This window comes from Gorilla gorilla, chromosome 6 (genome assembly GCF_029281585.2).
Source record: "Gorilla gorilla gorilla isolate KB3781 chromosome 6, NHGRI_mGorGor1-v2.1_pri, whole genome shotgun sequence".
NCBI lineage: Eukaryota > Metazoa > Chordata > Mammalia > Primates > Hominidae > Gorilla > Gorilla gorilla.
Genome location: NC_073230.2, coordinates 97,559,238 through 98,712,670, shown reverse-complemented (window position 1 = coordinate 98,712,670; position 1,153,433 = coordinate 97,559,238). Strand labels below are relative to the sequence as shown.

General features: G+C 38.1%; 9 protein-coding genes, 3 long non-coding RNA genes and 1 pseudogene across 35 annotated transcripts in view; 10 read left to right on the top strand and 3 right to left on the bottom strand.

Annotated features, from left to right (window-relative positions):
• The window catches only part of LOC129523611 (uncharacterized), a 424,834-nt gene extending 387,140 nt beyond the window's left edge, over positions 1-37,694 (bottom strand). The window contains exons 1-3 of the long non-coding RNA XR_008667142.2: positions 37,634-37,694; positions 27,533-27,590; positions 3,909-4,061 (exon numbers count right to left, since the gene is read on the bottom strand). This is a non-coding gene — a long non-coding RNA (uncharacterized lncRNA). The remainder of the gene's footprint in view (positions 1-3,908; positions 4,062-27,532; positions 27,591-37,633) is intronic.
• LOC115935244 (putative C-mannosyltransferase DPY19L2P1) lies at positions 37,141-43,901 on the top strand. 2 transcript variants are annotated; one of them, XM_055346656.2, is made up of 4 exons: positions 37,141-37,539; positions 37,761-38,223; positions 40,422-40,446; positions 42,424-43,901. In XM_055346656.2, exons 2-4 carry the CDS (start codon positions 37,896-37,898, stop codon positions 42,536-42,538), a joined length of 468 nt encoding a protein of 155 aa, XP_055202631.1. In that variant the 5' UTR covers positions 37,141-37,539; positions 37,761-37,895; the 3' UTR covers positions 42,539-43,901. The 2 variants fall into 2 exon arrangements, with proteins under 2 accessions (XP_055202631.1, XP_055202630.1); XM_055346655.2 differs by having other exon boundaries at positions 37,141-38,223.
• A 28,349-nt stretch (positions 43,902-72,250) lies between these two features.
• On the top strand, positions 72,251-82,841 carry STEAP1 (STEAP family member 1). 2 transcript variants are annotated; one of them, XM_031012640.3, is made up of 5 exons: positions 72,251-72,570; positions 77,789-77,903; positions 78,838-79,350; positions 79,951-80,115; positions 82,491-82,841. In XM_031012640.3, the coding sequence occupies exons 2-5, from the start codon at positions 77,820-77,822 to the stop codon at positions 82,746-82,748; spliced, it is 1,020 nt and encodes a 339-aa protein (XP_030868500.2). In that variant the 5' UTR covers positions 72,251-72,570; positions 77,789-77,819; the 3' UTR covers positions 82,749-82,841. The 2 variants fall into 2 exon arrangements, with proteins under 2 accessions (XP_030868500.2, XP_063564348.1); XM_063708278.1 differs by having other exon boundaries at positions 72,434-72,570; positions 79,951-82,841.
• A 47,025-nt stretch (positions 82,842-129,866) lies between these two features.
• STEAP2 (STEAP2 metalloreductase) lies at positions 129,867-155,764 on the top strand. 8 transcript variants are annotated; one of them, XM_063708277.1, is made up of 7 exons: positions 129,886-130,192; positions 134,646-134,754; positions 143,195-143,719; positions 145,110-145,637; positions 148,021-148,185; positions 150,480-150,627; positions 152,859-155,764. In XM_063708277.1, the coding sequence occupies exons 3-7, from the start codon at positions 143,228-143,230 to the stop codon at positions 152,912-152,914; spliced, it is 1,389 nt and encodes a 462-aa protein (XP_063564347.1). In that variant the 5' UTR covers positions 129,886-130,192; positions 134,646-134,754; positions 143,195-143,227; the 3' UTR covers positions 152,915-155,764. The 8 variants fall into 8 exon arrangements, with proteins under 8 accessions (XP_063564346.1, XP_063564347.1, XP_063564344.1 ...); XM_063708274.1 differs by having other exon boundaries at positions 134,642-134,754; XM_063708275.1 differs by having other exon boundaries at positions 134,583-134,754.
• Positions 155,765-163,130: 7,366 nt separating this feature from the next.
• On the top strand, positions 163,131-244,384 carry CFAP69 (cilia and flagella associated protein 69). Of its 6 annotated transcripts, none has more exons than XM_019031830.4 (23): positions 163,131-163,699; positions 173,536-173,595; positions 176,208-176,273; positions 180,058-180,167; positions 183,405-183,481; positions 186,391-186,489; positions 189,635-189,784; positions 189,890-190,067; positions 192,098-192,221; positions 195,175-195,223; positions 195,315-195,436; positions 197,734-197,950; positions 200,952-201,116; positions 204,325-204,443; positions 206,279-206,397; positions 215,764-215,845; positions 217,914-218,106; positions 222,019-222,156; positions 222,806-222,882; positions 224,980-225,177; positions 225,847-225,933; positions 227,342-227,446; positions 228,147-229,142. In XM_019031830.4, exons 1-23 carry the CDS (start codon positions 163,580-163,582, stop codon positions 228,315-228,317), a joined length of 2,826 nt encoding a protein of 941 aa, XP_018887375.3. In that variant the 5' UTR covers positions 163,131-163,579; the 3' UTR covers positions 228,318-229,142. The 6 variants fall into 6 exon arrangements, 5 of the variants coding, with proteins under 5 accessions (XP_018887375.3, XP_055202624.1, XP_030869339.2 ...); XM_055346649.2 differs by lacking the exon at positions 228,147-229,142 and adding an exon at positions 243,981-244,384 and having other exon boundaries at positions 163,305-163,699; XM_031013479.3 differs by having other exon boundaries at positions 163,305-163,699; positions 186,391-186,435.
• FAM237B (family with sequence similarity 237 member B) lies at positions 242,955-243,374 on the bottom strand. Its single transcript, XM_055346657.2, has one exon. The coding sequence runs from the start codon at positions 243,372-243,374 to the stop codon at positions 242,955-242,957; it is 420 nt and encodes a 139-aa protein (XP_055202632.2).
• Positions 244,385-253,848: 9,464 nt separating the features above from the next.
• LOC129523612 (uncharacterized) lies at positions 253,849-286,760 on the bottom strand. Its single transcript, XR_008667143.2, has 5 exons — positions 286,696-286,760; positions 277,187-277,358; positions 263,363-263,419; positions 262,501-262,579; positions 253,849-254,787 (listed from the first exon to the last, which is right to left on the bottom strand). It is a non-coding gene; the product is annotated as an uncharacterized lncRNA (long non-coding RNA).
• GTPBP10 (GTP binding protein 10) lies at positions 268,124-303,209 on the top strand. Of its 2 annotated transcripts, none has more exons than XM_019031757.4 (10): positions 268,124-268,283; positions 274,296-274,489; positions 275,938-276,029; positions 276,564-276,708; positions 289,012-289,085; positions 291,164-291,216; positions 294,369-294,476; positions 294,991-295,068; positions 299,816-299,939; positions 301,753-303,209. In XM_019031757.4, the coding sequence occupies exons 1-10, from the start codon at positions 268,251-268,253 to the stop codon at positions 302,013-302,015; spliced, it is 1,164 nt and encodes a 387-aa protein (XP_018887302.3). In that variant the 5' UTR covers positions 268,124-268,250; the 3' UTR covers positions 302,016-303,209. The 2 variants fall into 2 exon arrangements, with proteins under 2 accessions (XP_018887302.3, XP_055202629.1); XM_055346654.2 differs by lacking the exon at positions 268,124-268,283 and adding an exon at positions 272,578-272,599.
• A 16,650-nt stretch (positions 303,210-319,859) lies between these two features.
• On the top strand, positions 319,860-379,786 carry CLDN12 (claudin 12). 3 transcript variants are annotated; one of them, XM_004045714.5, is made up of 4 exons: positions 319,891-320,046; positions 321,973-322,062; positions 328,460-328,502; positions 329,097-332,407. In XM_004045714.5, exon 4 carries the CDS (start codon positions 329,130-329,132, stop codon positions 329,862-329,864), a length of 735 nt encoding a protein of 244 aa, XP_004045762.1. In that variant the 5' UTR covers positions 319,891-320,046; positions 321,973-322,062; positions 328,460-328,502; positions 329,097-329,129; the 3' UTR covers positions 329,865-332,407. The 3 variants fall into 3 exon arrangements, 2 of the variants coding, with proteins under 2 accessions (XP_004045761.1, XP_004045762.1); XM_004045713.5 differs by lacking the exon at positions 328,460-328,502 and having other exon boundaries at positions 319,860-320,046; XR_010134503.1 differs by lacking the exons at positions 328,460-328,502; positions 329,097-332,407 and adding an exon at positions 379,729-379,786.
• Positions 379,787-386,071: 6,285 nt separating this feature from the next.
• On the top strand, positions 386,072-409,352 carry PTTG1IP2 (PTTG1IP family member 2). The gene is made up of 5 exons (XM_055346648.2): positions 386,072-386,338; positions 395,612-395,658; positions 403,660-403,753; positions 405,211-405,304; positions 408,585-409,352. The coding sequence occupies exons 1-5, from the start codon at positions 386,194-386,196 to the stop codon at positions 408,742-408,744; spliced, it is 540 nt and encodes a 179-aa protein (XP_055202623.1). The 5' UTR covers positions 386,072-386,193; the 3' UTR covers positions 408,745-409,352.
• A 1,355-nt stretch (positions 409,353-410,707) lies between these two features.
• LOC134758848 (uncharacterized) lies at positions 410,708-429,370 on the top strand. The gene is made up of 2 exons (XR_010134504.1): positions 410,708-410,772; positions 429,265-429,370. It is a non-coding gene; the product is annotated as an uncharacterized lncRNA (long non-coding RNA).
• Positions 429,371-478,343: 48,973 nt separating this feature from the next.
• CDK14 (cyclin dependent kinase 14) lies at positions 478,344-1,113,830 on the top strand. Of its 7 annotated transcripts, none has more exons than XM_063708268.1 (15): positions 478,344-478,396; positions 518,413-518,444; positions 634,296-634,541; positions 654,514-654,608; positions 697,374-697,453; positions 770,941-771,035; positions 806,479-806,541; positions 824,798-824,921; positions 862,936-863,056; positions 891,521-891,614; positions 952,808-952,871; positions 986,302-986,350; positions 1,019,217-1,019,356; positions 1,024,747-1,024,890; positions 1,110,399-1,113,830. In XM_063708268.1, exons 3-14 carry the CDS (start codon positions 634,311-634,313, stop codon positions 1,024,860-1,024,862), a joined length of 1,272 nt encoding a protein of 423 aa, XP_063564338.1. In that variant the 5' UTR covers positions 478,344-478,396; positions 518,413-518,444; positions 634,296-634,310; the 3' UTR covers positions 1,024,863-1,024,890; positions 1,110,399-1,113,830. The 7 variants fall into 7 exon arrangements, with proteins under 7 accessions (XP_063564338.1, XP_018886882.3, XP_063564336.1 ...); XM_019031337.4 differs by lacking the exon at positions 478,344-478,396 and adding an exon at positions 510,870-511,268; XM_063708266.1 differs by lacking the exons at positions 478,344-478,396; positions 1,110,399-1,113,830 and adding exons at positions 510,890-511,268; positions 1,068,957-1,069,360.
• LOC129523609 (Golgi apparatus membrane protein TVP23 homolog B-like) lies at positions 534,187-540,798 on the top strand (annotated as a pseudogene).
• Positions 1,113,831-1,153,433: the final 39,603 nt, after the last annotated feature.

Here is a 1,153,433-nt window from a genome sequence, read left to right as displayed (position 1 = left end):
GGGAAGGCCACCTCAATCCTTATCATTGCTTACAGACAGCAGTAAAGCACAAAAACACTGCTGAGTAATAGCTGGTGACCTCATCACTCTTTCCTACAGAATGTTGTCCTTTATCAGTGTCAGTCTCAAATCAATCGATTACAATACAGCGCTGGTTATAAAACCCCACTTGCCTTCTGCTTCAATGTAATACAACCATTCTGTTTGTTTGCTCCTCAACCTCAATTTGCAGGAAAGGAATTGCAAAGATCAATTGGAAACCTCAACTTATGCACAACTACTTGGAAATCATTTTTTTATATTGATGTAGTGTCAATGAAAATGAAAGTGAAAAATACTACTCACTTGAGGGAAAAAAAAGAAATACTCTCAAGAGCTATGTTCAAGTACAATACAAAGGTTGAGTGATTAGAATTATTCTGTGGGTAACCTGAGTGATAGTGGAAGAATACTAATATGTTGGGCCTCGGGGAAGTGTTAGCCTAATAATCTCTGCCTTCTCTTACAGTGCATGAGTGCAAGACTCTTATTCTGAAAAAGAAAAATAAAGTACTGAGAGATGTTTAATGCCAGTAAGAGACAATAATGGTACTTAGAAATTTAACAAGCCAAAGACAAATCCAGCACTTAAAATTTATCCCAAGCAATAACTATAAATTAGTTAAAAAGATACCACCAAAGTTCTAGATCCATGTCAGAGGAGTACAAAAGAAAGAATATCTCAGTACCTAATTGCCACTAGATCTCTAATTGCCTCTAAACCTCTTCCTTAACTCTTACTGCAGTCTATACCACAGCTTTAGGGTCCTGTTGGGTAGTATCAGCATTATCTTCCTAGGACTGATTCTGAAACAGCTACATTTTATATAGGAGCCCCCTATATATGGATATCACTAAAGAACACCACACCTCTCTGGTTAAATTTGAAAGGATCCCTTTATTCATTTTGTATGTTATCAAACAAATAGAAGAACATTCATTCCGGGACACTGTAGCCAGCATGGGAAAACACCGCAATTGAGCAGTATACCATGGCAGACAAATTTTTGAAATCTGAATTTTTGTTTCTTCCTATCTTTTTCCTTTTCCCTTCCCCGACCGAAAAGAAAGTGGACCCTGTGCTTCTTTGCTTCAGGGAAAGGTATGGGATGTGGATTCCTTGAAGAAAGTAGGACCCCATGGAACCAAAAAGAAACCTGAAGAAAAAGACAGAACTTTCTCTGAATTAACAAAAAAAAAAAAAAAGGCTCTACAAACTGAGAAAGACAAAGTCTGTGGATGTCTTCAGTGATGGGGACTTGTTTCCCGCTCACTAAAAATGTGGCAGGACCTCAGAAGAAACAGCAGTAGAGAAGCAGTAGAGAAGCAGTAGAGAGCAGTAGAGAAGCAGTAGAGAAGTGGCTACAAGGGCAGGAAGGAGGACTAGGCAGATGGGACTAACAGGTCCTCCATCAGCACTCATGTGAAAAGCTAACATAATCACAATTATCCTCATAACACCTTTAAATGCTCATTAAGTACAACCTACAAACATATAATCTCTCAGGAAATTCAAGTCAGCCAGCTTTCCTCCAACACTGGAACAGATCATATTTCTTCCACTGAACCCCAGATCAAGTACCTGGATTATGGTAAAGGGTGATGTGCAAAAAAACACCCATCAGAAGTGCACTCAGTTTAGCTAGATGCTTACTGAAAATGAATGATGGAGCAGATACAAAGCTTCCACTTCAGGTTCACTCCTGACTGTTACCTTCTTGAATACCCTACAAATAGAAAGAATTCCCTGATTGATTTTTCTCACTTTTTTTTTTAACAGAGTTGAATTTCACTGGATTGCATGAAAGAATTCAACTAGATTAAAAGATAAATACATTAAGCAGGAACTTCCATGAGGAGAGTTTCCTGAATAACCTGTTATTACGTGGTTATCATGTGATGTGCAAAATCATTGGTCATGTTTCTGTTCTGAAAGTAGAATGGAGAGTTGAGAATTTGGAAATGCTTACTTCTCAAAGACACAGTGTGTTTTGTTCAAAAGGGAATTAGCTTTAGTGCTAACTCGACTTAGGGTGAAGTGAAAGACTTCAGTTTGCCTGTGTGCTATGTGTACTGATCTCAGGCAAGTTACTGAATCTCTTTATTCCTCAATTACTTCATCTATGACAATGTAATAAGTTGGGGAGTGGGGGAATAAATAATAAATTTGAAAATACAAACAAACTATATGCCATAGCCTAGTCGCTGGAATGCAGCTATTGTTGGTTTGTTTCTCCATGTTACTCTCCTCTCAAACCTTATTTCTTATTCTACCATTGCCATTCTTCTTTTATTGAAATTCAGAGAATGTCATTTTAATTTTCTAATGTTTGCTATAATGCTTGCAATGGCTTAGGCTTCATGTAAAATTTACAAAATCTTGTTATATTTTCGCATCTTCTTACAGCTAAAATTTTAATTCATTTTCTTCAAAAACTTCAATACTTCTTAGCTGTTAGCTATAAAGCAAATAAAAGACGGACAGAATAAAGCAATTTAATAAAAATTGGATTTGCCTTTTTAAAAGAAAGGTTTTAATCTTCCTAAATTGGCCCTTTGATGTAGATAATTTTCAAAAGTGGGACAACTTAATAGATTAAAAGTTCATGTTAAAGTCTTTCCTCGGAGTAATCAAGATTCGGTAACCCTTTAGAACTAGAATCATTAAAAACAGCAAAGAGGAGTTATTAGATGTGAAAGATCAAGATTTTCAATAAGCATGGTAGACCTGCAAATTTTAGCAAGCTGAAGATAACATTTTCACTGCACATTTCTTTAAAAGAAGATAAAGAGCATTGAATCAATATATCAGTGAAGAGATTATTATTTTGTACAAGCTGAAGGTTGCTACAGGTCATTCCCAGTAAAGCAAACAGAATTTGTTAATTTAATCCAACAGACTTGGCAGTGAGACCAAACAGGAATTTAATCAGCAAGAGAAGGTGGTAAGCATCTCTAAAAATTGAGTGATCGCTGTGCAAACAGTAAATATCATTATGGAAGGGTGAGGAAATAAAAAGAGTGTTCCTTTCATGATTTTCATCAAGCTCATCAAATATAATAAATGTTTCCAAATAAACCATTTCTAGGACTGCAACAGTGACTTAATGTTACTTGTGCTAGAAAATTAAAAATTATAGTTTTCCAGTCCCTCACCTTTCCTAAATAGTTTTCTTAAAAACTGCAAGGTTATAAAATGAACAATTAAGTGTCTTATATGCTAAGTAAAAACAGTAAATGACATTTTAGACTTTCTCCTCTCAACAAAATGTGCCAGTTCTCTGATGCCAACTTGAAGGCCTTTGGTACAAAGACTAACACAGAGACAAGGCTAAGATGTATAAGGTTAACATTAGCTATTTAGTTCTATAGTAATTGCTCTAACCATCAAAATTAAGAGTATTTTTATTTTTATTTTTTTGAGACAGAGTCTCATTCTGTCACCCAGGCTGGGGTGCAGTGGGGAAATCTAGGCTCACTGCAACCTCCATCTCCCGGGTTCAAGCAATTCTCCTGCCTTAGCCTCCCAAGTAGCCAGGATTACAGGCCCCCACCACCATACTTGGCTAATTTTTGTATTTTTAGTAGAGATGGGGTTTCACCATGTTCACCAGGCTTGTTTCAAACTCCTGACTTCAAGTGATCCATCCGCCATGGCTTCCCAAAGTGCTGGGATTACAGGCGTGAGCCACTGCACCTGGCCACTAAGCGTAGTTTTAAAGCATGTATATCATTATAAAAGGATAAGTGAAAAGTGTTTATCATTTATCCTCCTAACCCCCACCGCCACCATTTCCATGAAGTAATCATGAAGGCATATTCAGAATCTTCTCACTTCCTGTTACCACAGAGTTTCCAGCTTCACCTACCTTTCTTTCTTTCCTTCTCATTTCAACCTTTTGTAAAACTCTCCTTTAATTGCAGGCTCTCCTTATCTCAATCCAGTCTCCTTGAGGCCCCTTCTTTAAAAACATGCCTTTGGAATTCTCTTGCTGAACGGGTTGTGTAGGTGTATATTATATCTAAAACAAAAAGACTTTTTCAATGGTGTTTTGTTGTCTTCTCTCTAGCTACGAACACACAATGTTATCATTAAACCAATTAATTCATTATCCTATGAAACCTCAATAAACAAAATTTAATTAGCGTTTCCCATGAGTGACAAACAAAAGCAAATTGTGTAATAAATGGCAAAGGTCCACATCTTTATTTAAAATTCTCATGGAAGTCACTTTTAAGTGGACCAAAGTAAATGGTCAACTTACCTTGAAACCCTAGAAGAAGGTTGTCTGGCTTCATGCAAAACTAGACCAAGATATGAAGAGAAAATTAAGAACTATATTAAGTTAAGCTACTGAGAAGAAAGAAAATCAAGGGGAAAATCAAGGGATGCTATTTTAAAGGTCCAACTCAGAAAATAGATTGAAAATCTTAGCTTTAGGGGAAAGGAGAGATGCTTTTTCATAAATATTCTGTGTCTAAAATTGGGCCGTAAAATACATGCTCATTTATTTCTAACCTAGCTTTTACACTGTCTTGAAACATTTATCTCCACATTTCATCTCCTAGAGGAAGAGAAATTTCTTTCTTACGATTATACTGTTAAATTGTCTTCTCTTTAGAATTATCAAAAAGGATGGAACATTCTGCAGAATTTCAGTTAGTATAAGTGTCTAAATATCCATTTAAAAGTTTATGATACCTTTCAAAAAGGGCCACAAAATCTTCTCCCATCCATATATGCACATCATCCCCACACAATGTGCTTTTGCAGCTTATTCCATCAAGTGGTAGATTTTTGAAGAGAAAAACACTGAGAGTCGACAGAGAGGCAATGCAAACACAGAGGCTGAAGAGAGAGGCAGCCGGGAACCTTGCATGTGGTTGTAGAGCACCAGGACTAGTTCTCATCCCTGAATATGTCCTAAGGAAAGGATGTGTGAAGTGATGGTACAGAAGCCTACTTTCACCATGAACCTCTGAGATCTTAGCTACAAGATCCCATGACCCCCATAGACATTTTAATTGGCAAGGGGATCTGCCCAGACAGTAGGCAGAGACAGAATTCCAGCCTGTACAGAGCCCAAGTGGATTTGCAAGTGGGGCAGCTGCAGCAAAATATGACCATAGGTTACCAAACCCCTAGGCTCCCCAACTTCCTCCAAATAGTTCTAACCCCAGCTGACCACAAGGCCAGGAGAGAGCAGGGCCATCTTTCCCATGTGACTGGGGCACTTCTCTTCTGCATGCCTCTCTGCCCACCAGCCACTTGAAAGGCCCCTGGCTGGCTGTTCCCACAAGAGCATGTATACGGCACAGCCTCCACTGCCCAGTCTGAGTGCCTTGCCAGTGGCCCCACCTCAGTGTTTTCCTGGTGGCCTGGGAGCACTAAATCTCCCCTAGCATAGACAATGCCCAACCCCAAGGGGCCAGAGGACAAAGCTGTGGGCCTGGTTCCAAAGCGCCAGGGTAATAGCATACAGCTAAGGTGTGTCAATATGAGATCCGTGGCCAGCGCTTGAGCAAGGGAAGAGTCCCCACTCTCAAAACATTGAGAAGAGTTAGACATGGGTTCATGAACTGACACAGGAACACGGTATACTTTCTTCCACAGGACTGGTCCATGAAGGATGTGGCCTGTCTGCCAGCCACAGCCTTTGCCTGAGAAATCTCTGTGGCCCAAAACACCTAATAAAAGAAACACAAGCATGAGGTCAGTGATTGGACAGGGGTCCCCCCCCAAGACCTGGTGAGGGGGTCATCTCTGCTCCCACACTGCACAGAGCACTGCTGTGAACATACTGAAATAAAAAAGAGCTGCATGGCTGGGTAAGAACCAATCAGCCAGCCATTACTCTTAAGTACCATCTACTGGATCGCAGCTTCTTCTTCCAGTATATATTCTCTGTGAAACCCAGGGCAAGAATGTAGTCACTAATAAAGATCCTGTACAGAGGCTTGGCCCTCTGAAAGTAATCCAGAAACAAAGTGAACTCAACTATACTCAACTTACACCAAAGTTAATTCCTCAAGGAAAATAAAGAATAGAAAAACAAAAAGCTCCATCCAAACGACAGCAAATCCGAAAACACAAAAGAACACAAGCTTTCTCGGATGAGAAAGAATCAGTTAAGAACTCTGGCAATTTAAAAAGTCAGAATATCCCTTTATATCCAAATGTTATTAGCTCCCCAGCAATGGTTCTTAACCAGATTGAAATGACTGAAATGACAGACATAGTTCAGAATCTGGATGGTAAGGAAACTCACTGAGATTCAGGAGAAGGTTGAAACCCATTCCAAGAAACCCGGTAAAACATTCCAAGAGTTTAAAGACAAAACAGCCATTTGAAGTAAAAACCAAACAAATCTTCTGTAATTAAAGATTGCACTGCAAGAATTTTATAATATAGTCGGAAGCATTAACAACAGAATAGACCAAACTGTGGAAAGAATCTCAGAGGTCAAAGACCAGTTCTTTGAATCAACTCAGACAAATACTTAAAAAAATTCAGAAATGAACAAAACCTCTGAGAATATGGGATTATGTAAAGGGACCAAACTACAACTCATCTGCATTTCTAAGGGAGGAGACATAGTAAGCAACTTGAAAAATATATTTGGGGATATAGTCCATGAAAATTTCCCTAATCCCATTACAGAGGTTGACATATAAATTCAAGAAAATACAAAGAACCCCTGTGAGATACTATACAAAATGACCATTCCCAAGACATATACTCATTAGATTCACCAAGTCAATGCAAAAGAAAAATTGTAAAGGCAGCTAGAGGGAAGGGTCAGATCACTTACAAAGGGAATTCCATCAGGCTAGCAGTGGACCTCTCAGCAGAAACCTTACAAGCCAGAAGAGACTGGTGCCTATTGTCAGCATCCTTAAAGAAATTTCAACCAAGAATTTCATATCCCACCAAACTTCACATAAGTGAAGAAGAAATAAAGTCCTTTTCAGACACACAAGCACTGAGGGAATTCATTACCACTAGACCAGTCTTACAGGAGGTCCTTAAGGGAATACTAAATATGGAAACAAAAGAACGATACCTGCTACTACTAAAACACACTTAGACACATAGCCCACAGACACCATAAAGCAATTACAAAATCAAGTCTGCAAAATTACCAGCTAACAAAATGATGATGGGATCAAAATCTCACATGTCAATATTAACCTTAAATGTAAGTAGTCTAAACACCCCACTTAAAAGTCATAGAGTGGCAAGTTGGATAAAAAGGCAAGCCTCCAACTGTCTGCTCTCTTCAAGAGACCTTTCTCACATGTAACACCACCCATGGGCTCAAAGTAAAGGGATAAAGATCTATTATGCAAATGCAAAACAAAAATAGACTATCAACAACAGCAATCTAGGAGGATATTACATAATGATAAAGAGTTCAATTGAACAAGAAGACTTAACTATCCTAAAAATATATGTACCCAATATTGAAGCACCCACATTCATAAAACAAGTTCTTTTTGACCTATGAAAAGGCTTAGACATCCACAAATAATAGTAGGAGTCTTCAACACCCCACTGACATAATTAGACAGATCATTGATACAGAAAACTAACAAAGATATTCAGGCCTTAAACTTGACACTGGACCAAGATTATCTACACGATACTTCACCCAATAACCACAGAATATACTTTCTTCTCATCTGCACACAAAACATTCTAAGATCAACCAGATGCTCAGCCATAAAGCAAGTCTCAATACATTGAAAAAAATCAAAATAATATCAAGCAAACTCTCGGGCCACAATGCAAAACAGAAGTAAATATTCAAAAGATCTCTCAAAACTACACAATCACATGGAAATTAAACAACTTGCTCCTGAATGACTTTTGGGTGAACAATGAAGTTAAGGCAGAAGTCAAAAAATTATTTGCAATTAATGAAAATACAGACACAACATACCAAATCCTTGGGATGCAGCTAAAATCAGTATTAAGAGAAAAGTTTATAGTGCCAAATGCCTACATCAAGAAGTTAGAAAGATCTCAAATTAACAATCTAACATTGTACCTAGAGGAATTAGAAAAACAAAACAAGCCAATCCAAAAGCTAACAGAAAAAATGAAATCACTAAAATCAGAGCAGAACTGAATGAAATCAAGATACTATATTGTGTAGTGGCCAAGTTTGGATTTTTAATGTACCCATTACCCATTACCCAAATAATGTATACTGCACCCATTATGTAATTTCTCATTGTCCACCTCCCTCCTACTCCAAAACCCTTCCACATCTCCAATGTCCATTATTCCACTGTATTTGTGGAATACTCTCTCCTATTTGTTGCGTTTGCCCTTTTTTCTGTTGATAAATAAATAAAATGTTTTATATTTAAAAAGATACAAAAATCAATATGAAAGATCAATGAAACCAAAAGGTGATTATTTGAAAAAATAAACAAGAGTGATAGACCGCTAACTAGATTAACAAAGGAAAAAAAGAGAAAATCCAAATAAGCGCAATCAGAAGTGACAAAGATGACATTACAACTGATCCCACAGAAATACAGAAGATCCTCAGAAACAATTATGAGAACATCTACGCACACAAATTAAAAAAACTTGAGAGGAAATGGATAAATTCCTAGAAACATAACCTTCCAAGATTGAAATAGGAAGAAAATAAAAACCTAGACAGACCAATAACAAATTCTGAAATTGAATCAGTAATAATAAAAAACCTACCAACCAAAAAACAAAGGTCAGGATCAGATACATTTACAGCTGAATTCTACCAGACATACAAAAAACTGCTATCAATTCTACTAAAACTGTTCCCAAAAATTGAGGGAGAGGGATTCCTCCTCAACTTATTCTATGAAGCCAGTAACACCCTGATACAAAAATCTGGTAAACACAACAAAAAAATAAAATATCAGATCAATAATCCCTGATAAACATGGATGGAAAAATCCTCAACAGAATACTAGCAAACGGAACCCAGCAGCACATACAAAAGTTAATTCATCATGATCAAGTAGGCTTTATTTTTAAGATGCAAAGTTGATTCCACATATGCAAATCAATAAACATGATACACCACATAAACAGAATTAAAAACAAAAACCATATGATCATCTCTATATGCAAAAAAGCTTTAAATCCAACATCCCTTCAGGAGAGAAACCCTCAACAAATTACGCATCAAAGGAGGATACCTCAAACTAATAAGACCTATCTATGACAAACCCACAGCCAACATCATACTGAAGAGGTAAAAGCTGGAACCATTCCCTTTGAGAACTGGAATGAGACAAGGATGCCCACTCTTACCACTCCTATTCAGCATAGTACTGGAAGTCCTAGCCAGAGCAATCAGGCAAGAAAAATAAATAAAAGTCACCAAAACAGGAAAAGAAGTTGTCAAACTATCTCTCTTTGCTGACCATATGATTATATATCTAAAAACCATAAACACTCCACCAAAGTCTCTTAGAACTGATACGACTTCAGTAAGTTTCAGGATACAAAACCAACACACAAAAATCAGTAACATTTCTATATACCAATAATGTTCAAGCTGAGAGCCAAATCAAGAATGCAATCCCAGTTACAATAGCCACAAAAACAATAAAATACCTAGAAATACAGCTTACCAGGGAGGTGAAAGATTTCTGCAAAAAGAACTACAAAATATTGCACAAAGAAATCAGAGACAAAACAAATAAATGAAAAAACACTCCACTTTCATGGGTTGGAAGAATCCATATTATCAAAATGGCCATACTGCCCAGAGCAGTTCACAGATTCAACACTACTCCTAGCAAACTACCAACACCATTCTTCTCAGGATTAGAAAAAAAAATTCTAAAATTCATATGGAACCAAAAAAGTGCCCAAATAGCCAAAGCCATCATAAGCAAAAAGAACAAAATCAGAGGCATCACATTACCCAAATTCAAACTATATTATAAGTCTACAGTAACCAAAACAGTATGGTACTGGTACAAAAATAAACACATAGACCACAGGGACAGAATAGAGAACCTAGAAATAAAGCCACACACCTAAAATCATCTGATCTTTGACAAACTTGACAAAAATAAGTAATGTGGAAAAGACTCCCTAGTCAATAGATGGTCTTGGCGTAACTGGCTAGCCATATGCAGAAGAATGAAACTGGACCCCTAGCTATAACCACATGTAAAAATTAACTCAAAATAGGTTAAACACTTAAATGAATGTCTCCATTTATAAAATCCTAGAAGAAGACCGAGCACATTGGCTCATACCTGTAATCCCAGCACTTTGGGAAGCTGAGGCAGGTGGATTACTTGAGACCAGGTGATCCAGACCAGCCTGGCCAACACGGCAAAACTCCATCTCTACTAAAAATACAAAAATTAGCCAGGTGTGGTGGTGCATGCCAGTAATTCCAGCTCCTGGGGAGGCTGAGGCACCAGAATCGCTTGAACCTGGGAGGTGGAGCTTGCAGTGAGCCGAGATAACGCCACTGCACTCCAGCCTGGGTGACAGAGAAACACTCTGTCTACAACAAAAAAATGCTAAAAGAAAACCTAGGAAATACCCTTCTCAGTATCAGGCTTGGTGAAGAATTTATGGCTAAGCCCTCAAAATAATTACTACCAAAATAAAAATTGGTAAGTGGGATCTAAATTAAACTAATGAGCTTCTGTACAGCAAGAGAAACTAGCAAGCGAGTAAGCAGAAATCCTACAGAATGGGAGAAAATATTCACAAACTATGCATTTGAGAAAGGTCTAATATTAAGAATCTATACAAAACTTAAATGAACAAGCAAAAAAGAAATAATCCTATTAAAAAGTGGGCAAAGGACATGAAGTGTCTACTTCTTAAAAGACATACAAGTGGGCAACAAACATAAAAGAAATGCTCATCATCACTAATTGTCAGAGAAATGCAAATCAAAACCACAATGAGATACCATTTCATACCACTCAGAATAGTCTTTGTTAAAAATTCAAAAAATAACAGATGCTGGTGAGGCTGCAGAGAATGGGAAGCACCTGCACACTGTTGGTGGGAATGTAAATTAGTCCAGCCACTGTGGAGAGCAGCTTGAATATTTCTCAAAGAACTAAGGGTAGAACTACCATTTGACCCAGCAATTCCATTACTGGGTATATATCCAAAAGAAGATAAATCATTCTACCAAATGGACATACACACCCTTAAGTTCAACACTTAAGTTCAACAGCACTATTCACGGTAGCAAAACATAGAATCAAGCCACGTGCCCCACCATGGTGGACTGGATAAAGAAAATGTTTATATATGTATATACAATAGAATACCATGGAGCCACAAAAAAGAATGAAATCGTGTCCTTTGCAGCAATGTGGATGCAGCTGGAGGTCATTATCCCAAGCAAAGTAACACAGAAACAGAAAACCAAATGTCACGTGTTTTCACTGATATGTGGGAGTTAAACATTGGGTACACATGGATATACAGATGGGTACAATAGACACTGGGGACTACTAGAACAGGGAGAGAGGGAGGATGGAAAGGGGCTGAAAAACTACCTATTGGGTATGATGCTCACGACTTGAATGACAGTTCAGTCATATCCCAAACCTCAGCATCATGCAATATACCTTTGTCACAAACCTGCACATTTACCCCCAAATCTAAAATAAAAGCTAAAATGAAAAAGGAGATTTTTCAGCTTATTTGCCCTCTTGGAATGCTGTTCTGAGACTGCCATGAAGAAGCCCAATATAATCAATTAAAGAATAATAGGCCACATGGAGCAGAGATGTGTCATTCCAACTTAGGCCCCCTAGTTAAGCAGCCAATAGCCAATATCAACTGCTAGACATGTCAGTACTGCCATCTTACACCATCTAGCCCCTTTAGAGCTACAGAAGTTAGCCACATGAGTGAACCCAAGGGAGAGCAACTGCAGAAGCACCCAGCTGAGTCGAGACCAAATTATTTACCCACGGAGGAAAAAAAAGTTTCGAGTGGGTTCTTATGCAGCAATAGATAACTGATGAAGTACCATATTTCCTAATTTTCCAACGCAATTTAGATTTTCAATATTCTGTCCTATCATATGATGTGCCAAATGGATACTATTTTTTACATTGGAAATATGGTCTTACAAGATAGTAAGTACTAAAATGTGTTCCATAATGATGGTTGACCTAAATGGACACTTCTTACCTTCTAGAAGGTGAATTGTTATTATTATCTAGTATTAAAATAAAGTCATTTTAACCCTGAACACAGCTAGCTTTTCTTTCACTCATGCAAACTAAAAGTGGGGGCAGATAATCAAATTTAACTGCCTATGTATCCATAGAAGTATTACAGCTATTACTCATGACATCTAAGTCCAGTAAATTCCTTGTACATTCTTCTCCAGGTGTCACTGCCTCATGGCCACTCTTTCTGCCACATGCATCCATAGAAAAGCACAAACACATAAGAGATAAAATGAGGAGTGAGAAAACTGTAGATTAAGGGGCAAAGATGAATAACTGTTATAATGACACACTGAACAATCACATTTCTATAATACATTTTTGTTCGAATTGCCTCCCAGCTAGACCTCTCCTTGGGGAGATGCTGTGTAATTTCTCTGGTTATGTGATAGAACCAAGATGAAAGATAACTCACAAGCTCCTGCGGCTTAAAATATAATGGTTGAAAATTGGCAGGTTATTTTTAAAGGATTTTTGTCAAGGAAAGAGAGAACTATGCTCTTCCACCCCCAGCCACTGTCCTTCCACAAAATAAAAGTCAAATTGTTTCTTCTGTTTTTAAAGACGTTGCTAAAAACTTATAATGCAAATGTTTAATGAGTATTAATATACTACCCTAAATAACATCTCTCTTTTTCCTTACAATAAAAACCAAAAGATCTAAAATTTCTTCAAAAAGCAGTATAGTCAGATTCTGGGGAAAGAAATCAATTTTATAAATCATCTATAATTGAATATCTGTAATTGCAAAAGCTGTCACTGTACAACCATATACCTCATGGAACAGTCAGTTGGATTATATGATTACTTATTTTAACTCCCACTATTCTTGGAAGATATAAAAAGCAAGAATTCATATATCCAGAACCTTGTCTCTAAGGATAGCTGACTACTTCCACCAAAGTTAGAATTTATTTAAATACTGATTATAAATTAAGGTCAAATCATTTTAAATCTTCTAGACAATTCTAGTGCTGGTAGCACTTCTGTTCAAATATGCTGAATCATCTGAGGTTTTTTTTTTTTCAGTATATACTCTACAAATGGGAAAACTTTTCAATGAAAAGCTAAAATTGTAGAATCTTAGCTCTAAAAGGGACCACAAACTTTTTAAGGTTATATATAAGGAAACTAAAGATCAGAGAGTTGAAATAATATACCTGGAGTAGCAGGGTTTGTTAGTGGTGATGCTAGTTTGAGAACCAGGTTTCCTGGACCCTCTGACCAGCACTCTCTCCTCCATACTGTGTGGACTCACCCTGGAAATTGTGTTCTCTGTGGATGGGAAGCCCCGGTATAACCCACTCCTGAATCCAGGAGCGGCCACACCTGAGAATGGAACTTCTATACTCCTTCAGACACAGCCCTATCCCCAGCTTATTAATTCAGATTCTCTACAGGAAAGCAAAGTGTTAGCAATATCTAAATGATCCCCAGGAGATTCTGGTATGCGCCTAGGGTGGAGAACACCTGTAATAGTTTCTCATCCTCACCCCCTTAATTGACTCAGGCTTAACAGGTTAGGAGTCACAGTCTTTGACTTCCTAGAATTTCTGGCTCTCTTTGGCCCCTTGATACTCTAGATATCAAGAACCTAATTCTGAGAGTTCAGACTTTTGGAGAACAGAAAACAAAAAGGGGATGGTAGAGAATAATTAAAGTACATGGGTCTTAGTGACAGGCATCATCAGTGACACTTCCTACAGACACATGAGATATTACAAGAGAAAACTATCAAGAAAAAACTTGATTTGGCTATATAAAAATGGTTTTACTTATAGGCATTTGTCTCAACTGCTAACCAAGTTTGCAATAACATATATCAGATTGCTTATGGGTTCATTTCATTATATAAGTAGACCACTCATATAAAGTCATAGTTACCTCCTCACAAGTTCATGAAATTGTAGGCAATATGTCTTAGATGCATGCTTAGAAATTAAGACATTGGAGATAAACAGGCAGAATATTTCATGTTTAAAAAAAAAAAGGTCTAAATCAGTCAGAATCCATGTTAGCTATATCACGAGAAAAATTATTAGCAATTCAAAGAGCCTAAAATGTATCAACTGATCCTCAATCCCAACCCACTTCTCAAGAAGTAAAGCTAAATCTGGGTTATTTTGAACCTCAGAAATGAGAAAGATAATATTTACTTGCTGGAATAAGATTACAAGTAAAGTTGGTCCCTCACCCCTTGAAAGTCTTGCTCAATTCTTGCAGTTGTGTTGAAAAATATTATTTTTTGAAAGTCTGCAGGCCATTTAAGTTTCCAGGTAAAGCATAAACATAGCCTGGTCAGCAGTGGGGTCACATGTCTCAGCCTGCCTCCTTACACAGGCAGAATTTTCATTGGTTAAATACTAATTTTGATCATATTTAATACCAACTATTAACTATTAGCCTTAAATACCGGAATCTGAACTACCTACTCAAGAAAAAGCATGTCTCTGAAGCTGCTTGGCTCAATTCCATGTGAACAGTCCAATATTTCAGAAACAACTGTGTCCCTTAAGCCTTCAACAGAACTAGAAGGGGAAAAGTTAGTTTGCCCAGTTTTTCTTCATGTTCCAGCTTGAGGTATATTTTATAGAACTGATTGTCTTTTTCCTGCCTCTGTCACCAAATCTTCCCCACGCCAACAAATCTCACATACGGAAAACATAAGTTAATTAAGCATTGTATTACAGAGTATTAATAGAAATGTTTCAGATGCTTTTCCTTAAATCCCTATGACACAATTACTATTGCCCTGAAGGAGAAATTAATTTTTATTGTAAACAGAAATACTTAAAAACATAGTTAAATGTTTAAACATCAGTTTAAAGAACAGATTAAAGGAAGTGATAGTTAAACCAAAACATTATATAATCCAGCAAAGTAATGTGAAAAGAGAAAATATCCTCTCACCATTCTAAGCACATTAAGAGTTTTTCAAAGAATTTCACTCACTTGCATTTCAAGAACCAAATATGAATGTTGCCAATATCTCACTTCACTTCCTTGCAGTCTAACCACGGATAGCATCAAGAAAGCATTGCTTCCAGCTCATCATTCTCCCTCCCTTAGATACATTAAGACAATTTTGATACATCAACAACCAGAGACAATGTAAAATAATGTCAGAGTTAAAAATCACAAGGCTTTGGGAGGCCAAGGCGGGCGGATCACAAGGTCAGGAGATCGAGACCATCCTGGCTAACACGGTGAAACCCCGTCTCTACTAAAAAATATATACAAAAAATTAGCCGGGCGTAGTGGCAGGTGCTTGTAGTCCCAGCTACTGGGGAGGCTGAGGCAGAAGAATGGCGTGAACCCAGGAGACAGAGCTTGCAGTGAGCCGAGATGGTGCCACTGCACTCCAGCCTAGGCGACAGAAACTCTGTCTCAAAAAAAGAAAAAAAAAAACACAAGGCTACAGGTAACTTTCAGCATTTATGTGGTACATCCTCCGCCTCCAATATAATCATTTACACCAGTGGTTCTCAACCTTGACTCCACACTGAAATCACCTGAAAAGCTTTAAAAATTCTGGTGCCCAGCTCTAAACCTCAGAAATTCTAATTCAATTGGTCTGAGGAGCAGCCTAAGCATCAAGATTTTTAAAACCTCTCTAGATGTATTAGTTCATTCTCACAAAGAAGCTTCTTTCTAATAAGTTAATATTATATTTAAAAATCCTAAAAAAAAAAAAGAACTCCCCAAGAGGGTAATTTATAAAGAAAAGAGGTTTAATTGACTCACTGTTCTGCATGGCTGGGGAGGCCTCAGGAAACTTGCAGTCATGATGGACAGCAAAAGAGAAGCAAGTACCTGCTTCACAAAGTAGCAGGAGAGAGGGCCCGAAGGTGGAAGTGCCACACTTTAAACCATCAGATCTCGTGATAATTCACTCCCTATCAAGAGAACAGCATGGGTAAAACCACCCCCATGATTCAATCACCTCCCACCAGTTTCCTCCCCTGACAGTTAGAGATTATGGAGATTACAATTGGAGATGAGAGTTGGGTGGGGACACAGCCAAACCTTATCACCAGATGATTTTAATATGCAGCCAAGTATCAAAGCCCATCAAATAAAAACCACCAAGAAAACACCTGTAGTTAAGCAACGAGGCCTGCTTACCTTGCTGAAACTCCAGGAAAACATTGAGGGCTTCTCAGTAAGAGTCAGAGGGTTGTGGGTGGGGGGATTTTAGTAGATTATTTTTAGGAGTGATTAGGGAAGCAGGGAAAGTTTCTGGATTGAATAACATCAAGAAATTGGGGAAATTCTGTGATTGGGTTCCTCAATCGTCTTCATCCAAGAGCAGTGCTATCATTGATAAATAAGCAGAGATCATCAAAGAGGCAAAGTTGCTGGCAATGAGGGGTGTTAGTCATTTTTGTGGTTAAGATGTAACCTAACCATTGTCCTATTCTAAATATGGTGTATTTACATTCTTTGGTGAAGATTTTGGTCTGGTTTTCGGCAAGGCCAATTTTTTCTCAGTCCAATTGGGCCAATTTTTATGCTATCAGAAGGTTGAGAACCACTGATTTAAACAAACTACCTAGCTGAATATGAATGCTGCCTGATTGTGACATCTGTCATTCTTTAGATTCCAGAGTTAAAGTTAGCAAATCTGGCTTATTAAACATGTTTTTTTTTATTTCTCCCCAATTTATCCAAGTGAAACTTTCCCAAAGCTGAATCTTCCCAGAGAAAATTCTGTTCCCTTCCCTTGATACAATACATAGTTACGCCCACAAGTTTAATTTGCAAGAGAATACATGCTACATTCTAAAGAAAAATCTAATTTAAAATTGCCCCTTTTGGTAAATCATCTTTAAAACACTAGTTATGCAGTATTTAAAACTCATTTTCTACTTATTCTGTTCTTGATGGAAGCTATTGTTAATTTTTCACAAGTATTGGCTCAGGGCTTTCTTGATACGGTACTACCCGTGAAAGATGGGGCTCCTTACAGAAATGTTTTTGACAATGTTTTGATGATTCACCTAATGTTCTGCTCTATAACAAATCAGAAGGTTGCAATCATTTATGTTTTACGCCAAGAATCACTGTGTATATTTAATAGAAATTGGGATATTTAACTATTCTTTGGCGATCTGAAATATCTGTTTACTGTCTTAGGAAGCCTGCATAATAGTAGGTCATGTCTGCCTGAAAATAAGATACTTTCAGTGTTTTACATGTGTCAATACAGGGTATCATTTTTATTTCTTTATCAGAGATAGACAATACAGTACCTTCTGATGGTATAGCCAGACTACCTGGTATTCACTGAGAACCCTACTCAGGGCTGCCTATTCTTATTTTTACTACCTACGCCTCGATGGGATACAAGTTTCTCTCACCTAGGCAGAGTTATATCCACTGCTGAGATTTAAAGGAGTCTGGAAATGGCACTATTATTTCTCTACTTGATTTCTGAACCAGTTAAGAAAACCAAATATTAACATTAGCAAAAAAGATATTTAAAGCCCTAAACCAAAAGAGGCCATATCACAGGTTGACTCCTCCAGGTGCACATACTGAGAGAGAGTTGGTGTTCAAGACATATTTAAAGAATCAAAGGAAGGGGAGGAAGCAGGATGGAGCAGAGAAAAAAGTCAAACTGTGATGCAGACCCAAAACAGCCTTGGCCAACCTGGCAGGAGCTCTAGAGCAAGACTGCCCATTAGAGTCATCTCACAGTTGGTTGAAATGGCTGGGCCTTTTAATCTTGTCCTAGTTCAGTCACAAGATGTGGGATGCTCTGAAAAGGGCATATCCTTGAGCAAAGACATCCATCACTTTGCAGCTGAGGCTGACCCTAAGAAAGCAGGCAGCCGGAAACATTCTGCTGACCACCCTCTCCTCAGCTGGTCAGTGAGTTCTTTCTTGGAGGGGCTCTGGGTAACACATGTTCATGTCTACCACAGACCATGATGGGGAACACAGCTAAGGAGTTCAGCAACAAGAGGTTTCCCAATATGATATCCAGCACTAGATTTCCATCTAGACACAGGCAGCACTGAGCAATCACAGACCATCTGCTGAGATGGGCAACGGGAAATGAGCAGAGATGCAGGCCTAGAAAATGCAGGTCTCGGGCCGGGCACGGTGGGTCATGCCTGTAATCCCAGCACTTTGGGAGGCCGAGGCAGGTGGATCACCTGAGGTCAGGAGTACAAGAGCAGCCTGGCCAACATGGTCTCTACTAAAAATACAAAAAATTAGCTGGGCATGGTGGCAGGCACCTATAATCCCAGCTACTCGGGAGACTGAGGCAGGAGAATCGCTTGAATCTGGGAGGCAGAGGTCGCAGTAAGCTGAGATCCCACCATTGCACTCCAGCCTGGGCAACAAGAGCGAAACTCCATCTCGAAAGAAAAGAAAAAGGAAAAGAAAGAGAAAAAGAAAAAAAGAAAAGAGGGGAGGGGGAAGGAAGGAAGGAAGGGAGGAAGGAAGGAAGGAAGGGAAGGAGGGAAGGAGGGAGGGAGGGAGGCAGGGAGGGAGGGAGGGAAGGGAAAGAAAGAAAAGAAAAGAGAAAGAAAATGCAGTTCTCACAGGCAAGCTGACTCCTGAAGAAGAGAAACGCAAAGAGCCTGAGATATGTGTATGCCAAATTTTTGCTCCCACATTTCATTAAACAGATTTTGCTCCATGAGAGGGAGTTTGAGAACAGGATACAGAGACAGGCCAGGAGCAATATGCTAATGGTGACCCTCACCTGAAAGGAAACACCATGAGAGAAAGGTAAGTGGTCTCCTCTGTCCACCTGAGTCACAGATGGTCAGTTAAAGGCAGGGCAGTGAGGCTTATTCTCATTTCCAGATGTCCAGATTATCACAGTAATTCCTTTTCTACATACTTATAAATATTATTCCATTTGAAAATTTAGTTACTCGGGAGTTGGTTTGGTTGGTTGGGGACTTGGAAGCTGAATTTTATTCTTGTTGTAGTTGCATACAAAATAATAGATTTATTTTCCAAGTTCTACATAACATTATTTTTTTTTTTTTTTTGAGACGGAGTCTCACTCTGTCGCCCAGGCTGGAGTGCAGTGGCGCGATCTGGGATCACTGCAACCCCCGCCTCCCGGGTTCAAGCGATTCTCCTGCCTCAGCCTCCCAAGTAGCTGGGACTACAAGGCGCCTGCCACCAGGCCCAGCTAATTTTTGTAATTTCAGTAGAGACGGGGTTTCACCATGTTGGTCAGGCTGCTCTTGAACTCCTCACCTCAGGTGATCCACCCTCCTCGGCCTCCCAAAGTGCTGGGATTACAGATGTGAGCCACCGTGCCCGGCCAACATTAATTAATATTTTTTAGATGCTCTGTACTCTTTTGTGTCTTAATGCAAAAATCACAATGGTTATTTTAAGAAGTCTGTGGCAAAGTGATGTTGTATATACTGCAAGTGGCAATTCAGCAGTCAGATTTTTTATCCTCATTCCCCTTTCAGCTACGCAGGAAAGGGAATGCTTTGGAACTCAGATCAGGGAATCACAGTAACACTCAGAGCGCAGGAATCAAGTGCAGCCATGGAGACACCCACTTCCTCAGTGAGGTGTTGAAGGTGGCTCTAAGAGCAACCACAGGTGCAAATCAGCTTTTAAAGAAGGAGCATGAGATAGGTCAAGGGCATGTCAGTCTTTCTCAGCCAGCCAAAGGCACTTTAAGTAATAGGCTAGTCCTTCCTCTATAAAAGCATGATAACGAGATGTTAAGAAATTTTATTTTTAAAATATTGGCCAACTGTTTAAGTAAAATTCCATGTCATGGAGATTTGCTAACAAGATAATATATGACAAGGTGTTAATTTCCGTATGTGCAGTTAAGACAAGTCAGTCGTTCGAAATCTATTTCAGACTGATGGTCTAAAGACTGCCATACGACCATTTCCTAAAACCACCTCCAGCTCTTTAGAATATCTGCCTGAAATAGTTGAAACACAGCCAAATTAGAGAAAACACAAATCTATATTGGATCTGCCTGAACCCACACCTTTAACAATATTTAACAAAGTGTGGTCCTATGAGCACCTTACACAAATACTTCAAGCACTTACTAAAAACCCAGATGGCTGGACCTTATCTACTGAATGAGAATATCTAGGAAGTATGGCCCAGGAAGGAGTCTGCATGGTCCGCTAGTTCCCCCAGGTGATTCTAATACACACTCTAATTTGAGGAAACCTGTTAGAAATTCAGGCTGCAAAAGGTCAGACATGAAGTCCAGAATTCGGGCTCAATGAAAAAACTCTACAGAATTCATTTGACATTTATTTGGGAACAGTATTTTTCACAAGAGAAAACTAAAACTCTTACTTATTCATTCAATAAATATTTTATTGTGTTCCTGCCTCATCCAGACCCTGTGCTAAATGCAGTAGATTCAAAAATGAAATGCATAGATTGTAAGAATGGTCTAGAATCATCACACATTATGACTCCTTTCATACTGAATTCAGACCTCGGGGTATGTATATTACTAGCATTTAAAATGAGAATTCTGGGGAGAAAATTAAACTTATGCTCAAGTAGAACTATCCTAAGGAAAGAAAAACATTAAAAAGTTTACAGAGAATACAATTAAATGTATCCATTCATCTGTGGAAAAAAATGGGGTGTGGAGGGATGACCAGACATGCATGTCACTATTTTTAAATAAAAAGTTATCTTGAAATGAGATCAGAGCTTAGAGGATGATTCCTACCCCAACCTGAATCACTTCTTTATAGTAGAATCAGAGAGTTGGTGAACTTTTGATCTGTCCTTTCTTTCTCTGGAAACATACATAGATCTAAAACCTGGTTATCAAAAAAGGTCATGAAGAGAGGATAAAAGGATAATATATAAAGCATTGTTGATTTTCCATAAAGTATCCATGAAACCTGCAGAAAGAATCTCCAAACACTAAACCCACTTCACACACACTACCACAATTCACTAGAATATTCCTCCTTGCTTGCTAGAATAAGCTAAGCTTGCTCAAGATTGAACACCTGAAATGGTTTCTACAAAGTGTACACAAATATGGTTATGGTATGAGAAGCACATACACGTAACTCCATTTGACCCTCATAGCTTTTGTTTATAAAAAGATTTCACCAAATATTTGTTTATAATTTTGTCCTATGATCAAACAAAACCTCATCTGATGGTTTTGTCCACATCTTATCAAAATCAAAACAAAGAAAAGCATGCATTGAAAAAAACTGGAAAACATTTTAATATTAAAATTAAATAGAACTATGGTTTATTTTTCTACATTTCCTAAATATTTAATAGTGAGAATGTATTACTTTATAATAAAAAGCATTTTAAATTAATTTCTTGATAGGGAGTTTTATTTTATGACAAAATATAATTTTTAAAGTAAAAATAAATTTCAAAGTAATAGTCTTCAATGGTCATTGTTTCTTTTCATCTTATTTCCTCTCCTCTTTAATATGTTTTACCCTTCAGGACAGATCATCTCTATGTTCTTTCAAACATATGTAAGTTTCAACATTTTGTTATAACAAGAAGTTCTGGCTTTTCTTTTTCTCTTCTCTTTTGTTGCAACCTCATAAATTCTAACCACAGCTGTCCACTCTACCTCCCATTATTCTCAATAGTCTTGACTAACTGACTTTGAAAGCATATTGCTTCAGCACATTAACTTTTGCTGGGCACCTTTTTTCCACACCTGACTCTCCTACCCTGCAATTTTATATCTACTCTAATAGTTTTCTAGGTAATAAATTATACATGACATCTGTCTTGTCCTAGTTTTTTAAATCCCTGTAGCCTCTTAGAAGTCTTTTTAATGTCCTTATTGTCAAGTCCAAACCAACTCTGATATTTCCTTCATGTAATACTCTTCTACTTATCTTTTTTCTATCTTTGCCCTTACACTTTTTACTCCACCATCTTTCTCAGCATTTTCTTCAGTAGTTTTTTTTTCTCCCTCTAATGCTATCCATAGCTTATGCTTCTTGCTTTCTTCTTTTTCTACCTCTTGGTCTGCCTCTTTCATTTGCTGTAAATTTGGTGTAAAATCGCCCAACCCATGGTAGATCCCTTTCTCCTTCTTCAAGTCCAGATACCATGTGTTCTTTAATCTGACATAAACTAGCCACAGGCAAGGCTCATTTGATTCTTACCATTGAGCCTTAAAATTAGCTAGTGTGGTGAATAAGACATTTATAATAACCCTTGGCTCATAAATGAGAAAAGAGGGAGAAAGGTTAAGTGATCTTTCCATAGACATTGAATAATATAGTGATTGAGTGGTGAACAAAGGTTAACTACATGATTTTGTTTTCCTTTGTTTTCACATAGATTTATATTCTGACAAGAGCAGACAGATGTGTCCAGCCAAGGGAAGGCCAACTAGTATAGTACTATTGCTCTAATGTCTAACATTTTAATAGATTAGCTAAGCTAAAATGGCGTATGTGAATGAAAATATAAGTTGCTTGCAGAGAGAGTTCAGGAATTCTCCTTTAGAGAATGTATCACTTTGAAAACACAAGGCACTCCAGAAATGCATGATAAATAAAAGAATTTTTAAAAATGGTTAATCAGTCTAAATGGTATTTTTACAGTCTATAAGAATTTTAAATTTTTCTGCTAGAATAAAACCACCTAAAGATTTCAATCTTATAGACACTTAGAAATCCCCTGGATCATAGGAAATAGTTTTAACGATAGTGTAAAGTTTAAAATGCACACACACACACACACATATTCTCAGCAAACAAATAACATGACAGGTAGTTTGATCACATTTCACAGAATAAAAGTATAAACATACTAAGTAAATTCCACGCTAAATCTCCATCACCACATGTGCATACATTATAAGTAAATATATCAAGGAATCTGAACGCTTGAGAAATGCCATATGTAAAAATTATCTGACACTGGCTTTTTAAATTCTTCGGCAAATTTTGAGTATGCACTTGACACCAGAATATGTAAGCAAACAATGTAAGCATGTATGCACCCAAATTAGAAGCATAAATAGTCATCTAGGCAGTAGATGAAAATGTCATTCCCTAGGATGAGTACAGTTTCATGGGTAATTGATAATATATGCCAACTCTGGGAATGTATTCCCAGACAGTGACTTGAAAGACCTTGAAACTATAAAGGCAAGGAACATAATATTGCTAGAACCAGAGTGATCATTCTGACTTGAAATGGCTTGAATGTGATATTACACACCAAACATGTAAAAAAAATTTCAGTACTATAGAAGTTAAAAAGTTGTGAGGAAAACAAAAGGTGGTAGGATTCTTCAGAATTACAGCAAACCATCCATACCTGTGCTGTCCAATACCATAGTCACCAGCCACACATAGGTATTGAAATATGGTTAGTCCAATTGAAAAACTGAATGTTTAATCTTAATTGTAATTATATTTAAATTACATTTCATTAAATTAATTTTAATTAATTTAATTTTAATTTTAAAACCAATCCTCAATACCATTATTAGAAAATGTTTAAAAATATTTGGAGCTGGGCACAGTAGTCCATGCCTGTAGTCTCAGCTACGCAGGAGTCAGGTGGGGGGCTAACTTGAGCCCAGGAGTTTAAGACCAACCTGAGCAACATAGCAAGACTCCATTTTAAATAAATTATTTAAATTAAAATATATATATATTTGGACAACTTAAGTATGTTAATCTACTTTTTCAACTGTAAGTTTTAGGAAATCTAAATGCATACTAAGTCTTTCCAGTAAAAATTTAGTGTCCAAATTAAGATATGCTTATCCACTCAGTTGTTAGCTACTTGCAAAAAGTCAAAGACAAATAAGTAAATAATGATTTTCTCAAGCGCGGCACATCCTGCTAAGTACTTACTAAAGATTCAGAAATAATTAAAGCCATGACAATTAAATATAAAACTACATAAAATTTCCCCCTAAAAAATAACAAAATGGCACAAATCAACAAGAAAATGTCCTGAAAGAAACTAGCTATCAATTTTTTGGTCTTGAACTCAATATCAGAATGAATATCAAGAGATCATGGAATCATCAGGGGTTTTTACTATTCTTAACATTGAGTCCCATAACTATACTGTACATGAGTTCAAAATGCAGCAAGCCAAGTCATAATTAGATAGCAGCCAACCTCGTGATTACTCATAATCTTAAAACACATTACCAGGACTCAAGAAGAGGATGTTGGATTGGAATAGATGAAAAACTACCCACTTGGTGTTATAGATCAAAGGGAATGTATTCAGGCTAAAACAAAACCAAACCAAAGGTAGAAAAACTGATTAAATTTTTGTCTTGGTTTTTAAATAAGAAAAATTTTAGAAAGATTCACTTCCATTTCTAAGTTTCCTGCTACTTCCACCATATCTGCAGTGACTTTCTCCACTAAAGAACTGAATCTTCCAAGTCATCCATGAGGGTTGGAGTCAAGTACTTCCCAACTCCTGTTAATGTAGTATATTTTGACCTCTTCCCACAAATCACAAATATTCTTAATGGTGTCTAGAAAGGTGAATTCTTTCCAGAAGGTCTTCAATTTCCTTTACCCAAGATTCATCAGAGAAATCACTATCTATGTCACCTGTAACCTTAATAAATGTATTTCTTAAATAATAAGACTTGAAAGTTGAAATGGCTCTTTGACTCATGGGTTGCAGAATGTATGTTGTGTTCACAGGCATAAAAACATTAACATCCTTGTACCAGTCTGTCTGAGTTCTTAGGTGACAAGGTACATTGTCAATGAGCAGTAATATCTTTAAAGGAATCTCTTTTTTTAATTTTCTGAACAGTAGGTCTCAACAGTGAGCTTAAAATATTCAGCAAACCATGCTGTTAACAAATGTTCTGTCATGTGGGCTTTGTTGTTCAATTTATAAAGCACAGAGAGAATAGATTTAGTATAATTGTTAAGGGTCCTAAGATTTTTCAGAATGGCAAATTGACATTGGCTTCAAATTAAAGTCACCAGCTGCACTGGCCCCCAAAAAAAGGGTCAGCCTGTCCTTTAAAGCTTTAAAGCCAGGCATTGACTTCTTCTTTCTAGTTATGAAAGCCCTAGATGGCATCTTCTTTCTATATAAGGCTGCTTTGTCTATATTGAAAATCTGTTGTTTAGTGTAGCCACCTTCATTGATGATTGTAGCTATATCTTCTGGATAACTTGCTGTATCTTCTACACGAGCATTTGCTGCTTCACCTTACATTTTTATGTTATGGATATGGCTTCTTGTCTTAAACCTTATGAACTAACCACTGCTAACTTCCAACTTTTCTTCTGCAGCTTCCTCACCTCTCTCAGCCTTCATAGAATTAAAGAGAGTTAGAGCTTTGCTCTGGGTTAGGCTTTGGCTTAAGGGAAGGTTGTGGCTGGTTTGGCCTTCTATCCAGACCATTAAAACTTTCTTCATATCAGCAATAAGACTACTTCACTTTCTTACCATTACTGTGTTTGCTGGAATACCGCATTTAATTTCCTTCAATAACTTTTTCTTTGCATTCACAATGTGGCTACCTGTTCAGTGCAAGAGGCCTAGATTTTGGCCTATCTTAGCTTTCAACATGCCTTCTTCACTAAGCTTAATGGTTTCTAGCTTTTGGTTGAAAGTGAGAGATACGCAACTCCTCCTTTCCCTTGAATATTTAGAGGGCATTGTAGGGTTATTAATTGGCCTAATTCAATACTGTTGTGTCTCAGGGAATAGGATGGCCCAAAGAGAGGGAGAGAGATGGGGGAACAGCCAGTCAGTGGAGCAGTCAGAACACACACATTTATGGATTAAGTTCACCATCTGATATGGGCATAGCTCATGGTGCCCCAAAACAACTATAATAGCAATATCAAAGATAACTGATCACAGATCACCCTAACAGATATACTAATAATGAAAAAGTTTGAAATATTGTGAGAATTACCAAAATGTGAAACAGACATGAAGTGAGCACATGCTGTTGGAAAAATGGCATCAATAGACTTGCTTAATGCAGTTCTTTTTAAGTGCAATATATTTATTTCTGCTAGAAATATATTATCAACCTTATGTAATATTTGAAGCATTACATATTATTTGTAAACAGCTTAAAATTATATATTACCCCAATTGTATATAAGTACAAATGTGTGGATATTAGTTTCTTTCATTAAAAATGGTGTTTTTTAAAAAATACATATGCACCCATTTACACCTTTCATTCACTTACACTGTTTTATGATGTTTGGTACCTGTTTCCTCACCTGAAAAAAAGGATTAGATAAGATTGTGGGTCCCAGCTGGCCACTCACAGGCTGGACACAGCCCGGGATTACTGCACAGTATTTTGGGTTTGTCTTTAGTTGCATTTGAAATCCTTTGGAAAAGACATTGCTCTCAAGTTCCCACTATTTTCCATTTTCTGCACCCAGTCCCCTTCATTCGTGTATGCTACCCAATGAACCCTCAGAATCACATGATTTTGCACCTCTCTGTACTGAATTATACTGAAGACTCCATAAAACTTAAAAACTCCTGTATCTCATTTCAGCCATGAGTACTTGGATATGCTGTAATGATATTACACAAAGCAGAATGACACCAAATAAGATTAGCCAAATTGTAAGTCTTAATCCTCCTTCCGCATGACAGTCCTTTAAAATATTTGATGTTATCATTACCCCCTGCTTTCAAAAGTCTACTCTATTACCCTTAATTTTTTTGTGCATGCCTAACACCAACCTTTTAGAAATCTTTTATTTGGAAGGATTTCATGCTTAAGGAAGAGTTGCAAGAAGACCATAAAGAAACTCTGTACACCCTTTATGCAGATTCACAATTGTTAACCTTTTGCCCTATTTACTTTATCATGTGCATTTACAGTGAGTAGTGTGTGCATAAACACACATGCACATGCATAGATATGTAATATATACAAATTATTTTTCTGAACCCCTTGAGAGTAAGTAGCATGTCATGCCCCATTATCTCTAAATAATTGAAAGTATATTTCCTAAAAACAAGATTCCACTAAATAATCACAGTAGGGTTAGCAACTTCAGGAGATTTAACAATGATGCAGTACTTTGACGTATCATCTGTATTCCAGATTTGTCAAATTACCCAGTAATGTCATTTGTAGCATATCTTTTCTTCAGTACAGATCCACTTCAAGATCACATATTGCATTTAGTCATCATGCTACTTTAGTCTCCTTAAATGTAGTATAGCTCTTCAGCCTGTCTTTGTCTTTCATGGCAAAAGGATTCCTACTGTATTAGAAATCATGAATTCATACTGATACCTCCAATTCCAATGCACTCCCACAGAGTCCTCTTTTCTTGCTTTGCCCCATTTGATATCTGTATGGAATACAGTGGAAGAAGACTCAACAATTACCTCAACGTATTTATTTACTCAACTCTACCATACACTTAAAACTAATTTCAGATTGCTTCACCTGTACAACTACAATACACAAACCTTCTAAAAAGAGGTCAGGGTTTGTTTGCATTGTTTCTGTGCTACTCAACTAACAGTATATAGCCAGATGATATGTTCAGCAGTTACTTTGATTAATTCCTTTTTTGTCCTCCTGGATAGTTATGTTACTCATGCGCAATACAAGTGGGTTTATTTGTTCGGTTTGTTTGGAGTTTTAATGGATCTTTTCCTTCCTATTTTTATTGATATTTTTAAAAAATAGAAAATAATGTGCTTTCAACAAACTCATAGATCTAATAAGTGATTATGGCAAGGTTGAATTATAGCAAGGTTAGAGGATACAAGATTAATACTTTAAAAGACCGTTGCTTTCCTATATACCAGAAATGAACAATTGGAATTTGAAATAAACAGTTATATCATCACTAAAAAAAGAAAAAAGAACAAATAGGTTTAAACAAAATATTCACAAAAGCTATATAAGGTAAACTACAAAACTTTGATGAAATAAATCAAAGAAGATCTAAATAAATGGAGAGACAGTCCATGTTCATGGATAGGTAGACTCAATATTGTGAGGATGTCTGTTCTTCCCAACTTGATCTATATATTCAATGCAAACACAACCAAAATTCCAGCCAGTTACTTGTGGCTAAGAACAAACTGATTCTAAGGTTTATTTAAAGGCAGAAGACCCAAAATAGCCAACGCAGTATTAAAGAAGAAAAACAGTCAGAGGGCTTACACTACCCAACTTCAAAACTTACTACAGAACTATAGTAATAAAGACAGTGTACTATTGGCAAGAGAATAGACAATTAGATAAATGGAACAGAGAGCCCAGAACTAGGCCCACACAAATATAGTTAAATGACCTTTGACAATGGAACAAAGGCAATTCAGTGGAGAAATAATAATCTTTTCAACAAATGGTACTAGAACAACTGAATATCCACATGCAAAATAATAAGTCTAAACACAGACCTTAAATCTTTTGCAAAAATTAACTTAAATGGATCATCGACTTAAATACAAAATGCAAAACTATAAAACTTCTAGAAAGTAACAGGAGAAAATCTAGGTAGTTTTGGTTTTTTAGGTACAACACCAAAAGTACAATCCATTAACAAAAAAATTAACATGATGGACTGCATGAAAATTAAAAACTTCTGTGAAAAACATTGTTAAGAGAATAAAATGACTAGCCACACTCTGGGAGTAAATATTTGCAAATACACGTATCTGATAAAGGATTCGTATTTCAAATATACAAAGAGCTCTTAAAACTCAACAGTAAGGAAAAGACGAATTATGGGCAAAGGATCTCTCTGAACAGATACTTAAAGATATACAGATGGCAAATAAGCATATGAAAAGATGCTCGACATCACATGTGATTAGGGAGTTGCAAAACATGAGCTACAACTACATACCTATTAGAAGAACTAAAATTCAAAACACTAGCAATGCTAATGCTGGTGAGGATGTGGAGCAATAGGAACTCTCATTCATTGCTGGTGGAATGCAAAGTGGTACAGCCATTTAAAAAGATAGCTTGTCAATTCCTTTCAAAACTAACATAGTCTTATCATATGATCTAGCAAGTATGTTCCCGGGTATGTACCCAAGTGAGTTAAAATTTTATGTCCACTTAAAAATCTGCACATGACTGTTGACAGCAGCTTTATTCATAATTGCCAAAACTTAGAACTAAGATGTCCTTCAATAGGTAATGGATGAACAGTCTGTGGTACATCCATTATCCATACAATGGAATATTTTTCAGCAATAAAAAGAAATGCACTATCAAGCTGTGAAAAGACTTGGAGGAATCTCAAATACATATTGCTAGTGAAAAATGAGCTATACACTGGGTGGTTCTAATTATATGACATTCTGGAAAAGGCAAAATTACAGAGATGGTAAAAAGATTGGTGGTTTCCACGGTTTGGGGGGAAAGAGGGAGAAATGAAGGGATGGCGCACAGGTGATACTTAGGCCAGTGAAATAACTCTGTGATGCTACTGTAGTAGTAGATACATGAAATCATGCATTTGTCAAAACTCATACTACTGTGCAACTCAGAATAAGCTATAATGTAAACTATGGACTTTTTGGTCAATAATGCACCAATATTGGTTCATCAATTGTAACTAATGCACTACAATAATGCAATAGTTTAATAATAGGGGAGACTGCCAGTGTGGGGGAGAGGGGATATACGGGACTTCTACATTTTCTACTCGATTGTTCTGTAAACCTAAAACTGCTCTAAAAATAGCCTCTTAGTAAAACAACAACAACAATAGATACCGCTTAACAACCACTGCGATGGCTATAATTATAATTACAATAACAAGTTGGCAAGGATGTGGAGAAATTGGAACTCTTATATATTGTCGGTAAGAATATAAAATGGTGTAGTCTGGCCATTCGTGAAAAGGATAAAAAAAGGTTACTTACTATATGACCCAGCAATTCCATTCTTAGATGTACACCCAGGAAAAATTAAGAGATATGTCCACACAAAAACCCGTACACGAATGTTCATAGCAGCATCATTCATGATAGGCAAAAAGTGGAGACAACCCGAATGCCCATCAACTGACAAATGGATAAATAAAATGTGGCATATCCATACAATGGAATATTATTCAGCTATAAAAAATGAAGTACGATAAATGTTACAGCATGGATGAACCTTGAAAACAGGATGCTAAGAGAAAGAAGCTGGTCAAAAAGGATTACATGTTATATGATCCCATGCATGTGAAATGTCCAGCATAGAAATATCCACAGAGATGGAAAATAGATTAGTGCATGCCAGAGGCTGGAAGGAGGGAGGAATGCAAATGACTGCAATTAGGTATGGGGTTTCTTTTAGGAATAGTGAAGATTTAAATTCTGTTAACACTTATAACTAAGACACTGCACTGGCTCTTTAAATATTTCCAAATTTTAATTTTTTTTAAAAAGTCTGCCTTGCTTTTTTTGAACCCAGGTATACAGCCTTAATTAAGAAATACGAAAGCTGCAAAACTCGATGGTTTTTCTACTAATGGATTATAAATTGTCACTAATAAGTATCTCAAAAAGGGTTTCAATGGATGGTACCAAAGATGAGAGCATTTTAAAGTTTCATATTTATCTTTAGGGGATGGGTCCATACCTATGCGAAAGCAGAGCTCTGCTGCCCCCAACAAGTCTGGTGGTCTTGATATAAACACTTATTATTTATTTAGGGCTGTCTCACTCTCCTCCTTATTCTCTAGTTGCCATTTAGGCTACTAGTAGATAGAAGTAATTAGAAAATAGGAACAAGGAGGCCCACCCTACTTAGAGACTGGGCAGTGCAGGTGAGAAGGAATCAGAGGAATAAAGTTCAGGGATAAGGGGGAGGCCAGGTTGAGGCTGGGCCGAAGAGATGAGAGAGAGATGAGCTCAGCCCTCTGGGTGGGCAATGACAAGCGTAGGTACTAGAGGACAAACTGTGGGATAGATTGCAGAGTAAGACCCTCAGGGTGGAGTCTGAACACATAGCTGGAAGCAGAGGAGGAGGGAAGGAAAAAAGTGGTAAAAAGAGATCTTAGTACAGGCCACTGTATGACTTAGCAGGTGCATCTACCTAAATATTTGTACAAATACCAACTAGAATCAAATAAGTTTAAAAGACCTTATCTAGGCCATGTCATCCAAAGTATTTTATAGTTGAGGAAATCAGAACTAGAGAAACAAAGTAAATTGGCCAAAGCATACTGGGCCTAGTCTAGTGATATATCTTCAACTCTATATTATAATCAAAGTTCAATCTTAAATCAACCTAAAATATTATATTATGTAAAATACAGCACACAGATTCATTATGTATCATTGGCACTTTTACTATGTTTTGCATTTAATCTGCCCATAAATATTCTGAAACTCATTCTTTAAATCATTTCCTGTTTGCCCCAAAAATACTCATCTCTAATCCTACTGTAACATCGTCATCTACATTTCTGTTACATTAGGATTAGAGACAAATTCTGTTTATAAATAACTCAAGAACAGTTTTTATATTTTATTTTCATGTTGAAAATCAGTCAGATTTGCTTCAGCCTCAGATAAAGTGTTTATGTAAAATGAAATGAGCACTGGCAGCAAGCTGCACTTTTTTTTTTTTACTAAATGGGGAAAATGGACTAATATAGTAGAGGCTTTTGCTTATTAATATTGAATGTAGTAATTCTTATATTAGCTACTTTGGTGGTAAAGAAAAATAATCTCAATATGATGGAGTTTTACATGGTATATTACCATCAAATCCAGGGAAAAATGGATTTTGTAGATTTGGGGATGTGGTACAAGTATATAAGTTTAGTTGTGTATATGTTGGTTAAGTCATTTAACAGTGATAACTGAGTACCAATCTGGTTCAAATGAATGTGCATATACTATGCAGTTGTGCAGTCTCTCTACTTGGAGCTGAAAGAATCTCCCAATTAATTTATGGATCACCTCCCTCCCTTTGAATAAGACACGCCTTTATAAGGCATGTCTTATCTGATAAAGGTCTGGAGTTGTTTATAAGGTATGTCATATCTGACATAGGCCTGGAGCACTACACGACCAGGGCATGGGTGGCTTACAGAGCTCTAGTTTTTTGGTTTTGGGGTTTTTTTGGGGGGTTAGGAGTGGGGAGTGGATAGCTCCCTCATGGACACAGAAAATAGATTGGAACTCTTGGAAATTCCAACTTGTTATTACAGATGCCGTTCTTCCATAGTCCAAAAGACAGCATTATGCAAAGTATCACTTACAGATGCATTTACATCTAAACTTGCTGTATGCTTCACGGCAAGTTGGTGTCTTTCCACTTTCTCCTTGATGAAGACCTGCATCCAATATGAATTTAAAGAGGCTCTGTAAAGTAATTCGACAGTAGCAAATATGCTATTTAAAAATGAGTCAATCCAAGATATGTAAATCCAAGAAAGGTTTTAGACTGAAGCAGTTGTTTTATAAAATACACATGTCCAAAGACACTTTTTTAGTGGAGGCAACTTGCTGAAGAAGAATTTGAAAGGATCTTTTAACATTTATAAGCAGACCAATTTGAAATTACCTAGAAAATAAGTAAGCTCCAAGAACAACATACCTATGGCTATCCTATTTTTCGAAGGCAAAACTGGAGCTACAAAATTAAACAAAGGATGTATTTCATGTTTGAATTTGTAGAAAAAGTCTTAGAAAGATATAATGAAAATAAATAAAATTACTAAATAAAATAACTATGAGATCCTAAGAATTTTGCCACCATCTTTGGGAATAACTAATGCTGATAAAGTAGAGACTAATACTTTGGTGCCAATTCCAACTCCTTGCACTGTACAAAGGGGGAAAAGTATCTTAATGCATAAGAAATTATGAGGCAGCACAAATAAAAACCAATCTTTTATGCAGAAAGTTTCAATTAAAGTGAAATTCATATTTTAAATTACCAAATTATAACCGGAAAAGTTTGTAATGTTTTCAAAACGGTCTTCGCCAAACTACCTCTATCTAGCCTGGAGGCTAGAGATGGAACTTAACTAGCCACTTAAATTATATCTATGTATTTGTGCAAAGTTAAAACTTTAAATCTAATAAATTATTCGAATCAATTAAAACAAAGTCATTATTATTTGGAAAACTAAATCTTGGCCAGGATGAATATCTTAATTATTTTGACATATGAAATATGCAATGTAATTTTTATGTGGGGTTACATTTGGAATTTTCCTACATTTCATATTTAGTAAATGGATTTATTATAAGAACAGTGATTTTTTTAAAGAATGAATTTAATAAGTAACTGTTTTGAAATTTTGATTTACAGATCATTATTGCCATCTGCTGGTTACATAGTTTAATAGCATTTTTTAAAATTCCCAATTGTTATACTAAAAGACAAAGGAAAAACTGAGGCAAGTTTTAGATATCCATAACCGGATTAGAGATCTCTATGTAAAATAGATAATTTGCAGCCAGGTGCAGTGGCTCGTACCTGTAATCCCAATACTTTGGGAGGCAGAGGCGGCAAGAATGCTTGAGGCTAGGAGTTTTAGACCAGCCTGGGCAACATAGTGATACCCCATCTCTACAAAAATAAACAAATTAGCTGTGTGTGGTGGCCTGCACCTGTAGTCCTTGCTACTCAGGAGGCTGAGGCAGGAGGATCCCTTGAGCCCAGGAGTTCAAGGTTTCAGTGAGCAACATCACACTTTAGCCTGTGTGACAGTGAGACCCTATCTTGAGAAAAAAAAAAAAAAGCTAAATCATATGCAGCCAACAGACACATGAAAAAATGCCCATCATCCCTGGCCATCAGAGAAATGCAAATCAAAACCACAATGAGATACCATCTCACACCAGTTAGAATGGCAATCATTAAAAAGTCAGGCAACAACAGGTGCTGGAGAGGATGTGGAGAAATAGGAACACTTTTACACTGTTGATGGGACTGTAAACTAGTTCAACCATTGTGGAAGACAGTGTGGCGATTCCTCAGGGATCTAGAAGTAGAAATACCATTTGACCCAGCCATCCCATTACTGGGTATATACCTAAAGGATTATAAATCATGCTTCTATAAAGACACATGCACACGTATGTTTATTGCGGCACTATTCACAATAGCAAAGACTTGGAACCAACCCAAATGTCCAACAATGACAGACTGGATTAAGAAAATGTGGCACATATACACTGTGGAACACTCTGCAGCCATAAAAAATGATGAGTTCATGTCCTTTGTAGGGACATGGATGAAGCTGGAAACCAGCATTCTCAGCAAACTATCACAAGGACAAAAAATCAAACACCGCATGTTCTCACTCACAGGTGGGAATTGAACAATGAGAACACTTGGACACAGGAAGGGGAACATCACACACCAGGGCCTGTCATGGGGTGGGGGGAGGGGGAGGGATAGCATTAGGAGATATACCTAATGTAAACGATGAGTTAATGGGTGCAGCACACCAACATGGCACATGTATACATATGTAACAAACCTGCACGTTGTGCACATGTACCCTAGAACTTAAAGTATAATAAAAACATATATATAAAAAAGCTAAATCATGAGGCATCTGTTTCAAAGATGGTAAGATAATGTAAGAATATATTGCATCTTATCTAATTATAATGTGCTATTTTAATTGTCAATTAATCATAGATTAAATTATCAACCTAACTGCTTTAAGTTATTGTCATTAGTTAGTATACAGCTAAAATGTGACTCAAATAACCATTCAAAATAATGAGGTCAAAATAAGTGACCGCTGTTACAGAAGCTGTAAAAACATGAAAACATCCATGATTCTATTCAACTGCACATAAAACTAAGTGTCATGATTTCCCTCTTATACACAAATCTACTCCTCTCCTTAGTAGGAGTAGATACATACTGATTTAGGCAACTATCTCTCAGTTAACTAATGAATCTAAAACATGTATTACTGTTTAATAATTACTAACATATCACTTGATGACAAAAAAACCAAGTGAGCAAAATATTAATTGGAAGTATTGGCAAAAATAGCAATTACTTTTGCACCAACCTAAAAATACTCACGAGTGCACTATAGGATGGCCGGTCTAGAACATAATAAAGGAACATTTGTTTAAGCATGTGCTGTGTTTTTGATGCTTTACAAGCATTAATTCATTCAATCATACCATCAGTAAGACAAATATAACTGTCTTCATTTTTCAGATGAGGAAATTAATCCTAGAGTGGCTAAATTACTAGCTCAAGGTCATACATTGGTAATCTTCCTATATGAGTCCCCTGTGTAAAAGATTTAAAGCAGCACATGGCACACAGTTAATTTTATGTGTTTACTAAACATATGAATCATAAAATATATCCTGCTTCTTTTTTCCTTTAACATTATATCATGACTATTTTCCTATATCATTAAATATCCATGCAAAATGACTTTAGTGGCTGTAATGCTTCACTATATGAATGTTTCATAACTTAGTGTTTGATGCTGAGGCCACTTCTATTTTTTAAAGATATAAATAATAGCACAATGAACATTCTTATAAAAAGATTATTTTTTTAAATGATAAAAATGACCAGATTTGTACTTTCAAGGGCTAGACCATGGGTAAGAGCATTTTGTATCCCACCAGGACACCAAGTGATGCAAAAGGCAATTGGAAACTCCAGAAAAAACAAACTGACCAAAAAGAAAAACAATCGCTCCACTTCACTTATTGTTCCAAAAAACATTAAAACAGTCATATTTTAAAATAAGGTGCTGTATTTTGAGTTTGCCTAGCCATTCAAGAATATATTCTTATCAACCACCGTAAATACTTTGTATTTTAAATGCAGTATTGGACAGATAGAATTTATTAGCTGTTAAAACTTGGGCAAATAACTACATCCTGATGCTTGATTTTAAAATTTGCATACAGTTATTGCATGAATTAAGTGAGAAAACATTTTGAGTACCAAACACAATGCCAGGAATGTAGAAATGCTCCTTGAAAAAAATCTCCCAAAACAAAAAATGAGCAGTAGTAGCACTTACTGAATTTAACTGAGTGACAAGATAAATAGTACTGTCAGTTAAGTGCTTTAGACCTTCAGAAAAAGCATAATTAATACGGGCTGGAGAAATGGGCTGGGGCTTGGAAGGTGACAGCATTCAGATGGGCAGGGAGAAAAGAATGTAAAAGTCAAGGGATGGCTTTTCCACATGAATAAAGGAATTCAGCGGTTATGATGTCTCAGGCTGTGGACTTCACCTGAAATGACTGAGATGGAAGATTTTGTGCCCGAGGAAGTGGGAAATTAAAGTTGAAAAGGTATATTGGGCAAATATTGAAGGCATTGGTGAGCAAGCCTAGGACTTGATTTGTGGGCCACGAACATTTTTGTGCTGTGTTGCATCAGGAAAAATTAACCTGGCCACAATGAGCCATGCTTTAGACTGGTCAGTTAGGATATGGGAGTTCAATTTGATCCATCATCAAACAGATGGGAAGTGAAGCGGTGTGGGTCCAGCATGTGGCCCGTGACAGAGGACATGGAAAATGTCAGTGGCCCCAATGCATCTGTGCCAGCCGCTTTGGCCTCTTGTAGGGCTGCGCGGTGACTGGGAGCTAAGCGCTCCCCTCTTAGTTGGTCCTGGCTGGTGCTGAAAGCGCTTGAGCACACCGCTCCTAGGGCTGATGACTTCTGAGGAACCTTATTGGAAAAGCATTTTGCTCTAAGATTCAGTAAACGCTGTCCCGTGCCAAAGAAGTGGCGTCAACCTGAGGCTCTGGGATCAGACCCACCGGACTCACGCGGGCTCTGCCACGTGTTGCCCGCAGTCTCGGCCCGTTCCCTCCGCTTTGGCAACGGGCACTGACTGTCCGATACCTCAGCGATCGTAGGAGAGCAGAGACGTTCCTAATGCCGGGCGCACCACCGGCGGGCCGGTGGTTCCGTTGGCTTCCCTGACACACTTCCTACAGTCATTTCTTTCAGCTGAGATCTTCCCCTTTAATACCTCGTTAATTAACGTGTAATCTTTTGGTTAAAATGTCAAAGCTAAGACTAAACCCGAAGAAAAGAATGAAACCACGGGAAGTTCTTCAGACTTAGTCGTCAGCAAGGTTATGGCCCGAAGCCGTGCAGGGGCGGCGCGCGGGGAAGCTACTGGCAGAGCTGTGCGCACTGGGGGTGCTGCAGGCGCTGGGGAGAGTGTGGAGAGGCTGCGTGGAGCTGCGCGCTCGGGGTGGGGGCTGCACTCCCAATGAAGCGCGTGAAGGGCAAGCGGTGATGGGTTCTGCGCCAGTGGGGCTGGGAGCGTGTCGGGGGCTGTACGTGGAGCTGCGCGCAAGGTGAGAACTGCGCATCTAGGCTTGGGGACTTTGCGCACCGCAGGCTGCAGGCGCTGGGGAGGGTGGAGGGGGCTGTGCGTGGGGCTGCTCTCACCGGGAGCTGCACGCTCGGGGAAGCGCGGAGGCGGGGGTGCTGCGCGGTTGGGAGCCCGTGGGGGAACACGCAGGGACTGCCGGCGAGAATGGCTTCGAACGCATGCGCCCCACCCGACATTTCACAGTCGCCATGACGACCGGGAGGTCCGCAACGGCTGCGGGGACAAGACCGTTGAGGCTGCCAGGCGAGTCAGGCCTTTCTGGACCTCGCCTGACTCGGCTGGGCTGTGCCTGAAATTGACCCAGCTCTATCAGGGATTATGAAAAAACAAGGAGTAAGCCCGAAGCCGCTGCAATCTTCCCGCCCCAGCCAGTCTAAGCGGCGGTGCGGGCCTCCCCCCTCCCCACCTCCCGCCCCGGAGCGGGAGGTAGAGGAGGAGGTGGAAAAGTCGGCCCTAGGCGGCGGGAGGTCCTTCCGGCGGAGGATCCAAAATGTGGAAAATCGAAAAGGCTTGGAGCTAAAGGTGGTGGCCAAGACCCTTCTTCTCGGCCCCTTCCTGTTGGTCCGTAATTCCCTGGCGCAGCTCCGGGAAGAGGTGCACGAACTGCAGGCGTGGTGGTTCCCCAGCAGAACCACTTTGGACATCGGTAAGGAGAGGGCAGGAGAGCTCTAGGAGGGAGCCGCATAGCGCTTTTCTTGAGTCTTGAAGGAGATCAGTTTAACAAGCAAGGGTTTGTGGGTGCCTAGTAGGAAATAATAGCAAGGTCCGAATAGAAAGAAGTTGGCCAAAAATCTTGTCATTGAACCAGGGGAGAGAGAGAGATAGGGAGTATATTGGTTTGAAGGGCTGTCAGATCGCAGAGAGTGTTTTAAGGTCTAGGAGTTTTAAAGGCTGAGGGGAAGGATCAAGGGAAGAGGATGAGATTAAGATTCCAAGAGAGGAAATAATTAGTGGAGCAAGTCTTGGAATATTTGGAGGGGTAGAATTAAAGGCACAAATTTGAAAAGCTAACTGTGGAAAAGAGGAGAGAGAATTCCTTTTCTGAGATAGCAGGGAGTAGAAAAGCGAGGATTACTATATGGAGAAATGTTAAAGTGGAGATAAAAGAAGTTGGGAGTGCTGGCGTCTAATGGTCTTTGTTTCAGTGAAGTATGAGGCTGGGTCACCTTCAGAGGTGAGATTGATAGGATGCCGGGGTCCAGGGGACATGCTTCTGTCACAGCTTGGAAAGGGCATGTGATAAGCCCTTCAAGCATTTAGAATACTGGCATCGTTGCACCATATCATTTTTTTCAGATGTGGTATGTGGGTTAAGGGAGGGAGTGAGAGACACAGAAAGATTTTGAGCATCTTTGGAAAGCTGGATGAATTTGGTAGTATATTTGACCTTTTCCTTATATATCATCTGAAGAGTTTTTGCCAGTGTATATAATTGTTAGGAGAATTAGAAATAGGATACAAATATAGTTGAACAGGATAGTCTCTGTATATTTTAAAATTAATGAAGCCTAATAAACAGTTAATGAGCATCTTTACAACCATTTAAAGTTTTCAACCTTTTAAAAATTATAGCAACCGTGCTTGCAGACAGTCCAAAAATACACCATGGGCCATACTTTGCCTATCCTGGTATAAAACAAGTAAATCTTCCGAGAAGTATTTAAGATAAGCCCAGGACAGTTAGTAATATAGGAAAAGATCTGGGTAAGCATGGTTGAGAATTTCAACATTGCAATTTTTTAATTTTTAAAAATTTAATTTCTTCAATAATTATTGAATTAATTTGCATTTATTTTGTTAGCCAAGTGAAGTAATTTTTGAACTTTTAAGAGGCTATTATTGGTGGTTTGTAAGATGACTTGCCAAGTATATTTGGGATAACCATAAGAAATACCATTATAAAATCTCAGAAGGGAGGTAGGACTTCTGGAATAGCCAAGGAAATGCACTCCTCCATGACGACAATGAAAATACTTGGAAAATTATCAAAATCATTTTCTTCAAAACTTTGGAAATTAACCAAAGGTTTACAACAATCTAAAGGGCATAAATTCGAGAAAAGCTGCTGAACCTCTATAAGAATAGCAAAGTTTGTGGTGTTTTAACTTGTTCTATTCCCCACTCTTCTCTCTCCAGGGGAATTGAAAACAAGCAATTCCCCAACCAAACAGGGGCACAGGCTGCGTTTGCAGCTCCTGTAAAAGCTCCATACCCAGAGCAGTGTCTCCCAGCTCCCAGGTGAAGTCTTATGTATACATGGGGCGTTGGCACAGGTGACTCCAGACTAGTCTCCTAGGCCATCTAGTAGCTTCTAGGTCTGGGCTCTTGCAAAGAGCTTGCAATTCATCAAGGGTTGAGCTGCACATTGGGGCTTTTAGATGTGCTGCTGAGGAAGTGATTTCCTGCATTTAATCATCTTCTGATGAACGCTAGAGAAACTGATCTAGAGTGGCTCCTCTTGGTTACAACTAGCTGAAGCATACTGTATATACTTACTTCTTTTAAAAATTTCATATAAAGGAATAGAAAATAATACTGAAAAAAAAACAAAAAAGGTGACAATCTTCCATAATTCCATCACTCTTACCAATTACCTGAAGTAAAAAAACCCTCTCAAGTTTCTCCCTTTGCTTGTCAAGCCCTGCTGCAGAGAGGTAAGCTCTGTTCAGAATTTGCTTTGTGTCCTGGATTTTTTCCTATGCTCATAGAGACAGGATTAGCTGGCCATCTTGCTTTGTGTGCTATCTTTCTAGACATGTAAAATAATACATTTGAAATACTTGTTTTAATGGTATTTTATAATAAAGCAGCTATTAATAACTTTCCTTTTTTTCTTTATTCCAGCCGTCCTTGTGGCATATCTACATTGGTAAGATTTAGTTTCAGTTTGAAATATTTAAAAACATTTGAATTAAAAATTGCCATCTCTCTTTGCATACAGTAAAACAATAACTTCTGGCTATATTTGTAGAACATCTTTATGTGCACCAATTTATACATGTATTTTGCTTTTTTACAAACCTCATATGTGAAACAGCATTTACAAAATAGATGCATTAGGGGAACAGTAACTTACGAATTAAAATATTTTTGCTTTACTAAATAATTCACCACACGTTTCTTTAAATATCTAGCTTTTCTAGTGTATTTTGCATGTGTAGTTCATTTAAAACCTTCCTTTATTTTATGGTAATTATATGTTGCTAGTGAAATAACTTTTTTTTTTTTTTTTTGAGACAGAGTCTTGCTCTGTCTCCCAAGCTGGAGTGTAGTGGCGTGATCTTGACTCACTGCAACCTCTGCCTCCCAGGCACAAGTGATCCTCGCGCCTCAGCCTTCCAAGTAGCTAGGATTACAGGTGTGCACCACCACACCCAGCCAATTTGTTGTATTTTTGGTGGAGACAAGGTTTCACCATGTTGGCCAGGCTGGTGTCAAACTCCTGGCCTCAAATGATCCACCTGCCTCGGCCTCCCAAAGTGTTGGGATTACAGGCATGAGCGACCACATTCAGCCAGTGAAATAACTTTGGTGATAAAGTTTTAGCAACACCTGCCAATTGGAAATCAGGTAAAAAAGAAGATAAAGATTCTGCAGTGGTTATATGGTTAAATGGCTCTGAGTCTTTCAGTGTGCAAGCCTGTGTACATTATTTTACAAAAGTGTTTATAAAAATTTGTAAAATAATATTTCCTTCTGGAATATTTTATTTTTACCTGTGCTCAGTGATTTCTACCCTTGGGAGGTATGAGATCTCCCCCTATGTTCTATTGACACAGTGCTGCTCTAGACATTTAGTCTGCAGGGAGATTTTGATGTTAGAACTGAGGCTGCAATGGTAGGGAATATTCCTGCAGTATTTGGTACCCTGGCATATGGCCTACATGTAAAGAAGGGTTAGTGGAAAACAGGGTTAATATATGGAACTTTGCTTTATTTTCAACTTCACTGGAAAGTACTGACTACATAAGTTAGCTATAGCATAATTGTTGGCCATAGCTAATTTTGTTTATCACATATGCTCTTCACTGCCTATAGCCGTTGAATTTCACTACTAAAAGGTCTTCAAGTACACACCTGTATTCTTTGGCACTTGAAAGTTGATCCTTTATGTGACATTATACTTTTTGTAAGTCTGCTTTGATCTAAAGTAATTTTATTTAAAATTATATTCTGAACCCTTTTCAACAGTTATGGAGGTATTTCCCAAGGCTGGTACATTAGGATCACTTGAAACTTAAAAAACAAACACTAACCTGCCTCTGTTCTGATTTAGAGGCCTGGGATGGAAGGAAGGGTGAAAAAAGCCACAAGAATTTTAGATATACAATTAAGGTTTTTGTTTTGTTTTGTTTTGTTTTGTTTTGTTTTGTTTTGTTTTGTTTTGTTTGAGACATGATCTCTGCTCACTGCAACCTCCACCTCCTGGGTTCAAGAAATTCTCCTGCCTCAGCCTCCCTAGCAGCCAGGATTACAGACATGCACTACCATGGCTGGCTAACTTTTGTGTTTTTAGTAGAGACGGGGTTTCACCATGTTGGCAAGGCTGGTCTCGAACTCCTCACCTCAAGTGATCTGTCCGCCTCGGGCTCCCAAAGTGCTGGGATTACAGGCATGAGCCAACGTACCTGGCCACAATTAAGCTTAAAAACCACTGAGTTAAGGAATTTCAGGTGTGTGCCATACTGGATTATAAATGCCAAAAAACATACAAGTTAGTAAGCAAATTATAAAATTAATATTATAACAATTTATTGTTTTCTTTTTTATGGCTTTCTTATTGTTTATTTTACTGTTAGTTTTGAAACTTGTTCTTATTGTAATATGATTCTTCATTTTTTTCTAGGTTACATTTAGTAAAACTTTGTGAAAATTATCGTTATTTCTCTCACCTCTCATCTTTGGAACGGGAGATGACTTTTTGCACCAAAATGATTAGGTTTCTTCTTCTAACAAATTAATTTGTGGTTTAAGAATAGCGAGACTATGAGGTAGAGATGTATTAGGAATTGAAATGAACTTTTGGTGAACTGCACTGTTTCATAAGCTATAACCCAGGTTTATTATTTAAATAGTAAAGTGTTTGAGATTATTTTTCTGTTACTTCATTATCTCTCACCCTTTCCTAATGCAGACTTCTTTTTAAGATAATAAAGATGAATTATAATAGCTGAGGAAGGAGAAGAATGCAAGCTCTGAAATGACATCCTTAAATGCTGATACTGGTTACAACCTCTTTACCTCTCTGAGGAAATTGTAACAGTGTGTCTTTTAAGGTGTTTTTATTTTACCAGCCCTTAAGAAAGATCTCTAATACCTTTTAATACTTTTTTTTATAATTTCAAGTTGAAGTGTTTTTAAAAACACCTTGTTTTGTAATGTTTTGAATTTCTTGAAATGTATTTACCCCACTAGATACATATTTGCCACTGGTTAGTTCTCCATCTAAGCTCAAGAGGTTATTCATCTCTCTTTAGATTCCAGTGGTTTTTCTTTTAACATCCAGGTAAAATAGAAACTGCTATGGTATACAACCAAATTTTGGGGTTAAACATAATCAGAAAAGAAAATCCAGTTAAATTTATGAAGTGAGATTTTCAGATCCTAGATCTTGAATATAGCAAAGGTCTTTTCATCTTGATGGCCCCAAAGCTTGTTGGTCATAGTCTTTATTTCTGGCCACTATCTTCTTAAATAATATATTTTTAAGCCCTCATTTATTTTTGGTTTTGGATGAGGAAAGTCATGTTTTCTAAGTCCTCTCCCCTAATAAAACCTACCCAACAATAGTGCTTTGAAAAGTGGTAGTTATCTTGAAGATACTCTTGCCAAATGCAAAGATAAACATTCTTTTTGTCTGCTTTATAAATATGAAATATGCCAGATCTATAGTATTTTAATGTGCGTCTACTTTAAATGAGTCATCTTGGGGTTTTTATAATTCCCTTATATTCTTGCCCCTCTACACTTGAAATAACAAAATGCCTTAATTTTATAGATTAGTTCTCTTATAGTAGACAGGCAGCTATATGCAGCAAAACCAATAAAGTTATTTTTCAACTTTCATAGTTGTAAAATATTTTATAGCAATACGAAACAGCTAAGAAAACATGCCACATTTTATTTTAGCATTTTCAAATAATTTGTTTTTGGTGTAAGCACAGGATAAAAAAGGAGGGCATCAAAGAAAAGAGACATAATGCCTAACATTCATAAAAATTAACAAAGTATATTTTGGATGATATTTTTACAGGAAATATTTTAAATAAGTTGGTAGAATTTTTAAAATGGTACTGTATTAGCTAATAAAATATTCAGTACAAATATATGTTTGGATTTATGCATTAAAAAACTAATAAAATTATTTCCAACTTTTGTATTTGTAAATTATTTTGGTACAGGAGACAAAGCATCTAAGAAAGCATGCTGCACATTTTACTTATTTTAGCATTGTCATATAATCTGTTTCAGTGATGTGTGGGGCAAAAAAGGAAAAGAGACATAACACCTAACATTCATAAAATTAAAGTAACACATTTCAGATGATGTTACAGTAGCAAAGACTTGTAACTAACCCAAATACCCATCAATGATAGACTGGATAAAGAAAATGTGTCACATACACACCATGGAATACTATGCAGCCATAAAAAAGGATGAGTTCATGACCTTTGCAGGGACGCGGGTGAAGCTGGAAGCCATCGTTCTCAGCAAACTAACACAAGGACAGAAAACCAAACACCATATGTTCTCACTCATAAGTGGGAGTTGAACAATGAGAACACATGGACACAGAGAGGGGAACATCACACACCAGGGCCTATTGGTGGGGGGTGGGGGTGGGGGGCAAGGGGAGGGAGAGCATTAGGACAAATACCTAATGCATGCAGGACTTAAACCTTAAATGACAGGTCGATAGATGCAGCAAACCACCATGGCACATGTATACCTATGTAACAAACCTGCATGTTCTGCACATGTATCCCAGAACTTAAAGTAAAATAAATTTTAAAAAGTCAGTAGAACTCAACAAAAAATGGATGAGCTGTACTAATAAAATGTTCCATACACATACGATGTTTTCATATATATTTATGTTATTTTCATGTACTATCTGTGTTAAGTAACTGTAAAGCCCTTGAAGATCCTGTTTTCTGTCTTTTCTCATCCTTCACAATGCATACATTTTGAAATTGAAATTGTTCTCATATAAAGGGAGAAATCATAGGTTGCTGGGTTTACTAGCCATGTTTACACTGACAGTGCTATTTCTTAGCCATTTGAAAATGATTCTGTATAGTCTTACACAGAAGGCAACATACTATGATGGAAATAGTGTGAGCTGTGTAATGAGATGTATCTAAGTTTGAATACTGCTTCTTCCATTAGTTAGGTACCTACCATGTATTCAAAAGATATTCATTAAACACGTACTGTATGTCAGGCACCATGCTATGGTTGGTCATGTTACTTAACTCCATGAGCTTTCTTCACCTGTAAAGCAGAACTCACAATACCTACTTGGCAGGGTCATTATGAGGATTAGTGAAACAAAGTTTTGAAGTACCTGGCACATAAAGGCACTCAACAAACACTAGTTTCTTCTGCACTACCCCCTACAGCTCACTAATAACCATTTCAGTAATATCAAGTTACAGAGTGAGGTTAGCTCCTTTCAGAATTCCAAATAGTCTCACCTTTATTTGATGTCAACAAATAGGAGTACTGGGCTGCAGCTTGTTCTTATGCAAATTGTTCTACTGAATTCTTGCCTGTGTAAATTTTATTTTTTATTCTTTTGAAACATGAGATTTTCACTTAATTCAATGAAGCTTTTTCCATAGTTTCTAGGATCCTATGTTTGCACACTAATCTGAAACTATGGCTAGAAGTGAGGTGCACACAAGCTGCAACAATTCCTTCATCTGCTTCATCCAGTTGTCAGAAGCAAATGCACAGCTTCAACAGTATCTGTGTTGCTTTGCTGCTGATAGACACCAAAAATCTGAGTACTTTAATAATAAAATTATGTTTATATTTTTATACATTACATGTTCCTATTATACATGAAGGACAAACTCATAGAAAAATTAGTTTTGAAAAAAACAGGACATTTTAAAGAAGGGGACAATTATATATATACATACACATAGCAGCAAAAATGGCAATAGCTCAAAAGTGGTTAAGATATACATACAGACACTGCAATGAACATCTTAGTGCATACTTTATGATTTTAAAAGTTATTTCCACAGGATAGATTTCATAAAGTTAAATTTCCTTAAATAAATTGTGGACACCCTTAAAGCCTTCAATGCAGTTAGCCTGAAATTACCTTTGCAAAGGTATGTGTGCACCTTTTGGATTGTATACACCACCAAAAGTTAGTGTGTATAACAATGCTCATTTTACAACACTCTCATCGGGATTAATTAGCCTTATTAAGAATATATTTTGCTAATTTGTGAGGCCCAAAATAGTATTTGTTATTATTTTCATTTGTATTTGTTCTATGTCCAGAAAAACTCACCATATTCTTTAGAAAGTGTATGTCTCTGAAGCTCTGTATGGGTTCATATTCTTTAATTCATTGAGTCTCTTCATAAAGGATGGGGATTGAGATAAGGGGAAAGAAAAATCTTTGAAAATTCTTAATAAGAGAAATATAAGGACATTTTCAAGAGGACAGGTATATATATAACTTCATGCACAAAAGTCAAATTTAAATGGGTCAAGGACTTAAATGAAAGTAAAATATTTAAAGTATTAGAAGAAAATAGAGAAATACAGATTAAAACCACATGGTAACATTTACATGTCAGATAAGAATTGGTGAGAACAGGGTGCCACAAGAACTCTCATGAAATTATAGTAGGAGTGTAAATTGGTACAGCCACCTTAGAAAATAAGTTGTTAATTCCTAATAAGTTTTAAAGTATGTAGTCTCTGCAATTTATAGTTTCACCCTAAAGAAATGTTGTTACAAATATACCAAGGAAACCAATTACAAGAATCTTCATGGAAGCATTATTTGTACCTGAGGAAAAAAAAGCTGAAAACAACTCAAAGGCCCATCAACAGAATGGATAAAATGAATATTTCCATACAACGTAATATTGTAAAGGAATGAATGTGATCTACAGTCACAAGCATCAGTGGGAACCAATGTCAAATAGACTGTTAAAGATAAAAAACTAAGTCATCAAAGGGGATGTGTGTGCATGTCAATATATATGCCATTTACAGAGGGCCTTAAAGCAAACAAGACAATATTATAGAAGATATAGTGTGGCAAAACAGCGAAAGCGTAGGCATAATTAATTCAAAACATAGGCTGGTGATCACTTCTAGGAAAGAATGCAATACAGGAGAAGGCCTGGGTGCTTCAATGTTAATATTCAATTTCTTGGTGTTAAGTATACAAGTGTTCATTTTATAATTCTTTAAAATGTGTGTTTATATATGTATATAATGCTTATATATTTATACTCTTCAAAGTAGGGCTTTGATTCCTCATCAGTGGTTCTTAAACCTCATGTTCTCTTTAGGTAACTCTGGGAGCTTAAATAAGCATCAAGAGTTGTTCTGATGACACGTCCAGCTATTCAAATAAATGTTCAAATTGTAGATTTTATTGTTTCCATTTGTGCAATGTATTTTTTTCCTTCCAACTTCTATTTTAGGTGCAGGAGTACATTTGCAGGTTTGTTATATAGGTAAATTGCATGTCATGGGGTTTGGTGTACAGATTATTTTGTCACCCAGGTAATAAGCATAGTACCTGATAGGTATTTTCTCAGTCCTCGCTCTCCTCCCACCCTCCACCCTCAAATAGGCCCTGGTGCCTATTATTCCCTTCTTTTTGTCCATGTGTGCTCAGTGTTTAGCTCCTACTTATATAGAGCACATACAGTATTTGGTTTTCTGTTCTGTGTTAGTTCACTTAGGATATTGGCCTCCAGCTCCATCCATGTTGCTGCAGAGGACGTGATCTCATTTTTTTATATGGCTGTATAGTATTCCATGGTATATATGTACCACATTTTCTTTATCCATTCCACCATTGGTGGGCATTTAGGTTGATTCCATGTCTTTGCTATTGTGAATAATGCTGCAATGAACATACGTGTATATGTGTTTTTACGGTAGAACAATTTATATTCCTTTGGGTATATATCCAGTAATGGGATTGCTGGGTTGAATGATAGCTCTGTTTTAAATTCTTTGAAAAATCTCCAAACTGCTTTCCACAGTGGCCAAACTGGTTTACATTTCCACCAGCAGTGTATAAGTATTCTCTTTTCTCCACAACTTCACCAGCATCTTTTTTTTTTTTTATTTTACTCTTTCATCATAGCTATTCTGACTAGTGTGAGATGGTATCTTACTGTGGTCTTGATTTGCATTTCTCTAATGATTAGTGATGGTGAACATTTTTTCATATGCTTGTTGCCTACATGCACGTCTTCTTTTGAGAAGTGTCTGTTCACACTTTTTGCCCATTTTTAATGAGGTTGTTTGTTTTTGATTGTTGATTTAAGTTCCTTATAGGTGCTGGATATTAGGCCTTTGTCAGATGCATAGCTTGCAGGTGTTTTCCCCCATTCTGTAGGTTGTGTGTTTACTCTGTTGATAGTTTCTTTTACTGTGCAGAAGCTCTTTAGTTTTATTAGATCCCATTTGTCAATTTTTGTTTTTGCTGCAATTGCTCTTGGCATCTTCATCATGAAGTCTTTGCCAAGGCATATGTCCATGGCCTTTCTTGTTTTCTTCTAGGGTTTTGATAGTTTTAAGTTTTACATTCAAATCTTTCATCCATCTTGAGTTGATTTTTGTATATGGTGTAAGGAAACAGTGGTACAGTGTCTTAAAAATTACAGATTGTGTTTCATAGGATTTTGAAAAAAAGATGTCATTCATAGTAATTGCATTAAAATTCACATCTCTCAGGATGTGTTTCTTCATCTGTACATAGGTGATAATACCTACCTCATAGAATTATGAGGATCAAGCCAAGTGTTCCATGTCAATGTGCATTATTAAGGACTACACATGTGATCCATTTTAATACCACCAGACAATAGGCCAACTTTGAATTGGATGTTAATAAAAAAGCTATGATGTATTCATAATCCAAAAGAGCAAATAAGATTATTTATATTTGACTTAGAATAATTTTTTGAGGAGCTTTTGCAGCTACTGACTTCTTTAGTATGCTTGCCTGAGATTAAAATAGATATTGACTTACTTATTGTGCTTTTCTGAGATTAAAATTCTTTCATATCCTTTGAGCACATATAGATAATGGCTTTTACTTTTAAAATTTTCTTCCAAGAGGTACATATAACTCATATGTAAATATTGAGATTATTCAGATGAAGCTGCAAAGCCAGTTCACAGAATATACTGGATTGAATCATATCCAAGAACCTATGAATTTTATTTAAAAAGCACCTCAGCTATGGAAAAGAGCAAGACTGTTTACACAGCTTCATACAGACCTAAGAAATACAATGGAGATCATACACGAGAGTTATTTCTTTAACAAGGATGGTGTGGCAGCCACAAAATACACCACCTTTAGGGTATTCCTCTGAGAACCTGCTGTCCAGCTGCAGGGAGCACAGGTAACTGACAGCCTTCAACTGTAGCACCATCAGCATCTGCATGGCATTCACTCTGGGTCACATTCTTCCTGGGTAACCCCCAGCCAATGACCGAGCAAGGAAGATATACTAGTCTGTTCTCACATTGCTATAAGGAAATTCCCAAGACTGGGTAATTTATAAAGGTAAGAGGTTTAATAGACTCACAGTTCAGCATGGCTGGGGAGGCCTGAGGAAACTTACAATCATGGCAGAAGGTGAAGGGGAAGCAAGCCACCTTTTTCCCAAGGTGGCAGGAAGGAGAAATGAACACAGGAGAAACTACCAAACACTTACAAAATCATCAGCTCTCACGAGAACTCACTACCGCGAGAACAGCATGGGAGAAAACACCCCCCATGATTCAATTACATCCACCTGGTCTCTCCCTTGACATGTGGGGATTATGGGGATTACAATTCAAGATGAGATTTTGGGTGGGGACAGAGCCAAACCAGATGAGAAGGGTACTGTAGGGCCTGGCTGTTTTGGCCCAATGCTGAACTGCTTCATCAGGCAATCTTTGCTCTGAAGCTGCTCACTGAGCAAGCCAAGCCCTGGTCAGCCGTCCTTTGCAACTGAAGGCTCTCCTGCTTTCTTCCTCTTTCATAGATGTCAACGGGCCTCACAGTTGAAGGCTTTACCCACCCAATCCTGCTCCCCGCCCCCCCAACAGCTATGACACCTTCCTAGTTTCACCCCTTCACCCATTCCAGTTTTACATAAGTTTTCCTCACCACACAGAGATGGTGCCACCAAGACCTTATTCATTTTACAACCTTACTGGGATCCCCTAATGAAATCCCTCTGAGACTATAGCACAGTAGACCCTGGCAGAAGACAGGACCCTGTACCTATAAGATGCCTTTCCTATCTCACGGATCCAGACCATTGTCAGATTTTAGAGTTCCTAGTATGGAGAAAAGTCCCTTGGGAACAGTAGAGCCTGGACTGAACTCTTTTAAAATAAGTAGGAGGTAGGCGCCTGTGGTCCCAGCTACTCGGGAAGCTGAGGCAGGAGGACCGCTGGAGCCCAGGATGCAGAGAGACACGATTGCGCCACTGCACTGCAGCGTGGGCAACAGAGTAAGACTGTCTCAAGAGAAAAAAAAAAAAAGTGACAGTGTGCAAAATGCTCATTTTATGTATACTTAGTGCCATCTGCTGGCTATGAAATATGATAGCATTTGTCATGAAATTACAAAAAGCGTTAAGGTACTAGTTTGCACATTTTCATGGAAAATGGGAGAAAGCAAGAGAACTCAAGGACATGCACTACATTTGTTTTAGTTTTGTTTGAGTTGTGATGATCTCAGTGACTCTTCTCTCCCTCACCCACCCACCTCTCCTATTTGTTCAATCTCTCTCCCTCGTCTGGTGCCTTAAAAGGGTCTCCATGCTTTGCATCCCTCCTCCACTCCACGATCAGGGACCCGCCCGGCATCACACGTTCTGCTTCAGCAACAATGAACTGCTGGAAATTTCCAGCAACTCTTTTTCCTGCCAGTGCTCACACTGTACCCTTGCCTGTTAAGGTCTTACCTGTCTTCCTCCCACACCCCTGCCTCTCTCCTGCTCAGATGTCCCCTCCTGCCAGCAGCCAGTCCTGACCATCCCCTCTGTGATCTGCTAATGCCACTCCACCTGTCACATAGTTCGATCATTTAAAAATGATCTGTTTTCCTTTGAAGTCTTTCATTGAACTCTGAATTACTTAATAAAAGGGTTTGTATATTATTTATTCCTGTTTTCCACCCGACACAGTACCTGGAACATAGTGGATGCTCAGCAAACATTGCACAAAAGAATAATGTGGAAAATAAATGGTTAAAACATAAAAAAATTTTAAAGATAGGGTATTTGGGTCACTTTTACTGTTTTCTGTCCCTATAATATGGCTGAATCATCCCCCATATGGCTCAACATTTTCTTAATTCTTTTAAAAGTACCCAACACTATATTGAGTGCTCTGGGGATCAAAATAATAGTATATATATTAAGGCTGGGTTTGAATCTCTGCTCTACCATTTACTAGCTGGGCAATTTATATAACATTTTAAAATTTCATCATCTGTAAAGTGGAAATATTAAAGGTATCTTCTTCAAAAGTGACATTTCAAAATAAAAAAATAAAGTAATACATATAAAGCATATGAGATTCAGTAAGCACTCGGTTAGTGGTGAGTTGTTTTTGTTGCTATTGCTAAGACCCAGGAACCCATTGTTTGAAGATCAGCATAGAGCACTAACTGGTTGGGTGGGATTTCTGTTCTCTACTCAATGATTTGTTTATTCTTTAGAGACTGTCTGTCCCCTCTAGAGTCTATTATTAATATTTTCTTATGCCAATTTATGGGAGTTTTACTATTGTGCTGTTTCTCTAATAATAGCTAATTTATATTTTTAATTTTTAAAAGCCATTATGCTGGAAACAGAACATTCATACAAACAATACATGAATGAATGTAGGTTATACTGCAAAATAGCTGGTTACTATAATGTAGTTGTATTCCATGGCTTTAAGTTTAAAAATAACTTCGCATTTACTAGAGTGGACTTACCCTCCAGGCATAAAATTTTAAAACCCAACAACTCCAGGCATCCAGAGTCTTTCCTTCCCACTAACTTCTCACCAGTGAAGGCGAAGCTAATGAAAAAGGATAGATGACTGCTTCTCAATTGGAAATGGATCCAAATACCATCAAGGGAATTGGTGTTGGGTATATAGATTTTACCTACTGTCACAGCCTGGTTGGGTGGAGGATGGGGAAGGTGGTGGTATCGGTCTACTTTTAGAGTTTTAAATGTTTCTCTGAATTCCTGTGGCAGACAATTTTGAGAAAATTTTGCCTAGAGAAAGAGTCTGAAACCAAAAAGCTAATTAGAGGCAAAGGTTTGCAGCTTGGATCTTTAACATTAATAAGTCTATTGCTTTTTCCTACCTCCCACTCCTGCTACCTGAAGAAGGTGAGTAGGAGGGGAGGGATGGTGAAAGAGGAGGGATGTGGAGGGAAAAGGACATAAGTGGTGGTTGGGTAGATGACAGACAGTGGTTGTCTGCCTGCCGCCCATCTAGGTATGCCTCCATGTGTGGACTCTGCTTTTGCCCACAGGGGACTCATTCACGCACAAAGGAAGATGACAGACAATTGGCCAGAACATAGAGCACTGAAATAAAACATAAAGGCCACTCTTGGGCCTCTGTGTTTCATCACAATTATATTAGTTTGCTAGGGCGCCATCACCAAGTACCACAGACAGGTGTCGGAGATCAAGGTATCTATCAGCAGGGTTAGTTTCTTCTGGGATCTTTCCTCTTGATTTGCAGATAAGCGTTTTCTCCCTGTGTCTTCACATGATCTTTCCTCTATGCCTGTTGTATCCTAATCTCCTTTTCATATAAATTCACAATTGAGCACATAACTCCTATTTAATACCATATGTTGGAATAAAAAGCCTTATAGCAATGCATAGGATAGAAATTCTTTTCTTTAAAACTTAGTTTGAGTATTTTGCAGTAATGAAAAATGGTCCTGACATACAGAATGCCATCTAGCTTACACCTGCATGGGGCATGCACGGCATGAGGCATGCAGAAGAAAGAGATGAGCAATCCTTACCTGAAAAGAGACCACCCTCTCCTTTAATGGGAGGAGAAATTAAAGAATAATTTAATGGGAGGGGAAATTGAAGAATAATGCCCATAGTTTGCTGCAAACACTATTGCTCAATTTAATACTGTAATGGAATCTACAATGTGTGTACAATCATTGTTAACTATACCTTTATTATCTTTATAATGTTGAGGTAAAGAGCTTTCTGCTATTATGCATTAATAACTCCATCCCTAATGCCATCATGGTTCTAGTATCCAGGGAAGGAGTCTGTATTAGTCTGTTTTCACACTGATATAAAGAATACCACCAGAGACTGGGTAATTTATAAAGAAAGGAGGTTTAATTGACTCACAGTTCTGCATGGCTCGGGGGGCCTCATGAAATTCACAATCATGGTGGAAGACAAGGCACATCTTACCTAGCAGCAGGTGAGACAGAGCGACAGAATGAACCAGGAAGTGCCACACTTTAAAACCATCAGCTCTCATGAGAACTCACTCACTATCATGAGAACAGCATGGGGGAAACCACCTCCATGATCCAATCACTTCCCACCAGGTTCCTCCCTTGACACCTGAGGATTACAATTTGAAATGAGATTTTGGTGGGGACACAGAGACAAACCATATTATTTCACCCCTGGCCCCTGCAAAATTTCATGTCCCTTTCAAGTTTCAAAACCAACCATTCCTTCCCAACAGTCTTAAAGTCTTAACTCATTCCAGTATTAACCTGAAAGTCCAAGTCCAGAGTCTCATCTAAGACAAGGCAAGTTCCTTCTATCTATGAGTCTGTAAAATAAAAAGCAAGTTAGTTACTTCCAAGATACAATAGGGGGCCAGGTGCAGTGGCTCACACCTGTAATCCCAGCACTTTGGGAGGCTGAGGCAGGTGGATCACCTGAGGTCAGGAGTTCAAGACTAGCCTACCCAACATGGTGAAACCCCATCTCTACTAAAGATACAAAAATTAGCTGGGTGTGGTGGCCGGCGCTTATAGTTCCAGCTACTTAGGAGGCTGAGGCAGGAGAACTGCTTGAATGTGGGAGTTAGAGGTTGCAGTGAACCAAGATCGCACCAGTGCACTCCAGCCTGGGTGACAGAGGGAGACTCCATCTCAAAAAGAAAAAAAAAGATACAGTAGCAGTACAGGCATTGGGTAAGTATTCCCATCCAAATAGGAGAAATTGGCCAAAACAAAGGGCCCACAGGCCACGTGAAAACCCAGCCGGGCAGTCATTAAATCTTAAAGCTCCCAAATGATCTCCTTTGACTCCATGTCTCACACCCAGGGCATGCTCATGCAAGGCGTGGGTTCCCATGGCCTTGGGCAGCTCCACCCCTGTGGCTTAGCAGGGTACAGCCCCTCCAGCTGCTTTCATGGGATGACATTGAATGCCTGTGGCTTTTTCAGGTGCAAGGTGCAAGCTGTTGGTGGATCTACCTTTCTGGGGTCTGGAGGATGGTAGCCCTTTTCTCACAGCTCCACAGGGCAGTACCTCAGTGGAGACTCTGTATGGGCGCTCCAACCCCACATTTCCCTTCTGCACTGCCTAACAGAGGTTCTCTATAAGGGCTCCACCCCTCTTGCAGACTTCTGCCTGGACATCCAGGCTTTTCCACACATCCTCTGAAATCCAGATGGAGGTTCTGAAAGCTCAACTCTTGTCTTCTGAATACTCACAGGGCCAACATCATGTGGAAGCTGCCAAGGTTTTGGGGCTTGCATTCTCTGAAGCAATGGCCTGAGCTGTACCTTGGCCCCTCTTAACCACAGCTGGAGCTGGAGTGGCTGGGATGCAGGACACCATGTCCCAAGGCTGCACAGAGCAGCAGGGCCCAGGGCCCTGAGGACATTTTCCCTCTTAGGCCTTTGGGCCTGTGATGGGAGGGGCTACTTTGAAGATCTCTGAAATGCCCTGGAGACATTTCCCCCATTGTCTTGGTGATTAACATTTGGCTCCTTGTTACTTACGCAAATTTCTGCAGCTGGCTTGAATTTCTTCCCAGAAAAATTTCTACCACATAGTCAGGCTGTACATTTTCCAAATCTTTATGCTCTGCTTCCCTTTTAAATATAAGTTCCAATTTCAAACCATCTCTTTGTGAGCGCATGTAACTGAACACTTTCAGAATCAACCAGATTACCTCTTGAATGCTTTGCTTCTTAGAAATTTCTTCCGTCAGATACCCTAAATCATCTCTCTTAAGTTCAAAGTTCCACAGATCTCCGGAGCAGGTGAAAAATGCTGCCAGTCTCTTTGCTAAAGCATAGTAAGAGTGACCTTTACTCCAGCTCCCAATAGGTTCCTCATTTCCATCTGAGACCATCTCAGCCTGAACTTCATTGATTATATCACTATTAGCATTTTGGTCAAAACAGTTCAACAAGTCTCTAGGAAGTTCCAAACTTTCATTCATCCTCTTGTCTTCATCTGAGCCTTCCAAACTGTTCCAACCTCTGCCTGTTATCCAGTTCCAAAGTTGCTTCCACATTCTCAAGTTATCTTTATAGCAGTACCACACTACCGTGGTACCAATTCTCTGTATTAGTCCCTTTTCACACTGCTATGAAGAATACCACCAGAGACTGAGTATTTATAAAGAAAGGAGGTTTAATTGACTCATAGTTCTGCGTGGCTGGGGAGGCCTCAGGAAACTTACAATCATGGTAGAAGGTGAAGGGGAAGCAAGGCACATCTTACACGTGGCAGGCAACAGAGAGAGAGAGAGAGACTGCAAGAGAGAGAGAGAGAGAGAGACAGAAAGCGAGAAAGCGAGAGCAAGCATCAGGAAGTACCACACTTTAAAACCATTAGCTCTTGTGACAACTATCATGAGAATAGCATGGGGGAAACCACCCCCAAGAACCAATCACCTCCCACCAGGTTCTTCCCTTGGCACCTGAGGATTACAATTCAAGATGAGATTTCAGTGGGGACACAAAGTCAAACCATATCAGAGTCTTCCTCTTAAAATTCATGGAAAGGTCATATCTATCTAATCTCTCTCTGATGCTTCTTTTGGCAGTATCACTAAAGACATTTCCATCCCAGAGAGTAGATGTGGAGGATGTCAGAATCAGAGAGAAAAAATTATTTGTCATTGGTTACAACCACAAAACCATTTACTATAGTTTTAATATTGTGAATATCTGTTCTGTTCCCAAGAGATCATCAGTCAAGTAGAGAAAAATAGAACAAACTATTTCTAGAGTGTCTAAAGCATTCATTCTATCATTTTAGTAGATGATATACATGACCATCAACATTCAGTCATTTCATGAATAAGACAAGACATTATAATTTACCTTAGAGTGAAGCTGTTCTCATAGAATTTACATTGTGCAATTTTGCTTTTTCACAGGAATAAATTAGGGGCTCAGGAAGTAGAAGGACAAATAAGGCAGAGAATAAGCAGGAAAAATAATTGAGGTAGGACCAGTAATCCATGGAGGATCCCCAAGTTCAGGTGAAAGCATAGAATATATCTGAATGTGAGAGTTGAGCCAAAGATAGACTCATTTATCCATGGACTAATGGATAGTCAAATACTAGTAAAAATAATAATAATAGCCATCATTTACAGGCTTACTCTTTGCTAGACTCTTTATATATTATATAATTTAATCTTTAGGACATCTTAGTAAAACTGTTCTGCAGATGAGAAAATTTGGTCTCAGAGATGTCAAGTGCCTTTCTTAAGGCCCTCCAACTAGACAGGGGCAAAGCTTGCAATTAGATTTGGGCCTGTCTAATCCATTGATACAATCAAACAAAACCACTGTGCCCAGGATGGAAGTCATTAATTTAAGGGGAAGTAGAACTGGACACCTACAAACTAAGAGATCCAGGAGTTCTCATTGTATATTTGGGACTAGGTGGTAGAGGACATGAAGAACAAGGAATAGCTGGCTGGGAATGAAAGCACTGATCCTCCTGCAAGAGAAAAGTAAGACAGAAACTGTGTAGTTGAAGAACCCAGATTCCAAAGGTTATCTCAAGCATTGTTTCAAAAATTGTTGACCAAGCAAATTACTCAGCTCTTCTCATCCAAAACCTTCTCGGGCTTGGCGTAGACCTGGAATCCAGGGCAGGACTGAACCTCAGGGATGGGGACCAGTGTCCACCAGTGCACACAGTGGAGAGGGGAAGGGAAGAAAGCCAAAAGGCCATTAATTAAACCCAGGGACTCCTGGCTCCCAGCAGGATCCTATTCTTTCTCTTCCCACAGTAAGAAGCTAGTGGGGAGATACAGACGCCAGGTGAATCCCTCAGCTGACTAGTCAGCTGTAGGATAACTGGGAAAGTGAGAGGATCCTGCGTCCCCTTGAGGAAGTGCAGCTTTCTGCTGTCCAGGCTCTGGAGTCCCTGCTAGATTTGCTCACACACAGGACTTGCACTGGGCAGAAGTCTGTGGCACATGCCTTCAAAGCATTCCATTAGCTGAAATTTAAAATTCTCTGACGGAAATCAGAATCCTGTCTGAAGGCAATTTTGCAACAGTGTGAGATGTGCATGAGGCTCCTGAGGGCCATGGAGCTGTTCCAGGCAATTCGATGAATGGAGCGTTCAGCCGGACAGGGCAGGCACTCAATTTAAAACATGCAGGTGAATGACTGATGGGACCTCTTGCTCAAACATCTCGAATGCATTTTGCCAGGCTCTCCAAGTGTGTAAAAGTCTTGGAAAATAACATGAAATTGCCTTGACTGCACTCTTAAAATGGCTGGATGTAAATGCCCTTTAAAAATAAAAAAAAAATCTAAAGAGCATTTTTAAGGCTTTTGCTTCACAATAGGATGAAAATGATTTGAGGTGGGAGCACAATGATGTCAGTGAAGTGTGGCTCAGCCACTCTTTTGGTAGTCAATGCAGTCAGAGACACAGAGGAAGTCAGAAAACCTATTCTAAAATGATGTCTTAATGCAAAAAGAAAAAGCAGTGATGTGTAAATAGATACTGAGTTGTGTATTCTATTATGCAGTTGAAGGAAATTGAGATCAGAACTGCCATTCTAAGAAAGAGATGACACAGATTCTCCATTTCAGTTTCTTTGAGGTGCTTAATAATCTGAGGTTGAATACAAAGACACCTGACTTTCCCGTGCCTTGATTTACCTATCTCTGAAGCAGAGAGGACACAGTGTGGCCACTCCATGACACTCTTGTGTGTAGTGTTTACCTTTCTCAGGCATGAGAAGGCTGCAATTACAAGATGGTTTTCAGAGATGTGTGGGCTATTTTTATCATACTTGTTTAAGACAAGAAAAATGTTATCCCTCATTCCAAGAATATGAAATTCAATTTTAAAGCAAGGTCACAAATTTAAAAAAAATTATTATGTTCCTTCTATGTGCCAGAATTTGTGCTAGGAACTCAGAAGGCAGAGAACATTCTCTGTCCTTAAGGAACCTCAAGGAGGAGACAGACATATAAACCAGCAATTACACTAAGTATTATAGATATAGGTGGCAGTAGTAGTACATGTTTCCAGAGTGTGAACACAAAAATGGGATACCGGATCAATATGATTTGTGTGAGGTTGAAGCTACCAATATGAAAATGAGTCCCAAATAGATGCCAGAAAATGCTTACCTAACAAAGCTGTTCCCACCTCTCCCAGTGAAAACAGAAGTCAGCCCACAATGTCTCTAAAATTCCCACTATCCAGCATTCTTAAAAGCCCTCCTAAAGAGGTTAGGATAGGAGATGCGAGTTGTACATGGAATTCAATAATTATTAGATGTTAAATATTACTGAGACTGCCATTGCTGGCCAAGATAAAGTCAGCCCTCTATAGTCTGTCTCTCTCACAGATTACAGCTAAAAATGAATACAGAAAGCAACTATTTAAGGACTCTGAAAAGTCAACACCAGAAGATAGTTTGAAAGTCAAAATTTGAAGAAAAACCAGTATTAGGATGAGAATCCTGAGTTATTTTTGCTTTTGTATCTCACTGCTTTGAAATGAAAATGGCCCTAATTATGGAACTGAGCAGTAGGAGCAGACATCAAAACTCAGAGAAATCTCCTTTGTTGAACCAAACAGATACAGAGACCTCTGTAAGCTGAAAAGTGTAGAATATATTCCAAGGCTTTTTTTTTTCTGTTTTTCCCCTCTTTTTTCCTCCTATCTCTAAGCGAGGAGTGGCCACAGTCTAGAGCTTCTCTGCAGCAGTTGTGGCATGTGCACCTAAAACACTGAGAAAGCAAACAAACAAACCACTGTCTCTCTGGTCAGAGGATCTTCAAAAGAGTTTCCTATCATCCCAAGTGGATGGGGGAAAATTTTTGTTTTCGTTCTCTTTGTCTCTCCAGTTGTGTGGAACTGCATAACAGGGTGGTCATTATGGAAAATCAATATTCTCTAGAGGATTTTAACAGGACTCAGAGTCTCACAACATAATATCAGATTGTCTAAAATACAATCTGAAACTACTTAACATACAAAGAACCAGGAAAATGTGACCAGTAGTCAAGGGAAAAACCACTAACAGGTGCCAACCCACTTCAAAACAGCAAAGCACATTCTTTTCAAGTACCTATAGAGGACATATTCTGAACCATTAAATAAACCTTAACAATTTTAAAATAATTGAAATCATACCAAATATGTTGACAATAATATGTATGACCATACATGGTTAAAGAAAAAAATAAAAAATCAAGGATATCTAGAAAATACCTAAACATTTGGAAGTTAAACAACACAATGTAACTGTGTTAAACAGCACAGTTCTAAATAACCCATTGGTCAAGTAAGTTTCAAGGGAGATAATAAAATATTTTAAAATAATTAATAATAAAAATACAATTTATAAAAAATTGTGGAAGTGCTTAGCAAGAAGAAAATTATAGCACTAAATGCTCATATTAGAAAAGAAAGTCTCAAATCAATAACTTAAGCTTCCACAGTGAGACATTAGAAAAAAAGAACAAACAGCTGAGCGTGGTGGTTCACCCCTGTAATCCCAGAACTTTGGGAGTCCGAGGCGGGTGGATCACCTGAGGTCAGGAGTTTGAGACCAGCCAGGCCAACATGGTGAAACCCCTTCTCTACTAAAAATACAAAAAATTAGCTGGGTGTGATGGCAGGCGCCTGTAATCCCATCTACTCGGGAGGCTGAGGCAGAAGAATCTATTGAACCCGGGAGGCAGAGATTGCAGTGAGCCAAGATTGTGCTATTGCACTCCAGCTTAGACGCTAAGAATGAAACTCCATAAAACAAACAAACAACAACAAAAAAAAACAAAGAAAAAAAGAACAAACTAAACCCAAAGCAAGCAGAGAAAATGAATTAACAAAAATAAAAACAAAAGTCAATGAAAATGAAAGCAGAAAAACAGTAGACAAAGCCAATGAAATATCAATAAAATGCATAAATCTCTAGCTATACTAAGCAAGAAGCAGAGAGAGAGAGAGAGAAGACAAAAGCTATCAGTATCAGGAATGGAAGAGTGGATATCACTACAGAAAAACAAATGACTGTATTACCACAAATTTGTGTTTAAATCAGGGTTAAATCAGGAATTAAATGGACTAATTCCTTGAAACATACAAACTACCAAAGCTTGGTGAAGAAATTAGATAACTTGATTTGTCTCATATCTATTAGAGAAATTGAATTTGTAGTTAAAATACTTCAAAAAAGAAAACTCCACGTCCAGATGGTTTTACTGAGTAATTCTCCCAAACATTTAAGGAAGAAGTAACAAATCTATATAATCTTTTCTCAAAAATAGAAAAGAAGGAAATACTTCACAACCCATTTTATTAGGCTAGAATTAGACCAGCATTAAAACCAGACCAATATCCCTTATGAACACAGGTGAAATAATTCTGAACAAAATTTTAGTGCATCTATTCCAGCAATATTTACAAAGGATAATGTACCATGACTAAGCAGGATTTGTCTTGGGAATGTAAGGCTGGTTCAACATTTGAAAGTCAATCAATATAATTAACTATATTAATAGGTTAAGAAGGAAAACCATGATTGCTTCAATAGATACAGAAAACGCATTTGAAATTTTCAATATCTATTCATGATACAAATTCTCAGCAAACTAATAATGGAAGGAAATTTTTTTTAAACTGATAAAGCACATGTAGAAAAAACTGTATAGTTGATTTCACACTTAATGGAAAAAGACTGCATTCCCCTAAAATAGGAAACAAGAGAAAGACCTTTGCTCTTACCACTTTTTTACAACATTGTTCTGGAAGGCCTAGCCAGTGCAATAAGGCCAGAAAAAGAAATAAAAGGCATTATGTAGAAAATTCCAAGGAATCTCTAAGAAAGCTCTAGAGCTCATAATCATAATTGACTAAAAAGATCAATATATAAAAATTAATTTTGGCCAGGCATGGTGGTTCACACCTATAATCCCATCACTTTGAGAGGCTGAGGCAGGCAGATCACTTGAGGTCAGGAGTTCGAGACCAGTCAGGCTAACATTGTGAAACCCCATCTCTACTAAAAATAGAAAAACTTAGCCAGGCGTGCTGGCACACACCTGTAATCCCAGATACTCGGGAGGCTGAGGCACGAGAATCACTTGAACCCAGGAGGCAGGGGTTGCAGTGAGCCAAGATCATGCCACTGCACTCCAGCCTGGGCAACAGAGCAAGACTCCATCTCAAAAAAAAAAAATCCAAATGTATTTCTATATACTACTAATAAATAATTTATATTGAAATTTTACATTATGCCATTTATAATAGTGCCATAAAATAAAATATTAAGAGTAAATGTAATATCAGCAGGATCTATATGTTATAAACCCTGATTTTTAAAAAAAATCCCAAAGAAAGGCCAAATAAATGGGAAGATATACTGTGTTTATGGGATATTCATAAGATGTCAATTCTCCCCAAATTTATCTATAGGTTCAATGCAATTATAATCAAAATCTCCACAAGATTATTTATATATATTGGCAAGCTGATTCTAAAGTATATAGGGTAAAGCAAAAGAACGAGAATAGCAAAAGAAATTTGAAAAAGAGCAAAGTTGGAAAACTCATACCACTTTATTTCAAGTTAGTGTAATCAAGCGTGATATTGGCAAAAGGTTGAACACCTAAGTCAATCAAATAAAATAAAGCCCAGAAATAGACCTACATAAATATGGTCAACTGAATTTCTAAAAACATACAAAAGGTAATTCAGTGGAGAAAGGATAGTCTTTTTAACAAAATTAACTCAAAATGAATCATAGAGCTAAGTATAAAATGTAAAACTGTAAACTTTTAAAGGAAAATATAGGAGAAAATTATTACATCCCTAAATTAGGCAAAAATTCTCATATTAATAACACCAAAACAATACTTTCAAGGAAAAAAATTGGTAAATTAGAATTCATTAAAAATTAAGAATTTGCTTTGCAAATGACATTGTCAAAATAATGCAAAGAAAAGCCACAGACTAGGAAAAAACCATCTGTGAATTACATATATGACAAAAGACTTGTATCCAGAATATAAAAAGATCTCAAAAATGCAACAATAAAAACACGAGGAAATTTTTAAAAGAATCAAAATTTTGAACAGACACTTCAACTAAAATACATATGTATGGCAAGTAAGCACATGAAAAGACAGTCAACATCAATAGACATCAGGGAAATACAGACTGAAACCACTACCTGCCAATTAGGAAGGCTAAAGTTTAAACACAATATGACAGTACAATGTATTAGTGAGGATTCAGGCCACTGGAACATTTGAACAACAGTTTGGTAATTTCTTATAAGAAACTTAAATACACACTTACGATCTGATCCAGCAATCTCATTTTAAGGTACTTATCCAAAAAAATGAAAACTTATGTACATATAAAACCATTATGCAAATGTAATATAGCAGCTTTATCCATAATCACCCAAAGCTGGAAACAACTTAAATGTCCTTTAGTGAATGGATACACAAAGAATAAGCAAATTCAGCCATAAAAAGGAACAAACTATTGATACATGCAACATGGAAGATTCTCAAATTCATTACGCTAAATTTAAGAAGCTAGGCTCAAAAAGCTACATATGGTAATCCATTTACACGCTACCCTGGAAAAGGCAAAACTACAGGAAAGAAGAACAAATCAGTTGTTGCCAAGAGTTTGGAGTGAGAGAAGTTGCCCCAAATGGGGGGCAGTTAGAAGGAACACTTTGGGTCATAAAACTTGATTGGGGGCCAGGCGTGGTGGCTCACGCCTGTAATTCCAGCACTTCGGGAGGCTGAGGCAGGCAGATCACGAGGTCAGGAGATCGAGACCATCCTGGCTAACACGGTGAAACCCCGTCTCTACTAAAAATACAAAAAATTAGCCGGGCGTGGTGTCAGGCACTTGTAGTCCCAGCTACTCGGGAGGCTGAGGCAGGAGAATGGCGTGAACCCAGGAGGCGGAGCTTGCAGTGAGCCGAGATTGTGCCACTGCACTACACCCTGGGCGACAAATCGAGACTCCGTCTCCAAAAAAAAAAAAAACAAAACTTGATTGGGATCCAAAATCATACAACTATACACTAAAATCAGTGAATATTACCTTATGTAAATTAAAAATTAGGAAATCAAAAGAAAAGCATACATATAAAAAATAGTTTTTTCTAAGCATTTCTCATTTGTAAGGTGTTTTAATTATGTTGTATGTTGTCTCATTTCACCCCCATAACAAATCTATGAAAGAGGTACTTTTATCCCCATGTTAACGTGAATAAACCCAGGTTTGGAAAAGTCGAGAAACATACTTACTGTCATATAGTTAACAAGTGACCGAGCAGGGATGTGAAGCCAGATTCCTCTGACTCCAAGGTCTGAGTTCTTCCTCCTGCACAGTGGTCAATTGGCTAGATCCACATAAACAGCATGCACAAACTCACCACTCACACATACATACCCACAGACACACACCACACAGATGGGATACATCTCACAATCACATATATGAAATGAGTGATATGCAAATATAAAATTGCATTATTTTTATATTATTCTCATTTTATATAAATCCTACCACGAGGCATAGTCTGTCTCATTCATTCATTCATTTATCCATCCCTTCATTTATTCCCTCATTTCCTCAGGAAATAGCTTCCTTTGTGGCAGGTGCTATTCCAGACTCTGGAGATACTACAGTAAACCAAACAGAATAAACTCAAAAACTCTAAAATGCAACAATAAAAAACAAGGAAATTTCAAAAAGGATCAAAGTTTTGAACAGACCTTTCAACTGAAATATATATGTAGTTAATACACACAAAAAAACAAGTAAATAACAAGTGGGATATTTGGTAGTGACAAGCGCTATGAAGAAACACTAAAGCAAAGTAAGAAGAGTGAGTAAGAGGAGGAACTGTTTTAGAGACAGTGACTGGAGAGGCCTCTCTGCAAAGGGGAATTGAAGCAGCGAATGGATGGAAGAGAGGCAGGGAGTATTGGGAAGGTCTGAGAGAAGGTTTTTCCAGGACACAGGAATAACCAGGAGAAGCCCCTGAGGTAGGAGTCGCTCGGCACGTTTGAGGTACAGCCAGTGGGCTGCTCGGCTTGGGTGAGCTTGCAGGGCTGAGAGTGGGAGGAAGCTAGGGAAGCTGTAGAAATTTCCTACTTATGGTGTGTACTTGTAGCTGTTCTTCAATTCTCCAGTATAAGTGTATCTCCCTGGTTAATTGCAAATTATTTACAGGACCATGCTTTCTATTTTTTAAATGAATCTCAGTCTGTACCCGGCACTACACTGGGCATGGAGCTAATGCCAAATAAAAACGTGATGGTTTATGAGTGCTGTTCATACACATTTCCCAGTGGTTCTACCCCCGGAAGGCAGCTATGTGATCAATAAATAGGAGGCTAGGAGAGTGGGAATTTCCAGCAGTGCTTCATACTGTCACCTTTGAGACCTATAGAGAGTTCTGCTGAGGGCAAGGTTTTGTGGTATAGGAGGTCATCCTGATGAAGGTTTTTTTTTTTTTTAATGGTGGCTTTTAGCATAAATGGGCAGGGATTGATCAGGTGTTTCCTCTAGGCTAATGCTCCTTGGGGATCATGGGATGTGGTCTGCACACTCATCTGAGAAGGTCCAGTAATGGCAAGGCAGTCACCAGGGGACCCATGTCCTCAGAGGACCTGGCTCCTCAGAGAAACTGCAGGTTCACTGGGGGAGATTATCAGGACTTTAGACCTCAGGATGAAGAGACACACTCCAGGAGGAGCTGTGGATAGTTACTATGGTGCCCCAGAAAGGTGTCAGGGTAGTGCATGGGGAAAGCCCCCCAGGGTCCTGGCCAGCTTAGAGGCAATGGGGAGGAGCATGCTGGGCAGACTGTGCGGGATCCAGTCATGATCAGCCTAGCTCCTGAGGGGCTTTGCGTGGCACAGGTGTGAGGATAAGAGCAAAGATTCCAGTAAGGAACAAAGAGACAGTGAGTCTCTAGGAAGCCTGGACTTTTGATTTAGCCAGACTTGGGTTTGCAGCCTGGCTCCTGCCCAGGGTAGAGTAAGCTCCTGTCACCACCACCGCCATTATAGGGGAATCCTAGCAAATCTATGAGAGCCAGAAGCTAGACACAATGCCTGGTGCTTAGTGCTCACCATATACTTGTCCTTGGATAGCCAATATCAAGTTAAATTTGCCAGAATTGTCACTCTGGGCCAGAAAGAGCTGTGTCCTGGCAATGGTGGCAGGGAGTCACCAGCAGGATCGGGTAGGACCCATGGTCACCACAGTGGCTAGTGCTGTGAGGAGGATGGAGATGCGGGAGAGTTTGCTCCCATAGGCAAGCACCATGGTGGGGCCGCTGAGACTGAGACCAGCGCACTGAGGGCTGGGCCTGGCAGTGGCCCCTTTGCACAGGCAGAAGAGCTTCCTGGAAGAGGACTCAGTCTGGGCCCACTATGGGGGCTGACTGCTTGTAAGGAACAGAATAGACCACCAGGGGAGAACACCTCCCACATGAGGTAGTGCCAGAGCAAGACGCTGGACCAGACAACAAAGCCTTCAGTGGTGAAGACAGCAGAGACTCCAAGCTCCCTGTGAAGGAAGTGACTCATCCCATCCCTAGCCCAGCTCCTTTCCTAAGGAGGAAAAAGGTGAGAATTCCAAAAAGAAAAACTCTGTCAGTAAATTCTAACATGCGAGGTCTCAAGGAGCCCTACTCGGCCCCCGTCCAACAGCCAGTAACACAAAAAGCTGGCTGCTCAGAGACCACAGCACAGTCTGTTCTTAGGACAGAAGAGCAGATGGGTGGCACACAGGCCATAACCACCAACATGGAGTTGCTGTGCCAGGTGGAGCCAGGGCCTCACTCCTGCACCCCGTGGAGCTGTGACAGCTGGTGGCGGGCATTCTGTTGACAAGTGAGCCATGAGCAGGCTTGCGTGGCACAGAGAGCGGGCTCGTTCTTACATACCCATGAGACACCCTCTGGAGAGTCCCAGCAATACTGGCCTGGAGCTTACAGGTGGAGGAGGTGTGAAGGTCTGCAGGTGCAAATGAGGCCAAGCAGTCAGTGAGATTTAAATTGGTCCTGTTAACCTGACCTCATTTGTATCCTCAGTATGGAGGTGCTTTGGGAAGATAAGGCAAGAATAGTGATGATCAGTAATAGCATCTACTTGTTGAGCACCTATTGCAGGCAGGCACTAGGCTTAATACTCTAAACATATTTTTTTTACTCTTTATCCCAACCCTGAAATAAGGACATTTGAGACAGGAGGAAACTGAGGCTGAGCATTCATGTAAAAGTTGCGGCAGCATCTGGGAGAGGTGTGGGAAAGCACAGGAACAGGACCCAAATGTTCACAGCAGAAGCAGTCCCTAGCAGGGGCCCTTCTCTGGCATGCTCGCTGCTCCCTCTGGACTCAGCAGGAGTCTCCAGGCTCCAGGAAGGACATGGGGCAAAGCTCTGCTTTTTGACCCGGGCATCTCCTTTTGAGGGAGTGGTGAGTTAGCCAAATGGGGCATGGAAATGACTGTGAAAATGGAATGGCAGCTGAAAGAAGGTCATGATCCAGGAAAGGGCATGAGGAGGGCAAACTGCAAAAGCCTGAGGCACTGCAGGGATGGGAATGTTGAATGGTATAACAGCACATCAGGGTTTCCATGACTTTGATGCAAGGGGAAAGCAATTTTCACCTCAGACTCAAACTGGAAGTTTTTCTCCCTACCAAAAGGCAGGATGCCAGAGAAACAGACCTTTTCCCTCCTGGGTAAGAGTTTGGTGTTTCTCCAGTGCTCCACTCCGACCTAGCAGGGAGCTAGCAGAGACCATCCCACAGTCACCTCATCCAGCAGAGGATTTTCCACATGTGCCATGGGCTCTGTTCCTCAGCGACTTCAATAACAGAGGTTCAGCATTTGGGGGGTGCCAGGCTAAAGGAAGTCAATCAAGCCTCTTGTTTTGTGTTTCATTTTGCTTTTACCCTAGCATTTTCCAGAGCCTTTAACATGCTAAAACAAATTGTCACTCACCAGGAGTGGAGATGAAGCCGGTCCTGAATTTATCTGAAAAATGAAAATCTTTATTTGGAAAATGCTTATTAACATCTTAGCGAATTGGTGTTCTGGGGAAGATGATTTAGGAAAATCTGCTCTATGCATGTCACTGCCTTCTTCATGATTGCTTACTGCTTAATTTGATGCAACTTTTTTTTTAACCAAAAGTCAAATAATAACCCAGGTTTACCATTTGCAAAGCTTCTCCCTACTCCCAACACGCACACCTTCCTCCTTCTTCCTCTTCTCCCTTTCCCTCTCCCTCTCCTTTTCCTGCCCTTTACTGTACAAGAATGCCTTGAATAAAGAAAACCTACAAAACAGAAATATAAATTTGGAAGTGATTATTTAATTGGCCTTTGATTTCATGACAGGCAAAAATAAGTTGGCCCTCATATTTTTTTTTTGCAAAAAATGATACTTTAAATACTAAAGGATTTAAAGGATACTTGGTAAATATTTGTTGGTTTAATTCATGAAACATGTGGATGTTATGTGAAAATACATTATCTGTATCCCAGAAATAAAAAAATATATCCTTTTTCTGGCCTAGAGCATAATACTTCAGCCCTGGGGACCCCACTCACCTGGTATTCTATGTATATGGTGCCCCCTGCAGCAGCCCTGGGCTCATTACAAGTAACACTGATTCTTAAGTGTTTTATGCCTTTTTACCAATCTCTTTAGAGGAAGCAGATGAACATTTAGAATTTTAACAGGGAATGTTTACCTGAGGACAGAAGCTAGATGAAAAGATCAGCTGGCACCCAGAACACATATTTTTCCTGACAATCCAGCCAAATGTGAATCCAGGGACTCGGTGTAATCCATCAGAACAAAGCAACACTGCAGGCAGGTTGTGTGGTACCCACTTGCCTTTGTAATACCGCCATGCTCCATTCCAAACACAGTCTGTCAACTCATCAGAGCCCCACTGGTGAGAAAGCCAAGGCTGGCAGCAGGTTTGGTGCCACCTCTTGGTGCCAGAGCCACCTGCACACAGCATGGAGCAAGGGAATAGCCAGGGTTCCCTGGAGCCAGTTCCTTCCAGAAGCCAGCAGCCCTAGGGCTCCTCTATCCCACTCCCAGCAAGAAGAAGCTGCCATGAATATGAAGGTGGGAAGAGGAAGCTCAGACCAGGGGAAGGCTTGGGCTGTGTGTTAATTCTTCTCTGGTCCCCAGGACCCAACACAGTTGTCTGGTTAATACTGCATTAAATGCAGTTCATTGATTCTAGCCCCAGTTCCACTAAGAAATTCCTGAGTGCTCTCAGAAAGTTACTTCTCTTGGAGCCTGCAGCACAACAAACCACTCAGAACTTGGTGCTATAAAACAACAGCAAGCATTTGTCATTACTATCTTTCACTTTTTTAGGGGTCGATGGGGCTCAGCTAGGTAGTTTTTGGTCCTCATGCAGTGACAATCAGACAATGGCTGGGGCTAGAGTTCTCTTGAAGGCCTTTCCATTCATACTCTCTGGTACCTGACTTGGGAAGACCTAAATAGCTGGCGGCTGGAACAGTCGGGGCTCCTCAGGCACCTCTGTCTATTACAGTGTGCTCCCTCCATGTGGACTCTCTGTCAGGGTAGCTGGACTTCTTACATGAAGTCACCTGTACCCGGAGACAGGCTGGTAGAAGTCAATAACCCATTGTGATCCAGCTTCACAAGTCAAGCAGTGTCACTTCCACCATATTATATGCACGGAGACAGTCAAAAGTGCTGCCCATGTTCCAGGGCAGGAAATAGGTCTCTCTTCTTGATGGGAAGAATGTTAAAGAATTTACAGACTTGTTTTGAAACAGAGCCTTAATTTCTCCATATCTTCTAAATGAGGATAATAATACCTTCTTTTTTCCCTAAGGTATAACCCCTTCATAACCTTCTATTATAAGTGTTTGATATCCTGATATTTCTTTCTCCATGCCAGAACGTACTTTCAGAAAAAGCTGAAATATTCTTTATAGTAGGATGTAAATAACTGATAAGGCTTAATATGGTACCATTGCCAGGAACTTTAGTCTTTTCATAGATCGCAACATATTTAAAGCCAATGGAATATATCACGGCATTTTGAACATCACTGAACAGTACTCAGGCAGAGATCTGTGAGCTTGGAAATGAAGCACCTACTCTTACAACCTACCTGAAAAGATGTTTACTGTTGCCTGTCTTGGTGAAAGAGCAATAAGGGACTTTGAGTTTGGGAGAAAGAATTCAGAAGAATAGTTAAAACCTCCAGTCCCCAGAACAGACCTCCTCTCTACCCCCAACCACTTTTAAACGCAGACACTAGGGACAAACTGACCACATACTTTGAAGATTACAGTAGATCTTGAACTAGTAAAGAGAATGTATCATATGAGGTTAACAGAATCAGAAATTTTGGCCAGTGAAGCCTTATCATGTCTGTCTTAAAACAATCATTTTGACAAAATATTTCTTCTTGAACTTAGGTAATTTTTGCAGTCGTTTAAAATAAGTCTGACCATTCTTCTTTCGAAAGAGGCAGACTTGGAAATAGTGTTGATCATTACTTAAATTGCTGTCCCTTCAGGAGTTAGATTTCCAAAGGAAAAAACTTAATATAATTCTTGTCATTCACTTAAAATTTACTATTTCTCATTGTGATTATCTTTAATAGTATGATATTTTTTATTTTATCTCTCACACCATAGTATTTCATTTACTTTTAAAATGGTCGTCTCATCAGGTTCTAAGATCAGGTTGCTTATTTGACAGGCAAAAATACTCGTGGATTCTAAAGTATATTTTCTCCACAGCATGTTATTATGAAGTCACCAGTTTAGTATTTGACCTCAAATAACACTGAGGTCCATTATGTTAATATGCACTCTCACTATAGTTTAACTTTATTACAGAATATTCTGAAAGATCCAAATTTATTTGTAACTCATGGGCGAACTCCCATTTTAAATCCTCTAGTTGTTTACAGTCACAGCAAAACTAGCAACTTGCCTTTCAACATTTGCAATAGCATAATGTGGCTTTCCACAAGCCACACTTGTTTTTAAAAGTATGTGCTAAAGAGGCTGATTCAGCATTCTGAGATGCTCTGTCATTGTATTACCCGCCCCCGCCCCTACAAAAATTTTTTTTCTTTATCTCACACCTCAAATTACAGGTTATTTGTATGCAAAAATTGCAGATAGTTCATCTATGATACTAACTCCTGGCAACTCAATAAAAGCTTTTTAGTAACATGTTTTTCTTAATCGAATATTGTGTTGCTTTTATAATATCTACAATCTAATTGATAAATAATCTCACACTTTTAATCATTTTACTTTGGAACATACTCTATTTATTCTCCACACTAAAATATTGGGCAAAAAAAACCTTTTATAAGAAGTGCAGAAATAAAATTGCTAAAGTCTAATTATAAAACAAAAATATTTGGGGTTTGATTTTAAATGTTTTAATTAGAAAAGGAAAAGCAGTTTTAAGTGCAGCTTGCTATATAGCCTCATTCATATCAATATATATTATTATGTTAACACAATAATAACTCTTTGCCCTTTTCATATGGGAAATAGATTGTGAAAAAGAGAATGACCTTTGTTCTACCAAATGTTAAACAATAAAAGCATATCGTTTTGTCTGACCATTTAAGACCCATGATCACTTTTAAAACTCAACAATGCTTAGTTAAAAAGTCTTAATTCTTTGTAGTCTGTGCTACACATACAAAGATTACACAGATTTCTTTTCTAAAACTTTTAAATTATTTTCTAGTTTCACTAGAAACAACAGGTGTAAGATTCTATTTCCACCACAAGGTGTCAGTCCACGGTAATTTAATCTTCAAAGGGCTTTAAACTAATCCAAGGAAAGTCAGTGACTACAGAAAATACTTATATTAAAACATGAACAGTCCTCGGTGCCCTAGCAGTGAATAAAAAACAATCATGGAAAATGTGGTTGCGCGTTTATTTTCCTTTGTGTTTTCTACTCAGCTTAGTCCTGAGAATGTTGTATACCAAATCCCCAGAATTTTGCAATTCATGTCTCAGACCCTATCTTGAGGCTGGTTCCAACGGAGAGAAGTAAATCCCCTGCTCAAGTTGTCTTTTTCTAAAACCTTGGAATATTAACAGTTAACTTTACTTTAGGTTTGGAATACTTCATTGAGCCAGGATATGGGAAGCTGCACTTAAAAGCTAAGGCAAGGAAGGGAGGGACGGAGTAAACATGGGGTTTAAGGGTTTTTTTTTTTCGGCTGGGGAGCAGGGTTTGTGCGATTAAAGGTACACAATTTGAACAATTCAGGGAGCAAGTCACTCTCAGAAATTCAGCTTCGGATTCCTCAAACTGTCAATCACAGCCACTTCAGGACCGGCTGTTAGGTTTTAAATAAGGTGGCTGGGCGCGGTGGCTCACGCCTGTAATCTCAGCACTTTGGGAGGCCGAGGCGGGTAGATCACGAGGTCAGGAGTTCAGGACCAGCCTGGCCAAGATGGTGAAACCCCCGTCTCTGCTAAAAATACAAAAATTAGCCGGGCACAGTGGCAGACGCCTGTAATCCCAGCTACTCGGGAGGCTGAGGCAGGAGAATCGCTTGAACCCGGGGCTGGAGGTTGCAGTGAGCCAAGATCGCGCCACCGCACTCCAGCCTGGGCAACAGACTGAGACTCCGTCTCAAAAAAAATAAAAATAAAATAAAAATAAATAAGCTATCGTGTGGGAGGGTTTGTAAGCTCTAAACGGTCTATCTCAAAGTGTGATCTGGGAATGCTTCCATATCTCATGGGAACTTGTTACAAATGAGAATCTCAGACCCCATCCCAGACATACTGAACCAGAAACTGTGGGTGGACAGCCCAACAATCGGTGTTTTAATAAGCCCCCGGGTAATCTTACACACGCTAAAGTCTGAGAACCACTGCTCTAGAGAAATGCACAAACGTTCCTTAGTGGAGATTAAACAAAAGGCGAGGGGTTGGAGGGCGCGAAACGGACCTCAAGGGCAGGGCAGACGGCATTTGAGAGGAAACTGGAAGAGGCCGGAGTGCGACTTGGGGAGTCTTAGCCTCCAAGGACGTTCCCGAACCCTGCGGACGCGGGGCGCCAGCAGGTGGCGCTGGACGCGCAACTGACAAGGAGGCGGGGCCTGCAGCAGACTTGGAGGCTCCGCGCTCTGGAGGCTCAGGCGCCGCGTGGGGCCGGCACCTCTGGGCAGCAGCGGCAGCCGAGACTCACGGTCAAGCTACGGCGAGGAGTGGGTGAGTCCCTTGAATCGTTCTCACTGGCCGTTTGCTCCTCGAGTCCGCCCGCGTGTCCCTGCAAGGCTGGGCGCCCGCTCCCAGTCTTGGGAGGGGTGTAGCGGGTCGCAAGCCTTCTCGTGACCTGGACGGCGGCCCTCCTGGGCGAGCGCTGCTCAATTCTCCGCTTATGCGCGGCTCTGGGGAGCGCTGCCTTCCAGCCTAGCTGGGTTGTGGCCGGGCCGGGGGTTGGGGGGAGCCAGGGACTCACAGGAAGCCTTTTCGCTAGGGGCTTAAGGTTGTGGTAGATTATTAAGTTTGTGCTCAGGTTGGATTTTGATGGCAAGTTTTTTAACGTGGCAAAGTTGCCAGAGTCTGCTGTGCATTGACGAATGACTGGTGCACAGTACTTAAAATCGTGCTACTTCTCGTCCTCGGGTTTCCTGGTAACAGAGGTTTTCATTTTTAGTCCTTAGAACACTGGCCCTACTCTTTCAGGATCTGGGTGGGGTTCAGGTTCCCTCCAAAATAGTCAATCAAGGCTTTAAATATGTAATTCTGGTCAAATCCACTGGAAGGTGTTTGTAGACATAAATTTGTTGTACACTTCCAAATTTCTTACTTTGTTGCTTTTGTAAAATACATTTCCCTCCACATCCTGACGTGTAATAAAAGGTTATTCATTTAACATGAATGTTAAGCACAGAGGGAAAGCAATGCTTAAAAACAGCACAGTGAAAAAAAAACAAAAAACTCGACTTCACTTAGTTAAATGTAAAACAAGTGTGCACTTGAAAGTATAAAAGGTTGGAAATGCAATGCAACCCACAGTGTATTCCAGGCATTGGGTTTCTTCATATTCTCAACTGCGGGACATAAACATGAGTAAGTTGGGCTGTGCCAACATTTAGGAACACCAGGGCAGCCATCCTGGTACAGCAAAACAGCAGTCGCATTAGAAATATGCTTCACTTTTTTAAAAGGGGGTGAAAGAGAACTTTGGGTCGAATTCTGGAGTTCCTAACATTTTAACACCAGGTTGTTTTCTGTTATTTTTCTTTTTATGAAAAGATTTTACTGTAGAACTTAAATTACATTTTGGTTAATGTCTGATGGAAACCAACAAATTTATTTGACTCATAGTTTATTTTCCTGGCTTATGGGCATAGCGTTGACTGTGGGTCACACAGTCAACAAGCTTCCTCACTGTCATGGGCTTTTCCTTGGCTTTGCTTTTGAGTGTGGTCTCCTTACCATGCAGACAAATGGCTGGGTAACTCTCCAGTGCCACTCTGGTTTTCCACCCAGACTCCGTTTGTAGTGGCCATCAGTCAGCAAACACTGCCAACCTGCTAGCTACCCCAGGACTGGGTCTAGAAGACAGCGCTGAGCCTTTTCCTCTACTTCCCTTCCCATGCCACCATCTGCCTATAAAACTTTATCTTCCTCTAGGATACATCGCTCTACCATGCAGTTGAAATGCCTGCCTTCTCTCCTAGACCTCAAGGTTTTTCAGAGCAGAGGCTTTATCTCATTTAACTTTGCATTCCTCCTGCCTTACATTGTTGTTCACAATATAGTTAATGAATTCATATTGAATAACTGTAGGTGGATTTGTTAGCATCCTTACCATACTGCAACCCTCAAAGTTAAAAGATCTTCTAAACATAGTGAATTATTTCTTACATTTGATTATAGTAGGTGACACTTCCATTCCTAACACCTCCCTCCCCCACCCCACAAACTATTATGTTGGTGATATGGTTTGGAGCTGTGTCTCTCCCTCAGATCTCATGTTGAAATGTAACCCCCAGTGCGGGAGCTGGGGTCTGGTGGGAGGTGATTGAACCATGGGAGCAGTTTCTCATGGTTTAACACCATCCCCCCTTGGTGCTGTTGTCACGTTAGTGCAGGGGTACCCAACCCCCTGGCCGCAGACTGGTATCAGTCAGTGTCCTTTTAGGAACTGGGCTGCACAGCAGGAGGGGAGTGGCAGGCCAGCGAGCATTACTGCCTGAGCTCCACCTCCTGTCAGATGAACAGTGGCATTAGATTCTCCTAAGTGCATGAACCCTATTGCAAACTGCACATGCAAGGGATCTAAGTTGTGTGCTCCTTATGAGAATCTAACTATTGCCTAATGATCTGAGGTGGAACAGTTTCACCTCAAAACCCTATCCCCCTTCCCCTACTTGGAAAAATTGTCTTCCACGAAACCAGTCCCTGGTGCCAAAAAGGTTGGGGACCACTGCGATAATGTAAGACACCTGCTCCCACTTCACCTTCCGCCATGACTATAAGCCCTCTGAGGCCTCCCCAGAAGCAGATGTTGCCATGTTTCCTTTACAGCCTATGGAACCATGAGCCAATTAAATCTCCTTTCTTTATAATAATTACCCAGTCTCAGGTATGTCTTTATAGCAGTGCGAGAACAGCGTAATACAGTTGGTTAAGTCACCAAATGACTTGGAATAATGCTTCTTAAGGAGATAGAGTGTCATTTCCTCCAGAGCAGGCATGAGTGTCGTTTCTATTTTTCCTCTTTAATGTTGGTCACAGAGTTGGGTTCATAAATACTTGATGATTGGCATATGCTTTACTCAGAATTCTTTTACATGCCAGTGGTGAACACCCAAATCACACTAACTTAAACCAAAAAAAAAGGGAATGTGTTGACTGTCTAACTGAATAATTCAGGATCTAGTCTCAGGGACTCTAAATACTGAAATATGCCACCAGGACTCTTCTGTGTCTTTCTCTGCTTCTTGTTCTGCTTCCGTGTTGGCTTTCTTCTTTTCTAATGAAAACATGTTCCTTCTTAGAGCATGGAGAAAAAAGCATGGCAGGCTTATACTGTGCTATCTTAACAAAATGTTAAAGACATCTCATCTCTCTCTTCCACTTCCATATATAAATATCAGAGAATGACCATGGTTTAAGTAGGGTTCTGTGCCATCGCTAAGCCAGTCAATGGGAGAACAGGAAACTGATTGCCCAGGCCTGAATCATATACCCACTTCTGTGACCAGGGAATGAGCGTTACTATTTTACACAATCTCCCAAAATCCCATTGGAGGGAGGAAGGGCATTTCTCCAAATGGAGGAAATGTTTTAAATCAGAAAAGAATGTGGGCAAACTAAAACAACAGATATCTTCATCACGAATGTTCTGTAATTTTGAAATAGATAATATCTGGAAAATATTCCAAGAGTACCTCAACAAAGTAAATGTTGGCATATGTAAAAGCAACTCATTATTCTTTGTTATGGTTAAACCTTTAAAACTTGGAGAATGTTTTAAGAACAGTCATGTCTCTTCATGACAGGATACATTCTGAGAAATTCATTGTAAGGCGGGATTTCATTGTTGAGGAAACATCATAGAGTGTACTTACATAAACTTAGATGGTACAGCCTCCTACATACTTAGGCTAGATGGTATAGTCTATTGCTCCTAGGCTACTAATCTGTATAGCATGTTACTGTGCTGAATACTGTGGGCAGTTGAAACACAATAGTAAGTATTTGTGTATTTGAACATAGAAAAGGTATAGTAAACATACATATATCGTATAAAACATAAAAAATTGTATATTTGTACAGGACGCTTACTATGAATAGAACTTGCAGAACTGGAAGTTGCTCTGGGTGAGTCAGTGAGTGAGTAGTGAGTGAATGTAAAGGCCTGGGACATTACTGTACACTACTATAGACTTTATAAACGCTGTACACTAAGGCTACCCTACATTTATTGAAAAATTCTTTTCTTTAATAATAAATTAACTTTAGCTTACTGTAACTTTTTTACTTTATTAACTTATTGTTTTTACTCTTTTGTAATAACACTTAGCTTAAAACATAGTCACATCGTACAGCCATACAAAATATTTTGTTTATATACTTACTCCTTAAGCTTTTTTTCTATTTCTAATTTTTTTTTCTTTTTAGACTTTTTTGTTGAAACTAAGACACAAACACACACATTAGCCTAGGCCTACCCAGGGTCAGGATCATCAGTATCACTGTCTTCCACCTCTATATCTTGTCCCACTGGAAGGTCTTCAAGGGCAGTAACAGGCATGGAGCTGCCATCTTCTATGATAACAATGCCTTCTTCTGGAAGACCTCCTGAAGGACCTGCCTAGGGCTGTTTACAGTTAGCTCTTTTTTTGTAAGTAGAAGGAGTACACTTCACAATAATAATAGAAAGTATAGTATTGTAAATACTAGGCAATAGGATTTTTTTTGCTCCATTGTACTCTTATGGGACCACTGTTACATATGCAGTCAGTTGTTGACCAAAGTGTTATGTGACACATCACTGTATTTTAAACTATTCCTGGAAACAGCTTTCCACCTAAAAAAGTACTACACGTGGTCTAAAATTCAGAAACGCTTGGGATATTTTCTGTCAATCAAATTGTTGTATATCTAATCTGTTTTTCTCATTGAATTTCATAAAGTGTAAATTGAAGATGTGTTCCTCTGGAAATAAATTCAGAACTAATAAAAACAATGAATAGTACTGTGACATATGTTTTCTTTCCCTAAAAAATGTTACACCAATCCTGGATGAGGATCTGTGAGTTTGCTAAGGAAAAGATTCTTTTATCAAGTGAGAAATTTGAAAAGTTGTTTTCCACAGGGTTGACCAGAAGACTGGGCACATCATTAATTCGGCACAACTCACCATTCCCACTGGAAACATATTAGCAATTCACATCTTCCAAACAAGGACCAACCTCTTACTCCAAAAGAAAAATGGTACTCTGAAAATACTGTTTCAGACTCCAGTGTCAACCCCAAAATTCTGTTAAACATAAATCTTATATCAGCTACCTCCAGCCTCCATTGATGACATTATTACTCTCAATATAATACATTCCTAATTATATTTCCCATTGAAAGGAGTTGGCTTTCCTCCAGATGGAAACCTGAAATTAAATCTTCCTAAAGTAAAAGGCAACATCTGACCCTTTGTAATCCATACAGGCACCTGGGTTATTCATTGAACAAATAAGTAGATAAAGAAGAGCAGTTACTGTTGATAAGAGGGCATTGGTTTGAAACTTACAGATTATAATATGAAGTTAAATGTATAAATCAGTCACTATTTCCATTTTTATTGTATTTTATCTGCCATTCTAGTCTTTAAGTAAGTAAATTTTTTATATTGTTACATCAAACATTCACATCATAAGTAGAATAGACATGAAAGTAATTATTTTTATTTTTACAGGTGGCTGAAGCCATACTATTTTATAGAATTAATGGAAAGCAGAAAAGACATCACAAACCAAGAAGAACTTTGGAGAATGAAGCCTAGGAGAAATTTAGAAGAAGACGATTATTTGGTAAAATATTAATAATAACAATAATAAATAATAATTTACATCTTTAAACATAATTCAGATGCCATTCTGTATCTCCTAGTGTTATGAAAGTGATTTTTCACCCTAGTCTGCTGATATCTGGACTTGGATTACCGTCACTGATACTGTGAAGGACAGAGTAGCATACGTGAGAGAAATAGTACCTTCACTGATTGTCAGGGACTTAGCTGAATAACCTTGAAAAAGTTACTGAAAATCTGGGGTCTTAGTTTGTTTATACCATGATAGCCTTGGACCAGATCATCCCCAAGGCCCTTCCAATTCTTTCTAACAGTCTATAGTTCTAAGTTTAAAAAAAAAAAGTCATCAATGCCCATATAACAGTAATTTTGTAAGCAAGCATTTTTGTCATAGACACAGTGGCAGCTTACCAAGAGATCATCTAGTAAATTGACGATTCACTGTATAACCAAATAAATCTACTTTTGGATAAGAATCACTTGTTCCACTTTTGGTCAAACACAGGATTAAGTGTTTCTTACTACATTTTTTGACTGAAAAAGTGGCAGAAATTTTGGTTCCAAACTTCCAAATTATCTCAATGGAAGTTTTAGCAGAAATTATTTATTTAATCTTAATAATTGTAATAGGGAAAAGTAATTAATAAATTACAAGCATATACTTTATAAGAGTAACAATGTGCATAAAATGAAATAATTTCATTTTTCAAGTTAACTGTCTTACCTGTCTGAAGCATGTATTTCTTTTGTCCTAAAGACAAAAGTCTTTCAGTGCCACATAGACTATGCTATCTTCAACTAACCAGTATTCAAAAGCAAGATTCTGAATGCCCTTATTCAATGAGAAGCACAATGATTGAGCAATAAGTAATTAGTTCAAGAGATATCCCATTGTTTTGTTCAATTTTAAGATGTTAATTTTCTTTCCTTTGTAGCATAAGGACACGGGAGAGACCAGCATGCTAAAAAGACCTGTGCTTTTGCATTTGCACCAAACAGCCCATGCTGATGAATTTGACTGCCCTTCAGAACTTCAGCACACACAGGAACTCTTTCCACAGTGGCACTTGCCAATTAAAATAGCTGCTATTATAGCATCTCTGACTTTTCTTTACACTCTTCTGAGGGAAGTAATTCACCCTTTAGCAACTTCCCATCAACAATATTTTTATAAAATTCCAATCCTGGTCATCAACAAAGTCTTGCCAATGGTTTCCATCACTCTCTTGGCATTGGTTTACCTGCCAGGTGTGATAGCAGCAATTGTCCAACTTCATAATGGAACCAAGTATAAGAAGTTTCCACATTGGTTGGATAAGTGGATGTTAACAAGAAAGCAGTTTGGGCTTCTCAGTTTCTTTTTTGCTGTACTGCATGCAATTTATAGTCTGTCTTACCCAATGAGGCGATCCTACAGATACAAGTTGCTAAACTGGGCATATCAACAGGTAAGATGACAATGTTGACACTGTTACTAGTAAAAAGTCTAAGTCACCTAACAAATTAATCATTTCTCATTGTAATATCAATACCCCAACCCTGTTGAAACTCTGTGTTGAAAAAGTCATCTATTTTAAAATTTTTATTATAATTACACTAGGGCTTGGTTGTCAGTCGGTTTTATATTGAGAAATGTTTTTTAAGCTGAAAATAAGGTACAACTTTAGCAACATAAGAAACATTTTGTTCATGGACGAGGCCATATTTCAAACTTCTACCACCCTCACAAGATTACTTTTTAATAATGTTGTTCTTCTCCTTGTTTACCACATATGCATGCACATTACAGTTCTATCCAAGTAAACCATCAAATAATTATTAGAAAATTAATAGATTATGGAAATGTTGCATTCAAGAAAAAAGTGATAGGTCCTATGTCATTTGTCTTAGAGGAATGCAAAAAAAGAAAAAAAAAGAAAAAGTCATAAATTTATGGAGACCTGTTATCAGGGCTTCATAGTAGGCACAGGGAAGAGTGTAGAAGGAGATTCACATTCAGGAAATAACTGTTGTTTGCATTTCTTCTTTCTTTATTTACCTTCTGGTAGGTCCAACAAAATAAAGAAGATGCCTGGATTGAGCATGATGTTTGGAGAATGGAGATTTATGTGTCTCTGGGAATTGTGGGATTGGCAATACTGGCTCTGTTGGCTGTGACATCTATTCCATCTGTGAGTGACTCTTTGACATGGAGAGAATTTCACTATATTCAGGTAAATAATATATAAAATAACCCTAAGAGGTAAATCTTCTTTTTGTGTTTATGATATAGAATATGTTGACTTTACCCCATAAAAAATAACAAATGTTTTTCAACAGCAAAGATCTTGTACTTGTTCCAATTAATAATGTGCTCTCCTGTTGTTTTCCCTATTGCTTCTAATTAGGACAAGTGTTTCCTAGACAGAAATAAAAGGCATTAAAATATTCTTTGTTTTTTTTTTTTTGTTTTTTTTTTTGAGATGAAGTCTCGCTCTGTTGCCCATGCTGGTGTACAGTGGCACAATCTCGGCTCACTGCAACCTGCACCTCCTGGGTTCAGGCGATTCTCCTGCCTCAGCCTCCTGAGTAGCTAGGATTACAGGCACCCATCACCATGTCCAGCTAATTTTTGTATTTTTAGTAGAGACAGGGTTTTCCCATGTTGGCCAGGCTGGTCTCGATCTCCTGACCTCAAATGATCCGCCCACCTCAGCCTCCCAAAGTGCTGGGATGACAGTTGTGAGCCACCACACTCAGCCTGCTCTTTCTAATATTTGAAACTTGTTAGACAATTTGCTACCCATCTAATGTGATATTTTAGGAATCCAATATGCATGGTTTATTATTTCTTAAAAAAAAATATTCTTTTACCTGTCACCTGAATTTAGTAATGCCTTTTATGTTACACAACTTAGCACTTTCCAGAAACAAAAACTCTCTCCTTGAAATAATAGAGTTTTTATCTACCAAAGATATTCTAGTGTCTCATTTCAAAGGCTGCTTTTTCCAGCTTACATTTTATATACTTACTCACTTGAAGTTTCTAAATATTCTTGTAATTTTAAAACTATCTCAGATTTACTGAGGTTTATCTTCTGGTGGTAGATTATCCATAAGAAGAGTGATGTGCCAGAATCACTCTGGGGTCCTTGTCTGACAAGATTCAAAGGACTAAATTTAATTCAGTCATAAACACTGCCAATTACCGTTTATGGGTAGACATCTTTGGAAATTTCCACAAGGTCAGACATTCACAACTATCCCTTCTACATGTCCACACGTATACTCCAACACTTTATTAGGCATCTGATTAGTTTGGAAAGTATGCCTCCATCTGAATTAGTCCAGTGTGGCTTAGAGTTGGTACAACATTCTCACAGAATTTCCTAATTTTGTAGGTTCAGCCTGATAGCCATTGGAGTTCTCTGGTCCTCATTAAATAGCTTTCTTCACGCATTGCTCTGCCTGTTACACATATGATGAACACTGCTTTTTAGACTTCATTAGGAATTTAGGACTGCATCTTGACAACTGAGCCTATTCTACTATATGTACAATACCTAGCCCATAATAGGTATACAGTACACATTTGGTAAAACTAATTTTCAACCAATGACATGTATTTTTCAACTAGTAACCTAGAAATGTTTCACTTAAAATCTGAGAACTGGTTACACTACAAGTTACCTTGGAGATTCATATCTGAAAACGCAAACTTAACTATTTGATTGTATTCACTGGGACTTAAGAATGCGCCTGAATAATTGTGAGTTAGATTTGTTCTGGCAGGCTAATGACCATTTCCAGTAAAGTGAATAGAGGTCAGAAGTCGTATAAAAGAGGTGTTGTCAGAACACTGTTGAGATTACATAGGTGAACAACTATTTTTAAGCAACTTTATTTGTGTAGTGACAAAGCATCCCAATGCAGGCTGAAATGTTTCATCACGTCTCTGGATCTCTCTATTTTGTGCAGACATTGAAAAAATTGTTCATATTATTTCCATGTTATCAGAATATTTGGTTTTTTAAAAACATAGGCCAAGTTCATTCACTTCATTATTCATTTATCAAAATCAGAGTGAATCACATTAGTCGCCTTCACAATTGATAAAGATCACTGAAGTCGAATTGATTTTTGCTATAATCTTCAATCTACCTATATTTAATTGAGCATCTAAAATGTACAAATCATTGTGTTGATTCTGCAGGGATCCTATTATAAGTAAGACTCAGTCCCTGATTTTAGGTATCCTGTGATAAGCAGAATTAAGACAAATACACGAGACAAAGCACAAAAAATAAATATCATAAGGGGATGAACAAAATTGTGGAGAAAGAGTAGACAAAGTTTTTGATCACCTGCCTTCAAAGAAAGGCTGTGAATTTTGTTCACTTAGACAGCTTGGAGACAAGAAATTACCCAAAAGTAAGGTGAGGAGGACAGGCAAAAAGAGTAGAAAGATGTGAATGGACATTGTTGAGAAATGTGATAGGAAAACAATCATAGATAAAGGATTTCCAAGCAACAGAGCATATCCAGATGAGGTAGGATGGGATAAACTCTTATTGAACCAATCTTCACCGATTTTGTTTTTCTTTTGCAGAGCAAGCTAGGAATTGTTTCCCTTCTACTGGGCACAATACACGCATTGATTTTTGCCTGGAATAAGTGGATAGATATAAAACAATTTGTATGGTATACACCTCCAACTTTTATGATAGCTGTTTTCCTTCCAATTGTTGTCCTGATATTTAAAAGCATACTATTCCTGCCATGCTTGAGGAAGAAGATACTGAAGATTAGACATGGTTGGGAAGACGTCACCAAAATTAACAAAACTGAGATATCTTCCCAGTTGTAGAATTACTGTTTACACACATTTTTGTTCAATATTGATATATTTTATCACCAACATTTCAAGTTTGTATTTGTTAATAAAATGATTATTCAAGGATCTTGATATTTCTCTTTGTATATGTGTGATGAGTTTGAAATATTTGTATTTCCTTGCAGATTTTATTCAAAGCAAAAAAGCTTTTTATTACGAATCTCTAGCACTTTCTTTATAATAAAAGTAAGGATTACCAAAAAATCACATCTGATTTGTCAGATTATGTAGCATTATAAATAATCAAGGGCTTTGAAATACCAGTTGTTGCTACCCATTATACAGGTATCATTAGCTATGAAAAGATAATTTTATCTGAATCGACAACAAAAGGGTAATAAGCATTTACTTACGATTGTTAAAGAACTTTCACTTGTCTGTATCCAGGTTTTACTCATGGAACACCTATCTCCAAAAACACTCAGACTGTCTATACAAGTAAAGCAGCACAGTAATATCAGATACACAGCCAGGCAAAATGAAACTCAGGCTATCCAGGAGAAAAAAGTAAATTCAATAATTTCCATCTGAGTCATGTACAATTCAGTTTAACTTACTTTAATGCATTGGTAAAAGTATAACATAAAACATTTCCTGAAAGAACAAATTATACATTAGCTGTCAGGATTGCTAACTCAACTGTTTGCTTCATAAGTTTTTCATAATTAGCAAAAGTAATCACAAACTTTATCTTTCATAGTGGTGAGCCATTTGTTATTAAAGACAATAGAGCTAATGGTGCAAATTAGGAAAATCAATTAGGCTATTCAGTAAGTGGAGTCCAGTTTTTCTATTTTTTGTTCCATTGCAAAGGATGATTATTCATTATTACATGGGGGATAAGGAACCTCCTTGGGCACAAATTTGAACTCTGCATTACTGGAGTTCAGACATACAGAGATATATTCACAGGCAGTGAAGAAAGGAGTTGAGAGCAGCAATTCTGAACTGGAGCCAGGGAAGACAAGAGTGCCCTTGAGAAAAAACTCAGCATAAAAGAAAAAGAAATCTAGGACTCTAGAATTGCAAACCAGATTCATCAAGGGAACAACATACTATGGGACCACTTAACTAATGACACATGTCATTCTGTAATCAACCAGCTCTGAGATGCAGCAGTCAAGTACCATAGTCTCACCTGCATGGCAAAGTGCCAGCTCCTCCAGTACTGAGAAGGAGAAATCAAGTTTCAACCTTCCTAGTACCAAGACATTATAGAGGCTGCAGCTTGGAACTGTTTGCAGGTGAAGTGGCACCTCAGTGAAACTTTCACGGACAATAGCCGAGTTCTGGCTTGATTATGGGAGCCCTGTCTTGTTAGCCATGGTAACAAGCAACAATAGGCCTATTCTGAAACACAGAATAAACCTTTTTGAGGATTCCTAGTCATAAGAGAAAGGGAATCAACAAGGGCCTTAAAAGCAAGGCACAAAACATCTAGATTCCATTTTTACTCATAGATTGGTAAAAACTAAACCATTCACACTTTGTAGCTTTTCTGAAGTTTTTACAATGGTTGGGTAATATTGTTATGAGCCAAATAAAACAATAAAAGATGTCTTTAAAAGAACAATTATAATGTTCTGGTATAAGTTTGAATTTTACTCACTTTGCCAACATCTATAGAGCATATTCCATATGCCAGGTCAGTGCTAAACAGAGGATATATCAAGATAGAAATGATCTAGTCTCTACTTGCAGTCATGGGGAAGACGAATTTTAGTACACCAATGGATTCTAAATGTACTGGTATCACTTAGGAAGAAATGACCGGTTCCATTTACAAGAGCAAAGTCAGGAAAGTATAAGGTTGAGCCAGAAAAAAATAAACTGTTTGAGCTGGGTATTGTGTATGTAAAAGTTCCTCAGAATGGGAGGGCAGGGTGTAATGTGATGTGTTGGAAGACCTAGCTTAGAGTGGCTGCAACAGAATATGTGAAAGAAATACCAGATTACATATAGACAAAGGATAGATAGGTCAAGGTCATTGTATGACATGAAACTAAGTTTGGGTTTTGCCCTTTAGGGAGTAGGGAAGCCATTAACAACTTTAAATAGGAGCTAAACATTATTCGGGAGCTCCTAAACATTATTATTTTAGGCGCTAAACATGATCAGATTTGCATTCTAGAAAGATCTATCTGTAGACTATCCAGGAGATTAATTTGATGGTGAGGGGCAAAGGGTGAAGACAAGTTAGAAAACAACAAAAATATTTAAGGAGACAACTGCAATATCCCAGGGCAGAGACAATAAATTCCCAAATGAAGGTCATTACAGAGAAGAAGATAAGAGAGCTAATGAAATATGATAGGAAGATAGAAGTTCTCGTCATTCATGAACAATAGAAGATGAGGAACAAGGGGGAGGAAGGCATTTAGGGTAGAGCTTCTAGGATTCTTTTAGCTTGAATAACTTAAGAATGATACCATTAAACAGGATAGAAAAATTCCACAGAAGGAGCAGATATTTTAACCAAAACAAAAACAGAGTGTGTGCTCTGTACATTGTATTGCTGTTTACAATCATCTCAGTTGTTAAGGAATGCAGTGTGTTTTTTTAGTTTCAGGGTACACAAATATAATTATGAAAGACATATGGTTTGGGAAGCGGAAAGGAAAAGGTATTTTTCCTGCTCCTTTGAAAGGGTAATTTTTAAATAAAACTTTTGATATGGTCAACACACTTATATCCGGATAATTATAGATATGAACATAGATATGAGGGTCACTGTGCTATAACACGCACAGGGTCCTCCTGGAGTAGAAGGAACAGCGCCTAGAAAACAGCTGGCTGTGAGCCCAGTGCCTTCCTTCTCCAAGCAGAGCTCTCCTTCCTGAACAAAATGAGTCCACCTGGGGTTTATTTTCTTTAAAGGTTTGCTCAATAGAGATTTTATTATCTTTGGTTTAAAATAAAAGTTAAAATGATATATTTACTATTTTAATGAGTTACATTTAATGTTTTATGGCAACAAAAAAGAAATATCTGATTCTGATGTGATTTGTCAGGTCATAGACTGCATGTCTAAAGAAGCCTATAAGAAATTATGGCCTATTAAGTGTGGAATCTGAGACTGCTGGCAAGATGTCCGACTAGGAACAGCTCTGGTGCGCAGCTCCCAGCAAGATCCACGCAGGAAGTAGGTGATTTCCGCATTTCCAACTGAGGTACCCGGTTCATCCCATTGGGACTGGTTAGACAGTGGGTGAAGCCCAAGGAGGGCGAGCCAAAGCAGGGTGGGGCATCACCTCACCAGGGAAGCACTAAGGTCAGGGAACTCCGTCTCCTAGCCAAGGGAAGCCATTAGGGATTGTACTGTGCACACCAGCCCAGACACTACGCTTTTCCCACGTTCTTCACAACCCGCAGACCAGGAGATTCCCTCCGGTGCCTATGCCACCAGGGCCCTGGGTTTCCAGCACAAAACTGGGCGGCCGTTTGGGCAGACACCAAGCTAGCCACAGGAGATTTGTTTCATACCCCAGTGGCACCTGGAACACCCATGACACAGAACCGTTCACTCCTGTGGAAAGGAGGCTGAAGCCAGGGAGCCCAAGTGGTCTGGCTTGGTGGGTCCCACCCCCACAGATCCCAGCAAGCTAAGATCCACTGGCTTGAAATTCTCGCTGCCAGCAGAGCAGTCCGAACTCGAGGGAGGCTCAAGCTTGGTGGGGGGAGTACTTTCAGTACTGGCTTATCTTCATGTACTTCTATAAGAACTCTGTTTTCTGTCCTATTAAAACTGCTATTACACATCTTCCTTCCACTAAAATAAACAATAGTGTCTCCACTTATACCCAATTGGTAGATTTTCCTTAGGAAATAGATGCAATTGGAAGAGAATGAGTTCATCTTCTCACCAACAAAATCTCTTGATCCATGTACATGCGTCTGGTACCCATATCTTCTGCATATTACAACAGAAAAATTATCCCTCTCCCAGTCTATGTCCAACTCAAAGAGTTTTGGTCTTAAATTGCAATCATTTCTCTTGTGTCATCAATTTACCCCTTTCTGCTGGATTATTCCCATTAATACTCAAGCATTAGATTAAATAAATAAATAAATAAAAATTTGGACCAACGTCCCCCTGTAGTTTCTACCCATTTCTCTGCTAACCTTTAAAACAAAATTACTATAGATACTTGCCACTTTGATATTAATTTACCTATTCAGCTTTCTTTTGGTTAGTATTTGCATGACATATGTTTTCCCATCCTATTATTTACAACCTTTCTATTTTCCTATGTTTTTAGATGTCTTTTGAGAACCGTATATAGTTTAGTTTTTTAAAAAAACATTCAGTCAGGCAATCTTTGCTTTTAATTGCAACCTATAGGCCTACATATTTAATGTCATAATTGATATATTTGGACTTCATTATACCACCTTACTATTTGCTTCCCATTTCCTCATTAGTTCTATGTTTTTTTCTTTCTCTCTTATATGACCTCATTTCAGATTGATTGAGATTATTTATTATTTCAGTTTTCCCTTCTCAAGCAAGCATACTTCATCTTACTATTTTTAGAAGTTACTCTAGAGATTATAATATCATCATTGACATAGCAGTCTAATATTAATTGGCACTTTTACCTCTTCTTGTTCAATGTCAGGAACTTCTACCCTTTAACTTCAGTTAACCCCCTTTTGACATACATGCTATTGTTGTCATGTGTTTTAATTCTATATATATTTAAACTCAATAGAAATTATAATTATGGTTTTATATTTATTGAGATTTATACACAGTTACCCTTTCGGTTAAAAAAAATCTTTAGTGTTCCTTTTAGTGTGTAATGCATGCCTGCTGGAAAAAAAATTTTTTTTCACAAGTTTTTGTTCTTAAAATATCTTTATTTTATCTTCATTATTAAAGAATACATTTTAGATGCTTAGAAATCTAGGAGGGCAGTTATTTTCTTTCGGAACTTTGTAGAAAGTTTCATTGTTTCTGATGAAAGACAAAAAATCTCATTCTAACCGTTGCTTCAAGAGATCCCTATGGCTACTTTATAATTTTTTTTTTTTTTGCATTAGTTTTCAGTACTTTTGCTATAGTGAGGTTAACTTTGGTTTTCCTATTAGTTATCTTAGTTAGGGCTTGTAGGCATTCTTGAACCTGGAGTTTAATACGATTATCAGATTTGGAAAATTCTCAGCCATTATCTTTTCAAATATTGCTGATGTCCCATTTTTCTCTCTCCTTTTTCAGGATTTCAATTACCCATGCTAGATGTTCTCACTATATCTCCTATTTTATAACTCTGTCTTTTTATTTTCTTTTTTTTCTATACTTCCTCCTGGGTAATCCTACCTATTTCTTAATTCTCTCTTCAATTGTGTCTAATTGGTTATTAAATCTATCCACTGAATTTTTAGTTTTAGTTCTGAGGTAAACTCAGTTTTAGAATTTTAATTTGTTTTCATAGCTTCCAATTTTCTGTCAAATTTCCTACTCTTGTCCTTAATCTCCTTCAGCAGAATAAGAATCTTAAAGGTAAATCTATTATCATCTGAAGTTCATATGAGTCTGTTTCTATCGTCAGGTTTTTTTCTCCTTATTTTTCATTAATTCATTTTATGTCCTAACATGAACTGGTTATTTTTACTGAGTGCTGGACCTTATAGTTTTTTAAAATCATACAAATAATTTGAAGCTATGATGACATTATGTTACTCCAGAGAGAATTTGTGTTTTCTTCAGACAGCCAGTTAGGGGCTCTAACAATGTGGGAGTCTCTTAATCCAATTTTAAGAATTGAGTTTACTTAAAATTGGGTTTAAGCCCCTGCCAAACTTGAACTACTTCTGGTTCACATTTATTCCTAAGAGTAAGTTCCCTGAGATTCCGACCCAGAGCTTGATGGAGAGTGGCTCCAAGGGCTCTCCTCCTTGGCATACTCTGGATTACAGATTTTGTTCCATTAGTCTCTTGAGGCTACTAAAAGTACTGTTCAAGTCTTTTAACCTCTCTGTTACCTCTTCCAGAATCCCCTAATGGAAAAGTAAACCTCAGTGCTGGGTTTACCTCTCTTGGGTTCTTTCTTCCTCCAAGACTTATTACCCATCACCATTTTGTTAGCTACTCAACACCTTCAGGCACAGAGTTTTTATAATTGGTCTTGCTTTTCTAGTTGATCCCAGGGTTGGTACATATAACCCAGGAATGACCAGCAGCAGAAATCACTAGAGAGAGTTGATTACATTTGTTATCTCTATGTCCCCCTCTTCCATTTTCTCTCTTCTATTCTGTACAATTTTATCCCTCACTGTTGCACTACACCTCTCTTGTCAAGATGACCAAGTGATAAAATCTCAGTCCCCATTTTACTTGCTCACCCAGTAACATTTGACAAGTTTATTCCTCTCTTTCTTGAAACATTTTATTTTCATGGCTTCTCGGAAAACCTACTCCCTGAGTGACTTTTCTGTGTCATTTGCTGGCTCCTCTTCCCTTTCCTATCATCTCAATGTTAGCAAGATTGACTCTTTGATGTCCTTTTCTTCTCTTTTTATAACCACAATAGAAGTAATCATCTCCTTTAATCTCATGGCCTTAAATATTAGGTTGGTGTAAAAGTAATTGCTTTTTTCCCCATTACTTTCAATGGCAAAAATCTCAATTACTTTTGCACCAACCTAACAAAAAACATCAAAAGTATGTTGATGAGTCCCAAATTTATATCCCTAGGCTTTCACCTGAGCTGCAGCCTATTACATCTGCCTTTTTGACAACTTCTCTTGAATATCTAAGAAGCATCTCAAACATAAGATTCTGAAGGTAAAATCTTAATTTCTTTCCCATTCTTGCCCAGTTGCTCAAGACAGACACTCAGGAGTTATCTTTGGTACTTCCTTTTACTTCATACCCATATCCAATTTACCAGCAAATTCTACGGGCTTGACCACCAAAATATGTTTTGCATCCAACTGCAACCTCACTAAACTCATCAAGGTCCAAGTCACAGCAATCTCTCTCCTAGGATTCTTGCAACAAACTTCCAAAATGGTCTTCCTTTTCCCACTCTTGCCCTCATCCCCTGCTACCACTAGCAGAATATTTTCCACCCAGCAACCAGTGTAATTCTTCAAAAATGTAAATGCTATCCGGTCACTCCTATGCACAAAACTCTCCAATGTTTTCACATAAATTTTAAAATAAAACCCAGGCTCTTTACCATGGTCTACAAATCCCCAAAACATCTGGACCCTGCTCGCTTTCTGAACTCATCTCCTGCCACTCTTTACCTCACTCAAGCCACTCACATTCCACTGGTATTCTTGCATGTCTTCAAAAATAAGCTCATTCCTACCTTAGGCCCTTCGTATTCTCTATATCCTCTGTCTAGAATGTTCTACCTATGCCTCAGTTTTTACATGATTAGTTTTTTTTCATCATTCACATCTATGTTGAGATGTCACCTCTTCAGAGTGCCTTTTTCTGACTACTCTACGTAAAATAGCTCCTTTCCTGTATCCTTTTCCTGGGCTTTATAGTTTTCATTACTCTGCATATTATGTCTTTTATAGGTGTACTTGTGTTTCCTGGTTGTCTGGTTCTCCTACTCAAAAGAACAGAGATTTTATCTTATTTGTGACAGTATTCTCATGACTTAGAGCCTGGCACATCGTAGAAGCTCAATAAATAATTGTTAGATGAATGAATGAATGAGGAACATGGTTGTGTTATCAATAAATGGTTGAGATAGTGGTATTTAGAAAACAAAAATGACTTAGATAAGTGATTCTCAAAGTACGCTCCACAGACAAGGAGTACCACCATCATCTAGGAGCTTACTAGAAATGCAAATCCTGGGACCCCCCAGCCCAGACCTACTAAGTTAGAAACTGGAGATAAGCAGAGTGATCTATTTTTTACCAAGACCTTCCAAAGATTCTGGATGCATGGTAAGTTTGAGAACCACTGGTTTCAGGGATAGGCCAAACCTAGCCTACTACCTATTTTATAATAAAATTTTATTGGAACACAGCCACTTGCATTCATTTACGTGTTATCTATGGCTGCTTTTGCACTACAACAGCAGTACTGAGTACTTGCAACACAGACATTATAGCCCACAAAGCCTATAATATTTACTATCCAGCCCATTATAAAACAAGTTTGATTACCTCGAGTTTAGATCAACGCCTTATGCTATGTAATTATGGCAAAGTAAACACATACGATTTATCTTCTTTTTCACCGAAATCCCACTGAAATTAAAGAAAAGCTATGGCTAAAGAAGGCACCATAGCATACTGAAAAACAGAAAAGGGTAGCATCAGTGGACCAGATTATTTGAGGAATTTCCAGGACATAAAAAACATCTCGGGGAGAGGAGACAACAGTGAGATCAGATTAAAAGAAACAAGTATAGAGACTGCACCACAAGATTCAAATAGAGGCTATTGCAAAAAGCAGCAATAGTTTCTAAGAAAACCACAGATGAGTATTATTTTCCAAGTAAGCAAGCTAAATCAACCCCGGAGAAAACATTGGGTGAATCATTAAAGGACTACCATCAGAAGATCTGGCCAGTGACCCTTCTACCCAAAGACTTGCACAGCTGGCTACAGATCTCATTTATAAACAAAGCTAAAAGGCTTTGGGAAAGGCTTGTGGCTTCAGTATTGGAGTCTGAGAAGCAGAGTCCAGCAAGACTTCCACAGTGACAGCAGAGGCACAGAAAGAAAAGGGAAGTCTGACTAGAGCATTTGCCACCAAGATAAAGTGTCATGTACAGGTCTCTAAAGTAAGAGTTCTGAAATAGGAGACTCCCAGAATAGCTTCAGGAAAAAGTACAAGGTAAGGACAGGAAGCCCATGTTTACCCAGTAAACAAACTACTTCCCCATAGTTATGGATTAAATTATGCCCCCCCCAAAAAGATATGTTAAAGTCCTAATCCCTGGTACCTCAGAACGTGACCTTATTTGGAAATAGGTTATTGCAGACGTAATTAGTCAAAATGAGGTTACAATGGAGTATGGTGGTCTCTCAATCCAATATGACTTGTGCCCTTGTAAGAAGAGAGAGATGGCTGGGCACAGTGGCTCACGCCTGTAATCCCAGCACTTTGGGATTCCGAGGCGGGCAGATCACTTGAGGTCAGGAGTTTGGGACCAGCCTGACCAATATGGTGAAAGCCCGTCCCTACTAAAAACACAAAAATTAGCTAGGTGTGGTGGCAGGCACCTATAGTCCCAGCTACTCAGGAGGCTGAGACAGGAGAATTGCTTGAACCCGGGAGGTGGAGGTTGCAGTGAGCCGAGATCGTGCCACTGCACTCCATCCTGGGTGACAGAGCAAGACTCCATCTCAAAAAAAAAAAGAAGAAGAAGAAGAGAGAGACACAGAGAGGAGAATGCCATATGAAGACATGAAGACACACAGACACAGAGAGAAGACAATCATGTGAAAGGAGAGACAGAGGGCCAGGCATGATGGCTCACATCAGTAATCTCAACAATTTGGGAGTCCTAGGTAAGAGAATTGCTTGAGGCCAGGAGCTCAAGACCAGACTGAGCAACATAGCAAATCCCTGTCTCTAAAAAAAAAAATAAAAAATTAGCCAGGCATAATGGCATGTACTTGTAGTCCTAGTTACTTGGGAAGCTGAGGCAGGAGGATCACTTGAGCCCAGGAGTTTGAGGCTGCAGTGAGCTATAGTGCATTGCAGCCTGGGTGACAGAGCAAGACCCTGTCTCTTAATAATAATAATAAAAAGACAGAGGCAGAGAAGCTCGAAGAAGAAAATAATCTCCTAGAGGCTTTGGAGGTTGCATGGCCTGACAGTACTTAGATTTTGGACTTTTAGCCTCCAGTACTGTGAAGAAATAAATTTCTATTAAGCCACTTAGTTTGTGGTTCGTTAGGGCAACCCTAGGAAACTAATACAGTAGACCTCTGGGCCACACATTCTACTGCTCCCTCTTTATCACCAAAAGTGGAACCCGAATTAACAGACAATCAAATTATCACCAAATACTTGGGGAAAATTAACATCATTAGAAAGGATCATCTGATTCAAATAACAGAATAACTAAAACTTGAAGAAAATTAATGGCAGCAACAGAATAAGACTTTTTAAGTATAATTTATTTGGAGGTATTCGAGAATATATTACTTTAATTAGCAAAAATATGACAGCTATGAAAAAAACAGAAACAATTGGGATTCTTGGGAATTAAGACTATTATTACTATTTTTTTTTTCTTAGGGACGAGATCTCACTATGTTGCTCAGGCTAGACTCTAACTCCTGGGCTCTAGTGATCCTGCCTCTGGCTCCCAAGCAGCTGGGACTACAGACCAGCACCACCACACCCAGTTTAGTTACCAAATATTTTTTAAACTATAAAAAACTATCCTGCATAGTAAAACACTGTTTATTGAGTTAAGAAAAGAAAAACACTCATGGAAAACAACAAAATACCTTTTGGCATACAAAAAGACATGCATATTTAAGAACATATATGAAATATCTTAAATAGAAACAATAGTGGGGAGAATGGGAACACACATCAAGGATGAAAGTTTTAAAAATAAACAAATAAGCTGGGCATGGTGGCTCACACCTGGAGTCCCAGCACTTTGAGAGGCCAAGGCAGGCAGATCACCCAAGGTAGGAAGTTCGAGACCAGCCTGACCAACATGGAGAAACCCCATCTCTACTAAAAATACAAAATTAGCTGGGCATGGTGGTGCATGCCTGTAATCCCAGCTACTCAGGAGGCTGAGGCAGGAGAATCGCTTGAACTCGGGAGGCAGAGGCTGCGGTGAGCCGAGATCGCGCCATTGCACTCCAGCCTGGGCAAAAAGAGTGAAACTCCATCTCAAAAATAAATAAATAAGTAAAATAAACAAATGAGCAATCCTAAGCCAAAAGAACAAAGCTAGAGGCATCATATTGTCACGAGATCCTTGGGGTGTTGCTTTGCCAGCTGGAAAACCTCTGTGGCTGGTGGCGCATTTCCCCAGGTTTTTACTCAGGCCTGCTGGGCTCATTCCACCCACCTGGCCTGGCAGGCTGTGCTTGGCTCACACCACTGGCCCAAATCTCATGCCTACCAAGGACGAGCCAGGCACAGAGTAGCAAGGGGTATGTGAGTGAGAGTGGGGTTCAGCCACTGGGCACAGCCAGGCACACCGGCTGTGGTAAGGTTGGCAGCTCCAGGTGCCAGCATGGGTGCCAACTCCCTATGAGGCTGCATCTGGACCAGGCATACCTGAAGCAGCTTCCACAGCTGGCACCAGGGAATGTGGTAGCACCTAGAAGCTTGGAGATGCCAGGAATCTGCAGAGCCTCAGAGAGGGTGGCACAGCCCTGGTTTGGGGAGCTCCTAGGTCTGGAATCCCCAAAGGGCCACAGCTGTCTCTCCTTCTCTCTTCTTTCTTTCTTCTTGCCTGCAACATGGTGAGCAAGGGGCATATTTCATCCCTGTTTTTGTTACAGCTCTTTTAGCCCTCCCATTTGGCAAGTCCTGAGTTCTGTCTTGCATCCAGGAAGAATGATGTATGCAAACAAGTGGAGGTGAGCAAGGTGAAGAGGAGCTTTATTGAGTGACAGAGGAGACCCTGGAGTGGGTAGCTCTTCTCCACAGGCAGTCATCTGATCATCATCTTGATCTGGCTGAGCCCAGGGGTTTTATGGGCTTCAGAGGGGAGGAAGAGGTGGTGGTTGGTTCATGGGTGGCCATGGGGAGCCCAGAGAAAGCACCATAAGTTCCCATCCTGGCTCTTCAGCCAGGCCTCTGGATTCAGGCCATCCCTGGCTCAAAGGTGGGGCTTCACTAGGGACTTGCCTCTTTCTGCCCAAGAGCCTGCCTGCCTCCTGCTGTCATCCATAGCACTCAGGCTGTTTGTGCCAAGAGGCAACTGCAGGCCAGTGCCGAGCTGCCTTCAGCAACCCCCCTCACCCTCTCCCATGCTTGTTGATACCCAAAGTCTGAAGGGCGCCAAGGCAGCAGGGGTCTGGTGTGTCAGCACTGCTCCAAGCATGTGCACCCACCCAGATTGCAACAGCACCCGGGCTCAGCCTCAATTTTGCTTCAAGATCAGAGCAGGCACCAGGAGTGGGGAGAAGCCAGGCCGTGGGAGCAGACACCTCCAAGCCTGAGGGGGCAGAGGGGCTTCCTGGGCCCCCAAGAACACAGGTATGCCCAGGTCGACAGCTGTGGCTTGGGTGGCTGCAGCTGTACCTGGGAAGCTTGAGGCTTCTGCACTGCCAATTCGGAAGGGCATGAGGCTTCTGCCTGTTCCCAGCTCCCACCGGCTCCATGGAGCTCAAAGCCAAGGCAGCGCCTCCCCACCTGCAGCTGGTGTCTTCACAGCCACCACTTCAGGTGGGCGGCTGCTGCCATCAACATTACCTGACTTAAAATTATATTACAAGGCTTTCTATCAGGGTAAACTGTCAGTCAAAAAAAGAACAAAAAAGAAATAGAAAAAAATTATGCTACAAAAATATAGTAATCAAAATATGATGGTACTGGCATAAAAATGGACACATAGATAAACAGAACAAAATAGAGAACTCAGAAGTAAAGCGATGTACCTCCAGCCAACTCATCTTTAACCAAGCTGACAAATGTAGAAGAATGAAACTGGACCCCTATCTCTCGCCATATACAAAAATTAACCCAAGATAGATTAAAGACTTAAATTTAAGACCCAAAACTACAAAAATCCTAGAAGAACACCTAGGAAAAACTCTTCTGGACATTGGCCTAGACAAAGAATTCATGACTAAGGCCTCAAAAGATTCAGAGGGGTAGGAGGGGAGTAAAGGATGAGAAATTACTCAATAGGTACAATGTACATTATTTGGGTGGTGGTTACACTAAAAGCCCAAACTTTACCTTTATGTAATATAACCATTTAAGAAAACTAACTTGTATTCCCTAAATTTATACAAATTAAAAATGAATGAATGAATGAATGAAACAAGACACATGGGCAAATTATAAAACTGTGCTATGAATTAAGATGGTGTGATTAACTATTTACACCCAGGATCCAAAAAGGAAAAAACTTTACATATTAATAGGGAAACTAATTTCCAAAATAGATATAGCTGAAGATTAATTTACAGAACTAAACGTCTAAACTGAGGGATTCTCCCAGAACACAATTCAAAAGAAAAAATTCATAAAATGGAAAACTTTAAAGAAGAGTTAAGGGGCATGAAAAGAGACCCAAATGATCTCAAATACCCATTGTGTAAGTTTCAGAAGGATGCAATAGAAGCAATAAAATAAGAAAACAAATAAATAATGGAGGGAAATTTCTTGGAGCTAGAGAAAGACACTAGACTTCAGAGCAAAACCTCTGTAAGATGAAGGGGCTGAGGAGGGAGGGAAGGAATGCACGCCTTTGCAAGCTTGATGGAACTTCAGGCCACCAAGGATAAAGAGAAAAATCCCAAAAACTTCCATAAGGAAGAAACAGACTTTTTTCTCTGGAAAGAAGAATCTGATTCCAAATAATTGAGGAGACAAAGTAGGTGACTATGCACATTGCTAAGATTTGGCTCTAGAAAAAGCTGGGCAGTAGATGGTATTGCTAGAAGGGATGTCATCAATAGTGAGCTAAGTGTACTAAAATTATCATTTTTCTCACAAAGCTTCATGTTCTGAAGGGAAAGAGGCAATTATAATTCTGGTCCCAGCTATAAATGGGCTGGTGCCAATGTATCATCACCCAACTGCTTCTCTAAAATCCAGCTAGCATCCGTCTCTCATAAGAAGCAGCATTTATACGAAGACATTCTAATGTCTACACATCTATAATCCAATATCTGTAATATAATCTATAATCTAACATCTGTAATCCAATATAATATCTATAAATGCTAACTAGCATCATTTCAAATTATAAATCCCTATGAAGTCTCCTTGATAACTGACAATGAAGCCAGCATACGGAGATTTTTCCAGAGTCATGAGCTTGTGGGTGGCAGAACAAGGGCTGGGAGGCAGGCCTCCTGACTTTGTAGCCAGTACTGGTGCCACCATGTCATGCTGACAGCTCAGCACCAATCCTTCTATACTCTTGTGTTTTCTCCTGTTTGTGATAAAGTATGTACATCTGTGTCATTGGAAGGCTTGGAGAAGAGTCCAAAGGTGCAAAACAAAGCAAATCTCCCCACCCCTGGCAGAATCTTCAGTCCTGGCCTAATGAGCTCACCAGCTCAGTAAGTTCTGCGACTGCTTCAGGTTACCAAAAGAATAGAGTATGTAACAGTGCTAGGAAAAGAGACACTTAGAAACCCACATCCAGGCATTGTTCAATGACTGCTCATAAATACTTTATGGCAAAATTCTTTCTGGTGGCACAGAAGGCCATGAAAAATCTGACACCTCCATTAGTCACCTCTGTTAGTCACCACTACGACTTCCTGACCCATCTCTGGGTTTCACTTCAGTTTTTAGATCCCCAGCCCTAACATTTAAGCAAAACTTCATCGATAGTTCCCTTCAAAAGTATTTCCAGAATAACTATTAAAATCCCATGGACTAGTCAAGATAATGAGATATGCTTTTGAGTGAACAGCCGCCATTTCTTCCTTTTAGAGATTTATTTTTTAACTTAACAAAAAGCAAATCTAATGTGAAACTTAATGAAAATTGTTTCAAAAACTTGAAATGCAACTACAAAATAGCCCATTATTGCCTAAGCTTTCTATACTTAACTAGTTTTCTAAATCTATATTACATAGGCTAGAGAATTAACATATTGTTTTTATATGTACAATCCAAATCTAGTCTCTCTGAATTTTCTTTAAGGCCAACTATTTTAATATAGGCCAGTATTTTACTCTATTATTCAATCGCAAACCATGTTTCTTTCCTCACAGTAGTGCATTTTGACAAAATCAATCTTTTCATTCTTTTCAGCAAATAATACAAAAATTGGGATTCATTCATGAGAAGTCAGTGAAAATAAAAATGATTTCAGATTTTCTTTACATTTGTATAATATCATTAGTAGAGGAGGAATGGCTTTCCAGACAACTTGTTAGGAAAAAAATATGAGTGGGAAATTACACTAAGCCTATATAAACAATTCCAAAATAGAATTCCCTTTTCTCCTTGGTAAATAAATGCTTGATTTTCATAATTCAACATATAATTTTAAACTAGGGCTACCAAACTTGTGACATGAAAAGAGGAATTTTATTGTTAAGTTACACTGTTATACTGCAAAGTCATACCAAAAAAAAGGAGCAAAATATATTTTTTAATAATCTTACACAAGAATGCTCAGGAATCTTCTACATGAGGTAACTACAGAAAAAAAGAACACTAGGTCAGCTGAAGGCTGAACTAAATTTGTTCCATAAAAGTTGGTGAGTTTCATTTTTCCCTTCTAAGGGGATAAAGGAAAAAGAATGTGCATTGTGTTTAAGAAAACCCAGAATACTGCCAAAAGTTTGCCACCCACTTTGGCATTCTGCCTTTATCCTGAAAGATAATTTCTTCTCCATTATAAACAGCCTATGTGAGATGAACTGTCAACAAGAGGGAAACTAGAGTGAGAAACAGAGAAAAAGAACAGCATCATGCAAGGAAAGTTATGAAACAAATTGACTCATTATTCTCTCTTGGCTTGCCTTTCTTTATGCAAATAGAATTAAAAAGTCAAATAGCCCTAATGTTAGCCAGGTGAAGTGTGGTTAGAAATGGTTGACTGGAAATTCCCTTGCTTTCGTCAAACAATTGTTATGTGAATATTGCATCAGCTTGGTCCTTTTGATGTTCCTACATGACTTAAGAAAACTTTGTGTTTCCAATAGTGTATTTCCAATGACAAAAACTCTGCTGTGTGATTTTAGAAAATCACTAAAAGTACCAGTGCTTTTGCTAGATCTTTCACAGTTGCAAAAACAAATGTTTTTGAACAAGGCTCTATTTTTCATGAAAATATTCAACTGAATGCAGGGAAAGTAAATGCAAAATATCTAGGGAAGGCACCAATCAAATCATGCAAGAAGAGATTTTTCTAGACTTCAAAGAAAAAGTATTCAGTGACTCCAAGGTGTGGTGCAAGGGAGGCAGGGGAATGATGAATTTGTTTTCTTTGCATTGTTCCACTTCCTTGTTTGCTGTGTTGCACAAACTCTATTGAATATCAAGATTTGGCCTCTTATGAATAAGATACTTAATAGAGAAGAATGTCAGTTTTTTCAAGCCCATAAATACCTTTTAAATGTTCTTAGAATTTTACAATTGGATGAAAAAGCATCAAAAAACATAGTTTGTATAATTTTATCATTAAAAATATTTTCCATTATTATTCAAGGAGTTCATTGATGCTGAATACAAAATGCCTAAGATTTATTATTTAAGTTTATGAGCTAAAGGAAATCTTAGTGTTTATCTAGCCTAACTTCCTTGTTCTACATTTCTGTTTTGTTTTTTCAAATAATGTATCTTTTTTGCTTCACGATTATGTTAAAGAAAAAGTTTTTTTTCAGAAATAAGAAATAGATTATAAATTTTTAAAAAGGAAAGAAAATTGAGGAAAAAGGGAATTAAAGGATATTGGATAATATAGAGAAAGATATTTACAGGGCATAAAATCATTTCTAGTGGAAGGAGGACACATGGGTTTGTCATTGCCAGAGCACCTTTTGTTTTTCTGAGCATTTTGTGAGATGGCCAATTTTACCCAGCATAGAATCGAGTAAGAATGAAACTGAAATAATTTACAAAGTTGAAAGTTGAGTGTGACCATAAGCCTCCAATCCTAGTTCCAGCCTGCCCACCATGCTGGGAATATAGTTTGGATATTTGTCCCTGCCCAAATCTCATGCTGAAATATAATCTCCAATGTTGGAAGTAGGACCTTGTGGGAGGTGTTTGGAACATGGGAGCAGATCTCTAGAAGCTGAGCAAATGCCAGCACCATGCTTCCTGTAAAACATGAAGAACCATGAGCCACTTAATCCTCTTTTTTTATAAATGATTCAGTCTCATGTGTTACTTTACAGCAAGGCAAAAATGGCTTAATACCTTGGGCATGCTCCAGTAGAGATTAGAATTCACATGAAACAACAAGTGAGAAACAGGGAGAAAACTATTAAGAGATCTATGGTAGGGAAGATTGTGGCTATTGTCTCCATTTACTTTTAGAATTTCTTCGTGTGTGTGTGTGTGTGTGAGAGAGAGAGAGAGACAACTAGTAGAAACAGAGAAACCAAATCTCTTAACTGGAAATGATTTTATATGTTGTATTACTAAAAGACGTCCAATTTCCAACATCCTGAATATATACAGTGACAGAGGACAGATAACTCACTATTTTATGGGGTAGTTTATTCATTTTTGTAAATACCAGCCATTGTTCTTAATATTGTTATCAAGGGTCTCAACCCGAAAATAAATTCATCTCCCCTACCCATCTTTCACAACAACAAAGCAAAAAATTCCCCTTCCAGACTTTGTCACATCTGTTAATGACATAGCCATTTTATCGAACTCAAAAACTTTGTGTTCCCTTGCATTTAAAAATCAGTTATCAAGTGTTGCTAATTCCAATTTGGACTCCGTAGCATCCATTCCTACCCAGTTTCGTTTACAGCATACCATCACTTCTGCTGTACATTTATTCATCACACAGACAAACTCTGATATAATATGGAGGAAGATTATGCAAGGGCATGAATACTAGGAGGAACCATTGAGGAATATCATGGAGGCTGGCCACCACACAAGGTAACAGAATAGATGACCACTGATAAGATCACTGGGAAGAGGACATCTTTCTCCATAGGTCTAGAAGGAAAAGTTCTAGAGATAACTCTGTCTTAGTTTAGATCATGTGCCCATCTCTGAATCAATAATTATGACCAGAGAAATTGACTCCCTTAGTTAACCAGACTTGGGTCATGTGCTCTACCTATGGCTTTTTTTTTTTTTTTTGAGATGGAGTCTCGCTCTGTCCCCCAGTCTTGAGTGCAGTGGCATGGTCTCGGCTCACTGCAAGCTCTGCCTCCATGTTAATGCCATTCTCCTGCCTCAGCCTCCCAAGTAACTGGGACTACTGGTGCCTGCCACCACACCGGCTAATTTTTTTGTATTTTTAGTAGAGACAGCGTTTCACCATGTTAGCCAGGATGGTCTCAATCTCCTGACTTGTGATCTGCCCGCCTTGGCCTCCCAAAGTGCTGGGATTACAGACGTGAGCCGCCACACCCGGCCTACCTATGGCTTTTGAGGGCAAATGGTGTCATCTCCACCTGAATCACTGAATCAGAAAAGAGGGGATGCTGAACGGAAATACTACATATACCCTCTATTCTACCTCATACTTCAACTGCTTTCTTGGTCTTCTAAACATCCTCGTATTACTGTCTCTATCTTCCTTTTCAAACAGTACATAGCTGACAAATTAACTTCAGTAAAACTCAACTTGGATCATATGTTTTCTTTTCTCAAAATCTTCCCTAAATGGGTCCTCACACTTAAAAGGTAAGTCCTTAGTGCTTACCTAGCATTCACACTTTTCTATAATCTCAACCCAGATTCTTCTGGTCTAATCTACAATTTTATACCGCCCCAAAAAAGTCAATTTACTCACTTTCTTCCTAAAATGACTTTGACTCCATGGCCTTGTTCACATTGTTCACATTCTTCATTCACCAAGAATACTTTTCTGTCTTCTTTCCTGTTCAAAGTCTACCCATTCTTCAAGTGCAAGTCAGAGTTTACTTCCATATAGATTTCTATAGTCATCCCAGCTGAAGGAACTCCTTTCTCTCCCTTTCGCTCTCATGGTATTTTTGTTGTATCATTCTTAAATAATGATAAATGCTTTATTCTATTATGAATTCATATTTCAATAAGTAACACATATTATCTAGCTATCCATATTGCAAACTTCTTAAAGGCGAGGACAATGGCTTATATTTCTTTTCATCCTGTGAGAGACGTAGCTTGCATTTAATAAACATTTATTATATATCTGGATAATTATAAATATGAATATAGATATTAATGTCACTATACTATGGCACTCAGTTTTAAAAAGAAACCTTCAACACACTAGCTTCAACCAAAGTCCACACCAGACAAGAGCTGTTCAGTAATTAGAAAGATACTACAATTCTAAAACCATGTGCACTTACTACTACATATCTGCAGAAAATGAGTTGCTACTTTTCAAAATGAACGGGATTGCTGAAGCAATAATCTAGATTATTTTAGCCAACAGTTATATATATATATATATATATATATATATATATATATATATATATATATACTCCTACTTCAAGCTAGCTATCTACAATGGTTAGATATATCACGTACTGCTATTTTGCTCTTAAAGGAGTTTGTTTGAACTGAAGCATAGTCAGCACAAATTACTTCTAGGAAACCATTTCTGAGAGAATTTGGCTCTTTACATCTTTGGCCAGAATTCCTTGAGTTTTGGCTTCCAGTCTGTATTTTGCTTTCCTGGTAGAAATGTGTACTCCTAGTATCTTGCTGGCAAGGATGCCTCTGCCAAAAGGAAATACACACTACTTTCTTCATGAAAGGACGGGAACACTCTCAGGTAGACTATTGGCATGTAGTCTAAGTGAAATGAGCCCACCCATCATTACAACCTTACCAAATATGTAAGACACTTCCAAGTATTGTGGATAAACACTCCTAGGTGTTGTGCATACACAAAATCATCCAGAAGTTACCCTAGAAAGGATGGCAATACAAAGTAGTATGCATGTTCCAAGAGAATAATAATAAGTGTCATAAATAATTACAGAAGGTAGAGTTTTTTTGAGTTTGGAAAGCTCAGGAAAGGTTTCAAAAGGAAACGGATCTAACCAACGGATCATTTAGTAAAGATGGACCATTTTGTAGAGTCCCACAAGAGACAGGACTAAAAATGACATATTCTAGGCCAATAGGATAGAAAAAGAGGGCTAACATAGAGGTATAATAAGTAAAATAAGGTAGGCAATTTGGAAATACACTAGAGAAAAGCTTTAAGATTCTGTATTTTATACTATAGACAATGGAGATTTTTGAGTTTTCAAGCACCAGCAAAATAGTGTTTTAATACCAAATTGAGATATAATTGTCAGTTTTTTAAAAAAAAGTTTTCTAAAAATAAAATCACTAAAATAATTTTGAAGAAAAAGATAAATCAAAAAAGATCTTTTGGATTGTTTTCAAAAAGATAGAAAACATGCTTTTGGAATAGAAATTACGCATAGCTTGGAATGGAATTAATGAAGCTCAAAGTCAGATCATGAGTAGGAAGTATAGAATTCAAGCACTTTAGAGGCTGGACCATGAAAGGTAACATTATAACTAAAATAATTCGGCACTTTTATTCACATTTAGCGCTTTTTTCCTGATTATAAAATAACCCAGATATACGGATAGGAAGAATCAATATCATGAAAATGGCCATACTGCCCAAGGTAATTTATAGATTCCATGCCATCCGCATCAAGCTACCAATGACTTTCTTCACAGAATTGGAAAAAACTACTTTAAACTTCATATGGAACCAAAAAAGAGCCCTCATTGCCAAGACAATCCTAAGCCAAAAGAACAAAGCTGGAGGCATCACGCTACCTGACTTCAAGCTATACTACAAAGCTACAGTAACCAAAACAGCATGGTACTGTACCAAAACAGAGATATAGACCAAAGGAACAGAACAGAGCCCTCAGAAATAATACCACACATCTACAACCATCTGATCTTTGACAAACCTGACAAAAACAAGAAATGGGGAAAGGATTCCCTATTTAATAAATGGTGCTAGGGAAACTGGCTAGCCATATGTAGAAAGCTGAAACTGGATCCCTTCCTTAAACCTTGTACAAAAATTAATTCAAGATGTATTAAAGACTTAAATGTTAATCCTAAAACCATAAAAACCCTAGAAGAAAACCTAGGCATTACCATTCAGGACATAGGCATGGGCAAGGACTTCATGTCTAAAACACCAAAAGCAATGGCAACAAAAGCCAAAATTGACAAATGGGATCTAATTAAACTAAAGAGCTTCTGCACAGCAAAAGAAACTACAATCAGAGTGAACAGGCAACCTACAGAATGGGAGAAAATTTTTGCCATCTACTCATTTGACAAAGGGCTGATATCCAGAATCTACAAAGAACTCAAACAAATTTACAAGAAAAAAACAACCCCATCAAAAAGTGGTCAAAGGATATCAACAGACACTTCTCAAAAAAAGACATTTATGCAGCCAACAGACACATGAAAAAATGCTCATCATCACTGGCCATCAGAGAAATGCAAATCAAAACCACAATGAGATACCATCTCACACCAGTTAGAATGTGGATCACTAAAAAGTCAGGAAACAACAAGTGCTGGAGATGATGTGGAGAAATAGGAACACTTTTACACTGTTGGTGGGACTGTAAACTAGTTCAACCATTGTGGAAGACAGCGTGGCAATTCCTCAAGGATCTAGAACTAGAAATACCATTTGACCCAGCTATCCCATTACTGGGTATATACCCAAAGGATTATAAATCATGCTGCTATAAAGACACATGCACATGTATGTTCATTGTGACACTATTCACAATAGCAAAGACTTGGAACCAACCCAAATATCCATCGATGATAGACTGGATTAAGAAAATGTGGCATATATACACCATGGAATACTATGCAGCCATAAAAAAGGATGAGTTCATGTCCTTTGTAGGGACATGGATGCTTCATCCTACTCTTCACCAGTTAGAGTAGTTCCCTTAAGTACATAAGCAAACAGCTACTTGCATCACAAATTATTGTAATTATAACAAAGTAATCTACATTCCTAATGATGCTGCATCATGAAGAAAACATAAAATTAAATAGCACTTAATCTATTTAAGAGACCTTAAAGAAATAATTATCATGAATAATTTTTAAAAACTATTGGACAATTATCTAAATACTTCCATAATTATTCTGAATAAATGATAAGCTGTGATCATCCTAATTAGCTTGGGAAAGGTTTTATATTAGAATAACATTCAAAAGCTGGAAAAATATGAAAAATTAAGGTAATAATAAAGTAACATAAAATAAATTAAAAGTTGCAATTACATTAAAAATCACTGTGGCCATAATTATGATCTGTAGACACATCTGGAATACAAGAACACAGGCACAGAAGTCACTTAACAAATTTTTCTTTTTATGAGTGATCAGCAATGAGTATTTTAACAGGTTTTAACACTACATTCAAACATCATCACACTTAAAAAGAGGGCTTATTATTGTATCAAAATATCTTTTTGGCAAAAAGTTAAAGCATAAGTTGAAATGTGATGAGTACAAGATGATTAGGGGGTATAATAAAATCATTATTCATCTTAATGCTTCATTCCAGCTAGCAATCCAAGTTAGCAAAAGTCACAGGAAAAACAAGGATTTTAAAAGTTGAGTATAAGATGAGAAATACTAACAACTATTTTTGGCACCTGTTTAATGCTTTGTGGTTCTATACATTTCTTAACTTTTCCTGCTTAGACTCTCTCTTTCAGTGAGTCTTTATTCTAGTATTCTTCCTTTCCCAATCCAGTCTATGTGCTCTGAAGGAAAATTACCTCTTCCCTAGCCATAGGGGTGGACTCTGGATCAAACCATATCTGAAGCTTCCTTATCACTGGATCTTTCAATTATGAAACTAATACACTTCTTTTACTGGTCAAGTCATTTGGAATTAAATTTTATTTCATTAGAAAATTAAATTATATCATATGTAATGTGTATGAAATATGTATACACAATTAAAATAATAATAATAAAATGAACACTCATGTACCAGACACCCAGCTTAAGAAATAAAACAGTGTTCAGAGCTCCCCTAAGTGCCCTGCCTTATTATAACTGGCTTCCCATCCCAACCCTGAGAGGTACACACCATCCTGAACTTTTGGTTTATGATATATAACAAATATCTTTTCACAATGTGACTAACCTTTTTCAGTTCCTCTATGGTTTCCATTCATTATAGAGAGTTTTTAATTTTAATGTCAAATGGATACATTTTTTCCTCTGCTAGTTCATATTACTATATGTGTCTTATTTAATAGACCTATCCTGGCTAGGTACAGTGGCTCATGCCTGTAATCCCAGCACTATGAGAGGCCCAAGTGAGAGGATCACTTGAGCCCAGGAGTTCCAGGCTGCAGGAAGCCATGATTGTGCCATTTGAAAATATTATAGATAGATAGATAGATAGATAGAGAGATAGATAGATAGATAGATAGATAGATAGATAGATAGATAGAGATATAGATAGATAAATAGATATTTTTCTATGTTTTTAAATTTTCCTTTTCATAATAAGTATTTTATGTTATTAGAATTGATTTTTGTGGGGCAAAGTACAATTTCACATTTTTCATAAAATTATTTTTCATAAAGTAACATAATGTAACCAAACTCAGGTTTGGCTGGTAGCTGCCTGAAAAGCCAAGTGCACAAGAGGCAAGGTGTGGTGGAAGGAAAGCAGCTTTATTCAAATGCCAGCAGTTGCAGAAATGGCTGGGCTCAAGCTGCAAAGAAACCATCTCAAATTTTTAAGCTAAGTGAAGGAGTTTACGAGGGGAAACACATGGGAGTGGGAGTAGTGCAGGGTGCAGGCCTGCATGTGTTGTTCCCATGGTTATCTTGAGCTATTGCCCATCTGGGTGTGGCTGGCCCCATCTAGGTTACCAGATGAGTTGTAAATTAACCACCTAAAGAGGGAGAAGTCTGCAGCTAGGTCTCCATATCTGGTTTGTTTTCAGATTAGCTGGTGGAATTTCTAAGGAAGCCTATAGTCAGATAAGCATGGAAGGTGCAAGAAAGTTTCTACTGGGAAAGAGGGAGAAGCAAAGAGTTCCAAAGTACATTTCAAAGCTATATTCTGAGATTGGAGAAATAAAGTCTAAAATGCTTTTAAAACCTAAGATACTCAGTTACAAAAAACAATAGTTCTTCCTTCCTGCTGACATACAAGGCCTGCTCTGTCATAAATCAAGTTTTTTTCCTCTATGCCTGCACCAGTTTTTTTTTAATTGAGGAAAAATATATATATATAATTCACCATATTTACCATTTTAAAGCTTGCAGTTCAGTGGTAATAAATACATTCATATTTGTTATTTTCCCTCTTCATCCCCTACACCCTCTTCTTAACCTCTGGTAACCCACAGTCTACTGTCTATCTTCATGAAATTCACATTTTTAGTGCCCACATATGAGTGAGAATGTGAGATATTTGTATTTTACTTAATGTAATGGCCTCTAGTTCTATCCATGTTGATGCAAATAACAGGAGTTCATTCCTTTTTATGGCTGAATAATATTCCATAGTGTATATATAACACATTTCTTTATCCATTTATACATTAATGGACATTTAGGCTGATTCCATATTTTGGCTATTGTAAATGGGGCAGCAAAAAAACAGGGAGGTGTAGCTATCTCTTTTATACATTGATGTCCTTTCTTTTGGATATATACCCAGTAGTGGGATTGCTGGATCATATGGTAAGTCTATTTTTAGTTTTCTGAGGAACCTCCACGCTGTTCTCCATAGCGGCTATACTAATTTGCATCCCCACCAAGAGTGTATGAGGGTTCCCCTTTCCCCACATTCTTGCCAGCATGTTATTGTGCCTGGGTCAATTTTAATGCTACTTATTCTGTTCCCTTAGTCTGTCTAACCCTATAATATAGAATTTTGTAGCTATATAATTATCCTCGGTATCTAGGAGGACGAATCATACTATATTGCTCTTCTTCTCTGGGAATTTTGTGACTATTCTTACCTCTTGCTCATCCATATTGATTTTTGAATTAATGCATCTAGTGCCATAAAAAATCTTAATGGGATTTTGACAGAAACTGAATTGTTAGATATATTTGGAAAGAGCAGCATTTTCACAATACTGAGTCTTTGTACCCAAGATTATGAACGATCTTTGGATATTCTTTAATGTCTTTTTCCATACGGTTTATACTTTTCTCCATGAAGTGCTTACATATCTTTTGTTAGATCTATTAATGGATACTTGGTATTTTCAATTGCCATAATAAATGGTATCTTTCTTAATTGCATTATTAAACTGCTCATAGCTGATGTATTGACATGCAATAATTTATTTATGTTAATGTTTTAAATTGAGCAATCTTGTTAAACTCTCTTATTAAATCTCATAATTTTTCTGTGGACCCTTGGGTTTTCTATGTAAGGTCATTTCATTTATGAATGACAATTTCTCCCCTTCCTTTTCAATCATTATACTTCATTTCTTTTTCTTTCCTCACTGCAGAAGCCAGGACTACAAGTACAATGTTGAACAGTGAGGTGATAGAGAGCGTCCTTGCCCTGTTTCTTATTTAAGAACATGCATTCAACATTACCTCAGGGAGTGTCATAAATCCTTACGGGGTGCTGAAGGGGGATGGTCTTTCTTCTGTACCATCTTCCTGCTGGCTTTCAGTGGTGACCCTGCCTAACAGGGGACCTCATATGGGCAAGATGATTGGTGGTAGCCAATTTTAAAAGAAGACAACAAGCTTTTGAGCCAGGTTGTCCGGCTCCAGCTTATTCCCTTAGCCTGTCAATGCAGTTAGAACCAGAGGAACAAAGTTACAGGAGCTGACCAAAAACCTGAAGGAAAGAGTTATTTCTTGGTCCTTCTCAAGGGGAGGAAAAAAAATACTGAAAGCAGTGACACACAGCAAAAGTTTAATTTTTGAGATATGATTCTGAGAAATTTTTTTAAAAGAAACAGGTCATAAAATTAAAAGTAAAATATTTTGCAATTTTAGTGAGAGAAAAACAATACTTTAAGAACACTGTATTTTAATATAGGGGACCAATCTTAGAAGATTATTATAAATAATCTCTTTTTAATAATAACCAACTTAATCACCTACAAAATTCCTTTTATAAAGTCCACTTCATGAACTTTATGATGACTTGCACAGACCATCTATGATATGCTTGGAGTTTCTGACTTGTCCTAAACTTTTCTCTTTCTTAAATAATCAGTCATTTTACTTTAGGACAAAAGTTTACCACACAAGATGCTTTTTTATATAAAATTATTCTCTTTTTTAATCTTCCTTACCAAAAAATACATCTTCATATCTATATCTTTCTTCAGGTCTCTCTTTTTCCTACTTACTGATTCCTTTCTAGCTTACTTCATACTTAACATTTTTAGTCCATAGTTTGAGTTGACCTTTAGATAACCTCTGAATTACATAAAATTATTCTTTTCTTTTTTAATAAGACTAGAAACTAGGAGACATCTGGCCTCCAATGCTTCCCAGAGTGATGCAGAATTAAACAACCCAAAGAACAAAACTCATTAAGAGAAGAAAGAAAAGTATAAGTGTAAAGTTCAGGGCATGCAAGCATAGGGCAATGTGCATCAGAAGCTGCTGCCACAATAGCACACAGGACTCTCTATTTTACTGGCATGTTGCAAATAGGCCTAGTTTCCACACAGGAAAGAGTGTGCTGTTCCCACCAGGGATATCCCTGTGGTAGGTCCTTGTAGAACTACATGAGGTTTATTGGTGTTTATCCCAGATTTATTAGCTGGTATGCTTGGATCCCACTCTCCCCAAGGGTCAAAGTTCTTAGGCCTCATAGCTGAATAACAGTCATCAGCACAAAAAGGGTTACAGTCTTCATCAGCACTGTAATGGGAGTGATTAGATTGACATAACATATTTTGGAATATTAAAGTAATAATATTCCGTTTTATCAAGAATTCCAGTTTTGGCCCCTAGACCCCATGCTTCCTTTCCTCTTCTGAAACTGTTAACTGGGTCTTGAATTGTAGCTGCACCCCTATTTTGACCATAATACCATTCCTAGCAGGGAAACTGGGCAACTTGGCACTACCAGAAATTCTTGTTGAAATATTTGGGTTCTTTGTTTTAAATTGACAAGTCAGAGAAGGAGTAAAAAATCTAGTTTGTGGCTTTTCTTCCATTCTGATAACACTTATAGACCGAGAGGAAACTTTTCCTGCATAAGCAGTAAGGACATAGTAGTTGCCCCTGTATGGAAAAGAAACTGAATTTGGGTGCCCATGCTGTCCAGAGTTACCTGGGGTTCCTCAATGGTAATTATGATATTCCTGGACCAAGGGTGGTGAGGGAGACCCTGGGCCCCTTCAGTCTTCATCCAGTTCCTCCCTTTGCATTGCAAGAGTTTTGACTGGCCAAGCCCCTAGATGGGAGTAGGGCAGTCAATCCTCTAGTGCCAGAGATCATGACTGGTATCTTTGCACTGATAGCAGGGGACTGGTGGGAGTCTGGTACAATCCTTCAGCCAGTGTCCATTCTTTTTGCACTTGAAGCAAGGATTACTACATTTGGGCCCTCACAGGTTTCCCTTTGACATCTTTTGGGCCTTTAGGGCATTGCCAGTGACAGCAGCCATAATTTTAGCTTGTCATTTATTTTCCCTCCCTTTCTCTAGGTCACGATTGTTGTATACCATAAAAGCAGTATCCAGAAGCTGTGTCTGAGGTGTCTGAGGACCTATTTCCAACTTTAGAAACTTGCATCTAATATTAAGGGCAGACTGGCTTATGAAGTGCTGAGCTATAAGCGCTTTCCCTTGTTAAGAGGCTGGGTCTAGGTTAGTGTACAGTTAGTTTAACCAGCTGTAAAACATAGCCGGGATTTTTCTCCTTTTCCTGGGTGACTTCCCTCAGTTATTCCTTTTCTCATTCTTCCATGAAAGGTCAAAACCCAAAGACAAGGTTTGGAAACCATTTGCAAACTTCCTAGGATTTTCAGAGTAACTCTCTAGTTTTTCTTTACATTGCTGTGTATCTGTTACCAAAAAAGGGGCTTGGACTAGCATTGGGCACACTGGCCCTGCCACCTCTCTGAGAGGAAATAGGCTTGGGGGGTGGTGTATGGGGTACCTTTTCTATTGTGCAGAGGACTCAGCAGGATTTCTGTTGACTCTTGTGGTTTTTTTCCAGTGTGCTAGGTGAAGAGTTACATGGAGGCAGCTGTGGTTCCCTCTGAGAGACTGGTGACCCCTGTAGCAGAGAATTATTTATGATGTCTACACCTGTCTTGGAACTCTCCTTTTGAGTACCTTTTCTTGAAACTTTGCATATAGATGGGTTCTACTAGGGGAGGCATTTTATCTCCTGGGTTGTTAAATGCACACAGTGAACAGGTTTGACAAACTTGCTTAGCCACTGAAGCCAGATTAGATCTGATGAAGAGTTTGTTTACCGTGGCTAGTATGGCATCCCTCCCCTTGTGGAAGGAGTCATGCAAGGTTTTTATAGCTTTCCACTGGGCTGCTTGAGGGAGATATAATTTTGGCCACATATGTCACCAGAGTCTTTGTTTTTGACCCCCTTGCTCTTTTTATTAGTTGTTTTTCTTGTACTGTGTAGTTAGGTTTTACAGGGGAATTAGCATAAGGAAACAAAGCTAAAACTGGTTAGTATTGTATTCTGAGGGTTGCCACTTTGGCTTTCTTATCAGCCTTCCTGTTTTCCAGCACTATGGGCTAAGTGTTTCTCATGCCCCCTACAATAAATTATAGCTATAGCCTTTGGTAGATATATGCTTCTAATAATTGAAGAATTTCAGCCCCATGTTTTATGGGGGAATGCCTGCTGGTTAGTAATTCTTTTTCTTTCCAGACTGTGGCATGAACATGAACCACAAGGAATGTATATTTGGAAACTGAAAAAATGTTGAGCTTTTTCTCTTTTTATAATATTAGAGTCCAAGTAAGAGCAATGGTCTCAGCTTTTTATGCTGATGTGCCTGGAGGCAGCAGCTGGGCCTCAATGTGGTGTTGTCATCTACTATTGCATACCCAGCCTAGCATTCTCCATTTGACACAAAATTACTGCCGTCTGTGAACCAGCCATCTTCAGGATCTGGGAGAGGCTGATCTTTTAGATCAGGCCAGCTCATATATGTGTGTACAAATATCTGCTTGCAGGAATGATCACTGGGCCTGTGGGCAGTAGTGGAGCTGGATTCAGGGTGTTACAAGTTTTAAGGATAACTTCTGGATTATTTTAAAAACATAGCCTGATATTTGGTTAACTTTTCTCCTGTCATCCAAATGTGTTCTTTTGCCTCCAAGATTGATTTAAGCTGGCATGGGGTTAGTACTTCCAGTGGTTGACCCAGAGTAATCATAGTGGCTTCCTCTACTAAAATAGCAGTGACTGCTATTGCCCACAAGGAGCTTGGACATCCCAAGGACACCCTGTCCAATTTATACCTTTCCTTTTTTTTTTTTTTTTTTTGAGACAGAGTCTCGCTCTGTTACCCAGGCTGGAGTGCAGTGGCACCATCTTAGCTCACTGCAAGCTCTGCCTCCTGGGTTCACACCATTCTCCTGCCTCAGCCTCTCCAGTAGCTGGGACTACAGGCACCCACCACCTTGCCCAGCTAATTTTTTGTATTTTTAGTAGAGACAGGGTTTCACCATGTTAGCCAGGATGGTCTCGATCTCCTGACCTTGTGATCCACCTGCCTTGGCCTCCCAAAGCATACTTTTCCTTTTAGCTACATGTAAAGAAAAAGGCTTAGTGAGGTCTGGGGTGCCTAGTGCAGGAGCCTTACTGACAGCTTGTTTTAACTTAGTGAAGGCCTCCCTTATTTTTGGTGTGCATTCAATTGGCTCATTCTCTGGCCCCCACACGACTTCATAAAGGAGCTTTTCTATAAATCCAAAATTGGGAATTCATATTCTGCAAAATCCAAACATCCCCAGAAAAGAACAAATTTGTTTGGTGGGGGTGGGTCTAATCTACATATGGCTTGCACACGCTCTGGGGATATCTGTTGGGATTGAATCGTCCCCCAGTGATTGAGGATGCAGCCAAGGGGGAAGTCGGGTGAGATTGAAACTGAGTTTCTTGTCTTCTGTCTGTAGAAAACAAGGAAAACTTGAAATTTAGAGCATTCTGGCCTAGGGCCACACACTGGGGCGTCCCCCATTGAAGGGCCTATGCTGGGGTTGAGGGCCAAGAGGGCATCCCCTGCTTGGGCCTCTTCATGACATACCACATGTCTCTGGCCTTAGATGGGCATCTAAGAAGGATTCCGCCATATTTGGTGACCTATGATTAAGTTTCCCTTTAGTCCCCAGGTGCTGCCCTCAGCTTTTGGCATCTCTGTAGCTGGCCAAAATAGTTTTTTTCCCCAAATGGTTTCCTTAACTATTGTGGTAACTGTAGTTTGAAGGGCAAGGAATTGCAGACTCCCTAGCTTGAATTTGTTAAAGATTGGCCTCTCGATAAGGGAAGAGAATGCCCTCTGACCAGATAAACTACATGCAGTGATTTCCCCACGGATCCGCTGCACAATTTATGCAATGATCCGAGAGTCTCCACCAGGATGGATCCGCTGCACAACTTAGGCAATGATCCAAGAGTCTCCACCAAGATTTTTCTCTTAGCACCAGGTCTGCTAAACTAAAACGATCCAGATCTGGTCCCTCACAAAAGAAGCAGGGTTTTTTTCCTTATTTAGCTATTGCCTTGGTCCTTTGGGTCGGGGTACAGTAATTTCTTGTTTCAGCATTACGAAAACAAAAATCAAAATGTTATGTCTTGCCACACACACAAATACCTCACAGGCACAGGGATTTGTCTTGTGCCTGGTGAAGCCTAATTGCTCCGTTCCCCACCAGCTTATCCTGTCCCGAGTCTTCTAGCAGGGGGGCACCCTAGTGGCTCTTAACTGCCCATCTTGTGCCCCCGAAGAGTGCCATCAGAGGAAAGAATCAGACAGCAAAACCAAAAATAAAAATCCCAAATTGGCGCTTACCTCCTGGCTGGCTTACCAAAAATACTACGTTACCAGCTGATGTTGCGAAGTCCCAGGTTCTTCACTGAGCAAAGAACTGGACATGACACACAAATAGCAAAGCAGCAAAAGATTTATTAAGCACAGTACAGTTTGCAATGGACTGGGCTGACCCACAAGTGGTATCAGCCCCGATTTGTAACATTTCATGGCCTTTTATTATGTTTTTTTACTCTAACTTACTCAACTTTATTTTTTTGTGACCAATTGCTCATCCTTGCCTTTCCCTTATTGCACCTTAGCCTTACTTTATCTCTTGTAGGCTAATTGCTCATTCTTGCCTTTCCCTTATTGTGCCAACTTACTGTTTACTTCTTTTTATCTAGTATGCTCTGCTTTTGTTTTTGTTTTGCTTTTGTTTTTGTTTTGAGATGGAGTCTCACTCTTCGCCCAGGCTGGAGTGCAATGGTGCAATCTCAGCTCACTGCAACCTCCGCCTCCAAGGTTCAAGCGATTCTCCTAACTCAGCCTCTGGAGTAGCTGGGACTATAGGCATGCGCCACCATGCCCAGCTAATTTTTGTATTTTTAGTAGAGACTCGGTTTCACCATGTTGGCCAGGCTCGTCTTGAACTCTTGACCTCAAGTGATCCACCCACCTCTGCCTCCCAAAATGCTGGGCTTACAGGTGTGAGCCACCACACAGCCCTCTGCTTTTGTTATCTTGCATGTTCTCCTTAAGCTAGCCTATATCCAACAGTTCCCCTTAGCCCCCAGCTTCCTCTGCTATTCACCTACCTCAACAGTGATATACTTACACCGTATTTCTTTTCATTGATACTGGCCTGGTATCTCTTTTGAATCTGTAATTTTTAGTTGTTCTGTGCTCTTGAGCTTTATGCTTACCTTTTATAAATAGCATATATATGTATTTGTTTTAACCTAGTCTGAAAATTCTCTCTTTTAACTGAATAGCTTATTCCATTCATATTTCTGGTGATTACTGATACATTTGGATTATTGCCACCTTCTTTTTCTTTTTTTAGAGAGATAGGGTCTCTTCTGCCACCCCGCCTGGAGTGCAGTGGCACCATCATAGCTCACTGTAACCTTGAACTCCTAGGCTCAAGCAATCCTCCTGCTTCAGCCTCCTGAGCAGCTAGGACTACAGTTGTGTGCCACCATACCCAGCTAATTTTTTATTTTTTGTAGAGACGAGGGGGCCTTGCTATGTTGCCCAGGCTGGTCTCAAACTCCTGGCTTCAAATAATCCCCCATCTTGGCTACCCAAAGCACTGGGTTTACAAACATGAGCTACCGTGCCCAGCCTATTTCCACCTTCTTACTAACTGATTTTTATTCGCTTCATTTTTTATGCTTTTTCTTCTTTCCCTAAATTTCCCTTCTTCTTCCTCACTCCCAGCAGACAACTTTGCATCTTATTTCACAGAGATAAAAGAAGCAATTAGAAGATAACTTCCACATGCCCCCCACAACATCTAGCCACTTCACTGCATGAGGGACCCATCTATAAACCTTTCTTCTATTGAGGATAAACTGCTCATTCTCCTAGCCAAGGCCAGCTTCACCACTTATCCACTAAATACCATCTCTTCTTGCCTACCCAATGACCTTGCTCAAACAGTTCTCTACTCTTTTAAATCATCAATCTTTCAATCTCTGCTGGATCATTCCCATAACCATACATACATAGGATTGTTTTTCCATTTTAAAATATCTTTTTTTCTGGACTCTATCTTCTCCTTCAGCTACCACACCATTTCTCTTCTTCAGCTTACAAGAAAACTCTTAAGAAGAGTTGCCTATACTTGCTGTCTCCAGTTTCTGTTTTCCCATTCTCTGAACCAATTCCTATCAGGTAAGTTACCAATAATCTTCCTTTTTTTTTTTTTTTTTTTTTCCTGAGATGGGGCCAAAGTGCAGTGCTGTAATCATAGCTCACTGCAGCCTCAAACTCTTGGACTCAGGTGATCCTCCCGCCTCAGCCACCCAAAGTGCTGGGATTACAGGTATGAGCTACTGGGCCCCCTGGCCTGCATATTTTAAATCTTGTTCTCATTTCTCATTCTACTTGATCACTCAAAGTCCAAGCTACTCAGGAGGCTGAGGTGGGAGGTTCACTTGAGGCCAGCATTTCAAGTCTAGCCTGGGCAACATAGCAAGAACTTGTCTCTAAAAAAAGGAAAAAATAAAAAGTATTTGACACAGCTGATTATTCCCCTTTCTTTGAAATATTTTTTTCACTTGGCTTATAGGACACTCAATTGTCCTGCTTTTTCTCTTACCTCATTAGTGGCATCTTTTTAGTTTCCTTTATCTTTACTCCTTCTCTCTCTCACTACCAAACACTGGAATACTCCAAAACTCAATCCTTGGGGTTCTCCTCTTTTCTAACTACTCTTACACCAATGGTGATTTCATGGTTTGTGTATCTCATATGCCAATAACTCCAATTAATATCTCTAGACCAGACTTCTCCTCTGAACCCCAGACTCAAATATCCAACTCCTCACTTATCATCTCTAACATAACATTCCCCGAACTGAATTCCTGATCTATTTCCCATCCTAATTTTGTTTGACACAATCTCTACCTTCTCAGTGAATGGCAACTCCAAGTCCTCCTGTTGATCAGCCCTAAAATCTTGCCATTATCTTTGACTCTTCTTTTCTCAGACCCCACAGTCAATCTACCATCAAGTTCTGTTGGTTTTACTTTTAGAATACATTTGAGAATCCTACATTTCCCCTAACTCCACTCCTACCACCTTCATCTATTCCACTATCACCTTTCACGTGTATTATTACAACAGCCCCCTAACTAGTTTCCCTGCTTCCATCCTTGTCTCCCTTCAATCTATTTACTACACTGTAGCCAGAGTTAGTCTGTTAAAATATAAATCAAATCCTATCACATCTGCTTAAAATCCTCCAAGGCTTCACATCTCATTCTGTTAAATTCCTTACTTAGCCTGCAACGCCCTAAACAATCTCAGCCCAACTGCTTCCCCACATCCTACCTTCTGTCCAAGCTCCCTGACCTCATCTCCCACTAGCTTGTCTCATTCAGTCCTTTCTAGACAAGCTGGCTGTTCTGTGGACACAGCTCCTGTCTGGCCTCAGGGTCTTTCCACTTGATTTCACCCTTACTAGGACATTTCCCCCTAGCTGTCTACATGGCTCACCTACTTATCTCTCACTTCCCACTAAAATGTCACCTTGAAGGCCATTCCTGTCCATATTCCCTTTCTTAATTTTTCCTGTAGCATTTATCATCATCAAACATGCTTATATTTTTATTTATATAACTTATGTATTGTCTGTCTTTCTTCAATAGAATTGATGCCTCATCTTTGGCATCTTGGTACAAATTAGAAAATGATTCAGGCATGTGCATGTTTGCTCATACACACACACACACACATACACACACACACATACATGTTCATCCCACCCCATGCACAGGATTTGGTTAGCAGCCACATTTGTGTAAAGAAAAAGGCATGGGTGGGAGCAGAGTAAAAGATGAATTTTATCCACCTCCAGTGTCCCCCTCCCCATTCAACTCCTCAGCCAGGTGCCTTTGGGCAGAACATTATGCACATGATTGACAGCTCTAAGTAGAATGTAAGCTTCATGAAGACAGGGATATTTTTTGTCTTATTGCTTCTTGTGTCCCCAGTACCTTAGAAAGTGGCACACAAACACTCAATAAATATTTGAAACATAAATTAATAGTTTGAAAAAAAACAAAGGGTAAAAGTTATTAGTTGTTATTTTAAAATAAAAAACTAAATGACATAATCCTGGAAAAGAGGGCCTCAGAACATTGATGATATTCATAAAATGGGTAAAGTGACTGCTGTAAAATAACCCAGAAATTAAGATAATAAGGCCTAGCATACATACCAAATATTGGAAAGTATGGGAATTATTTTATTATGTAATTGTATAATAAAAATAAGAACAGGAGAATGTTGTTCGTGGCACTTTTAAGTCAATGACCTACCTTTTACTTCTTGCCTTGACTAAGATGCACTACAAATTTTAAAGTCCTTTGAATGGTACATTCTTTGGTGATTTACTTTTAGAGGGAAATAGTTGATTGTTCAAAATCAATAAACAGGAAAACATAAAAAGACTATGGAAAGTCTGTACACAGTAGCTGTCCCAGTGTCTCTTTTATTAAAGTTTTATTTCCTCTGTATTAAAATGTTTGCCCAATTCTCTTGCCCATTTATGGCAAGCATAAACTGTTGCTTCTCATCTGAATTTGTGTGAGCTATTTTGAAATATTTAAGACATTAATCTTTCATTCAGTTTAGAGTAAGTATTTTCACTCAGTTTATGTTTTGGAAAAAATATATAGAACTTTAAATTTTATTTAGTCAAATTTGTAAATCTTTATCTTTGAGATTGCTGTCATCTATTCAAGCTTAAGTAGTCTACCAGCAATATGACAAACATTCATTTCTGCTTTTTCTGATTTTCTTTTCCATGTGACTTTGAAATTTTAAAACCTACATACCTAATAGAAATTAGTTTGGTGTATTGTATGAAACTGGTACTATCAAGCATTTTGTTACTTAAAAACACTGTGATCAATTCTGGTAACATTTGTTTAGAAATAAACTGCAATCTCTTTTCAGAGATAGTTGGATTTAGAATCATAAAATTCCAACATTTCAAAGGACATTTCCGTTTTACTTAAATTTGCTTTACAAATAAGTTGACTATGTTAAATGTATTTTAAAAGATAATAAAACAGAGATTAAACTCAGCTCCTGCTTTAATATCTCCTCCATTACTAATCCTCTGATCTCTCTACAGTCATGAAGGTCAAACATTTATGTTTATAGAAACAAAAGTCCTACTTGTTTCTTAAAGCTGGTTTATTTTATCAGGTATTAACAATGGGCATCAAAAAGGTGATGAAACAGTATGAAACCATGAAATAATATCTTTGTGATTTTTTTTAAAGAATAAAGCAGTGCTTCTGTCTGGGGACTTGGGAGGCTGATGAGGGAGGATTGCTTAAGCTTGAGAGTTTGAAGCTGCAGCGAGGTGTGATCACACCACTGCACTCCAACCTGGGTGACAGAGTGAGATCCTGTCTCTAATATATATATATATATATATATATATATGTGTGTGTATATATATATATGTGTGTGTATATATATATGTGTATATATATATACACACACACACATACACACACTATATATATACACACTAAGTATACTAATACATTTATACTATATATAGTATATATACTGTATATAGTATATATAATATATAGTGTATATATTTTATATAAACTATATATAGTATATATATACAGTATATATACTATAGTATAGTACATTATATATAGTATATATATTATAGTATACTAGATATACTATACATAGTATTCTGTATATATACTATATATAGAATACTGTATATATTCTATATATATACTCTATATACTATATATTCTATACATATACTCTATATAGTATACTATATATACATATATTATATATAAAGAGTATATATATAGAACTTTGATCACAGAATTGATCACAGTGTTAAGTAACTATATATTTATACATTTATATTTATACTATATATTTATACATTTATATATACTATATATGGTATAAATATATTTATACTATATGTACATTTATATTTATACCATATATAGTATAGTATTTATATTTATACTATATAGTATACTATATATAGTATACTACATATTTATACATTTATATAGTATACTATATATAGTATAAAAAATAGCATAAATATAGTATATATAGTATAGTATACTATAGTATAAATATAAATATAAATGTATAAATATACATGTATAAATATAGTATAAATATGAATGTATAAATACATAGTATAAATATAATGTATAAATATAAATGTATACATGTATACTATAAATAGAAATGTATAAATATATGGTATAATATATATATAATATTATATACATATATGTATATAATAATATAATATAAATATATGTATATAATAATAAAGCAAAGAAGAAAATGGTGTGCTAAAAAAGTGTTTAAAACTGTACCTTAAGTTTTTGAGCAGTTTGTATAAGAGATACAGAATACATATTATTGATCAAACAAGGAAAATGAACATTTTTGGGTTCTTGTTTTGGTTATCTATCATTGCACAATAAATTGCCCCCAAATTGACAGCTTAAAATAATAACTTATTATTTTCACACTTCATTTTAAAGACAATTATATTTCACAACTTTCATTTTAAAGACAATATAAATAAGGCTCAAAATGGTTAAGCAAATTGCTAAAGGTTCAAATAAGTCATTGAAGACATTCTAACTCCTGATCCACATTAATTTGCATGGCAACATACTGTCTTTTTCATTTATTAAGTATTATTCCAACTATAACTAAATTATACTAGCAATTCAACTGAAAGTGGGTATGACTGATCCTTATTAATTTTTAGGACTTAAATGTGACAGTTGTGAGGTAATGGAGAGTATAGAGCAGAGTATGGAATAAAAAAAAAGCCCAAGTTAGTTCTAGACTAGTGTTTCCCAACTTTGAATAAAATATGACTCATTTTAAAGAAAGAAGAAGGGAAAAAAACCCATGACTACACTGTTGACTTAAAACTTTTAAATTAATAAAAAATGATAAAGGGGATATCACCACCGATCCCACACAAATACAAACTACCATCAGAGAATACTACAAACACCTCTACACAAATAAACTAGAAGGTCTAGAAGAAATGGATACATTCTTCGACACATACACTCTCCCAAGACTAAACCAGGAAGAAGTTGAATCTCTGAATAGACCAATAACAGGCTCTGAAATTATGGCAATAATCAATAGCTTACCAACCAAAAAGAGTCCAGGACCAGATGGATTCACAGCCGAATTCTACCAGAGGTAGAAGGAGGAACTGGTACCATTCCTTCTGAAACTATTCCAATCAATAGAAAAAGAGGGAATCCTCCCTAACTCATTTTATGAGGCCAGCATCATCCTGATACCAAAGCCGGGCAGAGACACAACCAAAAAAGAGAATTTTAGACCAATATCTTTGATGAACATTGATGCAAAAATCCTCAATAAAATACTGGCAAACCAAATCCAGCAGCACATCAAAAAGCTTATCCACCATAATCAAGTGGGCTTCATCCCTGGGATGCAAGGCTGATTCAATATATGCAAATCAATAAATGTAATCCAGCATATAAACAGAACCAAAGACAAAAACCTCATGATTATCTCAATAGATGCAGAAAAGGCCTTTGACAAAATTCAACAACACTTCATGCTAAAAACTCTCAATAAATTAGGTATTGATGGGACGTATCTCAAAATAATAAAAGCTATCTATGACAAACCCACAGCCAATATCATACTGAATGGGCAAAAACTGGAAGCATTCCCTTTGAAAACTGGCACAAGACAGGGATGCCCTCTCTCACCACTCCTATTCAACACAGTGTTGGAAGTTCTGGCCAGGGCAATTAGGCAGGAGAAGGAAATAAAGGGTATTCAATTAGGAAAAGAGGAAGTCAAATTGTCTCTGTTTGCAGATGACATGATTGTATATCTAGAAAACCCCATTGTCTCAGCCCAAAATCTCCTTAAGCTGATAAGCAACTCCAGCAAAGTCTCAGGATACAAAATCAATCTACAAAAATCACAAAAATCTTATACACCAATAACAGACAAACAGAGAGCCAAATCATGAGTGAACTCTCATTCACTTTTGCTTCAAAGAGAATAAAATACCTAGGAATCCACCTTACAAGGGACGTGAAGGACCTCTTCAAGGAGAACTACAAACCACTGCTCAATGAAATTAAAGAGGATACAAACAAATGGAAGAACATTCCATGCTCATGGATAGGAAGAATCAATATCATGAAAATGGCCATACTGCCCAAGGTAATTTATAGATTCAATGCCATCCACATCAAGCTACCAATGAGTTTCTTCACAAAACTGGAAAAAACTACTTTAAAGTTCATATGGAACCAAAAAAGAGCCCGCATCGCCAAGTCAATCCTAAGCCAACTACTAAGCCAGGAGGCATCACGCTACCTGACTTCAAACTATACTACAAGGCTACAGTAACCAAAACAGCATGGTACTGGTACCAAAACAGAGATATAGACCAAAGGAACAGAACAGAGCCCTCAGAAATAACGCCGCATATCTACAACTATCTGATCTTTGACAAACCTGACAAAAACAAGCAATGGGGAAAGGATTCCCTATTTAATAAATGGTGCTGGGAAAACTGGCTAGCCATATGTAGAAAGCTGAAACTGGATCCCTTCCTTACACCTTATACAAAAATCAATTCAAGATGAATTAAAGACTTAAATGTTAGACCTAAAACCATAAAAACCCTAGAAGAAAACCTAGGCATTACCATTCAGGACATAGGCACGGGCAAGGACTTCATGTCTAAAACACCAAAAGCAATGGCAACAAAAGCCAAAATTGACAAATGAGATCCAATTAAACTAAAGAGCTTCTGCACAGCAAAAGAAACTACCATCAGAGTGAACAGGCAACCCACAAAATGGGAGAAAATTTTTGCAACCTACTCATCTGACAAAGGGCTAATATCCAGAATCTACAATGAACTCAAACAGATTTACAAGAAAAAAACAAACAACCCCATCAAAAAGTGGGTGAAGGACATGAACAGACACTTCTCAAAAGAAGACATTTATGCAGCCAAAAAACATATGAAAAAATGCTCACCATCACTGGCCATCAGAGAAATGCAAATCAAAACCACAATGAGATACCATCTCACACCAGTTAAAATGGCAATCATTAAAAAGTTAGGCAACAACAGGTGCTGGAGAGGATGTGGAGAAATAGGAACACTTTTACACTGTTGGTGGGACTGTAAACTAGTTCAACCATTGTGGAAGTCAGTGTGGCGATTCCTCAGGGATCTAGAACTAGAAATACCATTTGACCCAGCCATCCCATTACTGGGTATATACCCAAAGGATTATAAATCATGCTGCTATAAAGACACATGCACACGTATGTTTATTGCAGCACTATTCCCAATAGCAAAGACTTGGAACCAACCCAAATGTCCAATAATGATAGACTGGATTAAGAAAACGTAGCACATATACACCATGGAATACTATGCAGCCATAAAAAATGATGAGTTCATGTCCTTTGCAGGGACATGGATGAAATTGGAAATCATCATTCTCAGTAAACTATCGCAAGAACAAAAAACCAAACACCGCATATTCTCACTCATATGTGGGAATTGAACAATGGGAACACATGGACACAGGAGGGGGAACATCACACTCTGGGGACTGTTGTGGGGTGGGGGGAGGGGGCAGGGATAGCACTGGGAGATATACCTAATGCTAGATGATGAGTTAGTGGGTGCAGCGCACCAGCATGTCACATGTATACATAGGTAACTAACCTGCACATTGTGCACATGTACCCTAAAACTTAAAAGTATAATAATAAAAAAAACTTTTAAATTAAAACTTGCATACATATGTTCAAATATAAAATGAATTATAAATTTCTTATGATTAGAGTTTACACACAACTATAAAACCAAAACAAATTGCAAAATTATTAAACTATAATATCTAACATGTATAGTACATAATAAGTACTAGGCACTTTACATCTATCAACTTATTTAATATTCACAACCCAATGAGTTGGACGTGATTATTATCGCCATTTAATAGATGAGGAAACCAAGACTGGAAGAAGTTAAACAACTTGTCCAATGTCCCAAAACTGATAAATGGCAGAGCTGGATTTCACAGAAAAGTTAACAGACAAGCGAATGTGAAGAATGACACCGTTTTACAGAAGTTAAATTGTTCCTTGTAATGTGAATATGGTATGGACTTTAACTGTAGATCTTCTGGCTTTAATATACATAAATTAAAATGAGCTGGATAGTGACTAATTTCTCCCACCACTTGTTTTTCTCTTCTGTCAACTGCTAAATATATATTGGCACAGCACAAATTAATGTCATTTGGTCTTCATTTTAAGGGAAAGGCTTGTTACAAATTAAGTCTACATCTGTTCTCTCAAGTTCTTTCTTAAGACAATTCCTGATTACTATTTTTCTTTATTATTGGGATTTAATTCACATACTATACAATTTGTCCCTTTGAAGAGTACAGTTCAGTGGCTTTTAGCATATTCACAAACTTGTGCAGCCATCATCACTAATTCCAGAATATTTTCATCATACCAAAAAGAAATCCCACACTCACTAAGCAGTTAATATAGTTTAGATATTCGTGCCTTCAAAATCTCATGTTAAAATTTGATCCCCAGTGTTGGAGGTGAGGCCTAGTAGGAAGTGTTTTAGTCATGGAGGGGCGGACCCCTCATGAATGGCTTGGTGCCATTCTTACTGGAGTAATCCCATGAGAACTGGTTGTTAAAAAGAGCCTGGCACCTCCCTCCTCTCTTTCCTTTTCTTGCCATGGGAAACCTGCTCCCCTTCGTCTTCTGCCATGAATGGAAGCTTCCTGAAGCCCTCACCAGAAGCAAATGCTGGTGCCATGGCCATGCTTCTTGTATAGCCTGTAGAACTGAGTCAAAAACTCTTTTCTTCATAAATTACCCAGCCTAGGCATTCCTTTATAGCAATGCCCCACACTCTTCCCCACCAGCCAGTAGGTTGGCAATTATTAAATTATTTTCTGTAATGATTTTCCTATTCTGAATATTTAATATAAACGGAATTATAAAATATGTGGGTCTTTGGGTCTGGCACCTTTCACTTAGCATAATTTTTCAAGGTTTATGTTGTAATCCATGCCAGTATTGAATCCCTTTTTATACCTGAATAATGTTTCATTTTGTGGATGGGATCATATACATTTCATTTATATTTTAATCAATTAATGGACATTTGAGTTGTTTCTACCTTTGGGCTATTATAATAATGCTGTGATAATATTTGAGTGCAAGTTTTTGTGTAAAAATGTTTTCAGTTCTCTTGGGTATGTAACTAGGAGTGAAATTGCCCAACTGTTTTCCAAAATAGTTGCACATTTCACTTTCCCACCAGCAATGTATGAGGATGCCAATTTCTCTACTTTCTCACCAAGACTTGATATTGTGATACTGACTTTCTGATTATAGCCATCTCAGTAGGTGTGAGTGGTATCTCAGGTGGTTTTGATTTGCATTTATCTAAGGATTAAGGATGTTGAGCAGTTTTTTGTTTGCTTATTAGCCATGCATATCTTCTTTGAAGAAATGTGTATTCAAATTCTTTGGCCATTTTGTAATTGGGTTATTTCTCTTTTTATTCAGCTGCAAGAGTTCTCTCATTAAGATCTGACAGGTTAATACAACACCAATGCAATGATAAATGCAAAAACAGGGACTCTGAAATTGCGTGGTTGTACTCAGTTATAAGGTGGTCATCCATGAGATCCAGAATCAAATTTGATGAAATGGTTAAGATTATAATGTTTTATAATTTGTTTATTTGAAAATATACATTTTAAATGTTTGCTAGAGAGCTCTAATATCCTCAAGAATACCTACAATGTAAACACTGTTCTATGCATAGACTAAATCCTTAGCAACAGACAGAAGGAACTGAGTGCTCTTTGAGTGAGGGAATGGGCTTGACCAGTGTTTGAAGATTTAAAAATGAATATGAAGACATGTTGTGACACTAGGGTATGATTATATTTTTATATTTAAGGAGAATCTGATTATCATCAGAAAAACTCTGTAATTTTAAAATCTATAGCTGGCAATATCCATGAATTCAGCCCAGGTCATCAAATGCTGGAACCACATGGGTCAGATTGACTGTCTCCATTTTTTCTTGCTTACTTCAAAGCTATGAAGAAATCCAAAGCCCTTGCTGATACTCTTCCATGATATATTCCTTTTAAATGCTTGAAAAGTTTTCCCTTCCTACAGGAATCCCCCAAACACAGCTATCCTTACACTGAGCCCCTATTCAAATTTTGGTTCCTCTTTCTAACATTGGTCGTCAGTCAATTTTGCTGGTCTATACCAACTGCAGATCTAGAGCCAATGCTTATAGCTGAACTTTTCTGAGAATTCTTTTAATTTCAGATAATTTTTTAAAATTACCACAAAATTAGTTTAGAAGAATTCGCAGAGAGGTACATTGGGAGGGAAATAGCTTTGAGGCCCTTTATGGATTTATGACCAAAGCTATCCAGTCAAATTCCTCCAGGTATTTTTGCTATTTCCTATGGGTATACCGAAATTACACACATTTTAAAGCTTCCTTAATCAACTTAAACAAATACAAATAATAAAATTCAGTGTCAATGAGATACTGAATCTAAAAGATAAAAGTACATCCATATTTTTATAATGATTTTTCAATTGTTATGGAAAGAAATATGAGACTATGTAAACAGAAAAAATAAAATTTATTTTAATTAAAAAACCCACATTAAAAAATATATCCCAAGAAAATATTCCCATCACTTATTACTCCAAAGAGTAATTTGTTCAAGGAGGTTAAAGCAGTGTTACTTATAATAGTTAAAGAATCAGAAAATGTACTTTCCTAAAATTTAGGGTTAAGAAAACTATTCTAGGCCAAACACAGTGGCTCACACATGTAATCCCAGCACACTGTGAGAGGGATGGGTGATGTGGGAAGATCACTTGAGCCTAGGCATTTAAGACCAGCCTGGGCAACCTAGGGAGATCCCCTCTCTACAAGTAATAAATAATTAGCTGGGTGTGGTGGTGTGTGCCTGTAGTCCAGCTTCTGGGAGGCTGAGGCAGGAGACTCACTTGAGCTCAGGAGGTTGAGGCTGCAGTGAGCCTTGACCATGCCACTGCACTCTAGCCTGGATTACAGATTCAGACCCTGAAAAAAAAGAGAAAGGAAGGAAGGAAGGAAGGAAGGAAGGAAGGAAGGAAGGAAGGAAGGAAGGAAGGAAGGAAGGAAGGAAGGAAGGAAGGAAGGAAGGAAAAACTAGTCTATACCAATATGTGAACTATATAGCCATTAAGAATTATAAGACTTTAGAACATGTTGATCTCTGGAAATATGTTTATGAAATAATGTTAATTATAAATATGTGTTTTGTACAGATGTACATTCAAGCATTTTAATAGATTTATAAATCCTTGTGTATCATTTTGTGTTCAAACACAGTGTATTTCTTTTTTTAATCATACTTAATTTATTTTTTATTTCAATAGTTTCTGAGGAACAGGTGGCTTTTTGTGACATGAACAAATTCTTTTGCAGTAATTTCTGAGATTTTGGTGTACCATCAGCAGAGCAGTGTACACTGTACTCAATACGTAGTATTTTACCCCTCACCCCACTTCCCCCTGGAGCCCCCAGACTCCACTATATCATTCTGATGCCTTTGTGTCCTCATAGCTTAGCACCAGCTTATGAATGAGAACATATGATGTTTGGTTTTCCACTCTGAGTTATTTCACTTAGAATAATCATCTCTAATTCCATCCAGGTTGCTGAGAATGCCATTATTTTGTTCCTTTTTATGGCTGAGTAGTATTCTGTGGTGTATATATACTATATTTTCTTTATTCACTCATTGGTTGATGGACATTTAGGCTGGTTCCATATTTTTTGCAATTGTGAATTGTGCTGGTATAAACATGTGCAAACACAGTCTACTTCAAACAGATTATATTTATATGTATAAATCTATTGATGTATATTAATGTATATTGACAAATAAATGTAAGGTGATGTTAACAGAATTTCACGTTTATTGAATTCTTTGGTTTTAAAACAAAGCAGCATTTCACAAAAATTATTCTATTTTATTATAAGCACTGCTTACAAACAAATTTGTTCAAAACAAATTTGGGGGTTTGGGGAATAGGTTAGGTAAAATGTTTTTACCATAGGAATTTTCAGAGCCTTTAATTTATTAACATACATTGTGGATCTCTAAAATGAAGAGATTTCTCTTATTGTTTATCTCAAAATCTACTATTTACATCACGACTTACATTTATTTTATTTGTGTAAATAAATCTGCATAAATCTTATTTGCACTTGTTACTAATTTATCATTTTCACCAAACTGTAACTTCTATCAGGACAGGTAAATGTATCTGTCTTCTTCACCACTGTTCCTAGAGTGCCAGCCAGGGCATATAGAGGTGGCTCAATATTTTTGAAGTGAATGACTTGCTAGAGCAGCATTTAGGCAAACTAGTGCCTAAAGTCACACATTTTGGGAACTACCACTCTAAAGTTATTTAATTGTATAATAACTTCAAAGGAAAAAAATGTGTTAATGCCCCTAGGCCACTAGAGATCCATTTAATAATTATTGCTTCGCTTCAGTTGAGTCACTTACTACTTTAGGGAACAGAAGAGATTTCTCAGAGAGCACCTCATGACCTGGAAAAGTCTTGCAAAATCATTTTCATACTCTGCATCTCCAGCTGAAAAACAATGATAAAATTAGTTACCATGGAAGTTAAAGGAATCACGCTTTGCATTAACACCAACAGTCTTCTGGAACACATTTGTTAACATTAGATTTTCCATCAAAGGTATTTGTTTATTTTAATAGTTCAAGCATGAAAAAGAGATATCCCTTTTGGAAACTGCAAATTGTTGACTCACTGATTCTCATTTAGGAAAAGGGATTTCACATTACTTTATCTATTTTCTCAATAGTCAAAGCCCATGTTAAGAGAGCTTTTAAACATATTTAAAATATATGGCTTACCTACATGTTTTACATGATAATTTATGGTTGTAGAAGTTAGAAAGTGCAATTTCTTTTAATATCCCCGTGGGGAAGTTATATAATTCTATGGTTTTTTAAAATATATGGAAAAGCAATATACTTTCCGTTAACTGCTAAGATTCATGAATTTTCTCCACAAGTTCTCCAGAGGAACTACTAGAAAAAACTCCACGAATCTCATTATTTGACAGTTTTGTTGAAGTGAAATTATTAAAATTGATATTAGATTTAATGACTTGTTTCTAGTAACCAAAATGGAAAGTATTCTACCAGCTGTCGATGGTTCCACACCCTGACACATCGTTCAAACCTTAGCTTCTGCCTAAACTTTAAACCTTAATAATATTTGGCGGTAGGGGAGGGGTTACATTTCAAGTCAAACAAAGGATGTATTTCCAAAGCAGCATTTGCAAAGGTTAATCTGTGTATGGACTACAAAGGGGAAAGTGCAGTGCCCCAGTGATCGATCTAAGACCCCCCCTCCTTGTTGTTGTTGTTGGTTTTTTGGGGTCTGGTTAATAAACCACCTAGAGGGATAATTTTTAAACTTAATTTGTTGAAATGGTACTTTACTAATGTATGAAAAAAATTTCCCCAAATTTGAGAATTTTTGGTAAGTTGATTTTATATTTGGGAATAAAGATCTCTTGCTTCTTCTACTGACACTTTCTACACAAAAGATAAAAGGTACTTTTACTTGGTAATCCGCAGGGAGAAAATTTACAGAAACCCAGAGCCAAAGGTGCTCTCAGGGGATCCCCTGAAACATTCAAAGCCATTGCGGCCCCAGAAGGTAAATGGCTTTCGCAGGAACACAGGTCTCCTGACTCACGGCCTAACCTTCCTTTCCCCCACACCAAAGCTCGCGCGGCACCAGCTAGAGTGAAGGTCAAAGTCAACAGAATAATCTCTGCAGTCCAGGGTCTGTGAGGGTCCTCCTATCCGAGGGAGTTTTCATGAAAGGGCATTTCCGAACATTTTATTCCAAGGACACAGTCTAGTCAAAAGACGTTTGGGATGGGGTAAACATGAGGCAAAAGAACACTTACAAAAGAAAAAAGCGCAGTTGCTTGGAGGCTTGTCAGAAGCTAAGACTGGGGAGGTGAGAACCAGGGCCCTTGGCGAGAGTTGGGGTGGGAATCGCGTAAGAAAAGCAATTTCTAGAGCGGAAAGGTGACCCCACATTACAAAAAGAAATGGAGTAGAAAAATAGGCTTGACTATTCTAAAGCTGCTTCAGAAAGAATCTCCGGAAGACCACGGAGGAACCCCGCAGGGGAGCCAGGCGGATACTCAGCCGCTCGCGGTAGAGGGGCGCGCAAAGCTGCGGAGCCGCGTGTGTGGAGCTCCCCAGTGCACTCACTGCTGGCTCCCCCTCGGTGCTCTGGGCCCTTCCCAGCTCCCTCCACACACCCCGGCTCCTTCCACACACCCCCGCCCCCTCCGAGCTCCCCGACTCCTCCCCCGCGCTCCACGGCTCTTCCCGACTCCAGTCAGCGTTCCTCCGGCCCTCGGCGCCACGAGCTGTCCGGGCACGCAGCCCCTAGCGGCGCGTCGCTGCCAAGCCGGCCTCCGCGCGCCTCCCTCCTTCCTTCTCCCCTGGCTGTACGCGATCCAGCTTGGGTAGGCGGGGAAGCAGCTGGAGTGCGACCGCCGCGGCAGCCACCCTGCAACCGCCAGTCGGAGGTGCAGTCCGTAGGCCCTGGCCCCCGGGTGGGCCCTTGGGGAGTCGGCGCCGCTCCCGGGGAGCTGCAAGGCTCGCCCCTGCCCGGCGTGGAGGGCGCGGGGGGCGCGGAGGTGAGCGGGTCGGGGAGGAGCGCGAAAGAAGATAGCGGCGGCGGAGTTGAGGGTCAAGATGCAGTCGGCGCCACGCGCTGCATCCATCCTCCCCGATTCTGCGCCCTCTCCGGGCGTCCGCCCTGAGCTGCGGGGTCCCTCATCTCCTGGCACCTTGAGGTGGAAAGTGAGAAGGGTGGAGAAGGGTGTCTGTTCCACTGATTCCCCCTCCTCCTCCTCTTGGTTCCTAGAGCTAAGGGCAAGTCCTGAGGTTGGGCCCAGGAGAAAGAAGGCAAGGAGACATTGTCCCAGGTAGGATGTGTCCCAGCAGGAAAGGACAGGCAGGTTACTTTCGCCCCCTTGATAGTCTCCCTGCTACTTTGGGTTGATGCAGGGCATTTCATGGAAGATCATGCAGTGCTGCTTTGCGAACAGGTATTTCTAGCAGTCATTTGGTTTATTTCCCAGTAATGTAATCGTGGTGTTTAGGCCATTTCTGTTCGAAAGTAATTGGCCTCTTCTTTGACTGTCCTAAATTATCTTTGAACCCTGTGTTCAGCCTCAGCCAAAACTTGTTGAAAATTATGCCCTAAAAATCTTGCTCTTAAAATAGAGCAGAGAGATAAAGAGCATTTTTGTTGGAAGATTTCCATTTATTATCTCTCCCACCCCGTGGAGAAGGATTGGTGTCAGTTTTTACTCCTCGGGCAGTTAGTTTTTTAGATGGAAAGACAGTCCAGGCCATAGTTAATTATCGCTCATCAGTATAGGAGAAAAAGAATTCAGACTTCTGCCCCACCCCCACCCCCAACCTCCTGACTTAGATTCTGGTCCTTTTAACAGCCCCGCTGCTTGGAACCCTTTTTGTTTTCTAAACCACCTCCCCATCCTTCCTTTTCTCCACTTTATTATTTCTTCATTTTATTGATCTGTTTATTTTTTCTTTCTTTAACCCTATAATTTTTTTACTCCGATTCTCTCTCGGTTGCTTCAAAGCTTAGAGGCTATTTAATGGAAAAGCAAAACAAAACAAAACAAAACAAATCACCCGTCCTAAATAATTTGCAGGATGTTTAGAAACATAAAGAGTAACTATATGTGCTGCCATTGGGATGGCTGCACTCTCTGCCTCTTAGCTAGTCACTCTGTCAGGGTATGGGGAAATGAGACAATATTGAGAATGATAACTTGAGCAAATTGTGCAGTTAGGAAATGAAAAGCTTTATCCAAGTCACTTTTTATTGTACTGGTGCTATGGAAAATGTGGTGAATGAGCATAGTTGTATTTTAATACTGAAAAAACAGGACAGGTGAAGACAAATTTTTAAAGAAAGGATTGTAAATGAGTTAGAAAAGTGAGAAAGAAGATACACCAAAAATGTGAAAGAGTAAGACTGCAGGCGTGATAAAGGACATAGGACATCAGGAGATGTATTTATCCCTGCTGGGCCAGAAACCAGGACACTGAGGTAACTGAGACATTAACATAATAATAACATTGATAAATCACCTACCCCTTAAGGGCCCACATGTGTTTTCAGCAAAAAGAGAAATCTGATCTAGAGAATTATTACATGTCTTTTTGTCCTGAATTTTTTTGATGTATTCCATAACAAAGAATTTTTATTGCATCCTTAGTTACACTGCCAGCCAATGTGGAGGCAGTGATCACGGACAAGACAAACATGGTTCTTCCCTCATGCAGTTTATTGTCCAATGGGGGAAATAGTAAACAGTAAAGAAACAATTATATGAAATACTACAAAATAAATTTAACAAGGGCTGAGTGAATTATTCTGCTATAGAGATGGAACAGTATATGGAAAGCTCCCAAGGTACATAAAGTGGTTGTTGTTTTCTCTTTCTAGAAGAGAATGCTGTGGGTGGACAATATACAGATAAGGTCAGAGAGGGGAAGCGGGGACTAACTCATTCAGGACCTTTTATGTGATAGTCAGGAAGGTGGCTGTAGTTCTAAGTACAAGGAGCACTGATTTTAAGGAGAGACATTTTATGACAATTTACATTTTAAGATGATTTTAGCTGCTGTGGAGACGGTTTGGAAAGGGTCAAAAGAGAAAGTAGGCTGACCCATTAGGAAATGTTTGCAGAGTTCAGGTAAGATGATAGACACCTGGACTAGCCTGGTATTGGTGGAGAGGGATTTATGAAATATGTTGGAGAACAGGAATTGGTGCAGGATTTTATGTCAAAAGTGAGGGTCAGCAAGGACTTAAGAATGACTCCCAATTTTCTGATTGGAGCAACTGGTGGATAATGGTGGCATTTACACATTTCCAGGCGAATGGGACCAGCTCTGGGTGGAAAAAGTTCAGGTTTGAACCTGTGAAGTTTGAGATGTCACAGAAAGAGGTCATAACCATATCCCCTTGGGAAGCAAAAAGGGAGGCTCTCCAGGACATAAGTGGATAGACTGGTCTTTGATAGGTAAAATTGGTGATTGTTAATTTAAGGTGAAACTAATGAGCTCAGTTTTCTGGTTTTTCTCCAGCAACCTTCACCAACGTGGATACAGATAAAGAGAAAATGGATAGCTGGGTCCAGGACTAGAGTTTTGCCAAGCAGATATGATGGAGAGTAAGAGAGTTGAGGATCTTTTTAAGGGAGTGACTACAAATCTAGCCTCGGTTTAAAGAAAAACCAGAGCAGGCTGAAGGAGAGTGCAGGATATTAAGCAATTAGAGAGGTAGAGGTCAACGGATCAGATTTCTTTTGCTGTTTAGAATTATCAGTGTGAATATTTAAACTAAGATTATTGGAAGTCCTGGAGACAGTGCTTGGAGATTTCAGGCAGTGAGTGACTGAGGTGGGGTAAAGGCAAAAATTCATTGCCTCCAATGAATAAGTCAAGGAAATAAGAGCCCCTGAAGTTGAATGGTTCATCCACTTGAATGATAAAGTCCAGGAAAAACATGATAGCTATTAGGGTAGAGAGGATGACCGTGTGTATACTGGGAGCCAGAGTCTGCAGTCATAAGGAATAAACTAGAAGTCAGTAGAGGACAGCAGTAAGGACAGGGAGAGGGTATGGTGAAGTACCATGAGCTTCAAAGGAGCTGGGTGTTTGCAGGAGAGACGATGAAGAAGAGATGTTCAGATGTGGGCTTACAAAGTAAAGATTACACCACCCCACCTCATGGCCCTGGAGAATTATGTTTTCTTGATAGCCTCTCCAAATCTGCAGGTTGTGAAATGTCATCAAAACCTCTGTGGACAGCCCTTTCAGAGTTGCTGTCATCCAATAATAAATGCCCTATTTATGTGTGAAACAAATTAGGTTCTATTTTTCAAAAGTAACATAGCACAACAGGTGCCATTCAGCTTCAGGAATGTTCAGGAAATCCTTCTAAACTGAAAACCTTAAGAGGCTGTCCAGCTGAGTGTAACTGAATTCCCTATCATAATAATACATTCTCAAGTATTAAATGTGTACAGCAAGTCAAATGCCCATTCAAGAAAACGATGTCATTGACACACACTTTTAGATTGAGCTCCCGAAGTTGAAGTGTTAAATATAGGGTGGTGATATTACCATTATTACACAGCTTCAAGACTTATTTAGTGTTGGAAACTACCACCAGAGTCAAGTATAACCTATTTGTTTGCTGTTTAACAAAGGAAATTGAGACTCAGAGAATCAAAGTGATTGCAGAAGCTTAGGCCTGCTCTTTCACCCCTACACTATGAAGACAAAACTTTCTATAAATGACATAGTTGTTTTTTGTTTTTGTTTGTTTTTGTTTTTGTTTTGAGGCTGAGTCTCACTCTGTTGCCCAGGCTGGAGTCCAGTGGCGCGATCTTGGCTCACTGCAACCTCTGCCTCCCTGGTTCAAGCGATTCTCCTTCCTCAGCCTCCCAAGTAGCTGGGATTACAGGCACCTGCCACCACCCCTGGCTAATTTTTGTGCCTTTTTAGTAAAGACGGGGTTTAATCATGTTGGCCAGTCTGATCTTGAACTCCTGACCTCAAGTGATCCACCTGCTTCGGCCTCCCAAAGTGCTGGGATTACAGACGTGAGCCACCACGCCCAGCCTATAAATGACATACTTTTATCAGTTATTTAATTTGGATTCCTTATGAATAACTTCAAAAGAAAAGGTATAGACACTGTGGACATCACCTGGGAGCTTGTGAAAAATGCAGAATGTCTAACCTCCCTCTAGACCTAAAGAATCTGAGTGTGCATTTTAAACAGGTCCCCAGGTGATCATATTTGCATTAAAGTTTGACAAGTGCCTTTCTAGTGAGTCATTCCCTTGGAAACAGTGGTCTGCTCAGGTCAGCAGGATCATGATGCCTGGAGAACTGGGGAGGGGATCCCCTTGTAGAACAGAAAGAAGAGATACAGTCATGGAAATATTCCAAATTTTGAATATTATGAAACAACAGGAACAAAATATGTTGTGCAAGGAGTGACGCATTTTAAGGAATGGCATTGCCTTTCCCAGAAAGTGAAGACAGGAAATTGGAAAATTGTGAGTGGACCTTCTGATACTGCTCCTCCTTGCGTGGAAAAGGGGAAAGAACTGCATGCATATTATTCAGCGTCCTATATTCAAAGGTAACTACTACTCTTTCGCAAGTGTAATTTTTCATTACTACAAACAACAATGTAAAAATTAACATAAGTGAGGGTCAGAAAGCCACATCTACTGTCGCCAAATGATGAAAGTATTAGATTGAATTCTGAATCTTTTACTAGAGTGATTTTCAATCTTGGTTGCATAATAAAACATCTGCTAATCTTTTTTAAAAAATGCTGTTGCTCAGGATGAACCCCAGAACAATTAAGTGAAAACTGGGTGGTGGGGGGTGACCCGTCATCACTGTGTTTTAAAACTTGCCAGGTCATTGGAGAATGCACCTAGGGTTGAGAAACACTGCTTTAGTAGCTCATTCAGAAGCAGCTCTGAGATTGCAGTTCTGCTACTCCATGTGCCAAAACAGTGGGACTTTCCCTCACTACCAGAAGCGTAGTGCCAAGCCGGGTCAGCAATATTCAGGTCACCCTCACTGGCCAGTTTTCAGAACATTGAGGGAAGTAGGATTTATTTCTTGAAGAAGCCTGCTTAGACTAACTTTTAAAACAAATTGATACATGTTACATATCTATGGGGTACACATGAGTATTTGTTATATCCATAGAATGTGTAATGATCTGGTTGGAGTTTTTTGGGAATCCATCACCTTGAGTATTTATCATATCTATGTGTTAAGAACATTTCAAGTCATCTCTTCTAGCTACTTTGAAATACACAGTACATTGTTACTGACTATAGGCAACCTACTTTGCTATTGAACATTAGAACTTACTTCTTCTAACTTCATTTGTATCCATGAACCAACATCTCTTCCTCCCCTCCTCCCATCAACACATCCTTCCAGCCTCTGATATCTCTCATGCTATTCTCTACCTCCATGGGATCCACTTTTTTAGCTCCCACACATGAGTAAAAACATGCGATATTTGCCTTTCTGTGCCTGGGTAATTTCACTTAACATAATGGCCTCCACTCCTATCCATGTTGCTGCAAATGACACGATTTCATTTTTTAAGGCTGAATAATATTTCATTGTGTATACATACCACATTTTCTTTATCCATTTGTTGATGGACATGTAGATTGATTCCATATCCTTGCTAGTGTGAATAGTGTGCAAAGAAAAAAAAAACACGTGAGGACAGGTATCTCTTTGATATACTAATTTCTTTTCCTGTAGGTAATACCCTGTAGTGAGATTACTGGATTGTATGGTAGTTCCATTTTTAGTCTTTTGAGAAACAACCCCCATACTGTTGTCCACAGTGGCTGTACTAATTTACATTTCCACCAATAACATATAAGGATTCCCTTTTCTCTGAATCGTTGTCAGCATCTGTCATTTTTCTCTTTTAATAATAGCAGTTCTAATTGGGATAAGTTGAAATCTCATTGTGGTTTTGATATGCATTTCTCTGGTGATTAGTAATGCTTAGCATTTTTTCATGTACCTATTAACCATTTGTTTGTCTTCTTTGGAAAAATGTCTATTCATGACCTTTACCCATTTTTATGGGATTATGTGTTTTTTATTGTGAGTTGTTTGAGTTCCTTGTATATTCTGAATATTAGTCCCTTATCAGATTAATAGTTTGCAAATATTTTCTTCTATTCAATAGGTAGTCTCTTCATTCTGTTGATTGTTTCCTTTGCTGCACGGAAGTCTTTTAGTTTAATATAGTCCCATTTGTCTATTTTTTTGTTGTTGTTACTGTGCTTTTGAGGTCCTAGCCATAAAATCTTTGCCTAGACCAATGTCTTCAAATATTTCCCCAATGTTTTCTTCTTGAAATGAGGGGTTTTGGGTCTTATGTTTAAGTCTTTAGTTGACCTTGCGTTGATTTTTGCATATGGTGAGGGACAGGGGTCCAGTTTTATTCTTCTGCGTACAGATATCCAATTGTCTAAGTACCATATATTTGAAGAGGATATCCTTTCCTCAGTGTATGTTCTTGGTGCCTTTGTTGACAATCAGTTGGCTGTAAATGTGTGGATTTTTTTTGTGGATTATCTAATCTGTTGCATTCATTGATCTGTGCATTTGTTTTTATACCGGTACCATGTTTTTTCGGTTACTATTGCCTTGTAATACATTTTGAAGTCAGGTAGTGTGATGCCTTCAGCTTTGTTCTTTTTGCTTAGGATTGCTGTAGCTATTCAGGATATTTTTTGGTTCTATATGAATTTTAGGATTGTCTTTTCTAATTCTATGAAAAATCACATTGGTATTTTGATAGGGATTGCATTGAATCTGTATATTGCTTTGGGCAGTATGGTCATTTTAATATTAATTCTTCCAATCCATAAGCTTGAAATGTTTTTCCATTCGTTTATGTCATCTTTAATTTCTTTCTACAGTGCTTTGTAGTTTTCCTTGTAGCAAACTTTCACCTCCTTGGTTAAATATATTCCTAGTTGTTTTTTGTTTGTTTGTTTGTTTTTGTTTTTTTATAGCTATTGTAAATGGGATTGCCTTCTTGGTGTCTTTTTCAGCAAGTTCATTGTTGGTGTATAGAAATGGTACTGATTTTTGTATGTCGATTTTGTATCCTGCAACTTTATTGAATTTATTTATCAGATCTAAGAGTTTTTGTGTAAAATCTTTAGGTTTATCTAGATCTAAGATCATATCATCAGCAAAGAGGGATAATTTGACCTTCCTCTTTTCCAGTTTGGGTACCTTTTATTCTTTCTCTTTCCTGGTTGCTCTGGCTAGGACTTCCAATATGATGCTGAATAGAAGTGGTGAAAGTGGCATCCTTGTCTTGTTTCTGTTCATAGAGGAAAGGCTTTGAGCTTTTCCCCATTTCAAAATAATGATAGCTATATTATTATTATATAGATCATATAAGCCCTTATTATGTTGAAGCATATTTTTTCTATCCCTAGTTTGTTGCGAGTTTTATCATGAGGGGATGCTAAATTTTCTCAAATGTTTTTTCTGCATCTATTGAGATGATCATATGGTTATTGTCCTTCATTCTCTTCAGGTGATGTATCACAGCTGTTGATTTGCATATGTTGAACCATCCTTGTATACCTGGGATGCATTCCTGGAATAAATCCCCTTTGATCATGATGTGTGTGTGTGTTTTTTATGAGTTGTTAGATTTGGTTTGCTTCTACAGACACACACACATGCACGCACACACACACTTTTTAGGAGACAGGGTCTTGCTCTGTTGCCCAGGAGGGAGTGCGGTTATGCAATCATAAATCACTGCAGCCTTCAACTTCTGGGCTCAGGTGATTCTTCTGCCTCAGCTCCTGAGTAGCTAGGACTTCAGGTGTGTACCACCACACCTAGCTATTGTTTAAATTTTTTGTAGAGATGAGGGTCTCATTATGTTGCCCAGGCTGGGCTTAAACTCCTGGCTTCAATCCATCCTCCTGCATTGGCCTCCCAAAGTGCTGGGATTACAGGCATAAGCCATCATGTCTGGCCCTTGGTTTGCTAGTATTTTGTTGAGAATTTTTCTATCTGTGCTCATCAGGAATATTAGTATGTAGTTTTCTTTTTTGTTGAGGCTTGTTTGCTTTTGGTATGAAGATAATGCTGACCTCATAGAATGAGTTAGGCAGAATTCCCTCCTGTTTAATGTTTTGGAAGAGTTTGAAGAGAATTGGTGTTAGGTCTGTTTTGAAAGTTTGGTAGAATTTGGCAGTGAAGCCATCTGGCCCTGGACTTTTCTTTATTGGGAGTTTTTTAATTACTGCCTCAACTTTTTTTGTTACTGGTCTGTCCAGGTTTTCCGTTTCTTCCCATTTCAATCTTGGTAGCTTGTATATGTGTAGCAGTTTATCCATTTCCTCTAGGTTTTCCAGTTTGTTGGTGTATAGTTGTTCATAATAGCTTCTCATGATCTTGTGTATTTCTGTGGTATCAACTGTAATGTTTCCTTTTCCATTTCTGATTTTTTATTGGAGTATTTCCTCTTTTTTCTTGGTTAGTCTAGCAAGTGCTTTATCAATTTTATCTTTTCAAAAAACAAAACTTTTTGTTTCATCCATCCTTTGTATTGTTTTTTAAGTCCCAATTTGTCTAGTTCTGCTCTGATCTTTATTATTACTTTCCTTTTACCAATTTGGGGTTTGGCTTGTTTTTGCTTTTCTAGTTCCTTGAGGTACATCATTAAGTTGTTTATTTGAAATCGTAATGATTTTTTGGTGTAGGTGCTTGTTGATATAAGCTTCCATCTTAGCACTGCTTTTGCTGTATCTTATGGGTTTCAGTGTGTTGTGTTTTTATTTTTATTTGTTGAGGGAAATTTTTTGATTTCTTCCTTAATTTATTCTTTGCCACCGTAGTCATTTAGGAGCATGTTGTTTAATCATTTATTTTTACAGTTTCAAAAGTTCCTCATGTTGTTGACTTCTAGTTTTATTCCATTGTGGTCTGAGGAAATACTTGATATGACTTCGATTTTTAAAAAATTTGTTGAATCTTATTTTGTATTCTAACACGGTCATTCCTAGAGAATGTCTGTGCTGATGAGAATTTGTATTCTGTAACTGTTGTATAAAATGTTCTGTGAATGTTTGTTAGGTCCATTTGGTCTAACGTATAGTTTAAATCCAATGTTTCTTTGTTAATTTTCTGTCTAGATTATCTGTCAGATGCTGGCAGGCGGTGTTGAAGTCCCAAAATGTTGTTGTATTGGCGTCTGTTTCTCCTTTTAGATCTGATAACACTTTATTTATATTAATATATCTGAGTGGTCTGTTGTTGGATGTATATATGTTTAGAATTGTTATATCCTCTTGCTAGAATTTATCTATTATCATTATATAATGACCATTGTCTCTTTATACTGTTTTTGACTCAAACTCTGTTTTATTTGATATAAGTATAGTGACTTTTGGTTTCCATTTGCATGGAATATCTTTCTCCATCCCTTTGCTTTCAGTCTTATATGTGTTTTTATATGTTAGATGGGTTTCTTGTACCCAGCATATACTTGGGTCATGATTTTTTTATCTATTACTAGTCTATATCTTTTAAGTGGAAAGTTTAATCCATTTGCATTCAAAGTTATTCAACAATGAAAACTTCCCAAGTCTAGTGAGAGATGTAGACACCCAGATACAGGTAACTTAGAGATCTCCAAACAGATACAATACAAGAAGGTCTTCCCCACAGCACATTATAGTCATATTGTCAAAAGTAAAAGACAAAGAGTGAATTCTAAAAACAGCAAGAGAAGAATGACTAGTCACCTATAAAGGAACTCCCAGCAAAATAAAATTTTTACCTGTTCACATTCTGATTTACAGAAGGGATTTGAACTTGCTTTGTAAAATAAGCAGATAATTAATGTTGTTTTGTTTTTGTTTCTGTTTGAAAAGTCTTGATCATCATGAGTGTTAGATTTAAAGATTTTGCAATTCTTATATTTTGGGAGATGCTACAGTATATACTCAGAAGAACTCCAGGCTGGGATATAGGAAACTTGGATTCCCCTGTGTGAATCTAGCAACCTTTTCCACCCTTAGATAATGCACATGATTACCATTAACTTTCGAATGAAGTGAGCATGGATTTCATTACTTCCGGTTTCTTTAACCACTCCTGATTCCCAGCATAGCTAGTGACATCTCCAAATGGGTATTGACAGGTTTTTTTCCTACCCTGGTACCTCTGACTCCTGCCTGCCTTTCTGGGTGCATGGACCACACCAAGGGAGTGGTCTATCTTGAAAGGTGTGAAATGAAACATGTAATTGATTTAAAAATAGTAAATGTTCTTCTTTCCCAGGATCGGTTGTTCCTAGGTAACTCTGAGGAGCAATGAAATGACCAAAGAAAAAGGAATAATACACTACTTTGAGTACAACTGTAATTGTTACACCTTGATATTTATAACCCCCAAAAAACACCCTTTCCTAAACTCCTTACATGCACCTAAATAACACATGTCTTAGCTGGACAACTACCTGGCTTCCCTATTTTCTGTCTTTATGTCCTTGGATAAATTAATTATCTTCTGCAGGTCTCAGTTTCCTCATCTGCAAAGTGGGTATGACAGTATTAGCACCTGTCTCTTAGGGTGGTTGTGGGGATTCAATCAGTTAATACATAAAAACCACAAGAGAGCTGAAATACATTATGTCCTATATAAGCATTAAGTAATATTACTATAATTATTGTCTTTCTAAAGTTTAACATACTGATGTATTTGGAGTTACTGGATGTGACTCATTTCTAGGGTAAAAAGTTGAATTTTCCTGGCTGTAGTCATTTCAAATTTCATTTAGTAAAAACCCTAACTTTTTTTGAAACATTCCACCTGTGCCTGTAAAGTCCATTAAATCCTCTGAAATGGTCCACATCTGCTATGAGCATAAAAGAAATTGTGCAATGAGGGTAGAATGGAAGAGTATTTTTCTTTCAGACCCAATTTCGACACTAATTCATGGCAACCTGATTTGTATTCTTGAGCAAATTATTCCAAATATGAACATTTCAGATGCTAGTCTCTCAACTAAAAGATAATTTGAGAGATTTTTCCAGGAAGAATAACTGCATCATAGTTTATGCAGCCAACAAATGAAAGGGTGTCATGTTGCGGTCCAAAGGGCGTGGGTGGATGAGCAGAAAAATACTCGAAGGGCTGTAGGCAGGTGAAAGATGATTTTATTCAACAGCAGCTCTGATCAACAACTTTCTCACACTGTCCATCCTGTCTCAGCTGCTTAGTCTGGTGGCTCCCACACACACAGCTCCCTTGCCTTCAGGGTCAGCAGCTTAACTATTTCTCTCTCTGGGCATGGGCAAGCCAAGCTGGGTCCTGGCTCCCCCATCTGTCTGCAAAGACAGACAGCTCTGACTCTCTGTCTCTGAGCACAAGAGTGCCTCTACAGTGTCAGCAGGGCAATTATACCTTTTACAGACAATAGTGGCTTAGAGCCAAGTGATGAGTTTTCCCTATGTTATAGCGATGGTGGTGAGCTTCTGTTATGTCTACATGGCTATGATAACAAGTAACAAGTGAAGTTATATGCTTGCGCTCTGAACTCACTCACTCTGGATGTTTACCTCTGCCTGTCCTTGACCAAAGCACAGCCATGTTCTTTACAAAGGGGAAGAAAAAGATTTCGTACATATTATATAATTTAAGATCATAAACATGTTACTAATCCTTTTTCCATAGGTAAGCTATCTTTCTCAGTGATACATTGTAAGATCTAGGGTGAATGATAGAAGTCCATGGTATTTACTCTTTTGTTATATTTTGATGCCTATTTTTCTTAAGATATTATTTAAGTGCCAGGATTCATTGTTAGCTAATTTGTCTAGCTCTCATTTAATGATAAAGTCACTAGCTACTGAAGTATATAGGGAACTTTATAACCTCTACCCCAAATGACTTTAGACAGTTTTGGTTTAAATGGCTTTTTAAAAAATGGTTTTTCTTTCTTCTCTTGTCTTGTGAGCCATCACTTAGTATCACAGTCCTCTCTGCCTCCAGCAGCATTTGTGATTTGCTGCCTCTGATCTGCTCAAAAGCTGGGTAATCATACTTGTGTGTTTTCCAAAAAAGTTCTGAGTGAAAACCGCAGTCCCTTTTTTCATGTGCTCTAGTGAGGTAGGAGGCAGAACTTGAATCCAGAGGCAAGGTTCAGACACTGGACCAAACTGAGGTCAGGGCAGAAGCACCTCCCCATAAGACATGCCCATCAGTGTGCCATGTCAGTTCACTATTGCCATGGCAACACCTAGAAGTTACCACCCCTTTCCATGGCAACAGCCCAACAACCCAGAAATTACCACCCTCATCCTAGAAATTTCTGCATAAATCACCCCTTAATTTGCATATAAATCAAGTAGGTTTAAATATGACTGCAGAGCTGCCACTGAGCTGCTACTCTAGGCACACTGCCTACGGGGTAGGCCTGCTCTGCAAGGAGCAGTACCTCTGCTGTTGCTGTAAACTGTTGCTTCAATAAACGTTGCTGTTTAACACCACCAGCTCGCCCTTGAATTCTTTCCCATGCAAAGTCAAGTAGTCTCCTGGGCTAAGCCCCCATTTGGGGGCTTTCCTGTCCTGCATCACTAGTGCCTTGCTGCTCAAAGAGGGGTCCTCAGACCAGCATTGGTATTGCTTTCATTAGAAATGCAGAATGTTGAGCCTCCCTCCAGAATTACTCAATCAGAATCTACATTTTAACGAGATTCCGAAGTGATCTGTGTACACATTAAAATTTGAGAAGCCCCACTTTAGCACCTCACCTTTGTGACAGTTAATTTTCCTATTGAGATGCTTTTTTAAAAGCCAAAAGATTTATGAAGAGAAACCAGAATAGTGGTCCTTTTTTAGCTTACAAATTGTGTCTTACTGTGCTGTATGTTAAAGTGTGGTGAAATATTTTACCTCTAGAAAGACAGGACATTACAATGTCTAGAAGTGTTTTAATGTTCAGTAATAGGTAACTGATGACCATTTTATTTTCTCTCCCCTAGGATATTCTTGGTGATCTTGGAAGTGTCCGTATCATGGAATCAATCTCTATGATGGGAAGCCCTAAGAGCCTTAGTGAAACTTTTTTACCTAACGGCATAAATGGTATCAAAGATGCAAGGAAGGTCACTGTAGGTGTGATTGGAAGTGGAGATTTTGCCAAATCCTTGACCATTCGACTTATTAGATGTGGCTATCATGTGGTCATAGGAAGTAGAAATCCTAAGTTTGCTTCTGAATTTTTTCCTCATGTGGTAGATGTCACTCATCATGAAGATGCTCTCACAAAAACAAATATAATATTTGTTGCTATACACAGAGAACATTATACCTCCCTGTGGGACCTGAGACATCTGCTTGTGGGTAAAATCCTGATTGATGTGAGCAATAACATGAGGATAAACCAGTACCCAGAATCCAATGCTGAATATTTGGCTTCATTATTCCCAGATTCTTTGATTGTCAAAGGATTTAATGTTGTCTCAGCTTGGGCACTTCAGTTAGGACCTAAGGATGCCAGCCGGCAGGTATGTATTTTACATTTTTATTCTTATGTATCTGGTATTTTGTAGTTAAACAACTAAGCAAATATCAAACATTTTAATACCAAACTCTGACACTTTCCAATTATTATCATTTGAAAATTAATTATGAGCACCTGAAGATTAATGTCCTGACCTTGTAAGGGCACATTCCCATTCCCAAAATGATGCGGAAAACTGGGAAAATAACGTGAACGTCATCCAGTTCAACTTGAGAATAAAGCAGATGGGGCACTCTATCAACACCATTGTGGAACGAGCTTTTATAAGTAAACACATAAAATATGTTTTAAAAATCTTTTAAATGTGCTTATGCATTACAATTAAGCATGATTATAAAACACTTTTATTGTTTTTGTCCATAAAGACAGTTGATTAGATTCCTTAGAAAATAAGTTTCAGTATTATATCATTGTATGCTGTATATCAGAGTCATGATAACCATTTACTTTCCAGTCTTTATTTTAATGACTGGTAAAAGAACATATGCTCTTCTACAGGCTATTTCTGAATCCTTTTTTCTCTTTTGCATATCCACCAAAGTTTAGCAGTGGATATAGAATAAGCAAATTAGAACCAGGACCTGTGAGACAAACCTGAATTTAATAATATGCCCATATTTATACCAATTTTAAATTTTTAACAGAAAAAAATGTGGAACAGTGATTAAATTCAAAATGAGCTACAGAAATAGTCTAAATTTGTATTATGTAGCGTTTGTGCCTTTGAGTGTTTGGTTTATTTTTAGACTTATTATACTGTATTATAATTTATACAAAATTTTTTCCAAATGAGTTTTTAAAAAAGTTTATTCCACCATTGTCACAACTGTAATAAATTAATTTAGATTTTTTTTTCTTATTTGTGTTATAAAAGGACCTCTATTTTAAAAGTTCATAAATGATTATATAATATTCATTCAAATAGGGTTTGTCATTCATCTGGCTAATGTTATCCATGATAATAATCCAAAGAGTGTTATATTGTCAGCATTATGTAAATAGAAACATGCAAATATTTCTATGTGGTCTATTTTAGAGTCCTTATACAAACATCTTCAGGGATATATTTAGGAATTTGTTTTCCCCAAACATTACTTGGAGACTCTATAGCAATATTTTTCTAGCCCTGAATGAGGTGGCCTACCCATTAGTAATAGTAGCTCACTCCAGTAATGAACTTGGTGCTCAATAAATACTTGTTGTTGTAGGCTTTCAAACTATTGAAATCTGTTAGATACTATAATATAGCTGAAAATTCAACGAGTATTTATTCCTCAAGGTCATCACAGGTGATGCTCCGTAAGTGGAGCATGCGATTGCTACCATTTTATAAACAACAATGGTAATGCTGAGTCTTTTTGTTTTTTCCACAGGTTTATATATGCAGCAACAATATTCAAGCCCGACAACAGGTTATTGAACTTGCCCGCCAGTTGAATTTCATTCCCATTGACTTGGGATCCTTATCATCAGCCAGAGAGATTGAAAATTTACCCCTACGACTCTTTACTCTCTGGAGAGGGCCAGTGGTGGTAGCTATAAGCTTGGCCACATTTTTTTTCCTTTATTCCTTTGTCAGAGATGTGATTCATCCATATGCTAGAAACCAACAGAGTGACTTTTACAAAATTCCTATAGAGATTGTGAATAAAACCTTACCTATAGTTGCCATTACTTTGCTCTCCCTAGTATACCTCGCAGGTCTTCTGGCAGCTGCTTATCAACTTTATTATGGCACCAAGTATAGGAGATTTCCACCTTGGTTGGAAACCTGGTTACAGTGTAGAAAACAGCTTGGATTACTAAGTTTTTTCTTCGCTGTGGTCCATGTTGCCTACAGCCTCTGCTTACCGATGAGAAGGTCAGAGAGATATTTGTTTCTCAACATGGCTTATCAGCAGGTACTGAATGTGCTTGTTATTTATCTGATGCTAGTAAAATACTTTTTATTAGTATAAATTGTAAAACATAAAATTTTACATGCCCTGTAATGGAAATTTGATTTTGGTATACTGCGGGAGGGGAAAGAATTGTTCTTTAAACAACGTTTTTGCAAAATAATTATGTGGCTAATTCAAAATTATTTAAGTAAAGGCTGCTACCATCCTTTTCCATACAGAATAAAAGCAGAAAAATAGAGGGTTGGGTTCTCCCCCTTTTTCAATGTTATAATTGCAATGAGTGCTTTCAGTATTCAACAATTCATTATTTTAATGTTTTATAATTGGCTGTGCTCCACAAAATGATGAGGCAACTCTCAGTAAATATATACAATAAAATTAGAACCAGTAAAAATACAAAACAGAACAGGAAGACAAGATCAGGAGAAAAAAGTTGAATACACCTCTGCTAAGAGTGTCTACACAGCTTCTCTTTTGGCTTTGAGATTTTCAATACAATGAGAAGGGAGACCCTATTATTTACAAAGCTCTTGTTATCAAAAACCAGAAAAGATAATAGTTCCACGGGTGAAGCTTTTCTAGCACTTAGCTCTAAAAAAAAAAAATCTCAGGGAGCACTTCATGGAAGGGGCTTGATTATGAGGTAGACTATGGTTTTCCTCCATAATTCCCAATCCACAAATGTAATTTAAGGGGTTTCCCTGAAGCTGTTTGGTGTAGCATTTCTCAATGAAAGCCAAGAACATTGCACGAAAACAAATGTGTAAAAGCATCTGCATTTTGTAAGGATCGAAGGCATCATAGTCCAAGTATGTGGCATCTTGTACTTAAGCTTGTTTCAACAATAAAACCTAAAATAATATTTTTCTAATTAGTAGATTGATAACCTTTAAACCATTCACTCTCTGAAAAAAAACAACTTCTCTTAATGGGATACTAAGGCTTTTATTGTTGCTCAGTCGGCTCCCTTACCTCCTTCCAGTCATTTGCCTAGATCTCACCTTCTCAGCGAGTCCTATGCTGGATACCATCTTAAATGCCGCTGCCTCTGCCCCAACCAGTATTCCCAATCCTTCTGACTTACCCTGCTCTACCTTTCTTTTTTTAATAACACTTACCATCTTCTAACACACTTGATTTCCATGTTAAAAATACATTTACCAGTGTCTGCCTTCCCCCAGCAGAATGTAAGTTCATGAGAAGAGGGATCTTTGTCTATCTTTTTCACTGATACATACCCAGTGCCTAGATCTGAGCCTAGACATTGTGGACACTCAAACAGCCCATTTGTGGATGAATGAATGAACTGGGAGAGCAGGTAGATCCAGGTTGCAGTCTCCAAGTACACTGGGTAGTGCTGTTTTTCTGTATTGTATAGATATCAAATAAGAAGATGGTAAGAACTCTGTGGCCTCTTTCAAGATGATGGTATGATTGCCTTAGGGAACTAATAGCTAAGAAGCAGCTTTTCATTGTTGTTAAATTTCAAGTATGTTTTGTTAACTGGAATTGGACAAAGTTAAACTGTTGTTAAGTTAGAATCTGTTTTCCATTAATAGATACTTATTTAAATCAAAAATTTCAGCTGAAGGAGTCCAATACTTGATTTATACTCTAATTATATTCTGAATGTAAATAGAACTTCTAAAGGTAGTCCCTACACAAAATACCACAAATTCAGAGTTAACTGTCTGACTTGATTATATACACATTATCAATGTAAGGAAAAGACATTTGGAAAAAATACTGCATATAAATGACACAATTGGATAGTTGGGGATCATATTAAATGAGGCAGTTCAAGTGGATAAATATTTGAGCTCCATTGGCCTTTATAGCTAGGGAAATCACAGCTTTCTAGGAAGAGAAGATGAGAAGAAAGATAAAACAGAGATATATTATTCATGTGATGGAAGAAGATACTGACATAGTTTAGAAATTCCCTGACTGGATCCAAGTTGAACTAAGGCCAGACTATATCCCAGATATTCAACCAAGTTTAAACTAGCTTGTAATAGTACTTCAAAACTAAGTTTAACTGTCAGTAACTTCTTTTGTGTCACCCTAGAACCAACTACTAGGTATTTTATGGTGTTGGACTCCAGAGTCCCTGTAATGACGATGGCAAAGCTTTGCCCCTCTATTCTAGCACGTATACAAGGAAAGAGAAAGTTTTGTCCTCCTTTTGTTAATTCTCTTTTCCATTACACCTGGAGCAGTATCATCCAGTAACAGGTTCTCTGTAATGGTTTGTTAGACTGAATTAGTACAACTTAAATATGTCCATATATGACCAGGTTCTTCTTATGCCAAGAGTGAACTCTGTGCTGAATCAGTTAATGTTCTACTAAATAAAGGAAATTCACATTTGCTTTCTTGTTAGGTTCATGCAAATATTGAAAACTCTTGGAATGAGGAAGAAGTTTGGAGAATTGAAATGTATATCTCCTTTGGCATAATGAGCCTTGGCTTACTTTCCCTCCTGGCAGTCACTTCTATCCCTTCAGTGAGCAATGCTTTAAACTGGAGAGAATTCAGTTTTATTCAGGTATGTGGGGTTTTGTTTGGTGAAGGATTGTGCAGGATAGGATTTCCTTGTTAAGAACAACTGCATTTTAAATATGTTCCTTATTAAAAGGGTGCCTTTGAGGCTGTATTTATGCATCTAGATACATTATGCTGGAAGCCAGCTTAGGATTGCTCTGGTTAAATAAGTGAAAGACCAGTCAGTATATGATTGTACTGGAAGACTTTGACAGCACTGCCTTCCAGTATACTATGTTAAGAATGAAAAAGTTATCTTAAAAGAGAAAAAAAAATGAAAGTTGGGAAGGATGAGCTTAGATCAAATTTAATGTTGAAAGTCAATTTATTATTAGCCAAGTGAATGAAAAATTATTTTATGTTTTGAGTCATCTTGATTTGTCCAGAAAAATCTTATTAATTTGAACTCAAGTGGGGATGTCAATCTGAATATTTTAAAGAAATGTGTGTATATATACACACACATACAAACACAAGCAGTGGCAAACTAGGTAACTAGAGTAATGGATTATAACATGCAACCAGCCTTAAGAATTTTGTTAGTATATCAGTAGTATACTAATATGTATGGATGTCTGTAAAGGGATTTCAAACCACCATTGTATTCTTTAATAAGTTAAACATTCACCCTCTCCAATAATATCTAAATAATAAGGTTGCATATTTTAAAAATAGATAACTGAAACATAGACCCTTCCTATATTTTCACAAAATCTGTACTGGTTGTATCCAAATGGTTTACAGCATAGTAGACAGATTCATGTCCTTAGGTGGTACACTTAAGTTTTGTTTCATTTCATTGCTTATTTGCTTGTTTTTTTTTTTAAGGTCCTGTAAAAATCTCATTCAAAGCACGGCCAAAATGCTTATCTGAATTTATTTTTCCTTTCTGAAGAAAAGGGAGAGTACTTTCCCAACAGCTAGTTTAATCATACCCGAAAAGAAATAGAAGGTTCTAGACAGATGCAAATTATCATTATAAATTTAGATGAGTAATTGCAAATATTTTGCCCGCTGGAGGGTTGATATTTTCCAGTAAAGTTAGACATTACATCACTATACTGATGTAATATTACTTTTATATAACAGACTATTCTTCAAAGTAAGCAGTCTTAAACATAATAATTTAGTGAACTAAAGAATGATGAGCTTTTAGAATTTAAACTGTAAAGTGCCTAACTGAAGTATTCTTAATAAACTCTATATTTTAATTGTTGTTTATATTAATACTGCAGGATTTTTCATATTTGCCTGTTAACCAGTGTGTATATATGTGTGTGTGCCCATGAGGATGCTCATTTAATTTTAATTTAATTTAATTAATTTTAATAATTTTAAATTAGTTTATTTAATTGTATCATATGTCTGTTTGTGTATTAACAGTGATGTGTCACCTAACAATAGGGAACGTTCTGAGCAATGAGCTGTTAGGCAGTTTTATCATGTGACCATCATAGAGCATATTTATACAAACCATGACCTATTGCTCCCAGGCTACAAACCTGTACAGCATGTTACTGTACTGAATACTACAGGCACTTGTAACACAATGGTAAATATTTGTGTATCTAAACGTATCTAAACATAGAAAAGGTACAGTAAAAATAAGGCATATAATCTTATGGGACCACCGTTGTATATGCAGTCCATAGTTGACCAAAATGCCCTTATATGGCACATAACTATATTTATGTGTATGTGTATACACACACACATACATACACATTTCTTTAATACACAACTGGTGGGAATGTGAATAATTTTTATAAAGAAGAGTTTAGCAGTATGTATCAGTACCCTTAAGGAAAAGCTAGATGTTTTGACCAATAATCCTACTATTAGAAACCAGTCCTAAGAAAATAAATCAAAATATGGAAAATGGCCTAACATGACATTTATAGTTGAGGAAAGTTGGAAACAGTAAATTATCAACAAAAAGGAATGGTTTAATAAATTATGCACATCCATTCAATAGAATATTATACAGTATTAATGTCATTTTCATATTTAATGACATGAGGAAAATGTTCTTGATAAAATAAATGAAGTAGTAAGAATATTAAACTGTATGCAGTAGGGCCTTATTTGTGTAACATAAGGTGTGCATATAAATAATACATATATGCATATATAAAAATATTAATATTTAATTCAGTAGAGGACAAAGGTTAACTTGATAATTTAAGACAAAATAGTTTTATCAAAATATAAACATGGTATATCTTGATAGTTTAATTTATGAGTTTCAGTCATTTGTTTCTTATTCTTTGTTTCTTTTCCTTCCTCTCCTGGCCCAAGTCTACACTTGGATATGTCGCTCTGCTCATAAGTACTTTCCATGTTTTAATTTATGGATGGAAACGAGCTTTTGAAGAAGAGTACTACAGATTTTATACACCACCAAACTTTGTTCTTGCTCTTGTTTTGCCCTCAATTGTAATTCTGGGTAAGATTATTTTATTCCTTCCATGTATAAGCCGAAAGCTAAAACGAATTAAAAAAGGCTGGGAAAAGAGCCAATTTCTGGAAGAAGGTATTGGAGGAACAATTCCTCATGTCTCCCCGGAGAGGGTCACAGTAATGTGATGATAAATGGTGTTCACAGCTGCCATATAAAGTTCTACTCATGCCATTATTTTTATGACTTCTACGTTCAGTTACAAGTATGCTGTCAAATTATCGTGGGTTGAAACTTGTTAAATGAGATTTCAGCTGACTTAGTGATAGAGTTTTCTTCAAGTTAATTTTCACAAATGTCATGTTTGCCAATATGAATTTTTCTAGTCAACATATTATTGTAATTTAGGTACGTTTTGTTTTGTTTTGCACAACTGTAACCCTGTTGTTACTTTATATTTCATAATCAGGCAAAAATACTTACAGTTAATAATATAGATATAATGTTAAAAACAATTTGCAAACCAGCAGAATTTTAAGCTTTTAAAATAATTCAATGGATATACATTTTTTTCTGAAGATTAAGATTTTAATTATTCAACTTAAAAAGTAGAAATGCATTATTATACATTTTTTTAAGAAAGGACACATTATGTTAGCATATAGGTAAGGCTGCATGATAGCATTCCTATATTTCTCTCATAAAATAGGATTTGAAGGATGAAATTAATTGTATGAAGCAATGTGATTATATGAAGAGACACAAATTAAAAAGACAAATTAAACCTGAAATTATATTTAAAATATATTCGAGACATGAAATACATACTGATAATACATACCTCATGAAAGATTTTATTCTTTATTGTGTTACAGAGCAGTTTCATTTCATATTAATATACTGATCAGAAAGAGGATTCAGTAACATGTGGCCTCCAAAACTGCTATCTCTAATACGGTACCAATCCTAGGAACTTTATAATAGTTCCTACTTAGAACAAAAGTATCAAGTTTGCACACAAGTAATCTGTCAGCTGACCTTTGTCGCACCTTAACCAGTCACCACTTGCTATGGTATAGGATTATACTGATGTTCTTTGAGGGATTCTGATGTGCTAGGCATGGTTCTAAGTACTTTACTTGTATTATCCCATTTAATACTTAGAACAACCCCGTGAGATAAGTAGTTATTATCCTCATTTTACACATGAGGGACCTAAGGATAGAAAAGTTCTTTTTCAAAGGTCATGCAGTTAATAAATGGCAGAGTGAGCATTCAAGTCCAGGTAGTCATATTCCAGAGGCCACGGTTTTAACCACTAGGCTCTAGAGCTCCTGCCGCGCCCCTATGCATTATGTTCACAATGCCAATCTAGATGCTTCCTCTTTTGTATAAAGTCACTGACATTCTTTAGAGTGGGTTGGGTGCATCCAAAAATGTATAAAAATATTATTATAATAAACTTATTACTGCTTGTAGGGTAATTCACAGTTACTTACCCTATTCTTGCTTGGAACATGAGCCTGGAGACCCATGGCAGTCCATATGCCTCCCTATGCAGTGAAGGGCCCTAGCAGTGTTAACAAATTGCTGAGATCCCACGGAGTCTTTCAAAAATCTCTGTAGAGTTGGTCTTCTCCTTTTCTCTTCCTGAGAAGTTCTCCTGCCTGCATAACCATTCATCAGGGAGCACTTTACAAGCATGAAGGATATTAGGCTAATTATAAATCTACTCTAGAGACATATAATCATACAGATTATTCATAAAATTTTTCAGTGCTGTCCTTCCACATTTAATTGCATTTTGCTCAAACTGTAGGATGCCCTACATTCCCCCCACCCCAATTTGCTATTTCCTTATTAAAATAGAAAATTATAGGCAAGATACAATTATATGCGTTCCTCTTCCTGAAATTATAACATTTCTAAACTTACCCACATAGGTACTACTGAATCCAACTGCCAACAATAAAAAGACTTTTATTTAGTAGAGGCTACCTTTCCCACCAGTGACTCTTTTTCTACAACTGCCTTGTCAGTTTGGTAATTCACTTATGATTTTCTAATGTTCTCTTGGTGAATTTTATTATCTTGTACCCTCTTTTTTTTTTAAGACAGAGTCTTGCTCTGTCACCCAGGCTGGAGTGCAGTGGCACGATCTTGGCTCACTGCAAGCTCTGCCTCCCGGGTTCACGCCATTCTCCTGCCTCAGCCTCCTGAGTAGCTGGGACTACAGGTGCCCGCCACCATGCCCGGCTGATTTCTTTTTGTATTTTTAGTAGAGACGGAGTTTCACCGTGTTAGCCAGGATGGTCTCGATCTCCTGACCTCGTGATCCACCCACCTTGGCCTCCCAAAGTGCTGGGATTACAGGTGTGAGCTACCGCGCCCGGCCTATTATCTTGTACTTTCTAACTGAGCCCTCTATTTTCTTTATTTTAATAATATTTCTCCCCACTTGAGAATCACTTGTTAGTTCTTGGTAGGAATTCAGTTGGGCAATGATAACTTTTATGGGCAAAAACATTCTATTATAGTGAACTAATGAAAATAACAGCGTATTTTCAATATTTTCTTATTCCTTAAATTCCACTCTTTTAACACTATGCTTAACCACTTAATGTGAAAATGAAATGAAATATTCCTAAAAGTTAAATGACTATTAAAGCATATATTGTTGCATGTATATATTAAGTAGCCAATACTCTAAATAAAAATACCACTGTTACAGATAAATGGGGCCTTTAAAAATATGAAAAACAAACTTGTGAAAATGTATAAAAGATGCATCTGTTGTTTCAAATGGCACTATCTTCTTTTCAGTACTACAAAAACAGAATAATTTTGAAGTTTTAGAATAAATGTAATATATTTACTATAATTCTAAATGTTTAAATGCTTTTCTAAAAATGCAAAACTATGATGTTTAGTTGCTTTATTTTACTTCTATGTGATTATTTTTCTTAATTGTTATTTTTTATAATCATTATTTTTCTGAACCATTCTTCTGGCCTCAGAAGTAGGACTGAATTCTACTATTGCTAGGTGTGAGAAAGTGGTGGTGAGAACTTTAGAGCAGTGGAGATTTGCTACCTGGTCTGTGTTTTGAGAAGTGCCCCTTAGAAAATTAAAAGAATGTAGAAAAGATACTCAGTCTTAATCCTATGCAAAAAAAAAATCAAGTAATTGTTTTCCTATGAGGAAAATAACCATGAGCTGTATCATGCTACTTAGCTTTTATGTAAATATTTCTTATGTCTCCTCTATTAAGAATATTTAAAATCATATTTAAATATGAATCTATTCATGCTAACATTATTTTTCAAAACATACATGGAAATTTAGCCCAGATTGTCTACATATAAGGTTTTTATTTGAATTATAAAATATTTAAAAGTATGAATAAAATATATTTATAGGTATTTATCAAAGATGATTATTTTGTGCTACATACAGGTTGGCTAATGAGCTCTAGTATTAAACTACCTGATTAATTTCTTATAAAGCAGCATAACCTTGGCTTGATTAAGGAATTCTACTTTCAAAAATTAATCTGATAATAGTAACAAGGTATATTATACTTTCATTACAATCAAATTATAGAAATTACTTGTGTAAAAGGGCTTCAAGAATATATCCAATTTTTAAATATTTTAATATATCTCCTATCTGATAACTTAATTCTTCTAAATTACCACTTGCCATTAAGCTATTTCATAATAAATTCTGTACAGAGTTTCCCCCCAAAAAAGAGATTTATTTATGAAATATTTAAAGTTTCTAATGTGGTATTTTAAATAAAGTATCATAAATGTAATAAGTAAATATTTATTTAGGAATACTGTGAACACTGAACTAATTATTCCTGTGTCAGTCTATGAAATCCCTGTTTTGAAATAAGTAAACAGCCTAAAATGTGTTGAAATTATTTTGTAAATCCACGACTTAAAGCAAGATACATACATAGTATAACACACCTCACAGTGTTAAGATTTATATTGTGAAATGAGACGCCCTACCTTCAATTGTTCATCAGTCGGTAAAACAAATTCTGATGTACATTCGGGACAAATGATTAGTCCTAAATGAAACTGTAATAATTTCAGTGGAAACTCAATCTGTTTTTACCTTTAAACAGTGAATTTTACATGAATGAATGGGTTCTTCACTTTTTTTTTAGTATGAGAAAATTATACAGTGCTTAATTTTCAGAGATTCTTTCCATATGATACTAAAAAATGTTTTGTTCAGCCTAACATACTGAGTTTTTTTTTAACTTTCTAAATTATTGAATTTCCATCGTGCACTCATCCAAAATTAAGGCAGACTGTTTGGATTCTTCCAGTGGCCAGATGAGCTAAATTAAATCACAAAAGCAGATGCTTTTGTATGATCTCCAAATTGCCAACTTTAAGGAAATATTCTCTTGAAACTGTCTTTAAAGATCTTTTGCAGCTTTGCAGATACCCAGACTGAGCTGGAACTGGAATTTGTCTTCCTATTGACTCTACTTCTTTAAAAGCTGCTGCCCATTACATTCCTCAGCTGTCCTTGCAGTTAGGTGTACATGTGACTGAGTGTTGGCCAGTGAGATGAAGTCTCCTCAAAGGAAGGCAGCATGTGTCCTTTTTCATCCCTTCATCTTGCTGCTGGGATTGTGGATATAACAGGAGCCCTGGCAGCTGTCTCCAGAGGATCAAAGCCACACCCGAAGAGTAAGGCAGATTAGAGACCAGAAAGACCTTGACTACTTCCCTACTTCCACTGCTTTTTCCTGCGTTTAAGCCATTGTAAATCTGGGTGTGTTACATGAAGTGAAAATTAATTCTTTCTGCCCTTCAGTTCTTTATCCTGATACCGTTTAACACTGTCTGAATTAACTAGACTGCAATAATTCTTTCTTTTGAAAGCTTTTAAAGGATAATGTGCAATTCACATTAAAATTGATTTTCCATTGTCAATTAGTTATACTCATTTTCCTGCCTTGATCTTTCATTAGATATTTTGTATCTGCTTGGAATATATTATCTTCTTTTTAACTGTGTAATTGGTAATTACTAAAACTCTGTAATCTCCAAAATATTGCTATCAAATTACACACCATGTTTTCTATCATTCTCATGTATCTGCCTTATAAACATTTAAATAAAAAGTACTATTTAATGCTTTAACTTCTGTTTTGAAATGTTGTATACACGTGGATTTTTTTCTCACTGAATAATAATTCTAGTATTTGATGGAGGCCTTCTAATACTTTTCTGAGTTATTTCTTTTCAGAAGCATCCAGAAAGCAATACCTGTGATAGTTTTGGAGGGGTTTTGTTTGTTTTTACTAAAATAGTCATTTAGAAAAACCTCCATTTACATTTATTTTATTACATTATTTCATTTTACTAGCATTCATTAAGCATCTTTAAATCAGAACACACACAATATTCAAGCTATTCTGTAAACTCCCCGTAGCAGAAATTTTGTCTTATTTACTACTAAATCCCCAGTATCTAGTATAATGTGGTCTATGATGGATACTAAAGAGATATTATAATAAATAATTACTCATTTTTACAGAAAATTATGTTTTTTATCATCCCTCATCCATGCAGCCATGCCTACATCCTCTTGCCTCTTCCTCATGCCCCTCCCATCACTGCTTCCACCTCATGCCTTGCCTCCTGGCCAGTGGCCTAGCGCTACCCTGTTGTCTTAAATAGTTTCTGCTGCTGCTGCCACTACCACCACCACCACACTGTTATATGTCGAGGAGTCCTGTACACTGTGCCACTGACAAGGAGTAACTGACCTTTGTGCCTGTGCACCAAATCTGTCTGTGGAGGTTCTGGCTTCCCCAGCTGCTGCCTGGAAATGCTTAGATGCTAATATCCTGAAAGGAGGATTGTCAGGTAAAATACAGGACTCTCAGTTAAATTTGAATTGCAGACAAACAATAAATTACTTTTTATTATAAGCATGGGCTTTTTAAAATTTTTCTAAATCTGGCAACCCTACTTAAGGAGTGAACTTTGATCAAGGAGGTACAGCACAAAATGAAGCTAGTAGATAAATTCTCTCTTCCTTTCCACCAGATAGGCTGTTCTAAAGTGCAATAATTCATAAGACCTTCATGAAAATATCCTCAAAGACCGAGCAATTAACTGCACTTGTTGCAAAGCTATGACAAGCTCACTAACACCTGCGTTTGTGTTCCCTTCTCCTACTGCCTCACTTCCATGTTTTTCCTCACTTCTGTTTCTCAGAGATAGTACTCCCCATAGAGTGGCAGCAGGTGAGTGTTGGTGTTGTTTGTTTATGGCAGGCTTGGGGAACCTAGACTAGTACAGTACTTTTGGTAGTGGATTCTTCTAATGGGAAGTGAAACAAGAGACAAATGATGACTTTGAGAAAGTCAGGCACAGGACCCTGCAGACTCAAAATCCAGATTTGTTGAGACCCCTGAGAGTAGAAAAACCCCTCAGGGGCAGATTCACATTGATCAAATGTACAGTCATACACTGTTAAATCAAAATAGTAACTCAGCACTACTGTGTGAAATATCAGTGTCCTGTAGGCGAGAATACCATTTGTGCCTTGATTAAACATACTTTATTCTTGAATCTGCTGTTTATAAGAATTGAAGTTATAATTCAAAAGATACTGGGATCTGTTATGGGCTGAACTGTGTTTCCTCAAAATTGATACATTGAAATCCTAACCCCCACACTACCTCAGAATGTATTTGGAGATAGGATCTTTAAAGAGGTAAAGTGAGGTCATACAGTTGGGCCCTAATCCAGTATGACTGGTGTCCTCATAAGAAGAGGAGATTAGGAATCAGGCATGCACAGAGGGAAGACCACGTGAAGTAAAAGGGGGAAGATGGCATGCCAAGGAGAGATGCCTCAAGATGAAACCAATCCTGCCAACACCTTAGTCTTCAACTTCTAGCCTCCAGAACTGTAACAAAATAAATTTCTGTTGTTAAAGCCACCCAGTCTGTGGTATTTGTTATAGCAGTCTTCAAAAACTAATACAAGGTTCATAGAATCAAAACAAGTCAATTTAGATATAGAACTCAAATAATGTCATTGGAACAAACTTGTCTGATTAATCTTGCTCCACAACAAAGACAGTTCCATCCTGGGGTTATTGCACTATAACTACCCACCATTTAAACACAATAAATAGTTGTTCTAAAATCTCGGGAACATTTTTTTTCATATAATTATTCCCATGTCATGGAACTGAAGCTTTGGGTAAAAGTAGCGCTTTATAAATTCTTCTTTTTAATTTTTTTTACTTTCAGTTTGTTTACTTTTCCACTAAACACGAGTAGTTCCTGCAGCTTCCTACTTAAAAATCACTTGCAGTTTGGGTTATTGTTAGTATACTTTTCATTAGAATGGTTGACTTCAGGGGTGACTATTCTTTTACTTTCGTTTTCTGTTCCACGTGCTTATTCTTCCCAAATGTACATTAATGATTCTGTTGGAAAGAGGTAATTACTTTTGTTTTGTTTTTAGGCTTTGTTTCTGTGCTGTCAACCTGAAAAAGTTTTTTAAAACAGTGAAGTATAGGCTGGGAGCGGTGGCTCACGCCTGTGATCCTAGCACTTTGGGAGGCCAAAGTGGGCAGATCGTTTGAACCGAGGAATTCAAGACCAACCTGGGCAATATGGTGAAACCCCAACTCTACAAAAAATAACAAAAATTAGCCAGACACGGTGGCACGCACTTGTAGTTCCAGCTGCTCGCGAGGCTAAGGTGGGAGGTGGGAGGTGGGAGGTGGGAGGTGGAAGGATCACCTGAGCCCAGAGAGGTCAGGGCTGCAGTGAGCAGAGATCATGCCACTGCACCCCAGCCTGGGTGACAGAGTGAGACCCTGTCTCAAAAAAAAAAAATTAAGTATAATAAATTCTGGTTTTGTATGCATTTCTTCTCTTACAGAATTTCCCTAAAGCTGACCTACTAAAAACTATGACTAGATTTCATATGTGCTATAAACATTCTTTATTTAAAATAAATTACTCTAATTCAGAAAGGAATAACATTTGCTTGCACATTTAGAACATCTGGCATTAGAGACTATAAAATTCATATATAGTCTCAAATACTTATTAGACATATTCTTAATTCAAGAATATATAATTATTCATATGATTAGAAATAATTATAATTTTACTAAACATTGCTAATTAGGCAGAGTACAAACAAGAAAAAGAAGGAAAATAGAACCACAATTTGTAATATATTTATTTTAAAACATTTTTAGCTTTCTTTGTTACTTTTAAAAGTAAAACGTGTAAGTCAATATATTATTAAAACTACTAGTTAATCTTTAAGTCTACAGGTGCTACTGAGAAATTGCAATTTGTAACTTAACAGAGATATTAAATTCTGCAGAATTGTTACCACATTCAAGCATTTCTATTCTGTAGGTATAAGTCATTTCTCGTGTTTCTCTGCTATTTATCTTTTTGCTGAAATAATTTACTCCTTCAGTAGTCATTTCACCCTTTCACCCTTCTGTGTTTTTGTGTCATAACAGAAGAATCACTAAATAATGATTAAAATTAAGTCAACATACCAAATATAAAGTTAAAGCTTTTATGAAGCTTAATCTTTGTGCACTTACCAAGAAGAAAAGTAAACCCACTATTATTTGGGAACAAAGGACTTGGAAAATCCATGAATGGAATAATTAGTGAAAACCAGTTTTATGGATGCTGTTAAAACTACTCCAAAGCAATAATAATGACAACACACATAAACATACACACACACACACACACACACACACACGAGCAGTGCTTCTCAAATTTTGATGTGAGGCTGAGGATCTTGTTAAAATGGAGATTCTGAGTCAGTAGGTCCACCAGGCGGCAAGAGAGTCTCCATTCCTAACAGAGTCCCTAGTAATGCCAGTGCAAGTAGCCCAAGGACCCCATTTTGAGTAGCAAGGACCTGGAGTATTTACCTTACTTTGGATAACTTACAAAATGCTTTAATTTGGCTTCAAATCAAAATAAAAAGTAATTTATAATCCTTGAAATCTTTTAATGAACATTTTTTGAGTAACTAGTATGATATGGACCAGGAAGTCCCAAAGTATGTTCTCCAGACCAATAGCATCAACATTGTTTGGGAACTGGTTAAAAGCACATATCCTTGGGCCTCACCCAGACTTACTGAAGCAGAGACTCTGCAGTTAGGGCTTGAGATTCTGTTTTAACTATTTCTCCAGATGATTCTGATACACATTAGGTTTTGAAAACTGCTCTAGACAGTATGCTGAGGGTCTGGGGTGCATATCAAAGTGACTCTCAAGAATCTCAGTACAGTAGGAAGGGGTCCAATTGCTGAACCAGTTGATACCATTAAGTATGTGATGAGTACAAAAACAGAATGACAGACAAGGTTGCACCCAACACAGCAAAGGATGTAAAGGTTTCCTAGAAAATGTCATGTGAACTGAATTTCATAGGGATTAGCCATCTGAAGACGGTGGCATGTACAACATAATGCAAATGTTATGCGGGAGGAAACCTGCTGGCACCTTTCGAAAACTGCAGTAATTCACCCAAGATGGCTGGCTGTGGGGTGTTTGAAGACTCTTCTACCCTTGTCCTTCTCACCTGTCCATGAGTAAAACAAATACCGTTAGCGCTAGAAAAAAAAATTACAAAGCTGAGTCTATTAACTTGCCAAGCAAGAGAACTTACTCTATGAAGAATTTCACTGAGGAGGGAAAGTCAGGGGTTTTTAAATGTTAGAAGTGGGGAGCTCATGGGGCTTATGCTAATTAAGCATTGGAAACTGGCACTCTGGATATAGGGCGGAATGAATAAATAGGTCTCTACACCGTTGGTTAAATAAAATAAATATCCCATTGTTCACTAGTCAGGAAAGTCTCTTCAGTTAGGTCCAGTGAGGAAGGTGCCTGTCTAAGGTCACTGAGGCTTAAAGACACTTATCAGCTTCAGCCTGTGGTGTTAAAATACAAGAGTCAAGTTGATGTCTCCTAGGCAAGCTCTACTTTAAGTGGAAATTTTTCCTTTCCCCTCCCTCCTCTTCATCTTTCCTGATCCTGAGATGCTAGGATGACCACACAAAGGATACGCAAATAATCCAATTGTCAGCTCTCTGCCACCATCTTGGTTTGGGGTGCCATTCCACAGGATTCCATTGTATTCATCCAAGTAGTTTCAGTCTCCTTTTGATGTGGTTTACTTGGACTGTGTGACAGCAATTAAGGTCATATGAATAAAACACTTAACATGCTTTGCACTTTGCCTAGGTGGAAGCAACCTTAAACCTACTAAACTGCCCTCTAGATGTAATAAGGCCTAAGAGTGGTTCTAAAGATATCTATCAGTAGCTAGGCAGCAGAGTGGTGCAGCAGAAGCACGCTGGGCCCATAAAGATACCAATGAGTAGCTGTAGAGATGAAAGAAAAACAAAAAGAATGTGGAAACCTAGGCAAGGGGGTTGTAAAAAGAGGAGAGGGGTCAACAGTGTAAAATACTACAGACTAGTACAACAGGACGAGAACTGAAAAGTGTTAATAGACTTTGACCCCAAGTGTTGGTGATCTCACAGTTTCAGAGCACTGAGGATGAGAAAAGCGGAAGAATGACTAGAAGTGTGGAAACAGGTGCTAGAAGTGCTCACTACTCTCAGCAAAACTTGGTCTCTTCGGCTAGGATTTACAATCAAGTGCTGCCAGTCCTAATCTAGTGTTCCCATTTTTCTTTTAGGGCCAGAAATATTCAACGTCTGAGGTAGAAGGAACCTTCAATATCACTTATCAACCTCATTCTAGAAATGAGGAGAGAAGCTCTGAGAAGTGAAGTAATATTTATTTTCATTGAATTTATATGTAATTTTAAATTCATAAATTCTATGGAAGATACAAAAATGCACGTTTAAATCTTGAATAATTTTTGAAAGTTTAAAAAACAGATTAAAAGAGTTAGAGTTTTTTTAATTTTCAGTTATGGTGTTTGAGTTATTAAATTATACTGATGATCATCATGAGAAGCTTTCCATTATAGTCTTGACCCTTCTTGTATTATTATTCAGTCTACAATGGATAGGCAACAACATGTCAACTGAAAAATCATAAGATCTATAAATTTAGAAAGGAGACTTTATTTCTTATAATGAGTTACAACCTGCAGGCTGGCCATTCTGCAGGCTGGGAAGCCCAGGCTCCCACAGAGACAGTCAACAGGCACTTTGAAGGAGGTGGGGTTGGAGCAGAAGCTTTATGCTGAATGAGTTGGCTAAACAGACATATTCAACAGATTGTAAGAGGAGCTGTGAATCTTCACTAAGAGGGGTGCTGAATAAACATGCATGTGACATGCATCCCATGCTCACTGTGGAGTGGAAACTCAACATTTAAATGCATTACAGTCCCTATACATCAAAAGGAGAAGCAGAGACATGAATGTACTAGTGCTCAGTCTCTGTAAACCTGCCAGAACCAGTCCGTAGTGGGTGGTCTTTTATCAGGGGAAAGTTACTGAATCAGTCCCTTGTCCAATCAAACCTGCAGTTATGACTTGTGGAACAGGAGGGTCTTGTTAGTCAACATCTGGCCATGGATAAGCTGCAATTATTTCAATATTGCTTATGTCGAGGGCAGTTCTTATTTAACAGCTAGAGAAAAATAAAAACATTGCAGCAGTTAAAACAAAGGTTATTCTTTAAGTGTAGGTGTGAGTGACTTAACTCTTGCCTGGCATGGCCTTAGGTCTTGCTTATAATTTGTTATTGCCACAGAGTCCATTCTGTTAGCCTTCTGATCTCTATTTTAACATTAATGCTCGTCAGTTGTTGAGTCTAAGCCCTCAAAGGGAGGGGGAGCCGAGCTTGGTGGCATGTGCACCTGTACTCCCAGCTATTCCCGAGGCTGAAGCGGGAGGATCGTTTGAGCCAGAGGTTGGAGGTTGCAGAGCTACGATCCTTCCACTGCACTCCAGCCTGGGGGACACAGTGAGACCCTGTCTCAAAAAACCAGGGTGAGGGGGACGTGAAAAGGGAGGAGGTAGGGGGGTATAGGGAGGCGTGTCCGTCCTTCCGTCCCGTCAGGGCGAGGAATTCAGCTTTTAAGGTTTATCGGGGGTCCCCTTGGCCAAAAAGGGGTCCGTTCAGTCGGTTGTGGGGCTTAGGATTTAATTTTTAGTTCTCTAACAGTAATAAAGATAATGATAATCTTGACCATACGGGATGCTGTGCCAAGCACCACTTAACAAACACTGTCATCTCATTCAATCCTCACAACAGTCCTATTTTACAGATGAGAAAAGTGAGACTTCAAGGGATAAGTCGCTCTAGATTCAATAAACTGACTCAAAAGCCTTTTAACATTCTGTACAATACCTTTTATGTTTGTTTATTTAACTGTCCAGTTGGGCCACTAAAGTACAGATAAAAACTGGGGAATGTAAGCGAGACTAGTCACTTCCCTGGGGTGAGAGAAACGCTTTCAACACTATTCGTCCATCGTATCACGCCTAAGGTATCCCATAGACATCCCTCACCCCTCCACCCACTCATGCCTGTTTGAAGCAAGACTATGAAGACCGAAACACACCGGGCGCCTAAGGCACCACTCCCCGCTACCTACCGAGGTGCCTCCTGCAGGCTCCTTACCGCAAGCCTGCAAACTCGCCCTGCCGGGCGCGGAGTGCAATTAGGCTTTGGGGTGGTTTGGCTCTCCGGCTTTCCGTAGCCTCTGGCCCCGCCCCCTAGCAACGCGCTGGCTTGTGTTAACAACCGGCCCGGGATCAGAGGCCTGGCAACGGGGGGGGCGGCAGCGGCGCTAAGCGGACTGTATGGCGGTGGCCTAGGCCCCTGGCGGAATTTTGGGACCTTTCGCGACTCTAGCGACTCTCAGGCTGCCTTCCCTTCTCGGTGGCGGGGCCTCTTTGGGCCCAGCGGCTGCGGGCGCACTGTAGGACAGGAAGATCCCCCCACTCTCCACCCCGCCGCCACCGGCCATGTGGACAGAGGAAGCCGGGGCGACCGCCGAGGCCCAGGAATCCGGCATCAGGAGCAAGTCTAGCAGTTCCAGTCAAATCCCGGTGGTTGGGGTGGTGACGGAGGACGACGAGGCGCAGGTATGAGCAGGTGTCTGTGCTTTCAGAGGTGGAGGGGGTGGGAGTGAGGTCTCCAGACGGGGTCCAGACCTGGGGGTGACAAGGGTGGAACTGGGGACAGGAGTGAAGATGGGGGAAGCCGCGGGTTGGAGATTCCAAGCGCAGAGCTAATCCTGATCCCCCACCCCCTGCGAACTGCACCGGTTGCGAGGGGCTGGCTGTTGCCAACCATCCTGTCTGGGGACCAGCGCTGTGTGGTCCTCCTGGAGGGTCCTAGCAAACTGAGTAGGCGGGGTTTTGCCGCGCTTCTTCGAAAAGTGGTCATAGAGCTACTGGGAGGAAAGGAATCATTCTTAGCAAAATCTTGATTTGATGACCTGATCAGTTTGCACTGAACTTTTTAATACGTAGATCCCTGTTACCGAGTGCTGTTCTTGATATAGATGTAAATTTTCCCATGCTTAAATTTGCTGCGACTAAAGCCTGCACCCAGAGGGGAGGAAAACGCTGTTAAAATTAGAAATTAAGCATTTTTAAAATATGAAATTGGAAGCTGGTTGTTACACGTTGGGTCGGAGAGAACCGGGAGAGAATAGAGTTGATTTGTTTTATTATGCTTGTACTGTATTTGGTTTTGGGTTTGCTTTTGTTATGAATACAAAATTCACTCTTGCAAGTTGATCTGTTGAGAAATTCCACTTGAGGCCCTTGGATCTCTATTCGAGGCGGAGGTGTTTAGAAACCCCAAGTTGTTTGTTTCCTACTAGGATTCCACTGATCCCCCAGAGAGCCTTGATCGTGCCTTAAAAGCCGCGAATTCCTGGAGGAACCCTGTCCTACCTCACACTAATAATGGTGTGGGGCCACTGTGGGAATTCCTGTTGAGGCTTCTCAAATCTCAGGCTGCGTCAGGAACCCTGTCTCTTGCGTTCACATACTGGAGCCTTGGAGAGTTCCTTGGGAGTGGTCAGTTGACTGGGGAATAGAGTTGAACTCTCTGAGGTCTGACATTTACGCAGTAACCTGCAGAGCAACAGCACTTTGCATGAGGAGAAATAGGTGTTAGGGGAATTTGCCTAATCGATTTTGTGGACCTATTCCCCTCTGGGCGGGGAGAATTTTGAGGAACAATAGCTCTCCACTCCCTGGGCTGCAAGAAAGATCAACAGTACAGCCATACTCCCAGGCAAGGGGCAAAACTGAAAAGTATGTGAATTTGATAACTGATGGCTCTCAGTCTTCCTTTACTTGCTCCAAGAAAAATTGGGCAACGTTATACAAGGCAAGCAAGGCTGGCTTTTTTTTTTTTTTTTTTTTTAGGGAAAAATACTTTTTAAAAGCCATTGCCAAAATAGTCCAAAACATACCAAATAAAACAAGTATACCTGTGTATATGTGTGTGCATTTTCTCCCCATTTTAATTTTCTTTCTTTTCTTTCATTACTACTGCTCTTTCCAGGGCCTAGGATTCTCTTCCAAGAAGAAAGAAATCAATTTGCATTAATTCATGTTTCTGACTTGTTAATAACTAATTCTAGGAGTAGTAACATTTTCGAAGTACTGAGGAAAAAGGTAGTTTCTCCCCGAAGAAATAGAATAGGAACTTTTTATAGCTGGGAGAAATCTTAGTGAACCTCAGCCTTCTTGTTTTTTGCCTGTGGTTGTTTTTACAAATGAGAACCCTAAGTTCATGAGAAGTTAACTGAGTTACTCAGTTTCTTTACTCATAGAATGGGGGTCTAGAGACCCTGGAACGAAAAAATGATAACCTTTTAGGCCTCTGCCTTAGGCCAGTTTAGGAAAGATCCTGGGAACTGTTTCCAGTTCTTTCAAACCACTGCACATTTGCAAACTTCTCTTCTGCCTGTGTGTGCTTCTGAGACAGTATATCGTAGTGGCTAAAGGTGAGAGTATCACAACTACTTCAGTTCATTGTCAGCTTCATCACTTACCAGCTATGTGACCAAAGACAAGTATCTTAACCTTTCTATCAAATGGAGATAATGACAGTACTCATGTCCATTGTAAAGATTAAATGAAATAATATATATAGGCCGGGTGTGGTGGTTCACGCCTGTAATCCCAGCACTTTGAGAGGCTGGGGAGGGCGGATCACGAGTTCAGGAGATCAAGACCATCCTGGCCAACATGGTGAAACCCCGTCTCTACTAAAAATACAAAAATTAGGTGGGCATGGTGACGCACGCCTGTAGTCCAGCTACTCGGGAGGCTGAGGCAGGAGAATCACTTGAACATGGGAGGCAGAGGTTGAAGTGAGCCAAGATTGTGCCACTGCACTCCAGCCTGGCAACAGAGTGAGCCTCCGTCTCAATAAAACAAAACAAAACAAAAAGAAATAATATATAAGCAAACTTATACAATAATATAGAGAACTTATAGAGAGACCTATATATATCATTGAGAACAAGCAGTTATCAACATCATCATTGTCATTGTCATCATCCTTTATCCAGGGAACTAGAGCTCATAAAGTTATTTGGGCCTTAAAGCTAAGGGATTCTCTAGAATTCTGATTGTTCCCACTGGCTTCCAGGATGTGAGAGTGAGACTGGATGCCCCTGAAATCTTACTTGCTTTAATGCAGATTTCGGTCTGCTCACTTTATCCCTTCAGAGATGTTTCTAAGTTGCAGCTGGATTTCCTAATATAGAAATGCTACTTTGGCTACCTGGGCTTTTGATAGCTGTTTTATATCATTTTCTTTATTATAGACCTAAATTGAACCTTTCAGTTACCCTAACCTTAGTTTTTAGTAATTAAAGAAATAGGCTTGAATATTGCTGCCTAAGGCAGCAGGTAAAATGTACGGGTTATTTTGCTGATTTTTCTGTGTGTATGCTTTACTTCTGCATTAAGTGGTATTTTTTTCCTGCATCTTTCACAAAAATAACTTTGTAAAAGGCAATAGTGCCTATAAATTCTATCTAAGCTACTACAAATGATATTCACAGAGTATTAGATTTTTCTAACTTTAATAACTTTGAAATGTTCTCTGATAGAATTATGGAAAATGTAAATATAGATTATGAGTAAAGTTATTAGTAAATAGGGGAAACAATAGTTTAGGAATCTGGGATTTTGAATTGTTATTTTCATTCCATGTTGTGAACTTCTCATAGACATATTCTATGTAAACATTATATCTTCAAATTTTCTCTCTATAAAAATTTTGATAATCCCTACTGTAGTAATTCCAGCGTCTTCTTTTTTAAAGTGATTATCATACTTTTCCAGTTTTGAAACAATAAAATAGTACCAGAATTTTGGTGGCCATTTTCTAATTGTGAGGAACTTAGGACACGTTGCTTGCCCTTTCTGTGTCTGTTTCCTCATCTGTAAAAGATATTTTTAGAAATGCCTACCTCATCGAATTATTGTGAGAATTAAAGTATTTGTAAGGCATTTAGCACAGTGCCCAGCACATACATTCCAAGTGCCCCATAAATGGTAACTTTCTGCTATTATTAATGACTCTAGTCATAACAGCTTTATTAAATTATTAAATAAATTCAGATGATATTTACAGGGTTATATGGTTTGGCTTTGTGTCCCCACCCAAATCTCATCTCGAATTGTAATCCCCAGGTGTTGAGGGAGGGACCTGGTGGGAGGTGATTGGATCATGGGGCTGATTTCCCCCATGCTGTTCTCATGATAGTGAGTTCTCACGAGATCTGATGGTTTTATAAGAGGCTCTTCCTCTTTGCTCTCTCTCTCTCTGTCTTTCCTGCCACCTGTAAAGAAGGTCTTTTCTTCCTCTTTGCCTTCTGCCGTGACTGTTTTTCTTGAGGCCTCTCTAGCCAGGTGGAACTGTGAGTCAATTAAACCTCTTTCCTTTATAAATTACCCAGTCTTGGGTGTGTCTTCATAGCAGTGTGAAAACAGACTAATACACTGGGTATCAAAACCTACCAAATAGGAAGATAGTTCTCAGATTGTTTTTCTAGTATTAATCCCAGTGTTTATGTGGCTCTGGCTTCCTACAGGAAGGTAGAGGTAATGTAGTTTAAAGGGTGCTTTATCCCCTGGAGAGTGATGGGATTGGCAGTGAAATTCACCTTAATCATATGTTGAAATCACAAGATATCTAATTGGTTACCCTTTATCTATTTTCTATTTAGTGTTGTTCCCCTCATTCTAAAGAATCCCAACCCCCTTTAGAGCAGTGCTTCTCAAATTTTAATGTGCATATGGAGCACATGGGGATCTTATTAAAATGTGGATTCTGATTCTGTAGGTCTTAGATGAACCCCAGTACTCCGCTTTTCTAACAGGTTTCCAGGTGATGCTTGTGCTGCTAGTTGGAGGACCTCATTTCCCACTTTGAATAACAATTAATATAATGATTAGTTGACTGGCATAGTTATCATGCCTGAACTTCCTTGCTCAAATTTGCTCTCCCTCTGAGAACCCATGAGAACTTCCACAATCTTTTAGTTGATGTCATATCCTGTCACTGTCAGTAATACTTCCATGAACTGTGTGCTTAAAATTGTCTAGCCTTGTTTATAGGGTTTTTGCAAGAAATAACCTCTGTAGTTGGCTGCATGTGTCTATAGTGCCAGCTACTTGAGAGGCTGAAGCAGGAGGATCGCTTGAGCCTAGGAATTCAAAGCTAGCCTGGGCAACATAGGGAGACCCCCACCCTTTAAAGAGAGGAGAGAGAGAGAGAGAGACTCCTTGGTTGTCCATTGAGGAGTCAGGCAGAGAACTAAGGAACAAAGAACCAGAGTTTCTACATTAGACAGACCTGCTGGCCCATTTATTATTAATAGCTACATGGCTTTAACAAGTTAGGTCCCAGGGCCTCAGTTTCATTAAGAGGGATAATAGTGCTACCTTTACTTGGTAGATTTGAAGACTAATTGAGATCAAAAATGCCAGACACATGAAAGGACCACTATAAGTGTTAGTCTCTTTCCCTGTAACTGAGTATCAAATGAGCAGGTTTCTCCCCTCTGAAATGTCCCTGGGTAAAGTGGGAAATAAGTTCATCCTATAATTTGAATGAAGTAAGTCTGATTTTCTTCAAAGCAATTTATTAAACTTTTGATCTTAAAAGGTTTTGTGAATGCTTTTACAATTTCTCCATAAACATCTTAAGATGATAGTATTTTGGTATTTACATATGTATGTTCTGTTTTGTTTCTACTCTCTGCTTGTGTGATCTCATTTACCCAAAATCTTCAATTGTCACGTTAAGCCTATGATTCAGAAACCTCTGCCCCAAATTTTTCTCATCTCCAACCCCCAACACAAACCTCTTCCTCCAGCATTCCCTGTCTCAGGAAATGGTGAAGTCATTTATGTAATTCCTCAAGCCAGGGAATTGTCTTCAGCTTTTTCCTTCTTTCTCCCACTGCGTCCAGTAACTCATTAGGTCTTGATGAATCTACCTCTTGATGTTTTTAATTCCATTTGCTGTTGTCTATACCAGTTGCTGCTACCTATTCAAGGCCCAAAGTTACAATCTACCTCCAACCCAGTCTTCTCCAGTTCAGTCTCACACAGCATACAAGATGATCTTTTCATAATTAAATTATTCTGGTTAAATCTTGTGGAAATAAATGAAGGCTACTACAATAAACAGAGACTGTTTATTCAGCGGTTGCTATAGGGAGGGATTCAGCCACTATCTCTTTTTGGCAGAGACTCCAATGCAGCCTGGGAAGCTTTATAGTGGTAAAAAGAAAGGTGTGGGGGAGGCTTCAGGTCTACTCTAATTGTAGGTTGCTGACATGGGAAAGCTGGAGGTGGGCTAGCTAGAAGTAGGGTATCCTCTGTGATTCACTTGGAAAGCATATTTGGCTTTCTCTGGTTGGTCTTAAGTTGGAAGCAGAGGGACAAAAACCGGGAAAGCTGGCAGTCATTGGCCAAATCCTAACTTTTCTGAGCCAATTGCTGCAGAGGTTGTTGGCCAGAGTTATTTTGTCACATATAGTCTGACCAGTTTTGTTTATATGTTCAGTCTCAAACCATTCAATGGCTTTTTAAGATCCTTGTGTTACATACAAAGCCTTCTATAAAATCCCATGCCAGACCAATAGCTGCATGAGGCGAGGACATTGTTATTCCCCACACCTAGCACAATTCCTGAAACAAAAAAAACCTACTAATAAATAGTTATAGAAGGAGGAAAAGTCTAGGGAAGGTAGAGGGAGAGAGAGAAATCTTTAAAAATCTGCCAAGCAGGTAAAACTAGAGTAACATGAAATGGATAACGCAAGATAAATCTAAGAGGAATCTATGCTTTAATCTTTACTACTCTCTGTTCTTTTAAAAATTATACCTGCTCATTTGGAGAAAAAATCTGAAAATACACACAAATATTAGAAAGCAAATCCTGCATTTGGGCTGGCCCAAGTGCAGTGCTGTTTACAGCTAATTGATTACAGCTAGTTACGGATTTCTTCCTTTTCCATTCCCACTGCTTCCCTTGATTAGCCTTAAAAAAAAAAAAAAAAAAATCCTGCATTGACATTTCATTCCAGTATCCTTGTCTAACCTTCTAAACAAATATTTCAGAAAACCAGAAAAGAAAAACCCACTGTGTGTGTGTGTGTGTGTGTGTGTGTGCGTATAAAATCTGAGAATGTAGGAGGAAAAGAGAAAAGACAGCTGAGGTAGTGGTGGATATCACTGCCAAATCCCCAAATCTTAAAAGGCAGAAGTCTATTTACCAGAATTTTTTGTAACAGTAAATTTAACTATTTAACAGTAATATTTAACAATTTTTAATGGTAACATAAGACCAGGTATAGATTAGTATTTAGTAAATCCTTTTTAAAATTATTTTTAAAAGTAAAAATGGCTGGACATGTTGGCTCATGCCTGTAATTTCAAAACTTTGGGAGGCTGAGACTGGCAGATTGCTTGAGCCCAGGCATTCCAGAACAGCCTGGGCAACATGGCGACACTCTATCTCTACAAAAACTACAAAAATTAGCGAAGTGTGGGGTGGTGTGCCTCTGTAGTCCCAGCTGCTCAGGAGGCTGAGGTGGAAAGATTACCTGAGCCTAGGGAGGTTGAGGTAAGCAGTGAGCCATGATTGCACCACTGCACTCCAGCCTGAGCGACAGAGTAAGACTCTATGTCAAAAATAAATAAAAATAAATATAATTTTGAGTAAATGATCTCATTCAGATACTTACTCCACAGACTTAAAGTTAGCATGTTTCATTACAAATTGTTTTTGATGCCATGACATCTCAGTTAGGATTAATTTTTAAAAATTGTTTTTGAAAGAAATTTCTTGAGATCAGAATATATGAATTTGTAATTTTTAAAGGCAAGGAAATACTAAAACTAAGACAATGTAATAATGATTATGTAGAAGTATGGAAAAGTATGTATTGCAGATTTAAAACTCAGAAGCTGCCGTGGTATTAACTAAGTGAAATTATGTAAAATACTTATGCATGTAAGGAAAAACAAAATATATAAAAATAAAAATAGATGCATTTACTACATGATAGGAATAAGTAGGATTTTTTCGCTTTTGTTTATATCGTCATTACATCACCTTTTCAAACATTTATTTTAAAGTAGAAGTAAGCGTGAAAGCAAGAAAGAGGATACAAAGGAAACTGGGAGAACTTAACTCCTGTAATGGGGGTAAGCACTGTGACATAACACTGAATTAAGATAAAATGTGAGGTAGCAAGGCATTAACCCCCAAGATAAATATAGTCAAAACCGCACTTAGAATTTGTAGATCTCTGTATCATCATAAATACTTTACCTCTGATCGGATTATTTCATTTTTGTTGTTGTTGGGGTTGTTTGTTTTGTTTTGTTTTGCTATTTGTACTTGTTTGTTTGTTTTTTGAGACGGCGTCTCACTCTGTCACCCAGGTTGGAGTGCAGTGGCGTGATCTCGAATCACTGCAACCTCCACCTCCCGGGTTCAAGCAATTCTTCTGCCTCAGCCTCCCGAGTAGCTGGGATTACAGGTGCCCGCCATCACACCTGGCTAATTTTTTGTATTTTTAGTAAAGACAGGGTTTCATCATGTTCGCTAGGCTGGTCTCGAACTCCTAACCTCAGATGATCCACCCGCCTCCACCTCCCAAGCGCTGGGATTACAGGCGTGAGCCACCACGGCCAGCCTTGTTTTGCTATTGAGTTGTGTTCCTTGTATATTCTTGTTATTAATCCCTTGTCAGATGGATAGGTTGCAAATATTTTCTCCCATTTTTTGGGTTGTCTCTTCACTCTGTTAATTGTTTTCTTTCCTGTGGGTACGCTTTTTAGCTTGGTGTAATCCCGTTTGTCTATTTTTGCTTTTGTGGCCTGCGCTTTTGAGGTCCTACCCAAAAAAACCTGTGCCCAGACCAGTGTCCTAAAGTGTTTCCCCAATGTTTTATTCCAGTGACTTCTTAGTTTGGGGTCTTATATTTAAGTCTTTAATCCATTTTGATTTGATTTTTTTATTTGGTGAGACATAGGAGTCTAGTTTCATTCTTCTGCCTATGTCTGTCCAGTTTCCTGACACCATTTATTGAAGAGACTGTTCTTCCCCCACTGTATGTTCTTGGTACCTTTGTCGAAAATGATTTGGCTGTGAATGCAGGGACTTATTTCTGGGTTCTCTGTTCTGTTTCATTAGCCTATGTGTGTGTTTTTATGCCAGTACCATGCTGTGTTGGTTACTATAGTTTTGCAGTATATTTTGAAGTCGGGTAGTGTGGTGCCTCCAGCTCTTTTCTTTTTGCTCAGGATTGCTTTGGATGCTCGCGGTCTACTACTTAAACTTTGGATGATAGTACCCATTTCCTTCCCCGTTTACCTATGAATAACTTTATTATAATATAGCCTCTTCTTGGTTGCATTTTCCAAGTATTTATTAAGCAACTAACAATATTATATGTCAGGCCCAGTGTTGGATGCCAGGAGTGCCTGAAAGCAAAAAATTTTTGCTCTTTAGAGAACTTTGGGGCAGGGAGTGGTGGGTAGCGAACATGTAGACCCTTTCAGAACAATGTGATGGGAATTTTAATGGATATAAACTTAGGGTGCCATGAGAGCACGGCATTTTTCTAGCCTTTTTCATCCTTTGGGAAGGTAACACCTGAGCTTCGTCTTGAAGGACCTGTGGGAATTAACCAAGGAGAGGAATAGGAATGTAACAACATGAGTGACAACAGAGGAGATGTGAGAGGCATTAATGGGGAATCATTGAATAGTTTAGACGGGTCATGTTCAGATTTGAGTTTTATTGTTCTGATGGTAGAATAGAGGATGGTGTTGAAGGGTGCAAGAGTGGAGTCGATGAGAACAGCAGGAACCCTGTGAAATTAAGTAAGAGCTAAAAACTGAATAAATCAGTAAGATGGAATGGACTCAAGAAATATTTAAGATGTAAAATCTGTAGAACTTGGAGGTTCCTGTTTTTTTAATGTGGATGACTGGAAGAATACTGGTACTAACTGAGATAAGGGGATACCTAGTTGAGAAAAGCAATCTCCTACCTATAGTTTAGAAGCTACTCTTACCATGTATCTGCATAGGCAAACTTAGTGTAATGTGTATACAAGATAATTTTATTTCTCAACTTATGGAAGTACTATTATTCTAAATATTTTCTTGGGCCCTTCAGGGCTGATGAAATTTTAAAACATTAAGATTATACAAAATACTAGAATTCAGGAGGGGTTTTTTACTCCAAAATCTATTTATTCCTGTGAGTTTTCATCTACTTTTCATTCTCCCCTTACTATCGTAGTGTCATAAAACATTTTTTAAGTTACCAAGGGAAAGTATATAAATTAGTGTGTTAGATATGACTTATTGATATAGAAGATGATATAGAATAGTAAGAGTTGTATGTTTTTTAGGGTGTTTTCAAGCCTATGGACCTTAATCGTGTCATCAAACTCCTCGAAGAGACTGATAAAGTGAGTAAGCTTTGAGAGAAAATTACTCCGCTTCATTACTTACAAACTGTTTCCCTGAAAGGTAACATATATTCCTTCAAATGTAAGTCTCATTTATCCCCTTTTGTTGAAAACATTTTAAATAGTACATATCTTATATTCAAGGACTGTTTAAATTTAGTATGAATATATTTAATGAAGTGGGGAGACTGGAGGAAGAGAATAGATTTGCTTTTATGAGATGGACAAACCCATGGTGGCTGTAACAGAAGGAATCCTAAGAGTACAGAAAGGATCATCTAGCCTCTGTTAAGTGCTTGTTGCCTAGTAGGATTGGAGGATGGAAATGGTAGAAAACAGGGTACCGTGGTGTACTAATTATGAAATCAGGATAGATACAAACATGTACACATAGATAATTTATTTTGAGAACAATCATATATAAGATGTAATGGAAATTAAGTTATTTTAGACACAAGACTCAAAATTGGGAAAGTAGGCATTGAGAGAAAAGACAACAAATGTATATGCACACATGCTCATATACCACCTGATGTTATCAAGAATCGACTGAATGCCTAAAAGCCAGCACACGCTAGGAACTTATGTGGTGATTTCCAAAAAGGAATACATATTGTTAGTAAGTAGAAAATGAGTTGATCCCAAATGCCCATCAATGATAGACTGGATAAAGAAAATGTGGCACATATACACCATGGAATACTATGCAGCCATAAAAAAGGATGAGTTCCTGTCCTTTCCAGGGACATGGATGAAGCTGGAAACCATAATTCTCAGCAAACTAACACAGGAACAGAAATCCAAACACCGCATGTTCTCACTCATAAGTGGGAGGTGAACAATGAGAATACATGGACACAGGGAGGGGAACGTCACATACCAGGGCCTGTCAGGGGATGGGGGACTATGGGAAGGATAGCATTAGGAGAAATACCTAATGTAGATGACGGGTTGATGGGTGCAGCAAACCACATGGCACATGTATACCTATGTAACAAACCTTCACATTCTGCATGTGTATCCCAGAACTTAAAGTATAATAAAAAAAAAAAAATTTTAAAGTAAGTGGGTTGACCATAGTATAGCCTATCAAAAGAAAACAATGTCCTATGAATAGGAGGCACAAAAATTTGGTCACTGTTTTAATATTTTTTATTCTCTGCTTTTTTACATATAAAGGAGAAAAAATGACTATTGGAATAATTTATCTTTTTCTGGCTATCATTGTTGTGAAAAGTTATTTTTTATTGTGACTATATCTACATTTCCTTAAAAAACCACAACTACATAGAGCGCCTATTAGCTGTTTAATAAGGCTACAGAGAAAAAGTACAGACAATATCACAGCTTTTCAGGAACATTTAAGATTAAAAGGACAGACAGAATTCAGTCATGGAAACACATCACTGTGTAGAAGTTTTACTTGCTTATTTTCATTTTTAATTGACTTAAGATGTTTGGCTTGCACAGAACACTGAGCATATTTTAGAGGTTAAAAATACAATCTCTACAGTCAGCTTTCCAAATTTGTCTTCTAACACCACCACTTTTTAGCTGTGTATTTTGGACACGTTACTTTAAAATGTTTCAGCTTGTGTTTCCTATTCTGGAAAACAGAGATCATAGTAGTATCTTCCTAATAGGGTCGTTTTGGAAATTAATGAAGTGATATGTATATATGGTACCCATGTGGTACATGACATAGAAAAAATATTCAAAGTACTTTAGCTGTTGTTAATATTATTTCTGGAAACAATTACTGCTTTTATATTAACCTGGTTTTGATTCCCAATTTCCTAATCAAATTTAAATAATAGTTTATTTTTGATACATAACATCTGTAAATGTTTATGGGGTACTTGTGATATTTTGTTACATGCATAAAATGTGTAATGATCAAGTCAGAGTATTTAGGCTATCTACCACCTCTAGCATTTATCATTTCTATGTGTTGGGAGCATTACAAATCCCCTCTTCTAGCTAGTTTGAAATATACAATACATTGTTGTTGACTTTAGTCACCCTACTTTGCTAACAAATATTCACTAACACAGTCTTCCTACCTTTTGTAATTATCATTCTAGTCTATATCTCCATGAGAACAACTTTTTTAGCTTCCACACATGAGTGAAAATGTGTGATATTTGTCTTTCTAAACATGGCTTATTTCACTTAATATCTTCTAGTTCCATCCATGCTGCTACAAATGACAGAATTTCATTCTTTTTTATGGCTTAATAGTATTCCATTGTATATATAGACCATATTTTCTTTATCCATTCATCCAGTGATGGACACTTAAGTTGATTCTGTATCTTTGCTATTGTGAGTAGTGCTGCAATAAACATGGAACTGTAGGTATCTCATTGATACACTGATTTCCTTTCCTTTGGATAAATGCCCAGTAGTGAGATTGCTAGATCATACAGTCATTCTGATAGTTTATTTTTACCTTCACTGTTTCAGAAAACATTTTATAACGTTTACATTATAATATAGTAATTTAAGAATTACTTGATAATTTTAAAGTGTCTACTTTTATGTTGAAGAATTTTTTAAAATCTCAACAGATTTAATAGCACAAAAGAACTAAAATAGGTTATTTGTTTTAGGATGGCTTGGAAGAAAAACAACTTAAATTTGTCAAGAAACTGGTACAGTGTTATCAGAATGGACTTGTATCCTTTACATATATATGTATGTTCATTTCATTTATTCTGAAACGAGAATTTCTTTTAGAAAATATGTTAGTTTTCCATTGCTGTTGTAACAAATTACCATAAATTTGATGGCTTAAAACAACATAAAGTTATTATCATACAGTTTTGGAGGTTAGAAGTCCAAAATCAGCCTCAATGGACTAAAGTCAAGATGTTGGCAGGGCTGGTTTCTCCTGAAGACTAGAAAGGAATCATTTCCTTGCCTTCCCCAGTTTCTGGAGGCTTCCTACATTCCTTGCCTCATGCCCTCTTCCCCCCACTGGCATCACTCTCACCTCTGCTCCTGTCATCACATCATCTTCTCTGTCTGACCCTCCCTTCCTCCCTCTTTCCTTTATAAGGATCCCTGTGATTACGGTGGGCCCACCTGGATAATCTAGTATAATTTTCTCATCTCAAAATTCTTAATCGTATGTGAAAAGTCCCTTTGCTATGTAACATAGTTACAGGTTCCAGGAATTAGGACATAGATATCTTGGGGAAGGCCATTAATCTGCCTACCACAGAAATACTGGAGAGGCCATTATTCTACCACAGAAAATATCTAACATTTTATGTTCTTTATAAGACTGTATTTTCTATCAGATAATGTAAATAGAATTGAAGAAACAATATAACACAAGTAACTGTGGATAATGTCAGTTTTTGTAGATTCAGAAAGACAATGGATGTAGTTAGAGGGCCAAGTCAGTCATTATTTCTATTAATTTACATGGGCAGTTGTACCTTTGATAAGCTCTCCACCCTTGTAAAGTAATAGAAGCTCATGAGGTTGTTAGCAAGATTAGATGAGATCATGTACATCCAAGTGCTTGATAATCTGCAAAATATTATATAAATATATTATCCCTACTAAATATACCACCCTGACCAGAATACATGAAAACCAGTGTGTCTTAAAACTATCTGTACATAAAAGCCAGGTGTGATGGCATACACCTATAATCCCAGCACTTTGGGAGGCCAAGACAGGAGGATTGCTTGAGGCTAGGAGTTCAAGACCAGACTGGTCAACATACCAAGACCCTGCCTCTACAAAAAAACAAATAGCCAGGTGTGGTGGTGTGTGCCCATATTCCTAGCTACTGGGAACGCTAAGGCAGGAGGATTGCTGAAACCCAGGAATTCAAGGTTACAGTGATCAAAGATTGTGACACTATACTCCAGTGTGAACAACTGAGTGAGACCCTGTCTCAAAAACAAACAAACGAACACTACCTTTGGATAAGAACCAGTTTGTTTTGTTTTGTTTTGGGGTTTTTGTTTGTTTGTTTGTTTGTTTGTTTGTTTGTTTGTTTTTGACACAGAGTCTCCATCCAGCCTTAGTTGCCCAGACTGGAGTATAGCGGGGCAGTCATAGCTCACTGCAACTTCAAACTCCTGGGCTTAAGCGATCCTCTCACCTCAGCCTCCCAAGTAGCTGGGACTACAGGAATGCACCCAGCACACCCAGTTAATTCTTTATTTTTTTGTGGAGTCTCATTATGTTGTCCAGGTTGGTCTCGAATTACTCAGCTGAAACAATCCTCTCGCCTCGGCCTCCCAAAGTGCTGGGATTACAGGTGTGAGCCATCGCAGCTGGCCATTTTTTTTTAACATTTGCATATATATGCTATTGTAAAATACGATAAAAGTATCCCACAAATATTAGATTGTTATAAAAGTTTTTATATGTCCACTCTCACTTTCTGTATTCATTTTGTCACAGACTGGTAAATACACTTCCAGAACTGACAGTGGTCCATAGACCACACTTTGAATAGTATTCATCTAAATCAAGCTTGTCCAACCCTCAACCTGTGGGCTGCATGCTGCCCAGGATGGCTTTGAATGCAGCCCAACACAAATTTGTAAACTCCTTAAAACGTTATGATTTTTTTGATAATTTTTTTAGTTCATCAGCTATCATTAGTGTTTGAGTATTTTATGTGTGACCCAAGACAATTCTTCTTCTTCCAGTGTGGGCCAGGGAATCCAAAAGACTGGACACCCTGAAAATGATCTTGAACAGTTGTCTGACTTGGTCTAAAGAAGTTATCAAGCCCATGCATTGTGGCTCATGCTTGTAATCTCAGCACCCTAGGAGTCTGAGGCAGGAGGATCATTTGAGGCCAGGAGTTTGAAACCAGCCTGGGCAACATAGCAAGACCCCATCTCTAAAAAAAAAATTAGCCATGTATGGCGATGCACACCTGTAGTTTTATCTTCTCCAGAGGCTGAGGCTGAGGTGGAAGGGTCGTTTGAGCCCAGAAATTCGAGGCTGCAGTGAGCTATGTTTGTGCCACTGTACTCCAACCTGGGTATGGGTGACTGAGTGAGATCCTGTCTCTAAAAAAAAGAAAAAAAGAAAAGTTATCAAGCTCTAATATTAGCTCATTCCAGTTCAAAACCTCTTAAGACTTCCATTCAGGAAAATGTTTCTTATAATTTTATCTAAATCTTTTATTATGTTTTAGCCTTGGTTTTATTTGGACCTGTTCAATCTTAGGGCTTGTGTATATCAAGCCCTATTTACTGGTAGCTGAAAATGTCTACTAGCAGGGATTTCTTTTCCTATTTTAACCTGACACCTCAACACCTCCATTTTTTTTTCTTCATGTTAAACTGTTGGTGGCAATTGGCTCTATTTCTGAATCCCTTTCGTAGGCTGGCTATAGAAGTTGTAAAATTTAGCAAAGTTAGAGAAGTATCTTGGTCACTTCTCTAGGAAGTTAACAGAGCTTTCTATTTCCAGTGTACCCTGCTCTCCCATCTTTTCCTAAAAGGTCCTAGAAAAAGGCTAGGAGTAATAAGATTCAACCAAGAAGTGTAAGTCACATCTACCATAATTTCTTAGCTGTAAAACAAAATCAATGAAATGTGTTTATGTGCCAATAGGATTTTTTTTTTTTTTGAGACAGAATCTCACTGTGTCACTCAGGCTGCAGTGCAATGGCATGATCTCAGCTCACTGCAATCTCCGCCTCCCGGGTTCAAGCGATTCTCCTGCCTCAGCCTCCTGAATAGCTGGGATTGCAGGCACCACCATGCCCAGCGAATTTTGTATTTTTAGTAGAGACGGGGTTTTACCATGTTGGTCAGGCTGGTCTCGAACTCCTGACCTCGTGATCCACCTGCCTCGGACTCCCAAAGTGCTGGGATTACAGGCGTGAGCCAGCAGGATTTTTAAATAGATAAAATAAAAGATGCTTTTATCTGAATATCTAGAAAGGCCATATTTTGCTTTCATATTAGTTTCAGATAAAATCCTAACCAATTTAAGCCTTAAACACAGGAAAATGCATCTCAGTTTAATATTAATAAAATAGTGGAGTAAAGTAATGTTTAGGTTGCTTATTCTGAGACAGCATATGTTTGCGTGGGCAGGGGTAGGGGGTGAAGATGAAGGGCATAATTGAGCCTAATCAGTAAGTTAATGTTTTCAATGTGCTATTACTCATTGCCAGTGGGAAGTTATTGATCAACTGAATCTGTGTTGTAGCAGTTGGTAATCCAATTCTAAAGTTGTGAGAGGAAAAAAATTTTGAGTAGGCATTTACTGAGGCAAAAATGAAATGGTTTTTTTAAAAATATGGTTCTAAATTTCCTTTTTTAGACTTCAAAATAAGAATAATTAAAACAGTATCTACCACATTTGGCAAAATAGTTGGAATTCTATAGACTTTCTTCACAGAAATACTATAAAGAATATGTTAATAAAGATATTAATCTGAATTTTATTTCTTAACTAAAAATATTAAAGCCATTAAGGGATTTAGCACAGATATTTAAAATTCTGAATCTGTGTTCAGGAAAAATAAAAAACCAGCCTCGTTTTATAGAATCTGCATATGATATCATAAAACTGTGTGGGTAAGTTATCTTTCTTTAACTTTATTTTGTAGTAACATGGAGTATTTTATTATGTTTCTTATATCACAAACATACTATGCATTGTAGTGTAGCAGATTGCTACAGAACTCAGAAAACTTCAGTTCATCACTTGATTCCAGCAGTTGGTATTTCAGGTAATCAGTTTGCTGTGGTCTGAGATTGCTAGCCACAAGAGATTAAATTCTAAGTATATTGAAATGCTTTCTTGTAATTAGTTACTCTGAAGTAAATGCTAAATATTAGATGTAACCAAGGAATTATAGTATTTTCAGAAAATCTTTGAGTGAACTTATGGATATGCTTATAATTTCAGTCTAGTTTTTTTCTCTGTCTTTAGAAAATTTGAGTCTCAAAGATAGGTTATATATGTCATGTTTTATTTGATTTTTGAAATTTGAGTGAAGAATAAAAATCACCAATTACATTTGATATATATTTTAAAAATATAAGTTAGAGGTAAGAATTGTAAAATTAACATGTCTTATTCTTTCTACTGTTGGTTCTCTAACAAGTTCTGGGAACTGAGTATATGGTGCTTCCTTGGTGCCACGTAGTGGCTAATCTAGGTATATATTAAAATATCCATTTTTAGTTGCTAAATGTAATGTAGTAGGGAGGAATAAACCTTTTGGACAATTTTACCTTCTGAACCTTTCTACCAATTTAACTTTTTAGATAGCAATTATTTATTTTAATATACAAATAATATATAAATAATAGAAAGGTTTAGTAGAATTATGCATACATGATAGGTTCTAACTCTCACTTTTAGATTTACCAGCAATATTTAATATGTAACCACTTAAATTTGTATTTTCTGATATCTGAATAAAATAACCAAAATAATATATTGAATGCCTATACCATGCCTTGCTTTTTAATAGACAGGGACAATGGAAAATAAATGGTTGCTCTGGTGTTTTCAAGGAACAAATTGGAGATTATTATTATATTGACATACGATTATATAATGTAAAACTTTTAAATCTCAAGGCTTTGCAAATCCTAGAATGCCAAGTTTATAAGAATTGCTTTCAACATCTATGCTCCTACAGAGCTCTGCACAAAGTTCATTGTCTATGAAAACTTGTGACTGAATGTTTAATTGTATAATATGATAAATCCTTTTTAGCTGCAGTCTTCATTTTCCCTCATATTTCATAATTATTCACATTGTTAATTTTTTCTACTTTTCTAATTTCAGCTTATGTCTAGATAACTTCTCTATGCCTCACCCTCACTTGTTTCTCTTTTCAAGACATTTTTGGAAGATAAAAACAATAAAAATAGAATAATAATGTCAAGCCTTTCCGTTTTGGCCTCCAAGTAGTATGGTTTTCTCACGGCATTAGAAGTATAATGCTAATTTTTTCATAAACTTTTTGGTTGAAAACTCTTCTGATGCTTTATCTTATAGATTGTCTCCTTTGCTAGAAAAGGAAACAGTTTGGGAACAAAAAGTACTAGTTTTAGAGTCCTTCACTTTAGAGATCCAAAAAGCAGCTGGATAACAAATATAATACATTTTTTGTTTCAAATGACAAATTCTGACAAACACTAGAAATGAACTTCTGTGGCATTCATAAAATTGTCCTTTTTGTAGCTTGCTCTTCAGATATCTTTAAATTCAAATTGGCCTGTATATTGCTATTGATACATCCTCATGTGATAGTTCTCAATACCATTTTCAACTACTTCTTTAATTTTTCTTGAAAAATATGCATTGGCCAAGCGCGGTGGCTCATACCTGTAATCCCAGCACTTTGGGAGGCCGAGGCAGACAGATCACGAGGTCAGGAGATGGAGACCATCCTGGATAACACGGTGAAACCCCGTCTCTACTAAAAATGCAAAAAAATAGCTGGGCGTGGTGGCAGGCACCTGTAGTCCCAGCTACTCGGGAGGCTGAGGCAGGAGAATGGCGTGAACCCGGAAGGCAGAGTTTGCAGTGAGCTGAGATCGTGCCACTGCACTCCAGCCTGGGCGACAGAGCAAGACTCCGTCTCGAAAAAAAAAAAAAAAAAAAAAAAAAAAAAAATATATATATATATATATATATATATATGAATTAAAAGTCCTGTCTCTATAGGATATATTGTACTTTAAATAGTACAGGAGGTTCAAATTTTGAACTCATGAAATGTCAAGATAGTTTATATATTTAAAAAATAACTTTTATATTTTCTTTGAAATTTAGACCGACCCAGGTTTATGTGCTGGATCTTTTATGATTTATAAATAAGTTACTTTAAAATAACTTTGGTTATAGTAGTTGTGAAATACGATTCTTAATATAATTAATATTTGTTAACTTGAATGCCTTAATGTCTGCAAAACCATTCTGTTATTTTGTGGATAGTTACTAATCCAGCTAATAAGCAAAAATGCACTGATCTCTAAGAATGAATAAACTATCGATTTTGCCTAGAGCTTTGAAAATTTCAGGAAAAGCTCTTAACCAGTTTTTAAGTTACTGGTGAGCTTAGATCTATGGTTTGTTCCAGATTATCCAATGTCATACTAACTTTGATATAATTATAGCTATAGTTTATTACTATTTTGACCTCTAAGAGAAAGAGGGTTCCTAAGTTTTTTTATTCATGAAGCGATGCAAAATGGCTTTCTTAACCTATGCCTTTTACATCCATTTCTTAATTCTTATAATTAATATAATATTTTCTTTTTGGTCAGTTCATTAGAAACATTTTTTTTCTTTTTTTCTTTTTGATGGAGGCTTGCTCACTCTGTCGCCAGGCTGGAGTGCAGTGGCGCAATCTCAGCTCACTGCAACCTCCGCCTCCAGGATTCTAGCGATTCTCCTGCCTCAGCCTCCCGAGTAGCTGGGACTACAGGTGCACGCCACCACGCCCAGTGAATTTTTGTATTTTTAGAAGAGACGGAATTTCACCATGTTGGCCAGGATGATCTCAACCTCTTGACCTCGTGATCCACCCACCTCGGCCTCCCAAGGTGCTGGGATTACAGGTGTGAGCCACCGCACCCGGCCCCAGAAACATTTTTAATAGTTACAGTACTATTAAACTGTAATACTGTGTATTACAACTGGTAGTTAGTAGTTGTCAATCCCCAGGGCTAAAGAATAGAATATTATTATTAATTTATTCTTTAGAAATGAACTCTCCCCCACTTACAAATGATGCTTCAATTAAAGACTTTATTAAAAATTACTGTTACAATTCTTCATTCTTATTGAAGCTTGCCATTTTTGAAAAAGAAAGTGTCGGATGAAATAACTTATGCTGAAGATACTGCTAATTCAGTTGCACTTCTGGGTAAGTTAAGATTTCCTTAAGGTATAGGGATGTAACATATGACAGGTCCTACTGACAAGGGAATATCTATTTTCCCCAAGTTTCACTAAGAGGACTCCTTCTCCATGTCTAGGATCTTCTCTTGTTAGTGAATTAATCACAGTGTGCTTGGTGATAATTCTGGTATTGTATTCTGTTCAGGCTGTTTCATGATACCAATAAAAGTCCATCTTCTAAGTACAAGGACAAGCTGATAATGTAGTCTGATGAATTATTATTTAGTTTAATGAAGTGTTTGTTAACTATTTTTGTAAATCAGAAAGTGTACATACCCTTTTTAAGTAATCACAAAAACATTTCAACTTTGAACTCTAATATTGAATTGCTACAATCATAGAATTATTCATTAAATGATCTAAAATTTTAAATCAAATCACAAAATAGCATATTAAGAACTTCAGCATAATGCACATAAAGATGCAGATGCCTATATTTTGTACACAAAAATATGAAAAATATCATAAAAGGGTAGGCACTTATGTATGGGTTATCACTTGATTTTCTAGAGAAAGAAAACAATTTCCTAGGAAATTAGATCAGGGAAACACTGGCTCTTTGAGTCAGCTCCTGGGACATGACGGCATGTTCCCAAAACAAATCCTACATTAAATCTATACTTACTAGTTTAGGTCTTTATTTGTACAGGAGGAATAAAAGATACACAATTGATCCAATGCATTTTTAAAAATATTTGCTGAATAATGATGTTCCCAGCATTATACTCCATATAGAAAGATGTTAGAGATTCAACTGGAATGAAGAAAAAAAGGATTTTTATTTTTAACATAGACACTAACCCTTTTATATCTCAGTAGGTTTTATAGTTTTTAGTTGCTTTGGGAAAACTACCTAGGGTTCACCTACTCTATATCCTAGAGTAGGTGAAGGTGTTGTTGAGATTAGGTTAAACATGAGGGGGGCAATTTAAAGAAAAACACCTTAGGAAACAGGCAGGTTCAGAAATATGGGAATTTTTAATTATGTGAATCTCTATCATCAGTGGAAATTTACAATGAGAAGCCAACCCAAAAGAGGACATGGTAGTATTAACAGATAAAAAGTGTAGTTTTTGTTGGTAACATTATTTTTTAAAATACCCCTGTTGCCATTATTTTTAAATATTGCTTCCAAGAGTGTTGACAGCCACTTGTATTATAAATACATGGCCCACTTTTTACTGAGTGTCAACTTGTTCTTTGCTTAATGACTGGTACCCTGCCTGCAGAACATGTTACTATCTCATATGACAACAGTATGAACTCTTAACTTTAAATGAGCTTCCTTCACTGATTACTGACTGCAAGTACTGCTCTTCTGTTTCTTGGTTTTTTTTAATGGCTGGAAACATTAATTTAAACTAAAATAATTGTATGTAAGATGAAATGTTGAACAAAAACTCTTCATGATTTTAGTTAGAACTTCCAGTTTCTACTACATACTAATAAGTTATATTACATTTTCTTCCAAATGATACATAGATATTTCTGACTCAGAGGCAAGATTCTGGAAATGGATGGGGGAAGAAGTTGGTACTCTGCCCTGGGATTATGAAACAGGAAGCTATGATAAATTATCTAAATTTACAGGAACTAAAACAGTGGAAAAGCAGACGAAAGACCCTAGAATTTCCCATAAGCCTGCATATTTGGATAGTCTTGTTGGAAAAGCTTAGTTGTTCCTGTTGCCTAATATGTTTTAAAACCTAAGTAGTGATTTTGCAACTCCAAAAGAACAGTCCAAAAAATAAATAAAATTTAGAGTTAGAATAATCTTAAAACTGTCTTTTAAGTGATATCTTTTGCAGAGATTCTCCTGAAGCTAGGGTCAGGCTTTCCTTTGTGCTTCCTCCTTCTTTCCACTTGCCACCCCACTTGCTGACCACCTCCAGAGATGAGCATCTTGCAAGGGCTAATGCAAAAGAGGAATTCCTAATTATTCTTTTACCCTCAGAGAGTCCAACCAGTTCTAGTTTAGTTCTAAGGTCGATATTACTGACTACCGCAGTCCTTGGGCATTCAGAGAACCTGGATCATTTCCAGAGTCCCACAGATCATTTTCAGATACCCCTGGGGATCATGTTTATAGGACTTCAACAGAGTAGATGCAATCCAGTTTGAAATACAGGCTGAAGCCAATTTAATTGTAGTTTAGATATGACTGAAAACGAACCTTCCTATTCGCCAACCCCACGCAGACAGCTTGAACATAAAACTATTACCCTTGCATGTGGGGCAGCTGCTTAAAAACTCACTGTCTTCCAGTCTGCCAACAAATTGAAGAGCAAAGTTCACCTGGAACTTGTCTAAGCAAAGAATGCATTAGTAAAGGCAAAAAATTACTGACCCTCTGGTTAGGGAGAAAAATGCTAACCCATATCTTGTCAAAATAATAATAGTATCTAACACATGTAGAACTTACAACATGCTAGATGCTTTTCTGAGCCCTTTTCTCATATTAGCTAATTTAATCCTCACAACAATCTTAAATGTGGTAACTATTGTTACACCTGCTTAATAGATGAGAAAAGTAAGACACAAGTTTACATGGGTAGTAAATGGCATAGGCAGGATTTAACCTTAGACAGTCTGGTTCTAGCATTTGTATTAATAATCATCGTTCTTTTTTCCCTAGAAAGGAGAGGCTGAATTGATTGAGGGGCCAAATGTATAAGGATGGATTCAGGGTACTGTTTATATGTATGTACGGGTGTGAGCATATGTATAAAAATATGCATATAAATTGAACATGATCCAGTTTGAATCTCTGAGAATATTTTTAATAATCATCATATTATTAACATTTTATGCCTAAATTCTACAAATAAGCTTATGACAGTGTTGTTAAATAGCACCTGTTTATCTTTCCGGCAGGTGACTTAATGAAAATACCAAGTTCTGAATTGAGGATACAAATTTGTAAGTGTATTGTTGATTTTTATCATGCAGAACCACCAAAGAAGCATATTCCAGGTGAAGTATACAATGGTCTTTCAGTGATAACTTGTGTATGTAGAAAACAGAACATTCTCATATCTCTTTGAATTTGACAGACACAGTGGGCTCATAAATGTAACACATTAAAAAGAAAACTTTTTTGTAGTCTTGAGCTCTTTGGTCATCTTTTAAAAGTTATATATGTATTTTTCAGTTTTTGATTTGCATATTTTTATTCTGATGCTAAATATGAACAAATTTGTAAAGTGATGCCCAATTTAGTTTATTAATAATTATAAATGTTACTATTATGTTATTTAATACCATTGATAAAATTATTTTTTAAACACTTTATAATTATTTATAATATCTGCCCCCACTCAGTTAAATGTTAAGCTACCAATGCCAGGGCCATTCTCCATCCTGTTTGGGAAAATAGTTCTATGTGTTATAGCTAAGGGACCTTAATATATAGTGGTAAATGAGCCACACTGAATTGGCTGGGACCAAGACAGTGGCACGTGCACTGTGAGGATATAATGTTAAGATGTACTTCTTACCTTCATAGTTTCTGTAATTTCTAATCAATCTAGGAAGGGAGAGAAGATATAAACAATAATTTCTTAAGTTATATGATTCTTAATATAGGTGGAAATAAGAGTCTGTGGTAGTTCAAAAGAAAGATTATTTAAGACTAAGGAAAAATGGGAACCAGAAGTCAGTTAAAAAAAGACAATTTAAAAAAAAGAAAAAAGAAATTCAGGGAAAACAGAAGGAAGTCAAAAAGTAAAACAAAAAAATGGAACAGCACCTAAACTAGAGAAATGAATAAGGAGATTATTAAATGTCCAGTTTGAACTGTTGATGAGATAGATGGGGGAGGAGTGTCTTGGTAGATAAAAGATATTGGATACTAAAAGCAACAGGGACCAGAAATACAGGTTTGGAATCCACCCAAATAGAGTTGAAAATTGAAGCCACCAGAATGGTTGAGTTTGCCAAGAGATAAAACATATAAGCAGTAAGGCATCAAGAATGACATGGAGAGTGTCCATATTGAGGTTTGGAAAAAATGATTCAAAGAAATTGGCAGTGAAGGGAGGCTCAAAGAGGAGGAAGAAAACCTAAAGACTGCCATGTCTTGTGTGCCAGTGAATCAAATATTTGACAAAGGAGGAGAAAGTTATCTCAGTGTCAAATGCTGCAGTTTTCTGTAATGGAAGAGTTAAAAGGCCAAGTTAATGTGACACTTGAAAAGTTGTAGTTAAATCTTTGACAGATCTATTGATATAAAGTGGTCAGGGCAGATGCAGGATTAAAGAATCAGAGGATTTTGAGAGTAGAGGCACTGGATTTGAGAGTGAGAGAGTAGTGGCAGTTCATGAATGCAGACATATCTTAAGATCAGATGGTGAAGAAAAAGAAAGAAGATGGAGAACAGCTCAGCTAGTGCAAAGTCAGAGAAAGGTTATTTGGGTTTTGTTGTTTTTAGGATAGGAAGAAATCACATTTGTAGGCAGAGGAGCTAGAAGCTGGTAAGAAAGAAATGGGAAGGTGAAATTCTCAAAGAAAGCACAAGAGGATGGAATTAAGAGCACAAGCTTAGAGTTAACCTTGGCAAAATACAGACGCCCTTCAAAGAAAGGCAGACCAGTGGTGTAGGACTTAAGAAAAAGGAGTATTATGGGGCAAAGACGTGAGGTTGATTTGGTCAGTCTCTGAAAATTAGGAGTCAGTGCTCTCACTATCACACAGTTGGTTTCAAGTGATGGGTATGGCCAGACATCCGGGACCATGGCTGAAAAGTCCTCAGTATAGCAGTTGAAAGAGACATAGCCCTGGAGACAGGAATTAAGTCCATGAGCTTTAATGGTGTTATATCCCTCTATTAGAATGTACCTGCAATAGAAAAAGATACAGTAAGTATAAAGTACATTTTGGCCCATCCATATGATAGACTATTATGCACATAAAAATCATGATTTTAGAAAACACTTTATAGGATGGGGAAAAGCTTACAATAAAAGTTTTAGTGAGTACAGTAGAATATAAAATTCCGTATACTAGTATGTTGTTAAAATTGTATGCATACATTAAAAATATCACAAGAAATATATGAAAATGTTAATGTTATCTCTAGATGATGAAAATATAGGCAATTTTTACCTTCCTCGTCTTACTTTTTAAATGCTTTTTATAATTCATGAGGTGAGTAGCTAGAGCATATCATAGAAAGCTCGTCACAGCATTGGACAGGGCCTTGTCCACAGCCAGAGATCATATTTACAAAGATAAGACAAACTGACAGGTACCCCAGAACTAGGGCAAAGTTAAGGAATCTAGTTGGACTCAAAAATCGAAAAGTCAGGGTGTTAGATAAATTAGATCACTAAGAAAAAATAAAGCCTCATCTCAGTAAATGAGGACCCTTTGGTGTTTATTTAATCCCTCTAGTTGAATGTACTTAGGTATACCTGCATCAAAAGGAGAGTTAGTATTTCTCTCAGGTGCTAAGACAGAAGGAATTTTTATAAGACATTTCACCAAGAATCAAACTTCCCTAAAATACCATTAAATTCATTCACAATTATCAGAGTAGCATTACATTTTTCACCTCTTATTTTATTGCTGACACTACGTAATTGTTGTCCCTTGAAAGTACTGAAGTAATGCATTGAACCTGAACAGTGAAACTGACTAGTGAAAACATTCAGTATTTGTCATCAAATCATTTTCCGTTATTGAAAGTCATATCTACTGACAAGAAATATTGTTCTTTTTTAGAATTTAGGATGTTTCCAAAATTCATCGTCCTATTTTAAATACTACACCAGGGATCAGCAAACTCTGGGTCCCAGGTCAAACTAGGCCTACTGAAAAGAAAATTGTGTTAGAACACAGCCATGTCCACTTGTATTTGTACTGTTTATTACTGCTTTCTTGCAACAATGTGCTATAGAGTTGAGTAGTTGGCAAGAAACCTTATAACCTGCAAAGCTTAAAATACTATCTGGCCCTTTACAGAAAAAATGTGGCCCATCCCTATGCTGCACAATTTTTAAATTCCATATACTTTTAAAAAGTTTTTCTTGCTGTTGCTTAATAATAAATTACTCATTCTTTTGTCTTAATGATCATTCTGTGAGATAACTGTATGTATTTATTAACGAATTGTTGTTAGGTTACCAGCAAGCGAGTTCATCATACAAGATTCAAATGGCTGAAGTTGGAGGATTAGCAAAAACAATGGTCCAGTCAATGACCTTGCTCGAAAATCAACTTGTTGAGAAAATTTGGGTACTTAAAGTTCTGCAGCATCTCTCAACTTCTGGTTTGTAGATTATTAAGTTTAAACACTTCATTGTCAACTACTTTTGTTTCTGTCTAAAAATGTCAATATTGTAAAGCACAAATAATTTTTAAAATTTATTTTCAGAAGTTAATTGTACCATAATGATGAAAGCACAAGCAGCCAGTGGAATCTGTACTCACCTCAATGACCCAGATCCCTCTGGACAGCTTTTATTTCGTTCATCAGAAATACTTTGGAACTTGCTGGAAAAATCTTCAAAACAAGAAGTCATACAACAGCTTAGTAACTTGGAATGTTTGCTGTAAGCGTATGTGGTTAGATAGGAATGTTCTTTTAATCTTAAAATGAAAGCCAGTGACATAACTAACATCTTTGTTTGAATCTGTGTTCAATTATGTTTTAGATTCATGTAATGGCTATGTTTCAGGACATCTTTTTTGTTCTATGGTATAAATGAATCTGCACAATAACAAGCCACACTTTTCTATGTGGAAGGCTCTTGAAGTAGCTTCTTAACACTAAAATATAACTTGGAATATAGATAAAGTAAAATTAGACTTTAGAAGAACTATTTCATTTATTTATCCAGTGAATCTATTATTGAGTGCTTACTATCTCCCAGATATTGCAGTAAGCATTAGCAACAAAATGTGCGTAAGCCTTCAAGTTGCTTCTTCACTTATTCAACAAATAATTGTCTGCTCTATGCCAGCTTCAGTATTAAGCCATAGAAATACCACTGAAAACAATATAGATATTGTCTCTGCTTTCGTGGAATTTACATTGTGCTAGGAGGGATGGACAAGTAAATAGACAACTAAAAGAGAACATACTAAATGTTATGAAACAGATTATTGTAAGATGCTACATGTTCTTCAGAGGAAGATCAGTCAGCACATTTTTGTTTGCAAGTGACTAAAAACCCAAATGACCAAAGCAATATAGAAAATTTATGGCTTATTTAACTACAAAGTCAAGGATAAAACTGGTTTCATGTGCAGCTTTATTCAGGGATCAGCAGATATTAGGACTTCGTCCCTCCTCTCTCTACATTGTCTTCCATGGTGCTGGCTTCACACCCAAGCCTATGTAGTAAGACCTAAGAAGTCTACGATCACATCATTTCAACCTCAAATCAAGCAGAAGAGAAACCTTGCTATCCTGAAGGCTCAGAGAAAAGTCTTTGAATTGAGTCCAATTTGGCCCTGAATGGTCTAATATTGGTCAAATGCCTGTTCCACAGTGATTTATTAGTGCCAAAAGAAAAAATGCTCTGACTGGCGAAAAGGCAGCTGAAGGCAGCCTCACAGGAGCAAAAGTCAGGAAGGAGTAAATGCCTAAATAAAAATAAGAATGCTGTTCTTATAAAAAGGGCAAGTAGGTCCCAGGAGACAAAACAACAAATATCTACTATTAATACAAGGGAACCTAACTCAGAGTTGGAGAATTAATAACTGCTTCCTAATGAACTCAAGTCTAGGAACTGAATGACAGACAGGACTTGGTAACAGAAAAGTTTTGCATGCGGAGAGCATCCTAGACAGGGAAAACAAGTGAAAGTATAATTAGCAAAATCAGAAAACTAAAATTCAGTATGATGAGAGCAGAAGGAACAGGCTACAGTGGTGAGAGATGAGGCTAACAATGTTATCAGGGACCATAACATGAAAGGTCTAATAAGCCTTGTTAAGGAGGTAGGACTTAATCCTAAGAACAAAGAATAGTCTTTAAATGGTTTTACAAAGGAAAATGACATGATTGAATGTGTTATAGAGCTGTCACTTTGACCACCATGTGTAATAGACTGGTTTAGTGGATTCTTATCTGGTATATAGAGGATTAGAGGCAGATTTGGAAGTGTAAAAAATATTAGAAATATGTTCAAATGAATAGTATAATATAAAAAGGGAGATTTTGTTGATAGACATTCAGGAAGTATTTTCATAAAAGTGTGTGTTTTAGTTTGAGCTGCTATAATAAAGTACCATAAACTGGGTGGTTTATAAACAACAGAAAGTTATTTTTCACAGTTTGGGAGGCTAGAATTCTGAGATCAGGGTGCCAGTGTGGTTGGGTTCTGATGAGGGTGCTCTTCTGGATTGCATACTGCTGATCTCTTGTATTCTTACATGGAGGAAAGAGAGCAAGACAGCTCTCTGGAGTCCCTTTTATAAGGGCACTAATTCCATTCATGAGGGCTCATTACCTCCCTAAGGCCTCACTCCTAAAACCATCACATTGGGGGTTAGGATTTAAATATATGAATTTTGGAGGGATGCAAACATTTAGTGCATAACAATATAGTTTTTAAAATATGATTTTACTTTCTAGGGCTTTGAAGGAAGTATTTAAAAATCTGTTTATGAGAGGTTTCAGTCATTATGACCGTCAGCTTAGAAATGACATATTAGTGATCACTACAATTATAGCTCAAAATCCTGAAGCACCAATGATTGTAAGTATGAATCAAATTGCATTAATTTTAATTGTGGAAGTGGTGGGCTTGGGTGAAAGAAGTCCTATATTATGTTGGAATATTTGTGTATTTTCTTGTAATGCTAAGTTATGCTGTAATATCTTGATGGTCACCAGTGTGCTTATCACTCTGCCAATTCTTCTTTGCAATCCTTTGGAAATTTGGAATCTTCCTCATATTGTGTGATTTATACACGTATTTACCACTTATGATGCTTTTCTTTCCTTCCTGATGATTTGAGTTTCCATCTGGCATCATTTCTCTTTCACTGGAAGAACTTTGTTTACAATTTCTTGTGGTGCAAATCTACTGGCTGCTGGCAACAAATTATCTTAGTTTTCTTTTATCTGAAAATATATTTAATTCATCTTAATTCTTAAAGTCTATGCTCATTGAATATAGAACTCAAGGCTGAAAAATGTTTTTGTTTAGCATTTCAAAGATAAAGTTCTGCTGTCTTATGGAGTCTGTTGTTTCTGATGAGAAATATTCATTGTGAGGTTCCATGGTGTAATGGTGAGCACCCTGGACTCTGATGAGAAGTATCCATTATGTCAAATCGTTATTCCCCTATGTATAATATATCATCCTTTTCTCTCACTGTTTTCAAGATTTTCACTCTATCTTTGGTTCCTAGCAGTTTCGAAATGATGTGCTAAGGTGAGATCTCCTTTGTATTTGTTCTGCTTAGGTTTCATAGAGCTTCTTGGATATATAAATTTAAGTCTTTGAGAAGATTTGGAGAACTCTTGGCCATTATTTCTTCAAATATTTTTTCAGCCCCATTCTCTCTCCCCGCTTCTTCAGAGGCTCTGATTACTTTTATGTTTGACTTTTTGATATTGTCCCACAGGTTTGTGAGGCTCTGCTCACTTTTTTCAATCATTTTTCTCTCTATTCTTCAGGTTGGATAATTTGTATTAGTCTATATATTTAAATTCACTGACTTTTTTATTTCTGTCATCTCCATTCTGCTGTTAATCTCATCCAGTGCATTTTTATTTCAGATATATTTTTCAGTTTTAGAATTTATTTTTATTCCTTTTTATAGTGTCTCTCCTGAGAGTTCTTATCTTTCTATTCATTATGAGCATCTTTACTGTAGATTCTGGTATACTCCTCTGAAGAATTTTTAATAACTACATATTTAACTTATCTGTACTCATCCCTTTTTGAGGTATGGCAGCCCAAATCTTAATTCAGTTCTTGCCTGGGATGCTTGAGTATTCTCTGCACTTGTGTGGTTCAGCTATCAGCCAGATATTTGGGAAGAGTTTGTACACAGAATTTAGCATTCTCTCTCTCTGGCTCTCTCCTTTATGGGATTTCTCCCTTCACTTTCCAATGGCTGTGGTTGCCTCTGCCCTCTGGTTCTTCAGGCCACTAAGACCACAGGGTTACTCTGAGTTTTAGCATTTCCACGAGGTGTAGAATACGGCCTGCTCTCAGGCCAAAAGCCTTTTTTTTTTTTTTTTTTGAGACGGAATCTTGCTGTGTCGCCCAGGCCGGAGTGCAGTGGCGCGATGTCAGCTCACTGCAAGCTCCGCCTCCCGGGTTTGCGCCATTCTCCTGCCTCAGTCTCCCGAGTAGCTGGGACTACAGGCACCCGCCACCACACCCGGCTAATTTTTTCGTATTTTTAGTAGAGACAGGGTTTCACTGTGTTAGCCAGGATGGTCTCGATCTCCTGACCTCAGGATCTGCCCGCCTTGGCCTCCAAAGTGCTGGGATTACAGGCGTGAGCCACCGCGCCCGGCCCCAAAAACCTTTTTTAAAATGGGAAACTCGTGTAGTGCCATTCCCTTCTACAAAATTCTGACACCCTTCCAGTGTCTGCTTACTCTTGGTCACAAGATAGTTTTATTTGTCACCAGCAGGAGAATTTCTCTCGGAGCTACTACTCATCTGTACCAGAAGCTGAGCCTTCACATATTTTATAATTAAAAATCATTGAATGATTGAAATTATTTAATAGAGATCCTTGGCAACAATATTCACAAGTCAGGCACGTAAGTTCTAGTTGTGCTACAAAGAACTGGCTGTGAAGACCTCAGCCCACTAACAGTGGACGTCAAGTAGTCCCAAGAGTCATGGAATTCATGCTGTGCAAATAGGGAAACAGTGCTACATAGTATCCTAGTTAAAGCTGCAACTTATAGGTAGACCTTTGTTTCTCTAGAAGCCCTTGGTCAGGTAGTAATTTCTCATTAGTGCCCTTGCAAACATTCAGATGAATTTCACGAATGTGAGTCAAAGGAAATAATATCTTCAGCATCTAAAGAAACCATATAGATCCTAAAGTAATGGGGCTATAAAACTACAAGCTCATAAGCCCAGGGTTTGCCCCTGTAAACTCTCCCTAATGTGCAAAGTCCAACTAGGATATCTCTGTCAGGAATGCTGATATGCTAAAATGTTTGCAACTCTGGTGATTCTTCAGGGCTTTTCATGCTAAGTAGGAACTACTTTATTATCTCTTGACCAAACATTTGACATAACAAGAATGGTTGGGGTAGAAGTGGAAGTGTTTAAGAAGAAAAGCTGTTGAGAATAACTGGATTTTCCTCCCTTACTGTGTCATTTGAAGTATAGGTAACGAATTATAGGAGTAACTATAAAGACCTAATATACTTTGGATCCTTAACAATTTTAAACAGACTATTCATAGAATAATATAAAATATTTCTTAGAACCTACAGAAGTAAGTTTAAAATTAAATAAATCTGGCTTATTTAATTTTAAATAAGCTTATCTGGCTATATGTTTTTTATTTTTTTTGCCTCACTCTTTATTACTATTCATGCTTTATGAATTCAAATGAATGACAGTAGGAGAATTTGATAAATGTACTTAAGTAGTAAATATGAGCATCTGCATCATAACTTTCATCTTATTCATTCATCTTTCTGCTTATTTTATGTATTTATATTAGGAATGTGGCTTTACCAAGGATTTGATACTGTTTGCCACCTTTAATGAAGGTAAAAAGCATAAAACTTTAAACTTCTTATAATTATCTTGATAAGTCTTGTACAACATTTAAGCTTTCATTTTACTTTTTTTCCCTCACAGTTAAAAGTCAAAATCTTTTGGTAAAAGGACTTAAGCTTTCTAATTCCTATGAAGATTTTGAGTTGAAGAAATTACTGTTCAATGTAATTGTGATCTTATGTAAAGATTTACCTACTGTACAGGTAAAGAGTAATCAAGGCAGGAAAATCAATAAAAATTGTCTTACTTTGTAGTATAACTATTTTAAAGTCTTGACTGTAAATATTTTATCGGTTCATACATTTACCACAGAAAGTAGTAAAAGCTTACTGGCCTGAATTTTAGCTTTTAAATTTTTTCTTTGCTTATCTGTTAGTAAACAGTGAAGTACTTAAATTTAAACCACATAAACCAGAGAAAAATAGTAGAACCTAAGAGATTTAATAATACAGTTAGATCTCTTGAATTAGACAGCATAAAATGAAAGAAGCTTCACATAGGCCCATTCCAGCCTAATAATCTGTCTCTGACCATGGTAACAAGGACTGATTTAATGCTGGAGAAAATTATTAACCTCTGTGATGCCAATCTCAAACTCTTATGAACCTGCTTTTTCATCACACAAACCTAATGTCTTTAATCACTTTTGCTCTCTATGAATTTATCTTAATACTTTGTTTCCTGCATAACAGCGTGATGTAATTTGAAGAATATTGGAACTGAATTTCACTTCTGGCTTATCACCTACTAGCTATGTGGCCTTAGAAAAATTACCTCGTCTATCTGTGGTTCATTTCCTCCTCCTGTAAAGGAAAGATTATAACGCTTCAGCTCTGCTCACAGGTCTATCGTGAAGTTGCGATGAAGGCTTTTTAAACTATAAAGTGACAGTAAATGTATTATTAACAATTCTGTTTAGTTAATTACTGCATTAAGTGAATTTCCATTTAATCTAAAACTCTACCGAGCTCCAAGGATTACTATGAAAAAGAAGTAGGAATTCAGTCTATCAACTTCACTACCAGTAATAGAAAGATGGGGTAGTCTAGCAGTAAAGGCTTTAGTCAGACAGAATCTCAGTGCTACCGCTTTCTAGTTATGTGGCATTGAATGGGTTGTTTGATTTCTCTAAATCCCAGGTAGCTCAACTTCAACATGGGGATAACACCTACCTCGAGATTATTATAAGGATTTAACTGAGCTGAACATTTTCTTAGTAATGCAACTTTAAGGAATATATATATTTTCAAATGCTCAGGAAAAGAAAAATTGTCTTTATAATTATAACTTTATTATTTGTGACAAAAAAATACATACTGTGTAGAACCTAAATGTATTTTCCAAAATGCAAATGGAAAATCATTTGGAAAATTATTCCATAAAGTATGGTTTATTATTCCAATACAGTATTATATAAATATTAAAATTAGACCTATAAAGATAATAAAATTTACACTACAGTTTATAAGTCAATTCTAATTGATTGAACAACAGTTTATAGGCAACAGAGCCAAGTAGCACAGATTATGGTGAGGAGCTTCTTAAAACACTTTGTGAGTGGTGAAATCAACAATTTTTATGTGTCACATAATTTGTGGTCCAGTAATATTACTAGTAATGATAATGAATATGTACACTAGCATTTGCAATACACAGGGGTGTTTTTTGAAACATTATATACTTAATTCTAGCAAGAATGTTAGAACCAGTAGCTATTCCTGTTTTCTCAACTCTAAATCTTGCATTCTTTTCACATGGACTAGTAAGGAATTAGAAAAATTAATTGTTTTTGTTAAAATCTTTATAGAATAATGCCAAATTAAAAGAAAATTAAATATAGCATATGGTGTTTTATTCTCTTGTGAATCATAAATATGCATCCATCAGAATCAGCTGTATTAATTCTGTTGTCATAATAGCTATGCATTTTAATCTCATTTTTATTAAAATGATGGGTTCAATAAAATTTTAAAATACTAGGCATGTAATGAAACGGCTTGTGACCTAACTGACATTTATTTGGTAGAATGTTTATGTAAGTACTGTTGCATGTGGTTAAATATTCACTGTAGTCATTACCTCAGACAAAATTCTTTTTTATGGTACACAACTGAGTCTGTGAGATATTTCCTTTTAAAAAAAGAGTGAGGAAAGAGATGTCAACACTTGCCCCAAAATATTCTACGTTTTATTATACGTTAAAATATCCTATGGTTTTATTATAAGCAGGAACTACATTACATATATGAGCAGCAAAAACAAAAAATTAATACATATTTTATATTATTGTCAGAGAGTACATACCTCAGAGAAGAGGATTATAACTTCTTTAATTTTTGGTGGTTTTTTTTTTGGTACCTATCATAGATTGGGGTTATTTTATAAAGGAATTATTTTGAAATAATCCTCAATAAAACATCAAAATGTAAATTTTTATTTAATTGCCTTAAAGTATTTTTAGCTATGTTGCTAACAAAGTATCCTTTGTTCTTTCTCACAGCTATTAATTGATGGCAAAGTTATTTTGGCTTTGTTTACCTATGTTAAGAAGCCTGAGAAGCAAAAAATAATTGACTGGTCTGCAGCACAGCATGAAGAATTACAACTGCATGCAATTGCCACTTTGTCATCAGTGGCTCCTTTATTAATAGAAGAATACATGTCATGCCAGGGAAATGCTCGAGTCCTTGCATTTCTAGAATGGTGTGAGAGTGAAGGTGAGTGGCCCTTCAAGATTCTTGTCAAAATTCTAATCTTCATATTTCAACTGAATGCTCAGTATATGCATAGAAATAACAATGAAGTTAATTAAAGCAATGAGAAGTAAAAACACATAGACCTATCTTCTTAATGTATTTATATGTTGTTTTAAGAAAAACACAGATTTTAAAGTCAGACATTAGTAAATGTCATAGTTGATGCACACCCAAAAGAAATCATACATGTAATTTAAATTTTTGTATTATTAGACCTATCTAAAAATTATATTTGGGAAGAAAATAAATGCTGGCAATATTTTATTTGCTTTGTTTGTTTGTTGAGACAGGGTCTCACCCTGTCACCCAGGCTACAGTGCAATGGCATGCTCATGGCTCACTGCAGCCTCAACCTCCTGGGCTCTAGCGATCCTCCCACCCCAGCCTTCCCAGTAGCTGGGACTACAAGTGCATGCCACCACACGAAGCTAATTTTTGTATTTTATATAGACAGGGTTTTGCCATGTTGCCCAGGCTGGTCTCAAACTCCTGGGCTCAAGCCATCTGCCTACTTCGGCCTCTCAGTGTTGCGATTACAGGCGTGAGCCTGAAATGAATTACAATATTGCCCAGTCTGGCAGTATTATAATGCATTCATTCAACAAATATTTATGACTGCCTACTGAGTACTAGATACTGTCTTAACTACTGAAAATACAGTTAGGCTTAAAATAAATATCCTTTTCTCTATGGAGCTTAAAATCTAGATCTCTAGCCAGAAGTAATGACTCCAGTGTGGTCTACCAAATTAGTAGAGCCCCAATTTGTTTGTATTTTGTTTTAGTTCTTAGAAAGGAAATAAGAAATACATTCCTTTTTAAAAAAGTTTTATAAGGAAGATATTGCTTCTTTTCTGGTAGAAATTTTGCTCTGGCAATAATTTTGTATGATGCATTTTCATTAGATCAAGAATATCACCCATTTATGCATGAAGGAGGAAAAAATGATAGGCTTTTTATTCTCTAGTTTCTAATATGCTGAGCTACTAAATTTAGTCTTGTAAAATTATTTTCCACTGAATAAAGCAGTTCTTCAGTCTATCCTTTATATCATTTATGTTTGTAGAAGACTTTAAGGCAAAAGGGGAAACGCTGGCTAATAAGAGAAAGACTGATAGCTAATAGTTATTCAGAACCTACTATCTAGTGAGCTTTAAAAACCTTCCAAGTATTAAGTCATTTAGTCCTCTCAACAAACCTAGGAGGTATAGGTACTCTTATTATCCCTGTGTATCAGATGGGTAGAACTCAGTCTAAGAAGCTAAATAATTATTCCTGGCCACAAGTGGCAGAGCAAAAATTTAACCCAGGTTCTATAATAGAACCCACAATTTTAACCAACATGCAATACTCAGAACAGTATTGTCAACTTTTTTTTTTTTAGCTAGAAACATAAAGCTACTTCTAAAAGCAGCTTTTAAAGAAAGCATAGCATAAAGAAGGGAGGATTTGCCTTGCTATTTATCAAGACCTATGATAAAGCTATAGTAATTAAAATCATGTGGTACTGGGTCATGGAGAGACCAATGGCATGGAATATATGAAAGGTTGGCTTTATGAGAGATGGTACTGCCAATCAGTGAGGGAAGGGTGGTGTTAGGGCAGTTGGTCCTCCATGTGAAAAAATAAAAATTAGACCTCTTCACTTTGTTTTTTCTAAAAATCAGTTGCAAAAGTAATAAATTAAAGATGTAAATATGAAAAGTCATACAGTGAAACTCTTAGAAGAAAACATGGGAAAATATCTTTTTGCTAGATATCCGGGTAGGAAAGGTTTCTTTAAAAAGACTCATGAGTTAAAGGTATAAGAAAAGATCGATGCATTTAACTACTGTAAAACGTACAAATGTCTATTTGACAAAATCTAAGTGAAATACTAATTTACAAAGTAAGAGATGACATTTATTACCCCTGTGACTGATAATAGATTAGAATCCAGGTTCATAAAGAACTCCTATATATCAATAAGAAAACAACTCAGTAGAGAAGTATACAAGGACTAGGGACTGCCATGTCACAGAGAAAACCCCAAATTTTCAAAAAACATTTAAAAACTCTAAATCCCATTGGCAATCAGATAAATGCAAATTAACAGCAATAAACTACCATTTCACATTTAACAGATTTCGTGGGGGAAAATCAAGTCCAGGTGCAGTAGCTCACACCTGTAATCCCAACACTTTCAAGGCAGGAGGATCACTTGAGGCCAGAAGTTCAAGACCAGCCTGGGCAACATGGTGAGACCCCATCTCTTAAAAAAAAAAAAAGCAGCTGGTCATAGTGGCACACACCTGTAGTCCTAGCTTCTTGGGAGGCTGAGATGGGAGTATCGCTTGAGCCCAGGAGATTGAGGCTTCAATGAGCCGTGATCATATCACTGCACTCTAGCCTGGGCAACAGAGCAAGATCCTGTCTCTTAAAAAAGAAAAATTAACTCATCTTATACATTGTATCTGTATAAACACCTTGGAAAACAATTTAGCACCTTTAGTAGAATTCAATGTGGATGTATCCTATGTTATTCTGGTCACATGGAAAAACTCTTCTCAATGGATATAAGAGGACATGAACCAGAATGTTTATTGTAACAGTTTATACTAGTGAATGGATAAACTATAATTTATTTATAAAAATGAATGCTGAAACAAATTAAAATTAATAATCTAGATCTACTTGTGACAATGTGAATAATTTTTAAAATAAACATGTTGAATAACAGAAGCAAATTGCAAAAGATACATATAATATGATACATTTGAGTAAAATTCCAAAACACATACTTCTATTCTGAGAACAGTAAGAGGGAAAAGGGATAATATTTTATTTCTCTAAAAAAAAACTAAGGCAAATATGACAAAATTTTAACATTTGTTTAAACTTTTGATAGATGTATAAGATATCTGATATATTTGCTTTGTTTATTTGAAATGTTTTTGTTTTAAATTATCACTTTTTCTCCACAGATCCGTTTTTCACTCATGGTAACAGTTTTCATGGTACAGGTGGCCGAGGCAACAAGTTTGCCCAGATGCGTTACAGTTTAAGACTCCTGAGAGCCATGGTCTACCTTGAAGACGAGACTGTAAACAAAGATCTTTGTGAAAAGGGAACAATTCAGCAAATGATAGGTAAAATATAACATGGTGGTTTACTGATGAAAGAGGAATATTTTTAATAGTAGTAGTTTTGTTTGAAATGTTTTTCCAAAATTTATTTTGTCTTTATGACTGAGAAATTCCTGAATATTTTCTTGATTTTTGTTTCATATTGTTGCTATAAATTAGTGTGTCTTATTGAAATATCATACTTACTAACCCTTTAAGCATTTATTTCTTCAACTCAGATATCATTTCATTTAGGATTATCTTTATCTTTTTTTAAAATGGTCTATTGTTAGTGTTTTATTCTTTTAGTAATAAAGGTCACCACTTTTGACCAAGGCTTTTGGAGCTATTTTAAAACAGGATAACATGGCATATTCCAATGCATGTGTCATAACAGAACACTGGTACATTGGTATTTACAGAAATGTACAGAGGAGTTTCTTTTCTGATATGAAATATCAGAATATCCTTGACTTTTAGCTTACACTTGACTATGCTAGAAAAGAAAATGGAAATTATGTGTATCATAGAAATACAGCATGTGTTACCCTATACGTCATCAATTAGACACTTAATGAGTACCTCCTAAAATAAGTACACATAAACTCAGTGTAAAATTCAGAACCCCTAAACAAAAGCTGCTTTGCCTTTTGTTATTTAAAAAATAAATAGTTCTCTAGATCCTTGACTTTGAAAAGAGCTATTTCAGTCGTTCGTATTCAGTGATTGCTTCACTAGTCAATTATATAATCTGCTAGATGTCAATTAATTATAAATGCCTACTCAAAAAATCTTCTACTTGTTAAATTAAGGTGGTTACTCTTCCATCATTAGTGGAGTGGAGTGGTGCTCTCCAATAATAATAATAATATAGGAAATAGCAGGAAATCAAAGTATATTGAAAAGGAGCTAGGTGAAAACATTTACCTTTTTGCCCAGTTTGTTTGGGATGAACAAACCTGAAAGTACAGTTTATCATTCCTGTGCACATTCTGTTGCACAAAACTCAGTCTAACTAGAGGAAATCCAGGAAATGTAATCTTTCATATGTCTAGGAAGAATTCTTAATCCTGCCTGCACTAGGGAATAGGGTAGGGAAAAGGGAAAACAAATAGCAATGGTTTTTTTCTTCTTAGAACCTTTTCCCTTTAACTGGAAAGAAGCTGATCTTTATGTTAAGTTCTTGGAGGCAGGGACCTTGTCTTATTGAGTCTAACATGGCTGTGTAGTAGTAACGTGCTCATAAGTAGTAACTAGATTTTAAACGTAAATGTTTATACACTTCCTGGGTACAGTGTACACTGCTTGGTGACAGGTGCACCAAAATCTCAGAAACCACCAATAAAGAACTTATCCATGTAACCAAAAACCACCTATTCCCCAAAAACTATTGAAATAAAATATAAATGTTTATATACTTCCTGTGTAGACACTGGGGTTACAAACATGTATAGAGCAGGACACTGAGGACCTTTTCCTTAATGAGAAAATAGAAACTACATGTATCATAGAAAGATAGCATGTGTTAGCCTACACGTCATCAGTTAGACAATGAGTAGTACAGAGTAAATGTTACAGAAACTAAGAGGCTTGGATAGTTTTCAAGGCTAGGAAGTCTTAGGATTCTGTGAGCTAAAGGTAGTTTAGAGGTGGAAAAGAAGAGAAGGCCTTCAAGCAAGGAAATACCATGAACAGAGAGACATGGTCCTGAAATATGCATGGTGATGTGTTCAGAACTAGTTTAAGAGGAGCCAAAGTTTTATGAAGATAAATAACACAAGATAGGTTAATTGTATAGTCAGAGGCCAAGATGGAATGAGTTTTGAGTGATTGACAGTAGTTCGAACTTCATCCTCTTAAGGCATGGAGAGCCTCAAAGGGTTTTGATTAGTGAGGTTATATGTACAATGTTATGTTTTAGGAAGAAGAAACTGGGAGAAATAGAATGATCTATAACAAGGAGAGAATAAAGGCAAGAGTTGAAGGGTACATAAATATGAGCATTATACTATGTGTTACAGGCAGCAGGGAAAGTGCCTGCACCCAGGTAGGAAGAAGAATGATATGATCTAGAAAGAAGAAGCAGACCTATGGCCAGTCAAACTGGCTTCCCAGAAGATGTTCCTGATAAAGCGATATAGGCCCCTCTATCCATGGCATACCCCAGCACTGGGCCTCCAGCAGGCTCAACTAGCCTCTCTTAGGGTCTGATCCCCCACCTGTAATTCATCCTAATGGGACCTAGAATAGTCGCTCAGGGCCAGTTATGGAGATAGGCTATGATTTCCGTGGCCCTTCTACTTTGGAACATAGCTCCATACTTTCCCACTAATGCCAGTTACCCCTTTAACCGAGAAAAAGTGACGTTTTTTCTTTATTTAAAGCTTTAAAAAATCCTTTTTGAGGCAAAAGTGTATCATGAATATCATTTCATCAGTGTTAGTAGCCATCTTCAGTCCTTTTCAATTTCAACTGGAAGCAAAAGAGGGATTTTAAAGGACATGGAATACTGTTACCTAAAATTGTTTAAAACACCTTCAGTTAGACATCAAGGAAAGATGCAGAAAGCAATAACAGGAATAGAAAGCACACCTAAAGAGATCTGCCACCTTTGCTTAGAATTGACCCTGTTAACCATGAGGAGAGGAAGAGATTAGGCAAACCACAGTCAGGAAATTTGGTCATATATTTGCAAAGGCACTCATTTCCTACGTCATGAAACTCTGCATATTTTTAAACCCAGTTTGCTGAGCAAAGTATCAGGTTATTGGGGCATCCTTTAATGACATACTATTAATTCTGAACTAGAATTTCTATACATGTGAGGCTATGGATTACATTGAGAAATTCTATATATGTAGGTAGGGCTACTGATTGTATTGAAAGCTCCAGGAATTCATTTATCATCTTCTTTTCACAGCCTCTAGGTTACTATGCAATGAAAATATCCTCTTCTAAAATAGTTTTTCTAGGCTGGGCATGGTGGTGCACGCCTGTAATCCCAACACTTTGCAAGGCCGAGACAGGAGGATTACTTGAGCCGAGGAATTCAAGATTAGCCTAGGCAACATAATGAGACCCTGTCTCTTTATAACAAATAAAAATAAATAAGTAAATAAAATAAAAGTTTCTCTAGCCAAATAAACTTTTTAGAAGAGATTTCCAAACAGTAATTGATTAAAATAAAAGTAGTGTCCAATAACTATACATTCTTTAAACGTTTTCATACCAGGAATCTTTAAAAATATAATAAGCAAGCCTAATGAAAAGGAAGAAGCCATTGTTTTGGAAATCCAGTCTGATATATTACTTATCCTATCTGGTCTTTGTGAGAATCACATTCAAAGGAAGGTATGTATGCCTGTGAAAGTTTTGTTCAGGTCTCCCAGTCACCTAACACTATAAACTATTTTTGGAAGTCTCTATAATTGTATTTAATTTTGTGAAAATTTAATATTTTTGTTAATAATTAGAGCATAATTATATAAAGTAAAAGGTACAGAATATACAACAGTATACACCCATTTAACTAATACCCCCAATTAAAACAGAGACTATTTCTATCTCTATAAAATTTCCTCATCCCATTAGAAGCCATGCACCCACTCACTTCCAGACAAACTGCTGTTCTGTTTTCTATTCCTATAGGTTGGTTTTCCCTATTCTTTAGTTTATATCAATGGAATCACACAATATTTACTCTTTTATGTCTGGATTCTGTCACCCAGCATCATATTTTAGAAATATATCCATGTTGGCCGGGCATGGTGGCTCAGACCTGTAATCTCAGCACTTTGGGAGGCTGAGGCAGGTGGATTGCCTGATGTCAGGAGTTTGAGACCAGCCTGGCCAATATGGTGAAACCTCATATCTACTAAAAATACAAAAATTAGCCAGGCGTTGTGGTGTGCGCCTGTAGTCTCAGTTACTCGGGAGGCTGAGGCACAAGAATTGCTTGAACCTAGGAGGTAGGTTACAGTGAGCCCAGATCTCACCACTGCACTCCAGCCTAGGTGACACAGCGAGACTCCATCTGAAAAAAAAAAGAAAAAGAAAGAAAGAAATATATCCATGTCATTTCATGTATCAATAATTCATTTCTTTTTATTGCTAAATAGTATTCCATTGTGTGACTATACCAAAATGTGTTTATCTCTTCCCCTATTGATAGATAGGCACTTGCGTTGTTTTTATTTACAGCTATAATGAATAAAGCTTCAGTGAATATTCTTGTACTAGTCTTGTACTAGTGTGTATAATGCTTTCATTTCTCTTGGGTAAGTATCTACAATTGGAATTGATGTATCATAAAGTAGGTGTATCTTTATAAGAAACTGCCAAACAGTTTTCCAGAGTGGGCTGTACCATTTTAAATGTTGTTTGGGGTTTGAATTGGGTTCAAACCCAAAGCCAAAAGTTAGAACGAGATCTTAATCCCCTTTTATCTTTTTTAGCTCCATAGTGAACTCTGAGTTTCAGAGATTGATAATTTAAATGTTAAATAGCAAGGGATGGAATTGGAAAGATAAAAACAAAAAAATGATGGTTTCAATAGATAGATTTTAAGTGAACGCCTGTTTAGCTCCAAGCTTTGATGCAATTTCTCATCGTATTCTACCACCCTGTGCCTGGGCTCCTCTGGAAAAATAATCATAATCTTGCTTACTGGGAACCAGAACTGAACAGCAAGGCAATGAGAAAGGTAATTAGTAAGAGAAAAATATTAAGTGGTTAAAACTTCACATAAATTATTAAATGTTTTAACTACATTTATATCTTATTTCTCTCGGGGTCATTAGAAAATCTTGCATGATAGTTCTTACTATCTAAGAATTGATCTGACATAATGCTAGACTGCATTGATTATAATATTGAAGAAAATCAAGGTGCAAATTTTATGACTTCTTTTAGGAGAAAGGGAATAAAACAAAAAATATCAAGGGATATTATTAAGCTGGCATGTTGATTGATGCCCCCTCTTAAAATGATTAATTTTATGATAATTTGTTTTAAATTCCTGAGAACAAGTAAGTACAGTTTTTTAAATTGCAGTAAAAATAGTATTTTTCTAACAATGTTGCTGTATTTCTCTGGTAAAAAAGCAATATTAGGGGACCGATAAAGTAGGAAAGGGAGGAATTATTTATTTATTTCAAGAAATAATTTAAAACAAATATCTTAAACAGGAAATTTTCGGAACTGAAGGAGTAGATATAGTTCTTCATGTGATGAAAACAGACCCCAGGAAGTTACAGAGTGGCTTAGGCTATAATGTACTTCTTTTTAGTACATTGGACAGCATTTGGTGAGTATTGCTATAATCAAATTAGGTAGACTCACAGCAGTCATGCATCACTTTACAACAGTGAGGATACTTTCTGAGAAATGTTTCCTTAGGCAATTTCATCTTATGCAAACATTATAGGATGTAGTTACACAAACATAGATGGTATAGCCTACTACACACTTAGGCTAGATAGTATAGCCTAAAGGCTACAAACTGTATGTCATGTTACTGTACTGAAGATTGTAGGCAATTGTAACACAATAGTAAGTATTGTGTATCTAAACACACCTAAACATTAAAAAAGGTACAGTAAGACTACAGAATAAAAGATAAAAAAAATTCGTAACGCTTGTATAGGGCACTTATAAATGGAGCTTGCAGTACCAGTTGCTGTGAGTGAGTCAGTGAGTGAATGGGGAATGAATGTGAAGGCCAGGACCTTATTATACATTACTGTAGACTTTATCAACACTCTACATTTAGATTACACTAAACTTACTTTTAAAATATTTTTCTTTTCTCAATAAATTAACCTTAGATTACTGTAATTTTTTTTTTAACTTTATAAATGTTTTCATTTTCTTTATGTTTTTGGCTCTTTTGTAATAACATTTAGCTTAAAATACAAACACATTGTATAGCCATACAAAAATATTTTCTTTCTTTATATTTTTATTCTATAAGTTTCTTCTGTTTTTAAAAAAATTACATTGTTTTTACTTGTTAAACATTTTGTTAAAAACTGATTCAAACACAAATTAGCCTGGGCTTATGAAAAAATATTTGTGTGCATATATTTTATTAAACATCATAGATATTTCTGTCCAGTATACACCTAGATGTGAAAATGCCCAGATCTGGGCATTTTTATGTCTGTTCAGCTTTAGGAGATAATACTAAAAAATTTTCCAAAGTACTTACATCAATTACACCTTTCCCAGTAGTGTGGAGGTTTCTCCTTTTTCCACACCCTTACCAACACACTGCATTGTATCTTTCATTGCAGCCATCCTTATGGACTTGTGCCAGTGTCTCTTTGTAGTTTTAATTTTCATATTCCTGATTGCTAGTGAGTTCATTTGCCATTTAAATAGCCTTTTTTGTGTGTGAAATCCCTACTCAAGTCTCTTGCTCACTTTTCTACTGAATTACCTATTGTTTTTTAGAGTTCTTTATATGTCCTGGATATGAGCCTTTTTCTGTTATATGTTTGTCAAATATATTCTGCCAATCTGAGGCTTACATTTTCACTGTCTTCACTCTCTTTTTGTTGAACCGATAGTCTTAATTTCAGTGTGGTCCAATTTACCAGTCTTTTTTTATGGTCAGTACTTTTAGTGCCCTGTTTAAACAGTCTTTCCTTACCCCATAGTCATGAAGATCACTGCCTATGTTTCTTCTAGAAGCTTTATTGTTTTGCCCTTTACATTTAGACCTACAATCTACCTGGAATTGATTTGTATGTATGGTGTAAGGTGAGGTACAAGTTTTACTTTTTTTGTATGGACATAATTCAATGCTGTTTTTGGATAAACCATCCTTTACCCACTGCTTTGCAGTACCTTCTTTGTACAAATCAAATGTCCATATATATTTGGATCTATTTCTAGGCTTTCTGTGCTGTTCTACTGGTCTTTTGTCTATCCTTCTGTAATGTGCTATTTTAATAATTAGGTCTTTTTAATAAGTCTAGACATCTGGTAGAGTAAGTCTACGTTTTCCTTCCCCATTAAGATTGTCTTAGCTTTTGCTGACCCCTTGCATTTGGATATTATATTAATCAAGATTCCCTAGAGAGACAGAACCAGTAGGAAAAAAACATAGAGAAAGAGAGATTGAGATTTATCATAAGGAATTGGCTCACACAATTATAAAGGCTGAAAAGTCCCAAGAACTATCATCAGCAAGTGGAATACCCAGGAGTACCGATGGTGTAGTTCCAGTCTGAGACTGAAGGCCTAAGGACCAGAAAACCCAGTGTTCTGAGTGCCAATCTGAAAGCTGGATGCTTGAAGCCCAAGAAGAGCAAATATTTCCATTTGAGTCTGAAAACCTGAGTCCCAGCTCAGCAGTCAGGCAGAGGAGTTCCCTCTTACTCAGCCTTTGCATTCTGTTTAGATCTTCAGTTGCTTGCATAAGGCCCACCCACATTAGTAAGGGCAGGCTACTTTATTCAGTTTACTGATTAAAATGTTAATTACATCCAGAAACACCTTCACAGACACACCCAGAATAATGTTTGCCCAAATCTCTGGCCACCCCAGGGGTAAAACCTGGGACCACCTCAATGGGAGGAGCAAAGCTGATGGCATTTCATATACCAGCCTCTACCCTACTCCTACTTTCTAGGCACTACGATGAAACAGGCAGTAGAAACAATGTCTTTTGAAACAGGCAGTAGAAACAATGTCTTGTCTTGTCTTGTCTTGTCTTTTCTTTTCTTTTTTAAGGGGGAGCTATGTTTAGAAGTGGGGCACAGGAAAGTGACCACAGCAGGCTTGCAATTTCTGGGAGGAACTGAGAATAGTATCTGTTGCTACCACCAGTGATAGCTTGTTCAGTCCACATTCCCTATCAGGAAGAAGAGTGCAAGTAGCCCCGGCAGCAGCTTTAAACCTTGATTCCATGTGAGCTGCACAAACCAAAGTAGGCACTTTAGCAAATTGTTATAGGAAAGGGTTCCTGATCCAGACCGAAAGAGAGGGTTCTTGGATCACACACAGGAAAGAATTCAGGATGAGTCCAAAGGATAAAGTGAAAGCAAGTTAATTAGGAAAGTAAAGGAATAAAAGAATGGCTACTCCATAATCAGAGCAGCCCTGAGGGCTGCTGGTTTCCCATTTGTATGGTTATTTCTTGATGATATGCCAAACAAGGAGTGGATTATTTATGCCTCCCCTTTATAGAACATATAAGGTAACTTCCTGATGTTGCCATGGCATTTGTAAACTGTCGTTGCACTGGTGGGAGTGTAGCAGTGAGGACAAGCAGAGGTTATTTGTGTCAGCATGTTGGTTTTGATGAGTTTTACCTGGCTTATTCACTGCAACCTGTTTTATCCCCAAGGTCTTCATGACCTGTATCTTTTGCGACCTCCTATCTCATCCTGTGACTTAGAATGCCGTAACCATCTGGGAATGCAGCACAGTAGGTCTCAGCTTCATTTTACCCAGGCCCTATTCAAGATGGAGTTGCTCTGGTTCAAATGCATCTGACATTTTCCCTATCCCTTTTATAAGAGAAGCCTTAATCCTTAGGGTTGCAAAGGGATGAAGATCCATCTTCTGTAACATCTTCAGGCTGAAGAGGGGTGATGATATTCCTGCCTATCTGTTAGGGTCTCTTGTGTTCAGGGTACAGGGGAGCTCAGTCAGAAAGCCGTGGTATGTCAAGGGTCATTCATAACTCTTGAGTTCTGACAGAAGGTGATATCTGAAAGAGTAACAATTGAAAATTAATTATTGATTAATATTGATAAAATTGAATAGAATATCAATTCTGGTTTTCACATTACCTAGCCCTCTTGTTTCTTCTGAGCAGCAGTCAGAGATCACTGGTTGGTTCCCAGGAATGAGCAGCGTTAGCCTAAATTGCAGAAACAAACTTGAAAACAGCTGATGAGACTAGAATCTAACAACACGTGTACCATAGTTCTTGAAACATATTTCTCTCTCCAGTTTCCCATTTATCCTAAAGACAAATTATAATAAGACCAATTTGCTTTATTATACTTGGCCTGATTATTTGTATAAGGTGCAGCAAGAATAATTATTTGCCATATGGGCTATTTGAATTGGCTTTGATGGAACTCTGTTCCATAAGGAATCTCAGATAAGACTTTTTTAAAGCCAAGCCCAGCCATGGGTTTGTACCCTCACATACCTAAGAGTTTGGTAAATTTCTCTTCTCTTGAGGTCCCAAGATAACTTGGGGCTCCTGGGCCTGTCAGAAAGTGACATTCTTTACTTACCACAGGCCAGGAACCCTATACAGAGACTGTGTAGACAATGTATCAAGTTTTCCCAAAGGACTTTTATTGGCTTTACACATCAAGTCTGATTCCTCAAAGCACACCATTCCAGTCAAAGCCTTAGTAAATAATCAGTTTCTCCAATTGTGTCCTGTTGCAAAAGAAAACAGATTCTTATTATATTTCTTGTTGCAAATACCTATATTGCCATAAATTAAGAATACTCACGAATAGTTGTCAAATTCTGGAGAAATTGGGTAGAAAAAACAAATATGCTCCAAATTTTGTTCACACAAGCATACTTTACCCAATTGTTAAAAGCTGTAAATAGCTCCAAAGATGAGTTGTCTTGACTCTGGGGGGGAAAAAAGGATCAGCAACATTTTAAGCAACAAGTTAAAAAAGATGATTTTAGACTTCTATTAGTTTAGTCCACAAAATTAATTTCTGTTTGATATTCATGAACATTTCAGCTCTCTATGAGAGTTCTGAAAGGTTTTTTTCCTCTATTCAGAGATCACAATCTCCAAAGTTATCAGAAACCTGCATTTAAGAATACCTGTTAGAGTTCTATAGCTGACTATAAACGACCTTTTGAAGAGGATCAAAACAAAACAATTGTTTGTGGATGACAAAACATCACACAGTCAAAAACATGATTGACAAAGCAATTTAGTTATCTCAGTGGCATACAACAATTTTATGTAGCAATTATAACTATTAGTGACCTATACTAAGTCATATGAAAATTGTAGGCGTTTCCCATCATTTTGGAACACATACCAATAACACATTTATGCAAATATAGCCCAAAGAAAGCTAAATACTGTTTCACATTTGACAATGCTTCCTGTATGATGTTTATACCAAATAAGCCAAATTTTACCTTTACATTAGTGTACTATTAATTTTAAACTCAATTCTTAATAAAACCTTATAGACATATCTACCCAATTTTAATGTTTGACCATAAGGTAAGATTCTCATAAACCTTTTATAACCCTTTACAATTTCTGTTAAAGAGCAGATCATAAACAGGATTGTGCTCCAAGAAAAACCTGTTGTCATTTATGCCAATGTTCAGTTTACAGAAAAACTGAATAATACCCCTTTAATTTTAGCCAATGGCCACACACAGAATTTCTTTTACAATTTTTTCACAAACCTGCCCCAACTTGCTTAAACCTTCAGCTTTATCTTATCTAATTGTAAAATACCCTTTAATGTAGGAAAAAAAAATCCACATTCCCATGACTTCTTATAATCTTTTGCCAAAAACACATTTCACTTTCTTTATACACCTTACATATAAAACTGTTTCTTTAGTAGTCTCAAATACTTGTTACGCTGTTAACTCTTGGCAACTTTTGCTTTTGGCAAAAAGCTTGGTAAGTTCAGCATTCTAATTATGTACTAGGCATGGAGCCTAGGACCCAGACAGAAGTACAGATAAGGTCTGACTCTTTCCAGCATCTTATTCCATGTGTCCCAGGCCTTACCTAGCCATAAAGCAGGCAAGTTACAGTAAGAGTCATAGTGGCATTTTATGAAGCATTAAGGGGGCCTAACGACCTTCAAATTGTACAACATTTCTTGCACAAACTCCCTTTCACTAATCCTTTCACGACTTACATAGACTATGACATGCTTAGACTTTCTGACTTTTCCTAAACATCCCTCTTTTTAAACAACCGGTTGTTTTACTTTAGGACAAGAATCTACCATACAAGATTGTTTTTTATATAACATCTGTTTTCTTTACAACCTTCTTTGCATAGCTAGGGGGCATGGCTAATTTCACATGTCCACAGCCCTATCTACAATCTAATGCTCCTAAATAAATTGAACAATTTTCAAAAGTCAAAGAAGCCATTTATGACCGTAAAGTATTTGGAAAACCTGATACCTGATCTGCATAATTTACACCAAATGTTACATTTTTGAAGAATTTTTGTTTTACCAATAATCTTGATTAAGACTGTCTTGATTTCCCAAAGATTACTAAAGTCACATGAACTGAACACCATTCTACTTTTTACTTTTCTGAAAAAATATTTGATTTAAGTTCTTATTATTAATAAGCTAATTAGAGCTCTTTCATATATAAACATCACACACATAATACATTTAAATATGGAGACACGCAGAAGATGAAGGACTCCTTCCCTAAGCCAGGAATTGAACCCTGGACCGGGGCCGCCATTGTGAAAAGAGAAAGCATGGCCACAAGGTTACAAGGTCAAGCTCCCAAGAACATACGAGGGAAACCTCATCCAGTTTTAGTTTTTTGGGGGACTTGCAGCAAAGTTTGTAACTGACCAGTTTGCTGGGCCATCTTGAAAGCAGGCTTACAGGTGTCCTAACCCTATGTTCTCTCCTAAGGTACCCCTCTTTATGACAGAACAATACAGAAAGACAAAGTACACCAGATTGGCTACAGGTTAAGATTAGGCTTTCAAATCATTTCTCCCATTAATCAAAACTTTACAGAGGAGACAGTGATTTTTACCGTTCATTCAACTGGTTTGCACAGAGGGGAAGGGAAGGGAAAAAGGGAAGGGAGCATTGCTTGTGGCAGTGTGGGGAAGGTGAGGTGCTCAGGGAGGCCAGAGAAAGACCTGCCCATTGGTGCCAACACTGAATCAAAAGTTCAGCCAGTTGCTTTTCAGTCGAGATGGGATCTTTTCCAGCATTCCCATTTGCTCTCAAGTTTCCCCTTTTAGGGAGGAAAAAGCTTCCTCAGTCCCACAGTCCTATATGTGCCTAATCCTCTCACCCATAACCATAAGCAAAAAGTGCAAGGCAGATTATTCCAAAGAGAATAGCAATTAACATCCCATAGTGCCAAACCCATTCTTAGCCAAAAGGGACTTTACTGAGAGGGGCCTCTAACTCCCTAAATCTTAGAAGGGATTCTAACCCTCCTAAATTTGCCTTCAAATCCAGGGTCGGTCAAGGTTTCCTTGCTTTTTAATAAGAGGGGCTTTTAACCCACTTTGACTTAAGGAGAGACCCTAACTCCCCTAAGATGACCTCTAATCCAATGCCATCCTTCAGCCAAGTACCCAACCACTCACCCAAGGTCGGCGAACCAGTGCTGTCGTCTCTTTCCTTTGGTTTGGGGCTGAGGGCTTTCTTCAGTATTGTCCCTTCGGGGCTTGCCAGAAAGATGTTACCAGACCCCAACACTTACCCAATATTAGCCTTTGAGTCGGGGGTTTTCTCACTATCGTCCCTTCCATGGTTGCCAGAAGGATGTTACAGGAAAGGGGTCCCGATCCAGACCCCAAGGGAAGGTTCTTGGATCAGGTGCAGAAAATAATTCAGGGTGAGTCCGCAGAGTAAAGTGAAAGCAATTTATTAGGAAAGTAAAAGAATAAAAGAATGGCTACTCCATAATCAGAGCAGCCCTAAGGACTGTTGGTTGCCCGTTTGTATGGTTATTTCTTGATGATATGCCAAACATGGAGTGGATTATTTATGCCTCCCCTTTATAGGCCATATAGGGTAACGTCCTCATGTTGCCATGGCATTTGTAAACTGTCATTGTGCTGGTGGGAGTGTAGCAGTGAGGATGACTGGAGGTCACTTTTGTCAGCATCTTGGTTTTGGTGGGTTTTAGCCGGCTTCTTTACTGCAACCTGTTTTATCCGCAAAGCCTTAATAACCTGTATCTGTGCTGACTTCCTGTCTCATCCGTTGACTTAGAGCTCCTTAACCTTCTGGAAATGCAGCCCAGTAGGTCTCAGCCTTATTTCACCCAGCCCCTATTCAAGATGGAGTTGCTCTCATTCAAACACCTCTGACAAAATAATCTCAACTGCAAAGATGAGATATAATCAATAATTATCCAATGTTTGAAGTGCGCCAACATCTTGAAACAGCAATGTCGACAAGGCCTGTAAATATTTTACAGAGTTTCATTCTGAGCCCAATATAATTGACCAAGGCCTGAGGCACAGTTTTTTGTTGTTGTTGTTGTTGTTGTTGTTGTTGTTGTTGTTGTTGTTTAGACAGGGTCTCATTCTGTCACCCAGCCTGGGGTGCAGTGGCGTGATCTCAGCTCACTGCAACCTCCTCCTCCTGGGTTCAAGCTATTCTCCTGCCTCAGGCTCCTGAATAACTGGGATTACAGGCGCCCACCACCATGCCCGGCTGATTCTTGTATTTTTAGTAGAGACCTCGTTTTGCCATGTTGACCAGGCTGGTCTCGAACTCCTGACCTCAGGTGATCCACCCCCCTCAGCCTCCCAAAATGCTGGTATTACAGGCGTGACCACCACACCCAGCCTGAGGCACAGTTTTAAGAGGTCCTGAGAAAATGTGCCTGAGGTGGTTGGGCTACAGCTTGGTTTTATACGTTTCGTGGAGATATAAGACATCAGTCAGTACACATAAGGTGTGCATTGGTTTGATTCGGAAAGGAAAGGCAACTCAAAGCAGGAGTTTACAGGTCAGAGGAGGATTCAGAAATTTCCTGATTGCTATCTGTCAAAATGGGTAAGTTATTATCTAAAAACTGGGGATCAATAGAAAGGAGTATCTGGGTTAAAATAAGGGATTGTTGAGACCAAGTTTCTTATTATGTGGAATAGTTGGTAAATGTCTCTTATCAGACCTTAAAAGGTGCCGGACTTAGTTAAATCTCTCCCGGATCTGGAAAATACTCGGACAGGGGAGGGGATTCGCTACAGAATGTAGGTTTTCCCTAGAAGAGACAGCTTTGCAGGACCATTTAAAAATATGTCAAAGGAATATATTTTGGGGTAAAATATTTTGATTTCTTTCAGAGCCTACTGTCATCTGATGCTATACCAGAGTCAAGTTGGAATTTGGTATCTCATTGCTGTGAAGAGTCTGTTTTTTCATTCTTAAGATCTCTGTTTTAGCGTTAATACTCACTGGTCTGTTGTGCCTAAATTCCAAAGGGAGGAAGGTATAATGAGGCATGTCCAACCCCTCCTTCCCATCATGGCCTGAACTAGTTTTTCAAGTTTACTTTGGAATGCCTTGGCTGAGAGAAGGGTTCTTTCAGTTGGTTGGGGGGCTTAGAATTTTATTTTCGGTTTACAGCAACAATAAATGGATATATCTTGCACAAAAAGTTATGAGACCAGCCAGAGATGATCACTAAGAATAATTAATATCGTGAAAGCAAAGGAGAATGTTTTATTTGTAGGAAAGAAATAGGCAGTTATGGAAAAGAATGGATATTGGTTTTTAAAAACGTTCAAACTAAACAACGCTGGTAAAGTTTCTTCAAAGTTCTATTTTTTTAGGTGAAAACATTAGCCACTTGATTTACGAAAATGAAGAAAACATATTCTTTGAATATGCTTTGATAAAAATAAAGCTGTACAAATTCAGTTTAACAATAAATGTTTGTCAAATGAATAACTTTCTTTTAATTTAAGGTGCTGTATTTTGGGATGTTATCCCTCAGAGGATTATTTTCTTGAAAAGGAAGGCATTTTTCTCCTTTTGGATTTGTTAGCAGTAAGTATGGCTATAACAATCATAAGACAAAAGACAAATATGTCTAATAAAGACCGTTTCCAAACTGAATGCCACAGAGCACAAGTCTATGAATAAATGTGCCCCAGATCATGTTCAAAGGTACGGTCTTAAACAAAATTGCTCCTAGAAATTCATAATACACAGTGTTTTAAAGGCTCTGAAAATTCCTCTGGTTGGAAAGTCATTTTACCAGTGTTTTTTCAATGTTTTCAAATACACAGGAACAAAGAATTTGTTTTTCTTTGTACTCCATCAACCTGTTAAGAAACAGTTTGTGAAGAGCTTGACCATATGAAAACCCATAGTCATTTATTAATAACTTCTAGTTTCTTCCCCTGATATTAAAAGATAAGGGCCACGTTAGACAAGGAGCAAAGATAAGCATTTTTAAAGAACTATGTATTATTTGGAGGTAACGTGAAGAAGTCTAGTGACTCATGGACCATTGTTTTGCAGAATGAGCAGATGTGAGCAAGCTAGGCCTTCCAATAGAGACAGTGCCATCTAGCAGCTGTGAAGAATATAGCCCCTTACTAGCCTCAATTCTAACGGAATCCATAGTCAGGATGTTATGGGAGGAAATGTACAATTTTGTTTCAATAAAATTTTGAGAGAGATTCTCACACAGAGTTCTAGCCCGCTCCCTGTCCCGTGATTCTATGATTGCCACCATTCTTGATTTTATTAACAGAATAACAAACCTACTTTGATTTAGCAAAAGTGCTAAAATTATTTGTGCCCCTTAACCTCCCTGAAAGTAGTTCATTTCTCTCTTTTCGATTTCTTTACCCGTAAAACAGAGATAACAACATTATATATCTTATTGTATTGTTGGAAGGATTAAATGAGTGATTGTATGTCTGTGTGTGCATCTAAGTGTGCATGCATACATATATATTATAGATTAAATATAGTGCCTAACATGATTCCTGTATTTACTGTTATTATGAATATTATTGCTAGAATATATTTAATGCTGATTCAACCAAATTAATTGCAAATTACAAATATTATTTAGTGAAGATTTTATATCAATTTCAATCTTTCACATTTGCCTGTCTCCTGAAGTAGAGAAATAAAAAAACTCATTTCCTTGAGTGTTTTGCTTAATACAACTCTGCTGAAATATAAAGTATGTAATGATAACTGCTAATAATGGTTAAATGTTAATGAGAGCTTACTATGTACCAGGGAGTCTCATATAACTCATAATAACCCTTTGCAGGTAATATTATTATCCTTTCATTTTATAAAAGGAAACTGATGATGTTTGCAATTGAAACAAAAGCTTACATATTTCATTTGCTATATTCAAATAACAGTATACTGTAAAAGTTAATCAACAAAAAGTATTTCACATAGAAGAATTAGATTATGGAGGCCATTGCTCTGGATGGAATTTTCTATACCTAAATTTTGGTGTACTGAAAACTACTTGTAGCAAAATAAAGGAAATATGCTTTATAATAGGAGAATTTTTTTGAATCCTTAAATACTCTTTTATGGATGATGATTGCCACAAAACCAAATTACATCTTGTTTTATTTTCATATGTGATTGTCATTTGCAGTTACCATCAGTTACTCTCTTAATAACAAAGAGATTACAGTTAGTATGAATCTTTACAAGCCTTAATAAAGCATATAAATTGGAAAGATCCTGTAATTACAGTGAACTCTGTATAACACTATCAAGCTTCGCCACTTAAAATGAACATCTTTACTTATTTGTGCAAATCTTTTTCCAACTCAGCCACATCAGTCACATTTTGGTCATGATATATGTTTATAATGACTTCAGAATTATATTAAATCTTTTACTTTTTATCGTTTTAAATTTCTAATGTTTGAAAATATAGTCATTTTATATGTCCATTTTAACAGGACATTAAAATGTCCATTATATGTCCATTTTAACAGGAGATTTTCCTGACTCTGAGTTTAGAAGAAACTTAATGATAATACAAGTGTTTCTCTCTTTTTTTTTTGAAGACAATAATTCTTAATATTTATTGCAACTTTTTTCCTTTTCTGTTTCCTTGCTAAAGTTGAACCAAAAAAAATTCTGTAATCTAATACTTGGAATAATGGTTGAATTTTGTGATAATCCCAAAACTGCAGCTCATGTCAATGCTTGGCAAGGGAAGAAGGATCAGACAGCTGCTAGTCTTTTAATTAAATTGTGGAGAAAGGAGGAAAAAGAACTAGGAGTAAAACGTGATAAAAATGGGAAGATCATTGGTGAGTATATTTATAATTGTTAGTAGAAGCAATTAATGTATATATTTTAAAAGATCTTTAAATGGTATTAGGAAAGCATCAGGCCTTTCACCCCCTTGTCTAAAGTTGTTTTTTTTTTTTTAACAAGAGTTTGAAAAATTTGCTATCCTAAGTGACTGGAAGAAAACTAAGTAAATTAGTAGTAGGTTCATATTTTTAGAGAATATTTTTAAGGAATGGTATTTAATTACATTCTTTTAACTAAAAAACAATTAAAGTAGTTCCTAAAGATGCTTCTTTGGGTTTTCTGCTTTTATAGATAGATTCAATAATATTTCATTGAGATGTAAATAGATTGCTTCAAAATACTATTTTGGTATTTTATACATTTCTGTTCATTTTTCCTTTTTCTAAATCCATTAGGCAACATGATCTGATTAATGTTTATAGAGTTTACTTTTTATATGAAAGAAGATATTGTTTCCTAAATAAAAATAGTCCAGATGTTCAAAAATTTTAATTACTAGATTCTAAATTAATGAGACTTACAGTATCATAATTTTTAGTTCATTTACATATTCCATACTGCTACATTACATTTTTTTCTTTTTTTTTGTGAGACAGGGTTTTACTCAGGTCACCCAGACTGGAGTGTGATGGTGCAATCTTGGCTCACTGAAACCTCTGCCTCCCAGGCTCAAGCGATTTTCCTGCCTTAGCCTCCCAAGTAGCTGGGACTACAGGCATGCGCTACCACACCCAGCTAATTTTTGTATTTTTTGTAGAGACGAGGTTTCACCATGTTGCCCAGGCTGGTCTCAAGCTCCTGGGCTCAAGCGATCCACTCACCTCAGCCTCTGCCAAGTGTTGGGATTATAGGCATGAGCCACCACACCTGGCCAATATATTACATTTTCTTTTTTTCTTTTTTCTTTTTTTTTTTTTTTTGGAGACAGAGTCTCACTCTTTCGCCCAGGCTGGAGTGCAGTGGCACGAACTCGGCTCACTGCAACCTCCGCCTCCCGGGTTCAAATGATTCTTCTGCCTCAGCCTCCTAAGTAGCTGGGTCTACAGCCACGTGCCACCATACCCAGCTAATTTTTGTATTTTTTTTATTAGAGACAGGGTTTCACCATGTTGGCTAGGCTGGTCTTGAACTCCTGACCTCAGAGGATCTGCCCACCTCCACTTGCCAAAGTGCTGGGATTACAGACGTGAGCCACTGCACCCCGCCTACATATTCTAAGCCTTTTAAGATTCTTATGGTTTCATGTAAACGGTTCACTTTTTTTTTTTTTTATTTTATTTTAGGTTCAGGGGTACACATGCAGGTTTGTTATATGGGTAAACTCATGTCACACGGGTTTGTTGTACAGATTATTTTGTCACCCAGGTACTAAGCCTAGTACCCAATAGTTATTTTGTCTGACCCTCTCCCTCCTCCTACCCTCTACCCTCTAATAGGCCTCAGTGTGTGTTGTTCTCCTCCATGTGTCCATGAATTCTCATCATTTAGATCCCACTTATAAGTGAAGACATGCGGTGTTTGGTTTTCTGTTCCTGTGTTAGTTTGCTAAGGATAATGGCCTCCACCTCCATCCATGTTCCTTCAAAATACATGATCTCACTATTTTTATGGCTGCATAGTATTCCATGGTGTATATGGACCACATTTTCTTTATCCAGTCTGTCATGATGGGCATTTAGGTTGATTCCATGTCTTTGCTATTGTGAATAGTGCTGCAGTGAACATTCATGTGTGTGTGTCTTTATGATAGAATGGTTTATATTCCTCTGAGCATATACTCAGTCATGGGATTGCTGGGTCGAATAGTAGTTCTGTTTTTAGCTCTTTGAGGAATTGCCACACTGCTTTCCACAATGGTTGAACTAATTTACACTCCCAGCAACAGTGTATAAGCATCCCCTTTTCTCCACAACCTTGCCGGTATGTTATTTTTTGACTTTTTAATAACAGCCACTCTGACTGATGTGAGATACTATTTCATTGTGATTTGAATTTGAATTTTTCTAATAATCAGTGATATTGAGCTTTTTTCATATGCTTGTTGGCTGCATGTATGACTTCTTTTGAAAAGTGTCTGTTCATGTCCTTTGCCCACTTTTGAATGGGGTTGTGTTTTTTCTTATAAATTTGTTTAAGTTCCTTATAGATGCTGGATATTAGACCTCTGTCAGATGCATAGTTTGCAAAAATTTTCTCCCATTCTGTTGGTTGGCTTTTCATCCTGTTGATAGTTTCTTTTACTGTGCAGAAGTTCTTAAGTTTAATTAGATCCCATTTGTCAATTTTTGCTTGTATTGTAATTCCTTTTGGCATCTTTGTCCTGAAATCTTTGCCCATTCCTAAATCCAGATTGCTACTGCCTAGGTTGTCTTCCAGGGTTCTTATAGTGTTGGGTTTTACATTTAAGTCTTTAATCCAACTTGAGTTGATTTTTGTATATGGTATAAGGAAGAGGTCCAGTTTCAATTTTCTGCATATGGCTGGCTAGTTATCCCAGCACCATTTATTAAATAGGGAGTTATTTCCCCATTGCTTGTTTCTGTCAGCTTTGTTGAAGATCAAGTAGTTGTAGGTGTGTAGCCTTATTTCTGGGCTCTCTATTCTGTTATATTGAACTGTGTCTGTTTTTGTACCAGTACTATGCTGTTTTGGTTACTGTGGTCTTGTAGTTTAGTTTGAACTTAGGTAACGTGATGCCTCTAGTGTTGCTCTTTGTTTAGGATTTCCTTGGCTATTGGGACTCTTTCTGATTCCATATGATTTTTTGAATAGTTTTCTCTAGTTATGTGAAGATTGTTCTTGATAGCTTTATAGAAATACTATTGAATCTGTAAATTGCTTTGGGCAGTATAACCATTTTAATGATATTGATTCTTCCTATCCTTGAGCATGGGATGTTTTTCAATTTGTTTGTGTCATCTCTGATTTCTTTAAGCAGTATTTTGTAATTCTCATCATAGAGGTCTTTTGGCTCCCTGGTTAGCTGTATTCCTAGGTATTTTATTCTTTTTATGGCAATTGTGAATGGGATTGTGTTTCTGACTTGGCTGTTGGCTTGGCTGTTGTTGGTGTGTAGGAATGCTAGTCACTTTTGTACATTGATTTCGTGTCCTGCAACTTTGCTAAAGTTGTTTATCAGCTAAAGGAGCTTTTGGGCCGAGATATGGAGTTTTCTAGATACAGACTCATGTCATCTGCAAACAGGGATAGTTTGACTTCATCTCTTGCTGTTTGGATGCTTTTTTTTTTCTTTCTCTTGCTTGATTGCTCTGGCCAAGATTTCCAATACTATGTGGTGAAAGAGCGCATGCCTGTCTTGTGCCAGTTTACAAAGGGAATGCTTCCAGCTTTTCTCCATTCCATATAATGCTGGCTGTGGGTTTGTCATAGATGGCTCTTATTATTTTTAGATATGTTTCCTTAAGTATTGTTTATTTTTAAATGTAAATACTTCCCCTTCTGATGACTTGTATCTTCAATCCATTTTTATTGTTTCTGAGTTTTGACCTATAGCATCATAAAATAGTTTTTATATTTATAGCATAATATATAGAAACCAAAAGTAAACAAGGTTACATCACTGTTAAACTGACATTACTCAAGTTCTGGATTTCAAAATTTTTAAAATTATTTACATAGAAGTTTTACTTTTAAAAAGTAATTTTGTGAAATTTTAATATTTTACATAAACAATAAAAATGAAGGCTCTAAGTTTTGCCACAGAGTGGGGAAGAAATAGCTGCTTAATTATTATTTCAAAAGTGTAACCATGTAATAGGCACTATTTTTTTGCTACAATATTTTTCTATATTTTATGTTATCTTGACTAAAATCTCAAAATTAAGTATTTGTTTACTATGGTTTTTATCTGTCCCTTTTCTATTTTCATGCTATCCAATGATTAGATACAAAAAAACCTCTATTTACTAGCTTTCAAGAAGAGCAAAAAATCATCCCACTGCCTGCTAACTGCCCATCTATTGCGATTATGGATGTTTCTGAGAATATTAGAGCAAAAATTTATGCTATATTGGGCAAACTAGGTAAGAAGTTCTCTTCAAATTTGCAAGAGTCTGTTTTGCTAAGTATACACACTGATTTTACTTTGGAGTCAGTTTTTCAAATATAATGAGCAAAAATCTCTTTATATAGAGAAATTCATTTTCCATTGTTATCCCAATTCCCAAACTGCACCCCTCACCAATTAAATCAGAATCTCTGTGTGTGGGATCCAGGCAATAGTATTTTCTAAAGCTCCCCAGGCAATTCCAATGTGCAGATAGGATTAAGGACAGTTAGTTTAGATGATTAAGCTTAAAATACTGACATTCTGAGTCACTTGAGTTTTTTTTTTTTAAGTCTTTGCTGTCTATTAAGGAAAAAGTTTATCAAACACTCTTCAGCTTCTGAAGTAAGATATTATTGTCTGACTACAACACAGAAAGAAATGATTCCTATATATTGGATGACCTGGCAGAAATGTGTTATAGAAAGAAGCCTACTCACAAGCTTCTCACAGAATTAACTTTTTCATAAATCAAAATGAAATCAAAAGTAACTTTGCATTTGTTTTTAGATAGGTAGATAGACAGATAGATAGATAGATAGATAGATAGATAGATAGATAGATAGATGTTTCTTAGAATCACTTGCTCTGCTAAAGTAATTCTGTCTTTATAAACTTTATTTTAGATTTTGAAAATTTACCTGGCCTATCTGCTGAAGATTTTGTCACCCTTTGTATCATACATAGATATCTTGATTTTAAAGTAAGTATCTTTTTAATAACCTGATTATTAAAATCTAGATAGCAAAAAATTAACTGGAAAATAAAATATCTATTCATGGTTGTGAGCAATCACCTACATACTGTATAGTTTTTATTTTTCATTTTGCATCTGATGCTGTTGAAGAAATACACCATACACCCATCCCATGATTGGGTGTTTTTCATGGGATAAGATTTCATCCAACTTAGTTTATGAAAGAAGATGTACAAAACTGATATAAGCCGGGCACGGTGGCTCACGCCTGTAATCCCAGCACTTTGGGAGGCCAAGGCAGGTGGATAGTGAGGTCAGGAGATCAAGACCATCCTGGCTAACATGGTGAAACCCTGTCTCTACTAAAAGTACAAAAATTAGCTGGATGTGGTGGCGGGCGCCTGTAGTCCCAGCTACTCGGGAGGCTGAGGCAGGAGAATGATGTGAACCTGGAAGGTGGAGCTTGCAGTGAGCCAAGATTGCGCCACTGCACTCCAGCCCGGGCGACAGAGCAAGACTCCGTCTCAAAAAAAAAAAAAAAAAAAAACTGATATAAAACTGTTCAAAAGCCTAGCAAAAAAAAAAAAAAATTATTTTTTTGAGATGGAGATTTTGCTCTTGTCACCCAGGCTGGAGTACAATGGCATGATCTTGGCTCAATGCAACCTCTGCCTCCCAGGTTCAAGTGATTCTCCTGCCTCAGCCTCCCAAGTAGCTGGGATGACAGGCACCCACCACCACGCCCAGCTAATGTTTGTATTTTTTAATTTTTGTATTCTCATGCCTGCAATCCCAGCACCTTGGGAGGCCAAGGTGGGTGGATCACCCAAGGTCAGGGGTTCGAGACCAGCCTGGCCATACAGTTTCTTCTCTTTGGAGTTGAAATTAAATAAGTTTTTATTTATTAAAATAAATTATTAATACTTATTAAAGTATTATTTTATCATTACTTTATATTATGATCCAATCTTGATTAAAAGATAGGTTACTTACCTTGCTAGTTATATTTGTCAGTAAATACTTTTGAAGTCTCAAGAAAGTCTTTTTAAGTTAACATTGTCCTTCTACTAATATTAGTACTGTATATTTGGATGTTATAAATGAGTAAACCTCTATTTTCTTTCTTTCCTTTTTTTTTTTTTTGGTTTTTTTTTTTTTTTTTTTTGAGGCAGTCTCATCCTGTCACCTAGCCTAAAGTGCAGTTGCATGATCACAACTCACTGCAGCCTCAACCTCCCAGGCTCATTTGATCCTCCAGCCTCATCTTCCCAAGTAGCTGGGACTACAAGTGTGTACCCCCATACCCAGCTTTTTATTGCGGGGGGTGGGGCGGGGTAGAGACAAGGTCTCACTGTGTTGCTGAGGCTGCCCTCAAACTCCTAGGCTCAAGTGATCCACCCACTCCATTCAGCCCAAAGATGAATTTTTTCCTTATCATAGATATATAATTTTTTTCTTTAATTTTATGGGTCCCGTGCACTTCTGCTGCACAACTCTGCTCTTTTTTCTCTAATTCTAAATACACTCAAGAACGTTAACTTCTAGACAGCCTAGAATATGAGGATGGAGCCACTGACATGATGGAACCATGGAGTTAAAAGCTTGAGATTCCATTATAATTTGCCTTAGCTAGAAGGTGAGGGGCAGGGCCCCTTTCTCAGGGTGGCTGGGTTCTAGGGTCCTAGTAATCCCCATGTTCATTCTCCTAAAAGTTCATCTTGACCTAGCCTTCAATATAGGGCTTTAGGGAGGAAAGTAACGATAGTTCAAAAAGATAAGAATAAATCAGCAGTTTCTGCAGCTGTGAAATCAAGGTAACTATAAACTAGAGGGCAGTGATGATGGTGATGATGGCAGTGAACTAGGCATAGGAGAGCCTTATCCATGAATAACATACCATTGAAAAACATTTGATAAATTCCTACTGAGTACTCAAACGTAGCTGGTACCCTCAATCATTCCCAATGCACTTATTCCCAGGAAGTAATTCAGGAAAAGTTTAAGTGTTAACAGGAGTGACTAACCATATAAAAAATTGTATAATTGTACAATTGCATGATTTATTTTTGGTTAATTTAACTTTGTTAAACTTTGTTGTAACAGATTGGAGAAATATGGAATGAAATATATGAAGAAATAAAATTAGAAAAATTAAGACCAGTCACTACAGATAAAAAAGCTTTGGAAGCTATTACAACAGCATCAGAAAATATTGGAAAGATGGTTGCTTCTCTGCAAAGTGATATAATTGAAAGCCAAGCATGCCAAGACGTGCAAAATGAACAAAAAGTATATGCAAAAGTAAGCTACATAGGTAGTGAGGAGGGAGAACGAAGATAGGTTGGTTAATGGGCACAAAAATACAGTTAGATAGAATAAGTTCTGTTGTTCAATAGCACAGTAGGGCAACTATAGTAACAATAATTTATTGTACATTTCAAAATACCCAGAAGACTTGGAATGCTCCTAATACAAAGAAATGATAAGTGTTTAAGGGGATGGATATCCCAATTACCCTGATCATTACACATTGTGTGCACATATCAAAATATCACATGTATGCCATAAATATGTACAACTATTATATATCAATAAGAAAGTAAGCCACAGATACCATTAAGGCACAAGATAATAATTGCAATGTATAAACCCAGATGAAGTTATCCATAAGATATATTTTTCTTACTTGTGGGTGTTTCAGCCTTGAGTTATTTTGTGGTTTTCTCTTAGAGTTATTTTCAGTGTCTCTGTGCAGTTTTAAAAGAAACTATGGAGTTTGAGATTGAGTTACTATATTCAATGCTGTTTTTTTGCATTATAATTTTATTTCTACAGTCTTAAATTTTTAAAAGGCAGAGAGATACTTGAGACATGCCACTGGACTCCAGCCTGGGTGACAGAGTGAGATTCTGTCTCAAAAATAAAAAAGAAAAAAAAGAAACTGAAACTTAATTATCTTTCTCATTTCAGATACAGGCCACGCACAAGCAAAGAGAGCTGGCTAATAAATCATGGGAAGATTTCTTGGCTAGAACATCAAACGCTAAAACGTTAAAGGTAGGATTTTTAATGTATTATAGTATCCACAACAAATAGCCAACTCTTACAGACAGACTTTTTCAGGAACAAATATTCATTCATTTTTTCCTAGTGACCTTTCCATACAATACCAACACTATTAGATGCTCATATGCAATTTAGAGTGATAAGTGAAACTGCATTTCACAGTTACAGAAGATGCTGCTTTGAGTTTCATTTGGTTTATCAGGGAGAAACAAGGCTGATGTTCTTGACCTACATAAAGAAGAAGATGATAGCCAGGAATGAGCAGGAAAATGTGTTCTGCTTTCCATTCTGAACCTGCTTATTCATTGATTTCTTTTCTGTGAGAGGCAAAGTAAAGGACACAAAGAGCAACTGTGTTGTGTTACTCTGTCCCCCAAGAGCTTTCCCTTCTGTGATCACCAAAAGAAGCATTATGTTAAACTTAAATGTGAATTGGGGATAAATATCCCTTTGTAGAAAAATGTGGTAAGCTACTTCAGCTGTAAGCTAGAAACTAATCTAAAAAATGTATAGTGCTAATGGTTCACTTGAAATATGTGAGAAACACCATGGATTTCCAGAATGTCATTACTTTTCCCCACCCTTTTCCATTAACATCTTGGATACACTTTTTAAAAAATCTCTCCTTCATTTCTGATGCTTTGGATACACTTTACCTAATGTTCCAATACTTCCTGTAGATATAAAATTGCTAAATGTTAAGTTAGTCCACAAGACGGTGGAACCATATTAAGATAGCAAAACCAAAGTTAAGAACAAGCTCACTCAAGGTACCAAGTTATCTCCCTGTTCACTGAAAGTTCTTCCCAATTCTACTTATAAAATGTCTTCCTAACTACCTGTATTTTTAGCACTAGTTAATGAAAATCAGCTCCTTTCCTGCAGGTCGTTTATTACTTCACATTTCACTTGTTTAGTGTAGCAAATACCTTGAAAATAACTTCAAATAGCTTAAATATAACTGCGATGAATTACATAATTTTTATTATTCTGAATGCTTAAAACATTTAAGTGTACTTAATCAGTTGGTAATTTATGCAATGTATTTTGCAATATGCATCACCTGATATAAATTTAATAGCTTATTAAATTATGTGCTAAAAATTGAACCTGATTTCTTCAGGATCTGCTTGACTCCTTGGTCATATATGGATTTCTTGGACTACTTCCAGAAATCTCTGGAAGACTTTTAGGTGACTGGAGTCTTCTTCAATGTGCAAAGTATCTAACTTACTAATAACTGTCTTTTTAGTCTAAATGAGTAAATGCAGATTTCAGCGCTATCTAATAAACAACCAAAGCATAAGCCAGACACAATTAAATATGTTTTTCATTGTAAGTACCATCATTACTGATTTAATAGCAATTAATATTTTCTTTCTAATTTAAAAATCCTCAGAAAGCAAAAAGTCTTCAAGAAAAAGCTATAGAAGCCTCCAGATACCATAAACGACCACAAAATGCAATATTTCACCAAACAGATATCAAAGGCCTTAACACAACGGTAAGATTCTTTCTCCATAACATTTTCTTAATAGACATTAAATTTAGAGTGTTTGAACAACTGTGCAAATATACTGAAAACCATTGAATTTTACCCATTAAATGGATGGATTATGTGGTGTTGAATTATATCTCAATAAAACTATTCAAAAAAAATTTTTAATTTAAAAATTAGAAGTTAAAAAAATTAATAAAAAAAAAACTTAGGCCCCCAAAATATTATGTCTATGGGATTTTCATCTCACATTTTTTCTTTTTGCTGTTCAAATTTCACATCATTAAGGCATATTTATCTCCAATGTATATCCACTTTTGCCCGGTTCTGGTTTAGAGTAGGCCCAGCCCTCCAGGATTTCTAAGAAACTGCTATAAACACTAGTCAGCTTATAATTGTCCTTATATCTCTTTAACAGAAAAGACGCAGTGCTTCCCCTTTTCCTGGCAAGTAGATCCCAAGTGTTCCTGTTATCCTCTGCTAGACTTAATTTGCCCCCAGTTACAAAGCTGATAAGCAATAGAAATAGAATTCAAACCTACTTTTCCTGGCTCCGATGCCCTTATCTTTCTATTATACCATAACTGCCTCCTAGTTATTCATTACATTTGTGTCTTTTCAAAAGTAAGCTGAAGGATGAATGAGTTTTTCTCTTGTTGAAAATTGTGTAAATGGACTTTTAGATATTTACCTTTTGCCTTTTTAGGTGCCCTCTGGTGGGGTAGTAACAGTGGAAAGCACTCCTGCCCGATTAGTAGGAGGACCTCTGGTTGATACGGATATTGCTCTTAAAAAACTGCCCATTCGAGGAGGAGCCTTGCAGAGGGTGAAAGCAGTTAAAATTGTGGATGCACCAAAAAAGAGTATTCCTACGTAATATACTATAGAGGCTTTTTGAAATAAAGTCAGCTTGTAATTTTTTAGCTGAATATATCTTTATACATATGTAAAGCCAATATTTTAGAATAAGTATTTTAGTATAAATATTTTAGTAAAATACTATAAAAATAAAAGGACATATAATTTATTTTTATGGAAAACATCAACATGTAATATCAGAAGAGTTGTCATCAGTTTCTTTGGAAAGGCTACCAATTTTACTAAGTGAAATTGTAAAACATAGTACATCAGTTAGGACTCTGTTGGTTGCATGTGAACTATTCTAACTAGTTTAAGTCAGAAAAAAAATTTCTTACAGGCTCTCTACCTATCAAATCTAGGAGGAATTTAGACTACAGGCATTGCTGAATCTAAGGACTAAAACTATATGAGTAGGATCTTCTCCTTCCCTAGCAGCTCCTGGCTTACATTCTCTTAGGTTCATGCCTGTGTCTCTGTGGTTTCTGCAGCTGCCTATGCATCTCAGGACCCCTGATTGCCCACATGCCTACAGTAGTCCTGAGCCATTCACCATGACTTTGGCCATGGCTGAGTAATGCCTCTTCCTGGAGCCAGAAGCAGGGCAACTCCATCCAAAATATACGGATAGAGTGGGGAATCAGGGTACTATTATCAGAAGCAAGTGTATATGAATATTGGGCAGCAAGATAAACAATAACTCTGCGACAAGTATGTTCGTCAAAATAAAATTATGTTTTCTCTGCTATAAAAGCAAATGTTAGTCATGAGCCAAATGGTAAAAAAGAAAAAAAATACAGCTGGTTTTACTCTTAATATATAAATATACAAAGCAAACTCTAAAGCTACTTCTCTTCTTTTTTTTTTCTTGAGCAAATTTTTTTTACTTTTTTATTATTATTTATTTTTATTTATTTATTTATTTATTTTTATACTTTAAGTTTTAGGGTACATGTGCACATTGTGCGGGTTAGTTACATATGTATACATGTGCCATGCTGGTGTGTTGCACCCACTAACTCGTCATCTAGCATTAGGTATATCTCCCAATGCTATCCCTCCCCCCTCCCCCCACCCCACCACAGTCCCCAGAGTGTGATATTCCCCTTCCTGTGTCCATGTGATCTCATTGTTCAATTCCCACCTATGAGTGAGAATATGCGGTGTTTGGTTTTTTGTTCTTGCGATAGTTTACTGAGAATGATGATTTCCAATTTCATCCATGTCCCTACAAAGGACATGAACTCATCATTTTTTATGGCTGCATAGTATTCCATGGTGTATATGTGCCACATTTTCTTAATCCAGTCTATCATTGGTGGACATTTGGGTTGGTTCCAAGTCTTTGCTATTGTGAATAATGCCGCAATAAACATACGTGTGCATGTGTCTTTATAGCAGCATGATTTATAGTCCTTTGGGTATATGCCCAGTAATGGGATGGCTGGGTCAAATGGTATTTCTAGTTCTAGATCCCTGAGGAATCTCCACATTGACTTCCACAATGGTTGAACTAGTTTACAGTCCCACCAACAGTGTAAAAGTGTTCCTATTTCTCCACATCCTCTCCAGCACCTGTTGTTTCCTGACTTTTTAATGATTGCCATTCTAACTGGTGTGAGATGGTATCTCATTGTGGTTTTGATTTGCATTTCTCTGATAGCCAGTGATGATGAGCATTTTTTCATGTGTTTTTTGGCTGCATAAATATCTTCTTTTGAGAATTGTCTGTTCATGTCCTTCGCCCACTTTTTGATGGGGTTATTTGTTTTTTTCTTGTAAATTTGTTTGAGTTCATTGTAGATTCTGGATATTAGCCCTTTGTCAGATGAGTAGGTTGCGAAAATTTTCTCCCATTTTGTAGGTTGCCTGTTCACTCTGATGGTAGTTTCTTTTGCTGTGCAGAAGCTCTTTAGTTTAATTAGATCCCATTTGTCAATTTTGTCTTTTGTTGCCATTGCTTTTGGTGTTTTGGACATGAAGTCCTTGCCCATGCCTATGTCCTGAATGGTAATGCCTAGGTTTTCTTCTAGGGTGTTTATGATTTTAGGTCGAATGTTTAAGTCTTTAATCCATCTTGAATTGATTTTTGTATAAGGTGTAAGGAAGGGATCCAGTTTCAGCTTTCTACATATGGCTAGCCAGTTTTCCCAGCACCATTTATTAAATAGGGAATCCTTTCCCCATTGCTTGTTTTTCTCAGGTTTGTCAAAGATCAGATAGTTGTAGATATGCGGCATTATTTCTGAGGGCTCTGTTCTGTTCCATTGATCTATATCTCTGTTTTGGTACCAGTACCATGCTGTTTTGGTTACTGTAGCCTTGTAGTATAGTTTGAAGTCAGGTAGTGTGATGCCTCCAGCTTTGTTCTTTTGGCTTAGGATTGCCTTGGTGATGCGGGCTCTTTTTTGGTTTCATATGAACTTTAAAGTAGTTTTTTCCAATTCTGTGAAGAAAGTCATTGGTAGCTTGATGGGGATGGCATTGAATCTGTAAATTACCTTGGGCAGTATGGCCATTTTCACGATATTGATTCCTCCTACCCATGAGCATGGAATGTTCTTCCATTTGTTTGTATCCTCTTTTATTTCCTTGAGCAGTGGTTTATAGTTCTCCTTGAGGTCCTTCACATCCCTTGTAAGTTGGATTCCTAGGTATTTTATTCTCTTTGAAGCAATTGTGAATGGGAGTTCACTCATGATTTGGATCTCTGTTTGTCTGTTGTTGGTGTATAAGAATGCTTGTGATTTTTGTACATTGATTTTGTATCCTGAGACTTTGCTGAAGTTGCTTATCAGCTTAAGGAGATTTTGGGCTGAGACAATGGGGTTTTCTAGATATACAATCATGTCGTCTGCAAACAGGGACAATTTGACTTCCTCTTTTCCTAATTGAATACCCTTTATTTCCTTCTCCTGCCTAATTGCCCTGGCCAGAACTTCCAACACTATGTTGAATAGGAGTGGTGAGAGAGGGCATCCCTGTCTTGTGCCAGTTTTCAAAGGGAATGCTTCCAGTTTTTGCCCATTCAGTATGATATTGGCTGTGGGTTTGTCATAGATAGCTCTTATTATTTTGAAATACGTCCCATCAATACCTAATTTATTGAGAGTTTTTAGCATGAAGGGTTGTTGAATTTTGTCAAAGGCTTTTTCTGCATCTATTGAGATAATCATGTGGTTTTTGTCTTTGGTTCTGTTTATATGCTGGATTACATTTATTGATTTGCGTATATTGAACCAGCCTTGCATCCCAGGGATGAAGCCCACTTGATCATGGTGGATAAGCTTTTTGATGTGCTGCTGGATTCGTTTTGCCAGTATTTTATTGAGGATTTTTGCATCAATGTTCATCAAGGATATTGGTCTAAAATTCTCTTTTTTGGTTGTGTCTCTGCCCGGCTTTGGTATCAGAATGATGCTGGCCTCATAAAATGAGTTAGGGAGGATTCCCTCTTTTTCTATTGATTGTAATAGTTTCAGAAGGAATGGTACCAGTTCCTCCTTCTACCTCTGGTAGAATTCGGCTGTGAATCCATCTGGTCCTGGACTCTTTTTGGTTGGTAAGCTATTGATTATTGCCACAATTTCAGCTCCTGTTATTGGTCTATTCAGAGATTCAACTTCTTCCTGGTTTAGTCTTGGGAGAGTGTATGTGTCAAGGAATTTATCCATTTCTTCTAGATTTTCTAGTTTATTTGCGTAGAGGTGTTTGTAGTATTTTCTGATGGTAGTTTGTATTTCTGTGGGATCAGTGGTGATATCCCCTTTATCATTTTTTATTGTGTCTATTTGATTCTTCTCTCTTTTTTTCTTTATTAGTCTTGCTAGCAGTCTATCAATTTTGTTGATCCTTTCAAAAAACCAGCTCCTGGATTCATTAATTTTTTTGAAGGGTTTTTTGTGTCTCTATTTCCTTCAGTTCTGCTCTGATTTTAGTTATTTCTTGCCTTCTGCTAGCTTTTGAATGTGTTTGCTCTTGCTTTTCTAGTTCTTTTAATTGTGATGTTAGGGTGTCAATTTTGGATCTTTCCTGCTTTCTCTTGTGGGCATTTAGTGCTATAAATTTCCCTCTACACACTGCTTTGAATGTGTCCCAGAGATTCTGGTATGTTGTGTCTTTGTTCTGGTTGGTTTCAAAGAACATCTTTATTTCTGCCTTCATTTCGTTATGTATCCAGTAGTCATTCAGGAGCAGGTTGTTCAGTTTCCATGTAGTTGAGTGGTTTTGAGTGAGATTCTTAATCCTGAGTTCTAGTTTGATTGCACTGTGGTCTGAGAGATAGTTTGTTATAATCTCTGTTCTTTTATATTTGCTGAGGAGAGCTTTACTTCCAAGTACGTGGTCAATTTTGGAATAGGTGTGATGTGGTGCTGAAAAAAATGTATATTCTGTTGATTTGGGATGGAGAGTTTTGTAGATGTCTATTAGGTCTGCTTGGTGCAGAGCTGAGTTCAATTCCTGGGTATCCTTGTTGACTTTCTGTCTCGTTGATCTGTCTAATGTTGACAGTGGGGTGTTAAAGTCTCCCATTATTAATGTGTGGGAGTCTAAGTCTCTTTATAGGTCACTCAGGACTTGCTTTACGAATCTGGGTGCTCCTGTATTGGGTGCATACATATTTAGGATAGTTAGCTCTTCTTGTTGAATTGATCCCTTTACCATTATGTAATGGCCTTCTTTGTCTCTTTTGATCTTTGTTGGTTTAAAGTCTGTTTTATCAGAGACTAGGATTGCAACCCCTGCCTTCTTTTGTTTTCCATTTGCTTGGTAGATCTTCCTCCATCCTTTTATTTTGAGCCTATGTGTGTCTCTGCACGTGAGATGGGTTTCCTGAATACAGCACACTGATGGGTCTTGACTCTTTATCCAATTTGCCAGTCTGCGTCTTTTAATTGGAGCATTTAGTCCATTTACATTTAAAGTTAATATTGTTATGTGTGAATTTGATCCTGTCATTATGATGTTAGCTGGTGATTTTGCTCATTAGTTGATGCAGTTTCTTCCTAGTCTCGATGGTCTTTACATTTTGGCATGATTTTGCAGAGGCTGGTACCGGTTGTTCCTTTCCATGTTTAGCGCTTCCTTCAGGAGCTCTTGTAGGGCAGGCCTGGTGGTGACAAAATCTCTCAGCATTTGCTTGTCTGTAAAGTATCTTATTTCTCCTTCACTTATGAATCTTAGTTTGGCTGGATATGAAATTCTGGGTTGAAAATTCTTTTCTTTAAGAATGTTGAATATTGGCCCCCACTCTCTTCTGGCTTGTAGGGTTTCTGCCGAGAGATCAGCTGTTAGTCTGATGGGCTTCCCTTTGAGGGTAACCCAACCTTTCTCTCTGGCTGCCCTTAACATTTTTTCCTTCATTTCAACTTTGGTGAATCTGACAATTATGTGTCTTGGAGTTGCTCTTCTCGAGGAGTATCTTTGTGGCGTTCTCTGTATTTCCTGAATCTGAACGTTGGCCTGCCGTGCTAGATTGGGGAAGTTCTCCTGGATAATATCCTGCAGAGTGTTTTCCAACTTGGTTCCATTCTCCCCATCACTTTCAGGTACACCAATCAGACGTAGATTTGGTCTTTTCACATAGTCCCATATTTCTTGGAGGCTTGGCTCATTTCTTTTTATTCTTTTTTCTCTAAACTTCCCTTCTCGCTTCATTTCATTCATTTCATCTTCCATTGCTGATACCCTTTCTTCGAGTTGATCGCATCGGCTCCTGAGGCTTCTGCATTCTTCATGTAGTTCTCGAGCCTTGGTTTTCAGCTCCATCAGCTCCTTTAAGCACTTCTCTGTATTGGTTATTCTAGTTATACATTCTTCTAAATTTTTTTCAAAGTTTTCAACTTCTTTGCCTTTGGTTTGATTGTCCTCCCCTAGCTCAGAGTAATTTGATCGTCTGAAGCCTTCTTCTCTCAGCTCGTCAAAGTCATTCTCCACCCAGCTTTGTTCCGTTGCTGGTGAGGAACTGCGTTCCTTTGGAGGAGGAGAGGCGCTCTGCGTTTTAGAGTTTCCAGTTTTTCTGTTCTGTTTTTTCCCCATCTTTGTGGTTTTATCTACTTTTGGTCTTTGATGATGGTGATGTACAGATGGGTTTTTGGTGTGGATGTCCTTTCTGTTTGTTAGTTTTCCTTCTAACAGACAGGACCCTCAGCTGCAGGTCTGTTGGAATACCCTGCCGTGTGAGGTGTCAGTGTGCACCTGCTGGGGGGTGCCTCCCAGTTGGAGCTTTCCGGCTGCTTTGTTTACCTAAGCAAGCCCGGGCAATGGCGGGCGCCCCTCCCCCAGCCTCGCTGCCGCCTTGCAGTTTGATCTCAGACTGCTGTGCTCGCAATCAGTGAGACTCCGTGGGCATAGGACCCTCCGAGCCCGGTACGGGATATAATCTCGTGGTGCGCCATTTTTTAAGCCGGTCCGAAAAGCGCAATATTCGGATGGGAGTGACCCGATTTTCCAGGTGCGTCCGTCACCGCTTTCTTTGACTTGGAAAGGGAACTCCCTGACCCCTTGTGCTTCCCAAGTGGGGCAATGCCTCGCCCTGCTTCCGCTCGCGCACGGTGCGCACAGCCACTGACCTGCACCCACTGTCTGGCACTCCCTAGTGAGATGAACCCGGTACCTCAGATGGAAATGCAGAAATCACCCGTCTTCTGCGTCACTCAGGCTGGGAGCTGTATACCGGAGCTGTTCCTATTCAGCCATCTTGGCTCCTCGCTACTTCTCTTCTTTAATGGGGAAGGGAAAGGTGTAATGGGGGAAGTGTTTTCCCTCATTTGGTAGTAGAGGTATCTTGTCAAAGAATAGGAGATAAATGCCTTTATGCTGGACATAGAGCAAATCTGTGTCCCTGGATGCCCTTATGAAGTCTCCCTCTCCTGCCTTCATTCCCTTCACACCCCTCCTCCAGCCTGGAAGCCACAAACGACATGAGTTCATGTCCAGGAATCAGAGAGACAAGGACCTGTTTCTTAGGAAAATAAACTGGAATTTGAGTCTAGATTCTGGGCCCATGGGGCACACTCAGCAGTGTACTGGCAAATGGATAACAACTAGCTCTCCAGGAGGGAAAAGCCCTGATTTACATCATTTTCTCACCAATTCACACAGTATAAATACTGCCACTATTACCAATCTCAAGCTACCAACATGATGCCATTGAATACATGGTTGGGAAAACATAGATAGGTTCTTTCATTATTAGATAAGACCAGGCTCTATCACCTCAATGGACCCACATTTTCCTCCTTCTTCTTTCCTCCTCCTCCTCCTCCTCTTCCCCCAACTCACATTCCTCTAGGGATTTTCCATTATCCTGTCTGTGAAGACAGTAACATCTTCATTGAGGGGTAGAGGTTGCAGCTCTTGTCATTGTTCTAATTAGAATGAGTTGCCAGTTCACCTTTGATTGGCGGCTTCTCACCCTGGCCCAGATGCCCATCCTCTTGTGCCTCATAGGATTAGATAACATGCATCAGCTTATCAGTGAGCTTTGTTCTCTCCTGAATCCCTTTCTGTAGTCTACCACCTTCAAGAAGATATTAGAAGGTATAATTTGTTTCTTTCCTTCACAGGAAACCCCAAGCATGAGTAGGAGCATACAACGAGATGCCCATACAAAAAATACCAGATACATCATAGGTACACTTGAATTGATGTGAAGTGTCCACGGCTAACAATGAATCTTTGCTCCATTTTGTAGACTATAAGCTCTCTAAGAACAAGGTAGAGACCATATCTCATTAATTATTGTACTCAGTATCTCAGGAAATAAATTATTAGATAATGTGATGGTGGCCTCAGCTACTGGCAGTCTTTCCCTTGAGCTCTGCAAATGCAGCAAAGTACTGAGCTCAAAGGGAAGATTCAGCCAACAAAATACTACACAAGTAATGCTCAACACAGACAACATGTTAGTTTAAATGTATTTACTTCATAACATGACAGATTTTCTCCAAAATGGTGAGGCATAAATACTACATGAGTATAACCAAGGTGTGGAACTAGTATTACTTGCTTGAGTATCATTTTTGTATGTAGTACAACTAAATGTCTCAGATTGATTAGGACTGTAATCTAGACAATTTCTGATGTCTGTGAACCTTTTTTCTTCCATGTATTTTGCCCATCAGCAAGAAGAAAGGTAAAACAGGGCAGATTATTATGTAGCAGCTATTTAATAGACAAATAAGTGTAAGTTGATGGAGAGCAGTAATGTTCCTTAATACAGACACTTGCACTTGGTAGACAGATTCACCCAAGTTTGCATATTATAATTCCAGCCACCACACAGTGAGTGAGTGACTCTTTCTCACAATATCACTAACTCTAAGTCTCTGTCTCTCATCACATCCTATATTCTCACACCTCCCCTGAGCCCTAGGGGACATGATGCCTACCCGATCCTGCCGGCTGAGAGAAGGATGGTATATTTTCTTACATTAGTCAGGTGAGATAAAATTTGAAGCTTTCAAGCGGAAACTTTTACTAACCAACTGAATGAAAAGAAAGTCAAAAGAATAAAACTGTGGAATTCAGTGAGCACAGATAAAAGTAGCTTCAACAATCTCAGTAATGAGACTTTTACCACATGGGGGAGCTCATTCTAGCATGGTTAAACTAATTGTCAGACAGTGCTGACTTACATTGAGTGAAAAATCAGTGAATAATTAGGTGAATAACTTTCATCCATCTGGCATCATCAGTCTGCCTTATGGAACATAAAGTATTTTATATACAACTATGTTATCCACCTTAAGTCTTTTGAGGTCAGATATCCAGTTTCTTTCATCATTCTTCTGATAATGTAGTTTCTAGAATTTATGAATCTGGTCAGCTCCATCTGAAGTGCTACAATTTGTCAATATTCCTCTAAACTGTGACCAAACGGATCAAAGATTTTTCAGGTGAGCAGGATCAATGTAGTTCCTCTCATTTTTACACACATTCTGCCAACACAACCTTAACTTACATTAGTTTCATTAGCAACCATTTTTTATTGCTTATATTTAGTTGCCTATCAAGGAAAATGTCAGGGATGCTTTCTGAGAAAGAATAGCAGACCCTGACATCCAGGAACTGTCTTGGTACTATCAGGTCAAAATTCTATAGATAGACCCAATACCCCAACTTTGGTTTCCAATATCATTCTCCAATAAAATGAGCCAGGGCTTCTTGGAGAAATGGCTAATTCTAAGGCTGGCGCAGAAATATATGAGTCTGGAGCATCTTACTGAGCTCCCAGTGGCCAAAGCTGGAATGATTTGAACAAATCAATAATGTAGTGTTGGATTATAAACCAAAGTATAAACAAATGTTCATAAATCCATACTGACATAAATAAATGATGAAGGAAAAAAGGAAGGAAGGGAGAGAGAAAGTGGGGGAAGCCTCCATACAAAGAATTCTAAATGATTTATGTAGATATTCCCTCCTCAAGAAGGTAGAAGATAACTGCCCATTCTCAAGTATGGGTTATGCTTAGTGACTTCTTTCCAGAGGATGTAATATAGAAAGAAAGTGGAAAGAAACTTTACAATGAAGAAAACTGGCAAACACTACCTTAGCCAAGGTTAAACACCACCAATGGCAAGTCACGTCAATGACATGTGCCTTTGATATGACGTGTCGAGTATGATACTTTACCTCTGTGGTCTTCATCCCAAAAACCTATAATCCCAGTCTAACAAAGACATCAGGCAAACCCAAACTGAGGGGCATTTTGCAATATACCTGACCAGTACCAGTACTCAAAATTGTCAAGGTCATCAAAAACGTGGTCTGAGACATTGTCACAACCCACAGGAACCTCAGAAGACATGACAACTCAGTGTAACGTAGGATCCTGGAACAACAATAACAAAAAAGGAGCTTAGGGAAAAACTACTGAAATCTGAATAAAATAGGAAGTTTACTTAATATTGTATTGGTTTCAGTGTATTAGTTGTGACATATATAATGTTAAGATATTAACAATAAGAATAAACATGGGGCCAGGCACAGTGGTTCAGGCCTGTAATCCCAGCACTTGGGAGGCTGACTCAGGCAGATCACTTGGGTCCAGGAGTTGGAGACCATCTTGGGCAATGGAGTGCAATCCTGACTCTACAAAAAAATACAAAAATTATCTGGGAGTGGTGGTGTAGACCACACCCGTAGTTCCAGCTATTTGGGAGGCTGAGGTAGGAGGATCAATTGAGCCCAGGAGGTTGAAGTTGCAGTGAGCCGTGATTGCACCACTGACAGAGCAAGACCCTGCCAAAAAAAAAAAGAAAAAGAAAAAAAAAATGTTGAGAGGTATATAGGAACTCTGTACCATCCTTGCAACTTCTCTGCAAATTTAAAACTTTTAAAGTTTGGTATTTTTTATTATTATTATTATACTTTAAATTTTAGGGTACATGTGCACAATGTGCAGGTTAGTTACATATATATACATGTGCCATGCTGGTGCGCTGCACCCACTAACTCGTCATCTAGCATTAGGTATATCTCCCAATGCTATCCCTCCCCCCTCCCCCCTTTAAAACTATTTTAAAATGAAAAGTTTATCAAATTTACAAGAAGAAAAACATTAAAAAGTGGGCAAAGGACATGAACAGACACTTTTCAAAAGAAGTCATACATGCAGCCAACAAGCGTGTGAAAAAAAAGCTCAATATCACTGATCATTAGAGAAATGCTATCAAACCACAATGAGATACCATCTCACACCAGTCAGAATGACTGTTATTAAAAAGTCAAAAAACAACAGATGCTGGCGAGGTTGCAGAGAAAAGAGAATGCTTATACACTGTTGCTGGGAGTGTAAATTAGTTCAACCATTGTGGAAAGCAGTGTGGCAATTCCTCAAAGAGCTAAAAACAGAACTACTATTCGACCCAGCAATCCCGTGACTGAGTATATGCTCAGGGGAATATAAATCATTCTACAGTAAAGACACACGCACATGAATGTTCACTGCAGCACTATTCACAATAGCAAAGACATGGAATCAACCTAAATGCCCATCATGACAGACTGGATAAAGAAAATGTGGTCCATATACACCATGGAATGCTATGCAGCCATAAAAAGAATGAGATCATGTCTTTTGCAAGAACATGGATGGAGGTGGAGGCCATTATCCCTAGCAAACCAACACAGGAACAGAAAACCGAATACCACCTGTTCTCACTTAAGTGGGAGCTAGATGATGAGAACTCATGGACACGAAATGCGGAACAACAGGCACTGAGGCCTACTTGATGGTGGAGAGTGGGAAGAGGGAGAGGATCAGGAAAAATAACTATTGAGTACTAGGCTTAGTACCTGGGTGACAAAATAATCTGTACAACAAACCCCCGTGAAATGAGTTTACCTATAGAACAAACCTGCATGTGTACCCCTGAACCTAAAATAAAAGTTTAAAAAATAAACAAAATTAAAAGTTTATTTAAAGTTTAAAAAAGATTCTGACCAGGCTTGGTGGCTTACGCCTGTAATCCCAGCACTTTGGGAGGCAGAGGCAGGTGGATCACCTGAGGTCAGGAGTTTGAGACCAGACTGGTGAACCTGGTGAAACCCTGTCTCTACTAAAACTACAAAAAATTAGCTGGGCATGGTGGCAGGTGCCTATAATCCCACCTACTTGGGAGGCTGAGGCAGGAGAGTCACTTGAACCCGGGAGGCGGAGGCTGCAGTGAGCCAAGATCACGCCATTGCACTCCAGCCTGAGCAACAAGAGCGAAACTCCGTCTCAAAAAAAGAAAAAATAAAGATTCGATAGAAACAGCAGAGGAACTTTAGACATAGATAATTATTATCCCTTGTATCATCTTATGAAGAAATATTTGTGGGGTCAATAATAGATCCTTTGCCACTTTTTTTCTCCTCAGCCTTAAGCTCTCTGAAAAATAATCGGTTATGAGCTAAGCTAAATGAGCTCAGCATAAACCCAAAGCTGTGAAACTGAATCTTTACCATGGTACCACTACAAGAATTGGTGGTTTGTTTTTTAAAATGATCTCTAGACTGTCAAATGATTTTGGATAGGACAAAAGAGAAATACATACTGTCCCCATTCAGCTTCATTTTGACCACCTTCTTTTTTATCTTCTATTTTGATATCATAAAATTGCTTTTGAATTAGATCTTTCGGTCTATCCCTGCATTGTCCCACTTCAGTGTCAACTCTGTGAGTCAAAGATTACGTCTGGATTGTTCACTAATATACCCTAAAGCTTAATGAATATTTGTTGAATGAATGAATGATGAACAGAAAGAATAAGTTTTTTTATATGCAGATGACACTGTGCCAAAAATGGGGAGGAATTTACGGTATGTAATCACCATCAAAAAGCTTAAGATGAGTTGTTTTAAAACCAGATTGCCCAGTTTAGCAAATGTTCTTATTTTTAACCCAATGTAGTATGTAAATTCAATTAAAAGAACTAGAAAACCATTTTGCCATTAACTGGAAGACTAATTTTATTGATTTAAGCTAAAATGTTTATCATCGCTGCAATAAAATTGTCATGACAACTATAAGTGATTGAGGATAACTGGTTGAAAAATTTTTTAGACTAAAATTACATGGTCTCACTTTACAGCATTGAACTTTTGAGCTTCAATCATTTGCCCATAGACTGTAAAAGAGAACTGTTTTTTTAAGGAAAACTGTAACACTGTCTCTAGGTACCACTTCAGCTCCTCTGCAGGAAATGAATTCTAGGTGGATAGCTGTCGGGTCATTTTTATGAGAACATTAGCCCTACCCTCCAACCAGTTGATTTTCTGAGCTTAGGGATCCACCCTTAATTGGCAAGATAAGAAGTTTTCAATCTAGGAAATTATTAGCCCTACAATCTTATATTATCTGCTACTCACGCAAAATTGGTTATATGAAATAATATTACCGAACGCTATGAGGTCCTTTAATATTGAAAATTCCTAACCCGGGGTTTATGCAGCCCCCTGAAATTACATGCAAAATGTAATTTTAAGAGTGTTTATATGTAAAACCCCTAATAAATGGTCTATACATCATCAGAATTTGAAAGCGGTCAATGATGCAAAGAATGTCCCTCCTTTAAGTCAGCTTATTCTTGGATCAAGTCAAACCATCAGACAGTTCGTTACTTGTTCAGTATTATTTTAGCCGATTTTAAAACTTTTTATATTTGAGTTTGAGTGTACTGGAATCAGACTGTACAGGAGAGAATCTGTCATTGTAAGGATACTTGAAACCAGTGTTGTAAACCATGGTAGCCACTGTGAAAACCTATGGGTCAGATTTTTATTGATTCTTTGTACTGGAAAAGGCTGGACCTCTGTTGAACATGTGGTTTGGTTTTTCTTATAAGCATGTGAATCTTGAAACTGTTCATGTGTCCCTCTTCACTAGGAGAAGTGGGAAACAGACCAAATTTATAGGCACCCTTTATCAAAGGTATAGGCTTTTACGACATGCATTCAAAAAGTATTAATCTAAACCGTAACTCCATTGTATTACTTCCCTGTCTTCATGTCCCAGTGTTCCAATTTCCTGCACTACTTCATGTTTTCCTTTTCTTCGGTATATTTCTTTAAAGCTTCACATCCTTTTTGAAATAAGATGTGAGATATAAATAGGCAATATAAAAAATAACTCAGCTAACACAAAAATTCTATCAAATTGTACTTTACTGAAATGAAGTTTCTTACTGTCTTTGTTGTTCCTTTTTCAAAACAAAGACAATAAAAATGAAAACATAAAAAGGTTTTAGTCCTTAATGCATAGAAAAATACTTTAATATAGAAGATGGCTTGGTAATGAAATGTACATTTCAGAAACCACCAAATATACTACATTAAATGTTACTTTTTAGGATAATACTGCCATTAGTTTTGGCACAGTTTAATAGTCAATATTAATATATAAGATACCTTATAAAATTGATTACAATTTTATTCCATTGACTATTGTATCTAAAAAATATATCACATTTGCCTTTTAACTGATGTTTTCTTTAAAACAAAGACACTTTAAAAAGACACCTTCTAAGTAAAAAATTGAGAAATTATCTGAAAATATTGGAATAATTCAATAGCAATAAAGCAATTACAACAAAAAACAACGTTTATCAGTATTAAATAATTTGTATAACTATGACAAGAAATATTTGACCTCATCAATACAAGTTTTCAGGTCGCTGTCATCTTGCTTGAGGTATTTTCCATGTTTTCTCTTAAATGTAATACTCTCATTTTGTAAAATCTAGTCCTGTAAGATTTAAAAGAAGAAATTGTTAATATTCATTCCAATATGACTCTTAAATTTCCTGCTTTTATACAACCCTATTGAAAAAATTAATTTCAAAAGCCTAAATACATGTCTGATGTTTAAAATTTCTTCAACAAATGTAATATGAATAATTACAGGGTTAAATGGCTTTCTTATGAACTATTCATGGGGAAACAAGGATAATTTTAATTATCTACCAAAGTGTATTATATTCCAAGATCATTTAAAATTGTAAGTCAGAGCTTGTGTGGTTTGTAAATAATATAAAATGAGTAAAAATGAGAATCAAAACCTATCATTTTAGGGAAAAAAACTAAATATGGTAAATTTGCTACCTTGTTGGATAACTTGAAAAAAATCAGAAGAATTAAATAGTGACTTTTAAAGGAAAGTAAACTGCTATTCTCTTAAATACACATTTAAATTACCTCCTGTTATTTTCTGTGGAAAATTATATTTGGGGGGCATCGCCTGTCTTCTGCCCATTCCATGAGATCTTGAAAGCAAGCAGTCTACATACATGTCCCAGAAATCCTGAGCTATGTTTAAGAAGACATTATAATGTCCAGGCCGCTGAGATTTTTGCAAGAACAACATGAAATTCCAAAAAGCATCCACATTGTGCTCTATCTTGAGTTCCTTGAGATCTATCAATGTCAAAGAGCAAGCTTTCCAGCACTGGAGATCAATGTCTTCGGTGATTCCTGGGCTGATGCTGGCAAGCACTCCTTTTTGAAACTCAAAGTCAGCATTCACCAGATTGATCAGCATCATGCAGCCCAGCTGTAGATAGAACCATCTTCTTGTAGCAAGACACATATTCTATACAGAAAAAAAAATGGAGGATATATTTAACTTAAAAAAGTTATTCAATCACTTGATCTAAAAAACTATAAATACACATATATTTGCTTTTGATCAAGCCAAATCTGCTTACTAGGTATTCATTTTTTCTAAGTTACTGATTATCACATCTTCCTTTAGGATATTAGAGTTCCGATTTGATTTCCAACGTTCTGATCAAGAGTCTTTGAAATGCAACACGTTTATGAAAATGCAAAGGTTCATTTCATCACAGACCTTTAAAACTGGCAGAAACCTTAAAGAGCTTATGCTCCAACCTTCTCCCTTTACCGATTAGATCATTAGTGATACCGTTCCGCAAGTCTTCAGACTCCTGGCTGCCTATCCAAGACTCCTACCTACCACAACACATTTCAACTAAGTGAATCAAAATGCAGTCCTTTCTACATGTAACATAGGAAGTATTTTGTTGTTGTTAATTGAGATATTATTAACCCAAATGGTACTAGATCTCACAAGCACCGTTTAAGTCTCAAAGTTACTGCTGTTTCCATTTTCATGTATTGAAAAATACTTGTTACGCACTAATATCCGGTATATTCTTGGCTTCCCTCTGTTTAGGAGCTGGTTGGAGAAGATGAACATAGACATACATAAAGTGGCACGAAAACAAAGGTGATATAAGGTAGGATGATATAGTGCAGGGCCCATTACATTCAGCAAAATCTTGACATTTTTCTAATGCCTCTTTGCATGCCTGCTTGCCAACTGATTGTTGGGTAAAATCGGCCCAAAGCACATAAGAGGAAGTTAAGGACTAAGTTGGCATTGAATTGCCACACACCTGCTATTCAAGGCTGCTGTTGGAAATGTCCCTTTCACAACATTGACAGCCAACGGGGAGAGATAGGGAGAGGAGAACAGATCCAGAACACAGGACTCACCTTTTTCCGCCGTACACGGCCGTCTGCCACCTCCCCAAAAAAGTTGGGCTGAAGAGAGAAATCATACGAATCAAATCTAAACAGGACATTCAAGTCATTTCACATCGTCGAAAATTGTGCAAATTCCCCAGACTGAGCTGAAAGCTGGCAGTTTATGATACGTGTTGTATCAGAGGGGCTAGGGTAGAACCAGGGAATTTCTTCCCCCTCGATTTCAGGTTAGCGCCTCCCCCAATGCCCCCAGCCCCGGGTCAGGTCACCTGGGCGCAGAAGAGGGAGGCCACGCGGGAGTCGAGGACCTCTGGTCGACGTCCGAGGCGCGCGTCCCGGCGCGGTGTCCTGGGTGCGCTACGCTCGTTGGGAGGAGGACGGGGCGCCTCCTGCCCAGGAGGAACCAGAGGTTTCAGCGCGGACGACCCCTGCCCAGGGCGCCCTCTGCCCAGCGGACCCACTTCCCGAGGCAGGCGAACTGGGCGAGGCAGCGCTGTGTCACCCACCCCGAGCGCTCACCGGGCGCCCAAGCTCGCTCAGCGGAACCGTCTCGGCCGCGGTGCGCTCCGGCGCTGGGAGGCTCTGGCTGGCACTGGCTCACCGCGGGTGGAGCTGCCGGTTCTGCTGCGGCCACGCGGGGTTCCCGAGACAGACCCGCCGCTGGGACCGCGATCCTTTTCTAGAGGCTGAGTGAGGGGGCAGATCGTGGTGGCCGCGCTCTCGAGGCCCCTCCCTGACCTCGCCCAACTTCCCAGCCTCCAGACCTCGGGGGCCCCTGCGCCCTGTGGCCCTGCCTTGGGCGCTGCTCTCGCCTCTCCTGCCCTCCTCCGACTTTCTTGCTATGCCAAAGGCTCAGTGTCTTCTTCGCTCTCTCCTTCTTACTTTGTTCCTTCTTTTTTCTTAGCTGAGAAGATCCAACTCGGCAGTAGTCAGTCCACATACCCAAGTTATCTTCTCCCTCCGCCCACCCATGCTCCACACCGTATTCTCCTATCCAGAGAAAAAATCTCTTAAGGCTGTGAACTCTCTTAAAATCCTAAACCTCCTTGAACGGTTCTAATCTCTAGCTAAACACCGTTTATTATTAACACTAACACATACACATGCGCAAACATACCCTTGCTTCTACACTGGGGAAAATGTTTCCTTTATCCCTTCATGGATGAAGACCCGAGCAAGTACCTTGAATTTCACATATGTATGTTGTCCATCAATCTCAGCCCCAACACATCACTTGGACTATATATGAGTTTAAGTCTACCTGCTCTGCCTATAGCCCAGCAGCGATGATCAGATGGGGCTAGGGAAATCAAAGCCAGCTGCCTTATCCCCATTTCCCTTCAGGCAGGCCACCCTTCTCACAGGTTCTTGAGCTGGGATGGTGAGATCATGGGGTGAGATGAGTGCCAAACCAAACAGCCCAGTTCCCCCAGTCATTGTCCCCGCTAAAGCTCACTTCTCCCAGCACCCACCATTATTCAAAGCTCCACCCTGTTCTCATCATGTTGGTGGAGCTAACGTGGTCAATCATTAGTTCTGCCCTGGCAATGCCTTTTTACGCCCCTTCTATCTGCAGGACCACCTCCTGCACAAAACAGAACTGAGAAAAGGGGAAGACTTGTTTACTCGGATTAGGTAGGATATACACGAATCCATCTCACACCAGATATTCTTCTGCTGTAGACTTCCAAGTGTTTCAGTCCACCATTAATCATGGACTCTCACAATTAGCAGAGATGCGGAGTGACCTAATCCAACATCCCAGCTGAAACGTGAACAAACCACCCTCCCAAGGAATTTGTCCACCCACCAAAGCTGTTTTCCAATGTGACTTAACCTTGGGCACATGTCCCTACCCCCAAAGGAAGCAACCCCTTCCATCTTTGGGTTAATGTTGGCTTCCTTCTAAAATGAATTGGCTCAATTTCTCTGTTGAGTAACCACATAGTTCCTGTCCGTCTTTTTTCAAAGATATACTTTATTTTTCATAAAACATTTTTATCTGTTTACAAGTATTGCAAAACCTATTGAAAAGTTGTAAAATACAGAAAAATATAAGGAGACAGGTAATAGTTGTCATTAAAATGCATTTTTAAAGAATATTCTAATATTAGAATTAGAGTAATGTACTAAATAGGAGTACATATTTGGGTATGATTATTATAACACACACACAGGAATGGTATTCTGAATACAGAACTTATATAAATCAATAATAGAAAAATAAGGGTAATTGACAGAAGAGTAGACCTTAATATTCAGTAAACATGAGAAAAAATACTGAAATATTCTAAATTTAGATAGACTTAATAACAAAGCCATTTCAAGGAAATGATATATTGTCTTCCCCAAATGAAGCTTAACAAAAATTAATTTGGTAAAATACAATCTCAGCAATTTTTTGAGAAAATGAACACTTCATATGCTTTTGATGAGACTATCAGCTGGTATAATCACCAAGGAAGAAAACTGGCATTATCTGTTTAATCTGAAAATGATCTAGAAATTTTACTCTTGGTGTCTACCCCCAAGTCAGTGAGAGAAGATATTCTTTATGAGACTGATTTTTCTGAAGGGTCTACTTGCTACATTCAAATAGAATCTGGCAAAATGATGACAAATATAGTTTTTAAATCATCATTGGGTAATCAAGAAAGTGAAATCTCCAGGGAAAAGGCGGATGGAGGCAAAGCATAAAGAATCAGAATATGGAAAAGAAGAAAGAAGAGAAAGAGAGAAGGAAGAGAGGAAAGTGAGATGTAGATAGTAAATTTAGGCTTTATTAAAACTGGTAAGTATCTACAGTAAAAAGTGATACATAGATATTGAATTTAGACTTTGCAAAGTTGTTAAATATGTATGGTAAAATTTCTTGGGCAATTTCTAAATGACGGAAATAGAGAACAAAACTCCTGAACCAGGGAGAAAAACAGATTGACAAATAAAAAATTAATTGAGAAAGCAAGAAGAGAGAAAAAAGCACAGCAAAAGTGACACGTAGAAAGTAAATTTATAAGATTCAAGTCAACAATCATAATAATAGTCTGAACTTCTTGATTAAAGGAAGGAAGATGTGGTTGGATCTTAAATTCTGCTATGTGCTTTTACAAAAGATACACACACCCAAAATGAGGACAGAGAAACTTGAAAAGAATGGAAACAAATATACCATGCAAATGTTAATTGTATTTTAAACTGACAGCTTTATTGATACAAAAAAAGCATGATGAAGGAGAAAGGGGAACACTACATAATGATAAAAGACTCAATTCAGGAAGAAGATAGAAATATTCTAATTTTAGATATACCTAATAACGAAGCTACAGAATACATAAAGCAAAAACTGACAGAAGTAGAGGGAAATTTTCACAAACTCACTATCATAGTGGGAGAGTTCCACAAGCCTTTAGGTTAAGATGATAAATAATACTAAATGTGTAGATGATTTGAACCATCAAGTTTATAAGGAACCATGAAACTTGCAGTTAAAGAACACATTCCTCCCGTTAGAAAATAAAGCAAGTCTCAGGTGCAGCACACCAACATGGCACATGTATACATCTGTAACAAACCTGCATGTTGTGCACATGTACCCTAAAACTTAAAGTATAATAATAATAAAATAAAAGAAAAAATAAAGTCTCATGAAATTTAAAGCAAGTCTCAACAAATTTCAAAAACTAGTATCACTCAAACTTTGTTGCCTGACCACAACACAGAAAGTTTAAAAGTCTAAAAAGTGTTTTAAGAAATATAAAAACAAGAACGTAGTTTTTCATGTTTTGAAATTTAAACAATAAATGTACTTATTTATGCAATAACTTTAAACAATAGATTTTAAAATAAAATACAATGGAAATTATAAAATATTTCAAACTGTGTGATTAAAAAACATTGCATATCAAAACTTGTGAGAAGCCAGTAAGAGGATCCTTTAAAGGAAATTAACAGCTTTAAACACTTGTGCCAAAAGAAGAGAGGCTGAAAATCTGATAGAGTGATAAATGCAACCAAATTTAACAGCTGGTAAAATAGAAGGAAAAAGGCTCTCAAAAGTTAAGAGATTTTACAAAAACACACGTTAGTGAACTAAGGCAAAAAGAGTTGATTCTTTGAATAAAATAAAGCAACCTCTGATGAGGGTGATCAAGAAAGAAAATGAAAGGTAGAAAATGATATATATCTATAGATAGCAAATAAAGATTAAAACTAGATACACGAATACTAAGAACCAACATATACCATATATTTGAAATTTTAAATTAAATTAATAAATTCCTAGAAAAAATATCTATAAAACTTGGCCAGGCGCGGTGGCTCACGCCTATAATCCTAGCACTTTGGGAGGCTGAGGCAGGTGGATCACCTGAGGTCCGAAGTTCGAGACGAGTCTGGTGAACATGGTGAAACCCCATCTCTACTAAAAATACAAAAATTAGCCAGGCATGGTGGCGCGTGCCTGTAATCCCAACTGCCCAGAAGGCTGAGGCAGGAGAATCGGTGGAAACCAGGAGACAGAGGCTGCAGTGAGCCGAGATCGCACCACTGCACTCTAGCCTGGGCGACAAAGAAAGACTATGGAAAAAAAAAAGAAAGAAGAAAAAAATCTATAACACTCATGTAAGAATAACTACAAAGCCAGAATAGTAAATGCTGTTTAAAGACCTTGAATAAGAAGTTTAAAATCTTCCCACTGGGAAAAAAAAATCAAGCCCATATGATTTTGCAGGGCAACTTTCAAGGATCAAGTACTTCCTGAAAATTAGAAAAGAAGGAAATCTCCCAGACTCATTCTAACAAAATGAGACAAGGACAATCTGAAAAAGAGTAAAGTCACAGGCCGTCTTACTAATGATTACAGATAAAAATAAATTCTAAACAAAATATTGACATACCAAATTCAGTAGGACTTACAAAAAACACAGCAGTATCAGGCTTGGATTATCCTAGGGATGCACGGGTAGTTTAACACAGGGGTGCCCAGGCCGTAGATTGGTACCCGTCTGTGGTCTGTTAAGGACCCAGCCGTACAGCAGGAGGTGAGCTGTGGGCCAGCGAGCATTATCACCTGAGCTTTGCCTCCTGTCAGATCAGCAGCAGCATTATTCTCATAGGAGCATGAACCTTAGTGTGAACTGCACATGCAAGGGATATAGGTTGCTGCTCCTTATGAGAATCTAACGCCTGATGATCTGAAGTGAAAAAGTTTCATCCCAAAACATCCCTCCCTGCCCTCCCCACCCACCCCATCTGTGGAAAACTTGTCCTCCACAAAACTGGTCCCCAGTGCCAAAAAGGTTAGGGACTATTGGCTTAACATATTAAAATCAATGACTATATTTACCATGTACACAAATTAAATGGGAGGCTGGGCATGGTGGCTCATGCCTGTAATCCTAGCACTTTGGGAGGCCAAGGAGGGCAAATTGCTTGAGTTCACGAGTTCGAGACCAGCCTGGGCAACATGGCAAAAACCTGTCTCTACAAAAAAAATACAAAAATTAGCCAGGCACAGTGGCACACACCTATAGTCCCAGCTACTTGAGAGGCTGAAGAGGGAGAATCACTTGAGTCCAGAAGGTAGAGGTTGCAGTGAGCTAAGATCATGCCATTGCACTCTAGCCTAGGTGACAGAGTGAGACTCTGTCTCAAAAAAAAATTTTTTTTAATTAAAAGAAAATAAATTGATAAAATTCAACACCCATTCATGATTAAAAAGCAAAAACAACTCTTAGCAAACTAAGACTAGACAAAATTTTCTTAACCTCATAAATGTTATCCACTAGAACCCTACAGCAAACATCTTTCTTATGGTAAAATATTAAAATAATTCTCTTTTAATTTAGGAGCGAGAAAAGATGCGCATCATCTCTGCTAACATTTAAAATAATACCTGCAAAGAAAGGGTTAGAAAAAAGTGGGGAGCGGTATAAGGAAAAGAAAGAGAGAAAAAGAGAAAGAGAGAGGGAAGGAAGGGAAAGGAGGGGAGGGAAATGAAGGGGAGGGGAGGGAAAGGGAGGGGAGGGGAGGGGAGGGGAGGGGAGGGGAGGGCCGGGCAGGGCAGGGAAGGAAAGGGAAGGATCACAACTGGATAGCCTAGAAGAGAGGCAGCAAAGCTCTTGGTGAGCATGGAGCTTAGAAATCAACTGCCTGGGTTTAAGTCCTCCCTTCTGTGTTCAGATGGTAATTTGTGGCTTTGAGCTAATGATTTAATCTCTTTGTGGTTAATTTCCTTGTGAGTAAAATGGAGATGAAAAATGACCCTGCTTAAAAGGGCTGTTGTGATAAATGTTTAGTGTTCTGAATAGTGCCTAGCACAGCATGCTATGTGGAATCATTTGCTTAGAAATAATAATAACATAAATTATACTGACAAATTAACAAGTTTTGTTAAGTGGTTGAATATAAGATCAATCTACAAAATCTACTGCATCAACTATATACGAGCAAAAGACCAGAACATATAAATTAGAAAAGAGATACCATTTACAATAGCAGTAAGATGTATAAGGTAGCTAGGAATAAATTTAACATAGGTAAATGAATTCTAAGTGGAGATTTTTAAAATTTTTATTGAAAGACATAAAAGACAATCTAAATAAAAATAATGCTAATATATGATCTATAAAGATATCATCTGCCCAAAGTAATATATGCATTTTCAATCAAAATCACAACAGGGTTAATGAAAATGTGATGCTAAAAGTTAAATGGTAAAGCAAAGGCTCAAGATAGCCAAAGTTCTCCTAAAGAAGGCCAGGCACAGTGGCTTATGCCTGTAATCCCAGCATGTGAGGAGGCCAAAGCAAGAGGATTGCTTGAGCCCAGGAGTTCAAGAACAACCTGGGCAACATAGTAGGGCCATGAGATGTGCACTTGTACCCATCAGGTCAAACATTAAGAAGTCTGACAATATCAAGTGTTGGAGACTGGGTGTGGTGGCTTATGCCCGTAATCCTAGTGCTTTGGGAGACAAAGGCAGGAAGATCACTTGAGGCTAGGAGTTCAAGACCATCCTTGGAAAGGCCCCTACTCCACAATTTTTTTTAACTGGGTTGAGTATGGTGCCATGTGCCTGTAGTTCCAGCTACTTGGGAGGCTGAGGTGGGCAGATCACTTGAGCTCAAGAGTTTGAGGTTCCAGTGAGCTATGATCCCACCACTGCACTCCAGCCTGGGTGACGTGAGACTCCGACTTAAAAAATATCAAGTGTCAAGTGTTGGTGAACATATGAAGAATATTAGTCAGGGTTCTCCCAAGAAACAGAACCAATAGGATCTAGCTAACATATGTATATATTATATTTTATGTAAAGATATATATATATATGAAGAGATGTATTATAAAAAATTGGTTCATGTGATTATGGAGGCTGAGAAGCCCCACAATCTGCCATCTGCAAGCTAGAGACTTAGGAAAGTCAGTGGTATAGTTCCAGCCTGAGTCCAAAGGCCTTAAAACGAGGAAAGCTGACAGTGTAAGTTCAAGTCTAGGCCTAAAAGCTTGAGAACCCGGAGAGCCAATGGTGTAACTTCTAGTGTGAGAGCAGAAGACTAATGTCTCAGCTCAATCAGTCAGGAAGAATCAGTAAATTCTCCCTTCCTCCACCTTTTTGTTCTATTCACGCCTTGAGTGAACTGGATGATGCCTATACAATGAATTGGCTGATGGGGAGGGCAATCTGCTTTATTCAGCCTGCCAATTCAAATGCTAGTATCATCCAGAAACACACTCACAGACACACCCAGAAATAATATTTAAACAAATATCTGGGTACCCCATGGCCAGTCAAGTTGTTACATATAACTAACCATCACATGAGGCAGTAGGACTCTTGCATAGTGCTAGGAGGAGCATAAATTGGTACAATCAGTCTAGAACACAAACTGGCACCATCTTCTAAGTCTGAACAAGTATGTAACTTGCAATAAGTTTTTCAATCCCAGGAATATATCTTGAAGAAATTCTTGCAAATAGGTGACAAGCAACATACCCTAAAACGGAATATTCATGGTAGCATTGTTCACAAAACCAAAAACATGGAAAAAGTCAAAATGATCACTAACATAATGGATAAATTAACTGTGGTATATCCAACATTGCAAGATGTTATTTGGCAGTGAAAAGGAATAGACTACAGCTATATGAGTTACAGATTTTAAAAAATGGATTGCTGAATATATCATTTTTATGAAGTTCAAAGACAAGCAAAATTAAACCATATATTTTTTCTTTACAAATACATACATTTGATAAAGCAGTTTTAATAGTAAGGAAGTAATTCACACAAATTCAGGAGAGTGGTTATGTTTGGATATACGAGGAAACAAGATCTGGAAAGAATTTATAGAGAGTCTCTACAGACAGTGATTTCACTAGTCTTATGCCTATGGTTTCTAACTACATATGTTAGAATATTTAGAATATATATAACATGTATAGGATATATCTGTTAGAATATATATTTTTCTATTATCAAATAATGCATAATAAAACATTTAGAACAATGACAGAAATGACATATTTCAAAGATAGAAAGATAAAACATAGGTCGGGTGCAGTGGCTCACACCTGTAATCCCAGCACTTTGGGAGGCTGAGGAGGGTGGATCACAAGGTCGAGAGATCAAGACCATCCTGGCCAACAAGGTGAAATCCCGTCTCTACTAAAAATACAAAAATTAGCTGGGCATGGTGGGTGCACACCTGTAGTCCCAGCTACTCAGGAGGCTGAGGGAGGAGAATCGCTTGAACCAGGAGGCGGGGGTTGCAGTGAGCCCAGATTGCGCCACTACACTCCAGCATGGAGACAGAGCGAGACTCTGTTTCAAAAAAAAAAAAAAAAAAAAAGAAAGATAAAACATGGTGATTTATAGCATTGATATGAGATGGAGCGAAAACAAAAAAGAACGAGTGCTTTCAGCATACCTGCTTATGGAGTGACATTGACAAATATGAAAGATCGAAAGGAAGATGATTAGGGGAGAATGAATTTGATTTAGGATGTGTTGTATTAGAGTTGATTCTGGATCTTCTGGAATATCTAAAATTTATCTAGAAATATAACTAGTTTGAGAGGTCTCTGTTTTGACAGAAAATTAGTGCCGCAGTTCGAGACCAGCCTGGCTAACATGGTGAAACCCCGTCTCTACTAAAAATACAAAAATTACCCGTGCGTGATGGTGTGCACCCGTAATCCCACCTACTCAGGAGGCTGAGGCACGAGAATTGCTTGAACCTGGGAAGCAGAGGTTGCAGTGAGCTGAGATCGTGCCACTGCACTCCAGCCTGGGCAACAAGAGTGCGACCCTGTCTCAAAAAAAAAAAGAAAAGAAAAGAAAAGAAAAAAGAAAATTAGTGAATTAGTGCCACCATGACAGTATACATTGATAAAAGAAAGTTGAGATGAATATGAGGACCTAATGCCCAAATTTTGGGGCTCATAAACTGCAAATGGAATCAATGAAGGAAGACAGGAAAGAATAATCAGCCTATGTAAGCTCCAGGGTGATATAATGTCATAGAACCAAAGAGAGGACATAGCTGAAGAACCAGAAGACTGCTGTAGGGTCAAACACTTTAGAGAGCGGTAGGAGAATTGGATTTGAGACAGATTTTTCATTTGGCAAAATGGAAGAGAAGCGGAAAACTCAGAAGCACACAACACATGTTAAGACAGTCATGATAAATTTATGTAAATGTTTAGATTTTACAGTTGGTTATTTATAAAGTCAAGTGTATTGCCTAACGAATCCACCTAATTTATCATCATAGTCCAAACAAGGCATCTAACTAAGCAAGTATGTTTTCCAAGCCACGCATTTTTTTATTAGAATTGTCTTCACGAGCAGCAATATATTCACCATCATCCCGTTCCTAGAATATTTCTATTATCCCCAGACTTCATCTATAAGTCATATCATAGAGCATTTCTCCCTTTATCTCTGTCACCTGACCCAACTCTAAAGCTCTTTCTACACAATTCAGCTTTACCTCTGCAATTGGGTATCTATATTCACTATATTACTTGACATCCATTTTTGAATGACTATAATATGTTGTCTTTCTTCCATGAGAGCATATAATATTCTCCTACAAGCTTATAAAAATGTCTCTATTTCACATGTTTTTAATGACTGGTATATAGTACAATGGACACAATAAATATTTTTAGCTTATTTCTATTTCATATCCATGCTATTGCCCCCTCTGAGGGAGTTTTGTCAGCTTTCCACCAGCCACACCCCTTAATTCTTTCAGAACTCCAGTGCTGCCTGAGATTTCCTGGTTTAGTCAGGCCAGTAGCCTATTCATTTGCCCACACGCTTCCTACTTTCCAATCACTTAGTGCAGTTTTGTCAGTTGTGTTAATCCCATTTCTCCTTTATTGAGCGTGCTTCTCCAGGAAATATTGCCATCATCACTCCCCACAAAATCTAGAAGGTCACTCCACACACCGTCAGGACATGTTGACTGAGTAATGCTGCTGAATACCTACAAAAAGAATAATTTTTCAATTCATTAACTTTTTGACTCAGTATAATGAAAGACATTAATTTGAAACATCTACAATTGCAATTGCCTCTAGTAAACTTTAATAACAATGTATTTATCAAAGTGTGATTCAATCACCTTGGGGAGAAAGAAAGCAGGAAATGAAGTTGAAACAAGTAAGTACCCTTCAGAGAAAACAAGCACTTGTTGACAGCTGACTAATTGAAGAGAAAGAAGGCATTCTTTTTTCAGGAACACAGGAGACAAAGATGAACAAAAGACTGTCTCAGAGACAGGAAAAAAATAGTTCAGGAGGGAAGTGAAAAAGAGATCACTAGTCCTTACCTCTTCCAAAAGGGATGATTAGTAGAAAATATTTTGTTATTGTTTAAGAACAAGAAATACAAATTTATCTTAGGACATAAAGACAAACACAAAGGCATATAAACATTGTGTATTCTAGGATCCTCGTTTTCCTTTTTTGCATAATTTTTTAGTGGTTGTTCTAAGCATTGCAATATATATCCTTAATATTTCAGACTACTTAGAGTTAATATTGAATCAATTCATTTAAAATGTAGAAATCTTGCAAGGCATGAGTTCATTTACTCACCTTTTCATCCTTTTTGTTATAGTTGTCAAATGCATTACATTTATACACGTTATAAATCCTATGATGCAATGTTATCATTTTCAGTGCTCTTTATTTTTTGCCCCTGAAGACCTGATTTTCCATCTGGTTGTATTTCTCTTCAACCTGAAGAAATTCTTTGGTATTTCTTATAGTACGTGTTCACTGGCTACATATACTTTTAGTTTTCTTTATCTGGAAATGTATTTTACTTCACCATCATTCTTTTATAATTATTTTCACTGGATATAGAATTTAATGTAGTTTTGAGTTTTGTTTTATTCTTTAAAGATGTTGTTCCACTGTCTTCTGGTCTCCATTATTTTTCTGATGAGAAGACATCAATCATTCAAATCACAATTCCCTTATATGTAATGTGTCATTTTTCTCTGACAGCTTTCAAAATATCTTTAGTTTTCTGCAACTTGCTGACAGTGTGCCAGGTGTGTGCAATGCAATTCTGACATTACCTAGAGTGAGGTCAAATTTCACAAGTTAAGGGTACAGTCTTCCATAAGAGCTCCCTTATTTTGTTATACGTAGTTAGGCATGAGTGGGGCACGTGAGGGCTCTCCCCCAGCCACTAGGAATGTCAGGTGATGGTTCAGCAATTATCACATTGACTCTCTAAAAGTGACAAATTGGTAGCCAGTGCAAGGGAGAGGCCATTTCCTGATGATCCACAGCTACTGCCCTGAAGTGTTCACTGAATATAGATGCCAGAGAGAAGGAACTTACTGAGCATGCACATTAAGACACAAAATGGCAGAGTATGACCTTCCAAGGGCACAGCACCAGAAAAGGGAAAAAAGCCTCAGATGGGCATGTGTACAACTAAACACACCACGCACGCTCACTTCCCAAGCACAAGGAGTGCACTGCACATGCAGGCAGCCCACTCTAAGGGAAGAATCATGAGAAAGGGGCCAGCCTATAAAGTCCTAGGATCAAGGTAAAGCACTGCACTTGTTCTTCAAGTTGCCTGATTGGATCTCTTCCAAGTGTACTTTCCTTTCTTTCCTGTTCTAATGCCTTCTTAATAAACTTCCACTCCTGCTCTGAAACTTGCCTAAAGTCTCTTTTTTTCCTGCTTTATGCCCCTCCATCAAATTCTTTATTCTGAGGAGCCAAGAACTGATGTTGCTGCAGACCTGTACAGATTCATCGCTGGTAACTCAGATACTGAGAGGTGACAGCATGCTGGCAGCCCTTGCAGCCCTCGCTGGTTCTTGGCGCCTCCTCGGCCTCCGCACCCACTCTGGCCTTGCTTAAGGAGCCCGTCAGCCCCCCGCCGCACTGTGGGAGCCCCTTCCTGGGATGGCCGAGGCCGGAGGCAGCTCCCTCAGCCTGCGGGGAGGTGTGGAGGGAGAGGCACGGGCGGGAACCGGGGCTGCGCGCAGCGCTTGCTGGCCAGCTAGAGTTCTGGGTGGGAGTGGGCTTGGCGGGCCCGCACTCGGAGCAGCCAGCCAGTCCCGCAGGCCCGGGGCAGTGAGGGTAATTAGGATCCGGGCCAGCAGCTGCGGAGGGTGCGCGGGTTCCCCCAGCAGTGCCGGCCCGTGGCGCTACACTCGATTTCTCGCCGGGCCTTAGCCGCCTCCCCACGGGGCAGGGCTCGGGACCTGCAGCCTGGACACCCTCCCCTCCACCTGTGGGCTCCTGCGCAGAGCGAGCCTCCCCGACGAGCGCCGCCCCCTGCTCCACGGTGCCCAGTCCCATCAACCGCCCAAGGGCTGAGAAGTGCGGGCACAAGGGGCAGGACTGGCAGACGGCTCCCTCTGGGACCCTAGTGCAGGATCCACTGGGTGAAGCCAGCTGGGTCCCTGAGTCTACTGGGGACTTGGAGAACCTTTATGTCTAGCTAAGGGATTGTAAATACACCGATCAGCACTCTGTGTCTAGCTCAAGGTTTGTAAATACACCAATCAGCACTCTGTATCTAGCTAATCTAGTGAGGACATGGAGAACTTTTGTGTCTAGCTCAGGGATTGTAAATGCACCAATCAGCACCCTGTCAAAACAGACCAATCAGGTCTCTGTAAAACAGACCAATCAGCTCTCTGTAAAATGAACCAATCAGCAGGATGTGGGTGGGGCCAGATAAGAGAATAAAAGCAGGCTGCCCCAGCCAGCAGGGGCAACAGGCTCAGGTTCTCTTCCTTGCTGTGGAAGTTTTGCTCTTTTGCTCTTTGCAAAAGATCTTGCTACTGCTCATTCTTTGGGTTCATACTGCGTTTATGAGCAGTAGCACTGATCACGAAGGTCTGTAGCTTCACTGCTGAAGCCAGCGAGACCACAAACCCACTGGGAGGAATGAGCGACTCCAGACTCGCCGCCTTAGGAGTTCTAATGCTCACCGTGGAGGTCTGCAGCTTCACTCCTGAGGCCAGCAAGACCACGAACCCACCAGAAGGAAGAAACTCTGAACACATCTGAACATCAGAAGGAACAAACTCTGAACACGCTGCCTTTAAGAACTGTAACACTCACCGCGGGGGTCCGAGGCTTCATTGTTGAAGTCAGTGAGACCAAGAACCCACCAATTCCGGACACAATATCTTCCACCAGTAACACCTTCAGAAACTAGTTGCAAGCCCGGGATTGCTAGGTCCTTGTTCTTCTGACCGACTGGCTACAAATTCAGGCATTCTCATTGCCCCATCAGCTTCTGTAATTTGCTAGAAATGACTCGCAGAACTCAGGAAAGTATTTATACTTATAGTTTTATTATAAAGGGTATAGATCAGGACCAGAAAATGAAGAGATCCACAGAATGCAGTCTGGGAATGTTCCAAACACAAAAGCTTCTGTGTCCTAAGAGCATTACTTTTCTGAATCATTAATATATAATTGCCAGTTACAGAAGCTCACCTGTGCCTTGGTGCCAGAATTTTTACTGGCGTTTTTTTTCTTTTTTTTTTTCTTTTTTCTTTTTTTTTCTTTTTGACACAGGGTCTCACTCTGTTACCCAGGCTGGAGTGCAGTGGCATGATCTTGGCTCACTGCAGCGTCTGCCTCCTGGGTTCTAGCGATTCTCCTACCTCAGCCTCCCAGGTAGTTGGGATTACAGGCATGCACCACCATGCCCAGCTAATTTTTGTATTTTTAGTAGATAAGGGGTTTCACCATGTTGGTCAGGCTGGTCTTGAACTCCTGATCTCAGGCGATCCACCCACCTCAGCCTCCCGAAGTGCTGGGGTTACAGGTGTGAGCCACCACACCCAGCTTGGAGTTTTGTTATATAGGCATGATTGATTGAATTGTAACTTGAAATATCAGGGGTTTGGTCTAGGTCTTGCTGCTTGCTGCACAGAAAGCCAGTCACTAAGACAATCATTATTGCCAAGGAAGAAGACTTTAATGGGGTCCTGCAGTCAAGGAGATAGGAGATCAGTCTCAAATCCATCTCCCCGACCAACTAAAATTAGGGGTTTATTTAGCAGGAAAGAAACATAATTATGTGTGGAAAAGCAGGAACTCAGGTGGGGTAAGAAACCAATCGTGATGAATGAGGGGCTTGAACTCTCATTTTCTGGTGAGTTTCAGTTCTTTCATACTTTATTTATTTATTTATTTTTGAGACAAGGTCTCACTCTGTTGCCCAGGCTACAGTGCAGTGGCACAATCACCACTCACTGCAGCCTCACCCTCCTGGACTCAAGCAATCCTCCCACTTCAGCCTCCCGAGTAGCTAGGACTATCAGTGCATGATACCATGCCCAGCTAATTTTTGTAGTTTTTGTAGAGATGAGGTTTCACCACGTTGCCCAGGCTGGTGTCAAACTCCTGGGCTCAAGCAATCTGCCCTACCTTGGCCTCCTAAAGTGCTGGGGTTACATGTGAGAGCTACTGTCCCTGGCCTCTTTGATACTTTTTGGGAGGCCTGGGGGTCCTTTCCTGAGGAACTCACATAAAAGATAGGTAAGTTTCAAGCTTTAAGACCAGAAGGGTCAATTTCTATATTTATCCAAAAAAACCATCTAGTGGTCTGTTGCATCAGTTTCAGAATCATTGGTCACATGATTGAACTGAATCCTCAGCCCTCCCCACCACCCACCACCCTACCAAGAGGTACAGCTTATATCACATGCAATAACATAGTTGGTCATTCTGATATGGTCAGCCCCCAGCCTGAGTCATCTCATTTGCATAAACTCGAGTGTGATCCCAAGGGCCCATCAAGGATAAAAGATAATTCTATCACCCCAAACAATTCCAAGGATTTAGAGGTCATCTCCCAGGAACCAGGGACAGAAGTCAAATTCTTTACAACAGTGTGGTTTTCTTTGTATTTATCCAACTTCTTGGGGTTTGCTGAGCTTCTTTTTATTTTTTTAAGACAGGGTTTACCCTGTTGCCAGGTGGGACTGCAGTGGCATAATCAGAGCTCACTGTAGCCTCAAAACTCCCAGGCTCAAGCAATCCTCCTGCCATAGACTCCCAAGTAGCTGGGACTATAGGCGTGCACCACTACACCTGACTCATTATTTTTAATTTTTTGTAGAAACAGGGTTTGCTTTGTTGCTCAGGCTTGTCGCAAACCCCCATTGTATCTTGGTAGTAACTAACTTCTTTTGTATTTTACAGGTTCATAGGTGGAAGAGACTTGCCTTGTCTCAGATGAGACTTTAGACTTGGACTTCTGAGTTAATGAGAGAATAAGACTTTGGGGGACTGTTGGGAAGGCATGATTGTGTTCCAAAATGTGAGAAGGACATGAGATTTGGGAGGGGCCAGGGGCAGAATGCGATTTGGAAGGGGCTAGGGATAATATGGTTTGGCTCTGTGTCCCCAAGTAAACCTCATATTGAATTATAATCCTCAGTGCTGAAGGAGGGGCTTCATGGGAGATGACCGGATCATAGGAGCAGACTTCTCCCTTACTGTTATTGTTTTGTTTTGTTTTGTTTTTGAGATGCAGTCTCGCTCTGTCACCCAGGCTGGAGTGCAGTGACGTGATCTCGGCTCACTGTAAGCTCCGCTTCCTGGGTTCACGCCATTCTCCTGCCTCAGCCTCTGGAGTAGCTGGGACTACAGGCACCCACCACCATGCCCGGCTAATTTTTTTTTTTTTTTTGTCTTTCAGTAGAGACGGGATTTCAGCGTGTTAGCCGGGATGGTCTCGATCTCCTGACCTCGTGATCCGCCCGCCTCGGCCTCCTAAAGTGCTGGGATTACAGCCATAAGCCACCGCGCCCGGCCCACAGTCCTGATCTTTACCAAACATACCATGATGAAAAAGAGAATGATTAACCCTGACGCCACCATGGACCTATTTAAAAAGATATGAAGTGAGGTTTCAGGTATTTAAGACCTACAGAATGTAATAGGACAAAATAATTCAATAAACTCAATTTTCTGGTTCTGACCACTTAACAACTCCACCTGAAATTCTCAGACATCATGACTAGCACTAGCATGGCAATTTTCATTTTTTGGTGGGGGGCTACTGTTTTTAATAAAATGCTGGGCTGATGGCTTTGACTCAGTGGTAACTCCTGTGTGACTTTGTAAATAAAATGGGCAAGATTACTCAATTTTATGTCCTAATTCTGCTATAGCCTTTTATATTTACCTCATAGTAATATTCTCTAAGTAATCTTTGTTTGCTTTCTTGTTGCAACACTTTAATATCTTAGAAGGAAGGAATATAAAATTGATGTAATTATTGGTTTTTCTGCTGTGTGAACTGTAAGTTCATTTCCATACATTGTTTTAATGTCACTTTCTTTTAACAAAAGAGTTGAGCTTCAAGTCAGTGACAAGTAAATACAGAACATAAAATTTTTAAAAAATAACAAAAAAATGTGCATCAGCTAATAAGACACATTTTTTCTTTGTTAAAAGATAAAACTACATTTCATCTATGAAAGAATTTTCTGTCAAATCTTACATGGCAAGATTGACAACAGTAATATTTTTTTCTAAGATGAAAAACATTTTCAAATGAGAGATGAACTCCTTAATAAAGATGTAATCAGTCTTGTCAGGGAGGGGATTTACACAGTAAGTAAAGAGAAGTTCAAATTTGAAATTAATGGCACACAAGAGAGCAGTTCTCATAGTCCAAGATCAGTCCTCAGACATTTACTTGAAGGATTATTATTTCCTTTACATTTTGGAAGAAAAAAGTATAGAAGAGGTAGGAATAAATATCAGTTATTATAATAGAAAAGTTATAAAGAGAAAAAGAATTCATACTAACATCTTCTCCAGCTCACCTATACTAAATTATTAGCTAAAAAGAGAAATGACAAGAGTTTCAGATCATGCTGAGAAGCAAGTAAGAATAGAAAATAATGTGTCACATTCAATTTCAGCCTGTAATTTCATATTTCCCCTAAAAGGAAATATCTCAGGATACTGAATTACAAGTTCTAGCTAACAGATCGAGATGAAGCAGATGCTTTATACCAAGTAAGGTGCCAGACCCAAACTCAAATTTTTAAAGGAAATAATCACAAAATTCTTAGACCTCTTACGTTTTCCACTCCCAATGAGAATGGAAGAGAGAGTGCCTGATCTCTTTCTTCATGCTCATTTGGATGGGCTGGGGCCTCCACCAAGTGTACTGATACTGCTTATTATGTTATTCCTGAAGCGGTAAGGCATAATAACTGCATTCTGATTCGTGTCCAGGGAAATCAAGAGATGGAGAAATTGGCCCACCAACCACTTTGGTGGTAAAATAGGAGAGTTTCCTTTGTGATTGGCCCGCACTCCTAAATTTGCCCAAGTAAAATCTACATGAGTGTTTCCCACGACTTGGAGGTGGATTGCGTATGAGGGTGAGTTCACCTTGGATTCAGTCCAATAGTGCTGCTGAAAGAAATCAAGGGGGCCCCATTCACAAGGATGAAATCTAGGTGTATGCCAGATTGCTGGAGGTAGTAAGGGCGGAGAGATACTAAAGCCATCACTCAAATAGAGACCCATCCACTAGGGAACCAGAAGTGAGAGACTTCAATGATGGGACTCAAGTGCCCACAAAAGCACTATGAGAGAGTTACCTTAAATATCTGCCAGTTCCAGGAACTCAAATCTGGCCCACCAAAGACAAGTTAAAGTAAGCATTTCCATATTACCTTTCTCTTCTTCCCTCCAATGCTCCAAATCTAGAGTGCCCTGAAGCTATGGCAAGCTGGCACCTAAAATCAGCACTAGCTGAAGAAAAGAAAAGACATAACTTTAAATTGAGAATTTCAAATATTATACAGAAACCAACACTCTAATTTCTGAATCTAGGAAGTGTTTTGGGCCTAAAAAGTCTTTAGGACTGCTCATTATCTAAATGTGAGCTGAAAATCTTGGAATTCAAATTTAATGATGGGTAAAATCTTCCACCACTGAAAAGATTTAAGACATAATGAGATAACAAAAAAAAAAAAGTTTTATTAGGATTTATGCTTAGGGCTTCTTCAATGTAAAAGTAATATAAAAATCACCTTCACATAAACCTTCTACCAACTCCATCCTATCAGGCTCCCTAGAGAAAACAACTTGTTCTTTACTCTCTCTAAATAAGGACTTAGCCTCTCCTTCATTCATCAGAAACCTTATTAAGATTTTTCTTAGACCTCGGTGGTGATCGGGAGGTGATGCATATGTATAGGAATATATGCTTGGTGGCTTTTTTCCCCCCAACATTTGTTACATACTGAGGTTTTGGCATATATTTTTTCTTACCAAGAATTAAAATTTACATAAAATCAAAAGTTACAGGGATTATACTATCTTTTGATATGTTCATTTTTTCTCCTTTGTTAGCATTTAGGGCATACCCCATAACTCCAATTGCCTCACTAGTAGACATTTCCCAGTCAAATAAGATATGGCCTGAGGAAACAGCCCAGTAAGTATAATTTTACTGAAATAAGAACAGAAACAAAGTTCTAGTGGGTTGATGAATACATGGGAAATGCGGAAATGGATATAAGAAATGAATACCAAAATTTCTGGAAGCTCCACAGTAACCAAATGAGGAATTCGGTGCTGTTGCAAGAACTAGATTGAATGAAAAAAAATAAAGGCCAAATATAATTATTACAGACCTAATTTTAAAAAATTATGACTTTTTAAGTGCTTATGCTTTAAAAATGTTTTAAAAATCTGTATTTTTATGTTCTGTGTAACTCGCATAAAATGAGTTCTCATTAAACTTGATTTTTACTTATACAACCATGTCTTCCAATAAGTATATGTTCTATACCTTCTCAGAGTATACTCTCTGTTATGTGTTGTATGTAGAATATACAATGCGAACAATTGTGCTCAATTACTATTCTGCCCAGTGCTGTAGCTTACCATGTATAGAGTGATAGTCTATAATACATGCATAGGACAATGACTAACATATTCTTACAATATCTCCTTTGAAGGGGAGTATTCTGATTAATTTATGATGTGGTAGTAATAAATACTTAAAATAACACATGAACACGCTAATATAAGCACTGATTTCATTATTTTATTTATTTATTTATTTAAAGACAGTCTCACTCTGTCACCCAGACTGGAGTGCATTGGCATCATCATGGCTTACTGCAGCCTCAACCTCCTGGGCTCAGGTGATCTTCCCACCACAGCCTCACAGGCAGCTTAGACTACAAGTGTGTGCCATCATGCCCAGCTAATTTGTTGTGTTTTTTGTAGAGACAGGGTTTTGCCATGTCATCAGGCTGGTCTCAAACTCCTGGACTCAAGAGACCAACCTGCCTTGGCCTCCCAAAGTGCTGGGATTACAGCTGTGAGCCACTATGCCTGGCCTCTTATTTTTGTTTCTTATTCATATTATCTAAGAATTTTAATTTACTGTCAGTGGTTATTGCCTTATGAAATCTCAGTAACAAGAAGCAAAGAAAATGAGATCGGTAAGTGAGAATCCTGAATACATTATGAACTTTTCTGCTCATAAGTCCTCTTGTTTGAACAAACAGGAAGCATTATCATGAAAGTCTCTTCTGATAATTCCACTGCCATTCTTACATCTATCAATGATTGAAATAAAGTATAAAAAAATGAGACTAACCGATGACTAATAGGATAGTAGAAGACCCTTAAAATAGTTTTATTCCTCTAGCACAGGTGGTCTTAAATGGGGGTCTTAAAAAATGATTCTACTAATTCTCAAGATTTCTAGAAATGCTTCCTAAAAAGTAACCTTTACATTATATCCTTCAAATTAAAAGCAAAGTGCCTTAACAGCGAAGCAAAATCATGTTCCATAGGAATAAATTTCCTCCACTCATTATGAATACAGGTATCAGAAAGATTAAAATTTGCTTCTTTCTGTCATTGACACAACTACTCTGCTTATTCTTGCTTAGTTATTTCAGTACCCATGACAGTGTTCCAGCACATAGCTGAGTATGTGGGACAAATTCAGAACACATAAATTATTATATTAATGCATGAATAAATGAATGAATAGTTGAAGTGTAAGTTCCTAGGAAGAAAGGCAATAAGATAAATCCACTTTTTTTCCCTCACATAGGCCTTGTTTGAAGACAATAATTACATGGCCTGAGGCCCTCTCTTTGAGAATACTTCATTTTTACTCAAAGAGGTCTTACCTAGTATGTAAACCTCATTTGTTTGATCCATTTAACTTCATCATTTGGGAGATATAATGGTTCTCAGACTTGTAATATTTTGATGGCATGAAACAAAGAATATTTGATTTGTTACATCTGAAGGATTATAAGGTTAATGAGTAAGAATAACTCGATGCTCCACTTCAGGTGATTCGTATGCTATAGGAGTTAGCAATCTAGTTCTTGTCTTTCGTTTGAATAAATTAACAAATATTCCTAGAGTATCTAATGATTACAAGGCCTGAGCCAGACAGACCTTGTTAGGGACTCTTGAACAAGCAGAACTAAAAGCATGATAGACAAAAGGTAGAAATCTAATTAAAAGCAGTTGAGATGATGACACAAGATCAATTGAAATAATCTGCAAAGCCCAGAATGAAGTTAGACACTTTTCATTTTAGTCGGCTGACAAAATTAAGCAATATAACATCACAAAATATTAGATTTGTGAATTATATATTTGTCTATTTTATGCTTAAGTGTATCTACATTAAATGTTAGATTAAATGCAACGTGGTGTTAGTATTAGACCCTGGAGTAAAGTCATAGCTGAAAAACCAGTGAAAGCAAATAGTCTGTAGTTTAGTTAATAATATTCTAGCAATGTTAATTTTTTTAGTTTTGAAAAATGGTTATAAAAGATGTTAACATTCGGGCAAACTGGATAAAGATCACATGGGATCTCTTTTGGCTATTTTTGTAACTTCTGTAAATTAAAAAGTACTTCAAAATAAAATTATTTAAAATTGTAATTAGAACAACTCTATATTAAATTTTTTTGTAACCCTCATTATTTTGTGTGTGTGTGTGTGTGTGTGTGTCTTTGTGTGTATATATATATATGTTTTGTTTTGAGACAGAGTCTCTCTCTGTCGCCCAGGCTGGAGTGCAGTGGCGCTATCTCGGCTCACTGCAAGCTCCGCCTCCCAGGTTCACGCCATTCTCCTGCCTCAGCCTCCTGAGTAGCTGGGACTACAGGCGCCCACTATCACGCCCGGCTAATTTTTTGTATTTTTAGTAGAGACGAGGTTTCACCGTGTTAGCCAGGATGGTCTCCCTCTCCTGACCTCGTGATCCACCCGCCTCGGCCTCCCAAAGTGCTGGGATTACAGGCGTGAGCCACTGCGCCTGGCCTGTGTTAAAATATTTTTAAAACCAAATTGTGAGTCATGTCGATGGCTTATTTGGGACTTTATTCAAGACTCTTTAGTGCCACTGACTTTAATGGTTTGCCCATACATCAAACTGAGCAACCCTAGGGAGGCATTCTTTCCTCTTCATGGCAGAAGTAGTAGTATTTTCCAACAATGACTTCTGCCTTAGGTCTGAATAGTGTCCTAAACATTTTGCCTCATGTTCATTTTAGCTGCACATTTTAAAGGGGACAGTTTCCAGTTACGCAATGTTTCTTTTACCATCTGGTAACGAGAGTTATAATAAATACTTCAGGCTCTGACCACATTTTGTCAGAGGTAAATATTATGCTTTCTTTTTTGTTTACAGTACACAATGATCCTCATCATTTTGAGATATTTCTATATCAATCTCCCATTTTTTTTTAGTTGCTGTGATCATTTCCCCATGTATATGTTATGTGAAAGAAAAGTATTTGAGATTGTGTTCACTAACAAGAAATAGGCAGTGGAAAATAAGTACATTGGGCTCAACACTATTCTGACACAATAGGAAAACCTAGTAAGATAGTAATCTTAATGGCAGCAAATGTTATTAAATTAAAAACATCTATACAGCAACAACCTAATGTTCATATTAATGAGAGGTAGGAACACTAATGGTAATCAACATCTGTTGCTGGTGTTAATATTCAACATTAAAGTAATCCACAGAGGGAAAATACAACTACTGCAGGTTAAATGACAACTACAGCTTTTCTGATTGGTGGTTGTAAGCAGAAGGTCCAGTAGCAGCAAAGTAATCAAGACGGGGTTTTCACATCATGTCTTTCCAAATAATCACTGTCCTAAGTGAGGAGTGGAAGACACTGTCACATTGAGGTATTAGTCAGTTTTCACAGTGCCATAAAGAACTGCGCAGACTGGGTAATTTATAAAGGAAAGAGGCTTAATTGATTCACAGTTCTACATGGCTGGGGAGGCCTTAGAAAACTTACAATCACGGCAAAAGGGGAAGCGGAAACAAGCACCTTCTTCACATGGCAGCAGGAGAGAGAAGAAAGAAGGAGGAACTTCCAAACACTTATAAAACCATCAGCTCTTGTGGGAACTCCCTATCAGGAGAGCGGCAGGGGAGAAACAGCCCTGCATGATCCAATCACTTCCCTAGTTCCACTGTGGGGATTACAAATGAAGATGAGATTTGGGTGGAGACACAGAGCCATATCGTATCAAAGTATGAAAGGTTTCTAGGATTTATTAGTTTGGGTTGTTAAGAGTTATACGGCTGGCAACGCTGTGCAGGGCCGTTTACTTCAGCTGCATACATTTTTTTCGCTGCATGAGGGGTTGGGGAGAGCTACTCTCTTCTGGTCCTGAAAAGTAATCAAGAGAGAGAGGGATTTTTCACATCGTGTCTTAATTCTCACAAAGGCACAATTCAAATGACGGATAAAAACCCGTCTTCCCGACTCCAAGAAGCTACTTTCTGACAGTTGAAAACAAGCTTCTTTCTCTTACTGCACGAGAGTCCTCTTACAGATCTCAGATCCTGACATTATTTTCAATAAAATTTTGTGCGGCCGCTAGTTTTAAATTCATGGTCTCCTGGAAGCTTTGGCTGGAGACTACTCAGCTCGTCACTGAACTAACGGCTTTTGGGGGTTCTTTTTTCCCAGTTGAGTTTCTGTATCTTTTACGCGTTTGGTTTTATGGTCCGTTGGAGGTTTTTTCACGCTGAGGGTGAAGATTCTTAGTTTCCTCAATTAGCATAAAAGCTGCTCCACGGTTGCTGAGTCTTCAGTTCCATTCTATTCAAAATGTTAATTCCTGAGACACGCAACCTACGCCCTACTGGTCCTTTGTCCCACGGCTTCTCGAGATTATCTCTGTGTTTTAATAGATAAAACGCCTTCTCTCCCCACCCGTGGGGTGCAACGCACAGCGCATGGGGCTGGTGGCGCCCGAGAGCAACACACAACGCATGCGCCAGTCCGCAGGTGTGGGCGGAGGAGAAATCGCGTCGGCGGTAGGGGATGACGTAAAAAGGCCGCGCTGTACTGCGGCTTGTGCCGCTTCCGCAAGAAGGTTTCCTGGCCTGTTGCAGCCATGGTTCATTGCAGTTGCGTGTTGTTCAGAAAGGTCCGTGCGGGTCCCCTCAGCCTGGTCCCCTTAGCGCTGACAGCTCTGGTTCTTCGTTGCTCCCCTGTCTCTCCACTACTTTCTTCGTGGCGGCCTCTTCCTTGCTTGGTTTTCCCATAGACTTCTCCGCCCCTCCTGTAGTGGCGCTTTGTCAGTAAGCGGTGACAGTGGTGTGTGTACCTGGCGTGGTTTGGACGGTTGTTTGGGGGCAGGGGCAGGGTTTGAAGTTCTTTAGAGACATCGTGTGCACGTGGCATGAGGAACTGGGATACCTGCCTGCTGTGGCCCAAATGTTGTGGTGGTTTTTTTTCCTTTAATGTCCACAGCCTGTTTTTATATATTTCTCCTTGAGTGCACTGTTTAAGGTTTTTCTAATGGATTTTTATGAAGACACGAAAGCGTGTAATTGATGTGCCTTCTTGCAGAACATTTAGGTCGATTTTTGTGTGGTGTCGGTCTTAAGAATCGTTTCCGTAAAAATTTACAACTGCTTTGAATTTTTACTTTTTAAATCTTATCCTATTAGTAATGTTTTTTGAAACGTTGCCTGCGTCATGTTTGGCCATTACTTTATTTCTAACGACCAGAGTAAAATACTCCTTTTAAGTAAGGCTCCTAAGCCCCTGAATCTGATTAATCTAGAGCAGGAAAAAAGTGTTACGTATTTAATGGAACTGTAGAAACTCTCCTCGAGTATATCAGAATGGTCAATATTTCAACTTTTTTGAAAAAATCCCATTTGTTTTTATAATAGCTATCCTAAATGACTAGAGATGTGGATTATGAATTTAAGAAATTACTCCTTAAGTTATTTTGATTTTAATAGCCTAAGAGGTTAATACGTAAGTCATTTACCTACAAGAAGTTCTTGATTTAGTGAAGGAAACAGGTAAACACTAAATGCAGCGTGAGATTTATAAAGGTGTAATAATAGAGATATAATCAAATTGCTGGGAGAGCCAGCAAAGTCAGAGAATTGATTAGAGGAATTTGGAAAGACGTTAGAAAATATGACATTTAGGTGGATTTATGATAGGAAAAACAAATGACATTCTAAGTAGAGGAAAAGCATGAGCAGAATGGCATGTAGAAATGGCGGTATTTCATGTAGTACAGAGCAAAGAGGAAGAGAGGAAGGGTTGAGCAAATGAAAAGGATACAGGAAGGAACTAGGCATGGTAGGTGAGCCTATTGTTCTTGCTACTTGGGAGGCTGAGGTGGGAGGATCCCTTAAGGCCAGGAGTTCAAGACCAGTCTGGGCAACATAGCAAGACCCCATCTTTAAAACAGTCAGGGTGGTGTGGTGCCTGTAGTCCCAGCCATTTGGGAGGCTGAAGTGGGAGAATTGCTTGAGCCCAGGAGTTTGAGGCTGCAGTGAGCTATGATAGTGCCACAGCACTTGAGCCCAGGCAACAGAACCAGACCCTGTTTCAAAAAAAAGAAAATAAAAGATACTAGAAGGGTATTTTAGTAGCTTTGGATATACAGTTGACCCTTCAAGAACATGGGGGTTAGAGATGCCCCCGCCACAGTTGAAAATCTTCATGTAACTTTCAACTCCCCCCCCAAAACAACTACTAATAATCTGTTGGCTGGAAGCCTCACTGATAACATAAGCCGTCAGTTGACACATATAATATATATATATAATATATACTGTATTCTTAAATTAAGCTAGAGAAAAGAAACTTACTAAGAAAGTCAGAAGGAAGGGAAAATATATTTACTGTTCATTAAATGGAAGTGAATTGTAAAGGTCTTCATCCTTATAGTCTTCATGTTGAATAGACTGAGGAGGAAGAGGAGGAGTTGGTCTTGCTCTCTTGGGTGGCAGAGGCAGAAGGGGTGGGGGTGGAGGAGGTGGAAGGGGAGGCAAGAGAGGCAGACACACTATGTGTAACTTTATGGAAGTACATCATGATTTCTGTCATGCTTTTGCTTTTCTCTTTCCCCACAAAAAATGTTTCTATAGGGTACCAATACCTCTTCCACCATTTGCTTTGGTTTCAGTGCCTGTTCACAGAAGGGTCCATGTCATAAAAGAAGTCAAAAGCAGTCCTGAACAATAGGAGCTCTTCTGCCAGATTATCTAATGTTAGTTTTTCTGGTAGTTTATTCTGTGTTTTCTTCCTTGTTATCTGGCACTGGATCTGAAGCACTCATCAAGCTGTCTTCTGTTAATTCCTCTGGTTTGGTGTCTGTTAGCTCTTGAGTTTCTTCAAGATCCATATCTTTCCCGCCGTTTTTGGCATATTCACAGTCTCTTTCATGATTTCCTTGATTGGCTCTTTTGTAAATCCTGTGAAATTATAACACAACACAACACCTGGACAAAGTTTTCTCCAGCACGAACTTATTGTTTTGGGCTTATGGCTTTCATGGCTTTTTCAATAACAATGGCATCTTCAATGATGTAAACTTCAGATTTTCCTGAAGTTTTCTCTATTAGTGTTCTTTTCCATAGTTGACAATCCTTTTCCTAGAAAATCATGTTTAATGAGCCTTAAAGGTCCTTGCGACCCCGTGATCTAGAGGCTGATTTACAGACATTGTGTTTGGGGGCAAGGACACCACTTCAGTGCCTTTGATGTTGAACTCATGGGGTTCTGGGTAGCGGGGAGGTGGGGCACTGTCCAATAGCAGAGGAACTTTATAAGTCAGTCTCGTATTGGGAAGGTACTTCCTGACTTCAGGGAGAAAGCATCCATGGAACCAATCCAGAGAAAAGGTTTTTATTCTCTAGGCCTTCTTATCCAACAAAGACTGGCAGCTGATGTTTATCTTTCCCTTTCAAGATTGAGGGGTTAGCAGCTTTATAGATAAGGACAGTCCTGATTACAAACACAACTGCATTTGCACAATACAGTAGGGTTAGCCTATCCCTTCCTGGCTTAAATCCTGGTGCTCACTTCTCTTCCTTACTAATGTCTTTTGTAGCATGTTTTCCAGAATAGGGTACTTTCATCAGCATTAACAACCTGATTTGGGAGATATTCTTTCTTCTCAGTGATTTTCTTAATGGCATCTGGGAACTCATCTGCTGCCTCTTAGTTGGCAGAACCTGCTTCACCTGTTATCCTGATATTTCTAAAGCCAAAGCCAAACCTATTTCTTCTTCTTTTTTTTTTAATTATACTTTAAGTTCTAGGGTACATGTACACAACGTGCAGGTTTGTTACATAGGTATACATGTGCCATGTTGGTTTGCTGCACCCATTAACTTGTCATTTACATTGGGTGTTTCTCCTAATGCTATCTCTCCCCCAGCCCCCAACCCCATGACAGGTCCCAGTGTGTGATGTTCCCCCCGTGTCCCAAGTGTTCTCATTGTTCAGTTCCCACCTATGAGTGAGAACATGTGGTGTTTGGTTTTCTGTCCTTGTGATAGTTTGGTCAGAATGATGGTTTCCAGCTGCATCCATGTCACTCATCCTTTTTTATGGCTGCATAGTATTCCATTGTGTATATGTGCCACATTTTCTTAATCCAGTCTATCATTGATGGACATTTGGGTTGGTTCCAAGTCTTTGCTGTTGTGAATAGTGCCACAATAAACATACGTGTGCTTGTGTCTTTATAGTGGCATGATTTTTAATCCTTTGGGTATATATCCAGTAATGGGATGGCTGGGTCAAATGGTATTTCTAGTTCTAGATTCTTGAGGAATCCCCACACTGTCTTCCACAGTCAAACCTCTTTCTAAAATTATCAAATCATCCTTTGCTGGCAATTAATTCTTTAGCTTTAGATCCTTCACATTCCTTTTGCTTTTAAGTCGTCATATGGTAACCTTACTTTTTCTTTTATTGTATTATTCTATGTTTTTAAAATAGGAATCCTGCATCTACATAAAAGTTGCATTTTTAATACAAGATAAAAAGTTAATTCACAAAAAGTGCAAGGTTTTCACACCTTTTGGCATAGCTGCTGCAGTGGCTTCATGAATTTTTGTCTTTTTTTACACTGATTCTTATTCTGGATTCATTTATCTTGAGATAGCAGGCCATCGCAGCTACAGATTTTAATCTGTGGTAGATATCAAGCAATTCATCTTTTTATCGTAGTGTCATGACTTTACTTCTTGGGAGCACTGCCAGCATCACTAGTGGCACTTTGTATGGGTTCCATGGTGGTGTTCAAGGTTTACAGTATAGTGCTGAACATGATGAAAAATGCAAGAGAACTGTGAGATATTACTTTTTACTGACTTATAAAATGTACTGGCAAGATGAACTGCTCATGGGGAGATGATTAGCATCACATGGCCTTTTAAGTGGCAACTTGGGACACTTGAGCTCCCGGGATAGCTACAGGAGGTAACTATGAAATTATTACAGTATTCCAGGATGTACTACAGTTAATTTTATGCAGTTATGATTTAATACTGCATTTTTACATTTGCTTACATTTCTCTTGACTGCAAATGCTGCCATGTAAGATCTGTAAGTGTGTGTGTAAGTTTTGATAAATTTTAAGTTTTTATAATAGATGTGTGGCCAGGTGCAGTAGCTCATGCCTGTAATTCCAGCACTTTGGCAGGCCAAGGCAAGAGGATTGTTTGTGGCCAGGAGTTTGAGACCAGCCTGGGCAACATAGCAAAACCCCATCTCTAGTTTTTAAAAATTAAGATAGATATGTGTATATTTTATGGAAGTAAATGACAAAATAGATTAGCATCTATATATTTTTTGCACTCATAACACACAGCTTTTCTTAATTTTTTCAATATTTCCAATCTATTTGCTTTGTAAGTTTTTTCAAATTGTTGCAAAGCTCAAAAAATTTTTCTAATATATTTATTGAAAAATATCTGTATATAAGTGGACACACGCAGTTCAAACCAGTGTTGTTCAAGGGTCAACTGTAGTACTAAGAATTTTTTACTTTATTTCATAAGCATTTTTTTTTTTGAGACGGAGTCTCGCTCTGTCGCCCAGGCTAGAGTGCAGTGGCTTGATCTCGGCTCACTGCAAGCTCTGCCTCCCTGGTTCATGCCATTCTCCTGCCTCAGCCTCCAGAGTAGCTGGGACTACAGGCACCCGCCACCATGCCTGGCTAGTTTTTTTGTATTTTTAGTAGAGACAGGGTTTCTCCCTGTTAGCCAGGATGGTCTCGATGTCCTGAACTCGTGATCCGCCCACCTTGGCCTCCCAGAGTGCTGGGATTACAGGCATGAGTCACTGCGCTTGGCTCATAAGCATTTTTTTAATGCATGGTTTTTGAGTAAAGGAGAAACATGATTAGAGATCAGATCAGTTTCAGAAAAATAGTTCAGGCAACAAGTTGGAGAATGCAATAAGGAAAAAATGCCTAAACACTGAAAGGAGCTCATGTGGTGCAGGTACTAGGGCAGTGGTACTGGAGAGAAGAGAGTAGGGCTTTGGGAAAAGAAGCAGGTGTAGTCTGAAAGACTTCCATTTGTGTAGTCTCAATGAATATGTAAACCATGGTTCCGTTACTTTAGAGAACATTGGAGGAACAGATTTTACCTGGGGAAGAGTTTGGTTTTGTTATGTTAACATTTATTTTTGAGGTGGCTATTATTCAACTGATATGTAAGAACAAGTTTCATATTGGGGGACTTCAAATATAAATTAAATACACATTCTGCTCACATTTGCTTTATACTATTAAAAGCTTTCATCCTGGTGGAAATGTCTGACAGATTGGACATAGAAAATATCTCACCTAGGTGATGGTTATTGGTACAAGCAGAAATTACCCAGGGGAGAAAGTCTAGAATGAAAACAGGGCCAAGTCAGAAACCCTCAGGATAGGTGGGACAATAATTGATAACTGAAAAACTAAAAGGGACTTAAGAGAGATAATCAAATGGGAAAGGGGGTCAGATCGGAGATGTGGAGGTGAGCTAAGAAAATGTTATAGAATTGGCATGTGAAAAGCTATTAACGACTTTTTTAGAAGAAGTTTTAGTGGAAGAAAGAAATAGAAAAGGGTTCTAAGGTGATACACTTTTGGTATACAAATATTCTTTCTCTTTTTTTTTTTAAGTATGGAAATTTCATCGATAACCTAAGACTCTTCACCAGGGGAGGATCCGGTGGAATGGGTTATCCTCGTTTAGGTGGAGAAGGTGGAAAAGGTGGTGACGTCTGGGTTGTAGCCCAGAACAGAATGACTTTAAAACAACTTAAAGACAGGTATCCTCAGAAACGGTTTGTGGCTGGAGTAGGAGCAAACAGCAAGTAAGTAATTACTGAATGACTTAAATTTTAGAAAATCAAACCCTTCTGGAAATTTTTTTTTTAGTTACAAAATAAAAACTTAATTGTTAATTTGAAGTAAATTATTTCCTGTATTTATAACCGAGCAAAAGCCTAAAATGTCTCAACTCATAAAAGACTGATACTAAAGAATATTTCAGTTTTAAAACTTTCTGTCCGTTTCTTTTCCCAATGTCTATCTGTATTCTTTTTGCACTTCCCCTGTAGAAACCGATAATTATCTGAATTCCCACTGTTTTCTTCTAAAATTATCTTTGACAACCTTTTAGAAAACTTTCAGTCTTAACCATGCTACTCTACCCCACCACCATTAGAAGGCAAGATAACCACTATTAACCTTTTATTGACTTTTCTAAGACTTTTCTGTGTGTTTACACAAATGCAATTATGTGCCTAAAAGTTTAGAATACAAAAATGAGAGTACAGTATTTTACAATCTGCTATTTTTACTTTTTTTCACATGTCAAAATTATTCAGAATACCTGAATAATAAATAACTATTTTGTCATTTGTCTATTTAGGTTATTGTTGATTTTTTTTTCCGATTACAACCACAGTGCAGCGTTCTGTGTAGATACTATTTTACATGTTTGTTCAATTATTATTTTGATAAATTCCCAGAAGTAGAATTACTAAAACATTTGTACTAATTTTTTCTTTTATGAGCAGTTTAAGAGTAGCCAGATTTTCCTTCTATAATGTAAGTACTCTCATTTGAGGTTAGTTTTTTAAAAGCTTTGCTATTTGGTGGATTTTCTACTTTTTTTATAGATTCATTTTTTCTTTTTTTTTTTTGAGACAGAGTCTCATTCTGTTGCCTAGGTTGAGTGTAGTGGGCACTATCATAGCTCAGTGCAGCCTCTACCTTTCAGGCTCAAGTGATCCTCCCACCTCTGCCTCCCAAGTAGCTGAGACTACAGGTGTGTGCCACCATGCCCAGCTAATTTTTAAATTTTTCTTTTTTTGTAGAAATGGGGTCGTGCTATGGTGTTCAGGCTTGTCTTGAACTCCTGGACTCAAGAGATCCTCCTGCCTCCGCCTCCCAAAGTGCTGAGATTACAGGCATGAGCCACCATGCCTGGCTTTTTCTACCCTATTTGTATTGTAGCAATGATCTCTTCATTTCATGGTTGCAATATTTTAGTTTCGGGTTAAAATGACCTTTGGTGGTTAGCTTAGTAACTTAAATCATTACCTAATGCCATTTTAGTGGGATATAATAGTCTAAAATGCAAAGAAATAATTAGGGATAATTTTAGTTTTTTTAAACCCCGTGTTTGACCATTTAACATCTGCGTTAACCAGAGAATTGATTGCTACTCTTCTTTGTAAACCATTTTGTGTGTATGTGTGTGTGTGTATATATACACACACACATACATACATATATATACTTCTTTTTTTGGTAGAATTAGTGCACTGAAAGGCTCCAAAGGAAAAGACTGTGAAATCCCTGTGCCTGTGGGCATTTCAGTAACTGATGAAAATGGTAAAATTATAGGTGAGTGTACTATAACTCCAAAAGTTGTAAAAATGTGCACGTTTTCTAAAATGAAACAATGGAATAGCTTCTCTTGAGTTTCAGAAGATTTTTTAACTAACAATTTTAGCTACTACTCTATAAGACAGCATTTTTAAAACTTATAAAAGTTAAATTGACTGCTAGATTTAAGATTGTTTTAAAGATGTTACAGTTCTTACTTGGTCTTAAAATATATAACTAGGCTCTTTTCAATTGTTTACTGAAGTGTTTCTGGGGTCAAACTTTTAATAGATTTGTAAATTGGAATTTCCTGGACTGTTTTTCTGAAAGAACAATATTACATTAATGATTCTACTTATTAATTATAGATTTGTAATTGAGAATTTCCTGGCATGTATTTTTGAAAGTAAAATATTACATGAATGATTTCACTTACTAATCTATAGATTTGTAATTTTGAATTTCTTTGCCTGTATTTCTGAAAGAAATATATTGCATTAGTGATTTCACTTATTAATCTTTGCTGTAAGTATTTCTCTCCCTCTTTTTAAGGAGAACTCAATAAAGAAAATGACAGAATTTTGGTAGCTCAAGGAGGTCTTGGTGGTAAATTACTTACAAATTTCTTACCATTGAAAGGCCAGAAACGAATAATTCACCTTGATCTAAAACTTATAGCTGATGTAGGCCTAGTAGGGTAAGTATCGTTCATATTTTTATTATTATACTTTCAGAGAGAGTTCTTGAATAGAAAATAAATGTAAATGGTAATTTGGGGCCATAATTATTTCTAATTTATGGAATTTGTGTGTTGTGTATGTACTTGGAAAATATGCTGCTAAATATTATTTTCAAATTGCCAACATAGAGTTTCATAGTTATTGCTTATTTATAAAATTAAGACCAGAGCAATTGAATAGATCAGTGGGAATGTTAGAGAATGCATAAAGAAAGAAAAATCAATCAAATGCAATATTATAAGACGGTTAAATAATGTTACCAGATATTAAAGAATAATAAATCCAAACAAACCATATTATTATTAAAAATATATAGAAGGAAATAAACAGGGAAAAATGATTGACATAACTCTTTTGGGTCTTAATAGAGACATTAAAGTATCGTTAATCAGACGGCTAAAGACCAGTACAGACAATCTCAATCCTCAGACTTACGCACTGTTGCCGCCAAATTGAATCCTGCTATGACTGTATATCCTTCTTGCCTCTGCTTAGGATCTATCTAGTCTCAGCACTGTAGACCTCACAAGAGTGTCCTCTTCCACCAGCCTCCATTCTTTCATTAAATAATGCTGTTTAGCTGTGGGGTTTGCAGTGCAGCTGCCCACTGGAAGGGGATAGATAGTAAGATACAGAACGCATAAAGGAAGAGAAAACTTCAATTTGCATTTGCTGTCTCTCCCCCATCCCCCCTCCCTCCTATCCTCTCCCTCTGGCCCTAACACAGTATTACACAGTTATTCAGATGGAAAGCTTAAGGACAAGATAAGGAAAACTGCCTTATTACTGTCCTACTCCAAATTCCTAGTTCTATTTTTTGCTTCCCCATAGCTTCTTTCTAAGTTCTTTTCATCTTCCTCTTCGGTGATCTCACTGCTTCTTTACCAGACTCTTGAGTCTGTATCCCTCGTCTTTTGCCCTGCCTGACCAGCCACTAGAGCTTACCACCATTGGTTTAGGGTTCACAGAGGCCCCATTCCTGCTAAAATTATAACAAGGAAAGATGTAATCCTGGCTTGCCATTCACATTTATTGTTTTCAATAAAGCACAGTTACGAGAGTTATTAGATGTAAGTTCTATAATCCTCTATATTTTTAGGAACATTATGGGCTTAATAGGGTGTTATGGACAAGACTGGCAGTCCAGCCAATCACAGTTGCATTTTGCATAAACATGTGTTTCAAGTTCTGAAGAGACAACTTTACAGTCTAAGAGGAGCCTAGCACGGCTTAGTCATAAAAGTGGAGTGGCATGGAGGACTCAGGTTAGACTATTTAGGTTAGGATCTCAAATCTTCTGGAGGCTGGCCAGCTGGTCTTGAGTAAATTACACAGCCTCTCTAAGCCTTTGTTTTCTCTTCTTTTTTTTCTTTTCTTTTCTCTCATTCTTCCTTCACTATAGTTTTTTTCTTTTCACCACGTCATTTGTTTTCTCATCTTTAATAGTGTATGGAGATAGGTCTTTCCTTAAAATGTTGGTGGGTGAGATAATGCATTTACAGCAGAATACATGCTTTGCATTTTTGTACGTTCAATGAATTGTAGCTGCTATCTTCATCATCATTATATTGCCAACTTACTGGAAAACTGCATATAATGAAATACTAGGCTTTTCAGAAGTATGTTTGAAATTTGTCTGTAATTAAAGCATCAAGATTCTTAAGCATATCAAACAAGAATGGGGGAAAAAGATTTTTAAGTGGAATGTTTAACATATTTTCTAGTGTTTTTAAATTAGGCAACTATTCTTGAAGAGTTACTACTATGAATACTAGCATAAGTAGATATCCTTTTAGCTGGTTTTGGAAATGGACTGAATCACAGAAGAAAGTTATTGTACAACTAACAGATTTGTGCTGCTGTTGTCAAATCTGATCTTTGCATAGGTTGGATTTTAGCCTGTAAAATTTTCACTGGGTACTTTTCAAGAAAAATTTCAAATATCTGTTATTCAATCATTAGCATCTTTCTATTCATACTTAGATCTTCTTGGAAATAGTTGCTTGCATTATGTGCTCAATCATGAAAATATGAGGATGTTGGAAACAAGCAAGTCCAGCTAGTGATAATTATGGATAAAAATGGCTGCAATTTGCTTTTCAAAAGCTATAAGAACCTGAATGAAACAGGGTACGAAAAAACTATATGTTCCAGGAGAAACAAGTCATTAAGAAACGTCACATAATTTTATTTTAAATTCATTACAGAAAGATTTTTTTAGTGAGGGAAATTGTTGAAATACCTCCAGCTAATAGGTTTTTATAGAATTCCAAATTAATATTTGCAGAATATTCCACCATTATTCCAAATGAAAGTTTGGCAGAGTTTTTGAAGTACCATCTTCAAATTTGAATAAGAACTCTGTGAAGGCGGGAATCACTTTGTCTCATTGCTCAGTATGTTGCCTGATACAAAGTCAGTGCTCAATAAATATTTGTTGGATAAATTTAATGAAAATATATGAATGAGATTTAGCAATGAATGTTTTAAGTAACCCCCATTCCTAGTACTGTCTTTCATACATGGTGGGCCTTTCTTGAGGGAAATTTAGCAGTATAATCAAAGCCTTTAAAATGAGCATGTATTTTATCTGGTATTTCTTCATGTAGACATTTATTCCAAGAAAGAAATCAAAGATGTGTGCAAAGAGAAGTTTTAGCCAGAACAATCAGGCAAGAGAAAAAAAGGGCATTCAAATTGGAAAGAAGGAAGTCAAACTATCTGTTTGCCCACCATATGATCTTATACCTTGAAAACCCTAGAGACTCCTTCAAAAGACTCCTAGATTTGATAAATGAATTCAGTATACTCTCAGGTTACAAAATCAGTATACACAAATCAATAGCACTGCTATACACCAACAACAACCAAGCTGAGAATTAAATCAAGAACTCAATCCCTTTTACAATAGCTACAAAAAATAAAATACCAAAGAATATATGTAACCGAGGTCAAGAAAGATCTCTACAAGGAAAACTACAGAACACTGCTGAAAGAAATCATAGATGACACAAACAAATGGAAATACACCCAAAGCAATCCTAAGCAAAATGAACAAATCTAGAGGAATCATATTACCTGACTTCAAATTATATTACAAGGTTATAGTAACCAAAACAGCATGGTATTGGCAGAGAAGTAGGTACTTAGACCAATGGAACAGAATAGAGAACCCAGAAATAAAACCAAATACTTAAGACCAACTGATCATCAACAAAGCACACAAAAACATAAACTGGGGAAAGGATACCCTATTCAAAAAATGATGCTGAGAAAATTGGATATCCAAATGTAGAATAATGAAACTGCATTCATATCTCTCATTATATACAAAAATTAAGATAGATTAAAGATTTTAATCTAAGACCTGAAATTATAAAAATTCTAGAACACTTAGGAAAAACCCTTCTGGACATTGGCCTAGACAAAGAATCTGTGACTAAGATCTCAAACCAAATGCAACAAAAATACATAAGTGGGACCTAATTAAAGTAAAAGTCTTCTGCACAGCAAAAGAAAGAATCAACAGAGTAAACAGCCTACAGAATGGGAGAAAGTATTTGCAAACTACGCATCTAACAGAGGACTAATATACTGAGTCTGCAAGGAACTCAGATCAGCAAGGAAAAAACAATTCCGTTAAAAAGTGGACAAATGACATGGACATTTCTCAAAAGAAGATATGCATACAAATGGCCAATATGCATATAAGAAAATGTTCAACATCACTAATACTCAGGGAAATGCATATTAAAACCACAATGATTTACCAACTTAGCCAGAATGGTCATTATGGAAAAGTCAAAAAACAATACGTGCTGACATAGATGTGGGGAAAAGAGAACTCATACTTTTTTTTTTTTAACTTAAAAATTTTTTTTTTATTATGCTTTAAGTTCTAGGGTATGCACAACATGCAGCTTTCTTACATAGGTATACATGCGCCATGTCGGTTTGCTGCACCCATCAACTCGTCATTTACATTAGGTATATCTCCTAATGCTATCCCTCCCCCAGACCCCCACCCCCTGACAGGCCCTGGTGTGATGTTCCCCACCATGTGTCCATGTGTTCCTTGTTCAGCTCCCACTTAAGAGTGAAAACATGCAATGTTTGGTTTTCTTTCCTTATGTTAGTTTGCTGAGAATGATGGTTTCCAGCTTCATCCATGTCCCTGCAAAGGACATGAACTCATCTTTTTTTTATGGCTGCATACCATTCCATGGTGTATATGTGCCACATTTTCTTAATTCAGTCTATCATTGATGGACATTTGGGTTGGCTCCAAGTCTTTACTATTGTGAATAGTGCCACAATAAACATACGTGTGCATGTGTCTTTATAGCAGCATGATTTATAATCATTTGGGTATGTACCCAGTAATGGGATGGCTGGGTCAAATGGTATTTCTAGTTCTAGATCCTTGAGGAATCACCACACTGTCTTCCACAATGGTTGAACTAGTTTACAGTCCCACAAACAATGTAAAAGTGTTAACTATTTCTCCACATCCTCTCCAGCACCTGTTGTTTCCTGACTTTTTAAGGATCACCATTCTAACTGGTGTGAGATGGTATCTCCTAGTGGTTTTGATTTGCATTTGACGGCCAGTGATGATGAGCATTTTTTCATATGTTTGTAGGATGCATAAATGTCTTCTTTTGAGAAGTGTCTGTTCATATCCTTCGCCCACTTTTTGATGGGGTGGTTTGTTTTTTTCTTGTAAATTTGCTTGAGTACTTTGTAGATTCTGGATATTAGCCCTTTATCAGATGAGTAGATTGCAAAAATTTTCTCCCATTCTGTAGGTTGCCTGTTCACTCCGATGGTAGTTTCTTTTGCTGTGCAGAAGCTCTTTAGTTTAATTGGATCCCATTTGTCAATTTTGGCTTTTGTTGCCATTGCTTTTGGTGTTTTAGACATGAAGTCCTTGCCCATGCCTATGTCCTGAATGGTGTTGCCTAGGTTTTCTTCTAGGGTTTTTATGGTTTTACGTCTAACATTTAAGTCTTTAATCCATCTTGAATTAATTTTTATATAAGGTGTAAGGAAGGGATCCAGTTTCAGCTTTCTACATATGGCTAGCTAGTTTTCCCAGCACCATTTATTATACAGAGAATCCTATCCCTATTTCTTGTTTTTGTCAGGTTTGTCAAAGATCAGATGGTTGAAGATGTGTGTTATTATTTCTGAGGGCTCTGGTCTGTTCTATTGGTCTATATCTCTGTTTTGGTACCAGTACCATGCTGTTTTGGTTACTGCAGCCTTGTAGTATAGTTTGAAGTCAGGTAGCATGATGTCTCCAGCTTTGCTCTTTGGCTTAGGATTGACTTGGCAATGGGGGCTCTTTTTTGTTTCCATACGAACTTTAAAGTAGTTTTTTCCAATTCTGTAAAGAAAGTCATTGGTAGCTTGATGGGGCTGGCATTGAATCTATAAATTACCTTGGGCAGCATGGCCATTTTCATGATACTGATTCTTCCTATCCATGAGCATGGAATGTTCTTCCATTTGTTTGTGTCCTCTTTTATTTCGTTGAGCAGTGGTTTGTGGTTCTCCTTGAAGAGGTCCTTCACATCCCTTGTAAGTTGGATTCCTAGGTATTTTATTCTCTTTGAAGCAATTGTGAATGGGCATTCACTCATGATTTGGCTCTCTGTTTATCTGTTATTGGTGTATAAGAATGCTTGTGATTTTTGTAGATTGATTTTGTATCCTGAGACTTTGCTGAAGTTGCTTATCAGCTTGAGATTCTGGGCTGAGATGATGGTGTTTTCTAAATATACAATCTTGTCATCTTCAAACAGGGACAATTTGACTTCCTCTTTTCCTAATTGAATACCTTTTATTTCTTTCTCCTTCCTGATTGCCCTGGCCAGAACTTCCAATACTATGTTGAATAGGAGTGGTGAGAGAGGGCATCCCTGTGTTGTGCTGGTTTTCAAAGGGAGTACTTCCAGTTTTTGTCCATTCAGTAATGATATTGGCTGTGGGTTTGTCATAAATAGCTCTCATTATTTTGAGATGCATTCCATCAATGCTGAATTTATTGAGTTTTTAGCATGAAGTGTTGTTGAATTTTGTCAAAGGCCTTTTCTGCATCTATTGAGATAATCATGTGGTTTTTGTCATTGGTTCTGTTTATTGCTGGATTACATTTATTGCTTTGCATATGTTGAACCACCCTTGCATCCCAGGGATGAAGCCCACTTGATCATGGTGGATAAGCTTTTTGATGTGCTGCTGGATTCAGTTTGCCAGTGTTTTATTGAGGATTTTTGCATCAATGTTCATCAGGGATATTGGTCTAAAATTCTCTTTTTTGTTGTGTCTCACAGGCTCTGGTATCAGGATGATGCTGGCCTCATAAAATGAGTTAGGGAGGATTCCCTCTTTTTCTAATGATTGGAATAGTTTCAGAAGGAATGGTACCAGCTCCTCCTTGTACCTCTGGTAGAATGTGGCTGTGAATCCATCTGGTCCTGGACTTTTTTTGGTTGGTAGGCTATTAATTATTGCCTCAATTTCAGAGCCTGTTATTGGTCTATTCAGGAAAGCAACTTCTTCCTAGTTTAGTCTTGGGAGGGTGTATGTGTCCAGGAATTTATCCATTTCTTCTAGATTTTCTAGTTTATTTGCATAGAGGTGTTTATAGTATTGTCTGATGGTAGTTTGTATTTCTGTGGGATCGGTGGTGATATCCCCTTTGTAACTTTTTATTGCGTCTATTTGATTCTTCTCTCTTTTCCTCTTTATTAGTCCTTCTAGCGGTCTATCAATTTTGTTGATCTTTTCAAAAAACCAGCTTCTGGATTCATTGATTTTTTTTGAAGGGTTTTTTGTGTCTCTATTTCCTTCAGTTCTGCTCTGATCTTAGTTATTTCTTGCTTTCTGCTAGCTTTTGAATGTGTTTGTTCTTGCTTCTCTAGTTCTTTTAATTGTGATGTTAGGGTGTCAATTTTAGATCTTTCCTGCTTTCTCTTGTGGGCATTTAGTGCTATAAATTTCCCTTTACACACTGCTTGAAATGTGTCCCTGAGATACTGGTATGTTGTATGTTTGTTCTCATTGGTTTCAAAGAACATCTTTATTTCTGCCTTCATTTCATTATTTACCCAGTAGTCATTCAGGAGCAGGTTATTCAGTTTCCATGTAGTTGAGTGATTTTGAGTGAGTGTGTTAATCCTGAGTTCTAATTTGATTGCACTGTGGTCTGAGAGACAGTTCGTTGTAATTTCTGTTCTTTTACATTTGCTCAGGAGTGCTTTACTTCCAACTATGTGGTCAATTTTGGATTAAGTGCGATGTGGTGCTGAGAAGAATGTATATTCTGTTGATTTGGGGTGGAGAGTTCTGTAGATGTCTATTAGGTCCTCTTGGTGCAGAGCTGAGTTCAATTCCTGGATATCCTGGTTAACTTTCTGTCTCGTTGATCTGTCTAATGTTGACAGTGGGGTGTTAAAGTCTCCCATTATTATTGTTTCGGAGTCTAAGTCTCTTTGTAGGTCTCTAAGGACTTGCTTTATGAATCTGGTTGCTCCTGTATTGTGTGCATATGTATTTAGGATAGTTAGCTCTTCTTGTTGAATTGATCCCTTTACCATTATGTAATGGCCTTCTTTGTCTCTTTTGATCTTTTGTTGGTTTAAAATCTGTTTTATCACAGACTAGGGTTGCAACCCCTGCCTTTTTTTGTTTTCCATTTGCTTGGTAAATCTTCCTCTATCCCTTTATTTTGAGCCTATGTGTGTCTCTGCATGTGAGATGGGTCTCCTGAATACAGCACACTCTTGCGTCTTGACTCTTTATCCAATTTGCCAGTCTGTGTCTTTTAGTTGGAGCATTTAGTCCATTTACATTTAAGGTTAATATCGTTATGTGTGAATTTGATCCTGTCATTATGATGTTAGCTGGTTATTTTGCTCGTTAGTTGATGCGGTTTGTTCCTAGCGTTGATGGTCTTTACAATTTGGCATGTTTTTACAGTGGCTGGTACCGGTTGTTCCTTTCCATGTTTAGTGCTTCCTTCAGGAGCTCTTGTAGGGCAGGCCTGGTGTTGACAAAATCTCTCAGCATTTGCTTGTCTATAAAGGATTTTATTTCTCCTTCACTTACGAATCTTAATTTGGCTGGATATGAAATTCTGGATTGAAAATTCTTTTCTTTAGGAATGTTGAATATTGGCCCCCACTCTCTTCTGGCTTGTAGGGTTTCTGCCAAGAGATCCACTGTTAGTCTGATGGGCTTCACTTTGTGGGTAACCGTACCTTTCTCTCTGGCTGCCCTTAATATTTTTTCTTCATTTCAACTTTGGTGAATCTGACAATTATGTGTCTTGCGGTTGCTCTTCTCGAGGAGTATCTTCGTGGTGTTCTCTGTATTTCCTGAATTTGAATGTTGGCCGTCTTTGCTAGGCTGGGGAAGTTCTCCTCAGTAATATCCTGAAGAGTGTTTCTAACTTGGATCCATTCTCCCAGTCACTTTCAGGTATAGTACACCAATCAGACGTAGATTTGGTCTTTTCACATAGTCCCATATTTCTTGGAGGCTTTGTTCATTTCTTTTCAGTTTTTTTTTCTCTAATTTTGTCTTCTCACTTTATTTCATTAATTTGATCTTCAATCACTGATATCCTTTCTTCCACTTGATCCAATCGGCTATTGAAGCTTGTGCGTGCGTCACGAAGTTCTCATGCTGTGGTTTTGAACTCCATGAGGTCATTTAAGGACTTCTCTACACTGTTTATTCTAATTAGCCATTCGTCTAACCTTTTTTGTAGGTTTTTAGCTTCTTTGCAATGGATTAGAACATTCTCCTTAGCTCAGTGAAGTTTTTTATTACCGACCTTCTGAAGCCTACTTCTGTTAATTTGTCAAACTCATTCTCCATCCAGTTTTGTTCCATTGCTGGCGAGGAGCTGCAGTCCTTTGGAGGAGAATAGGCACTCTGGTTTTTGGAATTTTCAGCTTTTCTGCTCTGGTTTCTCCCCATCTTTGTGGTTTTATCTACCTTTGGTCTTTGATGTTGGTGACCTACAGATGAGGTTTTGGTGTGCATGTGCTTTTTGTTGATGTTGATGCTATTCCTTTCTGTTTGTTAGTTTTCCTTCTAACAGTCGGGCTTCTTAGCTGCAGGTCTGTTGGAGTTTGCTGGAGGTCCACTCCAGACCCTGTTTGCCTAGGAATCACCAGCGGAGGCTGCAGAACAGCAAATATTGCTGCCTGATTCTTCCTCTGGAAGCTTCGTCCTAAAGGGGCACCCCCCTGTATGAGGTGTCTCTTGGCCCCTACTGGGAGGTGTCTCCCAGTTAGGCTACTCGGGGGTCAGGGACCCACTTGAGGAGGCAGTCTGTCCCTTCTCAGAGCTTGAACGCCATGCTGGGAGAACCACTCTCTCTTCAGAGCTGTCAGACAGGGATGTTAAGGTCTGCCAAAGCTGTCTGCTGCCGTTTTTTCTGATATGCCCTGCCCAGAGAGGTTGGATCTAGAGAGGCAGTAGGCCTTGCTGAGTTGTGGTGGACTCCACCCATTTCGAGCTTCCAGGCCTCTTTGTTTACACTGTCAGCACAAAACCGCCTCCTCAAGCCTCAGCAATTGCGGATACCCCTCCACCTGCCAAGCTGCAGCTCATGGCAGGTCAATCTCAGACTGCTGCGCTAGCAGTGAGCAAGGCTCCGTTGGCTTGGGACCTGCTCAGCCAGGCATGGGAGGATATTTCCTGGTCTGCCGATTGCAAAGACTTGGGGAAAAGCGCAGTATTTAGGCAGGAATGTACCATTCCTCCAGGTACAGACTGTCACGACTTCCCTTGGCTAGGAAAGGGAAATCCCCTGAACCCCTGACCCCTTGTGCTTCCCGGGTGAGGCAACGCCCCACCCTGCTTTGGTTTGCCCCCCATGCACTGCACCCACTGCCCAACCCGCCGCATTGAGATGAACCAGGTACCTCAGTTGGAAATGCAGAAATCACCCATCTTCTGTGTCGATCTTGCTGGGAGCTGTAGACCGGAGCTGTTCCTATTTGGCCATCTTGGAACTTAACTCTTATAAAGACATACAGAGTGTTATAATGGACATTGGGGACTCAGAGGGAGGAAGGATAGGAGGGCAGTGAGGGATGCAAAACTACCTATTGGGTACAATGTACACTGCTTGGGTGATGGGTACACTAAAATTCACTGTTGAGTGAGAATGCAAATTAGTACAACCTATATGGAACACAGTGTGGAGATTTCTCAAAGAACTGAAAGTAGAAATATCATTTCATCCAGCAATCCCACTACAGGATATCTACCCAAAGGAAAAGAAGTCATTATATTAAAAAGATACCTGCACACATGTTTATCACAGTATCATTCAGAATTGCAAGGACATGGAATCAACCTTAGTGCCCATCAACCAATGAATGAAGAAAATTGAGTGTGTGTGTGTGTGTGTGTGTGTGTGTGTGTGTGTGTGTATCTATATCTATATACACACCATAGAATACTACTCAGCCATAAAAAAGAATGAGGACATCTTCCTAAGTGAAGTAACTCAGAAACGGAAATCCAAGTGCCACATATTGTCACTTACAAGTGGGAGCTAAGCTGTGGGTACACAGAGGCATGCAGAGTGGTATAATGGACATTGGAGACTCAGAGGGAGGGAGGACAGGAGGATGGGGAGGGATGAAAAACTATCTGATGGGTACAATGTACACTACTTGGGTGATGGGTACACTAAAATCCCGTATTTCACTATTACACAATGTATCCATGTAACAACAACAACAAAAAAATCACTTGTACCCCTAAAGCTATTGAAATAAAAACATTAAAAGAAATAGGTCGGGCATGGTGGCTCACACCTGTAATCCCAGCACTCTGGGAGGCCAAGGTGGGCAGATCACGAGGTCAGGAGATTGAGACCATCCTGGCTAATACGGTGAAACCCCATCTCTACTGAAAATACAAAAAAAATTAGTCAGGTATTGTGGCGGGCGCCTGTAGTCCCATCTACTTGGGAGGCTGAGGCAGGAGAATGGCGTGAACCAGGAGGTGGAGCTTGCAGTGAGCCAAGATCACGCCACTGCACTCCAGCCTGGGCAACAGAGCGAGACTCCATCTCAATAAATAAATAAATAAATAAATAAATAAATAAATAAATAGATAGATAGATATGAGCTATTAAGCTATGAAAAGACGAAAAAAGTTGCAAAAGTTTAAAGATAGTCATTGCATTGTTTAAAGTTATTTTAAAAAAACAAATAATACACACTTGTTTGCATAAAGAAAAAGTTGTCTATGAATTCCACCACCCAGAGATGACTACTAACAGTGTCTGTCTACCTGTATACACATTTTTTACAATGTTGTTTAGAGTGAAAAATTGTAGACAACCTGAAAGTCTTTAAATAGGAAATTAGTTAAGTAAATTACACTTCACCATTGAAAAGTGTTCACCTTATATGATTCAGTTTAAAGAGTAGGCCAAGCAACTATAAAGTAGTTTTCCCCTACTTCCTTCAAAAAAATATTAAAACTTGAACATTAAGACTCTATAAAAACTGCCAATTTTTTGCAGACAATAGAGGGAAAAAGAGCATGTTAAGTGTCCATGTAGGTGCTAGTAGAAAAATGAAGACTTTGGAAAAGAAACTCTGTAGGACAACTGACCCAGTTTCTTTAAAAATAAAATTGCAGATAGGAAACAAGATGGTAGGAGGAGCTTGAAAATAGATTTGAGACACACCGGGTATTTGTAACGTACAGACCTTACTTGGATTTCTATTCAAACCAAATTTTAAGAAGTATATTGCCAATGTATTAATATTTGTTGAAGCTAGGTGATAGCTAAATGGAATTCATTACACCTCTCTACTTTTGTATATGTTTGAAACTGTCTATAAAATTTTTTTTTAAAGCAGTTTACAAAACAAGGTAATGTTTTGTCAGTGTATAGCTGGAGTTAGTAAGTTACAGGTGTTTTTCTTTTTTTTCTTTAATTTCTGTTTTTTCTATGACTTCCAATGGGTTTTTATTTTTAAATCATAATTGGAATAATTATTATACACTTTAAATATTGAAACATCTTCAGTGTCCAGCATGAATTTATCTTTACCTTTTATGTAAGTGTATGTTCTCAAGTTTTTCACGATTATTTATAATACATTTATATTCTACTTTTAATCCCAAATATATTCATGAAGTCTACTTGAATTGTTAGGAATTCAGAGATAATAATATTGACATTTGTGTATAATTTTATATTCTTGTTTCAGATTCCCAAATGCTGGAAAATCCTCTTTGCTAAGTTGTGTTTCTCATGCAAAACCTGCAATTGCAGATTACGCATGTAAGTGTAATTTGATTGTACTTTTTAATGAGTGGAGGTAAACTTTTAAAGACTAATATTTCTCTGAGAATGAATAAAATGATAACTCTGAGGGTATCCTTAACTGGAAAATTTTTGGCAGATAGACTACTGTTGCACAGGCCAAAGTGCAGTGGCATGATCATGGCTCACTGCAGCCCAGGCTCAAGCCATCCCCCTGCATCAGCCTCCCATGTAGGTGGGACTACAGGTATGTGCCACCATGCTTGGCTAACTTTTTTTTTTTTTTTTTTTTTGTGGGGACGGGTTTCGCCATGTTGCCCAGGCTGGTCTTGAACTCCTAGGCTCAAGTGATCTCCCACCTTGGCCTTCTAAATTGCTGGGATTATAGGTGTGAGCCACCCTCCCCAGCCATATTTTCCATTAATCTTTGAAACCTCTATACCCCTCAGCAAAGTTGCTTAAACAGGTTAGACACTTACTTTATTGCATTTATTTTTCTGTCACAGAATCGTTTATTTGGTTTAGTTAGGATTTTATGAACCACTTACCCTTTATCAGGAACTGTGATAAGTACCAGGAAGGTACTTATCATTCATTTAGCAGATACTTATTTTTGGAGCCACATTAGGTTCTGGGATTACAAAGACTGATAAACAGAAACAGCTCCTGTTTTGACTTGTATTGAGTTTGTAGACTAGTGGAGTAAGGCATACATATCACTAATAAATATAAGGGAATATGAAAGGGTACTATGAAAGAGTATAGATGACTGCTCTAGGCTTCCTTAAGGATGTGTGATTTTTGGACTGAGATATGAGGAATAATTATGAGTTAATTAGTAAAATAGAGTGGAGGGTGAAGGGTCTTTAATCAGAGGAAACAGTATGTACACAAAGGCTTAGTGGTGGCAGGGATTAGATTTGTGTGTCTAGAGAACATGAAGTAAGGGAAAGAATCGAGATGAGCCTGGAGATGTAAGAGAGCATGTCACATAGACCATTTAGGCTGTATTTGATTTTTATATCTTAAGTGCAATTGGAAGCATTTAAGCAAGGGATAAAATGCTTAGGTTTGCTCCTCACAGAGATCTCGGCCTGTAATGTAGAAAATGGATTGGTGTGGGACATGAAGGGTCTGAGACAACCAGTTAGTAGGCTCTTGTGGTAGCTAGATGAGATATAAAAGAAGCTTTGGTTAAAAGTAGTGAGTATGATAAGATCTCTGCCATCATTAAAAGGACACGGAATGCCATTAACTTGGAAAATAAAATCAAGCCATTCTAAAATTAGACTGTGACGAAGTAGAGTGAAGTTTGGACTAATTGCTATAAATCACAAGACCAATATTTGTTATAATATATGTAGGACTTGAGAAGGAAGAGCAAAAAGTCATAGGAAAGAGGCTAGCGTAGGATTGATGAGGCTTAAGGATAACAATGAGAAGGAACTAGAGGATAACTGAATGAGAAGGAACTAGAAAAATTTCACCCACAGATCCAGTGATAGAAACTTAATATCTGACCCTCCTGAACATCTATCACACACCTTAAAGTGCAATAGAAGAACGTTGAGGTTCAGTAATTACATTAGGCCTATACAGATTATAAAAATCTGTGTTTGTCTTTTTCCAAATACTATTTATTCATTTATTTTAGAGACAGGGTCTAGCTGTGTCACCCAGGCAGGAGTACAGTGGCATGATCATACCTCACTGTAACTTTGAACTCCTGGGCTCAAGTAATCCTCCCACCTCAGCCTCTGGAGTAGCTAGGACTACAGGTGCGCTGCCATGTCTGCCTAGTTTTACATTTTTTGTAGAAACAGGATCTCACTATGCTGCCCAGGCTTATCTTGAACTCCTAGCTTCAAATGATCCTCCTGCCTTGGCTTCCCAAAGCATTGGGATTACAGACATGAGCCACAACACTTGGCCCTCCAAGTACATGTTAAATAGCAAAGATAATAATAGTTTCCATTTTAGCAAATTAGAACAAAATCTGAATTGAAATATTGTTTATGCATAATACCAAGACAGTTTTGAGAGTACCAGCCCTAAAATAAATTCTAGCCTTAATTTATTGCTGTGTTTCCTTTTAGTTACAACATTAAAGCCTGAACTTGGAAAGATAATGTACAGTGATTTCAAACAGGTAGGTATTTTTAAAGTAAAACACTATATTAGAAGTCAAAAGTACTCGGTTTTGGTACGTACTTGGATATTACAGTATTTGCCTGTTTCTGTGGTGTTAGGGGAGAAAAAGTAACAAGATTTTGTTTATGCTAAGTGAAACTGGTCAAATTAATTCTGAGCACTATCATAATATATTTAATTTCTTCTTCCAAAGATTAGGTCCAGTTTATCCCTACAACATTATGTCTTCTTCTTAGCCTTAGTTGCTTCTTATTGCAAGTCTTTCTTTTATTACTATATTGGATTATTTATCTTCATTTTTTAAAAATGCTCTCTAAAGTTCATGGTAATGATTTTATTCCAACTTTCTTTTTTTGAGAAAGAAAATGTTTTAATGGAGTTTTGGTCTCAACCAGCTATTAAAATTCGTTTTTTCCTTCATAAGTAACAACAGTGGATCTTCTGTATAATTAGAAAAAAACTAAAAAAGGAAAGTAACAATATTTAAAATATAATGTACAATCTAGTAGTTGTGCTCCTTAGCATTTACCCATGTACATTGAAAAGTTATGCACACACAGAAGTCTGCACATGGATGCTTATAGCAGCTTTATTTGTAATTACCAAACCTTGGCCAAGATATCTTTCAGTAGGTGAATGGGTAAATAAACTGTGATATATATTTAGACAGTGGATTATTATTCAGCTCTAAAAAGAACTGGGCTATCAAGCCTCAGAAAGACCTAGGGGAACCTTAAATGCGTAATGCTAAGTGAGAGAAGCCAATCTGAAAAGACTGTATGATACTGTATGATTCTAACTATATGACATTCTGGATAAGGCAAAGCTGTGGAGACAGTAAAAAAAAAAAATGAATGATTTCCAGGGTTAGGGAGGAAGGAGAGATGAATAGGCAGAGTACAGAGAACGTTTAGGGTACACTATAAAGTACAATACATATAGTAAAGTATGATACTGTATAATATTACAGCAACATTGTGTTGCTGTAATGGTAGACACAGTATACATTTGTTAAAATCCATAGAATGTACAGCACCAAGAATGCAACAATGTAGAGTATAGATTTTGGGTGCTAACGATGCATCAATATAGGTTCATACAGTTTTATGACATAATTTATAATTAAGAAACATAAAAAAGTATTTGGTTATAATAGTGATAATAACAGTAAAAGATAAAACCAGTTATAATATAGAATGTTAACTGTAAGTAAAATTGTATTAAATATAGGATAATATGAATATATAGAACAATATTTAGAGGAAAAGAGATCATTTATACCTAATTTTTAAGGGAAATCAGTAGAGGAAATTTCAAGACATGAGACTTCTGTTGTGCATGCTGCTTTGTCAGCTTCCTTTAAGACCCTGAATTATTTATCTACACTGGGCAGGGGATGTCGAGTACTGCCTCTCATTCTTTATTGCACTTCAGAATTATCTGGGTGGTCTAAGAACAGCAATGATGAGTGATGCTTAGGCCCCAGAGATTTGAAACTAAATCTCTTGGGGGTAGGGCCTGGGCATTTGTAGCTTTTAAGAGTTCCCTACGTGATTATGATGCACAGTGAGGTTTGAAAAGCACAAGTGGCCGGGTGTGGTGGCTTACACCTGTAATCCCAGCACTCTGGGAGGCCAAGGCGGGTAGATCACAAGGTTAGGAGATCGAGACCATCGTGGCTAACATGGTGAAACCCTGTCTCTACTAAAAATACAAAAAAAAACACAAAAAATTAGATGGGTGTGGTGGTGGGCGCCTGTAGTCCCAGCTACTCTAGAGGCTGAGGCGGGAGAATGGCGTGAACCTGGGAGGTGGAGCTTGCAGTAAGCCAAGATTGCCCCACTCCACTCCAGGCTGGGTGACAGAGCGAGACTCTCTTAAAAAAAGAAAAGAAAAGCACAAGTGTAAAATGATGGTTAATAATGATTATTCCCTCTAAAAGGAGTCTAGGAAACTGTATTCTTTTATTAGGTTGGTACAAAAGTAACTGTGGTTTTGGCCATTAAAAGTGACAGCCAAAAGTAGGAGAAAGTAGGAGAGCCACAACTACAACTTGGGTTTGTCGAGTGCTGTTTCACCTGACTGATCTTACTTGAATACTGGCACAAAATGAGATGATGACAAGGTGACAAGGAAGCATGCTCAGGTGAATGAACTTCTAGATAACAGAACTCTGCTCCTCATGTAATGCCATGAGATTTGCTTAAGTATAAACAATAATGACCTACAAAAATGTGAAGCATTAACAAACATGGCACTGCAAAGAACAGGTGAGGAGAATCACACCTCTATTAATGTAGTAAAGTCTCTTAAAAGTAATGCCAAAACCACAGTTACTTTTACACCAACCTAATACTTTGTAAGAGTGGTCGATAATCCTGCTAGTATAATATGAACAGAAAAGGAACAATTGGTGCCAAATAAATAATTACAAACTGAATTTAAAATACAGAGCTGTACCTGGTAAATGTCTGCTGAATTAATAACCTCATAGATTTTACGAATTCGGAGTATAAAGGTTGAAATTCTGTGAAAAGTTCATATTGGACAATACCATTTAGGAAATTATAAATAAATTTTAAACTAGGGGCTAGTGTGGTGGCTCACGCCTGTAATCCCAGCACTTTGGGAGGCTAAGGTGAGAGGATCACTTGAGGATAGGAGTTTGAGAGCAGCCTGTGCAAGACAGCGAGACCCTGTCTCTACTAAAATTTTTTTAGTTAACTGGGCATGGCGGTACGCACCTGGAGTCTTAGCTACTTGGGAGACTGAGGTGGGAACATAGCTTGAGCCCAGGAGTTTGAGGCTGCAGTGAGCTATGGTCACACCACTGCACTCCAGCCTGGGTGACAGAGCAAGATCCTGTCTCTAAAATAATAATAATAAATAAATAAATGTTAAACTAATCTGTAAAATTCCTAGATTATTAGATTAATAGTAAATGTGGGACTCTAATATCTGATAACAAAAGATTTTAATTCTTAATACTGTACATTAATTTTACTTTTATACTTGGCTTTTCAAAGATGTAGTGGTAATCATAAGTTAGGAACTGTTTATATTTGAAATATCTTAAAAATTTGGGGATGTAATTGAACTTGCGGTTTTCATACATTTTCCTTTTTCATTAACCATTTAACTTTGTATTAGATATCAGTAGCTGATCTTCCGGGTTTAATAGAAGGAGCACATATGAACAAAGGAATGGGCCACAAATTCCTCAAGCATATAGAAAGAACTAGACAACTACTTTTTGTTGTAAGTCATATGTATACTAATGTGATATTCAAATAAATTGAAAACCAGTGAATTTAGTTTTTCTAGAATTTTTTTATAAATAAGAAAGTGGTAGCATATGTTACTCCACTAAGTCTTTTATAATATGGGGATGGAAGTGACATTGTTTACTATATCATATGTAAGTTTGGCCATACTTGCCAACATGTATTTCTTTAAGATTTCCAACATACTACCATATTATATAGTATCATAGTATCTCTTTCATTCTTCATTGATGATGCTAGAGTTATATATGAGATTGTCTTCATACAAATTGTCTTATCCTAGTTTTTAATTTTATTAATAACTGTAATTTTATCAGAATAATTAAAGTTATCTTAACACCTCGATTTCTGTTACTTATTTTGAATTACTAAGTAACAAGTATAGAGAAATTGTTTTTAGCTTGAGGGAGTAAAACATTTTTAAACATAGAAATGTATAGCTATTCTTTGTATGTTAAAGGCTGTCTCTTTCCTTCTCCTTTTTTTAGGTTGATATTTCTGGATTTCAGCTTTCTTCTCACACTCAATACAGGACAGCTTTTGAAACCATAATACTGCTTACAAAAGTAGGTTTTCTGTTTTATTGTGTTCTGTATTTGGTCTAATACATAGGAATGTAAGACTATATGAAATAACATAATTACAGTCTATACATACTCCGCCTTTAAAGCTTTGATGTCAGTTAAAGAATTACTTAAACTTGTTGTCTCCATTTCCTCTACATTCATTTGCTCCTCAAACTACTGCAGTGGATAAAACACTCCTGGGCTTCCAAATCCGCATTACATACTTCCCAGATTTTTATCTTGCTTCAACTTTGGCACATTGTCTAATTCCTCTTGTTTCTCATTCTTAGTTTTGTGACCGGTAATCTTCTGGTTCTATTTCTACTCTTACACTATTTCTCAGTCTACTTTTTAGGCTCTTTTTTCTCATCCTTTAAGTAACATTATTCAGAGTTCTGTCCTAACCTTATTTTCTATCTTACCCACTCCCGTTGCTTTAGTTACAATTAATAATATTGATGACTGCCAGATCTGTGGCTGATACCTAAATCTTTTCATTGTTCTTTCTTTTTTTTTGAGACAGAGTCTTGCTCTGTCTGCCAGGCTGTAGTGCAGTGGCATGATCTCGGCTCTCTCTGTCTCCCGGGCTCAAGTGATTCTCCTGCCTCAGCCTCCCGAGTAGCTGGGATTACAAGCGTGTGCCACCACGCCCGGCTAATTTTTGTATTTTTAGTAGAGACAGGGTTTCACCATGTTGGCCAGGCTGGTCTCAAACACCTGACCACAGGTAATCCACCCGCCTCGGCCTCCCAGAGTGTTGGGATTACAGGTGTGGGCCACTGCACCTGGCCTTTGTTGTTCTTTAGACCAGATGCCCATTGGACATCTTCTTTGACTAGATGTCCCATTAGTCACTTAAACTTAATATGGATAAAAGTAGACTTTTAAAAAACTTTTCGGCCATCCCCATAACTTAGTGAATGTGTAAGCTATGATATACTGATTCTTCTCACCACCTACACAAGCCCTGTCAGTTTTTTATCCTAAATCTCTCTGAAATCCATCCTCTTGTCTTCATCTACGCTGTTATAATCATCAGCCCTTCTTATTGGAATATTGAATCTGGTCCTTTCCAGTCTCCCTGTGTCCTGCCTTGCTTCTCTCCAGTCCATTTTTTATATGGCAGCTAGAGTGATCTTTGTAAAAGCACCAAGCTGATGCTGATGTTCCCTGCCTAAAACACTTTGATGGACCCCCATAGCTGTTAGGTTAAAGTCTAACCTGAGCATGATTTATGAAATCTGCAAATTTAGGCCCCTACCTAGCAGTCCTCCTCCGTAACCCTCTCCCCTAGATGCTATATTTCAGCCATGTGATTTCTCTCTAAGACAACATGGTATTGCCTTACCTCCAGGATTTTATAGATCCTATTTCATTTGCCACTTTTTGTCTATAATGAATAATACTGCTGTGAACATTTGTGTGCAGGTTTTTGTATAGACATGTTTTCATTTCTCTTGGATGTATACTTAGGAGTGGAATTGCTGGATCAGATAGTAATGCTTTGTTTAACATTTTGAGGAACTGCCAAACTATTCTGAATTGGTAGCACCATTGTGCCGTTTTACAGTCCCACCATCAATGTATGTTCCAATTTTTCCACATGAATGTCAACACTTGTTATTGTCTGTCGTTTTTACTTTAATCATCCTAGTGGGAGTACAGTGGTATTTTGTTATAGTTCTTATTTGCATTTCTCTTAAGACTAATGATGCTAAGAATCTTTTTATGTGCTTATTAGGCATTTCTGTGTCTTTGGAGAAAAGTCTGTTCAGATTCTGTGTGCATTACTATTTGTATTATTTGTCTTTTAATTGTTGAGTTGTAAGCATGTTTTATATTTTTGGAAATAAGTCCCTTCTCTTTTTTTTTCTTTTTTTTTTTTTTTGAGATGGAGTCTCGCTCTGTCGCCTGGGCTGGAGTGCAGTGGCACAATCTCGGCTTAATGCAACCCCCGCCTCCCGAGTTCAAGTGATTCTCCAGCCTCAGCCTCCCCAGTAGCCGGGATTACAGGCATGTGCCACCACGCCCATCTAATTTTTGTATTTTTAGTAGAAACAGGGTTTCACCATGTTGGCCAGGCTGGTCTTGAACTCCTGACCTCAGGTGATCCACCCACCTGGCTTCCCAGAGTGCTGGGATTACAGACGTGAGCCACCATGCCCAGCTGGAAATTAAGTCCCTTCTAAGATACATAATTTGAAAATATTTTCTCCCCTTCTGTGACTTGTCTTTTCACTTTTTCAGTGTATTTTTTCTGTATTCTTTGTGGCACAAAACTGTTATTTATTTATTTAATTTTCCAGTTTTATTAAAGTGTAATTGACATAAAAATTGTGTGTACTTAAAGTGTACAGGTGATATTTGGATATATGTGTACCTTGTGAAATGATTAAATCAAGCTAATTAACATGATCCGTCATCTTACATACTATTTTATGTGTGTTGAGAACATTTAAAATCTGTTTTAGCAATTTTCAAATATATAATACATTAACTATAGTCATCATACTGTAAAATAGATCTTCAGGGCTTATTCATCCTATTTAACTGAATCTTTGTTCCATTTGACCAACACCCCTCCATCTTCCTCCCCCAAGCACCCTGGCAACCACCATTTTCTCTGCTACTATGAATTCAACCTTTTAAGATTCCACATATAAGTGGGATTATGCAGTATTTTTTTTTCTGTGCTTGGCTTATTTCACTTAGCATAGTGTTCTCCAGGTTCATCCATGTTGTTATAAACGACAAGATTTTCTTTTTTTAAGGCTGAATAATATTCAGTTGTGTGTGTGTATACCACATTTTCGTTATTCATCCATTGATGGACACTGAGGTTGATTCCATGTCTCGGCTATTGTGAATAATGTTTCAGTAAAAATGGGAATGCAGAGATCTCTTTGACATACTGATTTTATTTCCTTTGGATATATACCCAGAAGTGGGATTGCCGGATCATATGGTAGTTCTATTTTTAATTTTTTGAGAAATCTTTATACTGCTTTTTACAATGGCTGTACTAATTTACATTCCCACTCAACGGTGTTCAAGAGTTCCTCTTTCTCCATATCCTTGACAACACTTGTTATCTTTTGTCTTTTTGATAATAGCCATTCTTCCAAGTGTGAGGAGCTATCTCATCGTGGTTTTTCTTTTCATTTCCCTAATGATCAGTGATGTTGAACATTTTTTCATACATATATTGGTCATTTGTTTGTTGTTGAGAAATGTCAATTCAGGTTCTTTATCCATTTTTAAATCAGGTTTATATTACCCAAAGTGATCTACGGATTCAGCACAATCCATATCAAAATTCTAATGGCATTTTTCACAGAAATAGAAAACAAATCTTAAAATTTGTATGGAACATCAAAAGACCCTGAATAGCCAAAGCAATCTTATCTTGAGCAAAAGGAACAAAGCTGGAAGCTTCACACTACCTAATTTCAAAACCTTCTACAAAGCTATCATAATCAAAACAGTGTGGTACTGGCATAACAGTAGACACATAAACCAATGGAACAGAATCCAGAGCTCAGAATTAAATCCATGCATTTACAGTTAATTTTCGACAAACGTACCTAGAACACACAGTAAGGAAAGGACAGTTTTCTTCGTCAATAAGTGATACTGAGAAAACTGAATATCCACATGCAGAGAAATGAAATTAGATCCTTACTTCACACCATATAAAAAATCAGTTCATAGTTGATTAAAGACTTAAAGCCTGAGACCATAAAACCACTAGAAGAAAACAGAGAAGTTCCATGACATTTGTCTGAGCAATGATTTTTTTTTAATGTGACCCCAAAGCACAGGCAACAAAAAGAAAAATAGACAAGTAGGATTGCATCAAACTAAAAAGCTTCTGCACAGCAAAAGGAACAGTCAGCAGAGTGAAGAGGCAACCAAGGGAATGGGAGAAAATATTTGTAAATCATATATCTGATAAGTGGTTGATATCCAAAACATAAGGAAGCAAAACAACTCTCAATAGCAAGAAAACAACTCAAAATTTTTAATTTTCATGAAATTCCATGTGTTTCATTCTTTTCTTTCCTTTTTTAAAATTAAACTAAAATTTTGTGTAGAGATGGGGTCTCGTTATGTTGTCAAGGCTTGTCTTGAACTCCTGGGCCCAAGCAATGCTCCTACCTCAGCCTCCTAAAGTGCTGAGATTACAGGCATGAGCCACCATGCCCAGTCTTACATATTTATTTATTTTTATTACAAACAGGGCTTCGCTCTATCATGTAGGCTAGAGTGCAGGCGTGATCCTAGCTCATTGTAGCCTCAAACTCCTGGTGGCCTTAAGCAGTCTTCTGCCTTTTATCTATTCTTTTACTTGTGCTTTTCATGTTATATCTAAGAAACAGTTGTTTAATCCAAGGTAACAAAGATTTATTCCTAAGTGCATTTACTTTTTCCAAGAATACTACAGGTATAACATTCAGTGATCATTACTGACATCTGAATTTTATCTGTGTGAAGTCCAGATACCCATATTTGACTCTAGACGCAAAATTACAACTGTCTCTAGGATATCATTTAAGCTAAAACATACTAACACATGACTTAACCAGAGTCATTTTCTGAAATTCTTCCTTTTGTTTTCTGTTGTTGGGATTTATTGCATTTCAGTGATGTGAATGGGTTTTAGAACACCCAGGTCATTAATTACCAAATAAGTAGTTTATACAGAAACCAGTACTAAAATTATTGGGTTTTCTCTTTTGATTTAAAGGAGTTGGAATTGTACAAAGAGGAACTTCAGACAAAACCTGCGCTCTTGGCAGTTAATAAAATGGACTTACCAGATGCCCAAGATAAGTTCCATGAATTGATGAGCCAGCTCCAGAATCCTAAAGGTAAACCTATTTATTCATTTAATTCTAATTTAAAGAATAATTACAATGTACAGAGAATGCTGTTATAATCAGTGGAAAACTGACAGTTTCTGCTCTTTAAAGTCAAGTTTGAAGAAAGAATATACAAAACATGTAAATAACATTGTAACATAATAATTACCAAATTCTAGAATGTTTGATATGGACAGTAAATTAAAGGAGACAAAAGAAAGATTAATTTGAACTAAAAAGGTCAGGCTTCATGAGGAATAAAACTTAAATTGGGCCCATAAGGCATATGTGGGATTTGAATAAAAGGAGGAAAAAGTCAGCATCTACCTGTGAAGTCTTTCACTTTCATTAACATACTTCACAAGCTCTTCATTCGTCTAGTACTGTACATCATAAAATTAAAAACAGAACTAAGAAGTTCTAAAGAAGTATGTTTCTTGGCAAAACTAACTCTATAGGTTTCTGAAGAGGATGAGTCTTCTGAAAAGAACTTCATTTTTCCTGTGTATGTGTGACACAAAAACAGAAGCTGTGACTCCAAAATGATTTATTTGTCTGGAATTTACTTCCTGGACTATATGTAAAGTAACTTAAAGGGATTCTCCACAGTTTTGAATATTGACATTTGCAGAACACTTTCTATCCTATGGCAATGGTGGTTTCATTCAGAGTCTAGTAGAGAACCTCATGCACAAATGAGGAAAAGTAGGGTGTATGGTATGTGGCTAACATGTTTTTCAATAATATGTCTCTGTTTTTATTCTTGGTAACAATTGTTGGAAAATAGATTATAGGTACTAAGACTGTCAAACAGCACCAGAAGGTCCTTTCCTCTCAAAAATCTTTCCCCTGTGTAATCTACATGTTGGAGCTGTCCTTGAGTTAATAAATTACTCATGGGATATAAATATTCTCTGATACTAAATAGCCTTCATTCCTAATGACATTTGCTTTGTATGGTCATTAGTTCTTTTTGCTAGTTGATCTTGCAGAGAAGGGAATTTTCAGAGAAAATACCGAAAGTGAGGGTGACTCAGGAGTCCATAGCTGTTCTGACCTATCGTGAAATAAAATATAGGCCCTTTAGTGATAATCCTGAGTTATCCTCTCTGGACTTTCTTTGGGGCTTTTGAATCTCAGAAAGTAAGCTCCATGTTGTCTTCTCCACCAATCTGTTTCAGTCCAGCCTTTCTAGTTCATATCAGTTAATCCATCTAATCAGTATGCCATCTCCCCAGCCAATCAGTATGCCATGGTGACAGGGAAGAGGTAAAAGTAATATAACAGTTGTTAGCCCTTGTGGGGTGATAGATTGGACTCATCTGAAACTATCTTCCCTTGAATTCTCTATAATCCCTCTTCAGTTTTTGTATGGATCCTAGCATCATTGATGATAAACCCATACTTTGGGGAAGTTAAAGGTCTCCAGTGTACTGAGGCCAAGTAGAATGTCCCAAATCATAAATGATGTTATTATTTTTACAGAAAGTATCTTTCAGAGAATCAATGCTGCCTTGCCTTATTTAACCCCCCCCCCACACAAAATTTATTACTTCCTTAAGTAAGTCATTTTTGTGATTCATCTTCTACTCATACTTAGTTTGGTTTAAAATATATTTATCTAACAAGTATGTTATGTGCCAAGAACCTTACCATAATCAATAGTAAAATCCAAAGGCTCTGAGAACTTATTAGAAAAGGTGAAAAAAGGCATGAAAAATGCTGGTTTTGGTTCCCTGCTTCACAAATCAAACCATTAACATGGTTTTAACTAACTTTCTAAAACAATGGAAATCAGCTTTGTTTGTGCTCTTTCTTTTAGATTTTCTGCATTTATTTGAAGAAAACATGATTCCAGAGAGGACTGTAGAGTTCCAACATATCATCCCCATATCTGCAGTTACTGGAGAAGGAATCGAAGAATTAAAGAATTGTATAAGAAAGTCACTGGATGAACAGGCCAACCAGGAAAATGATGCACTTCATAAGAAACAGTTGCTTAATTTGTGGATTTCTGATACAATATCTTCTACTGAGCCACCATCAAAGCATGCTGTTACTACTTCCAAAATGGATATAATTTAAATATATTAAAAATGGTATTGATGGAATAGTATTTAATGCTTAAAAACAAGGAAATCCTTTCGTCTGTGACAACCTGGAGGACATGTTAAGTAAAATAAGCCAGGCTTAGAAAGACAAATGCTGCATAATCTCACTGTGGAATCTTAAGTTGAACTCATAGAAGGAGAGAATAGAATGGTGGTTATCAAGGGCTGGTGGGGCAGTGGAGGATTGAGGAGATAATGGTCAAAATTTACAAAATTTCAGTTAGACAAGGCAACTGAGTTCAAGAGATCTGTTGTACAGCTTGGTGACTGTAATTAACAACAATGTATTTTGAAAGTCACTGAGTAAATTTTAAGTGGTTTTTCCAAAAAAGCACATAAGGTAATGCACGTTAATTAGCTATATTGAGCCATTCCACAATGTATAGACATTTCAAAACATGTTACACATGATAAATCCAGTTTTTCTACGTCATTTTTTTAAATTATATTTAATTTTTTCATTTTGAAAGTTTTTTCACAGATCTTTTTTTTAGTATTATTACCTTCTGATATATGTGTCATTATTGAAGAACCATACCTTTTAAAGTTATTATTTTGTAATTAAGTATGTCAACAATAAAAAATAACCAGTGGCCAGGCATGGTGGCTCATGCCTGTAATCCCAGCACTTTTCGGAGGCCGAGGAGGGCAGATCACTTGAGGTCAGGAGTTCAAGACCAGCCTGGCCAACATGGCGAAACCCCGTCTCTACTAAAAATATAAAAAATTAGCCAGGCATAGTGGCGCATGCCTGTTGTAGCCCCAGCTACTCAAGAGGCTGAGGCAGGAGAATCGCTTGAACGTGGGAGGTGGAGGATACAGTGAACCCGAGGTCGCGCCACTGCACTCCAGCCTGGGTGACAGAGCTAGACTCCATCTCAAAAAAAAAAGAGAGCTAAAAAATTACATTTTACAAGTTTATGGCCAGCCCACCTGTAATAACATTCTCTGATATTCCTTTACTTAGGATGTCCCTATTGAGATCATTTTTTAAATTTATGTGGAAGGATTCTCTAGATTATTATTAGAATGAGCAATTCAGTTTTGTTTTTGAGCCTGTCTTATACCTGGTTGCACCAAATATATAATAGTTATCTTTTGTGGAGACCTTAAAACCCTAAATTTGAACACATGTTCAATGATAATAAAGATATGACAGAAACTAGAAGATAGATGTTTATGATTTGAGCTTTCGGAAAATTTTCGTTTCTTGAATGTAATAGTATTTTTTCCTGAATTGGAGGAGACTGATCTATATTGTTTCATTTTTCTTTTGTCCTAGTCTATTTCACTTTCTTTTGTCATAATCTATTTAATTTCCCACTTTCTTATTTTAGTAAAGAGAGAATAAATAGCAAGTGCAGGCCAGGCATGGTGGTGCAGGCCGGACATAGCAGTACACGCCTGTAATCCTAGCACTTTGGGAGGCCAAGGCGGGAGGATTGCTTGAGCCCAGGAGTTCATGCCTGAGCAACATAGCAAGACCCTGGCTCTCTATAAAACAGAAAATGCAAACTTTAATATTATCAACAATCAATATATTATAAGAGATTGCAATTTCTAAGTTTCTACCTGAGTGTTTCACAAATACAAACTGGACATTTTCCCTTTAAATGAGTTTTATTATAAAATGTACATATTGATTGTAAAAACAATTCAAATAGTACAAAAGCATATAAGTAACTAATAAAAGCTCCCTTTCGGCATTAGGCCCCTCAGTTCTTCCCAGGGAAAATGATTAATAGTTTACGTTCTTGCAGAAATTTTTTATGTATAAATTTTTACCCAAATGAATTCATTATATAAATTTTTTCCAACTTAATTTTTTTTACATAATAGTAGCAAGTTAAAAAATTGTACTACAGGCCAGGCGTGGTGGGTCACGCCTGTTAATCTCAGCACTTTGGGAGGCTGAGGCAGGAAGACCACTTGAGGTCAGGAGTTCAAGACCAGCCTGGCCAACATGGTGAAAACCCATCTGTACTAAAATACAAAAATCAGCTGGGCATGGTGGCGCATGTCTGTAATCCCAGCTACTCGGGAGGCTGAGGCAGGAGAATCGCTTGAACCCCGGGAGGCGGAGGTTGCAGTGAGCTGAGATTGTGCCATTGCACTCCAGCCTGGAGGACAAGAGGGAGACTTCCTCTCAAAAAACAAACAAAAAAAAATTGTACTTCAAAAAATTATTCTTCAATGCTATTTTTAAATTACTAGAAATTATTTTGGATTTTAATGTTGCATACAGCCTGAGATATGGCTGTTCACCCTTTGGTAAAGTATTAAAGAAAAATAATGCATTGTTCTCAGCTTAAATTTTTTTCTGATTTGACAACATGAGTGATGTTTTCCCAGTATTATTTCAATTATATTTGTTTTATTTTCTGTTCCTCACTCCTACCTCTCATTCCAGTCCCCAAACTGGCTTTTCTTGTATTTCTTTTTTCTTCATTGCTGACGTATTTATTGAGCAATGTGCTGTATCAGGCACTGTCCAAGGTGCTGTATGTACCATGTTGAAGAGAACAGACAGGACCTACTGTCCTTGTATATCTTGCCTTTGATAAAAGAAACTGCAGGGGATTGGAATAGCCTCTTTACAAGAAAAGAATAAGAGTGAGGGAAAGCGTTTGGAATTTATAGTGATCACAGTGACCAGGTTTTGTATTGGGTATGTTTTACATTTGTAACTTCAGTGCTTTTTTTTTTTAAGCTCCATTGTTTTCTAAATGTGAACAAGTATCAATGTAAGGACAGTTTCATCAGGTGAATGTCAGAAGTACTGACACCATAATCTCATTTTGCACTGTGGCAAAGGGTAGTAGATGTGTGTTCAGGATTAGCTCTGTCAGTAGTGCCCAGGGTGCCACTCCATGACTAACCGAAACATTTTATTATGTGACTCACTAAGATGTTCAATTCATTAGTATTTTCTGGTTACTGAAAGTGTACTCTATGTACCTTTTTTTGACCTTTGATTTTTATTCTGATGGAGAAGATCAGATTCCTTTTTTATCTTATAAAAAATAATTTTGAAACAAAGACTTATTTTGAAGTAAGTCTTTTAACATTATCTCAGATGCATTTTATTTTGTCCTTAAGTAAGACTTTTCATTTTTACCTTTCAAAATGCAATTTTCAAAATATATGCTTTTTTGAAACACTTATTATGTTACTGAATAACCAGAGTATTAAATTCAATGTACAGCAAATTTTTACAAAGTCCAGTAGTTCTTGCAGAGCTTTCTATAATATCAGATTTATTTACCATCATGAAATATAAGTTTATACAGTATTAAGTATATTGTACTATGAAGTTGGACCTGCACACTGAAAAATTCCAAAATACCTATTATGTTGTGCTTTTTGTGATATATATTCATATTATTATTTGTCATAGCAAGGTGAACTTTTTTAAAATGGTAAACATGTATTAGTTACATAATCAGGAAAAAAGGCATCTTTTATAATGAGAAAAATTAGGTCAAGGATATTTCATTTCAGGTTTTATCCAGTTACATTTCTTGTAAAGTTATGTGTTTTCTTTTATCTCAGTGCTTATTTGCTTTGCAAGGATGAAGGTTAGAGATTCCTTTCAGTAGTTAATGAAAGCTACAGACTTGTCTGGCCGAAAAATGTACATAAACACATAAACTATTTTCCAAGCAGTTTCACAGTGTTTGCAAAGTTCAGATTGAAAACCCAGTTTTACAAATCCCATCTAGAAATTTGCATTGTCATTAAGATATATTAAAAATAATTTTTCAAAGCAACAGCACAGATGCACTTTAAAACTGTAGCTTAAAAATAAAAATTAATAATATAACGTGTAAACCTACACAAAAGATAAAAGATATCTTATTGCAAAAATAGGGCAACATTTTGTTTTGAAGACCAAATAGTGAATTGAATTTAATGCATATCTTTAAATCCTTAATAGTATCTCAAATCTGGTTTAAATCTGTCTCTCCTTAATAGAATAGAAAGTGAAACAAATCCAGAAATCTTGTTTGAGTACATGGCCTGTGCTAGTAATCATATCTAAAGTGGTAATGTTACCATATGCTGGGTACTGGGCTGAGTAAATCACATATTTTAACTTATTTAAACACTGCACTGTATTGCCTGCTAGCGATGTCATTTTTTAAAGTTGGGTGGTGAATACATGAGTTGTTTTTTAAACTCTTTTGGGAGCCTAAAAAATTTGAATTTCTCCCCCCCCCCCCCCCCCCCCCCCCCAGACAGAGTCTCGCTCTGTTGCCAGGCTGGAGTGCAGTGACATTATCTTGGCTCACTGCAGCCTCTGACTCCCTGGTTCAAGCAATTCTCCTGCCTCAGCCTCCCGAGTAGCTGGGATTACAGGCATGCACCACCATGTCCAGCTAATTTTTGTATTTTTAGTAGAGACGGGGTTTCACCATGTTGGCCAGGATGGGAAAATTTTTTAAAAGACATTTATTAAAAAAAAAAGTCTATGCCTTATCAAAGTTTATAACTCAAGAATTAATGAGATAAACAGTGGACAAAAAGTGTTGGCAGATAACATGCATAATTTTAATTGCAAAGTTAAGCAGTGAAAAATAAACTTTTTTTCTTAAAGAGATATTTCATATGTTTTATTTGTTTAGTTTTATTTATTCTTTTTAGAGACAGGGTCTATCTGTGGAGTGCAGTGGCATGATTATAGCTCTCTGCAGCCTCAATCTTCAGGGCTTAAGTTATCCTCCTGCCTCATCCTCCCAAGTAGCTAGGACTACAAGTGTGTGCCATCATACCTGGCTAATTTTTAAAAACTATTTTGTAGAGACAGGGTCTTACTATGTTGCCCAGAGTGGTCTTGAACTCCCAACCTCATGGAATCCTCCCACTTCAGTCTCTGAAAGTGCTAGGATTATAGGCATGAGCCATTTATGCCCAGCCAGTTTTCTTTTTTCTAATTGGAGCTTGGCAAGCAGAGGGAAATGTATTAGGGAAATAGCTTTAGTTTTGAGTGGGTGTCAGTAGCCAGCTGAAGAAAAAGCAAAATGAAATAGGTAGTAGAAATGAGAAAGGGAGAGAGGGAAGAAGAAAAAAATATGGATGTTGGAAAGTTGTTGCATGTCTCTCTGGATAGCTCAGAAGTATCAGTTGTGGTTGTTGTCTCAGTTGGCTTCTGTAAGCATGAAAAAGCCAGGGACAATTTCAACTACCATTTCTGACCATCATCAACCACAAATTTTAGGCAATTTGTTAGAATTTTTTTTAAATGTTCTTAATAGTTGTTGGGTACCTGGGAGATTTCAGAGAAAGTAATCACCTTTGTATATATTATCAATGTGTTTATAATAGAAATTAAATTCTTTGGGATGTACAGATAAGATAAGCTATGTGAAGCATAGCTGTTATCCAAGTCGTGTGCCTTTGAAATACTTGGAATTTGAAGAACAGGACGTGCAGCTTATGTTATAATTAATTTGCGAGCAATATATGGCATGATAGTATTTTCTTATCTAAATTCTGAGTGCATTGAAAGTTGAAGGCAAAGGACAAAAGCTTCCTTTGTTCATGGCCCATATTCCAGTATATTTTTCTGAAATTGCCAATATTTTCTGATCGGTACTTTCATTTTTCTAGTTGGTTACCAAATACTGTTATTGGTATTATTTCTATATAAAAGGCTTTAAGAAGACTATAGTATAATTTTCTTAAGAAAAAAGACATGATTATAAGCTAAAATATGCCTTCAGTTTTGTGTGCTACAAATTGAGGGAGATTGAGAATATTTTAAATCAAGGGCAGACATTGAGTAAAAGCTTATGACTTTGGATGGATTTGAAACATGATTAAATGACAGAGTAAATAAAAGCCCCTAGTCAAGTGAATTCTAATGGGGGAAATAAGAGGACTATATAAAAATTGAACCTCTGTTTTGAAAACAAATCTTTCCAGGAAGTGGTACCACTCTGGGGTCAAGAGAAATTGTAAGAACAATAAAATGAGCACACTTGACCTTCCTTTCCTATAAAAATATGAAGCAGAAAACTCCCCCATGATTTCCTCATGTTACTTAGAATAGTGAGTATTTCAGAACTTTTCCATTTAATATTTTTGGACCACAGTTGACTATAACTGAAACTGAGGATGGGAGGAAGGGATGCTTAAAACCTTGGATAGTACCAAACCCTATATATATTATGTTTTTTTCTATATATACACAGCTATGATGAAGTTCATAAATTAGGCACAGTAAGAGATTAAAAATATTAAATTGGACCAATTAATATATTGTAATAAAAGCTATGTTAATATGGTCTCCCTTTCGAAATATCTTTACTGATTATGTGAGATGATAAAATGCCTACATGATAAGATCACGTGAGGTGAATGACGTAGGCATTGTAACGTACCTGGTGTTAGGCTACTGCTGACCTTCTGTCAATACCTCAGGAGAATATTTTGCTTTGATGATCCTGGATCATCGAGCCATGTTGTTAGGAGCAGATAATATCTATCTATGGTGAATGGGAGGGTAGCATATACAACGTGGATACGCCAGACAAAGAGATGATTCACCTCCTGGCAGGATGGAATGAGATTTCCTCATGTTATTTAGAATAGTGTGTATTTCTGAACTTTTCCATTTAATATTTTTGGACCACAGTTGACTGTAAATAACAAACTGAGGATGGGGGAATGGGGGACTACAGTAAATCCAAGTTTATAATACCTCATCAAAAACTCAACATAAAGGTTTCTATTTAAAACTGCGAAAAAAATTAGTGGTGATGGTAGGAGCGGGTAGTAGGCATGAAAAGAGAAAAAAACACCTTAATGCAGTTACAGGCAAAAGCCTTTACTTATCCTATTAATTGGCCAATTCTTTTGTAAATCCTCTTCACTCTCTTCTTCCTTCCCCCTCTTCACTAAGTAGCTTTATTCAAGAATCTTAGAAGCAAATGTGCTATCAAATTTGATGGTGCACTACAAATTTCTAACAGTTTGTAAAGTGACATCTCACTGTTTAATTTACTCAGAACTTTCCTTCCTTTATTACTTTGCTAGGGCTGCTGTAACAAAGTACAACACACTAGGTGGCTTAAACAACAGAAATTTATTATCTCACATTTTCTTGAGCCTGGAAATCCAAGATCAAGGTGTTGGCAGGGCTGATTGCATCTGAGGGCCATGAGAGAGAATGCGGTTCATGCCTCTAGCCTAGCTTCTTGTGATTTGGGACCAGTTTTTGGCATATCTTATCTTGTAGAAGCATCATCCCAATCTCTGCCTTCATCTGTACATGGTGTTCTCTTTGTGTGGTTGTCACCAAATTTACCCTTTTTATAAGGACACCAGTCAGATTAGGGCCCACCCTAATGACATTTCATTTTAACTTGATTACCTCTATAAAGACATTATCTCCAAATAAGGTTGGATTCTGAGGTAATGTTGATTAGGACTTCAACATACAGTTTTTGAGGGATACATAAAACTTAACACTTCCCTATTTGATGTGGTTTGAATGCTCCCTCCAAATCTCATGTTGAAATGTGATTCCCAATGTCGGAGGTGGGCTCTGGTGGGAGGCAATTGGATCATGGGGGCAAATCCTTCATGAATGGCTTAGCACTATCCCCTTGGTGATGAATGAGTTCTTGCTCAGTTTACATGAGATCCGGTTGTTTAAAAGAATCCGGAACGTCCCCTTCTCTCTCTTGTTCCCACTCTCACCATGTGACACGATGGTTCCCTGTCAGCTTCCAGCATGATTGTAAGCTTCCTGAGGCCTCACCAGAAGCAGATGCCAGCACTGTGCTTCGTATAAAGCCTGCAGAAGCCCAGCCTCAGATTTTTTTAATAGTAATTCAAGAACAGACTCACTATTTTTCCCCTTTTCACTTCTCAACTAATAGTGATAATATACTTTGCAATTACATTTTCCAATTTTGCAATTAATAGATAATGTTATTTTTTTATTTTGCAGGTTTTTTCTAAAAAAGTATATGGTGAATAATTTTTATTAATCTGTATTTATTGAATTTCAGTCATGGACTTGGAAATGCTCTGGTGAGATATGACTAACAAAAAGGGAACAGTATCTGCAAGTTAGTTTACATTTTGGAGTTTATGAATTGTAAAAAGCTTAGAGAAGACACGAATATTCAGAGAAGGGTGAATGTATATAAGATTTGGGTTAAAAGAATAGTGTAAGGCCATTCCAAGTTCAGGAATACCTGACATGAGCATTTAGAGTAAGTCTTAGAGACAGAAATCTAAATTAAGGAGATTGGCCTGAGTTTATAGAGTTCTGAGCAATGACAGCAACCTTTTAACAAGGTCCACCACTTAATACTTCTTGATTTGGGGCACATTAATTACTCTGTATCTCAGTTTCTCTGCTGGTAATGTGGAGTTATTGGAATTAAATAATCTGTGAAAAAGAGCCCACTGCTTAGTATGTAATAAGGTTTTCTGTTTTAAATTTAAAATAATAGGCTGGGCGCCATGGCTCACACCTGTAACCACAGCACTTTGGGAGGCCAAGGCGGGCAGATCACTCGAGGTCAGGAGTTTGAGACCAGCCTGGCCAACATGGTAAAATCTTATCTCTACTAAAAATACAAAAATTAGCCAGGCATGGTGGCACACACTTGTAATCCCAGCTACTCAGTAGACTGAGGCAGGAGAATCGCTTGAACCCAGAGGTGGAGGTTGCTGTGAGCCAAGATTGCGCCACTAAACTCCTGCCTGGGTGACAGAGCAAGACTCTGTCTCAAAAAAACAAAACAAAACAAAAATGTTAAATAATAATAAATTATTGGGTTTTCTAGTATTTTAAATTCACCATTACTTATGGAAATTTTTGCACCTATCTTGATCTAAGGAGGTGAGGCCTTGAATAAAATTACAATAATTATTTGTAGTGAATAAAGGGCAAGTGGGTATTTCAAAGGAAGAATCAAAAGAATGTTTCCTCAGTAACTGACCCTAATGAGTTGAAGATATGTGAGCTCTCTAACCAAGAATTAAAAGTAGTAGTTTTGAAGAAACTCAGGGATCTCCGAGATAACACAGAAAAACAATTCAGAAACTTATCAAATGTAACAAATATTTAAATGTTAAACAAATCTTGGAACTGAGAAATACATTGGCTAAACTGAAAAATTCAGCAGAGTGGATCAAGCAGAAGAATCAGTGAACTCTGGCTATTTGAAAATACACAGAGGAGAAAAAAACAGTGAAAAGCCATGAAGATCACCTTTTGGGAGTAAAATATGAGGGGAAAAAAATCACCTAGAAGATATAGAAAATTACCTCCAAAGACCAAATCTAAGAATTATTGGTGTTCAAGAGGGAGTTGAGCAACAGCAGGGATAGAAAACTTATTCAAAGAAATAATAACAAAACTAGAGAAAGAGATAAATACCCAGGTACCGGAAGGTTAGGGAACACCAAACAGATTCAATACAAAAAAGATTACCACAAGGCATTAATAATCAAACTCTCCAAGGTCAAGGACAAAGAGAATCCTAAAAGCAGCAAAATAAAACAAGCAAATAACATAAAGGAGTTCCAGTTCATCTGGCAACAGACTTCTCAACAAACCATATAGGCCAGGAGGGAGTGCAATGACATTTTCAAAGTGCTGAAAGAAAAAAAGCCTGCCATCCAAGTATACTGGAACCAGAAGTAATCCTTCAAATATGAAGGAGATATATGTCCTTTCCCACACTACCACCAAATCCATCTTACAAGAAATGCTGCCGGGCGCGGTGGCTCAAGCCTGTAATCCCAGCACTTTGGGAGGCCGAGGCGGGTGGATCACGAGGTCAGGAGATCGAGACCATCCTGGATAACACGGTGAAACCCCGTCTCTACTAAAAATACAAAAAATTAGCCGGGCATGGTGGCGGGCACCTGTAGTCCCAGCTACTCGGGAGGCTGAGGTAGGAGAATGGCGTGAACCCGGGAGGCGGAGCTTGCAGTGAGCCAAGATCGTGCCACTGCACTCCAGCCTGGGCTACAGAGTGAGACTCCGTCTCAAAAAAAAAAAAAAAAAAAAAAAGAAATGCTGAAGGAAGTTCTGCAAAAAACACTAACCATGCAGAAAAAAAATCCAACACATTTGAAGATATAAAATCCACTGGTAAAATTAAGTACACAGATAAATCCAGAATATGCTAGTATTGTAATTATGGTGTGCAATTTATTTATAACTCTAGTATAAAGCCGAAAAGTCAACTCTATCAAAAACAATAATAGCTACAGCAATCTGTTAAGAGGTAGGTAATATAAAAATAGGTAAATTGAGATAACTAAAAGTCAAAATATGTGGGACATGGAGTTAAAGTGTACAAGTTTTTTTTTCACTTTTTTTGCAATCTAAGTTGTCATCTCCTTAAAATAACATTTTTTGTAAGCCTCATGGTAATCTCACACAACAATCTATGACAGATTTATTAAAAATGAAAAACAACTAATTAAAACATACAATGAGAGAAAATCATTTAACCATAAAGGAAGACAGGAAGAAAGAAAGAGAGGACTTACAAAACAACCAGAAAACAAGCAAAAAAATGGCAGTACTTATCAAATAATAACTCTGAATGTAAATAGATTCAATTTTCCAATGAAAAGGCATAGAGGGGCTGAATGGATATGAAACAAAGTATATGCTGCCACTTCACCTATGAGGATACACATGGTGAAAGTGATGGGGTGGAAAAAGATATTCCATGTAGCTGGAAACCAAAAAAGAACAGGAGTAGCTATACTTAAATCAGATAAAATTGACTACAAATAAAAGACTGAAAAGAGACAAAGAAGGTCACTATATAATGATAAAGAGATCAATTCAGCAAGAGGATATAACATTACAAATATCTGCACCCAACACCGGAGGTCCCAAATATATAAAGCAAACATTAATAGATCTAAAGGGAGAAATGGACAACAATACAATAATAGTAGGGGACTGTAACTCCCCACTCTCAGTAATGAACAGATCATACAGACAGAAAATCATCGAAGCAACATTGGAGTGAAACTGCAAATTAGGCCGAAAAATGTATCTGATGAAGCCATATTGGCTGCCCTGGAGCCTCCAGAATTGAAAAAGAGCTGCAAGTGTGTGCTGCTATGAACATCTTTCCAGAGCCTTTCCTGCACAGCTGGTATTGGCATCATACCAAAAGCAGTGTTTATCAAACTAGAGATTAAAAATCAAAATTCATTTTTGCGATAATGACAAATGCCCTGGACTTACACACATGCACTCGTGTGAGACAAGGCCCATAGGTATTCCCACCTTCCCTCTCCCAGTACTAGTTAATTTTGAGTAATTGTGTATTGTCAGAAAAGTGATCAGTATTAGTTTTTGTTTTGTTGTTCCAAAAAAATTTTTATTTTTTAATTTAATTTTTTGTTTAAAAGCAAGGCATGCTGTGTTGACTCTGTAACAGACTAATTTGAATTGTTAAAACTGCTCCCTGGTTCTATTCTGGAGAGTAATCTGGGACATTTTAGTGAGTTTTTCCCCCTCTTTTTTGGGAGGGGGAGTATGGGTGGGGTTTGATTTTTAGCCTTTTTTATTTTAATTAACCAATGGACAGCCCTTAAGGGGAGGAGGACAGATTGATTCCACATTCCACTTTTTAGATCTCATTTAGAAAACATGTTCTCAATCTGGTGCTCTTAGGAAGAAGTATAGTAAATGCTTCATTTAATAATGTGCTACTTTTTGAAAGTTGCCTTTTCTCTTTACCCTTGAATAGATCCAGTATCTGATGATACTCATGAAAGTGCGTGGAACCTGTCTTGTCCCTCCTCTTTTCTAGTATGCACTATATATGTGACTGTGACTTTCAAAGACATTTATTTGCCATTTCCTGATTTGGGGGAAAATTAATTCCTAACTTCTTTCACTAATGAAGAAAAGTATTGCACATTTGAAATACACTAACTGGATTGAATATGTAATTTTTTTTTTTTTGATATGGAGTCTCGCTCTGTTGCCAGGCTGGAGTGCAGTGGCACAATCTTGGCTCACTGCAACCTCCACCTCCCGGGTTCAAGCAATTTTCCTGCCTCAGCCTCCCCAGTAGCTGGGACTACAGGTGCATGCCACCATGCCCGGCTAATTTTTGTATTTTTAGTAGAGATGGGGTTTCACCATGTTGGCCAGGATGGTCTCGATCTCTTGACCTCATGATCCGCCTGCCTCGGCCTCCCAGAATATGTATTTTAAAATAAATTTTTCCCTGTCAGTCATTGTCTTATATCCTTAGCATAGATTTGCAACTCAGTAGTATATTTTATCCCTAGAATGAAGCTGGAGACCTGGTATGTACAGGAAATATGAGAGGTGGTGCTAGAAGACAGACATCTATGGAATGATCCATATCCTTTCAAGTTATGAGAATGAAGGCCTACTTCATTAAGAAGCTGGGGGTGAAGTGAGGGTGAGGAGAACACTTAACAACATTGGGACCAGTCACGGAATCCCCTTATTTCTGTTTCACATATGAGGAACCCTAGAGCAGCTAGATGAGGCTCTCTAGTTTAATAAAATCATGGAAAGAGTCTTATGAAGGCTCTTCATAAGTGTTAACAGGGATTTATCAGCTTATTTTTGTTGCAGTTCCCAATTTCTAAAAATGTTTAGGTAATCTTTTCCTTTCCCCAATCCTAATTCTTATAGATTCATTAGTGTTGAACCAATGCTTTCTCATGTCTCAACTCTATATATGCATTCTTTTCAGATGTATTACATTTAAAAAGCCCTACACACACACACACACACACACACACACACACACACACACGACTGAACCATGAAGAAACAGCCTCAATAAACCAATAATGAGTAAAAAAAAAAAGTCTCCCATCAATAAATAAAAAATAAGCCCAGGACCTGATGGCTTCACTGCTGAATTCTACTCAACATTTCAAGAACTAACACCAATTCTACTAAAACTCTTCAAAAAGATTGAAGACGAGAGAAAACATCCAAACCCATTTTATGAAGCCAGAATTACCATGATACCAAAACCAGACAAGTACAGAATGAAACAAGAAAACTATAGGCCAATATCACTAATGAACATACATGTAAAAATTCTCAACAAATTTTGAGATACTAGCAAACCAAATTCAACAATATGTTAAAGACTGGGTGCAGTGGCTCACGCCTGTAATCCCAGCACTTTGGGAGGCTGAGGCAGGAAGACTGCTTGAGGTCAGGAGTTCAAGACTAGCCTGGCCAACATGGCGAAAACCCATCTCTACTAAAATACAAAAATCAGATGTGCATGGTGGTGCATGCCTGTAATCCCAGCTACTCAGGAGGCTAAGGCAGGAGAACCGCTTGAACCAGGGAGGTGGAGGTTGCAATGAGCCAAGATCATGCCACTGCACTCCAGCCTGGGTGACAGAGCAAGGCTCTTTCTCAAACAAAACATTATAAAGATCATTCACCATAATCAAGTGAGATTCATTACAGGGATGCAAGGATGGTTCAACATATGCAAATCAATAAATGTGATATATCACATTAACAGAACCAGGAACAAAAACAATATGATTATTTAAATAGATGCTAAACAAGCACTTGATAAAATCCACATCGCTTTTTGATAAAAAAATCCCCTCATCAAATTGGGTATAGAAGGAACATACCTCAAAATAATAAAGGCCATGTATGACAAACCCATAGCTAACATTATACTGAACAGGGAAATACTGAAGGCCTTTTCTCTAAGATCTAGAACATGACAAGGATTCCCACTTTCACCACTTTTATTCAATATAGTACTGGAAGTCCTAGCCAGAGCAATTATGTAAAAGAAAGAAAGAGCATATAAATTGGAAAGGAAGAAGTCGAATTAGCCTTGTTTACAGATGACATGATGTTTTACTTAGAAAAATCCACCAAAAAAACTATTAGAACTGATAAACAAATTTAGTAAAGATGCAAGATACAAAATTAACATACAAAAATCAGTAGCATGTATGTATGCCAAAAGCAAACAATTGAAAAAGAAATCAAGAATGAAATTTTATTTATAATAGCTCCAAAGAATATAAAACACCTAGCAATTAATTTAACCAAAGATGTGAAAGATCCACACAAGGAAGACTATAAAACACTGATGAAAGAAATTGAAGAGGACACACAAAAAATGGAAAGATATTCCATGTTCATGGATTGAAAAATTAATATTGTGAGCATGACACTAACCTTGGCTATTGACAGATTCAGTGCAATCCCTATCAAAATACTAATGACATTTTTCACGGAAATTTTAAAAAATTCTAAAATATATATGAAACCATGAAAGACCCTGAATAGCCAAAGCAATCCTGAGCAAAAAGACCGCAGCTGGAGATATCACACTACCTGACTTCAAAATTTACTATAAAGGCATAGTAATCAACACAGCATGGTACTGGCTTAAAAAACAGACACAGAGGCCAATGGAACAGAATAAAGAATGCAGATGTAAACCCATGCATTTACAGCCAGTTCATCTTTGACAAAGGCACCAAGAACATACAATGGGGAAAGGACAGTCTCTTCAATAAATGATGCCAGAAAATTGGATATCCATATGTTGAAGAATGAAACTAGACCTCTATCTCTCACAATACACAAAAATCAAATATAAATGGATTAAAGACTTAAACCTAAAACCTGAAACTATGAAACTACTAGAAGTAAACATTGGAGAAACCCTCCAGGACATTGTCTGGGCAAGGATTTTTTGTGTAAGACCTAAACAATCAACAAAGTGAAGAGACAACACACAGAGTGGGAGAAAATATTTGTGATCTACCTATCTGACAAGGGATTAATAACGAGAACATATAAGGAGCTCAAACAATAGCAAACACACATACACACACACAAATAACCTGATTAAAATATGGGCAAAAGATCTGAATAGACATTTCTCAAAAGAAGACAGGCAAATGGCCAACAGGTATATGAAAAAATGCTCAACATCACTACTCATTAGAGAAATGCAAATCAAAACTACAATATCCCTCCCCAGTTAAAATGAGTTTTATCTAAAAGGCAATAATAGATGCTGGCAAGGATGAGGCAAAAGGGAAACTCTTGTACACTGTTGATGGGGATGCAAATTAGTACAGCCATTGTGGAGAATAGTATAGAGGTTTCCAAAAAACCTAAAAATAGTACTACCATATAATCCAGCAGTTTCACTACTGGGTGTATATCCAAAAGAAAGGAAATCAATATATTGGAAAAACATCAATACACTTATGTGTATTGTAGCACTATTCACAATGGTCGAAATATGAAATCAACCTAAATGCCCATCAGTGGATGAATGGATAAAGAAAATGTGCTATATTTACACAATGGAACATTATTCAACTATTACAAAAGAATGAAATCCTGTCTTTTGCAGCAACATGGATGGAACTAGAAGTCATTATGTTACGTGAAATAAGCCAAGCACAGAAAGACAAATAACACATGTTTTCACTCATGTGGGACATAAAAAAGTGAATCTCATGAAAATAGAGAGTAGGCTGGTGGTCATCAGAGACCGGGAAGGGTAGGGTGGAAGAGGGGTTTGAAAAGAAGTTGATTGATGGGTACAAATATCTGGTTTGATAGAAGAACTGAGAACTAATGTTAGATCAGTATGGTGACTATAGTTTACAGTAATGTGTTGTATATCTCAAAATAGCTAGAAGAGAATTCAAATGGTTTTAGCATAAAGCAAAGACAAATATTTAAGTTGATGAATATCCCAAGTACACTGATTTGATCTTTACAAATTATATGAATGTATTATATGATCATATCTACTTCTAAACACTATGTACATCTATCACACAACAGTAATAAAGGGAAAAAAAGCCCTGCTGACATCCTGATTTTAGCACAGTGAGACCTGTGTCAGATTTTTGACCTCCAGAATTGTAAGATAATAAATTTATTGTGTTTTAAGCCTTTGAATTTGTGGTAATTTGTCACAGCAGCAATAGAAATCTAACACAGTGACCAAATGGGAATCTCTGTAGAATTTTGGTGGTGAATGGTACACTGCAGTGAATTTAAGATTTGACTTTCTCCTTGAAGAATCTCTAATGAGAAAAACAGGAAAGACAGGATTGTTAATTGCAGATCTAAATTCTTATCTAAAGTATTTTTGAGAATTATATTCCAATTATCTAACTATTGAACTCCAACAGGGTATTTAAGTATTCTGTTCCATCTTTGCTATGCCAGAGGCAGGCATTTTAGACCCCAGCTTGAACAGTAAGTCTAGGAATAGGGTTGTCTTTCCTTCCTTTTTGTGCGGTGATGTTTTAAAATTATTGTAATCAATTGCAAGTACCTCCCAGCTAAAGTCCTCTAATCAGGCAGTATTCATCAGTGATTGGGAAATAAATTATAAGATGATTTTGTACATAGTTATTTGACTCAATTCAGCTTTATAGATGAGAGAACTGAAGTTCAGAGGAAATAAGTGATTATCGTTTGTCACATTGCTATTATCCATCTGCTATTGCCAGAGCTGGCCTGGAGCCCAGAAATCTTTTCACCGCCCAATGCTATCTTTCTTCCTCATTATTACATTTCCCAGTCTGGCTTTGGGATCGGACTGCTTCTGGCCTTAGATAACCTTATCCATCCTCTAAAGCAGTATCACACATAAGAAGGAGGTAGCAGTGGACTGATAGTAGCCTCTCTACCCTCCCTTTTTAAAAAGTCTCTGACAAATAGTCTCATTGTTACTAGAGCAATACAAAATGGAAAATGCTAATAGCAAACATATAGTCCTTATTATGTGTCAGATACTGTTGTAACTGTCTCTGTAGTAATTCATTTAATCCTCATCACAATTTTCTGATGTAGATATACTGTTACAGATGAGACCTTGAGGCACAAAGGGGTTACCTTACTTGCCAAGGTTATACTTACTTGGGATGGGTGCCATCCTTTTGTATAAACTGTGATACTTTTTCTTCTTTTTATTTTGAAAAATTTCTAAGATACAGAGAATTTGAAAGAATAGTACAAGAAACACCCACAAACGTATTCTTCATGAATCCAACAATTATACACTTTGCCACACTTTATATCCATTTGTGTGTGTGTGTGTGTGTGTATGTGTGATCATTTCAAAGTAGTAGGCATCACAACACTTCAGCATCCTTTCTTTTTTTAAAAAATCAGATCATTGCTATTTAGGACTTTGGAATCTTTTAGTTTAATTCAGATATTCATTCACTAATGCAGGACTTCACATTGGAGAGAATCCAACAGAGAAAAGGACAGGACAGTAGAAATTGTGTGGGAGAGTAAAATTAGTTCAAATATCTAATAGCTAGCTATACTGTACTTTAGCTATATTAGGTCCCTCAATTTTCAAGACGACAGTATGATGTGGGTGATCTTATCCCCATTTTTCCAGATAACCTCCAGATGTAGAGAGATAACTTTCCCAGGGCCACCCAATCAATACACAGCAAAGCCCCATACAAATCTGGGCTGTTTGGTTCTAGACTTTGAGCTCTTTTTCTACTTTGTGCCTAGATAAACACTTTGAAGGGAAAAAAAAATCCAGATTTAAGAATTTTTGCTAACCTTCTTACGGGCAAGTCACCTTCAAGTCACCTGGGTATTTAGGTACCCAACTCAAAACTACTTTTAGTTTTGTTTCGTTTTGCCTTTTTTTTTTTTCTTTAACCGATAACCCAATTCTAGACGGAACATAAGGTGCAAGAGAAATCCGGGGAGGTGGAGGCAGAGAAAGGGAAGGGCAGGAGGTGGTCGCAGGATGTTGCCTGCGGCTGGCGGCCCAGTGGATTCTGGGAATTGTAGTCCCAGCCATCCAGGGCATTGCCGTTCAGGGCCACGGGAAAACCTGACTGCGCTCCCAGAAGCCTCCGGTGTACCTCGCTGGGAACGCACTTCCTGGGACGCTGAGAGGGAGACGCTCCAAGAGGCTCCTCAGTGTGGGCGAGTAAAATGCCCTGCGTGTGAGAAGCAGGTAGGTGTGGTCAAGATGTTCCGATTTCTGGGTCTTTTGCATAAGTAACTGAGGATTTTATGTAAAATAGCTAAATCCAGGGGAATCAGGAGCGTTGGAAAACGCTGACCACATCTGTGGATGTGAAAATTGAGTAGGTATTTGGTAAGGCTTTAAAAAATTATTTTGTACACAGGAGTATGGAAATGTCGAGGTGTGTTGCCGGAGCCGCCAAGGGCTGGGAGCTTTGCTGGCGCGGGTTTGTGGGGGAGCCCAAGCTGCTATTTTTGAATAACCAGCTGATGCTGGTTGCGTAATGATGACCTGCGTGCGGTTCAAAGCCACTCAGTGTTGCAGGGATGGGCTAGCTCTGAGAGCGTTAACAGTCACTGTTGCGGTCTCTCTCCATTGGCTCTAACTAGTAGGGCGTTTTTTTCCTTCTGCCAGGTCTGGGTCTACCACACACAGGGCTCTTCGAAAAGAGGGAGGAGGAGAGGAGGCGGAGGGGGGCGGAGGGGGATGCGGATTGCTCTGGAAGCTTGGTTTGCTTTCCTGTAAGTTCTGTGCACCTGGCCTTGTAAGGGGCCCATAGCCACGTTAGGGAAAGGTCAGGACAAGGATTCTATTGTGCGTTATTAATTGTAAAACGATTTCCTCTGACTTTGGAGTGAGCAATTATGATTGATACCAACCCAAGAAACACATTTGGGGCGGGGGAGGGGTTGGGGGGGACTTGACTGAAATCTCTGAGCAGCCAGTTGCAGAGAGCATTCTACGTAATGATCGTAATAGGGCTAGTGATGAATGCCTCAATCCAGGAAACTCTCAGGCGCACATAATAATGAGTTTCCATTCTCATCCTACCTGTTTGAGATAAATGGTATTTGAAGAGGAAGTGGCTAATGTTTAAAGTAGATATATAGAAGCATCTTTAAATATCAGGTTGAGCCATTGGTGGGACTATTTTTTTTTTAAGCATTCTGGTTGCAAATTTCAGGATGCAGAATTCAGACCAACTTTGTCTGGTCTTGTTGTCAGTGTCCTTTTTTAAAAATGTAAAAGAAAATTTACTTCCAAGACAACTGCACAGTCTTTCACCACCTTCCTTATACTTTCACCGTAGTCATGAAAATGATCTAAAACATTCATTAAATATCAATCATATATTCCCAAGACAGCAAAGTGTTTTTCATCCTCATTTCTCCTATATTCTCAAGTCACAAGATGAGTTAATTTTTTTCTTCTATTTCTACGTATTTTTCTATATTCTATATATTTCTCATATATAATGCATGAATTAAGGAATAAACAGCCTTTTTATTTTTTTTTTTAATTATTTGAGACAGATCATTGCTATGTCATCCAGGCTGGAGTGCAGTGGCATGATCATGACTCACTGTGTCCTCAAACTCCTGGGCTCAAGTGATCCTTCCATGTCAGCCTCCCAAGAAACTGGGACAACACGTGTGCACCATCACACCTGGCTAATTATTATTATTATTATTTTTTGAGCCAGAATCTCTCTCTGTCACCAACACTGGAGTGCAGTGGTGCAATCTCAGCTCACGGTAACCTCCACCTCCCAGGTTCAAGCGGTTCTTGTGCCTTAACCTCCCACGTGGCTGGGACTGTAGGCATGAGCCACCATGCCCAGCTAATTTTTGTATTTTTAGGAGAGATGGGGTTTTGCCATGTTGGCCAGGCTGGTGTTGAACTCAGGCTCAAGTGATCATCCCGCCTCAGCTTCCCAAAGTGTTGGGATTACAGGTGTAAGCCACTGCACCCCTGCTAAACTGCCTTTTTAAAAAACGTACTGTCTGCCCTTTTTAGTATAACATTTCATTGGTTTTAGGTGATTACTAATCATTTCTTCTAATCCATGGGAATTCAAGCAGGGTTTTTAGAGAAGTACTATGTTAATTTGGAGTATTTTTCCTATTTCTTTAGGCTCAGATTATTGCTACTCTGTATTCAGATCTTCATGTGTTTCTTCTAAGCTGAATAAAGCTGTTTTGGAACTGTCAGTTACCTCAAAGGGTAAGTACGTCCTTTAATTATATCTTATTTCCCTCCCTCCTGCTACCACGTCTGCCAACAATGACTCTTTTTTTTTTTCTCTTGTTCAACAAAATAGAGATATAGGACAGACCTCTCTTGTGAGCACAATGACTGATGACTTACAGTTTCTAAGAAAACCCAAATTATAGGTAGAAGGAACTCTCAATGTTACCATCAAGAATTAAGTTAGGGCTGGGCATGGTGGCTCAGCCCTGTAACCCTAGCGCTTTGAGAGGCTGAGGTGGAAGGATCCCTTGAGCCCAGGAGTTTGAGACCATCCTGGGCAACATAGCGAGATCCTGACTGTATGAGAAAATTTTAAAAAATTAGCCAGTTGTGGTGGTACATGCCTATAGTCCCAGCTACTCTGGAAGCTGAGGTGGGAGGATTGCTTGAGCCTGGGAGGTCGAGGCTGCAGTGAGCCATGATTGCACCACTGCACTCCAGCCTGGGTGAGAAAGCGAGACCCTGTCTCAAAAAAATAGAAGCTAGCTGCTGTTAGACATATGTACTCTCGTAACTCTCTTGTAACTATAACTCAGAATTGTGCCTGGAAAAAATAGTACAGGGTCTATTGGATCCATGACTTCCTAAAGCTCTTAGCCACTGTTCCTGCTCCAGCCTTCTTTAAATTCTATTCAAAACCACAGAAAATATATAATTTGAAAATATTTTTATTCGTAATTATGTCTTTAATAACATTTAATTGTGTACCAAATTTTATCTACTTTTCTGAGTCACGGTGGAACAGAGAGTCAAATGACAAATGTGAAGTGGTTATTTGAAATAGAGTCTCTATTTGATTTGGTCAGTATCTCCAAAGAGAATGTTCTGTCCTTCTTGTTATATGACTATAACCATCTGTGGTCATTTGCTGAGGGTCCAGAAGAAAAGTATGTTTCTAGTTGAAAAAAGTAAATAAGCCTGCTAATAATCATTACTGACTTACATTTCTGACCATATTCTGGTTTACAAAGGACTTTGCTATTCATGATTTTACTACTTTGTGGGACACTTTACAGATGAAAAATTGGAGGTTCAGAGGACATAAGTGACTTGTCCAGTTTGTAAATGATAGGTTATGAATGTTATTCAGGTCTTTGGTCTCCTGGGCAACAATACCAAGCAGCCTCCTAGATGGAAACAACAAACCACTTATGTGTACGTATGACCTAGCTCAAAGCTCTCATCCAGCTAGTACTCATGACTGCTTGACAGATTTGTTAAAGTGTTCTTAGCCTTGCACGTTTTCCACAGTCCCTAATTAGGGATTTTCACATGGCAAAAAGATGGGTTTTTTTCTCCATTAAAAAACTATATATTGTTTAGCTTTAATAAATATTAATTTGATATATTAACCACTCTTAAGAGAAGTATGTCTAATTCATGACATACCTGTTAAGTTGAAAACAGAAAAATCAGTACCGGAACAGTGGACTTTTTGTTTTTGAAATGGAGTCTCAGGGTTTCACCATATTGGCCAGGCTAGTCTCAAACTCCTGACCTCGTGATCCACCCACCTTGGCCTCCCAAAGTGCTGGGATTACAGGCATGAGCCACCGCGCCGCGCCGCGCCAGGAATAATTGACTTTCAAACCATTTGTTGAAGTTAGACAGTGTTGCTAAACCTAGATATATATTTCTAGAAGCATAGTCTGCATGTAGGTACCTAAGGATGGCCTTGTCTTTGCTAATCACAGGTTTTTGGGGTAAGAAAATGAATGTTGTTTTGTAAAATGGGAGTCTTTTGGCCAAAAAGGAGAAAGCAGGGGCACAGTCTAGAAGCAGTCTGGATGTATCAGAACACAGGGTGGTGTGAATTCTCTCAAATGAAGTGAATGGAACTGAGACTAAATTTCTGTCTGTATTCTGACCAGAGTTATACAGAACCTCCATTTGTTTGTTCATTCATTCAGCAAATAATTGAGTGCCTTTTATGTGCCAGTATAGGGAACAGTGAACAAAACAAAGGGATCTCTGTCCCTGGAATTCACAGTCTGATGGGAAAGAAAACTACACTGAACAAGGAGTTATAAGAATGATCACTGCTACAGAAGAAAAAGTGCAAAAGTGCTACCACAGCATATAACCAGGGACAGGGGGAGGTTTAGGACAAGCCTCCCTGAACACTAGAAGAATGAGTAAATATTAGCCAAGCAAAGAATAGGTTGGAATTAAGAAAGTTCTAGGAGAAAGACCATGAGGGAAGGCCCTTAACCAAATTAGAAAGTGGAAAATTTGGGAAGTCAAAAGAAACGTGGTATGGCTGCATAGACTGTAGTGTGTAGGGTGGGAGAGTGGCACATACGAAGGTTGAGAATTTGGTAGGAATCAGGTGGTGTAAGCTATGGGGAGGAGTTGAAACTTTAGAGATTTTATTCTGTGGGAAATGGGAACTTACTGAATGGTAAGAAATGGAATGGCGGTTGAGGTTTGCATTTGAAAAAAATTATTGTGGATTAAAACTAATTGACACAGCACAAGAGTAGAGGTCTTTTTACCCTTGCAAGTATGAACAAATCCTAATCGGGAAGTCAGCATTATCTTTGTTTTAAAACATCAACCATATTCTTTCCCCAAACTATCCTATAAAATTTTACTTCAGGCATGGTGGCTTACTTTTGTAATTCCAGCCCTTTGAAAGGTGGAGGTGGGGGGATTGTTTGAGCCCAAGAGTTCAAGACCAGCCTGGGCAACACAGCAAGACCCCATCTCTAGGAAAAACTTAAAAATTAGCCCGGCATGGTGGCATGCACCTGTAATCCCAGCTACTCAGGAGGCTGAGGCAGCAGGATTACTTGAGCCCAGGATCTCAGCTCACTGAAATCTAGTGAGCTGTGATCATGCCCTGCACTCCAGCTTGGGTGATAAAGTAATTTCTTTTAAGACAGGGTCTTACTCTATCTCTCTGGTGGGATATATGACTTATCAAATCATAGGCATTTGAAATTAAGAACAGGGCATACAAGGTGAAGTAGCCAAAAGAAGCTAGACATTAATTCCAGTATCAGGCCAAAATTTAGCTTAAGAATTAAGGTTAATAGTACTTCCTTTCTGAAAAAGTGCCGTGGTATCCTTGTTGACTCTGTATAGATAGGCCTTTGTCCATCCCTGAGATCTGAGCTAAGAATGCTTCATCAAAGGCAATTTCAGAGAACCAATATAATATTTGTATTGATTTGATGCAGAATATAATTAAAAGCACTTACTACTGAAATATATATTGTCCTACCTCTCTTCATTAATGTCGTTTGATAGTCTATAGGCTAAGAATTATAGGAATTTATTTATTTTTCTTAATAATTAATTTTTCTTTTTTTTGTAGAGATGGGGTCTCGCTATGTTGCCCAAGCTGGTCTCAAACTCCTGGGCTCAAGCTATCCTCCCACGGCAGCCTCCCCAAGTGCTGGGATTACAGGCATGAGCCACAGCACCTGGCCTGGAATTTATTAATAATAGAGTTATACATCCTGATCTTGTTTCTCACTCCATTTACATTTCAGGAATCAGTGTTACAGGGCAGTTTGATTGGAGAAATCTCAATTACATTGAAATTACAATTATTTCTACACTGCTTTTGTTTTTTGTTCCCGTTCGTTTGTTTGTTTTGAGACAGTCTCGTGCTCTGTCACCCAGACTGGAGTGCAGTGGTGTGATTTGGCTCACTGCAACCTCCACCTCCTGGGTTCAAGCGATTCTCCTGCCTCAGCCTCTTGAGTAGCTGGGATTACAGGCACGTGCCACCACGCCTGGCTAGTTTTTGTATTTTTAGTAGAGACGGGGTTTCACCATGTTGACCAGGCTGGTCTGAAACTCCTGACTTCAAGTGATCTACCAGCCTTGGCCTCCCAAAGTGCTGGGATTTCAGGCATGAGCCAATTGGCCCAGCCAGTATACTACTTCTGAAAGCAAGAAGGAATTGTGATTGCATTAGGACTTTGAGTGGGTTATCTGAAGACTTCTGAAGCTTGAAAGAAACAGAGGGAACCTTTTTCCTATGTCTTCACAACTTTAATCAAATCCTTATTCTCCTTCATTTCTCAGTCTTTAACTCCTGGCTGATAAATTTTTATGAACAGGTACCTTATTCACTTTGCTTAACACTTAACAATAATCACTTGTTATGTAGTAATTATACAGTTGATTCACCACCAGCACTTTGAGTTTACATAAAACAGCCATTTCTTTCCACAAGTCTCTATAAACACATTGGGAGCAAGGTCCAGTTATCAGTGGTCTTGGTGTCTTTCCAGGGCCTAACAGAGTGTTTTGCATATGCTAGACACTCAGCATGATGTAAGTACTTGCTGAATGAATGATTGCTTCTTAGTAATAGCTACTTCCTTGTACAGTTCTTCATTACCAGTGGCCCACCTTTGTGAGTTACTGGGGTCTTTGTACAGAGCCCAATACTCGTTTATTCAAATAATCCTAGAATCACTTGTGTGCCAGGCACACAAGTTGTATGGGGGAGATAGACAGATGAATAAGCAAAGACCACCAGAGAGCTGTATCCTAGAGGTTGGCATTTCTAGTAGCTTTTTCCAGTGCAAACATTCTCAAATCTGTACTAGTTTCCATTGCTGTACTGAGGTGTTTGGTTGCCACAATTAAGCAAGACAGCTTTTTCCCAATTTGCTTGAAAAAAATACTGTAATTAGTCTCTCCCTTTCATAAAATTTTATTAAGAAATTGCTACTTCTGATAATACTGACAGAAGGTAACATAATAAATACTAAACTAATACTAATGGAAAAACTTAGAACTAACCATGTTTAACTTGAGGGCTTTAAAAATGGTTACTTGTGCTTAAACTCTGATTTTTATATGTACATTTATATATGCTATATGTGTATATTTGAATATATGTATGTACACATAGGCATTTTTTTGGTTAGTAAAGTTATTCTGGCTGGGCGCAGTTGCTCATGACTATAATCCCAGCTTGTAATTTCAGCAGTTTTGGAGGCCAAGGCAGGAAGATTGCTTGAGGCCAGGAGTTCGAGACCAGCCTGGCCAACATGGTGAAACCATGTCTCTAAGAGAAAGAAAAGAAGAAAGGGAATAAGAATTGTGGGGGTGGAAGGAGGAGGGCTGGTTCACACCTGTAATCTCAGTACTTTGGGAGGCTGACGCTGGTGGATTGCTTAAGCCCAGGAGTTCGAGACCAGCCTAGGCAACATGAGAAAACCCCGTCTCTACAAAAAATACAAAAATTAGCTGAACATAGTGACATGTGCCTGTGGTCACAGCTACTCAGGAGGCTGAGGTGGGAGGATTGCTTGAGCCTGGAAGGTCAAGGCTGCAGTGAGCCATGATTGTGTCATTGCACTCTAGCCTGGGCAACAGAGTAAGACTTGTTTCAAAAAAAAAAAGAAAGAAAAAGAAAAAATTATTCCTATATTATATGACTAGATTAAATATACAAATAACATTGTTTTCTAAAGAACATTGTGCCCTCCCACTGGAATTCATGAGAGAATCACATTCTAAGCCAGCTTCCTAGCATTTTGGTCATAATTGTCTTTCTGATCCTGAAAGCTTGGAAACACAACTTCACCATCCCAGCAGATGTTTGATTCTGCAAAGGTTGATGGAACTGTATTCAGAAATAAAAATTATTCTCAACCTTGCCCCTTCATCATGCTCTGAACAAAAAAGTAAACCTTACTGAAGTAGTCTGCTCTATTGCCTCATAGTAGGCATTATAGAAGGCAGAGAAAATACATTTCAGTCCTGCTTTGAGAGTGAATATCAGACCCTTGAGGAAATTAAAGCTGAATAAGATGCAAGCTTTTTATAGTTTGTCATATACAGAAAAAGAACATGGCCTTTTAATTTGGAATGAAAGGCCTGGCGACTGTTTTTCTTATAATAGCATTAATAGAAATAGGTTGTCATTACTTGAAAAATGTTTGCATTCGTCTTATATGAACAGTAGTAGTAATAACCAACAAGTGCTGTAGATTTCCCTGAAAATCTACATCTTGAATCAACAAGGAAGTAACTGGGTCATCTTGAATCAACAAGGAAGTAATTAAGCAGAATAATTTCAGGGACCATTGTTCTCATCTTTTCATTTGACTGACTCATTGGAGATGAGCTCATTTACTTTTTATAATTTCCTAGTGTGCCTAGTACATAGGAATGAGATCAGTTTGTTTTTTCTTATTTAACATTCATTCAATGAATGTTCTTTGAACTGCTGTGATGTGCCAAGCACTGAGCTGGGTCACTGAATGCTAAGAAGTAGTTAACACTTGGCATAGCATTTGTTGTGTTCTAGACATGTTTTAAGCACTTGACATTATATTATCTCATTGAACCCATAGAGCAACCCTGCAAGGTTGGCACTGTTAATTTTTCCATTTCACAGATGAAGAAAACGAGGCACAGGGAAGTTCTGAATCTGGCCCAAGGTCAGTGAGCTAGTAAGTGAGGAGATGGGGATTAGAATTCAAGCAGCCTTGCTAAGAGTTGACTCTCAACCATTCCCCTGTCCTGTACTGCTTCTTTCCCTACACCTTTGCTTTTTATGAGCCACCTTCACCCCTGCTGCATGAGCATTTGAGGCTGAATTTGTGGTGTTTGTAGCTAACTGATGATTGATGAGTGGGCCCTTGCTGTGTGAGTGCCTGACACATACAGAGTGCTTGATGTATATGTGTTGAAAGAACGATTATTGACAAAAAGAAGATTGAAGGTGTGATTGTAAGAGACTTTAACATTATCTTGGTTGTTTTTTTAATTGTGAAGAAAAATACCGATGGCTAAAGATTTTAGTTGCTCTATGACCCAGTCAGTAATAACCAGATGTGTGTGCACCTGTGCTCTGAGGTCACACACACCTGCATGTATATACATTTGTACTGTACAGAGAGGAAACAAGGGAGAGACTTTCCCTCTTTGCATTGACATTTCATCATTAAATGTGTTGCCAGTTGGCACCAACCTTCCTGCTCTGTTCTGCTATTGTCCCCTCATGATTTGTCCTCTTGTGTGTCACCCCCTAGTCTGACTGACAGCACTCCACAAGCTTGCCTGCCATGGGCTGTCGGGATGTCCACGCAGCTACAGTCCTTTCCTTCCTGTGTGGAATCGCCTCAGTAGCAGGCCTCTTTGCAGGGACTCTGCTTCCCAACTGGAGAAAATTACGATTGATCACATTCAACAGAAACGAGAAGAATCTGACTGTTTACACAGGCCTGTGGGTGAAATGTGCCCGGTATGACGGGAGCAGTGACTGCCTGATGTACGACACTACTTGGTACTCATCAGTTGACCAGCTGGACCTGCGTGTCCTCCAGTTTGCCCTACCCCTCAGCATGCTGATCGCCATGGGTGCCCTGCTGCTCTGCCTGATTGGAATGTGCAACACTGCCTTCAGGTCCTCGGTGCCCAACATCAAACTGGCCAAGTGTCTGGTCAATAGTGCAGGTTGCCACTTGGTGGCTGGGCTGCTATTTTTCCTGGCAGGTACCGTGAGCCTCTCCCCATCTATCTGGGTCATCTTTTATAACATCCATCTGAACAAGAAGTTTGAGCCAGTCTTTTCATTTGACTATGCAGTGTATGTCACTATTGCTAGTGCTGGGGGCCTGTTTATGACTTCCCTTATACTGTTCATTTGGTATTGTACATGCAAATCTTTGCCTTCTCCTTTCTGGCAACCATTGTACTCCCATCCACCCAGTATGCATACTTACTCACAGCCCTATTCAGCACGCTCTCGCCTCTCTGCCATTGAAATTGACATTCCAGTAGTTTCACACACCACTTAATGGGGAAATAGTTAATTGTTAAAGAAAACTTCTTGTAGCCTCACATTCCCCTTGTGCAAAGAGCTCTTTTGGACCTACATACATTTTCCTTTGTTTTTGACCAATCAATGAAGCCAAATTTATATGTCCTAGTAGAATGAAGTGCTGCTAGTTTTTATGAGAAGTACATTATATTAAATGTGAATTTTTTAAATTTTGCTTCTTATACTGGAAGGAATTTTAGCCTTCATATTGATTTCTAATTAATTATTTAAGTGGAAGAGGCCTGCATCACAATTGAGGTAATTTAGAGCAACATGTTAAAGAATGATGGTTAGCAGAAGCTGTTGTATACAATCTTCATGAAAATTTCAGTGTGTATTTTTCTTTTTCTATAATACCTTTAACTGCAAAGAAAAGGCAGTTTCAAATATAAGAAATTTATTTCAGGTAAGGGTAATATTTTAATAGTAGTCAATAATCTAGCTTAAGGCTGTAACTCTTCTCTCGGGGCTAATTGTATGAATAGGTGTCAGTATGTTGAAGATTACTTTCTTTTGTGACTTTCTTCTACCTCATGCCAGTGTTTAAAAGTAAAATGTATTTTAATGGTGTTAGAATAAGACTACCATTCTAAATGTCACCTACTTATGAATAACATGTAATAATTTTTAACATTAATGATTCCATAAATTGTATTATTGGGGTTAGAATGTGCTTTATGACAGGTTAGTGTTTCCTCTGAGGCAGAAAACTCTTTTTTGGAGATATCTTCCATCAAGCAGTACTCGTGCCCATATACAATCTCTTAGTGGCTAAGAGAAATAAATAAAAGGGCCATAATGGTTTGTTCTCTTTCAGACATAATTTAGTAGGGGACAAGAAGTCTGTTCTTCAGTGAGTACACTAGAGATTTACTCTGGTGACTGCCTTTTGAATTATGGGTGAAGTAAGGTATGGCTTTACCATAACCTTGATTCATTCACCCTTGATTCATTTCTCGCCCCCGTCACTGATTATTTCCTTGAGCATATATCTCTGCCTAACACTTTAGTAGGTGCTATAGAGGATACATGAAAAGTATGAGATCTGGTCCCATCCAGTAAGACATTTTAACAGAGAAGATCAAAATGTTACCTGGCAGTTGGGGAATAATCTGACTTCGTTGGCAGTTGGCCTTAACTTCTTAATCATTGATCCAGGAATATTTCAACCAGAGACACAACTTTCTGGCAGACAGACAAATTGTACAACACCAACAATATCCTGGACCTTGAAATTCTGTTTACTTCAGTCCATTGTATCCTTTAAGGCACCTGTGCTAGCCTAGATTTTGTAATAACACTGATTTATGAGAATGGACAAAAGTGGTAGGGAAATTGTTCCCTCTCCACTTCTGAAAGTATGATGATGTATTAAGGATGGAGGAGTTATTAAAAATGTCTCTTCTGATGAGGTAACAATTAGATGAAACCATGTTAAAACTGAGATGAACACTTAGAAATTCAGGGATATTGGGTCTTTAGCCTTATGAATTTGAGCTGCTTATTTAATTGGTGTAATTTACTACATATTAGTACTATATTCATAAGGATTTTTTATTAACCATTACAGATTTTACAAACAGCTAGTTATATGGTAAACAGATTATTATGCCTTTTTGCAATTCTGAATATGATTCTAGTATTTGTGTAGATGTATTTGGTACTTTTTCCCCTAATTCCAACACTAGTTTATATATATAGCGAATAAATCTAGTTGTATAAATTTTTAAATGCCGACAGTAGAAAGCACACAATGTTATGATTTTTTTAATTACTGGCTTCTGATTTCTTTCACTTCTGATCCTTTTCCTTTTTCTCAGATGTAGCTGAGTCTTGATCATTTTAAGACAACGATGGGTAGAATTTTGAGATTAATGTTAATTTTCCCTTCTTGTTAATTTCAGTCCCCTCTCACTATGCTTTTGTCCAGAAGGATCAAGAATTCTACCATCCCTTGGGTCTTTGTGTATAAACAATGTTAAATAAAGGTAGACTCAGTCTTTAAGATATTAGACAGTTTTTTTAGTCCATGGGATTGTAAATATAAACATTAACTTTCCTATAAGAATCTTTTGGCTTTGTAATCTATAGCCTCAAATTGGTATTTATTATGGATTCACTAGACAAACAGCTGTTTCCTTATGGTCTTTTTTCTTTAGTGTTTCTGATTTGCTATCAGTAGCTATTTTTAAAGCCGTCAAAGGAAAATAATTATTTACAGTTTTTGAAGTCACTTTTGAGCCCTCATCAAGCTCTCATTGTGATGGGAGGGATACCTTTTTGTTGTTAAAAGCCTATTATTGTTAAAGGCCTTTTATGGAAACCAACTTGGAAAACAACCTTAAATGTGGATGTATCAGATTTGGTTTATCCAGCCATGGGAGAGAAAACAAACCTAAGTTTACTTTACTTGTACATATACACTACAATGGATAGTATATTTGCTGTAAACTACAATGTAAAACCTCAATAAAAGTGCACTGTACTTCTTAATGTTTATTAAAAGATGTATTTTTACAAGTTTCTGCTTCTGTTTTTTTCCTCAGTGTTTTAAAGTGAAATATTTTGAGAAATGTTTCTCAGATATATGTAAATTGAAAAAGACAGTTCCATTTAAAACTCTAAAACGTGTGAACTGGAAGGCTGGGTGCAGTGGCTCATGCCTGTAATCCCAGCACTTTGGGAGGCCAAGGCAGGCGGATCACTTGAGGTCAGGCCCTTGAGATCATCCTGGCCAACGTGGTGAAACCCTGTCTCTACTAAAAATACAAAAAATTAGCCAGGCATGGTGGTGTGCGCCTGTAATCCCAGCTACTCGAGTGGCTGAGGCACGAGAATTGCTTGAACATGGGAGGTGAAGGTTGCAGTGAGCTGAGATCATGCCACTGCATTCCAGCCTGGGTGACAGAGACTTTGTCTCAGAAAAAGGAACTAGAAAGGAATTGGAAAACATGGAACTTTTATTCCACAAGTGCCAAGATGCTTTATCCATTTCTAAGAGTAGTCCAAGTAGTCCTGTGGTCCTAACAGTTCACTGGGCTTTTTTTTTTCTCCTTTTCTTTTTTTTTTTTAAACAGTCTGCAAAGAGACAAGTTGTGGGCCGGATTTGCCTCATCAATGGAGTTTTCTCAGCCTGTGATCTTAGAGACTGGGAGTTCAGTTCTCAAACAGTTAAGTAGAGGGAACTTTCCATACTCTTCAAAGCTCGAGGTTACCAGAAGTGGTCCTGACAGGCATGTCACCTCAACATTTCTGAAACCTGTGATGAACGTATAGTTTTGGATTACACCTGTGTTGGGGCAGTTCTTACATACACTTCTCACTGAAACCTGTGGCTCTGATAGGTTAGATAGCTGAGCCATATGTTGCACTGGAAATCAGAAGCTACTTCAAACTGGGTTACACTAACGAACAACAGTCCGTTCTGGGCTGTTGTGCAGGTTCACTGAGGGTGAATAAATGGTAGAGAAACCATTCAGGCTAACCAGGTTCACAAGAGACTGGTTTACCAACCAGAAGTGAGAAATACATATTACTTAGAACCATCAGACACAACCAGTTTTATCCAAGGCCCAGCACATCTTATTCTGCCAAAAAGTGAGGAAACGCTCAAAGAATCATGGGAGCTTATCAAATTTCACAGGCGCCAGATTGAAGGTGCTCCCATTGGCCAAATCTGGGACAATTTGAACATCAAAATAAATGATAGTAATGGGTTATAACTCATTGAATAAAATACAAATCCATATGTCCATGCTGATATAAATAGGGGAAGAAAGAAAAGCTCTTTCTTATAGTAAAATACCAAATAAAAAGTAGAGAAAAAAATGAGAAAAACATCAATGGGGTTAAAACTAGTTGAATTTTTTATGAGAGGCAGGATATTTGCTTAGTCTCAAAGTACAAAATGGCTTATTAATTTCAGAGAGGAAAATAACTTTATAGTGGATAAACTTGGCAACCTTAGCTAAGTGATCAAGTTTGTCGCCAATAATAAGAAAAAGCAACATCATGCACTTTCTGATACGATGCAAGGAGAAGGCCACAATATTTCTGAGGTATTGCCTGAGTCTAATCTTGAAACATGCAGCTCATTGGTCCCATTTTTGCTTTTTGTTTCCTTCTCTATCCTGATCTCATATCTCTTCATTTTTATAAAAATGCATAAAAATGTAGTCCTATATCCAAAATATTTTATAAAATAAAGTCTTTTAGGAGAGATTTTAAAAGAATTTGTGTCAGATCTTCTGTCCTGAAAAACTAAAAAGTCCCTGCAGAAGAGCTGTAAATCAAAGTCACAGAAACACAGGACTGGATGGTAACTTAATTAGCTGTTCCATTTCTGTTGGTTAGCAGTGTCTTCAATCTGAAAGTGTACTCACGTTACCCCACACATATAGAGGACCCTTTCCAGGAGAGGTTCATTCCCCCTGTACCTGCTGGGTGGCTCATTACCCTCCAGCCCAGCCAGCTTCTATGTCAGTGCCATAGCATGCAAGAGAGCCCTTTGAACCTCACTGCAGGACTGTAGGACTTGGGGAGAAAAAGCACATCTATATCCTGCCTAGTGTTCATATCCAAGTCTGCTATTAAAGGGAGATTTGGGTTGGTTTGTTGTATTTTGTTTCAAAATATGCCAACTTTTCAGGCTGTTCTATAGAAAATTGTATTCAGCAAAATTTGGGGAAGATGGCGAGATGGTTGATGAGAAGAAAAAGAACCTTTTTCTTATTTTATATGAAAAACCCAGTGAGACTGGACCTCTTAGCAAAAGTCTAGTAATCATGATTTTGGGGTGGTCTTATTAACCAAAATCCTCTTTAGAAAGATGGAATATATGCTTATATCTCCAGGATTTTGCTTTATAGAAAAAAAGGCACAGCTTCTCATTAAGAGAAAAGACATTATTGATACTTTACATTATATAATACCTAGTGGCCTTGTTCCCAAGGTTCACTCTCAAATTGTTGAAAGTGAATCTAGTAAATAAATCTAGATAACTCGCTTACATTTTTAAGTAACTTTTGTCTTTTTCTCCATGCCCCCTTTCTTGACCTCACTTTCAAAAGATAATCTTGTGGTGTGGAAGATCCAGGTGGCAATTTAGCACCAGGAGGCTGCTGCAGGGAAACCCCAGGCCCTGGTAGCCCTTCTCTGGGGTGAGCCCATCTTCGCCTTTGCTGGCCATGTGGATGAGGGCCGAGACTCAGCTGGTCCCTTGTGTTCCAGAACTGCTAACCTGCTTCTCTGGCTGCTTCTGCTTTAAGAGCTCAAACGTAGCAGTGGAGTGCTGGAGCCAAGTGGTACTGGCCCGCAAGAACCAGTGTGTACATCTCCTCCCAACCCCCCAACCTGTGACATCATATTGGTTGCTTGGAATTGGCCAGGGTGAAAGTACTTATGCTCTAGAAATTGTTAAATGCTGCAAGTTAGGGCTTTGCTTTGCCTTTTCCTGAGAGCTGATTATTAAACATTTACTGGCACACCGCTGCTTAGGCAAGACACGTTTGCTGAGATTCAGGTTAGCTAATGAGGAAATGAAAAATCATAGCAATGCTGAGAGTTGTAAAATGTTATCTGTGATAAAGGGGCTATCTGAAATAGCCTCTTAACAGGTCTCTCTGTCTCCAATATTGCTCTCCTACCCTACCACAAATTTATCTATACACAAGGCTGCAGAATGATCCTAATAAAATGCAACTGAGGCTGGGCACGGTGGCTCATGCCTGTAATCCTAGCACTTTGGGAGGCTGAGTGAGGCAGGTGGATCACCTGAGGTCAGGAGTTCGAGACCAACCTGGCCAGCGTGGCAAAACCCCGTCTCTACTAAAAATACAAAAATTAACCGGGTGTGATGGCATGTGCCTGTAGTCCCAGCTACTCAGGAGGCAGAGGACAGGAGAATCGCCTGAACCCGGGAGTCAGAGGTTGCAGTGAGTCGAGATCGTGCCACTGCACTCCAGCCTGAGTGACAGAGCGAGACTCCATCTCAAAAAACAAAGAAAAAATGCAACTGATACCTAGTTTCTCCCATACTTAAAATAAAATTTGGCAGCTACATCTTAGAACAGTCTAAGCACAAAGACATGAGTTGTCTAGAAGAATTTTTTCACTGTGCCCAGAGATGATAAGACTGTTGGTGATTATTGACACAATATCTCACAAGATGAATGTGTAAAAAAAAGTGAATTTAATAATAAATAAAGGGGAATATTCCTTTTCTGTGACTAATTGGTCACAGTCCTTATTCAAGGAATATCTGTTTCCTCTATTACTCATTATTATAGAAAAAGTGGCATGATGAATGTGGTAGCTAGCCTCCAAGATGGACCTAGTGATCTTGCTTCCTGATATTCATATCCTCTGTATTTTCTTCTCCCGTTGAGCAGGCTGTATTACCAGTAGGATTTTGCAGAAATTATGGTGTGTGACTTCTGAGGTTATAGGTCATAAAAGACATAGCTTCTGTTTTGTTCTGTCTTGGATCACTTACTCTGGGGTAAGCCAGCCACAATGTTGTGAGGACACATACAGCTGTAGGATTAACACAGGAAGAGCTGAGGCCTTCTGCCAACAATCTGTACCAATTTGCCACCCATGTAAGAGAGCCATTTTGGAAGTGAATCCCCCTAACCCCAACCAAACCTTTAGATGACTGCAACCCTGGCCAGTGTCTTGAATGCAAACAGAGTGGGAAACTGAAAACCAGCATCACTCAGCTAAGCCCTACCACCTTCTTGACCCACACCAATTGGATGAAACAATGCTTATTGTTGTTTTAAGCTGCTAAATTTTGGGGGGGGGGGGGGGTTGTTTTGCAGCAGTAGATAACTAATGCAAAGAGCAGTTGCAGGGGATCAATCCTGAGGAGTATTTGTGCTATAAGTATTGTGAGCTTTCCTTGCTCCATATCAGAAAAGCTCTTTCTCATGATCTCAGATTCCCTTGGAAGGTGCTGACTATTGCTATAATGTGGTGAAACAACTTAATCTGAAGGTAGGGAGAAGGAAGATCTGAGCTTAGATTGGGAGCAGAGTTCTTCCTAATTTTGTTTAGGTATGAATGGCTGCTGTTGTTACCAAAGCAATAAATTGAACACTGGTCATACACGAGGTTTGGAATAGAAGATAAACACATTTGCAATCAAATAAAACTGATACACATAGTAGTTATGTTATCATATGGTTAGCAGGAGCAAATAAACCAATCCTATAAAAAATACATCATGTTTTAGTTTTTATCCAACTAGCCAATTGTATCTAGGGCCAACCCTTTTAAGAAGATACAACTGATAGTTTCTCAGGTGGGAAAGGAAATAGCTGATTCCAAGACATTAGGCAGTTGAACTGAAGTGATGCCTCCCTCTAGTAGCAGTATAACACTACAGCTTATTCCTCCCGCTATAGCACTGCAGGGTAACCAGAGTTAACAATAATTTTATTGTATATTTTCAAATAGTGAAGAGAGGATTTTGAATCTTCCCAACCCAAAGAAATGATAAATGTTTGAGGTGATGTGTATGCTAATTGCCCTTATTTGATCATGACACATTGTACACATGTTCAAAATATCACACTGTACCCCATAAATATGTAAAATTATATGTCAATTAAAAATAATAATAAATAGACAAAAGCCTGTAGCAGTGATTGTGAGATAAGGGTTGGGAGAAGGAAGCTGAATTGTACTGACATTTCAGTATAGTGAATTTAATCTGATTGTTTTCCCAACATTGGCTGAATCTGATGGCTTTAGACTTTTCAAGGGAAGCAGCCTAAGGACACTGAGCTCCTTGGTTGGGAATAAAAGAGGTTCATTGAAGAAAATGTGACCGAAGTGAAGGAATGGATGGCTCTTGCCCTTCTACTGTTTTCAGACTGCTTCTCTCCCCTCTCAGCCTGTACAACTTGTCAGGCACTAAGGTTGAGAAAGCCATAAAATGCTAGTGAAATAAGGAGAGACTGTTAAGATTCCCCCCACAATGCCAATGGACTTAAGCTAGCTTTGGCAGGGAACAGAGCAGGAATTAAGGAAGTCCCAACACCTTGTGGCAAATGAGAATTACCTAGTTCAGCTCCAAATGAAATTCTGTGCCCTTAGGAGTGATATTGTGAAAGAATGATGAACAAAAAATCAATTTATTCACAGAACAAAAGCATATCAGTGTTAAAGAAATAAAGGAATTAAAATTTTAAAGATGTTTCAGAAAGAAAAAATGACAAAAAAGAAAATTGTCTTATCCTGATTTTTTACTTAAAATCCCTGTCATTGTCAGTCACGTATCAAGAGACTGGCAGCCTGTCTTTCTATGTTTATTATTTGTTTTGTTTCCACGGATGCTTCTGAAATCTTTGTTAGAGGCAAAGGCACTCAGACTGCCAAGAGAAATTAGCAATGTTTCCACTGTGGCATAGACACAGATCACACCAAAGACAAATAGAAGCATTCCGCTGCATACTGCCCCAACTCCTGCAGGATCTGTGCTTTTGGCTGGTTTAGTGACATGAGGGCAGGGTCGGCTTAATGGGCATGAGGCCTGTGCAGTCACAGAGAACTGGGCACTCAGAAGGGCCCTGCTCTTGTTTTAATATGCTGTGGTGGGTGTCTTGAAATTCTTAATTTTTGAACAAGGGATCCTGCATTTTCATTTTTCAGTGGGCTCCACAAATTACGTAGCTCATCCTGTGTGAGGGTGCTCTGGGGAAGGCAACACACCAGCTTTGGAGGTAGGCAGGCTTGGAATTCCATCTAAGCTGCCTCTTACTACACAATGGGAAAATTATCCTCTGAACTTCAGATTTTCATCTGCAATGAGGACAATGCCGCCTACCTCTTGGTGTTATTGTGAGGATTAGACACTGTTGTGAAGGAATGCAGGTAAAGTGTCTAGAACAGCACACCTGGCTTCACCGCGATTATTCATAAAAGGCAAGTCTCTATATTGGATCCCAGTTGATGTTAGTGCTGGTCGTAAAAACAAGAAAAATATGTTTTCTTTAGAAAAGCAGCTCTCTCTTTCACATCTTACAGGAAGCTGTGGACTTACATTGCCACGGCTATCGCTTTTGCCAGGATTCTCATGGCTTCTTATTGCAGTAGCAGCCAAAGTAGAGACTAAGAAAATTAACAATCCTCTTAAATATTAGCTGCTTCTTGTAAGGTAGTTGTTTTTCATGATTCCATACTAGAAACAAGGAAGTCAATGAATTTTCCCAATTCTTTTAAGAAGATATTAATGTGAGTAAAATACACAATTTAAAATACCTGATGCCCTTTCTGATAGCCTGGAGCAAAGGATGTTTCCACTGTTCCCACTGTCAAAGCAGCAGGTCTATTCCAGCCCCCAAATAGCTGTGGTCAGAGAAACTTACTTCCTTGTTTATTACTTCTAAAGGTAGAGTGATATTGGAGCACCAATTTACCAAACCCAAACCAAACTGTAAGTACTACCTTGATGGGCTGAAGTAGTCCCTATTGTGGGGAGAGGATATGGAGCTGAGACAGGCCCTGACATTACACAGGGTTGAGATGATGTACCTCAAAACCAATGCCCATGACACTGTCTAAATACAGCCTATTCTTGTTATTCATTGTACTTATTTTCTGTAAAGTAACCATGCATACTGAATAAGTGAGCACTGAACCATTGTTCTTAGAGGAGATACAGGGTTAAGTCACAATCTTTGATCACAACATTTTTGTCAGTTGGCCAGTACATAATCTTGTTTTATGAGTGTTTCTGTTTAAAGACACTTTATTTAATGTATATTCTTGAGTCATTATTGTTGAACTCATAACCAATAGCACTATAACTCATGCCTAAAGGAAGCTTATGTAATGCACACATTTTCCCTATGATGCACATCACAGTCTTCTCCTGCTTGGGAACGCTAAGACAGCACTTCCAAACTGCGCTTGGGGGCCATTTTAAACAAAATCACCAACAAAAAGTACAAAAACATGAAAAATGTGGCACTTATTTTTGGTATGAGAGCTTGTGGGAAGTTAGGAACCCCTGAATGGAGAGACCAGCTGAAGCCATGGCAGAAGAATATAAATTGTGAAGATTTCGTGGACATTTATTAGTTCCCCAAATTAATACTTTTATATTCTTACGCCTGTCTTTACTGCAATCTCTGAACATCAATTGTGAAGATTTCATGGACACTTATCACTTCCCCAATCAATACCCTTGTGATTTCCTATGCCTGTCTTTACTTTAATCTCTTAATCCCATCATCTTCATAAGCTGAGGAGGATGTATGTCCCCTCAGGACCCTGTGATGATTGTGTTAACTGCACAAATTGTTTGTAGAGCATGTGTGTTTGAACAATATGAAATCTGGGCACCTTGAAAAAAGAACAGGATAACAGCAATGTTCAGGGAACAAGAGAGATAACCTTAAACTCTGACTGCCGGTGAGCCAGGTGGAACAGAGCCATATTTCTCTTCTTTCAAAACAAATGGGAGAAATATCACTGAATTCTTTTTCTCGACAAGGAACATCCCTGAGAAAGAGAATGCGTCCCTGAGGGTAGGCCTCTAAAATGGCCACTTCGGGGGCGGCCGTCTTTTATGGTCGAAGCTGTAGGGATGAAATAAGCCCCAGTCTCCTGTAGCGCTCCCAGGCTTATTAGGACCAGGAAATTCCCACCTAATAAATTTTGGTCAGATTGGTTGTCTGCTCTCAAACCCTGTCTCCTGATAAGATGTTATCAATGACTATGCATGCCCAAAACTTCATTAGCAATTTTAATTTCGCCCCGGTCCTGTGGTCCTGTGATCTCACCCTGCCTCCATTTGCCTTGTGATATTCTAGTACCTTGTGAAGCACGTGATCTCTGTGACCCAAACCCTATTCGTACACTCCCTCCCCTTTTGAAAATCACTAATAAAAACTTGCTGGTTTTGCTGCTTGTGGGGCATCACGAAACCTGCCAACATGTGATGTCTCCCCCAGACACTCAGCTTTAAAATTTCTCTCTGACACATAGGGAAAATAGAAAAGAACGTACGTGAAATATCAGGGGTGAATTTCGCCTGATATCTGGCTGAATTTCCCCTGATAAGAGCTGAAATGAAGACAGAGTATTGCCATCTTGGACCTCAACTGGGAACATGCACATCAGGCCATTCAAGTTTCTGTGGCTCTGCGCATGTCCAAGAGTGGCCATGAAAGTACAGCGAGTATTGATTTGGGAGCTTCGAATACATTTTAGTGAGTAGGCAAATTTGCAAATGTGGAATCCACAAATAGTGAAGATCAATTGTACATAGAAGTGTACATGGCACATGTACACGTGTACATGGCAGAGGAAGTGATTCCACTACCTTAGTGGACTTGAAGAGAAAACACATCCAGATTGTTGGTTGAGAGATGCACATACATGTGACATCAGGCAGTATCTCTCACATCATTTACAAGTAGGATGCAGCAGAGATACCATGAAGTCAGAAGAATTGAGATTTCTGTGGTTTCAGGTCTTTGTCTTACTAGCTGGGCAACTTTGAGTAGGTGTCTGAAAACTTCGTTTCTCAGTTTCCACATGTGTTAGTTGAGAACAATAATCATCTTTCAAAGTGTGATTGTGAGGGTGCAGTGGGTTTTTCTTTAAGTTCTGGCTTACTGTTACTTAATTTAGGGGCTAGGATTGAAGACGGTGAATCAGGTGTCATATTGTGTTTTAGAATATTCCTTTGTATATGGTTTGTCTCCCCAGAAAGAAAAGCAGATGCCAAGTCCATACTAATATTTGGATTAGGGTAATGAGTATGTTTTCATTCAAAATGCATTATGAATCCAAGGGAATAGAATAATAACCATAAGCATTTTCTGGTTAAACTGGCCATCCTAATTAAGATAAAGTAATTGAATCAATAGTTTTAAGGCCTACACTAACTTATACTAGGATTTTAAGAACAAAATAGGAACGAGAAATAACAACTTCTGATATGATAGCCTCAAAGGAAGAGCCCAACAAAAAGTTGGCTCCACTGTGTTGGACAGCAGTTGGGGTAGGTGGAGGAGACACATTAAAAAGACCCAACCCTCAGCCCAGACTGGAACTACTGTGCTGTTCTTCTATCATGTTGAAGACACACCCTAACCTTTCAATTCTGGGACAGGAAATATGAAATGTACGCATGTGAGTCATGGGCCAGGAAGAACCTTTTATATTTCATCAGTTAACCTCCATGTCCACCCTATGGAGATGTATGCCAGAGCTGTAAGTGTTCTGCTCCCAGGCTAGGGATGGGGGAGATGGTACTGGGCATTTATGCCATTCTATCTTTTTAGATAAAAATTTGTTCAAAACTCAATAGTCAGACTTACTTTCCTCATCTTGAAATGCCTAAGGCTAAAGAATATGTAATTTAGTTCATTTAGATAGACTAGAAAAAAATTGTGTATCAACACAAAAAATAATTCTTCATGAAAAAATAAAATAACATGTAAACCTGCTTTAAAAATTGTAGAATGCTCCGTGGACAGAAAATATTAGGAATTGATTGGTGTCTATAAATAGCATACATATACACATAATGGAATACTATTCAGCCATAAAAAGGATGAAGTGTCTTTTGCAGCAATGTGGATGGAACTGGAGGTCATTATCTTAAGTGAAACAAGTCAGACACAGAAAGTCAAATCCCACATGTTCTCACTTACAAGTGGGAGCTAAATAATGTGTACACATGGATATATAGTGTGGAATAGTAGACAATAGAGACTCAGGAGGGTGGGGGAGTGGAAGGGGGTTGAATGGTGAGAAATTACTTAATGGGTACAATATACATCATTTGGGTGGTGGATACCCTAAAAGCCCTGACTTTACCACTGCAACATCTATCTGTGTAACGAAATTACACTTGTACCTCATAAATACATACAAGTAAAAAAAAACCACTCTTATACATGTTACTCTGTTCATACAATTTCTTTCAAATGAAAGATATCTTAAAAACAGCTGTGTCTTCAAGTTTGGTATTCCACATCTTCATTTGCCAAGATGAGGCCTTTTCTACTCTGTTCATTGCCATTATTTTATTTTATCTCGATATAAAACTAAGTTAAGGAGCGACTGTTGCTAAATGTTATCACCTAACACTATTGATTCACTTTCCTGTTTAATCTCTATCACCTACTCTTTTCTTTAAAAAAATTATTATTTTAGGTTGGGCGTGGTGGCTCACGCCTGTAATCCCAGCACTTTGGGAGGCCGAGGCGGGTGGATCACGAGCTCAGGAGATGGAGACCATCCCGGCTAACACGGTGAAACCCTGTCTCTACTAAAAATACAAAAAAAAAATTAGCCGGGCATGGTGGCGGGCGCCTGTAGTCCCAGCTACTCAGGAGGCTGAGGCAGGAGAATGACGTGAACCTGGGAGGCGGAGCTTGCAGTGAGCGAGATCGCGCCACTGCACTCCAGCCTGCGTGACAGAGCAAGACTCCATCTCAAAAAAAAAAAAAAAAAAAAAAATTATTTTATGGCCAAATACTTATTTAGCCCTACGTCTACATGCAATTCTTATATTTGGAACTTCTTAATCAGAAACTAAATGTGGATTTGGTTTGAATGCTTGTTTTAATGATTAGTTTATTATGAGTACAGGAACAAATAAGTGATATCTGTTTCCTCATCTGTTTGTGATGATTTATTTTACATTAGCATAAAGTATGCAGCTCTATGTGAGAGCATCAGGAAGCATCTGTGATGATATGGATTTTGATAAGCTAAATGTTATCTAGGGCCTTAGGTTTTCTCATGTTTTCACATTTCTCAGTAGTAAGGTCACACTGAGTTGTGTCATATTTAGCTTAAGGGACACCAGAGTGAACATAAGAGTCCAGGCTAAAGCCACCTCTTCCTAGTGCACTGTCACCCACCCTGTCCCTTTTCCTGGGCATCTGTCTTATATTTTATTCACCGTGGGCCTCGTTCTTGTTTAAAACCCAAAGAATCTTTAAAACGATTCAGCAATAGTACTTGAGGGGGTCACTCCACCCAGAGATATTTTACAGTTTAAAATGCCACTCCTATAGGGTTGGCTGAAGCCAAAGTTTTTTTAAAACTATATAGAAAAATAAAAAATAAATGCCACTTCTAAAGATTGGAAACTTTAACCTCCCCACAATGAATCTTCGGTGGTGGGATTTCAGGTGACAAACATGTTAGAGGTGAGATTCTCTGAAGCCTGAGTTCCTCCGAAAGCCCCCAGATCACACCATATGAACCTACCCAATTTTAGCGTTTTTAAGAGACTAAAGCCTCATGAAAACATATGAAAACTCACTGAGATTTCTTTAGATATCTAAAAGGCATTTTGAAGATCATTTTGTTATGTGGCAAACTGTCCTTGTTTTAGAGTTGTGCTGGGTGGCATGTATAAGCACTACTTATTTTAAAGTGAAGGACTACATAACAAAAGTATTCCCAATTTGATTTATACACCTGGCTATAGCTTGATTTCTGTGGAACAGTCTTGACATCTAGTGGCTAACCTAAGTAATGCCAAGAAATGGTTTCATACGCTATTTTCCTTAGCTAAATCCACTTAAATGAGAACTTGCTATTCAAATACTGTAATAAATATCCTTGTACATTTTATATACTTAACTATATGAGATAAAGATGGAGAAGTAGAATTTCTGAGTGAAAGGATATGTGTACTTAGAATGCTGATGTTGCCAATTCACCCTCCCAAGAAGTTTGTACCAATTCGAACTTCTACGATATTTCTTCTCATCATCCCAACAATGAGTATTATCAAATATGTTAATTTTTGTTTTAGTCTTTATTTTTTATTTTTTATTTTTTTGGAGACGGAGTCTCGCTCTGTCGCCCAGGCTGGAGTGCAATGGTGCGATCTCGGCTCACTGCAAGCTCCGCCTCCTGGGTTCACGCCATTCTCCTGCCTTAGCCTCCCAAGTAGCTGGGACTACAGGCACCCGTCACCATGCCCAGCTAATTTTTTTGTATTTTTAGTAGAAACGGGGTTTCACCATGTTCGGCAGGATGGTCTCGAACTCCTGACCTTGTGATCCACCCGTCTCGGCTTCCCAAAGTGCTGGGATTACAGGCGTGAGCCACTGCACTCGGCCAGTCTTTATTTCTTAATGAATGAGAGAGCTTATCTTTTTATGGCTTCCCCACCCCCCCGCCTCTGCCCCACCATTTTTCTCCTTTTTTTCTTTGTTTTTTATTTTCTTTGGCCATTGGTATTTATTTATCAATGAAGCGCCAACATACATATTCATCCCATTTTTTAAAGATTTACTGGTTCATAAGCATCTTGTTTATAAAAGGTTTTTGCATATTGAAGAAATGTACTGTCATTTGCATTGAAAATATTTTTCTTAGTTTGCTTCGTGACTATTTTTTGCTTTGTAAAGTTTTTAATGTTTATATAGTCAGGTGTATCAGGATTTTCCTTTTTTGTTGTTGTTGAGACAGAGCCTCACTCAGCTGTCCAGGCTGGAGTACAGTGGCGTGATAATAGCTTACTGCAGCCTCAATCTCCCAGGCTTAATCAAACCTCCCACCCCAGTCTCCCAAGTAGTTGGGACTATAGGCGTGTGCCACCACACCCGGCTATTTTTTTTTTTAATTTTTAGTAGAGATAAGATCTCACTATGTTATCCAGGCTGGTCTCGAATTCCTGGGTGCAAGTAATCCTCCTGCCTCCAAATTGCTGGAATTACAGGTGTGAGCTCCTGTGTCCACTAGTATTTTCCTTTATAGTTTTAGTTTCATGTCATATTTAAAATGTCCATCTCCTCTGATATGGTTTGACTGTGTCCTCACCCAAAACTCACCTTGAATTGTCATCTCCACATGTCTAGGACAGAACCAGATGGAGATAACTGAATCATGGGGGTGGTTTCTCCCATACGGTTCTCATGGTAGTGAATAAGTCTCATGAAATCTGATGGTTTTATAAATGGAAGTTCCCCTGCACAAGCTGTCTTGCCTGCTGCCATGTAAGACGTGACTTTGCTCTTCCTTCACCTTCTGCCATGATTGTGAGGCCTCCCCAGCCATGTGAACTGTGAGTCCATTAAACTTCTTTCCTTTATAAGTTACCCAGTCTTGAGTATGTCTTTATTAGCAGCATGAGAAGGGACTAATACATCCTCTCCCAGAGGACAAAAATTAAAAATATTGTATGTTTATTTATGTAACATAATCATGTATGTTATTTAGTTTTAGTTTTTACATTTAAGTCTTTCATCTATCTATTAATAGCATTTTAGTGAAACAGGGTAGACAGGGATTTGACTTTATTCTTACCCTAGCAATGTAGAGGAGATTGGTAAATTTAAGTATAGCTATTTAAAACATTGAGTGTAGGTATCTGTACTAGTGAGAAAAGATGTCAAAAATATGCAAAGGATAAGAAGATATTAGGAAAATGGCAGATAAGAGACAGAACTAACATGCAGCTACCACTTGGATGGACAAAACAGTGCGTGGTGACTCATATTGTGAACTTTTGCTCCAAGATCCACCCACTGCAGGAACATACCAGGAAAACAAATAATTCACAGCCCTTTGAAAGAAGAGGCTTTGGCCAGGCGCAGTGGCTCACACCTGTAATCCCAGCACTTTGGGAGGCTGAGGTGAGCGGATCACGAGGTCAGGAGTTCGAGACCGGCCTGGCCAACACAGTGAAACCCTGTCTCTACTAAAGATACAAAAAATTAGCCGAGTGTGGTGGTGCATGCCTGTAATCCCAGCTACTAGGGATGCTGAGGCAGGAGAATCACTTGAACCCGGGAGGAAGAGGTAGCAGTGAGCCGAGATTGCGTCATTGCACTCCACGCTGGATGACAGGGCAAGACTCTGTCTCAAAAAAACAAGAAAGAAAGAAAGAAGTGGCTTGCCACTGCAAACTCTGTAAGATAACTGAAAATGGTGAATTCCCAAAATGTGAGAGGGGAAAACTCTGCCTCTGAATATACATCCCTACTGGGGAACCTGAATATCCAGATCATGGGTGAAGGATTTAACCTTACCTAGAGCTGAAACAGCTTTAGGGAGCTGAGTGAAATATAAAAGTAGAAGAAGCAGGGAGAAGAGCCCTGTAGGTACTCCTGGTCCCCAGCTTTATCTCACAGGGGTCCTTGGGGAAGGCAGCTAGCAGAATTGGGAAGGGGTCACAGGGTGAAGGAAGCTTCTAGCTGAACTTTGTAATAATTTTGAATGAGCACAAATTTTCCTGAGCAGAATCCAGGGGTATGAACAGGAAGTGCAGATACAAGCACAGGAGGCACAACCAAAGGAATAGGCAGGGAGGGCAAGGCCTAAGAGCCCTACTTGCTTTCTCAGCAGGGAGGCTTGTAGCCTGGGGCAAGATCTCAGCCCTGCTTGCTAACTGCCTGGATATAAATTCAGTGCTGTTGGCTGGGTACGATGGGAGTGAGACTGGCCTTGCTGGCTGTGTGGAAGTTGGGTGAGGTCTGTCACTACCGGCTTTTTCCCACTTCCTTGGCTACCTGTATGACACAGCAGAGGCAACCATAATCTCTATGAGAACATACCTCCATTTGCCTGAGAACCACCCTTCCATCCCCTACAGTGGCCATAGCAAGTCTCGCCCAAGGAGAGCAAGAGCTCAGACCTGGCTAACTCTGCCCCAACCTGATGGTATTTCTTTACTGACCCTGCTAGCTGAAGACAAAAGACATAAACTTTTGGGAGCTCTATGGCCTTGCTCATGGCCTGAGAAACCTGAGAACTTATCCTGGGCAATGTAGGGGAAGCTTGTTTCCCCCTCCTACTACTGCAGCTGGTGCTCTCTTGAAAGAGGCACCTCCTGGCTGGTGGCCAACCAACTCAAGCCATTACAGCAACTCATAACAGAACAACCCCACTCCAAAGAAGGAGAAAACAACAGCTAATTCCACCACCTGCAACACCTTGGCTAACCAGAAGTCCTGAGTCTGTCCACATGACAACTTCACTGCTAGCATAACCAGCATTTGAGAAAGCCAGCACACTACACATATCTACAACCAAGGACTCTCACAGAATCTACTTTACTCCCCTGCCACCTCCACTGGAGCAGGTATCCATGGCTGGGAGACCTGAAAACAGATCACATCACAGGACTCTTTGCTGACAACCCTAGCACCAACCTGGAGCCTGGTAGCCCTGCTGGGGGTTAGACCCAGAAGAGCAATAACAATCACTGCAGTCCACTCTTCGGAAGCCCCATTCCTAGGGGACTGGGGAGAGCTTCATATCAAGGGATCACCCTCTAGGACAAAAGAATCTGAACAGAAGCCCTTGAGCTCTAGATCTTTCTACTGAAACTGTCTACCCAAATAAGAAGGAATCAGAAAAGTAATTCTGGTAATATGACAAAACAAGTTCTATCACACCACCAAAAGATCACACTAGCTCTCCAGCAATGGATTCAAGGCAAGAAGAAATCTCTGAATTACCAAATAAGGAATTCAGAAGGTTTATTATTAAGCTACTCAAGGAGGTACCAGAGAAAGGTGAAAACCAACTTAAAGAAATTAAAAAAAAAAAATACAGAATATGCATGAGAAAGTCTCCAGAGAAATAGATATCATAAAGAAAAGACGATCACAACTTTTAGAAATGAAAGACACACTTAGAGAAATTCAAAATACCCTGGAAAGTTTCAACAATAGCATCAAACAAGTAGAAGAAAGAACTTCAGCACTTAAAGATAAGGCATTTGAATTAACCCAATCTGACAAAGACAAAGAACAAATTTAAAAAATGAACAAAGCCTCCAAGAAATTTGGGATTATGTTAAATGACCTAACCTAAGAATAATTGGTGTTCCTGAGGAAGAAGAGAAATCTATAAGTTTGGAAAACATATTTAAGGGAATAATTGAGAATAATAGAAATCTAGACATCCAAATACAAGAAGCTCAAAGAACACCTGGGAAATTCATCATGAAAAGATCATCACTTAGGCACAGAGTCACCAGGTTATCTACAGTCAAGACAAAGGAAAGAATCTTAAGAGTTATAAGGCAAAAATATCAGGTAAACTATAAAGGAAAACCTATCAGATAAACGGCAGATTTCTCAGCAGAAACCCTACAATTCAGAAGGAATTGGGGTCCTATCTTTAGCCTCCTTAAACAAAATAATTGTCAGCCAAGAATTTTGTATTGAGTAAAAGTAAGCTTCATAAATGAAGGAGAGATAAGTCTTTTTCAGACAAGTGCTGGGGGAATTCACCACTACCAAGCCAGCATTAAAGGAAATGCTAAAAGGAGTTCTAAATCTTGAAACAACACCTCAAAATACACCATAATAGAACTGTCACAGGATCCTTAGGGGTGTCACTTCACCAGCCAGAAACCTCTGTGGCTGGTGGTGTTTCTGCTTGAGTTTTGTTCATGCCTTCTGGGCTCAGCAGGCTGCACTCAGCTCAAGCTACTGGCTCAGATCCCATGCCTGCCAAGGGCGAGCCAGGCATGCAGCAGGGAGGAGTGTGTGAGTGAATGAGCACAGGTTCCAGCCACTGCCCACAGCCAGGTGCACTGGCTGCTGTGGTGGGGCGGGCAGCTTCAGATGCCGGCACAGTCACTGGCTCCATGCGAGGCTGTGGCTGGACCAGATGTACTGCAAGTGGCCTCTGCTCTGGGCACCAGTGTCTAGACAAGGGGAATGCAGTGGGACCTGAAAGCTCGGAGACACCAAAAACCACAGAGCTCCAAAGAGGGTGTTACAGCATGTCACAGCCCTGGCTTGAGGAGCCCTGAGGTCTGGGTTCCCAGAAGGGCTGCATTTCTTCTCTCCTTCTTGTTACTCACAGCACAGTGAGCAGGGAGATGTGTTTTGTGGGGGCAGGTTTCAGCCTGTTTGTGTTACAGCTCTTTCAGTCCTGCCTTCTCACTCCAGCCCATGACTCCTGGGCTGGCCTAGCCCCACCACTGCTTCCCATTGTGTGGGGCACCACCTGGCATTGGCAGAGAGCAGGAGAGCTATAGTGTTACAGCAGCTCTGGCTCAGGGAATCCAGAAGGGTTGCCACTCTTCACTCCCATAATTCAGGAGCATGTCACTGCCTGCAGCTCATTGAGCCAGGCAGGAACGTGTTACAGCTCCTTTCACTTCCACTGTTCGGCAGGTCCTGAGTTCTTGTCTCATGTCCAGGAAGAATGAGGTTACATGGACAACTGGAAGGTGAGCAACACAGAGAGGAGCTTTATTAAGCAATACAACAGCTCTCAGGAGACCCAAAGTTGGTAGCTCCTATTCACAGGCAGGTTGTCTCAACCAGTGGTTGGGTCTGGCTGAGTCTGGGGTTTTTATGTGCTCAGAATGGAGGAAGTGCATGCTGATTGGTCCATGTGCAGCCATGGGCAGGCCATCTTATTGGCCAAAGGGCATCAATGAAGTTCTCACTCTGGGTCATGAACTCCACCCAGAACTGGCAGCCCAACCCCCAGGCTTCAGGCTCTCCCTAACTTAAGGGCGGGGTTTCACCAGGGACCTGCCCCTTCTCACCTAGGAAACTGTCTACCTCTTGCCACCATCAACATACCATCCACAGCACCCAGGCTGTCTATGCCCAGGGGTGCCTGCAGGCCTGCACCAAGGTGCCCTCAGCCCCCTGACCTTCCTCCTGTGCTCATTAGCACCCAAAGTCTGGACAGGGCCAAGGTAGCAGGAGGCTGGCATGTCAGCACTACCCTGAGTGCACACACACGTGGCGGGGTTGCAACAGTACCCAGATTTGTCTGCAACTTTGCTCCACACCAGGGTTGGCACCAGCAGTGGGGAGAGGCTAGGGAGTGGGATCAGGCACTTCTGAGCCTGCAGAGGCAGGGGCTTCCCAGGCCCCTGGGAATGCAGGGATGCCTAGGTCTGGAGCCATGGCTGGATGGATACAGCTGCACCCAGGAGCATGGGCTCCCACCTTGCCAACTTGGTAGGGTGCAGGGCTCCCACTGGGATCACCTGTTCCTGATCCCCACCAGTTCTGCAGAGTGCGCAACCCTGACCATACCTCCCCCATTGCAGCTGGTGTCCTCACAGTAGCCACTCCAGATGGGCCACCACCACCATCAGAACTCCCTTAAAGCATAAATCTCACAAGGCCTATAAAACAATAACACAATGATAAAAAACAAACAAACAAGGCATTCAGGCAACAGCTAGCATGATGAATAGAATGTTACCTCACATCTCAATACTGACATTTAAGGTAAATGGCCTAAATGCTCCACTTAAAAGATTCAGAATGGTAGAATGGATAAAAATTCACCAACCAAGCATCTGGTTTCTTCAAGAGACCTGCCTAACAGATGAGGACTCACATAAACTTAAGGTAAAAAAGGTAGAAAAAGATATTCCATGCAAATGGAAGCCAAAAGTGAGCAGGAGAAGCTATTTTTATATCAGACAAAACAGACTTTAAAGCAACAACAATTAAAAAAGACAGAGGGACATTATATAAAGATAAAAGGATCAGTCCCACAGGAAAATATCACAATCCTAAATATATATGCACGTAACACTGGAGCTCCCAAATTTATAAAACAATTACCATTAGACTTAAGAAATAAGATAGCAGCATAATAATAGTGGGGGTCTTCAATACTTCACTGACCACACTAGACAGTCATCAAGACAGAAAGTCAACAAAGAAACAATGAACTTAAACTACGAATGGACTTAACAGATATTTACAGAACGTTCTACCCAACAACTGCAGAATATACATTCTTTTCATCAGCACATGGAACATTCTCCAAGATTGTCCATGTGATAGGCCACAAAACAAGTCTCATTAAATTTAAGAAAATCAAAATTATGTCAACTACTCTCTGAGACCACAGTGGAATAAAATAAATTAACTCCAAAAGGGACCCTCAAAACTATGTAAATACATGGAAATTAAATAATATTCTCCTGAATAATCTTTGGGTCAACAATGAAATCAAAAGGGAAATTTAAAAATTCTTTGAACTGAACAATAATAGTGACACAACTTATCAATACCTCTGGGATATGGCAAAAGTGGTGCTAAGAGGAAAGTTCATAGCATGAAATGCCTCCATCAAAAAGTCTGAAAGAGCACAAATATACAATCTAAGCTCACACCTCAAGGAACTAGAGAAACACAAACAAACCAAAAGCAAACCCAGCAGAAGAAAGGAAATAATAAGATCAGAGCAGAACTAAATGAATTTGAAACAAACAAACAAACCAACAACAACAACAAAAAAACCAAAAGCTAAATGAAACAAAAAGCTAGTTCTTTGAAAAGATAAACAAAATAGGGCCGGGCGTGGTGGCTCACGCCTGTAATCCCAGCGCTTTGGGAGGCAGAGGCAGACGGATCACGAGGTCAGGAGATTGAGACCATCCTGGCTAACACGGTGAAACCCCGTCTCTACTAAAAATGCAAAGAATTAGCCGGGCGTGGTGGCAGGCACCTGTAGTCGCAGCTACTCGGGAGGCTGAGGCAGGAGAATGGCATGAATCCGGGCGGTGGAGCTTGCAGTGAGCCAAGATCGAGCCACTGCACTCCGGCCCGGCTGACAGAGCAAGACTCCTCAAAAAAAAAAAAACCAAAAAACAAACAAACAAACAAAAAAAGATAAACAAAATAAATCAACCTTAGCAAGATTAGCCAAGAAAAGAATAGAGAAGATAAACATAAGCTCAATTAGAAATGAAATGGGGGATATTACTACCAATACCACAGAAATACAAAAGATCATTCAAAGCTATGAACACCTTTATGTGCACAAACTGGAAAACCCAGAGGAGATGGATAAATTTCTGGAAATATACAGCCTTTCTAGATGAAATGAGGAAGAAATAGAAAGTCTGAATAGACTATAACATTTAGCAAGACTGAAACAGTAACAAAAAGTTGCCAACAAAAAAAGTTTGGGACTAGATGGATTCACAGCTGAATTCTATTAGACATTCAAAGAAGAATTGGTACCAATTTTACTGAAAGTATTGGAAAAGATAGAGAAACAGAGAATCCTCCCTAAATCATTCTATGAAGCCAGTATCACCATAATACCAAAACCAGGAAAGAACTTGATGAACATGATGCAAAAATCCTCAATAAAATACTAGCTAACTGAATCCACAGAATATCAAAAAGATAATAATACACCATGATCAAGTGGGTTTCATACAAGGGAAGCAGGGTTGGTTTAACATATGCAAGTCAATAAATGTGATACACCACATTAACAGAATTAACAACAAAAATCGTATAATCATCTCAATAGATGCAGAAAAAGCATTTGACAAAATCCACCATCCCTTTATAATTAAAATTCAGCAAAATTGGCATAGAAGAGACATATGTTAAGGTAATAAAGGCCATCTATGACAAACCCACAGCTAACCTTATGCTGAATAAGGAAAGGTTGAAAGCCTTCCCCCTGAAAACTGGAACAAGACAAGGATGCCCACCTTCACACTTCTATTCAACATAGTACTGGAAGTCCTAGCCAGAGCAATCAGAAAAGAGAAAGAAGGGCATCCAGATCGGTAGGGAGGAAGTCATACTCTTGCTGTTTGCCAATGATATGATCATATTACTAGAAAACCCTAAAGACTCATCCAAAAAGCTCCTAAATATGATAAATTAATTCAGGAAAGTTTCAGGATACAAAATCAATGTACACAAATCAGTAGCATTGCTATACACCAATAGCAACCAAGCTGAGGATCAATCAAGAACTCAATCCCTTTTATAACAGCTGAGAAAAAAATGTAAAATACTTAGGAATCTACCTAACCAAGGAGTTGAAAGACCTCTACAAGGAAAACTACAAAACACTGCTGAAAGAAGTCATTGACAAAACAAACAAATAGAAACACACACCATGCTCATGGATGGATAGAATCAATACTGCCAAAAGCAATTCATAAATTCAATGCAATTCCCATCAAAATACAATCATCATTCTTCACAGAACTAGAAAAAAATCCTAAAATTTAGATGCAACCAACAAAAGAGCCCACATAGCCAAAGCAAGAATAAGCAAAAATAAAAAATCTAGAGGGATCCCGTTACCCAATTTCAAACTATACTACAAGGCTATAATCACCAAACCAGCATGGTACTGGTATAAAAATAAGCACGTAGACCAACAGAACAGAGTAAAGAACTCAGAAATAAAGCTGAATACTTACAGCCAACTGATCTTTGACAAAGCAAACAAAACCATAAAGTGGGAAAAGGACACCCTATTCAACAAATGGTGCTGGGATAATTGGCAAGCCACATGTGGAAGAATGAAATGATCCTCATTTCTCACCTTATACAAAACTCAACTCAAGATGGATCAAAGACTTAAATCTAAGACCCAAAACTGTAAAAATTCTAGAAGATAACATCGGAAAAACTCTTCTAGACATTGGCTAACACTTCTGCACAGCAAAAGAAATAATCAGCCAAGCAAACAGACAACCACAGAGTGGAAAACAACCTTCATGAACTTTGCATTTCACCAAGGGCTAATATCCAGAATCTATAAGGAACCGAAACAAATTGGCAAGAAAAAAACAAATAATCCCATCAAAAAGTGGGCTAAGGACATGAATAGACAATTCTCAAAAGAAGATACACAAATGGCCAACAAACATGAAAAAATGCTCAACATCACTGATCATCAGGGAAATGCAAATCAAAACCACAATGCAATACCCCTTTATTCCTGCAAGAATGGCCATAATTAAAAAATCAAAAAATAATAGATGTTGGCATGGATGCGGTGAAAAGGGAAAATTTTTACACTGCTGGTGGGAATGTAAACTAATACAACTGCTATGGAAAACAGCGTGAAGATTCCTAAAAGAACTAAAAGTAGAATGACCATTTGATCCAGCAATCCCCCTACTGGGTATCTACCCAGAGGAAAAGAAGTCATTATAAAAAAAAGACTCTTGTACTCACATTTATAGCAGCACAACTCACAACTGCAAAAATATGGAACCAGCCTAAATGCCCATCAATCAATGAGTGGATAAAGAAAATGTGGTATGTATATACCATGGAATACTACTCGGCCATAAAAAAGAATGAAATAATGGCATTCACAGCAACCTTGATGGAGTTGGAGACCATTACTCTAAGTAAATTCAGGAATGGAAAACCAAACATCATATGTTCTCCCTTATAAGTGGGAGCTAAGCTGTGAAGACACAAAGCCATAAGAATGTTATAATGGACTCTGGGGACTTGAGGGAAAGGGTGAAATTGGGGTGAGGGATAAAAGAATACACACTGGGTACAGTGTACACTGCTTGGGTAATGGGTGCATCAAAATCTCAGAAATCACCACTAATGAACTTATCCATGTAACCAAACACCACCTGTTCCCCAAAAACTATTGAAATGGTTTTAAAAAATAGAAAAATAAGCTTAGATGAAAAAATATTCAAAAAGTAGAACAATATTGATAATATAATTCCATGTATGTAGAAAAACTATTTCTCTGCAAAGGCACAGAAAATATCTGAAAGGACACACACACACATGCTTGTGCACACACAATTATTAACAGTGGATACTTCCAGGGAATTCATATAGGATATTGGCAAGATAAGCAGAATTTTACTTTTACCTCTATACAGATACAGTTCTCTACTACTTGAATGTATTACCATGAACACACATTTCTTCTGTTATAAAAATTATTTTTAAAATAATATTTAATATCATGGGAAGATATTTAATATCTATAGTAAACTGAAAGAGCAAGTTATAAAACAGTAAGTAAAATATGATCTTCCTTTGGAAAATAATTTTTTTTTGAGATGGAGTTTCACTCTTGTCACCCAGGCTGGAGTGCAGTGGCATGATCTTGGCTCACTGCAACCTCTGCCTCCCAGGTTCAAGCGATTCTCCTGCCTCAGCCTCCCGAGTAGCTGGAATTATGGGTGCCCACCACCACATCTGACTAATTTTTTGTATTTTTAGTAGAGATGGGGTTTTGCCATGTTAAGCAGGCTGGTCTTGAACTCCTGACCTCAGGTGATCTGCCCACCTTTGCCTCCCAAAGTGCTAGGATTACAGGCGTGAGCCACCACGCTCGGCATAGAAAATAATATTTATGCAAAGAAGAAAGATTGGGTGGGTATACACCAAGATGTGAACAATGATCTCAGAGTGTGTATTAGTCTGTTCTCATGCTGCTAATAGAGATATACTCAAGACTGGGTAATTTATAAAGGAAAGAGGTTTAATGGACTCACAGCTCTACATGGCTGGGGAGGCCTCACAATCATGGCAGAAGATGAAGGAAGAGCAGAGGGACATCTTACATGACAGCAGGCAAGAGAGCTTGTGCAGGGGAACTCCCATTTATAAAACCGTCAGATCTCGTGAGACTTATTCACTACCATGAGAACAGTATGGGGGAACCACCCCCATGATTAAATTATCTCTACCTGGGCCCACCCTTGACACATGGGGATTATTACAATTCAAGGTGAGATTTGGGTGAGGACACAGCCAAACCATATCAAAGTGGATGAATTTGGATGATTTTAATTTTTTTCTTTTGCACAAATCTTGATTTTCTAAACACTTTTTATCCTTTAAGAGTTTGATTCATCAGGCATTTCTTACAAAATGATATACTTCATTAGTACTCTTAAAAAGATAGATCTCTGATTCATGGAGCCAGAAGATAACTGGATACAAAACTATCTGATGTGAAAGTTATTTCTTCCACCAAATTTCAGTCATGTAAGAGCTCTTAATTTTTGGATTTATCTTCTATACATGGCTGACTTCATCTATATTTTATGTGGAATAAGTAGCAAATACTTCTGAGCTTCTTCAAAATGAAGTAGAAAGTAAAATATAAAATGAGTGAAGAAATCAGAACGAAGAAAATATGACAGAAGGAGAGAGAAAATGAAATCACAAGATGAACTCTACCTCATAAGGGCCAGCACTTTTTTTGAGGGTGATCTAGTCATGCATCACTTAATGGCAGGGATATGTTCTGAGAAATGCATCCTTAAGCAATTTTGTCATTGTGCGAACATCATGGAGTGTACCTACGCAAACCTAGCTGGTATAGCCTACTACACACCTAGGCTAGATGGTATAGCCTATTGCTCCTAGACTAGAAACCTGTACAGCAAGTTACAATACTGAATGCCACAGGCAATTGTAATATGACAGTAAGTATTTGTGTATCTAAATATATCTAAACATAGAAAAGGTACAGAAAAAATATAAAAGATAAAAAATGGTACACCTTTATAGGACACTTATGAATGGAGCCTGCAGGACTGGAAGTTGCTCTGGGTGAGTCAGTGAGTGAATGGTAAGTGATTGTGAGGGCCTCACACATTATCATACACTACCGTAGACTTTATAAATGCTGTACACTTAAGCTACACTAAATTCATAAGAATAAATTTTATTTCTTCAATAATAAATTAATCTTAGCTTACTGTAACTTTTTTACTTTTAACACTTAAATTTTTCTTTTTGACTCTTTTGTAATAACACCTAGCACATTGTACAAAATATTTTCTGTCCTTTTCTGTAAGCGTTTTTTTTTAATAATTTTTTTAACTTTGTAAAAGTTTTTGTAAAAAATAGGACACAAACACATACATTAGCCCAGGCATACACAGGGTCAAAATCATCAGCATCACTGCCTCCAACTTCTACATCTTGTCCCACTGGAAGTTCTTCAGGGGCAATAACAGGCATGGAGTGATCATGTCCTATGATAACAATGCCTTCTTCTGGAATACCCCCTCAAGACCCTGCCTAAGGCCGGTTTATAGTTAGCTTTTTAATATACATAATTAGAAGGACTACACTCTAAAATAGCAATAAAAAGCAGAGTACAGTAAATACATAAATCAGTAACATGGTTGTTTATTATCGTTATGAAGTATTACATTGTATTTAGTCTGTTTTCACACTGGTACAAAGAACTACCTGAGGCTGGGCGCAGTGGCTCACGCCTATAATCCCAGCACTTTGGGAGGCCGAGGCAGGCAGATCACGAGGTCAAGAGATAGAGACCATCCTGGACAACATGGTGAAACCCTGTCTCTATTAAAAATACAAAATTAGCCGGGCGTGGTGGTGTGTGCCTGTAGTCCCAGCTACTCAGGAGGCTGAGGCAAGAGAATCGCTTGAACCCGGGAGGTGGTGGTTGCAGTGAGCTGAGATCGTGCCGCTGCACTCCAGCCTGGCGACAAAGCGAGACTCCGTCTAAGGAAAAAAAAAAAAAAAAGAACTACCTGAGACTGGGTAATTTATGAAGGAAAGAGGTTTAATTGACTCACAGCTCTGCAGGAAGCAGGCTGGGAGGCCTCAGGAAACTTACAGTCTGGTGGAAGGAGAAGGGAAAGCAAGCACATCTTAGCATGGGAAAGCAGGAGAGAGAACAAGAGAGCAAAGGGGGAAGTGCTACACACTTTCAAACCATCAGATTTTGTGAGAACTCACTCACTATCATGAGAACAGCAAGGGGGAAATCTGCCTCTGTGATTCAGTCACATCCCACCGGGCCTCTCCCTGAGATGTGGGGATTACAATTTGACTTGAGATTTGAGTAGGGACACAGAGCCAAACTATATCATACATAGTATACAGAATTGTATGTGTGTTAGTTTTATATGACTGGCAGCCAATAGTTTTGGGTACACCAGCATTACCACAAACATAAGTAATATGTTGTGCTACAATATTACAAAGTCTAGGACATCACCAGGCTGTAGGAATTTTTCAGTGTCATTATAATCTTATGGGCCCACTGTTGTACACGTGGTCTGTTATTGACTGAAACGTTATGTATTGCATTACTGTACTAACTCTTCTAAGCAACCCCCTAACTCTTACCCCAAAAAGAGACCAGAGCTGGGGAGGGTCAAACTGTCCCGAGATGGAGGCCAGACAGAAATTACTCAAGTGCATGAGCTACATGCAGACAATAACAACAATGACAGCCACAGCTCCTGAGGTTTCATATGGGTCAAGTTCTGTGCTAAATCATGATTTTATTCAGATAAACAGTTTTATTTAATCTTCACAAGAACCCCACTCTTAGTAGGGAACATTTATTCCTCCTACCCATGTTTCCCCTTGACTCGCTAGGAGGGAAGCATTTGGGAGGAGCTCTTTGAGCTTCTCAGTTCTGTCCCCTTACTTCCTCCTCAGGAGGAGTTGGGAGAGTTGGTGAGTTTGAGAGAAGGGATGAGCAGCTGCAGCTCCTTTGCGGGGATGTCTGTTCTCCAACCCGGGAAGATCTCTGCCCTCCATACACTAAGCTTGCTCTGGAGAACTCTGCTTCTGTACTTCTGGAGCCCTGGTGTGTTCCTCAATTCAACTTTATCAGTAATAAGCCTGACACCATCTACAATTCATTATCTGAAACTCCCTGGGTGAGGTGGGTTTCAAAATTCAGGATTTTTCAGATTTTAGACAGGTCATGTGGTTCACATAGAGGTTCTAGGTCAACTCCCTATCATCAAACACATTAATATTTTTGCAATAAAAGATATGAATACTCACACTAAATGGGATGAATTAAGACTACATCACATCAATTCAGATCACATTTTGTGGTCATATGAGTTCAGATGTGCTTCATGGATGTACCATGAAGGTAATGAAGCTTAAGTTGCAGCCCCCAGCCCAGCTGCACAGGCCACTTCTTTGGCCAGATAACTTATTTTGTATTTATACTCATATATATGAATATATATGAGTATATATATGAGTATAAATATGTATGTATGTATGACTGTGTGTGCGTGTGTGTGTGTGTGTGTGTGTGTAACCCTCAAAAATATAAGCTTCAGGTTCCAGAAAACCTAGATTCCCCCATGGAGAAAGATATTATTTCCTCCCCTAAAATCCTGATACCCAAAAAGGTAGATACAACTATAATTCCCATGTTACCTAGGAAGAGACTGAAGGAAGAGGGGGTAAGTACCTTGACACCCAGTTCTAAGTGGCAGAGTTTTGTTTTAAACTCAGATGATGTAAGGCCTGAGTTTGTGCTTTTAACCACTGCCTTTCTACATTTGTGAACAAAAATAAGAAAATTGTTGACATTCTCTTTTCAGCTAAAATAAATCCTAGAGGATATCCTTTATCCCAATAAATATAACCTAAGGAATCCTAATTTCTGTCAAACCTCTCAGTCTAATAGGAGAAGAATGAAACTCTCCTAATAACGTTCCCTAGAAATTTAGGAAAAGAGCACTACAGTAAAATTTCTGTATGCTTCCTTCTAAAGAGAACCCCCAGAATTAGATCCTATTCACACATTACCATTCTCCTGATATTGAGCCTTCAATATTAGGTGAATGCTACTCTTTTCCCACAAAATGTAATTGTATTTGCATTCCTCAATATCCTATGTTTGGCTTTTCATGAAATTCAATCTGGAAATCAGTAAAAACCATGTACATAGGATCCTGTAACATTGCTATAATAGTAAACAATCTCACATTTCTCTGCACAAAAAACCCAAGAGAAAGGGAAGAGGGAATACCCATATTTTACAAATGAAGAAACTAAGGACAAGAGAAAGTAACTTCTCCAATGCCACCAAGTTTTGCCAAAATTGGTAACAAAGCTCTGGACATTTTTCTTCTAGGCCAAGGCTGTTTATCTAAGGAGCATCAACTCTGGACATGTAGGTTATAATTCATTAATATTTCAGGAATAACTTTATCTGCTGAATAAATTGCTGATGAAGCTTCCCCAAAACAACAAAACCATTCATACATTCTGACTGATTTTTATTTCTTTCTCAGATTCTCCACTTGGACTAAGAAAACAGTAAGGAAAAATTTTGTTCTACTCCTCACAATTATAATAGTATTTTAAAATATACTATTATGAAATATAAATACATCTATAGAGAAAATGATGATCTCTTGAAGAGGATAATAATGATATTCACCACCCATCTATAACACACCTGAACAGTTTGCCATGTATTTGTTTTGGATTTATTCTTAACTAATAAAGTCCCTGTGAGTGTTTCTCCCATACCATTCTTTTCTTGCATTATCCAGGGGTAACCAGCAACCCAAATTTTGTATATTAATCCATGATAATTTATATAGTACATTTATATTTAAAATGATTTAAATATAAGATTTTTTGTATTTACATAAAATAACTATCATACGATAACATCATATACATACATAATGTGTATATGTATATACACATATATATATATAGTCTTAGATCTATCATTCCACAACTTGTTTTTATGCTTTATGGTGTTTTGAGATTCATGTTGATATTTAAAGCTAGTAGTTTTATGTCTTTAGCTTTTGTGATATTGTGAATGGGACTTTTGTTCCAATTATGTTTTCTAACTGGTTATGGCTGTTATGTGAGGACTTTATCGATTTGGATTCAAGGAAACTTTCCGAATTCATTTATGACTTCTAATAGTTTGTAGATTCTCTTGGATTTTCTATGTGGGCAAGAACAGCACTTTCAAATAATCATCTTTCTGAGGGTGACCGGCTACTTTGCAGAATAAAAAGCTCATAGGTTATCTGATTTCTAACATAAAATCACTCTCCGGTATCCACAAGCATACATTGCAATAGAGATATCCTATCCCCATCCTGAATGTTTTTCAAGAGGTAGAATTATAACCATGCTGTTTTCTTACTCTGTCGCCCAAAGATTTTATTCCGTGGTGATTACTTGGTATGATTTCAAATGGAGCACCATAAAGCCACAGGACTGGAAGTGAATGGGTGTCTTTTATTTCAAGAAGAGAATATTACCTCACTTAGGAATACCTGTAATTTCATGTAACAGTGTCTTTAGATTTAGGAAGCTCCTAATCAGATTTCTATGTAAATAGATTGAAACAAAGGTGTTCTCTTTTTGTTTATCAATAAAACAAGTTGGGGAAGAACTGTGAGTTCGACATCATCTGTTACCATTGGGAAGAAAAGTAGGGTCACATAATGAAAATCAAGGTCAAAGATCCATTACCTTTGTGGTTATTTATTCTGACCACCTATCAGTGCTGGGGGATATGACCGGTAGTCTCAATAAAGCAAGAGTCTCCTGGGAGAGCATAGTCTGATTTCCATGTGAACTGGGAGGCAGAGCTTTAACTATATGTCCTTTCTCATTATTTTGAACTGACATAGTTAAAGGACATTTCCCCCAAACGCTGCTGAATAGAAAACACGATCAAATAAACTATATGTGTCAGTTAGGGTTCTTTGGATGCAAACAATAGAAACTGACTAATTTAAGCAAAAAGTTATTAGAAATATTCTAGGTAGCTCAGGGAGTCAAAGGAAATGTTGAACAATTAGGCCTCAGGAAGGAAAGGCATGAGGCAGCTCTGGGAATCTGGGTAACAGGAAAGCATGGATAGTCTCTTCAGGGAACTGCCACATGCTAGCTCTACACATACTCCTGCCTGTGTCACTCCACTCAAGGTCCAGACTCCTGGAAGGTAAAGACTAATTTTCCTGATTTGTGCCACGTGGCCCCTTCTTGATTGTGTTGGTGTCAGAAGGAGGGGTCAGGGAGGGCACCTTCATTTTCATGTCATTCTGAGACTATAATTGATGATGAAAGAGACGTTACTAAGTAATCAGGGCTTGCTTACTCAAGAAGGGAGAGAATTGAAGTACAGGGGGACACAACAAGCATTCATTTCACCCATCTTTACCAAGGCTTAGCACAGCAGCCTCCTGGCATAGCCTAATGGCATTAGCACCAAAGAGGTCTAGGACCCCAAAAGGAAATGACTCCAATGAAATGACCTGAGAAAGCCAGGGAGAAATCCTGCATCAAATCTGCGGAGAACATCAAGCTGCCAGCATACACCTCAGCCTTCTCAGAAAAAGTAGCCTTATTACACACATGACTAATGAGACTGAGCCTCTGAAATCTGAGAAGATCTGTTCAGTGGGCATTTATGGGTAAGGTGACCTAGAAAGCTTCCAGGAAACAGAAAGACTTAAAGGGATTTCCTCTCTTTCTTCCCTTTCCTTTCCTTTTCCCTTTCCTTTTCTTTTCTCTTTCCTTTCCTTTTCCCTTCCCTTCCCTTTTCCCTTCCCTTCCCTTCCTTTCCCTCCCCTCCCCTTCTTTTCCTTTCCTTTCCTTTCCTTTCTTTTCCTTTCCTTTCATTTCCTTTCTTTTCCTCTCCTCTTTCTCTCTCTCTTTCTTTCTTTCTCTCTCTCTTTCTTTCTTTCTTTTCATTCATTCTCTTTCTCTCTCTTTCTTTCTCTCTTTTTCCTTCCTTCCTTCCTTCCTCCCTCTCTTCCTTCTTTCTTTCCTTCCTTCCTTCTTAACTTCAGACTATTGTTTGAGCAGGTAGCACCCCCAGAAGACTTCTTTGGTGCCAGTCTCCTACTGTGAATCCTTAGCTTGACTACATAGCTGAGGTTTCTTCCTAAAACATCTCTCCAATCATCTTTGTTTAGCTCTGCTGCTGCTCCTAATTGCCCTTTCCTGTAGGGCAGGTAAATGTACAAACTCAGGGCAGGCTGCCTGGGTTCAGGTCCTAGCTCTTCTACCTACTTGCGGGGTGACTTTATCTGTCTGTATCCTGGCTAATAGGAGTTACTGCTGCTGCTTTACCACTTACAGCTTTAGACTTTCCCTAATCTTCCCTCCATCTAGATAAGATTTACTAAGATGATACCCAATCATAGAATTACCACCACTTCCTGATAGCATCCAATCCAGAGAAAAGCCTGGGTTCCTTAAGACCTTTTCCAAATCACCTAGCATATGACCAAATTCTAGGATAAGTTCTTTCAAACACTGTCTTACTGAGACACCCCAGATTTCCCCATGGCATGCATTCTTCCTCTCTGTAACAAGGAATAAACCCAACTTGTTCAACTACAGGTATGTTCCTGGTGGCCTTTAGCTGGAGCATACTGACACAATAACGGGCTTTGAAATTCAAGTGATTCAGTTTGGCATCCTAGCTCCACCACTTATCAGCTATATGACCAGTATCTTACCCACTACTTCTATGAGTTCAAATTCTTTAGATTCCACATATGAGTGAGATCATGCAGATATGTGTCTTTCTGTGACTAGCTTATTTCACTTAGTACAATGTCCTTCAGGTCCATCCGTATTGTCACAAATGATAGGATTTCCTTCTTTATTAAAGCTGAATAATATTTCATTGTTATTATACCACATTTTCATTTTCCATTCATTTGCTGATGAGCACTTAGGTTGATTCCATATCTCCACTATTGTAAATAATGTTGCAGTGAACATGAAAGTGCAGATATTTGTTTGACATACTGATTTTATATCCTTTGGGTATATACCCAATAGTGGGATTGCTGACATACTGCAGTCCTATTATTAATTTTTTGAGGAACTTCCATACTGTTTTCCATAGTGGCTATGCTAATTTGCATTCTCACCAAGAGTGTGCAAAAATTCCCTTTTCTCCACATCCTCCTCAACACTTATTTTTCGTCTTTTTTTTTTTTTTTAGGAGATGGGGTGTCAAAACGTGGGCAAAGGATATGAACAGACAGTTTTCAAAAGAGGACATTTATGCAGCCAACAGACACATGAGAAAATGCTCACCATCACTGGTCATCAGAGAAATACAAATCAAAACCACAATGAGATACCATCTCACACCAGTTAGAATGGCAATCATTAAAAAGTCAGGATACAACAGGTGTTGGAGAGGATGTGGAGAAATAGGAACGCTTTTACACTGTTGGTGGGAGTGTAAACTAGTTCAACCATTGTGGAAGACAATGTGACAATTCCTCAAGGATCTAGAACTAGAAATACCATTTTGCCCAGGAATCCCATTACTGGGTATATACCCAAAGGATTATAAACCATGCTACTATAAAGACACATGCATACGTATGTTTATTGTGGCACTATTCACAATAGCAAAGACTTGGAACCAACCCAAATGTCCATCAATGATAGACTGGATTAAGAAAATGTGGCATATATACACCATGGAATACTATGCAGCCATAAAAAATGATGAGTTCATGTCCTTTGTAGGGACATGGATGAAGCTAGAAACCATCATTTTCAGCAAACTATCGCAAGGACAGAAAACCAAACACCACATGTTCTCACTCATAGGTGGGAATTGAATAATGAGAACACGTGGACACAAGGTGGGGAACATCACACACTGGAGCCTGTTGTGGGGTGGGGGATGGGGGAGGGATAGCATTAGGAGAAATACCTAACATAAATGACTAGTTAATGGGTGCAGCAAACCAACATGGAACATGTGTACATATGTAACAAACCTGCACATTGTGTCCATGTACCCCAGAACTTAAAGTATAATAAATAATAACTAACTAACTAAATAAATAAAAAGAGATGGGGTCTTGCTATGTTGCCTAGGCTGGTCTCCAACTCCTGAACTCAAGTGATCCTCCCACCTCAGTCTCCCGAATAGCTGGGGACTATAGATGCAAGCCACCATGCCCACTTTCATGTGGTATAACAAGTGTAAGATAATATCCCATTGTGGCTTTAATTTGCATTTCTCTTATGATTAGTGATGTTGAGCATTATTTTCATATAGCTGTTGGCCATTTGTATGCCTTCTTTTGAGAGCTGTCTATTTAGGTTCTTTGCTCATTTTTTTAATAGGGTTGTTTTCTTGCTATTGAGTTCCTTATATATTCTGGATATTTACTCCTCATTAGATGTATGGTTTGCAAATATTTTCTCCCATTTTGTAGTTTGTGTCTTCATTCTGTCAATTGTTTCCTTTGCTGTGCAAAAGTTTTTAGTTTGATAAAATCCCATTTGTCTATTTTTGCTTTTGTTGTCTGCGCTTTGGGGTCATATAAAAAAAATCATGGCCCAGACCAATGTCGTGAAACTTTCCCCCATAATTTTCTTCTAGTAGTTTTACAGTTTCAGGCCTTATGTTTAAGTCTTCAATCTATTTCAAATTGATTTTTACACATGGTGTAATGTGAGAGTCTAATTTCATATTTATGCGTGTGGATATCCAGTTTTTTTCATTATCATCTATTGAAGGAACTTTCCTTTCTCCATTGTGTGTTCTTGGCACCTTTGTTGAAAATCAGCTAACTGTAAATGCCTGGGTTTATTTCTGGGCTTTCTATATTGTTCCATTGGTCTGTGTGTCTGTTTTATGCCAGTTAAAATTGTTTCGGTTACTATAGCTTTGTAGTATATTTTGAAGTCAGGTAGTGTGATGCCTTAAACTTTGTTCTTTTTGTTTAAGATGGCTTTGTTTATTCAGGGTCTTCAAGAGTTCCATACAAATTTTAGGATTGTTTTTTCTATTTCTGTGAAAAATGTCATTGAAATTTTGACAGGTATGCATTTAATCTGTAGATTGCTTTGAGTAGTATGGACAGGTTAACAATATTAATTCTCCCAATCTGTGAACATGGAATATCTTACCATTTATTTGTGTCTTTTTTTTTCCATCAATGTTTATAGTTTCAGTGTACAAGTCTTTCAGTTCTTGGTTAAATTTATTTTTAACTTTTTAAATGTTTTGTAGCTATTGTGAATGGGATTTTAAAAATTTCTTTTTCAGATAGTTCATTGTTACTATATGGAAATGCTACTAATTTTTGTATGTTATTTTTGTTTCCCACAACTTTATTGAATTTCTATATTAGTTTTAACAGTTTTTTGGTAGAGTCTTTAATTTTTTTAAATATATTGTAATACTATGTTTTCTTCAAACAGAGAGACATATTTTCACTACTTCCTTTCTAATTTGAATGCCCTTTATTTCTTGCTCTTTTCTAATTGCTCTGGCTAAAACTTCCAGTACTATGTTGAATAGATGTGGCAAGAATGGGCATCTTTGTCTTGTTCCTGATCTTGGAGAAGGTGCTTTCAACTTTTCATTGTTGAGTTTGATGTTAGCTGTGGTTTTGTCATATATGGCCTTTGTTGTGTTGAGGCACATTCCTTCTATACTTAATTTGTTGAGAATTTTTATTATGAAAGAATTTTGAATTTTGTCAAATCCTTTATCTCCATCTATTGAGATGATCATATGGTTTTGTCTTTCATTCTGTTAATGTTGTGTATCATATTTATAGATTTGCGTATGTTGAGCCATCCTTGCACCCCAGGAATAACTCCCGCTTGATCATGGTGAATGATTCTTCTAATGTGCTGCTGAATTTGGCTTGCTAGTATTTTGATGAGGGTTTTTGCATCTATGTTCATCAGGAATATTGGCCTATAATTTTCTTTTTTTTTTTTAATAGTGTCCTTGTCTGACTTTGGTTTCAGGATAATTCTGGGCTCATAAAATGAGTTTGGAATTATTCACTCTTCTTCAATTTTTTGTAAGAATTTGAGAAAGATTGCTATTACCTCTTCTTTAAATGTTTGGTAGACTATGAAGTCAAGCCATCAGGTCCTGAGCTTTTCTTTGATGGGAGATTTTTGACTACTGATTCAGTCACCTTACACATTATTGATCTGTTCAGATTTTCTGTTTCTTCATAATTCAACCATGGTAGGTTTTATGTTTCTGGGAATATATCCATTTATTCTACATTGTTCTATTTGTGGCATATCATTGTTCATAGCAGTCTTTTATAATCCTTTGTATTTCTGTGATATCAGTTGTAATGTCTCCTCTCTCATTTCTGAGTCCTTTTTCCAAAGTCTAGCTAAAGGTTTGTTGATTTTGGCTATTTTTTCAAAAGTTTTCTTGATCTTTTCTATTGATTTTCTAGTGTCTATTTTGTTTTTTCTGCTCCAATCTTTATTATTTCCTTCTTTCTACTTAATTTCTTTTTTTTCTAGTTCCTTGAGGTATAATATTAAGCTGTTTATTTGAGATCTTTTTTTGATGTAGGCATTTATTACTACAGACTTTCCTCTTAGAACTGTTTTTGCTTCATGACGTAAGTTTTGGTATGTTGTGTGTCCTTTTTCATTTGTCTCAAGTATATTTTGGTTTCCCTTTTAATTTCATCTTTAACCCATTAGTTGTTCAGGAGCATGTTGTTTAATCTCTGTTTTTGTGAAAGTTTCAAATTCCTCCTGCAATTCATTTCTAGTTTCATACTATTTGGGTTGGAAAAGATACTTGATATGATTTTAGTCTTCTTACATTTGTTAAGTCTTGTTTTGTGACCTAACATATGATCTATCCTGGATTATGTTCCATGTGCACGTGAGAAGAATGTGTATTTTGCTGCTGTTTGAATGGAATGTTCTGTTTATGTCTATTAGGTTCATTTGGTCTAAAGTGTTGTTTAAGTCATGTTTCCTTATTTTTTTCCATCTGGATGATCTGCCCATTGTCAAAAGTGGGTTATTGAAGTCCACTACTATTATTGTATTATTGCCTATGTCTCCCTCTACAACTATTAATATTTGCTTTCTATATTTAGGTGCTTGGATGTCTCTTGCTGTCTTACTTTGTGATTAGGTGATTTTTCTCTATGGCATACTTTGATTCCTTTGTTGTTGTTGTTGTTTTTGAGACACGGTTTCGCTTTGTCGCCCAGGTTGGAGTGCAGTGGCATGATCTCGGCTCACTGAAACCTCTGCCTCCCAGGTTCAACCAATTCTCCTGCCTCGGCCTCCTGAGTAGCTGGGATTACAGGTGTGCACTACCATGCCTGGATAACTTTTGTATTTTTAGTAGAGATGGGGTTTTACCATGTTGGCCAGGCTTGTCTTGCACTCCTGACCTCAAGTGATCTGCCTGCCTCGGCCTCCCAAAGTGCTGGGATTACAGGCACGAGCCACCATGCCCAGCCTGATTCCTTGCTTTTTGTCTTTTGTGCATCTACTGTAGGGTTTTGCTTTATTGTTACCATGAGGCTTACATAAAATATTTTATAGTTATAACAGTCTATTTTAAGCTGATAATTTAACTTTGATTGCATACAGAAACTCTATACTTTTACCCCACATCATCCACATTTTGTTTTTAATGTCACAATGTACATCTTTTTATATTTGTATCCCTTAAGAAATAATTATAGCTATTATTATTTTTTAGTAGTTTTGTCTGTTAACCTTCATCTCCTGTGAAGGTATTTTTGTGCATGGGTGGCTATTCTAGTTGATGTTTCTGTGGAGGGACAAGCACTAGAAAGTCCTATTCTGCCATGTTGCTGATGTCACTTGCTCAATATTTTTTATTATTATTAGCTCAGTTATATTATTTTCTTCATCTAAAAAATATGAATTCAAAACTTTGTATTTGATTTTGATTTTAAAGAATGGTTGAGCTATCCTTGATTTCATTCCACTTGTTCTTGCAAAATCACATAAACATGAATTCCAGTGTTTGCACGTGAATGCATGCATGCATGCATTTGGTGAAGGGAGGAGAGGAGGGCCTAACATTTATTTAACATTACATACCAGACACCTTGCCAGTGTTGTTTATTTTTAATAGTGGAAAAAGCTATAGAGACTATTTCTGAAAATATTTTTGAGGCTAGATATGAAATTTTTCAACAGAACTACAAACAATTCTGCTGGAAGAAAGGGCCATCCTCCTGAGGAATTCAAGACTGACTTCAGTCTGGATTTAGATTTAACTTTAAATTCTCTGCTAAAGACATGACCTTCAACTTTTTTTTCCAAGAAATGTTTTCGACAGCCTGTAAAACAAATTCAGCTCACATGAGAATGTAAATCAAGTTAGGATATGAAATCACATATGTTACTTTCTGGCTCCCTAGAAGTTTGACAGCAGAGTTTAGGTTGCAACAAGCTTCGAGATACCCGAGAAGACCTTTCATTTCAAGGTCTGAAATGATTAAATGATTAAAATTGCTCTTTAATAATTAAACATGCCATCTGTATAAGGCAGAGGGTGACCTTTCACCCATGGTCTCTCAGGCTGTTCTAGAATTTCTGCAGTTGGCACATATGGTATCAGAAATCCATTGCTATTCTTCCTTTGAAATATTAGAAGAGCAGACTTAGAGCAGCTGTTTTTGTGCTGCCAGATTTCATTGAAATGTGGGTTTTAAAAGCCCTTGGCTTGTCATTTTGAGTTAGCTTACCTTAATCACAAATCTCACCATAATATAATTCAAGTGATGCCTGAAACTCAATACAGCAGAACATTTGCTGAACAATGCACTTAGCAATAATAACCAAGCAAAATGTACATTTTTCACTGAAATATCATTTTCATGTTATTTGTGCCCTCAAAAATGTCTAATAGATTATAAATGCTCCTTTTTCCATAACAACAAAATACCAAGGAAACAATCTTGAGTCATCATGCTGTCTTTCCCCAAGTTGGAAATATACAAGAGAATATGACATTTGGAGATCTGCTAGACTATCTGCTTTAGGATTTCAAGACTGATAGTACTACTAAAAAATTGATGCAACCCTGTCATTAAGCCAACTGTAGTAATTAGACTGCAGTTGATGAGTATACTTGTATGTTTGTCTTAAATGTCGTATCAGACAACTTCCACAGTTTAGTGATTGACAGTTATAATGGTCAGAACAAAGGAATACCAGTCATCATAAACATAATTTCTCTGTGTCTGGGGGAAGCAGGTATAGACCCTGGCTGTAACAGTACTTGCTAATTAAACTGTAGTATACTGGAGACTTTTAATCTGCCTGCCTTCAACAGGCTGTTTGTTTATTAAAGTTCAACTGTTGGACTACATTCAAGGGCTTTCAGTGTTGACTTTAGTACTTCTTTTGAAGATAAACATAACTCTTCACTTTCATTTAAAGCCTTTGTAAGAACTTTTAATGCTGAAAGAAAAGATAAGTGAGCTATTATTATTCTTAAAATATACTTCAAATTTTATTTTTAAAAAGCAAACTGTGGGGATTTTTCTCTTATTTAAATTTGTTTCTCATATAAACATATAGCCAGGAATCAGGAAAAATGATCTTGTTTGCTTTATTGTTGTATTTATTGTATTCAGGATTGGAATTTAATGTATTGAATTTCAGATGGAATTCATTGGGCATAAGGCATAACATAAAATAGAGTACAGTTGCCATTTTTTCCTCCAGCAAAATTTTAAGTCATGGAGATAAATAATGAGTATTCATTTATTTATTCAAAAATATGTATTTATTAGTTCCTCTTAAGTACATTTTTTTGTGTTGGAATACTTACAACCATGGATGAGACATTTAAGAACTCAATCTGTACATAAAATAGAAGAGAGGACAATTCATTTTGTGAAGGGAAGTTATGCTAATTATTCACTAGCTGCTATGATTTCGTCGTGTCCCCCAAAGTTATGTGTTGGAAATTTAATTCCCAATGCAACAATGTTGAGAGGTGGGACCTTTAAGAGGTGATTAGGTCATGAGGGGTCTGCCCTTATGAATGGATTAATGCCATTATCTGGGGAGTCGGTTAGTTATCATGGGAGTAGGTTCCTAATAAAAAGGATGAGTTGGCTCCCTTTCTTCTCTCACATGTGTGCTTTCTTCCCCTTCTGCCTTCTACCACGGGACGATGCAGCAAGAAGGCCCTTAACCTTGGACTTTCTAGCCCCCAGAACTGTGAGCCAAATAAATTTCTGTTCATTATAAATTACCTAGCCTCAGGTATTTCACTATAGCAGTACAAAACAGACCAAGACACTGGCTAACCCTCCAAATTCATTCTCCATCCTTCTCTGCCCTACGTTGACCTACAGATTGCATTATCTGAGTTTCTTTGCTCCTCTGACTTTGGGAGAATAGATAGTAGGAGAAGAGAAAGATTTGGGTATTTATTTCCCCTACTCGCTCAGCCAAACTGTGTTTCCTTTACCTTATGACCACAGCTTCTTTTGGGCAATTCTTCAGTTCTCTCTGATTTCAGCCCTTCCATTCCCTGCTCTGTCTCTTCAGTTGCAGGGATGGTGATAGCTTCTCTTCGTTGTTAGTCACTGGGTGCTTCACCATCCTTGGTTATTGTTACTCTTGACACACCTCTGTATTTAGTCCCTTCATTGAATTCTCTTCAATTAACCTTCTTGCTGGGCTGCTTACTGTCACAGACAGGAATATGGAAGGTAAAGGAAAAGAATACAGGGATTTCTTTACCTTCAAATTTTCAGCACGTAGACCGTGATAGATCTGAACAAAGCTACTATCCAGATTAAAAACATGCAATTTCTGTTGCTGCCAACAGATGGCATTAGTAGTCATACTTGGTTATTTGGGGCCATGAAGTGTTCCGTTCTTGACTGTTAGCTGCTTTTCTCTATTTTTAGAAAATGTTTTACAAATATTAACTCCATCCACACCTGATAAATGCAAAACAGTAAGAGTATTGGGAAAAACTATTTTAGCAGGCATACATTTGTTTATGATAAAGCCAAGAATAGAGATTATTCAAAACAGATGGAAAATAGAAAGAAAAGAACAAAGTTTGCATATGCACAAGGAATGAACTTTTGAAAACAGGAGTAATTTTAAAGGGACAGAAAAGCATTGTGTCTAATTGTTATGGACTGAATTTTGTCCTCTCAAAATTCATTTATTGATGGACTAACCCCTAATGTGGCTATATTTGGAGATAGGGCTTTGAGGAGTTAATTAAGGTTAAATGAAGTCACAAGAATGGGGCCCTAACCCAATGGAACTGGTGTCCTATGGGAAGAGGAAAAGACAACGGGAGTATATGTGCACAGAAGAAAGACCACATGAGGACACAGCAAAAAGGTGGCCCTCTGTGAGCCAAGGAGAGAAACCTCAGGAGAAACCAACCCTGCCAGCAATTTGATCTTGGACTTTTAGCCTCCAGAGAAGTAAATTTGTGAAAAATAAATTTCTGTTGTTAAAGCCACCCAATCTGTGGGATTTTGTTATGGCACCCCTAGCAGACTAACACACAAACCCGTGGACAATAATCCCCAAGAGACTAAGTGACTAAAGCAATGAAAAACATAGTATTTGCATGTGTGGCTAAAGGCTCAGTATTAATATCAAATGCTTATTAGCATTAGGAGAGGGCTAGGAACTTGTTCCAAAACTGAAAATGCGGAATGACCCTGTGACGTCTCCCATAGCTGACTGGATGGTTATCGATGCTATGAATCCAATTAGGAAAACAGGGGAAAGAACGAATTTGATGGGGAAAATGAGTCTGACTTGGGGCATACTGAGTTTGAGGTGTCTTAAGGACATTCAAGTAGAGACTTCTGAAAGAACTTGGAATATTAGACCAGAATTAAGGTGATAAATGATTTGGGGATAAAAATTCAATTAACACATATGGTTGGGTTTTAGTTTTAGTTTTTCTGAGACAGGGTCCCACTCTGTCACCCAGGCTGGAGTGCAGCGTTGTGATCTCGGCTCACTGCAACCTCGGCCTCCCGGGCTCAAGCAATCCTCCCTCCTCAGCCCCCCAAGCAGTTGGGACTATGGGTACCCACCACCACGCCTGGCTAATTTTTATGTGTTTTTTGTAGAGACAGGGTTTTGCCATGTTGCCCAGGCTGGTCTCGAACTCCTGGACTCAAGCGACCCGCCTGCCTCAGTCTCCCAAAGTGCTGGGATTACAGGCATGAGCCACAGTGCCTGACCTAAAACATATGTATTGAGCACCTACTGTGTGCTAGGCACTGTCTAATGCTTAGGTTACATCAGTGAACAAAAGAGGCAAAAACCCCTATCTCACGGAGCTGAAATTCTACTGGACAGGAGAAAGAAAAAAACAAAAAGCAATAACATAATGAGTACATTATACAGTATTTTAGGAGAAAATTCAATGCCTTAGGGCAACAGAGCATGCCAAGGGAATTGGAGATGCTGGTGTGAGGAGGTACAGGTTGCAATATTCTCTAAGGTCATTCAGATTAGGTCTCATTGAGAAGATGGCATTTGAACAAAGACTTGAAGGTAAAGGAGGTAGCCAAGGGGCTATCTGAAAAAAGTGTGGTCCAGGAGAGGGAATAACCACTGTAAAGGCCCTAGGGTGACAGCATGCCTGGTGTATCAGAGAGACAGCAAAGATTCCAGCAAGGCTGTAGCCTAATGAAAGAAGAGGAGAGTAATAGTAGATGATGACAGAGGCACAAGGTGGAGGAGGTGTCAGGTCACGCAGGCTAAGTCTTTTGTAAGGAGTTTGGGTATTACTCTGAGTGATATGGAAGCTTCCAAATAGAGGTGTTACCAGGTCTTTCATTTTAAAATAATTACTGGCTGCTGTATTACCAATAAGCAGTGAGAAGAAGGAAGGGCAAGGGTGGGAGCAAGGAGACCAGTTGGGGCACAATTGCAGTAACAGAAGAGGAGGTAGAAGTTTGCTAATTCGAAGGTAGAGGTGATTTACTAATGAACTATATGTGGAGTTTCAGAGAATTAAAGGAATCAAGGATGACTTCAAGAGTTTTAAACTGGGAAACAAGAAGGATAAGAAAATGGATTAAAGAAAAGATCATAACTTTCAAATGTATTGAGATGTTTGTTGCCATCTATTTGCATATGTTGAATAGGCATTCTGATATGTTTGACTGGATATTAGGAGTGAGGTTCAAGCTAAAAATATAAATTTGGGAGTGAGCAGCACGTGGATGGTATTTACAACCATGCTATTAATTGAGATTACCAAGATAATGAATGTACTTAGAAAAGAAAATCAAGGATTCAGTCGGGGTCACACCAATAGTAACAGTTCTTGGAGAAAAGGAGCATCCAAAAAACAAGACTGAGTAGGAGCAACCAGAGAAGTAGGAGGAAATTTAAGAGAGCATGGTGAACTGGAAGCCAAGTGAAAAAGATATCAAGGAAGATGGTATGATAAATTGCACCAGATGGTGTTAATAAGTCAAGGAAGATGATGGCTGAGATTTGATCTCCATGTGCTACACTGAGGTTAGCACATAGAGGTCATTAATGTCCTTGACAAGAGCAATTTTGTTTTTTGTGTATCCATTGTATGTTTTTTGGTTTGAGGTTACCACGAGGCTTGCAAATTCTATCTTATAACCCTTTGTTTTAATCTGATAACAGCTTTACACTGTTTGCGTAAATAAACAAGCAAAAAGAGCACTGATAAAAACTCTACACCTTAACTTCATCCCCCTGCTTTTTAACTTTTTGTTGTTTCTATTTATATCTTATTGTACTGACTATATCTTGAAGTGTTGCAGTTTTTTTTTTTTTTTTAATTGGTTCATCATTTAGTCTTCCTACTTGGGTTAAGAGTAGTTTACACACCACAGTTACAGTGTTATGATATTCTGTGTTTTTCTGTGTTCTTATTTTACCAGTGAGTTTTGTATCTTCAGGTGATTATGTGTTGCTTATTAATGTCCTTTCTTTCTGATTGAAGTACTACTCCCTTTAGCATTTCTTGTAGGACAGGTCTGGTATTGATGAAATCCCTCAGCTTTCGTTTGTCTTAGAAAGTCTTTATTTCTCCTTCATGTTTGAAGGATATTTTCACTGTATATACTATTCTAGGATAAAAGGTTATTTTCCTTTAGTACGTTAAATATGTCGGCCGGGCGTGGTGGCTCACGCCTGTAATCCCAGCACTTTGGGAGGCAGAGGCTGGCGGATCACGAGGTCAGGAAATCGAGACCATCCTGGCTAACACGGTGAAACCCCGTCTCTACTAAAAATACAAAAAATTAGCCGGGCGTGGTGGCCGGCGCCTGTAGTCCCAGCTACTTGGGAGGCTAAGGCAGGAGAATGGCGTGAACCCAGGAGGCGGAGTTTGCAGTGAGCAGAGTTCGCACCACTGCACTCCGGCCTGGGCGACAGAGCAAGACTCCGTCTCAACTAACTAACTAACTAACTAACTAACTAACTAACTAACTAACTAACTAACTAAATATGTCATGCCAATCTCTCCTGGCCTGTAAGGTTTCCACTGAGGAAGTTTCGACTTAGAAAAGTCTGTTGTCAAGCGTATTGGAGCTCCATTGTAGGTCATTTGTTTCTTTTCTCTTGCTACTTTTAGGATCCTTTGTTTATCCAAGAGCCATTTTGGTGGAGTGTGGGGGAAAAGTCTGATTGGAGAGGGTTTAAGAGACAGTTGGAGCCAGGTGTGGTGGCTCATGCCTGTAATTCCAGAACTCTGAGAAGCCGAGGTGGGTGAATCACTTGAGGTCAGGAGTTCGAGACCAGCCTGGCCAACATGGTAAAACCCCATCTCCATTAAAAATACAAAAATTAGCTGGGCGTGGTGGCACACACCTGTAGTTCCAGCTACTCAGGAGTCTGAGGCAGGAGAATCACTTGAACTTGGAAGGTGGAGGTTGCAGTGAGCTGAGATCCACCACTGCACTCCAGCCTGGGTGACAGAGCATGACTCTGTCTCAAAAAAACAAACAAACAAACAAAAAAAAGACAGAGAGAGAGAAAGAGACAATTGGATGAGCATTGAAGTAAATAATCAAGAATTCTCTTGAAAAATTTTCTGCCAAGGGGAACAATGAAGTGATTGCTAGTTAAGGAAGTGGCATTAGGACAAGGTATATAAGTGTTTTTAAAGACAGGATCAACAATAGCATGTTGATATATTGTGGGGAATGATCCTATAGAGACTGAAAAATGAGGGATGCAGAAGAGCAAGAAGAAAGTTGCTGGAGCAGTATTGTTGGGAAGATGAGTAGGGTGAGATCTAGTGCCCTCAGGCGGTGTATAGGGACAATTTTCTCTGTGTTTTTTCCTCTATTCACAACACTAATCAACGATCATCAACACAGAAGATTTTGTGACCAAATATGTGGGGCTTTATTCTCCACACTCCAAGCAGCGGACATCAGCTCAGTGTCCTCTAATTCAGTTCGGACACTGTCTACCCAGAGACAATGTCAGATCCTACAGGTTGAGGGCTCAGTCCCCAACACTACCCTCCCTCCTCCACCACATACCAGTTGCAAGTCTGGGCCTTTGGAACTTCTGACCAACCAGTTTCAAGGTTTTTTGTTTTTTGTTGAGACTGAGTCTTGCTCTGTTGCCCAGGCTGGAGAGCAGTGGCATGCTCTCGGCTCTGCAACCTCCACCCCCTGGGTTCAAGCAATTCTGCCTCAGCCTCCCGAGTAGCTGGGACTACAGGCAGGCACCACCACGCCACCCCTAATTTTTTTTTTTTTTTTGTATTTTTAGTAGAGATGGGGTTTCACCATGTTGGCCAGGCTGGTCTCACACTCCTGACCTCAAGTGATCCACTCGCCTCAGCCTCCCAAAGTGCTAGGATTATAGGCATGCGCCACTACGCCTGACCTCAATTTGGAGTACTCATAACCCCCTCTTTGGGTTCAATTAATTTGCTAGAGTGGCTCACAGAACTCTGGGAAACACTTACTTACATTTACTGGTTCATTATAAAGGATATTACGAGGGAAACAGATGAAGAGACGCATACATAGGGCAAGGTATGGGGGAAGGGGCATGGAGATTCCATGTCCTCCCTGGTGCACCACCCTCCAGGAACCTCCACATGTTCAGCTATCTGGAAGCTCACTGAACCCTTTCCTCTTGAGTTTTGATGGAAGCTTCATGATGTCAGCATTCCTTCTCCCAGGGTATAGGGTCAGACCCTCTCATGGGAGGGTCTTAAGACCCACAATCAGAAAGGCAGGAAGCATTAGAGTCCTGCCTTGAAGCAGAAGGTCAGAGTCCCGCCCATGAGGCCTCACACACCTAACATTATCACAAAAGACTGTAACAAGGGCCATGGGAGTTAGGAACCAGGAACTGTGGATGAAAACCAATATATAACATAACACCACAGGCAGGTTTGGCTTTGAAACGGAGCATGAAGGAAAGCAGAAATGTGAGTGCAAACACAGGTAAATATTGAGGTGGAGGCTGGGGAAAGTTCCTTCTGGCTGGTTTCATTTTTTCTGAGGCAGTATAAACAAGGTCATCAGCTAAGAGTGGTTTGGAAGTGTGACAAGTGGCAGCTGTTATGTTGGGGGTGTGTGAGATTGCTGATTCCAAGTTGGCCAGAGTTGGGACTACCTTCCTTCTCTGGGCAGGATGGTACTTTTGATGAGGCAATGAAGCCTCAGTCATAAGGCACTGAGACACTGAGGCCAGCTCAAGGGTTTCAGGCATCATGGGTTGTGATGTCACTTTCTCAACCCTCTGCCTAATGTGGGATGTTGCAACTCCCTGAATAGATTCAGGGACCCAGAGCTGGTGAGGTACACATTTGGGCCAGGGGAGGAAGCAGTAGGCATACCAAGGTGATGCTCTGAGGGAGGGGATGTCCTGATCTTTTCTACTATTCTACTCCAGAAATTAAGGATCTCTGGTAGCAGACAATAATCACAATCTTCTGTTCTTAATTTAGGACAATGTCAAAAAACTTTCCATGTATATATACATATATATGTGTATATATATATTCATATATATATGTGTGTATATATGTGTATATATATATTCATATATATGTGTGTATATATGTGTATATATATATTCATATATATGTGTGTATATATGTGTATATATATATTCATATATATGTGTGTATATATGTGTGTATATATATATTCATATATATGTGTATATATGTATATATACGTATATGTATATATATGCATATATATACGCGTATATGTGCATATATATGTATATATATACGCGTATATATATAATTTTTTTATTTTATTTTTTGAGACAGAGTTTCGCTCTTGTTGCCCATGCAACAAGATTGTGCAATGGCACAATCTCAGCTCACCGCAACCTCCACCTCCCGGGTTCAAGTGATTCTCCTGCCTCAGCCTCCCGAGTAGCTGGGATTACAGGCATGTGCTACCATGCCTGGCTAATTTTGTATTTTTAGTATAGACAGGGTTTCTCCGTGTTGGTCAGGCTGGACTCGAACTCCCAACCTCAGATGATCCACTTGCCTTGGCCTCCCAAAGTGCTGGGATTACAGGCGTGAGCCACCATGCCTGGCTCCCTTATATTTTAGATAGATAGATAGATAGACAGATAATGTTTGTATATTTTGCAAATATGTGTGTTTGTATATATAAATACAAAACGTATATATGTGGAAATGTACTTGTAGATAGGAGAAGCAAGAGAGCAAACATGATTTATGAACAAAAGGAACTTTATACATGAGATTTGTAGACTCACATTGTCCCCTTCCTCATTAAGGATATTGAGATCAACTCCAGGAAAGGGCATGAGAACCTTCCTTAAGAACAATAATTGCAAATCTGTTACCATCATCTTTCCTGCCTATCAGGAGTCTTGATATGTTACTGTCAAGGGATGCTCAAGAGACAGAAACCATAACTCAAACTGGCTTAAACAAATGGTGAATTTATTGACTTGGATAGTGATAATGGAACAACCTGACTCCAGGCACGATCTGATCCAGTGTCCAGATGGATCACCAGAACCTGTTTCTTTTTCTGAAACAACTCCATTTTCATGCTGGCTCTCTCCTTATGAGGTGGGGTTTTCTGAGAAGCAGATGCCAAGACAGGATTAGATATGGTTATGGTTTGGATCTCCATGTATCAATGCAACTCAGGCCGTGTCCAGTAATTTTTAAAATGTCAGGTATTCCACTTTTCCTGGTGTACAGACCCCCTAGTAAGTGGTGGTAAGGACTGGGAGAATTATAGCATATATTTGTAGCAATATTGCAGAGTCCCTTCTAGGAACCTGGCCACCTCTTCATTCAATGGGTCTGGATCTGAAAATTAAATAAAGTTTGGGAAGTGAGTGATATGGTTTGGCTGTATCCCCACCTAAATCTTATCTTGACTTGTAGTTCCCATAATCCCCACGTGTTGTGGGAGGGACCCAGTGGGAGGTAATTAAATCATGTGGTGGTTATCCCAGTGCTGCTGTTCTCATGATAGTGAGTAAGTTATCACAAGATCTGATGGTTTTATAAAGGGTTATTCCTTCTTTGCTCAGCACTTCTTCCTGCTGCCATGTGAAGAAGAACATATTTGCTTCCCCTTCTGCCATGACTGTAAGTTTCCTGAGGCTTCCCCAGCCATGTGGAACTGTGAGTCAATTAAACCACTTTCCTTTATAAATTACCCAGTCTCAGATATGTCCTTACAGCAGCGTGAGAATGGACTAATATAGTAAATTGGTACCGGGTAGTGAGGTACTGCTCACTACCCGGTGAAAGTGAAATGTGAAAGTGAAAGTGAAAATGTGAAAGTGACTTTGGAACTAGGTAACAGGCAGAGGTTGGAACAGTTTGGAGGCTCAGAAGAAGAGAGGAAGATGTGGGAAAGTTTGGAACTTCCTAGAGACTTGTTGAATGACTTTGACCAAAATGCTGATAGTCATAGGGACAATGAAGTCCAGGCTGAAAATGGAGATTAGGAACTTGTGGGTAACTGGCATAAAGGTGACTCTTTCTATGTTTTAGCAAAGAGACTGGTGGCATTTTGCCCCTGCCCTAGAGATCTGTGGAATTTTAACTTGAGAGAAATAATTTAGAGTATCCAGTGGAAGAAATTTCTAAGCAACAAAGCATTCAAGAGATGTCTTGGGTGCTGTTAAAAGCATTCAGTTTTATGTATTCACAAAGATTGGTTTGGAATTGAAACTTATGTATAAAAGGGAAGCAGATCATGAAAATTCAGAATATTTGCAGCCTGACAATGTGATAGAAAAGAAAAACCCATGTTCTTTCGGAGGAGAAATTCAAGTTGGCTTCAGAAATTTGCATAAGTAATGAGGAGCCAAATGTTGATCACCAAGATAATGGGGGAAAATGTCTCCAGCACATATCAGAGGTCTTCATGGCAGCCCCTCCCATCACAGGCCCAGAGGCCTAGGAGGAAAAAGTGGTTTTGTTGACTAGGCCCAGGGCCTTGCTGCTTTGTGCAGTCTAGAGACATGGTGCCCTGCATCCCAGCTGTGGCTAAAAAGGGCCAATATAGAGCTCAGGCTGGTTGCTTCAGGGGGTGCAAGCCCCAAGCCTTGGCTGCTTACACGTGATGTTGGGCCTGTAGGTGCACAGAAATCAAGGATTGAGGGTTTGGAACCTCAGCCTAGATTTCAGAGAATGTATGGAAATCCCTGGATGTCCAGGCAGAAGTTTGCTGCAGGGATGGAGCCCTCATGGAGAACCTCTGCTAGGCCAGTGCAGAAGGGAAATGTGTGGTCAGAGCCCCCACACAGAGTCCCCACTAGGGCACTGCCTAGTGGAGCTGCAAGAAGAGGGTGACCATCTTCCAGACCCCAGAATGGTAGCTCCACCAACAGCTTGCATCATGCACCTGGAATAGCGGCAGACACTCAATGCCAGCCCATGAAGGCAGCCAAGAAGGGGGCTGTACCCTGCAAAACCACAGGGGTGGAACTGTCCAATGCTGTGGGAGTCCACCTCTTGCATCAGCATGCCCTTGTTGTGAGACATAGCATCAAAGGAGATCATTTTGGAGCTTTAAGATTTGACTGCCCTGCTGGATTTCAGACTTGCATGGGCCCTGTAGCCCCTTTGTTTTGGCTAATTTCTCCCATTTGGAACAGGTGTATTTACCCAATGCCTGTATTCCCATTGTATCTAGGAAGTAACTAACTTGCTTTTGATTTTTACAGGCTCATAGACAGAATTGACTTGGCTTGTCTCAGATGAGACTTTGGACTTAGACTTTTGAGTTAATGCTGAAATGAGTTAAGACTTTGGGCGACTGTTGGGAAAGGATAATTGTGTTTTGAAATGTGAGAACATGAGATTTGGAAGGGTTCAGGGGCAGAATGATATGCTTTGGCTGTGTCCCACCCAAATCTCATCTTGAATTATAGTTCTCATAATGCCCACATGTCATGGGAAGGACCTGGTGGGAGGTGACTGAATCATGGGGCTGGTTACCCCCATGCTGCTGTTCTTGTGATAGCGAATGAATGCTCACAAGATCTGATGGTTTTATAAGGGGCTTTTCCCTCTTTGTTTGGCACTTCTCCTTCCTGCTGCCATGTGAAGCAGGACATGTTTGCTTTCCCTTCTGCCATGACTCTAAGTTTTCCTGAGGCCTCCCCATCCATGCTGAACTATAAGTCAATTAAACCTCTTTCCTTTATAAATTACCCAGTCTTAGATATGTCTTTATAGCAGTGTGAGAATGGACTAATACAGTGATCAAGGGATCGTGACTGTTTACTGGGGTCATTGTCCTCAGCTTCCTACTCCTCCATCCTTGCCCTTTTCTGGTTGTGGATGTTAAACATCACCCTTTCTGGCTACTCCCCTGTTTTGCTCCTAGAAATGCCATGTTCTATTAACCATCTCCCTTCCCTGCTGTGGGCCAGGCTTCCATTGACTGCCCCTCTGATCTTGGTGGTTGTGAGGTTCTGGCTTCTTTCATTTAAGTGCCATGATCTGATCACTATTACTTTGGAGGCCCCAGTATTCCCATTGGATATTAACGATTGCAGCTCTGTGACTGCCTCTATTGTCAGTCTTGGCCTGCAGAAGACAGCTACTGAACTTCTCAGTGATGCAAGTGCCCTTCTTACCAGCACATTCCTGATTTCCTTGGTGAATGGTGTTTCCTCTGGACTCTCCCCTGGAACATAGTTATCTTGTAGTTTTTCTGACCTCACATAATGTAGCCACTGCAGCAAGCCAACTTCTCCTTCTCAGCCTTTTTATTCCTTCCTCTTCCTCCTGCCTAGGCAACTCAGGCATTTCCACTTTGCTCAGTGTTGGATCACTTTCTTAGGCTTCTAAGAGCCATTCTAACAATGAGTTCGCACTGTCCCCTGGGTCTTACCAGGCCATTAAATTTCATGTCCTACAAAAGTACTTCCAAGTCAAAGAAACCTTGCTTGTTCAGTTTCATATTCTAGCCCCTTGTGCAAACACCCTCAAAATTCAGTATTGGTGGCCCTTATTGGCTAGTTATATCTTGGAATATAATTTCTTTCCTCCCTTCTCAGGCCCAGCATGTCCCTAGCTGGATTTAACCCTAGTTATTGGCCTAGCAGCCAAGAGAAGAGGTCAGGGTTCTCCTGAGAGAACACCTATTAAGATACCCTTATTGCGTTTTCCAACAGAAAGGTCAGCCCCCCGCTGCAAGTTCTTAGATTCCCGGAGGATCTGCAGAGTCAACATTAGGAGTATCCATCCATTCACCAAGGCCATCAGGAATGTGCTGGTAAGAAGGGCACCAACATCACTAAAAAATTCAGCAGCTCCCCTCTGCAAGCCAAAACTGACAGTAGAGGCAGTCACAGAGCTAAACTCATTAACATCCATGGGGATAGTGGGGTTCTCAAAGTAATAGAGTAATAATGTTTCACCACAGAAGCTGTTTCAGGATTCCAAATTTTCCCAACCCAAGCTCTTACCTTTAGCATACAGACCTGCCTGGCTGGTATCATCAAAATGTCTCTGGAACTCTGTCCATCGGATAGTAAGTAAACAAATCTCAAAATTTTATCTTACCACTGGTTCTGTCAGAACACTCAGTAGCATTTGTATTAGCTCAGGTCCTTCAAGATCTGCTAAGATGGAATTAGAAGTCCAAGAGTTTTACTGGGGAAACAGAAAAAATAAAGCAGAGGCCGGGCACAGTAGCTCATACCTGTAATCCCAGCACTTTGGGAGGCTGAGGTGGGCGGATCACCTGAGGTCAGGAGTTTGAGACCAGCCTGACCAACATGGAGAAACCCCGTCTCTACTAAAAAAAAATACGGAATTAGCCAGGCATGGTGGCACATGCCTGTAATCCCAGCTACTTGGGAGGCTGAGAGAGGAGAATTGCTTGAGCCCAGGAGGTGGAGGTTGTGGTGAGCTGAGATCGCGCCATTGCACTCCAGCCTGGGCAACAAGAGAGAGCAAAACTCCGTCTCAAAAAAAAAAAAAAAAAGAAAAGAAAAGAAAAGAAAAAATAAAGGGGAAGGAACTAGTGCAGGTGAGAACCTTCAGACAGCAATGCAGGTCTGACATCAGTGAAGAGAGAGGAAAGGAGGAAGGAGAATTTGGTTGGTAGAGTTTCAGAGTGCAGCACAATTCTAAGAAAGTTTCAACCACTTTGATGGGGAATTTTTAAGCCAAAATCTTCCACTAAAAGTATCCCATATTAGTACTCCTTCCCATGTTTAGTCTTGGCTGAGAGTAGCTTGTAGGAAGCATGGCCTTGAGATGAATATGGTGGATACATCTGAGGGACAGCAGCTGAGTCCATCAGTCAATTTTAATTTGATATGGGCATTTTAATGGCCATATTCAACTTAGTCTTTTTTTCTTTTATTATTATTATTTTGAGACAGGGTCTTGTTCTGTCACCCAGGCTGGGGTGTAGTGGTGCAATCTCCGTTCACTGCAACTTCTGCCTCCTGGGCTCAAGTGATCCTTGCACCTCAGCCTCCTGAGTAGCTGGTGCACACTACCATGCTGGTTAATTTTTTGTGTTTTTTTTTTTGTTTTTGTTTTTTTGTAGAGACAGGGTTTCACAATGTTGCCCAGGCTGGTCTTGAATTCCTGGAGTCAAGCAATCTGCCTGCCTCAGCTTCCCAAAGTATAGGATTATAGGCATGAGCCAACGTGCCCATCTCCCACATAGACTTATGATGGCTTTTAGCAGCTACAGAGACTAAGTCCTTCCAAATTTGAATCCAGAGGAAGACAAGCATCTTTATCCTAGCATTCCTAGCAAAAGCTCTGAGATTGACTTGGATTAGACCAACCTAGGTCATGTGCCCACTCCTGAGCCAGGCATGGTGGCCAGGGAAGTTTTATGACCTGCTTTGCTCAGGTGTAGTTTTCATGTCCTACTTCCAAAGTAGGAGTTGGAACTCCACCCATACCATGAGAACTGAGAGGCAATGAGGGGCAGGTCTCCAAGACACAATATGCACATAGAATGTATGTATTTTTCATTTTAATGGCTGCTTTAGAAAGCAACAAGTTTGCTTTCTAAAGACACTGTAACAATTTACAGTTCCTCCAAAAAGTATAATAGTACCTTTTCCCCCACAACTTCACCAATGATATCTTAGTTTTCTTTTTAAATGCTTGCCTACCTGATGTTTACATTATTAGTTTTAATTTATAATTTCCTAGTTCCTAGTACTAGTGTTTCTAAACTATTTTTTTCATATATTCATTGGCTACCTGGATTTGCTTTTCTGTCCATGGATTCTCCACATCTCTTGTCCATTTTCCTATTGTTTATCTTTTGTCCTTTTTTCTGTCAATTTATAAAAGCACTTTTTATATTATAGCTAATAACCCTCTGTCTGTCCTCTGCATTGCAAATGGGTGAAGAAAAATTAGCCTGGAACTCTGCATATCTTCTCCTCCTCCATCTTTATTGTCCATACTAGACCCATAGTCCTCAGGATGCAGTCTAGATAAATATGCCAGGAATACTATGGGAAAACTGCATCATTTGTTTTTTAAATTTTTTTAAATAATTTTTTTAGAGAAAAGGTCTTGCTTTGTTGCCCAGACTGGAGTGCACTGATGCGATCATAGCTCACTGCAGCCTCGAACTTCTTGGCTCAAGCGATCTTCCCACCTGATCATTTTTGAAAAACAAAACAAGATAATTCCTGGTCAAGGACAAGTTTTCATCACCCACCTCTACCCCTCCCCAACCACACACACTGGGGCAAGATTGCTCAAATTTCAGTCATTCTGGAACCACCTCCCCAATTTTTGCCATATCCTTTAAGTTGTGTACTATTTATATTTCTGAAAATTGTCCTTTTTGCACAGATTTATTATAAAAGCATATATTGTTGCTATTACATCATTGTAACTACTGGTTATATTTTTCCAATATGCGTTAAAATAAATTCATAACTATGAAAATAAAAGACATTTATGTACTACCCAAAACATACCTACCTTTAGGAAACTGCATTAGAGCACGTCAAGAGGATCACCAGGCTAGTCAAGGACAAGACCAAGGGTTTACAGAGCTGTGAGTTTCACGGCCTTACCACTCATTGATCGCACAACCACTCCCATGGAGTGCAGTGGGTGGTAGGTTCATTTACATCAGAGAAAAGGCAGCATGGAAGAGTGCAACTGCTGTACACATATTCAAGTAGTGAGAATTAGAATCCAGGTCTTTCTCCAAAAAACAACAATGTAGTAGGGAAAAGTGTTGATTTGGGAGAAATAGACCTCAGTCAAGTCCAGTGGACCAACTGTACATGGTATTCAGGGCCCAGGAAGCTGGACCCAGTGCCGATGAGGATTGCACTATGAACATTCCACATTCTGGCTAGAACATTAGGGATTCTAAGGTTCTGCTGATTATGCTGGCATCCAGCACTTGCAAGTGGCAGCCTCAGGACCCGGGGCTGTGGTAGGTCACAGTCTCTGGGCAGGTCTCAGTGTCCAACACTGTAGCTGGTGCCTGCCAGGTTCCCAGTGGCTGGGGTCACCAGGTCTGAAGAGAGATGTGCTGGCTGCGGGCGTGGGGCCAGATCCTCCTGCCAGTTTTCCTGTCCTTCTTTCTCATCCAATTGCTTATCAGCTTCTCAGAGAATGGTTTTATCCACAGCCCCAGGAACAATCAGAAACCAAGAGATGGGAATGAAGAGGGTGAGTGATCTGGAGTCCTGAGGTGGGTGCCCCACATGCTCCAGCGTTGTTTTTCCTTTTAATTGTGCCATCCTGGTGCACTGGAATTTTCTTCTCAAAAGTTGTCATTTGGTGTTGGTGGGAAGACATTTTAAAGGTTCTAGATGGTTTTGGTGAAACTCAGTTAAATTGGACTCAGATTAATTTGGTTTATCTGAAATATGAAAGGCAGATTCAAAGTTTTAAATTTGAGGAAAAGCATGGTTTCTCCCCCATCACTTTCTGCATGACCTATGACATACGAGCTTTTTGTTGTGAATAAGCCATTGGGTTTTGTTCTAATCAGACCCACTCAATGGTCATAGTTTCTCTTTCTTAAGTTTTTTAAGGTCTTAGTTAATAAAATGCTTTATTTGTTCTTTTTCATAAAAAAATGACTTCAGTTTGGAGGCATCTCTCGATTTCCTTCCAAACTGAAAAAATTTTGAAATGTTAAAAGTCATGCTGAGTTAAATTCATGAACCTGGAAATAAGGTTTTAAGTATCCTAAATTGGAACCGTATAGACAAAATAAGAGACAGAATTTGAATTACTTGGAAAGTGCCCTGTAAAGCCAAGATTGCCATTTTTACAAAGACTATGAGACAGAATAATTACTGCTGTCTGGTTTCCAGAGTAGAAAAGAATGTTAGTATCTGAAAGCAAATCAGTCTTCCTTACTAAAACCAAACCCACAGTTCTCAGCGTTGCACTGAAATAAGAATCTCCTTTGAGGGGGTAGGGTTGGGGCGACGCTGAATTAAAAGACCTAGCTTGTTTTCTTTGGTTTCATCTTTCCCACAGATTTCTCTTTTTTAACCTCTTGGTCACCCCTATACATACTCTAAGAGAAATAGTGTTCCAGTGCCATCCTGGCCCCTTCTCCCAACAAACAGCACCTGAAAGCATAGGCCCAAACATAGAAACAAATTCTTCCTTTTGTTCCCTAGCAAACTGGACTCATACCAGAAATTTTTCACGTCTTAAGACTTTATCAAAATGCTGATGAAGAACAAAAAAAAAAAAAAAGAAAAGAAAAAAGAAAGAAAACAAATAAAATAAATCAAAAATCACATCTAAGATAATCTCCAAAGATGGAAGTTTCTGTTGCTAGCTAGCTCACTTCTAGGGCTGGCCAACTGGAGCCCATGTTTCTAAGGAAACACCTTGCCTGCCAAGGGCCTCTCCTGAATGCTTGCATCTTAGTCTCAGGCCAGTTCCCCTTAGTGCTTGCATTTAATCTTCCCATCTAACAAGGATATGGTTTCTTAGACATCATGATACTTTTCACTTCCAAAACTGAAAAGGGGCTTCTAAGCCTTCACGAGATCCTCATCTATGTCCCGGATTGTGGCCTAAGTGACAGACAACAGACAGGACTTCGTGAAGGATCGCACATCAAGTGAGACCTCCCCCTAAGCAGGTTGTTTTGATCCCCAGGACTTCTATCTCTGATGTTCATTTACATTTGAGAGCTTAGTAATCAATATCTCAAGAAATTATAGAAAGCACTTGATGCAACTTTGGGTTAATCTTCTAGAATCTAATGACTGGATTAAAAAATGTACTGAAACCTAGAGAATTTTCTTCACTAAAAGTAACCAGACAACAAAGGGGCATAGTGCAAAAAATAAGTGGCAACTAAGGAAAGAACTGGAAGATTCTAGATCAGAACAGAATAGCACAGCATGGCAAGACTCCAAATGTTACCACCCTCCCTTAGAGGTAACTAGTGAGTTACTATAGTCCAAGAATTTTTATTAATTCTCCCAAATCTGGAGAGAAACAAGTTGAGTGGGTATCCATTCTTTATCTTATTCCGAAGATGAGAAGAGGAAATGGCTACTGCAGAGAAATATGTGGAATGAGGACCTGAAGAGAGAGGGCCTGACTCTCTGAAGGAAACTCAGGTTCCTGCGTTACAAGCTGGATTTGAGGGCGGATCTAGAGTCCAAAGATACCCCTTCATGGAAATGGGAAACACCTCTAATAAGCTCTAGCAAACCTTGGCACTGGAAAATGACAAACCTCAAAAGAGAGAGCAGAGTCAGATATTCTAACAAAGCCTGGCACAGCCTCATTTGAGTTCTCCCCCTTGTCTAATGCTGAAAACAATGGAGTGAATAGAACATAAAATGCCATAAAACTGTAGCTTCTTGAAAAAAATCTCAAGGATCATGGTAAGGTGGTTAGGATCTCACCTACACTATATCAGAACAAATGGAAGGTCTGAACAGAGCTGTGCAAGCATTAGTAGAATGAAAACAATAGAGCAACTATGTAAACCCTGCACAGCAAAATAAAGAAATAAAGGAGTATATGATAGCATGCAAACACACACACACACACACACACACCCCAAATAATCTACCCTAGAATAGAACACAACTCAAGAAACATGAAAATTTCCCACAAGTGCTTTGAGCTAGAGAACAATCAAACGAGAAATATTCAGTGAAACAAGCCTCGAAGTCGATAGCAAGATATCAGAATGAAATTAAAAGGCAGATAGCTCCAAGGAAATAAATTGAAGGCCAAATAATTTGAATATAAGGCAAGGCTTCCGAGTTTTCTCTCTTCATTTGTTTATTTCTGCTAATGGTGAACACACCAAGAATATTTGTCACATACTCTAAGCTTACTTACTGTGGTGGGCTCTGGTAGCTGCCTCATTCCTCCGTCCTCTAGCCTAGGGGGTGCTGTTATCTGGGAGGAGGTTGGACTTCGCTTTCTTTCCCCTGGTAAACTTCTCAGCCTCTTTCATCACCTGCATACCCAATCTCGGTACTAAGTTCCCAGTGTTATGTATACACAGAGTGATTTCTGTTTTCCTGGTTGGATCCTAACTTCATATAGCCATCTTTAAGACAAAAAGCGCTTTAAGATTTTGACCAGCAGGCAGGTATTAGGAGGATTAGAGCATTGACACTAAGGTTTAAATGCTGATGGGGAACCAGGAGAGAAACCTGGTAAACCACTTCTGGCTGAGGTAAAGGAAGGGTGAGATAATATAAATCTCAGATGGGTTGAAGGGGAATCTGAAAATATTAGGAACTTGTGACTCACTTTCTAGAGTTTACTCTGAATCCACTGGTCTCATAGATAACATGAAGCTAACATGGCTCCCAAACAGTATGTAATAGTAGCAGGAAGAAGTATCTTAGCAAATGGACTCAAGGACTGCATGTCATAATCCCTTGGACATAAGAATTTTGTAGGGAAAAGAGTAGAGAGCCCTAAAATTCCCAATATAGTGGGTGGGGTACAGGCAAGGCAGCTCTTGTGACAGCTGGCAGAATTGAAGAGGGAAAGGCCTTTCCCAGAGAATACTGGACCTCACGTCTAGAAACCACAGCAGGACCACAGATGCTAGACATGACACTCCCTAAGAAGGGGACAGGTGAGATTCACACAGTGAGGCTAGCAAGGAAGGAGGAGGGGACTCAGTCCAGTCACACCCTAGTGCCAGGGCAACACATAGGCTTTGCTCCCAGAAAAGTATACCATCCCCAAGGTAAAGGGGGAAGGAGCAAACCCTACATTTAGCTAAATGTTTATTCAAAGGAGGATGAATTAATTGACTGAACTTAGATTGCAAGTTTATGGTTTTCTGCCACTAGCAGAAATGGGGGATTTGACATTATACTGAATTGTGATGTAAAACTGAATGCTGATATTGAGAGGCCTAGATCAGATTCCACCTCTTCTATGATGCCTTCCTTTAGTCCACCCAATCTGAGTGAATAGTTGCTCCTCTACTTAGCTGCGCCTCTCTGACAGTACTTGTTTCACCAGAGAGGCAGAAGAACACAGTTATTACAGGCAGCAGCTCACACTGCCTGGACTCACCTCCCAGCTCTGTTGCTTACTAGGCCCATGCTTTCTGTGTCACAATTTCCTTATCAGTAAAAGAAGAATAAAATAGTATCTTCTGTAAATGGTTGTTGTGAGGATCAAATGAGCTAATCTATGTTATGCACTCAGAACATTTTCTAGTACATGGTAAGTTTTCAATAAACATTATGCAGTCATGTGTTGCTTAATGACAGAGGAGTATCCTGAGAAATGCATAGTTAGGCAATTTCATCATTGTGTGAATGTCATAGAGTGTACTTACACAAACCTAGATAGTATAGCCTATTATACACCTAGGCTAGATTAGCCTATTGCTCCTAGGCTACAAACCTATACAGCATGTTACTATGCTGAATACTGCAGGCAATTGTAACACAATGGTAAGTATTTGTGTATCTAAACTTACCTAAACATAGAAATGGAATAGTAAAAATATACAGTATTATAATCTGAAGGGATCGCCGTCCTATATGCAGTCTGTTGACCAAGATATAGTTATGCAGCACATGACTAGTTATAGAGATATATATTATGACAGTGCTGGAAAACAACATGAGAGCCAGAAAATGTTAAGAATCCCTGAGAAACAGAAAGCAATTCAGATCAGACCAATGGAGAAAGCCACAGCCTAAAACACACATAAGAGAAGACTAACGTAAGAGTGGTTTCTGGGGTTGCTCCAAGCTCCAGCATCACTGAATACAAAGAGCATGAGGGAGTTGTGGAGCAGCTTCCCGGGTGCTGATCTTAGAGCACTATAGCTGGTTGCCTCTCCACCTTCTCAAATTATCTCAAGAAGCAGGCAGCAGAGGCAACTGCCCCAGGTTAACAGTGGGTGTGAATTATTGGCCTGGAAAGGCAGGAAAAGATATACTACCAACACACTGAATCTGGCAGCATGTCCCAGTCCTCACCCACACCACAGAGGTGGAAATAGCCTATATACATACACCTAAATCTTAACTTGATTGTGCTAACACAATCAAGAATCATGAAACCCAATAAAGAAAAGAACCAATTTATTAAAACACATTTAAGAGAGGGGAAAAAACACCTCGAAATTAGAAATTTCTCTTATAGAAAATGGCAAGGACTAACAAGATTCCAAAGGAAATGACTAAGCTGGCAAGTAGATTGGCTTGCCACAACTCCAAAGGTGCTAAAAGTAGACAGTGAGACTCAATGGATCAGTGCCAGACGGTTTATTACTCATAGCACAGCCAACAGCAGGAACGTCAGTATGGCAGCACCAAATCTCCTGCCCCCAAGTCCCATGGAGCAATGCAATGTATCCAGATTGTGCTTATGAATGCAGCCGGTTGAACTGGAGCTAAGGAACCCAGGACTAAGAGCTTATGAACTTTTATGGCAAGCAGTAAAAAATCTAGTCCCTGGGGAGTAATTGTGACTATAGTCACACTGTGGTTGCCTTGACCTATTTAATTGACTATGTTACCAGATACAGAATAAGTGCAGGGTCAGAGGATAATTAGGCCAAGAAGTTTGGCACATTCAGCAAGAAAATCCAGAGATGCTCAGGGTCTAGGATGTATGTCTCTCTCAACACTATAATTAGTATTCTCATGGAGATATCCATGAAACAAGAACAGACTATTCTGGAAAAGATGATGAATCTTGGAAATTAAAAATATAATCAACACAAACATAGCTAAAGAGTGCATTAGCAAACTCAATAATTGAGCCATGGAATTCTTACAGAATGCAGTACAAAAGAACAAGAGATAGCCTGTAGAAAAAAGAGACAAGAGTTCATGCCAACATTAATGTAATAGGAGTTTCAGGAGGAGAGAAATGGAAGAGAGGAACTAATTAAAGAAAAATACACAGAAAAATACCTTTGGGCCAGGCGTGGTGGCTCACGCCTGTAATCCCAGCACTTTGGGAGGCCAATGTGGGTGGATCACGAGGTCAGGAGATAGAGACCATCCTGGCCAACATGATGAAATCCCATCTCTACTAAAAATATAAAAATTAGCCGGGCGTGGTGGTGCACACCTGTAGTCCCAGCTACTTGGGAGGCTGAGGCAGGAGGGTGGAGTTTGCAGTGAGCTGAGATCGCGCCACTGCACTCCAGCCTGGTGACAGAATGAGACTCTGTCTCAAAAAAAAAAAAAAAAAAAAGAAGAAAAATATCTTTAAAGTTTTGAAGAAAAGAAAATGGTGTTGAAACTAGAACATATGAACAGACTAAGCCAGCTGTGCTCTAGAAGGTATACAAAATAAAAACATTTGGACACTTGAAGAGTCAAAGAGTTTATCACTCACAGACATCTGAAAAAAATACTCAAGAATATAATCCAGCAAAATGAAAAATGAATCCAAGGGGAAAATGTGGGATTCAAGAAAGAGTAGTAAGCAAAGAAACTAGTAAAATGAAGAGTTAATTCTAAATAATTTATTATAATTCAACAGCAATTTAAATATGTCTAATAATCATTAATAACTTTAATAGTAATTAGAATTCCATCTGATTTCTGAAATCCATATGATACAGAAATCATATGGAAGTTTAACTGCTATTAAATAGTTAAAGTTAAAATTATTTAACTGGGAAGTGGCATGGGGAGAAAGAGAAGAGTAAAAACATATTAGGATCTTTGTCTAGGTTGAGAATGTAGATCCTGATTAAATGATGATAGAAAGATGCATATAAAATATCTCCCCAAATTTTTAAAATAACAGCTCAAGAATAGAAATAGAATGTGCATTTTGAGGTCACTAGAGGAAATAAAGGAATAAAGAATAAATTGATGGAATAGGATATACCTTACAAATGCTACTGAAAAAGAAAGCAAGTGTAGCAATATTATATAAAACAGAATTCAAGTAAAAGAAATCATTAAGTCAAAGAAAAAGTGATATTCCATATTGACATGTAGTACAGTACACCAAGATGACATAAGACAAACCTTTATTCACCTAACAACATAGTTTTAAAATAGATGTAACAGGTAAATAAAATATAAGAAGAATTTTAATATATAAAATCTTGTTATTTTACATATACTCCCCATTGTTTTTTTCTCTTAGCTGTTCTTGAAAAATTTTCCCTTGTGGATAAACTATATTTTTATATTATTAATTTATTGCAATGCCAATAAAAAATTTTGTTTTGATATTTTGCATAATATATTTTATGCCAGGAATGTCTAGGCATTTGAAATTGTGATTCTTCATGGGAGAAGAGGATCACGGATGGAACTTTATGGAACAGCAACATTTCAGACATTGGTAGGAGTGGAACCAGTTGAAGAAACTGAAAAAGAAAGACCAGCGATGTTCTAAGAGAACTAGGAGAAATGATACAGAAGTCATGAAAAATGTAATCAAGAGCAAAGAAGTAACCAGATAGAAAACATATATGCAAACATCAGGCCTTTAGGGTGAAAGAATCTGGTACCTGGTAATGCCATGGAAATAGCTAGAACCTCGTTCTTTAGGAATAGAAGAGAAGAAAGAACCTACTGATTCATGTAACACATAGGTCAGCTGTACCCTCATTAGTTTTCCAATAAGGGCAAAAATGAGTATTAAAGAGATGGCTTGTTAGTTATACAAATGCTCAATCTAAACCTCAACCATGGAACCAGAGCAGGCTATTTACTGACATAATGTGTTGAGGAGGGAACTTCATCTCTTCGCTCTTTGCCAAAACTCTTTTTCCATCGAATCAGGAGAAAAGCATCAGACAAATCCTAGTTGAGGGGCATTCTGCAAAATATCTGAAAGTACTGAGGATAGTAGTCCTCAAAACTGTCAAGGTCATGAAAGCAAGGCAGCAGTGAGACATTGTTGCAGACCAGAGGAGACATGATGACTAAAGGCAATGTGGTATGGATGGGATCTTGGAAAGGAGAAGGACGTTAGTGTAAAGACTGGTGAAATCCTGATAAAATCTGGAGTTTAGTTAAAAGTCACGTGCCAGTGTTAGTTTCTTGGTTTCGATTAATGTACCATGGTAGTGTAAGGTATTAACAATAGGAGGGCCAGTGCGGTGGCTCACACCTGTAATCCCAGCACTTCGGGAGGCTGAGGCGGGCGGATCACGAGGTCAGGAGATCGAGACCATCCTGGCTAACATGGTGAAACCCCATCTCTACTAAAAATACAAAAAATTAGCCGAGTGTGGTGGCAGGTGCCTGTAGTCCCAGCTACTCGGGAGGCTGAGGCAGGAGAATGGCGTGAACCTGGGAGGTGCAGGTTGCAGTGAGCCGAGATCGTGCCACTGCATTCCAGCCTGGGTGACAGAGTGAGACTCCGTCTCAAAAAAAAAAAAAAGAAAAGAAAAAATTGGAAAACTGGGTGAGGGGGTATACAGGAACTCCCTGTAGAATCTTCACAATTTTTCTGTAAATCTGAAATTATACAAAAATAAAAACTTTAGTTTACAAAAAAGTTGTGGGAAGCATGTAGAGCTCTGAGAACAGTGGCCAAGTCATGTGTCCTCTGTTTCCCTGCTTCTGCCTTCTGAAAGGAGCCTGAGGCCAGCTGTCCTTCACATAGCTGAGGCAGCAGAATCTTTACCATTCACCTTGCCTTTTCTTTCACTCAACTTTCCCATGGGTATTTCAAGGATACTTTCGGCTAGGAGGAAGTAACATTCAATAGGACTTAATTTGAAAACTGAACTGTAAAATTTTTTCCCCAGCCAAATCAGATCTGCATCCAATCAAACAATTTGAAATTAAATAGAAAGATCTGGCCTTTCCCACAGAGCCTGTGAACTCTGTCCCCAAAATAATAGAGAGAGCAACTTTATTGTTGCTGTATCACAAAACAACTAGGACATTAATTCCAGACCCTTTCTTTAAGGAGATGTTGCAGTAATAAAATGAGGCATTGAAATGCTTTTTTCCAAATTCATAGTTTTTATTCTAGAACTTTCAAATATGAATCATACTGTTTGTTTTTCCGTAAAACTAGAGGAATGAAAATCCTCATTTGGGAGAAGTTTTTAAAGCTTTGTGGCAAAAAAAGATGGGGAATTAATTTTTTTTTTTTTTTTTTTACTATTTAAAGGGTTAATTAGTTAAGTAAGAATATCTTGGCAATACCATCCTGAATAACAGCACATGATATTTTAAAATACAATGGAGTTGCCAATTTGTTTTTCCTTAGTATGTTTTGGGGGTTGTTTTTTTAGAACTTTTGGATGATGCCATTTCATGTTTTTCCAAAAAATAGGAGAAAAGACTTAAGACTAAGAGGATTTATACAGTACTGGTAGGGATCTAGATACATGAAAATAATGAAGTAAAATGCTGGGGTATGGATGACCATGGCTTAAAACAGGAATTACTAAATGAAATGCACTTTTATGTAAAATTGAGCAATAAAAAGGATTTGGATTAATTTTGGACTTAATTTTTTTTATTGTAGAATGTGCTGTAAAGGAGAGTTGTCAATTGTGCACAGAAGATAAGAAAGTAAGTTAACTTTCTTATGAGGAAATTGTTCTGGGAATGTTATAAAGTCACAATTTACAGTTGTCATTTAAAAGATATGCTAAACTTTGTTTTACACATTTTTTATAACAAGAATGACTCATAACAGTTATTAAGATCTATTTATGCATTTCAAACCATTCTTTGAGGATCTAGAAATAAACAATGGAGACAATTAAGTACAAACATGTACTTCCTCTGGAAAATTATGCTTCAAAAAGAAAAGAATTATTTGCTTGAAAAAAATTATACTGAAATTTTGGAATAATTTTTGTAAGTAAAGGAAAAGATATATCTTTTGAGATGTGGTGACAATTTCCTTCCCACTTCTATTTCCTAAAGACTGGAAAGAATGACATACCATTCCTTAACCACAGTGTAGATGGAGTCCTCTTCTTTGATGATTAAATGTCTGAAATCATTGCTCTTCAGTTCAGATTTGGAAGAAAGCAGAAATGCTATAAGTTATGAGGGAAATGGCCACTTTGTGTCACAGACAGGTTTGCAGCAAGCCACGTAAAAACCACTGTAGTCTAACTTGTATTGGATAACTGACGATACTAAAAACAGAAGCTTGAAGTCACTACTTAGAAAAGGGCACACTCTGGTAGTTGGTGTCTCTCATGGTGATCTAGATATACACCCTCTGCCCTGTCTTATCTTCCTCTAAAAAGACAAATGTCTGTCACTCGTCTACTTTAATGAGGACCTGGGCTTCTGGCTCATGGCATTCTCCAGCCAGTTCATACTACCATTGCCTTACATGCTTTCCACAGCCAGCGATGACCCAGACATACTCTTTATACAGTACTGGTGGGGGTCTAGATACGTGACCTGCCTTCCTCAACCCTGTGTAGTAAGACATCACTTCTGTGGCATCTCTGAACCCTGCACAATCTACATTGGCTTTTACATTCTTACTCCCTTATACTGTACCTACTCTTTAGCCTCAACAAGACAAGAACATCCTCCAGTCCTTTAACACTCTTCTTTTCCCTTCAGTTTATTGGCCCTCTTCCATAGACTTCCTTCTCTTCTATGAATTCTCATGGTTGTTCACCTGAATACAATATTCTTCCAGTTTTTGTTGTCGTTAAATGTTTTATAAAGGAAATTTTCAAATACACCAATAAAGAAAGCAATATAATAAAACTTTATACCCCAAAGAGCCATCTTGGTCAATTTTTTAAATGTATGCTCTTCCCCTCTAAATGTATTATTTTGAAGCAAATGATGATATGGATACCATATCATTTTATTTAAAAATATTTAAGCATATATTTCTAATTGATATTTTACTTTAAATATTACAAGTTCATCCATGATCATACCTAAAAGTTAACAATATCATCTTAATCTCATCAGGCACCCAGAAAATAATAAATTTGTCTTGTTGAGTCATTTTTGTTTGTTTGTTTGAATCACATTCATACATTGCAATTGGCTGATATGTGCCTTAAGTATCTTTTAATCTATATGTCCCTTCTCCCTTTTTATTTTGTTTTTTGCAACTTACTTGTTGGAGAAACTAGATTGTCCTATTTGGTTTCTCATAGTCTGGATTTTGCTGGTCACATCCTAAAAGGATTTGGATTAATTTTGGACTTTTATCATGTTCCTCTTTTCCCTGTTCTTTTGTTCTTATAAACTGATAATTAGCTATAAAGGCTTTATCAGATTCTGTTTAATTTTTTGGTAGGAATGCTTCATGCTGAGAGGCCCTTCATTAGGAGGTAGATAAGATTTTTTGTCTAGCATTTGATGATATTAGCAATGATCCTTGCCTAGATCTGTTGTTTCCCTGGGAGTTGTAAAAACTACTACTTTAATGGCTTTGATCTCTTTTTTTAAATTTGAAATTTTATTTTTTGTGGGTACATAGTGGGTGTACATATTTATGGGGAACATGAGATGTTTTGCTACAGGCATGCAATGCATACACCCTCTTATTTTTAACGGCACTGGACCCACATTCCACAACTCTGATTGGTCCTTTGGTTTATATTTTCGTTTGCTGTGCATTACTAGCTGATTGCTGCTTGAGCATATTTCATCAACATCTGCATGAATACAGCTACAAAGTCACAATTTCTGGTCTCACCTGAGCCCAAATACTACCTATCACTTGCTTTTGGTTAGCAATATTGCCTAAAATTTCCCACAGCAGCAATTCCCCCATCCCATCAATATCAACAGATGTCTTCATCTCCAATTTTATGGAAAAAATTGAGGCCTTAGGTATAAACTTCATTCCCCAACTGATAACATTGCTGTCGTTTTTACCCGTCATTACCTATTATTATCCCTCCTTTTAGAGGAAGAATACCCCCTGCACTTCCCCTATATTTCTCTTTTGGACTTGAACATGTACATTTTTGAATTGTAACTCGTATCATTTAAATTGTTTTTATGTTCACCTTCCCCTTGTTCTCAGCTCCTTAAGGACAGAGTCCATGTTTTTTAATTCATCTTTGTATCTCTAACACCTCACACATTTCCCACACATGGCAAGCATTCAATAACTATTGAATTAACTCTTGAGCCATTCAAAGAAGGGTAAATTAATTCAGTATACTCTATAATGTAACATGATAGATAATTTTTTAAAATTTTCTAAATATCATTCATAATGGAAATACTGGGAATATGTGTATTTGAGTGTAATTTTTATAATATTTCCAGTACCTCATAGAAATGAACTAAGAGATAATTCCACATGGTCAACATAGAATTAGGGTATTATCCTTTGGAGAAAGATCCCCTGCCCTCCCAGAAGTTGGAAGGATGCAAAGCTTTCAGTGGTAGTTTCTGCCACCTCCCATACTCCCAGAGAAAGTGCCAGAGTTTATAAGATGGTAACTCATGAAGCAACCAAGAATATTTGAGCTCTTTTTGGACTAAAAGGAGGATAAACAGATGTCTTGGTATATTGTGCTACTTTATGTCCACTTCTCCGTGGACTTGGAGAGAATATATATACCAACTCCTTTTCATTTCCCAAAATATTCCAATTTGTATGATAAATGATATTCTTCTTAACTGTAAGGGAATCTTCCTTAGATTCTATCTGAAACATTTCCTTGTGATTTCATAGTGGAGGACTAGCCTTCCTAGAGTTAGAAAACATTCTTACCAAAAGCTCATTCATAAAAATCACATTTGCAACCCCCCCCACACGACTCATAAACATAGCATATGAAAAACATATTATATTTTCTTGATATTTTATATTAGAAATAAAATTTCAAAAATCAGGCTAACTAAAAAAGGAGAAGCATCTTGTAATCTGTGCTTTTATTGCTATTCAGTCATTATGCATCCCTGTTGAATCCTTGGAACGAAAGTTCTCAATCATGGTGTCACAATGGTAAGACTTGTTATGAGTACATTTTTTCGCTTTTTGCTAATGAGCATCATAAGACTGTTGCAACTGACTTAAAATCAGAGTAGATACTAGGTTTTCTCCATAATCACATCTTTCTCACTAACTGTGACCTGATATGGATGGTTGGTTGAGACAAAAAGGCGTCAAGTTACAGCAAGCCCAGTGGGATTTTTGAATCTCCTGCAGCCTACTTTATCTATTGCTCAGTTCATAGGAAATGACCATTACTCAGATGCTTGTAAAATGCATTTATAAATGTCATACCTTACAACCCACAAAGAGATGCTCACTTTGATATTTATTTTTTCTGAAAAATTGTGTGTGTGTGTGTGTGGTAGGGCATGGAGTCTGGGAGAGTGGACAAGGTGATGGATCCGAATCTGGATATGGCAGTCAACATGTGGATATCACCTGTTGGGAGTCCTTCAGCTGGAAAAAGTATATGGACAACTAGTATCATGGATTATTTCCCATGGCAACTATTCCCAGCACTGTACCACTGTTGGCATGATCCTCCTTTCAGGGTTTGACTTTCCTTGAGAATTTTAAGACCATCTGACAGGTTCAAGTTTCCTCATTTTTCACCTGAACCAATTCAATATCTTTTCTCTTTCATTGACTTTCTCCTTGAGAAGTCTGTTCTCATTTCTGAGGTGAATCCCTTAGTCCTTGCCTCTATCTATGTGTCATACTTGGAAACACATGCACATTCACAAACTCAAAGCCTTTCTCATTTCCTTGTTCCCTCTATGACAAATCCAGCCTATTTCTGTGCATTGGCTTCCTTCTGAGTTCAGAAAAAATGGAAAACACAAACAAAACCAAATCTTCTCTTTGTTTCTTTCTAGAAGCTGAAGTACTTATTCTGTGCTTATTCTACCATTGCTTCCGTATCACACAGTGTGATTTAATCCTTAGCAACCTGATTTAGAGGTTACAAAAGACTCAATAACCAAATGCAACAACCTTTCAAATTAATCACTCATTCCTTTTGGAAACTTGCTCCTTCCTTGGCAATCTTGGCTTTATACAGGCCCTATTTCTTTCCTCGCCATTTTGTTTCCTTTACCAATTCCTCTTCCTCATTTTCCTGAATGAGCACATTCCTAATTCCTAAGGAGCGCATTCCTTCATTTCCTAAATGAGCACATTTCTTCACACTGTGTCCTCACTCTTGTGCCACATCTTTCACAGTCCTGGTCGCTACCACAACCTGCATATAAAGAAATCCCAAATTCACATCCTTAAATCTAGTGACACCCAATAGTGATGCTCACAGCTGCTTGATTGGCATCTCTTTCTGGATAGTTTTTTTTTTTTACATCACATCATGCTCAAAATTTCTTTAACTAAGTTTATAATTTTGCCTTCCCCAAAGAAGCTCATGTTCTTTACTTGTTTATTTCTGGTACCAATATCCCATAATTTTAGAAATCATTGGCTTTTTTTTTTTCTTTTTTCCCCGAATCTGCTCTCCATTCTTTTCTTTCACCTGGAAAAATCCTGGATTTTCTGCACACCCCATCCCCCAACCACTGGCATAATATTAAGCCATTTGCTTTATACAATCTTAAACCACTAAAAATTATTATGTACCTTCCCACTTTCTGCATGTTTTGATTTTAATGATATTTTTATTAAAATAGCAATTGTGATGTCCATATAAGCTTAATAAAACAGCTCTACCCTAAAATGAGTACTATAATTTTCCCATGAAAACATAATAGCCATCACTGTAAAGCCTTTTAGCTGGCTTCTCAGTTGTCACACTCCAAAAACTGATGGCTTCATATTTACATGGGTTATTTTCCTTAGTTACAAGAAAAAAATCATGTAATTTACCTTAAATTATACATTACCAATTTAGGAATGTTGAATATATTATACTGTTCTTGGAGGCAATGTGAAGTTCTGGTCTTTGATAACTTTTTAGATGTAGTTAAGGTATTAGTCACATATTTTTGTGGCAAGGGACAGAAACCAAACTCAAACTAATTTAATAAAAAGGGGAATTCATTGGCTTACAATATTGGGAAGACCAGGTGTGGCCTTGCCTTCTTGCACAACTGAACCAAAGGATGTCTTTCTCATTTTCCTCTTTTCTTTCATCTCTCAGCTCTGCCTCCCTCTGGGAATTGACTTCATTTTTCTCTTGTGGTAAATGGACATTCTGCATACAGCTGGGCAAGGGGCTGACTGCCAGCAGATCTAACCCAATGTCTGTAACTCAAAGAGTTGTAACTCAAAGAAGATTCTGATTGGCCCTATTGGGGTTTTATGTCTGGTCCAGCATTTGTTACTAGGCTACTGCCTGGGTCAAAAGACCACTCCAGTAGTAGGAATAGGGTGAGGGAAAACTGATTGGCAGCCACAGGACCACACAGGGCTTGGGGAAGAGGTCCTCAGTAGAAGAGGGTGTGATTACCAGAAAAAGAAGAATGGGGACACAAAGTAGCAGACAGATTTTAAAAATAAACGACCTCAGTCTACTATTTTTCCCCCTTGACCTTTCAGGACAGGCATATTCTATTTTCTCCATCCATCCCCATATTTTCCTAAAAATGCTTCTGGCAAAATAATGCAAGTAAATCTCAAGTGCAATTGGACTTACCCAAGGTCACTATCAGCTACTGCCCCCAGCTCTAAGTCTGAAATCTCTGAGAGATGTGCATTACTCTTGATTGTGTTTGAATACAGCTCCACACACTCCTTCAAGTTAGCTATATAATCAGTTAAACTAACTCTCAAAGACCCACTATTCAATAGAAGAGAGAAAGCAGGATAACAACAGTAAATGCTCCTATTTAGAAGGAGGATAGTGGCCAATAGTTCTATAATATATTCCAAGTCTGTAATACATTGTTGAGTTTCCCTGGCTGGGCAGTGAGTTGTTGGTCACCAGTCTAGCTGCTACCGAAGGAGTCTCTTTTCCATTATTCTCTGAGCCCCAACCAGAGAGAGGCATAGGGGAGATTGTCTCTTCTGGGGCCTGCACTTCTTTAGGAGCCCGCCTGCGGTGGACTTGGTTACTGGAGCCTGGGAATCAGCTTAGCACTTAAGTGCGCATAGCTCTTAGCTGCAGGTTCAGGTTTTTTTCTGGCAATTCATTTCCCTTAAAACCCTGCTAGATCTTGGACTTGATTCCTGGACACTCTGAGTACTAATAACCAAGGCCAGAAGTCTCTGTGGGCTGTAATCTTTGAATCTAGACTTTATCTTTGCAGTTCCAGTCTTTCGGCAACCGTCCAGGAGGACAAGACTCATTCAGTGAAAGTGGCTTCAATTTTAGATTTGACTGAATGGCTTGATTTGACCTTTAGTCTTGTCCAGTGTGAAACAAAAGCTGGCCTGTGATATACCCTTGGTACTTAGGCAGTGTCTAAGGGGTGGTTCTTTACATTGGAGTGAATCATTACCTCTGCTGGTCCCAAGATGTACAGCAAGAAGTGATTGGGTGGGGTCTGGGTTCAATCTTACAGGATTGGTTACCAGCACAGACCATGCTACTTAGGTTAGAACCCAGGCTCCCCTATTTACTAGGTATGCAATCTTATGTAAGTCATTTAACTTCTCTGCACCTTCTTGTTCTCATCTATAAAGTGGACATAATAGTACCTAGATCACCAGGTTGTCATGAGTATGAAGTGAGTGGATATATATATATAAAGGACTTAGAATATAGTACCTGTCACATGGTAGGCCCTATGTAAGTGACAGCCATTTTTACTGCTTTGTCTTCCTTTTTTTTTTTTTTTTTACTTTTCCAAGTTCTTCTGGTTTTACCTCCCATAATGTTTTTCACCTTTATGCCTTGCTTAAGGGACTTAGAATTCCATTTTCCTATTTCTGCATGATTATCTGAGCACCAGTGAGCAGTGTGGGGAGAGGGGTGAGGTAAGGCTTGTTGACAGTACCACCAGGGCCATGTGTAACAGAGGAGCAATCCCAAAGGAAAGAGTCGGGGATGCAGGCAAGAGGAATGGAAAGAGTGATAGAGAGATTTTAAAAACCATTTACCTCAGTTCTTATTACTACTTTGTGAAATAATATCTTTGGTTTTGTTTCCTAAACGTAGAGTCTGAGAAAGGGGTTCAGGTGCATGTAATTTTTGAGTGACTGCTCTTCAGCAAAAATCCTATGGAGTGACAGACTCAGGGAAGATAAGCGGCAAGAGCCAAGAAAAGAAGAGGTCTTGGCTAAAGCTCACTCTTGGCCTGAATCATGGGCAGCCCTTGGGCAAAAAAAGTCACAAGGTAGAGTTGTTCCTCACTTGAGGCAAGGATGCCCACTGTTTGGAACCCCATGTCAGTCAGTCACTGGCCTGGAGAAATAGTAACCTTGTGGGCTAGGTGGTCCCCATCGTCGTCCAAGAAGAGGGGAAGCTGTGAGCCACTGGGAGCCAAAACTTTTTGCAGCTGAGGTTTGGATGCATGGGTCTGACAAAGGAGATCTCAATAAGTTACCAAAGGCATCTACTACAAATAATAATAATAATGGCTATTATTTATTGAATACTTATTGAGTTAGTACTAAAAACTTCCTGGGATTGTGGTTATTATACTTGGACACCACTTTTATTTTTCTCTTTCCAAATATAGTGTGCTTGGTGTAGTGAAGAAAAAGCATGCAAAAAATACTGTTTTCCGTATTTCGGTTGTCGATTCAGTTCTATATATTGGTTAAACTGTAAAGGTGAGTTGTCCTTATTTAGATTTTTATGTTCTTTATTTCAATTGACTGCAAATGCTAGCGATTTGCTACATTTGAAGGATTATAAATTATTACATTTGCCTTACATATTAAAATATAGCAAGTCCAAACCACCATGGCACATGTATACCTATGTAGCAAACCTGCATGTTCGGCATATGTATCCCAGAACTTTAAGTAAAATAAAAATAAAAATATAGCAAGTCCAGGGATGTTCATTGGTCTTTCCTCCTGATGTAGGCTTATTGGTTGTTTACAGCAATTATTCATTCAAATTAAGTCAACATTCATTTTGATTGGTGGATGCTTTGGCATACCAGTAGCTAAATACTTTAAATTTCTGTTTCTAAAATCTCTAGTGTATGATATCCATAACCCACTTAAAGAATGTTTGTATTCTTATGTCATTTTAGGAATTCCAGGATTTTTTTTATAAGCTAGTCCTGGTCTGAGGATATATTATATCTAGAAACATTGCTATAACTTATATTTTTTCAGCTAATGTATTCTACACTGAGAATTGCTATTCAGAATAATGATTCACTAGGACTGAACAAATATTAATCATCAAAGAATCTTTAAGTTATACTGAAATGTTGGACTTTTGGTATGTTATACAATACTTACCAAGGCAGGAAAACGTACCAGTACCATTTAAGAAGTTTCCTTAAAGAATTGAAAGAAAATGCTTTCTAGGTAAATCCTAGCTATGTGAAAAAACCCAATCTAGAACAACCAGTTGTCTTCTTTTTTCCTTCACTGAAGTAAAAAGATATAAATTTTGCCCTCAAATCTCTGTTTCTTTCCGGTACTATCAGATATATTTAAATCATGCATGTTTTTGCCTTATAAAGAAGTTACACTTCGTGTAACTAGTATGAACAGAAACTCTAGTCTCCTATTTCATGTTTGCCCTTCTAGTTTCATTTCACAACATACCAAGCTAATAAACTACATTGTGCTTACTGAGATAAGAAAAAAAAGTTTACAAGGGGTAGAAATCTGGTTTTGCAGCAAGCATTGGTTGTCTCTTTGGTAATGGACTGCTGAAATTCAAACAATAAATCATTTCCTACTATCTAGATGTATCTTTAGAGATACAACAGCCTGAGGGATTTGTTGTTTTACCTATGAAGATAGTACCAGAAATGAGTTTAGAGGTAAAATAAAGAAAAATTAAGCCAGTAGCCTAATAGTTCACCAATTTAAAAATAAGTAAATCAAATGTTACCTCCTCTAGCAACCCAGATTATTTTTAAATGTTAGTGATTGTTGTGTTAATGGTAGTTTTATTGGAATATGTAATGTATGTTATTGTATCATTACTTTCAATAATCATTTGTTAAAGAATCACATTGCATGATATTAGAAAAGATGCAAATAGCAGAAATTACTGGTGTTCTGTTAACTTAAAATATATTTCTTTTTATACATTTCAGTTGACATGTTTGGAATCATGATGCTTCTACTCATTGCAATATTAATTACAGGATTCGTTTGGTACTGCTGCGCCTATCACTTTTACCTGCAGGAGTATGCTCATTTTATCCTTATTAAGAATGCACTTTGGGGTAATATCATTGAAGAGAATACTAAGCTAGTCATCAGGAAATGTTTTGCCTTTTTTATGTAATAAAAATAATATATCCACATGGTAAGGAAGAAAAGTCCAAAAAGTATGGAAATTGTAAAATGAAAAAAAAGTTTAACTTTCTCATCCCCCACCCCACCTCTAACACTGTCTTCCCAGAAGTAATCCTTTTAGTATGGTTCTATTTGTTGTTCTTCTATAGTTACCTCCATATATTTGATTTTGATGGTTATGTTTTCTTTTCATGATTTATTAATTTTAGATGTTATCTATTGACCCCCCCAATCATTAAAGCAGAAAAATTTATCTTGCACTGTACACATTTTTTTTTTGCTATTAGTAGGTATTATCATTGTGTTATTTTTGGGTTGTTACTATTTTTTTCATTATTTTTAGTTATTAGATCTTAAGATTACTAATATTTCTCCTGTTGACTTTGAGTAATCAATTTAATTCCTTGTTTCTATGTCTCAATCCTTCTGTTACACATAAGAAAATTTGGATCCCTATACTTCCTTCCATTTATCCTCTCTTTCCTCTATCTCCTAAATTCTATAAGCTTTCTCATTAATTTGACCTTGTCAAATGTGTAATATTTACATTCTGTTCTGTGGCCATAATTATATCTTGAAATGCTTACTCTATAATTTCACTCTAAAATTTGTTAACTACTAAAAAGGATAACATATTTATACATGATTGTATAAATGTTGTTTAATAAAGAACCAAAGTGGAGTAGGAAATATAATTCTATGCCACTAACCTATATTGCTTGAAAAAGAATTATCAAGTGCCAAGACCAAATAGATTCTCTTTTCTTACTCTTTATTTCACAAAATCATGCTACATTTCAGCTTACTTCATGTTACTTAATTGTAACTTTCCTATACAGCTTTTGCACTTTCTAGAGTTTTAAATTATCTTCATTATTTCTCATTAACAAAAACACATATATCTTTTTTCTCATCACTGTGATCATTCATCTTTGTATTTGCTAAAATGCATTCATTTTCTTCTTATAAATATTCTTCTTAAAGTCTTCTGGCTTCCTGCTTTAACATGCAAAAATTAGTTTCTTTTTACTGCTCTACTGAATTAGGAGAATTTTGGGGTTCCTATACCTCTTTTTAGGGTTGATTTTTTCCTTTTGGTGGAGTACCTCCTCAAGTAAATTTTTCAAAGGGAGTTCACAGAAGGTTTGGAGAGTATTTGCATAGTCCATTACATATCAACAAATTAGTTTTTTCTCCTTCATCCCAGTATGATATTATTTTCTTTCTTCAGATTATACACTTTTTATAAGAAGGAACTGTAGATAAGATGGACGTGACCCAAAAATAAGATAAATGCACATTTATAGGTCAACCTGTAAGTAAAATGTGCTTATAAAAAGATAAGGTAAATCACCACAGTGCTTGCAGAAAAAAAAAAAAAAAAAAGATAAGGGTTGGCCAATGTTCCATTTGCTTGTTTAGGACCTCAACTTGGTCAGGAACTTTGTATTTTTCTGGCTTAGAGATGGTCTTTTCCTTATTAACATACAAAGACAAGTTAGGATAGGATGGAAGGTATTCCTTATTTTTCCCCTCTGAAACAAACATACACATATACACATACAAATCAGAAAGAAGAACCAATAGGGCACATTACATATGTGGCAAGGGGCTGTTTTGTAATTTTTTAAATATATATTTTCTTCTTAGGATCCTAGCTCCTTGTAAGTGTCATCACTTTTTTATATAGTATTTATGAGTAAAGTGGCAAATTCTGCCCATGAGAGTAGGGGCCTGAGCAAATATCCATCACTGAAGCTTCTTTTATCCGCATTTTAAATGAAAAACCCTGAAGCCTCTCTGAAAATATCATCCAACAACTGTACTCAGTTCTGGTTTAACTCTGCTGTATATCCACCATCTCTTCTTTCTGAATTTCTTCAAGAGATCTTCTAGACCTTGTTAATTCAATGAGTGCTGTATTCTGTAGAGGTATTTATCTTCTTAAGGACTTACTGCACTTCATAAACCGAAGATCCTGGTGAGGTTTTAGAAACATGACTTTTTCTTTTAAAAAAATACCCTAGAATGACCAATGAAATATCAAAATACTTATTGGTACATTTGATCTAATATTATTATTCAGTAGTTATGCTTATAAAAATTAAAGCACTTTAAAAAGTTCCAAATGTTAGAGAAAACAAGTGTTTCACTGTCCATGTACTCAATGCCTCCTTGATTGTCATCTATTCTTTTAGCAAATATTTATTGAGTATTTATTATCCACTAAGCAATGTCATTGTCATAGGGATATAACAATAAGCAAGAAAGATCAGGCCGGGTGTGCCGGCTCACACCTGTAATCCCAGCACTTTGAGAGTGAGGTGGGTGGATCACCTGAGGTCAGGAGTTTGAGACCAGCCTGGCCAACATGGTGAAACCCCATCTCTACTAAAAATACAAAACTTAGCTGGGCGTGGTGGCACGCACCTATGGTTCCAGCTACTCAGGAGGCCAAGGCAGGAGAATCGCTTGAATTTGGGAGGCAGGGGTTGCAGTGAGCTGAGATCACACCACTGCACCCCAGCCTGGGTGGCATAGCGAGACTCCATCTAAGAAAAAAAAAAAAAAGAAATATCAAACGCTTGCCATCATGGAGCTTATAACTTACTAAGGGGACACAGACAAGTAAACAAGCAATTGTTAATTCTATTGCTAGCTTATTGATATTTTCAATTATATTCCATTTATTTTATTTGCTTTTCTTAATTAAATGTTTTAATTCTCCTGGTGGAGGGATAAAAGAAGAATTTGATAAAGCAATGATAAAATATTGCATAAGACCAGGTGCAGTGGCTCACGCCTATAATCCTAACATTTTGGGAGGCCGAAGTGGGTGGATCACTTGAGGCCAGGAGTTCAAGACCAGCCTGGCCAACATGGTGAAACCTGTCTCTACTAAAAATACAAAAATTAGCTGGGTGTGGTGACAAGTGCCTGTAAACCCAGCTACTTAGGTGGCTGAGGCACAAGAATTGCTTGAACCCAGGAGGTGGAGGTTGCAGTGAGCTGTGATTGTGCCACTGCACTCCAACGTGGGTGACAGAGCAAGACTCTGTCTCAAAAATAATTAAAAAATAAAAAAGTAGTCTATCTAATGAAAAAATAATAGTTCCAACTATAACTTGTACTGTTCTGAAAATAAGCCTAATTCTAAATTCACCATCAGTTTGAACAGAAATCGTGTCTATTTTTATGGAAGACGAGAAACAGTTCCTATTCACGACCGCAGTGCTACTGGCAAGTGTTTTCGTTTATTTGATGGAATGTCCCAGACTCCTTCAGTAACAGCTTGTTCCCTTGTTCCAAACATCAAAATTAAAGCATGAGTAGGGGCCAGGTGCAGTGACTCACACCTGTAATCTCAATGCTTTGAAAGGCCAAGGTGGGAGGATTTGCTTGAGGCTAGAAATTCGAGGTTATGGTGAACACCTTGCATTGCATACATATTGCGCCATTGCATTTCAGCCTGGGCCACAGAGGAAGACCCTGTCTCTGAAAACAACAACAAAAATCAAAGTATGGTAGGACTCATAGCAACAGATTTCATTTTTCCCATTTCCATGATACATTTTGGTAACCTCAATAGCTATACCAGGATTGGTAAAATCACAGTATTGATAAAGATGGGCTAACATTTTCCAACCCAGTTGGAGATATTCATAGCTTCCCCTGCTACCCCAACTCGCACTCCACAAAAGCAACCCAACAAAAGATGAGCATTGTCTTCAGGAATTCTTGCAGGCTTTCCCAGATTAATTCACTTCATCTACCTAGTTCCTTGGCTAACCTCCTATCCACTCTCCTCAACTCAATTCTAAACTTTCCCTTACTTACAAAGCTTTCCCTTATCCGGGACTCAAATCTTGGCTTCCTTTGGCTGATCACCCACAGTTCCTGGGCAGGCACTCCCAATCCTCTACCCAGGTCTGGATCCTGAAAACCCAACTGGAGTCAAAATCATGATGCCCCTGTTCACTTAATTGGGCTACAAAAAAATTTTACATCATGATAATATGACTGAGGAAAGAGTACTGCATAGTCCTTTATAATTACCATTAATAAATAACTTTGCAGGGTCGGGGGGGCTACAGATTATTTTAGTGCTTTGGGCTGCAGGGGCATAATGATAGGGAATGTAGAAAAGCCCAGGACCCATACTTTGAGGTTGCAAAATCTGGATGAGAAACAGGGTAAACCTTTTAGGGTAAGGATGAAATGGTAAGCACATACACACTCTTTTGTCAACTCCTAGACCTTGTTATGTAGAAATTGTTTGGGTGATAATTGGATCATGAAATGTTTCAAAAAGCTATTTTAGGACAGAAGCCAAAGTGTAGGACAAATGCTGCTTCTTCCGAAGGTTGAAATCAAACCAGGGGGCTGCAGAGAATAATGCTGCATTTCAATTTTCCCCATCCATTTTAAATTCGACAACACATTGACCCAGGAAAAACATTGAAAAGAGCACAAGGTTAGGTATTTATTTAGTTTAGGTAGACACGGTTATCTTTACACAGATTGAGAATTGTCAGATTCATTGTAGGGAATAAAGTGTAGTCAAATTCACAAGGCAGGATGATTTTTCACCCATGAGAGAGCCCAATGGGAATGCCTACATTAAAGGCTTGAGTAAGTGAAACAGAGTTCTGCAAAAGAAATTGAGAAGATGAAAAAGTGGGAGACTGCGGTGTCACAGACATCAAGAGAAAGGGGTCTGAAGATGGAGGGAGAGAGATTCATAAGTGTCCTCTGGACTTACACATTGGGAGATGATTGGTAAGATGTTTGCATATGGTAGTTTTCAGAGTATTTATGCAAGACATAGAATAAACAGGCTTCTGATTGTGGAATAGGAAAATATGGAGCCTATAAAATGTTCTGTACACTGCGATACTCCTCACCTGTGAAGACAGTTATTTTTCAGGATTGGTGGTAATAGTGCCCTTCTTGGTCCACACTTCTTTCCTAGAAAATGAATTCAGAAGATGGTTTGCTGGAATTAGGGATTCATTAAGCATTCATTAAGCATCCACAGCTTTTCTGTCACTGGAGACAACTAGTCTTGTGGTCACCATCAAATATCTGATCTTTTCCTTTTTGTCAATTACAAGTTGATAGTACCTTAAGTCACTTGAGCCCTAAATATTAAAACAGCAACAATATTAAAATCTCATAAATCTTTTTATTATTCATGAATGTTTCATGTTTAACATTTTAAAAATTACATAAGTTTTTATTGACTTTTCCTAGAAAGAATTTGAAAAGATAAAGTTATTTTCTCTTCTCATAGTATATGATGAATAGATAATTGAAAAGAGATCTTCCAGAAAGAGCAGAAGGAGGTTTCTTCAATGGTAAGGTTTCAAATTATATTGTGTGAATTTTCTGCATGCCATTTTCTCCGTTCTATTAAGCCACTTTTCAGGAATATAATTAGAATTATTAAGAAAGAAAATGGAAATCAAATCTGTAAAATGTAGGCAGATTTCAATGCCCAAAACATGTAATAGAAGGCAACAGAAGGCCAAGCACAGTAGCTGATCTCTGTAATCCCAGCACTCTGGAAGGCGGAAGAGGGAGGATCACCTGAGGCCAGGAGTTCGAGACTAGCCCGGACAATATAGCGAGATTCCATGTCTACAAAAAAATTTAAAAATTAGCCAGTGTGGTGCCTCACACCTGCAGTCCTAACAACTTGGTAGGCCAAGGTGAGATCACTTAAGCTCAGTTCAAGACCAGCCTGGGCAACATAGCAAGACCCCATCACTACAAACAATAAAAAATTAGCTGGAAATTGTTGCATGTGCCTGTAGTCCCAGCTCCTCAGGAGGCTGAGGTGGGAGGATTGCTTGAGCTCAAGAGTTGGAGGTTGTAGTGAGTTATGATTGCGCTACTGCATTTCAGCCTGGGTGACAACAAAGAGACCCCCATCAATCCTCCCCCCCACCCAACCCCTACCATTAAAAGGGAAGGCAGCAGAAAGTGGAGCTATAACAGTTCAGGCTGCCTTTGTTGAAATCTGGGCTTTCCATTTACTAAGTATGCCACGTTAGACAACTAACTTAATCTGTTTGTGCCTTAGTCCTAATTTGTTAATATTACCTAAAAACAGTGACTAAATTATTGTTTTGGTGACTTTGAGGACAAAATGAGATTTTACAGCTAAAATTTCTAGAACTACCCCGACACTCAGTAAGTTCTTAATAAGTGTCAGTTGTTACTACTGTAATCACAGAATCTCAACACTGAAGGCACTTAAAGTTCATCCTACCCAACACCTCTTCCAGTGCTGGAATCCTCTTATCACCATCTATGGCATGTCAAATGATGGACAGCTAGGGACTATCCTTTGGATTACAACATAGTTACAAATTTGGCTTTGTGTGTGTATGTGTGTGTGTGCACATTTGCCTTTCAGCAAGGTTAAACATACAGGCATACTTTCACTGCCACCTCCTACATCCACCTGCACAGAAAGGAGGTCCCTAGCTAGAGGCACATTCCATAATTCTATGGCTTCTGAAGGAGTTAGTGCAGGTTAATAGGAGGGAGAGGGAGGAGAATGCAAGTCCTTCCAGAAGCCTACAGAGCCTCCTGGAGAATCTCTAGGGAAGAGACAACATGTATCAGTTTTAAAGTTTAGTAGAGTGACTATGTATCTTCCAAACTGGGCCCATTTTAAGAGTGAAAGGGCCACTATTAAGAATTATGCTAGGAGAGCAGGTGAAAACCAAGGCTGCCCTAGGCAAACAACAGCAAGAAATGATGGTTAACACCCAATGTTGCAAGGGAAATGTGCACATTTATTTGTTGTTGTTGGGATTGGGCATTTATACAAACTTTTTAGAAGGCAATCTCTCAGTATCTATTAAAATTTGGGGTTGGGGGGGAGTACTCTTTGACCTGGTAATTCCATTATTCGAGATTTTCCCCACTGACATAAATGATTCTCTTAATGTGATGCTGAATTCAGTTTACTGATATTTTGTGAAGAATTTTGCACCTATATTCATCAGGGATATTAGCCCGCAATTTTCTTTTCTCATAGTGTCTTTGTCTGGCTTGGGTTTCAGGATAGTACTGGCCTCATTAAATGCATTGAGAAGGATTCCCTTTTCAATTTTTCAGAAGAGTTGAGAAGGATTGGTATTAGTTATTTAAATGGTAGAATTCAGCAGTGAAGCCATGAGATTTTGGGGTTTTCTTTTATGGGAGACCATTTATTACTGATTCAATCTTGTTACTCATTATTTGTCTGTTCAGATTTTCTATTTCTTAAGAATTCAGTCTGGGTGTGTTGTATTTGTCTAGGAATGTATTCATTTCTTCTAGGGTATCCCATTTGTTGGTGTATAATTCTTCACAGTATCTCGTAATCTTTCATATTTCTGTGGTATCAGTTGTAATGTCTTCTCTTTCATTTCTGATTTTATTTAAGTCTCTCTCTTTTTTTGTAGTCTATCTAAAGGGCTGACCATTTTGTTTATCTTTTCAAAACACCAACCATTAGTTTTGTTAATTTTTTATTTTAATTTTAATTTTTTAACTCTTCTTACTATAATAGTATAACTTTCAGTTTTGTTGATTCTTTCTATTGTTTTTCTAGTGTCTATCTTATTTCTGCCCTGATCTTTATTATTTCCTTCCTTCTATTACCTTTGGGCATAGTTTGTTCTTTTTCTAGTCCTTTGATGTGTAACATAAGGTTATTAATTTGAGATCTTTCTTTTTTTATGTAGGCATGATTGTTATTAACTTCCCTCTAAGAATTACTTTTGCTGCATCCCATAAATTTTAGTATATTGTGTTTTAATTTTCATTTGTCTCAATATACTTTTTGCTTTCCATTTGTTTTCTTTTTTGACCCCGTGGTTGTTCAGAGAATGTTGTTTAATTTCCATGTTTTGGTGAATTTTCCAAATTTCTTCTTGTTATTGATTTCTAGTTTCATACCATCATGGTCAGAAAAGATACCTGATATGATTTAAATCTTCTTACATTTGTAAAAACTTGTTTTGTGGCCTAACATATGGTCTATGTTAGTGTTCCATGTGTGCTGAAGAAGAATGTCAGTCAGGTGCAGTGGCTCACATCTGTAATCCCAACACTTTGGGAGGTCAAGGCAGGAAGATTGCTTAAGGCCAGGAGTTTGAAACCAGCCTGGTCAACAGAGCAAGATCTCATCTCTACAAAAGAAAAGTTAAGGCCGGGCGCTGTGGCTCACGCCTGTAATCCCAACACTTTGGGAGGCCGAGGCAGGCGGATCACGAGGTCAGGAGATCGAGACCATCCTGGCTAACACGGTGAAACCCCATCTCTACTGAAAGTACAAAAAATTAGCCGGGGGTGGCGGCGGGCGCCTGTAGTCCCAGCTACTCGGGAGGCTGAGGAGGGAGAACGGCGTGAACCCGGGAGGCGGGGCTTGCAGTGAACCGAGATCGCGCCACTGCACTCCAGCCTGGGCAACAGAGCGAGACTCCGTCTCAAAAAAAAAAAAAAAGTTAAAAAGTTAGCCAGGCTACTAGGAAGGGTGGGGCAGGAGGAGCCCTTGAGCCGAGGAGGTTGAGGCTGCAGTGAGCCGTGATCATACCACTGTACTCTAGCCTGAGCGACAGAGCAAGACCCTGTAAAAAAAAAAAAAAAAAAAAAAAAGAAGAAGCCGAAGAATATGTATTCTGCTGCCATTGGATAGAAGCCTGTGGATATGTCTGTTATGTCCATTTGTCCAAAGTGTAGTTCAAGTCTTATGTCTCCTTGTTGATTTTTCTGTCTGGATGTTATGTCCATTGTTGAGAGTGGGTTACTGAAGTCCCCTACTATTACTGCATTATTGCCTATCTCTTCCTTCAGATCTATTAATATTCATATATTTTGTTGAGTGCATGTATATTTATAATTGTTATATCCTCTCGATGAATGAACCCCCCCTTTTTTTTTTGACATGGAGTCTCGCTCTGTTGCCCAGACTAGAGTGCAGTGGCACGATCTCGGCTCACTGCAAGCTTTGCCTCCCCGGCTCACGCCATTCTCCTGCCTCAGCCTCCCGAGTAGCTGGGACTACAGGCGCCCGCCACCACGCCTGGCTAATTTTTTGTATTTTTAGTAGAGACGGGGTTTCACCGTGTTAGCCAGGATGGTCTCGATCTCCTGACCTCATAAGAATCCCTTTATTACTATATTATAACCATAAAATGGTAGCAGTAGGTTCTTACCTATCAATAATCACCTTGAATGTAAATAGGTTAAATTCTCCAATGAAAAAAAAGGGCCTGAATGGATTAAAAAATAAGATCCAACTATATGCTGCCTGTAGGAGACTCTCTTCACCATCTTTAAGGACACACATAAACTGAGAGTGAAGAGATGGAAGAAGATATTCAACACAAATTGAAACCAAAAGAGAGCAGGGGTAGCTATACTTATAACAAACAAAATAGACTTTAAGTCCAAAACTATAAAAAGAGACAAAGAATGTCATTATATAATGAAAACTACACCAACACAATTTATTGTGAAAGCCTTTTTTACACCAGTGATATAAGATGAAACTTTTTTCATAAATTTCTATTCACATTTGAGTATATTTTTGTGCATCTGTACACTGCTATTGGTCTATCTGGATAATAGTTTCCTAATACCATAATGTTTTAATTGTGGAGGATATATAAGCTATTTTAATATCTGGTAATGGTATTTAACTTCTCTCCACCTCTTATTACTCTTTCTGTTTCCTTTTAAAAATTTTTTTTAAATTTTCTTTTCTTTGAGACAGGGTCTCGCTCTGTCAGCCAGGCTGGGGTGCAGTGGCATGATCATGGCTCACTGCAGCCTCCACCTCCTGGGCTCAATTGATCCTCTGGCCTAAGCCTCTCAAGTATCCAAGCCTACAGATGCTCACTGCCATGCCTGGCTAACTTTTGTGATTTTTGTAGAGATGGGATTTCACTATATTGCCCAGGCTGGTCTCGAACCCCTGGGCTCAAGCAATCCACCCACCTCAGCGTCCCAAAGTGCTGGAATTGCAGGCATGAGCCACTGCACATGGCCCTTTTTAACAATTTTTAAGTTTAAGCAGAATAAAGATGAGTTATTTATTTTAACTTGTGCCAATGCTAGGAATTTCACAAAATTAAGTATTTGGCTCTGGAAAAGATAATGAGTCTAGAGTTTGCAGAGGTACTGCATGCAATGGAAATTCACAAATCTATTATAGTTTTGTTTGATTTGTTTCATCTTAGTTTCCTTTTTCCTCTTTCTTTCTCTTTTAATTTTTTGTCTTCCTATGTGTCCTTGTTTTCCAACTTTTGTACCAGAACATTTCATTTTGAATCAAGATGCTATTGTAGGGGGACAGTGTAACTGCAGAACAGCATTCACTCTACAGTTGGCCATTTAATACTCATATAAAGACTTTTAAATGCATAATGTAAAAAGGTACAATTTTAAATGCTTTTTGATCGGTGTTCTTTATTTTTTTATTATTATTTTTATTTTTTTGAGACAGAGTCTTGCTCTGTTGCTGAGGCTGGAGTGCAATGGCCTGATCTTGGCTCACTGCAACTTCTGCCTCCCGGGTTCAAGCGATTCTCCTGCCTCAGGCTCCAGAGTAGCTGGAACTACAGGCGCGTGCAAGCATGCCTGGCTAATTTTTGTGTTTTTAGTAGAAACGGGTTTCATCATGTTGGCCAGGCTGGTCTTGAACTCCTCACCTCAAGTGATCCGCGTGCCTCAGCCTCCCAAAATGCTGGGATTACAGGCATGAGCCACTGCACCTGGCCAGTGTTCTTTTAAAAACAAAACTGTAAAACATTAAAAATAATTAGTCCTCACTGGGTGCAGTGGCTCAGGCCTATAATCCCAGCACTTTGGAAGGCCAAGGGGGGCAGATCACTTGAGATCAGGAGTTCAAGACTAGCCTGGGCAACATGGTGAAACCCCATCTCTATTAAAAGTCAAAAAATTAGCCGGACTTGATGGTGTGCACCTGTACTCCCAGCTACTTGGAGGCTGAGATGGGAGGATCACCTGAGCCTGGGGAGGTCGAGGCTGTGGTGAGCTAAGATTGTGCCACTGCACTCCAGCCTGGGCAACAGAGGGAGACTCTGTCTCAGAAACAAACAAACAAAACAAACAATTCATCCTGATAATCCAAAACTACCTTCTATAAGGGAATATTTTGAAAGGTTAGAATAAGGCATTGAAACACACTAGCACAAATTATAAATTTAAAGAATAGATGGTTAACTCTATCGTGAGAAAAGGAATTGATTCAGGAATGTGAGGAAACAAGACAGTGAGGAGGAAGGAATAAAGAGCTAGAAAGACTGGGTTTGGGGGAGAATGGGATGAGAGAAAGAGTTTGAAGAGAACAGCTGTCTTAAGTTGGGATCCCCAAGAACTAGGCTTGGGGCAGAGACTCCAAGGCTCCAAGGCAGAGACTTGCCTGCAGGAGTTAATTGGGGAATTCCCTCAGGAGTAACACATGTAAGGGTCAGAGAGAAGCAGACTTGGGTAGAAGGAACAGTTAAAGTGTCATGTAGTCACAAGGGAGGCCTCAGTCAATCTTATGGGGCACTCTGGAACTGGGATTTCCTTTTTGAATTGTCCTAAATTATGGCCCAAATCCCAATATCAACCATCATTAGATGTGGGAGGCCCTCCAAAAGGAGATTTAACCTTAAGTGAGGTGGCTGGCTGCATTGGCTAGGGCAATTTCCAAAGAGGGCCTGGTGTCTGGAGGTATGAGTACCTTGTTCCTGAAAGGAATATCTGTGCAGCACACCATAGCATTCACCACAACATCTGTCATTGATTTAGGGGAATATTGAGAGTAATGATTCTGGGAAGATAGGGTTTAGAAATGTTCAATTATTCATTAAGAGCATACTCCTCCTTTACTTCGTTAGCATTTTCTTTAGACCCTAAGTAAACATTTAAATTTATTTCAATTATATATTTTCATTGTTTTTGAATTGATTTTACCTTGGATTGACCCAAAGCAGAGATTGGGCCACATATGACCACTTTTAAATTCAGGTTAAGTGAATTTTGGAATGAAATTAACTGTGATAGTAACTGAAAAAGGAAAGATACGTAAACATAATATTTACTAGAAAAAGGAGATACAGGCAGGTTTGGTTCCAGAATGCTGCAATACAGCAAATATCACACTAAAGCCAGTCACACATTTTTTTTTGTTTTCCAGTGCATATAAAAATTATGTTTACACTATACTGTAGTCTATTAAGTGTACAATAGTATTATGTCTAAAAAACAACATACATACCTTTATTAAAATACATGGCCAGACATAGTAGCTTACACCTGTAATCCCAGAACTTTTGGAAGCGAGGTGGGAGGGTCACTTGAGACCAGGAATTTGAGACCAACCTGTGCAACATAGTGAGACCTCATTTCTACAGAAACATTTAAAAAATTAGCCAGACATGGTGGTGTGCACCTGTGGTACTAGCTACTTGGGAGGCTGGGGTGAGAGGATCACTTGAGCCCAGGAGTTTGAGGCTGCAGTGAGCTCTGATCCTCCACAGCACTACAGCCTGGGTATCAGAGTGAGACCTTGTCTCAAGAAACCCCCACAAAACTTTACTGTTAAAAAATGCTAACAATCATCTGAACATTCAGAAAGTCACAACATTTTTTCTAGTGAGGGTCTTCCGTTGGTGTTGATGGTTGCTGCCTGATCAGGGTGGTGGTTGCTGAAGTTTGGGTTTGCTGTGGCAATGAGGTTTGCCACATGATTCGTTCTTCCTTTCATGAAAGATTTCTTTGCAGCATGTGATGCTGTTTGATAGCATTTTACCCACAGTAAAACTTCTTTCAAAATTGTAATCAATTCTCTCACACCATGATGTTGGTTTGTCAATTACATTTATGTAATATTCTAAACCCTTTGTAGTCATTTCAACAATGTTCACAGCATCTTCACCAGAAGTAGTTTCCATTTCAAGAAACTACTTTCTTTGCTCATCCATAACAAGTGGCTCCTCATCCATTCAAGTTTTATCATGTGATTGCAGCAATTCAGTCATATCTTCAGGCTCCACTTCAAATTCTAATCTCTTGCTATTTCCACTACATATGCAGTGACTTCTTCCAGTGAAGTCCATCTCTCCAAGTGATTCTCCCACCTCAAATGATCCTCAAGTGATCCTCCCACCACAGCTTCCCAAGTAGCTGGGATTACAGGCATGTGCCACAACATCAGTCTTCACTGAAGTCTTGAACCTTTTCAAAGTCATCCATTAGAGTTGGAATAAACTTCTTCCAAACTCCTGTTAATGTTGATATTTTGACATCCTCCCATGAATCATGAATGTTTTTAATGGCATCTACAATGGTGGATTCTTTCCAGAAGGTTTTCAATTTACTTTACCCAGATCCATCAGAGGAATCACTATTTATGACAACTATAGCCTTAGGAAATGTATTTCTTAAATAAGACTTGAAAGTGAAAATGACTTCTTCATCCATGGGCTGCAGAATGGATGTTGTCTTAGCAGGCATGAAAACATTATTAATCTTTGTGTACATCTCCATCAGAACTCTTGAGTGACCAGGCGCATTGTCAAAGAGCATTAACATTTTGAAAGGAATCTTTTTTCTGAGTAGTAAGCCTCAACAGTGGGCTTAATATATTCAGTGAGCCATTCTGTAAACAGATGTGCTATCATCTAGGCTTTGGCATTCCATTTATAGAGTGCGGGCAAGTAGATTTAGCATAATTCTTAAGTGTCCTTAGATTTTTGGAATAGTAAGTGAGCACTGGCTTCAACTTAAAGTCACGAGTTCCATTAACCCTTAACAAGAAAATCAGCCTGTCCTTTTGAAGTTTTGAAGCCAGGCATTGACTTTTTCCTTTCTGGCCATGATAGCCCCGGATGGCATCTTTTTCCAACAGAAGGGTGCTTTGTCTATATTGAGAATCTATTTTTTTAGTGTAGCCACCCTCATCAATGATCTTAGGTAGATCTTCTGGATAACTTGCTAAGGCTTCTACATTAGCACTTGCTGCTTCGTCTTGTACTTTTATGTTATGGAGACGGCTTCTTTCCTTCAACTTCATGAACCAGTCTCTGCTAGATTCCAATGTTTCTTCTGCAGCTTCCTTGCCTGTCTCAGCCTTCATAGAATTGAAGAGAGTTAGGGCCTTGCTCTGTGTTAGACTTTGACTTAAAGGAATTTTGTGGCTGGTTTGATCTTCCATCCAGACTGCTAAAACTTTTTCCATATCAGCAATAAGGCTATTTTGCTCTTTCATCATTTTTGGGTTCACTGGAATAGCAGTTTTCATTTCCTTCAAGGATTTCTTCCTTTGCATTTACAGTTTGGCTGTTTGGCACAAGAGGCCCAGCTTTCAGCCTATCTTGGCTTTTGGCATGCCTTCCTCACTAAGTTTAATCATTTCTAGCTTTTGATTGAAAGTGAGAGATGTGCAACTCTTCCTTTCACTTGAACACTTAGAGGTCATTGTCAGGTTATTAACTGTCCTCATTTCAATATTGCTGTGTCTCACTGAAGAGGGAGGCCTGAGAAGAGAAAGATTGGGGAACAGCCAGTCAGTGGAGCAGTCAGAACACATACAACATGTATTGATTAAGTCCACTGTCTCCTATGGGTGCAGTTTGTGGCACCCCCATAACAATTACAATAGTAACATCAAAGATCACCATCATGGATCACCATAACAGATATAACAATAATGAACAACTTTGAAATATTGTGAGGATTACCAAAATGTGATAGAGACACAAAGTGAGCACATACTATTGGAAAAATGGTGCCGACACATTTGCCTGACACCAAGTTGCCATAAACCTTAAATCTGTAAAAAGCACAGTATTTGTGAGGTATGCTAAATTGAAGTGCAATAAAATAAGATATCCCTATAATTGAAAAATGGGATGGTTTGGTGAAGTAGAAAAAAAGCACATCTGCCGGGCATGGTGGCTAAAACCTGTAATCCTAGCATTTTGTGAGGCTGGGGCAGGTGGATCACGAGGTCAGGAGTTCAAGAGCAACCTGGCCAAGATGGTGAAACCCTATCTGTACTAAAAATACAAAATAATTAGCTGGGCATGGTGGTGGGTGCCTGTAATCTCAGCTACTTGGGAGGCTGAGGCAGAGAATTGCTTGAACCTGGGAAGCGGAGGTTGCAGTGAGCCAAGATTGCGCCACTGCACTCCAGCCCAGGCAACAGAGTGAGACTCCATCTCAAGAGAAAAAAAAAAACGCATCTAATGGGACAGAGTGGGATAGAGTAGAAGGTTGTATCAGAGAGTATAATTTTCACCTGGAACAGTAAGAGATAAGTTTAAATCAAGGATTGGCAAACTTTCTTTATAAAGGTCCAGGTAGTAAATATTTTAGGCTTTTGGGGCCTTATAATCCCTGTCACAACTACCTTGCTGTTGTGGCATGAAAACAGCTATAGACCATACATAAATGAATGTATGTGGCTGTGTTTCAATAAATTTTTATTTACAAAAACATTCAGAGAGCCAGATTTGGTCTGGGAGTCATAGTTTGTGGACCTGTTGGTTTAGATGATCAGAAAGATCACTGAACGGCTTGGAAGGGTCTACCTAACTTGTTTCACTGACTTGCAACAGATTTTTAAAAGATATCAAATAAAACAGCCAAAAGAAGATATAAAGGGAAAGCTAGAATAAAGTAGCCCTATGAAACCCACAACCCCATCACTTTTGTCTCATGGCTGATTATGTGTGCACAGTCTTCCTTTTCATGATTTATTAATCTTGTCATGCTTGACATTTATATTCTTACTTCAGAAATACTCAGGGTTGTTTGTTTGTTTGGTAGAAACAACGATTAATCCAACAAACATAAGCCACACTAATAAACCCCACATGGTTTTGCCAAACACATCATAAGACTTAGCTAATCTCATGCTAGCAGCAACCCAAAAGGAAAAGATTTGACTTCTGAAACACATGTGGCAGGGAGAGGGGTCTCTCCAGTTAATTTGTGTGTTTTTGACAAATCTTTTACACTCTATACTTCATTATGCACCTATTCAATAAGAACACATTTGATAGTTTTCCAGTTTTGAAATCTATGTGATAACTTTTAACCATATTTGAAAAGGGTATTCGATGACTTTTCAGAAAAAGGCAATAATATTTTCTACATCCAACTTGCTGCCCAGCCAAATCCACAAACATGGATGTTAGCAGAGAAAGCTTTTGTTGGACTGCAGGTGAGATGAGATGATTCTTAACCATCAGATTGTACAACCAATAGGAATTTACTCTGACATTTTGTTTGCTTTTACAATTTGGATGCCCAAATAATTAAAAAGGTAGAATTAAAGAGAAGCCTTTATGTCTCTTGGCTGTCTTTTGGTAAATATATGCTGCTAAATTACATACTAAGCAGGCCAGAGCCTAATGAACAAATTGTGACTCAAAATCATGGAGAAAGACTTAACCTACTGTTTCCTTCTGGTAGGGAAGAGTGCCAGTTAAGAGTGAGTATGAGTGGCAGAATGACAATAGCTTTGTTAACCGCACTGTAGATTAGATGATTGTTGCCTGAAATGTCAGTTCCTGGTTGGCTATAAGAAAATGCCTGTTTCTCATTTCACTCACCAGCTTTTCTCCCTTCATTTAAATGGTAATTACACACTTACAATGCACTGCAAGTATCTCTAGTTTTACTGAGTCCTCTGGGAGCTCTAGAAACCCTAGGACTTTCATAATGAGGGATACATTTTTGGAGTTTTTTTTTGCTTGGGAAGATTTTGGTTCTATTAAATTTTTTTTCTATTTTCACTTGCACTTTTTTTTCACTGAAAACTAATACAATTTTTTCCAACTAAATAGGGAGCATTGGTAAAACTGAATAATGACATTCAAGTCATGTAATTTTCAATTACATTTATATCTTAAGTATTTTAATTACCTTGGCAGTTACTGCATACATGCCAGTTTGGTATTGACTGCCATTTTCTCATAAATAAGTCAGATTACTTTCCATTAATTCTTCCCCCATTTTTTCCCTTTTAAAAATTGTATTCTTAGGCTGGGCTTGGGGACTCACACCTGTAATCCCAGCACTTTGGGAGGCCAACAAGGGAGGACTACTTGAGCTCAGAAGTTCAAAACCAGTCTGAGCAACATGATGAGACCCTGTCTCTACTAAAAAAAATTTTTTTAATTAGCTGGGTGTGGTAGCATGCACCTATAGTCCTAGCTACTTGGGAGGCTGAGGCAGGAGGATGGCTTGAGCTGGAGAGATGAAGGCTGCAGCAAGCTATGATTATGCCACTGCACTCTAGCCTGGGTGACAGAATAAGACCCTGTCTCAAAAAAAGTTATATTCTTATTTTATTTTAAAATCTAATGGGTAATTCTAATCCGTCATCTTTCCTTTTCTCCTTCTGCTTTGTGTGCATTGCATTAAGTTCAAGATTCATTTTGGTATTCTGTATCAGTAACTACTTATTTCTCTGGTGTGGTATTTTTTACTGATCTTCTAGAGGTTTCAGGCAAAACTTAATGGTCTGGTGAAATTAACAATGACCAGTACAAAATATGGGTCACTCGATATATTCCTGACCTATTGTTTGTATAAACAATTTTTATTCTTTCAATATCAAGATCACTTTGATGTAAAACTTCATCAAATTCTTGGGAGGACCAGCACATTTTTTTTGTGAAGTTAGTTATAATAATTAGGCAGTCAATGTATAAAGACAAAAGGTGATCAAAATACAGTATAGAGATAACATTTTTTTCTATAAGTGTATGTAGTGATGATTTCTGTGAAAAGCTATCTAAATAAAATAAAACCACATAAATGAAACCCTGGTAATAGTAAGGGCAATGCATTTTTCTCAAGGGACTTCTCCTAAAATGTGACAAGCATTTTTGAGGAGTTGGGGTGGAGTGGGCAGGAGGCTTCTGGAGTTAGGCTCAAAGTTGCATCTGGAGTTTACTAGCTGTGAAACCTAAGGTTAATTGTTTAACATCTCTGAGACTTGATTACCTCATCTGGAATACAGGAAAAATAATAACCATTTTTCAAGGAAGGTTAGGAATAATTTAGGAAAAACTCCTAGAATATAATACATAATCACTAAATGGTGATTCTTGGGCTCTCAAGCAAGGGAAGGAGCCAGGTGAGATAGGGCCATGAAGTAGAAGGAGCTCAATCTCAGGGCCAGAAATATCTTGGATTCTCATCTCTGCCCCAACAGTTTTTCACTGTTTAACACTAAGCAAATTATTTAAATGACTTAAGTATTCCTGTATAAAAGGAAACAATGCTACAAAAGTTGTGTGAGATGTAATTTAAATACCATGTATAAAGCACTTTTTATAGTACCTGACACATAGTAGATGCTCAATAAATGGTTATATTATTACCTATTATGAGCCTATTATGTCACTGTAATTCTAGAGGCACTGTGAGATCATAAAGAGGAACTTTACAGGGTACCATAAGGCACTTGAGATCTTTCAAGGAAGACAAGCCCTTGAGATAAGTATAAGTTTAGATACTATAAAATATCAGACTGGGCACAATAGCTCACACCTGTAAGCCCAGTACTTTGGGAGGCTGAGGTGGGTGGATAGCCTGAGCTCAGGAGTTCAAGATCAGCCTGGACAACATGATGAAACCCTGTCTCTACCAAAAAAATACAAAAAAAATTTAGCCAGGCATGGTGGTGGTGCACGCCTATAGTCCCAGTGACTCGGGGGGCTGAGGTGCAACGATTGCTTCAGCACAAGAAGCAGAGGTTGCAGTGAGCTGAGATTGCGCCACTGCCTCCAGTCTGGGCAACAGTGAGAACTCGTCTCAAAAAAAAAAAAAAGAAAAGAAAAGAAAAAATATTTCTACAGTAAGTTCCATGTTAGGCACCTAAGAGTTGAGTTAAAGCCTAAAGAACTCATGTAGTACATGAAGATCAAATAAGGCTTAATGGAGGTATCATGGTCTCCTAGCTGAGCTTCAAGAATGTTCAGTTTATCAACAGGCAGATTGGAGCTGCTAGGGGAGGAAATTTTCAGGGGAGGATATTTTCGGGGTAGGAAGCAGAATAAACAGTAGACATGAAGGTGAAAAAGCACAGATTATACCTGAGCAATAGTAAATAAATTCTGCTATTCACTTACAGTATAAGGAACAGGTAAGGTGAGAACGTAACAGCTGACACTTTTTGGGCATTTATAATATTCTGGGCACTGTTCTAAGGACTTTACATGTGTTAACTCATTGAAACCTTACAACAATCCCTTGAGGTAAATCCTAATATTAGCCATACTTTAAGACAAGGAAACTAAGCCTTTATATTGCCTTTATGTGAGATAGACAATGGTGCCACTTACTTTGAGGCTGTAGAAGCCCTGTGCTGAAACGTAGCGTGGTGAATGGTATGTGGACTATGCTTCCACACTCACTCATCCCTCAGCCAGCCTTGTGCGGGGACCCTCAGCCTAGACATGTGTGCGCAGTGGCCCTGCTCAATGTCGCACAGGTGAGGTGAGCAATCTGGCTTCAGAGGCTGAGCTTTCAATCATGACTCTGTGATGAGAAAAGCACTTGGGCCTTATTTGTGGGGAATCTTGAAATCTCCACATAGGGATATGAACTTTATTTTAAAGGTGACATGGAAATATAGCCTTTATTTTGAAGGAATGTGAAGGCTTTTTTTTTTTTTTTGAGGGGTGGACAACAGCACAATCAGATTTGTAAGGAAACATACCTTGATGGTGTTATTGGGGGGATGGGGAAGTGGGTTGGGTGGGTGGTTTAAAGAAGGAAAGATTCAGTCAGGAAAACCAGTCAGGAGGAGACTGCTAGGCGTTCAATTGAGCACAGATGAGAGCCCAAACAAGGGTGGTAGCACTGGAAACGGAAGAAGTGACAGACTTGAATGACGTTCAAGTTAGAATTGGCAAGTCCTGGTGATCATTTAGAAGTAGGGAGTGAAAAAGAGTCCCTGGAAGAGACCCCAAAGTCTCCACTGTGGGTGGCTGGAAGATACCGATGTTGTTAATATAAAGGAGGAAAACAGGAGGAAGGGCAAGAAAGTTTTGGTGAGAAGGATGAAGTCTGCATGTTGAATTAGTAGTGATAGTAAGACATGCATGTAGTAACTCCAACCAGAAGCTGGAATTGTGAATCTGGAGCTGGGGATATTTGCACTAGACACCTAGTGAGGAAACAGTTTACAAACATGAAGCCAGGGGTGTGGGTGAGAGTGACTGTGGAGTGGACCCTTCAAGATAGCCTTAATATGAAGTGTGGATAGAAGTTGGGATTTCCCACAAGAAGCTGGAGGCTGGGACTCACAGGGCAAGTGGGCTGGGACACACAGTGCTGAGGTGCAGTATAAGGGTGGTCAGGAGCACCAAATGCAGAGTGCAAGCAAACGTTGTTCATATGCATAACCTATTAATATTTGTAAACTACAGTAATGCTTTTAAAATCTTAGGATGTTTCAAGGTACTAAGACACACTTCACTAAATAATAGGTCCTATAGTAGCTGAAAATAGATTGTGGCTTTCCAAAGTGCCTTGAATTGCAGGATGCATTTTACATACTAAGAGAAGAATCATATACCATAAATGTTTTCTTTTACAAGACAGTGGCTACCTGGAGCATCATGTAGAGATGTCATCTGAGCAATGAATGCCCAGGCTCAGTGGGAAAGAGCACTGGGATCTGTAGCAATATCTGCCCTGTGTGGAAGGGCGGGGACCACTGTGCCTAAATTGGCTTTCCCTCAATTAAATGCTTTCCAAGGTACTGTTAAAATTAAATTTCTATGATTGTCAGTGCCTAGTTTATCATACATATTTACATATTATCCGAAAAGAAAAAACAAAAGAAAAAAAGTGCAAATTGACTCCTTATAATTTTGTGGTAGCACAGCTCTGCAGTAGCCTAGATTTATGAAATGATGCTAAATGTCAGGCTCTCTAGAGTGAATGAATGAAAAAAATGATATGCCTTTAATAGGATAAATAAGGGAGAATCATGTACACACCTTTAACTCAGCCCTTTCCTAATATGAGCTTTATTTGTGTGTGTGTGTGTGCACACACATGCATGCATGTATGTTTGTCTGTGTCTATGTGTGTGTCTTTAGTTGTTTGGGACTCTGGATAAATATTCTAATGGAAGTATGGTAGGAATGTGTGAAGAAAATTGAAGGTAATTGCTTCCTACTGAAAGAGGAAGAAAAGTTTTTGAAGTTTCTCCAGTTCAAAAACTTTTATTATAGAAATCCACAGGCAGGCAATGTAAAAAAGCAAATGCTGTGTGAAATTATTCACCGAGGTGATGGTAACCATATCAATAAAGTTTTGGAGGAGACTTTCCACTGTTCTATGTAAATAACTGTGTTGCAGCTTTTGTTTTATGAGTACTCATTATCATAGAAATTTACTGTTTTTAGTCTTGAAAATGTGGTGCTTAAAAACTTGGAAAATACCACTGTAATTGGAGTTAACTATTGGAGTTAACTCTGGAATACCGTAATTTTGTTTTGCAGACATTGGAGCTATAATCTTTTGTATTTCTTCTATTTACTCTGTTGTCAGAACTTACGCCAGTCATCATCTCTGTGACAATACAAGCCCCTTGAGGGCAAGGACAGTATTTTATTTTTTTGTAATCACTGTGCCATTGGCACCACCTGGTATAGTGTCTGGCCTCACTTTAGTCTCCTCTAACTTTTCTTCTTCTTGTCCACTGATGTTTTCAAGAGCCAACTTTCATAACCCCTCTTAGGAAAGTGTAAGATATAGTGCCTGCCATCAAAAACTTAAAATCTAGTTGCTGAGAGGATAGCCCCCAGAAACAGATAATAAACAAGTGTTACTAATAACTTAGAGAACAGATATACTGTAATTTTCACAGTAACTTTTAAACCTTGATTGCATCTTTATTCCCTTTTTAGCCATGGCTAAATTCCTTAGTGATATAGGAAAGGACCTTCACAATTTGGGCTGAAGAGATAGAACAATGGATAATGACCCTGCCATTACTATTTTCTGTGCACAGTTAATATCTCTTTTTCCTGTATGGTTGGTCTCACCATTTTCTTTCTGATAAGAGGCTCTTGCACCAATTCCAGGTATTTATTTACACTGTAGTTAAAACTCTTAACTTTTTTTCAAACCTTATTTCCACTGCCATCTCCAAACAATTTTTGCTGGTTTTCCTTAAGCAGATGTTGTCTCTTTCCTCTTGAATTGCCAGCTTGCTTTACTTTTCCCTCTCTCCTCATACTCATCTTAAGAGGGAAATTGTGTTTTACCCAATAGAGTATAGAATCCCAGCTCTATCACTTACTGTTTGTGATATCTTGGGCATATTATTAACCTCTCTATGTCTTGGTTTCTTCAACTGTAAAATAGGGATTAAAAATAATTGGTTGCTCACATGGTTGTGGTGATACAATGAGATAACATATTGCTACAGATCACTGTGCTCCTTCCACTCAGCCTGGGCATTGCTCAGAATACTTCTCTATATGATACTTTGCACATAATAAACACTCAGTAAATAGCAGCTGCAATAGCAGCACCTTATAGTTCTTGACATAGAGTCGTTATACCTGTTGACTTGAATAGTAATGATAAGATTGATAAGATTATTTTTCTCTGGATCAGATAAGAATAAAGGGAGTCAGAAAAAGATAGCTCCAAGTAGAATGGAGTTGATTAAATAAACATTTATTGAGCTTTTGCCTTGTGCCAGGCATTGGGAATATAAGTTGTACTGCACAGGCAATGCTCTTTGCCCTTGTGGAGCTTATATTCCTAGGTGGATACAAAAAAAAGTGAAGAGCAAAGCCAATAATTTAAAATTGTGGCACTGCTGGGAAGAAAAGAAGGGACTAAAATTAGGGGAAATAAGGGTGGAGAATGTACTTGCAATAACTAGGAAAGGCCTATTTATTGAAGGAGTAGGGTTTCAGCAAAGACCAAAATAGAATAAGGAGTCAGCTAGAAGACAAGTGGGAGAAGGGACAAACCGGGTGGAGGCTCCAAGGAGAGACAGAGCTTGGGGTGTTAGAGAAACTGGAAGTTCTTTGTGGCTATAGAAATATTCAGGGATAAGATTATGTCAGGATTTATTGGCCATTATAAAGAGTTGGGGTTGCAGTAGACTGACTGAGAGGTGTGATGTTCAGCTGAGCTTTAGACTATAAAAATGTAGAGAAATATTTGGAAGTAGACATTTGATATGGAAGAGCAAAGACATGGGGTTGTGACTAATAATAGTGTCAAGGAAGACAAGAAATAGTCTGTTGAAGTGGAGGAGTTGCATTGGGGAATAAGAGAAACAATTGTCTTTTGGACGATATTATTCTACAGAACAGCTGCTGCTTTACAGTAACAGACTTTGACAGGACTTTTTTCTTAGCAGATGAAAAGTTGAACTGATGTGGTGACCTTTTGGAATAGATGGTTTCTTTACTGCCAAGTTGAACCCTTTCTGGGAATATTTGTGCTGAGTGAGCCTTCTAACCTTAGTGCAGGGTGAGTCAATGAGATCCTTCATGAACATTCCCTTTCATGTTGGCAGAAGGAAATAAATCGTTTATGTTAGTTTGGGTAATTGAAGAAGCTTTTCATTTCCAATTTACTCTGGTGTATGTGGCTAATTTAAGTTGATAATCATTAACCATGTACAGCTTTTCAAGGGATGAATCAGGAGTTGGAAAACATTACATTTCTGTAAAAATTGGTGTAACGGCCTTGAACTTAAGCTTTCTAGTTTGAAGGTGAAACTTGAGAGTTAGCACTGTATTGTATTTCCAATAATGAATGTGTCTTTTTTCTTTCAGGCTTCCTTCAGGATTTTAATCATCCTTACAGCCTCTTTGAGAATGATTGAACTTCCAAATTCCCTAAAGTTAAAATTTTAAATTCTATTAAACATTTTTTCGAGTATTTCATTACTTTTACATTATGACTTGTACAGTAATTTGAGATCATAAAGGTTGAAAAATATCTTCAAATAAGATTTTATAGTTAAAATTTTTTTGACTTTTCAAAAGTTCTTCTTCCTAGCTCATTTCATAATCTTCAAATGTAGATTCTCTTTGAACATAAAGTGGTATAAATATAGAATGTTCAGGCACCTGACGTATAAATTTACATATGGTTTGAAGATTGGAGGGTATACCCTGTGATAGTGTCTGACATTGTTATTTTCTCGTCAGTGTTACCAGACAGCAAATAAATACTTCAATTCTGCCAGGGGAGGTGGCTCACGCCTGTAATCCCAGCACTTTGGAGGCTGAGGTGGGCAGATCACGTGGTCAGGAGTTTGAAACCAGCCTGGCCAACATTGTGAAACCCTGTCTCTACTAAAAATATAAAAATTAGCTGGGCATGGTGGCACACGCCTGTAATCCCAGCTACTCAGGAGGCTGAGGCAGGAGAATTGCTTGAACCTGGGAGGTGGAGGTTGCAGTAAGCCGAGATTGTGCCACTGCACTCCAGCCTGGGTGACAGAGCAAGACTCCATCTCGGAAAAAAAAAATCAATTATAATTTTGTTTACATGTATTATTACACAAAATGGTCCATTATTCAGAAGCCTCCCATTTGAGGTAATGATTGGTATTATTAGGATCTTTTGATGAAATCTTGGTTGAATTGATGATAATATGTTTTTAAAATATATAGATGTTTTTATTTCCCAAATAAAAGAAATAAAGACTCTTTACAATTTAAGGAGAATATTAGAGAATTTTTAAAATAGGTCAGGCACGGTGGCTCACGCCTGTAATCTCAGCACTTTGGGAGGCTGAGGCAGGCAGATCACTTGAGGTCAGGAGTTCAAGACCAACGTGGCCAACATGGTGAAACTCTATCTCTACTAAAACTACAAAAATTAGCCGGGTGTGGTCGCGGGTGCCTGTAGTCCCAGCTACCCGGGAAGCTGAGGCAGGAGAATCACTTGAACCCGCAAGGCGGAGGTTACAGTGAGCCAAGATCCCACTGCTGCACTCCAGCCTCGGCGACAGAGCAAGACTCCGTCTCAAAGAAACAAACAAAAAATAAAAAATAAAATAAAATCATGCCAGACTTGTTTCAATATCAATAGTTCTTCATTAAAATTCAGTAATGTTCTGTTATATTCATTAATAATTATTTCACCAACTTCTTTTTCATAACTTCCACTTGTTAGGCAAAATTTGGAAGAAGAAAGTATAAATGTATATTTGATATTTTTGCTATTTGCAGTACTTTGATATAAAATAAACATGACTTCAGGTGAGCTTGAGAGTACAGGGCATGTGATATTAAAAATTGTAAGAAAAAAGTGATCCACTTTCATACTGGTGGTGAATGAAGCTGGATTTTATATATATTAAAAGTATTCCTTAAAGATATCAAGGCTGGAATTGCTTGAGCTACGAAAAACTAAATTTTTCTGTTTGTAACTCCAGCAAGACAGATCTTACATTGGATCAAAGATTGATTTCTCTACTAGAAATTTTGACTTTGGTTAAGGAGCTGAAATAGCAATGTGGAAATAAGTAAGCTCTTTTGTTCCACCAGAATCTCAGAACTTCCTCTGCCTTTGCCCCCATTAAGTAAGGCCATCTAGACAACTGAGTTTGTTTCTCCTGTCTCGAGTTTCCCTTAGTTGTTTCTGGGAGTTTGTCCTCACTTAAGAGTGGATGCTGAACCTCACTGTGAATGGAGGATGTCTTATAGTACTCTCAGTTTGCCTTTATGGTTATCTTGGTGACAGTTTTTTTCAGTAACATTCTTGGGGGATATGCATGCTGGGTGAATCATTCTGTCTCATTTGTCTGTTGGAAATACAGTTCTGGCACTAAGATACGGTGAACAGACAGATGGAGGCCACAACATTCAAGCTTTATTAAACTTGCCACAGGTTAGAGCTTTAATCTCCTAATTCTAGATAAAGGCGGGATGCTTATATGTAGAAAAATTAGGAAGAATAACTGGAGGTTGTACTTATTTTGACTATTTATAAGATTACTAGCCGGGAGCGGTGGCTCACGCCTGTAATCCCAGCACTTTGGGAGGCCTAGGTGGGAGGATTGCTTGAGGCCAGTTGTTTAAGACCAACCTGGGCAACAAAGTGAGGCCCCTTGGAATGTATATACGAAAAAAAAAGTCATTGCTAGATTTAAGTATATTTTATTTTTTTAGAGGGATTAATATCTCAAAAGCATGTTAACTTTTAGAATATTAAAAGTATATCTAGTTTTTCTTAATTCCCTACTTGTAGACATTTTCATATACTTTTCAAAATCTCATTAATTGATGGTTTGGGGAGAGTTTCATTTTTTTTCTCTTTTCACCATAGGAAATTCTGATTTGTTTTCCTGGCTCAAAACAATTCAGATAGACTGTGTTATCCTCTGTAGAATATCATGTCACCCTCAATAAATCATGAAAAAAAATCATCCTTTAATTACACAACCTGAGTATGGCCTTTAATTTCTAATCATCTGAAAAAATGCATAATCATCTTTAAGTAAAAGAAATGAAAAACATTAAGCCATAGTAAGAACTTTTATTTTATTTCCATTTACAATAGAAGTTTTTAAATTAATTTCTTCATGACTGGCTCTAATTAATTCATTTTAGAATCTACCATGATTCTATTCACAAAAATTATTTAGTTTTTCCAGTTTTTAAATATTGTTTTATATAGCCGTATTTAGTAATTATTGATAATCCTAATTACAAAATACACAATACTATTTCCAAATGATTAAATTTTGGATTTTTTTGTGTTAAATGAAATTATTAATAACCTTTTTTTTCCGTTTTGGGTGACTTTTTTCTTTCATCACCTATCAATCAGTGAATCTAAGAAAGTAAAGTGCAAATCAGCTGACTGCCTTTGAAGAAAAATAATTTGAGATGAGAATAAGTTGATAGTGTAGTAATAAGGTCTAGTGATAGCTTTCCCAGGAGATAACTTATGCAAAAATGATGGAGGTCTGCCCATCATTGCATATAGAATGCTGACATTCTTGATTTTAATAGGAAAGCATTTATCTTTTGCACCTGCTCCAGTATATGAATAGCTGTCATGTATTTCAACAAAAGAGAAGAACTGTCACTATGATTTAAGAAATATGCATTGGCATAAGAAAAAGTAAAATATTTTGAGCAGCTAGAATTTATTTTCCTTGCTCTATTATGCCTCGTTTCTACAATGAATTATTTAAGCTTTGTTTAATCGTATTAGTATTTTCCTATTGAGTTCATCAGTATGACTTCATCATTATAGAAAGGTCCTTGAATTATTAAAGAGTGCCTGTGTGCATGCTTTAGGAGTAAAAGGTTAGTGCATTTATGATTTCTAAGTTTTCAGTGATATGCAACAAAATGAAGCATCTGGCTAAAATGTAAATGCCATCTTTGGGAGAATTACATCATGAAGACATAAAATTTAAAGTTGATAACATTAAAATTTATTCCTAAAATTTCACTAATTAAAATAAAACAACTAAAAAATAGAATAAAATGTATTTTGAAATTGATATTAAAAAACAAAAGTTTATTACAGGTTTTTAGATTCTTGATATGTTGACCATGGAGCAGAGCCTTTAAATGTGTTAAAAACATTGAAATGCTACTGCCTTTTCATATTTTTATTTCTAAATATTACCACTTTTCTGGGTAAAATTATGAAGGAAGCCTATTAGATCTTTTTTACATTTCTGTTTTCCCAGCAGGTGTTTCCCTTCATGGCATTTTACGTGCTGATTTTTCTTCTGCTTCCTTTCAGTTTTAATTTTCATTTTATAAATATGCAGATTTTATGATTATACACACCCAAACCCATGCATAGGGTTTATACATGTATAAAGTATAGCTGTAATTTAATTTGGCTCATCTTTTAACATACTAAAGTGAAGTACCAAAAGTAATTTTTCCCCTTGAGAGTGTTCACTATTGGACATTATTCACTTATTTTGGCATTTCTGATATTATTTAAAATGTCTTTGGACCTCTTCCTTTGCAATATTCTTAACAATCTGCAGAACATTTGAAAGATGTACATCTTCATGGTGGCAGGTCATCATTCTTTAAGGATGGTTGAGAAATGGAAACATAGAATTTGTTTTTGAAATAGCAGAAAGGCATTCAGAGCCATATGTGATGAACAGGTAATTGATTGTTTTAGAGCATCCATTTTTGGTCAAAGTCAGGGCTAGGCTATAAAGAACTAATTGAGTGCATGGGAAAGGAAAAATGAAAAGGCAGCAAGGAAAAGGAGGGGCCAAACTGACTGTGATAACAATTTAAAAAGAAAAATCTGAAATGGCTTCAGCAGTTGTTCAAAAAGCATAGGGCTTTCCACGGTGACTATTTTGAAAGCATAGCAATCATTTGGAAGTACTGGCAACCCATGAAGCACTGAGATTTTATGATTTTCATTTATACTTCCGAGTCCGTTATATCCATATTAGGATTTAAAGTGAACAGCATATAAATTAAAGCTGACTCTGATGAATTCTTCCTAAGGCCCTCCTATCCACCCAGCAACAGTCTGGCCAAAAACCTTACTCCCCACCAGGTACCATTCTGTTTGATTCTTACTGGGGAGACACTTGTTAGCTTTGTTGAATTACTGGAAACTCTTCATTTGAATAAATAATGCTGAATCAAGAAAATCCAGAAAATGTCAGCTTTGGACAGAGAGAACAAAGTAAATTTAGAAAAGAGAAGGGAGCCTAGGTTCCGAGATAGTCACCATTCTAACCAGAATTTTGGGTGGTGTTTACACCCAAGCTACCATCTGGTGAGGGATCAAAAATGACCTATTTAATAACAGCTGCTAGCATGTCTTACATCAGGTGATTGAGTGATATACTTGGAATAGAAGATCGAGTTTTAGATTTAGGAGACCTTAGCTCAACTTAGTTTCCTTAGTTCAGCTTTGACATTGTTATTGGTGATCGTGGCAACTTACTTCAAGAAAATGGTGGTTTTCTCATTTTTTAAATGAATCATTTGAGATAGACAGATACTAGCACATTTATTTTATAGATAAGACATTTTTTAAACAAGGTGAAATAAACTGCCCAAGATTATATGATTTTCAGAGTGGAGACAGGATTTCAAGCACACAGCTTTTGTCTCATAAGAAGCTGATTCTTTGTGAGATAGCAGCTCAACCTTTTCCTTTAAATATGTATAAAATCATTCAATAATTGGTTATCATGCCAAAAAAGACTTCCCTGTCAGTGAAACTGAATAGTTCTGGAGAAAAATGCTTTCTCAACTATACACCCATCAACCAGAAGAACCCATGCTTGGTTTTAAAGTTAAGGATAGGTTTACTTTTTATTACCCTTTTGTTTGGTTTGAATACTTCCAGTGATTTCCAGCTCAAATGTTTACTTTGTTCATCACCATAAAAAAATCCCAAAACACATAGATTATATTAAGGGCAGTCTTCTAGTCTGCCCTTAGAAGAAATCAAATACTGAAACCCTAGGGAATCTGGTTCCATTCTTAGGCTTTATGTCCCATGTTGAATCCTAACAGCATTTGAAAGCTTACTATGTACAAAACATTATAGGTTGTTGATAATAATTGCAATAGCAACATTGCATGTAAAAATATTACAAAACCTCAGTGGACATCATGCACTGTGGATACATATTCTACTAGAAGGAAGGATGTTTTCATATTCTCTTGCATAAACTTGCTGCTGCTCTAGCCTATAGACAGAGATTATTTCATCTTTAAAGATAATTAAAACAGAAAAAAAATAATGGAATGTTTATAAACATCTGCAATTACCAATATGGTTTTTTGTTTTATGTTTGTTTTTTGCCACAGGAGAGCAGAAGAAAAAACTTATGGTTCAAAAATGCTTAATCAAGTGTTGTTGATTCTCTAAAATTTCTCCTCAAAGATGCCTGGCAAAATATCTCCAAAAGAGCTTTTAGCATTCTATAATCATGCATTCTGATTTGTTGCTCTAAGGGAAAAAATAAAATCTAGAATTGCTTAAACGGTAGAACTATTTACAATATTTTATAAAATTGAGCTATATTAAGTACAGTGTTACAAGATGGTTACTATATTGTATTATTTAGTAAATACTTTCTGATGTCTTATAGTATATACCATTTGGTTTAAAGATAAGTACATTTTGAATATATGAATGAAAAACATAGCATTTTGCTAATTATTAAAATGTTGACCCTCAGATCCTTAGTCAAGATATAACTTTTACCATATTTTTCCTTTGAGGATAAAAGAACAAACTTGCATTATTATTATTAGCTTATGTAATAAAAAGAATAAAATTTTATGTAACTTTAAATTAACAAGGCATTGTCGCATTATAATTCAATGAGTTAGGCTTTTTTCTCTCTCCATATCCTTCTTCCTTCACCTCCTTCATTCTTCTTTGTTTGGGTAACCATATGCCCCAAATTGCATAAGAAAGTCTCAATTTATGCCTGTTGTCTTAGTGTAATTAAAAATACAACATCCTCAAATAAACATGTGAAAACATATTTACCATCATTAGCCATTAGGAAAATGCAAAATAAAGCCAAGTTCAGATACTCACTAGAATGGGTAAAATTTTTTAAACCATCCATACCAATTGTTGACAAAGATGTAGAGAAACTTTAATTTCACCCATTTCTGTAAAGAACCTAAAAATTGTGCAACCACTTTGCAAAATCGACAGTTTCTCAAAAACTTAAATACAGCTACCAGTGGTAACTCAGTCATTCTACTCCTAGATATTTACATAAGAAAAATGAGTACATATGTCCATACCAAAACTTTTCCATGAATGTTTATAGAAGCTTTATTTATAATAACCCAGAACTGGAAATCCAAATGTACATCACCAGGAGAATGGATAAACAATTTATAGTATATCTATACAATGGAATACTACTCAGAAATAAATAGGACCAAACTATTGATACCCACAACATGTAAGAATCTCTAATTGTGTGAAAGAAGTCAAATGAAAAGGGACATAGTGTATAATTCTGTTTCTATAAAATTCTAGATAATGCAAACTATAGTGACAAAAACCAGGTCAGTGGTTGCCTGGAGATAGGAAGTAGGGAATGAAAGGAGGGATTACAGAGAGGTACAAGGGATGGTGGATATGTTTATCATCTTGACTGTGGCAATAGTTTCACAGGTGTATGTCAGAACTCACCAAACTGTGCGACTTAAATTTGCTGTTCATTGTGTGTCATTTGTCTCATTCAGGCTGTTAAAATAGCGCCACCTTTTGCTTTCAAAAGTATCACAGTTTAAATGCTGGTAAAAGTCTATTTCTTGATCTAAATGCTGGTTTAATAGATTTTTAAATCTGGGTGTTAATTTCATAGTTTACTCGGTTTGCAAAAATCCACTTAAAATATGTGCACTTTTCTATACATATATAAACTTCAGCTCACCTTTTTCCTCCAAAAAGCCTAAAAGATTCCCTGAGGGGGATATGCAGAAAATGTCCCAACTAGACAATAAATTACAGGGAGACCCTATTGTTTTTCATTTTCAACTTCAGAAACAAGAAAACTAAGATTTAGAAACAACTTTCAAAAAGCCACAAAAATAGGAAATATGTCAGTGGAGACTTCAACTAGGGAATTTTTTGCTTGAAAGTCTATGTGCTTTCCTGTGTTTTTTAGGTCAGTGAAAGAACTGGCCTATCGTTAACAAAGGTTTGTTATGTTAAAAACCAATCATCCTTCTGTAATCCCTTGGCCCCCTTTAGGAGGCGAAGGTGGGTGGATCACTTGAGGCCAGGAGTTCAAGACTGACCTGGCCAACATAGCAAAACCCCATCTCTACTAAAAATACAAAAAATTAGCTGGGGCATGGTGGCACATAAATGTAATCCCAGCTACTTGGGTGGCTGAGCCATGAGAATCACTTCAACCCTGGGGGCAGAGGTTGCAGTGAGCTGAGATTGCACCACTCTACTCCAGCCTGGACAACAGAATGAGATTCTGTCTTAAAAAAAAAAAAAATCATCCTTATTCCTTATGATCACCTCTGTACACTCATATAATTCCTGATGATTCACATCAGATTCCTTCTCAGTTAAAGAATAACATTTATTTCCATAATTAGAGCACATTTTGGGACACAAAGCAACTGATCCTTGTCAGTTATCACAATGGTGCAGATATGGTCTTTGGGACAAGGAACTATAATAGGAAGTGTTTTATGGAAACAAAAGACTTCCCACTAATGGAGATAATATAATTCTGACCATAGAATAAAATGGCCAGTAGGAGAAAATGATACATTCATCAGTATTTTGAGATACAATAAACACTTATGAAGAAAAACCCATGCGTCAATGGAGAGTTTTACGTATTTTGGTGGCAATAACTCCGTGGAAAATCTTTTCTCTGTGGAAGATTATTGATTACCAAAATAAAAAGAAAGAAAGAAATGAGCTTTTGATATTAAATAGCCATTTGGCTTAGAAATAGACATAAAACAATGAATTGATTTTAAAGTAATAAGGCTCATATAATTTTAATAATCCCACCCCAAATATTAAGTTGTATTATTAGGGTCCTTTGCATGCAGTAGACCTTCAAAGTGGTGTAGACTAATTCCAGTTCATGGCCAGTTTAGCGTAAGGAGAGGGAGGGAGAGGGTAATAAGGCAGGCAGGGAAGAAAAAGAAAACGATAGCCACAGCAGAGCAAGAGACAGCTGAGTAATGCTCTGCAGGTTTCTGAAATGTTATTTCCAGTGATCTTCAGCTGTTACTTAAGGCTTTGGGCCCCTTATACAGTGTAGAAGTTTCTTTTGGTTGCCTACCCAGTATCTCTTTCTTTACACACAGGTGCTAAAATGCCCCTGATTTCGTTAAGTAGCTACTGTTCTCCATATGGCCATATATTTGAGGGAGGCTGGCCTGATTCTTAGTAGATGAATCCTAACTGGTCTATGGCACTCTCACTTTACTTCCAGTCACTGTTCTAGAAAGGACACATAACTCAATTCTTACCATCCAGAAATGAGAAATCTGCTGGAAGCTTTTAGAAAAGGTTCTCCCACTCTTAAGACACAAGGAAGACACCTTCCTCTTCCTCAGCTGGACATTATTGTGTCTGAAAGTCATTTCCAGATTTGCTGTAGTTACTTTCTTATCATGAGATAAGTGAGTCTATGGGAAAAGTTGATACGTTAAGGACAGAACTGAAAACTACGTCCTTGATGATGTCATTGAACCACAGAATTATCGAATTCTAGAGTTGCTACTAGCCAACCAAGTGACCTTGAAGGATTGTTGTGAGCCTACGTTGCCTATGAAATAAGAAGGATAAATTATTTACTTGATCCATCTGGGACTCTTCAGCTCTATCATCATTCCATGGTTCTCACAATCTACAAACCATTTCACTGAAGTTACTGAATACTTCTTGCCGGCGAAAATATATATAATCCAGAGAATGCAAATATCAGTGAGCTCTAACATGAATTTGTCAGTGTAATTTCTGGGAATATAAGTTTTAAAAGTTGCCTGAGGCCATGCTCTTAAAAGATTTCTAGGCATTCTAAATATCACAAGCTCATATGTGCTTACTGTTGATACAGTGTGAAAAATAATTGGTAAGAAGCTGGAGTAAGTGCTGTGCTGCAGAATCTAGGCTGGAACTCCGATGTTCTTGTTATATTTATTACAATATAAAAGAAGAGATGGGCTACTCCAGGTAAGCTCACCTCACTCATTTTTTTGGGGCCATTATACCTTCATACTGAGGTATTTTATAAGTTGGTGATTTTCACACTACTCTGACTTTACAATTTTGAAGTTTCAGCTTAAATGAGATGAAATGAAATTGTTCTTTGTGCCAGGAGTTAACAGGGACTATTCTCTTTTGCTCTCAATGGTGTTGCTGCTACTACCTAACTGTTAACTTATATCCAGTATTTTAAAACCATTTTATCTTGGTCTGGTTTTGTTGGTGGTGTTTCAGAATTGCTGAACTTTTCAATAATCTACTGACATTTGTTTTCAAAGCCAATAAAAGAGGGGGATGATTCTTGCATCAAGTGGTATTTTAAGCTAAATGATCTCCAAGGCCTTATCCCACTCTTGAGAATTCCTCAGAAGTAAACATTTTCCTCAGTGGATTTTTTTTCTATTTATTTATTTATTTATTGAGATGGAGTTTCCGTCTTGTCACCCAGGCTGGGATGCAATGATGCGATCTTGGCTCACTGCAACCTCCACCTCCCAGTTTCAAGAGATTCTCCTGCCTTAGCCTCCCGAATAGCTGGGATTACAGGCACCGCTACCATGCCCGGATAATTTTTGTATTTTTAGTGGAGACAGGGTTTCACCATGTTGGCCAGGCTGGTCTTGAACTCCTGACCTCAGGTGATCCGCCTGCCTCAGCCTCCCAAAGTGCTGGGATTACAGGCGTGAGTCACCACATCTAACCTTTTTTTTTTCTATTTAATAAAACAACTATTAATGTTTCAAAATTATTGATAGAAAAGGAAGTGCTTTTTTAGTCTTTTTTTTATTATTATACTTTAAGTTCTAAGGTACATGTGCACAACGTGCAGGTTAGTTACATATGTATACGTGTTCCATGTTGGTGTGCTGCACCCAGCAACTCGTCATTTAACATTAGGTAGATCTCCAAATGCTATCCCTTCCCCCTACCCCACCCCACAACAGGCCCCGGTGTGTGATGTTCCCCTTCCTGTGTCCATGTGTTCTCATTGTTCGATTCCCACCTATGAGTGAGAACATGCAGTGTTTGGTTTTGTATCCTTCTGCTGGTTTGCTGAAAATGATGGTTTCTAGCTTCATCCATGTCCCTAAAAAGGACATGAACTCATCCTTTTTATGGCTGCATAGTATTCCATGGTGTATATGTGCCACATTTTCTTAATCCAGTCTATCATTGTTGGCCATTTGGGTTGGTTCCAAGTCCTTGCTATTGTGAGTAGTGCCACAATAAACATACGCGTGCGTGTGTCTTTATAGCAGCATGATTTGTAATCCTTTGGGTATATACCCAGTAATGGGATTGCTGGGTCAAATGGTATTTCTAGCTCTAGATCCCTGAGGAATCTCCACACTGACTTCCACAATGGTTGAACTAGTTTACAGTCCCACCAACAGTGTAAAAGTGTTCCTATTTCTCCACATCCTCTCCAGCACCTGTTGTTTCCTGACTTTTTAATGATCGCCATTCTAAATGGTTTGAGATGGTATCTCATTGTGGTTTTGATTTGTATTTCTCTGATGGCCAGTGATGATGAGCATTTTTTCATGTGTCTTTTGGCTGCATAAATGTCTTCTTTTGAGAAGTGTCTGTTCACATCCTTTGCCCGCTTTTTGATGGGGTTGTTTCTTTTTTTCTTGTAAATTTGTTTGAGTTCATTGTCAATTCTGGATATTAGCCCTTTGTCAGATGAGTAGATTGCAAAAATTTTCTCCCATTCTGTAGCTTGCCTGTTCACTCTGATAGTAGTTTCTTTTGCTGTGTAGAAGCTCTTTAGTTTAATTAGATCCCATTTGTTAATTTTGGCTTTTGTTGCCATTGCTTTTGGTGTTCTAGACATGAAGTCCTTGCCCATGCCTATGTCCTGAATGGTATTGCCTCGGTTTTCTTCTGAGGTTTTTATGGTTTTCAGTCTAACATTTAAGTCTTTAATCCATCTTGAATTAATTTTTGTATAAGGTGTAAGGAAAGGATCCAGTTTCAGCTTTCTTCATATGGCTAGCCAGTTTTCCCAGCACCATTTATTAAATAGGGAATCCTTTCCACATTTCTTGTTTTTGTCAGGTTTGTGAAAGATCAGATGGTTGTAGATATGTGGCATTATTTCTGAGGGCTCTGTTCTGTTCCATTGATCTATATCTCTGTTTTGGTACCAGTACCATGCTGTTTTGGTTACCGCAGCCTTGTAGTATAGTTTGAAGTCAGGTAGCGTGATGCCTCTAGCTTTGTTCTTTTGGCTTAGGATTGACTTGGCGATGCGGGCTCTTTTTTGGTTCCATATGAACTTTAAAGTAGTTTTTTCCAATTCTGTGAAGAAAGTCATTGATAGCTTGATGGGGATGCATTGAATCTATAAATTACCTTGGGCAGTATGGCCATTTTCACGATATTGATTCTTCCTACCCATAAGCATGGAATTTTCTTCCATTTGTTTGTATCCTCTTTTACTTCATTGAGCAGTGGTTTGTAGTTCTCCTTGAAGAGGTCCTTCATGTCCCTTGTAAGTTGGATTCCTAGATATTTTATTCTCTTTGAAGCAATTGTGAATGGGAGTTCACTCATGATTTGGCTCTCTGTTTGTCTGTTATTGGTGTATAAGAATGCTTGTGATTTTTCCACATTGATTTTGTATCCTTAGACTTTGCTGAAGTTGCCTGTCAGCCTAAGGAGATTTTGGGCTGAGATGATGGGGTTTTCTAGATATACAATCACGTCATCTGCAAACAGAGACAATTTGACTTCCTCTTTTCCTAATTAAATACCCTTTATTTCCTTCTCCTGCCTGATTGCTCTGGCCAGAACTTCCAACACTATGTTGAATAGGAGTGGTGACAGAGGGCTTTTTAGTCTTTATCTAAAGCCAGGCTTATGTGTAGACAGAGTAGGAAGCAGTGATTTTCAGGAGTCCTGAGGTTCAGGTTCATCATTAACCCAGCTCCTGTGTTTGAGATGCCCATATAATGTAATTAATCACTCTCTGAGATAAAATTCTCCTCTACCAAGAAGAGAAAAGATGGACAACAATGCTCTCCAAATATTCTTCCAGGTTTAAATTTCTATTAATAAGATATAAATTGGGAAATTTGTAAAGGCCATTTCACTTTCTTTCATAAAAATATAATGTTTGGTGAGTCCCTATAATATACAAAGTACTATGCTTCTATTTCATGCAAAATTAAAAAGTTACAGCCAGAAAGCTAATAGAAGTGTAAACATCATGCAGAAAACATGGACAAAGAAAAGCGAGTGATAGGCTGCATGTGTTGCCTTATACCTGTAATCCCAGAGCTTTGGGAGGCCAAGGCAGGAGGATCTCCTGAGGCCAGGAGTAGGCTGCAGTGAGCTACAAGTGCCACAGCACTCCAGCCTCCAACAGTGACAGAGCAAGACCCTGTCTCTAAAAAAACAACAAAAAAAGCAAGTGATATAGTGGATCTATATAATGGTGGTAAATTGAATGCTCTTGACTATTAATAAAGCCACTTGTTTACAGAGGGCTTATAATTTTATGAATTATGGTAGAGCAAATGTAAACATGATTTAGAAATCTTTAACAAAACTAATAATACTCTCACCTAATGCAGTTTGAAAAGTGTATAAACTCTATTTTGATCATAATGTTTCTAACATGGCAAACATGACAGTCAAGAGACGGCTCTTCTCCAAACACAGAGTCTGCTCTTTGGAAGTAGTGTTAGGGAAAGCCAGTGCCCATTTTCATTCCTTTGCCCTTGTCTTTTCCATGGATGCCCTGTACCCACATGCACAATTCCACTCCTGTTTCTGTCTAGTCGTAAGTTCCTCAGCCTATCTGCAAGCTTTTCAGATTTAACACATCATTCATGACTTGGATCACCCAGGCTCTTCTCTTGAGTCTCTAATTCTGACAAACCTGGAATCTCTGGTATGCCTTGGATGCCTGGGCACTCCTGAACTATAATGTTCTTTCTCCTCTTCTTCTCTTCCCCTAGTTGGCATGTCTATGCATACAGTGTCTGCCTCAGTTCCCCTGTCTGTAGTCTCATTTTCCTAGCTAATGATAATGTCCCTCCTCCTGGGATCAATCAGGTCCTTCCAGGCCATTCCATAAAACAAGACATCAATACCATAGAGTTGAATACCAAACAAAATTGATCAGCAATATGCCTGGCCACCTAGCTTAAAACTCCACTCCTCTTCCTCCCAGCGGCAGTCCCAACTTATGTTTGGGATCTCCCACCAATTTTAGTCTGGGTAGGCTAGGTGGACCTCCATCCTTGGTATAGTTTGGATCTGTGTCTCCACCAAATCTCTTGTTAAACTGTAATCTCCAGTGCTGGAAGTGGGGCCTGGTAAGAAGTGATGACACCACAGGGACAGGTTCTCATGAATGGTTTAGCACCATCCTCTTCGTACTGTTCTTGTGATAGTGCGTGAGTTCTTGTGAGATCTGGTTGTTTAAAACTGTGTAGTACCTGCCACTTCTCTCTCTCCCTTCTGTTCCAGCCATGTGAAGTGCAGGCTCTTTGTTTGCCTTCTGCCATGATTTAAATTCCCTGAGGTCTCCCCAGAAGCTGAGCAAATGCCGCCATGTTTCCTGCACAGCCTGTGGAACCACGAACCAGTTAAACCTCTTTTCTTTATAAATTACCGAGTCTCAGGTATTTATAGCAGTGCAAGAACAAACTAATACAATCCTAAACCCTAGGCGATAAAACTTGGGACTCAAAATATTCCTATTCCCACAGTGATTGGTTCAGAAGTGGGAATGTGACCTTAAATTATCCCATCAGAGAAAATGTTAAGACTTCTACTGGGAGTTCTGGAATAGTTGTTCCCTCTTCTTTGGTTAAATTTGAACCTGGAAAGTTCAAGGGTAAGTGCAGCTTTAGGTGTGGCTTATGTGGAAACTCATATGATGTACAAAATTAACCTTTGGTTAAATTTGTAACTAAGCAGTTTCGACCCTGACACTGCAGGTCACATAGCAAGAGAAGAAATAAAGGCCTTATATTCTAAATATAGAACTATATGCCTACGTATGTGAAAATTATAAATTCAAGCATAATGTTAAAAACAACTGTTCTTTTCTCCTAGTGTATTGTGTGGACAAAATACACTTTCATAATGACCTGGAAGGTCAGGTTCAAGTTCTTAGAATCCTTAGATTTCAGCTCTGGAACATGGCTGGATGGAAAGATCACATCTTCTTCTCACTCTTTGTCCCATCTCCTTCTCACTCTTGCCTCAATTCTGCACAACAAGAGGACTCATAGTCATTTGTGAAAGCCTAGCCTGTTCATTCAAATTCCATCCACATCCTCTGCAAACAGTTAACACCTGCACCCAAAGGTATACACATTGACAGTTTGGCTCATCTTCAAGAGGATGAACCAGAGGAAGAGATCTACACCTACTCCAAGCCAAGAACTAGCTTGGAGATTTGGGGCAGGGAATCCTTGTGTCCATGGTATCCAGAGTATGGTCTAGAAGGATGTGAGAAGGTTCCAGGAGGATATGTCCCATTGGTCCCAGAGGCTCTTTTGTCCCATGGGGAGGGACTGACGTGGAGAAGAGCTCTTTATAATGCAGGGTCCAGGGGAGGGGCCTTTTTGCCTGGATTTAAGGATGTTACATAGCTTCAGACAATCATCTCAATTGTGAGGGTAGAATCTGTGTTAGAATAAATCCAAGATAGTAGAGGAGGACCAAGGCAAACCAAGAAATGATGAAGAACTGGGTTATAGTTACATCATATGAGTTTCCACATAAGCCACACCTAAAGCTGAGCTTACCCTTGAACTTCCAGTTATATAAGCTAATTCATTTGGTTTTTGTTCAAGCCCATTTAGGGTAAGGCTTCTGCCATTTGCAGGCTGAAAGAATATGTCTGATAGGTTTCTCATGGTGTTGTGTGAATGACTCATGTCTGGGCTGCTCTGCTTCCTGAAACAGTGGGGTTGCCCTTAATCTCTGCAAGTGAGAGAGTTGCCCTAACTCCCTCCCCTATTCCCTGGTGTAGAGGAGGTTCTACATCTGGTGCTAAATCTATTCTTTGTCAGCCCCATTTTGCCTAACTACCAGCCTGCCTCATAGCTGCACCCTCCTAGTTTACAGGGGGAAGAAACTATCAACTGCCAAAAAATAAGCCACTTAGAAAAGTACAGTCATCCCTAGACATCTGTGGAGAAATTGGTTCCAGGACGCCCCTCAAAATCCTTGGATATTCAAGACCTTGATATAAGATGATGTATTTCCATATAACCTACATATATCCCAGATATCCTCCCATATACTTTTTTTTTTTTTGAGATGGAGTCTCACTCTGTCACCAGGTTGGAGTGCAGTGGCACGATCTCGGTTCACTGCAACCCTGCCTCCCGGGTTCAAGCAATTTTCCTGCCTCAGCCTTTCGAGTAGCTGGGACTACAGGCGCGTGCCACCACACCCAGCTAATTTTTGTATATTTAGTAGAGACGGAGTTTCACCATGTTGGCCAGGATGGTCTCTATCTCTTGACCTCATGATCTGCCCACCTCGGCCTCCCAATGTGCTGGGATTATAGTGAGCCACCACGCCCAGCCCCTCCCATATACGTTAAACCATCTCTAGATTACCTATAATACCCAATACAATGTAGATGCTATATAAATAGTTGCTATACTATATTGTTTTATGAATACATATTGTTTTTATTGTTGTATTGTCATTTTTTACTGTTTTTTTCCTTTTTTTTTTTTTTTTTTTGAGATGGAGTCTCGCACTGTCGCCCGGGCTGGAGTGCAGTGGCGTGATCTCAGCTCACTGCAACCTCAGCCCCCTGGCTTCAAGCGATTCTCCTGCCTCAACCTCCAAGTAGCTGGGATTACAGGAGCCTGCCACCACGCCCAGCTAATTTTTTGTATTTTTAGTAGAGATGGGGTTTCACTATGTTGGCCAAGCTGGTCTCAAACTCCTGACCTCATGATCTGCCCGCCTTGGCCTCCCAAAGTGCTGGGATTATAGGCATGAGCCACCGCGCCCAGCCCCAGATATTTTTTATCTGTGGCTGGTTGAATCCACAGACACCTGTGCATTCACAAAGCCGACTGCAATGCTACCTGAGCCAATTTAAAATATCCAACAATGGGATAAACCACAAAGAAAAGACTTCAGCAACTTAGTGAATTCTATCATCTTGAAAGCATCAATTCTTTATCACCAGATTCTTCAGTACAGGCAGTTCAAACATGCCTTTACTGTGAAGGAAATAGATACTCCTACTTTGAAAACTGGTTCTTGTGTTCCTTTGAAGGTTGCATTCAAAATTTAAGAAGTTTTGTTTCTTATTCCTCATCTCCAATGACTGCAGTTTTAGTGCCAGTTAATAAAGATTCAGCTTTGAATTCTGGACCCCTAGCAGAGACCCTAAATCCTAGAAATTAACTTCTTGAGGTCCACAGAACATTACTTTATAATAAAGGGGAAAACAAAATACATCACCAATTTCAATTGATATATCACCATTTTCCCCATGAAATCATGCCCTTATGAAATGTGTGGCTTTTTTTAAATCAAAAAAGTGTTGAGGATGAAAAGTTATACATGTGGATTTTTTAAAATGAAAATCATGGCCAAGCACAGTGGCTCACGCCTGTAATCCCAACACTTTGGGAGACTGAGCGGGGAGGATTGCTTGAGCTCAGGAGTTGGAGATCAACCTAAGCAACATAGCAAGACCTCGTTATTACAAAAAATCAAAAAAATTAGCTGGGCCTAGTGGCTGACGTCCCAGCTATTCAGTAGGCTGATGTGGGAGGATCACCTGAGTGTAAGAAGTCGAGGCTGCAGTGAGCTGTGATTACGCCACTGCACTCCAGCCTGTGTAACAGAGCAAGACTCTGTCTCAAAGATAAGTAAATAAAATAAAATGAAATGAAAATCATAATATAAATTTTCAGACTATTAGCACAAGGAAGACATCCCCAGTTCTCTAATAAGTGACTTCCCCAGCTCCTGTAGATGGTGAGTATGTCTGCTCTGTTTATACAACATGCCCTGACACCACTCCTTTTACCTTTGGCCACAGAGGGGAAGAGAGAAAGTGGGGGTGAGAGGACAAGAATAAAGCTGATGAACAAAGAAACAGAAATGAGAGATCAAGAGGGCTCAGAGAGACACACACAAAGTAGGTGTGGTGGCCAAGGATGTTGACTGCTTTCCAGTTCCTGGTGCCAGCCTCACTTGAGGGCCACTTTCCTGCCCATTGATTTGGAAAGAGACTCCCCATAGCTTTTCAATAAATTATGTTTTTTTTTCCTCTTTAGGCTAGTTCCAATAGGTTTTTGCTATTTAAAATGGAAATTCTTAAGTAAAACACATACTTTAAAAAAGTTTATCTTCTAACTTGTATACAGTCATGGATTTTTAGCTCATTAAACTTTAAAGAAAACCTTAAGAGTGACTTTTTTTGGTTTGGGCATATCCTGAAATTCTGTGATTACTGCCACTAGAGCAAGAATTTTCTCTTCTGCTACTTAAGAAAGTGCTATTTAAAGCAGTCGTTTTACTAGCAGTCAATGTAAGTGGTGCAATTTGCGATGTTCTTGGGATTTTAAAGTACAGATTTCCCCTGAAATCCTCAGCAATAATTAGGTTTTGAATCAATTGCTGAAGTCCTTAATGACTCAAATCATCAGCACATTTGAAAATTTTGAACTTTACCTCTTGGTTTCTGTGGTCTCTATTTACTCTATGTTTAAGTGATTCTAGCAGGCATTGATGTTTGTCCTCAAGGAAAAGAAAAGAAACATTCTCTGCCTGTTTTTTTCTAACCTTGATTAATTTTCCTGATCGGTCTTTTTTTATTAAAAAGAAATAACATCCATAAAAAACTTTCTGCCATTTATATATTTGTATTAGTTTGCTAGGGCTACCATAACAAAGTACCACGGACTGTAGTGATTTAAACCACAGAAATTTATTTTTTCACGGTTCTGGAGGCTGAAAGCCTGAAAACAAGGTGTGATCAGGTTTGGTTTCTTCTGAAGCCTCTCTTCTTGGCTCGTAGATGACCATCTTCTCCCTGTGTGTTCACCTGGTCTCCCCTCTGTGCCTGTCTGTGTCCAAATGTCCTCTTACAAGGACACTGGTCATATTGGATTAGGGCCCACCTTAATGACCTCGTTTAACCTTAATTAGCTCTTTAAAAACTCTGTCTCCAAATACAGTCACATTTTGAGGTACTGGGAGTTAGGACTTCAGCATATGAATTTTGAGGGGCCACAATGCAGTCCATAACAACATTCAAGCAACATTTTGAGTGCGTAATAGGAGCTGTTCTAAAGACTGAGAACAACTACGCAGTAAAAAAGCCCTCTCACTCACCTTCATAAACATTCAAATCTTGAAGGGTATGTTTTATTTAGAATGCTGTTTAAGCCTCTGCAACAGAGACCACAGAGTAGAATAGGTGAAAGCTTCATTCCCACATGAGAGTCCCAAGGTGGACAGCCCAGGCCTGCAGGACAGCTGTGCCATCCCACAACCGGCTTCCTTTCTGGGCCCAGGGTAGCTTCTCTGGCTCTCACCATCTCCTCCACATCACAATCAGCAGGAAGGAGGAGAGGAAAATGCCTGTTCCTTTTAAGGGCATGGCCTGGAAGTCCCACCTATTATTTCTGTTCACATCACTTTGGTCAAAATAGAGTCATACACGTACAGCTGGCTACCAGGAAGACTGAAAAATGTAGTATTTAGCTAAGTAGTCATGGGCCTAGCTAAATCACAATTTACTATGGATAAAAGGGCAAATGGACAGTTAATGGGGACAGAGACTGTAAGAGGCAGTGTTTCTATTTGCTATATAGTGAGTGAGACAGAGTAGACTATTTTCAGAAGCAACAAACGCTGGAGTAGAAAAAGCAATGGAAAAAGATGGAGATGTACAGAAAAGTGGAAACCAGAGACCAGAGAGAGAGCAAGTAAGAAAGGAGCTGCCTCATTCCCTAAAGCTTTTTAGATCCTGATCCTAATCCCTCATGTTATGGCAGTACTTTTTTCATTGCTTTTAAAAAACCTTAAATTGCTTATAAATTCAGATTTCAATTTCTTTTCAAAGTGACTTTTCTATTTACAATGCCCCCTTGCCTGCCAAGCAAGTACTTGGTTTCAACCAACAATTCAGAAAACTGGGTCCTACTGCTTACTCTTATGGAAAAATAATGCCATAATTGCAACTGGGAAAGAAGTCAGCCCCACAGTTGCTTAATAGTATACATTGATATTTTAACTGTGTAACCACAAAAGAAGGAATGTATGAAAAGAGGAAATTATGTGTAAAAGGTGCTGAAAGTTATTAATAGGGTTTGTCAAACCTGTTAATCTCTTATATTTTTGAGTAAAATGTACTTTTAGAGAAATAGTGTTCATAGAAAAGGCTGTACACATATTTGAAATTGCTATCACAAGGATTGTACAGTTTTCTAGCAATAAGGTTTTCCTATATAGTGTAATAAATACATGCAAAGCATCCCAGTCAAAAGTATTGATCTAGTAGTGGTTATGAAAGCCATAAAGCTCAGATAAACTCATAAAAGTTTAAAAGGGAGCTTTTCTAAAGACTGGAAATTCATTTATTTTATATACTTCCTAGATAAATTTCAAAAATGATGGTTCATAAAATACTATAGTTTTTTAAAAAAAGGAATTCCAAAATTACTTCACTCTGCAATCAATGAACCAGTGAAAATTCACCTGCAACTGCTACAAATTAGACTTACAAATGTTTGGACCACCCAACATTCATTCCCTCTTCTTAACAGTATCCCAATTTCCTTTGGGAAATTACTTCTTCTGCTTGGAAATACTCCTGGTAAAATGGTGAATTCAGGTGCCTTCATTTCTGCTGTGGATGAGAAAGAGACCTCTGGAGGCTCCTTTCACCAGAACCTTCCACTCAAGGACGAGACAGAGCTAGAGGCCTTGCACCTGATGTAAGCTAGGTCAATTTAAAGTTCACTCCTGGGAATTTAAATCTTAAATAATGTGAAAAAGAACCTGACATTGATAGGATTTACTCATTCCTGCACTGGTACTCTGCTTGTTGAGTCTATGCCTAAGTCTCCAAAGATTTGCATAAATTCCACCAGTTCCTATATAATTCCATTTTCCTTAGATTCAGCAGATTTGGTTTCCATTGTTTTCAATCCTCAAGCCCTAACTGTTCCACCTTCTATCTACTCATTTATAAACTGACCAAACTACAACAAAAAATAAGTAAGTAAAATAAACAACAAAACCCAACAACCTTACAACAGATGAAGAAATTTAGGCAGGAACTGCCAACAGGAATAAAAGATGGACAAAAAGGTAGAAGTCTGAATAAAGTTGCTACAAAGTTTTCTCAAATTTTTCAAAAATCTTAATAAGTATGATAATCATATGGTAATTGTTCCCAGTAGAAAAGATAAAAGAAAGTATCAAAAGTATCACAGGGCTGGGTGCAGTGGCTCAGGCCTGTAATCCCAGCACTTTGTGAGGCTGAGGCGGGCAGATTGCTTGAGCTCAGAAGTTTGAGACCAGCCTGGGCAACATGGTGAAACCCTGCCTCTACAAAAAATACAAAAATTAGCCATGTGTGGTAGCACACACATGTAGTCCCAGCTACTTGGGAGGCTGAGGCAGGAGGATTACTTGGTCCTGGGAGGTGGAGGTTGCAGTGAGCTGAGATTGCACCATTGCACTCCAGCCTGGGCAACAGAAGGAGACCGTTTCTTAAAACAAAAACAAAAAACGTATCGCACACAAAAAAATAGTTCAACTTCATTAGTAATCAAATAAATATAAATTAAAACTTGATATAAACTTTTCCAACATAAAATTGAAAGTGGTTTAAAATGTAAATACTGTTGAGAGGGTACACTGTAATCTGGCAATATGTGATAAGAACAATCAAAATATTCATATTTCATATACCACTACAAAGATTATAGAATAAAAGATGAGTGGTATGAACAGATCTTACACAATTGTGGGAAAAGCTGGGGAAGTGAAAGCCCAGATAAGGGGAAGTTTGAGAATCAGAAGAAGAATCATTAACCAGTACTCAACCACTGGGGTTGGAGGAGAACCAGTGTTAAAGGAAACAATCTGAGATACTGGCATGGACAGTGAGGTGATTTGGAGGCGGTTTTTGGGAATCCATTGCCTCTGGAGATCTGCAGCCAGGCATCTGGTGGCAGGTCTGGGGCCACTCTCCATCAGCAGGGCCAGGAATAGGAAGAAGGGCTAGGCACCAAGAGGAAAAGAGCAAGGACTACCTGGAACTTTTCATGTACTGACAACAAAGACCTTCAAAGAGAAAAGGAAGCCACTGCCTAACTTCCACTGTTCAAACCCCACATGAGTTCCTCCTTTGGCCAACTCTTGCCTCCTAGCCTGTAGGGAAAGAAATTCTGGGAAACAGGTCCAGACCCAACCAAATTGACAATAGTACAACCCAGTACTCATATATTTTAACCCTGTCTTTCCACATCTAGGAATGAATTCTAATGAGGTGGGAAATGTCATCAAATATTAAATGAAAGTATAACTATGGCTGTCATAGTTAAAACAGGCAAGGACCAGGCATGGTGACTCATGCCTGTAATCCCAGCACTTTGGGAGGCCGAGATGGGTGGATCACCTGAGGTCAGGAGTTTGAGACCAGCCTGGCCAACATGGTGAAACCCCGTCTCTACTAAAAATTAGCCAGGCATAGTGGTGCATGCCTGTAATCCCAGCTACTCAGGAGGCTGAGGCAGGAGAATCGCTGGAACCCGGGAGGCAGAGGTTGCAGTGAGCCAAGATTGCGCCCCTGCACTCCAGCCTGGGCAACCAGACCATAACTCCAACAACAACAACAAAACAAAACAAAACAAAACAAAAGAACAGGAAAAAGTGGAAATAAGTTGGTAGCTCCACAGCAGAGGAAAGGTGAAATAGGTTAGGGTAAGACACAGATAAGACTTTTCTTCTTACCTGAATAAGAAAAGGAAAAAAAAATAAAAAATAAAAGACTTTTGCATGTTCATTAAAAACATTACTTTGAATGACTTTTAGTGATATGGTTATATCTTCATAATATATAATATAAAAAGTATACACAAAATTCTACCTACATTAGAATTACAATTTTGGAAACATAGTCATAGATTTTGTTTTCTTTTTACATTTCCTTACACTTTTTACACTTCTTTCATTCTTCGTGAAAGACCCAAAGTCATTTAAAAATCCGAATCTTTTAAAAATGTGTATCCTTTGGCTAAAATCCCAACGAGGCTTTTCACTGCACCTAGAATAAAGTGCAAATCCTTCCCACTGTCTGCAAGGCCCTTCATGGTCCTGCCTGTGTTGGCTGCTCTAACTGCATATCAGATAGCTCTTTGCTTGGTTCACTGAGCTCCAGCCCCACTGGACTTTGGTAGGTTCCTAGCATAGGCTAAGGTCTCTCCTGTTGTAAGGGTTCGGCAATCATTGTTAGTCACTTGAGATGCTGTTCCCCAGATCTCGCTATTCAGATCTGAGTTCAAGCGTTACTTCCTCAAAGATGTCTTTCTCTGAAGACCCCATCTAATGTGTCTCCATTCCCCACCCCTACCCAGCAGTCTTTCACCCTCTTATTGCCCTGTTCATCTTGTCTTCATTAACTAAAATTATGCTTTTCCTTAGCAATGCCCCTCACTAGGAAGTACGGTCCACTACTCAGAGCAGGGACCTTATCTGTCTTATTTATTATTGTACCCCTGTGATTTCAACAAAGTCACCAAGGCTCTCTATGTTACTGAATGAATGGATTAATGGATGAATTAATTTTTTGAACTTTTTACAATGAAAAAGTTTCCTTTTATAAGGAAAAAATATTTGGAAGGGATATGTTGCTTGAAGGGCAATCTTGTGTCAGGAGGGATTTTCACATGTTATGTAACTTAAGCTTTCTTGGTTGTCTTATCTAGTGATTACCCAGGCCTATTTTTGCTGCTCTGTTCCTCTTGCAAGATCTAGGTAGGAGTCTCCCTTCTACAGAAGGGTTAGGAATTAAATGTTTGTAAATGCGTGGGAATCTGGAAAGCATTCTCCCCTACAGTATGAATCATGTCATTCATAGCAGTTAGTAGGCAAAATGAGTTTTGCCCACAATATCATGGTAACACTGTAAAATTTCCAGAGATCATAAATTCAAACCCTATTTTATGACCGTACCTGCCTCCCTTTCTAGCTCAAGGCATCAGGCACTCTCAGCACTCTGGTCTGTGACCCCAGTCCCCCCAGTGACAATTCTGCTCTCTTCACATTGCTTGGCCTTGTCTGCTTTCATGTCCTATCCTATTATGACCAATGTGTCAACTGCTCTTCCTCATTAATCCTAAACTTACTTATTTCTCTGTCCTTCAGAAACTCCTCTCTGAGAAAAATCTCAACTAAGGAGAAATGCAACTGCCTATCTTCTCCACATCTGTGCCTTGGTTTTGAGCTGTCTTGGGAGCAGCAAAATTATATCTGCTTTTGCCTTAGAAGAACTTATAATGTTCCAATCTTTGGATGCCTTTTGAATAGGCAAGTCTGAGTGAAGTCAGGTTACAGTGCCTGAATAGCTTTACCCTCCTGATCCAGCAACACATACACACAAGGATGGAAGATAGTACTGGATATGTGAGTACTTGCTAAGCCCTTCCCTTCACTGCAGTGGGCAAGTGGTCGTCCAGGCAGTGATTAGCTCACTTGGTGGACAGCCAACAACAAAACAGTACCACCTACCTCCTGTACTAGCTAGGTCTCCCTCCAGTCTGGGGAAGCTGTCTCATTCTTTTGGGGGTAGGGAGAAATTTTATATACAAGAAATAAAAGCATCAAAGTGGAGTTTTCATTAGGTTTTAGTCAGAAGGTAGAATAAACAGGTGGACCTATTTCTGCAAATTTTATTTTGGGAATTTTCATATGATAATCTTTTCCACAATAACCAATGAAAAACTTCTAGTGCTTTCCTGCAGTTGATGGGTTTGATTTCTTTAGCAAACATGAATTCTAGTGAGGGCAGCTAAATAGAAAACTTTATGGCATGGAACTTAGCATCCTGGCCTATTTTGTGCTAACCTAATTTTCTGTGAGCTTTGTAGCAAATGAAGCTCTCTATGTGACAGGTTCCTTTTTTAGATTCTAAAACCGGCAGCTAAGTTGTTAAATTTTATGGTTACATGATTTTGGAATCAGCCTCAGCAATTTTTCATGCTTTCCATGTCTCCCTAAGGGAAAGTGGGCAGCCATTAGAAAGTAGCCATGGAAAACTTCCCTATTAACTAAGTGCTGCTGGAGGAAAAAATAAATGACCCTGTGGAGCAGATTTCTTTCACTATAAACTTATGGATACTCACTTCACCTGGGCCCACAACACTCCCTGTCAATCATCCTGTTTCCCAACTCACCTCTTTCTCGTCTCAACAATAATTTTTCAAACCTTCCCTATTATTTTCACATCCCTTGCCACTTCTCCACTATCAAAACTCCAGTTGCTCCAATTCTCTATTCACTCTTAGAAACTGTCCTTGCATAGAAAATAGAAGCCATTTGAAAGGTACTCCTTCCATTCTCACCACAATTATACAAATCTGCTCTAATCCAGACCCAACTCTTCCCCCTTCCTTTCTATTACCGTAGAAGAAGTCTCCCTCTTCTGTTTAAAGCTTACCTCTCTGTGGTAGGCACCTGGAAGATGATGGTTCCCAGCGTTCCCCACTTCTTGGTTATTCATGCCCTTGTGTAATCCCCTCCTCTTGAAGAAGGTTGGATATGGTGACTTGCTCTTAATAAATAGAATACAGAAAAGTGATAGAATGCCACTTCCAAAGTTAGGTTATCAAAAGATTGTGACTCCTGTCTTGGGCATCCTCTAGGTCTCTCTTGCTTTCTCACACACCCTGGAAGAAGCTAGCTATATTGTGAGTTGCCCTATAGAGAGATTCGTGTGCCAAGGGAGGCATCTGGCTGACAGCCAGCAAGGAACTACCCAACAGCTTGTAAAGCACTGAATGCTGACAACAACCATATGAGCAAACTCAGAAGCTGGTCCTCCCACTACGTGAGTCTTGACAGATTGGACCACAACCCAAGCAAGTAGCCTGATGGCAACCTCTTGCCTTAAGCTAGATGCACCCAGTGAAACTGAACCCTGGTTTCTAACCCTGAGAACTGTTGAGAATAATAAATGTTTGCTGTTTCATGCTGCTACATTTTTAAGTGATTTCTTACGTAGCGATACATAAATAATACAACCTTCATCTATCCTCCGTATCCTTCTCATCTGCTTCTCTCTTTCCCACATCTTCAAATCTTCTCTCTACCCACTTCTTCTAATTAGCAGTTAAACATGGGGGTTGGGGACAATCTAACTAAAAGAAGAAAATCTTCAATTCTAATTCCTCTTTTAGCTACTGCTACATTTCTCCCCCCCCTCTTTAGAGTCAAACTTGAGTTATCCACATTTACCGTCTCCATTTCCCTTCCATCAGAATGACCTATAGGGCTTGTTAAGTCACAGACTTCTGGGCTTCTCCTTTAGAGTTTTTAATACAGGATTTTTGAAGTGAGATCTGAGAATTTGCATTCCAAACCATGGCCTGAGAATTTGCATTCTAACCTGTTTCCAGATGGTACTGATACTGCTGGTCTATTGATCACACTTTGAGAATTGCTGCTCTACACTTGTTAGAAATGTAGCCTCTCAGGTCTCATCTGCGTTCTACCAAATTAGAATCTACATTTTAACAAAATCATCAGGTTATTTGTATGAACACTAAAGTTTGAGAAGCACTCAGATGGCCTTATGTGTCAGACAATTCCAAATTCATTCCATGAAAACAGCCTTTATGCTATAGCTGTCATGCTCACATTCACCTTTTACCTTTCAAACTGGTTTAAAACAAAAGAGCTAAATCATGTATGTGGTCCTACTCTTTGTCTCATCCATTGATCCTTCTCTGGATTGGAATTTTCTTCTTGAATACACATAAAGTCTAACAACAAATACATGGTGCTTTAGATAAGACAAATTACAATGCTACATCTAAACCAAAAGTGGTTTGTACTCTGCCTGCCAAGTTTTTCAATTTGTTCTTTAGGCTTTTCGCAGGGTGCCTTTTTGAGGTTACCGCCCCCTACCTTTACAATTTTACTCCAAGCTGAAACACAGCCTCTCATTTTCCTAAAGCAGGACCTGGTTATAACTTTACCAAAGACTTGGAGTTCATGGAATGGAAACACATGCAAAAAAAGCAGCCAGTGGATATGAGTGCTTCACCTTTCCCAAAGGTGTTCTGACCTATTTCTTGATGTGTTGCTAAGATGCAGCTTACCTGCCTCGCTCTTATCCTCTGTCTTCTACCTCATGTCATGCCTTCTTCCAAATTCCTGCCTACCCAGAGCACAAACCCCTATCTCATCTGAGTACAGAGACTGGGAAAACCCTAGTTTTCCCTCCTTGCCCCAGTCTAAAGCCTGCCCCAGCCAACAGTGTATCATCATTTGCAGTTTAATTCCTTGGAGTCCTTAAAACACTCCAATCTAGAAGAGATTTTGGCTGTATCTTTGTATAGTTTAAAAGGTTCACTAGGCTGGGTGCAGTGGCTCATGCCTGTAAACCCAGCACTTTGGGAGGCTGAGGTGAGCAGATAATGAAGTCAGGAGTTCGAGACCAGCCTGGCCAACATGGTGAAACCCCGTCTCTACTAAAAATACAAAAAATTGGCCGGGTGTGGTGGTGCGTGCCTGTGATCCTAGCTACTCGGGAAGCTGAGGCAGGAGAATCGCTTGAACACAGGAGGCAGAGGTTGCAGTGAGCCAAGATTGTGCCATTGCACTCCAGCCTGGGTGACAGAGCAAGACTCTGTCTCAAAAAAAAAAAAAAAAAAAAAGGTTCACTAGAGGTTTCAAGTTACCACCATTTCGCCCCTCAAAAAAGATTTATCTGACTTCAAAGGCACTTAGTCAAAGAGATAAATGCTTCAAGATTTCAAAAAATTTAGAATTCTACTGCAGGATCCAGCAATTCCACTTCTGGGTGTAGCCAAATAAATTGAAATCAATTTGCTGAAGAGATAGCTGCACTACTATGTTGACTGCAGTGTATTCACAATAGCCAAGATATAGAATCAACTTGTGTCCATCAATGGATGAATGGATTAAAAATGTAGTGTGTATGCATACATATATATGTGTGTGTATATATACACTTTATATATGTATAGATGCTCTGTCTCTCTCTCTCTACACACACACACACACACACACACACACACACACACACGCACACACAATGGGTTACCATTCAGCCACAAAGAAGGAAATCCTGTCATTTGTGACAACATGGATGAACCTGGAGACATTGTGCTAAGTGAAATAAGCCAGGCACAGAAAGACAAATACCACATCATCTCACCTATATGTGGAATCTAAAAAAAAGCCTAACTCGTAGAAATAGAGAGTAGAGTGGTAGCAACCAGAAGCTGGATTGGGCAGGGTTTGTGGGGCGCTGGGGAGAGAGGGAATGAGGAGTTATTGATCAAAGGGTACAAAGTGTCAGTTAGAGAGGAGAAATAAATTTTTGAGATCTATTGGACAGAAGAGTGACTACAGTCAATAATAATGTATTATATATTTCAAAAAAGGTAAGAGAATAAATTTCAAAGGTCTCACCACAAAAATAATGATTGAGGTAATGGATATGTTAATTAGCTAGACTTAATGATTCCACATTGTATACATATATTAAAACATTACATTGTGCCCCATAAATGTACACAATTATGATTTTTCAGTTAAAATGATAATAATAATAATTTTTAAAATAATTGTACCACAGATAGAGCACTTTTTCCATATAAATTATTCAGGCAATAGATCTTGCTGTCAGAAATTCATACATGTGATGGCTGTGTTTTAAAATGATACTAACAGTCACTTGTATATGCTTTCTGTATGGGTATAAACAATGATTCAGGCATGTCAAGTATAATTTTTAACTCCTGATTTCTTTTTGTCAGCAATCTTTCAAAAATTTTCTGTTTCTTGACATAATTTTGGTGAATTAAACTGGAACAAAATCATTTCATTAGATGGTGCTGGAACAACTAGATATTCATATGAGAAAAAAATGAACCTCTGAAATTTAGACCTCAAACATACACAAAAATTAATTTGAGATGGATTATAGGCCAAAACATAAAACTGTAAAGCTTCTAGAATAAATCATAGACAAACATCTTTGCAACCTTGAGGTAGGCAAAGATTTCTTAAGGAAAATACAGCAAGCACTAACATTCCCCTCCCAGCCACACGCACACACATTGGTAAAATAGACTTCATCAAAATTTAAAACTTTCAAAAGACACAGCTAAAAGAATGAAGATGAGCCACAGGTTGCAAGAATATGTTTGCAAGACACATATCTGACCAAATACTTGCACACAGAATATATAAATAATACCTACAACTTAATGATGTTTTAATAAACACAATTTTAAAAATAGGTGAAAGATTTGAAGACACCTCAAAAAAAGATGCATAAATGGCCAATAAGCACTTGAAAAATACTCAACATTAAATTCTCATAAAAACACAATTTTAAGCCACAATGAGATACCCACAAAACCCACTAGAATGTTTAAACTAAGGAGAATAAAACTCCAAGTTTTTATAGGTTACTTCTCATATATTGAAGTATAAAATAATTTAACCACCCTGGAAAATTATTTGGCAGTTTCTTGTAAAGTTAAACATTCACTTACCACCCAATTCAGAAATTCCACCCCTAAATATATACCCAAGTAAAATGAAATGATGACCACACAAAGATCTACATGCAAATATTCACAGCAGCTTTATTCCTAATAGCCGCCACTGGAACCAGCCCAGGTATCCATCATCAGGATAATGGATAAACAAACTGCAATATAGTCATACAATGGAATACAACCCAGCAATAAAAAGGAACTAACTACTGATATACACAACAAGGATAAATCTCAGAAGCATTATGCTGTGTGAAAGAAGTTGGACTCAAAACACTACATGGGTGATTTTTATTGCATACATGAACTTCATGTAAGAAGTTAAAGAACAGGTAATCCAGGATTTAAAAAGGTACAACACACCCAAATACAGGAGGATAGTTGATACAACCAACAGAGATGTTAATTGTCAACTTGTTTATGCTGGTATAGAAGGGCATATGATAGTCTGCACAGAACATGCTCATAAACTCCCAAGGTATGGTGTGAATTTGGCCAAATTATACTGCAGCACAATGAAATGGCCCACTGAAAATGTCTTCAGCACTTTACATCTTGCCACCCAATTCTATGAATTCTCACCACCCAATTCAGATGTCATTTCCTCTATAAAGTTTTTATTCCCTCTTATAGCTAACACAGTTTTAAATTATTTTCTGAACTACTGAAGCACTTTTATTCTTCCAAGCTCTAGTTCTCATGATGCAATGGCTGAAAATATAACTGGAGCTTCTTTTCTGAAATGTCCTTTTTTATAGTGTGAGCCACACAGGGTTAGGAACACAGAAGGTATTTGAATGCCTAAATAAATATTTGAATTTCAAAAATGTTTAATCTCATATGATGTGGATCTCTTTCCCCTGAATTCAGAGCATACACATGATAAGATAAATAATTTAAATTTTTCGAAATAAATCTTGCCTTGGCCAAGACAAATAATTTAAAAATTTCCAAATAGATCTTGCCTTGGCCAAAAAGAATAATTGGAAAAGTTGGATAATACTCTAACTTTTTTTTAAAAAACTATACTTTAAGTTCTAGGGTACATGTGCACAACGTACAGGTTTGTTACATAGCTATACATGTGCCATGTTGGTTTGCTGCACCTATCAACTCATTATTTACATTAGGTATTTCTCCTAATGCTATCCTTCCCCAAGCACCCTGCCCCCCGACAGGCCCTGGCATGTGATGTTCCCCGCCTTGTGTCCATGTGTTCTCATTGTTCAATTCCCACCTATGAGTAAGAACATGTGGTGTTTGGTTTTCCGTCCTTGTGATAGTTTGCTGAGAAAGATGGTTTCCAGCTTCATCCATGTCCCTGCAAAGGACATTAACTCATCCCTTTTTATGGCTGCATAGTATTTCATGGTGTATATGTGCCACATTTTCTTAATCCAGTCTATCATTGATGGACATTTGGGTTGGTTCTAATTTTTGCTATTGTGAATAATGCTGCAATAAACATACGTGTGCATGTGTCTTTATAGTAGCATGATTTGTAGTCCTTTGAGTACATACCCAGTAATGGGATCACTGGGTCAAATGGTATTTCTAATTCTAGATCCTTGAGGAATTGCCACACTGCCTTCCACAATAATTGAACTAATTTACACTCCTACCAACAGTGTAAAAGTGTTCCTATTTCTCCACATCCTCTTCAGCATCTGTTGTTTCCTGTCTTTTTAATGATTGCCATTCTAACTGGTGTGAGATGGTATCTCCTTGTGGTTTTAATTTGCATTTCTCTGATGACCAGTGATGATGAGCATTTTTTCATATGTCTGTTGGCTGCATAAATGTCGTCTTTTGAGAAGTGTCTGTTCATATCCTTAGCCCACTTTTTGATAGGGTCTTTTGTTTTTTTCTTGTAAATTTGTTTAAGTTCTTTGTAGATTCTGGATATTAGCCCTTTGTCAGATAGGTAGATTGCAAGAATTTTCTCCCATTCTGGAGGTTGCCTGTTCACTCTGATGATAATTTCTTTTGCTGTGCAGAAGCTCTTTAGTTTAGTTAGATCCCATTTGTCAATTTTCGCTTTTGTTGCCATTGCTTTTGGTGTTTTAGTCATGAAGTCTTTGCCCATGCCTATGTCCTGAATGGTATTGCCTAGGTTTTCTTCTAGAGTTTTTATGGTGTTAGGTCTTACATTTAAGTATTTAATCCATCTTGAGTTAATTTTTGTGTATGGTGTAAGGAAGGGATCCAGTTTCAGCTTTCTACATATGGCTAGCCAGTTTTCCCAGCACCATTTATTAAATAGGGAATCCTTTCCCCATTGCTTGTTTTTGTCAGGTTTGTCAAAGATCAAATGGTTGTAGATGTGTGGTGGTATTTCTGGGGGCTCTGTTCTGTTCCATTGATCTATATCTCTGTTTTGGTACCACTACCATGCTATTTTGGTTACTGTAGCCTTGTAGTATAGTTTGAAGTCAGGTAGTGTGATGCCTCCAGCTTTTTTCTTTGGCTTAGGATTGTCTTGGCTATGTAGGCTCTTTTTTAGTTCCATATGAAGTTTAAAGTAGTTTTTTCCAATTCTGTGAAGAAAGTCAGTATTAGCATGATGGGGATAGCAATGAATCTATAAATTACCTTGAGCAGTATGGCCATTTTCACGATATTGATTCTTTCTATCCATGAGCACAGAATGTTCTTCCATTTGTTTGTGTCTTCTTTTATTTCATTGAGCAATGGTTTGTAGTTCTCCTTGAAGAGGTCCTTCACATCCCTTGTAAGTTGGATTCCTAGGTATTTTATTCTCTTTGTAGTAATTGTGAATAGGAGTTCACTCATGATTTGGCTGTCTATTATTGGTGTATAAGAATGCTTGTGATTTTCACATTGATTTTGTATCCTGAGACTTTGCTGAAGTTGCTCATCAGCTTAAGGAGATTTTGGGCTGAGATTTTGGGTTTTCTAAATATACAATCATGTCATCTGCAAACAGAGACAATTTGACTTCCTCTTTTCCTAATTGAATACACTTTATTTCTTTGTCTTACCTGATTGCCCTGGCCAGAACTTCCAACACTATGTTGAATAGGAGTGGTGAGAGAGGGCATACTTGTCTTGTGCCGGTTTTCAAAGGGAATGCTTCCAGTTTTTGCCCATTCAGTATGATATTGGCTGTGGCTTTTTCATCAATAGCTCTTATTATTTTGAAATACGTTCCATCAATACCTAGTCTATTGAGAGTTTTTAGTACGAAGTGCTGTTGACTTTGTCAAAGGCCTTTTCTGCATCTATTGAGATAATCATGTGGTTTTTGTCATTTGTTCTGTTTATGTGATTGATTATGTTTATTGATTTGCTCATGTTGAACCAGCCCTGCATCGCAGGATGAAGCCCACTTGATCATGGTGGAGAAGGTTTTGATGTGCTGCTGGATTCGGTTTGCCAGTATTGTATTGAAGATTTTCACATCGATTTCATCAGGGATATTGGCCTAAAATTCTCTTTTTTTGTTGTGTCTGTGCCAGGCTTTGGTATCAGGATGATGCTGGCCTCATAAAATGAGTTAGGGAGGATAATCTCTTTTTCTATTGATTGGAATAGTTTCAGAAGGAATGGTACCAGCTCCCCTTTGTACCTCTGGTAGAATTTGGCTGTGAATCCATCTGGTCCTGGATTTTTTTTGGTTGGTAGGCTATTAATTATTGCCTCAATTTCATAACCTGTTGTTGGTCTATTCAGAGATTCAAATTCTTCCTGGTTTAGTCTTGGGAGGGTGTATGTGTCCAGGAATTTATCCATTTCTTCTAGATTTTCTAGTTTATTTGCATAGAGGTGTTTATAGTATTCTTTGATGGTAGTTTGTATTTCTGTGCGATTGGTGGTGATATCCCCTTTATCATTTTTTATTGTGTCTATTTGATTCTTCTCTCTTTTCTTCTTTATTAGTCTTGCTAGCAGTCTATCTATTTTGTGGATCTTTTCAAAAAACCAGGTCCTGTATTCACTGATGTTTTGAAGGGTTTTTCCTGTCTCTATCTCCTTCAGTTCTGCTCTGATCTTAGTTATTTCTTGCCTTCTGCTAGCTTTTGAATGTGTTTGCTCTTGCTTCTCTAGTTCTTTTAATTGTGATGTTAGGGTGTCGGTTTTAGATCTTTCCTACTTTCTCTTGTGGGCATTTAGTGCTATAAATTTCCCTCTACACACTACTTTAAATGTGTCCCAGACATTCTGGTACATTTTGTCTTTGTTCTCATTGGTCTCAAAGAACATCTTTATTTCTGCCTTTATTTCATTATTTACCCAGTAGTCACTCAGGAGAAAGTTGTTCAGTTTCCATGTAGTTGTGCGGTTTTGAGTGAGTTTATGAATCCTGAGTTCTAATTTGATTGCACTGTTGTCTGAGAAACAGTTTGTTGTGATTTCTGTTCTTTTACATTTGCTGAGGAGTATTTTACTCCCAATTATGTGGTCAATTTTACAATAAGTGTGATGTGGTGCTGAGAATGTATATTCTGTTGATTTGGGGTGGAGAGTTCTGTAGATACCTATTAGGTCTGCTTGGTCCAGAGCTGAGCTCAAGTCCTGGATATCCTTGTTAACCTTCTGTCTCATTGATCTGTCTAATATTGACAGTGCGGTGTTAAGTCTCCCATTATTATTGCGTGGGATTCTAAGTCTCATTGTCAGTCTCTAAGGACTTGCTTTATGAACCTGGGTGCTCCTGTATTGGGTGCATATATATTTAGGATAGTTAGCTCTTCTTGTTGAATAGACCCTTTTACCATTATAGTGGCCTTCTTTGTCTCTTTTGATCTTTGCTGGTTTAAAGTCTATTTCATCAGAGACTAGGATTGGAACCCCTGCCTTTTTTGGTTTTCCATTTGCTTTGTAGATCTTCCTTCATCCCTTTACTTCGAGCCTATGTGCATCTTTGCACGTGAGATGGGTCTCCTGAATACAGTACACCGATGGGTCTCAATTCTTTATCCAATTTGCTAGTCTGTGTCTTTTAATTGGAGCATTTAGCCCACTTACATTGAAGGTTAATATTGTTATGTTTGAATTTGATCCTGTCATTATGATATTAGCTGGTTATTTTGCCCATTAATTGATGTAGTTCCTTCATAGCATCAGTGATCTTTACAATGGGTATGTTTTTGCAGTAGCTGGTACCAGTGGTTCCTTTCCATGTTTAGTTCTTCCTTCAGGAGCTCTTGTAAGGCAGGCCTGGTGGTGATAAAATCTCTCAGCATTTGCTTGTCTGTAAAGGATTTTATTTCTCCTTCACTTATGAAGCTTAGTTTGGCTGGATATGAGATTCTGGGTTGAAAATTCTTTTCTTTTAGAATGTTGAATATTGGCCCCCACTCTCTCCTGGATTGTAGCATTTCTGCCGAGAGATCCGCTGTTAGTCTGATGGGCTTCCCTTTGTGGGTGACCCGACCTTTCTCTCTGGCTGCCCTTAACATTTTTTGCTTCATTTCAACCTTGGTGAATCTGACAATTATGTGTCTTGGGGTTGCTCTTCTTGAAGAGTATCTTTGTGGTATTGTCTGTATTTCCTGAATTTTTTTATCATACTTTAAGTTTTAGGGTACATGTGCACAACGTGCAGGTTTGTTACATATGTATACATGTGCCATGTTGGTGTGCTGCACCCATTAACTCATCATTTGCATTAGGTATATCTCCTAATGCTATTCCTCCCCCCTTATATTTCCTGAATTTGAATGTTGGCCTACCTTGCTAGGTTAGGGAAGTTCTCCTGGATAATATCCTGAAGCATGTTTTCTAACTTGGTTCCATTCTCCCCATCACTTCCCAGAACACCAATCAAACCTATATTTGGTCTTTTCACATAGTCCCACATTTCTTGGAGACTTTGTTCATTTCTTCTCACTCTTTATTCTCTATTCTTGTCTTCTCCCTTTATTTCATTAATTTGATCTTCAATCACTGATATCCTTTCTTCCACTTGATCGAATTGGCTATTGAAACTTGTGTATGCATCACGAAGTTCTTGGTTTTCAGCTCCACTGTTTATTCTAGTTAGCCATTTGTCTAACCTTTTTTCAAGGTTTTTAGCTTCCTTGTAATGGGTTAGAACATGCTCCTTTAGCTCGGAGAGGTTTGTTATTACCAACCTTTTGAAGCCTACTTCTGTCAACTCATCAAACTCATTCTCCATCCAGTTTTGTTCCCTTGCTGGCGAGGAGCTGTGATCCTTTGGAGGAGAAGAGGAGCTCTGGTTTTTGGAATTTTCTGCTTTTCTGCTCTGGTTTCTCCCCATCTTTGTGTTTTTATCTACCTTTGGTCTTTGATGTTGGTGACCTACAGATGGGGTTTTGGTGTGGATGTCCTTTTTGTTGATGCTGATGCAATTCCTTTCTGTTTGTTAGTTTTCCTTCTAACAGGCCCCTCGGCTGTAGGTCTGTTGGAGTTTGCTGGAGGTCTGCTCCAGACCCTGTTTGCCTGGGTGTCACAAGTGGAGGCTGCAGAACAGCAAATATTGCTGCCTGATCCTTCCTCTGGAAGCTTCGTCCCAGAGGGGCACCTGCCTGTTTGAGGTGTCTGTCGGTCCTTACTGGGAGGTGTCTCCCTGTCAGGCTACATGGGGGTCAGGGACCTGCTTGAGGTGGCAGTCTGTCCATTCTCAGAGCTTGAACACCATGCTGAGAGAACCACTGCTCTCTTCAGAGCTATCAGACATGGAAGTTTAATTCTGCAGAAGCTGTCTACTGCCTTTTGTTCTGCTATGCCCTACCCCCAGAGGTGGAATCTAGAGAGGCAGTAGGCCTTGCTTAAGCTGTGGTGGGCTCCGCCCATTTTGAGCTTCCTGGCGACTTTGTTTACACTGTGAGCTATTCAGGCCTCAGCAATGGTGGATGCTCCTCACCCGTCAAGCTGCAGTATCACAGGTTGATCTCAGACTGCTGTGCTAGCAGTGAGCAAGGCTCCATGGGCGTGGGACCTGCTGTGCCAGGCAAGGGAGGGTATTTTCTGGTCTGCTGGTTGCTAAGACCATGTGAAAAGTGCAGTATTTGGTCAGGAGTGTACCATTTCTCCAGGTACAGTCTGTCATGGATTCTCTTGGCTGGGAAAGGGAAATCCCCCAACCCCTCATGCTTCCTGGGTGAGGTGACACCCTGCCCTGCTTCAGCTCACCCACCATGGGCTGCACCCACTATCCAACCAGTCCCAGTGAGATGAACCAGGTACCTCAGTTGGAAATGCAGAAATCACCCGTCTTCTGTGTCAATCTTGCTGGGAGCTGCAGACTGGAGCTGTTCCTATTTGGCCATCTTGGAAGCGACTGATAATACCCTAACTTTTAAAGTCTTATGGTTAAAATATATTGTTCTCATAACCAAGGTCATTTTATACATGACAACCAATATACCAGAGAAAGTTCAACAAAATAAAACAAAAGATTTTACTATCAAATCTTTACCATTTTACTGTCAAAAGATCAAGAGACTGGTTTGATGAAAAGTATCTATTTTCAACAGGTATTTTCTGTCTATCTTTGACGGAAAGTTAAAAAAGACAGTTCTATATTTCAAATTATTTGGAGCAGTGACAAACATATAGCCAATTCATTAAGGAGTACATTTTATACTTTTATTGAAAAGGTTAATTATATGGTTTTGTGTGATGTGAGAGCTTTTAATACATACTAAGGACAATCATTTAAAACGTATATTTTAGGGGCCAAGCGTGGTGGCCCACACATGTTAGCCCAGCACTTTGGGAGGCCAGGGCGGGCGGATCATGAGGTCAGGAGATTGAGACCATCCTGGCTAACATGGGGAAACCCCATCTCTACTAAAAATACAAAAAATTAGCCGGGCGTGGTGGCAGGTGCCTGTAGTCCCAGATACTCGGGAGGCTGAGGCAGGAGAATGGCGTGAACCCGGGAGGCGGAACTTGCAGTGAGCCGAGATCACGCCACTGCACTCCAGCCTGGGCAACAGAGCGAGACTCTGTCTCAAAAAAAAAAAAAAAAGAAAGAAAAAGAAAAAAGTATATTTTAAGTTTCAGGTGTGTTTGGTTGTTATATTCTGTACTTTATTACTGAGGCTCTCATTAATTAGTTCTGTACTATAATGACATTAACAGAAATAATGTTCATAATTGATGATTCATTACACTGGATGTACAAACCCTCTTTCCCTGTTTTGAATATTAGCCAATGTCCATTCTTATTAAATGAATGTATCTCAAGGCCCTACCAAATAAGTACATGTAAAAAGTAGGAAGAAATGTGATATTAAACAATATACAATACCTTAAACATAATACACATCAGATATAAGGTAGGTAGTTGCAAATTTTAAGAAATTAAAAACCACCAGAGGGCAGCTCAATACAATAGTGATGAAATACTTAAAACAGTATGGTAGGTATAGTATTTTGAAGTAATTATAAGTCAGGTATTATAGATATAGAGGATAGAGAGTGAAAAGCGACACATTTAATAAAATACTTAAAATTTTTATATTTATATTAATACATGTTTTTTAGTTGACCTTCAAATGTAAATACATATTTCAATTATGCCTCTCTCTTTTTTTTTTTTTTGTTGGCAGCAGCAAAATTGGCCAGGAGGCAAGCAACCTGGCTAATATTAAATTTTATTTTATTTTATTTTATTTTAAGTTATTGTAGAAAGAGGGTCTTACTGTGTTGACCAGGCTGGCCTTGAACTCCTGGCCTCAAGCGATCCTCCTGCCTCTGCCTCCTGAAGTGCTAGGATTACAGGCACAAGCCACCATGCTCAGCCACAATATTAAATTTTTAAAAATGTGATCTTTTATGCTCAGGGACTATTACGAATACCTCTATACACACAAACTAGAAAATCTAGAGGAAGTGGACACATTCCTGGAAACACATAACCTCCTCAGATTGAATTAGGGAGAAACTGAAACCCTGACCAGACCAATATCAAGTTCCAATACTGAATCAGCAATAAAAACCTATGAACCAAAAAAGCCCCACACCAGATGGATTCACAGCTAAATTTGACTGGTCATATGAAGAAGAGCTGGTACCAATTCTACTGAAACTATTCCCAAAAATTGAGGAGAAGGGACTCCTCCCTGACTCATTCTATGAAGGCACCATCACCCTGAAACCAAAACTTGGAAAAGACATAATAAAGAAAGAAAACTATAGGCCCATATCCCTGATGAACATAGACACAAAATCTTCAACAAAATACTAGCAAACTGAATCCAGTAGCACATCAAAAGTTAATTAATTCACTATGATCAAGTAGGCATACCTGGTATTCAAGGTTGGTTCAACATTCACAAATCAATAAATGTGATTCACCACATAAACAGAACTAAACACAAAAACCAGGCTGGGCACAGTGGTTCATGCCTGTAATCCCAGCCTTTGGGAGGCGGAGGTGGGCAGACTGCCTGAGCTCAGGAGTTTGAGACCAGTCTGGGCAATATGGCAAAACTCTATCTGTACCAAAAATTTAAAAAAAGCCAGGCATGATGGTGCATGCCTGTGGTCCCAGCTACTTGGGAGGCTGAGGTGGGAGGATCATTTGAACCTGGAAGGGAGAGGTTGTGGTGAGCCAAGATCATACCATTGCACTTCAGTCTGAGTGCGAGACCCTCTCTCAAAAAAAAAAAAAAAAAAAGAAAAGAAAAGAAAAAAACCATATGATCATCTCAATAGACATGGAAAAAGCTTTTGATAAATCCAATATCCCCTCATGATAAAAGAAAAAAACCCCAACAAACTAGGCATCAAAGGAACATACCATCTATGACAAACTCACAGCCAACATTGTATTGAATGGGCAAAAGGTGGAAGCGTTCCCTTTGTCAACTGGAACAAGACAAGGCTGCCCTCTCACCACTCATATCCAACATAGTGCTGGAAGTCCTAGCCAGAGCAATCAGGCAAGAGAAATAAAAGGCATCCAAATAGGAAAAGAAGAATTCATATTAACTCTCTTCATTGATAATATAATTCTGTACCTAGAAAATCCTAAAGATTCCACCAAAACGCTCCTAGAACTGATAAATGACTTCAGTAAAGTTCCGGGATACAAAATCAACATACAAAAATCAGTAGAATTTCTGTACATCAATAATGTTCAAGCTAAGATCCAAATCAAGAATGCAATCCCATTTACAAGAGCCACACACGCAAAATAAAATACCTAGGAATACATCTAACCAAGGAGGTGAAAGACTTCTTCAAAGAGAACTACAAAACATTGTTGAAGGAAATCACAGATGATCAAACTAATGGAAAAACATTCCATGCTCATGGATTGGAAGAATCAATATCATGAAAATGGCCATACTGCCCAAAGCAATCTATAGGTTCAATGCTATTCCTATCAAACTACAAATGTCATTTTTCATAGAATTAGAAAAAACTACTCTTAAATTCACGTTAACCAAAAAAGAGCTTGAATATCTAAAGCAATCCTAAGGGAAAGAAGGCCAGAGACATCACACTACCCAACTTATAATTATGCTATAAAGCTACAATAACCAAAACATAATGGCACTGGTATAAAAACAAACACACAGACCAGTGGAACAAAATAGAAAATCCAGAGATAAAGCCACACACCTACAGCCACCTGATCTTTGACAAAGTCAACAAAAATAAATAATGGGGAAGAAACCCCTCTGTTCAATATATGGTGCTGGGATAGCTGGCTAGCCATATGCCAAAGAATGAAACTGGACCCCTACCTTTCACCATATTATAAAAAATAACTCGAGATGGATTAAAGATTTAATTGTAAGACCTCAAGCTATAGGAATCCTAGGAGAAAACCTAGGAAATACCATCCTGGACATTGACCTTGGGAAATGATTTGTGACCAAGTCCTTAAAAGCAATTGCCACAAAAATTGATAAGTAGGACCTAATTAAACTAAAGAGCTTCTGTGCAGAAAAATAGAAAAACAAACCAACTATCATCAGTGTAAAAAGACAACCTACAGAGTGGAAGAAAATATTTGCAAACCATGCATTTGACAAAAGCCTAATACCCGGAATCTATAAGGAACTTACACAATTCAACAAGCAAAAAACAAATAACCCCATTAAAAAGTGGGCAAAAGATATGAATGGACATTTCTCAAAAGAAGATATACAAGCAGCCGACAAACATATGAAAAAATGCTCAGCATTTTTCATCAGCATTAATCAGCAAAACGCAAATCAAAATGCAAATCAAAACCACAACAATCAGAATGGCTGTTTTTAAAAAGTCAAAAAACAACAAATGCTTGCAAGGCTGTGGAGAAAGGGGAATGCTTATACACTGTTGGTAGGAATGTAAATTAGTTCAGCCACTGTGGAAAGCAGTTTGGAGATTTCTCAAAGAACTTAAAACAGAGCTTCCATTCAACCCATTACTGGGTCTATATCCAAAGGAAAATAAATCATTCTACCAGATAGACACATGCATTTTTATGTTCATTGTGGCATTTTTCACAGTAGCAAGACAAGAAATCAATCTAGATGCCCATCAATGATGGATTGTATAAAGAAAATGTGTTGCGTATACACAAGGAATATTACACAGCCATAAAAAGAATGAAATCAAGGCCTCTGCAGCAACATGGATGCAGCTGGAAGCTATTATTCTAAGCAAATTAATTCCGGAACAGAAAACCAAATATTGCATGTTCTCACTTATAAGTTGGAGCTAAACACTGGGTACACATGGATGTAAAGACGGCAGCAATAGACACTGGGGACTACTAGAGGTGGGAAGGAAGGGGACAAGGGTTCAAAGAGTAACTATTGGCTACTAAGCTTACTATCTGGGTGATGGGATCAATCATACCACAAACCTCAGCATCACACGATACAGCCATGTAACAAACCTGCACATGTGTCACCTGAATCTAAAATAAAATTTGACATTATTAAAAAGCAAAAATGTGATTTGGATTTTCCCTAATTTGTGGTGATCAGTGCTCCTCTTGTGAGAAGGAATTAGCAGCACTAACTTGTTTCTAATTTAATGAAATATAAATAAAAATTAGAATAGTAATGATAATCCTTTTTAAGGTACTTTTCAAAATGTGCAATAACTTGATTTATTTGTTTATTTGTTCTTTGTCCCTCTTTCTAGTTTGAAAGCTCCATGAGGTCAAGAGCATTTACTTCAGGGACCTTGCCAAACACCATAACTAGAGTTGACTTTCAATAAGTATTTGTTAACTCCATTAAGTAATTAACTGTAAATTCTTAAGGGAGTAACCCTTCTAGAGATTATTCTGTGTTTTCATGTAGTCAGCAGTAATACCTTCCATGGACCCGCCCATCTATCCACTCACCCACCCATCCATCTACCCATCCATCTTTTCAGCCAGCCATCAACCCGTTCATCCGTTAGACCACCCTCCTTCCATCCCTAAAGATATCTAACGTTTAAGGACAGTCTTTACAAAGGGATCCTTTCTTCTTGGTAATTAAAAAGAATGTTCTTCAGGAAGGAATTCCCAGTTCACAGACTTTCCTTCCAGATCTTATAAAGTTGCTTGAGTAGGTTTTACAACAATAATGGCCCAATTTTCAAAATATGCAGTCTTCCTCAACTCCTCTCCTTGGCCTCTTCAATGGTGAAAGAATACATTAGGGTTCATTATGCTCCATTTCCCTCCCTAAAGCCCTGGTTTTTGGTTAGGAACTACTTTTTGACAAAGTAAAAGACGAAGTCCTTCCTCTTCCACAAAATTTACATTATTTATTTTGTAATATGACCAGAGGTTTTGAAGAAAATTCATTGCCATTCCTGTAGCTTCTTAATAATAAAGTATGACCCCTAAGACTTTCTACCTATCATGATCTCATTCATAAGCCCCACGGCTTCAACCATCACTTTTATATTGAAGCCTTCTGTCTTAGACTGTTTTCACCTTGTATAGCAGAATACCTGAGACTGGGTAATTTACAAAGAACAGGGATTTATTTCTTACAGTTCTAGAGATTGTGAAGTTCAAGATCAAGGGGCTGGCATCTGTTGAAGGCCTTCTCTCTGTGTCATCTGGCAGAGAGCAGAAGGGCAAAAGAACACATACATGCCAGAGAAGAAGGGGGCTGAACTCAGTTTTTAAATCAGGATCCCAATCCTGAGATAACAAATTCAAAAAAGAAAAAGAAAAAAGGAGAGAGTGAGCGGAGAGGAAGGGAGGTAAAAAACAAAACAAAAACAAGTTCACTTCAATAATATTAATCCATTTATGAGGGCAGAGCCCTCATCACCTAATGACCTCTTTAAGATCTCATCTCTCAACACCGTTGGATTGGGGATTAGGTTTCCAGTACATGAACTTTAGAGGACACATTCAAACCACAGCACCTTCCGAATATGTACCTTGATCCCTGACTGCTTCCCCAAACTTCAGAGTTTTGTACCCACCTAGATGACCCACAGCCACCATCCATACACAGTGGGAGGGCAAGGAAAGGAAAGGAAAGGAAAGGAAAGGTAAGAGAAGGAAGAAGAGAGGAGAGAGAAAAGAGAGATTGGCTGTTTTTATAGATTACTCCCCACCTTCCCTTCTGAGAATAGACTTCCAGAGAGTTTTCAGTATCTGTCAACAGCAGGGGCATGGGCCCCTTCCATCCAGAATTCTGGGAGGAGAATGCCATGTAGAGCCTGAAGACAGCATGGGGCAGCCTAGGTATAGTTTTGTTGTCTCATTTTTAGGCAGAAACAGAGGCTGGAGAAGATACCCCACTCTCCAATACCTCCAAGTCTGCATGAGGCAGAGAGAAGATACAAAAGTTCCATATCCTGGGGGTTGGGGCTGCCAAGGATTGAGTCAGGGGTTTGCCAGGAGTCACTGGGGTGGTTGGTGGAGAGTCATCTAGACCTGAGGGCTCCATGGCAGAGGAAGATCAATCCCAACTAGGAGGGCTGAGGTGAGGCAAGTCAAGGGCATGGTGGAGTGATGGGGTAGGGAAGGGGGATCAGGGATGGGGACAGATAGGACAACCACAGGGCTTTAACCATGTGTGCCAAGACAAGTGACCAGGAATCACTTTCCAGACCCTCAAAGAGTGCATGCAGTGAAGATGAGCCAACAAGCCTCCTCACCTGGGGTCAGTAGGAGCCCCGAGCAAGGACCAGGGGCCAAAGCCCCACAACCAATGATGTTCTAAAAACTACTCCCTTCTCAGACATCCCAAGAAGTGAGGGAAGGGACAAAATTTTGAGAAATGAGGACGGAGTTCAATCTTTGAAATGATAAAATAGTAAGCCAACTCTGACTGAATACTCATGAAAAGGAGCTCAATTTTATGCTGAAAGTAACTAAGCTAGCTGTAATTGGCATAATTATTTTCACTGTCAGAAACAGGATCTCATAGAAATTGAGCTCAGTTTAGCATAATTAAGTAATATTTCCATAGTTTGGAGCTGTGACTCTGAAATTATTAGCACCTACACAAAATTGACCCCAAGATTTCTTACCAAGAAATAAATTTTACAAAAGTTCTCCGTAACACCAAATTTTTATAACGTTGAGATATTTAACACTGCTCTCTAGTCAGTTTTTTTTCACTTAGCCAAACATTTTGAACATTTTCCTAAGTAACCAAATGTTCTTCCTCAATATAATTTTTAATAACAGAATGGTAATTGATCATAGGGCTGTTTCATAAGTTAATTAACTTATCCTTTTTTGTTTTAACTATATTTAGATTGTTTCCTATTTTCTGCTATATGAATAGCAATGAGATAATGAACAACCTATAGATATATCTTCCAGGGCCTTTTTTTTTTTTTTTTTTTGGAGATGGAGTGTCTCGCTCTGTCGCCCAGGCTGGCGTGCAGTGGCGCGATCTCGGCTCACTGCAAGCCCCACCTCCCGGGTTCACGCCATTCTCCTGTCTCAGCCTCCCGAGTAGCTGGGACTACAGGCGCCTGCCACCACGTCAACTAATTTTTTTGTTGTTGTTTTGTATTTTAGTAGAGACGGGGTTTCACTGTGTTAGCCAGGATGGCTTCGATCTCCTGACCTCGTGATCTGCCCGCCTCGGCCTCCCAAAGTGCTGGGATTACAGGCGTGAGCCACCGTCAGGCCTCTTAAGATAATTTCTTTCTTTTTTTTTTTTTTGAGACGGTGTCTTGCTTTGTTGCCCAGGCTGGAGTGCGGTGGCGCGATCTCTGCTCACTGCAAGCTCCGCCTCCCGAGTTCACACCATTCTCCTGCCTCAGCCTCCCGAGTAGCTGGGACTACAGGTACTCGCCACTATGCCCAGCTAATTTTTTTTGTATTTTTAGTAGAGACGGGGTTTCACCCTGTTAGCCAGGATGGTCTCGATCTCCTGACCATGTGATCCGCCCGCCTCGGCCTCCCAAAGTGCTGGAATTACAGGCATGAGCCACCGCCCCCGGCCAAGATAATTTATTTGGAGTAAGTTTCTTGAAGTGGAGTTTCTGGACCAAACAGTATACATATTTTTAAAGTTTTGATCCATGTGACCAAATTGGCCTTGACAGATGTTATGCTACTTAAAATTCCAACTGAGTGCCTCTTTTCTTACCTCCTCAGCAACAATGGGTATTACAGTGTTTAATTCTCTTTAAAAAAAAAAAAAATCTTTTTGGGCTGGGCGCATTGGCTCATGCCTGTAATCCCAGCACATTGACAGGCCTAGAGAGGTGGACCATTTGAGGTCAGGAGTTTGAGAACAGCCTGGCCAACATGGTGAAACCCTGCCTCTACTAAAAATACAAAAAAGTTAGCTGGGCGTGGTGGCATGTGACTGTAATCCCAGCTGCTGGGGAGGCTGAGACAAGAGAATCGCTTGAACCTGAGAGGTGGAGGTTGCAGTGAGCACCACTGCACTCCCCTGGGTGACACAGCAAGACTCTGTCTCAAAAAGAAGAAAAAGGAAAGAAAGAAAAAAAGAAAAAATCTTTTTGATTAAAAATCATCTTGCTGGCTGGGCATGGTGGCTCATTCCTATAATCCCAGCACTTTGGGTGGTTGAGGCAGGAGGATCACTTGAGCCAAAGAAGGCTGCAGTGAGCTGTGATTACACCACTGCATTCTAGCCTGGGTGACAGAGTGAGACCCTGCCTCAAAAAAAAAATCATCTTGTTTTAGTTTGTAATGATATGACTATAGTGAAATGAGACACTTCTTATTGATGGGTAAATCTCTCTCTCTACTAAGAATATCAATGCTTTGCTGCCAATATTTCTCCCAGCTTGGTATTTTAACAGGTATTGAGCTTCTCTGTGAACAAGGTAAAGTGACATGGAGGTATGAAAATGACAGTGATGGCAAAAGCATTAGGGATGTGTGTATGTGCGTGTGTGTAACCAAATGATTTGTGTTTTGAAGAAGTGGTTAATGGACAATGTTCTGTTACCATTTTTTATTTTGTACAAAGTAAAAAAATTCCTTTTTACTCCTCAAAAGGTTAACCATAGTTTAGAATAGGCAAATCCATAAAGGCAGAAAGTAGACTAGGGGTTGCTAAAAGTTGTGGGAAGGAGGGAATGGGGAGTGACTGCTAATGGGTACAGGGTTTCATTTTTGGCATGATGAAAATATTCTGGAATTAGACAGTGGTAATGATTGCACAACTTTGTGAACGTACTAGAAAACCACTAAATTATACACTTTAAAAGGGTGAATTTTATGGTCTGTGAATTATATCTCAATAAACCCAGTATTTTAAAAAGTCAATGTGCTTATTTTTCAGGTACACAGATGATATTTCCCTTTGAATAAAAAGGACAAGATGTTTTAAATTATTTTCTCAAGGCAGGAAGAATAGACTCTAGCCTTACTGATCCAATACTAATTCAAGGCTAATGGGCATAGAGTTTGTATTTGAGGTGCTGAAAATTTTCTGGAATGAGATGATGGTGATGGTTGTGTAGCCTTGTGACTATACAGAACCCCAGTAAAGTGTACACTTAAAAATGATGAATTTTATGGTATATGAATGGTTAAATCTCAACTTTTAAAAAGTGAAATAAAAAGTTAGGTACAGATGCTCCTTGGCTTATGATGAGGTTATGTCCCAATAAACCCATCAAAAGTTGAAAATATCCTGTCAAAAATGCATATAATACCCCAATAAACCCATTGTAAAGTCAAAAATTATTAAGTCAAGCCATCATTAAGTTGGGGGCTGTCTGTATATGTACATAAAAATTTGTACACATGAATGTTCATAGCAGCATTATTTATAATAGCCTCCAGACAACCCAATGTCTATCAACTGATGAAAGAACATGGTATGAGATACTCATACAGTGGAAAATTACTAGGCAGTAAAAAGGAATGAAATACTGATACATGCTACAACAAGGATGAACCTTGAAAACATTATGCTTAGAGAAAGAAAATATAATGGCCCAAAAGACTATGTTATATGACACCATTTATGTGAAATGTCCAGAATAGTCAAATTTGTAGAGATAGAAAGTAAATTAAACAGCTTTATTGAGCTCTGGGTTGCTCTGGGTGAAGAGAAAAATGGGGAGTGACTACTATTTGGTAGGGGATCCTTTTAGAGCTGATGAAAATGTTCTCAAGTTCAATAGTGATGAAAATTCACCTTGTAAATATAATAAAAACCACTGAATTGTCCACTTTATTTATTTATTTATTTATTTAGACAGAGTCTTGCTCTGTTGCCCAGGCTGGAGTGCAGTGGTGCAATCTCAGCTCACTGCAACCTCCACCTCCCAGGTTCAAGCAATTCTCCTGCTTCAGCCCCACTAGTGAGTGGCTGGAATTACAGGCATGTGCCACCATGCCCGGCTAATTTTTGTAGTTTTAGTAAAGACAAGGTATCCCCATGTTGGCCAGGTGGGTCTTGAACTCCTAACCTCAGGTGATCCACCTGCCTTGGCCTCTCAAAGTGCTGGGATTACAGGTGTGAGCCACTGCACCTGGGCAAATTGTCCACTTTAAATGGGTGAATTATATGGTATGTGAATTACTTCTCAATAAAGCTGTTTAAAAAGGAAAAAAAATTACTGACAAATAGTTACAAAATGTTGAGACAAAGGTTGAAGAGAGACAGATGGATGATAGAAGATGGCCTCTGCTAATACGATGTAAAAAAGGAAATCCTTGATCTTTGAGGAATCGCCACACTGTCTTCCACAATGATCTAGAACCAGAAATACCATTTGACCCTGCAATCTCATTACTGGGTATATATCCGAAGGAATATAAATCATTCTATTATAAAGACACATGTGTGCCTATGTTCTTTGCAGCACTATGCACAATGACAAAGACATGGAATCAACCCAAATGCCCATCAATGATAGACTGTATAAAGAAAATATGGTACATATACACCATGGAATATTATGCAGCCATAAAAAGGAATGAGATAATGTCCTTTGGAGGGACACAGATGGAGCTGGAAGCCATTGTCCTCAGCAAACTGACACAGGAACAGAAAACCAAACACCACATGTTCTCACTTGTAAGTGGGAGCTGAACAATGGGAACACATGGACACAGGGAGTGGAAAAACACACACTGGAGCGTGCTGCAGCAGGGGTCAGGGGAGGAAGAGCATCAGAATAAATAGCTAATGCATGTGGGGCTTAATACCTAGGTGATGGGTTGATAGGTGCAGCAAACCACCATGGCACATGTTTACCTGTGTAACAAACCTGTACGTCCTGCACATGTATCCCAGAACTTAAAATAAAATAAAATTTTATTTACAAAAAGAAAAAAAAACCCTCTTTTTTCTTCCCAATCTTTTCTCAATTGTAGGCAGCATTTACCTATTTCTTGAATCTATAATGATTCCTTTAACACTTTTCTAGATCTTGAGTTATTTGTTCAAATTATTTGTCTCCTCTCCAAGACTCATTGTTCTATACTTGTACACATTGCAAATACTATGCTTACTTGCAGAGTTTATGAAATCGCATGCATTTGTTTGCTCAATATTACGATGTATTATGTTACAATGAAGAGTTTAATGCCATCTTTAAATGCTTGCTTTTGCCTTGCACCCTTTTTTAAAATATAAAAGTGCTAGATTAAGCATTCATGCCAGTTACCACAATTGTTGATTCTGCCAGAAGAGCATTTACCAGTAGGTTCTGGTTCTTGTTACCCAACTCCTTCCCTGTGAAAATTATGTCTCCCTAGTAACTAGGTTGTTTTGGCCATTGTTTTGACTTTAACAGCCCTGGGAGTGGAATCTTGTCAAATGTTTTAAATCATACCACTTCCAAATTCATTCAACAAACATTTATTGAGTACCTACTATTGGCCAGATACTGTTTTGCTATTTTTTTTAATCAACATTAAAGAACTCCAGCTGGTTAATCGAGCATGATTTTTCTCTTACAGATACCAGTAACAGCAATTCAAAGATGTGAATGGGATTAATTCAGGGCTGTTGCTCCTGACAGATGAGTCAGTCTACCTGTTGTTGAAAGACATGCAGAAAAGAAATTTGGTAAGAAGAAAGTGATTTGAGTAAGTACTTTTTGAATTTGTAGAATGTTTTTGTTTTTCAGCTTTTAAATAACATTTGATGTTAAATCCTTACAAGAACGTTGGGAGTCCGGCTGGGCAACACCTTCCCCATCATTCTTCTGTGGATGAGGACATGGAAGTCAGGGAGGTTAGCTGATGTGCTTGTTCAGAGGTGCACAGGAACTGAGAAAGTCCAACTGTTATTTCATCTTACCCTCTAGGTAAAACATCTAGGATCAAACAAGACTGATAATACAGTCTCCTAACCTTTTCCAAACTATTTTAATCAAACTTGATTTTAATGTGAAGTTGTCTTTAATAAGGAAAGAATCCCACTTAGCTATTTGCTCAGCGAGGTCTGGGATTCTATCTAATCTCTATATGTCAGTGTATAATTTGAGCAAGGTTAAAAAGAAAACTAAACATTTCCTTAATATTTGGAGATGGTGGAGTCAGTCTATTTGTCTGTAAGAAATAAAAAGGTAAAGCGTATCCCTGCTTTTGGTGAGGAAAGTTCAGAAACGACTGTGTTTTTTTTCTGAAAACTTTGGAATACTTATCTTTGGCTAAATATCAAATATAAAAAATCCATAAAAAGTTATCCTATGATAATTTTTGCTGGCCGCCCGTGATGGCTCATGCCTATAAAGGCAGGAGGATCACTTGAGGTCAGGAGTTCGAGATCAGCCTGGCCAATATGGTGAAATCCCATCTCTGCTAAAAATACAAAAATTAGCTGGACGTGGTGGCATGATCCTGTAATCTCAGATATTTGGGAAGGTGAGGCAAGAGAATCGCTTGAACCCAGGAGGCAAAGGTTGCAGTGAGCTGTGATTGTGTCACCACATTCCAGCCTGGGCGACAGAGCAATACTGTCTCAAAAAAAAAAAATCGATAATTGTTGTAAAATTATACATAGTAAAAATAAATGGACCAGATTTTCCATCTGTTGCAAAAATTTTATAGCCTTAAATATTGCACAAATGCGTGGTGGCTCATGCCTGTAATCCCAGCACTTTGGGAGGCCGAGGTGGGTGGATCACCTGACGTCAGGAGTTTGAGACCAGCCTGGTCAACATGGCAAAACTCTGTCTCTACTAAAAATATAAAAATTAGCCGGGCATGGTGGCAGGCATCTGTAATCCCAGCTACTCGGGAGGCTGAGGCAGGAGAATCGCTTGAACCCAGGAGGCGGAGGTTGCAGTGATCTGACATCATTCCACTGCACTCCAGCCTGGGCTAAAAGAGTGAGACTCCATCTCAAAAACAAACAAACAAAAATAATTAATTAAAATATATACATTGCCCAAATGTGTATAAATGCTGTATATGGAGTCATTTTCACAATAATTTCTCATTTTTATTGAGTACTAATTGTTTTCCAAGAACTATTAGAAATTGTTTGTAAGTATTAACTTATTTAATCTCACACACTGTGAAGTGAGCTCCATATAACATAACATAACATAACATAACATAACATAACATAACATAACATAACATAACATAACATAACATAATGTGGCATGACATGGTATGAAGTGACATAACATACCTCCATCTTATAGATGAGGAAACTGAGGCACAGAGAGAATTAGTTTCTTTTTTTGTTCTGTTTTGTTTTTTTTTGAGATGGAGTCTCACTCTGTTGCCCAGGCTGGAGTGCAATGATGCAATCTCAGCTCACTGCAACCTCCGCCTCCCGGGTTCAAGTGATTCTCTTGCTTCAGCCTCCTGAGTAGCTGGGATTACAGCTGCCCGCCACCATGCCCAGCTAACTTTTGTATTTTTAGTAAAGATGGGGTTTTGCCAGGTTGGCCAGGCTGGTCTCGAACTCCTGACCTCAGATGATCCACCCGCCTTGCCCTCCCAAAGTGCTGGGATTAAAAACGTGAGCCACCGTGCCTGGCCGAGAATCAGTTTCTTGACCAAAGTGTCTTTTAAGGAATAAGGGCAAGATTTGAACCCATGCACTCAAGCACTATCCTCTGCTGTCTTATTTAGGTTAATGCTCTTGTGCTAAGCAAGGTTCTATTTGAGTCCCTTCAGAATTCATGTGTTGAAATCCTAACCTCCAAGGTGATGGTAGTAGGAGGTGAGGCCTTTGAGAGATGATTAGGTCATGAGGGTGGAGCCCTAGCGTATGGCATTAGTGCCCTTATAAAAGAGACCTTAGAGAACTCACTTACCCCTTCCACCATATGAGGTCACAGCAAGAAGACAGCTGTCTGCAAACCAGAAGAGGTCCCTCACCACACACCAGGGTCTCACTCCATTGCCCAAGCTGGGTGCAGTGGTGTGATCTTGGCTCACTGCAGCCTCAGCCTCCCTGGGTTCAGGTGATCCTCCCACCTCAGCCTCCCAAGTAGCTGGGACCACAGGCACATACCACCATGCTCGTTTAATTTTTGTATTTTTTGTAGAGATGGGTTTTCACCAGGTTGCTCAGGCTGGTCTCAAACTCCTGACTTCAAGTGATCCTTCCGCCTCAGCCTTCCAAAGTGCTGGGATTACAGGCATGAGCCACTGTGCCTGGCCGGATCTGCTGGTATCTTAATCTTGGACTTTCCAGCCTCCAGAACTGTGAGAAATAGATGCCTGTAGTTTTAGCCACCCAGTCTACGGTGTTGTTATAGCAGCCCAAATAGAATAAGACATGTTCTTAGTTCAGATACCAGCAGCTTTCCCCATATTTATCAAATGCAAGCAGTGAGTTCACCAACACTAGGGCCTTGGGCAAAGTTTGAAGTCTTTCTTTAACACCTTTCCATTTCTCTGTACATATCTGTCATCCCCTTCTTTTGTCTCTGTCCACCATTTTCCCTCCTCTCATGGGCTGTGGCTCTGGTGTCTGGGGCTCCCAAGTCCTATCATGGAACTCCATCCAGGGCAGCCCTTCCGTCTAACTGACCTTTTCCTTCTTTTTTCCAAATCTAAACTGCCTCCACTGTGCCACAGCTATTATGAGATAAGCTCAGTCATATTTTATGTCTAAATAGAAACCTGTTGATTAGGCCAGAGCACAAAATCTGGCCAGGATTTGAGGGTGAATGAGAACAATGACTTCTAAGGTAGCTTGCCTTTTGCCTGATTCCAACCCAGCAAGCAATGCAGGGAATAGACAAGACATCAAGAATGCAAAGGAGTGGCCATGACTATCCATTACCTTACTAGTTCCCTATGTAGTGAAATTCAGTGGAACTTCCTAACTGCAGTGAAACAATGCTAGGTCAGAAGAGCCCGAAATGCGGTTCACTGCCTTTGGTATGCACGGTAGGGAAAAGGGGCACATCATAACCTGTTAGGGAATGCCTGCTTCTCCACAGTTACTTAATACTATGTTCTTATGTTCTTAGTTTTTGGGTCTACAGAGGAATTTACCATAAAGCTAATAACATTTAAGCTTCAGGACTCCTCACTTCCCCAGGCCTCTGTGAGTGGTGGGAGTTGCTTGGAGTTGTAAAGTATTCCAGGTGAGGAGGGGAAGCCAGCATGCAATTAGAAAACAGAATTGTATAGGCATTTCTGTTAAATTTCCTAGAGACCTCAGAAGAAAGAGACTAACTGATTTCTTTTCTCATTCTGAATTAATAATCAGTTTCATGCCTAATTGATATTTGTGGTTTAATTAATTTATGTATTTATTTATTTTGAAGTGGCTCATAACTGCATATGCACCAGGCCCCACTCCTGAGGTCTACCTGCCCCTTATTATCCTAGCTGGATTACAAAGGAATAGAATTTGTTGGAAAGAGATGTGGGGGCTAGCAGCCGGTGCTGCATATTCTGTTTGCCCCTCCAGACCTACTCTTCGCTTTTCTCTCCCTAGTCTGTAGCCCAGGTGGCTACTCTCTGTGGATGCTTCCCTGGCTCCCTTGCCATCAGGTTGGGGTCCATCAGTGAGATCATCTGCAGGGGATGGGAGGACTGGAGGAGAGTGTTGATTTCTCTGACAATGGGTTGGCAGCAGGGTGGGCCTCATGGGTGTGCAAACTGTGGAGTCAATAGGACCCCATTCTTAAGAAGGGCCCTGTGCTTGGTTTGATGCTTTTCTGTCACTGTCTTAAATTCTTCATTTTATCTTTTTTTAAAAAATTCAACTGTTATTTTAGATTCAGGGGGTACAGGTACACGTTCATTATAAGGGTATATTGTGTGATGCTGAGGTATGTCATTTTATCTTTGAATGTGTGTTTTGTAAGTGAAATCAAAGGGAAAGTGGAGCATATATGTGAACAGAGGGGTTACATGAAATATATGTGTCTGCAATTTCCAGTTGCTCCATTTGAATATAGTATTTACGGTGTCCCCACGATCACAGAATGCCTATGTACCTGTGCACTACATAAGGAATTCAGGGAGACTCAAAGCAAGTACAAGGTCCAGCTGATAAAGCCCCAAGATGTCATGCTTTCTATTTCAACCACAACTTGCTTAAAATTCAGAAAAAAGGCAATGAAATTTGAGAAACACATACAACCAAGGAGCCTCATCATATCATTTCTTACTCATGTTACTTCTCTGTTACTTCCTAACCACTTACACTAAAAATGATGTCATAGAAGGAAAAGGGAAGATAGGGCAAGCCATAGTTCCTTTTCCTTTCAGTCCTTCCTTCCTCATCAGTAAGCTGAAAGTAGAGTGTGGAATACTGTATAAGAAAGTGAAATGAAACAGTCGAGTTAGTTTTGAGCACTATTTCCACTGTTCCACTAGGAACAAAATATGTATATATGTACAAACTATGAAATGTAAGTGTATAATTTTCATGATTCTGCATGAGAGTTAAATGCCCTTATAATGGCATTTAAAATTGGCATTGCACAAGATAAATGGTAGAATTCAGGCTAATAAAGTTTTAATGTTTTCTTTTTTCTTTTTTTTTGTTTTGTATTTTTTCACCAGCAGTTTCAATGTTCTCTTTATTTAGAATAGTGTTAGATACAAAATTTTAGAAACATGACAAGTTGAGGAAAGAAAAAGAGACTGCAGAAGGAAAGCAAAACTTTATACTTTAGTACCTTTACCACACTTTTTCTTGCTTTTTTCAACTTGCACTGGGCTGCTCAAATTATATAGTGGGCTTTGGTTAATAGTGACTCTTTCTTTCACCGAAGTCCACAATTCCTGATGGGTGGCCATGTCCTGCAGCTACAGGTCTCCCTGGGCTCCAGGAGTTGCCCCCTTTTCCTTTGTTCTTCAAGCCTACTCCTGGTAGCACTCAGTACTGTGGGTAGCACTCCTGAGGGTAGGTGGGGTGTGCGGGGGCGTCACCAGAGAAGGGAAGTAGATTTCACCTTCCCTTGTTATTTTCCTTTAACCTCTGTCCACATCTGTGTAAGTTATTCTTTCATTAGTCTCTCTTTTACACTGCTCTGTTTGTTTGTGTATATTTTATTATGGACAATTTCAAACATAAATAGAGAATAGTATAACAGACGTCCACGTACCCAGTATCTAGCTTCAACAATAATTTTTTCACCCCTTTGGAGGGTGCCATTTGCTTGCTGCTGGGATCTTGGCTGATAGAAGGCCTGCTTATGCATTTTGACTATTCATCATACCCCTGTCCTCAACAGGGAGCAGCAACTTGACAGCTTGTTTCTAAAAAGAAATTAATGAACATTGACCCACAGATTAAAATGGCGGAAGTAGCCTTAAACATATTGCCTGCCTGTTCAGTGAAGCTTGGTTCCCTAACTTCCTCCTGGGCATCCAAGCTCATCTCAAACTATGTTTTGTTTTGTATGCAAAGCTACAAAAAGAGGTCATGCTTAGTACCCTCTAAAGTAAGTGAATCACATTAATTAACAGCATTTATTCCCACCAATTGATAAATGCTTTATCTTTTCACTTGTAGGAGAAAAGGAAACACGTAGGAAGAATTATTTTCTTTGTGAGGAGGTCCTCTTTGTGAGAGGACTGATTACATGGTCATAGATCAGCAGCATATTTGTCTTCCTCAATTTCATGAAAATAATTTTGTCATTAATGAGATTTGCTAGTAAAGCAGAAAGGTCATATCTACAAGGATAGATTCACTCTTAGTATGAGACCCTCGCCACTTGTCTCATCAAAAATAATCATTTCGGGTTTAGTCTTTTTACTAGTAGACATAATGAAAGTAATGTATTACTATTCTATAAATAGGCATTTGGAATTAGTCTCTTTTTCATCATATCCCATCAAGGATACCATAGAATTGTCCAAATCAATAGGAAAATAGAGAAAGAAGGGGTTGGGGAAAGAACTAATCTTTATTTATTTGAGATGGAGTCTTGCTTTGTCACCCAGGCTGGAGTGCAGCGGCCCGATCTCGGCTCACTGCAACCTCCACCTCCTGGGTTCAAGCAATTCTCCTGCCTCAGCCTTCTGACTAGGTGGGATTACAGGCATGTGCCACCACGTCCGGCTAAATTTTTCTGTATTTTTAGTAGAGACAGGGTTTCACCATATTGGCCAGGCTGGTCTCAAACTCCTGACTTTGTGATCTGCCCACCTTGGCCTCCTAAAGTGCTGGGATTACAGGCATGAGCCACCTCACCTGGCCAGAACTAATATTTATTGAATGCCTTCTTTGTGTTATAAATATTTATTGTCAATTTAATCCTCACAGTAATCCTAGGAGGTAGATGTTATTATTCCTGTGTTATAGAGGAGGAAGGTGAAGCTCAAGGAGGTTAAATTGCTCCAAAGTCTACAGCTACATGATAATTACAAAAGCCACTATTTATGTTTTGCAGAGCTTGACCCTATGCAAAGCACTTTAGATCCATTAGGAAATTTTACCCTCCGTGGTAAATCACATTATGTCCATAATACAGATTAGGTGAGTGAAGCATCTTGTCCAGGGGCACATAGATATTAACTGGCAGTGTCAGAATTCTGAGTCAATTCTGTCTGACTCAAATCCTTGCTATTCTCACTCCCCTCTGCTGGTTCCCAAGGGAGATGGGTACAATTTCTGTTACAATTTCTTTTTCCATCTTGAACTTCTCTTCCCTTTTGCCAATGTCCATTCAATCATTCTGATCTTTCTCTTTGATAAAGGGCACAAAATCAAATGTGAGTAGACAGCTCCTTTGTCACCATATTGCATTGCACAGGCAATCTCAACAGTGGGCCTGTTCTTTCTTTGATCGTTTTCTTGTCTAATGTTTAATTTTCTCTGTTCATTGTCTCCAGATATTTTCACACATGCAGTCCTAAAATATCTTAAAAAGTAATATATTTTAAAATTGATGCATAAAATTTTTTTATCATTTTAATTTTATATTAAAATTTTATAATATAAAATTTTTTATATACAACTCTTTTACCAAGAGTTGTATATACTTACATATATATAATTTCTGACATAACTAATGACATCTAAAAAATAAATATCACATTATTCGTTGATATCTATACAGTGAGATCTAAATAGTATAGCAATTTGGTGCCTTATCCTACTTTCTAATTTATTTTTTATTGTATATATTTATGGCATATAGCATGATGTTTGGACATACATATATCCAGTGAAATGATTACTACAGTCAAACAAATTAACATATCCATCACCTTCCATAGTTACCTTTTGTGTGTGTGTGTTTGTTTGTGTGTGTGTTGTGTGTGTGATACGAGCACCTAAAATCTACTCTTAACAAATTCTCAATGTATAATATTAAGTATAGCCCTCAGGCTGTCCATTATATACTTTTAAAATATACATCATAAAGTTCTTCTTTACCTGCAGGACATTTTCTTTTGTTTATTTACTCCTTGAAATTATATTTCCATTCCACTTCCTACTATTTTTTCTATTTAAATAATTTCATAAGTACATACTTCTCCACAACAAAAATATGTAAAAAATGAAAATAATTTTAAATTTCCTGTGATGGTTCAATTCTGTTAGAAAATTCTACACGATTTCTTAAAACCACATAAATATGTTACAAATATTGATGGGTAATTACTAAACATAAAATGTAAGACTGCATTGGAATTGCAGTTCTTACTGAGATGGGTAGTATTTTCCCCCCATATACCCATGGTAAATATACCAGGAATAGCATCAGTGCTATGATTTGGTTGCTACAGGTGCTGAGAAGCTTTTCAACTAAATAAGTAAATGGGAATGAGAGTTTTGTTATGGCAATGGGGCTCAATTCTTTGAATTCTTGTTCAGTTACATACCAAAAATTACATGGTAATCTATCATCAAGATGGTTTTTAGTGATCTCTCCTCTGTGGACTTGATTAGAAGTCTTTCACTCTGGTGAAAAGCAGAGAATTAGAATCCATCTAACTTGCAACAGGATTAATTATCCCATCATTGCAATCATTTTTTCCCCTTTTTTGAGTGTTCTAGAGGTTTTTGCACCTGAGGCAATGCATTCGTAGGCTTGGGATGAGTGTGAGGTATGCCTTTCTATATTATCAAGTGATAAAAGCAAGATGATTGGGCAGGGGAGATAGGAAACGAGAACAGCCCGATGATGACCACAGGACAAGCTTATCAGAAAACCTATTCCTTTGAAACTATCCATGCCCACTTACCCCTTAGGAAAACTCCACATACCTTCCCTCCTCTGCCTGAAGACTGCTGATCTGTAGACTTCACTCATTTGGTGCTATAGCACCTTGGCACTGTGGATAAATGTTGAGGCTGATCTCCTACATTGTCCTGTGGCATGGCTTTTTTTCTCCTCCCATTTTTAGCACATATTTTCTTAAACTTTCAACTCTTTCAAAAGCTTCTTTAGTTAGCCATGTGTGGTGATGTGTGCCTGTAGTCCTAGCTACGATGGAAGCTGAGGCAGAAATGATCACTTGAGCCCAGGAGGTCGAGGCTACCGTGAGCCATGATCATGCTACTGCACTCCAGCCTGGGTAACAGAGTGAGACCCTGTCTCAAGAAATCAAGTAAAATAAAATAAAATAAAATAAAAAATAAAGCTTCTTTAGGGCACTATAAATAAGACAGCAACATTTGTGCACAGATGTTTTATAATCCTGGCCAATTCAATTTTAAAAAAGAAATAAAAAGAGAAAGAAATAAGGAGAGAAAGGATGAAGAAGAAAGAAAAAGAAAGACCATAAGCAGTAAAGAAAGAAAGAAAGATCACAAAAACTCTTGAAGATAGAGAGGAGAGTTACAAAAGGCTGATTCTGTATGGAGGGGCTGTACATGGTATATCAGGCATGTGGAGATTCAGGTTTGTCTTTCCACACGTATACAGACATTGACTGGTTACCTCTGTTCAGCATCTGTTCCTCGCTTCCCTCAGCAAGAGTACCCCCAGCTCATTCCCAATTATCTGGCTTTTGTGATTGAGCCCATGTCAGCTCCGTGAACAAGACCTGATTGCTGACCTAGGCCAATCAGTATATCCCATACTCCTGGCTATAGGAATTGATTGGTTCAATTAAGCAAATAGTCCAGTCCAAGAGATTATGCTCATGCTTCTGTGGAGAAAGAAAGCATACAAGCTTTAAATATATCTGTTATTGGCAGAGAGACGCTTTCTTTGCTGCTGGACATGAGTGTGGAGATGTAGCACCAGGAGCCTCTGGTAGCCATCTTGCAACCATAAAGGCAAAAGTGTCTTAATTTTTTTTTTTAATTTTTGTGGGTACATAGTAGGTGTATATATTTATAGGATACTTGAGATGTTTTGATATAGGCATGCAATGTGAAACAAGCCTATCATGGAGAATGGTATGCATCCCTTCAAGCATTTATCCTTTTAGTTACAAATAGTCCAATTACATTATATAAGTGATCCAACGCTATTGGTTTCTACTACAATTTTTTTTTTCAATCTTGAGCTTCTCAAAGTTCTTGGCAGGACCAAGAAAGAGAAAGAAACTGCATGCCAGTCATGGTTATTTGACCAAATCAACCTCTATCTGATCCAGATAAGTCCCCAAATATTCTGTTATGTGAACCAATGAAATTTCCTTATTGTTTTTCAGTTTTAATGGGATTTCAGTGACTTGCAGAAAGAATGATAAATTATGTAAAAAGTAATAATATAGTAATTCACTGTAATCAGAATATCTCTGCATTTATTTTTACTCTTTTTTTTTTCTGCACATATTGGGATTCACAGACACATGTTTTGAAGAAAGCATAGCATTGCTTAAAAACAATTAAAAGCCACAGACCTAAAAAGAAAAAAGAAAAGAAAAGCCATAGACCTAGATCTTGATTCATGTCAGGAAAGATACTGGTGTTTATGGGGGTCAATATATAGCACCCCTCTTTTCTCTACCTCATCTCCAAAGCCACTGAGATCTAGATCAAAATGTGAATATTCTTCTGATGGAGCTGCTGCAGTCATGGCGAGCTTCCTAATAGTTCAGACCTAGCTGGACTTTCTCACCCAGCCACAGGCAGCACCGAGCCAGCACAGGCCTGTTCTTGGGAAACTAATGATAAGGGTGCATAAACAAATGAAGACTTCATAGACAGGCTGACTTTTAAGAGAAGAGAGAAAGGAGGGGCATGGCTACAGTACCAGTGTCTTATCTCAGCCAGTATGTCAATCCTCTTACCCAGAATAAGATAAGAATAGTCAGGGGCTGAGAGTCAAGAAAGCAAATGTACAAAAATATGTAATGAGAATTGTGGCAAATGCTAGAAAGGAAACAAACAAGGCCTTGTGAGAAAATAACTGGGCAGGGCTGCTTTAAAAGGGGTAGCCCAGCAAGGCTCTATGAGAGGACATTTAAACTGAAGCCCAAAGGACGAAAAGGAAACTGTCATTCAAATGGGGGAGGAGATTAGAGACAGGAGAGCATTCCAGGTTGAAAGATCATGCAAATACGAAGTCTCCAGGGTGGGGATGAGTATAGGCTGGGGGTGCACAAGGTGAAGCCTTTAGGCAAGGCTGAACCATGCCTTAAGTGGGGATCAGGTGTTTGGATTTTGTTCCAAGTGCAATGGGGAGTTGTTGAACCATCAAATAGGAGAGTGACATGAACTGATTTATGGTTTCAAAAGATACCTTTGGCTGTTCTGAAAATGAGCTGGGCAGGTTTCAGAGCAGAGACAGGGAGGTCAGTTGGGAGAACATTGTAGTAGCCCAGATAAGAGATAGTGGTCTAAAGCAGTGCTAGTGGATATACGCAGAAGGTAATGGGTCTGAGACATATTTTGGAGTTGGCTAGACACAGTTTGCTGATGGGTTAAATATAGTTGACTAAGGGGTGCCTAGATTTTTTGCCTAGAGCAAAAGCATATATTATTTCCTCCCTCCGTTCCTTTCTTTCTTTCTTCTTTCTGTAAATAAAATGTACAAGAGGCCATTGGTTTGGGCTTAACTCCTGCACTAAGCCCAACAGACCAAACCAAATGGAGTTACTCGTGCTGAAGTTCCAAGCCACCAAGCTGAAATTAATCTGTTTGTCTGAACTTCAGAGAAATCAGGGGAAAGAGAGATGATAGCCAAATCCCCAAACAGGCCAGTTTTAGCCAGCATGATAAAGATGTCACTTCTGCTTTAACCTTTACAAAGAAAGTAACTATGAAATGACCAATCCACTTTTTATTCTCAGTTTCGTTTCTTCAGCCTATAAAGTCAATCTCTTCTGCTCAGCTCCTCGGAATACCAATTCTATTTTATAGGGATTGCCTGATTCTGGAATCACAAATAAAAGCCAATTAGATCTTTAAACCAAACTTGTGATTTTGTCTTTGACCCTTCCTTTTTTCTTCTTTTTCTTCTTTCTTTCTCTTCCTCTTTTATTCTTCTTTGCCTTATTCATATTTTTTTGTATGAGAAGAGTACATCAATATTTCATGTACAGACATGTTAAGTTTGAGATATATAGTCGAGATTCAACTATAAGGATAAGAGATTCTGGAGTTTAAAGGAGATGTTTAGTTTGGATATATATATATATTTGGGAATTATCAGCAATTACATGGCATTTAAAGCCACAGGAATAATTGAGAGCATCTAGGGAGAGGGTAAAAGAAGAGAAGAAGTGCAAGGAATCAGAAGATCTCCAACATTTAGAAGTCTAATAGAAGCAAAGGAGCTAGAAAGGAAACTGAAAATGCATAGCCAGTTGGGTAGGTGGAAAACTAGAATATAGCCTCATGGAAGTCAAGGGAAGAGCACTTTAAAGGAGGAGGTGGCCAATTGTATCATATGCACAACAAGAACACTGTGAAATGAAGACAGAAAGATCTCTTGCATTTTGTCCCATGGAAGTCTTAGGTTGCCTGTAACAAGAGCAGTTTTAGTAGGGGAAAGAAGGTAATCATAAAGAGTTGAAGAATGAATGGGACGGGGAAAGGATGGTCTCATCAACAAGTAATTTTAGGATATTTGGATATCTATTGCAGAAGAAAAAAATTAGACCCTTATCTCATACCATATACAAAAATCAACTCCAAATGGATTGAAGATTAAACATAAGACCTGAAAATATAAGACTACTAGAAGAAAACATAGGGACTTAGCTCCATGACATTGGTTTCGGCAATTACTTTTTGGATATGACCCCCAAAGTACAAGCAACAAAAGTGAAAATAAACAAATGGGATTATATCAAACTAAAAAGCTTCTGCACAGCAAAGGAAATGATCAACAGCATGAAAAAACAACCTATATAATGGGAGAAAATATTTTCAAACCATACGTCAGCTACGGGGTTAATATTCAAAGTATATAAGGAACTCAAAAACTTACTAGGAAGAAAACAAATAACTCAATTTAAAAAACGGGCAAAGGACCTGAATAGACATTTCTCAAAAGAGGACATACCAATGATCAACAGGTATATGGGGGGAAGAAAAAAGCTCAATAACACTAATCATTAGAGAAATACAAATGTAAACTACAATAACATATGACCCCACAACTATTAGAATAGCTATTATGAAAACGACAAATGATAACAAGTGTTGGTGAGGATATGGAGAAAAGGGAACCCTAGCACACTGTTTGTGGGAATGTAAATTAGCACAGCCGTTATGGAAAACAGCATGGAGATTCCTCTTAAAAATAAAACTGCCATATGACCCAGCAATTCCACTTCTGGGTACATATCCAAAGGAAATGAAATCAGTATGTAGAAAAGATATCTGCACTCCCATGATCCCTGCAGCACTATTCACAATAGCGAAGATATGGAATCAACCTGTGTTCGTCAATGAATGAATGGATAAAATATATGTGGTATATAGAAAAACTATTCAGCCTTAATAAAGAAGGAAATCCTGTCTTTTGTGACAATATGGATGAACCTGGAGAACATTATGTTAAGTACAGTAAGACAGGCACAGAAAGAAATACCATATGACCTCACTCATATATAGAATCTGAAAATCTGAACTCATGGAAGCAGAGAGTAGAATGGTGGTTACCGAGGGTTGTGGAGGGAGAGAGTTTGGGGAGTTGTTGATCAAAGGACACAAAACCTGAGTTAGACAGGAGGAATAAGTTAAAGAGATCTATTGTATAGTGCGGTGACTACAGTTAATAACAATGTATTGCATACTCAAATGTTGCTAAGAGTAGATTTTAAGTGCTCTCACCACAAAAAAAGTGAGATAATGCATATGTTAATTTACTTTATTTAGCCACTCCACAATATATACATATTTCAAAACATCATGTTGTACACTGAAATTTTTAAAAAATCATTAAAGCACCCAAAAAGCCTATAAAATAAAAATAAATAAACGATAATTTAAACGAAGAACAAGAATGAATGGGAGGTGAAGAAATGGAAATAGAGCTCTAGAAAACTCTTTTTGATAGATTTTGCTGTGAAGGGGGAGTTGAAAAGCTGTAAATAGAAGGAAATGTGGGGCCAAAGGAGGTGTTTGTGTGTTTCTTTGCTTGTTTAAAGATGGGAGATTCTATGGCTGTCTGTTTGCTGATGGAGCTGTGATCTAGTAAGGTGGGATGTAGTGACATGCAGGAGAGAAAAGGGTAAAGCAAAGAAGTGAGGTCTTCGAGAGGAAGGGAGGAAATAGTCCAAAGCACAAAGATTGAGATTGAAAATTGAGAGTGAAGCCTGTCCTTCGCCTAACTGGAGAGAAAAAGAAGGTAGAAGCAGAAATGAGGCTGGGCATGGTGGCTCATGCCTGTAATCCCAGCACTTTGGGAGGCTGAGGCAGGAGGATAACTTGAGGCTAGGAGTTCGAGACCAGCCTGGGCAATATTAGCAAGACCCTATCTCTACAAAAAAATTAAAAATTAGACAGGCATAGCTGAGTAGCTGGAGCTACAGGCGTGCACCACCTGTGTGCCGCCTGCTCTACAGATGGAGCACACCTGTAGTCCCAGGTATTTAAGACACTGATGCAGGAGGATCACTTGAGCCCAGGAGTTCGAGACTGCAGTGAGCCATGATCGCTTCACTGCACTCCAGCCTGGGCCACAGAGCGAGCCTCTGTCTCAAAAAAATAAAAAGAAGGCCAGGCACAGTGGCTCACGCCTGTAATCCCAGCACTTTGGGAAGCCAAGGCGGCCAGATCACTTGAGCTCAGGAGTTTGAGAACAGCCTGGCCAACATGGTGAAACCCTGTCTCTACTAAAATACAAAAATTAGCTGGGTGTGGTGGTGTGTGCTTGTAATCCCAGCTACTCAGGAGGCTGAGGCAGGAGAACTGCTTGAACCTAGGAGGCAGGGGTTGCAGTAAGCCGAGATCACGCCACTGCACTCCACCCTGGGTGACAGAATGAGACCTGATCTCCAAAAAATAAAATAAAATAAAATAAAATAAAATAAAATAAAAACAAAACAAAACGAAACAGACATGAGCAGGCAAAGAAGATGAGTGAGGTTCTGTCTGATTTTCTATTTTCTTACTGCTATCCAAGGCCTAGGATAGAGTAATATAGCTATATCACCCTCAATAATTACGATGTCTTATAATATTTTAAATGCTGCCATGTGTAAATCAAAATATGACTTAATTGGTAACGTTATGAGACTTTCCATAGATATAAATTTACAAAGAATAACAACTTTCTTGGTTAGAGCATGTGTGCGATTTTTTCAATATAAGTACAGTCTAACGACCACATTTAGAATGAAATATGAGAACCAAGAGTATTCTATGATTATGATTATAGATATAATTACTGACAGTTGAAATTTGCTTGCTTGAGTAGACCAGATAATTAAAATATCATGTTAAATAGGCTTAGGATCAAACCTATACATAACTGAGGGCTTTGCAAAGAGAAAAATTTCCATGGCTGGAGAACTGCATTTAACCTGGGCCAGGTATTTCAAAAATATGCTGTTTTGGTCATGAGGGAATACAGGGAGGGAGGAGCGTGGGTGGGGACAGAAATGTTACAGATGACTTTGTGCAAACTCATCACCACCGTAGGAAAAACAACACAAAACCACAACCCAGTCAGTAACATTATCTTAGGCCTATAGAGAACTGGCACACTTTTTGGCTGACTGTCATCCTCAGTAATTTATCTTGTAGTTACACAATGTGTTTCCTTAAGAAAACTCAAAGAGCACTATACAAGTTATTTCATTTTCTTCGTAACATTCTGAAGATAAAAACAGAAGGGAAGTTGTCTAGACCAGTGCTATCCAATAGAAATATGACTCAAGCCACACATGTAATTTAACATTTTCTAGAAGCTACTTTTTTCTTTTTTTTTGAGACCGTCTCCCTCCGCTGTCCAGGCTGAAGTGCAGTGGTGTAATCATGGCTCACTGTAGCCTTGACCTCCCGGGCTCAAGCAATCCTCCCACCTCTGCCTCCCAAAGTGGTGGGACTACAGGCATGTGCCATCACGCCCAGCTAATTTTTGTGCTTTTTGTATAGACAGGGTCTCGCCATGTTGCCCTGGCTGGTCCCGAACTCTGGGCTCAAGTGATCTTCCTGCTTGGCCTCCCAAAGTGTTGGGGTTACAGGCATGAGCCACCGTATGCTGCCTTAAAAGCTACATTTTTAAGACATAAAAAGAAACAGGTGAAATTCAGTTGAATATTATATTTTATTTAACCCACCACATCTAAACTTATCATTTCGCCGTAATGAATATAAACAATTGTTCATGAAATCTGTTACATTCTTTTGTTTGTACTAAGTCTTTGGGTTTATTTTTTTTCAGCTTTTATTTTTAGATTTAGGGGGTACAGTACTAAGTACTTTGAAATCTAGCGTGCATTTTACACTTCCAGCAAACCTCAATTCAGACAGGCCACATTTCACATGCTCAGTAGCCACGTAACAGCACAACTCGAGAGAATAAAAGAAAGGGCGACGGTCACAGAACCTGAAGTCCGGACTCTATTGCAAGCTAAGATAATGTGAGTCACAGTTTGTCACTGCTGTGCTTAAAATCCTCCATGGGTTTCCTGTCACACCTATCACAACAGCTGACGTCTTACCTGTAAGGCTGCACATGGAACTGCCCCTGCCTTCCTTACTGATTTCATAGCCTGCTAATTTCCCCCTCATTCTGTCCCCATCCTAGGCCTTCTCCTTTGCTGAATCCAGTTCATTCCTATGTCAGGTTGGTGGCGCTTCCTCCTCCTTCAGCCTCAAATATATCTTCTCGTGGCTCAAACCATGACTTAATTCATGTTTTTGCTGAAAAGTCATTTTATAAAGGCCTATGATCAGAAATAGCTCCTTCGCTAGCCACTCTCCAGCTACTTACCCTGCTTTCTTAATGTTTAATTAATTAATTAATTAATTAATTTTCTTTTAAGATGAAGCCTTGCTCTGTCGTGCAGGCTGGAGTGCAGTGGCACGATCTCAGCTGACTGCAACCTCTGCCTCCCAGGTTCAAGCAATTCTCCTGCCTCAGCCTCCCAAGTAGCTGGGACTACAGGCGCATGCCAATAAGCCTGGCTAACTTTTGTATTTTTAGTAGAGATGGGGTTTCATCATGTTGGCCAGGCTGATCTCGAACTCCTGACCTCAAGTGATCTGCCCTTCTTGGCCTCCCAAAGTGCTAGGATTATAGGCATGCTCCACCACACCCGGCCTTAATGTTTATTGTGCTAAGTATTGAAAGTATATATGCATGTACACTGTTTTACATATACATTTTTTTTTTTTTGAGATAGGATCTTACTCTTGCCCAGGCTGGAGTGCAGTGGTGGGATCACAGCTAATTATAGCCTCAACCTCCCACGCTCAAGAGATCCTTCTGTCCCTGACCCCAGTAAATGGGACTACAGGCATGTGCCACCATGACTGGCTAATTTTTAATTTTTTGTAGAGACAAAGTCTTGCTATATTGCCCAGGTGGGTCTTGAACTCTTGGGCTCCAGTCATCTTCCTGCCTTGGCCGCCCAAAGTGCTGTGATTAGAGGCATAAGCCATGGCACCCAGCCTGAATTTTTTTTTTGTTGTTGTTTACTATCATCTCCTCCACTGGAAAGTAAGTTTTATGAGGTCAGGGGCTTTGGTTTGGTTTGTATACTGTTAGATTACAGCACCTGGCACACAGTAGGCTTGTTGAATGGATGAGTCATTTTGGGCAGGTCATTTGGAGGGTACAGTGCAACATTTAGGAGCTTGCACTCTGAAGTGAGACTCCTTGAGTTTGTACCGTAGCCTGTCTGCTGACTAGCTCTGTTCCTTTGAGTAACTGCTTAACCTCTTGCAACCTCAGGTTCTTCATCTGAAAAATTGGGATGTTAATAATATCTACTTCGTAGAGATGATATTATTTTGAGGATTAAATGAGATAAACTAGGTCAAATACTTAATACAGTATCTAGCTCATAATAAACTTGAGAAAAATTGCTATTATCTATTAAACAGCGATGAAAATGAGTGCTTCTGCTTAGACATACTTCACCTACTCCAGTGCTCCATAGCCTTGGCTCTGGTCAAGGTTCCTAACAGACGTTCCTCTATGTGATCCATCCTTATCTGTTACCCTTTTGGCACCACTCGATAGGTTGAACGTTCTCCTCCCTGATTCCCACAAGACACAGACTTTCCTACTACTTTTCTGCTTGTCTCTGCTCATGCCCCTTTGCAGGCTCCTCATCCTCTCCCCTTTTTATATTTGTTCAGGCTCTGCCTTTGACACTGATTATTCTTTTCTTTTTCTTCAATTTTTCAATTCTGTTAATATACACATAACAGAAAATTTACTATGTTTAAGTATATACAATTCAGCAGTATTAAATATTCATAATGTTGGGCAATCATCACCACCATCTATCTTAACTTTTCTTATTTTATAAAACTGAAACTCTATGCCCATTAAACAGTAACTCCCCATTTCCTCCTTGCGTCAACCCCTGGCAAGTACCATCCTACTGTCTGTCTCTATGATTTTGACTACTCTTAAGTACCTCATGTAAGTGGAATCATACAATATTTGTCTTTTTGTAATTGGCTTATTTTTCACTTAACATAATGTCAAGGTTCATCCATGTTGTAACATGTGTCAGAATTTCCTTCCTTTTCAAGGTTGAGTAATATCCCATTGTGTGTCTACATCACACTTTGTTTAACCATTTATCTGTCAATAGACACTTGAACTGCTTCCACATTTTAGCTATTGTGAATAATGCTGTTATAAACGTGGGTGTGCAAATATGTCTTTGAGACCCTATTTTCAATTCTTTTGGGCATATACCTAGCCACCGATTACTCTGTATAGCTTCTACCTGAGCAATCTCATCCACCCCCAGGACTTCAATTGCCATTTCTTTTCTTTCTGCTTTATTTATTTATTTATTTATTTATTTATTTATTTATTTATTTATTTATTTTTTGAGAAGGATCTCGCCGTGTCGCCCAGGCTGGAGTGCAGTGGCATGATCTCAGCTCACTGCAACCTCTGCCCCCCGGGTTCAAGTGATTCTCCTGCCTCAGCCTCCTGAGTAGCTAGGATTACAGGTGTGTGCCACCATGCCTGCCTAATTTTTGTATTTTTAGTAGAGACGGGGTTTTACCATGTTGGCCAGGCTGGTCTCGAACTCCTGACCTCAGGTGATCTGCCCGCCTTGGCCTCCCTGATGCTGGGATTACAGGCATGAGCCACTGTGCCTGGCCTTCAATTGCCACTTCTATGCTGATAATTCCAAATCTACATCTCTAGTCCAGCTTTCTCTCCTGTGCTCCAGGTCTGTACCTGTGATGCCCTTACAGCCATTCTGCTTGGATATCCAATATTGAAATTATTCTATTTCCTCCAAACCTGCTCCCCTTCGGTATTTCCTTTCTAAATGAATGGCAACTCCATGTACCCATCGTCCAAACCAGAAAATGTGGTATCAATCCAGAGTCCTCCCTCTCCAATCCCACAATCCAATCAACCTCAAAGAAGTCACACATCTACTTCTACATACTCCTATAGTCATACCCGAAATCAGGTCAATATCACTTCCTGTCTACCTTCCAGGGTATGGGAACTAATAGCTTCCTAGAGACACCTCTGTATCCATTCTTTCCTCCCTCAAATTCTTTTCCATAAAGTAACTAGAATAATTTTAATAAAATGCAAATTTGATCTCATTATCGGATGCTCAGATCTTCATTGCTTAGAACTCCAACGTGATGGGTAGCTCCCCCTTGCCTTTAGGACAAAGTCAATGTTTTTAGTCATTTAATATTTAGTTATACATATTTTAAGTTTTATATACACACCTGTTACAAACAAACAAAACAGCAGCCCTGCAACATACCCTCTCCCATATCACTGTCCACCATTTCTTATGGTTCAGTTCCCTAGGGGCAACCACTTCCAGCTATTCTACCCGATTCCTTTGAAATTATCTCCATATCTCTAAATAACATATTTATAGTGCTATTAAAGTTTTCCTCAGTAACTTCTAATTTTAGAAATGAAGATTTAATTTCACCAAACCCCATAGGTACCCGTACACATGTACACCTTCCATTCTTCTTCTTCCCAACATGATCATGATTTAATAATATTGCATTCAGTATTTGCACTGATAGGACTTTCTACATATTTATTTCTATATATTTATTTATATCTCGCCATATAGTATACTATGCTATGAGTACTCTTCCTTTCTTGTACTGCTTTTCGTTTGTTTTTTTTTCTGGAGTTAATAACTCTCTTTTTCCTCCCCTGTAACTTTATTTTTGTGATGAAGATGCTGACTCCATTTTTGTTGTTTGACTGTTGATAGCTTTCTTCTTTTATCTTTTCTTTCCTTTTTTTTTTTTTTTTTTTTTTTTTTGAGACAAGGTCTCACTATGTTGCCTAGGCTGGAGTGCAGTGGTGTGAAGACAGCTCACTGCAACCTTAACCTCCTGGGCTCAAGTAATTCTCCCTGACCACAGGTGCCTGCCATGACACCAGGCTATTTTTATTTCATTTTATCTATTTATTTTTTTGTAGAGAAGAGGTCTCGGCCATGTTGCCCAGGCTGGTCTTGAACTCTTGGGCTCAAGTGATCCTCCTGCCTTGGCTTTCCAAAATATTGGGATTATAGGCATGAGCCACCATGCCTGGCCTGTTGACAGTTTTCAATTACTACCACTTTTTCCTGTCTCCTGTACATCTGGGAACCAAGATAAAAAAAAAAACCTGTGTAGGCCCTTGCTTCTGAAAGCCAGTGAGAATTTAAAATGACACTCTGGTCCATTCTAGTAGAATTTTCTTCCATGCTAAGTCTATCCTTTAACCACAATAAAATCCCCAAACCACTCCCAGCCTTTTGCTCATCTTATTTCCCTTTTGGGAACCCCGTAATTACTGTACTAAATCTAGTTTATTCATATTCACTGGTGAGTGCATTGTGTCATTTGTCTGGATACCTAAATAAATTTCTGGGTGGGCAATCATGCCCATCTCTGTGCAGACTGATCAAAACGGCTTTCTATGTTCTTATTAATATGTCTCCAAACTGTCCCCACCTCTAGTTTTGTAAATCTTCCCTCAAAATGCTTTTACAAATTTTTTTAATAAAATTCAGTCTGAAAGTTTTCTTTTTTTTTTATCAACCCATCTTCACATTGATCAATGTGGTTTAAAAACCAGTTGTTCTATCAATGTAATTTTCCTGACGAACTTTCTCCTAGAGTCTTCTGCCCTGCTCCAGTCTACCAGATTGGTTGACTGGCATCCATCTGCACTGTGGTCTTAGGTTCTCCCTCCATTATCATCCTGCCTTTCTCACGTATTGGAACCCTGTTACATGGATTACATTTCCCCTTTTCTTGCTCTGGTTGAACAAATCTTCTGATGGCTTACTGAGAGGTGAACCTGGGAGGTGGCATTTTTGACCTTTCATATTTGAAAGCATTTATTCTCTGCTCTCCCACCTAATTAGTAATTTGGCTGGAAACAGAATTCTAGATTAGAAATCACTCTCTTCTACATTTTCTAGTATCCAGTGTTTCTGTTGAGTAGTCTAAAACCATTCTGATACTGGATTCTTTTTAGAATCCTAATTTTGTTTTCTGAAAGCTTTTCGAATATTCTCTTGGTTCACAGGGTTATGCAATTTCACAATGAAGTGTCTCAGTGTAGATTTATTTTCATTTGTTTTCTTGGGAACTCAATAGACCCTTTCAATTTGGAAAGTCATTTTCCTTTATTAAAGGAAATTTTCTTGAATTATTTCTTTGATAATTTCCTCTCTTCTATTTTCTTTGTTCTTTCTTTCTGTAAACTTCTATTATTCAGATATTGAACTTCCTGAACTAGTCTGTACCTTTCTCATCTTTTTTTCTCCACTTTCCCTCTCTTTATCTTTTTGTTTTACTTGCTGGGGAATTTCTTTTCCTTTAAATTTTAAACCTTTACCTGAAGTTTTCTTTTATCTTTTTTCTTTTCTTTTTTTTTCTTTTTTTTCTTTTTTTTTTTTTTTGAGAGATGGAGTCTCACTATGTTACTGAGGCTGGAGTGCAGTGGTGTGATCACAGCTCACTGAAACCTCAACCTCCAGGGCTCAAGCTATTCTACTGCCTCAGTCTCCTGAGTAGGTGGGACTACTGGCGCACACCACCATGCTCGGCTAATTTTTAAACAATTATTATTTGTGGAGACAAGGTCTTGCTATGTTGCCCAAGCTGGTCTCGAACTCCTGGACTCAGTGATTCTCCTGCTTTGGTCTCCCAAAGTGCTGGGATTCCACACTTTAGGCCACTGTGCCCAGCCTAAAGTTTCCTTTTAAACTATGATATTTTTACTGTCCAATTTATTTTTGGCCTTTGCTACTTTTTAAAAAATTTGTAGTACCCAGTTCTTGTTTAATGGCTGTAATATGTTATAATATTTTGCTATCTTTTTTTGAAGATATTAATTGTTTTCTTCTTCATAGCCTTTATTTCTTCCTAGCTGTTTTTCCATTAGTTTGTTTTGGCCTCTACTTTTCTTATTATATTCCATCAACTATATAGAGATCCTTGGCTGCCTGCCCATATCTGGGAGAAAGACACTGAAAAGTTTTTGTAAAGCTTGATTTATATGGTTCAGCCTGTCAACTATGGTTTTCACTGCAGGATAATCTGTTGGCCAGAACTATGTGAAGGAAGTGAGGAAAGATGGCTAGGGTCCTTGACATTCAGTTATAAATTTTCAGTAGGTTGCTTCTCAGCCTTGCCAATGGCTGGCTTAGGAATCAGCTTTCTTGGGACTGACGACGATAATTTTTCCAGTTTCCAAAATTGTGTTGCTGCTTTTTCCTCTTCCATTACCTGTGTGCTTATGGACTTATGCTTTTAAAAACTTCATACATCATAGTTTTGGTGAGTTTTCAGAAGGAACAGAAACTACCATGAATGTTGTCTGCCATGTCTGGTAGGAATTAAAGCATATATACCTTTTACTGTATAAGTATTAAAGTGTCTCCCTTTTGTCCCTTGCCAAACTTGCCAACCTCATCTTATGTCTGTTGCATACTCCAACTGCCTTTCATATTCTCGAACCTGCCATGTTCTGCCTTTGCCATCTGGCCCCCACAAATGCTGATCCCTCTGTAAGGAACTTCTGCTTTCTGCGTGACTACCTCTATGGATCCTTCAGATCTCAGTTTAGGTGTGATTGCTCAGAGAGGATGTGTCTCACCCTCAAATTATGGTGAAATGTCCCTGCTGTGGCATTCAGTCTTTTCTCTGTTTTAAAATGGGTCATGTTTTATTGTAAATGGTGGTTTTAACATCATTTTCCCTCACTAGTCTGTAAGCTTTGTGCAGGGAGGGATTATGACCATGCTCCATCTCATCCACTGCAGTATAACCAGATCTTAGCACAGTACCTGGGACATAGTAGGTGCTCAATATATGTTTGATGAATAAACAAATGAAGACAAGTGAAATTACTTTCTTACAGTAAGGAAATAGAGTACTGAAAATGGAGCCTCCCACCTCTTTCTGGTTAACTACATCAACTGTCCCTCTTTTCTTGGTTTGTAATTAAAAGGTGGATCACGCCTGTAATCCCAGCACTTTGGGAGGCTGAGGCAGGTGGATCAGAAGGTCAGGAGATCGAGACCATCCTGGCTAACATGGTGAAACCCTGTCTCTACTAAAAATACAAAAATTAGCTGGGCATGGTGGCCGGTGCCTGTAGTCCCAGCTACTTGGAAGGCTGAGGCAGGAGAATGGCGTGAACCCAGGAGGCTGAGCTTGCAGTGAGCCGAGATTGGGCCACTGCACTCCAGCCTGGGTGTCAGAGCAAGACTCTGTCTCAAAAAAAAAAAAAAAAAAAAAAAAGAAAAGAAAAGAAAAGAAAGAAATCAAATATACTTGATTAGGTGCCCCAAAATTGGGGAAAGGAGATAATGACCACTTAAATTTGTAGGTGGTGGGGCCAGGATAATTGTCCATCCCTAATTTACAGTCAAGGAAGCAGAGGATTGGTAATACTACACAGATTATGAGAGAAGATTCTAGAACTAAGAATTAGTATCTTCTGCTTCTAGCCTTGCTTTTTCACTGTTTGAAACACACCTAGGATGTTTATCTCTCCAACTCATCCTTCGTGCTTTGTAGGTGCCTCCATGTTATCCTCTCTATCTGACTTTCATCAAATAACTACCATCGTGTTGCTATTCCAGGAAGTGAATCATTGGTTCTCGCTTGATGGGGGCAGTGCAATAATCATCTTGGAGTCTTTTTCAATCTACACATGGCTCTTCCTCCTCCTGCCCTTCCAGTCCCTACCTAGAATGTCATAGAGCAGTCCTTTAAATGTGCATCCTAATAACTTTGGTGTGACTGTCTTCATAGGTAACAAATGTTGGTTTAAATGTTAATTACGACTAAGCTGTATTTTATTAATCCGCTACTGACATTAGTACTTTTCTTACTTTTCTCAGATGTGGAGGTGGTGGTATAATGTGAGTCAAATATCAGCTTTAGAACTTCTTAAATTTATTTTTTAATTTTCAGTTTTTACTCACACCATGGCTGCTTACTTATAGACAGCTTTAGAACTTGATTGACCTGCTGACTTGCCACTCACCAGCTGGGTTGGTTTGTTCCATTTTACCTTTTCATTTTGAAAATTAAAAAACCTACAGAAAGTTAAAAAGACAATGCAATGGAAACTGTATATTCCTCACCTACGTTCACCAATTTTTATCATTTTTGTCACTACCCTCTCCTGTGTGCGTGTATATATGCATATATACATACGGAGATAGATCAATATGTGTGTGTATGTTGCTATTAAATCATATGAACATAATTTTTGTTGTTGAGCCATTTAAAAATAATTTGTATATATCATGACATTTTATCCATAAATACTTGTCACACCTAAGAAAATTAACTTGAATCCAACATCTAATACACTGTCAATATTTTAATTTCTAATCTTCTCAAATGTATTTTACAACTGTGTGTTATAAAATACTGTGCGGTTTCATATTATTTTTTAATCCAGGAGTCAGACAAAGTTTGTGCATTACTTGTGGTTGCTATGTCTCTCTAATATAGAACAATACCCTTGCCTTGTTTTGCTTTGTTTTTCATGAACAAACATGAATATTGATACCCTTTGAAAAGCCCCGATCAGTAATCTTCTAGAAGGTCCCACATCCTAGGACTGTGTGACTGCTAAACATTTTTGGCAAGAATACAACATAGGTGGTGTGGGTACCTCTCATTGCCTTACATTAGGAAGCACATGGTATTCAGGATGTCCGCTATTGGTTGAGTCTATGTTTGATCACTTGGGCAAGGGCGTTAACAGCCAACCAATCCATTGTGACTGTAATCTGTATGGGGTTACATTGTAGAGAATTGTTACCACTACGGTTTAGATGTTTGTGTTCCCCCTAAATTCATACCTTGAAATCTAACCTCCAATGTGATAGTATTAAGAGGTGGGGACTTTTGAAGGTGATTAGATCATGAGAGTGGGGCCCTCATGAATGGGATTAGTGCCTTTATGAAAGAGGCCCCAGGAAGCTTGTTTGGCCCCTTCTACTATGTGAGAACAAAGCAAGAAGGCACCATCTATGAGAAATGGGTCCTCACCAGACACTGGATCTGCTTGCACCTGATTTGGACTTCCCAGCCTTCAGAACTGTGAGAAATAAACATTTGTTGTTTATAAACCACAGAATTTGTGGTATTTTTGCTAAAGCAGCTCAGATAGACTAAGAAAATTACCATGTGGGTATTCTTTTTTTTTTTCTTTTGAGATAGAGTCTTGCTCTGTTGCCCAGGCTAGAGTACAGTGGCACAATCTTGGCTCACTGCAACCTTTGCCTCTGGGGTTCAAGCAATTCTCCTGCCTTAGCCTTCCAAGTAGCTGAGAATACAAGCGTACACCACCACATCCAGCTAATTTTTGTATTTTTAGTAGAGACAGGGTTTCACCACGTTGGCCAGGCTGGTCTCAGACTCCTGACCTCAAGTGATCCCACCCACCTCGGCCTCCCAAAGTGCTGGGATTACAGGCGTGAGCCACTGTGCCTGGCTGATATTCTTTACTCAACAAAAATATATCCAGTGATTTATTTGCCTCAATCGATTATTACATTGGGGTTGCAAAATTGTGACTTTCTAATTCTGCTGTAACTTTTACACTTACTCTGCTGAGTAGTGTTTCTCATTTTTTATTTTTTAGAGAGAGGATCTCACTCTGTTGCCCAGACTGGAGTGCAGTGGTGTGATCACAGCTCATTGTAGCCTCAACCTGCTGGACTAAAGCCATCCTCCCACCTCAGGCTCATGAGTAGCTGGGACTACAGGTGCATGCCACCACACCTAATTTTTAAATTTTTTTGTAAAGATGGGGTCTCCCTATATTGCCCAGGGCTGGTCTCGAATTCCTGGGTTCAAGCAATCCTCCTGCCTAGGCCTCCCAAAGTGCTGGGATTATAGGTGTGAGCCACCGTGCCTGGTCAGCTGTGTAGTTTTAGGAAATTAATTTGATTTCAGGCCAGGCATGGTGGCTCATGCCTGTAATCCCAGCACTTTGGGAGGCTGAAGAGGGTGGACTGCTTGAGGTCAGGAGTTTTAGACCAGCCTGACCAACATGGTGAAATCCGTCTCTACTAAAAAATACAAAAAATCAGCCGGGTGTGGTGGTGGGCACCTGTAATCCCAGCTACTGGGGAGGCTGAGGCAGAGGAATCGCATGAATCCAGGGGCGGAGGTTGCAGTGAGCCGAGATCGTGCTACTGCACTCCAGCCTGGGCGACAAAGTGAGACTCCATCTCAAAAAAAAAAAAAAAAAAAAATTTGATTTCAATGGACCTTAGTTTTTTCACCTGTAAAATAGGATCATAAAAGAAAACTCATAGGGTGATGGTGAAAGTGGAGGTCTTCAATTGCCTAGTATGTAGCAATGATTCCACAAATGATAGTTTAAAAATGTTTATTTCGATCACTTACAAACACCAATTAGAGAGGAATCCTTTTTCCAAAGTCAGCTGTACATCTTTCAATACCACACTTTTAATTTCTTTCCTATAAGGTAGGAAAAAGCAAAATACAGTGTCGTAAGTTAAAAGTTTGGATGCATTTATTAACCTGTCTGAGTATGGCCACTTTCTTGAACTCTCTTTGCTTCAGAATAGTTCCTTTCTATACAATAAGGACAATCATGATTATACCTAAAGTATATCAAAAGAAAAAGAAGTGACTACCACCATGCAATCAAAATGCTTTATAAAAGGAAACATTTTGGTAAACAAGTGTGTGTCAATTTAGAACTGGAACCTGTGTAACGATCTTGGGCACATACTTTTGGCATTTCTAGGCCCATTTTCTTGTGTAACCTAGTGATAATGATAATGCCTCTTGGGGTAGTATGAGTTAAGATAAAATGAGATCATTAATTCATAGCCTATTATAAAACCACAAGTTATAATAGTAACATTGTACAATTATAAATATTGAGTTATTTTAGCTAGAGAATGTCATATGTGCAATGATACTATCAATATGACTTCTATAGATACTTTTTTTTTTGGCTTGTAAGTGCTTGATTAGAATAGACATGTGAATGCAGATGAACTGTCAAAGGGCCTGGGAGGAAAGACTAGGATGTTTTTGATAGAAAAGGTGCATTTCTGAACTTAATTGCCCTTAACAGGACTTGTCTGGACTGCACAAAAGCCATAAGGTTTTAGTTCACTAAGGTTTTAGTTTCTGTCCACTTTCACATCCATGTCCAGGATTCAATTACAGGGCTGGTCTCTGAAGTTTAGTTTTGATGAATGCAACATGATACATTGAAATTGATGCCATTCATGACTGAGGACCCATAGTTAATGGCACATCTGTACCACAAATACAAGTAATACCAAAAGCATTATTAAGTGAACTGTATCTTAGAAATAGTGGTAGATGTTTTCTCATATAAATGCCTATAGTACAAGTTATGTAACAATAAAAAACATGAATGATATGCATTATCATATTTAAGCAAGATTTAATGGGAGAGGGGAAATTACCAGTTTTTAATGCATGCTTTGACCCTGGTAGTTTATCTTCTTCAAACTATTCTGAGCTAATTTATGTTTAACATCATTTGGATGTTTTTACAACTTCTTTGTCTTTCTTACAGTCATTGGCAAGTAGATCAATTTACTTAGGTCCCTTGGTCTCTTGAGATGTAGGATGAAAAAATGTACAATTACCTATAAAATAAGCAAATGTAGGTCTCATTTTTGAACAAGACTGGAGGTTTTGTGTCAGCAGACAGTGATTTCTGTAAACATGAAAAGGATCTGAATTAGGAAGGAGTAGGCAAAGGATGGGTGATGGAACAAGGAGGAGAGATGAGGGAAGCCTTCATTGACCTGAGTTGTGAATACACTGGTTTCTGGAACCTTCCATTTTACTCCCCTTTCTGATTTCAATTTGCTCTTTGTCAAAGAAAAAAAAAAGAACTCTTTAAGTTTGGATACTGTCCAATAGTTGGAACATAACGGTTGGTGACAAGAGTTTTAGAGTCAATGTACCAATTTTACTGATGACTCACTGAGAACTTTGTACAAGTCACTTAACCTTGTGTTACTTCAGTTCCTGATGTGTTCAAAAAGGATAAATTTGATCCTAAAACTAGTTAAATAGGTTGACTATTTAGAGCTCTAAGAGGATATTTAATAATGTAAATGTCTACCACTTTAATAATTGTACTCTGGCACTATGTCTTAATCTTTAACTATCTATGCTTTGGCTAAATTCTAAAACTTTACATTATAAACGTATCTTTTTGAAACTCATTTTCCAGCTCTATTCTTCATGTTCTTGGTATCCTTGTTTCACGGATTTCTTTTCTCTGATGATATTTTAAAAGCTGTTTCAGATCAATAAGTCTGCTTTTGCTGGAATTTTGGATTCTAATTAAATCCTTTATATTTTATCTTACTTAAATTAGGATTCTTTCCCTTATAATCTACTGCCAGCATACTAGCCTGATATTTTTCTTATGTGGAAAATATCCACATTTTATTTTATAATAAAAGCATAATGTATATGTAATGTGACTAGAAATGATGTATCTTAAATTTCACATAATTTTTGGCAATGAATCCTTGTCTATCTTATTTGTGTATGACTTACTCTTCATTAATATATCTATCTATAGTATATAAGATGGAAGAGGGAAAATTTCATCATTACATTTTATTTATCTATTGGAGATGGGGTCTTGCTGTGTTGCCCAGGCTGGTCTTAAACTCCTGGGCTCAAGAGATCCTCCCACCTAAGCCACCTGAGTAGCTGAGACTGTAGGTATGGGTAATTGCTTCTGGTTCACCATTAACTTTAGAATTAGAATTTTGCAGCTATGAATGGACCTAGAGGTTATCTAGTTCAAGCCCCTCATTTTATAGATAAGAAAATGGGTAAATCACTTACTTGTCTAAGGCTACAATGCACCTAGTGATAGACAGTAGGGACTAGAACTCATGAGTCCTGGGCCCCCAGCCACTTTCGTTACTACTGAACTCCAATACACTTGTATCCTTTAATTGGTGAATTTGGTTAAGGTCAACCCATGTTGGGTTCAGCCTCTAGATAAGCTTATCTCTTTGTACTTGAACACTGCAACTTTAATTCAGGCCATGCAAAACTATAACCTTGTAAACCAGAAGTTGAGATGGAGAACTGGCACAGATCCATTCTCCTACTGAAAAAACATGCTACACAGATGCTGGATAGTCATCTTTGTTTCCAAGGACAACACATCACTTCTCAGAGATAGCAATCCATTCTATATTTATTTGACAAACATTAATTTACATTCTCTATGCAACAGGCACTGTGTGTTTCATATCTTAGGGTCCCTGAACTTACACTGTTTAAGATGAAGGCAAATGTGAAACAAATAATAGTAGAAAGAGTTGAATCTTTAAGTATACATATCTTAAAAGCGTCAAGTTAAAAATGTCCTTCTTTGCATTGCAGTTTCTTGCAAAATTTGCCCTTTTAAAATATAATCAGGAAAGGGAGCAAGATGAGCATATAATGGAAAGTTGGTTACTCATAATTGCCAAGCTTTATTTGGCCCAGGCTTAACAGGTGTTTCTCCTGCCAGGTATACTGTTGTAACTAGAGGAAGTTGTTCTGGAGTTGGGAGAGCTGAAGTTTTGGAGTGGGGTAGGGAAAAGGAAAATATTCATTATGTTTATATTAGTATTTTTATTATTATAAAAGTAAAGCATTCTTAGATAGAACATTCAAACTATACTTAAAGGTATAAATTGCAAAGGGAAAAGTTCTCTCTGTTCTGGATATACAATCAACAGTTTTCTGTTCTTTTTCCCAGAAATATTCTATGCATATAGGAACACATAGATGTGTATACGTTTTTTCCACAAATGGTTTAAAATATTAAACATGCTTTTCCCCCAAATTAGCCTGTACATATTCACACATCAGTACACACTGATCTCATTTAAGAAAATTGGTGCATACCTTTGTATGCTTTTACCATAATTTAAGAAGAAACTGACTAGTTTTTTTAAGTCAGAAATACTGGGAAGGGGAAGAGTGTGGTGGTGCACGCCTGTAATCCCAGAACTTTGGGAGGTCAAGGCGGACGGATTGCTTGAGCTCAAGAGTAGGAGACCAGCCTCGGTAACATGATGAAACCCCGTTTCTACAAAAAAATACAAAAATTAGCCAGGCGTGGTGGTGCGCACCCGTAGTCCCAGCTATTTAGGAGGCTGAGGTGGGAGGATGGCTTGAGCCCAGGAGAGAAGGTTGCAGTGAGCCGAGATCGCGCCACTGCACTCCAGCCTGGGCGACAGGCCCTGTCTCGGAAAAAAAAAAAAAAAAAAAATACTGCGAAGGTAAAATAAATATATATTTAACATATTATATATTTGAAACAGCCATTGTCACAGTGGATAACAGTCACAGGTGTATAATAGTGAAAGTTCGTTAAATTAATATTTCTTCGTGTTTGTTGACTCGTACAACCCATTAGTGTTTTGATTGGTTGCATTTGTCTTTTCATTCATAACTGCTGAAAACTTTCTCCCTAACTAACCTGAGGAAGTGGTAAAAGTCAAACTTTTTTCCGGTATGAGGCCACCCTTGGTGCTGTCTGTAATTATCTAGACATGGCAGCCAGGATCCAACAGCTTTGCGTTTTAACTCATATGGTCTTTCCTGGCGAATTCCTTGCCCCCCTCTGCTCCCCACTTAGCTTGACTTCCTGTCTTTTATCATCCGCAATCTATCAAGATCCTACAATGTGCTCAGTGTAGGGCGGAACAAATCACTGTTTTACCTCACAATTTAAGGAAGGCAGGGGGCTAGTTTTTAAGATAAAAATCTTTTAACAAAACATAAACTCCCCAAAATTTCCTACAAGCCAAACAGCATTGTCACACCCTCACAAGCTCTTACTACTTACACAGCCAAACGACTCAAGATTACTAACGTTTCTATTCATAAGGAGTTCGCTGGCCCCAAATCAACACAATCAAGCCCTCCCCCACCTTCCTTCTCTCTCCCCTGGGAGACTGACGTTTGGAACTCACGCCGCACCAGGTTTTTTCAGAATGAAGACGATGTGTGTTCGCTGCTGGAACTGTTTGTCCTGGGATTTTATAAACACCTCCCCCACTCCTTTTTAAAGTTCTGTTTTTGTGGTGGGGGAAAAGGAGGTCGGAATCTGTTTAGCCTTTAAGTCTCCCAATTCAGAAATATATTCTAAGAATTTAATAGAAAAAGACCAAGGGCTGTGTCTGCTATTTACTGCAGAACTGGGTATTCCTATCAGAAATCACCTACATGTGTCATCAAGATCAGAGACAAGGATGAGGGAAACAGCATGATCCCTGCCTTCTGGAGGGTTACAGTTGAAGCTTCCGCTGCTTCTGCACTTGACCTCAAAACAAACAAAAAACCCACCGCAAACAACAACAAAAAAATCCAGGCCCACCTTTCCCCTTGGATCTTTCACTTGACAGCTTTCTCGGCCCAAAATAAGGCACCCTACATCTGAATGCATCCCTAAGGCCTTACCGCACCCAGTCCAGGAGGCAGTCCTGGCAGCTGCCCTCCATCCAACTCCGCGCTTTTTCACACGCGCTCGTGGAAGGAGAAAACCGCTCAAACAACTGGACTCAGCCCGTTTCCTTTCGGTAACCTCCCCACAGCCCAACACGCTGTCCCCAGACGCTGCCCGCTCCCACCCCGGTCCCTTCGCGATCCTCCCGCGCGCGGGCGGGGCGGGGCGGGGGAGGAGCGCGGGGGCGGCCGGGAGGGGGCGCGGCCGGGAAGGGGCGCCGCCGGGGCGCGAGCCAGACACAGAGGGCCGCGGAGGACGCGGGAGGCGAGCGGGAGCCGAGGTCGTGCTAGGATCCCGCGCCCAGGGGCCTTCGTCGAGGGAGGGGCGTGGCGGCGGCAGCAGGAGGGCAGCAGGAGCTGTCAGGCTGGCGGTTCCGCGCCGCGGCTCCTTCTGCGCTGCGCCCGCAACTCTGGGCTGAGAACTTCTCCCGCCGGCCCACTCGCCCTCGCCCCGCGCACTCGGCGCCAGGCGACTCCCGCACCTTGTACCCGGCCCGCCCCGCCTCCTCCTTCGGCCGCACCACTCCCCCTGCCGGCCGCGCTTCTCTCCGTTACAAAGGAGGGAAAATGAGCCGGGCGGCGGCGGCGCGGCGCGGGGCCACCACGGCGGCGGCGAGCGCGGCCGCCCCCGGCACCACGTAAACCGCCCCCGCCCGCCCAGCTGCGGCCCAGGCCGGAGCCGAGCCTGCCGTCCGCCGCCTGCCTGCTGCTCGCCTCCCTAGCCCTGCGCGTCGCTTCCCGGCCCGCCGAGGAGGTGGTGGAGGAGGAGGCGCCGCTTTCCCCGCGGCGCGCGCCCTCGCCGTTGTCTGAGCTGTGCCTGGACCAGTTTGGGGAAGTTGACGGGGCCCCGCGTCGCCCAGATGTGTGACCTCATTGAGCCGCAGCCGGCCGAGAAGATCGGCAAGATGAAGAAGTTGCGGAGAACTTTGTCGGAGAGTTTCAGTCGCATTGGTGAGTAGCGCGCTGCCCCCGGCCCCCCCAGCGCCCGCTCTCCTCGGCCTGCGCCCCCGCCGCGTTCCTGGCACCAGCCATGCAGCTGCCAGCGGGGCTGGCGTGGGGTGCGTTGTAGGCGGGGATCGAGGGCACAGTGCTAGGGACCCGGGGGAGGGCAAGGACGTAAAGGAAAGAGACCCCTCTTCCTCAGATCTGGGGGTTCATTTGTAGATTCTCTCAAGCCTACAATATGGGTTCTCCCCTCCTCCGCCCCTAGTGCTCGCCCTTTCGCGCGCGTGGCGGACGGGCGAGGGGACCCCTCGGCCCCCACCGCGCAAGGGGCTGCGCGGCTGCTTGGGCCACTTGTTATTTTTTGCGCACAGGCTTTGATATTGGGCTTTTAGTCAGTGATTTAGCTTTGGAAATTGGTGAAACGTTAGACTGTGCCCTGGTATTGTTTAACGTATCCAACCTAAAGGGAAGTGGGACAGTTACCTTGGGACCTATTGTTCGGTACTTCGGGTCCTGGAAAGCGAGATTTGGGTGTTCAGTCTCGAGGTCTCTGAATCTTCCCGCTGCTGGAGAGAAATGCGCGCTGTGGAGTTGTCTGGACATTTAGGAATGTCTCTCGAACTTGTTCCATTTAATAGAGCTCAGGGGCTGTTGTCTTTAAACCAAACAACAAACCAACTGACCAACAGTGTTTAGGACAGTGACGAATAAATGCATGTCACAGGTTGTAATAGGGTGACAGCAGTATCACGTGGAATGGGTTTGTTAGATATTGAGTATTGGGCATAGAAAACCCCTTTTAACCTGAAGAGTTAGCTGCCTCCCCTACTGTCACAACTTTCACTGATAACATGTAACTGCCCTGAGCAAGAGAATGCTATAGACACAAAAAATAACCCCTGCGAGTCCCTAGGAAGCTGCCTAGTCTTTGTTTCACTTGTTTTAAATGTCATCCATGTTAACGAAGGTGTTAATGGAACTTAAACATAAAGGTACTTAATTCCTTAAAATAAAACCCTGGGATGCACATGAGTGTTACAGATATCCTTCCACCCATTCATTGTAAGATATGCAAACTTTCTTCAAGTGAGAGAGTACAATGGATCGAAATTTAGCCAAGTTTTTTTTTTTTTTTTTGTCTTTCGACTTAAAATTTTGCGTTGGTATGCAAAATCTTTCCCAAGATGACTGTAAAGTTATGGTATGAAACCAATCTTTAGTTTTATTTATTGCATGTATTGGATATTAATTTCACTCTTCAGAATTAGGGATACATGTGGAAAGTCCCTGCATTCAGATGAAGTTTGAAGCCAAGAAGAGTGTGAGAGAGGGAAATGTTGAGTCGTGTGCATTATTAACGAGGATGTTTCAGCCCTGACCCAAACCTTCACAGAGGCGGGTTCTGGAGTCCATTAAGCCTTGTTCTAAAACACATTAACTATATATTTACTAATGCTAATGATTCTGCTGGAGCTCCTCCAGTTTTGTGTTAAATAATTCATTGCAATTGAGTCTCAGTAAGAAACCAAGGACATTAATCTAAAAGTTCCTTATGTTTAAATAATTTCAAGGTTTTGATCGACAATCAGTAAAATTTGGATTAAGTACAGTGCTGGCAAATGGGGGTATTATAGTTAATTGGATTTTCTAGCTTACTGAGATTTAGTGATGTGAAACTCCTTTTGAATCCAACTCTTGTTAAAATGTCTTCTAAGAGCTGGTGGATTTTATATCCTCCCTTTAGGACACAGAATGCAGTGCAGTGAGCACAGCTGATTATTTCTTGTATTGATGGAAAATATGATTCTGAATCGTAGACCTCATTATGGAGTATTGTAATAGGAGATATTGAAGTGATTATAGTTGTATACCAAGCCAACGACATTCAAAGTAGCATTACAGAAACAAAATCTGTATCTTCTTATTTTCTTGATGTTTTATATTGTATTTGCAAAATTAAAACCAGTGAGCTCATTCTGATTATCTAAGGATTTTTAAGGCGCTAGAGGTTGTTGAGGGCTTACTGTGGGATTATATAGTGGATGAGTTAAGAATGTGGGCTGTGTGTCACACAGACTGTTTCCCATGTTGCCATGCCCAGCCGAGGTCTCTCAACTTCTCTGAGCTTCAGTTTTTCATGTACAACTCAGTTTCGTTGTTGGCTTTTAGTGAAATAATGCATACCATGTCTTGTGTGGCACATTAAATAAAGACTAAGTAAACGTTCAACATATGTTATCATTGTTTTTGTTATTATTAGGAATTCCATCATACTGACATAACTGATCTTATAGATAGAAAGCAAGAGAAGAGGGAAGTGGCCATTGACTTTGTAGTGTAGCCAGCCTTAAAACGAAGTTAGGCAGGCCTGGATTTGAACTGGGTTTTCGCTGCTTGCTCTGTGCCAGTGGAATTTTGCAGCAGGTGGAATTACCCTAAAGCCCAGAGTCCTCATCTGTAAATATTCATATACGGTGAATATATGTGAAGACTAAATCGGATAAAACACCTGAAAAATCTAGTGCAGTATCTATCACAAGGTGAAGGTCAATACCGTAGGCTGTCATTATTCCTTCCAATTTCTGTTTATACCCCATCATCCTCCTTTCTTCATTGGTACTTCATGAGGAGATCGAAGAGTGAATGGTTTATTCTTGTTGAATAATCCACACTGCAACATATTCATTCTCTTTAACCAATCTAAGCTTTTGAAATAGACATGCTGACTTTATTTTGCTGCTTTAGTATGATCCAAAAGTGTAGCTTGTTGTATGGTGAAATGTACAATATTATTATTTAGCTGTAAGAAATTATTAATCATTCATCTATTGAAAACGAGGAAATATTTGAAAGTATCTGATATCCGGTCAGTGATTATCATTAATAATAATAATTCTGAATACATAAAGCAGTGCTAATGTTTAATTTGTTTACACATTAGAGATCATGCTGACTTTGTCACTGCCCACCCCAAATACAGCTGAGCTGAGATTACTATATTATAAAACACATTGGCTTTCAAGCCATAGTGCTCTAATTTATGACATCTGCCAGGGAATGACTATGATATAGTTATGGTTCTTTTATAAGATGAGTGTAATTGAATTTTAAAGTCACCCATCAATTTCGGTAGTATTTATGGTTTTCTACTAAATAGTGTCAGTGTGGTTCCTTATTTAGGAATTACTACAGTTGTCTCACACTTTTTTTTAAAATTTAGACTAACAAAGACAAATGGGAACTTAATTATTGAGTAGTTTAAGTATCTTAAAATTCATTTCCTCTTTTCTTTCTTGTTTATTTTTTATTTTTGAATGTTAGTCTAGAAGGAGAAAGGCTTTATGTAATATCCGGTGTATGATTAAGGTCAAACTGACATTTTTTCATATTCATTTGAATGCATTGCTTCATACTTATTTGGACTGTCTCCTAGAGAAAGGAAGTTTATACTCTACGATATTTGAGATGAACCCCATGTATACCATTTCTTTAAAGGACATGGTTTGTGAGGGAACTAAATAAAAAGAAGAGGCTGTGATTACACTGAACTTTGGGGTTTGTTACCTTGTGCTGTAAGTGTGTAATTCTAGAGTCCAGTTGTCATGTGACGAATTCATTATGTCAGAAAAGAGAAATGTAAGGTTAAATGTTCAGACACAAAATTTAACTGTTGTACCACATTTCCCCCAATGCAACTTCAAAATATTTTAATTTGAAAACTGCAAAATGGAATTTATATCTATGATCTTTTAAGAGAGAACCAGTGTGGCATTTTCATACACCGAAACTTAAGTGTGTCTCAAAAGATACTCTCCTTTTGCCATTGAGGTAGGACTCATTAATTCAACAAATAATTATTTAGTACCTCTTCCCCACTGTAGATATTGTTCTGACAGTCAGATTGACTGACTAATGTGGGTGGTCCCTGTCCTCAAGGATTTTAAGGGAAAACAGGCCAATTAACAGGCATTTACAATATAAAGTGACAGATTCTACCATGAAGATTAGTGAAATTTGCTGTTGGAGAACACAGGAGGAGCACCACTTTCATCTAGGTGAAATCATGAGAAGCTTTCTAGAGGAAGGAATGTCTGAGCAGAGGACTGAATAGAATATCTGCTGATCTTAAATATTTTGATGTATGCCCCTTGGCTATTCCAGAATAATGTAATATGCTTGTTACCCCATGAAATCCTTAAAGATAATTGTGGATTTACATTTACATGAATGATTAATGGCAATCAGGGAATGTAATCAATAATGAGATCTTGTGTTCTTGTTTGGGTCAGAATTTACTCATCAGTGACCTGATGAATATCTGGCAAAGACATCTTAAGTTGGTCTTTGTTGTCACTGTTAACTGCTGTTCAGGACAAGGACTCAATATTTCGAAGAAACCATGTAAGGTGTCAGTCTAGCAGTGAATGACTTCAGTGAAGTAATGGTGTTCTGTGGTACCTTGAGCTTGAGAGTATTGTGCAGATGAGATAATCTGGCTTCCTGTTCATTATGTCATAGCAAATACACTTGCAGTTTCTTCTATTTTCTCCTCTTGATACCTCCAGACCCCACCTCTTTGTCCAGAATGTTGGAGAATTGTCAGGACTTAGGAGATAAGAAGGAAATAGTCCAGTTTGGTTGTTCAAGACATTCCAGTTTTCTGCTGTCTTCATTTCTCAACTTGAGGGTCTTCATTCCATATTTGCAGTTCCCTAAGGGATAGTATCTTTTTTTTTGGCGGCAGAGGAACAGGGTCTCACTCTGTCGCCCAGGCTGGAGTGCAGTGGCGCAATCTTGCTCACTGCAACCTCTGCCTCCCAGGCTCAAGTGATCCTCCCACCTCAGCCTCCCGAATAGCTGGAACCACAGGGCACCACCACCACGCTTGGCTAATTTTATGTATGTATGTATGTATGTATGTATGTATGTATGTATGTATGTATGTATGTATGTATGTGGTATTGTTTTTGTAGAGACAGGGTTTCCCCCTGTTGCCCAGGCTGGTCTCAAACTCCTGAGCTCCGGCGACCCATCCGCCTCAGCCTTCCAAAGTGCTGGGATTACAGGTGTGAGCCACTGCACCTGGTGGGGTAGTATCAACTGTAGTTCTTATTGGATGCTTTGCTTAAGAAAACACATGGCTAAATTTCCAGAACTTTTATAATGTCCAAAATAAAGACAGTATATTTAAAAGTTTGTGCCGTGAATTGTAAGTTTGCTGCTGTAGCTTTGCATCTTGCATGGCAGCCACATAGTGCGTGTGTTCCATTAATCTTTGTTAAATGAGCTAGGTATGAGGCTGTATGGCAATTTGCTTATGTTAGACTTTGTATTTGAAATCAATGGGCTATTAATTTCTTATTCCAAAAAGTTTAGTTGTTCAGATGAAGCAACTTGTCTCTATTTAGAATTACATTACTAATGTTTTGTAAAGGACTCATTAGTCAAGTATGTTAATTAAAGGACACGCCTTGGGTTGAGGGAGTAGACAGTATAGTAATATTGTTGACTGGTATTTATACAGAGCCTTGTAGCCTAGAAGTTAAATTCTAGTGAAAATGCAGTCATTAGGAATTAGCTAGGATCTTAATATGGTTCTATCAAAACAGATTATTTTAGATTTAATGTAGGTTATTTTAGATTTAATGTAGGTTAAGTTAAATACATAATTAAAACATGTGCAAGTAATTGAATGCAAGATAAGCCATTCATAACAAAAGACTATCTTTTTATTTTCCATTCACTTTCGGAAGAAATGGTTATCCAATAAAGAAAGATTAGTTTATTAGGCAAAAGGGAAAAATAAGAAACTTTTAGAAACGTTTTATTTCCCTCAGACTACCTGCATCCCGCTTAACTCACCGCAATCACATTCTTCTTGAAAACACAACTATATGAAACAGAGAAAATAACCTTTTCACGATTGTTAAGAGTATGTATCCTAAGCTTTTCTATGATAGCTTCAGTTTAGGCACATTACTTTTCTCAGAGCTTAATTGCCAGAATAATTTGCTTTTCATTGCTTTTGTCAGAACAAAGCTTTCCAAGTAATAGCTACCCAAGTGCTTCTATCCAGACTAAATCAGGTATAAAGCAGCAAACACCTATGCATTGTTCTGTAAATTTGAAACATTTCTCCAGCTAGTAGTTTCAGATAAATTAGCTATTTAATGCATTCTTCTTAATATGAAACATTCTAAGTAATTGTAAAATGTAAGGAGCTCGATGTTTGCCAACCGTAGGTGAAATTCTTCTTCTATGTTGGGTGAAAAAATTCCAGTTCTAAAGCTATGAACAGTCACGCATACTTGATGGTGGTCCCGCAAGATTACAATACTGTATTTTTACTGTACATTTTTCTATGTTTAGATACACAAATACTTGCCATTGTGTTACAGTTGCCTATAGTATTTGGTACAGTAACATGCTGTATAGGTTTGTAGCCTAGGAGTAATAGGCTATACCATATAGCCTAGGCGTGTAGTAGGTGATACCATCTAGGTTTGTATAAGTACACTCTGTGACATTTGCACAATGAAATTGCCTAAGGGTGCATTTCTCAGAATGTATCCCAGTTGTTAAGTGACACATGTCTGGATTTAAAGTAAATTTGAAGTATTTTCTGGTTCCTATAAAATATTCTGAATGTATTGTTTTCTTTTGAAATACTTTGTTATAAAATTTATCATGTCGAAATGTTTAAATTATGTCTCTTACTCTGCAATGCTTATTTTAGCAGGCTTAGTCTTTCATCAACACACTTACACTTCACTTAGTATGAAAATGTCATTCAGGGCTCTGTGCAAAGAAGGTGTCATCCTAACAATTGGTGATATCTTCTCAAAACCCAGGAGTTTAAGGGGAAATTTCTTTAAGATTACTTCGTGATTCTTTTATACTTTCATTGAAACATGTTCAAACTAAAGAAGAGATAGGGAACAGTTATGTGTGCTTCTTTCTAATATCTGGGAGGATAGTTATTGTTATTGTTAACATTAACTGAATAACATTGTTATTCAGGTTGGGGTACAATTTACTTTCTGAAATGAAAACACCATACTGCCTTGTTTTTTTTTCTGTTTTCTATAACTTAGATAGTCTCTTTGGAATTTTTCACAATAACTGTTTCCTTTTCCTTCTTATTTTATAGCTTTGAAGAAAGATGACACCACCTTTGATGAGGTAGGTTAAATTTCTTTATCTAATGTTAGATGTATTTAATGACTACCAGGTAAAGTCAGTAGCTGCCAAGTTTGTACTTAGAAACAGAAAAAAATTGCCTTTAAAACGCGAGATGACATCTGTTTATTTCATTGCATTATTATATTTTCAAATTTTAAATAATCTTTCAAATGAGTTTTGGTAGCCAGTAACAGAAATATGTCTTTTTCAATTAATAAATGAACTAATTAGAAGATACATGCAGGCCTTTGTGTTGTTGCCTTCTTGCTAGTGGTAGTGCTTGAGACACGCAGAGTGATCTACGTGCTTAAGGCAAGTCTGGAGCTGTTGGTAAGTTGGGCACCATGGCTCCTTGCAGACCTCAGCTGAATCAGGGTGTGATGTGTTGTCAATGCCACATATTGTCTGTCAGTCTCCCAAAGGAGGAGCTGACTTTTCCTGTTCTAGTTTTCGTATTCTTTGTATATCAGATCCGTCTTGATCTACTTGCCACAAAGTAGTGTAAAATACTGTTCAAGTAAGGCAGAGAGTTCATATGTAATTAATAGCATCCTGAATGTGATTTTAAAATTGCAGTCATTCCTGAATTTTTGTAGTATAAGTAGGAATCACCAGAGAAATAGTGAATGTTTACAAAATATTTTCACAGTGCCAAAGAGTGAAATGTTTCATTGTAACCATCCTGAGCCACACTCATTGATCTGTGTTGTAAACTGGGCCACATGTGTATATAGATTGTGTTTTTATATAGGAACATGGGTGTTATCTATACAGTGTGCTTACCCTAAAGCCTGATGAAAGCATAAATCAGTTTGGTTTGGTGGTTTGGTTTGTTTTAATAGTTACATATTCCATGAAATATGCTACCTGTCTTCCCTCTGCTGCAGTGCTTCAGTGAGGAAAGGGCATTTGTGCTCATGGAAAGTCCCCTTGGCCATGTGGCTGGCCGTGGTGCATGGCAGGTCTGCTCAGGGAGAACCTGCTCCAGGCTGGGCTTTCTGGATGGGGCCACCGTCATTTGGCTGTCACGGTCTGCTGCTTCATCTGCTGCACCTGTTCTCTTTTTCCTGGGCTGAGCTTTACAAAGCTGTGTGTCCCTGGACTCCAAAGCAACTTTCCCTGCCAGCATTCCTGTGACATCCTCTAAAAAACTTCATTCTTCTAGGCTTGAAGCAATAGAGGAGTCTTTTCTTCTTCCTTCATAGTGGGCAATAATGGAGTTTTCCTCTAAACATGTATTTCTGGAATTTTGGTAGTGTTGTTATTGAGATATTTTTCAGGAGAGTGTTTTCTTTCTTTTCAGGAGCAATCAATATGAGAATATTTGGTACCATTTTTCTCTTTGTAAAGAAAGTTTCCCCTCTAATTATATAGATAATTTAAGCTTACATAAAAAGAGAGAAATAAGGAAAAGGAGAAAGAAAAAATCTCATAAATCCTGTTACCCCGATACAACAACTGTTGAATGTTCTTGCTTCTTTCTCCGTGTTTTAAAAAAGCAGCCCATTATTATATCCCGCTTTTTTCTTTGATATGATAACATTATATTTTCCCATGTTTTTACAAACTCTTCCTAATCATCATTAGGCATTTCGAAAACCTTTTTTCTTGCTTAAACGCTATTGTTAGTGATTAGCTTTAAAAAACACCTGAGGCTGGAGCCCAGCTGAAGGTTAAAGATGTGTCAAACCTGTAACTACTCCCTCTCTCTGTTATTCTGAAACCTCTGTATAGTCTTCTAGTCTCAGCATCTTACAGGGCTGGGCCTGGGTGGAGATTCAGTCTCACTCTCTCTTATAGTAAGATTTTATAGGCCAGGCACGGTGGCTCACGCCTGTAATCCCAACACTATGGGAGGTTGAGGCAGGTGGATCACTTGAGGTCAGGAGTTCGAGACCAGCCTGGCCAACGTGGTGAAACCCTATCTCTACCAAAAATATAAAAATTAGCTGGGTGTGGTGGTGGGTACCTGTAATCCCAGCTACTCGTGAGGCTGAGGCAGGAAAATTGCCTGAACCCGGGAGGCGGAGGTTGCAGTGAGCCGAGATTGTGCCACTGCACTCCAGCCCGGGTGACAGAGCGAGACTCTGTCTCAAAAAAAAAAAAAAAAAAGATTTTATATTACTTTCTGTACTGTTTTATTTTCACTATGGTCATATCTGCCAGTCCTAGATGCTATGAACCTATTCCATGCAAGAGGTCTAAAAGTTAGACTGTTCTTTAATTATGCCAGTAATCCAGGAAGTCATTATATTTCAAATTCAACATTTAAGATAGCTGAAAAAGAACATCACTACCTCCTTAATTCTCTCATTGGAAATTTAGTTTTAATTTTCTGATGCTTAAAACTTTCTGTGCTTCAGTTTTTCCTTTTTATAAATGTTTGATCATATTTACCATCTCCCTAATTATGGTAGACATAATTATCGTAATTAGGTCTAGTCCCAGACAGTGGCTCAAATGTCTGGGTAGTGCTGTAAAGATTCAGAGAGGAAGTACATGTCACAAAGTGCAAGATGTATGACATTTGGGAGAATTAGTCACTTTCAATTTGTAATTCTCAAAAGGCAGAATATTACAGAAATGGAAAACATGAGTAGTGTCCCCTTTCCGTTGTGAGCACCCTGCATCCTCGTGGCAGGCTGTATAGCCTGTAGGAAGTCTCTGCTGTAAGGGTGGTTAGTGTTCCCTCCTGGGCAGTGCTCTGATTTGCATGTTTGAATTCATTTGTTGAAAGCTGACCTTTGGGCCGGGCCTGGTGGCAATCCCAGCACCTTGGGAGGGATCACTTGAGGTCAGGAGTTTGAGACCAGCCTGGCCAACGTAGTGAAACCCTGTGTCTACTAAAAATACAAAAATTAGCCAGGTGTGATGGCAGGTGCCAGTAATCCCAGCTACTTGGGAGGCCGAGGCAGGAGAATTGCTTGAACCTGGGAGTCAGAGTTTGCAGTGAGCTGAGATCGCGCCACTGCACACCAGCCTGGGTGACAGAGCGAGACTCTGTCGCAAAAAAAAAAAAAAAAAAAAAGACGCTGACCTTTGACGTTGGAAGTCTTTCTGTACAGCCTAACTACTCTATTTTCTTCAACAAGTGCAAGATGGGCTCAGCTGCAGTACACTATGCCTATTTTCCTTCTGACTGGAATTTGAGTCATCGATTTAGAAATCTTTATATTGCTGGGTTGTGATTGGGATGGCTTCTCCTATTAGGAACCATAGCAATCATTGAAATCAGTGAAGCCAAGGTGGGTCAGAGTTTTCTCAGGACTGGACCATAGATTCCAGTCCTGAGTGTTTGAGGCTATTTTTTATAGTCCCAAACACTTTTTTTTTTTTTTTTTTTGAGATGGAGTTTCGCTCTTGTTGCCTAGGCTGGAGTGCAATGGTGCGATCTTGGGTCACTGCAACCTCTGCTTCCTGGGTTCAAGTGATTCTCCTGCCTCAGCCTCCCAAGTAGGTGGGATTACAGGCATGCGCCACCTGCCTGGCTAATTTTGTATTTTTAGTAGAGACAGGGTTTCACTGTGTTGGTCAGGCTGGTCTCAAACTCCTGACCTCAAGTGATCCACCCGCCTTGGCCTCCCAAAGTGCTGGGATTACACGCATAAGCCACCGTCCCCGGCCTAGTTTCAAACACTCTTAACTCTTATTATTCTTGTTGTCATAAAACTTATAAAAGGCATGATTACAAGATATTGGAACCAGCAGTTTGCTTTCAGTTTTGCAAGCTTAATTTCTTTAGGTCTCATCAGCGTCTTAAAGGAGCTCTTTCATCATTTTAAGGGAGTAATTGAAGTAATGTTCACTTTCCCTTCTGAATCTATTTTCAATGTGTAAAGTTCTGGTTATTTTTCCAACTTACTATTTATTTTTTAAGTTTTCCTTCTTTCTTAGTAACTTTTAGTTTTCTTAAATTTCTTTTTAAAATTAATTTTAAAAAAATAATAAAAAAGATGGCATCTCATTGTATTGCCCAGACTGGTCTTGAACTCCTGGGCTCAAGCAGTCCACCAGTTTCAGCCTCTCAAAATGCTAGAATTACAGACATGAGCCACCGTACCTGGCTGTCTTTTAGTTTTATTTTATTAACTCTTTTGAAATGAAGTGTTGTTTCTTTTAGGCATATGAGCCTGGGAATTTTCTTAAAATTAATTAATTAATTTATTTATTTTGCCTTGGTAAGTTTATTGTGACCTGGGTGTTCCATGAGCATCCTAAACTTAGGCTGGGGATATGGAAAATTATTTTACAGTGGTTTTAGGAAAAAGCCAGGTATTAGCAAAAAATTATAAGATTCTGAAATCATCTGCAAGTATGGCATGTCTTATAGTGCAACATTATATGATTAATTTTTTAATAATGAAATTAATAGTTTTCCTGTTTTTCAATAGCTACTCTAAATTCTATGATAATGATGAATCTTATGTGTATGAGTAAGGAATGTGTTGAAAAAAATTTTAAGGTTTTTATGACCCATATAGTTATAATACGATAGAAAAAAGTTTTCAATATGCACTTTTATACCTAGATGAAAATGCATCAGGCAAGTACTTATTCGACCTTTCACTGATTAAGAATATCTTTCTCCAATCTTGCAAGTTACAGTTTAAAAGACATTTGGAATTGCTTAGAGAACCCAGGGAGTCCTGGATTCTACAATTCTGTGTGCTCTTTTGTGTTTTCTTAGTCTCTGACTACCCTCATGTAAGATGTCTATAAAGTGTGGTATTTAGAATAAAACTATGATGTTTTTCAGAGTTTGGGAACTATTCTAGTCTAGCAGATCTCGAACACGTTATAACTCTGTGTTCTGATCAGCTGAAATATTGAAGTGTGTGAATACTTTTCTTTAAAAAATGAGTATATTGAAGTCAGTCTTTCAATTATGTTTTGATATTTTTTTTGAGTGGGAAAGAAGGGGGCTGAGTTGCAGTTAGAGTACCAGGAATTTGGCTTATTCCAGATTTGCCCATGGGAATGTGCCAAATACGAAATTATAACCTGTGACATATCTCTTGGATAACTTAGTTGTCTTGGAGTATTAGTTTTTCTGTTTTAACGGATTTTCAAAAAAGGAGATTGCACCAGTTCTATAAAGCAGTGATGGGCTGTGGTAGAGGTGGAGGGTGAGAGTTTTCAAAGTGCTCTGTAAAGATTTTGGTGCAGGTCTCTTCACTTCCCCTATCAAAATATTCACGCACCTTGAAAATTTTGCTGCTGTAGTTAGGAAGGGTTGTTATTGGGGGTGTGTCATATCCCTCAAGTGAGTTCAGAGTTTGAGAGCCTTTCTTTTAAAATATCTGTTGCTGAATTATTAGGAGTTGAAGATGGATATTGGTACAATCATATGCAACCTTAATTTTTTTTGGAACAGCTCTTGGTTTTAGATAATGCTTTCTGATTTTTGATTCAGAAAATATAGTCTTCTTAGTCCTAAAATTGTGTATTTATTAATATCAAATTTATAATCCAGAAATTTTAGCCAAAAGAAAAACTAAAACAGTGATACAGAAATTTCTAACAAAGAAATGGATAAGTAAGCATTATTTTATAACAGAGAAAAATGAGTGAGAATAACTTATGGTTACTTTTGATTTTAATGAAAACATTTTTTATTAAAAAATATAGGTAAAGAAGAGAGATGTTAGTTACAGTTATTCAGGGCATGAATTACAAATTCTTTTGTGTTATAGGTGCTCGTTTATTTTAAATCTTCAGCTATATAGCTCTCTTTGTGTTGTCTTCAAGTGAATATGATGGAGAATGTCCTGCAGTGCCTGATTCTCTTCTCTTAAAAGGCAGACTATTTAATCTTACAAATGAGCATCCTTGGGTCATTACATATTGGGGTTCAGGTGTGCAAAAGGCTTGGTAACATATGGCTTGTCCCCAAATGCCCTAATTGAGTTCAAAACTTTCCCCAAGAGGTTTGCATTACTTTATCTAAATGATGTGTTACATGTGCAACAAAAAAGGTGTTTTAGTCATGAAAGGAAAAAAATGTGTACTTGTAAGATACAATGCAAATTGTACAGTGTACATTGCACTAATTTCTATATAGTTATTAGAAGATAAAAAAGATTAAAACCCATAAAAGTGACATTAATTGGATGACCACAGTTTTGGATGATGCACTTTGATGATCTTCAGCATTCCCTTTAGTTACCTTATTATATCATCATCATCATATATATATGTGTGTGCCTGTGTATATATACACACATTTTCCTCCATTTTGATTATTTTTTTTTCAGGCAAGATAGTTAGGCATATTAAACTCAATGGTGGACTTTTTTTCAGCTTCAAAACCTTACCTCTTATCACAATTACATGTGTTTCATTGAATAATTTTAATATTTGCTATTAAGAAAAGAAATTATGTTCATGGCAGAACATGTATAAAATAAAAATTACTATTTTACAGTGAAACAGCCATTGTATGTAGAGTATGATCTCAGTTTTGTAAGATTATAAGTATCCTCTCCATGGGGGAAAACATCTGAAAAAAAGGAAATACAACAAATGGATAATGGGGAAATTGGGGTTTATGGAAATTGTGACTTGCTCAGAGTCCCTTAGCTAGAAGGTGGTGGTTTAATCTAGTATTCTAACCTAGTCTCTCTGCATCCAAACTAGGCTGCCTCCCAGGAGAAGGGAGAAAGGGAGAAATAACATCTAGGTACTACTACTACAGGTGCAGCATATAGTTGGGAAAACAAAGTTCTTACAAAGAAACAACTGATTTTGGTAGTAATTCTAGCAGATGAATGGTTTTTCCTAAAAAAGGCCTAAAAGTGAACCTTAAAGATTCCTGCCATAGATCTATGTCATTTTTGAACTGAGTTACACACATTTTACAGAGAGGAAACTGAGACCCAGGGAGATTAAATCATTATGTTACTAAATAATGTTGCTGAAGAGAACATGGTTGATTAGTCGTTGTGAAATCAAGGGAGTTTCTTTGCTGAATTACTCTTTAGGTTTTAGATTTCAGTTTCAAGGTTACGTTAAAACTAAGCTTGTATTGCCATTTTTATCTGGATTTAGGTGGGGAGTGGGTGGATTGTTTGGTGAGATGTAAACTTGATCCTTCGGGTAGTAATTTGTTTAGTAAAAATTTCCTGCTAGACATGAGGGTTCTGTAGTCGAAGATTATGGAAGGTTAACTATTGGTTGAGGTACCATGGACCACCTTGTGATATACAGACTGGTTTGAGCTGGAAGGCATGATGAGAAAACTGCTGTGTTTTAACTAGCATGTTCCGAAAAAAGTGTCAGAACATCTTTCAATGGGTGTAAATTGCCTTCACTGAACAAGGCAAATGGTTAGTATTGAACAGAAAATGTCAGATAATAAATTCATTCATTTTCTTCGAATCCTGAATATATACACTTGGATTATTAGCTTGTGCGTGTGAAGCCACTCTGGCTTCATTTTTATTTCATATTATGACAGCCAAAATCTTTGTGAAGATTAAAAATATAGAGGAAACAGACAGGTTTTTAATATTTACATCTTAGAAAGATGAAGACTTTAGGTGGGTATAGGGAGAAACATTCAATACTTTGGATTCTTTTTTATTGGTAGAGTGAGTGCTAAGAAAAGGGATAGACCAATTTTTTTTCTCTCTCTCCTTTTCCTTTATGTAAACATAAAATGCTTCCAATTCACTGGATTTTCTTCTATGCTTCCAATATCATTGCATTTTCTTCTTTCCTTTTTCTTTGTTCTTTCTGAAAACACCTTGCTTTTGGTGGTTTAGTTGCCAGCCACTGGGCTCCACCTTGCCCTGAACCCTTTCATGACCCAGGTGCTGGGTCCAGTGAATGAACTTTTGGTTGCTTTTGCCATCTTTGTACCAGACATAATACTTTTCTGATGCGCAACTGGTGCAGGCAAGGGAAGATGAAGGGGGAAATCTCAGGCAGGAGTTAGAGATGTTTTATAATGATTGGCCGTCTTCTGCTATTAGAGCACAGAATTATGGCTCCTAAAAAAAGACTTGGCTTTTCTGATGCTCCCCACTGCATTTAATGGACTAGTTCTGCAAGTATTTACATTGTTTGATGTACTTTATCTTTCCTTTTTACCATCAGTTGAGTTGGAAAGATTTGAGGACACATACAGAAAGAGTGATTTTAGATTCTTTTCTGATACCATTTGGACTCAGAAGTAGGAGAATTTGTGCCTTATTGTGTCTTTTTCTTTTGCTTTTTGATGAGAAGGAGCAGGGAAGTAAAAATCTCAAGAGAGCAGAATCAGTTTTCTGGTCACCAAGCTCATTAAGTTAATATTTACTTTTAAAATGAATGTATTTGCCAGCGCTTCCCACTGTTTGTTTGGGAAACGTTTAACATACATTTGAGAGTCTCTAACTAGTTTCCACCTCCATTGGGTATTTCACTTCTCAGACTGGTGGTGCTGAGTGTGATGCGTGGATCCCAGTTGTAACATCTGTTTCTGTCACTTCAATATTACATTTATCTTGAGGGTAAAGGAAGGGAAAGAAATGAAGCTAAGGCAATTTTTCCCTGTTTTTCTGTGTCTACTGCACAATATTGATTGAATGATATTTAACATCTCTAGTGCTTTTAAGCCGATTTCAAATAACACAATTGACACATATGCAGGGGTTTAAGGAAACTGGACATTTAAATAAAAGATACAGCCTGAAAACTCAAAGATTACATTTGAAAATCTCTTTCCAGTATTCCATAAAATGATATTTACAGTTTTTTTGTCTCTTGATACCTGCAACTTTCTAGATGAAAGCTGTTATTTTTCTTTAGGCCTCAGATGAGTATTTTTTCACTATTAAAACTTTTAATGAACATAAAATACTGATTATTTTAACTTCTATAAATATTTAATAACCAAGGTCTTCAGGTACATTGTATCGTAATTTCTGTTGGTTTTTTAAAGCTTGCTGTGTGAGAGAACTGACTGTTATGTTTAATTATTTGAAGGCTGTTTTGGGGAATGTAAAAATTGATACTGAAGGAAAAAAAGAACTGGGTGCAGTGGCTCACACCTGTAATCCCAACATTTTGGGAGGACGAGGTGGGCACATTGCTTGAGGCCAGGAGTTTGAAATCAGCCTGGCCAACATGGCAAAACCCTGTCTCTACTAAAAAATACACAAGTTAGCTGGTATGGTGGCCCAAGCCCGTAGTCCCAGCTACTTGGGAGGCTGAGGCAGGAGAATCGCTTGAACCCAGGAGGCAGAGGTTGTAGTGAGCCGAGATTGTGACACTGTACTCCAGCCTGGGTGACAGAGCAAGACTCTCGAAACAACAACAACAAAAACAAATACAGAGAGATATGACTCTTTATTCATGATCTAGTTGACATCCCCTTGCTGTTACAAGTATGTATATTAAATGTTTCTGTAATACATGTCCTACAAGATGATGTATCAATGTATAGTATTTTTGTCTAGTTGGCAACCTGAGAAATATTTATGAGCTTTGAGTGGGACATCTACCACTTCAAGGATCAGCAAGGCACAGACAAGCCACAGGAATTATTAACTCAACAAATTATTAACTTATCAAATTAATTATCTAATTATTAACTCAGTTGACTGGGCTGGGTATTTTTCTTTGAGATTTATTTTTGGTGGATCGATTGATTGGCACTGGCATGTCAGGGGCAGTGACAATGCTGTCTCTAGCTGAAACTCTGTGCTCTCCAGACGGCGGTGAGTGACGCTTCTCCACCTGAACAACCTCAGAATCTGGGTGTGAGTGGAAAGTGCAAGAGTGCTGGAATCTCCTTCACCCATCTTCCAGCTTGTCCCCGTATCCCTATTTATAATCTGTGTGAGGCCGCCTAGTAGTCTCCTTTTCCTTATCTGTACAACAGAGGTAACCATCTCCACCTGGCAAAGTTGTAAAAATTTATGAAATAATGCTTGTAATTCCTGTAAAGGGTCTTGGCACGGAGCAGGCACCACCGTTTCATGGAGCTGGGCTGTGCCCCTCAAAGCATTGGCACATGCAGCGTGGTGCTGCACGTGACATTTGGGCCATCCTCCACATGAGTCCTCACATCTGTGGGCACAAGCTGAGGGGCACATGGAGACTCCTGGCTTTATGATGGGAACACCAGCAGTCTAATTTTAGGAACCTCCACATTTTAAAGAGGGGGAAACTGAGTCTGTAAAGTCCAAATTTAGGCTTCCTCCTTTTGTTGCCCCACTTCTGCCCATCACAGTGGCCTTGCTATGACCACGTGTTACTGGATCTGGCAGAAAAGGAATGTCCACTGGTGGGGTTTGTATGCCAGGTGGTTTTTGGTGGATGGCAGTTTGCATCCCACAAGACAGTCAGGAGCTCTGCATATGTGAGCACTACTAACTCATGTTTTAGAAGGAAACAGTGTTCACATATGTCACATCTACAGTGTGCATCTGGTCACAGGATTTCCAGAGGTCTATGATGATTACCCCAGATATAGAGGGAGGGAGAATCTCCCTGTACGTCCTCGTTTTTGGGTTGGTGCCTCGCCAGAGGTTCTTCTGATTCTTGTTGGTTCCCTTTCTTGTTTGCCTGCATTTGTACTGGCTCATGTTTATTGTCTGGCAGGGGAAGCCCCTTTGTCTCTATTCCATGTGTCTTGTGTTCATGTGTTGAGTAACTGGGGCATTTTCTCCATCGTAGACATCACAGTCTTGGGACCTGTTGTTTGAGCAGATGTTCACATCCTTAAAATACTCTCTTCCCCCTACAAGACTGTGTAAGGTTCCTGAGGGCAGAGACAGCATTTCTACCTCTCTCTGAATCTCATTCTTTCAGAACAGTCCTTTGCACCTAGTAGGTGCTGAATAAAAGTTGCTTGAGAGAATAAACAGATAATACTTTTGGAGTCTTTTAGGTGAATTTGTTCCCATAATTCAGACTTTTTTTCCTTCGTTCCTTCCTTCCTTCTTTCCTTCCTTCCTTTGCCACAGGAATTCACCAACTGTTTATTCATGGGGATGGGATTTATCTTAAATGTTTTTTCTGTATGGACCTTATTTAATTTTCCCAGTAATGTTGGCACTATTATTTCTATTTTTACAGATGGGGAAACGGAAGTTTAGAGAAGTTAAGGAACTAGCACAGGGTCACAGGGCTAGTGAAGCTCCAGAAGTGGTGGTGACCCAGACACGGTCCTCACGCCACTTTAAGTAGCAGCTGGAGAGACCTGCTGGATTGTTGGCCTTTGAAAGGGAACATTGAAAGTTGCTTGCATTTGATGATGATTGGGTTACATTTACTTGAATTGTGTAACTTTTAAGTTGCAAATTAATGCTAAAAGTGTATTAGGGTAGCCTTAGGCTGTGGGACTAATTGAGAAACGAAGTACAATGGAAGTGCTGCAAGCAAATGGGTTTTCCTGCTTAGAGTAGGTATTTACTATTAATCCTGTGGCATTTGCCTTAAGGAGTTGGAGTCTTTCTTAGCTAATTAAAAAGTACCGGTCAGATGTTGAGTGTTGTCAATAATTTAGTGCCTGCATCTTTTTATCCCTGTTGTTTGTTTGGAAACTACAATTTGGAATATTCTGTGCACATTTTAAAAAATAAATGACTGTCTGTGTGGTAATGTTTTTGCTTAGTAAATGTATGCATTATCATCTTGAGCTTATGAGTTTTCTGTACTTTTCTTGAAACTTTTATTAATAGAAAAACTGTCAATCTAACGCGGTGATCTTTCCCTGAAGTCCTCAGCATGCAATTGGGCATAAAAGTTGTGATCCCTGAGCACATGTTTTGGGGTTAATCCTATTCATGTTTTTGGTTTTCTTCTTCATTCCCAAGATATATAAAAATTAAAAACATTTGAGATTGTACATTAGTGCATTGGATTTTTATCTGGGGTGGTCCCTTCTCTAAGTGGGTAGTGGGAGTGTGGAAGGGTGAAGCAATATCTACTAACCTTATTTGTGATTTGGGAGCTAGATTATCCTTTTTCCAAAACATCCTAAGCGAAGACTACCCTGACTGTGTTTTTACTGAAAGCTCTTCCTGTCATTCTGGGTAGTTTATACTGTTTATTTACCTTGTATAAGGAAATTCTTTCTTTACTGTCCCATCTTATCTTAGATCAAAGTTTCTACCCAGGGATCCTACTTAAAAAATATTGTCTGAGACTGCATGTGTTTTCTTTCTTTTTTTTTTTTTCTTTTTTTAGCACTCTGAGTTTTTGCTCCATCTGCACTCTCTGGTTTTCCGTCCTTCTGTTTATGACAATTGTGTAATGAATATTCATAGTTTCCATTATTAATGTAATAGCATGCCATTTGTCAGCTCACTGGCTTTCTCGTATTATATATATATTTTTAAAAATTCTTTTTATTTATTTTAAAATTTTTGTTGTCTTTGTCTTCCGTAATCTTTTTTCTTTATAGAGTTTGTGATCATGTGCTTTTCCTCTAACCCAGACATATACGTAGGTCTAAAACTGCACAGTGCAGGATGTCAAATGGCTTCAAAGGATTTCTGCTGTGACTGAAAGAGTGGATCTGTGCCCTTCTGAGGGTGTAGGCTGACCACATGAATACCAATAATTAGACATCTTTTATTTTAAGAAATGGGCAGCTGTTTCTTTAGTTGAATTTTGAGATCTTTATAGTTATTTTGCTTTCTTTAAAGGGCTTTTCTCTGTATATATGCATCTCTTTGGCAGGGTTGATGGCAGGCTGGGATACTGGCATGGCAATAGTGGGAAAGAAGGAAGGAAAAAAAGCACAACTGAAAAGGAAAACCTGAAGTGTTCTGAATATTAGATTTTAAGGTATTAGTTTTTTTTTTAAGTTTTCTTTTTCAATTTATTAAAAAGTAGAATATGTAAGTATTGTGAATATCAGGTTTTTTTTCAGTGATTTTAAGGTAAAATTTTCATCGTCTCACACTTGATCAGAAAGTCTAGCAATTAACTTTCCCCTTGAGCATCCTGAGCCATCCCTCAGAGGTTTGATTAGGATGGCAGTTACAGTGGTGATAATGCCTTCCTGGAGTTTTCAAGCCTTTTATTTAAATCAGTGCTTATTATCTCTCACTGTTGTTTTAAAACACAGCTCCTGAACCTGAAAGTCCAGTGAAGATTTCATCTGGAAGGTTGGGTTACTGGGTGTGTGGGATTAGAGGCACAGACTGCTGTCTTCCTCTTTGTCATCATCAGAAGCCCTGAAACCCCTTCTCATGCTTGCTAAGATTAGGCAGGAGTGTCACTGCATATTTTTAATACGTATTTTGTAGGGCTTCATAGTTTACAAAACAATTTCATATGATATTTCAGTGAATTTTTGCAACAAAACAGCCCTGTGAAGGAGTGGACATGTAGTTTCATCTCTGTTTTGTAGAGGTGGAAATTGTACTCAGGGAAGGTAAGTGCTGTTCCCCAGGCCACAGTCTTCTGTTCTCACAGTGGAGCTTTGTCTGGGACCCAGGTTTCCTGCCCTCTCACCCTCACCCCCTTATTCTGCTTCTCCTGAAAAGGTCAGGATTTAAAGACATTGCATTCAGCATCAGATTAGGGGAGGTATCTGACCTAGAAACCCTAGCAATGTGGATTTCAAAAAGGTAGTTATTTCTTCTATTTCATAACATTAATGACAAATAATGAGTCACTTTCTAATTTGTCTATTCAGACAAACGCATTTTGTTCTCTATATTCTGTGTTTCTGTGTTCTAGATTTATGGACCTGAATGCTTAAGTTTACATAGCAGTGAGAAACATAAATCCTATTTTGTATTCTTTAGGTACCTCAAGAGCCAACAGCTCAAACTGTGGAGGCAGTATTGGCAGTTTGGCTAAGAGGAAAGAGAGAGAAGTGGCTAGCAACCATCCCCTGAGAATAGGAGAAAATGAGATATTTCTGACAGCATTACAAACTGGAGCAGAGGTTTGGTGATAACAGGAAGCTGCTTATGAGAAGGATTTAGCATTAGATACGGATTTGAAACTCTGCTCCACCACTTAGTAGCTTTGTTACCATGAACAGACAGTTGCTTAATCTCCCTGAGCTTCAGCGTCCTCATCTGCGAGTGAAGGCTGTGAGGCAGTCTCATATATTATAGGGCGATAAGTCAGGATGCTGGAACCAGCTGCCTGGTGTCATAAACCTGTAGTCAGTCATATCCAGGCTCCAACACTCCTTGGCTATGTGATACTTAACATCTCGATGCCTCAGCTTCCTCATCTCGAACAGGAGGATGCTAATAATACTTAGCTCATAGGGTTGATAGGATCACAACAGTTTCAAAACGTGTAAAACACTTAAAACGGTGAATGGCTCATGGTAAATTCTCTACTAAAAGTTAATTGTGTCTGGGCACAGTGGCTCATAATCTCAGTGCTTTGGGAGATTGAGGAAGGAGGACTGCTTGAGACAAGCCTGGGCAATGTAACAAGACCCCAGTTCTAAAAAATAAAAAAAACCTGGCCAGGTGTGGTGACACATGCCCGTTGTCCTAGCTACTCAGAAGGCTGAGGCAGTAGGATGGCTTGAGTCCAGGAGTGCAAGGCCGAAGTGAGCTGCAATGGCTTCACTGCCCTCCAGCCTGGGCAACATAGCGAGACTCTGTCTTTAAAAAAGGTTATTTTTAAGTAGAATAAGTTACGGTAGTACCTGCCATGTACATTAAGCTTTCAATTGGTTAGTTTCTTCCTCTCCTATTTAGATGTTTTGAGGTTAAGCCTAATGAAAGCAATTCAAAAACCACTAAAATACAATTATTTTAATATTTGCATCACATTTGTATAATTATTGATCTCTTACACCTTGGACATTCATTTTTTAAATGTAGTATTTTAAATGTAATATTTTTGCACTATTAATCACTTAAAATATTGTGTTATATCATGTCTAGGAAATTCATTATAGGCCTTTCTAAGAGAGAAGGCTTTGTGATAAAAGCCAGCTGCCCAGACATTTCCAAACCCTCCTCACCCATCCCCCAGCATGCTACAGAAGCAGCAGGCTGGCAGAGGTCCAGATTTCCTAAGTGATGGGATTGTTCCCCGGGCCAGGAATGAGAGGAATCTGCCTAGATTGGAGATGGCTTTAGCTACTTTGCTTTTCTTCGTACTCGTAGTCTTATTCCCAAACTGAATCTGACCCAGCACCATTTTCCATTATTGGAGATGTTTTAACACTGTGTGTGGAGGTCTTGCTATTTAAACAATGATTTCTGAATCTACTTTTTAATTCAATGGGAGCTTTTCCATTTTTCTTTGTACTATGGAAGAAGAACTATGAGTTAATTTTAATTTATAGTTATACCTCTGCAAATCAATACAATCTTTCTGTGACTTCCACTGGTAGCACCATTCTTGATCTGAGGCAAGTATTGGGATTGTGGTTTTACTTTCCCATTTACTTAGAGGTGGGAAGGTTTAGTTATTTGAATGCCTTAGACCAGGAAATTATTGGCTATTGTCAGTGGAATTTGTTTATCTTTTCCACCCCTACATTCCTAGGCCGTGAGAGAACTGGTCATCACTGTGATTGCACTTCAGTTTTTATCAGTTCCTCCCCCAGCGCTATTTTTATTAAATACTTGATGTTTCTCTCTTCTTTGGGTATAAATTTAGAGACCCTCAGGCAGACATTTCTGAAAGGGCTCTCTTACTCAGCTGTTGTTAAAATGAAGAGATCAATACTGCCAAGCACCTCTTTTTGTTTGGCTACCTCCAAAATTCATGTTTTCTGCAGTTATTCTCTAGGATTATCTGTAGATTATCTGTAATTTCTATAATTTATCTATAGATTATAATCTAAACTGAAGATTGACGCATGTATAATTCTAATGAGCTTCTCGACCAGCACTGTTCAATAGATACATAATGCAAACTTCATGTCATTAAAATTTTTCTTGTAGTTACATTAAAAAAGTAAAAGAAGCCAGGTGTTGTGGCTCAGGCCTATAATCCTAGGTTTTTCAGAGGCTAAGGTGGGAGGATGGCTTGAGGCCAGGAGTTGGAGACCAGCCTGGGCAATATAGTGAAACCTCGTCTCTACAAAAAAATAAAATTAGCCAGGTGTGATGTGTGTCTGTCATGTAGTCCTAGCTGCTCCACAGGTTGAGGTGGGACGATCACTTGAGCCCAGAGTTTGAGGCTGCAGTGAGCTCTGATTGCACCATCGCACTCCAGTCTCGGTGATAGAATGAGACCCTGTCTCAAAAAACAAAACAAAACGAAACAAAAACAACAAAAAACAAAAACAAAACAAAAAAAAGAAAAAAGAAAAGTAAAAGAAACAGATAACTTTACTTTTATTATACTTGAGAAACCCCATATATAAAAATATAATTTGGACATTAAAGTTATTATTGAGATTTTTACTCTTTTTTTGTATTGCTTTAAAAATCTGCTTGTGTACTTTATTATACATCTCAATTTAGACTAGCCACATTTCAGGTGCTCATTAGCCACATGTGGCTAGTGGCTACTACTGGTCAGCACAGATTTTTTTGTTTTTTTTTTTTACAGGGATTCCTTTTTTGTCCAGGGTGGGGTACAGTGGTGCAATCATGGCTCACTGTAGTGTCACCCTCCCAAGCTCAAGTGATTTTCCCACCTCAGCCTCCCAAGTAGCTGTGATTACAGGTGCATGCCACCACACCTGGCTAAGTTTTAAAAATTTTTTGTAGAGACAGAGGTCTTACTGTGTTGCCCAGGCTGGACTCAAACTCCTGGGCTCAAGCAATCCTCGTGTTTTGGCCTCCCAAACTGCTGGGATTACAGGTATGAGCCACTGTGCCCGGCTAGCACAGATCTTTACTGTAACTTTTCTTCTTACTATAAAAGGCATTGCGTTATACTGGCAATTATTTTCCCATCAAAGTGGCCTAGAAAAGAGACATGAATCTGGCCTCATGTCTTTGCTCATAATTAACACATTTCTAGAGAGATTTCCTTTGTTAGAAAAACTAATTGTGGGATTAATGATCTCAGAACGTGAATTCAACTGTAGCACCTAAACAGGTGCTACTGAAGTCACCTAAACAGCAGGCTGAATTCTTGACCAATAGTGATAAAAACTGCTTTGTCTTATGGTAGGAGTAGCAGTCAGGACAAGACTCAGCATTTAGCGAAATCCCTGGAGGGATTCTCCCACATAGGAGCTGTGCAACTCAGTTTTATGCTCCTAAAATCTACTGCAAAGCTGTGAATGCTTTTTGTTTGTGATTTGCACTTCATTTTTTTCTTCTCAATTATTATTATTTTTTGAGACAGGGTCTTGCTCTACTAGTCCAGAGTACAGTGGAGCAATCATGGCTCACTACAGCCTTGACCTCCCAGGGTCAAGTGATCCTCCCACTTTGGCCTCCGAAGTAGTTGGGACCACAGGTGTGTGCCACTATGCATGGCAATTTTTATTTTATTTTTTTGTAGAGACGGGGTTCTGCTGTGTTGCCCAGGTTGGTCTTGAACTCCTGGACTCAAGTGATCTACCTGCCTTAGCCTCCCAAAGTGTTGGGATTACAGGCGTGAGCCACCGTGCCTGGCCAGAAAGGTGATTTTTTAGGATTCTAGCTTATTTGCTTTCCTTCCCACCCCAAGATAACTTTTGTTATAGCAGCTTGTCTGCTTTCTGTTTCATTTTTCACCCTGATTTTTCCAGGACTCCTCAATCACTTCCAAGTGTTAAAGGCCATTACTGATTCTTAAATGTAGATGGCTATGGCTGAATTTCAGCCATTGAGGGTCCATATGGTCTATTCTGCCACAGTCCTTCTCAAACTTCAGTGTGGATGTGAATTACCTGGGGATCTTGTTAAGATGAAATTTGGGCCAGGCATAGTGGCTCGTGCCTGTAATTTCAGTGACTGGGGAGGCTGATGGAGGATCAGTAGAGGCCAGGAGTTTGAGACCAGCCTAGGCAACATAGTGAGATACCTTGTCTCTAAAAATATATATATATTTAAAAAACAACTTAGACAGGCATGGGGTTGCGTGCCTGTAGTCCCAGCTACTCAGGAGACTCAAGGCGGGAGAATCATTTGAGTCCAGATGTTGCAGGCTGCAGTGAGTTATGATCACACCCACCCCTGCACCCCAGCCTTGGCGACAGAGTGAGACCCTGACCCTTAAGAAGAGAGAGAGAGAGAGAGTGAGATTGATTTGATGCAGTAGGTCTGAGATGAAAGTTTGCATTTTTCACAGACTCTCAGGTAATGTTGATGACTCTGGTCCAGAGACCACGTAGAGATCTAGTATATGATAGCAAAATGCTGCTGTCTTATACCAGCCTGCAACAAAGACATTAAAAAAAATGTAGTGAGGTTTTCCACCAAGCTAAAAGTACTTTTTTGTTTTATATATTTTTTTTAAATTCAGAGATGATTTCATTACTGCCTCTTGCTACTACGGCAATTACAAATGCTAGTTATTATTAATATTTTTAAATGACCTTTCATGGCAAAATTATACAGCTGCCAACCCTACTTATGTCTCCAAGTTAATAAAATAATTTTAGTAGTTCACAAACTCCTCAAGTCTGATGCCACCCCACCATCTAAATTAGCAGTTTATAGCTTTCCTTCATGGCATTTATAGTATTTTGTATTGACATAATTACTTGGACAGTTGTTTAATGTCACTTTCCCCACTGTGCTCTAAGCTCTTGCTCTGTATTTTTAATCACTTTGTCACTAGTGTCTCACTAGCACTGGGTCTGGTGTCTGTCTGTCCCTAGTCAATACTTTTAGGATGCCTTTATTCAGTGGGTCTCAGTAGGAGTGGTACTGCCCCCTAATGGAGTGTTTTGGAAATTGATGGGAACTACTGGTTGTCCCAAATAATGAAGTGTGCTACTGGTGTTTGGTGGGCAGGGGTTAAAGGGTGCTAGACATTCTGTAGTGTACAGAACAGCTAACTAAGTGAATGCTTATTTGATGCATTTTGCAAAATCTTTGAATGTCCGCGTTGGAGATTCAGTTGATGAAAAACCTATATGTAATTACCTAAACCAAAAACCTAACTTGGCTGGGTGCGGTGGCTCACACCTGTAATCTCAGGACTTTGGGAGGCCGAGGTGGGTGGATCACTTGAGGCCGGGAGTTGGAGACCAGCCTGGCCAACATGGTGAAACCCCATTTCTGTTAAAAATACAAAAATTAGCCAGGTGTGGTGGCGTGCGCCTGTAATCACATCTGCTTGGGAGGCTGAGGCACAAGAATCACTTAAGCCTGGGAGGCAGAGGTTGCAGTGAGCCAAGATAGCAGCCAAGATAGTGCTACTGCACTCCAGCCTGGGCAACAGAACGAGACACTGTCTCAAAAAAAAAAAAAAAACCCCACACACAAAACCACAAAAAAACAAAACAAAAACCCAACTCCATTTAACATTTAAAGACAACTATATTTATGTGTGTCCAGTTTTAATACACATACAGTCATGCATCACTAATGATGGGGGCACATTCTGAGAAATGTGTCATGAGGCAGCTTTTTTGTTGTACAGACATCATAGAGTATATTTACACACACCTAGATGGTATAGCCTATTGCACACCTAAGCTATATGGTATAGCCTATTGTTCCTGGGCTGCCTGTATAGTATGTTACTGTAGGTAGTTTTAACACAATGGTAAGTACTTGTGTATCTAAACATAGGAAAGGTATAGTTAAAATATGATACTATAATCTTATGGGACCAGAATTATATATGAAGTTTTTGTTGACTGAAATGTCGTTATGCAACACATGACTGTATTCTGAAATTTTCAGAAATGCAGCTGCTGAGTACTTCAAAAGTTGTACTTTGACTTATTAGCAACATTACAAAGTAATGTCTACCATTCTGGCAAATCCCATCCGTAGTAGCAGTGATGTTTGTGGTATTTGAATTATTATATATATAACTGCACTAATACACGTTTGTAGGAAATATGATGGTTATGTATATGTGTGTGTGTACATACAAATTTAGCCCTTATTCTAAATTATCCAATAAAAATTGTTGAGAATATTCAGGTGAATTTTTTTTACTTTTTTAAAATCCAAATTTACCTATTAAAAGTGGTTGCAAGCATCTCACTACATCATTAAATCATTTGGTGGTGTTATCTCTGAGTATTTACATCTTGGGGTGTGTATGTGTCTGTGTGTGTGTGTACCTAAATCACACATATGAAAGACAATAAAAGTTAATCTCTTTTATTTTCTTTTTATATTACATTTTGGGACTTTATGTTGTTTTTCTTTCTCTGTGTACATACCATCTCTGTATATTACAAACACTTGCTATCAAAAGGTGGTGGTACTCTGATAGGATTCAGAACCCCCCTTCTCATGGAAGCAGCATGGAATCAAGGATTTCTGCCTTCTGGTCTTGGTTTATTTCTCTAAGCTGCTCACATAACTTTTCTGAATTTGTTGGGTGATCTACATTATCACTGATAAGGTAAGTCATGATGTGATAAGTCACAGCAGATGTTTCATGAATGACTGGACATGTAGAAAATGCCTTGCTTACATGGTGACTCTTAGCCAGGGCTCCTCAGAAAGGCAAACTGTCCACCTGAGACCCACTGTTCTGCATCACTTGCATTTTCATTTAGGGAGAGCAGACCACCTTGGAGGAAGGGATTTGGCTAATGATAAGGTATGAGGTAGAGTGGGGAATTATGGTAGTGGTGGGGTAGTATTAATGAGTGAATAAAAGCAGAGTATGTTTTACCTTTCTGGGAAGCAGTTAAGATCCTTAGACTAGGGGCCACTATTGTAAGGATTTTTTGACAGTTCCATGTTTATCTGTTTCTTAGTGATTAACAACCAAACCCATGAAGACTTATAGACTGGGGAGACTTTTGTGTCTTGTTCAGCAGTTGGTTTGGAGTGGACCACAAAGCTCAGAGGCAAAAGAGTAGTGCACAGTGTACACAGTTGGTACTAAGAAAGGCCCTCGGGGACTGGGTTATGAGGTTTCGCAGCAGAAAGTCCCTTCAAGCACATGATTTTAGTCTGCCTAGATCTGGCTAGAATGTTGCTCATTGATTGGAACTAGAAAGATACAGGAAGCTCAAGGGTAAATGGCACTGGAAAAAGGTCACTGAAGGTGAATCCATTTAAGATGAAGATCAGGGAACTAGTGCATGGCTGCCATGTTGCAGCAGGACAGTAATGATGACACTGAAGATGTTTCACCCTTCAATGCAGAAGAGAAGACAACTTAATAGACCAAAAATGCTTCTCAGAATAGGGGATTAAAAACAATAGACCAAAAAAAAAATTAGACGCCCAATAGCATAATTTTTCTATTTACTCTTTTGAGTGCATGCAGTTATAATCCATCTTCTCTGTGAATTGCTCAGCAGCAGCTATACTGCGTGGATGGTGACAGTTCTCTTGTTGCCATGTGATTTGGGGGCAGTGAAGACTGTCACAGGTAGACTGATGGTGGACCTGCATTGGTGGAATCATACTGATGAAGATGAGAAGAACCACTGGGTGTCCAGGAAGAGCCACTGGGAGTCCAGGAAGGCATCCCCTCAAGATAACAAAACTGCTCAGAGGCTGAATCAAGGATCTTTTGGTTGGGATTTATTGCCTGTTCAGTGCTGTGGGTGGTAATTGCCTTTAGTGTCCTCTTCTTTTTTGGAGTAAAGTGATTGGCAGTGGTTATCATGGGTGTGGTGCTACAAGATGCCAACCTATAGGGTTACATCAGTTATAAAGTTGGCAGTAGAAGGAATTTAACCAGCATGGCTATCTTGTACCCTGGAAAGCAGTTTTTAAGACAAAACAGTAAAGATAATCTGACTTCCAGACTAGAGAGAATGCTCTTATATCTTTTATTATATTGGGGAGTGAAGACGTTTTTGACACCGAACCTTTTAGTGCCCAGTCCATGTTGTAATGAGGAGTGTTGGCTCTATTTTTCCACTTGAAAGCTTTACTTGTTTTAAAAAAGGAAAATTAGTTTTTATACTTTTTGTTTTCTTTCCAGTAGTTGGGGCTAGAAAATATGTTGTCACTAGAAACATTGTGAAAATTTGTCTCACAGGCTGGGCACGGTGGCTCACACCTGTAATCCCATACCTTTGGGAAGCCGAGGTGGGCGGATCACCTGAGGTCAGGAGTTCGAGACCAGCCTGGCCAACATGACAAAATCCCATCTCTACTAAAAATACAAAAATTAGCTGGGTGTGGTGGCACATGCCTGTAGTCTGTAGTCTCACCCACTCGGGAGACTGAGGCAGGAGAATTGCTTGAATCTGGGAGGTGGAGGTTGCAGTAAGCCGAGACTGTGCTACTATGCTCCAGCCTGGGCGACAAAGCGAGATTCTGTCTCAAAAAAAAAAAAAAATTGTTTTACAGTGTACATAGGTATGCACATAGTCATATAATATCAATATGTCCCAAATTAATGAAAATGTGTTCATTTACGTAAGTATGGAGACTTTTGCATTTTGATTCATAGAACATGAGAGGATGTTAGTCTGTCTCAAAACTCTGTATGTTTACATATTACTTATGTTGACTATTTTCAGAAGTAAATTTTGCTTCCATGATAAAAGTGAGCATTTTGGCTTATGCATAAGTTAGAAATAATTATTAATTTTTAATATGTACCTCATGGTAAAATTTCTTAGATATATGCAAACAATTAAAAACCAAATTTGGGTCAGTGGTGTTAACTAGTTTCTGAAATTTTGTTTATTTTTATTTGTAACAATTCATTGACTTAAGGCCCAATTAATACAAATGGAATCATCATAGTTTATGTTTAAGGAATACACAGAGATTGCTACTGTTCCATTTATTTTACGGTAAGGATAGACAAATTTTACCTTGGAGCTTCCTACAAGCTGTTCGGTGTTCCTTGAGCGAATAAAATCTATCTTTTATCTCTAAAAGAGCATTATTCATATGTCATAATGACAGTAATCATTTAAATACTTGGCATAATAAATGCCTAAAAGACATTTTATTTTATAAATCTTTTTTTTCTTTCTATGATGGGTATATTGTAAATCATGCATTTGTATTAATGGTATTTCTTAAAGCAGTAGACTGTAAACTAAATCAGTCTACAAACTATTCTAGGCATCCATAGATTCTGTTGTAGGTACTGTAAACTTTGTTGGAGACTTTAGTCAGCAGATTATGTTGTGAATATATTTGTACTTTGTTAAAATATTTTAAAAGATGTCTAATTGAATAAGTGTCTTTTTTGGACTAGTAGCTGTGAAGGTATAAAACTTTATATTTGTATAAAATTGCTGTTTATAGAGCAAAAGAAAATGAAGATCAAAAATTTATGGTTAATATGCATAGAAAGTTTGATTAGAATTGAGTCTTTTGTTTGTTTCTTTTATGATTTTCTTTTTTTTAATTATTATTATACTTTAAGTTTTAGGGTACATGTGCACAATGTGCAGGTTAGTTACATATGTATAAATGTGCCATGTTGGGGTGCTGCACCCATTAACTTGTCATTTAGCATTAGGTATATCTCCTAATGCTATCCCTCCCCCCTCCCCCCACCCCACAACAGTCCCCAGAGTGTGATGTTCCCCTTCCTGTGTCCATGTGTTCTCATTGTTCAATTCCCATCTATGAGTGAGAACATGCAGTGTTTGGTTTTTTGTCCTTGCGGTAGTTTACTGAGAATGATGATTTCCAATTTCATCCATGTCCCTACAAAGGACATGAACTCATCATTTTTTATGGCTGCATAGTATTCCATGGTGTGTATGTGCCACATTTTCTTAATCCAGTCTGTCATTGTTGGACATTTGGGTTGGTTCCAACTCTTTGCTATTGTGAATAGTGCCTCAATAAACATACGTGTGCATGCGTCTTTATAGCAGCATGATTTATAGTCCTTTGGGTATATACCCAGTAATGGGATGGCTGGGTCAAATGGTATTTCTAGTTCTAGATCCCTGAGGAATCGCCACACTGACTTCCACAATGGTTGAACTAGTTTATAGTCCCACCAACAGTGTAAAAGTGTTCCTGTTTCTCCACATCCTCTCCAGCACCTGTTGTTTCCTGACTTTTTAATGATTGCCATTCTAACTGGTGTGAGATGGTATCTCATTGTGGTTTTGATTTGCATTTCTCTGATGGCCAGTGATGATGAGCATTTTTTCATGTGTCTTTTGGCTGCATAAATGTCTTCTTTTGAGAAGTGTCTGTTCATATCCTTTGCCCACTTTCTGATGGGGTTGTTTGTTTTTTTCTTGTAAATTTGTTTAAGTTCATTGCAGATTCTGGATATTAGCCCTTTGTCAGATGAGTAGGTTGCGAAAATTTTCTCCTATTTTGTAGGTTGCCTGTTCACTCTGATGGTAGTTTCTTTTGCTGTGCAGAAGCTCTTTAGTTTAATTAGATCCCATTTGTCAATTTTGGCTTTTGTTGCCATTGCTTTTGGTGTTTTGGACATGAAGTCCTTGCCCATGCCTGTGTCCTGAATGGTAATGCCTAGGTTTTCTTCTAGGGTTTTTATGGTTTGAGGTCTAACATGTAAGTCTTTAATCCATCTTGAATTAATTTTTGTATAAGGTGTAAGGAAGGGATCCAGTTTCAGCTTTCTACACATGGCTAGCCAGTTTTCCCAGCACCATTTATTAAATAGGGAATCCTTTCCCCATTGCTTGTTTTTCTCAGGTTTGTCAAAGATCAGATAGTTGTAGATAAGTGGTGTTATTTCTGAGGGCTCTGTTCTGTTCCATTGATCTATATCTCTGTTTTGGTACCAGTACCATGCTGTTTTGGTTACTGTAGCCTTGTAGTATAGTTTGAAGTCAGGTATTGTGATGCCTCCAGCTTTGTTCTTTTGTCTTAGGATTGACTTGGCGATGAGGGCTCTTTTTTGGTTCCATATGAACTTTAAAGTAGTTTTTTCCAATTCTGTGAAGAAAGTCATTGGTAGCTTGATGGGGATGGCATTGAATCTATAAATTACCTTGGGCAGTATGGCCATTTTCACGATATTGATTCTTCCTACCCATGAGCATGGAATATTCTTCCATTTGTTTGTATCCTCTTTTATTTCATTGAGCAGTGGTTTGTAGTTCTCCTTGAAGAGGTCCTTCAAGTCCCTTGTAAGTTGGATTCCTAGATATTTTATTCTCTTTGAAGCAATTGTGAATGGGAGTTCACTCATGATTTGGCTCTCTGTTTGTCTGTTACTGATGTATAAGAATGCTTGTGATTTTTGTACATTGATTTTGTATCCTGAGACTTTGCTGAAGTTGCTTATCAGCTTAAGGAGATTTTGGGCTGAGACAATGGGGTTTTCTAGATATACAATCATGTCATCTGCAAACAGGGACAATTTGACTTCCTCTTTTCCTAATCGAATACCCTTTATTTCCTTCTCCTGCCTGATTGCCCTGGCCAGAACTTCCAACACTATGTTGAATAGGAGTGGTGAGAGAGGGCATCCCTGTCTTGTGCCAGTTTTCAAATGGAATGGTTCCAGTTTTTGCCCATTCAGTATGATATTGGCTGTGGGTTTGTCATAGATAGCTCTTATTATTTTGAGATACATGCCATCAATACCTGATTTATTGAGAGTTTTTAGCATGAAGGTTGTTGAATTTTGTCAAAGGCCTTTTCGGCATCTATTGAGATAATCATGTGGTTTTTGTCTTTGGTTCTGTTTATATGCTGGATTACACTTATTGATTTGCATATATTGAACCAGCCTTGCATCCCGGGGATTAAGCCCACTTGATCATGATGGATAAGCTTTTTGATGTGCTGCTGGATTCGGTTTGCCAGTATTTTATTGAGGATTTTTGCATCAATGTTCATCAAGGATATTGGTCTAAAATTCTCTTTTTTGGTTGTGTCTCTGCCCAGCTTTGGTATCAGGATGACGCTGGCCTCATAAAATGAGTTAGGGAGGATTCCCTCTTTTTCTGTTGATTGAAATAGTTTCAGAAGGAATGGTACCAGTTCCTCCTTGTACCTCTGGTAGAATTCAGCTGTGAATCCATCTGGTCCTGGACTCTTTTTGGTTGGTAAGCTATTGATTATTGCCACAATTTTGGATCCTGTTATTGGTCTATTCAGAGATTCAACTTCTTCCTGGTTTAGTCTTGGGAGAGTGTATGTGTCAAGGAATTTATCCATTTCTTCTAGATTTTCTAGTTTATTTGCATAGAGGTGTTTATAGTATTCTCGGTGGTGATATCCCCTTTATCATTTTTTATTGCGTCTATTTGATTCTCCTCTCTTTTTTTCTTTATTAGTTTTGCTAGCAGTCTATCAATTTTGTTGATCCTTTCAAAAAACCAGCTCCTGGATTCATTAATTTTTTGAAGTGTTTTTTTTGGTCTCTATTTCCTTCAGTTCTGCTCTGATTTTAGTTATTTCTTGCCTTCTGCTAGCTTTTGAATGTTTTTGCTCTTGCTTTTCTAGTTCTTTTAATTGTGATGTCAGGGTGTCAATTTTGGATCTTTCCTGCTTTCTCTTGTGGGCATTTAGTGCTATAAATTTCCCTCTACACACTGCTTTGAATGTGTCCCAGAGATTCTGGTATGTTGTGTCTTTGTTCTTGTTGGTTTCAAAGAACATCTTTATTTCTGCCTTCATTTCGTTATGTACCCCGTAGTCATTCAGGAGCAGGTTGTTCAGTTTCCATGTAGTTGAGCGGTTTTGAGTGAGTTTCTTAATCCTGAGTTCTAGTTTGATTGCACTGTGATCTGAGAGATAGTTTGTTATAATTTCTGTTCCCTTACATTTGCTGAGGAGAGCTTTACTTCCAAGTATGTGGTCAATTTTGGAATAGGTGTGATGTGGTGCTGAAAAAAATGTATATTCTGTTGATTTGGGGTGGAGAGTTCTGTAGATGTCTATTAGGTCCGCTTGGTGCAGAACTGAGTTCAATTCCTGGGTATCCTTGTTAACTTTCTGTCTCGTTGATCTGTCTAATGTTGACAGTGGGGTGTTAAAGTCTCCCATTATTATTGTGTGGGTGTCTAAGTCTCTTTGTAGGTCACTCAGGACTTGCTTTATGAATCTGCTTGCTCCTGTATTGGGTGCGTATATATTTAGGATAGTTAGCTCTTCTTGTTGAATTGATCCATTTACCATTATGTAATGGCCTTCTTTGTCTCTTTTGGTCTTTGTTGGTTTAAAGTCTGTTTTATCAGAGACTAGGATTGCAACCCCTGCCTTTTTTTGTTTTCCATTTGCTTGGTAGATCTTCCTCCATCCTTTTATTTTGAGCCTATGTGTGTCTCTGCACGTGAGATGGGTTTCCTGAATACAACACACTGATGGGTCTTGACTCTGTATCCAATTTGGCAGTCTGTGTCTTTTAATTGGAGCATTTAGTCCATTCACATTTAAAGTTAATATTGTTATGTGTGAATTTGATCCTGCCATTATGATGTTAGCTGGTTATTTTGCTCGTTAGTTGATGCAGTTTCTTCCTAGTCTTGATGGTCTTTACATTTTGGCATGATTCTGCAGCGGCTGGTACCGGTTGTTCCTTTCCATGTTTAGTGCTTCCTTCAGGAGCTCTTTTAGGGCAGGCCTGGTGGTGACAAAATCTCTCAGCATTTGCTTGTGTGTAAAGTATTTTATTTCTCCTTCACTTATGAAGCTTAGTTTGGCTGGATATGAAATTCTGGGTTGAAAATTCTTTTCTTTAAGAATGTTGAATATTGGCCCCCACTCTCTTCTGGCTTGTAGAGTTTCTGCCGAGAGATCCGCTGTTAGTCTGATGGGCTTCCCTTTGTGGGTAACCCGACCTTTCTCTCTGGCTGCCCTTAACATTTTTTCCTTCATTTCAACTTTTGTGAATCTGACAATTATGCGTCTTGGAGTTGCTCTTCTCGAGGAGTATCTTTGTGTTGTTCTCTGTATTTCCTGAATCTGAATGTTGGCCTGCCTTGCTAGATTGGGGAAGTTCTCCTGGATAATATCCTGCAGAGTGTTTTCCAACTTGGTTCCATTCTCCTTGTCACTTTCAGGTACACCAATCAGACGTAGATTTGGTCTTTTCACATAGTCCCATATTTCTTGGAGGCTTTGTTCGTTTCATTTTATTCTTTTTTCTCTAAACTTCCCTTCTCGCTTCATTTCATTCATTTCATCTTCCATCACTGATACCCTTTCTTCCAGTTGATCGCATCGGCTCCTGAGGCTTCTGCATTCTTCACGTAGTTCTCGAGCCTTGGCTTTCAGGTCCATTAGCTCCTTTAAGCACTTCTCTGTATTGGTTATTCTAGTTATACATTTGTCTAAATTTTTTTCAAAGTTTTCAACTTCTCTGCCTTTGGTTTGAATTTCCTCCTGTAGCTCGGAGTAATTGGATCGTCTGAAGCCTTCTTCTCTCAACTCGTCATTCTCCGTCCAGCTTTGTTCTGTTGCTGGTGAGGAACTGCGTTCCTTTGGAGGAGGAGAGGCGCTCTGCTTTTTAGAGTTTCCAGTTTTTCTGCTCTGTTTTTTCCCCATCTTTGTGGTTTTATCTACTTTTGGTCTTTGATGATGGTGATGTACAGATGGGTTTTTGGTGTGGATGTCGTTTCTGTTTGTTAGTTTTCCTTCTAACAGACAGGACCCTCAGCTGCAGGTCTGTTGGAGTTTGCTAGAGGTCCACTCCGGACCCTGTTTGCCTGGGTATCAGCAGCGGTGTCTGCAGAACCGCAGATTTTCGTGTTCCATGAATGCTGCTGTCTGATCGTTCCTCTGGAAGTTTTGTCTCAGAGGAGTACCCGGCCGTGTGAGGTGTCAGTCTGCCCCTACTGGGGGGTGCCTCCCAGTTAGGCTGCTTGGGGGTCAGGGGTCAGGGACCCACTTGAGGAGGCAGTCTGCCCGTTCTCAGATCTCCAGCTGCGTGCTGGGAGAACCACTGCTCTCCTCAAAGCTGTCAGACAGGGACATTTAAGTCTGCAGAGGTTACTGCTGTCTTTTTGTTTGTCTGTGCCCTGCCCCCAGAGGTGGAGCCTACAGAGGCAGGCAGGCCTCCTTGAGCTGTGTTGGGCTCCACCCAGTTCAAGCTTCCTGGCTGCTTTGTTTACCTAAGCAAGCCTGGGCAATGGCGGGCGCCCCTCCCCCAGGCTCGCTGCTACCTTGCAGTTTGATCTCAGACTGCTGTGCTAGCAATCAGCGAGACTCCGTGGGCGTAGGACCCTCCGAGGCATGTGCGGGATATAATCTCCTGATGCGCTGTTTTTTAAGCCCGTTGGAAAAGCGCAGTATTCGTGTGGGAGTGGCCCGATTTTCCAGGTGCCGTCTGTCACCCCTTTCCTTGACCAGGAAAGGGAACTCCCTGACCCCTTGTGCTTCCCGAGTGAGGCAGTGCCTTGCCCTGCTTCAGCTGGCGCATGGTGCGCTGCACCCACTGTCCTGCGCCCACTGTCTGGCACTCCCTAGTGGTATGAACCCGGTACCTCAGATGGAAATGCAGAAATCACCCATCTTCTGCGTGGCTCACTCTGGGAGCTGTAGACCGGAGCTCTTCCTATTCGGCCATCTTGGCTCCTCCCTCTCTTCCTTATGTTTAATAACTATCACAGTAAACATGCTTTTTGTTTAATAATAATGATAATTAATCTAGAAGAAAAATATTAAAGCCTAGAGTTTTGTGGTCACAGGAAATCATAGCCATTTAAAAATTTTAAAGTATATATGAAATTTTATGATGCAGAGAAATATGATGGAGTATTTGTAAGTCAGTAAAAGACTTTAAGCATAAATGTATTTATTTCATTAGGTTGAAATTTGGATGGAGAGGAGGAATGAAATATGGTTTCAAAGAGGAAAGCATACAATGTAAATTTTAAAAGTCTTGTTAATGTATGTTTTATTTGGATTATGGTGGGAATAAAATATGATATTTAGGTTTCTATGGATACATTTAAAAGAATAATATTAAGAAAGTGAAAAGACAGGCCTCTGTGGTTTGATCTGTGAGATCATCAGAGTGTTCTAAAGTTGATTTTGTGGCTGTTTGGCACAACTCTAAAAAACCATTGAAAGCCTCTGTGGCTTGTCTTTTCACTTTCTTAATATTATTCTTTTAAATGTATCCAGAGAAATAGAAATTTTACAAATCACGTACCTGATAAGGGACTGATATCCCAGAATATATAAAGAACTCTTACAACTCAATAATAAAAGACAACCCAATTAAAATTCTTGGCAAAGGATCTGAACAGATGTTTCTTCAAAGAGGATATACAAATGGCCAATAAACATATGAAAAGGTGTTGAACTTTATTAGCCATCAGGGAAATTCAAATCAAAACCATCACGAGCTACCACTTCACAGGGAAATTAAAATCAAAATAATGATGAGCTACCTAGGATGGCCTGAAGAAAAAAACAAAAACAAAAACAGGTAATTGCAAATGTTGGTGAGAATGTGAATAATTGGAACTCTCATACCCTGGGACTGCAAAATGATTCACCTGCTTTGGAAAACAGTCTGTAGTTCCTCAAATAGTTAAACATAGAATTATGACATGATCCAGTAATTCCACTCCAAAGTATATACCCGAGAGAAATGAAAACGTGTCGACACAGAAACTTTTGCACCAAAGGACAGAGCAGCATTGTTTATAATAGCCAAAATGTGGGAACAATCCCAATGTCCATCATCTGATGAATGGATAAAGTGCAGCATATCTATATAATGAAATGTTATTCATTAATAGACAGAAACGAAGTACTGATAGATGGTGCAACATGAGTGAACTTTGATAACATTATGCTAAATGAAAGAAGCTAGTCACAAAGGACCACATATTGTATGATTCTGTTTATATGAAATGTCCAAAATAGGTAAATCTATAGAGACAGAAAGTAGATTAATGGTTGCTTAGGGCCGAGGTGGAAGTAGTGGTGGGGAGGAGATGATGGGGTGGGGTGGGGGATTGACAGCTGTGGCTCTCTTTGAGATCATCAAAGTGTTCTAAAATGGATTTTGTTGATGTTTGGCACAACTCTGTAAATATACTAAAAACCATTTGTATTAGTTCATTTTCACACTGCTGATGAAGATATACCCTAGACTGGGCAATTTACAAAAAGAAAAAGGTTTAATGGACTTACAGTTCCACGTGGCTGGGGAGGCCTCACAATCATGGCAGAAGGTGAAAGGCACATCTCACATGGTGGCAGACAAGAGAGAGAGCTTGTGCAGGAAAACTCCCATTTTTAAAACCATCAGATCTTGTGAGACTTACTCACTATCATGAGAACAGCAAGGGAAAAACCTGCCTCCCTGATTCAGTTATCTCCCACTGGCTCCCTCCCACAACACATGGGAATTATGGGAGCTACAAGATGAGATTTGAGTGGGGACACAGAGCCAAACCATATCACCATTGAACTGTACACTTCAAATGAGTGAATTGTATAGTATGTAAATTATACCTCAAGCGGTTTAAAGAAATAATGTAATATTTTCATTTTTAAAAGTCTGTGTTTACAATATGCCAGAAGTGACATACTTTGCATTCTCAAATACACATGTGATGAAATGTTGCACATATCACCTTAAACATTTAAAAAATGCAGTCTTAAATTACCAGTTTTAATGGTTGCATAATATTTCAGTAAGTTAATGTGGGATACTTTGCTCATTTTCCCCCTGTATAAGTACTTTCTCATATTTTGATGTTTTAAATATGAATTTCTATACCTGCTAATTTTCATCTTTTGCTGCTTTCTTTGGATAAAATTCTGACTGACACTCAGAAAAAATGAATAGATAGCAAGAGTTTTTTTTTAATTAAATTTTTATTTATTTATTTTTTATAGAGACAGGGTTTCGCCGTGTTGGCCAGGCTGATATCAAACTCCTGGCCTCAAGTGATCTGCCTGCCTTGGCCTCCCAAAGTGCTGGGATTACAGGCCTGAGCCACTATGCCTAGCATGAATTGGGATTGCTGAGATTTCTTGCATAGGTATTGCCATGTTACTTTTCTGAAGGGTTGAACCAATTTTTATCATTTACATTTTTTTTTTACTATTAACTATATAATTTGTTCCACAGTGAACGTTTAAAGCTGTATTTCTTTGAGTATCAAAGTAAATTATTGCTAAACCTCCATTTGTTTCCTATTACTGCCTTGAGAGTGATGAAAGTTATTTATTAAATGACCTCGTACTGAATACCCACTCTGTGTCAGAACTTGTACCAGATACTGGAGACTGGAGATGCAAAGTGAGAAAGGCTTAGTTTCGCACTCAGAAAAGTTCCACATCTCGTGGGGAGATAATTACAGTAGGTAACATGAAGGCTTCAAGTATGAAAAGGTGTTTGAGGAGGTACCTGGAGGTTGTGGCCAGCATAGGAGGGGAGGTGATATGTATGTACAGCTCAAAAGATGAGCAGACCTTTGCCTGGAGGCAAGATGAGGACAAAGAGAGGGCATTCCTGGTGCAATTACACACACAGCCTCCAAACACAGTGATCTGGGCAAGCAGTTCCCACAGGTTCCCTTTGACTGAAGAGTTGTCGGCTCTTTTGTGTTTCTAATTTATTCATTAGTACATTTGGTTGTTTTCTTTGTTTTAGATAATATGCTCTGTTCTTTGCATTCCATACACATATTAATAGTAATGTTAAATGTTACTTTTAAGACAAATATTTCCTTTTAGTCTGTCCTTTGACTTTTTATTTTTCATCATATTTTTACATTCTGGGATTGTGATGATTTGTTTTGATATACACCATATGGAAATTTCTTAACTTATAACATTATGGATTTAGCTGGTCCAGTAGTAGCAAAGCCTTGTTTCTTAAGGTGGTTTTCCCGCTAAGTATGAGAAGAGTTGTAAAATATATGTGGGGCCCTTATTTCTCATGCCCAAGCTCTTTCTGTGTCGAACCGCCTTATAATAATACAGCGTGACGTTAACTTGATGGCTGAGTTAGGAAGCCAGATGACAGCTTCTCTTTATTTACCATCTTCTCAGGGTAGAATGGCTTCATTCACTTGATCTGAAGAGCCAAGCCAACAACCCTACTCTGGGCCTCCACAGGTCTGTGGCAGCAGTAAATTGAAAAACCTTTTCACATCTCAACAGCCTCAAATTTTTATTGTTTTAGCAATATAGTAGATAGTAAGGAGTGAAACGATATAAATCAGATGGAAAGGGAATTGGTATGGACTGAATTGTTTCTCCCTTCAAAATTCGTATATTGAAGCCCCAGTCTCCAATGTGACTGTATTTATGGATAAGGCCTTTATGGAAGTAGTTAAAATTAAATGAGATCATAAGAGTAGGGCCCTGATCTAATTGGCTTAATGTCCTTATCCTCCATGTGAGTATACAGCAAGAAGGCAGACATCTGCAAGCTAGGAAAAGGGTCCTGACCGGGAACCAAACCCTGCTGGACCTTAATCTTGGACTTTCCAGTCCCCAAAACTAAGAAAATCAGTTTCGGTTGTTTAAGTCAACCAGTCCATGGTGTTTTATTATTGTAGCCTGAGCAGACGAAAACAGTCATAATGATAATAACCAAAACAATTATTTATTACCTAACATATATCCATTTTGGATTCCCTTAAAGCCAAGTATGAGTTAAGTCATATCTTTATCTCCATTTTCCTGGTGGGTAATCTAATCATTAAGTAACTTCCCTCAGGTCTCAGTGCCGGGAAGGTGAATCTGTAGATCCTTGTTGAGCTTATGTCTAATTTAGGTAACAGCTCTATGTAATTCATTTATATATTTGAGAGGAAAAGAGACTCAACAGCAACCACAAGTAGACTACAAACTCTTGCACAAATATGTTTGGGAAACTCACATCCTCTTCTTAGTGGATATGCGTTTAATATTCAAGACTGTGAAATCCTACACTGAAGAAACCTGTTTAACTTTACTTTCTCAGAATACTTCTAGGGGCACCTCTGGTGATACCATGGGTAACAATGTTTCTTGGACATCAGTTTGGGAAGTGCAGCCCAGAGTGGTCATTAGATTCCTGCATTTGCCACCATAGGCCTATTCAATTTGAAGCATACTTAAATGTTGATGAGCATGCATGCTTATTACAATTTATTGAACTAAAAAATGTAATGAGAATATACATTTATGTTACTTCAAGAAATTCAGTCGAATTTAGCTTTTCTTTTTGCATAAAGATTAGACAAAACCTTAAGGTAGATGGTTATGAATTTTAGACATCTTACCGCTAAGAAAAGAAAGTAGATGGCTCTATAAAAGTAAGCTTTTTTATTATTATTTTAGTGAGCACCAAATGTGGTAGGCATTTCTGTAGGGCAGAAAGGATGAGAGTTCCAGTCTCATGGAATTTACATTGTATAGAGATGTGGAGATTAAGGGTTACATGTGTTCTTCTCAACATGTTTATATATGTATATATATTTTACAAATTATTGTAGTTGGAAGGTTTTTTGCACATTGTGGCCTTGGCCACTTGGTATTTTCTTCATAAATACATCCTCAGTTTTTTACAGGTATTAATATTTTGATTACAGAAACGGACTTTGGGCCTATGCTTGGCTTACAATGTTTCAGTCCACAAATGAATCTTATTTTTAATTATTAAATGAATGATTTCTCTTTAAATAACCTTAAAATGATTTAAAATCTCTAAAGAGACTTGTTAGTTTTATCCTTTTTTTTCCCCGTAACTCAAAAGCAGTTTAAAAAAATCTACACATTTGCCAGGTTTGAATTAAAAACATTTGAGCATCTGAGTGAAGGTGTTGGTGAAGTTGGTTGATGGTTTTTTTCTTTAATCTCATGATAACATCACTTAAATAATTTAAGAAAAATCCTGGGTATTTTCCTCCTTTTTTTTTAGAGATGAGATCTCACTCTGTCATCAGTCTTTTAAAAGTAGGTCCTACTACATACTTGATAACACTTAAAATGAATGTTTTTAGACAGTTATAATTTATTTATAGTTAGATGAACCAAACAGCCTTTAACTTCTGTTGCTAAAGCAAGCCCACTTCAAGATACAAAAGATCTTCCATCTTTAACATATTGGCCAAAGGAGAAAAAGAGAAAAAAGAACGTTGAAAGTGTGTTGTCCTACTTCATTTTCCTTTCTGTGTCACACACAGTGAGAATAATTAACAGCCACTTAGTAGATTTCTTTTAAGCAGATCACTGATCTGGGAAGTGCTCACTTAGTCTCAGAAAGGGTTTGGTCAGTGGAGAAGAAAATCACAACTGACATTTATGGGTGGAGTCCGTGGGCAGGAGCAGCCAGCTTTTTGACAGCAGTTGTGAGCTCTGGGTAACTCCCACCAGTTAGTGAAATTAATGCCAACTTCTTTTTGTTTCTTTAGCCTTGCCACTGTTTGCCTAAACATTCAAAGAAAGGCAGTAATTCCATCATATTTCTTGATTCACAAAGCTTAAGGGCAGGCAGGAGGATGTTCATCTTATGGAAGCCTCCGGTTGTTGAGTTAGTGGTTTGCATTAAGATGGCAAGAGAAAGCTGTTGTTGCTTAATTAGTGAGAGGCATACTGACAGTATGAAGGACTTTTTTTTTTTTTTTTTTAATTCTGCTGGAGGTGATTTTTAATGGTTCAGCGTGCATGTGAGTATTCTAAGCCCAAAGCCAGACCCTGGTTCCTTTGATGGACTGCTTGCAAATTAGTTGAAAAGTAGCTATAACTTAAGCCTTTATTCTTTTCTCTTGTTCTTTTTCCCCATTAAGCTTTCCCCCTCACTTAAAAAATAAAAATATAACATATGCATATCAAACAAAAGAGCATAAAATAAAAAGTTTTCCTCCTGCTCCCAAGTCTCTGGTTACCCTTTTTAGAGATAACTATGAACAGCATTTTAAAAACTGCTTCCAGACATTTTCTTTGCCTATGGGTCTCTTCCCCACCTTGGGCTGCACACTAGTGGAGCTTTTCTTCTTAGCAATGTATATTGAAGAGTGTTTTATATCATCATGTATATAGATCCAACTCATTCTGTTTATAGGTTGCATGCTATTCATCATATGGATGTACTATAATTTATTTACCTGTTTTTAAAAATTGGTGAACATTTAGGTTGTTTATTGGGTTTTATTCTTACAAACAGATGAATGGATAGTTTTGTTAACAACTAAATATTGAGTCACATATGGTAATATACATTTAAAATTATAATACTATATATATTGCCAAAATTGCCTGATGAACTGACTCACACCCTCATCTGAAATGTCTGTTTTTCCACCTTTACCCTTGTTGCATTTTCTGAAGGTTGCGATCTGGAACGTGAAAATTTATGCTTTACTAGTTATTTTAAATTTGCATTACTTAATTATTAGTGAGGCTGAGCATATTTTCTTTTTATGTTTATAAGCCATTAAATTCTTTTTTCTTGTGAACTATAGGCTGCTTTCAACACTTAGTTATACCTGATGAGAATTACTGTACAGGTTTGGGAGGACATCCAGAGACTTGTAGAACCTTCTTAGTGTGTTAGGAACCTTGAAGATGATTTAGTCCCACCTTCCAATTGGTATAAAAAATATTTTTATAACCTCTGTGACTGGTTCTTTGATTATCTTCTTAAATGCTTTCAATATTAGAACAATCTTAGGGGGCCTGACCTTGCTTGGCTTTGCTTGCTTTGCAATGTTTCAGTCTATAAGTGAATCTTATTTCTAATTATTAAAAGAATGATTTCACTTTAAGTACGTTAAAATGATTTAAAATCTCTAAAGAGACTGGTTAGTTTTATCTTTTTATCTTTTTTTTTTTTCCTCCTGTAACTCAAAAGCAGTTTTGAGTGAAGGTGTTGGTAAAGTTGTTTGGCGAGTTAAAACTTCATGGGCAACTAATTCCTCTTTTGGCTTTAGTTGACAGAAATTTCAAGATATGTTAAAAGAGTATTTGAATAGATAGGGAAGGTGGGAGCAGCTGAACTCTTTAAATAAATTGCTACATTAAGCCAGGTGCAGTAGCTCATGCCTGTAATCCCAATTACTTGGGAGGCTGAGGCTGGACGATCACTTGAGCCCAGGAGTTCGAGGCTGCAGTGAGCTATGGTTGCGCCACTGCACTCCAGCCTGGACAACAGAGTGAGATCCTGTATCTAAAAAAATAGATAATAAATAAATACATGACATTTATGAAGCTAGAAGATTGTTTCAGGTCCAATCAGGGCATCAGGAGCGATGCATGTTTACTGAATCTTGTCCTTTTGACTAAGAATGAGAGAATTTATAATTGAGGAGGGTCCTTTGAGGGTATGTTAGTTATCTATTGCGGCATAATAAATTACTCCTAAACTTCATGCCTTAGTGCCTAAACAACAATAAACATCTGTTATCTCACAGAGTTTCTGTGAGTTAGCAATTTGGGAGCAACCTAGCTGGGTGGTTTAGGCTCTGGGTGTCTTGGAGGTTGCGGTCAAGATGGCGGTTGGAGCTGCATTCATTTGAAGACTTGACTGGGCCACGAGGTTCTGCTTGCACAATGCCTCACTCACATGACCGTTGGCAGAAGGTTAAGGAATGAGGTTCCTTGCCTCATGGACCTCTCTGTAGGGTTGCCTGAGTGTCTTCACATTCTGGTGGCTGGTGTTTTCTAGAGTGAGTAATCCAAGCAAGGGCAAAATAGAAGCCCTTATGTGTTTTAAGACCTCAGAAGTCACACATTGTCATTTCTGTAATATCCTATTGCAGGTGCAGTATCCACACAGGTCAGTCCTATTGGTATGGGAGGGGGCTACACAGAAGAGTGAATACTAGGAGGCAAGGATCAGTGGGGCCTTTCTAGGGAATGACTACCTTCTGGCCCCTAGAGATTCAGATCTCACCCACCTGGGAAACAAAACATACTCACTTCTCTCAGGGCCCCCAAACCTCATCCCAGCACTGAGCCCAACTCTGTGGAGGAGAATTGGAGGATATTTAAACAGATTTGGGGAAGCTAGGAATCTATTAAGAATTTTCCTTTCTTGGAAGAAATGTTGGATTTGGGCAGTGTTTTGAATAATAAAAGCATTTCTTTATGCCCTATCCTATGAAACTTCTGGCCCAAATAAATAGGAAATAGATTTATAATCCTGACAGAGGAATGGTGTTCTAGTGAAATATTCCAACTTATTTTTATTCAGAAAAGCTTCATAGCATTTGCTAGTTCTCAAATATGAGGGTTAGGTTCCTGGAAAACCCATACTGGAGAGTTCTCAGTTGAGGGACTTGAAACCTAATAGGGAAAATATGGATAGCAAACTGTGCTGGCTATTTAATTGTGGTTTCAACTTCAATCTCTCCATTTTATACTTTGTTTTGTGAGGCTGGGGTTGGAACTCTGTAAATTATGCTTCCCAGATTCACTGGATTTCCAGTTTGTTCCTGGCAGTAGGAGACACTGGTGGAGAACTGAAATGCAGGAGGGAGAGAAAGGACTTTGCTGTTCTCAGCTCCTGTCACTATTTCTCCTAGAGTCAGCAACAGCTCTAGCCTATAGTTAGTTTCTTTCTTTCTTTTTTTCTTTCTTTCTTTCTTTCTTTCTTTCTTTCTTTCTTTCTTTCTTTCTTTCTTTTCTTTTCTTTTCTTTTCTTTTCTTTTCTTTTCTTTCTTTCTTTCTCTTTCCTTCCTTCTTTCCTTCTTTCTTTCTCTTTCTTTTTTTAATTATACTTTAAGTTCTAGGGTACGTGTGCACAACATGCAGGTTTGTTACATAGATGTACATGTGCCATGTTGGTTTGCTGCATCCATTAACTCGTCATTTACATTAGGTATTTCTCCTAATGCTATCCCTCCCCCTGCACCCCATCCCACAACATGCCCTGGCGAGTGATGTTCCCCGCCCTGTGTCCAGGTGTTCTCATTGTTCACTTCCCACCTGTGAGTGAGAACATGCAGTGTTTGGTTTTCTGTCCTTGTGGTAGTTTGCTGAGAATGATGGTTTCCAGCTTCATCCATGTCCCTGCAAAGGACGTGAACTCATCCTTTTTTATGGCTGCATAGTATTCCATGGTGTATATGTGCCACATTTTCTTAATCCAGTCTATCATTGATGGACATTTGGGTTGGTTCCAAGTCTGCTATTGTGAATAGTGGTGCAGTAAACATACGTGTGCATGTGTCTTTATAGTAGCATGATTTATAATCCTTTGGGTGTTTACCCAGTAATGAGATCGCTGGGTCAAAAGGTATTTCTAGTTCTAGATCCTTGAGGAATCACCACACTGTCTTCCACAATGGTTGAACTAATTTACACTCCCACCAACAGTGTAAAAGTCTACTTATTTCTCCACAGCCTCTCCAGCATCTGTTGTTTCCTGACATTTTAATGATCACCATTCTAACTGGCGTGAGATGGTATCTCATTGTGGTTTTGATTTGCATTTCTCTGATGACCAGTGATGATGAGCATTCTTTCATGTGTCTATTGGCTGCATAATGTCTTCTTTTGAGTAGTGTCTGTTCATGTCCTTTGCCCACTTTTTGATGGGGTCGTTTGTTTTTTTCTTGTAAATTTGTTTAAGTTATTTGTAGATTCTGGATATTAGCCCTTTGTCAGATGGGTAGATTGCAAAATTTTTCTCCCATTCTGGAGGTTGCCTTTTCACTCTGATGGTAGTTTCTTTTGCTGTGCAGAAGCTCTTCAGTTTAATTAGATCCCATTTGTCAATTTTGGCTTTTGTTGCCATTGCTTTGGTGTTTTAGTCATGAAGTCTTTGCCTAGGCCTACGTCCTGAATGGTATTGCCTAGGTTTTCTTCTAGGGTTTTTATGGTTTTCAGTCTAACATTTAAGTCTTTAATCCATCTTGAATTAATTTTTGTGTAAGGTGTAAGGAAGGGATCCAGTTTCAGCTTTCTACATATGGCTAGGCAGTTTTCCCAGCACCATTTATTAAATAGGGAATCCTTTCCCCATTGCTTGTTTTTCTCAGGTTTGTCAAAGATCAAATCATTGTAGATGTGTGGTGTTATTTCTGAGGCCTCTGTTGTGTTCCATTAGTCTATATATCTGTTTTGGTACCACTACTGTGCTGTTTTGGTTACTGTAGCCTTGTAGTATAGTTTGAAGTCAGGTATTGTGATGCCTCCAGCTTTATTCTTTTGGCTTAGGATTGTCTTGGCGATGCGGGCTCTTTTTTGGTTCCATATGAACTTTAAAGTAGTTTTTTCCAATTCTGTGAAGAAAGTCATTGGTAGCTTGATGGGGATGGCATTGAATCTATAAATTACCTTGGGCAGTATGGCCGTTTTTACAATACTGATTCTTCCTATCCATGAGCATGGAATGTTCTTCCATTTGTTTGTGTCCTCTTTTATTTCATTGAGCAGTGGTTTGTAGTTCTCCTTGAAGAGGTCCTTCACATCCCTTATAAGTTGGATTCCTAGATATTTTATTCTCTTTGAAGCAATTGTGAATGGGAGTTCACTCATGATTTGTCTAGCCTATAGTTTCTTTAGGAACTCACTGTGCCAACTTTACTATGGCCCCTAACCAAGATCTAAGTGGCAATTACACTGTGTGCCCCACCCCCCGTTCCCCCAGCTCCACTTAAAGTTCTAATACCGATCCCTCCTTTGAGCACCCAGATTCTGGTAACTCCACATCTCCCTTTGTGTTTCTTCACCCTTAAGGTTGGTTTCTGCTTCTAGCAGTTACTAATATTGGGGTTGCCTCTGTGACCCCTTTTTATTTTTTTAAGTCTCTTAACACCTGTATAATCAGCTTCATGTATTAAATTCCTTCCATTTAAGATACATAATGTGTGAGGTTTCTGCTTTCCATTGAGTGGAACAGTTATTAAGGTTTCTGGATATGTCACCCCTCACAATTACAGTGACATGTTTGTAGTTAATTTTTCTTTCTTGCCAGGTGACAGTCATACCAAGAGGCCACTGTCTTCTCCATCTGGTCCTTTGTTCAAATGTTTAGTGATTTTTTTTTTCATTTTTTTAATGCTCATAGCCATTGACTTCATGGATCTGGCCTCTTAGAGCAGGCCTCCAGGATCCTAATTCCTTAGTCCGCAGTGGTCCTAGACATCCAGGTTATCTGGGATGTTGAGTAGTTTGGTTAAGTCTGTTTAATACAAGTACTTATTCCTATGTATTTTCCAATACAAAGGAGCATACACTGTATAATTTTGGCTTTACCAGTTCCTGCTTGCCTGAGTGCCTGCTCTTTGAGCCTCCTTTACACACTTCCTAGTGGCCTCCATCCTCACAGACACTGCTCACCAGTGGGCACTTGCAGGACCAGCACTTACTTCCCCTCATCTTTCTTTATTTTTCCCAAGACTTTTACTACTGCTCTGTCATCTGCTTTGTTTCCCTTTTCTATTTCCAAACCCTAATTCCCTCTTTTTCTTATTATCCCCAATTGGAGTGACTGATAGTTTGTGTATATTAAAATTTGAAGCACTTGCTGAGAAGGTATATCTGCTGAATTACTTGAATTTTACATAAGGAGAACCTCCTGCATGAGGAAGCATAATTATATCAACTTATGAATCAAATGAACATTTTATAGACCAGAGGAAAATAGCTAGTGATTTAATTAATGGTACTTCTGTTCTTCAGGTTAATAAATTCGTTAAGCCTTTCTACTTTTATTAGAGGAGTTACTTTGTTTCTTTAGTAAACATTTATTGTGTTGTCATGTTTACACAGCTCTATATCAGGTAGGTGCATTGAGGGATAGCAAAGGAGTAAAATGACCCAGCTCTTGCCTGCCTTGAAAGACTTTGCTCTGTACTTGGGATATAGAAAACGTACATTAAATAGTGAAGGGACCAAAATAAAATAAGTGTGAGACGATGTGCTAGAAACTGTATTTAAGTATGTGTTGTGGGGCAGATAATAATGGTACTTCCTGTACACAGGCACTGACCACTTTATTTATGTTGTCTTCTTTAATTCTTACAATTCTGAAATAGTTACTCTAGTTAGTTGTAATTTGTAAGTGATAAACCTGAGGCTTAAAGGTTAAATCATTTGCCCAAATACACACATCTACAAAGTGACTGAAGTTAGGATTTAAACCTTAGGTTGGCCTGAGTCTAATGATCATAATAGTTAGAAGTGAAGGTTGCATACAGCTGTGTCTTTGCTTGTTTGCATGTGTGTTTTCAAATATGCTAGATATCTTGTATTTGCTCCCCTGAATTTCTTTTCCATCCTGCTCTGTACCCTGGGTGGCTGACCTGTGTGGGTTACACCAGTGAACACTCTTGCCCTTTGGTTCTAGCCAGGTTTGACCAATGTGAAGAACTCAGGAGATCTGAGGGCAGACTGAGAATGATGTTGGGTGTATATAATTTTGGCTGTACCAGCTCCTGCCTCTAAGTACCCCTTGATTAGCTGTACTTATACACTGTACACCTCCCACTCCCTCAGCCCCACTTAGGCTTCTAGAGCCAATCCCTCCTTTGAGCACCCAGATTCTGGTAACTCCACAACCCCCCTCTGTTTCTTCAGCTCTAAGGCTAGTAGTTGCTTCTAATAGTTACTAATATTGGAATTACCTCTGTGACCCGTTTTAATTTTTTTCAGTCTATTAACAGCTATATAATCAGATTTATTATTCCCCTAGCTCTTCTCCGTTAGATTAACACCTGTTGGCTCCATCTCTCTGTGTCTCCTTCTATCCTTTCCCACTTTTCCTCCTTTATCTGGATCCTAGGAACCACTCCTTGACCTTTCCAGCACCGAGGGGGGTAACCATTCCTTGTCATGAACACTAACCCTGATCATGACTTTAAAAGTTGTCCCTTGATCAAACTCCATTTGAATGCATCATGCCCAATTTGAGTGTTTTATGGATTTCCTGCTGAGGCAGATTGGTATGCAGAAATTCTTTTATTTATTTATTTATTTTTATTATACTTTTAAGTTCTAGGGTACATGTGCACAATGTGCAGGTTTGTTACATATGTATACATGTGCCATGTTGGTGTGCTGCACCCATTAACTCGTCATTTACATTAGGTATATCTCCTAATGCTGTTCCTCCTCCTCCCCCCACCTGATGACAGGCCCCAGTGTGTGATGTTCCCCACCCTGTGTCCAAGTGTTCTCATTGTTCAATTCCCACCTATGAGTGAGAACACGTGGTGTTTGGTTTTCTGTCCTTGCGATAGTTTGCTGAGAATGATGGTTTCACACTTCATCCATGTCCCTACAAAGGACATGAACTCATTCTTTTTTATGGCTGCATAGTATTCCATGGTGTATATGTGCCACATTTTCTTAATCCAGTCTGTCATTGTTGGACATTTGGGTTGGTTCCAAGTCTTTGCTATTGTGAATAGTTGGTATGCAGAAATTCTTTTAAGGCATGCCTTCCTTTCTTCTTCCCTTTCCCACTCCTGTCCTTTCTTAGTATGTTCAACCTTGAGGATAAGAAATAGCTAAAGCATGGTCCCTACCCTGAGGAATTTATAATAAAGGTTAAAATTTAATTAATAATAATGGAAATAAAAACTAGTAATGTACTTGAGAAGCAGAGTGACAGAGAGAGAATCTAGCAAATGAAATTAGCTGATTACTTAGTGGAAAATGCAGAGAACAATTCACAAATCAGTTGCTAATTCTTTCTACCATGTATATTAACTTTGTCCCTTGGCCGGAATTTTGAAGTTATTTTCTTTATTTAGCTTAATAAAACAACATCAAGGAGAGTGTAAAGTCTTTTTCAATGTAAGGTGACTGAAACTTTGTTTTTTAGAACTCATCATTTCACTAAAAAATAAGTTCACCGTAAGAACTCTCCATCAGATAAAATTCCTGATGGATGTTCCAGGATTTAAGATGCGTACGAAGTTTGGGAAGGCCTATCAGTTTTTTAAAAAAATTAATAGGCTTTTTTTGGGTGGGAGGGGGCTCAACTTTCAGTTTACAGGAAAATTGAACAGAAAGTACAGAGTTCCCATGTTACTTCTCACTCCCTATTCCAGTTTCCCCTGTTATTAATATTTTGCATGAATATGGTACATTTAGTATAATTCATGAACCAAGTGACTCACTATTATTAACTAAAGTTCATAGTTTACATTAGGGTTCACTCTGTGTTGTGCTGTTCTCTGGGTTTTGACAAATGAATGACACGTATTTACCATTACTGTATCACACAGTATAGTTTCAGTACCCTAAAAAATTCCCTGTGCTTCACCTGTTATTCATTTCTCCTTCCCTGCCCTGAGCTCCTGCCAACTACTGATCCTTTTACTGTCTCCATAGTTTTGCCTTTTCCAGATGTTATATGGTTGAAGTCAAATAGTCTGTAGCCTTTTCAAACTGGCTTCTTTCACTTAGCAGTATACACTTAAGGTTCCTCTATGTCTTTCCATGGCTTGACAGCTCATTTCATTTTATCACTGAGTGGTATTCCATTGTATGGATGTACCATAATTTGTTTCTCCATTTACCCATTGATGTAACATAGTTTGTTTTTCCATTTACCTATCTTGATTGTTTCCAAGTTTTGGCAATTATGAATAAAGCTTCTGTAAGTATTTAGTGCAGGATTGTGTTTGGATGTAAATTTTGTACTGGTGTCCCAGGATTTAAGATGCATGTGAAGTTCGAGATGGTCTATCGGTTTTAAAAAAAAAAAACAGCCTGGAAAAATGTGGTTTCTGAAAAAGGGTTTCTTTAAACTAGTCACAGTTAAGGGCAGATACTGACTTCCTTGCCAGACATACTTAGGCTTGATTAATCACTTAATCACATACTTAAGTATGATCTGAGAATTAGAGTTGAAATACAAACTGAATATCTGACATAAATCAAGTATAAAATTGTTATCTGTTTTATAATTGCACATGAGCAATGTACTCAACCACTTTTATTTCAAATTGACCTAAACACATTACAAATGCATATCTAGAGTATGAACACTTCTTTGGTTGTTAACATAGCTCTTACTTCCTTTTGAGTAAGCAAAGAGCCATTCTTTCAAGACTTCCTGTGGCCACCAATAATTCTACCGAGGCGTCTGACATCTTGTGAATTTGCCAACCTTTCATCAGAGACTTTGACTCATGCTGAAACACCCTTCATTTCTAGTGGTCCCTTTCAATCTTCTGGTTCAGTGTTGAGCCAGAACATATAAATTCCCATCTGAAAACCTAACTTCAGGAAAATCACTTGAACTTTTTTGTGTCTCACCGAGTATGAGGCCTGTCTCTGCAGCCTGGGGATGTTATAAAGGTGGATTAGCCCATGTTTTTAAAGCACTTACACCTCCCATGAGGAAACCTTTTGTGACTTCCAGGCATAATTACCTGTGTATTCCAGCTGGAATAAGGCAAACAGAGTGCACTCACTTTAAAGCCAAATGCTCATCCTTTTCTTTCGGGGACTCCATTTGGCTTCCTCATATGGGGTATATTAATATCTTGAACGTGAAAGCATTTGAGTTACAATGGGGAATGTTTCACTTATTATTCAACATTTCATCATAAATTTGGACTCATTATTATTTTGATACCTGAAACTAAATACATCATGCATGGTAGCCCAGAATCTTCCTTAACCTAAATTAGAGTGGACTGGTGCTTCTCCTTTTTTCTTTCTTTTTTTTTTTTTTTGAGACAGAATCTTGCTCTGTCGCCCAGGCTGGAGTGCAGTGGAGCAATCTCGGCTCACTGCAACCTTTGCCTCCCAGGTTCAAGCGATTCTTCTGCCTCAGTCTCCTGAGTAGCTGGGACTACAGGTGCGTGCTACCACGCCTGGCTAATTTTTGTATTTTTAGTAGAGATGGAGTTTCACCATATTGGCCAGGCTGGTCTTGAACTTCTGACCTTGTGATCTGCCTGCCTTGGCCTCCCAAAGTGCTAGGATTACAGGCGTGAGCCACCACGCCCCGCCTTCTCCTTTTTTCTGAAGACTCTCTAGAGCTTCTTGATCTGGTTGTGCCTGCTTAATGGAAGCATTCCAGTCTGCATTATTCTCCGTGTAGTTAGAGCATCTTGTGTGACAATAAAAATGAGAAACAACTTTATAGTTTTTTTGCAATTATTTATAAAAATCATAAACATGAAGTTTTTTTAGTAACTGAAAAACAGGCACAACTAACAATAGTGGAAAAACACAGTCTGTTTCATAGAAAATGACTTAGGCTAAAATATGACACATCTCACTGCCTTTTGAGATTTATGCCTCTCTCTGCTGACACCAACATGATCGTGTGAACTGGAAGTACTTGCAGAGAAATATTTAAAAATATTTTCTAAAAAATGTAATTTATAGATGAAAAATTGATGTCACAAACATTTGGTTGATTAGAAATTCCTGTTTCTCATTTATGTAACTCCTTCTCCCTTTCATTTTTCAATAGTAAGAGACTATCATAGTTTTACATTTTGGAGGTGCAAATGGTTTGGACTATTCAATAGCCCAAATGGCCAAATGGTTTTGGGCTATTGAATAGCCCAAATCATTCACTGTGATAAGGACTTTGAATACAGTTTGATTTATTTTTGTTTCCTTGCTTGAAATATATTTTGCAAATATTTTCAGTGGACATTCATCAACTTAGTTCATTCTCCATCTTTTTTTTGCCTTGACAGAGCTCTCAATAGTTGATGCTAAATTTATTAAAGTAGGTGTAAAAATCTAAAGCTGGATGTAAAATTTAGCATGTGATAGTTAGTTTTAATGTCTTTAGTTTTCTGGCACAGTGTTGGCAGAGATGTTCTAGATCTATATAAATTAATCTTTTGATATTTTTCTAGATCCATGCTGTTGAATGTGGTAGGCAGTAGACACTTAGGATTTTAAGCATGTGAAATGTGGCTCATGGGTCTGAGGGACTGAATTTTTAATTTTAATGAACTCAAATAACCACATATGGGCCAGTGGCTACTCTATTGGACAGCACAGCTCAAGTGAGTCATTTGGTTGCCAAAGGCTTAAACTTTATCTTAATGACCTGGCCAACTTAACAACGACAGCAAAAATAAAAATTTAATGGACATCTGTTTACTTCATGCTAGGGATATCACAAAATATTTAATTTTTACTATATGTAGCAACCCTATAAGCTCCTATTTTGCCATGAGGAGACCAAGGCCCGGTGAGCCTAAGTAACTTGATCAAGGTCATAGAGCTAGTCCACATCTTTGCTCCTTCTGTTTTGCCATAAGATCTAATTTTTGTTCAAACTGTAGGATCCATTATTATGTTGAATGCCTCTCAATTTAGATTTGTCTGACTTTTTTTTATGATTAGGTTGAGGTTTCCCAATATTTGCATCACCCTAAAATGAAACCCTGTGCCTGCTAGCAGTCACTGCTCCTCCTACAACCCCTGGCAACCACTTACCTACTGTCTGTCTCTAAAGATTTCTCTATTCCGGAGATTTCACCTAAATGGAATCACACACCATCTTAGTCTGTTTGGGCTAGTGTAACAAAATATCTTAGACTGGGTGGCTTATAAACAACAGAAATTTATTTCTCATAGTCCTGGAGGCTGAAAGTTCAAGATCAGGATGCCAGCATGGTTCTGGTGAGGGCCTTCTTCTAGGTTGCACACTTATGAAGTCTTACTGTATACTCAGATGGTAGAAGGGATACTCTGATCTTTTCAGCCCTTTATAAGGGCACTTATCTCATTCATAAGGGCTCCACCCTTGTGATCTAATTACCTCCCCAGGGCCCACCTCGTAATACCATCATATTGGGGATTAGATTACAACATATGGATTTTGGAGCGAGGAGCATAAATGTTCAGATCTTAGCATCCACTGTATGGTCTTTTGTCACTGTGTTCTTTCATTTAACATGTTTTCAAGGTACATCCTTGTTGTAGCGTGTATCAGTGCTTTCTTTTTACGGTTTACTAATATTCCATCATATGGATAGGCCACATTTTGTTTATTCATTTGGTTGCTGGAGATATGGGTTGTTATCATTTTTTTGTTATGGTGAATAGTGCTGCTATAAACACCCATACATAGGTTTTTTATGGAGAAATAAGGTTTCATTTTGTTTGGGTATATACCTAAGAGTGTAATTGATGTGTCATATGGTAACTATAATATGTTTAGCATTTCTGAATCAGGGGTAGTTTCTTTTTGATAAATGCGATTGGTTCTTCATTCCTTCTGGTAATTTCTGTCTAGTAGTGAATTAGAGTTACAATGGAGTATAGATTCAGGATGATAATAATTAAAGAACAATAGTGTGTCTGGTACTCTCCCTAAATTCTGGGTTAAACATTTAAAAAATGACTAATACTTGTTTTTGGATTTTGGAGCATAGTGTTAAAAACATTGGGGATTAAAAGAATGCATGACAGTCTTTCCTCTTATGTCTTTCTTCTTACATTTGTTCTAAAAACCTATAAGTTGGTTGGTCTTTATATATAAAGTGGCATTCCCAGTGTAATCTAGACAATGGGAATCCACAGACTGTTGGTAGAATATTGGTTGAAATAACAGTCTGCACTTTGAGTAAGTGTTAAAGATATCAGGGGGAAAATTCATGAACCCAAAGCAAAGACAATAATCGCTGTAAGTTTATAGCATTTTCGCAGGCCTCATATTATGTTCAGACCCCAAAGGGTTAGATTATATGCTTCCTGCTGATTTGTCTGCAAGAAACAGCAGAATTTTAAGGTAGTACAGCTTCTTTTTGTTCAATAAATATACGTTTCTTGCTGAAATGACAGAAATTTGAAACTACTTTTAAAAAATATACATAGTTTAATAATTCCATGAATGTTGCCAGGAATGATCTTATTAAAAATAGGGATATGATGAATTTGGCCCGCAAGAATATTACCCTGAAACAGTACCTTTGGTTAAAAAAGAAAAAGCAATTCTGGTATAAAAATGTCCACTCTTTTGATATTCTCCTGATTTCCCCTGTTTTGTCAAGCTTATACAAATAATGATATAAGGTAGAAATGAAGGAAAGTGTCCAAGAATGGTACAAAGGGCGGTGGGAAAGTTCCAAGTAATTCAGAAAGAGCTCAGCAGTCTGGGGTTTTTGGAGGGGGTGGAATCCTGGAGCCAGGGAATGCTTTCTCTCTCTCTCTCTCTCTCTCTCTCTCTCTCTCTCTCTCTCTCTCTCTCTCTCTCTCTCTCTCTCTGTGTGCGCACATGCTCATGGGTGCAGATTTTTTTGGATTGACTCCAACAGTAAAAGCACGACCTTATTAATTTGGACTCCACTAATTAGAAAATTATTGTGAAATGGATAAGGATTGAGCTTAAAGTTAAATAGCATTTTCTGAGAAATTAATGGCATAGATATAAAGTAAATGTTTGACCTATTTTGGAGAAGATAATGGTTTACAATGCTTCTGTAATGAAGGATCCATGCATAATCATTTTAGTAACAGTTATTGAACGTGTAGAATGTTGAGAAAGAGTAGTGTGATGGCTAAGAGCATAGATTGGAGCATCACACCCCCGGGGTCAAATATTGGCTCTACCATTTACTAATTCTACAATTTGCTAACTCAAATACTGGCTAACTCAAATATCTATTTACTAACTCAAGTATCTATTTACTAACTCAAATATTGGCTGTACCATTTACTAACCTGGGCAAGTTACTTAATTTCTCTCAGCCCCAGTTTCTTCCTCTGTAAGATGGGAATAATAATATTGCCTACCTCTTAGCTTTGCTATAAAGATTGAATGTATTAATATAAAAATGCTTAGCTCTATACTTGGTACCTGATAAATGTAACATTAAGTGGTAACTATTATTACTGTGTTCCTGGCACCCTGCTAAGTGCAGTGAGAAGATGAAAGAGAATTTCTGGTGTCAAAATGTGACAAACTAACAGATAAAATAATGTGTATTGATATATACATACAATATCAGTGTCATACAGTACAAATAGGTACATATTTTCTATGTAGTTTACTGTTTATAAACTGTATTCAATTCAATGATCTTTCAGAAACCTAGTTTGAATCTCTTCAAATGGTGGAAAAATAAGCATTTTCTATAACATGCTCTGTAGCTCTGACTTTTCCTTAAGTTCTGAATGACTTTCTCCTGGTTGGATTGGTTTAGTGAAGTGTGACTATTTGGCCCTCCCATGGAAATGCATACACTGACCACATGTCTCAGGTGAATGGACCCATCAGGAGGGAATGGTCTTGTTTCTTGAATACCTTTTTGTGGCCCAACTGCAAAGCAGTGGCTCCTGAGTCACAGGAGGGAGAAACTGACAAAACCATGGAGTGCAGCCACTGTGTGAATTGCCTTCAACCATGACTGCTTGGCTTTTAGAGATGGAACAGACATTCGTCATATGGTTATTTCCCAGTGATTCTGAAACCTTTTCTGCCAAAATGTTAAGGCACTGGTGAATTGAGTTCTATGTCTGCTGCAAGAGTCCTGTGGAAATTCTTGAGAGTCTGAAATTTGCCTAATGCTTTTTCTCAAACTGAAATTAAAAGCCAAAACAAAACATCTTTTGCAAAATATCTATTGCTGCCCTTTTTTCTAGCTTCATTTCTATTTTAGAAGTGTGTTGAGCAGGGCCACTGTAGTGTACAACTCCGAGGGACACTATTCATAGACAGCTTACGTAAATTGCACCCTCTGGAATTTTGAGTACGTGATCTACATAGCCACACATGGAGGTCCTTGTGCCGAATTGTTTGTTAGTTATGTTCATAGAACCTGTTGTTACAAGTTCTTTGGAATATATGCTAGTCTTAGTGATGAAATTGGGCAGTGACTGGATATGGTCTTTAAGTCTACATATTTAGATAACCCTGTATTTAACCACATGCCTTCTGTGTCTGGTGGCATTAACCCAAATTCTCAGTGTTATCATCAAGATTATTATGACATGCCTTGTCACTGTAGGTCGTCTGGTGACTAGTTTTTAACGGGTTTCTAATCCTTGTGTGCTGGGACCTCACTAAGCATTCTTCACTTTTAAGCCTGGGTTGTGTTATTACAGCCACTGTTGCTAGGACTGATTTTTCTGTTGTCACTTGAAGGTCTAGGAGGTTATAAATGTACTGAGGCTTGTGTGCAAAAGTTGCTCTATCTCATACAGCAAGGCTGGCTCAATTCATACAGTGCCCTACCCATGTAGCAAGGGTCTGGAGCAACTGTAACAGCTGCCTAGTGGTAGTCAAAGAACTCCCTGCATTACAAAAGGATTAAATATGCTGCTTGCTAGAGCTTGTCTGGCAGGAGTTTCAGAGTCCTTCCAGGGAGTGAAAACAATTATATTTCAACAAAGGAGTAAGAAAAATTGGCACATCCCTCCATGAGGTCACTTCACTTTGGAAAAAGCATTTGTGTGCTTTATTTTAAACAACTTTGTCAATACTTTGAGGAACACTTTCACATGTTTGGAACTTAGGAGAATTGGTATACAACAGGTCCATCAGTTTAAACCACAGGCATTAAGAACTGAAAGAAATTCTGGTATCATTTATCATGAGCTCCTCATTTTACAGGTGACAGAGTCTAAGGCCCTGAGAAGCTAAGTAACTTGTGGTAAGTCACAGAGCCCGTGGGTGATAAGAAGTGAACCAGCACCCAGGTTATGCTGTGCCAGTGAAATACAAGTCCTGCTTTGCTCTCTTGCTCTCTTGATTTTCTCCCCTGAGGAAAGTGCCCTTGGCAAAGCCAGAGATGGGGACATTTAAATGGGGACATTTAAAGAATCTGTTGCCTTTGGGGTGATTTTCATTTGAATACTTCATTGGCATGATAGTGGAATAATGCTTATGGAATAATTCCTCTGTTAAGAGGAATAACCTTGGGCAGTTAGTTAACCTCTCTGTGCTTCACTTTCCTCCTTTGTAAAATCACATTTACTTCCTCATAGAAATGCAAGGATGCTATGAGTTCACACTTGTAAAGTACTTGTAACAGTGCTTGGCACAGGGAAGGTGCTATGCACCATGAGCTGTTAGGATTATGAGCTGGAAGTTGCCTTTTAATTTTTTATAGCTCATTTATAAGAGAGGAAATATTTGTAGAAAGGTTTCATCATCTTGCTTGTATTGCTTTTTCTCAAGAAGAACTCAAGTATGAAAAGAGCAGAGACTTTGGTACCAGATAAACATGGGTTTGAATCTGGGCTCCTCCACTTTCTAGCTATGCAACCTGATCACCTCATGCCCCTGTTCAGTTTACTCATCTGTAAAGTGGAGATGTGAGCGTGTACTTTACTGTGAAGGCTAGGGGAAATGGATATGAAACCTAGCTGTAGCACACAAGTATTTTTTTTTGTTGTTGTTCCCTTTGCGTTGAGTGGAATGTCTACACACACTTTGGGGTGATTGGAACTAAGATGGGAACACATACACACACACACACACACACACACACGTAGAGTTCTGTTACCTCCATGTAGGACACCTCCTTCTTTCTTACCAACTTTGGGAAATCTCTCTCCATATAAAAAATTACACTTCACTTCCTGTGTATTGCTTTGAACTATTTAAAATTGTTTATTACATATTCACACTCTCTCTCAGAAATTGAGTGGTTGGGAAAACGTTAAGATTTATTTATCTTGGATCACCCTGTCTTTCATACGGAGGGTGTCGTAGATACTTAGTAAGAAACTGCTGATGTTAATGGATGAGTCTATCACAGTGAGCAGGGAGAGTGGGGCTCCTGCCAGTGTGTTCGCAACCTGCATTCTCCAGTTCTTGCCCTCCTTCAGTGTGTTAGTTTATGCCTTTGAGCTCTGAGGAGAAACCATTGTTTTCTTGTCTCCATTTTTCTAGTGTGAGAAACTAGAAATATTCCCATGCACTGAATTGTTATTAGCAAAATTTCTGCTTCAATATTTTGGTCATACTCTTCTATTTAGTGTCTCTCTCAAAATTCATTGCAACCTTCAGTCACCTTTGGTTTTAATAAAACAAAAACAGATTTGTCTTCCTTTTAATGGTTCAAGAGCTCCTCGATAATGTTTGCATTTTAATAGTACCTTTACTTTGGAAAATAGGAATTGCTTTGCAAAAAATACTGAGTTTCCAGTGAAAATTAATTACACTATAAATCTGAAAGTAATATTTTCTAATACATTTTCTGTAACTAAATTTTACACTTTTCACATATTTTATATTTTCCTTAAAAACTTTCCAAATTGATTTTTTTTTCTGAGTGTTGCTTAAAAATCATGTTTTTGTAATTAAACTAAAGAGCTTCTGTACAGCAAAAGAAACTACCATCAGAGTGAACAGGCAACCTACAGAATGGGAGAACATTTTTGCAACCTACTCATCTGACAAAGGGCTAATATCCAGAATCTGCAATGAACTCAAACAAATTTACAAGAAAAAAACAACCCCATCAAAAAGTGGGCAAAGGATATGAACAGACACTTCTCAAAAGAGGACATTTATGCAGCCAAAAAACGCATGAAAAAATGCTCATCATCACTGACCATCAGAGAAATGCAAATCAAAACCACAATGAGATACCATCTCACACCAGTTAGAAAGGCAATCATTAAAAAGTCAGGAAACAACAGGTGCTGGAGAGGATGTGGAGAAATAGGAACACTTTTACACTGTTGGTGGGACTGTAAACTGTTCAACCATTGTGGAAGTCAGTGTGGCGATTCCTCAGGGATCTAGAACTAGAAATACCATTTGACCCAGCCATCCCATTACTGGGTATATACCCAAAGGATTATAAATCATGCTGCCATAAAGACACATGGACACGTATGTTTATAGTGGCACTATTCACAATAGCAAAGACTTGGAACCAACCTAAATGTCCAACAACGATAGAGTGGATTAAGAAAATATGGCACATATACACCGTGGAATACTATGCAGCCATAAAAAATGATGAGTTCATGTCCTTTGTAGGGACATGGATGAAACTGGAAACCATCATTCTCAGCAAACTATCGCAAGGACAAAAAACCAAACACACTCATAGGTGGGAATTGAACAATGAGAACACATGGACACAGGAAGGGGAACATCACACTCTGGGGACTGTTGTGGGGTGGGGGGAGGGGGGAGGGATAGCATTAGGAGATATACCTAATGCTAAATGACGAGTTAATGGGTGCAGCACACCAACATGGCACGTGTATACATATGTAACTAACCTGCACATTGTGCACATGTACCGTAAAACTTAAAGTATAATAATAATAAAATTTAAAAAAAATCATGTTTTTGCTAATAGTATTTAAAAAGCACTCATTCGGCCAGGCAAGGTGGCTCACACCTGTAATCTCAGCACTTTGGGAGGCTGAGGCGGGTGAATGACTGGGTCAGGAGTTCGAGACCAGCCTGGCCAACATGGTGAAATCCCGTCTCTACTAAAAATAAATCTAAAAAATTAGCTGGGCATGGTGGCGGGCGCCTGTAGTCCCAGCTACTCGGGAGGCTGAGGCAGGAGAATTGCTTGAACCCAGGAGGCGAAGGTTGCAGTGAGCTGAGATTGTGCCACTGTACTCCAGCCTGGCAACAGAGTGAGACTCTGTCTCATAAATAAATAAATAAATAATAAAAACATAAAAAATAAAAATCACTCATTCATTCTTTAGTTATTTTGCCCTCTATGGCAGGTACTGTGCTGGTTTCTGTGAATATAGTGGTGAATGATACACAGTTGTTTTTTGCCCTTGAGGAGTTTAGCAGAAAGCAGGAAAATATGCAATGGATAGCAAACAAACCAATTAAAAAGCAAATCCCCAGTAAGGCTGTGAGGGTACAGTTTTTAACCTCAGTTTCAGTCCGGGTTATTAATTGAAAGTGCAATAGGAGAAATGATGATAGAGTAGCTTTTAAGTAATGAGGGGAAGTTCTTTCAGGTGGTAGCAGATCCTTGAAGTCTTCTCTCCTTTCTAGAAATTCAGGCATCAGGGAAAAAGAAGATTTTGGAAAGGAATTTTCTAGTGTATGTAATACAGGAGAACCACACATTTAAAAATTTCTGCATTTGCAGCCCCTAATAGCAATAGTTAGAGGAGTAGTCGTATTCTATAAGTGAATTATACCTTGGCTGAAGTTTGAGTAATTACAAATGTAGACTGGGAAGTTGCTTCACTTAGCAAATCAGTTCTGATATAGACACAGGACTTATCTCGATAAAATCATCATGCTTCAGGATGGATGCACATCTATTTTGGGACACCAAAAGGAACTATAGGTGTGACCATAGCACTCTGTTTAGTCCTTCAGTGGCCTTTTCCACTGCTCTCACATCCAACTCAGTAGCCCAGCAGAGTTCCCTGCCTAGTCCCTGCCTTCACCTGCAGCCTCATCTTCTGCCAGCCCTCGTCCTCTGATGTACTTCCATTGCCCAGTAATAGGTGGTTACTCTTGGTTTCCAAGTGCTTCATGGGACCTTTTGTGTTTGCATCCCTGTACCTGCTATTCTTATTGCCTTGAATACAACGTTGCTTGGTTAACTTCTTGTTTTGTTTCCAGGCCCAGCTCAGATATCTTTTCTTAAGCAAAAACTTTAAGACAGTATTTCATAAACTCTGGATCAGGGTTAATGTTAAGAAATATACAAAAATTTTATTTTTGTCAGGCTGTGGAAGTGATTCTGATTCTCTGCCAGGGTTGTGATGCTGCGGCTTTCCATGAAGTACTTCACAAGTAGGTATGCTGTAGAAATAAGTGGATTCACACCAGTTTCCCGAATGAGACATACTATAGCCCTTTTTGGATGACTTGTTGCACATGTGGGCATATTAACAGCTTTGAGAATTAGTGTAGCAAATACTTTAACTTTGATGCAGTACTTCTCAAATTTATTTGACCGTGGAACACTTTGGTTTGAAGATATCTGTCAATATCTTCAGAAATGTCTGTTATTTCACGGAACATAGTTTGGGAAAATGTTGCCTTAAAACATGGTTTTGGTTAAGAAGAGGCGGTATCTTAGGAAGGAAGGTCCTGAAAGTAATGGAAACACCAGGCAGGTTTTGTTCCTCTTTGAGTGGATTCCATGACATCGTTTCAGTATTTCAATATTTACTTCATTTTCAGTGGAGAGTCATTAAAGCCATTGCTGTCCTGATTGCCACATAGTCCAAACACAAGAAATGCACATTTTGTATCGCAATCTCTTTCAATAATTTTTTATTTGAAAATTTTCAAACACATGCAAATGTAGAGAGAAGAGGACAATGAATCTGCATATGCCTATTACCCAGATTCAACCCTTAGCAAGGTTTTGCCATATTCTTTATCATCTAACTTTTTCTTGCTGAACTATTTTATTTTTATATATTTATTTACTTATTGATTGATATATGATAGTTGCACATAATAGGTATAAATAATTTTGGGGTACATGTGATGCTGAACTGTTTTAAAGCATAGCCAAGAAATCATGTCATTTCACTCTTATAGTCATCATTGTACATCTTTATAAAAGGGGACATTGCCTGGTATGACCTCAAGAGTATTTTTGCACCTACCAAATTATAGCAATTCCTTGGCTAATACCTAGCCCATATTCGAGTTAAAAAATTGAGATAGAAATAATATACCATGAAATTTATTCTTTTAATGTACAATTGGGCTTTTAGTGTACTCACAAAGTTGTACAGCCATCACCACTAATTCCAGAACATTTTTATTATCCTAAAAGGTACCTGTACTCATTAGCAGTCACTCCCCATTTTTTTCTCCCTCCACTAACATAGTTTCTGCATTTGGATTTTGCCTCTTCTGGACACTATGTGGTTTTTCTTTACTGACCTCTTTCATTTAGTTTAATGTTTTCAAAGTTCATCCATGTTGTAGCATGTATCAGTACTTTTTTTTTTTTTTTTTGAGACGAAGTCTTGCTGTCACCCAGGCTGGAGTACAGTGGCGCGATCTCTGCTCACTGCAAGCTCCGTTTCCTGGGTTCACACCATTCTCCTGCCTCAACCTCCTGAGTAGCTGGGACTATAGGCGCCCGCCATCACGCCCGGCTAATTTTTTGTATTTTTATTGGAGACGGGGTTTCACCGTGTTAGCCATGATGGTCTCAATCTCCTGACCTTGTGATCCGCCCGCCTCTGCCTCCCAAAGTGCTGGGATTACAGGCGTGAGCCACTGTGCCCAGCCAGTACTTTCTTTTTATAGCTTTATATTCCATGGTAGGGATAGATCACATTTTTATCCATCCATTAGTTGACGGACATTTGGATTGTTTCCACTTTTTGGCTATTATGAATAATATTGTTAGGAAATTCATATACAAGTTTTCATGTTGATGTATGTTTTAATTTTTCTTAGTGGGTTTGCTAGGTCATATAGTAACTATACGTATAACTTTTTGAGGAACTGCACAATCATTTTCCAAAGTGATTGCAACATGTTACATTTCTACCAGCAACTTACAAGGTTTCCAGTTTCTCCATATCCTTACCAATACCTGTTGTCTGTTTGATTTTGGCCATCTCAGTGGATGTGAAGTGTCATGTCTTTGTGATTTTTATTTGCGTTTCCCTACTGACTAATGATGTTAAGCACTTTTTCATTGGGGTATTAGCTATTTGCATATCTTCTTTGGAGAAATGTCTGTTCAAATCCTAGCCTAGTTTTTAAGTAGGTTGTCTTTTTACTACTGAGTTGTGAAAATTCTTTATAGATTCTGGTTGTTAGTCCCATATCAGATAAATGAGTTGCAAATATTTCTCTTTGGGTTGTCTTTTCATTTTCTTAATGTTATACTTTGAAGTACAAAAGTGTTAAATTTTGATTATGTCCAATTTGTCTATTTTTTCTTTTGTTTGTATTTTTGGTGTCTAATCTAAATTGTTGTCTAATCTGAGATCAGATAGATTTATCTCTTTATTTTCTTCTGAGAGTTTTATAGTTTTAGGTCTTACATTTAGGTCTTTATTTGAGTTAATTTTTTTATATGGTGTAAGGAAGGACTCACATTCTTTTTTTTTTTTTTTTTTTTTTTTTCAATTGGGGCCTTGTTCTGTTGCCCAGGCTGGAGTGCAATGGTGTGATCATGGCTTACTGCAGCCTTGGTCTTCAGGGCCCAAGCAATCTTCATGCCTCAGCCTCCTGAGTAGCTAGGACCACAGATGCGTGCCACCGTGCCTGGCTATTTTTTTTTTTTTTTTTTTACAATTTTTATTAGAGACAGGGTCTCACTGTGTTGCCCACACTGGACTCAAATGATCCCTGCTGCTTGGCCTCCAAGGCCTCCCATGCCTAGGATTACAGGCATGAGCCAGTGTGCCTGGCCTCACACGCTTAAAAGTAGAATTTTAGCTTCAGTTTTCAGGGTGATCTAGAAAGATTGCTGTTTTCTCTTTGCCTGCATCCACTTGTGTACCTCATCTGCCATCCCAGCTCCTCCTCCTCCATTCTTAACTAACCATGACATAATTTATTAGAATCTGTTTGCGTAGTAGGTAGTAGCGCAATCAGAGTCTATGAAAGGACAAAGTCTCTATTACAAACATAATTACATTCAATTAAACAAACAACCAAGTTGTAATGGACATCTGCTGTTTCTGCCTTCTGTGCCCCCTCTATTTTTCTGGACGTGAGACTTGGTTTGCTCTTTGTGAAACTCTCTACCCACAGTTTAGTCTACAGACTGACCGTGCTCAAGGAGTGGGCAAATTGCAGTGATTTGGCCAATGAGGATTGTGTCTCTGGAGCTACAGTGATTGTTTCAGAGATGTACACAGACCCAAAAAGGGTCATGAGAGAGATACCTATAATTAGTGAGAAAGAAAACTGCTGTAGCCTGGAATATTGCTGCCTTACCACCAGAAAGTGGTGTCTGTTTATAAAACCAACATGAAGAAACGTGAGCCAAGAGATGGAGAGAGACAGATTCTTAACTATCAATTAAACAGCTGGATCTAGCTGTGCCTGAAGCTTAGACTATTTCTGGACCTTTTAGATACATGAGCCTGTACATTCCTTTTTAGGTTTGCAGCTGAAATAGTTGTGACTGTTATACAGATCTAGTGGTTGGAACTGAGAACACAAAATATAAGAAGATATTTTCTGCTTTTGTGGACTTGACAACCTGAAAGTGAGACAGACAGACATGAGTAAATGAATAAATGACAAATGCAAGAATTGATATAGAATAGATTGACAGCACAGAGGCAGGAGTGGGTAACTATTGAGGAGGGTTTAAGGAACTGGAAAAAGTCCTCAAAAAAGATAAATTCTGATTTGGGGTTGGAAGATAAATTTGCATTTACTTGGTTTTTCTGTAAACAACAAAACTGATTTTTCCACAGTAGCCTGTGGGAGTTATTTTCACTATTTTATAGTAGTTGGATGTGTTGTTACACTCTACCATTGGTATGACTATACCATGGCACTTTTCTACTAGTTATGCAGAGGCTGTAGGAAGTAGGTATAGCAGGTTATATAATTTGGGAAGTGGCATAAGTTTTTTAGAACCTTATTTTATTCAGTGTATTTTTGAATGAGTTTCCAGTATGGTATTGTGCTTTAAGTTGACTTAACTCTGTAGACTTGGGATCATTTAGTTCAACTAATTTATTTCATGGAGAAGGTATTGTTGCCCAGATAGGCTAAAGAATGTGCCCAAAGTCACATAGGACTGAAACTATAATCTTGATTTCTTTATCCTTAGTGGAGTCTTTCTACAATTTCATACCTTCTGTTTGAGGCTTTGTGTTAGACTATTCTTGCATTGCTATAAAGGAATACCTGAGACTGAGTCATTTATAAAGAAAAGAGGTTTAATTGGCTCACGATTTTGCAGGCTGTATGAGCATGATGCCAGCATCTCCTTGGCTTCTGGGGAGGCCTCAGGGAACTTTTATTCATGGCAGAAGGCAAAGTGGGAGCAGGAGCAGACACATAACTTGGCAAGAGCAGGAGCAAGAGAGAGTGATGGGAGGTGTTGCACCCTTAAACAACCAGATCCTGTGAGAACTCACTGTCATGAGGACAGCACCAAAACATAAGGAATCCACCCCACGACCCAAAGACCTCCTCCCACAGGCCCAGCCTCCAACACTGAGTCTTACATTTCAACATGAAATTCGGGTGGGACAGATATCCAAATCATATCATTCTACCCTTGCCCTCCCCAAATCTCATATCCTTCTCACATCTCAAAATACAGTCATCCCTTCTTAATAGTCCCCCAAAGTCTTAACTCATTCCAGCATTAACTTTCTTAAGAACAAAAGCTGGTGGGCTTTACAGTAAAATTGCTGAGGAAAAAAAATAAAGAATAGGGGAGGTTTTTATGTGGATGAGCTCTCTGTTTAGCAAGTTGCCAGCTGGATGTTTTCATCATTGTAAGTTTGGTGCCCAGGCTCTCCTGGAATGGCTAGTTAGATGGCTCCCGTTTCCCACCCAGATGGTGCTCTCTGTGTCTGTTCAGTCAGGTAGGAAGTTGTGATGATCGTGCAGATTGTCAGCACACCTGTTTCCAGCGTTCAGGATTTCCACCATACTGAATTTGAGATCAAGTAATCCTTAGAAGCCATAGATTCTTCCTCTCAGGAGATGACTTTTTTTTTTTTCTTTTTTTGCATCTTCATTACTGAGCCACCATCTCCCTTCTGCAACCTTGATAAGAAGGTTATTTAGGTTCACTGTAGCTTGAATAAGGTTATCAGAAGCAATTCAGAAAATGTTAAGATGTAAACAAATGAAAGAAAAAAACAAAACAAAAGAAAGAATTTTTTTTCCCTAAGGCAAACCAATGTTAGGTCCTTTGCAGTGGCACTCAAAATCTTTATATAGGACAGCACAGAAGGGAAATCTGTGTGGCAGTCGAGATGGCTTGTCTTGACGTTTCATTTTGATAGCAAGCTCATATATTTTTATCTTGTATGTTACTTGGGGTGGCTCAATAGGGGGCATTTGATGGCATTGTGGGAGAAAGGGTAATGCCCTCCGCTTTAGCTTATATATCACCACTAGGCATTTCTTCATCTCTCTCCTGATGCTCAATGGAATTGTTTCTAATGAATTTTATCACTGTTGTGGTTATGAAACTTGCATAACAAACAAGCAGTTCCTTCAGCATATGTAAAAACAGAAACTAAATCAATATGGTATAAGCTCACTAAAAGTTTGCTGTTTAAAACTGAGGATGCCTTAAAAAAGACAACTGTGTTTAAGCCCAGTTGCAAATTATTCTGCTCCATTTGGAGTCTAGGAACCATTTGCCAGAACTTCAGGAATTGAGTTTCTGGCCAGTTATCTTCACGGTAGTGAATGTAATTTATTTGGGGGATGAATGAAGCAGGAAGAGTAACTTTTGGAGTTGCCTGGAGCTAATGTGGAAAGGTGACTGGACAGAGGTGAAATCTGAGTAAAGCTAAGAGAGGAGAATATAGAATATGAAGATACTGTATTCTTTTTCTTGGGTAATACCTTTATTGATATATAATTCATATGCCCTCTAATTCATCCATTTTAAGTATACAATTCAGTAGTTTTTAGTATATTCACAGGGTTGTAAAACCATTACCACGGTTTTAGAACATTTTCGTCATTTCAGAAATAATCCTTGTATCCTATAGCTATCACCCACTTACGTGCCCTCCTTGCCTTCCAGCTGTGAGCAACTACTAATAGCTTTTCTGTCTGGACCTTTTTAAAAAACACATGGAGTCATACAATTACAATATGTGATTTTCATCTCTGGCTTCTTTTACTTAGCATAATATTTACAAAGTTTATTCATGGCCTATGCATCAGTGCTTCTTCTTCTTCTTTTTTTTTTTTTTAAATAATTTGGTCTCACTTTCTTGCCCAGGCTGGAGTGCCATGGTGTGATCATAGCTCACTGCAGCCTCAAACTCCCGGGCTCAAGTGATCTTCCTTCCTCACCGTCCTGAGTAGCTTGGACTACAGGTGTACACCACAACATCTGGCTAATTTTTTATTTTTATTTTTGTAGAGATGGGGTCTCACTATGTTCACCAGGTTGGCCTTGAACTCCTGGGTCATCCACCCGCCTCAGCCTCCTAAAGTGCTGGGATTACAGGCCTGAGCCACCTCGCCTGGGTCATATTTTTTAAATACATTTATCTAGTTGATGGGCATTTGGGTTGTTTTTACCTTTCGGCTATTATGACTAATGTAGCTGTAAACATTTGTGTATATGTTTTACTATTACAGAGGAATAGGTCAGTGGGGAAATTATTCTAAGATACTGGACACATTTTAGGTTGCCATAATTTAAATGCTGGTTGATTTTTTTTTCTTTTAACATAGAACAGTAAATTTACTAGTAAGGAGTGGAGAAAAAATGATTTCACTTCAGTTTGTGGAGCTGGAAATTTTCAACTGGTTCCATTCTAAGGAATTATTAAATTAGTTTCCTCATACACAGTTCTCACATTCTTAATAGCTTTCCATGCCTAAGGGATAGAACTTCTCCCATTAAGCTGTAGGGCTCTATGGCAGTGTTTCTTAAGGGTCAGGGAGGAGCAGTAGTAGAGGAAACAAACATATGGATATACTTCAGTGTGTTAGGTGCCGTTATAAGGGTACCAAAGATTGGGAAAAGAAGAGGGAGTGATGCTTTCATCCTGGAAGGGTCAGGAAAGGCATCACTTCACAGATGTGGCCACATTCAAAACTGAATGGGAACCTGCATTCCCTCCCTCCATCCCTCCCTCTGTTGCCCAGGCTGGAGTGCAGTGGCACAATCACAGCCCACCCGGTGGCACAGTCATGGCTCACTGCAGCCTCAACCCCCTGGGCTCAAGCAGTCCTCCCACCTCAGCTTAAAATTGGTTAAGTCTATTAAGCAATTTAAAATTGGTTAAGTCTATCGCTCAGAGACACAATAGATGGTGCTTGTTAACAGTATTTTTTCTAGGAGTCTTTTGACTTCAGTATGATAAATATTCCAACACACATCATTACCCTAAGAAAAGTTTATAAGTGAATAATCACAAACCTATGGTTTTGTAAATCACAAAGGTATAATTTCATGCCTTATTTGTTGTGCAACATATCCTTACTTTGCTTTCATAGTTACTGCTGATTGTACCATTAAGATAATGGAGTACTGCAACTGATGCATTTTTAAGTATTCTCACATCCACTGACTTGTATCAAGGTTAAAACTTATTTTTCATAGATATCAAGGACCTAATAAGCTGAGTTAACAACTTGTTTATCACTCCATGTGTACACACCACTTACAGCTTTTGTGGAGTGTTCAGTTGTGCTGATTGCGTTGGGATGAATGTATTATTATGGAAACACTATTTGACATTTGGGAGCTTAACTAAGTTGTCTTGGAGACTCTAGTTCTATAGTGAGATAGTCTATTGTTCATAATGAAGGGGACATCAAATTGCACAGAAATTCTGAATGAGTCTTAATGAGAGGGCTACTTTTAAGGATAAAACACTATTTTTAAGAATATGATTATCTATAGCGAGAAAAAAAAATGCAGCCTTTGAAGCACAGCCATGTATTAATTACTGGGATAGGAGTCAACTAGAGTAGGATCATTAAGGAGAATCTGTATTGTTGAACCTCTAGCTGGTGGAGGTGGCTGGGGGCCACTTGCTGGGATTGTCAGAGTTTAGATGAGAAGTTTCAGCTTCAATAAATCTTATCAGTCTTGAGAGAGGATAGCCATAGCTAAAGACAATCAGTTAGGGAAGGTGGGAACACAAATTCCCCTAGAAGAGTATGAAAAGACGAATTTCTGCAGATGTAGATATGTTCATTGTGAGAAGAGAAATGAGCTATAGACGAACCTCAGTGCTTAATTTGCTTCCATGATTATATTTGGAAATGGGAATGTAGAAACAAAACAAACTTAGATTTTTAGATTTAGAGGTTTAGGGAGGATTCCCTTTTCAGAGGGCTAAAAAATACCATAAAATGCATAATTATGGTTGGTGTAAGCATCTTTTTCCAAAACAGTTTGGTCTAGGCAGTTTAAAAAATGGTAAGTGGAAACCACAGTGACACCCTTGCCTTCCCCTGCAAATTGGCCACTCCAGACCTCTGGGACAGGCCAGGACACCACCTCAGCACACCCAGTCTGGCTCAGCCTCCAAACAGGCACTTTTCTCACCTCTCCTTCCCTGCCTGGACAGGAGCACCACACCCCAAACTGAAGGTGGAGCTCAGCTCTGTCCATCTGGAATATTTTGACATATGGTGTAGAATAAGATCTAAATAGTTTTTATTTCCCCAAATCGTCAATTTCGGTAGCCCCATTTATTGAGAATAGTTTTTTTCTTATTATGTGGTAGTTGGCTATAGTTAAGACAGAGGGCCAGTTTGTATGGCTCAACAACCTGGATCTCATTAGTGCTGAGATGGCTTAGGGTTGGGAATGGTTTTGAGGATAAGAGAGCCTGGAATTTTGCCCACTCAACCTTTCTTTTCCGTACATTTAACCTTTCCTATATAGTAGGGATTTTTTTTTCTTCCTCCAGGCATTATTTTTCATTTATCTGCATGTCTATTTTTATGCCACAGCTGCTGTTTTATTTGTTGTAGCAATATTATAACACTTTCTTATACCTGGTATAGTCTGGCCTTTATTTTGTTTTCAAACTTTTTAAAAGTATTTTCATTTGTTTGAATGCTTTGCTTTTAAGGTGTGAATATGCGATTTTTTTTTTTTCCTAAATGAATGCTGTCATAGATCATGTAGAGCTTTTTTTCTTGAAATATAAATTTGGCAATTGCAAAGTATCATCAACAGTTAACTTTGGCTATTTTAAAGTTGATAGGATGGAATGTGCTCTGTAACTTTTAAATAACCAGCCAACTCTATAAGACTTTATAAAACTTTAAAACACCACCTTCACCTTCTTGAATATCCTTTAGAAATAGAAACAATTTAATGCATCTATGTATTAATAATTTGTTCTCTTTTCTGTATATATGCAAACAGATATACAAATGGGCTGCTTTCTAAATCAGTTAAGTATTGGCCTCCTTTCCATGATCTTACAGTAATATGATTCAAGGATAGCAGAAACATGCAAAACTGAGAGAAAACCTTTCATGGCAACTAAAATCTTGCTTCTGGTTATTGATTTGTTTACATTTTTGCTTACTTTTACAAGTTATTTCAGATTGCTTATAAAAGTCCATTTTAATAAGACCTAAAACAGTCAAGGCAGGAAAGAAGAAAACTATTATAGAAGAGGAGGGGATGGAGGTATGTTAAGAATGTTTGACTAGTCAAAGAGCCTTCAAGGTGGAGTTAGCAAACTGCAGTTCATCAAGAAGGCAGTCGGGAGACCATCCTAAGAATAGTCATTATGTAGATTCATTCATTTGTTCAGCAAATATTTATTGAGCACATACTATATGCCCGTAATCTCTTAAGAAGTGAAAATGCAGTAATGAGCAAATCAGACACAAATCCCTGCTTTCACAATCATAAAGGTTGCATTTTAGTGGAGACAGTAAGCAAAATGTTTAGTCTAAATAGTATGTTACATAGTAATAGTTGCTAAGGAGAACACATTAAAGCAGGAAAAGGAAATAGGAGGTATTGAGGGAGGCTTTACATTCTTCATGGAGTTGTCAGGAAGGGCGTCCCTGAGAAACTCACTTTGGAAAATGGCCGGAAGGCTGTGAGGGAGCTGAAAGGGTGTCAAGGGAAGAGTGTACCTGGTAGAAGGAATAGCAAATGCAAAGACCCTGGTGCACTTATAGGAGGAAGTTGCTGGGGAGAGGTTGGGTGGAGTGAGGGAGGAGAGGGTAGTGGGAGGTGGGTCATGGTTGGCATCTGCAACTCCAGGACCAGTCTTAGATGTTTCTTTTTTCTTTTTTTTTTTTTTTGAGCCAGGGTCTCCCTCTGTCACCCAGGCTGGAGTGCAGTGGCGAGATCTCGGCTCACTGCAGCCTCAACCTTTTGGGTTCAAGCGATCCTCCCACCTCAGCCTTGGGAGTAGCTGGGATTATAGGTGGATACCACCACACTTGGTTAGTTTTGCTCGTTTTTTGGTAAAGATGGGGTCTCACTATGTTGCCCAGGCTCATCTCGGACTCCTGGGCTCAAGGAGTCTTCCTGCCTTGGCCTCCCAAAATGCTGGGATTACAGGCATGAGCCACTATAGCTGGCTCAGTCCCAGATGTTTCAAGGCTCTTCAGAGACGAAAGAGCAGGGCAACAGCTAAAGCCAAAGAAACTAGCCTTGCTGTACTTTCTACATGTTTATTCAGTTGTATATCAAGTTTTTTTTTTTTTTATGTGTTTGGAGTTTCTGATAGCTTGAAGAATGAAGGGAAGTAATGATGTATGCAAGTTTACCATGTCTGTTATATTTAACTTTGACATAGACCATTTTGAAATCTTAGCAGATATTTTAGGATGTTCTTCAAAATTTGATACATCACTGTTTATTTTGGAAGCAAATAAGAAAAGACTTCCCTGGATAGACTTGTCATTACAAGTGCTTAGACAAATACCCACTAACAGAGTATTGTACTATATAGACTGGTAAGTTCCATGGTTCGTAGTCTTGTTTAAGCAATCAGAGTGATAAATCCTGAAATACAATTTTCTGACATTCACCTACCTACCAATTCCCTCCTAAATTTATTGGTTCCTGTAAAACTTACTGTGAAACTTGAGCTACTTGGAATAGTTTCATACTAATTTTTACTTTTTGCAAACAAAGGTGCCTTAAAGTTATGCTGCCAAAGTCTTGTAGTAATTTTCTCACTTTCTTATCGTGTTGCAGGCTGTTAATCGACTTATTTTAAGAAAATAGAGAGATGTTTGTAAAATCTTGGTTTCAGTTGTGTTCTTAAAATCTAACTTGATAGTGATTTTACTGAGGCCTCTTTTGTGTATTCACTAAAGGAAGAAAACACCAAATCACTTTGCCTTTTGGAGGTGATGGAGAAGAATACATAATATGTTTTCCTGGAAGCTGTTTTTTTTTTTCCCTTTATGAATAGGAGGAGGAAAGCCTACCAGCTGTGCCCGATGCATTTATAATTAAGCCTCTCTTCTCTGAAGTTGATGTTTTGGTGTCTAAAATGACTTGATTTTTTTCCATTTTAGTGACATTTACGAATCTTATCCCTTTGTTTAATGGAAAGGGGAAATGGGAGCAAGTGTTACAATTGTCAGGTCTCTGTGATTGATGCCTTAGTGCCCTGCTCTAGGGCACGTCGTTTCTTTAGGCTGTCAGGATGATGCCCAGTGGTGCCAGCTGTGTGGCTGACAGGAGCTGGGCCACTGAGTTGCCTCTTCGGCAGAGTCAACATTTGGGCCAGAGAGACTGCGACTCAGCGATGAGTGTAAACATTTGTTTAGTTTGAATGATTAGGAGCAGAACTGGTCTTGGTTATTAGCTGATTGTAGGAATCAAGTGGAGCAAAGCCACAGCCTTTGTTGAGGAACAGTACTGTTAGAGGCATATAACATAGGGGCTTTAAGGGAAGCCCGCTTATGCTCAGAATTTCAAATGAAGCCACAGCGTTGGAGGATGGGCGGTTGGTGGGTTCTCCAAGACTAAGCAGAGGGAACAGCAGAGGAGGAGAGAGTGGAAGTGCTTTATCTGGCCCCCTTGGCTGATGCTTGGGGTGAAGGCAAAGTGTTTGGTCGCTGAGACCTTTCCCAGTCACATCAGCTGGCACATGAGAGAATAAACCTGACCCAAAGCTTTAGAGGAGAAGAAACAGGAAAAAATTACCACCTGTATTATGATTTGTTTGTGTTCGTCTCTTCCACTAGACTGTGGATGTCATGAGGGTGATGTCTGTGCTTATTCATTTTATATCATCAGTGTTTATTGAAATGAACTGAAAGGTGAGATGAATTCCTCCTTTAAATGTGCCATTTTTTAGCCTCTTCAGGTTAAGGGTAACTTGTTATTCCGGTATGTTGTGAGAAGCCTCGGTGCATAACCTTTTCATTTTTTTAAAAATAGAGGATTTAATGAAGAAGGATTGCACAAGAGCAGAGTATAGGGTAATCACAATATAAACTCAGAAATCATAATTGGTTTATTGTTCATTCATTCATTCATTCATTCATTCATTCATCAGCACTAGCTATTATTTGCTAGGTCCTGGGGATGCAAATCATGACATAAAAAGTTCCTTAAGAAGGTGCTCACATACTTCTGTATTTGAGATAAGAAGAACAAGAGAATAATTATCCACCTTAAATCAGTAGCCTACAAAGGAATCGTATCAGGAAGAGTTGCAAAGAGAGTTGGAAACAATTTTGTTTTGTTTTATTTTCATTTTGAGACAGGGTCTCACTCTGTTGCCTAGGCTGGAGTGTAGTAGCCCAAACAAGTCTCACTTCAGCCTCAGTCTCCCAGGCTCAAGCAATCCTCCCACCTCAGCCCCCCAAGTAGCTGGGACTACAGGCACATGCCACCATGCCCGGCTAATTTTTAAACACTTTTTGTAGAGATGAGGTCTTGGTATGTTGCCCACGCTGGTATCAAATTCCTGGGCTCAAGTAATCCTCCTGCATCTGCCTCTCAAATGCTAGGATTACAGATGTTAGCTACTCTACCCAGCAGGAACCGTTCTTAAATCTAGCTCAGAGATAATATTGTGTGATTGGCTTAAACTGTATTAACTGATTGCAACTTGAATTAACAAAATAATCTGAGTTGCATATACAAACAAATACTGTAAAGCTTATTTAAGTTTTTAAATACTTTACCCAAAGTATTTCTATGTGTGTTTGATAATAATATTAATGACTTATTAGTGTAGGTAATATACTGTCTCTTTAATAACCTGTAATGAAAATTATACCTCACCAAATAAATGTATATTTTGTCAAGTTGTCTATCATATATTCCTTCCAAGAACCTCTAGATGCACCAGTCCCCAAAGCAGTTTATTTTAAAAGAGACTTACAAATAATAGTACAGAGAAATGGAGAGCCTACTGCTGTAATTTTTTTAACCTCTTAAAATATTCTGCAAATTGTAAATATGCTGGAAGTGCTCTTAGTGACTCCAGTAGTTTTATTGAATCAAAAGTAGTTTACTGTCTTAGCAAATCAATCAATTTTTGCTGGCATAGTAGAGCTATGCTGTATGATTTGTTGTATAAGTCATTGAGTCTGTCATTTTTAAGAATGAATTTTTAAAAATGATCTTTTGCTATATAGATTTATAGTCAGCATAGGCTATTGAAGACACTGTCTCAGAGCATGGAGGATGAATGTCTCCAACTCGAAAATGTGTTGTGGCTCTCGGAGACTATTGTCTTCATTATCTTTCTCCTGGTGCTTTAGATGTAATTAAAAATTATTATGTGTAATCAAGTATAAGGGGGTTATAATAGTATTCTGTTTTTGTTTATATATAAATAGAATTTTTGTTTATACATATGTTTAGTTTATATATATTTTTTGTTTGTATGTATATCCCCGTAAAATGTTTATGGTAGTTTGAGGACTAAATAAGACATGTCTGCAGTAAGATAGGAGTGTTTTGGAGGATCTGAGTTTCTTTATATTGTGAAATATTAGCTCAGCTAATGATATTAGAAGGACATCAGTTTATATCTGCCTTGGACTTATTGACAACCTCTTTGAGATGAATTTAAATTTTGTTGTATCATTAGACATAGCTTCTAGTATCTGATTTAAAGTTACTCAGTTTAGTTTAATGTTATATTGGGTCTTCAAATATTATTTGGTATAATTAAATTTTTGCATTCATAACACAATTTGAATAGAAGAGCACCAGTTTTTCATTGATTGGAGAAATAAAATATAGCATGAATAATAAATTTAAAATCATGATGTAAAAGAAACCAGATGAGACCCTCAGGTCAGATAGAATGAGTTTCTATTTGTCTTGCTCTAAAAGACACTGTGTTGGAAAAATCTATTGGGCGAATTAATCAGATTCCCTCTGCAGGCTCTTAAGGCAGTGAATAGAGTTGCATGTCTCGTTGTCATCACATATCAGATATGCATAATATGTAGCGATTCAGATCAGCTGCGGGAGTGTTTGGGCGCTTTTGTTCCTTTGAGTCTTTTAAAGTGGAAAAGAAGTGGCAGTGCATAAAAGTTAGCTCCAGCTATTATTATTTTATTGACCTGTTTCTTCCTAATGGAAACAACATTGTGGTCACAAATTAGAAAATGAAAGAACTCACTTTTAATGGTTTGAAACTTGTAGGGCAAACCAGATTTTGGCCATACCTGGATGTACTTTAGAACATGGCTATGTACACATTTTCCAAAAACTCTGTTGGAAAATTAAAGTATTTTTTAATGGATTCTGTAAAGAGACAGATAGTACATTGTGGAGTTTATATGTATTTGAAAATATGGATACTTTGATTTATTTTACAAGAGTGCATCAAGGCCAGAGTTTTAATTCTCCTCTTATGTTCTGTTATTCCCTTTTGATGTGCATATTTCTGTTTTTTATGAAATACTTTAATTTAGACTTAACTAATTGGGACACACGTTTCAAACTATTATATATCGCCTGGCACCAGATGTTTTTGCTTTCTCGTATTGTTGGTCTGTTGGAAAACAGGGAGGCTCTTAACTGAGGTTGCCTGTAAACTTGATCAAATGTCACTTTAATCCCTGTGTACTTTTGGCAAACTGAGAGCTATTCAGGAAGTACTTAGTTCGCTTGTTTGAGACAAATATTTCCATTACAGACTTGGTGGAGGTGACTCCATTTAGGTGTCTTCTAGACACTGTAACTGACCTCCATTTAACAGACTCATGGGATGAACGGGTCCTTTACATTCTCTCTGAGAACATACTGACTGGTGGTGCTCAGCTGCTCTCTGGGATGCCTGTGCACTGCTGCTTGCACTGTCAAGCTGAATGTTTATGCCCATTGTACTTGTGTTTGTAATAACAATTAACTGATAAAATATAAGTGCATAAAAAAGAATGTGGCTGTTTCTATGAAAAAATAAGGTAATTGCATTAAAAATAGGATACAGGTATGTTACTAAAACTTTTTTATTGACTCAAATGTAGGAGAGACAACTCTAAAAGACTGCATAGATTTAGGAGACTTCAGCCCTAGTGTCTTTAAATCCTCCCCTTATGAAACCTGATACTGGAATTTGTAGATAATGCTTTGGTTATGGTTAATGTGGAAAAAAATAGCTCAATTCCTGGACCATCTTCAAAGAAAAATTCTTCACTGCATTTCAAAAGATGCTTGAGTGAATGTCCATTTATAAGAATTAAGTTAACTGAAAATTTTAAGGCATATTTTATAATTTATTTTTATGATTCACCATTTTAAGTAACATTTTTGCTTTGTCCATTTACTAGTGGTATCCACTGCATTAATAGTGGTGGAGTATTATTTTACATCCTTTACCTGTATCTGCATTAATTACCTGTATCTGTTTATGCACTGAGGATGTATTTGAGCCTCATTACTTTGTTATTTTCAATTACCTAGTTACAGGTCCTGAATATTAAAGTTTACCTTTTCACTATCTAGTAAGAACGTATCCAGTAAACAGTAATAACCTAGAAAAATCTTTAAGGGAAAATGTATAAATATCTAAAAAAAGACTTGACCTGTTTGTGTAGAAGTAAGCTAAGTACATTTTAAAACTTTTTCTTTGGAAATAATTTAAACTTGAAAACCTGTAAGAAGAATGCAGAGAATACTAAAATATCCTTTACCACTAGCTTTGTTATTTTTTATCAATCATCTGTCGGTCTAATGTGTGTGTATATAGATAGGTAGACATATAGTCTCTTTTTTGAACTATTTGAAAGTAAGTTGCATATAAGATAGTATATATTTCTTAGGGATAAAGATATCCACTTACATTATGCAGTGCAGTTATCACCTTCAGTATGTTTATACCTATTCAGCATATCTGAAGTTATCAACCTCAGATACGATACTTATTATCTTTTATATGGTTTGTTTTCCAATTCTGTCAGTTAACCCAATACCACCTTTTATGGCTTCTGTTCACCTCAGTGCAGAACCAAGCGTAGAATCATGCATTACATTTACTTGTCATATCTTTTTAGTCTCCTTTAATCTGGCATAGTTCTTCAGCCTTCTTCTATATTTATGAATTGACATTTTAAAATATAGGTCTTTTTTAAAAATGGAATGTCCCTCATGTTGTGTTTATGTAATGTTTCCTCTTGTTTAGTTTTAGGTTATGTGTTCCCAGCGGGAATGTTACATAACTGATATTGTGCCCTCAGGGTTTCACATCTGGAGGCACATGGCGTCCATCTGCTTCTCAGTTTTGATGCTAATTTTGATCATCTAGTCAAGGTGTTAGTCGATTTCTTTATGCTATTTTTTCCCCTTGCTACTGTGGGCAATCTGTGGGGAGACATTTTAATTCCATACAGATGCCTTGCTCCTCATTAAAATATTTCCCCTAGAGTTAGCATTCATCGATTTGTCTTTACTGTGGTGGTTACAAAATGATGACATTTCCCTCCAAATTGACCCTTGGCCTTCTCACATACAAGATCCCCTATATTTTCTTTCTTTCTTTATTCATTTATTTCTGGTGTGAACTTATAGATTCCTGTTTTCCTGCAATGGCTTATAATTAATTACTGTTTTTAAAGATAATTTTGGTGCTCAGATTATCTGAATGGGCAAATAGGAACCTCTTCAAGTTGGCTCCTATGTCTTAGTGATATGCCCAACTATTTTAGCACCTTCCTACTTTGTGACATAACTAGATTTTACAGGCTTTTATTTTATGCTTTTGTGCTTCAGCATTTCCCCATGGACCCTGATTCCTCTGCATGGGGAATGCTATTAGAAACCAAATTCTGGGCTGGGCACAGTGGCTCACGCCTGTAATCCCAGCACTTTGGGAGGCCAAGGCGGGCGGATCACCTGAGGTCAGGAGCTTGAGACCAGCCTGGCCAACATGGTGAAACCCCATCTCTACTAAAAATACAAAAATTAGCTGGGCGTGGTGGCACATGCCTGTAATCCCGGCTACTCGGGAGGCTGAGGCAGGAGAATTGCTTGAATCTGGGAGGCAGAGGTTGCAGTGAGTCGAGATTGTGATGTTGCACTCCAGCCTGGGCGACAGAGTGAGACTCTGTCTCCAAAAAAACCGCAAAAGACCAAATTCTGGGTAGATGTGTTCATTGGTACTGGGAATCTGCTTTTAGGGCCTTTGAGCAGATAGAGCTAGAAAATGTACGTGTGTGTGTGTGTGTGTGTGTGTGTGTATATATATATGCATTCATATATACATTCACATACATGTATGTGTATATATGCACATGCATGTGCACATACATATTTTAAAACTGTGTCCACTTATAACCTTAATTTGAATCCATCCCTGTAGAGGTTTTTTATTTCTCCCATGGTAAGAACCCTAACTTGCAACGACTTCAATATATTTACTTGTTTGCTAAAATCTATATTATATCTAAAGTACTTTCAGAATTGTTGTGCTGTAGCACTACAAAATCAAACCTAATAAAAAGAGTTTAGAGTTATTTATAGTTCTCTTCCCATTTTGACCAAGAATGTCCTCCAATCAAGAATACTGTGTTCATAAACTTCCATAAGTTGTTCTTTTATTGTATATATTTAATATGTACAACATGAAGTTTTTATAAAGTTGTTCTTTTATTGTATATATTTAATGTGTACAACATGAAGTTTTTATAAACATATAGATAATGAGAAATGATTACTACAGTAAAACCAGGTAACATATCCATCACTTTGCAGTTATCCTTCTTCTTCATGGCAGTGGGGCTATGTTACACATTTGAAATACAATTTGGATTTGTTTGTTTACTTTCAGTTTTATTCCTTCTTCCCCATCCTTGTTGATTTAACTTTATTTTTTGAATGTCAGTAACAGTAACATGTTTCAAAAAGTCAAACTATTCAAAAAGATACACTCAGAGAAGTGTCACTTCCTCTAGTGTCCTGTCCAGTCTGTTCCTACCTCTCCACCCTCCATATAGGTAAACAACTTCAACAGTTTCCTATTGTAGCCCATACTAAAGGGGAAGGGAATTAAGATCTGCCTTTTGAAGTGAGGCATATCAAAGAATTTGGGTACATATTTTAAAACCATCACACCGTGTTTATGGTTCTTTAAAACTTACCTGTCTGTCCGTCCATCCATCCATCCATCCATTCATTTATCCATCTACCCACCCATGTATCTACTGCACATATATATGTTTCCTTGTTTTTAAGAGCTGATTGTATTGCTGGGGGCAGTAATCTTTGCCTTTCATATGTATATATTCATATTTTCATATATATAGTGAATATTTTTCTAATTTTCCATCTTTTAAATATGTATATGTTTTTATGCATAGATTTTTTTTCATTTTTAGAGAATCATCCTATTATGGTTTCTGGTTTCGGGGTATGTTTATAACAGTTTTCACCATTCTAATATGAAAAACATATTTACCTATAGTTTCATCTTTTATATTTACATGTTTTAATTACCTGAAATTTATTTTAGCATAAGGATTGAGTAGGAAATTCATCCTTCCTTTTCTTTCACATTGCTTTCTGGTTGTCTCAGTAGCATTTATTGAATAATCCATCTTTTCTCCACTGCTTCAAAGTGTTGCCATTATCATAAATTGTTCTTAATATATGCTTGGGCCTGTATCTCAATGATGATATTATATTATTTGTCTTTTCCTGTGTCAGTACCACCCTCTTTTATTTACTGAAGCATGATAATGTGCTTATCATACAGTTAGTCTTCCAGTAAGCATTAGAATTATTTGTTTCAAAATTTAAAACATTTTCTATTGAGATTTTGATTAGCATGGCATTGAATTTATTTAATTTATTATATTTCTTTAGAGATAGAGTCTTGTTCTGTCACCCAGGCTGGAGTGTTAGTGGCACTGTCATAGCTCACTGTAGCCTCAAACTCCTGGACTCAAGTGATCCTCCTGCCTCAGCCTCCCAACTAGATAGGACTACAAGTGCATGCCATCTTGCCCAGCCAATTAAATTTTTTTTTTTTTTTTTTTTTTTTTGTAGAGATGAGGTCTTGCTTTGTTGCCCAGTCTGCCCTTGAACTCCTGGCTTCAAGTGTGTGAGCCACAGTGCCTAGCCAGCATTGAATTTAGAAATTAGGAAGAACTGATATGTGTAAAATATTCAAGTCTTACTGTTCAAATGCAAGTTCTCTCTCCAATGATTTTCCTTCTGTTTCTTATTTACATTTTCTAGTTTTTCTCATATAGATACTGTATATTTCTTATTAATATTTATTACCTGCTGCTTCATGTTTCTTTTTGTTGATATTTTGATTGTACTTTTTATTTAACTAAATTTTTTCTTTTAGTATTGGTACGTAAGAAAGCTGTTTTATTCTACATATTGAGTTTAACAAACAGCACAGCATAGTGTGTGTTTTTGGACAAGTTACTTCCTTCAATATTTTCATCTTTTTTTTTTTTTTTTTTTTTTTTTTGAGACGGAGTCTTGCTCTGTCGCCCAGGCTGGAGTGCAGTGGCGCGATCTCAGCTCACTGTAAGCTCCGCCTCCCAGGTTCATGCCATTCTCCTGCCTCAGCCTCCCGAGCAGCTGGGACTACAGGCGCCCGCCACCACGCCCAGCTAATTTTTTATATTTTTAGTAGAGACGGGGTTTCACCGTGTTAGCCAGGATGGTCTCGATCTCCTGACCTTGTGATCCGCCCGCCTCGGCCTCCCAAAGTGCTGGGATTACAGGCTTGAGCAATATTTTCATCTTTAAGATGATATTGTAGCTACTTCATAAGAATTATTTAATGAGATGATCTTTTAAAGAGATAAATACATAGTTCTCAATTAACAAATATTAATTTTTATTATGATGATTTTTAGTTTTCTAGACGTTAGTCTACTGAATTTTCTTTTGTTTCCGTAGTTTTTTCAGTTAACTTCTTTGGTTTCCAAATATTCAGTCATTTATCTCTAAATAAATATTTAGCCTTCTTTTTCCAATTAGGTAAGATTTTACAGTGCCTCTCAAAAGGCAGTTTAATTCAGCGAGAAGAAGTCTTGGATCATTACCGTGTCAGCTGCCTTTGACTTATTGATCAAAATGTCAGCCATGTTCTAATGAGAATGAATTTGGGGAATTAACTTATGAAAAATGAATTATACAATATAGTTTTGTTTATTTCATTGAGAAGCTCCTGGAAGACATGGTCTGTGTTATTCCTGATGACCTTGTTGAAAATTGAAGGACACTATTATCTTAGTAAAAGAAAAGGACTCTGTCTTATTCCTCACTGTATCCCATTCCCTATCATGAGTACGGGCAAATGTTGTCAACTAAATGAATTAACCAGAAAGCATAATATAGAGTGCATAAGATGAAATAGGAGTATTTCTGTGATTTTCTAAAAGTAAGATTGGCGGAAAGTGGTTAAGTCCAAATTCCTACCAGTGGCCATTAATCCTGAGATAAAGATTTGTTGGGAGAATCAATGGAACTTTTTTTGTCTCTGATGAAAAGTTTTCATATGTTAAACATTCCAGTGTGCTTAAAGTGAATTTTAAGTGAGTAATGTGGTTCAATTATATTGTATGAGCAAGAGAAGATGAAAAACTGTAACCAAATAGCAAATTGTTTGTGAACTAAAGACCAGAGAGGAATAAAAGACTTAAAAACTCATTCATGTGACTGCCTCTAATGTGTGAATACATGATCTAGTTGTGATTGAATTTTTTTTTAAGCAGCAGCTGTGACTTATGCAACTTAGAAATGTTAACTTTCAAGTAGATCAAGTCATCCACATCAGAACAGAGGGGTAACTTATTCAAAAAAAGATCTCCCTATTTTCTAACCCATGATTTGAGTGGGCTGTAAAATGTAAACATGAGAAGTAGGGAGATTTGAGGGATGTGTAGGGTAGCCAAATATGTTCTTTTTTCTTAAACCTAAAAAATCATCCTCAACATGAGTCTATTATATTTATTAACCGACCAGAGTTAAGGGTCTATTTAGGGCTGGTCTAAAAGTTAGGCTAAGAAGCAGGTCTAAACTTCTGGACTTTTGGGTTGAGGAAGGCTAATTAAAACAGGAACTGTGAGAAAAAGCTTTATTTAGAAGGCTACGAAGGGTGAGTAGGGTTTTGGTTTGATAGAAGATGGAAAAGGAGGGCTTTTTGAACAAGGGAAAAAGATGGAAACAGTAGTACTGAAAGGAGAAATAATTAAGGGATATGAAGATAATAATGGATCTAGATACATATTAATGACTAAATGTGTAATGAGATGGGGAAATGGGGAAGTGATATGCTAGGTTTTCAGAGGGTCTTGAAAACAAGGCAGAAAGTTTTCATCTGTGATACTTTTGGGTAAGAGTCTCCTTCTCACCCCCCAAGAAGGATTTCAGTTATTTAAAACATAGCATTTTACCTTTAAAACCTGTTTACATATTTTGAAAGACATTTGAAAGAGAAATACATTATATTAATCTTGGGAAACAACTTGTAGTATAAAAGCAATTTCTGAGGTACCCTGATAAATAAAATTGTGGAATAGTGGCCTCTTTCTTTTGATGATGATCTAAAGCAAATAGGAACAGTTGCTGCAGCTAAAAGTGTTGATAACTGCTGAAGGACAGAGAAGACAGCCAATAAATACTTGATTTAAACCACAAGATTTGACAAGTGAGAAATGTGACTTAGAATTATGATTTCTTTTTTCCTCGGTGTCACCTAAATCAATACAAATAATATTAGAATGACAAAGTATAAAGTAAAAGGCTAAGGCTCTAAGGGAAGTATTAGGAGGGAAGTTCAAGAGATCCAGGTTGGACTGTGGTTATCATAGCAGTCAGAACACACATTCCTATGACCTGTTCCTACATCTAATAAAATGATTGTTTCAGAGATTTCTGGTGGACACTCAATATCTGGTTTTGACGCCTGAGATCAGTCATAGACCAGTGAATACGGATTTCTAATGGCAGTCAGTATTGACACCTGAGAAATTAAATAAGAAAAGGAAATATAAAAGGAAAAAGCCCGTCATCTTACGATCATATTGAAGAAACTGAACTTGATGATTTAATTTTTTTCTCTTAGGGTCATAATTAGCCTTTGCTGTATGTCAGTATTTTTAAATTGCATTATTCAAAATATCTTTAATAATTTCTCTTTTTTAAAAAATTGTTTTTTATTATTTATAGGGCAAATGGAAATGACTTAAGGATGCACGTTAAAGCACCTAGGTAATAATTAATGGGCAATGACAGTAACAGGTATTAACAAAAAACTGCTGCTAACAGATTATTACAAAAGTAAACTAGAAAAGATATTCCATGACATATTTAAAGTTTATTATGGTAATGTAATAAAAGCTGTCATACTTAGTGACCTAGTGGGAGAATGTCCCAAAACAGGATTTCTGATATAGCAGGCACTATAATCTCCACTGGTGTAGTCAGTGCTGACTTCAGAGACAGTTTGGAACAGCGTTCATATGTAGCGTTCATTTACAATATGATTATATTACTCTGCCCACCCACAAGCCATAATGAATTTTCAGAGTCCGTCCTTTCCCTTTTCTCTCTCCTTTCCTCTCTCCCACCCAGCAAAATAACTGTGCTGTATGAGACTTTGTGTTCAGCACTGGGTTGGAGTGGTTAGTAAACCAGAAAGAACAGTCCCTGGCCCTCCCACAGTGCTTGCCTTTGTGGAGCTTGAGCTCTGTCCTCCACCGCTCCTCCACTGTTGGTACCCTTAGTTTTCAGACAAGTCAGCAGGCAGTTAGAATACAGTATCAATACTGTAGTTGTAGTTATCTTGAATTCTGGTGCTCAAGAATAAGCAGATATGGCTGAATGTGGTTGAAGAGGTGGAAAGAGACTTGTGGAGCTCTTAAAGGGATTTGTGTTTACTTTCAGGAGCCATAGAAAGAAGATAATGGTGCTGGTTTTAATGATTAATTTAGCTTATTTATGATTTTCTTTTTATCTGGTACAGATTAGATACTATTAATACTTTTATTTTTATCTGTTATCACCAGCGTCCTTTGTTTTATGTATGGACTGAAGGGCTATTCAGGGAGGCTGGGTGTGGGTAGGGAACCTCTTTAGATTGAGCAAGAATGGCAGAAAATGGAGGAGAGGGATAAAAGAGGAAGGGCATGAATGAATGAAAATGAAAATGTTTAATTGAACTGTGTAGTCTGTGAGCCCTTGGTCTCCTTTGAGGAGAAAAAGACCGAAGGCATTTTTATAATTAGATCTTCTCATACTACCCCAGGGAAAACCATTAGCCCAGACTAGTTTAGCTGCTGACTAGAAATTTGTTCCTTGGGGAAGGGTAAGAAATACATGACTGTTGTGAACATACTGCTTTTATATTTAATGTTTATAAAATGAGTTTCCATAATCCTATATCTTTCCATAATTCCAGGGAATTTTGACCTCAAAATAGCATTTGAAAAATGTATGGAACTTAAATACTTTGAAGACATAAAACACATCTAGGACTTAATAATTGTTTGCCGAATAGATGAGGAATTTGAAAGTTTGTAATAAACTACAACATTCTTTGATGATATAACAGGAAGGGAAATTATTGGGCTTTGAGAAAATTTTTATAGAATTTCAGGTTTCATGATCAACGTAAGAGACTTACATTATGAAGTCTAACTACTATATTGATGCTCAAACTTATATTTTAGTTTTTGCTTACCTTTTTAAAAAGTAAATATTTTCTTCTGTGTACTTAAGAAACTGCATTAGAAAAATCTGATCATTTGTACTAGGCATAATTTTTGATAAAGTAGTATACCATCAAAAATAGAGGGTTCACATCTTTAGACTGTAAACCCTATAAAGCAGACCTCAATCTACTTTTAATGCTGAAAGGTATATTAGGTAAGTTTGCTTGATGTTTGCTGTCTTAGAAGAGGCAGGTTGTGTGACACTTAAGTGTGTGGGTTCTGGGGCCAGGCTGCCTATATTTGAATTGTAGCTTTACTAGGATTCCATTTGGTGGCTTATCTTTTTAGTGCCCCAGGTTTCACATCTGTAAAATGGGATTAAAAATAGTACCTGCCTTCCTCAAGGGATTCTTGTACAGTTTAAATATGGCAATACCTGTAAAATACTTAGAAATACCCATTATTATGGTCAGTATTTTACTATTAACTTCTTTCACTATGTCTGTGTACTTTTTGTTTATAAAGTATTACTAAATAAAATACCACAACTTAATTTATTTCATCTTAGCAGGAAGTTTCTTTAGAAGCACGAAAGATTGTGTTTATAACAGTATTCAGTATAATAGTGTGGTTTCTCTCATACTGAGCCAGATGGCGTTCTCTAGCTACAGAATGAGGAATCCTTTAGCTGTGTGTCATTTTATGAGCCACAACATACATTAATTTAAAATAAAATTATTATGAATTTAAAAATTGATATATAGCAAATGTAGAGAATTTTCCCCATGGTTGTAATAAAATAATTTTTGTATCATGATATGTAAGAGCAAAAGAATAAGAATGAAAACAATTATACTTCTAAGCATTCATTTTGACAAAGATTACTTTAGAAAGTAAGCAAATTAAAGTAAAACAGAATAAACAATGATAAATTTAATTAGAAATGTGACCACCATTCCCTTGGTGCTCAGTTCAGACTTAAGTCCTCTATTTATTTTGTATTGTGATTTTCTATTTTATTCTTACTCATAGTAATAATTACTTGAAAATATTTTATAAAAACGTTAACATATACTCCCTGTTTGGTCACACAATTTGGCGTTTTATGGAGAGAAATAATTTTATTCACAAATATTTATTGAACATCTAGTGTGTGTTTATCTCAGTTATGGACCGTGAGGGTACAACTGTGGACAAAACAGTCCTGCCCTCCCGGAACTTAGCCGTGAAGGGAGGCAGGTAATAAAGACACAGGTACAATTTATTTGTATGAGGGTGGTGAGTACTGTGGAAAAAAATAAAGGGGTGGGGGGTATAGGAAAGTTTGTCATTTTAAATAGGATGGTCAGAGAAGACTTCACAGAAAAGATGACTTGTAGGCATAGACTTGAAGGCCATGAAGAAGTGACCCATGAGGCTGCACAGGAGAATGGCGTTTCAGGCAGAGAGAATGGCAAGGAGGCTGTTGTGGATGGAGAAGAGTAAGGGGAGAGTAGTAGGAATTTTTCAGAAACACGAGCTACATTGCACAGGGCCTTGTAGGCTGCTGTAAAATTGGCCTTTATTCTGAATGAGATGGGAAACCATTGGAAGTTTTCAGGCAGAGTGAAGTGACGTTGCTTCCATTTCAAAAAGATGACTTTTTCAGCTATTCTGAGAAGAAGACAGTAGGGAGTAGCAGGAAACCAGTGAGAGGCACCTACAATAATCTGCAAGATGATGGTACATCACCACCATCCAACTACGGTGGCTGCACTGGAGACATTGAGAAATGGTTGGATTTTTAATTCATTTTGAAGGTAGAGCCAGAAGTATTCGCTAACAGATTGGATATCAAATTAGAGTTATCAAGGCATTGAGTCTGAATAATTTGGAGGATGTAATTATCATAAGTGAGGTTTGGGAGTGCTGTGAAGGAGTTGATTTCATAGTTGTTGTGGGGCAGGAGATAAGCAGTTTTATTTCAGATGAGTGAGTTTGAGAGGAAAGGTGCATTTTCTACATACATAAATTGTCCTATTCCAAGTGTGTGCTATACTTAAAGGTATAAAAAATAAAGGAAAATGAAATACGGTGTGCTCCAATCTGTGAAATACGTATGTTTTACATCTGTAATTGTTTTAAAGATACATTTGATTGCAAATATTTGACAACCAGTATTTCTAGCTTTTCTTCTTATATCGTTGGTCCATCGAATGCTGCTTTTTCTGTAAGACAAGAGCATATTTTTCGTGTGTTATATTGGTTTGGTTTTCAGACAGATATACCCAGATATTCCATTACATTTCTATATTCCAAGGACTTATTTTTCAAGTATTATCAACTTTGGATGGCTGTGTGTTTATTTCAAAATGATACCACAATTGCCCAAATATTTTTGAAATTCTGTTTTTTGTGTTAATTAAAGAATTAGCTTATAAGCCATTCCGGAAAATCAGTCTTGTAAGAGTTTTTAATTTTTATATATTGACTTCTATACAACCTTTGCTTTGACAGACTGTACACCAATATCCCTTAAGAGCCAAAAACCATTTACGTGCCACGTTCGTTTTTTCAGCTGTCAGCAGACAAATGATATGGACTAAGAAGAATGCATGAGGGCTCTGCCTGGTGGAGACTATGCTGGCGGGCCATGATGGGGTCTTCCTGTTCTCTGCTTCCTGCCCCAGGACTAGGGGAGGAATAAATTATATATATAATTTATTTCCAAAGGATACTTTTAAAGTAAATGACACATATTGTTATATTTGCTAAAATGGGCTATTGTGGTTGGGTGCGGTAGTTCATGCCTGTAATCCCAGCACTTTGGGAGGCTGGGGCAGGTGACTTCTGCTTTTCATTATATTTTGCATAGAAGTTACTGCATTGGTCTGATGAGAAAGAAAAACTGCTTTAAATTCAGGACATTTCTTCCATCAAGTAAAAAAAAAAAAAAAATTCTCCCCGGAGTAAAGCTTTTTGCCAGTAGGGTTCTGTAGCTTGTGGGATGTACTAGGAAAAGGTGCACAAAAATGTGAAGCACATGAATGAAAGAATCCGTCTTTTAGCCTGTGTGTGAAAAGCCTGGTTTCTTTTTCATACTGTTATAGGAAGTATTTCAGATTTTGTACATATTTGCTTTTTTCCATTTTGAAGTGGTTGCTCTGTGTATTCTTCCCAAAGGTATTTAAAATGAGAATACTTCTGTGGAATGTAAATATTAATATTGATGTCTAAAGGTCATTTTTAAAATTTAAAACATCTGCTCTCCTTCGTACTTAAATATTTATTGAACAGAAGTTGTATAAGCTGATGATGAGTCTTGATCTTGAATAGACCCTAGTCTGTGATACCAACACAGATTTGAATGAAGCTTGCCAAGGTTAGCACCTACTAGGTAAGTTCTACCAGCTGGGGATAGACATCATCAGAGGTTTCCTCATTTTTCCATACCTTGTGTCTTTATAATGAATAGCTTATGCAGGCATCTTTGTTTTTGCCTTTCCCTGTAATACCACACATGCACGGCTGTGTTGTTGGGAACTTCCAGGAAAAGCTTGTTCAGGTAAGTAGACCGGGAGAGCAGAAATTGAACTAATTTGTACTACCAAGTAACTGTGCTGTGTTGCTTCTTTGTCCCTAGATCCAATTCATTGGCCTCAGTGGATTCTGTGCTCCTAAGTCCCAGTGACAGAACATCTACTTAGTCATTGATATTGGGTCTTCTGCCTTTGTTGGAAATGGTTGCTCTGTGTATTTATATTCTTTGTTCATTCATCGTAATGATCCTCTTTCTAGATCCTCTCTGATTTGGTATTAATCGTAAACTTGCTGAGCAGAGAAGTTGTTTAAGATGGCTCTAATATGACACCTTGGTCCTTGATTTATTTTGCTGCTGTTTAAAATGGACTTATAGTATAAAGAGGCTAGTGTAAGAAATATCATTGAGGAGGCACAAGTATGTTGTTGGAATTAAGTCATTTGGGTGAGGAGATAAAAGAAGATTTAGGTAGGTCATGTAATTAAAGGGATGTCCATGACATGTGGATGTTCAAGAGGTGGGAAGGAAGGAAGACTGGATGACTGTGATTAGAATCTGCTTCAGGGTAGAGAGCTTACCTTTTATTATCTTTGTGCCATAGGGCTTGGCACTGTGCCTGATGTGTAGGTGTTCATTATATGATTTTGTGAAGCAGTCAAAGATGGAATAACTATCAAATAAGATGTTAAGAGTAACCTCTAAGGTTAAGAGGAAAAAGTAATGATTACATTATAAATACTAAGGAAACAGAAGCAGCAAAGAGGAATAGAAGGCAAATAAGGATTTAAAAAAAAACAGTTAAAACGTACCCATTTAACTTGAATTGAATGTCGTTTGATTACAAATTAAACGTAGTAAACTGACAATATGTATTTGATATTAAACTTCTTTATGGTAGTAAATATTAGGTATTGAAATCAAACCTATTTTTTAACCATAAAAATACAGGACTTTTAATATGCCCCTTGTCTAGACCAGCTGAACTTTATTTTACTTTAATTTGAAGTTTGTATTGGATAAAATATTTTGGTGTCTTAATAATCAGATACCAGATTTTTACTAATTAAAATAACTATAATTGAATTTTCTTTTTGAATATTTTACCATTCAATGTAGTATTAACATTTAATATAAGTTAACTGACAAACTACTTGCATAGGAATTTGTGTGCATTAATTAAGGACTGTCATGTAAGTGTTCTTAAACTGAAGAGTTAATTGATTAAAAATTGAAAATATTCAAATGAGAACATGCTGAGAAAATATTTCATGGGAAAATGGATCAGGTGAAGGTTTGTGAGCAAGAAACTATGAATGCCTTTTAGGTATGAATGATAAGGGATTAAAAATCATTTAAGACTTGTATGCTTATATGTCTTATCTGTGTGTGGATCTGGAACAGCTAAGCTGCTACTTCAACTAAGAACAGACATGATATGTGAGTTATATAATCTTATGTGATCAGAATAATTCTTCCCAAATGAAATTTTGATTGCTGTTTCCCTGCTTATGACACCCTGTTGCCTACAGGATGACACTCAACTCAGGCGGGCACACAGGACCCTTCATGATTGCCCTTTGTCTTGCTTTCAGCCTTATCTACACTTCATCTTTCACCTGTGCTCCTTCCTTGTCCCCCACTTTCCCCAGATTTCTTGTAGGGAATTTTCTGTATTTTCTGTATTCCTTTAAATATGTTGTAATATTTTCTACCTCATTTATTTGCTCAGGCTGCTCTTTCTGCCTTGAAATCCCCTGACATTATGAGGTCCTAAAAATATAACTTGAAAAATATTTAATGGTTTCTTTGGCATCATACCATGTGTATTAAAAGTAATAAACAATTGAAATGTATATTCTCTACCTTGGTAACAATGGGTAAGAGTATAGAAATGAATTACTCATATATTCATTCAACAAATGTTTACTGAACGTCTACTATTTACCAGGCACAGTTCTTGGCCCTGGAGATTTGAGATTGAGCAAGATAGACAAATCTCTGCCACCAAGGAACTTTTACACGAGTGGGGATGGCAGGCAGATAATAAACGGATATGACCAGGCTGAATTTCTGAGGAATATAAACAAAAGCAAGGAAAGGGGAAAAACGGATGGGAGGTGGGTGTTGATAAATGGTCAGGGAAGGCATTTCTGAGAAGGTGACATGTGAGTGTAGATGTGAAAGAAGGGAGGGAGCAAACCATGGGAATATCTGGAGGAAGAATGTTTCAGGAGGAGGGTGCAACAGCCTTGAGTATAGACGGCTTAGTGTTCTTAAGGAACAGGAAGGAGTTCATGGTGGCTGGAGTGGAATGAGCAAAGGGTCTGGGGGAGAAGGTCGGAGAGGTCGTACCTTGCTGGTCCTGGTTGGGATGTAGCAATTTACTCCAAGACAGAAGCTGTTTGAGCTTTTGAGCAGGACGGTGATAATTAAAAAAACCCTGCCTGTTGTGTAGAATGTAGACTGCATCGGGAAGAAGAATGTGAGAATAGCTGCAGAAAGACCAGTTAGGAGGCTGTGGTCATCACCTAGGTGAGATGTGTTGGTCGCCTGTATTAGGATGGGAGCAGTGGAGCTGCTGAGAAGTAGTGGGATTTAAGTATGTTCTGAAAGGAGAGCCAAGGGAACTAGCTTGTTGGAGTGGATATAGGGTAGCAGAGTACAATCAAGGATTCTGAAGTTTTTCACTAGAGAAATTTGAGTGATGTAAAGGTAGGCTCATATTGAGATGGGGGAATATCGGAAGGAGGAGCAAGGTTTTTGAGAGGTTATGGAATCAGGAATTTGATTTGGTTTTGTACTTCTTTTTTTTTTTTTTTTTTTTTGAGACAGAGACTGGCTCTGTTGCCCAGGCTGGATTGCAGTGTCACAACCTCAGCTCACTGCAACCTCCACCTTCCGGGTTCAAGTGATTCTTGTGCCTCAGCCTCCCGAGTAGCTGGGATTACAGGCATGCACCACCATGCCTGGTTAATTTTTGTATTTTGGCCAGGCTTCTGTCAAACTCCTGGCCTCAAGTGATCCGCCCACCTCAGCCGTTTTGTACAGCTTAGGTTTAAGATTCCTATTATGTATCCTAAAGGATTTGTCACATAAGTATTTGGATATGTGAGTCTGAGGATGAGGGAAAGGTAGGACCTGGAAATACAAAATTGGGAACCCTCAGTTTACTGACGGTACTTAAGGAAGAGGTTAGGATAAGAGTCACCTAAAGAGAGAGTATAGGCAGAGATGGCAAGAGGCCCAAGGTCCCCATCCTGGGACACATGTCTTTATAGGTTGGGAAGGGAAGAGTGTCCAGCAAAGGATTCTGAGGAGGCAGAGCCAGTGAAGTAGGAGGAAAACTACGAGAGTGTGGTATTTGGAGTCAAAGTGAAGAAAGAGTTTCAGGAAGGAGGAGGTGATCAATTGTGTCAGATGCTGCTGAGAGGTTCAGATGAGGTCTGGGAATTGCCCACTGGTATTGCCACTGAGGAGGCTTGCTGACCTTTAGTGGAGTGGAGAGGATAGAAATCTGATTAAAATGGGTTTAAGAATGAATGGACTGAGGAAGTGGAACCAGTTGGGATCGACTCCTCTTTTTGAGGAATTTTGATATGAAGAGGAACAGAGAAATGGAGTAGCAGCTGAGAGCGGTTCAGAATCAAGGTAGATTTAAAGTAGGAGACAACTTTGGAAATAATGATAGTTTTATTCCCCTTTTCTTCTTTGTTAAAAAGAAGACATGACTTACCTGAGGAAATTCTTAGCTTTAATATCTACAGTCGCTATAACATGAGAAAATTGTCATTGAACGAGATAGCACTTTTTGCATTGTGGTGCTAAAAAAAATCTTTATTTTTGTAGAGATGGGGTCTTGCTGTGTTGGCCAGCCTGGTCTTGAACTCCTGTCCTCAAGCAGTTCTCCTGCCTTGGCCTCCCAAAGTGTTGGGATTACAGGTGTGAGCTATGGTATTTGGCCTAAAAAATCGTTTTATAAAGCATCAGGTTTCAGTGCAGTTACAATGTGCTTTCTTCCTTTAGCTTTTCGCATGTTACATAGTGCCTTTGAATTATATGGAGCTGAACTGCCCCATGTGAGATTTTCTATAAACCTAGAAGTAATTTCAGAATAAAAATGTTACACAGTTATATGTCTGAAACAAAATTGGTGAAAGTTCTGTTACTCTAATTCTTGTAGAATATCTAAATAGTATTAAAAGAATCAAATAAGTTTTCCAAGTAATTCCTTCCACTTAAAAAGAAGTGTTGCGGCCGGGCACGGTGGCTCACGGCCTGTAATCCCAGCACTTTGGGAGGCTGAGGCAGGTGGATCACGAGGTCAGGAGATCCAGACCATCCTGGCTAACACGGTGAAACCCTGTGTCTACTAAAAATACAAAAAATTAGCTGGGCATGGTGGCGGGCGCCTGTAGTCCCAGCTACTTGGGAGGCTGAGGCAGGGGAATGGTGTGAACCCAGGAGGTGGAGCTTTCAGTGAGCTGAGATCATTTCACTGCACTCCAGCCTGGGTGACAGAGCAAGACTCTGTCTCAAAAAAAAAAAAAAAAAAAAAAAAAAAAAAAAAGAAAAAAGGAAAAGAAAAAAAGTGTTGCATGGGTATGTCAATTAAAAAAAGTACTTAAAGAAAATTAGCTGATTCGTGCTACTTGATGTTTTACTTGATGTTTGTTCTGATAGGTAGGATTAATTCTAGGTAAAATTACACTGTTCTGATACTACATTTTATAAGTGTTTACATGCTCATTTTAATTTCCTGCTAATTGCAATGATAGCACAATAATGAATTCTACCTATAAATTACATTATCTACTATTAAAATATAGTTTCTTGGTTGTGACACTTTCTGCTACTCCACAAAGAGGGAAAATACTTTTGTAAGTGAAAGGAAGAGCAGAATGGTGGTGGGTTTTTCTGACTGGTATTTAACATTTGGATAGATTCTTCATACATAGATAATATGCATCATGGGTGAGTCACCAAATTTTAATAAGAAAACCAATTATTTGTGTATATTTTGAAAGATGATGCCTCATAATTTTATTCCTTCTTTGATCAGATAGAACATTTTGTTTAGTAAAATTTCAGAAGACAGATTCCTGCTTCCTGATTGGCATCAATTATCTTACAACACCCCCAATTTTTTTGGAAATGTATGCCTGCCAACTCTTTATTTGGAGAGTTATTTGCTTGCTTTGGCAAAATTGACTCTTGATGAGTGTTCCCCTCTTCTAGCATTTGCTACTCACTAAATTTTCCTCGTGTGTGCTGATGGTGGTAAAATCTCTTGTCATCTTTCTAATCTGTTTGGTAAACCTTATCTTTGATATTTCATTATGTAACCATGGGTTCTCAGTTCTCTCTCGACTCTTACCCTGCAGCTTTGTAGTTACAAGGGGAAATATGACAGTGAGGAAGGAAGAAAATCCACAGAGAGAGAAGAGACTGTGCACTGAACTTTTTCATTAAAACTTTTATAAACTATAAATAGCTCCTTCCACCTTTAGTCAAAGGAAATATCAAGAAGGCCTGTAGGGTAGCTCCCTATGGCTGTTTAAAAAGTGTTTGATTTTTATGGAATAGTGCAAAAGCAAATTGCAAAGTCAACAGAAACAGGAATACTGGAGAAGAATTGACAGGAACTGATAAAATTAAGGAGTGACTGAGAAAATGAGTCTGACAGCCCATGGCTGATACAGAAGAAAGTGCCAGGCTGATCTGAACCAAGAGAACCAAGACAAGTACAAGCCCTCCTGCAGAAGTACAGGACCCGGGATGGGAGTCTGTGGTTCCTAACAGCTTAGTGCCTGATCACACTTAAACATACATTATGCTTATCACTGTATTGCAATAACGCTTGCTTTACTGAACACTATTCTAAGTAGTTTGTACATCATTTAGCCCCGCAGCAACCCTCTTAGGTATAGGAACTATTCCAAGTATTCCCGTAAGATTGGTACCTTGCCCAAGGCTTGGATCAGGAACACAGATTTGTCTGATCCTTGAGTTTACATTATTCTTAATCTAGCTGTTCTGCATCTGACTTTATGTTGAAGTTAGTGCCCCAGTGCACCTGTTTATATGGCTTCATCTGTGATATTTTCTCTTTCCTCCTTATCAAACCTGTTTTAACCCTTAGAGTTCTGAGTTAAATAACCTTGGTGGGTGTGGCAGGAAATCTCTGAAACAAGGTGGATCCATGCTGCATTGTGATTCCTTGCATTCAGGTGGTCCTGCCAGGGCTGCAATTACTAGGTGCCCTTAGAAGGAACTAGTTATGATGGGGTCAGGCAGAAAGTACCTCTGTGTTTCATGTGAGCTGAATCTTCCCTAAATGATTAAGAGAAACAGTGGTTATTGAGGGAATCATGTGCTTCAGGGGAGGATTGATAAAACTAAGTTAATCTATTAGACCTTTGTATTGTGATAAGTAAAACTTTACTTTCCCTAAATTAGAATAAATATTGGGGAGAGGAAGAGAGAGGTGTAAAGATGGTCTCCAAGTTCCTGGTGACTAGCTGTTGTAACAGTCCCCAAAGCTATATTTTTCTTAACATAGGTGGAAAAAAAGTATGGTTTTCTGTGTCCAGGGCAACTAGGAAAAAATATGTCTCTGTCGCCAGGCTGGAGTGCAGTGGTGTGATCTTGGCTCACTGCCACCTCCGACTCCCTGGTTCAAGTGATTCTCCTGCCTTAGCCTCCCGAGTAGCTGGGATTTTAGGCATGCACCACCATGCCCAGCTGATTTTTGTATTTTTAATAGAGACGGGGTTTCACCATGTTGGCCAGGATGATCTCAATCTCTTGACCTCGCGGTCCGGCCACCTCGGCTTCCCAAAGTGCTAGGATTACAGGCGTGAGCCACTGTGCCTGGCCTGATAAAACACATCTTTGAACCATATGTTCAAACCGTACTTGGAGTACTTGGCAGAGTACTTGGAGACCCTGGAGTCCATCCAGATAATCTTCTACCAGAGGGGAGAAAAGAACCTTTATTCATAAAGTTTCAAGTTACAGAAATCGTTCAAATCTTCTAGGCTGTGCTCCTATGATGTTACAAAAGTTCTTTGTTAAATTATCAAATTACATCCATATATAGATAATAACTCTGGTGCTAAGAGTGATCATTGCCAGTCTGTGGATATACATGCATCTCCAACCCCCAGCATTTTACTTATTGAATTCTCTGTGACTCTAGTACTCAGAATTTGATTACCTAAAGTGAAAATCTGCCAATTTTGCCTGATCTGTCATTCTGAGGCCTTCTCAACTTGAACTCCCATAGTATTTTTCTCTTACCTTTTCTATGACAATTATTTTCATATTATATTTATTTGTATAAGTATCTGTGAGAGCAGCAGTTGTGTCTCATTCATCTTTATACCTCCTATAGTGATTAATACAAAGCTCAATAAATGGTTGGTAAATGAATAGGACACAGAAAAAATCCTTCAGTCATGAAATACAGAAAATGTAGTTTACTTTACAATGTCTTCTTAGCACTTTCTTTACATATTCCACAAATCTCTAGTGTACTTCTTTGGCTTTTTCCAAAATCCCCTCGATATTACTTCTTTAATTTTTAATAACCCTTTTTCCTTCGTGGCCAGAAGCCTTTAAAGGTCAGGATCGGTGCAACAAACCACTTTCAGTTTCACATTTTTTATGACATTTCTTAGCTACTTATGTGTGGCAGTATTTACCAACAATTTATAGGTGGTATCTATAAGGATAGTCAGTTTATTTCCCATTAGGTACTGTGCCTAAAATTTGAGCATGTGTTACCACAGCAACTTGGATGTCTGGTTAAACTAATTGGTCAAAGCATTCAGGCTTCCTGCAAGTTCAGATAACTGATTAGTAGCTAATGTTCTATGGCTTTCCTCTATAAATTATAAGAATAAAAATGTTAATATAATAATACTCAATTTAGTACAAATTTTTATATAGTTAAGTGTGTGAAGTAGCTTTGTAAAAACGTTGACTGCTATTAAACCCATCCTTCTGTACCATTATATAAGTTAACATCTACCTTGTATCTCCCTTTCCTAGAGTTTAAAACAAGACATCTATTAAGTTATTTATTCTACTTCTGGTGTTAGTGGTTCACAGTAGCTCCGTGTCCTTTCTGTACATGTATCCCCATGTGTACCAGCACTCTTGATTATAAGGAGCTGAAAATCAACTTGAAGTGGCTAAAGAAAGAAATAGATTTATTGGGAGGAGAAGTATTGCAGGATAGAAACAAGAGCTGAACAACTGTGCTTTAGAAAGTCAGGCATCCAGCAGAGCTAGCACCTCAGCGGGTGCTACCTCCATGTTATCAGTGCTGTCTGTCTCTATGCTACCCTCATCTCTAATTTTGCTACCTGATGGCTTTAGGATCTGAGTTGAGCTTCTTTGCAGGTCGAGAGACACTGCCACTGGCTGCCTCTAAGCGAATGCTTTCTCTGCTTTGCTACCGTCAAGGGTGGAGGGGAGGGGCGCAACTGAGCTCTGGCTGAAAAAGTCCCAGGGAAGGATTACTCTAACTTGGATTCCTTGTCTGTTCCTGGATAAGGTGCAGCCCTCCTTAGACTGCAGTGGATGGCGTGGGGTGGAAAAACCATTCCCCAGGAAGAGAGAAAAAATGTGCTGGCCATTCCCAACAATTCGGTTCTACTTCTTTTTAAGAAACAGGAACCTATCCTATTTTAATAAACACTCAGGGAAAGCATTCCACAAGGAATGGCAAAAAGGATTCAACTAATATTTGGGTGCTGCTGTTGTCACTATGTTACCGAATACAAAAGGGTTGCAGAGTAGGTTAAAGCATTTCAGAGTTGTTAATATCCCTGTGACTTATGCATGTTTGTGGTGAACCTGATTTCACTATCACCCCAGTGATACTGAACTGTTAAATGATCATATGATGAATATTCTTTAGCCAAAAGCCTTTTTTGGTTTTCTTTCTGTTGTTGAAGAGTGATGCACACATGGTTTTGGAATGATCTAAATTATATCAGTATTAGCTTGAAAAGGCAAATGCTAAAACAATGCCACAGGAAAGTCAATTAAATTATATAGGGATACACATTTTAATTTCAGTTTTTAGTGTCTTCAGTTGGTTATTCTTTATTTGTCCTAAGTATTTATTGTTGAATATCCAGCACTGTTAACCATTCTTTCCCAAGGGCCTGCTTCCTATTTTATTTCTTAGGTGTATGTAGAGTGAGACAAAAGAAGTATATTACTTAACAAATGCTTTTTATTTGAGTATTTTCAAGTATGTACTACATAAGTGGCAAAGGTTTTCTAGATTTAAAACTGTCAAACGTAATTAAAAATTATTTCTGTGTGTTTATTTGGCAGGCTCTTTTAAGAGGGTTTTCTTCCTTTTGAGATTTTCCTAATTTTTCAAACTAAGTGAAATTTTGGAAAGCTGGGACAAAGTCCCTAAAAGCAATAAAACTCACTTATAACCCCAAACTAGAAAATATGTTTTCTGTTGTTGTTTTTTTTTTTCCTTTTCAGAGTTTATTCAAAAACTTAGGTAAGTTTTTACAAATGAGACTTAGCTTCTTAAGCGGTTTTTTGATAGTCATGGGATTGTAGCCTCTGTCCTCAATGGCATTTTGACACCAGGAAGAGAGAAGATCCTCACATCTTTTCTCAGTGCCGTTTGCCTTTCTTCTTGATGCTACCCCAAGGATTTTATGTCTGCCATTGAGGTCTTATAATTTAACTCACATTTCTCAAATCATATTAGTGCTAGACATTTGGAACTCTCTGACACTGTTATTTCGTGGATGTGGTCATAATAAAATCACTTTTACATCCGGATCTTCTCCATACTACACACTTGAGGCATGGCACCACATCACAACTCCAGTTGTGTTTCTGCTTAGGGTGTAAAAATGAAAAAACTGTGCCGTGCCCATGTGAATGCCCATGCATTTTAGATATCACCTGAATAAATAAGTAATAAATACATAAATGTGCATGTATATGTATGTAAAAACCATATGTATGGTTGATATATAGAAAACCAGTATCTGTTTTAATGCAGATACAAGTCTTTTGAAACAAGGGTTTGTAATTGAACTAATGGGGAAGCAAAAACTGAGATGCAGACAAATTATTATCCGGGATAATTGAGGGCATACAACCAGGAAACACAACATGTAGGGAGGAGGAAATTTATTTCATAAAAAGGAGTAGGCTGAGCCAGCAGCAGTGGTGCACACCTGTAATCCCAGCTCTTTGGGAGGCCAAGGAGGGTGGATCACTTGAGCCCAAGAGTTTGAGACCAACCTGGGCAACATGGCAAAATCCTGTCTCTACAAAAAATACAAAAATTAGCTGGGCATGGTAGCATGCACCTGTGGTTCCAACTACTCGGCAGGCTGAGGTGCTGAGTAGGAGGATCACTTGAAGCTGGGAGGTCCAGCCTGCAGTAACTCATAATCGTGCCGCTGTACTTCAGCCTGGGCAACAGAGTGAGACCCTGTCTCAAAAAGAAAGCAGTGCCCTGAAATCAGATTTTTTTGAAAGCCAGGCAAAAATAAGATTTTTTAAAAATGATAGTCTGCATCTACCAGTTTCTGTTATAGAGTCATAATTGTCAACTTTACACGCAGCTTCTTGACAACCTTAACAATCTGAAGTTCCCTTGCTATAGCTCTAGCTTTGGATTTTAATTTCCAACTTAGATGAAGTTCATAACAAAACATTTTTTCACCTGAACATATTTTCTGCAGTTCATAGGGATCAGCACAGGATTTATCTTTAGCCAAGACATGTTATAGCATCCATTGTATGCAAAATTGTATCAGCAATGTAGGGAATGCAGAGATGAAGAAAATATGGCATGTATGTGTGTTTATTAGAATTGTGTTGTTTTTATTAGTGTTCTGGATGTGTAGGTTTTGAATGGTCTTCCTCAGTATCATTTTCCACATAAGTCCTTTGGTTTTTAGGGTGTAATTTAACAGAATGTAAAGTTTTGCTGGGAACAGATTTATTGGGTTGTGATAGAATCACCTACGTTTATTGATAAAGTTAGTTCTTTTTTCCCCTACAGAATCAAGAAAACACTCAAAGTTGTATAATATTAGGAGGAAAATCTCAACATTGCCATGCAATGTCGTTCATGACATATGGATAGGTTTGGTATTGTGGTTAAGACATGGCTGTTAAACATTCAGTTTAACAGATTCCTCCAGAATTTCACGGTGTTTTGGGAAAGTATTTTAGATAAGTGACATTTCTTCAAATATATGAGACTGTAAGTAGTGAGTGACATCAGAAGAGAATTAAGTCATAAAGTTTTTAGGGTTCACAAAAAGGTTGGGGTTTAGGCTTACTAAAACAAAATGAACATTTAAAAATCAATAACATGAAATTTTACCATAAAAATTTACAACATAAAATAGATTACTAATATATTACTAAATATAATCTATTTTAAAAAAGAAAGTATTTGCTGGGGTTATATGGAATTATAATCATTTGAAAACCAACTTATTTTTGGAAAATTTCTGTTTTATTACTTTTGAAAATAAATTTATAATTTTTTCCTTTCTTTTAGACTTAAAAATTTTAATGAAACTAATTCATAAAGTAGCTGATTATTATAGTTAGATTCGTATATATAAAGTACTCTTTTCTTCCCTCATATTTAAAATTTTCTTAGTGTTTCTTTTTCCTTGTTCTGTTAAAAAAAACTGTTTTCCCTTCACAGGCTTTTGGTAGAAAAGGAAAAAAAAAGATAAAGATAGAAAAAAAGTAATTCTCTATCCCTTTCTTCAGTTCTTTTTTCCAGGTTTTAAAAAATTGTTTGGCCCTACCTGTCCTTCAGACCCTATTTATGTGAAGATCAGTCATCTGGCAGCCTCTTGTGTCTGAGATAGCTCCAGGAAGGCTGACATGAAACAAGGGTTTCTGAGTACTGCAGAGCCTGTGGAGTAAGGCCTACATGTTTTCCACTCAGGAGAAAGTTCATGGTTCTGCTTTGAACCCACCTGTTGACTCAAGCCATTCACACCCTCTTCTAATAAGCCTGATTATCTAGTTGCCCAATACGGGGATGGCTGAGGAAGCCTGTAGCAAGAAGACTGAGGAGAGTGTGGTGATATTAGAAGGAAGAGGCACATATAGGGCCATAATAAGGCAATTTTGATGCTAAAAAGAGAATGAATCATAAAAATGAAGCAGAAGAACACTTAGATGTCAGATTATTGAGATTAGGAGCCAGTTGGCCCTGTATACCTACTGTTAAACCCTGAGGGCTGCCGCTGATGTTTATAATTGGCCCCATCATCAGTTGAAGATTAGATTGTGTTTATTATAATCTCTTTTAAAAGTCAGGGAAGTGCATACTACTTTTTAGAATTTAAAAAAGTCTCATATAAAGGCAGGCATTTCAAGGGATCAGTTTTTGTTTACTCACAAAAATGACCTAGTAGATGTTAGTCTTGTTTTTCTCTCTGTCCACTGAGATTGTTTTTACAAGCCTTTTTGTCTCTTCTCTTTGAAGCTATAATTTTTATTTTAACCTCTACTGTTGTTCTTTTATGGCATAGTTTCAGGCACATCTCAATGGCCTCTAATAAAGATATTCTTAACACCATAGATTGTGAATCCTGTATGACATAATGATTAATTTCCTGCAGCTTTGCCCTCTCCCTGCTCTCTTTACTTCTGCTTTATAGTCAGACTTGTTGTCTACATGCTTGTTGAGACTATTATTTTCCCCTACCCATTCCTCAAGCTACCCATCCATTTCCACTCTACATATGTCCACAGAATTTGTTTGAACTTCGTCATCAGCAACTCTTCTTACTATTTATTTATTCAGCAAGTACTGAGTGCTGTCCTAGGGGCTGGGGAAACACAGGAGAACAAATGAGAAGTCCATGCTCTTAAGCAGTTTACATTCTAGTGGGGAAGGAAGACAAACAAAGTAAATTAATGAACAAAAACAGTGTAATGTGATAGGGGAGGGAGGAGCAACAGCAGAGGAAAGCCAGAGAAGGACTCTGAAGAGGCAATACCTGAGGTCCAACTGAGTAATGGGAACAAGTCAGCCAAGGGGTTATCTGGGAAGAACATTCTAGGCAGAGAGAACAGCAAACAGAAACATTCCTGAGAAACCAGCTTTGAGGAGAAGAAAAATTGTCCATTGTGACTGAACCATAGTTGGATGGGTGCTGTGCTCAGATCCACTTGGTCAGTGGGTGCCTAGGGTGAACAGAAGTCCTTCCCGTCCAGGTCTCAGTCAGTGACTGATCAGCCCAGGGATACAAAAGCCTGGCCCTCTTGCTTCAGGGGAGACTAATGCTGGGTGTAGTTTTTGTCTGAGGCCACATTCTTCCTTGGCTTTTCCCCTCCCTGTCCTGCCTCCTCATTTCTTTTCACTGAGGGCACTGCCCCCAATAAATTGTAAGATCTGGGCCCAGCTCTGTTTCTAGGAAACCCTGACCTAGGCATATAAGCAAACTTTTGATCTATCACCTGAGCTCCAGACCCTTAGACAGCTGCTTATGCAACATGTCCACTTGGATGTTCAGAGATACCTAAAACTCAATGTGTAAAAAATTGAATTTATGATAGTTTCCTCTTTTCCTCAAGCTTGTATTCTTCCTGTGTTCACTCGTTTACTTTATGAACCAGCCTTTTACCTAGTTATATTAGAGAATTCAGTATAGATTTTCCCTTTCCATAGACTTCATGTCCAGTCACTCAGCAGGTAACCCATGGTGAATGCCTCTTACCTCTGTTGTTTTTCCACCCACATTTTCATGGCTTTAGTTCAGGGCCTTGTCTGAAACACTAGCTTAGCTTCCCAAGCGGCCTCCCCACTTCCCTTCCTTCACCTCTCCAATCCATTTCTACACCATTACCCTGTCGTAAGATGAAAAATCTCATCCAGCCACTCTTCTGCCTCTAGTCCTGTAGGGCTTTTCTATTGGATAAAATGGCAACTTCCTATAGGATGAAATTCCCCACTTTTTAGCATGGCTTACAGGGCCCTTTCTGCCCTGGCATTGAGCCACCTTTCTTCTGAGCCTTCGCAGTGGTGACCACTGTGAGTATGGCTTGGTTATTTCCTCATGCAGCTTCCAGTTTCAGGCTTCATGCTATTCCCCAAATGTCCTTCTTCTCCTGGGTAGTACTGGAAGCTTCAGCTTTATGTTACCTCCTCTGTGAAGTCTTTTTTGAGCCACCTAAGGAATATTATTTATACTGAATAGAGCACTCTCAAAATACTCATTTCAGTGTATTATAATCACTTGCTTTATTTCTAATCACTTAAGGCATTCATTGAATGCAGAGAACGTGGCTCTTCACATTGCTAGGCACATTAGCACGTTTGCTGAATGAATAGATGAAAGATTAAAGGAGAAATGTTACTGTGTTTGTTGGTTTTTATACAAGATATCTTAGTGAACACAAACATTGTACGAATGTTAGGGGAAAGGGGATTGCCTAAGAAGAACTTTTAGCCCTAAAATTTGGAGTTGGGAAATTCATTAATTTTTTAAACGTTAATTTAATATTTGCTAGATGCCTAGCATTGTATTATGTGGTATTTAAGTAGATTTTGAAAAATGCAATTGGCGTGATTTATCAAGGGCCTTAAAATGGGGAAAATGCCAACAGTACAAGAGAGTTTTATGAGGTGGCGTATGATTAAATCTTGAATGACTCAAATAAGAAGTGCTGTTGGTTCTGGAAAAGGTGTCTTTGTGGGCTGGAGGGATAACCAATCACAAAAAAGTCAGGTTCTTGAAAGACCTGTTGAAGTCTATTCTGCAAAAATGATGCTCATATAATTCAATAGTTTTCAGATATTAAGGGGATAGCTTTCTCTTTTGGCTTTGTTGAAGATGAAAGTATGTAATATTTGTATTTGAACAATAACTTTTTAAAAAGATTTTACATGAGCTTTTGTGTTGCAAGAAAACAAAGTTGCATTATCTTCACAGTGTCATTCGAAATGATGAAGGTGAAGATAGTTTGCAAGGGGGAGAAAGAAGAGATGATTCATTTAAACCAATTAGGATGTGAGGGGAAAACACTTTGCCTGAGGTTTCTCATCATCATTGTATACCCTAGTTTGGGGAGCTTTGGGAATATCGACCACTTATCGTTGACACAGTAGTTACCTCCTCTTGTACTTTAATTTTTAAAATACGTGAATATTTACAAGGTTATATTTCATGCGTTTTTTATTTCTTGCCTAAGGTATTTCTCAGTTGTATTGCTGTATCTTAATCTAATTTATGTCCTTTCGTGATTCTGTGTACCGAGGACAGGAACTCCTTTAAAAAAGAGTGGATCAACCACTCTCCTGTAGGGGTCGCTATGAGAGTAGCAGTCTGGCATCCTTCCTTTGCTGCCTAGCACCTTGTGGCATGACTTGGCACAATTTGCCTAAGGATTGTGAGATCTGGCTTGTTTTGGTATTTTATTTTTCAGAATGGTATGAGCTCTAAGTCCACCAAAAATTCTGCAAGCTCATAACTATGCATTCTTTTACTTTGGTTCTGTGTATGCTGCACCTGTGCTTTCTTTTTTTTTAACCACGTATTTGGTGCATGGTTATTTTAGACTTCTCATCATACTCCATTTGCATATGACAAATATATACACGTAGACACCATTTTAGCAGCTTTTGCAGCATGCATGATGGTGGCTGAAACTTGGCCTTCTATAGGATCCCAGATTATTATTTAATGGGGTTGTCACTCAGGACACTTACTGGCTTTCTCCAGTGCTCTTAAAAAATTGAATTGAGCATGATGAGGTGCATCCCCTTGATTAAATGTTTTTCCTCCTATGCAATCACCATTAGCTGTTTGGCTCCCATTCTGTATTCTTCTGAAGCAGCCCTGCATTGCAAATCAATATCTTTCTGAAAAGACAGTGTGTTGTGAATTGCCTGGACAGCATATGCACGGTTACTTTGGCTGCAATGCTGCTGCAGAGCCCGATTACTCTGCCTTCGTGGGAACTCCACAGGCAAGTCCATCGTGTTTGGAAAAAAAAAATTAGATTTTTTGGAGAAAATAATTGAGCTGTTAAAGCTATTGATACTGAATGTTAGCATGTCCTTTGAGTTCTTCTCAACAGTTTTTGGTCTTATTCCACTGAGATTAGCTTCTCTTAGGGGATTTCTGGGCTTTTTTTTTTTTTTTTTTTTTTGCTTGCTTATGCATCCCCCTCTCTTGGTTGTAGTACGGCCGTACCATTTCAGCTTGCTAGTGCAGAAAGATGTGAATTCAGTTGCTGTATGAGCCTGGCCTGGTACAAACACATTGCTAGAGACATGTTAAAGAGTTCCAGGTGAATCAAGCCTGAGGGAGACAACAGCAAAACGGTAAGACAGAGCATGCTTAAAATTACAGCAGGGGTTTTAATTTGGAGCATCTCGGCAAGTCTGAATCCTGACTCACTCATTTACAACTTAAAAAGGATTCATTTTATGCATGTCATTTTACTCACTTCCTTCTATTTAACTGCCAGAAACATCACAGATTGATAAAGGGGGTATTTAAATTAGAGACTGACTGGAGGTTACTCATGGGAGAGTCTTTTGAGGCTCCCGAGGCTACTGCTTGTAGTTTGTAAACACCAGTAGCAGTGATAAGATGGGGAAAAGGTTTAACGACTGCTTCTTTGCCATATCTGAGTCTTATTCCTTCTGAAACTAGTCTTTATTTATTACAGCTGAAAGAGATCTTACAGGTTTTTTTTGCCTGGCTATGGTTGGCTGAATGCCCTCTGAGTCAAGCAAGTGAAGGACGAGAGACTACTTTTTCCATTTGAGTAAACTGATGTCCATGAATTTAGCTGGATTGGATCTGAGTAGAATAAATATCTCTAATATATTAGGGACCTGGGGCTTCCTCCCTGCTCATCCTATTTCCTTCCCTTTTGGATCACAGAAATACACCTGCTTTAAGTGTGTACTGCTGAGCAGAGGTCAGTGTGCTGGTATTTTGCATCATTACACCTGTAGTGGTTATGCTTTTATGTACAGAAGTGATAATTCTTCGTGCAGTTCTGCTTGAAGTGCCGGCTCTAATAGTAGACTATTAGCATTTTAGATGCTAATGGAGAACCCCTGCATTCATGAAGGACCGTGGTAGCAGACAGCCTACTCCAATAAGGCTTACCTGCTTGTAAGGCAGATAAAATTGAGAGATAGGAATGTAAACCTTGACGTCTTCAGAGACTGAATTTTTGTTTCCTTTGTTAATTGTCACACAGTTGACATATTTGATGTGGCGGGGGTTTGAACTTGAAGGACATATTTTAATAGTGTTCAAAGTGAGATTAATAACATTACTTAGTCCTAGTGACTTTATATGGATCCACCTATTATTATATAGGTGCTGAATGTTAAGGATGTCAGCGTTTGATTTTTTGCTTTAAAAATATTCCACTTGTGTATAGTTTAATTAACTTAGTACTTTATGTAAAATGTAGATGGTGAATCTTAAAAAAATCGGTAGCTTGCATGTTGGCTATTATACAGAACTGGCATGTAGCCAGTTCTGTATAATTTTGTGACATAAGTAAATTTAAGAAAGATCACCTGATTAGTTGATAGGCTAATTGAGAGAAATATTGGTAACTGTTGTGGTTCACTATGAGTAAATTTCTTTAAATGGTGCAGTGCTTCTGTATTCACTCAACTATTTACTGTTGAGGTTGGACATTGATTGTTGGGAGTGAATATTTGGATTTTCTTCCAAAGATAGATCAAATTTACCTCTCTTTTTTTTTAAACTTTTTTTTTCTGTTTGGAAGATGATGCGCCCTGTGTTTACTGTTTCTTTTTCTGAGAATCTTGTGTTTTAGCTATTTATATTTTTACCTTTAATTTGTGTGAGTTGTGAGGATTTTTTTTTCATCCTGTGACAGAAGGAATTGTAAGTTTGTGAAAAGTAATTTTTAAAAAGTAGAGCAGTAATGTGACTGATTTTATAATCATACGATATTTCTCTCATTCTGCAAATATTGATTAGCCACCTACTATGTGTAAAACATTGTAAGACCTGCTATAAAGGAAGTATGGATGAAACAGTACATTTTCCTGAAGAAGCTTAGATATAGTTGTGTTAGTATTTTCCCCTGGAATATGCCCCATTATACTTTCTCATGGATAGTCAGTTTGGTGCTTTTTAATCCTCTCCTTTTAAAAAAGCATTTTTTGGTTAAACATTTTTGGAGTCTGTTGTGTAATAGTGGTGAGTAAAACAGATCTAGTCCTGGTTCTTATGGAACTTATAGTCTACTACTTTTTTTTTTTTTCAGTTGAGCCGAGGGTCTCACTATGTTGGCCAGGTTTGTCTTGAGCTCCTGGACTCATGTGACCCTCCTGCTTTGGCCTTCCAAAGTACTGCGATTACAGGCATTAGCCACTGCACCCAGCTACAGTCTACTTTTAAAAATATTTCAAAGAGAAAATATGTGGCAAGTTTTTTTTTTCATTTTGGTAGTTATGAAGGAGATATTGTATGCTTTGATATTTTTTATTGTGGTAAAATATATATAACACAAATCTTGCCATTATTACCAGTTTTAAGTTTATAATTCAGTGGCATTAAATATATTCACAGTGTTTTCAACCATCACCACTATCCATTTCCAGAACTTTTTCATCAACCCAAACAGAAACCCTACCCTGCTCTCATTAAATAGTAACTCCCCATTCCCCTTCCCCCTGCCCCTGGTAATCTTATTCTACTTTCTGTGTCTGTGAGTTTGGCATTCTAGGTACCTCATAGTAGATTAAATTGAGTCATATGTATTTTTTCTTTTGTCTCTGCCGTGTTTTAGCATGTTTTCAGGGTTCATCCATGTTGTATCATGTATCAGAATTTCATTCCTTCTTAATGAATTCTTTAATTTTTATATGGGATAGACAGCAGTTTTTCCTCATATGATGACATGAATCAAGTTCCTATATGGACATCATAATAAATACTTTAGATATACTAAAATAGCCTATGGGAAAGGGCAAGGAATAAGGAATAGAAATGCACTGAGAGAAAGAGTTATGGATATATTATATATTATTTTCATATATTTATCTATGGATGTATTATAATTGAGATGCTAAGATTTTCACATCAATTCTTTGCTGATAGCAGCATTCAGCTGAAATAATTGGAAGCTGGGCCGTGGCTTTTGTCATTATTAACATTTGAATTTCACCCACTGTACTTGCGTCTCCTTTCTCTATTTCACTTCATAAGCAAAGACTGATCATGTTGAGGTCTTCTTACAGAGTCAGAGACTCTTAGAGCTGGCAGGTACTTTAGAAATTGTGTTATTTAATTGGTTCATTATCATTCATTAGCCAACGTGAGAGGGAAACTCAGTCTCCTGCTGCCCACCGTGGGCCTTCTTTCACTCCCCACCCCTGTTTTCAGTGGAAACAACCAGAAAACCCCAAGTATCCTCTGAGTTTGACAGAAATAGTAGAGGGTGTAAATTTGATGCCATATTAAGAAGTTTTCCGTTGGATGAGGTAAGCCTAGCTTCATCAATACAGCTTTCTGTTTCTCAGATTTCTTCCTGATACTGCTTCCATAAATCCAGATGGTTTTTCTGAGGGGACCCTTTTTAGAAAGCCAAGTTAAGGCCTCAGTGCTGTTCATTTATTTTCTGTCGACCATTTTGACAGTTCTTACACTGGGTCAGTCAGCAGTTTATATCCATGCTTTTAACTCGCTATCCAGGGGACCCAACCATTTATAGAGGAAGAAGATTCAACATAGCAATATCCAATACCTGAGTCTTCCCAACTAAGCCTGCTTCTTCTTAATGGGTCTTGCTTTCTGTCCCCCTAACTGTTTTTCTGTCCTCCTAACTGTTTTTCTGTTATGGCCTGACTTTTATTATGAGACTAATTCAGAATCAGATTAATCAAATGCATGTTAAATTTGGTAGGTTTGTGGGGAGAGAGGGAAGATGGGCCAGAAAACCTTAAACCAGTGAGCAGTTATTTTGCACAGCTTTGGAAGTACTTTTTTTTTTTTTTCATCAGGAGAGATAAGAGAGAATGGAGAGAAATGGAGAGAATTGTAGATAAAGTTGTTTTTTGTTTACTTCTCTCAGGATGTAAGTCCCAGGGGACATGTACAAAAGACAATACAGTGGTCAAGAGCTTGCCCTTTGTATTCAGAGTCCTGTAATCAATCCCATCTCCTGTGTTTATTTTCTGTGTGGCCTTGGACATGTTACTTAATTCATGTGTGCCTCAATGTAACCATCTGCAAAATTGAGATAATACTAGTCACCTTTCTTATGAGGTTGTTGTAGAGATTAATTGGGAAGCTATTTTTAAAGCATTTTTATAGTAATTTATGTAATAAGAGCTCAACAAGTTAGCCATCATCATCATCGTCATCTCATCTAGAAATCCTTGATTTCCATCTCTTTTCTATCAGCTGCATTATATCTTGCCCAAGATCCTCCTGTAGTTTGACTATAGAGCATATGTAATTATTTCTTAGTGTTATTGAGTCTGAGTGGATAAAAGGAGGATGTAACAGAAAGCTCCAATATCCTGTTTATCATCTGGCAGACTTTGGAAGGGTAAATGTTCTTTAGACTTACTTTTCGGCCCAGTTGATAACACATTTGCCCCAGCAGCTTATTCCTCAGGTAAATGAAATCTTGCTAAAAATACAAAGTTGACAGTGAAACGCTTCTGGAAGCACTGGGGTTTGTTTTCAGGTGACAGACAAACAGCAGGATGTGTGTATCCCACTGCTTTGCTCTATTCACCTTGCATCTCTCAGGCGGGATTTGGTATTGACTTTTCTCAGCTACAGGAAAGGTTTACAGAACTGGTCTTCATGAAATCAGTTAGGAGTGTTATTAATGGGTTACTGTCAAATTTATTATTGCTGAAATTTTGGCTCTTTATAATAGATGAATCAATTGTTAAAGCAACATTGAAAGATACTTCCATTTTCTCCTCAAAGGTTCATTGTTCCCAGTGTTTCTCTTCATAAGCTCTGTGTGGTTAGTGACCCATATATGATTCTCTGAAAATGTTAAGAGCTTCAAAAGTCAATTCTATATTGAGTGATGCCCTATATTTTCCTGAACACTTTGATGGAGTTTGCATCTAGATTTATTTTATAAGAAGAAAAACATTAAACTTTTAAACTTTATAACATCATTCTTGACATCAACCACTAAATTATTATCCAAGCACTAATAATACATTTACATTTTATTAAAAAGATGGCTATTGTAGATTTGGAGATGTATGTTGTATTTATATAGCCATCTGTTTCGGAGTAAGAAGATAGTACACAATTTTATTTCTCCTTTAGGGAAGGAATTTAAAAATATTTATAATCTTTATTTTTAAATGCTGTTCATATGGTTCCTGGGGAAAGAATTCAGATCCTAAAGGATCAGTCATATCTCCAGTAGTGTTTTCTCTTCAGTTTTCATGTTTTAATGTTATTGTACCTTCTGGATGCTGTATTTTACATGAGGGACAGAATAGTGAGCTACAGATATTTGAAAGGTATAGACATGAAGGAAGAACTGGCCTGGTTTAGTACAAAGAAGCCAGGGGTGGTTTAGTGAAACTCAAAAGTGAAACCAAACAGAATTCAGAAGGCACTTGAGACTGTCTTTTGCACGGCCTTTGAGACAAGTGAGCTTCTGCAGTCCCTGTGATGTTTAAAAATACCCCTCAAACATTAAGCATATGTGTGTATAGGTAGAAAGCGTCCTGGACCATATTACTGATTTCAAGTCTATGAATCTGAGATCAGCCTCTTCTGTTTATTAGTGGTTAGTGCTTCTGGCATGGTAGACATTTTTAGTTTTTAAATCAGAGTAGTTAACAGTCAGTCCCCTTCGCCAGCTTAGTTCATACTGCTATATGTTGTGGAGTCCTTTGGAAATACACTCTGTTTTCCCCTTTTCAGGTAGAACCCAAGGCAAAACCTAAAAAAGAAAAGCTATATTTAAACCTGTAAATCCTGTGGGAGAGGGAGAAAAAGTTTTTATTTGCAGGAATAGACCTTGTTTTTTTTTTTTTTTCTAGAATAAGAGCTTTAAGAGAATAGTGTCTTGATGAAGAAACTAATTAGCCATGCAGTGTGAGCCACTTTGTGTAGCTTGATTTTTCTATTTTGTAGAGAATAGGTATTCCGTTTCCCCAGTGCAGCTATGGGAATTTTGTAGATTGGAAAACGCTGTGTTTTGTAGAATCTCAAAACAAAGTCACCGGCTTGCTGTGCTTGGAGCTTCTCATCTCTTGTGTCCCATTTCTGAGCCCTTTGGCTATAAATGTTTTGTTGAGGGGTGGGGGGAATATAGATATCAATTTTAATATTTCACCTCTTAACACATACCATTTGGTCGTATGATATGAATTCTGCACTCCTGACTCTGTCTTTTTTCCATGATGGCATTTTAACCAGCATATAATTGTGGATGTCAACTGGAAGTCAGAAAATGTACATACTTTCTTCTTTCTCTTGTTGACCTTTTTGGGATATTTAATGTTTTTAGTGGAAACAGTTTCTGAAAGACATCTCATCTGGCTTTTCACATAATCAGAGTAGGATTTAACTGGAGTGGGAAATGTTCAGTTATGCCATTTGGGCCAAAGACTCCCCTCACACCCACACCAAAGGAGGATCTGTTTTAGGATACATGGTACTCTTCACAAATTTAAGTTCCTTTTCAAATTTCTTTTCTAGATCCTGAGGTGACTTCCTTCTAAGTTTTTCCTCCAAAGCTACCAAATAAACCCTAGTAAGTAGTAAGCAAAGCAAGATTCTGAATTCGATTCTACTTAGGATAATTTTATAGTAATTGTTTTTATAGATATGATGGCTAGCAGCAAAACAATGTTCCTATATTAGAGACACATACATCTATAAATTTCTATGCAGGAAGTAATGTCATATATGCTGCTATAACCCATGTATATTCTTTCTTCTCTACTCATCACTCATTCCAATCCCATGGTTGTTTAAATTCATAAACATATTAGATGTATATTATTGCACATTTTATTTCAGAGCTGAAAATATATTGAGTTATCTGATAACTACCGTGAACTTTTGAGATAAGTTTGAGTAAAATATGTTACCGAAGGAGTAGTGAAATTTTTATCACTCATTGTACACAGAGACTGAAACAAATTTTCCCTCTAAATTTGCCCTCTGTACAATCACAATCTCTTATTGGACCATAACAGCAGAATATATCATTACATGGTTTAGTGCACCATGTCTCAAATTTCAAGGTGCACACAAATCACCCAGGGATCTTGTTAAAATTCAGATTCTGACTTGGTAGAACTGCAGTGGGTCTGAGATCCCAGTGATTCCAGTGCTGCCAGTCTGCAAACAGCAAGGGGTTAACTTTTCCAGATGAAATTCTGGTCGCAAAGCTAACTACATTCTGAAAAACTTATACAGACAACTAACAATAGGGCTGGTAATTCTACCCTTGCTATGAGTGCTCATTAAAACCTTACGTTAAATTTATCATTATGATTTGGACAAAATGAAGAAGTATAGGCATCAAAATGAAGAAGTATAGAAGTCAGGAAATATAGGCGTCTACCTATATGAGCCTATAAACAAAACTGTATCTCATCTGAAATGTGTAATTATCACAGAAGAGAAAGTGACTAAATAAAATTATTTTAGCAACATATACCAAAGCTTAAGCTTCTGGAAAGACTACCTAATATTCCATAATAGAATTAGCGAAACAGTTATCAAGCCTATTAATGGCAAGCATTGAAGTCCAGTAAGGGATGTAACAAAACTACAGTCACTGAAGCAGCGTAAAGGTCACTGAAGCAGCATAAAGGAATGTGGTGTCCTCAAGAGTCCTCCATTCAGCAGTGTCCACTAGCTGAGGAATTCAGGATTTAAGTGAAATTGGGTCAGATGCCAAAGAAACCGTGTAGTAGAAAAATAAGCATTTTAAAACTAAATCACAATGTTAGACATTGAATTCTGATGAATGGAAACATCTGGTGAAGTGTTTTTATGACTGGAAAATATCTCAACTCAGAAGGTACCTTGTTTTTAATGTAGTTTCTCAGGTCTTAATTTTTTTAATGGCCTATTTTTAGTTAAAGGGGAAAGCTTATAATTAGTAAAACAATCCATCATTGAGTAAATATTAACAGAACTATTTCATGCCCGGTCTTTTGTGCTTTGGGAACACTAAAGAAATAGAAGATATGGTTTGTGTGCTCAAGGTGTTTACACTCTGGTCATGGAAATACAAACACGTGAGAAACAGTGCTCAGCAAAGACAGAGCTCCCCCCACCCCACCAAAATAAACCAAACACTTGAAAACAAATTCTACAGTAGCTTATATAAGAATATATAATAACATATATTTCAGTAGCAAATTATAAAGTACAATCTAAAAATGATGTAGTTGGTAGTGAGGGCATTTTTGATTGTGACAGTGACAATGATATAAGGGCAGGACTAGCATTTAGTAGACAGAACCATGGTTGCCAGATGATCTACAACGTGTACTGCTGTGCAAATGCTGCACCCAAATAATTTTCAGCCAAAATGCCCAGGATGCCACCACTGAGAAACAGTGCCAGGATGTCAGAGTTAAGGAAAATCTGAAAAGACTGGAGACATTAAGAGAAGTGTATACATGGTATGTACCTGGCTTTGTCCTTTCTAAATCCTAAAATTCTAAGGGAAAGTGGAACACAAAGGAAGCACAAAGAAGTGAATTTTTGTGTGAGACTTTACTAGTTGACCTATCTAAAATTATTTACCAGCTGCAAACTGCTGCCTAAAGTTCATAGTAGAACATTAGAGCTAAAACAGATCTGTATCATTTTACAGATGAGAAGACTGAGATCTGGGGAATTTAAGTGGCTTGTCTTGAGGCGCTTAGTTCTGACTTCTATGGGCGGTATGTTTGCATGTATATTAGGTAATGTTCTGAAGGTGACTTTAGGCAGGATCTTGGTTCTCATAAAACAAAGCTGTAAGTAAAAAACACATTCTTGCATATATCCTTCTATATGTGTACATATCTTTGCTCTATATAGCCACTCTTACTGCCATCTCTGTGTATACACACATACATACACACACATACTATTAGGGAGAAAATAGAGAAGACAGCAAGCGAAGAGAGGAAAGCATACTTTTAGATTTGACAGATTTAAGTTATAGATGAAGGCAGTTATCATTGGTTATGATTCTAGTGGCAATGATTCTAATTCTTCCTACCTCTCTCTTCTACCCAAAACTCTTGCACATCTATCCTTAATAGCTGAAATTACTTTTATAAGGGAGAAAACTTCTTGTTCTGTAACGCTTAAAGTTCAGATAATTCTGGGAGAGGTAGTACTACGATTTAAGTGCTCAAAAACTTATAAATGACTGATGATTTTTTTATATTGGGAGCAGATTTTGAGTAGGATAAAGCCATCAGGCCCTCCTGGGGTATTGGACAAAGGGAAAAAAACAAATGAAAGAGGTTGTCAAGATTTTTGCTTATTTCATAGTTTTGCATTGGACCTGTGATGGATATTCCTTTCATGAATATCAAAAGAGCATGACCTAGCTACAGCCTGACGCATGATACATATCTGCTGTGGGTTAACCTGGAGTCTTTTAAACCAATTCTTTTCCAGTGTCTGCCTTCAACTAAGAGTGTGGAGTGAAGTAGTAGAGAAGATCAGACTCTGAACCCAGTAAAATGCTAATCACCAGAAAACGGGTGATTCAAAGGGACAATTTTCAGACCGAATGAATTCACTTGAAATGAATGCCAACCTTAACTGAATTAAGTTGTGCTCTTTCAAATCCGCTGCTGTGAGTTCAGTAGACAGTTGTCTGGATTTTACATAGCTCTAAGCTAGAATCGTAGGTCAAACTGTGACTTTTGGAGCCTCATACACTGAATTTCTAACAATTTTTACTCAGGTTTGAGTTTGCCAGCAAATGAACAAGTTCCTGTTAATAATGAGTAGACCAAATTAATCGCTTCAGATGAATATCCATATGTGTGGGTGCATCTCAAAGCAAGTTTGAAATTCTAGCTTCTATTGAATTTACTGGAAAAAAAAGTTTATTTTGGTATTTGTGATGATTTCTTCTTTTTATATGTTTTCGAATACCAGGAGACATCCCTGCTTATGTGATTTTTGTTACTTCAGTTTCTAAATGGAACAAGTAGTATGAAAAAGTACAGTCATGAAGAAGACTATTCTTAGTTCTCATTGATATTAGAATTTCTGTCTTGTTTTCACACGATACTGATAGCATAGCTGTCTACTGGAATTTGCCTTGGGCAGAGGTGCCAAAGATATTTTCTTCTGGACCCATGATTTGAGAAAACCATTTTTAACCTGTGGAAGTTCCTTATTTTCCACGAGTTAATGAACAAATCTTTACTGGACTCTTCAAGAGGAGATTCGAAGGGAAAAGTACTTTAGGGAGCTATAAGACAGTCCTTGCCCTGTGGAAGAGATAATCAGGTTGTTGACATTAAAGTATCACAAAAAGAATAATTACAGTCTAAGATATGCAAAATATTGGAGCAGACTAAATTCACTGAAGTGAATTCTTAATAAAGGATTGGTCTGGGATTTAATCAACAAGTGCATCTAGGCAAAGGCAATTTTGGAGACAAGTCATGGCTTGGTGGGAGGAAGGTTTTCAGGCTGAGGGCGGTGAGAAAGCATGTGTGAAGGACAGTGAAGCTGATGGACAGTGCGTAGAATGTCTGAGGGTCTCCTGTATCCAGAATGTTCACAGCTCATGGCCTTTGTATTTGGCCAAGTGCCCACATCTTTAAGAATATATGTAGCTAAGAAATGTAATTTTGAAAACCAATTTGTTTCTATTTAAGCATTGATTATTGACCTAATTAAATTCCCTTAATGTCATATACTAATTTAGTGTGACTGATTATTTTGCCATATTCTAGATACTTTTAAACAAAGAAGACATACATAAATGTAATTATTGCAGATTATTAATATATTACTATACTTATTAACAGTGTGGGTTTATGTAATCTTATTATTATTTCTCTATTTTTTTTATACCTTTCTAGGGTTATAGATCTACTTATTTAGATTTCTTCCAGGGAGTTCAGTAATAATATTTTTTGTGTCTTTTTGGGATTTTGTAATCTTTACAGGACCACAAGTAAAAGAATTCCTTCTCAGAACAGCCACGGTTACAGGATCTGAGTTATTGACTGTTGGGGTCCTGGATGCTTTTTTCAAGTCGGAGATTCACATCTGAGTCACGGGTTGGCAGTTAAGCTGAGTTTTCTTTTTAAGGGTTAAATTTCATATGTATTATTAAAATTTAACTTCCTTAAAAAAATGCTTTCCACACTGGTTCACATAGGTTTTCTTTTTAATCTTGTTTATCTCCACCAGATGTGTACTTTGTAATACGTTGCTTAGGCAACATCACCTGCCCTTTAGCCTGTTGCATTACATCCACCCACCTGGTCTGCTGTCATTGGAACACGCTGTGTTGCTTTTCTTTCTACACTCATGCTGCTTGGACCCTCCCCACAGGCCCTGATCATTCATTCCTGTCCTTGATACAGTTCCTTGGTACTTTTTTTCTAGCACTTCTTGGCTTACTCACAGTTCTGTATCTTAAAATCAACCATATTGTATTATATTCATACTTCTTTTATATTATAGCTGCCATTTGGCCTTTATAGTAACTTTTCTCTTTTGAAATCATAATGAACTCATGGTCTTTCAGCAACTCATCTTGTTCTATTTAACCATACTTTTATTTTTCCTTTTGATGCTCAAATAAATAATCACAGTTTGGTCGTTGGGAGCTCCTTTAGGCAGATTCCTTTGTCCTTCTAGCACAATCCCTGACATTTTTGAAAGGATGCCAGTTTTCTGGTAACAGCTGGATGTTTCCTGGCTCTTTCACACTTCCTGCACTGTGAACTGGAATCTATTACTTTCCAAAGATTTCTTCCTTTCCTTACTGGAGAACTGGAACATAGGCCAAAATCTGGGCACTAGGGGTGCACATGAAAGTTAGTAGTGGATAAAAGGGCTACTGTTTGGTGGTTGGAAGAGTCTGTGTTTTTGAGGTTTGGGTTCTCAGTGATTTTTTCCAATTTGACATTCCATACTTCTGTCTCTGAGTTTTTTTAATATATGAGGTTTTATCTTTTACTAAGACCTTTTACTGCACTGACCATAAGCATTTTGCTGTGGGCAGAAAGACAGATTCTATTTGGGGTGGGAAGCATTTATTCAGATTGCTGACAAGTTAATGTAAGCATTCAACTGAAGACTTGTACGCAGGGGAGTAGTGCCAGTGTATACTGTGTCCTCCAGAGCCCTCTTTCATTGCTAAGACCCAGGCTGCTCGCTTTTCTCTTCATGCACTCTGGATACTTAAATTTATTCTAAGAGCTCTCCTACCCTCCCCTTTTCTCCCCTCTTACTCCTCTTCTCCCTTCTCCCCTCTTACCCCTCTTCCCCCTTTTCCATTTTCTCTTTCCCTTCCCCCACCCTTTCCCCTTTCCCTTTTCCCTTTTTGAGATAGGGTCTCACTATGTTGCCCAGGCTGGAGTACATGGAGCATAGTGGCACAGACTCTGCAGCTCACTGCAGCTTTGCCCTCCCTGGCTCAAGAGATCTGTCCACCTCAGCCTCCTGAGTAGGTGGGACTACAGGTGTGCACCACCACACCCGCCTAATTTTTATATTTGTTTTGTAGAGACAGGGTTTTTCCACGTTGCCCAGGTTGGTCTCGAACTCCTGAGCTCAAATGATCCACCTGCCACAGCTTCCCAAATGCTGGGACTACAGGTGTGTATCACCATGCCCAGCTAAGTTGATTGTTTTCTACTTTTATTTTGTAGTTTGCTAGTAGTTAGCAAAAATTGTAAACGTGAAATGTTTAAGAATATTTATGGGAAATATTTTAAGTTGAGAACCTTGTTAAATTTTTTTTTCTCAAAAATGAGGGAAAGGCGGCCCTCTTCTGTCTTAATGATAGAATACTTTAGAGATGTTGGTTTTTCACAGGTGCATAGTTTCTACTGATTTTTATGATTATCAACTGTGCCATAGTCAGATCCATTAAATGAGAGACTACCTGACTCATGTATTGTAAGGCCGTTAAGGCGTGAAGATGGAGAGAAAGCTGTACTTGCAGTAGATTCTGTAACAGTTTCTCTTGCTTAAATTGTATGGGTTCAGAAAGCCGTCAGAATTTCTAATTGGAGTTCCTCTGTTTCCTGAAGCCAACAAATGACTTTTTTTGCTTTATTGTATTTTCTAGAACTTAAAATACAATATTAAATCAAAGTGTTTGTGAAAGTGGATGTCCTTGAATTTTTCCTGTTTTTAGGTGAAAAGCATGTAGTTTCTCAGCATTAAGTATGATGTTACATGTAATTTTTTGGTAGATGCTCTCTATCAGTTTGAGGAAGTTTTACTCTGTTTTTAGTTTGTTGAGAGTTTTTATTGTGAATGGATGCTGAATTTATCAAATGCTTTTTTCTGAGTCTATTGAGATGATCATATGATTTTTAAAAAACTGTGTATTAATTGCTTCATAACAAATTATCCCATAACTTAACATCTTAAAACTACATACATTTTTTAAAAATCTTAGTTCTTATGGGTCTCTTGCAGATGCTCCTTAGCTGGCTCAGGGTCTCTTATGAGAGTCCAGTCAAGCAGGAAGCTGGAACTGTGGTTGGCCCTGAAAACTTGACTCACAAGGTTGTTTGCAGGCCCTAGTCTTTCTGCACATGTGCCTCTCCACAGGGCTGCCTCATGGCATGGCAGCCGGCTTTCCCCAGGTCTGGTGATCTAAGAGGGGATACTCAAGGCAGAGAGAGCACCAAAATAGAAGAAACATTGTTCTTATAATGTTTTCTCAGAAGCGGTATCCTGTGATTTTTGCCGTATTATATTTATGGGATACAAGTCAACAAATGCAGCCCACACTCAAGAGCTGGGGATTACATAAGAGTGTGAATACTTAGAAGTGGGTGTTATTGGGAGCCATGTTAGAGACTGCCTACCACTGTATTTTAAAATGGTGAATTACAGATTTGTGAATGTTAAGCCAACCTTGCATTCGTGGGATTAGTGTGACATTGTCATGGTTTACTATCTTCTTTATATATTGTTGCATTCAATTTGTTCAAGATGTACCAGTAATTTTTTGCATCTGTGTTCATGAGAGAGATTGATGTGTAGTTTCCTTACAATGTTCTTGTGTGGCTTTGGTATTGGAATGACACTGGCCTTATAAAATGAATTGGGAAGTATATCCTCTTCATCAGTATTTTGAAAGGGTTTCTGTACAATTGATGTCATTACTTCCTTTAATGTTTGGTTTAACTTCACCTGTGGTGCCACCTGGCCCTGGCATTATCTTTGTGGTAATGTTTTTGACCACAAATTCAATTCCTGTCATAGACACAGGCCTATTCATGTTATCTATTTTTTTTTAACTGAGTGAGCTTTGATAGTTTTTGTCTTTCAAATAATTGGTTTCATCTAAGTTGTGGAATTTATTGGCACAATGTTGTTTATAATATTTGTAGAAAATCTGTAGTGATGTCACTGCTCCCATTCCTGATAGTAATATTGGCGATGTATATTTTCTACTTTTTTTTCCTCTTATCTGTCTGGCTAGATGTTCATCATTTTAAAAAAACTTCTCTGAAAACCAGCTTTTGGTTTTATTGATTTTTCTTTATTGTTTTCTGTTTTCTATTTTATTTATATCCATTTATTTATTATTTCAGTCTTCTCCTTATCTTGGTTTTTATTTGCTTTATTTATTTTTTTTTTTTTAGTATTTTAAGGTGGAAGCTGAGGTCATTGCTTTGAGACTTTTCTTCTTTTCTCTAGTCATTTAGTATTACAAATTTTCCTACAGCTAAAGTACTACTTTAGCTGAATCTCACCATTTTCGTATTTTGTGTTTTCATTTTTATTTAGACCAAGATGCTTTCTAATTGCCTTTCTCTATTAATTTAGTTATCAACTATTTTCTGTCATCCTTATCTTTTAGTTTCTGTTTTAAGTAATTTGATTTCAACGTGCCCTTACATTTTTTTTTCTTTCAAATTTTCTGTGTTTGCAGTTCATTGACTTCTCAGGCCCATGTATTTATAATTTAATTGCCTTAGTGATGTGGGTAGTTTCTTATTTACTGCCTTCACGTCCTTAAGAAGAGCACAAAAACCCTTAAAAAATATTGCATGCTGCAACGTACTTGTAATAAATTTTTACTTTTTGATCATGACTAGAGGACTCTGCCTTGAGTCTTTTAAAAATATCTTCAGCTGTTTTCTCACATGCTAAAAAGTACGATAATATTCTTCTCATTTGACTTAGTTAGAATTCAGCCTGTGCTTAGTAGTTGAGACATACTCATAGGGTTGATGTTTAATGATTAAAAACTTTTTGTTTCAAAAACTTGAAATGGCTTGTTTTAATTATACATGATTTTCTACTTTAGTGGTTTTTAAAACATTACATATGTTGGAATATTTATTATAAAATTCACACAAGAGTGTACCAAAAATCGCTAATCTTACCCGTTTAATTCCACATGTCTGGAGATATCTGATGTTAATAGTTTGGTGGTGTGTTTTCCAGTACACTTTTCACCATGCTCATACACTCACAAATATCTATATCTATGCATCTGTGTCTGTATTTATATCTGTATCTGTCTATATCTATCCATATACATAGCTGCATTTATACCCCCCATGGAATCATTCTATACATATTAGCTCTGTGTATCTGTTGGTTCTGTATTCACATACTCAACCAACCACGGATCCAAAGTGTGTATTCAAAAACTTCGTATTTTTACCTTAACAGTGTGGGCTTTTCATAAATATCTTCGGTTTTTCTGCTTTTGATAGCGTATAGGGATGTGGGAACTTTTTATAAGAAGAAAAACATTTTAAAAACAATTTTATTTAGAGTTATATTTTCTTTAGAGAGAACAATTAAATTAGTTAGCTTTACAGACAAGCCAGAGGCCATCAAATTATTTAATAAGGACGACAAAGTCTCCAGAGTATCAGGAGAATGACAGGCTTAGAACTAAAGTAAAAAGCAAGGAGCAAAAGTCACAGAGACTAAAATAAAATGAGAGGGTGGGGAAGGCTGGGTGAGAAGAGAATGGGTGAAGAAGGAAGAAGAAGGGAAGGAGGTGGAGGTCTGGTGGAGTAATGTAAACCAAATTTTGGAATGAATGCTATTTGGTGTTTTTCTTTTACAATGTTATTTTTTTTTATCCATTAGCTTTGAAATAAAGGAAACCCCCACCATTGTCCTCAGTTCTTTAGTATCTCTAACCATTAGCTCCATTCATTCCAATTTGTAGGTGAAATCAAGATGGGGACAGATTTTAAGCATACATATCCATGCATAAAACTTTAAAACAACATAATGCCCGTTCCTTCTCCAGCCTAGGTTAGCTGCTTACACGATGACCTATCAGTTAGTGTCCATCTGATTTGCCTATTTTTTGTTTTTTAAATTAAGGCTAGTTACCCAACCTCTTAATGATTCAGAAATAAACCACTTCCAGTCAGATGGTAAAACATGTGACAGAGTTCAAGAATCGTGTTAGGGTACTACTAGCAGCCTGGGCCTTAAGTTTCTCATTTTAGAGGTAGATTTTTTAGTGTAAGCTCTAGTGTGAGATCTAAGTGTAAACACAATGATTGTGAGGATTTTTTTGTACTGTAATTTATGCTGATGCAGCTTTTAGAATGTGGGCTTTTTGGGTATTTCCTGAAACTGAAATTGGCATGCTTTCTAGAGTTATATATTGGCATGTTTAGTGATATTAAAGTTGCAGTGAAGAGTTCTGAATTTAATTTCTTCTTTTCTCAGATATGTGTCACAAAGATGTCTACACGGAACTGCCAGGGAATGGACTCAGTGATCAAACCCCTGGACACAATTCCTGAGGATAAAAAAGTCAGAGTTCAGAGGACACAGAGCACTTTTGACCCATTTGAGAAACCAGCTAATCAAGTAAAGAGGGTGCATTCTGAGAACAATGCTTGCATTAACTTTAAGACCTCCTCCACTGGCAAAGAGTCACCTAAAGTTAGGCGGCACTCCAGCCCCAGCTCGGTAAGTGCAGTCTTTTTGTTTATCACTGGGTAAACAGAAGGAATAGCCCTCTTATGATAGCATGCGGTGCTGGAAGACAGCAGGAAACTTTATCAGTGCCTTATTATGCATTCTCTCCCAGGGTGGTTGAATGTTTTAGAAGAGAGAGAGCAAACTATATTAAGCACTAAGCAAGCAAATGAATGAAATGATTCAACTTATTTTTGGAAAAATCATTTTTCCCCCTTAATTGTTTCTAGTTAGAGGAATTTATAATTAAAAGTCTTTTGTATTTCAAACCCTTGGAGAGGTTATTGAACTTTACTGTGTAGGCAGTAAGGATAGTTTTGAAATTAGCAAATTCACAAGGAATTTCATTGCAGAATAAATATCAAAATTTGTTCACTTGCGTTAATCCAGTTTTTTTTGGGGGGTAGTCCACCAGTCTTTCTCATGTGACTCTGTAAAGTGACAAATTGAAGTTCTTTTCCAGGACAAAGCCCTGTACTGAATGGAAAATGCTGGAGTAGAAATCTGTGTAGGGTAGATTCAGTAGGACCAAAGGAAAGAAGAGAATGTCCAGAAAGAAGTGTTAGAGGGAAACAGACTTTAGATATAACTAGTGATTTACAAGTTAGAAAGGAACACACCAAGAGAGAATATTCTCTGTTATATTTCTATTCTCAAATACATTTTTTCCTACTTTTTGGCTTAAATTAATATACATTATTTACAATTGTATGATAATGTAAATTTTGGTCATAGGGAAACCACAAGTATGCTATGAATAAATTTCCTTCCTTGCACAACTTCTTGATTTTCTTAGTTGTCATTGTCTACTTTTCCTTCGTTCAAATTAACATAATTGTAAACACAATTTGAGGCCTGCAACTATATGACAAAACTGTAAAATACCTCCAAAACAAATCAGATAATCTATCAGTTTTTCTCCCCCACTGAGATTGCCCTGGCAGTTCTTCATAGTCCTAATTTAATATAGATTGGTTAATCTCTAATCCTATAGTCATAAGGCGTCCTTTTCTGAGAATTTTTTCCTCCTTTTTTAATGTTAAATACCCATTCTCTGGGTTACATGTCTTTCTTGTTCTTGGTTTATTTCATTGTTTTAAAGTACATCCTCGCAGTAGCTTCTTGAGAAAGGGTGATGGGGGGTTTGCCATATGACTATGATTTTATCTGTCGTTGATTACTTGATTAATAATCTGGCCGAGTATGTGATTCTAGTTTAGAAAATAATTTTTTCTTAGACTTTTGAATACCTTGTTTTATTGTTTTCTAGGTGCCTAGATTGTATTGAAATCCCTAGACTATTCTGGTTTCCCAATTCATCCTTTATCTGCTTTTTTGTTTGTGGAACTTTCTAGGACTTTCTTTTCATCCCTGGTGTCATCCTTTTTCTTGGTATCAATGGGTGTTTTCAATTTTTGAGTTAATTTCTTTCAGTTTCAAAAGTTTTCTTATATGTTTATTTAATTTTTTAAATCTTCTCTCTCTTTTACGATAACATTTTTATTAGTTGGATGTTGGCATTATTGGATTGATCTTCTAGTTACCTTATCTTTTCCCTATTATTTAAAATTTTTTTTTCCTACCTTCTGGGTTTTTTTAACTTTTAATTTTTAACCCTTCAATTGCATTTTTAATTATACTAATATTTATTTCCATGAACTCTTTCTTATTCTTTGAATGCTCTTTTAAAAAGTATCCTGTTCTATTTCAGTGAATAACATATCACTTCATATGTTTCTGAGGATACAAAATGTAGCTTGGGGAATTTTTTTTTCCTTTTACATATTCTCTGAATTATTTCTGGATTTCCTTTGAGTTTCTTGTTTCTGTTCATTTGTTTTGGTCTCTGCCTTACCTGTTGAGATTTTTGGTGGGTCTATGTCATGCCTCTTGGAGAGAAACTGTTGGCTGTCAGTTTATGTTATGAGTAATGTACTCGGAAGTTGATTGGAAGCTCTGTGCCTGGGTGGCTTGTCAGTTGGTTGGCTTCAGCATAGGGACTCTTGGTGAAGACCTAGTCGTTTTATTTAAGTACTCTCAAATGTCGCTGTCTCTTGATCTTGTTTTTGTTACTGGGTGTTTCTCACAAAATGGACTTACCCAATTAATTTTTTTTAGGACATATAAACCTAGCTGTCACTATTCTGAGATGATCAAGAAGGGACTGAGGACCCTTCAGTTCTCTATGCCAACTTTCTCATGATTTTTTTTTTTTTCATTCAGTATGACTCTTCAATCTGATATCCACTCTGCCTGGTATCCAAGCCCCAGTTGAATTCTCTGATTCAACCTCTTCAGAGAATAAATCTCTGGCGGGACTAGGAAGGGATAGGGGGCTGGCCGAGGGAGACTGGGGCAAAGACCTCCACCTTAAATTCACTCCAACTAATCATATCATTTGTAGCCCCAACTTGAACTTCAGCTTCCAGTTTGTGAGTATTTTTGGGATTCTGAAGTATGAATTGACTTATTTCTTACTGGCTTATGCCTTGGATCATGTAGGTATCAAGGTTTTTTTTTTTTTTTTTCTTTTTTTTTTTGCCACTCATCCTAGGCAACGTGACTTCTCAACCATTTGTGTCCTGTCTTTACATTTTTATTTCTATCTCGTCTCTAGTGTTCTCTTTACTCATTTTGATTGCCCTTATGGGTTTTAATTTTACTATTGTTTTAGTATGAATTGGTAAGGGGGAGAGATAAATACATGTGTTCAAGCCATCAAGTTTTACTGGAAATTTTCACTGTTTCTCTATTGTATTTTTAAATTTCTTTAGATCGTCTTGGGATTACCCTTTCCTGGTTCACCCTGGGATGACTTTTTTTAATATATATTAGGTCATTTATATTACTTTGTGTGGGAACTGCTTTGCTTTCTTTTTATTTTAGGAATTTTTGCTTCAATTCAATGTGCCCTGGAAAAATGTCTTTTCTCTTACCTTATCAAAGTGGAAATGGCTTCGTTTTCTCTTTCAGCAGGATGCTATAATATCCTGTTTTTTTCTGAGTCCTTTCTGTTTGCTGCCCTTTTAAAAAATATATTTTTTCTTTTTTTAAAATTATACTTTAAGTCCTGGGGTACATGTGCAGAACATGCAGGTTTATTACGTAGGTATACACTTGCCATGGTGGATTGCTGCACTCGTCAACCTGTCATTTACATTAGATATTTCTCCTAATGCTATCCCTCCCCTAGCCCTGGTGTATGATGTTCCCCTCCCTGTGTCCATGTGTTCTCATTGTTTAACTCCCACTTATGAGTGAGAACATGTGGTGTTTGGTTTTCTGCTCTTCTGTTAGTTTTCTGAGAATGATGGTTTCCAGCTTCATCCATGTCCGTGCAAAGGACATGAACTCATCCTTTTTTATGGCTGCATAGTATTCCATGGTGTATATGTGCCACATTTTCTTAATTCAGTCTATCTTTGATGGGCATTTGGGTTGGTTTCAAGTCTTTGCTATTGTGAACTGTGCTGCAGTAAACATACGTGTGCATGTGTCTTTATAGCAGAATGATTTACAATCCTTTGGGTATATACCCAGTAATGGGATTGCTGGGTCAAATGGTGTTTCTAGTTCTAGATCCTTGAGGAATCGCCACACTGTCTTCCACGATGATTGAACTAATGTACACTCCCACCAATAGTGTAAAAGCATTCCTATTTCTTCACAGCCTTTCCAGCATCTGTTGTTTCCTGATGTTTTAATGATCATCATTCTAACTGGCGTGAGATGGTATCTCATTGTGGTTTTGATTTGCATTTCTCTACTGACCAGTGATGATGAGCTTTTTTTCATATGTTTGTTGGCTGCATAAATGTCTTCTTTTGAGAATTGTCTTCATATTCTTTGCCTACTTTTTGATGTTGTTTTCTTTTTTCTCTTGTAAATTTGTTTAAGTTCTTTGTAGATTCTGGATATTAGCCCTTTGTCAGATGGATAGATTATAAAAATTTTCTCCCATTCTGGAGTTTGCCTGTTCACTCTGATGATAGTTTCTTTTGCTGTGCAGGAGCTCTTTAGTTTAATTAGATCCCATTTGTCAATTTTGGCTTTTGTTGCCATTGCTTTTGGTGTTTTAGTCATGAAGTCTTTGCCCATGCCTATGTCCTGAATGGTATTGCCTATGTTTTCTTCTAGGGTTTTTATGGTTTTAGGTCTTACATTTAAGTTTATAACCCATCTTGAGTTAATTTTGTATAAGGTGTAAGCAAGGGATCCAGTTTTTGCTTTCTACATATGGCTAGCCAGTTTTCCCAACACTATTTATTAAATAGGGAACCCTTTTCCTATTGCTTTGTTTTTGTCAGGTTTGTCAGAGATCAGATGGTTGTAGATGCGTGGTGTTATTTCTCAGGTCTCTGTTCTGTTCATTGGTCTATATATCTGTTTTTGTACCAGTACCATGCTGTTTTTGTTACTGTAGCCTTGTAGTATAGTTAGAAGTCAGGTAGTGTGATGCCTCCAGCTTTGTTCTTTTTGTTTAGGATTGTCTTGGCTATGCAGGCTCCATATGAAATTTAAAGTAGTTTTTTCCAGTTCTGTGAAGAAAGTCAATGGTAGCTTGATGGGGATAGCATTGAATCTATAAATTACTTTAGGCGGTATGGCCATTTTCATGATATTGATTCTTCATATCCATGACCATGGAATGTTTTTCCATTTGTTTTTGTCCTCTTATTTCTTTCAGCAGTGGTTTGTAGTTCTCCTTGAAGAGGTCCTTCATATCCCTTGTAAGTTGGATTCCTAGGTATTTTATTCTCTTTGTAGCAATTGTGAATGGGAGTTCGCTCATGATTTGGCTGTCTGTTTGTCTGTTATTGGTGTATAGGAATGCTTGTGATTTTTGCACACTAATTTTTTATCCTGAGGCTTTGTTGAAGTTGCTTATCAGCTTAAGGAGATTTTGGGCTGAGATGATGGGGTTTTCTAAATATACAATCATGTCTCTGCAAACAGAGACAATCTGACTTCCTGTTTTCCTAATTGAATACACTTTATTTCTTTCTCTTGCCTGATTGCCCTGGCCAGAACTTCCAATACTATGTTGAATAGGAGGGGTGAGAGAGGGCATCCTTGTCTTGTGCCGGTTTTCAAAGGGAATGCTTCCAGTTTTTGCTTATTCAGTATGATACTGGTTGTGGGTTTGTCGTAAATAGCTCTTATTATTTTGAGAAACAGCCCATCAATACCTAGTTTCTTGAGAGTTTTTAGCATGAGGGGCTGTTGAATTTTGTCAAAGGCCCTTTCTGCATCTTTTGAGATAATCATGTGGTTTTTGTCCTTGGTTGTGTTTATGTGATGGATTACATTTATTGATTGGCTTATGTTCAACCAACCTTGCATTCCAGGGATGAAGCCAACTTGATCATGGTGGATAAGCTTTTTGATGGGCTGCTGGATTTGGTTTGCCAGTATTTTATTGAGAATTTTCTCATCCATGTTCATCAGGGATATTGGCTTGAAATTTTCTTTTTTTGTTGTGTCTCTGCCAGGCTTTGCTATCAGGATGATGCTGGCCTCATAAAATGAGTTAGGGAGGATTCCCTTTTTCTGTTGTTTGGAATCATTTCAGAAGGAATGGTACCAGCTCCCCTTTGTACCTCTGGTAGAATTCCGCTGTAAATCCTTCTGGTCCTGGACTTTTTTTGGTTGGTAGGCTATTAATTACTGCCTCAATTTCAGAACTTGTTACTGGTCTATTCAGGGATTCTACTTCTTCCTGGTTTAGTTTTAGGAGGGTGTATGTGTCCAGGAATTTATCCATTTCTTCTAGATTTTTTAGTTTATTTGCATAGAGGTATTTATAGTATTCTCTGATAGTAGTTTGTATTTCTGTGGGATTGGTGTTGATATCCCCTTAATCATTTTTTACTGTGTCTATTTGATTCTTCTCTCTTTTCTTCTTTATTAATCTGGCTAGAGGTCTATCTATTTTGTTGATCTTTCAAAACACCAGCTCCTGTATTCAGTGATGGTTTGAAGAGTTTTTCCTGTCTCTATCTCCTTCAGTTCTGCTCTCATCTTAGTTATTTCTTGTCTTCTGCTAGCTTTTGAATGTGTTTGCTCTTGCTTCTCTAGTTCTTTTAATTGTGATGTTAGGGTGTCAATTTTAGATCTTTCCTGCTTTCTCTTGTGGGCATTTAGTGCTATAAATTTCCCTCTACACACTGCTTTAAATGTGTCCCGGAGATTCTGGTATGTTGTGTCTTTGTTCTCGTTGGTTTCAAAGAACATCTTTATTTCTGCCTTAATTTCGTTATTTACCCAGTAGTCATCGAGGAGCAGGTTGTTCCGTTTCCATGTACTTATGTGGTTTTGAGTGAGTTTCTTAATCCTGAGTTCTAATTTGATTGCACTGTGGTCTGAGAGACTATTATGATTTCCATTCTTTTGCATTTGCTGAGGAGTGTTTTACTTCCAGTTATGTGGTCAATTTTAGTGTATGTGTGATGTGGTGCTGAGAGGAATGTATATTCTGTTGATTTGGGGTGGAGAGTTCTGTAGATATCATTTAGGTCTGTTTGGTCCAGAGCTGAGTTCAAGTCCTGGATATTTTTGTTAATTTTCTGTCTAATTGATCTGTCTGATATTAAAGTTTCCTACTATTGTTTGGGAGTCTAAGTCTCTTTGTAGGTCTCTAAGAACTTGCTTTATGAATCAGGGTGCTCCTGTATTGGGTGCATATATATTTAGGATAGTTAACTCTTCTTGTTGCATTGATCCCTTTACCATTAGTAATGTCCTTCTTTGTTTCTTTTTAACTTTGTTGGTTTAAAGCCTGTTTTATCGAGTGCAACCCTTGCTTTTGTTGCTTTCCGTTTGGTTGGTAAATATTCCTCCATCCCTTTATTTTGAGTGTATGTGTGTCTTTGCACATGAGATGGGTCTCCTTAATACAGCACACTGATGGGTCTTGACTTTATCCAATTTGCCAGTCTGTGTCTTTTAATTGGGGCATTTGACCTATTTACATTTAAGGTTAATATTGTTAGGTGTGAATTCGATCCTGTTATTATGATGCTAGCTGGTTATTTTGCCCGTTAGTTGATGCAGTTTCTTCATAGCGTTGATGGTCTTTACAATTTGGTATGTTTTTACAGTGGCTGGTACCGGTTGTTCCTTTCCATGTTTAGTGCTTCCTTCAGGAGCTCTTGTAAGGCAGGCCTGGTGGTGACAGTGTCTCTCAGCATTTGCTTGTCTCTAAAGGATTTTATTTCTCCTTCCCTTATGAAGCTTAGTTTAGCTGGATATGAAATTCTGGGTTGAAAATACTTTCCTTTGAGAATGTTGAATATTGGCCTCCACTCTCTTCTGGCTTGTAGGGTTTCTGCTGAGAGATCTGCTTTTAGTCTGATGGGCTTCTCTTTGTGGGTAACCTGAGTCTTCTCTCTGGCTGCCCTTAGCATTTTTTCCTTCATTTCAGCCTTGGCGAATCTGATGATTATGTGCCTTGGGGTTGCTCTTCTTGAGGAGTATCTTTGTGGTCTCTGTATTTCTTGAATTTGAATGTTGTACTGCCTTGCTAGGTTGAGGAAGTTCTCCTGGATGATATCCTGAAGAGTGTTTTCCAACTTGGTTCCATTCTCCCCGTCACTTTCAGGTACATCAGTCAAATGTAGATTTTGTCTTTTCTCACAGTCCCGTATTTCTTGGAGGCTTTATTTGCTTCTTTTCACTCTTTTTTCTCTAATCTTATCTTCTTGTTTTATTTCATTGAGTTGATCTTCAATCTCTGATGTCCTTTCTTCCCCTTGATCGATTCAGCTATTGATACTTGTGTATGGTTCACAAAGTTCTTGTGCTATGTTTGTCACCTCCATTAGGTCATTTATATTCTTCTCTAAACTGGTTATTCTAGTTAGCAGTTCGTCTAACCTTTTTTCAAAGTTCTTAGCTTCATTGCATTGGGTTAGAACACGCTCCTTTAGCTCAGAGGAGTTTGTTATTACCCACTTCCTGAAGCCTACTTCTGTCAATTCGTCAAACTCATTCTCCGTCTGGTTTTGTTCTCCTGCTGGCGAGGAGTTGTGATCCTTTGGGGGAGAAGAGGTGTTCTGGTTTTTGTAATTTTCAGCCTTTTTGCGCTGGTTTCTCCCCATCTTCATGGATTTACCTACCTTTGGTCTTTGATGTTGGTGACCTTTGGATGGGGTCTCTGAGTGGACATCCTTTTTGTTGATGTTGATGCTATTCCTTTCTGTTTGTTAGTTTTCTTTCTAACAGGCGCTTTTGCTGCAGGTCTGCTGGAGTTTGCTGGAGGTCCAATCTAGACCCTGTTTGCCTGGGTATCACTAGCGGAGGCTGCACAACAGCAAAGATTGCTGCCTGTTCCTTCGTTTGGAAGCTTCATCCCAGAGGGTCACCCACCAGATGCCAGCCAGAATTATCCTGTATGAGTGTCCGTCGGTCCCCACTGAGAGGTGTCTCCCAGTCAGGATACATGGGGTTCAGGGACCCACTTGAGGAGGCAGTCTGTCCCTTATCAGGGCTTGAACACTGTGCTGGGAGATCCACTGCTCTCTTTAGAGCTGTCAGGCAGGGATGTTTAAGTTCTGCTGAAGCTGCGCCCACAGCCGCCCCTTTCCCCCGTTGCTCTGTCCCAGGGAGATGGGGGTTTTATCTCTAAGTCCCTGACTTGGGGCTGCTGCCTTTCTTTCAGAAATGCCCTGCCCAGAGAGGAGGAATCTAGAGAAGGAGTCTGGCCACCAGCAGCCTTTGGCCTGGCCTTGCTGAGCTACAGTGGGCTCTGCCCATTTCAACCTTCCCGACGGCTTTGTTTACACTGCGAGGGTAAAACCACCTACTCAAGCCTCAGCAAAGGCGATTTTCCCACCCCCACCTAGCTTAAGCGTCCCAGGTCGACTTCACACTGCTATGCTGGCAGCGAGAATTTCAAGTCAGTGGATCTTAGCTTGCTGGGCACCGTGGAGGTGGGACCTGCCGAGCCAGACCACTTGGCTCCCTGGCTTCAGCCCCCTTTCCAGGGGAGTGAACGGTTCTGTCTCCCTGGCATTCCAGGTGCCAATGGGGTATGAAAAATAAACTGCTGCAGCTAGCTCGGTGTCTGCCCAAACGTCTGCCCAGTTTTGTGCTTGAAACCCAGGCCCTGGTGGCCTAGGCACCGGCTGGAATCTCCTGGTCTTCCGGTTGCAAACACTGTGGTAAAAGCACAGTATCTGGGCCAGAGTGCACTGTTCCTCCCGGTACAGTCTCTCATGGCTTCCCTTGGCTGGGGGAGGGAAATCCCTTGACCCCTTGCGCTTCCTGGGCAAGGCGATGCCCTACCCAGCTTTAGCCTTCCGTGGGCTGCACCAACTGTCCAACCAGTCCCAGTGAGATGAACCGGGTACCTCAGTTGGAAATGTAGAAATCACCTGCCTTCCGTGTTGATCTTGCTGGGAGCTGCAGATGGGAGCTGTTCCTATTTGGCCATCTTGCCAGCAAATCCTGTCTGCTGCCTTTTTGTTCTCTCCCCTGTTGTGATAAGAAGGGGTACTTATGGTTTTTTTTTTTTTTTTTTTTTTTTTTTTTTTTTTGGTAGAAAGGTTAATTTCCACTGGATTCTGAATTGGGCGAAAATGGAGACATTAGCACTTTTTGCATAACGCCGTTTTACATCCCCTGCAGCAGTGTAAAGATTTGATCAGTTAATACCCATGGGAAGCATGGGAAAGCAAGGGAGCCTTATAGACACGGGTGTTATTTTTAACAATGCTTAGAGGATGTAACAATGACTGATAAGCATCAAAGGAAGACCCTGTTTCCTTAAGGGTCACCATGATTTATGTCATACTTTTATTTTATCATTATTTCTTTTAAAATATTAGTTATCTTTTATAGGCTCCAAGAGTAGAGCTGAAAAGGAAGGAAAATGTGATAGAAGTGTGACATTGCAGCCACTGTTTTAATGAGAAAAGCATTGTTTTTTGGAAATACTGTGGTAGAAACTATTTTAAAATATCATGCCTTCACAGCCATATACATCTATATGCTCTTCACATACAGACCATTATATATTAGGAGCCTGGACTGAAATTAAGGAACCAAGAATGCCTTGACCTCAGTGGCCATTATGCTAATGTAACTGGCTGATTGGTTTTTTTCTTCAGATAGTGGCACTTTAAAATTCACGCAAAATATAAAGAATGAGATTTTATTTATAGTGGTATATTTTAAGAGGGTGTTTAAGAGGTTTTTAAATTTGTTTCAGATGTATATTGAGTGCCCACTTTTCCTAGGACTAGTTCCTGTGTGGTGTTTAATACCGTCACTGATGTGACAAACCTTCCCTCCCCTATTCCTGCCACCTCCTCTAACCCAGCTGTGCTCCTCAGTAGCTGCAGTTCTTGGGAGTACTACAGGAGATTTCCTGTCTTGCTGGACCAATTTAGAAGGGATTTCATTGAGTTGTGCTGTCATAAGCTGATCTTAAAGAGGGCATATTTTCAGAAACTCATATTTAGGTTAAGGTCCCCTCTGCATTCCACAAATTGCTCCAAATTTACCTCTTTTCATCACCATAAAAATCTATATCCCATGATAGGCAGGCCTAATCTGGGAGATGTGGGAGGAGGGTGCAAACCTGCAAATGAGAGTTTCACTTCTGTTTTTAGATACTTGTTCTTAAGGTGTGGTTGGTGTGTCATCTTGGCATTACTTCCTCTTCTGGGGAGTGGAAAATTCCCAGATTAGAACCAAGCCTCCTTGACAGTTTGTTACCATATGTGGTGTTTGGACCCATACCTCTGCACAGCACCTAGATCTATTTTATAACCAAGTTACCTATCAATGATGCATTACCTTAGTGTGGCTGTAATAGGGCTATCAATGCTGGGTGATAAAGCTTGTTCTGGAGATCAAAGGCAAAATAAAAATTAGCCCAGTCAGGTTTGACGTTAAATCCTTATTTAATGGAGTCACGTGGTTCTGATCGAATCCTTCCTCTCTCACCCTCATACCCACTCTCACAATTACAGTATAATGTGCTGGAGAAGTGATTCTCCATTGTGGTTTTCCTCAATTCAGGGGGTACTCAACAATCTTAAGCAAGGGGTTATGTGTGAGGGTTAAAATCAGTTTTCAATGAAGTCAGTATGAAGCTATGGACATTCTTACTGGATATCAGGGTATCATTACAGTGAACACTGAAGTATACTCATGAAGTTTATAAAAATTGCAGTTCAGACACCCATCCTTGCTTCTGTGAGTGGGGTTTCAATAGAAGATAGACCGAAGCATGTTTAATATTCCTCCATGTGGGTGAGGGTTAGGACTCTGGGAATATTCCACCAGTGTAATAGTAACAAAGAAAATAATTCTCAATTCTGATAATCTTGGTTTGAATTCTAGTTCTGCCAGTAACTATAGGATTTTAGATGAGTTACTTTATTTTTCCAGTCTATAAATTATTCATGTTCAAATGGGGATGGTAATAGAACCAACCTCATGGTGGTATTATAGAGATTAAGTTTATGTAGTACATATAAAATAATTAGCTTAAGGTCTGGTACATAATCACTTGATATTAGCTAGTTGTTATTATTATTACACAGACAATGAACTAGAGCTGTCAAGGGTTAAGAACACCTTTATGGCAGGGTGACAAACATTGTTCAGCTGGAACATTATGTGCACTTTTCATTATCCATGTCAGTGTTCCCGTCCGCTGGCCCAGATAATTGACGGTTCTCTATACTTTTATTCAGTTTTTTAAAAAAGTGTTAACATCATCTCGTTAAATTTCACATCTCTATGCAGTTAGTGTCTGTTAGAAATTGCTGATTAGCCCTCTGTATTTCCACGTCTCTAAAGTGGTATCTCAAGCCTACACTCTAAGTAGGGAAGCGATAAGCAGAGAATAGTTGTCCCATAAAGCTGTTTCTCATCCATCCACACACCTGACATCAAAAAGCCAAAGATAATGTTTAAGGTTGACTACACCTTGGTTTGATCCAGTATCTTTATTTAAATGTGATGATTTAATAAAGTTGCAAGGAAAAAAAGACAAAGGACTCCACTTTCATTATAAACAAAAATCTCTCCTTCTGAATTATTCTTTTTTTTTTTTACTTATTTGATGGGAAGAATTTTATTATTGACCTCTTTAAATATTTGGCATTTGGATTCCTTATTTATGTATACAGTAATTACAGATCAGACCGTTTCTGCATACTTAAAATAGGAGACTCACTTTATAAGAATCTTAACTCTCAAAGCGGAGAGTGTCTCTTAGGTGCATCCTATTCCATAGGCCTGTTCTTTTGTAGACTAGGAAAAGTTTTAGAGAGAATTACATGCCTTTGATTCTTCCTATGGAGTCAGCATGATTGATTTGTAAGTTACAGTGTATTTCCACAATGTCTACCTTTCAGTTTCACAGGGCAGATAATATTGATTTTTTTACCACAAAATGTGGCAAAGTATTAATTTTCTGCCATTGTAGTGTTAACAGAATATAGAATACAACCGTAGCAGTTAATGCATCCAAATCCAGTTAGTTAGATAGACTACTTTGTACCCTTGGCATCTTCCTTTACTAAATCTTTCTTGTGAATGAATGGAGATTGTTTTTATTAAAATTTTTTTTGTTTTTCTAATTTCCTCAGTTCAGTTTTTTCAAGTAGTAAGTTTAATATCGTCTATGTCTTAAAAATAATTACATTAACTCTTTTATACAAAACTATCTATGTAGAGTGAATATATCGTTTTTAGAAAATTATTTGTGCCTTTCCAGAAAGAGAAAATTTTGGCTTCCTGTTCTCTTGCCAAGTGGTGACTGTGTCTTATACTTACTCTAAGTAGTCACTAGCAGTTTATCTCCTAATAAGAATAAAAAGGTAATTTTCCGCTGCTGTGTTTTTCTTTAACTTAGATTGCATTCATTCTTAAAGGAGCACAAAAGCAAACACACAGACCTCTCATTCTGATTTTAAATAATTTAGAGTGGAACTGTGAACACAATATTTTCCCCATTGAAGATCATTTTATACTGAAGTTTAATATAGGTTTTTAAATTTCTATTTAAAACTTGGGCTCAGGAGGGTGATGGTAAAGTGTGACATTCACAAGCTGTTTCCTGGTGATGAAAAATGCATGAGAACATAACCCACACAGGACTAGTCAGGCGACTTTGAATGTAATTTTCCATTAAATTTTACTTGATTTAACTCAACACATGGTTTGTATCTTACAAATTTCTTGAAGAAAGAAATAGGTGGTCCTAAGTGAATGTAATGCCTAAAGAGCTCATCATTGTAATCATAGTTTAAATTACATGGAACCAAGTTAAATTCCTAAAAAAAAAAATCTTACACGCTCTCCTCCCTTCTTCTCCTCCCTCCGTTCCTTTCTATATTAATTTTTGAAATATCTTTGTCCTTCATATACATATACATATATATGTGTATGTATGTGTGTGTGTGTATATATATATAGAGAGAGAGAGAAAGAGAGAGAGAGAGAGAAAGAAAGAAAGAGAAAGAGTGTGTGTGTGTGTGTGTTATGGGCTGAATGGTGTTCCCTTAAAATTCATATGTTGAAGTCCCAGCCCCCAGTACCTCAGAATGTAACCGTGTTTGAAGGTAAGGTTTTTAAAGAGGTGACTAAATTAAAATTAGGTCATTGGGTGTGACCCTAATATAATATGACTGGTGTCCTTGCAAGAAGTGTAGAGACACCAGGGATCCCATCAACCAGAGGGAAGGCCATGTGAGGACACAAGAGAAGGTGGCCATCTGCAAGCCAACGAGAGAGGACTCAGGAGAAACAAACCCTGCCAAAACCTTGATCTTGGACTTCTAGCTTCCAAAACTGTGAACAAATAAATTTTTGTTCTTGAAGCCACCAAGTATGTGATGTTTTGTTATGACACCTCTAGCAATCCATACATATGTATAAAATAAACCCTTGTTATTTGGTTCGGATTTTTTCTTTAAACACTGTTAATTTGTGTTGCTAGTTTTGTTTTCTCATATTGAGTGCTAGCAAAATTTGTGCTGCTAGTTTTGTTTTCGCATACTGAGTGCTAAATGGGAGCAGATTACTTAGATGACTTTAAGGCAAAATATTTAATTGAAATTCAGTGTATGGTCTTGGGCAAATCGGTGTTTCTGGGAGGTTTTCATTTTTATATATTTATATTAGAGTAAATGATGCCGACAGTGTTATGTAGCTCTAGGAGCTCTGATTTTGTGAGGGCAAGAATTCTATTTTTGGTCTATATTTCATTATAAAATTAGTAATCGTGGAGCTTGAGGAGGAATTGACCCCACATTGAATGCTTGGTTAGGAAATGGGTTACTATTGTGTCCAGCTGTGCAGATTGAGTACTTGACTCTGCAAGTTTTCTTGAAGCACTTACTAATTTCCCAGCAGTTCTCTCAACATTTGCCGCAGTCATTCTTCCATTGAAGGTGCCACTGTCTAGAGATAGGCTGGATTAATAGTTGAGACTGTCAGAGATGAACTTGTTTCTTCTCTTTTTATTAGCGTTAATGATGAGTGAGAGTAGTTGCCTGATAATACCTCCTCAGTCTGCACAGCTTTAGGCTACCTTGTGCTGTATACACCTGGAAAGATCTGACTTTAGATTTTGCAAAAATCTGTTTAGTTCCACACATAAATTAAGTTCTTTTTCATTACACAGAATGAGGAAACAACCTCATGAAAGTTTATGTGCAGTGGGTTGACTTCAACCATTGAGCCTTTAGGATATTTACAGGTGAATTGGGTAGTAGAAAATTTTAATAAGTACCTGTTTTCTACAATCTCTGTGGCATTGATTTTAAGCCCTTAACATTTGGACATATTTAGAGACATATTTGTTATTGTAAGGATTAACATAATAGGTTACTATTTTATGGAAGAGATTAGTATCTAAAGCACAAATGCTTGTTAATAACTGCCAAATAGTAGAAGTTAGGTGGTTTCCTGTCTTGTTCTTGCATTTAAAAGTAATGGATCAAATATTTCACCATTTAATATGAGGTTTGTTACAGGTTTCTATAGAAATAATATTGAATTTGGAACCTTTCCTTTGTTACTAGGTTACATAATTTTTTTATTTTATTTCAGATACACAGTATACTGAATTTTAAAAATTGTTTTTCAGGATTTTTCTCTTATGTAGTGAAATATATTAGTAATTTTTTGAGGTTGAACCATTTTTGAATTCATGAAATAAATCTCATTTGGCCATGGTATATTATTCTTGTAATACATTTGCAGAAATTAATTTTTAAAATATTTCTTAGAATTTTTGCTCCTATGTTTGTGATACTTGGCCTTTTGTTTAATTAGTTAGTTAATTTTGGTAATGGGGTTTTGCTAGTTAGAAGCATTTTATATTTTTATGCTATCTGCTTCATACAACTTAGTATATCTGTTTCTTAAATTTTAGTGGAAGTAGCCCTTAGAAGATTGTATTTTTAAGATTAATTCTTTAAATTTATTCTGTTTATTGTGTCTTAGTTTTCGTATTTTGCTTAAGTCAGTTTGGGTAATTAATTTTTTCTAGAAAATATGTACTAAATTTTGAATATTTTGGTATAAAGCTGTTCATAGTGTTCCAGGTTAATTAACGAAAACAAAAACATTCGTTCTTAAACTGAGTTATGTTCTTTTTGTATTTCCAGTGTTTATTTAGTTCTCTTTTTAATGAGACTTTCCAGATAATTATCTATTTTAATGGTCTTTACAAATAGCATTTGGTTTTATTAATCATGTTTATAATACTTTTGTCTTATATTTTACAAATATCTTTTATTGTCTTTATTAATCTCTTCCTACCGTGTTCTTTGTTGCTTCTTTTCTAGCTGCCATTAAAAGTCTACATCATACTGCTTTATTGTTTTCTATTATATGCATATATTTAAATTTTCTTTTATGTATTGATTTGGCTGCATGCCATAGGTCTTAAATGGTCATGCTCTCATTGACACATATTTATGAATTTTAAGTTTTGATTTTTTTAAACCCATGTTGTTAGACTATTCAGCTTTAATTTTTTTTAAAAAAAAAACCATTTATTGTATATATTTAAGATACAAAGATTCAGTATCCCCTATCTGAAATGCTTGGTACGGAGGTATTTTGGCTTTAAGATTTCTTTGGATTCTGGAATATACATGAGATATCTTAGGAAGGGGACCCCAAGTCTAAACATTAAACTCACTTATGTTTCATATATAGCTTATATGCATAGCCTGAATGTAATTTTATACAATATTTTAAATAATTTTGTTTATCTATCACATGAGGTCAGGTGTGGAATTTTCCACTTGTGGCATCCTGCTGATGTTAAAAAAGTTTCAGATTTTTGGAACATTTTGGTTTTAAGGTTTTTGGATTAGGGATTCTAACCTATATAGCGTGGCGTTATGGGATACATATAGATAGTAAAATGATTACTGTAGTGAAGCAAATTAACATATCTATCATCTCATATAGTTACCCATTTTTTGTTGTTGTGGCAAGAACAGCTAAAATCTACTCATTTAGCAGGAATCCCAAATAGAGTACAATGTTGTTAATTATAGTCTTAATTTCTAATTTAATTGCATTGTGTTCAGAAAAAGCAACTTGAAATGTTTTTGCAGGTTTCAATATTGAGCTCATCTTTGTGACCTAATCTATGATTATTTTTTGGTGAATTTTAGATGTGTGCTTGAAAGAATATAAATATTTGAATACGTATATTAATTAAGCCGCTGTTTCTAGTATTTGAGCCCCATATATCCCTTAATTATTAGTTACTTGCTTGCTCTGTCGATTAGTAGTGTATGCTTGTCTTTCATTATCACTTCTTTCTCACTTTATTGCTACCAACAATTGTTTGATACATTTCAAAACTATGTTATTTGGCCTTTACTAGTTTACTAGTTTATTAGACTTCTTGGTGGATTTTTAACATTCATTTTTTATGGGAGATATTAATTTAATCTATTTATTGTTTTGTAAATTCTGTCTTGTCTGCTATTGATACTACTATAGATATTATTTTAAAAAATGCTTACTGGGCTATATTATCCCCTTCTTTATTTTCAGATTTACTCTTTTTTAATCTCTTCTTAATAGCATATTGCTAGATTTTCTTTGTTTTTTTTTATTTTTTAATCTGAGAGCTTTTCCTTTAATAGGGGAAGTTGATTCATGTATGTTTATTGTAATCATTGATATGTTTGGATTTAACTTTATTCTTATTTTATAAAATTTTACTTAGCATGCTTTCTTATTGAATATGCCTTCTCCTCTAACCTCTCACTCCTTACCCTCTTCCTCTTCCATTGCATTTTTTTTCCATTCCCCTCTCCCCAATTTGTTTGGGATTTGTATACCTTATTTATATCAATTTACTGATTACCTTTTAAAGGTTAAGAAACATCCTAAAACATATGCATTTGGAGTTTCAATCTGTATCTGCAATATATTCTGATTTATTCAAGAAAGCTCAGTGTGCTTTTATTTCTTCTTTCCTACTGTTCCTTGCCTTTTCCCCCATCACTCCAACTACATCTTATATTGAGATAATTTTATGTCTAGATTTTTTTCTGTGGGTAATAAAATTGTTGTGTTTCCATAATTCACTTGAGGGACCGTCTTGAGTATAGTATTAATTATGCAAAATTATTTTTCCTTTTAATTTTGAAAATATTGCTTAACTGTCTTTTTGCACCTATTGCAATCTATGACAATATGCTTGCTGAATAATTTTTCTATTTAGATGCAACCTCTCCCTGAAGTTTTCTGGGAGAGTTCTGTTCAGCCATTGAGCTTATTACTTTTTTAGCCTCTGAGGTTCAAGCAATTCTCCTGCCTTAGCCTCCCGAGTAGCTGGGACTACAGACGTGTGCCACCACGCCCAGCTAATTTTTGTATTTTTAGTAGAGGTGGGGTTTCACCATGTTGGCCAGGATGGTCTCGATCTCTTGACCTCGTGATCCGCCTGTCTCTGCCTCCCAAAGTGCTGGGATTACAGGTGTGAGCCACCGTGCTCAGCCTATTTAAAGTTATCCTTACCTTTGCAGTGTTAACTTGCCTTCCAAAGTTTTAGCTTATCTGCCCACTGAATTTTATCCATCTCTTTCAGGATGTTGATTTTCCTAAAATGATTTGTGATTTTTGGTTGTATACTCATATTTGTACTTGAGAATCACTGTCAGCTTATTTTATTTTCTGTAAATTTTCTCTACTGATTGTGTGAAAGGGATTACAGCTTGGGGGATGGGGAGACATTGCTTTTTCTCTGGGTATTGGCTACTTGAGTCCTTGCTCTGCTCAGATACCACACTCTAAGCTGTCTCCTGTGCACATGCCTCTGCAGCTTGCTTGGGAGGACACTGCAGTCTCAACTGTTTATGTGTTGATTAGTCTCATGTTCACCTAGAGGTTCTTGCTTCTTTTATTTAATAGTCTTCCCCTACATGGTCAGGCTTTTGTCTGAAGTTTTGATTCTGATTACCTTCTTTCAGAATTCTTCAAAATTTCTGATTAGATATTGGCACTCTCTTTTGTTTTCTGCTTCTAATTCTGATTTATTGTTTTTGAAAAATAACTTTTAAGTCATGATGGGTATTTTGGGTGGGAAGAAAGTAAGAAACATGTATTCAACTGGCCACATAAAATCCCAATAAATAGTGGAAGTCAGAATCATTGCCCACATATTGTGTGTTTTTTGATAAGTGATACAGGTGTATACTCAAAAGTAGTGTCCAAGCCCAACTTGAAGAATACAAGTTCTAAACTTCTAAAGTTGGTTATTTATAAAGTACCACAAATATTAGCAACTTTTTATGAATTATATGTATATTTATATTGGAATAAATCTCTTTAATAAGATATTTTTCATTCCTTATATAATTATCATTTTCTAATATGCTTTGGTATTACCCTTTTGTATAATAGCAACAGTATAATAATAGATCATGTCTTATTGAAATAGAAGGTGAATGCTTCTCCACCATGGAGGACAACACTCCCCTTTTCTTGTTCCATAGTTAAAGTTGGGGTGGGAGTTGAGTACAATAAGATTGATGAGGTCACTCCCTCTTAGCATTTTTTTTGGTCCTGTTGGGAAGTGACCTGTCTTAAGAGTTATTTTGTGGCAGCTGTACCTTAAGGATTGATTTATGTATATATAAGAGAGTTCCATTTTGTATTAGTGATAGCTGAGTGATACATCTTCTGATTATCTGTTTGAATTATCACTAAAAGGTATCAGAAGAGTACCTTTATATAACTGAATATTATACCATCATGATTTACAACGGGATACAGTAAATATTTTCAGCTTTGTGAGCCATATGATCTATATTGGTACTACAGCTGTGTTGTAGTTTGAAAACCATGAAACAATATGCAGGTGAATGACCACAACTGTGTTTCAGTAAAACTTTATGAACACTAAAATTTGATTTTCATATTATTTTCACATATCATGAAACTTTATTCTTGTTTTGCTTTGCTTCCTTCAACCATTAAAAAAGGTAAAAACTATTCTAAACTTATGGGATATACAAAAACAGGTGGTGGGCTGGATTTGACCCATGGGCCACAGTTTGCCAGCTCCTAGTTTAGAAGATGGTATAATAACATGTAAAGTGTTCATAATTGATTGAATAAAAAAAGGGAGGGGCAGGTTTAAAAACAGTAGATATAGTGCAATTTCATTTATGTAAGAAAGCAATCATCAGCTTACAGATAGCACTGGAAGAACACCTATCAAAATATTAACAGTGGTTCCCTGGTTAGCTTATGGGAATAATTTCGTTCTACATTGTGTTTATTTGCATTTTTTTTTGAGTTTTGTATCCTGTTTATTATGTTGTTTTGAAAAATAAACATGTATGCCATAAAAAAAGTTATTTAAAAAGTGGCAGAGAATCTGTACATTTTTAGCAAAATCAGAGTATTTGTTGTTAATTAATTTGATACAATCTGTTTTGTTTACCGTGTGCTTCATTTTTAGCCAACAAGTCCCAAATTTGGAAAAGCTGACTCATATGAAAAGCTGGAAAAACTAGGGGAAGGATCTTATGCTACAGTGTACAAAGGGAAAAGCAAGTAAGTTCATTATTTTTGGAATATTTCACATGTACAGTGTATCTGCCCTCTTATTACTAAATAGCATTTTATTTAAATAATTATTATTTAATATACAATAGATTTTCCTCCCTCAGGGTATCGTTTTTTTTTTTTTTGGCAAGTGTGTAAAACTCATTGGAATTGGTGTACCCTGCTAGTAAACAGTTTTTCAGACTGTTCAGTTTATTTTTCTGTTTAATGCCCCTCCCCACAACACTGCTTTCTCTTTCAAAGGAGTTGGAACCATCTAATGAGAATTCATTTCCAGGTGAATTATGTGATTAATTTCTCATAGAGATTTAGTGTTGGGAATAGGAGTATTGATTTGACAATGCCAAATATATTGGCCATTCTTGGGGTCTTTTTAAGTTAAGCTTTTACTCCATCTTTCAGAAGTCTCTTAGTTAAACAAAATGGCAAACTTTTCTTTTTCTTTCTTCCTGTCTGCTTTGGCATCATGCTGCATATATTTTCATATCGAGAAACAACTCTCTCCTCCTTTTCTTCTTTCTCTCCATTGCTCTCTAGGGGTCAGGGCACAGATTTGGATTCTTGAAAAGCTTGTCCTCATGTGTTTCTGATTGACCTCCTTACTCTCCCTTATTAATTAAGGAGAGAGAGTTACTGTATTTAGTGACATGTAGTTGTAGATAATTTAATGCAATCTCTGCAACAACCACAGAAGTCACAAGCTTTATTTTACCTTTATAACTTTACCAAATGATGTTGCAAAATAATTTTCTATACTGTCCCTGTTATCTCTTTTCAAAATCTTTATAGAAGATAGGACTTTTTTGTCTGAGACAGCATTTCGCCCTGTTGCCCAGGCTGGAGTACAGTGGCCTGATAACGGCTCATTGCAGCCTCAACCTCCTGGGCTCAAACAGTCCTCTTGCCTTAGCCTCCTGAGTAACTGGGACTACAAGCCCATGCCATCATGTCTGGCTATTTTTTTTTTTAAAAACTCTTTTGCAGAAACGGAATTTTCCTGTATTGCCCAGGCTGGTTTTAAACTCCTGGGCTTAAGTGATCCTCTGGCCTCGGCCACCCAAAGTGTTGGGATTACAGGCATCAACCACTGCACCCAGCCAGATTAGAATATTGTAACTTAAGTAATTAAATAAGAAGATGTAGAAGAGAAAAATTCTCTGAAGGATCATTCCAAAGACATAGTTGGAAATTTTGATTATGTGCTAATTTAGGTAATCTTAGGATTTTCAGGAGTGTGGTCTTATACCTGTTTGTTCATGTTTCTTAAGTTTAGAAGATGAAATATTCCTTATCAAGAAAGATATGTAAGGCAAAAATACTGTGAAGTCAAAAGTAGTAGTATTAATTTTGAGAGTTGTAAAAAAAAGTTTGTAAAAATGGTGCAGGGAGCCCTCTTCATTCCACACCCGGGGCAGATCTCCAGGCATTTGGAGCACCCGCTTGCCTGGTTCTATATCTTGAGCTGCCCCACCCCTTCTGTCCAGAGATCCTGGTATAGCAGAGCCCTCTTCACTCCATGCCCAGTCAGATCTCCAAGCATTCAAAGCACCTGCTCACCTCATCTGGATTGGCAGCCTCAGTTGCCCCACCCTTCCTTTGCAGACATCCAGGTGCAGGAGGGGCCCTTTCTGCTTTACATCCAGGCAGATCTCCAGGCAGTTAGAGCACCTGCTCACTTTGTTCAGCATCCTGAGTCATTCACTCTTCCTGTGCAGAGACCATGGTGCAGCTAGGCCTTCTCTGCTCCACACCCAGGCAGATCTCCAGGCATTTGGAGCACCGGTTCACCTGGAATGGCAGCTTAAGCTGCCTCACCCCTTTCTACACAAAAACTCTGGTGTAGCAGGTTCCTCTCTCCTCCATGCCCCGGCAAATCTCCAGGGATCTGGAGCACTTACACTCCTGGATTAGGAGTTTAGGCTGCCTCCACTTCCTCTGCAGAGACTTGGGGCTAAGGATGTTTCCCAGCTTCATGCTTAGGCACACTCTGGGTGCTTGGTGGCTTTCTAGTGGATTCTCTATCAGTGCTGGTGCTTGTGCCTGCTATCAGGGGATGACCATCTTGCCTCATGCCCCCAGGACTGAGAAGGGAACTCAGAACACTATGGGCTCCACAGATCAGCCTATTGCCTAAGGCAACAGAGAGCATCTCCCCATAAATAAGGATCAAGTATATATCCAGACACATTGGCCGCAGTAGATTCTTACTGATAAGTGCCATCTACTGGCTGTAGGTCAAACCAAACAGCCCTATGTAAAAGCTGCTGATAGAAATGCACAGGGCCATAGAAGCAAAGCCAAAAGATCCTACCCAGCATTCTCTGCAGTCGCAACACAGAGGGAGTGGGGAGAAGGGAAGGGGAAAGAAAACACACACACACACACACACACACACACACACCCAACAATAATATTACAGAGAAAGAAAAAGAAAAAATGCAATCTGTACAAAAATAATTACAAAAATTATAGTGCCAACATCTCCAGATGAGAAGGAACCAGCAAAAGAATTTTGTTATTGTGAAAAATCTGAATGTCATGGCACTGCTGAAGGATCACACTAACTCTCCAGCAATAATTCCTGACCAAAATGGAAACTCAGAAATGACAGATAAATAATTCAAAGCATGGATTACAAGGAAGCTTAGTGAGATCCAAGACATGATTCAAAATCTACACAAAGAAACTTCTAAATCAATCCAGGAAATGAAGAAGGAGATATAACATCTTAAAAGGAAATCAGTCAGCGTTTCTAGAATTGAAAAGCTCACTTAAGGAATTTCAATACAATTGAGGCTGGATGTGGTGGTTCACACTTGTAATCCCAGCACTTTGGGAGGCCAAGGCGAGCGGATCATCTGAGGTCAGGAGTTTGAAACCAGCCTGGCCAATATGATGAAACCCCATCTCTACTAAAAACAGAAAAATTAGCTAGGTGTGTTGGCACATGCCTGTAATATCAGCTACTCCAGAGGCTGAGGCATGAGAATAGCTTGAACCTGGGAGGCGGAGGTTGCAGTGAGCTGAGATCACACCACTGCACTCCAGCCTGGGCAACAGAGCGACACTGTCTCCAAAAAAAAAAAAAGAAAAGAAAACAGTTGAAAGCTTCAATATCTTAGACCAAGTGGAAGAAATAATTTCAGAGCTTGAAGACCAATCTTTTTAACCCAGACAAAAATAATATTTTTTTAAATGAACAAAATCTTTGAGAAATATGGGATAATGTAAAGTGATCAAACCTACAAATTATTGGCATTCCTAAGTGAGACAGAGAAAAGGTAAACAACCTGGAAAACATATTTGAGGGAATAATCCCAGAAAAATCCCCTAATCTTGCTAGAGAGGTGAATATCCAGATTCAAAAAATCTGGAGAACATCTGGGAGGTACTATATAAAATGAACACCACCAAGACTTACTCACCAGGATGTCTAAGGTCAATGCTAAAGAAAAAATGTTACAAAGAAAAAAGCAAGATCACATATAAAGGGAACACCATTAAGCTAACAGCAGATTTCTCGGCAGAAACCTTACAAGCCAGGAGAGTTTGGGGGGCCTGTTTTCACCATTCTTAAAGAAAATAAATCTCAGCCAAGAATTTCATATCCCACCAAGATAAGCCTCATAAGCAAAGGAGAAATAAAATGTTTTCCAGACAAGCAAGTGCTAAGGGAATTTCTTACCACTAGATCAGTCTTACAAGAGATCCTTAAGGGTGTTCTAAACATGGAAATGTAAGAACAATACCCACTACCACAAAAACACACATAAGTACATGGCCCACAGATTCTGTAAAGGCACTATACAATAGAAACGATAATGCAACCAAGTAACAACTTCATGATAGGCTCAAAATGCTATATATCAATATTAACTTTGAATATAAACTGACTAAACCTCACACTTTTAAAGGGCATAGAATTGTAAGTTGGATTAAGGAAAGAAAAACAAGACCTATCTCTCTGCTGTTTTCAGGAGACCCATCTCACATGTGATTACACAAGTAGGCTCAAAGTAAAGGGTTGGAGAAAGATCTATCACTCAAATGGAAAACAAACAAGAGCAGGGGTCACTATTTTTATATCAGATAAAACAGACTTTAAGCCAACAACAATAAACAAGGAGAAAGAAGGGCGTTACATAATGATAAAGTGTTCAATTCAACAAGAAGACTTAACTATCCTAAATATATATGCATGTAATATTGGAACAACCAGATTCCTGAAACAATTACTTGTAGACCTACAAAAGGACTTAGCCACACAATAATAGTGGGGGCTTCCACAACGCACTGACAGCATTAGACAGATCATCAAGGCAGAAAACCAACAAGGAAATTCTGGACTTAAATTCTACCCCTGACCAACTTGACCTGATAGGCATCTACAGAATATTCCACTCATCAACCACAGAATATACATTCTTCTCATTTGCATTTAGGACAGATGACCACATGCTCAGTCATAAAGCAAGTCTCAGTAAATTAAAAAAAAATCAAAGTCATACCATCCATACTCTTAGACCACAGTGGAATAAAAATAAGAATCAATACCAAGAGGATTTCCCCAAACTTTGCAATTACATGGAAATTAAACAACTTCCTCCTGAATAACTTTTGATTAAACAATTAAAGCAGAAGTCAAAAAATTCTTAGACATAAATGAAAACAGAGACAAATCATACCAAAATCCCTGGGATACAGGAAAAACAGTGTTAAGAGGAAAGTTTACAGCACTAAATGGCTACCTAAAAAAATTAGAAAGATCTTAAATTAACTAACATCACACCTAGAGGAACTAGAAAAACAAGAACAACCTAACCCCAAAGCCAGAAGAAGAAAAAACATAACTAAAATCAATGCAGAACTGACTGGAATTGAGACCTAAAAGTATATTAAAAATAAATGAAATCAAAAGTTGATTCTTTGAAAGGATAAAGATCAATAGAACACTAACTAAAGGAAGAGAGAAGATCCAAGTTAACACAATCAGAAATGACAAAGGTGACATTACAGCTGATCCCATGGAGATACAAAAGATTGTCAGAGACTATTAGGAACAACTCTATGTATACAAAGTAGAAAATCTAGAGGAAATTGGTAAATTTCTGGAACACATAACCTCCCAATGTTGCATCAGGAAGAAATGGAAACTCTGAACAGACCAATATCAAGTTCCACAATTGAATTAATAATAAAAACCTACCAATCAAAAAAAGCCCAGGACTAGATTATCTCCTAGCCAAGTTCTACCAGAAGTGCAGAGAAGAGATGGTATCAATTCTACTGAAACTTGCAAAAAATTGAGGAAGACGGACACCGCCTTATCATCGAGGATGATGAAGCCAGCATCATCCTGATACGAACAACTAGGAAAGAAACAATGAAAACAGAAAACTACAAGCCAATATGCCTGATGAACAAAAATCCTAAACAAAATACCAGCAAACCAAATCCAGCAGCACATCAAAAAGATCATTCACCACAATCAAGTAGGCTTCATTCCTGGGATGCAAGGTTGGTTCAGAATTCACAAATCGATACATGTGCTTCACCACATAACAGAATTAAGAACAAAAACCATTTGATCATCTCAGTCAATTTGCAAAAAGCCTTTGATAAAATCCAACATCCCTTCATGATAAAGACCCTCAGTAAGCTAGGCATTGAAGGAACATAGTTCAGAATAATAAGAGCCACCTATGACAAACCCACAGCTAACATCATACTGAACTGACAACAGCTGGAAGCATTCCTCTACAGAACTGGAAAAAGACAAGGATACCCACTCTCGCCACTCCTATTAAAACATAGTACCAGAAATCCTGGCCAGAGCAATCAGGCAAGAGAAAGAAATAAAAGGCATCCAAATAAGAAATCAAGTGAAATTATCCATCTTTGCTGACAATATGATTCTATACAGAGTCTAAAGACTCTGCCAAAAAGCTCCTGGAATTGATGAATGACTTCAGTACAGTTTCAGAATATAAAATCAAGTATAAAATCCAGCATTATTTCTATACACCAGCAGCATTCAAGCTGAGAATTAAATCAAGAATGCAATTTCATTTACAATAGCCACAAAAAATTAAAAGGCCTAGGAAAATGTCTAACCAAGGAGGTTAAAGATCTCTGCAAGGAGTATTACAAAACATTGCTGAAAGAAATCATAGATGACACAAACAAATGGAAAAACATTTCGTGCTTTTGGATTGGAAGAATCAATATTGTTAAAATGGCCATGCTGCCCAATGCAATCTATTGATGCAGTGCTATTCCTATCAAACTGCCAATGTTGTTTTTCACAGAATTAGAAAAACATATTCTAACATTCATATGGAATCAAAGAAGAGCTTGAATATCCAAAGCATTCCTAAGGGAAAAGAACCAAGACAGAGGCATCACACTACCTGAATTCAAACTATATTATAAGGCTACAGTAACTGAAACAGCATGATACTAGTACAAAAATAGACACATAGACCAAAGGAACAGAATAGAGAACCCAGAAATAAAGCCACACACTTACAGCCACCTGATCTTTGACAAAGTTAACAAAAATAAGTGATGGGGAAAGGACTCCCTATTTAATAAATGTTTCTTGTATAGATGGCTGTCCATATGCAGGAGAATGAAAGTGGATCCCTCCCTTTCACCATATATAAAAATTAACTCAAGATGGATTGAAGATTTAAACGTAAGACCTCGAAACTGTAAGAATCCTAGAAGAAAATTTAGGAAACATCGTCCGAGCATCGGCCTTTGGAAACGATTTATGACTAAGTTCACAAAAGCAATTGCAACAAAAGCCAAAATTGATAAGTGGGACCTAATTGAAGAGTTTCTGCACAGCAAAATAAACTATCAACAGAGTAAACAGAATGGGAGAAAATATTCAGAAACTGTATCTGACAAAGATCTGATATCTAGAATCTCTGAGGAACTTATACAATTTAACAAGCAATAACCAAATAACTCCATAAAAAGTGAGCAAAATACATGAACAGAAACAGACACTTCTCAAAAGAAGACATTCAAGCGGCCAACAAACATGAAGAAATGCTCCACTCACTAATCATCAGAAAAATACAAATCAAAACCATAATGAGATACCATCTCAAATCAGTTAGAATGGCTATTATTAAAAGTCAAAAACAGGTGCTGGGAAGGCTATGTAGAAAACGGAACGCTTATAGACTGCTGGTGAGAATGTAAATTAGTTCAGCCACTGTGGAAATCAGTTTGGAGATTTCTCAAAGAACTTAAAACAGGAACTGTCATTCATCCCAGCAGTCTCATTACTGGGTATATATCCAAAAGAAACGAAATTGTTCTACCAAAAAGACACATGCAGTTTTATGTTAATTACAGCACTATTCACAATAGCAAAGCCGTGGAGTCAACCTACATGCCCATCAGTAGTGAACTGGATAAAAAAAACGTGGTACATATACACCACAGACTATTACACAGCCATTAAAAAGAATGAAATCGTGTTCTTTGCAGCATCATGGATGCAGCTGGAGGCCATTATCCTAAGTGAATTAACACAGGAACAGAAAACCAAATATTGCATGTTTTCACTTATAAGTGGGAGCTAAGCATTGGGTACACTTGGACATAAGTTGGGAACAATAGACACTGGAGACTGCTGAGTGGGGTTGCTGAGGAAGGGGGAAAAGGGTTGAAAAACTTTTGGGTACTATACTTACTACCTGCATGACAGGATCATTCATATCCCATACCTCAGAATCATGCAATATACTAATATAATAAACCTGTACATGTAGCCCCGTAATCTAAAATGAAAGTTGAAATTACTTAAAAAGTATTTTTTTAAGAAAATTTGAATGAATAGTCAACATGATAAGGGATAAAAAACAAAATCCAGAGGACTGTTAATAACCATATTGCTTGAGAATTTTGGAATGTCAAAGTAATGGTCTAAATGATTGAGTTAATTTTAACAGGAGTTGTGCCCCACATTTTAATATTCTTTCCTAAAGAAAAATAGCAGTACTTTACCATATAAAAATTACTTGTACTAAATTTAGTGTCAATAACATGATAACTACCCTTTATTAAGCAATTATTTTGTGTACAATATAGTACATCCCTTTGTCTCATTTACTCCTCACAATGCCATATGAGGTGGGTCCCATTATTGTCATCTTCATTTAACAGTCAGGAATCTTAGCGCTTAGAGAGATTTAGCATCTTGCCTATGTTCACACAGGTAGTTAGTGGCAAAGTTTGTTTAGCTCATTCCCATCTGGTGGCTTGAAGCTATCATTTTCCTAATCAGTACACCATTACTGCTTCCATAGTGCAAGACCTTGGAAAGATGTGATCCTCTTTGAATATTCCAAATAGTTCTCACATATACTCTAATTTGTTTTAATTATGACTCAAATGGAAGCAAACACTATTTCTTTATAAGAAAACAAACCAAACACTTGGAAGTTCCTACCCATTGAAGATGTGCTCAGCTGATCTCCAGATGTGTTAATAACTCTATTAAATTTTTATCTTGAAGATTTATTTCAAAATCTTGGAGATAGTTGAAGAATTTTTCATTTATTATGCCTGAATAAAAGAAAGACTTTAAAAGTACCTATAATCTTTGAGAAAGATTGTTCTGGACGGTTAATAGTTTTCACTGTAGTAGGTATTAATTTATCTTGTTAGCATTTCTTGAGCAGTTTCAAGCCTCCTGGTCACATGTAGTACGTCATTTCCTCCAGGTGGAGAGGAAAGCCATTGCCTAGTTACCTGCTTTAAGAGATGACAGGCTCCCTGGCTTTGCTTGCTTTAAGGTGGCTAAGTCAGGCTGAAGAATAACAGCTACATGTCATATAGCAGGACTTGAGAGCTAAGTTTGGTGTGTCCCTATAGTGCTATATAATTTAAATAGCCAACTAATTGTTGGGATCCCTGTTCCAATACTCCTCACCATTCTCTCATAAATGTCTGCATCCCACCTGCCATCTTTAAACATAATCTTTTGCATCCTCCCCAGGAACAGCTCTCATTATCTTGCGGTGAAGCTGTCTGGCATTCGTAGAGATACTTGTGATTTTCAGTTTGTGAGCATTTTACACATATGTGTTGGTTTACAGGTGTCATGTTTGGATTTTACCATAAGCTTCATTGTATTAGTTTGCTAGGGCTTGCAATAACAATGTCCCACAGTCTGGGTGGCTTAAGCTACATGTACTTTCTCAGTTCTAGAGGCTAGAAGTCTGAAATCAAGGTGTCTGCAGGGTAGGTTCCTTCTGAGGATTGTTAGGGAGAATCTGTTCCATGTCTCTGTCCTAGCTTCTGGTGGTGTGCTGGCAATTTTGGGCATTCCTGGCTTGCAGGTGCATCACCCCTCTTGTTGCCTTCTCCACATGGCATTCTTCCAGTGTGTGTGTGTGTGTGTGTGTGTGTGTGTCCAGGTTTTCCCTTTCTGTCAGGACATGAGTTATATTTGATTAAGGTCCACCCTAATGATCTCATTTTGATTTGATTGCCTCCATAAATGACTCATTTCAAAAAAAAATGCATTCTGAGGTGCTTGGGGTTAGAACTTCAACATATCTTTTTGAACAGTTCAATCCATAACACTTACTAGTGTCAAACCTCACTAACTTGGCATTGCATTCATGACAGTGTTGTTCTTTTTCTGCCTGTAATATGTGTCATTCATCCTTTACCTATTGGTTCTTTTTAAAGTACAAACAAAGGATATTTATTTGCCCCATCAAGAGATTTGTGTAATTCTTTTTGTTTTTCTCTTTTTTTTTGTTTGAGACAGGGTCTCACTCTGTCGCCCAGGATGGAGTGCGGTGGTGCATGCAGTCTTGGCTCACTGCAACCTCTGCCGCTCAGGCTCAAGCGATTCTCCTGCCTCAGCACCCCCGATTAGCTGGGACTACAGGCACGTGCCACCACACCCAGCTAATTTTCATATTTTTTTGTAGAGACGGGGTTTTGCCATGTTGCCCAGACTGGTCTCGAACTCCTGAACTAAAGTGATCCACCCACCTCGGCTTCCCAAAATGTTGGGATTACAGACATGAGCAACCATGCCCAGTGGGTGTGTGTAATTCTTGATTGTGGAGTAGTTGCTATTAGGCATAGTTTAGAAGCTTGAGGAGGAATAGAAAGTGTTTTTAATTATTCTTGATTCTTTTGGATCTCTTATCCATGTAGGAACACATACACTGGAGAGAAGTTAACTGAGATTCCTATACAGGTAGTCTGCTTTGTAGTGAGCTTGGCTTCTAACAAATGGCTGGTTAACCCTGTTCACATCAACATACAAAACTCACAAATATGCTTTTAAGAAAAAGCTTTGAACTTACCACATTCTCATATTTGAGTAGAAAGTTTTTGTTTTTTGATCAGTGTTCTCCAGATTTCTTCTCTGTCTCTCTCTCTGTCTTTGTCTTTCACTGTCTCTTTGTCTCTCTCTCTCTCTCTCTCTCTGTTTTTATGTTTAGATGGGGGGTGGCAGTTATCATTACTTCTGACTGCTGACTGCTGATCTCTCTTCTGGTTTGGTTTTCTGATTATGTTCTCTCTTCTAAATTCCTGTAGCATTTAATATAGATTAAAAAATTATGCATCGTATAATACTTTGGAAAATTAAAATATATGGCATTTTAAAATGTCTTTAATTCAGCACCTTGAAATCATCTTTTTACCTCTCAGTTTACCAAGGACTTCTGTATATTCAGAGATGTGTTAATATTTTTTGAACTTATTCAACTAGTGATGAATATTCATTGTATTGTTTATAATTATGCCTTTTTTATGCTGTCGGTGAAAAAGAGGTGACTTAGATGAGGATTCTGCCCTCGGGAAACTTAATCTTGAAGGGAGATGGTACAAATACATAAGTAATTCTATATAAATGAAGATGTATCAATACTATATTCTATATAAGCTAGAACGTAGTGAGAAAGGCCCAGGTACACAGTGGCTCGTGCCTGCTATCCCAGCACTTTGCAAGGGCAAGGCGGGTGGATCACCTGAGGCCAGGAGTTCGAGACCAGCCTGGCCAACATGGTGAAACCCTGTCTCTATTAAAAATAGAAAAATCAGCTGGGTGTGGTGGCATGCACTTACAATCCCAGCTACTCGGAAGGCTGAGGCACGAGAGTCACTCGAACCCGGGAGGCAGAGGTTGCAGTGAGTCGAGATGGCGCTATTGCACTCCAGCCTGGGTGACAGAGCGAGACTCTGTCTAAAAAAAAAAAAAAAAAAAAAAAAATCATAAAACAAAAACATCCAGGTAAAATGGTGTGGGGTTTCAAAGGGAATGAAGAGAGGATGATGTTGACTAAAGTATTTTAAATGTTTTCTCTCCAGTGGCCACTGATTGAGTTTAGAAGCCACATCTTTGTGTGCTTTTAAATCAAGCTTCCCTCATCACTGTGTGTCTTTGTGGAATCCTTGGCACTGTTCCCTTTTGGGGCTTGCTCCTTCCCCCCAAGCAAATATAATGAGATTTTCACTCATTGGTTATCAGACTCTCCACTAAATTTGTTGAACTTTGAGGGCCTTAAGCTAAAAGTAAACAGATTCACTTTGATTATTGTGGTAGTTTTGGTTAAGCAAAAGTGTTTTGTTTGAGTATTGAAGTGGAATTGGCTTTAAGCAATATGATCTGGGAGGATTGGTGGTTTGCTTATGCAAGGGCACCCATGAATACCTGGTTGTTGAAAATAAGAGCTACTACCTCTCACAACCTCAAGACCCAAAGTTGAGACATAGTGGGACCCATATTCTCCTCAATGTACTTTGATCTGCTGGTAGATCACACCTGAGTCCCCCAGGTTCTGCACCCTACCTCAAGTAGTGAGTGGGTATGAGTCTTTGCTCTCCGTGGGGCAGGGTCCTCTCCTTTCTTTCCTACTGAATCTAGGGGGTATGTGAGTCTATAGCTGCTTTTGATTTTCTCAGACTTCACATGCCATTTAGAGGAAAAACAGCTTGCTCTTTGTTCTGCTTCTAGAATTGGAGTATTCAGACTAAGTTGTCCCACAGATGATCCTGATCTCTGGTCACTTTCTCTGCTTATGTTCAGTTTCTGTTGAGGTGAAGATGCCAAAGCATTACTTCTGCAGGAGCCTGCCAGAGAAAAGCCTGCCCACACTGGTTTGTGCCAGCCATAAATTGTTATCTCAGAGGTCAATGAGAACAGTGAAGGAATTTGCTCACTTTATGTGACATGAGATTTATGTGATTGAAAGTGCCAATCTTCTTTTAGCATTTCATCCTGCCAATTTGTGCAGAATAATTGAACTTGAATTAAACGAACTCATAAATTGAGAGACTACACCAAACCAAGACTGAAATATACTAAATATAGTTCAAAGAGCTCTTCAAAACCCCAGGAGAAATAGGGGGGAAGAAATGCTATTAATTAAAACAAGCAGCAGCGCAAGAAGAAAGGCAGCAGCAGTTAACCACCTTTTCACAATATGTGAGATTAAAGATGCAGTTCTTACTGCTTGCACTGAAGGTCAACTTCATTGAAACACTATCAGGAGGAGTTTGAATAATTCTAGAAGTCAGTAATCCCCAGATGGAAAACACTGGATTCCTGGTTCATTGAAGCTGCAATCTTAAGTGTCGACACCTAGACTGTCATGTGGACTTCAGAGTCCTGAGAGGTTACCTGCCCACAAATGGGAGCTTTCTACAAAGAGACACTAGTCTGATTACATTTTACAAGCTCTGCTGTAGGATGCTCCCGAAGCCCACGCTGTTTCTCCTTAGGTCTGCTCTGACTTCTTTTAGACTTTGGGCTCTTGGACCAAAGCTTATTATTACAGCTCACTTCAAAGATCAAGCCTGTAACCGCACTATTTAATCAATGAAAATAACATCACAGTATAATACAATCAGTGTTAGTTTTATAATTTAATGAACAAAATACAGCATTACAATGTATAACAGGAGAAACTGAGGGAAGAAAAGCTAACAGAGTAAGTGCAGTTCACAATGTGGGATTTTCCGATCTGTGTTCCTTCAGATCTGTGTATAGGTGAAAGTTTGAAAAGTAGGGTTCCTATCCTTACCTAGTCCAAGGAGGATAATAGCCCACCCACCAGCATCTGCTAATTTTATTTTATTTTTAAACCCTAAATCCTACTCAAATTGCAGATTCAGCCCTGACGTCCTTTAGAGGAAGAATGCAGACATTAGAGTCTGGTTCATTGGTACAGCTGGTTTCATTTAGCTTGCAGCAGATAAACAAACAATGCTTAATCTTTTTGATGAAAGTGACAGTGAGGATATTGTTTAAGCAAGAAGATGATTTTAATTATTAGACTAAATTGTACTGGAATAACTTTCCTATTAGACAGTGTTTAAACGTATTGGCCTCTCTTAGCCATGTTTATTATCAGGTTCTTTGATCATTTGGACAGGAGACGCTCAATACGATCAGTGATATTTGCTGTTGTTAAAATTGTGGTCATATGTCAGCTATGCCCATCTGGTGGAAATGGAGGCATTCTTTGGGTTTTTTTTTTTAAAGAGTTAGTGTAGAAATGTTCAATTACTGAAATAATTGAAAGTCATTATGTGAGGACTCCTAAAACCCCTCTCCCAAAGTGGTTTTTGAGGAGGACTTGGGGAAGGATATGATTGACTTCAGGTTAAAGCATACCCATGTTCCTGAGCTGCTTTATTGTTACTGTCATCCTTTTGTTTAAACCAGGATGGTAGGGAAGGAGTATTTCTAGTCTAAACCAGTGGTTCTCAACTAGGGATAATTTTGTTTGCCAGGATATATTTGTTGGTGTCTGGAGACATTTTTGGCTTTCACAACTTGAGGAGTGGTGGTGTCACTGGCATGTAGTGGGTAGAGGCCAGAGATGCTGCGGAATATCCTATGAATGAACAGGACAGTCTCCTGCAACAAAGAATTATTCGGCCCAAAGTGACATTAGTGCTGAGATTGAGAAACCCTGGTCTTAAGAAATGCATGGAGGCAGTGTCTGTTTAAGATAGTGCATTCCTTTTGAGGTTGTAGTAACTCTCTACTGTGTTCTGTGGGCTGAGTGGGCCAGGCAATAGGTGTGTAGTGGTGAACAAAATTGACAGGTCCCCTGTTTTTATTAAGCATATTATCCAGTGAGGGAGGCAGAAATTAATCAAGTCAGCAGACAGAATCTGTAATGGTAAATTATGTAAAGGAAAAGAGAGCTGAGGAAGAATTAAGACCGAGAGTAGTGGGTTATGTGTATTTGCAGAAGAGAGGGGTATAGATAGTAAATATACGTTGGATGGATGGAAATGGAAGCCTTGCTGAGGAGAGGACATTTGTGCATAGATCTGAAGGAGGAGATGTCACCAGGCAGGTAAAGAGCAGGCACAAGAGTGTTTCATGCCAGGCCCTGAGGTGAGAAAGAGCTTGGTGTGTTTTATACCAAATGAAGGAGCTAATTTTATTTTATTTTTTGAGGTGTGGTAGGACCCATAGTTTTCTCATTGTACTGGGATCTGCTGGTGGGTCACATCTGAGTCCCTCCAGGGTTTGGCACCCTCCCTCAAGTTGTAAGTAGGTGTGAATTTTTGCTCTCTTTGGGATAGGGTCCTCTCCTTTCCTCCTACTGAATCAAGGGGCTATGTGAAAAGTGAGAGAGCACAAAAACAATGAACAGATAAGTTACAAACATGACAGATATTAATACAGACATGTCAAAATCACTTAAAATGTAATTGGTCTAAAGATACCAATTAAGACAGAGATTGTCAGGGTGGATAAAAAAACAAGACCCAACTATATTTTATCTATGAACTATCCTTTAAATATAAAGATGCAGATTGAAAGCAAAAAGGTAGAGAAATATATGCCATGTTAATGCAAATTAAAAGATAGCTGGAAGGCCCGGTGTGGTGGCTCACCCTTATAATCCTAGCACTTTGGGAGGCTGAGGCGGGCAGATTACTTGAGATCAGGAGTTTGAGACCAGCCTGGGCAACAGGGGGAAACCCTGTCTCTAACAGAAAACACAAAAATTAGCCAGGCATGGTGGCACATGTACCTGTAGTCCCAGCTACTCAAGAGGCTGAGGCAGAAGAATTGCTTGAACCCGGAGGCAGAGGTTGCAGTGAGTACCACTGCACTCCAGCCTGGGCAAGAGAGTGAGACCCTGTCTTAAAAAATTAACATAGCTGCAGTAGCTGTGTTAATTTCAGACAAAGCAAGTACTTCTGATGATTCAGAAGATCATCAAGATTAAAGAGAGGCATTACATGATGATAAAGAGCTTAGTTCTCCAAGAAGACAACCAACTTTATTGTATACACACCAAACAACAGTGTCAAAATACGTGAGGCAAAAATTGATAGAACTGAAAGGTGAAATGGACAAATCCACTATGGTGGTTGTGACTTCAACACCACTTTGTCAGTAATTGACAGATTAAGCAGGCAGAGATACCACTAAGGATTAGATAATCTGATCAGTACTGCCAAAATAAACAAAGTGGAAGCTGCCAATATTTCAAGGCCTGGACCCAGAACTGGCACAGTGCTCCTTTCACCTACTCTTGATCAAGTGTTCAAAGAGACCAGATCCAAGAGTAGGGGCCATAGACTACACCTCTCAATGAGGAGTGTCAATGAATTTGGGGGCCGTGTTTTAAAACCCCGTATAGAGTTTGGTTTTTATTCTAGGCTGAATTAAATCTTTGCCCTCATCTTTGTACAGAGTTCTCTCAGCTATCTGTTCTGAACATGTATTTGCTGACTCCTTTTTGGGTTAATTTCATTAGATTTTAGATTTCTCCTTGAGAACAATAAAGACACAGGGTGGGGAACATCACACACTGGGGCCTGTCGTGGGGTGGGGGGATGGGGGAGGGATAGCATTAGGAGAAATACCTAATGTGAACGATGAGTTAATGGGTGCAGCAAACCAACACAGCACATGTATACATATGTAACAAACCTGCATGTTGTGCACATGTGCCTTAGAACTTAAAGTATATATTAAAAAAAAGGTTCTGTTTAGTATAAATGGCTTTGTATAGAGGGGGTCCTTCTGTCCTATTGTACCTGGCACAGTTCTGGTTTATGCTTGTCATTTTCATGATTATTAATAGTGCCCTTTTTACTCTGAATACTGTCCCATTTGGATGATAAATTATATGATCATATTATATAATTTTTATTTTTCTGGAAACTTGGTAAAATATTTTGCCAAAAACCGAAATTTGATTGGAATATGTTATTGTGGGATCCAACTGAGTATTTAGAGCCATTAATGTCAGTGAATCTGTGGGAGCATTTTTGAACAGTTTATGAGTGCTGTTGAATCTGTAATGCAGATTTGTGAATTGATTTTAAAAGTTTCGTGGGAGGTTAATGAACTTTATGTACAGTTCTTAGACAGAAAGGTCTGGCAATTAGACATGATTTTTGTGAAATAGGAACTAATCAATCTAAAATTCAAATGACCTACTCAGGTGACTTACTACTCGTAACATAAATGTTAGGCTTAGAGTAATTCAAGATAGCTGAAATGCTGGAAATGTGAAAGAATTAACAAGCTGGGGTTTGGGTGAAATTAGGTGCTGTTAGAGCTCAAAGCTAACAGGTTGCAGTGTCAGTGAGTTTTAGTCAAATGCTCCCAGTCTATTTAGCACTGGCTCATACAAAGGAAGTATACTGTACTACTAGTAGGAATTATAACAATGGAGAGATGGCAGGTACCTTAAAAATCTAGGATTGCAATTTGCATAGAGTAATTCAGTGCAAGATTGTATGGTAGACACTGTTGATGTTGGGGAGATGATCAGACAGAAAGGAAATTATTTTAAAGATTTCAGGCGTAAGACTTTTTTTTATGCTTAATGGTTGATTCTTGAGCAAATATGTTTTCCCTTCCTTCTAGAGTTCTGAGGAAACAGACATAACATTTGCTTGTATAAACAAATTCTTTGAATTTTTAAAAGATAATTCTGTCTCTAGTTCAGAAGGGTCTCTTTGGGATTGCTGTGTTTTTAACTATCTCTGTTTTCAGGGATTTAAATCAATGATCCTAGAGATCTGCACGCATTGTCTGAGCTGAGGTAAAATTGTAAACATCAGGCACTTTGGTTAATAGTTGAAAGACCTGTTGTAACCCAACAGAGAATAAGGTAGAAGTCATTCCTAATTGGCCTGATGGGTGAGACAGGAGAGTGAATTCTCACGCAGCTTAGCAGTCAGCATAGGTATTGAAAGACAAGCCCCTGAGGAAGCAAGAGAGGAACCAAGGGCTTTTGTTGTGTGTCCCATCAAACCTCTTAGGAGAAAGAAGAGGGAAATTGAGATATTGAGAAACCAAACAAGTAGTGTTACAAATGAGGCCTACTGGGAGTCCCAAAGGAAGCCAGATTCCTAATGAGAAAGCAATGGTCTAGGTTAAACAGTGACTTTTTTATTAAAAAAAGTTATTTTTTTTTTACTACTTGTTCTTGAGAAAGTTTCATGGCTAAGTGCTGGAGAGTTGAGGGCACCTGGAACTGTGCCCAAAGCAGAGCATAAAGGATTATTAAATTAAAAGAATGTGTATCATCTCAGTGAAACAGAAGGGATGAAATAACAGACCACCAATATTTAGAGCTGGGCAAAGAGAGAAGCGAAGAACAGAGGAGAGCTTGTCTAGAGAGGTGGCGAGAAAACCAGCAAAGTACGAAGGAAGAAAGAGAGTTTCAAAGAGCATGGATGATGATGTCAGATATTCAGAAAAGTCAAATCAATGAATCCTGAAAGTAATTTATTACATTTTACAACTAGGAAGGTTTTTTTTTTTTTTTAAGAATGTTAAGGGACTGGTGGGGATGGATACTAATTATTTTGTGTTGAAGAGAGAATGGGGGATGAAAAAATGTAGGGTAAAATACATATAAGCTACTCTTTTTAGCAGTGAGGCAGGGAAAGAAAAGAGAACTAGAAGAAAGGGGAGAAGTGTTTTGTGTTGTTTCAGTTTTAAACTAAATGGGGAATAATTGAGTATGTATATAGACTATGACAAAGGAGTCAGTAGAAAGAGAAAAAGTTATTAAGGAAACACTTGAAGTATATTCTTGATGGAGAAATCTGAGGAGCTCTATTTTCTCTGTCACTTGAACTTTGTTTCATATGCTCCATGTAATTGGTCTTCCTGTTTCTTTTTCTAATAATGTGTAGATATGAAATAGCTCTTTTTATTGTCGGCTTCATCTCATTTAGGATCTAGACCTATAAGAAAATTATCCTTCTTAAATATCTTTTATTTTTATTCATGTTCTTTTGAAATTCAGGTACATCATGGAACTCTCTGTGTAGCACATTTGTTTTTCTTCTTTGCTCCATTTTCTTCATTGATACTAGTTGTGATTTTTTTTAATGACATCTCTTTTTTTGTGAATTTTCTTCCTTGATACCACTTCTCTCTTTGTAATTTAGAGTTATGAAATAAAGCTACTATTTATTGAACAGTCCATTTTTTTCACCTGTGAAAACAGGGTTAATAATAGAATTGATTTCATACAGCTGTGAAAAATGTATGTAAGCAAATACATTTAGTGTTTAGAACATTGTCTCACATAAATGTTCAATGAATATCAGCTACTTCTTTTTCGTTTCTTATAACAATCCTAGAAGAGATTTGAGATAATACAATTTCCCTTATTTTATGGGTGAAGAAACTGAGACCCATAAAGTTTGAGTAATTTGCCTACAATCACACAGCTAAGTTCCAGGGCCAGAATTCAGATCCAGTTAGTCCAACTCCAGAGCTGAGTTCGTAACTTTTACCATTTTTTGTAAAACTTCAAAATCTGCTTTCTTGAAATCTATTCTTACCCTACCCTTCTGTCATGCCATGACTATGCCAATTGTAAGGTCCAGGGTCAGGCTTGAGCCCCAGCCGAGGTCCGAGGGGAGTGGGTAGATGGGCAGATAGCTGAAAGAACACTCGGGGGGCCATAGGCAGGGGAATATGGTTTTATTCAGCAGCTCTCTCATCAACAGCTCTCTCACACTGTCTGCCTTTATCTTGGTTGTCTGCTCCGGCTCCACAGCTCCTCTCAGCAGCCAGCTCTGCTGCTCTGGCTGCTCCCACACACAGCTGCATGGCCAGCTCTCCCTTGCCTGCAGTGTCAGCAGCTTAACTCCTTCCCTCTGGGCATGAGTGTGAGCCATGTCGAGCCATGCAGTACCCTGGCTCCCCTCTGTCCATCTGCAAGATGGACAACTCCGGTACTCTCTTTTTCTCTATGTGCAATAGCCAAGCCATGCCATGCCATACTGACCCATGCTGAACCGAGCCCCCCATGCACAGTGTCAGCAGGGCAATTATACCTTCAACAGAAATAATGGCTTACAGCCAAGTATGAACTTACACAAACAGGTTATTTAACAAGTGGAGTATGTGCCTGCGTCCTAAACTCACTGAGTCAGGCAGGCCTGGATGTCTGCCTTGGCCTATTTCTTGACCAAAGCACATCCATGTTCCTTATACCTTCCTTGTTAATAATTAACTCTAGGGTACATAGCCAATTTCTTGCATAATTCTCTTATTTTCCCTCTGTATCAATGCTGTTTTTTCTCTCTAGTCATTTATTATTAATATTCTCCACTGTTCTAGGCAATTCCACAGTGAAATCTTAGCTATTTTCCCCCCTTGTTTCACCTAAATGATTTGTGAGTTTTGATATAGTAGGTGCCTGCATGAAATAGAGCGCTCACTGCTCACCTTCCCTTTCTATCAGATAGATTTATTTTGGACAAGGTTTTCTATTCCTTTGCTGCCTTCTCGTGTGGACTTCAGCCCAAGATTTGATGGGCTCCATTTCTCTTACTACCTTTTTATTCATTGCCATATAAGCATATGACAAACATAACTCCTGACTCGCCAGCACCTTTCAACCCTTTTATTCTTCTCACAGATAACATAGGAACTAATATTATAGTAAGAACTATACCTGAAAAAATAAAATTTTTTCTAATACGTTTTTGAGTAAATCAGAATCTGAGCCCTCTTGAGCCTCCACCCGAAGTATATCCCCAGCTCTTGCTGTGAATGTAGTTAAGTTTTCAAAATTGAGTTGAGGAGACATTGATTCTCCCAACCTGTTGTGTCCTTTGAAACTCTTGCCAATTTTTCATTATCTTTGTTCTCATTTTTTTAGTCACTTCCTTGTACGTTCATATCTACGTAGGTGTATTTATATTGTTTACACATATTTATTCACATAAACTGTCAGATACAACTTTCTTAAATTGCTAATCACTGTTGTGATGATTGATGTGACCTGGACTAACTTACCATTGACCCTCTGTTAAAAAAGGGCTCGTTTAATTAGTAAGACCTGGAGAGAACCACTGTATTTAAGGTTATTTCATCCAATAAACATGGTTTTGTAGAGGATGTTTATAGTTGTAAATGTAATTATTGTAGCTGGCACAGCCAGATCTCTATTTAGAGATAATATTAGGAGACACTTAATGATCAGCATGTATAGTTATGTTTCTCTTTCTACTTTTCAGAAACTTTTCCTGGATTTATATATATTTGTGCACATGTGTGTGAGTGTGGGTGTGTGTATGTTACAAAGAAAGTTCAGAGAGGTAGCAGCGATTATTTTTGAAAGTTGGAGAGAGCAGAGTTGGCAGGATGAATGATGGGCCTGTGTTTACGTACGTCATTGGTAACAGCTGCACTGAAAAGCTGGGCGTCTCAGTTTCTCATCTGCCACTTTCTTACTGTACTTCAGAGTTGGAGCCATTCCATTATCTGAAATGAGTGAATTGTCCTCTTTTTTCGAATATCCGATATAATTTGTATTTTCTTTTTAGTCACTCAAAATTGGTGATTTTTATAGTATACCGATTGGATGCATATTTGACAACTAAGCAATTGTGTTCTCTCACTTAGATTCAAAATCTGTGAGTTCAGCTGACTAATTAGTGGTCTGGATTTTTTAAATCATGGTGAAACGAAGACAATAAATGATATGTTTCCTTTAAAAATTTGTGTATTTGAAAACAAAGATAAAATGAAAGGTAATCCTATGTATTATAAGCAGACTAAGTTGCTTATCTACCATGGACACAGGACATTACTTTTATAGTGTCGATTTTTGATAGTAATTTTTATATAGCTACATTCCAGGCTTTTTTGAACAAAAGAGTTAAAATTAATGTTAAGAGGCAAATGGTAGACAGTTACTAATAAGTGATTAAAACCTTTGTTTGCAGATATTTTACATACAAAAATTTAGACATTTATATTCAATTTACCTAATTTACAGATATGCTACTCTTAAAAAACTTCTTTCTATAAGCTAATATATTATACAAGCCAAAGTCCTATTTATTTTCTGGGCTAGCATTTGTATCTAAGGTGCTATTATGGAAGGATGACTACTGATTTCCCATCTGTTTCAGTTGGAGAAGAGTCATGCCAGTTGTATTCATTGCTCATTTTGGGTGAAAACTGAGCACATATCTAACTGCTTTTGAGTATATGTTGCCCCTGAAGCTAGGTAGTTTATTCTTCTAACACTCATTTTCAACTTAAGTGAAAAGCATATCAGAATGCTTTTTATTAGTGACTGTAAGGATTGACACACACACACAGGAGAAACATTTAGGAAAGCTGACTTCTGTGATCTCTTTCTCTTTTCTTTCTTTTTTTTTTTTTTTTGACTGAGCCCTCATTCTGTCATGCAGGCTGGAATACATTGGCACCATCTCAGCTCACTGCAACCTCCGCCTCCTGGGTTTAAGCGATTCTCCTGCCTCAGCCTCCCGAGTAGCTGGAATTACAGGCATGTGCCACCACACCTAGCTAATTTTTGTATTTTTAGTAGAGACGGGGTTTTGCTATGTTGGCCAGGCTGGTCTTGGACTCCTGACCTCAGGCGATCCATCCACCTTGGACTCCCAAAGTGCTGGGATTACAGGCATGATCCTCTGCGCCTGGCTGACTTAGGTGATTGCTTACTTATTTTATGAATGGTCCTATGAACAGAGAAAGCTGATGTAATCTGTCCTTTGTGGTTGTTTGCTGTTTTAGTCCTCATTTGAGATAGTTGGACTTCATTCACTTCTGAAGTGTTTATTGAAGCCAACTTGTGTGAAAGGCATCTATCCAAGGAAAAGCCATATAAACATGAATTTTCCTCAAAGTGGCCAAATTCTTTTTTCTCATGTAAAAGGAAATTAGATTTTTTTATTAGATGCTAGATTTGGTAGCTGAGGTTTAACATTACTGAATCGCTTCTTGGTTAAGACCTTGCCAGTTGGCCTTACTTTGTAGCACTAAACCCAGCAAAGCAGATTGCTCTATAGAAAAGGGATGCTAATGTCCTGTTTGATGGTGATGAACACACATGTAATTGCTTGTAAAGCCCTGAAAGTAGCTTAGATGTTTTTAACAAATTGTGTATTCAGGTTTTCAATAATTACAATGAAGATTTGCTACCAGATTTTGTAGTATGTGTGTATAACTATAGTAGTGAAGTCTTGGTCTTGGAATTCTAACTTTTTAGTATATTTATCTTTTAAGTATATTAACGTTATAGTCTGTTTTGAGGTTTATATAGTGGACTTAAAAACTCAGTTAATTGACCTTTATTGGGTAGGATTAAAAATGTATTTTTAACTTCTTTAGGTGAACGTTGTTGATTGTTAGCTTTTACTTCACTGGTTCTTAATTATCTTCATTCAAACTCTACTTTAAAAAATGTAGTAATACAAATGTTGATTGATGTCCAGCAAGATCAGATATCACGTTACTTAACTGGATTAATTTTGCAGCAGACCCAGCATCCACATCCCTCTGGAGTCTGCTGTCTTTCCCCATATCCCTACTGCTTCCTTTGTTTCTGCTCTCCAGGCTTTAAATGTGCTTTACTGCCTCACTTCTGCATCTTTGTTCATGATAGACCCCTTCACGCTTAAGTGACTTGTGTCTCCTTTTTACATGCCTACAACTGATCACATCTTCAAGGTTTAACTCAAGCCCCATCTATACCAGGAAACTTTTCTGACTTCTGACAAGACTATCTCCGTGACCAAACTTTGTCAGGCTCCTCCAGGCCCTCTTCTTAAGGAGGCGTCACCCTTGGCCCCCATCCTTAACAGCGCTGCACAGACCAGTTTTAGCAAGAGTCTTGCTTAGTCAATCGAGAGAGAATCCCCTCATCCTGATGTCTGATCACCCTGCCTACCCTCAGTAAGAATCATGTTATGTCCGCTTAGCAAGAATTCCTTCTAGCCTTGATGTCTCCTATTAGTAATTTTCCATCCACCAATCCCCCAGCCTGCTTCTGTCTACAAGTCCTCACTTGTTCTTTGTATCCTGAGTTGACCCTAATCTTTCTTTCCCCATGCAATTGTCTTGACACCTATCACAATAGTCTTTTTTACTATTTAAACAAGGATCGGAATAATTTTTTCTTTAACACTTCTTGCATGATTCAGTTACTGCCTTGCTTGGTATCTCTTTTAGTTCCTCATATATATGAACTTATTCTTCAGTACTTGTTGAAATGTTACAGCTTCTTCTCTCCCAGAGTTTGGCGAGCAGGAGGGAGTGTTACAGCTATTTTACTCTCACAGTTTGGTGAGTTCTGAGTTCTTGTCTTATGACCAAGAGGAATGAGGTACACAGACACTGGAGAATGAGTAAGTCAGAGTAGAATTTTATTGAGCAACAGAAGGAAAGCTCTCAGCAGCGAGAGGGGACCCAAAAATGGGTTGCTGGCTGCAAGCCTGAGTCTGGGGTTTTTATGGGCTTAGAATGGTCAAATATGTGCTGATTGGTTTATGGATAGGCTTGGGAAGATCACCATTCAGGAAGAGAGATGATAGTGTAAAGAACCAATTGGGGGCTGAAGTGAGGGCTTGGCCTGGGACCAATCAGGAGCTGAAGTGAAGGCTTGGCCTGGGACCAATCAGGGGCCAAGTGTACTGAACGAGAATGGACATTCTCACTCTGGTCACTGGACTCTATCTGGAACTGATAGTTTGGTGTTCAGACTTCAAAATGTCCTTGGCTTGAAGGTCGAGTTTCACTGGGAACCCGTTCCTGTCTGCCTAGGAATTTGTCTGCCTCCTATTGCTATCAACAGTACTGTAAATAGATGCTCAGTTAATAAATGTTACCTGTGTAATGATTGGAAAATGTTTTGGAACATTCCAATCAGGCTGAGGTTGATGAGACAAGACTAACAAATGGACTTTTGGGATAGAGATTTGTTGTCAGGACATGGAGGGTCTTCAACTGAACATTTGGATATAGTCTCTGTAGCTGGGTTCATAGAGTAACATCTGCTAGCAGAATTCTCCTGGAGATGATTTGATTGGTTGTTTTCTGTCACTGTAAATAGAGCACTCCCACTGAACTGAATTCCAGCCAGGCCATCTCGGAGGTATTGTGCCCCATAGGTTCTGCCTCCATGTGCCTGCCAGGCCTCTACACTGCTTTCTCACTCAGTCTTCTGTTGCCTAGCTAGCAAGATTGCTTTCACCAATAAATCAAAATGCAGGAGTCATGAAACATTATGAAAGAAATAAGTGTTAGGGTCATTTTCCTTACAAGGAAGGTGTGTGCTTATTGGAACTTGAGGCTTCCTGGGTGGTATGGTTTGGCTGTGTGTTCCCACCCAAATTTAATGTTGAATTGTAACTCCCAATGTTTGGGGAGGGACCTTGTGGGAGGCGATTGGATCATGTAGGCAGATTTCCCCGTTGCTGTTCTCATGATAGTGAGTGAGTCTCAGGAGATCTGGTTGTTTTGAAAGTGAGTAGCACTTCCCTCTTTGCTCTCTCTTCCTCTTGCTCCACCAAGTGAGGAACGTGCTTGCTTCCCCTTTGCCCTTCTGCTATGATTGTAAGTTTCTTGAGGCCTCCCCAACTGTGTTTCCTGAACAGCCTGTGGAACTGTGAGTCAATTAAACCTCTTTTCTTATAAACAACCGAGTTTCAGATATGTCTTTATAGCATGCAAGAACAGACTAATACACTGGGTTTCTACTTAAGCCCATCCACTAAAAGGATATATTATTAAACCACAGGGAAATAGATGACCAATTATTAAAGTTCTGTAGAATGTTGTTTTTGGGAAAAATTTACATATGAAAAAAACCTAGGAAATAGACACACATGTTGAAGAATTTAACTCTGAATAGTGAGATTACTATTGGTGAAAAATTTTTCTGTACTGACCAAGTATTCTGCCATAAACATGTATCAATCAGTGTTATAATTAGGATAGGACTTATTAATGTCATTCTAAAATATATTGGTTTATTTTGACGTTTGTAAAGAATGATTAGTTGAAAACCTCCAAGAATAATGACACTACTTTCACATTAAATAATTTGATCATGAGTGTCTTGAAAGAAAAAACAGTTATAAGCAGAGTACTTTTGATGAACAAAGGAATAGTATAAGAGTGTGGACTACACACCTTTCTTCTGTGGTTCATGCTTTAATTATTGCAACCCCATAGATAACTTAGGAAGTCTGACCACCTAGATCCAAATTGTGAACCTGCCTCTTCTAGTTGTGTGACTTACAACAAATTATTTAGCTACCCTGTGTCTCAGTTTCTTTATAAAGTGAAGACAATGGTAGTATCTATCACACAGAGGTATTAGCGTGATTAAATGAGACAATGTAAATAAAGTCCTTCGCCCAGGGCCTGCCGCATAGTGGATACCTGAACATCAGTGCTAGTTTTGCTTTTACTTTATTTTTAGAGACAGGGTTTCACTCTGTCACCTATTCTAGAGTGCAGTGGCAAAATTATAGCTCACTACAGCCTTGAACTCTTGGACTCAAGCGATCCTCCTGCCTCAGCTTCCCAATTAGCTGAAATTAAAGGTGTGAGCCACCTCGCCTGGCTCTATTTTTGAATTAAAGACTGTTATCTTGATTTTAAATTTATCGACTGTGTATAAAACCAGTTCATTCAAAATCAGGCTGATTTGTACTCTGGCTTGCTTGGTAGGTTTTAGAAGTAACACTGGCATAGGTCTTCTCTTCTCTTCTCTCCTCTGGCATAGGTCTTCTCTTCTCTTCCCTCCTCTCCTCTCCTCTGCTCTCCTCTCCTCTCCTCTCCTCTCTTCTTTTCTTTTCTTTCTTTCTTTTTTTTTTGAGATGGAGTCTTGCTCTGTTGCCCAGGTTGGAGTGCAGTTGTGCGATCCCAGCTCACTGCAATATCCGTCTCCTGTGTTCAAATGATTCTCCTGCCCCAGACTCCAGAGTAGCTGGAATTACAGGCGCTTGCCACCGTGCCTGGCTAATTTTTGTATTTTTAGTAGAGATGGGGTTTCACCATGTTAGCCAGGCTGGTCACGAACTCCTGACCTCAAGTGATCTGCCTGCCCTGGCCTCCCAAAGTGCTGGGATTACAGGTGTGAGCCACTACGCCAGGCCAGCATAGGTCTTTCTTATACCAGTTATATATAATGCTTAGAATTTTTTCTTTTTAAAATCTATTTAGCTCTTCAGTTATATATGAAGTAATATAAAACCTGATCTTCAACATGTGTAGGTAGTTCTTTTTCAACTTTATATTTAATTGAATAACTTTTTAACTTGATAATGGTCTTGCCTATAAGACAGTTCATTTTAAGTGACAGCCTTATTTTTAGAACAGACCTTTAGATTCAGGTAATCAGTGATGCCATATAGCATTGTTCTCTAATCCTTTTTTGTCATAAAAGCCTTAAAGTAAATAATTTTGGCTTTTCTTGATATTATTTTTAATTTCATTTTGAATATATTCAATGGTAACATTTCCTATAAGTATGAAAGTAATACATTTTTATTGGGGAAAATAAAAATCACTCATAATCCTCTTGTCTTAATATCTCTCTATTACTTTCACCAGGCTACTGTGAAATTTTCTTTCTTTATTCTCCAAGGGCCTTTGCAGGCAACCAGAAAAAGAAAATACTCGCTTAAAATTGTGGTTATAACTTAAACTTCAGGGGTGTGTATGTGTGTTTTGGTCTCTATTAGAATGGGTGGAGAAGAGTCTGAACTCTGAATACCCCTGCCTTAATGACTCTCGAGGGCTGTTTTAATTGTTTCTCCTGCTGTTCTAAGCTTCACTTAATTTCATATGACTATTTTTGAATGGGACATGCAAAATCTCTAGTTAATACTATTTGGCAATGAGTAGTACTTGGGGACTCCTCAGAGCCTCATGGTGGTGAATCAGTGATGTGATTTTTTTTGTGCATCTCATTTCACTGCTTTGGAGATGCTTTTTTCATGAGAGTGGAAACTTGACTTTTCTTGTGTGATCCTGGGTGTGTATGCCTCTGTTAGAGAAAGAGGGGGCATTTATGACTCTGCTCAAGAAACAGAAACAGAATGCTTTAAACACATCTTTGGACCAGGAGGCTTGAAATGCTGTAAAGTTGAGCATCTGATTTATCTGCTTTTCTTTAATCCTAGCTCATGCAATGATTCATTCTCATCGTGATGCTGTAGATGGCTTTTAAAACAGAAATTAGGAATGAATGGGTTTGACTTTGATTTTTAGATACAGTATGAGATGTAGTATGTAAGAATTAGCAAGAGTGTAATAAGTAATCAAAGACTGAGGAAAAGTGATAATATCAAGAAGTATATCCATTTCTTTTCTGCTTTTCTAAAACAGTTTCTGTGGGAAAAAAAAGCTACTACAGATAAAAATCCATTTGAAATGGCAACTTGACCTTAGAAGGAGAAAATCTGATTTCTCTAGAAATGTGAAATACAGGTTTTTCAAAGACCTCAGTAATGTGTTTCTCCAGACAAGTGTGCTTGAAAGTAGAACCAGAGAAAAATGAAAATACCTCCCCCTCCCCTTCCCCCTCCCCTTCCCCTCCCCCTTCCCCTCCCCCTTTCTCCTCCTCCTCTTCTCCTTTTCCTTCTTCTCCTCCTCTCCTCTCCTCCTCTTCTCCTTCTCCTCTTCCTCCTCCTCTTTCTCCCCCCACCCTTCTCCTACCTGGCTTCCTCCTTCCCCTTTTCTTCCTTCTTCTTAGTTTTTGTTATTTGGTGTTTGTTTGCCTTCACAGAATTCCTTTCTTCATAGTTTTCAGTGTATGTGGGTATTATATGGTACATGTGGCATTATATGGTACATGTGGGTATTATGTTTATGTATAAAAACTCATAGAGAACTAATTAACATAGTAGGTTTCAAATCTCAGTATGTGTGAAAAATCAATCTGAAAAACTCATAAGGAACTACATTTACTTATTTTTTATGAAACTATCCCATCTCATCAAACACGGCCCTTCTCTAGTAATTTCAGGAGTATGTGTAAACAACTACTTTTTACCTCTGTGGATGACTTGGAGATTTTTCCTGTGCTTTGCCTTCTTTTGATGTGTTTGGAGTTCTTCCATTCCTGGTCCTTGATAACTTTGCCTTACTTTTGTTTAGAATTTTTCCTTCTTTCATCATGCATTTTGGTTGCTTGGTACTTTCCTGTCTTCTCTGTTAGCTGGTAATCTCCTCAAGGGCTGTATGCATGTTATTTCTTGCTCCACCTGGAACAATTCCTTGCATCTAGGAAGTATTTCTCTTCAAAGTCCTGAGAAGTATACAACCCATAGCCCTAAAACTCCAGAAGGTTAGTGTATTAAAATGGATGATTAAAGTCTCTCAAAACCGAACAATCAAACATCAAAGCAGATAAGCACAAGTCATCTCAATGAGAGAAGTGGAAGAATTAGAAACCGAGTGTGAGCTCGGCTTTAAAGTTCACACACACAGGGGTCATGGGGATAGAAAGGTCACAGAAGAAGTGCAAGCACTCACCTCCTGATATCATTGTTTCCAGGGAGAGTTAGTTTCAGGCATGAAAGTGCAGAACAAATGTAGATGTGAATTAAATTAACAAATGTCTTAGGACATTTGATAGTACTTTGGTTCTCTTTGGAGTTCTGATTGAAGACTTGAGATGACTGTTGCACAGAATTTTAAAGAAATTTGGAGTTGAAACTGTTTCATCACTGTCCGTGATCTTTGAGGATCTATGAAAAATTGGAGAGGCATTAGCAGTCTTGAGATGTCCAAACCTTTACAGAAGACGATAAATCTATGAACCAGAACCGAAGGAAATGGTGTGACATTCCCCTTGCATGCTCTTCTTGTTCCCCCTTCTCTAATAAAAATACTGTTCCGATGGTTTCTCAACAATTAGAAAGCAAAATAGTGATACGAAGTTAGTAAAAAAAAAAAAAAAAAAAAAAAAAAAAGGCATACTTAAATAACCTTAATTCCTTGTTTGGATCAGATTTTTAAGCTAGTAGACTTGCAGAACACTGTAGCTATTATATATCTGCTTATTTTTAAAATGCTGCTGAATGTTCCCAGTTATGTTCTGGTAGATAAGAGGATTATAGGCAGTTGGATGATGTGCTGTTGCTCGTGGTGGATCTAAAACAGGCTGTTCAGCTATACCTGAGAGTAGTAAGTTTTCCAGTAAGGTGCTGTTTCAGTATCTCTTTTATGTGGTAAGGACTTGGCTCATTTGTTTACCACTGAGCTTTCAACTATGAGGACACTCAAAATAGTTGAAAAACTTTTGAATGTTTATAGTAAAAAGGAGACTTCAGTTTTGGAGAGACCAGGCAAAGGAAGAGAGGCAGTGAGAAGCTGGTGTTGGAACCTGAAGGTTTAACACAATGATTTTCAGTCCTGGTTGCACATTAGAATCACTGCGGGTGTTTTTACAAATACAGATGCTAGGACTTTACCCCACACCAGTTAAATCAGGGGCAGAGCTAGGCATTGTTGTTTCAAATCTCCTCTGGTGATTCCGATATGTAGCCAAGGTTGAGGACCTGTACCTTGTCATCTGTGCAGCTGCAAAAGCTCGGCCCATCCCTCTCCATGCTTTGCCTAGTGCACATAGGGGCAGCTGTGCCGAGCAGCAGCCAAAACAGTAGCCTCTATTCCACTGCTTCCAAGAGACTGCCAGGATGGAATCCTGTGTGCCTCACATCACTGTGTCATATCCCAGGCACTATCCAAAGTAAAAAAACTCCCTGATCATCCACTATGCCTCAGACTGCACCCTCATATTTCTTCTTCCCTTTTGTTTTTAACCATTTGCAAGTATCATGTTTCTTAATGTGTGCCCCACACTGTCCCTTTCCTCCATCCTTTAGGCTCTTTCCATGTGTTCTAGATATAGAACATCATTCTCTGATCAGGAAATTCCTACATATTTTCTACCTCTTCTCTGAGTGTTTACTTCTGCTTTAGCAGAAAACTGGCTGTCTCTTGCAGTCCCCCAAGTAACTCATAAATTTATATGTCTGGCCTAGATTTTTCTACTGAGATCCAGACTCATAAATACCAATGCTTCCCTTATGTCTCCAGTTGGATGTTCCCAGACTAAGATCTTTTTCCCAAACAGAACTCTTGATACATTTTGTCTAAATCTTTCATCCTTTAATTTCACTCATTTCAGTAAATGATACCTCCATCCACTTAGATGCTAAAATCAGGAAGTAATGGAGTCATCCTTTATAATTTCCGTATCCCAATTCAGTTTATCCTGACAGCCCGTTTGTTCTGTCTTCAAAATACCATTTTCCTTTTTTCCCATTGCTCTTACCAGTACCCTGGTAAGAATAGCCACCAAGTTTCACCCAGAGCCCCACAACAGCTTTCTGACTGCCCTTCCAGCTCCCACTGTGTGCTCCTGCAGGAATTCTCCACACCATAGCGAGTGAGCTGCAGACACAGAAGTTAATCATGCTGTTACCCTTCTTAAGATCTTTCAGTGTTTTTTGTATCAGTCCTTTATGCAGCCCAGAAGGCCCTTCGTGATCTGGCTACTGTCCTCTCTAGCTCTTCCACCCACACCTCACTAGCTCTATCCTTCTTCCCCCATTTTTTCTTTCCCTTCCTCCTTCTCTTCTTTATTTTTGTTTAACACATCACATTCTCACCCTCTGAGCTTTTGTGCAGGTTGTTCCATCTGTCTGGAATGTTCTTGGTTTATTCTTTTATCTTCCTTTTTTCAGCTTAATCCTTTCCTGTGGAATGTAAAAATTGACCGACCGACCTACCTGCCTTCCTTCCTTCCTTCCTTCCTTCTTTTCTCTCTCCTCTCTCTTTTCTCTCTTTCTTTTCTTTCTCTCTTCTTTTCTCTTTTTTAAGACATGGGCACCTGGACGCGGTGGCTCACGTCTGTAATCCCAGCACTTTGGTAGGCCGAGGGGTGGATCATAGTGAGTTCAGGTGTTCGAGACCAGCCTGGCCAACATGGTGAAACCCCGTCTCTACTACAGATAAAAAAAATTAGCTGGGCGTGGTGGTGCATACCTGTAATCTCAGTTACTCGGGAGGCTGAGGCAGGAGAATTGCTTGAACCCGGGAGGCAGAGGTTGCAGTGAGCCGAGATTGCGCCATTGTACTCCAGCCTGGGCAACAGGGTGAGACTCCGTCTCAAAAAAAGAAAAAAAATATAAAAAGATGTGCATGCTGTGTTGCCTAGGCTGAAGTGCGTGGTACAATCATAGCTCGCTATAACCTTGAACTCTTGGGCTCTAGTGGTTCCCTGACCTCAGCATCCTAGTAGCTGGGACTACAGGCACGTGCCACCATGCTCAACTATTTTTTAAATTTTTGTAGGGAGAAGGGGTTTTGCTGTGTTGCCCAGGAATGTCTCAAACCCCTGGTCAGAAGTGATCTTCCTGCCCCAGCCTCCCTATTTCTTTTATATAGCATGCTGAGATTTTCCCTTATCACATTTATACCAATGCATACTGTATTCTTTAAAAAAGAACTTATTGTAGAAAATAACTAGTAGAGAGCATAGTCATAAACTTCTATGAAGCCATCACCCATCTTCAAACATGGGCGCAACTCATGACTGATCATATTTCATCTATATTCATTCCCTGCAATTATTTTGAAAGAAAACCCCGGACCTTATATTACTTTATATTAGATTTATTTTTTGAAAGATAAGCATTGTGTTTTAAAACACATGACAATACTATATGATAACATGTAAAAAGTTAAATATTCCTTAATATCAACTATACAGTGTTAAAATACACTTTGTTTGAATCCAGAAAAATTGAGTCTATACATTGCAATGAATTGCAGTTACATGTCAATCTTTTAGTCCATGGGTTACCCCTACCATGCCTTTTTTCCCCTTGAAGTTGATTTGTAGAAGAAACAGATTAATTTCTCCTATAGAGCTTTAGAAGTCTGGATTTTCCTTATTGTTTCCTAATGGTGTTATTTAACTTGTTCCCTTATGCCTTTTAAATAAGTAGTTAGATTTAGACTTGGTCAGAATCTAACTGTTGATAATCTACTAAGTGATTATGGTTAGCAAAAATGGTGATATTCAAATTCTGTCTTTCCGTCTTCATTTGTTACATGCAGTGCATCTATAGAGAAACTTCCTCAAATCAACTACAATATTTAATTATACTGAGGTACAATGTATATGAAAGAGTATGAAAGGGAAGGAAAATGTTTGATATATTCTGTATTTAGAAAGTTTTAAAGTAATGAATTGATTCTGTAATACCCTCCAAAATGACCAATTAGGTTTATTTCATTTTACAACTTATAAATATATTTATTTATTTTTATTTTTATTTTATTTTATTATTATACTTTAAGTTTTAGGGTACATGTGCACAATGTGCAGGTTAGTTACATATGTATACATGCGCCATGCTGGTGTGCTGCACCCATTAACTCGTCATTTAGCATTAGGTATATCTCCTAAAGCTATCCCTCCCCCCTCCCCCCACCCCACAACATTCCCCAGAGTGTGATGTTCCCCTTCCTGTGTCCATGTGTTCTCATTGTTCAATACGGTGTTTGGTTTTTTGTTCTTGCAATAGTTTACTGAGAATGATGATTTCCAATTTCATCCATGTCCCTACAAAGGACATTGAACTCATCATTTTTTATGGCTGCATAGTATTCCATGGTGTGTATGTGCCACATTTTCTTAATCCAGTCTATCATTGTTGGACATTTGGGTTGGTTCCAAGTCTTTGCTATTGTGAATAGTGCCGCAATAAACATACGTGTACATGTGTCTTTATAGCAGCATGATTTATAATCCTTTGGGTATATACCCAGTAATGGGATGGCTGGGTCAAATGGTATTTCCAGTTCTAGATCCCTGAGGAATCGCCACACTGACTTCCACAATGGTTGAACTAGTTTACAGTCCCACCAGCAGTGTAAAAATGTTCCTATTTCTCCACATCCTCTCCAGCACCTGTTGTTTCCTGACTTTTTAATGATTGCCATTCTAACTGGTGTGAGATGGTATCTCATTGTGGTTTTGATTTGCATTTCTCTGATGGCCAGTGATGGTGAGCATTTTTTCATGTGTTTTTTGGCTGCATAAATGTCTTCTTTTGAGAAGTGTCTGTTCATGTCCTTCACCCACTTTTTGATGGGGTTGTTTGTTTTTTTCTTATAAATTTGTTTGAGTTCATTGTAGATTCTGGATATTAGCCCTTTGTCAGATGAGTAGGTTGCGAAAATTTTCTCCCATTTTCTGGGTTGCCTGTTCACTCGGATGATAGTTTCTTTTGCTGTGCAGAAGCTCTTTAGTTTAATGAGATCCCATTTGTCAATTTTGGCTTTTGTTGCCATTGCTTTTGGTGTTTTAGACATGAAGTCCTTGCCCATGCCTATGTCCTGAATGGTAATGCCTAGGTTTTTTTCTAGGGTTTTTATGGTTTGAGGTCTAACATTTAAGTCTTTAATCCATCTTGAATTAATTTTTGTATAAGGTGTAAGGAAGGGATCCGGTTTCAGCTTTCTACATATGGCTAGGCAGTTTTCCCAGCACCATTTATTAAATAGGGAATCCTTTCCCCATTGCTTGTTTTTGTCAGGTTTGTCAAAGATCAGATAGTTGTAGATATGCAGCATTATTTCTGAGGGCTCTGTTCTGTTCCATTGATGTATATCTCTGTTTTGGTACCAGTACCATGCTGTTTTGGTTACTGTAGCCTTGTAGTATAGTTTGAAGTCAGGTAGCATGATGCCTCCAGCTTTGTTCTTTTGTCTTAGGATTGACTTGGTGATGCGGGCTCTTTTTTGGTTCCATATGAACTTTAAAGTAGTTTTTTCCAATTCTCTGAAGAAAGTCATTGGTAGCTTGATGGGGATGGCATTGAATCTATAAATTACCTTGGGCAGTATGGCCATTTTCACGATATTGATTCTTCTTACCCATGAGCATGGAATATTCTTCCATTTGTTTGTATCCTCTTTTATTTCATTGAGCAGTGGTTTGTAGTTCTACTTGAAGAGGTCCTTCACATCTCTTGTAAGTTGGATTCCTAAGTATTTTATTCTGTTTGAAGCAATTGTGAATGGGAGTTCACTCATGATTTGGCTCTGTGTTTGTCTATTATTGGTGTATAAGAATGCTTGTGATTTTTGCACATTGATTTTGTATCCTGAGACTTTGCTGAAGTTGCTTATCAGCTTAAGGAGATTTTGGGCTGAGACAATGGGGTTTTCTAGATATACAATCATGTCATCTGCAAATAGGGACAATTTGACTTCCTCTTTTCCTAATTGAATACCATTTATTTCCTTCTCCTGCCTAATTGCCCTGGCCAGAACTTCCAAAATTTAAACATACTTTATATCTTCAAATTGCAGGTATTATTTTACTAATGCACAAATTGTCTAATTTGACAAATGGGAGCCTCTGGAATCTCTTTGACATGCCTCAGTCATTTTTGTACTTAGATGTTCTGTGTCTGTTTCCTGGGCTAAACTATTGGCTCCTTAAATGGGGGGACTTGTCTATATTGTTTATCCTTTACTCCACACACAGGCTCATAGTCTCTCCGTTAATATTTATTGAATAAGGGGTGGGATATTAAAATTTCATTAAGTGAAAGGTTGTCTTATAGAAGAAGACCTAGTTTAGTCTTTGTGGATTCAGATCTTGAGTCAGAGAGTAAAACTCACAGGAAGCATTTTTGTCTCAACATAAGGAGGAACTAAATAATTTGAATTTTTATAGAGGAGTTGGGGTTCCATGAAAATGTTTTAGGGACTACTTTGATCCAGGCAGTGAGAGTACAAGGATAGACCATCAAGCCAGTGAGGATCTTTTTGTCTCCTTGGGAGCCTGGATGATTACTGAGGTTACTTTTAATTGTAAGATGTTAAGACCCTAAAATCCTTGGTTGGCAGATTTTATTTTTAGAAAGGTGCAAATTTGGGTGGTTTAAAATTGCTGAAATGTACATAATTTAATTTTTTCCTATGAACATTATATGCCACTCTAATATGATTCTAAATATTATGAGTTTGTATATTTGATAAAGCATTGATAATGATTAATCATGTTTTAGTAGCAATCAATTCTTTTTATAGGTAATAATTGTTGATTGAATATGCCCTTTCCTCATTTCATTAAATCTTTTTGCATTGTTAGTCACATCCTAATAAATAGCCATTATACTATTGTTTTATTAATCTTTGGGTTTTATTCAAAAAGAAATTAATGTGTCCATTTTTGCTTTGGTTGGTTGTACTTTTGAGGTTTTACTGAAGAACTATTTGCCCAACCAATGTTCTGAAGCATTTCCCAATGTTTTCTTTTAGTAGTAAGCTTCTACAAGCAAACAATCAACAAAGTGAAGAGACAGCCTACAGAATTGGAGAAAATACTTGCAAACTGTTCAACAGACAAGGGATTAATAACCATAATACATAAGGAACTCAAACAAATAGCAAAAAACAAAAATCCCCCCACACCCCTAAAGATCGATTAAAAAATGGGCGAAACATTTGAATAGACATTTCTCAAAAGAAGAGATATGCATGTTCAACAGATGTATGAAAAAATGCTCAACATCATTAAAAATCTGAGAAATACAAATCAAAACCATAGTGAGATATCATCTCACCCTGGTTAAAATGGCTTTTATCTGAAAGACAGGCAATAACAAATAGCGATGAGGATATGGAGAAAGGGGAACTCTTGTATGCTGTTGGTGGGAATGTAAATTAGTACAGCCGTTATAGAGAATACTATGGAGGAGCGTCAAAAAACTAGAACTACCATATCATCCAGCAGTCCCACTCCTGGGTGTATCTATCCAAAGGAAAGGAAATCAATACGTGGAAGAGATACCTGCACCCCCATGTTTATTGCAGCACTGTTCACAATAGTCAAGGTATGGAATCAGCTTACAAGTGTCCGTCAGTGGATGAATGGATGAGGAAAATGTGATAGATAATACACAATAGAATATTGTTCAGCCATAAAAAATAATTAGATATTGTCACTTGCAACATGGGTGGAACGGGAGGACATTAAGTTCGTAAATAACCAAGCACTAAGACAAATAGCACATGTTCTCACTCGTATATGGGAACTAAAAAATTGTTCTCATGGAGGTAGAGTAGAATGATGGTTACTAGAGGTTGACAAGGGTAGTGGAGAGATGGAGGATAAAGAGGGGTTGATTAATAGGCACAAAAACACAGTTAGATAGAAGGAATAAGACCGTTTGGTAGCACAATAGGATGACTATAGTTAACAATAATTTATTGCATATTTCAAAATAGCTGGAGGAGTGGATTTGGAAAGTTCTCAACAAAAAGAAATGATAAATGGTTGAGGTGGTGGATGCCTCAATTACCATAATTTGATCATTACACTTTATATGTTTATACCAATAGCATATGTACCCTGTAAATATGTACAACTATTATGTATCCATAAGTTTTTTTAAAAAGAAATTAATTTAAGACAAACTAGTTTTAGTCTTCTTCCACTTCTCTCTGTATTACTTTGATATAGATTATGACAAGGTGTAATTACTGACAGTTTACCTTGAAATTCTAATTTATTTTTCTGGAATAAAGTATTGTAGTTAGCACTTTTAGGATATTCCTGAAGAGTAAACGTTAAACAGTGTTGAGATGACTTCTTATTCACACCTGAATAAGAATTGAATTTAGATGACAGTAACAATGTCATGAATATTTAGTTAAGTTTAGTTTTTGAAATATGTATGTAATACAGTATAGTGAGCATTTTAACTAGCATATAAAGAGGGAATTAATAAATGAAACACTATTAATATAACTTTAAAAATATTTTTAATAACTTTGCCAAAAATCTGTAAATTCTTCCGAAAATATTGTCCTTGCCCTACTCCAGCATTCTACTGTCACTCCCTCCAAAGTATCTACATTTCCTTCTATTGCTTCTAGACCAATACCGCAAGGAAACAAGCATTGTATATGTCTGCACTTGGTATTATTTTCCTTTGCAGTTTCTCTTGAGACAAAATCATAATGGAAGAGAGAAGCAGAATATATTAAATTTCCCAGATTATATTAAATTTATTTTGGGTATATTGCTTTAATTTCCTTCATATCTTGTAGACATAATTTCTTCTAGGTGTTAGCACATGGACACTGTTTTCAGAGATGACACAGATAATATTTGTAATTTTGTTTTCTTGTGCTCAGATAGTCTATTAATTTGAAGTAACTAATGGAATAGAAGACCTTTAGGCTTTCCTTTGAGAATTTTTTTCCATAAGGAAGTTCTCTTTAAGCATCATCTTTTGAAACTGGAAAATGTACTTTGAGCTAAGTGGGGAGTTTTCCTTTATTGTTTTTGCAAAACATTAAATGAACAAATGAATGGGTGAAAAAATAAATAGGCTGTTTTCTTTATTGATAACTTCTCTCAGCACTATGGGAGGCCGAGATGGGCAGATCACGAGGTCAGGAGATGGAGACTATCCTGGCTAATACGGTGAAACCCCATCTCTACTAAAAATACAAAAAAGATTAGCTGGGCATAGTGGTGGGCGCCTGTAGTCCCAGCTACTCGGGAGGCTGAGGCAGGAGAATGGTGTGAACCTGGGAGGTGGAGCTTACAGTGAGCCGAGATCATGCCATTGCACCCCAGCCTGGGCGGCTGAGTGAGACTCCGTCTCAAAAAAAAAAAAAAAAAAAGAAGAAAACTTCTAGACCTTGCTTTACTCCCACAAGAAAATTTTATATTTACAAATTTAGGGCACACAGATGTGTGGACAGAGTTTCTGAAATTGACAGATTTGGATATATGCTTTGAGCTTAGAAACAGTTTGAAAGTTGGATCCCCTTTCAGCCTGGCTCTACCTGGCTACCCAGTATCCCCATGTCCCGTGCATGGAGATATTCTCCCCACTCCTGCCCAGTGCAGTTCTTCCTGGTACGGCACTTTGGAGTTCATGCCGCCTGATGGGCAGACTAAAGCAGTGAGTCATGGCTCCTTTGGGCTAAGCTGGGAATAACAGTTATTGGAAAAATAAGAGAATAAGCATAAAGAATCTCTGAAATAAAATGGCTCTCTATACAGCTTAAAGCAACTACAGGCAAATTTGGCAGTAACTGCAATAGAACATTCTGTGGTAATATTAGCACAATTTAGAGCCCTTTTTATTTACCTGAATTAACGTCTCCACTGGCAATCAAGCCCTGATTGCCTTCTATTCATTAGCCTTTGATTTAATTAATAAGACTTGTTGAAGAGGGATCTTCAATGTTTTTCTGTAAACAGCTCTAATTTATTGATTCAATTTGAATTTTGTGATTATTTCAAGTTATTTAAATCAACGTTTGAATTATATGTTTGAAGTTTTCATAAAATAGGTTAAATCCACAAGATAATTAGAAGACACAATGTTCATTTTGTTTTTCATACAGTAATATATATTTTTGATATCTTTAAAAATTTCCTTTTTGTAAGTGAGTTAGTAACTTAGACTGTCAAATATTTCAGGTCATATTAAACTTTAAAATAAGGCTGGACACAGTGGTTCACACCTTAATCCCAGCACTTTAGGAGGGTGAGGCAAGAGGATCACTTGAGCCCAGGAGTTCAAGACTATCCTGGGCAACATAGTGAGACCTTTTCTCTAAAATTTTGTTTTTTAAAATTAGCCTGACGTGATGGCATGGCTCTGTAGTCTCAGCTACTCTGGAGGCTGAGGTAGGAGAATCTCTTGAGCCCAGGAGATGGAGGCTGGAGGCTGCAGTGAGCCATGATCATGCCACTGCACTTCAGCCTGGACAACAGAGTGAGACCCTGTCTCCAAAAAAAAAAAAAAAAAGGTTTAAAATATACATGAACAAAAGGTAGAGTATTAAAAAATTTCTTAATGTTATTTTTTCCACAGCTATCTTTTCTAAAAGTAGACCCAGTGACTTAACATTTTTACTAGGCTTTAGAACTGAGAGACTCAGTAGTTGAGTGTTGAGACACGTAGATAAAAAGTAATTAAGAAAGGAGAAAGTCACAATGACTCTTAGGTTAAAGAACAATTTGATAATCAATGTAATTCTTAATGAGAAACCAATGAAGCAATCGTAGAAAAGGGAGATGCTGATCAGTGGTCTGTGCTCAGATTATTAAAGGTTAGTGAGTGTTTTGAAACATGTCTGCTGGATGCAAAAAGGTAATTAACAAAGCATTCTACAAATTCTTAAGGAATATAAAAAACTTAAAGGAAATAAAAACTTTTCTATATGTAGATGCAGTAAACATAAAGAAACCACACCTTTTATTTATAAAAAGAAAATAAACATTTAAACCTAACATGAAAGATGTTGAAAACTTTATAAAATGTTGGTATTTTTGAAATTTTTGGAAATAATACTTTTAGTAATTTATTCTGGACTTATTTTGCAGGTATGATGAGGAAAATTATAACAGCATTAATATTCACCCAGTGAAATCTGCTCTGTGCCAAGAAGGTCCTAGATACTGAGCACATATCAGTTGATAAAACAGAAAAAGTCCCCTTCATTTCTGGAACTTATGGTGTAGTATATATTTTAAGGAAATTTTAGTTTGAAGTGATGTAATACATAAAATCTCAGTGTCATGAACTGTTGAGATGATCATAACTTATTAAAAACAAACACTTGGAGGTTCAATTCATGGAGAATTCAGAATATGAATTCCATGAACCTAGGTCTTGTTTTTTTATGCAGTTATCATGGAAAATATTTTCAAAGACCTTTTTCACTACGAAAATAATACAAATTAGTCAGTGAAATTACTTAGGGGGAATCCATCTTTAGTTGCACTTAAAAAACGAGTGTTGATTCAGTTAAAGGCTGGTGTCCTTTCAGTGTGTTACAAGGCAATCATAGTTTCATGCCTGAGAATGTACTTCAAGTACACAACCTACAGAAGCATGCGGTTCCTATATTCCAGAACTCAGTTCACAATATGTGATATATAAAAGTTAATGCTCTCAAGAGAAATGGAAAGCTCTGCGGGAAAAAGGTTGTGTGTGTGTTTTATGGGTGAGGGGGAAATATCTGTAAATGAGGGGAAAATTCCAAGCAGTTCCTGGAATCAGTTACTGCCTCCTCAGGGAGCCAGTGATGAGCTCAACTGGGCTGAGAAAAATTCATGCAGTTATCAGCACTAACTGCATCCCAGCCTCAAGCCCTGCCAAAGTGCTTAGTCCTAAAAGATGAAGTGAAGAGTACAAGGTGCAGTCTCCAGCTGAACCCCATGTGCATAGTATTTTTTTTTTGCCTGCATCTGGGTACCTAGAGCACAAACAGGATTAGAAAAATCAAAAAAATATACTCAGGAGAAGAAGTTGCAGAACAGAAAAGCAGCAGGCCTGTCCTGTCTGCTAAAGCAGAAGGAAAAAGAAACACAACTCCTAACCTTGAGGAGATGGTACGTTGTGGAGCCTTATAATCAGGTCTCCCTATCCCATTAGTGTAACCAATAATAATGTATTTCCACAATCAGTTCAATGAGAAATGCCACTAGGATGGTTCAACTATGATGAATTCCTTGTTCTTTTGGGTCTTATGTCTATGGCAGTTTTTTGAGCGAAAGCAGACCAAATAGATGTAGGTTCAAAAAAGAGACATTCAAATTCTTTCAAACTCAGACACTGGATTCTCTGGCCCACATAAGTTCTCCTTTGCTAGTTCTTTAACCTCTAGAGATTTTTGGTAGCCATTTAAATTGCAACAAGAGACCATTTTTGACCTATTAAATTGGCAAAATCAGACACTGAGAACATATAGTGTAGGTGAAGGAGGAGAGGCAGGGGAGCTCTATTTGGTATAGGAAAGGATACCAAATATTTATATTGGTATCCTTTATGTAGGATGCTTCTCCAATATTCATCAAAATTGGAGATCAGAAATGCACATACCTTTGACCTTGCAATGGCACTTTTAGGATTTTAACTTACAGACATATTTTTACAGGATGGAATTACACATACAAGAATATTTATTACTTCATTGTAGTAGCAGAATTTGGGAACAAGCTACATAGCTATCAACAGAGGACTGGGATTAAACTTAGTATGCTATACTCATATATAAGAACACCCTGTGGTTTTCGAAAGCAAAAGGCAGTTTTCTATGAATTTATGTCACCAAAATATGTTGTTAAGTGTAAACAATATAGAGTGTACTCTGTATTGTATACTACTATTTGTGTGTGTGTGTATATGTGTATATTTATGTGTATATATATGTGTGATACATATATATGTAAGTCTATATATCTTGTACCTTTTACATTTTTAATACAGTTGTCTCTCCATGTTTGAGGTTTCTGCATCTAGATTCAACCAAATTTGGATTGAAAATAATTGGGAAAAAAGACAGATAATATAACAATTAAAATGATATGTGTAAAAAATACAGTATAACAACTATTTACATAGTGTTTATATTGTATTAGGTATTATAAGTACTCTAGAGATGATTTAAAGTATATGGGTGGTGGGCACAGGTTTTATGCAAACACTACAGCATTTTATGTAATAGACTTACACATCCTCAGACTTGGTATCAAAGGGGATCCTGGAACCAATCCACTGAGGATTATATATGTGCTTTTGTTTTTTCCTATTTTAATTAACAAACAAACCAAATAAAGTATGGTTCTAGGCCCAGTGTAGGTAGAAAATAGAACAGTCAAGGAGGGGACTAATATAGATAGTTATGTCTTTGATTGATGACAGAAATGACTGGATAAAAAGTTAACTCCATAGCACAATCTTACTTTTAATTGGCGCCAACACATATTTAGAATGTGTCTGGAAGGACCATCTGCTTTGGATAGGTCTTGTGTAATCTTGTAATGGTAAAATATTCATAACTTTTTTGATGACATACTGTAATATAAAGCACAACTAGACCAAATATAATTTTAGGAGGTTGTAGTAAAAAAGAAAAAAAAAGAAAAAAAAGGGGAATTTTTTCCTTTTTTTTTTTTTGAGAGAGAGAGAAGAATGTCAAGTTTCTGTCCTTGGGAATTGAATGACCTCAGCTAAAGACTGAAAATGAAGACATTTCAGCAGAAGGAACAAAGAGGGAGCTATTGGAGAAACAAAGGAACAGAGTTATTTTTGATTGCATGATTTTTAATTAATCTGAGAATAATTATCAAGTGTGGTGATTTGGTTAAATACTAGTTTCATTCTGGAAGGAACACAGTGAATCACAGAAAACTTCAGTTAAATCTTGGCCTATGCAAGTATGAATATTTAAAATGTGAATATTTATGATGATGATACAGAATTCCCAGCTGAAACCTGGCTTTGGTGGTATAATTGAATCACTGACATTTTTAGCATAAAAGTGAATTTATTTAGTTATATAAATTATAAGGAAGACAATTAGAACTATAATGGGCACATATTTTCATGGATTCACTTATCTTTCATTTCTCACAGGGTAAATGGGAAGTTGGTAGCTCTGAAGGTGATCAGGCTGCAGGAAGAAGAAGGGACACCTTTCACAGCTATCAGGGAAGGTAGGCACTTTTCCTTGTTGATATTGCTTTTGTGTTTCTGTGGTCCCCGTAGCTATTTTAATATTATACACCTCTGAATATGCTGAGTTTTAAAATTACACGATTGTGTCTTTCATTAAAATGTGTAAACTGAAATTTAAAAATCAGTGTCTCTTGCAGTCATGTCAAATCATGTTAAATGAAACAAGATTATCTGCTGTGTGCTCAGATGTGGAATAAAATGCTGTGCATTAATGGTGAAGCTATCTAGGTAATTGAGGAATTTTGTATGTCTGCTATCATTTACAGAGTTCCTTAGATACATATTAGTTTAACATTATTCTGTATTGATGATTTTTAAGGAAAAATCTTTAAAAATGGGGATTTGTCATGCCATCTTACTAGTCATTTGAATTTCTTTTCTTCCTTTGTTTCTATCCTTTACTGTACTTTTATTGGTTTTTCTGATTGGAAGAAGATAACATAGACATTCTTTATATATTAGGGTCATTTATGTTGTGATATTTTCCTCTAGTCTGTTACTTTCTAAAATTTCTTTTATAATGTAGTTGTTTGCTACATATAAGATTTTATTTTTTATTAAATTAAATAGCTCTATCTTTGCTTTGTTACCTGCATAGAAAGGCTTTTGTATTCCAAGAGAATAAAATATCTTTTTTTTAATTAGTGGGAACTTTTCAGTTCAGTTTAATAAGTTTTAGGATAAGTAGGTTTACCTCTACTACATTTTTAAAAGTGCAGATTATCTTAAGACTTCAGTTTATTTTTGCATTGAAGGGATCACAGCTATTATTCTCTTCATCCATAACAAGATAAATTGGTGGTTTGCTGCAATAATTTATCAAGGTATTGATGGACTAAATGTGGTCTGTCACTGCTTTGGTTTGTTTCCCACAACTGTTGATATGATTTACATGTAGAACTATTGATATGATTTACATGTATCATTTTTGAAAATCTTGTTTCTATTTCTACTCTTTCACCTCTTATTCTCCTTTTCATTCAATTTTAATTTTGTTTCCATCGTTTATCTTTAGCGGAAATTGTTCTTATAAAGTTCATCAGTCACTTGCTTCTTGTCAAGTCAAATGTGTACCTCTCTGTCTTATTTTACCCAGCCTTTTAGCAGATTGCATGGTTGAAACAGTCTCTTCTGTGACATCAGATTTTCCAAGTAGGTAGGTTTTTCTCTTAGGCTGACCCTTTCTCTGAGTTAGGGGGAGTTTCAGGACAGGAAAGGGCTTCTTTTTTTTTTCTGGGACAGAATCTTGCTCTGTCACCCAGGCTGGAGTGCAATGGCACAATCTCGGCTCACTGCAACCTCTGTCTCCCCGGTTCAAGCAATTCTCCTGCCTCAGCCTCCTGCATAGCTGGGATTACAGGTGTGTGCCACTACGCCTGGCTAATTTTTTATTTTTAGTAGAGATGGGGTTTCACCGTGTTGGCCAGGCTGGTCTCGAACTCCTGAAGTAGTGATCCACCCACCTCGGCCTCCCAAAGTGCTGGGATTACAGGCGTGAGCCACTGTGCCTGGCTTTTTTTTTTTTTTTTTCTAACAAGCACTCTGTCCTAGGTGATATTATTTATTTCATGAGTTTAAAGAGAAGCTATAAGTTGATATCCTACACATGCATCTCTTTAGCGAAGACCTTGTCTTCATCTCCATTTCATATATCCACCTGCCCATTTGGCATCTTCTCTTGAATACAGTAGTATATAAAAAGGATAATACATCACTACCAACTGAGATTCATTTCAGGAATACAAGGCTAGTTTAATCTTTAAAAATCAATCATTGTGTGACAGTCATCTCAGACTTAACACATCTGAATGGAACTCATGATCCTCCCACTATAACTGAAACCATGTTCTCCCTGTATTAGTAATAGCAGCATCCAGTGCTTCCTCTACCCAAATCTAGCCATGAACAAGCCCTGTTGATTACCTCTCTAAATGATACCTGAAATCTGTCCACGTTCTGTCTCTCCACTGCCACCTCTAGTCCAGGATACCATCAGTTCTTCCATGGACTTCTGTAATAGCTTCTTAATTATACACCTCACTTCTCTTGCCTTATTACTATCCCTTGTCTACTCTGTTAGCCGTATAATATTTTTGAAAACTAAAATCATATTATGTCAATCCCCTTATTTAAAATTGCTTCAAGTCCTATATGACTGATTTTCTTCAAACATGCTACAGAGTTTCCTGTCTCAGGAATTTTACACATGTTGTTCCCCATGGCTGGAATGCTCTTCCCTGGCTCTTTTTAGATTTAGGGGTCAATTCAAACATCCCATTTCAGAGAGAGTTTCTTTGTCCATTTATCCAAATTAGTGGCTGACCATCATTTTATGCTTCTTTACTCTCCACATCACACTCTATCTTTATTTCCATTATAATTCTTATTGGAATCTGAAAATTTCTTTCCACTCTGTATATAATCTTAGTGAGGTCAGAGACCTTGTGTGATTGTTCACTGCTGTACCCTCAACATCTAGCATGGTAATCACTCTACAATAGTAAGTGACTTAAGGAAAATCATTAAGTTAGAATCTATAAATATGACAGATTGTTAGATACAGTCTGTTCCCTCAAGGAACCTGCCTTGCAGGTGGGAGGTAGAACATATAAATCATAAGTTGAAGAATAATATGTGGTAGCATATTAATGCCAAATTATTTATAAAAGATTTTGAAATCTAAAAGATTGTGAAATTATTTCTAAAAGATTATGATTTTTAAGGAAATTCTTCCATTAGTGATGGGAGGTAAAGTGTTAGCTAGGACTTGAATTAGGCATAAGATAGAAAAACAGTAAAGAGTAGATTGAGGAGAAGTGTTCCAGACAGGTATAGAAAAGGAGCTGAGACCAGAAAGCTCAATCCCTTTGCCAAGTGCAGTGAACAGGAGGAATAGTTAAGATCAGGAGTTCTCAATTGATAGAGTGGGAGGGATGGGTAATTATTGCTCCACGGAAGTGGCTTTTGTCATCACAATAATTGAACAATGCAACCGATGTTTAGTGGATGAGAGCTTGGCATTTACGTGAGAAACTCTAATACAGAGGGAGGCAGACTATGGCTTGGGGCCTGCTGTCTGTTTTGGTAAATAAAGTTTTATTTGAACACAGCACTCCCACTCATTTATGTATTGTCTATGGCTGCTTTCTTAGAGTTGAGTACTTTTGACAAACTGTATGGTCCCCCAAACTTAACAGTATATGCTATTTGGCCCTTTCAATAAAAGTTTGTCAATCTCTGCTCTAATACAATAAACAATTGTCTATCGGGGGAAACCAGCCCCCGATATTCAACATGAGTCCTTTTCTATTTTTTGTAAGTGTCAGATGGTCTGAGAAATAAAGGGAAAGAGTACAAAAGAGAGAAATTTTAAAGCTGGGTGTCCGGGGGAGACATCACATGTTGGCAGGTTCCATGATGCCCCCTGAGCCGTAAAACCAGCAAGTTTTTATTAGTGATTTTCAAAAGGGGAGGGAGTGTATGAATAGGATGTGGATCACAGAGATCACATGCTTCACAAGGTAATAAGATATTACAAGGCAAATGGAGGCAGGGCGAGATCACAGGACCGGGGCGAAATTAAAATTGCTAATGAAGTTTTGGGCATGCATTGTCATTGATAACATCTTATCAGGAGACAGGGTCGGAGAGCAGACAACCGGTCTGACCAAAATTTATTAGGCGGGAATTTCCTCATCCTAATAAGCCTGCGAGCGCTATGGGAGACCAGGGCTTATTTCATCCCTTATCTACAACCATAAAAGACAGATATTCCCTAGGCGGCCATTTTAGAGACCTCCCCTTGGGAATGCATTCTCTTTCTCAGGGATGTTCTTTGCTGAGAAAAAGAATTCAGTGATATTTCTCCTATTTGCTTTTGAAAGAAGAGAAATATGGCTCTGTTCTGCCCGGCTGTCAGGCAGCCAGACCTAATGGTTATCTCCCTTGTTCCCTGACCATCGCTGTTATCCTGTTCTTTTTTCAAGGTGCCCAGATTTCATATTGTTTAAACAATTTGTGCAGTTAACACAATCATCACAGGGTCCTGAGGCGACATTCATCCTCAGCTTATGAAGATGATGGGATTAAGAGATTAAAGTAAAGACAGCCATAGGAAATCACAAGAGTATTGATTGGGGAGGTGATAAGTGTCCATGAAATCTTCACAATTTATGTTCAGAGATTGCAGTAAAGACAGGTGTAAGAAACTATACAAGTATTAATTTGGGGAACTAATAAATGTCCATGAAATCTTCACAATTTATGTTCTTCTGCCATGGCTTCAGCCGGTCCCTCTGTTCAGGGTCCCTGACTTCCTGCAACAATTGTCTCATGTCCCACAAGCTTTTTTTTACTGTCTTACTGAGCATTCATGCAGGTGAAAAATCTGTTTATATTTTTGAGCCCAAACCCAACTATTTTGCATATAAACAAAATATGCTGTGCACAGATTTAATATATACCAAACTATCTAGGAATACAACTACAGTGTAAATCATGGAAAAATTGTACTGTGTTTTGTTTAAAACTTTACAACTTGTTCATATTTTGGAAAAATTCCTTAGTGGCAGTGCTGCTTGTGTTATTTAATTCAATAATGCAATATCCCACAGTCTGCATTTGTAGTGGTTGTGCTTATGCTGATTCTGTACATAGATGTGAGCACCACTCTTCAGTGTGTTCCGGTATAGTTGTGTCTACTTACATATTTAAAGACTTTGTTTTATTATAAATTAATTTTTATTTATTTTTTGTATTAGTTACATATAGATATAAATTAATATATTTGAAATTATATTTATAAATATTTGAAATTATGTATGTGTATCTTGTTATATATGAATTCCATTTCATAATAGTAAAGGCAAAAAAAGTAGTTAAATATTTGTTATATAAAGAGGGTATTGGCTTTGATGGGATTGAAAATGACTGAGGTAGAACAATAGGTTTTTGTTAAGCTGTGAAGGGAGATAAGGTTAAAAGTGCTACTGAATTTAATTATACAGTAGACCCTGAATGTGAGAGAGGAGAGGGACAGGGATTCTGGGCCAAAAAGGAACCAGAAGAAAAATGAAACTGGCCAGCAGGCAGGATTCCTGGTATGCAGGGTGTGCACTAGAATTAATCAACCTAACCTTACTGTTGGTGCTAGTCTTGGTCCAAGGTGACAAGAAGGTTCGTAATGGTATTGAAGGACCAGTGTGACAAGCAGGCCCATCAGTGGGAGGTTCAAGGGAAGAAGCAAGTAGGATCACATTGAAGTTGTTGATGATCTTCTTATTCACATTGGCTGGGTGTGAGGCAAGCTCCTGAGGCACATTAAAGGTTAGCTTCTGGGAAACAGAGAGAAGCGGGGAATGCAATGAATCCTTAGCACACTGAGACCTGGCTTTGACTGGCAACATAATTTCATTTTAAGCCTTGAGATGAGCTTAGGAACTGGCCCTCAGTTGCGGTTGTGTTGTAGAATGCAGGGCTGTGTAGGTGGGATCTTGTTCTGTGGGTTAGAGAGCCTCTGAAGACTTTTGAGTTGGGCATATTAGGGACAAAAATCTGATATTCAGATAGGATATCAATTAGAAAAAGAAGAAACTGGAAGCTGATAAGTCAGTCATTCAGTGTGTTGCAGATTTGAAATTATGGGTTTATTAGATGTTAGTAACAAAAAATAATATTCTATAGAAAGAGATGTCAGAGCTAGGTGAAGTATTGATTACAGATTGAGAGGAAAATGTCAATGGTTTTGAGTTTGACTGAGTGAAAAAATAGGGCCAGAGATAGAAATAGTTGGTGATTGCATGGAGAATTGCTTTTAAGAATTTACAGTTTAAAAGGCTGTTATCCAATATAATCTTCATATGCTAGCCCTTTGAAAAAGTTTTAAATTTTTATTTTGTAGAATTTATATTGTTTATAGAATCTGTATTATAAATATGGAATTAAGGCTCAGAGGGGTTAGATGACTTGTCTAAGGAGGAGGATCTTGTACCTAGACCTTGTTAGATTTCAACAGGGTCATTACTGACATTTTGGAGTAATCAATTTGGGTTTTAGGGATTTTGAGCTCATGAGACATCTGTATGAAAATGTCTTGTTGGGAATGTGGGAGTGCAGCTCACAAGAGTTTAGCATAAGTAGTATATATGTACCATGGTCGTTAAGAAGTTGAACCATGTATAACATTTTTGTGGAAGAGAATGTTGAGTGAAAACGGAGTCAGTTACAAGGCAAGGTAGAAACTCCCATGGGAAGCTGGAGGTGATTTCTCTTATGTTGTACAGTGATGAAAAACAAAGTCAGAATCAAAACCTACTGATTTGTGTATGTTGATTTTGTATTCTGCAACTTTACTGAATCAACATACACAAATCAGTAGGTTTTGATCCTGACTTTGTTTTTCATCCATGTACAGTATAAGATAAGCCACCTCAATTAGTTTGCTAGGGCTGCTGAAAAAAAGTACCACAGCCTGGGTAGCTTAAACAACAGAAACTTAATGTCTTGCAGTCTTGGAAGCTGGAAGTCTGAGAGTAAGGTGTCATGGCCCTCCAAATGAGGGCAATGAGGAAGGATCTGTGCCAGCCACTCTCCTTAACTTGTAGATAGTGGTCTTCTCCCTGTGTCTTCACATCATTTTTCCTATGTACCTGTCTGCATCCAAATTTTCTCTTCTTACAAGAACAATAATCACTTTGGTTTAGGGTCCACCCATATGACATCATTTCAACTTAATTACCTTTTTGAAGACCCTATCTCCAAATACAGTCCTATTCTAAGGTACTAAAGGTCAGGACTTCAACATGAATTTTTTTGGGGGACACAGTTCAGCCCATAACAGCACTTAATGGCTTTGGGCCTTAGTAACCCTATGTATTAATCCATTCTTGCACTGTTGTAAAGAAATACCTGAGACTGAGTAATTTCTAAAGAAAAGAGCTTTAATTGGCTCATGGTTCTGCAGGCTGTACCAGAAGCACAGCATCTTCTGGAGAGGCCTCAGGAAACTTTCAATCATCCTATAAGGCAAAGGGGAAGCAGGCACATCTTACATGCTGAAGCAGGAGGAATAGAGAGAGGGAGGAGGTCCTATACACTCTTAAACAACCAGATTTCATGACAGCTCACTGATTCACTATTGATATGACAACACGAAGGGGGATGGTGTTAAACCATGATAAACCACCCCCAGATCCAATCACCTCCCACCAGGCCCCACCTCCAATAATGAGGATTACAATTCAACATGAGATTTAGGTGAGGGCACAGACTCAAACCATGTCACCCTACTTGCAAAAAATAGGAGTTGGATTATGCCATCTCTTAAGAACGACTTTGGCGTTGTGGTTTTGATTTCCCAAAGAATCTTTAAACTCAGAATTTGGAATGTTCTGGAGATCAGGGAATGATAGAAAAATAGTTGAGGCCTTGATCACAAAATGGCATTTTATTTTCTATTGAATAAAATATTTTAATGTCTTTCTAATAAAGTCTGACTTCTGAGTGATTTTTTTTTTTTGTAGCGGTAAATGACTTCAAGGAAGAGAAATTAAACTCTGGGTCAGTTTTTGTTATTTGTTTTTTTCTTGCCTTCTCATTCTGCCTTTCATATTCTTATTTTTCTGCTGTTTATATCTGGAAGCAAAAGGCATCATCATTGCTTAGCCTTTCCCCATTAATACTTCTGGAAGTCCAGACACAATAACTCCTCTGTGTATCTGGTGGTAGAATTTGAAATATTTAGGGCGATGTGGGAGACATTTGGGATATGTTCAGTTTTACATTGATGAGGAAGCAGCATGGTGTGTTCAACTGAGATAGAACACCTGAATTTGAATTTGCCCCTCTTCTGCTGTTTTGATCAATTTCTCATTTACAAAATATCGGCAGCAGGAAGATTTCAGAATAGGAAAGCACCATGCACAGTAAAGTAGTTTGTAAGTGGCTACTTGCCACTCACAGGCTTACCTAGAAACTTGGATTTTAAGGCATAATTTTCACCTCAAGTGGAAATACTTGAAGCAACTCTAATCTAACGTAGATATATGTCCAAAGATGTACTTTGAATTTTATCTCTCATTGAGCTAGAGTGTGTAATGGATTAATTCAAGTTCAGGCTCTTTGAAACTCATTCTGTCCTCGATGGCAGCTTGGAGAAATTAAGTTGTAGTGCTCAGGGTCAGCTTTTCTATTTTAATTTAGAATCATTATATGGCATCATCTTGGTTTATGAGGAACAGATAAAGGGCTGGGAGATACAGGAGAGGTTTGAAAGAGAGTGGATAAAATGTCTTAGGATATTCCATCTTTCAAACAACTTTTAAGTGTTAAGTGTGTATGTTCTTACTCTCTGATATTGTATTCTAGACTTCCACGTTTTTTGTTGTCTTAAGATTTTCTTAGACAGGCATGAGGTGAATGAACCAGTTGTCTCCTTTCATAGATTCTTGAATATGTGATGGTTTTCTTAGGTGAGAATTATGCTTAAAGAGAAATCTAGGTACTCTAATAGGGAACAACTTTAAATTAAAATGGTAGCAGTATAAATAGACAATATTTGGTGTGTGCTTGCACAGCCAGAGCCTAGTCTCACTTAACACTCACAAAACCCTCTAAGATAGGTACTATCATTATTGCTATTTTGAGGTTAGTAAAGTTAGGATTGGAGAAGTCACTCACGTAAGGTTAACGCTAGCATGTGGTAGAGCTAAAAGCTGAACCTGGCTGGGTACGGTGGCTCACACCTGTAATCCCAGTACTTTGGGAGGCAGAGGCAGGCTGATCACCTGAGGTCAGGAGTTTGAGACCAGCCTGTTCAACGTGGCAAAACCCCGTGTCTACTAAAAATACAAAAAAATTAGCCAGGTGTGGTGGCAGGCACCTGTAATCCCAGCTACTAGGGAGGCTGAGGCAGGAAAATCACTTGAACCTGGGAGGCAGAGGTTGTAGTGAGACAAGATCGTGCCACTGCGCTCCAGCCTGGGTGACAAGAGTGAAACTCCATCTCAAAAAAAAAAAAAAAAAAAAAAGCTGAACCTGAGCAATCATACAGCAGAGCCTATACTTAAACGTTATACTCTGCTAGATTTTATGTAGAAATTTTGAATTTATGCTTCATTTTCATTTCATACAGAGGGTTGTGTTATTGCCATTAAGTCAAGGTTAGCAAAAAAGATAGGGATTTTGAGGGGGGACATGGGAAAAAATTTATTTATAAAAGTGATAACACATTTTTCAATAAAGAAAGGAAGGCAAAATCCACATAGGACAAGAAAGGGTCTAAAAGAGGAAAGGAACAAATAGATTCAACACAATATAACTCAGAGACAGTAGAAACATGTAGAGGAAAAGGAGACCTCTCATGGTAAACTCTGTAGTATTGAACTTTTTGTTTGGGGACATTCTTTTTAATACATGTCTGAGTATTCCCATGTGCTTTATCCGCTTTCTCTCTCTTCCTTTCTCCACCCTTCTTTATGTATTTTTTTCATTATTCATTCTATTAGAATTCTATGGAAACATTTTAGATTTTTAATACAAAATGTGGTACCAGGAAGGCAGAGGTAGATATAAACTGAAAAAGAGATAGAGGAAAAAGAACAACTTCTTTTGTTTCAAATATTTGGAATTAGTTAACCTGCTTGTAAAATGAATAATTTTATGATTTAATTGTAAAATTTGTACTGTATAATTAAAATAGTCTAATAGTACAATAAATGTTATATGAATTATTGATATTACTTTTACAAATTTTTTAAAGTTATATAATGGAAAATAAGACTGATTTTAATTGAGTCATTAAAATTTTGGTGTTTGACTGATGTTTGATTCTCTACCTTACATTTTTCTTTTTTAATGTTATAGCCTATCTGTTTTTGTTGTTTTTCATTAACCATACCATTTTTCCTTGTAACTGTATGGTACAATTGCTTATGAAGTTTGTATATGTAATCGAGTTATAATTCAATTGATAATTAACCAGTCTAGATTTCATTTCTTGCATTTCATGTTTGGGGTGTTGTGTTGCTTTTCTAGGGCTTCTGTGATAAATTACCACAAATTTGCTGGCTTATTGTTTTGTAGTGCTGGAGAGTAGAAGTCCAAAATCAGGATATTGGCCAGTCCATGCTTCTTTTAGAGGCAATTGGGAAGAAATTCTTGCTAGTTTTTTCCTAGCTCCTGGTGGCTTCCTACAATCTTTGGTGTTCTTTGGCTTATCGTTATATTACTTCGATCTCTGCCTCCATCTTCACATGGCCTTCTCTCTCTCTGTGTCTTCTCCTCTTCTTATAGGGACATCAGTCATTGGATTTAGAGCCCACGCTAATCCAGTATGGCTTCATCTTAACTTAGCTAATGATGTCTGCAGAGGCCCCATTTGCAAATAAGGTCACCTTCTGAGGTTCTGGGCTGACATAAATTTCTGGGAGACACTATTCAACCTGCCACCAGTGTTTATTTTTCTCAGTTTCACAGGGAGATTTGTAGGTCATAATGGACTGGGACCTGCATTGCACCTTTGAAAGCTTAGGAGAAAAATGTACTACATGGTGGTTTTGATAACACTCTTCTTTGTTTTCTTATTACTGAAGTTTGCATATAATAGACAATGAATGAATATGGATAACTTTCTCCAATGTGATTTATTTTTGTTTCTCTCCATATAGGCTCTTTTGTTATTGTTATTCATTTATTTTTGTTTTCAAGCAAAATATCATTCTCTGTGGGTTATTGAATGACATATGAACTGTGGCTTGTGTGGAGATAGATTACATCTGTCAAGTTAATGAGTATGATTGAGACATTGGTAGTTAGTCTGGGATTGGAAGCAGGAAGAACTGATATAATGGAGACCTCTAAAGCTACTAAGTTGCTGTGAAATGATAAAGGTCTACTTCCACAATTCTATACGTTGGCCACTGGGATTTCAGACACATTTACGCAAAGACAAAATGTTCCAGGCTGTTCTGTTGGAGTCTTTTTTTATCCAGATATGCCTTTTATCCAGGTATATGGACATGTTTTTTTATCCAGATACATCTTTTTTATCTTTGAGTAGATTCCTGGGCTGTCCCATAAGAGCCTTTTTTAATCCAAATATATAGCTTTGATGATCAAATACAACCTAAATGATAAGTATATAATCATCTTTGGTTATAACTGAAATTATTTTGTTAATATCTGGATGCCTAGATACTTCTTACCCCTATCACCTTCCCAGTGGAGAGAGGGCATCTGCCAAAAGAGAACTCAGGTCCTCTGTTCCCTCCCTTTTCCCTGACCTGGAGTCTCTTGCACTCAGGCTCCTGAAAGCTAAGTTGAGAGAGTGGGCACAGATGGGAAGAGGGGCTCCTGGGACATAACCTCCTTCTTTAATAGACTGGAGGGCTGTGGCAGGGAGAGGAAGAAAGGACAAACATTTGTTTCCATTTGTGTTTTGTCAATATCGGTGTTTGGAATTGTTCATCCTCTTGTAATGATTTCAAAATTAACAAGTTGATTATAGATGGAATTTTCAGTGAAACATTATGTTAATGCAACATCTGACCCTGTGTAGTAGGTGACAGGTTAAATTAGGTTTCTTCAAGGGTCTTAATAACTATTTTTAAGACTCAGGAATTCTTTGCTCAGCCTAGACATTTCTGAATTCAGCTGTTTTATTGGCAACTGTTTTTAAAGACACTATTTGTAGCATCATTGTTGGAAGTACATGAATCCTATATAAGCTAATTAGGAATCTAAATCAGACTTTAGAGATTACCTTGTCCAGGGGTTTCTCAGTTGCGTCCTCATGGTCTTCAAGCTATGTGTTTGGTCTTACAGTAAATTTTAATAAACAGTGACCAGAAAGAGGTCCAGGGCCTGGTTTCTGAAGCCTGACTGCATGGATTGCAGTTTGGACTACATTCTCATCTAAGTGTATGATTTTGAGCAAGTCTTAAACTTGCTGTGCCTCATTTTCCATTTCTTAAAGAGGATGAAAATACAACTCAACTTACAGGCTTCTTGGGATATTATATCCATCAAATATGAACATGAGGCCATAAAATAGAAGCAATCAAGGAATAATGGAAATTTCTTCAAAATAAAAATACATTAACAGGTATTAAACTTTCAGAAGAACATTTGGATTGTGAACTCAGAGAAATCTCCCGAAAGGAGATCAAGAAGAGTTATCATCTCTTATGTCTTTGAGAATAAATAATATAGTTATTTGAATTTTCTTCTATATTGTCACTTTCATTTATTTCTGCTTGTGTGTTTGGTCTCTTTCTTATTGGAAGCATCCTTCAGCTACCTGGAGATCTTGTTGATTGTCCGCTCATATTTAAAAGTCAGACTTTAATACGCTGTTTGGAAGCTCTGGGTGCTTGGATAGGGAATATTGGTTGGCAGTTTTGTGATGGGGCGAGTTAACCAGTTTTTTTTTTCTTGCAGTATCTAAGATGTCAGTATTTGGGGGTTGTTTCTTGGAAGGAGGCTTCAGTTTCTACAGAAAAGGATTATTTAATCTCCTGCCTGGAAGATTTCGGTTTGCTGCCCACATTGTGGGGATTGAGTAAGAGACAGAGGTTACAGGGGAGTCTCAACCTTCAACATGCAGATTTTTATTGAATTTACCTATTTTCAGTTCAGATTATGCAGTGTTAGAGAGACAAAAAGGCACCCAAATATTTAAGGCAAAAAAATAATGGGCCTCTAAAAAGGTTTTGGCAGTAGGGATAGATAGGAGATAAATATGTTTGGAAGGGACTTAAGAGGGACACTTGGTAGGGCTTTGTGTTTGTCTAGACATGGAGCCTGATGAAGGTGGGGTTAGTCAGGGGGTGACTTCCAGGATTCTGGATTGGGTAATTAGGTAGATAGTGGAACCAGTAATGAGTAACTGTGGTTGGGGATAGGGGAGGCAGGTGGAGTATAAGAAAGACAATGAGTTCAATTAGTGAGTTTGAAGTCTGGCATTCATGTGACAGTTGTGTGACATGGTGGTGCAGTTTAGATAACAGGTGTTTGTTGTATCTAAACTGAGAACTTTACAAGTCATATTCGAGTATATGATCTAGTTTAATTTTCAATTCCTTGAGGAAGGTTAATGTTACCATCTTCATTTTACTAATCAAGACACTGAATTCCTTGAGGAAGGTTGATGTTACCATCTTCATTTTACTAATCAAGAGGCTGAGATCTAAGAAGATTTTTTTTGTGCAAAGTCACACAAATAATTAAGTGGTAGATATGGAGTTCACCTTGAATATTCTAACCAGGGCCTAGAACAGTGCCTGGCACATGATAGGCACTCAGGGTATGTTGAATGACTGAGTGAATGAATGAATAAGCTCCCATGTTCTTTCTTTGTATTCTATTATATGGCCTTACTATTGGGACAGAAACCCATATGATGAAAATTGTGCACAGATTCTTCTCAGGCTTCCCCAAAGCAAAAAGGCGAAATTGAGAAAGCTCCATAAGCGAGGAGCTGGAAATTTTTCAGTCTTGATGGAGACTGTGCCTCTAGCTATGTGATCATAAGCAAGTACTTAACATATTTTGTCTTTAGTTTTTTCATTTTTGAAATGGAGACCATATTATTTTAGAGCTTTATAATTAAAATAATACTACCAACATGAATCTTTTACCTGGAAAAAAGATCTATAATTGTACCACTATTATTCTCAACGCATACATGCAGTAATATGATGCACATTTATTGGGTTAAAATATTTTTTAAACCTTCTAACAATCACCCTTTATGTCTGTCACTGAAAAAATTAACATCAATTGCTTAAAGCGTTTTTATAATTGACAGGCAAAAATTTTGTAAATGGAAGATAAAAATCCGTGAGTCTAGACTGTAATTCTAAGTATGCTTATGTAAATTGCCACAATTGTTATTCTAAGTCTGAGTAATCTGATGGGTGTCTGCCAACTGATATCAACAAAAACTTGTCAAGTGTTAAATCATGATTAAAAACTATGAAAGTCATATGTTTTCTTTTTTATATTAATAATTTTAAAGGATAAAGTTTGTTTTTTAAAATAAAGTAACTGAATTCTTGGCTGTTTTAAATTTGTAAAAAATTTATATGACATTTTGTCCTATTTTGTCAACTAGAAATATAAATTGAGATATGATACTTTTATATTTAAGACATTTTTAGGAGGATTACATAAACAGTTCTAATCTGAATTCATGTATAACTTCTAAAAATCCCATGGACTTTTTCAGTTCCTACTTTGCCAATCTTTAAAAAACGCTATCTTGTTTGATTTTCACCAAATCTTATGTTATATGTAGGTTTTAATATATCCAAGTTACAGGTGAGGAAATTGAGGCCTAGACATAAATAAAATGTCCTGTGTTACAAAACTTGCCGGTAAATGACTGTTAGGATTTACACTGGGGTTTTTAAATTGAGGTGTTAGTTCAAAGATAATACATTCTTCCATTCAAAATTTCTGGGTTAATTTTAAAAAATGATGAGAATTCGTAATGTACTTGTAAACTTCTTGTCATGATAGTAATTAACATAGCTACTATAAGTTACTTTAAAAAAATGTAACCCATGAGCAAGGGGGGTATCTTAAAGTTCAGTTTGACATCTCAAAATCATTTAATGTAATACCATGTTAATAGAATAAAGTTTAAAAATCACATTATTATTCCAATAGATGTAAAAAATGTTCGTTACAAAAGCTAACACCTATTCGTGTTAAAGGCTTAACAAACTTTGAATAGAAAGGAATATTCTCAACATACACACACACAGCCATATTTGTGTATACTAGCAATGAACATGTGGAAAACAAAATTTAGAATACAATACCACTTATAATCACTTTAAATACTTATAATAAAAAAGAAATACCTAGGGATAAATCTAACAAAACATATTTAGAATTTTTGTACTGAAAATTATAAAATCTTGATGGAAAGAAATAAAGGAAGATTAAAATAAATAAAAAGATGTACCATGTTTATGGATTGGAGATCTCGTATTGTTAAGATGACACCTCACCCCAAATTTCTCTATTGATTTAATGTCACACCTGTAAAAATCCCAGCCAGCTTTTTGTAGAAATTGGCCATCTGAGCTACAATTATATTTCATATATTACATTATATGAAAATGTAATGAACTGGAATTGCCAGAACAGTTTTGAAAATGAACAAAGTAGGAAGACTTACACTACGTAATTTCAGAAACTTTGTATAAAGCTACAGAGATCAAGACAGTATGTTATAGTTGTGAAAATAAACATATTGATTCACAGCATAGAATGGAAAGTTCAAAAATGAACCCTGACATTTGTGGGCAGTTGATTTTTAATAAGTTGCAAGGCAATTCAATGGAGAAATAACTTTTTCAATAAATGGTGCTATGACAATTGGATATTCAAATGCAAAAAGATATACACCCTTATATAATAAGATACACAAATGTCAACTCAAAATTGATCAAAGACCTCAGTGTAGGAGATAAAAGTTAAAACTTCTGGAAGGAAATCTGGTAGGAAATTTTGTGCCCTTGGATTACACAAATATTTCATAGATATGACAGCAAAAACGTAATATATAAATGAAAATCAATAAATTGGAGTTGTCCTCTTAAAAAGACACTATTAAAGAAATGAAAACACAAGTCACAAATTGGTAGAAAATATTTCCAAATAATATATTGGATAAAGGATTTATATTAAAAATATATAAAGGGGTCCAAAACTCAACGATGAAAAGACCCCCACAATTTTTTTAAGTGGGGAATTTATTTGAATAGACATTTCAGCAAAGAAATATATGACTGGCGAAGATGGCCAAATAGGAACAGCTCCAGTCTACAGCTCCCAGCATGAGCGATGTAGAAGACAGGTGATTTCTGCATTTCCAGCTGAGGTACCGGGTTCATCTCAGTGGGAAGTGTCGGAAAGTGGGTGCAGGACACTGAGTGCAGCGCACCGAGCATGAGCCAAATCAGGGCGAGGCATCGCCTCACCTGCGAAGCGCAAGGGGTCAGGGAATTCCCTTTCCTAGTCAAAGAAAGGGGTGACAGACGGCACCTGGAAAATCAGGTCACTCCCACCCTAATACTGTGCTTTTCCAATGGTCTTAGCAAACGGTACACCAGGAGATTATATCCCGTGCATGGCTCTGAGGGTGCTATACCCATGGAGCCTCACTCATTGCTAGCGCACAGCAGTCTGAGATCAAACTGCAAGGTAGCAGCGAGGCTGGGGGAGGGGCACCTGCCATTGCCCAGGCTTGAGTAGGTAAACAAAGTGGCCGGGAAGCTCAAATTGGGTGGAGTCCACTGCAGCTCAAGGAGGCCTGCCTGCCTCTGTAGACTCCACCTCTGGGGGCAAGGCATAGCCAAACAAAAGGCAGCAGAAACCTCTGCAGACTTAAATGTCCCTGTCTGACAGCTTTGAAGAGAGTAGTGGTTCTCCCAGCACGTAGCTGGAGATCTGAGAATGGACAGACTGCCTCCTCAAGTGGATCCCTGACCCCCAAGTAGCATAAGTGGGAGGCACCACCCAGTAGGGGCAGACTGACACCTCACATGGCTGGTTACTCCTCTGAGACAAAACTTTCAGAGGAATGATCAGGCAGCAACATTTGCTGTTCACCAATACCTACCTGCTGTTCTGCAGCCTCCGCTGCTGATACCCAGGCAAACAGGTCTGGAGTGGACCTCCAGCAAACTCCAACAGACCTGCAGCTGAGGGTACTGACTGTTAGAAGGAAAACTAAGAAACAGAAAGGACATCCACACCAAAAACCCATCTGTATGTCATCATCATCAAAGACCAAAGGTAGATAAAACCACAAAGATGGGGAAAAAACAGAGCAGAAAAACTGGAAACTCTAAAAATCAGAGCGCCTCTCCTCCTCCAAAGGAATGCAGCTCCTCACCAGCAATGGAACAAAGCTGGACAGAGAATGACTTTGACAAGTTGAGAGAAGCAGGCTTCAGATGATCAAACTACTCCGAACTAAAGGAGGAAGTCCGAACCCATGGCAAAGAAGTTAAAAACCTTGAAAAAACATAGACAAATGGCTCACTAGCATAACCAGTGCAGAGAAGTCTTTAAAGGACCTGATGGAGCTGAAAACCAAGGCACAAGAACTACGTGACGAATGTACAAGCCTCAGTAGCCAATTCGATCAACTGGAAGAAAGGGTATCAGTGATGGAAGATCAAATGAATGAAATTAAGTGAGAAGAGAAGTTTAGGGAAAAAATAATAAAAAGAAATGAACAAAGCCTCCAAGAAATATGGGACTATGTGAAAAGACCAAATCTACGTCTGATTGTTGTACCTGAAAGTGACGAGGAGAATGGAACCAAGTTGGAAAACACTCTGCAAGATATTACCCAGGAGAAGTTCCCTAATCTAGCAAGGCAGGCCAACGTTCAAATTCAGGAAATACAGACAACACCACAAAGATACTCCTCGAGAAGAGCAACTCCAAGACACATAATTGTCAGGTTCACCAAAGTAGAAATGAAGGAAAAAATGTTAAGGGCAGCCGGAGAGAAAGATTGGGTTACCCACAAAGGGAAGCCCATCAGACTAACAGCGGATCTCTTGGCAGAAACCCTACAAGCCAGAAGAGAGTGGGGGCCAATATTCAACATTCTTAAAGAAAAGAATTTTCAACCCAGAGTTTCATATCCAGACAAACTAAGCTTCATAAGTGAAGGAGAAATAAAATACTTTACAGAAAGGCAAATGCTGAGAGATTCTGTCACCACCAGGCCTGCCCTAAAAGAGCTCCTGAAGGAAGCGCTAAACATAGAAAAGAACAACTGGTAACAGCCACTGCAAAAACATGCCAAGTTGTAAAGACCATCGAGGCTAGGAAGAAACTGCATCAACTAATGAGCAAAATAACCAGCTAACATCATAATGACAGGATCAAATTCACACATAACGATATTAACCTTAAATGTAAATGGGCTAAATGCTCCAATTAAAAGACACAGACTGGCAAATTGGATAAAGAGTCAAGACCCATCAGTGTGCTATATTCAGGAAACCCATCTCATGTGCAGAGACACACGTAGGCTCAAAATAAAGGGATGGAGGAAGATCTACCAAGCAAATGAAAAACAAAAAAAGGCAGGGGTTGCAATCCTAGTCTGTGATAAAACAGACTTTAAACCAACAAAGATCAAAAGAGACAAAGAAGACCATTACATAATGAATGGTAAAGGGATCAATTCAACAAGAAGAGCTAATTATCCTAAATATATATGCACCCAACACAGGAGCACCCAGATTCATAAAGCAAGTCCTTAGAGACCTACAAAGAGACTTAGACTCCCACACAATAATAATGGGAGACTTTAACACCCCACTGTCAGCATTAGACAGATGAACGAGACAGAAAGTTAACCAGGATATCCAGGAACTGAGCTCAGCTCTACACCAAGTGGACCTAATAGACATCTACAGAACTCTCCACCCCAAATCAACAGAATATACATTCTTTTCAGCACCACACCACACCTACTCCAAAATTGACCACATGGTTGGAAGTAAAGCTCTCCTCAGCAACTGTAAAAGAACAGAAGTTGTAACAAACTGTCTCTCAGACCATGGTGCAATCAAACTAGAAGTCAGGATTAAGAAACTCACTCAAAACTGCTCAACTACATGGAAACTGAACAACCTGCTCCCGAATGACTGCTGGGTACATAACAAAATGAAGGCAGAAATAAAGATGTTCTTTGAAACCAACGAGAACAAAGACACTACATACCAGAATCTCTGGGACACATTCAAAGCAGTGAGTAGAGGGAAATTTATAGCACTAAATGCCCACAAGAGAAAGCAGGAAAGATCTAAAATTGACACCCTAACATCACAAATTAAAAGAACTAGAGAAGCAAGAGCAAACACATTCAAAAGCTATCAGAAGGCAAGAAATAACTAAGAGCAGAGCAGAACTGAAGGAAATAGAGACACAAAAAACCCTTCAAAAAATGAATCCAGGAGCTAGTTTTTTGAAAAGATTGACAAAATTGATAGACCACTAGCAAGACTAATAAAGAAGAAAAGAGAGAAGAATCAAATAGAAGCAATAAAAAATGATAAAGGGGATATCACCACTGATCCCACAGAAATGCAGACTACCATCAGAGAATACTATGAACACCTCTATGCAAATAAACTAGAAAATCTAGAAGAAATGGATAAATTCCTGGACACATACACCCTCCCAAGACTAAACCAGGAAGAAGTTGAATCTCTGAATAGACCAATAACAGGCTCTGAAGTTCAGTCGATAATTAATAGCTTACCAACCAAAGAAAGTCCAGGACCAGATGGATTCATAGCTGAATTCTACCAGAGGTACAAGGAGGAGCTGGTACCATTCCTTCTGAAACTATTCCAATCAACAGAAAAAGAGGGAATCCTCCCTAACTCATTTTATGAGGCTGGCATCATCCTGATACCAAAGCCTGGCAGAGACACAACAAAAAAAGATAATTTTAGACCAATATCCCTCATGAACATTGATGCAGAAATTCTCAGTAAAATACTGGGAAACCAAACCCAGCAACACATCAAAAAGCTTTTCCACCGTGATCAAGTGGGCGTCATCTCAGGGATGCAAGGCTGGTTCAACATATACAAATCAAAAAAACGTAATCCAGCATAGAAACAGAACCAAAGAGAAAAACCACATGATTATCTGAATAGATGTGGAAAAGACCTTTGACAAAATTCAACAACCCTTCATGCTAAAAACTCTCAATAAATTAGGTATTGATGGGAGGTATCTCAAAATAATAAGAGTTATCTATGACAAACCCACAGCCAATAACATACTGAATGGGCAAAAACTGGAAGCATTCCCTTTGAAAACTGGCACAAGACAGGGATGCCCTCTCTCACCACTCCTATTCAACATAGTGTTGGAAGCCAGGGCGATTAGGCAGGAGAAGGAAATAAAGGGTATTCAATTAGTAAAAGAGGAAGTCAAATTGTCTCTGTTTGCAGATCACATGATTGTATATCTAGAAAACCCCATTGTCTCAGCCCAAAATCTCCTTAAGCTGATAAGCAACTTCAGCAAAGTCTCAGGATACAAAATCAATGTGCAAAAATCACAAGCATTCTTATACACCAATAACAGACAAACAGAGAGCCAAATCATGAGTGAACTCCCATTCACAATTGCTTCAAAGAGAATAAAATACCTAGGAATCCAACTTACAAGGGATGTGAAGGACCTCTTCAAGGAGAACTACAAACCACTACTCAACGAAATAAAAGAGGATACAAACAAATGGAAGAATATTCCCTGCTCATGGATAGGAAGAATCAATATCGTGAAAATGGCCATACTGCCCAAGGTAATTTATAGATTCAGTGCCATCTCCATCAAGCTACCAATGACTTTCTTCACAGAACTGGAAAAAACTGCTTTAAAGTTTATATGGAACCAAAAAAGAGCCCGCGTCACCAAGTCAATCGTAAGACAAAAGAACAAAGCTGGAGGCATCATGCTACCTGACTTCAAACTATACTACAAGGCTACAGTAACCAAAACAGCATGGTACTGGTACCAAAACAAGAGATATAGATCAATGGAACAGAACAGAGCCCTCAGAAATAATGCCGCATATCTACAACTATCTGATCTTTGACAAACCTGACAAAAACAAGCAATGAGGAAAGGATTCCCTATTTAATAAATGGTGCTGGGAAAACTGGCAGCCATATGCAGAAAGCTGAAACTGGATCCCTTCCTTACACCTTATACAAAAATTAATTCAAGATGGATTAAAGACTTAAACATTAGACCGAAAACCATAAAAACCCTAGAAGAAAACCTAGGCAATACCATTCAGGACATAGGCATGGGCAAGGACTTCATGTCTAAAACACCAAAAGCAATGGCAACAAAAGCCAAAATTGACAAATGGGATCTCATTAAACTAAACAGCTTCTGCACAGCAAAAGAAACTATCATCAGAGTGAACAGGCAACCTACAGAATGGGAGAAAATTTTTGCAATCTACTCATCTGACAAAGGGCTAATATCCAGAATCTACAATGAACTCAAACAAATTTACAAGAAAAAAACAAACAATCCCATGAAAAAGTGGGGAAGGATATGAAGAGACACTTCTCAAAAGAAGACATTTATGCAACCAAAAGACACATGAAAAAATGCTCATCATCACTGGCCATCAGAGAAATGCAAATGAAAGCCACAATGAGATACCATCTCACACCAGTTAGAATGGCGATCATTAAAAAGTCAGGAAACAACAGGTGCTGGAGAGGATGTGGAGAAATAGGAAGGCTTTTACACTGTTGGTGAGACTGTAAACTAGTTCAACCATTGTGGAAGTCAGTGTAGCAATTCCTCAGGGATCTAGAACTAGAAATACCATTTGACCCAGGGATCCCATTACTGGGTATATACCCAAAGCATTATAAAACATGCTACTATAAAGACACATGCGCATGTATGTTTATTGTGGCACTGTTCACAATAGCAAAGACTTGGAACCAACCCAAATGTCCAACAATGATAGACTGGATTAAGAAAATGTGGCACATATACACCATGGAATACTATGCAGCTATAAAAAATGATGAGTTCATGTCTTTTGTATGGACATGGATGAAGCTGGAAACCATCATTCTCAGCAAACTATCGCAAGGACAAAAAACCAAACATGGCATGTTCTCACTCATAGGTGGGAATTGAACAATGAGAACACATGGACACAGGAAGGGGAACATCACACACCGGGGCCTGTTGTGGGGTTGGGGGAGGGGGGACGGATTGCATTAGGAGATATACCTAATGTTAAATGACGAGTTGCTGGGTGCAGCACACCAGCATGACACATGTATACATATGTTACTAACCTGCACATTGTGCACATGTACCCTAAAACTTAAAGTATAATAATAATAAAGAAATATATGAATGGCTAATAAGACCATGCAATGGTTTTCAAAGTTGCTAATCATAAAGGACATGAAAAATAAAAACCACAGTGAGCTATTACTGCACACCCAGTATAACGGTTATAATTGAGGAGACCAACAATACCAAGTGTTTCATAGGGAATAATGGAACCCTTAAACATTGCTGTTGGGAATATCTGCTTGTGGTACACCCACTTTGGAAAATAGTTTGACTGTTTTTTAAAGGTTAAATATTAAATTATCATATGACCCAGTGACTTCACTCCTGGGTATTGTCTACCCAAGAGAGATGAAAACATACTTCCACATGAAGACATTTACCTAAGTGTTTCCAGTATTATTATGCAGAATAGCCAAAATCTGGAAACAAGTTAAATGTCCATCAACTGTTGAGCTGATAAATAAAATATGGTATATTTGTACAGCAGTAAAAAGGAGCTAACTACTGATAACATGTTTGAACCTCATAAACACTGTGCTAAGTTAAATAACGCTTGGTTGTATATACCAAGCGTATTTTGTTTGTTTGTTTCTTTTGAGAGGGAATCTTGCTCTATCGCCCAGGCTGGAGTGCAGTGGCACAATCTCGGCTCCCAGAACTTTCCAGAAAAAGTTGCCTGGGACGAGTTGGGAGCAAGGATTGACAGTCAACTGTTACAACTCTCTGGTGTAGGGAAAATGTGTCAGTTCTGGATTGTGCTTATAGTTGGGCAACTGTATAATAATTTACTGAAAACTATTGAATTGTATGCATACAACTGGTGGGTTTTACCATGGATAAATTATACTTCAGTAAAGTTGTTTAACAAAAATGACTGATCTGGCTGGGCGTGGTGGCTCATGCCTGTAATCCCAGCACTTTGGGAGGCTGAAGCGGGTGGATCACCGTCAGGCGTTTGAGACCAGCCTGGCCAACATGGCAAAACCCCGTCTCTACTAAAAATACAAAAATTAGCTGGGCATGGTGGCATGTGCCTGTAATCCCAGCTACTTGGGAGGCTGAGACAGAAGAATTGCTTGAACCCAGGAGGCAGAGGTTGCAGTGAGCTGAGATCGCGCCACTACACTCCAGCCTGGGCAACAAAGCGAGACTCTGTCTCAAAAAAGTAAAAAATGATCTTAATGTAATGTAATATAAATAATAGTTAGGGTCCGAAGAATGTAAAACAAACAAATCTGAGTTATGGCATTGGTTGCAGAACTCTGTATAGTTACTAAAAAACACTGAATTTTATACTTGCGGGTGGTATATTTTATGGTTTGTAAATTATACCTCACCTACATTTTCTCCTAATTTTATTAAAATACCTATTTATAGGTTTAGCCAAAAAAGAAGAAAATTCAAGTGTCAACATTAGTGATTTAATATCTTTATCTATTTCTCTTTCTTCCAAATTCTCTAAATATGTGTTACTTTTATTATGAGAAATAAAACTTTTGTTGACTCTAAACTTCTGTAACTGATACCTCCTAGTCTCAAAGATCTTAAAATTTATTAGTAAAGAAAGATGTATAATTGGTTGAATTATAGGACTGTAATTGCTAAAGTCTGTTGAAGGGAAAGAGTGAGATAGAAATTGTGGGTAAATTAAAAGAGCTTTGAAACTGATAGAAGAGGTGGCCCTTGAGTAAGTACTCTTACAGTCAGTCGGAAGGAAAGTTTCAGGGGTCTCCTGTTGATGCTATCCAGCTGTCCTGTCATTACAAAAAACATGAGCCACATTTTACATCAGAGCTTTTTTTAAAAAAAATTATCATTGCTGTCAATTTTTCACAAACAATTTTAATCACAAAATACTTGTTTAGCGAGAGAAAATAACCCAATATGAGCAAAAAACAAAAATAAAAACTACATTGTGGCCGGGCGTGGTGGCTCAATCCTGTAATCCCAGCACTTTGGGAGGCTGAGGCAGGCAGATCGCTGAGGTCAGGAGTTCGAGACCAGCCTGGCCAACATGGTGAAACCCCATCTTTACTAAAAATACAAAAATTAGCCAGGCGTGGTGGCTCACACCTGTAATCGCAGCTACTAGGGAGGCAGGAGAATTGCTTGAACCGAGGAGGTGGAGGTTGCAGTGAGCCGAGATTGTGCCACTGCACTCCAGCCTGGGTGACAGAGCAAGATTCCATCTCAAAAGAAACAAACAAAACTTATTGAGTAACTTATGCAGCCAGGAAGCTGATTGTAAATGGCAACTGACAAGCTGAACTTTTATGATTCCATAGTGGAGAAGCAGCCAGAGAAGCTACATCTCAGAAGAAGGACTCTCTTGCCTTTTTAAAGTTTGAGTCTTCCTCAGCTCTGCTTTGAGCATCCTTCAAGGTCATGTTAGTGCTGCCTCTTCCCTGAAATCTTTCTGGCTTTCATAGAAACAATCTTTTTCTTTCTTTGTACTTTTTGTTCGTTTTTGTTGTTGTTTTACTTGTGTACACTTACCTTTTAGCACTTACTACATTGTACTTTATGATACAGTCAATTGTGTTCAATTATAAACTATTGCCAACTTAGGGCTTTATGTTCTAAGGGTTGTGGTGTGAATCAAGCACTGACTAGTCATATCCCAACTCTTTTCCTATTGCCATCAAAATGGAACTAACCCAGAGTGCAGTTTGTGTTTCAGTGTAATTTAAGCAGTAATGAAAAGGGCCATATCAACAAACATATGAAAAAAAGCTCATCATCACTGGTCATTATATAAATGTAAATCAAAATCACTATGAGATATCGTCTCATGTCAGTTAGAATGGCAATCATTAAAAAGTCAGGGAACAACAGATGCTGGTGAGGCTGTGGAGAAATAGAAACACTTTTACACTATTGGTGGAGTGTAAATTAGTTCAACCATTGTGGAATGCAGTATGGCAATTCCTCAAGGACCTAGAACCGGAAATAACGTTTGACCCAGCAGTCCCATTACTGGGTATATACCCAAAGGATTATAAATCATTTTACTATAAAGACACATACACACATATGTTTATTGTGGCATTATTCACAATAGCAAAGACTTGGAACCAATCCAAATGCCCATCAATGGTAGACTGGTTAAAGAAAATCTGGCACATGTATACCATGGAATACTATGCAGCCATAAAAAAGAATGAGTTCATGTCTTTTGCAGGGACATGGATGAAGCTGGAAGCCATCATTCTCGGCAAACTAACACAAACAGAAAACCAAACACTGCATGTTCTCACTCATAAGTGGGAGTTGAACAGTGAGAACACATGGACACAGGGAGGGTAACTTCACACACTGGGGCCTTTCGGGGGATGGGGGGTAAGGGGAGGGAGAGAATCAGGACAAATACCTAATGCATGCGGGGCTTAAAACCTAGAAGATGGGTTGATAGGTGCAGCAAGCCACCATGGCACGTGTATACCTATGTAACAAACCTGCATGTTCTATACATGTATCCCAGAACTTAAAATAAAATTTTTTTTAAAAAAGGGCCATAGTGGTTTCTGAATGAGAAGAGTTAGAGATCACTGATGTGGTCGTGGAAGACATGGGATTTGGGCTGAGCCTTCAAACGTAGGTAAAATTCCTATAAACATAAATGAACAGAGAAAGACATAACTGCCAGGGCAGCTGGCTGGAGTAGGACTAGTACTTCCACTCCACATCAACCAACACCACCACCAGTTTGGCTGGCATAGAGAGAATTAAATATCTTGCTAGTAGGGTGTGTGGGTTGTTCCTGAAAGTTTTCTAATGGAAACTCGAGCTGCTCAGATGTTCACTGTTATTCTACTAAAAAGATAATCTGGGTATTGTTCTGTGCGGTGTCAGTTTCTAGGACTTATTTTCTTTATACTTGTTGTTTGTTACTATTCCTTTTGTTACTTTGGCATGAATTTAATTATTGACACTAGATCATTAATGTGGCCAGGGCATTTGGGATGATTGGTCAGGAGACCCAGGGATCTGTAAGTAAATGTCATCCTGGGAAAGAGGAGATATAACAAGATATTGAAGATTGTGTCCAGTTCAGGGATATTAGTAAATTCTGAGAAAGATTTGAGTATCTTCAGCGAGGGTGAGTTTGAGGTTGATAGGACTACGTACAGAAACAGGGAAGTCAGCCGTGGCAACAGTTTTAGGGCCAAAGTGACTGAATTCATGTGATATGTACTGAAACTGAGGTGATAACCATTTATCCCAGTAAATCACCGAATCTGAGGATATAAAAGCTGAAAAGTGCGTTAGTGATGATGTAATCTGTTCCCACCATTTTACAAGAGAACAAGTGAGTCCTAGAGAGAGTAGGTAGTTTGAACTACCAAGATCAGGAGTGAAAGTCGTATGAGTCATCACTGCAGAGAAGATGGTCAGAGATCTGGCAGTGAATCACTTAGTTAAAATACAGCTCTCACCACAGATTATATCTGATCTTGGTGTGAAGTGCCAAAAACCACGTCATTCAGATCTCTCTGTATTTTATATTTTCTCCTGACATTTTGGAATGTGGTGGAACTCTTCAAAAGACTATCAAATAATTCCCATTTTAATTTTATAAAAGGAAAATTAATAGCATATGTGGGGAAAATGTACCATATAGTACATTGTGGGAAAAGTGTAGAAGTAGAGAATTAAGGGAAATTCTAGTATGGGTCATTTATATATTTTGGACACATGCCATTTCAGTCAAGTCCTTGAGTATACCCGTAAGAATCGAATTGATAATCGTACTTTTAAAAACCCTAGCAACTTGAACAGGACCCAAGAAATAGAATTAAAGAAAATAATAAGCCAGAACTTGGCAGTGGTTCTGTTATCTGTGAGCTTGACACTCTTTCCTTTTTGTCCTAAAGTTTCAGACTGGAATGGGCAGGAATCAACAGCAGGGGTCAGTTTTAATGATGCTAACTTGGTGTAACAAAATTATTTAGGATTATAAAATTTTCTTGATAGAGACTGAGATTAGTTTTTCTGTAGGGATTTTTGTTTGTTTGTTTGTTTTAAGAATTGATCCAGTTTCTGTGATGAACAGCAGATTGGTGGAGCTGGCTTATTTAGAATGACCTGTGTAATATTTTTTAAAAGTTCTAAATGCATAGTAGTCACTTAGTAAGTGGTTGTCTCTGTTGTTACCTTCTAAATGCCTTTGATTAAATTGTAAGATTGTAAGCCGTTAGGAAGCAGTTCAACATTTCTACTCTCTCAGGGACTTCCAAGGTTGATTTGGATCTGGAGTAGCTCTTCTCCTCTGCCTGTTTTATGTTAATACATTTGGATTATTCCGGATGGTTCATGGTGGGTAAGGGAACCAATCTCCCACCATCTACCCTTTCTAACCAGCAGACTGTAAGCCCACAGAATTGATTACCAGACAGATTCACACCTAAGTCCATCTGACTCTTAAAGCACAGCTCTTAACACTAGGAAGTGCTGCTTCCCGGAGGCAGGATTATAGAAGTTAAGACTTAACCCTAAAGTGATTTGCTAGTTGATTGGCCAGGAGCTGCAGACTGTTACCCCAACTCCTGCTCCAGATTTCCTTTCTTAGTCAAATAAACACAGTCCTCTCTAGCATAACTGTGAATGTGTTAGAAAACAATCAAAACTTGTCTGGCAATGATTCACACATAACCAATTAAGTCCTGGAAAAATGGATTAACCAGATATTAAACATTTTGCTGTTTCATGGGCAGTTAATATAGCGGAACTTATTTACATCACACATGATGGAAAAATTAGTGCAAAAAATATTTTTAAGTTGTTGCCTTATCAGGAGAGCTAAATCAAACTGAAAATGGGAAAACATGAAAGTTCAACTGCCAACCACACAAATTTGTTTTCAAATGCATGCTTAAATGTTTTCAGAATTGGGGAATCACTGGCAGTTTAGCTACAACTTGAATAACTATACTTCTGGATACTTCTTATATTCCCAGAAGATTTCTGCCTCACTAATAGCTTATGGAAAATACTTGGCCAATAAGCTCATGCTATTATAATTTCAGATTTACTGAAACTATTAAAAATGAAGTAAAAAATATTCTGAATAAGCAACGAGTAATAGTAAATTTGGTTTATTAGGAATAATTTCCTCTCAACTTTGAAATTTATGTATGTTATGGAAAAATTACTGGCATTGAATTTGCGGTGTGTTTAATAGGAAGTCCTGCCTTCTTTAAGTAACACATTCATTAATCTGATATGTTTTCAGTAAAACAAAATCTTAAAACCCACAAAGAGCAAATGACCAATATTTTCTCTCTCTCTGTGTGTGTATGTATATATGTATGTGTGTGTGTATGTATATATATATATATAAAATTTGTTACTGAAACTTTTTATTTGCTGCCATAATATTATACATATTGCTGTATTTGGAGTAAAAATATGACTAGAGAAATATATGGGCATTTTTTTACTGATTTGATAAACCCGTGTGTTGCTTTTGGGCTTCATGAAGCATCTAGGCAAATTCTTTAAGTACAGTGATATATTGTTTTGGTCTGTGCATGGAGTTGTTACTGGAAACTTCATGTGTCATTGGAGAGCAATATATGGCCTTTTCTATTTCAGAGATGAAGTATAATGCAAAAGCAGATTTGAGATGACAGTCAAGAACTGAGATTTTCAAACCTCTAGACTTTTTAAATGAAGAATATTTATTTTTCTTTGTTTACAAGGAAGTAACTGAAATGATTTGTTATGCATATGTGATCCAGAAGGTATCTAGCAAGTGTTCTTTAATGCTAATATTTCCAGGTTACAGTTCCTTTCTGTTTACATGCACATAAATATACACATTGACACATTTCTGCAAATGAAATGCCTATTTTAGATAACTCATGTTTACTAACTGCGATTTGTGTTTTACATTTCCCTTTGGAGTTTTATTTTAAATTTCATGGAAAGAAACATGTAGAAAATTGTGTTCTTTTTAATTACTGTAGGCCTGGTTGAGTTCATGGAATGACCCTAAGCAATTTGTAGTCTTTAAAGAAAAGAGAGAAGACATTACTTGAAGATTTTAAATCATGTAAAATGCATATATTAATGTAGAAAACCAGTTTTTTGATAGCTTTCAGTTTTGTGAGAAATGTTAGCCTTCCTCCAGTAGGAAGAAGAGGATTTGCAATACTTAACATTTGCTTTTCTCTGGATGGGCAACAGAATTATCATCTTTTAGACAATTTTGGTAAAATAATAATTCAATCAGGACTCAATAAGTTAAGAAAGTACACAGTAATTCAAGCATAGGAATTAATCTTCTGTAGAATTTTTCAAATAAATACTAGAATGTTTTAAAGGCTATCAGTTACCTTTCCAAATTTTTGGTCATCCTTACCATCATTTTGTCATTTGACACCATTTGCTACTACCACCGAACAACTGTCTCTTTCTGTAGTTTCATTATGCTACACATTCCTGAGGTTTTTGCGCCCCCACCCCCACTTTTTTGTATTTGAAGTTCCAAGGGTTGCCAGATTAGATTTTGTATGCCCAGTTAAATTTGAATTTCATATAAGAAGTTAATATATTTTTTAGTATGAGTATGACCCTTGCAGCACTTAACTGGGCATCTTGTATTTTTATTTGCTAAATATGGCATCTTGAAGTCCTCTGTCTTCTCTAAGAAGGTTTTCCTCTCTTTCTGCTTCCTTGGGCATCCCACCAATCCAAGACCTTGATTCTCTTTACCTCCCGATGAGAGTGCATTGATGTGGTTTGGCTCTGTGTCCCTACCCAAATCTCATCTCAAATTGTAATCCCCACATGTCAGAGGAGGGGCCTGGTGGGAGATGATTGGATCATGGGGTGGATTTCTCCCTTGCTGTTCTTGTAATAATGAGTGACTTCTTATGAGAGCTTTTGGTTTAAAAGTGTGACATTTCCCTGCCTCGCTCTGTCTCTCCTGCCACCATGTAAGATATGCCTTTCTTCTCCTTCACCTTCCGCCATGACTGTAAATTTCCTGAGGCCTCCCCAGCCATGTGGAACTGTGAGTCAATTAAACCTCTTCTCTTTATAAATTACCCAGTCTCAGGTAGTTCTTTATAGCAGTGTGAAAACAGACTAATACATGCGTCTAACCTTATGGAACTAGTTGTCACCTCTTTGTGCTGATTTCCAGTCCACATCTCTAACCTTGACTGATTTAGCCCCAAATTTCAGAAAACCTACTATAACTCTAGTTGCATCTGGTGCTGCTATCTCCAACAAAACATGACCAAGCTGAACTCTATTTTGAATGCTCCAGACCACGTATCCCAATTGCCTTCAGGGTTTACGTTGTTTTCATTAACTGAAAGATATCAGTTTCTCAGGTTGTCTATGCCAGGGTCATGTTAGACCCTCCTCACAAGACATCTCTCAACATGTTTGTAGAGTTTTCATCAAAATGGCTACCACTTCATCATCTGCTTTTGAGTTTCATTGCTATTATCCTATTCAGTTATAAAGTAGTGATGGTTCTTGGAGTAAGTTTCTTTTCTGGGCCCTTCTGATTATATGTCCCTTCTTTCACATTCCTCTACATTCTGCTGCTAGATTAGTCTTCTTTCATCACAGTCTCTTAGATCATGTTCCCTGGAAACCTATGTTGCATGCAGGTTTATTGGAGAATGATTCAGGAGACACAGCTATAAGGAAGTGAGGAAGGCAGGGTTGGGCAGAGAGAGTTGACCCACATGAAGTTGTACCTAAAACCTCAGGTGATCCTACAGAGTGTTCCAAGCTGGGATGAGTTTTTAGATTTGTCAAAAATTAAGGCCAAGGGCCAGGCCATTATGCCCCACCATGCTCTCCTGAGTGACCTCTGAGGTCCATTTCAGAGTCCCTCTAATATATTTGCTCATGTGGCTGTCCTTTGCTCTGTAACTGCCCTCTGAGTCTCCTCCTCTCTGCCTCCTCAAGGGCCTGGCTATGAGCAACTCACCCCATGAGAGGAGGCAGAAACTGGGGGAGGGTTCCACAGCTAAGATCTCTTTCCACCAAATGATACAGCTGTGGAGTAGCTGAAGGATGGGTCTGTTGGCACCAAAGAGGGCTGTGAGATGAGCTCCACAATGTTCACCACAATCACTGTTGACATTTCACTTTCCTGCTTAGGGACCTTTCGTGTATTCCCTATACTGCTTTATCAAGGTAAATGTTACTATTAGACTTCAGGGGTCCCATCATTATCTGACCCCACCTTGCCTGTCACTGAACCCAATTTCTCCCTATCTTCAGTGTCTCCCTCCAGTCCATTAAGGGTTACTCCTACCTGGAAAGTCTGCTCTTTAGCTTCCTTGAGACCCCTGCCCACTCATTGTCCATGCTGTACCTTCGTTCAGGCCTTAGGCCTTTGCTTCTGCTATCCTTTCTTCTGGAATGTCCCCTCTTCTCTAAGTCTTCTGTTCATCTTTAGTCCCCTGCGGGTGAATCAATCCTGCTTATTATTAATACTGTGCAATTCTATTATTCATTGTATACTAGCTCTTATTTTTTCATTAGCTCCATGTATGCTGTTCTTGTCTTCAGTATTTATTTTGGACGGTGAGACTGTTTTTGGTATTTTTGGCAGTATCTAGCAGAATGCTAGGCTCGTAGTAGTGAATCAATGACTGCTTTACTCCTTGATTATATTTGTATGTGGCACATCCAAAATATTAATACTGAGAGTGGTGAAATAAGATGGAGAGAGTTTTCTAGTAAGATTGTATTTGAGCTCCATTGGTGAACTTCCCTGAAAGAATTTCAGAGTTACATGTGTGTACGGGTTTGGGTGGCTCCTACATGGATGATCTGAAGTAAGAGCATGAATTAACAGCTGCTGTTTCCCTCTCCTCTTATCTCACTTTAGTCTCCCACACTGTGCTGGGACCATTGCAGACTTGGAGTCTCTTCTCTGTGATTCCAGCCCACCTTTTGGAGTTCACTTCCTGTCCTGATGCCCAGTGCTGTGCTCCCCTCCACTCCTTTTGCTGCCCAGTAACTCTCTTCCCTTACCTGCAGAGCAGCCTTTGCCCTGGACATTAGCACCATGCTCTGACTCTTCCTGGCCAACTCTCCCCTTCAAAACTTAGGTGCATAATTGAATGAACTACATTTACATACAATAAAACATAATGTTGGCTGAAAAAAGGCAGACACGAAAGAGCACATAATGATTGTTGCAAAAATGGACAAAACTAATATCTGGTGTTGTAATCAGTATTGTAGTAACTCGTGGAAGGGGCAGTCTTTAGAAGGGACTATGAAAAGGCTTCTAGAATGCTAGGAATCTTTAATTTCTTGACCAGGTGCAGATTTCGTGGATGTATAATGCTTGCACTGTGTACTTATGATTTGTGCTTCCTTGTATGTACGTTATACTCTGACGAAAAGTTTTAAAATCATTTTATCTGCTTGGTAAGCTGATCACTTTATAAACTCTTCAGTGAACAGGGGCTAGTGTGTTGCTCTTCCCAGTAGTACTAATTAGGAGATAATAGAAATAGAGGAATCATAAAGTTGGCCCTCTGTGTCCACCCTCTTTATGGTGGTTCTAGGGAGGACTTGGAAGCTGTCAATCTCATCCAGATGCTTCTGGATATTAGCATACATTAATCACAATTCATGTTCAAAGTCTTAAATTTTTCTTCTAATAGAGCCAAGCTACCAGATTATTTTTCTTTATGTCTTATTAATTCCCAAAGGAGATATCTACTCTATCTTCAGAAATAAAGAATAGTTGATTTTGAGTTTCGTTAAGTATTCTAAATAGAATGACAGTTTCTGTTTTGAAAAATAATTTCCCATTGAATCTTCAAAATAACTGGGAAAGAAAGATTGAGGTAGAGTTAACAATTCTGATTGTTATTTCTCACTACATCCTTCAATTTGGATATAGTTTCTCGTGGCACAAAGGCTTCCGGCACAGAGAGAAGAAGCCCTGTTGGGTTTTTCCACTTTGACATGGGTGGTGTAAATTAATGTGATCAGATCCGAAAGGTGCAGGAACAGAAGTGCATGCAGCAAGTTGTAGTAGGAGGGAGTAGGTATTTCGAATCAACCAAACCTAGTCTCCAGGCTGGGTATTGGCACTTAGTGTGTGAACTTAGGCAGACTGTTTAACCTTTCCTCTAACAGAGTGGTAACATGCCCTCTCCCTGTGCCAAGTTCTTGTGAAGACTAGACACCCTGAGTATGAAGCTGCAGATTCAGGCTGTGATGGTTACTACCATTGTGACATGGGACTAGAACAGAGAGGACACACATTTCCACATAGTTATTTTGAATGCACTGTATTTCTATATTCTATAAAGATGGCACATAGTAGGCACTTTTCATATTTCTGGGAAATAAAAATGAATACAAGGAAACAATTCTTGCTCTCCAAACAATAACTCAAAATTTTGGGAAAGAAAACAATTTTATGGCCATATGTTGGCAAGTAGTACAAAATCTTTCATAAATACAAAGGGACTCTAAAGTGAATGAAGATGCTTGTGATGTGAGCTTTGTCAGGAACGGTTATATTAACAGATGTAGGTGTGACTGAAGCTTAATTTTGGAAAATCAGTCATAATGACAATAGACAATATTGATTCTACGTGGTCTTCGAGCTGGGCACTTGACTTCCTGCTTTACATGTGTTATATCCTCTAATCCACACAACTGCTCTGGGAAGAGTAGCTGCCAGCATGATCTCCATTATAGGTGAGAAAACCAAAGTGTCAGGAGAAGAATGTCACTTACCCAGAATCACACAGTTAGTGGAATGGGGCAGGTGTCTGTGTCTAAAAGCCCTTGTAGCCATCTGCATCAACCTAAGAGTGAACATGGTGTTTGTAGGGTATAGTACCAAAGTGGTTTTGGAAACAGTTGCTCTCAGGAAGCTGAGTCAGTTGGAGAATTAATAATTCTACCTCTGTGTTCTTAAATCTCAGCAGAAGAGTAGCTCATAAACAGTTATATCAAGGAGGGGAAATCATGTGGATGTAGAGTGAGAACTGATTTTAAGTTGCTGCTACTCATTATGTGCTGTGCAGCCCTGGACAAGTTACTCAACAAAATTGAGCATCCGTTTCCTTAAAATATCCTTAAACAGGGTAGAGAGATGATATACTTTGCCATTTTTGATCTATGGGGCTATTGTAATGATCTGGTGGATTTATGAAATTGTCAGGTGCTACAAAGTAAGTTATTTTTGTTAATAGTTCAAGTAATAGATGTGGTGATGGTAATAATATGATGATATAGCAATTATTGTAATAACTTAAAATAGTAATAAAAATAGACAATATAACTTGAAGTCAGATGGCCACAAGGATTGAATTGCCTTTTGCTGGCAATATTTCAAATATTTTCTGATTAAGTTGTTTTGCTAGATTCGTAGTTTGTGGCTTTGGCTCAGACAAGCGATTAAATTCTCCTCAGGAAATCATGAAAGGTTACCTTTGGTTGTACAGCCTACGCTGTGGAAATTTTGGCTTCAGTTCAGGATTCATGGACAAATTAACATCTGAATCACTTGAAACCTATTCATAAAGAATAGGATGATGTATACAACTAAAGCTTATGTGCATAGCTAAAGTGACTTGAGTTTCACAATGAAGCTGGGAGATGGAGACTATACTCCTGTGCTCTGAGTCACCTACTGCAGGGCAGCCATCTATGGGGCTGTGATGGTGTTTATAGGTAAGTGAGCATCTGACTTGGTTGGAGCTCACTGATTTAATGGAGAATGCCTCCAGTCTAGCAAGTGAGGTTTGTAAAGGGCCCCGTAGGACCCTCCAAGAAAAGTTATGTATAAAGGAGAGTTATACTCATTTGCAAATCATTTCTTTAAGTAAAATGCCCATGAAAGTCAGTAATACCATAGTTTGTTTCTAAAAAGTAAACTTAAATACTTTTAGAGGACTTCAGAGCTAGAAAACATTTATATCTTACTTAGAGTGGTCATTACCCTTGCCTGCCTTGCTGTGGTATAAGTAATGAAATTGTGTATACAAACTGTTATCGTGGCAGGGATTATTATTAGGTAATTTCTTTGTATAACCTTAAAAAATATGGCTTGTTATGCAAATTATACCAAATGTATTTCTTACTAACATAATTTCAGGGTAGTGTGAAGCTGAATTTTAGGGATTTGGGAAATAAATGTGAATTATTTTTATTAAGCTGTTTTGCTAAGATGACTAATTCTAACCAACAATTTCTGTATCGTAGATCTACTTATTATTTAAAACTTTTATTACTTATGTTTTCGAAAAGATTCTTTGAGGATAGATTAAGTAAAAATGACCACACAGTGTAGTGTGGTAGTTATGTCTCTGTTAGTCAAAATTTCTAGCAGTTTTAGTTTTAAAGATATGATTAGTCATCTGGATAGAAATTTCAATAAATTGCTTTTGCAATTATAGCTATCTTAGAAGAATTTCTTCCAGAGAAATTGAGTAAGAATGCCAATTAATTCCAGATGTTGGAGTGAATTGTATGTAGAATGTCTATGAGTTCAACCGTCAGTAAACTAGGAGAAAGCTCTTAAATGTTATAATTTCACAATCAAAAAACTTTGCAACCATTAGTCCACTCATTAGACTGAATTATTGAATGAAGCATTAGTTTCTTCAGTATTTATTTATATTTATTTATTTTTTTGAGATGGAGTCTCACTCCTGTTACCCAGGCTAGAGTGCAGTGACGTGATCTTGGCTCACTGCAACCTCTGCCTCCCAGGTTCAAGCAATTCTCCTGCCTCAGCCTTGTGAGTAGCTGGGATTACTGGTGCCCACCCCCACTCCCGGCTAATTTTTGTATTTTTAGTAGAGACAGGGTTTCACCACGTTGTCCAGGCTGGTCTTGATCACCTGACCTCGTGATCCGCCCACCTTGGGCTCCCAAAGTGCTGGGATTACAGGCGTGAGCCACCGCATTCGGCCTCTTCAGTTTATTTTTAAAGAACTCAGTATCCCTGGCACTGTTGGCCATCTCTGTGGAGATACTAGTTCTAGCAGGAAGGCAAGGTTGGGGGAGTTTTTGTTTTTTAAAAAGGCTTAATTTTTAATTAAAAAAATTTTTAAATTACGTTTTTTCATTACACTTGCATAGTCAGTTATGTGTGTGTGTTTTAATTGACTTTATTTTTTAGAACTGTTTTAGGTTTGCAGAGAAATTGAGTGTAAAGTCCAGAGATCCCATATACTTCTTTTCCCTGGCACACAGTTCCCTTTATTATTAACATCTTGTATTATTGTGGTACATTCATTACAATTCAATTGATACAATTGATGAACCAAATTTATACATTAATATTATCTAAAGTGCAGAGCTTACATTAGGGTTCACTCTGTTGTATAGTTCTTTGGGTTTTGACAAATGCATGATGTATTTATATACATATCTGCATGTATATATTACATACATGCAGATATGTAATATCTGCATGATATTACAGTATCATGCAGAATACTTTCATTGCTGCCCAACCCCCCACCCCACCCCTGCTGCCTGTCCGTGTCTTCCATCTACTTACACCCTGCTTATACCCATCCCAATCCCCGTCAACCACTGATGTTTCTGTCTCAATAGTTTTGTCTTTTCTAGAATGTCATACAGTAGAACGATAGACTGTAAAGCCTTTTCCTATTGGCTTCTTTCATTCAGCAATTTGCATTTAAAGTTCCTGTATATCTTTTTGTGAATTGATATCTCATTTCTTTTTGTCATGGAATAATATTCTATTGTATGGATGTACCACAGTTTATTTATTTATTTACCTGTGGAAGGACATCTTGGTTGCTCCCAAGTTTTGCCAATTATGAATAAAGCAGCTATACACATTCATGTGCAGGTTTTTGCATGGACATACATTTTCAACTCATTTGAATACTTAATTTCCATTTACCTAGCATTGAGAACAAGTAGACACTGAGTATATAGATGAAGGTCAAGAAAAACACACCATTCCTATGAGAATAAGAGGTAGTGGAAGATAGAACATGGAGGGTTTAAAAGTATGGGTCCTGCAGAAACGCCAACCTGTCTTCTGCCAGTGGGTAAATGGACCATGGGGAGAAACTGGAAGGACTTTTTTTTCTTGGTTACATTTCAGAATAATCTAGAGGAGTACCAATTAAGCATCCTTAATCCGTTCCAATTTTTGACCTAGTTAATTCAATTCCCAGAAACACTTTAAAAATGCATTTATAAATTTAATATATTTGGTTCTTTTAAAGCCTCCAAATGCCTTGATCTAACAACCAGAACTTCTCCATGTAATAGCTTAAAAGCTTTTCTTGTAAACCCAATAAAACAAAATTTGTATATGTGGTTTCTCTTAAGCATTCTAGTATTGGTGGGAACCTAGTAAAATTGTTTTATACCTTTCAATTTAAAAATCACATTTTAAAATAAAAGAAATTGATATTACATGCATAGTCTATTACTATATCAAACTGTCTTAAACATAATACTTTATCAACTAAATATTGAAACCTGTCCAAATGATTACACATTGATTCCTAAACTTAACCTCAAAGGTTTAAATACTGTGGGTTTGCTTTAAAATAATTATGTCTGTATTTAAAACTAAATATTTCCAGAGTCCTTGTCACCCAGAGTGATTTATAGTTCTCATCTCTGGAAGTGGTGTTGTTATATAACGTGGTTTAGGTAACTTACCAGCCAGTGATCTGAGACCTGTTGGAGGTCTGCCATGTGGACCCAGCAGTATTCTTCTCTCGCAGCCATTGACAGATGCTCGACACCATTTTGTATAGTGAGTATCACAATCGGAGGATTCTAAGTCTCTACCTTGAAGTAATTATTTTTCTACCTTGAAGTAATTATTTTATTTCATTTGAATCTGCATTCTTCTGAATCTGGAGACACCTAACTTCCTTCAGCTAATCTCTTAAACTTCTCATTGAATTCTCTATTTGTTTAATATATTTTTTCCCTATTGGTTAGGTCACAACTCTTAAAACTTTTGAAATCTAATATTACTGAATTCTCCAGATCTCTCACACCTCTGTCTCTGTAGCTGTACTGCTAAGATCTTGCTAATGACAGCTGTGTCTGACTGAGTTTCCTGTGGAGATACTCATCTGCTTGTTGAATTACCCACTGACAGAACAGTAACCATGAATCATACGTATTAAGGAAAAGTAAAGAAATTATACTCTTTTACAATTCAGATGTTTGAGGTCTCTGTTGACACGTTATATATGAATGTATCCTGTATGTGGCAGAGTGAGTTTCAAATACAACTAAAGGTTTTTCACAAAAGTTTCATTATGAAGTACTATATTAGTCCAGTTTCATACTGCTGTGAAGAACTACTGGAGATTGGGCAATTTATAAACAAAGGAAGTTTGATCAACTCACAGATCTGCATGTCTGGGGGAGGCCTCAGGAAACTTACAATTATGGCAGAAGGGGAAGCAAGGCACATCTTACATGGCAGCAGGAGAGAGAAACAGAGAGTGAAGCGGGAAGTGCCACACTTTTAAACCATCAGCTCTTGTGAGAATTCATTCACTATCATGAGCACAGCATGAGGGAAACTACCCCCATGATCCAGTCACCTCCAGTGACAATGTAGGTATTACAATTTGAGATGGGATTTGGGTGGGGACACAGCCAAACCATATCGTTCTGTCCCTGGCCTCTCCCAAATCTCATGTCTTTCTCACATTTCAGAACCCATCATGCCTTCCCAGCAGTCCCCCAAAGTCTTAACTCATTCCAGTACTAACTCAAAAGTCCAAGTCCAAAGTCCCATCTGACACAAGCAAGTCCCTTCTGAATATGAGCCTGTAAAATCGAAAACAACTTAGTTACTTCCAAGATACAGTGGGGGTACAGGCATTGGGTAAATGTTCCCATTCCAACAGGAAGAAATTGGCCAAAACCTAGGGGCTTCAGGCCCCATAAAAGTCTGAAATCCAGCAGGGCAGTCATTAAATCCTTTTTTTTTTGAGATGGAGCCTCACTCTGTTGCCTAAACTGGAGTGCAGTGGCATGATTTTGGCTCACTGCAACCTCCACCTCCCAGGTTCAAGCAATTCTCCTGACTCAGCCTCCCAAGTAGCTGGGACTGCAGATGCATGCCACCACAACCGGCTAATTTTTGTATTTTTAGTAGAGACAGGTTTCACCATGTTGGTCAGGCTGGTCTCGAACTCCTGACCTCAGATGATACACCCGCCTCGGCCTCCCAAAGTGCTGGGATTACAGGCATGAGACACTGCCCGGCTAGTCATTGAATCTTAAAGCTCCAAAACAGTCACCTTTGACTCCATATCTCACATCCAGGGCACTCTCATGCGAAGTGTGGGCTCCTAAGGCCTTGGGCAGCTCTGCCTCTGTGGCTTTGCCAGGTAGAGCCCCCATTGCTGCCTTCACGGGCTGGTGTTGAATGTCTGTGGCTTTTCCAGGCCTTTGGTGCAAGCTGTTGGTGGATCTACCATTCTGGGGTCTGGAGAACAGCGGCCTTCTCATAGCTCCACTAGGCAGTGCCCTAGTGGTGATTCTGTGTGGGGGCTCCAACCCCACATTTTGCCTCTGCATCGCCCTAGTAGAGGTTCTCTATAAGGACTCCTCCCCTGCAGCAGACTTCTGCCTGGACATTCAGGCATTTCCATACATCCTGTGAAATCTAGGTGGAGGTTTCCAATCCTCAACTCTTGTCTTCTGCACACCCACAAGCCCAACACCACATGGAAGCCTCCAAGGCTCCAATGCTTGCAACCTCTGAAGCAAAGGCCCAAGTTGTAACTTGGTGCCTTTTAGCCATGGCTGGAGCTGGAATGGCCAGGATGCAAGGCACCATGTCCCAAGGCTGCACAGAACAGCAGGGCCCTGGGCCTGGCCCATGAAGCCATTTTTCCCTCCTAGGCTTCTGGGCTTGTGGTGGGAGGGGCTGCTGCAAAGATCTCTGAAATGCCTTGGATATGTTTTCCCCATTGTCGTGGCTATTACCATTCGGCTTCTTTTTTCTTATGCTAATCTCTGCAGCTGGCTTGAATATCTCCCCAGAAAATGGGTTTTTCTGTTCTACCACATGGTCAGGCTGGAAATTTTCCAAACTTTTATGCTCTGCCTCCCTTTTAAACATAAGTTCCAATGTCAGACCATCTCTTTGTGAACGCATATGACTCTACACTGTTAAGAGCACTCAGGCTCTGCTGCTTTGCTGCTTGGAAATTTATTTTGCCAGATATCCTAATTCATCTTTCTCAAGTTTAAATTTCCACAGATCTCTAGGGCAGGAGCAAAATGACACTAATCTCCTTGCTAAAGCATAGCAAGAGTGACCTTTACTCCAGTTCCCAATAAGTTCCTCATCTCAATCTGAGACCACTTGAACCTGGACTTCATTGTCCATATCACTATCAGCATTTTGGTCAAAGCCATTCAACAAGTCTTTAGGAAATTCCTAGCTTTCACGCAACTTTCTGTCTTCTGAGCCTTCCAAACTGTTTCAGCCTCTGTCCATTACCCAGTTCCAAAGTCACGTCCACATTTTCAGGTATCTTTATAGCAGTACCCCACTCTCAGTGCCACTTTTCTGTATTAGTTCATTTTCACACTGCTATAAATAACTACCTGAGACTTGGTAATTTATAAACAAAAGAGGTTTAATTGACTCACAGTTCAGCAAGGGTGGGGAGGCCTCAGGAAACATATAATCATTGCAGAAGGTGAAGGGGAAGCACGACATATCTTACGTGGTGAGAGGAGAGAGAGAGAACGATGAGTGAGGTGCCACAGTTTTAACCTATCAGATCTTGTGAGAACTTACCATTATGAGAGCAGGATGGGGGAACCTCCCCCATGATCCAATCACCTCCCACCAGGACCCTCCCCTTGACACATGGAGATTACAGTTTGAGGTGAGATTTGCGTGGAGACACAGAGCCAAACTGTATTAAGTACAATTTTTAGATTAGATTTTTGGGACTGACTTGGCTCTTTCAGCCCCTGTATCTTGTCCATCAGTACATTTAGTGGCTCCACCTGCAGAATAGATCTGGAATCTGACAGCTTCTCTCCACTTCCTTGGCTGCCATTCTCTCTTGCTTGGGCTCTATTGTTATATTGACACTTGACTGTTTTTTTTTCCCTACCCTTTTCCCCATTATCTGTCTTCCACATAGCAGTTAGCAGATTGTCATTCTACCACTATCAATCCTCCAGTAGCATTAGTCATAATAGACTAATAGCCAAATTCTTTACCTGTATGTTGTAGATCCTGGCTTGTCCTCAACCTCATGTCCCGTCAATATTCTTAGCCACACTGGTCTCCTTGTTTTTCTTTAATCTCACAGCACATGAGGTTCCCCCTCAGAACCTTTGGACTTACTGTGCCTCATCTAGTAACTCTCTGCCCTCTAATATTATTAGCATGTCCCTCTCCCTTATCCAATCAGGTCTCTGCTCAAGAGATTACCTCCTCAAAGATGTCTTCAGAGAATACATCTGATCATTTTTTTCTGATTTAAACTCCCTCTCTGCCCCTCCATACATCCTACCCTAGTTCCAGTCACTCTATGGCCTCTTCACTGGCTATTTTTATTTATAATACTTAAAAAAGGCTGGCATTGTTATGTATGTGTATTTGTTTATTGTTACAAATTTACTGGTATAACTCCAGCACCTAGAATAATTCTTGGCACCAGTAAGTGTTCAGAAACACTTGTAGGAGTAATCTTCTGTAGGAGTAGAAGGACTAATCTCCCCACCTTCCTTGATGCTTGTAGTGGTGGAGAGGCCCAAGGGAAAGTTACACATAAGAGAGCCCAATGAGAACACTGTTATTGGACCCATAGCTGATTGACTTAGGCTTCCTAAAGTAGCTTGTCATTTTCAGCATGGAATTTACATTAGACAATTTAGTTTTTTTTTAAGCCACTTTACTTACAATTTATAGTAAAATACCTACTTGTTAAAAGAAGATAGGTATGTTTAAAAGGAAAATACCTGAAAATCCCTTACATAGGTTTGAATTTTTAAAAGAGTCAATCAGCATGGAAAAAATGAACATATTGTTAAATATTGAAGTATCATTGATAAGTCTTGTGGTTGAAAGTGCTATACAATGCAGGAAACACTTTTCCTCTACATTATCTTAAGCATGTGTGTGGGCCGGAGGTCAGGTTTAATAAAAATACTTTAGCTTAAGAACACAGGTCATGAAAAGGAGCTTATGTAAAAGGCTTTGAAGAAGTTCTTATAGAGGAAGTCACTCAGTGTAGTGGGTTACAATGCCTTGAGTAGGTCAGTGGCGATGAGAAAGTCACATGGCTAGGGCCTTGGTGAATGTTTCTGGGACTGTCAGTGGTGTCTGCATGATCTCTTCTCATGCTAGTAGCCATTTCCCACATCCAGCCATCACCTTGTCACCCATCATGTCAGCATTTAGCTGTCGACTCTGTTTGCCATTGTCTTTTCTTTAAAGAAGTAGCAGAGGAGTGAGATTGGGTTATTCAGAATCACCAGGTCTGGGCATAGATAGCTTCAGCATTTCCACTTCCTGTCTCATGAGCTCATTTTGTTTTAAATCTCATTCATGTTCTATAAAGATGGGGATGCTTCCAACTATTAGTTGATTGATAATTGAAAACAACTTCATTTCTAAAATTTGTGAAACCATTAGTCACACAATGGCTATAATATGAACACCATGTAAAGGCTCTATGATGGTAATTCTACAATGTATCTGCATGTCAGAATCCCTTGGGGAGCATTTATAAATGCACACCCCAGATATACTGAATCAGAATCTTTGAGGCTGAGGTACAACAATCCCATTTTTAAAATTTCCTAGGGACTTTGATATGTTTTCCTGTTTGCAGCCACTCATCTGGGGGCACAAGAAAAGTTATAAGGCATATTTTCTGTCTTCAAGTCTCTTGTGTCTAGTTCAAAAATGAAAATAAGAACAAATGGCCCAGTTAGACAATGCATTGGAGTTGGTTTTCTGTTTGTGTGTTTGATTGGTGTGAATGAAGAGTAGTCTAGATAAGGCAGCATGTGGTTGGTGTCCTTGATTTATTGTTGGATAAAGCACCAGATAGTCTGACTAGTGTTGCAAGGTTTATTTTAGTGTATGAATCATTAGTATGGCTTCAAAAATGTATAATGTTAAATTAGCCTTTTATGTAGCTCATATCTCCCCTTCTACCTTCAAAGCCGGCAAGATTTTTAAGAAAGGACTTAAAAATAGACCCAATAATTTTGGTCAAATTTGTTTTTAGGGTGAAAATGAACAAACCCCTCATACCTTTTATAAATTGACTTGCATTTCCTTTCAAATTCCTGTAAGAATGTAAACTTTGGATATTTCATAGTAGCTCTAATAATTCTAACAACAATTTAAAACCATTTAGACCAATTTACCCAATTGCCTTAATAAAAGGCTGTTCTGGCAGTGACTAAAAGACCCCTTGGTGGTGCTTAAATAAATTATTAGCTCTTGATGTTTGTCATCATATGGTCTTAGGCTCAAAAGATCAGTGGCCTTCTTAAACTTTATTGTAAGGACATTTATTAAGTAAATGATCTGAAAATAAGATGGAAGCAATTAGAGGAAATTATGTCTCTACTTTGTATCTCTCATTTAGCATATGTACAATTACTACATTTTCCTACAAATTACTTTGAAAGATATATTAATCAACAGTGGTAGTAGGTATTATTAGAGAACAAAGCCATGATTATCAAATACATTTGTTTTGTTAAAACAATGGGAATATGTCAGACATATAGATTGACTTCCTTGAAGACAAGCGAAAAGCAAGTAACGCTGGAAGCTGATGTGTGGAGACTGAGAGGGGAGTGATCAGATAAAGTAGGGCCTTGTGTATGAAAGATGAGATTTTATTAGGACTGTAATCGGAAGCCACTGGAGTAATTGGGAAGAAATTGGAGGTTTTGTTCGTTTGCAGCATAAGTTTTAAAAGAGTACTTTGCATTTGGGTTTTTAGTAGACTGGGAAGAAAGGTGTTGGTAGTTTAAACTAGGTTTATAACCTGGAGATGGGGAAAAGTAAATGGAGACTGGACATTTTTTTATGGTACTGCTAATGGGACTTTCTGCTGGATTGATCCAGGGGATAAGAGGAAATAGGAATCAAGGCCAAATTCTGGGTTTCATTTGTTTAGCATTTACTGGAATGTATTATTTTGTGGGAATAACAGGTTTGGGGCAGATCTGGGGGAAATCAAGGATTCTTTGAAATGGCTATCAGCCATGCAATTCATGATGTCTAGTTGGCAGCTGATGTGTAAGGCTGGTGCTCAAGGATACACTCAGGCTAGAGGGAAAAACTAGAGGTTTATCAGTGAACAGATGGTCTTTAAAACCACAGAAATAGATGAGATTATCCATTCAGTGAATGTAGACAGAAAAGAGGGCTCAAGTCACAGCCCAGGGTTTAGATGTTAGGAGGATGAGGCAGCAGGAGTGACGGTGACTGACAAGGAGCAAAGGAGGACAAAGTAAACAAGAAGATAAAGGCATTGAAGAAGGAGAAAATAATCTGTCAGAGGTTTTTGTGAGACAGAAACTGACTAGAAAGAATGAAAGACATGGATGCCAGATTAGAGTAGGTTATGGATAAAGTGGGCGATGATAGAGGAATTTGTAAGGATTGGGATCTTTAGAAAGAGTAACTGAGAAATGATTGTTAAGCGTGGGTAAGTGTGGCAGGTGGGGAGTGGAGAACTTGAAGTCAAGGGAGAATTTTATAAGATGGTACTCTAGGGTATGTTTAAAGGTAATGTCCTAGCAGAAAGAGAGGAAGACTAGCCAGAGAGAACAGATAATTGCTGGAAGGAAGGGGAAGGAGAGATGGTTGAGTTTGCCCTTTGTAGGGGCAGTGGATGCCAGGCTATGAATACAAATGCACTTAATACATGTAAGTCTCTGTGCAAGACAATGATAATGAAAATCAAAGTGTGTTGTTGACAATGAAGTGCTAGGTAAATATGACATGATCCTATCATTCTGTAATTACTTCTATTACTTCTTGCCTCCCTCACCTCCTCCTCCTGCTCCTCTCTCACTTCCTACCAAGTGACATATAGTAGTCCAGTGTACAGTACTAGTACAGTACAGTTTGTGGGTATATATTAAGTCCTGCATCACTTAATGACAGAGTGCATTCTGATAAATGTACCGTTAGGTGATTCCATCTTTGTGCAAACATCATAGAGTGCTAATATAAAAATATAGATGGTGCAGCCTTATACATACCTAGGCTCTATGGTATATAGCCCATTGCTCCTCGGTTACAAACCTCTACAGCATGTTTCCCTATTGAATACTGTAGGTAATTGTAACACAATGGTAAGTATTTGTATATCTAAATGTAGAAAAGGTACAGTGAAAATACAGTATAAGAGATAAAAATGGTACACCTGTATAGAGCACTTGCCGTGAATGGAGCTTGCAGGACTAGAAGTTTCATTGGTGAGTCAATGAGTGAGTAGTGAGTGAATATGAAGGCCTACTATACTACTGTAGACTTTATAAATACTGTATACTTAGGCTACACTAAATTTATTTTAAAAACTCTTTCTTCAATAATAACCTTAGCTTACCATTAATTTTTTAACTTTATAAACTTTGTAATTAGAAACACTTTTAGACTCTTTTATAATAACCCTTAAGTTTAGGATGCAGACACATTGCCTAGATGTGCAAAAAATATCTTTTTTCTTTATATCCTTATTCTATAAGCTATTTTTAATATTTCAATTTTTTTCTTTTTTACTTTTTAAATGTCTTTCTTAAAAACCAATACACAAACACACACAGTAGCCTTGGATACATGGGGTCAGGATTATCAATATCTCTGTCTTCCACCTTGATGTCTTGTCCCACTGGAAGGACTTCAGGAGCAATAACATGCTTGGAGCTGTCATCTCCTATTATAACAAGGCCTTCTTCTAGAATACCTCCCGAAGAACCTGCCTAAGGCTGTTTTACAGTGATTTTTTTTTAATAAGTAAAAGGAGTAAAGGCATACACTAACATAATGATAAAAATGGTATACATAAACCAGTAACATAGTCATTTATTATCATTATCAAGTATTATTGTTCTGTACATAATTGTCTATGCAACCCTTTTATACAACTGCCAATGCAGTAGGTTTGTTTGCACCAGCATCACACAAACACAGGAGTAATGCATTGCCCTACAGTGTTATCATGACCATGACATTAGTAGGGGCTAGACATTTTTAATCTCTATCATAATCTTATGTGACCATTCGTCATATGTACAGTACATCATTGACCAAAATGTCATTATGCAGCATGTAACTGTATATTGTTTCTGTACCTGCTGAGCAGCAAGTAGAATGTTCACCTCATTTGCATCACAGATTCTTTTTTTTTTTTTTTTTTTTAATTTTTTTTATTATACTTTAAGTTTTAGGGTACATGTGCACATTGTGCAGGTTAGTTACATATGTATACATGTGCCATTCTGGTGTGCTGCACCCACTAACTCGTCATCTAGCATTAGGTATATCTCCCAATGCTATCCCTCCCCCCTCCCCCCACCCCACAACAGTCCCCAGAGTGTGATATTCCCCTTCCTGTGTCCATGTGATCTCATTGTTCAATTCCCACCTATGAGTGAGAATATGTGGTGTTTGGTTTTTTGTTCTTGTGATAGTTTACTGAGAATGATGGTTTCCAGTTTCATCCATGTCCCTACAAAGGACATGAACTCATCATTTTTTATGGCTGCATAGTATTCCATGGTGTATATGTGCCACATTTTCTTAATCCAGTCTATCATTGTTGGACATTTGGGTTGGTTCCAAGTCTTTGCTATTGTGAATAATGCCGCAATAAACATACGTGTGCATGTGTCTTTATAGCAGCATGATTTATAGTCCTTTGGGTATATACCCAGTAATGGGATGGCTGGGTCAAATGGTATTTCTAGTTCTAGATCCCTGAGGAATCGCCACACCGACTTCCACAATGGTTGAACTAGTTTACAGTCCCACCAACAGTGTAAAAGTGTTCCTATTTCTCCACATCCTCTCCAGCACCTGTTGTTTCCTGACTTTTTAATGATTGCCATTCTAACTGGTGTGAGATGATATCTCATAGTGGTTTTGATTTGCATTTCTCTGATGGCCAGTGATGATGAGCATTTTTTCATGTGTTTTTTGGCTGCATAAATGTCTTCTTTTGTGAAGTGTCTGTTCATGTCCTTCGCCCACTTTTTGATGGGGTTGTTTGTTTTTTTCTTGTAAATTTGTTTGAGTTCATTGTAGATTCTGGATATTAGCCCTTTGTCAGATGAGTAGGTTGCGAAAATTTTCTCCCATTTTGTAGGTTGCCTGTTCACTCTGATGGTAGTTTCTTTTGCTGTGCAGAAGCTCTTTAGTTTAAGCATCACAGATTCTTTTGAAATACAAGTTAAGCAGCCAGTCTCCTTCTCAGGAAAATACAAAATCATAAAAGCATGCAAATAAAGGGTTTCTGGGACAGCTGGCACTTGCTCCAGCGTAGGAGTTAGTTTTAGAGTTTAATGGGATAGCTGGCCATTTTCCCTCAGGCCTTTGGACCGTATGGCAATGATTATTCCTGGGCATTGTGATCACATGCAAAGGTTGTGTAAGAGAAAGAATCTTTGCTATGGAGAGTTTGTTATTAGGCTTGCTACACTTCTGCAAAATATTTTAAATAATATTTCTTTCTTTCTTTTTTCTGTTTTTTTTTTTTTGAGACGGAGTCTTGCTCTATCTCCCAGGCTGGAATGCAGTGGTACAGTCTCAGCTCACTGCAACCTCCACCTCCCGGTTTCAAGCAGTTTTCCTGCCTCAGCCTCCTGAGTAGCTGGGACTGCAGGTTCCCACTACCACACCCGGCTAATTAAATAATGTTTCTAAGTGAAATAAAATTCTAGACAGCAGAATGATAAGCTTAGTGTATTAGAACATGATTTCAGAGTCATTCCAGATTACACAGAAAGAGATGGGCCAAACTGTCACTGCCCTCTGCTTTTATAATCAAAGGCTGGATGTATTATCTCTGTGGGGAGAAAGACATGTTGGGCCTAGAGAAGCCTGGCCAGAGTATCAGAGATGGACTTAGAAGCCCAGCAGAGCCTGTTCTTCTTTGTTTTTTTTACTACTGGATTCTGCCTTCTTGACTCCGACCTGACCTGGTCAGGGGAAGGTGGGCAGACAGATTCAGAGGGGCGTATGGGCACTATCTCTGGTGTGAGGGTATGCCTGGGTTTTGTAGGATGAACCTTAGAGATTCTTACAACATTAGTGTTAGAAGACATATTAAACATCTAGAGTAGTGATTTTCAAGGCTAGGGTGGGTTGCAGATCAGGATTGTGGTGAGGAGGGGAAAGGATGTGTTGTTTGGAAAAACATATGTAGGATGCCTGTTGTTTCCATAATACAAATTACAAAACACACACTGACCAAAGTTCCCTCTGCTGCAATGGGTATGACGGTGGTCGAGTGTTGCGGGAAGTCAGGGACCCCAAACGGAGGGACCGGCTGAAGCTGCGGCAGAAGAACATAAATTGTGAAGATTTCATGAACATTTATTAGTTCCCAAAATTAATACTTTTATAATTTCTTACGCCTGTTTTACTGCAATCTCTGAACATAAATTGTGAAGATTTCATGGACATTTATTAGTTCCCAAAATTAATACTTTTATAATTTCCTATGCCTGTCTTTAATCTCTTAATCCTGTCATCTTCATAGGCTGAGAATGTATGTCACCTCAGGACCCTGCGATGATTGTGTTAACTGTACAAATTGTAAAACATGAGTGTTTGAACAATATGAAATCAGTGCACCCTGAAAAAGAACAGAGTAACAGCGATTTTCAGGGAACAAGGAAAGATAACCATAAGGTCTGACTGCCTGCGGGGTCAGGCAGAATAGAGCCATATTTTTCTGCTTGCAGGGAGCCTATAAACAGACATGTGAGTAGGAGAAATATTGCTGAATTATTTTCCCAGCAAGGAATATTAATAATTAATACCCTGGGAAAGGAATGCATTCCCAGGGGTAGGTCTATAGACAGCCGCTCTGGGAGTGTCTGTCTTATGCAGTTAAGATAAGGGATGAAATACACCCTGGTCTCCTGCAGTGCCCTCAGGCTTACTAGGATTGGGAAATTCCAGCCTGGTAGATTCTAGTCAGACTGGTTGTCCGCTCTTGAACCCTGTTTCCTGTTAAGATGTTTATCAAGACAATGCATGCCCAGCGGGACATGGGCCCTCATCAATAATTCTAATTTTGCCCTTGCCTTGTGGTCTTGCTGTGCCCTTTGCCTTGGGATCTTTTATTGCCCTTTGAAGCATGTGATCTCTGTGACCCACTCACTATTCGTACACCCCCTCCCCTTTTGAAATCCCTAATAAAAACTTGCTGGTTTTGCAGCTCGGGGTCGCCATCACGGTTCTACCAATATGTGATGGCACCCCCGGAGGCCCCGCTGTAAAATTTCTCTCTTTGTATTCTTTCTCTTTATTTCTCAGACCGGCTGACACTTAGGGAAAATAGGAAAGAACCTACGTTGAAATATTGGGGGTGGTTCCCCTGATAGTTGAGCAAGAAAGTTTTGTAGAAAATTTGGGTGAAAGAAATGCAGAGATCTTGTTCCAGGCATTCATTTAAGAGGTGAGGAAATGAATCAAGTCTCAGTGGTTGATTGACCTGCCTAGGGATTCATAGTTAATAGTGTAGAATTGAGACTATGGCTTGGCCTCCAGGGTTCTAGCTGTGTGCCTTTTCGTACTCTGCTTATGCCCCTTGCCTCTGTTCAAGTAAGTCATTAGCCATAATGAACAGTTTTGCTGTTTCAGTGTGGTGGAATCCACAGCAAGATAGCTTTCTAGTGACGAAGGTTGTATGCAGGGAAGCCCATTTGCTCACTTCCTCCCACCCCATCTGTTCTTTTCCTTAGCATACAGTGCTTTAATGATCTCTACTTGCTACAATGTGTCTCTCAAGATTTAAAAACAAATGGCAAATTTGTGCCTCAGGAGTCTTGTGAAAACAACATATACATGTAAGAAACAAATAATTTTATTTTCTGGTTATTTTTCACACTTCTTCCAAATGGTATCATAGGATGCTATGCCTAGTTTCCCTTTCTCTAGTATAAACTATTGGTTTTAATGAAATATCATTTATTACAGATAGTAGGGTTTTATGCGTTTTTTTCATTCAGAATCAAAGTGGAATGTGTTCCAAGTGCTTGTGTGCGTAGTGAAGTTTTTTTTCCTTTTTGAAATTGTTTCTTGCATTATGTTGTTGCCTCATGCCTCCATCCTGTACTGACAGACAGGTTTGCTTGCTGGGATGTTTACTTCAATGCAGCCAACATATACTGCATGCCTACTGTGTAGACATCTAGAAGGATGTAAAAAGAATGAAGGATGTGAGTTAAGCTGACTATCATTTAAACTTTGGGATGATGGGATAAGAGACTGGAAATTACTTGCTTCAGATGACAGGCTACATCTATTTTCCTTCTAAGAGGACTGCCCTATTACCTTGTCACTGTCACCAGAAGCTGTCGGACTTTCAAGCTAAGATGTTCTCTACTCCTGTCTTTTCTAGCCTGGCAACTGCCTATCTTCGTTTCAAAGCCCTGTTTAATTTTAAAGGAGTGAAAAAGATTGCGGTGTGTGCAGTTTTCTGTGTTGGAGAGATTGGCAGAGTGATTTTCCAGAACCAAGGGCTGAGTGGAGCTCAAGTCTTACGTGTTATTTGATCCATAAAGTTTGGAAAGTTCATGATCCTTAAAAAGAACTATATAAGAAGGCTTTTAGTTTTCTTTAAAGCCATAGTGATTTGCCAAAAATATATCCAAAAGAATAACCAGAACAGGACATTCTTCTCTAATTAACTATAAGTCCCCTTTTGATGCATTAAGATTTAGGTAAGCAGGGAGAACAAGAGTTAAAATAATTCTTTGTCTTTTAACTGTGATCTTTCCCATCCCTTCCTTTGCTAGGATAGGACTGGTGGTTGGAGAATTGGATACATAAGGGAAGCTTGTGGCCTCAGTCCAAGATAGGACAATATAGTAGTTCTGGAAGAGATGTAGGAATTCTGAGTAATAGTCCAAGATACCTTTGTCTTTATCCTTTTTCCTGTTTTATTCACTTCCACTTTGATGCATTCCCCTTCCACAATCAGTATGTTTTACCTTTACAATAGAAGGTGATACAGACTGCTTACCATAGTTTCTCTTATACCAAAGGGCTACAACTGTTCTCCATTGAGAGGTTTAGCCAATATTGCATTAGTAGAAATTCTGAGGGATTTTCTTTTACTTTTTCATTGACATTGTGTCTGTTTGAAGTGAAAGTGAATGAAGGAAAAATACAAGAGAGTACACACTCATATGCACATACAGGTACATATATGGTGGCATATGAATAGAAAAAGAAATGGGAGGGAAGGTATCAAACTGGTTTTCTATAGCTAGAATTTGATGGATTTTTGTGTTTTTTTTTGCTTTATACCTTTAGAAATTGTTAAACATTTTTTGAGGCAAATAAGTTTTACTTTCATAATCAGGGTAAAAAAAAGTTTTCCTATTTGAAAAATAAAAGTTACAGCAAACTTTTAGAACATTGCAACTATTCTATGTCTTATTGTAATGGTGGAAATAATTCATTTGTCCAAACCCATACAATATAGAAAACAAACAGTGAACATGAACTGTGGACCTCAGTGAATAAAAAAGTGATCAATTTTAGCTCATCAGCTGTAAAAAATATAGCCTCCTATGTTAATACTAGGGGAACCTGGGAAGTGGGAGAGGAGGGACTATGTGGGAACCCTCTGAACTTTCTGCTTACTTTTTTTTTGTAAACATAAAACTGCTCTAAAAATAAAGTCCATTATTTAAAAATAAAAGTAATATACAATATTGTTAAATTTGGGGTGGTAACTAAACATGTTGCTTAATTGCCTCCTTTTTGTTAGTTGCCCATAACAGAGCAGTTGCTTACGAAGCAGCACTTACCTACAGCAGCACTTCCTTATGAAGTTTCTGATAATAATGATATTTTCATCATATATATATGTACAGGTGTCAGATTTCCCAGTGGAACAAAAGGAGCTGGGAAGATTCTAGTGACTGTGGTTACTTGAGGGTACTTCTTATATTCTTAATAGTTCCAGACACTTGCTTATGGAAAAGAGGAAACTAATTTTCATGGAGTGCCCGCTCTGTGTTGGACACTGCGGTAGGTGTTTCACATGTCCTCATGCAGCCTTTAATACAGGTACCATCCTTACACTGAAGATGAGGAAGCAGCTGAGCAAGATCACAAGCTAGCAGAGACAAAGCCTAGAATTCAAATCCTATGTATTTTTTAAAAAAATAATCATAACACCTTGGAGTGCCCTTAGCAACAAGCATTTAACAAAGCAACAGAGCAATAACAGCCCCTGCAAGTTTAGTTAGAAATATTTTGAAAAATGAGAAAAGTACTTTAATAGCTAATTGTATCTTTGGATTTATTATACTCAAAACGATGACATAGGTTAGTTTGTTATGTACTAGGCGAATTTAATACCTTATTTTATATATTTTCATACAAGATGCTATTTTGATCCTATGAAGCCATCATTTGACATTTTGGCAGTAGTATTAGGCATCTAACTTCACTTTCTTTGTTCCTGTCAAACGATCCCCACAAGTACAAAGTGCTGTGTGAGACTCATGTGAAAACTTTGAAGAGTTTGAAAGAAGACAGCTTCAAGTGGGAAATGTTCGCTTATTAGTGATTGGTGTGAAAGAAGGCAGTGAGAATGTGCACCAGAAAGTGATCTGGTACTGCAGCCTAGGAAAATAAAGGCAGAAAGGAAGGGTGTTAGGAACAAGTGGCACAGATTGGAGAAAGCAGAAGCTGCTAGAAAGACTTTTGAAACAAAAAGACGTCTTTCTCTCAGAAGAACCAGAGTGTGTCAGACACAATCTGGAAGTAAAACCCACACATCTATGTGCGTCTGTGCGTGCATACACATACACATGAATGGCGAATGGCAGTTTGTTGCAAAATGTCAAATGATGGCTTCATAGGATAAAAGTAGCATCTTATAAGAAAATATATAAAATAAGGTATTAAATTTGCCTAGTACATAGCAAACTAAGCTGTGTCATAGTTTTTGCACCATTGCAAAAGTTGGTACCTGGAACCCTAATTTGTAAAATTTATTAATCCTTCTGTTAGTGTCTGTGTTGAATGAGGGCCTGAATTTAGAAGTGAAGAGATAAAACATTTCCTAAGTTGTTGTGTGGATCTTTCATAGGAATGCCAAACAACCTATTGCTAATGTTGCTTTTATTGGAGAGGTTTGCACAGTGACAATATTTTTCCTGCTTGATTTTACTGGACCAAAGCATCACTATTGTGCTTATAAGAAATGTTCTGCTGTTAATTATTTACCTTGCTTGATTTAGGTACATGAGATAAATTTTGATAGTTCCTTAAATTTACATTTTCTTCACTAAGAGTGGGAGCTAATGTTTGGCTTGAGGTCATATGAAGTTGATACAACCAAAATTTTGCACCCAATACTGCTAGTTCTCTTCTAGCTTTAATATTTTGGTTCACTAGTTCATTAGTCTCAGTCCCTTTTTCCTTAAAAAAATTCACAATTATAGTTTAATGTAACTCATATATACTTATCACACAAGAAATGCATATTTAAAAGTAGTGATTTATCTTGATTTTTAAAAAATTTTGCAGCTTTATTAGAAAATTAATGACTTGATTATTTTATTCATTAAAATTAATTGATGATAATCTTAAGCACTGGGAATTAGCTGTGTCCATCTCAGTAGGTTAACCTTGTATATATGAGATATATTAGTAAAGCTCTAGATTTTAAGGATTAATGCTTGTTAGGAAAAACAATACATCTAATCATATTCCTCAATAAAAAGCATCCTGGAAAGCAATTGATCTAGTCTCCTTAGTGCTGGGGCTGTGGAAGGGAATTCTTTGGCTTGAGACCCATGGCAAAGCTCCCTGGGGCAGAGACCTGGTTCTCTAGAAATGAAGACACATTATCTGTGCATAGCAGAGCCAGGAGCAGTGTCTTGGGAATTTTCTGAACTGGAAGTGAAAGTCTACCTGATGATTAGAGGGAGGAAAATGATTGTAAAGGCATGCTGTAGGGAAGGTCAATAGCCTGGAAGAAATTCAGATGCTTTTTATGCTATTCCTGCCTCAGATAATGGAGTTTTTGACTATGATCTATATAATGTAATGTTTAATTTTTACTGATACATATCCCATTGTCAAGCTTCCATTTATATAGCATCTTTAAATTTTTACTAGGGAAAAGGTAAGCATTTTCACCCTATTTTCATAGAGCTGCCAAGTTATGACTTTGGTTTTGTAATTTAAAATGAAATGGATTAAAAAAATAAATTATCATTACTCCTTGGAGTGTCCTTGGTAACAGGCATATAACAGAGAAACAGAGCAATAACATGCCTTGCAAGTTTAGCCAGAAAGATTTTGAAAAATTAGAAAAGCACTTTAATAGCTAGTTGCATAGGCACATAATACTGGAGTCTGGAGGGAGGTGACCTGTGGAAGTACAGTTAGGATTGGGAATTAGGAGAGGTAAATTCTAATCTGCTTTTGATAAACCCTGACCTATGTCAAGGAATTTAACTTCCCATCATCTCAGGTGGCTTTGATTGGGGGTGGGGTAAGGAGAAATACACTTTTTAGTCTACAAAATGTAGGGTTTGGCCTAATGATATATAAGCTCCCTTTCAACTAATACTGTGTTCGTCTGGAACAGATGGTAGAAAGAGCACTGGCCTTAGAGTCATGAGGTGGGACTTCTAAATTCCTGTGCTGGGCTGTTGGTCTCTTCTACTCTGAAATGAAATATGAAGCTAGATTATTGTCTCAGAATTTCTAGATAGAAAATTATCTGTTTTCTGGCTGTGTTCATATTGTATTTGCATATATTTGCAGAAAGCTGGTAGGAATGATCAGGTTTCATTTCCAAGCTCCAGATCTGTTGTTCATGTGATCTTAACCCTCTCTGCAGTCAACAAATGAAGGATAAGAAAATCTCAGTTTTTAAATCGTATTGGAAAGTTCTTTCTTAAACTTCTCATATTAGAAAGTTTTTGGCTGCAAATCACAGATAGCCTTTACTCAGATGGTTTAAACAAATATACAAACAAGAATGTATTGTCTCACACAGTAAGTCCAGAGGAAAGGTGAGGCTTCAGATGGTGAAGATAACCCTTCCCCATCTCTGTGGAGCTCTCTCCTTAGCTCTGGCTTCATTCTAAAATAGTGACCCTTAGGTTAGTCACAAGATGGCAGCTTGTGGCAAAATATCTAGCGAGAGAGAGAGAGAAACTTTTTCTCCTTAGCACTTACCACACTCTAACAAAATACTTATTTTACATGTTCCCTTTTTGTGATTGTCTCTCCCCACCAGATAAACATCAGGTGGGCAGGATTTTTACTTATTTTTTTCTTTTGTTTCAGTGTTGTGTCTCCAGTACCTAGCACAGTGCCTTGCATAGAGTAGTCACTCAGTAAACATTTATTGAATGAATGAATGAGTTCTCTTAACTCATTACATAAGCGAGTATTGCATTGCATATATTCCTGAGTCTTAAAACTATGCTTTCTATATTTTTGAAGGCATTTAATGATAGATATTACACTATGTAAATCTGGTTAAGCATTTTTGGACATCATTGTTTTTATTCCACTTGTTTTAAAAGTTTAATTTTACTTTTCATCTTCTAAAACTATTATATAGAAATATTCTGGGGGAAATTTAAATCAGAAAATTGATTAAGTCCCTTATTTGAACTTATTTGAATTACTCTTGTTTTGGTTTTCTTTATTTTTTTTTAAGATGAAGTGGTAGTTTAAAACTAGAAAGAAAGAAAATATCCAAGTTTACATGTACGGCATATAGGCAGGTAGAAATTGTTTTTGCTAGCTCACTTTTCTGGTGTCACTTACCTTTGAATACATTCCCAGCAAACCTTCTCATAAGACTTGTAGTACATTGTATTATTCGTATCACAAGTAATAGGCACTACTCAATGCTAACCTTTTAATAGGCATGTACATTTTTATTTCAGGTAATCTAATATCTGTATGAGGTTTTCTGAAAAAATAAAATGAGAATTTTTTTGTCTCCTTGGTGACACTATTATGTCACTAAGTTAGGATGGCAGTTTCTAGCCATTAATAGCTGTTCTCTTAAGCTCTCCTACAATAGTGCATTCAGTTAGTTTTATGTGAAAAGACACCATCTTTTCCAACAGTAATCTATTCTGTGTATTCCTGCTGGATGAACCTTACAGAGGCCCACCTTTTATTTAACTCTCCTGTCTTTTTTATATAAAGTAATAATTAAACTCCATAAAAACCTGAAGAATGAGGACCCAAACCTTTGTCTCCAACTTTGTCCCCATTACTTTACTTCAAACATTTTGGTTTTCAACCAAAATAAACTACATATTTTCCCATCTGTGACTCTTCTTCTTCCCCCAAACTCAAGTTCCTTGAGCTTAGAATGCTGCATCTCATTATAACATATCCATAGGTTCTTCCAGAGCAGCTAATGTGGGACCTGTACTATAAGGTTCCACACTTGGCTCCATTGGGAGTTCTCTCTCCTATTTCTCCATTGCTCTAATATTTCAATTGTTCGGTTGTTACACTCTCCTGCACTTATAAAGATCTGCTGTAATAAAGTTATTTATGGCTCTTCTCACCCACTTAAGAGGAGTAGTTTTGCTTTAAGATCCTTCTTTGAGCTGCCAGTCTGTGCTGTTGCTGAACATGTTCTTGACTAGCTTCAGGAAATGTTTGAATGGAGACAGACTCATTTTGTTAGAAGTAGCTGATCTGCACATTTCCATCACACTAAGCAGCACCCCAGATTCTAAAATGGGAAAAACATATCTATTTATTTATTGAGGTAGTAAGAACAAAAGGAAAAATGTAAAAACCTGTCAGTCACCCAGTGCCCCATGCCAGAGTAGGTTAGGACCAGGATCAGGGAAATGGGTAGGTGTGGCCAACCGTAGGTGTCATCAGTCACCACCTGGTTGTGGGCCCATCACTTCCCTCGGTTTTATGAGGTAATTCACTTGGAAAGGATGAAAATCACCTGAATAACCAAAGTGGCCCCCAGCATCCTAATGTTGGGGCTTGGCCTCTGTATAGGCTCCTGCCCTCCACATCACCCCACTCTCCTTCCTCCCTTCACCCTTATCAGGAACAGTTTGCTTTCTGGTTGGTCCAGTCCATTTCCCCAAAGCTCTCCTCTGTGGAGTAGAGGCAAGCAGGGCCTGATTGCTCATTATTCTCTTTCCTTTTAAGATCCCAGCAGAAGAGTTTTTGGGTGGCAAGAATACTTATTTATTTTGGTTCAACTGCTTTATCTTACTTAGGGAAGGAGGGTTTGTAATTGTATGTATCAAAACATTTCTCTAGGCAGGTTATGCCAAGCAATCTGGAGGTGTTCTTGGATGCTTGTCTACTCCAGAGCTAACCTACACATAGTGTGAATTTTGCTTATATTCCAGAAGGAGTCAAATGTTAAAAGTTTTTTGGCATTTGCTGTATCTTTCCATATCTTCCGAGGTTGGATAATCACAAACAGAAATAGGTGGTCAATACATATTAGCTGAATAAATCAATAAATACTTTGTTAAATAAGTACCTGCCTTAGAAGAGAGTAGAAAGCAAAGGAATTAAAAATATTTTAATTAATTTTTATTAGCTACATTTATAATATAAAAGAATAGATTATCCAGTTAAAAAATTAAACTAAATAATTAATATTAAATAAACAGTAAACCACCAATCTACCCATACTTTATCCCCTGAGCTCTGTTTTCTTCCACATGGGTAATTTCTTTTCATAGCTTGAGTACATCCACCACCTCTACTTTCTTTTTAAATGCATACAGTTCTCAACTTGATGTTTTTCCACATAGACATGTTACAATATTGGTAGAGAACTATAGTATATTTTGAAATGTCTACATGATTTTTATGTTATATAAATATACCATATTTTATTTAACCAGAATAAATTTTATTTAACACAATGAATGACACTTTAGGTTATTTCTAATATTTTACTGTTTATGAAGAACATTGAAATGACCATTCTTTTTAATGTGTCTTTGCTTATTTCTGCCCCTGTTTCTTAAAAGATAAATTCCCAGGAGAAATGCAGGTTCAAGGGCTATGAAAAATGTAATTTTTTTAGATGTTTACTAGTCTTCCTTCCCACCACAATAACTCTGACCTCAAAGAGTGTCCAAGTGTATTTATTTGTTCACATCCTTGTCAGTGTTATCATTGGATTAATTTTATTCTGAGTTTCATGCATTAATTAGGGTTTATCTCTGCCTTCCTTCCATTCTGTTCGTTTTGTGTGTGTGTTGGGGGTGGGGTCTGTCAAGGCATAAGCATGTTTTTTTTTTTTTCCTTTGACAGAGAGTCTTAACCTGTCGCCCAGGCTGAAGTGCGGTGACATGATCTTGGCTCACTGCAACCTCTGCCTCCTGGGTTGAAGTGATCCTCCCACCTCAGCCTCCCAAATAGCTGGGACTGCAGGCTTGCATCATCATGCCTGGCTAAGTTTTTTAGTAGAGATGAGGTTTCACCATGTTGGCCAGGCTTACCTCAAGTGATTTGCCCGCCTTGGCCTCCCAAAGTGCTGGGATTACAGGTGTGAGCCACTTTGCCTGGCCTGAGCCACAGTGCCCAGCCAGTTTTCTCAGACTTTAAACTCTGCAGTGTTTCAGGTAGAAGCCTGGCAGTATGGCCTTGGAACCAGACCTGACTCTTGGCCCAGCTTGGCTGTCGGCTCTCTGTTGCTACCTTGAATAGGTGCATTTTATTTCTTTATTCCTCATTTTCCTGGGGGGTAAATATCAAAAGTTTAATGCCTGCTTGACTTTTTTTCTAAGCCTCTGAGATTGAATTGGAGCAGCAGAGGGCTAGTGAGGGGAGGACACATCCCAAATTGGATGATTTTCAACATTCTGAGCCGCATTATTCTTATCTGAAAAAGTGCATCAAATGGGCTAAATGTCTTTCAGTGTCTGATTAAATCTGCCAATCAATGAATCTGTATTCAAAGTGATATGAAAGAAACAAATGTCCCATGCTAATAACACTAAGAGGTTCCTATTCCATCTAGTGGGTTTCATTGGGGCTTTGAAATAAATAATTGAAAATTGATATAATTTTATTTTTGCCTATTCTTTGGCTGAAATTACGACCATCCACAAATACCTTCTTATGTGTTCTCCTTCTTGTCCCTTTTCTTACTCTGTTTATTGATTTGTGGGACACGTAAAACCCACTTTAAATTGTCTACTTCTAGTTTCCTCATTGATTGAGTTTAGATGTTTGTTCTTGCCAAATCTCATGTTGAAATGTGATTCCCAGTGTTGGAGGTGGGGCCTGTTGGGAGGTGTTTGGGTCGTGGGGGCGGATCCCTCATGAATGGCTTGGTGCTCTTATGGGCCAATGAGTTCACTTCACATCTGGTTGTTTAAAAAGGAGCCTGATACCTCCCCAAATCCTCTTGCTTCCCGAGCCCTTGCTTCCTCTCTCATCATGTGATATGCTGCTCGCCCTTCACCTCCTGCCATGACAGAAATCTTCCTGAGGCCTCACAAGAAGCCGAGCAGATGTGAGTGCCATGCTTATATAGCCTGTAGAATTGTGAACCACATAAACCTCTTTTCTTTTGAATTACCCAGCCTCAGTATTTCTTTATAGCAACACAAAATGGACTAATACACTTACAATTGTTACTTTATCTTATCTTGGACAAAGTGGTGTTAGGTTTTTACACATGACATTCAAACATTAATTTAGGGACCACAAACTTAGAGGTCCAGCAATAATAGGGTATAAGAGCTCTGCGCTCTTGGGGATTGGAGAGGGTGGGGAGCCATAGCAGTGATGCTTGTTGAAGGGGCCAGTTGTGTAGCTCCAGCCACATAACTTTTACCACATCGTGAAGCACAGGATGGCAGAGGTTCTGATTTTTATAGAAAAGCCACAGTGTTTATTTATGTGAAAATTTCTGATCTTTAAATACCTGACAAAGATTAAAAAATACTGCACAGGGTACATAAACCAAGTCTGCGGGTTGGATCTGGTTCTACTGTAAATCCATGTATGGTTAGAACATCGTCTTCCTTTTCTTATTGATACTGTCTTATTGTTAACAAACTTATACTGAATAAAATGTTGGGATACAATTTCAGTTTCCAACATGTGCTTTTAGAAATAAATGATACTTTCCAAGCAAATCTTTTACCATCTTTCCATAATCTGAAATGTGTGTGGAAATTAAATAATGCCTTTTTAGTTATAGCATTAATATATAACATTTCACCCACTTATGAAAGGAAAACTCCTAATGACATCCTATAGGATATTTCTTTGCTTCTTTTTAAAATTCTGTGACATCTATAGTCTCCCTGTGTTTATCAGTTAATAAGAAAATGAGAATGGATTTATTTTTGATCAATATATTCAGGGTGAACTAAATGCATTGTAGTGAGATAACCAATCTACAGCAGAGTGCAATGCTAGATACTGTGCTTCTTGCAGTGATTTATGGAGGATCCTGTAATGATTTTATTTTTCTTGTTCATGCATGCATTATTCAATCAGCACTTAATAGGCATTTTCTCTAAACTCAGCACTGAATTGAGTGCTATGGGCACAGCAGGAGTAAGTGTAAATAATGAGTGAGTGGGGGCTATAGACAGGTGGAAATAGGTCATCAGGTTATTATAATACTGTGACAGGACAACACTGCTGAGAGAAGGTTAGAAAAGGCACCTCACTTAACCTTGGGGGTCAGGGAACACTTCCAAAGAAAATGATAACTAAGTTAAGATCTGAAGAGATGGTGGGAATTGGTGAGGCCCAGAAGCTGTGGAAGAGGGAACAGAAAGGACAATGTCTCCTAATTTTGAAAGACCACGGGGGATTGAAGATCTGAGGAAAGCACCATATGGCTGGAGTTCCAAGTGTGATAGGGAGTCGGGAGCTGCGTGGAGACCTCTCCATCAGGAGCCTGTTGTGCGGGCTCTTCTAAGTCCTGTTAAGCAGCTGTTGAGAGGTTTTAAGAAGAGAAGTGACTAGATCAGATAAAGGCATTTTTCAAAAGCTGATTTGAGCAGCAGTTTCCTCTTTAGCTCCCCCTTTACTTATTACTGTCTTCTTAAACCTCTTTAGTCCAGGTGGTGATGCTGCAAGTGAACAGTTTTCACAACAATCAGGATATATCTGATGTCCTTTTAGTCTTCTTAGCTTCAGGTTTTTCTGCCTTCAACACCTGGAAGGATATGAAGATAAAGAGAAACCGTGACCACAGCAAAAAACTAGGAATGGATGCAAGAAAACTAAGACAAAAGGAAAAGCAGAAAATATTTATTTTATTATGAAAATGGAATTGTACTGTGTCAGGAATCAGGAGGCCAGAATTTGAGACCTATGACCAAATTCTTTTATATTTTATTGTCCTCCATTGTCAAATAAAGGGTTGGATTGGTGTGTTTGAAGGTGACCCTGAGTTTTACAATTCTGTGAGGGTTATTTCAGTTGTGCATGGTGAATCAATCACCCTGTGTATCAGTCAAATTACAAATATATTCAGTGCAATAAGATTTTATATATATGTGTGTATGAATGTGTATGTGGGTTATGTACATGAAACAAGATGAAAACTTGTTAGGGAAGCATGGGTCAGTAGAAGGTTGAGTGCATTTGAGAAGATGATGGTAATGCTAATAATGGGTGGATGTTTGCCATAGCTCTCAGGAGCTGCCTGTCTCTTATGGAAAGGCAGGTTGTATGAGCAGGAGCTATTGTCAATACCAGTCACAAGTGTACATTGCAGAGACTGTCCCCTCAACTGTTTGTAACCCAAACTGTCCAGGAGTCAGATAGTTTCTTACCTAGAGGAATGTATGATAAGGTTACCTCTTTCTGCAATTCCTCTGTTTGACAGTGCATACAGAGATGCAAGATTTCTGGAGAATTTAAGGCCATAATAGAGAAACCTGTTTTTCTTCCTCTTTGTCATTTTCTTGAATACCTGTTTTTTTTTTAATTATTATGACAATTTGAAGTTACCTTGCTAATTTATTTATTATTATTATTTTTAGAGGCAGAGTTTCCCTCTTCTACCTAGGCCGAAGTGCAGTGGTGTGATCATAGTCATAGTGTAACCTCAAATTCTTGGGCTCAACTCTCACTCTGTCACCCAGGCTGGAGTGTCGTGGCGTAATCACAGCTCACTGCAGCCTCAAACTCCTGGGTTCAGGTGATTCTCTTGCTTTAGCCTCCCGAGTAGCTGGGACTACAGGCATGTGCCATCATGCCCAGCTAATTTTAATTTGTTATAGATATGGAGTCTTGCTATGTTTCCGAGGCTGGCCCTGAATTCGTAAGCTCAAGCTGTCCTCCCACCTCCACCTTTCAAAATGCTGGGATTACAGGGGTGAGCCGCTGTGTCTGGCAAATCTTTTAATGTTACTATTTTTTGTATTGAAGTAGTTTCCCTAGTATCAAGGAGATTTAGGATGTCTTTATTTTCAGAAAAAGTTGGAAGGAGAATATTCTCAAGCTTATTAAATAACATTTTGCTATATGTAACTTTGCATAAACCATTTTATTATCACAGACTTCTAAATGCTGAACACTTGCGATAAGTCACTCTACCCTTTATAGGTATGTATTCCTGTCTTGCTTTTATGTATTTCCAGATGTAGAATAGCCTCTTTCAATGCTGCATTAGCTGGAATAATGTGAAGCAGGAAAGTTAAACAGTTAAAATGAAAGAAATGAGCCCACTCAGGGGCTGGGACTCCCCAGTCTTTGCCACCATATGGTTGGAAGGCCTTAGTGCCTTTTCTTAGATTAAATATCTCATAAACACCCCGAACATTTGAGTGATGCTAGCATTGGCCAAGCACGGTTATTAGCAGCCGAGCATTACTGGATACTGACAAGGAGGACAGGTACAAGTGATAGAGAAGCAAATTGGGACTCAGTGTATTAGTGACCTTCATGTAAGTGGCAGAGCTCACTCAGGGCTGAGGTGAACTTAGGTGCTCACAAGGCCACTGCTGAGTAGAGTCAGCCTGAGGGATTTTAAGGCTTGTCCAGGCCTAGGAGGATGACTGCCTGAAGGTGAACTGATGCTTTGGGTAACACAGGCTCTGGGACTGTGGGCCTTCCAATGAACTGTGCGGTACTTTGTAGTTTTTTCAGCTTTGACTTTGTTTCAGTCAAGTGAAGTAGTGGTATGTTTGAAATTTTAATTCAGCTCCAACCAAAATCTGTATTCATTTTTTACGGTCTTTTCTTTCTCTTCCTTCTGTGCTCATAATCTGTTTTCATTATGATCAGATCTGCTGATTGTATATGTTTATCAAAGCACTGGTTCTAAGGCAATTTACAGCAAATCTTACTCTTTCACAGATTTTAGAATTGTAGTGGGATTGGAAAGGCCATATAATTATGACCTTATCAACAGTTCATTAATAATGAAAAACTTTGTTGGCTGACATTTTTTGGGCTTTTCAACTGAACGGGAAATAACTGCACACATCAAAATACCATCAAATTTTCAGAATGAAGAATTTCCTTTGCCTTCTAGCTCAAGACTATCACTTTCAGTAGAATCTACCTCAGTAGCTTTGTGTGTGAGAGAGGGGAAACCCAAGGAAGAAAAGACAAAGACAGACACTAGATACATGAACTGAGGGACTGACTTAGCTGTTTCTGTTGATATGCTTGTAGAGCAGCAAGTAGGTTGAAGTGTAACTAAATACATAAACACACACACACACACACACTCTCTCACACACACCATAAACATGCTACCCCTCTCCCTCTGTGAGAGCCATAGCACAGTGATTTTTAAACTTTAGGATGTGTAAATGTTAAATGGACAGTTTGGTTGAAATACAGAATATAAGCTTCATGAGAACAAGAGTTTTTTGACTGTGTTTCCTCTGTTTTATCTCCAGTGCCTTGTGGTTGGCATGTAGTAGATGTTAAATAAATATGTATTGGGTGATTCGTGGGTTCCATCCTTATAAACTTATATTTGGTAGCTTTGGGATAGGACTCCATGAATCCGCATCGGTATCAGGCACACCAGTTGACTTTGATGTAGTTGGTTGGAGGGCCATACTTTGAGAAGCACTGCATGATGAGCCTGGAGCTGTGGCTGTTGCGAATGGTGAATGGTCTGCTTCTCCATAAAGGGAGGTGGGTTCTAATTTGCTTAAGAATATGCTGCAGAACTACCTTGTTTTGTGGAGGAGTCTGACAGTGCTTTACCTCTTGACCACAGTCTTACAAAGTTGAGTATCTTATGTGCCTTTGGGTGCTGGGACTTGTAGCCATGGCAAAGGAGATGTTTTCTGACTTTAAACTTATCTGTAAAAGATACAGATGTGTAAATCTTATGTGTAAAAGCACACAACAATAGCTATTCACATACATTCATTTAAAGAGAGGTTGATTTAAATCTATTCAGACAGCAAGGTCAGGCACAGTGGCTCATGCCTGTAATCCCAGCACTTTGGGAGGCCAAGGTGGAAGAATCACTTGAGTGCAGGAATTCGAGACCAGCCTAAACAACATAGCAAAACCTCATCTCTACAAATAACTAAAAACAAACAAACAAACAACAACAACAACAAAACATTAGCCAGGGGTGGCGGCAGGTGCCTGTGGTCGCAGCTGCTCAGGAGGATCACTTGAGCCTGGGAGGTTGAGGCTGCAATGAGCTGTGATTACACCTTGCACTCCAGCCTGGGCAATAGAGCAAGACCCTGCCTCTAAATAAATACATAAATAAAATATACGTAAATACAAATCTAGTCAAATAGTAATAGCTAATATGATATGAATGGTTATTCTTCTTAACCAGAAAACATAAGGGGCTTGGTGCGAAACCACTCATCTTTTTTTTTTTTTTCAATCACATACTTTGTAGTGTTCTTGTTAACTGTACATGTAACCCATGTGTAATAAAGTATAAAATAGTTAAAATGAAGCAAACTGCCTAACGGCTTTTAAACCTAGTTTTTATGGCCAGACCAAGATTAAAACATAAAAAACCTGTTACCAGGTCTTGCAGAAACCCTCAGTCCCTAAATTGTCTCTTTTCCTCCTGAAGACAGTACCTGGATTATAATCAACACCATTCCCATCCTTGTTGCTAAGTACATTTCCTTTCCCCAGAAGTTACTAGCAAGATGTTTGCATTTAAGAAGAGCCACATGTCTAGCATTTATGTAGTACCTGCATTTGTTTGGATCTTTCCCATCACAAATAGGACCAAGATTAACTAGAGCATGGAACAGCAGAAGAGGGTCATTTACAGGTTGAACTAGCAGTGAATGGAGACAGCAAGATTGAAAATGTTTTGCACTGAGTAAATTTTAATGCAGGAAAGTAACTATTTAGAAAAGAAACAGATTTAACATGTTAGATTAATATGTGATATGAGAGCAAATTACAGGTTGATACAGGGTCTACAGTGTACCAGGATAGAAAAAGAGATCCTTAATATACATATTTCCACCAGTACCCAAGTGAGGAGGGATTAGAAGTGAAGAATATTACTGCAGTTATAATGATTCATTATTGTATTATAGTTCCATATTGTATAAACACCTGTATGCTTTTTATTTAATAGTGTTGTTTCAGTTCTTTAGCAAATTCACTTGTAATAAAAACTTTTCCAGATATCTCCTTTTTAGTATAAAAGCAATATATCTTTATCATAAACAATTCAAATGATGCAGAAAGATATATGTAGGATATTAAATTATTTCTATATCTCTTCTCAGCTATAACTATAATTTGATGAATAGATTATTCCTTTTTAAAAATGCAGTCAATTGGTGGTGATTTGGTAGCAGATTAACTGGTTTGAATATTAATGGTGGTAAAAATAACAATACATTTGTGAAAAAATTTAAATGCTTTGAACCAGGTAAATTCTACTAGGTTGAACCATGTACAATTGCTGTGTTAGTAGGTAAAAAATGTCAAATATTGGCAGTTTCATGTGGTCAAGCTGTAGTATTAGAGGAATGTGTTCTTTACAGTGATTTAGTAACCAGTTGATGTGGGCACATGAGTCCACAATGTGGAAATAGCCTGTATCTCACCGCTCTTTGCCAGTAGTCAAATACTGGTGACAGATAAATAGGTATCGATGCTAAGGAAGGGGGAAATGGTTTAGGCTGTAATTTCCAATGTCACATTTCAGTTCTATGATGTTAGGGAAATTAGAGAGAAGCAGAGCAAGAGAAGTGTGTAGTGGGATTGAATTTTTGCCCATCTCCAAACTGAAAAACTCTTAAGAAGCAAGTGAAAACAGTGCACCTTTTCATAGATATAAAACAACTTACATGATATTTTAAAAGTATTCCTAACCTGTTGTATTACCTTTCCAATTTTGGATGACATCTGGTGAACAAAAAACATCTCTAAATCCTGAATGTGATTTTGGCTAAATTAAGCATTACATGACACCACATTTATTTTAACCTTACGTTTAGAGTTGGCTATGACCTCTTTCCTCCATAACCCACAGTTGACTCTTTGTACATATGTGTGTATAAAGAATAAAAAGCAAATATGGGGTCAAACATTTAATTCTATTTTTTAGCCCTATTCCTTTATTTTTTCATTCATTAGTTTATGGTTCTGTGTGTGGAGTGTTTATTGTATTAGATATCACTAAGGAGAAGGTCCAGATTGATCACAATCACAGTGTTTATCATTGCTCTTCCAGTGTTTAGGCCAAGCAGGCAGCACGCATTACAGAACCATGAATGCACTAACCTGGAGCTGCGTATCAGTGCTCAGCGTACGCACATGTTCTTTCTCTGCTAGACTGTCTCCTCATTACAGACAGTTAAACAAGCAATCCTGTCTCTTTTGTGCATGCAATTTTTAAGTCCCCTCTTTATATTTCCCCTCAGAATATTTTAGCTGTGAAAATATTCAGACTCCACTGGCAAGTAAGGGAGATGGAACTTAGTAGTTAAAAGTAGTTTTACTATTTGTAGTAAAAGTAAATTTCAACAGCCTTAAAGCTGTCAAGCTGTGGGCTTGAAAAAAAAGTTGATGTTTGTTGTGGTTGTAGCTTGAGATATAGTTGGGTCCTTAGGTTTCATGAGTAGTCATTCTGGAAAAGTCAGGCAGCAATCCCTCTACTCCACTCTGCTGAGAAAGAACACATAAGATGAAAGGAGCCTGTGAATGTCTTTTTTCTCCCAGAGACTAAAGGCGAAGTGATGGCGGATGGGCTGTGTGTCTTTGTAATCTCTTTTTTCCTAGTAGGACATCAAATAATGATCTAGAAAATTATCTCAAATATTAAAGGTTTTTTTCCCCTTTATTAACATTGGTTTTGGGGAAAAAAAAACACACCACTACAGTGGGTATCTGATAAAATGAACTTACTCTGATTTTCTGTATTATCTCAAAATTTATTTTAATCATGATGGGACTAGAGTTTGGATGAAATTCATTTCTTCCAAGTTGGAGTGAAAAATTAAGTTGTTTATTCTCAAAGTGGGATGCCAAGGTTTGAGTATGGCTGTGAATATGAAACTGGATCCTTCTGCCAACCTAAGGGAAGGCTCCCTGCATCCCTCTATCCTACTGGGACTTTGTCAGAGCACAGCTACCTCTATGAGCAAATGTTTTTCTGTTTTTGTATGGTTTTGACACCACAGCCCCTAAACTATTGTTATAATTTTCACCCTTAATTCTAATTACAAGTCTTTTGCATCATGTGCAATTTTACCTTTTCAAATCTCACTGGTGAAATAAATTTAAAACATTGCCATATGTTTACCTAAAATTTATGATGAAACCAAGGGTGCTTGAATTACTAATGCTAATGTTACAGATTTTTGTACATAAACAATGACAGAATAACATGTCTTGTGTTTATGATATTATTAGGATTACATGGAGTATGATTTTGACAGTGCTTGTCTTGATGAGGGAGACACACTGGCTCTAGAACTTGTAGGTGTTAATCTGTGGACTGACTTGGCAGCTAGGAGACTCCCTTGCCTTGCTAACAGCAGGAACTATAGTATCTGGCACCTCGCTGGGACCAGTGGCTGCTGCCTTTGGCAGCCTCAAAGTTAGTCATGTCTGTCACCTACCGTGATGTTGGTACATATCGTAGGCTGTTTTCTGTCCATTAATGCCATTTTTCTGCCATCAGCTTTGAAATTAGTGGCTCTGTGCTTTTCCAAGTATGAATTCATTATGTTAATCTTAAAAGCAAGAGGGCTTGTTTCAAATTCAGATGTTGGTATTTATTTAACTGACAGTGTGTTTCAAAAGTTTATATAAATATGTTTTGAAATCTAAAATCTGTCATAATTATTGAGATTTATTAGGATGTAATGTGGAGGCTTTGAGGTTTCATCTAAATGGTCAAAAATATAATATGAAAAATGACTTGATGCTTTTCTATAATATTAGTCACTTTCAAGAAAAAACATTTTCTTCTTAAGATGAATGTTGGCAGGAATTTGATTTTACTGAAATTGTGGGACAAACACAGTAGGAAATGATGGGTGTGAAGATATTACTTTGAGAAATGAAAAACAATTTAGGTGTAAGTGGTAAGAGAAGAAAGGCAGTAATTGGGGGAAAACGGTTAAAGAAAATCCTGTGTCAAAGTGTCCTCTGGGTATGAGATTCTCACTGAAGTGGAAGCTTTAATACCTTTATGGAGTTGTTGCCAATAAGGATGGATCATCTCTGAATTTGACAACCTGAGGTATTAACTTGAAAAATGGAATTTGACAAGATTGCAAATAATGTTCAATAATATGTTTCCAAAACTTGCTTCACAAAGCCATGTGCCTTTCTTACGACATGATATTCAGGGGCCCTTAATTCATTTGATCTGAAAAGTTCCTGTGCAGGCTAGGTGTTATGTACCATACCTTGCCATCATTTAAAAATACCCTGCTGTGGTTTGAAATAATGATCTCTGAGGATGTGTGCACCTCAGAAGACTGGTGCAGAAGCAAGTGTCACTTAAAATGAGCCTATGTGATCCGCAGATTAATACCTGAAAGCTAGCTACCTAATAAAGTTTTAATTGCTTAAGGCTACTGGGCTAGTTGAATAATTGAAAGAAAGAAGATTGTAAATTATTAGAATTAACAATACTAAACTCTATGGTAAATCTATAGTGATTGTTTCTTCAAAGTTAATGTGCTGTGATTTTACTGTTATTGTAATTACTTTCTCACTTGAGTGCTGGTTTATAAAGCTCAGATAAAATAAGCCTGTAGATATTTTTACAATAAGGTTTTTAGTGTGCAAAACTAAGTTTCTCTTGGCAGATATGTGTAGTGCAGAAGAGAAGTCCTCTCTACCATAGTTAGTGTCTACTTCTCTTGCCTGGGAATATACATTGTTGCTCCAGATTCAGTTCCGGAGGGAACACCGTTCTTATTGCCTTCCACATCGATCAGTTATCAGACTGCCTTCTTTTGACCAATATGTGTTTATAAAAGTTTATATTTGGATTAAGGATTTAATATATTGTTATGAAACAGGTTTGCTTGGGGAAGACAATGGAAATTCATAGCAGTAACAATAGTTCTGATAACACAAGTTCACCTTCATGGAGGTAATACTGGCAGTTAGTGTACTACTAAGTCCTAAGTACTTTATTTTTGCCTTCTCTGATGACTGTCCAGTACAGACTCATTTGCATGGTAATTGTGTATCTAAAATATTATTTTATTTTAGTGAAATATTAAATAATTGAAATTTATTTTAATATGTTAAAACATGGGTAAATCTCTTTTATTTTTTAAAAGACTTTACATTTTAGAGCAGTTTTAGGTTCATAGCAAAGTTCATTGGAAAGTACAGAGAGTTTCCACATATTTTCCATCCTTCACATATGCATAGCCTCCCCAGCTATCAGAATCCCCAACCAGTGTGATACATTTGTTGCAGTTAATGAACTTGGAATAACACATCATTACCCAAATTTCATCATTTACATTGAAAGTTCACTCTTGGTGTTGTAAATCTCTCTTTAAAGATATGGCCTTGCTGTATTATTATTTGCCAAGGGATCAAGGACCTGCTCAGGGCCACCAGTGTCAGCAACTAGATTCTGAATAAATATTTGATGAATAAATGAATTACTACAAGTTATTGATAGAATATAAGCAGAATGTTTTTTTCTCTTCAGATTTTATAGGTTCTTAACAAAAAACCAAAATGAAGACATAATGTTTTTAATGTAATGGTAAAGAGGAAACTTCTGTGTTTTGAATACTCTACTTGAATTGCCATTGCTGTAAAGAGAAATAATTTTGATTATTTTTGTTTTTACTCAGGTATGAAGAATTTATTCTCAAATTAATACTCATGCTTATGAGTGTATAAATGCTCATATATTAATTTAATAAAGGTTTCTGTTACTTGATAGGATGGGCTACTTGCATTGTACAATTTTTTTTAACATATTTTCCCGTCTTTCACAGTTCTTTTATTCTTACACAGAGTTAGAAAGATGTAAGACTAAATTCACCACCTAAATTTAATAAATAATATTTTGTAAATATATTTATATCATTTGACCCCGTAATTCTATTTTTCACAATTATTATAAGGAGATAGTCCAAAAGGCGGAAAACTAAGTGCCCAGTCACGTCTTTTGTGGTATTATTTATAAACATAAATCTTGATCTAAAATTTCTTTAAGATGAGCAGTGTTGCAAAGAATCTGATTATGGGGATGTGATGTGTCTCATTCCTTTTTTTTTTTTTTTTTGAGATAGAGTCTCACTATGTTGCCAGGCTGGACTGCAGTGGTGTGATCTCAGCTCACTGCAACCTCCACCTCCCAGGTTCAAGTGATTCTCCTGCCTCAGCCTCCCAAGTAGCTGGGATTACAGGCACGCGCCACCACACCCAGCTAATTTTGTATTTTTAGTAGAGGCGGGGTTTCACCATGTTGATCAGGATGGTCTCAATCTCTTGACCTCGTGATCCACCCCGCTCGGCCTCTCAAAGTGCTGGGATTACAGGCATGAGCCACCACGCCTGGCCGCGTCTCATTCCTTTTTTTAATCAAAGGAAAGGAGGCTTGCTTTGAGGAAGGAGTGCAGTTTAAGAGGTAAAGCCAGCTATTGCTTGTCAAGGTCTTGAAATTGCTAGCATTAGCAGCTGGTCTTCTCTGGGTTTTTAGAGGAGTAGATACCCAGAGGCCCTGTGTGGAAACTGAGTTTTATCAGCCGGAGGTTTGGGCGTAGTGCTAGTCTCAGAGTCAAAGGAAGATTGGTCAAACTTGAGGAAGAGCTACTAGGTGGCAGCAGGCTCTTCTTATTCAGAATAGCCACCCCAACCCCTGAGGACCCCAGATGCATGACATTCAGTAAACTTGTTGAGTTCTTACTATGCTTTAGACCTTGATCCAGGAGCAAGATATATCAATGGGGGAAAAAAAGATTACTGTTCCTATGGGAGAAGGGGTTTTGGAAGACAATTAATGATGCCTTTCTGATCTTGAATCTTCCCACTCATACTCCTCCGAAAGTCATAAATCCAACAAGGAGAACAAATAAAAACAGACAACTCATACCTTCAAGAGCATTAAGAGACAGCAACAAGCCTGTGATAGCAAAGAGTGACACAGGGGAAGCTGATAGAGGCTTAAGAAGCTGTGAAAAACAGTACAGGGGTGTGAAGGACTTAATCAAATCACAAGCAAAATTATTCCAGAAAGAGAAGGCTGGGATGTTGTGTAGTTCATTCACAGCACTGGATGCAATAAAGGAGGCTGAAAGTGACTGGAATTGGCAGCTGCTGGAAAGCATTGCCTCTAGGGGAGAGTCATATATAGAGAGAAACGGTGGTACCTGTTAAGACAGGATAGTGAAAGTAAAGGAGGAAGGAAAAGGGAGAAATTAAGGATCCTGTGGAAGTGAAAAAGAAACAAGACAACCCAAACCCTTCTTCTTTCGTCTCCCAGTGCCAGCTGTAAAAACTACATAGAAGAGGGCAAAGGTGACAGAAAAAAAGACTCTCAGATTAGGAACCAGTTCATTAAATAAATAGGAATAGAACAACGTAGCCCACATCTACCCAAAACGACTCTCAAACATTGAAAATAGGGATTAGTGCATTTTGGTTGCAAAAACTCTTGCAATAAGTCAACCGTAAAATTAAAACTGTGCATAACACTGAAATATGAATTGAATATTTGAATTCATGCTTTTTGGTGTATGAAACAAACAAGCCTACCTTTAGTTAGAAGTACAAAAGCTAAGTAGAGAAATGGACAAAAAATAAAATGAAATAAAATTAGAGTTAATTGAACTTCTGGCAAGAATAGAAGAAAAGAAAAAATCAAATCAGAAGTGAAGACTAAATTGCAAGGTACCTAAAGGAAAATCAGATTAAAATGGCAGGTGGTAACCCAACATATTAATATTTACATTGAATGTAAATGGTCTAAACATCAAAATGAAAAGTCAGAGAATGGCAAAATGCATTAAAAATATGACCAAACCGTATACTGTCTACAAGAAACTTCAACTGCGTGATATCAGTAGGACTGAAAAGAAAAGGATGGGTAAATGCTAATCAAGAGAATGGTGGATGGCTATACAAAGGGGACTTCAGAACAAAGAAATTTACTAGGAGTAAAGAGGACATTACTTATTGATAAAACAGTCAATTCTCAAAGAAGACATAGCAATCCTAAACATGTATTCAGTAAACAACTGAGTTTTATAATACAAAAAGCAAAAACAAGCAGAACTCAAATGAGTAATTGACAGATCCACCATTACAGTTGAGGATGCCAATATGCCTCTCTCAGTAGTTCATAGAACCACTATTCAGAAAATTAGTAAGGATATATTAATAGAAGAACTCAATGATACTATTAAATAATAGGATCAAATTGACATTTATAGAACTCCCCACCCAACATCAGCAGAATTCAGGTTCCATACCTATGGAATGTATACCAAGATAAACCATATTCTGGATAATAAACTATACAAATTTAAAGAATTGGAATCATACCAAGTATTTTCCCTGATCATAATGAAACCTAACTAGAGATTAATAACAGCTGACAGGTAAAATAACTGAAAGAAGTTTTATCTAAATGAAAACCTTGTTTTTCTGGCCAGGCACTGTGTTATACACCTGTAATCCCAGCTTGTTAGGAGGCTGAAGAACGAGGATCACTTGAACCCAGGAGTTTGAGACCAGCCTGGGCAGCATAGTGAGACCCCATCTCAAAAAAAGTCTTGTTTTTCTACGCTTCATTTTGAATTGTTATTGACTTGGAACATGTGAAAATAGATATCTCTCATCTGGCAGTGTGCCAAAATTATAATGGTATATATTAGTTGATTGTTATCCACGATAAATTGTTTCTCTGTCCATTTTGTTTTACAGCTTCTCTTTTAAAAGGACTAAAACATGCTAACATAGTGCTACTTCATGACATCATCCATACCAAGGAGACGCTGACACTTGTGTTTGAATATGTGGTAAGTAAAATAAGACTTTTAAATTTAGACATTTAAAATATGAATGAAATTCTTATAGTGTTGTCATAGAATTTTGTTTTTAGATTGCTGTACTGAAGTTAATATTTTATCTGAATACATGAGAATTGTAATTTTGTATAAAATAAAGGCCCTATAAAAGATTATTGAATGATATGTATCTTAAAAGAAAAACCCAGAAAAATGTTAACTTGAATTTTTATCGGATATGTTATCTATTTATAACCTATTTGTTACTAGGATACATTGTAATTTTTAGGTTTATTACATAGGATTCAACAGCCTGATGGTGATCATTATCAAAGAAAGCTCATAGGCAATAAGAATGGTTTTTTATTTTTGGATTTGTAACTTGGTTTCTCAAAAGCATGCTTATTAAGATGTGTGTGTGTGTGTGTGTGTGTGTGTGTGTAGGAAAGCCTGATACAATTTAGACTTCAAAGTTTTCCCCCTCACTTGGTATTTCAGCTATTAATTAGAACTTCCAATTGCATAGCACACAATGTAATGATCTTCTTATGTGAGAGTATTATTGCTAGAAGACTTGGACTTGAACTCATAATTAATCCTTCTCCATTTCTCTTAAAAAACATGGTATTTGTGTAGCACTACTTCAGCATTTAACTGTGGAATCGTGAAATGTAACTATGATAATTAACATCCCAATTTTCACAGATGGATCTAAGAACATGTAATTTATAAGACACAAATGACATCGGTGCAGACATTTATTTAGAATAGTTGTTGGTATTGTCAGTGTATTAGGACCCCATTTTGTAATTACCACACTACTTTTTAAAAAATTTGAAGTACTTTCCATTTTTCCTTAAAAAAAAGAATGAATATTTGCAACATTTTTATTTTGCTTATGTCTGCCTGTGTCTGTCGTTTGAAAATTGTTGTCTTATGAAGAAGCCATTTATCTTGTCTATTTACATATAAATGATAGATACATTTGAATAATATGGTAATGTGACTGCAAGGACAGCTAGAGCTGAGCAGTTGCATATATTATGTGGTACCAAGAATGGATGCAGATTCACACATCAATGCAAACATAATTTCTTTTGTTTAATCCATGATTTTGGAGTTAATAATGTATTCCAGCTGATTTAGACTTGGAACTTTTGAGTCATACTTTTAAGTATGTCTAGTTTACATATTTCAGTTAAATCTGGATTTTCCTTACTATGCTTGACTTTTACAATGTTTTGTAGAAAAGAGATTTCAAAAATGTACTTATTCTGTCCCTCAAATTAGATAATTAAAAGGAAGGAAAGTAGCTTGTGCACCAAAATCAGTAACATTGGTAAAGAAACTAATAAAAGTAGTGTGAAAATATGTCCTCTAAATCTTAAAAAATAATGAAATATATTTATGGGGTTAAAATGTACATATTGGATCAAGTGTCATTTGACGATTTTGTATTTATGTTGTTGCCAAATAAAAGGAAATAAATTCACTACCCTGCATTATTTACTGATAAAGACTGACTTTTAAACATAATCACTTTTCTTTGTGTGAGTAAAATTTTCCCTAGTCCAATTCTTATGGAGACATCCCATGTGCTTTTAAATCAACCACTTAATAATATGGGCACATGCAGTATCTAGAGTAACATTTTGTTCCCAACTTCTCCATGGAGTTCGGACATCATGTAGATTACTCTTGTCTCTTTTAGAGATTGAGGCCAACTTGGGTCATTTTTGGCTTATGATTGCCCTGCCTCTGCTTCTATTGTCCTGTCTACCTGCGTTGCCTTACTTTTACACTGCTTCTTTGCCTTTTTCCTTTCTACCTTTCTTTTTCTATCTTTTCCTATTCTCATCATTTTCTATCATTTTGCTTTTTGCTGCTATATGTGAAGTTTGTTTTTTGTGCATTTTTAGTAAAAGATGTTTAGTTGAATTCCTGAAATCAGCCTTTGGTGAAAAGAACCGCTTCAGTTTGTAGAAATTTCTTAGGGATAGTCTTCTCATTTAGGGTGGGAAGGTGTAGATTTCTCAGCAGGATTAGTCTATTTGGCAATTGCCCAGTTCAAAAATAACTTCCCTGAATATTACCTAAAGTTTTTATTTCCTTAACACAAGTTTCCAATTGCTTGTTCTTTGTAAATATTTGGATATCTCAAGAAAAATTAAGGTTCTTACATACCTTAATGGATTGTTTTAATCAGATTGCTTTCCTCACAGTATCTAGCAGAAATAAACTCTACTCTTCTTGCATGTTTTGAAGCAGTGGAAAGGCAATAATAATTATTAAACATTAAGTGCCTTGGAAATTAGAGCAGATATTAGTGAGCGGCATAAGGTAGGAAACAGGAGGGCACTGTGGGCTTGGGATGAATGAGTGAGGGCCACAGAAAGAGAGGCAAAAGAATGTTTAAGACAAATATGGCCACAATAATAAAACCCAACAGCTGAAATTTACAGTTTTATGCTGACTTTAAAGCTGGAGGGCTTTACATTCATTGTCACTTTTGGTGTTCTCAACAGCCTCATGGAACTGTAAATACCACCATTTTGCAAAGGAAAAACCTAAAGGTTAGGGAGATGAAGCAGTTATTTCCAAGGTCTTGTAGTTTGTAAGATAGACCCAGGCCCATCCTAATTGGACTGTTATAGCTCCTGTTTATTTTTATCAATTTTAGTTAGCCTAGGTCTTTGGTCAGAAGAGGAAAAGAAAACTTTCTTCTTTCTTTCCATAACCTTCCTTTATTCTACACTTAATATCCTGAGTGCAGATAAGTCCTAAAAACAGTGAAACTGCTTTATAGTTTGAATAAGTTTTGTAAATTGGCCAAAAACCTGTCCATTTAAACTTGTATTTCAATTACAAAATGTGTTTTTAGTTTCCATAAAGCAAACTTGTAAGTTATAGTATTGTCGCATATGTGCCACTAGGGTCTTCTGAAATGCACACACATAAACATACACACACACACACACACACACACACACACAGAACTTTGTTAGCAAGTTCTAAAATCAGTATCAGTTTAATTTAAAATTTCTAAAACTTAATGATAATGTTGCTGTATTTCAGAATTATTAACATCAAAGGTATTTTCTAAACAATGTTGATTTTGTAGTTCTGTGTAATTAATTCATTGTACCCTTTTTTGAGGGAGGTACCATTGTAAGTTAAACAGTAGGAAAAACCAATACCCCATGCCCATTAAAACCCTGGATATGACGGGAAAGTAAAATAATTTAAGATTCATTAGATACTATTGTATTTTTCCTTTTGATTTCACAATGAAGTTTTCGAGGGCTTTTTGAGATACCTATGTAATTCAAGTTTTACCACGTGAAGGATTCTTATTTATAATATGTACATACTATAAATGTATTTCTTTTTTTGGCTTTAAAGGAGAACTGTAAGCCTAGTTGCTTTATATTGTTGCCATGAATGGCATTTTAGGTTTTATAAAAGCCTTCTGAGGGCCAGAATAATGAAATAAGTGGTAAAAATTTAGTGATGTGAAAGAATACTCAAGGAAATGACTTTGAAGGTCATTATTAAAGTGGTTTAGTGGCTAATAGGATATTGTTGGTGTAGGCTTTCTTTTAAGTAATAGGAAAAGCTTTACAGACCTAAAGTGTTCTGTAATTTAGATTCTTATACAGTTACAAAGTCTGTAGATACTACGATCTGGAAGCTGCAAGGTTGGGAACCCCTTAGGAAATGTGCTCCTTAAGTTGCTCATGTTGCTATTGGGTAACATGTGGGCCCCTCTGATGCATGGTTTTGAGTACAGTTATTTCCAAGGTCTTGTAGTTTGTAAGACAGACCCAGGCAGTTGGGTCTAATATGTCAAATATGAAGGAACACCTTAAACCAAGGAGTGGCTCAGTTAGCTTGAAAAGGAATCTCATTCATAATGGTCTAAAATATTATTATAGCTGTCTTTTTTCCCTATACAGGTTTAAGACTTGGAAGAGAAAGGCAGAAAATGTAGTTGAGAATCATTGACTCCAGAATATATTTAGTTGTGAAAGTTCTAACAAATATTTCTTCTACTTAAACAGAAAGTTAAGCAATTTAGTTTTTATTTTCTTTGCCAAAGACAAATAAGTGCCGCATTATCCTATTTAACACCATGCTGAAAAATTTAAAACAGATCCCATCAGTGAAAATAAGAATGCTGATAGCAAACATGATTATTTAAATATATATTGCCATTAAGCTAATAACTGTTCTCTTTTAAATTACATAAGAGGAAAGCATGTGTAGCAGCATTTTTCATTACATATTTAATAATTGTGTACAAGTAGAAATCAAAATAGAATTGTGATTACCAGGGAATAAGGAGGAGGGGAAAATAGGGAGTTGTTCAGTGGGTATAAAGTTTCAGGTTTTTTGGGGGGGGTGCGGTGGATACAAGATGGATGATAAAAGTTTCAGTCGTAAGTTCCAGAGAGCTACCGCACACCATAGTGCACATGGTTTAACAATATGATATTGTGCACTTACAATTTTAGTAGTAGAGTAGATTTTTATGTTAAGCATTCTTACCATCAGAAATATAAAAGCAAGGTTGGACACAGTGGCTCAATCCTGTGATCCCAGCACTTTGGAAAGTGGAGGTGGGAGGATTGCTTGAGGCCAGGAATTTGAGACCTGCCTGGGCAACATAGTGAGACCTTGTCTCTACATAAAATTAACAAAAAAAATTACCCAGGCTGGTGGCATGTGCCTACAGTCTTAGCTGCTCTGGAGGCTGAGGTGGAAGGATGCTTGAGTCCAAGAGTGCAAGACTGTAATGAGCTACAATTGTACCACTAGACTGGACTCTGGATGGCAGAGCAAGACCTTGTCTCTAAAAAACAAACAAACTATTTATATACATGCATTCACCCGTAATACCATCACCACAATCAAGACAGTTAAGGTAATAAACATATCCATTACTCCACAAGTTTCCTTGTGTCATTTTGCCTTTATTATACATATATATTACATATATATATACACACACTATATATATATACACACACACACACATACACATACATACACACACATTAATGGAGTAATGGATATATTTATTAACTTGATTGCCTTGATTGTGGTGATGGTATTATGGGTGCATGTATATGTCCAAACTCCTCAGATTGTATACATTAAGTATATACAGTCATTTGCATATCAGTCATACCTCAATAAAGCTGTGAAACAAAGAAAAGCAACAAACTCAAAGCTAATCATGATATTGTTAGGGATAATCATTTTGTTCCTATTGTGCTATAAACTAGTGAAATAGCCTAAACTAATGTATAACATTATATAAAACAAAAATATTGTATTTCACATGAAAACAAAACTGTATCAATAGAAATCATAAAGCCCATAAAATGTTTTTATAGTGTTGTACATTCTACAAAGCACTCTCATAGATGTTATTTTATTAGATGCCACCCTCAGCTCTTTGAGTTGTAGGTAGCATGTTATTTTTATGAAGTATTTTATCGATGAGGAAAAATAATGCTTAGAGAATTTAAAGCAGATTGACAAATGATTTAGCCAAGTTAAAATGGTAAAGATATGACTTTAGCTCAAGTCTTCTGTGCCTAAAGATGCCAGTTACTCCATTTTAACCTGCAACTTACCTGTGTTAGCTACCTTCCTAGAGTTTTATATGATGGTCTAAGGTATGTATGATGTTAGAAGATGGGACAGGAAGCTGAAAATTACATACTGTCTTTTCAGCTTGCTACAGAATTTACTTAATTATTTGGTTTCTCTGCCTCATACATTTTGATGTTTAAATCTGTGAAGAATGCTGTGATTTGCATGATTTTATGCCACATCTGTTCTTGAAAAACTGTAGCTCTCTATCAATATTTTGCTTTCCAGATTAAGCAGTCCTTGAGCAATTGAACATTTTTCTGCTTTCCTCTGAGATAGATGTATGTGCATAGGTATGCACACGTGCAACTTTATTTGAGGTGATCAGGGAGGGCTTGCTGAGAAGTGTTTAGGTAAAAATCTGAAGGAGATGAAAGAGGGAGATGCACATATTTTTAGAGGAAGAGCATTCTAGGCAGAAAGCTTGTCTGAGGAACAGCAGGGCTGTGGCTTGCAGGGAGCTAGCAAGGATGACAATAGGAAGAGACAAGGTTTGAGATGCAATGGCATTCAGATTCTGTTGGCTTTGAAAGGTTTGGCTGTACTGAGTTTGGCTTTGACTCAGAATGAGATGGGAAGCCTCCAAAGGGTGTTGGGCAGAGAAATTATTTGATCTGACTCATATTTTATTGGATCTCTGGCTGCTTTCTTAAGAATGGACCAAGGGTGGGCAAGTTAAGAATCAGAGAGACCAGTCAGGAGGCTATTGCAATAAGATCTAAGCATGAGCCCGATGATGTCTGCAGAAGAGGTGAAGAGAAATGGTTGGATTCTGGATATACATTGTGTGGCCGACACACCTGTTGGGAAGACTTTAAAAGTGGGCAGGAACAGCATGAGACTGGATAGCCAGACCAGAGCCAAAATCATGCCATGGCACTGTCCACTAAGCACCCTGCTGCCACCATGAGTGTTGAGGCTGGACATTGTCTCTTGCTTTGCTGGCCTTGCCTATCTTTGCCAATGTTGCCAAAATGGGAACATCCTACATTATCATTGCTTCTTTGGACTGTTAGCTCGTAATGCTAAGCCAGGATTGATTGTGTTTGTTGGCTGAGATGAAGTTTCAAGCCCATGTTTTGACTGCACAGGACCATAAGAAAGTGAGTAGCATTTTGGCTATTCTAATGGCAGGGGGGTCCTGTTTCCTGTCAAGATTCATAAAATACCATTGACTGCAGAAAGAAATTGTGATACATATACACTGTGGAATACTATGCAGTCATAACAAAGAGATCATGTCCTTTGCAGGAACATGTATGGAGGTGGAGGCCATTATCCTTAGCAAACTAACACAGGAATAGAAAACCAAATACTGCATGTTCTGACTTATAAGTGGGAGCTAAATGATGAGAACACATGGACACATAGAGGGGAACAACACACACTGGGGTGTGCCAGAGGGTGGAGGCTGGGAGAAGGGAGAGGATGAGGAAAAATAACTAATGGATACTAGGCTTAACACCTAGGTGATGAAATAATTTGTATAGCAAACCCCCATTACACAAGCTTACCTGTATAACAAACTTGCACGTGTACCCCAAGCTTAAAATAAAAGTTTAAAAAAATTCATAAAATCAGAACCTTTCCCAACTTAGGGAATACATTTGGATACAGGGCATGCTTCCGTTTTCCCCTGCTTTTCCACCATGCCCTAAGGAGAAAAAGACACCTCATAAACGTCCACTAGATTCATTATCTAGTCCCAGATAAGGTAAATCTAGAATGTAAAAAGAATTGGCAGGTGGTATATTCATGGAACCATTGTTTATAATCTTTGGGAAATCATCAAGAATGCAGATGGGCAAAAGTAATGCTGGTTTTTAAAGGGTGATGGGGGACAAATCTGAATCTACAGAAATATAAGCTTAATATAGAACATTGGTGAAATTTAAAATAAATTTTTAGACATTAGGGTCTAATGATCTTCATTCTCTTTGTTATTTCCTGATTTCAACAGACTAGTGAACTAGTTTGAGATATTTATGAGATATTTAAAACAAGAATAGAAATGAAATCTAGTTGTTAGAAGATCATTATTTTTTTTTTCAGTTTTATCTCTGGTTGAACCACTTTATCCAAAGCGTGTTGATCAATGAATTGACATCATCATGGAGAAAAGTCTGTCGGGGTGTGCTGGAGGGCGTTGTCCTTGTCCTTGTTCTATTTGATATTTTTATTAATGACTCAGATAGTGGTGGTGATATGCTGGACCTATTTGTGTCATAGCTGGGAAGTATAATTAACACTTAGGGTGATAGAATCAAGGGTCAGAAAAGAATCTAATAAAATGATGAGCCTAACCTACAAGGTGAATTATCATGGGGATAAGTAAAACGGTATATTTGGTTTTAAAAAAAGAAAGCATCCCAACCTAATACAGAAAAATGGGGTGGAGGAAAGGTAACTTAAAACAATTCATGTAAAAAAAGACTAGTGATTTCTTTGGTGTATGGGAGTATGCACAGAGGAGCTCCAATAAGATGCCAAAATTATTCAGGAGAATTAAAGACATACCAAGAGAGGAGAGAAAAAGGTAGTGTATATATTCTAGATGGGGTAAGGAAGTCAAGTGTGAGAATTTGGGGAAGGCTGGCTTTGGCTTAATTCTTAGAAGAATGCTCAATTATGTGTTTTCTGTAAATTATGTTCACTTCTTTGAAATGTAATGAGCACCTTACTGCTAAAAGCATTCAAATAGAGGATGACTAGATTCACATCAGGAATATTGTAGAAAGGGTTCCTAACCTGTATTACATGCATAACATTGAGATATGTAATTTAGGTTATGTGCTCCCAACTGATACCATGACGTAGATGTAAGGTCCCTTCATTTTGCAGATGAGGAAATTTAGGCTAAGATGTCGGATACTTCGTGCATGCCGTTTCCAGTGGCTACATCATATCATCTCCTGAGTTGAGTGTGAATCCGGGTAACTACAAGTTTCCATAGCAAATGATTGCCCAAGGTTTTACAATTGGCATATATAAGTGTGTCCCATGTGACATAGTTTTGGGGAACAGAAACACAGCTCATTATGGTCATTCACTTAATAATTTATGTATTCATTCATTCACTTTTTTCCCTCCAACATATACGGACTGTCTTCTCTGTGCCAGGGAGTATCCTTAAGTTCTAGAGATACAAATATATAGACCTTGTTTTTAAAGAGATTGAAGTCATGTGGAGAACTGTGATCTTAGATGAGGTAAACCTCCATAAGCCATTTGAGTTATAAATTGCTGTCACACATCTATAGGTGTCATGGTACTAGAACATATTTGTGTTTTAGTGTAAACAATAGGAAAACTAGATTTGTCTCATAGGCTTTTCTTTATGGAAGGGTTTTTGTTTCATATATGGAGAACTAGTTATGCTGTATAATACTGTGATTCTATATTCTGAAGGGGAGGTTGTCATTCAGAACCAAGTACAGAATGCGAACAGATGTAAACATTGTGGATGACTGAATGTGCAGGCAGTGTAAGATGGAGGAATTCTGAACCATAAGGAGAAATTAAAGAAATGAAAAGGAAACAAGCTAGCTTTCAGTCAGTGCTCTCTTAGGAACTCTCATTTTCTGTAATTGGTAGGACAAAATAAATTAACTTCTTTTCTATCCTTTTCCCTAATGGCTTTTTCTCATCTAATAATAAGGAATGATGGTTACTTTTAGTCATTTTTAACTGTCCACTATCATGTTGGGTACTGAGATATCAATTTTTTTCCTGTTTACATCATATCTATCATCTCCATATTCTAGTTTTATTTTATGTGATTGCTCTCCTTATTAGATACTTATAATCATGATTTGGTATTTAATTCACATGGTCTAAGATAGAAGTGTTTCTGATCTCCAACTGTTGCTATGGTAAATGCCTGCCTATCCACAAAAGCACACAGTTCTGAGTATATTCCACCATAGATCAAACTATTTTAATGAGAATACAGTATGCATCTGATTTTTATAATATTTTAATTCTTGTTCCTCAGTTTATCTTAGAATTTCACCACTTAAACTATGATATTTAATGGTGGAGAAATCACAGAAAAGATAAAACAGTAATAAAAAGATAATTCCTTTGGAAAGAAAAGTATATATTTCTCATGTTAATTTTTTTAAAAAATTTTCTCACAGGAATTATGGCCATATGTCTTAAGAAAACAATACTCCTGGAAAACTGCATGATTCAGGGGGTGGGTGGAGGCACGAGAGTAATACATTGAATGTACTAAGACTGACAATAATTATCAGCTTGGAGAGATTAGAGAAAGCTCCAGCTAAGGTACAAAAGTTGCCGCCTGATGTAAGTACCCAAGATCAGGATGAAGATGATCAATAATTCCAGTTACCTTCACATTAACTCTGAATAGGTCATTAAGTAATTGATGAAAAAATCACTAGCAAATTCAGTTGTAAGTGTGAAAGTGTACATTATTATATATCATACAAAACTGGTGGCTATAACTTCACAAATTTTTAAAGTAAGTTAGTAAATGCCTGTCATGATAATGACCACTTCTTGCATTCTATTTAGTTGTTTTTAATTTTACTTTTTCTTGCATTTTATGAATACTTAGTTAATATCACATAATGGTTTAGTTTAATGTGCATTCTATACTTTGGTAAAGGAATATTAGGCCACTCTATAAATTATTCATTTTTGTTGATGTGATTTTTGCTTTTATGCAAGTTATGTGTGTATTTAGATTAAGTCAATTAGTTCTAGGTTTCTTATGAAAAACAGCAGTTTTTACCTTCAACTTTCCACTTTTTTAGCTGATTCTTTCAGTTTCTCTTTAAACATCTAATAAAACTCATTTATTTTCACTTATCGATTATTCATCTTTGGCATAATCTACTGTTTCCTACAATGCAAAGTGAGAATTTGTTTTTTTTTCTCATTCCTCCACTTCAAAACAAACGTACTCACTTTTTCCTGCCGCCTTCCCAGTCTCCCATCCTCCCAGTGTAGTCATAATTTTGATTGTATCAGAATTCAGAATTTGATATTTATATTAGCATGTTAATATAAATCTTTGTAGCCAAGACACATAGTGTACTGTGACTACTTTTTCCTCTCTGTTTCTCTGGAATTAATATTAATTTTCTGTTTTTCATTTCTGTTATTAATTCAGGGCCTCCCAGAGCCTCTGCCTGGTGTATCTTTCCTGATTTCCAGGCATGCCCTTCCCCTCTTCCCTGAGCTGGAGCTCTTTTGTCTTCATCTTATGCGGTTTTTGTCTTGAGGAAGACAATTTCTGATAGCTTCCTGGGAAAGGATGTGTGCGAGATTTTTGTTGTTGTTGAGGCATTGTATTTTTGAAAATATCTTTATTCGGTGCTCATGCTTGATTGACATTTTGGCTAGATGTAAAATTCTTGCTTGGAAATAATTCCATTCGAATTTCAGTAAGATTGCTCCATTTTTCAGTTCCATTGTGTCTGTTAAGCTATTTCTCTTTATTTCTAGTGTCCTGAAATTTTATGATAAAGTGAAAAAGAAACCAAGGTTCAGCTTTATGCTCATTGGATGTACTTTTTCAATCTGGAATCTCATGTCCTTTCATCCTTTTTTTTATGTGTGTAATGCAGTAGCTTTATTATGATACAATTCATGTAACAAAGTTTGCTTTTTAAAAGTACACAATTCAGCGGTTTTGAGCCTATTCACAACGTTGTGGAACCATTACTACAACCTAATTTTACAATTCATTACCCTAAAAAGAATCCCATATCCATTAGCATTCACTCTGAATTCACCACTAACCCCCTGCTCCTGAACCACCGATCTACTGTATGTCTCGATAGATTTGCCTGACATCTCATATAAATGGAATCATAATAATATGTGACCCTTTGTCATTGTCTTCTTTGACTTAGCATAATGTTTTTGAAGTTCATCCGTGTTGTAGCTTTTCTCAGTACTTCATACTTCCTTAAGACTGAGTAATATTCCATACTTTGGATATACATTTTATCTATTTATTCATCAATTAATGTACATGTGGGGTTTCTTTTCGCCTTTTGGCTGTTGTGAGTAGTGCTGCTATGAACATTTGTGTACGTGCATTTGTTTGTCTTCTTTCAATTCTTTTGTGCATATACCTAGGAGTGGTATTGCTGGTCATCTTATAACTCTATCTTTCACCTTTTGAGGGACTGCCAAACTATTTTCCAAAGTGGATGCACCATTTTACAATCCAACCAGCAGTGTATAGGGGTGCCAATTTTATTCACACTTGGCAACACTTGTTATTTTCTGCCTTTTTTTTATTATATTGGATGTTTAGTTGTATCTGATAGTGAGTTTGTCTTGTGTTTTCCTGACTTATGATGTTGAACATCTTTAATGTATTTACTTGTGTTCAAGAACTTAAATTATTTTGTTACTATTTCTTTCCTTTATTTTCTCCTTTCTCTATTTTTAGGTATTTTATTATTTGAATGTTGGACTTCCTGGATTGTTCTCCTAATTTTCTTGTCTTTTCTCTCCCGTTTTCTAATTCTTTTTTCTTTAGCTCAACATTAATGATCAAATTTCCTCAACTTTGTGTTTCACATATTCTATTGAAGTTTTTAAATTTAAATTTTATTATTAATTTCTAAGGTACCTTTGCTCTGAATATTTCATTTATAATATATTCTTCCTTGTTTCAAGGTTGCAATATCTTTTCTTACTAATATTTTCTCACTGAAAATATTAATAATAGCCTTTGTGAAGTTTTTCTAATAGTAAAACTATGTTTCCACCAAGTTGTTATTTTTTTCTTTTAGTTTGTTTTGGGTTCTTGTCTTGAATATTTGAGGCTTTGGCAAGATAGCTGGTACAGAAGTAATATGATTGGGAATTCCAGGTATGTGGGTATCTGGGTCATTATGAATTTCACTGTAGGTACTGACTAAGTCATATTGTTGAGAAACCCTCAATGCCAGTATCCATCTTTCCTGTGATGCTATAAGATTCCCAATGAAAAAACTTCCAAACTCCTGCCTGGCTGCCAATCTTCTGGAAACCGAGTGGGGTTCAGACCCCTACATAATCCCCCATTTTAGGATGGTGTCACTGTCCCTAACTGGTTGGATTTTCTAGTTTGGACACCCTCTGTTTTTCCTTCTCTGGGTTTAAGAGGGGCAGTTATCTGTATAAGCAGAGTGGGGAAACAAATCTAAGTTAAATAGCTACTAAAAAGATTGTCAACCAATATTCCATGTTTTCGACTTCCATATATAGACTTTCAACTCATGCCCACTTCCTGGTGCCACCAATTTCTGAGCCTTTTGATTGTTCTCAGCATAAGCAGTGCTGCTTCTAGGCTTTCCTCACTGCCAGTTTAGTATTCCATTAGGTTGGTTGGGTGTATTTTCTATGCAAAACTTGCTACCATCTGTTTTGGAGCTTCAAAATTTGGTGAGTGGGAATTCAGGAGAATACAAGGTAGATCCATATGTTCTATTTGTCATCTTTACTTTGGAATATCATCCATTCTTAATAAGTTTAAATATGAACAAATGTTAAAGCGTGCCATTGTGTAAACCAATGTATAATTAGATAACTTTTTGACGTCAATTGTTGTGAAGTATATAAGTTTTTCTCTTTATCAGTTGTCAGAGTTTATCAAATGTGACAAGGCTAGTGGGAGTGAAGGTATTTTAATTAACTGTTATTAGATTATTGTCCATTCAATAACATTTTAGGCACAAGAGCAGTGTCTGAAGGATTTTATTAGAATTTGCTATCTTAATAGAAAATAATTATGACTGTCAATTGGCTGGTTAGTTGTTGGTTTGTTTTTTTATGATTTGTTATGATTTTGAGATGTTGACATATGTATAGATACATATTCATACATTTGACAGTATTTTAAAGCCAATGAGAACCTTTTTACAGTCTGTGTATAAAGGAATATATAGGGGTGAAAGGTTCTGATTTTAAAATTTAATTATTCAGAATATATACACTTCATTTTTCAGTTTCATTATGTTTTCATTGCTGTGTATTATTAAGATGTTATTTTTAGTAAATGAACTTCAGTGTTCTGAGTTAACATTCACCTTCTAGTGAGTAATTTACTCCTTTCTCACTGGTATATTCAAGCCTGGCTATAAATCCCCAACAGATGCTCATGCCTCACTTCTATTTCATAAATTGGGAACTGAGAAACTAACTTGTGGTGGCAGCTATTTGCTAAGTAAGAATTTTCCATCTTTTGGGTTTTTCCTTTCTTCTCAAATATGTGATCTTGGTTTTAAAGCTTTGGATCTCAATTATTAGTTTTTCTTTCAGCCTTTGTTGGGGACATTTGGAAGAATGGATTGATTGATGTTTCTCACCCTTCTATTTTATTACCCTTTTTACTTGGATAAGGAAGTTAGAACCAGTCAGGAAAGAAAAATATTGAGTATTCTAGCTAGAATCTTAGGAAATATGTGAGGAAAGCTGTCTAAATCTAACAAGAAGATAAAAAGTCAACAATACTATGGGAAAGCAATATGGGGAGAATATGATTAGTAATAGAATATTTATTAGAGAAAAAGAAAGGACCAGGGATCTTTAAAAAAATCAGATTTCGGCTAACTAAAAATACATTGAACTGAGTGGTATCTTGTAAGGGTTCAAAGGGCAACATGATCATTCTTGTTTGTCATCACGACACCTGTATAAGATGAATGAGCTGGATGAGCAGCCAGTCTCCATGACAGCAGGGACTAATTTCTCATGTTACCAAATGCAGTGGGCACCCTATAAATCTTTGCCAAGTTGATATGGTAATTTTCATAGAATAGATGCATTGGACACATTGTGTGGCTGTGTGTGTGTGTGAGACAGAGAGAGAGAGAGAGAGACAGAGAGAGAGAGAGAATTGAGAGTTATTTTTCAAGGTTTTCATTAAAACTGTCTTATAGAGTATATCAGACACAGAGATATAGTGGCTGGTTTCTCCTTCAAAGGAGGACTTACTACAGGAAGTAATATCAGCTGAATGCCTCCATCTGTCAGCTCCTCCAGCATCTGCTTCAGCTACAGAGACCCATTCTGAATGAGGTCAGGCCTTTCCTCAGGCTTCTTATATCTGGTGACTGTAAAACATGAAGGTATAAAGGTCCAGCCATTTCTGCACAACACAGGACAACTCTGGTGCTAGACTGGCCCACAGATTTATTTGTCAGCATAATAGTTTGACTTCCTTTGTCCAGTCTTGCTCTCTTTTCCTACATTTCAACTAGTAAATATAATGCATTTCTTTTACACAACAGACATACTGTACATCAGCCTTCATCTGGAAGATCCATCCTGTGTCCAAGACTTACAAAGATTAATTTATAAATGTAGTTAACCCTTCAGTTTAACATGGATTTGTTACCTTTTAGAGAAGTCACTGACAAAATATGGGTTTTGATTTAAGTATCCAAGTATATGAGACATCACAGCAGAAAATCAGACTTTCAGAGATCAGAAGGAAAAAGTTAGTGTAGTATAGCAAGAATTTCTAGAAAAGTTAACTTTAGATGAGAAGTAATTTTAAAAAAAGAGAAGTAATTGAGTGAGTTGGTAAAATTGTAACTTCTTCTAAGGCTACTAAATCCTTGACAAAGGGTTCTGTTAAAATTCAATAAAAATTTATACATATATGTATGTATTTAATGTTCAGTAAGTATTGACAGTGAAGAAAAAAATGAGTAGTAGTATTTGCCTAATGTAGAAGACCATATTGCTATTCCCAAATATTTGTATATCAGTCTTTGTAAAAAGAATATGTCTGTCTTCCCTATTGAAGTTAGGCATGGCCAGGTGACTTGCTTTGGCCAACGAATTGAGCAAAAGTTACTTGTTATTGCAGCAATGACTTGGCCTATCCTGACTGAAGTATCACAAATTACTTACTATCCAACCACTCCAGAGAGAGCCGATGCTACCATGTATTATCCTTGAAGACTTCTTTTATGATTTATACTCACATGCATGTTATATATATGTGTGTATGTTTATGTGTATACTATACCATATACAACATACACTGTTTTTTTAACCTTTTATACCCATACTAGTGTTGTCATCATTCCAAATCATTAAATGCAGTTATGTATCGTTTATTCACATTTGAAAATTTACATACTCTTTGTATCATTAACATAAAAATTCCGTGCTCGTCTTTGATGTCATTTAAAATTCTGGATAGTGGGGAGAGGACAAGATGGTCTACTAGAAGCAGCGGTGATTGGAGGCTCCCATCAGAAAAACCATAATAAGTGTGTGAATCCTTCACTGGCAGCCACGGTATCCAAGTTCTCTCATCAAAATTGACGTGAAGGTTTGTCAAAGATCAGATAGTTGTAGATGTGTGGTGTTATTTCTGAGGCCTCTATTCTGTTCCTAATGTAAATGACGGGTTGATGGTACAGCAAACCAACATGGCACATGTATACCTACGTAACAAACCTGCACATTGTGCACATGTACCCTAGAACTTAAAGTATAATAATAAAAAATAAATAAATAAAAGTCGCTGCTATTGTAAAAAAAACAAATTGACTAGAAGGCGGGCATTACCCACCGAGAGAAGGAAGAGCAGTGTGGTATGGTGGCCCATCTGAAAGCAACACGGGAAAGGGGAGCCCCCACTCACCAGAGAAGGGAGACTGTGAGTGGTGTGCTACCCAGCTGGGGAAACTGTGCTTTTTCCACAGAACTGTGCAACCCACCAATCGGAAGATCCCACTTGTGAACCCATGCCACCAGGGCCTAGCACCGAACTCTGAAACAAGCAGATTCTTACCGCCTCTCAGCTGGAATCTGCTTAAGCCTATCAGACTCCCATGGGGAGATGCGATCAGCGTTGGCTGCAGCTGCCTGCTGTCTAAGCCATTTGAGCTCCTTGGGGGAGGGACAGCAGCCAGCACTGGGACTCACAACTGCCAAACATGCTAAGCTCCCTGGGCAAGGGAAGGGTGGCTGTCATTTCTATAGCTCCAGGCTTCCTCTGCTAGAGGCAGGGAGGCTGAACAGCTTGGTCCCAAGACTTGTCCTGACAGCCCAACCTACCACCTGTGGCAGTCTGTGGCCATAGTGCTTCTTCAGGCCCAGCCGTAACCCATCCTTCCTCAGTGGATGGGGTTTCCATGCAGGATCTCCAGTAACTCCAGCCAGAGGCTCAGGAACAGAATTCGGATCTCCCTGGACCTGAAACCCTAGGGGGAGGAGTGGCCGCAGTCTCTGCGGACCAGCAGACTTAGCCTTTCCTCCTGGTAGTTCTGAGGAATCCAGGCAGCCCAGATGAGTGGGTTTCCCCACAGCAAAACATACCCTTCCACCAAGGGACAAAGTGCTTCCTTAAATAGTTCCTGCTCCCATGCCACCCAACTGGATGAGACCATCCAACGGGGGTAGTCAGACACCCTATACAGGAGTGGTCCTACTGGCATCAGTTTGGTGCCCCTCTAAGACAGAGGTCCCAGAAGAAGAAGCAGGCAACCAACTTTGCTGCTCTGCAGCCTCCTTGAGTGACATCTCCAGGGACAGGAACGAATCAGATGAATAGGGCCTGAAGTGAACTCTAGCAAACTGTGGCAGCCCTACAGAAGAGGGATCTGACTACTGAAAGAAAAACAAGCAGAAAAGCAACAACAGCATCAACAACAACAGCAAAAAGATCTCCACAAAAACCCCATTCAAGGTTCAGCAGCCTCGAAGACGAAAACTGGACAACCTCATGAAGATGAGAAAGAATCAGTGAAAAAATGTTAAAAACCCAAAAGGCTAGAGGGCCTCTTCTCCTCCAAATGATTGCAATGTCTCTCCATCAAGGACAAAGAACTGGGCAGGGGAGCAAATGGATGAATTGACAGAAGTAGGCTTCAGAAGATGGGTAATATAAAACTACGGTGAACTAAAGGAGCATATTCTAACCTAATGCAAAGAATGCTAAGAACCTTGGTAAAAGGTTAGAAGAATTGCTAACGAAAATAACCAGTTTAGGGAGGAACATAAACGACCTGATGGAGCTGAAAAACACCGCACGAGAACTTCGTGAAGCATACAGAATATCAACAGCTGAATAGACCAAGCAGAAAGAAGAAAGGATATCAGAGTTTGAAGACCACTTTACTGAAATAAGACATGCAGACAAGAATAGAGAAAAAAAATGAAACAAGCCTCTAAGAAATATGAGTCTTCATAAAAAGACCAAACCTATAATTGATCGGAGTGCCAGAAGGAGATGGGGAGAATGGAAATAAGCAGGAAAACACACTTCAGGATATTATGCAGAAGAACTTCCCCAACCTAGCAAGACAGGCCAGCATACAAATTCAGGAAATACAGAGAACACCATTAAGATAAAACACCACTAAGATACTCCACGAGAAGATCAACCCCAAGACACATAATCATCAGATTCTTCAAGGTAGAAATGAAGTAAAAATTGTTAAGGGCAGCCAGGGAGAAAGGCCAGGTCACCTACAAAGGGAAGCCCCTAAGACTAACAGTGGAACTCTCAGCAGAAACTCTACCAGCCAGAAGAGATTGGAGGCCAATATTCAATATTCTTAAATGAAAGAATTTCCAGCCCACAATTTCATATCCAGCCAGACTAAGCTTCGTAAGCAAAGAAGAAATAAAATCCTTTACAGACAAGCAAATGCTGAGGGATTTTGTTACCACCACGCGTGCCCTGCAAGAGCTCTTAAAAGAAGCACTAAATATGGAAAGGAAAAACCGGTACCAGCCAGTGCAAAAATACACCAAAATATAAAGACCAATGACGCTACGAAGAAACTCCATCAACTAGTATGCAAAATAACCAAATAGCAGCATGATGACAGGATAAATTCACATATACCAATACTAACCTTAAATGTAAGTGGGCTAAATGCCTCAATTAAAAGACACAGACTGGCAAATTGGATAAGGAATCAAGATCCATCAGTGTGCTGTATTTAGGAGACCCATCTTATGTGCAAAGACACACATAGACTCAAAATAAAGGGATGGAGGAAATTTACCAAGCAAATGGAAAGCAAAAAAAAAAAAAAAAGCAGGGATTGGAATCCTAGTCTCCGACAAAACAGACTTTAAACCAACAAAGATTAAAAAAGACAAAGAAGAGCATTACACAATGGTAAAGGGAACAATTCAAAAAGAACAGCTAACTATATTCTAAATATGTATGTACCCAATACAGGAGCACCCAGATTCATAAAACAAGTTCTTAGAGACCTATGAGGAGACTTACACTTCCACAAAATAGTAGTGGGAAACTTTAACACCCATTGTCAGTATGAGACAGATCAACAAGACAGAAAATTAACAAGGATATTCAGGACTTGAACTTAGCTCTGGATCAAGCAGACCTAGTAGATATCTACAGAACTCTCTACCCCAAATCAACAGAATGTACATTCTTCTCAGTGCCACATGGCACTTACTCTAGAATCAACCAAATTAATTGGAAGTAAATCACTCCCCAGCAAATGCAAAAGGACTGAAATCATAACAGTCTCTGAGACCACAATGCAATCAAATTAGAACTCAGGATTAAGAAACTCACTCAAAACCACACAATTTCCTGGAAATTGAACAACCTGCTGCTGAATGACTCCTGGGTAAATAATGAAATTAAGGCAGAAATAAAGAAGTTCCTTGAAACCAGTGAGAACAAAGAAACAAGGTACCAGAATCTCTGGGACACAGCTAAACCACTCTTGAGAGGGAAGTTTGTAGCACTGAATGCTTGCATCAGAAAGCTAGAAAAATTTCAAATTGACACCCTAACATCACAATTAAAAGAGCTAGAGAGGCAATAGCAAACGAATCCAAAAGCTAGCAGAAGACAGGAAATAACTAAGATCAGAGAAGAATTGAAGGAGATAGAGACACATAAAAAAAAACCTCCAAAAAATAAATGAATCCAGGAACTGGTGTTTTGAAAAAATTAACAAAATAGACAGACTCCTAGCTAGACTAATAAAGAAGAAGAGGGAGAAGAATCAAATAGGCACAATAAAAAATGTTAAAGGGGATATCACCACTGACCCCACAGAAATACAGACTACCATCAGAGAATACTTTAAACACCTCTACGCAAATAAACTTAGAAAATCTAGAAGAAATGGATAAATCCCTGGACACATATACCCTACCAAGACTAAACCAGGAAGAAGTCTAATCCCTGAGTAGACCAATAACAAGCTCTGAAATTGAGGCAGTAAACAAACAAACAAAAGCCCCGGATCAGATGGATTCACAGCTGAATTCTACCAGAAATACAAAGAGGAGCTGGTACCATTCCTTTTGAAACTATTCCAAACAATTGAAAAAGAGGGGCCCCTTCCTAACTCATTTTGTGAAGCCAGCAGCATCCTCATAACAAAACTGGGAAGATAAACAACAAACACAGAAAACTTCAGGCCAATATCCCTGATGAACGTCAGTGCAAAAATCCTCAATAAATTACTGGCAAACTGAATCCAGCAGCACATCAAAAATCTTATCCACCACGATCAAGTTGGCCTCATCCCTGGGATGCAAGGCTGGCTTAACATATGCAAATCAATAAATGTAATCCATCACATAATCAGAACCAGTGACAAAAACCACATGATTATCTCAATAGATGCAGAAAAGGCCTTTGATGAAATTCAATGTTCTTTCAAGTTAAAACTCTCAATAGACTAGATATTGATAGAACATATCTCAAAATAGTAAGAGCTATTTATGACAAACCCACAGCCAATATCATATTGAATGGGCAAAAGCTGGAAGCATTCCCTTTGAAAATTGGTACAAGGCAAGGATGCCCTGTCTCACCACTCCTATTCAACATAGTGTTGGAAGTTCTGGCCAGGGCAATCAGGCAACAGAAAGAAATAAAGGGTATTCAAAGAGAGAGGAAGTCAAGTTGTCTCTGTTTGCAGATGACATGATTTTGTATTTAGAAAACCCAATCATCTGAGCCCAAAAACTTCTTGAACTGAAAGGCAACTTCAGCAAAGTCTCAGGATACAAAATCAATGTCCAAAAATCACAAGCACTCCTTTATGGTAACAGTAGGCAAGCAGACAGCCAAATCATGAATGAACACTCATTCACAATTGCTAGAAAGAGAATAAAATACCTAGGAATAGAGCTAACAAGGGATTTGAAGGACCTCTTCAAGGGGAACTACAAACCACTGCTCAAGGAAATAAGAAAGGGCACAAACAAATGGAAAAACATTCCATGCTCAAGGATAGGAAGAATCAATATCATGAAAATGGCCATACTGTCCAAAGTAATTTATAGATTCAATGGTATCCCCATCAATCTACCACTGACATTCTTCACAGTATTAGAATAAAACCATTTTAAATTTCATATGGAATCAAAGAACACCCGTTTAGCCAGGACAATCTTAAGCAAAAAGAACAAAGCTGGAGGCATCACGCTACCTGACTTCAAACTATGCTACAGGGCTACAGTGATCAAAACAGCATGGTACAGGTACCAAAACAGACATATAGATCAATGGAGCAGGACATAGATCTCAGAAATAACACCACACATCTGCAACTATCTGATCTTTGACAAACCTGACAAAAACAAGCAATGGGGAAAGGATCTCCTATTCAGTAAATGGTGCTGGAAAAACTGGCTAGCCATATGTGGAAAACTGAAACTGGAACCCTTCCTTAATGCCTTATACAAAATTTAGTGCAAGATGGCTTAAAGGCTTAAATGTAAAACCCAAAATCATAAAAACCCTAGAGGAAAACCTAGGCTGTACTATCCAGTACATAGGCATGGACAAAGATGTCATGACAAAAACGCCAAAAACAATTGCAACAAAAGCCAAAACTGACAAATGGGAACTAATTAAACTTAAGAGCTTCTGCACAGCAAAAGAAAGTATCATCAGAGTGAACAGGCAACCTACAGAATAGGAGAAAATTTTTGCAAGCTACCCATCTGACAAAGGTCTAATATCCAGAATTTACAAGGAACATAAACACATTTACAGTAAAAAGACAACCCTCCCAAAAAAAGTGGGCAAAGGATATGAACACTTCTCAAAGAAGACATTTACACGGCCAACAAACATGAAAAAAATCTCAACATCACTGATCATCAGAGAAATGCAAATCAAAACCACAACGAGATACCATCTCATGCCAGTCAGAATGACAATTATTAAAAAGTCGGGAAACAATAGATGGTGGCGAGGCTGTGCAATAGGAATGCTTTTACTTGTTGGTGGGATTGTCAGCCTTTATGGAAGACAGTGTGGCGATTTCTCAGGGATCTAGAACCAGAAGTACCATTTGACTCAGCAATCTCATTACAGGGTATATACCCAAAGGATTATAAATCATTCTACTATGAAGACACATGTACACATATGTTTATTGCAGCACTATTTACAATAGCAAAGACAGGGAAGCAACCCAAATGCCCATTAGTGATAGACTGGATAAAGAAAATGTGGCACATATACACCATGGAATGCTATGCAGCCATAAAAAGAAATGAGATCATGTCCTTTGCAGGGACATGGATGAAACTGGAAGCCATCATTCTCAGCAATCCCAGGAACACAAAACCAAATACTGCATGTTCTCACTCATAAGTGGGAGTTGAACATTGAGAACACATGGACACAGAGAGGAACAAAACACACCAGGGCCTGTTGGGGGTGGAGGGTGAGGAGAGGGAACTTAGAGGACGGGTCAATAGGTGCAGCAAACCACAATGGCATACATATACCTATGGAACAAACCTGCACATTCTGCACATATATCTCGTTTTTCTTTAGAAGAAATAAATAAAAAATAATTTTTGGATAAATTTAAAATTCTTAAAACAAATTCCATCAATGATTATTTTAACAGATTTTATTAAGCTTCTGAATCTGGCTTTTTAATATTTAAAAACCACATGTTTTCTCTATGAGGGCACTGAGTTGGCTTGCTTAACACCAGCTTTTTTGTCATAATGTCAAGGGTTGAGCACAAGTATGTTGCCTTTTTTGCCAAATAGGGTTTCTACTGTGTTTTCCTTGATAAAAATCATTTCAAGAAACTTCATATCTTGATTATGGTAATTACATGCCAAGCCTACTAATTTGTTTTGAAGTAAATATTGAGAGATATTTTACCCAAAATTCTCAAGTATAATTTTCTCAAGTGATTTTTGGTAATTGATTCAAATTTGAGCACCAATAACTTCTTTTAACATTTTGCTAAGAGTGACTTTCAAATGATATTTTCAGCCCTCGCATCGGGAAAGCATTACCTGAATTCATCCCAAACAGACTAGATGGGATTTTGTTCTTTCCCTTGAAATATTTTTAAAGTAACCTTCTAATGGCAAATGGCACTAAGTCAAGAGAATGAAGGGATATTTTTAGCTCTGATTCACTGACTACCTAACAAGATTTTGGCATAAAAGCGTAAAACATATTATGAGGAGCAATGGTGTTGGTCTTTGCTGCTTGAAGTTTCAGGATTTTTATTCAAAACATCAGTGATGTTTGCCAAATATATCAGGGTCCTGAGAAAGTTATTATTTTTGAAAGTTTGCAAGTGTCCAATGATTGAAAAAAAAGTTCTTTTTTGCCAGAGTATCTTTAATTTCATACCCATACACAGCAAGAGATTAAGTACATTTTCTTTATCCATGGATTGAGCAAAGCTAGTAGTAAAAAAAGAAGAGAAAGAGTGATGAGTTGATTGTTGGCTATTTTTTCATTTGACAGACAAGTCAGGAATTTGACATTTGCTCATAGGTACTGATAAATAGTTTGGAGTTTCTACCCATTTTAACTTTTGGCAGTACTCCAGATAGAAAAATTTGTGAGTTTTTCCCCTAGCTATATATGAGGGATTTTGTTTGTTTGTTTGCTGTTAAGAGAGCTACTTGGAACAAATTTTTTACAATTTTATGGATTCTTAACAGTATATTTTACTACTCTTCATTTTCTCATGTTTCAGAGCACAATACTCTGTAGGTAACTTGAATTTTTAAAAATAATGTTGGTGTGATCCTTTTCTCGTTGAGTTTGAGAAACCTAATTACTTTGCCTCTTTATATACACTATATTGAAATAATTTAAAAATACAGTTTTACTTAAATCACGGAGATCTTACCTAAAGATGCTATGCTTCAGGCTAGCCATAAGAGTAGCAATATAATTTGCCTCTTTCGTCATATGTAGCAAACAGATAGTTCATATACTTCACTGTTTACCATTACTTTCTCTGAAAGCATTGTTATTCTACATTGTGTATAATATACATCTAACCAGGAAGATTTAGATATACTCTATTCGTAACATAAATTTATTTTTCAAACTATTTCTCCCATTTGAGAGATTTTTAGTTTGTCTTGTCTTGGAGTCTAGCTTACAACTTTTGCCCCATAAGTGATCAGATATTCATGACCATGTTTAAGAGTTCCTCTGTATTTTGCATTGTAAAATCTTAATAACATTGCTTCTAATACATTCCTCTGAATTTTCTCTTGGAACAAGTCTCCCTAAAATTGTTACCACTGGGTCAAATTATATGAACAAAGTTATAAATGCTTCATTTTTAATTAAGAAGAGAAAGATTATATATTGTCATGTATTTCATTGCCATTATTCTTTTCCTTATAGTCATAAGTAAACTCCTAAATTGTGAATACTTTTTTATTCATCTTTATACATTTTGTAATACTTCACTTATTATAAGAGTTTGAAAATTATGATTTTTTCATTAGCATGCCAAAAAATGGGGTAACCAAATTAACAAATTGTTTAATATTTTATATTTGATTATGTGTTCCAGAATTACTGTTTTGAAAATTAAAAGTAGGCTGGGCGCAATGGCTCACACCTGTAATCCCAGCACTTTGGGAGGCCAAGGCGGGCGGATCATGAGGTCAGGAGATTGAGACCATCCTGGCCAGCATGGTGAACCCCCCTCTCTACTAAAAATACAAAAATTAGCTGGGCGTGGTGGCTTCTGCCTGTAGTGCCAGCTACTCGAGAGGCTGAGGCAGGAGAATCGCTTGAACCCGGAAGGCGGAGGTTGCAGTAAGTTGAGATGGCACCACTGCACTCCAACCTGGCAACAGAGCAAGACTCCATCTAAAAATAATAATAATAATAAAAGTAACAGGTACCTGAAGCTCATTACAATACGGTTCAGTTTTCTGAGTCACGCATTTTAGTACCTTTTAGAACCTAGATTATTTTTAAAAAGACTCTATTATTCACCCCTGTAGTCAGCAAAAGTTATTTCAGGATGGCTGTATTTGATTCCTCTGTCTTCCTTCCCTTTATCTGTTCTCTCTTCCGTTAGTTCTTTGTTTCTAACTCTGTTCATTCATGTTGCTTTCACCCTGTGATTTCGAGATCTTCCATATTCCTATCAGAGTGGCTCCAGAAAGTGTTTGAGAGTTAAGATATTCCTGAGTACTATTTCAGTTCCTTTTTTCTTTCTTTCTACCCTGACTTGGACTCCAGAATATTTTGTGTGGCCCACTTTGTCAGCCTGTTTTTTTTCTTCCTTTTTAAACAATTCTTGAGCATATTCAATGATCACAGCATTTCATTCTCATTCCTCTAAAAAATCAGCCTGGCTTCAAAATAGCATGAACGTCCTTTTCAAGTGACTGTTTGACTCCATGAACATTTGTTATATGATTTAGGCTTGTGAATGGTTTGCCAGAGGGCATATAAATCATACTGCTTAACCCTTTCCTCCACTATTTGAAGAGAGCACATTTTACACATTTTTCTAATGCTGGAATAGCATATGGTTCTATAGAATGGTTTACTTCTAGCAAATTTTTCTTAATTTTTTGAAACATCCCAAAACTATACACTGAGTTTATTTAGTTTACAAAAAGAAAATCATTTATACTTAATACGTTTTATGTGGTATTTATATATATATGGATATAGAAATATGTTTGGGTTTAAGAATTAACTCCTATGAGATTGAAACCACTTCAGACACTTGAACTATTAAAGCATGAATACCTGCATTCCTTTTATCAGAGAAGAATAGTTTGCAATAGTCTTACTGCCTGGACAGAGCTATATAATTTGTCTATCCATGATGTCATTGCCAGAAGCCAAATAGTAAGTTTTTTGTTTTAATGGAAGGGATTTTTCAGGATGCTGGTTTACATGATGGGAATGCATTTGGAAATGCTTCCTGTTCCAGTCACCAGCCCCAGGCTGCCCGTACATTTTGGATTCAGAAATGACAGCTGAAATCATTTAGACAGAATTATGGGACATGTAAGACACGTACAGGTTTATTATGACCAAAAAGAAGAAAGAGAATACATGTTATGACTAAAAAGAAATGGCTAATTTAATTAGGCATAAACTATTGCACTGTGATTGCTATGAGAGGATTTTTATGTAGTATAAAATACTGTGTACGATAACTACTTTTACCCTCTTTAGGAAATATGTATGTGGTATACTGGTAGAATTTTAAATCTTTCCTAAATGGCTTAAAACCAGGTAAAAATAAAACATAAACAGGCATTGTAATGTGTCAAATAAGTCTATACGGGAACAGTGGAATACTTGAGAATAACATATCTGATTGTTTGATGATGAAATAGTTTGCAGACCATATTGTCTCTATCATCATACCATGTCTTATGATGCAACTTGAGGCATAATAATCTAGTTGTAATTATAATCTTGTCTTCAGAGTAGAGAGACAGCACTTTTTTACTGGTTCATGAATGGCTTGTTTTTGTTGTTAAAGATGATATGGAATTTTAATATAGCATTAAACCTGAATAACATTTGATAAAATGCTTGCAATGTTTTGTTTGTTAATCACTGTTTTGAAAACGGACTCCTCTAGGCCAGGCATGATGGCCCAAGCCTGTCATCCTAGTGCTTTGGGAGGCCAGGGTGGAAGGATCACCTAAGACCAAGAGTTCGAGACTAGCCTGGACAACATAGTGAGAGTCCGTTTCTGTAAAAAATAAGAAAATTAGTCAGATGTAGTGGCACATTCCTGTAGTCCTAGCTACTTGGGAGGCTAAAGAGGGAGGATCCCTTGAGTCTAGGACTTTGAAGTTATGGTGAGCTATGATCACACCACTACACTCCACCCTGGGTGACAGAGAGAGACCCTGTCTCAATAGATAGGTAGGTAGATAGGTAGGTAGGTGGGTAGGTAGATAGAGCCCCTTTGATATATAATGTACAGTGGGTACAGACTTCCTCTGTTAAACACCCTGAATGCCTGTGATTTCGTTTTAAAGGATAAGTTGGTTAAACTTTCCTTTCCCTTTTTTCTCGTTAACGAATGATTCTCATGTATTGGAACTCACATTATAATTTTATTAGTTATAATTTGGAAGTGAAGTAGATAAGTACTGTAAAGCATAACAGGGAAAAGTGCAATTTCGAAGTCAATTTAATCTTGTGGACTGCATGTAAGAGCAGTTTGAACCTAACTGCTCAGTAATTTGATGTTTTAATTCTTATAGCAATGTAGGCTGAATAAAACAGAGGTTATACCTAGAGGAAAATGGCATTGATTGCTATAGAAGAAAGGAGGGTTCAACTTCTGTAAGTTTTCTTCAGTTGCCTCTAGCAGTAACAATTTCCCAATAAATTACATGAGTGTAATAAGGTGCAGGTGAAGTAGATTAAAAACTATTAATGAAAGGATAGTGAGTTATTTCAAAGTTCAGAACCACCCTTAAGTGTGGTTGTAGTGAAATGTGTGTGGTGTGTGCACTGTGTCTCAGACATGGGACACTGGTAATGAAGATGACATTGGCCAGTGGGAAAATAAGCATCAAGGCATCCACCCTTGCTTCCTTGGCCACACTAATAATTACTGTCATTGCCATAAATTTTGGGACCACATGGGGTACCACAGAAAAGTAGAAATTATTGCCCTTTTTCTTCAGAAAATAGTGGACTTCTGATATTTCCTCTTACCATTGAAAGAGTGGCTTAGAGTTTTTTATAATGGGTTCATTCACCTGGAAGAGGTTGGAGTGTCTATAATCAGATGGTATGTATACCCAAGGGAGCTTCTTAAACAAGCAGAGATCAATCAGGGAATTTTTATGCTTCCCTTTTGCACCATATTGACTAGTTTGTAACATATCCCATTTTTAAAACAATGTGTTCACTTAAAGTTTTCATCATTTTCAAAACAAAATATAACAAATTTGGTGTTTACACATAAACTATGCCTACCTATTTAAGATTAAATTCAGAATTATTTTTTGTAGTCTTTCTGTATCCTTATGCCAGTGAAACTATTTTCATTTGTGTGTATGTTATAAAATCTATGCAAAGCTTGAATATATTGACTGTCCTCTCGCTGTCAAATAGAAAATTAAATGAAACAGAAGTTAAGGATATAGAGTCTGTGTTTAATGTAACTTTCAAGAGAGTATTTCTGTTGGTCATCTCCATGGAATGACTTCCTTATTTTTAGCCTAAATGCAAAAACTAGGGCTATGCTATTTTCAATGTCACATTTTGGCAGTGCTCCTGAAGAACATCGAAATTAGCTTACAAATATTGTGTACACCAGGCTTGACATTGTAGGAGAATGGAAACAAATACATGTGTTCAGGAAGGGGCTTTATTTGGATTTTTGCTTGAAGGGGAAAGTCTAGTTTGAAAGCCAATGCTAATGCAAAAGCAGAATTTCTCTGAGGAACTTTCTGTCTCATGAATAGGAGGTCTGATCATTTGAAGAGTCAACAATTGGAAAACCTCACTTCATGAATAATGTTAGGTAAAGAGAAACATAAGCACTTACTGAAAGAGGAAGCCTATTAACAGTTCTCCTATACTTGTTTCTGCCCTGGAAATGGCAAAATTTCATGTCCAAGAGGTGGTCTGAGTTTCAGATAGCTTTCTTACCAGTGGCTTTAGATGGAGGGATATTGCTTCTTTCCCTTGACCCAAGGTCAGATTCAAAACAGGGTAAGGGATGGAGAGAGGAAAATATGCAAAGGTGAGTGTTGTTTTCTAGCTTGTTTTTTACCTTTTCTTTGATCTGGCCTCTCTGTCCTCCTCTTTTAAAAGGGGCAGTTCTCCACTCACACCTGTTTTAAAATGGACATTATATACATAATTAATCTTTCCAGTTTTCTTCTGTGTCTTTCCTTTTGAGCCTCATGGCTGTTGTTGCACCACATGACTAAGATGAGTCAGTATAGTTCTCAGATCTGCATATGACTGCAGTTAACTGAGACTCAACTGTGAAAATGCCTATGAGTAAAATGTCTTTTCAATTTTCTGTGGTCTTTCCGTGTTCTGTCTTTTCACAAGGGGTTATTTTTCTCTTGCTTTTTATATTGATCCAGCCACAGAGAAATCAAATCAATATGGGAAACCCACAGTCTAAACCTCATAAACTCTTTTACAGAAAACATTTCACCTCAAGAGGGTTATGATTTCAGATACTCTCCTCGGATTCCTTCCCCTGGAGATAGTCCTGCACCTATGTAAATAACCAGATAAATGCTACCTGATGGGTTATTCAACAGCAGGAAAAGAGGATACTGTTTGTTTGTTTTTTTTTTTTTTTATTCTCGCTCTGTCACCCAGGCTGGGGTGCAGTGGCACGATCTTGGCTCACTGCAACCTCTGCCTTCTGGGTTCAAGCAGTTCTCCTGCCTCTGCCTCCCAATTAGCTGGGACTACAGGCGTGCACCACCACACCCGGCTGATTTTTTGTATTTTTAATAGAGATAGGTTTTCACTGTGTTAGCCAGGATGATCTCTATCTCCTCACCTCGTGATCTGCCTGCCTCGGCCTCCCAGAGGATACTGATTTTGAAAGGAATATATGCTAGTGTGGGGCTTGAGTCTTCAGAGCCTCTTTCTGCGCTCACTCTGTCTTCTGCTTGGTTTCTAAGTCAAGCCACACTTGATAGCTTCCTTTAAAACCACCGACTTCATGGAAGGCATTCAGGTGTAACCTTGTCAGACACAAGTATATCTGGTAGCATTATCCTAAGGCATAGCAATGGTGATGGAGTAAAGGGGAAAGTGTGGGAAGAAGAGGTGAGGCATAATATAGTGAAGGAAAGAGGAGATGTTAGCCCATAGCCATGGTAGGGATTGGAGGGAAGCAATCTTTTGGATATGCGTAGTTACCAGGGGTCTAGTCTATAGGTGGTCCTCTTGGTATTAGAATAAGAAATAGCCAGAGATCAAGCCAGATGCATCTGAGCTTATTAGTATGTCATCACAGGAGAGTGAGCTGTTGGTCATATGCCATAGTGAGGTTCTATTCAGAACTTTATACCCAGCAGTGCCTTTTGGCATTATTCTTAAGTGTAGTTCTGTATTTCTGGATAAGTGCAAATCATAAGGATCACATAATCCAATGAGTAAAACTAAGGAAAGAATGTATAAAGAAAAAAGATATGTACAATATAATGAAATTTGTAATTCAGGCACATGTAATGCAGTCCTAGGCACAATACTATGTATTTAAAAAGAGAGAGGGAAAACAAACTGTTTTTAGTTTAGGTAAAATAGAAATTTGTGAAACATCAATGTTAAGGTGGAAAATGTGACGTTGTACTACCTCTTGTTCCCTCTTCCATATGAGATTCTCCATATTCTTGCCTCTAATCACTCAGAGCACTCTGAGGTTAGTGATATAATGCTAGATGTAGTTTCAGTGATTATATATAGAGAGTGGTGGCATGGGAATGGGAATGTCTGGGCATGCACATAGGAAGAACACATATGTAAAGATTAAATGCAACTCCTAGAAGTTCCTAGGGAACTTTTGACTGTATGTATCATTCCTGTTTTTATTTCAATCTCTTCCAACAATTCTTCCCTACTTCCCTACCTCTAAACATGCTACAGAAAATCACCGTCATCATCATCATCATGAATCATCATCACCTATAATATCCACAATATGCTGGACAATGTTCTGAGACTGTTATGGATGTTTGCCAGTTAATTTTCACAATAACCATGTGAGGTTAATATGAAAATTGAACTAGGATTGTCTTCATTACAGAGGTTATGTGACCTGCTCAAAGTTATGTAATACTGATTACAGAGGTTATGTCACTTGCTCAAAGTTATGTAATACTGATTTACAGAGGTTATGTCACCTGCTCAAGGTTACACAGCTGAGGAAGCCGTGTGTGTATAGATGATGTGGGCGCATACACATACTACATTTTCGTGCCCTACATCTAAAAAAAACCTAAAATTTTAAAGGTTTAGAAAAGTCTTTTAAGTTTTCCCAGATCTCATTTCTAGAGATGATCTTTTTCCTGCAATTCTTGATGCTAGTGTCATTGGACTTGGAGGATCAGGAATTTTTTTTCTCCAGTCCTAATGTATTTCCTTCCTCATAGTTTTGTTGTTTCATTTTAAACAAGAAGCTTGAATACTTTATTCTTAGAAAAGTTTAAGATAATTCACAAGCATATAATATTCACAGAATGCTAGCTGTGTGAGTGTAGAGTTCATCTTATTTATGCAAAGTTGGCATTCTATAAATACATGCCATATATATAACACCATAAATGTTCTTTTGTACCCACCACTATTCCACTTCTTTAATTTGTTAATTTTAGAGGATCACATTAACATATGTTTTTATATTGAACTATTTCTCATTTCTAAGATTAGCCTTGTTTGGTCTTGATGTGTTAGTTTTTTAATGCCATATTGAATTTTAGCACCTACTGTTATTATTTTTAGAATATATACATCTGTGACTGTGATCATAGAGAGATTGTTTTAGTTCCCTCCATCCCTTTCTTGTGCTTGCCTAGTTTGACAATGTGTTTTAAAGAAGGAGTAGGAAGCATTCTTATCTTTTTCTGTACTCTGGAATAACTTGTATATGTTATTTGAAGATTCGGAGCATTTTTTATTAAAACAGTCTGAATTCAGTACCTTTTTAGTTATAGCCCTTCCTATGTCTTACAAATTTTGTAACTTACGTTTTATTTAGAAAAACATTTTTTTTCTAGATATCAAATGTACTGGTTTAAAGATGTACAGTGCTGTATTTTAAAATCTTCACAATTTTAGTTGTCACTTTTCCCATTCTTTCTTTTCTTTTCTTTTCTCTTGAGACAGAGTCTTGCTCTGTCTCCCAGGCTGGAGTGTAGTGGCTTCATCTTGACTCACTGCAACCTCCGTCTCTTGTGTTCAAGCGATTCTCCTGCCTCAGCCTCCCGAGTAGCTGGGATTGCATGCACTTGCCATTGCACTTGGCTAATTTTTTTTTTTTTTTTTTGAGATTTTTAGTAGAGATGGGGTTTTGCCATATTGCTCAGGCTGGTCTTGAACTTCTGACCTCAAGTGATCCGCCTGCCTCAGCCTCCCAAAGTGCTGGGATTATAGACATAAGCCACCATGTCCACCCTCGTTTTTCTCATTCTTAATGTTGATTATGTCTTGGCAAACTCCTCACTTAATTAAAAAAATCAGACTTGCCAAAGGTTGGTTTGTTTTATTAGGCTTTTCATAGAAGTGGGTTTTTGTTTAATTGTTCAAACTTATTGTTTTCTAGTTTTTCTATTTAATGTCTGCTATTAACTGCATTGATCCCTTCTCTCTCTTTTTTTCCTTTTCTCTTTTGTTTTCTCTAGCTTTACTTTATTGGTTGTTTTATTCATTTTTAGTCATTTTTATGTTAAAATAAATACATTTAAAGGTCTAAATTTTCTTGTTGATGCTCTGACCAAATTTAATTGCTTTGAAATGTAGCATACTTATTATCATTCATTTTTTACTGATTTAAGTATTTTTAGACTTTTTTTAACTTTTTGTACATTTTTAGGAAAGTAGATTTTTCTATTCATTCCTCCCTTTCTCATTCTCTCTCTTCAACTGATTTTCTTTCTTCCTTATTTTCCTCCTGCTGCCATTGAACTTAAAACACCATTGATTGGAAGAAACCTTATTGATATACTACTAAAAAAGAAAAAATGCACTGAATTAAACTATGATTCAATGCCTTCTTATTCCGAATTTTTATTTTATGCTTATTGAAAGAGCTAGAGAAGTTTTAATTCTGGCATTAAAAAAAATCTTACCTGAAAATTTCAATAAATGGTTTCTAGGTAACAATTAGGGCTCACCCTTCACTGTTTCTTCTTCAGATGGTCCTTAAGTTGTTTGTTGGTGACTCATGCCATTGAGTAAACTCTGCAAATTGAGCAAAATAAAAAGTTTGCTGAGACACAGGCAATAACAACTATATTGCATTCATTGCCTGGGTAATCATAAATGAATGCTGTTCCAATATCAAAGATGAAAAGAATTATATGTCTTAGAGTTGATGAAATATAATATACTCTGATGTTAATTTTATTCAGTTTTGAGGAAAGGATGTAATATGATTTCAGCTTTCTGGAAATTTTTCAGATTTTCTCTTTGTCTCATACATTGTCAGTTTTTGTGAGTAGGCCATTTGTGTTTAAAAAGCATGTGTAGCATGAGTTTATTGGGCATGCTATTTAATTGTGTTATATCCTTTATAGCTTTACTTTTTTGGCCAATTCCATTTGTTAATTTTTGAAAGGAGTAAGCAAAACCCTTCAAGATTTTGTGAAGTTTTCCGTTTCTTCTTTGATGTTTGTCAATTTTTGCTTTTAATAATGTATCCTATTGTTAGGTGTGCAAATGTTGAATACATGTTTCTTGAATTATGTTAAACGTGATTTTACATTGATATATCTGATTCCTTTTTATTGATATTTGCAATATAAATAACAAAATATCAAAAGTATAAATAAACATTTATTTTCAGACTTTCTGGATTTTTGGTATTTATTGTTCTTAGTTTGTGTTTGGGAAGCAGTATGAATTTGATTTTATTTGTTTTCAAAACTGAGATTTTACATTTTTAATAAGCATTTCAACACATCATGGACATGTGATTATTGATATGGTTGGATGTACTTTTCTTTTACCATTTTATTTCTTGTGTGTGAAGCATTGAACAGATTAGATACACTTCTTGCCCTCCTGGATCTTATAATGAGCATTATTTTAAAAGAATACCTTATTTTTATCTATCATATTATAAGTAAAAAGTACTTATCATGTACTGGCTTCAAAAACAAATGTTCTCTCGTTCTTTATTTGTTGTTCTCTGAGGATGGTGTTATCCTTATTTAAGGATGGGGAAGTTAATAATATGAAGTTACAAAATGGCAGTTTGGGGTCCAGAGTCATTCCTCATTTCACTAAATGCATGAAATAAAACTTTTATATAGTTACTCAGGAAAAACTCCATTGAACCTATTTTAATCATATTTTAGGTTTGTTTTTAGTGTGCTATCCTGTATGTAAAACTATTCCCATCTGTACTTAGTTCCTTTTTCTCTTTGTCTGACATTTTGCCTGGACCAGAGAGAGAATAATTTCCAAATTAATCATAGTTTCTACCCTCATGAAGTTTCGCTTTGATTTAGAAGCTAAATCAAAGCTTGGGTTGCCCAAGATAAAGGCAATTTTGTCTCAGAACATATCTAAGAGCATTTTCTCTGACCCATTTTCTTTGCCTTTGCCCTTCAGTTGGCTAACTTCTTTCATTGTCTACTCATGTCTTACTTAGAAGTAACTTCTTCCAGAGACCTTTCTGAAATCTCTAGACCTCATTAGGTTTCCCCTGCTGTGCCCTTGAACATCATCCAGCACTATTCTTAAAATACTACACAGCAGACTTTACTGTAATCAGTGGCATGTCTGGTTTTTTTCCATTTGCATCTGTTTCATTTACTCCTGTGTTCTTAGTGACTAGTGTTGTGCCTGGAACATATGGGCTCAAAAAGTACATGATGAATGATGAAGGCTAATTTCTGCTTTGTATCCTCAGCAATTATAACCTAGCATGCAATGAAAGCTTAATAACAGAACCTGAACTGTTGTTATAAATGACTAGAGCAAGGTTCTTGAATGTACTATAAAACTTGTACTTCCTCAATAATTCAGGCCTGATATTGGGGCACAAATGCTCATGTTCATTGGCTTTTACTGAATGATTAAATGTTTCAGTTTTATAAATCTTACAGTACACTCCAAGAAAAGAATAAAAATGTGAATAGTAACTACTTGCTTTTAAAAAATTATATATAGTTTATGATATAAGCAGAAAAAGCATTAAGAAGAAGATATTTACTTGTGGACAAATCGAGCTTGCATATTTAAAAGAGTAACAGCATGAGATGTTGAATATTCGTTTAAACATATCTGGATATATTTATCTTAATTTTTAATTTTGAAGATGTTTCTGTTAATTTATGAAGCATATTTGCTCAAATATATTCAGGAGTTCTAGAAACCTGAAAATTATTTTTTCTGAATATGGACATAAAGATAAGTCCAGTGATTAATTTTACTAGTAGAATATATTTGTGGTATTTTTATCTCATATAAAATAAATATTTTTATTTGCATTTGCACTTGGAAAATATGGGATAATTGACATTATAATTGCATTGGTTAAATATGTGTGGTTTTCTAAGTTAAAGTATAAGGATATATTCAATGAAAAGGAAATGAGACACTTAACAAATTATGGACATGTATTCTTTTTAATATATAGAAATATTTAACATAAAACAGAGCCGAGAGGGAAAAATAATGATTCAATTGTGTTTAAAATTAGGGGGTGGGGAGGCATGCCACTACATACACTGAAAAATCCACCCACTTGTCTTTTATGTGCTCTGTTCAGAAGGTAATGGTGACTTTGAAGTAGGAAAATATTGATTTATTATGTTATAGCCAGAGGGTTATTGATACATTTTTCCTTTTCTTTTCTAGCACACTGATTTATGTCAGTACATGGACAAGCACCCTGGGGGGCTGCATCCAGATAATGTGAAGGTAGGAAAAGATCTTTTTAAGCCAAAGGTTAGCATTCTTGATGTGTATTTTTTTAACTGAAGTCTAGCATCTCTACCATAACATATTTAAATTTTTTAAATTTTTTGTGTAAAGAGAAGGGATATTGAGGTGAACCAGTCATTGCTTCAGTTGAGTTGTTGGAAACCATGTTTTAACATTAAATATTTTTACTGGGGTATTAATATTTAGATCTCATATTTTCTTGCTGGAGAAACATTTGCTAATAATGAGTGAAAACCACTGGAATCCTACTTTTTAACACTTCACAGTAGAGGGGAGTCTCAGTTCTAGCTTGGAACCCATACTGATGTACCAATTGGTCTCAACATAAAGCATCATTATGATCCAAAACAATGTTATGGTGGGTTCACAGTGCATGTCTTTTTATTTCTATGTACAAGCATATTCTACTTTCTGCTACTCTTTTTCCTTTCTTTTAGTAGAAATATTGCTACTGAGTATCAAAAGAACTACGATTTCCTAAAATTTGACCTCACAATCATCTTGGGAAATTATTCCAAAATTTCAAGCTTCTTCGTATATGCAATAGAATTAGAAGAGATCAAAGTTATATCTGATATGGCTTAATTATGTACTTACATTGTGTAACTCAAATGACTACATTTCATAATCCTGAGAACCAATTGAGTATTACAGATGTATTTGCAGTAAACTTATTCATCTCCATTTCTTCCCATTTGTTATAAGAAACCCTATTAGTGATAAACTAAGAGGCCTTCACTTTATTCCATAGTCGAATCACCTGGGAAACTTTCTATGTATATGTATAAATGTGACAAGTTAATAGAGGCTTTTATAGTGGTCTGTTACACTGTATAATTTTAAAATGTAGGAACTTATAGGAAATCTGTCAAAACATTGTTAAATAAATAATGGAATCAATATAGAAATTATAGTCTGTTGATTTTTCATATGTCTTCTTTTTGTGTTTTATTAGATTGCCTTTCCTTAAATTTTTTTGACTGTTCGTTTTTCTTAAAAATGTGTAACCATTAACATATAGTTTATTAGTAGTTAGATTAGGTTAGAAAATTTAATGGATGAAAATACGTGTTTTATTATTCTTGTCTATGTTCAATTCCAACTCTAAATATTAGTATTATAACATGAACATAATTTTTTTAACATTAAAATCTCAAATTCTCTCATTTATACATTCGCATGTTCTCTTCTTAGGGTTTATTGGCTTTGAAATCAATAGTACAATACATCTTCATTCTTGTTTCCCACTCTATCCCTGAGAATGTGTTGATCACCCAGCTAGTGAGACCACTGGCCCCAGGGAGCTCAGAAGTCTACCAGCCACAGTGGAAATGAGCAGATCCTCTGAGCTAACTTTGACTTCCTGACTTTCACATTCAGTGATACAATTGAGATTAAATAACTGATTGAATCTTTCCCACAGTCATGACATCACTGGGCTTTTATTATCCCTGTTTAGTTTCTCACCAATCATCTATGTGTCATTAGTTATCAGCAACTGTTGGTGGAAAATTTTGTTGATGAAAAAAAGAAAACCTCTTTCCACAAAGCATTGCTGTGTTCTCTGTCCTCAGGCCACTGACATTGATGAATTTTGTCCCATTTTTACTATACGTTCTGCTTCTTCCATTACATTTTATTTTCCCTTATCTCCTAATGGTCATGGAGAGATGGGTCTCAAGGTTACTGTTTCTCAGTAACTGGGCTGTACCTCTAGAAACTGTCTCACCAGCTCTTATTCAAGCTTTGTGTGCTTTTCTTTCATCACATGGTCATTCATCATACTTCAAATACTTACTGTTTGCTCCTCATTCCGAGTCCAGGTTGCACCATGGTGATAAACAAGGTTTAACACTGCAGGACTTGGTGCCTCCTAGGACATGGTGAGAAACTTAATGATGAGTGAAATGTGTAGTCAGTGTAGAAATAATGTCATAGAAATTATATGTGACACTTACAGTGAGCCTGGGTATTTATATACAGCAGGAACTTTTCCTACTTGGAAGTTGTTTAACATGGTCACCGATAGATGACTTACTACATTTTTGTTTCTAAAAAAAATGTGATGTGATTTACCTCTTCTTATTTTTTAAAATACCTTAAAAGCAGCAAAATGTATTCATCTATGGGGATTCCTTTCCTCATAACTAGTGAAATCTTTGATTTGTTGAGGATCTTCTGAAATGTCCTGGACAGTCTCAGTTCTTGGCATGTTTGTGGATACAAGAAACCTCAGTAATAAACTAAGAGGTCTTCACTTTATTCCACAGTAGAGTCACCTGGCAAGATTTATATGTATATATATATATACACACACACATATATATATATTCTCACCTCCCAGAATCAGGACGTCTGCATAGTATAATACTGAGAATTTTAGCCAGAGTAATCAGCCAAGAGAAAAAAATGGAAAAAATCCAAATTGGAAAAGAAGTCCTCCGATCATCTCTCCTTGCAGACCAAGTAATCTTATGTATAGAAAAATCTAAAGACTCCACCAAAAAAAGTTACAGAGCTGTTAAACTAATTCCGTAAAGTTGCAGGATACAAAATCAACATATAAAAATGTGTAGTATTTCTTCCCCAATAATGAGCTGGCTGAAAAAGAAATAAAACAATTTAATTTATAATAGTTACCAAAAATTATGTAGGAATCAGTTTAACCAAGGAAGGTGAAAGATCTGTATAAGAAAACTGCAAAACAGTGATCAAAGAAATTGAAGAGATACAAATGGAAAGACATCCTATGATCATGGATTAGAAAAATTAGTATTATTAAAATACCATTCTACCAAAAGCAATCTACAGATTCAATACAATTCCTCAAAATACCAATAACATTCTTCTTGCAGTAGATAAACAATCCTAAAATTTATATGGAACCACAAAAGAACCCAAATAGCCAAAACAATACTGAGCAAAAGGAACAAAGCTGGAGACTTCATACTACGTGACTTCAAAATACACTACAAAGCTATAGTAACCAAAACAACATGTTATGGGTATTAAAAAGAGACGCCTATGTGTCTGAACAGAAAAATGCTCAGAATAGAGAACCCCCAAATTAATCTGCATACCTATAGTCAACTGATATTTGACAGAGGTGTCAAGGACATACTTTGGGGAAATAACATTCTCTTCAATAACTGGTGCTGGAAAAACTGGAAATCCATGTGCAGAAGAATGAAACAAGACTTATTTTTCACCGTATACAAAAATCAACTTCAGATGGATTAAAGGCTTGAACATAAGGCCCAAAACTGTTGAACTCATGCAAGAAAACATGGGAGAAACACTTCAGGGCTTCGGTCTAGGAAAAGATTCTATGGCTAAAACAGGCAACAAAAATAAAAATAATAGATAAATGGGACTATATTAAACTAATAGGCTTCTGCAAAGCAAAGGAAACAGGAGCAAAGATACAAGTTGTTGAATGGAAGAAAATATTTGCAACTCTTCATCTAACGAGGGATTAATATTTAGATTATAAAAGGAATTCAAACAACTCAACAGCAAAAGAAACAAACTCGTTAAAAAGTAGACAAAGGACCTGAAAAAACCTGTCTTGGAAGAAGACATACAAATGGTGCATAGGTAGTAAAACATGCTCAACATGACTAATTATCAGAGAAGTAAAAATCAAAACCACAGTGAAATTCCATCTTACCCCAGTTAGGATGGCTATGATCAAAAAGACAAAACATAACAAATGTTAGTGAAGATGTGGAGAAAAGGGAAGTCATACACTGTGGGAATATAAATTAGTGCAGTTATTATGGAGAACCTGTGGAGGTTTCTTAAAAAAGTATAAATTGAACTATCATATGATCCAACAGTCCTACTAATGGGTATTTATCCAAAAGAAAGGAAATTTCTGCACCACCATGTTCATTGAAGCACTATTCACAATAGCAAAGATATGGAATCAATCTAAGTGTCCATCAACAAATTGATAGATAAAGAAAATGCAGTACATACATACAATGGAAGATTATTCAGCGATAAAAATGAATGAAATCCTGTCATCTGCAGTAGTATGGATGGAACTGAAGGTTATTATGTTAAGTGAAATAAGCCCCTCACAGAAAGACAAATAGGGTGTATTTATATTCATATATGGGAGCTAAAAAAGTTGATCTCATGAAGGTAGAAAGTAGAATGATAGTTACCAGAGGCTGGGAAGGATTTTGGAGTGGGGGATGAAGAGAGGTTGGTTAACGAGTACAGACATACTGTTCGATAGAAGGAATATGTTCTAGTGTTGACAGCACAGTAGTCTAACAATAGTTAACAACAGTACATTGCATATTTCAAAATAACTAAAAGAAAAGATTTGGAATGTTCCCAAGACAAAGAAATTATAAATATTTGAGGTCAGGGATATCCTAAATACCCATCATTATACATTGTATGATTGTATAAAAATACCCTGGGCTCCCCAAAATATGTACAAATATTATGTATCAATAAAAATATACTTTAAAAAGTATCTTTACGTAGGAAATGTGGGCATTTGCTCAGATGCAAGGAGAAGAGGCCAAGATTTCTCCCAAGATCTACAGCATCTCCTGACTCTCCCTATGTCCCTGCATTGCTTTACTCCCCAGCCCTGGGGACATGTGTACTTGCCAGCAATCCTAGCCTCTTGTTTTTCCACAGCCCTGCAGCCTGCTGGCTTCCATTGCTCCTCAATCTGCCAGCAGGGGAGTGGGTGGTGACCCAGAATAAGGTGGGGGTTGTGTAGGTCAGGGAGAGGCAGGGGAGAGCTTGAGAGACAGGACTTGGCATGGAGAGCTTTAGACAGAAAAGTCGTGCCTCAAGGAAAAGATTTTAAGAGTATTCTGTGAAGGATCTGATCATTCCAAGACGACAGACCTAAAGAATCCAAGAAACTCTCCAGTGAAGACCCCAGTTGACAAATGAGTAACTTGGAGGAAGCCAAGTTGCTTGCACTGATTGGATAGGGAAAGGTAGAGAAGGAAACTTTAAAAAATTATCATTAATAGTCTCAGAGAGAGAAAAGAAGATAATTCATCCATAAAACAAGAATGTGGTATTATTTTTGAGAAGCAGAATTTAGACAACACAAAGGAGCTCTTGGAAATTAAAAATATAACAAATTAAAAACAACAATAAAATCATGGGAGACAAAATTGAAGAAATTTGCCAGAAAATAAACCAAAAAATACAAAGATGAAAAATGGGAAATAAAGTATCAAAAAATCAGAGGTCTAATCTAGGGGATCCCACATCTGAATAACTGAGGAAAAAAGGAGGGAATCATTAAAGTAATAACTATGAAACCATAATCCTTTCAAATGTATAGGATTGAGTTTTTAGATTAATGCCTAGATCATTTAAAAAATAAACTGAAAATAATGTTCATTATTGCAAAATTTCAGAACACTGGGTTCAAAGAAAAATCGATAGAAAAGGAAACAGGTTTACTCCATGGGATCAAGAATTACAATGGCATCAGATTTTCAACAGTAACACTGAAAGGGGGATGGCAGTGAGACAATAGCTTGAAAATTTGGACACAGAAGTATTTTCGGCCTAGAATTCTGTGCAAACTGTCAGTGAAGTATGAAGGTAAAATTACCATTTTCAGATGCACAAGGAGTTGAAAATTTTGCCTGTGTTACATTCTTTCTCAGGAAGATACTTGAGGATATACTCCACTAATACTCAAGGAATATACCAAGGAAGAGAAGACAAAGAAACCAGGTAACAAAATCCACTACAGCAGAGAGGTGAAGGAAATTCCCAGGATAGAGAAGAAGAGAATCCCAGGATGACAATTATGCATCAGGCTGGGAAAGTAACTTGCTAAACCAGCAGGCTAGAAGTCTCCAGGAGAGATTTCATAAAGGAGATAAAATTGTTAGTTAGAATACCAAATGTGTTTAAGTGGACTTAAAAGATGGGAAAAGAATTTGGTGTTGAATTAGTAGTGGCCACAAAGTAAACCAAACAAAGGAAAACAAACTGACAAACAAAAGAACTAGATTATTACTAACACCAGGAAAAACAAATTTTTGTGCAGGGGAAAGAAAGGTATTCATAGTAAACTTTATAGCTCAGCTGTAAATAATATTTACGTGGTCATAATAATTTAAACATTGAATGATGTAATTTAAAACAAAACAAAACAAAAAATACCTCTTTAAGTGATAATGCTGTAGCCAAGCTCATTCCAGGACCAGCGTCCTGGATCAGTGGTTCATTCCAGCCCCCAACATTTCATAGAAAGTAAGCATCAGGTTCACTGGGATGGTGGAGTGTGTTAAAGGGCTTTTTGACTCTTTGTGCAATGTTCTTTTCCCTGAGCTACATGATTAATACATTAAATTACTGTAATTAGCTTGATTATTTGTGACTTTCGAAACACTAAGTCACATAGGTTCATCATCATTTTCATATTGAAGATAATAGTGATACTTTCTCCAAGGGTATGGAAAGTTAAAAAATAGATGTAGCTTGTTAAAGCCTTGTGTTTTGGCATCTGAATTGCAGTGCATGGAAGCAGACAACCCTTATTACCATGTTGGTTTCTATGGGAGGCCACTCGTCTAATTATGCATTGGGTTTTCCTCACTGTTTGCTTAGAGACAAGGGTCTCCTCCAGAGTTGCTTTAGGATATGAACTGCAGGTGAAATTATTCTCAAAAAATTCTGACTATGACATAGTGACACATATCTCATGGGTATTTCTGTTTGATATATAAACATTTTTTCATGTGGTGATGTTTATTGTCACTTAAATCTATGAATACAAAAATGAACATAAAAATAATATTTACTAAGTTAACAGCTGTTCATAATGCTGTGCTAGATATTAATCGTTTTTAAAGTTGATCTTCCCATCATCTTAGATTGTTGGGAAAATATAGACAAAGAACCTCAACTGAGCTAAAATAAGACATTGTAATAGTTCTTTATAAATTTATGGAGATAGGAAAACCAGGTGAGATAAGCTATTGTCTTTAAAAAGAGCATGTCCTTTTAGTAACACAGAAGCTCTATGTTTGCTAAACACTTTGCAGATTATTAAATGTTCAGAATGTGATGAATACTTAATTTTTATTATGGTGAACAATAGGAAAAAGCAGTGATCAAATCATTTTGCTTCTAAATTTAGCAATTTTGACTTTTAGTTTCATCATTCTGCAGCATAACAGTATATATAAACATTTTAAACATTTATCTAGGATTCTAAAACTGTACATATTTTTCTTTGTTGATATTTTGTATGTAATTGTGTATTGTAAAAATGTGGATATCCTGCACTTAAGAATTGTGGAGATTGTTCCTTAGTGAGACTTGGGTAGAATTTCAGGCATTACAATGGTAATGTATCCTGGAAGAATGAAGGGGAGAAAAAAAGAACAAATGGAACTACACATAGCTCCTGATTTCATAGTAAAACAATATAATTTTGTACTAATTCTCAGCAAAACATCTGTGAAAGTTGTATTTTTCTTGATGCGTATTTCTTGTAAGCACTGGAATAGACTCATTTTAAAAAGCCAGTGTTAACTAAATTTCTACTCACTTTGCTACTTTAATTGCCTACAAAATGTGTCTATTATCAATATGGCATTCTGAAATAAATATTCACTAATAACAAATGGTTTATTTCTAAGCATAATATCAATTTTTGACAAAGTAATTTTAGCAATTAATTAGAGGATGATGTAAAACCTGAATCAAAAGCCTGAGGACATTGGCCCTGTTATAAATATTTATGATGATTAAAGGCATTGCAACCAGTTTGTAGATGGTGATAAATCGGTATGTGGGAAACTGGTTAGAATATTTTTGGAAAGGTAGTTGAATTCCCCACTCCCTTTAAAGACCATTCACTGTGAATTATATTGGGTTTGAGCTATCATAGTTGAATATAGAACTTGTATTAATTCTTGATTTTATAATTCTCAGTGGTCTACAGATTGACCATTGCATTTTCACAAATGACTATAATGGTCTAAATTTCATCCTTTATTCGGTTTTTCATGTGTTCTTTAAAAATTGATAAGCATGAGAGACTGAAAATTAAGATTCATGAAAAAAGATTAATTGATGCTATCTCCAGCTGATATCCAGAAATGTAGATGTTTGAATCTTATTACCATGATGAGATTGAATCTTCCTGTGTTTTTATGTAATGTACTTCCATTTCTGTTATCATAATGACTTTTCTAGAAGGTTCCCTGCAAAAACACATTTGCCCTTTTTTTGTGAACAATTGAAAATGACCAAAGTAATTTTGAACTTCCTGCCTTATTCTCTGAAGTATCTGAAATCCTATTGGCATAAAGCTGATTCTTATTTTTCATTTCAATAGATATATTAATTAAAAGGATAGGAGGTTTATTATGGTTGAAAACTTGCTATTTTTCTTTAATAGACCAGAGAACAAGCAGGTGTATAACAGACAGAATTATGCTATGCCAAATTAAGATTGTATTATACAGATGGCACTGAGAATTGATTTCTAAATGAGACTTTCTAATGTTCAGATAGAAAACCAAGTGACACCTGACTTTCTCCATATTCTTCATTAGAGCTTCTCATTTAGCTCCTAATAATTTCCTACTACACATGACTGTGAATATTATAGAGCCTTTCCTCATTCTGTATTTTAATTAAGAAATATGATTATTTCATGAGGCCATTAAAGAATATTTTAAAAATTTGACACCAAGTCTCAGTGTCTGTCCAGGCTTTTTTTGAATGTTTTCATCCTATTTTTATTATAATAAAATAATCTTCCACATCTAGAAAGTAAAGGACTAATGATAAAAGAAAATGAAGTTCCATGTGTCAGCTTTTATTGTGTTAGACATTCAGAGGGGATCTGAGTAGTTAATTTTCTGGTTAAGATATGGGGCCTGCATTTAGTTGTTTGGAACATGTCTTTTGCATCCTCGGGATCATCCGCTGATTTGTTCGTAACAATTTGGATCCAGCAAAGGAATTAAGGCCAGCTAATTAAACAGTACACTCTTTCCTAGAGATCCGTTAAAACCCAGATTGAAAAGGAATCACCCCAAAGAATGATGAAATGCAGACAATGATTGGAAGTGTTACATGATGCTTTAATTGTAAGTTACCCAACTTGGGAGTTCCCATTCAGAATAGGGGAAACACCCTCCTGGGCTTTACACTCGTCACCTTGCCTCTCTCCAGTTTAAGATGGATCTGCACACGACCCCTTTGTTTCCATGTTTTCCAAGACAGACATGAGACCCCAGAGGGAAATAAGTTTAAGTAGTAGAGTATACACATATTGTCATGGATAGGCACAGCATTCCTGTGTCCAGCCAGTACAGCTCATAGGTATTTTCTCGTTCCTGTATAAATTTCTGTTACTTCAGACCCCCCTGAGAGGATGGAGAAAGAGGTTTGTTGATCATACGTATCTAAATTCACAAGTTGTTAAATGTTACATCCTATTTGAAATTAGTTTTTCTTTGGTATAACTTGTTTTTGTGATTTACTCCAAGGCTTTTAAACTCAAGATCTATCACCTTTGTCAATTTTTCTATCCACATCTCTCTCTTTTTAGTTATACTAGCCTTCTCAGTTGATATTAAGATAATTCATTTTGATTTAGTATCTAAAATGTTACTTTAGTCAGAAAAACCATTTAAACTCTGAATATTGATTCGTTTTCATTTTGTATAAAAAAGAATGGCCCTGTAGTTGGGAGAGAGTAGCATAAGTTCCCAAATGAAATTGAGTAGGAAGACCTACTGACTCTCCATTTCCCAATTTGGATTTTGTGCTATTTCTGTATAGTTCAGAAAAGCACTTATCAGTCAGGTCAGCCCTATAATTCTGACAGACAGAAACTTGACAATGACAGAGTAAGATTATGTTATTTGAATTTCTTAGAACAGTTCTTTCAGTTTTTCTCTTGGAAAATAATGTTAGATAGCTATTAAATCCAACAGCTTGTCTTTAACAGTTTCTGCTCACCTAGGGAATATTTTTAATACTAATTTTAGGCAGATGCCCACCTTTATTAGGAAGACCCAGCCCCACCCCCCACCCCCGCAACATGCTTCACGGTATATACAAAGCCCAATAACTTGGAAACCTACTTACTGTACTAGATCTTCTTTTACAGAACTTGACAAAACAAAGATCAGTCACACTAGCCTCACTTGACTTATTATAAGTCTCCTAGCTCTAGATCCCATGGCTTTAAACTGCCTGCTCATTGTGGGCACCTCCATACCGGAAACACCACCTTGCTTGGTATCCACCATTGCCTTGAAGTAGAAAGAGAGTGTGGAATGGAAGGCCAACTTACTTGGTAAACTAAGCAGTTATTTCCCCAGCAGCTTGCCCACGAACCTGAAATTCTCATTTTTTGAGTTATTTCTCTCCAGAAAGTTCTCATCTTTAGGAAAAGCATATTAATGTTCAAAGATCTTAAAGAATGTAAATTAAATTGTTACATTATCTAGAAATGACAAAGCATGTTACTTATGTCAGAGTCTTAGGGATTGTAACTAAAAAAGCAGAAAGAAGAATGGAAGAACTCAAACAGGGCAAAACAGTGGCAAGACAAACTCCTCCGGCTACTTAGATTTTCCAAGAACTGGATCTGTAAAATATATATTGCAAAAAAATACACGTGAAAGGACTGATGCCTTAGCATGAATGCTTGTGTCTTATACCATCCCAGTAGCACACTTAACACTGTCAAGTATGTCCAAAGTGACACATAAATTATACTGTAATGTTGAATAGCTAGGGTTTTATTTCTGTCTTTTTTTATATCTCTGTATAACCCTCTAAGTATTCTTTAAAAATTCAGTACTTTGAATTGCAATGATGCTTTGTAAAATAAAACGATTTGGGTGTACATTGCATTACAAATTAGAATTTAATATTTGCATTAGCTGTTTTGAAACTCAACTAAATGGAATGAATCATGATGAATCATTTTGTGGCTTTTAAAAATTGAAGACCTAATATTGCAGTTAAACCATTATCTGATGCATATTACAAAATATTTTGACATTGACTGCATATAATTGGGATTTTAACTAATTATTTTTAACTTCTAGGAAGTTGGATATATGGGTAGTTTAAAGTTATGCAGTCTATGGGTTTTTAAATGATACGGTGTTAAATATGGAACATACTATTTGAAGTATTTATTATTCATGTATAACTTTCATTTATCTACCAGTGTCATATTTTGTAGCTTTAGGTTCACATAGTATATAGCTATTTTAATTAAATAGTATGCTTGCCTTTTTGGATAGCAGCCCTCTTAATTGTAGTGTCAGAGTAAGACAAAAAATGGGTTCAAATATCAGCACTCTCTCTTACTTACTATGTGTTCCTTTGGCCAATTCACTTAATTCCTCTTTTTTTAAAAAACTTTTAAGTTCAGGGGTACATGTGCAGGATGTGCAGGTTTGTTGCATAGGTAAAGGCATGTCATGGGGGTTGGTTGTACCGATTATTTCATCACTTAGGTATTAAACCTTGTATCCATTGGTTATTTTTCCTGATCCTCTCCCTTCCCCCACCCTCCAACCTCTGGTAGGCCACAGTGTGTGTTTTTCCCCTCTCTGTGCCCATGTGTTCTCATCATTTATCTCCCAAGTATAAGTGAGAAGATGTGGTATTTCTTTTTTTCTTGCTATGTTACTTTGCTGAGGCAATTCACTTATCTGAGGCTTTCTTTCTTTTTCTGTGAAATAGGGATAGTAACATCTACCTGGCAGAGGTGTTGTGAGGGTTAAATTATCGAATGTGTATAATACACTTAGCAAAATGTCTATCGTAGTAAGCACTCAATAAATGGTAGTGATTCAACTCCAGTTGTTTAATTTATAAAATCTCTTCCATTTCTGTTATTCATAAAATAACGGAATGATGTAATTTAACAACGTGAAATGGTTAACAAAGATATCTAAGACTTAACCAACCACTCAACCAACCATGTTTAAGATGAGAAACCTGAGTTATAGAGTATCAACCATGACAAAAGAGTAGCATAATTATCTTTCTAAGACATTACTGCTGTGTTCTAAATGGTAGGACCCATTGCTAATGACTCCTATTAGTAGATTTCTTAATCTTCTGTAAGCCCTGAGAGACCCTGCACATTCCTTAAAAGAAGTTGACACACGCCCTGAAAAATCTACGAGATATTCACCACGCTTCATCTCAGATTAAATTGAACCGCATATATTAAATAATCTGTGTATTTCTGACCATTCATGGAGCATGACACCTCTAGACACTGAGAAAAAGAGCATCTGACCTCACCTATTTAGACTTTGGTGAGAGGGACTGGTTATAATGCTTCTTTCTTACTGCAAGTGTCAGTAGTTCTGAGCAATAAACATAACATTGAATCCAATAGTGTGTGCTTTATATCAACTTACTTAAAAGTTGTGATAAAATACCATTAATTAATTAATTAATTAATTTTACCCACTTAAATTGTGAAGAGTTTCAGAAGGGAATAGAGGAAGTGTTAAGGGATACTCCCAAGAAGTATATGCCGTGGCACTGAGAATATGCTGCTTCCTCCTGGGGATGCCAAGACAACTGGCTAAAGATAGCTCTGCTGCTGGCAAAAGTGTCCCTGTTCATTGTTTCATTAGTATTTAAGACAATTTCTCATTGGATTTTTATTACAGAAAATGAACATATTCAAACTGGAATATAAATCTTCAGTGATCCTACGGATGGATTTGGGATGAATCTCCTTTTATAAAGATGGAATAGAATATCCTGAGATGGCAAAATATTCTTAGGAAGATCTTATGGCTACTATAGTAGAAAGATAAAGAGTTTCAAATATATTAATTTATCTAGTTCAGCACGTGAAGTTGTCTTCTCTCATGTTATCTATTTCTAAGATTTTGAATGGCAAAGACAGAAATTCAAGAATCATGTGCTCATTATACTATATGCTAATTGAGGCTTTTACAGACTTTGATTCACTTAATAAAAGCACTTTGATTGTATTGGGTGTATAACTACTCATCCATGCATTTATTCAGCATCAACCTCATTTAAGATAATGAGGTGTGGTGGAAAATTCACAAGAGCTGTGTGATGGTTGGATGACTATGTTTCTTACGTCTTTAGAGCTTTAGTTTTCTCATTTGTTTAAACAAAAGGAAAAATACAGGATGGTAGATGGAAAGGATTAAGTAATTTGTTGGGGGTTTTTTGTTTTGTTTTGTTTATTCATTTGTTTGTTTTTGAGGCAGAGTCTCACTAGGTTGCTCAGGCTGGAATGCAGTGGTGTGATCTCAGTTCACTGTAATCTCCACCTCTCAGGGTCAAGCGATCTTCCCACCTCAGCCTCCCAAGTAGCTAGGACTGCAGGCACACGCCACCATGCCTGGCTAATTTTTTGTATTTTTTTTAGTAGAGACATAGTTTTGCCATGTTGTCTAGGCTGGTCTCGAACTCTTGAAGTCAAGTGATCCATCTACCTCTGCCTCCCAAAGTGTTGGGATTACAGTTGTGAGCCACTGCCCCGGGCCTGATTAAGCTATTTGTATAAAATTATTCTTTAAATTAGAATAAACTTTCAGTAAGTATTAGTCTCCCTTCTTTTCTTTTTAGTGCCTGAGATTCCAATGGTGTTTACCAGGTTTTATTAGCAAAGCTGATTCTTATGCTTTAGAAAAAGAATGTGTGTGGACCCCTCCCTGGTGGCCCTTCTTGTTCTCACAGGGTCTTCTCGTTTTTCATAGAAGATCAAGTATAGCTTGCTGTGTGTTTTATACAACAACCAAGTGAAGTGATTTTCTAAAAAATTTAAATTAGAAAGTTAGGGACTTGCCTATTTGTCTAGAAGAAGAACTCGCTAAAGCTTGAGTTTTAAAGACATTCCAAGAGTAGTCCATGGGGCATTCCATTGAATTCAGTAGGGTGGCTGCTTCCTTAGAGCCTTCCCACCCCTATCTGCCAGTGTATATTTTGTTAAGGATGTTAAAATGTTTTTTGTAGATGTAGGGATCAAGGGAAAACTACCCCTTCACCCTCTAAAGGTTCATAGAAAAATTAACTCACAAAATGCACATTGATTTGAGAAAAGGCACAAACTTATTTTAATGTGCGTAGCACAAGGTCATCATAGAAGAATAGTTACCCAGTAACCCAATGTGAATAGATGTTTATATATCCTTATTAGGAGAAAGGGAAATGGGGATGTATGAATGCTTTTAGGGGTGTGGTAAATGATTTTTAAGGAAATTCAATGGGATTGAAGAATATACGAGAATATACGTCTATTGGGCCTGCAGAGCAGACAGTGGTTTGTGACAAAAGTCTGTCCAGGTGTGTTGACAGACTTCAGTCTTTCTTCCTAGGATAAGAGTTCAGTTAATGGAAACTCAGGAAAGGGGCCAGAGGTAATTGTTTTCTTCTTTGGCAGGTCCAGATTTTAGGCAGATAAGGGGACTTGAGAGAACAACTTCATCCTGTGCTTTGGGAGAGACAGAGGGTTGAGAGACGGGGCAGAGACGGGGAGTGGGGCAGAAGGTCAAAGGGACCTTCACGCCTCTTCAGTTCAGCATGTCAAAGTGCCATTTTGAGGGTATCAGTCTTTGAGCTCCAGCATAAAAGTTTTCTAATGGTTTTCAGAAAGTTGATCGTCCCCTTGCCACAGTTAATTTAATGAGGCTGAGTTGGTAGGTTTACAGCTTCATATATTGTCTTTCTCAGAATTTATGTTATACCTGCTTGCTTGGTCTTCTTAGTGTTTTCCTTCAGGATGTTAAGGGGTTTGTCCTAACATTTTAACTTCTGTGTCTACTGAATGCTCAACTCAGTTTCCTTTTGAAATTTTACATGTAATGAATTCTGTTTTCAGAATGACAAGTTTCTTGTGATTCATTCCCTTCTCTTCTTGTAACAGCTGAATCAATTCTACTTTTTAAAATTGTTGTTAGATCCACCCTTTTCTGTGCTTTCAGTATGCTCAGTTTGCGTTGCTGTTAAAATACAGACCTCTAAGTCACAATGATTTGTTTGTGTGTCTGTCACACTGAGTTAGCTGTGAGTTCCTCAAGTCTAGGGACCACATCTTATATCTTATTCCTCTTGGCATCCCTCTTGCATAACAGCACCTAGCACATATGGTTGGCACTTAATAAACCCTAAGTCAATTTATGCTGTGGAGATTTGTTCTGACATTTGTTTGGGGCTGTATTTGTCATGTTTGGGGCTTAATTTGTCATGTATACACTTAGAATTTTAGTGTATAGTGGCATTTTTTTCTCTAGTACTGCTTTTTAAATCTCCTTTAATATGGCATCCTATTTGAATAGCTTCTACGTTAGCATGAGGATTATATATTTTCACTAATTAGTAAAGGTATTAAGTAATAGTTCTTTGGAACTACTTGATTTACCTATGTCTGCCCTTAGCTTCTCGAGAATTCCATTCCAAGGCGCCTGTTATTTGCTTTTGTCTGCTGCCATCCAGATGTCTCTAAATTCAGGTCAGTACTCACATTACTGGTGTAGGAGTGCCACCTATTACCCGAGTATATAAAGATAGTTAAAGCAGACAGCTTAGATGAGTATCATACTGTGATAGACATTTGCAGAGGCTGCCCTGGGAGCACGGAGAAGGAGCACCTTACACAGACCTGAAGGGGTACAAGGGCTTGCAGGGGTGGTCAGGGAAGGCTCTAGGGAGGAGCAGTTCCTGAGGAGAGACCTAGGAATGCATGGAAAATAGTAGGCAAAGGGAAGAGAGGGCTTTTCTGGCCGAGGAGAGGCAAGGATAATAGCTCACGCCTGTAATCCCAGCACTTTGGGAGGCTGAGGCGGGCAGATCATGAGGTCAGGAAATCAAGACCATCCTGGCTAACATGGTGAAACCCTATCTCTACTAAAAATAATACAAAAAATTAGCTGGGCGTGGTGGCGGGTGCCTGTAGTCCTTGCTACTTGGGAGGCTGAGCCAGGAGAATGGCATGAACCCGGGAGGCAGAGGTTGCAGTGAGCTGAGATTGCGCCACTGTGCTCCAAAAAGTACAGGGTTGGAGAACAGCATGCTGAGTGTTGAGATAGGCAAGGCTTCTTGGAGCCGGGGAATATAGAGTAACAATGCCTGAGCCCACACCCCCCAAAAAATAATGCCTGAGCCCCTCAGTTGGAATCAGTTCTCAGTTCAGTGGCCTTGGAGGCCATGTTATTAGATGCCCAGATATTTATTCTGTTGATTGGAGGAAGCAGTTCTCTAGAAATACTTTGCCTACCGATGTTGATTTCTGGCCAAGATGATGAGTGAGATGGTGAGATGGTTAAGAGCATAGAATTTGGAATCAGACTCTCTGGGTTTGAGGTCTGGCTCTGCTACTTAATTGCTGTGTGATCTTGAGAAGCCGCACTCAGTTTCCTCATTACTAATATGGAGGTTAATAGTAGTACCTACTTCATTAAAATTGTTTGAACGTCAAATGAAGTAATATTCTATAAACTACATGGAATAGCAGTTGGCACATAGTGTTATGTATTCATTAAATTAAAATGCATTGCCATGGTTAAACACTTACATTCTGATAAGACTCTGCTAGATCCCAAAGATCAGGTAGCATTTTGCAGAATGGCAAACTGTTTCCTTTCAAAATCAACTTATTTTTAAAATTAAGTTTGTTATGTGGTTTGCCTTCGTGTTTTTATTTCGTTTTTTTTAAAAGGCTTTGATAACACAAAGTGGCTTTATTTTTCCCTCTTTCCTTCTAAACTAAAGGAGTATGAATTTTCTTAGAAGTTGTAAGCTTTAGGCTTCAGGATGCAGGGAGTATTGGAAGTGAAGAATGAGGCTGGCAGCTGCTAGTGATGGTGTGAACTCAAGTCTTTCTGTTTGTTGTACAATAAGGGTTGAGAGGACAAATCCAGAGAGATGTTTGCATCCCGAGATTCTTGAGTTAGTCTTTTAATCTTGACCAACACAGATCAGACTTCTACTTTCTGCTGCCTAGACTCTCGAAATAATCATCTCAAGCCTTTACTGCCCCATACATATTCTCACATACAAAGATTCTGAGATTAATTAACTTTACTGTTATTTCAAGGTATCCCCTGTAATGAAATTCACTTGGCTTTCAAAGCCCCTGCTTAGTCAGAACATTCCAGAAATGCCACCGTCCAGGGCCCTCAGGAAGTTGCCAATCTTTTCAATTCAAGTATTTCAGAATCTTTCCATCATTCGTCTTTTACAACTCATTTAAAATTGCCCTGAAACTGCCTTTGGTTACTAACTGGTTATATATAGACTAGAATATTGGTGGCACTTAAAAGTAAGAACATTTGTTTTTGTTTTAGGAGATTGATTTTTAAAAATGTCAATTAGGATTATTTTGGCAAGTAAATTGTTTAAAAATATTCTCTTTTTCATAAGACGAATATTGGGAAGCCTAGTGAATCACACTTTTTTGTTATCAAAATAGAAACATTTGGTATGATCCAATATTAAACTTCACAGAAAAGGCTATTAATCACTTCTAAAATTATTTCTTCCAAAAGTATTACTCTCGAGTTCTTGACTTTCCTGTTGTGTTTCCTTTCCCTTTAGGATGGGTTTGCTCTGAAATTAGTGAAGGTGGTACATGTCTGTCTTTAAGCAGCAGCCTAATCTATATGACCATATGTGCAAAAGCAGTATAATTATAATGTAGTATTAATTAGACAATATGACTGTTTTTGTTTTAATTATTTCAGATCATCTTATCTTTCCATTCCTTAAAGCATGTTAATGGATGAATTTATGGGTACCATGTTCATGTTGTTTCTATGGAATTAAATATGTGCATATTGATATAAACCCTTGGTAAACAGTTCTTTTTTTAATCTCTATAATATTATGAATAGATTTCCTCTCCTTTCAAACATCATTTTAGTCTTGAAGACTAAATCAATTATAAAAAAATCGATTATTTACATTTTGCTTAAAGAATGCTAATTGGAGTACAGATCTCTCTGGCTGAGGGAGTATCACTCTCGGGTTGATATAATAGGTTGTTAGAAATTCCTAGATTTACTTCTAAATGAATTAGGAATTTACATACTAAAATCTCACATTCTGTTGAAATAATTTGGTAGAAAATTTGGTGTTGGATACCCATTTTCACTAAATATTAATACAAGTACTTAGCAGATTATATGTAGAAACTGGCATTTATCTGTGTTCTGATTTTAACCTTTGTCTCCTTATTTTTCAGTTGTTTTTATTTCAGTTGCTGCGAGGGCTGTCTTACATCCACCAGCGTTATATTTTGCACAGAGACCTGAAACCACAGAACCTTCTGATCAGTGACACGGGGGAGTTAAAGCTGGCAGATTTCGGTAGGAAAGCAGTTAATTACCAGTCTATTTTGTCATACTGTGAGAATGCCAGGCAGATGGTGGCACTGCATTTGTTTAGGTGCACTTCTTCTATCATCATAGATCATGGTAATTTTTTTTTTTCTGAAATGAAGGATTTTTTCTTTTTTTTAATGATAGCATAAAATATAATGCTTTGTGGAGTTTTATAAAATTCAGACTGCTTGTTAGAGTCTTTAATAATAAACATAAATGAGATCTTGTTAATATATATTTCCAAAGGAAAAGTCAGTAAAATTTTGAACATAAAATATATGCTCCTTGAGTGAAAATCTATTTTTTGAAACTTTTATTATGAAAATGTCAAATATACTCAAAAGTAAAAAAATAATATAATGAACTTCAATTAGTCATCAACCAGCTTCAACAATTACTAATATTTTGCCAAACTTGGAGAAACCTAAATTTAAATGTCTGGACCTTTTCAGAGGGTTGCAGGATATACACAATAATGTACATTGCCCTGAGGCTTTAATAACTAGAAATCTAGATGTAGTGTTAACCTTCCCAGAATTGACTGTTGTTTCAAGTATTTTCAATATCAGTGCAAAAATAGACACTTATTACTATTTAAAAGTTGAGGTTCTGGAGTCAGCATTATAAGTCATTCCTTCCTTAGAAGTCTTGAGATTGTCTTCTTCCAGCATAGAAGCTTTCCTCCAAACACCATGTTTGAGCATCCAAAGGGAAGCAAAACCATTGCATGCTCCTTGCTAGCTCCCCTTCTCTTGATCAAGTCTGACATTTCTGCATTGCCCAGGCTCTCTGTCACATTAGAGATTTTGTTGAGTTGATTCTGAGCACCATGGGATGCCTGATGGCAGCATAACGTGTTGACATTGCATTGCCTCAATTATTTTTGAATACATATTCTGATTAGAAATTTGTTCCATTAAGAATGGAATGAAAATATTACCCTTGGGACATAAAGATGCCTGAGGTTGAGATGGGCTTTTGCTGACATATGATTATCTTTTTCCTCTCCACCCCCCGTTAAATAAAAGAAGGCAGGAAATGTTTATTTATTTCAAGGTTAGTAGACTGTTGAATACCTTTGGAATGAATCTACTTTGTTGGGTTTTATAAATTCTTTTATTCGAAAAATGAAATAAAACAAAAGTTAGTATGACTAGTTGAGTAGTGATACAGATTATAAAACTTTGTCATTTCCTACTTTGATAAAAATGATGAAATTCTGTGCACATTAGTTTGTGTGTATCATTTATTGCCAGATTTTAACATTGGAATTACACTAGGTGGCTGGGTATAAAATCTTTTTATAATAGGGTAGAAAATAATGGGAGAGTAGTGGGTGGAGGAGAGAAGGTTTGCAGTTTCTCAAATTCAAGATTATTGGCTTTACTGTGAATATATTTTGTAGTTGGTCAGTGTCAGGAAATGAAAAAGGATTTATAATGATTTTCTTATGGTGTGTTAATATACTGTAAGGTATATGTTGAAATACATTATTGAGCATTAATTGTATGAACATGCATTTGTCATATATTTATAAAAAGCATTTTTATAAATTTTGTCTGTATAACCAAGGATACAATAGGATTGTATATTTGTGCTTACTAGGGATTCTTTTTAAATTTTATGCTGATGTTTTCATTGTAGTAGGTAAGTTTATCTTAAAAGATTCTTACGGATCTTTACTTTAAAACTGACATTTTAAAATATCAGATTCAAAACCAAATTGAAATATAATTTTTTTTAATTTAGATGATTTTTTTAGAAAATTAGAAAATGTACAAAGTATAAACAACTCAGAGATGACAAATGATAACATTTTTCTCGTTTGTTTTCCCAGTAGCTTTCTCCTGTTCCTTTCTCTCATTCCTTGCTTCACTTGCATATCACATAGCCTCAAAAATAGAAATATACTATTTTGTAAGCATTTTTCAAATAATATGTCATGAACATTTTCTTATGTTATTAAGATTGACAAAATCATTTGTAACAGCTTAGATTTTTTCCATTAATGGCCAAACCTAGTCTCTATTCAGTCCCTTATTAATGAGCATTTTAGCTCTTTCTAATTTTTCACTATTATGCTCAGTCCTGTACTGAACATCCTTGTAGAGATAGCTATTGATACAGCAATTGCAATGTTGAGTGTTTTAAAGCATTTGGTTCTTATGACCAGACTGCTGTGCAGAAGGATCGTGCCCATGCACCTCTCCTCAGAGGCATGGACTGAATTGTCCAGCTTGGAACATGCAGTTGGCATGCATCCTGTGCACAGAGTGTAGTGAGCAAGATTCATTCACCAACTGACAAGTTCCCCCAATTAATTGTGTGATTTTTTTTGTCTTTTAATTTAAGACATGCAATTAACTGTGATTTACTGTGTTTGGGCATGTTTGTGTGTCTGAGATGAAGGAAACACACTGAAAACTGTAGAGAAATTAGACAGAATAGGATGGTTCTAGGCAGCAAAACAATTAAAAACACAAAGGTCTTAATTCAGTGTTTGATGTGTGAAGAGCTTTAAATATGGTTTGTCTTACCTTTTTTCCTTATGTGAACAAAACCGTAAAATTTTGACTAAAAGAGACAAATACAAAGCATGACTGTAGTTCTCATATTGTAAATGATACTACTTTTATTAGAAAAATATATGAGGGAAAAGACTAAAATTTATTGAGTCTATTCTATGTGCTAGACACTTAGAAATTCTTGCTTCATTGTCTCTTCAAGCTAGGAATGTATACTAACCTGTATTTTTGAGAGAGATGAGATTCAGAGAGGGTTAGAATCTTGCCCAGGCTTTGGACATACAGGTTGCTGGTTGCAAAGCTGGAATTCAGATGCTTGATTCATATCCTTCAATCTCAGGTGGCCCAGGGCCTTTATAGTTATACATATAGATATTTTCTCTTACAGGGCTGCCTAAGCTAGGAAATTATTGATCGTTTTTGTATGCTGTTTTCTATATATAACAAATACGACACCCATGCTTTGTAAATAGATTACACTGGTACAAAAATATGCATCACATAATTTAAAGAACACTTTGTCATTTGACTAATTCAGTAGTAAAGAGTGAGTTCAACCTTAGTAGACTTTACCTGCTGGATGAGGTAAACCAGATGATAGTGAATTTGGAGACCCTTCAGCTTTAAACAGTATACAGCTCTGAATTCCAGGTGGTCAAAATGCTGTAACTATTTTTTTTTTTCCTTGTAAGCAAAGTCGTATTTAAACCCTTACCTGAGCCTTATTTTCTATATGCATTTTGAATAAGTGAATTACACATGATTTAGAATCACTATGGCTTTCCTAATGCAGAGGTTTGCTCTGCCTGGATATAATAAAATGATAAAATTATATGGAGGCATTCAGACTCATTTCCTAAAAGATGGTTCATCTTTACATAATTTACCAGAAAAGATTTCAAATCCCTTTTATAGCCTGTGTCCTCACCACCTTGTTGCTCCTTGTATACTGTGGTGCAGCCAAATTCCAAACTTCTTTCCACTAGAGGCTTTCAGTTTGCCTTTCCTTTTGCTTGGGATGCTCGTCCTTCTGCCTCTCATGTGGCTGCCTGTTTCTCACCATAGAAGTTATAGTTCATGTCACCTCTTCAAAGGGGCCCCCTTTCCGAAAATAGAATCTTTCCCATTATTATCTTCTAGTCTAATTTCTTCAATAACACTTCCAGGGTTCTGACATTATTTTTTTCATTTGTTCATCTATTTAGTTTTTGCTTAAACTGTTTGATTGGAAGTTCCATGAAGGCGGAAACTTGACCTGTTTTGCTCAATGTTGTTTGCACTATCTCTAGAACCATGCTTAGCACATAGATGTTCAGTAAATATTGATTGAATGAATAAAAAATATACATAAGTGGAGTATTAGTCTAAAGACCAAGACCCACCTGAATTTACTAATTTCTGTCTGATTAGTGTTGGCAAACTAACAGTTTATAAAATAATTTTCTTTTCCTCAGTGCTGTCCTGGCCATGCATGATGAAGAGTGTAGATGGAATTAGTTGGCTTTAGATAGTGTTAAAGCTTCAGAATTGCTCTGAGGCTCTTACACATAGACCCGACATACTCACTTGGTATTTACTATGTAATCTCAGGCTGCCAAAATAAACACCACTCAGTGAATGTAAACATATATAAGATGCATAGGATTTGAAGTTTCTACTCTGTAACCTCTAAATGATTGTCTAAATGTACTGTTCTTGAGAGCAAAGTGTGTTAACATTGAGTTAAGAGAACTTAACTCTTTCCCTAACTAGCTTGTGACTTTCAAGCCTTCATTTATCCCCCTCTGAGCCTTATACTCCTTGACTGAAAAACAAGAGCTTGAACATATACTTTCTAAGTTCGTTTTAGGGCTGGCTTTTTATGTTGTACATTTCTGAAATTGTTAACTTATTTTTTAATAACCAGATATTTGCTGGTGGGTTAAAAAAAAATCTGTCCATTAAACCTGGGATCAATGCTATAACATCCCTCCCTAGAATCTGATTTTTGATTCCATCTTTTGGAAATTTAAATAGATGAGAACCTTGCTTTTATAATAAGCACTGAGAGCACATTAAAGGAAAATTATTGAAGCAAGACAAATAAATGCGTAAATAAATTCACCGAGAAATTAAGGTCATTTGCAGTATAATAGTATGAAAACTTACAGGTATTTTTCCATATAAATGAGATTGAAGCAAAATAGATGTGTCTGTAGAATTTCTGCAAGATGATATTGGTGTCTTCCATATTTCTCAGCCATTCTTTCACTATTTTCAAGGGTTGTGGTCTAACTATACCAAAAGACAACGAGATTAAAGTTGCCCCTGAGAATGAGAGACAGCGAGAATTCTATAATATAAGCATTTAAGGACTTAGCTTATTTTATTGACTGTCCTGGTGGAGAAACAAAGTTTAAAAACTCTGTGGTTATAATAGAATAAAATCACATTGGTTTCTTTCCCATCAGAGGTCTAAAATTTTACCTTCCTAATGTTGATAGTTTCTCTTCCAGGCTGGTCCTTGTCTAAATTTGAGAGAGGAAATCATTGTAAATCATGTTTTAGATTAATTTGAAAAACAGACCAGAAATGTGACTCTGTAGAGGACATGGTAAGTTCATGGCTTGTCATATGCTTCTCTGAATTCACATAGGAATAGTAGTAAACAGAAAGAAATCACCTTCTTTCAGATGCAGAGTAGTGTGTCTGTTTGATAAACATAGTCTCTGGATAAAAGCCTGTTAGTCCCGAAGGTACAGACCTTTACCTATGTTTTAAATCATTTATGCACAAAATTCACCACTGAAGTTACAGTCATAAATTTAAGGTTAGATATAACTTAGCTCATTTGTTGTGGCCTGCAGGATTCAATTTTACTGTATCTTTCTTTTAGAATATATTTTTAATAGCAAAAACAACTTTATTACCCAATGAAGCATCAATCTACTTCTAAAAGATCCTTTCAACATCTTAACACCTCAACAGTTTTAAGGCAAAGTTTAGGCAGTTGCTTTCATGTAGATCTGAAAGCAAAGAATGTATTTAGAATAATTGATAATATATGAACCAAAGAAAGGGTTTTTTTTTCTCTCTAATTTCTCTAGGGAATGTCATTAAAACTCTGAATGCAAGTATACATATTTTAAAATCTATTGAACAGACTATTAAGATTACATGTTAGGTATAATTTTTATTTGACGTGAACTAGACAAAGTTATTTCCCTTTGACACATTACTTTAAAGATATAGTAACTCTTTTGAAAAGGAATGTTGATACTTAAAATTGTCTTTTCCCTATCTTGAAACATCAGTTACCTTAATCATTTACATCTTGTTTAATATCCTGCTCATCTCTTCAAAAGTTTTTATTTTCTATTCAAGGGGAATGATAATGACATCTAATTATATTGGATCTTTTTGTTTTATGTTATCACAACATAATATTGTCTCAAGCATATTAAAATTATAAATATTTGAGAGCATTTTTCCTTTTAGATAAACTTTATTTTTTAGAAGCGTCTTAGGTTCACAGCAAAATTAAGCAGAAAATACAGAGAGTTCCTATATACCTGCTTCCCATATGCACAGCCTCCCCCACTATTAACATCTGGCACCAGGGTTATACATGTGTTAAATTGATAAACCTTTATTAACACAGCAGTATCATCCAAATTCCAGAGTTTACATTAGGGTGACATTTGTCAATCACTATAGTATCATTGATATAGTATCATTGAGAATAATTTCACTGCCCTAAACATCTTTTTTTTTTTTTTTTGAGATGGAGTCTTGCTCTGTCACCCAGGCTGGAGTGCAGTGGCGCCAATCTCGGCTCACTGCAAGTTCCGCCTCCCAGGTTCACGCCATTCTCCTGCCTCAGCCTCCCGAGTAGCTGGGACTACAGGTGCCCACCACCACTCCTGGCTAATTTTTTGTATTTTTAGTAGAGACAGGGTTTCACCGTGTTAGCCAGAATGGTCTCGATCTCCTGACCTCGTGATCTGCCCATCTCGGCCTCCCAAAGTGCTGGGATTACAGGTGTGAGCCACCATGCCTGGCCCAGCATCTTTTTAAAAACTCATATAGTTTTTTTAAGCTGTAAATGGGAACATGAAGGATGTATATGAACTGCAACTAATATGCATATACTATTCCATCTATGAGAAATCTCTCTGTTCAGTCACCATAAGCCAGATTGAAGCAATGTAGATAGGGTTTGATTGCTAAGAATGGCAGCTTCAAACTCTATGGAAATGAGGAAATTTGAAAGAGAGTTCAGTTTCAGCCAAATCATGCATGTGAGGTAACGAGATATCTTTTAAATGCAGAACAAATTGCTACGCATAGGACTGATCATCTTATTCTCCACTGTTGATGGAAACTTAGGCAGAGGGATTTCAGTATGCAAAAACATCATGTGTTTCTTTTTTCCTGTACAATTTGAGGGCAGAATTGTTGGCAGTAAATCAAATAAGTCATACTGGATGTAAGTTAAAATATAGCCATGTATCCTTAGAAAATATTTGCATATGTAGAAAGACTGGAACCTTAAGTAGCAGCCATGATGACCACAGCGGAAGAATTAATAGGTGTTGTTAACAGTAGTAACACTGGAATGAATCACAGTGGATTTATGTAATACATGTGCTATTGAAGGCAACAGTGATTACACTTGAACATTGTTAACATATAGCTAAGTGTCTTAGTCTGTTTCTTGTTACTTAGAATAACTAAATCTGGGTGATTTATAAATAAAAAAATTATTTCGTATAGAGGCTAAGTCCAAGGTTGAGGGGCTCCTTTTGTGAGGGCCTTCTTGTTAGTGGGGACTCTCTGCAGAGTCCTGAGGCGGTGCAGGGCATCACATGGCAAGGGGGTTGAGCATGCTCATGTAAAGCCACTAATGCCATTTCTGTGATAACCCATTAATACATTAACCCATGAATGGATTGATCCATTCGTGAAGGGAGAACCCTCAAGACCCAAGCACCTCTTAAAGGCCTCACCTTTCAGTACTGCCGTATTTGGGATTAAGTTTCAACTTGAGTTTTGGTGGGGACAAACATTCAGTAAGTGTAAAAGTTAGCTTAGAGTTTGGCAATTGCCTAATATCCCTGCTTTATAGATCCTGGCCCATCTCTTTCTCTACCTTCTAAAAAGCTCATGTTAAAATTCAGCCCAAACCAGACTCCACTACTATATGTCAATATGCTTGATTTATACTAAAATCTTGGATGACAGTAAATGAATTAGTGCAGTCTAAAGCACATGTTTTCTAAAATCTTTACTGGAAGCAAGAAAAACTGACCAGCTACTATGGGAAATGTAAGACATGCTGTAAATTCTGGTTAGACTTTTTTTTTTAATTTGTGATTTTAAACCTTTGTTTCTCACTTTAATACCACCAGTTCAATATTAGTTTTCTTTCTTCCTTTTTTCCCTAGTTTCTTTTTTAAAAAACCTGCCATATGTTGGTTTATTTAGCTTTGAAATAGTACATATTTATGCATATTAATATTTTAAAATGTCCTTTTCACCTTGAATAATTTCTTCTGTGGTAATAGATAAACTTAGGATATTAGGACTTTTTCATTTTAATGAAAGAAGAAAGCACTGGAAAATTAAAAATAAAAACCAATTAAGAACTAAGGGTCTGTGCTCATTATTAATTTTCAATACATGTCTGAAAAACTTTTTTTTTATTTTTACCACATACTGGAAAGGAATCTTGGTGCAAATAATCAAGTTTATAGGCCTAAAATAATATAACTTCTTGCAAAAATTCAAACTTTAAAAATGGAACATCTTTCTATGAAATATCTGTCAAGATATTTGGCACTCCAGTTTTTAATCAGAAAGGTTACTGATATAAAAATGCAGATTGAAGTGTTCATTCCAGTTATGGAGTAGAGTTGTCAGCTGTGGAAATCTGTCCTGTGAAACAATGACCAGCTAATATTGGATGTAGAAACTGTGCTTAGATCCAGCCATAGAGTTGGGAGCAGTAGATGAAATGGGTCAGTGAGTTGGCTAAATTAAGTGCCCATATCATGCGAATGGAACAACTGAGGCATAAGCAGAGGATGGAAAACGATGGAAGATTTCAAGATCAAATGTTCAGTATGGTTTCTGAAAAGTTACCATTAAGGTCTCAACATGCTTAAAATAAATTGAGAGCATATTGTTATAAGAATCACTGATACCAGAATTACAAGAACAATATAAAATAAACTGGTTATAGTGATGTGTGCCTGTGGTTCCAGCTACTTGGAAGGCTGAAGCAGTAGGACTGCTTGAGGCTGGGAGTCCAAGTCTAGCCTGAACAACATAGCAAGACCTTGTCTCTAAAAAAATAATGAAAATAAATAAATAATGACGTGAGCATTTTGCTCAAAGAATTGAAAGCGGGAGATGGTGTTACTTTTGAAATCATCCAGTTGTTGATAGAATCATATCATTGGGAACATTTTGTTATAGTTTGTTATTCAGAATAAAGGCAGAAGATCTATGTGGGGAAATTAAATCACTCATATAAGAGAAAAGCAAATCCTTTTACATTGACATTTTCAGATTTTTTAAATTGAAATTTTCTCTAGATTTTGAAGGAACCTCAGAGATTATGTAATCCAGATCTCTCATCTGAAAAATATATATACTTTGGGCCAGAGATGGAAAATAAGTTAACATTGTGCCTGTTACTTAGTGTTAAATTATTATTCCTAATATTATTGTTACCAGTGTCTTTAGAGCCCCAGTGTAATACCCTGTAGAGTATTAATAACTTAGTTGGCACATGCATGGCTAGTTCCCCAAACATGTGAGAAGGCAGGAGTGCTAACTGGATGTTCAGGTCAAAGTAAGCCATGCTGGTCTGATGACCTGTGTCACCTGATCACTGGGATCCTGTCAGGAAGATGGGACCCAGAATACTAGATGTCACTCTGTTCCCAACCCCACGAGTCTTGAGGAAACTTTAAGAAATGATACAAAGAATGCTTCTCACAGTAGACTAGTAGGAAACCTTGTTGGAATAAAAGTTTAAATAGAGCTTTGGTAATTTAAGGAATCACCCTCTTTAATTATATTCCTGGGTGAATTAAAGCATTGAGAAGCCTTATGGACAGGTGGAGGCTGAACTGGCTTTAATAATGTTCCTGTTAGGGCTCCGCAGTGCTGGGCAGTAGCTCAAAAAATGCCCTGATGCCTGCCAATGGGAGTAAATTTTCTTTTCAGATTTCACCTTTTCCATGGTACTGTGCTGTTTTTTACTCATAACACTTTCAAATTAACCTTTTGGGTTATTTCCCCACACCAATAACCAATTCACCAACACCTCAGACAGACACCAACTGGGTGTCTAAAGATTCTATTTATTTCTGACACTAACTACGCAGTAGCACAGACCCCTTAGGTTAAGGGCTTAGTCTGCAAGACTACCTCCGCTTTGAATGCCAGTTGCAAGTCCTGGACTGCCTGCATTTCTGACTGACCTGCTACAAATTGGGCATTCCCACGCCCCCTTCCTTGGGTTCCATAGTTTGCTAGAATGGCTCACAGCACTCAGGAACACATTTGCTTATATTTTCTGGTTGATTATAAAGGATACAACTGGGGAACAGCCAGATAGAAGAGATGCATAGGGCAAGGTAGGGAGGAAGGGTGCTCAGAGCTTCCAGGCTTTCTCCAGGGGCACCACCTTCCCAGCACTTCAGTGTGTCCACAACCCAGAAGCTCTCTGAACCCATCATTTAGGGGTTTTATAGAGGTTCATTACCTAGATGATTGATTAAATAATTGGCCAGTGGTGACTAACTCATCTTTAGCCCCTTGCCACTCCCTGGAGGCCCATTGGTGGAGTTGCAAATTACAACCCTGTAATCATGCCTTGGTTCTTCTGGCAACCAATCCCCATCCTGAACCTATCTAGGGGCCCGTAGCCACCAGTCATTCTTCTTAGCATTCAGAAAATATACTCTTATCACTAAGATTCCAAGGGTCTTAGGAGCTCTGTGTCAGGAACTGAGGACTAAGACCAAATATTATAACAAAAGATGCTCTTATTACCCCTGTTACTCAGAAAATTATAAGGATTTTAGGAACTCTGTGCCAGGATGAAGACCTGGGATGAAGACCAAATAAATATTTCTTACTAAATCACAATGTCACACAAAGTTTGGAAATAGACAGTACACAGCTGTAGTGCAAGTGGTGGTGTAACAGAAGTACTAAAGTACATATATAAATATAAATATATATAAAAGGTAAAATATGGGTAGGGTGCCGATTCTGCAGCCACATGCCTGAGTTTGAATCCTGGTGAATCTGACAATTACGTGTCTTGGAGTTGGTCTTCTCAAGGAGTATCTTTGTGGCGTTCTCTGTATTTCCTGAATTTCAATGTTGGCCTGCCTTGCTAGGTTGGGAAAGTTCTCCTGGTTAATATCCTGCAGAGTGTTTTCCAACTTGGTTCTATTCCCCCCGTCACTTTCAGGTATACCAATCAGACGTAGATTTGGTCTTTTCACATAGTCCCATATTTCTTGGCTCTTTGTTCGTTTCTTTTTACTCTTTTTTCTCTAAACTTCTCTTCTTGCTTCATTTTATTCATTCGATCTTCAATCACTGATGCCCTTTCTTCCACTTGATCAAATAGGCTACTAAAGCTTGTGCATGTGTCACGTAGTTCTCGTGCCATGGTTTTCAGCTCCGTCAGCTCATTTAAGGACTTCTCTACACTGGTTATTCTAGTTAGCCATTCGTCTAATCTTTTTTTCAAGGTTTTTAGCTTCTTTGCGATGGGTTTAAACATCCTCCTTTAGCTCGGAGAAGTTTGTTATTACCGAACGTCTGAAGCCTTCTTCTCTCAACTCATCAAAGTCATTCTCCGTCCAGCTTTGTTCCATTGCTGGCGATGAACTGCGTTCCTTTGGAGGAGAAGAGGTACTCTGATTTTTAGAATTTTCAGCTTTTCTGCCCTGGTTTCTCCCCATCTGTGTGGTTTTATCTACCTTTGGTCTTTGATGATGGTGACGTACAGATGGGGTTTTGGTGTGGATGTCCTTTCTGTTTGTTAGTTTTCCTTCTAACAGTCAGGACCCTCAGCTGCAGGTCTGTTGGAGTTTGCTGGAGGTCCACTCCAGACCCTGTTTGCCTGGGTATCACCAGCGGAGGCTGCAGAACAGCAAATATTGCAGAACGGCAGACGTTACTCCCTGATCTTTCCTCTGGAAGCTTCATCTCAGAGGGGTACCTGGCTGTATGAGGTGTCAGTTGGACCCTACTAGGAGGTGTCTCCCAGTTAGGCTACTCGGGGGTCAGGGACCCACTTGAGGAGGCAGTCTGTCCGTTCTCAGATCTCCAGCTGCATGCTGGGAGAACCACTACTCTCTTCAAAGCTGTCAGACAGGGACGTTTAAGTCTGCAGAAGTTTCTGCTGGCTTTTGTTCACCTATGTCCTGCCCCCAGAGGTGGAGTCTACAGAGGCAGGCAGGCTTCCTTGAGCTGCAGTGAGCTCCACCCAGTTTGAGCTTCCTGGCTGCTTTGTTCACCTACTCAAGCCTCAGCAATGGCGACGCTCCTTCCTCAGCCTGGCTGCTGTCTTGCAGTTAGATCTCAGACTGCTGTGCCAGCAGTGAGCAAGGCTCTGTGGGCATGGGACCCTCTGAGCCAGGCGCAGGATGTAATCTCCTGGTGTGCTGTTTGCTAAGGCCATTGGAAAAGCACTGTATTAGGGTGGGAGTGTCTTGATTTTCCATTTTCTCAATTTTCTCAATTTTCTCGATTTTCTGTCACAGCTTCTCTTTGCTAGGGAAGGGAATTCCCCGACCCCTTGCACTTCCTGGGTGAGGCGATGCCCCACCCTGCTCCGTGGGCTGCTCCCAGTGTCTGACAAGCCCCAATGAGATGAACGTGGTACCTCAGTTGGAAATGTAGAAATCACCCGTCTTCTGCATTGCTCATGCTGGGAGCTGCAGACTGGAGCTGTTCCTATTCAGCCATCTTGGAACCTCTGGAACCTGTTTTAAATGGACTGATTTTTAAATCATTGTCTTGCATATTTCATGGTGATGGTTATTTGACTATTTTAAAGTATAATTACTGGGCAAGGGGCGATTTTAAAAATAGTTCTTTACATATCAATGTTAACAACTTTTTGTTGTTTGTAGCTCAGATTTTAAAGTATCTCTATCACAGTGCTTGCTATTCAGTTTAGCTTTCCTGGCAAAAGAAGTGAGAATAATTTAATAAAAGGGAATCATTCTTGTAGTAAACAGTTTTTATGATAGATTTATATTATTCATGCCATGCTTTGAGAATAAAATTATACTCCATGTTAATTCCTTTAAGAGACAGAACATTTTGTTTGCTAAGCAGGAATCCACTGGTGTACTTTTATTCCTCATAAACAGCTTAGTGTTTCTGCCAAATGTTTTCATTCACAGAGACCTGTGAGATAAGAAATTTTGTGGATCACAAGAAAATTTAGTCCTGAAGAAATGCGTAATTACACCTTAGTGTATACTTTAAAGAAGAGTAAACTCTCATCTAGAGTGAACACTACTACTGCTGTCCAATTTCAATGTTTGTTGTCTCTTAAGGGTAGTTCTTGCTGCAAGTATTACTTTTTATATTAGCAGGTAACACAGAAATCTACATGTAAAATGGCATATTGATTTCTTGAAGTCTTTAGAGATTTGATGCTCTGTTCAACAGTAAAATTAGTTTATAAGAAAACAGTGTACAGACCATTATATTAATAGCTTGTTTTTTAGGACATTTTGGTAGTGTTTTTTTTTTCTTAATTAGATTGTTACCAAAGTTCATTTGACCAGTCTTTAAATCTCAAGAGTAAACATATATAAGTGGAAATATGCATAAATGAAGGAGTATTCTTGTAATTGTCAGTAAAAAAAAATGCATAGATTGCCAAAATGTATGATTTGAAATAATGGTAGATTGTGGACTCCTTAGCAGATTGATAAATCAAGTGCTTTGTCACATGTATCCTTCATTACAATGAAAATATCAGTTCCCTACATTTTGTCAGCCTTGGCTATAGATAGCAAAGGGAGTGACTTAAATTATGAAAGTTGCCTGTGTATTTGACCTTCTATGTGAATGACATGTCTGTGGTCTGCCTTGGATATGGGTGATATGGGCATCTGTACTGTGCAGTGTTACAGCACAGGCTAAGCTTTTTTTTTTTTTTTTGGTCAAGCTCAAGGTGTAGACTTCAGTGTCTGAGGGCATTCTTATTTTTGAACACTGAATTCAACATTTGTAAGCATTCTGGTTTTTGAATCATAGAAATGTTTGATCTGCAGCACTTGACATTAGATTGCTTTTAGGAAGCAAAATTGACTCAAACTTCAGTGATTTCTAATAATAGTAAGAGCCTATTACAGTTTATGAAGTGCTTCATAGCTCTTACTTTGTTTTATCCTTATAATCCTGTGGAGTAGAGAGTGCAGGTCTCATTACCCCCTCTTTAATGTGAGAGCATTGATTTGTGCTTGTAATATTAGCTTTACTTGGGCATTAGAATGACCAATATTTTAACATGGGCATTTCTGTTGAGTCTTCAGACTTGAAGATAATTCATTTGAAATAATCTTATAAGATCATATCATATGACTTCTTGTACATCTTTTAAATAACAACATGAAGAGCTTTCAAGTAGTTCTGATTTTTTATTATGATCAGTGATTTTTTAAATAGGAATATTACAGATAAGTAAGTTTTGCTATCTAGCACTGTATCAAAGAATAGCTATAAATGAGCTCCTTGATCTCCCTCAATAATAAAATTTAGACTAGTAATTGGAATTAGTGCTATTAAAATTCAGACATAGTATCACTTTACTTTGAAATGCACCTAAGTGGAGAAATTTTGATGCAAATTTGAAATTGCCTTTGAATCACTGAGTGCCAGATTAAACATAGCACTTTTACCCACCAGTTCTAAAGGGCTATCTGTAAATTGAAAGCACAAATGTTGAAGGCAGTAAAACATTCTAGAATGTGCCAGTTGGCCCTTTCATTGCCAAAGAAGTAAAGTTTCTGGAAAGCAGGAAGACATTAGAAAACAAAAACAGAACTCAACACCTTTTAAAGTGATGGATGTGATGTCAAACAAGGTGCTGATTGGACTCTACTCCATTTCCTTTCCTCTGCAAGCTGCTCTGTCCTTCTGCCTCCAGCCTCCTGACAGTCCCTGTCATTGCTGGTGAGAGGTGATGTGTATGGCTGATGTGATGGGGGAAGGAAGGGATAAGAGAGGAAAACTACTGTTTTGTCTTCTTCATAGCTGTAAATTATTTTCTTGAGAAACGCAATTGCAGAATTTGTTCATAAAAATACCATGCTTTGTTGGTTTAGAGAAATAAAAGATCAGGAGGGACTAGAGAAATATTTCAAATGAAACTTTCATCTTTGGATTTTTGTGTGCGTGTGTGTGTTTTGGTGAGAAGTTTTATTGTTTTGAGTCTTAGAGGTCCCCCCACAACAAAGTTTATTCTAAAACAAGATTTTTACTGCTTTCACTTATCTTAGATTGAAGCTAGTCTGTTGATTCAAACACATGAATACATTTTTTTTCCTACAAAATATGTTGAGCATCATATATTTTTGTTGACAATTTACAAGAAAGAAAAATTAGGGAAGCAACAAAACTTTTCACAAAATATAGTTTGTTGGATAACAGCAAATTTGGATATTTTAGGAAGAGTCAGATAATTTCCCTCAATTTGTGGGATGGCTGTTGTCCACTTTTGCACATGTTCTGCCTCCTGTCTGAGGCATTCACAGCTGGCTTTGGATTTCTGTGTCTCCTAAAGCTTCTGTGAATCTGAAAAGTCATTTCTGAAACTGTGGTCTGTGGCTGGGAGCAGTGGCTCATGCCTGTAATCCTAGCACCTTGGGAGGCTGACACGGGCGGATTGCTTGAGCCCAGAAGTTGGAGACCAGCCTGGCCAACATGGTGAGACTGTGTCCCTATTTCATAAAAACAAAGAAAAGAAAAATAAAATTATGGTCCGTGGAGCATATATTAATGAAAAATAATTGTTAAAATTAGGAAAAATGTCCTTGATCAAATCTGTTTGGGGTGAGCTGCATATGTGCATCTCTCCCATCTCCCCCCAGCCAGTAGAATCTCAATGTTCATTAGCTAATGATTAAAAGCTCTTGGTCTTCTGCTGTTAAAATTAAATCTGCCATTAAATTTTGGACTCTGTGGAACATAAGTTGGGGAAATGTTGGTATATTAGCTGTCTGTTGCTGTATAAAAAATTACCGCAAAATAAGCTGCTTAAAATAGCACTGGTTTATTGTCTCAGTCTCTGTGTGGTAAGAGTCTGGGTATGGCCTAGCTGGGTGCCTCTGCCTCCAGGTGTCCCTTCAGTCTGCACAGTCAGCTAGGCCTTCTCTTGTTTCATCTGAATGCTCCACTGGGAAAGGATCTACTTCTGAGCTCACATGGCTGTTGGCAACATTCTGTTTTCTGAGTCTCTTGGATTGAGAGCCTCTCACAGACACTCAAGGGAAGAATATTCCACAACAAAGTGAATATGAATAGGCAAGGGAGTCATGGGAACCACCTTAGCGTTTGCCAGCCATTGTTGGTATCAAAAGTACTGTCCAATTATGTCGTGGTGATTAAACTATGTGATATGGTTTTCCATAAAGAATAACAGTTGGCTGGGCATGATGGCTCATGTCTGTAATCCAAGCACTTTGGGAGACTAAGGCAGGCAGATCCCTTGAGCTCAAGAGTTCAAGACCAGCCTGGGAAACATGGTGAAACCCCAGCTCTACAAAAAATTAGCCAGGATTGCCTGAGCCCAGGAGGTCGAGACTGCAGTGAGCCATGATCTTGCCACTGCATGCCAGCCCAGGTGACAGAGTGAAACCCTGTCTCAAAAAAAAAAAAAAAATTGTTAGCATGTAGTGCATGTCAACAGCTACCTTAGGGTGTAAAGATTTATAAACGGTATTGATAATGATAATGATTAATGATAGTACATGGTGATGATAAGCAAGCCTTATTGGTTGTTGCTCATGTGAAACACTAGGGTAAGCACTTTGCCTGTAGTATCTTTTCAAATCTTCACATAGTCTCCTTTTCTATATAACAGTTCAAGAAGTTATGTAAACAGAGAGCTGTAGATTGTTTTCAAACAGCTCACTGAGAAAATAGACAATTTATATCACTAATTGTATTGTATGACAAGTAACTTCTTTATACAGAATGGGAGACCAGAAAAGGACACTGCACTTTTTGCTTGGGAGATTTAGAGAGAAAGACCTAAAGAATTATTTTCAAGGTCCAAATAGGATTTCATGAAGTTTTAAGACAAGGACAGAGACAGGGCTCAGTATAAGTAAAGGTAGGTAAGGTTTATGTTATGGTAATATTTCATAATCCTCCACTAGTAACATTCCAGAAGACAGAGCTTTTGCTGTGTAGCCATGAGCAGAAATGTTGATGTCCATGTGGACAGCAAAGCTGGAGAGTAGATTGTCAACAAGGTGGTAGCAACAGTAACAGATGGCAATTATTTGTTTATATTTTTTATGATTTATTTATTCCCAGCCTCTTTCCAAAATGGCTCTGAAGCAGCTGCTAATCTGACGCTCCACTCGCTTTATTCTTATTTAGCCTGCAGGCTGTGCTAGGCAGACTTGTTTCCATCCAGCACATGCTCTCACTCCAGTTGCAGTCTCCAAGCTCCACCCTTCATCATGTGCCCCTGGAAAGGCGGTCAGTGCCCAGGAGGCCTTGGGGAGTGAGAGCAGTGGCACATGAGGGTTTCAGCATGTGTTTCTCTGGCCTCCTATCAGCTGGAACCTGCTGCCAGTCAGACGGGACTTAGGCCAGGACCAGTCCCTGCCCAGATGTGCCCCTGGGACTATGGCAGAGCCCTGAGCCAGGTGCCAGCAATGTACAGTTTGCCATGTACAGGGCCAGTTGACAGATCAAAGGAGGCCAGCCTGAGTGAATAAGTCCCGGTCCCATTTACCAGTCCTCTGGGATAGAAGGAGAGTGATAGCCAAGGCTCACAGCAACGACTGGGGCTGAAAATCTAGGAACCTTGTGTCTTTTCTGGAAGTCCTGCCCTTGAGCAGAGATGGCAGCAAAAAGGCAGGCTCCTTTTGCAGTGAACTTTAGTTTAAAAAGCATGGTATCAAGGAATTGAAAGTCCAGTATTTCTTCTAACTTTGTCACCAGTTAGCTTTTTTATTTTGGACAAGTCACTTAAATGGACAGTTGTGTTTTCTGTAAATTAAAAAAAAAGAATGAATTCAGTGATCTATTTTAGCTTTAAGTTATGGTTTTAATATTTTTAAATGTTCCTTAAAAACTATTATTTTAGGTAAGTTATTCCATTCCCTACCAGATACAGATGTAGATGTATAGATACATACACCAAATTTGTGGTTGTTTCTTTAAAAATACTTTTGCTAACTTCAAAGTAAACTGCTTGGCTCATGAAAAATTGAAGAAATTCAACAAATATAGAATTATTCGGACTGCCAGCCTTATATGGAATGGAGATTTTATTGTCTTCATGTATTGTCTTGTTTATTTTGTAATGCTATCACAGGATAGTACAGACTAGGTAATTTATAAGGGATAGAAATTTATTTCCTCAATCCCCTGGAAGCTGACATGTCCAAGAGCAAGAGGCCAGCATCTGGTGAGGGCCTTTTTGCTGTGTCATCCAAGGGCAGCAGGTAGAAGGACAAGAGTGGGCAAGAAAGAGAGACAAAAGAGGCCCAAACTCACTTTTTTATATGGAACCCACTCCCAAGATAATGAACCAACTCCTGCCGTAATGCCATTAATCCATTCATGAGGGCAGAGCTCTCATAACCTGATCAGATTTTAAATGTCTCTCTTAATACTACTAAAATGGCAAGTAAATTTCAACATTAATTTGAGAATTGATAAACATTCAGACCATAGCAGTCATCATTCCAGTGGCTGAAACTAGGTAATTAGGGAAAGGAATGGCAAATTTTAATGCTTTCAGAAAGTGTTATTTTTAAAAGTAAATTCAAGGCAAATTTTTAAATATATCTTTACATTATACAAAAGGGGAATGCACAGTTATTTTCAAGATGTATTCATTGTTAAAACATTGGGAATAAGATATTCCCAAAGAGAACTCTTGAAACATTTGCTTATTATCTTATGATTACAGTAGCTATAAATTCCTTAATTGCATGTGTACCTATCTTTACATAATGGGCAATTATACCAATGATAACATGCATTCTGTTTTTTTCACTAATATATCTATTAGTAAGATTTTTCATGTATTTGCTTTTACAATTATAAGTAATATGTGTGCCTTGTTTTAAAATAGACGTCACAGATAGTCATAAAGAAGAACATAGGCTGGCCGTGGTGCCTCTCACCTGTAATCCCAGTGCTTTGGGAGGCTGAGATGGGAGGATCGCTTGACTTCAGGAGTTCAGGATCAGCCTGGACAACATAGTGAGACCCTGTTTCTACAAAAATTAAAAATTAGCCACATGTGGTGACGTGCAGCTGAGTCCCAGCTACTCAGCAGGCTGAAGCAGGAGGATCAATAGAGGGAGGTTGAGGCTGCAGTGAGTCATGATTTTGCCACTGCACTCCAGCATGGGCAGCAGAGTGAGACCCTGTCTTAAAAAAAAAAAAAAGAAAAAAAGAGAAGAAGAAGAAGAAAATAAACATTGCTATCTTCTTTCTCTAATTTGGCCATGTTAACATATTTTTCACCCTTTCCTGTGTACTTACGTAACAATATATTTTTCTGTTTTAAAAAAAGTTGCTTTATTTTTTTAACAATATATAAATTGCATTTTAAGGCCATGTGATTTTATTTGTTGAATTTTTCAACAGGCAATTACCAGTTTATTTGTTGTCCCAAATGAAGTTCATAGAAAAGTGAAGATTTATGTGAGATACCAGAAATGCAGTAGAAAACAGACAAATGTTTTTCCGTGAAATGGTCACAAATTTTATATCGAAATCTAGTAACATCATATTCTAACATGAATCAGTCCTTTACTTCCTTTTACCTCAAAATATTCATAAAATGTACTACTAAGATTTTTAATGAAGAGAAAACTTTTGTCTAGAAAGCTAAGGGGTCTCCTATAGCTTTTTATCTCTTTTTTCCTTTGAACTCACTGTGGTTATGAGATTCTGTTAGTAGATAATGGGTTTGTTCAGCCTTGTTAAATATCATTATTTTAATTTTTGATATGTATCTAAAGCTGAATAATTCCTTAAACCTTTTGATTCTGAAACCTCAGCTTGGGTGCCCTCAGGAAGAGAATACTCTCCATCACAAAATAATTAACTGCTCCCTGATTTACCACTTACTTCCTGGTACACGAATGCATATGCACGCTGTGTCTGGCATCTAAATTAAAATATTTTAGGCCAGGAATGGTGGCTCACGCCTGTGTTCCTAAAACTTTGGGAAGCCGACAAGGGAGGATAACTTGAGGCCAAGAGTTTGAGACTAACCTGGGTAATGTAGTGATACTCTATCTCTACAATTTTTTTTTTTTAATTAGATGGGCATGGTGGTGCAGACCTGTAGTCCTAGCTATTTGGGAGGCTGAGGCAGGAGGATCACTTAAGCCCAGGATTTCAAGGCTTCGGTGAGGTATGATCGTACCACAGCACTCTAGCCTTGATGACAGAGTAAGACCTTGCCTCTTAAAAAATAAATCAAATAAATAAATAAGCAAACACATAAATAAATAATTCAAAGTATAGGACACTGTGAGTAATATTTAAGAATAAGTTCTCAAATTCTACATTGTTGTGTGTTGTATGATAGATATGGTAAACTGTAGAAACATTCCTGTCAGGAATCACATAGCTCAAATCATTAGCTGATTTTCGTTTTCTTCTTCTTTTGTTTTGATATTTTTATTATCCAACTATAAAAATGAGGTGAACTTATCTTCAAATGTTTTCTTTTTATTGCATTATATTTTACATAAAATCAAATTGCCAATTACAATTTGATGAATTTGGTAAATGTACGTAGTGTGAAAACCACCTCCACAATCAAGTTTTGTAGAACACTTTCATCATCTCAGAAAGTATCCTGGTTTCCTATAGCAGTCAAGTAAACATTGTATTTCTTACTATTAATTGTTGTTTTTTCACACCTTAGTCAATCTGGAATAGTAGGATTTCAGATAATAAAATGCTGCATAGAAAACAAAATTTCTATCTTAGGAGATATTCTAGACCAGAGGTTGGTAAACTTTTTCTGTAAAGGGCTAGATAATAAATATTTTTGCCCATGAAGTCTCTGTTGCAACTACACAAAATCTGTTGTTTCAATGAAAAATCAGCCACAGACACCATCTCAACAAATGGATGTGGCTGGATTTGGTTCATGGAGCATAATTTGCCAACCCCTGTTCTAGACCTTTGCAGTTCAGTTGTTCTTGCTAATAACCAATGAGCTAGTAATAAAGCATTTGGTTCAGTGAGATTTTCAAAGGAAAAATAGATAAGGAAATAATTTGTGATATTATAATTTGGTATATACTCATCTTTAAAGTTATTATTTCTGAAAGTATCCAATATATGATACTCTAAAAACCTACAAAGCGTAGCTATAGTAAGTTCATGTTACACAATTTTTATAGTAGTTGCAAAGAGATCATGAAAGAATAGTTTGGAATTTTTATGTGTATTGCAATTTGTATTAAAGTGCAAATTGTAGATCCTAAATCATATCACTAACTGATAAAATGTTTACAAATTGTTGACTTCTGTCACCCTGTATTTTCTTTTCATGTAATATTGCTAAATACAGATTTCTTTTTCCTGTACTAAATGGCAATCCTTTCTTAAATGAATAATCCATCGTTGTTTTGTGAGTCTTTCAAAACCATCTGAACAACTCCACTAAATCCTGTAGGTTTGAGAGCTTGTGGAATAAGAATGTCAGCCCTTGGGCTAATTTAGCACATGGACAGACTAGGCTTTTACATGGTGGAATGCTACCTTCTGAACATGTGGCCTTTCTCATAGGCATCTCTTCCCTCCTTAAAAGTCCAACTTGCTAATGTTATATTGTTTTTATTAAACTTTTGGGGGGTTAAAACCTAGTAATCTAGTTAAAAACTCAACCCAAATTTATTACCTCACATATTGCCAACAAATGACCTCATCATAGGAACTACATGAAGTCAATAATTTTTTTTTAAAAAATGAGTCATTTGTGACTTTATGATAATAATAGTGCAACAATGAATGCTAATGTAAGAAAACTATTTTTAGAAAAAGTGTTCTGTTAAATGGCTTACCTTTTGACTTAAAAGTTAGTAATGTGTGAAGTTGCCAATAGTTGAAACAAAACAAGGTTTACAGAAAATAATTGATATTATAAAGGATATCTTTTAAAAATTCCATGTGTGTTTGCTTTGATTTTGAACACTAATTCCCTTGAAATTTGTTTTGAGACATGTATACTGTATTTGTTTACAACATTTGATGCATTGTCATCTTTAAAGTTATATAATAGATTGGGAGTAATTTTGTGTCCATGATTTATTGTTTCGTACTTTGGCATTTTAACATATAATCATAATTTCCAAGATTAATCAGTCCACATGTACTAAACTTTACTTCTATACTTATATTTCAAATATGGTTTCCCCTTTTTGCTCCTTTAACAAAATATTTAATGAAGGAAACAGGAATATCAATACAAGAGTGGATAGCGAAATAGCACTTTATGATTCTGTAACTCAAATTTGTTTTGAAGAGGATTTCTAAATTTCAGGTATCTTCAGCCATACTGTAAGATTTCAAATAAAGCTTTATTGGAGAAGATAAAGGTATTAAGGACAAGTTATTTGGACCGACAAGATGGGAATATTTAAAGTATACGTAACAGATTCTGAAAAACTAGGACATGTGCTTCAGATGTAAGATTTCTGTCTGTAATTCTTAAAGGCTAAGACATTTGTCTAGTATAGCACAAGATAAGTTTGAGTTTCATTGCTGCCAGCTCTTTATGGCAGTCTTCTGTGAACACTCTTGGTCCTAAAAAATACAGCATGTGTAATGTTTACTGACAAGTGAGTATACATAGATTGTCGGGTTGCGGACAGTAAGTTCAAACTTATCAAAATCTGTCCAACTATATTCTTGCATTCATTTGTATTGGTTATTAGTACAGTCTTCTTGGATGTAGAAATGCAACATTCATTGCATTCATTTTATGAATTATATAATTTTGTTTTAAAAGTCCTAGATGCTTGGCCAGTTTTGAAACTTTCATCATCTTGTAGAAATCTATTACAGGATTTATTCTGCAAGCAAGTTTCCCTTCAAGGAAGATTTTATTTTTTAACTTCTAAATTGTTTGATGAATCAGATTGTGCATGCAAGCCTATCCCAGGTTTTAGTAGCTAAATGAGCTATTATGCAGACAAGCCTGAGCTTTGGAAGGCAACTTGGTTGTACTAGTGAGAATATTTAAATAGTAGTTTATTTCTGCTTGTTCCACCCAGTCTTTAACTCACTCCTGCCAGCCACCAGTTTTCCTGCCATGCCATGAAAGCCTGTCATTTACAACCGATGACTATTTTAGGAACCAAACCATAGTGAAATAAGGCTGGAGTCTTGGGGGATGTAGGGAGCTGAGACTGCCCAGGGCTGAGACTGCCCAGGGCTGTGTGAGGACTTATTAGACCCTTTTTCTTTCTCTCTTTTTTCTCTGTAGGTAACATGTGCACCCTGTAATAGACATTCCAAAGAGTACAAAATGGGAGTATAGTGAAAGTTAAATTTTCTTCTCTCCTGTTTTCTTGCTCCTTTCCCCACAGGCAGTTGCCTTTACCAGTTTTCTTATGCATCTTTCCAGAGATCCAATATGCAAATAGAATCACACATTTTTTACACAAATAATAGCTAATATGCCCCCTGTTATTTATTTTGTCTTTTCCATTAACAATATATTATAGTTGGTTCCATATTAGTACATAGCGATTTATTGGCCTTATTGGCTGCATTTTGTATCTGTACTGTAATTCCAGTTCTTTCCTGGAGCTTGAAGTTATTTTTAGTCATTTGCTACAAACAATGTCACAATGAATCTCCATGCCCGTAAGTCTTTGTATGTATAAATATACAGTAAGGCTGGGTGCAGTGGCTCATGCCTGTACTCCCAGCACTTTGGGAGGCTGAGGCAGGTGGATCACTTGAGTCCAGGAATTCTAGACTAGCCTGGACAACATGGCGAAACTCTGTCCCTACAAAAAATATAAAAATCAGCCAGGTGTGGTAGCATGTGCCTGTAGTCCCAGCTACTTAGGGGGCTGAGGTGGGAAGGTCGCTTGAGCCCGGGAGGTTGAGGCTGCAGTGAGCTGTGATTGTGCCACTGCCCTCCAGTCTGGGTGACAGAACCAGACCTTGTCTCAAAAAAAAAAAAAGTGTATATCTATCTATATCTGTATTTATATCAATATACATATATGTATTTTTATAAATCTATCTATCTATATATATGATAAACACCTAGAATAAAGTTGCCACTGGTCACTCTGAAACTTCTGAAAAATAACCAATGGCTTCCAAGTTCAGTTCAACCAGTTAACTCAATGAACACATTACTCATGTATTGATCCTGGGGGCTATTTTTTTTTTAAATTTTTTGTAGACATGACATCTTGCTATGTTGCCCAGGCTGGTCTCAAACTCTTGGGGGCCAGCAATCTTCCTGCCTTAGCCTTCCAGGTAGCTGAGAATACAGGTGCATGCCACTGCACCCAGCATGGGCCCTGCGAGTTTGCACCAGTGCATCAGGTGGTGTTCTGTTGTGTCTGAAGCAGGTGCCTCATGTTCTTGTACCTTGCTATTCCTTTTCATGCCACCATACAAGTGCCTGTAATGTTGACCCTTAGGGCACATCCTGGCTTCTCCCTGGTGTCTTCCACTGCAGTGGCTATTCTGGCTTCCTTTGCCATCTGCCCAAGGGCAAAGCTGACCCTTTTCTTAGTCAGCTACAATGCAGCTGATATCTGGCTGTTATTTCCAACAAGATTTTATGAAGGCTGGACATTTGGGGATGGGCAGGGCAGAGGAGAGGTATCACCCACTTCTCTTCAAAGTGCTCTGCTTGGAGCTTAGAGGATCAGTCTCAGTGTGGGGGAAAGGAATCCCTTATCTTTATTTCCTGTGCATCTCTCTCTGACTAGGGCCGGATTCTCTATTTCCCTAGTGATTACACCCTAGGCTTGCTACCTGGAATTCAGGCCCTACAACCCCAAGGCTTGGAAAGGAATGTTCTCTCCCTGTGAGAATCTAAGGTGCCTGGGAAGTCTCATCTTAGATCTTGGAGTCCACCTTCCATCCCCCAGCCACAGGACTGGGGACTCTGCCCTCCAGCCCCAGTAGACAGTCATAGCACATAACGTTTATACAAGATAGAGCTCTGGGTGAGAAATCAGAGGCACAGTTGAATCTTGAGAAATTTCACAAGAAGAAGAAATGAGTTGAGAAATTTCACAATAAGGAGAAATGACTTGTGGCTTCAGGGGTTAAGGATCTGATCACAACCAACAGTCCAATATCAGTAATCCTTCTGAGATTTAGACTTAAATGTTACTGCAAGTTGGGCTTTATTGGTCCATTTCTTTGGAGGATGAAGAATAGCTTTCAGCACACACCCTTTCTTCAGTTCTCTGAGTTCCTGAAAACTGCTGATCAAGAACAGGGGGAACCTTCATTGTGCAGTCTCTATCTTCCCTGAGTCAGTAAACATCTTCCTCAAAGAAGCCACAGAGCCTCAGAAACATGGCTCTGCTAAAACATGCACCTGGCTTACATGAAACACTTTCTTCTTTTTGAAACATCAAGATGCAGGTTAATTTCACTGCTTGCCCCAGAACAGTGGGTAGGGACTTGCTTTGTATTTATATAACAGAATTTGCCATTAAGTTGATTTTTCCAAGAATAAAGAAACAGCCTCAAATGTAAATTCAGGTCTCTTCCTTCAGTAAAGCTGAACAGCTGGAAGCTTTGAAATGAATATTTTTATACTTCTGCCTGTCAAGGTTTTTTTTTTTTTAAAAACTGTCGAGTCTGGACATACCTATTTCTATGGCTCAAGTTAACTCGTTGAGAGGCAGCTAAAGTGTCGTGCTGAATCAGAGAAGCCTGATATTTCTATGGTTGAGCTCTAAGCTGGCTTAACACATCTAAGTATAATAATTCATAGCCCAGAATCCTAGTAAGCAAAGGAAGAATTAATCCCCTTTCCAAGTGTGTTTTACAGAGACTTAGTCTTGTCTAAATTGTACATTTTACATAAGACCCAGTGTTACATAGAGATGGAGAAGAGGTGGGGAGTGGTGGTAAAAAAATTGAGACAATCATAAGAAATGATCCTTGCTCTTAGGGAGTATATTTTGTATAGCTAGAGAGGTAAACAGAGATAAAAATATAAATAATAACAGATTTATATACTGTCTGCCAAGTGAGCTGAATAGAGATTGAGATGTAATATAAAAGTTTAGAGGAGAGATTAATTCTTGAGGTTTTATTTATCTAAAATTTAAATATCATATTAGATAAAATTTGAGAAAAATTGATTAGTCAGGAAAGTGGCTCCCTTACTTGTATTTAAGGGCTGGTAGCTTGTATATTAATAGCCTTATGGTATAAATAAGAATATTAATAGCCTTATTAATAGACTTGTATTTTTATTTACAATATTCATGTGCATCATAAACATATTAAAGCATTTTATGTCTGTTTTGGGGTTACTTTTTACCCCCTAAAGGGGATCTTGAGCTTTAACGTGATTCAACTTTACTCATATTAAGTTCTTTAACGTTTTGAAATCCAAGGATAGGTTTTCTATTGAAGTCTCAAGGTGAAAACAGAGATGTTCTGGATGAGTTGGGGTGGGTCCTGCTATAGTTTGAGTGTTTCTCCCAGAATATGTTTTGGAAATTTGGTCCCTAGTGTGGCAGTGTTGGGAGGTGGGACCTTTAAGGGGTGATTAGGTTGTTAAGAGGAATTAATGCTGCTCTTGCAGGACTGGGTTAATCCTCACAGGAGTGAGTGAGTTCTTGCTCTCAGGGAACTGGAATAGTTACCATGAGAGTGGATTGTTATAAACTGAGGTTGCCCATCATGTTTTGCCCTTTTGTACTTGCACACTTCATCCTTCCACTTCTCTACAACATGATGACACAATACCAAAGTCTATCCGGATGCCAATCAGATGCAGCTGCCTGATTTTGGACTTCCAAGCCTCCATAACCATCAGCCAAAGTAAACTTTTTTTCTTTATAAATGACTCACTTTCAAGTATTCTTTGATAGCAACAAAAAATGGACTAAGACAGGTCCATCCCTGTAGGCTGGGATGACACACAAGTGCAATCTGCCAAAGGAACCTCTGCTTCAGAGGTTCATACTAGGTGGTTGTCCTTGCTAGATATGTCAGTTTATCAGTAGACTTACTGCAGGCCAGACGTCATGCCAGGAACTGGAGATACAAAGGCAGGTGAAATGTGGCCATGGCCAGGTGCAGTGCCCCACGCCTGTAATCCCAGCACTTTGGGAAGCTGAGGCAGGAGGATCACTTGAGCCCAGGAGTTTGAGACCAATCTGTGCAACATGGCAAGATTCTGTCTCTACAAAAAAATTAAAAATTAGCCAGACACAGTGGTGCACGCCTGTAGCCCTAGCCACTTGGCGGCTGAGCTGAGAGGACCTCTTGAGCCCAGGAGTGTGAGGCTGCAGTGAGCTGTGATTGTGCCACAGCACTCCAGCCTGGGTGACAGAGTAAGATCCTTTCTCAAAAAAGGAAAAACATGTGGCCTTATTTTGGGAAAATTGGTCTGCCCCACCTGTGTGGGGCAGGTGGCAGCTGTCATGTAAATGAAAGACTTTGCTATGTTTATCTGTTAAGTGCAGTGCTGAGGTAAATCAGAGAACAGAGGAACGTTCATTACCTGGACCAGGAAGGGGAGGGCAAGTCAGGGAAGCTTCTGGAGGCCTTGGCCCTGAGCATAATTTTGAAGGATATGTAGGAGTCATCTGCTGAATAAGTATTAATAATTACAGGATATGAGACCATGTTGTGCCAATGAACTGACATAAGAAAAAAATAATTACTGGTAATTTGATTGGCTGCTAACAGTTGGCTAGAACATAGGAAGGGATGGGAAGAAACAAGGTAGTCACATGTTCTTTTATTCCTTGGAATTAGGACTTCAGGGTAAAGCCCAGAGGATCTATTAAGATTTTTAGCAGAGAACTGGTTTAATCAGATGGTGTTTTAGTTTATGGTAACAGCCAGTATGAATTAAGTGTTACTCTAGGCCAACTGTATGATTAAGCATTTTTCATGCATTATCTCATCTAATTCGCACAAATACCTTTCGAGTTAGGTGTGGCTATTGTATCAGGATTCTAGAAGGAAACAAAGGGCAACACAAATGGGGCAATTGAGGGGTGTTCGATGAAGGGACTGTTTATGAAACTCTGGGCAGGGTTAAGTATGTGGAACCCTTTCAGGCTAGCAATAGTGTGGAAAATTTCACTACTTCTCCAGGGAGAATTTAGAGAAATTGGTTCTGGAACTGCCTGAGCAAGAGCTGTAGCCTTCTAAGGAATAACTTAGGCAATACCATTTCCTTGTCCAGCTGGGAAGAAGCCAGGAGAACAAATATACTGAGCTCACTTTTCTCCTTCCTTATGATCATTTGGTCAGTTTGCTGCCCATTGGCCAAACCCAACTTGAGGCCAGGGGACAAGGACTTTGTAATTACACGCTCATTAAGGACAGCCTGTGGGGAGCAAAGAACAGGGTGAAGGAGAGTCAAGAATGCATCAGAAGAGGCAAATTCAGAATATCTAGCAGAGTTTTACTACATGTATTTCACAGACAAAGCCACTGAAGCTCAGCCCCAAATCACACATCTTGTAAGTGGCGGTCATAGCTGACCCCAAAGAGGAAGCTCTTACATACTACATCAAACTGTCTCTTCATCAGAGTATGGAAGAGGAGTAGGAAGGGCAAACTTTGCAGCTAGGAGACCAGTTAATAGGTTCAAGACCCAGAAGTGTTTAAGTCTGAGGGCTTGATGTGGCAGCAGCAGTGGGGAAAAAGAAGGGAATGGATTAGCAACAGTGGAGTGGAGGCAGAATGGACAGAACTTTGGGCCTCAGTTTATTTTCTGTTTAAAAATAACTAAGAGTATTATAGAAGATACAGACTGTCTTAGATCCTTGCCTGAATGAAAGCTCTGTGATGATTCTTCTCTGTAGTGATTGTGGTATGTATTTATTTCATGGAATTAATGTATTTTTGAAAATATTCCCCAAATGCTTCTTTTGGAGATTCAAAGTTGTGACGTTTATTTACTACATTAGCAATGCCCAACTCCAATTTCAAGACAACCAAGATTGTCACCAGGTGTCACAAAGTGTCTTTAAAATTATCAAAATAAAGATGTGCATATCTTTTAATAGGCCTCTCCTCAAATAGAATGATGAAAGAAAAGAAAATACTAAAAGCATGGTGAAAATAATTCAGAAAACGTGGGCAGCAACCATAAAATGTAAAAGTACTACAATAATTCAATATGACCCAAAGCTTTTTTTTCTTGAATTTGCTCAATAATTGCCTCATTAATTTGCACTGATTCATAAGGGCATTTATTATTGAAGAAACATAAAAACCTCTTAGTTCATGTTTGAAAGTAGTTGCCTATTTTTATCTCATGGAATGTTTTAAAAATTCACTTCAGTCCGGGCATTTCAGAAGAGCCTTTTATTTCAGTGTTATTTATTACATGCCCTTTAGATTGGCTTTGACCACACCCCAGTTTGAGGTTTCTGAAAACAAAAAACAAAAAACAAACAAGCAAAAAACTGTCCTTAGGATCCTGTAAGATAAATAGGCCATTCCCTTTTCACGGTCCCCCTCTCCCAGCAGTTTCCATTTCCCACTGTTACCCTGCAAGCCATCACAGCCTTCTAGCTTACTGCTCCATTTATGTGTCTACTGCCTTCCACCCTTTCCATTTTAAAACAAAACAAACCAACAGACAAAGCAGATAAGAGTTGTTCTCATTTCAGCAACCAGACCCTAGCTTGAAGTTTCCTGAGCTTTTCTCTGCAGTATTTCCTTATCAATTTTCTCTTTTCTTCACAGGCTTTTTGTCTGATTATCTGGAGGCTCTCTAGACAGCGTCAGTCATCCTCTCTAATGTACTCATGTTTTTGGAACCTTTTTCCAGAACAACCAGCCTGTGTTTTCAGTTCACTTCCCATTCCTGTCTTCGCTGCCATCCATCCCACAACCTTATCCCTTTCAATCTCCCTCACCAGGCTAGCTGGTCACCATTCTGGACTTTGGATCTGCTGGTCTAGGCTACCATCCAATGTGAGCCCCACACTTGCCAGGCAACCTGTTCCCAAGTTCCCAGTCTTCTTGGGGAGGTGATAGCACTACCTGCATTTTCCCAGCCACTTACTACAGTATGACCTGGGGTAAATTAGTTTCTCTAGGCATTAGTTTTCTTTCTGTTATATTGGGATACGAATAATCTTACGACACTCTAAGTTGTGTAACCATTAAATGATATAATACATTTAAAACCATTAGAGTACCTAATAGATTATAACTGCTCTATAAATTATCTTGTGCTTTGCCTCTGTGTAATGAGCACTGTACATCCACTGATTTTCATGATTTTCTATTATCTATAATAAGACCAGGTAAGGATATTGCCTCCTCCTACTACTTAAAAAAGAAAGAAAGAAAGAAAAAGAACTCTAGGTGGTTTAGGAAGGAAATGGGAAGAGTTTTCTCATAAGCCTCCCATACAAACACTCATACTAATTTTTTCTTTTAAAAACTAAAGAAATTAACACACTAACAAGAGCATATGTTGTCATTTTAAATATGTATGTATAATAAATTTTATCTTTATAGATTGACTTGTTTCCTATCAAATGCAAAGTATTTCTCTGACATAAATCACAGTCTTACCTTACTTGACATAATTATGGTTGTAAATATTTCAATAAATATTTTCTCTAACACATACAGATACATACTTGTATAATGTTTTGAGTATATATTAATACATGTTTACAAAGAAATGCCTTAAAAGTTCTGAATATTATGCCTTGACTTAAAACAGATTCTTATGATGAATTAATGGGTTTTAACTTTAATTTTTGAAAATTGGTAATAAATCAGCATCGTTATGGAAATTCATCAAAATTGCTGATTTAGTCAGGTTTTGAAATTCATTTTTTATATTGTGTTGTCATCTAGCATTGGAATAATAACTACAAGTTTCATTAACTGAGAGGCAGAAACTAGAAAATGAGATGTAAACCAGTGAACTGTGAAAATGATGATATATTCACATATACTCTGTTGAAAATGATTTTGCATTCTCTGCTAATGCAGATGTGATGTGATGGGATTGTTGAGGTGGAATTATTTAAGGGGCTGCTTAAGAATTTAAGCATATGTGATATTCATACATTGACTAAAGAAGATTTTAGTGAAAATTATTTTCTTAGAATCACTGAGCATTAGTACTTGAATGAATTAGTACTTAAAGTTAACCTAGTCTGTCCCAGGAGTCAGCAAACTTTTTCTTACAGGGCCAGGTACTAAATATCATAGCCTATGGGTCAGATGGTCTCTGTCAACTATTCAGCTCAGCTGTTTAGTGCATAAGCATCTATAGGCAATATGTGAGTGAATGGATGTAGCTGTTTTCCACCAAAATTTAATTACAAAGACAAATGCCTGGCTCTCAGGCCATAGTTTGCTGACCCCAGATCTCAGGCCCCTCATCATACACATAGTGAAACCAACACTAGAAAGCTTAAGTCACTTAATCAAGGAGAAATAACAAAATAACAAACCTAGATAGTGCCAGAACCTCTACCAGGCATTTAGTTTTGCCATATGACGAGTCTTCCAATATGCATGCTAATGCTCTAAGAACAACAGCATGTTTATCATTATAGTATTTAGCCAAAGAATTCTAACTAGTTGGTTTTCCACATCTATTAATTTCACTTAAAGTTGTTATTTCCCAGAAAACCATATTGTTTTTATTTTCTATGCAAAAAGAGAAAAAACAGAAAAAAATGTAATTCCTATACTGTATATGAGAGTTAATTATTTGAATATTTTCTGTCTTCTTTGGAATGCTTATATTAAAATATTATTTCTATTACTTAAAAATTATATATATGTGTGTGTGTGTATAGTTTTTTTGTTTGTTTGTTTTGTTTTGTTTTGTTTAGATGGAGTTTCACTATTGTTGCCCAGGCTGGAGCAGTGGTGCGATCTCGGCTCACTGCAACTGCACCTCTGGGGTTTAAGTGATTCTCTGTCTCTGCTTCCTGAGTAGCTGGGTTTACAGGCGCCCACCACCACACTTGGCCAATTTTTTGTATTTTTAGTAGAGATGGAGTTTCATCATGTTGGCCAGGCTGGTCTTGACCTCCTAACCTCAGGTGATCCACCTGCCATGGCCTCCTAAAGTGCTGGGATTACAGGCATGAGCCACTGCGCCCGGCCAAATGAAATATATTTTTTAAAAAATCTGTGCCGTTTAGGATATATATAAATTAGGCATAATTTATTGAACTTAAAAAATTCAGGGATAATTAAATAAAATCAAATATTACCTTAACATGTTTCAGTGTCTTCTGGACTTAATTCCTTTTTATTTATGTTCAAAGAATACCCTTATTCAGTAGAAAGACTACTGAATAAATCTAAACATTTTTAAGGGATTTTGGTTTCTTATAAAAAGTAGCACTGTTGAAAGTCTGGACAGAAACCAAAACAAAGATGTTACATACAAAGGAAAGAAAAGGATATTTTAAATGTAATCTTGAAACTACTTTTCCACCTTAAACAACACCATAGGATGGCAAATGTATTTAAAAAACAAACAAACAAAAAACATAGACCTGTCCTCAGGACGCCCAATTTTCTGGAAAGGATACACTTCCTATTAAGTCAAATAAGAGGGAGGGAGTTGGTGGGTACCCACATCTCATAGTGATTATATGAGTAGATTGGGCATTTAAGTCTTTTATTGTTATTGTTACTGTTATTCGCATTGAGGAATGTTCCAATTAAACAATAAAATTAATTTTTGTTTTTATTTTTGTTTTTTGAGATGGAGTTTCGCTCTGTTGCCCAGGCGTGATCTCGGCTCACTGCAACCTCCGCCTCCTGGGTTCAAGTGATTCTCGTGCCTCAGCCTCTCGAGTACCTGGGATTACAGGCGCGTGCCACCATACCCAGCTGATTTTTTATTTTCAATAGACACGGGGTTTCACCATGTTGGCCAGGCTGGTCTTGATCTCCTGCCTTCAGGTGACCCACCTGCCTTAGCTTCCCAAAGTGCAGGGATTACAGGTGTTAACCACTGCGCCTGGCCAACAATAAAAATAATTTTAATAAAGGTAGATCATTTATTGTCTATATTTTGAAGATAATATTGTGCCATGGTCAGACTTGCTAGTGTAATAATCCAGCAAGAGATTATATGAGGACCTAAGAAGGAGGAAGAAAAGAGGGAAAATTATAAAGTAAAATCCACTGGGTTTTGTGATTTTGTAAGTGCAGGGAGACTACACCAAAACAAGACTTCCAGCTTTGGTGAATGGATGGATGGTGATGTGTAGCAGTCAGTTGGAGACGCTAGAGGATGTAGTACTGGTTAGAAAACTGGAGACAGGAGAAATGTTCAATTGAGATACCTGTGGACTATCATGGAAGATCTAAGTGGACATTTTTGATTTAGAAACATGAAGCTTTAGGGGAAGATTGATGCTAGCTATATGTGTTTGGGATCCTCAGTATATATAGATAGTAACTTAAGCCATGGGAGTAAATGGAGTCATTCAGGGAAACCTTGTCAAGTAGAGAGAAAAGATTAAAGGCTAGAACACCATAAGAAAATATTTGTTTGTTGGTTGTTTATTGATACATTATAAAAGCAGCAATAGAGTATCTTCAAACAGTGTTACCACATCATAAGATATTTAATATAGTATAAATCCTGTAGGAGGGAGAATACTCCATTAAAAAGTTATATCAAAAATGAAATTCTTGGCCAGTCTTTGGCTGTGGAATGGGAATGAAATCCAAAAGCCTTCACCCCGTGGACTGATTCATGGAACAGAGAAGGCCTCAAGTCTTTCCCTTCCCAGTGTTAACTGTCTTATGGTAAAATATTATCCAAGCATTTTATGTCTGTTTGGAAGCAAGTGATAAAGGAACCTTTCTCCTAGAAATATTGATTTTGTGATTAACTAAGATCAAGACTTTTTTTCTGATTAATTTGGGGAGTAAGGTGTGTTGAGAGAGAGGTGTGGGAGTTGCTCTATAATATAATATGAAACCACTGACCAACACAAAGCTTTGGCCCATTTTCTGGAATGACTCTGAAATAGTGAAAGATACTATTTCTATACTGTATTTTTGTTGACTCTGCAAATTCAGCTAGATTTGCTGTTATTAATTTCACTTAGTTAGAAAGGAGTAAGTCAGTGTTGCCAGTTCCTTCTCAATTCCTTAGTCAAAGCAAAGGAATGGGAATGATCATTTCTGAACCTTATCCTAGGTTCAGCAATTTTCTCCATAGAGTTAAAGAGATTGCTTAAATCCCTAGCCAATTTTACCACCTACAAAAAAAAGGATGCACTGGAATTTGAAGGAATAATTAAATGTACATGGAATATAAGTTCTAGTTTACATCTGTGTACAGCTAAAAGAAAAGAACCTTGGCTGTTTTTGGAACTTGTAACAGTTACTAGTAAAGTGCATTTGCTACTGGACTCTTTTGGTGTATTCTCTGTATTAATTCTGGCTGGAGTTATATTGAGTGCCTGTAGGACATCTAGCACCTATGCCTAGTAAGGAATTACATAGAACCAGGTCTGAAGCCCAAAGACAAGTATAAGCTGGAGGTAAAATCTTGGGAGAAATCATCTGTGGATGACAGTTAAAAAACTCGAAATAAGGCCCAGTGACCTATAAAGTGTATATATTTGAGAAAGCACTGGTTTGAGCGTATATATATATAACCATAGACAAAACCAGCATTTAAGGGGCAAAAAGGAGTAGGTCCCAGAAGGAGACCAAATCATTCCTGGTTAACTATCCTATATCTGAGAAATAAAGGGAGAAAATGTAGAAGAAAGGGAGTGGTCAGCAGAGTCTAATGCAGCAGAGGCTGTTATGATGAGGCCTGAAGAGTCTCCATTGTTTGGTGCTGAATGGCTGGTCTGCGTAGGGAAAATGTCGGGAGCACTGTCCCGTGATTTATTCTGTGTCCATGCCAGAGGGTAGAACCAGGCTCAGGGTAGCAGCAGATATTATCTATAAGATAACCATCTTATAGAGATGTGAGGAGGAATTTTTTTATTGGATAAGAGGTTAGCTATAAAGCTTCTTAACTCCTCCAGAAATCCAAGATTCCGCTATGCTAGTATCAGGGTAGCTCAACTTTGAATCATTGGCAGTAGGGCTTGAATAGCAGGATTATCCCTTTTACTCTGGGGTCTTTCATTAGTTAGAAATGTCAACACCGTAAAGTTGGATACACTGAATTTTATGCAAGCCATTTTAGGTGCCCATCGGAATTGTACCCCTTCATGAGCACACACTCAGCCAAAGCAGCAATGTGCATATAACCTGCACTTGTCTGGTTAGTACTTTGCTTTTTGTCTTTTAAATCAAACTAAACATTAATATAAGAAGTTTTGATAATAATCCATGAACTGCATCTTTTTTAAAAGGTAGTGTAGCTCTGTTCCTGTAGTGTAACCATAGCAACTGACAAAGAACAGAGAAAGAAAGCTTTCACACATGCTGTGCTAATTAATCCTGTCCTACAGTTTTCTTTCAACTGAAGAATGCAGTTTAATAAATTTTGCATGAGTAAGCATGTTTTAATGCATGAACTGTATAAACATATAGCAATATCTTTACCAAAAATATTTGTTAAAAATGTGGTTATATATATTTATACTTCAAAGTCTCTTTCTCTCCTCTTTTGTTCATTCTTTTCTTTCTCTTTCTTTGCTTCTTTTTGTCTTTCTTTTATTTTTATTTTTTGAGTCATTGTTTTAATGATTTTCTCCCTTCCTGAAAAGTTTTGGGATTTTCTTATCCTAGTAACCAAACAGACATTTTTAGGGTAAAAATTTTTTGTTCATCAATATAGAGGACACTTTCTACAATAAATTGTTTTAATTGACTAACTGTATTCAAATGAGAGAATTTTTCTCAAGCAATGTAGAATAATGTATCTTAAAAATATAATAACATTCTTCACTCTGACACATTTACATGCAAACCATTTTAAGAGACTCAGTCTTAAGCTTTGGAAAGTTAGATATTGAAAGTTATTTTTACTGTTATTTTGGGAAGTTATGTGGCTCATCTGAATAAAATTGGAGTAGTCTTTGGCCTAAACATGTGGGAAAAAAGACAGTAATGTAGATAAAGCACTTTTTTCTATTTGTAGTTTCCAAAAATATTTAACCAGTCTAGCAAACTCATATTCAGAGTCTGCATAGTTGATCTGAAATTACATGTGGTTATTTTGATTTATACTACTTCTAGATTATTTTGAGGTCTTATTTTCCCCTTTACAACTGGGAACATCACCGTTTTTTTATAACTAGCCTGGTCTGAGCTGTCAATGAAAATCTGCAATTTTTTTTCATTCTCTCATCCTTCTGGCTTAGCTTTCTGACAACAGGGCCTCAGGAAAACCAAGAGAATCAAGCCGGAATGTTGGTAGCATCCCATTTGACTTGACAACAGCATATGGAACAAGTCAGAACCTATTTCAGGACTTGTGCCTGGCTCTTTAGTCTCCATATGGAACCATAGGCATTTGAGGAACCAACCCTTTTGATGGGGTTACCAAGTTCTGGAGACACTTTATCATCTTGATTGTCCTATCTATTGTTCAATTTTGCCTGAATTAATGTAGGATAAAACCTTGCAGAGGAAAGAAGGAAGAGGTTGTTATAGAAATCCATTATCAAAAATAATTACTCCATTCATGTGGAGAAAAATTGGGGACCATGAATGTGTAAGTATGTCTGTGTGGTATAATCTGTACATTTTAATATGGAATACTTGTAAATATCAACCAATTTATAGTATACCATTGCATTATTATTAAAACTGACTGGTAGAAAAAAATTAGGGCACTGTAACCATGGCTGAATTAATTAGAAATTCTTTGTCTTACCAGCTGTCTTATTAACTTTAAAATTTACATATAATACTGAAAATGGAATGCTACATTTAATAAATAAGAAAAAGCCATTTCCTTACTACATAAAAATTTTTAAATAGAACATTAAAATGAATACGTTATGGTAGGTTCACTGTAAAAATGTTTTAAGTGCTATAAACATAACAGTAAATAATGATTTATACTTGTCACTAATGAATACAGCTAGATAGAAAGCTGTCACACAGGTTTTTTTCTTTTAAAAAATGACATCTATAGATTTTGTGATTTTTAAAATAATTGCACATTCATTCCACAAATCTTGGGAAAACACTCAGAAAAACTTACTAAAAAATAAAGATAATCCCATATTCCAGAGGTAACCACTGAAGACGTTTAAATGTATTTTCTGCCAAACTTTTTTCTTTTTTTTTTTAGAGGGAAAAAAAAACAGACCTACAAATATTTTTTCTGTGCATGAGTATTTATGGTTATGAGGTCAAATTGCATATACCTTTTCACTTAACATCTTCCCAGTTTAAAAAAATTCTTAGAGGACATTTTAATTTATCATATATAATCTCATCAATGTATGTACCAGATTTGACTATTCCTTTATAGTTATTTATTTAGATGTTTTTTCAAAAGAGCTTCTGCAATAAGCATTTCCTAGTGAGTATTTGACAGAACACTGAAACCACAAGAAATTTTAGGACAATTCTTTGAGGAAAGTATTATACTCTCCTCTTGCAGATTCACAATACACATTAGAACAATTAAGAAAACTGAGAAGTTTCACAATTTAAGGATCCTTTAAGTTTCTAAATCTATTTTTCCTCAGTTATTTGACCAAGGAACGCTTTCTCACAATACTTATAAATCTGAAAAATTCAAGAGACTTCTAAGCTCCTGTGTTATGATAGTTTGTGAATTATTTGTTTACTCTGCTGATATTTTATTAGATTCATGACATCAGTGCTTTATTAGGAAATAGAAATGTTTTAATGGTTATTAGCATGTGTTAAAAACAGAAACCACAATATGCTTTCCCCAGTTTTCTATTAACCTTGATACTGCACTCCTGATTCTGTATTAAAAGGTCAGGTTTGACCTTTAAGAATGTGAACGTTCAAATTTAAATTCCCTTGTTTTGCTAATGCCTGTTAAACTTCTTTATGTTTCATGTAACCCACAGGTCTTGCAAGAGCAAAATCCGTCCCTAGCCACACATACTCCAACGAAGTGGTTACCTTGTGGTACAGACCTCCAGATGTCCTTCTAGGCTCAACAGAATATTCCACCTGCCTTGACATGTGGTGAGAAATGGAAGCTTTACTCTAGCTAATCTATCTGTAGTGCTTGGTCTGGGTCAAGCCTAGACAAACATCCTAACAGTTTGAATGAAGATTAATGGTGCAGGAGTGTTTGCCTGCATGTGGCCATGCTGCTGGATGTTTTAAAACATGATTGGGAATGTTCTCTAATTAGAGTCTCCTTTGCAGATGCTGTGTGGTAATGGTTCTTGATGGACAGGGGCAGAGACATTTTTCTAACTGTCAGTATCATGATTTTTCTCTCCCTAAGAGTCTTAATTTGTGGCTGTATCTTATAACAAGGGAAGTATGTATCTCCAGACGGCAACAGGATTGGAGTAGCAGGGAGTATGTTTAAATTTGCAACAAAGCTCTGACGAGTGGTCTGAAAATTTTGGTGTAACTGTTAGGCACCAGTTTGACTCACAGTATGTACTTGAAAACTTCTGACACTAGTTATCCAAAATGAAATAAAATGACTACTTTTAACAAATATTATATGTTTAATTTTAGGTCTCACTTTCACAAATGCTTTAGCAAAGCTTAAAAATCTATTTTATGAGGTCCAATGACTGTCAAGATTTAATTCATAATTAGCATTAATGATAAACTATGCTGAGTTCCCAATTAAGTGTGATCCAAATCAAACAATCAAATAAGGGAATAATCTAATTTTTGGCATGAAGGCCGGACTGTTGAACATGTCTTTTATTAATAGAATAATTTCTTTTCAGACTCACAGTTGTGTCCAAAGTAAAACAATTTACATAGCACATGGCTATGTATTTATTTATTATTATACTTTAAGTTTTAGGTTACATGTGCACAATGTGCAGGTCAGTTACATATGTATACATGTGCCATGCTGGCGCGCTGCACCCACTAACTCTTCATCTAGCATTAGGTATATCTCCCAGTGCTGTCCCTCCCCCCTTCTCCCAACCCACAACAGTCCCCAGAGTGTGATGTTCCCCTTCCTGTGTCCATGTGTTCTCATTGTTCAGTTCCCACCTATGAGTGAGAATATGTGGTGTTTGGTTTTTTGTTCTTGTGATAGTTTACTGAGAATGATGATTTCCAATTTCATCCATGTCCCTACAAAGGACATGAACTCATCATTTCTTATGGCTGTATAGTATTCCATGGTGTATATGTGCCACATTTTCTTAATCCAGTCTATCATTGTTGGACATTTGGGTTGGTTCCAAGTCTTTGCTATTGTGAATAATGCCGCAATAAACATACGTGTGCATGTGTCTTTATAGCAGCATGATTTATAGTCCTTTGGGTATATACCCAGTAACGGGATGGCTGGGTCAAATGGTATTTCTAGTTCTAGATCCCTGAGGAATCGCCACACTGACTTCCACAATGGTTGAACTAGTTTACACTCCCACCAACAGTGTAAAAGTGTTCCTATTTCTCCACATCCTCTCCAGCACCTGTTGTTTCCTGACTTTTTAATGATTGCCATTCTAACTGGTGTGAGATGGTATCTCATTGTTGGAAGTTCTGGCCAGGGCAATTAGGCAGGAGAAGGAAATAAAGAGTATTCAGTTAGGAAAAGAGGAAGTCAGATTGTCCCTGTTTGCAGATGACATGATTGTATATCTAGAAAACCCCATTGTCTCAGCCCAAAATCTCCTTAAGCTGATAAGCAACTTCAGCAAAGTCTCAGAATACAAAATCAGTGTACAAAAATCACAAGCATTCTTATACACCAACAACAGACAAACAGAGAGCCAAATCATGAGTGAACTCCTATGCACAATTGCTTCAAAGAGAATAAAATGCCTAGGAATCCAACTTACAAGAGATGTGAAGGACCTCTTCAAGGAGAACTACAAACCACTGCTCAATGAAATAAAAGAGGATACAAACAAATGGAAGAATATTCCCTGCTCATGGATAGGAAGAATCAATATCGTGAAAATGGCCATACTGCCCAAGGTAATTTACAGATTCAGTGCCATCCCCATCAAGCTACCAATGACTTTCTTCACAGAATTGCAAAAAACTACTTTAAAGTTCATATGGAACCAAAAAAGAGCCTGCATCGCCAAGTCAATCCTAGGCCAAAAGAACAAAGCTGGAGGCATCGCACATGGCTGTTTTATAATAGGAGTCATTTTCCCTGAATGATTATGCCCCCATATGTAGAATTCCACTGTGTATTCATATAATTTTATGACCTCAGTAAAACTGCAGTATGTGTTGTTTATCTTACTGTTGTGTACTTACTTACTTCAGTGCTCTACCCCCCGTAATCTTGGCTTTTCATAAATTGGCCTGTGATGAGGCCTGGCTTCTTTCCTGATGTTTTTGATCCAAAAACGTTATGGTGAGAAAGCAATCAAGTTTCTCATGATCTAGGGCACAGTGCAGATTTTTTTATGTTCTAGCAGCCCTCCCTAGGAATGAGATTTAGGGATTTGTAAAGCCCCTGAGGATACCTGCAACATTTTGTGTACATGAGAACGTATTTATTTTTATTGAAGTGTAGCTCTAAAGCTTTCTAGTAGAGCTACAAGAAAATCAGATAATCATACAGATCTGTTGTCATAAATTTTGTAACATCTTGTAATAAATCTAATACCATTTTAATGATATTCTAAAACACTGAGACTAAAGATGATCGTCTGTCATTAAGGGGCTGAGCTAATCTTTATTTTGTCACACTTCCTGGCTTTTTTGGGGGGATGGTTGTTTACACAGTTAGATCTTTTTTTCCCAACACAGGGATTTGGGTAAAATAGATATTTAGATAATTAGTGTAATGGCAGAAAAAGTTGAAAATAAAGGCCAATGAATGCATCAGGATATTAGTTACTTTCTCATCCCTTTCCTACTTCCTGACTTATAGTTGGCTATGCAGATATTCATTACTTAAGATTCTTGTGTTATGGGGCTTTTTCTCTATTTTTTGAGTATGGAAATTCTAGGTTGTCTTTCAATGAGGTCAGTTAGGGACTCTGCTAATAAAACATTGGTTGGAAACATCTGTGGCTTGGAGCCAGTTTTTGTCTTAGTTGCTTGGCAGTTCAGTTAAGACTCTACCCTCAGAACATTTTGTACATACTAGTGGCTAATTTTTCCCAAAGCTTTAAAAGCACCAAGAACCAAATGGACTGTGACATAGTGTGTGTGTTTCTGAGGTGTAGCTCAGTATTTGATTTCCAGCATGTGCTACTTTTTCTTGCACGTGTGTCACTTTTTCTTCCTCGTGTGTCACTTTTTCTTCCTCGTGTGTGTGTGTTCATTCTCTCAAGGAAGATAGCTTGGACACTTTCTGCCAATTTGCTTTGAACAGAGACATAATGGAAGCACAAGAAGAATAAGTGGAAAGGAGGAAAACTGATAGAAAATAGTAGACCCCAAATGCCCTTTTGTCTACGTGCCAAGATTATTCATTGCCAGAACCAAATTGCAAATGTGTTATGTCTAAACAGCTTCCCATGCTTACTGGCTCTTCACTTCCAAGCCTTAAAATCTATGTTATATCTATGGTACACCTGCCTGTCTGAATCTGATTTCAAGCCATTTTCTAAAAGCTATCTTGTTATTATCCTATAAGTCAAATAAAATGTGTTTTTCCAGTTAGAGAGAAGTTCACAGGCACTGATTTTTGCATAATCAATGACATTGATGCTGGGTATTGAGAGAACTAGAAATGGGACTATAATTGATTCATGGCTCAGCTGCAGCAAAGAGAAGTGCAAATATTAACCCATGGAGAATAGCAGGGAGGCAGGTGGCAGTAGTTTCAGGCTTTCTTACAGTTCATTTATCAGCATGGGGCAGTAAGGTAGTAACTAAAAACTAATGATCCCTATACAGTGTTACATTTTCCAGTTTTCTGTTTAAATAGCCACAGGAAATAAAAATATGAATGAAGACACATATGCATTATCATTTGTCAGCAAGTGATGGAAGTCAGAGCTGGCCGTGTTAGGATTTCCTCCTCCAGGTCTCCAACACTTGCAATTAACAAACAACCCTGTGTGATTTGGGAACTCATCAAGATAGATAGTTTTTGATACTTTTATGAAAATGGATAGTTTTTGATGGTTTTATCTCCCTCTGTAAAGGAAATTTTAAGCAGAGGAATCAAATTGAACATTTCCTTTGTATAACTTTTCTTAATTTTTGGATTTATAACTCTGTGAAAGTCAAGGCATAGGAAATCATTGCTAAGCTTCTAAACCAAAAAGACTTACTAAGTTTTGAAAGCCACATTAAGAGAAGTGCAGATGTAGCAAGTAGCTTATCTATGTAGTTCTTACCTTGCTAAGAAGCTCTGCTCAAGCTGTTGAGGTCATTGTTCCAAATAAGCTTTATATTTCTCTATAGAGGAATATAAATTTTTAAAATAGGGTTAATTTTTAAAATAGGGTGACTAAGTCATCTGCAGCTAATAAATGATTATCTCATCAAGACCACAGTGCTTTGGGGGTGGGTAAAATATTATAGTAGCACTACCCTGAAGTATCAACTACAGTACTCCCCAACACCCCAACAGTGTATGAAGAATGATAGCATGCCAGTCTCTTCCTTTCATCATCTTTTAAAAAGCTAATTAACATATTAACTATGCTTGTCAAAATGTGGGGCAAATCATTTATAAATAAGCCTGTCGAATGTAATGAGATTGCATATTAAATCATCCGTTTCTCTATTACATCTCTGATTTAAGATTAAAATTAATTTATTTAACATTGTAGCAGCTGGGTGGTTAGAAAAAATTTCCATACCACTCTTGATATATAGAAAAATGTCCACATCAAAATTAATTTCGCATATGTTAGAAAAGAAATTGCCTGTTTATTAAGTATTGAAAGGCCATTTAGCATTGCTTTTTTATTAAATAAGCCTAATCACCATACATATTGGCAATGTACAAAGTTCTGCCGTCATCTTTAATGATCTTTCTTGAACCAAGGAAATGTATATAATAAAATAATGTTTCTTAGGATTTAGGTTTATTTGCTAATGTTTTAAGGTAGAGAATCACAAATTAGCCCTACCATAGCCCGTACTTTGAAAATAAATTTGTTCTACATGAGGTCCTGTGGTTTGATTTGAGACTTGAGTAATAATAATAGTAACAACAATAGGTACTTCTATTGAACACAAACTGTATTCTGAGCCCTGTTATGCATTTTAATTACTTACCTATTTTACCATGATACAGTGAAAGAAAACCAAACCCAGAGATACTGAATAATATGGGTAAGGTCTTGCAGTTAGTAAATAGAGCACTCATTCAAACTCAGAGATAACCTACTCCAAGCCCTTTCTTTTTACAAGACACTACATAATCTCTTAAGATGATTTATTTAAAATTTGGTCTTTATTTTACCACTAGAGCAACTCCAAAACACAAATACAGCAAAACATATATTTTATAATTTAGGTTATTCTCTGAGTCATGTCCTTTGCATAACTAAAATATAGTGGGTGTCTTTCACTCTCACTCAACAGTCTGTGGACTGTTTTTCTCTCCTGACATTGTTTTAAGACATTTTACTATACAGCTTTATGCAAGGAAGAGTTTTTTTTAAAAAATAAACTAAGGAATCACTGGATTGAATACATTTTCACAGGACTAGTACTTATGCTGGCATGTATTAATATTTTCCCAATTCCTAGCCATTACTCATTTATTACTTTTGCTAAAATGAATGAGTTCATTTTAAACCAAAGGATAGTAAGAATGAGAATTTGAGTTCATGAGTTATGTTGAATCATCTATCTGTCAGCACTGTTTGTACTATTTCTAATTAATCAGGTCATAAGACCAAGGAACATATGAATTAGTTACTGTCAAATGTAACACCTCTTTAAGAGTTCTTGAGAACTGCTCAAATAATGCACGATCCAAGTGACTTGTTGGTGTAGCCACCGAAATGCAATGCAACATAACAAAAGAACTGGGGACAGTCAGAAGGGCATCCGGGAGATTGAAGCTGATCTCATGGTGGCAGCCGTGGTTTCTAAGCCCACTCCCACTATGGAAGTCCCTTAAAATTAGGATGACCCTGTATTTTATTAGTATACCAGGACACCATTGAGAGTTAATAATTCTGCCAGGATAATAGGTGTAAAACAGAGATAATTGTGACATGTGGTCACCTTTCTCATAATGCACTAGAGCAATAATTTACTAAATACTATTAATCAGAAGAGACTTAACACATTTGAGTGTTTAATTCACACTAAGGATTACTGATTACAAACTCAAATTCCTTGTTACAAACTTAATGTTACATTGCCTAATACAAATTATCTCTGTAAGTACAGTTCTCTCATATTAGGTTATTGTGGCATTTTAGAGTGGCTACTAAAGTGCCGAATTTAGTGATAGCTTTGGCATGCTGAAAGGAAGCACCTCTATTTTTATGTCAAAAATCTAGTGTGGGGCTGGGCATGGTGGCTCACAACTATAATACCAGCACTTTGGGAGGCCGAGGTGGGTGGATCACCTGAGGGCAGGAGTTCAAGACCAGTCCCATCAACATGGTGAAACTGCGTCTCTACTAAAAATACAAAATTATCTGAGCATGGTGGCACATGCCTGTAACCCCAGCTACTTGGGAGACTGAGACAGGAGAATCTCTTGAACCCGGGAGGCAGAGGTTACAGTGAGTTGAGATCGCACCATCGCACTCCAGCCTGGGTGACAGTGAGACTCCGTCTCAAAAAGAAAAAAAAAGTCTAGTGTGGTTATAGTTTTTATATTCCATTGTTGTTTATCGGTGTGTATGTTTGTGAGAGAAAGAGTATATGTGTGTTTTCAGTGCATATGTTTGGTCATATATTGGCAATAAATTAGCTAAATGATAATATGTAAAATGAGGCATTGTTCACTACCAAATATTTTTAAGAACAAATAAAAATTTCCCCATTTTAAATCAATGTTTGCAAAATAATTGGCTATCCACAAACTGGTTTTGGGGTGATTTTTTAAACAGCCAATCACAGAGACTCAGTTTCATGACATTATTATAACCCTTGGTGCATTCAGCTGCCTCACTGGTTTGTGAGAATAACAAGAGATGGTTACATGTAAAATTTTTTAAGAAATATAAAACTCCCCAAATGTTGAGAACAGTGTTCTTATCAACCCTTAGAATGTCAATCAGCCAAGCTAAATATACTGTATTTCTACTGGGGTATAGCATCCAAGGGTGCTATGGGATATATAAAAGCTGCTCTATTTGGTTTTAGGGAAATTAACATACTGCCTGTGTCTTGAGAATCAAAAATAATTTTTGGCCCAGGATATTCTCATCTTAAGAGTGTGTGTGTGTGTGTGTGTGTGTGTGTGTGTGTGTGTTTTAATTTAGAAATATATAGGCAGGAGTGTTGGCTTACACCTGTAATCCCAGCACTTTGGGGGCCAAGGTGGGAGGATGGCATGAGGTTAGGCGTTTGAGACCAGCCTGGGCAACATGCTGAGATCCCATCTCAGCAAAGTATAAAAGTTCAGTTACCATGGTAGAGTGTGCCTATAGTCCCACAGGAGGCTGATGTGGGAAGACAGCTTGAGCCCCGGATTCAAGGCTGCAGTGAGCTATGATCACACCATTGCGCTCCAGCCTGGCCCCAAGAGTGAGACCTACAAAAATAAAAAATTAAAAAAAAAATAGAAGTACATAAACTAGTATTCAAATTTTAGAGAACATTGGATGTGCACTGGTGCTTTCGTGTTGTAAGTTGTGTATTTATTCATGTAGAAATCATTTCTCTGAACGTTATCAACCTAGATAACAAAAACGGAGAGGGAGACTCTCTAAAAGAAAATGATGTTTATTCAGAAACAGGCATTGCAATGGGAATATATGTGCCGTAATAAATTATGTGCATATTGAGGGAGGTAAAGGAAGACAAAGGTTTTTTTTTTCTTTTCTTTCTTTTTTTTTTTTTGAGACGGAGTCTTACTCGGTCACCCAGACTGTAGTGCAATGGCACGATCTCAGCTAACTGCAACCTTCGTCTCCCGGGTTCAAGAGATTCTCCTGCCTCAGCCTCCTGACTAGCTGGGATTACAGGTGCCCACTACCACGCCTGGCTAATTTTTGTATTTTTAGTAGAGATGGGGTTTCACCACGTTGGTCAGGCTGGTCTCGAACTCCTGACCTCGAGATCCACCTGCCTCGGCCTCCCAAAGTGCTGGGATTACAGGCGTGAGCCACCGTGCCTGGCCGACCAAGGTTTTTAAAGGAAAATTAGAAGAATTACATAATTGTTTTATGATAATTATCCTTGACTACAAAGATCAGTAACAAGCGTCATGGCAGTCTGACATTGGGCAGGCAGATGTCTTCATAGAAGTATGTTTTGTGTGTAAGGTTGCAGTGGCCTTTGTGCAAGGCTGTGTTTTTTGCAGCCTTTTGTGATAGTTTTCATATATGAGAACCCTTCCTTCGTGGCCTTCCCCAGCTCTGTCAGGGGTTTTAACACAAGTGACACCATTTTGATTGTGATAACTTTGACAAAATGTAACTAGCAGTGTTTTGCTTTATAAAGGAGAGTCATTGTTATAGTAGAAAACATATTGAAAACCTAGGTCAGCTTCCCTCTGCCACTTCTTAGCTGGGTGACTTTAGTTGAACAAGTTCCTTAGCTACTCCTAGCTTCAGTTTCTGAACCAGAAAACTGTAACAATAAAACCTGTTTTAAGTATAACCTATAACTAACATACCACAGCAATAACAATAGAAAAAAAGTGATCTTCTGCCTCATCCATACCCACCCTTTAATCCTATTTACCAGAAGCAACTACTTTTAACTGTTTGTTTTTAATTATTTTTTATTTATTTTTACTTTTAACTCTTTTAGACATGGTATTTTACTTCTGTCTGTCTTAAATTGCTTATATTGCTATTCATTGATTTACTATTTTCGACACTATCTACTAAGTAGGTATTATGGTAGATGAGGATTTAACTTGTTTCTGTCAACCTTACTTCATTATCCTAATTTAGAATCTACATCATGTCTTAGAACATTAATATATAAATATTATTCATGCTTAAAGTCAGGTAGTATTTATGATGATATATTTTCTTGTATAACCTTTTGCTTTTCCTGGACTTAATAACTGTCTGTGATTCTTATTAGTTGTCTTTGCTCTTATGACTAATTATAATTGTGAAGAATTTATCAATTACCTATGAAAACATATTTTTCAAATTCTCAAACACAACAGCAAATCTATCAGTTCCATTTACTTTTTTTACGTCTCCTTTCCTCAGCCATGTTCTTGAAACTTTCCTCTCTTGGCTTTCTGATTTCTTGGCTTGGCACAATGTAGCATTTCTTATCTCAGACTTCATTTGCTCCCCACTCATCCCCGTCCCCACTTTGTCTCTGCATGGTGTTGTAGGTCCTAAGATGGTTATTCTCTGTTCTCTTCCTAATCTGTTCCCCACCCTCTTCTGTCCTGCCCTGTGTCTTACTTCGCTGACCCCTAGGGAATTGCATCCTCTCAGCTGCCATCACTCACTGGTTTCCAGCTGGGTTCAGGCAAAAACAAGTGAGAGGAGAGAGTGACTGTATATTTTTCCCTAATTCTTCCGCATGTTAGACCATGTTTCTGGAAATGACTAACTACAACTTCTGTGGGGAAGCTTCTCTCCCATAGCACTAGCTGTCAGTAGACACTAATAACACTTAGGTCTTAGTTGGAGAGGGAGTCATGGCTTCCTGCTGTTGCTAGAATCTGAGTATTTCTGTATGTCTTATTGGTTCCCTTATAGCTCTATTCGTAGTCACTTCTGGGTTGGATCCATTTTCCTTCTGGAGTGTCACTGACTGCAGATTCCCTTTATCTGGATTCCATGTCTTCCTCCTTTAGGTGCATTAGAAGAATGCATACATTAGAGATACAGTTTTCAAATTCTTAGTATTTTGAAAACGCCTTTATTCTACTCTCACAAATGATTGATGTTTGGCTAACTGTATATCATTAATGATAATGTATAACTTGAATGTTAATTTTTTTCCTCAGAATTTTCAATACATTGTTTTATTTCCCCAGAGCTTCTGGTATTGCTGCTGAGAAGCGTGAGTCCATTCTCCACTTCTCGATCATTTGTGTGCCCTCTCATACTTCCTCCCTGTAGGGAATTGGGTTCTTCCCTCTATCCCTGGTATTCCAGAATTTCATGATGATATTGCCTTGGTAGTATCTTTTTCTATTGGTGCTGGGTAAGTTTCCTTCAAGATAAAGAATAATGTGTTTTAGCTCTTAGAAAACTTCTTGAATTTCTTTTAAAAAAAAGATTTCTTCCATCCTCTCTGTCTTCACTTTCTAGAAAATTTGTATTACTTTGATATTGGAACTCCTTTCTTAATCCTCTATTTTTTAGAGTCTTTTATATAACTTTGTATCTTACAAACCTTCTATTTAAAAAAAAAATCAGCTTCCATATATAAAATTGTTCTTGCTTCCTTTCCTTCTGATCTCTATTTCTTCAAACACGGGGATGGGGACATTTTTTGGCTTTTCATTTACTTTTATACATTAAGCACTATAAATCTATACACTTAGAAGGGCCCAATTAACCGGTCAGTTCATTGTATATTGTTCACGCATAGAGCTAAACTTCTGGTTGGGAGATCCTCAGATGTCAGTCTCTGAAGGCTTTTTCTTTGTTCCTCCTCACATGCTGATTACAGGCAGCTGACATCCTCAAAGCAGAATGGAAAGGGGAGCTGATGGTCACATAGATCAGTAAACATGTTTTTCACTTGGTTTCCCTTTTTTTCAGCTCAGTGCCTCACCCTGCTCTCTTCTGCAACTTTTATCTTCAATTTGAGGCCTCCTGGGTTTAATGTCATGTACCCTGCTGGTGTGTGTTTAGGGTGAGATGAGGGATAGTCAGAGAAGACCTATGAGGCTAAAGTTTGCTCTTCATACACATTTTCATTTCTCCCTTCTATCTCCAGCTGTCAGACTCAGCTTCACACTTTTTACATCCTGAACTTTTTCCAAGTTGCTGTAGGTAAATAATCTGACTATAACTTGAAGCTGTAACTCACTGCCTGTGGTCTGCCTAGATTGTCATGTCTTCATCTACATCTTCTCAAAACAGTTACCTCTCACGTACTTGTGCCTTCTCGTAGAGTTCTTTTATCCTTGTTTAAAATTTTATTTCCTAACTGACACTTTGGTCACTTTGGAGAACACAAATGAAGCAATGTTAGTGAGTGCTGCTTGAGGGCAAGAACCAGGTCTTTCTCACCTTGAACATCTTGATATTATGTAAGGTTGTCCAGAAGGGCGGAAAGGAGGGAGGGAGGGAGGTGGGAGGGGAGGTAGGGAGGTAGGGGGAGAGGGAGGGAGGGAAGGAAGGAAGGAAGGAAGGAAGGAAGGAAGGAAGGAAAGCAAGCAGGCTGGCTCATATTGTATAAGGTGGGAATTAGTTTCATATTGTATAAGGATCTTTATGGGAAGGGAGCTGCCCTAATTCTAGAGGTGTCTAGAAAGGGAGATCTATGCACGTTTTACCACATGCCCTGCTTTTGTTGATTATTTAATATTTGTGACTTTAACTATGAACATTGACTACTAAGGGTCTTTGTCATGTAGACATTTGTGATTTTCCTGGGGCACAAATTTAACTTGCATATGCTGATGAGTGGGAGCTGATTAAATAGCATAATGCAGGCAGGAAACTCATGACTGCTGCCATCTTAGTGTGGTGGTGGTTTATAATCCCTACCATTTAACTCTTAGTGAAATAACAAATTTATGAAAACCAACGTGAAAAGAAAGCCGTACACTGGTTGATGAGATAATGATGCAAGTTAATAAAATGTGAGGTCATAATTCTTTAAAAAGATAATAATTTTACATGAGTGGATTATAGAAAGTAGTTCTTTGGATCTATGGGCTGTATGAATCCAAAAAAAAGCTTGCTGTTAAAACCAGCAAAAGTAGTTAGTGAAGCATTTTCAACAAGTGTTTAGGCAATAGAAAATTTCTAATCCAGTGAAGGTGAAAAAGTGGATCATTAACTTATATGCACAGGAAAGACATGATTGAATGGAAATGGGATTGGAGAGAAACTAGGAGCCTCTATAAATGTCATTGTGTGCCAGTAGTTACTAAAGATGCCTACTAGAATGTTACTAGGATGTCTACTTCATATTGCTTATTGAAGGATGGAAGTGGAGAATTCTGTGCTTGTTATGACAACTGTGAATTAATTCCTCAGTACTGCATTACCTGGAGGTTATTTTAATTAACAATCACAGTTTCATTTGCTGGTATTTTGCTGTATGAATTACTATAAGTTAAATATTTTGGTGGCTTAATTTTAGATGCTATATTATGTAATTGGTAAACTTAGATGTTTGTGGGTTTTTAAAAAAAATTTATTCTTCAAATGTTGTATCCTTAGATTCCTGTTGGTAGATGTCATTAGAAAAAAAGAAAAGAAATAAAACAGTAGTTGAAAAAGAACTAAACTTGAACTCAACTAAAACGACCTATCAGTGTCCAAGAAACATCCTGCTAAATTTCATTAAAAATAAAACAAAACGTATTCATAGTATGTGACAGTCACTTAGTAATTACTGATGACAGAATCCGAGTAGCTTCCTATTTTCCTACACCCATGTGGGTTGCTCATCTTTTACTGTGGCATTTTCTATTTCTCTGTATTTCTGTGTGAGACAATAGATTCCAAGAGTGGGATGTTTATATAATTGAATTTTCAGTTGAGCTTGGCAAAGCTTTTCTCATTTTTTCTGATTGATAATTTAAATGGTTCTTCCTTTATTGTTAGCTTTTACCATGTTTGTTTTTGAATACTTAGTATATTCATAGCCTAATGGAAACTCCAACAGATTAAAAACTTTATTATAGAAATAAATAAATTTCCATCTATTTGTGACCGTTTTATAACCTCTGAAATTAGAGGTGTTTGTTTTTGTTTGTTTGTTTTTTCTCACACACTGGGTGTGGTTGGTGGTAACAGAAAACAAAAAAAAAACCAGCTCTAGAATCTTAGGGTAGCTCTCTTCCCACAGAAATCTCCCTTATACCTTGTGAGCCACTTCATTCATTTATTCATTCAGCAAAACATTACAGAATGTCGAGAGGTGCAAGGTGAGAAGGACCTGGTTCCTGCCCTCGAGCAGCACCCACTAGCGCTACTGCATTATACAACCCCAAAGGCATCATTCAAGTTGTAATCTATGTGCAGTGGCCAGACTGCAAAGCTACATTCCAGGGCAAATATTTGAGAATATTCCAAGAAGCCCACAGACTTCACCAAAAAAATGGACCCTGTTAATCTGTACTGGAGAGGTTTTTGCCTTTAGGTCTTGCATCTATTATCTAAGATATTAGGTTTTTGTCAAATATTTTACTGTAAAATATCAATCATCCAGTCATATATCTTAGTAGTGCCCATTTCAGCATTCTTACCCATAGTCCATCAAAGTCTAGCTATGCCATTTGATGACTGAAACTAAATATATCAACTTAACATAGTGTAAATTGAAGTTCAGAATTCTCCTTATAGTAGGATAATTTACATGAAGGTTTTAGCAGTGATTTCTCTTCACAATATGCCACATGAAATTTCTTGAAAAAGATTGCTTGATGTGTCTTTTGCTTTGATTTTTAAGATAATTACCCATGAATAAATTTTTCCTAATTTCCTACATTATTGCATAAGGATTAATACATTTGCAGAGAGAAGCCTTAAAATATGACTTCCTTGTTTTGCATCAGCTGTCATATAAACAGAAATTAAAGATGTGCAAGGCTTATTAATTTGCTTTTTTCTCATTCTGCCTGGTCTATGCTTATTCCTTAGAGAAGGACCGTTATTGGTAGAGTTTTAAATGAATTATCAAATGGAACTTCTCCTTTCATTGTTCCATAATACAAGAAATAATATTTATCCGCTATTTCTTGTAATATTTTTCATTTTTCTTTTTTTTCTTACAGTAGTCCTCGGTGAAGGCATTTCCTATTTATATTTTTATATTAATTGTGGCTGGTTGCTGGATGTTACCAGTCCAAATATTCCTTGTTATCTATGTAACCTGGAGTTATTACTTTAAGACTCCATCTCTAGAGTCTTCATTATCCATAGGAGTCTGTGTTGAATTTTTAAGCTTTTTTTTTTTTTTTGAGATGGAGTCTCACTCTGTCGCCCAGGCTGGAGTGCAGTGGCACAATCTCGGCTCATTGCAACCTCTGCCTCCCAGGTTTAAGCTATTCTCTGCCTCAGCCTCCTGAGTAGCTGGGATTACAGATGTATGTCACCATGCCCAGCTAATTTTTGTATTTTTAGTAGAGACAGGGCTTCACCATGTTGGCCAGGCTGGTGTTGAACTCCTGACCTCAGGTGATCCACCCGCCTCTGCTTCCCAAAGTGCTGGGATTAAAGGTGTGAGCCACTGTGCCTGGCCGAATTTTTAAGCACTTTTTAAACACAGCCAACATCATATTTTCAGTGCATTAGCAATGATGGTAGACTTCAATTTTATAGGATAGTTTTACTGTGTTCTTTGCCAAAGCCTCTAATTTTGAAGATTTCATTTTGATTTTGTCTTTATCTTTGCTGGCATTTGTGTCACCTGGGAAGAAATCAAAGTTGCCATCTCTATTTCCTCTTTTTTAACCTGACCAGGCTGACCAAATAAAGACAGGTTTTTCTGACTGCGGAGGCAGCATAGCATAACAAAGAGATTGCTGACCCTGGATTCAGGAGATGCAGTTTCTGATTCTGCTACCTACACTAAGACATTTAAACATATAATACAGCTTCCTTACATGTAAAAATCAAAACATTGTCTGAGGCCTTCTCAAAGGTACCTTTATCTCTAAATTTTAGCATTCAAGTAAATTGTACAGTGGAGCGAAAGGTTTCCATGGAGACTGCTGGAGTTCCTTTGGAGTCTCTTAGAAATGAAGTTAGAGTTCAGATATTTTGGTGAAATTACTGAGTTGATTTTTTTTTAGTGTTTAATTTCATAGGATAATATTAGCTCTAAATAAAATGCCTTTTTCTGTTACAGTATCTTGTATGTACTCCTCAGATTAGTTTATGCAATTCATTCATTTATTCCCTCATTTTTTATTATTATTATACTTTAAGTTTTAGGGTACATGTGCACAACGTGCAGGTTTGTTACATATGTATACATGTGCCATGTTGTGCTCATCAACTAGTCATTTAGCATTAAGTGTATCTCCTAATGCTATCCCTCCCCGCTCCCCCCACCCCACAACAGTCCCCGGTGTGTGTCCATGTGTTCTCATTGTTCAGTTCCCACCTATGAGTGAGAACATGCGGTGTTTTTTTTTTGTCTCATTTTAAAGATATTTATTGAACACCTATTTTGTACAAGGCAGTTTGTGAGATCTTGGAACTGAAAAGATGAGAAAGATGTATTCATGCCTTCAAGGTCACAGGGAAAGACAGTGTGATGAGCCATAACACAGGTATATGGTTGGTACAGTGGCAGCTCAGAGGTGAAGGTGATAAATTTATCCTCAGTGAATGATTAAGGGGATCAGGGGAGGCTTCACCCGGTGGTAATTACTCTGCCTGACTTCTCAAAGCCATCTTTCCAAGCTAACAAAGCTAGGTTTGAAGGACGTGTACATCATGCCATGGACAAAGACTAACAGGTGAAATATCTGGTGTTTTGTAGATAGAGATGGAGGATAGGATTTCAGAAGCATTCAAAAAGGATGGTAAGGAGGAAGAGAGAAAGCGGTTGGAGATCAGATTGTAGAAGTATTTAGGAATACTTAGGATGTAGACAACTTGATGACTGCATATACATAGTAAAAAAAAAAAAAAAAAAGGCAAAAGATTTCAGATGATTCCTGGGTTTCTGGATCTGGTAACTGGACCAGACAGCAAAAATACAGCTTTGCCATTTCATTAAAAAATAATAATAATAAATGTACATAGTACTTAAAGTGTATGAGCAAAAATTATCATTGGAACATAAGGAGCATTTATGCTGGTTGGCACTTTAAGATTGTTGGGCTTCTCAGTCTTCCCTGTTAGTTTTATTGCTGATGTAGATCCTAGTAAGAGGATTCTAATCACTTGCCTGGTGCCTCCCTCCAAGTCAGCAGCAGGCCACCCCGGGCCTTGAGTCTACTGAACTACATTAGCTTAGCTTCCTGTACTTTATGTTTTACTTTTGTTTTTATTCTGATATGCTTAATTTGTAAGTACAACTTCTTAGAGATATAATTTTGTTTCATAGTTGAAAAATAAGTATTATAGTTTCCCATTATATTAAAAGTTTATTGTTTTGAATCAAATATTTTCTAAGATGGTCTTTTACCCACAATCCAGGGTTATATTTTCATTCCTTAAGAGCAAAATACTCCATAGAAGTACTTGACTAAGATATATTGTGCCTATCTGTGCCTAATGAAGCACTAACCACAGTAAATGATGAGTGGCAGTTTAATCAATTTGGTTTCTTCTGTAGTCACCAAGGGCATGCAGAACGTAATTTTTTAGTCTTTTACTTTTCAAATACTGCAAATGCCAAAATGAAAAGATTAAGTCTGTTATATGTAATAAATTTTCTTTTAGAATATAGAAAAAAGTCACTTTTTAATTTTCATCTTTTTGAAGCTGACCTCCTAGGGAAGAAAACTCTTTGTCCTATTTTACATATATATACATTCCTTCAGAGAAGAGTAAGATAAATAAATGGCTACCTTGGTGCATCAAATAGTTCTAGCTTTAATTGCATAATGATTTATTTCAGTGAACCATGACTAAATAAAATTACCTATTAGGTTAATTAATGTGGAAGCATTCTGAGTTTGTATTGCATCCCTGTGTGTTAAATTTAGATTATGTTTTGCATTTAATCTAACTTATTTCAGTGATCTGTTTCTTTGTTGTTCCTTTGGCTGGAGCTTGAATATATGTTCAGAGAATTGATCTGAGTTATAAAACTCCATTCAAAACATAATTACCCAAATTCCTTTACATTATCACCCCTCAGTACCTGATTTTGAGAACAGCAGCATCAGCATGGCTTGGAAGCTTGTTAGAAATGCAGGATCTCAGGCCTCAACCCATACCCAGTAATTAGAATCTGAATTCTAAGAAGATCCCCATGTGGTTAGCATACACATTAAAGGATGAGAAGCACTGCTTCAAGTACTTTTTTTGGAAGGATACATAGGTTTGAGGAAATTTCCGATGCCAGCATAATGTTGAAAGGCAGAGAACTAACCTGTAATGAGTTATGGTTCTGTTCATCTGCTTGCCTCCTTTCAGAATCAGAAACAGCTTGACACTCCCTTTTTTAACATCCTTCTTTCCAAAGGTTTCAACAATGCAGATGGCTCTGAAGGGCTCTAAATAATTTTCTAAACTTGAGAAGAGGCCTCTTATCACTTTCAATTAGGAAATTATGTATAATAAGGGGCAGGTCTCCCCCCACCATAATAGTCTAAGTTTGATGAGTCATTGTTCCTGCTGCACATATGGCAGTGCACGGGCTATGCTGTGTCATGATCCCTCTGGAATTGAAACTGTCACTCTGCTTAAAGCTCTCGGTCCTAAGGAATCCCAAGCCTTTGCTAACACATGGATGCAATAAAAAAACGAAAATCTAGGCAATGTTTTCTGACATTTTCATTGCACCATATTTTAAAATATTAGAGTCTTTCTGCATTATCTACTGAGATTGAGCCAAACTTTTATCGGGGGGACCAGCCCGCAATATTTCAATGTAGGTTCTTTCTATTTTCCTAAGTGTTGGCTGATCTGAGAAATAAAGAGAAAGAATACAAAGAGAGAAATTTTACAGCTGGGCCTCTGGGGGTGTCATCACATATTGGTAGGACTGTGATGGCGACCTCAAGCCGCAAAACCAGCAAGTTTTTATTAGGGATTTTGAAAGGGGAGGGGGTGTACTTACAGGGAGTAAGTCACAGAGATCACATGCTCCAAAGGGCAATGAAAGATCACAAGGCAAGGGCAAAATTAGAATTACTGATGAGGGTCCGTGTCCCGCTGTGCACACATTGTCTTGAAAAACATCTTAACAGGAAACAGGGTTCGAGAGCAGACAACTGGTCTGACTAGAATTCACCAGGCTGGAATTTCCCAATCCTAGTAAGCCTGAGGGTACTGCAGGAGACCAGGGCATATTTCAGTCCTTATCTCAACCTCGTAAGACAGACGCTCCCAGAGCAGCCGTCTATAGACCTCCCCCCAGGAATGCATTCCTTCGCTAGGGTATCAATTATTAATATTTCTTTCTGGGAAAAGAATTCAGTGATACTTCTCCTATTCACATAACCATCTACAGGCTTTCTACGAGAAGGAAAATATGGCTCTATTCTGCCTGACCCCACAGGCAGTTAGACCTTATGGTTATCTTTCCTTATTCCCTGAAAATTGCTGTTATTCTGTTCTTTTTCAGGGTGCACTGATTTCATATTGTTCAAACACACATGTTTTACAAACAATTTGTACAGTTAACGCAATCATCGCAGGGTCCTGAGGTGACATACATCCTCAGCTTATGAAGATTACAGGATTAAGAGATTAAGACAGGCATAAGAAATTATAAAAGTATTAATTTGGGGAACTAATAAACATCCATGAAGTCTTCACAATTTATGTTCAGAGATTGCAGTAAAGACAGGCGTAAGAAATTATAAAAGTATTAATTTTGGGAACTAATAAATGTCCATGAAATCTTCACAATTTATGTTCTTCTGCCGTGGCTTCAGCCAGTCCCTCTGTTCTGGGTCTCTGACTTCCCGAAACAAACTTTTGCCTTGAGAATTAGGGAAGAAGGAGAAGAATGTTTTATTTTTTTGATATCTTAATCTAACCAAAATTAGATTAATGTCAACTAGAGAAATAATAATCTTTATGTCTTATTCTGCTTCCTCATGTGATATAATTATTTATTGAGTTAATTACCATTTAGTTAACAATATCTTTTTGAGAAAATTGACTGAGTATAGTCCCTTGAAAATACGCACCAAATGCAGATTTTTTTATTATGCATGCTGATGGATGTAATTAATCCATATTTAGTTGAAAGATAGAAAGTTATCCTACACCATAAAATCCCAACAGGACTTTAATGAACAGATACATACATTACAAGGCATATTAGCTGGTGCCTTTTTGACCTAACCCTATTTCATTCAGGTCTGGTAATGTTGCCATATCGCCATAACCCCTATCAATCATTTGGGCTATATTTTTAAAAGCAAAAGACCAAATCTTTGTTCTGAGAAAGGTAATGGTGGCTAACACATTTACAAGTAAATAAATAAATTGCAGTTGTAGAAAGTATCATGGAGAGCACAGAGTTAGGGGACCTAACGTAGCCTGAGAGATCAGAAGACCTTCCCACAGAAGTACCCCTGAACTTGTCTTTCCCTGTTCTAAGGGAGGAAAATTCTTACTCTTTCCCTGTAAATTGCATTTTTTTCTATGTATTACACACTCCACCCTACCCTTGCCCCAAATACAGTAGTTTAAATAAATCTTTTCACCTTGAATTCCTTTGCCATAGAGTGTATTATATATATTTCTTCAAATACTTTCATATTAAATTTTTAATTTAATTTTTAAAAATTGACAATAATTTACATTTTCATGGGGTACATAGTGATGTTTTGATACATATAATGTATAGTGATCAGATCAGGGTAATTAGCCCATCCCTCATATAAAAACATTTATCATTTCTTTGTGTTGGAAACATTCAATATCTTCCTTCTAGCCATTTGAAACTATATAGTATAGTATTATTGTTATAGTCTTAATAATATATAGAGTATATGTTACATATAATATAGTCTTATTTTCTTAACGATAGTCATCCTACATTGGTATAAGACACTAGAACTTATTCCTTCCTTCTGGCTGTAATTTTGTGTCTTTTAGCAAATCTCTCCCTATGCTTTCCTTCCCTACCCTTACCAGCCTCTAGTATCTTCTGTTCTACTTTTTACTTCTATGACATTGACTTTTTTTAGCTTCTGTATATGAGTGAGAACATGCGGTGTTTAACTTTCTGTTCCTGGCTTATTTCACTTAAGATAATGCCCTCCATTTCCATCTATGTTGTCACAAAAGACAAGATTTCATTCTTTTTTTATGGCTGAATAGTATTCATTGTGCTTGTAGACCATATTTTATTCATCCATTCATCTGTTGTTGAACACCTAGCTTCATTTCCTATCTTAGCTATTGTGAATAGTTCTGCAGTGAACATGGGGTGCAAATGTCTCTTCAATATACTGATTTCTTTTCCTTTGGATAAATTCCCAGTAGTGGGATGGCTAGCTCATATGGTAGTTCTATTTGTAGTTTTTTGAGAAACCTCCATACTGTTCTCCATAGAACATTCCCACTAACAGTATATAAGAGTTCCCTTTTCTCCACATCCTTGCCAGCATTTGTTATTTTTTATCTTTTTCTTAATGGCCATCATAATTGGAGTGAAATGTCTTATTGTGATTTTGATGAGAATTTCCCTGATGTTTCGTGATGTTGAGCACTTTTTCATGTTTCTTGGCCATTTGTGTGTCTTCTTTTGGAAAATGTCTGTTCAGATCATTTGTCCCCCCGCTTTTTTTTCTTTTAAAGAGACAGGGTCCTTCTCTGTCACTTAGGGTGGAGTGCAGTAGTGCAATCATAGCTCACTGCAGCTTCAATCTCCTGGGTTCCAGCAGTCCTCCCACCTCAGCCTCCCCAGTAGCTGAGACTGCTACAGGTGCAGTCCCACCATGCCTGGCAAATTTATTTTAACTTTTTGTGGAGACAGTCTTGCTGTGTTAACCAGATTGGTCTTGAACTCCCTAGCCTCAAGCGATTCTCCCACCTCAGCTTCCAAACTGCTGGGATTACAGGTAATCAACCATGGCACCTGTCCTCATTGGCCCATTTTTAAATAAGATTGATAGTTTTTTCATTGTTGAGAAGTTTGAGTTCCTTATATATCCTAGATGTTAATCTACTATCATACAAGTAGTTTGCAAATATTTACTCTCATTTTGTGGGTTGTTCTTTCACTCTGTTGATTGTTTCACTCTGTTTTCCTGCGTGTAGCTACATTCCTACCCCACCATATAAAAACTCAATTTAAGTCGGTTGGGGAGGTGGATTTGAGACTTATCTCCCATCTGTACAGAAGCTTTTAGTGTAGAAGCTTTTGGTTTGATATAATCCCATTTGTTTATTTTTACTTTTGTTGCTTGTGCTTTTGATGTCTTATTCATGAAATCGTTTCCCAGATCAATGTCCTGTGTTTTCTTCTAGTAGTTTTACCGTTTTGGGCCTTATGTTTAAGTCTTCAATTCATTTTGAGGTGATTTTGTCTACTGTGAAGCGTGGGAATCTAGTTTTGTTCTTCCGGATAAGAATATCCAATTTTCCCAGCAGCATTTCTTGAAGAGCTTGTCATTTTCCCTTGAGTGTTCTTGGCACCGTTATCAAAACACCAGGGGTTCAGCCTAGGTTCCATTTGCCTGCTGCACAGAAAGCCAATGACTGAGACAATGAGTTTTGCCAGGGAAGAAGCCTTTATCTGGGTGCTGCAGCTGAAGAGACAAGAGAAAAGTCTCAAACCCATCTCCCCAGCTGACTAAAATTGGGGGTTTATATAGTGCGGAAGGAATGTAGCTACATGCGGGGAAACAGGAATTAGGGAGGAATAAGGAAGAGGAGTTTCAGTTCCATAATGCTGTCAGAGTTCTGAGGGTTGGTTTCCTGAGAAACGAACTCAGATAAGACAAATATGTTTCAAGCTTTAAGACTAGGAGATCAATTTCTGTTTATTTTTTTTAAAAGACCATAAACATCAGTCTTACGGGAAATCATGACGTATCACTCATGATGTTAACCTTTGTCACATGGCTGAGATAGTGTTTGCCAGTTTTCTCCATTGTAAATTTGCATCCACACCCCCTCTCCGCTCCTACTTCCATGCTGTACTCTTTGGAAACAAGTCACTAAGCTGAGCTCACGCAGAATAGCCAGGGGGAAGGAGGGTCGTGTTGCTTTCGATTCATTCAGCAAATATTTTTGAGCCCTTATTATGTGCCTGACACTCTGCTATGTCCTGGGAATAAGGTGATGTCCACAACCTTGTCCCGATCTTGTAGATGTTCCATCTAGAGGAGACACACCCCCAAAAGCCAAACACAATTCAACATTTTTAAGTGTTATAAAGGGGACAAACTAGGAAAAATAGGGTGAGACACTGGGGCTGGGGCTGTAAGGAGGAACTGCCTTATAGGTGGTCGCTGGGAAAGACATTTCTAAGTGGAGCTATTTGCACTGACCTCTGAATAGCAAAAAGCAATTAACCAGGCACAGAGAGGGCAAAGGGAACAACAATCCGTGCAGAGATCTTGGGATGGGAAAGAGTGTGGCAAGTTTTAGGAGAGGACAGTGGAATAGCATGGCTGGAGCAGAGGAAATCTAATGTGGATACAGACATGATGTAAATTTGGAGATAGAGGTCAGCCACACAGCATGCGGAGGCTTCACTGCCTCGAGCCTCTACTGTTGATTTTAAGGAAGAAAAAAGTTCAAGGGATAATTTTAAAAATTGGATTCCTCTCCTTTTGTCAATATAGGGGCACGTATGTAGGGTATGAGTAGAAAGAAAACAGGTGGAAAGAAAATCCTCTGAAATCAGGATAGAACCCAGCATAATTCTGGAAACCCCTTATGTTTATAAAATTAAATTTAATAGGTAAAATTTTCTAATGTTTATAAAATAAAAGGTAGTACTTCCAAGCATGATATAATGCTTCCCTGTCTTCTAAATATAAAATAAAAACTTTAAGTTAGTAAAATAACCTATCCCTCTTCTCCCTCCAATGATGCATATCAGCTCACGAAATTATCTATTTTGGGAAAAAGTTAGATAGCACCTTATTAAAAAAATCACTCCACATATTTTCTCCTAATTTATTTCTCAGTTCAAAATACTTTAGAGATTAAAATATCTTCAATCAAGTTTAAAATATCTACTAATTTTTGACAAAATGCAGGAAACTTCTAAGGCATATTTTATTACAGGAAAACTGCTAAAGACAGTAGTGAAAAAACAGATCATATTTAAGAGATTATTTCTATTATTTACAAATAATCATGATATATTATACTTTCTTTTCTTTATTTGTTTTTCCATAACTGATTAGTATGACTTTTTCTATTATTGTGTTTTTTTGCAAGTGGAGCATAACATAGGTCAAGATTTCACAAACTTTGTAAAGGGCCTGATGGTAAAAATTTAGGTTTTGCAGGACATGTGGTTTCTGTAGCAACTACTTATCTTTGTCATTTCGATGAGAAAGCAGCCATACATGGTACCTAAATGAATGAGTGTGGTTGTTTTTCATTAAAGCTTATTCATAGATATTGAAATTAGAATTTCAGGTAATGTTCATATGTCACCAAGTATTCTTCTTTTGATATTTTTCAACCATTTAAAAATGTAGAAGCCATTCTTAGAATGGAATATGGACTTCTGCTCTCTTTTTAGACTTTTCTTCTATTGTCCACATAGAGCCATAACAACAGCAGTTAGTTCTCTAAAGATTCTTCAGTTTAGTAGGCTCTGTTTTCTCAACCTGGAATATTTCCATTCCCAGTGCCATCACTCCATAATCCAACCAGCTTCAACTTTTCTAGCCCTTTCAGGCGTTAAACATCCTTCCTAACCCTACACTCTGAACTAAGCATGTCCTCTCATGCTCAAGGAACTGTGTAAAATGGAATACGTTATAATTACTGTGTTTATACCATATAGATCTACTAAACAGAAAGTTGATTGAAGTTTTCCCAAAATTAACAACAGTCCTAAAAGTTTACTGACCTTACGAACAATGAGAAGTGAAGCAGAGAAAAAAAATTCTAAACTATTAGACATACCCCCAAACCAATGTTCATCATCATGCTAGAGGAAAGTCTAAATTATCTCTACATTCTCGTTACAGAAAATGTTACTATAGAATTGTCATAAGAAGACTTAACTGAAGATTATACAGCCAAATTATAGAAATAAATGTATTAGAGAGATTTGTCAGATAATGATAAATGTCAGATAGTTAATTTTACTTTGTTTTCCTGAATGTCAGACTGTTTGTTGCATTTGTTACCTTTTAAAATTTTGTGATTGCTTTTGACTGATTTGCTCATTTTAAATGCACTTCTATAGCCAATTTTTTAGTTATAATTTTATAATCTTTTTAATAACAAAAACTCCCAAATTATGTAAGTTTCAATCCTAAAAGATTGTCTGTCTCTGCTTGTACTGACAACAAATTGTCAATTCTGCTTAAAATTTTGTTTTGAATTGTGATGAAAAAAAATCATTCATATACCTGAGACATAAATTAAATTGGGAAATGTTGAGTTCAAAAAATTGAAAAATGTGTGAGCATAGGTGGGTGTTTATGTATTACCTTACTGGGTAACTAATCCTAAAATAAGAGTTTGAGCATACTGCATCCTGTGACACCTTTGATTGTAAGCTTTTGTGACCAGTTCTTATTCTTGAAAAATTTAGACTAAGTGGGTGACAATTACATAATTATTCAAATTCTCAAAAGAAGGAACAAAGGAGACATTTCCTGATATAAGATTATATATCATAAATTATAGTACTTAAGCAGATGAATTTTTTTTCTGAGTAAACCATTCAGTGCAGTCAGTTTAATCCATTGAGAGAGGGAGCATGGGGCTAATGGAGGGTAGAAAGAGGTGGGGGGAAAGCAGACACTAGTTTCTTCATATTAAATTGAAGAGCTCTTATTGCTGTGTGGCAATAAGGCAGTCCAGTAATAAGGAATTCTGTTATATTCATATGTTGATATGTTTTATACACATACTTTTTAATTTTCTTGTACATTTTATCTCTTGTGAGTCCTTTAAGTATAATTCTCTCAGCTTCTTTAGTACATCCTCAAGCATCTTTGAAAAAGATGACGTCATAGGAAACATCCACTAGAAATGAAAATCCAAGTCTTAGCCACCTAAGCAGATAAGAGCTTATAAAAATGCTACATCATTTCATTCCAACTGAATAGAATTGCAGCATAGAATAGATTTGTCTTTTAATCATTCTAAGTAACATATTATGGAGATGATATAGACTAAACACAAGTAGTGCTAAAATAAATTCTATAAGTAGTTCTGGCAATGTAATAGTTATTTTTCTAGCCAGCCTAGCTGTGTACATAATGGGGGTGGCTATGGCTTCTGCTGAGGCTCTTCACACTCAGAACTGCAGCTTATGGTGGGAAAAATGAAGGCCAAAAAGTAAAGAGCAGAGAGGATACACTGAGTGTAAAAAAGGAAGGTTCAGGTAGCTATTTAAGATCCAAGGTATTTTACTGTATAAACTAAAATAAGAAGAAAATAGTCTTAGAAAAGAATTCCTGACAGAAAAATTTGGAAAGCCACCGTACTGAAAATTTAAGTAGACTTAACCAGACATCTGAAGCCCTAATATTTATAAGCACATCATTGCATTTTAATATCTTAATAAAATAATTCTCTTGATACCTATGTTGTCTCTCAAATCTAAAATGAAAACAACTTGTGTAAAAACCCATCTACCTAGAACACTGGCTTGAAATTAGTTCTTTACTACTTAAATAAAATTACATCCTATGATATAAAATGGCATTTGTTTGTTTTTAGTCATTATAGCACTGTATACTATTGGTGTTTACTTTGAATAAGAATCATGTGGTACAATAGGGAAGCAATTTCTGCAAATACATTACTTCTTTAATTCAAAACATTGTTTATATATAATTGTGATAACAACTGGAGTAGCTTTAGAGAAGTAGGTCACTTGGTCTTAACCCCTAGGTTTATTAAATAAATTAAAGACACAAGTGTTTGCTTGCCCTAAATTGAGTATGGGGGTGCAGGAGTGGAAGAAGTGTCCCAATATGTTCGTGGTTTTATTAGACTACTTGCAAGAAACATAAACCCATTCAAATAGAGCCAATGTAAAAAATCTGGAGAATTTCCAGGAGGTAGAGAGTTCTAGAAACAAAACAAAACAAAACAAAACAAAAAAAACACTGGATCATCTGAACATCTAAGCCTCCAGAAGTCAAGAACCAAGTCATTTCAGGGGACTTCATCTGCAGGAATGTGTAGCCATTCATGCTACTTCCCTGACACTAATGTGACTTAGCCATCTACATATGCTAGTTTCTTACCATACTGCCCCATTCTCCAGAGTCCTGGCAGAAGTATCTAATTGGCTCTCTGTCCATACTATGGATTGGTTATTCCTGTTGGGCTTGGTGCAAGCTGCAGTGGTCTGGGAGGCAAGGTCTTTTGATTTACTGGACTAACTTGCTAGGTGGGAACTGTGAGCATGGCAGGTCAAGCTGCAAAAGAATGTCGAGCATAGTAGATGACTGATAGAGTAATCCATAAGCTCATAAGGGGAGCAATTCTGTCTGCTGAAAGATCCATGAAAGGCATCACAGAGGAGATGCATTTAAACAGGATTATAGTGGTTGAGTTGGAATTTGGTATCAAGAGCAAATAGGCAAAGTAAACAGGATTATAGTGGTTGAGTTGGAATTTGGTATCAAGAGCAAATAGGCGAAGAAGGAGGGTACTATAGATAGTGAAGCAATTTGAGCCAAATGGTACAGTTTTATGCCTGGCACTCAGGTAGATCAGTCTGGCTCAGCGATTCTCACTGTAGCTGCCCTGAATCATCTGAGCAGCCCATGTGGTTGCCTGGGCTCCAACCTAGATAAATTGAAACAGGATCTCTGGGGTTTGTGGTCAGAGATACGCAGTTTCTTAACCTTCTCCAGATGATTCTAATGCAAAGAGGATTGAGAACCACTGAATGTCTAGAGACTACAATACTTTATAAGTTTGTGAAATATAGTTGGAAAAGGATACTTGAACATGACTTGAGGACTCTTATACATCAGGCTAAGGACTTAACTGTATTCTATAAGTAATAGCACTAGAATGTGCTATTTTATTGGTTTCCACTCTTTTCTGAGCCCAGTATAGTTGCATCTATTTAGAGTTCTTTCAGGGCAGTAGATGGGGGCAGGGGGAGTGGGTAGGTTATGGGATCTAGGTGTAGATAGCTAGATAGCTCATGGTGCTCATTAAAAATACTGCTTATCAAGTAACTCCATTAAAAATGGGCAAAAGACATGAACAGGCATTTCTCAAAAGAAGACATACAAGCAGCCAGCAAACATACTAAAAAATGCTCCGCATCACTAATCATCAGAGAAATGCAAATCAAAACCACAATGAGATACTATCTCACACCAGTCAGAATGGTTATTATTAAAAAGTCAAAATACAACAGATGCTGGCAAGGCTACAGAGAAAAGGGAATGCTCATACACTGTTCGTGAGAATGTATAATAAATTAGTTCAGCCACCATGGAAAGCAGTTTGGAGATTTCTCAAAGAACTTAAAACAGAACTGTCATACAACCCAGCAATCTCATAACTGGGTATATATCTGAAAGAAAACAAATCATTCTAAAAAAAAGATACACATACTCACGTATTCACCACAGCACTATTCACAATAACAATGAGATGGACTCAACCCAGGTGCCCATCAACAATGGACTAGAGAAAGAAAATGTGGTACATACCTACCATGGAATACTATGCAGCCATAAAAAAAGAATGAAGTAGTATTGGCCATGTGCGGTGGCTCATGCCTGTAGTCCCAGCACTTTGGGAGGCCGAGACGGGTGGATCACAAGGTCAGGAGATCACGACCATCCTGGCTAACACGGTGAAACGCCGTCTCTACTAAAAATACAAAAAAATTAGCCAGGCATGGTGGCAGGCGCCTGTAGTCCCAGCTACCCGGGAGGCTGAGACAGGAGAATGGCGTGAACCCAGGAGGCGGAGCTTGCAGTGAGCAGAGATTGCGCCACTGCACTCCAGCCTGGGGGACAGAGCAAGACTCCATCTCAAAAAAAAAAAAAAAGAATGAAATAGTGTTGTTTGCAGCAACATGGATGCAGCTGGAGGCCATTATGCTAAGTGAATTAACACAGGAACAGGAAACCAAATACTGCATGTTGTCATTCATAAGTGGGAGCTAAACATCAGGTACTCACAACATAAAAAGCAACGATAGACGCTAGAGACTACTAGAAGGAGGAGGAAGGAAGGGAGGCAAGGGTTAACAAACTATTGGGTACTACGTTCAGTACCTGGATGATGGGATCATTCATACCTCAGACCTCAGAATCACACAATATACCCATGTAACAAACCTGCACGTGTACCCCTGAATCTAAAATAAAAGTTAGAGGGGAAAAAGAAAACAGTTTACTCACCGCTTCTCTTCTGTAGGAGTGGATATTCTAATTCCAGATTTAGTTTTCCTAAGCAGAATATATTGAAGTTTTGTAACGATTCTTTCTTCTCTCTCTAGGGGAGTAGGTTGCATCTTTGTTGAAATGATCCAAGGAGTTGCTGCTTTTCCAGGAATGAAAGACATTCAGGATCAACTTGAACGAATATTTCTGGTAAGTCCTTTACAGAGTATTTCTAAGAAAAATTGGTTTCTAATTAGTCACTTAGTGACAAATTCTACAGCAGTCTGTGGAAAAATAATTTAAAACAAAATTTGTTGTCACATTTGGTTCTAACATATTTTGGACCTTTGAAAAAGCAGGAAATCAGTTAAGAATCATGTTTTTATACTACTGTACGTGAATAACATGTCAAAGTGGTAAGAAGGAATGGGGCGGGAGAGGCAATATAGAGAAAATAATGGGTTAAAAATGAAGGTTCTGACAGAATAATTCCAAATAATTACTATAGATACTCCCTCCCCATCATGTAGGTGGAGCTTAACTCCCCCGTCCCCCTTGACTGTGAGCTTTGATAACTTTCTTCCATAAAGCAGAGCAGAGAGAGTGGGAAGATGGTGACTTTACAGTGGAGACACCAGTTAAACAGTACTTCCGTCAGGTTTTCAAGGCTATCATCATCAAAGATAAGTCATGTTAGTGGGCTGTACCCTTGATATGATGTGTTGATAATGGCACCTCACCTCTGTGGTCTTCCTCCCCAAACCATGGCCCCAGTTAAATCACAAAAAATATATCACACAAGCCAAAACTGACAGACATTCTACAAAATACATGACTGGTAGTCTTCAAAACTGTCAAGGTCATCAAAAACAAGGAAAGTTTGGGAAACTGGCATAAACCACAAGAGACTGGGGAGACATGACAAGTTAATGTTATGTGGTCTCCTGGATGAAATACTAGAAAGGAAAAACATTATTAAGTATGTTGTTAATATCAGTATACCAATGTGAATTTCTTAGCTGTGACAGTTGTACCATATTATGTAAGATTTTAATTAGAGAGAGAAACTGGGCGAGGGGTATACATGAGCTCTCTGTATTATGTTTTGTAACTTTTCTGTAAATCTAAAACTATTCTAAAATTAAAAGCTTATTTAAACTTTTGAAAATGTGTAAAATGTAAGTGTTCTGGAGCCAGACTATCTGGGCTTATCATCCTTCTCTGTCATGTTTTAGCCATGGGACTTTAAGCAAGGGGCTTATTAGTTCTCTGAGCTTTAGTTTTCTCATGGGTGAAATGAGGGATAATAACAGCACATTCTTCATAGGTGGCTTTGAAGAATAATTGACTAATATAGTTCTTTTAGGACTCTGCTTGGCATATAGTAAATACTTTACATATATACAAATCGTTGTTATTTTAATTACATCATTTTATGCCAAATATTCAGTAGAGCTTCCAGTAGAGCTAATATTCATATAAACCTATAATTTAAAACATGAAATCAGAGTTAGACAAATTAAGTAAGCGCAACGTTTAAATACAGCTATCATATTAAGAATACAATCTGCAGTAGAACGTAGCGATACAAACTGAGGCCCCATCACTATTGTATTCCCTTAATGTCAGCAATAAAATGGTAAGAAAAGAAGACTGGAAACTAGGAAATTAAAGCACATGTGATTCCTCTATGCAGTAGCCTATATCCCTGTGAGTCGCTGTGTGCTAACAACAAATGGACAATCAGCAAAGTCCCTAACATAGAAACCATCCTCAAAGTGTTGTCCTGTTGGTTTTGTTCTTTCAGAAACCATCTGTATCCACTTCCTTTCGATTTTATTTTATTCAATATCTATAAATTCCCACACACAAATGTTAACATGATTATAAAAATAGTGTGTTTTTATAATGGAAAATTCCTACAGTGTCAAAATGAAAAAAAGCTGAAAAATCACCCTTTGTCCTACTACCCAGAGAAAACCACATCTAGTATTTGGACATATATCTTCTATAGAGTTTTTCTGTATGTATTTGAAAAGATTGAATCATATCTTGTATATTCTTTTGGAACCAGCTATTTCCACTAAACAATTTGTAATTAACACCTTTCAATTAAAAATAAATTCAGAAACCTATCATCATTCTTAATGACTGGGAAGTGTTTCATTGTATGAATGAGACATTATTTACTTAACCAGCCCCATATTGATAGCTTGTTTTCAGTTTTTCATTATAATAAAATGCTGCCAGAAACATTCATTGCACAATCATCCTGTTAGTTAAGAATAATTATTAGAATAAGAAGTCCTTATTTCAATAAAATTTAATTTTTATAGATGTAGACTATTTGTTCATATCCATCCCTTCATTTAAACTCATGAAACCTACTCCCAAGAAAATCTCTTATTCACTTTATTGAGATTGTACTGAGTCTATGGAAATAATACAAAATTGTACTTTCCTATCCAAGATTAAATTATTCAGTTTTATGGCTGTTAGCATAAATGTACAGTTTGTATAAACATGTTTGGTTTTTTGTTCTACTCAAGACTTTACTTTTATTCAATTATTTTAAATAACTTTTTCACAATAAGTTCCTTAAAAATATAAACTGTTCCATATATTTTGTATTGACAAAAATGGCCTAGAGAGAACTTTAATGGGCTGTAGTTTATATAAATTTTTATGCAAAGACATATCTCCAAATATTTAGCATTTTTATTTACATAAAGCTCATGTATAATGATAATAATAGTATAACCAAATTATATTCTGATAATTTTCTGAACTTTAGACTCCACTTTTCAGCCTCTGATAGCTGTTGAACAACAATTATGTAACTTGTCAAATTACTGATTTATGGTAGAATTATTACTGTACTGTATTTGAAAGCAGAAAACTTTAAAAAGGGAATTGTACTGAAAAGAAAGAGCTCAACTTACATATTACTTTAGGTTGAATTATAAAGGAAAAGAAATTGTTATATAACTGAGATATATTATACAGCAACAGAACAAAAAGGTGAGTTTCATAAAAACATAATTTATTGATATAGCTTTGTCAAAGCTTTCATTTGAAATCTTTGTTTAACAGAAGTAATTTCCGTTGGGTAATATCTTGTTGGATTATTTCTTGTATGAAATTTTTGCTATTACTTTTTAATTTTATGGCATTAGTTTCCCAATTTTATGGGTATTCAGAGACCTTTGAGCTATGACTAGGCTTTTAATAAGTCAGATAAATAAATCATTTTAAATTTCCCATGGGATTATTGATACACTAAACTACCATTGCTCTTGTTAGAGCACAGAGACCCTCAAATGCAGATAAGCATCATGATTTATGGCAATAATAATTTCATTTACTGTAGTTATTTTACATGTCTAATGCCTCTTACAATAAAATGTCCTTTGATAATTAGGAAATGAAGATCATCAATCTATATAAAATTACTGCTGTAGAATTAAATGATGTTATGTTTTGCCCTGAAGAATTAGACGAAGCCAGATAAAGAGAAATCTAAAGAATTCTTTTGACATTAAATGTTATCAACTTAAATATTTTATTTTCTCCACTGAATTGTTTAAATTTGCAAATATTAGCTATATTATCACACAAGTAGACTCTCTCAAGACTGGTGTGATCCTTGGAGGAGGAAATTTTATAAACCCAGTATGGTTAAATCACTGAGAAAAAAAAATGCTTTTCCTCTGTGACCTTTTATGTCTAATCTTGGGAGGAATGACTATTAAATAGTGATTAGATCCACTTTAACAGGCCTATAGTATAAACTGCCAGAGACTCTTTTCTAAAGTGGCAATTGTATATCTGGCCTCTGGTAAGGCATTGCCAAGGAGATAATCAACTTTGTAAAGTCATGAAACATGGGATTATTTGGTTTGTTTTGTGTTTTAATACAAGGATTAAGTTCATTCATTTGCCTGTGAACTGTACATAGAAAGGTAGTTAATAACTTTGAAGCACAAAATTAATAGCTTGTTACCCAAGACACCTAATATAATTAGCTCCCACACACTGAGTCTTTATAAAATAATGTGAAAGGAAATAAAGATCGGTTAGTAAAAGTCTTTATGTTTTTCTTTCTAAGGTTCTTTTTTCCCTATTCTCTTTTTTTCTTCCTTTGGTTGAAGGGAGCAGTTCACAGTTTTAACAAGTTCAGTGAATTCATTTCTGGAACATAATAACCATGTTCATATGTATATAAGGTGAGCTGGGATATGCTACAATCTGAAATTTCACTGTTAAATCATTTTCCTTGACATTGTGATACATGCAAGAAAGGAAGGAAGATGATGGAATTTTGATGAATTATATTCAAGACATTTTGAATTGGCAGGTAAATAGACACCTAATTCTCCAAGCAGTAACTCTGCTCTTAGGTGGAAAGAGTATTTATTTTCACTTCTTTAGCATTACCCAGTTTTTAATGTGGCATGGTGTATTCTATTCACCTCCATTAGTTGCAAAATAAGCAGCAAATGCATTCATCCAGGTGAATATATATTCAGAGTGACAAAATCACAACTAATAAAAAATTTGTATTCTAAACATATTATTCTGAATTGAAAAAGAAGGGTACTTGCACAACCCTGGGAATATGTTTCTCTCTCACTTCAAAACAGCTGAACAAATGGCAGGGAATGCTTGCACAGCTGTCTGATACCTTTGGCAGATGCTTCTGGGTCTCTGTGGCTCATGGCCCATTGTGTAACAGTCATGACAAAGGAGCTGGAATGATTCTGTTTTTCAGATCTGTTCTTTTTCTCTCTGTATTTGAACGTTGATAACCCTGACAAATCACACCTTTCCTTGTCTCCTAGGTCTCCTGGCTTATAATGAAATTTCATCCACTGGTTGTTAAACTATTGTGCATTATTTGACTGGTACAATTGTTAAAATAGTCCTCTTCATCAATATATGCCATTCAGAATTTGAGTGTGTGTGTTTGTGTGAGAGAGAGAGAGTGTGTGTGTGTGTGTGTAATGAGCCACATGCAACTTTGAAAGCTACTATAGTACTCAGTCTGGCTTTTGAGTTGGATTATTCCTTAAGCCGCTGTGCTTTGCATTAAACTGACTGTGGAGATATAGTTTGCAGATTCAGTTCCTGTCCTTGTTTCCTCCACATGGCTCTGATTCCAGGGTCTTTAGAACTGGAACCGTAATCCTGCAGCTTCATGATTGGTTAGGGAAGCCTTGTAGAATGTAAGGGAAAGCTGATATCACCTCCTTGACGGTTATTACCATTCAAGTGGATGTATTATAACAGCCACATGGTTAGGATGGAATATTGCTATCACAGATTTGTATCATCATTACCATTACTGGATTTGCTTTAGGTTATTTCTGCCATACTACTTCAGCAGTTACTCTGTAGCACTAGGTACAATGAAGACATAAAAGAATTATGTGTCATGGTGTCAGCCTGTAGTAATGACCATGAAAATCAAGGCAGGTGGGCAAGGCATACTTCAGGAATGGAATCATGAATAATTGCTGAGCAATTGATCAGCAGATGTGAGACCCAGCAATAACAGTGGATTCTATATTAGTTAAAATACTGAACGCTAAGAGTTAAATGTTGTGCTCTAATCCAAGGTTTTTGTTTTCTACCCGCCCTCACCCACTACCCTCAGCAAGCCACCTTTTCAAATTGGACAGTAGTTTCTGCATCTGTAAAGGAGGAAGTTAAACTAAGTGATTTCAATATTGTCTTGTAGCTGTAACCATTTTTAATTTTTTTAAATGCTTGATGTTACTGTATTATGTATAAATTATGGGTGTTTAAAGAAAAATTGCTAAGAAAATTTTTATTAAGCACTAAAGAAAGTATAAGATTTTGAAGTGAAAATAAGAGGGAAAAGGAGACATCAGGCAGTGGTATAGGAGTGGGTGGAAGGTGAGGTTGAATGTTCAAGACTGCACTTTGATAGTTTAGTATTTTTAAATCTCATTTTATCCATAATGTAATAAAACAGTATAACAGGAGAGTAATGTTAAGAGCATTTTAACAAAAATAATACAGTACAGTGTGGTGGTATGTGCCTATGGTCCCAGCTACTTGGAAAGTTGAGGTGGGAGGATCACTTAGCCCAGGAGTTCAAGGCTGCAGTGAGCTATGATTGTGCCACTGCACTCCAGCCTGTGTGACAGAGTGAGACCCCGTCTCTAGAAAAGAAAAATACAATGTGGATAAAATGATAAATTCAACTGTATAAAGACTGGCAGAAGTAGAGAATTAAACAACACCTGTTGGGGTGAAGAACATTGAAAATATTAAGCTACAATTTTTAAATCAGTTTTAGAAAAACAAATAGGGACAATAGATTATAATACTCTACCTCCCACCCTGGAACAAGTACCTCTTAATTTGTACTTGTTTCCTTCAAGCTTCATCTATAGGCATAGTCATTTACATGGTGAAAAATCTTTTTTCAGAGAATCAACTGTATATAAGTAAAAGAAAAGTATGAGAAAAAAATCACCACTGAGATATAACCAACATTAAACATTTTTGTATTCCCTTTTCTAGATTTTCACAATTGAGTTCATGATAAATTTATGGTTTTGTGTTTAGCTTCTCTTTAACAGGAAATAGAGAGTCATTTCCAAGCCATTAATATGTAATTGAAAATGTTATTTTAATTATACTATAATATCTTACAAATGTGCCCAAATAGAGAAACTCAAACATTTCTCTATTACTAGATAATTTGCTTACAGTTTTTATGCTACGGTAAGCATTGCATATTTTTACCACATTTAATTATTCATTCATTCAGCAAGATTATTAGGCACTTTATGTGACAGTCACTGTGACTATGGTGGTAAACCAACAAACATAGCCCCTACTTGCTTCGAAAATATGGTCAGCTGAGCTACATTTGAATAGCTTCCAGGAAACCAGGTCAGAAAGATGTTGCAAAACTATTGTTACACATCTTGGATATAAATGATGAGAAAAAGAGTCAAAGATAACTTAAAAGTTTCAAATTTGGGGAATGAAGTGATCAGCGATGTCATTGAAAATAATGGGAACATTGAAAAGGAGTACCACTGGAGGGAGAGGAAGAAGAGAGCTCAAGGTACTGGACTTTATGTGATAGCGGGTGACCTCAGATGGACATGTCCAGTATATAACTCATACACAACAAAATCAGGGAGATGCATGGGAATCAAGGAGCCATTCACCCAAAAGAGACGATCTTGGTTCCCACGTCGTATTAGTTCTTGAATCATAAGAAGGTAGAGGGAAATGCAGTGGACCACTGCCTACCTTGTAGGGGATGTTCATGTTTTGGGGGATTGGAGGGTTAGACCAGGGGAGAAATCAGTACAGTGACACAAATCAAGGGAAGGGTGACCAGAAGAGAAATGAAGGGTAAGAATAGAAAAAGAAAATCACTCCCTGGAGCAAGATAATACTTCATTCAGCTCAGGTCTGTTCAGCGGGTAGGGGTGGTGGGTTATGAAGCCAGATTCCCTTCCTTGCTTGTTCCCAGCATGTTCTGCACACTGCTCATGTAGTTTGTGGCACATTGTATGTGCCCAGTAAATGCTTTTAGCCCAGAGGAAAAGAAAGATTTCCTCTTACAAAAGTGTAAGAGTCAACACAGAAAACACAACGTGGGTTTATTAAGAAAGGTTAGACTTTCCATGGTTATTCAAAGGAGACCTGTGATTCTCCTTGATGTTTCAGTGATGCTGGAGTGAAGGTGGGTATAGCCTCAGAGGGATGCACTAGGTTGTCCACTCTTGGCTCTGCTTCTATTAAGATTTTGCATGTGAAACAGATCCCACTGCTGAAAGAAAGGTTGAAAAACCCTGGACTAATAACATCTTAAGGTCCTCCCTGGTCAATAGTTCTATGAAAAGAAAAAGTCTATGTGGAAGAAAAGTGTTCAGAAGAGATCCAGTGAAAATGAAGATGTTGGAAAAATAAACATTGAGTGGTTCATGTGTGGAGACATTAGATGGATGTTCCAATAAAGAAAGTTCTATGCTTCTAAGCGAATGGAAATGTTGGTAGCAAACTCCAGTAAGGTCATTTGTCGTACATGAAAGCTAAGACAGTGGGATATCCATCTATAGAATAGCTAATCACATTACTGCTTAAAAAGAAACTTCTATTAAAAGACAACCTGTTTGTGACCCAGAGATTTGAATTAACTCACATAGTGAAAAAACTTTTTTTACTTCAGTGTTTTTGCATTGGAGTACCACAAACTTTCTATAAAATGGAAAATGAGAACACTTTAATTAAATCATTCATTTTCTTAGTTATTCATTTATGCAACAGATATTTATTATGTGCTTACTCTGGGCTAAATAATCTTTTCATGGTTTGAGGAGACCGCAGTACACAAAATAACATTCCTGCTGTCATAGAACTGATATTCCTGTAAGGAAAGATAGACAGTGAGAAAATAAATATATAATGTGTTTCTTAAGTGCTATTCTGAGAGATGCCATTTTACATACCATGTTCTGGGGAGTTTTCTCTCAGAGGTGATACTTGTTCACTGAAGTTTGTAAGGGCACCAAACTCACAAATAACAGGGATCAGAGCATTTGAGGTAGAGGGAGTAGCAACTTGGGTGGGTTTAATGATAATAGTATTAAATGAGAATTCTCATGCCTGCATATGTTAAATTAAGGATTATTCTCCCATGTATTGAAGTCATCCTTTATATGAAGCATTTTCTTACTTGGGAAATGCTTGCTTTGTGTGGAACGTTAAATTTCTGTATATGTTACAATTCAGGCATTAGATTGAGTGAATCCACAGAGTTTGAAGTACAACTGAATACGTATTCCAAGTAGGAATTATGCTGGGGCTAGGGATTTGGGCTTTCTGAGTCAGTTCATCATGAGAGTTAGTATAGATACAAGAAAATGGAAATGTTTCTGTTTTGGAGAGTAGATGACAGTTCAGAAGGGAGAAGGGAGGAAGAATGTCCAGAGGATGAAGAGACCCAGAGAGTGGTTTTTTTGAAAGTCAAAAGTATAAGAATTTCAAGAAGGAACTATGTATCAGCTGCATCAAATACTCAGAAAGCTGAGACAGGCCACTGGTTGGTGACTTTTGAGTGCTGAATATGTGAAGCCAGGTTACAATGGATTTAAAGGGTGAGTGGGTAGTGAAGAATTGGGGGACACTGAGCCTGTAGACAACTTTGAGAATTGGGTCAATGAAGAGCATTGATGTCACCTTGAGGATATTTTACAATCAATATTCATATATTTTATAATCTAAGTATTTTTAAAATAATGAAAACCAGTATATTTGTAAGGTAAAGGACACCAAAGATCCAAAAAGGCATACTGGATGGATCAAGGTATTGGAGCAGGCAAGAGAGGATGGGTGGAGGAGACAGTGCCTTGAAATGTGGATGAAAAATTTTTCTGAAAGAAGAAGGGGAAGGAAGGAGGGGGAGATTTCAATAAATGTTTTAGAGGAGAGAGAAGAAATTTGAAGATTTTATGATCTGCATGATTCCTACGTGAAAGGGAGTGGGGTATGGCTGGCGCAGTGATGTGCATATGGAGGGCAGATGTTGAGGGAATGGATAATATTCATAATGCTGGTGAAATAATAAATGATTTGCAACTGATATGATAGGAAATAGTTGCTGACTAGATTTTTAATCTATTTTTTATCTGAGACATTATTATGGAAATAGAAATGTTGTCTTCCCAATTTCTGATTTGTGATAGTTTATTTACTTTTCTATTAACATAAGCTTTTATCTTTCTACCACCTGTATATATTTCCCAGTTGTAGTAATTTTTACCAAAGACTTTTCTGGAGGCTATGGTTTACCTCTGTGATCTGTCTTAAATGTTTTGAAAAAAATGTAACCTAATGTATTGCTGTTTAATATTACTATCTTTTTAATATACATGACTTTATTTTTAACATATATGACTACTTCCTGGTTGTTCTGGTTATTTTTTCTCATGTAACCACCTCAAAATCCCCTAGTTTAAATAAACAATAGTCATTTTTAAATTTTCTTTTATGGTTTCAGGGTCAGGAATTCAGTTAGAGCTTGGCTGGGCAGTTCTGGACTTGGGTTGCAGACACATGGTAGCTGGAGCTCGACTAATCAGGGCTGGAGCAGTTGGGACTAGCCAGACATTCCTGTTTCTTTCTTCAGAGTCTTAGGGCTCTCCAAGGGTTCTTGCCGTGTGGGCTGGTTTGGACTTCCTTATGTCATGGTGGTTGGGTTCCAGCAGTGGGTGGCCCAAGAGGACCAGATGGAAACTGTGTGGTTTCTCTTAATTTAGCTTCAGAAGTCACGCAGTAACTCTCTCCTGGTCAGAGCAGTCACAAACTCTCACCCAAAGTGAAGGGAAGGGGACATAGATCCCATTTGTACATAAGAATGTCAACAACACTGGGGCTGTGTTTTCAAGCTGCCACACTGACCATGTAAATTTTCATTAGAGCATATCACCAAGTCGAGCTGATAAACAGCTTTGTAGGGAAAAACTCCAGGAAACAATTTTATCAAGTTCCTGAATTTTTTGTTTTTCCCATACTCCTTATAGCCATTATATTACTGCTTCCCATGCTAAATATAAAGCGTGAATTGTCAAGAGTGTTACTTGGTGGGTCATGAGGTCCCTCATTTGCTCACCTTTTTTCTTCCCTTTTTGACTAACAAGTTCATGGATGTGTCAGACTGAAAAAGATGGCGAAATACTGCCGTAGTGTGACACATCTGAGGCAAGTGGGGAGGTGGTGACACTTCTTAGCAGATTCCCTGAATGTTATCCATAAAGCGTGTTTTCATAATTCACATTCTGCCTTTGAGTAAAACTTTCATTTGCAGAATACTTCCCCACGTAAATCTGATTTCTCAGAACATTACATATGTTATCTCTTGAGGTGAGCAGCATCTAAGATGGCTCCTAGTGTGCCCACCGCCTGGCGTTTATGCCCTTGTGTAATGCTTTCCCCTTGAGCGTGGGCTGGACCTCGTTACTTGCTTCTAATGGATAGAATATGGCAAAAGTGATGGGATATCACTTCTGAGACTAGGTGACAAAATGATTGTTACTTCTTGCTCACTTTGTCTTCCTCTCTTACCGGCTCGCTCTGAGGGAAGCCAGCTGCCATGTTACAAGTTGCTCTGAGGAGCGGCCCTCATATCAAGGAACTGATGTTTCCAGCCAACAGCCGGTGTAAACCTGAGGCTTGACCTAAGCTTTGTGAGTGAGCTTAGAAGTGGATGCCTCCCCAGAGGAGACCACAGCCATGGTTAACACCTTAATTGCCTCCTTATGAAAGACTGAGCCAAAGGCACCTAGCCAAGATTCATTGGAATTCCTGACCAAAGAAAACTGTAAGATAATAAGTGTTTGTTACTTAAACCCACTGGATTTTGTAGTAACTTGTTGCACACCAATAATTACCTAATATAACTCTTTTATAGAGATATACTAATAGATAACTAATATATCCCATGACCAAGAAAGAGTAGATACTATTATTACTCTTATTTTATAGCAGAGAAAATTATCTTTGGAGATCATATGAACTTCCCTAGGAAGACATGTTTAGTGTGTGCCAGAACTGAGACTAAATGCCAAATCTGCTTACTCTTTCATCAGAATACTCTGTCTTTTTGTTTGGTTGTTTTTGCTCTGATTCTTAATCAGGAGTATGTCTTAGAATGACTTAGAGTTATTTGTTGAATGCACATTCTTAGACCCCACTGAGGATTCTGAATCAGAGTCTCAGGGGATGGGACATCCCTCTGTAGTAAAACAGATAAGCAGTCCCTGGTTGATGAGTTCTCTTAAGAACTCTACTCTAAAAGATACATGGAATTCTTTGAAATGTTAAGCATGTCTTAAATTTCCTGGCCTTATGTGACAACCTTAAAACCTAGATAGTGTGGACATTCTATCTGGAATGTGGAAGTCATTCTTCGGTTAGACTGAGTCCTTTGTTTCTCACAGAGATACTTTTAATAGGACCTCGGGACCCTCCCTTATAATGAGTATATTCATGGCTTTGTGCTACTAGTATCAGGTGACTATTATTAGAATTGCATACACAAGCAAATGAATATTTGTAATCATCATGTCCCAGCACTGTGACTTCTTATCTTAGCTGGCCACTTGATTGACACTCTGTTTTCCACTCTCATTTTACAACTTACCTTTTCTTATGCTTCAGAAGTCTTTACCCTCAAGGATAAATCTGTCCAGGATGTTAATCTTTTAGTGAGGCATGAGTTCATTTAAAATGTGACCTTGTATCATCTCTTGCCCAACGCCCTGCAAGAAAAAAGCCTCCTCAAAATATTCTATCCTAAATTGATTTCTTATGTCTCACTATTACATAACTTGATAAAAAGCTATGGCTGTTTGATTAAAATTTATCATAAAATAATCTACCCAAGTCATTGAAGCATTTCCCTTAGAGAACAGTTTTATTCTAAGTCAAGTTAACAGATTATCTGACCTTGGAGCTGAATTTGTCCTCTATCTCATTTGTCTCTTTTGACAATGACAGTCATACATTTCCATGTAATGTGTATGTATGGAGGCTATGGCTTTCATATTCTTACTAAAATCTCTTTGTGGGTTTAGTTGTACTGGAAGTGTTGAAAACTGTATTTTAGATATACCATTCAATTAAATTTTTCTTAGTATAATACCTAATATAAATTCAGGCTTCTATTAGTTTTGAATAACTCTAGACATGAAAATTGTCAGTGAATCTGAGTCTCTGTGTGGGCATATATTCTTCTCCAGGACAAAAGCAAATGTCAGTATTGTCATATTTTACCTTTCACGTTGGTCAATCCCTGGTAAAGATGCAAGAATTGGTTTAGAGACACATATGGTGCTATTAAACTTCTGTGCCTAAGTATCTGCCAGTTTTTCCTCTTCCTCTATCTCCAATGTCTAAATATAACCCAACATTCAAAATATATGAAATGTTCCCCCTCACCAGTGAATTTTTCTCTGATTTTTCAATTGGAAATTTTCTTTCCTCCTCCTGGACCTCTTGGTCTCTTTGCCCAAACTTTCTGGTGTCTCTCTTCAGTGTCTGCCTTGCACTGCAGCTGTTTTGCTCTTATTCTCCTAATAGAGTTTAGGATTTGAGAGTAGAGGTAGGAAGATAAGGACTACTTTGTGTGGAGCAAACAGTATGTGCCCTGACATGGCTTAGATATTGACTTGTGATGACAGAATTATTGCAGAGGCCAAGGACATTTCTTGAACTTCTCTGTGTCCCTTTTTAAATACATCTTTTGGAGAATTCTGTGGGAATGAAGTTAGAACCAAAGTTTAAAAATTAAAGATGGTTTTCCTTCTTTCATTTGTTTGTTTAAAAACAGATGCAAATTCATGCTTTTTGTTAGTTTCTCCTGTTGCAGTTCTTTGTTCTAATAATACCTAAATCATTAATGGCAGATAACATTTAACATTCAGATGCAGAGTTCATTTCCTTGAAGCTTAAGAGAACAAATTACTATCAATTTGCTCTAAGTAAAATTTGGTATTAAAAATGTTTCATGTTTGCCAAGTAGAAAGTAAACAGCTGAGAGGTGTTAATAAAACCTTTTTGGGAGAATAATATTAGGTTCTTTTCTTGGCTCTCATATTATTCATGATAAAATGAAATATTGCTTATCTCTCATATAGAATAGTGATATATGCACATTTAATTTGATTATTGACTCTTGGGATGTGATTCAAGTCATTCAGCAGTTGTGAGTGTCTTTAGTAAGCCTGGCATTGGGCTTCAGTGAACTTCTATTTTGAAGAAGTTTGACAAAATTTTTATTGAATGTTCTTTCTACTGCTTAGTACTGGGAATGCCACTCTGAGGATATTATGAAGGTAAAATAATAAAGGAACTAAAATTGATTTTCAATTCCTTATTACTTTTCTACCTTATACCAAAAATCTTTTTTAGGCATAAATAATCAGTGCATAGAGTGGCTCATCTCATTATTTTGATCTTCCTAATATACCATGATGTCAAATTAGATGTGAAATGGAAAGAGGATTAACTTGAATGACATTTTAACCACCTTTCTAGCAAAAAATATTTTAGATGAATATAGTGTGTTTTTTGTTTATCTTTCCAAATGTTAAGCTAATTTTTACAAGCAATAAAATATGCTATTATATGAGAAATCTCAGTACCTTCCACTTAATTTTGTTGTCAACCTAAAACTGCTTTAAAAAATAAAATACATGATTTAAAAAAAGGATGTTGTGGATGAATAAAAACAGAATACTGTCCACAAAATCCATTCTTTTCTTTTGAGTTAATAGTAAGATTGTCCTTTCAGGAATTTCATCTTCTGTCAGTGAGACACAGTGCAGAAGTGAATAGACACTTGGGCAATAAAAATATTTATTCTCTGACAGGTTTATGGAAACTGTGGTAGGTGGGGTAGAGAGGTATCTTAGTCCATTTTCTGTTGCTGTAATAGAATACCACAGACTGGGTAACTTAAAAAGAAAATAGGCCAGGCGCGGTGGCTCACGCCTGTAATCCTAGCACTTTGGGAGGCCCAGGTGGGCAGATCACGAGGTCAGGAGATCAAAATCGTCCTGGCTGACACGGTGAAACCCCGTCTCTATTAAAAATACAAAAAATTAGCTGGGTGTGGTTGCAGGCACCTGTAGTCCCAGCTACTCGGGAGGCTGAGGCAGGAGAATGGCCTGAACCCGGGAGGTGGAGCTTGCAGTGAGCGGAGGTCGCGCCACTGCACTCCAGCCTGGGCGACAGAGTGAGCCTCCATCTCAAAAATTAAATAAATAAATAAATAAATAAATAAATAAATAAATAAATAAATAAATAAATTTACTTGTTAGAGTTCTGGAGGCTGGGAAGTGCAAGGCTGAGGGGCTGCATCTGGTGAGGGCCTTCTTATGTCGTAACATCGTGGAGAGCATCAGATGGCTAGAGGGCAAGAGCATGTCAGCTCCGGTTCTCTTTTTCTCTTCTTATAAAGCCACCAGTTCCATCATGGGGGAGTTTATCTAGTTCTAATTACCTCCCAAAGGCCCCATCTCCAAATGTCATCAACACGTGAATTTGTGGATTAGGTTTCCAAAACTCGAAGTTTGGGGGAACACAGTAAAACTGTAGCAGGAGGTGGTGCCAAAATAAGCAAATGCCAGCCTATGAAGCAGGGGAATTAACGGTATAATAGGGGATCAAGCTGAAGCATTAAAAACCTGTCACCAGGGCCGGGCAGGGTGGCTCACGCCTGTAATCCCAGCACTTTAGGAGGTCGAGGTGGGCAGATCATGAGGTCAGGAGTTTGAGACCAGCCTGGCCAACATGGTGAAACCCCGTCTCTACTTAAAAAAAAAAAAAAAAAAAAAAATTAGCCAGGCATGGTGGCACGTGCCTGTAGTCCTAGCTACTCGGGAGGCTGAGGCAGGAGAATCACTTGAACCTGGGAGGCGGAGGTTGCAGTGAGCCGAGATCATGCCACTGCACTCCAGCCTGGGTGACAGAGCGAGACTCTGTCACAAAACAAAACAAAAACCTGTCATCAGTACTCCGGGGTAGGAAAAACTGTTGGGAGACATTGCTGCTGACCTTTTCCTTCCTGTGTATTTAAGTTGTTATGAATTGGTTAAAATGGCAGCATTCACTTATTTGAGCAGAGCTGTGTCAACATTACTTCAAAAAAGGTAAGAAATGCGATACCGTATTATCATTCACACAAAACTCAGCAACTTTTAATAGAAAATAATCAACCTTCTACTCTTGAGTTTTAAGAGTGGCCTATTTGTTCAAACATAGGTATTTTGCGGTTTACAAAAAATTATTATTACTTAGTAGTATAACTGTTCTGTCTCAGCCACCACTTTAGCATTTCTTTAATACCAATTTGAAAAAAGTAATGACTGGGCCATATGAAATAGTTTCATCTTCTCTAGAGATGTATACAATTATTTGACTTCTAGTTTCTAAAGTGGTGATTTTATTTATGAAAATACCACAATAAGCAAGCTGAATTTTTTTTTATTGTTTCAGTAAGCCAACTGCTTGGTATTTCTTTGCTTAGAAAGTTAGCTGAAAAATACACAGCAGAATGCTCACTTCCTCTTGCTTTTTGACTTACCATCCCCCTGTAGGCCTGCAGCCCAAGAATGGAGTTTGACAAATGCCAGGAATCTAGCCTATAATTTGTGTTTAGTGTTCAAAACCCTATACTTAAGTAAAAAGAACTACAAACCAGTCTTCTGTAGGCTACTTCCAATTCACTGCTCAATATTTTGCCATCTCTTTTGATGTGATCCTGTGGCTATGGCTTACTTTTTGCCAAAAAACAGCTGTGGCTTACTTTTTGCTGATGTACACACTTATTCCAGATTGTTTCCACCGATAGGCAGGCCTGACATGCCACACCATATGTTTATAACATTGGGATAGGATTCAAGAAAGTAATAGAAGGATATAGCCGAGATTCGTGTTAGTATAAGTAGTTTATTAAGGTGTTGCTACAATGACAGAGAGTACTCTTTATTCCCTCCACATAACCCAGGCTGCTCTTTGAGAACTTTTTTTGCTTCAGGGCTACCTGTGAAAATATGTAGGACAAGTTTTAGAAAACAGAAAGACAAAGACGAGAATTTGTTTTAAGAGGCTCTTTCCCAAAGTCTTAAGAAAGGAGATTATCTAAGTGAGGTCTTCACATTTAATGACATTCTCAAAACAGCAGTTTGTGAAGCGAATCATCTAGAATGTTTATGCTTTGGGAAATTCAGGAGGTCAACAGAGTAACTAAGAGGATTACACATTTAAAACTCAGTGCATTTCTAAATGCCTTTATTCATATTTGTATGGTCTTCGCTGGAATAAAATTTATGGGAGCAAGCTATTCATGTCAGATTAGTTTTTGGAAATACATAACTAAATTCAGAAATAGCAACTACAGATCAGCAGGCAAAAATATTAGTTTTTTGTTATTGTTACTGATTTTTTTTGTCTTAAACTCTGAAAACTCTTAAAATTAATCTTTACCTTTGTGCTCTGAAGCAGCTTTTGGTTAAAGATGCTTTCTTTTCTTTTGTTCTAGTCCATCTGTTTATGAAAAAATGTTATCCCAATGAAATAGGCTTTTAAATATTGGGGAGAAAGAGTATACTGTCTAGGATGACAGATTAATTCCCTTCTTTTTCCCTTAAGGGAGACTAGTAAGAATTTGAAGACGTATTGGTGCTGATAGCTTACCCCTAAGGTCTGTGTGTTCTACCAAAAATAATGAAAAAAGGAAATTTAGTCCTGCTACTGACTCTCAGAATACATATCTTTGATAATAGCAGCCTGTCACTTCAGATGGTAAGATAAAAAAATCACTCAGAAGAGAAAGAAGAAAGCAAATGAAGAGATTTTATCCACGGTGTGTTGCAGCTTAACCTGCTGGATAAATAATATAGTGATAATGGAAATACAATATGAAGCTTCCTTCAATAGTGGCTCCGTTTTTTATTGTTTCTTTCATGGGAAAGGCAATACTTTTTTCAAATATGAATATAAAGAAACTTTCTTTTTATCTTCTTACTCTCTCCTTTACTTCTATTTAGTATTTCATTAATCCCACTCAAACCCAAGAGGGAAAATTAGGATATGTTGCAGTAATTTGCGTATGTATCTCCTAGCAATGTCCCAGGAACAAAGTTGGTTGAGCCGAGTACCCTGTGTGCTACCTCCATTAAAATACCCAACACATAAACCTTTCATGTAACCAGAGCTGTCAGAGCTTAAACCCAGTTGTTGTCTTTAAAGCTCTTTGTCTTTGCATTACACTATGTTTAAGCCCAATATAAGTGATACAACTTAACAATTTGTAATGAACTAATGGAATTTATGACTCAACGAGGTGATAGTAAATATGGAAGTATGTCAAGTTTATTTAAGGTAAATTCTGGAATGAAAGATTACCTCTGGACTGGTTGTTGGAAGACCCAACCTGTAGTCCCGTCTATTTGTAACTGGGTTTAAGGAAGGTTTGATTTATTTACCTATAGAATGAGGTTAAAGAATTCATAGCCTGCAAATAAAAAACATATTAGTGTAATTGTTTGTTGAAATGAAATTTCACCAATAATGCCAAATTTCCCCTGTGTAGTATCCCCCCAACCTCCTTAGAGTGTCTCCAAGAAAGTACAGGACTCCAAGGAACATACTATGAAGCACTAGATCAAATGATGTTTACAGTATCTCCGAAATTGTTTCGTTTTCTCCACAGTAGTTATATTTGCTTTATGTTATAATATCTCTTATATATTTAAAAATTAATGTCATAAAGATTTCTTTATGCCTTTATGTTCTGAATGTATTACCTTCATTAAAATATTTGTCTTCTGATTTTTCTTAGCTATTTATTTTGATCACTTGTGTAGTGTAAGTATTTTGATCCCACAGCAGTTTTTTCCATAACTCCTAGTATGAACTGCCTTTTACTAAAAGTAAGTATTCATAAACCAACTCAACCAATATGTATTGAGTATCTACTTTATGTCAGTTACTGTGTTAGAACCTAGGATGTAAAAGCAAACAAGACATTGTCTTCACCTTCAGGGATCTCACAGTCTGGCCAAGGAGAAAGATAGGAGGCAGATTGTCATGACACCACGTGTTAAGTGCTGAGCCCCAGCCTCTTGAATCTAGCCTCGTGATTAATTTATCTTCTTGAATGTTTAATAAGAATATCAGATGTGGCCGGGCCCGGTGGTTCACACCTGTAATTCAGCACTTTGGGAGGCCGAGACGGGTGGATCACCAGGTCAGGAGATCGAGACCATCCTGGCTAACACGGTGAAACCCTGTCTCTACTAAAAATACAAAAAATTAGCTGGGCATGGTGGCGGGTGCCTGTAGTCCCAGCTGTTTGGGAGGCTGAGGCAGGAGAATGGCATGAACCTGGGAGGCGGAGCTTATAGTGAGCTGAGATCACGCCACTGCACTCCAGCCTGGCGACAGTGCAAGACTCCGTCTCAAAAAAAAAAAAACAAAAAACAAACAAACAGATGCAATCTATCTAAGTCATAGCTCTTAATATATCAAACAAAATCATTCAAATTTGTTCCTCTCCAATTTTTCCTATTTCAGTGAATGGCAGTATCCTTCACCCAGTGGCTCAAGCCCACAATTTAAGAGTCACTCTTAATTCTTATCCTGTCCTCATCCCATGCATCAGATGTATCAGCTAGTTCTATTAATTCTAGTTGTAAAATAGATATTGATCCACAGTTTTCCACCATACTAGTCCTAGTCATCATTATGTCTCACCTGGTCACTGTTGCAGTCTCCATATCACCTCCATTTTGCCCCCACCCCTTGACAACACTCCTGTCATCTTAAATGGCAGCCATGGTGTGTTAGCTAGCGGATTGGTTTGCCTACTGAAAAAGAGGCAAAAATGACATGTCTTAGAAAAAAATAAATCGTTTGTTCCTTTCTCATGTGTAATGCAAGCTGGTGGATGGATGGGCTGTGCTGCATGAAGTCCTTCAGGTTCCTGGGTTTCTTTTATCTGGGGTCCTTCTCTCTCCTTGGGTATTGCCATCATCTACATAGTAGAAGCTGGGTAACCACCACAGCATCAAATTCCAGAAATCCAGGAGCTTCTTCCTAAAGGTGTGACCTAGAAGTTGCACACTTCCACCCATATAATTTTGTCCAGAACCCTGTTACATGGCCAGAACAAGATAATAAGGAGATTGGGAAATGTAACCTCTAGCTGGGTCACTGGGTGTTCATATAAAATTCAAGAAAATTGATTGTTTATTGGAGAAAATAGAAAATGGTTATGGGGGCAGGCAGTAAGTAAACTCCATTGCCCAGGGTGGTTATTTTAAAATGTCAGATTATGCTGGTCCCCGTGTATCACCCTTTGATAACTTGCAGTATACCTTGACTAAAAAGCCAGATTCCCCTAAACACACTGTATCAAAATATGTGGAATAGAGCTAAAGCAGTGCTTAGAGGGAAATGTATAGCATTAAAATCTTATACTAGAAAACAAGAAAGATTTAAAATGAATGATCTGTGCGTTCATACTACAAAGTAGAAGTATAGAAGCAAATTAAATTGAAAGCAAGCAGAAAGAACAAAATGATAAATGTGAAAGAAGAGATATATGAAATTGAAAACATAAAACCAGTAGAAAACTGCGATGAAATCAATAGCTGGTTTTTTGAAATGATTAGTAAGTGTGATAAACATCTAGCCTGACTTACTAAGAAAAGAAAGAAGAGATGTCACTTTCCATTCTGAAGACATTAAAAGGCTAATAAAGGAACATTGTGAATAAATATATGCTAATAAAGTTGATAACTTAGATGAAATGGACAAATTCCTTGAAATATACAAACCTATTAAAGCTTATTTGAGGAGATACAAGTAACCAATCTACTGGGGAGTGGTATTGGTGAGGGGCATTTCCAACTATTTTCTTTTAAGCCTAAAGGAATGTGAGCAAGGTCAATAGAAGGACAAAGCCAGTATTAAAATTTTGGATTTTGAAGGAGACTCCTATTTCCTTAAAGAATATCAATTGATGTCATCTTCTGGTAGTAAGTTGTTGGTAAGTTGGATGACTTGGAACCTAAAGGACACAGGGGAAGTTTTGAAGTGAAGTGGTGAGTAGTGTGCAGTTCTGACCGTGGGAAATTAATATTGAAATTATTGAACAGCACTGAGGCCCAATTTGAGGTTTAAAGTTGTTGCATTCACCAATGGATGGTTATCATAGAAGTTTCCTGTACCAATCAGGGTTCAGCCTGGTCAAAACCACACTATAATTTGAACAAGGAAGGCTTAATATACTTGTGAACTATTTACAAGGGATTTGCTACTAAGAGGATGTAAAAGAAAAATCTGAAGAATACCCTGACGCTGAGGGAGAGAACCCAAGAAAGAAACCATCGTGGAAAGGCTCTCCCTCGCCAAGTTCAGATTCAGATCTCATTGGAGAAGGAGTGGCGTGGCCCACTGGGTGATGGAGAGGTTCATTGTGTTACCCTGGGCCAGATCTGGCCCATAGCAGCAGTACAGAGGCTGGTGGCATGAGATTCCAGGTCAGCATTAGCTCGCTGGTGGCTTCCCTCTGGGTGCCAGTGGGCCCAGGTCGGTGGGCAGGGCATTGTGAGCAGGAAATCCCCTCCTGGGTTCTAGCAGGCTGAGGCTGGTGAGCCAGCAGGGAACTGCTGACAAGGGCTGGAAAGCTGGAAGGTGAACACCACTTCATGGTGGGTGCGCTGCTGGGAACACAAGCCACTGGATCAAGATCCTTCCTTGTTCAGGGTCCCTCCAGCACCATCTACTGACAAAACTTAGCATCTTGTCAGCTGGCAGGGGAGAAATATTCCAATATCACAAGGAGGCAATGGAAGATACCCTTGGAGTGGAACAGCATTACACGTAAGCAGAAACTTAAGGTCTACCCTGAGCACTAATTAAAAATTTCAAAGGCTTTATTTTTTTAAATCACACATGAATACATATCATTTTATTATTAACCAAAGGAGAAATAAATCAATCTTACACATTGTGGGTCAAAGGTTATAGCTCCTAGTCCAAGCAAGATGACAGCTGAATTCCAATTCAGTTGACTTGTGGTCAGGGCACCCTGGAACATAAGCAATTTAAACTGAGTTTTCTACACTTGGATAAAATGGCACATTTTGGCAGAATTTTAAGGTTTACAGTTTCACATTCCAAGGTGTGGCCATTGTACCATTCTGACACAGAATTGGCATCTCTAATTAATGTTATGTAAAACAGAGGCCTGTGAGGCAGAACTGGAGGAGACCATTCCTTGTGAAGCAAATAGTGGTATTTTTAGAACCAAACCGGATTTTTCTTTTGGGGTCCACATGGCACTTAACAGATGGTGATGTGGGCGACTGTGGTTTAAGATCTGACTCGGTTCATAAAGACACGCAGTCTTGTCCTGGTCCCACCCTATAGGCAGTGATGGCTCCAGGCTCATCCAAACAACTCTGCAACAAGATGGTGTCAGCTATCCCCGTGGGTGGACACCACTGGACCCCACAGACAGGCAGCGCCTGGACTGCAGGGCATCTGGGAACTCAGCCTGCTTCAGCCTGCTGGCGATGTTCAGAATTAGCATAAGCATGCTTATTTTAATTTGAAAAAGAACTTGAAGTTTTTCCCCTCATGGCTCTTTTTAGTTCTTAAAGAATATAAGTTTCCATTGAAACTACCCTTCCCCAAAGGCTACTACCCTTCTTTGAATTGTTCTTTAATATTCCATTCTGTCTGCTATATAGGCTGCATTTATTCAGAAACCAATTCTGGCAAGTTAAGTAGAAAGAAGAGAGAAAGCCATTTAACATGTGCTCATTTTCTTTTTTCAGAAAACATTACACATAACTCCTGGATAGAAATTCCTTACTACCAACACATGTGCTACTAAATTCATTTTCTTAATTTGATCACATTTTATTTTTAAAAATAATTTGTTCCCTATATCAATATCCTGTTCCACTTATTTGAAATGTATTTGATCTTGTTTTTGTGATTTGTTGAATTAAAAAGTACTCAGAATTCCACTAGATTTTGGAAATATGTAAATTTAAAAATTAAAGTTATCTCCAACCTCACTATAATTCCCTGTCTGGTAATGTTTATTAAAACTTTCACTTATATATTGTCTTTTATGCCCATGCAATCATTCACATAAACAGTATGTGTTTGTGAGTGATGTGTGTTTCACCCCAAAATGATACAAACATGGTTTTCAACTTACCTTTGTCACCTAAATAAATCAGTCACGGATAGCTTTCTCAGCAATTTCATATAAATCTTCATTTTGCTTGAACAGTTGCATAATGATCCATTCTATGGCTGTTACATATTTATCCCACCTATTCCTGAAAATTTATGTCGTGCCAATTTTGTTTTTGTTTTTGTTTTTACTGTCATGGAACGACAAGCCTGCTGCATCCTTGTTCATACTTAGACCTTTATGCACTCATATGTTATCTTGGTAGAAACGATTCCTAGAGGAGGACTGCTGGGTGCACCTTGAACATTTTTATAAATTTTGACAAATAATGCTCCAAAACTGTTGAACCAGTCTACGCTCCCATCAGCAGTGATACATGCACCCTCTCATCCCACCTTAGTGCCGGTGTTACTGACTCTCCACTAGAAGCTGCCCTCTGCCTGGACTGGTTGGCACTTGAGTTAACATTTTTGTTCAACCGTGATTTGCTTTCCTAAGACACAATAAACTCAACAAAACCTGGTTTTCAATCTTAGATAATTTGCCGCAGTAGCATTATTCCCTGGAGAACAGTATCAGACCAGACTTTCCTGGGACTTACCAAAGCATACACTGTGCATAGTCAGGTGTGGGCCACACCACTAAGTTAACCAGGGTCAGTTTTCCACATCCCACGGAAAGGGAGATTAAGTTATGTTAGTTATTTTCTACACCGTATGCATTTCCAGACAGAACACTGCTAGACACATTTATAAAATGTATAACAATCAGATAACTGTTACCAGTAATTGGCAGCCAAACAAATCCACCCCAGCTACAAATCCACCCACCACAGGAGCAAAATAAATGTTATTTTTCCTTTTTCCCAGATGAATAGAACCCTCAGATTCATTTCAGCTGTATAGAATGAAAAAGCCTTCCAGCTAGCAGCTGTCAGTAAACTGTTCTTTTTTTCTATATAGACAATATAACATCAATAAAGATAGTTTGTGAAAACAGGAGGGAGGAAAAAAAAACAAAAATCCTGACAAGTACTTTATTTTTATTTTTACACATGTCCTTCTATTTTATGTCCATCTGTCAGTATCTTTATGTGCTTGAAATCTTTTTATGAATACATTTTTACATTATATTTTCATTATAAACACAATATTTCACTAGATACTCCATGTAAGAGTTGCAGCCTTTGTGGTCAGTGTGTGTATGGTTCAGTGAGGGATGGTGCAGACCTCCCCAGAAAAGACTTCTGCTTCTTTAGATATTCCAGTATTGGATTAGGATTGTTCATTCTGGGTATACCAGAGCCTTACAGGGCACCTAGAAATGGGAGCCAGTGCCGGGAGAAGGCCAAAACAAAAACAAAAACAGTGGATGGTGGAGGCAGCATTAGTTGCAGTAATTCCACTCAGGAATTTGTTGTCTGACACTTCACAAAGCTCTGCTAACTCAAGGTGAAGCCAGCTAGCAACCTGAAATTGTGAACTTAGTGTGGCTGGAGGGATAACCAGAATAATCAAGGGTGAGAGAAAGACAGGCAGGTGAGGAAAATGAACAAACAGCTACCTGAACAAGCAGTGCAGCCTGTGATCTCAGTTTAGAATAAAGACCAAATGAAATGTAAACTTTCTTAAATTCAGACTGCATTTGAAGTCATTGTTTGAGGTTTCATGTGTTTTTGTTGTTTGTTGTTAATTTTGCTCCTTCCTTCCCTCCCTCCCTTCTTGTATTTGTATTATGTCCCCCAAATGCCTATTATTTGGCAGTAATTTTTTTTCTTAAAGCCTTTAATATCAGAATCTCAAAAAGACTGAAACATATCAAAGTGAGTGGGGGAGAATTTGCAGTTTGAATAAGCATGTTCAGTTTTTCTTTTTCTGTGAGGATACTTGATTACTTCTGAAATTTTAAATAACAGTCATGAAAGGCTTAAGGGTTTTATATTTAAAAGAGGGTATTGAGTTAACTAAAGTGTAGAAATGCTACTGTACAAGAGTACAAAGTTGTATTCCATGTTAAATTTTTACCTCTTTATGTCATTCTTTTTAAAAATTTTAATTACTTTATCAGGGTATAATTGACATACTGTAAATTGCATGTTTAAGGTGTACAGCTTAAGTTTTGACATGTATATAATCCCATGAAATCATCACCACATTCAAGATAGTGATCTATCCATCATTCCCCCTCAATTTCTTTGAACCTCCTTGTAGTCCCCCCTTTCCTTCCCTCTTTCTGCTTCCATCCCCAAGCGACTACTCATCTGCCTGCTGTCACTGTAGATTAGTTTGCATTCTCTTAAATTTTGTATAATTGGAAACATAAGGTATCTACTTTTGATTTTTGCCCTGGCTTTTTTTAGTAAGCATAACTATTTTGAGATCCATCCATGTTGTTGCTAGTGTCAGTTGTTTATTCTTTTTTTACTGCTGAGTGATATGCCATTGTATAGATATTTCACACATTTTTTAAACTCTTCACCTGTTGATGGACATTTTAGTTTCCAGTTTTGTTGTACCTTTCTATTACAAGTAAAACTGCTGTGAACATTCATGTAAAATTCTTTATGGGACACGTTTTCTCTTCCGTTGGATTCCCGTAAGAGTGGAAAGCTCAATCAATACGGTGGGTGTATGCTTAACTCTTAAAAACTGCCAGTCTGTTTTCCAATGTTGCTGTACCATTTACATTTCCACCGGCAGTGTATGAGTTCCAGTTGTTGTACATCTTTAATTTTAGATGTTTTAATAGGTATGAACTAATATTCCATAGTGGTTTTAATTTGCATTTCTCTAATGATTAATGGTGAGCATATTTTCATGTACTTGTTTTCCATCTATATGTCTTATTTGGTGAAGTGTTTGTTCAGATCTTTTGTTCCTTTTTTATTGGGTTACTAATTTCTGATCATTGAGTTTTGAGAGTGCTTTATACTGGATAGAGAACTTTATCAGTTATTTGTAAATATTTTCTCTCAGTCTCTGGTTTGCCTTCTCATTGTCTTCACAGTTTCTTTTGAAGAGCAAGAGACATAATTTTGATGAAACCCCAAGAAATCTTGATCTACCCCATGGTCACAAAGATTTTCTTCTGTTTTCCTCCAGAGGTTTTATAGTTTTAGGTTTTATGTTTAGGTCTAGGATCGATTTTTAGTTAATTTTTGTTTATGGTGCCAGGGACAGATTAAAATTCCTTTTTAAATTTTATTTTTGACATATAGTTTTTTAATTTTTCCATTGCCATTTGTGGAAAAGACTATCCTTTCTCCACTGAATTGCTTTTGCAACTTTATTGAAAGTCAATTGGCCATGTGTGTATAAGTATTCATAGACTGTTTCATCTTGATGTCAGTGCCACACTGTCTTGATTACCATGGCTCTATAATAAGTTTTGAAAGTTAGGTTGTATAAGTCATTCAACTTACACAGACTTTTCTGAAGTTTGGCTATTTTAGATCCTTTGTATTCCCATGTGAATTTCATAATCTGCTGATCAGTTACTACAAAAAAAAGCCTGCTTTGTATTTAAATGGGATTATATTGAATTTATAGATCAGTTTGGAGGTAACCGGCATTTTAGTAATCTTGAGTCTTCCAATCTATGAACATAGTGTATCTCTCAATGTATTTATTCTATAATATCTCAGCAGTGTTTCATGGTTTTCAGTGTATAGGTCTTGCCCATCTTTTCACATTCATAACTATTAATATTTTTATGCTATTGTAAATGGTATTTTTGTTTAGAATTCTAATGTTTCATTACTAGTATATAAAAATGCAATTGGTTTTTTTATATTAATCTTATATCCTGCAATTTTGTTAAAATCAACTTATTCTAGTTTTTTTTTGGTAGATTACATAGGTTTTCTATGTAAGTTATCATCTCTCTGTGCATAAAGGTAGTTTTTCTTTTTGTAGTCCTTATGTTTCTCTTTTCTCCTTCTTTTCCTTCCTTCTCTCCTTCCTTCTCTCCTTCCTTCTTTCCTTCCTTCTTTCCCTCCTTCTTTCCTTCCTTCCTTCCTTCCTTCCTTCCTTCCTTCCTTCCTTCCTTCCTTCCTCCCTCCCTCCCTCCCTCCCTCCCTCCCTCCCTCTCTCTCTTTCTTTTTTTTTTGCCTTATTATACTGGCTAGAACCTCCAGTATAATATTAAACGAGGTGGTGAGAATGGACATTCTTGCATTGTTCTTAAACTCAGGTGAAAAGCATTCCATCTTTAACTACTAAGGATGATGTTAGCTTTAGGTTTTTTGTTGATTCCCTTTATCAGGCTGAGGAGCCTGATACTGCTTGCAGACAATTGATACTGCTTTGCAGACAATTTTTATCGGGAATGGATATCAGATTTGGTGAAAATTTTTTTTCTTGTCTACCGAGATTATGATATCATCTTGCATCATCTTGAACAACAACAACAAAAAGCTGCTGTTTTCCTTATCTGTATCCTGGAATAGGTATTGTCCCTACCTGAGGCATGATACTAGGTGAGTTACTTAATAAATAGGGGAGAGGGTTGGGAATCACAGTCCTCAGCACCTAGAGGGTTAAGTGTCCATTCTGTGCTGGCTAAATAATTGAATGAATGAAGAAACTGCTTTAAAGATATTCTCTTTATCACTGGTTTTAAGCAATTTAATTATAATGCATTTTGGTGTGCTTATTATATTTTTGTGCTTGGGGTTCAGTAAGTTTCTGGATGTTACTGTATAATTTTCAATTTTGGAAAATTTTAGGCTATTGTTTCCTAATATATTTTGTTTCTGCCTCCTATTCTTGTTCCTCTCCTTTAGGGTCTACAATTACATGTCTTTTGGGCAAGTTCATTGACTGATTATCACATGACTCACTGATTCTGTTTTCTTTTTTCTGTCTCTTTTCCCTACTTGTTTCAGTTTGAAGCATTTCTGTTGCTACATCTGCAAGTTCAGTAATCTGTTCTTCTTCAATATCTAATGTATCATTAATCTCATTCAGTGTATTTTTCATCTCATATATTGTAGGTTTTATCTCTAAAAGTTTTTTAAAAATCTCTTTCATACCACTGCTTAACATGTATAGTCTTTCCTCTAACTTTCTTAACATATGGAATACCTATGTAATTTTCTTTTCTACAAAGTCTGTCATCTTTGTCATTTTTGGGTCACTTTGATTGATTCAGTTGATTTTTCTTCTCATTATGGGTTGTATTTTCTTTCTACTTTGTATGCCTGGTAATTTTTTATTCAATGCCATATATCGTGAATTTTTTCTTGCCAGATTCTAGATATTTTTATATTCCTAAAAATATTCTTCAGCTTGTTCTGTGACATGTTCAAGTTACTTGAAACTGTTTCAGCCTTTTGGTCTTGCTTTTAGACTTTGATGGGCAAGATTATCAAAGCTGCTGCATTTAGCCTAGGATAAATTTTTCTGCACTACTGAAACAAGATCCTTTTTAGCCCTGTAAACAATGCCTGTGAATTTTGAGATTTCCTACTCTGGCCATGGGAATAGGCACCATTGTCATCCCTGTGTGAGCTCTGTGCACTATTCCCTCAATATTTTGGGTAGTCCTTTCCCTAACTTTGAGTAGTTTCCTCAACTTTATGCACTAACATTACTTAACTGAATCATCAAGGGGACTTTCTGCAGATCTTCATAGTTTTCTCTTGGTACAGATTTCTCCTCTTTGATCCTCTGCTTTGCATATTATAGTAGCCTTAGCCTTCCTGGACTTCCAGCTATGTGTCTTCAACTCAGGGAGTTTTTCAGACTTCCTCTGGGTTTCTCCTGTCTGCAGATTTTCTTCAGGCAGCAAATTGGAGCAATCATAGATTCAACTTGTTTGTTACCTGTCTCTGGAATCACTTTTCTTTATTACCCTATATTTAAGTGCTTGAGGGCCATTATTTTATATGTTTTCTGTGGTGTTGAGTTGCTTCAGGCAGGAAGGTAAGTTCAATGTCTCTTACTTATCTTGACTGGAAGGGGAAGTTGTGACTGATTCTTTATGTCCCCTAGCATTTAACATGATGCTAGATATATAGTAAATACTCCTCAAAGGGTAAAGATAGAGAGTCATTTACATAGATTCGTATACAAATAAAGGGGTAGTGTGTAAGTGAAAGAAAAATATGTAATTTTTTGAGAGGGCGTAACATTAAGTAGGAAATGTCAGACAACACAGCATTTCTGAGCAGGCTTCCTGGGATTGCACCAAGCTCTGGCCAGTCACTTAGTGCACTAGTGGGGCAGAATTTTACCTTCTTCCAGCACTGCTGAATAACAGCAATAACGTGGGCATGAAACTACTTAATTTACTACCTAACCTGATTGATCAAAGCCAGTGGGAGAGGCAACAGGTTATCACTACTCTAGAAGTTCCCAAACACAGGCCTAGGTTTACATAGTAAACTGAACCCCAAATTTCTTTTTCCTTTGTTCTCTTCCTTTCTTCTTTGCAGCTTCCTGCCCACGGCCTCCCTTAGGGAGGTCTTACCAAGGCTTCTGATTTGTTCTTCAATAGGAGATAGACCAGCTAGTATTAAACTCATCTATTTTCACTTTCTACTTTGAGTTCTGCTTTCTGGCAGTGGATTGTTCTTTGCTTCTGTCCACTTGCTTCTACCAATTATTAAAACTTTGTATTTGACTTCATTACCTATGACTAACAATTTTGTAAGCCCTGAAACTGAGTCAAGATTTTAAAGAAAGACATTCTAGAAATCATCAAAGGAAACTACCAGTTCATTTTCCACAGGGAGCTTTTTCTCCTTTCCTGTTAAAATGTCACTTTGGCACTAAGAAAATTTGAGCAATCTGGTTGAAACCTACGTTCCTGTCCTGGCAATTACCAGTGTTTTTAAGGAAAAATCTTTCTGTGGATCACACGGTCTCATTGCCTCTGTTTTTTTTTTTTTTTTTTTTTTTTTTTTTCTCCTACTGCTTCTCCTTGATTTACCTTAAGTTAAGAAAGAGTGGTTCTGAGTTAGGAGAATCATAGTGTCTAACAATGATAATCACAAGCCTTATATAACAGAATTAATTGAGGGAACATATAATGAAGACTCAATCTAAAGAGTTTTTTTAGCTTTGCACAGGAGGGAATGCTAGAGAGCATTTTCAACCCTGCATGAGTCTGTGTGACTAGCGAAATAACTATTAAAAATAGGGAACTTGAACTGGAAAGTAGGTGACCTAATTTTTTCTTCTTTTATAGTTACATATGTGGTGAGAGTACCTTACATAAACTCTTCTGGTATTTAAGCTGAGGACGATTTTATTAGTCGTCAAGGTATTAGAACCTTGAAACATCACACTAGATGACATCTCTTATCTGTCTACTTGTCCCATTACCAGAATTCACGTTCAGTTTATCATAATCCAATGCTGATTTTTGAAGTCACACATTAGAAAAACCAAAGTTTGAATACATACATTCCTGGTAATGAGGAGTTGGGGGTTGGGGAACAAGGGAGCAGAATTTAACTGTAAAATTACTTTTTTGTTTATATTAAGCTGTGCACTAGTTGGCCCCCTTGCTTTCTCAAACTAGCTTATATTTCAGAGATTTTTCTCTTTTGCAACTCAACATTTTATTATAGACAAGAGAAATCTGAAACACAAAGGTAATCCAGAACATAATTTGATATTACTTTGTGAACTTTTCATTCCTTTCTTGGAGTCAAACATGAGATCATGTTTAGAATGATTTAGCCCATGTTCTTTTTCCAAGAGTTTTAATAAATGAGTTTAGAGTTACCAACTATAAAACATACAATGATGATGATTTTTCCCTTATTTTTATTAGAAGACTATGTTGTGACCAAGCTAAGTGTGATGTAGAGGTAGCAATAGTATTAAACAAGCATAGGGATTTTGAAAGCACTAAGCAAGCTAATATATCAAACAGCCATACCATGGGTTCATTGTCATTAAAGTAGGTTAGCTGCCAGTAAAGGTTAGCTATGTGTATTGTTACTAATAGAAGTTTGTTCGATTTCAGATATAAATATTAAATTCCATTATGGTGCACGCCCCAGCATGGGTGAGGAGCCTGAGTGTCCACCTGCCTAGCTGTATGGACTGACCATTTCTAAAGTTGCCTGTTTGACTGGGGCAAGGGCCAACTGTGAAATCCCCTTTCAGTTTTTCAAAGTCTATGATTAGTTCCTTGTTGATATGAAAATTCATATTGCTTGCTTGCAGCTAAGTCTTTGAAACCTATGTCCATTGTCACTAATTTTCCTTATTAGCATACTTAGTATTTTTCTCTTATAGGAGTCTATCTTTATGTAATACATAATATTCTGTGTAATGTGTCATTTGACTTTGCCTTAATCTATTTGTGTTTTTGCTAATTTTTTTCTGCTTTATATGAAGTCCAGATACTTTAATCTCTTCTTATCTGTCTCAACCTTACTTGCCCATTGTTCCTCTTTAACAAATCAGATCAGTTTTCTTACTAATCAAGGTCATTCTTATTTTTCTTTCCTTGAGCATTAACTCCTTCCTCAAGACACTCCCTGTTTTCACTCCCTTACCCAAGCTCTGTACAGTCTTCACTGCTATGGGGTCTTTAGCCCCAGGACGCTCTTCCTTTTCATAATTACTCTTCACTGGCAATTCAGATCAAACAGATTGTACTTACCCTATATGCCATCTGCTCCCAGAATTGCTCACAATAATTGAAGATGTATCCTGTAGCATTCATCTTCCCAATGAATAGGTTTGTTGGATCTCCCTACCCCAGCAGAGTATGTCTTGGGTTTTTTTTTTTTTTTTGAGACTGTGTCTCGCTTTGTCGCCCAGGCTGGAGTGCAGTGGCATGATCTCAGCTCACTGCAAGCTCCGCCTCCCGGGTTCAAGCCATTCTCCTGCCTCAGCCTCCCGAGTAGCTGGGACTATAGGCACCTGCCACCATGCCCGGCTAATTTTTTGTAATTTTTTTAGTAGAGATGGGGTTGTCTTGGTTTTTTTATACCTTACTTCATGGAATATGGGTATGAATCAGTTCTGTGTTTATATACCAAAAAAAAGGGCATATAAACATTTCACAAAAATATTTGTTAGATTTTCAACAAGCATCCTAAAATGATAGTTGATGATTTACATGTTAGCAGATTACTATGTTTTAATTACATTTTGGGAAGTTGATTGGGATTTGGGGGTCGACATGTACTATATCAAAATATTTCTCATTTAAAGTAGTGGGAAATAGGTTCTCAGTATTTTCATGGAGAACATTGGCTTTTCAGATATGGATAACTGACCTAAAGTGAGCAATGCCTATATGAACCATCATTAAATAAATAGATCCCTGCTGCTAACACCCTGGAGGATGTTGTGTGGAGCTACATAGATCCGCCCACAAGAAAAGCAGCCCTACAGCCAGTATCTACCTTCAGAACAGTGCCTGCAGGTTAGCACTTCTTCCATTATGAATTTTGATTTGAGAATATTTGAAAACCAATGTGTTTTCTCTGCTGACACAACATAGTACTCTAACATGTTAGTTTCTACCAATCACCCTTTACACACGCCTCTCATTTTACCATGATTTTTTATGGCCCTTCAGGAATCACAGACTGAATTTTGTATTCCTCAATTTAGATGGTCCTAAACATGCTCTCATATATTGATGAAAAGCCATCAAGCCATTATCCTAGGTGGTACAATGAACTAGATAGATACTTACATTTAGATTATACCCTATTTTATGGTACCATATGGCTCCAGCTAGACTATCAACCTCTTTTGAAAGTGAGTTATGCATTTTAACTACCCCTCCTCAGCCCACCCAACCTGGTTTTCAATTATTTCAGATGTTGAGGGAGTACTTCTTGAGAGCTTCGCAGTTCAGGTCTTAAGCAGAATTGTAGGGTGCGTTTGAAATTTGAATAACATATTTATCTCTGGCCTTGCTGTGGCAAATCCACTGCTACTATGTATGCTAGGTAGTTTTTATATTCATCATCTGTAGCGTGTTTTAAGGTTTCGGAACCTAGATTCTATTAGAGGAATAGGAGTGATATTTTTTCATAAGCCAAACTTTCAAACAAAACTAAACAAAGCATTGTCTATAGTAACTTCGCATACACCAGTGAAGGCACAGAAGATGACCTAGAAGGGACCTTTGCGAAAGCCTCCCAAAAACTTCATTGGGCCTATTTTTCCTATTAGGAAAAAGAAGGAAGGGAAATAAGCAACAAAATCATATTAAGGAAGAAGGCAGGCAAAATTCCTATGGGGCTCTTTTTTGACTGTTCTTGAGCCCCCAGTGGGGTTTCCTTTCTTCACTTTATCTGCTGGAATCTATTTGTAATGAGCAAAAATAGTTTAAGTACACAGGTCTATTTTCTATGAAGTTAATACTTCTTAGTGAGATATATTTCACTTTTTAAGAGTGATTGACTTAAGACTTTATTCCCCACTGTTTTCTCCAGTAGAAGAAGCTCTTTAAGATATGTAAAGGAAAAAAGCTAAGTACAAACTAGGTCTAAGTTCACATTAGAGGAAGGAAGAGAAAGTGGCTAAACAGATGGACATGGTACAATATCCAGGGCATGCAGGGAGGATTTCTAGCTGGTGGTTTCTTACAGGGCTCAGGACTGGGCCTATGCTAACAGACTCACTTTTTATTAAATACTCTCAAATATTGTTAATTGTTATTTTGCTTTTCATATGTGATATTTTCCTAATAATTTTTAAAGTTGGAGTTTAAAATGCTTTTAGAGAGATGAACTCTTTTAAAACAAGGTATCTCCAGGTCAGCTTTCATATACACTTTAGGCTCAGCAGTAGGTGCTTGGTGGTGCTGCCTGAATGATGGACTTTTGGTCTGTGTATTGCTATTATTGATTACTTCAGATGGTTGATAGGTGTTTGTGTTTGACATAGACAGAATAAATGGGCACTGCTATATGATGGATGAGTATCACAGCGTCTGGAAGGGCTCTGCCTTCACATAACTCTTTTAGGAAGGGCTAACACCAGTGTATTCTGATATTGCTTTTGTTCTCTGAGTAGGTGAATCTGTGCACAGAGATAACAAGCCCTTTTGAATTACAGGGCCACTAGGGTACAAATGCTAGCCAGCCTTCCAGATTATTTTCATAACTAAAAATGGGCTGCAAACCAGCTTCATCCAATTTCGGGGATTGGATGAAACCAAATTAGATCTACTGTGCATCAGACAGAGGTTGTGCTGGCAAACAGCAGACATATAAATGTGACCATGTTTCCTAAAAGAGGCATGGGGGACAGTGGTATTTCTGAGTGAATTTATAACTGATGACATAAATGGTAAGTACATACATACTGGATAAATTTGAAATCTTCAGTACAAAGGAAGCAAAAGAAACAGGAAGGAAAGGAAGCCATCTTTGTTCTAAAGCCTGAGGAGCAGTGTGATCTTGTAGAAAGAACCTAGGCCTTTGGGTGTGAGCTCCCCATTCTTCTTCTTCCTCTTCCATTTACTAGCTGTTTGTCCTCATACAATGAACTTCACTTCCTGACCCTTGTCTGTATCATGAACATAAGAGAACTGTCTTAGTCTCTTTGAGTTGCCATAACAAAATACCATAAGCTGGGTAAATTATAAACAATGGAAACTTACTTCTCATAGTTCTGGAGGCTGGGAAGGCCCTGGCATATTTGGTATCTGATGAGGGCCCTCTTTCTCACACAAAAAAATTAATAAATAAAAAATACCTTCTTGCAGAGTCTACACATGGTAGAAGGGGAAAACTCTATCTCCTCAACTCCTTACAAGGGCATTGATATGGTTTGGCTGTGTGTCCCTACCCAAATCTCATGTCGAATTGTAATCCCCAGTGTGAGAGGAGGGGCCTGGCACAAGGTGATTGGATCATGGGTGGATTTCCCCCTTGATGTTTTCATGATAGTGAGTGAATTCTCCCAAAATCTGGTTGTTTAAAAGTGTGCAGCACCTCGCCCTTCTCTGTCTCTTCCTCCTGCTCTAGTCACGTAAAACGTGCCTGCTTCCCCTTCATGTTCCTCCATGATTGTGAATTTTCTGAGGTCTCCCCAGCCATGTTTCTTGTACAGCCTGTGGAACAGTGAGCCAATTAAACCTCTTTATAAATTACCCAGTTTCAGGTATTTCTTTATAGCAGTGTGCCAATGGACTAATACAGGCATTAATCCCATTCCTGAGGACTCCACCTTCATGGCTTAATCGCCTCTCAAAGGCCACATCTCCTAATACCATCACATTGGGGATTAGGTTTTAGCCTATGAATTCTGGGGGGACATAAACATTCAGACCACAGGAAGTACCTAACTTATTAGGATCGTTGTGATGATTGAAGATAATACATAGAAAGAGAGTTTTTAGCAGAGAGAGCCTGGCATATAGTAAACTCCAATAAATAAGAAGAATTTGCTGTTCTTGTTGGCAGAGATGCAGCAGCCACTGTCCTGAGCTGGCTTTCTCTTCATCATCCCCATCATCCCTGGTAGACTGGCTTGCTCCTGTGAATGGACAGCTCCATTCAACTAATGGCTTCCTGGGACTACTTCTTTCATGTCTGTAACGTTAAGCTTTAGCACTCCTACTGCATCCTTACCCAGGGAAAATTACACCAAATAGATCCAGCTTTGATCTGTTTTCAATTTTGACTGAATTATGAACAATAATACATGATTTTAAAGTATAGCCAGAGACTCCAGGCTACAAAAATTCAAAATCTTTTTAGTCTTTTTAGATCTTGAAAGTAGACGATTAACCATTGTCAGCTCTATATTGACTTGGGCTTTCTTGGCTATTGAACTTCTGGCTCCAATTCACACCTCTATTCTCCCTTTAAACCTGTATAATATATTTTTTTGTAATGCCTTAATTTCAGAAGTACATATTTATGCATTGGTTTTGTTATTTTATCAAAATTATGATATTTGATATCATAAATCATAAAAGCTGCTTTTAGCATAGTGGTTACAAAGCATCCTATGACCAACAAAGGGACTACTAAAGGATTAATTATACCTTTCTTTACTGCTTAGGGCTTTCTTCCCCCAGAATGCCATTGCTGTGAAATACCATGCTAATAAGGCCTCTGGCAGAACAGAAATCCAAAGAACTCTTCCTATTCCATGACCATGCTGCATAAGAATTCAGCGGCTTAGAGCAATTGCTTATTTTTGCTCAAATGCTCATGGATTGATCAAGGTTGGCTGACCTCAAGCTCAGCCATCAACTACAGGTTAGGTCCAGAGTTGCTCCACATATTTTTCATCCCCCTTGGACCAGCAGGCTAATCAGGGCATGCTCTTCTCTGGTCATGGTAGAAAGGTAAGAAGGGCCAATGGAAACCTGTGCTGCCTCCTAAGTCATATGCTTGTAACTGCCCCCTTTTACTTCCAGCCCCATTCCATTGACCAATCAAGTCAAACCTCCATGGAGGGATTGCAAAGTCCTATGGCAGAGGGTTTAGTTATGGGAATGGTTAAAGAATCAAGATCAGTAATAAACTGACCACATCTAGCTTTGCTATTAACCATCAAGGGACTTTGAGCAGTCTCCAAGCCTCAGATTCTCAATGATTACATTCATTTGTGCATGCAACCAATATTTTTACCACCTACTCAATGCCAGGCATTGTCCTAGGTAATGAGAATACAGCATTGAACAAAATAAAAACCCTTGCTCACATGGATCACATATTCCAGTCAGAGAGATAGACAGTAAATAATGTGTGTGTACATGCATGCATGAGTATATAATATGTCAGAGAGTGAAAATGCAATAAGGAAAAATTAAGATAAGCAAAATAATTCACCTTTCCCTGCCCTAGAGCTTGCCACTGTTAACAGTTTGGTGCTTGTGTTTGAGGGGATGAATAGTGGAGCCTGACCACTGGGATTTGAATCCCTGTCTTCCTTTTAATAGTTTTGCAATCTTGGACATGCCTATTATTTTTCCATGGTTGCATAACAAATTACCACAAACTTAGTGGCTTAAAGCAACATACCTTTTGTCACAGTTTCTATGGGTCAGGTGCCAGGCATAGCTTAGCCAGGTCCTGGAATCAGGATCTTACAAGGCTACAGTGTGGGTGTTGGCTGGACTGCTTTCCTTTCTAGAACTTGGAATCCTCTTTCAATCTCATGCAGTTGTTGGTAGAATTCAATCTTTTATGGCCATAGAACTGATGTCCCTAATTTCTCACTGTCAGCTACAGGCTGTTCTCAGCTCCTGGAAGTGCTGCAGTTTCTTGCCACGTGATTCCCTAGAAGGCTCTCTCATACAGCACGGCAACTTGCTCCTTCAAAGCCAGTAAAAGATTCTCTCTCTCTAGTCTAAGTCTCCTATGACAGTGCCTTATATAACACAATGCAATCAGGGGAGTGACCCTGCCATCACCATTGCCATATACTATCAACTAGAAGCAACATCAGTTTCTGCCTGCATTCAGTGGGAGGGGTTTGTACAAGGGCATGACTAATGGATGCTCATCTTAGAGTTCTGTCTTCACAACATGGGACTTAACCTCTGTGTCCCAGTTTTCTCCTCAGTAAAATGGGAGTAGTAATAATATCTACCTGATAGGATGGCTTTGAGGATTAAAGAATTATTAGTTAGAAGTAAAGCACTTAGGACAATGCCTGCTGCATAGAAATTTCTATATATAATAGCTGTTTTTATTATCTACCAAATGTGAGGATTTTGTGAGATGATTTTTAAGATCCCTTCCAGCTCCAACATTATGGTTTTGTTGCCACACACTGTGATACAAAAATGAACAAGTACAAGAAATCTACTGACTAGAGAGGTAGAAAAAGCATAATATAGAGACATGTTGAAATTAACCTAAATAGATTTTGCATTACAAAGAAGCAAGATTCATTCCTCTTTTATTTTGCCATCAGTGGACCCTCCATAAGTTCTTCCTGATTTGAAATTTTGTGGAACACCTTGTCAAGGGATCCCTTTGGGGGCCTGAATTCCTCCAAGTAAATATTTCTTTGTAAGAAACTTTCATTGGTCACCATACTCTCTCCTAAATTAATTGAAGCCTGTGACTCTTAAATATACTGTTGAATGATGCCATTGGATTGTAATATAACAGTTTGAATATAGGTGCCAGTGTTATGTTTCGTATATGAAAGTGTGAGTAGATTTTAACCAAATATTTTTAAACATGAATAACTGGGACAGTTCGGCCCCTAAATGCCCTCTTAGACCTACAGAAGCCCACAAAGAGGGGGCCTGACAGTCATCTCTCCAAGATGGCTGAGGAAACAGGATGGGTCCAGTCTTGCTGTTATGGCTACCTGTGCTGAGAGCTGCTGATGAAAGCTGTTCCTCCTCCACCAGGCAGGAAAGTGCCAGAGGCTGAGGGACTGTGTGTAGAATCACTTCCATTCCCTGTCTCTTTGGGTGATATATTCTGTCTGGGGTAGCGAGGAGCCAAGAGGCAGCTTCAGTAGTTGTATAATTCATACTCTGTGTCTTTATGTTCTCTTCATAAAGGCTCATCATTTAGAGCAGGGTTTCTCAGCTACTGACAATAGTTTCTCACTATTGACCTTTTGAGCTGGTCCTGTGCGTTGTAGGATATTTAACAGCAGCCCTGGTTTCTATCAACTAAATGCCAGTGGCATTCTTCTCCTCCAAAAATGCCTACAGAAATTGTCAAGTATCTTCAGTATATTTTACGTATTTATTTTCTTGCTTATTTCTCATGCATTTTTTAAGTAAGTGAAATGTGCATGATTTTAATAAATCCAAACAGTACAGTACCAAAGAGTAATAGTAAAAAATTTTTATCTTATGCCATTACTCCAGCAAAATGTTCTCCCTTTTAAAGGCAAACAGGTTACCATTGTTAAGGCTACAGGAGATCTCCAGAGATTGCACTGAATTTCATGTAAATGCAGTTATGGGCATATAATTATAATACATGCAACTGTGTATTACATTTTTATTAGCAGCTTTTTTTTTTCATTTGTGTTCAAGATGACAAGAAAATGACCAGAATGAATCTGCTTTAGTTTGTTTCCATTGTATTGTTTAAAAGCTCATTAGCTCTTTCTGAGCTGATATGCTGCATGTAAGAAGAATTATTTCCTGCCCACTAGGAAGCTATGTCCTTTTAACTTATTCCCTCAGCCTCTGGAGCTTCTCACTATGGTCTCTTTAAAGACTGATGCCATATGGCTAGAAGAAAAAACTCTTTGGGCTTCAATATTTCAAGCCTTTGAAGTATACATTTTTTTTTTCATCTAATGAAACAACTGAATCCTTTGAAAGTACTAACAACTATTTTTTTGTTGGGAACGTGTGAAACTTGGTGTTTCTTGATTTCCTCATGCTACTGAGAATGTCCCCCGTGATGATGTATTTTTCATATTATAGCACTACCTTATTCCACAGTGGAACATGATGTTCATGTCAAGACTTGTCCATTAATCAGTACACGATTTACTGTTTTTCATAACAAATGCATTACTGTTCCTGCTGCTCTGTAAATCTGTTTTCTGTATCCTAGTACCATAAACCCTAAGTTTGGTTTTTGTTGGTGATGGGATGGTGGTGTTCTTGATTTTCATGTCTTCTATGATATATTATCACTGAGGGAAGATTTTTCAAAGAGACAATTTCTACTGTTGACAAGATGAAATAAGTACTTCTCAATACTCTTAATGGGATTATAAGTTGATATAATGATTCTACAGAATAGATTACTAAGAATTTTTAAATATCCATACCATTTGGCTTAGACACTAGACTTCTCAGAGTTGCTAAATACTCACTCAGTGTAAAGATTTCTGAGGGGTTCAATTATAGGGAATAGATAGACAAATTATTTTAATTATTACCACTACTATTGTTGTCATTAGGGGACAAAGTACTATGCTAAGCATTTTTATGCATTATTTCATGAACTCTCGCAATGTTGGGAAACAGGTGTTATTATTATCCCATATTCCATAAAAGGAAAGTGGTTTTTTGTTTTGTTGTTTTGTTTTGTTTTGTTTTGTTTTTGAGATGGAGTCTCACCTGTCACCCAGGCTGAAGTGCAGAGTGCAATGGCTCGATCTTAGTTCACGGCAACCTCCGCCTCCTGGGTTCAGGCAATTCTCCTGCCTCAGCCTCCCAAGTAGCTGGGATTATAGATGCACGCCAACATGTCTGGCAAATTTTTGTATTTTTAGTGGAGACGGGGTTTCACCATGTTGGCCAGGCTGGTCTTGAACTCCTGACCTCAAATGATCTGCCCGCCTCGGCCTCCCAAAGTGCTGGGATTACAGGCGTGAGCCATCATACCCAGCCAGAAAGCGTATCTTAAAGAAGCTAAGCAACCCATCCAAAATGATGATGATGATGATGATGATGATGATGATTATGATGGTGATAATGATGTCAGCTGATATTTACTGAGTGCCACTATATGTTATAATGGTATTTTTAGTACTTTTCATGTATTACCTTATTTAATCTTCTTACCAAGAATCCAGTGAGGTAGGTAGTCTTTGTTATACCTGTTTTATCAAAGAGGAAACTGACTCACAGGGAAGTTAACTAACTAGAATAAAAGAGTTTAAATTACTGGGTTCAAAATATTTAAGTTGGATGCTGGGCACAGTGGCTCATGCCTGTAATCCCAGCACTTTGGAAGGCTAAGGCAGGCATATCGTTGAGGCCAGGAGTTCGAGACCAGCCTGGCCAACATAGAGAAACCCCGTCTCTACCAAAATACAAAACTTAGCTGGGTGTTGTCCCAGCTACTCAGGAGGCTGAGGCAGGAGAATCACTTGAACCTGGGAAGCAGAGGTGGCAGTGAGCCGAGATTGTGCCACTGCACTCCAGCCTGGATGATAGAGTGAGATTCTGTCTCAAAAATAAATAAATAAACAAGTTGGGACTTGAATGCAGATAGATTGATTTCGGCAGCCACACTCTTATCGTAGTGCCTTTCCATGATCATGTGACTGGTAAGTAAGTGGCAGACCTGGACCCAAACCTAGGTCTGGTAGACTTTCTCTTAATCACTGAGCAGTATATCTAATTAGTTCAGCTAAGTCTATTTGATAGGTTGTCTTTAGTATGTGATGTGATTATTTACCCTCTTCAGAGATACTCCCATGAACACTCCTTATACCCAACTAATAGTTTTCTGCTAGTGATTGATTCCCTTACTCCAAATGTGATCCAGCCAAGTCTCAAATGCAAATACTGTTGAATAATTTTGAAGTAATTTAGGAATCAAGGATATAAGTCTTTTGGTGTTTGCTCAACTGCTTTGAGACACAGGCATCAACTGAAATGAAGGAGGCCTTGTTAAGAGGTGGGAGGGTCTGTGTAATTTTGAAGTGTTTGTTTCTAATCTAGTAACAGAGCTTTTCATGGCATACATTAATAAAAGATTCAAATTCTGTTTTATGAATGCACCATAACAAAACTGGATTGCTTTGCACTATACCGCAGTTGTACCTGGCACTTTGTTCTTCTGACCTCCTAAGTCTAGAATCAGCCAGAGATGAGCCTCTTAAAGTAGAGAAGGGTTTCTGCCAAGGGATTGTCCAAAGATTGTCCAAAGAAGTGTACATATTAAAAGGCATCTTGGGGAAACCTAGCTATTCCATTCAAGCAGGAGGTAGTTTAAGGCCTACTCAGTGAGTAATTTAGTAAAGAACAGTGAGTTTTATTACTTAAATCTCATGAAATGACGTTAATGTAAGCATGGTTCATGGAATGAGAAAGTGATGAAAATGATGTTGACTGTTCTTGGACTCAAGTGTGGTACTTTAATGTATTATAGGTGGCCTTGATCATATGGTTGCTGCCTTCTTCTGACAAAGCTAGCAGGAGAAAGAAAGACAGAAGTGGCTCTGTTTGGGCATTACAGTGTAGCCTGGAAATGCTACATTATTGAGGATGATCTTTTGAAAGTGAGAATCTGAGGCAACTGCCTGTGCACTGCCTGTGCCTGTCTCTAGAGCAGTATGGGAAAAAAAGAGTAGCAGTGAAGGTTTTCTTCCTTTTTCAGTTTAATTTTGTATATTCCAAAAGAATGAGTCCCCAGGTCTCAGGCAGGAGTTGCATTGTTGCCAGTCCTAATATTTTATCTTTCAAAAATGCCCACTCACTGTCAATGTCTTTTCCTCAACCTGTTGTGCTGTAAGCCTATTTTATTGATAAGAAAGAGCCAGACAAAAGTGGCTGAAAATTAAAAATCTAGGTGACATATTTTAGAGGACTAAGTTACCTTTTTTTTTTAGTGAACATAATCATTAGAAGACTTTGCACCTTGGTTGGGCTGTCCCTTTGCTCCTCTTTGTTGACAGGCAGTCTTCTAAGGCTGTCCTTTCTCCCTGTAACCTGTCAGCAGAATAGAGGCATAGTGGGGAGACAATGAGAAGTGCTGCCTTCTTGAGAGATCAGAGGAAGAGTAGAACAGAGGCACAGCAGAGAGACGATGAGGAGAGCTGCCTTCTTGAGAGATCAGAGGAAGAGCAACTGCTGACAATTTCAGCTGTGTAAGGAGGCCATGCCGTGTCTACTGTCTAGATTCCTAACTTTTGGGAAACTTTATCCTTTACTGAAAACAATAAACCATCTTGGCAATGTTTTGTGATGTGTTGATAATCCAGAGTGAAAACAACTATTAAAATAATCACAAGACAGGATAGTCTTTTAGAAGTAAGATGGAAAATAGGAAGAGATACTCACTGTTAGCCCAACCTCTGATGTGTTAGAGTATCTTTGATCTTCATTCTGTCTTTCATATGAGGGTAAAATTCTCCATCAAAGGTCAACATATGTGTTTAAATTAATTTTCTAATATAATCTTATGGGAAGATCACTAGAGTCCAGAGACCATCCTCTCTCCCCTCCCTCACCAGTCACCATTAGCTGCGTGACCTTTGGCAAGTTATGCAATCTGTTTCACACACCATTTATATATGTCTGCGTAAATCAGTGCTTCCCACTTAGGGTTTATTGTTCATTATATCACATTTCATAGTCATATATGGTGAGGCCCCCTCCTCCTAACTCCTCTGACCATTATAAATTCCCTGCCCAAACTATTATGACCATTATAAATTCTCTATCTAAACTATCATGATGCTGGATAAATTAAAACATCGTGTGTTTCTTGCTGGAGCTCCTCTAGAACATGTTCCCCTCTTTGTTTCCTTGGTACACTTAGGCAAAAGATCTCTTAGGCTGCCTACTGCTACCCTTTCGTACGTAACTGTGGAGATAACAGTATCAGTGTTCAAAAACCACTGATTAAAGGGTGGGGAAGAATTAGATGTATATCTACTTCAGCATTAGTCTCTTAGCTGATTCATGTATAACCCACAATGTGTAACTGTCATAATTTCTAGATACTGGAAAATAATGGGCCAAATATATGACTGATGTAGAAATACATTAAAGTATAACATGTAGTTAACCAGGTAACTCACAACAATCTAAGCTGGTGCTGAGGAAGCTAAATTAACATCAGTTTACAATTTGAACCAAAACTAACAGCAACTGAGAGTTGCAACCAACTGATTGTAATACTGACAATGACCCCATATCTCAGTGTCATCCAGAGAACTGCAGACATCCACTCTCGTCGTGTGCCAGTGTTGTTAGGAGTGCCCCAAAGTTTCAGGACTTGCTTGGCAGCCATACTTCCTCGGAAGATGCCTCATTTTCAACTCTATGTAATTTACTAATTTTAGATTATGCATACCATGTTTTAGTATTGGGATTCCAAATACTGATTCTTGACCCACAAGCTTTTAGGAATAAGTAGCCCATTAGTAGGTGAAAGTCTGTACTATTGTATGTCAGTTGCCAAAAGAGCATTGCATGGGGAATGGGAGCTGATTCTTTTTTTGTTGCTGTTGTTGTTTTTCAGTAGCTTTAGGGGTACAAGTGGTTTTTGGTTACATGGATAAATTGTGTAGTGGTGAAGTCTGGGCTTTAGTGGTGAAATCTGGGCCTCTCCTCTCCTCTTCTCTCCTCTCCTCTCCTCTCCTCTCCCCTCCCCTCCCCTACCCTCCCCTCCCCTACCCTCCCCTCCGCTCCCTTCTCCCCTTTCCCCTCTCCCCATCACCCGAATAGTGTGCAGTGTATCCAATAGGTGATTTTTTTTATCCCTCACCCCCCTCTCATCCTTCCTGCTTCTGAGTCTCCAGTGTCCATTATACCATTCTTATGCTTTTGCATACCTATAGCTTAGCTCCCACTTATAAATGAGAACATGTGGTATTTGGTTTTCTGTTCCTGAGTTACTGCTCTTAGGATAATGGCCTCCAGTTCCATCCAAGTTGCTGCACTGCAAGACATTATTTTATTCTTTGTATGGCTCAGTATTCCACGACAGACACACACACACAAACACACATACACACACACACACACCCCACAATTTCTTTTTCTGCTCATCTGTTGAGCACTTAGGTTGATTCTGTATTTTTCCATATATTGCATATTGCATAGTCCTACAATAAACGTGGGAGTGCAGGTATCTTTTTTATATGATTTATTTTCCTTTGGGTAGCTACCTACTAGTAGAATTACTGGATCGAATGGTAGATGTACTTTTAGTTCTTTAAGAAATCTCTATACTGTATTCCATAGATATTTTACAAATTTGCATTCCCACTAACAGTGTATAAGTGTTCCCTTTTCACCACATTCACGCCAACACCTATTTTTTGACTTTTTTAAAATGGCCATTTTCACTGGGATAAAGTAGTATATATCATTGGGTTTTAACTTGCATTTCCCTGATGATTACTTATGTAGAGCATTTTTTCATGTTTGTTGGCCATTTGCATATCTTCTTTTGAGAAATGTCTATTCATGTTGTTTGTCCACTTTTAATGGGATTATTTGTTTTTGTTTTTGTTTTTGTTTTTGTTTTTTGCTGGCTGTCTTGTTGGAGTTTCTTACAGATTCTGGATATTAGTCCTTTATTGGATGTATAGTTTATGACTATTTTCTCCCATTCTGTAGGTTGTCTCTTTAATTCTATTGATTATTAATATTATTATTGTTGCTATGCAGAAGATTTTTAGTTTAAGTCTCATTTATTTATTTTTATTTTTGTCACATTTGCTTTTAGGGTCTTAGTCATAAATTCTTTGCCTAGGCCAATGTCCAGAAGAGTTTTTCCTAAGCTTTCTTAGAGAATTTTTATGGTTTCTGGTCTTACATTTACATTCAAGTCTTTAATTCATCTTGAATTGACTTTTGTATATGGTGATAGATAGGGGTCCAGTTTTGTTCCTCTGAATATGGCTCTAAATTTTCCACTTTTATACTTTTGGTTACTATGACCTTGTTGTATAATTTGAAGTCAGATAATGTGGTGCCTCCAGCTTTGGTCCTTTTTCTCTTAGGATTGGTTTGACTATTTCCAGTCTTTTTTGGTTTCATATGAATTGTAGGATTATTTTTTCTAATTCTATGAAAAATGATATTGATCATTTGATAGGAATTGCATTGACTGTATGGATTGCTTTGGGCAGTGTGGTCATTTTCACAATATTGATGCTTTCAGTCCATGAGCATGGAATGGTTTTCATTTGTTTGTATAATTTCTGTTTTTTTTTTTAATCGGTGTTTTATAGTTCTCCCTGTAGAAAATTTTCATCTCCTTGGTTAAGTATGCTCCTGAATGGGCTTCCTTCTCTCTCCTCTCCTCTCCTCCGCTCCCGACTCTCCTCTCCCCTCTCCCCTCTCCCCTCTCCCCTTCCCCTTCTGTTTCCTGCAGCTATTATCAATGGGAGTGAGTTCTTGATTTGATTTTCAGTTTGGTCATTATTGGTGTGTAGCAGTGCTACTGATTTGTGTACATTGATTTTTGTAACCTGAGACTTTGATTTTGTAGCTGAATTCATTTATCAAATCTAGGAATCTTTTCAAAAAGTCTTTAGAGTTTTCAAGGTATGAGACCATATCATTGACAAAAAAACATAGTTTGACTTCCTCTTTTCTAATTTGAATGCCCATTATTTCTTTCTCTTGCCTGATTGCTCTGGCTAGGATTTCCAGGGCACTCTGTTCTTAACCAGGAGTAGGCTTGTAGGGCCTTGTGGCCCCAGAGAGTATGATGAGGATCACCCTTTATCAGGACCTATATTTTTCCATACTTGTATCCTAGCTTTTCCTTGGCAAAAATAAGCTCTCAATAACTTTTGAAAATAAATGGATACATATGTAATAGTATACACATATTAAAATTTTAATTGTATATGTCTAAATGCTATATATACAGTTGCAAAAACTATAACAAAATATTGCAAATGTAGTACATTTTTATAGAACTATTTTGACCCAAATTTTTAAATAGATTTCCTAACGTTAAACTTACCAGAGGTTTAGTTGTAACTCACACATTCCTGCATACCTCATTCAAAGCTCTAAAAATAGCAGCGTCTTTTTTTAGAACAGGTAAATGTATGCATTTTCTTTCAGTATACAGGCTCTGACCTACATATTCCCAATATAGGACCAGTCCTTAGAGAGCAATAGTTACTGTGGGCATAGCACCCAGAGGCTCCATCCTGCTCTCCCTCCCAACCACTGCAGACACAAAAGCACAGAGGAGGTGGCACCTCCTTTCAGTATTCTCCACCTGTTCCAAGAGCCCCATATTCTGCCTCTCAAATGCCCCATCCTAAGTGCAAGTAGGTGTCCCTGCGAAAGAGGAGGTAAGACTGTGAAGAAGAGAAAGAAAATGCAAGCCTGTCACCTGGTAGAAGCACCCTGCAGCTGCCTCCTGACCCCACCTTGCTGTTGATCCCCACTGACCAGTGCTAAAAATGCAGAGGAAACTATTCACTTTTTGACCACCCGTCACTCCTTCCACTAGAGTTCTTGTCACTTCTCCTAAGTCACAGTTCCCTTTCAGTTCTTGGCCTCAGAGTCTCCCTCCCAGTATCTCCCTGGGCCTAGAAGCCTCAGGCCAGCCTGTTCCCTCCCTTGGCTGGAGTTGCTGCCTCTGGCTAAGGCTAGGTGAGACTTCAGGAAAAGAAAACAGGAGCCTTGTCCTGCTGCCTGGTCTGCTTCTATAGGAGTGCTGTGATTTCCCTGGTGGATGCATTTTCATCAGGAATGCTGTTGTACCAGAATGGTTTGGCTCTGTCGTCCTTTTTGGTTTATTATGAATTAAGCAGCCTTCTGTGCATCAGCCAGTGGACTAACCACCATGTAGAGAATTGTTTCTTCGGGGAAATATATTGTGAGTCTCAAACAGCTCTGAATCTGTTGGAACACAACTCCATTTTAGGTGCCAATATTTTGTTTTTGCACTGTGGAATTTTATAGTGGTAAAGGGACAATAAGATGATTGCTGCTAGGCTTTACTTGCTATTTTTGCATGATGTGATTTTCCTTTCTGTATCATGAGCAGAAACCCATAAACAATGCAAATGCTCATCAATAGGCAAGCAGATGAATAATATTCCCTTTCGATAATAGTCATACAGGAGTTTGGACGAATCTTAGCAATGTAATGTTAAGTGAAAAAAAAAATCCCAAAATATTAGATACAGCATTATATCTTGTATGTAAAATTTAAAATAATTAAAATTATTTTATAATTGTTATAAGGACAACAAAGTTACATAAAAAAGAAATGTAGAGAATAATGAACATGATTCAGGATGGAGCTTACTTCACTTGGGGGAGGTCAGGAGATTGCATGGGGCCGTAGCCAAACGATGAGATGTGGATTGTTGTTAAATGATGTAGTGAGTTCATGGGTCCTAATTAAGTTAATTAAAATAAAATTCCCTGCATCAGGTCCAAAGCAAGAAAAAAATAACAAACACGTTCTCTTCTCCTTAGTTTAAGGATAAACACTGTTACATTTTCCAGGATGAAATAAGAATAAATCACAAACTTGGTTTTCATAGGAAATATCCATATGGGAATGTCACTCCTTGACTTTGAAACCAAACTAAGTATGTCCAGTAGGCCAGCAGAAGCACAGCAGCACCTGCTGGGAGAAAAGGAGTCATTTAGCTAGTGAGGTCACCCAGTTGAGCACTCACCTTCAGTCTGTCAGTCTTTGCTGGTCTTGCATACATAAGCCTCTCTTTGTGAGTCAACCGAGATGAATTAACAGTCCTATTAGTAGTGTTTTACCAGACAGCAGGGGGAAGGGCACCTCATAAAGGGTCATACATCCAGGTTGCATTCTGGTTCTGTTCTTCTCTTCCAGGGCACCTAGGCAAGGTCCCCTCTTAGCTTTCATTATTATGTCCTATTTCATTGGGTTGATGCACACTCATAAAATAATAGGTGTAAAATTGCAAATAGTAAACCAGCTTATGAGAAGTTGTTATTCCTGCAAGTAGACATATTTCCCCAGATTTTTCTGTTTACTTCATATACCTTATATGTATAAACTATCCTTGTTGAGTATCATTTACAAATAATATCTTGTAAATGGTAATTTTACTCTGTAGTAGGTTAAATAATGGATACCCAAAGATATTAAGTCCTTATACCTGGAACCTATAATCCAACCTTATTTGGAAAAATGGGTCTTTGCAGGTGGGATTAAGTTGAGGGTTGTGAAATGGGGTAATTATCATTGAGTATCCAGGTAAGCCATAAGTTCAGTCATTGATGTTCTTATAAAAGAGAGGCAGAAGGAGATTTGACACAGAAGAGAAAGCAGTGTGAAGAGGGAGGCAGAAATTGGAGTGATGCATCCACAAGCCAAGTAATGCCAGCACCCACCAGAAGCTGGAAGAGGCAAGAAACTGCTTCTCCCCTAAACCCCCCAGAGGGGACAAGGCCCTACTAACATCTTAGTTTCAGCCCATTGAAAACAAGTTTGGCTTCAGGCTCCAGAACTGTGAGAGAGCACATTTCTCATTTTAAGCCACCAAGTTTGTGTTGTTACAGCAGTCACAGGAAATCAATACATTCATATTAACATATTTTTGAAGATAATATAATTTTCTAAAACACAATTGAGGATGTCAAGCTTTTGAAGTGTTCTGAATCAATTCAATAACTTTGTCATATTTAATTTTGATGTAACTGAAATGAATATTTAAATTAAATTTTTAAAGCACTACATTTTTCAGGGTAAAGGTGGACAATCAGCACATATTACAGAAAAACAAGATGGTGAGCAATTTGGGCATGCCTACGTATCATTTTGACATAAGCGTGAGGATTTTCACTGGCCTCAAGTTTGCAGCCGAAGTAAAAGCATCAGTGGATGAATTGAGCATTTTTATTATTATGTCCTGCCAGCTTCCAGAAATGATTCAAAACCTCTTGGAGCTACCTATTCTATAAGGCTGTTAAAGGTAGAAGAGCAGGTGCCTAGAGGTGAGCTGTGACTTGCAGAGTGCCAAGCCGGTTTTCCATGCAGTCATTATCATCAGTGGTAGCTCCTGACACCACAGAACTTGAAATTGCCCTCAACCCTTCCTTTACAAATCCTATTTTAAAGAATAATCTTACATGGGCACTCCAGATGAAGGTGGACCTGTGACCATAACTTCCTCTCCTCTATTCGTGCTTTCTAGGTCGAAAAGTCCAATTAGAATGCATCTTTTAAAGCAGTACTTCTCAAACTTCAGTACGCTTGTAAACCACCTGGGGTTCTTCATGAGCTGTAGATTCTGATTCAGCAGGGAGTGGGACCTGAGCTTCTGCAGGTGGTGGTGATGCTGCTAGTTCATGGACCACACTTTGAGCAGCAGGGCTGTAGCATCTAGTGCTCCTGCTTACAAGTTTCTCCCTGTTTTTCCCTATTTTGAGGCACAGTTTCAGGCAGTCAGGCTGGTTCTGCTGCATTTGCTTGGCAACATCACCTCCCTCCAGCCTCTGCAGCTTCCACCCTTGGGCCGCTGCACGTGCACGTACATTTCCACTGCTGTGGCTCCCACAGTGCACAGTTGGGGACTGAGTCTGAAGCTGTGTCACAATAACATCACTCAGTCTGAAAAGAGAGAAAAGTTGTTGAGATGAGAGTGAAATCCATAAGGGAATCAGGGTTTAGAGAGACAGGGAATATAAAAACAGTAGGAGAACAGGGAGAGGGAAAAGCATGAAAATTTAGTTGGGGAAAAACATTTGAAATGTGCTGCTTTCACTGCAGAATTTTCCAGGCACTAAGAGCATTTTCTGGAGTAGTTTTAGATTTATTTATTTGTTATCCTCGAATTTCTTTAGCAGCCACCTGCTTGTTGTGTTCATTCATCCACAAATCTTTTGTGACCTTCTGTATACAGGCTGAAAACTTTTTTAAAAAAATCTCTGAACTGTATAACTAAGTGCTGCAGCCTCTGAGAGACTGTCTAGTTAAATCGGGCCAGACAGTGGTCCCAACCGGGCTGATGTTAGAATCACTGAGGAGGGTTAGAAAATTCTGCATATCTTGCTGCACCTTGGACCAGTTAAATAAGAATTTAGGGGATAGGTCCTAGTCATTTGCACTTTTTTCTTTTTCTTTTTTTTAAATCAGTATTTTAAAATATTCCTTAGATGATTCCTGTGTCCAGCCAAGCACCACTAAATGAGACAGTAACCTTCCAGCAGGTGAATTGAACTCAATTTTTAAAAAACCCCTAAGAGCTGTTTTCTTGTGTATCTGTTGCTTCCTATATAAACCTTTGCAATGTTGAAAACTACATAATATTTTGGAAACACCCTCTCCTTCAATCCATCACCTGCAGCCAAGCAGCTGATTAAATATTGAAGCTGCTTTCTGAAGCCCTGGCAGCTTTTCATTTTCTCAGTCCAGTGGCTCCCCCTGCTGTCTTTACCAGGTAGAGCTCACTGCTCTACAGAACCTTGCTACAGATTCTGCTGCTCCGCAAAACACAACCCAGAATCATAGTATTTTAAGGAAGATTTTCTAATCCCACATCAAGCCTGTATGTCACTGCCAAAAATGAACATTCAGAATACTCTAATCTCTTACATAGTGGTAGTTTAGGTAAGGCCTAGGGAATGATGGAAGAAAAGAACTATGTATATGTAAATAGATAAACTCACACCTGTATACACACACACACACACACACACTCACACATTGATAGCTTATCCTGCTACCAGAAAAATATTCTGTTAGCCATGTGATTGTGCTGGTTCCCTGCAAAATAATTAGCATCGACACTGTAGAAAGTGGGGAAGGAAAGCTTTCATGACTAACTTCTCTGCCCTCCTTCATCTAATTATACCCTTCCTTATCAACCCACTTCTCCCTGTCTACCCTCTAAGCTGTAATTGCAGCCACATAAAAACAAAAGTAAATATATGGGCATCTGTGTGACCTCATCTTGTCACCCAAACTCTGTTGTATATTACCTCAGGATTAAACTAGTGCACTGTGTCTATGGAGGCAGAATTTGATCCTTATTTTGTATGAATGCAAAATGCAACCTTAATTCTGCCTAAACCTCACAAAAGTGCTGATTCCATTTTACACAGCTTTTATCATTAGAATGCCCTTCTTTGCTGTATATTAATATCTTTACCCCATTGGTCCTTTTGTCATGTGGCTCCGCATAAGTCAGTCTCCCATTCACAATGTAGCACTTAATCTATTCAAAGCGATATCCCAAAACATTTTTTTCTCAACAGCATTTCCAGTCAGCCCAATGGGACATGGGGCACACCCCTCCCCCTACCCCCAGCCTTTCTGAATACACTCCACAGAAGACCGTTTATTTTTGTCCCTTGTCACATGTAGCATCTGGTACTGGCACAGCAATCCAGATGTGTTCTGACTAGTATATCATATGATTAAATGATTACATCTGTATGAATTGTTTATTGCTGCATAACATTAACAAAAATGTAGTGACTAAGGCACATTTATCATCTCTCAGTTTCTGTGGGTTGGGATTCCTGGCATGACTTAGCTAGGCCCTCTGCTTCATGGTCTTAAAAGGCCGTAATCAAGGTATCAGCTGGGGCAGCAGTCTGACATGAGGGTCGGCTGGAGCTCATGTGGTTCTTGGCAACACTCAGTTTCTTGCAGGCTGTGGAACTAAGGACTCAGGTTCTTGCTGGCTGTTGGCTGAAGCCACCCCCAGTTCCTTGCCTTCAGGCCTTCCCAACGTGGCTGCTCGCTTCCTCAAAGCCAGCAAGGGAGCAAGTCCACTAGCACAATGGCTGTTATCATTGTACACAATATACAGTTGACCTGTGAACAACACAACTTTGGAATTCACAAGTCCACTTAGATGTGGATTTTTTTCAATTAAAGTTATACCAAATGTTCCTGTCTCTCCTGCCTCCGCTTCTGTCACCTCCATGTCTTCCACATTTGCCACCCTTGAGATAGCAGGACCAAGCCCTCTTCCTCCTCCTCAGCCTACTCAACATGAAGATAAAGATGAAGACCTTTATGTTTCACTTCCACTTAATAATTAGTAACTATATTTTTCTTCCTCTTGATTTTTCTAATCTTTTTTTCTAGCTTACTTTATTGAAAGGATATAGTATATAATAAATATAACATATATATAGTTGGTAAGACTTCTGTTCAACAGTAGGCTATTAGTAGTTAAGTTTTGGGAGAGCCAAGAGTTTTATGGGAATTTTTGACTGTGCATGGGGTTGGTGCCCCAACCCCTGCATTGTTCAAGGGCCAGTTGTAATCTCAGAAGTGATATCTCATCACTTTTGCCATATTTTGTTGGTTAGAAGTTCCTGCTCCCACCCACACTGAAGGAGAAGGTTGTGAACACCAGGAGGTGGGAATCACAGGGGTGAGCTTAGAGTCAACCCTCCTAATCTCTTTTGACTTCTAGTAGGTGATCTTATAGAAGTTTTTATTCAGCTAAAAACCACAAGTCTTTTTTTATGCAGCTTGCTGCATGCCACCTGTTCCCATCTTGAACGATCAATTAATAGAATCTAAGTACTGGACTTTATGTTTATAGCTATCACATTTTCCTGGTGTTAGGTTCAGCCAGTTGTTCATGCCTTATTAAATATTTTTGAATCCTGGTTCAGCCATCAGAATACTACACATCCCTTCTATTTCATGTCATCTGAAAAATGTTAAGACATCCCTTCTGTCTTCCTTCAAGTAACTGATAAAAATCCTGAAGAGAATGATACCTAACATTATACAGAATATACATGTACACCTACATCACATGTCTTATAGACATACACGTATGTATGTGCATGTGTGTGTGTGTGCATGCATGTGTGTGTGTTGAATGTGAGGGAGAGAGAGCATGAAAAAAACCTCGTTCTGATACTCAAAACCTCCTTCTAGGGTCTGGTCAGGTGGATATGAATTGTTTAACAACATCTGAGCCACATTTCTCAGCCAGCTTCTCCTAGAAGCAGATAGTACAGCTCTTCAAAGCATGGTCTCTCTAGTCACACCAACCTGATACAGGATTCCAGCTGCCCCACTTTCTAGCTGTGCAACCTTGAACAACCAGTTTGTCAGTAAACTGGTTGTAAACCTGATATTGCACACATGATATCAATGAAGGATAGCTTATTTTCTTGATGCCTGGCTAAAATCGACATATGCTGGAGGAGCAAAGGTTACTGCCCAGACGCTCTTCTCTGAATTCAGGATGTTGACAAGTTTTGTTTGACCCATCTCATTTAGTTTTTGTTTTAAATTTGAATCAAGTAATTTTTTGTAGAAATTTGAATTAGGTCATAGGATTAAGGTACTTTCACAGGAAATCCAGGTATTCTCCAGTTCCCTTAGTGAAATGAAAGCTACAGCAATACTGGGGTCCTGCACTGTGCATGGCAGCCTCCGGCGGAAGCTGAGCAGTCGCTGCTCTCTGTGGACAGGGCCTTGTCACATTCAGTCCTGCCTTCTTTCTCCCTGGCCCTCTCCCTCAGTCACCTGCCTGACTGCTTCTAGAAGAATTTTAATTTGCGTTACCATTCTGCTCCAGGAAGGTAGAGTAAGGTAGGAGGAAAAGCAGAAATCTTGAAACTGAAGACGACTCTCTTCTACTTTTTAAAAAGGTTAGTTTAACATGACTTTTTATTTAATGAAGTCATGATAATTTGTCATTTACAAGGATCTTTCAGGTCTATATAGTTAATTAAACAAATATTTAAGGAGTGCCTACTTTATGTACTTTGATAAACAAAAGGAATATAAAGTAAACAAAAATTTTAAAAAAGACATGACCTCTTTACTTATTAACACTTAGAGTCCAATGAAAGAAATAGACGTTTATCAAATTTTCACAGAAATAAATGTAAAGTTTCAACTGTGACAATTTTTACTAAGAAGCCTACAGTGCTATAATGGTATATTATGGTGATTGTGCCCCCATATGCAGGGGCTTGTCCTGAGAAAAGGATGTTTCAACTCAGAGATGAAAAATGAATCAGGAACTAATCAGGTGGAATGGGCACAGATGTCCAGGCTTTGGAAATACACGTGTAAAGGCCTTGTATCCACACCCAAATCTCATCTTGAATTGTAACTCCCACAGTTCCCACGTGTCATGGGAGGAACCCAGTGGGAGGTGATTGAATTATGGGGGTGGGTAATATTTCTCATAATAGTGAATGAGTCCCATGACATCTGATGGTTTAAAAAATGGGAGTTTCCCTACACAAGCTCTCTCTTTGCCGGCCACCATCCATATAAGATGTGACTTGCTCCTCCTTGCCTTCCGCCGTGATTGTGAGGCCTCCCCAGCCATGTGGAACTGTAAGTCCATTAAACGTCTTTTTCTTCCCAATCTTGGGTATGTATTTATTAGCAGCATGAAAATGGACTAATACAGGGGTGTTCCCAGAAGACAACACCAGATCACTTAGAGTTGGCACACACACATGCATACCTCTGTATCTTTACACACACTCTTTTCTGTCTGGAGTGTCCTTCTCCTACTCATTTGCTTGACAAGCGCCTAGTCACTTTTGAAGTCTCAGCTTTAAGGCTTCATTCTCTTCAAGCTGTCCCTTCGCCTCTTTTCCTGGGCCCCCACCACACTCATTACACCCCTCATTGAGCAGCCTTGTCATGCTGACTTTCTGTTTCACATGCTTGTCTCTTTGTCTCTCTCTCCAGACTGAGCAACTCCAAGGCAGACACTTTTTAAAAAAATCTTTTATCTTCTACACGTAGGAAAGGAGTGGTCATGTTGTCATCACTCAGTACATTTCTGTTTATTACATGGATGGGAAAACATAATTAACGGTTGAACAACATGTATATAGTATAAAATGAAAAACATACATAAGGATGGCCAGTGAAAAGCGTGGGCCCCTTCCACCTCTGATTTCCAGGCACCCATTCCCCTTTCCAGAGACCACTGCTGTTACTAGTTTATTTGTTTGTTTGATTTTTAGGGATATCCTTTGCCTACTCTAGAAGTTATCTACATAGAGAAAATGAATTTTTGATTCAAGTATGCAATTGGCATTTTTTAAGATTTCCACGCCAAAATTTGCTCTCTTTGGTCATTTCCATCTGTCCTTGGCCACTCTTATAATCTCCTCTTACTTGCATCTTTCCCTTTCCCCTTAATATACTCCATCCTTTCAACCTCTGCTTTTTCTATCACTGTATCCTCCTCTTAAAAAATTTCCTTCTTGGCCGGGTGCGGTGGCTCACGCCTGTAGTCCTAGAACTTTGGGAGGCTGAGGCAGGTGGATCACTTGAGCCCAGGAGTACAAACCTGGGCAACACAGTGGGACCCCATCTCTACAAAAAATAAAAAATTTAGTAGAATAGGGTGGAGTGTGCCTGTCATCCCAGCTACTCGAGGGGCTGAGATGGGAGGATCACTTGAGCCTGGGAGATTGAGGCTGCAGTGAGCCGTGGTCACACCACTGTTCAGCCTGGACAACAGAATGAAATCCTATCTCGAAAAATAAGACAATTCCTTCTCACCATCACCCATGAGGCCACTGGATCCTGAAACCTTTCTCCTCGCCTTCCACCTGCCCTGTCTGCAGCACATTCGTTGTGCTGTCGGGGGCAGTGCAAGCTCCAGGTGGCTCCTCTGCATTTCCACCTGATCATCATTTTTCCAGGTGGAGAGTGCACAGTCAAGATCAGAATTAGGAGGTTCTGCTTTCTCTCTCTGGCTCTTCTGGGAACTTCATACCATCTGTTCCAGAGCAGGGTGTATAATATTGCAGCTGAGTTCTGCTGAGCCACTTCACAGGTTTCTTTTAGGACTTCTCACTAAGGAGCTAGAAAAAAATCTTCCAGATCCGAAAGTAGTACAGCTGTGAAGCAATCATTATTTTAGAGATGTTATATGTGTGGACTTTCAGAGTTACAGCTTAAAAATCATCAGTTATTAGGTTGTTCTGCAGTCCCTTAGAATCCACAGCTGAGTCCATTTAAAATCCACATCGCCACTGTAGTCCTGCCCCTAAAACTTAAAGCTTTGAAGTGGGAATCTGGTGCTTTCCATATCACTTCATTAGGACACAACTTGTGTGAGCCAGTTTTGTGTCCCATAGGCCAGAATTCCTCTGTGCTGTAGTCTCTGTTAGAGACCTCTCGGTCCCCTTGACCCAGGAAGAACTGTTAGCAGGTCTTGTTCTACTTAAATCACAGGTGTTCAGGGAAAAGCCCATGGACTCCTGTTGAGCAGCTCTGAGACCTGTGCAAAAGCAAAGACTAGAAAGTGAGAGAATTGGTGGAACTAGTGATAGTTTAGAAAGATAAGTAAATATTTCTGACAAACACTAGTTTGTTAGAGTTACTCTGAGCTCTAGAAGTTTAGAATTTGCTTTTCTCCTGTTATTTGGAGTAGATATTTTCACAGCGAGGCCCTCTTTTTCTCAGTATCTTCTCTGCCCGACAGAGGCTGACATAACGGGCAGAACCTGGGCCACACCTGCCAGGGCAGAGGCACACCTGGAGGAGTGAGTATGGGGCCATCATTACCTCTTAGTTCCTCAGGGTCAGGGGTGTAGACCTCCACGGATAAGATGAGCTTGTCCTTTTTTTTTTTTTTTTTTTTTTTTTTTAGCAGATGTTAAATAGTCTAAGAAATCACAGAAAAGACTTCTGGCAACTGTGTATTTCTGAACAGAGGGACGTGAGACCATTTTGTAGCTTGCATTTTGGCATTTGCTATTTGTTACCATATGTGTGCTGAAGAGTTCCAAATGTTTTTCTCCCTCTGAAATTCCTCTCCCAAGATTCAGACCTGTATTTCCAGCTGCCCAATCTTGACCTGCAGGCATTTCTAACATTTAATAGATCCAGAACGAAACTCATTGCCCTCAGCCCCCAAACTTGCTTTATGTCTGGCATTCTTGATTTCAGCTAATAACTTCTTCCCTATATAAGTGGATTTTAAACAGCAGAATATACATTTTACATCATGACTCACTATGCACACACACAAAGATGTAACTTGAACAACAGTTTCATAAAACAATATGTATCTTTACATTTATGTTGCCCTCTGATATCTTCTCTTGAATTCCATCTTTTGAAAAGTGCCGATGGCAACTCCCTTGATGAATTTTACTTACAATCCCCCAACCAGTCATGTGACCGGCAATTTGTGAAAACCTTAAACAGAGATAAAATACAATCTCCTTGAATTCAGCGTCTGGCCTCTGATTCCTTACCATCCTGTAGCCCAACCTGCAGTCTAGCCACAGTGTTATCCAGACACACCATTCATTCATTCAGTCAGTCAACATTTACTGGGTGCATATCTGGTGCCGGGCACATGGTGCACTAAGTATCCAGAGATCAACATCATCGTCTCCACTCTGAGGACCACAATGCGTAGACAGGTGAGTAATCTAGCAATTACCAGGTAGTGGTTAGGTTCTAAATAGAAGTTTGCATAAAGCACTCAGACATCACAAAGAGGTAGCATGTAACTTGGACCAGAGAGTCCAGAAGGTCTTTCAGGAAAAAGTGACCCTTGTACTGAAGCTACAAATAGAGGTAGGAGTTCAGCTGGCAAAATTAGGGCAGAGCGTTAGGGAAGAGAATTCACTATGAGAAGACACGGGGGGCTGAGCATCGTGTTAATTTGGAGAGCTGAAAGTGTTGTGATATAAGCCTCTCTTTATAACCGTATACTCTACTGTCACTCCCACCCTTTCTTTACTTGGCAAACCATGACTCAGTGTTCCCTCTCCCACTAAACCACCCTCTCCCGGTAGCCTTTCTCCCTGCCCCCAGGGAGACTCAAGCCTCCCTTCTTTAGGCTCTGACCTCACTCTCCCATACCATCAGCTTTGTTTTGTTGAAGGCCATTCATTACCACCCCTGTTCGTCTGCATCATAGACCAGGAGCACTTCAAGGCAGAGTCCAAGTCCTTACATCTTCTGTGAGGAGTACAATAAGTGTTAGCCAAATAAAGAGCTGAACCAATAAAAGAAACAGGAGATGGACAAGCCACAAACACAAGTTTAGGGTACATCTGCTTAAATGGATGTATAGAAGACTTTTCAGTATATCACAGATGGGAAGGGGCTTCAAGTGTCAAGAACCTGCTTATTTACAGAGCTGGGGACCACATTTTAAGTGTTCGTGGCACCTCAGTTGCAATTTTCTTTTTGTTTCATTTGCAAAAGATAATTTTTGACTTTTAGAAAACATTCTTTTTCTTCTAACTTAAATGTGTCTTGTTAATGGAACTTGTTAGTGAATTAATAGAAATGAAAATCTGGCATCAGAGACCATACATACTCTCCTTAGTGCACAGGTAGCCAGTCATTGCTAATCATACATTAAACCCAAACAATTTTTTCCAAAATGGCTTTTATAGGAAGCAAAATTAATTTTTAATTATTCTTTTCCTTTGCCCACTTTCTGTCCACTTTGCTTTTTCTGTGTAAATGGTTCAGGGTTGTAAGCAGGACAGTTTGAGGTCTGGAATCTCAATAGTTAAGCCTATAATTGAAAAAGAAAAGTCTAATGTATTTGTTTCTTTCCTGGTAATTTTTATGGTATGACCATAATATATCATAATCACTTTGAAACAGAACACTGGATATGGATGAGGATAATGCCTACAAAAAAGTTTTGCTAACGCAAGCATTGTAGAAACAGAGGCAGCCAGGAAAACAATTGTACTTTATTGGGAGCAAGAGAATAGGGCTCAGATTCTGGCTGGACTTTTCATTGTTTATAAAACTTCCATAGGGTCTGTTTTCGCATGTGACAGATTGGCTGTGTTCAGATTGTGCTTTTGAGCTGACATTTCCTCCCTTTGTTGCTAAAGTTTAGTACTGTTGAACTCCTTTGTCCTTGATGCAAATTTTAGTGAGAACAAAGTGGAGCATTTCCAGATTAGCTGTATGCGCTGCCTGCAAACTTAATTGTCTCCTCTTGAAATAATGGTTGGAATTATTGAAAAGAAAGGGAGAAATGCCTTTTGCAGACACTGTTATCATAATCGTTTATGTCAGAGACAATGCTTTTGTCTCTTTTCTCATGTTACAACTCTTCAGCCCTCTTGCCTGCCTCCTTCCCCTTCGTCATCCAGCCCATCAATAATGTGACCTAGTTTGTGTAGATCTATCTATTGATGTTAGTATTAATTAGTGCTGGAAAAAGTAACCAAGTATGAGTCTTGAAAGAGTTTTTATTTTCTCATTTGTTGATGCTGGATTCATGTTTCAGCCAGGAACATAAATACATGTATTTAATCCTGATTCACCAGAGTAGGAAGCAGGGAGTTTGGCACTTACTGTATATGTGCCACTCTGACATCACTGCCATGTCACCCACTAGTAAATAAATGCATGAACAATTTGAGCCCTGTATTACCTTATTGCCTAGTAGTGCCTACAAATCCTCGGATAAAGTGAATATGCTTCATTTCCTCTGTTGACAAAGAGTCAAACTCTGTAAAATATTTGAAGAGATTTATTCTGAGCCAAATATAAGTGACCAATGGCCCATGACACAGCCCTCAGGAGATCTTGAGAACATGTGCCCAAGGTTGTCAGGCTGCAGCTGGGTTTTATGCATTTTAGCGAGACATGCGACATCAATCAATACATGTAAGATGTATATTGGTTCAGTCCAGAAAGGCAGGACAACTGGACGTGGGAGCTTCTAGGTCATAGGTGGATTCAAGGATTTTCTGATTGGCAATTGCTTGAAAGAGTTATTACCTAAAGACCTGGAATCAATAGAAAGGAATGTCTGGGTTACCAAAAGGGGTTACCAAAAGGGTGGAGACCAAGGCTTTATCATGCAGATGAAGCCTCCAGGTAGCAGGCTTCAGAGACAATAGAATGTAAATGTTTCTTACATTTACAGACTTACAAAGTCTGTCCTATCAGTCTTAAGGCCTGTGTTGATGTTTCTGCTGGTCAGCTGTGCCTAAAATCCAAAAAGGAGGCGCGTATAATGAGGTATGTCCAGCTCCCCTTCCCCATCATGGCCTGAACTGGTTTTTCAGGTTAACTTGAGAATGCCTTTGGCTGAGAGGAGGGGTCCGTTCAGATGGTTGAAGGGCTTATAATTTTATTTTTGGTTTACACCTCTCATAATATCTAGTGGTCCTTCTTCTCCTCTGCTGGTTTCCAGCTTTATCTCTTGCCCTTTCTAACCTGTTTGTCTATCCATTTATCCAATATAGTTGGAATGACACCATCTGGCACTCCCTTGAACATACAGTCCCTGTGGAAGAAGTGGGCAGTCTAAATTTTCCCACATGGCTGGAGCCTCCCTGATCTGAACAGACCCAGTTTTCTGTGGGTTCTTTGAGTAATACCTAATACTGACATAGTGCTATGTGCCAGGTAGCGTTCTCCACACAATTGAGGTAGATGCTGTTAACACCCTCCAGTTTACAGATGAGGAAATTGGAGCTCAGTGGGGTTATTTCTCAGCGCAAGCTTACATGGCTGGTAAATAGGGGAGCAAGGATTTGAACTCAACGTGTCTTCAGAGCCTGGCCTCTTAACCCTGAATCTCCCCTTTCTAGGTTCTTAACCCTGAAACTCTGTTCTCAGTCAGTGATTTGCCATGATCATTGAGTGTAAGAGCCATAGATCGTGGAACAGAATATTCCAATGGAATGTGCCCAGTTACATGTGAGCTGAAATTGCCCATTAGTTCCTTTCCCCAGATCAAACATTGTAGTGATAGAAAAATAGATGGAGAAAGAAGGTAGACATATGGATAGAAAAAGGAAAACACGTAGAAAGAACAGTATTTTGGCAAAAGGAAACTGTAAATCACGTAATTACAGATTTTAACTGTAATGAGAGAATTTGAGCATTCTAAGCTGTCGACCCTGCCTGTTTGAAACATTATGATGCTCAGACAGAGGATGTGGGGTAGAAATGGAAGAATTGTTGGAACTGTTAAATGATGAGACATGTGATACTGGAGTGAAAGACAAAAGCTCATGAAAGAATCATGAGGGACACATACAAACTTCATTCAGCAGCATGAAGATGACAGCTCATTGTTTGATTCCTTAGCCTACTTATTAAGTTTGGACTTGATAAAATATAGCAGATTTAACTTGTCTTACCACATTCAGCTGTATTTGTTATAACACAGAGATTCATCTTGGGTGGCTCTTTAGCCGGGTTTGTTTTTACTGAAATAAAATCTCTGGCATACGATAATGGAAAAAAAAAATACCAGAGTTTCATAATATGTAGTGTACTATTTTTCTACACTTGAGAATTTTGAGTGCTTTGGAAATAATAAGGCTGTTTCCACAATTTCCTATTCTCCACTAGGTTCTTGGAACACCAAATGAGGACACATGGCCTGGAGTTCATTCTTTACCGCATTTTAAGCCAGGTATGTTTCATTAATTACAGATGACTAGGTGCTTCCTATATGCAAAAGGTGAGTATGTAAATGTTCCCTCTCAAGCAATATACCACCTTGAAAAATTCTGGTTACTTTTGCCATTGTGTACTTTGTCTATTAATGGAATTGTCCTTTTATTTTCACAAATTGTTTGTCTGTGAAGACAGAGTCAAAGACATCCCTGATGATTTTCATCATATATACTTTATTTTATTTGACTGGTTGATCTTGCAGTAACCATTAATTTCATCATCAGTTAGACTAGCATCCATGCCTATAAAAACAAAATTTAAATTGGGTTGCCGTAATCCATCTGTGTCACTTCTTGTAGTAAGTGACCAGGAAAAGTATTAAATTGTAAAAAGGAAAAATCATATTTTTATTTTTTTATAAAACTAGTAAATATATGGTCTATAATTTGAGTTTAAACATGTAAGATGCTCTGAGTGTTCTATTGTACAGCATTCAATATGTTTTCATGTAAAATATTTAAACCTGAACACTGAAAAATCTGAAAGAAATGTGAAGTTTTAAAGTAAGTTGTCCTTTTTTTTCACCAGTAGGTGGCAGGCGTGAAACTTTGTTTTAATAATTACACTTAACAGATGAATCTCAAACATGGTCTGATTTTTATAAGAGAAGGGAAAGGTTTGGAATTGAAAATTTAATAAAATCAGTAGAATGAATTATTGTAAAATGATTCTCTTGCTGGTTGTTGTGTTTTTTTTTCTTTTCTGAGTTATAAAACATGGCTTACAAAATGCAGACCCACCATAAAATTACTGAAAGGGATTTTATAGAAGCTCTAATAGTCTATTATCCTGTGAGGGGAAAGAGCTATGAATAATATCTGTTAGAGGAGCCAAGTATATTATTTTGCTTCTCTTCCCCTCTTTTGGGGAACCATCAGGAATAAATTATCAGTTCCAAAGAATGACTGAGTTGGGAAACTATTTTTACTCTTAATATTTTTCTTCTGAAAGTGCGCAGTGTGTTCAGAATTCTTTTATCTTCTTCAGCTGCCCTAAAGACTCTTTGTACTTTTACTGGAAATTCTAAATAACTTCTATGTTCTGAAAGACTATAGAAACCTAACAATTTTAAATGGACTGACTTTTGTTAAGCAACTAAGAGGCATCCTCTAACTGATCCACGTGTTCTTAATGGAGTGAAGAACACAATTCCTTATAAACGATCCAATTGTGGGCTCTTAAAGAAGGTTAACTTCCCTGTGTTAGGACCTAAAATTTTAAGTCCTAGGCAAATGAAACAGGAGACTTTAAAAAGATTTGTAATGAATAAAGTTAGATGCAAAAAGGAACAATTAAGGTGAAATCATTTGGCCTGCCTAGTTTCTGGATTAGAAAACATGGAGTAATTTATGTGTTTTGGTGGGAATAGAATTTATCTTCATCAACAACATACAAAAGCATTTATTAGTTGTATTTTGGAAAGTACGAGGATGTGGTACCCATTAAGCTAACAGATTGTGAACTTCATGACACCAGGGACTGTTCATTGTACATATGTGGTGTTCAATAAATGTGTGTTGCATGTGTTGCACTTGATCGTATTGAATGTTAAAACAGACATTATGTGACTCCTCTGGTGGGCATATACAAACTAGAATATTTATGTTTAAGTTATTAACATTATGTGTAAGCCCCACAACAGACACATAATGCATAGAAGGTAATGGGGAAACAGAAAAGTAACATATGAAGATGGTGGAAAGCATGGGTGGTGATGAGCAAGAAGGTTATTCCAGGCAAAGTTCAGGGCTGTGAACCACAGCACATAAGTGTTTCCTGAGTTTGCTTGAGAGGAGTCAAGAGGAGACACAACAATAGACTGAGTCAAAGGAAACAAATTTCCAAGTCCTTCTAAGCAGCACTTACCAGACCATCCAGGGAAGCCCCAGTCCCTGACCTTATAGATCTCATAGTCCTGGGGAAGAAAGTATACAAGCCCAAAAAGGAAAATATCGGTGCTAGGGTCCGCCTGTCCCAACTCCACTCTCCAGCTCCTTGATTTACCCCGAAGTGTGCCCTAGAGAATCTGGAAAAGGTAATCTGAGACATAAGGACAAACTTTGTTTAATTTTCTAATAGATAATAAATTTAAGCAATTAAAAATATCAAGCAATAGGAACAAGGAGCGTAGTGCAGAGCCACCTCCCCTCTGCCAACTTCCCCTGAACCACTGACCCCACCACAGGCCCCCAGCATATTCTTATATTTCTTTCCTTTATGTAAATGTAAGAAATTAATATTAATTTTTACTTTTCTCATATTAAACACAATTCCTCATCTTGTTTTTCTCATTAATGCATCTCATTGATCTTCTCATGTCACTGCAAGGAGGAGGCCAATGTGGTGTCCCTCTTGTCTCATAGAGCACCATTGTTTTCTGGATTTAACCCTTTCACTAATTAGGGACAGTTGGGTTGTTTCCAGTGCTTTGCTATTATAAATATTAATGCATTGAGTAACCTTGTGCCTATACATACACATACACATTGCATATATGTAAATATTTCTGAAGGATAAATTAGGAGAAATAAGGATAAAGAGCCAACAAGTATAGACAATTATAATTTTGACCACTTTCATCAAACTGTTGTCCAAAGGGGTAGTATCTGTTGTCTCTGTTGCCAGAATACAGGAGAATACTTCTTCCCACAGCTGCTTCTCCTCTCTAGGCTATGTAACCAAACTTTTGGATTTTGCCAGTTAGATGACAAAAGGAATTTCAGTAAAGTTTTAATTTGCATGTGTCTTGTGATGAGGTTGAGCATCTTTTGATATGTTTCAGGATCATTTGTATTTCCTTTTCTCTGAATTCTTTTTATCTTTTTGCCAATTTACAGTTGAGTTGTGTTTTTTTAAACCTATTTCTAGAAGTTCTTTATATTTTATTTTATTATTTTATTTTTAGCGATGCTGCCCAGGTGGGACTGCAGTGGTGCGATTACAACTCACTGCAGCCTCGACCTTCCAGGTTCAAGTGATCCTCCCTGCTCAGCCTCTCAGGTAGCTGGGACTAACTATAGGTGATGCCACTATGTCTGGCTATTTTTTTTTTTAATATTTTGTAGAGATAGGGGTCTTGCTATGTTGCCAGGGATGGTCTCGAACTCTGGGCTCAAGCAGTCCTCCCACCTCCGCCTCCCAAAGTGCTGGGATTACAGGCGTGAGCCGCCATGCCCGGCTGAGTTCTTTATATTTAAGAGAAATTATCCCTTTGTCCGTGAAAAACTTTTGCTTCTTTGAGATTTGAAAAATGATCCTTTCTAATTTTTAAGCAATTTTGAAAATAATCCTTGTCTTATGCTCTCTTGTCTTCCTTGACTTGCCTAACTGAATAAGTTTTGCCTTGAGAAGAAAAGCCCATGGTGTTTTTAGAATAGTGGAGTTATGATTTAAAAACAAAAATAGAGACAAAGTCTTGTTATTTTGGCCAGGCCAGTCTTGAACTCTTGATCTCAAGTGATTCTCCTACCTCAGCCTCCTAAAGTGCTGGGATTACAGGTATGAACCACTGTGCCTGACCACAATTTTTTTAAAGACCAGTTTCTGTTATAGGTGTATGTACAAATTCATATATGTGTATCTGTGTAAGAAAAACCAGTTTGGGTTTTCAAATGTATTGCTTTATGGCTATGATCTAGGCCATGAATAAATCTCTTGGTTTTAACATATGCTAACCTAATTTCCCAGTAGTTATTTTTTAAATAACTTATTTTTTAGTTAATGTCTACGAAATAAGTTAAATACACTTATTATTTCAGCAATATTTCCTGAGCACCACTTGTATGTCTAGGGACTGGAGATGTTGCATTGAACAAAAAGCAAATGATCCTTACAGGGAGAGACATATAGTAAGTGAAATATATCATATATTGGGTGGTGATAAGTACTATGGAGGAAAATAGAGCAAGAAACTGGTTCAGGAAGTTCTGAGAAAGGGGAGGGGGTGATTTACAGTTTAAATAGGGTAATCAAGGAAGGCCTCCCCGAAAAGAAGACATTTGACTGAAGAATATGAGAGACAGAGCCAAGAAGATATTTGAGGGAAGAACTCTTCAGGCAGAGACAAGAGCAAGTACCAATGCCCTGAATGGGGAGGAGTGGAGGGCTGATAATGAAGTCACAGATGATGTGGGGCCTTGAGGGATACCCTGAGTCCTTTACCATTGATCTGAGTGAGATAGAAAGCTCTAGAAGATTTTGAACAAGGCAGCACAGGAGCTGGTTTATGTTTTAGTAAGACCACTCCAGCTATTATACTGACAATTGGGGGCCAGAGAAGAAGCAGGGGGACCCCTTAGGAGGCTATAACAGGAATCCAGGGGAGAGGCGATGAAATGTACTGTGAATAAAATGACCTCTCCTTTTCAATTCCTGTGATTATCCCAGAACTCAACATGGTTTTCCCTTGGAAAAAAAAAAATAACAAAAATGGAGAAACATTTTTAAAATAATTATTGAAATAGTGAAAGAACAATTAGTTAAAAACTGAACTTTATTCTTTACTATATAACCTGTATATCTTCTTCTGTGCTTACACAAAACTTAAGCTCAGCATATTCCCATAGCAACCAGGCAACTACAACAGGTCACAATGGTATTATATATTATAAAGTATGTGCATGTTACATAAAATAAGGAGTCTGTGTAAGTCTCATTTGTGTTGCTATAAAGGAATTCATGAGACTAAGCAATTTACAAAGAAAAGAGATTCAGCTGGCTCCAGGATCTGCAGGCTGTACAAGAAGCATGACACCAGCATCTGCTTCTGGTGGGGGCCTCAAGAAGCTTCCAATCAGGAGAAGGTGAAGGGGGAGCATGCATGTCACATGGTAAAGGAGGGAGCGAAAGAGAAGAGAGGACTTCCCTAAAGTTAGTGTCAGAGGTGAAAGTAGATCCCATGTCTCCGTGGGTCTTAGTTGAGTGTGCTTTTGCTTTTGTTTTTGTTTTCCAGCCTCCATTATGAAATAGCATTCTACTGATTGTGCATCACAATTTCTCATTGTCCTTCTAAAGAACAATTTACTGACAATTAGACTATTTTAAAAAGCAGAAAAGTAGAGAAGATCTGATCTCTGGGAAAATATGTACAGCAATACACACAAATATTAAAATATTACACCAATACAAGACTCTTTTTAACAACCAGATCTCTCACCTGAATTAATAGAGCAAGAACTCACTCATTATCCTGGGGAAGACACTGAGTTATTCATGAGGGATCCGCCCCCATGACCCAAACACTTCCCACCAGGCCTCACCTCCAACATTGGGGATCACATTTCAACATGAGATTTGGAGGGGACAGACATCCAAACTATATCAGAGTCTAACCTTGGAAGCTGCTGTTTTTCCGTCATTTACTTCTATTTAAATTTCTCTTAAAAGAAATGGAAAATGGGCTTGTTTCTTTTTTGAACCTGATTACCTTCCTGTTTCTTTTCCCTTACCCTCAGGGTTCTGTGGTTAATGGTCTTTTAAAAGTAGGTCTCCTTGTCTCTCCCTCACTCTCTCATTCCAGAGTGTCTCCTTTTGTCACTGTGTTCAGGATGCTTGCTGTGGGAAAGTCTTGAGGTGAGAGGTTGTGCTGTGGTGTTCTCAGTACTTCAGTAATTCCATAACTTGGTGTGAGATTCATCACAGGCAAACCCATGCTCTAACACAAAGTGAGAGTCCACTGTAAAAATAAATCATATTCCTTTTCATGGGTTCATAGTTACTCACTAACAGGAGGCTTTTGCATAAGGCTCTCTGCTATAAATTCCTCCTGGGATAATGAGAGGCTCCCCTATGTGAATCCCAGGATCACTTTCTCCTACCAGGTTTACCCCCTGCTACATCCCATCGACAGGTGCTGTGGTTCATAAGTCTCTGCTAAAGTGACAGTGCCATTTTTTTGTTGCTGTTATAAGACAGACTTAGGATTTTTAAAAGATGCATCTTGCATGCATGTTTGAGGGGTTGTTTAAGCTTCATAGAATTGTGGTAACCCCAGATCAGGGCGGAATACACATAGACATTTGAGGTTCTCCAGACCAGTAGAATCAGAGTAATGGATGAAGAGTTCTGTCAAGGCTTTGTAATTTCTAGCTGTCAAAGAGTACCCCAGGGCTGCATGAGCTGAGAGTGGTGTTTGATTGTGCCTTAAGCAAAGTGAATGTTTGAGCTAGAGGAAACCCCAGGGAGCATCTAGTCTGGCTTTCTTCTTGTGAAGTTAGGAACCTGAGGTCCAGAGATGTTAAAGAACTTCCCTAACGTTAGTGTCAGAGGTGGAAGTAGATTCCAGGTCTCCCTGGGTCTCACTTCCTGAGTGTGTTTGTGTTTTTGTTTTCCAGCTTTCATTATGAAATAGCATTCTACTGAGTGTGTATTACAATTTCTCATTGCCCTGCTAAAGAACAGTTTACTGACAATTAGACTATTTTAAAAAGCAGAGAAGTAGAGAGGATCTGATCCCTGTATTTGGTAAAATATCTACACAAAACCACCAATAACACTTCGTATAAAATGGTTTAGCACTGAAATAACGTGTAGATTCCATGTATGATACTTTCATCTCTCTAATGCTTCCAACAAAAGGGAAAGGGACATTCAAAAACTATTTAATGGATTATTCAGGAGCTCAAAAAGGAATACACTGTGAAGTTCAGTGAGGAAAAAAATGCTGCTAGACCAGAAGCAATTAAAAGTGATGAAATTTAGAATAAGATAATTATATTTTCCAAAATCAAGCAAGAGAATAGAGCATTTCTAAAGTGGTTATATTACTTCTAAGGGAAAGTTAGCCAATGGAAAAGACTATTTGATTCAGGAAACTTTGAAGAAAATGGACTGTCTCCCAACGAATGAAATAATATAAAGAATTTGCCATTGGAGGCAATTGGGGAATGGTGATATTTTAAACACACTCTGCTGAAAACTAATCCTACAGACACATTGACCTTAAAGGGAATGTTTACATACGGACTTAGCTGTATCAAGGCTTTGTAATGAGGCAAAAAAAAAGCCTTCTCTTTAAGTCCTTCCTCTTCTCTGGCCTGACTGGGACCCCAAAACCAAACAGGTCCACACTTTTTTGTTCCAGAGGGAGGAAGTAAATCATTTCAGAAATAAAATACTATGGTGATAACACCTTACATTTTATGCTATATTTTATTATTTACAAAGCATTTTAATATATTATCTCATTTGATAGTTAGAATAACTGCATTATAATAATGCTTTTTTCCTAATATTGTTATCCCATTTACAGATGAAGAAACTGGGAAATTGAGGCTCAGAGAGATAGTGTGGCTTGCCCAGAGATCTCATTCCTCCAGGCTGTAGCAGAGCCAAAACTCAAACCCAGGTCTTTCAACTCTAAGCCATTCTCAGTGATGCCTCCTCCTCTCTTTAAGAGAGCTTCCCTGCCCACAGACCTAGACCTACGAAGGAGAATTGTCAGGCTCTTCCCAACTCTGTCTTGTGGCATCTTGGAAAAGACGTCTGTCTTCTTGTACATACGAGATCCACCCTCCACTTGCTAGGTATGGGCATATTCTTCCGCCCTTTAAACCTACGCCTCCAATAAATCTTCAGCTCCAAAATCTCCTCTGCAGATGTTTAGTCTCAGATGTGTAGTCCTTAATACATACTATTGGAACTGCCCACTTTCCTCATTTGCAGATGTGAGGATGTTTGAACCCTTAGCCTTTATTGACATTCTTGGCTTTTCCTGAGTCTTTTAGAAGGTGATAGAAAAGCTGTGGATGCAGCAGAAATTGTTGTCGGGGTGGGATATTCCATGCAGGAAGACTGGGTGGGGGGGCTCTTTGTGCCGTGATGTTGCCCTGCACAGACCACACCTGCAGTGAGGGGAGGCCTGTGAAGTGCTGAGATACCTTCCTTACTCTTCTAGAAGAGTCATGTCTGCTCCATCCAGCCTACAGACTTGCTACGTAAATTAAATGAGATAAACTATTTTTACATTCCCTTCAATATTTGTTATTTATACTCTACCTATTTTTAAGCAGATTTGAGCTAGCTGACATAATTGATATAAAAGTACTTTTAAACTGTTAGGGGCATGTAACTGCAAAATAATTTTTTTTTTTTTTTTTACCATTTATACCATGTGCTCTGCCTGCTATCTCCTTTCCCACTTACTCTTTACACTTTACCTCAGGAATTTTAAATTATTTTTATGATTGATAGCAACTATAATGATTATGGGTTAGGTCTAGGTGTATGGGCTGTAACTATGTGATGGTTATTAAAATGGACTTTAAAAATTATTACGTCAATATCTGCTTTTTATCTCAGATTTTATTGCTAAAAGCCTCGTGGGTCTGCTTGACACAAGCCTTAGGGTATTTAGAGCTCTCTCCACCCACCATCAGCTATCACCTTTGTGAACTTTGCTGTCCCTCCTCCCACAAATAAATGCTGCTTTAATCACATAGTGAAAAAGCCAGTTAATTACTAAATTTATGAACTATGTGAACCTTATAAAGCTAAGGAAGTAAAATATGTAAACAAGACAGGAAGGGCAGACTGCACTTTCTGATTGAGCCAGCCATACTGGGAGGTCGCTGGTGGTTGCTGGAGAGCAGATGCTAAAGTTGAGAGTCGGTGTTTGCATCAGCAGTAACTGCTTTACATCTGCTTATTAGCTTGGATTCCTATTGAGTGCTTACTAGGTGCCAGGCAGTATTGTGGGTGCTAAAGATGCAGTTTGAACAAAGCGGATGAATCCTTTTTCTTGCAGAGCTCACATGCTAGAGAGGGGACTAATAATAGACAAATTACAACTTACCATGCCTGTGAGCACAGGGACAGTGGCAAGAAACAATTCAGAGGGGCAGGTCCTTGGAAAGCCAAGGTGAAGAGTCAGGGTTTTACTTGAAGTGTGAATGGAATCATTGGAAGGTTTTGAAGAGAGGAAGAAATCAATGCTTATGTTTTCAGAAAGACCTACAGGCTACAAAAAGTCACGGACTCATTGCAGAGCTGGAAAGAGGTTTCATCTGAAGTGTGAAATCCTCTTGATTGGTCATTTCTGCCTGCAGCCCTGGGTCAAGAAGGGTCTATAAAAGCAAGTACTAACTCACAGGGAAATTATTCTCCTACCAGTTAGCAGTGATGCCACAGACACAAAGGATATTTTTCCTCATAGGTCCATAGCTGACCAGGGATTTGATATAAAATAAATCGTAGATATGGCCAATGATATGAAATAAAAAAGAAACAACCAAAAACCTTGATAATCACTTAAAAATGTAAAATTAGCAATTCATTTCACCTACAATAGGTAGGTTAAGGAGGGAAATACCTGTAGGAATGTTGTAAACCCATTTCAGTGCAAAGGAGGGACAATCTGTACTTTGTCTCGATATACTTGAAGAATTTCACATTTATTTTCACTAGAGGGCATCAGTAATGATGGAGACTAGCAGAATGTCTAGAAAATGCCAGAAAAAAAAAGTAGTAAGATTAAATTTTCAAGGGAAAATGAAGTTCTACTGATAGCAGACTTATTTTTTAAAATCCCAAATAAACTGGTTTTATTAGTTCTACTCGCTGGAATTTTGTAAAATTCATTTTGGGAGTTATTCACACCTCATATCGCTAAAGTTGATATAGAGGGCCAATCACCATATAAAGACTTCTTTACCTCTTCAGTAATTCCAACCCACCTAAGAGTATTAAAAGTCTTGTATACTGTCCAATTTGTATAATTTGGTTAAAGTCATATTGAAGAAAAGAATTTAACTTTTAGCCTAAGAATTTATAGCAGAATTAAATGAAGACAGGGACGATTTACTTGATACTGAAAGAACTGTCATCTCTTTTAAAATAAAACATTTGGTTGAGTTGTTATATACCAGTGGCATTTCCATAAACTGGCCGTACACTTTTAATTGCCTTCCTAAGTTTGTAACCTAATGTTTTATGTTTATCCTTCCCACAAATTAATGCCGGCAAGTATATAACTAGGAATCTATGCATTGTATAAAGTCCTCCATAACTCCTCACCCTGAACTTTTAGGTTCCTTTCCAAAAACTTTTTAAAAATCAAGATCTTAGGGAGATGAGGGGATTGGAAGTTTGGATGTAAAACAAGAAAATGTTGTCCCTTGTCTTCAAGGTGGGTGTTGACCACAGTACCTTGAGTAGGACACTGTATCTTTAGGGAAGAAGTGGGACTTCACTAAGCCAAAAGCTTGCACAGCTGTCCAATTTGACCAGGGATTCCACACCACAATGAGAGATTCGTGACTAAGTGGTTGACCCAAGGGTAGGATGAAGATTTTCTCTCTTAGGTGCCTGGAAATATTGGAAGCACAGAGAACAGCATGGTGTTCGGTAATCTGAATATTCATATAAATTTTTCAGCATTTGAAAATTCTTTTTTTTTAATTATACTTTAACTTTTAGGGTACATGTGCACAATGTGCAGGTTGGTTACATATGTATACATGTGCCATGTTGGTGTGCTGCACCCATTAACTCGTCATTTAACATTAGGTATATCTCCTAATGCTATCCCTCCCCCATCCCCCCACCCCACAACAGGCCCCAGTGTGTGATGTTCCCCTTCCTGTGTCCATGTGTTCTCATTGTTCAATTCCCACCTATGAGTGAGAACATGCAGTGTTTGGTTTTTTGTCTTTGCGATAGTTTGCGGAGAATGATGGTTTCCAGCTTCATCCATGTCCCTACAAAGGACATGAACTCATCATTTTTTATGGCTGCATAGGATTCCATGCTATATATGTGCCACATTTTCTTAATCCACTCTATCATTGTTGGACATTTGGGTTGGTTCCAAGTCTTTGCTATTGTGAATAGTGCCACAATAAACATACGTGTGTATGTGTCTTTATAGCAGCATGATTTATAGTCCTTTGGTATATACCCAGTAATGGGATGGCTGGGTCAAATGGTATTTCTAGTTCTAGATCCCTGAGGAATTGCCACACTGACTTCCACAATGGTTAAACTAGTTTACAGTCCAACCAACAGTATAAAAGTGTTCCTGTTTCTCCACATCCTCTCCAGCACCTGTTGTTTCCTGACTTTTTAATGATTGCCATTCTAACTGGTGTGAGATGGTATCTCATTGTGGTTTTGGTTTGCATTTCTCTGATGGCCAGTGATGATGAGCATTTTTTCATGTGTCTTTTGGCTGCGTAAATGTCTTCTTTTGAGAAGTTTCTGTTCATATCCTTCGCCCACTTGTTGATGGGGTTGTTTTTTTCTTGTAAATTTGTTTGAGTTCATTGTAGATTCTGGATATTAGCCCTTTGTCAGATGAGTAGATTGCAAAAATTTTCTCCGATGCTGTAGGTTGCCTCTTCACTCTGGTGGTGGTTTCTTTTGCTGTGCAGAAGCTCTTTAGTTTACTTAGATCCCATTTGTCAATTTTGGCTTTTGTTGCCATTGCTTTTGGTGTTTTAGACATGAAGTCCTTGCCCATGCCTGTGTCCTGAATGGTATTGCCTAGGTTTTCTTCTAGGGTTTTTATGGTTTTAGGTCTAATAGTTAAGTCTTTAATCCATCTTGAATTAATTTTTGTATAAGGTGTAAGGAAGGGATCCATTTTCAGCTTTCTACATATGGCTAGCCAGTTTTCCCAACACCATTTATTAAATAGGGAATCCTTTCCCCGTTTCTTCTTTTTGTCAGATTTGTCAAAGATCAGATAGTTGTAGATATGCGACATTATTTCTGAGGGCTCTGTTCTGTTCCGTTGGTCTATATCTCTGTTTTGGTACCAGTACCATGCTGTTTTGGTTACTGTAGACTTGTAGTATAGTTTGAAGTCAGGTAGTGTGATACCTCCAGCTTTGTTCTTTTGGCTTAGGATTGACTTGGCAATGAGGGCTCTTTTTTGGTTCCATATGAACTTGAAAGTAGTTTTTTCCAATTCTGTGAAGAAAGTCATTGGTAGCTTGATGGGGATGGCATTGAATCTATAAATTACCTTGGGCTGTATGGCCATTTTCACGATATTGATTCTTCCTACCCATGAGCATGGAATATTCTTCCATTTGTTTGTATCCTCTTTTATTTCATTGAGCAGTGGTTTGTAGTTCTCCTTGAAGAGGTCCTTCACATCCCTTGTAAATTGGATTCCTAGGTATTTTATTCTCTTTGAAGCAATTGTGAATGGGAGTTCACTCATGATTTGGCTTTCTGTTTGTCTGTTATTGGTGTATAAGAATGCTTGTGATTTTTGCACATTGATTTTGTATCCTGAGACTTTGCTGAAGTTGCTTATCAGCTTAAGGAGATTTTGGGCTGAGACAATGGGGTTTTCTAGATATACAATCATGTCATCTGCAAACAGGGACAATTTGGCTTCCTCTTTTCCTAATTGAATACCCTTTATTTCCTTCTCCTGCCTAATTGCCCTGGCCAGAACTTCTAACACTATGTTGAATAGGAGTGGTGAGAGAGGGCATCCCTGTCTTGTGCCAGTTTTCAAAGGGAATGCTTCCAGTTTTTGCCCATTCAGTATGATATTGGCTGTGGGTTTGTCATAGATAGCTCTTATTATTTTGAGACACGTCCCATCAATACCTAATTTATTGAGAGTTTTTAGCATGAAGGTTGTTGAATTTTGTCAAAGGCCTTTTCTGCATCTATTGAGATAATCATGTGGTTTTTGTCATTGGTTCTGTTTATATGCTGTATTACGTTTATTGATTTGTGTATGTTGAACCAGCCTTGCATCCCAGGGATGAAGCCCACTTGATCATGATGGATAAGCTTTTTGATGTGCTGCTGCATTCAGTTTGCCAGTATTTTATTGAGGATTTTTGCATTGATATTGGTCAGGGATATTGGTCTAAAATTCTCTTTTTTTGTTGTGTCTCTGCCCGGCTTTGGTATCAGGATGATGCTGGCCTCATAAAATGAGTTAGGGAGGATTTCCTCTTTTTCTATTGATTGAAGTAGCTTCAGAAGGAATGGTACCAGCTCCTCCTTGTACCTCTGGTAGAATTTGACTATGAGTCCGTCTGGTCCTGGACTTGTTTTGGTTGGTAAGCTATTAATTATTACCTCAATTTCAGAGCCTGTTAGTAGGTCTATTCAGAGATTCAACTTCTTCCTGGTTTAGTCTTGGGAGGGTGTGTGTGTCCAGGAATTTATCCATTTCTTCTAGATTTTCTAGTTTATTTGCATAGAGGTGTTTATAGTATTCTCTGATGGTAGTTTGTATTTCTGTGGCATTGGTGATGATATCCCCTTTATCATTTTTTATTGCATCTATTTGATTCTTCTCTCTTTTCTTCTTTATTAGTCTTGCTAGCGGTCTATCAATTTTGTTGATCTTTTCAAAAAACCAGCTCCTGGATTCATTGATTTTTTTGAAGGGTTTTTTATGTCTCTATTTCCTTCAGTTCTGCTCTGATCTTAGTTATTTCTTGCCTTCTGATAGCTTTTGAATGTGTTTGCTCTTGCTTCTCTAGTTCTTTTAATTGTGATGTTAGGGTGTCAATTTTAGATCTTTCCTGCTTTCTCTTGTGGGCATTTAGTGCTATAAATTTCCCTCTACACACTGCTTTGAATGTGTCCCAGAGATTCTTGTATGTAGTGTCTTTGTTCTCGTTGGTTTCAAAGAACATCTTTATTTCTGCCTTCATTTCGTTATGTACCCAGTAGTCATTCAGGAGCAGGTTGTTCAGTTTCCATGTAGTTGAGCAGTTTTGAGTGAGTTTCTGAATCCTGAGTTCTAGTTTGATTGCACTGTGGTCTGAGAGACAGTTTGTTATAATTTCTGTTCTTTTACATTTGCTGAGGAGTGCTTTACTTCCAACTATGTGGTCAATTTTGGAATAGGTGTGGTGTGGTGGTGAAAAGAATGTGTATTCTGTTGATTTGGGGTGGAGAGTTCTGTAGATGTCTATTAGGTCTGCTTGGTGCAGAGCTGAGTTCAATTCCTGGATATCCTTGTTAACTTTCTGTCTCATGGATCTGTCTAATGTTGACAGTGGGGTGCTAAAGTCTCCCATTATTATTATTGGGTGGGAGTCTAAGTGTCTTTGTAGGTCTCTAAGGACTTGCTTTATGAATCTGGGTGCTCCTTATTCGGTGCATATATATTTAGGAGAGTTAGCTCTTCTTGTTGAATTGATCCCTTTACCATTATGTAATGGCCTTGTCTCTTTTGATCTTTGTTGGTTTAAAGTCTGTTTTATCAGAGACTAGGATTGCAACCCCTGCCTTTTTTTTTTTTTCCGTTTGCTTGGTAGATCTTCCTCTATCCCTTTATTTTGAGCCTATGTGTGTCTCTGCACGTGAGATGGGTTTCCTGAATACAGCACACTAATGGGTCTTGACTCTTTATCTAATTTGGCAGTCTGTGTCTTTTAATTGGAGCATCTAGCCCATTTACATTTAAGGTTAATATTGTTATGTGTGAATTTGATCCTGTCATTATGATGTTAGCTGGTTATTTGCTCGTTAGTTGATGCAGTTTCTTCCTAGCCTCGATGGTCTTTACAATTTGGCATGTTTTTGCAGTGGCTGGTACCGATTGTTCCTTTCCATGTTTCTGCTTCCTTCAGGAGCTCTTTTAGGGCGGGCCTGGTGGTGACAAAATCTCTCAGCATTTGCCTTTCTGTAAAGTATTTTATTTCTCCTTCACTTATGAAACTTAGTTTGGCTGGATATGAAATTCTGGTTTGAAAATTCTTTTCTTTAAGAATGTTGAATATTGGCCCCCACTCTCTTCTGCCTTGTAGAGTTTCTGCCAAGAGATCAGCTGTTAGTGTGATGGGCTTCCCTTTGTGGGTAACCCGACCTTTCTCTCTGGCTGCCCTTAACATTTTTTCCTTCATTTCAACTTTGGTGAATCTGACAATTATGTGTCTTGGAGTTGCTCTTCTCAAGAAGTATCTTTGTGGCATTCTCTGTATTTCCTGAGTCTGAATGTTGGCCTGCCTTGCTAGATTGGGGAAGTTCTCCTGGATAATATCCTGCGGAGTGTTTTCCAACTTGGTTCCATTCTCCCCATCACTTTCAGGTACACCAATTAGACGTAGATTTGGTCTTTTTACATAGTACCATATTTCTTGGAGGCTTTGTTCATTTCTTTGTATTCTTTTTTCTCTAAACTTCTCTTCTTGCCTCATTTCATTCATTTGATCTTCAATCACTGATACCCTTTCTTCCAGTTGATCGAATCGGCTACTGAGGCTTGTGCATTCGTCATGTAGTTCTTGTGCCATGGTTTTCAGCTCCATCAGGTCCTTTAAGGACTTCTCTGCATTGGTTATTCTAGTTAGCCATTCGTCTAATCTTTTTTCAAGGTTTTTAACTTGTTTGCCATGCGTTCGAACTTCCTCCTTGAGCTCGGAGTAGTTTGATCGTCTGAAGCCTTCTTCTCTCAACTCATCAAAGTCATTCTCCATCCAGCTTTGTTCCGTTGCTCGTGAGGAGCTGCGTTCCTTTGGAGGAGGAGAGGTGCTCTGATTTTTAAAATTTTCAGTTTTTCTGCTCTGTTTTTTCCCCATCTTTGTGGTTTTATCTACCTTTGGTCTTTGATGATGATGACGTACAGATGGGGTTTTGGTGTGGATGTCCTTTCTGTTCATTAGTTTTCCTTCTAACAGTCAGGACCCTCAGCTGCAGGTCTGTTGGAGTTTGCTGGAGGTCCACTCCAGACCCTGTTTGCCTGGGTATCAGTAGCAGAGGCTGCAGAACAGCAGATATTGGTGAATAGCAAATGTTGCTGCCTGATCGTTCCTCTGGAAGTTGTCTCAGAGGAGTACCTGACCTTGTGAGGTGTCAGTCTGCCCCTACTCGGGAGTGCCTCCCAGTTAGGCTACTTGGGGGTCAGGGACCCACTTGAGGAGGCAGTCTGTCCATTCTCAGATCTCAAGCTGCATGCTGAGAGAACCACTACTCTCTTCAAAGCTGTCAGACAAGGACATTTAAGTCTGCAGAGGTTTCTGCTGCCTTTTGTTTGGCTATGCCATGCCTCCATAGGTGGAGTCTACAGAGGCAGGCAGGCCTCCTTGAGCTGCGATGGGCTCTACCGAGTTCGAGCTTCCTGGCTGCTTTGTTTACCTACTCAAGCCTCGGCAATGGTGGGCACCCCTCCACCAGCCTCGCTGCCGCCTTGCAGTGTGATTTCAGACTGCTGTGCTAGCAATGACCGAGGCTCCATGGGCTTAGGACCCTCCGAGCCAGGTGTGGGATACAATGTCCTGGTGTGACGTTTGCTAAGACCATTGGAAAAGCGCAGTATTAGGGTGGGAATGACCCGATTTTCCAGGTGCTGTCTGTCACCCCTTTCCTTGGCTGGGAAAGGGAATTCCCTGACCCCTTGCACTTACCGGATGAGGCGATGCCTCTACCTGCTTCGGCTCACACTCAGTGCACTGCACCCACTGTCCTGCACCCACTGTCCGACATTCACCAGTGAGATGAACCTGGTACCTCAGTTGGAAATGCAGAAATCATTTGTCTTCTGCTTCGCTCACGGTAGGAGCTGTAGACTGGAGCTGTTCCTATTCGGCCATCTTGGCTTCACTCCCCCAGCATTTGAAAATTCTTAGAAACACAGAATAATGGCAAAAATTTTAAGTGTCACATAGTTGATGATGCTAGTTTGCATTGCATAGCTCTTTCCTGTGTATCAAATGCTTTCACGGATGCTATCTCAAGAGGTCCTCCCACTAGGGAAGGTAGACAGGGCAGATGGACAAAGCCGAAGCTCAGTGAGGAAAATACTGTTTCATGACACAAAAACAAACCACCCCAAAGGTGTACTATACCCCACTAAGTATCTGGCAATTACTACACCTGTGTGGTGAGCTGGGTTTCAGCTGGTGTTGGCTGGGCCCTGCATTTCTGGGCTTCTAGCTGCAGGTTGGGTTCAGGTATGTTCCACACCCCTCTAATCCTCTTTGGAGTGGCAACTATGGAAGAATGTCCTTCTTACAGTGAAAGGCAGGGCACAAAAGAGCAGACCTAATGCCACAGTCACATTTCAAATCTGTGTTTGTGTCATTACCACTGTTTATGCAAACTGTCAGTGGGGCAGAGAAGTATCATCCACTCATGAAAGTTGGAAGAGAGGAGGGAGTGATTATTTGCTGAATAATCATCTCATCTCCCATAGTAGGTTCTGACTCCTAGGCTTGTCAGCTACTCCTAGCTAAAACAAGTGAGTTCATTTTTTGCTGTTTAAAAAATCCTTTTAGGCCATTATCACATGGCTCCTTCAAGACAAATGCATGACTATGGAATAATAACTCTTATTCTAATATATAGGAGAAAGAAAAAAACCTTCGTTTCCAATACTTAAGATGGAAGCACTGTTTTGCCTCCAAAATGTTAAAGTCAGACCAACAGGATGATAAACTGACTACTAATTATTCGCTCCGGCGTAAGATCTGATAAGATTTCCTTCACGTACACTGTCCTTCATGCAGCACTGGCAGAGAGCACCTTTGTAGCTAACAATAATACTCCCAATGGAGATTGTTTAAAAAGGACATAAGTATGTATGTAAACAGATGCTCATGCCTTTAGAGCCAGCTTTGTAAATCCAATTAATAATCTCTCAACTGTAAAAAAGGAGGACAATTGACATCCTCTCAGAATGCCAATCCTCTCTCCACTAGTGTATTAGAATCACAGGATTATATGTCAGGAGTTAGAGGAGCATCAACGTATTTGTGGATTTTATTCATTTGACTGTTGCCTCAAAAGGGGTAATGTAGGATAGATGAAGCATTTGCCCTCCCTGGGGTAATACTGCTTTCTATATACCATATGTCTCCTTCTGAAGTGTATAACTGTAAAAGATGGTCAGTTTTTCAAGTATATTATTATTAATAGTTTCAGTGGCAATATTAATAGCTAACAGATACTGAGTGTTTTTTTATGTGTCAGGGACTTATCAGCTCTTGAGATGCATTTTCTTATTGAACATTCCTAGTAACTATGAAGTGGGTACTGCTATTATCCCAATTTGAGATATGGGGAAACTGAGGCATGGAATGATTAAGTAATCTGTTCAAGGTTTCTAGAATTTGAAAGACATATGTTTATCATTCCCTGTAAACAAAAGACAGATTTATTCTCCTAGACTTAAAAAGGTAAGGCACTCTGACAGCAGGTGGAAAGAGAGTTGGGAGTGAGGAATGTTGAGAATCTTGTTTGTGTGCATGTTCTTATGCATGTTTTTCGTTGCTGGTCAAGGAGTTTTGATCTGTTTGTTCTGCTACTAGCTTTGTGCATTATCGGGGTAGCACTTCAAGTCTCTACCATTTAAGACCCAGAGGGGTGTCATGGTATACTGACTAGGAGCACAGACTCCAGATCTACACTGTCTAAGTTCACATCTCTGCTCTGTCACTTATGAGCTGTGTAATGTGGACAAATTGGTCAATGTCTCTGTACCATTTCACCATGTAAAAAATGGAGATAGTCATACCCCTACCCGTAGCATTATTACATGGATTACAGTGAGTTCATATTTGCAAACCACAGAGGATACAAGAAACATCTGTTAAACATCAAATAGGAGTCGTGGGTATCCTAGCTCTTTGGTAATAGTAGACGGGAGTAGAGTCCTGGTTCAGTCTCTGTCACTATAGCCCGCATCACAGCCTCAGGCAACTCAACCTTTCTAGCCTCAGTTTACCCATTTGTAAATTAAGTGGTTAGGCCACTTGGTTGCTTGGGTCCCATCTAGCACTCAGATCCTCTGGAGCTGCTCTATCTTCCCCTTTAGAGAGTTTGGATGGGGGATTTGGAAGCGGAAGGGGATGCACAGAGAGTGAGACACAACATTTTTCTCCTGCTTTCTTTTCTGGGAGCTGTAAATTTGTTCTTGTTTATGAATAGTATGCTTTAGACTTTAATAAATGCCTAACTTAGTTCTCTAGAGAAAAATGTCTTGTGGAAAGAGAAGTAGTCTATGACTTTTAGGTAGAGAAAGGTGTAGATGGTTTGGCGACCTCATCTGAGAACATGCATTGACCAACCCCACAATGTTATTTCTATGTTAGAAACACAAATGTCATCACAAGCAATAATGTTTAATGAATACAGTAGAACATTTGTTTCCAGAAGTTGCTCAAAGATTACTCATTTAGAAAAGCATGCTGTTAGTAATTGAAGGATGATTTCCTATAGCCAGGGCAAGTTCGGATGCTTTAGCCTCACAGGTAAAGAACTGAAGAGGCTGCTCAGCATTTTAAGGTAGCTCTACTGGGTGGCACTGACAGGGCAGTGCAATTCTGTTCAGCATTGATGTGTTACATCAAAACCTCTCACTGATAATGCTGGGGCTGTGTCAAATCTGAGCCATTAAATATCTTAGGAATATCAAGTGTTTTAAAGGTGTGGATTGCAGTTTAGAGTAACATACATATTATTCTAAAATGCCTGTTGGAATCACCATGCCCTTTGGGAGTTAAGATATATAAAATCCTAAAATTTTGGGAAAAGTCTGGCCCTCTTTATTTGAGGTCAACTCTTTTCTGCTGTACACAAATACTGCTTTACTTCTGTTCCAAGGACTATAGATTCAGCTTTTAAAATATCTTGATCAGAGTGTTGACTGAAGTGTTCACTGATGGCTTGGTTTTCCTAACAGATATAAGAAAGTAAAGTGTGCATAAAAATTCTTGTGAATACTTGTGAGTGTAGCTTTCTTCTATTGAAGGCCTCTCAGTATTGGTTCGCATGATTTGTTGGAGGCTACTTGTGACCTTGTATGTTTGCTGCCGCACTGTATTCACAGTCCCTAGCAAGTAGCAGACACACAATAAGTACTTGTAGAATGAATGAATAAAATACTGTGCCTTCTAGCCAAAAGGATTTGAGTGTGTTATTTGTAACATAAACAAATAATTAGGGTAACTGTTTGAAATGTAACCAGAGTGATTTATGGCAGTGTTAATTGTCCATCCTTGTAAGGGACTGGAGCCTTTTGCCTTCATGGAAGCAACCCCCATAAAGGTACTGGGCTCAGCATCTCTACCAGATGATGAAGCGCCCTTCAGTGTGGCCACGGCTTTTTGGTTAAATCATTGCTACTTTTTTACCAGCTCAGTAGGAGTGAATGCATGTGTTACAATGAAAAATAATCCTAAATTGAAATTGTGAGTAACTGAATATATGATTTAGAAGAGTTAATTATGAAGAACAGCTAGAATTTCATATGGCATTTAGATGTACTCATTTTTATATTGATTTATAAACTAATGCTTGTTCCATGGTATTGTTTATACTATATGATGTCAAAGCCATTTGCAAAAGATCTACTGAAGTTTGAGCCTTTTTATGATCCTTCTATGGACCCCCCTCTTTGTCTGCTCACTCCCACTCCTCCCAAAAAAAGAAAGAAAAGTGTTAGCTGCAAATCTAGTTTCAGCCTTTCAAGTCCTTTGAACATACGTGAAGTTTTTTATTGGTTGTTTGAACTTTTTTTCATGTCTTTCTGTCATTGAAGTTAAAAACACAGCAGTATAAGATACAAAAACATTGGTGAGAAGAGAATAAGGAAAATTAAAATTAATCTCCTGAAGTGTACACTGCATGCTTATATGCAAATGAGTAAAATCCAATTTGGGTTTTATCTTCCTGTGGGTTAAAGTTTGCTTTGTAGTGCCTCAAGACATTTCAGGTGTAGCTTTTTTAAGCCAAGGGACTTTACTATATGCAGCATTGTTCTCCAGTTGTTTTCCTGTGGAGTGTCAACGAATTGCAGTGCTTACGTGCATGGCGGTTTGAGAGAAAACCTTTCCAATCTTCTGTTCCCTGCCCTGTCACTTAGCAAGTGATTTCTTCTCAGCAAGCTCTCCTACCTGATCTCCTGCTGTGTTGGGATCATCCTCTGCAATGTCCCTGCACTAAGAGGAGAAGGTGAAAATCAGCCTGCAGGTGCAAATTAATTGCACTTCTCAGTTATGCTGTGAGTTAGCCAGTGCTTTAAATAATGACATTCTAAACTTCTAGTTTAAACATAATTGGAAAGAGAAAGTTGACATTAAAATAATAAGTGAGAGTAAACTTAAGTGAAGGAGAACAGTGTAAAACATTCATATGCAAATACTCAAATACTGTTGATAAAATTATTCATAGGCAGTTGACTATTTTATTAAATATGCTTGTTATCAACTTGGGGCACCAATTTTAACACCTTTTTGTTTTCAAAATTTAACGTGGCTAATTATGTTGTTTTCATCTAATGGAACATTACTTTTATTTATGATGGAAGTAGTTTGTAAAATAAAAATTTTATTCTAATTATAAATGTCATGTTCGTGGCAGAAAACATTAGAAATGCCTCCATTTGAAATCGTGTACTTTGGCAGTTATGATCTGAAAGCTGTTGGATATAAATGATGAGGCTCTGTGTGTTGCTGGAGCTAGCTTCCGGTGTTTGAGTTTGTCCTGTCTTCATTTGGAAAGAAACAGATGCAGTTAGTGTCTCTAGCTGTAGTCTCTGGTGGGGACTCTGTCTGTATCCATACTGTAGCATTTTTCATTCTGTATCTGTAATTCTATATTTAGTTTTCAATGCCACCGAACTGTAACCAGGACTTAGTTATTTTTGTGTGCCCATTGCTCAGTGTAGCACCTGGCACACAGGCACGTGCCCAGGCAATATTTGCTAAAAGAATTAAGGTTTTATGTGAATAAAACCTCATAACATGCCTCATATGGCATGTTTCACTATCAATTTAGTCTCTTTTGTGCACAGCTAAAATTAGCATTGTATTTCTGGAAAAAAATTATATTAGCATATCCTGTCAAGCTCTAAAAGAGGTCATTCTTAGAACTAATATTTATGTGCAATTAATTGCTAAGAATAATAATGTACTTATAAATGCAAGATTGTATTACTTTTATCTGTAATAGAATTCCTATTCATCCTGAAATCACAGCAAATTATTAAATTTGCTTTGTGGATAGTACAAAGTTAAGGAAATCAAATTTGTTTTATGAGGGCATTTGACTTAATTAATTTTTAAAATGTGTCTTGCTTTCTTAATACCAAACTTTAGATAATTTTTTAAAAAAGAACTTAATACAAAGAACTGTTCCTCCTGTTTCTCCTTTGTCAGTTAATCCTCAAACCTAGACTATGCCCTTAAATTCCTATTCTACACCAACTGACTGAATTATGTTGCATCTTGTAAAATGCAGCCTAGTAGAGAATAAACTCAGAAATTAGACATTCCTTTGAAACAAATAAATACACATTTGTTGGTAAGCCCTTTTGCCTGTGTCTTTAGAACAATGGATGTTTGTAATCGGGGCTGATCTTCAGCTAGTGCACATCTTTATTGCATAATGGCTAGTTTCTGTTCTGACTGGTCAATGCCTGTGCCTAACAGGTTATTAAATATTTTGTCAATTACCCCTGTTTGATTGATAACTCCAGAACTCCAGGAGAACTCCTCTTTATATACCTTCTGAATTACCACAGAAAGATTAATTTCTTCTCCAAATAATAATTGAGTTGTGTGTGAAATTCCACATCTTTGTAACCTGGAAATTGGAGATCAGTCAGTGCTCTATGAATCATCATTGACTCCTCCCTTTCTGTCGCACTTCATTTCTAACTCACCAGCAGATCTCACTTGTTCATCCTCCAAAGCGTTTTCCGACTCCGATCTCCTTCTCACTGCATTCACTCGGTTCCCATAGCCCAAGTCATATTGTCTCTCTCCTGGACAGTAATAACCTTTTGTTGGGCCCCCTGCTTCCAACCTTGCCTTCTGTAGTGTACTTTCCAAATAGAGCAGAGTGATACCTTATATTAAAAAAAAAAAAAAAAAAAAAGCCCATACCAGATCATATCTTAAAGGCCACAAACTCTTCTGCCTATCTCTGTCTCAGCCTCCACCTCTCTCTCCTGGGTTCTATGTCATATGCAGCTATCCTGGCCTCCAGCACATTCCAGCCTAGCATACTCGTTATGGGAATGCAAGCCCCCTGCAAATAGAAAGGTTTTTTGGTTTGTTTCTCTCCTGTGTCTTCAGCCCCAAGAATTATATACCTGACACACAGTAGTTGCTCAATACATAGTAGTTGAAATGAATGAATAAATCATTGCATAGTGTTTAAAGATAGGAAACTGAGTGTGTGTTTTTCTTTTTGTTCTTCTTATCCAATGGTATTCTTGTACATGAAACATACCATAACAAAGCAATATAAGTCATTTTTATTTTCTCCTTTAAAAACTTATAATTAAAAGCAGACAAGAAGTCAGGCACAGTGGCTCGTGCTTGTAATCTCAGCTACTCAGGAGGCTGAGGCGGGAGGATCGCTTGAGGCCAGGAGTTTGTGACCAGCCTGAGCAACACAGTGAGATGCCATCTCTAAAAATAAATAAATACATAATTACTCAGGCATGGTGGTGAGTGCCTGTAGTCTCAGGTACTTGGGACGCTGAGGTGGAAGGATCCCTTGAGCCCAAGAATTCAAGGCTACAGTGAGCTATGATTGTGCCACTGCACTCCATCCAGAGTGAGACACCATCTCTAAAAAAATTTAAATTTAAATTTAAAAAAAGCAGACAACACTGAAAAAGGACACCAACCATTATTAAGCAGAATTAAGCCTAAGTATTAAATCATTAAAAAGAAATAAGATCAATACTTTAAAAAACTAATGTTACTGAAGGATGTATATGTGAATGCCGTCTAAATAGAAAGACACAAAGGTTTTACATCATCCTTTTCAGGTTAATATATATTTTAATAGAACGCAATCAGATTTCCAATGGAAACATTTTTTAAAATTTTTTGTTTGTTGTTTGTTAACACAGGGTCTTGCTCTGTCACTCAGGCTGGAGTACAGTGGCACGATCATGGCTTAGTGCAGCCTCTACCTTCCAAACTCAAGGGATCCTTCCACATTAGCCTCCTGAGTAGCTAGAACTGCAGGTACACACCACCACACCTATCTGATTTTTCAATTTTTTTGTAGAGGTGGTTCTCCCTGTGTTGGCCAAGCTGGTTGCAAACTCCAAGGCCCAAGCAATCCTCCCACCTTGGCCTCCCAAAATGCTGGGGTTATAGCCATGAGCCACCACACCCAGCCTGTGTATTGTGTTGACTGACTGTTTTATTTTAAACTGGTCTGTCCTTATAAGAAGAACCTAAAGTGTTCTCACACTGGTCTACATCAGATCTCCTTGTTTGCTTTGCTAGAACACTTACCACTTTCTAAAATTAACTCATTTATTTTGTTGTTGTTGCTGCTGCTGCTGCTGCTGCTGCTGCTGGTGGGTGGTGGTGGTGGTGGTGGTAGTGGTAGTGATGGTGATGGTGGTGTTTATGTTTTTATTGTCTGTCTCATGTTTCTAGAATAAGAGCTCCGTGAAGAAAGAGACTTGTTCTGTTTTGTTCATGCCTATATTCTCAGCATGAGAAGAATCCTTAGCACATGTTAGGAACCATTAACTATGTGTGGAATTAATGAAAAAGGAAATGTTCAGGCTGGACTTTGTGGCTCATGCCTATAATTCCAGCCCTTTGGGAGTCCAAAGCAGGAGGATTGCCTGAGCCCAGGAATTTGAGACCAGCATGGGCAACATAGTGAAACTTCACCTCTACAAAAAAAATTTTAAGTTAGCCAGGCATGGTGGCATGCTCCTGTAGTCCCAGCTACTTGGGAGGCTGAGGTAAGAGGATCAGTTGAGCTTGGGAGGTCAAGGCTGCAGTGAGCGTGATTATGCCATTGCACTCCAGCCTGGGTGACAGAGCAAGACCTTGTCTTTAAAAATAAAAAAGGAAATGTTAAAAAAAAAAGAGAAAGAAATGTTCAAAACTTGCCCCAATAATTTTTACCAAAAAAAAAGAATAGTAGTAAGAAAAGACATTTCCTAGATAAGAAGAGCCACTCTAATTAAAACACTATGATACATAAATAGATAAGTATTAAAGAGTCCAGGCTCTTATATATTTTGGAAAGTAATATAGGATAAAGGTGTCACTTCAAATTATCAGAGAAAGAGTGATCCATAATGATTGATTTTTACCGAATCCTGGCATAATTGTCTGTCCTCCTTGAACAAAGAAAATGTCATACCATATTTACAAAATAAATTCCAGATAGTAAAGCCAAGAAGTAACAATTTGTTAAAAAAAATAATAAGTAGGAGAAAAATGAAGTTATTGTTTGTATAAAATCAAGATCAGGGTATTTTTCTTTAAGCAAGACAAGAAAGCCAAAAGAAAAAGAATAATTTGGGGCAGGGCCAAGATGGCCGACTAGAAGCAGTGGTGATCTGAGGCTCTAATCAAAAAGAACTAAAACAGCTTGCTATCCTGCACTGGCAACCAAGGTATCCAGGTTCTGTCATGGGGACAGACCAGGCAGCTGGCATGATCCACGGAGAGGAAGGAAGAGCAGTGTAGTGCGGCGGCCCACCTGAGAGCCACATGGGGCAGGGGACCCCTCACCCACCCAGCCAAGGGAGGCAGTGAGTGAGCATGCTACCCAGCCGGGGAAACTGTGCTTTTTCCACGGAACTGTGCAACCCACGGATCGGAAGATCCCACTCATGAGCCCATGCCACCGGGGCCTAGGGTGCCAACCATGGAGCTGCTCAGATTCTCAACAGCCACTAAGCTAGAATCTGCTTAAGCCTGCCAAGCTCCTGGTGGGAGGGCCGGCCATCACCACAGCTGCGGCTGCCTGCTGTCTAAGCCCTCTGAGCTCCTTCAGGGAGGGGCAGCAGCCAACACTGGGACTGCTAGCTGCCTAACACACTAAGCTCCCAGGGTGGGGTAAGGGCAACAGCCATCTCTATAGCTCTAGGCCATGCTCCTCCCCTGCTGAAGCCAGGGAGGCTGGATGGCTTGGTCCCAAGAGGGATTCCCCACAGCCCAACACACTGGCTGTGGCAGATTGTGGCCAGAGTACCTCTTCAGACCTGACCCTGACTCATCTTTTCTCATGGGGATGGGGCATCTCTGCAGGAACTCCAGCAACTCCAGGCAGGGGCTCAGGGGCAGAACTCTGATCTCTCTGGGCCTGAGCCCCTAGGGGGAGGGGTGGCCATAGTCTCTGCAGACCAGCAGACTTAGTCTTTCCTCCTGCTGGTTCTGAGGAACCCAGGCAGCCCAGATGAGTAGGTTTCCATCCAGCTCGGCATACCCCCTCCACCAAGGGACAACCAAAGTGCTTCATTAAATGGGTCCTGCTCCCCGTGCCACCCAACTGGGCGAGACCCTCTTAACGGGTTGTCTGACACCCTATATAGGAATGTTTCTATTAGCATCAGGTAGGTGCCCCTTGAGGTCAGAGATCTCAGAGGAAGGAGCAGGTGCCCATCTTTGCCGTTCTCCAGCCTCCTCAAGTTCACTCCAGGTGCGGGAGTGAAACAGATAAATAGGGCCTGAAGTAAATGCCCAGCAAACCACAGCAGCCATACAGAAAAGGGACCTGACCATTGAAAGAAAAAACAAACAAACAAATAGAAAGCAACAACAGCATCAACAAAAATGTTCCCACAAAAACCTCCTCCAAGGGTCAGCAGCCTCAAAGACTGACACTAGACAAACTCATGAAGATGAGAAAGAATCAACAAAAAGATGCTGAAAACCCAAAAGGCCAGAGTGCCTCTACTCCTTCAGATGATCGCAACAGCTCTCCAGCAATGGCGCAGAACTGGACAGAAGATGAGATGGATGAAGTAGGCTTCAGAAGGTGGGTAATAATAAGCTCTGCTGTGCTAAAAGGAGCATGTATTAACTCAATGCAAAGAAGCTAAGAACCTTGATAAAAACCTTACAGGAGCTTCTAACTAGAATAACCAGTTTAGACAGGAACATAAATGGCATGATGGAGATGAAAAACACAGCATGAGACCTTCATGAAGCATACACAAGTATCAATAGCCAAATTGATCAAGCAGAAGAAAGAATGTCAGAGTTGGAAGGCCATCTTGCTGAAATAAGGCAGCCACACAAGATTAGAGGAAAAAAGAATGAAAAAGAACAAACAAAACTTCCAAGAAATATGGAACTATGTAAAAAGACAGAACCTACAATTGATTGGAGTACCTGAAAGAGACAGGGAGAATGGAACCAAGTTGGAAAACACATTTCAGGATGTTATCTAGGAGTGCTTCCCCAACCTAGCAAGACAGGCCAACATTCAAATTCAGGAAATACAGAGAACACCATAAAGATACCAACCCCAAGACACATGATCAACAGATTCTTCAAGGTCAAAATGAAGGAAAAAATGTTAAGGGCAGCCAGAGAGAAAGGCCAGGTGACCTACAAAGGGAAGCCCATCAGACTAACAGCTGATCTCTCAGCAGGAACCCTGCAAGCCAGAAGAGAGTGGGGGCCAATATTCAACATTCTTAAAGAAAAGAATTTTCAACCCAGAATTTCATATCCAGCCAAACTAAGCTTCATAAATGAAGGAGAAATAAAATGATTTTCAGACAAGCAAATGCTGAGGGATTTTGTCACCACCAGGCCTGTCTTGCAAGAGCTCCTGAAGGAAGCACTAAATATGGAAAGGAAAAACTGGTAGTAGCCACTGCAAAAAACACACCAAAATATAAAGACCAATGATGTTGTGAAGAAACTGCATCAACTAGTGTGCAAAATAACCAGATAGCATCATGATGACAGGATCAAATTCACATGTAACAATATTAACCTTAAATGTAAATGGGCTACATGCCCCAATTAGAAGACAGACTGGCAAACTGGATAAAGAATCAAAACCCATCGGTGTGCGGTACCCAGGAGACCCATCTCATGTGCAGAGACACACATGGGCCAAAATAAAGGGATGGAGGAAAATTTACCAAGCAAATGAAAAGAAAAAAAAAAGCAGAGGTTGCAGTCCTAGTCTCTTGACAAAACAGACTTTAAACCAACAAAGATCAAAAAAGACAAGGGCATTACATGATGATAAATGGTACAATTGAAAAAGAACAACTAACTATCCAAAATATATATGTACCCAATACAGGAGCACCTAGATTCATAAAACAAGTTCTTAGAGACCTAGAAAGAGTTTTAGACTCCCACAAAATAATACTAGGAGACTTTAACACCCCAGTGTCAATATTAGATTAATGAGACAGAAAATTAACAAGGATATTCAGAACTTGAACTCAGCTCTGGATCAAGTGGACCTAATAGACAGCTACAGAACTCTCCACCCCAAATCCACAGAATATACATTCTTCTCAGTCCCACATGGCACTTTTTCAGAAAACAACTAAATAATTAGAAGTGAAATCACTCCTCAGCAAATGCAAAAGAACTGAAATCATAACAAAACATTCTCTCAGACCACAGTACAATCAAATTATATCTCAGGATTAAGAAACTCACTCAAAACCACACAATTACATGGAAATTGAATAGCCTGCCCCTGAATGACTCCTGAGGAAATAACGAAATTAAGGCAGAAATCAAGAAGTTCTTTGAAACCAATGAGAACAAAGAGACAATGTACCAGAGTCTCTGGGATGCAGCTAAGGAAGTGTTAAGAGGGAAACATTGCACTAAATGCTCACATAAGAAAGTTAGAAAGAGCTCAAATCGACACCCAAGTATCACAATTAAAGGAGCTAGAGAAGCAAGAGCAACCAAATCCTAAAGCTAGCAGAAGACAAGAAATAACTAAGATCAGAGGAGAACTGAAGGATATGGAGACACAAAAAAGCCCTTCAAAAGATGAATGTATCCAGGAGCTGGTTTTTTTGAAAAAATTAACAAAATAGAGCACTAGATAGACTAATGAAAAGAGAGAAGAATCAAATAGACACAATAACAAATGATAAATGGGATATCACCACTGACCCCAGAGAAGTACAAACTACCATCAGAGAATACTGTAAACACCTCTACACAAATAAACTAGAAAATCTAGAAGAAATGGATAAACTCATAACACATACACCCTCTCAAGATTAAACCAGAAAGAAGTCGAATCTCTGAATAGACCAATAACAAGCTCTGAAACTGGGGCAGTAATTCGTAGCCTACAAACCAAAAAAAGCCCAGGACCAGATGGATTCACAGCCGAATTCTACCAGAGATACAAAGAGGAGCTGGTACTATTCCTTCTGAAACTATTCCAAACAATTGAAAAGGAGGGACTCCTTCCTAACACATTTTATGAGGCCAGCATCATCCTGATACCAAAACCAGGTGGAAACACACACAAAAAAGAAAACTTCAGGCCAATATCCTTGATGAACATTGAAACAAAAATCCTCAATAAAATACTGACAAACCAAATCCAGCAGCACATCAAGAAGCTTCATCCCCAGGATGCAAGGCTGCTTCAACATATGCAAATCAATAAATGTAATCCATCATATAAGCAGAACCAATGAAAAAAACCACATGATTAACTCAATAGATGCAGAAAAGGCCTTCGATAAAATTCAACATCGCTTCATGTTAAAAACTCTCAATAAACTAGGTATTGATGGAACTACCTCCAAATAATAAGAGCTATTTATGACAAACCCATAGCCAATATCATACTGAATGGGCAAAAGCTGGAAGCATTCCCTTTGAAAACCGTCACAAGACAAGGATGCCCTCTCTCAACACTCCTATTCAACATAGTATTGGAAGTCCTGGCCAGGGCAGTCAGGCAAGAGAAAGAAATAAAGGCTATTCAGATAGGAAGAGAGGAAGTCAAATTGCCTCTGTTTGCAGATGTCATGATTCTGTATTTAGAAAACCCTATTGTATCAGCCCAAAAACTTCTTAAGCTGATAAGGAACTTCAGCAAAGTCTCAGCATACAAAATCAATGTACAGAAATCACAAGCATTCCTACGTACCAACAATAGACAAACAGAGAGACAAATGATGAATGAACTCTTATTCACAATTGCCATAAAGAGAATAAAATACCTAGGAATACAGCTAACAAGGGATGTGAAGGGCCTCTTCAAGGAGAACTACAAACCACTGCTCAAGAAAATAAGAGAGGACACAAACAAATGGAAAAACATTCCATGCTCATGGATAGGAAGACTGAATATCATGAAAATGGCCATACTCCCCAAAGTAATTTATAGATTCAAAGCTATCCCCATCAAGCTATCATTGACATTCCTCACAGAATTGGAAAAAAAAACTACTTTAAATTTTATATAAAACCAAAAAAGAGCCTGTATAGCCAAGACAATCCTGAGCAAAAAGAACAAAGCTGGAGGCATCATGCTACCTGACTTCAAACTATACTACAGTGCTACAGTAACCAAAAAAAAAAAAAAAAAAAAAAATCATGGTACTGGTACCAAAACAGACATACAGACCAATGGAATGGAACAGAAACCTCAGAAACAATGCCACACATCTATAACCATCTGATGTTTGACAAACCTGACAAAAACAAGCTATGGGAAAAGGATTCCCTGTTTAATAAGTGATGCTGGGAAAACTGGCTAGCCATATGCAGAAAACTGAAACTGGACCCCTTCCTTACACCTTATACAAAAATTAACTCAAAATGAATTAAAGACCTAAATATAAAGCCCCAAATCATAAAAACCCTAGAAAAAATCCCAGGTAATACCATTCAGGACTTAGGCATGGGCAAAGATTTCATGACAAAAATGCCAAAAGCAATTTTAACAAAAGCTAAAATTGACAAATGGGATCGAATTAAACTAAAGAGCTTCTGCACACCAAAAGAATGAATAGAGTGAACAGAATGAACAGGCAACAGAATGGGGGAACATTTTTGCAATCTACCCATCCGACAAAGGTCTAATATGTGGAATCTACAAGGAACTTAAACAGATTTACAAGGAAAAAACAACCCCATCAAAAAGTGGGCAAAGGATATGAACAGAAATTTCTCAAAAGAAGACATTTATACAGCCAACAAACATATGAAAAAAAGTTCAACATCACTGATCATTAGAGAATTGCAAATCAAAACCATAATGAGACCATCTCATGCCTGTCAGAATGGCGATTATTAAAAAGTCAAGAAACAATAGCTGCTGGTGAGGCTGAGGAGAAATAGGAACACTTTTACACTGTTAGTGGGAATGTGAATTAGTTCAATCATGGTGGAAGACAGTGTGGTGATTCCTCAAGGATCTAGAACCAGAAATACCATTTGACCCAGCAATCCCATTACTGGGTATATACCCAAAGGAATATAAATCATTCTGCTATAAAGACACATGCACATGTATGTTTATTGCCGCACTATTTACAATAGCAAAGACATGGAACCAACCCAAATGCCCATCAATGATAGACTGGATAAAGAAAATGTGGTACATATTAACCATGGAATACTATGTAGCCATAAAAAGGAATGAGATCATGTCCTTTGCAGGGACATGGATGAAGCTGGAACCCATCATCCTCATCAAACTAACACATAAACAGAAAACCAAGCATGTTCTGACTCGTAAGTGGGAATTTAACAATGTGAACATATGGACACAGCGAGGGAAATATCACACACAGGGGCCTGTTGGGGAGTCAGGGGGCGAGGGGAGGGAGAGCATCAGGACAAATAGCTAATGCATGCAAGGCTTAAAACCTAGATGACGGGTAGATAGGTGCAGCAAACCACCATGGCACAAGTATACCTACATAACAAACCTGCATGTCTTGCACATGTATCCTGGAACGTAAAGTAAAGTAAAAAAGAAAAAGAATAATTTATTTTACTAAATAAAAATTTAAATTTTTATGTGGAAAAAGTGTATACTTATTTCACTTTTATACACACACACACACACACAAGGGCAAACTTGATCATATACAAGAAAATTCTATAAACTGATTACCAAGAATCCAATATTAAAATTGGTACCTTGATAAAAAACCAAGAATCCAATATTAAATTTGGTACCAGCTATGAAAAGTGAAATTTGAAACAGTAGAAGAAATGTAAATGGCCAGAAAGCGTATGAAAAGAAGGCCAAGAATGTTTTATCAAGTGTAGCTTTGGCAACATGTAAAAAACTGATAACCAATTCTAGAAGACATATGGAGAAAGTGACATACTTTTTCATCACTGGTGGGAAAATGAAAAGTACTCTGTCGGCATTTATTAAAATATAAAATATGCATACCGTTTGCCAAGCAATTCTATATTGGGGAATCTATCCAACAGAAATGAAAGCATCTGTAGGTAGAGAGACATGTACAAGGATATTTGCTGAAGTATTGTTTGTAAGGGAAAAGAAATTGGAAAGTACTTAAAGGTTCATCAATGGGAGAACAGTTAAATAAATTATGGTACTTCTATTTTATGGAACGTTATACGATTTTAAAACAATTGTTACAGGCCAGGCGCAGTGGCTCACTTGTGTAATCCCAGCACTTTGGGAGGCCAAGGCAGGTGGATCACCTGAGGTCAGGAATTCGAGACCAGCCTGGCCAGCATGATGACACCCTGTCTCTACTAAAAATACAAAAATTAGCTGGGTGTGGCGGCACATGCCTGTAATTCCAGCTACTCGGGAGGCTGAGGCAGGAGAATCTCTTGAATCCGGGAGGCGGAGGTTGCAGTGAGCTGAGATTGGGCCATTGCACTACAGCGTGGGCAACAGAGCAAGGCTCTGTCTGAAAAAAAAAAAATTGTTACATATATTCTTGATTTGAAGGACTATCCAGTATATATTGTTAAGTGCCAATAGAGTTTCAAGGGTAATGTTTATTGTAAAATCCGTTCAAAAAATCAATGGTATATATGTTTGTACATAAGGATGGGTGTATTTCATAAACAAAAAAATATGTGAAAAGGGACATATCAAATCATTAACAATTGGTATATCATCAGAAGTGAAAGAATTTGCAGCTGAAGAGATTATAATGTCTATTCTGTATCACTTTATTGTTTAACTTGGTAAAACAAACATGTTCCTTTTTAAACTAAAACAAATCTAAAGATTGTTCACTGATAAATGTAAATATACGGTATAGGACCCTAGTAGTTTGGCTTTGAGCATGTATAAATACCATACAATATAAGAAAGGAGACCCAACATTATTGTATTTGGTCAGAGAAATCATCATAGGAAAAAAACAGCAAGTCTCACTTGACGAAATGTGTTGATATGCTTTTGTAAATCTACTTACAGGTTGGAGGTTTGGAATTTGCATTTCTTTTTTCAACTCAATTAAAACTTAGTTATTCTAAGAAATAGTTATTAGGAAGCCAGATTATGAAATAAACCATCTTAGACTAAAGAAAACAATGCTTCACCGTTTAATATGTTGTTATCTTCCTGTTTTACTCTTTATAACTGCCCAGTATAAAAGTGAAGACCTTACTATGTTGGCCTAACTGACTGAGTAGCCCACTGTCTTTTTTTAAAGTTGAAGTTTTTTCAACATACTTGTAATATATACATTTGATACAAAGATTGTTTATCATTTTTCTTTTTTATTTCAGAACGCTTTACCCTGTACAGCTCTAAAAACCTTAGACAAGCGTGGAATAAGTAAGTCTTTATACAGATTGTGCTCATTCTCTTTCTTTCTCTTTTAATATTTACAACTCTTCTTATACGTTTTTCATGGCATTGTTGATTCATCCTGCTGTGTATTTATTCATTCATTTAACCATTAAACTGCTGTTAAACCTTAACTGTGTGCTAGCTACCATGTTCAGCCTGAGCCAACACTGTATGAATTTGAGTTCCTAGAGCGATGTGGCATTGCTTCAGAACTGTAAATCCTAAAATTCCTTGTGGTCAGCCTTCTTGCAGCTAAATTCCAAGAAATATTTTTGTATCAGCAACATAGCATTTAGAAAATATAATATAATGACTGACTTTCTAATATAAATGATGTTGGTGACAACTTTTGAGCTAAAGTTGATCTTTCAGATTTTTTCACTTCACATATTTTTCCCTTACGCCTTATTGGGAAGCTAAATGCATTTATGACTGAAGTGTGTGTTCTCCATTTATTTCATGTCTGTTCTCTCATCTGACCTTACTTCATTTTATTTGTTGTTTTTGAGATTTCATAAAATCTGAAGATCTTGATTTTGTAGTTACTCAGGAGACTTTTATTGCAAGCCAATGTGTTAGAAAATCATTGGAAGTTGGAAACAGTAATTTAGTCATTCCCGTTTACTTGTGGGTGTCACATTTCAAGGTTTATGCTGGAGAAAAGACAACTGGAACTGGTTTGATTAAATAAACTGTAATTTGTCATAAAATTTTGTCTACTTGGAATTTAGTGTTATACTCACATTTTTTCACTGTTATCACATGTTTAATTTTGGATACTCCCAGTTATGAAAAAAATAAGAAAAAACTCTTTCATATTAAAATGCTGCTAATCCGTGCTCTCAGTGGATACAGTGGACAGCTAATGGCCAGGAACTCATGAAATGAATACATTAAATTCTGCGGTAGTTTACTTTAGGGATTTGGCCATTTATTTTTATTAAATTTGTACCTCGAAGAACACATAGGTATAATCATTTTTGTCTAACCTGGGGCTTTGCATGTGCCATTTGAAGAGCCAGTTCTTAACCTCAAGGCTCCCCTGGGAAGCATTCCCTCTCCTGGGAGCTTCCTGTGCATGCTCCTCTTCTCTGCCTCCCCATTTCCTGATCACTGGTCTAACATATTTTAATTAAGTGCTTTTATACACCAGATAATATATACAGTATACAGTTCCTACCTTAATTAAATGATCAAACACATTCCTCTCATAGGAATAAGACATCATTCCTTCCAACCAGATAACCACTTTATGAAACAATTCTTGATAAAGCCATTGAATCTCTAAACCTATATTTAAAGTAACAGGAAAATCTGAAACTATCATACTGTAGCATAGCAGCATTTCTGGAGAATAGGTAATTAGAATTACAGAATTACAGAATTTATCATTAGAATTAATTCAAAGGCATTTAATAAACTGAGTCCCACCATTAGTCCCACTTTTTAAATATTTTAAGGAAAATGATAAAAGCTGAGCTAGAGGTAAGATTTTAAAATTATGAACATGGCTTGTTTAGAACGATGCTATTTTTAAGTCCTTGTAAGTTTTGCCTTAAGGGTTTATTTCAGAAACACTAAGTAATAAAATCATTACTAAAAATATTAAAATGCTACTTTCTGGTATTCCAGTATTAAGTGCTGAATCTTTAGAGCCAAGTTGTAGCCTCTAGCCAATTCAAACCAAGGCAATTTAAAGAGAACTAAGATGCAGAGACGTTAATTATATTATTGATTCTTCCTCCAAATGGTCCTTGCAACCATCATCAGCATTTCAGCATCTTTCACTTAAGGAGTGAGATCAGAATTCAAAAGAACTACATTAAAAGACTATTACGCGAGCGATGGTTTTCTCCATTTCCAACTAATTTGCTTGTCTATAGCACAATTACTAAACTGAAGCAACTGTTAAATTCTCTTGTACGGTGGTAATAGGTTTAAAATAAATTGAACTAATTTGCAAGAACTAATTTGAATTCAGTTTAGATGGGTTAATATAAGATAGGTGGGTTAATATAAAAAAGTAGGTCACTGTTCAAAATTAAGTAACAGTGCTTTTAAAAATATGTATTAACCTAGGTATTGAAGCTAGTGGAGATGTTAACCTGCCTAAGAGAGTAGGAATTTCTTGAGAAATGAATCCTTAAGTTTATTTGAATAGCTATAACAAAAGACCCAGTTTATTTTGGGGCCAACTCTGCCCTAAGTAACACCTAGGCAATTCCCTGCTGACTTCATTTATGTCAGCAACCATGGGCGTAATTTCATCCTTTGAAAGATATTTTTATTGTTCTGGGAAAACAAAGCAGCAATGGGAGAAAATATAAGATCCAACAGATATCCAAATTCAAAAGAATAATAGAAAGAAGAAATCTTAATTATGCGATTGAGAATAATAAATATATATTAAAAAGAAAGGAAAGTCCTTTTATTCCCTCATACTAGAAGTGCATAATCCATGTGGGCTCTTCCTCCATAAAGGGGATTGTGGATTAAAGGGAGACAAATCTTAATTTTATAAAAACACGTACTGTTTTCTGACTGCCTTCAAAACATTCTATTTTATTTCATTGCAGTTATACTCTCCCTATTTCTCTTCCAAATCTCTCTATTTATAGTTGTCTGACATTGGCATGTATGTGCAATCAACCAAGAATTTTAGCCACTTAAAAGATCTTTTATTATTTTGGCTGGAGAAGAAGCCTTAGTGTATGCTCTCCAGCAAAGTTAAGGGGAAGATTCCAGGAACACATTTGCTTGTTTTGGAACTTTTAAACAGCTGAACAATTTCGGAGGTTTGAAAGTATCAAAAAGAGAACTAAGGATAAACCACTAAGTCACAGGAGACAGATCTGGAAAAGACCGCTTGTGGCTGGTAACAAGAAGCACGTCTACAGACTTGAATAGGCACAGGTTAACCTTTTCCTGCTTGTTCCCACACATGTTATGGTTCTGCTTATCCTCTCTTAGTTAAGTAAAACTGGATTTCTCCTAAGAACTTATAAAAATTGGTATTCTAAATTGTGTAGTAAATACAGAGACATTTAAACAAAGGTACCTTTCTGGAAACACAAAAATAGAGAAGAAAAATCTTACCTGCTACAATTGAATGTACCAGCAGAGTCTCCAACCTGAATTTAAAAGATTTAGAAATGTTTCCTAACTTTGTGTTCTTGAACTTTCCTTGAGTATTTTATCTGACTTGATGTTTAACTTCCAAGACATATTTTAAAGGTGACTTGCTAGATAGTTGAGTTACATATGCATAAAACATAATGTATTTAAAATAATATTCAGAGGAATAACGTAACTTTCACTCTGTATTTATGTTGGTGGTGCTCTATTGTATTTTTCTTGTCATTATAGCTGATGTGTACCATTAAGATTTAAGTCAGAGAATTCGCAACAAACTGAAAGACCCTGTTTTCCATTCTCCCTAATGTTCTAAGTCGATCTAAAATTTTCTAACATAATAATATATTGCAAAGTAAGCTAGAGTTGTAAATGTCTTTCCCTGTTTAGAAATGTGAGAGGAAGGTAAGAACACTGTTATTGCACTAGGAGGAGCAGTTGAGTTGAGTGAGTTCTTAAATCATCTTTCCCCACTTTCACATTTTTTTCATTGTTGATATTTTTGTTATAATTCTATTTACTTCAAAGTAACAATTTTAATTTATTTAGTGCCTGGAGACTTCTTCTTGTAATATTTTCAAAGAAATTATTCTATACATCACTATTAAATGTTTGAGGGATGGGTTTATTGGATGGATAAACTCTAAAGCAGACACTAAAGCAGACCTTTTGGAATTCCAGTCTTATAACTCAAAGGGTGAGCTGCAGCTGTCCACTGCCCAGCTCTATGGATTTGAGTTCAGCATTAGAACACTGCATGAGGTGTAGTTCTTCACCACATGCCATACCCTTGAAAATGTACTGTTTTCAATATGCAGACAGTCCAATCCAAGCAGGTCTCTTGTCCTGACCCTGCACTGCCATACATAGTATTGTTTGGAGGCCCCCAAAGGCTCACCTGCTTGCTTGGAAGTTGCAGTTCATAGCAATTTCTGGAGACATTTGTTTTCGTAAGAATGAATCATTAGTTCAGTTACTAAAAGCATTATGTGGATATGATGTTTATCAAAACCCCCTAAACCCCTTGCCATCTAATAGAAAGCAGCTCTTCTAGGAAATTGCAGATAGGATTCTTGAAAGGAAAAAGAGGAGGACCTAAAATAGGAGATGCTTTCCAGGCACTGGTGGGAGTCCTAGAGAGCCTTGGAAAAGACAATAAAGATCTGTCCAAAGATTCAGGTTGCAAGCAGGTGCCAGGAGGACAAAGAGAAAACTATCTGAGTGGAAGATGGTAAATTTGCCAAAGGCCTAGCCCTGATCACTAGCAGTGGCAACAGCATAAATGTGAAAGCATATGAAACGGACATAGTCAAAGGCCTGACATGCAACTCATCTCCACAGATACAGTTGTGATGGAACTAACAGCCTTTTGCAATGTATATTGTCACATCCCCACATATGCTTATGGCAGTCTTTTGAGGTAGGGCAGATATTATCATCTTGATTTTATAGCCTAAAATTAAAAACAGGCTTATGAGATCAAATGATCAGCACAATTGAAAATAACAACTAGGAATATATGTACTCCAGTGAATCTTATGAAGGGAATATTATCCATTTTAAAACCCCATATTCATGGGAGCTTATCAATATCTAATTTTATTTTGTTCTCGCTGCAGCCATGGGTGGGGATATCTCTTCTGGGACCTGATGTCATTCCCCATCTAGATTTCATGCAGTCAGGAGAGCTGGGACAGAACAGAAGCCTGACTTCCTCTGTCCTGGGGAAAACAGTGTTTGCAGCTGGCTGACTGCCCACACCACCAACTTGGGCCTCTCCTGCCCACTGCTGGGTAATGCACCATGGGAAAAAGGCTGGCTTTGTGACAGTCTAAGTGCCAGAGATGACAGGCCTGCCTGCTACCCACTCACACCCTACCAGTGAGGTTTGTCACCTCTTCCACACAGCTCCCACTGCCCCCAAGAGGTTAAGCCCTGTCATTTTGTGTCATTGCCAGATTTCTTATCCATGTCTCTTTTTTTGTAGCAAAGAATTCAGTGTCATTAATAACCCCTGGTGATGGCCAAGGGCAGGACCCATGCTGTTTGTTATCTGTTGGACACGCGTTTTTTGATCCCCTTCTGATAGACAGAAAATACCCATCTTCTCTCTTACTAATTGGCAGTATGTGCCAGGCTTGGGAGTTGGCAACAGCCATTGCTTTTCATCCTTTCAGATTACGTGTTGGACTCCTCATCCAAAAGTGCACGCTTACGATGCGGCTAATACCTTCCTCCTGCCATCCAGCTCATTAAGGAATAAAACCCAACCCTACTTCTGAAGTGGCACAGAGCTTCTAGAGGCAGCTGAGCTGCTCATTTCCCTGAAAGGAGGAGATGGAATTAGGCTCTCTTGAACTCTTCTCCAAACAGATTCTAGAAGCATAAACTGTAGGAGTTCCTCTGTTCTCCCAAATATGCCATGGGTGTTTGTATTCTGTGACTGCCATAACAAATTACCACACATTTATTGGTGTAGAATAGTACAAACATGTTACCTTACAGTACTGTCAGGCAGAAGTCTGGAAGAGCTGAGCTGATTTCTTTTCTCTGGGTCTCACAAGGCCAAAATCAAGATGTTGACCAACTTGGGGTTTTATCTAGAGGCTTTCGGGGAGAATTTACTCCCATGCTTACACAGGTTGTTGGCAGAATTCAGTTCCTTGTGGGGTATGGCTGAGGTCTCACTTCCTTGCTCGCTGTCTCCACCCGCTCAATGCCTCCTGCATGCTTCATCACATAGCCACCTTCTCCATCAAACAAGCTTCTGATCTCTCTGACTTCCTGTCTGCCCCATTTCCTCTGCCTCCAGCAGGAGAAAGTTCTCTGCTTCTGAAGGTTCATGTAATTAGATTGGGCCCACCTGGTTAATCCAGGTTACTCTCTCTGTACAGTCCCTTTTGCTGTGAAAAGTTACCTGTTCACCAGCTTCAGGGGTTAACAGGTGGACATCTTTGAGGGCCATTTTGCCTATCAGAAGTGGGTACTAGAGTTTCCCATTCAATCCGGAGTCATGGAGTGAAGCAGAGCACAGGGGAGCAAATCCAGTCCTAGCCAGGTCAGACACCGTCTATTTTGCCTGGTCTCTGACCCATCAGGTAACAGGCATAGGCTTCTGACTTCAAGTTGCCTGGTTCACAACTGGTGTCTTTAAAATTATGTATAAGGAAGAAATCAGTTTTTATCTCTAGCACAGAGGAAAAAGAGATTATGCTCAAGAAGGCCGCTGGCCTCTGAGGTGACTGAAAGTTTGGCCCGACATTTCTAGGTCTGTGCTGACAAATGCAGTAGCCATTAGGCCTCTGTGGTTCCAGGGCACTTAAAATGTGACTACTGTGATTTAGGAACTGAATTTGTTATTATATTTAAATGTAATTAATAAGAGTTAAGGGCCACATATGGTTGGTGGCTGCCATATTGGGTGACACAATTCTAGATCATTTAAATGCTCGTCAGTGTAATACAAATGTGGATGTCTGCTGCTTTGGAAACACTACACTAAAGAGTCATTGCATTTTGCACTCAAGTGTCCAGAGATCTTGCTTTTTATTTTTGCTTCTCACCCCTATCTTTTATTTGTAAACACCCTGAGTATAATAGCTCTGGAGTACCCAATAAGCATAATAAATCTGCAGGGGGAATAGTGGAAATATCAAAGAACATCAAGCAGACATTCCTTTCCCTGCCTCCTCCCCTCCAGAAGCCACGCTGTTCCCTCCTGAGGGGCGCAGCCTGTTGCAAGTGTCTCTATTCCTTTCTCCTTCTTGTGTTCTCTCTCTCTCTTTTCTGTTGGGAACTGTTAGGGGTTAGACACACAGCTCTCTACCCTTTTTGAACTCCCTTAAGAATTCACCTCTCTGCTGTTGTTCCCGATCTCCTTGATCTCCCCTAACTCTACTCAGAAAACACCGTAAAGGCTCAGCTTCCTGTTCATCACATATGAGATGCTATTGAGAGGGGCTCCATTTTCTAAATAAGCCTTCCAAATAAAGAGCTGAGCCAGGTCTTCCTCACTGGGCCCCTGTGGGTGTGTGTGTGTATATATATATATATCTTAATTCTTAAGTTTTAGAACACTGAAAACTACCACATTTTACAAAGTGAAGCATGAACAGAAATGCAATCATTTTTACCTCTCCTTATGTAAAAGAAACACATGATATGTGATACCTTTCCTCAAATTTATTGATATCATTTTCATTTGATTAAGAAAATATTTACAAATTTAGTGAATGTTCAGCCTCAAAATAAAGGTGAATATAAGAAGTCACTGGAGAAAGACACTATTCGCTTTTAGCGTTTTTGTTTTTGTTTTTGTTCTGTTTTTTTGCAGCTTTATTGCCCAGGCTGCAGTGGCATGATCATGGCTCACTACAGCCTTGACCTCCAGGGCTCAAGCAATCCTCCCACCTTAGCCTCCCAAGTAGCTGGGACTATAAGTACCTACCACCATCCCTAGCTAAGAAAGAGATGATTTTAACAACAATGTCATCCCTAGTATCCACTGTTACCCATTCCACCTTCTACTTATTTGATTTTCATGAAACAATATATCCCTCTCATCATCTGGGGAGACTTTCTAATACCGGGGCTCAATTTCTATTCACTGTGAGGATAGAGCTCCTAGAGTATTCTTATTAACACCTGCATCTAACATGTTGTGTACATAGTGGTCTTACTGACCTAAGAATATACCATCAATAAATAGTATTGACATAGCAAAGAAAAAAACAGAAGAGAGGAAGGAAGGTTGCACAAGCTAATTATTGACACAAATAGCAATTAAATGCTTGGAGCCAGCATCATCTTTGGTAGCATAGGAACCAGGTTCATCCCTAGTTCCACTACTGAGCTGTGTAATATTCAGGAAGCTCATTAACCTCTCTGAGCCTCAGCTTTTCAATTTGTATAACCTCTTGGCAGGATTATTGTTTAATCTTTAAGTAAGGTAAGGGTATAAATTACTGGGTACCTTTCTAACCACAGTCCTTTGGCAAATATTAGTTTACCTTCCTTCTCTTTTTCAGTGCTCCCTGTCCTACCTCCCAGTGAGAGCGTTTCATTCAGCTCCAAATAAGCAATTACTCTTGAACATGGATACCATTCCTACATAGAGTCCCCAGACATCTTCTGGAATATTCTTTTTACCTTCTTAGGGGCACATGCTGAACTGCTTGGTCACCAAAACTTTTTTTTTTATGCTTGTTGTGTAAAAACAAGATTTCCCCTTCCTCAACAGTTTCTTCCTAAGAGTGGTGTGTTAACAAATAGCGTTGTACATAATTAATGCAATACTGTGATTTGTTCTTAGTCTTGAAACAGATTTTATTAGACAGTTTTCCAAATTAGATTGAAAGAAACCCATAGACAGATCACTGTTACCAAGTTCAAATGTCTATTAGACCTTTTCTTGTAATACAACCTATACACAAACTGATGGATAACCCTAAGCCAGATGTGTGGGATCTGGGCATCCATTTGGCCCAGTCATTTCACAGGTGAGACTAAAAGTAATTATCCTTGCTATTTACAGCATTTAAAGGGGGAAGGTAGATGAATTATCTCTCAAAACACAATGAATAAAGGCTGGGAGCATGGCCGTGCCATATCTGTTGTGGTGAGGAAAATGGGAAGGGGATTCTGAAAGTAACTGGCCTTTTTCTTTTAGACACTGAGCCACATCCATACCCTAAGGCACAGATCCCATGTTAAACGGTTATTTCCATCATGGCAGTGACATTGACTTTAACAACAGATTTCATTATGTCTTTAACAACAACAAAAATGCACTGAAAAGCCTTAAACACACACATACACAACTCCCAACACAATTATTTTTCTGTCTTCTCTGAAAGAATATTTTAAAATCATTTCAACATCTTTGGAGTTTCAGAAAAATCTAGTATTGGTTTACAATGGAAGTCTCATAGAGTTTATATATATATGTGTGGGGGGGTTATTATTACTCAGACTATAAATGAGACAAATGAATAGAAATATTAAAGGGATCAATATTCTGGCCCTCATTACATTGTTATACAGCATATCTTTGTGTATCTCTATGTGAATTCTGTGCTAGTCCTCAGCTGTATTTAATCCCTCAAGACTTGATATACAAACATAATGCCAAATAGAGAACTTCCCTTAAATTATTCAAATCTCCCCATAAGTGATTTCCCACTCTTCCTGCAATAGAAAACATTTGATCATAAATTCAATTAAATCAGCCATCATCTTTGTGATGTTTGTCCAGCTAAATCCTTTAGTGACTAAACCAATAAACATACCAGCTGTGAGTGTGCATGTGTGTGTGTGTGAGTGTGTGTTTATGGCACAACTATTGCAAAAGAATTGATTTGAAGTAAAGATGAAGGGTAGTTCTCATTTCTTAGGCCAGATTTTAACTACTTCACTGAAGCCAGGGCTTAAAAGATTAAACTGTTAGGGATAAAATCATGTGTACTTCTTTAAATGCTTTGGCTTTTATTTGCTAATTTAGAACTGAGTTTTAATATATTAAGTTTTAGATCAAAACTGATGTACTTTGGAGATGTTAGGAAAAGGCATCAAACCACGTCAACCATTCTTCCTTCTCTTTCTTCCCCAGCCTCTCCTCCCTAGTTAAAACAAAGAAAAAATGACTGTCGACATACTTTTAAGTTTCTCAGGGAAAACGGCATGATAGGACTATATTACTATTTATAATTTCTTATATGTCTGTCGGCTGAAGAGGTAAAGTTTATTAGAGGCTTATAAATGTTGATTGCTTCTCATCTTGATTCTAAAGCCTTTTAGACACACAGATATACCCAACCTCCTCCCCTCTTTTTCATCTTACCTTTACTAATGATCCTATTTGGATATAACTGAACCCTATTTATGCATCTTCACATATGTGTATATCCGTGTGGCCTGTAGAGGGCAGCATGCTCTGAGGGGAAAAAAAACACAGGCAACTGTTTATCTCCGTAAAATATGAGATAAGCAGCTATATATATATTTTCCGATAGCAAAACAAGGGAAATGTCTCTGTTAGAGAAGCCAGAGCTGCCCCATGCTTTGTCTGTCCCTCTCTGCCACGTTAGGTGTCTGTTTGGATGATGAATATTTTTTATGAATTGGCTCAGCCTACCTTGGAGGCTGCTTAGGGATTACACCAGGCTCCATGCCTTTGCCACCAAATGGGACTAAGCACATCATTATATTTATAAAGATAAATACAAATGGAACTTTTTTCATTTGGCTCTCATTTCTTGTCACCCTTTACTGAAGTGTAGAATTTGAGTCAAACTGTACCTATAGTTCTAATTTTATTTGGTAGTCAAGTGAGACTTTACCTTCCTATCTTAGAATTCTGCTATCTCACATCCTTTGCTTTTAGCTTGTGACTGCCAAAAAATTCTAGTGCCTTTTATTTTTCCCAAGAAAATGAAAAACATTTCCACAAGGACATTTTCTGTTCAGAGTAGACGTTGGGCTTAAAGCTGGGCTCCTTCCTTTGCCTGCCTCACACTTCTTTGGGGTGAGTCCCTGATCAGGACCCCTTCTCTGTTGCCACATTCATTGATTTTCTCAATCCAGTCTCTACCGTTCATCTAAAGAGGCAAATCCTCCCATTGTGTGAACTACACTAGTCCTTTATGAGAATGTAGAAATTTCTAGAAGCTGCATTACATATTTTAAGGATATAGAGCAGTACTGTCCAATAGATCTTTATGCATTGACAAGAATGTTCGCTATCTTCACTTTCCAGTATGGTAACCACTAGCCACGTGTGGCTATTGAGTAATTTAAAATGTGGCTAGTGCAATTGAGGAACTGAATTTTTAATTTCATTTAATTTTTATTAGTTTAAATTTAAATAACCACATGTGGCTAGAGACTACCAAATTGCGTGGTGCAAGATAGAACATAACTTCTGATCAGCTTAAAGCAAGTGTTGTACCATAATATGTTGTGAGGTGAATTAGGATTTTCAGCTAAAAACCTCCTGCCCAAATTTTTATTTTTGCACTTATTTCTTTATTATATAGCTATAGGCTTAAATCCAAATCCTATGACTCTGCCCCAGGATTTGCTTTCTCTCAGAACATCTGAGAGATTTTCCATTTTCAAATTCTTCGATTTTGTTGAATATTGAATGTCTCTCTCTTGGGTATCCAGAATGGAGTTTCAAAGCATGGCATTTCGGCAGCACTGGTTGTGTAGGCGCTGGCCATTTCACAGTCTAAGCTCTGTCACTCGTCACCTGTTTGTATCTAGTGTTTCTAAATATAGAAACACAACTTAGTAAATGTGCTAAAATGTGTCAGGCTACATAGAAGCTTGACACCCAGCTCATTAACTAAGTTGGTTTTGTTTGTGTGTGTGTGTGTGTGTGTGTGTATGAGCAGCTGTTTACATTGACTACAAATAAAGCTTAGGTTTGTATCATCCTTTTTGAAATGACCTCAATATTATTTTGAAAATGTTGCCAGGTGTGGTGGCTTAAGCCTGTAATCCCAGCACTTTGAGAGGCCAAGGTGGACAGATCACTTGAGTCCAGGAGTTTGGGATGAGACTAGGTGACATGACAAGACCCTATCTGTAAAAAATTTATCTGTAAAAAATATATATTTATTTATTTATTTATATAAATATATGTATATATTTTTATATATACATATATAATTTATGTATACACATATGTGTATACATATATGTGTATATAAATTATATATACATATATACATATATAATTTATATACACATATATGTATATTTTATATATAATATATACATATATTATATATAATTTTATATATAATATATACATATATGTACATATAATTTATATATAATATGTACATATATTATATAATTTATATATAATATATGTACATATATGTATATATAATTTATATAATTTATATATATATATATATATATATATATATAAATTAGCCAGGCATGGTGGCATATGCCTGTAGTCCCAGCACTCTAGCCTGGGCGACAGAGCAAAACCCTGTCAAAGAAAAAGAGAAAGTGAGAAGGAAGGAAGGAAGGAGGGAGGGAAGGAAAAAAGGAAGGAAGGAAGGAAGGAAGTTATTTTAAGCTCCCAAGTAATCAGATGAGTTTTTTTTCTCTCTTTTATTTCTTTAAACACTTCCATATCTTTACATATGATCTGCAAATGCCTGTCTTCAGTTTCCTACATTATGCCGATATTGTTAGTTTTAAGACATCAGTAGACTGGTTTTTTTTGCCACCAGCTTCTGATTCATGTTAGAGATACACCCGAAAATGCCCTTACCTGCATGTACCTGGAAGTTATAGGTAGTTGGACCCCAGATGGTACTAAATGTGCAACGTTTTAATCCTATTCATTTGTCTTTCTTTTATTTCAGTTATAAAGGTGAAAATGCTGATCAAAAAGATAAAAAGCTCTAGCAATCATGCCGATTTGGGTTTTCGTAAAGCCACAGATATGAAATGTCACCTTTCCATTATAAATCATTTTATATAAACAGCCAGATATAGAGTTAAAGTCAGGAATAAAGGACTGTGAAACAAAGGTTGTGCTCAGTTGCAGTAAAAGATAGCCTCAGCCTATTTTATGCTCACCATCAAACCACACTTTGGACCATCTGTGCCCCCAGATCTACAACCTCCTCCACATGAGAGAGGAATGTAGGGTCTGCTGGGAGTCATAAGAATAATTTGACCAGCCTCTTGGAAAAACCTAGGCATCCTCTTACCACAGGGCATGACAGAGAGAAATAGAGGCCATGAAGCTTTTAGCAGTGTTTTTTAGTAATGAACTTTAAGACTGGGCTCCCATGCACAAAGCAAGTTCCCTGCCATTGTAAGATTGGTAGCCTTTCCATTGATGAACATGCGAATTATCGCAGAAAAATCGTTTCACTAAAGTTTCTACAATGTAGCAACTGTTTCTGTGTTGGGAACAGCCAATTGCAAACTCCAGAAGTACTTTAGGCTGTTTGATTATAGCATTTCAGTCAAATGCAGATTCAGATAAGCATAGAGAGAGAAAATGAAAAGTCAAAGGCAAGGACTTGCAACTAGAAGGAGAACACGAGGTACCACTACTTAACTCTTCCTCATAACATAGAGTTGAAATACATCCTGCAGATTTGTTGTTAAAAGTCACTCCTTAAATTACACATTCACATTCTAATGTAGAAGGAAACGATCTTTTTGAAAGAATATCTGTTGAAAGAAATACATGAATTTTTGTTTTAATTATTTGAAAATCCCTCCTCCAATATGTTTTCATATTTGTTGCATACATCACAGAGTAAATAAATTATTTGCCAGGACTTGAACTGCAGAACAAAAATGACAAACAAAAATTTTATGCATACTAACTTTAGCACCTGCCGTGTAAGACTTTGCAGTATTTTCTCCCTAAACACACATCACAGTTACTCAGAATTCTAGCAGATTTCAGTTTGATACTCTGCAGCTCTAAGGGCTGGTTCAGATGTGTGCATGTCACTCTATTTGGAAGTATTCGAGCATAAGGATTGGGAACGGGAAAAGAAGAATGAGGATGACCAAGTAGAAAGCATGCTTTTGCACTGTTGCGTTGATCAATCTGGACTTGAGGCCAGCATCCTGGTGCCTACTAGGCAGGAGGAAATCAAGATGTATAAAACTAAGATAGGCCAGAGAAACAGGAACCAATCATGGTGGACCATAAAATGAGGAAGTCACTGGACATTTAGAAAAAGGACAAACAGAGTGGGCCTGAAGGGGAGATTGGCAAAGAGAGTAGTATACTTTAGTGTGTAACGCAGCAAAACACAGTTACAAAATCTTCTTAAAATTTGGAGACAGATTCTGAAGCATATCTATCAAGAGAATGTTTCTATCTCAAGGTATTTAAAAGAATATTGAAAATATTTGTTCTTAAGGTACCTCACCATTATCTTATTTTAGTAAGCATTTAAAAACAGAACTACCATTTGACTCGGCAATTCCATTACTGTTTATATATCAAAGAATAAAATAAATCATATTACCAAAATGGCATATGCACTCACATGTTCATCGTAGCACTGTTCACAATAGCAAATACATGGAATCAACCTAGGTGCCCATCAGTGTTGAACTGGATAAAGAAAATGTGGCACATATACATCATGGAATACTGTGCAGCCATAAAAAGAATGAAATCACATCCTTTGCAGCAACATGGATGCAGCTGGAGGCCATTAATGTACGTATATTAACATAGGAACAGAAAACCAAATATTGAATGTTCTCACTTGTAACTGGGAGCTAAACATTGAGTATTCATGGACACAAAGATGGCAGCAATAGACACTGGGGACTATTGGGAGGAGGGGGAGGGGTAAAAGGGTTGAACAAGCACCTGTTGGTTACTATGCTAACTACCTGGGTAATGGGATCATTCGTACTCCAAACCTCAGCAACATGCAATTTACCCATGTAACAAACCTGCACGTGTACCCCCTGCACCTAAAATAAATTTACAAAAAAGTAAAAATAAATAAAAATTATGAGACCTTTTTCATATGAGTTCACTCATGATCTCAATCCTCTTTACTTCATGTTTTTTTCCATTAATTTTAAATTCTTCAATGAGGTTTCTCCTACCAAAATATTTTCAGGGATGTACTCTAATTTGGGAAAGAATATCGCAGTCCTAAGGGACTCTTTTAAGTCCATTTAGTAAGGTCAGTTTAATTTTTTACAAGTGTAGCGGTGGGGGAGAAGTGGTAATAGTGCAGTATGAAGTATCACTGGCTACACTTGTTCACAGCACACGTCTGTGCCTCACAGCATGCCAGAATGCTTTGTCTGTATCGTCTCATTTAATCCCAAAAACAGCTCTCAAATTGTTTTCCTGGTAGGAACATCTAAGTTTATTTTACAAATTTTATTTTCCTGTCTTCAGTTATTTTGTAGTCTCAAGAGCAGATCTAGGAAGTACCTGTCTCATTTGCCGTTTTTATACCAAACAGGGCTGAGACTAGAGTGAGGCATGTAAGGTGCTCATCTTGGGTTCAGAATTTAGGTGGTGTGAAGAAAAATCTCAGCGATCAAGATAAATAACACTTTAATGCAATATTTCAAAAACTCGAAAGATAGCTTCAGTACCTTGTATGCTCTCCATCAAACTACTGTTCATTAGCACCCAACCCCACATCCACAACCCACTTCTTCATAAACACCAATACTGGTGAGGTTATAGAAAAATGAGCCCATTCATTTACTGCGGATATCTCTGTAAACTGGTAAATGTGAAAAACAATATGGAAACATGTTAGCGGCCATAAAGATGTCATGGAACATTCAAGAAATTTAATTTAGTATCTTGATGCTCTGGATGTTTGGGAATGCTGTTTCCGCTCTTATAGAACTTACCTTCTAGAGTAGCGAGGACAGTAAACAAAAAATAGTATAATCTCAAAGAGAGCTAAGTACATGAAGACAATGAAACAGAGCAATGTGATGAAAAAGAGCACTGGCAGGCTGTAAGCATATGAAAGCTGGGATTTTTACTTTTTTCTTAATCCATGTCCTTAGCGCCTACAACAGAGCCTGTCCCATAGAAGGCACTCAGTTCATATTTGTTGAAGAATGAAAGTGCTTGGTGGTGAGGTATAGTGAATGTGGGGAGAGTGAGAGAAGAGGAGACTGGTGAGTGAAAGCAGAGGCCAGCCAAAGAATGGCCCTGCAGGCCAGAGTTTGGGATTTTCCTTTACTTCCAACAGGAAACCTGAGGAATTATGTTTTGAACCTACCAATTTCACTTGTTAGTATTTCTCCCAAGGAAATAGATCAACCAAGTAAAAACCGAGTTGCCCCAAAATTCTCATTATTTTATTGTAGTTTAAAATTTTTAAAAAGACTTGGTATCAACTTAACCAAGATTAAAGGAATGGGGAAAGGTTTAACAAATCATGATTCAGGAACTCAGTGGAATATTACACAACAATGTTAGGATATTACGTATGGAGATTTTAAAAACATAGGAAATTCTCCCTATGTTTCCTGAAAAAAGATTAATAAAAAATATATATACTAACATATTACTATAAAAAGTCTGTGGACTAGCTGTTACTGAAATGTAATATACAAGATGAAAATGGTTGTGATACAGTAGTAGAATTTTGGGTGATTATTTTTCTACTTTCCCAAAATTATCTTTAATATTGTCACATTATTTTAATAACAAAAATGTTGCTTAATTTGTGTAGAGTTTCTGTTTAGGGTGATGACAGGGTTTTGGAAATACTGTGATGGTTGCACAATATTATGAATGTAATTAATGCCACTGAATTGTACACTTAAAATGATTAAAATGGCAAATTTTCAGTTATTTATCTATATTACCACAATTTGCCAAAAAAAAAAAAAAAACCAAAAAAACCAGTTATCTTCTATAATCATCAGTGTGGCCAGCAGCCCCAAAGGTGGCTCCCAGCGATCCCACCTTCTGGTCTTCACACCGTTCTCTCTTCATCCCAGGATTGGTCTTGGTGACCAATAGGATGTGACAGAAGTTATTGCACATTACTTCCAAGGTTAGGTTATAAAAGATTGCATCTCCCGTCTTGGGCTCTGGCTCCTTCTATCTCTGATCACTGGCTCTGGCAAAGCCAACCAACATGTCATGTGCCCAGCCCTAGAGAGAGGCTCACATGGTGAGGAACTAAGACCTTTTTTGCCAACAGCCATGTGAATGAATTACCTTGGAAGTGGAGCCATCAGACCCAAACTTCAAATGAGTACAACCCTGGCTATCAGTTTGACTGCAACTTTGTCCCTGAATCAGAACTATCCAGTTAAGCTTCTCCCAGATTCCTGATCCTTGGAAACTATGAGATAATAAATATTTGTTGTTTAAAAAAAAAAGAAAAGAAAATATAAAATTTTTTATCTTGCTTTCATTACAGCTATCCTCATGGGTATGCAATAGACACCAGCTCTTTTTTCCCTAACTTTGAAGTCTTGTTTTCTCCTCTTTTAATGGAAGTCCTGGGTGCAGCAGACTTTATTAATTAACATTAAAAGGAGTGCTGTGCAGTAAAGTAAAATTTATTTATTTCCATCTGACACCTCACAGTATCATGGTCACAAAGTCGAGTGCATCACTAGGCCTTGGCCTGACATGAGATGCCTATAACCATGTTTTTGCATATGGAGGAGATTCGTAAAACTAGCTACATTACTAAGAGAATATTAAGTGGCAAAGTGAGAATCAAAGTAAACAGCCCAAGTAAAAGAAAAGTCTACACCCTCAACAGGATACAGCATTTATGGATGTCAAAAATTTTTTCTCTTCACAAAAGGGAAAACAAAAAGCTAATATAACCTCAAAATGGACTTGAGTAAAATTCAGGTATTGAAAGGAAATTTTATTATATAAAAACATATTCGGGCCGGACACAGTGGCTGACACCTGTAATCCCAGCACTTTGGGAGGTCGAGGCAGGTGGATCACCCGAAGTCAGGAGTTCGAGACCAGCCTGGCCAACATGGTGAAACCCTGTATCTACTAAAAACACAAAAATTAGCTGGGTGTGGCGGCAGGCACTTGTAATCCCAGCTACTTGGAAAGCTGAGGCAGGACAGTTGCTTGAACCCAGGAGGCAGAGATTGTAGTGAGCCAAAATCGCACCATTGCACTCCAGCCTGGGTGACAAGGGTGAAACTCTGTCTCCAGGAAAAAAAAAAATACAAAAAAAATTTTCAGTGGTTAAAAAATACAAAGAACTAAATTTATAAATTTTCTTGGACCTCTATACATGGAGTTAATATATCTAATTGATACAAAAAGATTATATCTAGATTACACACTAATACGATGTTTTTTATTTTTTTGTATACATTCCAGGATTTTCTGAGTGCTCTAGAATCATCATGTCTTACTTTCATAATGAGAAAAAAAAAACAAGCTATAGATATAGCCTATAGATGGAATGATACAGGGAAGAGAGCTCCAACATTTGAGGCATGTAATGGGCTCTGCCTCACTTGCTGTGTGACTGAGGCTACGTTGCTCTTCCTGTCTGAACCTCAGCTCCTTCATCTGCAAGGTGGGATGATGATGACCACCTTATAGGCTGTGTGTGTAGTATAAGGGAGATCGCATGTGAAAAACATCGCTAGCACGTAGTAAACCATATGTTTCCTTCCCCTTTGTATATCTTCCCCCAGTATTTAGAACAAGGGTTCCATCTCCTGGCTGGCCATGTCTTCTGTGTAATGGGAAGAGATGAGATCATTCACCAGGTAGTTGGTTCAGTGTGCAGTTGGGAAGACACTGTGGGTTAGAGAAGGCAGATAGGAAACTCCTCGTAGAAGTGGAAAGCATTGAGAGGTATTCTGACATTTCTTTCTTAGAGAACAGGGCCTGTGTAAAGGATGCTCAACTATTCAGCAGTCTTAATCCAATTCTTGCTTTAGACATAAGCCGTTTCTCTTTCTTTCATAATGAAAGCATATATTTTCGAATTCCAGATGCAATATCATAAGATAAAGAAGCTGAAATTAGAGTGCCCAGCAAATAGATTTTTCATTTGCTTTGAACTAAACTTTAATAACCCATGACCTCCGACCTAACTGAATATCCTTTCATTTTGATATAAATGGGAGCATTATTTTTGGTGATTTTCTGCAGTCCTAACCGTTTAATACGTTTAGTCTACAAGATAATTTTTTAGGGATAGCATTAGGAGATATACCTAATGTAAATGATGAGTTAAGGGGTGCAGCACACCAACATGGCACATGTATACATATGTAACAAACCTGCATGATGTGCACATGTACCCTAGAACTTAAAATAAAAAAAGAAAGAAAAAGAAAGAAAGAAAGAGAAAAAAAGAAATAAAGGCAAAAAGAGATGAGGAAACATCTCTTCTATATCAACATAGAGTGCTAAACTATATATTGCCTTTAAGAAAAGTTCCTTTTTACACTTTTCTTATTATCTTGGATCATGTCCAATCTGTAAGGAAATAAACATGTGAAGAAAGAGTTCTGTGGAATGTTAACTGCTCTGCTATTTTTCTTCTTTTTATCATGGCCCAAGATTCACCAAAGTTGAGATAAATTCACCATGCCTTCTTTAAAAAGCGTAACAGCAAGGCATTCTTCCTGTAGGAGTCAGACTGTAAAAGGTGATTTCCTTTTACTCCATTTGGTTTAAGCCTGTAAAAAGCATTAAGTGAAAAATCTGATATATTTTTAGGGCATTTATTGCATTACTAAGTTATACTTTCAGTTCTCAGTGAAAGGTTTATTGAGAACATAAACTTTGAAGAGGTTTGTTCAGGATTAAAGATATATTTTTTCTTCTCTTTTCGTGAAATAATATTATACAAAATTATGCCTTTCAAGAGCTATTTTTAGTGCTACTTATAGTTGAAGGACATACTGTTCCAAAACCTTCCTGTGATGATGAGATTTGTAACTTCTCTAGGGTTTCAGAAGAATGAAAGGCTAGGTAGCCACCATTTCTGTTAACTCCATTTACCATAATGCAGATGCACCAATAAGTTAAACTTTTTACCAGAGCCTTTGATGATGAAAATGTTTTTCATACTGCTTGGATAATTTGGACTAAATATTTATAACCAATCTCTCTGAAACATAAGCCATTCCTAAATTTTTACATAGACTGAATTTTTGGATAAATGAAGATTTGGGTTTAAACACCCATTCAATCTTTTATCATAAAAAATGAGAGTTGTCTGTTTCAGTTGAAACAGTGCTTTAATCAACCACTTTGAATTCAGGAAAATTGGGTAATCTTTATTCTCCAAATAGTATAAATATTCAAAGCATCACAGGAGTATAACATTCACTAACAATTTACTTTGCTTCACTCTTGATTTCCTAAAAACATTTTAAAACCTGTGAAGTCGGTGAAATAATAAGATGCCTATAATCGATTTAAGCAAGTTATGGTAAGAAAAGGTCAATCCTCACAGCAGTCCTGTGAAGCAGGAGAGGGCTATTAACTTTATCCTAATCTGTATCCAGAAGTTGGAAAGGTCATGAGTTACCTAATGTCTTTCAGGTAACAATGGGATTTCGTACAGGGTGGGTTTGTGTGGTTATGAAGGTCTAGTGCTTATTATAGATAGGCTATAACTGTAAATAAAATAACTGGGAAGCTGGAAATCAATTCTGTTGAATACATGTCTTTGGGTTTGAGGATATTCTGTGGTGACTTGTGAGGTTAGACTTTTAAATATTCTGCAAACCTTATTCTGATTATAAAGGTCAATTATTGTAAATGTATTTTTCTTCTATCAAGTCTTCTAGTCAGAGGGTTGAAAAGTAATTATTGGTGCCTCTTTTGCTGTTTACTGCTTTGTTGAAGTAAAATACTTAATAAAAATTATAAAATCGTATAATCACTGGTTCACTAAATCTAGGGATCTTTTCTAAAATATAACTGAGAAACGAGTTTAATGACTGACGGGTTTGTACTACGCCATATATGAAAAATACTATTAATGTTTGGTGATCTCTGATAAATCATAGGAGAAATTTTTAATTATGCTATTTATGCATGTAGAATTATAGTTTAAGTGCACATGGATTATAGTGTTCTGTATAAATTATTAAAAATAAAACTTCACCACTGAAAACAGTCACTGCCAGTAGGCACTGGGGAAGATTGCAAGAGGAATTAAAGTGGAAGCTCTGCAAAAGCAATGTAGTGAAGCAGTTACCTTATTCTGTCCTGTAGACAGTAGGACGGAAACATGATCTACTTTTGTAGGAGTTAAATGAAAATAAGTTTAAATAAACGAGGGCTCTTGTTGAAAAGAATATAACAAGTTCATATATATTAGTCTATGAATATTTTATGATAATGTCTGTATCAATGGATTTATGAAAGGTAAATATGAAAATAGCATCATGTTAGTACACGGGAAAGGCTGCTATAATTATGTCATAAGTTAACAGATTTTTAAAAAGCAGATCACCCTTTCTTTGGTTTTGGAATGATCTTAAACATTTGAAGACATCTCTTTTTCCAGGAAGGGTAGAAAATAGTAATAAATAAAATCAAGGCTGGGGAATTACTACCAAGCTAAGCTCTGAAATCCAAAGCAATAATTTAATATTTTCATTTTTCTGGCCCACTTTTGGCAGTTTAGAATAGCCTTAGAATGTCAGTGCTAGCGTTTTCAAAAACTTGATTCATTTCAGATCCTGCTGAGGGCTCTTCCACACTTTCTGTACTTTTCCATCAGGTAGAGTTGACTGCAAGGGCAGCTGTGTATTGAGTAAGGGTTAGATCTGATAGGGAGACCTAGCAGTGTAGATTCGTATGATTATTCATCTTGTTCATGTTAAGGCTGGACTCTCCCCATTGTCCTTATTTAGCATAGGACAGTGGAGGTGTTAAGAATATAGAAAGAATAGTCTCTATAGCAATAAAGTTCAAAATTAAAGGAAAAGAGAGAAATATGGAAAAATGTAATGTGTTCTTAAGGAAAACTTTAGGAATAATCTAATAACCCCTTTACCAACTGAGTAATGTACAGCTAGCAATAACTCTTTGGCATGGCATGCAATGGACACTAAGATGTAAGTATCAGAAGTCTGAATACTCCCCATTTTGTAAGCATGACCCTTTGATCATCTGGATCAAATAAAATAATACATGGGAAGGCATTTTGTGAACTGTAGAGCTGCCTACAAATAGCATTATTCTAATGTAGCATTGGCTGTCAAGTGAGCTGACCATTATGGGAATGAGTGTCTGCCAGGGAGATTGTGGCATTAAACAATTTCATTAGAATAAGTGAATAAGAATTGAGTATTTTTATGTACTAAACTACAGCCTATTTACAGAAACTAATATAAAAATGTTATCAGTTTGTTTTGAGGGGAGGAATCTCATTTTTTTTTTTACATTGAGTACAGTGAGAAAGGAAGTCCCAGTGTTAAACAACTCTTTGTCTTTATTATTAATGTAACTACGAGTCTTGTTTCTCATTTCATTGCACAGCCCAGCACCTGGGGTTGAGAAGTACACTGCACAGGGCTGAATCTTTTCTTCTGTTAGTCTTTATTTTCCCCAAGAGTTTATTCCAATGTCAGATTCAGTCATGTTCTGCTTGACCAATTTCTGACCCCTCCTTGCAAAATGAATAAATTTAAGCCTATTTGCTAAAAGTAAGTCATTTTCTGAAAAACAAAAGCAGTGTTATGACCATAGTACTCCCTCTAAGACAAAAAGCTTTGATAAGAGGGGGTTACATGAGCATTTGAGCATTTTGCTTTGGATGTGTAGACAAGAAGACTGCTGCATCTGACAGTTCTGTTCAGTAGTCAAGGAAAACAGACAGACTTGTTTTTATTGGTGGGTGGACTTCTTCACAAATCATGCAGATCATTTTCAAGAGATCAGATGTTGATTAATTCAGTGGCCAGCACCCGCATTGGTATCCTTGCCACAGAGATGTGCACTGCCAAATGAAGGGATCCAGGCTCTGTGGCTTTGCTCTGTGAAGAGTGTGACGGTGCATAAAGTATGAGTATAGACCCTCTGCATCACTCACTCCAGGTTGGTTGTTGTACTTCCAACTCTGTAAAAGAAAGCATACTATTATGCTTCAGACATAGGCCCATAGTGAGTGTAATAGTATCCCGTCACCACATAAAATGCAAGTGAGGAACATTCTAGAACTTTTTCTTCCCATTTAAGCTTTTTATATGGAATTTTGTATCTCCATTGAATGGTCTAATATGTAAATTACACCTACCACACCTCTACTCTTTATATCCAGTTTTCATGAGCTAAAACATTAATAAATTCCAGTGAAGAGTTTTATAGAGATTTAGAAGCCACCCTTGGGAACAAAATGTAGCTTGCCTTAGTTGTTATACAAGCAGGTTTAGAGGGAGTCTTTTAGAACTATAGTGTAAAAAAAAAAAACCCTAAATCAAAACAAACATCCATGCAGTCCTAGTTTATAAGTTAACCTTAAAAAGGCAAGGATCAACTTCCTTCCCACTTCAAAAACCAAACCAAATCAGAAAAAAAAAAAGAAAAAAAAAAGAAAATGACGTCTTCCGGGGGATGTATAGTTTGAAGAGGTTCTTTAAGGACCGGGACTTGAACATAAGATGTTTTTGCTCAAAAATGACTGTCTACTCTTCAATTTTTATTTCTCAGGTAATGTGAAGCCTCTATAGATATAACCATTGATATACTCATTACTCAAGCAAACATTCAGTCATTTAGCAGATGTTGTGTCTCCACATTGTATTAGAAATGCTGCCTTCCGGCCGGGTGCGATAGTTCACACCTATAATCCCAGCACTTTGGGAGGCTGAGGCGGGCGGATCAACTGAGTTCAGGGTTCGAGACCAGTCTGGCCAACATGGTGAAACCTGATCTCTACTAAAAATATAAGAATTAGCCAGGCTTGGTGGTGTGCACCTGTAATCCCAGCTACCCAGGAGGCTGAGGCAGGAGAATCGCTGGAACCCAGTAGGCAGAGGCTGCAGCAAGCTGAGACCATGCCACTGCACTCCAGCCTGGGCAGCAGAGCAATACTCTGTCAAAAAAAAAAAAAAAAAAAAGAAAGAAATGCTGTCTTCCAGGAAGTATGCTGTCTGTTTTCAGGAAGTCTTAGAAACTTAGGTTAGATTTTGAAGAAGCGTTAGTTTCAAGGTTGAGTGGAGAGAAGTGAGAGGCACTGTTTGTTCCTTTCATTGGTGGCAGAGCAGGAAATTTTGGTAGGTCAGCCCTGGCAGGCCAGTACAGCTGTGCTAACTCTCCCTGCCTCTAGTTCACAATCTGGTTCTTCCCAGATTGGAGGATATGTAGCATTAGAGCTAGGACAACTCTTAAAGACAATCTATTCCATCTTCCTCATTTCTGAGGTATAAAAACTAACCTGTACAGGGAATAAGGAGAATATCCTGCTTTATATTCATGGTCTAAGACTGTTTTTCACTATTCATGTTACCTTCTTTCATACATTTTTTTAAAAAACTGCAAGGAGACCGAGAGAGAGAGAGAGAGAGAAAGAGAGAGAGAGTGTGTGTGTGTATTGCATGGATAAGGACTAGAAAAATGCAGAAAATTCTTTATAATTAGAAGAGCAGCATACTGTTATTTTCAACTGTATTAAAAGCACTTGTTTCATAGTTATTCGCAATATAAGATTCTCATACCACACGTACTCTGAATTCAGTAGGGATTGTTTATGTCTTGTCATCCAGGTTTATAATCTTAAAATTCCTTAGTTTTTTTTTAAAAGAGTTTCCATGAACAACAAACATCTTTTTACAAAATGAATGTGGAATGAACATAACAGTCTCTTGTCCCACATACCCTTCCAGGTTTTTCTGACCCCTTGTGAACATAGAGGCTCATTGAGTACACTCCCACCAACCTGATGGCCCCAGTTCCATCAGCCTGAGGCAGATTCTCACTCAGTGACCTGCGATAGAACACTGAAATCTATAGGAGGGACTCACCATTGGCAGCAGCATCTCTGGGTAGGCTGGAGCATCCCTTGAGGCATAATTGGGAATCCCTTCAAGACAAGGAAGTTCTAATTTCAGCCACTCACAGGAGGGCAGCTTTCCATCCTTAATGCCTGAATGTTCTTTGTGAAAAATCTGCAGTCTTCCATCTCTCTAAATGGCTCCATCTTCCGAATTTTTATTATAGTCCCCCTGACCTGGCCCTCTCACATGGCCCAATGTTCATCCTTCTTGATCAAAATGTAGAACCATCCAAAAAGATTGTCCAGTTCTCTTTTGCTAACCTCTCTCACCCTCCCTCCAGCCTATGTCAAACACTGATCAGTTTTCTGTTTATATAATTTTGGCTTTTCCAGAATGTTGTATAAATGGAATTATATATCTATAAGAGGCCTCTTGCCTCTTCACTTTGGATAATGCATTTGAGATTCATCTAGATGTTGTGTGGTGAAAAAATGTCAGCCTGAATCAACTTCAGATAATTAGTTTCTGAGACTAAATAGAGGTGACCTAACAGAATTAGTTTTAAAAGAGAGGGATGGGGCAATGAAAGAATAGCAGGGAAAAAGACCTAAAAATTATAAGTGTAGGTGATTATTTTGTGATTATTCCAGGGAGAAAGACTTAAAAATTATAAGCATAGATGATTTTATAGTAACTAATTAGATTACAGGGATTATAAATATATGCCTATAGGGAAAAAAATATCTCTTCTACTACTCCTAGTACTAAAAGTCACCTAAAATGCTGGATACAATACACCAAGCATGTGATTTCAGATGCACAGCTGGACCAAGAAGAAAATAAGTAAAATCTCCAGAAAGGCCAAGAATGAAGAAAGACAGGAAACCAGAAGAATAATCAAATGCTAAAGTTGCAGCTGCCCTGAAGTTGTTCTCTAAAATAGAAACATGAAACCACTTGGGGATCAGGAAACAAGGCCTTCGGCCTGAAAAAGGTAGGGAATAGGAATTGAGATTCTCCACACAGAGTGGGGACCCTCAAAGCACATTAATGGGCTTCAGTAATGTAATTCAGCCCCAGTAATGGACTCAGAAATAACTGCTTCCAACAAAGAAAGACCACAAGGACAATTGTTGTTGCCAGCCTTCACTGTGGATGGGGATGTAAAAGTCTGATATGAGAATTTCTATGTATTTAGGCTTAAATTTACACAGTTTGCATGCTCTTGGAAACCAACAGCAAGAACTTGGAGTACCCATGTATTGGGAGAGCCTCAGGCCTTTTGACAGAAGCAAAAGAAAATCCTTATGGAGAAACACATTCTCAATCCAGGCCTCTCAGGTTTCCCATAGATTAACATTAGACAACCATGGGCTCACAATCCAAAAATTATAAAGCATATGAGGAAAAAGTTATTGCAAGTGAGGATCAGTAGCAAAAGCAACAAAATTGAACTCTCCTGTCACCCAGCATTTTAGGTATTGGGAGTTATCAGACATACAACTATATTTAAAATGTTGTAGTAAAGAAATAAGATCATATAAAAAACTTAAGAGACTATCAAAACTGAATAGGCAAATTTGTCAAAGAATTGAAAAGACCTTATAAAATCAAAATGAACAGGGAAAATAGCATATTAGATGCAATTGATTAAATAATTCATTGAACTGAGCGATGGCTCTGAAGTAATTGCCCAGAATGGAAAACAGAGGGACAAACAGATGGAAAACATGAAAGAGTAAAGACATGGACAATTTAATGAGATCGCATTGCATCCAAATTACAAAATGAGAGAAGAGATAGAATTGGGGAAAGATAATATTTGAGGGGTAATGGCTGGGATTTTTTCTTGAATTGATGAAGAACATGAAACCTCAAATTCAGGAAACACAGTGAGTACCAAGCAGGTTAAATAAAAAGAAGACATAACATTGCAATTGCAGAACTCTGAAGAGGAAGAGAAGAGCATAAAGAGGCAGAAACAACAGAAGCCTATGGAATAATGTCTTCAGAGGGTTAAGGGAAAATGCTTTGAGCCTGCATATAGAATTATTAAATATATACCCAGCCAACCCATTATCCTGTATGAAAACAAAACAGAATTTACCACCAAATGAAGCTCATTGAAATAACTGCTATCTTTGTATTTCTGGCACAAAAAAATAATCTGGGAGGGAATGTCTGAAACATGAGAAGAAAGGTGATTAAATAAATTAGTAAACATGGGTAAATAAAATAATAACAATAACAGTAATAATAATAATGTCTAATATGTGTCCTTAAAAAGCATAGAAAATAGAAATAAAATATTAGACAATAATATGATAGATGAGACTGTCATTAGAATTAAAGTATTCCAATATTTTTGTACACGAGAGTAAAAATAAAATTGAACTCTAAATTTTAAGTTAAATAGAGTTAAATATTAAAAAGTTAAGGAGCCATCCACTTGGAGAACTGAGGGTGAAGATGTAAAGTATGGAAATTTATTTTTATATCTTTGATGGTAAAAGATACTAAGCCATCCTACACCAAGAGAGGTCACTGCTAGCTGCAGGTTGGGCAGTTCTGTAGTGTTCTTGGTCATGCATTTGCAAAGTTTCTGAGGGGCAGCAGAGATTATTATCAGGCATACAGCATGACTTCTGTGCAAACAGGTGAACTATAGAAAGTCATTACCATTCTACCAAGCAGCTCCATGAGAGGGGTTAACTAGGACACAGGAGAATCAAATTAAAATCAGGAAAGCATTTTACAAGAGTTCTGACCTAGATGGGTAAACCTAGGGGAACTTCCTTTCTGTTGCCTCATTACTGGATTAAAGAATTGGTCTTGCTTTTCAGGAGGTTCATTTCACGTCCTGTTACTCCCATCTTCATACTCCAAAGCACTGAAGATTTCAAGTGTAGTATAAAGTGTGGTACATTGAAGTAGACTTCAGTTATTTTTACATTATTTTTTACATCATTTCTGTATGCTTTATTCAAAAAATGTTTTCATTTTTAAATAACCCTATTGAGTGCTTTTTAACTAACATAACTCAAATGAATAGGTCAGGTCATGTGAAGTCACACACAGGACATTCTAGTCAGTATGACCTTAAATGAATGTTAAAGGAAATTTAAAAGTATGGTCTTACCCAGTAGTGAGAATATGTGAAGCAACTTACAATACTGCTCTTGTGAGAAAGAAGGCATCCAGGTTCTGAATAATGGTACACTGCCATTTATCCAAGCCTGTTGATGACTGGTTATGTTTTGTAAAATGAAGTTTCTTGGAGAGGCTAGTTGTTGTATTAAATATTACTGTCATCATGTTGCTGGTTTTGGGAGAACTCTAGTGTTCATTGTCCAAGCATTAAAGTGGGATGAAATATGAAGATGCAGTAAAGTTCATAAGACAAAAGTGAAATGGAAATGTTAGAAGCAAGCAGTTTTTCTCTTTGGAGCAGTATTGTCCTACAATGCAGCTGCACTTCCTAGACACCAGCAGTCAGAGAAACAACTCTTGCAGTAAATAAAACCGGGCTACCTGATGCAATTGCTTTGGAAATGGAACTTTTAAGACAGGACCCAGTTTATCAAACATATTAGCCAATGTGTAGGCTTAGTGAATGATAAGTCTAATGAAGCTTCTGCAGGAGTATTGGTGAGCATTTTTACCCGGCCTCAAGAGCTTGACAGAATTGAAACCTCTGTATTTGGATTATGATCAGCTTGTTTGAACACTCAGCAAAAGATGCTTGTTTGTCCAGGCGCAGTGGCTCACGCCTGTAATCCCAGTACTTTAGGAGGCTGAAGCGGGCGGATCACTTGAGGTCAGGAGTTCAAGACCAACCTGGCCAACATGGTGAAACCCTGTCTCTACTAAAAATACAAAAATTAGCCAGACATGGTGGCGCATGCCTGTACTCTCAGCCACTCTCAGGCTGAGGCGTGAGAATTGCTTGAACCTGGGAGACAGAGGTTGCAGTGAGCCAAGGTCATACCACTGCACTCCAGCCTGGGCAGCAGAGTGAGACTCTGTCTCAAAAAAGAAAAAAGAGAAGCTTGTTGTTCAACACTTAAAGCATGTTTACCATTCGTTTGAGTTGACCTTTCCTGAAATCATGCAGTATTGAGTTATGTGTTCTTGAAGTCTATTCACATTCTTGAATCTTATCAATATATAAGGAATATAGAGATATTGGGTGCCAAAATACCCAGCATAATACTTGTATGTTTTTAATGTCCTACAGAATTTAAAACCTAAGAACTGTGAACAGTCTACGCCTTCTGTGATTTATTCCTTCAGTCATTTCAAACATTAATAGTGGTGCCTGTATGGCTATTTGCCTGCTACTATATGTTTATAACTGCCACATTTAAAACCGTGTACGTCAGATTTGTGTACCCATTGATTTTGTTGGCTTTCATCCAAGTTTAATGATGATTTCTTAATGTCTTTTTATAAATCTCATTTCGTGCTATTATGAAAACCTCCATTTTGAAAATCACAAACCTCTGGTTGAAAAGTTCATGCAAAGTCCACATTGCACAGAAGCACATATTTTTAATGTCTGTCTCCAGACCAAAAAAGTCTTAAAGTTAATTTAATGTCTGCATTTGAGGTGCAACTTAGAAGATCTGAAGGAGGAGTGGGAGAGCTATTAAGTAGTTTTAGCAAAATGTGTTTGTGTTGTTTAGGACATATGCTCTTTAGTAAATATTTTTTAAGGTAGACATGCCTTATGATTGTAGCTGAAATAATTGTTAATAATAAAATTTTTGAAAATCTTGTAATTTTTTTCCATATCTATTGGAAGTTGTTTACCAGCTGTTATTGTTTGAAATGTGGTTGTTGTCTATCTCTTCCCAACCTCTCTTGCAAAAAGAGAAGTTAACTTCTGGTAGTGAATTGAGCAGAAATGTAATATTTTTTAAGCCTGTTGCTCTGTGTAACTTAATATTTGCATACTTAATTGTTTTATTATACAATCAGTGAAATGGTAATGTATATTGATGTCCGTTCAACCATATACTTACACTGTCTGGACTGTGTGTTTCCAGTTTTGTGGGACAAATAATTTGTCAGTGTTCACCAGCTTCCAAAAACTTGTGAAAGCTTAAACACCTAAATTGATGATGAATGCAAAAAAGAAGACGAAAAATTAAGAGGAATTACCAATTACATGGAAATAGAATGCATGACTTCTAGAAGTTATACTTCCAAAATAGTTCTATCTAAAATAAACTCAATCCAAAAGAAGACAGGTAAAGAGAAAAAAGGTAAAGGAGGACAAAACAGGATGCAAAATTAATCTGGTAGCAGTAATTCCAAATATATCAATAATCACAAAATGTAAATGGACTAAACTTTCTCCTTGAGAGATGAGGATTATTTAATTGGATAAAAATTAAACTTAGCTGAATAATATTTATGAAAGAGACACCCTAATATTACATGTATGAAACATTAAAAATAAGCAGGTAACAAAAGGTATGGCAGGCAAATACTAAACAAAAGAAGCTGAGGTCATTATATTGTATTAATGTGAGAATAAAATGAACTTTAGCCTAGAAAGCTTTATGAAAGATAAAGAGTGTCATGACATAAGGATTAAAGACTGAATTTACCAAGAAGAGATAATAGTGCTAGACTGCTATGCATTTAATTACCCAGCCTTATAATATAAAACAAAAATTGATGGAATTCCAGGAAAGATTGAAAAAAGTCTGCCATCACAGTGGGAGATTGAGAACCACCACCACCATTCTAACAATCTGATAATGTACACGTATGACTTCAGATAAAACTTCCAATTAAGATATCACACATGGATTCCCAAAAGTATCATGTCTTAACAACTTAGGTAGACCGAAAAAAGAGGTTCTAGTGATGACAAAGGCTCTGATGTTGAAAATGCATGTGGAGACTTAAAATGAAATTTCTAAACTAAAATTTTATATAACAAATATGTATTAACTAAATATCACAAATGAAAATATGATTATTGGCATATTAAAGTGTAGTCAATTTAGTGGGGAATGGGACTATCTTATATTGATGAATTCCTTATATGAGGCATAGACTGTATTTAAATATAGTCAACAATTTACTGCAGAAACAGAGATACAACTATAAGTGTTTATAATTCTTCGAGATAATGAAACCATGCTTCAGATGTGATTCATGGCTTTTTGGAACTGGAGGGACTGCAGACATAATGTGGTTCATCACTATTTTTCAATAGATGAGAAAATCAAGATCAAAAATAGTATGTCTTGCTTTGTATTTCATGTGTTTTATACTCTTGACTTCTGAGTTAAGTACTTGTGCACCAACTATCGCAATCACCTTTCTCTTCTTGTATTTACATGCAATGTAACAACATACAGTTTGGGCGATTAATAATATTCCTTTTTTCTTTTAATAATAGTTATTTGTCTGAATTTAGGAAAATGATAACAGTATTAAGCCTGAAACTCAGATCTAGTCCTAATCTGGTTGTTCTATTTTATCAAAACTATATAAAATTGATATGAACATACTGTTCACCATAATTAACTATGAACTGTACATTCAATATAACTTAACCATGAAGCCTATCTCAAACTTTGCGTTTGATTTTTTAAAAATATGAATGAAAAGTTGTACTAGTGATAAAGTCTTGGGAAGAGGAAGGAATAATATGAATGGCCCTGTGCCCTCTTAAAGGGGAAAAAACTGTGAAGAATTTTGAGAATGCTTTCGTTCCCTGTGGACAAATTCCTCTCTTCCAGGGAAAGACAGTTAAAACCAATCCATTGATCCATTTTTTTGATGAACAGCCATTGCAGCAGCCACACATTGAACCCATTTGTGAGGCCTTCACATAACAAGATGTAGAGAGAAAGTCTGTTAGTTTGGATCTTTGTGTAATATTTTTCTTTGCTTTTCCCCTTTTTCTTTCTCTACCCAAATCCATTACCTCATCTTCTCTTCATACCCCCATCCCCAACAATTTGAAATAAATACTAAAGAATTGGTTGAGGAGGGGAAGGAGGAGATTGTTGGTCATTGAGGAAATACGTTTGTTGGCTAATTGTGTCTTGAGTAGCTTCAAGGATTTTTAAAGAAATACCTACTGGAAGGTGCAGCTCTCCCTCACCCACTTCTGGCTGCCTCTGAGAGTCACTGTATATATTGCACCGGGTTTCAGAAACTGGAGAGTCCATTGGGAAATGCCTTTAAAATAACCTGTGAGAGAAAGAGAGCATGGCATATGCAAACCACTTTAGAGTCAAGAAGTTCTGGATGGATTGGAATCTCCTCAACCTGCTACCCAAGTGATCCACTGCCATCTCTGACTCCTACTTGGCTTCCACCACTACAAAATAGCAATTGTTACCTTCTCAGACTATAATAAATACGAGTGTTAAAAGTGCCCAGGAAAGTGCCTGACGCATGTTCAACTATCCAGAAATGGTAGCCATTATTAGGAATACTTTTATTTTCATTATTATATTAATTATCCAGGCTTGATTGCTCTGAGTAGAGAAATAGAGGTTCCATGAAAAACAAGGCTGAGCTGGACTGAGAAGTGCTGCTACCCATTTGAAAGCTTATACCACATGAAAGACTTTATTATTATGCCTTTTTCTGTAATCTTGAGACACATATATTCTATCTACTGTTGTTTTAAAGGTCACCTTGAATTGATTCAGCCCCGTATCATCTAAGCACATCACCTTTGCTAACCTGTTTATTAATATTATGATAGTTGATATTTGACAGGGCACTGTTTCGGTAATGTTAATTCATATTCAATGCAAGAAAATATAAATTCTTAGAGGAAAAGAAACTTTAGTAACTGGAGAATTTAATAGCAGTTTTATTTTAATTCTTTAGTATTTGTTATTAATTTTCTATAAATATGTCCAGATGTGGGTGTAGTACATAGATTCTATTAACAAATTCTAATAATTATTTGATACGTTGTCTTCTGAAATTTTCTACCTCTGGACCTAGTTTTATCTTTTCTGAAAGTATCAATCCTTTGCCTATAGTAGAAATATTTTAAATCAATTATACTGTTATACCTAGAGTAAAAGTAAGTTTGAAGTAACAAATACTCTGAGAACCAACATGCATTTTGCTTCTGTTTATTTCAGCAGGTAATTTGTTTTTCTAGCCAGGAATAAACTGAAATCCAGAAAAATTAGGTAAGCTTTATGTCTTATTTAGTGGGATTTTCTTGTTTGGTCTGACCTCTCTTTTTTGCTCATGTTTTTAGGCTCAGCTATGTGAACCATGCAGAGGACCTGGCCTCCAAGCTCCTACAATGTTCCCCAAAGAACAGACTGTCGGCACAGGCTGCCTTGAGCCACGAGTATTTTAGTGACCTGCCCCCACGGCTATGGGAACTCACCGACAGTGAGTATGACAAATCCACAACATCCAGTCCAAGCAGAGACATCATTTTATTTTGGCATCTGTATGTAACGTGTATGGAGAGATTCACATATTTGTGTGTCCACAAACATAAGGTAATGTATGTTTGTATGTGCATTACAGGTGTGTGTGTGTGTGTGTGTGTGTGCGCGTGTGTGTGTGTGTATGTGTGGAGAGAGAGAGAGAGAGAGAACAGGGGAAGGGGGGCCATGTGTATATATATTTAGTGGAATCCTGCCATTCATTTGCTAGCTTACCAGACACAGGAAGAAAATGGATTCCTTTTTTGCTATCTCTGCTCTGCAGTCTGCAGCTGTGCATCTTTGTATTTGATTATGTGTGTGTCCAAAAAAATGATCTGAACAGTCATAAAGGAAAAGGAAAATATGATTTACATATTTAGTGCTTTATGCATACAGTACTTTTTAACCGGCTGCAGTACACAGAGGAGCCGATGATTCATTTCTGTTTGATTCTCAGAGACCATCTTGGTTGTAACAATAACCTTAAAAAGGGCTGCTATGCAGCGAGCTGAGGAGCAGAGTTGGCAATTGGCTAATGCACTGAATTGACATGTACAGACTGAAGACATATAATTCATTTTAACTGCAAATACTCTTGGTATTTGTACAGACAGCTCTTCTCTGAATCTTTTAAAACACATTCCTGGGTGGGTTTTGTTTTGTTTTTATAAAAGTCTACATATTTATACAGCCTTTTAAAATTACATTTTAAATATTTGGGGGAGGATTTATGGCTGGGAGGATCTCAGATTTCTTCCAAAGTGTGAAACAGAATTCTTGTGAAATTTTGTAAAAACTATTGCCGTCAGAATATTTTTGTTCAATGGTGATATGTTCTTTCCAAAGAACAATTAGAGATATTTCTTCTATACTCTTTTCTGATTGCCTTAAAAATGAACATACTGCATATATACATTAATATTTATAATGTGTTTATTAATCCTTGGTATACATCACTTACAGTAGACATATGATTATTTCTTCATTATCTTGGATTTTAGACTTCTTTCACCCATCGTAATATTGGATTCTCCTTGATGGCAATAAACCTTTATTTTGGAACTAAGTTCTAAGTACAACTCCTCTTGGGTATTTCTATCCTAAATCTTTTTTTGATATCCCACATTTATTTCTCATTACTTTTTTTAACCCTAAAGTCACTATAGATATATTAATCTACTACTCCCCTTAATGCTTAGCAAATCCTCCTTAACATTTCACGTATTTCCAGCCCATATTTACTCAACACTCTGCCCTTTCTAAAGTCTACTCACTGACTATTACAACAGCTATCCTCAATTTTTTTTAAATTAAAAATTAAATCCCTATGGGAAAATAGTTTTTCTATACTGAAAACAAAAATGCTGTAAATAGGCTCACTAGTTTACGGCTCATCACACTCAAACATATGGTTTGTTTTCCCATTTAGTGTAACTTGTAACTTGGTATCACTCCTCCTTGGTGACATCTCAATCCCATCTGACTTGAAGATTGAGTTTAAGCCAGGATTTTGATGGTCTATGAATTCTGAATTCTGTAGTAGTACTTTTCTGTTAATATGGACTTATTACCCACTTGCCACTTAGTTTATCAGCCAGTGGTTAAATCCAGTTTCTATCAGTGAGTAAATGCCTACACATTATCACTCGGCAGCAGACTGCCAAGGGAGACAGCCTTGTCCCCGTCATTAACAAGCACAAAGTATGCAGAACACCAGAGGGGAATTAAAACCACAAAAAATACCTCAGGGTGGTATTTTTAATATGAGAATTTAATTTGTAATTTTACAGATTAAGAATTTTGGCTGCATTAATCCCTTTATCAGCTCACAGCAGGCTATTTGCAGAAGCATAACCGTAAGGCGATATTCATTGGCAGAAACACGTCTTTGCATAACGTTAAACATCAGGAGCAGTGAAACCTTTTGAAGGGGGGAGAATAAAGATGAAAAATCATTATATTTTTAAACCAAGATTCTACTAAATGCCTCCGGTAACAATTTTGAGTTACAGAAATGCTATTTCTGTGTCTAGAAGATAATCATTATGAAGCATAAATCCAGTTGCAAGAAAGGACAATCCCAGTATTAAATACTATAGTCATTTCCATTTAGAACAACGTGGCTGTACTTGTAAACATGTTTACAAAACAAAGAATTCCCAGACTTTGGAGACTTTGGGAATTAGTTTCTTTAAGTGAAATGACTGGTTTGGGTGACTTATTGTCTAGGTTAGTATTCTGCAGACTATATTTAGAAGTTTTTTAAATTTTTATAATTAAATTTCATATTAGCATAGAATCTTGTAAAAGTTCACCGTCGGGCAAAGGCAGCAGTGGCGGTGGCAGCAGTAGCAGCAGCACCTGTAATACCCTTACGTGCTTCTTTTTTAAGGAGATTTGGAAGGAGATCCACCTGGAAAGAAGAGTTACAGAACCAATAAATGGATTGTCTTAGCAACCAAGCTGTAGTTTAGGAACCTCGCTGTCTTAGTTTGGTCACACTGCAATAACAAAATACCGTAGATTGGGTGGCTGAAACAGCAGACATTTATTTCTCTTGGGGATGGGAGGTCCAAGATAAAGGTGCCAGCAGATTCGGTTCCTGGTAAGGTCTTTCTTCTCAGTTTGTGAAGGGCACCTTGCTGTGTCTTCACAGGGTGGAGAGAGCAATCTCTTCCTCTTCTCACAAAGCCATTAATCTCATCATGAGGGCCCCACCCTTATGAGTTCTTCTAACCCTAATTACCCTCCTAAGGCCCCATCTCCAAATGCCATCACATTAGGGGTTAGGGCTTCAACAGATGAATTTGAGGACGGACACAATTCAATCCATAGCACTCTCATTCTTAAAGATGGCTCATAGCACTTTCTAAAGAATTTCCACAAGAGGAAAACACTTATGCAAGCAGGAAGCAAAGTCAGGTTAAAAGGAGAAGATGGGAACAAAAATAAGTTACAAGTAGATTTGAGCCTTCTTGGCCTAGTGTAATATGTCAGACCCCATGAGAAGGGCATCAAGTGTGGTTGGAGCCTGAGTAACACAGAGCCCTGCAGTCATTTCATAGATTCGTACAAAAGTGAAATTACGGGCTTATGTCAGACACTTGCTTTGGAAGAATACATAATAATGTAATATCTTTCTTTAGTATACTATTCCTTAAAAACCTCATCAGGTTACATAGTACCAAAATTTAGAGGTAATGTATTAGTGTGGCACTGAAGCAGGAATTATAAAAGCAGAAAGCAAGAATAATGGTACAGTTATCTGGGGATGTGGCTGTTAAAGCTGGCTAATTCTGGTGGCACCCTGTCATTCTCCCTCTGTCCTGAAACCCCAACAGTTTTGTCCCACTTCTTCTCAAAGATTTAATTGCAGGGAAGTAAAAGGCGGGCTGATTTAGAAGAAATTCATTACTTTTCCCAAATACACCACAGGGCATTCTCCTGCATATAGTATCAAGTTACATAAATAATTGAAGCTGAACTACCCTTGTCAAAGTAAATGAACAAAATACACTTCATAGCACAGAGTCCTTGATTTTATTACACTCATTTGCTAATTCACAAAACTCAAATTCAGTGAAAGAAGGCCAACAAATCGGTACAGTGTGAAGAGCACTGAACTGGGAATCAGACCACCTGGATTGCAGCTTCAGCTCCACTGTTAACTAGCCAGGGAACTTTGGACAAGTGCCTTAGTCTCTCTGGGCTTCCCATTTCTCACTTAAGGAGCAAGTGAGGTGGACACAGTAGTCTCCAGGGACCTTTCTAGCTCTAGAGTTTGTCGATTTTCCCACATATTCCTGTATATGTTCTGTATATCATCCTAGAACAGCATCATGCTCTTAATGTAGCTCTATGCCGTCGTTTTAAAAATAAAACAGGTGCACCCATTTCAGATGTAAGATTTGCTACCTTCAGTTCGTAGACTTTCATGCTGTTGAATCCTTTCCAACCAGGCTTTTGTGTCCACAACGCCTGGCTTTCGAAGTCTCTATCCATTGGTCTTTTCCCAGCCTATCGAAGATTCAACACAACTGACAACCATCTCCTCCTACTAATACTTCTTTCGCTTGGTTTCCAGGAGAGTATTCTCTCATTGCTTTCCTTTAGTTTAGAAAACTAAAGTCTCCTCTTCACACTCCTTTGCTGATTTCTCCTCATCTGCCAGACCTTTCACATTAGGGTGTCCTGGGGCTGAATCCTCAGATCTGTCTATATGCATGGACTCCCTGGAGCCTAGATGATCTCATCCCATCTCATGATTTAAATATCATCTATACACTGACAGTTTTCAAATATCCATCTCCAGTCCTGTCTTCCCTGACTTGACTTGCATATCCAACTGACACTCAACATTTCCATTTGACCATCTAGTAGGCCTCTCACACTTAATCTTACCAAAACGGAACTCATCTTTCCCCTCAAACTTGCGCCTTCTCTAGTCTTACCGTTGTCAATAAATAGCATCATTCTTCCAGTTGATGGAAGGTATCCCTAACTCATCTTTTTTTGGTTCCACTCCACATTCAGTTCTTCCACAGACCGTGTTGTTGCTACCTTCACAGTATATCCAGGATCACGCACGCCACTCCTCACTTCACTGCTATCACTCTGCCCTCAGTCACTCACCATCTTTTACCCACATTTTTACAGTTGCCTCCTACCTGGTTTGCCTGCTTCTCTTCTTGCCTCCTTAAAGTCAGCTCTCACTGTTTCCTCTTCTTATATTTTGTGCTTGCTCTCCCTCTAGACATATGCATGGTTTGCCCTCTTACCTCATTTGATTCTCTCCACCAATGTCCCTTCTCAGGAGAGACTTCACTGACCTCCTTCCACCCTAAAACTTCCAGTTTCTCTTCTCTGCTTTATTTTTCTTCATAACATTTACCACTATTTAATATATTATATCTGTTTGGTTGCTTATTGCCTGTCTCCCCCAACTGGACTCTATAACAACAGGGATTTCCTTTCATTCTGATTTATTTAGTACAGGATTCTGAAATTCCCAGAACAGTGTGAGGCTCAATAAATATTTTTCCAATGAATGAGAGAATGGCACAAAGGAAGGGCAAAATATGTTGTTTCCCAATCTAAGTTCATTGTTCTAGATCAGAGAAATGTGGGAGATAGTCTGAGCTGTGGTTCTGAGGGAAAGACAGACCATCCTATTATATGTTTGCAAATGTGTGTGTGCCTGCGACCACCTGGCATTTCAAAGATCAAAACATACCATGATGTTCAGTGTGCTGGGCATCCAAACTTGCATCTCAGTCTCCATTTTTTTTAAAAAACATGATTATAAATATCTATAACTATATAAATGAAAACTTCATATTCTGTCCACAGTGTCTTCTATTTTTACTGTCCCAAATGTGAGATTGCAACCAGAAGCTGGAGAAAGCATGCGGGCCTTTGGGAAAAACAATAGTTATGGCAAAAGTCTATCAAACAGCAAGCACTGACAAGCAGCACATTCTCAAGAGCACACAGGTAAGGTGACCTGCTTTACCTGGAAAGTAATATTTAATGGATATTGAACGGGTTCTTTAAGTGAAATATTTCAGACTCGTTTTTTCACCAACTATCCTATGAGTCTCTTGTGTGCATTATGGCATTCATCAGAACTTCTATTGAGATAGAATGCACTCAGTTATTTCCGTATTTTCAGGCACCTACTAGATTCTAACTAAAATTATACTTATGCTTTTATTTATGTAGTCATAGGCAAACCATTTTAGTTATAAGCAAGTCATCTTAACTACTCACATTCCTCATGGAGATTAGAAAAAGGTTCACTTTGGGCTGTATCTAAGCCACAGACCTACTTTGTTTTGCCCATGCAGTTTTTCTAATTAGTTGTTCTCATTTTAAAATGGGGAGATTATACACAAAATCTAGATTTCTGGTTTTCCTTGAAAAATAAGCAACTCTAGCAATAATATTGCCTTCACATTCCTACCAGAAGTGTTTGCGTATAACTGAATCATTGCTGCCTCCTTTGGAGGGGATGTAGACTCCCCAGTTTAGTTTAGCTCCCATCTGGGCCACTTCACCTATTTCTGATTCCTGTCTGGCTCCTGGTACGGACCTTATCATGATGAAGCTTTTCTCTTTCACTATCAAATTCTTTGTCCTCTACTATTCTGCAGATAGGAAGCATAATCTAAACTTGGCAACCTCTAGCCATGTCAGCCTGGCCCAGTCATCACATCACATCACGTGTGCTACGTAGTGACCAGCCTGGGATGGCAACTTCTGAAAAGGCCATCTTTCTTGATTGCCAGATGGAAATGCCTAGTATTTTTGGAAAATTTTTAGTGTATATATATATATATATATATATATATAGTGTGTATATATATATATATATAGTGTGTATATATATATATATATTTTATATACATATACACCCTTAATGTAACACAAGTCTCTGAAACAAATAGAGAACAAATGTTACTGTGGAGAAGGCTTTTTATGTGCTGATTTGTAGAGAAAAGTGTGTCTTTGTTCTGATATTCAGTAATTAAGTGTTCAGGCCAGACATGGTGGCACATATCTGTAATCCCAGCACTTTGGGAGGCCGAGGCAGGCAGATTGCTTGAGCTCAGGAGTTTGAGAGCAGCCTGGACAACATGGTGAAAGCCTATCTCTACAAAAAATACAAAAATTACCTGGGCGCGGTGGTGGCATGTGCCTATAGTCCCAGCTACTTGGGAAGCTGAGGTGGGAGGATGGCTTGCGCCTGGGAGGCTGAGGTTGCAGTGAGCTGAGATTGCACCACTGCACTCCAGCCTGAGTGACAGAGCCAGACCCTGTCTCAAAAAGTAAATAAATAAAATAAAAAGTGTTCAAGTAACTCAAAGGATATATGCAGCATTGCAGTAGTTCCTCTTCCTTCCTCCCTCTCTTAGTTTGAAATATGTTAGCAGGCTAAATTGATAGCATGGTAAAGAGAGCAAATTTTAAACTGTACACATTGTCTTGTGGGTAATCTGCCAGTATCTTGAGCTACTTCTGGACTTAGCTTTTGAATACCTCAACATAGGGGTCAATTTTGGCCTATCAGGGGCATGGTGGAAAGTTATGAATGATTTGGAGATAAAAGATCTCCAGATAAAGTATGATGTATAAATGACAGAAGATGTTACTGTTAAACTTGCCACTCCATAGGTAAGAGTCTTCATTCTTCATGTTATTTCTCCCTGTTGAATAAAAAGCACAACTCTCGGTTGCATTTGTACTCCCACTCTGAATTTCAATTGGTCAAAGAGTGGGGCTAGGTTTTTGACAAGCTACCTCCTGGTATTGAGAATGGTTTTAATTCATGAGGGTTACAGCATATGTTTTTTTAAAGTATTTAACCTGCATTATCATAATGAGGGCCCCGGCTTTATAAATCCCTTCACCAATTCAGTGGAACAACACAAAAAGTGGACTTTATTTGTGCTGCTGCCTCATACACACATGCACACAAGCAAGCCTGAATTTCAATTGCAAGGCTGTGTTCCTCTTCTTGGCTCTTTTGAGATCCTCTGACCTGAGCCCAGCCAGTCAAAGCTGCTAGAACGTGTTTCAGCTCAGCTCCTCCTTGGGAAATCAAATCAAGCTCACAGGACAGAAGCGTTGCTGAGAAAGTCTCAAAGGTTGCTAATTGAAAAGAGATTTTTTTAAAAGGTGCTCAGAACTACAGTCATCAGTATATAAAAGCCTTTACAAAAATGTAAAAACGTATTTTCTTCACATATATTTTTTAAACTAGATGTCAGGTTATAACACAGTAGAAGCTTTTCCTCTAGAATTATTTGATAGCAATACAAATATTTTTTCTATGAGGTTTGCCTTTTTCACATCAACTTGTAAAGCTTTTTTTTTTTTTTTTTTTTTTTTTTTTGTTGAGACAGAGTTTCAGTCTTTTGCCCAGGCTAGAGTGAAGTGGCATAATCTTGGCTCTCTGCAACCTCTGCCCCCGCCTGGGTTCAAGCAATTCTCCTGCCTTAGCCTCCCGAGTAGCTGGGATTACAGGCGCATACCACCACGCCTGGCTAGTTTTTGTATTTTTAGTAGAGACGGGGTTTTGCCATGTTGGCCAGGCTGGTCTCGAACTCCTGACCTCAGTTGATCCACCCACCTTGGCCTCCCAAAGTGCTAGGATTACAGGCATGAGTCACCGCGCCTGGCCCAATAAAGCTTTAATATTATTGTTGGTGTAGTTTTCTTCCCATCCAAATGCCTCAGCATGATTCAACATAATGCTGAGGAAACAACTCAATTTCTCAGAAAAGCTACAGGGAAGATGGATTCTAAGAGTTTTCTGTCAGTCAGCAGAAAAAGAAATTATTTTAATGTCTCACCTTTGTGGAGTTTTTAAATAAATGGGACCATCTTTGAGATCAAATAATATAGCCTATTTATTGGCCTATTATATCTTGTGGAATGGCCTTTCTCTGACCAATACTGAATATCATATAGACATTATAGAGCAAAATGTCTATGTAGATAAGGTATCCTTAGAGAAAAATCTGTAATTTCTTAGACTTTGATTTTGCTGTTGCTGTTGAATTCATTGACTGTTTAGAGAAGGCTTTGGCATCTTAAATTTCCTCAAATGTCCCAATTCTTTGTAATGCCTAGAGAGATTGGGAAGGAGAGGGAGGCCAAGGGGGTTGGGGGCTGAAGGAGACTAAAACTGTGGGCCGGCCGGCATTTTAACCACCTCTCTTTGGGGAGTTACAAGGAGGTAAATGTGGAAAATGCATTATATTACTTCTGTCTTTGAAATGATAGAGGACTGAGTAGACAAGAATGTTTCAAGTCCTAATTTTTCTTCCAAACCTCAATGCCAAATTATTTCTTTCCTTGCATACCAAGGTCACTTCAATTATTTAGTTAATAATGCCAGATTTGCATAAATTGGTCTTAGTGGAAAATCTAATGAGATGCATTTGGCTTTGCAGCAGAAAGCAATTTTGGTTTCAGAGTCTTGTAACCAAATTAAATAAGAAGAAAACCATAAACACCTAAGTTAAAAATGGGATAGGTGCCACTGGATTATCAAAATACTGTGCTTCTTACATTTTGTTATCTTCTAAAGATATTAGTAAAGATTTCATAGATTCTTCTAATTCATTTTATCAGCACTGATGGGTAAGACCCTTCTAAAGTCTGAGAGAGCCTTAAATATACATAGAAATTTTCCCCAAGGAAGAGACTGGAAGCTGTATTGAATACCACATCCATTAGTATGACTTATTTTTGCATGCAGTGATACCAAACACATCCCTCTGGTGAGCTTAATTTTCCACTTACTGTAAACTGGCATAGAAAGTGATGGTCACTCTACTTCTCCTTTAGCTAAATATAAGGGATAAGAAAGGTCTCTATTCTTTTAGATATGTTTTGTAATTTTTCTGAAATAGTATGTGCTCATTATGGAATATCTCTTTTCAATGAATCAGTTGGTTCACAGACCCCATTCCTAATAAATTTACAAATGTTTGTCTAGTGCATGAAAGAATTTTATTTGGTTCAATTGCAAAAAGTTAACTGCATGCATATTTTGGTGACCCTCTCCTTACCTTTTAGCCTCTTATTTCTGCAAATCCACATTATGTAGGAATTACATGATAATGAAAAAAAATGTGTCGGACTCTCTACTTGGTCATTAAGCAGTAATTTCCTGTAAGTAGGCTGTTAGGTAAACAAAGTAGAATGCTCAAGGAAATTTAATTAAATGAGATAAAGATTTTTTTAGAAACCTGCTTTTAGACAGAACACAATGCACTGGTGCTTAAGACTGTGGCAGCACTGTCTGAACGTTAGTAGAATGGTGGTTCTTACTCGGTAGGCCACCTAGAGCTGTTTGCCATCTCAACCGCCATCTCAACTCTGGAAACTGCTCCTAAAGAACAGCCACCTATTGCTCTCCTCCATGCTGTGACATTATGGCGGCTCACTTTTTCTGTCTTTGCATCAACTAACACAGCTTTCATGTTCCCTTCACTTCAGGGCTTCTGCTGACTTGTTTCTGCTTATTCATGGATTCTGCTTATTATCATTTCTCTTTGTCCCTCTACTTCTGGGGCAGTCTGTTGCTGACCTCTTTTTGCCTCAGATTCAAACCCTCCCAGAGAGTGGCTCTGATTGATGTAGCCATCATCATGAAGTAGAGAGCAAAGCTGTTGTGTCAGTCACCCCCGTAGAAACTGCTGACTGACTGTAGGCTGCCTTGAGGTCAGGCTCTGAGCCCTGATCCAGTCAGCTGGGCCCAGAACTGGGTGGCCAACCTGTTTTTAAGGAAGCATTTGGAAGAGACCGCTGGGCTTAGCCCTTCAGAAACTTGGAGAAGCTTTTGGAAAGCAAGCAGTATAGCTGGAAAGTGCCTTGCCTGGCCTGTATACTACTGAGTGAAAAATCAGGCAAGTACAGAGAGAAACTCCAGTTCTGATGGTGTGATATCTTCATTGTGTGATATTTTTAACTATTGACTAAAGGTCCTTTTAAGGTGTGTTGCATTTTCTCAACTATAGACACAAACGGAGATAATATCCATCAGCACTTTTCAATATATAAGAAACACAAGTGTTAGATCTAGGTTTCTTTCAGTACTAGGAAGATTTATGGGGTTTTTCCTGCAAAAACTGCCATTTTCTGCATTATCCTACAATTTTTTTTTCCTATTAAACATCTGCAGTTTTATTATTTCTGTTATCTCATGTAATTGACAACAATTGTTGAAATGACGCTCAGGGGGGAAACAAACCTTAGTGTTCTTTGCAGGTTTCATCTGGAAGATTCCCTAGTTGTTACCATTACCCCCACATGACTGCCAATTAAAAAATATATCTTATTTGGGAAATTGACAGCACTTTGAATCTCAAATGCATGATGCATATTATGAATATCCAAAGGAGAAGAGGCCGGAATGCTATTAGTTTCCCCACCTCACCTTACCTCACCTCCACCCCACCTTACCTTAGCTTCCTGTCTACCGTGGGGAGTCTGTTCTATCCTTTAAACGCTAATGCAAGTTTGTTTCTTCTCTCCTCATTGTCCCTTCTCTGCCTGTCCACCCCTTCTTTTCTTTGGGTCAACTCTGATCTGTACTGTGCACCACTACCACCCTAACCCCATGCAAGTGTAGGCAGAGGACTCGCAGGCTCTCACCACCTACTGGGATGGTCACAAAGCAGAATGAAAATAAAGTTGTATCATGCTTCCTTCAGAATGCATTCTTAAAGCATTTTTGTTTTGTTTTGTTTTATTTTGTTATTTGTTTTTTTTTAAGAGACAGGGTCTCGCTCTGTTGCTCAGGCTGAACTTCCTGTGTTCAAGCGATCCTCCCACCTCAGCTTCCTGAGTAGCTAGGACTACAGGTGCGCACCAGCACACCTGGATCATTTTTAAATTTTTTTGTAAAGATGGAGTCTCACTATGTCGTCTCAGCTGGTCTCAAACTCCTGGCCTTAAGCGATCATCCTGCTTTGGCCTCACAAAGTGTTGGGATTACAGGCATGAGCAACTATGCCCAGCCTTCAAGCATTTTTTTTATATTGACATAATTTCATGTCTACAGAAAAGATGCAAGAATAGCACAAGAATTCCTGATACCCTTCACCCACTCTCCCCAAAGTGTTAACATTTTACTACATTAGCTACATTTGCTTTATCATATTAATTCTCTCTGCCATCACATACAAATTTGTGCACACATACATTGTTTCACTAAACCATGTATGTTACTCAAATGAAGCTCCATTATCTTTAAATATTTAACTGTGTTTTTCTTAAAAACAAAGAATTTAGAGTGATTTTTTTTAATAAAAATAATAAATTTTTGCCCTTTTTTTCCTTTTTTTTTTCTCTGATTAAGGTTTTAAAAAGCAAAGTGGCTAAAATAGAGGAAACTGGTTGATGCTTCACAAATTGGTTCATCAGCCTATGGATCCTTGAAAATTGACTATATTTTTGTGATTCAGCATTTCCAGGTCAAACGAGCTTTCAAAATGGTGAGGGGTGGGGGGAATAGCACCTGCATCTTCTGACTTCTGAAAACCCAAATTAATTTCTTAGGGACTATTTAGCCAGCAGCATAATATGAGTGAAGCTTTCTTATGAATAGTGGGCCCAAGCTGTGATGTGGCTAGTAACCACAATATTTATTACAAGGAAGTTAGCAGTCATTTATAGAAAGTAGTTAGAATCAGTTCAGGTGCTGTATTTTTCCTTTTCATTTAATGTTGATTCTTATGAATTTGGGATACAGAAGGAATTGTCTATGCCCTAAGTGCACTGTATTGTATTATTAATACCAGTATAGCAGCTGAGTCCCACTAGACAGTCTTTGTGGTCTGCTGATACTCTAAGAAGTGTCTAAGCATAAAAGGAGGCTGTTTGAGTTGAAGTGGGCTGATGGTCTGGGATGACATTTGAATGCACAGAGGACAATGTCTAAATGACAATGTCGAGAAGGAAAGGCAAAAAGAAGCTGGAAACTATTCCCGCTGTCCCATGGATACTCGTCACTCCTTCTGCGATATTCTTCACATGGGAGCTTTGTCTGGGTAGAAATGGGGAGTGGGATCAGGGAGGGCTAGACACTGGGGCCTGGGGACAAGAGCCAGGGTTTCATGTCCTTAAACACATTAAAATTCTAGACAGATAGCAAATGTAATGAAAATTGCAACCTGAATATGTTCTGATAGACAAAGTTAAACACTTTAGCTAAAGTATTACAAGTATAATTAACAAAAAGTTTGCAATACTCTGAATTGCTTCTGTGAATAAAGCTTTTAAGAGGATCAAATTGGTTGTGCAAATGAATGGTTTACTGAGCATCTTTTGGAATTTAGGATAGCTGCTTTCTCTGCTAACCAACGCATGCACACACACACACACACACACACACACAAACACACACCATTCATACAGCCAAAAAGAATAATTTTTCATCAGTCCTTGAGTTGTGAAGATAACATCATAGATTAATCAAAGGTTACTTTTCCATTTAGGGAAATAAGGTACACAATCTAGAAAAAAAAATACAAAAGTTAGAGTCATTGGTGGAAATTTATCTCATTATAAAAATAACCCTGTATGCTAAGCATGGAATCAAATACTGAACTGTTAACCTCAATATTTGGGTGAATTTTTTCCCTTTAAATCATCACCATTCTCTTAATGTAGTTTGCATTATGTATAGTGCCCTTGGATTTTTAATTGCTCTGGATTATCATTTTCAATGCAATTAGTAAAATGCCCTCAATTACATATAATAATTACTGTAAATGGGGCTATTGGCCTAATTACTATAAATGGGGAAAGATGTGTGATTATAATGTGCAATTAAATCATGTACAGTATTTATTTTACATTATTACATACAATGGTATAATGATAACACATAATTATATTGTATCTTTCCTTGGTCAACAAATCTACTCCATATTAAGATACCTAGAGTTGTGATACATTGCCAAATTAACCATCTCCAGGATCATTCTTCCTAAAATAATAGGGTTATTCTGTGGGCCAAGGCCCCACTAAGTTTAAATATAATTAAATAAACTGATTCTGCACAGGCAGGAAAAATCTGGAAGGAAAAAAATTATTTCACCTCTATTAGTTAAGAATGCCCAGATTATCCTCTTTTTGTCAGTGTCAAGAATTTAATCCTCCCTGGTGCCCTACCAACCTCCACCATACCTGTTTGTTTTTATGTGAATATGTAAAAATTAACACCCCTAAATGTTGGGAACATTTGAAATATGCCTGAGAAAAAAAGAGGTTCTTTCTTCACTGTGGCAAATATTATCATCATCCCTAGTTTACAAATGCACACTTAACGAGCTTATAGCACATAATTAATTCTGCAAAGGATGCTGTTTGACAGAGTGGGATTATGAGAATTGCATATTGATAGTGGCAGGAGAAATAAATCTATTTTCTCTACGTAAGGTGGGATATATCTTGTGTTCTTTAGAAACTGGCACATCTCAGAGGTGTTGCTCTCAAAATGATCTCAGGATGGAAAGAAATCAGTAATTACAGAGCCAGGCATTCAGTTGTGTCCTAATTTTCCCACCAGTTTTTCAGTGTTTCAGCTGCCTCAGAGACTTAAAGTATTCTCATTAGGTAGCTGCAGAGGCAGCCGCTTGCCTACTCCCTCATTCTCTCACTCGCTTTTCCTTTTTTTATTTTTTTTTCCTTCCATTCCTGCCTTGGGAGTGACTGTGAAGATCATTTGCTGGAATGATTGGCAGGTTAGAGGATTCGATCAGATGAGTTCCTCTTAGTGCAGGTCAAAAAGGCTAGTTAGCAGGAGCTGTCGAAAAATGCCAGCAGCATTCGAAATGGGAAATGTCATGACTTCGAGGCAGGGGGTGCCACCTGGAACAGAAAGCTCTTGGCTCATTAGCAAGTTACAGGATGCGGGCTTAACTGGAGGGAGCAGGGAAGGAAAGATAATACCCAATAGGGAAAATGATTGTGAAGTGGAATTGATTTCATGTATAATTTGTTTATCACTAGAGGGGACAAATGCTGTCCTTCTGACATGAGCAGAGGAGTGTGGACTATGAATGAAGCAACTTAGCATAATCTCCAGGTTGAGCTTTGGATTTAAAGAAAGCAAACTTCTTTATTCTTAACTGTGGAAATGATCAGGTCATGTTACATTAATTAAAGCTGACATACTCTCAAATGTTTTATCTGGGCAATTGTGGCAATTCGACAGAAGCGGATAGAGATGGGCAACTTTAGAAAATAAGAGGGATTTTCCCCCCTCTGCTAGTGTGGAAGACTAGCTTAGTTGCATACTGAATTATAACAGGGTTGGTGTTTATACTCAGTGGTTAGCTAGGCTGCACATATCAAACCAGGGTTCCGGATTCACGTGCAGTCTCATTGATAGAAGAGACCACATGCCCTTTGGGAGATTTGTGTCTAATCCATGTGAAAAAATGTATGTACATTTTAGAATATGACTGTGTCCTATTTTGGTACAATGTTAAAATTTTAACTTCTTTTTTTTTAAAGGAGAAGTTCTCCAATTTCATTGCTGCCTACATGTCAATTCATCTAGAATTTAATATTCTACTATAAAGTTAACAATTTACAGTAACCTTATTTACAAACAAAACTAAACTAAAAAGTTGCTGTTATAGAGGAAATTAATCTGCAGTTTATAAAAAGAGAACACAGTGGCAAAACAGAAAATAGTATTGCCTCGCATGTATTCATACTAAACTCCAAATTAAAGGCTTCCAGTATTTTTACAATGTATCAAATGAGCTTTTGTTTAAAGCCTTTTTTTAAACATAAATTCCATCCGAAAACGTATTTTGTTTTGATAAGAAACTTTTATGATATCATTTATCTTTTGGCATGGAGATCTTCATCTTGTTAAGTCACAAATGCCACAGCTGCAAGTCTTTCTGGCTGAACACTAAAGGATGTTTACTTAGCATCCAGATTCTGGTTAAAATGTATATTTTCAAAATGTCTTTGCCTTGGGTTTCTCTTAAATATTGAGACATTTTATGAGGCAGTTGTTAAATAGCCAAGGCTTGTTTTATCAAGCAGCCTCAGACTGCTGTGTAATGTGAATAGGAATCTTAAAACCTCCTAGTCCAAAACACTGGTGCAAAATTCATTCCATTCTGTATTCAGCATAAAAAGCTTAGCATTAAGCTACTGTATATAGCTGTCAAGATATACTGCATTAGTTCTGTCAAATATAAAAATTTAAACATCAGTGTGAATCCACTCATCCCCTCATTTGGGAATTGTATTGTGTGGTCCAGAAGCTGGCCTTGAAAACAAAATTTTTATAGAATGCTGTCTGAAATGGTTCACCTAATGTTAAGATTTTTTTTCTTTCACAGAAACCCAATTTGTTAATAACTGACAGATTTATTAGATTAATAAATAAACAAACCACTTTGAGGGAAAACATTGTCAAAAAAAGTTATAATAAAATAATTGGGTATAGTTGTCTACAAGTAACAAGTAGGTTTCCCAGTCTGTACCTTTAAGTAAGAAGCCCTTACCACTCAAGACAGGCAAGTTGAAGGCTCCTGGCCCTGCAGACTGCAGGGGTGAATTGGTGGTGTTTGTGCATGCCTGGTCTCATTGCCTACCCTTTTCTCCAGCCCCTCCTCTCAATTCCGCATTGCAAAGTCAGCTCTGCACTCACTGACTTCTTAGACTCTCCACTATTTTACATTCTTCTCAATCCATCTCCTCTCCATTAACTAATTGCTGGTACATATTGACATTCTTATGTTTATCATACTCTTTGTTGAACGTTTCCACAACTCTGTGGATTGAGTAACCATGTGTTAAAAGTCTTACTTTCAGTTTTGTGGGTTCTCCTCAGAGAAGGTCCCTGGATACTAAAGAAAAGAAATGATAGTTTTATCATCGTCTTTTATGTCAGCAGGTCTCAAAGTGTGGTCCATATACCATGTGGATCCCCAGGGGCTTCATGCCCAGGGCCTTCATGGGGTCAAAACTGTTTTCATAATAACACTAAGATATTCTTTGCCATTTACACTGTGTTGACATTTGCACTAGTGGTGCAAAAGCAATGGAGGGTAAAACTGCTGGCTCCTTAGCATGAATCAAAGCAGTGACACTCTAAACTGTATTCCTGGGGACTGTGTCTTCACAACCACACAATTCAATTTTGGAGGGGGTGGAAAAAGCTTCACTTAATAATATTCTTGATGAGGAAGTTAAAAGTATTGATTTTATTAAACCTCTACTTTTAGGTAAATGTCTTCTTAATATACTACTGTGTGACTAAATGGGAAGTTTGCCTAAGTCATTTCCACTGGATACCTAGTTACCATGGTTGTCTCAAGGAAAACTCTTGTACAGTTGTTTGAGTTGTAAGCTGAACTAACTGCTTTTTTCCAGGCATATGGTTTTTACTTGAAAGAATGACTGACAGGAAAAACTATGGTTATTCAGACTTGGGTATTTGGCAGACATCTTCTCAGAAAGGAACCAAAAATGAGTTCATCACCAAAGCAAAAAACCAATAGTAATTTGTTGATAAAATTAGAGCTTTCAATAGAAAATTTGAATTTGAGAACACTATGGGTAGCTTTTATTTGCCACTGTGAACTGGACAGTGATAATGAGATTGGTGGTAATATAAACAAATGTGATTTTTTTGATATTATATAGTGAAACGTGTCAACCTTTGAAATACCTGCATAACTCACTAAATCAGTGTTTTCCAAATGATCAATGCATGTTAGCAAAATAATGCATGGATAAAATATTCACTGAAAGTTTAAAATAAACCAATAGATATTAAGGTAACAGAAAACGAAGAGTTCATTGATATAGTTTCAGATTCCCTGGTACAATTAACCCTTAAGAAACTACCACTTGTTGAGTTTTGTTGTACTGTAAAAGAAGAATATATCTGAAAGGGCTATTAAAATACTTCTTTCTTTTCCAACTACTTATCTGTTGTAGTCCCATATTTTTGTCATTTGCTTCAACCAAAACAATGTATTATAATAGATTTAATGTAGAAACATATTTGTGAACCCAACTCTCTTCTATCCAGCCACTCATTAAAAAGATTTGCACAACTGTAGAGCACTGCCACTCCTCCCACTAATTCTCTTTGGAAAATGTAGTTATTTTTATTTAAATTCTGTTTTCATGTTAACATGTAATGAGTTCTCACATAAATATTTTTAATTAACAGTTTTAATTTTGAATATGGTAAGTATCAGCAGCTACAAACCATAGAAGCAAAAGTTCTTAGGGGGTTCCTTTTAACTTTTAAGAGTCTTAAGGGGTCCTAAGATAAAAAAGTATGAGAAACACTGCTCTATTTCACAAGTGTCATGCATTAACTCTAACATACAAGTTATGTTGGTAACATTTTCCTTCTTGAAGAAATTACTATTCAGCACAAATTTTTTTTTGCTATATGAAATGATTCTGGATCTCTCGATTTAATATCTCAATTTTTCTAGTGTACAATAGATAAAAATCCCTATTCTTGTGTTCACACAGGTATCATCTGAAAATTACAATAGAGCATTATTTACTATCCTCTTGATGACTAGTAGGCCAAATCTTGAGAGACTTTTACTGTATATTAATCTTAGGGGCTGTGACTTTCCTTTTTTATATGCATCAAGTTTGACCTCACATGGAGAGCCTCTGGCCATATGATACTAAATCATCAGGCCATTTTACATAGCTTGCTTATAGGACTCAGAAAGGCTTTCAGATAGCTCCTATTAGACACAGCATAAATTCAACTTTATGTCAGAAAAAGGGACTTGGGTCTTTTCCCGCCCAGCTCCCATGAAGTAACTCATGGAAATCTGGGTGCATTTGGGGTTTCAGAATCCAGAATATCTGCTCAACCTGAGTAGCAGTCAGTCAGATTAGGGCTGTGTTCTTTAGTTTTTTATTTTTTTTTTTGTTTTTGTTTCTTGAACTCTATTTTGAAGTACTTTTAGATTTTTTAGAAGAGTTGTAAAGCCAGTACAGAGGATTATGTCCTTAACCCACCTTCTCCTAATATTAACTTTATTTTTTGTGACCTGGATGCTTTTGAAGGGTACTGTTCAGGTATTTTGCAGAATGTCCCTCATGATGCTTTCTCATGATTAGATGGGGGTTATGGGTTTTGGAGAAGAATACCACTAAGATGAGATGCCCTTTCACCACTTCATGTCAAGAAGTACATGATATCCACATAAATTATCACTGGAGATGTTGACCTTGATCACTACATTAACACAGATAAGGTTTTAAAGCCAACGTGATATCCAGGATGTAAAGTCAGAGAAGCTGGAGATCTGGGACAGGTTCTCAGTCAAATGGAAAGAACTCTAAATGGTAACTGAACTGACAACAGGGCTGTCTAATGTCAGAATCCGAAGAGAGAAATTACTCTCAAGGCTTCAACTTTCTAAATGAAAATGGGTGGAAATGGAGAAAGAGTCACCAACAAAGCGGGGAATGTCTGAGTTAAGAACCCTGAGATGTTCCAGCCTTTGACTCAGGATCAGTGATAGAATTTATAAGGGCATCTGACAGCGTGTGGAATATATTTTGTAAACATGAATAAAATGTGGCTACTTTACAGATGTTGGGAACAAAGCAAGTGTAGCCCTTCAGTATTGAAGTCACCTGTTCATTTGTCTTTCTTCCCCACTGGAATCTAAATACCAGAATACAAGAACTCATTTACGGTTTTATCCTCATTTTACCATTATATTTCCCATCTCCTCACATGGCACATAATCTATGCCCATTAAATATTTTTGAAATATTGATTGACTTAGTGAATATCCAACCAACTCACCATACACCAATCTCTTGTTCTTTTAGGAAGTTTTTTTGTTGGTTGGTTGGTTGGTTTGTTTTTCAGCAACCACTATATTGGTGCTCTACTAGACAATAGTAAGAAGACAGTTCCAGCTTCAAGACACTCACAATTTAGGGACACAAATGCAGTCTTTTAAATTTCAGGATGATGAAGGGTACAGCAGAACTTTGCATGAAGCTATATGGGAGAGCAAATAAGGGAAATATTAATTTTGCTCGAGGAGATAGCAGAAGTTTTTCCAAAGGAAGAGATTTTGAACAAAAGAAGGCATTGGATTTTGCATGGGCATACAGGAGGAGAAGGATGTTTTCAAAAAGAGGAAACAAACACCAAGAGCAAAGCTGTGTCACAAAGTGCAGCATCTCTAGGGACTGATCTGATAGAGCTAAGGGGCTGGGAGATACGGAGTGAGAAGACACGCGCAGAGAAAGTCATTTGAAGCCCGATTCTGAGGGTCTTGAATGACATGCTAAAGAGTTTGGATTTTCATGTTGTTGCCCATAGAAAATATGTATGACTTCCTGGTCACAGATAGAAGAACCAAAACATCTTCAAGCTGAGAGATCCTTTAGGAATCATTTAACAATGCTAAAGGAAGATGTATTTTTTTTCTTCTTTGAACTTATTATGTTAGATCATGTCTTGAAATTAAGTAAAGAAAATAAACAAGATTCCATTCACATTTATGCCTAATTTGATGTTAGCAATTTTACCAACACTTACTCTTCTCCTTCTATTCATCCTCCAGCCATGACATTTTAAATTTCAGGATGATAAAGGGTACAGCAGAACTTTGCGTGAAGCTATATGGGAGGGCAAATGAGGGAAAAATTAATTTTGCTGGAGGAGGTTGCAAAAGTGACTGCAACTGTGTTGTGACTCTGTTATAGACATAGTTTCTTGATTATACATTTATCAGCATATTACAACGTGTTTCTTAAAAGTAATATGTAAATTATTTTAAGTTAAAGAATATGCCTTTTCTATTCACATATCTTTTGTAAAATGAATAACAATCCCCTTAATTTAAATTTTGTGAATATATAATATTTCATATATTAAGATACATTGGTATCATTTGGGAGAAATGCAAAAAATGGAAAAGCGAGTTTCTAGGGATAAAAATTTAAGACAATTTTCAAAGTTAAAAGAAATGTTTAAGAATTCAGTATCTTCATGGTCTTGTATACTCAGCAGTCAATTGGTGTGCAAAAGTGTTTTTATGAATAAATTCATACTCCTGTCTATGTACTTTAAGTCCCTGTAAGGGTTAACTGTAGTTTCAGGCCCAGTTTTGCCTAAACTCAAATACACTGTGAAGTATTTGACAATATTAAAGTCTGTCTAACCAAATTCCTTAAACCACCTTAATGGTTAGTAACTAAAATTTTCAGGGATAATTATGATAACAATGAAAAAAATGTTGAAACAACTAATGTAAAACAGATTAAACAAATTGTTAAGAACAGAGTAGACCATTTAAATATTTTAAAAATAAATAAGTAAATTAAAGTTTACCAAAGCAGATGAAATATGATACAGTCTTGAAAATTGAAGTTATTAAGCCAAGTAACATGGAGAAATACATGGGATAAAGTGAAAGTAGAATATTTTGCTTGTACATATAAAATTTATACATAAGAAATATGAGTGAAAGGAAGTATATTGAACTGCTGTGTCCTTACTTTAACAGAGAAAATGGTTTTACTGATTTTATTGTATAATTAAGAAAGTTAATTTACATTTTTATAGCCATATTAGGCTGTCACTATATTCCAACCTCAGAGTCCCCTTGGATGGGTCGAAGTTCTTTGACGCTGTCTCATTACCAGATTCTCCTCTGTAGATCTATGTTGAAGAGTCAGATACTACGCAAGCTAAGCTCATTTTACAACCACAGGGCATTCCATGAGTTAACGTTTAAAGTACTTTCTGTTACCCCTAAGAAATGCTGATAAATTAATACTAGAAATAGCAGTACCCAGATGATTAAGAGATATCATAGAAACATAATTTAGCCAAAAGCAAAAAGGGGAGCTAAAGGAGTCCTGTCGGCATAAGAATTTGGGACTCCGGATTCTCCACCTGCTGCTGATCTCAATGGGCTTTTCAAAAGGTGAGGGCTTTTTGTGGGGGGAGGGCATTGAGTCTTTTTAATGAAACAATACGTGCTTTCCTATGCCAAGACTAATTCTATAACATTGCTTTGTGGGTTGAGAGGATGGAGATGTTGCAAACAGCCATGACTATTTTCCAGTTTGATCCACTTGACTATAGCTCAACAGCTTGTAGCTAATGGAAAGTCTTTGAGGTAAATAATTGTTTTATCACTTCACCTCATCCCCTAAATATCTCCTGATCATGGCATTGTTGACCTACCTGCAAGAACATGCTACAGTCCTCAGAGGTCCACTGTCCGCTTGCCCAGACCTGAACTATTTGCAAAAGGTCAGAAATTAATATTCTTGACCTTATGTATTTCTTATCTGCAGCTAAGGGGTAGAAAGACTGGGAAGGCAAAATCGTTATCTTTTGTTTGTACTCTTTGTAGTGCAGAGTGCAAATAAATTTTGAGAAGAAAATTTCTATTAAGAAAATGAATTTAGGCCGGGCATGGTAGTTCACACCTGTAATCCCAGCAATTTGGGAGGCCAAGACAGGTGGATCAGTTGAGGTCAGGAGTTTGAGACCAGAGTAGCCAACATGGTGAAACCCTGTCTTTACTAAAAATGTATACATTAGCTGGGCAGTAGTGGCATGTGCCTGTAATCCCAGTGACTCGGGAGGCTGAGGCAGGAGAATTGCTTGAGCCTTGGAGACAGAGGTTACAGTGAGCCGAGATCGCACCACTGCACTATATAGTCTGGGCAACAGAGTGAGACCCTGTCTCAAAAAAAAAAAAATAATTTATAGAATTTTTTGTTGTGTGTATATACAAACATATCTTGAGACCCTGAACCAGCTTATTAAATTGGCCATTTTATGTAGTATTCAAATATGTATGTATTTACATATTTGTATACATATATATTTCTGTCAAAAAAATCAATGTGTTTCATTTTAAATTTTCTTTCACTTGTAACTTTCCATGCAGTGCTTCATTATTCAGTAAGCTCTGCCTTTTGAATTGTTTATTTTCCTGTACTTTTCAATTTCCACCTTCACTTCATCTCTTTACTTGATATGTTACCAGGGAGGAACAAAAAAAGAAAACTGGGGGACAGAGGGTTGGGGGTGAAAAGGAGGCAGAGCGGGGAAGACTGCTGAGGGAAAAAAAAAGATTTAAATGAGAACTAGAATGAATGCCTCACTTGTTGGCTTTTAGCACAATTACCATACCTTAGGAAATATGCAGGGAATAGTTAATTACAACTAAATGAGCCCCCTTTTAGAGGCAGTGGCAGGCCCAGGGATCTGACTGTCAGAGCTGTGAAAGACATTGAATTGGAAGGCTGGTCTCAGTGTCAGGAATAGATGGTCTGCAAGGGTGAGCCAGACAGAGAAAAGATAGCCGGGTAAGAGTAGCCTCAGACAAGGGAGCCATGTATATATAGCATTTGCATACTTTTCCTGCAAAGAGGGTTTAATCCAAAGAGGGAGATTTCAGTATTGTCAGTCAGGCTTTGTTCAGGGTGAAGAGCAGAAGGAAATCAGCTGAAGGGGCCTTTCTCAAAGCCTTGGTCTCAGCCTTGAGGTTGTCCTAGCAAAGTTACGTTCTTGAGGGTTGTTTGCACACTATTGTCTGTTTGAAGATCTTCTAAACCCAAAGGGCTCAAAGCATCCCCCTTTGCCAGCACAAAAGAAGGGAATTTGTGTGGTAAAAATGACTTGTGTTGCAAACTGAACCCAAGCACGCTTTGTTCTTACACAAAATACTCTGAAGTTCCAAGGATGTCTTTTAGAGCCGGACTCAGTGAGTCATACCATCAAAGTGCTCACAGGCTAGAAAACCAGGTAAAACCAACCTAAACTTGTGTCTTTCTTTGCCAGCTCAAAAGAGACCTTTGTGTACTTCCTAAAGAAGATGGCTGAAAAAAAATGAGGCAGATAAAAAATAATTTTTATTGGCATGGATCATTTTTGCCCCATTTCCTTATAGCATTTTCTGATACATAAGTGTTTATGCCTAAAATGGAGGCAGATTATTCTGGCAGTTCAGGTTGTCTTAGCACCCGACCAGCCTTATCTTTTATCTGGCAATGTGAGTTTCTGACTTTGATCTGTGTCCAGTTTTCAAAACTATGCCTTCTTTTCTAAAATATGATGTTCTATGTGGTATACCATGGTCTACTCTCCACCGTAAGTTTTTCTAATAATCTACACATTTACAAAGAGGAGTGTTTAATCATCCAGATATTTATGGGTCAGAAGTCAAGGCTTGTTTCAGCTTCACTAGTTGATTTGAGCGTTACTGCCCGTAATCTCTACAGTTCAGGAAAGTATGTACTAAAAACAGACTCTGAATTTAAAAAACAGCAATGTACTTGTTTATAAGGGTAACATGGGTATCTGTGAGTGCCTTTTAAATTTATAATCTTCCACATGAAGCTTAATGCTTTAAAAATGTGATATCTTAACACATTATATATATAAAATTATAAACATACAGACTAAACATTCCTTGTAATGGATCCTGTAGGATATACAATAAAACTTGACATTGGAGTTTTGAAAAATATGTACGTATATACATAGAGCAACTAATTCAGCTTGAGGTTTTCTGAATTAAGGATATTCCTTTATCACTGTTTTAGTTTTTTTTTATTCTTTTGCTGGATTTTTGTCTCATTTTGAAACTTTCTTAAAAAGACCCTACACAAATGCAAAATAAAAGGTAATGAAAAATCTGTTTAAGGGTCTAAAAGACAAGAAAATGTCCATCTGGGTTTCAAAATAAAGGCAAAACTTGCAGCATATAAAAAGAAAGATAAAGCACACTTTGAAATTCGCATGAGCCATCTTCTAAGAGAAAAGTTATGCCCTCTTCATTGATAATTAGGAAATCTTTTATCAGGATAATCATATTTTGGGATTCCCACTGATGTTATAATGCTAGTGGGTGTGGATCACAGGTGAAGTTGGAAGCTAAGACATTGACAATGCCCAAATTAGAGCTTTCTAAATTTATAACTGTGGATAGAATTGTGCTTGCTGCTTTCCTAAATATGTTATTTTTTGTTATGGTTGAAATGCTTGTCTCTGATCTAAGTAAACTCTGCTTTGCTGGAAGTGGTGCATTTCTTTCTCCAGCTTTGCATTTTCCCCTGTGAGAAGCGTGTCTGAATTAGGGGGACCTGAATATACCTCTTTGTTGCTGAGCTTGTCAAGCACAGTGCTGTGTTCTCTTTCCCACCAGGAAGGTCAGGCCGCTGGGGGCCAATCTGTTTTCTGAAATGAACCCTACTATCTGTCCTTGGTGTCTGACAGATTGAAACAGTTATCTGCATTACTGTGTTTTCAATGCTATTTAAAAATGCCTTGCTTTCTGGGAAAAAAAAGTAATATGTAGGCTACATTGAAAAAATAAAAAATTTTTAAAGGACCGTGCTTTGGATGTTAATATTTATCTAAAAGGCAGATTTAATTAACTTTCTAAGAACATATTTACAGATTCAGGAAGTTAACTACATGCACTGTGCACACACACACGCACACACACACTCACACCAAGATAAGCCCTCACTTATGAGCTCTACTTCTAAAGACTTGTGGGGGGTGTGTGTGTGTGTGTGTGTGTATGTGTGTGTGTGTGTGTGTGTGTTTAATTGGAGTAATAAAATTATGAAGTGTGGAACTGTTTCAATTGTGGAGTTTTAGAGTAAGAGTCTTTTGTTCACTTAGATTTCAGTTTCATGTATTTTGATGAGAGGTATGTATAAAGCCTGAAGAAATTTGTACTGTGCTGAGCCTCACTTCAATACTCTCCAGATAATTGAGCTAATTAAATCTTTACCAACATTAACAAACTCTGGCATTCCTTGGACAGTGGATAATTATTGCATGAACATGGCAAGCTTAAACTAAACATGAAAATAGAGTTCTGTGGAATGGGTATTGAGTTTATTCTTTATTCATCTTTTGATAAGGTTTAATTAAAACTGCCTCTCTCCATTGTGGTGAGAATGAATGTGCTTGTTTTCTTAGTGAAAAGCAAATTATTCACTTCAGCCATGGTTCAATAATCAAAGCCTTTGCAAAGTTTTGGGTTATAGTGTAGCTGTGGGGATATAATTGCTGCAATTCTGTATGAAGGCTTTATCTTTTTTATTACTTTCTCTTATTTATTTTTGTAGAAAGAAATTTATAAAAGCCCAGTTTGTGATTTTGTGTGGAAGTGCATATGTTTGAAGCCTTGTTATAGGCTTGCTGTGGCTAGAGTTTTTAAAAGGTGTATTTCTTAGAGCCTCTTGCTAAAATAAAAAGGTGAAAAGGGACACACACCTAAATAGATGGCATTTGAGATGGATTTTTTAAGTTAGTGAAGAAAGTTTAGTAAAACCTTTAAATCCTGTGGTTGCCACTGTATTGACATAGTGCATTGACAGTCTCAAGGGTGAAAAAGCAATAGACCTAGGGAATTCTTTCTGCAAATATATATTTGCATTCTCTTTCACTTTCTTTAAATCTACCAGAAATATTTTTATTATTGTTCTTTTAAGCGGGGTAGAATTTTTTTATGTTGGTGATAATTTTGTAGCATGAATAGATTTTATATATATTAATGACAGCTGATTGTTAAATGTATTGTCATGACTATCCTGTGATTTCTATTTCTTTCTTTCCCTCTTTTTTTTCCTCATTTTTATAAAATGGGAGATTGTAAGGATATATAAGATATTTTATGGAACCAAGGACAAAAATAAAACTGGACCCTGGTTGTAAATTGGAAACAGGGACTGCAGCAGATCTCTTTCTTTCTCCATCTTTTTGTTGCCTTGATTCTGGCTTTCCCTGCTTCTCTAGTCCATGTGATGGAAGCCAGGTTGACTTGTCCTGTGATTTGCAATAACAAGCAGACATCATTCGAGGTCAGTGTTCCCAACTCCTTGCGAAGAGAATCTGTCCTTCTTAGACAAGTGAATCAGCCCTACATCCAAATTCGAGTGCCTCCACTTACCACTTCTTACTGCGTGTTTTCTTCATCAGTGTTCCCTCAAGAGGGAGGAAATGCAGACAGGAGCAAGTATTTCTTAATCTATAGAATTATTTTAAGGATTAAGTTACTGAATGCAGTGTTTTTTAACTCCTTATTGGATAGTGATATCAATCTAGTAGACTGGAAAAAGTACTTCGCAAGTGGAGTAGACTAAATGGGAAAGGAAAATGAGATGATCACATGTAGTAAAAATAATAAATATCATTTCATGAAATTTTTATTTCAACTGTATGTGTGCATGTGCATTTATGTCTATACTGAGTCACTTAATAAAATGCATTTTTTCCAGTGAGTTGTGGCCAAAACAAATTTCAAAGCAGTCACTGCTCCTCAGATCCCCTTGAAGGTATCTCTTGGGAGGCAGTGGAAAGGGAGAGGAACACTGGGCAGGGCTTCAACCCCATCACTCTCCGCATCAAAGTAGCTCCACTTTAATCTGTTTTACACTTTGTGTTTCCACCTAAGATATTTTTCAACAAAGGATGCAGTGGCCAAAAGTTTGAATGAATGATTTCCCATGTTCCTTGGTATTTTTAGAGCTAAGTACAGTAGCCTCCAGGACCAGAGCAAGCATTATTTTGGTTTTCTTTACTAGGGAGAGATCAGGAAACAATTCAGAACTTTTTTCTTTTCTTTTCTTTTCTTTTCTTTTTTTTTTCTTTCTTTCTTTCTTTCTTTCTTTCTTTCTTTCTTTCCTTTCTTGCTCTTCCTTTCTTCCTTTCTTTTTTCTCTTTATTTTCCCTCTTTCTCTGTCACCTTTCATTTTTTTCCGTTCATTTCTTTCTTTCAAGATGAAGTACAGTTTCCCTACTTAATCCCATTGAAAAAAACTCTGAGACTTAGCACACAACCAGGACAACACTGAATCAGATTGAACTTTAAACAGCCTTACAATTTTAAAAAGAGAAAAGCAGTGAATACCTCTCCCTGCAATTTTTCCTGTTTTGTTCTTTAGGACGGGATGACAGGCAAAAGTGAGCAATGGTGACACGAGTGAGAAGGATTTGGGCAGCCTCCTCACATGCTCAAATAAGGTCCTTTTAAAACCAAGGATCACGGAGAGAGACAATCTCTTTAATAGAAATAAATAGCAAGAGAACAAAGACTAAATAAGAAAACAAACTGACTTCCCTAAAAGTGCATTTTACATGACTTCCTTTGGAAAGTTGAAATAAATTTAACAGGTGCTTTTTCTGGCCTTGACATTGTATGAGGGGATCTGTGTGGCACAGACTGTCCTGGAGCCAGAACCTTATGTCGAACTCATTTGTTTAATCCTGAGTTCTGTTGTGTCTGTTTGAGAAAAGATGTGAAGTGGTCATGGGCTTCCTTTACTTTGACCTTATGTTAGTGAGTCCTTTGTTAATCATTCATTGCACTAACATCAGTTTTGTTGGTGGTAGACTTGATTCAGTACAGGCAGCTCTAACTCGGGAAGCAATATAGAATAGGGATTAATATTTTTGGTTAATACCAGCAACCTGGGCGTTCAGACTGTGCTATGCTACTTACCAGCTCTATGGCCTGGTCTGAGACTTAACCTTTCTCAGCCTCAGTTTTTCCATCTATAAATCAGGAGTAGGAATGGTTCCTTTCTTGTCAGTTTGTTGTGAAGATCTAAATAGGAGGATAAAGTATTTCGCACAATACTTGCTTGCTCCATAACAAGTACTCAGTGACTGTTATGAATTCCAAATTTCATGAAGTCTGTATAAATAAAAGACAGACGTATTCGAGATCTTTTATGATAGCCATTTTTTTGGTGTTTTTTTCCCATTTCTTTTAACTGAAATGAAAAAAAATAATCTAGACCATCTTACAATGTAGTGTATTGCTTGGTAAAAGTTATACATAACCATGACAGAAGGAAGAGCAAACCAGGGCTTGGTTTTGCATGAGGACATGAAGAAAAGGGATTTGTGGAAATTGGGAAAAGAGATGCAAGAGATTTTTGTACATCAGCAAAAAGCACAAAAGTTGCACTGAGTGTGTCACGTGCAGGGGATGGCAAGAATTTCCACTTGAGTGAAGCAAAGGAAGCAAGAAAGTGGAAGCAGTCTTTGAGGAAGTGTAAGTTTCATGACCCTCAGTAGGGGGCCTTTCCAGAAAATCGTCAGTGTGACGTAGTCATGTAGTTAAAGTGGTGGGAGATGGACAGAGAAGAATTAAAATTGTCTCCACTTTCTCAGATGAACTAATTGGCCAGATGGCACCTTCACTGGTGACTTCAAAGAACTCAGAAGGGGCAAGCATTAGGTGAGGATAATTAGGCCAAATCTGGTGGTATAAAGTAGAGGTGTCCTTTCGATTAGGTTGATATAGCAACAGAGAGAGAAAGAGAGATAGAAATTAAAAGCAGAACTGAAGATTTGGGAGCCTCTGGCATAATAGGGCTTGATGGGATAAACAAAGATTCAAAAGCTGGGTCATTGTTACTGAGCTGTGAATAGAGGTCAGCACAGACAACAGAGAAAGTAAGGTCAGAAAAAAAAAGAGAGAAATAAGTTACAGGTGCATCTCGGCTACCAGCTTCTCCATGATGCCGAGCCAGGGCATTCCAACCTACAGTTATAGTGTCTTTCTCTTACTTTTCCAAAACACTTGTGGAGGTTGTAACCTGGAAGTCTTTAACAGATACTGCCCGTATACCTAGGATTTGCCTAAAACAGTGGGTTTTGTTGTTGTTGTTGTTCTTTTTTTTGAGATGGAGTCTCACTCTGTCACCCAGGCTGGAGTGCTGTGGCGTGATCTCCGCTCACTGCAAGCTCCGCCTCCTGAGTTCACGCCATTCTCCTACCTCAGCCTCCCAAGTAGCTGGGACTACAGGCGTCCACCATCACGCCCGGCTAAATTTTTGTATTTTTAGTAGAGATGGGGTTTCACCATGTTAGCCAGGACGGTCTCAATCTCCTGACCTCGTGATCTGCCCACCTGGGCCTCCCATAGTGCTGGGGTTACAGGCATGAACCACCATGCCCGGCCAACAGTGTTTTTAAATATTTAAGATAATAGTCAACTTTTAAAACTATGTAGATTTTACGTGAAAATACATTTTTTTCTGCATCTCATTTTTTTTGTTGTTGTTGTTAGAAAAAGGAAGATTAGACCACTTTGGGCATTCTCTAACAGCAGTGATCAGTAGGGCTGAGTAGTGGCTGCCTTCTTTAACAAAGGCTGTGACCTGAAGTTTGCCACAGTCCCTGCCACTCCTTCTTGTCCCCCTGCCACTCAGACTGAGAAGCAATTGCTATTTACCTTCACCTTCTGTGCTGTTTAACTTTCAGTGGAGGAAAAGAAAAGTGAAATATTTCTTGTAGCCATGTCTCTGTTGTCAATGTCAAATGTAAAAATAGCCCAGAGGAGCCTTTTGTTGTAAGAAGAATTGACAAGAGCCTATTTCCTTGTATAAATAATCTAGGCCACTTCACTCAAGTTGCCTTCTTGGCCCTTATTGAGCTGCTGTCTGAGAACTCATAATAATTGTATGGCATTTAATCTGGTTTATTGTTATATGTGTTTAGCTTCCATTTCCAAGGGAATCATAAAGCTTCATCAGGTAAAGTTGGTTTATTCCATAGCATATAACATAATGTTGTACACAAAGTGAAATATGTGCATATAGTTTCAGGGGAACCAGGAACAAAAGGAAAAGACTGTAACAATTTTCTAAAGAAGAAAGATCTCCGTGAAAATAAGTGACCCAACTGATTGAGAATGAGATGACAAATTAGCAAACATTTACTAAATGCCAACAGATCTCAGATGGATTTTGTAAGAGATCCAAAGATGTACAAGACATGGTCCCTATTGTCAAGCAGTTTACAGTGCAGTAGATGACATAAGATACGGATGATTCACTCAAGGTAAAATGTGAAAATTACTGTTATACAAATATAAATAAAGTGCAGTGAAAATAGAGCAGGGACAGACCTCATAAAGTTCAGGGAATGCTTCATGGAAAAGATAGCATCTGAGCTAAAACTTGAAGACTAGGTGGGATATTTATAGTCAGGGATGGGCTTCCAGGAAGGGCCACCTAAAACCACAGAACAGCTGAAAAGTCCAGGATATGTTTGAAGCTGGACAAGAAATGTAATCGCCTCAAAAACAGAGTAGGTGAGTGGGTACGTGTGTCCTGCTTAAAGGTAGGAAAGAGAATGTAGTAAAGACCATTCACTATAGCGTCAGAACAAGTACAAGCTACTTTTTTTCTTAACCTTTTCTCTTTGCCTCTTATTTCTAGAGATGGCTGTCATGCCATAAAGCACAATTGTAAGGTTAATAATAATAATGGTGGATGGGTACAGTGGTTCATGCCTGTAGTCAATCCCAGCTCTTTGGGAGGCCGAGGAGGGAGGATCACTTGAGCCCAGGAGTTTGAGTCCAGCCTAGGCAACATAGCGAGACCCTGACTCTACAAAAAATAAAACGTTAGCCAGGCATGGTAGTGCTCACCTGTAGTCCCAGCTACTTGGGAGGCTGATGTGGGAGGATCACTTGATCCCAGGAATGCAGTGAGTCAAGATCATGCCACTGTGCTCCAGCCTGTGTTACAGAGTGAGACCCTGTCTCTAAAATAATAATAGTAATAGTGAGAACATCTCACTTAATGAGTGCTTACTGCATGCTAGACATCATGTTGAGCACTTTACATGAGTAATTTCATTTAATCCTCATAACAACCCACTAAGGTAGGTGTTCTTATCCCCGTTTTGCAGAGGAGACTGAGACCTGAGCTGTTCCTTCGTGTCCTCAATGTCTTACAGCTATGAAGTGGTAGAGCTACATTTGTAAGGTAGAAAGATGTCATGTTGTTGCACTTATCAACTGGTCTTTTTATTCTGTCTTCTGACAAGCCTGCATTATTTTAGATGTTTCAGTCATAATCTAAGCCTGTGCAGTTATTTAGTTGCTAATGTCTAGAGAAGCTTTGTCTACCTCTAAGGATAAAATTAGAGGTTCAAGAATTACAGTGCCCCCAAAACCCTTACCAGATCAAGTTAACTAATCTGTAACTTGAACACCCTAAAGGCCCCATTTAAATACAATTTCACTGTTAGTGAGAAGCTCCAGAACCTTCATTAAAACTGAATGCAGTAAGAAATAAAAAGTATAAATCTGTCTTTAGAATCATGTTGGTTTTTCCAATAGATATCACAGTTACTAATAAAATGATAATGTTCTCTATAAATTTCATGAAGGCACAGTTGATCTGAAAACATTTGCAATTTCTACATAAGCATTTGTTTTTAAAAAATATATGCTTGAGATTCTATTATTATGGGCGATATTTGGATGGTATTGGCATTTCATAAATATTTCTTTCAGGATCAAAAATGCAGTAGGTGCAGTAGAATTCAACTGCAGCTTTAGACTCTGACCATTTTTAATAGATTCAGACAACTTTCCCTTATTTATGTTGACACAAGGGAGAAGCGACACAGATAACAGAAATCATTGAGTTTGAGGATGCAGTGTTTGGGCCACGCTGTATCATCAGAGTAATTTTTGATAGTCTCATAGTAAAAGTAGTTTGGTGCCTTAAAATACCAACAATTTTGGCCAGGATTTCTAAAGTGCCTGGAGCAAGTCTCCAAAAAGGGGTAATCCACTGGTAGATATTGGCGGGCTTGGAAAAATTGTTAAAAACAATGTGAAGAATCAAAGGTAAAACATGCAAGAGAGAGATGATTAAAAAGAAAAACATAAGCAACTTCTAGCATTTTGTTGCTACTATGAGACTTTTGGGTTATATCCTTAGAATTAGATAGGTATTAGGGACATAAGGGCAGAGAAAAGAGAAATAAGGGAGACTGTTTCTTCCTAAAGATTTGAACACTGAGATGGATCGCACTACTTTCCTTTCATTTTCACCTTTTTATTCTTACTTAACTATTTGCTGAAGCTTATGTGAGTTAAGCCATGAGTGTTTCAGGTATCAACTACTCTTAAAAACAAAAAGAATTGGTAGTCAGGGTTCCTAAGAAAAACACTAACTGGATAAGACAGAGGGAGGGATGACCTATTCTCTTGAGTGTTTTAAGATTTCCTATTGATATTGATAACCAATGTATGTGAAGACCTGTTCCGATTGAGCAATCTCACTGTGATCCATATAGTGCCTTATTTCTTTAGACATACTTTTTTTTAGAGGGCTGAAATTTAAATTAATAAATCAGCCAGGGCTGCATGCCAACATGACTTGAAAGTTAACTGGAATTTATTGATCTGCAGCCTACAAGCTGTTCTATGCCACACTGCACATAAGAAAGCCAGTCTTTAAAAGTTGCAAAAAAATTTTAATTACCTCAAAAAAGACATTTTACATTTCTAGACAGTAACTGTTGTTTGAGTGGACCCTTCTCCCCTCCACCCCTTCTCCCTCAAATTGGGTCATTAGTGACTAGTGTTGACAACAATGATAGCTAATGCAACATTCACAATCCATGCTCAATTTTCTGTGTTAATGGAGGAAATGGAAGAAATGGCTTGCCAGGCTGGTCACTCTTCAGCTCCTGTCCCTAAGGAAATTCAGTGAGCAGGCATAACTGTCTTGATGATAATTTCAAAAGATGGGGATGCAACTAGAAGCTGCTCATCTTCCTTATTAACTTGTTATGTATCTAGCCTCTCTGAATTTCCCAAACTCCTTAAGTCTATTTAAATTTGTCACTAGATGCTTTCCCTTGAAGAGCTACCTGTTGGGTAAATCTAAGTCTTTCCTATCCTGTATCCTAAACAAGCCCTTTAAACTTCAAAGGGATTAACCTGGCATTATTTGTTTATTTATTTATTTTTTATGTCAAGGCATCACAGATTAAATATCCTTTTATTTGACTCAAACTGAACAATAACATTCAAAACACACAATGGGAAGCTGTGCAGTTATCTCTCAAAATAGACAATGATGGTTTAATGAAGAGGTTGATAAAGCATATGTAGAAAAATCAGAATGTCAAAATAAGTACCAAGGAGAACATATACTTTTAAAAGGGGGCTAAAACATGTAGCTATACAATCTGGGGTTCTTATTGATTGATGGATTGACTGATTGATTGAGACAGAGTCTTGCTCTGTTGCCCAGGCTGGAGTGCAATAGCGCGACATTGGCTCACTGCAACCTCCAACTCTCAGGTTCAAGCGATTCTCCTGCCTCAGCCTCCTGAGTATTTGGGATTACAGATGCCCACCACCATGCCTGGCTGATTTTTGTATTTTTAGTAGAGTCAGGGTTTTGCCATGCCGGCCCTGCTGGTCTTGAACTCATGACCTCAGGTGATCTGCCTGCCTCAGCCTCCCAAAGTGCTAGGATCACAGGCGTGAGCCACCGTGCCCAGCGCTGAGGTTCTAATTCAACAATTTTTATTTGTAGTCGTGCCAACAGTAATTGGAGAAACATGTTCCTAATTGTTGGTGGGGAGAGGATTACAGTTAAGCATACATATTTTAATACGTATTCAATGTCTGAATTTGAAGAGTAAAAATGCATTGCTTTTACCACTTAAAAAGAGTTAAAATCAGATCCAGTTATTTGACACAGCAAAGACATACAAATGTACATGGCAATAGCAAGTTATATTGTTCAGGCAGTGAGTATGATGATACCCCACTTTTGTCCTTTACCATTCTACAAATTTTTCCAGTCATTCCAATCTCAACTTCCATTTTTCCATGCTGAACAACCCGCATTTTCTACCTTCTTCCATCTGCCTCCTTTTTTCTTTGATTATACACATACCTATCAATGAAATTATTTCCCTCCACTTTTAAACACAATATTTAGAATATTCTATTTCTACAATTTTATGGGACTTTTCTAATCATGTATCTTGCAGGATGTCGTAATCAAACTCACACAAATTGGGTGGGTGTAGACAAGTCAGTTTGGTAAAAGAATAAGGAGCATCATTTGCTTCATCAGCATCGTCTGACGATCACCTGTGTCATCACTTTCAGGGTTCCAACAGCCCCACCTCCACCAGCACCTCTCTCTGTCTCTCTCTCTCTCTCACACACACACACACACACACACACACACTTCTTCCCATGTTTTTAGGTATTTTATCACTTGGAAGAGGCAGATGTGTCCTGCAAGATTTGCCTTTTTTTTTCTTTTTTGAGTGTACTCTCTCTCTTACTCCGAGATAATTTTCAATATTAGAAAGAAAGTCCAACTAATGCTGGCTGCTAGTTACTTTTAACACTTCTCTGATGGAAAATGTTGGTTTGACTCATTATTTCCCATCTTTAATCAAAGTTTTCTTTCCCGGAGAAAACATTCTCCCCAGCCCCATGTTAAGTCTATTTTTCTAAACTGTCTTTGATGAAGAACCTTGTCAAGGGTTTTCTGAAAGTTTATAAATTATATCCTCTGCTTATTTACTGTCTCAGATAACTCAGAATGATTGGCAAGACATGCTTCTCTACATGTAAACCATGTTGCCTTTCTCCTAACAGATTATGTTTGCATATATGACAATTATATTGCACTTTATTGTAGATACTGTCTACTTGCTATATTTGAAGTGGAGCTGTGAGTCCCAGGACTCAAACCAAACTCTTTCCCGCCTCCCCCCCATTAAAGCCTGAATGGGTACATGAAAAATTCAGGATAATGACCAACTCTGAAATTGTTCAACCCTTTGGTATGATAATACTTAATAACTTTTATTTTTGTCTTTGTTTCTAATTATGTTTGACTTTAAAATTAGCATGTTTAACATTAAAATCATCATCAGGGAATCAGTCAAGTAGTAAAAGGAGACCTTGGGTTAAATGCTTATATGTCTATCCACACACATACTTACATGTATACACACATATGCATATATAATCAATAGCTATCTCTGGCTTCTGAGTATGTTTGAATAAAATTAAGCTGTATAGGCTGAAATAAAAATGGATTTTTAAAGGGAATTTGCAGGCCAGGTGTGGTGATTCACGCCTGTAATCTCAGCACTTTGAGAGGATAAGGCAGGAGGATCACTTGAGCCCAGCAGTTCCACACCAGCTTGGGCAAGTTAGAGAGACCCCATCTCTACAAAAAAATTTAAAAAATTAGCCAGGTCCAGTGTGGTGGCATGTACCTGTGGTCCCAGCTGAGGTGGGGAAATCACTTGGGCTGTGGAGGTCAAGGCTGTAGTGAACTATGATCATGCCACTGCATTCCAGCCTGGGCAATCAGCGAGACCCTGTCTCCAAAAAAAAGGAATTTGCAAATAGATAATGATGTGCATATAACTACATTTTACCCACATAGGAATCTTCCATTTCCATTTCCTCTGATAAGATATGACGGTAGCTTCCTGGGCGGGTATGAAGTTTGTGAGGTAATAGTTAGCATTAGTGCCTTAGGGTAAAAAGTGGAGTGCCCCTCTGAGTACAGCCTGACCTAGATGTTTAGGCTACAATGTCAGGTGAGCCGTAGTGTCCACTCTTAAGGACATTGCATTCTTTGGGGAGAGATAGACAACAATCAGTGAGTCTGGTCAGAGGAACGAGGACCATGGTCAGGCACACCCAGGAGTCCCTGGGGAATCCTGAGAGGGGTGTATAAATAGGCCGCTGGTGGGATGTCTTCCTTTGCAGTATTATTTTTTTTTCATTTCCTTCATATTAGTACAAGCCAACAAATGTTTATTCAGTTCTTGCTATTTACCAGGCTCTATGGGAGATATACCTACTGCCTGTAAGGGGCTGCAGACCAACAGCATCAGTTATTGAAATTTTATATAAAAACATGAGACACCATATGTGAAAACCTGTAATCAGGGAGACTGTGCCCTGGAGTGGAGACCTAATGATTTTAGAGTACTTCGGATGGACCAGTAGTCCTGGCTGACTGTTAATAATAACATTTATTTAACACCTTGACTTTTGCTATAAAACAATTTTGCCATAAAACAATTTTGCCCTGTTGAGAAAGGAATCATTGCAGTATACAAGCAAAAGGTCCATATCAAGATACTGAGTACATAGCCCTTGAAGAAGGGAAGTAGTAACAGATATGAGATGTTATTTAGGTGGGAAGAAACATTGAAAATGGCTTTATTTCAATATTTCAAAACATTTCTTCCCTCTTCTGAAACCATTTTCCGAACATGCCATTCACTTTGGGAGCTTCATAAAAAAAAAAAAGGCACCACTTTCAGCACGTTACAGCCTAATTCTTCATGCTCTTTCCTTTTTGACTTTCCTTCTCTTCCCTTTGTGCCACCTTACTTGAGTACCCCATCCTCCCATGCAGGCACACATGGAATTCCAAGTGTGGAAGCAAATTGCTGATGGACTGCAAATGATATTCTAATAGTTTTTAGCAGTTCAAGCTCTCTCTCTGTTAACATGTAGCTAATGCATAAAATGTTAATACTCCTTAAAAAGAACATATGTTACAATCTTAGTGCCTTGTCAGACAGACTCTAATCTGTTAACAATTTTAGGCTGACAAAAGCTTGTTCTTGGCCCCATATCTGTCTCTACAGTTCTCTCCACTATATATCCTGTGCAAGTTCAAAGCATGATGATGACATTAGATAGCACACATGTTGGTTTCATTAGCTAGCTCTAAACTGTTTTATGTGAATGCACTAATTTCACTGTACAGAATTAACTAGGCCATATGGGTGTGTTCTGGTTGCCCTGATACATTCATTTTCTTCCACTCTGTTTTCCCCCTCTCTTTACTGACCCTGTGTATCCAAATCTGTAGTGATGGGGGAAAATTGATTGACTCAGAAAGTAGGGGATTGCGATGTAGTGATTTCATGCTCAGTTGTTGGCTAACAAGGCACCATAGTTTTTATTTAGTGAGCCCTGGTAGCAGGAGATGAAGAATTGTGTAGGGCCCAGCTGCCACGGTTACAGAGCAAGCAGCTTAAAGGGCTTCAGGGTTCCAAGTGTGAGGGGAATTGTCTCTTCTCAGCAGGTAAGGGATAGATCTAGGCAGAGTCTGTTGTGTTCAAGATGCTGACTGGCCTGGCCAATTCATAAATCCAAAAAATTACAACATCTTCTGGTCAGGAGGAAGTGGAAGGGACATTCAATGGTGCATTTAACCCTTTTAATGCCAGGATATAATACCTCTTGCTTGCTGGCTGTTTACACGGGGACATTTCGTGTTTAAAATATGTCTTTAAAATGTAATTTTCATTTCCAAGTCTCCTTTTAAATTAAAATAGATTAACCAATTAATTATCTATTTAGTGAAAGCTAGTTAGTCAATCCATTTACATTTGCTGCTCTCATATATTTACATGTGTTTCAGACAGTTGTGATTTTTTTTTCCAGATTGGTCTAAAAGGACTAGAAAGCCCTAAGGTTTATGTTCTCATTGTGTATGTGTGTGTTTCTACATGTGTTCACACACGCCCAAACATATATAGGATCACACTAAATTTATACAAGTTTTTAAACACTTAAACTTTATTTAGTATATAATCATTTTTAGTAAGAATTTGGCCTTTACTCCATCTATGAAAAATAGTTGTTAAGTCAACCATGGTTCTGAAGAGAAACACAAAGGATAGGATTTGTCCTATTAGGAAAACTATTTTCAAGCATGTTAGAATTACTGTTAATATTCTGAGTCCAAGTGAGCCCAGGAAGGACCTCTAGTTGATGAAGTTAGCTTTCTTCTAGTTTCTATATATATTTAAGGATAATACAATTTTATCTCTTTAAAGAACATTAAAATTTAAATTTTGATTCAGATCTTTCAGGCCTTTTAGCCTGAAAGATAGATCTGAATCAAAATGAATTAGGTATTACTATAATAAATACAAGATTCCTATTTCTTATTTGCCTCATTAATGCATAAAGTATTTTTATTGTGTTTATGTGAAGAACTCTGCTGAAGGACACAGATGTCATTATTAATATTTTCTATTTAATGCCTGCAGTGTCCCAAGGATTGTATATCCCATGAAGCAGACATAATTTATTCTTAAAACTGGAGTTCCCTTGGTGGGAATACTCCCTGTGTTTCTGCTTTAGTATTCAGCCTCTTGCTCTTACCCTTCTCATTCCTACACCCCAGTCTTTAGGCTGTCTCATAATTTGGGACTGAGAACTCAAAAGTCCCAGTTTCAAAGTGAGTCTGATTTGCTAACAGGTACAAGTCTAGTGGGAGCATCCTCATCACAGAATCCACTCATTTCAGATCATATCCCTGATACAGAATAGACCTATTAAAAGTGGCTTGTTGCTATTCACATTCAGACAACTATGAATTTAATCATGCTCTCATTCATGCAAAACATAATTTCACCTGTTAAAAGCCTGAGCAAATGTAGTTAGCCTATAAAGTTGGGGGCTGGACCTGAGTTTCTCTAACTCCGGAGTTATGATGGGGTTTCATTTAAAACCATACCTTTTTTATTTCCTGACTTTTGTTTCTCTGGTTGATTTCTTAACAATGCTATTTTAAATAATATTTGCCATGCTTTTACAACAATCTAAATAGAAGCTGGTTTGGAATGACATCCCTCTTGGCAGTCCACATTTGGTTCTAAAAGGTCACTTGTGTTCATTGTATCATGGATGCAGAAAAGAAAAAATGCTTCCCTTTTCTCCGCATCTTCTGCCTTTGATCCAAACTCATGCCTAGATGGGTGACAGAATTCAGTGGTAGCTAAATGCCTACATTTCATGGTCACTAAGATGGAGAAAGGAGTCTCAGTTTTGCCCACCTATGATGTAACGTTATAGCCCATCAAGCCCAAAACAGAAAAGTGAGGTAGTCTAAAGCAATGGAAATTAAGGCCAACATGAGATGGAACAGTCCTTGCAGTATGCAGACTCAGTTGGAGTTATACCCATGCATTACATAAAACCGAACTTGTGTGTTTGGGATTATGGTGTTCTTAAATGCTACCAATGGGCTTGGTTGGCTTTATAAACCAGTCATACTTTCCTCATGTGGTTACAACTTCTCCAAAGCCTCACAGAAAAATTATAGCTCCCCACATAGACCGCTTATTCATAGTGTTGTGTCTTGTGAATCGTGGTATGATCTTTTGGTCTCCATAGATACATAGCAACTTAAGAGTAATTTAGAATATAGTGGGGAAGCATACCAACTAGAATTACCACTTGGGAATCACAATCAGTCAAAATTCTTTTTTGTCTCCTTCACTTATTTCATTACTAAATCATATCTTATAATATCAGAAATTACTATGATGGGTAAGAATTTCATTATATTACATTTTTGGGTTTACTTCTATGCATCTCTTAGCTATCTGGCAAAGCTAAGTGGATATAGAACATATTCTTTAGCTTTAATATTTATCTAATTCATTTCATTCATTGAATTATTTCTGATGCTTATGTTGTGTTGCATTCATAAGTCATGTGAAAGTTGCTTCCAGAATTTTCTTCAAACAACCTGTACTTATTTTACATAAAGATTCATCTATTTCCTGTAATCTGTCATTTGTTCAATAAATCTTTATTGAATACTATGTGCTATGTGCTGGGGCTGTAAAGCTTAGAAATAATTAGATATTATCACAGTGCTTAAGGAACTGACAAACGAGCAAGAGAGACATGCATGTAAAGTTGATACAGGTGGGAAGTGCTGTAGCCCAAGTGTGAAAAAATATGATGTAGGAGACAGAGAAGAGCAACTCAGGTTAGCATGTCAGCATTAAAACTCTAGCACGTAAATGTGGGAAGCACTAGTAACACCATTTTCCTGATTTGCCTATGGTAAGAATGATCTTATATAATAACTATATGCCCCACAGGTTGAGTACCATTTTCCATGTATGTCAAGAACAGAAAGAAGCCCCAAATAGTTTATAGTATAAATAAGTCAAAGCTATGCTCTGAAGAATTCAAGGGAGAGATTGATACATCTGTTTCAGTGAGGGGTTAGAGATGGAGTGGAGCTGTGGCCAGCTGTAGGGCTGGTGGGAATGGATCAGGGCAGCATAGCTAGGAGACTGGCATGGCAGGGGTCAGAGATTCTCCTGGAAAGATGCAGACATGCATTGAAAAACTAACAAGAAGCCCTAGACTCAGGAACTTGAATTCTAGGCAGAGAAACTTTCAACTTGATGCAGCAGACAATAAGTATTTATAATAACAGATGCTGGTGAGGTTATGGAAAAGAAGGAATGCTTGTACAGTGTTGGTGTGAGTGTAAATTAGTTCCACCACTGTAGATGACAGTGTGATGATTCCTCAAGGAGCTAAAAGCAGAACTGTCATTTGACCCAGCAATCCCATTATGCTCAAAGGAATATAAATCATTCTCTTATAAAGACACATGCACACATATGTTCATTGCAGCGTTACTCACATTAGCAAAGACATGGAATCAACCTAAATGCCCACCAATGATAGACTAAATAAAGAAAATATGGCACATATACACCATGGAATACTGTGCAGCCATAAAAAAGAATGAGATCATGTCCTTTGCAGGGACATGGATGGAGCTGGAGGCCATTTTCTCTGGCAAACTAATGCAGGAACGGAAAATCAAATACTGGATGTTCTTACTTACAAGTCAGAAGTAAGTGATGAGAACACATGGACACATAGAGGGAAACAACACATACTGGGGCTTATCAGAGGATGGAAGATGGGATGAGGGAGAGGATCAGGAAAAATAACTAATGGGTACTAGGCTTACTACCTGAGTAACGAAATAATCTGCCCAACAAACTCCCATGACACGAGCTTACCTATGTAACAAACCTGCATATGTACCCCTGAACTTAAAAGTTTTTAAAAAAAGAAAATTAAGTTGACAAAAAAACAAAAGTATTTATAGTTGTGTCTTTGAGCAGGGAAATTACACTATGGAAGTAGTGGGATTTGAATAACGTTTGCTATGGGAGGGAGTTCTGACTGCAATGTGTAAATATGTTCATTGAAAAATTTTGCAAAAGCATGAAAATAAATCTCTTAAAATCACCAAGCCTCAGAAACAATTTTGATTTTAACATTTTTCCATCTTAACATTTTAATATACTTCCAGGTTTTAGGGGTTTTATTATTTGTCTTTGCTTTTTTTTTTTTTTTAAACAGAATTGGGGTTATACTTTACTTAACTTTTATAATCTCCTTTTTTTTCCGCTTAGTAAATCTTGAATATTTCCCCATGTCATCATCAAATCCTCTTCTGCTTGGTGTATTTTCCTTAATATGAATGTGCCACAGTTATGTTTAGCCAACCATTGAACATTAAAGTTGTTTCCAAGTCCTAACTATATGATTCATGTTGCCATGAAGATCTCTGTATATAAATCTTTCCCTACATTGCTAATTATATCCTTAAGATACACTTTCAGAAATTTTAAGTCAAAATAAATTTCAAGCCAACAGATATGGATAATTAAGGTTGCTGGTATATATTGCCACCTTTAAAACACTTTTAGAAAAATTAAGTGGATATGGTATGCAGCACATCTTGGAAGAGAAATTCTGTGAGAAGCAATTCCATCTCAGATGGCTGGGTTCAAATCATGGCTCCTCTTACTGTGTCACCTTGGTCAAATAACTTAATCTTTGTGCCTTGGTTTCTTCCTGTGTAGTGAGATAATTCATTTGAAGCAATTAGAGCACTGCTTGGCACATTCCAGCTGACATTATTGAGTTGTTGTTAGTATTATTATGGCAGTAATTTAGCTTTGAAATGATGAGAGCCTAGGTCAAATTAATGAGAAGAAAGATACAGAGAGAAATCTTTGACAAATCAGTCATATTTGGTGACTAATTGGCTATATAGGCCAAAGAAGGGAGATAAGTGAAAAAATGAGCCAAACGTTTTAAGCCTGGGGAAGTGGATGTTTCAGTGATGAAAGTGGCCTCTGGCTTAGGGCATACTGAAGTGGACACAGTGGGAGATGGACACAAGCTAGTGACTATAGATTTCAGGGTAAAGAACGAGGAAGGGCATGTTGATTTGGGAATGATCAGAAGTGAACTATTGACATGAAAATGGGTAGACTCCCAGGAAGAGTGAGGACTGAGAGAACAGGGCTTAGGATCCTAGACTGCTGGAGGAAAGTAGAGAGAAGGAACAGCAGGAAGGAAGACCAGCTAGCCAAGGATCTGAGAAGATGCCATTGCAGAGGTGAACAGAGAATCATAGTTGTGAGAACCATACAAGGATAAATGTCACAAAGAAGAGGGTAGTCAGCAATGCCAAATAGCAAAACGTCCAAAGGTGATGGGAAGTAAAGAAAATTACTAATTCTAGTTAATAAATTAAAGGTAAAAGAGTTTGCATTTTCTTTGTGTATTTCATGATGGTTCTTTTGTTCATTTTTTTCCTAGCTTCTCAAAACTTTCTTTGTGAATTTTAGTCACTATGTTTTATTGGTTGTTTTCAAACACAACTTAGAATTCTTTTTATTCCGTTAGCCACATTTTAAGAAAACTTGTGAAGCAGTTAGTTCCCCAACTCACAGTGTAACAGATCTTTGTTTCTTATTCACTATCATCTTTGACACAGTTGCCTAAGCATTTGGTTCATGTAACCATTAAAAACACATGAGCAAAAATGCTAGAAAATAAACAAGATTGCAATGTTTTATGCAGTAATAACTTGCAAAGTCTCCCCTTTGAAACTGAGGCCATTTTTGTGTCATTGAAGTATAGTAGAATGACCCATTAACAAGATTTCTGTTGGGTTTATATATTAAAACAGATGAAATCATTTTAAACAAAATGTTAAAAGCATTTACTTCCTAGCTCAGGCTAAGCTTGATCCAAAAATTATTTAACATTTGTCCAAAATTTAAAAACAAAATAAAACTAAGTTTTGACCCCTAATTCACTTGCTGGGTAAAACCTGGAAAGATATTTTGAGATATAAAAACTCTATCACTAATTTAAAATCATTTTTAATTTCTTTTTTTTTTAAAATTTTATTTTATTTTATTTATTTATTTATTTTTACTTTATTTTATTTATTTTTTTTTTATTGATCATTCTTGGGTGTTTCTCACAGAGGGGGATTTGGCAGGGTCATAGGACAACAGTGGAGGGAAGGTCAGCAGATAAACAAGTGAACAAAGGTCTCTGGTTTTCCTAGGCAGAGGGCCCTGCGGCCTTCCACAGTGTTTGTGTCCCTGGGTACTTGAGATTAGGGAGTGGTGATGACTCTTAAGGAGCATGCTGCCTTCAAGCATCTGTTTAACAAAGCACATCTTGCACCGCCCTTAATCCATTCAACCCTGAGTGGATACAGCACATGTTTCAGAGAGCACAGGGTTGAGGGTAAGGTCACAGATCAACAGGATCCCAAGGCAGAAGAATTTTTCTTAGTACAGAACAAAATGAAAAGTCTCCCATGTCTACCTCTTTCTACACAGACACCGCAACCATCCGATTTCTCAATCTTTTCCCCACCTTTCCCCCCTTTCCATTCCACAAAACCGCCATTGTCATCATGGCCCGTTCTCAATGAGCTGTTGGGTACACCTCCCAGACGGGGTGGTGGCCGGGCAGAGGGGCTCCTCACTTCCCAGTAGGGGCGGCCGGGCAGAGGCGCCCCTCACCTCCCGGATGGGGCGGCTGGCCGGGCAGGGGGCTGACCCCCCCACCTCCCTCCTGGACGGGGCGGCTGGCCGGGCAGAGGGGCTCCTCACTTCCCAGTAGGGGCGGCCGGGCAGAGGCGCCCCTCACCTCCCGGATGGGGCGGCTGGCCAGGCGGGGGGCTGACCCCCCCACCTCCCTCCCGGACGGGGCGGCTGGCTGGGCGGGGGGCTGACCCCCCACCTCCCTCCCGGATGGGGCGGCTGGCTGGGCGGGGGGCGGGGGGCTGACCCCCCATCTCCCTCCCGGACGGGGCGGCTGGCTGGGCAGAGGGGCTCCTCACTTCCCAGTAGGGGCGCCCGGGCAGATGCGCCCCTCACCTCCCGGACGGGGCAGCTGGCCAGGCGGGGGGCTAACCCCCCCACCTCCCTCCCGGACGGAGTGGCTGGCCGGGCAGAGGGGCTCCTCACTTCCCAGTAGGGGTGGCCTGGCAGAGGCGCCCCTCACCTCCCAGAAAGGGCAGCTGGCCGGGGAGGGGGGGCTGATCCCCCCACCTCCCTCCCGGACGGGGCGGCTGGCCGGGCAGAGGGGCTCCTCACTTCCCAGTAGGGGCAGCCGGGCAGAGGCGCCCCTCACCTCCCGGACAGGGCGGCTGGCCAGGCGGGGGGCTAACCCCCCCACCTCCCTCCCGGATGGGGCGGCTGGCCAGGCGGGGGGCTGACCCCCCCACCTCCCTCCCGGACGGAGCAGCTGACCGGGCAGAGGGGCTCCTCACTTCCCAGTAGGGGCGGCCGGGCAGAGGTGCCTCTCACCTCCCGGACGGGGCGGCTGGCCAGGCGGGGTCTAACCCCCCCACCTCCCTCCTGGACGGGGCGGCTGGCCGGGCGGGGGACTGACCCCTCCACCTCCCTCCCGGACAGAGCGGCTGGCCGGGCAGAGGGGCTCCTCACTTCCCTGTAGGGGCGGCCGGGCAGAGGCACCCCTCACCTCCCGGACAGGGCGGCTGGCCTGGTGGGGGGCTGATCCCCCCACCTCCCTCCCGGACGGGGCGGCTGGCCGAGCGGGGGGCTGACCCCCCCACCTCCCTCCCGGACGGGGCGGCTGGCCGGGCGGGGGGCTGACCCCCCCACCTCCCTCCCGGACGAGGTGGCTGCCGGGCGGAGACGCTCCTCACTTCCCAGATGGGGCAGCTGCTGGGCAGAGGGGCTCCTCACTTCTCAGACAGGGCGGTTGCCAGGCAGAGGGTCTCCCCACCTCTCAGACGGGGCGGCTGGGCAGAGACGCTCCTCACATCCCGGACGGGGCGGCAGGGCAGAGGTGCTCCCCACATCTCAGACGATGGGCGGCCGGGCAGAGACGCTCCTCACTTCCAGGATGTGATGGCGGCCAGGAAGAGGCGCTCCTCACTTCCCAGGTGGGATGGCGGCCGGGCAGAGAGGCTCCTCACCTTCCAGACTGGGCAGCCAGGCAGAGGGGCTCCTCACATCCCAGACGATGGGTGGCCAGGCAGAGACGCTCCTCACTTCCCAGACGGGGTGGCGGCCGGGCAGAGGCTGCAATCTCGGCACTTTGGGAGGCCAAGGCAGGCGGCTGGGAGGTGGCTGTAGCGAGCCGAGATCACGCCACTGCACTCCAGCCTGGGCGCCATTGAGCACTGAGTTAACGAGACTCCGTCTGCACTCCCGGCACCTCGGGAGGCCGAGGCTGGCAGATCACTCGCGGTTAGGAGCTGGAGACCAGCCCGGCCGACACAGCGAAACCCCGTCTCCACCAAAAAAATACGAAAACCAGTCAGGCGTGGCGGCGCGCGCCTGCAATCGCAGGCACTCGGCAGGCTGAGGCAGGAGAATCAGGCAGGGAGGTTGCAGTGAGCTGAGATGGCAGCAGTACCGTCCAGCTTCGGCTCGGCATCAGAGGGAGACAGTGGAAAGAGAGGGAGAGGGAGACCGTGGGGAGAGGGAGAGGGAGAGGGAGAGGGAGAGCAATCATTTTTAATTTCATTCCACTTTGTACCAGTTGATTTCCCATAATCAGTTCGCTGTTCTTACATTTTAAGGCCTAGCTTGTTGGCACTCATTTATCACCTTCTAACTTTCTAAGTAACTTTGTCTGGAATAGGCCGCCAGACCTCTCATTAACTAGTTGCCCACTACTGGTGTTTCCCATCACCATTAAAGTACAATTTGTTGTTTGTTTTTTAATTTAATTTGAAATATAATTTCCCTATAGACCTGGTCTACCTGACTTTGAATTAAATCATTCCAAGGTTGATTTTTCCCCAAAATATGTGGTTGGATAATTTTTAAATCTCTTCATTAAATTTGGCTTAAACTGTTCTTTGTCCTGTTTTCTATTACTTCTTGGTTGCCCAGCACAGCAGTGAGCCCCGATGGATTCTTTAGAACGGCTGTTTGACAACGATTTAAGGAGGGAGTGAGGAGATCCTTTTCTTTTTTTTTCTTCTTGCTCTCTCTTGCCTACAGCTGCTCTCAATATGGCTCACCATGACTGAAAGGAAATGAATAAAGATGAGTTATCGGAACTGAAAATCAGCCACAGAGCAGAAGCAATTCGTACTCCCCAACCCATCCCCAAATCCAGTGGGGAAAAGGAAGTCATTGCCATCGTTTATTTATTCATATATTTTTAATGGTGGGAGGATTATTTTTTAAATCTTGTACCTATAAGTGGTGGCCATTTGGAGCATTTATGAAAAGCCATATGGTTTCAAATGAGATTCCCATCACATTCTCTGCATTTGAAACCATTTTATGCTGAGCCTCTTGGCAGGGTCCACACTTGGAGCATGAGCAGCCCCATAAAACACTGTAGACAAAACTGAAGAACATGCAAATAGCACTTAAGGAAATGTTGGGGGTTTGAAATGCCATTTTTGGATGGGCCTTCACTTGGGTGATACAACTATATTTTATTTTAAGCAGCTATCATTTCCATATTTTGTGCATTACATGTCTCTAGGAATTAATTCCATCCTTGTGACTTAGGTATCTTAAGTGCTCAAAGAGATTTCAAATAGGGAAACATGGAAAAAGAGTTGGGAATTTGGGTCTGAATTAGGATGCAAAATAAAGTTCATCAGAGAGGTTGCTGAATCATACGTTTCATATTTTCTCTTTCTCTATGAGAAGAAAGAATGTGTGTATGAAAAGCAATTTCTTGCTAAAATTACGTCATGTCTCCTTAGATTTTGGAACATGAGCACCTAAACTCTGGCCGCAATCAGCTTATCCATGAGGAGCAAGAGGCTCACTGTGGCTTGATCCTCAAAGGCCCCATAGTGCTTCTAGTCATACTTCAGATTCATGTAGACCTGGGTTCAAATCCCAGCAACATCACTTCTTGCTAACTGTGTCCATGGACAAGTGACTGAATCTCTCCAAGGCTCATTTTCTTCATTTACAAGTATGAATGATACTGCTAATCTTACAAAGGTGATGCTGTGAGTTAAATGAGAGAGGACAGATGTCAAATGCCTCCTATTACCTGAGAGGCATTGGGTCATTGTAGCATGGCCATTAGGAGTTCCAGTTCCAGAGTTAACTGTCCTGGTTTGAAAGCTTCTCTGACAGGTATTAACTTTGTGGCCTTGGGAAAGAAGCTCCCATTTCCCATATAGAGAGTGACGGCAATCATACTCATATCCCACAGATGTATGATGAGAAGTGACTGTAATGATACATGTAAAGCTCTTAGACTAGCTCCTGCATGGCACATGGAAAGTTCTCCACACTCTCATTTGCTGACCTTGCAGGATGGTTGGGCAAATGGGCATTAGTATCTGTAATTCCTAGCATATAATGAATAAGCAGTATGTGGTAGCTGCTGCCCCTGTCATCCAGTGCAGAGTCCCACTTTACAATGAGTATTCTTGGTCAGATACCCTGGTCTATCATGGCCACAGGAGCTTCTGGTCTGGCACGTGCCATCTGTGATGCCACTGTATTTCTCAAAGCCATGATGAGTTTCATAACTCCCAAGAAACTTTTTTCTCAATATCCATTTGCCAAACATTATATATATAATATATTATATTATATACATTAATTATATACATTAAATATATATAAATATTTATATATAAACAGTATATATACATTATATACATTATACATAAATATACATTAAATACATTATACATTAAATATACATAAAATATATATAATGTATGTTTGGCAAATATATATTTTATATATATAAGCTCCCATTCTGCAGCCTAGGCTGGAGTGCAGTGGTGCAATCTTGACTCACTGCAGTCTCGACCTCCCGTGCTCAAGCATTCTGCCCACCTCAGCCTGCCGAGTAGCTAGGACTACAGGCACATGCTATCATGCCCAGCTAATTTTTCTTTTTATTTTTTATACGCACAGGGTTTTGCCGTGTTTCTCAAGCTAGTCTCAAACTCCGCAGCTCAAGCGATCTGCCTGCCTTGACCTCCCAAAGTGCTGAGATTACAGGCCAAACATAGAAATTTTTGACATCCATTAGGTTGTTGCACTTCCAGACTCATTACAATGGAGATGTAGAATTTGTCACAATTTGCATTTTAATGGAATATGAAATATTCTCTAGTTTTGGAGAAGTTTTTCTGTGAAGTAATGTGTGCTTTCCAAGATAAGTTATATTATAATGAAAATTGCCATAGAAAGGAAGACTGTGAGAGGTTGTTCTAAGGCAGGAATGTGAGTAAGTGGTCCCTCTACCCTGTCAGAGGTAAGGAATTGATGGTCAAAGGGTTGACATCTTTGTCCAGCTTAGATACAGTCAGGTCACAGGTGGCATTTAATGCCCTGGCTGTCTAGAGGCAACCCCCCAAAAAGTTAGGTTCTTGAACTTTAGGGCTTGAAAAGAAAGTGGGAATTATGTTGTATTTCAATAATGTGCTTTTACCAGAAGGAAAAACAACTTTTAATATCTGTGAACACTTTATTTAATAGCCAACAAATGTGATATGTTGCTGATAGAAAAAATGTCTATTTCAATGTTGTGCTTCATGGTAATAGAACAAAGTAGAGTTGATATTGTAGTAACCAGGCTCCAAAAGTGTCATTCTAATGAAAAACAGCACTGTTTGGGCAAATATTTTCTGGCATCTTTATATTTCTTTTAACTGGAAACAGAGAACATGCTGGCTTGGTATCATGACTATGGGATACTGTGTTTTCTAACAAAAAACAAATTGTGGAAACAATTTTGCCAAGAAAAATGAAGGTGGTTAAAAGGTATGGAACCCAGTACTTCTGGCTGCTCACATCTAACAACTTCATGGCCATAGATTGGCCTGTTAACTAAGAGACTCAGCATGGTCATGCTGTTGCCTGCTCTTATTTTCTAAGATAACACTTAATCATCCTCTGTCTGCCTACTGCCTCAGTGGTGAAAATAAGCATTCTGTAGATATGAATAACTTAGCATCATGAGAATTATAAACACTTGGACATTTGGAAATGATATCTGAAATCTAAAATAGATCTAATTATCAATTACCCATAGCCAATTATTCAAGGTCCATATTATCTACAGTGTTGGCCCAAGCTTGCTGTCTGGACCGATGGGAGCAGAGGATGTGCCCAGCAGCAAGACGAAGTGGAGCTGGCCAATGGGCTCCAGACCACAGTAATCTCAATGAGCCGGGGAAGGAAACAACAATGGACAGAAAGCAGCTGTCTGAGTTGTGCATGACAACCGAGAGTCCGCCAGAAGTTAGGCGACGGGACCAAAACTGAGGTTACCAGCCCAGGACAGGAGGTTCCCAATGCAACTTGGTGGTGGGTTCTGGTGTATGGCCATGATGGTGTTTATAGGACACCTGTACCCTCAGTCATGGATGGTGAGGGAGCTGTAGTGGCACGGCAATAGAGCTGCTGAGCTCTGGTGAGCTCGGTTTTCCTCTTGTTTTCAGCTTCTTAACAATATACTACCTTTTCAATGCATGAGTGTGATGGGAAGTCATTTTTACTGGTTAACAGCTAGGATTTGAATTTGTCTCAAGAAGCATACTACTTTTGTCTGAAGAAATACTGATTAGAGATTATACTTAGGAATGTGATCCACTCAGATTGGGAAAATGAGATGATACAAAGATTTCCTTTAGAAAATCCGAATTACTTTGTTCAGGAGGGAGAAAATGAAGATGAAAGAAAATGAAAAATAATAGGGAGAAATGAATCATCTGAGTGTCAAAAGACCCTGTGCCCTCGGCTCTGCCTTCCCCATCATCAGCAAATTGCACTGGAAGCATCTAATGTGAGCTACAATTTATTGTGCATGGCCCATTCCAGCCCAGGCCCCTGAGAGCATAAGTACCACCTCCACCCTGGAATTTATAGATACCTTGGGGACTGTGGACTTCCATGGGCTGTGGAATTGGCAGGGTCCCTACCAGTTTTACCCCGACTTAAAGAGCAGGAAAGTCCCCAATCACCATCTGGATAATATATGTATAAAGATTATGTTATGATAGGGAGGGGATATAAATTCATATACATAGCCTGCAGTCTATAAATACTTGTACTGAAATGTTCTGTTCAACAGATGATTGAAACCTATAGCCAAAATTTGGTGTGTAGTTATCTATTGATTTTACTTGTCCAGGTTTACAGGTAATCAAATATTTATACTATATATATTTTTAAAGATTTTCTTTCTCTGTTTCAAACTCCTTTTACTATATTCCATGCTTGCTATTTCCTTTTTATTTACTTTATTATAATATATTTAACAAGCCTAGTTATGTACATGGATGTTATGGGTTTTTCAGAATATAAGGGGTCACTACAAAATAATACAATTACTCTTACAGGCCCATACATTTAAAAATCCTCATTTCTTCATTCTATAATTGCATTGTAAGCATTATATATTTATACAATTGTTTATCATGAGGCTGGAGGCAGCTCACAAATTTATATACAATACAAAATATAAAATAAATTATTGACTCTCTCCAGAGTCACTGATCTCTGGGAGCTCAGAGTTTAGTTGGGAAGAGAAATGTGGAGACCCACATACACCTTGGAAAGGCGTATCAGCAGAGAAGCAATGTGAAAGAGATATGGGCAATTGGTGTCAAAATTCTGAACAGAGGGACACTGCCTCTGACTTGGAAGACTAATGGTGGAAGTGCATTTGATCTGGGTCTGGATAGGTCGATAGGATTATGGATATTGTGGTATAGAGGTAGGGAGTAGACAGAGAGGATTCAGGAAGGAGCCTCCCTAGGCGCAGAATCAGTGGTGGGACAGCCAGGACATGCTATGATGGCAACACGGGCCAGAGAGTGGGTTTCTTAGAGTGGGATGTAAAGCCAAAAAACTGAATTTACTTCTTTTGGAAAGCAAGACATTTTCTGTATAATTCACAGTATATCCTGAGAAAAATCTGAGTGGTGAGATTACTAAAATGCAAGGTTTATTGTTTAGAGCGGTATGTTTTTCTACACTACCAGAGCAGAGTGAGAAATAATGTAATATTATGATTACAAATAACAGCACAAGTTGTTTTCATGATAGGCTAATTTTAAAAATGGCTGCGGAGTGAAGGTTAAAAAAATCATGCTTTTACAGTGAAGTCATCAATCTCTTCATTATTTTAGTTACATTCCCTTTTTAACAAATCCTTTCCTTTACTGTTTCAAAACATTTGAGGCAGACAACTTCTAATAATAAATGAATTCAGATACACCTAAAATGACTTAAAATCTAAGAAATGATTGCAAAATAAATAGTTAAACTGAATATTAAAACAACAAAGCTATAAGATACTGCTAAATCCTTCTTGACATTCGGCACATAGCTAGAACATAATAAATAAAATATTAGTCTTAGATTTCCCCTCATTTGTGAATCAATAATTTCTAATAAAATTCATAAAATGGCATGTCAACATGAAATTTAAGTACATTTTTAATATAACACTGAAGTAATAAAACCTACACGGAAGTCGAGAAAGTAGATTAGCTATTCTGCCCTCTCCAAGCTTGACACTTAGGCAAGAGTAACTTTTCTCTTGATATCTTAAATGTTTGTTATTTTTTAAAAACTAAGAAAGAGAGGCACATAAAAGTGTACAGTCACTGCCTTCTCTCACAGGCCAGTGGGATTTGCATGGACAGACTTTTGGAAAACCCTCAGTGGGGGACTTTGTAACACATGGAAACATTACATAGATTACATAAGGATTCTGACAATTTTCCCTTTTATGTGTTAAATATTTATTTTTCAGATATTCTTAGTAATCATTTAAGCCTTGTATGGAAAGGAAGTAATTTTTGTGTTTCTCTGCTATGTTTAAATTTCTTTCACTCTCCCAGAAGGCTTCATGGCACAGGTGGAAAGAATGTTTTTGGGAATGGGGAAGGTGGGAGCTAGGAGACCCACTGGGAAGCTCACGCCTGGAGAGCGGTCAGTTCTGTGAAGGTGCCAGTGGAGGAACAAATGGGAGGAAGTCATGTTGAACTGGGCAGGAAACCGGGAAGGTTAGGGGAGGGAGAGGAGCCAGGCCCCAGGGCCAGCTGTTGGCCTATAGAGCATCTGTAGTGACAAAGAGCAAAGGCCGCAAGGTCAGACTACCAGAGTCAAGTCCCAGGCTTAGTACTTACTGACTCTGTAACTTAGGGAAGTCACTTATCCTTTCTACACTTCTGGTTCCTCATTTACCATATGAAGAAAATAATAGTCATATCTACCTCATAGTATCGTTGTGAGGATTACATTAAATAGATTGAATTAATACATATAAAGTACGTAGAGTGGAGACAGACACAAGGCACATGGTAAGCGATCCATAAACTTTAACCATAATTATTAGAGTTATAGGTGCTCTTAGGGAAGGGGCAGGTAGTTGGAGAGGGCAGCCTCAGCTTGGATGTGTGGTGTCGCCAGTGCCATCCCAACTCCTTTCTCTGGGAAATGTCGGGGCCCCTAAATGCACAGTAATACCAGTTGTGCAGGCAGCACACTTATATAGTTGTTCCTCAGTTACCATCCCTGTCTTCAAAACACCAAATCTATCTGTATGTTCCTAAAACTAGCACTTGTGTATAATTGTTCACACCACTCCCAATAGTGATGATGGGAGTTTCTCCCTGAACCACAAGGTATTAGATTGTATTAAATGTGTTGTACAAGCTTGTAGTAGGTGAAAGCAGCAAAGAAGATCTTCTTGCTGGATCATAGTTATATTATCCCCTCCAGCCCCAGAAACTGCTCTTCATGTCTATTCTGTGCTATTCATGTCTATTCTTCATGTCTTGCTGGTCCAGGCAGTTGGGAATAAATGGATGCAAGGAAGTGACTAGGTCCTTTAGAATCCAGCGCAAGATTTGACAAAGCTGCTGACGGTGTTGCAATGTAAGCGTTCCTAACAACAGGTCAGAGATTTTAAATTGAGGAGTTTGGACTGAAGGGGAAAATATCACTGCAGTTACTCTGAATTCCTTTTTTAATATTTTTAATTGACAAATTACAATTGTATAGACGTATGGGGTATAAGGTGATGATTTGATACATGCATACAATGTGGAATGATTAAATCAAGCTAATTGACATATCCATCACCTCACTTACTTACCATTTTTTGCATTGGAAATTTGAAGTTTACTCTTACTTTGAAATACACAATACAGTATTATTGACTGTAGTCACCCTACTTGTGCAGTAGACCTCAAAACTTATTTCTCTTGTCCAATTGAAACTTTATACCCTTTGACCAACAACTTCCTTTCCTCCCTCACCCTACCCCACTCCCAGCTGCTGGTAATATTCAGAATTATTAAGGAATAAGATGATCCATATGAAAAAAATTCTGGAAAAATTGAGTTTGTAACATTAGGTGCACAAGTTAATTGTTATTATAACCATTTAGGCTAAGAAGATAGGTAGGCAATTGATTAAGGCTTTAGGGTCCAAGGCATGGGCTCAAGTTTTGCAATAACACCTACTAGTTGTGTGGTCATATTGGATTCATATTGCCTAAGACATAGTGGCCTCATTTTGAAATTATGAGTTGGATTTAAAACATCCACCTCGTAGGGAAACTATAAGGATAGATGCTTGACAGGGCACGTAGCATACAATATTACTTACATAGCAGAACGTTGGCAACACACTAAATGTCCAATAATAAGTGAATGGTTGAATAAATTACGGTATAGCTATATGATGTTCATTAGTTAACAAACCATTCTACCACTGATGAACAAGTGATTACAATCAGCTGAGATCCAAAACTATGAGGAAGTCTTAATTTTGTCGAGTGGAAATAATAATTATAATAATTAATATTTATATAGTGCCTATATGCCAGGCCCTATTAAAGTCCTGTACATGTTACTCATTAAATCCTTACAACAACCCGAAGAGAGAGCTACTGTTGTCAGCCCCATTTACCACATGAGGCTACCATGGCAAAGGAAAGATTAAGAAACATGTCCAGCTAGTAAGTGATCAGGCCAGAGTCAGGGTAAAGGAATTGGGGGATTTGTGTGTAGTTAGGAAGTAAGGAGGATGAAAGATGGCTCCTCCAGGTCTCATCAAGCTTTGTGATTTCCTAGACAAATGCAGGAAGATTTGGCTATGTTGCAGATGAATAAAACACACCATTATTACATTGTTGGCATTATAGCAGCTGGCCCGAAATACAAATGGAAACTGTCATACTCAGAGTGGAAAGCCCTTCCAGTGTCCAGATTGGCAGCAGATGATTCTGCACTCCCAATATCCAGTTGCAGACTGTTTTCTGCCTGCCTGCTCTACACTGCCTGCCTTTATTGAACACAAACTGTGACGTACTGAAGAAATCCAAGATAAATTTGTAAAACATCATGTCAGTCCCTTTCTAGTCCCAGTATCCCCTGGTGATCCAAGGTTGGGGTCTAAAAAATAGAACAGAAAAGAGAAGAGGAAACAGACACTAACTTGCCACAGATACACATAGAGTGAAGGAGATATTTTTGTTTAAAAGACAGACAGCTGAGAAACAGTTATTTGATCCCTGCTGCTTGAGGGACAGTAGGGAAAGAAAGGTATTTTTGTGATCGCTCTTCAGCGTTCCCTATGCGGCCTGGTTCATACAGTCACAACAAAAAACCCACGCTCTAATAATACATTGCAACCAACCACAGATATGTTGCAAGCATTATGCACAGTAGTAACTAACATTCAGTTTCCTTTTGATTACTTCCAGGCCTGTGACATTTAGATTGTTGCACATTTCTTCCAACCTCAGAGCATTCAGAGTCAACAGCGTACATCTAATAATCATGTGCTGACATAGAAACTGTAAGGAGTTTGTGCCATTTATCTGTCTTTCATCACACTAAGGGTAACAGAGCAAATGAGCACCGTGTTAGGAGTCCAAATACATGAGTTTTGGACTAAACCTTGTCACTAACTAGCTGTGGCCTTGAGCATGCCATTTAATCTCCGTGGGGCCTCTGGTTCCCTTTTGTGAAATGAGGAGAGAGTTTTGGGTCTCCAGGACTCCTTTCAACTCCAGTGTTCTGTACTAAGTCATCAGTGAGTTCTGGCTAGTAATAGCTTCAAAAGGTAATAGTGCTCATCACATTCCACCGAGTAAAATCATAGAGCAGAAAGACCAAGAAAGTGGACATCCCAGCTGCTTTTAACGTTTACTCATCAACAGGGCTTGGCTCAAATAGTTCTGAAAGTAATCCATGCATAACATTTCTGAAAGGGGAAGTAAGAATGTCATCTTGCATTTGAACATTTTAAATGTCAAATCCTCTGCATTGTTAGTATTTATAAAGTTATCTCTATGGCATTATTACTATCAAAGTAATCAATCATAGATTTATTGAGAAATACAAACATCAATGTTTTTTATCTCACGTAAGTATTTTCTGTACTAAATTTTATTCTGTTGCAGCATACTTGACAATTAGTGATTTGTAGGCTTGGTTAGCACATGCATACTTTTTAAGCAAACTAATGTAATGTGAGAGAACAGTTTTCAGTATTTCCCTCTATTGGTATTTGTGGGTGCCCTTCAAACTACTACACCGAGCTACACAAACCAACTATCACAAATGGACTGTTTGCCAAATGCCTGCTTCCCTAATAAGGAGGCAACGTGTTACTGACACACTTATGTGTAGAAGGTCTTATGTAGAGAGACTTATGAAATGCATATCTGGATTCCTATATTTTTTCACTGAAGTCTAACAAATTCATGTAGTCAAATCTTAGGAAAGGAAGTGTGTTTGGTAGTTTGAGCCTGCTGTCTATACAGGCTCAGTGTGTCTTCTGTGAAAGACCAAATATCATCCCAGTGGACCTGACCTAGTTGAACATAAATACACCATTGAGGAGCTACTGGCTTCAGAATTAATAAAATGTATAAATAAATAGGATGGCCTTGTGAAGAGGCTAAACTTGAAGTGCCTATTAATTAATTTTTTAAAAAGCAAAACAGCAGCTTATAGCTACTCTACTGATACATTAATCTATGAAATGAAATTGTATCATAGAAAGCATTCAGATTATTTATATTATTCATATTTTATAAGATTTTTAAATGTGTTTAACCTAGAAGGGATCATAATGCAGAGCCTTATGCTGTTCATAAGATACTGACAGAGTGTAGAGGCATCCGAGTAATTTGGCATTTTCGCTTTTTATTCATAAGGCCCCTGAGTATGTGTGAATGTGTTTGTAAATATATCTCAATTTCAGTTTTTGTCATTCAGAGAATATACATCAGTTCTTCTGACTAGTCCCAACAACACAACCCAATGTGTGTCTGAATTGATCACTATTTTAAAATCTAGAGAGCTGGGCAGTCTCTGTGCTCTTGGGCCTGCAGGTGAAGCTCATTAAAGAATCAATCACCAGTGAGGGCAACCGCCCAGGCCCTCACTTCATTTGATAATATTATCCAGAAAAGAGGAATATTTTTCAGTTCTTTCTCACCTAGGCAGAATTTTGAGAAGTAACCGAAAGATGAGACTGAGAGTTATAATTGGGTCTTTAGTATAGACAAATTGTACTATGTCTTTTTAGTTTTTATTTTAAATCCCCCTAAAAGGTCACTGGATACAAAGACAATCTCTGAGTTTATTGAAGGGAAAGCCACAAAGCTGTTATATGCAGCTCTATCTATGCCTATTTGTATTTCACAGTCTTTTGTCACCCAACAACACACAGACAAAATGGAATTCAATCTCAGAATTTCTTTACTGTCTTTTAAAGATTTTCTTCATGGACTTGTTTCCAACCAACGTTGAAAAATAGTTCTAATTTTTTAAAAAAGAAGAAACAAAGGGCTCTCCACATTTGCCTTATTATATGACGTCTTTTCTGCACTCACAGTGGCAAATGTTAGAAGTACATTTCAAGTTGCAATTCACCTGGATAAATGTCAACATGAGGCCATAAGGTAGCTTTTCAGCTTCCTCTCCTGGAAAGTGCTTTGGACATGGCAGCCATTGCTACATTCACACTGAAACAGCTAACTGCCCAGCTGATTGTTCTTATATAATGTAGATAGGGTCATGGCTCCAACGTGAACCAGTCTCAGTGCGCATGTTGGAGTTATTTTCTGGGTGACTAATTAGCTCTCAACCTGGTATCTTCATTTTGGATCCCAAATGATCCAAGTGGACACCATGATGTTGCCCCCAAATAATAGATGGCTTCAGGCCCTCTGATGCAAAGAGAGGCCGTACAGCCAACTGCCTACATGTGAATGCTAGGTTTGCCATTTTGTTGCTGTGCAAATCACTTAACCTCTTAGGAAATAATATTTTCATCTTAAAAAAATGGGAAAAGAATAGTGTCTACCACATAGGGTAAAAAATGAAATTGTTGTGTAGAAGGTAGTTGGCTGTTCACATTTTACAAGATTAGAAAATGTATTTAACCCAAAGTGAGATTATAATGCAGAGTCTTATATTTTGGAAGAGGGTGCTATAACCTAAAAACTGATAATTGGGGCTGGGCATGTTGGCTCATGCCTGTAATCCCAGCACTTTGGGAGGCCGAGGTGGCTGGATCACGAGGTCAGGAGATCGAGACCACCCTGGGCAACATGGTAAAACCCCGTCTCTACTAAAAATACAAAAATTAGCTGGGTGTGGTGGCGCATGTCTGTAATCCCAGCTACTCGGGACGCTGAGGCAGGAGAATTGCTTGAAACCGGGAGGCGGAGGTCGCAGTGAGCCGAGACCATGCCACTGCATTCCAGCCTGGCGACAGAGTGAGACTCTGTCTCAAAAAAAAAAAAAAAAGATAATTGGGCCACTTTACATATGGTTATGTGAATTAAATAAATTAACTTTTGTAATGTAGTTAGAACAGTGCCTGGCACATAGGAAACATTTTGTTAGTATTAGTTATCATTAACATAAATTCAGGTATATATTTATTACAGTCAAGAAACCTCTTACAGACTTATAATTGAGAAATTAAAATATAACACAAATTTTTAAAGCTGTTTAAAGTTTCACCTTACTTGCCAGGCATGATGCTATTCACCTTTTATCCATTATCTTTTTAAAGATTATATGATGCATTGGGGAACATGAATTTTTCTCTCTTAAAAAGAAATTAAACAATAGGTAATAAAGGAGCAGATGTTTTCTATTTTACATGTAGACCAAATATCCACTAACACAAGTTACATTTTATTTCTTAAGTATCACACTTTATACCATCATGCTTCATACCTCTCAACATTTTAAAAGTCTTTTCTCATTTAGGAATTCATTTTTTATTAATGGGTTTTGAGATGTAGATAAGACAAGGGAGATTATTATTTTCAATTCACAAATGAGGACATTAAAGTTTTGTGAAACTGAAGGGAAGTGACCATCCAGAGTCATAAAACAAGTTCATGGTCCAGGATCACAGCCATGATCTGGCCCCCTCCCCCTCCACTGTGCTGGGCCGTGGACTCATCTGCTTCATACACATCTGCTGAACAGTTATTTCCAAGCACTGAATAGAAACCATCAGCCTCGCATGTTTTCCATAGCTATTGATTGTGCCCCTACTCTTCGTTCATCTTGTGGGTAATAAATCCATCCATTTAAAGACAAGAAGAATTCAGTGTTCAGCTATGGTCTGCTACACACATGTCCACTTTCCTTACATTTTCTTTGAACAGAACACAGTAAAATCTATTGTACAGCTCACCGGCGTGATACTGCTTTGATAGACACCGAGTGACCTAATATACACACTCCAGTGTACTCTAATCTGTGGTCTCCCAGCTCCCACTCGGCAGGAATTCTGAGATGTTGATGGAACCCCATGATTTAACAGAGCAGCCGGGCTGCCCTTTCACCCCTCACACTGGTTCTGACAGCTGCCTGCCATGTGTAGAGAAAACCTCACAGGCTGAAACCCTGTCACAGAGTAAAGGTCCTTGAATAAACATACAAGCATGATCATGCTACTATTCTAAAATTAAATTGTTTTTTTAAACTGAATTTGCAGTAGGGACATTTTACAGCTGAAGATCTAAAGCACCCCAAAGCGGGCCAAGTACCCTCTCCCTTTAAAAATAAAACAAAATAATACACACAGTAAGCCTGGTCTTGTTCACACTTATTTGAGTTACCAGTTTTTCCTCAAGTGGATTAAGCCAATTTACCAATGACCAGATTTTTCTACTCTGAAACAGTAACAAGCCTGCCAGAAATGATGTGCAGCATTTTCCTGGCTTAGTTCAGAAACTCGATTTGTGTTTAAGCTGTCAATTTAATCCACACTGCCTTTTTACTTTTATCAGGATATTCTTCAGGTAGAAAAGAATGGAGGGAGGCTTTAGGCATGACTACCGTCCTAAATATAAAGTTGGTTAAAAAAAACAAAAATCCCTACTCGGCTCAAATAGCACTGTGCTTTATAATTCATTCTTTTCACATACAGTACCGTGCGTTATCATGGCTAATGTTTTCCTGCTGAGCTGCCATCATCTTTTGTCAAGCTGTCAGGGTTTTAAATTGAGGTACCTTCCACATTTGGATAGAGGTCATTATCCTGTTGCCTGGTTGCATTGCCTCTGCTGAGCAGGTTAACTGCTTGAGGTCTTTTATCTAGATAAATGTTTCACCAGCACTTTTGCTCTGTGATGACACGAGCTGTTCCTTAGAGGTCAAATAGTGATGCTATGATAAGTTGTTCCCTGTATGTTCACAGATATGGAAAGGACTGGAGTCCAAACTTCATTAATAGTCCTAAAAATAATAATAAATGCTCATTTTAGCATATTTCTCCACAAGATACTGGATTTTGGGGCTCTTTTAACATTCCCTACATGCTGATTTTATATACTGGGAAAAATAATGCCTTTTAACTATTTTATTGTTTCAGTATCATGAATGACTCCACCAAGTGTGTCCGAATCTACTGCTTAGTTCTGATGATGGCAGAAATAAATCAATGTGGGTGTGTGTAATAGATAATAAATAATGTATATTGTTATTTGCATGGGTTACCAATATTAAAATAATATTTAGAGTGAAGACCATGATATTTGACACCTTGGTACTCCTGTCCACATAGAAAAATTATTTTTAAAGTGGAGAGATAGAAATAAATCATTTCCCCTCAGTGAAAATTGATTTGTTAATTAAAAATAATTTTGATTAGCTTGTATTCAATTATTTTCAATGAAGAATACCAAATAAAAAGGAAAATAATTTTAAATGATTTTGACATAACCAATTAACTTTTACGAAAAGCTCGTTTGTAAATTCTGTTTTCAATCGTTTTCTTTTTCTTTTCTTTTTTTTTTTTTTTGAGACACAGTCTCACTCTATCACCCAGGCTGGAGTTCAGTGGCGTGATCTCAGCTCACTGCAACCTCCACCTCCCGGGTTCAAGTGATTCTCCTGCCTCAGCCTCCTAAGTAGCTGGGACTACAGGTGTGCACCACCATCCCCAGCTAATTTTTGTATTTTTTAGTAGAGACAGGGTTTCACCATGTCGGCCAGGCTGGTCTCAAACTCCTGACCTCAGATGATTTGGTGATCCACCCACCTCAGTCTCCCATCAATCCAATTTTTAAAACTGGCTTTTCCAGGCTGGGTGCAGTGGCTCACACCTGTAATCCCAGCACTGTGGGAGGCCGAGGCAGGCAGATCACAAGGTCAGGAGATTGAGACCATCCTGGCTAACACAGTGAAACCCCATCTCTACTAAAAATACAAAAAAATTAGCCGGGCGTGGTGGCGGGCGCCTGTAATCCCGGCTACTCGGGAGGCTGAGGCAGGAGAATGGCATGAACCCGGGAGGTGGAGCTTGCAGTGGTGGAGCCGAGATCGCGCCACTGCACTCCAGCCTGGGTGACAGGGCAACACTCCATCTAAAAAAAAATTAAAAAATAAAAATAAACTGACTTTTCCATTTGAAGCAGACTTCATCTCCATATTTGCTATGACTAGTGTTGTTATATGAACTAAAAGATGCTTTTATTAGTAAGTAGAATAATTTTTTTTAATATTGGAGAAAATACCACTTGAAACTATGGTCTCTTAAAATGTAAGCACATAAAAACACATGGAAATAACTTTCTTGACACTACATAATTTGAGGCCAAACTGCTCAGATTTAATCTTTGACTAACTCATTTTCTAATGGATGGTTTATTTAGTGTTGTCTTTTGTTTTTTGTTTTTTTGAGATGGAGTCTCACTCTGTCGCCGAGGCTGGAGTGCAGTGGCGTGATCTCAGCTCACTGCAACCTCCACCTCCTGGATTCAAGCGATTCTTCTGCCTCAGCCTGCCAAGTAGCTGGGACCACAGGGATGCACCACCACACCCAGCTAATTTTTGTATTTTTAGCAGAGACCTGGTTTCACCATGTTGGGTAGGCTGGTCTCGAACTCCTGACCTCAAATGATCCACCCACCTCGACCTCTCAAACTACTGGGATTACAGGCGTGAGCCACTGCACCCGGCCCATATTTAGTGCTGTCTTTTAAAAATGTGTACTGTTATTTTCTACAATTGATTAGATTTTTAAATTGTTGTTTTATGATAGAGGGTCAGTTGTGTGCAGTCCACAAATTTTATCATAAAACAAAATTTAAATCCTGCCTAGAGGTAGCATCTTATTATTGTGCTTGGGTTTATGAGGTTAAATGCAGTGATAAATTTATTCACTTACCCAGTAAGATCTGTTAAGAGGTATAGAGACAAACATGAATGAGACAGAGTCCCACCTTCACTGGAAGATTCTGTATTCTCTTTCATATCCATTACTTAATATTTGCGTAGTTGCCCAAGCTAGAAAGCTCAGTATCTTCCATGACTTGCCCCATCTTTTAACCAGACATTAAGTGAGCCACCAGGACCTGTTCATTTGCCTCCTAAATATTGTCTTAAAATCCATTTTCTCTCCTCCACTCCCCATTGTCTGGTCGCCTTAGCTGAGGCCCTCTTTATCCTTCATCTGCTTCCTAAATGGACTTCCTCCCTCTGGTTATTCCTACTCCTTACCACTGCCCATTTTCCTCACTGCTAGAAGAGATTTATTTCCAAAACTCCAAATCTAAGCAGTCACTTCCTGATTAGAAATGTTCCAGTGGGTCCCATAGGCTAGATGGTGAAGTAAATAATTCAGAGGACTGCATGATCTGTCCCTGATTGCTCTTTCCACCTAATCCCTAAAACCCACTCTGTGTTCCCCACACAGAGTTGCTTGGGGTACAGAAGATGCCTCACTCTCCCGTTCTGCCAGACTGAGCTCCCTACTGTGGAAATGCCCTCCTTCCTTATTCTCTTAGACTTATTTCTCTAAGAAGCCTTTTTTTCACTTCTCCAGGAAGAGGTAATTGTTGTTCCTCTTTGACCTTGTACCTTACTCTTTCACTCACATCAGATTTTATTTTTATTAATTATATGTCTCCCCCATGAAATTATGAATTCCTATTAGGTATGTTTCACATCCTATTCCTGTAGTTTTTGAACGAGGATCAATGTACCCCTCATGCCCAAACTTTCTTAATTTTCCCATGTTGTTCTAAAATTCATCTGCTTGAGAATACCTGCTGCTCCTTCTTTTCTAATGGCCTTTCTTCTCCTTTACCAAAGAAAATGTCATCTGTCCCCATCTTACTGGGTAGAATTGTCTTGAGCTGTGCAAACTTCCATATAACAAACAAAAGGTTACATTCACTTAGTGGTGTCAGAAAAGCCTCCTGTAATCAAAGCCTCCTGTAATCAAACCAGGTTCATTCTAGCAATTAGTACTTATTCTGTTCTTCCAGGGATGCATCAACTAAGTTGGGGAGAAGAGAAGTCATCCTCATTCACCTCATTAAGAGGTGCATTCCCAATTAAAGTCCAGTTTTGGGGTGCAATGGCACACTCCTGTCATCCCAGCTTCTAGGGAGGTTGGAGCAATGGGATCACTTGAGCCCAGGAATTCAAGACCAGCCTGGGCAAAAGAGTAAGACTGCATCTCTTAAAAAAAAAAAAAAAAAAAATGCGGCCAGGCACAGTGACTCACGCCTGTAATCCCAGCATTATGGGAGGCCGAGGCGGGCAGATCACGAGGTCAAGAGATGGAGACTATCCTGGCTAACACGGTGAAACCCCGTCTCTACTAAAAATACAAAAAAATTAGCCGGGCGTGGTGGCGGGTGCCTGTAGTCCCAGCTACTCGGGAGGCTGAGGCAGGAGAATGGCATGAACCCAGGAGGCAGAGGTTGCAGTGAGTGGAGATTGCACCACTGCACTCCAGCCTGGGCGACAGAGCGAGACTCCGTCTCAAAAAAAAAGTTTACTTTTATTTTTAATAATTATTTTCGAATTTGTACTATTTTGTTAATTTGATCATTTATGTACCAATATAATTTTAATAATGATTCAATCCAGAAGAAAATCTTAAATGTTTTTAATCTTATTAGGAATTTTTAAAAAATTAGATTCAAACTTATGTACATATTTATGCTATAGAGTATTATAGAGTAATAAATCAAGACATTCCAGAAAAAGAACATATTACATTAGAATAAAATTCTATAAGGGAAGTGCACTGGAAGTACTAAAGGAGAAAAAGGATCCTTTGTAATGGATTCAGTCTTCAGATTCCCCTTGTCAGCTGAGGTGCAGAAGCACAACCACATGATTAACGCAATCAGAGATCCCCACCTTGAGTAAGCGTGATCATTAATGCTTATCATGAAAGATGCTTTGCTAGGGATACAAAATGCATCACAAATTCACCTCCCTTCTGCCTTCAAGGAGTTTACCCTTCCTAGTTTTGGAGAAAAGTTTAAATAATAATACAATTTGTGCTGGGTCTATTAAATAGTCATTAAGGTAATATTTAATGATCATGCTTAAGTATGCTCTATGCCTATCATTAACTCAAAAAAGCAGGTTGCAAAACAGCTACGTATCGTACAACCCCATCTCTGTAACGCAAGTATACACATACATGCATAGAAAGAAGACTGAAAAATATCAGCAGAATGTTGACATTAGTTCTCTCCTGATTGAGTTGGATTATGGGCGAGTAGAATTGTTTTTTTGCTCATATGTGACTTCTACAATAAAGATCAGGAAAAAGCTGTTGTTGTTATTTTTAATTAAAATAAAACAGCCTATGTATGTCAGATAAGTAATGGAGTAGATGAGGGTCTCTCCGCAAGGTCAGGGAGGAGAACCCATGCCAGGGGTGTTTTGGTCAGAAATGCCTTAAAAGCCAAAGTGGAACTTGCCTGGGATTTAGAGGAGGAGAAAGGAAGAGATGAATATTCAAGGAGGCCAAAGGGGCAGACATAGTGCTTTTACATTTTTTTATTATGGAAAATTTTAAACATATGCAAAAGTAGACAGAATGAACTGCCATGTACAGAGCTTCAACAATTGCCAACTTTCAGTTCTTTTTTCCTCTGATCTACATGCACTCTCCCCTTCCTACCCAAATTACTTCACAACAAATCCAAGACAACATTGTTTCCTCTTAAATATTTCAGAATGTGGTTCTATAAATACCATCCGTTTTAAACCTAATCACAACACCATGGTCACACTCTCCTGGCCAAAACCAATTTCAGCACTTCCTTAATACTATTAAATATTCAGCTAATGTTTATATTTCTCTGATTGTTCTGTCAACAATGTTTTTAAATTTATTTGAGTCTGAATTTCTTCCCTCCCTCCATCTCCCTTTTTCTCTCCCTTTCCCTCTATTCACCTTTCTTTCTTCATAAAATTTTGTGGAAGAAGCCAAATGACTTGTCCTTTAGAGTTTCCCACAGTCAGTTTTGCTGATTGCATTCCTGTGGTGTCCTTTAACATGTTCCTCTCTCTCCCATATTTTCTACAAATTGGTATGTAGATCAAGAATTTTGATCAGATTTAGGTTTAATTTTTTTTAAGGCAAAAATATTTTGTGATGGTGATGTATATTTCTGTAGCTGTTAGTGATCATTTCCTAGATCCACTAATCCACTGAGGATTACAAAATGATTATATTCTGTCTAATTCTATCAGTTCTTTATAGTTTATTAGCTGGAACATTTCTAAACAGAAAATCTTCCCGTTATTATGTTATTTTGTTGCCCTGAGGAATCTTTTATATAGAAAAGACAAGATGAAGGCTTGGTTCTTTCTCTTTTCAAAATAATGAGTAGTTTCCTAATATCCTCCAAAGGTGATGGATGTGTTTTAATTTATTGCAGTTATTTTTTTGACCAATGGGAGACTCGTCAAGTTTTCTTCTGACCCCTTTTGACCAGACCCTAAGAATTTCTAATAGCTTCCTTTCTTTCTGGTATGACAAGATGTTCCAGACTCATCTAATGTTTTTCCTGCTCCAGACATGGAATCAGTCTTTTCTATCATTGTCTACAAATTGTGAGGTCACAATTTGAGTGCTAAGGGTAAACATTGCTACTAGGTTGATCATTGTTCCTATACCTTTTTAATAGATTATGATATGTATGTTTCTTTTTAAGATGAAACACATTACAAATTTATATTCATAGTTATAATTCAAATTCAAGATTATGGAGTTTTCACTTCCCCTTTCTGATCTTAAAATGATATCTCTTTCTACACACTGGAAATTATGGCTAACTGATTACTCATCTGCTTTATCCCACACTGCACACACACTAGCCTCAGAATGGCAATATGATTAATGAAAATGGGTTCAGATTTTTTCTTCCTTTTTTCTCTTTTTGCAGTTCTTTGTTTTTACTAGGGTATTCCAATGAGAAATATACTGTATAATCTAATTATTGTATAGTACCATAGTCAAATTGCTATGTTTTAAAATCACTTGCTGTAATTATTCTCATATACCACCAACTAGATAGATAGGTTTTTTTTTCTTTTTAGGATTGCCTTTTACATTTTTTTGTTTAATAATATTGTAAAATATATAGTTTCAAAGTCAGATTGATAAAATAAGGTTTATTCAAAGAAGTCTACCTCCACCTCTGTCTCTCCTTCTCCTTATGCAATTTTTTTTATTTTATAGCTTAATGGAAAGTAAAACATAAAATTAAAAAAATAGGATATATATATAGAAAAGAGGGACAGGGATAGAAGGTAGACTTTATAATATAAGCAAGTACGTATCTATATTTATGAACTCCCCTCTCTTAGGTAAATGGTGATGTGCTTCTCTTTATACCACTATATGCACCTACCACCTGCCATGCTTCCTTTAAGGACAGCTGGAGAGAACAAAAGGAAAAAATATGAATGGAAAGCACTTTTTCTTAAAGGAAAAGCCTACACAAATATAAGAGATTCATATTAGAAAACCTAATTTTCCAACGTGAGATTATTCGGAGACTCAGTTTTTAATTAACATTTTAACCAGATCCTATTCCTTATAAATGTTGAGGAATAAATTTTTCACCAGAGAGGGAAAGCCTGTGCTCATTACACTAGCTGAAGCAGAGCTTTCCAAGGCGTATCCATTTATATGCAACAAGTAAACATCAGCTCTGAGGGTCGCGTTGCAAACTTCTAATGTTTAGTTCACTTCTAAGGGATTTAATCAACCTTCAGGATATATGATTCAAAACTCCTAAAAAAGGTAATTAAGAAAAATCCTTTCTATGGCAAGGAAAAAGCAGATTGTTTCCATTAATTTTATGAGTAATTTTGTTTTTGTTGGCTGAAAACTAAACCCAGGCTGGGGTGGTGCACAGTGGGAGGAAGGACTTATTAAAACAGCACAGAGTTTGTGTGTGTCACAGACATACTTTACTACACAGTCATATAAGCACATGTGTGCACATAGACCAGCCACTGCAGCTCAGTGTTTTCAAAGCTGGTCTCTTCTCCCCTTACAAGTCAGTTTCTCCTCTCACCTTTTCTACCCTTACTTATTCATGGTCCCATTCTGCACCCAGTCACTCTAGCTCTCCTTTCATCTGCATTTCCTATCGGCTTCCAAGACTGGCAGGTCTTTGCTTTTAACAGTCTCTTGATTTCCCGCCCTTTTCTTTCTTCTCTCATCTCATGCCAATATATTTCTGTAAGAGTTTCTCCAGGCTCAACCAGTCAAACAACAAACACTTACTGAATGCTTGCTATGACTACAGGCTCTCCTTCATTCCCTTCCCTTCTACATTGAATGGTGACACATAACATGTCATTCCCTTCTCTGAGATCTGAACTGACACCTTAGTTCTTTCCACCTCAAGTCTAAGCTCCTCTGTTTTAATTTCAATACCTGTTACAATCTGATTCCATCCTACTAGAATCTACCCCCAAAGTCTCAGTTTCTCTATTCACACCAGATTCTGTCTCCATGCCTTATTTATTCATTGTCTCTATACAAATTTATTGAACACCTGGCCTATGCCAAGCACAGTGGTAAGTGCCTAAAAATAAGAAATGGTTCTTGGCCCAGTGTGTTGGTTCACACCAGTAATCGCAGCACTTTGGGAGGCCAAGGCAGGAGGATCACTTGAGGCCAGGAGTTCAAGACTAGCCTGAGCAACATAGTGAGACCTGTCTCTACTAAAAAATTTTTAAACCAGGCGCTTAAAATTACATTTTTTAATAGACGTAATCCCAGCTACTTGGAAGATTGAGGCAGGAGAATCGCTTGAACCCAGGTGGCAGAGGTTGCAGTGAGCCGAGATTGCACCACTGCACTCCAGCCTGGGTGACAGAGTGAGGCTCCGTCTTAAAAAAAAAAAAAAAAAATTAAATTAGCTGATTGCGCCACCACCGCACTTCCAGCCTGGGTGACAGAGTGAGATCCTTTCCAAAAAAAAAAGAACTCCTTAAGAAGCTTCCACAGTCTTAAGGTAGAAATGTGTAAGAAAACAACATAATGTGGTATGATCAAGGTTTTATTTATAAAGGTTTTACAATGTGCTGGGTAAGTTCGGAGAAAGAGTGCTTGTTGATTCCACCTGAGGAGGACTAAGGAGGCAGGCTGCCTGTTTCCTTTAAAGTCCTGGAAAGTTGTCCAAAGGGGACCAAGGCCAAAATGAAGGGAAAGCTGAGAGTCAAAAGCTAGTATATCTTCTTAATCAAAGACAGGAAGAAAGAGAGTCTGAGTGGGAGCATGTGAGGACAAGAGGGAGCTTCTAGAGAACGATATTAGAATGGGGATGGCTCCTCTTTATTAAATGGTAGGTGTTTGGTGTAAAGTTGCTGAATTGGTGGGATGAAGGCAGTAGTGGGAACTCATACATTGAAGCTGAGGACTACTGTAGCATAAGCACGGAATCAAGGTTGAAAATGGTTATGATGGAGCAGGAAAGTTGGGGTCAGATTGAGAAGGGCTTTGATTGCCAGCCCTGTATGCAGTTGGGGGCAGGGGCCTCAGAAGGAAGATTGGCCAGGCAGTAGGGTTGGGGTCGGTCATGGGTGAGGTGAACTCCAGATTGATTCTCCTAGCCACAAATCCTAGAGAGGAAGGGCATCAACCTAGCGGAATGAGACACCTTTTTCTAATTTGCATAAAGGCATGCATACGTTGCCAGTGGTAGCCCCAGCTGTCATCTGTATTTTAGGAAAAGGATTCTGGCAACAAGTGTTTGTTCATGTATTCAATTACTGTTTATTGAGTATCTCCTATGTCCCAGACATAATTCTAGACCCGGGGGACTCAGTGGTGAATAAGACACACACATTTCAACCCTGAGTTCAGAGAGAGTAAACAATGATATAGAAATAAAAGAACTATTTAGAAAACTGTTGCCCTTCCCTTGGCCTTTCTCTATCCAATTCTACTAATCCTACAAAACCCAGCTCAGTTCTAACCATCATGCCCTGCTTGGTCGATAGCCCCTATGAATCTCCTTTTCCAAAACTTCTATTTTTAAAACTTTGTTTAAAACTATACTTTTTTCCTGATTACAGAAGTAACACATGTTCAGTATATAAATGCAAAAACAATAGAACTACACAATATGAAGAGGACATACCTCATAATCTCACCATATAGAACTACTTTCCATTAGTACATATTCCTATAATGATTTATCTATATACCCACCAGTATATTATTGTCATTGCCATCATTATTACATTCATGAGCATCATTATAAAATGGGCAAGTTACTCCCAAAACTATGGGAGGCTTTTTACCTAGAGAGAGCATAGAATTATTTTATTTTTACAACTTTGTTGAGATGTTACCACATCCTAAAATCTACCCTTTAAATATACTTTAAATAAATATACTTAAATATTTAAATAAATTAAAATATTTTAATTTAAATACTTTAAGTTTAAAGCAATTTGGGGGTTTTTAGTGTATTCACAGAGTTGTGCAAACATCGCCACAATCTAATTCCAAAACATTTTCATCTACTCTAAAGAGAAACTGCATATCCATTGGCTGTCACTTTCTATTCCCACTTCCCCCAAACCCCCACAGCCTCAGGCAACTACTCATCTACATTCTGTTTATGTGGATTTACCAATTCTGGACACTTCATATAAATGGAATCATGCATATGTGGCCTTTTCTGACTGGCTTCTTTTAGTTAGTGTAATGGTTTCAAGGTTCATCCATCTTGTGGCATGTGTCAGCACTGTCTGCCTTCCTGTCTTCCTTCTCCCCTCCCCTCCCCTCCCCTCTCCTCCCCTCCCCTCTCCTCTCCTCCCCTCCCCTCCCCTTCGATTCCCTTCCCTAATAATATTCCATTTTATGGATATACCACATTTTATTTATCTGTTCTCCAGTTGATAGACCTCTGGTCATTTCCAATTTGGGGCTGTTATGAATAATGCTGCTATGAACATTAAAGTGGCTGCATAGTTTTACATCCCCACCAGCAACATACAAGGATCCCAACTTCTCCCCATTATCATTGATCTTAGATAGGCCAATTGGCTCCTAATGGTTCACTTATTGTTTATGTACAAATTACAAAAGCTTGTCTTCCAAGTTTATGGTAAAGTTTGAAAAGCTACTTTTGAGTGAACCCTTCTCTTTGGAGAAAAATATTTATTCAGGTTAATTTTCTTCACCAGCAGGACACAGTACACTCTAGTCTTTCTCTTTCAGTGATCACATGGATCCACAATGTAGGGTTTTTTGTTTGGTTTTGTTTTTTTGTTTCATTTTTTCTTTAAATTCTGAGACAAGGAAAAAGCCTGAACTTGACATCAAGTACTGGGCTGTTGCCGACCCTATAAAATCTGTGACAATTAAAATATTCTCTGCATGTTAGTCAGTTATACCTTTTAAGAGGAGAATATGGACATGAAATGTTATACTTGGTAATGAGCTACAATAAATCTGCAGGAAGAAATACCACCAAAATCAGGTTAAAAGGGACCTATTAGCTCAATTAAAGCACAAGAACAGGATTAAATAAAGCAGTGGTTGAGAACAGTTAAATTATTAAAAACTACATAATTATGTGCATATCATCACATTTCTTTTAAAATATTGCTTTAATTCATTTAAACATGATAATTACTCTTTGTGCTTGTAATAAGGTATTGTTTTATTTTAAAATATGGTTAAGTACTGATGAATACTCATCTCGTAGTTCTTTGTCATGTGCCACAATCCAAACATTGCTCTCTTTTCGTATTGCAGTCAAGACCCATGGGAATCAGTAGACAGCTGCTACAATGTCAGCTTTAAACCAGAATTTTAGTGAGGGCATATATCATGGGGACTATGTGGGAATTTCTTAAGACAGATGGTCAGCAACTTCTTCCAAACATTTCTGAACAGAGTGTTCTTTTCACCATTAATCCCATAATTATCTTCCTTTTTATTATGAAGTATCACTTTTATTTGTTAAGAATTGTAGTAATTTTCAGATCAGGAAGAGTAAAGGAACCAATATTTATGAAGTGATCCCTGAATGCTAAGATTTGCTGAAGTGGCATCGTTGTCTAGGGTAAATACCCAAGGTCTGTAGTCTAGTGCCAAGAAGATTAAGGACACAGACACACACGAGGAGTGAGTTTAGGAGTGGAGGTTTAATAGGCAAAAGAAAGAGAAAGGAGAACAGCTCTCCCCCTTGCCAGAGACAGATGGGCTCCTAAAAGGGAAAAACTGACCATACTGCACCATATTTTATAGGCAGGCTTGAGGAGGCGGTGTCTGATATATGTAGGGTCCACAGATTGGTTCGACCAAGTGTGACATTTACATAGTGCATGGGGAAGACTGGTCACCCCACCATAATCTTATTATGCAAGTGGAGTCTTTGCCTGGCCTGCGCCATACTGTCTTCTCCTTACAGTACGCACGGTTTAGCAAAGAGAAGGGAAGACGGAGCTGCCATTTTGAACATGCCTAGTCCCAGGTAGCCTTTTCCTATTGGCACAACTGCCGGCATTCATCCGTGCAAGCTTCCAGCTTGCTTGTCTATGGCTGCAGCTTGATTTTACAGGCTGTTCTTTATTAGAAAAGAAAATGATTTGGGGGCTGCTTTTCATTAAAAGGAAAACCTTACCAAGGACTTCCGTACCATCGCTATCTGCCGAAGTAATTTCTTCTTCTGCATGGTTACTGTGTGATTCATTTTTTTTTAAAAAAGGACTTTGATTTCTTGTGATTTCCAGTAATTAAATGAAGATTTTTAGGAGTATCATTTAAACATTCCTCAGATATGTTAACTCATACCCTTTATAACTGATAATGAACATTGTAATGAAATGCTGCAAGTGTTTATAACCTCTCAGTGGAATTGAGGAAAGAAGTAATAGAATCTGGTGCTTATCTCCTCCCAAACTAAGCAATTGAAAGCAATATCCAGGCAAAACAGAGCCCTCAATATCAGTGGAATTCCAGAGTTGGACTGAGTTGTCAACTTTTTCCCCTGGATTCTGAGTCTACCAGTTAAGAGCTAGAAACTCAGGGCCAAAGTGTAGTATATGTTATGTGTAGATGGATGGATGGATGGATGGATGGATGGATGGATGGATGGATGGATACATACATACATAACTATTTTTAAAATGTCACTACTGTGTTATGTTTAGAGTAAGAATTTCAGAATCTCTAAATCTTGGCAATTAAATAATTGCCAAGCCCAAATCTTCTGTCTTAGTGCTCATTATAGAATATGGTTATAGAGAAACTAGTCATTGGATTAAGAAAGTAATTCCATTGCCTTATTACCAATGTTATACCTCAAAATAAGGTCTGACTGTAGAGCAACAGTGTATCACTACCTTGTGTAATTGTTGATGAGTTTAGAAATAAGAAACTCAAACATAGTTTCTTTTCTGTAAAGAAGAGGATAAAATAAAATCTTTTTAGATTTGAAGTGTTCCTCTTTAGTAACAATCAAGTGCTCAAAAGCGTGTTGTTATTTTTTTTATTTCTTCAGACATGTGTCTTATGTGTTTGTAATTAACAAGATTAAGCAACATTTGACATTTATGATTATTTTCAGCTTAGCATATTATCTTTTTCCTCTTCATCATTTTACTTCATCATTAATGCTTTGAATAAATATCATTACAAAAAAATCAACAAAATAATTTAATTTGGATGTAGTGTGAAGCATGGAGCTTATTTTACTTCTTATTTCCTTTATGAATAATTTTATCTTAAACATAAGAATATCAAAGCATTAAATAATGCTCATCAACTAAGCCAAATGCCCAATAAGTCTAGCTTTTCATTACAAGTACCAAATATTACTATCTCACAAGTCCACAATTAAGGGGTCAGCAGTTCTTCATCACATTTAGTGTGTGTGTTCATTATACAAATAATAAATGCATTCATATTGTAAAGTATGCAGATAATATATAAGAATATCTAGTAAAAGTTAAAGTTCTCACCCTGCAGAAAATCTTGGTCTCTTCACTATTGATAGTTTATGTGTATCTTTTCAGATCATTTTTGATATGCATGACAATTCCCACTTAAAATTTCAAAGGATGTTATTACTTGAATTTTACTCTGATTCTAATTATATGAAATTCAGTTCACCCGATCTGAAAGTGATATTCATATGAGAATCCCAATTTTTTTTTTCACCAGATATTTGGAAACTTTCCTATTGCTAGAAGAAATAAACACAAAAGTAGAATGCTGTAAAGAGTGTCAGATGTATCCAGTACTACTATTGATTTTTCAACATGAAAGCATGAATTTTCTTGTATGGCTTGTGGTATTTTTCTCACTACCTTATCAAAAATGTTCTACTGTGTTTCAAAAACAAACCTGTCCTTCTGCCTACATAGCATAAGAGTTAACTGCCATCACAATACCATAGAAAGAGTATGGGTTTTGGAGTAATAAAACCTGAGTGTTAGTTTCAACTTCACCCTTTAATAGCTGTGAGTCGTTAGGTAAATTATGTGTATTCTCATCACTTTCCTCATTTCCTCATCACTGAATAAGGAATAGCAAAACTAGCCATCTCCTTAGGATTGTTTTCAAGAACACATACATTGCAGTTTTTGTCCAAGGACTTATGATCCAAAATAGACATGACAGACATTGTATCATTCAGGATTGACTAGGTTTTGTGCTTGCTTGATATAACAAACCTTTATTTCTTACACCATATGTCCAAATGTAGACATAGAGGGGGTTCTGCTCATTGTTCACTCAGAGACACAGGCTGAGGCCTCATCTTCACAAGGTGCTTCCTCAGTCACCTTGGAAAGGGGAGGAAATGAACCAAGATAAATAGTGGCCCTTAAAGCAGCCACATGGATGCACACATTTCATTGGTCAGGACAGGTCAAATGGCTCAGGGAAGCTGGGAAAGACATTCCATTGAGGTAGAGAGCTGAAAATTAGTGAATAAAACTAATGACCACCACAGAAGTGTTAGCAAATGTTAGAAATAATATAAAGTAGGAAAGGATGAAAAGTCATTCTTTGTTATTTTGTTTCTTGTTTTTGTCTGTTTTGTTTTTGAAGTCGGAGTTTCACTCTATCACCCAGGCTGGGGTGCAGTGGCATGATCTCAGCTCACTGCAATCTCTGTGTCTCAGGTTCAAGCGATTGTCATGCCTCAGCTTCCTGAGTAGCTGTTACTACAGGCATGCACCACCATGCCTGGCTAATTTTTGTATTTTTAGTAGAGACAGGGTTTCGCCATGCTGGCCAGGCTGGTCTCAAACTCCTGACCTAAAGTGATCCACCCACCTTGGCCTCCCAAAGTGCTAGGAATACAGGTGTGAGCCACCCCACCCAGCCTATTCTTTTCTTTGATCCCAGAGAGATCAAAAGAGACTTCCAAGGGAAGATAACAAGTCTGGGGACACAAATGGGAGACTTGGGTGGTATCAGGCATGGAGAGGAACATAGCTTGAAAACCAGTAAGAAGAGAAAGTGAGGGAGGGATGGCATCAAAGTGAAATGATTTGGGTCTCATACGTGTCTGACCAGAGATCAACCCCACACTTTCAGATTTGAGGAGGGTTGCAAACTTCAGCCTAAGTTTACTCATCCTCAGTGGCCCCTGTACATCATCAGATGGGGATATCTGTCCCACAAAATGACCTCAAGGCCACACAACCCCACTTTTCTGCTCAGTTCTTGATATGGCTTCTGGTGTCTGGTCTCACTGTAGCATTGTGGTGTTACTTTTGGACTTTCTACAGTTCCTGGTGCTTCTTTATCATGAAAGATCACTTACCAAACCAGAGTTAGCAACACCACAGCTTCATACACCACTGAAACAATCACACAAAGTTTTCTGTCCCCTCAGAACCTCTAAAGAGCACTCTGTTTTCTTGGTGCTTGAAAATAAAGGGAGTGAGCCTCCTTTATTATTTACAAGGAAGACATGTCAAATGAAAAAGTTTAAATTTCATTATGCCAAGTCCAGTTTTTTTCTTAAACTTCTTTAGCTTAATTGTAGAAAGGTTACAAGTCTACAAGATGCTTAGGATTCCATATATATATATTCATATATATTATATATATTCGTATATAATATATATGAAAATAAGTTATGTACATATGTATATATACGTAACTTATTTTCAGAGTAGTTCTTCAAACATACCACAAACTGTGTTCAGATGGGGGGGTGGGATGTGTTTATGTTTGCGTGTATGTGAGTACACTGAGGGAAGGAAGAATAAGGAAAGGGGAAATGTGAAGCTTCAAGAAGGGGAAATGAGGAATGGTCTTCTTGCATTTGATCAGGTGGAGAACTGTGGTCAGAAAATGTATGTATGCTTTGATTTTAAACTCTTAATGCCTTCTTTATTTGATGCTCAAGGGAAGCAATGGTACAGAATTAAGTGGTATAAAATTAAAATTGTGTGGATCAGAGAACTGGAGCAATTCTATTCAAATTACCTTGAACACCCAAGCCAGCAAGCAGATCAGCGGTAGGAGCAAAAACAGGCATGGTTACTATAGCAACCTTATTCTGATTGAGGAATTGTGATTCATACCTGACCCCACATTTTCCTTTCCTTTCTTAATTGGGTCCTGAAGATTTATAGTGCTACCAAACCGTCTCACAGAGAGATACCACATAACCAAAGATAGCTATCTCCTAGCAAGGTAGGCACAAGTAACTTGGGATGAACAAGGTTCAGGGTAGATAAAGCTTAGCCAGGGAGATAAAAGTGAGCAAGAATCATCAGAATGCCAAGCCTCCAGGCCATGTCCTGCTATACCACAGCCCTGAAATGACAGAACCAAAGTAAGACCATAGAAGACGGGTCAGTCTGTGAACAGCAGATAGAAAACCATGAGTTGCTCTTCTAATGATCAGAAAAACACTCATGGATAAGGGAAACAAATCTTTGTCCAGAAAGTAGGAGTGGGAAGTACATCTCCAGCTTGCATTTCTGAGTTTCAGCTTTCTCAACTCTAGGACAGACTAAAAATATATACCTTGAAATGTTGCTGTAAGGCCCAGAGACACAATAAATTCTCTTCAACTACTCAGATTAGTTGTCTGCAATCCCTTCTGAGAGGGAACTTATGGGTGGCCACACTAAGAATAATTGCAAGTTCTTGGCTGATGTTTTTACCTTAAAAGGGAAAATCAAAGTTCAGGGTCATTGGCAAAGCCGTGAGAAGCTCTCACAATAATTTTTATTTTCACGTACTAAATAAAGTGATTATCAGTGGTATTTAATATCAGTAGTAAGAATGGGTACTATAGAATTCATTTCCATTTATCTTTAATCCTGTATTAATATTAATACATCACTGATGACATTAATAGAGAAGAAAAAGAATGGAAAGTGAGGGATTGTATTTAGGAAAGAAAATCTTCTACTTAGCTCCCCAAACTCTCGGGATCATCTAAATAGGGACCCACACTGCCAACGTATGCTTCTCCTGTTGGCTGTCACATTCATCAGATAGCCTGATCCGGGTTTCTCCTCTCTTGAAGGAAATACGATGCATAGACTGAGTGAGATATTTTGTTTATTTTGGTTTTGTTTGCTTGATTATATTTTTCTTATATGGGGCAGTGTAGGAAATCATGTAAGCCTTATTACCCCTCAACAAGGTGTCTCTAGATCATGCCCCTTGTTCAAAAGGAATTTCCTTCAAGCATTTAACTTTCTTGGAAGGTATTTCCTCTGCAATATGTTCTAAAATTATGGCTAGATGGTGGAAATGCTGCTTTATGCTTCAGCATTCTGACATCGTAATCCTGAGGTTCTTGACCTGGAATCTATGGGTCTATTAATGGAAATCAGAAGGCCTATGAACCATCTGAAATTGTATGAAAAAAATCTGCATGTAGTTAAATATATGCAGTTTTCTGGAGCAAATTCTCTTGGCGTTCATCTGGTTCTTAAGTTTGGCAGTGACTCAGAAGGTTAAAAATTATCACAATCTGAGTTCTTTGTGTCTGTTCTCTTCTTGGCACTAGTGTTTATCAGTGGATTGTCCACTGAGGGTTTGGTGAGAGTAGGAAAGGGGCAACATTAAACACATTTTTACTGTCTTGGAAAAATATGCGATTATAACATTTAGAGTCCATACAACTGTGTATGGCATAGCAGATTAAAGGAAGTGAATGGAAGTTGGTTTCAAATTACATATTTATCGAGTCAATTTGGAGGCATTTTTAAGCACATACAAGTAAATCTACGTATGTTTGAATTTTAACTACAAAGAATTTATGGTCAAGAGAGATTATGGTTATATATATAACTATATATACTTTATACAGTATATACAGTACTATATAAATAGTATATAGTATTTTGTGTATATGTGTGTATAGTACTGATCAAGATAGCCCTCCAGTGACCATGATTGTATACTATATTTTGTCAGATTCGTTACTCACAGTTTTATGTGGAGGTTCTTCAAACATAAAGCTCTTCTTGCCATTAATTGTTTTCTAAGCCTCTAAATATTTATTTACTTGATTACACACACCATTATTCTGAGCAATTTCCCCTACTCTGTCTGGTTCAGATATGTCTTATTTGAATCGCCAATCTCTAGTATGGAGACAGTCCTATCCATACTACATCCCAGAGAGCTAAAGAAGGAGTGGCTTTTTTCTCCTGTGCATTTTACCAGACATACATCAGTCCCTACAAATCAACCTGGTAGAATTTCTTTTAATAAGGAAGTACTGAGAGAGGCAAGATTTAGCTATATCATGTAAATCCAAGCATGAGTATTTTATATCGTGTTTGGACCCAAGTACTCAATAATTGATTATGAAAATTATATAAATTCTAGCACTAAAACTCAAGAGGTTAGTAATTAAAAAACAAAAGAGCTTTTTTGTTTTAGCATTTCAGGCTCATGCTCATCATGCGTGACATCTCACACAGAACAACTGAATCTAGTAATTACAAAAAGAATAAAACTAAAACAGCTTATTGGAGCTGATTGGGTTGATTTTTTTCAATTTGTATACTTTGCACAATATATGTTCTATTAAATTATTCTAAAATGGGCTGTGAGGGTTTTTCCCCCCAGGATAACATGAAACAACTAAATCACCAGATTTTTTTTTTAATTCCAAATGACACCAGTGTTGCAAAGTCAGACGTTTTGAAAAGGACTTAACAGAGGGCCATGAGACATGATAGGTGCTTAGGGTGCGATTTTAATACCAACAGACTGGAAAACAAACAGCATAACCCAGACAAGATGTGACATTGTTCTTTAGCATCCATGTGAAGAGGAAATAAGATCTTTCTGGGATGTGCTCCCCAGTCACAGGTGTGGAAGAGAAATATGTTGCATTCTTGATTTACTGCACTGTGTGGGAGATTCTGGTTTGGGGCAAGGAAAGGGAGCATTTCATTGCTTCTTACAGTAAAACTTCAGTTCACTTAACTCAGCTGGTGCTTTTGTTTCAGTCTGCCACAAATGAACAGTAAAAAAACATGAAGCATCCCTTAATCCTGTGAGCCTGGGGTGTGCTGGCTCCTCTCACTGCATTCTCCAGCTCTGTTGCCAATGGAAGTGAGAGATTGACCCCAGGCCTGCAACCACTGTTCTTTGCTCTGCCACTAAACCACTGAGCTGTTGACACTTTAATTGTTTTATACCAGGAGGAAACCAATTGTGTTGATGTGAATGTCTTATTCATCAAACATTACAGTCTTCACATTTTTAATGAGCTGACACTCCTAGTCCAATATATGCAACCACAGTGAATCAAGACAAGAGTATAGTAACAAAGTTTTCTAAATTATTGCAGTTGCTCTTTAAAAGATTTGATAGTATTTCGGAACTCCCAATGCTACAATTAGAAAGTCTGTCTGAGTTGTGTATTAATCGAACATGTTCGAGTTATAAAGGACGTCAGTGTAGTAAGGTTAGGAGTTAATAATGTATATTTTTTCCTTTTCCTTTTACATGCATAGACAAAAATAGAGACATGAGTGAACAAACTATTTATAAAGTACCTAAGGCGGCATCTTTCTAATGTATGAAAATGTCCAAATTATCCCCATGGGCTGTGTTTTGAAAACTGCAATACTTGGGAAGAAGCTTAGTTTCTATGTCATCATTTGTCCAGAACATTGAATATTTCTCATGGGTGGAATAAAACATTTCAATACTAAATGTTACAAACCTGGTATTTTGTGAGCAGTCGCAGCAGTCATTTGAAGAACCAGCTGCATTATCTGATTTGATGGCATCCTAAAGAAGACAATTATTTACCCACAGACTTTACAGTGGCAGCTCAGGACTTCATGTATATGAAAACTGTATGACTGCCCTTGGGTTGGAACCTGGGACTCTCCACCCAAAGCCTCCAACACCTCCTCTCTGCATATAGAAGAAAGCCCAGACCCCTAAGCAGGACATTTCAGGCCGTTTACTCCACCACCCTCACCTACCTTTCAGCTTTTCCTGTGTCTCTATCTGCATCTGTATCCTAACAGGCAAACATGTGTCTGTCCCATTGGCCAGTCTGTGTTTCCCAGACTCCTGTGCAAGAATGCCCTTCTTTCTCCCTTTCTAGACATTAAATTGTTACGTACTTTTCAGTTATTCCTCACTGCAGTGGCACCTGTAGGATAGCACTTGTATTTTCCATGTTGACTTATAGTTAGCTGTTGTCCTAGCCACCTCCCCTTCCCAATCTTGAGCTCCTTAAAGACAGCAGTGGCATGTTGGTAAATATTTAACAGTTGGCTCTCCAGAAAGAGAGTAGAATAGTCCTGATTGGTCACGTTTGTCTATATCCTGTCGTGTAGATGCTCCCATGATGGGTGATTTCAAGAGTGGCTGTGTTTAACAACTGGCAAAATTCCTGAAAAGTTTCACATTCACATCTCTTGAGGCAGGTCAAGCCAGTTCCAGGACACCACTGGAATCCATTTTTAATAGTCCATGTAGTACTCTCCTCTTTCACCCTAAACACTCTTCTTTGCTTAAAAATAGATGTTCAGCAAATGTTTCCTGAATTGATTTAGGCAAGTCAATTGATGCTGTTGCTCCTTCACCACTGATCTTATAGCAGGGGTTATTTCTGGCAGTGATTCAAGCAACACTTATACTTCTTCTCATTTCAGAGTGGTGGCCTTAGCCATCTCCTCCATGCCACACTGCACAGGCATGGGTGAATTTAAATAGATGGATTTTTTTCTGAATTGTGGTGGGGAACAAGTTGATGGTCTTAAGTTCAACAACCTCATTAGAGCAGAATGTGATTGACTGTGATTTCAACAAAAAACAGAGAAGAAAGCCTAAATCACAGAGTCAAGATTGTGTCTCTTCCAAGGAGATAAGTGGAAAAAAGTGGAAGATCCCTGTACAGTCTGGAGAGTTGAGAAGAGAGAAGGCTGCTGGCTCAGTTCCCATTTTATTTTCACCTTTTACCATTCTCAGTGTCTCAGATTTGTAAAACTTTTGTGACTCACACTTTCAGATAGGAGTGTCAGCATACTTTTCATTTTAGTTCGTGTAATAAAGTGCCAAACCTTGTTACCTCTGTTTTTATAATAAACTTGGAAGTCACTACTGTGCATATTAATCCTGTTGTTCCTGTGGTGACCAGCTTGTTCCATTTTGCACCCCCCACCCCCATTTTAGAACCAAAAGTCCCAAATCCTAGGCCGGGAGTGGTGGCTCACTCCTGTAATCCCAGCACTTTGGGAGGCCAAGGTGGGTGGATCACTTGAGGCCAGGAGTTCAAGACCAGCCTGGCCAACATGGTGAAACCCTGTCTCTACTGAAAACACAAAAATTAGCTGGGCATGGTGGCGTGTGCCTGTAGTCCCAGCTACTCTGGAGGCTGGGGCAGGAGAATCACGTGAACCCAGGAGGCAGAGGTTGCAGTAAGCCGAGATCACACCACTGAACTCTGGCCTTGGCAACAGAGTGAGACACTCTGTCTCAAAAAAAAAAAAAAAAGTCCCAAATCCTGGAAACCTCCTCAGTTCAGAGACAGCTGGTCACCCTAGTTCATGTAAAGGTTGTGGGTTCTATCATGACTGCTCTGGTATTTAAATCTGCAATGTACCTCCTATTGCAGATATTTCAGAAGACACTGAATCAATGACTAAAAGGATTAGAACTTCTTAAAAATTTGAGTTCACAAAATCTATTATCTTCCAAACAGAACCTTTCTTCAAAGGTCCTATCTTTCAGGCACTTTTATTAAGTGGAAGAATACATGGGAAAGTACTTTGGATAGGAGAAAATTCCACATGAGCACAAAATGCTGGTATTTATTTCTCATAATGGTACACATTCCGTTAATTATGTCTTTCACAGCTCATCTTGGATTCTGTAGAAATATAGCAACATGCTATGGTGGGATAACTAGTATCAAAATACTTTAACCAATTATAATTTTGTATGGAGTGCGTATTGGAGGGCTTTACATGTAGTACACAGAGCTTTGCTTCCACGGATGAATTCAGTGATTTGTCCTTGGTCGATCAGTTGTTCGTTGGCACTGTTATGAAGCAGCTTCGTGTTGTGAAGCAGGTACATGGGAGGGAGTTGGCAGGGGGCTTAGCGAGCTGTCTAGCACCCGCCACCCTTAGCTTGGAGTTGTTGGACCCTCCTCACTGTCTGCAGACATTTCCTGGTGGAAACGATGTGCTATAGTGGTGTGCACAATGTGTCACTTCATGTCGCTGTCAGGATGTGTCCTCACAAGAATAGATATTTCTGCTGTAATATGACATCTGTGTTCCCACCTGTGTTCAGCAGAATAGCACAGTAAAAGTTGCAGGGCTTTTGTGGTGGGGGGGAAATAAGGTAAAGGGTAGTCCACTTCAAATATATTGAACTTGATAAGCGCAGCACTCAGAAAAGCAGTAAAAATAAAAATGCTAGCAGAGTTACAGGTGAAATAAACCTTGATGTAAGGGTTGAGGCTGCCCAATTTTGGATGCAAGGGCAAAATGCTCAAGGATCCAGGAAGATTGCACAATAAACAGTTAATTCCAAGACAGAACATGTAACCAAACCAAACGAAAAGAAAGCATGTGGGATGCAGTACTGCAGGCCTCTTGGGCTTGCATGCACTGTATTTATGTATCTTGCTCATGGCTGCTGTTACTTGGTGACTCAAAATAACATTGGAAAGAAATCTCCCATGAACCAACATGACTTCTGGTTCATGCTGACATCATTCTGTATTAACCAAAATTATATGTGATCTGATTTATGCTACAGAAATGAATATTTTGTTTTGCATGTTTCCGCTAAATAAGATGGTTCACAAAACAGGTTCAAAGTTGTAGGTGACTGTATGTTTGGAATTCGAAACCCTAAGCATGAAAAACTGCTGCAATACATTGGATAATAATACCAGACAAGTTTTAATTTGGAAAAAAGAAATCCACCCAAAGTGGAGTCACATCTCCTCTAAAATCTTTTAATTAAAATCAGACATGAACCCTTGTGTTTCTCTGTTAAATACTTGGTTTTGAGTCGTTTTATGAGATTTATGTATATGCGTTTTAAGTTGAGAAAAAAATGCACATGCTGGGGAGTGACTTTGTATTTGGTTTGTTTAAATGTAGTTTAGTAGGACTGTAATATATAAGGAGGGTTAAGGGTCAGAATCCTATTTAATTAACTTATAACCACTTGGGAGTCAGTCACTTGTAAAGGTATGCTGAGCAAATAAGGCTTCAAATAACATGAAATCTTTGAAAAGAATATGCCACCTTTGGTGAAGGCTTTTCTATTAACCTTGTCATTAAAACTGTTTCAATGAACTACTTCAAACCTCCCAGTTTTTATTTATCTTTATGATATGTTTAATCTTTTTTAAAAATGATATATGTATACAATATTATATGTTTTTTTATTAAAAAAAAGATTAAACGTGTCTTGGTGTATCTAAGAAGACCTAAATCAGTACTTTTCCCTATGTTTGTTTTCCCATTGGCTGAGACAGGAAGAAATCCCACAATTGCCATTCTTTTTGTCCATGTGTGTCTAAAATATGACCAGTGTTTTCCATTTGCATAAATCTGATTTAATAAACAGTCACACCATTAAAATAGAACATTCTTTTCAATCAAGGCTAATTACACATCATATAATGCCTGGTCTTTAATGAGGATTTCAATAAATGTTTGTTGATAATGGTGATTATTAAAATGATATGTTAAGTCATTCTTCTCATGTGAGAAATGCTTTGTTTTGAAATGTTAGACTTACAGCTTTGCCTAAAATTTTTAAATTAAAATCACCACTTTGGCATGAAGCTTAAAATGTGCAAAGTTGCTGCAATTAGTGCATTGTGCATCCATATGGATGTTACCAAACAGCTTTCAACTTAAAGGATTTGGGCTATTTTGAATGATGGGCCTTCTGTTAAGCTTAAAACAAAGCCCGACTGTCTCTGCATTCATTTTAATTAATATTCTCTTGCTGGTCTCAAAGATGTGTTCTCTTCTAGGGGGAAGAAGCATGATTATCATAAATCAGAAATAAGTTACAGAAGTAGGTTTGTCTAATTTTCTACTTCCTTCTGTTTCGTACCATTTCCTCCAACTCCTACCCCCTTCTCAAGGAGCCTCAATGCAGTGTCAGAGAAACTGGAAAACACTGATTTCAGATATTCTAAAAGAAAACCTGTATTTCCAGCCAAATTATAACACATTAAATTCACTCAAAGAATAAGGAAATTAAGCTGTCCCAGATTTTCTGAATTCAGTATGAAGTTTAAAACTTACCACTTTGAATCCAGCATCCATATAAAATCTACAGTATAAAATTTGACTGTGTGTTGTATATACAAATACGTGTGTGTATACATGTATTTGATATTTTTACCTTAGAGAGATTTGTGTTTGCCTAGGTGCTTAGGGTTTAACAACCTTATGTGTGAACTTAATTCTCTATAATAGGAAACGCTACTTGAAGATGAATTAGGTAAAACAATTTGTTTGTTTTTCTTGGTATTTTAAGCAAAACCAAACTCAAAGTGGCACCGTCTTGTAAGTTTGTTTTTTTCTTTTTCCGGGACATTGTTCATGTGAAACCTTCTTGACATGGTACTTGGGGAAGGGAATCTCTCTGGACTTTGTTCTCGACAAAATCAGAATAAATTCTTTAAACAGTTACGCGCTTTAGTTAAGGCCCTGGTTTTCTGACTGTGTTCAAACATCTCCCCTACAACCACTCTCCATATACCTTCAGAAGGATATCTACTCCAGTGGTCACTGGGATCCTCTGACTGTCTGGGTGCCCAAGTAAGGCCCATTTTGAATGCTAGTTTAAAAGGCATACAGCTAAAATGATTCTTTTTATTTTCATTAAACTCTTAAGAATAGGCTAAATGTGAAAAATTACAAAGCAGAATTGTAATTTACCAGAACATGTGGGTAGAATAATTCATCCAACATGTGACTGGAAAGGCACAAAATCAGTAAGTCCACTATAGAACACCACCATGGTCCTGTTTTTCTCTTTCATTCTAGCATTATGGAAACTCATTATACATCCACTAAATTTGGCACAAAGATATCCTAATTTTTTCATTATTACCTGGATTATTTATTTTTATTTCCTTTTTGAAAACATGTAATTAATTGCATGCCTATCTTTAAATGCCTCCTTATGTATCAATACTTTGAATTCTACATTTGAGAAGGAGGTTGGAAGTAGTTTTATTCTAAAGCTAATACATAAAGCTAAATTTGGTCAAATTATAATAATTTTTTCTTGAAGAGAAACTACACGTATTATAGCTTTATACTGTCTTTACTGTTATGAGGTAGCTTTCTTTCTGTCAGATGTTAGTATTTTTTTCTTCTCTGTTAGGCATATTTACAAAGAAGTCTCCTAAATAGAAATGAGCGGATTACCTCACAGCTTCACATACATCCTGGAGAATATCCTGTTCACAATTTAGGCGATGAAAGGAAAACCTACAGTTGTTTTAATTTGGAACCAAAATAATCACTTCTCTCCAGTGAGGCTTAGAGGGGGAAAAAATGTGCCAGAGTTGTCTTGTAGAAAAAAGAGTACTTTGAGGAAGGGCAATGCAGCAGGAAAAAAAACAACAACAAAACACAGTCAAACAAACGCAGAACCTTAGAGTTCATAAATAGGCCAGTGAAACGCAGACCACCTGATCACATCGAAGCACCCTGAGCGGGGGTCCTCAGCGATGTTGTCCCTCCGGCGTGTAAACTGCATGCATGTGTGTAGTGGTGTGTGTGTGTATGTATACACAGAGATTTAACAGGAGCACAGAGGGAATTAGAAAGAGCCTGGCTCATTTTTAATTTGGGTCTGTTTGCTTGCATTTAGCACTTAAGGGCTTCTACATTCAGTTTGCTCAAAAGAGTGATGAAGCACTCCTTGCTTATGCCTCAAATCAGAAATGCATGAAGTGCAGCTGCAGAGATAATACATTTTCCCCAAAGGCTTTGGCTGAGCAAATTAGGTGTCAATGGGGTGCCTGCGCAGGCAGTACTCTCTCTAATTAGTCTCTTGAGCCTAGTTGGTGGCGGGTATGAGATGATCTAATCAATTGGTCTGTGTCTGATGGTTCGTGTAAAAATCCTACCAGGCAGACTCTCTCCCACAGGTCACCCACCTGCACAGCGGGACTTCTCATTTTCATTTTTCATCTCCTCCATCACATGATGCTGACAGTTGGTTTTAAGAAAATTGAATCCAAAAAATATCTAGTTCATAGGGCACATGGGTCAGAACAAAGTTGCATTATGGGTACCAGCGATCCAATTAATTAATATTTATAGCCAAGAAGCTCTATGTAGATATTTCTGAATAAGGATTTTATCAATCAAATCCAATTTCTTGTTTAAAACATTCATTTCTAGAGAGAAAGAACATTGTAAAAGCTGAAAGCAAGATAAAAATGGCATCCACTAATCTTATGATTTATATACTTATGAGTGGCTATGCACATAGTTGAGCTTATAATTCATATACACTGTTCATTTGTGTTGTGCATGCAACATGTTTTAATAATAAAGGTAAGGGAAACAATTACATTGATATTATATTTCGCTTCCCTGTGATTGTAGTATACCCTCTCTCCTTCCACCTAAATCCCCATTCATCAAATGCATGATTGCATTTAGATTTTCTTAAAAATTTTCCAGCAAATCTGACCTACCTTATATGCACTCATTGAAAATTGAAGCTGATGCTGCTCAAGGAGGGAGAAGGGAGATCCCGTGCTGCTGGCTAACAGCACCAGGCAGGGTAGCTGGCACAATTTGGGCCATTCGGAATCATCTCACAGAGATGGGAAAGAGTCTGCCTCTCATTGGCACCTCTCTTCTGTTCTCATTATTGGCTTCTTCCATTAAATGTCTAAGCCCAAACCTAAGTAATGGACTTATCATAATCACTGTGTTCACCGTTTATTATCCAATTACTATTATTATATATTATCCTTTATTATGCAATTCTGTTTATGCCCTAGGTTAGGTACATGTGATTCTCCTAGAGATTACACTCAAAGAATCAGGACAAGGCAAGAACAAACATCATCGATGTCTAAAAAACATCTTAACCCAACAGGATAGTGAATATGCCATTGACTGTGGTGACAACATAGTTTATTGTTACATGAAATTAGATGTACTGGAAATCAAATCATTCCTTTCAAATATAATGTCATGGAGTTAAAAAAAATGTCAGTTTTGCCTACAGGAAGGTGTTAATCCTACCAACCATCCTCAGGCTGGTGGTGTATCTGTGAATGGCCTGCAGTGTGTGCAGTACTGTGCCATTTCACAGGCATCACATTTGCCTTCAGTGAATGTGCCATAGGGAACTCTACATATGAGAACATATTTCACCGCCAAGTCTTCTGATTCTACAATTTCCCCTTTATTCATTCAACAACTGTATATTGAGTGCCTGAGCCGGGCCTGGGCTGTGCTCTGGGGACACAGCAGTCTACAAAATCAAGCTTAATCAAGAACATACTGATGCCACCTGTCCCCTGACTTGCTCCTTCACAGGAAGTGTCTTCACACCTCTGGAGGGACTAAATGCAGTCTCTGGTTCAGGAAGTCATTGTGGGTACCAGGTCTCCATTCTGTTGATTAAAGTGGTAAAAGAGGAGAGAGCCAGGAAAGACTGCATCATTTGGATATAGTTGTAGGAACTCCATGCCTGGGCAAGCAGATATCAGGACAGACCTAAAGCTCCCATTTAGCTGGAGTGGGCAGGCTTCCAGGAAGAGCTGGAATCTCAACTGCTGTTTAAAGTACATGGAAGAAAAAGGACAATTTTGTCATCTGCTTAATAAAAATGTCAAGGCTGATAGTGGGGTTGAGGATTGGCTGAGGATGCCTGTGGACAAATGTGCTTGAAGTACTGTGAGGATGAATGCTTTCTCTTCTTGATGTCATGGTCCTCAAAAAGATGCCAGTGCCTAGATTAGAATGCATAGTTGAGCAGCATGTAGAGCACGTTCTTCGTTTCCCTGAAAGAACAAGGGTAGGCTGGGGACAAAGGAGTTTGTTCCCATGTAATTATTTTTGCTAGGGTGGTGACTTCTTTAAGAAGAGGTTTGATAAAGGAATGTCTGCACAATCAAGCAAGGATGAGGAGTGGTCAAGTGAGCCTTATGGAGAACTGCCCACAAGCAGCAAGGATTTGAGATAATAACTGTTGGGATGTAGAGGTAGCAAAGGGCCTATGTGTGGTATCCATTTACCCCCAGGCCTCTCCTAGAGACTTAAGGCTTTTGTTTTTGAGGACAGAGAACTCTCAAGAATAGAAGGTTACCCCTACCTCATACCATATGCAAAACTTCACTCAAAATGGACCAAATATCTAAATGCAAGGGCTAAAACTATAAGACTCTTAGAAGAAAATATAGGGGTAAATCTTCATAACCTTAGATTTCACAATGGATTTTTAGATATAACACCAAAAGTATAAGCAACAAAAGAAAAAAAAAGATAAATTGCACTTTGCCAAAATTAAAAACTTTTGTACATCAAAGGACACAGTTAACAGAGTGAAAAGGCAACCTATGGAATTGGAGAAAAATCATACTATAAGGGATTAACCAGAATGTATAAAGAACTCCTACAACTCAACAACAAAAAGACAACCCAATTTAAAAATGATCAAAGGACTTGAATAGACATTTCTCCAAAGAAGATATTCATATGGCCAACAGCCACATGAAAGAGTCCCCAACAGCTTGGGCATGGTGGCTCATGCCTGTAATCCCAGCACTTTGGGAGGCCGAGGCAGGCAGATGGCTTGAGCCCAGGAGTTCAAGACCAGCCTGGACAACATGGTGAACCCCTGTCTCTACAAATATAAAAAATTAGCCAGGCATGGTGATGTGTGCCTGTAGTCCCAGCTACTTGGGAGGCTGTGGTGGGAGGATCAGCTGAGCCCAGGAAGGTCAAGGCTGCAGTGAGCTAGGATTACATCACTGCACTCCAGCTTGGGTGGCAGAGCAAGACCCAGTCAAAAAAAAAAAAGATGCCCAACATCATCGATCATTAGGGAAATGCAAGTGCAAATCAGTTCATACCCACTAGGATGGCTATAATTTTTTTTAAACAAACAAATGTTTTGGCAAAATTGGAACCCTTGTGCATTCCTGGTGGAAATGTGAGATGGTACAGCCATGATGGAAAACAGTTTGGCAGTTCCTCAAAAAGTTAAACATAGAATTTCCATATGACCTAGCAATTCCACTTCTAGATATATACCCAAAAGAATGGAAACCAGTGTTTAAACAAATACTTATACATGAATATTCAGAGCAGCACTATTCACTATTAGCCAAAAGATGAAACAACACAAATATAAATCAACCAATGAATGGATAAACAAACTGTGGTATATTCATACAATAGAATATTATTCAACCCTAAAAAATAATGAAGTACTGATTCATGCTACAACATGGGTGAACTTCAAAAACATCATGCTAAGTGAAAGAAGCTAGACAAAATGGGTAACATATTATATGATTCCATTTGTATATCTAGAATAGGTAAATCCATAGAGACAGAAACATTAGTATTAATAGTTGTCAGGGGCTGGGACAAGGAGAGAATGGGGAGTGACTGCTTAAAGGATATAGGATCTCCTTTGGGGGTGATGAAGATGTTTTGGAACTAAATAGAGATGATAGTTGCACAGCATTGTGAATGCACTAAATGCCACTAAATTATATTCTTTTAAATGATTAATTTTTTTATATAAATTTTGCTTCGATTTTTAAAAAGAATGGAAAGTTAACATGCCGGAAACTCACCATAGTAGGTGGGGGAAATGAGCAGATGGTGGAGAGAATGCTCTTTCTTTTTATTTTTATTTTTTTTATTTTTTTGAGAGGGAGTCTTGCTCTATTGCCCATGCTGGGGTGCCATGGCACAGTCTCGGCTCACTGCAACCTCTGCCTCCTGGGTTCACGCCATTCTCCTGCCTCAGCCTCCTAAGCAGCTGGGACTACAGGCGCACACCACCACGCCTGGCTAATTTTTGTATTTTCAGTAGAGACGGGATTTCACCATATTGGCCAGGATGGTCTCCATCTCCTGACCTCGTGATCTGCCCGTCTCGGCCTCCCAAAGTGCTGAGATTACAGGCATGAGCCACCATGCCCGGCCACTATTTTAATGGTTCCTGAGCATAAGAGTGGAATTTCTGCTATCTGGACAAGATATTGCTGGGTTGCTGCTATGCAAGGGTGATGTCCTTGATGCCACAGCCTGTGTGTGCAGCAGCAGGACAGGTGCACTGTGAAGTCTCAAAAAAAGGACAAAACCTTTGGGATCAGGCACCATCCAGGGTTCCCCCTGCATCTGGGAAGATGACTCTATGGCCCTGCAGCTGGATACATGAAGGCCTCACCAGGCCTTAGTGACCAGCAGCTTCTAAACTTAGCTAAGGAACTGGTTCTGGGATTCAGTGCAGCTAATGAACCGATCCCTCAGCTATGTACGTTGAACCTGGGAGTGTTTCCACCCATCCTGGCAAGGCATTCTTTTCCCATCCTGGAGACTCAATGAAAATGCTTAAGGGCCGAAAGGAAGTACGGAAAGGGGCAGAGTGAAGCTTCCTTCTTTTTGCTTGAACCATTCACCCACAAGTTGTTATTGTTTTAAGCAGGCATTATTGGAAACACGCAGTCTTATACAGGATGTTCGGAAGAGGCTGCCAATTCAGGTCACACCGGCCAATTTTCATTCTGCTGGAACTGAAATAATGATAATAGGCAACCAAGGAATTATATACAGCTGAATTTTTTTTAAAGCGTGTATGTGATCCGTTTTCTATTTCATGTTCATAAAAATGAACATAATGATACGTCCTTTTAATGGTCTGTATGATGCTACAGGCACTTAATTAAGACCAGTATTGCTACTAATGATTTAGGGAAGGAAATTTGCTGAATTTCTTTTTCTCTAAATATCCAAGAGGAAGATAGACCAATTCAATTGGTGGAGTTAAATGATTTTAAGAGAGGAAAGTGAGTCAGAACATTTGTTTATCATATTAGAAGGATTTTTTTGGTTAAAGAAGCTATTCTGCTTCATATTTATGTGTTTGGAGTGGCTGTGGGGAACATCAGTGGACTCACTTCGGACTGACCAATTTTGATGTTTCATGTAATTTAGAAGAAATGAATGGTGTAGATTTTTTATATAACAATTTTCTATTTTCCTCCTTCCAGGATTAAGTTGTCATCATTCTGGGAAGAAAAAAAAAACATTAATGAAGAGGCCAATAATATGAAGGGAATCATGGATCAGTTTTCTTTCGCTCCCTGTGGTGGATTTCACTTACAAGAAAATTGAAGCTGGCAAGACCCTGTTTTCTCTGCAATTTATTTAAAACCTTGCACGCATTTGGATACCTTGTGATTTCCAAGAACTACATGAAGATTAAGCTTTGCTTACTGATACATGGCATGTATTCTTTTCAGTCTTTTGTGTTTGATTTTGTTTGATTTCCCTCTGCAGCACAGCGTCTCTGTAAAGGTTTTTATGCTTTCACCAGCCATGTCTTAAATACATTAAGACAACACATTTGGTGTTCACACTTCCTCAGTAATGTCTGAACTTGAAAGCCACAGAGTGGCATAAAACAATGTGTGTTTTCTTTGAGAGCAGTGCACATTTTGCAACCACTAGGAAGGAAATTTTCTGCTAAAGCAAACCCCTGTTCTCTGACTTGACAACTTGGCCCCGGACTGTGGGGCCCCACCTGTTGCTTACCTTTTGAGGTAATTTTGCAAATGTGGTTTTTTTACTTGGAAATAACTGCACATTTATATATAGGATATTGGACTCTGCTTAGCATTTTCAAGCCACATAGCATGACTGTTTTTTGAATAGGTTGGAATTGAAAAAACAATTATCAAACGTTAAGAACAAAGACAGGGATAAATTGCTTACATTTCAACCTCTGGAGATTGAGGTAACTTTTTGTGTCTGGGTCTTGTCAATATCTTATTTTTTTCCATCCATTCTGTTACACTTTGTATTTTCTAACTGGAGAAAAGAGTGAGGAACAGAATGTTTTAAATCTGGTGCAAAAGAACTATATCTGCTGGATGAGCCTTGAAAGCAGTCTTGGCCTGTTAGGGCTTACAAAGTAAATTACAAAGTGATCCAGTTCAAAGTTTGCTTAGTTACAACAAAGCACCTTTTAAAAAAAAAATACATTTTAAAAAAACATTCCAAGCCAATTGGAAGACATCATTGGGTTCCTTACTTTAAGACATCTCCTGGAATAACTGTTCAAATGCAGGTTTTAGAAACAATGCAGGAATCTTGCTTTAAAGATGGAAAAGGGAATGGGCCAGCTTCCCTTACTCAAGGAGTTGAGGGACCTTGGAGGATGAAGGCAAGTATGTGACACTGGGGAAAAGTGGACCAGGCATGTCTTTTGCTTTGATCTGGAGGGAGGGCTGCCTGATGCAGGCCGGCTCCCAGTGGGGCAGGCCTCGCTGCAGAATGCCCAGTAGTACTGCGGCCAAGGGGACAGTTAGGAGACTTCATCTAAAGCATGAAACCTAGCTCCTCTACACACAAATTCCTATGGAAATAGCTTTGTGTACAGTGTCTTACATTTTCCTATTAGTCAGAAAGAAGGAGAGAATGAGTGAGTGCTTGAAATGTGTCATACTGTTTTAGGATCAAGACTAGGAATTAGGAGCCATGTTGACAAGGACTTTTTCTGAGAGTGGGGTGAGGGTAAAGCTTTTCTATAATCAAGCTCAATACACCAAGGAAACTGGACCCAGAATTCCTAAACTTTAAAATGGTACTGTCTGCGGAGTGGAGTATGGATGGTTATGTCAAAGTCATGGTTCATCCTAGCCAGATGTAGCATTCATGGTAAACTTTTAAGTGCTAAGCAAGGAATTATTTACTGATTGGTTTTAAAGAGAGCAGAAAACACCCAAGTGTAGAATGTCTACTGTTTGCTACCTAGAAATCTTTTCCATTCCTCTTTCATACATTCCAACCCACTGGAAGTCTTTAGAGGTATTTTGATTTAAAGTATACTTAAATTAGGATTTCTTAAAGAAAACATAGGGAGAAAACTTTACATGCAATTAAAAATGGACTTTCCTGTGATTTGTTTTTAATCATTCATTTGGAGAAGAGGCATGACCTTTGTATTTCACTAAGTTTAAAGCAAGAGCAACTGATGATTAAATGTTGCTTTTTAATAAGGTTTTTAACTTGAAAATTTGAAAATATTTAATGTTGAAAGACTTCAATTAGGGCTATTAGAGTTATATCTCCCTGTCGTAGGCAGCTTCTTCGAAGAAGTGAAATATAACATTACTCAGTGGACGGAGAAATCTGTTTTGTTACAGAGACATACCTCTCAGAAGGTCAGGAGGTTTTGAGTACCTATCCTTGCCACCCATACAGGAAATCCAAAGTTTGGTGTCTCTCTCTCTCTGTCTCTTTCTTTCTCTTTCTCCCCCCAAACCCCTTTCACTCCCTCCCTCCCTCTCTCCTTCCCCTATTTGCAATCATATTCTCCCTCTGCTTCTTTTCTCTTCTGCCCTCCTTGTGGGCAGTCATGAAAATCAATTCAGACTGTGTTCATTAGCAGATTTATTATTCTATTGAGAAAGCACTGGAATGTTTTGTGAGATTATTTTTATATGAAGGAATAGCCTGAACTCAAACAGATGGTAAGAATAGTACAAACACCTTAGCACATCACTGCACACACAGTATTCTGAAAGGAGATTTGACACTTAATTCCCATTTTCTTAAAATAACAGTTTTGTTGACTTAAAAATATGAGATACATAGGATGTGAAAAAAAATGTTTGCAGTACTCAGCAAAAATTAGGGTACATAAAGCAGGGTGGCTGTCCATCCACTGATTCTGGGGTGAGAAGCGATTTCTACCTCGCAAGAGTGATTAGAAAGTTTCTAGGAGCACCTCCAGGCTTGCAAAGAAAGTGAGGCCTCTTGGTATCCTTTCCTCAGTGTGTATATGACAGCCAGTATAATCAATACCCTAGGTTATGCGTCTATATGATACTCATCTGTGAATATTATTGGTTTTGTAATCTTTGTTATATAAGAGGATGTTTAGGCTGTATATACTGGGGTAGATTATTGCCTGCCCCTTATACATAGGAATATGCTGCATAATTGCGCATAACTTCCATCTCCCTTACTGGCTTGTAGGCAGAGGAAACTGTGTATGTTACTGCCTTGTACTTTTCTCAAACACCAAAAACACACACAAAAAATCAATAAAATAAGCAATCTTCTATTCTCATTCCTTTTCCCACAGCAGCATATTTTAGAGGCACATACAAAACCTACATTCTCTAGTTGGGAGTGGATTTTTAAAATTTTCCTTTTATCTTTTATTATTTTTTTTGTATGATGCACTGAGATGTGTACTTTCTAACAGGGGATTGGTACCTAAGAAATGTGGTAGCATTATTCAGAAAACTATTATACTTTCAAATGACACATAGTAAGGAGAATGGAATAATACATGTTGCATATTTGTTACCAGTTGTAATTTGTCTGTATTATGAAAGATGTAATGGTTTGTCAGCTGTCACTGTCGTTTTCTTGTAACATGATATGGAATAAAGTATAGCAGAATCTCCGTACATGTTCTAGGTGCATCTTCTTGGTGGATGCCGAGTAAGAGCATATACCATATCAAAGAAACATTGACTTAAAAACCTCTTGAACACAACCGTTCTTACACAGTGAAATAAGAACAAATACACAATATGTGGGAAGGAGTGAGTTATCTGGAATGGTCCAGGAGTCTGTTAAACCCTCCCCTTTCCTTGATTTGCTGTGCCAAATTTATGTAAAGGGGTAGAGGCCATGAGAAACAGATCTGTGAGCTGCAGGATCTTCACAGTTCCCCCAGCCCCTTCCTGATGTTCACACATGTCACATGTTCTGCCCATCTCAGATGGATCTGGAGCCTTTCTGGTTCTGTTTAATGGCAGCCCTATTTAACTTTTATTGCCTCCTTCTCTATTTTTTGCACATATTCAAAGATGGGGTGAGTAGGTTACCATCCACTCAATACAAATCAAAGCTTCAGTATACTGGTGTTCTGCAAGAAGCATGACTGTTCTTTCTGAACTGAGCTTACTTCCCTGAACACCACGCAGGGGGCATCTGCACCGGAAACTGCAGGGCATTCTTGGGATCCCACGTTTGGATTGACAGTGCCAACCTGGGAGGTCAGTCCCTTTTCCATCACCACCTTTTCCTTCTTGTCAGATATGTCATAACCCCAAACAGGCCCCTATGATTTAATAAATTGCTAATAATGTTCATGCCAGGTATTTGGTGACTTAAAAGTGTTCACAGGCTGGGCGCAGTGGCTCATGCCTATAATCCCAGCACTTTGGGAGGCTGAGACGGGTGGATCATCTGAGGCCAGGAGTATGAGACCAGCCTGGCCAACAAGGCAAAACCCCATCTCTACTAAAAATACAAAAATTAGCCGGGCATGGTGGCGGGCGCCTGTAATTCAGCTACTCGGGAGGCAGAGGCGGAGGTTGCAGTGAGCCGAGATAGCCCCACTGCACTCCAGCCTGGGCAACAGAGAGACTCTGCCTAAAAAAAAAAAAAAAAAAAAAAAAAGTGTTTCACAAGTTCACGTTCCATGTTAAGAGGACCCCCAGGACTCCCAGCTTTCTTCTGGGCAGACGTTTACCCACCAGGAGCAGCTACCTGATGTTTTCCTTCACCTGCTCTTCTCCTGTAACCTCTGTGATTTCAGTTTGTAAACCCTTCACACAAAACCAAACATAGGTGTCCTCAGCCGATGCATATTTCTCTCCAGAAAAGCTCATGGGAGTGACCGCATCTTCATCCCCCAAGTGCTTCTTCTGTTTCTCCTGAAGCAGTAAATCATCTATACACAGGCAAATGCATTTCCAGACAGTTGCTGCCTCCACTACTGGATTCTGGAATGGGAGAGTGCATGGAGGTAGACGTCACAGTAGCCAAGGTAGAGATAATAGGCACATTTCTTAGTTAAATGGGAGCCATAAATCACCCTTGAAACTGATTAGAATTAATAAAAGTGTGAAAATAGTAACTTGTTCCAGGGAGTTGTTTCGAGGGAGCAAAATGTATGGCACTGTTTCACCTCCTAACAGCCACAGTAGCCTGTAGGCTCATTGTTGAGATCACTCCCAGCAGCCTTGCAGCAAGCTCACATTTTAGAGATGTAATCACATCAGCTCTTAGTAGAAAAAAGAAGGGGATGGAGTGTAGATATCTACAAGAGGCCAAAGAAACACCTTTGAGAAATATTTTTAACTTTTTTAATGTGGCAGTACAAATGTCAAGCATCATCTCAGTTTCATAATTGCCCAACGTTCCTGTCTTTCAGCGGGGCCTATTCCAGCTCTGCCAGGTTGGAGGATGTGATGTGTGCTCACTGAGGCAAGCAGTTCGAGTCAGGAGGGCGGCACTCCTATAGTCACTGTTGGCCTCCAGAGTAAAGAGAAACCAGAGGGGAAGGTGTTGGAGCAACCTTGTGCCACTGGGTTAACACGTACAGTTGCTGAATAATGGCGGGCATTGTAAATCTCTGCAATGAGAACCCCACAGTGGCCCAGCAGCCTGCTGCTACCAGTGGGTGGTGGCGTTATGGGCATTAGCTTTGAGAAGCTTATATAGCAGAGGGGGATAGGATAAAGGACACAAATCAGGGAAAAACTGACAAGATTAAAAAAAAATCCAAGGCCTCGTATTTACTGTTCATCCCCCATGCTCTCGGTGTGCTATATTGTCTGCGTTGAGTCATGCTGAGAGAGAGCCAGGCACAATAATAGCTCAGAGCAGCCTTGCAGCCCCGGAGCCATCCTCTGCCAATGGTGCTGACTGTGCTAGTGGAGAATGGGATTCTGATAGAGCTGTCTTTTTTCTCCTTCCCTGCGAGACCACCAATAATTATGGAGGGCACGCTGCACAGATGGCGTAAGGGTTCCCCGTTGGGGTGTATCCTGAGAAGTGACCCAGCAGGGGTCCCTGCAAAGGTATGTGCTACATAGCCCAAGGTGTGCCTGCCTGAGAGATGCAGACAATGCCAGGGATACATGTTTGAAACAATGGTTCAAGGGTTTAGAGAGGTTAAAATGGAACTTAGCTTATAAATCATACTACAGTGAGAAACAATTAGTCTTTTGCCCCCTCTCCATCTTCAACCAAATCTCATCACTGGGTACCTTTCTTCCTCAAGAAAGGCTGTAATCCACTAAGATTCCCTGGGAAAAGCAGGCCAGTCCTGCAACCATCTTGCTTAACATTTGGGAAATTCAGACCTTCATGTATTTATTCCCTTAGCCCAGTGGTTCTTAGTCCTGACTCTCATTTGAATCACCAGGAAGTTTTAAAAAAACACCCCCACCCCAAACCATTCAAGAATATTATGGTGGCGGGGGGTCTGCTTGGAGAAATCAACAGGTGATTCTATTGTGCAGCCAGCGTGAGAACTGCTAGACTCTTCCTTTCCTCCTGCCTGTCTGCTACTCTAGGGTGAGGGTCAGAAAACTGTTTCTATAAGGGCCAGATAGTGAATACTCTAGACTTTCCAGGCCGCACGGTCTCTTTCCCAGCTACTCACTTTGCTGCTGTAGTGTGAAAACAGCCATGAACAATACATACATGAATAAGCATGGATGTGTTCCAATACAGCAATTTGTGGACACTGAAATTTGGGTATCATAATTTTCACATGCCACAAAATATTGCTTTTCTTTTGATTGTTTTCTTTTTAATTATTATACTTTAAGTTCTAGGGTACATGTGCACAATGTGCAGGTTAGTTACATATGTATACATGTGCCATGCTGGTGCGCTGCACCCACTAACTCCTCATTTAGCATTAGGTATATCTCCTAATGCTATCCCTCCCCCCTCCCCCCACCCCACAACAGTCCCCAGAGTGTGATGTTCCCCTTCCTGTGTCCATGTGATTTCATTGTTCAATTCCCACCTATGAGTGAGAACATGCAGTGTTTGGTTTTTTGTCCTTGCGATAGTTTACTGAGAATGATGATTTCCAATTTCATCCATGTCCCTACAAAGGACATGAACTCATCATTTTTTATCGCTGCATAGTATTCCATGGTGTATATGTGCCACATTTTCTTAATCCAGTCTATCATTGTTGGACATTTGGGTTGGTTCCAAGTCTTTGCTATTGTGAATAGTGCCACCATAAACATACATGTGCATGTGTCTTTATAGCAGCATGATTTATAGTCCTTTGGTATATACCCAGTAATGGGATGGCTGGGTCAAATGGTATTTCTAGTTCTAGATCCCTGAGGAATCGCCACACTGACTTCCACAATGGTTGAACTGGTTTACAGTCCCAACAACAGTGTAAAAGTGTTCCTATTTCTCCACATCCTCTCCAGCACCTGTTGTTTCCTGACTTTTTAATGATTGCCATTCTAACTGGTGTAAGATGGTATCTCATTGTGGTTTTGATTTGCATTTCTCTGATGGCCAGTGGTGGTGAGCATTTTTTCATGTTTTTTGGCTGCATAAATGTCTTCTTTTGAGAAGTGTCTGTTCATGTCCTTCGCCCACTTTTTGATGGGGTTCTTTGTTTTTTTCTTATAAATTTTTTTGAGTTCATTGTAGATTCTGGATATTAGCCCTTTGTCAGATGAGTAGGTTGTGAAAATTTTCTCCCATTTTGTGGGTTGCCTGTTCACTCTGATGGTAGTCTCTTTTGCTGTGCAGAAGCACTTTAGTTTAATTAGATCCCATTTGTCAATTTTGGCTATTGTTGCCATTGCTTTTGGTGTTTTAGACAAGAAGTCCTTGCCCATGCCTATGTCCTGAATGGTAATGCCTAGGTTTTCTTCTAGGGTTTTCATGGTTTTAGGTCTAACATGTAAGTCTTTAATCCATCTTGAATTAATTTTTGTATAAGGTGTAAGGAAGGGATCCAGTTTCAGCTTTCTACATATGGCTAGCCAGTTTTCCCAGCACCATTTATTAAATAAGGAATCCTTTCCCCATTGCTTGTTTTTCTCAGGTTTGTCAAAGATCAGATAGTTGTAGATATGCGGCATTATTTCTGAGGGTTCTGTTCTGTTCCATTGATCTATATTTCTGTTTTGGTACCAGTACCATGCTGTTTTGGTTATTGTAGCCTTGTAGTATAGTTTGAAGTCAGGTAGCATGATGCCTCCAGCTTTGTTCTTTTGGCTTAGGATTCACTTGGCGATGCGGGCTCTTTTTTGGCTCCATATGAATTTTAAAGTAGTATTTTTCCAATTCTGTGAATAAAGTCATTGGTAGCTTGATGGGGATGGCATTGAATCTATAAATTACCTTGGGCAGTATGGCCATTTTCACGATATTGATTCTTCCTACCCATGAGCATGGAATGTTCTTCCATTGGTTTGTATCCTCTTTTATTTCATTGAGCAGTGGTTTGTAGTTCTCCTTGAAGAGGTCCTTCACATCCCTTGTAAGTTGGATTCCTAGGTATTTTATTCTCTTTGAAGCAATTGTGAATGGGAGTTCACTCATGATTTGGCTCTCTGTTTGTCTGTTATTGGTGTATAAGAATGCTTGTGATTTTTGTACATTGATTTCGTATCCTGAGACTTTGCTGAAATTGCTTATCAGCTTAAGGAGATTTTGGGCTGAGACAATGGGGTTTTCTAGATATACAATCATGTCATCTGCAAACAGGGACAATTAGACTCCCACACAATAATAATGGAAGACTTTAACACCCCACTGTCAACATTAGACAGATCAACGAGACAGAAAGTTAACAAGGATACCCAGGAATTGAACTCAGCTCTGCACCAAGCAGACCTAATAGATATCTACAGAACTCTCCACCCCAAATCAACAGAATATACATTTTTTTCAGCACCACACCACACCTATTCCAAAATTGACCACATAGTTGGAAGTAAAGCTATCCTCAGCAAATGTAAAAGAACAGAAATTATAACAAACTGTCTCTCAGACCACAGTGCAATCAAACTAGAACTCAGGATTCAGAAACTCACTCAAAACCGCTCAACTACATGGAAACTGAACAACCTGCTCCTGAATGACTACGGGGTACATAACGAAATGAAGACAGAAATAAAGATGTTCTTTGAAACCAACGAGAACAAAGACACAACATACCAGAATCTCTGGGACACATTCAAAGCAGTGTGTAGAGGGAAATTTACAGCACTAAATGCCCACAAGAGAAAGCAGGAAAGATCTAAAATTGACACCCTAACATCACAATTAAAAGAAGTAGAAAAGCAAGAGCAAACACATTCAAAAGCTAGCAGAAGCAAGAAATAACTAAAATCAGAGCAGAACTGAAGGAAATAGAGACACAAAAAACCCTTCAAAAAGTTAATTCAGGAGCTGGTTTTTTGAAAGGATCAACAAAATTGATAGACCGCTAGCAAGACTAATAAAGAAGAAAAGAGAGAAGAATCAAATAGACACAATAAAAAATGATAAAGGGGATATCACCACCGATCCCACAGAAATACAAACTACCATCAAAGAATACTACAAACACCTCTACGCAAATAAACTAGAAAATCTAGAAGAAATGGATAAATTCCTCGACACATACACCCTCCCAAGACTAAACCAGGAAGAAGTTGAATCTCTGAATAGACCAATAACAGGAGCTGAAATTGTGGCAATAATCAATAGCTTACCAACCAAAAAGAGTCCAGGACCAGATGGATTCACAGCCGAATTCTACCAGAGGTACAAGGAGGAATTGGTACCATTCCTTCTGAAACTATTCCAATCAATAGAAAAAGAGGGAATCCTCCCTAACTCATTTTATGAGGCCAGCATCATCCTGATACCAAAGCCGGGCAGAGACACAACCAAAAAAGAGAATTTTAGACCAATATCCTTGATGAACATTGGTGCAAAAATCCTCAATAAAATACTGGCAAACTGAATCCAGCAGCACATCAAAAAGCTTATCCACCATGATCAAGTGGGCTTCATCCCTGGGATGCAAGGCTGGTTCAATATATGCAAATCAATCAATGTAATCCAGCATATAAACAGAACCAAAGACAAAAACCACATGATTATCTCAATAGATGCAGAAAAGGCCTTTGACAAAATTCAACAACCCTTCATGCTAAAAACTCTCAATAAATTAGGTATTGATGGGACGTATCTCAAAATAGTAAGAGCTATCTGTGACAAACCCACAGCAATATCATACTGAATGGGCAAAAGCTGGAAGCATTCCCTTTGAAAACTGGCACAAGACAGGGATGCCCTCTCTCACCACTCCTATTTAACATAGTGTTGGAAGTTCTGGCCAGGGCAATCAGGCAGGAGAAGGAAATAAAGGGTATTCAATTAGGAAAAGAGGAAGTCAAATTGTCCCTGTTTGCAGATGACATGATTGTATATCTAGAGACTGACCTACTTCTTTTCACTTCCCATCCCCAGCTCCATCCACGATGTAAGGGGCTGCAAATGCATGTGTGTGGACATCCCAGCCCGCACATCCCCATTATCCATACCTTCAGCAAACAGCGCCTCCTTGGGCAGCCCTTGGGGATGAGGTACATGCCCTCAGGAGGGTGGTCTCAGGGAAGACTCCATTTGCAGAGTGTTCCAGGATCATGGACATCTGGAATATATGGAGAATTCGGGGAGATAAGTTCCTGTTGGGCATGGCACTATGGATTCCTCATTTTGTAGAGAAGGGCTATGTCTACAGAAGGCTGTTTGATCATAGAAACCAAAATGGGGGCCCCTCTTGCCTGGGTCTAAGTGCACTACTGGTGAGTGGTAGGAGCCTAAGAAATAGCTCCAGTGAGTTTTCAGGTCCCTTGTGTGTTTCTTTGGCTTACTCTACTCCAAACTCATTAAAACAAGCCTCATCATAATGTGAGGCACAACCAAGGCAAGGGAACACAAATTTTTTCAGAACATCTTTTGAAATTAAAGGATCTGGACGCTTGTCAGTCATGTACTGGAGGCAGCTGCTACCAGTTCACAAAAACTAGTTCTGAAATATTTAGGAATTTTGTAAGCCAGTCCTTAAATCATTGACAGCTTGAAATCAGATGGAAGTATTTACACCACAAAAATTGGCAAACTCTGCAAATCGTGTTTGGATTTTTTTGTTGTTGTTTTGAGAATAAGTTTCCAGCACACCACTACCTCCCAACCCCTCTCTTTCCAGCCTCATCTCCTGTGCCTCCATGTGCACATCCTCTGCCCTCACCATGCCGAAGTTCCCACAGATCCCTGGATGTTCCAGGCCTTCTCATGCTGCTGTTCTTTTGCACACAGTGTTCTCTCTGATTGGAAAACCCTTTCCTGTTTTTTGATTAAATTCCTATTGATCCTTTTAAGACCTTTTTCAAAAATTATCTCTGCTGTAAAACATTCCAGAACTCCTCTGAAACAGTTTCTCCCTCTTCCGTGTCCCCACATCACTTTCAAAATAGTACCATACAGGTCTTATTTTCAATCTCTGTATCCTCAAGCCTGAAAATGGTGACCAAGGTGTAGTAGATGTTTAGCCATTTTAAAACAAATTAATCAATTATTAAAAGATAATGCAGATTAAGTAAGAGTGAAATGGAAATTTTTTTCTTTCTTTCTAAGAAAGAACCCTTTCTTAGAAAGGGTTTAGTTGAAAGACTTCAAACAATGTAAGTATACTATATGTACACCACATGTAATGATATGGGATTATATGCAAGGCAGGGCCTGGCTCTATGGGAGAAACCAAAGAGGAAAGATGTCTGCATGTCCTCGCAGGAGCTCATGATGCACAGAGGCAGTGATTCCTACACCTGGCTGACTATCAGAATGGCCTGGGGAGCTTTCTAAACATTCCTGCTGAATCGCAGTGGCTAAGGCTGCAGCCCAAGTGTATATACACTTCAGATTTTCCTCAAGTGATCTTCTGTAGGGACCCCATATGGAAGTTTAAATACATAACCTCCTAAGTGGTCTGTTTGCCTCCATCTCTGTCCTCCCTCTGTCCTCTCCACCTGAAGACTATTCCAATTGCAAATCACCTGTGCTGCATTCCTGCTTCAAACTTTCAGTGGCTCCTTCTATCCCCTATGGTGGGTTCCAAGCTCTGTGTAATGGCATTAAGCCCTCCACCTCGCTCTCACCGTCTCCCCTTCCTTTCTCTCCATTTTCATGTCCTCCCCCTGCCTCTCTGTCTTCTAGCCTCAGGGAATGCTGGGTAGTTTCCACTCCTTTGCTTAGCTTATACTTACCTTCTAGCCGGGATTCCTTCTCCTCCCTTCTCAGGTGGTCACATCCCACTACTGCTTTAAGACTCATCTTTTGCATCACCTCCTCCACGAAGCCTTTGCTGACAAGGCCCCTTCCACTGAATAGCTGACCCTTTTCTCCATTTTTCCCTCCATCATTCATAGAATTTAACAGAGCCTACCTAAGTTTTTTTCTCCTGGACTAGACCAGCTAGACCACATTGCACAGCCCCCCTTATAGGTGGATGTGGCCAGGTGGCTGAGTTCTGATGCATGGAATATGAACAGAAGTGAGTGCAGCACTCCAGGCCTGGCCTATGAAGCGTGCGTCACATAATTCCCGTACTCTTTTCCTTTCGCACCAACTCCATGCAGGTGAACATGGAAGTCACATGTCTAAGAAGATGGAGCCACAGTATGGAAGAATTACCGTTCGGAATTCAGCCACATTATAATCTTGAAGGGAATTCATATTAGCAAGATGTAAACTTCCATTGTAGATTAACTGTTAAAAAAACTTTAAAAGTTATTCTACACTAATGTATTCAACAAATGATTATTGAGTACCTACCACATGTCTGGGGTGTTCTGGGTGCTGGAGATATGATGGTGAACAACTCACAGTGGAAAAGAGAATTTTTAAAAAATACAATGCATAATTTCAAGTCGTAAGAGCTGTAAAAAAATGGAGTATTTCTACCATTCACTTTTTTTTTTTTTTTTGAGACAGGGTCTCACTCTCACCCAGGCTGGAGTACAGTAGCAGGATAATGGCTCACCGCACCCTCCACCTCCCGGGCTCAAGCGATTCTCCTACTTCAGCCTCCCAACTAGCTGGAACTAGAGGCACTCACCACTATGCCCAGCTAATTTATGTACTTTTTGTAGAGACTGGGTTTTGCCGGTTGCCCAGGCTGGTCTCAAACTCCTGGGCTCAAGCAATCCACCCACGTCAGTCTCCCAAAGTGCTGGGATTACAGAGATTAGCCATCACACCTAACCAACACTTTTAAAATTTGATTATAACTACCTTTTATGTGCCTGCACACTAGAATCTGAGATTTTGAGGGAGAGTAGTGGGTATTTTCATCTTTCTAACTATAGTTCAATAAATGTTGATTAAATGAATGAAGTTACAAGGTGTAATGTGGCAGGGACAGTGAAACATAGTGCAAAGGGAGAAGAAAAAAAGAGGATATTCCTTCTAGCTGAAAGTAACTAGGAAGACTTCATGGAGGATAATGGCATCTAAGCTGAGCTTTGGAAACTGATTACCATTTTAACACATACCTTGCTGAAGTAGGGGAGAACGTCACACTAGGATAAAGGAAGAACCCAAAAAAGACATAAATATGAAAAATGCAGGATATTTGGGGACATCGAGGCACTCTGCTTCAGCTGGTGCATAAGGTGTGTGAGAGGGACCAGTGAGGAATAAAACTGGGTCATGGAGACCCTAGGATCTAGACTCTAAAATGTTTGAATTTCACCCTGGATCGTCAAACAAAGAAGTGATGTAATCTAGCCTTTGCTTTGGGACAAATCACTTTGGCCTAGGTTGCTTACCATTTTTCACTTCACCAAGCATCTGTTAACTGCCTTCAATGTGTTAGACATTGAGCTAGGCACTACAGGTCATGAACTGGTGAGACACTGCCCTTCCCTCACAGTCTAGTTGGGGAAGACAACTATGTAGACACAATTTCAATGCAACAAATATGCAAATACAATTTACAGAAGTAGTATGATATGAAAAAGGTATGATATTTTGCTTTGGTTCTGGGCCAGAGGTGGGAGTGGGGAGAGTGTCTTGGAAGAACACATGTGAGTTTTCCAGCGAACATGGGCAGGCTTTCCAGACAGAGGAGTAAATGCAAGCACACAGGGGGAGGAGACACCATGTACGCCCATCATGTTAATTTGACCCTGATTCCAAGATTGCACAGTAAAAACATCAGTGTTCCAAATTTTCTCTATCGAATCTATTAATAAATAGTATAATTCAAGTTATCACTCAACTTTGAAATAACAAACACCTCCAAGGGAATTCTGCACACTCCTTCTTCAGAGCTTGACCTCCTCCCCCTCATTTCCCCAGAGCAGGGCTTTTCTGATCCCCTTCAGGACCCAGAGCTCCCTAAGGAAGTAAGACACCTAGTCTTGCTCATCTCATTTCTGCAGCTTGTATGGCCCAGTTCGAGGGTTCACCAGATATTTGAGGTACAAAGAGATCCACTTTCTGCACACAAAGAGCACATAAAGAGGAACCTATTGACAAGTGAGTTTTCCATGTGTTCACAGAGCAAAACAAAATATGAAATTCCCAAGTCTTTCCCATTTTCTGTGAAGTAGCGGAAGATGTATTGAATGAATGCACCTCTGATATGAATGCCACAGTGACAACATGTGTTCTGACATGTTTTAATAAGACCCCAAAGGAAAGCCACACCTTGGGAGAGGTAGGCTGAATTAACCTTCAGTGTCTATGTCTATTATCTGCTAAGTGTACTAGATAATTCACAGTAGGTTGAAGAAAGCTTTATTTTTTTCCTGATGTTGGTCATTAATTTTAGGTGAGGTTGCATGCTTTCAATTGTTGCCAAAATTGAGAGCCCAATACAAATGTCATTTAAGGATCCTCATACTGCTCATTCTATATTATTTAAAATTAAAGTTTTATTCATAACTTTATTATTGCAATCATATTTTTGGTCATCTCATTCTGTGAGTGAGTTAACAGACCCTGAGAGTACAGATAAGTCCTGACTGAAATGTTGTCACCTTTCCACAGAGGTCATCAGCTGCCGTCTAAGGTCCTGACTGTCATTAGCTGATTGGTTGGGAGGGAGGGTTCACTGGGAAGCCTGGAGTTTGCACTACCATCTAAGCCTACATTTAGGTCTGAAAGATGAAGTAACATTTCCAAGATCACAATATTATAAGTGATAAAGTTGAGGCCTTAGTCCAATCATTTTTGCGGTTAGGCTGAACCCTAGAAGTGCAATGCAAATGCTGCCACTCCAGTTGCAAAGTAAATCTTTGAGCTAATGTCTTCCCTGTTTTTGATGACCTCAGTGTGATATTTAAACTCTGTGACAGACTATGAATGGGCACCCTTGTGCTGGTGGCTCTAACTCAGGAAATTATCTGTCCTTAATAGGATCACGTGAAGCCTCCAGATCTTATTAGAACTGTAATTTTTTTCAGCAAGGACTCCACATTTAACAACAACAACAAAAAGTAGAGACCAAGCATCAATTTCTGGAAGTAATAACAATGACTTAGGCTGGTGCATAAGGTGTATGAGAGGGATCAGTGAAGAATAAAACTGGGCCATGGAGACCCTAGGACCTAGACTCTAAAATGTGTGAATTTCACCCTGTATCATCAAAGAAATGACATAATCTAGCCTCTGCTTTGGGACCAATCACTTTTAGTTCTCCATCACACTAAAAGCAAGTCTCTGCCTGGTGCAGTGACTCATGCCTGTAATCCCAGAACTTTAGGAGGCCAAGGTGGGAGGATTGCTTGAGGTCAGGAGTTTGAGACCAGCCTGGCCAATATAGTGAAACCTGGCCAACATAGCGAAACCTGTCTCTACTAAAAATACAAAAATTACCCAGGTGTGGTGGTGTGCACCTGTAATCCTAGCTACTCAGGAGGCTGAGGCAGAAGAATTGCTTGAACCTGGGAGGCGGAGGTTGCAGTGAGTTGAGATTGCACCACTGCACTCCAGTCTGGGCAGAAGAGGGAAACTCTGTCCCCCCCCAAAAAAAAGAAAGAAAGAAAAGAAAAAAAGCAAGTCTCTGCCCATCCTCCTTGCTGGTGAGGACAGGAGATGGCTCTAGCTGAGCAGTCTTGCTGAATCCTAGGGAGGAGCAGCAGAGAGCACTAGACATGTAACTTCCCCACAGTCTCAGGACTCAGGGGTTGGGCAGCATTGCCTTTAATGCAGGGCAGTTAGTGGCCCTGCCCAGGCCCTGTGCTTAGAGGGCCCTGATGTAGCCCTCCTCTGCCTGTCCCTCCGCATGGTGTGAGGAGTCTGAAGGGCAAGGGTATGAGCCCTCTACAAACTGCAGTTAGGGTCTGTATGGGCCTCTTCCCTGTTCTCCTGAAGGTAGACCATGACTGCCTTTATGAGCACCTCTACACCTGAGGAGTGGATGAGGTGCAGCTGTTTGCATAGGCTGAAAACAGAGCTTGGATGTGTGAACTGGGGTGTCCTGCAGGTCCCCCACAGTTCAGGAAGGATCTGGGGATGGGATGAGAAGGGGCCTCCATGTGTGGTCTTGGGAGGTACAAATGTGCTAGAGTGGACATTGGGGGTTATTGAGAGGAAACCCCAGGGTGAACTAGACTAGAGTACCCAAAAGAGATTAGCAGAGCTGAAAAGGTTATTAGGGACTAGCCTTGAGGTTTAGTGTCAACAATTTCATGTGATGACAAGGGAGCCAAACAGAAGTAGAAAACCAGGGAAGAGGAGAGAAAAAGTGAGAAACAGAGTAGTCCAGATGAAGTCTGCAGATGTCAACCAACACTTACAACTGGTGGATTTGCACAGCAACCTGTGATACCATCTTACTAAAGAACTCTGAGAATTGCCATTCACACAGAACAAAATGTGAGTGGTGCTTCCTTGTTCCAAATATTGTGGAATAATATTTGCTATTATTACTGCTATTGCTATATAATAAATTGCTATATTTATTGCAATATAATAAATTCTCCCAACATTTAGTGTCTTGCAATGACAACCATTTTATGATCTCTCACACTTCCTATGGCTCAAGAGTTCAGGAGCAGTTCAGCTGGTGGTTGTAGGTTACAGTTGCTCAGTGTAGCTGCAATCAGATGGTGGCTGGGATTGGGTCATCTTTAAGGCTTTGTTATTGGCATATCTGGTACCAGAGTTGGGAAGACTCAAAGAATTGAGAGCTGAAACACCTGGAGTGGAACACCTCTAAATTAATATGGTCTTTCCACAAGGTCTCTTAAGCATGATGGTTTCAAGTTAGCTGGACACCTTACATGCACCAAGAGAACAAGACAGCCAGGTGGAAGCTGTACTTCAGGGGTCCCCAACCCCCAGAGCTGTGGACCTGTAATGGTCCGTGGCCTGTTAGGAACCGGGCTGCACAGCAGGAGGTGAGTGGTTGGCAAATGAGTCTTACCACCTGAGCATCACCACCTATCAGATCAGCAGCAGCATTAGATTCTCATAGGAGCACGAACCCCATTGTGAACTGCACATGTAAGGGATCTAGGTTGCACACTTCTTATGAGAATCTAATGCCTGATGATCTGAGGTGGGGCAGTTTTATCCTGAAACCACCCCCTGGCCCTTGTCCATGGAAATATTGTCTTCCTTGAAACTGGTCCCTTGTACCAAAAAGCTTGGGGACCGCTGCTGTATTAACCTGGCATTCCATTTGGTAGAAATGCATCACTAAGGCCAGCCTGTATTTAATGAAAGAGAATTAGACTCCACATTTTGATAGAAGAAGTCTCAAAGAACTGTGGACATGTTCTAAAATCGTAACAGTCTGCCCTCTGATGCAAGTTATTTATGTTGATTCCATATGCAAAATACACTCACTGACCCCCCTCCTAAGAGCCATAGATATCTCAGCTGTTACAGCCCCAGTCTCAGGGTCAAGGGCCAGTAGCTCATCATCTGAATCAGGTTCAGGTGCTGCAGCTGACACTCTTCAGCTTCAGATCCTCATTTACATCTTCTTGAGGACTGCTCCTCATCTCAAGATCTGTGAACTAAAGTGACAAGTTGTCTGCCTTCCACAAACCCAGCATATTTTGGTGGGCTAGACGTAGGACAGTCACTATAGACATTTCAAAAACAGAACACATGTGGTAATCAGTAGTCCACAGCAGCTCTGAGATCCAGCCAGGAACAGGTTGCCAGTTCCTTGATTACAGCTCAGTAATCTCTCTAGGAATGATTATCCCTGGCTCTTGGCTCCATTCTCTAGGCTATTGGTTTCTCCCTCTGAATTATCGTTCCTGTCCTATTAAATGTTCCCCATCTTTATGGCTGAGTGGTTTTCTCAGTCTGCTTCTTTCCCCTAGAATTTCAGAGGTCCAAAAGCCTCTTTTCATTTTGTACTACCTCTGTCTCTTTTAGTATAAATTGGCAATATTTTCATTAGTACACATCTCTTTAAAACTCTGTGTGTTTCTTATAAATCTAACTGGGATTCACTTGTAACCTCAATGAGATAAACTTTTTTCTACTTTATGCTTTTCTCTGGCTATTGTGGTACTTTGCCCTTAAGATTCTTGGAAGCATTTTTGTTTAGTAGAGATGGCTGAGAGGGATGCCCTTACAATCTTTAAGGGGATCTTTGACTGTTTGAAAAAAAGCCCATGAAGTACTTCCTTAAATCGGAGTCGTAACAAAGGATTATAGAGTTACACTGTTGCCTTCATCTTTAAATGAAAATTATGCATTATAACGTTAGCCTCATTTGCCATCTGGAGAGGATAAGACTAAGAAATAGTTGTATTTTTTGGAAACCCACAGTCTTGGCTCTTTTATATTTAACGATTTTTTTCCTTACTTCATCTCTCTGCTCTCATATTTTACTATGGGCAGTTAGAAGAACCAGGCAGCACCTTCAACATTCTGCCTAGAAATGTCCTTACTAGATTGTGAGATCCTTAGGTATATTTTCTGTTTTCTGTGCTACCACAGTATCTAGAGGATATTGCCAGGCATTCTACTACCTCATAACCCAGGCCTCCTTTCCTCTAGCTGCTGATACATTTTGCTCACTTTTCTTTCATCTTTTACTGACAGCCTCTTCAAAACTCTTTCCATTTCCACCCTCCACTCAGGCCCCAAACCACTGTCACATGTTTTAAGTTTTGTTATAGCAATACCTCACATCTATCTATTGTTGTGAAACAAATCACCCTCAAAATTGGTGACTGACCTAAAAATAAACAACTTAAAAAATGTTTCATGGTTCCTGCAAATACAGTATTCTGGATCAGCTTGTCTGGGAGGGTCTGGCATAAGAACTCTTGACATCAGATGATTCTGGGATTGAGATCCACTCAAAGGCTTCTTCACTCCCATATCTGGCACTTGCATGGGGAAGGCTTGAATAGCTGGGGCTATTCAACTACTGGATCTCTTTAGGCATCTTTCTGATTGCCTATATGGTCTCTCTCTCTCTCTCTCTCTCTCTCTCTCTCATTCTCTCTCTCTCTATCTCTGTTGGCTCTAGCACATGGTTTCCATGCACCAAAGGAGTATACCTCAAGGGAGAGAGCACCAGGCAGAAGCTTATCTTTTGTGAACTAGCTTTGAAAACCACACAGAATCACTTCTGCTACCTTTGCAAAATGAGAAGCAAATTGCTAAGGCCAGCCCGATATTTAAAGGGAGGGCAACTAGACTCCACCTCTTGATGGGAAGTGTTTCCAAGAATTTTCAGACATGTGCTAAAATCATCACACCTCTGGCATTGAATGACACAGAGGCCCCATCCTAATACCTGTGTGCCTGCCAATCAGGAAGAGTTTGGTAGAAAATCCCAGACTGGGATATTCTTGGAATTCTGGGAGTTAGGTCTCCTGATTTTAAAATTACCTTCAACTGAATGTTATCCCTTGTAATCACTTGGGAAACCTTTGTCTACCCTATTGCTTTTGAATCCTGAGGTGATAACTGCCCAGAGTCCCATTTGCCTCACAGGAAACCACGTGTTACATAGAGGAGTGATGCTGTCTGTCTCTCATCAGCTTCCTGCTTCCCAAAGCCAGGCAGCAACTGTCCCAAAGGAAAAATAATCTGCATCAAGTAGCCAACAAGCACTCTCTCCATCTCTAGTCTCACTAAGACTTGCTAATGCTTGGATTTGACTTAGCCTAGGTAAGTAGCTTTTTAATACTAATTTTTAAAAACCCTGCTGTGCCAAAGAATTAAATAAGCAGTCATCTAGCTTTAAATGTTTCACAAGGAACTAAAATAATACCTTTTGGGACAGGCAATCAAGTTTTCCACCCTACCTCATCCAAGGCAAAAAGAACTCTCTTGTCTACAAGGTTTTGATTGTGTAGAATGTAAGTTTTGTGGCCATAGCTAGGACAGTATACAGTCAATTTTCTAAATGTAAAGAAATGCTTGGGGAACAGGGATTTTTATTCACAGGCTAACAAATGAAAATGTGTATGTGGGTATGGAAGCTGGTGCAAGGAAGTGAGATATTCAACCCTTGGAGATGACAGGAGTCCCCTTTTCTGTATTTAGACTACGTCTCCGCAGTTCATGAAAATACATGGCTTGTTCTTTTCCCCTTTAAACTATTCTCTCTCTGACCTTCTTTTCCCCCAGCTTTATTTGTTTATTTTTAAAAATAACTGAGTCACATGTGATTCATTTCTAAAGCTTAAGACTTATGCTCAAACACAAATCCCATTGTTCACCTCCTTAGGGAGAGTGAGCTACTCCAGAAGAAAAAAGTAGAGATTTTGTATATGTTTTTGATTCTGTGAATTTATATTAAAATAAATTGTGCAGAAAATGTGACAGACCTTTGAGTAATCTGAAGGTACTGTATTATGGACCAGAAGGGAAATGACTGAAATACATACACAAAGCTTTGGAGGTACCTGGGAGGAGAGATTTACATTCAAAGTTTTTTGCCTAATGTTCTTGTCGTTTTGAATGCTGAGAATGCATCTATTGTTCCAGGGGACTCCTGCAACGCCACCTTGTTCACTTTCTCTTCCCCATTGTTAATGAGTGTTGTTTGGAGCCTATGTGGTTTTAATAGAGACTCAGCTAAGGTAAGCTTCGGAGATCATTTGTTTGGTATAGAGTAAGATGAGTGGGGAAAAGTCAGCAGGAGGGAGGGGTTGGAAGGACAGTAGGCTCTGATGACAAAATATCACATGGAATCAGATCAACTTCCAGCTTTTAGCCTCTTAGTTTTAATCACATCTTTCCTTCCTGTGTATCAACAATATTGCTGCCAAAACCCTACAGCTAAGAGTGACATAAACATTCAAATCTCCCAGAGACAGATGGCAACATAAATCTCCATTGTTGCTTTCTTAGAGGATTCCTAGCCTATTGCCATGTGTGGTGAACGGGACATTAGAGGTAGCTATTTCCCACAAGAGCGCTTTTTAGATTCACCTTCAGCAAGTAAAGATGCTTCGTTGTTTTGGGGGAATTTTGCTGGCTAAAATCCTAGGGATTACAACAGCAAGAGAAAGCTAATGCTTGAATGAAAGTCATCAGTTAGCAACTCCACAACTTCCTTTCTGTTTGGCCTCCCAGAATAACAGATGAGGTTGTTACAGACACTGGCCACCCACTACCCAAAAATTCTGTCATGATTATACAGACTGGTCAGGCTAACAGGTTGCTTTAATCATAGTGAGGGAAAAATGAATGGCAAAGCCCTGTTTTGTTTTGTTTGAAATAGAGTCTCACTCTGTCACCCAAGCTGGAGTGCATTGGCACAATTATAGCTCACTGCAGCCTCAAACTCTGGGGTCAAAGCAATCCTCCCACCTCAGCCTCTCAAGTAGCTGGGACCACAGGTGCATGCCACCACATATGGATATTTTTTTAATTTTTTGTAGAGATGAGGGTCTCCCTATATTGGCCAGGCTGATCTCAAACTCCTGGGCTGTACTAGTCCACCTGCCTGGGCCTCCCAAAGTGCTAGGATTTCAGGTGTGAGCCAACAGACTTGACCTAAGCACTGTTTTTGATCAGCAAATCTCAAACATATTTGAATCTGCAATCATGCACTTAACCAGAATATGGCCTTTTGCTGAATTTGCCTTATTTTAAAGCCCCACTTGTTCTGTTCTATGACAACCTTTAGTCAAGGCTGACTGATCTTCACTAAATACATTGCAGCCTTAACACATTTTTGGATATACTTAGATATTAGTCCCCTCTATCTGCAAATATGTCTTTGTTTGATTTTAGAAATCCAAATTTGCACATCTTCAGGTATTAATTATGGCTTTCATGGCAATCTGCATGACAGGAGGGGTCACTGAATGTGTCGTTACTCTGAAGGGGATACCTGGTCCCTGGGATGTTCACATCTGTCTTGAGTGCCAGGGCAGAGCAAAATGAGCCCACATCAGTCTTAGGAGAGAGAACAGAGGAAATGTGAAACAACCAATTTAAGAATCATACTGAGAACACTAAGACAGAATAGAGACCTGACATTTCATGAGACACATGGTACTGAGAAACAAAGATCTAGCTTTAGAAGACGAGATGGAGTCCATAATCTCTGGTTAAAATCTCTTCCTCCATGAACATAAATGTTAAAACAAGCAACTTCTCACTGCCAAGGAACTCCAGCGGAATTTAAACACATCCAAAGAAGGATGTATTTAAGGAAGGACCCTAGCACAAAGATGTACCTAGCATGCAGAATCCTTTGTTTAGAAAGATAATTGAAGCTTTCTAGAGATTAAACCAATTAAAACAAAGCACCTGTGTCTCACAGAATACCTCGAGTACTGTAATGGGTAATTCTCAGGGTTTACTCAGCTCTGAACTTGATTGAACATGAGCGTCAGTATTTCCGCTGCCTCTATGAAACCCAGGCCCTCAACATTTCCACCTGAACAGCTCAAGTTGTTCTTCCTGCCACTCACTCATCACCCTCCTAATCTTGCTCCATGATGAAGCTGAGGGAATCCTCAGAAGCCCTCACCTGCTGTACACGCTCCACTGGTTTCTCCTGCATTGGGGATCAGTCCATACCAGGCACCAGGGCCCTTCCTGACAGCACGCACCTCCTCTCTCTTGCTCCCCAGCTTGGAATTCAGTGCTCCCACCAGCCTGAGCACTGGCCTATTCTTTCTCTCACCTAGAGGCCTTTGTTGGGTACCCTCAACACTTCACTACACCACAATTCATACTCCATCTTGTAACTGTCCCCTCTGCACGATTCGAAGCTCTGCTTGCTCTACAGCAACATAGGGTCTGGAAATGACAAAGATGTGTCTCCCAGCTACATCCTGAGTTGTGGGGTTTTTTGTTTTGTTTTACTAGCTATTGCTTGTTTTTAAACTATATTTTCACAAGACTTGTGACACACATACAGAAATGGGTTTTTTAATATTACTGTTTACATAAAGGATAATCATGTAAACAAACCAGAGACTGAGAGGTGATTTTTCCCATTTCACCCTTCATTCCTTCTTTGTTCATTCCACAAGCCTTCTATGTGCAAGGCACTGTGTACATAAGGAATGTTTGGGAGAGAAACAACCACCTGCAGCCACACTGTTTTATGGCCCTCTGCTTCAGGATTTTGTTTCTCCTACCTTCTAACTTATGTCCTTGTGCACATTTATTCATTTACTTAAGAAACGTTTGTCAAGAACCAACTGTGAACTAGGACCTACGATGGGCATTGAGAACTCAGTGATAAACAGAAGTTGTCTCAGCCTCTGTTTCCATGAAATTTGAAGTCTAATGGCGAGGACAGGCAGTATCAAACTGTCCCATAACTATACAATCAAACTGCAATTACTGCAACAAAGGAAAAAAGAGGGTACAATGAGAAGATACAGCAGGGGGGCCTGACCTGGGGACTTAGGAAATGTTTCCTTCAAGAAGTAACTTTTTCACCGAGATCTGAGGTTAGAGGAAGAGAAGGAGCAGGTGAATTGGGAGAAGCCAGTTTTGGGAGTGGAATGGGCTGGGGATCTGTGGTGGTGAAGCTGGAGAGTTGGGCAGGGACCAGGGAAATTCAGGTCATATTAAGACTTTTAAAGAATGTGAAGAAAGGATGTGATCTGCTCAGATTGAGATTTCTCAGTTTACCATCCACTAGATTGTAGGTTCTTCATGTCCTGAGGCTGCATCAAACTCCAGCAGAGGGTTTTGAATGCAGTTGGTGCTAAACTGATACTGCTTGAGCAAGGGGAAAGGATGTCAGTGCTGTGACCATGCACTGGGATGTTAATGGTGACCTATCTACTTCAGTGGATACTTGTACCTCCAAACTAGGAGATGCTGCCAGAATCCACAGTGCTTTCCCCTAGGCCACGCAGATCAGAAGTGAAGGGGCCAGGACACTTTCTTTTTTTTTTTCTTTTTGAGACAGGGTCTCGCTGTCACCCAGGCAGCATGCAGTGGTATAATCTCAGTTTACAGCAACCTCCACTTCCTGGGACTTAAGCAATCCTCCAGCCTCAGCCTCCCGAGTAGCTGGGACCACAGGTGCGAGCCACCACACCTGGCTAATTATTTTATTTTATTTTTTTTTACTTTTTGTAGAAACAATGTTTCACCATGTAGCCCAGGCTGGTCTCAAACTCCTGAGCTCAAAGCAATCCACCTGCCTCAGCCTCCCAAAGTGCTGGGATTACAGACATGAGCCACGGCACCCGGCCCACTCTATTTTCAGTTAAGAAATGTTTCAGTTTAGATAATTTCTCTAGAACAGAAAGAGGTCTGAGCTATCCCGTCTGGATGCTCATTAGGAGGGTCATTATTTGGCCACTATCTCGTCTGCAAAACATGTTGTGCATTATTCTAATGACAGTGGGGCGAGTGGGGTGGGAAGTGGATTCTCTTTCTCTGGTCCCTCCAGCTCTTCTCTTTCACTCAGAGAGTCTGTGATAAGCGACACATGGTTCCATATTCCCCGACTTTGCTCTTTCATATTCTGAAGGCTTTCGACACCCGTTAATTCATCACCACCCACAGGCTGGCCAGTGGGAATTTGGGTGTCCTAGTGGGATTCTGACTTCTATGGGATTGACTTCTTTTATATCTTGGAATTGATGCTCAGCAAATATGGCAAATGCTCCCATTCTCTGCTAGAGAAAATGTCACCTTTGAGGTCATTAACAATACTTTTGCCATCACCATCTTTAGACAGTAAGGGAAAGGCTTTTTGGAACAGAGAGAACATATAGAGATAAATTTCAGAAGCCCTTTTCATGCAATAATGATTTTCTCAAAATGGAAACAGATTTCAAGGATCTTTGTCCCCTCCGGAGAAGCTTTTTTTCCCTGTGTGTGCACAGTATGTGAATATGATTATATAAATGCAGTGGGAAGACAAGCTCCTGATCACTCTTTAAATCACTTGATGCTATGATCTCATTTTTAAAGCCACTAGAAACCATGGTTGATGGCTAAATTACTGACATATTTTTAAACAGCTTCTGTATTTAGCTGTTTGGCTGTTTTCATCCCTTCTTCTCCCTCATGCCATTCTGTGATGCCGCCTCAGCCTCAGAGATTCAGCGTGGCCGTCTGCTGAACACATGAATACTAAAGAATTGGTTTCCTTAGTAACAATAACCATGAGGCAGCTCGCAGAACTTCCTGCCTTCTGTCTGTCCGAATTTGTTTTCTCTTGGTCACATGGAAAAGACACCCAAACCGCGGCTGCCTATATAGGATGCACATAAATGTTGTGATCCATGAGCAGAAGGGAAACTTGTCTCTGCTGATTTCCTATTTCTTTTCTCCACATGTTTGTTGCCCTGTTTTGTGTGGACAGGGCTAAGCCAGGGCACCTGTGAAGGGCCATGGGCCATGTCGGAGCTCGTCGTCTTTCTTCTAATAAAAATCTGGAACCACAAAACCATAATGCAAGACACATAAACGAGATGACCCTTTGTCTGTGGGTCACTAGTGTGGAACTTTACAAAATAGAATACATCCCATTCACGATATTTTAAGTGCTAAAAAGAAAATGTTAATTGCATAGAGAAAGCTTTGCTGGTTTTCCAGGTTTGTTTTTCAAGCATCTTTCTGTGGTGAGAAATTGCTAGAGCCAGTCCTGTGGGGCATATCATCGCACTTCACAAACTGAGGCTTAAGGAGGCAAAATGACTCCCGCACAGTGACAATGCTAGGCAGCTGCAGAGCCAGTAGTCAGACCCAGAGCTGTCTGGAGGCAAAGTCCAGGGTCTTAAGCACAGGCAGAGGGAAAGTGGTTGTCCAAAGTGCTCTGGTGTGATGGGCACACTGGCAGTTCGCTTTTGCCAGGGCATGAGATGTAGGGTGAAGTGCCAAAAGAGGCAGGCAGGCTAGCTCAGGGAGGCCTTGCCGATGAGTGTGGCTGTGAAGGGAACCTACAGAAGGGTTTTAAGCAATGTTGACAAATGATCTGATTTGCATTTTGGGAAGATCGTTCTTGGGAATTTTGAGGATGGATTTGAGGGGCTAGAACTGGGGGCAAGGAGATCTGTTAGCCCCTTACAGTCAGTAGGCCTGGTAAAGAGTGACGTTGGCCTGAATCTGGGCAATAGGGATGGAAAGGAAGGGACTTCCCAAAACTTTCCCCACATGGATCCTTCTGCAGACGCCTTCTCCATCGTCGCACCTGCAGCTGAGGCTTCAGGGTCATGGGGCTCTCTCTGAGACTCACATGCTCACAAGCGAGGGCTACTCTTGATTTTGTATTTTCAAATCTTTCTGATTTTACCCTACCCTTCCAGACCCCACAGGGCATCTCATTTTCTTTTCAACTCCCAGAGTCTAGTACAGCGGGAGGCACTCAGCAAAAGCATGTTGAATGAAAGGACAAATGAATTGGAAGAGCTTCCAATTTCCCTCCATTAATAAAACCTGTGGTCCTGACCATGGCAGTCCTATTGCTGCCCTCATTCATAGGTGCTCCAGGAAGCTGGATGGATGCTCCCATCAAGCATGAGATATGAGCAACCTGGTTGTCACAATGCAAGCACTCACTGATAGATATATTGTATCATTTCCTCTCTTGAATTTGAAACTAAGTGACAGATGTCAAACTTCATTTAGACCCTGTGGCTAGAAAAAAACAGAACTCCAACAAACCATCATGGCACACGTTTACCTACGTAACAAACCTGCACATCCTGCACCCGTACCCTGGAACTAAAAATAAAAATTAAAAAAAAAAAGAATTCAAAATGTTATCTGTGTAGTTTCATATTTCTTAGATAAAGAGGCAAGGATGGGCCCTCTCTCCACAATGTCCTACCAAAGGAAAATAAGGCCAAAGTCTAACGGGATGGTAACCGTTTGAATTGGACACCACACAAAGAGATAGCAGAGATGTTCCAATCGGTTGAGGACCTGCTGTGTAGCGTTTTGAGGGCAGGCCAGTTCATAGCTAATAATTTTAATGGCTTCTTCCATCTGGTGGTATTAATTTGTCCTTGTCCTAAAATAAGTAAACATTTTAAAAACAAGACATAAAACCAGAACAAACAACTGTGAGGTAAACTCAATGACATCAGCTGCAATGGAATGAAGCACACTTACTATTCTGTGGCCCAGTACTTTAGCAAATAAACCAAGCCTTCCTACTTTTTGTACTTGTTAACAAAAAATAGGTAAACCCCTCATCCACTTTTTTAAACAGCTTTACTGTTCTTCTGTGTTAAGTGTACAACTCAGTGATTTTTTTTTCTTTTTTTTTTTCTTTTTTTTTTTTGAGACAGAGTCTGGCTCTGTCACCCCGGCTGGAGTGCAGTGGCGCAATCTCCGTTCACTGCAACCTCTGCCTCCCAGGTTCAAGCAATTCTCCTGCCTAAGCACCCCAAGTAGCTGGGACTAAGGTGTGCACCACCACACCTGGCCAATTTTTTGTATTTTTAGTAGATATGGGATTTCACCATGTTGGCCAGGCTGGTCTCAAACTCCTGACCTCAAATGGGCTGCCCATCTCAGCCTCCCAAAGTGCTGAGCCCCAGGCATGAGCCACCACGCCCAGACCAATTCAATGATTTTTGTAAATGTACAGGGTTGTGCCACCATTACCAGGATCCGATTTTAAAACATTTCCATCACCCCAAGAAGATCCCTTATGATCATTTCTCCTGCACATTTTAAAGTTATGTAAAATTTTTCATCTAAATTTAAACAAGATTAATTTTTGTCAATAGGAGGTGGACAAATATTAAACTTCTAATATGATGTGATAGATTGAAATTGGAGTAACTATTTAATGGCATGATTTGATGAAATAGACTTTCTCCTATTGAATAACATACCTCAAATCTGATAGAAATCATGTAAAATTTTATTTAAGATTTAGGATTGTGTCACTTGAAATCTGGTTCATAATAACAATGATGAGAGAATAAATAAATGAATATAAATTGAATATTCTCCAGTGCCAGGGGCTGTACAAGCCCCTGCATTCATCTTCTCATTGAATCTTCACAAACAAACTATAAAGTAGATACTATTAATAGCCACATTTTACAGATGAGGAAATTGGGATTTAGAGAGATTAAATAACTTGCTGAAAGTTACATAGTCAATAAGTGGTGGCGGCATATTCAAACTCAGGCAGTCTGACCCCAGAGCAGGAGCTCTTGGCAAATTTTGTGTTTTCAAATACAAAATTTGAAATTTGATTTGCTCTCTGACCATCAAAGGCAGCACTGCAAGTGAGTTGGGGGAAGGAGTTGCTGAGGGATGAGAATTCAGGCTGATGACCTTGCTATAATCCCTCCTTTCCCATCGGTTCCCTTTCCTGCACCTAGCTCTACCACACAGCCTCTACATCTACCACAGAGCCCCAGGTTTGGAATGTCTAAAGAAAGCTGTGCTCTCCCAAGGATTCCAGCTTGTGAGAACCGAACACCATCCTTTAACCCAATGCTCCTTGGCATTTGCTGCATGTTGGGTAGCCAGAAGCCCAACTCAGTACCCAGCATCCAGAAGAGCAGGACTGAAATGGGCAAAAGATTCAGGGATTAAACACGTGTGGAACCCTATCCACCTCTTCTATGACAAGATGTGTTCCTGTTAAAGAAACAAAAATCTGCAAATAAATGCAAAGGCAGGGAATGACTGTAGCTTTCATATTCTCTGATGAGGAGGAGGCTTATGGCCTGTAAATCACTGACCAAAGGCAACAGACCACCACGAGGTCTCAGAAAAAATACTGGAAAACACAACTAGTTCTTCAGAAAGCACACAATTACCATATTTTAGCATATGGATCCTCACTGAATTATTTCACAGTTATAATTAGGTTGTTAATGCAGTGCAGAATTGGACCATATAATAATTTGGTATATACTTTATCTAATCTGATGGAAACGCAACATTTAGAGGGCCTGGCTTTTTTTTCCCCCAGAAACAATTAAAAAGGTCTTTTTCAACTTAAGAACTTGAATATCATATATCACATTCTTCCTTTTTTAATTGTGTTGGGATTTGGGGTGTGTGTATGTGTGAGAGAGAGAGACAGAGAGACAGAGAGAGAGAGAGATTCCACCCAAATTATGGGCTCAAGCCATACACTTTTGTCTCTGATTTGTTTCCAGCAATCATTTAAGATTCTTTTTTTTTCTTGTTTGCTTTTTTCCCCGCTTTTCTTTTTTGCCATTGGTGAACAGAAACTAGATTTTTTTCTCCAGGACAATTCTCTCTTCCAGTCATAGTAAATACCAATTTCATTTCCATCTTATTATTTTTCTAATTAAACATTTGTCATGCAGAAGAAGATCTGAGGTGCCTGTGCTTTCCATTATGTAAAATATTCAGTTATGATAATCGCTCTGGAATGGTATTTTGAAGGTGTTATGGAAAGAAATCAAGGAAAATAAAATAAACTGTATTTTACCTTGGGCTTTTGCCTGTTTATTTTTTCCCTAGTTTGCCACAGTTGCTAATATTGACTGTCTCCTGTCATGAGGGATATCATCCTGCTTAGTATCCTTCAATGAGGAGAAGTTTGTAAAATCTGTATCTAAAAATTTTTAAAGGTTTAAAATCTAACCCTATTTCATACAACATTAGACTCCTTTCCCCTTTTTTCTTTTCTATCCACACTTAGCAAAATGTATACTTCTATACCTGAGGAAATGCACTTGAGTTCAAATTATTTCAGAACAAAGTAGGAATATGCCAGATGTACAACCTGATATTTCTCGGACATTTTTTTTCTTCTTATGACAAAACCCAAGGGGGTAGGCTCTGTGAAAGGAGAGTTTATTTTCTAAATTCTTTTTTTTTTTTCTTTGAGATGGAGTCTCGCTCTGTCCCCCAAGCTGGAGTGCAGTGGCGCAATCTCGGCTCACTGCAAGGTCTGCCTTCCGGGTTCACGCCATTCTCCTGCCTCAGCCTCCCGAGCAGCTGGGACTGCAGGCGCCCACCACCACACCCAGCTACTTTTTTGTATTTTTAGGAGAGATGGGGTTTCACCGTGTTAGCCAGGATGGTCTCTATCTCCTGATCTCGTGATCCGCCCACCTTGGCCTCCCAAAGTGCTGGGATTACAGGCGTGAGCCACCACGCCTGGCTATTTTCTAAACTCTTTAATCACAGAGCTTTTCCATTTTCTGGGGCAAGAGATTTTTCCCAAACATTAACAATCACATCTTACATCTATGTTTACATCCATACATTTATATCTATATGTTCCATATATGTGTGTATGTATATTATGTGTATCTGTATGTATACTTTTATCTGTCTGTTACTCTATAAAAACTTAGACTTTAATTTTTTTTTTTTTTTTTTTTTATAACAGAGTCTCGCTCTGTCGCCCAGGCTGGAGTGCAGTGGCACCGTCTCGGCTCACTGCAACTTCCATCTCCTGGGTTCAAGCAATTCTCCTGCCTCAGCCTCCTGGGTAACTGGAACTACAGGCGCCTGCCACCACACCCAACTAATTTTTGTATTTTTAGTAGAGATTGGGTTTTGCCATGTTGGCCAGGCTGATCTCAAACTCCTGACCTCAGGTGATCCGCCTGCCTCAGACTCCCAAAGGCTGGGATTACCGGCGTGAGCCACCATGCCCGGCCTAGACTTTAATTTTTAATTATTTTCAGAGTTTACACAGAATTAGCTGTGACATTCAGTTTTATAAAGGTGGGACCATTTCCTTGCAAATTCTCACAATGTATCCTGAGACTTTGCTGTTGTGGGAAGAAAAGCTTGTGTACTTTCTGCAATTGCCACCTCCTGAAACACAGTGTGTACGGTGTGTGTATGTATGTGTGTGTGCACTAGGCATTGTGCTGTTATTTGGATCTCACTGAGAGTAACTGTGTGTGTGGTATTAGGAAAATGGAAGATGCTGCTGTGGTGGCCCCTCCGAGATTCCATTTACTGAGCTAGTGACTCTGCTGCAGCTGCTTTGGGTGTTGGCTCCTGAAGGCCCGCAAATGCCTCTACTTCTGAGGAAATTGCCCTGTGCTAATAGGGGAGACACCTCACCCAGGAAGTTAGTGGGAGAAGGCCACAGCCAGTGACTGGTGGATAAGAGCATAGAAGACCAGCACCTTGGCCTCAAGAGGAAGCAATTCTGTGGTGTGGTCAATGTTTCAGAGCCCTCCCCCATGATCCAGGCCAAGAATGGAATTTCCATGAGACCACATCCTTCCCCTTCCCTCTCTGGCTTCACTCTCTCCTTGCCAGGATTTTCCTGTGGAGCACTTTCTCAATAAATCACACACACCCAATCCCTGTCTCAGGCTCTGCTCCAAGTAACTTCTTTCAGTTTTGGATATCCAATATCCTAATCGGTAAAACACGGATAATAATTTTTGCTTAGTCTATTTTTCAAAGTTTTGGTACAAATGGCAAATAATGTGTAAGAATTTTGTTAACAGCCAACGGTGTAAAAATATTTCTTAGGCAACATGATAAATATTATTCATGTTAATATTTAACTTTAGCTTCCATGAAACTATAGCTGAGTTCCCCCAGCTTGGGTTTTCACACTTTAGGCTAATGTCCACTGTGTTCATTTTATTCCCCAGGAAGAGGTGGTTTGTAAGAGTTGCTGCCCTGTCTGCTTTACTTTCTGCACCTGGGCTCTGCAGGGTAAGTGAGTGAAGGAGACGTGAGTCCAGTGAAGGGCCATGTCGGTCTAGAGAGCACACAGCTCCAGCCAAAGGCTAAATAAACAGGAATTCAGACCTGGTCTTGCTTGATATTTAGAGGGTTTTAAGTGAAGCTAGCCACCAGATTTTTAAACAAAATCTCCAGATTCTTGAATATAAATATTTTTTCTTGAGAACTCCACCCAGGCTGGAGTTCAGTGGCACAATCATAGCTCACTACAGCTTCAAACTCCTGAGCTCAATCAATTCTCCCACCTCAGCCTCCTGAGTAGGTAGAACTACAGGTGCGTACAACCACACTCAGCTCATTTTTTATTTTATTTTTTGGGGACACAGGGTCTTGCTATGTTGCCCAGACTGTCTGAAACTCCTGGGTTCAAGCAATCCTCCTGGCCTGGCCTCCCAAAATGTTGCGATCGCAGGCATGAGCCACTGTGCCTAGCTTCTAACAATAGATTTTTAAACAATTTTAACACCCTACTATTCAAGCAACACATGACTGGGGGCCTAACTGAGCTAGCAGTGTGTTACTTCTGTCCAGATTTTGGCCCTTGAAAGAACAGACCAGATGATCCCCACTGAGGCCTCAATATTCAGCACAACACTCAGCATAAGGCAGATGAAAGGCTGTGGATAAACAGGACCACCATTAGAAATATGGGTTTCCAAGGAGTTAAATAAAGGACTGCTGGTTTCAGTAAATAGCTCTCTACTTTGTAAAAATCACTAAGCATATGATTCTTTTCCCTAAACAGTATTACAACATATGCAGAGTTTTATTCAGTTGCCAGCTTGCTATTGCGCAACTTTTCAAGGACACTGAGTCTGTTTCCTCGTGTATTAAACGGAAACAATTATGTCTGACCTGAAAATAAGTGAAAGCATGTAAAAATGCTTTACAAACAGTGGTGATCAATCCAGATGGAAGAAATCATTGTTCTCTAAATTCTGCCCTGGGAGCTAAATCCCACACTCAGAAATTTTAAAACAAGGAATGGAGGCTTTCATCTTTCTTCTAACATAGTGTTTCCTTAATTTTAGTTGAGATTTTTGCTTTAAAAATGGCATTATTTTCTATTACTATTAATTACTTTTTATTTAAGTCAAATACATTCTTTTCCTCACTATCAGCCATCTTTTTCAACTACCAATTTTGTCTTTTTGTTGTTACTGTTTTTTTGTTTGCTTGTTTGTTTGTTTTTTGAGGCAGACTCTTACTTGCCCAGGCTGAAGTGCAGTGGTGCAAGCTCAGCTCACTGCAACCTCTGCTTCCTGGGTTCAAGCGATCCTCCTGCCTCAGCCACCCAAGTAGCTGGGATTACAGGTGGGTGCCACCATGTCCGGCTAATTTTTTAATTTTTAGTAGAGACGGGGTTTCGTCATGCTGGCCAGGCTGGTCTCAAACCCCTGACCTCGGGTGATACTAACACTTTTTTTTTTTTTTGAGGCCTCCTCATCCTCCCAAAGTGCTGGGATTACGGGCGTGAGCCACTGCACCCAGCCTCAACTACGATTTTTTTTTGTTTTGTCTAATTGAGACAGTCTTGTTCTGTTGCCCAGGCTGGAGCGCAGTGGCACGATCTCAGCTCACTGCAACCCGCCTCCCGGGCTCAAGCAATTGTCCTGCCTCAGCCTCCCAATTAGCTGGGATTATGGTGTGTGCCACAACACCCGGCTTTTTTTGTGTGTGTATTTTTAGTAGAGATGGGGTTTCACCATGCTGGCCAAGCTGGTCTTGAACTCTAGATCTCAGGTGTTCCGCCTGCCTTGGACTCCCAAAGTGCTGGGATTACAGGTGTGAGTCACTGCTCCCGGCCCTCAACTACCAATTTTATCTTTGTCCTAAGCAATAATATCCATAAATCCACAGGTTTCATGTCCTATATTTAACTTTTATACACTTACACACACACACACATACATACACACACGTGTGTGTAAATACATACATATATGTGTGTGTATGTATGTGTGTGTATAGAATATGCATCTGTGTGCCACCTAAAATCACCTTGCTTATCACCAATTTTTTGATTCTCCCCTTTTGGTATATTATGCTCCACTAGAAATAGTAAAACTTCATGGAAAAATTTTCTGCCTCTTTCAATTTATTAATTTACTTATTGAACATTTGTCAGCTACTGTCTATCCCACGTAAACCTAGAACAGGCAGGAGAGAATTAAAGTCACAGAGTTCCCCAACATTTTAAACTCCTCTAAAGAGCTTTGAAAGTCAATGCAGCTAATGAACTTCAAGTAGGAAACGCTCCAAATCTTCCTGCTCCAGATTTCTACGGACTTGGTAATGCTAGTGAGTCACAGAGGGTAAGCCTTAGAGAGCCATATTTGCAAAGTGCCTAAGATCTCTCAGACTCTACCCTAGGGGACTCTAGGTAGTGTCACAAGTGAGTTTTAACAGCAGAGTCTGGTGGCGCCTTCTCAACTGCTTTTATGCAGGAAGCTGTCTGCAACTATGTTCCTAACTATCCAAGCCCCCTAACATTGTAATTTCTAAGATTGGCTTTACTCATTTTATAAGATAATGGCATTCAAACTGGTCTCCAGTAGGATATGAGACAATGTTAATAATTACAATCTGCATTTAGGCGGCGCCTCTCCTGGCAAGCACTAGAGTTTTACAAACGTTATCTCATTTTCATCTTCATGACACCCTTGTGAAGCAAGCTTTTTTTATTGCATTTCTACAGAGAGAGCAGCTGAGGCGTGAAGAGGTTAAATGGATTACCCAATCTGAAATCAGAGACCTCAAACCTGGTTTGATGTTGTCTAAAGAAAGTATTTGTAATGTGTTTGTGGGGGGGTTTAATGCTAAATGCAGAAAATGTCTCTGAAAATACTTACATTTAGGTCTGTAAACTCATAGACTCTTTAAATCTTGTATTCAATGTGGCATCAATGGCATGCACCTTCTCTAATTAGCAAACAAACATTGAGGCTTAATTCCAGAGTCTGACATACTAAATACTCTCTGCCAGATAACATAATAAATCTTTATGTAGCACTTGCATGCACTAGGCATTGTTCAAAGAGCTCTCTAAATATTAACCTATTTAATCCTCATAATGACTCTATGAAGGAGGTACCATTATACTACTCATTGTACAGGTAAGGAAACAAGCACAGAGAAGTTAGTAACTTGCCTAAAATCCCTCAGCTGGCAAGTGGCAGAGCCGGGATTTGAATCCACACAGTCTGATTCTTTTGATGAGAGCATTCTGCAGTCATTAGGCTTATAATAGTTATTTGTTGCAAATGTTCTGTTTCTCATTTACTCAAGCCAAAGTTTTTCCTATGTCAGTGGTTAGCCTCTTAACCCTATTTCAGGCAGAATCCTCCTATTTAGGCCAATGATCCTTCCCCCTCTGACTGTGTAATCTAGGTGATGGCTAGCTGGTATACTAGCAGAGTGAGTGGAAAAGGTGTCAGAAAAGGGTATCAGAGGCTCAGCGACTCAACCCATCTCATTAGAGTCAACAAGGCACCTCTTAAAAGTATAGAAGAATGGAAATCCTTTCTTCATTTGTGCTTTGGAAAAAGAAAAAGAGTAAAATTCTCCCACCAGTTTGCCCCAGAATTGGGATGAGTTGTTATAGTAAGCAAAGATGTTTTTCACAAGTGATTTATGCAATATACATTATGTTTGCTTTCAAAGTGCTGTACACATTTATTATCTCATTTGATCCTTACACAACACCCCAGTGAGGTAATCAGGAAAGCTATTTTTATAATAGCCATTCTACAGATGAGAAAACTGAGGCTCGGCGTCATTGAATAAACTTGTCCAAAGTCATCCAGCTAATGAGCTGCAGGAGCAGAGTATGGGCAGTGTCACATGTATTAATAAGCTCTGTAAATTATCTCACCTCATATTAAGCTTAATAGCTTCTGGTGATATCATTACTAAAATCAGACATTTAAACAAATAAGTCAGAGCGATTCATCCTCAGGGTTGCAGACATTCAGGACACTTGAGAACATTTAATGATTTCCAGCTTCAGCTCCCTTCCTCAGTGAGAGAACATAAAACAGACTTTTCAGGGTCATGGAAAGGAGAAGGGCTTCCAGATGGCCACTTCTACCAAACCTGGGACGTGTACTTGCTTGTTTGCCCAGACACTGCCTACTGCCTGAATGAAGGGGAGCTCTAGTCCCGAGAAGAGCCATCTCCCTTGTTGCAGAAATGTGTCCCTCCTCCATTGCAGACACTGTGCTGAAGAATTCATTCCACCAAAGAAGGAATGAACAGGCAATTCCCTGGGATGAGTAATGTATGGGCTAGGAGTTGAACCCAGGAGGTCAAATCTGCTTTTACTTTCTCTATTACATGTTTTCTATAGAAAATTCGTTATTTTTCTCTTCCAGTCACTGGAACAATTGCGGTGAATTACCATTTGTGATTTAAGATATTTTGATACTTAGTCTGCCTATTTTTTACACATGCAATTCAATTATTTCACTAATGGGTAATGGGTCAGTATTCCAAGCATTGACTTCGCCCTTCCTCTGCATAAGATCTTTAGCTCCAGTTGACAGGGACCCAATTGTCTGATATGAGTCCCTTTGGCTTTTCCTCCCTGCTGCCTCAGGATCTCCTGGATTGTCTCCCCCAGACCCTCTTTCATAGGAGAGGTGGCCTCCTCCCTTCTCCTCAGCATTCTCTCTGTTGTCTAGAATTTCTCATTTGGTGATTTACCCACTCACACTATTATTACTTTTGGGTCTGACAGAATGTTTCCTGTCAAGTATCCTTTAAAACCACTGACCAATTTCATTTATAAATTAAAATGCAGGCCGGGTGTGGCGGCTCATGCCTGTAATCCCAGCACTTTGGGAAGCCAAAGTGGGCAGATCACTTAAGGCCAGGAGTTTGAAACCAGCCTGGCCAACATGGTGAAATCCCATCTCTACAAAAAATACAAAAATTAGCCATGCATGTTGGCACATGCCTGTAGTCTCAGACACTTGGGAGGCTGAGGCACGAGAATCACTTGAACCCAGGAGGCGAGGTTGTAGTGAGCCGAGATCACACCATTGCACTCCAGCCTGGGTGACAGAGAGAGACTCTGTCTCAATAGATAGATAGAGAGATAGATAATAGAGAGATAGAGAGATAGATAGATATAGATAGATAGATAGATAGATAGATAGATAGATAGATAGATGATAGATAGATAGAGATAGACAGATAGATAGATAGATGATAGATAGAGATAGACAGATAGATAGATAGATGATAGATAGATATAGATAGATAGATAGATAGATAGATAGATAGATAGATAGATGATAGATAGATATAGATAGATAGATAGATAGATAGATAGATAGATAGATGATAGATAGATAGATAGATAGATAGATAGATAGATAGATCCTAAATAAAAATTGGAGCAACAAGGAACCAGAAAAATATCAAGATTAATATACCATTACCAAGTATACAAGGATTACTCTAAGATTGTAAGTATACTCCAGCATCAGGAAACCTATTAATGTAATTCACCATATTCATGGATTGAAAGAGACAAAACTCATATGACTATTCCACAGATGTTGAAATTTGATAAAATGTAACATCCTTTCTTGATAACAGCTCTCAAAGATTGGAATAGATGGACACTGTTTCTTTAAAATGATAAATGTCTCATCTCAAATGTCAGCTTTATTCTTTTTCTCAGGTTTATTCTTAATGGGAAAACAGTAGAAGTGCTCTCATTCAAGGAAGAATAGGACAGTTGGCCAGGTGCAGTGGCTCATGCCTGTAATCTATTTCCAACACTCTGGGAGATCGTGGCAGGAGGATGGCTTGAGCCCAGGAGTTCAAGACCAGCCTGGGCAACATGGTGAGGCCCCACATCTACCAAAAAAAAAAAAAAAATTAGCCAGAAATGGTAGCACATGCCTATAGTCCCAGCTACTCAAGAGGCTGAGGTGGGAGAATTGCTTGAGCCTGGGAAGTCAGGCTGCAGTGAGCCATGATAGTTCCACTGTATTCCAGCCTGGGTGACAGCACAAGACCCTGTCTCAAAAAACAAAACAAAACAAAAAAAGAATAGGACAGTTCCAGTATTATTTAATATTGTTCTGAAAGTACGAGCCACTATAATTAGACAAGAGAAAGAAATAAAATACAAAACAGCAAAGGAAAAGAGGTAAAATTACAATTATTAAAAATCTTAGCTAATCAACCATAGAACCATAACAAACAATAGAAGAATTTGATCCAGATGTGTTATTCAATGTGTAGAGATATGGACATTCTCACCTTTTGCTGGTAAGAGTATAATTTGATGCCACTTATATGGAGGTTAATTTGGTATCAACTATCAAATGTAAAATGTATATACCTTTTGGCTTAACAATTTCATTTCTAGGAATATATGCATGTACATGCACATATGCAAAATGATATAGTTACAGGATATTTATTGCAGCTTTATTTTTAATAAATGATTAGAAGCAAATGCCAATGAATAGGAGACTGGTTAGATAAATTATATCACATAATAGAATATAATCATTAACAAATAAGGCGGCTTTCAGGGTGTTGAGTATTGGTGTTAACTATTTCTACAATACGTTGGTAAATGATGAGAAGGAGGTATAAAATCACATGTAAAGTAACTTTCCATCTGGACGTAAAAAGAAAGGAATGAAAAAAAGACAATACATATGTTTGTGCTTTTATGTAAATACCTAAGAAACTACCAAAAGTGGGTGCATCTGGGAGTGAAACTGGGTGACTGAAAAGTAAGAAAGATTCATTATTTTGCTATTGGTTTTTGGTATAAATTGTTAGTAAAACAGTTTTTAAAGTATTAGTAAAACAAAAAATACTAAGAACCAAAATAAACAAATAAGCAAAAGACCAAGAAATCCACTTTCTCCTAAAGAAATGGAAAAGAAATCCACATGGAACCTGCTTCAGTATCCATTGCTGTATAACAAACCATCCCAAAACTGAATAGCTTAAAACAACAAAAATTTATTATGTCTTACAATTCTGTGAGTTGACTTGGCTCAGCTGGGCAGTTCTGCTCCACAGGGCATAGCTGAGATCACTCAGGAACTGCACTCAGTGGGGAGCTTGGCTGGTGCTGGTACTCACAAGATGGTGCTTCAACCTCCAGAACCTTTCCATGTCTTCTCATGGTTCAGTAGTCTACTGAAGCTGCTGGATAGCATGGTAGCTGGCAGAGCACAAACATGGCAGCTGCCTGACGTTTGAAGTCTTAGGCCTGGAGCCAGCACGGTATCACTCTTTCCTCATTCTACTAGTACTCAAAGACCAACCCAGATGCAAGGGATGGGGAAATAAACCCCGTATCTTGTTGAGACGAATGGCAAGGAATTTGCAGCCGTCTTTAATACACCACAGACCTCCACATTTGCTCAGCTCAAATCACTACAAGTTATCACAATATTATTTGGAATTATTTCATAAAGTGTTAATAAATCTGTGTCAAAATCTCATCTTGTGCAGCTTTTAATAGTTACTGTTTCTCCAAAAGAACAAAAAAGCTCAATTTCTGGCCTTAGGTTAATAGAAAAATAATTTATAGAATCTTAAAATTCAAGACCTGCTTTAAAAACTGTTTAAAATTCAGTTAGAATTTATATAGGTCTGTTTTATAGATACAAAGATCAGGTGGCATATCTATGAAATCTAGAGAAAGTGGGTGAAATGAATTTTAATCAACTTTTTTCTTTTCAAAAAGAAAAACCAATATGTTTCTGCAAAAAAGATGAGTATTTCTGGAAGGCAAAAACAACCATAAATCAGAGGTGTCAACTAGCATTATTACTAACTCTAGAGAAGAGCCTGCTCTGGATGCCCTGCCCAGAAACTCCTTGCTGGCCACCAGGAGTCCCACTGACTTCCCAAGAAAGCTGATAAAAAGGATGTAGGGCTTGAGATAAGGCCTCCAATCCACCAGAGTGAAAATGCCCTGTCAACTATAATCCAGCCTTCTCACCAGTCCTCAAATATGTCTTATTTCTTCTGACCTCTGAGTTTCTGCAGATGCCATTTCTCTGTATCATGATGTCCCACACTCTCTTTCCCACATTTTTGTTTCTCATTTTGACTTAGCTAACTCCTTTATCCGTCAGGTAATGGGATTATATTTCTCATCCACAGTGAAACTTTCTTTGATCCATCCCCTTCCCAAAACTAAGTCAGATGCTCTTGGGACAATTACCACCTCTGTTATATAGAAAGTTTTGCAGAAACTGCCTGACCTCTTTTCTGGGGCCTTCACCTGCTGCTCAGGGGTGGCCCTCAACAGCTATGTCTGTCCTCTAACACCAACATCCCTAGCTCAGTCCAGTTGGTCCAAAGGCAGACACTAAATACAGGGTGGACCAATGACATTCCCTTTTTAACTGAAATGATTACAGTTGTTGATAACTAAGTCACACTAATGAAACACAATAGAAGGAAGATTCACAAACTGTTGCCAAAGAGGTAGAGCTAATTTTGTTCCTGCACTTGTTTATCTCTTCCTTGGATCCTGTTAGACTTCTCCAGTCTCTCCCATGAATTCAGTTCTTTCATGAAGTTTTCCAAAGTTGTCTATAACTCCCAACCAAAAGACTTAACACAATTTATACCAACTGGCATGAACTCACACTTGCATGCACGATTGAATGGTTTAAGTATTTGCCCTATGTCCTTTCTTGGAGCTAGAATGTAAGTTCTGTGAGGACAGGGAAGGTGTCTGCCTCGTTTGGTGTTGCATCTTGAGTACCAAGCAGAGTGCCTGGCACACAGTCAGCACTTAACAAATATTTGTTGAATGAACGAATTGATGGAAATAAAAGACTGATGCAACTCTTTGGGAAGTGCCTGGGAAAGAATGACTTCACTTTGGCTGGATGGGAGGTTTAAGGGACCATTGTGGATTTGGATTCCATGTTAGTGAGAAATGCTTTGAATTGAAACATTTGATTAGATTGCTCAGGTAGTCTCTTAGCTCAACTTTTGGAAAATGATGTCTCACAATCCTATCTTATTTTGTGGGAGGAGGAGTAAGGTACAAACACCTTGTCTACATTTGAATGCCAAGATTGGCTGAAGGAGATTTCTCACCATGGACAGGAAAGTCTCTCAAAATTGGGTCTGGGCAGGAGGGGAAGATGCTCTGGGAAGCATAGGACGTTGCAGGACTGTGTGGCCCATTATAGACCCATTCCTGAGAGGGCAGCTGTGCAGCAGGAACAACCCTGATGTAGCCTCTGGTGGTTACTATGTAAGGACAGAGCAGCCATGACAGCCATTTTCAGCTGGGAGAGCTGCTGGTGGGTAGATGGGAGTGAGAAGATAGGGGAAATCCCATTTCCTGTCTTCACCAGTCACCACGTATAAGGCAAACTGGAAACAGGGCTGGCAGGGATGACATTTCAGTATCCAAATTGATTCTAAAGCCACAGAGCTCTGGGGTTGGCCCCTCCTCTCCAAGCTGTTAACACTTCATGGCTAGTATCCCAAGAGTTATACTCTCAGCTGCATGCTGAGGTATTTTAGTAAAAAGCAGGGCTCCTGCAGGACACAGGTTTTTAATTCATCACAGAAGTGCATCTCTTTGTAATTTTATATTTTTTGTAGCACATGAGCCCACCAGATAACTTGGTCTGATGTGTGAAAATTGACTTCAGGAAATGAGAACTTTGTATTTTTATGTTTTAGCTATCTACTTTCTAATTGTCCTGAAAGGTGAAACAACTTTACATTAGAATATGTCTTGATAACAGCCAAACTGTGGATGAAAAAACATTTCTAAACTATGGAATGATATCCAACTAAGAGTCAAGGACAGGCTGGGGCAGGCACAGTGGCTCACATCTGTAATCCCAGCACTTCAGGAGGCCGGGTCAGGATGACCTCTTAGGGCCAAGATTTCAAGACCAGCCTGGGCAACACAGCAAGATCCTGTCTCTACAAAATTTTATAAAAATTAGCCAGATGTGGTGGTGTGTGCTTGTAGTCCTAGCTACTCTCTGGCCAAAGCCAGAGGATTGCTTGAGCCCAGCAGTTGGAGGCTGCAGTGGGCTATGATCACACCACTGCACTCCAGGCTGGGTGACAGAGTGAGACTGTGAGACCCTGTCTCTCTTAAAGAAAAAAAAAAGAAGAGAGCCAAGGAGGAATGTCTGATTTCCCAACAGTCACAATCCAGTAACCCTCAGGCCTAGTGACTCACCTCATTCTTCGTGGGGAGGGTTCCAGCTCTGCCAGTTCAAGCTTGCCCAATCCTGTTAGGAAAATACTCTGCCAATGTACAGGTGTCTATGTAGAGGTGAGATATTTTTGTCAATTACCATGGGTTCAAGACCACCAAATCAATTTTAGTAACAATTTTATTCAAAACATTTCTTAATATTTGGTGAGTGCCTATAGCTTTAAAATGTTTGTTTAACAGTTCTTAAAAGGCCTTACTCTAGTTAGCTGAGGGGGAATTCTATAGGCCAGTGGCTAAGCTCCTACGTGCTGTAGTCAGACAGCCTTGGTTCAAATCTCCATTCTCATGTTCATTAGGATGTGACCAGTTCCTTAACCTCTCTACACCTCATTTTCCTCTTCAGTGAGATGGAGATAATAATAGGACATCCCTCATAAAATTGATTAACTAGCACATAGTAGGTGCTTAATAAATGTTATTACTCCAGCTATCTTTAACCCTGATAATAGAAAATTATTGTATAAATTCAGCTTTCTTTGTGTAGCAGTTTTTAAAAACTGCTACAAATTCTCTGACACTGTTCCCCTTGAGGCGGTGTCTGTGCCCTCCACTTGCATCTGGGCAGGATTGTGACTGCTTTGATCATTAGAATCTATCGGAAGTGGCACTATGTAATGTCCAAGGTTCAGTCATAAAAGAACATGCAGCTTGTGCCTTGTTTGCTGAAACAGAGCCACCAGGTAAAGAGCCCTCGACTACCCTAAGGCTTCCATGCTGGAGAGGCCACTAGTAAGCACTCTGGCTAACAGTCTCATCCGAGTCCAGCCATCCGGAAGTGGATCTTCCAGCCCCAGCTGTTTCAGCCCTCAATTGCTCTAGTTACCCCTGCTCCCCATCAGCTGTCGGAGTCCTCCCAGCTGAGTTCTCAGACTGTGGAGTACAG

Coding starts and splice junctions, on each gene's coding strand:
- CLDN12 (XM_004045713.5), top strand. CDS start 329,130: ATGGGCTGTCGGGATGTCCACGCAGCTACAGTCCTTTCCTTCCTGTGT.
- GTPBP10 (XM_019031757.4), top strand. CDS start 268,251: ATGGTTCATTGCAGTTGCGTGTTGTTCAGAAAG. Junction 291,217..294,368: donor TGTACAGTGATTTCAAACAG/GTAGGTATTTTT, acceptor ACTTTGTATTAG/ATATCAGTAGCTGATCTTCC. Junction 295,069..299,815: donor CCATAATACTGCTTACAAAA/GTAGGTTTTCTG, acceptor TTTGATTTAAAG/GAGTTGGAATTGTACAAAGA.
- FAM237B (XM_055346657.2), bottom strand. CDS start 243,374: ATGTGTCTTGCTACAAGAAGATGGTTCTATCTACAGCTGGGCTGCATG.
- CFAP69 (XM_019031830.4), top strand. CDS start 163,580: ATGTGGACAGAGGAAGCCGGGGCGACCGCCGAGGCCCAGGAATCCGGC. Junction 183,482..186,390: donor TAATTCAGTTGCACTTCTGG/GTAAGTTAAGAT, acceptor TCTTTCCGGCAG/GTGACTTAATGAAAATACCA. Junction 195,224..195,314: donor GTTTGCCACCTTTAATGAAG/GTAAAAAGCATA, acceptor TTTCCCTCACAG/TTAAAAGTCAAAATCTTTTG.
- STEAP1 (XM_031012640.3), top strand. CDS start 77,820: ATGGAAAGCAGAAAAGACATCACAAACCAAGAAGAACTTTGGAGAATG. Junction 79,351..79,950: donor TAAACTGGGCATATCAACAG/GTAAGATGACAA, acceptor ACCTTCTGGTAG/GTCCAACAAAATAAAGAAGA. Junction 80,116..82,490: donor GAGAATTTCACTATATTCAG/GTAAATAATATA, acceptor TTTCTTTTGCAG/AGCAAGCTAGGAATTGTTTC.
- CDK14 (XM_019031337.4), top strand. CDS start 511,178: ATGTGTGACCTCATTGAGCCGCAGCCGGCCGAGAAGATCGGCAAGATG. Junction 891,615..952,807: donor AACTTGAACGAATATTTCTG/GTAAGTCCTTTA, acceptor ATTCTCCACTAG/GTTCTTGGAACACCAAATGA. Junction 1,019,357..1,024,746: donor GCTATGGGAACTCACCGACA/GTGAGTATGACA, acceptor TTCTGTCCACAG/TGTCTTCTATTTTTACTGTC.
- STEAP2 (XM_019031725.4), top strand. CDS start 143,228: ATGGAATCAATCTCTATGATGGGAAGCCCTAAGAGCCTTAGTGAAACT. Junction 143,720..145,109: donor CTAAGGATGCCAGCCGGCAG/GTATGTATTTTA, acceptor TTTTTTCCACAG/GTTTATATATGCAGCAACAA. Junction 145,638..148,020: donor TCAACATGGCTTATCAGCAG/GTACTGAATGTG, acceptor CTTTCTTGTTAG/GTTCATGCAAATATTGAAAA.
- PTTG1IP2 (XM_055346648.2), top strand. CDS start 386,194: ATGTGCTGGCTGCGGGCGTGGGGCCAGATCCTCCTGCCAGTTTTCCTG. Junction 395,659..403,659: donor TGTGCACAGAAGATAAGAAA/GTAAGTTAACTT, acceptor TTCCAAATATAG/TGTGCTTGGTGTAGTGAAGA. Junction 405,305..408,584: donor TATCACTTTTACCTGCAGGA/GTATGCTCATTT, acceptor ATTCACCATCAG/TTTGAACAGAAATCGTGTCT.
- LOC115935244 (XM_055346656.2), top strand. CDS start 37,896: ATGAAAAAACAAGGAGTAAGCCCGAAGCCGCTGCAATCTTCCCGCCCC. Junction 38,224..40,421: donor CAGAACCACTTTGGACATCG/GTAAGGAGAGGG, acceptor TCTTTATTCCAG/CCGTCCTTGTGGCATATCTA. Junction 40,447..42,423: donor CTTGTGGCATATCTACATTG/GTAAGATTTAGT, acceptor ATTTTTTTCTAG/GTTACATTTAGTAAAACTTT.